General features: G+C 35.5%; 5 protein-coding genes, 2 non-coding genes and 3 pseudogenes across 16 annotated transcripts; 6 read left to right on the top strand and 4 right to left on the bottom strand.

The window, feature by feature from the left end:
• Nucleotides 1–60,326: 60,326 nt before the first annotated feature.
• LOC122901538 lies at nucleotides 60,327–60,431 on the top strand. The gene has a single exon (XR_006383549.1). It is a non-coding gene; the product is annotated as a U6 spliceosomal RNA (small nuclear RNA).
• A 2,727-nt stretch (nucleotides 60,432–63,158) lies between these two features.
• Nucleotides 63,159–73,711, bottom strand: LOC122899132 (annotated as a pseudogene).
• Nucleotides 73,712–77,351: 3,640 nt separating this feature from the next.
• Nucleotides 77,352–78,259, top strand: LOC122898738 (annotated as a pseudogene).
• Nucleotides 78,260–126,002: 47,743 nt separating this feature from the next.
• CTH (cystathionine gamma-lyase) lies at nucleotides 126,003–149,810 on the bottom strand. Of its 2 annotated transcripts, none has more exons than XM_044238462.1 (12): nucleotides 149,455–149,810; nucleotides 146,413–146,494; nucleotides 144,124–144,219; nucleotides 141,811–141,920; nucleotides 139,614–139,745; nucleotides 136,097–136,154; nucleotides 135,560–135,637; nucleotides 133,799–133,951; nucleotides 132,184–132,305; nucleotides 130,748–130,800; nucleotides 127,233–127,371; nucleotides 126,003–126,578 (listed from the first exon to the last, which is right to left on the bottom strand). In XM_044238462.1, exons 1-12 carry the CDS (start codon nucleotides 149,620–149,622, stop codon nucleotides 126,552–126,554), a joined length of 1,218 nt encoding a protein of 405 aa, XP_044094397.1. In that variant the 5' UTR covers nucleotides 149,623–149,810; the 3' UTR covers nucleotides 126,003–126,551. The 2 variants fall into 2 exon arrangements, with proteins under 2 accessions (XP_044094397.1, XP_044094398.1); XM_044238463.1 differs by having other exon boundaries at nucleotides 133,799–133,903.
• A 45,780-nt stretch (nucleotides 149,811–195,590) lies between these two features.
• On the top strand, nucleotides 195,591–293,718 carry ANKRD13C (ankyrin repeat domain 13C). Its single transcript, XM_044238455.1, has 13 exons — nucleotides 195,591–196,363; nucleotides 217,778–217,819; nucleotides 230,598–230,702; nucleotides 235,636–235,721; nucleotides 244,255–244,300; nucleotides 250,133–250,199; nucleotides 255,194–255,338; nucleotides 260,617–260,748; nucleotides 263,757–263,918; nucleotides 278,123–278,202; nucleotides 279,464–279,562; nucleotides 282,677–282,777; nucleotides 291,437–293,718. Exons 1-13 carry the CDS (start codon nucleotides 195,919–195,921, stop codon nucleotides 291,565–291,567), a joined length of 1,641 nt encoding a protein of 546 aa, XP_044094390.1. The 5' UTR covers nucleotides 195,591–195,918; the 3' UTR covers nucleotides 291,568–293,718.
• A 4,693-nt stretch (nucleotides 293,719–298,411) lies between these two features.
• Nucleotides 298,412–342,163, bottom strand: SRSF11 (serine and arginine rich splicing factor 11). Of its 5 annotated transcripts, XM_044238456.1 has the most exons (13): nucleotides 342,128–342,163; nucleotides 328,007–328,228; nucleotides 321,352–321,485; nucleotides 317,482–317,591; nucleotides 315,182–315,274; nucleotides 314,431–314,480; nucleotides 312,921–313,048; nucleotides 311,019–311,100; nucleotides 306,542–306,673; nucleotides 303,992–304,081; nucleotides 300,410–300,526; nucleotides 299,887–300,025; nucleotides 298,412–299,781 (listed from the first exon to the last, which is right to left on the bottom strand). In XM_044238456.1, the coding sequence occupies exons 2-13, from the start codon at nucleotides 328,204–328,206 to the stop codon at nucleotides 299,584–299,586; spliced, it is 1,473 nt and encodes a 490-aa protein (XP_044094391.1). In that variant the 5' UTR covers nucleotides 328,207–328,228; nucleotides 342,128–342,163; the 3' UTR covers nucleotides 298,412–299,583. The 5 variants fall into 5 exon arrangements, with proteins under 5 accessions (XP_044094391.1, XP_044094392.1, XP_044094395.1 ...); XM_044238457.1 differs by lacking the exon at nucleotides 342,128–342,163 and having other exon boundaries at nucleotides 298,412–299,778; nucleotides 328,007–328,387; XM_044238460.1 differs by lacking the exon at nucleotides 342,128–342,163 and having other exon boundaries at nucleotides 298,412–299,778; nucleotides 300,410–300,505; nucleotides 328,007–328,374.
• On the top strand, nucleotides 324,519–324,625 carry LOC122901564. Its single transcript, XR_006383568.1, has one exon. It is a non-coding gene; the product is annotated as a U6 spliceosomal RNA (small nuclear RNA).
• Nucleotides 342,164–342,333: 170 nt separating the features above from the next.
• Nucleotides 342,334–392,341, top strand: LRRC40 (leucine rich repeat containing 40). Its single transcript, XM_044238454.1, has 15 exons — nucleotides 342,334–342,515; nucleotides 356,287–356,468; nucleotides 357,539–357,612; nucleotides 360,367–360,496; nucleotides 363,687–363,810; nucleotides 366,874–367,016; nucleotides 368,456–368,628; nucleotides 369,901–369,988; nucleotides 370,106–370,151; nucleotides 377,466–377,574; nucleotides 380,856–380,963; nucleotides 383,293–383,403; nucleotides 386,037–386,114; nucleotides 388,420–388,605; nucleotides 390,845–392,341. Exons 1-15 carry the CDS (start codon nucleotides 342,365–342,367, stop codon nucleotides 390,948–390,950), a joined length of 1,809 nt encoding a protein of 602 aa, XP_044094389.1. The 5' UTR covers nucleotides 342,334–342,364; the 3' UTR covers nucleotides 390,951–392,341.
• A 17,760-nt stretch (nucleotides 392,342–410,101) lies between these two features.
• LRRC7 (leucine rich repeat containing 7) lies at nucleotides 410,102–972,619 on the bottom strand. Of its 5 annotated transcripts, XM_044238453.1 has the most exons (27): nucleotides 972,321–972,619; nucleotides 842,254–842,351; nucleotides 752,007–752,209; nucleotides 710,433–710,550; nucleotides 694,211–694,289; nucleotides 680,752–680,841; nucleotides 677,697–677,753; nucleotides 601,508–601,571; nucleotides 554,201–554,275; nucleotides 547,747–547,891; nucleotides 541,963–542,035; nucleotides 526,514–526,643; nucleotides 525,330–525,445; nucleotides 520,188–520,257; nucleotides 518,144–518,243; nucleotides 515,416–515,540; nucleotides 513,176–513,424; nucleotides 508,142–508,342; nucleotides 499,421–499,532; nucleotides 499,028–499,208; nucleotides 495,656–497,336; nucleotides 491,611–491,751; nucleotides 483,079–483,198; nucleotides 458,224–458,445; nucleotides 445,833–445,925; nucleotides 427,232–427,306; nucleotides 410,102–412,058 (listed from the first exon to the last, which is right to left on the bottom strand). In XM_044238453.1, coding segments are annotated over exons 1-27 (4,728 nt in total). In that variant the 5' UTR covers nucleotides 972,323–972,619; the 3' UTR covers nucleotides 410,102–411,950. The 5 variants fall into 5 exon arrangements, with proteins under 5 accessions (XP_044094388.1, XP_044094384.1, XP_044094385.1 ...); XM_044238449.1 differs by lacking the exon at nucleotides 491,611–491,751; XM_044238450.1 differs by lacking the exons at nucleotides 491,611–491,751; nucleotides 972,321–972,619 and adding an exon at nucleotides 804,255–804,330 and having other exon boundaries at nucleotides 842,254–842,310.
• Nucleotides 972,620–1,134,095: 161,476 nt separating this feature from the next.
• Nucleotides 1,134,096–1,134,490, top strand: LOC122898737 (annotated as a pseudogene).
• Nucleotides 1,134,491–1,153,433: the final 18,943 nt, after the last annotated feature.

The following is a 1,153,433-nucleotide window of genomic DNA, read 5'->3' as shown; positions in this document are numbered from 1 at the left end:
CTAATAGAGCTTTTTTGTTCCTGAAATCAAATAAAAAATTACACAATATTTAAGGTATTGCCCCTAAATTGATAAAATGTAAAACCTCTCCTTCAGGCTTACACTAAGAATTAATAGTCTCTTCTTCACAGAACAATAAGTTCATTGCCTCAGCTGCTTTTTCTAGCCATGGGGAAGAATGGCAGAATAATTACATTTTCCCAACAATAATATGTGATGAAGAATGTGTCCTTGGAGAAATTTCCATGAAGAAATTATCTGGACAAATGACCTCAAAATATAGAACCTAACTTCAATTATCTGAATGCCAACAATTTTCCATGCCTTAGAAAAAAAGAAAAAAAGCAGTTTAACTCTACCAGTTCTTTATTCAACTCTGTCCTTACAATATGCTTTTAAAGGAAAAAAAACACATTTATAATGACCAAATAATAACTATTGGCAGGCACTATACTAAACACTTTATGTTAATTATCTTATTTCACTCACACAAATAGTCCTAAGGGGTAGGTACTATTTTATCACCTATTACATGTAAGAAAACTGAGGTTCAATAAAATTAACTGCCACATATGCCTGAACTTAAGACAATCCAGAATATAAGATGATCTTTTGATAACCAAATGAGAATACAAACATAATAGCAATGAGGGTAAAAGACTGATTGAGTATGTATATACTAATAAGAATGTAAATTTTAAAAGGCAAATATGTACATATTTAATTAGTTACATACTTATTTTATTTTTTTGATGCAGTCATTTACTTTTTTTATATAATGTTAGTCACCAAACAGTACATCATTATACATACTTACTTTAAATCACACTTTCTGTAAATTAAGGCATTACACTAAAAATATTACTTTCTTCTATCTTCAAATTTCATGAAACAACTGTAAACTCTTCACATGTCTCTTAATATCAAAATCCTACTGTTAACTGGAACTGCTTTCCTGAGACAAGTAACAGTTTTATAAAAATAACATCTGTATTAATCAAGTTCTCCAAATAACTAATATAATATATATTGTATAGACACACACTCACATGCTGACAGAGAGAAAGGAGACTTATTATAAGGAATTGGTTCACACAATTCAAAAGGCCAGGAAGTCCAAAATCTGCGGGGCATTCCAATGGTATGTGAGACCCACAGAGAGAAGTTCCAGTTGAAAGGCCATCAGGCAGGGTGCCTGGGTGGCTCAGTGGGTTAAGCCTCTGCCTTTGGCTCAGGTCATGATCTCAGGGTCCTGGGATTGAACCCTGCATCAGGCTCTCTGCTCAGCAGTAAGCCTGCTTCCCCCTCTCTCTGCCTGCCTCTCTGCCTACTTGTGATCTCTCTCTCTCTCTCTGTCAAATAAATAAATAAAATCTTTAGTATATATATAGTGCTCTTGTCCCAGCCCTAGAGAATCAGACTTAACTGATATGGAGTTGGACCTGGGCCTGGGAATTTTAAAAGCTTCCTAGATGATTCCAACCAGTTTTTAAAGTAATCCTTTAAAAAGTATTTTTAAAAACATCTACCACCTGCTATTATGAAGTCATCTAAAAAGAATCCAAATCTGAGCTATTTCTGTAGCTCCTTTTTGCCATTCCCACAGGGTAAACTCCAGAAGCTTCCTAAACTTGCATTAACTGAGATCATTTAGGGTTAACGCTCCTCAATCCAACAGCAGCAGAAACACTAATACGTTTGATGCTTTGACATCTTTGGGTCCTACCAAATGCATAGTGCAATAGGGTTGTTTTTTGTTCATTTGTTTATTTGTTTATTTTTATCTTTGTTGACTCATTGTCTCCCTTGGGAAAGTCTTCTCACCCAAGGGACTGTAAGTCCAACGCATGTATCATATTCTATTTATCCACTAATCTCCTGAAGCACATCTTAGTTTCTTCCAAGTTTGGGCAATTGAATAACACTGCTATGAACATCCATGTGTAAGTTTTTGTGTGGATGCAAGTTTCACTCTTTTGGATAAATATCAAGGAATATGATTCCTGGGTGGTAAGTGAAAGTATACTGTTTTACAAGAAAGTGACAAACTGTCTTCCAAAGTAGTTTTACCACTTTGCATTCCCATCAGCAATTAACGAAGGTTCCTATTGCTCCATATCCTCAGCAGCATTTGGTGTTGTCAGTGTTTTACATTTTGGTCATTCCAATAGGCATAGTGGTATCCCACTATTGTTTTAAATTTACAATTCCCTAATGACATATGACCTTGAACATCTTTTCATCTGTATGTCTTCTTTGGTGAGGTTTCTATTAAGGTCTTTGTCCCATTTCTTAATGGTTTATTTTCTTATTTTGAGTTTTAAGAGTTCTTTGTGTATGTGGATAATAGTCCTTTTTCAGATATGTATTTTGTGAATATTTTCTCCCAATCCATGGCTTGTCTTCTCATTTTCTTCACATTATCTTCAACAGACAGTTTTTAATTATAATGAAGTCTACTTTATCAAATATTTCTTTCATAGTTTGTGCTTTTGGCATTATATCTAAAAAAAATCATTGCCATACCCAAGGCCATTTAGCTCTTCTCCTATGTTATCTCCTAGGAGTTTTACAGTTCTGCAATTCATTTTGAGTAAATTTTGTGGTGGAGAGGTCTTTGTCTAGACACCCTCCCACTTTTTTCTGCATGTGGATTGCCCAATTGCTCTGGTGTCACTTGTTAAAAAGACTATCTTTGCTCCCTTGTATCTCCTTTGCCTATTTATGAAAGGTCAATTGATATTTATGTGAGTCTATTACTGGCTCTCTAATCTATTCCATTGATGTAAATGTTTATTCCTTCACCAATACCACACTGTCTTTATTGTTATGGCTTTATAGTAGGTCTTGAAGTCAGGTAGTGTCATTCCTCTGACTTTGTTCCTCAATGTTGTATTGGCTATTCTGGATCTTTTGCCTCGGTTTTTCTATCCCTGCAAGACTATGGAATTTTTTATTGAGATACTACTGACATATAACTTGGGCTATGGAATTTGTATTACATTTGTAAGCAATAGAACACCACTAAACTAGGTGAAGGAAGAGTGACATGTACAGAGTGAGCTTTAAAAAAGTAATTTTGGAGTTGAATAGATTAGGAAAATAACATAATAGGAGTGGAAATATAGTCTTATTTCTCTCCCTCCCTTGCCCTTTGCTCTGTACTCTCCCCTCCCCAATTCGCTTTTCCTTAATCTAGGCATAATCTGTGTTCATTTTCAACCCCTACATGGGAACTCTCTGTCAAGACTGGGCAGAAAAAAAACAACATAATGTGAGAGGGGTATTGTAAAAAAAAAAGGGGGGGATATAGTAAAATTGTATAGTTTTTGTATGCATTTGAAGTGAAGCTGTTATCAGCTTAAAATAGACTGTTATAAATATATATATATTTTTAAAGATTTTATTTATTTATTTGTCAGAGAGAGAGGGAGAGAGAGTGAGCACAGGCAGACAGAGAGGCAGGCAGAGGCAGAGGGAGAAGCAGGCTCCCCGCGGAGCAAGGAGCCCGATGTGGGACTCGATCCCAGGACGCTGGGATCATGACCTGAGCCGAAGGCAGCTGCCTAACCAACTGAGCCACCCAGGCGTCCCCTGTTATAAATATATTTTATGTAAGCTTCATAATCACCACAAAGCAAAAACCTATATTTGATACATTAAAAAATAAAGAGAGAAGAATAAAATCATACCACTACAGAAAATCTTCAAATCTTAAAAAGAGACACAAAAAGAAGGAAAAATGAGCAAAAGAATTATAAAAACAACCAGAAATCAATTAACAAAATAGTAACAGTAACCCTATACCTATCAATAATTACTTTACATGTAAATGCACTAAAATCTCCAATCAAAAGACATAGAGTGGCTGAATGCACTGGAAAAGAAAAAAGAAATATTATTTTCTGCTAAAAGAGCTCACTTCAATTTAAGGACACATATAGACTGAAAGTAAAAAGATGCATAAAGATATTCTACACAAATAGAAACCAAAAGAAAGCAGGGTAGTTCTACTTATATGAAACAAAATAGACTTCCCCCAAAGACTGTAACAAAAGACACAGAAGTCATTCTAAAATGATAAAGGGACTGCTTCATCAAGAGGATATAACATTCATAAGTATTTATGCATCCAATATAAGTGCACCTAAATATATAAACAAATATTAAGAGATCTGAAGGGAGAGACAGGCAGCAATACAATAAGAGCAGGGAACTTCAATACCCCACTTTCAACTATAGCCAGAACATCAAGACAGAAATCAAATAAGGAAACAGTGGACTTAAAGGACCCATTAGACCAGCTGGACTTAATGGACATATACAGAACATTCCATCCAACAGCAACAGAATACACATCATTCTCAAGTTCCATGGAGATTCTCTAGGATAGATCAAATATTAGGCCACAAATTATATCTGATAAAATGTCAATATGCAAAATATATTTTTTTATCCTGCCAACATTTTTTTTTATTTATTATGTTTTAAATATAAATTTTGTTAACATATGATGCAATATTGGTTTCTGGAGTAGAATTCAGTGATTCATCACTTATATACAACACCCAGTGCTCATAATAACAAGTACTCTCCTTAATACCCACCCCCCCATCTAGCCCATCTCCTTCCATCAACCCTCAATTTATTCTGTAAGTAAGAGTCACTTATGGTTGTTTTCCTCTTTCCTTTTTTTCTCTTTCCCTTTCCCATATGCTCCTCTGTCTTCTTTCTTAAATTCCACATCTGAGTGAAATTGTATGGAATTTGTCTTTCTCTGGCTGACTTATTTCATTTAGCATAATAATAATAATAATTCCATCCATGTTATTGTAAATGGCAATATTTCATTCTTTTTGATGGCTGAGTAATATTCCTTTGTGTATATATAAGTATACCACATCTTCTTTATCATCATTCAGTCAATGGACATTTACATGCTCTCCATAGTTTGGCTATAGTTAAAAATGCTGCTATAAACATTGGGGTGCATGTACCCCCTTTAATCTGTATTTTTGTATCCTTTGCATAAATACCTAGTACTGTAACTACTGGATCAAGTGTAGTTCTATTTTTAATTTTTTGAAGAACCATCAAACTGTTATCCAAAGTGTCTGCACCTGTTTGCATACCCACCAACAGTGCAAGAAGGATCCCCTTTCTCCACATCCTCATCCACACTTGTTTCTTTTGTTGTTAATTTAGCCATTCTCAAAGGTGTGAGGTGATAGCTAATCATGGCTTTGATTTGTATTTCCTTGATGATGAGTGACATTTAGCAATTTTCATGTGTTTCTTAGCCACCTGGATGTCTTCTTTAGAAAAGTGGCTATTCATGTATTCTCCCCATTTTTTAACTGGATTATTTGTTTCCTGGGTGATAAGTTTGGTAAGTTCTTTATAGGTTTGGGATAATAATCCTTTATCAGATATGCCATTTGCAAGTATCTGGTTCCATTCTGTAGGCTGCCTTTTAGTTTAGTTGATTGTTTCCTTTGCTGTGCAGAAACTTTTTATCTTGATGAAGTCCCAATACTTCATTTTTGCTTTTATTTTCCTTGCCTCCAGCGACATGTCTAATGTAAGTAAAAAAGTATACAACTTGGGACGCCTGGATGGCTCAGTCAGTTAGTTACGCATCCACCTTCGGCTCAGGTCATGATTCCAGGGTCCTGGGATTGTGTCTCACATCAGGCTTCTTGCTCGGTGGGGACCCTGCTTCCTCCTCTGCCTGCTGCTCCTCTTGCTTGTGCACACTCTCTCTCTGACAAATAAATAAAATCTTTTTTATTCTTTAAATTTAAAAAAAATTTAGTTTTAAAGACTTTATTTATTTCACAGAGAGAGGGACAGCGAGACAGGAACACAAGCAGGGGGAGTGGGAGGAGAAGAAGGCTTCCTGTACAGAAGGGATCCTGATGTGGGGCTCGGTCCCAGGACCCTGGGATCATGACCTGAGCCAAAGGCAGATGCTTAACAACTGAGCCATCCAGGCACCCCATAAATCAAATCTTCTAAAAAAATAAAATAAAATAATTAAAAATTTAAAAACTATACAATTCAATAGCAAAAATTCTGATTAAAAAATTAGCAAAGGAACTGAAGTACTTTTTTTCCAAAGAAGACATAAAAGTGGACAACACTCTGTACTCCAGGAAATAAAATGAGAAGGGAGGGGTGGGAGGTGGGGCAGCCAGTGATGGGTATTAAGGGGGTCATGTGTTGTGATGAGCACTGGGTATTATACACAACTAATGAATTGTTGAACACTACACCAAAAATTAATGATGTACTATATGTTGGATAACTGAACATAATTAGAAAAATAATAAATTCAAAAAATAAAATTCAAAAAAAAGTGGACAGCAGGCACATGAAAAGGTGCTTATTATCTCTAATCATTGAAGAAATGCAAATCAAAGCCACAATAGTATATTACCTCCCACTGTTAGAATGGCAATCATCAAAAAGACAGATAACAAGTGTTGACTCGAATATGGAGAAAACTTTATGCACTGTTCGTGGGAATTGAACTTGGTAGAGCCACTATGGAAAACAGAATTTAAGTGCCTCAAACAAATTAAAAATAAGACTACATATAATCCAGCAATCCCACTTCTGGGTGTATTTCCAAAGGAAATGAAAACAGGATCTCAAAGACGTATCTATGCACCCTTGTTTATTGCAGCATTATTCACAATAGCCAATACAGAGAAACAATCTTAGTGTTCATCAATGGGTGAATGGATAAAGATGCAAAATACACACCAAATGGAATATTGTTCAGACATAAGAAGGAAATTCTGACATTTGTAATAACATGCTAAGTGAAATAAGTCAAACAGAAATACAAATACTGTGTATTACTTATATGTAGAATCTAAAAGATGAACTTGCTAAAATGAGAGTAGAACATTGGTTACCAGGGACTCTAAGGTGGGAAGAATGGGGAAACATTGGTCAGAGTGTACAAAACATTGGTGACTATAATTAATAACAATGTATATATACCTGAAAGTTGCTAAGAGAATAGATCATAAATGTTCTCAACACATACACACACACACACACGCACGCACACACACACACACACACACACTATATTTATGTGATGTAATAGCAGTGTTACACACAAGGATAATTATATGACATGATGGAGGTGTTAGCTAATGCTATGGTGATAATCATTTTGCAATATGTAAGTGTATCAAATCAACACATGTACACCTTAAACTCACACAATGTTGTAAATCAATTATATAACAATAAAGCTGGAAAAAATAAAATATGCTGTGGCTGCTTTTAAGTTTTTCTCTTTGTCACTGATATTAAGTAATTTGACTATGAACATCTTGGTGTGGCTTTTTTCATGTTTTTTGTGATTTCGTTTCATGGAGCTTCTTGGACCAACAGTAATTTGATAATAATTACGACCATTATTTCTTCAAACATCTTTTCACCCCTCACCCCCACTGCCCACCAGTTCCAGGATTTCAACTACATGAATGGTATAGTCTAGTATTATCTAGGCAGAACCAGCTAGATAATTTGCAGGACTCAGTGCAAAATTGAAATGAGGGAGGCCTTATCCAAAATTTGCTAAGAATTTCAAAAGGCACCAGTGGAACATTAAACCAAGTGAGGGCTCCTTCTGAGTACAGGGACTATGTGACAAGAAATGTGGCTCATAGTTTATCAAACTTTTTTCACAGTATTTCAGATTTTTTCTCATCCTTCATCTTGGAGAGCTTGTGTTGGTAAGTTTTTAAGATCATTTATCTCTTCTTTTGTAGTGTCTGAACTGCTGTTAAGCTCATTCAATGAGTCTTTAATTTGGGGTTCGGTATTCTCAGTTCTACAAGTACCATTTGGTTCTTTTGCATTTCTTCCATTTCTCATTATGTTCATGTATTTCCATACATCCTTAATCATAATTAAGAGTAATTAATGGTTGTGATATTCTGTCTAATCAGAAAACCAATGTTTCTCAGCACCATGTGCTATCCAGAATATCTTGTCCAGCTCAAGAAATAGAGAAGAAAAAACTGTTAGCTGTTCTTTATAAGACCTGAGTCATCCTGCACATGCACAGCTTAGCATTCAGACAAAACTGAAGAACTGCTTAGAAGACTCCTCGCTCCTCAAGCTCACTTTGCTTGTTCTCTCTGAACACCTTTAGCATTTATTACTTTGTTTGACATTTATTATGTGTTTCAGGGACAGAATCCAGGGAGCAAGTATAATGGTTTAAAGCACTAAAGTTTCTTGGGCACCTGGGTGGCTCAGTGGGTTAAGCTGTTGCCTTTGGCTCAGGTCATGATCCCAAGGTCCTGGAATGGAGCCCCACCTATATAGGGCTCTCCGCTCAGTGGGGAGCCTGCTTCCCGCCCACCTCTCTCTGCCTGCCTCTCTGCCTACTTGTGCTCTCTGCCTGTCAAATAAATAAATACAATTTTTAAATAAATAAATAAAGTCCTATAGTTTCTTTAAAATAGGCTCCATGCCCAGCATAGAGCCCAACACAGGGCTTGAACTCAAACCACAAGATTGAGACCAGAGCTGAGATCAAGCATCAGATGCTTAACTAACTGAGCCAGCCAGGAGCCCCTATAATTTTTTTTTTTTTTTGGAATACCTTCTCTAAAGCTTTTCCCCCAAATTGCACAAAAATTATCAACTTCTTATTTATAATAAATATCATTCCCTGGCAAAGCAAAAAGGCACTATACACCCATGAAAATGACAGTTCAAATCAAGCCCCATGTATATAATTTTTGTCTTTGGTATATAAATATTTGCTTAGATGTAATTATATACATAGCATAATCATGCATTTTTAAGCTATGTTAAAGATTGGAATCAATTCCAACAGGCTTATTCATATATGTTCTGCACCAAGTTTCTAACACATTAGACAATAAAAAACAAATAAATAAGTAAAAAGGTTAAAGAGAGAGAGAGAATATCAACTTAACAAGGGTTGCTGAGAAAACTGGCCTTTGTTTAGTGGTCAGAATTCAGGACCTCCTGCCAGCTCTGTGCACATATTTAATCTCCTTTCAGTGTGACTGATTGGTCTTTGTTCTATTCTTTTTATGACTTTTATATGTTTGCTTCTATTGAGCTCTATAAGAGTGTAGTATCACTCGTTAAAAGCTTCTTCATACCCAACAGCCAAAATAAACTAAAGAAGTAAACAGAAGATGTAACTGTCATCCATAAAACCTAATTTCAGGTTGTTGAATTCATCAAAATTGTCTCATTGTTCTCATTAACTAGCTTATTTTAAGTGCTAAAAATTTGAATTTCTCAAATATTTTTTATATTTATTTTTATATTTTTATTTTTATATTATATATATTATTATATATCTTACATTTTTATAGTTTTTCAGTGTTCCAGGATTCATTGTTTATGCACCCACACCAGCGCCCCATGCAATACATGCCCTCCTTAATACCCACCACCAGGCTAACCCATCTGCCCAACCCCTACCTTCCAAAACCTTCAGTTTGTTTCTAAGTCCACAGTCTCTCATGGTTCATCTCCCCCTTCCAATTTACTCCAATTCACTTTTCTTTTCCTTCTTCTAATGTCCTCCATGTTATTCCTTAAGCTCCACAAGTAAGTAAAACCATACAATAATTCACTTTCTCTGCTTGACTTATTTCACTCAGCATAATCTCCTCCAGTCCCATCCATGCTGATACGAAAGTTGGGTATTCATCCTTCCTGATGGCTGCATAATATTCCTTTTTATATATATGGACCGTGTCTTCTTTATCCATTCATCTGTTGAAGGGCATCTTGGTTCTTTCCACTGTTTGGCGACCGTGGCCACTGCTGCTATGAACATTGGGGTACAGATGGGCCCTCTTTTCACTACATCTGTGTCTTTGGGGTAAATACCCAGTAATGCAATTGCAGGGTCATAGGGTAGCTTTATTTTTAATTTCTTGAGTAATCTCCACACTGTTCTCCAAAGTGGCTGCACCAGCTTGTATTCTCACCAACAGTGTAAGAGGATTCCCCCTTTCTCTGTAACCTTTCTAATACTTGTTGTTTCTTAAGGAATCCCCACACTGTTTTCCAAAGTGGCTGCACCAACTTGCATTCCCACCAACAGTGTAAGAGTGTTCCCCTTTCTCCATATCCTCTCCAACACACATTATTTACTGTCTTGTTAATTATGGCCATTCTAACTGGTGTAAGGTGGTATCTCAATGTGGTTTTGACTTGAATTTCCCTGATGGCTAATGAAGATGAATATTTTTTCATGTGTCTGTTAGCCATTTGTATGTCTTCTTTGGAGAAGTGTCTGTTCATGCCTTCTGCCTCAAATAAATTATTAATAAAATACTGTCTTAACATATTTTACAAGTCTTAGGTATTGGAAATCCACAGTAGATATAATTTTTCATCAAAAATATTTCCACTTCCAAAAATCAGTTTTGAAAAGCACTATTTAAGATGAACAAACATCTTTGATGTTCAGAGAAACCCTAGACTAATTCTGGACTAAATACTTTTATTTTTTTCCTGGGCCTTCCTGTTTTTTTCTTCTTGTCTTTCTGTAATCTCTTTCCCTCATTTCTACCTTATATGACATGCAAGAAAAGCTACTTTTTCATGAAGGTTTCATAACCATATTTCTAATAATAACAAGGATGTAACAAAATTTAATGCATATTTTATTTATAAACATTTACTTTGTTTCCCATATTTCTTCATTATAATGAGCACTATCGTAAAGATATTCAAGACTATAGAACAGTCCATATTTTATATTATTTTCTCATGACAGACTCAAAGTAATGGAGTATTGGATTAAAACTATTAGTATTTATTTCTTGAAAGACTTTGTAGGAAATCATTTTCAGTAGATAGTGAAAGCCACTTCAAACTGGAAAGCAAATAGTCTTATGCCATCTGTTCAAATTTAATTTCACAGAAGACCTTCTGCCTATTAAGTAACAGATATGAACCTGTTATATATTTGTTTTGTATTCCTTGCTCCAAGAAGACTTCCCTCACTCACCCTACTGCCACCCCAAAACTGGGGATATATTCCTTCCCTTGTGCTCTCAGGGACTCCTTTGTTTTAACATTTCATAGCATTAACATTGTTTCATAATTGCTCTTGCATAGGTATGCCTTGGCCCTAGATTTTATGTACCTGCCAACAGGGCTTTATCTTGTTCACAGATCTACTTCCCAGAACCTGGAACAGTGCCTGGCACACAGCAGAGATTGAGAATTTATGCCAAATTGATTAATTATCTTTATTAAGGAAGTAGCTATATATCTGTAGAGAACTAATTCTACTTAGAATCCCACATCCAGACTCTTTCACTCCAAAGTAAGTGACAAAGGGGGCCTGGGTGGCTCAGTCAGTTAATGCCTAACTGATTTTGGCTCAAAACATGATTTTAGGGTCATGAGAACAAGCCCCATGTCATGCTCTACATTGGGCAAGGGGTTTGGTTGAGATTCTTTCTCTCCCTTTCCCTCTGTCCCAATCCCTGCCCCCAAATCACACATATACCCTCTCTTAAAAAAAAAAAAAAAAGAAAAAGAAAGATGACAAACAAAAACTACTAGACCACAAATTCATGTAAAAGAAATCTTGAGAATATACATTAGGTCACTTAAGATGCTGACTTTCCCATTCTAAGTTTGCCTCTGACAGGCAAATCATTTATGAATAAATTTTTTCCCTTAATTTCTGCAATGAGAAAATAAACATGATGTCTCTAGAGTGCTAGCATGAACATCATGCTCTGAAATTTCGCCCCAGAGGGAGAGGCCAGCAAGGGAAAACTGTCTTCTGAGATTTATAAGCTAGTCACTTTTTATTTTATGGTTGCTATTACTTTCCCAAAGTAGGTTATGTAACAAAAAAGATATCTTTTTAAGAATTAATATCAAACAACTTTGATATGCTTCTTTGCATCATTAAAGGTTAAGGTCTAAATGGTCACCTTTTGGCTTGGAAACTCCTTCACTTTCTTCTAATAAGAAAGTCACAGAAAGAGATGTCTGTATCAGTTTCCAGAGAGAAAACCACTAAGGTCCAGAGAAGACCACAGTGAAAAGATGCCTACTTTAGCCATGATTAGAAAAATTCTTCCTGTAAGTTTACTTTCACTCATGGACTATGTTCAGGCACACGGAAGGGTGGTCAAGGGCAACACGCAAAATGAGAATCTGGGAACTGGTACTGGACAAAACGTGCTTTCCTTGGAATTAGCCTGTAATTCTCATTAATCTTTTGCAAAAGATTATTTTGATGCCCTCAATCAATTCCAAGAGACAATGTACACCCATAGACAGCTTTTTCTGTGTAACATTTAGTAATGTTGCAATAATGTTGCTGTAATGGAGTTTTAGAAAGGAAGTGCCACTTCTTTCATTGTATATTAATAAAGGTTGATGCATGTCTCAACTGTTTCCTGATAAAATATGACTAAAAGTGAGCATAAGTAGACAGTAAATTTAAATCATCCACTGCCTTCAGGGACATAAACTTACCAGTGAAATTATATTAAGTGGTGAAATAATAGTTCTCTTGGCTTTTGTTTGCTTCCTACCACATAGTGAGGAAGCACAATATCAATCAGTCTGCTTCTTCCTTCTGCCAAATCTATTTCTCAAAGGACAGAAAGAAGGAACCAAAGATGATTGCTAATGTGTTAGATTATTAAAAATTAAGTCACCCAGAGTTCTCTTTTAAATTCATCTTCCAGGAAGGTATTCCAGGACACCTGAATGAAAGACAACTCCTTGACCACTGTAACTTTCAATTGCTTCATCCAGAAGGTTGAAGGGCAACCTCACAATCTGGGCATTTTTTTTTAAGATTTTATTTATTTATTTGAGAGAATGAGTAGAGAACACGAGTGGTTAGGTAAGAGCAGAGGGAGAGGGAGAAGCAGACTCCCCATCAACCCAGGAGCCCGATGTAGGGCTCGATCCCAAAGATCATGAGGTGAGCAAAATGCAGAGGCTTAACTAACTGAGCCCACTCAGGGGCCCCTCTACCTGGGCACCTGGGCATTCTAACAGCAGTATAAATTATTGACTATAAAAAATAATCCACTTCATAAGGGACAGTCAACTAAATACCTGGAGTAAATTAAGCTCAATGCTAACGATATTAGATAGCAGACAACCAGTAGGACTCAATTCACGCTGCATCATGTGTATCATCAACAAAGCAGTCTTTTATCATGGGATGTATGAACAGATTTTAGGACAGAAGGGTAAAAACTATAACACAAATAACAGCAAATTGCAACATTTCCCTAAATTTAAACATCTGAAGTGTAACCTCTTTGTTATGCCCTAGGAAAGGCAGAAGATCCCAAGATCTATATATAAAGATCTTTAGTATTCTACATGCATAGCAAGACCTGGTGGTAAGATGCTATAGTAGAAATCATCAAATAACTTCTAGTTAGTATTCTGACATTTATTGGGTGACCCTGTGCAGGATGTTACTTATCTCTCTGACATAACCCTATTTGTTCATAAAATCAGTGGATTTTGCTATATGCTTTCATCCTCTTATAGCTATAAAACCTCCCAAATTCTGCAATAATCTATCATAAAACATGTAATACAGAAGTGTTGTTTTATTTAATGCTGAACTTCAGCATTTAGAATCATGCCCAGCACATAGTAAGTTTTCCATAACTATTTCTTGAATGAATAGAGGCATAAATGCTTGTTGAATGAATGCATATTTCAATTTCTTACTAACTACATTATTATTTACATTCAGGGAATATGTAGTGAAAAATTTTTTGAAAACTCTGAAGTACCATGAGCTAAAATCCATGATATAAAAAAAAAACTTACAGAATAAAGATAATATTTCCTAACATTTTTTACTCCATAAAATACCTAGAAATTTATATATGAGCAACTACATGCTGTTCAATAGACCAAGATCAGTGAGAACTGGTTAGTGTTTGGGGAAAAGAAAAAAGTACACAAAGTCCCTTTTTTTAATCTATTGAATCTTTTGAACAAATGTCTCTCAGTCTTCTGAGTTTCAGTATATGAAATTAACAAATTCTGAGACCACATGTTCAGACATCTAAACTGCAAAGGAAACTTATCGTGGCCTAGGCATGCTTGTTGGACTCCTATTATCCATGTGCCTCTTATGCATATTTCAGTTTGAGACTAGGAATATATAGTGACTGCAGGAGACACACATCTTGTGCAAGCTGACATAATGAGTTAATTGCTGGCTAATGAGTTGTGCTTTTTTTTTAGTGAAATCATTTGTATTTGTCTATTTAAACGTTCAAACATGCATCTTAAATGTTGGTTTGACTAGCATTAGTGCTAAGCTTTTGCTGTTGACAAAAAATAATCATACATTCAACTTCTACTTAGAGACATTTCTTTTCTATGATTACAAAGTCATTTCATCTGTATGAAAGAGAATTTGAGAGGTCAGTAGAAGCAATGCAAGTAATAAAGGGGAAAACACAGAATTCAGTGTGCAGAGACCTCATAGAGTTTAGAAAGGCAAATGAGTAGACAGAAAATATTTTAATAAATTATTATTTGTTGAGTGTCTACTATGTGCAATAAATTACATAATACTCATAACAATCATAAAAAATAAATATTGTCACCATCTTATAGATGAGGCAGTTGAGGCTCAGCAAGATAAAGTAACTTGCCTAATGGCAAACAGTTAAAAAATTAGATTTAAATTTAAATTCTATTCAATTCCACACTCTACACTTTTGACCACATCAAACTTCCAAAAGTCCTTTTGGAATTTTTCATATATCGGTAATATAGTTACAGTGCCTTCTGCTGAGAAATCATGACTTTGATTCAAATTTACACTTTGGTTGTCAAAACTGATCACTTGGCTATTTTATTACATACACTGCATTTATGAGGTCTTAAATTAAAATGTGCTTAAATTTCCAAATATTTTAGTATTTCAGAGCAGGTAAAGCTTTTAAAAATGAATTCCAGTTTTTAGAGCTAAGGTAAAGACATGCTTTTAACTTCCTTCCTCTGCCTTTCTAATCACATCAATCACGGTATCAAATCCATACTTCTCAGAGATAATAAGCTCTTTCAGAATATAGTACCACTCTCTGTATCTGTGTGTGGATGTGTATACACTTTAAATGTGAGACTGGTTGACTGATCAATCTATATCTATATTTCTATTTTTATCTACATTATATTTTATAGCTATAGATAGATTAACCAATCTCACATTTCAGAAATAAAAATTGACTGCATTCTTTTGGAAGAATCTATAGTTTTTATTTCCAAGTTGTCTTCTGCAATCTTATGTCCTTCCTTCTAATAGAACTGAGGTCCCTGAACTTTTCAAATGGTTTCCTCTGTGTTTCTTGCATCTCCATCTCTTAATTGTGGCCTCTCTTTCTCTCTTCATTCTCTGCACCCCTTCACGTGCCTCACTCAACTGCAGTACCCCAGCATCCACGCTGGTCCTGAAACATGCTGGGGTGCTCCTGTCTGAGAGTTTTGCATTTGACTTTTGCTTTTTTCCTGGGATAGTCTCTCTCTCACCAGATATCCACAGAACTCACTCTTTTACCTCTTTTAAAACTTTCATCAAATGGAAACAGCTCAATGAGCTTTCACTAAAAACTATTACTTTAGCAAACTGCTCCCCATAAGCTACACTTACCCTGCTCTACTTCTCCTTTAGTATTAGTCATCTTCAAACAGACTAAATAATTTGTTTTTTATTTTGTCCATTGCTTTCTTCTGTCTGCCCCCTAGCCAATGAATGCTCCATGAGGACCGGGAGCTTAGTTTTCTTTATTGGTGACTCCACAGTGCTCAACACATAAAAAGCCCTTGATAAATATTAGCTAAATGAATGAGCATTTCATATATATAAATTCTTAGAGTCAAATTTCTTAGTCAAAGAATGGGTAGATTTTAAAATCCAGATGCTTCCTAGTAAACTAAAGAGTTTATGCTTATTATAAAAATTACCTAAGGCAACAAAAATTGTGACCTTAAAATAGAAGTGCCTACATGAAAAAAATGTTCATCATCATTAGCCTTCAGGGAAATTTAAATCAAAACCACATTGAGATACCACCTCACATCAGTTAGAATGGCCAAAATCGACAAGGCAAAAAACAGCAAATTTTGGAGAAGCTGTATAGAAACAGGAACCCTCTTGCACTGTTGGTGGGAATGCAAATTAGTGCAGCCACTTTAGAAAACAGTGTGGAGGTTCCTCAACCTCCCTATGACCCAGCAATTGCACTACTGGGTATTTACCCCCAAAGATACAGATGTAGTGAAAAGAAGTGCCATATGCATCCCAGTGTTCACAGCAGCAATGTTCACAATCTCCAAACTGTGGAAAGAGCCAAGCTGCCCTTCAACAGATGAATGGATAAAGAAGATGTGATCCATATATACAATGGAATATTACTCAGCCTTCAGAAAGGATGAATACCCAACTTTTGCATCAGCATGGATGGGACTGGAGGAGATTATGTTGAGTGAGATAAGTCAAGCAGAAAAATTCAATTATCATATGGTTCCACTTATTTGTGGAACATAAGGAAGAATATGGAGGACATTAGGAGAAGGCAAAAATGAAGGGGGGAATCAGAGGGGGAGATGAACTATGAAAGACTATGGACTCTGAGAACAAACTGAGGGTTTTAAGGGGCTGGGGCCGATGGGTTAGCCCAATGATGGGTATTAAGGAGGGCATGGATTGCATGGTGCACTGGGTGTTATACGCAAACAATGAATCATGAAACACTACATTAAAAACTAATGATGTACTGTATGGTGACTAACATAACATAATAAAAAACAAAAATAAAAAACAAAACAGTAGATAGGGGGGCGCCTGGGTGGCTCAGTGGGTTAAACCGCTGCCTTCGGCTCAGGTCATGATCTCAGGGTCCTGGGATCGAGTCCCGCATTGGGCTCTCTGCTCAGCAGGGAGCCTGCTTCCCTCTCTCTCTGCCTGTCTCTCTGCCTACTTGTGATCTCTCTCTGTCAAATAAATAAAATAAAATCTTTAAAAAAAAAAAACAGTAGATAGGAGTTCTTAAAACTCTGCAGGCTTCACGGAGGATTCACTTGCCTTAGTTTTTCTGCCTCTTGTGACCACCAACCACAATCATCTACAAAACCCCATCACTGAGGAGCAGTAAACATTTCTAAATCTGATCTAGTCACCCAACAAAGGTGCTTAAAACTAAGGTGCAGACAACCACTCTTCTAGACACAATAGTCATAATCTAGGTGTTTTGTTTTATGGACCTTCTTTTATATGCAAACCCCAGAGGTATTTTTCTCACCTTCCTTTTCTAGATTTTATTCTTTGCTGGTTTTGACATACATGGTTCCAATCCAGGATCCTAATTCTTATCCTGGGACCACACCTCTGCTAACCCTTCTGCCTCATGGGACTTGGACTCTTCTTGCCTATTTCTTCAATTTCCATGCATTCCAAGTTCATAGTCCCCATGTTCTCACTTTCTATAGAATACATGCTATATAATTTATCATACTAGCTGTACCTGTCCTCAGTTGACCTCCATATTCAAGCAAATATAAATCAAATATAAATTGAAAAAATTATATTTGTAAAATTATAAGTAAATATATATGATGTGTATATGTTCATACTTCCTTCCCTGTCTGGGTCCTTAACATGCAATAATAATAACATACTATTAATGCATGTATCTGTTTCTCCTTATTTTTTCTAAGCCTGGTTCCCATTTAAGGTTCACCGCGCATTTCAGATAGCACTTTTTCTCCTTTCACATGTCTCTTATTACTGAAAAGAGTTAAGCTTGCTCTTAATTGTGCTCAATTGTTTTGACACTTTAAGTAAATGGAACAATGAAAGTAACACTTGGCTTTCTTTGTTACATGCCCTGTGGTTTTCTCCTCTGCCCTACCATGTGGAAGTCCGCCTCTGCAGCCTTCTGTCCCCATTCTGTTCTGTCACACAGTGAGGAGCTCAAAGTGACACCCACATTCTTCTGTCACACTCTGCAATGACACAATCCATAAAAGTGCCATGTTAACACAGTTAGATGCAAATATATTCGGATATCTCTTTAACTCCCTTGTGTGCTATGATCCAGCATGTGTACATTTTTCTCAAAGCATATTTCCTACACATTAAGTATTCACCATTATAGTCTTATATGAACTCCATCTCTGCAAGTTCCATTCCAGCTTCCCCCTTCTCCAACAGGAAACACAGATTGATACTGATTTAGCATGCTCTCTTAGATTTCCTTGCTATTTTCACTTCTAAGTTTTCCTAAACTTAAATCCACTTGTTTCTGTCTTATACCCACGGTGTTTTCATTCCCTATTAATTCCTGATGATCTTTCCAGAAAGGTCCCAAGGCCAAGCCTAGAGGGTGACAGAGCTGGTGTTTCTTGTTCCCTATCTCCTCTGGCTTCCAGACTGGACTTAAGTCCCTCACATGGGCCATCATTCCAGGCCCCACTCACCTGTATTCTCATATTCATTATAGGTGGCATTATTTTCCACCTTTAAATATAGTGCAACCACAATAAAAGTCTTCAGTCAAACATCTCTGTCTACACCATCAGTAGCATCAATCCATCAACCATCCAACCTGTGAACTCTATCTCATTTGCTTAACCAAAGATTAGAAACCTCAGACCAGGAAAAAGGTAAATATCATGCATTATAAAACTAGCAGGGACCTTTTTAGAACAGGTGAATAAGGCTGTGTTCTGTAAACCATATTAGAAACAGAACATCTGACTTGATATATTCAAATATGACCCTTTTTTTCCTTTTTCAGATATATTTCAAGTCTCCCCACTCTCATCATTATCTAAAATGTGAGATTCTGCATGCCAATAAATTACCTTTTCAATCTTTTCTCCTGGTTGACAATATGTGCTACAGTCATCAGGACTTGATACCATGTAGTTAGCTTCAAACTGCTGTCACCTGGTTACAAAAATTAGTTCCACATTACTTATTTTCACAGACCACTATTTTTGAGAACTTGGACAAATTACTTAGGCTTTCCTATTCACAGTTTCCTAATCTGTTAAATGAAAATAATAACTGAAGCCTTGGAGATCTAGCAAGGTTTAGTGAAAGAAGTATTTACAAATGGGTGGGCAGACTTTAGAGAAGGTGGCAAAGAAGTGCTCAGTGTTCTCAACAGCATGAGGGGCAAACGTCATGGCAGTTACCAGAACCAGACAGCTCAGAGGAAGGCAGTCAATGCAGCGTAATTCAGTAGGCAGAGAGCTGGACAGTAAACACATTGACATCACTCTCCTCCATTTTCCCTAGATCTCACCAGTATCTCCTATGGGCTGAATCCAAGTAGAAGGCAGAGAGGGCAAAGGAACCCAGTAAATGCTGTCTATAAAAGTCAGCTTCCTGGAGCACCTGAGCAGGAAGGGAGTGGAGTGGAGTGGATCTGGAGGAGCAGCAAAAGGTAGTCATCGCAAACTAACCATCTTGTTCCTCAACATCCATTCTGACCATTTATCTGGTGAAAAAAAAATTTGTGTCCCCAATATAGATGACAAATTATTAGCTATTACTTCATTGCAGAGTGAGACCATACTCCTGCTTAATTTATAAAACATTATGTATGACCAGCTGTCTACATACAGGGCAGCAAGAGGAAGAAGCAACAATTAATTAACATGAAATTTAAGTGTTATGGTCACTACCTTTGTAAATACTTACAAAGCCTCCATGGGTAATCACAACTTCCTTTTTCCACAACCAAGTTATTTACCTTACCTTCTTCATTTCTATAGGATCCAAGTCCTTATTGGTTCAGTCACTGAGCTGCCACAGTTTCCCATTGACCAGGACTATTGGACATGAGAGTACTAAAGGATGTCCTAACAAATTCCCTAGGTTCCAGGCATAGTCCTCCTTACCCTGATCATGAAGCATTTTTTCTTTGTAATTTGGGTTCAGTCACTCTGGCAAATACAATGACCCTTTCTCTGCCTGTTGCTTCAGTGGTATGAGAAACCCAGAGTAGCCAGAGTGTAGTGTGAACTGTCAGTTCTTCAGAACTATAACTAAGCTTGCTGATGGAAGCATTGCCCTTTTGAGCATTCGGACTTCCAAAGCCCAAGCCCAAGCACACATGTGTAAGAGGCAAAAACAACTTTAATATGGTGTTTGGCATAAAAGTAAGAAGTATTCCCCTCCAAATGCAAGTTGGTGCAGCCACTTTGGAAAACAGTGTGCAGAGTCCTTAGGAAATTAAAAATAGAGCTACCCTATGACCCAGCAATTGCACTACTGAGTATTTACCCCCAAAGATACAGATGTAGTGAAAAGAAGTGCCATATGCACCCCAGTGTTCACAGCAGCAATGGACCCAATCACCAAACTGTGGAAAGAGCCAAGATGCCCTTCAACAGATGAATGGATAAAGAAAATGTGGTCCATATATACAAAGGAATATTATGCCTCCATCAGAAAGGATGAATACCCAACTTTTGCATCAGCATGGATGGGACTGGAGGAGATTATGCTGAGTGAAATAAGTCAAGCAGAATGTCAATCATCATAGGGGTTCACTTACTTGTGGAGCCTAAGGAATAACATGGAGGACATTAGGAGAAGGAAAGGAAAAGTGAATTAGGGGAAATTGGAGGGAGAGATGAACCATGAAAGACTGTGAAATCTGAGAAACAAACTGAGGGTTTTGGAGGGGAGGCAGGTAGCAGGTTAAGTAAGCCTGGTGGTAGATATTAAGGAGGGCACATATTGCATGGAGCATTGGGTGTGGTGCATAAACAATGAATCTTGGAACACTGAAGATAAAATTAAATTTAAAAAAAATAAAAAGCATTCCCCTCCACCATGTGAGGACACGGGAAGAAGGTGGTCATTTGTAAAGCAAAAAGAGGGAACTCATCAGAACCTAACTAGGCTGGCACATTGGTGACCTTGGACTTCCAGCCTCCAGAACAGTTGAAATTGTGGGAAATTAATAAAAGCAAATCTCATTTAGAATAGAGTTGGGAGGCCAGCAGGTGACACACTCATGCCCTTCCACTCATCAACTACAGACCCCACAGGAAGAGAAGCACCTTGAACACAGATACGTCTTTATTATCCCAGCAGGAAGAAGAAAGGCATTCCTTCTCACGCAGCAACAGCCCAGCCAGTGAGAGAAAGTCACAACTCAGTGAGAAACCACTATACTTCTAACTCCTGGTTGACTCCAATGGACTTTTTTATTTATAACATCCTTCCCAGTGGCCCTATAAAAGAGCATTCCTCTCCTTTGTTTGGGGGACTTGCCTATGGTTTTTCCATAGCTTGCTTGTCCTTGATTACAATATTCTGCTATTTCCAAAAAAGTCCAGTTTTGCTGGTAGTAATAATAATAGTAACAAAATAAATAAATAAATAAAAAGAAAAAAGAGAAGAAGGGCAACTCTCTCTTTGCATCCCAGAGCCTCATATTCTGCCTAAGGGGGAGGCTAGCATATGTGGGCTGATGACTTAAGGAGTGCACCACAATCTTTATGGCAGCCCCCAAGCTTCCAGAGTGCCACCACAGAGCTGGTACTGTGACTGCTTCTGGCTCACTGGAGTGAGGTAAAATCAATGAACCCTGTGGCCATGACCTCACTGCTAGCTACTCTTTCCTTGACATAAAATGTGCCCCGATGGTAATAAAATGTTTTGTGGGAACAGCGTGGTGCTAGGTTCAGCACTCTCAGTAAGTCTGACTGCTGGTGCAGATGGAAGCACTGTGGGCAGGGAGACAAATCGGTACCTAGAGTATGTGTCTACTCGGATGGGAGTGCAGCACTGCCTCTTCAGGGCTGAAGGAAGTTTGATGTGATTGATCACTTCATCACCAAATGACTGTCAGGTCCCCCTGGAGAATGATACACACCCGGGATCAGCGTTGGAAAGGGAAAGCCCACGTTTGTGAGCTCCTGCAGAGCTACTCACAACTGTGTGTAGGTGTAATACACACACTATGAGAAAATGGCAGATGGAGAGCCATCTTGCCAACCTGACTACTGGGGCCTGTGCCACAGGGGACGCCCTCTGGTGGCGTGTAAGTGAGGCACAAATGTGCTCACTGTGAAAAAAGTGTCACAGACCTCTCAGCCACGGCTTCTAGCTCTCAGACTCTCCTGAGTCATAGCTGTCCTGTGACTACAAAGATGAGCAACTCTGTAAAGCTGCTACTGAGACCTGATTCTACACTCATTTCAGAATTAGACATTCAGGCACTTTGATTTTTTTCCTTTCACACTTCCCCTAACAAGAAGTTTATTTGGTGACTGCACAACCTCAGAATCTCACTCTGGGGCTGTAAATTCTGACGCCACTCTTGAAATCAATTTTACCTTGTGAGTCAGGGCACAACCAATCTGGGTAACTACAGAGAATTACAGAGTTAAAATTGCAGGTAGAGTTTAAGGAAAGCAACAAGAAATGAGTAGATATTAATGTAATCAGAGGAGGTGGGAGCCAGGAGGGAGAGTTTTCAGTGAAAGATGAGAACACTTGTTGAAACCTACTTTATCCACTCTTTTTATTTAGATTGGCTTATACAATCCTCACTACAACCTTACAGAGTAGCATTAGTATTTTTTCACAGGTAGGAGCTTCCAAAAGTCAAGGAGCTTGCCCAAAGTCTCACAGATATTGAACAGTAGAGCCAGAACATGAGTACGGGAATTTCCCACATCCCAGCCCCTGTCCTTCCTGCTGCCTTGTGCCACACCAGAAGTGCTAGAAATCTCTTCTCTCCCGGCACACAGCACTCCCAACCCATTCCCTTCCTCTATTTGATTCCTTTTCTGACCTTGGTCCCATTACTGAGTTGGTCCAATTTAAACCTCTCAGCTAAACACGGACTCACCTCAATTCTGTTCCTTTCCCCCCGTCCTCTGCTCTGCACGAGGCTTTGAAGAAGACGCAGATTATAAAAGACTCAGAGAGAAGCTTTGCTTATGAACATCTAAAAATATTATCAAAAATTACACACATACATTGGTGTTGTCATTGATTGACCCAGTATTTCTTGAGGTCCTACTCTGTGCCATGTGTATGTTCTGGGCAACGAAGAAAACCTTAGTGAATAAATATTAAAATCTTTGCTTTCATAGAGTTTATATTCTATTAAGTTGGAGAGAGAGATATTAGGGAAGAGGAAGACAATAAACAAAATAAATACAAGTAAATATAGAGTGTGCTAGATGATAGTAAGAGGGATGGGAAGTAGGTAGGGGTTGGGGAGAGAGGAAGGCTACAACTTTATTATTATTTTTTATTTTTTAAAGACATTATTTGACAGGGTGAGAGAGCACAGGCAGGGGGAACAGCAGTGGGAGTGACCCTATTAAAACAGGAGTCGGGGCGGCTGGTGGCTCAGTTAAGTGTTTGCCTTTGGTTCAGGTCATGTCCTGCGATCAAATCCCACATGAGCTCCCAGCTCAGTGGATGGTCCGCTTCTCCCTTCTGCCTACAACCCCCAAGCTGTAACTTTAAGATGACCAGGAGGGGCACCTGGATGGCTCAGTCGGTTAGCATCTGCCTCCGGCTCGGGTCAGGATCCCAGAGTCCTGAGATAGAGCCCCACCTCGGGCTCCCTGCTCAGCAGGGAGCCTGCTTCTCCCCCTCCCTCTGCTGTTCCCCCTGCCTGTGCTGCTCTGTGTGTCAATTAAATAAATGAAATCATTAAAAAAATAAATAAGATGGACAGAAAAGTTCTCCTGAAGAAGATGACATTTCAGCAAAGATTAGAAAGAAAGAGGGAGTCTTATCTATTTCGGTGGAAAGAGCATTTCAAGCAGATGGAATAGTAAGTGAAAGACCCTGAGGGAGAAGCCTGCCAGGCATCTACGAGAAACAAGGAGGAAGCCGTTGTCGCTGGAAAAGACTGACTCAAGCCAAGGTTGATTAGATGAAGTTAGAGAGCAATAGGAGCCAGATTGTGCAATGCTTTAGGGCTTTGTGAGTTTTACTTCTACTGAGTGATAAAGGGTTTAAATCAAGGAGCGTACATGATCAGACTTCTGCATTTCAGGCTGTTGTTTTTTGTTTTTTTGTTTTTTTCCAAGATTTTAGTTATTTATTTGAGAGAGAGAGAGAGCACAAGCACATGAGCAGGGGGTGGGGGGTGGTGAAGAGAGGGAAAGCAAAGGCAGAGGGAGAAGCAGACTCCCCACTGAGCAGGGAGCCCAATGTGGGACTCAATTCCAGGACCCCGGGACCATTATCTGAACCGAAGGCAGACGCTTAACTGACTGAGCCACCCAGGTACCCCTAACTCCTGTTTTAATAGGATTACTCTGGCTACCTACAGAATGGACTATGGGAGACAAAGGCAAAAGCAAAAAGATGGGTAAAGAAGATACTGAAAATACATACACACACACACATACAGAATTCTGCTATAGAAACCCAAAAGGACAAAAATAGGGCCTCTCTGCAAGCATTAGACTAGCATCTTGTCTTCCAGGAAGACCTGACAAAGCCTCAAAAGAATTTTTGTATCTTTAGTGCTTATCAAAGTAAAGACACATGACAAAAGCGACCAACTTTCTGGACTGCCACATAATCAGCTTCCTACCTTTGACATCGTTCCCAGAACTGCTGCATGTTTCCAAAGAAAAACCATAGAGTTCCTAGAAATATGACTGCAGATATCTGCAGTTACTTTTAAGGAAAGACATTTCCATGTAATTCAAGAAAGAACTGCAGTCATTTTTGCTACCAGAAAATATACATAAACACTATGCAATGTTTTTACATCTTAAGATTCCAGGAAAAGGAACTTGGTTTTTTAAATACCACTGAGATGATCTGAGCTCCCAGAGCTCTGCAGTAATCCTGATGCTGTCCAGGATTGAGATTATATAATAAGACTCTAATCAGAAATCAAGCAATCAGAGAAGCATGGGGTGAAGTCACTGAACTTCTTAACTTTAGCAAGTTTCTTGTACTTCACACTAGAAAAGCATTGACCTGGGGCACCTGGGTGGCTCAGTGGGTTAAAGCCTCTGCCTTCTGCTCAGGTCATGATCCCAGGGTCCTGGGATCGAGCCCCACGTCGGTCTCTCTGCTCCGCAGGGAGCCTGCTTTCTCTCCTCTCTCTGCTTGCCTCTCTGCCTACTTGTGATTTCTCTCTCTGTGTCAAATAAATAAAATATTTTTAAAAAAAGCATTGACCTTAGAAATCGTATATACGCTTAGTGCTCCTGAGATCGTAGGAAAATGAAACAGATCATCATTTCTATTATAGTGTCTTCCAGCTTGAAGCAAGAGGTTTTGAGAAGGAATAAATAAGCAAGGTTTGGGGAGAAAATAAGATGTTGGAGGCACCTGGGTGGCTCAGTGGTTAAAGCCTCTGCCTTCAGCTCAGGTCATGATCTCAGGGTCCTGGGATGGAGTCCTGGGATCCAGCCCCGTATCGGGCTCTCTGCTCAGTGGGGAATCTGCCTCCCCCTCTCTCTCTGCCTTCCTCTCTGCCTACTTGTCATCTCTGTCTGTCAAAAAATAAATAAAATCTTTTAAAAAAAAAAAGATGTTGGAGGTTGAGTACCATCTGTCTTACACCTTCATGCCTTGTTAATTCAGTTTTTTTCCCCATCTCTCCTCGATTGGCTCATTCTTACTCATCCCTCAATTTCCTCTGGGGCACATCTCCTGCAGAACCTTCACTCAACACTGAGCTCTCTAGTATTTGTGTGTGCATCTTATCACTTACCATGTATAGTGATTATCTTGTCCATCAGACTCTAAGCCTCTTGATGAAAGGAATCTTACTCATATTTGTCCCCACAGAACCCAGCATGTAATTTAACAAATAATGTGCTCAATAAACGTTTATTACTTGAAATGGATTAAAGACTTAAACATAAGACTTGACATCACAAAACTCCCAGAAGAAAACACAGGATAGAAGTCCCTTGGCAGGGGCGCCTGGGTGGCTCAGTGGGTTGAAGCCTCTGCCTTCGGTTCAGGTCGTGGTCCCGGGGTCCTGGGATGAAGCCCCGCGTCGGGCTCTCTGCTCCGCAGGGAGCCTGTTTCCTCCCCTCTCTCTCTGCCTGCCTCTCTGCCTGCTTGTGATCTCTGTCTGTCAAATAAATAAATAAAATATTAAAAAAAAAAAAAGAAGAAGCCCCTTGGCACTTTTTTAGACATGACACCAAAAGCACAAGCAACAAAAGCAAAAATCTAGAGAATATAATGCTAAGCAAAACAAGTCAGTCAGAGGAAGACAAATATATGATTTCACTCTTATATGGAATTTAAAAACAATACAAGAGGGCCCTGAGTGGTTCAGTCAGTTCATCATCTGCCTTTGGCTCAGGTCATGAGCTCAGGGTCCTGGGAACAAACCCTGTGTCAGGATCCCTGTTCCTTGGGGAGTCTGCTTCTCCCTCCCCCTCTCCCTAACACTCCTCCTGCTTGTGCGCTCTCTCTCTCTCTCTGTCAGATAAATCAATAAAATCTTAAAACAAATAAAATAAAACAAATGAGTAAAGGGGGAAAAAAGAGCAGAAAAACCAAGAAACAGACTCTTGGGGCACCAGGGTAGGTCAGTCAATTGGCTCTTGATTTTGGCTCAGATCATGATCTTGAGGTCCTGGAATCGAGACCTGCATTGGGCTCCACACTCAGTGGAAATCTGCTTCAGATTTTCTTTCCCTCTGTCCCTCCCTCCTGCTCATATATTCTCTCCCTCTAAAATAAATAAATTTTAAAAATAAAAATAAAAGAAACACACTCTAACTACAGAGAACAAAGGATGGTTACCAGAGGGGATGCAGGTGGGGAGGTGATGGAGATTAAGAAGTGAGATTTTTGTAATGAGGGCTGGATGGCGTGTGGAATTGTCCAGTCACTAAATTGTACAACCAAAACTAATGTAACACTGTATGTTAACTATACTGGAATTAAAATTAAAAAAAAAAAGTAAAAATCCACAAATAAGACCACATCGAAGTGAAAGCTTCTGCACACAAAAGACATAATCAACAATATGAAAAGGCAGCCTAATAAAATGGGAGAAAATATTTGCAAAGTATGTATCAGGAAAGCAGTTACAGTATATAAGGAAGTCAAACAACTCAATAACAAAAAAAATTTTTTTAATTTAAAAATGGGCATAACTAAATGGACATTTTTCCAAGAAAGATATCCAAATGGCCAATAAATACATGAAAAGATTTTCAGCCTTACTAATCATCAGGATAATGCAAATCCAAACCACAGTAGGATAGGATTTCACACTGGTTACAATGGCTATCATTAAAAAGCCAAGAGATAACAGGTGCTAGAGAACATATGGAGAAAAGGAAACACTGTATCCTGTTGGTGGGAATGCAAATTGTTGTAGACACTAGAGCAAACAGCATGGAAGTTCTTCAAAAATTAAAAATAAAGCTACCATATAATCCAGCAATTCCCTTTTTATGTATATATCCAAAGGAACAGAAAACAGGATATTAAATATATATATATAGATATATGCACTCATAAATCTATTGAAACTTTATTCACAACAGCCAAAATTTGGAAACAACCTAAGTGTTCACCAACAGATGAACGGATAAATAAGATGTGGTACAAATATACAAGGAATGTTACTCAGCCATAAGAAGGAATGAAATCTTGCCATTTGCAACAACATAGATGGACCTAGAAAGTATAATGCTAAGCAAAATAAGTCAGTTAGAGAAAGACAAATACCATTTGATTTTACTCATATGTGGAATTTAGGAAGCAAAGAAAAAAGAGACAAAAAAAAAAAAAGACTCTCAACCATAGAGAACAAACTAATGATTCCCAGAGGGTAGGTGGAGAGGGGGGAAAAACGTTAAGGGGATTAAGAGCACACTAATTTTGATAAGCACTGAGTAATGTACACAGTTGTTCATCATATTGTACACACAAAACTAATATAACACTGTATGTTAGTATTGTACTAGAATTTTTTAAATAGACAAGTTAATAATTTTTTAAATAATAAATAATGTAAAACTTTTAAAGAAAAAGAGAAAGCCACCATTATAATTGGCATCGATATTTTACTATGACTTTTTATTGCCCTATTTCTTTTTTTAAGACAAAATTAAATCTTTTTTTTTATTTTTTATTTAATTTTATCTTTTCAGTGTTCCAAGATTCATTGTTTATGCGCCACACCCAGTGCTCCATGCAATACATGCCACATTTCTTAATAATATCATTCTCTTCTTCCCTTGATCCCTCCCACCTCAAGATTTCCAGTTTGATAGATTTTTTTAATCCTTTAAATCCAAAATTTGGAAATGGCAACTGACTTCTCCCTTCTCCTTTCCTCTGTCCCAGGAATATTCTGTCCATTCCCAAATCCCGCCGTTCTCCTTTAACAGACGCCCTCCTATCTTTTTTCCTTCCCACTCTGCTATTGTTTATTAGGAACCTTAGCCCCGCTATTACAATGCCCTCCTAAGAGGTCTCCCTGATTCTGGCCTCTTCCCCTTCTGTGTATAACAAGATTACCCTCCTATATCACCGTGCCTCATCTTTGTATAAAATATCTTTTTTTAAGATTTAAGATTTTAAGACAAAAAAGATTCGTTTATCTGATATCCAAGACCATACCTGATCAGAGTCGGTTTGCAAACCGGGGACTTCATGGATGGAGTCTGAGACCGACCCCTGCATGTGTGGAGGGCAAGGAGAGACCACGGAAGACGCAGACTCCAGAACCGTAGCAGGCGGGTTTCACTGGGATGGGAATTTAAGAGGATCGTCTTCAGTTCCACAGGAGAACTGGGTGTCCGCACTCCTGCAACAGAATCTTAAAAGAGTAGGGAATTTGGGTAAATTGGAAGGGGAGGTGAACCATGAGAGACTATGGACTCTGAAAAACAGTCTGAGGGGTTTGAAGTGGCGGGGGGGTGGGAGGTTGGGGTACCAGGTGGTGGGTATTATAAAGGGCACAGCTTGCATGGAGCACTGGGTGTGGTGAAAAAATAATGAATACTTTTTTTCTGAAAATAAATAAATTAGGGAAAAAAAACACACACACACAAAAAAAGTTTATGGATAATCCTTAACTGGGTTCAGTCACCTATATAGTCCTGATCTCAAAACACCTTACTGGCTCCAGGTTGCGTCCTTGAAAATAGCTCCCACTGTGGGATGGGTAGCAGAAGGTACATTCCAAGGAAAGGGAGACGGGAAGGAGCCTTCTATTGGCCACATCCAGCTCGAGGGTCAACTAGTGGTCAAGTCCTCTCCGTGACCTCCTCCAACAACGTAGCACTGCCTACTTGTCCGTCTTCTCAATCTCCGCCTTCTCTGCCTCAGTCGCTGTGCTGTTGTAGCCAATCAGGCCTTTTTAAGTTCCGCACACTCGCCAATGTCTTTCCCATAGCAGGACCTGGGTGCCCACTGTTCCTTTCGCTTTTACGATCTCCCCTGGGGCGTTTAGGAATGCTGGTTCTTTTTTATTCTTCAGTTTTGAGCCAGATATCACCTATTAAGACTTTCCTGAACACCCCTAATGAAGTGACTCTCATTCACTAGTTAGTCTCCACCCCATTACCTTGGATTATAATCCAAGGTAATGGGGAGATATATAGATATAGATATAGATACACACACACACACACACATATATATATATATATGAATGATTTATTTATCTGAGAGCAAGGGGGCCAGAGAGAGCACGAACTGGGGGCGGGGGGGGGGATAAGCAGACTCCCTCCCGGATGGGCAAAGAGCCCCTACACTGGGCTCCATTCCAGAGCCTCAAGGTCATTACCTGAGCCAAAGTCAGACATGAAACCCACCGACCCACCCAGGTGCCCCTGGATTTCATGTTCATAGCGATTGTAGCAATCTCTGATTATCTTACTCATTTATTTCTTTACTTGTTTATTGTCTAGTTCCCTCCACCAGAGGGTGATCTCCACAAAAATAAGAATTTATCTGTTATTTATTGCTATACATCTGGTTCATTGCATAGTACCTGCTTCACAGAATGTGTTCAATAAATATTATTGAATAAACTGATGAATTAATTCATACATGAATACCTGAACTCTAGGGTCAAGGTCAATCACACTCAAGTCAAATTCCAGATATATCTTTATTGATTGTATGAGCTAATGAAGTTACTTAAATATCTGAGCTTTCGTTTCCTAACATACAAAATAAGTATAAGAAAACTTCGCATGTCGATTACAAATATCCCATCAGATGGTATTTGTAATATTCCTGCATAGACACTGACTTATACTAGTTGCTCAGTAAATGTTGCTTCACTTTTCCGTCTGATTTCTGAGTTCCTCTTCTGGTAAATTGCTTAAGAGTCTCATGCTCTACCGACTGAGCTAGCCAGGCGCTGACTGGTGAGCTGCTTAATACCCCAGGAGCCTCTTTCCTCTTTGCCTCTACAGACTATAGTGGGGGTATCTCCTATTGAATGGGATAAAATAATACTTTACAGGGCTGTTCTGAAAAAGTAATAATAGTGGTTAAAACATTTATTACTCTTACTACAACATCAGACACTAGATTATTGAAATATCCTGAAGAAAGATGCAAGGTATGATAGACATTAATACTGTTTCCAGTATCTGGTATTTTTCTCTTTGCTGACTGTTATAAGAACATACCTCTTCATCTCCTTGTAATCGGCCATAGGTTTGATAAATGGGCTATCAAGTGATATGTGTTGCTTCTAGACTGTAGTGGTGAAAATCCCATATAGGATTTTCTAGTCTGTTTTCCTCTTCAGTGTGACAAGCCTTCTGTTGAGAAGTTTGAAACAAGTTATACCACTCTGTTGCCATTTGGAAGACAGTTATCTACCAGATATCCCAACAGATTTTGTATAGATGAAACAAAACTCTTTGATACACTGAGATTGGGATTTAGAGGGCTCCTTGCTGCCATAGCCCAGTTTATCCTGTGCTGACTAATAGATAGAGTCAGGAGATAGTTCATTTCCCGGGGTAGCCATAAGCAGGAATTCTCAGAAGGTGACAAGGATTTCATAGACTTCACTTCCCAGGTTTTATAAGGGAACCAGATGCATTTTAGGATGTGAAGATAGTCATAGTGTTGTGACATCAAGAAAATAACTAGATGGGGCACCTGGGTTGCTCAGTTGGTTAAGTGTCTGCCTTCAGCTCAGGTCATGATCCTGCAGTCTCAGGACTGAGCCTTAAATCCAGCTCCCTGCTCAATGGGGAGTCCGCTTCTCCCACTCCTTCTGCTTTTCCCCCAACCACTCATGCTCTCGTTCTCTCTCTCTCTCTCTCTCTTAATAAGTGAATAAAATATTTAATAAAACAAAGAACTAGATGTAAATGCCTTGAATATATGCAGTAGAAGTCTGACCCAGGTTATTTCTATGGCTATGGTTATCTAAGGTTATCAGGAAAAATATGAAATTTCACATTCTTTATAAAAACATTTCCCCAAAAAAAGTATATGCAGACAGCAATCATTGGAAAGGTGACTACTGACAACTCATTTCTCTTAAATCATTTGTGTAAGGTCAAGAAGTCGGTTCTACCAGCAAAGTCTTATATCTATAAATTGAAAAATATCTTTTATTCATATAAAAGTAAATTAAGAAGCTAAAAACTTTGAAATATAAAAAGGATTATGTGTGCCCTTTGCATAAAATGTGTGGATGAAATTCTGGTCTGCGGGTTAAAAAAAATTAATATCCGCATGATCCGTAAAATAACCTCTTTTAAAACCAGTGAGTCCCCTAGAATTATGTTTCTAATGAAAAACCTTAGGGAAGTTACTATGTCTAGATGAGCTTAAGGGTATCCCAGCTTTCCCTCACATGTGCGGCCAGGGAGATATATTCCTCTTAATGGATACTGACTCTAAAAATATTTCCCAGAAGCCACTTCTGCAGTTTTTTTTCTTTTGCAGTTTTAATCTCCCCATAACAATAAGGCTTTTAGCTGCATCTGACAAACTTACTCATAAGTTTTTGTCATTTTATAAAAATGCTGCACATATATTTCAAATTGGCTAAAATAAACTAACAACCAACTAATTTAAACCAATTATTAGAAAGTCAACACAATGATTCACTCCCTTAACTAATTCAGTTCTTTCCTCAAATGTCACCTTTTCACTGAGTCCCTCCCTGGGCACATTACCTAAAAATTGAATCCCATTGCCTCACGCACACACAGTTTCCCTCTCCTGCTTGATTTTTCTCCATAGCATTTATTGTGTTCTAAGAACATGCTGTGTATTTTATTTATTTATTTTAAGTTTATTATTTGTGTATTTTATTTATTTATTATCAATCCTTCTAGAATGTAAGTTCCCTGAGGATAGGAATCGTGGTCTGTTCACTAGTGTATCTGAAGAACCCAGAAGAATATCTGGCATGTAATAGGTATTCCGCAAATGTGAATGAATGAGTGAACAAATGAATTCTCTTCCAGGAGACCTTTAAATACAGACCTGACAAACCACTGTGCGATCAGATCTGTGCCTGTGAAATGAAACAAGCCCAGAAAATGAGTTGGCGTCCCTCTCAGCACATTCTAGCTCCTCCATACAAACTCTAGCAGGAAGCAGTGCAGATACATGCAAACATAGGCTGATATGATCGGGGAACTGCTTCTGGTTTATCTATAAACACATCTTCCTGGAATAGGAAAAGAGAGGAGGCAGGTTAGCCAAAGCCTTGTCCAACACTGTATATTCAAAAACAGCAACAAAATGTTACCCAAAACTCAGCAAGAGCCCAGAAATTCATAAGTTTATCTCCTCTCACGAAAGGAACTATGTCTAACTCTTCCCAAATTTTACTTGGTGTAAATTGTTTGGATAACCTAACCACGAGGTTAATACAATAGAACTGCCAATATTCTAGCACCCCGGATGAAATAATAAAGAAAACAGTGACGTGATCATGGTTAAGCCTTAAACAACCTGCCTTGCTTTAGCAACCTCTAAAGGCCTGCTTTGAAGAGCTTAAAAATCATTTCTAACAAACCGGGCTCTGTGACTTTGTCTGGTCTTACCTATTACCATTACCAGCAGATTGTAAGAGGTGGGTGATATCCTATGTTTTGGGTTACTGCTTTTAGAGGACTGACACAACAGAAGTGGTTTAGGTCAAATACATTATTTGGAACTGCAATGGCAAGTGGGAATCGAGTTCAAATGACAAAAGTATAATGCCTAAAATCAAATGCCAAGACTTAAGATTCAGGGTTCAGCAGGCAAAATTAAAATTTACGAAGCCTATTTACAACTTTCATTCATTTACTCAATCAAGTACTTATTTAGTGCCTCTTATGTACTGTGTAGTAGTAGGTGCAATCATGAACACAGCATTCCTGCTCACCAATTTCTTAAAAAATAATTCCATCAGAAGGCTCTCAATTACAGGTAAATTTCAAGTCAGATATATAAATTTCAGACAATCCAAAAGCATAAAGAAATGGGAAAGGGATTATACAGATTAAGGCAAAATGAGGACCTTAAATTGTGTCCCTAGGCCAAGCGAAGATGGTTCATAGAAAAAAAATTAAATCAATGTCAGTGACCCCTGGGTAGCTCAGTCGGTTGAGCATCCATCTCTTGGTTTCCTCAGGTCATGACCTTGGGGTCATGGGATCATACCCCACATAGGGCTCCACACTCAGTGGGGAGTCTGCTTAAGGATTTCTCTTCCTCCATCTTTCTGCCCATCACCCCTCTCTAAAATAAACAAAGAAATATTTTCAAAAATCAAACGAATATCAGAAGTACTAAAGAAGAGGGGTGCCTAGGTGGCTTAGTTGGTTAAGCATCTGACTGTTGATCTTAGCTCAGGTCTTGATCTCAGGGTTGTAAGTAGAATAATAAGTCTCAACAAGCAAAAAACTACAATTAGTACCAGCCTCTTTTAACAAGTATAGTATGTAGCATAGTATTCTCCCCGGAGGACTCTTGGCATTATGTATCTCAGCCTTCTTTTTCTTATCATTTCAAAACAAATGGTTTTCTCCATACATGAAACAAACAAAAATGCAGCGATCCTCAGACTTTTCTCATCCTACAAGTTTCTTTTCTCATCACGACGGATACAACCCCACCCTGTATTCCACTGGATGGTATAATGAATGGCAAAGAGCTTTGGATCAGGAATCATCATGTCTGAAATTTAGTTCTGGATCTCCCACTAATTATCTGTGTGAACTTTGTGTGAACTGTGACAAGTTACTTAGCATACATCGATCTCATTTTTCCCATCTGTAAAATTGAACAATATCTGCCCTAACTACCTCACAGGTTGATTATAAAGGACAAATGGCATAATTTTTTGATAATTACCCATTAAACTATTATAGGGTAAATATAAGTCCAATACCAATGTTTTCCTTAAAAGTTATATTGATGCTCAACAGTGAAAGCAAGTAGAACATACGATTGATAAGATATTACTATATGTAATTAGGATCTCCATCATATATCTTTTTAGATCATTATGATGGATTTGAACAAAAGGATTTTTTAGTTGGCATTCTATCAAGACCTCCAGAAGTTAAAGATTGTTGGGTGTATTATCTATCTAGTTATTTAAAAACAAAAGGCAAAAAACAAACATACCCTTATCCTACCTTGCAGTGTAAAATTTATTGGACAAGGAAGACCTAAGCCTAAGTTGTTGTTTTTTTTTTTTAAGACAGATGGTTTTACTCCCTTGGCATCCCACATAAGCAAACCCAGACCTTAGCCTGTAAATGTCTCAAGGTAAAGAAATCAGAACTTAAGGACAATTGATTTCAAATAGCCAATGTGGCTTTCCAAATAAAGCAACAATTTAAGCTATAACCAACCAGATAATTTCCTCATTTTCCTTCTGTGTCTTCTCTATAAAAGTCTTACCCCTAGCTCCAGGCTGTGGAGCACGTTTAACCACTTAAGTTGGGTGCTGCCTGATTCGAACAGACGTTTGTTCAGATAAACTTTTTCACATGATTACCATGCCTCAGTTTATCTTTCATTAGCAGTATGCCTCACATTTTAATACAGAAATCCAGCAGGCATCCTAGACATTTACCTCTCCCTGTGCTAGGCTTCCTTTTATTTTGTCACCAAGTCAACTGTTCTTGATATATGTGCCAAATATGTTCATTTCCCTTTCTCTCCATGGTCATCATTCTATCCAGGGCAAGATCAAGATATTTATGCATCCCAGAATAATTAATAATTTGGTGCCACTCAAAAAATATTCTGTGGGGCGCCTGGGTGGCTCAGTTGTTAAGCATCTGACTTTGGCTCAGGTCATGACTCCAGAGTCCTGGGATCAAGTCCCACTTGGTCCCGGCTTGGCAGAAAACCTGCTTCTTGCTCTCCCAGTCCCCTTGCTTGTGTTTTCTCTCTCTCTCTATCAAATAAGTAAATAAACTATTTTTTAAAAATTCTATAAATATTTGTGAAATATTTGTTCAGAAGAAGGCAAAGTCTTGTAGGGGAAGTGGAAGACAATTGCACTCTTTTTCTTATGCAATTCATGTCTATCCCTACCCAGCAAAAACAAAAGAGCTCGCCCATTTGATATGGCTACTATAAATTAATATTGGGACATTTTTCTTGTCAGAAGGTGTGTGAGGGTAGTTCATTACTATTCCAAGTAGCTAAGGGAATATTTCTTCAAACCAATGAATACTCTTCTTTAGAGGGGTTTGTCAAACAAAATTTTCTTCATGTTGAAGCATGCATATTCATAGTTTGGTACACGTAGTGAATGGCACTCTAGGATACGACTTGGGTGGTACATGCCTTCATCAAAGTCTAACTTTCATCCTAGTAATCTTTAACTTTCAACTGAACAATTAACTTGTAACTTGTCTTCTTAAATCAGTTCTTGAGCTCCTCTCCAATTCAATTTTTAAAAAAAAAAAGTTTTTTATTTACTTATTCCACAGAGAGACAGAGCACAAGCATGAGGAGCAGGTAGAGGGAAAAGCAGACTCCCCACCGAGCGGGCGACTAGATCCCAGGACCCTGAGATCATGACCTGAGCGGAAGGCAGACACTTAACGGACTGAACCATCCAGGAACTCACTCTCTGATTCTGACACCAATTACAATATGTTTTTTTTCACACTACCGACCAATTCTCTGACACCAGCTGCATGTCCTACAATTCAACTCAATTCTGGCACCCTGGAGAGGCTCACCTGGAGATAGCACCAGATCACACAGGTGAAGGACTCAGTCCCACAGGACTGCTCTCCTCATCCACTCCTGAGGCCAATTCCAAGACCAGGTTGTTACCTGTGCTTCTGACCAACTAGCAATAAATGGGAGGTTCCACCAACTCCCCCCCTAGGTTTGATTAATTTTCTAGAGTGGCTCACAGAACTCAGAAACATTTTACTTACTATATTCCCAGCTTATTATGAAAGGATATAACTTAGAAACAACCAGAAGGAAGAGACGCATACCGCAAACTATGGGAAAAGGGGCACTGAGCTTCCATGCTCCCCCTGGGTACTCTTCCTGAATCTCCACATGTTCACCAACTAGAAGCTCTCTGGCCCTCGTGCTTTTGTGTTTGTACAGAGGGTTCATTAATTTAGGCATGATTGATCAAGTTGTCAATCACTGGTGTGGGAGGCCACGGTAAGGCTTGAGACGAGGACCAAACCAGGCCCTGACTTGTGCCTCCTTTAAAGGCTGAATAGCCGAACAAAAGGCTTAGGTCAATAAAGTCAAGTAGCACTGAGAAAGGGTCTGTGCTCTGTGTTGTGTGCTCACCTACGTGACTTTCCACACATTTGCTAGTCAGATAGAAACGACTTGGTCAGGGTCAGAAATTCTTGGCTGGTCCTTGCTGTCCTTGCACAAGCTATAGACTACACCACTGTAAGACTGTGCTGTGCTTACACAAACTGTGTCTTGAGTGGCCTTGAAGTCAGTACATCTGTCACTAGAGGGTCTGCTATTGGGGCTTGGAAAATAGATAATGGGAAAGCTTGAAGGATTTTCTGTGCATGTTGCAAACTCTTTAGTAATCAGCTAAAAATAGATACTTTCTTATGATTGTTTCTCTTAGTTATATAATGCCTCACAGCCTTGAATAAAATTGGCACTACTGGACATCCTCCTTGGTGCTCCTCCTGCCCCCATCTCTTTGTCTCTTAATTTCTTTTCACCATCCTCTTACCCTCACGTTCCTGGTCGGTTTGTCGTGCTGTCCATGACACACTGGCAATTGATTCAACCTCCAGCCTCTCTTCGTTCTCCAGGGGTGGGTTGGGAGGCAGAGGGACTGATAATTCCAACCCTGTAATCACCTGGTTGGTTCTCCTGGCAACAGACCCATCCTTAGAGTTATATAAAAGTCACCTTAATAACACAATAAAAGACACTTTTATTGTTCTCTTCACTAGGAAAATTCCAAGGGTTTTAGGAGCTCTATGCCAGAAATGGGACAGATACCAAATATATATTTCTTATTATAAATCACAGTATCACACCCTTAATTCTTTTTTTATACTGTAGACAGAGAGAGCTTTACAAAATGCCTATGTTACTCTCTTACACAAAACATGCTGGTGGCTTCCCATTTCTTAGGACAAAACAGAGTATTGAAGTATGTCTACAGGGCCCTCATCTACCTTTGCTGTTCTCCAGTTGCATCAGGTGCCCCTCTTTGAATGCCAGACCCACTTCTTTCAGCTCCACCAGGGTGCGTTGTTCCTTCCAACCTTGACGTCTGCTCATGCTACCTCCGTCTGGAATATTTCCCCAGGCCCACCCCAAACCTCCACATGCTTGGCTTACAAACTTTACTCCATGACCTTTCTGCCTAGATGACATTCCCACAAGTCAGTCCTTCAATACAATACTTCTTTTCAAAGTACTCATCCAACTTATTACTAAATTGTTAATTCTCTACATACATATTTGAATATATGCTGAAATATATGCTTCTGAAATATATGCTCAACAAGATAAAGGGCAGGCATTAGATCTCTTGTATTCATCTCTATGCCTCAACACCTACTGTATCTCATACAATAGCCATAGCCAAGCTCCTGAGACTTGAATATGATTTTTCATGACATCTTCTCTTCTTTCCTCAGGACAACTTTCCCCTACTCTCTATCCCATGCAATTTTTCTACCTGGAATGCTCCTGTATATTCCTGAAGGTGAAACTCAAATATCACCTTGTCATTATCACAGTTTTACCCTACCACCCACAGGAAGCAATAACAAATTCCACTTCACTGATCAACAACTTGATACATAGCTTATGAGAATGTGTGACAAATTCTATGGCAGGTATTTCTATGGGCTCTACTTCCCATATAAAACTGTGAAATCCTTAAGCACATAAATCATCGCTGAAATCATTTATTCTATTCCTTAAATATCTGGCTTTCCTCTTTCTGAGTATTTGGTTAATTTGTGCTTCCCATGCCCTCAAAGGCAGTCGTGATCACGTCACTTGCTTCTGGCAATGAAATATAAGTGAAACTGGAGTCATGGGGGTGGGGCGCTGAGGACCTTGGTGGCATGACTCCCATTTGGCAGAGTCTGAGGGGGGCGACCCGTGCTAAGAAGAGGGAGAAGGAAGAAACAAAACAAGAAAAGAAAAAGAAAACGTATTCATATTAGCCTAGAACTATCCTCTCCCTGCATTCATTCTCTTGACTGATTCAAAATTAGACGTTTAAGAGTCACCATTTATAAGTTCACTCCTGTGACACACCTGGCTAGCTCAGTCAGAAGAGCATGGGACTCTTGATCTTGGGGTTGTGAGTTTGATCCCCACATTGAGTATGGAGATTACTTAAATATGGAGATTACTTAAATAAATAAAACTTCAAAAATTCTAAAGTTCACTCCAGCATCACTTGTAAGATTTCCCTTTGTTACATATGATCTTTGCAAAGATATTTGCATGGCATACAGACAGTGTCTCTCTTTAGAACAAAGGATAGGTTTGGAAGATGGAGATAGTACCTCTTTCTGAAGCAAAGGACAGGTATGCTTACTGTCTTATGAAATATTCAGATTCTCAAAGCTAAAGATTCTTCTCCTATAACATAATACACTATGCATACAGGTGTCATCTGTCACTCTTGGCATGTGCTCCAGGAATCGCACAAAATTGTTAATTGATGCTCTGGTTACTGCTATTTCTGTGAGTAATAAATTGACCTTGGTCTCTGACTCAGGAGTCTCCTGTCTTCCACCATTGATCACAAGACTGTGACAGGCTAACTTGTTGGTTGTAAGTAGGGGAAAACCTCAGACTCTTCGCAATTCTTAAAAATTAGATAGATTTTCAAGAATAAGTATTTCCTTAAGTATTGCTAATAACACAAGTGTGACTCTGTATGTTTTGATATATTACCTCTATTACCCTGTGATTCTTCCTTGTGAAGACAAAACAAGTATAATGATATTGTCTCAGGAAGCATGATGAATCAGCAGAAAGGCAGAGACAGGGCTTTTGAATTCAAAACCCAAAATATTTAATTTTCAAAATCCCCAACATTTAATTTTCAAGGATCTGAGCTTCTGGGGTCCCAATATCTGAACCTTTAAAAATGTAAAATGGAGGCACCTGGGTGGTGAAGTCGGTTAAGCCTCCAAGTCTTGGTTTTAGCTCCAACAGTGATCTCAAGGTGGTGAGACAGGGCCCTGCCTCCAGCTCTGCCCTCAGCGCAGAGTCTGCTGGAGATTCTCTCTCCTCCCTCTGTCCCTCTGGCTTGTGTGCTCTCTCTCTCTCTCTCTCTAAAATAAATAAATTTTAAAAATAAAAAAAATTAAATGTACACTGGTGGTATGTGTATACAATGGAATATTATTCAGCCATAAAGAACAATGAAATCTTGCCATTTTCCACAACATGGATGCAGCTAGGGGCTTTAATACAAAGTTCAGTAAGTCAGAGAAAGACAAATACTGTAGGATTTCATGCATATGTGGAATTTAAGAAACAGAACAGATGAACAAATAAAAAAAGAGGCAAACAAACAAAAAACAAACTCTTAAATGCAGATGTTTGCCTGAGAGGTGGTGGCTTGGGGAGATGAATGAAATTGATAGAGGGGATTAAAAGTACACTTATCTTGATGAGCACTGAGTAGTGTACAGAATTACTAAATCATTGTGTTGTCCACCTGAAACTAATATAACACTGCACGTTAATCATACTTAAAAATGTTAATTAAAAATGTAAAAAATGTTAATTAAAAAATCTTTTAATAAACTAAATGTGTGCTTTAAATGATAAATTAGAAAGAATAAAGGGAAAGACTACATAAAGACTCCCTTTAAAAAAAGAAGATTTATGTTTTTGAGAGCTAGAGAAAGCATGAGTTGGAGGGGCAGAGGGAGAGGGAGAGACTCTTAAGCAGACTCTGTGCTGTGGTGGTTGGCGGGGGTGGGGGGGGCTCGATTTCCTCACCCTGAGATCATGAACTGAGCTGAAACCAAGAAGCTTGACAGACTGTACCACCAAGGTGCCCTAAGACTCCCTTTAACAGTGAGGCATGTGGGGAAGGGGGAAGAAGAAGAGAAGACAGTGAAAGCAAGAAGGCTATATGCTGTTGGTCCCCTAAGAAAGAGTCCTTAAAGCCTGGGGAGTGGGAGGCAAAGAAACCCTGGAATCTGAGAGGATAGGCAGTCTGTGCTCTCTGTTTTCACATAAAACAGAGAAGACTTGACAGCTGTGTCTTTCTTCTGCAGCATAGTAGGAGAGTAGTAGACAGAATACCTGTGAGATTTGTCTAGTTAGAGACATTGCCCCCTCAACAATGGGGTCCAGGAGCAGAGCTAAAGCTTCTTTATATGCCAAGTGGGGCTCAGAGACCATGAGATTCAGACTCACATGTCTCAATGAACACACATGTGTTCTAGTGGCACACATGGACTGATTACTGAAAGTGAGAAAAAATTCTGTACATCCCAGCTAATGTCCTGTGCATAAATGGCAATAACCATGAATGAAAAAATCCCCTTGACCCCCTGTAAGACCCTAAAGCTTAGATACAATACAGGAAAAATGCATGGGAGAGTGGGTACCCCTGAAATGATTAAACTATGATTTAATCTTAACCAACAGACAGCATAGGGGTTCAAAATAAAAATATAAAAAATGAGAAGTGATTTTTTATTTGTTCTTGTACATCATGGTCTGAAATCTTGCACTTGAAAGGCCTGCGTTCCTAAAACAATCAATTTTAAGGATGTATTTTCTGTGAATCATCATCTAGGGAGGAAAAAAAGGGGAAACCATGTTTTCTTTTATGTTCCTTGCCAGAGTCTCCTGAATTTTCCAGCTCTCATTATTGATGGATTCCCAGAACTGCAGTGAGGTTGAAATCATGATGCTGTCCACCTGCCATTATTCCTACAGCAAGGGAATTTTTAGAGACTACCTCTAGCTAAACAACTGGGAGTCATATAAATAATGGAAACTATTCCACCTTATTCTGCCCTCCTCTGACTATAACTGCTTTGCAGACACAGGGAATTGGCAATTTCAACTTAATAAATGTTTCCTATGTATGAGTAGATAAAAGAAATTTTATTTACAAAATCCTCAATTCCACACATAAAATTAATATCTACACTGTATTATTCAGAGCCCAGAGAACTTTAAGATCCTGTATTTTCTGAATCTCTCTTCATCCTTTCAAAAAATACCTTAAGGGATCTACCTTCATCACAATATATTTTGCAAACAGAAATGTTAAATGAAATTGGTAAACTAGATAAATTAGCAGGCTTCCATAAAGCTTTTTCTTCTAGAAAAAAATTAATCAGTTTTTGTAATAATCAAGCAGCAATTTCAAAGGTTAAATTATTTGGGGGGGGTTGTTTGTTTTTTGTAGTAAATGTTTGTTTAGGTAAGCCAAAGGTAAAATTATTTTTAAAGTTTCTGCTAAACCAAGACATGCTAAAGAGGTTACATATTTATCTATGTCCAAAAGGGAACTCAAGGTAACCAAAACAAGAGAGAAAAATTATATGATTTAGAAGAGAATTTGTTATAAAGCAGTCACCAATTCTCAGGTAAAGGTTATATTTGAGAGACATAAATAGAGACAGAATAAAACAGAATAAAAGTTTACTTCCCCAACACAAATCTTCCACAAACCTGCCTTGTGTATAAACCTCTTCCCCAATATCTATGGCATTCTTCTATCATACTGATGTTGTGATGGCCTATGAAATGCTCTCTACACTTGTTGCCCCCCAATTCTGGCCTTATTTCACTCATATATAAATTTTTAAATTATCTGCTAGCCCCTACACACACACCTCTTGTAGTCCTAACTGATGTCTTTCCACTGATAAACCCCAAAAATGTCTATAGCTCTCATTGACAGACCAATAACACCTTTTGCATCCTCCAGTCTGTCACTTAAGTCTGAGCGATCTAATGGATCATGATGCTATTTGAGGGTCGGGAATGGGACTAATATAATTATCTTATTCCCAAAAGAGCCCAGCCCCAGTTAGGACTCAATAATTGAAGTAACTCTGGAAAATCTTCCAGAGTTTAATAAAAATTAAATTCCTTGATTCTACTGAGAAAATATTGCACTCTTCCAAAAAGAAGAATTTACTAGAAGAATGGCCTCAGTTTATACTAATTTTGTGTAGTAGCTAACTTGAAGAGATACCTGTAGACACCAATTACAACCTTGTGTTTAGGGCTCTTGGACTCTGATTTACAATGTTTTTCATTATGAGAGGTAAAACAAAGAGACTATGGACTCTGAAAAACAATCTGAGGGATCTGAAGGGGCAGGGGGTGGGAGGTTGGGGGAACCGGGCAGTGGGTATTGGAGAGGGCACATATTGCATGGAGCACTGGGTGTGGTGCAAAAACAATGAATACTGTTACATTGAAAATAAATTTTAAAAAAAACTGAATTTAGCTGTTCCTGAAGCCCCATATTTCAAAGATTATGTTGCAAATAAAAATAGTTAAGTTGATGAGCAAAGTGGAAATAAACCAGAAACAGTTGGGTGATATTTCCCTCAAATCAGACATGACTTTAAAAGTTTAAGACGAAAGTGATTGGCAAAAAGAAAAGAAAAAAAAAAAACACAAAATAATTCTGAGTTTAATACCTTCCAAAAACTTGTACAAGATATCTTGATAGTACAAAATAATTTGGCTTCATCCATCCTTGACAAAGTGTACATAAATACAGCCTGCAATATCTTTCTTCTTTATTAGCCTTCAAGATATGTTTCTCTTTGAGTAAATGCACATCCCTCCCTTCTAATCTAATCTCTCCAATTCTTTCCCAGTTGTACATTTCTTGTGCTTAGCATCATATCGTGGTAACCAGTTTTACAGAGAAAAGAAATAATAAAAGTTTTTGCCAGAGATTTCTTTTTCTCGGGGTGGGGGTAGAAATACCTCACACACATAAAAATGATGAATGAAGGTAAAATCAATACACCTAACCTTATTCTGACTTCAGCTTTCAGGTAAAAGGGCTTATTTGTTCTCTAAAACATTTTAAAAATATAAAATATAAATATATAATATATATAAATATATTTTTATATATCTATACATTATATGTGAATACATTTTATATAATATAAATATATAGATAGATAAATATGTAAATATATAAAATATAAATTATAAATATGAACAAGTATCTGTGAGTGAAAATTATGTAATTATGTAAATTATATAAAAATTATTCTCATCTTGGTAAAACATTCCTAGTACAAACATGTTAATGATACAAACAAATGATGCTAACACTATAATGATGGAGATGGCAAGGATGATGATATGATGGGACATTAAAGATCAGGTTTCATATCTAAGCATGTCTATATACCAGCTGTGCAGCCTAGTGTAACCTGTGTAACCCTAATCTAGTTACCTACATCCTGCGTCTCAGTTTCTTTATCTCTGAAATGCTGTTATAAGGATTAAATAAAATAAATGATGCTCCTTAAAGAGAATCATCTATGAATGTTAGTTTCCTTCAGTATCAGTTAGATTATTTGCAGTCATAGGTTACAATTATCATGCTTTGCCCAAGTAGGCATTTATTTTTATCACCTACTGGAAGAGGCACAAAGTCTGGGGCTGGTACAATGCTTAAGGAAGCCATGCAAGACCCATAGTCCTTGCTGAACGCTGGTCTACCCACATTAGCAAATGGCTTCACCTCTATGTCCACAAGATCGCTGCTCTCCTCCCAGGCAACACTTTTTTTCCCCCTAGACAACAATTTTGATTCATATTAACATAGCATGTTTTTACCTTTAATCATTACTTTTAATATTTTTAGTTTGCTTTTGATCCTTTTGCCTTTAGTCTTTAATCTTTCTGCATCTTAATATTTAAAGTGAGTTTTCTATATAGACAACATAGGTGTGTCAATTCTTCTGAACACCCAGAAGATGGATGGTTGAATTATATGGTCATTTTATTTTTAGAGGAACAACCACCCAGTTTTCCATGGTGGCTGCACCTGCTTGCACTCGTACCAACCGTGTACAAGTGTTCCAGTGTCTTCACATCCTTGTTAATACTTATCTTTTCTTTAATATCATAGCCCTTGTAACTGGTGTGAAGAGATATTTCATTGTGGTTTTGTTTTGTATTTCCATAATGATTAGTGATGCTGAGCATCTTTTCATGTACCATGTTGGCCATCTGGATGTCTTCTTTTGAAAAATGTTTATTCAATTCCTTTGCCCACTTTTTTTTTAAAGATTTTATTTATTTATTTGACAGAGAGAGATTACAAGTAGGCAGAGAGGCAGGCAGAGAGAGGAGGAAGCAGGCTCCCTGCTAAGCAGAGAGCCCGATGCGGGACTCGATCCCAGGACCCTGAGATCATGACCTGAGCCGAAGGCAGTGGCTTAACCCACTGAGCCACCCAGGCACCCCCCTTTGCCCACTTTTAAATCAGGTTATTTGTGGGATTTTGTTTGTTTGTTTGTTTTGGTTTTCAGCTATTGAGTTGCAGGAGTTTCTTGTATATATTTGATAATACCCTTATAATAAGATATATGGTTTGCAAACATTTTCTCCCAATCCATAGGTCTTGTTGTCATTTTGTTGATTCTTTTGCTGTGCAGAAGTACTGTAATTTGATGCAGTTCCACTTTTTGTTTTTGTTACTTGTGCTTTTGGTGTCATGTCCAAGAAATCCTTGCCAAGACAATGTCAAGAAGCTTGTCTCATAAGTGTTCTTCTGAGTGCTTAGTAGGTTCTGGTCTTACATTTCAATCTTTAATTCATTCGGAGTTGACTTTTATGTATGATGTAACATAAGAATCCAATGTCATTATTTTATATGTGGGTATCCAATTTTCTCAACACCATTTGTTGAAGATACTATTCTTTTCCCATTGTGTATCCTTGATTCCCTTGTCAAAGGTTGGTTGACCATATATGCACGGATTTTTTTCTGAGCTCTCTAAAATGTTCCAGTGGTCTAAAAGTCTATCTTTTGCCAGTACCATACTGTTTTAGGAACTGTAGTTTGGTAATATATTTTGAAATGAGGAAGAGTGATGTTTCCAGCTTTGATCTTCTTAAAATTATTTGGGCTCTTTGAGGTCATTTGTGATTCCATATGAATTTTAGGATTTCTTTTTCTATTTCTGTTAAAAACGCCATTGGTATTTTGATAGGGATCACATTGAATCTGTGGATCACTTTGGGTAGTATGGACATTTCAAAAATATTATTCTTGCAGTTTGTGAACACAAGGTGCCTTTCTATTTATTTATATCTTTAATTTCACTTAGCAATGTTTTATAGTTTTCAGTGTACAAGTCTTCCACTTCTATGGTTAAGTTGACTTCTAAGTATTTTGTTCTTTTGTTCTTTTTGAAGCTATATAAAGGATTATTTCCTTAATTTCCTTTTTTGATAGTTTATTGCTGATGTATAGAAATGAAAAATTTTATGTGTTGATTTTGTAGCCTACAACTGTACTGAATTTGTTAACAACTTTTATTGTGTAGTCTTTAGTGTTTTCTACATATAAGATTATGTTATCTGCAAACAAAGAAAATTTTACTTTTTTCTTTCTGATTAGGATGACTTTTGTTCTTTTTCTTGCATAGTTACTCTGGTTAGGACTCCCAGTACTATATTGAATAGAACTGGTGAAAGAGGGCATTCTTTCTGATTTTGGACGAAAAGCGTTCAGTTCTTTTCTGTTGAGCATGATGTTAGCTGTGGGCTTTCCACACTTGATTTTTATAACATTGAGGTAAATTCCTTCTATAACTAGACAGTGGAGAGTTTTTATCATAGAAGGTATTGAATTTTGTCGAGTGATTTTTCTGCATGTATTGAGATAACCATGAGATTTTTATCTTTCATTCTGTTAATAAGGTATATGAAATTAATTTATTTTCCTATTTTGAAATATCCTTTCATCACAGGGATAAATACCACTTGATCATCATATCAGACCATCTTAATGTGCTGTTGAATTTGTTTCTCTAGTGTTTTGTTGAGAATTTTTGCATCTATATTCACTGGGGATATTGACCTAAAATTTTCTTCTCCTGTGGTGTCTTTATCTAGGTTTGGTATTAGGGTAATACTGGGCTCATGAAACCAGTTTGAAACTGTACTTTCTTCTTCAACATTTTAGAAGAGCTTAAGAAGAACCGGTGCTATTTCTTAAGTATTTGGTATGAATCTTGTTCTGGGGTTTTCTTTTTAGAATGGTTTTGATTACCGATTCAATCTCCTTATTGGTTATTAGTCTGCTCAGGGTTTCTATTTCCTCACAATTCAATCTTGATAGGTTGTATCTTTCTAGACATTTATTCATTTCTTCTAGGTTATCCAATTTGTTGGTATTTAATTGTGCATAATCGACTCTTATGATCCTTTTAAAAATCAATTGTAATGTCTCCTCTTTCATTTCTGACTCCAAGTCTTCTCTCTTTTTTTCTTCATTAGTATAGCTAAGGGTTCATCAATTTGTTTACCTTTTCCAAAAACCCACTCCTTAATTTCATCAGTTTTGTTCTAGATTTCTATTCTCTATTTCATTTATTTCTACTCTATTATTCATTATTTTCTTCCTGCTGATAACTCTGGGCTTAATTTTTTCTTCTTTTTCTAGTTCCTTGAGGTATAAATTTATATTGTTATTTGAAATCTTTCTTGTTATTAATTTAGGCATTTACCACTCTAAATAGTACTGTTTTTGCTACATCCCAAAAGTTTTGGTATGTTCTATTTTCATTTGCAGTTTCCTTTTTTTTTTTTAAGATTTTATTTATTTATTTGACAGAAAGAGACGCAGCAAGAGAGGGAATACAAGCAGGGGGAGTGGGAGAGGGAGAAGCAGGCTTCCCGCCAAGCAGGGCGCCCAATATGGGGCTCGATCCGATGCTGAGATCATGACCTGAGCTGAAGGCAGAGGCTTAACCCATTCAGCCACCCAGGTGCCCCCATTTTCAGTTATCTTGAGATACTTTGTAATACCTAGATTTCCTTTCATTTTCTTCTTTGTTCAAATGGATTGTCAAGATTGTGTTATTTAATTCCCACATATTTGTGAATTTTCCAGTTTCCCTTCTTTATTAATTTCTAGTTTTATTCCACTGTAATCAGAAGGAATGCTTGGTATTATTTCAATCTTCCTAAATTTGTTTTGTGACCTAACTTGTGATTTATTCTGAAGTATACTCTGGGTGTGCTTGAAAAGAATGTGTATTCTGCTATTGTTGCAATGTTTTGTAAATGTCTGTTAGGTTCATTTGGACTAGAGTGTTGTGAAAGTCCACTGTCCACTTATTGACTTTCTGTTTCAGTGTTCTACCCACAATTGAAAATAGGATAGCGAAGTCTCCTACTATTACTGAATTGTTATTTTTCTCCCTACAGATCTGTCATTGTTTGTTTTATAAATTTAGATAATCTGGTTTTGAGTCCATATATGTTTATAATTTGGTCTTTTCCTGATGAATTGACCATTTTATCATTATATAGTGACTTTTGTGACAGTTTTTAACTAAAAGACTATTTTTTCTAATGTAAAGTATAACAACTGCTTTCCTTTGGTTACATTTGCATGGCATATCCTTTTCCAACTTTTCACTTTTAGCCTATATGTGCCCTTAAATCAAAAGTGAGTCCCTTATAGATAGCGTATAATTAGATTTTGTGTTGTTAGTTTTTTTTTTCAAAGATTTTATTTATTTATTTGACAGAGAGAGATCACAAGTAGGCAGAGAGGCAGGCAGGGAGAGAGGGGGGAAACAGGCTCCCCACTGAGCAGAGAGCCCGACGCGGGACTCGATCCCAGGACCCCGAGATCATGACCCAGCCGAAGGCAGTGGATCAACCCACTGAGCCACCCAGGTGCCCTGTAGGTTTTTTTTTTAATCCATCAGCAACTCTCTGTTCTTTGAGGAGTGTTTGTGTCCCACCCCTATCCCAAATTCTTTTGTATGATGAAATCCTGACTTCCAAAGGTAACGGTATTAGCGGGGGGCCTTTGAGAAGTGATAAGATCTTGAGGAGTGTTAGCTTTCATGAACGGGATTAGCGTTCCTATAGAAGAGACCCCACAGAGCTCCCTAGCCCCTTCCCCATGTGAGGATACAAGGAGAAATGTGCAACCCAGAGGAGAACCTTCCCCCAAACATGATGGCATCCTGATCCTGGACCTCCAGTCTCCAAAACTGTAAGAAACAAATTTCAGTGATAAGCTACCCAGTCTGTGGTATTTTCTTATAACCGCCCAAAGGAACTAAAACAGCTTCTTTAAGATGATTGTTTTGAATTCTTTATCAGACAATTCATATATCTCCATTTCGTTAGGGTCAATTACTAGAGATTTATTTTATTCCTTTGGGTGGGTTGTGTTTCCTAATTCTTTATGTTCCAGTAGCTGTAGGTTGATGTCTGCACTTTTGAAGAAACCATCACTTCTCTCAGACTTTATGGGCTGGCTTTGACTGGGAAAGACTTCATCAAACTAGCTCGGGCATTTAGCATTCAGTCTTTTTTCTTTTCTTTCCTTTCTTTCTTTTTTTTCCCCCTTGTTTTCTGGAACCCATAACCTCTTGCTCCCTCTGGTGTTTGACTGTGCTGGTTCCTTGGGCATTTACTGTGAACCACAAAGGGAAATTGACCTGCAGGGAGTGCACTAAAACACTGGAGATGTTAAAGACTTACTCTGCTTCCTTTCCTCTCTGCTGGGGGGAAGGGCTCAATTTGAGCCTTTTCCCAATCTTGTAGATCTATGTCGGCTTCAGGGAGCTTTCTCCCTTTTTCCTTTTTCCTACTTGTTCAAGGCATTCAGACAATGCACTCAGTGAGAGGCAAGACAGAAACCAGTCCTTTGGAGAGCACAGCAAAAGAGAGGGAGACCAGGTGCATGTTCCACTCTCTTCCCCCTCAACACACAACTTTAGAAGTCACAGGTTGAGCGGACCTCTTTTGGCACCGAGCTGCCAGTTTGCGGGGGTTGGGACTGACATGGATAAAATGAAATCGCTCTTCTTACCCATTTCAGTGCAGTTGTTTCCAGTTTTATGCTTGTCTGAGGTGCTGCAGCTCCTTAGTTAGGTTCTGGACTTCTCCTGAAGATACTCTGGGACTACCGATTCACCATCTTCCTGACATCACTCAGAAAAGCAGGGAAAATTAGTTTCATTTAACCCAATATACCCAAAATCTTACTTCAACTTATAATCAACATGAAAAAGTATTAGATATTTTATATTCTTTTTTTACATACTAAGTCTTTGGATCCTAATGTGTGCTTTACATTTATAACAATCTCAGGGTAGCTAATGACTAGTCCCTTCATAGACAGTACAGTTCTAGATTTTCCCCCATCCATTTCCGTCTGCATATCTTAGTTCTTTTCCTGGGTGCCAATTCTCTTCATCTATCACTCTCCAGTTCTGTAAATGAGGTACACAGCCCCCTAATATTTTACATACGTTTGGAGCGTTATGTAACTTCAGGGGTTGAGTAAATATAGTGTGTTGTTTGTTAAGTTTGTGTATCTTTGACAACAGAATTCCCTCAAAAAATAAGCATCATTTCTCTTCAATTCCTTATAAAACAATCCTATTCAAGACCTTGCATAGGGGCGCCTGGGTGGCTCAGTGGGTTAAAGCCTCTGCCTTCAGCTCAGATCATGATCCCAGTCTCCTGAGATCGAGCCCCGCATCGGGCTCTCTGCTCAGCAGGGAGCCTGCTTCCTCCTCTCTCTCTACCTGCCTCTCTGTCTACTTGTGATCTGTCTGTCAAATAAATAAATAAAATCTTCCCAGCAATTGCACTACTGGGTATTTACCCTAAAGATACAAACGTAGTGATCCAAAGGGGCACGTGCACCCGAATGTTTATAGCAGCAATGTCCACAATAGCCAAACTATGGAAAGAACCTAGATGTCCATCAACAGATGAATGGATAAAGAAGATGTGGTATATATACACAATGGAATACTATGCAGCCATCAAAAGAAACGAAATCTTGCCATTTGCGACAACATGGATGGAACTAGAGCATATCATGCTTAGCGAAATAAGTCAAGCGGAGAAAGACAAATATCATATGATCTCCCTGATATGAGGAAGTGGTGATGCAACATGGGGGCTTAAGTGGGTAGGAGAAGAATCCATGAAACAAGATGGGATAGGGAGGGAGACAAACCATAAGTGACTCTTAATCTCACGAAACAAACTGTGGGTTGCTGGGGGGAGGGGAGTTGGGAGAAGGGGGGTGGGGTTATGGACATTGGGGAGGGTATGTGCTTTTGGGTAAATTGGAAGGGGAGGTGAACCACGAGAGACTATGGACTCTGAAAAACAATCTGAGGGGTTTGAAGTGGCAGGGGGGTGGGAGGTTGGGGTACCAGGTGGTGGGTATTATAGAGGGCACGGCTTGCGTGGAGCACTGGGTGTGGTGAAAAAATAATGAATACTGTTTTTCTGAAAATAAATAAATTGGAAAAAAAAATAATAAATAAATAAATAAATAAAATCTTTAAAAAAAAAAAAAAAAAAAAGACCTCGCGTAGACAGTTCCACTGGATGTCTAAGGAGAGAGCTGAACTTAGAAGAGAACTGTGGCCTCCGTAGATGCTTGCATTGGTTTTGGTGACAAACACAAAAGTGGTTGGCATTTTTATCCTATCAGTCATATAGATTGCAGGCTGAGATAAGTGTCTCCCCTATTAAAGATATACTTCCTGAGGTGACTGAGTAGCTTAGTTGGTTAAGCATACGACTCTAGGTTTCAGCTCAGCTCATGATTTGGGGAATTGTGGGATCAAGCCCCATGTCAGGCTCCTTGCTCAGTGGGGAATCACGAAAGATTCTCCGCCTCTGCTCCTCATCCCCCTCAAAATAAATAAATAAATCTTTTTTAAAAAAATAAAACAAAAATAAAGATATACTTCCTTCTCCCTTTGCTTTCAGTAAGGTGGTCAACCATCTGGCTTGCCTCGGACTAAGAGGGTTCCTAGGATGTAAAACTTTCTATTTTAAGACTGTCCCAGGCAGAGATGAGTTTGCCACACTAGTTTGCAGATAAGCCAGATCTAGACTTAGGTTATCTCTTTCAGAAATTTTTTTCCCCGAAGTTCCATCCCCACTGTATTTTAGGATCTGTTATTTATAGCAGTCTGCCTCCAGGTTTTAGATGTTGTCTTAGTTATAAGTTGTATTTGAATGCATACATCAGAAATGTAATTACAGAAAGTTGGCCAAATAAAAGAATATTTTTCTCAGTAACTGGAAGTATGAAACTAAATAGTGCAAGTCTGCCATGGTAATTCCATAAACACACAAAGGAGTCAAGTTCAATCTAACTTTTTTTCTACTCAATGTGAGCATTTGGCTTTTGCCCTTGGCGTCACAAAAAGGCTGTTCCAACTTCAGGAGCTGCATATGTATTTTAGGCAGGAAGGAGAAGGAAATTTAGGGTAAAGTAGCAAAAAAGGAAGTGTGTCATCTGAGGTTGTACTAATATTAACAAAAAAAAAAGTCTTTCTCAGAAGCCCTGTCCAGTTGAATTTCACATATCTCTCATGCCTGGATTATATAGTTACTCTGAGCTGCAAAGAAGTCCTGAAGATGAGTATTTTTCAGGTCCATTGATGCTTCAAAAGACTACAACTTCTGTTAGTTAAGAAGAAGGGAGGAAGAGATATTTATTAGGTAACTGATTAATAATGGAATACTAATATAATACAGGTAAAATTCATTTTATTAAATTTGAAAGAAAATTTATACAAACTTTTTGAAGATAAAGTAACAATGGAAGGGTCTAATCTTACACAAAATTCTTCACAAATTAATTTGTTCAGTGTAATTACAGAAAGTAATTTAATCAAATTCATGACTTTTATGTTCAAAATTTCAAAGAAATGCAGGTGACTCCAAAGGAATTAGACTGAACCAAAGAGCATTTTGTTAACTCCAGTCCTTGTTTCTTTTTGGTAATTCTTCAGTGTCTGTGACTACTCTAAAGCCACAGCCATAAACTCTGTCACCAGAGTGGTAACACAAATCAGTGAAAAATATTGGTATAAGACATGTATTTTGATTACATGTTAAAAAATGCTTCAAATTCTTCACATCTAGAGAAAAATGTGCTTGCTTCCATTTTTCTTGAAGTACATTGACCTTTAGGTCTATTTTTCATTTTCCCAATTCTAAGACATAGTACAGAGAAATAGTTCTCTACTGTGAGAAAACTAACAGTTCAGGCACAATGATAAATGGCAACTGGCATTTGGCCTAGATTTGGAAAGCTGATTGTGAGTGCTTGTGTCCTGCAAATAGAACCCACTCTATGTAAATGAGGGCCTATTACCAAGAGCTAAGCATTTATTACCATACCGGAGTTCAGATCCAGTGTTGCCAGATTATGTCTAGGACCCAGACACTTTATATCAAATTTCCTGAGTCTTAACTGTTGTTTGGGGAAAAAAAAAACAAAAACACAAAAACAATGTACAGAACTGATAGACATACCGGTACTGTAAATCAGATTTGGATTATGAACCATCAGTTGGATACTTTTGCTCCAGGGAAAACCCCAGAAAGTTTCCAAAAAGCCTTGTATTTGGAAAGAAGTACAGGAGGATTAGATGTTTAGATATGGGGCAGAGAGGAAGTAAACTGGTAGACTAGATATAAAGGAGAAAAAAAACAGAAATCACACGTGATATGTCCTGATGTCATAAAGGTGTAATAGATGCTTTATTAGGGGTGCCTGGGTGGCTCATTGGGTTAAGCCTCAGGATCCTGGGATCAAGCCCCACATCGGGCTCTCTGCTCAGCAGGGAGACTGGTTCCTCCTCTCTCTCTCTGCCTGCCTCTCTGCCTACTTGTGATCTCTGTCTGTCAAATAAATAAATAAAATCTTAAAAAAAAAGATGCTTTATTAAAATTTTGCAAGGTCTTTTTGTATACACTTTAGACTGATTTTAATCACTTTTCAAGTAATGGTAGTAATCAATGCACTTTGATAAAAACAAGGCCAGTTAAAGTGGTCAGCACGAATAAATGTTAATCATAAGCGTTTTGCAGATTAAGTACTAAGTCTTAAATTTTGATCTACAAAAGTCTGCAAGGCTGTATATGAAGTAGGAGCAAAAATATTTGGAAGAAAGAAAAGAGAACTACAAATTGGATAAATAAAAACTTAATATAACAGGATGGTTAAAAAAATAGACTTTGGAAATCAGGAAGTTCTGGTTTAAAAGCTAGGACTTGGCACTTCATAGTTCTATGAAATGTAATAGATTGTTTTACTTCTTCAAGTATCAATTTTCTTATATGACAACAGCAATTGCACTAATAGGTATTTACTCCAAAGATACAACTGTGATGATCTGATGGGGCACCTATACCCCAATGTTTACAGCAACAATGTCCACAATACCCAAACAATGGAAAGTGCCCGATGTCCATTTGCAGACACACACAAATACAATGGAATATTACTCAGCCATCAAAAAAGGTGAAATCTTGCCATTTGCAATGATATGAATGGAACTAGAAGATATTACGCTAAGGGAAATAAATTAATCAGAGAAAGACAATTTTCGTATCATTTCACTCATATGTGAAATTTAAGAAACAAAGCAGGAGTATAAGGGATGGGAGGAAAAAATAAAACAAAACAATATCAGAGAGGGAAACAAATCGTAAGAGACTCTCAATCATAGGAAACAAACTAAGGGTTGCTGGAGAGGAGGGGTGGGGGATGGAGTAACTGGGTGATGGACATTAAGGTAGGCACATGATGTGATGAGCACTGGATAGTATATAAGACTGATGAATCACTGCAGTCTAACTGAAACTAATTATATTAATTAATTGAATTTAAATTTTAAAAAGTGTCAATTTTCTTATCTTCAAAATCTCACTAATGATAATCCCTAACTTGAGGGTTGCTGTAATGCTTAAATTAATGTTTAGGCAATATATGTAAAGCATTTAACAAATTACCTAGCACAGAATGAGAACTGTACTACCTGATATATAGAAAGATTCTTTAAGAATGCATTTATATTTTTAATGTATATTTTTATATATAATATTCAAGAAAGCTATCACATGCAAGCAGATTTTACCAGTTTTACCAGTTTGAATCATTTTCCTTGAAGATTCTAAATATTACAGCATTAGTCTAACTATTGATTTAATATATTTTCCCCAGTTATGCCAGCATTTCTTTTAAACTTAGGAAGAAAAAATGTGTACCCTGAAGAACAGCATAAGTTTTACTATGCTTTAACAACAATCTCATTTATATATGGAGTTAACAAACCAAGTCTGCTTTGCTCTCAAGCGAAGGATGAGACTCTGAATGGCAGCATTGGATAAATGTAGAGTCAAATGTCTACTGAGGCCTAGAAATCAATCAACCATATTTCTGTTACCGAGTAATACAGACAAGACGGAACATTCCTGCGTTCACAGGCCTCCCTTTAGGGTTCTTTTGAGCCTAGAAGAAAAGAGGACCATATTAGTCAGCATTTTTTTGAAATCTCAGAAACTGCCTTTTAGTAGAAGACTCTGTTCCCTCTAAAACCCTTTGCTAAGGGGGCCTGGGTGGCTCAGTTGGTTAAGGCGCTGTCTTTGGCTCAAGTCATGATCTCGGAGTCCAGGAATCAAGTCCCGCATTGAGCTCCCTGCTTTGTGGGGAGTCTGCTTCTCCTTCTGACCTTCTCCCTTCTTGTGCTCTCTCTCACTCTTTCTCAAATAAATAAATAAAATCTTAAAAAAGAAAAGAAAAGCGCTTTGCTAAGTCTCTCCCAGCACTTGAAGGCAGAGACAACCTCTGTGTTGTTTGCAGTTCTATTCCATCATATATGGAAAGGGCTCACCAACCTCTTGTGTGAATGAGCCAAACTCTAATCTTTTTATGGTGATACTTCTCCTGGTAGACAAGAGAAAAGCTGAAATATCCATAATAGCACTTAAAGTTTGCACCGTTAATTTAATAATTGATGACCTGTGTCAGTTTGAGTGAAGTAAGCGAAGTTATTTTTTTATCTTGTTTCCCTTCTCAACAACAAGCATATAGATGCTTAACAAATGCCCACTAAACTAATATTTTCCATTTCCTTTTAACAATGACTAGCAATGTAAATTTCCTACTAATGTAATCTAAAGTACATAGCTTGTTCTTGAAAATAAAATGACAGTATAATGAATTCATGAGATTGAAAATCTATAAAAACACGAAATCAGAGTTAATTCTAATAAAAGAGGGAGAGTACAAGTGCTGAGTTGAGAAAAAATAAAATATTCTAATTCTAGATTAATACTAATTTTTCCTTAACTATGAGGCACGTTAAAGAGAGAAAATAATGAGCCCATCTGGTTTAAAGTTCAAAATGATTGTGTTAAATAAGAGTACCAGGATATTCTATGACTGCAAAACTCATTTGGTTACCTGTTACAGCACTCAGTGACAACCTATTTTGAGCAATTTGAACAAGGGAATTAAGGTTTTCATATAGGAGAAAATGACAGCAATTCCAGCTATGTAAGTGTAAGTAATTCAATAAAATACTATTCCTTCCCCAGAATTTATTAGCATATCAAATAGATGAAATCAGTCTATACAGAGACAATTCCCATTAGTAACTTCTCTGATAATAAAACAGATGGCATCATTGCAGATAATTTAAAGGCATGGCTCTTTTAAAAGACAAATGCAGGGTGCCTGGGTGGCTCAGTCAGTTAAGTGTCTGCCTTCGGCTCAGGTCATGATCCCAGGGTCCAGGGATCAAGCCCCACATCTGGCTTCCTGTTCAGCAGGAAGCATCCTTCTCCCTTTCCCACTCCCTCTGCTTGTGTTCCCTCTCACTGTGTCTCTGTCAAATAAATAAATAAAATCTTAAAAAAAAAAAAAACAGCTGAGAACTTCTGAACAGAATAGATAGTAGTAAGGTAACCTTCCACAAAGCCCACAGCCAAACTCTTGCTCCCTTAACCAAGCTCCCTGGTCACTTCCAAGTACTGCACCCCTGACTAAGTGTTGGCCTGTTGGATATAAGTAATTTAGTCGTAACTTGACAGCAACCTGACTTCTTCTTTGGAGCAATATCATGACTACCATTCCTTTTATTGTTCAACTATTTGTTTAAAGTTTGTTTGCTAGATAGTAATCTCTTTAAGAACAGAGGATGTTTTTAAAGAACAGCAAGGTAGAATTTATTAAAAAGAACTATCATGATAGTGCTAGGAACCACAGCAATGAGGTTTTGTAGTGGGGAAGAGGGATTGGACTCAACTCTAAGTACAACAAGAAAAACAGGGATTTATAGCAAAGGAGTGGGATGGGGGGTGGAAGGGAGTTAGTAAAATGGAAAATCAGACATAAGGGCGATTTTGGTTAAACTGACCTAATGGAATTCCTGCTGAATGTAGATCATGGTGATCAGACATTACCTGAGGGATGACGGGGGATGAGAGACCCAATCAGGTATTGATGGTAATCTGATATCAAGAATAGGGGATTCTGGTTAAACGGATTCAGAGTGTTCTCGCTAATACTGGACAATGCAGAGATCAACGCAAATTAAAAAGTCAAGGCCTACTTAAAAAGATCTCAAAACAACCCGGTAAGAATTTAATTAAGGGAAGAATCTTTGAAGAAAAAAGGTGGAGGGGCAAGAAACTTCGTCCCTGTCCTAACAGAGTGCTTCATATGGTAAATCTTTAACAAATATTTGTTAAATTAATTAGATAATAGTGAAAAATCTTGGTCAAACACATTGATTTCTGTTTTAGTGAGATCAATGGTTAGATAGTCTTTCTAACAATAATTTGTCAACAAGTTCTATATTACTTAGGATCACTCCTCTTTGGTAATAATAGAACAGCATAAAAGATCAAATCTGAGAAGAGATCAGTGCAATAAAAAGATTAAAAGTCTTTGAATCTTGGGGCAACTGGGTGGCTCAGTCAGTTAAGTATCTGCCTCTTGGTTTCAGCTCAGGTCATGATGTTAGGGACCTAAGATCAATCCCCATGTCAGGATCCAAGCTCAGTATGGAGTCTGCTTCTCTCCCTCTCTCTATCCCTCTGCCCATCCCCCAACACACACGGTCTCTCTCTCTTTCTTGCTGTTTCTCTCTATAATAAATAAATAAATAAAATCTTTTAAAAAATAAGTTTTTGAATTTTATAAGAACTTTTTAAAACCCAAGATAATACACTTATTCTCTGTGTAACCTGGGGCAATTTATTAAACCGTTCTGAGATTTCAGTTATCTGGAAATTTGTGGTTATATTAACTAGGTCACTTATCTATAAGTTAGAAGAGGTAACAAGCTATTATCTATGGCCCAAATGTAGCTTTATAATCTGTTCTTATAAAGCCTGGGAACAAAGAATGATTTTCACATATTTTAAATAGTTGCATAGAAAAAGAAAGAGGAGTTCAGACCACATGTGGCCCACAAAGCTTCAAATATTTACTATCTGGCCCTTTGAAGAAATAATCTTCTAATCCCTGAGTGATGGTTAAATTTATATGTCAGCTTGGCTGGGCCAAGGAATGCCCAGATTAAGCCTTATTTGGGGGTGTGTCTGTGAGCATGATCCTGGATAGGTCAGCATTTGATCTGGTGGAATCAGCAAAGTCGATTGCCTTCCCCAGTGTGTGTGGACTTCATCCAATCCACTGACAGCCTTCAAAGAGAACAAAACAGAATAAAAGAGCAAAGCAAGGAGATTGTTCCTTCTTGTTTCCTGCCTGCCAGGCTGCTGAGCCCAGACATAAGTCTTCTTCTGGCCTTAGAATGGAATTCCATGTGCTCCGTGGATCTCAGGTCTTCAGACTTGGACTGGAATTATACCACCAGCCCTCCCAGGTCTCCAGCTGGCAAGTGGCAGATCTCGGGACTTCTCAGCCTCCATAACCATGTGAGCTAATTCGTCAAAATAAACCTCTTGTATTGTATAAACCCTATTGGTTCTGTTTCTGTGAAGAACCTTGACTAATACACCCTAATAATGGTAAAATGCTTGAGAATGGATACAGGTAGTTGAGGTAGGATAATGAAGGGACTGAGTCAAAAAAGAAATTGCTTTCTATTAACCATTTTATTCATTAGTATAGAGGGGGAAAAAGCATCCGATAGGTCAATCATTACCAAGTGCCAGAAGGTGTGTTGATTTTCCCCAGCAAAAGAATCTCGTCTAGAAAAGCAGCTGCTGGATTCACTACCAGATTAAGTTTACAATAATCCGCTTTCATCCTCCAAGAGCTGCCTCTCTTCTAAACAGACAGAAAAGGTGAATTGAATGGAGCTGTGGTAGAAATCATCATTCCTGCATCTTCCAAGTCCTTACAGGCACTAGGCTCTGCAATCAAGTAAATACTGTCATAGAACACTTTCGCGAATATAAATGCTTCCGGGTTTGCCTGAGACTTTCTTGGTTTGGGAATCCTAGGACTCCCCTCCACCCTGGACAAACCAGGGTGGTTGCTCCTCCTAATATAAGGACTATAACAGAGGGATTTGTTTCCTTGTAAGTGACCTGAAGAATTAGGGGAAAGAAAATTCGAAACTCAGAGTTTTAGGTTAACCACCCCTGGGTCAGCCTGGGTCAGGATCTGAAACTGTATGACTGACTGCACTGAAAGGAACGTTTGCCTTACCTAGGGATTAGATTAAGTGTCTCCTGATGGCAATTTAAGTAACTATTTTGCCACTGCATGCCATGAAAAACAAGTGCTCTTTTTTTTTATTTCTTTTCAGCATAACAGTATTCATTGTTTTTGCACCACACCCAGTGCTCCATGCAATATGTGCCCTGCCTAATACCCACTACCTGGTTCCCCCAACCTCCCACCCTCCCCCCTCCCCTTCAAGACCCTCAGGTTGTTTTTCAGAGTCCATAGTCTCTCATGGTTCACCTCCCCTTCCACTTTCCCTCAACTCCCTTCTCCTCTCCACCTCCCCATGTCCTCCATGTTATTTCTTATGCTCCACAAATAAGTGAAACCATGTGATAATTGACTCTCTCTGCTTGACTTATTTCACTCAGCATAATCTCTTCCAGTCCTGTCCATGTTGCTACAAAAGTTGGGCATTCATCCTTTCTGATGGAGGCGTAATACTCCATAGTGTATAAGTACCATATCTTCCTTATCCATTAATCAGTTGAAGGGCATCTTGGTAACTTCCAGTTTGGCGACCGTGGTCATTGCTGCTATAAACATTGGGGTACAGATGGCCCTTCTTTTCACTCCATCTGTATCTTTGGGGTAAATAGCCAGGAGTGCAATTGCAGGGTCATAGGGAAGCTCTATTTTTAATTTCTTGAGGAATCTCCACACTGTTCTCCAAAGTGGCTGCACCAACTTCCATTCCCACCTCTTTTTTACCAATGGAAACAGCATTATTACTGCCTTTAAATCTAGTCATATCCAAGAATGAATTCCAGGAAATCTGTAGCTAATTCAGGATACCAATCCTTAAGGTTCTGTTCTTCTGGAACCACATCCAACATCAGCTTCTATAATAGGCCTCAGCCAGAGAAAAAGGACTGCCATATGTGATACAAAAAAAGGAATTTATCAAGAGATTAGGCCTTACAGTACTCTGGGAGTCTGTGGTACTGTGTATCCTATTTGAAAGCACAAAACAAAATTCTACTACTTTTAAGAGTAAATTTAATCATTCCAGGTTAAACTCAGCCAATTTAACATTTGTCATTTTCTGCTTTTCTCAAAAAAAAAGGCACATGAGTTCCCAAAGAAGGGTCATCATAAGAAGCAGAGGTGGGAATGCTCTCTTCGGCCCCCATACATACTAAAATTGGAACCATACAGAGATTAGCATGGCTCCTGAGCAGGGATGACATGCAAACTCATGAAGCATTCTATATTTTTGCCCTGTGATGTGCCCTGGGTTTGTTTTCTAATAAAAGAAGAAAGTGAAAAGAAGGAGGAGGCAAGGGGGAAGAAGGAGGAGGAAAGGAGAAGGGGACAAAGAAGGGGGACGAGGAGAATGGGGAGAAAGAGAAGAATGGGAAGAAGAGGAATGAGAAGTAGAAAAAGAAGAAGGAGCAGCAGCAGAAGCAGAAGCAGCCGCCGAGGTGTGCAACAGGAGTTTGAAGGTAGACTCTTCTCGCCTACATATCCTTGGGCCCTACACTCTGCTGCCATCTAGTGAGATTCCAATCCCACTCAAGGCTCAGATGTGTCCTCCATCCACATTGGCATTCTCGGAGGCAGCCAACTTCCCACCTGGTCTTTGGTCTTATGGTCCACACCTCTTTTCTCTGCAGTGTCCTTCATCAGGAATTTTAAGACTTGCTCAGGTCTACCTAGCCTCAATCAATATCTGTCTCTTTCTCTCTTTCTCTCTCTCTTTCATTCTCTCTCCCTTAACAGCTGCATTTGCCTTAAAGATATGGGGAAAAATTAGCACCACCCCAGTGCCACCAGGGTTCCATCAAACCCTCTGCCGTCAACACTTTTTTTTATGATCTTCCTGACATGGTGGTGTAGGGCCTCTAGAATACTGTGAAGTGGCATTCTTGTGTGGTTCCAGACAGAAATGAGAGAGAAAACAGATGCTGATACTATGCGGGGTGGGGGGGGGGTCCATCCCCCCCTTCTTTATTGAGGACACAAGGCTCCTTCTCAGAGGAGAGAACTCCAACTTCAGAGGAGGAGAGAACTTCTCCAACTCCATCCTTAACTTCCTCAACTCTTCTCCCTCTTCTAGCCCACAGAAGGTTCATCGTTCCTATTTTGCCTGAATTCATTTTTTTTAATTTTTTATTTTTTATAAACATATAATATATTTTTATCCCCAGGGGTACAGGTCTGTGAATCGCCAGGTTTACACACTTCACAGCACTCACCGAAGCACATACCCTCCCCAATGTCCATAACCCCACCCCCCTTCTCCCAACCCCCCTCCCCCCAGCAACCCTCAGTTTGTTGTGTGAGAGCAGCAGAATTCCAGAGCAGGTTGCCTGAATTTATTTTTGTTTGTTTGTGCTGTATTTGTGTTTAAAACTTTAATAGAATAGTCTAAATAGTCCACACACATTGAAAACCCGCATTATGTTACAAATGTTTATAATAACGCAGAGCTGGAGCATTCTCTATCTGCCTGGTGATGATGTTGATGTTTTGCTAGTGCCCTGCCTGAAGACTGTTGTCAGACGTTTCAACATCCTGCACATCAATTGAGAAACAGACTGTACAAAATCCAGGGCTTTTAAAACAAAATAAAATAGTGGAGTTGAGAAATGGAAGTATTAATGATAAAACGAGAACTTAAATTTATGGTACAAAATTGGAAATTTATACTCTCTACTCCAGACTTCTCAACATGAGAAATCAGAAAAGCTAATAAAACGTGTCCCTTTTGGTTGGATCCCATTTAATTTTTAACTGCAAAATGAAAACAATTCTTCTCCTTTCGTAGCTATTGACAAGAAGATTCAGATTTTCTGCACAGGCCACTAGCAATGATTAATAGATATTATTTCCTTTTGGATTAAGTTACTAGACCTTGAGTAACAAATGTAGCTTCAGAAATCTTGGAGATAAGCATTAGCCTAAGTGAAAGCACCTACGAACAAGATTTAAATAACACACAAAAGCCAGTGTGTCCACTTTCCCCCACCCACGCATTCTTTGAAAAATTAAAAATGTGCAATATAAAAATGTAAGGAAAACATGAATTTATTCAACTTGGCTTTTCTGAGACGGTTAGTGTAAATACACATTTGAAGCTGCTTTTATATCAAGCAGATTTTAGTTCCTGGAAGCAAAATGTGTGAAATTTTTCTAAATTTTTTTCTAAAAAAATTTCTAATTTTTTCTAAATTTTTCTAAAGAAACTAAGTTCTTTTGCTGGACCATGACAAAAGATTCTAAGAGCCTCTGAAGCCCACTACCATATTATCTTCCCGATCTGTCTAGTGACCATTCCAACACTACCATCTCCGAAACCATCACTCCTCCCCACCATGCCCAACCTCAGTATGGTTTCTATTAAGTCCTCCCTCAGTGCAGATGGCCAAGATGCTGGATACCCATGCTGTAAGAGCTTTGTTCTTATTTCTGATAACATGTGAGGGACAAATAAAATTTTAAAAGAAAGAAGTTAAAATGAAAAGCATTCACTTGAAAAAAGTTATTTGTGGGGCGCCTGCGTGGCTCAGTGGGTTAAGCCTCTGCCTTCGGCTCGGGTCATGATCCCATGGTCCTGGGATCGAGCCCCGCATCGGGCTCTCTGCTTAGCAGGGGGCCTGCTTCCTCCTCTCTCTCTGCCTGCCTCTCTACCTACCTGTGATCTCTGTCTGTCAAATAAATAAATAAAATTTAAAAAAAAAAAAAGAAAAAAGTTATTTGTAAGTACCATCAATAAGAGTTTTCTGCAGCAATGACCAAGTCCCCTGCCTACTAAGCCTGGTGTCCTGGCATACCCATTGCATGGTCAAGCCTCATAGCAGAGTTCTTGCTTCTTACTGCTGCATTCATTCAATGGGTTGGGTAGCTTTTTTCTAGAAATGTATGAAAGATACACAGATAAAAAATTCTATTGGGGTCAACTTCAACATTATCTAACTTTTTCCTCCTTTCACTTTCTATTACCTATGCTTCTCCTTTCTTACCTTCCTCAAAATTATCAGCATGTCTATGGCTTCTTCAGTAAAGTGATACACAGTATGTGGAACCATATTTCCCAGAAGTGAAATCCTTATTCCAACGATGATGTGAATTCTGAATCTTCCTCCAGTGACTCTTCATCTCCAGATGCCATCAGCGGGCTAAAGAAGTTAATTTAAAAAAATAATAATAAATCACCCCAAACTTATTCAGTAATTGTTCTAACAGTGCCTAGACACCATGTTTCTGTTTTTTCTTGATTGTTTTAGGTGTAATAATTTTTGTTTTTTACAATTAATGTTACACCCATCACAGGCAACTATTTCAAAGCCTTCAAACCAAAAACTTCTGCTTATCTGGGTCTGATTTTATCTTGTAAGGTTTTGTCAGAACTTTATTGGTAAAGTAGTCATTGGGTTCAACATGAAAATTTAAGACAAAAGATACGGATCATCAGGATCCAAAAATTTCACTTGAATATCCTGCAGGTTTGTTCAACATTGGTTCTTCGTATTTCTGTACTAATTCACTTACCTATCTAGAGATTGGAGAAAATTTCTAGAGCAGGAAAGCCAACACTTTGAAATTCGGTTGGGATCTGGGTTTCCGACTGTTGCTGCCTTTTCTTCTGGTCTAACTCATTTATTTTTCCTGACTGTTTTAGTCTCTTTGGGTTGCTATAACAAGATACCATAGACTGGGCAGATGATATGCAACAAACATTTATTTCTTATAGTTCTGGAAGCTTCGAAGTCCAAGATCAGGGTGCCAACAGATGTGGGTTCTGCTGAGAGCCTTCTTCCGGATTGCAGACCACAGACCGCTCACTATGTTCTCACATGGTGAATGAGTGAGCTAGCTCTCCAGAGTTTCTCTTATAAGACCATTAATCCCATTTTGAGGTCTTCCATCATGACCTAATCAAAGGCCCCAGCTCTTAATACCATCAACTTAGAGGTTAAGATAGCAACATATAAATGCTGAAAGGACATAAACACTCAGACCATAGCGAAGACTCCAGCCAATTTACTCTCTGCATCATTTTCACTGTGCCATTCTACCTTGGCTTCTGGAAGTTCAACATCACCACAGAAAATATTTTCCCTTGCCAAGGAAAGATTGGGTTTAATGCTGCATACTTTATTCCAAGTGTAATTTCTTCATAGATGTCAGTTTCCAAATAAGCACATTTCACCTGAAGGTGTTTCAGTGCATTGGGACTCCTTAACTGCTTAGGTAAAGTTTCAATGTAGCTTGAAGGAATGCAAAAGACGGCTTTAAGTCATTCTTGAAAAGATAACAAAACAAAGATTCTGGACGCCCAGGTACATTAGGTTTCCTTTATTATCACCCACTTATAGCAGCTTCTGAAGAACTTAAAGAAGCATCACCTGTTGTCAGGATTCCTGACTTGAGCCCTCACACCTCCTTTGACTGGGTGGCACAGCCACTGTGCTCACTCTTTGGCCATGGTCCCCAGTAACACTGCTCTGGTACCTCTTTGCCACATTAATCCAGCTGAGTAGTCTCCCAAATTATATTTTATACCCATGAGAGGTGCTTTTTCCTCACTGAAAAGTAATAATCGTCATATGCATGTGTTCATGCCCATGTCCCATTTTCAGGGGGAAAAGGAATTCTCAAAGGACCCAGATCTAGGAGCACAGAGGGAGGGATCACGGCATAAAAAGGAGTGGTTTGCATAAGAAACTCTTAATCTCACAAAACAAACTGAGGGTTTGGGGAGGGGTTGGGGGTGGGGGGCTGGGGGGGTTATGGACATTAGGGAGGGTGTGTGCTATGGTGAATCCTGTGAAGTGTAAACCTGGTGATTCACAGACCTGTACCCCTGGTGCTAATAATACATTATATGTTAATTAAAAAAAAAAAACAAAAGGAGTGGTTTGGGTGCCGAGGGGGATATATGTGGTCACACATTACAATATCATTCCACTACAGGACCTACAGTCCAGTTTCCTTTGTCTGCCCACAAGGCAGTCCATGTTCTGATGACTCCTGCCAAGAATTCCAGCCTCATTTCCTGTTACTCCTAGTCCTTCCCTTCATACATGTACAAACCTGTACCTCTAGAGTATCTCATCTCTACCTCATCATGCTTTACAACCAGGATGTAGCCTTGTTTTTTAGTTCTCCACTAGAACTTTCAGAGGAGGGTTGATAAAGAAATACCCCCTCTGTCTAATAAGTACTCAGTTTTATAAATGAATGAATAAAGCAACTGATGGACATTGCTGATCTCACACTGGGTTTATTTTAATTGTTGAGTACTTACCTTACCTTGTCTTTTGATGAACAGACATCTGCTCACTTCCCTCACAACCCCAACCCAGGCCCCACTTCCATTATCGCCAGTTCACTGTGAGGTCTTTGAGGAATTAGCTTGTGTACCCTGAAGCACAGATCACACTGCCTGGAACAAAATTAGTATTTTAACTGAATTCACCATATTTTCTCAAGTTGGCTTTTGCACCTTGTGTATCACTAAATGGACACACTTCTATCCTGCATAACAGGCTTTAAAATACATTTTACAGTCGCCTCACTTTATCTCGTAAGATTTACTGCAAATGGAAGCCACTGTGAGTGATCCAACACTTATCATCAAGCTATTATGAAGATCTCAAAATGCTTTAAAATTGATTCAGCAGTAAAATATTTCTCCATTGCTCCTTGGAGAAGCTCTAGAAATCTTCTGGTTTTTCTTCTCCCTCTAACTTTATTTTATTTTGGTTTCTAAATATGTTCCAGGACATTAAAACAAACCACTGAGACAAATCTATGAGGCAGTTTAAATGAATTGGAATTTGTAAGAACTTTCCTTTTTAATCTGGGACCTCTAGGGAGTAGTAAAGGCAACGTTTTGCTCTTGTAATTAAATTCATTCTGTCTTTTTCTTTAGAAGCAATAGAGCTTCCGGTATTAGGGCTCATTATTTGAACTTCCATAAGAATTTAAACACATTTGAAATGGTGACTAGTTTTCTGAGGAAGGAGATATGAGGAACTAGAAAATCGATGACATAAAATTGGAATTGAAGATAGAAATCTGATAGCCAGACAACACCCTTGTTGGAAAACTACTGGAATTTAGTCAGTGATGGGGTCCAGTGTTAAATATATTAAAGACTAATTCTCATGCAAAAGCCAAAAACTGTTGTGCTTTGTTTTTTGTTCTGTCTTCGAATCTTGTCAATTTCCTCACATGTTATTTGGGTTCATTGCCAAATTATACCATATTGTGGGTAGGCTTCCAGAACCTTCTCACTGCCAAGTCAATGAGATATCTCACATGAAAGTTCCCCCAAGAAATCAAATTACTCTAATTTGATACTTAAAACTTTAGATTCTTAATATATAACAGCATTTCAATACTCTATGCAGAGAGCTGTATCATAAATTTAGTGTAGGTACTTTTTTTCTGGAGTAAAAAAAAAAGCTAAAAAAGAAGTTACGGGGGAAAAAATAATCAATTTTAACTTACCATGTCCTAGGGTGAGGAGGGATGGGTGAAATAAGTGGTGCAGATGAAGGAAGGCACTTGCTGTGATGAGCACTGGGTGCTGTATAAAGTGTTAAATCACTATATTGTACACCTGAAACTAATATTACACTGTATGTTAACTACCTGGAATTAAAATTTTTAAAAATTTTACAAACACTTAAAAAAATATTTACCATGTCCTAAAGAAGAAAATTGTCACTGTATAATAAAAATGAAAGCATCCTCTTCTTCTACAATGAAGTCAGATCTCATAATAGGAATTTGATATTCAAACAATGTGAAAAATCAGATTGTCAAAATTTGTTGAAGAAGTAACAAAATTACCGCTTTGTTTTATTTATTAAAAAATCATATTAAACCTTACTTGGGAATTATTTCTTCAAGTTAAGCAAACACAAAACTTATAACACAAACACAGAAGAACATTTATGAAAGGATTCCAGCAGAAACAAGCAGACATGTGTACTGTTACTTAACTAAAAGGAGAAAGGAAGTTGCAAGGTTTTGAGCCAAATGTTTGTGGCACCCAGTGTTTGAGGCTAGAGTAAACTATTTCTTTGTCCACCAGAGTTAACCATTTACCTCACTCCCAAAGACTCAGCTGAATCACCACAACACAGACATCTCAGCAACATCCCTCTGGGAGATAAAAGAAATAAAAGAAAACAAATACTAAACTTCTATCATTATTTTCAAAGGAAAAATGTTTAAAGAAGCTCCTCCAACTGGTTTTCTGTTTTGTTGTTGTTTCATTTGGGTTTTGGCAGTGGAAGATTCAACCTCATCTCCGGGATCTAGTTTTCTTCAAGTGCACAGCAATGTATGTTGTCCAAATTTGCAGAGTGCTGGTGGAAACATTAAGAATCTTAGGGAATATTAACTGCTTTGTATCCCCGTCAATTTTTGTCATTGCCATTTTATGTAATCAGAAAAAAAAACTAACTTATGAAATTAGAGATAATTACTTACAGTAGATGATAAAATTAACTTTCCCTAAAGTGGATCATTAATTTTTATATTAATCAGTTAAAAAGTGGCACTGAAATATGTCCGGCATTCAGAAGGACTCAGATCAAGTCTAAAACAGTGATTTGGACCCAAGAGTTCAGAAAGTTTGCAAACTCAAAATGGTACATTTATGCTTTTCTTGAATCTCTGTCTTATTCTAGTCATCTATATTCCCCACACTTGTCACAAAGTTCCTGGACATAAGAACTGGAAAGATATAATTGTGTGCTTTTATAAATGTTCAATTAATGTGCATTTCATAATTTTGAAATTTTTGTGACCACCCTTATCTCACAATTGTTTAGTCTACCCTTTTCTTGAAGAGCACAATACCAGTCTGCCAAAAAGAAAGAAAGAAAGAAAGAAAGGCAAGGCAACATCACAGAATGAAAACACCAAAAAAGAAATACTTTTGGGGGCACCTATGTGGCTCAATGGGTTAAAGCCTCTGCCTTCAGCTCAAATCATGATCTCAGGGTCCTGGGATGGAGCCCCAGAGCGGGCTTTCTGCTCAGCGGGGAGCCTGCTTCCCCCTCTCTCTGCCTGCCTCTCTGCCTACTTGTGATCTCTGTCTGTCAAATAAATAAACAAAATCTTTAAAAAAAAAAAAAGAAAGAAAGAAAAAAGAAATACTTTTGGAGGGTGGCATAAAAGAATAGAAATTCTCTAAAGAGATAGCCTCAATTTTTCATTTTTTTTTTCCCTTCTTATCCACTGGAAAATATCCTCAGTCTCCTAAGTATCAGTTTTTGTTTATCAAGTAGATAAACAAAAGAATCCACAATTTATAATGTAAGAATGATTATAAATTAGAATGCCATTATGTATATTCCCTGTGGCATCTTTTTATCTAGCAGCTGTCTCCTCTGTCTCTGTTAATTCTCAAACACAAAATTAAATCTAGATAGTCCTCTTATAAATTGTGATGTATTTCTGGGAACACTGGAAAATCTTCAGCTACAGTACAATTGTGTCACACTATATATAGTAAGAAAATTATTATATTTTTGTCAGCTTCCTGGTAACTATTGGAATTAAGTCAGGCTTTTATGAAAAATAACCCCCCCAAAAACTGTTCTAATTATAGAATTACCATTTGAGTAAGTGAACATAAATTCCAATTTGTTCTAGTATTCTATTAATTTTTTAAAATTATTAATATCATGTTGTTGGACATCAATAGAGGCATATTATAGTGCTTAGGAAAATGATACGAAGTAGACATTCAATACATTTTTTTAAATGAACAGTGAAAAAGGGGCTTCTGGATGGTGTAGTTGGTCGAGCATCCAGCTCTTGGTTTCTGCTCAGGTCATGTTCTCAGGGTCATGGGATCAAGCCCTGTGTCAGGCTTCATGACTGGTGGGCACTCTTCTTAAGACTCTCTCCCTTCTTCTCGGCCCCTCCCCCATCACATGCACACACTCTCTCCAAAATAAATAAATAAATATTTAAAAATAAATAAGTGATGAAAAAGATACTCCACTTTATTATCTACTTTCATGTCAAGCAAAGTTTTGTTTTCTTGTTACTGTACTACCTAAATTTAAAACATTCCATCTGATTTGAACCATTAGCCCTACCTTAAAATAATCTGAGTTTTTAAATTTAGGCAGTGCAATTTAGCCAGACCCACAACATTCTTAATAGGACACGAACTGTGCAGAAAAAACTGCAAGGGTATAACAGTCAGCCTCCTTCCCCTGAAGAACTTACAGAATAAGAAGGACAAGTACATTAATAGTTATAAGACAAGCGAAAATACAAACCTCATGGTAGAAAAGGGTATATACAACGGTTAACCAGGGATCTCAGCAAAGGTATCTAGGGGAAAGGTAGCATTTGAAATAAATTATGAAAAGAGGTAACAAGACCTTGGCATATGACATTAGAGAAATAGGATATCCCAAGGAAAGAAAATACAATGTACTTTTTGAGATCTATTCAAGGAACTATGACTAACCCACTTTTACTGAAACAAACGGTCAATGTAGAAATAAATTACAAGAGTAGTCTGAAAGTTGATGTTCAGCTTGGTTGGGTCTAGGAGTCTGTACTTATTGCAGTAGGTAAAGCTTTAAGGTTTGTATCCATCAGGATCTCAAGCAAACAGCACATTCCCATGGCATCAGTGAGTGGGGTTAGATGAAGAGAATACTTAGAAAGGGTGTGTGGGCTGAGTAACAGACACTAACAAGGGATAACATCCTGCCACCGCAGCAGGGTATGCACCACTAGTCCCAAAGGGGGAAGTGGAAGAAAATATTCCTGGAACCTGCAGAAAGAAGCTATAACTATAAGAAAATGCCTCCTGACATGAAGCAAGACCATCTGTGGAGGTGGGTAGGCAACCTGTGGGTGAGCTAGGAGAAAGCCAGGGAAATAAATATCCTAACTTCTGGTCTTCTCTCTCCAATCTGCTGCTACTGCCCCCTACTGGCTAAATCCAAATGGAAGCTGGAGGCAAGGAAGCCTGTTGATGCTGTCCAAACAGGTCTTCCGCCCAGGGCATAGAGCAGGGCAGAGAAGGGAATGGATCTGGAAGGGCAGAAGGCAAATATCTGGCTCAAAGTCTGGGGACACAGCTCTTCTTAGGTAAAATAACCTAACAGTCTGGTGTTAATCCAATAGAATCAAGAGATGTGTAGCCTAAAAAACTAAGAATATGATACAGAAGACTAGCAAACAAAGTGAGAAATCGGGCCATGGCATGGAAAAAGAGGTGAAAATTTATCTATGAGAAATATTACAGTGATAAATTTTGGGGCTTCTAAAAGATTAAATATATGGGGAAAGGAAAATTAGAAGTCCAAAATTTTTCATCTCAGTTCCTGGGAGAATAGGCCATTTTAGAAACATAAAATTAAGTGCTGGATTTTAGAGTAAAATAAAGTTGCCAAGTCCTTCTCAAGGGAATGGGGTACACTGAAGAATGTGTGCTAAAAGTAGATCTTAGAAGTCAGGCACAAACCAGGGTCACATCAAAAATGAATCTGGACCAATTTGGGGCCCAATATCATCCATATACCGTTCCTTTAAAACAAAACAAAACAAAAAAGCTACTCTAAGAAATCATACCACCAATCCCTCTCCCAGGAACAATATTCCAAAAACAAAACAAAACATGTAAATGTGTAAGTCATAGGGAAGGACAAATGGGAAATATCTAACACAGAATGAAAAGCAAACAACTGTAGTAATTGTAGTTATAAAACAAGCTGTACAATCATAACTCTTGAAAGGCTGCATAAAATAAAATCCGTGATTTGGCAATAAAACAAATGAAAATTCAAGAACATACCAAAACAAAGAGTAGGAGAGGGAGGAGAGAATAACCTTCACTGTCAACAGTTAAAACAGTGTGGTAGTGTCATAGGACTAAACACATAGATGAAGAGGAAAAAATGATCTGTCTGAAAGAGAGATGTATGCATGTAGGAACTGGAACATGATAAAAATGTACTTAAAATTAGGGAAGGGGAGGGGCACCTGGGTGTCTCAGTTCAGTGTCTGTTTGCCTTTGGCTCAGATCATGATCCCAGAGTCCTGCGATCTAAGCCCAGCCCAACCCCACCGCAGTGTGAAGCTCTCTGCTCAGTGGGGAGTGTGCTTTTCCCTCTCTTTCTGTCCCTCCCCCTGCTCTTGCACTCTCTCTCTCTCAAATAAATAAATAAAATCAATTTTAAAAAGAAAAATAAATAAGTTTCAATAAAATAAAATTAGAGAAAGGGAAATATGGATCACTCAATAAATTGTTTGGAAACAACTAATCTTTCGGAAAAGATTAACGTAAGATTTGTTATCATTTAGGAATGATTTCATGTGCAAGTAGCAGAAATCCCTACTAACAGTTGCTTAAATAAAGTTGGGGGTGGGGGTTACATGGTTATCCAAGAACTCTGGGAATAGGCATTTCAGGACTGACAATGGCTCAACAATGTCACCAAGAACCAGGTTGTTTCTCTTTTCACTCCACCATCATTATTCTGTTGGCTTTTGTTTTCATCCTTATGACCTCAGGATATAGACAGATGTTAGCTATACCTCATGATCTCAGGCCTGTGTTCCAGGCAAACAGAAAGGGGAAAGGCAGAGAGCAAAATGGTCCAACCAGTCCACACATGTACCCAAATCTTACCAGTGGTGGCATCTGTAACTGGATTCTTTTTATCATTGGTTTTTGTTGTGTTGTTGTTGTTTGTTTGTTTTGTTTTGTTTTTGCTTAATCTGTATCTTCCCAATAATCATGCATTGAGTTTTGCCAGAAATATACTATGAATCTATTTCCATTTTGCAGAAAGATTGATTAATCAAGGAAATCATAAATCTCTTCCTAAATCAGTAAGCCTCCATTGCTCTGTGACTCTAAGTATTTTGAATTATCTTAAATTTTATTTTTAGCACACACCACTCACTAGATTCCTTCTTGTGGAAAATGAGCTGCAGTGAAAACTTACTTTTATGTACCAAACCCCTGGGAGCACAAAAAATTATGGGTTGTCTTAGCAATAATGCTGCCTCTAAGAACTCTATTTAATGCATTTAGATAAGTTGTGCATTTCCAAGCATCTAATTGCAACTGTTAAAAATTATTCCCAGCATGATCCTCCCAGAAGGGGAAGATGTGGGAATGAGAATAGAATAATCAACCTACAATGAATTTTTCAATACTTACCTCTATTTTCAGATTTTGCTTAAATATTCTATTCTACCCTAGGATATGTCCATTTTTACCATGCAGATGAGTGTAATTTTCTGAGAATCCAGTAATATCATAGAGTACCAAAAAGATTGCTAAATTTTGGAAAGAACAGAAATGTCTGTGCTTGGGTTAGAAATAAATCCTCACAAGAACCCAAATGGTTCTTGTGATTAACTTACATGATACACTGAAGATTTTAATCAGGTTAATTATCTCATCATGTGTCAGTCAATCATACTAACATTGGTGGCAGAAAGGCAGTTAAAGTCCAAAAGAAGAAAATGGTATTCAATTTCGGGTGACGGATTTTTTTTTCTTCCTTCTTGGTCTTCAAATAGCTTAAAGAAGTTATTTTCCACAAGCCATTTCCTAGTGAGTTAAGGTGCAGCTGTTTAATAACCACTCTGGACCTCCTCTTAGGAATTTTTAGGGTGCTATAGCAGACGGGCATCTGACCAGGCTGCATTTCAGTCCTTAGCATAGTGCCCAGTCATTCCATGTAACTAGAAAGAGGTTAGAAACTGGTGTTTTATGTTCCCTTCATTCTCTTTTCTGCTGGTGGGATTGTGTCTGATTCCTGAAAAAGAGAAATTGCTACATTAAACAAAGCCTGTTCCAGTATCGCTCTCATGTTAGTGTGAATCTCCGCTGAGGAGGTTCCTGATCTTTAACAAGTCAATTGACATGTTTGGTTCTTACTTTCCTCACTGGTGAGATAGGTGCCATTGTGAAGATGAGGAAAGGTCCTGATTCAACAGTGCCTTGCACATAATAGCCATTTAATATGTTTTAGCTGTAATGTCTATTATTTTATATCATATTGTTAAAATCCGATCCATTTTTCGAGACTCCTTCATTCATGTCCGGCTTTCTCAATGAAACCATCACCACTGTAGGGGAGTCTAAACAATCTGCACTTACTGATTTTTGTAAGACCTATTATTGCCCTATTTGAGAATTTAATTACATCCTATCTTACGAGTCATTCCCCAGCTTTCTCATGTTCTCCCAGGAGACCTTGGATCCTAAAGGGTCTCAGGTCCTAATTCTGACCAAAGAAGGAAAAATACATGCTTGAGTCCAAAAGCCCCTGTGTTCTGGAATAATTCTGTGCTCTATACTTCATGCAAATGGATGAGCTCCAACTAGCTCGCAGGTCCACTAAGCAGATTTTCCTTCCAACTCGGGTTTCCTGGCATATAAGCCCGGGTGTTAGAGCCTAGCATCTCTCCTTGAGCCCACTCTCTTTTGTGTCTCTCACTAGCTGCTGCCAATCTTCTCCCTCAAAAGGGATGACGTTATTCATTCCCGCTTCCTGCTTCCACCTCCCAGTCACAGGCAAGGATTATTTTTTAAATATCCTGATCACATAAGATCAGAATATATATGCTAGCAATGACTATTCAAGTTTTCTTTGGTTTCTAAACTGTCTTTGTCAAATCCCTCCTCCCTGTGATTTCAGCAGCATGACCTCGCGTGCAGCCTATCTAACTTGCCCACAAGCCCACGTGAGGCCAGGCCCGCAGACTGACAGATACTGTGATAGAACAATTGAGGTTGTCCAGACCCTTAAGGAGAAGTAACCAGGTTTATACTTTGTCACAATGAGAAGTCCTGAGTTTGTTGGTTTTTTTTTTAAGATTTTATTTACTTATTTGTCAGAAAGAGAGAGAGAGAAAGCACACAAGCAGGCAGAGAGGCAGGCAGAGGCAGAGAGAGAGGCAGGCTCCCTGTCGAGCAAGGATCCAGATGCGGAACTCGATTCCAGGACCCTGGGATCATGACCCGAGCCAAAGGCAGCAGCTTAACCCACGGATCCACCCAGGTGTCCCGAGAAGTCCCTGAGGTTTTTAAAAAGGGAAGTGACATAATAGAATTTGCCTTTTAGGAAAATCTGCCTGAGTGCAGTGTGAAGACATCTGGATAATATCTTTTTATTATAAACACCAAACCAGTTATGAAAGGAAGCAAAACCCTGAAGGACGAGAGGCCCAAAGAGGCTGAGATAAAAAGGTCTGATTTTAGAAAGTGATGTGCAGGTGGAGAGAAATGGAAGCAAAATGTGACAGAGGTTAAATCAACAGAATTTTATGGTTATTTGAATACATCATGGGGTAAGAGAAATAAGAAAAATAAGTTGCTTACAGTCAAATATTGCATGTTTCCTGTCTCATATACAACTTATGGTGGGAATGATCTCAAATGTTTTTATACACACTTCAGTGCCCAGTAAATATGTGTTCAGTTAACCAAAAACAACCGATAAGTTTGCCTATGTTATCAGCAACAAGCCTGTCTAAAAAGAATTCTCTTATTAAAACCTGGAACCTAAGCTGCAAGACAATTTTTATCAGTTTTTCCAGGTTTGCATGGAAAACAATGCTGACAAAAATTGCAGAAATGCCTGGAAACTAGAATATAAATTCACTCATTGTTTCGGAGGTTATATGCTGACCTGATCCTTCTTGGTGTTATTAATAATCATTAGAATTATTTTGGATAGTGCTAATAAAGCTTATCTACTTTAAATCAAACTTAGATCATCTAATTGAAGATATACCAATGATTCTCAAACTTCAGTGGGTATTATCTCCACCTGGAAGGTTTTGTTTTACTTTTAACTTAAAAAGTCAGAGTTCCTGGGGCACCTGGGTGGCTCAGTTGGTTGAGCAAATGCCTTCGGCTCAGGTCATGATCCTGGACTTCCAGGATCAAGTCCTGCATCGGTCTCCCAGCTCCTTGGGGAGTCTGCTTCTCCCTCTGACCTTCTCCTCTCTCATTTTCTCTGTCACTCATTCTTCCTCGAATAAATAAATAAAATCTTTAAAAAAAAAAAAAAAGTCAGGGTTCCCATAAGATGGAACTAGAGGGTATTACACTAAGCGAAATAAGCCAATCAAAGAAAGACAATTATCATATGATCTCACTGATATGTGGAACTTAAGAAATAAAACAGAGAATCAAAGAGGAAGAGACGAAAAAAATAAAACAAGACAAAACCGGAGAGGGAGACAAACCATAAGAGACTCTTAATCATAGGAACAAATGAAGGTTGCTGGAAGTGGAGGTGGGGAGGTGGGGGAGTTGGGTAACTGGGCGATGGACGGATACTATGTGTTGTAATGAGCACTGGGTATTATATGAGACTGATGAGTCACTGAACTCTACCTCTCTCTGAATAGGTCTCTGAACAATAATACATTATATGTTAATTAATTGAATTTAAATTTTTAAACATGTTTTTTAAAAAGTCAGACTTTCTGATTCAGCTGGTTTAGAATAGAGTCCAAGAAATCACTTTGAGAACCACTGCCTTAGAATAGTGCTTCCAAAACCTCAATTATAAAAAAACACCTACAGTACTCATTAAAAATAAAGAGTCCATGTTTCACCTCTGCTCACCTCTAAATCAAAGAGTTCAGGGGAGGCATTCAGGTATCTGTTTTTTTAAAAGAACTTCATGTGATTCTTATAATCAGCCAAGTTTGTGCAACGCTGCCTTAATCCACCCCATGAGGTAGGTTCTATTATTAGTCTTATTTTACCAAAGAAAAAACAGAGGTTTAGCAAGCTTTAGCACCAACAAATGGCAAAGCTCTTAACCTTTCTACTAGAGGTCTTAAACCATCGTTCATGCTCAAATACAAAAAGTTTCTTAGATGGAAGTACTATGAGCCCTTTGATAAAAGGGTCTTTATCTTTTTATTTTAGTATCTCTAAAACCTTGCAATATGCATATAGAATGGTTGGTTAGAACCAAGCCCTGTAAAATAATGCTATGCTTATATAAAATTTAAAACACAGAGCTGCTAACAACAAGCAGATGAAGAACCCAGTCGGTTCAAAGAACCAGTGAAATGCAGGGAGCCAGAATCAAGTCATCATTTAAATGAACCGACTAAAAAATTTAATCAAAATTCTCAACTCAGTAACTCCTAGTAGGAAAAAATAGATATTGATTTCGATGCCAAAAAATGTATTTTGCTAAGTATTTTATAACTGGCTTGACATTTAGAATAAAAAGATATTAGCCAGATGTTAAAAGCTTTAAAAGTGCCTTACAGAGTGTTTTACTAGATACTTCAGGATTTTCAGAAGATGAAATATCACTGTTTGCAGCAAAGTTATTACATACACGAAGTGTCCTTACAATTTTTTCTTCTAAAATGCTCCACAATTAGATCGAATGACTTTTAAAATATATAGTATTCTGTGCTCTTCTGACTGTAAGCTTATGTAAATAATAATGGTAACGTTTATTAAGTACTCTATGTCTTTTAACACATTGAGTCCTCATAGTAAATATTTAAGGTAAATATTATTACTTTCATCATTTACACATAAGGAAACAGGCCCAGAGAGATATAAAGCTGCCCCGGATGGCTTTGCCAGCAAGTTGTGGAGGTGGCCACTGAAACTAGGCTGTCTGGGTCTAGAGTTCACGTGCTCAACCAGAATGCTATGCTGTCCCCTATATTTTGAATAAAGAACGGATATCCTCGTTTCACTTACTTTCTGAATTTGTATCTCCAGGTGTCGTTATTTGCAATAATAGAAGGATATTAGAGATGAAACGGGAACAATAAAGAGGAAATAATAAAGAATGATCTCTCGGGGCACCCGGGTGGCTCATTCAGTTAAGTGCCTGCCTTCGGCTCAGGTCATGATCCGGGCATCCTGGAATGGAGTCCAGGATCCGGATCCCTGCTCAGCGGGGAGCCTGCTTCTCCCTCTGCTGCCCCTCTTGCTTGTGCTCTCTCATGCTCTCTCTGTCAAATAAATAAATAAAATAAAATAAAAAGATTTCTCAAGAACAAAAAAGGTGCTTAATTTAGGCCATGCCTAAGCAAACAGAGAAGGAATAGGTGGCCATTACACTTACAGGGGTTAGAAAACTGGCTGCCAACAATTTTTCAAAGAGCAATTCTGAGGCCCCAGCGGGGGATGAGGAAGAGTCCGGGTTGAGCCCCAACTGAGTCGTGGGCTCGCGCTCTAGTTTCCCAGGCCTGCCCCACCTAAAGAAATGAGTGGTGGATTGGCCCCAAGTAAAAGCACAGTTGTATGTATCCAACTTGCCCTTTTCCCTGACCAACAATGACTTACACCGGATATTTTCCAAGTATGGCAAAGTTGCAAAAATCTCTGAATGAATTTCCATACAAACATTAATTATAAATCATGAGAATGCTATGAAGTCAAAGACAGAGCTATAAGCACCTATATACAGGGTTACTGTAATGAAAGATAAAGATACCAGGAAGAGTAAAGGGGTTGCATTTATTTTGTTTTTGGATAAAGACTTTGCACAAAACTGTACCAGAGCAATAAACAACAAACAGTTATTTGGTAGAGTAATAAAAGCAAGCATTGTTATCCACAATGGAAGAGCAGCTGAGTTCATCCGAAGACGAAACTACTTTGACAAATCAAAGTGTTATGAATGTGGGGAAAAGGGACACTTAAGTTATGCCTGCCCTAAAAATATGCTTGGAGAACGGGAACCTCCAAAGAAGAAAGAGAAAAAGAAAAAAAAAAGAAAATTCCTGAACCAGAAGAAGAAATTGAAGAAGTAGAAGAAAGTGAAGATGAAGGGGAAGATCCTGCTCTTGACAGTCTTAGTCAGGCCATAGCTTTCCAGTAAGCCAAAATTGAAGAAGAACAGAAAAAATGGAAACCCAGTTCAGGAGGTCCCTCAACATCAGATGATTCAAGACGCCCAAGAATAAAGAAAAGCACATATTTCAGTGATGAGGAAGAACTGAGTGATTAAAATTGTATTTATTATGTAAATATCATTTAAAAAAAATTTTTTAAGTCTTGGGGTACCAAGTTCAGTTGAAATTAAAGGTTACTTTTAGAATTTAAGCATAAAAACCACATAGTACCAAATAATTTTTTTTTACTATAAAATAGGTTCATAGGAAATTGAAAATAATTTTAAAGTATCATGTTTCTATCCTGCCTTAGCAGAATAATAAAAATCAAGATTTTCTAGTAACCATTAATCTTGAAAACAGTTCATTTGAGTTAAAAAGAAATCTTAATACTGTCATAGTATTGCCATTGTCATCCCAAGAAAAAAGACGAATATTAAAAAGATGTGTTTGGGAAGCTCATTATAAAAGTTTATTCATGTCTGATTGGTTTACATGAAGACATTTGAAGTAAATTTCATCTTTAAGACAAAAACTTCATGAAGACTAGAAGATGCTGACTGATGTATTGTTATTAAATGTTAATAAAATTTTCAAGAGAATTTTGTTTTTAAATTTAAAAAAAGAGCAATTCTACATGGACAAGCAAATTCTGCCAAATCACTGTGAAAATCTTCTTAATGCAGTCTTGCTACAATGCTTTCCTAGAGGACCCAGTCAAAGGATCAGGCTCCAGTAGTCTGATGGCTGCGGAATTTTGGTTTTCATTCCACATTCACCTTTTGGGGTTATAGGATTACAGTGTAAGCTGACATCACTGCTTCTCAGAGGGCAGTGGAAAATTTGAATGGATTCAGAAGATCTGAGAAAGCTAAATCCCCAAACCCACTGTGCTCCTCTTACCAGTAAAAGCAGACCTCCCTCTCATTTCCCTTCTCCTCCTCAAGGGTCCTGAAATGACCCTACTGAGAGCATGCCAGTTTTCCTCCCATTCTGATTTCCTTACTGAAAGCACACTGGTGTAGGGAAACATTTTAAACATAATAATAATAAATCTCATTAGTTTTACAGTGTAGGATACACAACCCATTCATAATACATATTTGTTGAATGGGGAGTTAGACGAAGTCTTAAGCCTGTCTATTGTATCAAATTCCAGACTCCAGTGAGGCATATTATAGCAAGAATCTGGTATGTTCCAGTATTTTCTTCCTAAGTTTATTTGTCTGAATCCAATCTCATTAGAGGGAAGATAATTACACTAAACTTATAAATGTTGGATCTCCTCTCTGCAGAGAAGAGCCCTCCACTTTCAATTAATTAAGATAAAAATGAAGGCAGATTTTCCCAATACAAGAAAAGCTTAAAGTAAATTTATTAATTCTATCTGCAGTGGCTTTTTTTTTTTTTTAAGATTTTATGTATTTATTTGACAGAGAGAAATCACAAGTAGATGGAGCGGCAGGCAGAGAGAGAGAGGGAAGTAGGCTCCCTGCTGAGCAGAGAACCCGATGCGGGACTCGATTCCAAGACCCTGAGATCATGACCTGAGCCGAAGGCAGCGGCTTAACCCACTGAGCCACCCAGGCGCCCTATCTGCAGTGGCTTTTTATTTTCTATTTTCTTTTATTTTATCTAAATAATATATTAATACGGTTCAAAAAATCAAATGGAATTTAAAAAACTCATAAAGAAAAGCAATTATTTTCTATAATATCCCTCTCCACCTATCCATTTTACTTTCTTAAGGGAAATCACTTCTTTTTTTTCTTATTCTATTTTAAGTAGGCTCTACACCTAATGTGGGGCTTGAATTCACAACCATGAGATTAAGGGTTGCATGTTCTACTAACTAAGCCAGCCAGGCACACCAGGGGAAACACTTCTGAAGTCCTTTCACTATTATTTTGGCAGTTCCTGTCAAATCCGAAAATAATATTTTTAGGCTGCTAATTATTATTTAGCTATTCTAAATTTTATTTGTTCCCTACTATAATGTATGCATATTTAAATCTGTTCTCCCACTCTCTCTATTCTCTGTCTTTCTCCCAACACAGTTATATAAAGTTTTGGTTAACATTGCTAAGCTCTGTTTATAGTTTTAGGACTTTGCGAAGCCAAGAACTTTACAGTGATTATATTTCCTTTCCTGTACAAATTTCCTGGAGTTTCTCAATGTTTTTCTTTTCTTCATAAAATTTATTTTTTGTAATAGTTCTCCTTTTTTTAAAAGGCTCAATAGAGCACATCCTCTATGAAAACCCTATTTTTCCAGAGACTTCCCTCTTGGAGTCTTCTGTTTTCCTGCTGCAAGCCAGGCTGTTTCTCAGATTTATTTCTTGACTATCATCCCCAGACTGAGCTTCTGGATCCCATTCTGCTTCATGCTGGTTTCCTTCTGTATTTTACTGGAGTATACTCTCTATCAAACTCCACTGGGAAATAAAAGTCACTCAGGAGAGATACACATCCACACCTAAAAATGCATTTGAGATACCCTCCACTTGAATTACAATTTGAGCATAGAATGCTTAGTTAAAAGTCACTTTTCCTCTGAAATCTTTATCAGTGGTATATTCTTTGAACCTCCTAGAACAATTTCTAGCACATATTTGGCACTCAAAAATATTTGTTAAGTGTATAAATGAATGAATATGATACTTTTTTAAACTCTCTTAAATTATCATCTGTTTCCTGTCATTTTTCTTTCTTTCATTGTTCCAACTCCTCTCCTAAAAATACAGTGATCCTCTTTGTCTATTCATATTTAGGAAAAAGGCTCTGAAAAATGGATTAAGGTTATTATCCAGATGAGTGGTTCTCAAAATATGGTCCTAAGCTTTACCTGGAAACTTGTTAAAAGGCAAATTCTCTGGCTTATTCCCAGTCTTAGTGAATCAGAAACTCTGAAGTTGGGGGGAAAAAATCTGTGTTTTAATAAACCCTCCAATTGATCCCAATGCAAACAAAAGTTTGAGAATCACATAGGTAGGGCCAAGACTGGCAGCTATTGCTTTTGGGTTACCTGGAGAGAAGTGAGCATTGATACAGGGAGATCCATACTATATGATTGCTAATTTCTTCAGGGAAGAAATCTTGGGTCTCATGCCCACAAGATAAATATCTAACTTCAAGTGTTCTGCTGGATGGTTGAGAGTGGAACACAATGACTCATGCCTCTGTTATGAGCACAAGATGGACAAAGTGACTCTTGGATCTCTAGAAGTGCTGTGATTTTTGAACAAAGAGCCATCGTTCCAATTCTCTAAGATATCTGTCTGTTTGGACCACTAATTCAGTTTCCTGTTCTTCCTTTCTGAGACAGCATCCTTTCCATAAACTGTAATCACCTGCGGTAACTGAGTATGTCTCTGTTCTTGCCACCTGAAAGAACCTGAAAATGTAGTCTAAAATTATAAACTTGTCATTACATGTACTATTTGAATTTCTTGCATCTCAAAAAATGTGTGTCGGGAAATCAAATAATTCCACCTCTTCACTTAATACTAAGTACATTGCATGTATTTCCATCGAGGACCATTAGGTGGCACTTTCTGCTCTGCTTATAATCACTATTTTTTCTTTTCCTTTGGGACAAACCATTCATGGAGTTCCTTTGGCCTCTGGAGGCAACTTTTCAAGATCTCCTGAGAGAATGCTTGCACTTTGGTGACTCATTTAGTCTGTGGTGACTTATTCAATTAGTTCTGCAGCAAAGAATCAAAGAATGTCTTATGACTGTCGACCATGCAAGTTGCATGGATTTTTGCCTTGCCCGGTAGGAAATCTGAATATGGAATTCCAGATTCAACAAACTATTACACAATTGCCTTAATCTAAAATGTAAAATGTTAGTAAGCTTGTTGCTCCAAGGATACTTTTCTCCCTTGCAATAGGGTTCAACCAAATGAAGTTCAAAAGTGAAAACATGGCTCCTGCAAATAAACACTGGTTCCCTGCACAGAGTGGTAACAATGGTCCTTTGGCTTTTACAGACATTTTATTCTTACACATTTAAGTAATGTGCAAATCAATATTTCATTGATTGTCAGAGGATTTTTTTTCTTATTTGAGAGGATTTCCTAAAGATTTTTCTTCAAACTTTTCCTATATATTTAAATTCTACTCATCCTTTAAAAATCTGCTCACCCTGATCACCTCAGACAAATCTTTACCAAAATCTCACTCTATTCTTGCTGAATTAGGGGCCCCTCCTCAGTGATCTGCATGCCTCTCACATGACACTTACAACACTGTCTTAAAATTGTCTTTTTTGTGATTTATACCCCCCTTAAAGATCAGGGCTGTGTCATAATCATTTCTATTTCCAGGTTCTGTTGTGAAATTGCCGCAGTGCAGAGAGGAGTGTCTAGTTAGATTTACATTTGAAAAACAATAGAGATCTTTAATTATTTGTGGAGACTGCCTTAATGTTAATTTTTCTTTGTTGTTCATTTTTTTTTCCTTAGAAGTCAGCAATCCAGTTAATTAATAAAGTGTGTAACAGAGTAATACCAGTTAATATAGTTGAAACTTGGAAAGAAAAGAAAAGAAAAGATTACTGAACTGGTAGCGATATCCAGAAACAAACTTGTATCTTACACGAGTAACACACTATTTGGTTGTTTCATGTCCTTTAAAATGTCATAGATCTTAAAATATGTGAGTTTGGTCATTTGGAGTTTTTCCTCAAAGCTCTCACCTTATGATATTAATGTCTTAGTAAATGACATATATTTTCACAACATGAAGCAGTACAAAACATACAGTTGCTACAAGTTTTCCAAAAGTTCAGCAGCACTGAAAGATCAAGCACAGAAATTGTAGTCACTGGCATACAAATTATCACCCACGGGCCACTTTGCAAGGTAAAATATAAACGTGCTTTCTTTGAGTTTCAGCAGGCTCTTATGGAATTTGGAGGATTTGGGGAAATGTATAGAGACATTCTAAACAGAGGTAGTAAAATGTGGTTTCAGTAGAAAAGAGGAAATTCAGTAGAAAAGAGGAATTTTACAATGGAAGATTCTTTAATATCTCTGAGGATGAACTGTGAAAAAAAACTCATCCAATGACTAAATATTAGAGAAAATATTATTAATGACTCCACCTACGTCTTGGCTGAAAAATGCGGAGCCTGTCTAAAGAGATAATAAAGGAAAACAAGACAGTAACCAGCCTTCTTCCTTGGCTAGAAACATCTCTGCTTTCAGTGTATAAAAATGTGTGAAAGTGACCCAGAAAAGCCCTGCTCCCTGGAATGTAGCCCAGCTCCCTGCCTCTCGTGCCGCCTTCCAGGCAGCCCAACAGCAGGACTAGACAAGAAGCAGAGCTGAGTCGGGGAGAAAAGAGAATGAAGAATGTAAGTGACCAGGACTTTACTTCTATTTATAAGAAACTTCCCTTCATCAAGTTCTTCTCAACAATTTGTCTATATGAACCTACAAAGAGTAAAACTGTATAAAATAAATCCCTTATTTGGTTGTAATCATGTCTTACTAAAAGCCTTAACTAGGCAGATTTAAATATAATTTCATTTCATTTTGTTGTTTGGAGAAGAACCAATGGGCTGTGTAATTTCCGTTCTGGGATGGATCTTGGTCTCCTGAGTGTCAGGGAAAGCTGTGTCTTACAGTTTTAAGAGGCAGAAAGCACAGAGGCCATGGATTCAAGGCCTGGTGCTGACATGACTTTGAGACTTGGGCAAGTCATTCTATGAGCAATGTTGGGAGTAATTACTTCACAAGACTGCTGCATGAGTCAGAAAAGGTAACACTAATAACCACCAAAATTTATAATCTTGGAATAAATTTCTAAAGAGTAATTGCTCATTGAGGGGTGAAATTATAGACTATTGTAGGCAAAGGACTCTTTGACAACAGGCTTTCTTTTTGGAGAACAGAAAAAAAAAAAGAGGAAAAATTTAATCGGAGTCAGCCATAAATCTAATTAATATACCCAAGAAAAGGTAGGCTCGGCTGGCCACAAGAGTCACAAAGAGCCAGTGTTTTGCTGGGGAGTGATCTGCAGATCTGGGCTTTCTATTCAAAATGTTTGCCACTCAGTGTGTGTTCCTGAAACCCACAGGTTGTTGTTTCCAAATCTTATAGGCTGTCTCCAAAAAGTCTTGAGCCTTGCGCTGTAGACACATCCGCTACTCAGCGTGGAAAAAATTAGTACTATTCAGTTTACTTAACTAATTGCAATGAGCAGAACTGGCTTAACTATTCCTACTGTCACCTGCCAGAGGATTAGATTCAGAGTTGGGCTAAGTACCCTTAGGGCTTGAGCCGTTTCTCTCCTCAGTATGACCTAATGTTATCTCTTCCCCACTGTAAGAAATTGCAATGCTATACAGATGAAATAAATTGAGAACTCCCACCAGTTCCAAATGTTCCAGTTTCATACAAGCATCCAAAGAACAATTTTAAAATAGCAGTTATCCCTTTGTAGAAGGCTTTCCACAAATAATATTTCAATTTGCTACTGATGGACTTAAAGGAAGTAGAAATGTCACAAGAAACCTCAATCAGCCACACGTATGTAATGAAATCTCCATAAAATCCCTGAACAATGGGTTTTGGAGAGTTTCCAGGTTGGTGAACATAAGGAGATGCTGGGAGAGTGTTCTGTCAGAGAGGGTACCCAATCACCCTCTTCACACCTTGCCCTTTGCATCTCTTTCATTTGACTCTTCCTGTGTTGTATCCTTTTATAATACACTGGTAATCATGGGTACAGTGCCTTCCTGAGTTCTTTGAGACATTCTGGAAAATTATCAATTCTGAGGAGAACCTACAATTTATAGCTAATCATTAAAAAGTACAGGTGGCCTGGGACTTGTCAATGGCATCTAAATCAGGAACAGTTTTGTGGGACTGAGACCTTAACTATGGGATCTGAAACTAATTCCACAAAGATAGTGTCAGAATTGAATTGTTGGGTACCCCAGTTGGCACCCAGAGAGTTGGAGAATTGGTTGATAAGAGAAAAAAAAATTCCACATAATGGGTGTCAGAAGTGCTATGAGTAAAAATAGCTTAAGTATTAAGAAAATTTTGAAGAAAATAAAAATAAACTTAATACATTAGAGCTTAAAAATAAAGTTAGGGGGCACCTGGGTGGCTCAATGGGTTAAGCCGCTGCCTTCGGCTCAGGTCATCATCTCAGGGTCCTGGGATCGAGCCCCGCATCGGGCTCTCTGCTCAGCCGGGAGCCTGCTTCCTTCTCTCTCTCTCTCTCTGCCTGCCTCTCTGCCTGCTTGTGATCTCTTTCTGTCAAATAAATAAATAAAATCTTTAAAAAAAAATAAAAATAAAAAAATAAAGTTAGAAATGAAAATTTATGTTCATATGAAAGCCTACACATGAATATTTGTAGTACCTTTATTTGTAACAGCAGAGCACTAAAGACCCAAATGTTCTTCAATGGGAAAACTGTCTAATAAACTTTGGTACATCTCCACAAAGCAGTACCATTTAACAATAAAAAGTAAAAATGAACTATATATAGAAATCCATCACAACCTAGAAGGTCCTCAAGGGCATTAAACTGAGTGGAAAAAAAAAGTCAATTTCAAAAAGTTATATTCTGTATGATTCTATTTCTAATACATTCTCAAAGTGTCAAAACTATAGCAGTCAATGGAGAACAGGTTAACAGTTTCCTAAGGGCAGGGTTATGAAAGGAGGACAGCAAATACAAAGAAGTAGCATGATGAAATTCTTTTGTGGTGATGGAATAGTTCTGCATCTTAACTGTGGTGATGGTTATGTAAATCTATACATGGGATTCAATTGCACAGAACTACACACACAAATGAACGCAAGTTAAACTTAGTTATGGGTAAATAAATTCTGGTTTATTTAACCAGGCTAGTGAATAGTCTGGTTATTAGTGTAGCTAATTTTAGTGGTCTAGTTAATAGTAATTTTAACAGCTTAATTAGCATTTAATAGACTAGTTAACAGTAATGTACCCCTGTCAATGTTGTACTATAAGAGTATAAGATGAAACCACTGGGGAAGCTGGGTGAGGGGTACATGTGTGAGACTGTACTATTTTATAACTTTCCATAAATCCATAATTGTTTCAAAAATGCAAAGGTAAAAAATAAAAAATAATAGTTAAAATAATACTTATGACAACTAGATTTAAATTTTTATATTTAGATTTTGTTAACATCTGCTATGAATTTCACTAATTTTTAAGAAAATAAGAATTTCTTCCCCATGTGTTATACAAAAGTCATTGTCTTTCCATGTTCTCTTTCTGACTTTATTTCATTCTGACCTGAAAGTAGGATTCAACATTTCATTGACTTCTCCATTAAAAAAAAAATCCATCTCACAAGGCACTGATGAATAATACAGACTTTATTAAAATTTGCTTATAGGAAACATTGCATAATATACAACATTAAGTTCTTAATTAGAAAATACAGAAGGATCCTGTTCACAACTGCAACAAAACCCATGAAATGAATAGGGAAAATCTAACAAAAAATGAATAAAGCTATACCACAGGAATTATAAAATCTTCTAAAAGATATAATTGAAAATTTAATAAACTGACAGAAAAATGTAAAAAATATAAAAGTTCCAGATGGGAGAAGATAATGTTACAAAGAAACAATTCTCCCATTATAATCTTCAAAGTCAAAGCAATCACAATCAAAAATCACAGGAAGATTTTTTTTCAGAAGATTTGATAAGCTTGTTCTTCAGTTGATATGGTAAAGAAAATGCATAATAATAAAAACAATGGCTAAAATTTCAGATTACTTAATATTTTCCATCCACTTTCATAAATTATGCCATAGTCCTCATTATAACAATATTATCATCATTATGGATTTGGAAATTGAGATTTAAAGAAGCTAAGGGGTGCCTGGGTGGCTCAGTCGGTTAAACATTTGACTCTTGGTTGTGGCTCAGGTCATGATCTCAACATCCCGAGATGGAGTCCCACACTGCGCTTTGTGCTCGGCAGGGAGTCTCCTTAGGAGTCTCTCTCTCTCTCTCTCTCTTAGTCCCTCCTCCCACTCACATTCTCTCTCTCTGTTTTTCAAATAAATAAATTCTTTAAAAATAATAAAGAAGCTAAATGACTTGTCCAATATCACCAAATGACCAGAGAAAAAGCATTACCTTTGATCCCAACTGATCTGACCCAGAGTCTCTGCTTTTAGCTGCTAGATTCTTTTGCTTCTGAAGATATGAGTCAATAAACTCTTCATAATGACAATGAGGAAAAAAAAATGAGGAACTTGGAATAGTAATTTAATAATGGTAATAACTGGAGAATGTTGGGTATGTAAAATAAACAATAGAAAATAAAGCCCAAGAAAGGATCTATACGCCAGGTCATAGGGTAGCTCTAATTTAATTTTTTTGAGGAACCTCCACACTGTTTTCCAAAGTGGCTACACCAACTTACATTCCCACAATAGTGTAAGAGGCTTCCCCTTTCTCCACATCCTCCCCAACATTTGTCGTTTCTTGTCTTGTCAATTTTTGCCATTCTAACTGGTATAAGGTGGTATCTCAATGTGGTTTTGATTTGAATTTCCCTGATGGCTAATGAAGACGAAAATTTTTTCATGTGTCTGTTAGCCATTTGTATGTCTTCATTGGAGAAGTGTCTGTTCATGTCTTCTGCCCATTTTTTGACCTATCTGTTTTTTGGGGTGTTGAGTTTGAGAAGTTCTTTATAGATCTTGGATATCAGCCCTTTGTCTATAGTGTCATTTGCAAATATCTTCTCCCATTCCACGGGTTGCCTCTTTGTTTTGTTAACTGCTTCCTTTGCTGTGCAGAAGATTTTTATCTTGATAAAGTCCCAAAAGTTCATTTATGCTTTTGTTTCCCTTACGTTTGGATATGTGTCTTTTTTTTTTTTTTAAAGATTTTATTTATTTGACACAGAGAGAGAAATCACAAGTAGGCAGAGAGGCAGGCAGAGAGAGAGGAGAAAGCAGGCTCCCTGCGGAGCAGAGAGCCTGACGTGGGGCTCCATCCCAGGACCCTGGGATCACGACCTGAGCCGAAGGCAGAGGCTTTAACCCACTGAGCCACCCAGGCACCCCTGGATATGTGTCTTGAAGGAAGTTGCTGTGGCCGATTTTGAAGAGGCAACCCAATGTTCATAGCAGCAATGTCCACAATAGTAAAAGTGTGGAAAGAGCCGAGATGTCCTTCAACAGACGAATGGCTAACGAAGATGTGATCCATATATACAATGGAATATTACTCGGCCTTCAGAAAGGATGAATACCCAACTTTTGCATCAACATGGATGGGACTGGAGGAGATTATGCTGAGTGAAATAAGTCAAGCAGAGAAAGTCAATTATCATATGGTTTCACTTACTTGTGGAGTCTAAGGAATAGCATGGAGGACATTAGGAGAAAGAAGGAAAAAATAAAGGGAGGGTATAAGGGGGGGAGATGGACCATGAGAGACATACTGAGAGTTTTGCGGGGGGGAGATGGGTTAGCCCAGTGATGGGTATTAAGGAGGGCCTGTATTGCATGGAGAACTGGGTGCTACATGAAAACAATGAATCTAGGCACACTAAATCAAAAACTAATGATGTGCTGCACAGTGACTAATATAATAAAAAATAATAATAATAAAAGAAAAGATCTATAGATCTATAGATGGGAACTTAGCTTCTAATAAAGTTAGCATTTCATATTAGTAGAGAGAAGATGGTCTATTCAATAAAAGCTGTTAGAATAATTGGAAAATATAAAGTTTCAGAGGATGGTTATAGGAGCCAGCTACCAAAAGTGAGCATTCTTAAGCAGTATAATTCCAGAATAAATTGTAGCTGTCTTTCAAGAATGTGTTTTTGGCACTATCCTTCCAATTTTTTCATGCTTCTATTCTCTGACCAAGCAACCCTACCATTAGAAATGTTACCTGAAAAGAACTACTTTCACCTACGCCCTAAGATCTACACACAGGTATGTTCGATGCAACATTATGAAGAATTTAGAAACAGGTGTGTAAATATAAGGTATTTACTGAAGGTATTTGCAAAATCATCTCTCAGAAGAGTCAATTTATAATTGGCCACCCCACAACACACACACACACACACACACACACACACACTCACATTTCTCTGTGCCTTTTCAAACACTTTCTTTTGAACAGCCAAATAGTGTTCAAAGATGTACTAGATAAAAAACAAGGCTTAATCGGTTAGAGAGACTGAAAGAAAGATAGAAAAATTTAACACAGATGTCATAATCATTCTGAGTACAGTTCACAATTAAAAGTGTTGGATATGCAATTAATAAGCCTTTAAAGAAGACTTTTAAAGGCCACCAAGTCAGTTGTGCAAAGGAATAATGAAAAAAATCCTAACATTATGCAAATATTATGTGCTTTCAGTTTGGCTTGGTACACAATTTCAGGCAATGGCAGTATCAACGGGCTTAAAAATTAAGTGAAATCTTAGCATAGTAATGAAAATCATGTGCTGTAGAAAACTCAAATGATTCAAAACATGGTTCAATGACAGACAATGATAACAAGGCTGCATTAGAAGAATTTGGATTAAATTGTTTCATAATAGTGTATGGATGACAAAAAACAGCTACTAAGTTAATATATTATTCTATAAATATACAGTGTATTAAATATTTATGAGTAACTAAATTAATATTATAAGTGAAGATTTTGTCTTTACCCTAAATGTTTATATATTCAGTATGATCAAAAGACTTTTACATATTTGGAGGCTCTCATTAAAAGAATGAGAGGAGCTGCTTTATTTGGAAAGTTACCCTACTTTAGGGTAATAATTGCCCATCAGTAAGAGAGTCATTAAATAGACAATATCTAAACCATTTGTAGGATAAAATCAAAAGTTGGAAAGAATGTTTAGATCTACATGATGTGACATGAAAATTTCTCCAAGAGAGTTAAAAATAAAACAACACAGCTGACCCTAAAACAAAGAGGTTTGAATGGTGTAGGTCCACTTATATGCAGATTTTTAAAAAAATAAACACAGCAAAGGGGCACCTGTGTGGCTCAGTGAGTTAAGCAGCATCTGCCTTCAACTACGGTCATGATCCTAGAGGCATCCTGGGATCCAGCCCACTGTCGGGATCCCTGCTCAGCAGGGATCTCAGGGATCTCAACCCTTGTCCCTCTGCCCCTCCCTCTTGCTTATGCTCTCTCTTTCACTTGCTCTCTCTCTCTCAAATAAATAAGTGAAATCTTTTTTAAAAAGTAACAAAATAAACAGCACAGTGTTGTAAATTCATTTTCTTTTGAAGATTTATTTTTACTTATTTGAGAGGGGTGGGTTGGAGGAAGGGCAGTGGAAAAGAATCTCAAGCAGAGTCCCCTGCTGAGTGTGGAGCCCAGCTATGTGGGGCTTGATCTCATGATGCATGAGATCATGACCTGAGCCAAAATCAAGAGTTGGATGCTTAGGGGTGCCTGGGTGGTTCAGTGGGTTAAAGCCTCTGCCTTTGGCTCAGGTCATGATCCCAGGGTCCTGGGATCGAGCCCCACATTGGGCTCTCTGCTCAGCAGGGAGCCTGCTTCTTCCTCTCTCTGCCTGCCTCTCTGCCTACTTCTGATCTGTCTGTTAAATAAATAAATCTTAAAAAAAAAAAAAAGAGTTGGATGCTTAGCCAACTGAGCCACCCAGGCACCACCTTATTATTTTCTTAAATAACATATTCTCTTGAGCTTTCTTTATTGTAAAAATACAGTACATAATACAAATAACATACAAAATATGTGTTAATCAACTGTTTGTTTTCAGTAAGTCTTTTAGTCAACAGTAGGTTAGTAGCAGTGAAGTTTTTGGAGGGTTAAATTTGCACTGAGATTTTAGAATCCTTGGGGGTCAGTGCATCTAACCCCTATGTTGCTCAAGTGTCAACTGCACTTGTTTTGTATTTTTTTTTTTTTTAATATTTGAGAGGGGCAGAAGGAAAGAATTTCAAACAGACCTCCCATTGAGTGTAGAACCTGCTGTGGGGCTTGATCTCAAGACTCATGAAATCATGACCCAAGCTAAAACCAAGAGTCTGATGCTTAACCAACTAAGCCATCCAGGTGCTCCTGTTTTGTGCTAATTTCAAATATTGAGAGAGATTTTAGAAATCTTTGAGAAACAGACTGAGAGTTTTAGAGGGGAAGAGGGTAGGGGAATGGATTAGCCTGGTGGTGGGTATTAAGGAGTGCACGTTTTACATGGGGCACTGGGTATGATTCGTAAATAATGAATCTTGGAACACGGAAAAAGAAAAAGGAAAAAAAAGGAAAAACAAATAAAATCAAATAAAAGGCACTAGAAAGACACACAACAAGACATTGTGAGCTGTTACACCTGGAAAAATGAGAGGAAGTTAAGAGGGACATTAATAGTTTGCTCCTATATTTTTTATTCTGTGAATCTTACAAAGAATATATTTGTATGTTGCTTATGTAAATTTTAACAGAAGTAAATGAAATGGATATGGATATAATGACATGGAACTATGGCAAAGATAAATTGTTAATTTTTTAATGTGATTGAATAATTTTTATAGAATCATAAGTACACGTATATGCTAGTATAGATGTAATTCTGTAGGGATGTGTGTGTGTGTGTGTGTGTGTGTCCAAACAGACTAGCATGATTATCCCAAAAAAGGGGTGGAATAGTGGGATTTAGAAAATGGGAAGAACAGTCAATATTACAGTTGTGCTTCAATTTTTATGTATATATGAAATACATATGAAAATAATATATAAAATATTTAAATATATTAATATTTTTATTTTATTTATATTATCTTCTTTTACATTTTTATAAAATATAGAATATATTTTTATGTTTTATTTTATTTTATCTATATATTATATAAGGTATATAATATATCTCATTACATTATATATTTATATTTTTATATTTTATATTTTATTTATGTATTTTATATTTCTTAATAAATATATTAGTAAATATATTAGTAAATATATCTTGTTTATATTTATCTTGAATATAAATATATTGTTAAATATATGAATAAATATATTTTGTTAAAATATATTTTGTTAAAATATATTTTGTTAAAATATATTTTGTTAAAATATATTTATTTATATATTTATATATAAATTATTTACTTATACATATATATCTTATATAATATATAAAATATAATAAAATATGCTTTATATTTTACATGTTTTAATATATAGATATATATTCATACTTATAAGTATATAAATTTTTAACATTTTATATCATATAATTTCTAATAATTTGTGTTTTATATAAACATTTTTATATAAATATATTTATATATGTATGCATGAATTATATTTATGTATTTATACATATTTATATATAGATACAGTAATTAATACATTAATCACTGTATTATATAAAAATATATTTATATCGGGTGCCTGCGTGGCTCAGTGGGTTAAGCCGCTGCCTTCGGCTCAGGTCATGATCTCGGGGTCCTGGGATCGAGTCCCGCGTCGGGTTCTCTGAGCAGCAGGGAGCCTGTTTCCTCCTCTCTCTCTCTCTCTGCCTGCCTCTCTGCCTACTTGTGATCTCTCTCTGTCAAATAAATAAATAAATAAATCTTTAAAAATATATATATATTTATATAGATTTATAAATATATACTATATAAATAATTTATATATTTATATATAAATATATTAATGTACAAACATATTAATGTATAAATATATAAAAATATATTTTTATATTTTATTATATTTGACATATTATTTTTCTATGTCTATACATAATATGTATTATAAATATATACATATATCAAAATATATAAATATATTTATAAAAATATGTAAATATGTTTACATTTAATTTATATTAAATTTTTATATATGTATATATATAATTTGTAATTTTAAAAAGTTTAAGGTAAAACTTCTCTGCCTATAATTCACAGTCCTCTCCAATTGGCCTTAAACCACATTCTCAAGCTTTCCTTTCCAACACTTGTATAATCTTTTCACTCAGCTCAAAGCTGCTATTTACATAAAGCCATATATAAGCACGCCAAGCCAAGACCACAGGATAGAGTTGTATAAGACATGCCCTACACAAGGACATCTGGTCAGTAGAATAAGTGGGGATTCTCCAAGGGGGTGAAGAGCTTACTAACACTGGCATAGGTCTAGCAACCTCTCTGACCTCAGCCAAGAGTAAGTTTGCTCTCCTATGAATTCTTCTGACTCAGTCACCATCCTTTATAGAAGATTCATTTGTTAACTTCCTTTTTTCCCCTATAATATATTGGAAGCTCTTGAGGATGAGAAACTGCAATTTACTATCCTTCCAAGTGCCTAGAACACATGTAATTTGGCAAGAAATAGCTGCTAAATGAAGAATGTATTTACAAGTGTGCTATATACACCAAAGTAGCATGAACCTTTCAGTTATTACATTTTAATATATAAACCTAACTTCCACTACAATTGAGGATCTATATATCATAACAATATCTTGCTGCCAAACTTTGAGCTAACTAGCCCATGAAAAATTGGGTAAGGCAATATCCAACTTACAAAGGAGCAAAAATCGCATCATTTAACTTCAAGCTGAGACCAAAACATAATTATTTATTAGAACATAAAATACTTTGCTCCTTGAATATATGGATGAGCCAGATAGGGGATATAAGCATTCTAATCAAATAACAATGCAGGATTGGAGAAAATTAAAGAGAAGAATGATAATTTGCATAGGAAGGCAAGTTAATTCTGTAAAGTATGCGACAAATATTGTGGCACCCAAAAATGTTCTGTGGACTAAATAAAGAGAGAAAACCCAGCTCCCTATGTGGACTCTGTTAATAGGTTTCTCCTGGAGCTCTTATGCTATGATTCAGATCAACAAGGATCATAAAATAGGAGCAGGTTCCAATCTGTGGTCTACATTCAAACCAGGATGTGATGATTTAGCTCCAAAGATTGGACTATAGGGAGCTAAACAGTCAATAACCTCTGGGGATCATATTTGAGTATCTCAGCCAATTTAATCAATTTTTCAGCCAGATTAATTAATTTCGGTGCCAGTTTCCTTATACAATGTGTTTGTGCACTCAATAGATCCGTATGCTTGATCTTAACTTTATGGTTCCAGGATTTAATACCAGGATATCAATGGATTATATAATGGGCGAAATGAAAATTATCTAGATAGGAGCTGAATCCTTCTGCTACTCCTTAGTCAAAATGCCCATGTTATTTGTTACCTACTGATAATGGTTCGAATCTTACTTGATTACCAATGCACTTTATTCTTTATTGGCAAGATTGTCTAGGAAATTTGCTCAGAATTTCCAAATAATTTTATTTGACCCACATATTTCGGCCCAAGAACTAGCTTGAACTCAGGGGCATAGAGCTAAATACCTGCATCATAAAAGTAGTTCTTTGAGAATCAAAGTCTCTCAAGGTGTTTCATATTTGATTTCATTAAATTTAAAAGTAAATAAGCATAAAAAAGTAGTTTTCTAGAAGAAATGGCAAGTTACCTGTGGAGGACACGACTGGGTCTGTGGACCCAATTCCCTGACATATGCCAGTGTGATATAAGGGGTGATCGATGGTTCATGGAGTCCTGTCCTACCTCTGAGAGAAGTTGGGGAAGTTTCTCTATGATACTTTGCTTGTTTCTACAATTTCTCCAAAGACCCTTCTTTTCCTAGATAGCTTAATTTTGTTGCTTGATATTTCCCAGGGCATGGAGTAAATCAATAAGGTAAATCCATGGAAGAACTGATTCACATTAAGGTATCTCTCTCCCTCATGCCTCTGATCCAAATTTTAACAGTGGTGATACTTCAGCCTTTCCCTCATGCCACATCTTTCCCAGTATATCTGTGTTTCTGAAGACACATTTTCATGATCATTTTACTCTCCAATTCCTGGTATTAGGAGAATCTCAACATCACCTCATGCAATTCTTCCTTTCTTTCATTTCTACACTTTCTCAGGTATGATAGCCATTTTTCCTTGATTCCTTAAAATGCATTTCATGTACAGCGGACATTATGGAAGGTTCAGGGAAATGCATATGGTTTACATCAATGCAACATAAAGGACCTAAAATTTAATGTTAGACTTACCTGTACTTAAAAATACTTAAAAATGGCTGGGGCACCTGGGTGCCTCAGTGGGTTAAGCCGCTGCCTTCGGATCAGGTCATGATCCCAGGGTCCTGGGATCGAGTCCCGAATTGGGCTCTCTGCTAAGCAGGGAGCCTGCTTCCCCCTCTCTCTCTCTGCCTGCCTCTCTGCCTGCTTGTGGTCTCTCTCTCTGTCAAATAAGTAAATAAAAATATTTTTAAAAATACTTAAAAATGGCATGCTGCTCTATTGGTTTGCCTCCCTGCTGCAACACCCACCCCCTCCCCGCCCTGCCCATTACTCCCGCTTGATTGGAAAATTCCTCTGTCTTCAAAGCCAGCAATGTCATCTCTTCCTGGTCATACTTCTGTTTTCTGTTGTCACATCACTCTGATCACAGCCTCTTCCTAGCCCAAGGTTCTTACCCTTAATCACAATGTCAGAGTCCTTTTGACCAATTAAGGTAACCTATTCACAAGTTCTGGGCATTGGAACATGGACCACTTCATAGTGTGTGTGGTACAACCAATGAACATCTTTCAGGTGAGGAGTATGATGCAGAGAATGGCACTATTGTGCTTACCAAACTGCCCATTCATTGAAACCTTGGCATTCTCATATACAGTTAGTGGAACTGACTTGTCAAATTTGTTCTGGAGGTTAATTTCAAATATATCAAATTAAATGTGTACATTCTCTTTGATTCCATAGAATTTCACATCTATGAAATCTATGGCACAGACATACTTACACACTTATTCATTCAACAACCAGTTACTGAAAGTATGTTATACACTAGGTGTTCTTCTGGTTTCTAGGAATAAAGAGAAAGTCCTTGATCTCAAGCCACTATTAGAAGAAGGCAAAGCATAAACAAATATATCATGCTGAAGGTGGTAGATGCTTTTTCTAGCTGATCAAACCAAAAGCTTTAGAGACTTTCTTAATTCCTCTCTTTCCATAGAAACCACACATCTTACTGGTTCTATCTTCAAAATATTTAAGAATCTGACCACTCTATATACACTCTACATACACTCTATATATACACTCTCTCTATATATATACCACAGTGTATATATATACACTCTATATATACTCTATATACACAAATATGCATTTACAAAAACGTTTCCCAAAGGAAACCAGGACATAACTATCAGATGAAAAGAGAGCAAATCATGGATAGGACACAAACAACCAAGCATCTATCTTTGTATCTTATACTCTAGCCAAGTAATTAACGGTTATGACACACTGGCATATCATGAAGTGTTCATAGTTATCTATCAAATTTTTATTTTTTCATAAATATTTTTATACCCTACCTGCAGATACATTCTACTACAATGATATGTGTTGGAAAGATCATTGAGCTAAATGAGTGATATAAAGCAGTACAGTGCCATATACAAATTGCTGTGAGTAAATGCTAGAGTGACAGTGTAGTATTAAGATGGCACCAAAGTAAAATCTCACATTTTCTAGAACATATGAGAACCTTGTTTCTTAAACATGTAGGCAAATCCAGTCAAGAGTGCAATCATTTTGTGGGCAAACTTTTTCTGTGAAGTGTGAGATACTAAATATTTGAGGCTTTGCAAGGACCAGCCATTTGGAATCTGCTACAACTCAACTCTGCCATTAAAGTACAAAAGTAGTCACAGACAATACATACTGAGCATGGCTGTGTTTTGATAATAATCCCAAGTATCATATAATTTTATCTATTAAAGGGTAGGATGAATATCTAAAAGATACTCTCTTTTAAAAACATAACCATGTTTTCAGTAGTTGATAGGTCAGGGGCTAGAGTGTGAAGATCCTTGCCAGAACCAGTTCTGTTCAAACAACATAATACTGAAAGACATGAAAGTGCCTAGTCCAATAAACATTAATTAAATTAAGCGTCTGCCTTCGGCTCAGGTTATGATCCCAGGGTCTTGGGATAGAGTCCCACATAGGGCTTCCTGCTCAGCAGGAAGCCTGCTTCTCCCTCTCCCACTTCCCCTGCTTGTGTTCCCTCTCTCTCTCTGTCTCTCTGTCAAATACATAAATGAAACCTTAAGAACAAAAAAACAGTGTGCTATGAATCTGGTTCAGAGCCACCCAAGTCCTTATTTGGCCTCTGCTAGATGTGACTTTCTTCCAAGTGCCTGCTGCTAGGATGTGGAACAATGAATGTCATAAGGTAAGAGCAGGCTCTAATCCTTGGTCTATATTCGAAACAAAAATATCTTGACTCTCTTCAAAAGAGCATCCTACCTAAAGCTTAGTAGTCAGGGAACTGCAGGGTACTCTATTTTAGTAGACGTGCCCAGTTAATTAATACTTTTAGCTGAAACTTCAAATGGATTTGAGAACAGGTGCTCTAATCCTTGAGACTCTGTACTCTTGATATTCCTTTCAGAGCAGCAGGATTTAAGACCTGGATATAATAGGTATTAACTAGTGGCTGTAGGGCACACCAGAGCATAGAGCGTAGAAAAATTACTTGGACAGAACCTGGATTTTCACTTGGCTCAATAGCTGACACTTATTTACTAGCATCTATTAATTTTATTCCAACCGTGTTGGCTGTCATTTTTCTTGGCTGTAAAATTATTTTTCTTTAATGACAAGATTGCCAAATGACTGAATTCAGAAATTTTATTGACCACCACAATTTTGGCTTGAGAGCTAGTTCAAACAATTGCACAAAGCTGAATTACACAATTTAAATCATTAAAGCAGTTGGGTGAAGATCAAAATTTCTGAAGAAATTCCATGTTGATTTCATCTTACATAAAGCACATTTGAAAGCAAACAAGCATTGAAGTAAATATCTTACTGATGATAATTACAATTTTCTCCAGGGATCATTGCTAGGTCCTCAGAGTCAATTGCCTGTCTCTTTCTAGTATGAAATAAAATGGAGGCCAAGGATCCAGGGAGCACCACATTTGGAAGTAAGTCTTTTATCACTCTCCTTAAAGCATTTTCTATCCCTTTCTCAGAAATACCCATGCCCCTTCCTAAGGCGCTTCTTCCTCATGGGCACGTGGGGCATTAATGTTACCCAGAACCCTTACTCCTTGCTTAACAGAATGAAGCCTCTGATAAACTATCCAACGAAACATTAGTGACTTAAATACATTAGCTTCATCCTACTTTTTGGTACAGCCAAATCGAATTTTAACCCACATGTCAGCATATACAACCTCCAGTCCAATCCTAGATCCTTTCTTGCAGGATTTCTGTGGTTAACCCTCTCCTGCCACTAACGCATTTGTTCCAGAATCCTTCATTATCACTCCCATGACTGTGGTGTTCCATCATGTGAAACTCAACTTTGTTTCCTTGTTTTCTGCAAAAGGAAAAACAGAAAAATGAAAAACACACAAATCATTTGTATGGTAACCTTTTGTGAAATTCTAGGGACACGAATGAGGTTAGGTAGCAGCAACACACACAGGGGGTTTAATAGTATCCCCACCAACTTTGAGAGAGGCATCTTCTAATGTTGCTCACCTCTTCACAAACACCAGCATTTATTTATTTATATTTTAATTCCATTAATTAACATATAGTGTATTAGTTTCAGAATTCAAGTTCAGTGATTCCATCAGTCTTATATAATACCCGGAGCTCTTATATCCCGTGCCCTCCTTAATGCCCATCACCCAGTTACCCCTACCCCTCCTCTCCAGCAATCCTCAGTTTGTTTCCTATGATTAAGAGTCTCCTATGGTTTGTCTCCCTCTCTGGTTTCATCTTGTTTTATTTTCCCTCCCTTCCCTTATGATCCTCTGTTTTGTTTCTTAAATTCCACATATGAGTGAGATCATATAATTGCCTTTCTCTGATTGGCTTATCTTGCTTAAGATTATACCCTTTAGTTCCATCCACACCATGGCAAATGGCAAGATTTCATTCTTTGATGGCTGAGTAGTATTCCATTGTATAAATATATAGACCACATCTTCTTTATCCATTCCTCTGTCGATGGACATCTGGGCTCTTTCCATAGTTTGGTTATCGTGGACATTGCTGCTGTAAACACTGGGGTACATGTGCCCCTTTGGATCACTACATTTGTATCTTTGGGGTAAATCCATAGTAATGCAATTGCTGGGTGGTAGGGTATCTCTATTTCCAACTTTTTGAGGAACCTCCATACTGTTCTCCGGAGTAACTGCACCAGTTTGCATTGTCACCAAACACCAGCATTTCAAAAATACAACCTCTGGCTTTCCTTTATATATCCAGAGACTCACCCATATACTCTGATAATCATAGATCATTTTATCTGAATCTAACTTTTCTCTCTTCCTTCCCAGTCTCTAAAGGCAGGGGAGCTGAATGGAGATTTATTTGCTCACTGAAGTGAATTACCAATGAACCCTCATACTGTAAAACCAGCTGGAGTTAGTTTTTATTTATAAATAACTTTTATTTCATTCTGTAACATTATACATCCTTTCTATGGGGTTAAGTGTTTCTCCTCATAATGTTTTAAACTTATGTTTAGATTTCTCTTCCTGATAGACTATGAGCTTTTCTAAGTCAGAAACCAAATCTTACTGTTTTGTTCTTAATGGTTTATTATGAAAAATAGTCTCATGAATCTCTGGTATTCATTACCCAGCTTCACCAATTATCAATTTATGGCTGATCTGGCCTTGTTTTATTCTCTGTCCCTTGCTCTCCCCAAAATAACATCTTGAAGAAAATCCAGATATCATTTAATTATACCTCTAAAAATTTTAGAATGGGTCTCTTAGAGATAAAGATTCATTTAAAAACACATGACCATAATGGCACTATCATAAAAATATTAAAAGCAACTGCTTCATTTAATCATGATTTATTTTCTAAGTCTCCACTCCTACACAGCACCTGCCACATGGAAGGGCCCAATCACTGTCTCCTGAACTACAGAACTCTCACGAAATATCATTTTGAGAAGGCAATGCTCAATCTCTCCTTTTCCCCCCAACTTTTCAAAACTCAGTCCCATATTACCTTTTCTATGAAGATTTCCTTGATTCTCCCAAATACAGTGAATTACTTCCTCTTAAGGGCTTTTATAATTCATCATTCATATTTTTATATGGATCTAAATATTATGTATTATAATTAACCATTTACTTGTCTGTGTTTCTGAATTTTGGCATTCTTTTAAGGCAATTATTGTACTTTGTTTCTCACAATAACCTCAACTCCCAGAAAGCCTGGTTGTAAGAGGGATTATCTAAGTATGTGGAGAAAAGAACAAGAAAAGTAGGGAGGACATAACCAGCTGGGGCTCAGTTATGCTTCCTGTCATAGGAAGTTCGTGGGAGCATTCCCATGACCCCCACATACCCTGAATCCCCTCCTAAGTAAGTGGTAAGACAGAGCTATGTGTCTATTTTACTTATTGTTTTATCTCTTTTAGAGACACCTTCAATAGTACCTAGTAAGAGTTCAATCAATATTGAATGAATGAAGAATAGCCCTTAACCCTACACAAAATATTGATAAGTTAAATGTGAATTTGTAAATTGTTTATTATATTAACATTTTTTAATGATTACCTGCTTTCACAAACTTTTTAAGTAAACCAAAGATTTATCCAAGCGTCAATCGTTTGTGTTCAAACCAGGTTGTATTCCTCTCAGAAGAAATATACATTATTTATTGTCTTAAAAAATGCCTAATTCATAATCAGTGACATGCCATGAACCTGATTTCAACTTTAAAGCCACCAATATAATCAATGTCCTTGATTGCTAGATCCGAAGGCAGAGGGTATTTCTGGGTGTACTGATCTTAAAGCAAATGGCAACTCAACAAACAGAATTCTTGCTTCTTCCTTCAGGGTAAAATTACTCAAATCTGGCAGGGAAAGCAGGGTGGACAAGTTTAGATAATTCAATTTACTGAGATAGAAATTGCAATCTCCTTCTTATCCTTGGCTCACAAGCTCAGTTTGATGTACTTTGACCTGAAGATATTATCTGTACACTTGTTTGGTTGTCAGTGAACTATGGGCAATGGAGTCAGAAACCTCTAGTGAATCCTATTGGTCTTCCTCCTTCCGGCCTAATAGTCAATAACCTCAAGTACTCACAGGAAAATCCCCTCATTTACTGCTGAGAAAGACAAATATCCTTAACTTCCAAGATGACATCTCCAAATTTCCATCATATCTGGGTACTTAACTCCCAGCTGTCAATTAATTGCCACCTGCCAGTCTGAAACACAAGAAAAACAGAATAGTGAGGGTACAGAATGTCAAAAAGAAGCAAATGAGATTTCTGTCAGCCCTCAGTCTCTTTTTTACACTCTTCCCACATGGCCCAACCAGTAGCCCTTTTCAAATTTTCATGTTTTTTAGACTCTTTCCTGTCCTGGACTAAAATAATCTGATAAACAAATTCATGTCAAGATTTTCATGACATACTACTTTATTCTACACATACACACACACACACACACACACACACACACTTTTTAACCAGGGGACTTCTAATTCATCCTTCAATTTTCAGATTGTAAAAATCTTTCTGAGCTACCCATCACTGAGTAAATGTCCCTTCTCACTAGAGCTAAAATTATCTCAATAGCAAATTGGAAAGGCAAGCCACAGTGGGGAAAAAAACTTGTAAATTACCTATCTTACAATGGACTTACATGAGACTATATAAGAAATTCTCAAAATACAATAATAAGAAAATAGCTCAATAAAAAAATAGACAAAAGATTTGAACTAATGCTTGACCAAAGAAGACCTGAAAAGATGCTCATTATTATTAATTAAGAAAGGAAATTCCTGGGGGTGGGAGGTTGGGGTACCAGGTGGTGGGTATTATAGAGGGCACGGCTTGTATGGAGCCCTGGGTGTGGTGAAAAAATAATGAATACTGTTTTTCTGAAAATAAATAAATTGGAGGAAAAAAGAAAAAAGGAAATTCCTATCATAAGGTGCCACTGCAAACCCCATAGATTGCCTAAAATTAAAAAGACTGACCATATCAAATGTTACCAAAGATATAGAGTGAGGGGAATTCTCATATAATGGTGAAAGGAAAGTCAAATGGTACAATGGCTTTGGAAATCAGTTTGGTAGTTTCTTAAGAAGTGTAATATTCACCTCCCATATAACCCAGCCATTCCACATCTAAGCATTTACCTAAGAAAAATCAAAGCATTGATTGTATTCGAATAGTGATAACAGCTTTATTTATAATAGCCCCAAGATGAAAACAGCCCAAATGTTCAACAACAAATAAACAGATAAATAATTTAGGGTTTAGCTTTATAATTGAATACTTCTCAGCAATAAAAAGGAATAACTATTGATACACACAGAAACATGAGTAAATCTCAAAGTAGTTGTGTCAAGCAAGAGAAGCCGAACAAAAAGAATACATGCAATATGTCTATTCATATAAAATTTTTAAAAATACAATGTAAATTGCAATGACAGAAAACAAACCAGAGGTTGTTTGAGGAAGGGGGGAAAGAGAAGGGGCATTACAAAAAAACACCAGGAAATTTGGGAGAGTGATGGATATATTCATCATCCCGATTGCAGTGATGGTTTTGTGGGTCTCAAAACTTCAGATTGTACATTTTAGATATATGTGGTTTATTTAAAGTTCAATTACACCTCCATGGGGTACCTGGGTACCTCAGTTGGTTAAGCCTCCAAATCATGATCTCATGGTCATGAAATCGAGCCCCATTTAGAGCTCTACACCCCGCACAAGTCGGCTTGAGACTCTCTCTTCCTCTGCCCCTCTCCCCACCACTCGTGGGCTCGCTCTCTCTCTCAAAAAAAAAAAAAAAAGGGTTCAGTTATACCTCCATAGGTCTGTTAAAACAATGTATTTTTTAGGGATAAGGGCCAAATATTAATTATATTTGTATCCTTGAGCTCTGGGTGCTGCCTGCCCCTGCTACATAGTAAGCAGACAGTGGCACAACAATTAGTAGCACTGGCAAACAAAATAAGACAGTGAAACCAGATCCTAAAGAGAAACCTCACAGTGCTGTGATGACGCAGATTGATTCTGAGCAAATAAACTCATCTTATCTCAGTTTCTGCAAAAGTTACAACATATTTGTGGTAAGCCTATTTCATGAGAATACTTTTGGTTTTTAATAAATATTTAGAAAAGACTTACTATCATAAGTATCCCTAAAATTATTTGGGTGGAACCTTAGTACTATATGCAGTTCTCAATTTCAGGTTTTCATTGCCTTTTGGCTGATTCTTCCTTCAGAGCAACAACAACAACAAAAAGTCTGTCAGTTACAAAGTTTGAAAAGAAGGAAGAAAAAGCAAAGATATTTTATCTATTTTATCTTTGATTAGAACATGATAAAGAGTAAAATCATAAAAAGTCTAAATTCCATTTAAAATATTTGGCAATAGATACAAGAGTGAATAATTGTGTCACTTTATATAGCACAAGAAGAAATAACTGTGAAGTAGCATACATCCGCTTAACCTGGGTTGAAAATTTATAAAAAGGGGTTTATTTATTTATTTATTCATTTATTCATTTATTTATTTATTTATTTGTCAGAGAGAGCAAGAGAGAGCGAGCACAAGCAGGCAGAGTGGCAGGCAGAGGTAGAGAGAGAAGCAGGCTCTCTGCTGAGCAAGGAGCCGGATGTGGGACTCCATTCTAGGACTCCAGGATCGTGACCTGAGCCGAAGGCAGTGACTTAACCGACTGAGCCACCCAGGCATCCCTAAAAATTTATAATAAAACTATAAATCATCCATAGGGTAAAATTCACTCTTTGGCACTTCCATCTTAAAAAATCACCAGGCTCTATATATGTATATTTATTGTTAATGTTGTATCTGAATATAGGATAATAATAATGCCATTAGTTGAACCGAAAATCTTTGCCAAGACGTTTCTTCTCCAGAGGGAAAATGGGAGAGACAGAGAGTTGATTGAAAGAAAGAAAGAACAAATGACTCTTAAATATATGAAAAAATGTTCACTAAAATTATAATGAGATAGCACTTTTCAGGCACCAGATTAAAAAAGATTTAAAAATCTGATAACTTCCTCTGTGTCGGCAAGTGTTGGGGAAAGAGGCATTTTTGTTCCTTGCTATGGATGAGCGAATTAATGCCTAACACCTACGGATGACAATTGGGCAATATCTCTCACAATTAAAAAGCACCTAGACTTTGGCCGAGCTAATACGTATAGCCTGCTCAGTATAGTATATCAAATTTATGTTCACTGGGAATAAATGCCAGTCACACGTGTCCTTTTTCTTAAGAGATTATTTACTATTAATTACTAGTAATAGTATTAATATTAATACTATTAATTAATTATTTACTATTAATAGTAACTAGTAACTACTAGTAATTACTAGTAATTACTATTACTAGTTACTATTATTTACTATTAATAATCTCTTAAGAGATTATTTATTATTATTTACTATTAATCCCATCTAATATAAAATTTAAGCGATATAAATTTTGTCAAGATTGAAGTTTCCACATCATAGCTTTTCCCATTTGGGCTATAAATTCACACTAAATGTGTCTTTTTTTCCTAAATGACCTAGCAACCCCATCTGAAAAACAGAGACAGTACATACCCATGGCGACACAATATTGGACCCAAAATATCTTTTTTGTCTTTATTACTGCTGCGCCTAGCACAAGCATAGCACATCTGAGGGTTTCATACAAATCTGGTAAATTAATCTAGAGACTGAAGGGATTTAAGAAACACTGAGGAACTACCGCAGACGTGGAATTTTTAATCTTATGACATCAGTGATCTTGCAAAGGGACAGCAGGGGCCTCTTTTTGATTCGGAGTCCAAGAGGAATTTGCCAAAGCAAATTTAAAATATCCCCCATCCACAAACACAGCATGTGAAACAGAGAACCAAAACATCAAGAAGTCATTTTTATATATTAATGCAAATAAAAAGGCAGTCGGTGGTCTGCCAAACATACTAGAAGAAAGCATATCCTTTGGTAAAAGACTATTAATAAGAGCTTGATCCTTAAAGACTGCACTTCAAGTAGGTGCATAATCAAAGGCTGGCTTCCTTAGTAAGAGCCCTAAAGGAAGAAACTGCCAGATCGTATTCTGTGGGACAAGACCCATATGGGGATACTCAGCAGAATGCAGATAGAACCAGAATGGAAACTATTTCTTTGCTACAATAGATAATGGATGTCACTAGATTTTTAGCCAAGGGAATTGAGGATTATTTCTGAAACAACTAAGAATGCTTTAAAGTCCATTATATGTAAGTACATGAGGTAAACACTTCTTCTTTCAGAGTCTGTTCATTTATCCCTGACAAATCATTTTATTATCTTTATTAACTCCCCAGTTAGAGATATCAAAGTAGTACAAGACTGCTGACTATGTTGCAGATCAGGCAGTAGCCTGCATTGAAGAATTGTAATGAAACCTAGTCTGGAAAGGTAAAAGGTAATATTAATTTGGATTTTTCCAAACAGTATTTTTTTTTAATATACATGGCTGATATTCCCTGGTTTGGGGGTAAAAGAGGGATGGATGGTCAAAGAAGAAGATAGGGTATTAGTTCCTTAGTTCAAAAAATGCTTACTATATTGGGCGCCTGGGTGGCTCAGTGGGTTAAGCCGCTGCCTTTGGCTCGGGTCATGATCTCAGGGTCCTGGGATCGAGTCCCGCATCGGGCTCTCTGCTCAGCAGGGAGCCTGCTTCCCTCTCTCTCTGCCTGCCTCTCCATCTACTTGTGATCTCTCTCTGTCAAATAAATAAATAAAACCTTTAAAAAAAAACAAAAACAAAAAATGCTTACTATAGCCCTTTCTTGGAAATTGATAAAGTACACTAGCTTATTAATGATGGAGTTGCTGCAGTAAACAAACATCTTTTTTTTTTTTTTAAGATTTTATTTATTTATTTATTTGACAAAGAGATATAGTGAGAGAGTGAACACAAGCAGAGGGAGTGGGAGAGAGAGAGAAGCAGGCTTCCCGCTGAACAGAGGCCTAATTGCAGGGCTCGGTCCCAGGACCCTGGGATCATGACCTGAGCCAAAGGCAGAAGCCCAATGACTGAGCCACCCAGGCACCCTGTAAAGAAACATCTTTAACTTTAGCATAGCATTTCTCAAATTTGCTTGATTAGGGAAAGGCTTTTTTTTTTTTTCCCCCACATAATGTTCGATGATACACAGAAAGATCTACTATTTCACAAGATAAGTTTTAGAAGAGTATGATACTTTGTGATAATCAGAGATATTCAGTGAGGAGCCTAGAATATAATCAGGACCCCATAAACAGGAACTGTTTTCTCCCACCCGGAATTACAAATCTGTTCAAGACAGAGACTGATGGTTTAATAACCAATATCCACGAAAAGGGTATAATTTGAAATATCTTGGATAGAATGACTTCCTGGGGATTCTATCTTCAAGAGTTTGGTTGGGGAGAAATATTGCTGGATTGTTTTGTTTAACAAATTGGAGGAGTGGAGAAGAATGTAATAGCTCATAAAAGGGAACAAGTCACGAGACATCTAATATGATCTCGGGAAGCACAATCTCCATAAAAAGGCTTTAAAGGGAATGAAGTTGTTCAAGTCCCAGCAGGAAGTTTCCTGAGATAAGAAGGTGGAGAAGGGGCATGTCTGGATTACTCGGTGGGTTAAGCATCTGCCTTTTGCTCAGGTCACGATGCCAGGGTCCTGGGATCAAGCCCCACGTCAGGGTCCCTATTCAGTTTGGATCCTGCTTTGCCATCTGCCCCTCCCCCTGCTTGCTCTCTCTCTCTCTCTCAAATAAATTTTAAAAATCTACAGAAAAGAAAGGAAGGAAGGAAGGAAGGAAGGAAGAAAGGTATAAACGTTAAGAATTATGGGTAGGAGATCACTGGAGAAATTAATTTCATTTTACAAATATATGTTGACAAACTGACCTTAGGTCACAATTTGCACCTGCTGTCTCAGCACGAAACTGGAAAGCATCCACTTTTACTCTCAAAAGTGTTTCATTTTGGATATAAATTACATGAGAACCCTGAACACCTGCCATGTTGCCAATTGAACTAAGCAGTAATAAAATTTAAAAAATAATAATAAGGCAGGTTCCTTGCAACAAAAAAATGAACAATCTCATTATAGAGGCAAGAATAGCATGTCTAAGACAAGCTGAAAACATTAACATGTTTTCGAGTTCAAAGTCAGTGTGTAGTAGAGCAGCAAATAATTGCTAAAAGAAAGCAGCCAGGAAGGAAGGTATAATGCTTTTGAAGTGTTGGGGAAGGTAGATGGAAAGTCTGGCACCTGGAACCCAGACCTGAGTCACTGTGCCCTGAGTGGAAAAAGGGTGCATACAGACCTAACTCACTGACTCCACAGTGACTTCAGGCTGCCTTTCCTGCAGGAAGGGGACTAAGACTTCATTCCTCAGTGGACTCTCAGTTTTTTAAGCCAGTTTCTTCAGATTAGAAGAGCAGGTTCTGCTTCTACAGCAAATGCACCCCAAGTAAGAACCACGACTTTCCTCATCTCTTTCAGACCACAAACATACCAAAGTTGGGATTTTATTTTCCCCAAGAACCTTTTACCTTCCAGAAAAGGGCAGGTTCTTGACCTCTAGAAACCAAACTGTAGGACTAGAATTGCTTTTAGAACCCTTTCCGTGTCTAGAGAAGCTACTGGTTCTTGGTCTCTTCATTTTTCACTATTTCAGCAGTCCCTTGCGAAATGTCAGCTCCCAAATTCAATTTGCTCCCCATGGTTTCGGGGGTGAAACTACGCCATTTTTCTAAAAAACACTAATTCATTTTAACAGGTCTTACTTCTAAATTGAGCCACAGAAGAACACAGCCCTGTGCTCATAAAAGCACAATTAACATTCTGTGAGATTTGGTCGCCTAGGAAGAAGACACATGCTGAGCGTGGCACCGAACTCCGTAGTTGGTTTTCACAGGGAAAGGAGATGAATAACGAAATGTAATCATCCCCTCTGAGAGCAGCAGACCTGATGAAGAAAAGAGCCCTTTCATGTGGGTGCTTCCTAATGCTTTTCACTGACTTCACATTGCAACTTCAAAGCCCTCCTCTGCCAAGAGCAATTCTCCAATTTGAAGAGCAACACACAGTCTTTTCATAGATCCACAGTCCCCTTCAGACCTCAGGCCATCTGGACGTGGTCACTGGATGGCACTTCATTTCTAGTACCGGAAACAAGATCCTGATCCAGCCAACGAAGGAGGAAGGGGAGTATTTTCAGTTAAAGGCTTCCTGAAGAGCTAAGTCTTTAGTGTTGGTAAGCTCCTCACAGTGATCCAAGAGCCCAAGTTAGAACAACTCGAGATTAAAAGACGGCCTTCATTCTTGGATCACTAAAACAGAATCCCAGCGCGGGGGGCAGCTCTTATATGAGCAAATCAATCCTAATGCTATGTAAGAAAGAATAAACTAATAAAATGAAAAAAATATTGACTTGTGCAACCTTAATTTTTAGCCCCTCAGTGGTACTGTTGTGTAACAAACCACTTGATACCTCAAACAATCAATTACTGTCTGTGAAACAAAATATAATTTACATCTTATTCAAAAGCAGTAGACATTTCTTCAACATAAGATATTTTTAAAGAACAAATGATAAAATACGAAAGGATTTTAGGATCCCAAATGGTTCTAGAAGGCAATCTTCTACATAGAGATTTTGATCATTTTAGTACATTTTGCTAAAAGACATGAAAAGTGTGTGGAGGCTCTTACTTATTATGAATTGACTTTTCTAGGATTTTGTGTTTTGTTTTTAATTGTCCAATGCACCTTTACATCAATATTCTAGGAGTAATTGCTAAATTTCTACCACCATTTTTTTTTTTTGAGTGGAACTGATTTGCAATCAGCAAGAGACAACTATGCACAGAAACTTTCTCCCAACAGATTGTTTTAACCAATTCTAATTTTTGATCAAAATATTACTTTTGAAGCATTTTCTCTTCTGGTATTGAAATGCCATCATGAGTAGCATCGATAAAAGTTCATCATTATTTCTTGTGCTAGAAATTAAGTGAGATTTTCCAATCTGGAGTCACAGGTATTTCAACTCTAGGAAATTTTCCAATATAATCTAATTGAAAATTTCCTCATTTCTGTTTATTCTCTTCTTTTGGGACTTATGTTAGTAGGATGTTAAACATTCAGAAATAAGGTTATCTTTACTTTCTCATTTTCTTATCCTTTCCCTCCTATTATCTATCTGTCTTTTTATTTTTCTAGGGATTCTCTTAACTTTATCTCTTGACTTTTCTTTTTAATTTTTTTTTAAATTCAGGTATCTTAGTTTTAATTTCTTGGAATTCTTCCATATTCTGCTTGTACCTTTTTTATTATATCCTGTTCTTGATTAATAGATGTCATGCTTTTATTACCTCTCTGAGGATAATGACTTTAGTTCCTTTGATGTTTTCTTCTGCTCTGTGTATCATCTCAGCTTCCTCCAGTGATTTCCTTTTTTCTCTTGATTTGTCTTGATGTCTAGTGCTCCTTAACTATCAGGGTGGCCCCTAGAGTTAAATGCATCCCACATTTTTTTTTTGTAAACACCTTGGTTTCACCTTCTCTAAAGACTAAATTTCTAGTCTCCTGTAGGAATGAGGAGAATTAGAAACTTAATTAGCTAGTATGGGGGAGAAAACAAGGTCAATCTAACTGGTTCTTGTTTATAGACTTTTAAATAATCCCTTATTGTGGGGCCCCTTCAATACCACTTATGCCTACATTATGAATTTTCTGATATTCCAACAGAGCTTTTCCAGAGTTATGCAAGGCAAATGAATTTGCTTGTCCAAAGGGAAACTGCTATCCCTTCTAGCAGATAACACGTTCACCCAACACACAAGATCACCTTCTTGGGTCTTTAAAGAGCCTGAGGAAATGTCACCTATACAACAAAGAGCTGGCTTATGTGCTAAAATTACTGTCTTGAGAAACTCAACTTAGGATCAATATATTCTGTGATACAAAGATTTCCTAGAGGCATAATTGCTTACTGAAGACAGAACCCCATACAGATGAGTAGGGGTAAAGAAATAAAAATGGAAACATAATCGTAATGAAACCATCTGGCAGTGATATTGCCAAATTCAATCTAGAGCGTAATTGAACATCTGCTTAATGACCTTTGAGAGCTCCAGGGAATGGTTTTTAGCCACTGAACCAAGGATGTCACTAACCACGTTTCAAGTAGCCCAGAGTATGTCCAGAAGAATGATTTTCTAGTTAAGCAGAGACCTCTTGAGCTTTCCCACAAAATTAGACTGATATTAGAAAGGGTGTAGTAATGGAAATCTTTGAAAATAGATAGAATACATAATCCAATTTTGCAAAGGCTGATTTGCTCTTAACAAATCCTATGTTCTACTTTGAAAACTACTCTGAGCTCAGAAATGCTGGCTTCACAGCATGTAAAGCATTTTGCCCTAATTTAGTTCCAACTAGCCGTGAGACAGAGAAAAGAAAGTGAGAGAAGAAAATAGAAAAATAAAAAGTAATAAAAGATGATTCATATTAATAAAACAACCACTGACCTCTATTCAAAAACAATCAATTTTTTTATTTTCTGAGTACCTAATAGAAGAATAAGATGAAGCCTTGCTCACAAGAAGCCTACTAGAAAGATGTAAGATGTGTATGTCAGAAATATGAGATCACAGAGGAGAGAGATTATTTCCAGTTAAAAAGACCAGAGATTGCTTTATGGAAGTATGATTTAAACAGGCTTTTAAAGGACAGATTAAATTTTGAAACAGATAGTAATAAAAATAAGAACCAGAAACTGAGATTCAAAGAAAAGAAATACTTCTCATAGGTCAAGAGATATTCCAGATTTGAGGCACCTTGGCTGGCTCAGTCAGTACAGCATACAACTCTTTATCTCAGGGTCATAAGTTCAAGCCCCATTTGGGGGGTAGATTTTACTTTTAAAAAGAGAGAGAGAGAGAGACAGACAGACAGACAGAGGCCCACCTGACTGGCTCAGTTGGTAAGTGTCTGCTTTTCAGGTCATGATTCCAGGGTCCTGGGATCAAGCCCTACATCAGGCTCTTGGCTCAACAGGAAGCCTGCTTCTCCCTTTCCCATTCCCCCTACTTGTGATCCCTGTCTTGCTGTCTCTCTTCTCTGGCAAATAAATAAAATCTTTTTTAAAAAGAGAGAGAGAGAGACAGAGAGAGAGATTCCAATTTTGAGGCTCTCAGTATAATAAAAAGTAAAGAAATGAAAAAAAATATAAGGTTATCAAATATACAGCTAGATATCTACATATACATAACTAGATATAGTTATAAAAATACAGCATAGTTTAAATATTCAGTCTTATATATGTGTCTCTGTTTTATTTTGAGACATCTCTGTTTTATTTTGAGACAATTATTAAAAAGTATAAATTTAAGACTTTATAAATGAAACCCCCAGACCAAGTGGTCTTTTGGTTTCTCACTATCATTCATCCCGAATAGACTCTGGGATATAAAAAGAAAGGAGACAAAATTACAAAGTTTGTTCAGAAGAACTATATATGGGAGCACCTGGGTAGCTCAGTGGATTAAGCCACTGCCTTCAGCTCAGGTTGTGATCTCGGGGTCCTGGGATGGAGCCCCGCATCTGCCTCAGCATCCCTGCTGAGCAGAGAGCCTGCTTCCCCCTCTCTCTCTCTCTGCCTGACTCTCTGTCTACTTGTGATCTCTCTCTCTCTGTCAAATAAATAAACAAAATGTTTAAAAAAAAGAAAAAAGAACTATATATGATCTTGAGGACAACAATTTACAAGTCAGGTTAGGTGATTTTTCCTTTTTTCTTCTCTATCTTTAAGAAAGCTTTAAGGAAGTTCCTTCAGAATAAAGGAGGCACACAAAATATAAATTTTTAAATGGCTTAAAATCATTTATCTATGACCTTCTTATATCAGTCCTCTTGTCAGCTGCAGTAATAATTTGCCTTCCCCATAAACCATCTCACAGATTTTCTTCCACATTGATTTTGATTCTCCAGCAAAAGGAAGGATTATTAAAGCTCAATGTGACTTTCCCTGAAATGGCAGCAGACATTCACGTCATAAACACCAGATGATCTCTTTACCAAGAGTCATTTCAACAAGAAAGAAATTGTGCTCTGAGGGAAGGAAGCTCATCTTCAACAACAAAAACATTCAATAAAAATCATCGTAGATGCCAAAACTCACTAGCTCATAAAGTCACTATTTTATGTTTTGTGAACCCCTTTGGTTTTGTCAACTGCATTTCACACAAAATTCACTCATTCCCCTGGCTTTTTTCCTATGCATATGTTCTCGGGAATCATAACATTTTAGATGATGTTGGTGAACAAATCAGACAGAGAAATTAGCAAATCTGTATTTATTTCTCTAGACCGTAGAAGATAATGGGTTGGAAAACACTAGGTGAGATACTGGAAATAGGAGATGGCCAACAATCACAACAAAAAAGCTCTGAAATATGTTGGATAAAGTTTTTCCAGGATTAAAAACAAATAAAAATGAGAGCTATGAGTTATACCTGAAAGTAACCAGAGCATCAATTGAAAGTAGAGATGTCGAAGTTATACTTTTATTAATTTAATTATTTAAGTAATATCTTTTTATGTCAAATGGAGTTGCTATTTATTAGCTTATAGAAGATGCATACTTAGTGGTCTTTTTTTCACAATATTATTTTTCTCCATTGATGAGTCAATGTAGGAAGACTGGTACTAGCATCATTTCTGATGATTCCTAATAAAGGTAAGTATTTTTAATAAAAAGAATTAAAATTATAGATATGCTATACATTAATCTCCTTTGGGGAATACCCTGTCAGGCCTAGCTCTTTTAGGAATATTTGTTCAGGGACACGTGGGTCATTCAGCCACTAAGTGGCTGCCTTAAGATCAGATCATGATCCCAGGGTCCTGGGATCAAGTCCCAGTTTGGGCTCCCCACTCAGCAGGGAGCCTGCTTCTGCCTTTACCCCTACTCCTCCCACTCTCTCTTTCATTTTCTCTCTCTCTCTCACACACACACATAAATAAAATCTTTTTTTTTAAAAAGAAAGATTAGTTCACCATCCCTCATCAATGTGTCCTAAGAAGTCGATCATGGCCAGAAGTGGCACCTGGTAGGTTATAGAGGAATATATAGATGGCTCAGGGGATACGGTAGACAACTCCCTTCATGATTGTGATATATTAACTGCAAAAAGTCCCCAATCTTTTACCTCCTCTCTATCCATATCCCTTGCAATGTGACTCTCAGCTCTCCCCATAAAGAGGCAAAGTCTCTTCCCCATTCTTTGAATCTATGTTAGCCTTGTGACTTGGTTTGGCTGATAGGATGAGGTAGAAGCAACACTGTGCCAATTTGAGGCCATGGTCTCAAGAGGCACTGCACATTTCCACTGGCATTTAGAATCCTGCTGCTGCCATGGTAACAAGCCGGAGCTAACTCGAGGGCTAAGAGACATTTAGGGCAAGTGGAACTACTGCTGGATAGAAAAGAAAACAAAAATACCCACAGGATTGATAAAACTTGGGCTTGAGGAAACAAAAGCAAGAATTAAGGTAAAATGAAGAGAATGTAACATTTATATCTTTTGCAGTTACAAATCATCATCTCAGATATTTTTATTTTGAGAATTTATATAAAGGGGGTCATTATTTGCAACAATTGTTTTATGTAAATCAACTTGGTAAACCTCCTGAATACTGTAGTTTTATAGTTTATTTGTTTCTCCATATATATATATATGCATATATATTTATATATATAAAATATTATCTGCTGAAATCAATTGTCTGAGAGAATGATTAAAAGAAGGGAGAAGGAAAAATAAATAAATAAAAGGAGGCTCGTAAAATAATCTCTCTTGACAAGTGAGGATATGTTTCTGTAGAAACAAATTTATTGACAATATAATCTTGTGGAACATATTTGCTGCAAACTTCAGTGAAATGAATCTCATCAGTGGGTTGCTCTGTCTGAAGTTGAGTACTTTTGGTTAGGGAGTGCCTTTAACCCCTCATGAGCCAATTGTAGTTTGCTGTTTCTGATGCTGTTAATAAAACTCTGGCACCAGACCAGATATTCTTAAAGATTCACCAAGGTTTATTGATTCAGTAAGTCTTTTTGAAAACAAAGAACCAAGAAAACACATTATCACAATTTCTAGCAACTTTTAAAACATTGACAGTTTGAAAAAGTGAAAAGCTAGAAGAGAGTGGGATTTTGCAGGTTTGTTTTGTTTTTTTGTTTTTGTTTTTGTTTTTTGTAATAGCAAAGCAAAAATGTAGTTAAATTTGGTTATAACTGATTTGGGACTTGGAGACACAAGATAAATACTTCCCTCTTATAGATTTTCTCTAAGACAGGAAGGAAAAAAAAAAAAATCACCCAACATCCAAAAAGTACACAGGCTATGTGAACTCGAAATGAGCTCTAATCTTGGATCCATACGGTCCTACTTGTCCATATGACTACTTCCAAGTTCCTTTTCAGTACCCTGGAGGTAATAACAGTGATCCTTCAACTACGACCTCTCCTTGTACGTCAGATACTGTGCCAAGCACTTGACAAGTATGCTATCAGCTGTGATTCAGAATATTCCAGAAAAGTAGGTGTCATTGTCATCCCTATTTTAGAGCTGAAGAAACAAAGAGGAGGATATATAATTTGCTGAAAGCCCCCAAAAAAGCAAAACCAGGATTCACATTCAGGCTGTAAGGCTTCAGAGTCCATATTTATAGCCCAATTTTGTATTTGAAAAAAAGTATGATATATCCTAGAGATAGTACCTGAGGTATAATATTGAAGTGTATTTCACAGTATTGTAAAATATGTGATCTTACAAGTTAAAATATAAGTTTTATACATTAAAATTGTATTTCCTAATGATTATATTAAAACCGTGCTTAGCACAATTTTCCCCTTCTCTACTTCTGATAATACATTTTCCAGCAGATTGGTGAGTAGGGCAGTCGAGGGACCTCTAGATCTGAGGGTCCTAATCTCCCCTCTCCACATGTACCTGCTTCTTCCATCAATTTAGGAAATCTGGCTTCTGGCATCCAAGTGAAAGAATCAAGCTTATCATTTTAGATTGGCTATCCTTCACAAAATGGGGGCGTTTGTCCAAATGATACTGCTCCTATCCTATCTATCTATCTATGCTCCTATCTATCACCACATTAGATTCAGCTCAATACAGAGGGTAGGTCCTGGTTATTGTAGGTCTGAGGAGCAAGGAGGAATCCTCTAAGAACTGAGGAAGCTCTTAAAGTCTCAGTCTACCTTGTATTATGACCTGGGAGTAGCAAAGAAGCAGTGCTGTAGATCATCAGCCAGCTTCGGTGAGGGATAAGCAACAGAAAACATAATCCCCTTCATTCCGCAATCTGAAGACCAGAAACCAGACTAGAGAGCACACAAGCAGATTGTAAACCTCTCCAGAATAAACTGAAGTGATATCACCTCAATCCAATCATATCAGCTTTTAAAAGTGGAAAACCTTCTCCAGCTGGGTCACAGAAATGAGACGGGAAAAGGAGGAGAGATTCAAAGCAAGAGGGGCACTCAAACCACTATTGTTGGCTTTGAAGATGGAAGAAGGGACAGTGAGCCAAGGAATGTGGAAGGTGGGAGCAACCGTAGATGGCAGACAGCAAGAAAACAGGATCTTAGTTCTACTACTAAAAGGAACTGAACAAGGAAATGGATTCTCCCCTGGAGCCTCCAGAGAGGAACACAGCCTGGCTAATAATACCTTGATTTTAGGGACACCTGGGTGGCTCAGTCAGTTAAGCATCTACCTTCGGCTCACATCGTGATCCAAGGGTCCTGGGATTGAGTCCCTGTTCAGCAGGGAGCCTGCCTCTGCCTTTCTCTCCTGCTCATGCTTTCTCTCTCATTCTGTCTCTAAAACAAAACAAAACAAAAAAAACCCTTGATTTCAGGGGCATTTGGGTGGCTCAGTGGGTTAAGCTTCTGCCTTTGGCTCAGGTTATGATCTCCGGGTCCTGGAATCGAGCCCCACATCAGGCTCCCTCCCCACAGACAAGGAGCCTGCTTCCTCCTCTCTCTCTCTCTGCCTGCCCCTCTGCCTACTTGTGATCTCTGTCAAATAAATGAATAAAATCTTAAAAAAAAAAAAAAAACCTTGATTTCAGTGCACTGAGACCTGTGTGAGACATCTAAACTTCCAAGCTGTAAGATAACAAATTTGCATTGTTCAAGCCGCTAATTTTGTGGTGATAAAATGTGACGGTAGCAATAGAAAACTAATATGAAAGGGATCTTGGAGATGTTTTGGCTTATCCCTAGTTTTAATCAGTGAGAAATTGTTTTCTAGCTATGCTCTAGAATGTTCTTCCAAACCTGTTCATCTGGCTAATACCTAATCTGCTCTCAAGATTCACCCTGGACCCCTTTTCTTCCAGATGCTTTCCTTGGCCCTCCAAGACTTATTAGGTATCCATACTCTATGGTGTCATTGCTCACCATGCACAATTTAGCACAGTGTCTACTTCCCAGAACTCCCACTAAATTTTGAAGAACTTGGACTTTATCTTATTGAACACAGTATCTCCTAAATATAACATATTGCCAGCAGCTATAACTCAAAAACACTGAATGAAAAAAATAAAAAGAAATTATGACTCCTGATTACCAATCCCAGACTCTTTCCCTCATGCTGCCAGAGCATTCTATTAAAAATGCCAAAACTATGGCAGACAAATTGGTAACCTTGAAGTGGCAATATGGCTTTAGAATCATACAAACCAGATTCATGTCCTGGCTCTACCATGCACTAGATGGCCTAGACACGTTTCTTTAAAGGTTCGTTTCCCTTAGTGTTAGTTCCTCATTTATAAAAAGAAGGTAGTTAATAGCATCTGCTCAAATAATTGTATGATAATTCATTGAAATGATGCTTGTAAAAAGTTTAGCCAAGTATCCGGCACATAGAAAGAACAAAATAAAAATTGGCCATTATTACTAGGTATCTGTGATGGCTAATTTTATGGGTTAATTTGGCTGTGCCACAATGCCTGCATATTTGATCAAACATTATTCTGGATATTTCTGTGGGGGTATTTTAGACAAGATTAACATTGAAATTGGTGTACTTCAAGCAAAGTGAATTGGTCTCCATGACACAGGTGGGCCTCATTTAATCAGCTGAAGGCCTGAAGAGAACAAAAGACTGACATCTTATTGGTTCTGTTTCTCTGGGAAACAGAATATCAAACCTGTAAACATATTATTATGTACAATTTGTAAAAATAAAAATATGGGCATAAGTAAGATTCCCATTATCTATTGTAAGCAAATGTTTCTTTCATTTCAATATCAGATGGGATTCTTTCTGTTCAGAGCATCAGTAACAAGGAAATGAAAGAGGAATTGGCTTAATGAAAAACAAACAAACAAATGAAAACAGAAGGAAAGAAAAAGACGGGTGAATGGATGCCAGGCAGTCAAAAACAAGAGCTGGCCTCTCTAACAGCTTAATAAAATCAGCCTTATAAAATTTTGGTTATTCTTCCTTTTACTAAAGCTATTGGATTTTTAAGAACCAAAACCACAAGAGGATATCTGGTACTAAATTTTTTTTTTAAGATTTTATTTATTTATTTGACAGAGAGAAAGATCACAAGTAGGCAGAGAGACAGGCAGAGAGAGAGGGGGATGCAGGCTCCCCGCTGAGCAGAGAGCCTGATGGGAGGCTCAATCCCAGGACCCTGAGACACGACCTGAGCCAAAGGCAGAGGCTTAACCCACTGAGCCACCCAGGTGCCCTAAGGAATTTTGTTTTTTTTTTTTAATAAACATATAATGTATTTTTAGCCCCGGGGGTATAGATCTGTGAATCGCCAGGTTTACGTACTTCACAGCACTCCCCATAGCACATACCCTCCCCAATGTCCATAACCCCACTACCCTCCCCCGACCCCCACCCCCCCAGCAACCCTCAGTTTGTTTTGTGAGATTGTCTCTTATGGTTTGTGTCCCTCCCGATCCCATCTTGTTTTATTTATTCTTTTCCTACCTCCCAAACCCCCCACGTTGCATCTCTACTTCCTCATATCAGGGAGATCATATGATAGTTGTCTTTCTCCGATTGACTTATTTCACTACACCTAATACCCTCTAGTTCCATCCACATCGTTGCAAATGGCAAGATTTCATTTCTTTTGATGGCTGCATAGTATTCCATTGCAGATATATAACCACATCTTCTTTATCCATTCATCTGTTGATGGGCTTCTAGGTTCTTTCCATAGTTTGGCTATTGTGGACATTGCTGCTACAAAGGTGCATGTGCCCCTTCGGATCACTACGTTTGTATCTTTAGGGTAATTAGCCAGTAGTGCAATTGCTGGGTCATAGGGTAGCTCTATTTTCAACTTTTTGAGGAAACTCCATGTTGTTTTCCAGAGCGGTTGCACCAGCTTGCATTCCCACCAACAGCGTAGGAAGATTCCCCTTTCTCCGCATCCTCGCCAGCATCTGTCATTTCCTGACTTGTTGATTTTAGCCATTCTGACTGGTGTGAGGTGTTTTCTTATTGTGGTTTTGGTTTGGATTTCCCTGATGCTGAGTGATGTGGAGCATTTTTTCATGTGTCTGTTCGCCATTTGGATGTCTTCTTTGCAGAAATGTCTGTATATGTCCTCTGCCCATTTCTTGATTCGATTATCTGTTCTTTGGGTGTTGAGTTTGCTAAGCTCTTTATAGATTTTGGATACTAGCCCTTTATCTGATATGTCATTTGCAAATATCTTCTCCCATTCTGTCAGTTGTCTTTTGGTTTTGTTGACTGTTTCCTTTGCTGTGCAAAAGCTTTTGATCTTGATGAAATCCCAATAGTTCATTTTTGCCCTTGCTTCCCTTGCCTTTGGCGATGTTCCTAGGAAGAAGTTGCTGTGGCTGAGGTTGAAGAGGTTGCTGCCTGTGTTCTCCTCAAGGATTTTGATGGATTCCTGTCTCACATTGAGGTCCTTCATCCATGTGGATTCTATTTTTGTGTGTGGTGTAAGGAGATGGTCCAGTTTCATTCTTCTGCATGTGGCTGTCCAATTTCTCCAAAACCATTTGTTGAAGAGACTGTCTTTTTTCCATTGGACATTCTCTCCTGCTTTGTCGAAGATTAGTTGACCATCGAGTTGAGGTCTATTTCTGGGCTCTCTATTCTGTAACATTGATCTATGTGTCTGTTTTTGTGCCAGTACAATACTGTCTTGATGATGACAGCTTTGTAATAGAGCTTGAAGTCTGGAATTATGATGCCACCAACTTTGGCTTTCTTTTTCAATATTCTTTGGCTATTCAAGGTCTTTTCTGGTTCCATATAAGTTTTAGGATTATTCCATTTCTTTGAAAAAAATGGATGGGATTTTGATAGGGATTGCATTAAATGTGTAGATTGCTTTAGGTAGCATAGACATTTTCACAATATTTGTTCTTTCAATCCGGAGCATGGAACATGGTACTAAATATTTTTTAACTCTTCCATGCTGTAAACTCATTCAACATGGAAAATTTTTACCAGTAAACTTTTTCTTGGCTCCTTTAAAACAAGAACAACTTCAAATCTTTTTGCCATGTTACAATTAACATTATGGCTGTTTGGTGATGATTAAACTTACACTCTTACTTTATGTTTTCAAAATACTCCATTATCATTTGTATTATTTACCATATATGGCCCAGCCAGATCTTCTGACCTTCCTTTCTGCAATATTCAGTTAAAAAACAAAACAAAACAAACAAAAAAAACAAACAAAAGAATTCCCCCACACCAGTTGGTGGAAGCAGCTTGTGGCTAAAATGAAAACCTCTTCCCTTCCACCCACTTACCAGAATAACCGGTCTGCTAGTTAATAACAATAGTGGTCTAACTCTGAACTGCGACAGGAGTTGAACCCACAGGTTTTATATGCCATGACTCCAGTATTCAAAACACTGCCTATATAATTAGAGAGAGAACTTGAAGGCATACACACAGACATTTACAAGGGTTATCCCCAAGCCAGAGCCACAGCTAATGATGACTGAGCACCTACTGCGTGTCCTTTACATTTGTTATGGCATTTACTTCTCTTAACAACTCCATGAAGCAAACATTGTTATTATCCTCATTTTGCTTAAATGGACAGACACTGATGCTTAGAGCATTTAAATAAGTCGCTCAAAACAAGGTCAAGTAGCTGGTAAACACACGTGAGTTGGGTTTTGAACAGTCTGATTTCCACCTTCCTATAATGGAAGCCTCTTTTTTAAAAACTGCTTTTCTGGGGCACCTGGGGGCTCAGCTGGCTACATGTCTGCCTTCGGTTCAGGTCATGATCTTGGGATCCTGGGATGGAGCCCCACATTGGGCTCCCTGCTCAGCAGGGAGTCTGCTTCTCCCTCTCCCTCTGCGCTACCCCCTGCTCATGTTCTCTTACTCTTGCTTGCTCTCGCTCTTTCAAATAAATAAGTAAAAATCTTTATAAACGAACAAATAAATAAAAAACTGCTTTTCTGGAGTCAGGGAGCAAGAGTTTCCTATCTTGTTGAAGGTCCTTCTAGCTGGACTAAGATTGAATTGACATAAGACAGATTAACAGGAGAAAATCAAATTTAATTTTATACTTACTGGGTATTTACACAGACATAGGAATTCCAAAAAGTTTTGTAAAATGCCATTTATATTTCTTTCAAACTAAGGAAAAGGGGTAGGGTCTGTGACTTTATTTATTTATTTGACACAGAGAGAGAATGAGCACAAGCAGAGGGGAGCCGCTGAGGGAGAGGTTAAGCCGGTTTCCTGCTGAGCAGGGAGCCTGACCTGGGCTTCTGACCTGGGACTTGACATCAGGACCCTGGGATCCTGGCTGGAGCAGAAGGCAGACATTTAACCAACTGAGCCTCCCAGGTGCCCGAGCGTGGGACTTTAAAGGGAAAAAATTCAATTAACAAGAAGATGAAATAGAGTAAATGTTTGGTACATAAATGTTTGCTGGACCACAAAGGAAACAATGGGATATAGAGGACTTTGATCAAACAGGCCTTGCTAGATTCTTCCCTATCTATTACTCCTAGTTTATAGTATACTGTAGTTATCTATGGTGATAAGTCTCCTACTGGAGCAGGTCCATTATCTAAATTCTTTTCAGGTAGATAAGGGGCAGGGTGGTGGTAAAAAGCTTTTCCTGAAGCCCTTAGGTTTTGACTGCTTTTTAACTAAAAAAAAATAATCTTCATGCCAAGGTGGCCCAGGTTGAGGCAGCCCGCCCTTGACCCTATCACTGTAACTCCCTAAACTCTAGAGAACAAAATCATTTTTCCAAAAAAGAAAAAATATATATTATGGAAGGAAGGGAGGAAGGGAAAAATTTCATCATATTCCAATAATCACATTATAGCCCAGTAACTTTTTTAGACTGGCTGGGAGGTTATCAGATATACGTGGACAAGGCATAATTTAAGCTTGCAGTGGATACTCTAGTACCCACTGGATATCCTTCACCATACAGAGCACCCACCCACACTTCTCCAGAGAACTGACCTGTGCTAGCTGGAGCCACTTAACCAGTGAGGTTACCCAAACCCTCTTCCACAGCCACCGCCTTCCCTGCCCCTCTCCATCCCCAGTTCCATAACCTAATGACTGAATAATACAGGACTATAAAAGGTAAGTCCCCTGGTCCCCATTTCTATAGGGCATTTATTTCAGAGACCATCCTTGAGAAGTAGGGCAAAGCTAGACTCTGCTGGACACTCTTATTCAAAATAAAATAAGCTGTATGAATAAAATACATGTCCATCTTAGAGAGTTGCTACCCTATTCCCTTTCCTCACTGGAACGGAGGGTTTTCCTTAGGAGAATTTGATCACATAATAACAACTCCTGTAACTGCAATTGCTAATTGGCTTAAGAATTCTCTATACTGGACTAAAATGATACAGTGTAACAATGAAATGAGTTTAAAAAACCAGAGCCACAGCGCGACTCTGCTGTGTAATAGATCAGTCACAAAAACCACTCTGAATCTTCCTTTCTCTGTCTGTAAAAAATGGACTCTACTTGCACCTTCTATCTTAACAGGTAGGTAGGAACAAGTGAGCCAAGTGAGCTGATAAATGAAAACAAAAACAGACAGAAAAGTCAGGCCTGAACTTTTTCCTAACTGAAGACATTGAGATACAAAGTGTAATAAAAATAGTAGTTAAGTGAGAAGTCTCTAATCCCTAGCACAAGGCTCTATGTGTTCGGTCAGAGGCATTTTACTCAAAAGATTGGGAATGTCTGCAGTTTCTGACAATTCTCACTGGAGCAAGTTTAAATTGGTTTTGTGAGCAATAAGTCAACATTGAGTCAAAGGTGGATATTAATAAAAAAAAAAGATATACAGCAATCCTATCTTCAAGTAATCTTTAATTTCTGCCCCAAAGCAATTATATTTTTCATTACACTCATTTTTTTCTAAGTTTGCATTTGCATTATGAAGCAAACTGTATCAGTGTTTCTATTACTGTGGAGATGGAAATTCTTTTTTTTTTTTTAAATCTTTGGATGAGTTCTAAAAGAGGTTTCCTTATTTTGAATAACACTACTTAATTTTTGGTTTAATCATGTTCTTTTATTTATTTATTTATTTATTTTGGCCAGTGCCCTCATGGTTTTCTTATGAAGCGTCTGTTCTCTTCATGCTTCTCTGAAATGCATTACAAGCTTTCTTTCCTTTGCCCTGAGATTTTCTTTAGGTCTACCTGAGTAATTAGGTGATTGTACTATTTTCACTTTACAAAATTACAGGGTATTAGATTTCCATCTTTGTGAAAATAAATTTGTAGTTCCCAGGTGTTTCTCAGCTTCTCCACAAAATTCAGGTCAGTTAAGGCTATTCTGTGGTTAAAAGGATCTTAATTTTTTAAAAAATATTCCAGATTTCCTTGTTACTTTCTATTTACCCCTCACATCTCAGAACTAGTATAGTAGTCTTTGGCACAAAATTCCAAAATAATGGACCACCTCACCAACCTACCAAGGACGGAATTCACTAAGAAAACATACAAGAGCACCGAGCAGATGAACAGTTGCCATTTCTTTTACTGTGTGATAGAAAGCAACCAGAAGTCAGCTATGAATAAGCTCTCAGATACAAATACATGACTAAATTGAACCACGAGCAAAAGAAATGAATGAGCTTGCTATACTTTCCCATGTCTGTAATGTTTTCTCCGAAATGTTATACAAGCTGAATATAATAAACACGATGCTATGTGGCTACTTAAGGTAGTACCCACTGGCTTTGGTATCAGATACTAATTTCACTCCGAATTTCAACAGGGAATGTAGTAAACATGAGGGTAAAATGGAATGTGGAATAAAATGACCTATAAAGCATTTCAGTGAACGTTAGTGTTCTGGAAGCCTGACTTCACTTAACCCAGCCACAATGTGGTTCTTTATTTCCCTTCTACGAAGCCAGATGTAGTATGAAGGGGGTGGAAGGTGAGCGTGCATTGTTAAACACTAAATCATTGTCTCAGTGTAAACTATGTTAATGGAGAGAGATGTGCTTGCAGATAACCAAAAGTTGTGGATAACTGCATGAACCCTAATAAACAGGATGGTGCTGCCTCAGGCAGTAAGGAACAGTGCCCAAAACATGGTTATGATGGCTAATTTTATGTGCCAGCTTGGTTAGGTTTATGGTACCCAGCTGTTTGGTCAAATACCAGTTCAGATGTTACGGGGAAGATGATTTTTAGACGTGATTAGCATTAAGTCAGTAGACTTTGAGTAAAGGAGACCAGGCTCCATAATGTGGGTGGCCTTCATCCACTTGGTTGAAGGCAAAGCAATTCTGCTTCAGGCCCAGGACACAGAAACACTGTCTGAGATTCCAGGTTGCGGTCCTGTCCTGCAGATTTTGAACTCAAGACAGCAACAACTCTGGGGGTCTCTAGCCTGCCCCATCTATTTCAGACACGTCAGTCCCACAGTTTCGTCAGCCAATTACTTAAAATTAATCTCTTTCTCTCCCTCTCTCTGTACACACACATACACAGACATAGTGTCTCTTTCTGTTCTGTTCCTGTAGAGAACCCTCTTTAATACAAGGATAGTTACTGTTCACTGGAAGCTCTGAGAGACTGAAGGATAAATGGACAGTGGATAGAACCTACCTAAAAGTAGAATTTTGACCTACCATCTGCAGCCAACCTCCCCTGAAAACCAAACTCTTATCTACAAACAACAAAGAGCAGAACAAGCCAGCCTGCCTGCTGTCCTACCTGCAGGAAACCCGATGGCTATCTCCAGTCACAATTCAAGAAACTAAACTTTAACTTCTGAAACAATCCGCCCCAAATGGCCAGCACTTAATAATTGACAGCTCCCCTAATTTTTGTTTATTTTCAGCAGAGGACCAAACTTACAAAGCCAAATATGCCTCCCTAACCAACTGCAGTGAGCGTCCTACCTCAAATGAGGCTGCCTACAGCTTCCCCATGCTAGCAGCCTCCAATCATGGCATGCCTGAAACCTTCCCTTATTTATTTATTTATTTGTTTTTAACATGTTATTCATTTATTTTTGAGAGAGAGAGAGAAGGAGCAGAGGGAAGGGGCAGTGGGAAAATAAGACTCCCTGATGAGCAGAGAGCCTGAAGTGGGGCTCAATCCCAAGACTCTGGGATCATGACGGGATCATACCTGAGCGAAAGGCAGACGCTAAACCAACTGAGCCGCCCAGGTGCCCCAAACCTTCCCTCTTTTACAGTACAAAGCTTGTCCACTCCTCTGTCAGCCTTAATTCTTCAGGTTTGTTTGTTTTTTTTTAACATTTCTCTCTCTTTTTTTAAAGATTTTATTTATTTATTTGACAGACAGAGATCACAAGTAGACAGAGAGGCAGGCAGAGAGAGAGAGAGGAAGGGAAGCAAGCTCCCTTCTGAGCAGAAAGCCCAATGAGGGGCTCGATCCCAGGACCATGGGATCATGACCTGACCCAAAGACAGAGGCTTTAACCCACTGAGCCACCCAGGCGCCCCTTTTTTACATTTCTGACAGTGATTTAATGTTATCCACTTAAAGGTCCTTGGACAGTTTTAAATATGGAAATTTTAGTTTCTCATCCACAACAACAGATATGAAAATTTCTACAATTCTTCATGCTCTGCTTCCCTTTGAATCTCTGTCAACACACAAGTGACAGTGGCTGACTCCCTTGTAAACTTAGAATAAACAGTCCTTGCTTTTCTGATTTGTTCTGTTATCTCCAAGGCACTAAGATATAGCCTCAAAACAGAGCCAGAATTTCCAGACTCTGTCATGTAATTCAAAATGTGAACAGTATATAATACATAGCCTATGTGTTCGCCTCCTATCCTGCATTTTAATCAAGTCACTAATACCCTTTTTTAAGGTAAAACAAATGGCAATAGCAAACAAATGACTAAAATCCTTTAATACAAAAACAACTTTAGACATCCATTTGACTTATGGCTTATTAACAATTTGCTGACTGTGAGCTTCTGTTTTAAGCATTTCTCTTTAGGATCACTAAGTTTACTATTACAGGTAAAAATATAAAAAGTGCTTTGTCTCTCTATAAAAGTGGCTTCTGACATCCCGTGATAGAATCTCTCAACCTCAAACACTAAGATTTGGACATGATAGTTATACAACTTAATTTATAAAAATTACTTCAAATAGCTAAGACCTCCCAGAGTTGAGGGTTAAAAGGGCCCAGGGATATGAGTTAACGCCACATAATATAGGAATATCACAATGGGATATATTTGGTAATTAGATTTATTTATTTTTTTAATAGTAAGTACAACCTTATATCAGCAGAATTTCACAGTAGACTTTTCAAGTATTTGATTTTTGGCTTATGATAATTACGTGTAAACCATTGCTTTGAGGGCTGTTTTCAACAATATGCAAAGATCACACTTGATTTAAGAACATTCATTTAATAATTTAAATTCTTCAGAAAAACATAAAAAATGAATTATCATTATATTGTAAACATGATCAATATAAATCTTAACCTATGAAAAAAGATCACAATTCCAAAAAGCAGCACAAATCCCACCTCCTTCAGAGGCAAATGGAAACGAAAATCAACAAAAACATATTAACAGAATTGACCTGTCAATTACAATAAGGGAAAGAGGAAACTTTTTAATAAGGATTATCCCTGGAAGGTTATAGCTCTGACAGGTAATGAGGTCCCTTTACATTTTCACTTGAGAATTCTGCAAAGGCTCATTTATGGTCCATTCAATTATACAGAGTTGATCTTCTCAGGAAGCAACTTCCACTAGCAGTTCAAGAATGCTAGTTTCGACCTGCATTCGGAGGGTGCTGTATTAAAATCACAAGAAAGGTATGTCATTAAAACTCCAGGCAGAGACTTCACTTCTTCCAAGGACTCTCTTCTGAATACTACCATTTTTTAAATCTGCCCTTCAGCTGAGTTCCCTACACATTTATATACCCTGTCTATTATAGGAAAGAAGAGGAAACCTTCAGAATTCACAGTGAGGTCACTCTATAAAACAGTGACCACCAGACGCTGGGGTGGCTCAGTTGGTTGTGTCTGACTTTTTTTTTTTTTTTTTTTTAAAGATTTTATTTATTTGTTCGAGAGAGAGCACAAGCGGGGGGAGTGGCAGGCAGAAGAAGAAGCAGGCTCCATACCAAGCAGAAAGCCCAACGTAGGACTCAATACCAGGACCTTGGGATTATGACCCGAGCCAAAGGCAGACGCCTAACCAACTGAGCCACCCAGGCGTCCTAAGTGTCTGACTTTTGATTTAGGCTCAGGTCACAATCTCAGGGTCATGGGATCCAGCCCTACATCAGGTTCCACAGGGAGTCTGCTTGAGATTCTCTCTCTCCATCTCCCCCTGCCCCTTCCCTCCTCACTTTCTTTCTTTCTCAAATAAATAAATACATCATAAAAATACACCACCACCCAGATTAAGCCCCAAAACACACCAAAATAATTAAACTTACTGCTGCTTTCAAAGCTTGATCTAGATCATCAAGTAGGTCTTTTTTATCCTCTAAGCCCACAGAGAGTCGAATCAGTGTGTCACTAATTCCAAGGACATCTCGGTCACTTTTAGGCACTGATGCATGGGTCATGATTGCCCTGAAAGAAAGAATGAGCAAATCAGTATTATGGTAATGTATTGGTCTCAAATTAAAATTATGTTCAGGTTTTTCTATTCTAAATATCAAATTCTTCATATGCCTATAATTTTTCACAGGCAAAAAAACAAGGAATTGTGAAAATTATCTTTTCTGGTCATTACTAGAAGTGAAAACTAAGATATTTTCTCCTTTCTATACCATCAATATATTCAGTCCAAATACCAAAGGTGCCAATCAAGCACTCCCAGGCAGGAGGGAAAAAGATAGCCTCCAGCTGTGGATTTTAACATCTGCCTGAATGAAGCCTTGGCCAGCAGTTGTTGGCTCCACGACGAACCAGCTGGACTTACATAAAAGGCCTGTTGGACCAAGAGCCAGACAGAAACTAATTCCCTCCTGACCAATGGATTAATCCAGAATGGCATCCTGTGAGGCAGATCAGAGAAAGGCAACCCAGGAACACCACCAGTGGCAACCAGTGAGCATTAGGAATTCCAGCACATAAGCCATGAATGTAGAGGCCTGGAAGGATTTTCAGAACTAACTAGCAACTCATCATCATCATTAACACGTAATAAAACACCTACTGGGGGGATCAGGCACCATAGTAAGAACTGGGAAACCAAGAAAAACGAGATATTTTTCTCGATCCTACATTAACGAAGCAGAAGGCAAAGACTATGACCATTCACAGAACAGAATAGTCTACCACACATGCCAAACAAGAAACGGATAGCAAGGACTGCCAGAGCTGAGAGGAAGCAGAAGACTCTGTGGGCAGAGACTGAGGCACCATAGAGGAGAGGCTTATAGTCTTATTGAGCCCTACGCACTTACACTACCACCAACACTCATCCTTTCTGGGCACACCACCCGCAAAATCAATGCCTGAGCTGTTTTGCCCTATCTCACTTCAGATCCATGGAGAGAAAATCTCAAATGTGGTCAACATGAATGAGTATCTTCTTTGATCACTCCACTAAAGTTGTACATGCCAACGTCCTCCTTAAAATGTTCTGCCTTGGGCCCCTGGGTGGCTCAGTCAGTTAGGCGTCTGCCTTTGGCTCAGGTCACGGTCCTGGAGGGCTGGGGATGCGGCCCCGCATCAGGATCCCTGCTCAGTGGAGAGTCTGCTTCTCCCTCCCTCTCTGCCCCTCACCCCGCTCAAGTCTGCTTCTCCCTCTGTTCCTTATCTCACTTGTGCTCCCTCTCCTTTAAAAATATATAAAATAAAGTAAAAAATGTTTTGTCTTTTCAGACTTTTAATTCCTCAAAAGAGAGTGTACTTAGAAATAGAAATAAGAACTTGGGCTCTGGGAGCAATAGACCTGCATATGAATCCTCTCCTTCACACACTGGCTATGTGGGCTTGTAAGTTACCTGTCCTTATCATGAATTTCTTGACCTAAAATCATAATAATAGCTATCACTTCTTACAGGCTCACCATGAGGCAGGTACTGTACTCGTGTACAGTGAATATATACAGTAAGTGAATTAAGGCATTTGTGTGCATCTATTCATTTTTTTTTAATGAATAGAAGTTGGATATAACCCCCATCCCAAAAGTTTATCACAGTCATTAATGGAAGGAATATATATAAAGCCTTAACAAGTTCCTGGAATGTAATAGATGCCTAATAAAACATAATAATTCCTACTAGTAATTAACATTTATTGGGCCCTTAGTATGAATCAAGGCATTGGCTTAGGGATATTTTTTTCCCCATGTTCCCATAACAAGTCTAAGAGCTGAGTAGTGTTATCCACATTTTACAACCATGGAACACATGGGGAGAACATGTAACTTTTCTGAGGTTGCAGAGTTAATGTGCATTGCCAGGCTGGAAGATCAGCCCAGCGCATACTGGCTCTGCTTCTTCCCTCCCCTATTGCAATTCTGTTCTCGTTGCAGCAGTTGGAAGTCACAGAATGAGGGTAACAGAAGAGACAAGCCCTGACCTAAATTCACTCGTCCACTGGCAGGCATTGGGGTGATGGCCTCGCTGGCTGGTACATCTGAGGGCCAAACAACTTTAAACCAAATCCCCGAAGAAATCAGGAGGTGTTAATTTTTAAGAGCACCTTAAAGTAATACACACTTCACGAATAAGAAAAACAACCCAATTTCATATGCTGAGTGTGCCCTCTTGTGCAGCCAGTCTTACTAGCAGGCATCTTCTGAAAGACACACAAAAACCTATGTGTGTTATCTTAATCATCTGAGTAAGTCTTTGGGTATCATACATTCTTTTTTTTAACTTTATGTGAAATTGTCTGATTCTCCCAAGAAGCTGCAAACTACTACGAGAGGACAGCAAATGTGCCTACATTTTGGTAATCCCTGACAGCCCTCAACATAGTGCTTCCAGAACATAGTTATTCCAGAAATGTTTATGAAAAGTAAAACACAGAAACATGCCACGTGCATTTAGTACTCTTGACAATTATTAGGTAATGATGTTAATTACTAGTGCGATATTTACAATACATGGGCAGAGTAATATCCTATAAAATCAGGATACAACTCTGGAATGTTTGGTGGGACAGGTAATCCATAAATGGTAATTGTTATTTTAATTATTAATCCCATTCTGTGGATGAAAAAACTGTAGCTCAGGTAAGTAACTGACCTAGCAGGTCTCAAATCCAGATCCAGGCTGCTTTTACCTCCTTTCATTGTTTCTATGAGAAAACTCAAGAGTGAAGTTGCTGACACATTTCTATGTGCCATCTGAGTAATCAGCAAAACTTTCTGAATTTTTATCTAGAAAATAAGCTGTTGGACCGCTTGATCTCGGGCTTCATGTTCTAATATCCTCTGGTGCCTTGATACAATTAGATGAACTGATTGGATCAGGAATACCAAGTTAGCTTTCGGGTCCATCTTGCGGTTAACATGAAGTTATTTAAGGTGTATCCAGAGAACAGAAAATAAATGGATCTGGAGGCATCTAGTAGGGTCCTCCTCTGACCATCAAGGGCATGGAGGTATTTCATCAGAGACACAGTCCCCATTTCCAACAATCTTGAAATCCGCCCTCATAATAAAAGTTTCCAATCTCCCTTCCAGGGTGGAGTGGGATAGAACAAGTAGTCCCAGGTCAGAGGTCAGAGACCCTAAAATACAATTCTGCTGGAATTGCCTTTAGGCAGAACGGAAGAAAGCAAAATTGAGGAGGACACATACAACTCATCAAGATTTTATGAGGGTCTCCATTCTACTGGGTTAAGAGTCCATTCTGATTCAATAGCAGGATGCTATTCTTACTGTCAAATGTCTTGAATTACTCCTGATTTCACCATATTCCCCTCCAAACAATTGTTAAAGCAGACATCAAAGTTACAACACTGAGAAAAACAGAAATATACTCACGGAAGCTCAGCAAGACTTTCGTATCCTCCCAAGCTCTCTGCCAGAGTAAATAACTATGGTAAAGAAAACATTCATTTAGATCTTTCACTAAAGTAAAAACACAAAAATACAAAACTAAATGTTTTTAACAAAATGGCACTGGACACAGGGTTAGAAATGGTGGTGATAATGAAAAAAAGTACAATTTGGGCAAGAAACCCAGAGAAAAAATGAAAATAAAATCTGTAATACCGAAGTCGCCAATCAGACATATGGTGTGCACACTTTTAAAACATGACAAGCTGAGGAAGCTGAATCTCTCATACCTTCCTAATTTGGCCCTCCACTTAAGAAATAATTAACATGAACCCTAAAACTTCAGAATTATTACATTTGAGACCTAGTTTTGTGGTTACCCTTTAAATAAAAATCTCTACAAGTCTACGAAGTTATATACACTTAATTGTTAGAATCTATCACTTACTAAATTAATACATCCATTTAACTTCTTCCTGGAGTAGGAAAAAAAAAACCCCATTTTTGTATTTAGTGTTATAGTATCATAATTTTACAAATACTTTAAAATTACTCTCACACCTGTATTTAATTAAATATACACTATCTTTCTGCTATCAGTACAACTTTGAGATACCAGTAGATGCTGAGTAATGTGGCAGCAGCCTATGCGTTACAGTAATTTAAAACTTTCTGTCGGGTGCCTGGGTGGCTTAGTCAGTTAAGTGGTTGCCTTCAGCTCAGATCACAATCCCTGGGTCTTGGGATCCAGCGTGGCACTGGGCACCCTCCTCAGCGGGAAGTCTGCTTTTCCCTCTCCCATTCCCCCTGCTTGCATTCCCTCTCTTGCTGTCTCTCTCTGTCAAATAAATAAATAAAATCTTAAAAAACAAACAAACAAACAAACAAACAAAAAACCCTCAGTCTGTTGCATGAGCTCTGCAAGCCCATTGTATGGAGTTAATAAAGGCCTCCCTCCCAGGAACCCTGAGAGCCTCCAGTCAGTGTGAAAATCAAACAAAGGCCTCCCTTCCTTCACTGCAGGCAGATGCAGCCTGGAGGGCACAGGGTTTGAAAAGCCATTCCCAGGCTGGATTTCAGAGCAGCCTTTGTGCAGTACACTAGCCACACATTACTTTGAGGTTTCACATAATACTGCATTTGGAAAAGGGGTTCCATTATCAATAAATCTGAAAGCCAATGCATCAGGACAGTTGATCCCTCTCAGACTGATGGGTCGAAGGAGAGTGCAGTAAACAAACATACTCCGATGTCTGCTACTGCACCAAAGTCATTTTCCAACCTAAAGCATTTCATGATAAAAAGGTCTGAGGGTATGACCTACAGATACAAAGACATGAACCAGAGGCTGGGTGGAAAGGAGAGCTCATGAACTACTGTAATCTACCTGGCCGATTTAAAAACCTCTTTTGAAAGCTTACCTTGAGGTTCTTGAGAAACGTCTGAGCATGCTGAAGAGTGCCCTTAATATAAAAGGTGATCATCCCCGGGCAGCCTGTGCACTGACGCTTTGCCAGCTCATGCTGAGGATGAGAGGGCAGCCCTGTGATCAGGAGGCATAATAAAAGTCTTATTTTAGAGTCAAACATGTAATTTCATAACCAAAAAATGCCATGTGCCTAAAGCAAACTGCAAATAAGCCTAATAATGATGAGCTTTACACCTTGTCCACATCTCATGACTCATGACGTGTTCTGGCCCCTGTTCCTGGGTCTCTAGCTTCCTTCTGACCCATCTTTTCTGTCCGCTCCATGCTCGAGCTACATCAACTAGCAGTACTGCACTTCTTCATCTCAGGACCTTTGTGCAAGCTGTCCCTTTAACCTGGGACATTCTATCCGCTGATTGCCCCTCTATTAATTATATTACTCTGTAATTTCTTGTTTAACATCTGTCTAATCCACAAGACTAGCTCCATGGGGAGAAATTCATTTCTTTTGTTAATATTCGGATCCCAGGTCCTAGTTCAAAGCTTGGTCCATTGTGGGCAAGTCATAAATGTTTACTGAATGAATCAGAATGCTTGTCCTTGTCCTTCTAAACAAATGCTTCCCATTCTTCAAGGCATAGCCCAAAACTTTTCTCCCTCACTCAATTCAAAATACATACAGTCAACAGACACATAGCGCATTTAATCTCATATGTAGTTCTGTCTTGGCTTATCTAAACTCCTTAAGGACAGGAATCAAACTGAATTCTCCTGTCCACCCTAGATCACATGACTAAAACCTCAAAGGGTTCAAAAAACCATTTATTTAAGACTACACCACAATTTAATAGACTGGCCAAACAAATTCAAAGAGTAATACGTAAGTCTGCTAACGGCACATGAGTTGGCAGAGGTGAAAAAATTTGAAAAGGAATTAAGAGACCTTCAGGGGAGTTTTGGTGTGTAAGTACCAAGTCTCAATTTGATTAGTATCTGATTAGTATCAAGTCCCAACCTAAAACAGATTAAAGAGCTAACATAGAATGGCAGCCTGAAAAGACTTTAAGCAAATCAACTAGAAAGTACAATGTTGCAATCGTGGAACAGGTAAACACAAGCCTTCAAGCTAAAGACCATGGCAGGAAGGTCTAAGGCATAAAATCAATTTTCTACCATCCAAGCAGCCACTAGATTATAGGCAACACAAGGACACAGACCACATCTATCTTCTGCACCAACAGACCCACCACAGAGCCTGACATACAATAATACATGAACAGCAAAGAAATACATGGAAGCAGCTACCTTACAACAGGTGTAATACATAGGATACTTAGGATAACCCATAAAATCCTAGTGTAAGCATATGTACTTAGAAATCATATCAACATTGGGGTACCCAGGTGGCTCAGTTGGCTGAGCATGTGACTCCTGATTTCAGCTCAGGTCATGATCTCAGGTCGTGAGACTGAGCTCTGTGTTGGCTCTGGGCTCAGCGAGAAGTCTGCTGGAGATTCTCTTTCGTCCCTTCCTTTGCAACTTGTGCATGCTCTCTCTCAAATTAAAAAAAAGAAAGAAAGAAAGAAAAAGAAATTATATCAACGTACCAGGATAAATAACCTTTTCTACCCGAGGATTAGATTCCAGAAACTGAGCAACTGCCATTCCATTTTCGAAATGCTTCTCCATTCGGATCTGGAGAGTCTTCAGACCTCGATTGCAAAGGTAACAGTCAACAGGGGAAGGAACTGCTCCAAGAGCTGAAAAATGAATATATGCTGGGTTAGTCTGAAAGGTGGGGAGAGACCCAGGAGATTCTCTCACTGCCTTTTTCATTATAGTGATTCTGAGCAACAAGCTACAAAGGCCAGTGTTTGAGTTTCAGGGGGGAAATTATATAGCAAATCAGAAGCATGAGAATGAAGTGCTCAAAGAAATGGTCTTTTTATAAAATTATTTTCTTATTTTTATATTTTTTTAGAAATGGACTTTAAAATGAGGGGATAAGAAGATCCTGTAAACTAAACATGAACACAGTATGAACGTCTCCAACATGAACATATAGTCCTTTCTATGATTTCCATTCAGTGACACACTACACACAGTTGAACCTTGCATTTCTTTGAACACGTAGAAAAAAAAAAGCATTCAGCTCCTACTGTTACTAAAAGTTCTACCAACATTCTAGAACATTCTATTTAGCTTCTGTCTAAAGCAGCCTAGGAATTACTTTGCCTCCACGATGTATACCTCACCTTAATGTTTTATAAATGAAAGGAATTTATCAAGTGGTAAGTTTTGGTTTTCCTCCTCAGTGCCTTCTTCTTCTTCTTCTTCTTCTTTTTTTTTTTTTTAATTTTAATGGTTATTTCCTTTATTTATTTAATACTTATTTACTTTATTCCTAATTATGTTTGTATCTCATCTGTCAAATCACAATGGTTAAACTAAGTATCTTCAAATAAATCCTTGCCCATACTTGAGATAACTAAACCATCTAAACAGGAAATGGTGTTTAGACATCTGTTGAAAAATGTTAATATTAATTAACATTAATATTAATATTAAGTGCTATTTAAAGTTAACCACCATTCCAGATATAAAAGGTAGAGCATAAGAAAGTCATCATTCCAAATGTTTTATCTGAAGAAAAACAATCTAGTAAGTCCAAAAACTAAAAAAATCACATGGGCTTTACCCAGTTATGGTCAAAATTAACATGGATTTGAAAATTAACAACACTCATCCCTTGAGTCATGTTGCAAAGCCCTGTTATGTTCTAACTATATTTTTATATCCTAATTTTTCTACTTTCCTTTAAAAACCAGAATCTTAGGCTGCCTGGGTGGCACAGTTGGTTAAGCAACTGACTCAGCTCAGGTCATGATCCTGGAGTCCTGGAATCGAGTCCCACATCAGGCTCCCAGCTCCATGGGGCATCTGCTTCTCCCTCTGACCTTCTCCCCTCTCATTCTCTCTCTCACTCTCTCTCTCAAATAAATAAAATCTTAAAAAAAAAAATCTTGGGCGCCTGGGTGGCTCAATTGGTTGGGCGACTGCCTTCGGCTCAGGTCATGATCTTGGAGTCCCGGAATCGAGTCCTGCATCGGGCTCCCAACTCCATGGGGAGTCTGCTTCTCCCTCTGACCTTCTCAGCTCTCATTCTCTCTCTCATACTCTCTCAAATGAATAAATAAAATCTTAAAAAAATTAAAAAAAATAAAATAAAAACCAGAATCTTTCTCCTCCATTTCTCATTTCTTCCTAATTTAGTAGAATGTTATCACTTCACGACATCTAGTGGAACTACAAATATCAAATGTAACCTCTGAGAGGTTAAGGGGAATTCTGGACTTATTAATACTTACAATTTTGTAAGAAACGGAGCCTATTATGGAGGGTCTCAGAATTAAGAGACACTAAGCCCATGACAACATCACTGTGGCCTAAAACAAAACAAAAACGTTTAAGTTAAAAACAATGTATGTTTATTCTTCATTCTAAAAATTTCTAAAGTATAACTTTCACTTGGAAAAAACTCTCTGGGAAAAAGTTGTATAAAATAAGTTTAAATAAACAGTATTTAATTTGATAGTACCAAAAGCTATACCTAACAATGAAATAAAAATCATATAAAAATTAAATGTTTCTTTTTAAGCTGTCCGTAGAACAAAACTCTAACTTTTTTTAGTAAATTTTAATCCTCTGATCATAAGTCATGAGCATAGTTTTGTTTGATATAAATGAAATCCCATATTTAACCAAAGTATAAATTTTTTGCTTTCTACATGAGTCACAGAGAAAACGTGAATAATAGAAGAAAAAAGATCAAAATATCAAGCTCTGTGGTATTTTCATCTATCCATGGAAAGGAATACTCAAAGTATAGATTATGTATGTCTTACCATTCATATATTTTGTTGCTGAATACATACAAATATCAGCTCCCAGAGCCAAAGGCCGCTGAAAGGAACAAAAGATTTTCATTTTAATGGTAAATCACTTGAAAATATGCTTTATTACATGTCTATTTGCTATTGTAAATTTCATTCTTATTCTAACTTTTCAAAAATACATGCATCTTAAAATTTTCCAGGATCTCAATTGGTATCTTTCCCCTTACCTGATCCCCCAAATAAAAACAGAAAGTACTGGACCCAGTATTCAGTCCAATAGCACAAATTTTCTGGAAATAGCAGGTAAACTCAGGTCAACAGGTCTCCTGAACCTTTTTCATTAGAGCAGCTGCTGGTTGGTCCTAAGGATATTACTAAATTTTATAATGCAGTTGCTGGCATTTTATGACTCAGTAAACACATCAAGTAGCAGACATAAACACTAAGCAATTATTATGTCAAGTGAGTATATGACACGCTTAGATTTTTGATCATTAAAACCTGATAATGTATGTTGTGATTATTCATTAGATGTGCCATGATCTAGACTCTTAATTACTCTATTATACTAGTTTTACCAAGCGTAAAGTCACTTAGAAGTTTTTTTGGACTATTTTCTCTCACCCAGTTTTCCTGCAAACCAATCCTCTAGTCTTAAAATGTTTTTGTTTATAGTGAGAATTAGAGCTATAATCAACTTATTCACCAAAAAATATATTATCAACATCTTTCTATTTATGTTTTCTTCTTCTTCTTCTTTTTTTTTTAAGTAAGCTCTACGCCCATCACAGGGCTTAAAATCATATCAAGAGTCACATGCTCTACTGACAGCCAGCCAGGAGGCTATTTATATTTTCTTTAAAAGAAAGTGTGTGTGTGTGTGTGTGCTTTAACCTCACCAGTCATTTAGTCTTTGGAAGGTGTTAGGATAAGGGACTATAGGACTTTCCATTTGGGGTGTTTCAAAAATGGATGTTTTAAGTTAGGTATTACTCATAGCACTCTCTACACAAGTGTTTGCCCATCTCCAAAGTGATGGAGTCAAACTAGAGGATGGTCTCTTCCAATGCTAACATTCTGTAAACTCTGTGGTCAAAAGAAAACAAAAAATGAAAATGAACAACTAACATCTGTTGATATAATTATGTGCTGAGAGCTATGTTAAATACTTTATATATATCCCAATGAAGCACTATACAAAATATTTTATCTAACTCAAGAAAATCAGTACTTTCAGATTCTCATTGTACAGATGAAATAAAGGGAGGAAGAAAAACAAAACAGTGGTTGGTTAAGAATCTGACTCTTGATTCGGCTCAGGTCATGATCTAAGGATGGTGAGATTGAGCCCCATGTTGGGCCCTGCACTAGGCACGGAACCTGCTTAAGATTCTCTCTCTCCCTCTGTGCCTCCTCCCCCAGCTTGCCCTCTCTTAAAAAAAAAAAAAAAAAAAAAAAAAAGGAAAGAAAAAAGAAAGGAAGGAAGGAAGGAAAGAAAGAAGGAAAGAAGAACAAAAACATCATTCAGATTAAAAAGCTGGTAGAACTAGCACTCACATCGAAATTATGGAAATACAGAGGTTCCACTCTCAAACTCTGAAATTTCATGATAGTATGTCCATTCTGTCTTTTGTGACATTTATAGAAGACCCAGAAGATAAAAGGCAGGGAAGAAAGAGAATGTATCCAGTTTTTATGATGGAAAAATAATAAGAGGACCTTTTCAGAAGATCTACTGTATGGAACTAATACATGTGGCCACTTAAGGACAACATGATTCTGATTAACTCAACTGGAATGAATCCAGATTGAATGGAAGCAAACTGCAGTCCCTGGCATGCGGAAATGTGATGTGGGCTTCAGAAAGGTAGAAAAATTGGACCTATTATGTGACCGTAAGGGGTGGGAGAGGGAGGAGGCAGGGCCGGGCCTGATGAGTAATCTGGGCAGGCCCGGGCTAAAACAATTCATGCAATCTCTTTGGGAATATACAGGACTCACTGTGACTCAGCTAAACCAGCCCTATGCTGTGTTAACTGGTCTTTAATGTAAGTGGTATATGGGATAAGGAGTTGGGATAACTAATCTAAGAGAGAAAATCAGCTGGGAAAAAAGATGATGCCAGGAGATTTTCACTTGGAAACAGACTGCTTCAGCAGATACAAGAAGCACCCAAAGATATATGAGCCAAAGGTAGGTGGCCCATGAAGCTGTCTGAATGCAACGTAATCAGGAAATGTATTTGAGGAAAACATAATAAAGGCAGCAGTGCCTTCTCAATAAAATGGAAGAAGGTGAAGAACAGACTTATATCAACTAAGGTAGCAGCCTGTGCCAACTGCAGGGATCCAAAACAAAAGGAGGGGGGGAATATAAACAACTGAGCTATAAACATCTGCCTAACTTAAGAATAGCAGAAGATGAGCTGGGCTTTTAGGAATTCTGCAGAATAAAGGTAAAGTACAGGAAGTGTGATAAGAACGATCAAAAGGTAGAAGCAGGAAGGATACCACGAGGAGAAGGTAAGCTCCTAACAAGGAAACAGGGCTACTTGGAGGAAAGACAGAGAGAACATGTGGGGAAAGGGCAGACAACTAATCAATTATAGACAGATCCTCAGATGGTCTACCAAAAAGAACAAAATGGAAAGAAGCATCTGGAAAAAAGTAAGAGAAAAAAGAAAATGAATGGAGAATGAATGGGAGGGTTTGAGGTGGGAAGAGATGTATGTAGAGGGGTAGGTAGGAAAAGAGATAGTTTAAAAGGAGCAGTATAAAGGACTTGGTATTTATAGCTACAATGTGAAACAGGGAGTAGAAATTCCTCATACCAACAAGGTAAAGATAGAGCTGGGCACTGAGGGAAGAGAAACTAGAGAGGAGGAAAGTGAAGAAATAATATGTGTGACATACACTGAGATGTCACGCAGGATAGCTTTTATTTTCCTTCTATCTGGAAGGTTAGCAAGGTTTAATTAAATAACATGTATATTATACACATCGTGTAATACATTCAAATATATATTAAATTATATACCCTAAGATTTCATTATATATTTTAATAATTTAATATTATATATCAATATATTTTAAAATAAACATAATATATGCATTAAGTATGTAAAGTATGTTTTTCAGTCAGATCATATATATAAAAAATAACATAACTGATTAATAACAGCACATAAACATTAAAGTGCCAACTATTTATAAAGCACTGACAGATAAAAATCACATAATAAGGTCAGCTCTTTAGAGAGTTTCCATATCCTGAGAGAACTTAAAAGCTTTAATTAAGACAACATTTAAAACACACAAAGTCCCATACCAGATATGAACCTAGGGTTGGTTGAAGCAATATTAGTTAATAGTAGAAAAGGTCCAATTTTAATTCTTCGTCTAATCAATAACTATGGTTTGATTCCATGAGTTTCAAAATGATTTTATGTAAACAAGTCTTTCCTCTCCTAGTTACAGGTATCTGTATTCTATTATTCATGCCAAAAAAACCCAGTATTTTCATTTACCTGGAAATAGGCTGACATAAAAGTGTTATCCACGACCAAAATGATGTCACCATGTTTATGGACAGTAAGTGCACAGGCTTCAATGTCAATCATCTTCAAGCTAGGGTTTGTGGGGGTTTCAATCCAAACAAGCTAAAAAATTCAATAGATAACAATAGTTTATAAAAATATACTGCACCAATATACGCTTCATATATTGTAACCATCTGGCAGACTATACTGGAAGAGTGTGGGTGATGAAGTTGTAAGGGTTGAATCTGAATCCTAGCCCCCATTAATTTCTGAGAGATCATAATTAAGTAATGTACCCTCCATATTCCTCAAGTTTTACATCCGTACAATACGGTTGATAATATTTCATAGAGTTGTTATAAAAATCAAATGAGATAATGTTATGTATAAGAAGAACAGTGCTCAAGTTAATTATTGTAATTACATTCCATTAAAACGAGGATGGATTTCAAAGACACAATTCAGTGTCTAGGAATTTTCTCAAAGGTAAATAACACAGAACATTAAGATCACAGCCTAGAATTTTCATTAAAGAGAACTATCCCTTCAATGCCAAACATATCCTAAATATTAACTTAAAAATGCCAGATGCATTAGAAACTATAAAATAAGTACCCAGAACTTGAAGAGCATGGGTTTTAAAGTGGGCAGGGAGAGAAGTTACACAACAAAAAACCTGGTCACAACTCATTTAAGAAAGACACAGTATCATATCCCAAAACCTAGCACAACTCAGGCACATAGTAGACGCTTGACAGTGACTGAAAAGATCAAAGAAAAGAAGAGAATTCTGTTTGTTGAACAGGATGCCGCTGTATTGAATGACATTACCTACAGCTTTCTTTTTTACAGGGTTAATGCTTCTTTATTACTATAAAAATGAGCAAGATATTTAGTTGAATATTCTTCCTACTCTAGTGTCTCACTGTAGAAAAGAGAAGGTAATTAATGCATATTCTACAAGAAATGAATTATCTTAAAAATCTATAAAAAATTATTTTTGGGTAAGAATCTATTATTCATATTCATAATAAAAATAATTAAAATAGAAATAATAATACAAAGTTGATTTTACAGGGACTTAAAAAATCTACTTCATATGATGAGGCAGATATTTCAGGGGGAAAATAATGTATTAATTCAAGTCAGTAAAGAGCCACTACATAAAGTTCTGTTGACAAGAATTAACATACTCACAATTTGCTTTCCTCCCTTAGACTCAGACCAGCTATTTTAATAAGTATCTTTTCTCCTAAGCAAGATAAAAAACAAGTTCCTTTGAAAACAAACCTTAATCACTCAAAGCTCACCCTGTGTTAATCTTCAAAGTAATTATTTGTGTGAGCAAAGGTTTTCATTTCTTAGCATTCACTACAACATCATCTTGAGTACAATTCAAACCTTTTAATCATTAGCAAAAAGTTGGAAAAGGCTGACTTATAAAAGACACTGGTCCTTCTTTCACCCATGCAGAATTTAAATGAGGCCCCAAGAAAGAATATCACATATGCCATTCACTCAGACACAAAACACCTTCCGGTGGCATGCAAGCTTTCCAGGACGGAGGCTAAAGATTGCTTGTGACCCATTCTCTACTTGTAACTATTATTTTGTTGAAGTATGGCTTAGAATTCTTAAAAAACCAGTATGCTTAGAGTCTGGGGTCTTAGCAATCTTCCTTTTCTGCAAGCCCATCTCTGGGATGATTTCTGTAACCAACAACAGCGTGGTAATACAATACAGAATCATATGCTTTTGAAAACGATTTTTTTCCCAGTTATTATGAGTTGGGTACTATACTGAGCATTTCATGTGCCTTATCTCATGTAACTTACACAACCACCTTTCTATAAAGCAAGTGCAATTATCTCCATCTTGCAGAAGAAAGTGAGACTTTGGTTAAATAATCTGCCCGTGAACATACACCAACTGACACAGAATTAGAACTTGGATTCTGCTGTGGAATTCATGGACCCAACAATTCTGCAGGAATATTCTGGAGAAGCCAGACCTATCTTAATCCTGTTGATGGTTTCCAATGGCTTCTAATAAAATGTATTATTCACATTTAAATTATGTCCTCCAGTGAACAGAATGATTAAAAAACAACAACAACAACAAAAAATAAGCAGCAACAACAACAACAAAAAAAACCCAGCACACACAAAACTGAAAACTGAGTTACCTTGGTTTCTGGTGTAATGGCTGCCTCTAGCAATTTGGTTTTGGAGCAATCAACAAAAGAAATCTTTAATCCAAATTCAGTTGCCACCTGCCTGAAGTACCTGTTTGTACCTGAGGCAGAAAAAAAAAAAGACAAAATAGGAAGGACATGGTACTGAGAAATGTTCATTCCTTTCATATGAACTCCCTGATATGAGGGAGTGGTGATGCAACATGGGGGCTTAAGTGGGTAGGAGAAGAATCCATGAAACAAGATGGGATAGGGAGGGAGAGAAACCATAAGTGACTCTTAATCTCACGAAACAAACTGTGGGTTGCTGGGGGGGGGGGGGTTGGGGGAAGGGGGGGTAGGGTTATGGACATTGGGGAGGGTATGTGCTTTTGGGTAAATTGGAAGGGGAGATGAACCATGAGAGACTATGGACTCTGAAAAACAATCTGAGGGGTTTGAAGTGGCGGGGGGGGTGGGAGGTTGGGGTACCAGGTGGTGGGTATTATAGAGGGCACAGCTTGCATGGAGCACTGGGTGTGGTGAAAAAATAATGAATACTGTTTTTCTGAAAATAAATAAATTGGAAAAAAAAAAAAAAAAAAAAAAAGAAATGTTCATTCCTTACTGGTATAAATACTTTAAAAACATAAGGAAGTGTCAATCACCAATAAAAGTAAAACTAACAAAAATTCTACCTTGGTTAAATCATTTGGCTATCTTGTATAGTAAAGAATATAAGGCTCGGATTTTAAACTGAAAGTTAAAGAGTCCAATAAAATATACCTGATATCCACACTAAATGACATAAAGCAGAAACATTTCTGAAAACCTACAATTTCTGCCCTTTACACATTAAGTGGCATGTTCCCCAATGGTAATTTATATTAACAACTTCTTCCTAGCACTCAAATTTAAAATAAATGAACTGATGTCAATAAAATGTTAAAAATAAATTTTTAGTCTGATTATATTTTGGCAATAGAAAAACTGGTTATTATTCTTCGTAATCTCTCAATCTTTTCGTTATGTGGTTCTAAAGCTTTAATAGTTAAATGAGGCAATGTAAATCAAACAACTACAGTTTTATGGTGAAAAGATAAATCATTCAACTTAGAATAATTTCTCTTATAAATACTGTTCTGGATTTGATTTTTACACAGGCATATTTAAAGGAAAAACTGTTCTTATTGATAGCTAACCAAAAAGAAAAGGAAAAGGAAAAATACTCCATGATCAAAGATATACTCTGAACTTTTGATGCTGTAGACCGACCCTAGTAATATGATTGAAAAAGAATGTAAAGAATTATAAAAAATCAACAGCAATTTTCAAGATTTTGTATCTATGTGTGTCATGAAGTTTTCATAATGCACTATAAAAGTAACTAAAGGTATGTTACTTCTATTCAACAAACTATCATAGGAAACAACGATAAATACAAAGCACTCTGCAAATGTCTAAGAGGTTAAAATGACTACTAGGAGTCTCTTATTTCAAGGAACTTACAGATTCAACTCTTTGTTAATAGAAGATAGATAAAATAGTAATATTCTAGAAATCACATTTTAATTATTTGAAAGCATTTGGAATATATATATGTACGTATATGAACAAAATCTTTTGTTACTGATCATAAAAGTCAGTCTTGCTTAAAGGTAAGGGCAACCCATCTTCTTTACCTTCCCCCTCACCACTTTAAATAACTTGCATTTAAACTGTTTAGAATGGAAGTTCTTAAATTTGGATCCATGATGGACTTCAGGAGGCGAGACCCCTTACGCCTTTGCCCTATAATTAAAATGATGAACACTGGGTGTAGTCTTAAGGACACTCTTCTACTTTTGGGGGAAAGGCGTCTATACTTTCAACAGATTTTTCAAAGGTTCGCTAAAAGCCAAAGCGTATAAATGTGTTGGGAAGATAGAGGGGTGGGTAGAGGCAATCTCTTTGAGCGTGACCTGGGTTATAGTTCCTTTTCACTGCTGGCAAAAATTTTAAGTGACACTAGAATACTCTCTCTTTAGATACTGTCTTCTCTGGAGTAGGATATTTAAAAAGTTGATCAGGTCCAACATCCTCATTCCAACAGTTTAAATAAAATTATTAGTAAACAATCTCTCTTACAGGCAATTCTAGAATATAGACGCTAAATGTTTATGCTCTTCCTTTATCAAGTGTGGGCCAACACGGAGGTGTCCATCACACCTTTAAAAGATAATAAATAATCAATAATCCTGGTAACATTGTTAATATAATTCAGGACCCTCTTCACGGTCTTTAAAATATCAGCTGACACAAACATGCATGAGAGAGGTCACCTACCTCCATACACATCATCCATAACAATAATATGGTCTCCTGCTTTTAAGAGATGGGTAATAGTCACAGTGGCAGCTAACCCTGAAGCAAAGGCCAAGCCTAAAATAAAAGCCAAGTTAGAGTAAGCCAAAAAAGTCAAACCTCTGGGTTGAAAAACACCAACAGAACTTCCTTGTGTTACTTTATGTTGTTCTCTCTAGACATAAGGACAGCCATCACTACTGAATCACGAGAAGTCCCCTGATGAAAATACAATGGACAACTCCCCCTTTCTATTTCAAAACTAAAATATCTTTAAGAGAAAAACATGTGATTCTGCTTTGGTGGTAACATTTCTCTGAAATGCTTCAAAGAAACCATTTTTTTTTTTTTTAAAGATTTTATTTATTCACTAGAGAGATGGAGCACAAGTAGACAGAGCAGCAGGCGGTGGCAGAGGAAGAAACAGGCTCTCTGCTGAGCAGGGAGCCCTTTGTGGGGCTCGATCCCAGGACCCTGGGATCATGACCTGAACTGAAGGCAGCTGCTTAACCGACTGAGCCACCCAGGTGCTCCAAAGAAATAATTCTTTACAAAATTCTGAGATTAAAGGTCAACTGCCAATTCAATTACAGTTTAAAAACAACAAACTTTAAACAAAATTTCAAACCTGAGGAGAGCTATGGTATGATTCACTCATTAACTATATGGATAGACAACTGAGCAAATATTTTAACAAAACTCAAAATCTGACCTGGGATGCATCTGGCAAATTTGAAAAATTTTGTTTTTAAAAATTTTTAAGTGTGGAATCTCCTTTAAACAAGTATGAACTCAAAATCTCTTACAGAATAAAAATAATGAAAACAATTTAAAAAGAACCATCTGGCATTGTGTACATTAAGCACTATAAAAGAAAATATCCTGACAAAATATCAATGCATCACCTTAATGATAAAAATCACCTGTGACTGGTAGAAGGGATAATTCAATTAACTTGAAAAATGTAATTCTTATAAAATCTTCTCAGAAAAGTTTAGGTCAGAATTACAGTTCTCTACTCAGCACATCTCTAGTCTAATGGTAAATTTATATAGAAGGCTAAACTTTAATTTTTTAAAAGATTTTATCTATTTATTTGATAAAGAATGAATGTGAAGGGGGTAGGGTCAGAGGGAGAAGCAGACTCCCCACTGAGCAGGGAGCCCAATGTGGGACTCAGTCTTGGGACTCCAGGATCATGACCTGAGCCAAAGGTAGTCGCTTAACCAACTGAGCCACCCAGGTGCCTCTAGAAGGCTAAACTTTAAACCCAGTTAAAAACAATTGTGTTGGGGCACCTGGGTGGCTCGGTGGGTTAAGGCCTCTGCCTTCAGCTCAGGTCGTGATCTCAGGGTCCTGGGATCGAGCCCCGCATCGGGCTCTCTGCTCAGCGGAGAGCCTGCTTCCTCCTCTCTCTCTCTCTCTCTCTCTGCCTGCCTCTCTGCCTACATGTGATCTCTGTCTGTCAAATAAATAAATAAAATCTTTAAAAAAAAAAAAACAATTGTGTTTTCTGGAGCCCACTTGAAAAAAAATGTCTGCCATATGAATATTCAGCCTTAACACCTTCTGCAGGAAATGATGATCTCTCTACAGTACTAAATAACAGAAGTTTAGTGTTCAAAAAGAACTCTCCTCATCTAAAACAAAAGACCAAACTCCCCAAATCCCCCAAAATCCATATGAACATTTCTAACCCTGGCATTCTTGCTATGAGAAAATTCATAAGACACATTTTCTCTTCACTATTCTATGCTCATTCAGTATCATTCATATAAAAAAATATGAGGATGATGAAAAAAGATTTTTCATGAAAAAAGATTCAAGGGGTTAATCCCTAATCTCTAAGAACACATTTTCAAGGACACCGGGTAAATGTTCTTTTAGAACACCGGGTGGTGTTCTCAAGCATTATCAGGTAAATGAACCAGAGTATCAGAAAGCTTATATTCTCAGTAGTGTTGTAAAACTGTTAATATTTATCTATTTATACCGACAACTTCAGATTAAGAGTGGATTTACATGAATACTAAATGGCAAATTTGGTCATTTTCCCCTCTATTCATATTTATTTTTACCTAATAATTACACATTTGCATATTATATCATCTATGGGACCTTGGACAAAAAATTCAATGTCTTGGTAAAATAAAAGTTTTGAACTCGCTAATTCTTATTCCTTTCCAATTCTAAATTCTGTGCCTCTATGATTTTGTCTGCACATATAGGAATGGGTTCTCGACTTCCCAGACTGGAATGGAAATCACTTACTGTACTTGGCCCCATCCAGTGCTGCCACTGCTTTTTCCAAGCAGTTCCTGGTGGGGTTTCCAGAACGGCTATATTCAAAACCCTGAAGAAAAGAAGTTAGAGTTTATCCCAAGAGATTTAAGCTTATTTTTTGGGAGTCCTAACATAGACACCTCGACAACTGGAGGTTCATCCTATGATAATGATTTTCTATTATTTACTGATGACATTTCTTGCCCTTAAATAGGAGCTTAACGTGTCTGCCTTCAGCTCAGATCCCAGGGTCCTGGGATTAAGTCCGCATCAGGCTCTTTGCTCAGTTTGGTGCCTACTTCTCCTTCTGCCCCTCCCCGCTGCTAGCGCATTCTCTCTTTACACTGAAGTCCACCCACCTGTTTTAGAATTCTATAGCTGCCCCTTATGAGCTGTATGCCAAATAGGTAAGTTACTTAACCTTTCCTAAAGTAATCTCAGTACCTATAAAATGGAATAAAATACAAAAAAACAATTTGTAAAATTGTTATGATGATAAAATTATACAATGTATAATGAAGTCTCTACTCATTGGTGCCTCGCCATGCTAACTACTAGAGAAATAGTTGTTTTTATTATTAGCATTATTCTTATGTTAGACTAACCTTTACTCATTTAGCCAGGGGAACATCATGAAAAGAGAATCACTAGCACTTACAAAGTGAACTTACTTCAAACCTGTATTTCATTTCCTAAGAAATAAATGATACAAGTCCTGTTTAACACCCTACAGGAAACTATGAACAGATCCTACAAATGCTCGAAGTTCAGATCTCGGCTCTACAAAAGCAACAAAACATAGACAGTAATTCTTGGCAAAGTGGCTATACACAATTTTTTAAACTTCGCTCTCTTTACATTTACCATACTAGGAGTATTCAGTCAGTCATTTTATTTAATACTCATGGTCAGCTTTCAGGAAAGTGAAGCAAAAGGTTATAGGGAACATCAGAACCAGTAGTCAAACCTAGGATTTAAACATTGACTGAAAATGCTATAGATTTCTCCCCATGCCTCATATAGCACATAACAAAACACAACCACCACTTTTTACACATTGGTTCTGATTTGGGAGCTCCTAGTATTACACACAAACACACACACAGATGTGTGTGTGTGTGTATAAACAAATGATATATATTATATATATTTATTATATATTTATTATATATATTATATATTATTTATTATTTATTATTATGTTATATTATTAATATACATTATATATATATTTAACTCAAATATGTATATTTAAAGTTGGGTTGCTTTGTTTCCTTGTTTTTGACAAACTTAGTAGACATATTTTATAGGGTTCCAGGATATCCTCATCCCTCCCTCACCATCACCTCCTTGATGTGACCTATACTCCCCAGACAGAAAAAAATCTGTTTGGATTCATGTGGCTATGGCCACTGAAAGGCACCCATGTTTCCGTAATTATTGACTGCAGAGATTTAACTTTGGGGTCGGGGAGAGGCACATTTCAGTGGCAAATTCCCACCTCTTGCCCATTCAATGGCTTTCCAAATGGAATAGGAGAAACAGATGCTTCTCTTCAGCTCCTCAGATTCTCTTTAGTGCTCTTCACTGAGTTTTTAAAGGTACTAAGGGGTGTCTAGTACTTGCAGATTTTACCATCCCTGTTGGCTCTCTGAAAATGTTTTTTTTTTTCTCTTAAAATATTTAATTACTAATGTCTGGTTAAATGGTTAACTTTTGTACCAAGAGCTAAAGCTTGGACAGTCACACGTTCACAAAACCCTACACCAGCAACGGACCGCAAGCTTGCAAAACAGGCTGTGTACACATTTTGATTCCAAAATGCAGTAACTTAGAAGCCCTTAGAATTCCTAAACCAGCCCTTTAGAGCTGTACCTCACAAAACAAAGGGCTACATTTGAAAGAATCTTCCTTGACTTATGTAACGAAAAACTAAAGAGGTTTTTGAAGTATAATCAAAGCTTTAGACCTACAAAGTTTCTTGAACTGATTTCCTTGAAAGCTAGCAGCTTTTAAGTACTCCAAGATCCCATCAGTGTGTTGCCAAAAGGGATTAAAAAACTGCTCTATCAAAACCTTAGAAGTCATTTATCTACAACTCAAGGTCAGTTCCTTTTGTATAAAAAGTGTGTAATACCAGTCCTGCCCTCTGACCTGGTTGTTGTGAGGATCAAATGGGAAAAAATGTAAATGGGAACATTGAAATACCGAACTACTGAGCAATGACAATGTACCATAAAGCTTAACATATACATCACCAATTTATGTAGTAGGTACTGATTAACCCCATTTACGCAGGATTATCCTGAGGCTTGGATAGGTTAAGCAACTTGCTCAAGGTCACCCAGATCAGAGGAGGTGGTGTCAGAATTCAAGTCTAGTCCCTCTGACTAGGTGATTTGTGCTCTTAATCACCAAGCCACACTGCTTAAATGATGCAATGGGTTAGACTATTACTGGTATTATTGGAGTATAGCAGAGTGTAGTCTAATGCCTAAGAGGAGGGTTCTAGAGCCGGCTGGAATCCCAGCGTGTACACATATATCTGACAAACTACATGTAATTCTGTATCTAGCCCACAGCAAGTAAATCGCTATTAACAACAACAGTACAGCCAGTGATCTTGATTCTAGGTGAGTTATCAGACCCTGAGGATTTTTTTTTTCTTATTTGACTCCCTACATGTCTTTATAACTTTTGCTGCTAAAGAAAATTCAACAAAGTTATGACCCTCAGTTTTGAACCGCAAATTTGCCAAAATTACATGAATTGCAGTTCCAAATCTATACGGCAAGTTGGACAAACTGTTCCTTCCAGTTCTGCTTATCAAAAGAAATGTGATCACTGGACCAGAGAATACTAAGATTAAGTACAAGGAATATTACGGGTGTAGTAAATAACCGTTTCGGGTGCCTTCCTGATGTATAAACCACCTTACAAAGGACTCGCATGCCTTTTTTTGTACAAGCCATCTCTACCCGCCCAAACCGGTCCCACCCCCCCCCACCTTCCCCGCCTGCTCCAGCTCACCGAGTGCTGGCCGGGAGCCTCTTGCTTGAACGTGGTGGACAGTGAGATGGGGGGCACTACAGCCTGGGAGGTCCATTGCTCGGGTTCCTGGCCCACGTGGATGGCCTGCGTGGCGAAATGTGGGAAGCGAGGCTGGAAACCATACGGGGAGGCGTCTTGTTCCTGCATGCTGAGCTGCGAAGAAGGGAAAGAGAAAAGAGCGAGGAAGAGAAAACTAGAAACTGATGCGACAAGGCCTGAAAAGGGACACAAGAACCAAGAGCACGGGCGCTAAAGACACGCCACCCTGCCGGCAGCGCGGACAAAAGCCGGACTCCGGGACTCAGTGGCTCCCACTTTAGTAGCCGGCCGGCTGGTTGCCGTTCGCCGCAGGCGGATCCAGCGAGACCCAATGAGCGACCGCCCCGACGCGGCCCCCGTTCCTCATTGGCCGGAAGCGGAGGCGTTGCCTGGAGCGTCGCTGGGACCGCCCTTCCCGGTGCGGACAGTGGAGTGAAGCGGGAGTCTATGGATCCACGTGGCGTGGGTTCCCGCAGGCGAAATTCCTGAGTCCCCGCCGGCGCGGGGGGGGGGGGGAAGGCTGCCGCGCTCGCTCCGGTGGGCCGCCCCGGCGTCTGGGTGACCTCAGGCCGGAGGTTCGCCTGAGACACGGAGAACGGCGGGCTTGGTGTTGAAACCGAGTAACCTTGTAAACAGGCCACACAAATAGCCTCCTCTTACTGGAGCCAGTGTCACTGACCCCTACCCCCAACCCCCTTTGTCCTGAGGGCGGTGCTGACCGACGCAAGCAATCAAGTGGCGATTTGTAGGAAACCCTTGGCCCAACCTGCCAAACCTGCAGCTTGGATTCTCATTAACTGCGGCGGCCTGCCTTTTAAGGTAAACTGAAATCTGGAATGACCCAGCGCTTGCGGTAATGGAAACCGGAGTGAGGGTCGTATTTTTCTTAATGGCGAAGCGACTGTGGTGAGGATCTCGAATCAGAACCCTGGCAGCTTAAGAGGCGTTCAAATTTGAGCTTTTTCAAGCATCATTATCTTTCGAAGTACTCGGAGAAGCTTTCCGTGATGAAAAAGATTGTATGGCAAAAAAACAACAACAAAAAAAACCTTATTGGAGCCTCAAACCCTTCAACAAAATGCCTTCATTGTTGCACAATTGGCAGCAACATTTTTGTAGGAAAAGGGAAACAATCCGTGTGTCGATTTCCCTCTCACCTGCACCCAGAGACCTACTTTCAAGGATCACTTCTTTAAAACAAACAAAAATCTCCTTGTTCCCTAAACAATACAGATTTGACCTACTTACTATTGTGACTCTTTTCTAGGACTAGCGAATTTAGGAATATTTCTGTTCTTGCAAAGTATAAGCTAAAGATCTGAAACTATTGAACCAGTTAAGAAAGAGGAGAATACAGAATGATCAGTTCTTAAAATTTAAGGACTGTGGCTTTTGCTTTTCAAATTGGCTTCAGGGACACTTAGCCATTAAGCACTAGTGAAGCCGTGCCTAACAAAGGGCCTGTGAGCTTTTAGAGGCCTAGCAAAATTTGTATGCCTGGGGGAAGAAATGGATAGACTCCCAAACACTGATAGATATTAATATATATTTAAATTTTTTCTGTTTAAAATATAACATGTCAACTGCAACTCATCTCGAGGTATATGTAACTGTACATATATATGTTTTTATGTGACATGTTTAGGGACTGGGAGGGTCTAAAACAGTACCTCCTAATATTTGTGAGCCAAACCTGAGTTGTATAAATATGGATATTTTATTTAGTGTTACTGTAATAAAGGATTCTTTAAAAGATAGCACCAATATAAATCCTCTAAATTATACCCTTTTCTACTCTTATAAATTGAGACTTTTTGGCAGCTTAGTATTACATGTTGAGGATTCCTATGACTCAGCAATTTTGCTTGTAGGAGTTTATCTTTCCCATGTATTCCTACATTTGGGCGAAGATGAGCCAGTAGGTTCTTTTTTGTTGGTGTTTGTTGGTTTTGTTTTGTTTTTTAAGACTTTATTTTCTTATTTGACAGAGCACAAGCAGGGCAAGGGATAAGCAGAGAGAGATGGAAAACGAAAAGAATGGAAAAGAATTTCCAAAAGAATGGAAAACGGCTTAACTGTCCATCCATAGGAAACGGGTCAGTCAGTTATGGTATAGTTCTGTGATGGCTACAGTATGGCAGAGAAGCAAGAAGAAAATAATATGAGCTGGTATGTCGTGATCTCTAATTTCTGAGACAGTAAACCAAGGTGCAAAGCAAAGTATATGTTAATGCTTTCCCTTTTTTCAAAGGAGTATACCATGTTGCATTATTTTTAGACAGATACGTGATTTAATGGGTATAGAAATCATTCTGGCAGTAGAGACCTTGGATCTCTAGTGGAAAGGTAATTTTTTTTATATTTATTTACTTTTGTGTTCAAGTTTTATACCATGGGGATATTTTACCTTTTCAACAATAATAATAACAAAACTCCTAATTTAGAAATTGCAGTTAAGCAAGTTACTTAGCAAAAAGCTTTCTAAAAAAAAAAAAAAAAAAAAAAGATAGCCGCTTTGTAGTAAATGCTATACAGTTTGGGATGTGTGCTTGTTTTTCATGTAAATTAGCTTGTAAACAACAATATAGCATCATAATACCTGCAGAAAAACTATTAATTCCCCTCGAGCCTGGGATTCAGCAAGGCATGTGTTTTAGAGGAAATGGAAGACTTCTTATTTTTTATATTTTTTTACTCATTAATCCTCTTATACAACAAGAAGTTTATTATTAATTTTATTATATAAACTCTTTAAAAACTATGAAAATGTCACTGTACTTCTTGCATGTGTATACAAAGACTTAAACTACTCTCATTAAAGGCAGGCTGTGGGTAATGATGTTGTGACGGCATAGCAAAAACAACACAGTAAGGACCTGTGAGGGATGTCCACATACTATGTTATTATTGTCAGTATACATGTAGGAAATTATTAGATCTGTTTTGTTTTACCTCAAAGGAAAAAAGTTTTGCTCTTCCTTAGGTTTTTGCCAATGAAATTATTAGAAGGGAATTTGGGGCCCAGGGAAGAGTTCTAAGGAGTGGTGTGTAAGTCCTTAGTTTATGGGTTTGTAGATCACTGCAGTGGGCCAACGCCCTCCAGATATCACTTGTTTAAAAAAAAAATAATTTAAAGATTTTATTTATTTTCAGAGAAAGAGCACAAGCAAGGGGAGCAGCAGGTAGAGCAGGCAGAGGGAGAAGCAGGCTCTCGGCCAAGCAAGGAGCCTAATGCAGGACTTGATCCCAGGACTCTAGGATAATGACCTGAGCCAAAGGCAGCTGCTCAACCCACCGAACCACCCAGGCATCCTGCCCCACACTTCTGCCACACACTTTCACCTGCCAGTGGAAACAAGTTTTTAAAAATAACAACAAAAAGAAACAATCTGGTTTTGATATGACATAATTGAAAGTGACAGATCTTGAGAATAAAAGTCTTAGCACTGTTGATGGAATTACTAAATTTAATATCAAAAGAGATGTTGGAGAATGAGTTTCTAGCACAATTGCTTTGTTTTAGTGATGGGATGCAGAAAATAGAAGTGACTTGCTCATGCTAACATATATAGTAAGTATCTTAGTCTGAGAATAGAAGAGTTTCAGGCACTTGGGACGAGGGGGGAAAAAAACCAGAAATCATTAGAATGCATTTCACAACGATATAAAAGGAGCCAAATATGACTGGAAAATGTAATGAGGTACTGACTCGGGAACTTTTGAATAACAGTAAAGCAGCTGAGTTTTGGAGTCAGAATGCTTGGGTTTGAAACTCAATCCTAGCACCTGCTATCTCTGTGACCTTGAGCAGTCAATTAACTTAACTCTGTAAGTCTCAGTGTCCTTTTCTGCAAAATGAGGAAAATAGTAATACTTGACAGTTCTCAAAAAAATAAGTCTTTAGAAGCTCATGGCAGGCCAGAGTTGGGTATGGGTCAAGTAAACAGAATGAATAGCACTTGGGCCAGAAAGCTACTTTGTTTTATATGTTTGCTATTTAAGTATCTTTGCAGAGGTATACTGTACTTAGTCCATGTGGTCCAATGGAGAAAGGGGGTGAGGGTTTTTTTGCACAGTTCATAAACTACCACAGAGATAAGATATGAGATATAAGATAAGGTGACTTTTACTATCCAGACATGTAGAAGCCTTTTTCAACTGGTAATATAAAAATTGAAAAGCTCTTGACATAGAGAAAACATTTTAAAGGAAGTAATTCTCCATGTTTTAGGACTATTTCGCTTACTGCAGAGCTGTTAACCTTCCTGGTGGCCAGTGGCATACCCCCATATATTTCTACCAACTCCAGTTGGGAACCATGGATAGAGGAACTGAAGGACCATACTGAATTTAGTCTTTCCAACAAGGATAATGGGGACATATGGAGAACTTTGGGAGAAAATGACTTATTATCTTGAAGATTATGGTATCTAGGAAAATGAAAGACATATATATAACACATACTAGACCAAACTTCCCCAAACTGTGGCCCAAGGAATATTTATACAAAAGAAATTGTTCTGTGGCCAAAAATGTTTGGAAAATACCATATATTCAGTCATCTTTAGATTCCTAATACCCACTATTAGCATGATAAATGGACAGAGAAATCTTACAGTAAGAAACCAAGTATGAAATGTTTCTAAAGGAAAACTCTTTCCTGCATATACCTCTTAATATGTTCTCTTCCTATGGTCCTTTCCCCATTTCTGCTTTAACAGTGTTCTGTTAACAATTTGAAATCAGCTTCTCTGCACTGGTTTAAAATATTTAAGAAAAGATATAAAATAATAAGAGAAGATAAGTCAAGAAATTAGTAGAGAAATTCCATCTCTTCCACTATTTTTATTTTATGTAAAAGGAATGTTCGTACTTTAAAATTCTCTCTTCTAATCCTTTAAACCAATCACAAATTTCCGTGGATGTCCACAACTGGTCAATTTCTTTTCTGAATGGCCACTAAAGCTATTGTGAGAGTTCCCCATTCTTTCAAACCCCAACCCCAGGACTCTCTTCTTTCTCTTCTTGGCAACTTCACAGAAAAATAGGTGTGAACTCACTTAATTTTCCCCTCTGCTCCCTAACTTTTACTGCTCCTTTATTGTCTTTTGTCTTATCTGAAACTCACACTCTTAACAATAGCAATAGTTATAACACTTACCTTTTGTTGAATGGCTACTTATTCAAGTGTTCTACATAATTAGAGCTGACCTTTGAATAATGCAGGAGTTAGAAGGGCTGATAGCTGCACCCCATGCTATCAAAAATGTGCTGTTAAAAATCTGCATATAACTTTTGACTCCCCCAAACTGAAATACTAATGGCCTACTGTTGACCCAAAGCCTTACTGAGAACATAAACAGTTGATGAATACATATTTTGTATGTTATATATACTGTATATTCTATTCCTACAATCAAGTAAGCTAGAGAAAAGAAGCTGTTATCAAGAAAATCACAAGGAAGAGAAAATGCATTTATATTACTGTAGGATGCAAAAGCTGCATATATGTAAACCCATGTAGTTCAAACCTGTGTCATTTAAGGATCAACTATAGTTTCTAATGCTTAGAACAATCCCAGAAGATAGGGATTACCTTGATTTTATAAGTGAATAAAATGAAGTTCAAAGAGTTGATGTAACTTGCTCCAGTCACAGAATTGGTGAATGAAGACTCTAAAATTCCAGATCCTATTCTCTACCTTGTTCTACATTTTTAATATATTCTCCCATCCAATTCCTTTCTTTAGGACGCAACCACGCTCAAGATTCTCCTACTTAAAAAAAAAAAAAAAAAAAAAAAATCCTGAACTTCTTCATCCTTCTCTAGCAACAACCCAAATTCTCTTAATCTTTTCATAATCAATGTATCTTTTAAATATATTTTCAGTTCTTTGTGCCCATTGTAGCTTCCTAGATCAGGTGCTGCTGTGTACTTCAGTCTGTTCCCTTTTCAGCTGACCTTACACATTACAAGCAGAATCATTCATCTAAAGTGTAGTTTTGATCATGTCAGCACTCAAGTCCCTCCTCTCAAGAAAGGACTTTGAGAGGGTATGTGCTATGGTGAGTGCTGTGAAATGTGTAAGCCTGATAATTCACAGAAGTGTACCCCTGGGGCAAACAATACATTATGTGTTAAATTAAAAAAAAAAAAAAGAAAAAAAGAAAGGACTTTGTCTGTAGAGCTGTATATATGTGTGTGTGTGTTGCCAATTACCAACATTAAGCTATATTCATTCTTCATTAATTTATTCATTCAACAAACAGCTATTCATTGCCAGTCATATGTAATCATAGTGCTTTGTCTTGTCTCAAGTTGCCTTGTTACCTCAAGTTACCTGTCATCTGGACTATCCATAAGGCCTGCATTCTATCAGAAAGAATGTTCAAAGTTAAGGTGCAAAACTGACCATGATATGCCCTGTCTAAAAAAATTTTAAAGTCCTTTCTCCGACATCCCAAATCCTTTGTTATCTTGCCCATCAAGATATGTCATTGAATGTAATTAAAAAGATATGACCGCTGTTTGGGCTGTGAGTTGGACCACAGCACTTGGAGATTCCTTACCCCCTGCCCTGCCCTTGGAATGTGGGTTCCACCTGGCTTTCCCACTCCCAGAGGTTGCCGCAAGGATATAGCCTTGAGGTAGTGATGTTGTATTGAGAACACCTACACAGTATATGTGACTAAGCCCAGTTAAGGGTTCTATAAACTTTTAAGATATGGTGGGTGTGTGCAGGGATCTAATCATCTTGCTGCCACCCAAGACAAGCCTCATATGTAGGTTCCCTTTGCTTATTAAAACTGCTACTACCTACCAATAGTGCTCTGCCTCTTTCTTCTGGTCTCTCCCTGTCCTCTGAGTATAGGGGCTAGTTTCAGATTACACCAGGGAAACTTTCAACAGGGTTGCAAACCAAAACATCCCTACCCTTCTCCAGCCATACCAACTACATCTAGTTCCTTGAATGTGTCAGTGTTCCTTTCATGATTATGGGTCTTTATACATATTGTTATCCTGGGGCTTTTCCCCCACTTCCTCACCAGATGAGTGAATTCATATATATGTCTCAGGTCTAACTTGTCCTCTTCTGGCAAAATCTATCTGAAGTTACTATCCTGAGTTAATTTGCTTCTCACATAAATGGGTTCTATAATAGTTCTTATTGTTTTTAACTGAAATTGCTTATATATAATTTTTAAAATTTTATTTATTTATTTGACAGAGAGAGAGAGCACAAGTGGGCAGAGTGACAGGCAGAGTAGCAGGCTCCCTGCTGAGCAGAAAGCCCAGTGCAGGGCTCTATTCCAGGATCCTGGGATCATGACCTGAGCCAAAGACAGATGCTTAACTGACTGAGCCACCCAGGTACCTTGAAATTGCTTGTTTAAATGTCTTTTGCTAAATTATATGTTCCTGGAAGGAAGGGAGCAATATCTTATCCTAGTATCACCAGTACTCACCTCTGTTTCTGGCATACCGAAAATGCTTAATAAATATTTGTTAAATAACTAAATAAGTACTAAGCAATCAAGGGAATAGCAACACTCAATATTTGTCCACAAAAAGTCTAAAAAAGTAAATAGTGGAAGCACACCAGTATTGCCACACTACTTACTGTGTTGTTTACTTGTATTAAATGAAACTAACTTCGTTATAAAGCAAATTTTTTCCCAAATGAACTATAAACAGCCAATTATAAGAAATCTTTAGATATATCTATAGACCCTTTGTTGTCTGTTGGAGTGATTTTTCTAAAGTACAAATATGGTCATATAAAGAAATGAATATGGGTGAGGAAAACAAGATGGTGAAAAGTAGGGGACCTTGTTTGAGCTGGTCTGTTGAATTTAGCTAGGTAACTATCAAATCATTCTGAACACCCATGAAGTCAACCTGAGATGTAAGAAGAGACTATCTGAAACTCTACAAGTAGAAAAGTGATCACTTTCTGCAAGGGAGGAGGGGCAGAGAAGTGAATCTGTGGGAAGATATTGGAAGATAAATGGTACTGGGGAGGGGGCTCCTTAAGCCAGCTACTGGACAGTGAAATAGTCCTGGGGGGGCAAAATCAGAACCCTTAGAAATCCGCTCCAGGAAGACATCCCTGCCTGAAAGGTGCTCACGTGGTGAAAAGGGGCAACATTCTAAATGGGGCAGTGTGGTGCCTGGATCCCTAGAGTCACAGACATATCGGGGGTGCCTGAACTGGTAGAATTCCCAAGAACTGGAACATTGAAAGTGGTTGCAGCCCATGAGCCTGGGAGGGGGCTCTCAGCTCTGTCTGCCATAACTGCAAACCACAGCTCCATCAGGTGACAGCTCTCCATGTGGGGACCACACAAAAGACAGGAACACAAGCCCCTCTGCCTTCCCCTGGGAGGGGCGAGCAGGTGCATGCATGACTGTAGCAACAACTCTCAGGGCAGGAGCTCTGTAAAGGGCAATAACAGGGTGACCCAAAATCAATAAAAATAGATCAACACCCCAACATATAATAGTGAAGCTTGGAAATTTCAGAGACAAAAAGAAATCCTGAAAGCAGCTTGAAACAAGAGGTTCCTAACCTACAGAGGTAGGAACATTAGACTTACATCAGACTTATCCACAGAGACTGTGCAGGCCAGAAAGGACTGGCATGATATAGTCAGGGTACTAAATGAAAAAAAACATGCAGCCAAGAATACTTTATCCAGCAAGGCTGTCATTCGGAATGGAAGGAGAGATAAAGAACTTCCAGGACAGACAGAAACTGAAAGAATGTGTGAGCACCAATCCAGCCCAGCAAGAAATACCGAGGAGGATCTTGTAAGCAAAGAGAGCCCAAGAGTAACATAAACCAGAAAGAAACAGAGACAATCTACAGAAACATGGACTTTACAGATAATACAATGTCACTTATTCATATCTTTCAGGAGTTACTCTGAATGTAAATGGGCTAAATGCTCCAATCAAAAGACACAGGGTACCAGATTGGATAAAAAAGCAAGACCCATCAAGATGCTATTTACCAGAGTCTCACTTTAGACCTAAAGACACCTCCAGACTGAAAGTGAGGAGGTCAAGGATGATTTATCGTGTTAATGGACTTCAAAAGAAAGTTGGGGTAACAATCCTCATATCATACAAATTAGATTTTAAGCCAAAGACTATAGTAAGAGATGAAGAGGGACACTAAATCATACTTAAAGGGTCGACCCAACTAGAAGATCTAACAGTTATAAATATTTATGCACCCAATTTAAGAGCAGCCAGTTATATCCACCAATTAATAACCAAATTAATAGATAGAAAAAAAATACAACAAAAGTAGGGGACTTCAACACCCCACTCACAGCAATGAACAGATCATCTAAGCAGAAGATCAACAAGGAAACAGGGCTTTGAATGACACATTGGACCCCACTGGCTTCACATATATATATACAGAGCATTCCATCCTAAAGCAACAGTATACACATTCTTCTCGACTGCACATGGAACTTTCTCCAAAATGGATCACATACTGGGTAGTAAATCAGATTTCAACTGATACCAAGAGACAGAGAATACTCCCTGCATATTTTCAGACCACAAGGCTGAACCAAACTCAATCATAAGAGGAAATTTAGAAGGAACTCAAACACTTGGAGGTTAAAGAACATCCTACAAAAGAATGAAAGGGTCAACCTGGAAATTAAAGAGGAATTTAAAAAATTCATGGAAGAGCACCTGGGTGGCTCAGGTGTTTAGTGTCAGCCTTTGGCTCAGGTCATGATCCCAGGGTCTTGGGATTGAACCCCTCTTCAGGCTCCCTGCTAGGTGGGAAGCTCCCACTCCCCCTGCTTCTGTTCCCTCTCTCATTGTGTCTCTCTTTGTCAAAATAAATAAATAAAGTATTTTTAAAAATTCAAGGAAACTAATGAAAATGAAAACACAACTGTGTTTGAACTTTGAACTACAGCAAAGGCAGTCCTAAGAGGGAAGTACATTACAATACAAGCCTATCCCCCAAAATTAGAAAAATCTCAAATACACAAGCTAACATCTAAAGAAGCTGAAGAAAGAGCAGCAAATATAGCCTAAACCAAGCAAGAGAAGAGAAATAATAAAGATTAGAGTAGAAATCAATGAAATACAAACCAAAAGAACAGTAGAACAGTTCACGAAACTAGGAGCTGGTTCTTTGGAAGAATTGATAAGATTGATAAACCCCTAGCCAGATTTGTCAAAAAGAAAAGAGAGAAGACCCAATTAGTAAAATCATGAATGGAAGAGGAGAGATCACAACCAACACCAAGGAAATACAAACAATTTTGAGAAACATTATGATCAACTATATGCCAATAAATTGGACAATTTAGAAGAAATGGATGTGTTCCTAGAAACTTATAAACTACAAAACTGAAACAGGAAGAAATCAAAATTTGAACAAACCCATAACCAGCAAAGAAATTGAAGCAGTAATCAAAAACCTCCCAGAAAATAGGAGTCCAGGATTGGATGGCTTCTCAGGGGAATTCTACCAAATAGTTAAAGAAGAAATAATACCTACTCTACTAAAGCTGTTTCAAAAAATAGAAATGGAAGGGAAACTTCCAAATTCGTTCTATGAGGCCAGCATTACCTTGATTCCAAAATCAAAGACCCCATCAAAAAGGAGAATTACAGAGCAATATCCCTAATGAACATGGATACCAAAATTCTCACCAAGACACTAGCCAATAAGATCCAACAGTACATTAAAAGGACTCTTCACCATGACCAAGTGGGATTTATTCCTGGGCTGCAAGGGTGGTTCAATATTCACAAAACAATAAACATGATACATAACATTAATAAAGAAAGAACAACAATCATATGATCCTCTCAACCGATGCAGAAAAAGCACTTGACAAAATAAAACATCATTTTTTAAAAAACTCTACAAGGTATAAGAATAGAGGAAACATATCGCAATACTATAGAAGCCATCTACAAAAAGCCCACAACAAATATTCTCAGCGGGGAAGAACTGAGGTCTTTTTCCTTAAAGTCAGGAACACGATTGTTGTTCAACATCATACTACAAGTCCTAGCCTCAGCAATCAGACAACAAAAAGAAATAAAAGGCATTCAGATTGGCAAAGAACAAGTCAAACTCTCACAAACTCTTTGCAGATGACATGATACTTTATATGGAAAACCCAAAGACTTTACCCCAAAATTGCTAGAACTCATACAGCAATTCTGCAATGTGGCAGGATACAAAATCAATGCAAAGCAGGCTGTTGCATTTCTATACATTAACAATGAGACTAAAGAAAGAGGAATTAAGGAATCAATCTCATTTTACAATTGCACAAAAAACCATGATACCTAGGAATATACTTAACAAAAGAAGTAAAGAATCTATACTCTAAAAATTAAAGAACACCTATGAAAGAAATTGAGGAAGACACAAAGAGAAGGAAAAACAGCCCATGCTCATGGATTAGAAGAATAAACATTGTTAAAATACCAAGCTACCCAGAGGAATCTATACATTCAGTGCAATCCCTATCAAAATACCATTGACATTTTTCACAGACCTGGAACTAATAATCCTAAAATTTGTATCCAGCCAGAAAAAAAAACAAATATTCAGAGGAATGTTGAAAAAGAAAGGCATTGATGGCGGCATCAGAATGCCTGACTTCAAGCTAATTACAAAGCTGTGATCATCAAGACAGCATGGTACTAGCACAAAAATAGACACATAGGTCAGTGGAATAGAAAAGAGAACCCAGCAATGAACCCTCAACTCTATGGTCAACTAATCTTCAACAAGGAAAGAAAGCATATCTAATGGAAAAAGAACAATTTCTTCAATAAATGGTGGTGGGAAAATTGACCAGCCACATGCAAAAGACTTAAACTGGACCATTCTCTTACACTATACACAAAGACAAATTCAAAATGGATGAAAGAATCCATCAAATTCCTAGAGGAGAACAAAGGCAGCAACCCTTTTCATCAGAGTAGCTAAGTTTTGGAGATCCTCATAGGATGTAGAGAGATTTTCAGGTCATAATAATTGCACTCACTGTATGGCTGTTTGTGGGGGAATAGTAAGAATCTTGCTCTTAAGGAGACTGGATGTATAAAATAGGGGTTGAGTTACTGAAGTCTAGAATTAACATGCTTGAATTAAAATTCTAGTTCTACTCCTTGATAGTTCTGTGAGGTTAGGAATATTACTGAATAGCTCCAGTTATAAAAACACAAGCACTATTACTTATCTCGACACAATAGATGCTGTAACAAAGATACTAACACATCAATTTAAAATAAAGGACCTGTCAAAGCCATAGATTTCCTTTACCTTTATGCACAAAAAGAAACAGATAAATTCCAAACTCCTCTGTCTAAAAAACCAAGAGGATCAGTGTTCATTCTACTAGAGATCAGAGATGTTCTTCTGAATACTATTATTGGAAACAACCAGTTCATAAGTGAAATAAGCAGTTCAATAACCAAAACTCTTTAGAGAATATAGGATACATTTCACATGGTAAAGTAACAATCTTTGAAGTGCAGGTATATTATATAACATATTTTCCTTTTAATATCAAAAGGATATTTTTATTTATTTATTTGAGAGAGAGTGTATGGGTGCCTGTGAATGAAGGAGGAGGGACAGAAGGAGAGGGAAAGAAAGAGAATCTTAAGCAGGGCCATGCCCAGTGCTGAGTCTGAAGCAGGGCTTGATTTCATGACCTTGAGATCATGACCTGAGTTGAGATCAAGAATCAGCTGATTAACCAACTGAGCCACCCAGGCACCTCTCAATAGGATATTTTTAAAGTACCAAAAAAATGAACAGGTAGGTTTTAAATAAAAATTCACAATTGCATCTTTATATTAGGCAAAGACAGGTATTCTTCGGAATGTTCTCAACTTGCTGCCTTATTAGAATAGGCAGCTTAAACTAGCTTCATTGTTTGGAATTCTGTTAACTCTGCAGCCTCTAAAAGAACATTTCTCTCTTCTTTATCTCTATAAATTCCTTTTACTCATGGTTGTTCACTAGGATGTCTTGCTATTTTAAAGGCCAAGTATAGGGATTATTTTTGTTGGCATTTAGTGGAAAGTATAAAAAAAAAGCCTCTTTAAAATTGTAAAATATATGCATTTTTAACAACTGAAATATGTGGGATGTAATACTCTGCTTCTACATCTAGTTGCTGTGAATATTAAATGAATTAATACAAGTAAAGTTTTTAGAACAGTAACTGGCACATAATAAATGCTCAACAAATGTTACCTCTTATAATCACGCATAATCTTCTTGCCAGAAAATGCACTCCCAAGGAGGTAGGAAAAGGCCAACAAGCCCATTCAAAGTACTGTAAAGAAATATCATGTGTTGATTCCCTCTGATTTTTAAAACCAAATCAAAACAAAAATATGTATCAATACCTACTATATGTAGGCCCTATGCTTTGTCCTGTGTGAGATGTGTTAGAAATCTGTGGCAAGATATTGTAAGAATTAACATGCCAGGACAGCAGTTAAAACAATTACAAAACAAAAGCTACAATAACAAGTACATGCATTTTTTTTAATTAGCTTCTCAAAATTAACAACACAAGAAACAACAGGTGTTGGTGAAGATGCAGAGAAAGGGGAACCCTGTTGCACTGTTGGTGGGAATGCAAACTGGTGCAGCCACTGTGGAGAACAGTTTGGAGTTTCCTCCAAAAGTTAAAAATAGAACTACCTTGAAATCTAGCAGTTGCACTACAAAGTATTTTCCCAAAGGATACAAAAATACAGATTTGAAGGAGTATAAGCACCCTCATGTTTATAGCAGCATTATCAAAAATAGCCAAACTATGGAGAGACCCCAAATGTCCATTGACTGATAACTGAATGAATGAAGAAGATTTGGTATGTACACACACACACACATGCATATATGTAATGGAATATTATTCAGCCATCAAAAAGAATGAAATTTTGCCATTTGCTATGATTATGTGTATTCTGATAAGTATATTATGTATTATGCTAAGGGAAATAAGTAAGTCAGAGAAAGACAAATTCCATATCATCTTGCTCATAGGTGGAATTTAAGAAAGAAAACAGATGAACATATGGGAAGGGGAAAAAGAAAAGAGCGAAAGAAGCCATAAGAAATTCTTAATGATAGAGAACAAACTCAGGGTTGGTGGAAGGGAAGTGGAGGGGGATGGGCTAGATGGGTGTTGGGTATTAAAGAGGGCCCTTGTTATGAGCTCTGGGTGTTATAGGTAAATGACAAGTCACTGATTTATACTCTAGAAACCAATATTGCATGTATGTTAACTTAACTAAAATTTAAATGTAAACATACACACACAAACACAAAATAAAAAATTTTGAAAATTACCTCCTCAAATGCTTAACTCAACTTCCCCTCTTGCTATGCATCTTTTGCCCTTCTGTTTTGAATTTCAGTGAACTTCTATAAGAAAATTTGATAATAAAATTAAAATATATAATTTAGTTGAAATATCTGACATCTGAAAATTTTCGATTACTTTTGTTGAAAGGATTTTAAAAATTTGAAGAGTAGAGGCACCTGGCTGGTCCAATCAGTAGAGCATGCAGATCTTGATCTTGGCGTTGTGAGTTCAAGCCCCACATTGGTAGAGTTTACTTTAAAATAAAATAAAAGTAAAAAATGAAAAGAGTAGGATGCTGGAAATCTGATCCTTTGAATAAGGTTTCTTGACCTCTACTCCTAATTTCCATCCTTTTTTTGCCAAATGGTGACACAGGGCCTATAGGAAGCTGGAAGCAAGACAGGAGTCAACATCAGTCCCCCCAGTGGCTCTGCTTGGTTCTCCCCACCTTCCAGTCCTGTGGCTGGGAGAGTATGGGGAGATAAGGAAACACAGTATGGAGAGATAAGGCAATGAGTCACTAGGGACTGTTAGATTACCACCAGTCCATGCAGAGAAAAATAGAATTGCCTTCACTCACTTGCAGTGTCTCAGGCTACCATTACAACCAAACTTAAAACTCAAAGCTGACAAAGAAAAATACGATTCATTCAAGGGACCCTGAGTGGTATGTCAGGTTCCCCTAGAAATAGTCTTTGCAACTGTAAGATTTGTGTGTAGAGGATTTATTAAGGAGAGTTCCTGGGAACAACTATTGTGATGGGTGAAGCAAAAAGAATTAGTCAGAAGGAAAAGATGAACAGCCATGCCTTTGCAACAGACTCCAGCAGTAACTATGGGGTGCACCTTAATGGCCTCTCAGCATTTTTCTGCCTTGATGCAAAGGGGATGGACTTGCCCTCCCATGCACCAGTCACTGAATATAGGTTATCTCCAGGGAGGGGGTACATTGTTGGGTGAGGTGGCTTTCTTCAGCTAAGGGCAATTCCTAGAGAGAGACTTAGTAGTGTGTCATCAGTCATCAGTATTCAAGGTAGCTGGGAGAATGAGTGTGTCCTCTGGGGGGAATCTGTGTGGCACCCTACAGCATCCACCCACAGCCTGGGAACTAAAGAGAGTGAGATCAATCTGGTCAAAAATGATAAACACTCAGTGAAAGAGAACTGCTAGAGGAACTAGATGTCACCTTAAGTGATAGAGTTATAACCATAAATGTAAGAGAGGTTAAAATAATCCTAAGAGGATACTAAATATAACTATGGCAACATATTTGAGAAGTCAGAAGTGGATAATAACCTAGCAAAGTAAGCATTACCAAAATTGACTTAAGAAAGAGGGAAAATTTGAATAGGCCAAAGAACAGAGATGAGAAAAGTGAGGAAATTTCAACCATTAAAAAGTTATTACATGCAGCTCAGAGAATTTCATCTTTAAATTTTTTAAAAGATTTATTTATTTATTTATTTGAGGGGGAAGGGGCAAAGGGAGAGAGAAAACCTTAAGCAGACTTCCCACTGGGAGTGGAGGGAGCCGGGGGGCTCATTGTGGGTCTTGATCCCAGGACCCTGAGTTCATGACCTTAGCTGCCATCAAGAGCTGCACATTCAACCAAGTGAGCCACCCAGGTGCCGCAACAGCTCAGAGAATTTTAATGTTAATGTTCATAGGAAACCCTTGAGGATCTAGTTAGTGTCAAATGTGGTTACTAATAAAGTAGATACAATGTTATGTCTGCTACTATAAATTTCCAACAAGCTTCCTGCTGGTCCATAGCCCACTCTTTGAGTAGCAAGGATTTAAACTGATGAAGTCATAGCAAATGGTGGAAGTTTATTTGGTTCATATGACAATGATAATATAAAAAGAAGAAAGGAAAGAAGGGAGAGAGGGAAAAATACAAGGAAGGAAGGAGAAATAAAGCTATAAAACAATGTCACTTAATTGAAAATAAGTTCCAGCAACATATCTAAACATATCTAAATAACCAAGGGATGAGTGTGGTTTAAGATTAGGAAATCTAGCAACCTAATCCATTAAAATAACAAATTAGAGGGAGAAAAAAAATTAGAGGGAGAAATTTGTATGATTATAACAACTTGTAATAAAAATGCATTTGATAAAGTTCAGTCATTATTTTTAATAAAACCTCAAAGTAAAATTTTAGTACAAGGAAACTACTTAAATGTAATAAAAATTATATCCAAAACTAAATTCAATTATTATCTTAAACGATCTTAAAATTGTCTTATTAAAATCTTATTATCCTACATGGTTAAAAGCCTTAAAATCATTTTATTAAAATTTGTTTTGGTGGGGCACCTGGTGGCTCAGTGGTTTAAGCCTCTGTCTTCAGCTCAGGTCATATCTCAGGGTCCTGGGATCGAGCCCCACATCGGGCTCTCTGCTCAGCGGGAAGCCTGCTTTCCCCCACCCCCTCTATACATGCCTCTTTGCCTATTTGCAATCTCTGTCTGTCAAATAAATAAATAAAATCTTTTTAAAAATTTGTTTTGGTCATTTTCATGAAATCAAGATAAGGAAATAAACAAAAATTAGATAACTAACATAGACATCAGAAGAAATAAGCTAGCGGTTTAATAGTATTCCTAAAAAACCTAAGACTGGCTAAAACAAAAACAATCTTCTGGAATTAATAAGGTAATTTACCAAGATGGCCAAATGGAAGAAAATACACAAAAATCAATACCTTATTACCTATATTACCTACATAAGTACCTATAGAGGATGTAGAAAAAGATATTCTATTCACAATAGGAGCAATAACCATAAAATAGAAAATGTGTAGGAATAGATGTAATAAGAGAAGAACAGAAAGAAAACAAATTATTGGGAAAAAAATGCCATGTTCTTAGATGGGGAGATTCGATAACATAAACATATTGTCACAAATTTAACATAGTGTTTTAATACAATTCCAGTTAGAATCCCCGTAGTGGATTGAGGGTGAGTGGTGGTGACTGAAATAACTTTAGAGGAATGAATGCCTGAAAAGAGCCAAGAAAATTATGAAAAAGGATAATAAGAAAACTCTCATTTATTAGATACCAGAACATACCATAAATCTTCCGTAAATGGAACAGAGGGTTAAATTTGACTACTTCTGTGTCTGAAAGATTTAAAATGATAGGTTCTAAACCTATTTATGTAGGACAGCATAAGAGATCATTGAACAGGTTTTACAACCCATTGTCCACCTGTCTTCTTGTAAGAGAAGGTGAAGAAATTGATCAAGATGCAGGGAGCAAAGATTTTGTTTTAAACAAATTCCAACATGCTGTGTATTTATCATCCCTCTCCTCCCTAAGGGGAAGGCATTTTCTCCAACCCCCGTATGTGAGTAAAAAACCTCGGATTTCAGAGGACTCCTGATTTAACATGGATCTCCTGGAATTTAAGGTATATAAAGATTACCTCTTTATACCTGAAAAAAATGTAAAAGAGAATGGTTGGCTGATATCGGGCTTAATGGCAAGGCAAAGAAAGGAGAAGAGTTCAGTTGAGGCGAGCTGCAATTCTGCAATAGCTTGGCAAAGGTTACTGTTTCTCAGAGCATGATGTGGTCCTCACAAAAAGGAGCTATATGTAATAAGAAATCCACCCAAGAAACCTATCTGGAGGGATGAAAGTCAACAGAGTGTCCCACCAGAATCTGCCAGCTGGGAAGTTACAAATGACAGTGAGAGGAGTGTTACCTCAGGGACCTATAAGGGGATAATATTTAGTGATGTGTGTGTCAGGGGTGGTCATGAAAGATCCCTGCAAGAGAGTTAGCCTTTGGACAACTACCAAGACTGAGTCTATTTGACAGCCAAGAGAGAACTAAAGACCGCACGAGTTACATAAGCCTTTCTGTATCCCTGAAGATTCTGATGCTTTTATTCTGCCACCCAAGAGAAACAGGAAGTAGGAAGTGAAAGGGAAACAACTGCACGATCCAGAGGAATGATAATAAAGACTGACCGTGCCGCTCCCTACCTTCTCAGTTCCAAGCCTGAGTCAGGCATAGGGCTTGGGATGAGCAGAAGGTTTTATATTAGATGAATGGTTGAAGCTTTAATATTTATTGATATTTGAATGAAAGTGGCAAAATAATCTGGTCTTACTGTATCTGACTGAGACATCATGGAGGTGGAGCTGAGAGGCATGAAAATCTTTTGATAAAAGAGAACAGGTTTAAAGGTACAGAGATGAGGGGAGCCTGGATGGTTCAGTGGCTACTCTTGATTTTAATCAAGTCATGATCTCCGGGTCATGAGAGCAAGCCCTACACCGGGCTCTGCTCCCTTAGCACCGAGTCTGCTTGAAATTCTCTCTATGAGAGCATGCTCCCTATGCTCCCTCTGTCCCTTCCCCTGCTTGTGCTCTCTCTCATTCTCTCCAAAATAAATAAATAAATAAAATCTCTTAAAAAATAAAAAAAAGTGCAGAGATGAGAGTAAAGTTTTTCATTCAGTTAACCTCTTGCATGATTGTATCACTACAGTATGAGGATAGGAATAAAAGAGCAATGAACAAAAGTGAGAGTACAAAATTAGATCCATGGTAAAATGAGGGATCAATTAGTAAATTTTGCTGGAGTGTAATCTAGGACACTGCAAGGACAGGCTTGGAGTTGGAGTTGGAGAGCTCTCCACCCCAGCCTTGAAAGTCAGAAACAAAAAACATATTTGATTTTAAAAATAAAAGACGTTGGTAGGACAAAATTACCCCAATAGGTAAAAAAGAGTTTGGAAATACTTTGACAGAGGCTTAATGACCTGTATGTAATCTACAAAGAGGTCTTATAAATTTATTTTTTTAAGGCAAAAAAAAATCCTTCTCTCTAAAAAAATCTGGAAAAAGATAGGATAATCATTTACAAGTCAGAAAAACAAATCCAAAAGATGAATAAGTATATGAAAAGATATTCAAATTCACTAATGGTCAGGAAATTTAGAGTTACTGTGACAACAAATATCATTTTATACTTATCAAGCTGTCAAAAAAATAACAAGAGATAACTGCTGAGAATATTGACTACTTATTCTTTAGACACTACTCTATATGATTCATGTGAAATGGCTCATGTAATCCAAAATACAACCCTTTGATGAAGGTACTAGTATTATCCTTATGAATAAGACAATCTAAGCACAGAGAATTGAAAGAAGTTGACATTGCTTACCCAGGTAGTAAATAGCAGAGCAAAGATTCACACTCTAGCAGTTATCCGCAGTATGAACCCTGCTTCCCACTATGCTATTTATCTTACTCAAGTGTGGGAAAGGGCACCCCTCACATTACTGATGATATGATGACAGCCTTTTTGGAAAACCATTTGACCACATCCGTTGAAAACATGTAAATATGTATATAGCCCTTGAATCCATAGTTCCATACCTGGGAATCTAACCCATATAAATAAAACAACCAGCACATAAAGATAAATGTATAATGATGTTTATGAGGTATGATGAATTAGGTGATGATATATCCAGAGAATGGAATACTATGACCACAACAAAAAAGAATGAATCAGAGCTGCAACAATTGAATGAAAATTTCTTTAAGGTATTACTGAATGAGAAAAGCGAGATGAAAATAATTATATATAATATAATCCCATACTTAAAAAATTGACCAACAAATCTTCATATGTATGTGTGTATATGATACAATCATAGAGGCCTGAAGAAAAATACAGAGCCAAAAAAAGCCATAAACCATCATTATAAAATAATAGTTAAGAGCTTCAGTTTAGAGTCAAATTTTATAGGTTCAAACATGAGATGTACCACTAATCTGACTGTTAACTTTAGTTACTTATCCTCTTTGTTCTTAGTTTCTTTATCTATGAAATGGACGTGATTCCATAAGAAAAAACATGGAGGACATGGGGAGATGGAGAGGAGAAGGGAGTTGGGGGAATTTGAAGGGAGGAGATGAATCATGAGAGACTATGAACTCTGAAAAACAATCTGAGGGTTTTGAAGGGGCAGGGGGTGGGAGGTTGGGTGAGCCAGGTGGTGGGTATTACGGAGGACACGTATTGCATGGAGCACTGGGTGTGGTGCATAAACAATGAATTCTGGTATACTGAAAAGAAATTTAAAAAAATAAAAAATTATAAATAAAAAAATGGACATGATTCCAGTATAGACATCATGCAGTTTTTTAGGATGATTAAGTGAGTTAATGGACCTACCTGAAAAAATATTTTATGAATAAAATTATGTCCACATATGTATACATATTTTAATAGACTTTGTTTTTTAGAGAAGTTTTAGGTTTATAGCAAAATTGAGTGGAAGATACAAAGATTTTCATGTACCTCCACCCTCACTCCTGCATAGTCTCATCTATTATCAACAATCTCACCAGAACGTTCCATTTTTATATTTGATGAACCTGCATTGACACATCATAATCAACCAAAGCTCTTAGTTTACATTAGGGTTCACTCTTGGTGTTGTACATACTCCTGGTTTGGACAAATGTATAATGATGTATTCATTATAGTTTCATAGAGTAGTTTTATTTCCCTAAAGATTCTCTGTGCTTTACATATTCATCCATTGCTCGCCCTGTCAGCCACTGATATTATTACTATCTCATAGCTTTTGCCTTTCCAGAATGTTATATTGTTGGACTCACACAGTATGTAGTCTTTCCTGATTGATTTCTTTCCCCTAATAATATGCATTTTAGGTTTCTGTCGTGTCTTTTTATGGCTTCATAACTCATTTCCTTTTAGTACTGAATAATACTGCATTGTCAAGATGTATCAAAGTTTATCGATTCACACTTACTGAGGGACATCATGGTTGCTTCCAGGTTTTGGTATTATTACTAAAGCTGCTATAAACACTCATGTACAGATTTTTATGTGGACATAAGTTTACAACTCCTTTGGATAAATACCAAGGGGAGTAATTGAAGTATTGTATGGTAAGACTATGTTTGTTTTTGTAAGAAATCACCAAACTGTCTTCCAAAGTGAATGTGCACAAGCAATGATCAAAAATTGCTCCAAATTCTCATCAGCATTTGGTGTTGTCAATGTTCTGGATTTTGGCCATTTTACAGTGGTATCTCATTGTTGTTTTAGTTTGCATTTTCCTAGTAACATATGTTATGCTTATTTTCCATCTGTATATCTCCTTTGGTGAAATGTTTGTTGAGGTCTTTGACCTATTTCTTAATTAGGTTATTTGTTTTCTTGTTTTGAGTTTTAACAGTTCTTTGTATATTTTAGGGGCACCTGGGTCTCTGAGTCAGTTAAGCATCTGCCTTAGGCTCAGGTCATGATGCCGGCATGCTGAAATCAAGCCCCATATTGGTCTCCCTGCTCAGTGGGGAATCTGCTTCCCCCTCTTTCTCTACTCCTCCCTCTGTTCATGCTCTCTCATTCTCAAATCAATCAATCAATCAACATCTGGGGAAAAAAGGTTCTTTATATATTTTGGATAATAGTCCTTCATCAGATGTGACTTTTGCAAATATTTTCTCTCAGTCTGTGACTTGTCTTCTCATTGACATTGTCCTTCACAGAAGAAAAGTTTTGAATTTCTGTAAAACCTATTTTATCACTTTTTTTTTCATAGATCATGCCTTTAGTGTAGTATATAAAAGTCATTGCCATGCCCAACATCATCTAAATTTTCTCTTATGTTTTCATCTAGGAGTTTTAAGTTTTTGTGTTTTATGTTTAGGTCTATGATTTATTTTGAGTTAGTTTTTGTAAAGGGTGTAAGATCTATACCTAGACTCGTTTTTTTTTTTGACATGTGGATATTGGGTTGCTTCAGCACTATTTGTTGAAAAGATTGTCTTTGCTCCATTGCATTGTCTTTGCTCTTTTGTCAAAGGTCAGTTGGCTACATTGGTGAGGGTCTATTTATGGGCTTTCTATTCTCTTCCATTTGATCTATTTGTTTATTATTTTGTCAGTACCACACTGTCTTGATTATTGGACCATTGTAATAAGTCTTGAGGTTGGCAGTGTCAGTCCTCCTACTTTGCTCTTCTCCTTTCATGATATGTTATATATTCCGGGTCTTTTCCCTCTCTATGAACAATTCACCCATATCCACAAAATAACTTGCTGAAGGTTAGTTAGATTAAGATTGTATTAAATCTATAGGTCAAATTGAAAGGAATCTATATCTTAACAACATTGAGTCTTTCTATCCATTAACATGGAATATATCTCCATTTATCTCATTCATCTTTGATATCTTTCATGAGAGTTTTACAGTTTTCCTTATAAAGATCTTACACATAATTTGTTAAATTTTACCTAAGTATTTCATTTTGGGGAGTATAAGATAGTATTTTCAACTTAATGTGATTTCAATTAGCATAATTTCAATTTAATGTAAAATTTTCAATTTAAAATCTCATTTGTTCATTACTGGTATGTAAGAAAGTGATTAATGTTTATATGTGTACATACATTTTAATAATTTGATGATTTTTTCTAGGACCATGTCATCCTTAAATCTATTTTTTAAAAATTTCTTTCTCAAATTAAAAAAATTAGAGTATATCAAACTTCGAGTTTCATGTAAATTCCAAATGTCCATCAATTTCAAGTCTAAAGAAAAAGTCACAGTAGAGGTGGACTGCAGTTAGAAGGCAAGTTCATTTAAAATAATTAGGATGCCTGGGTGGTGCAATTGGTTCCGTGACTGACTCCTGGTTTTGGCTCAAGTGGTGATCTCAGAGTCCTGGAATCGAGCCCTATACTGAGCTCCACAGCAGGCTCAGAGCTCTGCATGGAGTCTGCTTGGGATTCTCTTTCTTTCTCCCTCCTCCCCTCCCCCTAGTAGTTTCTCTCTCTGTCTCTGTCTCCATAATAATAAATAAATAAATAAATAAATAGTTCAATTTTTCATCCTTGCTATCTCTGGCCCATGAACCTCAATGGGAAAAAAAAAAAGGGTAAGTTTCTCTTTCTTGAAACTTGCTAGCATGAAAACACAAAGGGGAATTTCATATTTTCAATGAACTAATTTAGCCCATTGTTCTTGCTGAATCAATCAGTTGAAATGAGTAGTTAATTCATTTAAAAAAAAACTGTGTGTTATCAACCTGGAAAAAGATGGTGCTGGTATTCTACTGAAATAGATATAGTTTTTAAAAATACTGACAACAATAATAATAGTTTTTAAAGCCTATCCATTTGTATAGTATTTTCAATTTCTAAAAATATTCTCTTACACAATGTTATATAATCCTAACACTTATCTTTTTTAAAAGATTTTATTTATTTATTTGACAGAGAGAGATGACAAGTAGGCAGAGAGGCAGGCAGAGTGAGAGGGAGTAAGCCCACTCGCTGCTGAGCAGGGAGCCCAATGTGGGGCTCGATCCCAGGACCCTGGGATCATGACCTGAGCCGAAGGCAGAGGCTTTAACCCACTGAGCCACCCAGGCGCCCCAATCCCAACACTTATCTTTTGAGGTTGGTATTATCATGATCCCATTATATAGATGCGATAGCTAAAATTCAGAGTGTTTAAAAAACTTGCTTGAATTTATACAACCAATATGTAAATAGACGTGCCTAGACTCAAGCTTGGGTTTTCTCGTTCTAAATTCTAATGTTTACCCAAACCTGATTACCTACTACCTGTAAAGATATATACCACATCATCTTTTTCTGTTCATCAGTGAATGGGCTCTTGAGCTGTTTGCATTATTTAGCTAATACAGATAAGGTTCCTATATATACCAGATTTATCTATAAAAATTATAGAAAAATAAAAAGGCTGAAAAAGAAAAACATTCTAACCTGATATATAGGTGGAAAGTTGATGTTTCCATCTTTTTTCTACCTTAGATGAAAACACCAGAAGAGAACAAATGGGAGGAAGGAGCATATGAGCAATGACTTAAAATATGTCTACAAATTTTATACTCTTGTCCTCAAGAGTTAACACCTAATTCTAATGTCCTTGAGTGTGGGCTAGATTTAATAACTCTCCTCTAATGAATAGAATGATGTGGTATAACTTCAGAAACTAAGTCAGAAGAGTATTAAGTCTTCCTACTTGCTCTTCCTCTTGGATCTGCCACACTGGCAGAAACCAGCTACCACATTATGAGAATACTTTGGAATTCCAGGTAGAAGTCCACATGGTAAGGAACTTAGGTCCACAACCAATAACTAATACTAATTTTCCAGAATCTTGGAAAGAGATCCTCCAGCCCGGTCAAGCCTTCAGATGACTGCAGCCCCAGCCAACATCTGACGACTATGACATGAGAAACCTTGACCCTTGGCTAAGCTGCTCCTCAATTCCTGACCCACTTATTTTAAACCCCTAAGTTCAGGGACAGTTGATTACACAACAATATAGAACTAATATAAGAACTTTGGCATAAAAAATATATAAGTGTAAACCAGGAGACCGAAGAATATTTAGAAAATCAGATGGACCAGGTTAGAGTCTAGAGGCTGTGTGTTATACTCATCCCTTAGTGTTTATCTCCTACTTGTTTGTACTAGAAGTTAGTAGGGAATTACACATATTGAAAATCACATGTGAGTCAATTTCATTGGTCACTGGAATAGCTGTTCACCTCATTCCTTTCGAGGTATATATTGCGTGATTGCCCAACAGAAGGTGGCCCCTCTTCACTCTGGAAACAGAGCTACAGAGCAATACTTACCTTTTACGTTCTCATTTTCTCCAGCACTTTGGTCAGTCATCAGTAGTTGGCATAAGACCTTTGACCTGTTTCCATCTTATTCGAAAGCATACTAGAAATAAAGGGCCACACTTTCAAAAAAGTGTCAGATCTTTGGACTAAACTGAAGGAATGGCAAGACTTCCAGAGGTCCTTTGAAGTTATCTAGCCTAATTCATCAGGGGATTAGAATATAAAAAGAAATGATTGCTAATGGGTACAGTCTTTCTTTTTGGGGTGATGAAATATTCTAAAATTGATTTTGCTAATGGTAGCACATTTCTGTAAATATATTAAAAACATTGAATTGTACACTTCAGATGTGTGAACTGTATGGTATTTAAATTATATCTCAATAAAGGTGTTATTTTAAAAGGAAGGGTGGGAAAAAAATAAAAAGAAGGATGTGACGGAGTTAAGAAGATACAATCTTGACCTCCAAGTGATCAAAACCCAACTCTGTCTTTGCAGTAACATCAGTGTTGATCCTTCTTCAGTTATTAGGAGTCATGGTTTTGAAAATATAACCTTAATTACTACAAAATAATGATCCAGCAAAATTAATTTATAACTCTTAGAAACAAATGCTTAGATATCTGAATCTTTATGCACTGTTTGAGCAAAGAAAGAAATTAACATTCATTTAGTGTCTGCTACTTGTCAGGCACTTTGACATATATTATTCATTTAATTCTTGTACAATTCTGTAAGATGGGTAATACTATTCTTGCTTTAAAGGTAACAAAGCAAGTGATAGAGTCTAGATTTAAACCAAAGTTGTCCTTGGGGCACCTGGGTGGCTCAGTAGTTAAGTGTCTGTCTTTGACTCAGGTCTTGATCCTGGGGTCCTGGGATTGAGCCCTGCCTTGGGCTCCCTGCTCAGTGGGGAGCTTGCTTCTCCCTCTCCCTCTGCTCCTTCTGCTTATGCTCTCTCACTCTGTCAAATAAATAAATAAAGTCTTAAAAAAAAACCAACCTAAGCTGTCCAATTATAGGTTTAATGTCCCTTCTATACTATCACAAAGGTACCGTACAAAATGTTTATCTGTCATATTTGGGTATCTTAAACAATCTTGTTAATTGTCTTTTTATTGTATATATTATCTCTCCTTCAGGGATTTTTAGGCATCTTATTGGCAGAAATCATTTTTTTTTAATAACTTTCATATCACCTTTTATTCCAAACAACTGGTCTGGTGCTAAGATCATGTAAATGTTTATGAGGATGAAAATGCTAAACCTGGGATGATAAGAGTAATTTGGGGGTGATAATTAATTCAAGATATTTGGGTTGATACTATAAACTTACATATTAGGGGCGCCTGGGTGGCTCAGTGGGTTAAAGCCTCTGCCTTCGGCCCAGGTCATGATCCCAGGGTCCTGGGATCGAGCCCCGCATCGGGCTCTCTGCTCAGTACAGAGCCTGCTTCTCTCTCTCTCTCTGCCTGCCTCTCTGCCTACTTGTGTTCTCTGTCAAATAAATAAATAAATAACTAATGAAAAAATTAAAAAAAAAACTTACATATCATATATGACATGACAACCCTTACGATCTGCAATATTATGCAATAAAAATAACAGGATTGGATTGAGGTCAAAATCTATGCAATTGTATGGCCAAAATGCTACCAAGAAAATAATTGGTACTTCAGAAGAAACTTTGGACAGCCTAGTCAGGCAGCTCAATATGTCTAGAAGCTACTTTAGGAAATAGTAAATATGCCAAAAAGCAGTAGAATAAAAATACTGGTGTGACGACAACGTGAATGAAGAATTGCTTTGAACTAATAGGGTTGCTATTTCTCCGAGATGGAGAAAGATCCCCTGAAGAGGAAACTTTGAAGGGCATATCAGTGGCTTTAAAAATGACCCTTACCCTCAACTGATCATTAGTATCAGAATTAGGGGTGGCAGTTGGCTATCCACTGAGTCAAAACTAGAATTTATTCCATAAGGTGTTGTCTTTGTTTACCAAATATTATCTAAGTTTGCAATAACTTCACCACATTCCTCCTTCTCCCAGCACTGCCAAACTCTTTTCCCTCAAAAACCTACCAGTTGAGGTCACATGACTTGGGTTGTTGATGAATTGATTCTTGGTCAGGATATGGAATTTCATTGTTAGCTCAAGGGAACTCAAACTAATACTTGATTATTAGGCTGATATTTTTTAACTTTTTAAATAAAAGTTCCATGTGTCACCTTAATGGAACTTACACATACACATCTTTCATGCCCATTTTAGTTTTTTGCAGAATAGGGGTTTTTTTCAGATATTAAAATAATTAACGTTTACTGAGTAATTATGTTCAAGGCACTGTTCTAAGTATTTCACATGTATTCACTCTTTAATCTTCATCATGACCACTGAGATGGAAACTATTATAACTCTCATTTTATAGATAAGGAAATTGAGGCACGGAAAGATCAAATAACTTGCCTAAAGTAACTTACCTTGAGCCAAAGCAGGCTGGCTCCTGGGTTCCTATTTATAACCAGTAAATCACCTACTATCTGAGATGATGCCATGTGATATTCCTGGATCTGATCTGATACAAATATTGACCACCTTGTAAGTCATTAGAATCTTATTTATAATTCACTGTACAGGGTCATCTAAGGTACTTCTAAAGGGTTTATCTATCAAAAAATGAAGGATCAACTTTTTAGTTAATTCTTATATTTAGGATAGTTAATTATTTTATTATTATGGAACACTTTGTTGAATCCTCTTTAAAGTGCTTATTATGTATGACCACTGGCGCTAATCAATTGCTGGATGCACCTTCTGCTTGGCTATCCTCTATTAACAAAGGGAGTGATTAGCCCATTCAGTTCTGGCTCAGTACCTATTTTTTTTCTGGAAGCATTTGGCTCCAGAGTATATAGAGAGTATATAGAGTTCTCTCTATATATCTCTTGCTTATACAGATAGAAAAAAAAAGTACCTGTCTATATATTACAGACACAAATTTATGGAATTAACAAAATGCACAGTGTATTAATGTCCCCAATTTATATTGAAATCACTAAAACTTATATATCTATTATAGTCATTCTTTCATATTAAAAATACTGTTTGCACATAGTATGTTAACCTTTCTTTTTTCAATATCATTACCAACTTCATGGGCTTTTTATTCTCAACTTGTTTTAGTTAGCAAAATCATAATAATAAAGATTCTGATGCTCAAATTGTTACAACTTGGTGGTTGGAAATCCCTTTACAGTGGCTCTTTGTCTTTAAATACTGCTCCTGGAATTCTTAAAATTATTTTTATTGTCTAATAATAATAGGTAAATAAAAATAGATTTAAAACATTTTTAAAATATTCTCTACAGAACCTTACTGTTTTTTTCCTAGAATAACTTTAGGGACAAAAATCTGGGCTGCTTCCATCAGAAAGGATGAATACCCAACTTTTGTAGCAACATGGACGGGACTGGAAGAGATTATGCTGAGTGAAATAAGTCAAGCAGAGAGAGTCAATTATCATATGGTTTCACTTATTTGTGGAGCATAACAAATAGCATGGAGGACAAGGGGTGTTAGAGAGGAGAAGGGAATTTGGGTAAATTGGAAGGGGAGGTGAACCATGAGAGACTATGGACTCTGAAAAACAATCTGAGGGGTTTGAAGTGGCGGGGGGGTGGGAGGTTGGGGTACCAGGTGGTGGGTATTATAGAGGGCACGGCTTGCATGGAGCACTAGGTGTGGTGAAAAAATAATGAATAATGTTTTTCTGAAAATGAATAAATTGAAAAAAAAATTATACATACCCTCTTAAAAAAAAAAATCTGGGCTGCTAGGATTGCACACGACTTTGTGTGGTAGGCAAAAGTGCTGCTGCTACTATTAGCGTTTGATCACTTTTAGCACAGAGATGGAGAATTATATTTCTTTATAAGTTTATGAGTTCATATTGATTTTTTTCCAACTCAACATTATATGGCTTTGCATAGGACTTTTCTGATTTTATAAAGTTTCAACAACCACTGAGGCTTTCAACTATGCCTTCATGATCTGTAAACCTCAGCTACCTTGATTCCCTTGTTTGTAAAATTGGTGTAAATTCAAAGGATTGTTGGAATGAAACAACACATGTGAAGTGCCTAAAATGTTTGGTACACATCCATTGTTGGCTGTAGCTACAGATACAAAATTCAGGACAATTTTCTCTTTCTTGGTAACATCCCTTACTTCCCCTGATCCATAGGGTGTACTGCAAGCCACCATATCAGTAGAACTCAGCCTTAATCCTGAACTATAGTTGTTTGATCTGGGACTGGTATTCTGAGGAACTCTAGATGAAATTCTTGTTTATAAGCCTTAATTATTATTTTCTTTTCTCCTGGAAAATAATTGGAATTAGTAGATTATGAATATTCTTTTTTCATCAAAGTCAGTCATTTTAAGATATGTGTGCGCCCTCTCCTAAGGATAACAGATGCATGTATCTGCCTTGGCTTTTATGAGGTATCCTTATCTAGTTCAATCAGTCATGACAGAGTGTTGAGACAGAATCTTGGAGGATAAAAACTACCTTCTTTTGTGAATTGGGGATGCAAAGGCAATTTTTTAAGAGAAGGGTCATTGTGTGACAGCAGGCAACCCCAAAGTGTCTAATGCTAACTTACAAAAGGAATTTCAAAAGTCTCTGAGAAATTACTAATATTCTAGAGCAGTATAGTCTAGTAAAACTTTCTGTGAGGGTACAACTTCCTTTTATCTGCACTGTTCAATATAGTAGCCTCTAGCCATAAATTGCTTTTCAGTACTTGGAATGTCACTAGTGCAACTGAAGAAACAGAGGAAGTAAAGTTAATTTTATATAATTATAACATACAATATATATAATATAATTATATGTAGCTAGTGCATATTATATTGGACAACAGAATTTTAGAAATGCCAGTGAAACCATGTATCATACTTATTTAAAGCTTCAGAATTTGGAATCAATCCTGGGTACAAATTTGGTCTGTGCTATTGATCATCTGAGTGAATTTAAGAACATTGTTTTACTTATCTAAGCCTCAGCTTGTTTTTAAAAGAAAAGTGGATATAATAACCCCTATTTTATATAGAATAGTGCTACTCAAAAAGTGTGGCCTGCATACTGGTGCCAATCAGTGAACTATTTGTTACAGGTCAGAAGTTAAGAGTGAGCCATGGAAACTTCTATAAAAAATTGACAGTAATTTTATGTCTTTTGGCTCTAATAAAATTTCATATGACACATCAGATTTTCATTTTTCTAGGTATTTGTTTTTGTTGTATTTTACAAAAGTACCAGTGTGCAACAGATTACAAATAAAAGAAAGATGACCCTTTACCACAGATGATTTGAGAAGTACTATCAGAGATTCACTGGAAAGATGAAGCTAAAAGGTATAGAATGATGTCTGTTTTGTTACATGTAATTGATGAATGGCTATTATGACTGTTGGTCTTATAATTTCTCAATCTCTAAGGTAATAGAAGCAATTCCTCCTTTGGACTGCTCGGAATATAATGCGTAAGGCACAATAAATTAGAGGCAGTACAAGTTAATAGCAATATACTTCACTCAAATGACTCTACTTTTGACTAAAGAATGTGTTGTTAGTAACGTATGTAGGCAATGAGTTTTGTTAGTCCAAGTGAATAATGAACAGTATGTATTTTAGTAAGAAAAATAGATTATTATAAGTAAAGTAGAGCAGAGAGGATCTTTTTTTCCTGTCAGCCCTTTATTTATTTATTTATTCCAATTTATTTATTTTCAGAAAAACATTATTCATTATTTAGCAGAGAGGATTTTTAAGGCAATGAAAACAAATTGTCTGATACTATAATGATGGTTGAATGTCATAGATTTGTCTAAACCCATAAAATGTACAATACTAAGAATGAGCCCTAATGTAAACTATGGATTTGGGGTAAGTATGATGTATCAATGCAGCTTCATTAATTGTAATAAATGTACCACTCTGGTGGAGGATGTTGACAATGGGGGAGGCTGTACATGTGTGAGGCAGGAGGTATATGGGAATTCTCTGTATCTTCCTCTTTTTTTTTGTGGTGAACCTAAAACTTTTCTAAAAAAAAAAAAAAAGCCATAAAAAAAGAAAAATAAATGATAGAAAATTTCTGCCTTAATGTAGAAAACGAAGATTGTTAGCCTTTGCTTCATTGGGACCTATACAGTTATTTGGTGATATGGTTTAAGAAAAAAGTATATATTACATAAGAATATAATTTGTACTCTAAGAAAATAAGACAGGATTTATTACTGGGAACCCCAAAGACCAATCATCATTAATTTTTTTACTGGGTTTTATTAAATAAATGTATGCAGCTATTTTATGTTGAAAAGACTTTGAATATTAAATATCACAGCAAATAATCAATATGTATTTTTTAAAGTTTTTATTTAAATCCAGTTAGTTAATATAGAGTGGAGTATTAGTTTCAGGTATACAATATAGTGAATCATCACTTTCTTACAACATCTGGAGTTCAGCAAAAGTGCCCTCCTTATTGCCTATCACCTATTAACCCATCCCCCCATCCACCTCCCTTCTAGTAACAGTTTGTTCTCTATAGTTAAGAATATGTTTATTGGTTTGCCTCTTTCTCTCACTTTATTTTTCTGCTTACTCATCTGTTTTGCTTCTTACATTCCACATGCAATTGAAATTATATGGCATTTGTCTTTCTCTGATGCATTTTGCTTAGCATAATACTCTCTAGCTCTATCCAAATCCTTGTAAATGGCAAGATTTCATTCTTTTTCATGGCTGAGTAATGTTCCATTATGGATATGAATATAAATGTTTCATTACATGTGTACATCCTACCACTTCTTTATCCATTCCTCAGTTGATGAGCATTTGGGGTCATTTCATAATTTGGCTATTGTTGGTAATGCTGCTGTAAACATCAGGGTGCATGTACTCCTTCGAATCAGTGTTTTTGTATCCTTTGGGTAAATACCTAGTAGTTCAGTTGCTGGATCCTAGGGTAGTTCTATTTTTAACTGTCTGAGGAAACTCAATGCAGTTTCCAGAGTGGCTCCACCAGTTTGCTTCCTACCGAAAATGCAAGAGTGTTCCTTTTCCTCCACATCCTCGCCAATACCTATTGTTTTTTTCCTGTGTTGTTAATTTTAGTCATTCTGACTGATGTGAGGTGATATCTCACTGTAGTTTTGACTTGTATCTCCCTGATGATGAGTGATGTTGAACATCTTTTCATGTGTCCATAAGCCATCTGGATGTCTTCTTTGAGAAAATGTCTATTCGTGTCTTCTGCCGATTATTAAACTGGATTATTTGGTTTTTGGGTATAGAGTTTTATATGTTCTTTCTATATTTTGGATGCCAACCCTTTATCAGATATATCATTTGCAAATATAGTCTTCCAGTCCATATGTTGCCTTTTAGTTCTGTTGATGATTTCCTTTGCTGTGCAGAAGCTTTTTATTTTAATGTAGTCAGCAGTTCATTTTTGCTTTTGTTTTCCTTGCCTCAGGAGACATCTAGAAAGAAGTTTCCAGCTGATGTCAAAGAGGTTGTTATCTCCGTAGGATTTTGTTGGTTTCAGGTCTCACAGCCACTTTGAATTTTTTTTGTATATGGAGGAAGAGGGTGATCCAATTTCATTCTTTTGCATATTGATGTCCAGTTTACCCAACACCATTTGTTGAAGAGACGTTTTTCATTGGCTATTCTTTCCTGCTTTGTTGAAGATTAGTTGACCAGATAGTTGTGGGTCCATTTCTGGGTTTTGGATTCTGTTCCATTGATCTATGTGTCTGTTTTTGTGCCAGTATCATACTGTTTTGATCACTGCAGCTTGGTAATACAACTTGAGGTCTGGAATTGTGAAGCCTTCAGCTTCGCTATTCTTTCTCAGGGTTGTTTTGACTATTTGGGGCTTTTTGTGGTTCCATACAGATTTTAGGATCATTTGCTCTAGCTCTGTGAAAAGTGCTGTTGGTATTTTGATAGGCATTGCATTAAATGTGTAGATGGCTTTGGGTGGTATAGACATTTTAACAATATATGTTCTTCCCATCCATGAAGATGGAATGTCTTTTTGTTTCTTTGTGTCATCTTCAATTTCTTTCCTCAGTGTATTATAGTTTTTAGAGTAGAGGTTTTTTACCTCTTTGGTTGGATTTATTCCTAGCTGTCTTGTGGTTTTCAATGCAATTGTAAATGGGATTGATTGGTTCCTTGATTTCTCTTTCTGCTGCTTCATTATTGGTGTATAGAAATGCAGCAGTCTTCTGCATTGAGTTTGTATCCTGAGACTTTACTTAAAGCCTGTATCAGTTTGTATCCTGAGACTTTACTTAAAGCCTCTATCAGTTCTAGCAGTTTTGGGGTGGAGTCTTTTGAGTTTTCTATGTAGAGTATCAGTCTTCTGCCAATACGGAAAATTTGACTTCTTCCTTGCTGATTTTGGATGCCTTTTATTCCTTTTTGTGGTCTGATTGCTGAGGTGAAGGCTTCCAGTACTATGTTAAATAACTGGTGAAATTGGACATCCCTCTCTTGTTCTTGATGGTGGAGGGAAAGCTCTCCATTTTCCCCCATTAAGAATATTAACTATGGTTTTTTTAATATATGATCTTTATAGTTTTTATTACTATGGATTTGTTATCTCTAAACCCACTTTATTGAGGGTTTTTATCATGAATGAATGTTATATTTTGTCGAATGATTTTTCTGCATCTATTGAGAGGATCATATGGTTCTTATCCTTTCTTTATTAATCTGGTATATCACATTGATTGAATCATTGTTGCAACCCAGGAGTAAATCCCACTTGATCATAGTGAATGATTTTTTTAATGTATTTTTGGAATCAGGTTGCTAGTATTGTACTGAGAATTTTTGCATCCATGTTCATCAGGGGTATTGACCTGTAGTTCTCTTTTTTAGTGGAGTCTTTATCTAGTTTTGGCATCAGAGTAATGCTAGCTGCATTGAATGAATTTGGAATTTTTCCCTCCATTTCTATTTCTTGGAGTAGTTTGAAAAGAATAGGTATATATTTAATTTTTTTGCCCACATTCAGATGCTGTGTATATGGAATATTAATTTTTAATAAGCAAATGTGTTATGATACCAATAAAAAGATTATTGTAATTATGTGACAAAATGAAGCTGTGAATATATCATAATGTTTTGATAAAAATTAATCTGAATGTGTTTCTTCTTTTCCTTCTGCTTTTCATTCTCCTCTCCCTCCGCTTCCTTTTTAAATGATCCATGGTTATTTAAGAACTAATTAGAAAGGCTTTAAGAACTAATAGAATTGTTCTGTATTTTACATGCGTGTGTGTATGCGTACACATGGGCACCCATGCTCATGCAAAAAGGTTATTTAAAAAGTTTAACAAACATTTTTAAAAAGATGTTACCTATCTATCTATCTATCTATCTATCTAGGTATGTAGGCAAAGGAAAGAATGATTTTCAGGTAGAATCTGCACTGAGCTTGGAGCCCAACAGGGGCTTTGATCTTATGACCCTGGGATCATGACCTGAGCCGAAATCCAGAGGCCGATGATTGACCAACTGAACCACCAAGATGACCCTAACAAATATTTCAATTGGTAAATCACATTTGTTAGTAATTTTCCTAATTTCCTACTTTCTGAGATGAAATATTAAAACTGTTTTGCTTTTTATTTACATGTTATCAGTATATACATGCAACAGTGAAGTCTCCCCAAACATAAAAATAAGAGAAATAGTTATGAATTAAAATTAGAAATGATCACAGCATAATGTATAGACTTGTTGAATCACTTTGTTTTATACTGAAACTAGTGTAACATTGTGTGTCATCTGTATTTTAATAAAAATAATCAAACAAATAAATAATATGTTATTAAAAGATACAATGAAATATAATTATATAAAGTTAGAAAACATTGAAAAATTCACATAACATATATGAGTAGAGGTGTGCAAAGTCATCTAAAGAAATACAGTGGCTTCCTGGATCAGACTTGTTAATTATCACAGGGAATATTTGTTTGTTTGCGTGTATGTTTCTCTATTGAAGTATAGTTGACACACAATGTTATATTAGTTTCAGGTGTACAATATAGTGATTTGACAGCTCTAAACTTTATGCTATGCTACAGATGTAGCTGCCCTCTATCACTGTACAAGGCTATTAAAATACCGTTGACTCTATTCCCTGCTATACCTTTCATCCTGGTGATTTATTCATCCCATAATTAGAAGCCTGTGTTTCCCACTCCCCTTCACACATTTTGCATATACCCTTGCCCCATCCCTTCTCACAACCACCAGTTTGTTCTCTGGTATTAGTGGGTCTGTTTCTGTCTTTTTGTTTGCTTATTTGTTTTTTTTAGGTTCCACATATAAGTGAAATCATACAGTATTTATCTTTCTCTGTCTATCTTATTGCACTTAATACCCTCTCAGTTTATTCATGTTGTTGCAAATGGCAAGATTGCACTCTTTTATGGCTGAATAATATCCCTGTGTGTGTGTGTGTGTGTGTGTGTGACATCTTTATCCATTCATTTATTGATGAGCACATGTTACTTCTATATCTTAGCTATTACAAACAATACTGTAATAAATGTAGGGGTACACATATATTTTTGAATTAATGTTTTTGAATAAAGAGTAGTGGAATTACTGGATTGTAGATATTTCCTTTTTTAATTTTTTGAAGGATCTCCGTCCTATTTTCTACATGGCTACACCTATTTACATTCCCACCAATATAACACATGGATTTCTTTTTTTCCACATCCTCACCAAAGCTTGTTATTTCTTATCTTTTTGATACTAGCCATCCTGACAGTGTAAGATAGTATCTCATTAGGGCTTTGATTTACATTTTCCTGATGATTAGTCATGTTTAGCATATTTTCATGTCCCTGTTGGCCATCTGTATATCTTCTTTGGAAATATGTCTAATTTGGTTCTCTGCCCAATTTTTAAATCAGATTTTTTGTTTGTTTTGAGTTGTATAATTTCTTATATGTTTTGGACATTAACACCTTATTGGCTATGTCATTTGCAAATATCTTCTCCCATTCAGTAGGCTGCCTTTTGTTTTGTCAATGTTTTCCTTCACTGTACAAAAGCTCTTTATTTTGGTGTAGCCCCAATAGTTTAATTTTGTTTTTACTTTCCTTGCCTTAGGAGATATATCTAGAAATATGTTGCTAAGGCCATGTCAAAGATATTACTCCCTGCATTTTCTTCTAAAAGTTTTGAGTTTGAGGTTTGAGTTCCCATGGAATGTTTTAATATAACTGCAGCTTTTTTTTTTTTTTTTTTTTTTTAAGCAACAAGTAGATGCACATGAGATTGGGGGATGGAAGTGTTAGTCATTCAGGAATGCAAAGAAAAATGAGTCACAGAAGCACAAGTTGGCCCTGACCATCAAAGCGTGGTGTGCTGGTGAGGAATGGATTATTATTCCTCCGGTCTTGTGAGTCTCCATCTGCCTCACAGACAGAATTTCGTTCTTGTGGAAGAGTGCACATCAGGCTATCAAAATGCAATGCCATTAAACATTAGAATCAAATACTTGACTCCTCTTATTCTGATTCCATGCTCACCAAGCAACCTTCTGCCTATTTGGCTTTGTATGCAGTTTGTCTACAGGGGGGTGTGCTGATGGATACTTCTAGTACACTCAATCATTAATTTTAGATTGGAATGCTATGTTAGTCTTTTATTCTTGGATATTTCAAGCCCATCCCTGGAAAATGGACTCTCTCTCAGAGAGCTGACAAAATTAGATTTCTTACTTGCCACACTAACGACAAGCTTACAGACTACGGTGAAACCATCATCATAAGTGCCGCTAAAGAAAGCTCTTGACTGTCAGCCAACATTCTACAAACAATAGTTCTTTGCATTCCCTGGGGCAAATGTTCCTAATAGTCATGGAACGATAGTTGGCTTAGATTTTAGCAATAGGGGTCCTCAATAATTATATGATTGCTTGACTTATTTTTATACTCTTGAAACGTGGCGTCTAGAGGCAGTACATAGAAGTACCTAACCCAGATAATAGGTTTTTGGAAGCTGCAAAGTTAGAATGTGAGGATAAGAGTTCCCTGAGTGCTGGAATTAGAAAGTCTGAGAAATGGAAATAAATAGAGAGGGTACAGTTGAAGTAAAGATGGTATCCGTATGATACCATACTTACAATACCAATTTCACATACTGTTTTACCCTGCTCAACATGTTTTAAACTCAACTCTTCACACTGGTATCTCTCTTTCCTTCTGTTGATGAGGAGGAGGACATGCTAAGGAGGAAAGATTCTAAGAAGCATCTTAAAATCAGGCAAATTTCCTTCTGTTCCTTGGAGGAAGAGTGTTGTAAAATTAATAATGGTACCTAGAAAACTGATAAACAGGAGAGGAAAAGTTCAAGGACGCAAACCCAAGGAAGTAAAAGGAAGTATTATTCTTTTATTAAGGTAGAAATGTATTGATGTTTACATACAGGATTTGGAGCTGTTAGTAAATCACAGTCTTTAGTTAGGAGCGCATGGACTTTAAGGAAAATGAAGGAAAAGAACAGACTGAGAAGAAAATACAGGTAACAATGAAATTTTAATTAGATTCCATAAATGCAAGTGTTAAGTATCAATGCATCATACCTACCATATAATGTAATAATGCCTACTATATTTATTAAGTTTGAATTTATAGATATACAAAGGAATTTTTAGAAACTTAACATGTAAAGCTAAGTGTCGTTTGTACAAGCCAAGGAATACTTGCTATGTGTTTATTCTAAACAACAAAAGCAAGACCCAGTTTAAGTGACAGGTGATGTTGAAACCAAACTTTGCAATAGGAATGACAGAAAAGAACTTCTTCCAGGTAATGATTTCTAATCTACACACTATGAGGTGTTAAGATTTATGATTTCACCTAGATACTGATTATAAAATAGGGTTCATGTTAGAAGTAAAATTATTAAATACCTCAAGAATGTTAAATAAACCAGCTCATCATTCATTAACTAATCAATTCCTATAGCAAATATTTATTGAGGAACCATTGGTGCCAGGCACTGGGTGAGGGCTGGAGTTGTTATTATGAATACAACTTAGTCTCTATACTTTTAGATTTGTATTCTAATGGGAGATACAGACAAGTAAGTCAGCAGTTACACTTGGTAAAGATAAATGTAAGTAGTAGTAAAAGTGTTGAATTTCCTGACAGTACATAGAAAAACTATATAACCCAGATATAGATAAGGTGCCAGTGAAGTACTGACAACTAATTTGAGGTTTAAGGACAAGAGGGAAGAGTATGGGCAATCTTTTGAGGAAAATTTTTCAGGACAGACTGTTGTGTACAACCTGGAAGTGCCAAAGTTAGAGAGGTAAACAGAGTCAATGAACCCATGATGGTGCTTATAACCCATGTTCAATTCTTTGGACTTTATTTAGAGGGCTATTAAAGATTTTTAAAATATTTATTATAAATATTTGATGCACACACAAAACGAAGTAATATAAAAAACCTGTATAAACACCAATGGACTTAAGAAATGAAAGATAAAAAGGAGGAAAAAACCTAAAAGCAAAAATTCAAAATGTGTGCTTAATACAAAAATAGCTATAACAGAATTTCCTTATGGATACTGAACTGAAGGCACTTTTTTACTTCATGCTTCAAAGAAGCCACTATACCAAATTTGGTGTTATTATTCTGATTCTTTTGGATTTGTACTTTATTACATATTTAACTCTAAATAACACAAACAAATGAGCGGTAAGTTTGCAGATTAAATACAAGACAACCAGTTAAATTTGAGTTTCAGATAAAAATAATCTTTTAGTATAAGTATGTTTCACATATTGAAATTTGCAATATTTGTAATATTGTCCCACACAATATTTGGGACATACTTATAACAAAAATTGTTTATCTGAAATTCAAATTTAACTGGATGTCCTGTAATTTTAATTACAAATCTGGCAATCCAAGGATTGAATGGATGCGGGTTTCTGCATATGCACTCATGAGTGGGAAATGAGAGCCAGAGACACAGGAGTTTGGGGGCAATTTTAAGTGATGGTGGCCTACCTAAGGATGGTGACTGTAAAATTGAGAGAAATGGTTCAGTTTTAGAGCTATTAGAAAGGTCAAGATTTAGTAACTTGTTGAATGTGGGGCTGAGGGAGAGGGAGGAATTAAGGGTAATAGAATTGATATACAGGTTTGGCCAGTGGAACTGCTGATGGAAATAAGCTCTATATTGGACATGTTGAGTTGGATGTTCTCTTGAGGAATATTTAGGCTAATTGATACAGTATGTAGTTGGCTGTATTCTAGGCAGTAAAATAGAACCAGGAAGCAATGGACACAAATACTGACCCATATCCATCTATTCCATTTAATCGCTTTACATATTTATTTACTTTATTTTAACCTCTTTCACTGAAAAACCCACTCCTATCCCTGTTCTGTCTCTTGTTCCAAGCTTTTGTTGGTGATCTAAAAATAATTTCACTTATAAATGTTGCAATATATCTTTTCATATTCATCTCATTATGAGTTGTTTTCTCATTATGCTCTTGGCATCTTTCCTCCTTCTCCCCTGCATAAGTCTGTGTGTTTAATCTGTCTCAGAGGAATTCCTTCCTCCCTTCTGGAACTTCCACAGCTATTGGCTCTGGTTTCCTTGGCAACCTCTGCATCTCTGATTTTTTTTCTGATTATTTAAGGGAAATCTGACAAAATCACTAATAGTTGCTGATCAGAAAGAGTAGGAAAAAAAGAAAAGTTCCCAACATTGCTTTGGAGAAAGGAAGTGGGAAGATTTAGAGGAAACAGGAAAATATTGAGACCTAGAGAGATGGATGTAAAATGGGTGAAGAAGATATTGATCTACATGGCTTGTTATTTTCATTTTCAGTGCACTGTTAGGAATGTTGTATGGGGATGCTCAAGATGACGACCTCATTAGCCAGGCAGCTGTATCATCTATCCAACCAAAATTCTCCTGGACCTAGCTCAACCAATATGGAGTGTAAGAAATCATATTTTAGATTATCGTGAAAATATGAAATATAAGCCTTCAAAGAAGGAGGGGAAAAAAAAAGATGTAGACCAAACTTGCTTCAATGTTTACATTAGAAATATATTGATATACAAAGTAGGGAGGACTGAGTAAGATTAGTGAACTACCAATCTTAGTTGTAGGTCTGCTGATGCATTTATAAAATATAACCAGTGAGATTTTATTATTGTGTACAGGGCTTCTGTATTTCATACTTTGATGTGATTGCTTTTATTAAATGAAGACACCGTGATGGGGATTAGGCGCCCTTTGTCTAAAGCTAACAGAGATACATAGATACATATATTTCCGCTAAAATTCAGAAATATTCATTCTGGGAATCAGGCTTAATCCTCTAGTCATTGTTGGGTGTCAGTGAATCGACCACTATTTGGATTCTTAGCCACACCAGGAGGGAAATGAAAAAGCGGTAGTCTGTAGGACCAGAGTATTATCTAGTAAACTGGATAGTTGAGTTACAAATTCAAATTGTTGGATTGAATTCTATCTTGGAACATTTAAATAAAAAATGAATTTGTTGTTGAAGTTATTCACTCATTACCTGTTGATATTATTGATTACCATAATGTATTTCATCGTATTTAGTCCAAGACACTGTGACAAGAAGCAAGTTGTTTTTTTTTTTCCCTCCAAGTAAAATCTCCCATTAAGTTTGAATATAGTACTTTTGCTGATTGCTCATCTTTGTCTCCTTATCATCTTTCCCACCTATTTCCCATTATGAAATAGTTTCTGCAGTTTGGGAGTGTTTATCCCCAACTTGCTGGATTCAGAGATGAGTGCTGATTGGGCAAAACTAATCAAGGTAACCTCCTCCCCCCGGGGGGATTTGTTTAGGGAACCCAGGCCTGAGCCAATCATCATTTTCCTGGATACTTGGATAGGATCCTTTTATGAATGTCAAGGGCCAGACATGTGTGGTTGTGGGCCCTCCCTCCAGACCTGAAGGAGGGAGTACATGGCTCCTATGACTGCGGGCAGGCATCTTGTTATTTGAGAGAGGCTGGCCTTTGGAGGACAATCCAAACAGGAAGAGGCACACTGGAAACTGAAACTGACAGGTGGTTTAGACCAGGCCACTCTTGAAACTGTCACCTAGAAACTGACAGGTGGTTTAGACCAGGCCACTCTTGAAGACATATCTCTGCCCCTTTCTGTTATGTAAGTCAATAAATGCATTTAATTTAAGCCAGTTTCAATTGAATTTACTGTTATTTGTAAATGAAAAAAAAAAAAAACCAACCCCAAATGAAATATTTACTTTTGGGTTTCATGTAAGAATCCAAGAGAGTAGTAGTCAACTCCAGTGTTGTCAGGTTGGGATTATTTATTTATTTAGCATCTCATCACTTAGTGTACAATTGTCTTGGTACATTGTAGATACTTTGGGGTTTTATATTCTAATGGATTGATTAATTCAACAGCTGTTTATTATTAATATTAAACATTCACTATTTAACGATCTGAAAGGCACTGTGCATACAACCGTTTTAGTACTTGAGTTTTAGTACTTGGACAGCTCAGAGGACTGGCTGAGGAAGCAAAACCAGATATACCAGAGAGGCATGCAAAAATTAAAATGGAAAATCAGAAAGAAGGCAAAGGAGGGACTCCTAATCCAGAATTGGGGTGTTGTAAGGAAAGAAGGAGGGGGAAGGTGTCATTAAAGACTCCTAAGAAGGATTTACTTAAAAAAATTTTTTTTTAGGATTGAAGTGTAGATAATGTGCAATGTTATGTTAACTTCAGGTGTACAGCCTAGTGATTCAATAGTTCTATACATTACTGAGTGTTCACCATAATAAGTGTAGTAACCATTTGTCATATGTTATTGTAAATGTTTTTGAATATATTCTTATTCTGTACTTTCCATCTATGAGACTTATATATTTTGTAACTAGAAGTTTGTACTAACTTTTCTTTTCATGCTGTGGACCTCTTTGGCAGTATGGTGAAGTTTAGGTGTAAATGATATTTTGAGATGTTGGTAGCAATTGTAATGTGACACGGAAATATCTGTGCTTTCTTGTGATTGCAAAGGCACAAATACTGCTAATATTTTTATGGTTTGTGACCTACATTCATAATAGAAAGACATGCTAAATTTTATTTCGAACTAAAGTTCGATGTAATTTTCTGGACCCCTGGATTCTATGCCAAGTTTAAAATACAACAACGACGACAACAAAAATCCCTGTGTTAAGGAGAATTTTGAAAAGCTTTTGAAAGGCTGAAGGAGGTATCTAGGTGAATGAAATCACAATGGGTTTGGGACATATGGAACATTGTGTGCACAGGCATGGAAACATGAGAGAGGATGAGGGACTGTCAGCAGATTGTTTTGGTTAGAATGAGGAATTAGTTTGGCAACGTGGTAGGAGGCAAAGCTGGAAAGTTTGGCAGTCTCCTATCTTTGGAATGTGGGTTGATTATACATTATGGTGATTAAATGTGATCCTGTCTTTACTGTGTTTGAAGTCCTTTACAGACTCTCCACTGCCCAGCATATATAGTCATACAGTCCGAATGTCTTATAGTTGCTCTTTGTAATCCAGCCCCAGCTTTCCTTTCTAGTCTTATTGGCCACCACTTTTCCTGTCACATACTATGCTCCAGTGTTTGTCAAATATAATGCTGTGTTTATACATACTATTCTCTTTTTTTTTTTTTAAAGGATTTTATTTATTTATTTGACAGAGAGAGATCACAAGTAGGCAGAGAGGCAGGCAGAGAGAGGAGGAAGCAGGCTCCCAGCTGAGCAGAGAGCCCAATGCGGGACTCGATCCCAGGACCCCGAGATCATGACCCGAGCCGAAGGCAGCGGCTTAACCCACTGAGCCACCCAGGCGCATACTGTTCTCTTTTTTAAAGATTTTATTTATTTATTTGACAGAAAGAGATCACAAGTAGGTAGAGAGAGAGAGGAGGAAGCAGGCTCCCTGCTGAACAGAGAACCCCATGTGGGACTCCATCCTGGGACCCTGAGATCATGACCTGAGCCGAAGGCAGAGGCTTAACCCACTGAGCCACCCAGGTGTCCCTATACATACTATTCTTTTTACCTCTAGTCATAGCTGGATGATCACTTCCTAGTGCCTCTGTTGCCTCATCTGTAAAATGGGGACAGTAAGTACCCCATAGAGTTGTTGTGAGAAATGTGCTTGAAACAATGCCTAACACATCATAAGCTCTCAGTAAATGATAGTTTTGTTATTATTGTAATTATTATTACTACCTTTTCCCCACTGTGTCCAATCAGCCAACTTCATATATTCTTTCAATTCAGACAATTACCGCCTTCAGAAAGATTTCCTGATCAACTGACTTTATTTCCTCCTGAGAGAATTAATAATTTCCTCTTTTGTATCATGTCAGGATCTTGTATAATTTTAATTCTTGTATTTTTCACAATGTATTGTAATCTTATATTTCTATATCATGTTTTACTGATTATACTGCTAAACCCTTAAAAATAAGGGTCAAATAACATTGACGTCTGCAATGTTTGATTTTACTAGGGAAACACTTAGGAGTTTTCACATCTATCCGTAGTTGGCAGCCACTAATGAGGTACTTTTAAATTCTGGATGCAGTGATAAGATACTTCTCAGATATAATTGTTGACTATTTGGTGCAGGTCTTAATACTAACGGTACTGAACACCAGTCTTTTTATACATATCCTTTATATGTTAGTGCTTTATTCTAGGCTGGACCTGAATTTCTCACACTGCACATTCTTTCTTGGGAAACTCAAAGACTTCTGTGGTATCAATTACTGTGTAATGATAACTCCTAAATTTTAATTCTGATCCCTGCCTCCTAGGGTCATTTCAAAATATTCAAACTGTATACCATCTAACTTCTTCTGGGTGAACAAGAAACTTCAATTCAATATGCCAAAATTAAACTAGTTTTTTTTAAGTCTTACCTCCTCTAACATCACTCTTACTAACTTGGTTCATGTTCTCCTAATTTCTCATCATCTAAATTACTGCATACTTCTTTAAAAATTAATTTTTTTCTGATTTGTAAAAATGAATATTCAAGGAATGTAAGAAATATGTGATTTAGCAATCTCATCTTCCAAAGATAACTAGTGTTCACTCTGTGCAATGTATATATTCTGTCAGACTTACATGCATATACTAACACACTTATTTTTTTTTATTTATGCAGTAGTCTGTCTCTAGAAGAGCACCCATGTACTTTATTCTTGACATATACTTTCCTTTTTTTAAAAATATTTTATTTATTTATTTATTTGACAGACAGAGATCACAAGTAGGCAGAGAGACAGGCAGAGAGAGAGAGGAGGAAGCAGGCTCCCTGCTGAGCAGAGAGCCAGATGTGGGGCTCAATTCCAGGACCCTGTGGTCATGACCTGAGCGGAAGGCAGAAGCTTTAACCCACTGAGCCAGCCACCCTAAAGTATGGGAGAGTGAGTGACTTTTCTAAAAGACGAATCTCATCATGCTATTTCCCTATTCAACATTCCCCATTTCTTGTGGGATAAAGTCTAAACTTTTAACATGACTGACCCTTTCCTATCTCTCTAGCTCTAGAATAAGGCTGGATTGTGCTACATTCCAGCTTTGAAGGATTAGGGTGGTTTTTCAACTGTCAAGTGAAGATTAAAAATAATATCACCTGCAGATAACAGCATATAAAATGCCAAGCATACTGCTTGTCTTAGAATTAATAAATATTGGCTATCGTGGAACAAAATAATGTTTTTGTATGCATGTGTTCAGTCTCTTGGTTTCTGAGTAGGATTCTCTGAGGTTCTGGTTATGCAATGCTTGATCCACAAAAGGAGGAGGAGAAGAAGGAGAAGGAGAAGGAGAAGAAGAAGAAGAAGAAAGGGCGGAAACAGTTCGATTTGAATAGATTTGAAAAAGATGGGAAATGAAAACCTGAGTGCGAGGAAGGATGAAGAGAGGACAGTTCCCACAAGTTATTTGTTTATTTGCAGGGGAATGGAGTTGACAATAAAGTTTAAGAAGCTATTTGAGAGAAGCTACTGTTAGTGTAAATGGGACAGACTTTGGAGAGATAAGTGGGTGAAGGCAGACCTCTAGATGCTTCGCTAACCCTCCTCCCTTCTAGCTCCCCACAGCGTTAGTTATTTGGTCGAAATTTTAGGGATTTTAGATTTAGGCTTCTTTAGAATTTGACAATGGGTGGAATTTGGCCAGGAACTAGCCCAGTGACATCCCAGTCACACAGTTATTATATGCCATTCTTTAGCGTCCATTCTCTTACCTGAAACTGTGACACCCACTTGAAATTCATTTCTCTAAAATTTGAGTGACCTCCCGTCTTTGTTTGCTGAATAGTCTGTTTTCCAAGGTTAGCTCCTAATCTACGGTGACTTTTAGGACTAAAATTTGTCTTTTTTTTTTTTTTTTTTTTTGGTGCAATCCAGATCCCCATATATTCGTCGCGCGGTGAGCTACTGTACCCAACTGTTTGTCTTTCCTCCTCTGTTGAGCCCTTTGGAGCCAGGAGTGGCGTTTTAAAAATTTTACTAGCTCGGTATACGGCACAAAGTAGATGCTTAGTAAATGTTTATTGAACGAGTGTCTTGTGCATGATCTCACTGACATCATATCCTGTGTGCCGTGGCGTCAGTTTGCATTACTCTGCGGGAGGCCCAGATGTCCGAGGGTTTAAGTCATCGTTTATAACGTGCATCGAATATCTCAAACACAGGTTAAAGGTCTCAGTCCGCACTGAAGAAGCGCGGCTCCCGCGAGCTGTCGGATTCTCAGCTTGGGGCGGAAACACGCTGCCGGGGAGGCGCCGGCGCTGAGCTCTTCTCCGCGAGTGGAAGGTGCAAGGGAGGGAGCGGGTACCTCACTTATCGCGGTGTTTCCGCCCTCCTCCCGAGGGAGCTCTCGCGAGAGAAGTCAGGGTAAGATGGCCGTGCCCTGTTTTTCGGTGTGAGGCAGGCGGCTGCGGCAGCAGGGACAGGGATCCTGGTGTCGTGGGCACCTGAGCTCTAGCTCCCCCCAGCGAGCGCGCGTCCCTTAGTGCCTAGGCAAGAGCCGGCTCTTCCGCCTGGAGATGCGTTTGTCCCAGGCTCGGGGGAGCGCTGAGAGTACATGCTGCGCTGGAGGCGCCTGGCCACCGCTCTAATAGCCTTGCGCCGCCGCAGCGCTGCCTCTGTCGCGGGCGGTGAGCCTCCCGGATACCCTCTCTGCCCCTGGCGGCGATGACCGGGGAGAAGATCCGCTCACTGCGGAGAGATCACAAGCCCAGCAAAGAAGAGGGGGACCTGCTGGAGCCCGGGGATGAGGAAGCGGCGGCTACCCTCGGCGGCACCTTCACGGGAGGCAGGATTGGGACAGGCGGCAGGGGCAAGGGCAGCAAAGCCTGTCATAAGATCTTCAGTAACCATCACCACCGGCTGCAGCTGAAGACAGCTCCGGCCTCCTCCAATCCCCCTGGCGTCCCGGCCCTGCCGCTGCACAGTTCCTCCGTGACTACCACCACCCAGTCCCCGGCTCTTCTAGCGGGCACCAACCCCATTGCTGTCGTCGCAGATGGAGGCAGTTGCCCCGCACACTACCCGGTACACGAGTGCGTCTTCAAGGGGGATGTGAGGAGACTGTCGTCTCTCATCCGCACGCACAATATCGGACAGAAAGATAATCACGGTGAGGAGTGCTCGACCCTCTCCACCTTTCCCTTCCCGAACCCAGGGTGTGCCTCCCCAGGCCAATGGAATTCTAGGCTTCTCTCCAACGTTCTTTCTTTCCTCTCCTTTGCCCATCTCCCGGGCCAAATGCCTGTAAATCATGACCGTTTCAGTAATAGCATGCCAGTGGTCAGGGGATTGGTTCTTGTGGGTGCAAAGGAATGTTTCCTCTTTGCCCACTTCAGAGTTTCCTTTCAGAAACTGTTTTATCTTTGAGTCAGGCCTTATTGGTTTTTGACAAATTTTAAATAGTCTCTTATCCAACCTGCCCTTCTTCCTTTGTTTGTGCAACTGTTTCTTTTCTTTCTCTCCTCGTCTCCCACCTTGGGATTTCGAATTTTGAACGTGTAAATGGCCCACCTCCCTTCATTACTCAGGTACAGATCCAACTTGACTGCAACTGGTTGTTGTGATTTCTACCTGCCATCAGGTTCTGTGTTTCTATTTCTCTGCTTTCATGAAACTTAGTTTGATACAAAGTGTCTACACTTTGCATTTAAGATAGAATGTAGAATGCCTTCGTTTCTGAAAGCCCCACAGTAGAAATTTGTTGGCATTTGATACCTAGAGCAAGTAAAAAGTGACTAGAGCAGCCAAAATTTTGTTGGGAGTAGAGTTTTGAGTGTTTGTTTGTTTTATGTAATTGCTAACAATAATGTTTTATCTTGACTGTGACTAAAAATAGTACTATGATTTTTCATAGTAACTTTATCATAGCCTATATGACAAAATAGAGTATCATTTATTATTCAAGGACTGTATTTCTACTTTCTACCTTAACTCATTAGCTGATTTTTTTGGTTCTTTTGTTTTAAAAACATTATATGATTGAGTCGATTTATAAGCAACAGTACATTTATTAATGAAAATGAAACACTGATATTTTCAACATTTAATAAGCCATTTTAAATTGGGTAGTTGACAAATATTGTTGCTAACTCTGCTTTTAACTGAACATGACTGTTGTATACATTCAATTAGAACACACTCAACTCTGCTCAAAATAATATAACACATTAATGAAATGCTTGCCTGAGGAATAAACTCCCTTAATTCCATTGGACTCCAGGCTTCTTATCTAAAATTAGGGCAAAAATGGAGAGTAAAAAAAAAAATAAGATTTTTCTTAGTGGTTTTATAATTCTCTAACAACTACACTTGTATCTGAATTTACAATATTGTAATATTACTGTCATTTATCATAATTCAAATCCACAAAAAAGTACCTGCTGCACCAGTTTTTCATTCCTACACTTATTTAATCATTTTACTGTTGTTACAACAAGCGTAATAATTGTTTGTTGATGATAATTATATTCTAACACTTTGGGAAATATATTGAATTAGAAGGTGTGTTGTAGTTTCAGGTTATTCATCATTTATTAGGGAGTTTGAAGAATTGACTTTCATAGTAGGTGTATATTTATGTGTGTGTGTGTGTATATATATATATATTTTTTTTCATGGGCCCTTGGAATATCTGTGAAAATAGATGAAAGTTTCTTTTTGAGAGTTAATTTCCTTTGAAAGAAGAGCTAGATGAATATGACTGACAAGTACGATAGGATAGTATTTTACAATTGATCCTCCTGGTTAATCACAGAAGGTACTGAATTACAGGATTATTGAGCTTCCATATTCTGTAATTCAGCGTTAAGTAGTTGGTCTGTTAAAATACAAATTCTGTTCATAGTAACTAGAATCCTAAATCTCTTAAACTCTTGTCCTTCATTCCCTCAACTTCACTTTTTAAATTGCCTTGATATACCAAATATTTGTATGGTACTTGTATTTTTGGTGTTTCTGATGATTGTAACCAGTGGTTCACATACTTCTGGAAAGTGTAATTGTTTTTTCCCCTGAAATATATATTTTCATCTCTTGCTGTGAAGTCTCCTAGAAAGAGTAGCTTATATTTAATATGCTACTTCTTTAGTCCCTTTTCTTGGTAGCTGCATAATTTTCGCATTACATTACTTTTATTCCTGGTATTTTAACTAACCTGGATACTTTTATTTAGGTTTTAAGGATATTTTTTCCTTCACATTACAGAAGATAAATGTCTTTAAAAGATAAATTTTAAGTCACCAAACAAATATAAGCTATATATTTTATTTGGATTGTTATAACGTGATAAGTGCATAGCAGATTCATACACTCATATAGGTACATAGCAAAACCATACAGTCATACTGCATCATACCACAAGGTTAGTTTTATATTCACCAAAGAGATTCCTTCTATAATGTGTTGATGATGATTATCATCATCATAAACACAATTTACTGAGAATGTCAGCACTATGCGGAATGTTATCTACATTATCACATTTTATTCTCACAATAGCCTTGCAAAGCAGATTGCTTTATCCTTATTTTAAAGGTGAGAAAAGTGAAACCTAGAGATGCAGGGAAACTTTGTTAAAGTTGCGTATTTGGTATAAATTGCAAAGCTGGGAACTGAACATAGCTGGAACTCAAGTACATGGTCAACCTCTGCAAATATGTCTATTAATTAGGACACACTGTCCTGCACAGAAGTAAGTTCTAATGTGTAATATGGTAATTTATAACAAAGTTCTTTAATATATATTTTCTCATTTAGTCTTTATAGTATCCTTTTTTTTTGAAGATTGAATTTTTTTATTTACAAGCAGGGGGAGCCGCAGACAGAGAGAGGATGGAGCAGGGAGCCTCATGTGGGGCTCTATCCCAGGACACTGGAATCATGTCCTGAACCAAAGGCAGACTTTTAACAGACTAAGCCACCCAGGTGCCCCTTTATAATAGCCTTATGGAGGGACGCCTGGGTGGCTTAGTCATTGGACATCTGCCTTGGCTCAGGTCACGATCCCAGGGTTCTGGGATCGAGCCCCACGTCTGGCACTGTTCAGCAGGACCTGCTTCTCCCTCTCCCTGCTGCTCTCCCTGCTTGTACTCTCTCTCTCTCTCTGTGTCAAATAAATAAAATCTTTTTTTTAAAAAAATAGCCCTATGGAGAGTTTTTTGCCATTGGACAACTTTCAGAGTTTTTCTGTAGAGCCCAAATCTCACACTTCTTTGTTCTGTTTCTTTTTTTTGTAATGGCACAAATAAATGGGCTCCCTCATCCACATGATAGCCCTTTAGATATCTGACAAAAGTTGTCATGTTCTTTTTTTTTTTTTTTTAAAGATTTTATTTATTTGTCAGAGAGAGAGAGCACAAGCAGGCAAAGTGGCAGGTAGAGGCAGAGAGAGAAGCAGGCTCCCCTCTGAGCCAGGAGCCCGAAGCCAGATGCGATCCTAGGACTCTGGGATCAAGACCTGAGCCGAAGGCAGCGGCTTAACCGACTGAGCCACCCAGGCATCCCAGCTATCACATTCTTTTTTTTTTTTTTTTTAATTTTTTATTTTTTATAAACATATATTTTTATCCCCAGGGGTACAGGTCTGTGAATCACCAGGTTTACACACTTCACAGCACTCACCAAAGCACATACCCTCCCCAATGTCCATAACCCCACCCCTCTTCTCCCAACCCCCCTCCCCCCAGCAACCCTCAGTTTGTTTTGTGAGATTAAGAGTCACTTATGGTTTGTCTCCCTCCCAATCCCATCTTATCTTTCGGTTAAAATTCCTGACTTCTGTGTCCATTCCTATTAACAGCATGGTTTTTAAAGTCCTTACATGGTCCCTGAAATAGTGAATACTATATAATCATGTTAAGTAAGTAAATGAAAATCCTATTCATCTTCTTTTTAATGAAACTCAGTTTATCAATTCTTCCCTTTGAGGATGGTGCTCAAGACTAACCCTACAAGTAAAAACAAAAAAGTAGACCCTATTGCTCTAAGCAATATATGTTTAGTAATGTGTACTACTAAAAAGCACACATTAAATAATACAGTGCAAGAGTATGTTAATTTTTTAATACTGCGTTTTCTCAAGTGATTAGCTGTCTCTCCATTCTATCTCTTCTTGCAGGTTTTTTTTTTTTTTTTTAGCCTAAAACAGGTCTTTATGTTTATTAAATTTTATCTTGTTAGTTCTGATCCTTTATTCTATCTAGCTGGAAAGCTTATTGAACCTTAATTTGGTCACTGTTTAGCTCTCTATTCATTAGCTCTTTGAGTTTCCAGTGATCTCTGATTTGATAAACGTTTTTTGGAGTGCGTATATAATGTGTATTTACAAATTACTGACTTCAATAAGAGCAAGGATCCAGCTTTTTCTTTTGTGGTAAAATGTTGGTTGAGTATGAATTCCCTTTTCTGAGTCATCAGTTATTTTGAGGAATATTGTATTTGGATCCAAACATATCTTTGAAATATAAGTTAAATACGGTAATAGGTGTAACATCATGAATATACTGTGTTCAGATATGCCAAGTGATTATGACTCATTGTATATTTAGTAAAAGCATTTTTGGGGTGGGAGAAAAGATACATTAAATGTACACAAATTTGTTAAATTTTATATTTTTAGTGTATTTGAGTTAATATATATTTTTTCTTTAGTATAGACTTAAAGTTTAAGTCTAAGCCCTTTTTCACATTGTAAAAATTTTTCTGAATCACTTCTTGCCATTAGTAGTAAAAGTATCATGATGATATGCTTTTTTAAAAAATAAATAATGGTAATGAGTTTTACTTCTTTACCACCTTTAGAATTGAGAATGCTTATGGAGCATACAGAACACTTTCTTGATATTTGACTGCATTTCCTTTTTGTTAAACTTAAAATTTTTTTTTTCCCTTGAGTTAAATATTCTTTGGGCATTTGTCAGAAAGTTTTAGGTACCAGAGTGATAGAAGTCCTTGATACGTGAATTGCTTAAACCATCCTTTCCTAGATGTGAGAAATTTGTGATGTGAGATGTATTCTGACAGATTTGGCCTTTTCTGCTGCCTTTAATGATATTGCCTGGGACGTGACAAGCCATCTTCTCCATACAGTTAATTTTCATTTTTACTGAGAATTTGTGTAGCTATTTCACACAGTAATTAGAAATTTCAATTGTGAGTTTAATTTCAATTGAGGATATTGCTGCCAATGTTGGTAACTCAAGGGAATGATAATGAAATGGTTAATATGTGTAGTCTCTCTGCCTGGTGGTGGTAGATTTCTTCAGAGAGGGATTTTAAAACATCTTAATTTCAGAATGATTAAAAATGTATGTTTGAGAGTTGAGGCAATAGGATAATCTGTTTGGTGCCCATGTGGTAGGTTTATTTTGGTTTATTCTATATACATCTTTAAATTCCTTCTGATATTTTCTTCTTTGTGTTTGACCCTAAAATCTTTATGATGGGTGATTTAAGAAAATAATGCACCTTACGTCTGTTTGAGAAGTGACTATGAAGTTACAGTTTGCATGGCCAAAAAAAATCTTGAATTAAGCCTTAGGTGAACAGTTTTAGCTAAGAAGGTTAAAATAATGGTACATCTTTAAAAGAACAGTAACAGTTTTATATTTTTTCCCTCATGTTATGTGGTCTTTTCTGGACTTTGTTTTTGAAAGGTAGACCTCAGTTTGTCTCAGAAAAAAAGTGAAGTAGTTTTTGGGGTGTAAGATAATCCATTAAAGTGTCCTGCACCCTCACTTGGAATGAGGGTGGTTTGGCAGTGAAATCTGTCACTTCATTGATCTATCAGGGTTGATTCAGTTAATCTCTATGACAACGTGAATATGACCTTCCTCTCACCTCTTCTTCCATGTGCATCTCCTAGCGTGTGCATGTACTTGGGTTAAGTGGACATGTTTCTTGATGGCATCATGTAAGTATTAGAATGTGACTTCACACTTAGAATTGTGATGTGAACACATCTGCAGAGTTACCTCTTAAGAAGGTGGGAGGAATCCTCTTTCCTGCACTGGGGAATCTCTCCTTTCCTTTACTGAGCTGTAATAGGAGCAGTAATTCTGACCTTTCAACTTTGGCAAAAAAAGAAAGCAGAAATGAGCAGTTATTGATCATGTTGTGTTCTTTGCAGCCTCAATAAGGCAGGAGAATTCTGAAGGACTCCTGGAAAAACAGAATTCTAGGCAGTCTTTCCCTAGTAAATGTCATTCTTGAGTCATAGAAATCTAATGCAGAGTATAGTGTAATAGGATGCTTTGGGTTCTAGAAAATGAGCATAGTTCCTTAAAAATTGACCGGGAGCTGGGCAGACAAATATGTTCCTGTTCACGTTCTATTTATTTCACTGGGGGATAGATGGAAGGTCAGTTTTAGAGCACTACTGAGGCATGTAAAATGGGGTAGGAAAAAGAGAAAAGGTCTTTTTCCTGTCTGAAAATTATGAATGGTGTTTGTTACCAGGATATATGAGGTTTAACTTTGTGGCTTAGTTGAACTTCATCTGTTTTTGAGCCTGTTACTCTTGTTGAAATCCCAGAGATTATCTGCAAAACTATAAAGCTGTCTCTGTATTAGGAATTAGATCTAGCTTTGAGACTATGCTTCTCTACGAACTAGTTTTTATGAAATTATACTATTTACTTAAGCACTGAAGTAGGTAGATATAATAATATCTTCCTTGTGGGGGCATTATAGTCTCAAGTGGGAGACTGCACTTAAAACTATTTTCAAAGGCTAATATAATAGTAATATCCATTGATACCAATAATTTACTCTCACTTGTGGTGTTAAGTGCTTTTCGGCAGAAGACATTTTTGTTCTGGAGGTTTAGATAGTACTTCAGGTAAAGTTTTATCTGGTACTTGAATGTATACTGCCTATCAGAGTACTAAAGAGGTTTATTTGACTCTCTCACAAGTCATCTTTAATCTGCTGGTATAACTTGGTTTAGTATATTTGGATTCTTGGCTGTAGATATTTATCAGGCATGTTAACACATGTGTTCTCTTACTCAGCACTGTACTGAATTCTATAAAACCACCTATGCTGTGTTGAATATCCTCTTAAGCGTATATATCCTTTGGTTGACTTTCATAAAGAATCATGTGGAGACCTGCCTTGTTCGGGGATGGAATGCTTTTTGGAGAGTAAAAACAGATTTTAACACTAGTCTAATGGTTCTTTATATATTTTTTTCTTTTCTTTTTTCATCCATTCCTTCATTTAACATATACTTACTGAACTCCTAATATGTGACAGTGTTTTAGGTGCTGGGATTATAGCAGTGAACAAAGTGGCCGAAGTCCCTGCTCTCATGGAGCTTACATTCTACTGGGGGAAGATAAATAATAAGCTAATAAGTATTTGATATGACTGATAATGATAAATATCTTGGAGTGAAATAAAGCAGGGTAAGGAGAGAGAGAGTGCTGGGTGTACAGGGGAGGGGAAGTGCTAAGTATTTCAGTGAGGTCAGGGTCAGGGAAGACATCAGGAATAGGAGAAGTCTAGTTACCTAAAGAAAATTAAGGAGCAGATACCTGGCAGAACAGAGTTTCAGACAGGGAATAACAAATGTAAATGTACCATGTTCAAGGGTCAGAGGGAAGGTCAAGTTTGACTGGTTCAAGGGGAAGAGTGGTAGGAGATAGGAGATTTGAGAGGTAGCTGTGGGTATAAGCATGTGGAACTTTTGTAGACCATTTTTAATGATTTTGGCTTTTACTCTGAGGAAAATAGAAAGCGAGGATTTTGAGCAGAGGAGTAATACGATCTGATTTTAGAAGACTCAATCTGGCTGCTGTATGAAGCAGAAACTTGGATGGGCAGATGTCAGTTTAACATGCTGTAAAAGTGGGGGTAGCTTTGAAAATAATGAGAAGGTAGAGCTGGTTAGGAGTTTATGATGGATATAATATGTGTTTATGTGCGTTTTAATAGTATCATACTGTTTATGAGAGAAAATACAAAAATTCTCCTTTTTTACCACTTGGATGGGACTTGAAGGTGTCTGTAGAAGCTGGAGCTATGTTGGTTCTAGTACTTAGAATGTCCTGTTTTCTCCCTAGTTAAGGGGTAGGTGAAATCAAAACTATTTTTGTAATAATATAAAGTCATTGCTTGCCTTTTTCACTATGCTGACATTTTTGCTGGTGGTACAAAAGCAGTGTGAGTAAAATTGTTGCAACCTGAGTACGAGTCTCCCAAATGACTAGCATTACTTGCTTATTTACTGCCACATACTTGTAGTAAAAGGAAAAAGCCAGTTTCACATAATGTCTTTGATGAAATTGTAGAAATGATTAATTTTATTAAGTCTTAATCTCAATTACTTACCTTTTTGATATTCTTTATGACATAATGTAGATTTTGCATGATCTTCTTTTGCCTACTAAAGGGAAACAAGGGAAAACATTTGTATAGTTGTTTGAGTTGTAAGCCACAGTAGCAGCTTTTGTCATGGAACACCATTTTTACTTGAAAGAACAGCTTACAGGCAAACTATGGTTATTCCAATTTGGATACTTGGCAGGAATTTTCTGGAAAAAGAATGAAGAAGCCTGTGACTTCACAGAAAATAATTGGTAGTATTTATTACCAATTAAAAAATTCAAGCTTTGAATCAAAAATTAACATTTGGGAAATTTGTCTTTGTCACACTAATGTTGACAGCTTCTCTCCCTAAGGTTGACAGCTTCCCAATATTTAAAGACTTCTCTGGTCAGATTGGTGATATTACCAAATGTGTGGTTTTTGTTTTTTTGTTTTTTTGGTATAGTGAAATGGGCTGACATTTGGAAGATCGGTATAACTCAGTCAGCTTATATTTTTCAAATGATCAGTATGTGGTATTTCAAAATCATGCATCAGTAAAAGATCCATTTAAAGTTCAAGAGAAACCAGTGCATTTCAGTGTAACTCAGTAGAAAAAGTTTATTGATAGGGTTTTAGATTTCACATTGCTGCTAATCTTTAAGAAATCACCACTTTCTGGGGTGCCTGGATGGCTCAGTGGGTTAAAGCCTCTGCCTTTGGCTTGGGTCATGATCTGAGGGTCCTGGGATCGAGCCCCACGTCGGGCTTTCTGCTCAGCGGGGAGCCTGCCCCCCCCCCCCCCGCAACCCCCAACCCCTCTGCCTGCCTCTCTGCCTACTTGTGATCTGTCTGTCAAATAAATAAATAAAATCTTAAAAAAAAAAAGAAAAAAGAAATCACCACTTACTGAGTTCTGGTGTAGTAGCAAAGAATATAATTATTTAAGAAGTCTATTGAAATACTCTTCTTTCTTTCTTTCTTTCTTTTTTTCTTTTTTTTAAAGATTTTATCTATTTATTTGACAGACAGAGTTCACAAGTAGGCAGAGGCAGACAGAGAGGGGTTTGGGGGGCGGGGGGAGCAGGCTTCCTGCTGAGCAGAGAGCCAGATGCAGGGCTTGATCCCAGGACTCTGGAACTAGGACCTGAACTGAAGGCAGAGGCTTTAACCCACTGAGCCACCCAGGCACCCCACTCTTCTTTTTTTCAACTGCGTCTCTTCTGTATCTAGATTTTCTTCATATACTTCAAACCAAAGCAAAATTCACACAATTTAGTGCAGAAATAATTATAAAAATCTGGCTATTAAGTCAGACATTAAAGCAATTTATTTTAATTTTTTAAGAGTTTAAAATAGCATACTCGTCATTTATTTTCATTTTAGAAAACAATTATTTTTTCATAAAAAATTTATATTGATATGTAATGGAGTGATTGTAAATGTAAAGTTAAAGTTTTATAACATTTAATTTTAATTACTAATATAAATATCAATAGATTTGTCCATATAAATAATCCATATAAAAGTTGTTTAATAATTATTAAGAGTATAAAACGGGTCTTGAGACCAAAATGTTTGAAAACAATTGGTCTGGTAAAAAGCATATAGATTTTAGAGTCATGACTCACACATTTCTAGATATATAGTTTTAGGAAATTACCTAACTAGTGTTAGCTTTATTTTTCTTACCCGTGAAGTAGGAGTAATATTTGTCTCACAGGGTATTGGGCTAAGATAAGGTTTATAAAGTATATAGCACAGTGCTGGGCACATATAATGGATGCCCTTTTAATGGCTAGCCTTTTGTTTGGCAATTTGCACACTTTAGCACTGCAGTGGTCTTAATGTTACTGGAATGTTTTTTATTCATTTGGCAGAACAGAATTCAGTTTATTTACCAAATTAGAACCAAGGCATCTGATTTCAGATTTAACAGCTACATTGTGGAAAGTTGGCAGAAGGTTATTTTAAGTTTTTAGTATCCTTTATGTAACAAGTTAGCTGAGGCAGCAGGTTGAGGTTTTAGAACGCTGAGGTTTAACTGGGACATTTGAGCCCTTAGTTTCATGGTATATTTGGCTAGTGAAGTAACTCCAGTGTTGGCTAGAGGAGGAAGATGATGAGGATGAAGAAAATGATGATTTGCATTTAAAATATTGAAATCAAAGCATGATATTCGGTATCCTTAATTATATGTGTATTTCTGATTCTGTATTTACCTGTAATGTGAGAGGGATTGGATGATTGAATACAAAGTCATTTCTAGTTCATAAATCTTTTGAAAATGAGATTAATTTTGACGTGTTACAGTAATTTTAGTTTGTTACTTCAGTGGGTACTGATGATTTTACTCCCCCCCCCTTTTTTTCTTTCCAAATTTTAGTTTTTAGAAGGGGGTAGGGACAGAGGGAGAGGGAGAGAGAGAGAATCTAAAGCAGACTCCACACTGAGCACAGAGCCTGACTTGGGGCTCAATCTCCCAACCCTGAGATAATGACATGAGCTGAAATCAAGAGGCAGACCCTTAACTGACTGAACCACCCAGGCACCCCACCCTTTCATCTATATATTCCTTGATGGTTTAAGAAAACAGTAATAATTTAGGTATATAAAGGCCCACTTTATACCTAGTTTACCTAGGTACTCTATCTAGACTTTGGTGGATTCTCCTTAATTTGTGTAATTTTTTCAAAAGTTACTACATTCAAATGCTACAAAATTATAAAAAGACATAAACAATACATTATAAAAATAGTTTTCTTCCTGGTGCTCCTGGGTGGCTCATTGGTTAAGCTTCCAACTGTTGATCTTACCTCAGATCTTATCTTAGGATCCTGAGTTCTAGTCCCCCTTTAAAAAAAAGTTTACTCTCACTCATCTATACCCACTCAGTTATCCTTCTTGACAGCAACTGATGTTATCAGTTCCTTGTTTTCTTCTTGTCACCATTGTGACCATTTAGAACATGGTCTTTTTTCCTTTTCTCCTGGAAGATAGAGAAATGAAGAAGGGTAACTATTACTACTTTTTCTAGTATTAAGGGAAAAAATGGGTATTAACAAATTTATATGTTTGATTTTAAATGACTTTTTTTTTTAAATGTCAAATTTTTATCTCAATCTGGACTTCTCCCTGGAGTTCCCAGATTTTATAATCATCTCCACTTGGGAATCTCAGATATTTCAAAATTTGCTTGTTTAAAATGTTATTATTTTCTACCTTATTCTCTCCCATCTGGCCACCTAGTCATTTATTAAATCACATCATTAATTATCTGTTTGCTCAAGCCTCAGTCATTGGGATCATTTGTCTTACCTCCTTCTCCTAACCATACATATCTAACTAACAGGTTATTTTGAACACCCTACTTTTCTGTCTCCACTGATTGGTCTCCACCACCGCTTTGAGACCAGTTTTTATTATCTTTTCCCTGGAATACTGCACCAACTTGTATCTAATTTCTGTGTGCCCCTCCATTCCATTCTGTATATGGTGATAAGGGTGATCTTGAAATGTAATTTGTATAATGTCATGTCCCTGTTTAGATGCTTTCTCCACTTAAAAGTAAGTTCATATTTCTTTATTTTTTAAATATTTTATTCATTTGACAGAGAGAGAGTATGTACAAGCAGGGAGGCCTGTAGGCAGAGGGAGAAGCAGACTTCCCGCTGAGCAAGAATTCCCAGGACCCTGGGACCATGACCTGAGCCAAAGACAGATACTTAACTGAGCCACCCAGGTGTCCCTAAGTTCATATTTCTTACCACAATTATGGAGACCTGCATGATCTGACCCTTGCCTGATTCTCTGATATAATCTTATACAAATCTCTTTTTTTTCTATGTTCTGGTCATACTTGTTTTCTTTCAGTTCCTTGAATCTGTCAGGTTATTTCTGTTCTCTGACTGTGATGCCTTTCTTCTCATTCTTTGATTTCTTAGTTCCTCTTCCTCTTTGAGAGCTCATTTTAAAAATTACCTCACAGAGGGATTTTCCTGCCTGAAGAATTAGGTTATGTCTTTCATTTTATTTTTGGTCTTAGCTTTTTGTTATTTTTCTGAATACCTGTCAGTCTATTTTGTTGCATTTTGTTTTTTTCTCTTTTGTGACTATAAGCTCCGTGAGAACAAGAATTATTTCTAGCTTCTTAATGGTTGAATCTTTAATATCTAGCACTATGCCTAGAACATAGAGTGCTCAGTAAGTATTTATTAAGTGAGAGTGAATGGGTTTTACCTCCAGGTAAAATTTTGGAAAGATAACAGAACGTTTGAACTTCTCTTTCAATTTTATATTAAAACACAACAATAACTCTAGAATCAAGTAAACTAGATTATGAGAGAAGATTTTAATAACAGTAATATGTGGTTATATATAGAAATTATATTGACTGACAGGTGTTCTCTCCTGGAAGCAATGCAGTATGACATGAAACCCTTACTGATTACAGCATGGGTCTATGAACACAATAAAAGAGCAAGATAGTTACAGAGTTATTGAATCACTATGTTATGCACCTGAAACTAATGTAACGTTGTGTGTCAATTATACTTCAATAAAATTTTTTTTTTTTTTTTAAAAGGCCAAGATAGTAAGTATAGGCTAAGCTTGCAGGTTGTACCATCTGTTTCATGAAAGCAGCCATCAGCCATGGATAAACAATCAGCAAGTGGTTACATTTTGTTAAACCTTATTTATGTCACATCCCTGAATTGGAGGATGAGAATGTGCCTAATATGGGAAACAGACGGGTGCCTGGGTGGTTCAGTGTTTGGGTGTCAGACTCTTGGTTTCAGCTTGGGTCATGATCTCAGGGTGATGGGTTCAAGCCTCACATCAGGCTCTGTACTGGGCATGGAGCCTGCTTGGGATTCTCTCTCCCTCTGGCCTCCCCATCCCTTTCACCCTCTCTCTCTCTCTCTCTCTCTAAAAGATATATGGGGAACAGATGGCAGGAGCAAGTTTGTGCCCTGCAGCAAGCCTACCCCTTCCTTTTACCTTTGTTTATTGCTGTCCTTAGGATTATAGCAGTAGGGAAAAAAATTACGCTATTTCTAGTACTTTATTGAATAGAAAAATTCATGCCAAACAAGCAAGTGGGCAAGAAAGCCTTTTTAGTACACAGCTAGACTAACCTGGGTGATGATTTTTTAAAATTAAAAAAAATTTTTTTAGTAATCTCTGTACCCAGTGTGGGGCTTGAACTCACATCCTTGAGATCAAGAGTCAGATGCTCTTCTGACTGAGAGACCCAGATGCCGCTACCTGGGTGATGATTATTAAGGCAAAATAAGATGTCCAGTACAAAGGCTTTTTTTAAGGAAGAAATCATTAGGAACATGAATAAATATTTGCTGCAATTCTAGCAACTTTACTTATCCCCCACTTATCTTCCATTTATTTATTTTAAATGACTTTATTGTGATATAATTCACATACCATACATTTGATTCTTTTAAACTGTACAGTTAAATGACTTTTGGTGTATTCAAAGTTGTGTAACCATCAGCACAATTTAAACAGAAATCCTGTACCCTTTACCTTTCACTTCCAACCCCTCCCACCATTTCCCTCAGCCCTAGATAGCCACTAATCTACTTTCTCTATAGATCTGATTATTCTAGACATTTCATGTAAGTGAGATAAAACAATATGTGGTCTTTATGACTGGCTTCTTTCACTTAGCACATTGTTTTCAAGGTTCATCCCTGTTGTATCATATATCAAAATTTCATTCCTTTCTATTGCCAAATAATATTCCGTTGCATGAAAGTACCACATTTTATTTATATATTCACCAATTAATGGACATTTGGGTTGTTTCTACTTTTTGGTATTATGAATAATGCTGCTATGAACATTTGTATGTAAGTTTTTGTGTGGACATGTTTTATTTTTTTGGGTATATACCTTCTGTTGGATTGTGTGGCAACTCTGTGTTTACCATTTTGAGGAACTGCCACACTCTTTTCCAAAGTGGCTACAGTATTTTACTTTATATGAGGTTATTTCCCTTCTCTTCTTTGCCAACACTTGTGTTCTTTTTTATTATAGCTATCCTAGTGAATATGAAGTGGTATCTAATTGTGGTTTTGACTTGTATTTCCTAATGGCTAATGATTTTGAGCATCTTTTCATGTACTTATTGGCCATTTGTTTATCTTTTTTAGAGAAGAAGCTATTCAGATCCTTTCCTATTTTAAAATTGGGACTTTTAATATTAATTTGTTGTGAGAGCTCTTTATATATTCTGGACATTATTACACATATAATTTGCAAAATATTTTCCCTTCTGAGTTGTCTTTTCACTTTCCTTAAATGCAGCACATTTTAGTTTTGATGAAGGTCAGTTTATTTTTGCTTTCATGCTTCTGTGCTGTGTTTTTGGTGTATGTGAGAAATTGTTACCTAATCTGAAGTCACAAAGATTTCCTCATTTTTCCCCCCCCAAGAGTTTTATAGGTTTAGCTCAGACATTTAGGTCCATGGTTTATGTTGAATTAATTTTTGTGTGTAAAATGATTGATCCATTAATATATAGATCTGTCTTTATACAAGGCAGATCTGTCTTTATAAAGATCTGTCTCTATACTGTGTTGACTACAATGGTTTTGTACTAAGTTTTGAAATTGGGTGGTGTAAATCTTCCCACTCTGATGTTCTTTTTCAATTTAGATTGGGTACTTTGAATTTTTATATGAATTTTAGGCTCAACTTGTTATTGTCTTCAAAAAAGCCAGGTGGGATTTTTTGAAGGAGACCATTTTGAAATTATAGACCATTATGTCATCTTACCAATGTTGAATCCATGAACTCAGATGTCTTTCCATTTATTCAGGTATTACTTAATTTCTTTCAGTGCTGTTTTGTAGTTTTAGGAGTATGTCTTGCACCATTTTCCTTCTCTTTGATTCCCATGCAGCAGCTTTCTCTCAACTATTTGATTCTCTTTGTTTTTTCTAGGGTATTAGAATAGAGTCTCAGAGGAAAATGCTTAAATATCAGCTTATTCTTTCAGCTTCAGAGTTTAGAAGGGGTTTCTGCTGTTCATTTTTTGAACAAATTGAGAGGAAAGTGGGGGCTGATTGTCCTTTCCCATACTAGAGTTGAATAAATCTTCATTTCAGGATGGATGAGCAGAAAAAAAGTCATTTGATGGTCTTTGAAAAATAATTCATTATAAAAGATGTATCATTATAAATATCCTGAAGATATTGTTAAATAGTCTTGACAGTATAGAAAATTGAGCGAAAGATGTAAAAAATCAATTTGAAAACAAAGATTAGAGGAAAAGGAGAAAAATTTAAAGAATGAGGGATAAACAATAGATTTCATGTTATGAGTAGTATGTATTTCCAGAGAATAAATTAGAATTAATAAATCAGAAGCAGTACTCAAAGCTATAAGTAGGGAAGAAAACATTTTTGATCTAAAATTGGTTCAGACTCCAAAGTCAGAGCTCATACTGTGTTCCAAGGAGAGTCAATGAAAAAAGATCCTTCATATTTTGGTGATATTTTGAAATTTAGAAATTAATGTAGAATTTTGAAATTAATTTTGAAATTAATGTAGAATTCTATACATATACAAGTAAAGAGCATAGATTGCTGTTGAACAAATGAATATTAATTTGCCTCAGACCTCTCCAAGCATTAGAACATGCTTGCTATTAATATCTTCCAACTGTAGACTTCTTTCTAGGCAGGTATTCATTTGTGGAGACAACAATGTTCTAGAAAATAGAGTAACCACCATGCTGTCATTCCTGAAAAGTATTATTCAAAGAAGTATCCCAGCTCATAAGAGATGAATTTATATGATTAATACAATAAAAGAGAAGTTGTATCAGAAAAGGGTTGATAATGAACATTGAAACCAGTTAAATATACCATACATGAAGTCTAATAATCATAGCAAATATGATTACAATCTTGAGAGTTAATTTCCAAAAAAAACTTTCGATTCAAAATTTAAAAGACATGCACTTATTCTATAAAGGATAAGAAAAAGGTTTATAACTACTAATTAAATTAATGAAACAAAAATGGAGATGAGAAATAAAAGTGTGGACTTTCTCATTTTTTTGTTAAAGGGAATTGGGGTGCCTGGGTGGCTCAGTTGGTTAAGCATCTGACTCATGATTTCAGCTCAAACCGTGATCTCAGGGTCATTAGATCGAGCCCCACATTGGGTTCCATGCTCAGAGTGGAGTCTGCTGGAGATTTTCTTTCTCTTGCTCTCCCTCTACCCCTCCCCCCTGCTCATGTGCTCTTTCTCTCTCAAATAAAATCTTTTTTTTTTTTTTTTTTAAGATTTCATTCACTCATTTTACAGAGATCACAAGTAGGCAGAGAAGCAGGCAGTGAGAGGGGAGGAAGTAGGCTCCCTGCTGAGCAGAGAGCCTGATGATGCTGGGCTCCATTCCAGGACCCTGGGATCAGGACCTGAGCTGAACGCAGAGGCTTTAACCACTGAGCCACCCAGGCGCCCCTCAAATAAAATCTTAAAAAAAAAAAAAAAAGAAAGAAAGAAAGAAAAAGGAAATCAAATGTGTGGTTTATTTCTTTACTTTGTTAGATAAATGTAAGTTTAAAAACATTTTTTTAAAAGGTATTAATTTTGCTACAAATAGAATTTAAAATATGTGTCTATATTCTGTGTTACTGCAGAAGATAAGTTACATTTTAAAATTCTAAATAAATAAGAATAGAAAAGAAAAACAAAAGCACATACAAAATAGGAGTCTCCCAAAGTCTGTTTATGATAAATAAGACTTTCTCTTTCTGTATCACATTAGTAATGTTCTTGCCATTGTAAGTGAAACTCATTGCAAACTAGCTTATGCCCAAAGGTATTTATTGATTCATATAACTGAAAATGGTAGGGTAGGAGCTAGTATTGGACATGTATGTATCTACAGTTCTTGCAGGTCAGGACTTTTTTTTGGTTGTTGCTTTATTTTTTAAATAATCTCTTAGCTTTGCTGTTAGGTAGAGCTTCCTCCTTTTCTCTTGCAACTGGGCTTTATTTATTTCAGCTTTTCAACCTCTGTACTTCACGTTTTGTCCTGGAGAATTCTTTGTGGGAGGAAACTGTCCTATGCATTGTAAGGTATTTAGCAGTATCCTTGGCCTCTACTCTCTAGCTGGCATTAGCACCCCCACTCCTCAGTTTCTATAACCAAAAATGTGCTAGACATTGCTAGCTGTTCTCTTGGTGTAAAATTGTCCTTGATTGAGAACCACTAAACTATGTTGTAGAGAATATTTGGTCCCATACTCATCTTAAAGCACTGTAGTTCTAGCGGTAAAAGACAGTCTTCCCTATGAGTTCTAATAAAAGAAAAAAGGAAAGAAAGAAAAGAAAAAACTTTTGGAAAAGAACCTTGACCCAGGTGGTTGTTGTGCCATTTCCTGAAACATTTTCTAGTTGGATATCAAACTGGTTAGGTTTGAGTCATGTGTTCTCCCTGGTTCATGTACTCAGTGTATAAGGTTTGTCATTGAGGGGAAGGAGTAGGGAAAAAATTTCCAAAAATAGTAACCGTAACATCTGTTAGAAGAAAAGGACTTTTAGGAGACACATCTAAAGGAGATGGGAAAAAATGGAAAATTTATTCTTGAGTTAATGATAAAAAAATATGAATGGCAGGATTAATTACTGATAAAATTGAACTTCAGTGAAAAATGACTTAAAAGCACTGAGAAAGTAATTGTGATAGAAGTTATAATCATTAGTGCTAATAAAATTATCTCATCTTTATGCATTAACAGTACCAAAGAATGGAAGGCACAGAATTACAGATTCGGAGAAAAGTTAGCAAGTAAAATAGAAGTAGAATTTCTGCCTATAGTAATAATAGACTAGATGATTAGGACTAGTCTTCCTTTGAAGCAAATAAGAATAAAATATTCAACTTAAGGGTATTGGAGATCTAATGAGGTAGAAGAGAATTACTGGGTCAAGATCTGGCAGAAGATGGAAATCCAAAGATTTGAGTCTTACATTTTAGGTTATTTTGCCTCAGTAGCTTTTGCAAAGCCAAAAGAAGTAGTTAAGAGGCTGAGCAGCACTTTTTATAGCCTCTCTGGGCTAAGAGGACAAAAGATAGAGGTCAGGGCCTACCAAGTGTGGGGTATCTCTTAAACACTGCTGTTTGGGCTGTTAACTTAGGAATACGAATGACCAAATGGTAAATCAGTTCTGATGGAGGCTAGAGCACAGCTTTGAGTCATTTGTGAGGGCCAGAAAAAAATGTCAGTCCATGGGTTAATGAAGTATAGTACCCCCAGCCACATGCCAAAAGCAAGTGGAAGTATCTGGAGGATTTGTTGCTTAGGCTTCCAAGTTTTTATATAGAGAGCTCATTAAATACTATATCCAGTATATAATTAAAGATGACCAGCACTTGAAACTGAACAACATGAGTGAGAACTGGGGGGGAGGGTACCCATCAGAGCTTCATTTTTTGTAATTATTATTAGAGGATTTAAATAATAGTATTTTTTATATTCTTGGGAGATAAGAGAAGTTTGAATATTTATTTAGTTTGAATATTTTATTTTTCAATAAAAATTGAAATCATGTATTTGAAAATGAACTAAATAGAAATTCTCAAATGGAAAATACAAGCTGAAATTCAAAGCTAAATAAATAGGCTTACTAACAGGTTTAGATCCTGAAGAAGACAGAATTCATGATCTTGGAAATAGATTTGATGAACATATCTATAATGAAAATGGAAAGGGAAAGAAATTTAAAAAAACAGAAAAGGTGACAAGTTCTACTATAATTGAACCCCTAGAGATAAGAGAGGAAATGGAACTAAGGCAGTATTTGGAGAGATACTTGCTGAGAGTTTTACAGAACTGTTGAAAGACACTGACTTGGAGATTCAAGAAGTCTGACCCAAGCAGAATTAAAAAAGGACTCCACATTGAAGTGAAATGGCTGATGATATATAGCCAGGAATGTCAACATTACTTTTAGAGGAGGGGTAGAAAGTTCTGTGGCTAGGTTTTCATCAAAAAAGGAGACCATAAGACCAATATAGTGCAGGGGGAAAATAACAGCCAGTCAGTAATTAGATACTCGGTACAGTGTTCTTCAAGATTAGAAGTTGAACACACATTTACAAATAAGAACCTGAGGGAGATCACTTATCAAACCTCCACAAAGGGTAATCTTGAAGGATATGTTTTGGATAGACGAAAAATGATTGTGATGGAAGGTTAGAATTAAAGGAAGTAATGTAGAGCACAAAAATGGTAAGTAAATCTAAATGAAGGATATGTTTTGGATAGACGAAAAATGATTGTGATGGAAGGTTAGAATTAAAGGAAGTAATGTAGAGCACAAAAATGGTAAGTAAATCTAAATGATTGTTGACTCTTTAAGATAAAAATACAAACTTGTAGAACTAGATAACGGCCTGAAGGAAGATACCTAGCTCCCTAAAGAGTCTGAGCTATTTGGAAAATTGAAGTTTGTCTTTTTGGAAAATAGTCTTATACCGATATCTTGGTTCCTAATGAAGTTTACTTAAGTAGTATTGTGAGCAAAACCTCTTTTCTGGGGACATGCTTCAATGTATGATTATTAACAAAGTTTGCATGTTTCAACTGGAATTCATTTTGAGGTGTGAAAACTGCCTAGTAGCTAAGGGAAATTTTATTTTGGAAAATCATAATGTGAATTATGTCCCCAAATCTTCTTATTGTTTTTGTTGTTCTAATATTAAGATGAAGAAATTGATTGTAGCCCAGGTTTTTGTTTTGTGAAATTATTTACAGAGAAAATATAAGTTTAATGAATTTATTAAACTTCTAAATTTTGCACAAAAATTGTATTTACAGCCAACAATTCATATTCCATTGTGCTTGTATTGAGCAAAAGATTTTGTGTGTGTGTGTTTACCATTTTGGTAGTTTTGTCAAGCAAAGAGATTGGTGTAGATAATATATAAGGTTTTTAAAAACATAGTCAAATCTTGTTTTATCCTGTATATGATTTTTTGGTAAGTGTGCAGCTTTTATTGAAAAAAATTGTTCATGTGGTGCCTTCTGTAAAAATGCTAATATCTGAAAATTAGTATATATAAATTTATTTAGTAACTTTATTTTAAAATACTATTCTTGGGGCGCCTGTGTGGCTCATTGGGTTAAGCCTCTGCCTTTGGCTCAGGTCATGATCCCGGGTCCTGGGATCGAGCCCCACATTGGGCTCTCTGCTCAGCAGAGAGCCTGCTTCTCCCTTTTCTGCCTGCTGCTTCGCTTACTTGTACTCTCTATCTCTGTGTCAAATAAATAAAACCTTTAAAAAAATTATCTTGTTATTTAAAAAAAATTACTGTAGGTTTGCTTTCTTTTATAATCAAGATGTTTTTAGGCTACTGAGGTGGCTTAGGATGTCTTTGAAATTAAATTAATCATTATATAGCAACTAATAGGCTATAGTCCAAACTTCATAGCATAGCCTCTAATCATCATTATCTTTTGCTCATCTTTCCAATTTCATTATTTACTATTCTCTTTACTGCCACTAGTATAAAATAAAAATCTGTTTGCTTCCTAAATATAAACTATTCTTGCATTTGAATTTAATTTGGGGGTATTGTTTTTAACATGGAATACTAGTCATTGTTGCTTTGTTTGCCTATAAATTTCTAACCCATTTTTCAAGACTCATTCCAATCTATCCCTTTTCAATAGTTAATTGTATTTGTACAGGCAAAATTAGGAGCTATATTTTGTGTTCCATTATCATGCTATACTCTCTTCTGATAAATAAGAATAGCAATTATTTATTTTCATATAAGACTTCTGAACAAATTGAGGACTGGGATTAGGTCTTTTTTGGTATCTGTCCCTAAAGATGAGTATATAGTAGGTATTTAAATTGCTGAATGAACAAAGAATGATATGATAAGGAAATTAGAAACAAAGGAGTCTGTGAAATCTATTGGGAGAAGAAACCTCAAAAGCAAACTGAGTATCCTTTTTCGGTGAGCGTTGAAGGGCGAGGAATAGAATACGTTGTGTTTAGAAACCATGACATGGCATGTCCTCTTTCTTTGAATTTGCCTATAAGGAAGATCATTTTGCAGTCACATTATTTTTGTTTCAAATCTGTCAGTGAAATTTCTGAAGGAAATAAAACCACCTTTAAATAAAACTTCCAATGTTTTTATACTAATATAATTTTTCTTTAATTTTAGGAAACACTCCTTTACATCTTGCTGTGATGTTAGGAAATAAAGGTTAGTAAATATTTCCTTTCTTATGTTTAACTTCACTCATATAATTTCAGATTTAGTTAAAATTTTTAAATTTTGTTTTTTGAGTTTTCCAAAATCTACCTGATTATTTTATTGGCTAATTGAGTTAGGATTCAGTATATTAAAATTAATATTTTCTCATTTTCCGTAGTTTAACTTAAGAGTTAATGGAAATCCTGTACTAATTTTATGCTTTTTGAAACTATGTTTTTTTCTTATTTTATTATTTCATCAAGTAAGTATTTATAATTTCCAACTATTAAGATTTATTAACTATTGTAATCCTTTTAATATTCAGAGTTTATAAGATTTTTAATAAGGATTGTTTTATATATCTAAACTCAGAAGACTAACCTTTTTATATAAGATGATAGTAAGAACTTGTATATTCTTTAATTTAAAAAAACCTTCATCGACAGATGATTTAGAAGATTTACTTAAAAAGAAAAGATTTTATTTATTTATTTGAGAGAGAGGGAGAGAGGGAGAGCATGAGTGGTGAGGGGGCAGAGGCAAAGGGAGAGGGAGAAGTAGACCCACTGAGCCGGGAGCCCAGATGCAAGCCTGATCCCAGGATCCTGAGATCATGACCCGAGCATAAGGCAGATGGCTAACTTACTGAACCACCCAGGTGCCCCTAAAAGATTTACTTTTTATGGCTATCCCTAGAAGTAATAAAATCTTCCCAGTGATCCTGGAAAGTGAGGATTTTAGGTAGTGGATTGGCAACATTTTGATGCTGGATTTTTAAATTTTAGAGGTGTTTGATAAAAGTTTTTAAAAACATATAGTCTTAAATTTTTAAAAAGGGTATTGAAGTTTTGTTAACACTTTTCTTTCTGTTGATCTAGAAGTATCATTCTGGAACATCTGTTATTGTTACATGGTATAGTACATTTGGTGTAAATATTTGATCTGAATGTAGGCAGATTCCAGGAGTGTAACCAGAACTTGCTTTGTTGAGAAACAAGATTCTTTCGTTAGTTTTTTTTTTTTTTCCCATTAGTTTGGTTTTTAAGTTTATATGCTTAAGCATGTGATCTACAGACTGATTTAATTTTGATTTTAATTCTATGGTGACTCAAATTTTTTTTAGTTCTTTTTTAAATTTAGTTATACTTTTTTTTTATACCTTCTTGCAAGGAACACTCACTGAGTAACTTCTAAGTAAACAGAGATGTATTAAGTGGCTACATATTATAGAAACTCAAGAAATGAGGACTGATTATATCTCAGGAAGAGAAATGACCAGGACTATATGAGGAATCAGGCTTCTCGCCCCTGCCACATGTCTCTCTATGTACCTGCTTACCTACTATATGTCTATCTCCTATGGTGTGTCTGCTGTTTTTTATATATGTGTAAATTACATTTATTATATATAACGCTAAGAGGAAGACAAAGCAAATGTGATAAAATGTTAACAACTGTTGAACCTCAGTATGGAGTATTTGAGTGTTTATTGTGATCATCTTTCTATTTTTCTTTATATTTGAAATTTTTTATAATAGAGTATTGAAAGAAAAACAGAAATGGCATTGTTGGGGCGCCTGGGTGGCTTAGTGAGTTAAGCCTCTGCTTTCGGCTTGGGTCATGATTTCAGGGTCCTGGGATCGAGCCCCGCATCGGGCTTTCTGCTCAGCAGGAAGCCTGCTTCCCCCTCTCTCTCTCTGCCTGCCTCTCTGCCTACTTGTGATCTCTGTCAAATAAATAAATAAAAACTTAAAAAAAAAAGAAATGGCATTGTTATGTTTTATCATAGGTTTACTTTAGCCTGTCTAAATCATATTTCATAGAACATTAGTTTTATGGCATACTGATAAATATTTAGAGGAAAATAGTAATTTCAGGTCAAATCAATTTGGAAAATAGTGGGTTAATATGTATTAAGCAGTTTTTTTATTGTGGACTTTCTTAGAACTTTAATATGCTAATATGCATTGTGACCTTCTAAGTTGGGACAGGTGGTGGATATATAGTCATTGTTCCCCAAAGTTATTTGATTTTTTTTCCCCTCATGTATCTTGAGAGACTAGAATTCTGTGGAATGTATTTTTGCAGAACACTTGGTTAGATGACTCAGGATCTGAAAATAATATTGACTTTTTCTGAGTCCTTTTCATCTAGAGTAGGTACTATAGATAATATGCTGATCCATTTACATTTTCTTTAGTTGCATATACTTTTTTGTTTTTCTTTATGGCCTTTAATATTTTTGAGATTTACTTAAACAGGAGCAATACTGAAATGTGCAGTGGAAGATAAAACATCTACCTTATTAATTCTATAAATTAATTTTGCATGTACCACTCTTCAGTCTATGGCAATCCATTCTCTTTTATCTTCTTCCTTAGAGATAAATATGCTATACCTTTACTGATATCATTGTTGAAGAAAAACTTGCTATTTGTATGCTTGTTTGTAAACACAGTAAAAGGACAAATAGTATTTGTTGATTGACTTAAAGAGGGATATCCTACGACTTTTGCAGTATTACCTATTTTTTCAACATTAAAGTCTGATTTTTTTCCTGAATTTCTGGGTCTGTTGACCATGTTGGCCTAGTCTGGGAAGTTGTTGAATTATGGATTTGAGTTGAAGTGGAAAGAGCATTATACCTAAAGAAGATTTCAGGAATCTTTAGAAGATGAAATAGAAGAGTAATCTTTATTTCTTTATTTCTTACCCTTTTGGTTGGACATCAAAGAAAGGTTCATCAAACCAGTTGCTGCACCTTTTAGTATTTGTGCTGCCGAAGCGAGCACAATGCTGCACCTTTTAATTCATTCTTCTGGATCTGCAGTTTTTAACTTTTTTCCCCTAAGATAACTCTAGAGTTAATATGATTTCTTACTCTCATTAGAGTCTTTCTCTGGATGTTCTTCTTTCTTTGCATTGTCCTATTTATCCTATTCTCTCTCTTTATATTTTATTATCTTTATAGCTCTTGCTTCTTTGTATGTGATTTCTGTTCTTCATAACTTCATTTTATTCAGTTTCCTCAGGTCCTAACTTCTTTGTGCCCCATTTATACATTTTTTTAAGCCTTAGTGCCTTGTTGTTAACTATCTTATTTTTTTATTATTCATTGTTAAAATTACTGGGCAAGGGATTTGATTGATCCTGCCTTTTCTTTTTTTAATGTATCAGAATATGTCATAGGTGACTGGAATATTTATGATTATCTGACCTTTTTAAGTTACTCATTTCTACATTGGTTGAATTGTGATGGGTAGCCATTCAGGCTTTATGGCATATTAGAAAACATAGCTGACGTGTCTAGCATATATATAAGTCATACCAATCTTATGCCTTAGTTTATATAACTGGAATATTGCTTTAAATTGTCCATCTTTTTAATAATTTTAAATTAAAAATTTTAAATGATTTTAGGCTATTAATATATACATACCAAAACAATAGAAATAAAACAGCACAAAGATATAGAAAAGTATCATCTCTTCTACTTTTTTTCCCTGATGTAATTAACATTAATAGCCTAGTGGTATCCTTGTACCCCTTTCTCCTTACTTATATAACATAGGGGCTTAGTTTGTTTTTACTGAAGTTGAATCACCATACACAGTACTTTGCGATATATTTTTTTTTCATGCAGAAGTTTATCATGAAATAGTTCTGTAAGTCTGTAGATACCTATCCACGTTTATGTTGCCCTAACTTTGTTATATGTACACACATCTATACCTACTCACATAAAACCCCGTGATCCTAGGTTTCTTGGAGAATCCATTTTATTTATTTAAAAATATTCTTTTTAGCTGGGCTGTCATCCTTTTTCCTTGTTAACCTCCTTCTTCTTTTTTAAAAATTCCAGTTAGTTAACATACAGTGTAATATTAGCTTTAGTTGTAGAATTTAGTGATTGATCACTTACATACAATACCCAGTACTCATTGCAAGTGTCTTCCTTAATACCCACCACCATTTAAACCATCCCATTGCCCACTTCCCTTCCAGTAACCATCAGTTTGTTCTCTGTAGTTTAGAGTCTATTACCTGCTTTGCCTCACTGTCGCACCCCACCCCCCAAGTTCATCTGTTTCCTTCTTAAATTCCACATGAGTGAAGTCATATGGTACTTGTCTTTCTCTGACTTATTTCACTGAGCATAATATGCTCTAGCTCCATCTACATCATTGCAAAATGGCAAGATTTCATTCTTTCTGATGACTGAATAATATTCCTATGTGTGTGTGTCTGTGTGTGTGTAGCACACCTCTACTTTATCCATTTATTGCCCAGTGGGTGTTTGGGGTCTTTCCATAATTTGGCGCATGTACTCCTTCAGGGAGCATATACTCCTTCAAATCAGTGTTTTTGTTTCCTTTGGGTAAATACCTAGTGGTTCAATTACTGGATCATAGGGTAATTCTATTTTTAACTGTCTGAGGAAACTCCATACAGTTTCCAGAGCGGCTGCACCAATTTGCATTCTCACCGAAAGTGCAAGAATGTTCCTTTTTCTCCATGTCCTTGCCAATACCTATTGTTTTTTTTTTTTTAAAAGATTTTATTTATTTATTTATTTGTCAGGGATAGAGGGAGAGAGGGCGAGCGAGCACAGGCAGGCAGAGAGGCAGGCAGAGGCAGAGGAAGAAGCAGGCTCCCTGCCGAGCAAGGAGCCCGATGTGGGACTCGATCCCAGAACGCTGGGATCATGACCTGAGCCGAAGGCAGCCGCTTAACCAACTGAGCCACCCAGGCGTCCCATACCTATTGTTTTTTTCTTGTGTTGTTAATTTTAGCCACTCTGACAGGTCCGAGATGACATCTTATTATAGTTTTGAGTTGTATCTCCCTGATGTTGAGTGATATTGAGCATCTTTTTCTCTGTCTGTTGGCCATCTGGATGTCTTCTTTGAGAAAATGTCCATTCATGTCTTCTGCCCATTTTTTAACTGTATTATTTGTTTTTTTGGGTGTCAAGTTTTATATGTTTTTTATATACTTTGGATACCAACCCTTTATCAGAAACATCATTTGCAAATATATTCTCCCAGTCCATATAGGTTATCTTTTAGTTCTGTTGGTGGTTTCCTTTGCTGTGCAGAAGCTTTTCATTTTGATCAAGTTAGCAGTTCATTTTTACTTTTGCTTTCCTTGCCTCAGGAGACATATCTAGAAAGAAGTCACCAGCTGATGTCCAGGGGGTTGCTGCCTGTGGAGGATTTTGTTGGTTTCAGGTCTCACAGTTAGGTCTTTCATGCATTTTGAATTTTTTTTTTTTTTATACGGTAGAAGAAGTTGGTCCAATTTCATTGTATATTGCTGTCTAGTTTTCCCAACACCATTTGTTAAAGAGACTGTCTTTTTTCATTGGATATTCTTTCCTGCTTTGTTGAAGATTAGTTGACCATATAGTTGTGGGTCTATTTCTGGGTTTTGGATTCTGTTCCATTGATCTATGTGTCTGTTTTTGTGCCAGTACCATACTGTTTTGATCACTGCAGCTTGGTAATACAACTTGAGGTCTGGAATTGTGAAGCCTTCAGCTTCGCTATTCTTTCTCAGTGTTGTTTTGACTATTTGGGGCCCTTTGTGGTTCCATAAAGATTTTAGGATCGTTTGTTCTAGCTCTGTGAAAAACGCTGTTGGTATTTTGATAGACATTGCATTAAATGTGTAGATGGCTTTGGGTGGTATAGACATTTTAACAATATATGTTCTTCCCATCCATGAAGATGGAATGTCTTTCTGTTTCTTTGTGTCATCTTCAATATCTTTCCTCAGTGTATTATAGTTTTTAAAGTAGAGGTCTTTGACCTCTTTGGTTGGATTTATTCCTAGCTGTCTTGTGTTTTTCGATACAATTGTAAATGAGATTAATTGGTTCCTTGATTTCTCTTTCTGCTGCTTCATTATTGGTGTATAGAAATGCAGCAGTTTTCTGTACATTGAGTTTGTATCCTGAGACTACTTAAAGCCTCTATCAGTTCTAGCAGTTTTTGGGTGGAGTCTTTTGAATTTTCTATGTAGAGTATCATGTCTCCTGCTAATACGGAAAGTTTGACTTCTTCCTTGCTGATTTTGGATGCCTTTTATTCCTTTTTGTGGTCTGATTGCTGAGGTGAAGGCTTCCAGTACTATGTTAAATAACTGGTGAAATTGGACATCCCTGTCTTGTTCTTGACGGTGGAGGGAAAGCTCTCAGTTTTTTCCCATTGAGAATATTAACTATGGTTTTTTCATATATGATCTTTATAGTTTTTATTATTATGGACTTGTTATCGCTAAACCCACTTTATTGAGGGTTTTTATCATGAATGGATGTTATACTTTGTCGAATGACTTTTCTGCGTCTGTTGAGAGGATCATATGGTTCTTATCCTTTCTTTATTAATCTGGTGTATCACATTGATTGAGTCATTGTTGCAAACCATGAGTAAATCCCACTTAATTATGGTGAATGATTTTTTTAATGTATTTTTGAATTCAGTTTGCTAGTATTGTACTGAGAATTTTTGCATCCATGTTCATCAGGGATATTGACCTGTAGTTCTCTTTTTAAATGAAGTCTTTATCTGGTTTTAGAATTGGGATTATGCTGGACTCATAGAATAAGTTTGAAAGTTTTCCTTCTGTTTCTATTTTTTGGAATAGATTGAGAAGAATTGGTATTAACTCTTCTTTGAATGTTCAATAGAACTCCCCTGGGAAGCCATCTGGTCCTGGACTTTGTTGGGAGACTTTTGATTACAGATTCATTTTCTTCACTGGTTAATGGTCCATTCAAATTTTCTGTTTCTTATTGCTTGAGTTTTAGTAGTTTATATGTTTCTAGGAATTTATTTCTTCCAGAATGATTTTTTTGGCATATAATTTCTCATAATATTCTGTTATAATTGCTTATATTTCTGTGGCATTGGTTATTTCTCACTTCTTATTTTCTTATTTCTTATTGCTTATAAATTTATTTATTGGGTCCTTTCTCTTTTCTTTTTAATATGGCTGGCTAGGTGTTTATCAATTTTATTAATTTTTTCAGAGAACCAGGTCCCGGTTTCATTGATCTGGTCTACTTTTTTTTTGTTTGTTTTTAGTTTCTGTATCATTTTCCCACTCAAATCTTTATTATTTCCCTTCCTCTGCTGGCTCTAGGCTTTGCTTTGTTTGTTCTTTTTCTAGCTCTCTGAGGTATAAAGTTAAGTTGTTTATTTGAGATTTTTCTTGCCTCTTGAGTTAGGCCTGTATTGCTATATACTTTCCTCTTATGGCTGCTTTTGCTTTTACCCAAATGTTTTGGATCATTGTGCTTTCATTTTTATTTGTTCCCTTGTATTTTTTTTTTTAATTTCTCCTTTAATTTTTTGGTTGACCCATTCAGTCTGTAGTAGCACTTTCCATGTATTTGTGGACTTCCCAAGTTTTTACTTGTGTTTGACTTGAAGTTAGATAGTGTTTTGGCCAGAAAAGATGCATGATATGATCTCAACATTTTCTTTTTTTATTTTTAATAATTTTAAAAAAATTTTAATAAACATATAATGTATTATTAGCCCCAGGGGTACAGGTCTGTGAATCGCCAGGTTTACACACTTCACAGCACTCACCATAGCACATACCCTCCCCAATGTCCATAACCCCACCACCCTCTCCCTACACCCGTCCCTCTGGCCACAGTTTGTTTTGGGACATTAAGAGTCTCTTATGGTTTGTCTCCCTCCTGATCCCATCTTCTTTCATTTATCCTTTTCCTACCCACCCAAACCCCCCATGTTGCATCTCTACTTCCTCATACCAGGGAGATCATATGATAGTTGTCTTTCTCCAATTGACTTATTTTGCTAAGCATAATACCCTCTAGTTTCATCCACGTTGTCACAAATGGCAAGATTTCATTTTTTGATGGCTGCATAGTATTCCATTGTGTATATACCACATCTTCTTTATCCATTCAAAGAGTCCCCTTTAGTATTTTTTGCAGGGCAAAAAAGTTTTTTAGCTTTTCACAAAGTCCTTTAGCTTTTATTCATCTGGAGAACTCTTCATTTCTTCTATTCTGAATGGCTGTGACCTTTTCTTGTTTTTTCTTTTGGGATGAATTCCTCCATCTTGGCATTTTGTATAGGTCTCTGTCTTCTCTGTGTTAGAAAATCCTGTTATGCTTCCTGCTCCTGTGAGTAATGGCTTTATGAAGAAGAGGTCATATAATGTCCAGGGTCTGGCACTTGAGGAAGTGCCTCTGGTGTGTGCTGCCTGTACTCTGCTGCTGTGTTTTCACTGCCCTTTCCCTCAGGTCAGTCCTCTATAGAGGCTCTCCTTGCCTGCAGTGGACAGTGTCTAGACTTTGGCCAGAGTGGGATGAGTTTTAACTAGGTGTGCTCTGGTCTGTTTGTTCAATAAGACCTGATGCTATTTCCACTAGAGTTGAAGCTTTGCAGAACTCTATGATCAATAGACGTGGTGTGTGTGGGAGTTTGTGCTGGTCTTCCTGGGAGAGGGGTCTGCTCGCTGGTCATTGGCCACACTTGCCTGAGAAAAGCAGCACCAGCAGAGCAGATGGGGCAGGAGCTGGTGTAAACATGTTAGGTAGCGAGTGTTGGTGCTGTGCTGTTTTCTGAAGTTGGTTTCTGCTGAGGGACCCGGGAGGGAAATGGCTCCAGCCAACTCCTTTGTCCTGGGAGAGGGGAGTCCATGCCTGCTGCTCTCAGGTAACCTTCCCAGAAATGCAAATAATTTCCGCTCATGTTTCCTAGCCATTTTTGCGATCCCTGTTTTCATACTACCTGTGTCCAGTTTGCTTGTCTGCCTAGAGCAGCACTATTCAGTTTGGGCTCTATCACAGCCAAGCCTGCTTATTAAGATTTTAAGAGAGCATGCTGACATGAGTGGGGAGAGGGGCAGAAGGGGAGGGAGAGGTAGAGAATCTCAAGCCAAGTTCTCACTGAGTGCAAACCTGATTCAGGCTCAATCCCAGGATCTGGAGATCATAACCTGAGTTGAAGCCAGGATTTGGATGCTTAACCAGCTGAGCCATCCAGGTGCTCCCAGGTCTGCTTACTTTTAAAACTTAAGACTTTAGGGACCTTTGTTGCTGCCCTGGGCCCGACGCAGGTTTAACCCAGAAGGGCGGTGGTGCCAGTGTTAGAGGTGTGGTATTTGGAGCAAAGCATGCTAAACAGCCAGTTTCCAGTGTCTGGGTTAGCCTCTGCACTTACACTGAGGGACAGGGGAATGAAATAGTGCCCGCGGGCCCTTGTCCACAGAGAGACACTGCCATCACAGATGCACTCCAGGAAGAGTAAACGGTCTCCCTCCATGTATCCGAGGTGATCCTCAGATTGTGCTATCTTCCCAGGGGTGGCATGCCTGCCTTCTCTCCAGCAGTAGGGCAGTACCCTCAGGTCTTTATGCCAGCGAAGGCCGGGACTTCTAAAACTCCAGTCTTTGAGTCCTGCTGGTTGCAAAACCTCATGAGAATCAGCCCCTCTCATTTTCCCAGCCAATGGCTTTGGGGAAGTGTTCTTCTTGTGCTTATCCCTGTGTGCTCCACTTTCTCACATTTCTCCATAACCAGGGCTATTTCCCCTCCCCAGCACCCACAATCCTTTTCTCTCTCAAACCACTTCTCTGCACTTCCCATCTTCCTTGTTGTGGCCTTTTCTCTCCATTTAGTTGTGTAGTTTGTTCTATCAATCCTCAGGTCGAGTTCTTGGGTATTTAGAACGATTTCATGATCACAATGAACATTCTAATACTCTACCTAGGTTCAGTAGTTATTAACATTTTATCATATTTGCTTTGTTTTTCTCTTAGTGTTACATATATTATTTTCACTGTATCATTTGAAAGTTAGATGTAGACATCATGACATTTTACCACCAAGTACCTTAGCATGCATCTCTAAGAATAAGGACATTCTCTTTCATTACCACAGTATCATTATCACACTTTTTTTAAAAAAAGATTTTACTTATTTATTTGACAGAGAGAGCACAGGCAGGGGGAGAGGAAGGCAGACGGAGAGGGAGAAACAGGCTCTGTGCTAAGCAGGAGCCCAACATGGGCTCGATCTAGGACCCTGAACCCTGACCTGAACTGAAGGCAGATGCTTAGCCACCTGAGCTACCCAGGCACCCCTATCATTATCACACTTATGAAAATTAATAATATTGTTATAATCTCTAATATAGAATCCATATTTTAATTTTTCTAGTTGTTCCAAAAATTTCTTTTATATGTACTTTATATTGAATCAATATACTCATTTGCATTTGGTTGTTATGTCACTTTATTTTAATCTAGAAAAGTTTACCTGCTTTTTCTTCTTATTCTGTACTTCACTTTTTGAATAGAATTTATAGAATATTTCCCATCTCAGATTTTCCTAATTATTTTCTCATAATGTAATTTAACTTGTTCCTTATCTTGTATTTTTTCTGCAAATTCAAAATTAGTAAGACTTGATTTGATTCCAGTTAAATATTTCTGGAAAGAGTACTGCGTAGTTGATGTTAGGAACTTGATATTATGTCACATTAGAAACACATAATGTCAAGCTATGCCACTATTAATGCCGTTACGTTTGGTCACTTATTTAAGCTGCTGATCTCCAGATGTCTTCACTGGAAAGGAACATTTTTCTCTTTGTAATTAATAGGTGATCTTGGGATAATATTTTGATATCATGTGAATATCCTCTTTTCCGGCACCATAGCATTTTACATAATGGCTTTAGCATTCATTGAGGACGTTTGCCAAAGTCAGTTATTACTTTGGTGATGTAATATACTAATTTTCAAATTCTGCCATTTCTTCTACATTTATTAGCTGGCATTTTTCTGTAATTGATTGTCTTTAGTTTAATGTGTTATAACTAATCATTACTCTTTTTGATGCTCATTTTCCCAAATTTGGCCAGTAGCTGACCATTTGGCCTTGTTCCTTTGTCCTTTTGATATGACACTATTCTTTTTTTTTTTTTTTTTTAGATTTTTATTTATTTGTTTATTTGACACAGAGAGAGAGAGATCACAAGTAGGCAGAGAGGCAGGCAGAGAGAGGGAGGTGGAAGTAGAGTCCCTGCTGAGCAGAGAGCCCGATGTGGGGCTCGATCCCAGGACCCTGGGATCATGACCTGAGCCAAAGGCAGAGGCTTTAACCAAACACCGAGCTACCCAGGCTCCCCAATATGATACTGTTCTTAAAAAATGGCTGTATATTACTCCAGTGGTATAGATGCATCCTGTTAGTCAGTCATTCCCCCGTGGTGGATATTCATTTAGTTTCCCATATATTTGTGATTATAAACTGCTACAATATATATTTTTGTACATATATTGTCTCCTCTTTTTGGGGGGAGGGAGAGGGAGTAAAGGGAAGGGGAGGGGCAGAGGTAGAGGGAATCTTAAACAGATAACACCAGCACAGAGCCTGATTGTGGGGCTTAATCTCGGGAAATCAAGAGTCGGACGATTACTGACAGAGCCACCCAGGAACCTCTCTTATACCTATATTCTTATATACTGCTGTAGACTTTCTTAAGCACATTTGTGAAATTTCTATGTTTATATTACTTTATTCTAATAAAACTTAGTATAGTTATTCCTAGTTCTGTGTGCTGGTATAGTTACTTCTCCCATAACTAAGAATCACATTCTTCTTCCACCTGTGTTCAACTACATGATACTGTCATAAGACCCTTATTTCCTTCAAAACACTTACCATTATCTGACTTTTTTTTTAAACTTACTAGTTTGCTTATTTTCTTCTAACAAAGGATGTAAGCTCTCTGATAGCAAGACCTTATCTTCTCACTGCTTATATGGAGGACTTTAAATGGCATGAAATAGGCACTTGGTAAATATTTGCTGAATGATTAATTGAATGAATGAACCATTCCTTTAGGAAATTTGGAATGGATAGCCATCCTAAATTTCCCATGAGTCTCAGTTTTGAATGTTTTGCTTATTAATATACTTTTTATTTCTAATTTTTAAGAAGGGTATCCTCAACCTATAGGAGGGTCTATACCTTAGACTTCTTTTGGTTACTAGACTGTCCAGGTTTGTCCTTGGAATCATAAACAGATTTTTTCCTCTTTTGGGTATTTTCCTGAAGTAAAAGAATTGTAACATTTGAAAATTAAGGGTTTATGGAGGCATTACCTTTTTGAAAGCACTTTTTTTTCTTTTTCAGTTTTTTCTTTTTAAAGATTTTATTTATTTATTTGACAGAGAGAGACACAGCGAGAGAGGGAATGCAAGCAGAGGGAGTGGGAGAGGGAGAAGTAGGCTTTCTGCCGAGCAGGGAGCCGGATGTGGGGCTCCATCCCAGGACCCTGGGATCATGACCTGAGCCAAAGGCAGATGCTTAACTACTGAGCCACCCAGGCTCCCCACTTTTAATTTTTTTTCTCTGACATAAATTAGGAACTTTCCACTTAACATTACATATATACAAATCCTCTTTTGAGTTTTATTAGTAGAATTTTGATGTAAATTACTCTTGGGGATCCTGGGTTATCTTTTAGACTATGGAAATATTCTCAAAATAGTACTTCTTTGGAGAGATACAATCTATTTTTAAGTAATGGAATGGATATTTCTTGAATCTGAGGATCTGAAATAACCTTGTTTAGATATATAGGACTTTTAAAAATTATTTTTCTTTATAGTACCATGTTTATACTATAGATCTATTTGTATTACATTGCTTTCTTAAATTTCTAAATGATTTTTTTATTTAGGGATTCTAAAAATAACACGATGTTTGATATTTTTACCACTTCATGTTTCAGAATGTGCCCATTTACTTTTGGCTCACAATGCTCCAGTAAAGGTGAAAAATGCTCAGGGATGGAGCCCTCTGGCGGAAGCCATCAGCTATGGAGATAGACAGATGAGTAAGCAATACAAATTACTTGTTTTTGCTATAAAAATATATTTTGCTATCTAAAAATATGAAGTGATGCATTTGATATAATTTTCATTTAGTGTAACTTTCCATAGTATGGAACGTTTGTAGTTATTTATAAACTTATGTGTGAATTATTCATGACTTAGGAACTTGGATATTAGATAGTACATAAAAAGAATTGAGGAGTCATGTTTGAAAGTATATTATTTATAAATTTTTTCTTTTACACTATTCTACTCACTGATAGGCTTCCACTGTTTTATTTATTCAATATGAAGTATTTTTAAAAGCACTGAATCCTGATTGTCCTTTCTGGCAGCTAATTATATGCAACATTAATTGGAACTGAAAATAATCAGTGGTTATAACAGTTATCTTTTTACTTTAATTGGTGGGAATAGGCTTGGCTGAAAGTGAGAAGAAAGTCTCTTTGTTTTGGTCTTTGAGAATTTAAAAAAAAGTCACATGTTTTTTCACAGTATACAAAGTGTTCAGTTACTCTACCTTCCCTCCTCCTATTCCAAATTTTTTTTTTCAACTTCATATACAGGTTTTATTTTTGTTAAGCACATCTCAAATAGTTTTTATAAAAATGAATTTTATAAAATTTATAAAAATGAACTATAAAATTTATAAAATTATAAATTTTATAAAATCTAAATCTGGATGAATAAGAATATTATATTTCTGGAAATATCTTTTTACACTTTGAGGTTGAAAATAATGAAATCTCGACTTGTGGAAGGAACAATAAAATTTTGGGCAGTTTTGTTAAATAAGTGCATTAAGATTGAACGTTCTTAGGATGTTATGTGGATTTATTTCTATTTGATACTTCATTTTGGGCTCTTATGTCTTAACTTCATATGTAATCCACATACTACATCTTTGTGGGGCTTCTTTGGCAGCTTTTAATGGTGACGTTACATTTGGGCTTAGGATTTAATGAGATAAAATTGTGATGATTTAACAATTATATGAGTATATATATATATATATATATATTTGTTGTTATTCATTGACAGTTGTCCTTTTTGGACAAAATCAAGAGACTCTTTTGAGAATAAGAAACCATAGTAATCCTAGAATTATGTCAGGGAAAGGACAAAAACATGTAAATAAAACATGTAGATAAAACAAACTGAGAATAAACTAGAAGTTGCAGCAACCAGTCTGAAGGAACTTTCTTTGATATTTCTAACCCATTAGTAGAATGGAGAGGAAACCAGATGGACTCCTGGGTTTCTGACTTACATTGAGACTTATGTGGCTTTCCCATAACTTTTATTTAGAGTCAGTGAATATTTTTTGAATTGTTAATACAAAGCATGTATATATAGTAAGATGTAGAGAATGAAGACATGGTCTCTGATCTTTAGGAGCTTAATCTATTGGGAAGGTCAAGAAACAGTTTTCTTGAAAAATCAGTTACTAGATTTTAATATAAAATATTGAGGCCCATAGTAGTTAAGATCTGCTTTTAAAGTGATTTTTTTACTATAGAGTGATATCTTAGATATATATTCTGAATATATATACACCAATCACGTATCATTATATATCCATAATTAGTCAGTGTTTTTTAAGTTATTTCCCATCATATGAAATGGAAATATTTAACAGCTAACTTAAAGAATAGGAAATTTAACAACTACTAAGCTACATATTTAGAAATATATGGAAGTATTTATAATGGTATTAAATGGGTCTATACTTTGAAATTGTTTTAAAAATTATGATTTAAATTTTTGATTATTTAGCTTGTGTTACATTAAAATTTTCTAGGCATAGAAAATTACATTATTTTTAAAAATTAGAGATAATCTTAATATAATTTTTAAAGAAATATTACCTAATTAGCAAAATATAATCTGATACTATAAATTATTAGCAAGCACTGTGACCTATTTCTTTTTTGGTCTGATTTCTGCTGATGTTTTTGTACTGTAGAATGAAATGATACTGTATTTTTTGGAGGCTATTTAAAATTATTTCACTTAGGGAGGACGCCTGGTTGGCTTAATCAGAAACACAGGTAACTCTTGATCTCAGGGTCGTGAGTTTGATTGCCCCAAGTTGTCTGTAGAGCTTACTAAAAAATGAACTTAAAAAAAACAGAATTATTTCACTTTAGAGTTAATAAAATTTCAAAATTATGTTGCTTTTCTGCCTTATGGTTGTTGCGTGGTGAACAGTAATCAGCATAGTTCAGTATCGGAGAGCTATCAGTCTTGGATTTAATTAATTTGATGTTAGATTTGTTGAGTTTGAGTTATCTATGATATGTCCACAGAACTGTCTAAATAAGAAGTGGGAAATAATTATTCTGGAGCATAGAAGGAAGTGGAGAGCAGAAAATACAGATTTAAGTAATTCTTGGAGCAGGAGGGCATAGTTCCAAAGGTTTTAGGCACACCCAACTGAATATTTTAAAAGTACTTTGTGTGGGAAAAGAAAGAGAAAGTTAAATAACTTGTGGTTTATTGGAGTTCTTTATTTGAGTCTTTGTATGAATTCTAATACCATCCAAATCCTCTAAAGCTAATTTTATCTTTATTATCAGTCATCGTTAATGTGATTCTTACAATATGGAAGTACAAATCCTGATCCCACAAAAACATACTGCTAATTTTGTATAATTGCATTCTGAATGTTTGTTTCCATTTTCATGAGAAGGTTTGAGTTGACATTATTTTTTAATGTAATGTAAATCTCTTTATCACTATCTTTTTAATAATGTTTGGCCATTTTAATGTAACTGTTATTTACTACATGTGTTCAGTCAGTTTTAGTATATTTACCTGGTGAAAAATATATAACTTCTGCTTTTTATTAAGATTTCTTTTCTATATATGAGTTGAATTCTTTCTTTTCCTTACATTCACAGAGGTTTGTTTGAATTTGAAGACAAATTTCCTTCCTTAAAGGCAAGGAAGATTTATTAAAAATTTATTTATTAAGATTTATTAAAAAAATTTAAATTTTTTAAATTTAAATTTAAATTTTAAATAAATTAAAATTTATTTATTAAGATTTATTAAAAATTTATTTATTATAAATTATAAAATTTTAATTAATTATAAAATTTTAATTAATTATAAAATTTTAATTAATCATAAAAAGAATTCTACTACATTTGGCTAATAAAGCTTTTGTATTAAAATTAAATCAAACAAATATGAGGTTAACCAGATTCATATAAATTTATATCTGGAAGGAACTTTAATGATTATCCAGGTCATTGGTTCTCAGACTATTTGGATTTCACAGGCCAGAAAAAAATTGTATTTGAGGATTGAGGTGGAGTAGGTAACACTTCATTTTAGCGTGTAAAAACTTTTAAAAAAAGATAATTTGCTTTCTTGCTGTGATCACCATTTCGTTAAAAAAAGACATTTTGAAACCAAAAATAACAGAAAGAATAATCCTTAAATTGAAAAAATTATTCATTTTACTGCATATCACTGGGAACTTGAACAGTTGGGCACTGAAATGTAGACTTGTATTTGGAAACTATTGACCTACATCACAGAGCTAGCTGTAGGACTATATGATGAGATGAGGTCGCGCACCTTGGTTTCTAGGGCTCGTCTCAGCCTCTTCTGTTGTTCCAAAAGACCATGAGTAATTTAAATTTGTTGTTTGATTTTTGACTCTTTAAAATACAGTGGGGTTATGGGTAGAAGTGTGGTTCAAGGTAAGAATAGATTGCACCGTTTTTCAGATTTTTCTCTAGTTTTTTTCCTATTTTGGCCATTGTAAACAAAACAAATCTGGTTCAAGCTTTCAGTACTGTCTTCTTCGTTTTTCTTTTTTTTTTACCTTTTGCTTCTGTATTCCACATAAGGCTTTAAGTAGTTTATAAGAATGAATATTGTAAAATAGTAAAAATAATAGTATTTTTAAATGTATATGAATATATATATTCAGATATATAGATATATGTGAAAAATATGTCAGGACTAAGAGGAAGTCAGCATGTAGTGATGTACATATTTTCCCCCAGTGCTTATTTTCTATCTTCTCATCTTTTGTTAGGCTTACTTGATTTAAGTCTAATATTTTCCCTTATTTCAGCAAATGTTAGGGACTGATTGATATTTGCTAGTCAATTTTAGACCTTTATTCTAATAGGTAAAAATTATATTTACTTAATTGCAGGCACAGTAGTAAGCAACTTATATTGAGCCTTTACAGAAATTCTTTGTAGATTTCACTTTATGTTTTACTTGGCAAATGAAAGAAAGAAACTGAAATTTAGGGAAATTAAGTAACTTGTCCATTTACATATAGCTAATAATTAGTAAAGCTGGAGTTTGCAGGTAGGCAATGTGTTTAAATCTCGTCTGAACCATTGAGAAAAGACTATGGAGAGCTTCAGATTTTAAGAGATTCATAAGTTCTTTTCACGGATAAAATAGGATTCGTTTTTGTATTTTTTCTACTATGTGGTGGTCTTTGAGAGTACAACCTCTAGGGAGAAAAGAACAGATACACCCAGTAATAATTACAAATAACTACACTTTTATAAAAGTAATATTAGTGGGATTTTTGAGATCTGTCTTAGAGATCTTTTAGGTCAGTGTTACAACAGAACATTGCATCATCTGACTTAGATTGATTAATCTTGGCTCACTTAGGTAAATCCTCACTGATAATTAAAAACTAGGAATACTAGTGTGAATATAAGTTCATGTTAAGGTATCTCTTTTCAATTTTCTTGGAGGTTCGTAACAGTTTTATTAAACTTATCGACTTATTTATAATGTCTGTATTTATGTCTTTGCATAGTAAGCTAGCGGTGTTTTCTAACATGGTAAAAAAGTTTTTTGTATAAATTTTTTAAATTGAGCTGTAATTGACAATCTAGCATGGTGAAATTTATTTTAAATTAAAAAAAAATTTAATTTGAACTTCAGTTACAGCTCTTTTAAGGAAGCTTAAGCAGCAATCCAGGGAAAGTGTTGAAGAAAAACGACCTCGATTATTAAAAGCCCTAAAAGAGGTAAGTTATAGCTCTTTGCCAATCTTGTACTAAAGAGCAAATTATAAGTGTATTTTTAAGCATTTTTAAAATGCAGTCTAATTTCTGGATTATTACAAGTCAAGAAATGGTAAAAGTCCTGTTTGAACTGAGCAATAATGATAAAACAAAATATCCTGATTATAGTGGATAAATTTAATCCTATGGAAGCACCATTTACTTTTAACCAGGAAAGGAGATAAAGAATTACTGTTTTCAATGAATTAGATAAGAGCTCTAAGAAAAAAGGAGGTAGTTCATAAGTAATGACAATAATTTTCCTTTGTCCTTTGGATTGGATGACCCCCTAAGAACTGAAGCCACTATCTGCTCCAGGGACAGCATTTTCTTTATATAACAAAACTCTTTTTGTCTCTCCTACATTCTGATCTTAAGAGCTGGATGTGCTGGCACAGAAAGGAACAGAGCTTTGTTTTCTCTTATTTTTGTCTACTGTATGTTTGATGTCTGAAAGAACTGTGAGAGATAGACCTATCGTGTTAACTGTGTCTCCTCTGAAGTATGCTTTTTTTGGTTTTATATCACAAGAGATAAATTTTTTTTTTAGAATTTTTGATCACAGTAGTTTCCTTAACAGTTAGTTATAGGCTTTGCTGTCTAGTTTCTAATTTGTGAAATACAAACTTAACATCTCATATGATGTAATTTCATATTTCAGATTTAGTAAATTTGTATTACCACTTTATAGAAAAAGTTTCTATTTCAGAGTGTCATTTGCTTAGTCCTTTATGAGAGTGCACAAATAGTCATTTTGGAAGTTTATTTTATACAACCTCTAAAAGTTTGGCTATTTTTACAGTTATAGTTATTATTGTTTTGGTTATGCTGATAAATGGACTATTTATTGATACCAATTTTTTATTAATTATTTTTATTAACATATAATGTATTATTTGCCTCAGGGGTACAGGTCTGTGAATCATCAGTCCTGCACACTTCACAGTACTCACCATATCATATACCCTCCCCAATGTCCATAACCCGACCACCCTCTCCACACTTACCCTCCCCCCAGCATCCCTCAGTTTATGCTGTAAGATTAAGAGTCTTTTATGGTTTGTCTCCCTCCCAATCCCATCTTGTTTCATTTTTTTCTTCCCTACTCCCCAAAGCCCCCACTCTGCCTCTCAAATTCTTCATATCAGGGAGATAATATGATAATTGTCTTTCTCTGATTGACTTATTTTGCTCAGCAATTGACTTGTTTCTTTGCATATAGCAAGAATTCATTTCTTTTGATGGCTGCTAAGTATTCCATTGTGTGTGTGTGTGTGTGTGTGTGTGTGTGTGTGTATGTGTGTACACACACACATCTTTATCCATTCATCTGTTGATGGACATCTAGGTTCTTTCCATAGTTTGGCTGTTGCGGACATTGCTGCTATAAACATTCAGGTGCATGTGCCCCTACGGATCACTATGATTGTATCTTTAGGGTAAATACCCAGTAGTGCAATTGCTGGGTCGTAGGGTAGCTCTATTTTCAACTTTTTGAGGAAACTCCATGTTATTTTCCAGAGTGGCTGCACCAGCTTGCATTTTCACCAACAGTGTAGGAGGGTTCCCCTTTCTCCACATCCTCGCCAGCATCTGTCATTTCCTGACTTGTTGATTTTAGCCATTCTGACTGGTGTGAGGTGTTTTCTTATTGTGGTTTTGGTTTGGATTTCCCTGATGCTGAGTGATGTGGAGCATTTTTTCATGTGTCTGTTCGCCATTTGGATGTCTTCTTTGCAGAAATGTCTGTATATGTCCTCTGCCCATTTCTTGATTCGATTATCTGTTCTTTGGGTGTTGAGTTTGCTAAGCTCTTTATAGATTTTGGATACTAGCCCTTTATCTGATATGTCATTTGTAAATATCTTCTCCCATTCTGTCAGTTGTCTTTTGGTTTTGTTGACTGTTTCCTTTGCTGTGCAAAAGCTTTTGATCTTGGGACGCCTGGGTGGCTCGGTTGGTTGGGCGGCTGCCTTCGGCTCGTGTCATGATCCCAGCATCCTGGGATCGAGTCCCACGTTGGGCTCCTTGCTTGGCAGGGAGCCTGCTTCTCCCTCTGCCTCTGCCTGCCACTCTGTCTGCCTGTGCTTGCTCTCGCTTCTCTCTCTATGACAAATAAATAAAATAAAAATCTTTAAGAAAAAAAGAAAGCTTTTGATCTTGATGAAATCCCAATAGTTCATTTTTGCCCTTGCTTCCCTTGCCTTTGGGGATGTTCCTAGGAAGAAGTTGCTGTGGCTGAGGTCGAAGAGGTTGCTGCCTGTGTTCTCCTCAAGGATTTTGATGGATTCCTGTCTCACATTGAGGTCTTTCATCCATGTGGAGTTATTTTTGTGTGTGCTGTAAGGAAATGGCCCAGTTTCATTCTTCTGCATGTGGCTGTCCAATTCTCCCAACACCATTTGTTGAAGAGACTGTCTTTTTTCCATTGGACATTCTCTCCGGCTTTGTCGAAGATTAGTTGACCATAGAGTTGAGGGTCTATTTCTGGGCTCTCTATTCTGTTTTGTTGATCCGTGTGTGTGTTTTTGTGCCAATACCATACTGTCTTGATGATAACAGCTTTGAAATAGAGCTTGAAGTCTGGAATTGTGATGCCACCAACTTTGGCTTTCTTTTTCAATATTCCTTTGGCTATTTGAGGTCTTTTCTGGTTCCATATAAATTTAAGGATTATTTGTTTCATTTCTTTGAAAAAAATGGATGGGATTTTGATAGGCATTGCATTAAATGTGTAGATTGCTTTAGGTAGCATAGACATTTTCACAATATTTGTTCTTCCAATCCATGAGCATGGAACATTTTTCCATTTCTTTGTGTCTTCTTCAGTTTCTTTCATGAGTACTCTAGTTTTTTGAGTTCAGGTTCTTTGCCTCTTTGTTTAGGTTTATTCCTAGGTATCTTTTGGTTTGGGGTGCAATTGTAAATGGGATTGACTCCTTAATTTCTCTTTCTTCTGTCTTGCTGTTGGTGTAAAGAAATGCAACTGATTTCTGTGCATTGATGTTATATCCTGACACTTTACTGAATTCCTGTACAAGTTCTAGCAGATTTGGAGTGGAGTCTTTCGGGTTTTCCACATGAAGTATCATATCATCTGCAAAGAGTGAGAGTTTGACTTCTTTGCCGATTTGGATGCATTTAATTTCTTTTTGTTGTCTGATTGCTGAGGCTAGGACTTCTAGAACTATGTTGAATAGCAGTGGTGATAATGGACACCCCTGCCATGTTCCTGACCTTAGCGGAAAAGCTCTCAGTTTTTCTCCATTGAGAACGATATTTGTGGTGGGTTTTTCATAGATGGCTTTGATGATTGAGGTATGTGCCCTCTATCCCTACACTTTGAAGAGTTTTGATCAGGAAGGGATTCTGTACTTTGTCAAATGCTTTTTCAGCATCTATTGAGAGTATTATATGGTTCTTGTTCTTTCTTTTATTAATGTATTGTATCACATTGATTGATTTGCGGATGTTGAGCCAATCTTGCAGCCCTGGAATAAATCCCACTTGGTCGTGGTGAATAATCCTTTTAATGTACTATTGGATCTTACTGGCTAGTATTTTGGTGAGAATTTTCACATCTGTGTTCATCAAGGAAATTGGTCTGTAATTCTTCTTTTTGGTGGGGTCTTTTTCTGGTTTTGGGATCAAGGTAATGCTGGCCTCATAAAATGAGTTTGGAAGTTTTCCTTCCATTACTATTTTTTGGAACAGTTTCAGGAAACAGTTTCTTCTTTAAATGTTTGGTAGAATTCCCCTGGAAAGCCGTCTGGCCGTGGGTTCTTTTTTTTTTTTTTTTTTTTTTTTTTGGCAGATTTTTGATGACTGCTTCAATCTCCTTACTGGTTGTGGTTCTGTTCAGGTTTTCTATTTCTTCCTGGTTCAGTTTTGATAATTTATATGTCTCTAGGAGTGCATCCACTTTTTCCAGATTGTCAACTTTGCTGGCGTACAGTTGCTCTAATATGTTCTTATAATTGTTTGTATTTCTTTGGTGTTGGCTGTGATCTCTCCTCTTGCATTCATGATTTTATTAATTTGGGTCCTTTCTCTTTTCTTTTTGATAAGTCTGGCCAGGGGTTTATCAGTCTTATTAATTCTTTCAAAGAACCAACTCCTAGTTTCGTTGATCTGTTCTATTGTTTTTCTGGTCTCTGTTTCATTGATTTCTGTTCTGATCTTTATTATTTCTTTTCTCCTGCTGGGCTTAGGCTTTCTTCGCTGTTCTTTCTCCAGCCCCTTTAGTTGTAGGGTTAGGTTGTGTACTTGAGACCTTTCTTGTTTCTGAGAAAGGGTTGTATTGCTATATACTTTTCTCTCAAGACCACCTTTGCTGTGCCCCACAGATTTTGAACAGTTGTGTTTTCATTTTCATTTGTTTCCATGAATTTTGTCAATTTTTCTTTAATTTCGTGGTTGAACCATTCATTCCTTAGTAGGATGCTCTTTAACTTCCATGTATTTGAGTTCATTCCCACTTTTCTCTTGTGATTGAGTTCTAGTTTCAAAGCATTGTGGTCTGAAAGTATGCAGGGAATGATCCCAATCTTTTGGTACCAGTGGAGACCTGATTTGTGACCCAGGATGTAATCTGTTTTGGAGAATGTTCCATGTGCACCTGAGAAGAATGTGTATTCTGTTGCTTTGGGATAGAATGTTCTAAATATATCTGTGATATCCATCTGGTCCAGTGTGTCATTTAACGACTATTCCCTTGGTGATCTTTTGCTTAGAACATCTGTCCATTTCAGTGAGGGAGTGTTAAAGCCCCCTACTATTAATTGTATTACTGTTGATGTGTTTTTTTGATTTTGTTATTAATTGGTTTATATAGTTGACTGCTCCCATGTTTGGGGCATAGATATTTAAAATTGTTAGATCTTCTTGTTGGATAGATCCTTTAAGTATGATGTAGTGTCCTTCCTCATCTCTTATTATAGTCTTTGGTTTAAAATCTAGTTTATCTGATATTAGGATTGCCACCCCAGCTTTCTTTTGATGTCCATTAGCATGGTAAATTGTTTTTCACCTCCTCACTTTAAATTTGGAGGTTTCTTTGGGTCTAAAATGAGATTCTTGTAGACAGCATATTGATGTGTTTTTTATTTTTGTTTTTGTTTTTTATCCATTCTGATACCCTGTGTCTTTTGACAGGCAGGCAGAGAGACAGGCAGAGAGAGAGAGAAAGAGAGAGAGAGAGGAGGAAACAGGCTCCCTGCTGAGCAGAGAGCCCGATGCGGGACTCGATCCCAGGACCCTGGGATCATGACCCGAGCTGAAGGCAGAGGCTTTAACCCACTGAGCCACCCAGGCACCCCTGTCCTGGAAGCTTTTTATCTCTCCTTCTATTTTCACTGATAGTCTAGCTGGATATAGTATTCTTGGCTGCATATTTTTCTCATTTAGTGCTCTGAATATATCATGCCAGTTCTTTCTGGCCTGCCAGGTCTCTGTGGATAAGTCTGCTGTCAGTCTAATAAACCTACCATTGTATATTACAGACTTCATGTCTCGAGCTGCTTTTATGATTTTCTCTTTGTCACTAAGACTTGTATGTTTCACTATTAGATGATGGGGTGTAGACCTATTGTATTGATTTTGAGTGAGGTTTTCTTTGCCTCCTGGATTTTCATGCTTGTTCCCTTTGGTATATTGGGGAAATTCTCTACTATAATTCACTCCAGTATACCTTTTGTCCTACTGTCTCTTTCTTCTTCTTCTGGAATCCCAATTATTCTAATGTTGTTTCATCTTAAGGTATCAATTATCTCTCAGTTTCTCCCCTCGTGGTCCAGTAGTTGCTTGTCTCTCTTTTGCTCAGCTTCTTTATTCTCCATTATGTGTTCTTCTATATGACTAATTCTCTGTTCTGCCTCATTTATCCTAGCAGTAAGAGCCTCCATTTTTTATTGTACCTCATTAATAGCTTTTTAAATTTCAATTTGGTTAGATTTTAGTTCTTTTTCTCCAGAAAGGGTTTCTCTGATATCTTCCATAGCTTTTTTAGAGCCCAGCTAGCACCTTGAGAAATGTAGTTCTGAACTCTTGTTCTGACCTATTCCCAAGGTCCTTGTTGATTAGGTCCTTAGCCATTGATACTGCCTCTTGTTCTCTTCTTTGTGGTGAGTTTTCCACCTTGTCATTTTATTCAGATAAGGATATATGAATGAGTTTATAAAATGCCAAAAGTGTGGCAAAGACCACAGAAAAATGTATGCTAACCAAACCAGAAGAGAGCCAAAACTGGGGGGAGAAGAAGGGGGGAAAAAAAGAAATAAAAATTTAAAAAATAAATAATAAAATATTTTATATATATGCACACACACACATATTATGTGTGTGTGTATATATATATATTAGTATATATATTAGACTGGTGAATAGAACAGAGCCACTCACTTGGTTTTGGGTGTATATTGGTCTCTTAGAAGAACCTATCTCCCAAAATTTTAAAGAAAGAAAAATTTATATATATATAGACAAAAATAAGGGTAAACACGATGAAAGGATGGAGTGTGACTGTAAAGATAAAAATTTTAAAAAAGATTCTAAAAAAGGAATTGATAAATTGGTTGGGAAAAAAAAAGAGGAGGGAATGTGCTTAGTCTGGAGACTAGAACAAAGCCATATGCTAGATTAGGGTATATTTTGATCTATTTGAAGAAATTGTATACCAGAATTTTTTAGGAAAAAAACCCCTATATGTATACAAAAGATGAGGTTAAATACAATGAAGGGATAAAATAGGACTATAACAATGGAAGTTTAAAAAGATTTTTGTTTTTTTAGAAAGGTATTGTTATGATAAACTTTAAAATAGTTAAAAGAGGAAAGAGGAGGGGCACCTGGGTGGCTCAGTGGGTTAAGGCCTCTGCCTTCAGCTCGGTTTGTGGTCCTGGGGTCCTGGGATCGAGCCCCATGTCGGCCTCTCTGCTCCGCGGGAAGCCTGCTTTCTCCTCTCTCTCTCTCTGCCTGCCTCTCTGCCTACTTGGGATCTCTGTCTGTCAAATAAATAAATAAAATCTTAAAAAAAAAAAAAAAGAGGAAAGAAAAAGTTAAAAAAAACAGAATAAGAAAAAATAAAATTAAAAAAATTTAACTTTGCAAGACTAAAGGATCATGGGGTAAAAGCCATGAATTGTATGCATTGCCTTCCCCTAGCTCTGGAGTTCCACTCTTCTCCTTGATTGGTGAGCTTGCTCTTGGCTGGATGTTTTTGCTGATCTTTTGTGGGAAGGGCCTCTTGCAGTGATTTTCAAATGTCTTTGCCCTAGGCAGAATTGCACCACCCTTGCCAGGGACTAGACTAAGTAATCTCGGGTTCTCTCTTGGAGCTTTTGTTTCCTGAATGCTTCCCGTACTGGTTTGGAGGATGGGAATGAAAATGGCAGTCTCCCAGTTTCCCGCCCCATAGGAGCTGAGAGCTGGGGGCCTCACTCCACAGTGAGCCCTCAAAGATAAGCAGTCAGTCACTCCTGTCTCCCTGGTCTCTGGCTGCACTCCGAGCTCATCCGGCCTGTGACCAGGTGTTTCTATCTGTTTGGAGATAGAAACTGTCTCCAAACTCTATCTGGAGACCCCGTTTGGAGTCTCCAAACCTAGCAGATTACTGCTGCACTGCTCTTCCTGGAGGAGGAAGGTGAGTCTCCCCGGATCTGCCGCTTATGGGGTACCTGCTGGAAGAGCAGTGGTCTGACTGTGCCTTGGATTCCGGTTTAAGGTAACTCTGATCTGAACGTTCACTCATCGGCTCTGTCTCTGTAGTAGGCTTCCCCAACCCGATACCCTACAGCTCTGCCACACTCAGACACCCCCAATCTTTCTGTGACCCCACGGGACCTGAGACCACACTGTCCCCGTGAGGGCTTCACCCCTACTTAACCTCTGGAGCGATGTCCCTCAGTGGAGCAGACTTCTGAAAGCTCTAATTTTGTGCACTGCTTTGCCACTTGCCAGGAGCCGGCCCCTCCCTCTGCAGTCTGTTTTCCCGTTGCTTTGGATTCACTTCTCCGCACATCCTGCCTTTCAGAAAATGGTGGGTTTTCTGTTTCTAGAGTTGCTGCTCTTCTTTTCTTCTATCTCCTGTTAAGTTTGTAGGTATTCAGAATGGTTTGATACCTACCTAGCTTAACTCCTGGGATCTGATGTCATTTCAGTCTGCTTCTTCTCTGCTATCTTGCCTTTCCCAACACTGTTGATACCAATTTAAATGCCTGTCAGTTTCAGATATGTCTCAGTGTGATTAAAATATTCTTGTAAAATGTACAGTTGGTGCATATTTTCCTTTGTAGATAAGTATAATAATGTGTACTGTTGTAATGTTTTATTTTGTGATTTAACCATATTTTTTCTTCCAATTCAGAAATTGAAACTATTTTCTGTTCCTGTGTATAAACCTTTTATGATTATAGATTGAAAAAAGTAACAAAATATTCAGTAGATATAAGAGCTGTTAAACTAAGATGCATTCAGTAATTACTTGTATTTTGTTTCTCAGCTAGGTGACTTTTATCTGGAACTTCACTGGGATTTTCAAAGCTGGGGTAAGAGTGTGCTGTGTTTCACTGTAAAATATGTGCACATGCAGAAATGCAAGTGCAAAAATAGCTATTCTATAGAAATGTTAGCAGATTTGACACTTGCCTTAAGGAAAATTAAATATCTTTCATTACATTGAATGTAATGGAGTAAAGCCCTATAGTAATACTTAATTATCCCAGCCTAAATAATGACTTTCAAAAATCTCGGGTATGGTGCATAAACAATGAGTTTTGGAACTCTGAAAGAAAATAAAGTTAACTTAAAAAAACTTTCAAAAATCTTATTTTTAATAAGATTGAAAATTGTCTTTTCTTTTAAACAAAATGAAGGTTTAAATATTGTAATAAATATAAGGAATTTTCAAAGGGAAGAGAATAATTATAGGATTATTAAATTACTGAATTTAAGGAAATTGAAATATAGTACTTAGATCCCTGAATGAGAAGAATTCAGTTAACATTATGATTTTGTATATTTTGCCATCTTTCAGTCATTTTTGCCACTTTTATTGTATACTTTATAGCTACTTGTTTAACATACTGTTTGGTTGCTCACTGTTTCAATTATTTATAAGATCTTAATCCCTAGATATTTTACAGTCATTTAATGATTTATCTTGGCAAGGTAAGTTTCCCTCATCCCCATTTTAAACCTCAGTCCATTTAGGGAGAAAACCTTCATATCTAAATAGGAATTTGATGCTAGTGACCTTTACTAGTTAAGCAACTACTAAATTTGGAGTGTTTTTTGAAGATTTAAAAGCAATGTAATTTGTATGTAGGCTTGGATATAATGATCTTACATATTTTTTTAAAGCATCTCAATTAATTTCTATGATACAAAGGTATTTGAATGCTTAGTGATATTTATCCCCCAAATCATCATCAAACTAATCAGATATTGACAACCATAAAAATCAGTTACTGTTCACGTGAATGCTTTCAAACCCTTTTCAAAATTAATACAGGTGTATGTGTGCATGTATATATACACACAAATGAATACATATTTGTGTATTTATCCTCAGAATTATTTTTTAATGGGATCATTGCCATTATATTGTTACGCAATTTGTCATTTTTACATAATGTATCATAGACATATTTCCACATTGGTTCATAAGGAAGTACTTTATTTTGACAAATACATAATAATGTATAGCATGAATGATTAAAATTTTTATAGTGTGTTTTATCTCTAAATGTAAAGTTTTGATTTCTAACATAATCATTTTTTTCCAACATTGTTACAACTCTAGGTTATTAGGTTAGTTTTGGTTCCATCAAAATCACACATGATTTTTTTACACTGTAGATCTATCTTGCCTTTATGCTTTCTATAACATTCAGAGTCCTGGTCTTTTAGAACACTGAGAGAAAAAGGAATTTGTAGTAGCTTTGTAAAATAAAAGATCTCCATGTCAGATTGCTGTAAAACCTGAATACTATTGTTTTTACCCATTTTTTTTCCATCTGTAAAAACCCCAGGCCTGCTTGATAATCTTTTTTTCTTAAAATTTTATTTATTTATTTGACAGAAGGAGATCACAAGTAGGCAGAGAAGCAGGCAGAGAGATGAGGAAGCAGGCTCCCTGCTGAGCAGAGAGCCCGATGTGGGGCTCAATCCCTGAACCCTGGGATCATGACTCGGGCTGAAGGCAGAGGCTTTTACCCACTGAGTCACCCAGGCACCCCTGCTTGGCAACCTTATATTGAAGTAGTTCCTTGAGTATATTGGCTCTTTAACTGATTCTCAAGAAATTGTTAGTAGTTTAAATTCTAAAATAGTGTATCTAAGAAGTTTATCTTTTAAAATGTTTTAAAAATTTTAAAAGTAACATTTCAGTTATGTGAAGAAACAGAAATGGATGTAAGCGCTGCTGAAATTATACATGCATCTGTAGTTATAAACTTTATAAATATTGCATAATCAAATTTATGACATAACTGCGGTATTGAAAGTATGGCTTCTTTGGGAACTTGACTTTGATGCAAAAAAGTCAGCACATCTGTTTTATTGTTGATAAAGGATTTTACTGATTTCTGTCAAAACTACTAGCATCTAAGGGCTGGATATCATGTGTAACTCTAAAAACTAAGCTCACTGGCTATATTTAATTTAGAAACTTTGGATTTAAAAAATGCAGGATAATCCCTATTTTTAGCTTTGATTAATCAGCTTTTTTCTAGAATTTAGGCGTGTTTCTCTGCATTGTCAAAACCCCTAATATTGGGGTACCTGGCTGGCTTAGTTGGTAGAACATATAGCTCTTGATCTCAGGGTTGTGAGTTCAAGCCCCATGTTTTGGTCATGGAGCCTACTTAAAAAAAAAAAAAAAAAAAGAAGAAGAAGAATTTATAAATTCCCTTTGCAAACATAAAATGCTACTTAAATATGACACTTTTTAAAAAACTCTGATATTAAAAAAATAAAAGAGCAACTCAGAAATAAGGGAAAGTTAGGAAATACTGAGATCCAGGATTAGGTTTAATTAGAGGTAGTGGAGCATGCCCATTTTCATACTGTTATATCTAGTGTTTGACTGAAAATTGCTTCAGACTTGGTTAATAGCAAGTAAACTAAACTATTCCAGCTTAGGATTTTAGGTATAGAAAAGCTTTAAATCAGACTCAGAAGTGCTGGCACCTATCTGATGTGGCAAATCATGTATCTTTTCCAAGTGTCTTCATTTTTAAATGAGGTTAATAATTACCACAGATACTGCAAACTTTTATTTTCGTGTGGAAGAAATGAAACTATGTTTTTGAAGGAAGCCCTTTTTATACCTACTGCAAAACATTAAATAATTTATAGCATCGTAATAATCATGACTTCAAATTTAGGTTTGTGTATATAGCACAGTTAAAAAGAAAAACTAATATTTTAGAAGTTTCTTTATTTCATAATCTACAGAGTATCCTTTCTGTATTTGAGACTATTATTTGTGTGTTGTAGATATTGTAGATGCAAAATACTAGGTTTAGAAACTATTCTTAAGATCAAGGTATAAATGACAGGAAAACCTTTTTTTTTTTTTTTTTTTTTAATGTTATGTTAGTCACCATACAGTACCTCATTAGTTTTTGATGTCGTGTTTCATGATTCATTGCGTATAACACCTGGTTATTTATGCAGTCTATGCCCTCGTTAATACTCATCGGCACAGCAATCAGAAAGCAGAAAGAAATAAAAGGTATTCAGATTGGCAAAGAAGAAGTTAAACTCTTTTTATTTTCACAGATGATATGATACTTTATGTGGAAAACCCAAACGATTCCATCCCCAAATTACTAGAACTCATACAGCAATTCAGTAATGTGGCAGGATACAAAATCAATGCATAGAAATCAGTTGCTTTCCTATACACTAACAATGTAACTGTAGAAAGAGAAATTAGAAAATCGATTCCATATACAGTAGCACCAATAGCACCAAAACCCATAAGATACTTTGGAATAAACCTAACCAAAGAGTACAAGGATCTAGGAACTACAAAACACTCATGAAGGAAATAGAAGAAGATACAAAAAGATGGAAAAACATTCCATGCTCATGGATTGTAAGAATAAACATTGTTAAAATATCTGTGCCTCCCAGAGCAATCTATACTTTCATTGCCATCCGGATTAAAATACCAAGAGCATTTTTCAAAGTGCTGGAACAAACAGTCCTAAAATTTGTATGGAACCAGAAAAGACCCTGAATCAAAAGGAAGTGTTGAAAAGGAAAAACAAATCCAAAATTAAAATGTAGAGACTCTTCTTTTTTCAGTTCAGTGAATTATGCTACCTTTGGAGTGCTATGTTAAACTCTCAGATTATGCTGAGATAACTTAAGATAAAGAGACCTCAATTGTTTAGTTTATTTGAGGGAGGAAAAAAGTCATCACAGAATTGGGAAAATGCAAATTGCTCCATTTTTGGAATATATTAAAAGCTAGCAGGAATCTTTTTTTTTTTTGGTCTATGATGTTCCTTTTTCCCTTTTTATTAGCTTTTGCTTCTCAATTCCTCAATTTATTTTGTCTCTGTATTCATCTGTTCCTATGTTTCTGATTTTTGATAAATAAGTATTGATACATAATTCTAAATTTTGTTTTGTTACCATAGGTAACCATACTACTTCAAAAGATGCAATAAATTAAGTTAAATTCACAAATTAGGATACTATCTTTAATTATCTTTTTCACGCTTTACTAAACACTTAAGGACAGGAAAACTGGATCTTGATTAAGGAGCATTAAAGAAGAGCTTTGATCATTTATATAAGATAAATGCTATTATTGCTATTCTCAACTTCTGTTGTTTCATATGAGGAAAGATTTTTATCATAATGGTTACTGAGTCATCAAAAAGAAGGAAACCTTGGCATTTGCAATGACATGAAGGGAACTGCTAAGGGTATTGTGCTAAGCGAAACTAGTCAGTTAGAGAAAGACACATACCGTATGATTTCACTCATATACGGAATTTAAGAAACAAAACAGATGAACATAGGGGAAGGGAAGGAAAAACAAGATAAAAATTGAGAGGGAGGCAAATCGTAAGAGACACTGAACTCAAGGAAATAAATTGAGGGTTGCTAGAAGGGAGTTGGGTATGGGGAAGGGATAATTGGGTGATGGGTATTAAGGAGGGCACTTGATGTAATAAATGCTAGGTGTTATATGCAACTGATAAATGACTAAATTCTACCTCTGAAACTAAAAAAAAAAAGAAAAGAAAAGAAAATGACTTATATTCTCTGACTAGGGTAACTTTTAGTTGATATTACCTTTGGGCAGTAACTTATTTTTGTATAATGAAATGTCTAGAAAATTATCTTTAATGCTGAAAATCATGAATTATATGCCCTCTAAGAATTTAAAAAAGACATTGATATATTAATACACCTTTATGTTAATTAGAAAATAATGATGCTTTTTAAAAAGTTAACTAAAAAACTAACCTTTAATTTCTCTGAAATTTTTGTTTCTTTTTAACTGAGGTTGATTTATCATTCATTTTTAAAATGCTGAATTTTGTAAAATATGCATGTAGTATATCTTGTACACACACATTCTTTTATACATATGTATATGTGATGTGATCTTGATTTCAAGTATTTTGAACTTCACATTTTGGTTTTTTCTTTTTTTGTATGTGGTAGCTTAGTATAGCCTGTATATAGATTTATTCATCCAAATAATAACTATTTCCCAAAACGTAGCAGTTAATAAATAATAAAAATATCAGAATATGCTTGTGATATGAATATGAACAATACTGGATGTAGAAATCTGTAGGTAAATGTATGATTCTATTTTACAGATTTTGAAACTAAGGTGCAGTGAGCTTAAGTAACCAAGATCACATATTTGTAATTCAACCTCAAATTAGACTATTCAGCTCTAAAAATGTCTGTGTTTTAAAATACGCATTGCTTTTCTACTATTTAATGAAGTTGTATTTAAAGGATTAGGAAGGATCCAGGTTCATCAGGTTACCCATTCAGGATGGTTTGGTTGTCATAGGGCACTGTTTCCTCATCTGTAATAATGTCCTGCACTATGAACCCAAGAGTGACACTGTATTGACTCTGCTATTTGTGTGTGTGTGGGTGGGTAGGTGGGCAGAGTGGTGAACTATATAACAATTCCAATTAAATAGTAGATTTTTGAAGTTGCTCAGAATTGCTTTATATATTATTTTTAAGTGGAAAATACTATTTTAAAGGAAATTATTACAATTTTAGTGAACTAATAAAATGTTTAAGTTACTCTTTTTCTAATTAAGAAATTTGTAATGTCTCAAAACTAGGTAGTTATCTTTTATCTTTTCTTTTTAAAAATACAGTGCCTTTACTTTCCCGTATTCTGCCTTCTGATGCATGTAAAATATACAAACAAGGTATCAATATCAGGTAAGGTGATTTGATATTTTTCTGAGTAACAGAAAATTGAGATTTAGAGGAAGGTTTTCTTTCTATATCAATAGGTTACATTTGGATGTAGTATTTAATAACTTAAACATGCTGTAATATATTCACAGTATATTATCTTATTTGAGACATCATACAGAGAAGAAACCAAAGATAAAATCTTGACTAAATCAACTATTCCTATTCAACTGCAGACTATCTAGGAGGCAAATAGAGTGAAGATCATGAATATCTTAAAATGGGAAGATCTAAGGTGGTTATCTCTCTGATCCTGACTTTTTAAGGAATAGGGACACACATAAGGAGCACCCAACTCTTGTTCTTTTTTCTAAATCCCTCTCATACCCCTCCCTCCTCTGCCTATCCATGCACTATTTGATCATCTATCCTTCTAGGGAACACTTTAAGGCTAATTTTAATTTCCTTCTTCTTCTTTTTAAAGTTAAGATTGATTTTTGGGTCTGATGGTATTTATTTTACTCATGTTACTTTTATCATTACTTACATCTTAAACTTTATATTAATATAGGTATATTTAGGGGTGCTTGGATGGTTCAGTAGTTAAGCATCTGCCTTCGGCTTGGGTCATGATCCCAGGGTCCTGGGATTGAGCCCCACGTTGGGCTCCCTGCTCAGCAGGAAGCCTTCTTTTCCCTTTCCCCCTCCCCTTGCTTGTGTTCCATCTTTCACTGTGTCTCTGTCAAATAATGAAATAAAATCTTTTAAAAAAAGACAGGTCTATTTATAAATTACATATGTAAGATGTATATAATACTAATGAATATGCCAACTTATATATATATATATGTGTGTGTGTGTGTATTTATAATAAATATATATATATATGTCAGTAATTTTGTAAATCTATGTCTCTCCATGTCTCCAGAATATTAATTTGGACATGTAAAGGTCTAGAACTGGAAATATCTTGAGACTATCTCATAAAAACTCTTTGTTTTAGTATTATTATTTTTAAAGATTTTATTTATTTATCTGACAGAGAGAGACACAGCAAGAGAGGAAACACAAGCCGGGGGAGTGGGAGAGAGAGAAGGAGTGGAAGGCAGAGCTTAATGACTGAGTCACCCACGTGCCCCCAAAACTTTTCGTTTTATAGATGAGAAAATTTAGAGAGGTGAAGTGATTTTTATAAGAGCATATTGTGAATTAATGGCTGGGTCAGGACCTTTGACTTCCTATTTGTTATCACCATGTCACAAGGTAGAAATTTTAGAATGTCGGCTCTGAGATTTATTAAGAGTTATTTTAAATTACAGTGAAGAGATAATCTTTAGTTGAAAGTAAGTTCTACGGTAATTGTCCTCAAGCAGTAGAATTTGATTCAGGTGGATATTTCTCGTTTTTGTTTTTAAAAACAACCTCTTCAGATGTTTCTAATTATGGAAGTACTTAGGTACGTTAAATTCATAGTCCGTGTAGAAACCTTGCAAAATACAGAAAAATAGAAGAAAAACTAGGAAAGGATTTGATAATGATGTAGATTTACTTCAGCAGCCTATTAACATTATATTATGATTTTTATCAAAAATTATTCATCATTTTAACAATGTTTAGTTGCTTGCCAAAGGTAGTAGATAATTTGGGAGAACATTATTATTTTCCATATGCTACTTTTAAAAAGGTTACTTTGAGTTCTGAGTCTTAAATGTAGGATAAAAGGAGCTTCTTTTAAAAAATTATTTCATATTATATTAATTCATATTTATATATGAATTTTATAAGTGAATGATGTGCATATTACATAATAAATAAAGACAATGAAATAATAGTGCCAGAGAATATAGAGTAATAAAGATTAAGAGAAAGCTACTATAATTTATTAAGATGCTCAGTCCTGGGGCTTACAAGCAACTGAGGATGAAGGAGATAAGTGATAGGTTCTAAAGCTCTCATTACCAAGTTTACCAGATTAATGGAGAGGCTGGGTTTTAGGATGTATGACAAAGGGTTTTTTTTGCATAGATGAGAAGAACCTAATTAAAAAAAACCATTAAGATTAAATAACTTTCAAATGTAAACATCATGAGATAGGTTTTTTTTTTTTTTTACATCACTTCAAATGAAACTGAATTTTAAACTATGTTCAAAGAAATCTTACTTGTGTTTCATGACAACCATGTGATCATTTAAAATATCTTTTCTGGGGCGCCTGGGTGGCTCAGTGGGTTAAGCCTCTGCCTTTGGCTCAGGTCATGATCTCAGGGTTCTGTGATGGAGTTCCGCATCGGGCTCTCTGCTCAGCAGGGAGCCTGCTTCCTCCTCTCTGCCTGCCTCTCTGCCTGCTTGTGCAGATCTCTCTCTCTGTCAAATAAATAAATAAAATCTTTAAAAAAAAAAAAGTATCTTTTCTGGTGTCAAGGAGAAATGAATACTTTAGTGGAAATAGGAAAGTATGAGTAATTTTATTTTTGAGAATATTAGTAAACATTTTCACTGTTAATAATTATGAGGCATTCTGTAAACACTGACTGAAATGATCAGGCCAAACTTTGCCTCTTCTCAGGCTTTTCCTGTCTCAAGAGAAGGCTCTATATTCTTTTTCATTGTTACTTGGCATTTTTCAAGCTTTTATCTCAAAAAGAATGTTTTCTGGTTTTTTTTTTAACATTTTCTATTCAGATTTTTGCAGTTATATAATTTTTTTTTCATGGCTAATCACATGGCAAAAATTAAAAATATTTAGACTCAAACATTTAAAGCAAGGAATAGTTAATACATTAAAATGCCATCATGGTAATTATATCCTTATGAGGCATGTGTAATTCAGTAGGCCCTCTAGTATGTCAGGGATATTCCAGAAAATGTACTGGGTAGTCTCCTTGTAATTGCAAATGATAAAAACACAAATAAAAATTGGCTATGAGTGATTTTAGGTATGGCTAGATCTAAGGTTTCAAATGTCACCATGTCTGTCTGTCTTTGTCTTCCTGTTTCTCTCTGTGCATCTCTTCCTTCACTGTTCTTATCTCTACCCCTTCCTTGTATCTCCATTCCTTCCAACCCACTACTGCTTTCATCCAGTTTAGGCAAGAAGGAAATGGAGGCAGGAGATTGTTCTGTTTCATTCCCTCTTTTATGTGGGGTGTGGAGTTCCCTGGTAGAAGTTTGAAGTCCAAATAGACCACTTACATAAAATGATCTTTTCTTTTTTTTTTTTTTAAGATTTTATTTATTTACTTGACAGACAGAGATCACAAGTAGGCAGAGAGGCAGGCGGTGGAGGGGGGAGAAGCAGACTTCCCGCTGAGCAGAGAGCCCGATGCGGGCTCAATCCCAGAACCTTGGGATTATGACCTGAGCTGAAGGCAGAGGCTTAACCCACTGAGCACCCCGGTGCCCCTGATCTTTTCCTTTTTGATATTATCAGTAGCTTACATCTTACAGAGGTAGGGGATGAGCCTCTTTTGCTGTCATTATTTTTTCTTATACCACATGTACAGGTAGTAACAGGGTATATTTAGTAGTACAGGCACTAGTAGTACAGTAGCAGGCCCCTGGAGGTGGACCAGGAGCTAGAATTCAGCAATAAAGCAGCAGGCAGGATTCACCCCTTTAGAAGTTTGTGACTTGCTTTTTTTTTTTAGGGTTTCTTGATTTTATTCTGTGGGGTATATACATTTTATTTGGTTTAGAAAGGAGACCCTTGTATATAAGGTAACCATACTTCCCTCTTTGCTCTTGGTTCCTCCCTGTTACCCTAGCAAAATTATTATATCACCTTCACTTTTAAAAGGTAGTAGTTTTGTTGATAAATTTATATGTAACCGCAGTTACTCTTTTGAAGCACCATCTAAGATATATTCCAGTTCTCAGATTTTTCTGTGTAGGGACAACAAGAATGTTTATTCCCTTTGTCTGGAATGAGAATTGAATAACTTAAATGAAGTAATGAATTCTTAGAAACTCAGTAGCTAGGGTATAATCAGCACCTCTTAACAGCTGTGTCAACCCATTTTTTAGATTAAGTACTATGTTTTAAGTACCCATTTTTTCGATTAAGTACTGTGTTTTAGCCGGTAAGAGAGATCCTAATGTGATCTACAAAGCCTAGTGAAAGATTGAAGCACTTTAGGGGGACTTGTGAACTTTTCCATTCTAGTATATTCCGGAATTTCAACAAACCGTGCGTGGTTTGTGGGATTTATTTGAGACCAATCCATTGGGCCTAAACCATGCAAGGTCTTAGCTACCAAGGAGTATGATAAATACACAAGTTTGTGAGTCCATGAATCTTCGGCACATAAATGATCCATAAGGTTTTTAGGCTATGGAGATGATGGGAAAGAGACTGCTGATCTGAACCTGGGAAGTGAAACAGAAAGGACAAGAATTTGGAATAAATTAAATGATTTATCTAGTTGAAGAATGAAGCCAGGTTTGGTATTAGATGGCTAGGCCTAAGGCATAGATGTAGATCAAAAGAGCAAGACTGGACACATAGTCCTTAATCTGAGAATATGGTCCATCTATTGCTGTATGTACCCTTCCTATATACTCTCATGAACTAGCAACATGGTTTTGTTGGGATCAAAGAATGTTAGACAAGTCTGCTTTCCATTAATGCCCTTCACAGTTGAAGTAACTTTTATGGAGTAGCTGCAGCAAGAGCAATGGTAGGGAACAAGGTATAGTTATGGAAATATTTGAACAATGTAGAAACAGTCTTTTTCTTGTTGAAATAATAAAGTATATACTCAGGAAATTAAACATAGGAAAAATTTAATTTATACATTTAAATATTCTTTCTATAGAAATAGAAATATTCTTTCTATAAAATTTATACATTTAAATATTCTTTCAGTGTTTTTAAATAAAATACTTTAGATTTTTACTATAAGTTTGACTTTGAAATATGGTGTTAGCATCAATTAAACAGGCAACAAAGCTTGTTTAATTATCATAGAGTTTTATCAAAATTTTATTTGTCAGGTTTCTCATCTATCCGTCTTTCACAGGCTTGACACTACTCTCATAGACTTTACTGACATGAAGTGCCAACGAGGGGATTTAAGCTTCATTTTCAATGGGGATGCGGCACCCTCTGAATCTTTTGTAGTATTAGACAATGAACAAAAAGTTTATCAGCGAATACACCATGAGGTGAGCATGTCATCTTGTCAGTATTTCTCTAAATGGCTTTTTAAAAATACCTATGTATGCAACCAAACGTCAATGTAATTGTTTTAAAAGTCACAAAGTATAGGTGAGATGGTTCATTCCCAGTGCTTTCATTTCTTTACTAATAGCTTTAAGGTTTTTTTGTTTGTTTGTTTGTTTTTTAATATTCAGGTCTTCATCCTGACCTTCCATTGAGACCATTTGCTCATAATTCACTGATGATCTTTTAGTTAAATGAACTGCAACTTCTTTTAGTTCTCATTTGTAGCTCTGATTTGTGGCACCTGTGCCAGCCCTTTTACCATTTATTATCTTGCTGCCTTAGCTTCATCCCTGACCATCTCCATCCACTTAGTAGCAACATCTCTTTTGGCTGTCCGTCTGTACTTTTTTGTACTCTTTTACTGTCCTTAACTTTTTGGCTGCTTTATCTTCTCCCTCTTGAAATACAAAAATATCTTCCTTCTGTTATGTCGTATCTCCCCGTTGGTATTGCCTGTATAGCAACCACTGAAAAATCATATACACGTTTATCTTCATCCTTTTTTCCCTGAATGCCCTGCTATAAACCAAAGAAAAAGTTTTTCCTGTATCTATACATCATAGATAACCTTAAAAATGTTTTTAAATCAACATTTTATTTTACCACTGTTGCTGTTCTTTTCTCTTCTTTCTTCTCCTCTCTTCTCTTCTCTTTCCTGGTACCTAACACGGGGCTTGAACTCATGACCCTGAGATTGAGACTGAGCTGAGATCAAGAGTCAGATGCTTAACTGACTGAGCCACCCAGGCACCCTGCTTTTCTTTTGGTTTTGTTTTTCAACATTTCATTTCCCTACGTAGTCATTCACCACATCCTGTGGCTTCTTCCTTAATATCTCTTATTTTAGACCCTCCTCCTACTACCATGCCTATTGATGAGACCTTAATTACATTGTGTATGTACTACTAAATACTTTCCTAACTGGCAGTGAGCAATGAAGATTTAGATTGGAAGAGGAGAAGAAAAAGAAGGTATTCCTTGTGGAGGAAACAGGATGAATAAAGTCAGGGAAGTGGGAATGAGAATGGTATGTTTGACAAACAGAAAAGAGGTCTGACTGTGGTGAAGGTTTCTGTTACTGAGAGTGGCCATGTGGTTTGTGGAAGGCTTTAAAAGCCAGATAAGCTAAAAGAATCTGCTGTAGTTGGCAATAGAGAATCATGGCTCCACAAGTAATTTAAGTGCTTTACAGCTTTTTTCATTAAATCTTTAATCTCTCAGAGCAAATAATATTATTATCTCCATTTTACAGATTAGAAAATTGAGGCTTATAGATGTTAAATGACATCTTCAAGTTCACACAACTAGTATGTAAGATGGGTTGGGAAAATAGGGAGATTAGAGGTAGGGAACTTATGGAAGTTTTTATTTTTTTACAGTTCTACAGTTGAGAAGTGATAAGGCTCTTGACTAGGATTGTACAGTGAATACCTAAAAAAACTAGAATGAAAGATTGTGATTTGGTAGTAGTTTGAATGCAGTGAATTAAGAATTAGAAAGATTTAAGGGTAAGTATAGTGCTTCTGCCTTGAAGAGTGGAATGATGGTGGTGCCAGTGATAGAACTGGAAGATCTGGAATGTATATGTTTGAGGTTTTAGATGATGTTAGTTTTGAGTCATTTGCTAAAATCAATGTACTTACTTCAACCCTGTCTTTATCAGACTTCTTGGTCCATTATTGGTCTGTTGCTCCGCCGCTTGCCGGGAGCCGGCCCCTCCCCCCGGGGTCTATCTTCCCGTCGCTTTGGATTCACTTCTCCGCCAGTCCTACCTTTCAGAAAGTGGTTGTTTTTCTGTTTCTAGAATTGCTGTTCTTCTTCTCTTCGATCTGCCGATGGATTTGCAGGTGTTTGCAATCTTTAGATAAGCTCTCTAGCTGATCTCCTGCTAGCTGAGGTAGTCTCAGCCTGCTACTTCTCCGCCATCTTGACTCCTCCCCTCTTGGTCCATTATTGGAAACTTAGTTCTTAAAATTATAATTTCCTTACGATTTGACTTTGGTCAAGTGATCTGTTCCCTTCTCTTCTTATTCGTTGTTGCCTGTTCCTTTTTCTCTGCCACCTCTTGAATATTGGTGTACCCTCAATGTGGTTCTCATTTTGACAAACCGTCAGAATAATCTCTTCTATTCCTACATCTTGAGCTACCTACCACAGGTTGATAATAGATCTCTCAGTGGAGATCTATCTACGTAAGTTCATAATGGATATCAGGTACCTCAAAATTCAGCTCATCTAAAACTTAATTCTCTTTTTTCCCCTCTAAACTCCAAACCTGCCCTCTCTCCCATTGTCCTTCGTTTGATGAATGACATCATTCTCTATTCAGTCAGGAGACTGTGAGTTATTTTTGAAATATTTCTTGTATTCCATGTTTCCTAATTAGAGAACAAGTGTGGTCCTTTCTGTCTCCCTAATGTCTTATAATTACCTCTTTTTAATCATACCATTACTGCCACAATTCAGATATTCATTATCTCTCAACCGGACCGTTACAAAATGGTCATCAAAAACATGACTATCGGGCGCCTGGGTGGCTCAGTGGGTTAAGCCACTACCTTCAGCTCAGGTCATGATCTCAGGGTCCTGGGATCGAGTCCCGCATTGGGCTCTCTGCTCAGCAGGAAGCCTGCTTCCTTCTCTGTCTCTGCCTGCCTCTCTGTCTACTTGTGATATCTCTCTGTCAAATAAATAAATAAAATCTTTAAAAAAAAAGTTATAAAAAACAAAACAAAACAAAACATGACTATCCTGGTCCCCTTCTTGTCTGCTTCTAAATCATCCCATATATTGGAGATAGATTGAACATTGAAAGCAACTTCATGAAACCTGCCTTCTTTAATGATACTGTATAAGATCCCTGTTTCCTAAAGAATGAAATCCAAATTCCTTAACATGACCTGGAACCCTCTGTGACCTGACTTTTGCTTACTTTTCCAGCCTGTTTTTATTTTACTATCTTAGATACCCTCATACTGAGCTCTTTGCAGTTTTTCAGATGTGCCATGCCATTTGGAGCCTCATTCCTTTGTTCACATTGTTTCCACCTCCTGGAATGCTCTTCTTCTTGTACTTCCATACTTTTGGGGTGTCTACTTAGTGTGACTTCCTCCTTTGTCAGGTGACCATTATTTTGTTCATGCTCCTACTGAATCTGGTACTATAGTGCTTCTAATGCTATATTCATTTATGTGGCATTCTTCCTCTGCTCCCCATGGTTCCTTTAGTTGTATTCTCTGGTACCTAATACAGTGCATCAATACATTCCAGGCTGGAGTTTGGCAAACACTTTCTGTAAAGGGAGAAAGAGTAAATATGTTAGATATTTATATATATTTTTTGGGCCAGATGGTCTCTGTCACAACTACTCAACTCTGCTTTTAGTAACCTAAAAATAGGTATAGAGAGTATTTCAATGCATGAGTGTGGCTATACTCCGATTTATTTATAAACACAGGTAGTACACTGGATTTTGCCTACTGGCCATAGTTCACCAGCCTTTATTCTAGACTCTTGGATAATTTATTAAATAATTTGACCTCTTGCATATTAAAGACAATAGGATAGTTACTAGGCAACAAGTGAGCTAGAAGCATGGCATTGAAATAGAAGAGAGTAAGGCTACTAGTGTAAATATTAGCTAATCTTAAAGTAGCAATGGAATTATGAAAGGATTGGTATTTAGGGTGTATGTGTGTGTGTGTTTTATACCTAAAAAAATATAGAAAAGCTTGATTTGAGCATCAGTCCTCAAGGCAGGGAATAGTTATTGTTTATTCTAATATATATACATAAATAATAACTGTTCAATAAATGTTTCTTTAACAAATATTACTAATGATTGATCTTTTTGAATGATGTGGTTAGGAGATGGCCTGTCTGTGATTTTTAGAAGAGTTCTGTTGCAAAAGTTTATTTAAAAAGAGGGTTTTTGAAACTTAAGGCAAATTTCTTCATAGACAGTGTTGTATATAGTATTGTTCCGAAGCTAATGCATGAAATCCTAATTGATTTAGAGTATATTTGAAACATAATGCCTGACGGTTCTATACCTATGCCAGCTAAAGTTTTTCTTTAGAAAACTGTGTTCAGAGTTAGTTTGGTTACTGGAGCTACATTTTCACCTCTTACAGCTTTAGCATTAATGTCAGGATTTTTCATTCTTCACTTGTAAGGGTAAAGGAAATGGCCCTGTTCCAGTCCCAGGGTATTGCTGTGGTTTTGTTTTTGTTTTTTTTCTATAGACTTATAAGTTCAGAAATAGATTATATCTGGATGAAGTTTGGTGGTTAAGAATAGAAAATGGACCTCTTGGGAAGCTAGAAATCTGGAGATAGGGGAAAGACAGCCTCTAGTCATATCTTACTCCCTAGTCACTTCTCTAGTTTATGGCTTTTTTCTCCTTTCTTTCCCCTTAGGACACTGTAGTCCTAAGTATCAGAGATTCTCTTCTTGGCCTATTACAGAATAGAACCTCATTTTATACCTACTCATTTACCCTTCTGTACCTGATCATTTAGTCTTCTATCTCTGAAGCAAGCACAAACCTTTTTTTCTCATTTAAAAAAATAATTATTAATCAGTTATTATATATTAGCACTGGGAAATATTTAGAGGATAAACCAGAAACAAGACTAATTCTTATGTTTTGAAACCATGGTTTTTTATTTTTGGGTTCCCTTTCTTGCTATAAGGAATATAGAGAGGATCGCTTTTCTTCTTTCCTTCTCTCCTCTCTTTCTCTTCCTTTCTCCTTCCATTCCTTCCACGTACAGTTATTGGGAAAGAAAGGCTCAAATGATAGGGGTGGGTCTTTGGAGGAAAAAGAGTTAAAGTAAGATTGATCTATATTTGAAGAAAATCTTGATAAGGGAATTTTGTCTCAGACCTCTCAACTTAATCTTTTAAAATTGCTCTACATACTCTATATTTCTGTAATCAGTAACCCAGTATTGTTTCCATGACCTATCTTTAATAATATAAGAGTACTGTATTTTATGTGCCCCATATTTACAGATTTATAATTAGCTTTAATTCATTTAGAGATACAGAGTTAAAACTTCTATAATTGGTTTTTAGATTAAGACTTAACATTTTTTAGAATCTGTCCTTTTTGGTTTTAAAATCTGTAACATTTAATTGTTGATATTTTCATATGTAGTACTAATAACCTTTGGAAACCTAGATTCTTATATTTAACTTATACCCCCACTGCAGGAATCAGAGATGGAAACAGAAGAAGAGGTTGACATTTTAATGAGTAGTGATATTTACTCTGCAACTTTATCAACCAAATCAATTTCTTTCACGCGTGCCCAAACAGGATGGCTTTTTCGGGAAGATAAAACAGTATGTGTAAATCTTGTTTTTTCAACTTTAAAAATTGTTCAGTATTTAATGTTACCAAAATAACGTGGTGGAAATGCGGAAGAAGTAGCTTACTGAATTGTCTCCCAATGGTTTATTCCCTCCTCCTTAATCCAGATAGGGAATTATAATGGTTGTTTACAGAGTTAGAAGATATTCTTACAGAATCAAGGAGAGAAAGTTTAGCTCATTTGACTTTTGTTGAGAAACATTCTTGCTGTCAGCTGCCTTGTTATTCACAGGGAAACATGGTTTCATTACATTTCTAATGCTTTTATTCCTTAAGACCACAAAGAGGGATACACTTTTGAATTCGTTTCCCTGGACCTTTCTTTTTTCTACTATTAGACTTTTAAATATTTAAAACTATTTACTCACTCAGTATCCATTTCTCAGTATTCCATTCGTATGACTGGAATTAAATAAGCTTATGTTTCTAAAAAAATAAATAAGCTTTCATTTCTATAACAGTCATTAAATTAAATTTCCATGGAGGTTCCCTCATTTGTGAATTGTAAATTCTTTCCATAATTCCCATTTCATCTGCCAGCAAGAGGTTATATAAGGCTATTCAAAATATATTTAAAATTTTTTAAATAGATCTAAGAGAAGCATTTTATAAAGTTTTAAATACAATTAATAAGTCATCACAGAGGCAACTGGTTAGCTCGGTCAGTGGAGCATGCAACTCTTGATCTCAGGCTTAGGAGTTCAAGTCCCACATTGAATGTAGAGATTACTTAAAAGAAAAATCTTAAAAAAAAAAAAAAAGAAGAAATCACATAGGTGAGGGCAAGATCTACTGCTTTCAACAATTGGGTTTTAAAAATTATGTTTTATTACATACAGTAGAAATGAATATATTCTTACTGGAAAAGCAAAATAGGTTTTATTAGGGTTCTCTGAGGAGGAAATTGGTAGGAGATCACTATCTTTCTATATCTCTATATATCTACATGTAGATACATGTGTACCTATATACAAAGATTTGGATATAGAGAAAGAAGGTGGGAGGGGTTTAATTACACACAAAAAACAAAAAACAAACAAAAACCCCACAGAAAAACCCTTCACAGTAAAATCTAGGCAGTGTTAGACCAGACAACTGGGCACCATAGTCTAGTTAAATTTATACAAAATTAATCACCACACAACCTTATACAAAAACATGAAAAGATCCCTTATTACTAACTTAGTCCCCAGAGTACTTTGTAGAGAATTATGCATTTGTATATCCTCTAGATCATTTTTTATTCTCTGCATACTATGTATCCATAGTAATATGTATCTTTAGTTGTTGATATTTATTTTTTCTAGTGTTATATTGGGTTGTTTTGTAGCTTTTTTCTTCACTCTTTAGTATGTTTAGAAAATTTTTTCTTATCAGTAGTACCACTTCATTCCTTTTAGCAACTGCATAATATTCCATTGTATGGATATATTGTAGTTTATTTATCTAGTCTCTTATTTATGGACATTGTGATAAATGACACACAATTGTGTCCAGTTTTCTGCTATTACAAGTGATGTTGCATTTACCATCCATTTATATGGCCTTGCATTGTCTCTTATAGATAGCAAAAAATGGAATGGTTGGATTTTGAAATGTATATACTTAAAATTTTTATTGGTATGATGATGTACTTTTAATAAATTCTCTTTCATTATAAGATTTCAAAAACTGAGAATTACCTCCTGAGAATTTCTCAACCACAGATAAATTCTCACTATTAGATGTAGGTTCATAAACTTTATTTTCAAAACATATTTGGTAGCAAATAATATAGGATTACCAGTTGTAAGCTCCCACACTGCAATCCATTTGTTGGCTTGAAGTCTTATTTGTACTCTGTTCTTCTGGACAGCATTAGAAGGATCACCTCAAGAGAAGATAAAAATTGAAGCTGCTATTCATCTAGTGCTACTACTAAGCAGCTCAAAGCTCTTGAACAGCGTCTAGGTGATCTTCTTAAATCTTTGACAGGTAAGGAGGGAGTCAGTAATACTTACGGTTCCCATTTTATAGGTAGAAACAGGTGCAGAATGCTTTACTTTTTGATGACTGGTAAGAAGGCCACCAAGAACAAGATGGACATGAAAACAGCCCTAAACATGTAATTTTGGAATGCCAGAAAACATCAGTAAGATGGAGACCAAGTGATTTTCATGTAGTTCGAAATGGGAAGCTTGTTTTCAGTAAGCTTTTGATCATGGTTTTTGTAGCAAGGTGTTTGAAACTGACCACCCATGGGTTTGAAAAAGGTTGAAGGTTAATGTTGAAGGAGGTCTTCATTGAAAGGAAATAACAACTGTTTCCTTGATACCATTTATATCACTTGCATTTCCTTATCCCTAATCCATAACGTAAGCACTTAATTGTAATTGTATTAGTGAGCAAGACTATTCTGTCATTCTCTCTTCTTTATTGAAAGCAGCTAGCAACTGTAACTTGAAGTTAGATCTTATTAGAGAATAGAGTATTGGAGCAGGTAATTGTTTCTATTTGTGCTAGGGATTCCTATGTGAATTAGAGTATTTCTTTTTATTCTACTTTTTTTTTTTACCTATGAAATGGGAACAGTAATTATCCCTGACCTCTCCTTGTTACTCATGATTGAATATCAGCTAAAAAAGTTTTCAGATAGCTTTGTGCTACTTGGGAATAGATTCTAAAGGAATACTATGTGGTATTTTTATTTAGATTTAATTCATTTGCAGATTAACTACCATACATCTTGTGTGTTTAAAATTTTCATTTACAAATGTGAAATGTATAGTTTAAATATTTTTCAATTTAATAGAATATGTAAGATAATTTGATAAGCTCAATTACCAAAGGGAGTATTTATTTTCACCTAAATGTTACGTGTTATGGAAAAACGTATATATTACTTTGAAACTTTCTTTTTAATCTAAGATAAACTTAATTCATTTTATTATTTTGAAATATTTGAGTATTTTATTATTTTGATTATTTAATTTCATTTTAGGAAAGAGTAGGAAACTTTTTGGCAGACTTTTATCTGGTGAATGGACTTGTTTTAGAATCAAGAAAAAGAAGAGAACATCTTAGTGAAGAAGATATTCTTCGAAATAAGGCCATTATGGAGAGTTTGAGTAAAGGTGGAAACATAATGGAACAGAATTTTGAGGTATAATGTTTACTTCTAATTTATAATGTTCTAATAAGACTTCATTCCTGGCACTCAGTTAATTTATATAAGTACACTAAGTACACTCACAGTTTTTTTTTTTAATTAATTAATTATTATTATTATTATTATTTTTACTATATATCACCTTTTATTTTTCTTTAGTAGGGTCTTTGGTAATTTTTCGTTAATGTATTCTTGCTCTTTGAGTCTTAATTAATAGACTAAAATTGTTTTATAAGCATGAAACCAAGTGTTAATTTTTAATCCGTGTCCCTTTGCATATCTTCTTTTTCCTACTTCACCAACTGAAATTTTGTGTTGCTTTGAAGGCCCAGCCAAAGATTTACTCCCCTTATGAAGTCATTTCTAATCTATACCTTCCCATAAGTTTTGTGTAGCATGTGTATATTAAGAACATGCTATATGCAAAAAATTGTGTGACAGTAGGGGAAGGGGAGGGGAAGTTAGGAAATATAAAGGTATATGAGACATCGTCACTGGGATATTAAATTTATTTTTTATTTTGAAAATTTTAGATTTTAGATTTACAAAAAAGTACAAAGAATTCCTCAGTACTCTTCGAGATTCCCCGGATGTTAACATTTCATTACAATGGTATAGCAGTGTTTTACAAATTAAAGATGGCATAGGGACCCCTTAATTTAGGGACCCCACTAATTTAGTGGGCTGTGACCACCCTTTTTAAAAGAGAAAAAAAATTAGAACCTCAACGAAGATGTTAGAGTAAAGCCAGAACACAATGCATGTAGTATGGGTCGTTACTTTATGAGATAATATTTTAGGGGTGTATGTGTTTATAAATATGGATATGTGTGAGTGCTGGTTTGAAGTGTCAAATGTGAGTCACAGTAGTAAAAAGATTAAAGGTTACTATGAGGAGGCTTGAATCCCTTGAATGTTTAGTTTCTTTCCTATGGTATTGTGCCAGATTATGTTTTAGGGATAGATAAACTTTTCAGAACAATATGCCAGGTTCCAGCTAATGCATGGTAATGCCGTACATGCCAGGAAAATATTTTAATGTTTCGAAAGTTCATTTGTTTAGTGTAACAGCTGTAGTTTAATTAAATAAGTGTAGGATATAAAATGTCTAAGAATCCTTCTTAAATGTTAAGTTGTGATTATGCCAGTGTAGTGTGATCCTGTCCCCTCATGCCAGATCCTCTTTGTACACCTTTTTCTTTTTCCTGGGATAGAGCATTACAGGACTTCATTTTCAGGAAGACTTCTGGTATTTACTGATCTTTTGATCAGTAAGAGATATAGGACACGATATGCTCAGGAAATAGAAATGCAGATGAACTGAGAGAGGGGATGCTGAGCTCAGTCTTTAACAAAGCTGCTACTCTCTCCTATCATTGACCAGACAAAAGTCCATTTATTTGGCCTTGCATTCTGATTAAAATTTTATTGGACTTTTTTTTTTAAAAAATGGTTTTGTTGTGGTGGTAGTTATTGCTACCTTTGTTTAAGTTTGGCAATAAACTATTTGGGGATGAATACATAGAAATAAAACTTTATAAAATAGAATTTCATGGGCCATTTGCCATTTGTCTTCAGTTGTCTGATTTATCTACATTTAAACTTAACAGTACGCAACATGATTTCCTTTAGGGCAGAGATTATAACCTGATGCACCTAATTGTTAATGGGGCCTATTTAAATGGCATTTTAATCAGCAGTAGTTTTGAACTTTGAACTTAAAACATAGTTTAATTCTAACTGAGTATATAATAGAACAAAATAATATGAAATAAATTAACTCGTTAAGCTTTTAATTTCTACGCAGAAATCAAAGGAAACATTTCCTCTGTTAAGCATAACCTTTTGAACTGTATAGTTCTTCATGAATATTTAAAATCAGCTCATCAGTTTCTACAAAAGATGAAAAACGTGGTAGGATTTTGATTAGGATGATTTTGAATATATAGATCAGTCAGTTTTTACATAAAGGTTTGCTTGATTTTTCTGAATTCAGCTTTTAATTTTGAGATGATTATAGGTTCACATACATAGTCATAAGAAATAATACAGAGATTCTACATATATACCTCACCCAGTTTCCTCAAATGGTAACGTCTTACAAAACAGTAATATAATAGTATAACAGGGTATTTGCATTTATAGTCAAGATATAAAACGTGTCCCTCACCATAAGATTCCTCCTATTCCCCTTGTGTAGGCATACCTTTTGCCTTTTTGTGCCTTTCCTGTCCTTTATCCCTGGCAACCATTAATCTATTTCCCCATTTAAAAAATTTTATCATTTCAAGAGTACTGTGTATAACCCTTTGAGATTGCCCCCCCACCCCACTCAGCTTAATTCCCTGGTAATTTTTCCCAGTTGTAAATCAATAGTTTGTTGGTTTTACTGCTGCGTAGTAGTCCATGTTATGATTGTACCATAGTTTCGTTAACTATTACCTGTTGAAGGACATTTGGGTTGTTTCCAGTTTTTGGCTATTATGAATAAAGTTGCCAAAAATGTTCACATACAGGTTTTTGTGTGAACATAAGTCTTTATTTCTCTGGGATAAATGCTCTTTGGGAATGCATGAAGCTAGCTGCTTGTGTGTGTGCTTGAGGAGTAAATGGGCAGAGGGACCCTTGGGGAGTGGGCTGTAGGACCCTGTGTACCTCACTGCCCTTGTGGCTCTAGAAGACAGTTCATGCCAGTTGTCTGATTTGTCTACTCTGTGTACCATTCATACTGTAACTTGGCCCGAGCAAGAGCACTTGTTCTGTGGGGTCCCAAACAGACCAGGTTCAGCTAGCTACTTGCCATTGGCAAGATCCAAAGGCAGATAGACAAGTGGTGGTGAAATAAGAAAGGATTTTATTTTGGTGAGGCCAACACTAGGAAGATAGCTAACTGATGTCTTGAAGAGTATGCAAAGTGCTGAAAATACTCCTGGTACTCCTAGTTTTTGTAAGGAAAATGTGGGACAAAGGTATGTGGGTACGTCTGCTGGACAGTAAAGGTCAGGTTGATCATTGCCCTGGAGTCGTTCATGCAGGGTCTTGCTGGTGTTGGGGCAGTTCTTATTGGGTTTCTGTCAAGGTTTCTGTCAAGGGATCCTTTGCCTGTAGGGTTTTTTTTGTTGTTGTTTTTTTGTTTGTTTTTTGTTTCTGTTTTTGTTTTTGTTTTGTCTGAGTTAAGATAACTGGAAAGAAGGAATTAATTAAAAAGTATAAACTGAGGTCAAATGTAGGTGGTTTTGAAGTCCTTTTTCAATACTCATCTCTAGAATGCCCAGATACTGTCTTTGCTCTGTTCCATTCAGAACTTCCTCCATAATAAAGAGTTCACATCCCTCCCTTCTGGGCCTGGGCTTGGGGTTGGGATGATGGGGGTGAAGGGAGGGTTCTGCACTCAGGTTCAAGTACAATTAAGAGTATAGTTGCTGGGTTGTATGTTTAGTTTTGTGAGAAACTGCCAGAATGTTTTATATTTTCCATTCTTGCAAACAGCATATGAACAATTGTTGCTTTCATCCTTTCCGACATTTGATATTGTCACAATTTTTATTTTACCCATTCTTTTTTTTTTTTATTTTTTTTTATTTTACCGTTTCTGGTAGTGTCTTACTTAGCTCTTATGTGGACAACAAAATACCAGAAACTGGATGGCTTAAACCATGGGAATATATTTTTCACAGTTCTAGAGCCTGGAAAGACCAAGAGCATAAGCATGCTGGCCTATTTGCTTTCCAGATATGAGTTTTCTTACTGACTTACAGATGGCTGACTTCTTGCTGTGTTCTTAGGTAGGGGAGAGCACTCTGTTCACTCTGTTCGCTCCTTATCTTAGAAGAACAGAAATACCATCTTGTGAGTCTTGCCCTTACGACCTCATTTAAAACTAATTATTTCCCACAAAAATAGACTCAAAATGGATGAAAGACCTAAATGTGAGACAGGAATTCATCAAAATCCTAGAGAACACAGCAACCTCTGTGATCTCTGCCACAGCAACTTCTTGCTAGACACATCTCCAAAGGCAGGGGAAACAAAGGCAAAAATGAACTATTGGGACTTGATCAAGATGAAAACCTTATGCACAGCAAAGGAAACAGTTGATAAAACCAAAAGACAACTGACAGAATAGGAGAAGATATTTGCAAATGTCTTATCAGATAAAAGGCTAGTATCCAAAATCTATAAAGAACTTACCAAACTCAACACCTAAAAAACAAAGAATCCCCTTAAGAAATGGGCAGAAGATATGAATAGACATTTCTCCAAAGAAAACATACAAATGGCCAACAGACACATGAAAAAAGGCTCCACGTCACTTGGCATCAGGGAAAATACAAATCAAACCACAATGAGATACCACTTTACACTGGTCAGAATGGCTAAAATTAACAAGTCAGGAAATGACAGATATTGGCGAGGTTTGGAAAAGGGTGAATCCTCTTAGACTGTTGGTGGAATGTAAGCTGGTGCAGCCACTCTGGAAAATCGAATGGAGGATCCTCAAAAAGTTGAAAACAGAGCTACCCTGCAACCCAGCAATTGCACTACTCCAAAGATTTTGTGGTTTTGAGTTTACCCCAAAGATACAAATGTAGTGATCTGAAGGGGCACCTGCACCCCAATGTTCATAGCAGCAATGTCCACAGTAGCCAAACTATGGAAAGAGCCCAGATATCCATTGACAGATGAATGGATAAAGAAGATGTAGTATGTATATACAATGGAATACTTGTCAGCCATCAAAAAAAAAAAAAAAAAAAGAGATATCTTGCCATTTGCAATGATATAGATGGTGGTACTAGAGGGTATTATGCTAAGTAAAATAAGTCAGAGAAAAGAGAAAGACAGTTATTATATGATCTCAAGGCATACGTGGAATTTAAGAAACAAAGCAGGATCATAGCAGAAGGGAGGGGAAAATATGATGAAATTAGAGAGGGAGACAAATTGTAAGAGACTACCATATGAAAACAAACAGAATTGCTGGAGGGGAGCGGGGTGGGTTGGTATGTTGTGGTATGTTGTACACCATAAACTCATACAATGTTATATGTCAGTTATATCTCAATAAAACTAAGGCAAAATATTAAAAAAAATTTAATTACCTCCTTAAGCCCCCACCTCAAACACCATCACATTAGTAGTTAGAGCTTTAGCAGATGAATTTTGGAGGAATATAAACATTCAGTACATAACAGATAGTGAATAGTGCTATCTCATTGTTTTATTGCATTTCCCTAATAGCCAATGATATTTCAGTGCTCATCTCTTCATGTGCTTATTTGCCGTAAAATATACAGATTTATATCCTCTCTGATAAAAATGTCTCTTCCTGTCTTTTTCCCATTGTCTAATTGGATTATTTCTTTACTGTTGAGTTTTTAAAGTTTTTTATATATTCTAGATACTCGTTCTTTGTCAGGTGTGTGTGCAGGTATTTTTTCCCCTACTCTGTAGCTAATGTTTTTCATCCTATTAAACGGGTCTTTTGAAGAGGAAAACTCTAATTTTGATGAGGTCCAGTTTATTAGTTTTTGTTTTATGACTTCTGCCATGTCTGTGCTTAGCTCCAAGTCCCTTAGATTATCTTCTGTATGTTTTTGATCGAAGTCTTATATTTCTACATTTTGCATTTAAGTCCATGAATTAGTTTTGTTTAAGGTGTGATGTATGGTCAGGGTTTATTTTTTTGCTTTGGATGTCCAGTTGATTTAGCACCATTAAAAAAAGAAAAGGTTCATCCTTCCTCCATTGAATAACCTGCTGGAATTTTTACTGGAGTAGTGTTGAATTTGTAAATTAAAGTGAGAGTGCTTGATATCTTAAAAATACTGAATTTTCTGTTTCATGAACCTGGTGTATTCTCTACATTTATTTAGATCATCTATAGTTTATCTCAGAAGTGTTTTGTAGTTTTTAGTATATAAGTCTTACTCACATTTTACTAAATTTCTCTCTCAAGCATTTAGTATTTTTTAGTGCTTTCATAAGTGGTAATGTTTTTAGATTTCATTTTCCAGTCGTTCCTTGATAGTATATAGAAATACATATGACTTGTCCATATTGCTAAATTAATATATTATGTAGTTTTTGTAGATTCCTTAGGATTTTCTACAGATGATCATGTCCAGTCATAAAGGTTTACTTTTTCATTTCATTGTTTTTCTTACCTTATTACGCTGGGAAGTAACACCAATATAATGTTGAATAAAAGTTTTGAGACTAGGTGCCATGCTTTTTTCCTGAAGGGATTTTTTTTATATGTGTGAATTTTAGGAAATCATTATACTAATTTTTAGTCTGGCATAAATAATTTCTTAAGAATTACTAAAAGCCGTGGTTATATTGTTATTTGTTAATTCTATAATTCTTGTAAGATTACATTTTTGATATTTTAGAATAAAAAATATGTATCTCATTATATATTGTTTGGACTTTTGATAGGGAAGAACTGAAGAATTACATTTGAGAATCTTTTTGGAATTCAATTATAAATTTTAGAAGAAATTTAAAGAAAATAGTAATTCTATCAGATACTCATCTATACATATAATTTGATTTGGTTGAATCAGGTAAGGTGTAGGATGAAAGACCATCAAAATAGAATTGATAAATGTAATCATAAAAAAGATACAAATAATATGTGTGGTTTTTTGTTCATGTGTCTGTGTGTTTCCTCTTAGACACAATTTGCTAACACATGGAAAGCAACATGAAACCGATACCAGTTTCATTATATTCAATAGTGGGCGTTAAAGGAAAAGAGAAATATTTTAATGAATTTTGTAGATAATTTTAGGAATGTAGTTCTTTTAAACCTATGTAAGCTTTTTAATTTTTTTTTACACACACACACACACACATACATATATATATAAATTAACACACAAGTTTTAAAAATTGGGGTGAAGAAGAGTAAAGGGATCTAATGAATTCAAGAGACATTTAATGATGAACTATGTTTAAAATTTTAACAGAGTTAAAAAAAAAAAACCACATACCACTATTGAAATTAATGGCTGCTAGGTCACATATGGTAATACAAAAGCAAATCAGTTGTGAAAATCAATATATGTATGCTTTATTAACTTTCAAGTCAGGGTGAAATATAGATTACTTGTTCAAATATATGTATTTTAATTAGTGACCATTAAATACAGTGTTACATTATATTGGAGAATAACAAAGGATTTTACAGTGACCTAATTTGAAAGGAGTACCATAAATCTAAATTCAGTTTCTACATTAAAATACTTTAAAAATTAAAAAAGGTTAATCCATATTCACCTCAACAAGTTTTTCTTTCCTATTTATATTGGCTTAAAACATTGGAGTTGTTTTTAGCTGGGGTATTGTTTTATTTCATGTGTCATTTCATTAATTGTAATGGCCTAATGAGACAAGTATCATTACCCCACTTTATAGAAAGGAAACTGAGGTTTAAAGAAATTAATCTACATGAAGTCACAGAACTAGAAGGAACAAAGGTAGGTTTTGGTTTTAGGGCCCTTACCCAAGCTGCTTTGGTTCTTTTTTTTTTTTGCTTTGGTTCTAAGTATATCCCTTTACAGCCAGTTTTTAGTATAGTTGCTTTTTTCTATATGTTTAGACTTTCAACACGTCTTAATAACCCTTCAACATGTTGGGAAGTTCAAGTTGGAAAAGGAGTCAGGAAACCCTAAGATACAATTCTGGGAAAGTTGCTATTTGTAAATGTAGTTAAGAAAATCAGTATTGTGATATTTTTAAAGTTACATGCTTAGACCACGTAGTGGTAAAAAAATATATTTTTGGCTTTGGAGCCTTATTGGAAATTTCAAGAACCTAGAAAATACATATGACTGTTCTGATTGTTTTTTAAAAAAATGACTTTTATGTTTTGAAGCTACTTTTTTTAGAATTTTTTTTTAAAGATTTTATTTATTTATTTGACAGAGAGAGATCACAAGTAGGCAGAGAGGCAGGCAGAGAGAGAGAGGAGGAAGCAGGCTCCCTGCTGAGCAGAGAGCCCGATGTGGGGCTCGATCCCAGGATCCTGGGATCATGACCTGAGCCGAAGGCAGCAGCTTAACCCACTGAGCCAACCAGGCGCCCAAGCTACTTTTTAATAGAATTTCAGTTCTTAAAAATAAATGTCTAATTATTTTCAGAATGAATTTGTATTCTTCATTGTAAATGAATAGCTTTGAGTTTCTTTCTCTCTTTTGTTCTTTCTTTCTTTTTAAAGATTTTATTTATTTATTTGACAGAGGGAGAGATCACAGGCAGGCAGAGAGGCAGGCAGAAGGAGAGAAGAGGAAGCAGGCTCCCCGCTGAGCAGAGAGCCCAATGCCGGGCTCTATCCCAGCACCTGGAGATCATGACCTGAGCCGAAGGCAGAGGCTTAACCCACTGAGCCACCCAGGCGCCTGACAGTATTTTTTTATAATAAAATTTAAGTGCTCAGAAACTCTTAAGTCACCATACTTGCTCTTATATTTTGGGTGTTTGTTTTCCTCTTTGTTTTAACCAGTTATTGTTGGAGGAGGGAACAGTGTTTCGTTTATACCTTAGGCGCAGAGTCATTGATAAAAGCATTTATTTTGCCAACCATATATATAGAATACTGAGTTAAGGTCTATTAATTCTTATGTATTTTTTAAATACATAAAATCTAAATAGGAATACATAGATATAAAATACATGAGTGTCTTAAACTTCCAGAAACATTTGCCATATAATAGAATAGGAGCAAACCTAGCAATACATTAAAAAAATCTCTGTTGGGGCGCCTGGGTGGCTCAGTGGTTTAAGCCTCTGCCTTCGGCTCAGGTCATGATCTCGGGGTCCTGGGATCGAGCCCCACATCGGGCTCTCTGCTCAGCGGGGAGCCTGCTTTCCCCTTTCTCTCTGCCTGCCTCTCTGACTACTTGTGATCTCTCTCTGTCTAGCAAATAAATAAATAAATAAATAATCTTTTAAAAAAAATCTCTTTTTTATATGCTTCAAGGAAAACAGGCATTAGAATTTTTGCATTTAATTATGAAGAAATGTTTGATGATATTTCAATTAAAAAGCCTGTTGACTTGGGAAAATAACATTAGAAAGCCATCTGGTATCCTGTGACAGCCTTCATGTCTTCCTGTTTTATTAGATACCTGTGGTAGTAGTGTAGCAGGAACACTGATGGATTCAGCTGCAAGTGTCACTATATAACAAAGGGACAATTAGAGTAAAGAAACTTGGGAAGACATTATTAAGATATAATAATTGATACCATGATGAGATAAAGTACTCAACAAAAGGTTAAATTATAAATTAGATTCATTACAGTCTTTTTTTAAGATGGGTAACATATAATGTATAGTTTAGAATGAATTCTACTAGAAACAGAATTGCTTAGAGAAGTTTATTACCTGAAAAAATATACTTAAGTGACATACCACATTATCTAATCATGCCTAGCAAATGAGTCATATATATATATATATATATATATATACACACACATACATATATATGGAAATAATATATATCTATGCAGATATATATGTATGCATGATAATATGAACATATACATATATATGTATGTAAATATATATATAATGTATAAAACTAGTCATAGTCAAATATATGCAAGTTAACTAGACTGGAAGCAAGAATAGACAAATTTTAAGCAGTGTTCTTTTTTTTTTATGGTATATGTATTTTTTATTTCTTTTCAGCAAAACAGTATTCATTGTTTTTGCACCACACGCAGTGCTCCATGCAATCCGTGCCCTCCATAATACCCACCACCTGGTTCCCCCAACCTCCCACCCCCCGCCCCTTCAAAGCCCTCAGATTCTTTTTCAGAGTCCATAGTCTCTCATGGTTCACCTCCCCTTCCAATTTCCTTCAACTTCGTTCTCCTCTCCATCTCACCTTGGCCTCCACGCTATTGGTTTAGCTCCACAAATAAGTGAAACCATATGATAATTGAGTCTCTCTGCTTGACTTATTTCACTCAGCATAATCTCTTCCAGTCCTGTTCTTGTTGATACAAAAGTTGGGTATTCATCCTTTCTGATGGAGGCATCATACTCCATAGTGTATATGGACCACATCTTCCTTATCCATTCATCCGCTGAAGGGCATCTTGGTTCTTTCCACAGTTTGGCGACTATGGCCATTGCTGCTATAAACATTGGGGTACTGATGGCCCTTCTTTTCACTACTTCTGTATCTTTGGGGTAAATACCCAGTAGTGCAGTTGCAGGGTAGGGAAGCTCTATTTTTAATTTCTTGAGGAATCTCCACACTGTTCTCCAAAGTGGCTGCACCAACTTGCATCCCCACCAACAGTGTAACAACATGTGTTGGAGAGGATGTGGAGAAAGTTAAGCAGTGTTCTGAAAGAGAAATTGATTATGGTCTGCTTAGTTAGAGATTTGGGTGGAGTTGAGATTTGCCTTTGCTGTTGTTCTGGGTTGGAGCTGCAGTCTTAAATTTTTCCAGTCTTCCCCTTAAAATTACACATTTTGTTAGTGTATATCTGTTTACCTTTTACAGTATCATAAGATACTGTTTTACCTAGTATCTTCTTAAAATATTTGTGAGGGTCACGAACTACGTTTTAAGCCTGCTTGTCATTCTACTAAGCCATTGCCACATGCAATAGTATTATGTGTAATATCCCCTTTATATGTATTAAACTGGTATTGATTACTTTTTTCTCATATAAAAATCTGAGTTTGTATGGTTTCTCTGCTCTGTGGGTTAATCTCAGATCTAGTCTTTTTTATCTTATTTCTCTGCTGTTCTTAGATGTGACTTTCATCCACATGGTATAAGATCATTTATTACTTATTTAGTATTCAGCTAGCAGGAATTGTAATTCCTAATAGTAATTTTGAAGAACATGGCTTGCCTATTTTGTTTGAGAATCCTGTCAGAAGTTGTGCCCGTCACTCTGCTCATATCCCATTGGTTAGAACTTAGTAACATGGTAATACTTAGCTAGCTGAAAAGATGGCTAGGAAATAAGTCTTTAGTCTAGGAAGTCATATGTCCAGTCAAAAATTTGAATGGGAGGGTTTTTTTTTTCCTTTCTTCCTTCCTTTTTTTCTTTTTTTAAAACAGTAACAGGAGAATAGATACTGGGTAGACAACTAGTAGTCTCCAGTGTCTTATTGGTTAGATACTATCTGATGTTGCTTCTGTTACCATGTAAGTACTGGTAACTGTCACCCAAACTATGCTTTCAGTTATGACTTCTAATCCTCAGATCTGTAGTGCTTTCATCTATTCCACTTGGATAAGCATATGTATCTAACATTTAGTATGTTTAGGGGCTCCTAGGTGGCTCAGTTGGTTAAGCATCTGATTCTTGATCTTGGCTCGGGTCTTGATCTCAGGGTTGTGAGTTCAAGCCCCACATCAGGCTAAATTCTGGGCATGGAGCCTACTTAAGTAAATAAAAATAAAATTTAGTATGTTCAAATCTGATCAAACAATTTTGTTCCTCCTCCCTGTATCCTCTATCTTGAGAGGTGGCACCATTATCCAGTACCATCACCCAATCCAGCAACCTGAATTTTGTCCTTAGACTTCTTAGCTTTTCTTACTCTGTGTCCGGTCAGAAACAAAATCTTGAAGACTTCTGGAATCTGTTTTTGTCCTTCTATTTTGAAACAGTATACTGTTACTATTTCTCATTTGTATTACTGAGATAAGTTTGTAACGTACACACTGCTGTCCTAGTGATCAGCCTGAAATAGATTGAACTATGTAATGCCTATGCTCAATAGCTAAAATGTACAGAGTAATGACTGTCAGGCACTATTTTAAATTAAGTACTTTATATTTAACAAATCACTTTTATCTTCACAAACCCTGTGAGGTTGTATAGTTGACTAAACTGAGACAAAAGAGGGTGAGTAATTTGTCCAAAGTCAGTAATTGGCAAAGATAGGGTTTGATCAGTTTGGCTCCAAAATTTGTATTTTAAAAACCACATTATATTGCTTAAAGTATTTGTCCATTGCTTCCCGAGTAAAATAAAATCTACTCAGTGCACAGAAACCATCCAAACTACTTTTTCTCATTTCTTTCTTTCTTACTTACCCCTGTATCTGATTATTTTCTCTTCATGTATTCTACTCATTAAGTAGATACAGTACACTTGCAATTTTCCAATACACCACATGACTTTTCTCACCTTTGTGCTTTCCTCAGTTTCCTTCAACTGGTTATTTTGTTCTCTTTCTTTTAGACTCCTCTGCTCAGGAACCATGATTGCTGGCACTTATCTTTGGCTACCTCAGTCAGAAACCCCTTCTCTGATTTTATGTCATCCTTTAGATCCCTTAATCATAGCCTCCATCACTCTGGATTTTAACCCAACTTCTGTGTGTCTCTTTGTAAAATTTTCAAGAATGGAATTGTTGTTTTTCATACTGCCTGATGCTCAAACATTGTTAGGTTCATTTTTTCCCCATATCCTTCTGATGTTATTCAAAGATCTCAATCATTTCTAACAACAACAACAAAAAGTATGGCCTTTTTTCAGACTTCTTTCTCTTTAAAGTCCTTGTATTGTGATATATAATAGTCTTTTGGCCTCTGTGACAACTTGATGCTCTAATTTTTTTTTTCCCTTATTGATTAATATCTGGCTCCTTTCTGTCTTTTTTTCTCTCCCTAATGCATGTTGTTTTTAGGACTTATTAGTCATTAACTCTCTGTTTTCTTACTAAATTTTTTTTTTAATCTATTCAAAGAATTCCTGTATCTTTAACTCTGACTTTTTCCCTTTTCTTTTTGTTAACTTCCCTCTGGGAACCTCACGGTATATAATTGTGATTGTTACTGAATACTTTATTCTTTGCCAGACATTATGCTCTTTCTATACATTATTGCCCTGAATTCTTTTTAAAGATTTTATTTATTTATTTGAGAGAGAGAGAGAGAGAGATCACAAGTAGTCAGAGAGGCAGGCAGAGAGAGAGAGAGAGAGGAGGAAGCAGGATCCCTGCTGAGCAGAGAGCCCTATGCGGGGGCTTGATCCCAGGACCCTGAGACCATGACCTGAGCCGAAAGCAGAGGCTTTAACCCACTGAGCCACCCAGGCACCCCTCAAGCCTTGAATTCTTAACTATGAGATAGGTGGTCATATGTTTTACAGGTAAGCTAAATTGACATAAGAGAATGTAATGCCCAAATTTCTACAACTATCAGGTAATGGAGCTGGAATTCCAATCAGTTTATTGTTTTTAGAATCTCGATTTTTAACAACTCTAATATCCTGCTTATTAATATCTTATAATATCCAAAACTGTACTATGAATGGGATCCTCTCCCAGTGTTAACTATTTATCTCATTATTTATATCAGTCTTTCACTTGTTACACTTTTTCTCCATGAGTTTGTCTTGGTAATTTTTCTTAGCAATTTTTAATATCTACTGCTACTCCCATAGTTCCTTATTTGCCAGTTCATCCTGTGGTGATACAAATTCATACTTAACAAAGACATGTTTCCATGTAAGTTTTAAGATCTGACATGACCTTTATCACTATTGTTGATCTCCTTCTTGAACTTTCCAGTTCACATAGTCTAGTTGTGTTTTTTACCATGAATTTTCCTGTCTAAAATATTCTTTTTATTTTGTTTTCATTTAAATCTGAGCCTCAATCCCTAGTCTCAATTTATTTTCCATAGACAATTGCTTTTTTTCCCCCCTGAACTTCTGTACTACTCAGTTTTGTGTAAGTTCTTTTGGCCATTAATTATACAATACTTTGTATTTCTGACTGTTATTTCTGTATGGTTTGGTTTTTTTCTTCTTTCCAACTCTGAACTGTATATTCCTTGAAGCTGGGGTTAGTTTTTATACCTCTCTTTAGTTCTCATGCTCAACATCTGGCATAATGCCAGGAACATTTTAGATGATTAAGCCATTGAATGAATGGATTTTATTGCTTTGATACTGGTCTTATTTGAGATTTAGAAAAAAAATGATAATTAATCTTACCAATAGAACTTAAGTCACCATGGAATTATCTCAGAAGTAAATCCTTAAAAGCATTATATTGAAGAGATTTAATTTAAGTAAAATTTGTAATTTACATAGTTTATTGCATGTTTTTATTTTATATCTTTAAAAATATGTCATTTTTCTTTTTTTCTACCTCTCTGTCTCCCTCTCCCTCTTTCTTTTTTTCTTTTTTAATTTTTGGCAGCCGGTTCGAAGACAGTCCCTTACCCCTCCTCCTCAGAACACTATTACATGGGAAGAATATATATCTGCTGAAAATGGAAAGTAAGTATTTTTGTTTTATTTTATTTTCGAAATAGGGGCTTTTTTTGGTTTTATTTTGCCCATTGGTTTTTAGAAAGAACAGTTTGTAAAAATGTGGATATTTAGGTGTAAGATTATTTTAGCAAGAATTTTTAGTGCCTTCTTCTCTGAAGCAATTCTTTTATCTTGTAAAATATGCAGTAAGCATGATGAGGGAAAGAAGTAACCCCAGTTACATTTGAATAAATTGTGGAGCCTTCTTTTTACATCCCTGCTGCCATTTTATACAACCCAAAAAAGTTACAGCACATTATTCTAAGAAAGTATATAATGTGAGGAATTTCCCACTGCAGCTGCTTACTTGAGTTTTCTCATTATATGTGAACTTTAATATTCTGTTATTATCCTAAGTCTTTAGTATGGTGGGTAAAGCCATTCACTATTTTTCTACTTTTTGCCTTTTAAAGCACATCCCCTTTCATTATCTGTTTCAGCCTGTGTCAGACCTCTTCTCGCCATCCTTACATAAGACTTTGCTTAATGTTGTATTACAGATCTTTGCTAGAGTACCTACTACATGGTTTGTATGTAGTAAATATTTATTGAATAAAAGGATGATGAGTGAACAAAAGGTTTATTTTGAATGGTAAATAAAAAGATTTTTTTTCTCGCCAACCTGTCAAAGAAGGTACAATTGTTTGTAGAAATATTTTTTCCTTTTGGTGGAGAATAAAATATTACCTACTTCCATGATTAGAAAGAAGTTGTCATGACTTTTATTTCTTTAATATTTAAGGTTTATTATTGTACTTTTCTAACTTCTTCAAAATGTTTCCAGCCTATATTATAGTCTATAATTAACATAGAATTCTTTATTCTTCTTATTAGTCAGTGGTAAGAAGTATAGACAGTAAAAGAGATTGAATTGAGTAAGTGATCTTAGGGATATACAGTATTTTTAAAGTTTACTTTTTCTAGCAATTTGCTTTATTCCTAAAAACAGTGGTTATTAAATTTATTCAATTTATATTCAATTTATTCAACAAATGAAATTTGTTAAGATTTTTTTCTGAACTTTACTTTATGCTAGTTTCTTTTTGTTATCCATGTCTCATTTTTTTATACATGTCTTAAGTCCTTTTAGCTTAATTTAAATTTATGTCTGTATAGATTAGGAAAAATTAATTTACTAGTGATGTGATTAGAAGAGGACAGATTCTTCATAGGATGATGATGGCATGTAGAAAAGTTTTCCTAATTTTTTATTTTCTTCCCATTTTAGAGCTCCTCATCTGGGTAGAGAACTGGTGTGCAAGGAGAGTAAGAAAACGTTTAAAGCCACGATAGCCATGAGCCAGGAATTTCCCTTGGGAATAGAGTTGTAAGTTTGTCACTAACTATACAAGGCTATGAAAGAAACTATGAAACCTTGAAGGGTGTAATAATATTTGCATCGATTGTTGCATTTGGGTCCTTTGAAATGAAAAAGCAAATAGCCATTGCTTTGATAGTTGTGCACTCTTCCAGACAATTTCTGTTTAACAAACTATTAACATTTTTACTATTTTAACCAGATAAGTTTTTGAATAATTTTTAGAATGATAAAAGTAGTAAATGAATCATGCTAATTATAAAAAAATCTAACAGCATGGATAAAAAAATCTAACAGTTCATAGAATAAAAATTTGTTTACTTTTACCTCATTAATAGCTAATAGGGGAATAACTGGGGTATTTTTGTCTAGATTATTCTGTGTGTTTTGCCATTTTTAAAAATAAGATTGAGGAATAGTTTACATTTTGTTCTGTGACTTTCATTTTTTTCTTTTAAAAAATACGTGTATCTTGGAGTTCTTGCAATAATTACATTTTTATCTTTTTCTTCTTTTTTTGGTATTTTGTAATATTGATGTACTGTCCTTTTATTTTATCATCCTCCTACTGATAAACATTTTGATTGTAGTTTGTCACCATTATAAGCAATACTGTAGTGAGCATCTTGAATATATGCTTTCAAACCTGTACTCATCACCGTTCATTTAGAAAAAGTCCAATTTGTGGAGCACTTGGGTGGCTCAGTTGGTTAAGCATCTGCTTTTGTTTTCAGTTTAGGTCATGATCTCTGGGTCATGAGATTGAGCCCGGTGTTGTGTCCGACTCTGTGCTGGCATGGAGTCTGCTTAAGATTCTGTCCCACCTTTTCCCTCTGTCTCCTTCTCTGAAAAAAAAAAAAAAAAAAGAAACCCAATTTGTAGAGGTGGGTGGAATGGGAGTGGTAGATAGGGATAGCTAACCGACAGAATTATAACTTTAGGCTCCTCTCTAAAGTAGGGAATGAATGGAAGCACCAGGCTATTTTCCCTTTTTAGTTCCTTCCCCTTCTCTGGCCTAGAGTATCGAAAATTAATTATCAGAAGAAAGGATGACTCCTATTTTCTACAAAAGATATACATGTCTCTCATACTCCTCACTAACCAAAATTTGGAAAAATGGATAGAATGAGCTAGACAGCCGTTAATCTATAGATCAGAGAGGGAGATTGCTAGTTGTGAGAAGATGTGGGAAGGGCATTTAGCCATACCTACAAATTTGCATAATTCATCTTATCTTGGACCCATCTGACTCCAGGATCACCAGTTTTATATTCTAAGAAAGAAGAAAAATGTGGCTAATTGTAAGATGCTGTCAATTTTAGGAATTACTCAATTTCACAGTTAATATGTGAAAAAAAATGGGTACATTAGAATTTATAAAATGTGGCCATTGTAACCGTTCCTTTTGAAAACAAAACAAAACAAAACAAGAAACATAGTGTGTAAAGCCAGACAAGATATTCATTCTAGAATAAAACATGGGTCAAAGACAGAAGAAAATTCCTTGTAAGTGGTTTAGAAAAATGTAAAAAGATGTGAAATCAGCAAACTAGGTGATTCTAGATGAGATAAGATAATAGAATTAAATGAAAAGGAGACTTTAAAGCTAAGGAAATAAATTAAGCACTAAATAACACTATTGCAGAACAAATACATTAGAAACAACAATGAACACAAAAGATGTGTCTGAAAAATAAAATGTGATAGCTCATAGTGAATTTAATGAAAAAAAGATTAAAGGAATTAGAGAAGCAATATTTATGGAGGACAAAGAGGATTCAACATAAGGATCATTGGTGATCCCCTTACATAGAAAGCCTCCAAAATGTAATCAAAATAGTATTCAAAGTAGGGTAAAAATTTCTCTGTAAGGAAAGACTGAATCTGTAGCATAACATCAGGTTCTAGGAAAAATCAAAGAATCATTGGTAACAATAATTATTGTGATTAAACAATTTGACTTTGATTTTTTTTTTAAGATTTTATTTATGTATTTGACAGCTAGAGAGAGCCAAAAAGTACAAGTTGGGGGGAGGAGGGAATGGCAAAGGGAGAGGGAGAAGCAGTCTCCCTACGGAGCAGGGAGCCCAACTCCCTGGGCTCCCAGGGCTCTATCTCTGGAATGCAGGATCATGACCTGAACCAAAGGCAGATGCTTAACCAGCTGAGCTGCCCAGATGCCCCTGGCCTTTGATTGTTAATAAAGAAATCCAAGGGCATTTAGGTAAAAAAAGAGGTAAAAACCTGACTTTACATTTTTTCACATCTTGACATTTCTGAGACAAAATGTGATCAGGTGGTATATCTGGCTAAGATGTTGTTTACATATTAGGGCAATTGAGGAAAACATTGAATTAAAAAATATAGCAGCCATTTGGGTCCATTTTCAAAGAAAAATAATACTATTTGAAAATGAAATTCATTCAATTAAAAGATGAAAGAAGGTTATAATTAAAGACTAATGTAATACTAAATTCTGGGAGACATTATGAAATTATTATTTTTTTTCCCAATTTATTTATTTTCAGAAAAACAGTATTCATTATTTTTTCACCACACCCAGTGCTCCATGCAAGCTGTGCCCTCTATAATACCCACCACCTGGTACTCCAACCTCCCACCCCCCGCCAGACATTATGAAATTATAATTCAGAGGGAAAGAAGCATAAACTGAAATTTTATGCCAGCCAAATTTCCCTTTAAATATGCAAAAAGAAACACTCATTTATGAAGTCTATAAGAAATCAAGGAATACGAAGAATATGAGAGCTCTTGACACAAAATTGACCAAGAAATTCAGCCATCCAGGAGACTAATTATGAACTCAGGAAAGTGTAGACTTCAGGAAGAACATGGGTATAAACCTTTTCACTTATATACATATCTAAAAATCAAACAACTGTGGAAATTATGAATTCACAATCAAATGTAAATGTAAACTTAAACACAGTAAAAGGGTAATAAAACAAAAAATCAGGAGGAAGGAGGTGACATTTCCTCATCCTTAACATCTAGAGGTCAATACCACTGTCTGAGTTTGATGCATGTAGTTATAAAACAACATAAAGATACAAAGAAATCAATTTGAAGAATGATAACATTTTTTCTCCTTCAAATTTTCAGGTTATTGAATGTTTTGGAAGTAATAGCTCCCTTCAAGCACTTTAACAAGCTTAGAGAATTTGTTCAGATGAAGCTTCCTCCAGGCTTTCCTGTAAAACTAGGTAAGAGAAAATTTACATGTAATATCAGTGCTTGTTAATATGGAGCTGTTTACTAACATTTAATAAGAAATGTGTTTTGAGTGCTCGCTTCGGCAGCACATATACTAAGAAATGTGTTTTGAAGGAAAATGATTTCCAAGTTGCTTACATTTTTATAAAGTTTTTCTCTGATTATATAGATTGAGATTCATGTATTATCAAATATGTAAAGTGCCCAGAGAATTCTAATTCTATGGGATTTAAGTCAAATGTAAGGGATTTGCAGATATTTCATACAAGAGCATGTGGGTGAACTTATAATGCACTGTAATAATGTTTTCTAATGTCAAATAAGGATTCTGGATTTTAGCCCAGATTTTTAGCAGATTTTTGAGTTTTTGAACAGTGGGGATGTTTCTAGGATCAACGTCACTATTCATGGGTAAAGTAATACTCATACATTTTATTTTTTAGTCTTAAATGTTTAAACTTAACTTAATCTTAAACAATGATCTTTAAGAAGAGTAAGCTCCCATTTTTGTGCATATTTATCTAACTAAGCATATCAGAAAACTGGGAACAAGAGACTGTTAAGAGATTCTTTAGGAATTTAGGCTTAGATTTAGCATTAATCTTCAGGAGAGCCTTTACTACCACCCATACTCTATTTGGATGGTGTTAAATATTCCACCAAATATTTAATCAGTGCTTGCTATGTGCCAGGTGCTTTTCTAGGGGTAAAAGTCTCTGGCCTTTTAGGGTATACATTCCAGTGGGAAAGAAAAATAAATATGCAGTAAATATAACCTTTATTTAATCCCTCAGATGGATTTTATTTTTTAGTCAATATTACTGAGACCACATTTCAGAATAATTAGGCCAAAATGTTTTTCTCACAGAACTAATGCATTCAGAGGGCACTGGGGTGGCTCCATTGGTTGGGAGACCGACACTTCAGCTCCGGTCTGTGATCTCAGGGTTGTGAGTTCAAGGCCCACCTTGGCCTCCATGCTGAGTGTGCAGTACAGCCTACTTAAAAAATAAATAAATAAATAAGTGAATAAAGGAATAAAAATTTAAAAAAATAATGCTTTCATTGCTAAAAAGTAAACATGACCTTTTCAACTTTACAAACTTGGAAATAAGCAGTTTTGGGGTTAAAATGGATTTTAAAATGTTTCAAAATATCACTGTAGATTCCCTTTTTGATGAAAAATTATTGGGAAACCAGCGTGTACTTTGAGGACTTATGATAAGATCTTAAGGCAGAAATGATTGGAAAACTAAAGCAATCGAGAGGTGTGTTTGAGTTAGGGATCTGGATCATTATGGGATCATTTCTGCTGAAGCTTAAAATCCCACTGTAATTTTCTATAGCCAGAAAATAGTTGAAGCATTGGACTCTCTTTAAGGTACTATATTTAAAGAGGTATGGTACCAAACTGAAATAGTGGGCAGGGATTGAATATATGAGAGTTTCAAACTACCCCAGCATTCACATCTATTTAAGCCCAAAATATCCATTTAAGTCCTAAACTCCAGTTAAACCCCACAATAGAATATAGATTTGTATACAGAAGAAGTATTTTGATTATGTGGAAAGGAGGAAAAAAAGTGTACAATACTTCTTTGCAGGCATTTTTCTAATATAGAACCACATTCTTAACAAGGGATTGATAATCTTTGGCTTGCATATTAAAGTTATCAGAAATTTGTTTTCCTTTCTCTCTTCTGTCTTTTTGTTCTTCTTTTGAATTAACCCTTTAAAACTTTAGCCCTGGGTCTGTTTAATCTTCCACCATTTCTGTTTCTGTGTCAGCCTAGAAAATCTAATTGAAGGGAAAATTACAAAAATTTGGAAATTATTGTTAAGGTAATTGTGTTTGCAAAATCAGCCAGAGCTTTAAATGCTAATTATGAATGATCTTTTTGTCTTTTTTCTTCTCCCATTCTGCTCAAAAGCTAAATTTGAACCTCTTCTACCAGTCCCCAGCTTCTCCCACCACTTCGTTACACGTCCAAGCAGATGATTTTTTGCTTCCTTAGTTACAAAAAAAGACAATCAGAAATGAGACCTCCCTGTTACTCCCAATCCTCCATATAGACTTTCTTGTCCCAAGTCTCATCTTTTTCTTTATATTTCCTATCTCAGTGGAAGTGGTACTTCTCTTCTTAGCTTGAATAATCTCTTGATTTGTACTATGGATCTGTTATCCCATCTTTTTTAAAAACCTTGTTCTATCAGTCTCCCCATATTTTTCTTTTATCTTCAAACTCCCTTCTCTGCTGCTGCTTCTTTCTTAGCTGTTAGGCTTTATTCAGGTATTTCTCCCTTAAAAATTCAACCAACTAAGTAAAATAACCCCTTTTACTCTTCCCTGCCCAGCACTTGCCTTTAATCTTTGTTTTCATAACATAAGGTTACTTGGAAATGTAGTTTAATATCTATCTCCGTTGTTATTTTCTATTTACATTTTTTTTTGTAAAGGGAAAAAGGTGAGGGACATAAAGGGAGACAATGTTTTTCTACTTCACTTGAACTGCTAAAATGATGGCATTAGATGGCTATAAGTTTTATACACACACACACACACACACACACACACACACATATATAATAGCTAAAGAAGCTATACAAAGAGGTATATTCAAAAACACTATAGATAAATGAAATGAAAATGAAATTGTAAAATAGTCAAGTAACCTATAGAAAGATAAGAAAAGGAAACAAATGAAAAACAGAGACAACAAATAAGAAAATAAAATGTCAGACTTAAGTCTTAATATGTAAATAATTCCATTAAATGTATGTAGTATAAATAGACTATTTAAGAGAGATTGACAAAAGAGATTAAAAAAACATGAACTAGGGGCGCCTGGGTGGCTCAGTGGGTTAAAGCCTCTGCCTTCGGCTCAGGTCATGATCCCAGGGTCCTGGGATCGAGCCCCACGTCGGGCTCTCTGCTCCGCAGGGAACCTGCTTTCTCCCCTCTCTCTCTCTGCCTGCCTCTCTTCCTACTTGTGATTTCTCTCTCTCTGTCAAATAAATAAAATCTTTTTTAAAAAAAAAACCAAAACATGAACTATATATGTTCTCTTTAAGGAACTGCCTTCAAATATGATATAGGAAGTTTGAAAGCGAAAGGATGGAAGAAAATGTTTCATATTAACATTAATCAAAGGATAACAGGACTACCTTTTTAAAAAAATTTTATTTATTTATGTGACAGAGATCACAAGTAGGCAGAGTAGGAGGCAGATAGAAAGGACGAAGTAGGCTTTGTGCTGAGCAGAGAGCCCGACCCCAGGACCTTGGGATCATGACCTGAGCTGAAGGCAGAGGCTTTAACCCACTGAGCTACCCAGGTACCCTAGGACTACGTCTCTTAATGTTAGATAAAGTAGATTTCAGAGCAAAAAAAAAAAAAAAAATTACCAGAGACAGATAAGGATATAACTGATAAAAGGATCAGTTCATGAGGAATAGTAATTCTAAATGTATGTGCACCAAACAATAGAGCTACAAGATAGGTAAAACAAAAACCGAAAGAAATGAAAAGAAAATAGATCTACAATTATAATTGGAGACTTCATCACCCTTCTTCCCTAAACAGTTGATGTAACAACTAGACAAACTCAGCAAGGATATAGAATATCTCTACAACACCATAAACTAAAGTACCTAATTGGCATTTACCCAACATTAACTAAATACACATTCTTTTCAAGTGCGCATGGAAGACATACGAAGATATGCCATATCCTGGTCCATAAAACAAACCTCAATAATTGTAAAAGAGTGAAAAATTAATCATAATAGAATCATACTAGACAATAGTAGAGAAAGAAGAGCAAAATAAACCTAAAGCCAACAGAAAGAAGGAAATAACAGAGTAGAAATCAGGGAAAGGGAAAACAAAACAAATCTAGAATGCCAAAGAAGGAAAGAGCTGGTTCTTTGAAAAGATTGATAAAATCAACAGATTTGCAGCAAGACTGATAAAAAAAAAAAGGGAGAAAACACCAATTATCAATATAAGGAATGAAATGGGATAGCACTACAGGCCCTGCAGAAATCAGAAGGATAGGAAGCCTGGGTGGCTCAGTGGGTTAAAGCCTGTACCTTCAGCTCAGGTCATGATCCCAGGGTTCTGGGATCGAGCCCCACATTGGACTCTCTGTTCAGCAGGGAGCCTGCTTCCTTCTCTCTCTTCCTGCTTCTCTGTGATCCCCGTCTGTCAAATAAATAAATAAAATCTTAAAAAAAAAAAGAAATCAAAAGGATAATAAGCACAATAAGGAATGAAAGGGAACAGAAAAAGTCATTCAGAGCAGAAAGAAAGAAAACCTCTGTTTGCAAGAGAGACATGACTCTATAAGTAGAAATCCCAACATTTCTACCAAAAACTAGAATTAACGAGTTCTGCAAGATGGCAGGATACAAGTTAAATGTGTAAGAATCAATAGTATTTCTGTATACTAACATTGAACACGTAGACACCAAAATTTAAATATTAAGTACCATTTACAATTGCTAAAAAATACTTGGGCATGATTTTACCTAAACATGTATATTATTTGTATGTTGAAAATTATATAGCACTAATGAAAGAAATTAAAGGAAGATCTAAACGAATGGAGAGATACACCATGCTCATGATTTAGAAAATTCAACATAAGAAAGATGTTAAATTGCTATACAGGTTTAACGCAATTCTTGTCAGAATCCCAATAATATTTTTTTTGTAGATAGAGACAAGATTATTTTAAAATTTACATGGGAAGGCAAAGACTCTAGAATATCTGTATTAGTTTTTTGGGCTGCCATAACAATACCAAAAACTGAGTGGCTTAAACAACAGAATTTTGTTTTCTGAGCTTTCTCATAGTCTTCTGGGGCTATCCATGCCTCTCCCCTAGCTGCTTTTTTTTTTTTAAGATTTTATTTATTAATATGACCGAGAGAGAGAGAGAGACAGTGAGAGCAGAAACACAATCAGAGGGAGTGGGGGAGGGAGAAGCTGGCTCATGCCAGAACCTTGGGATCCTGACCTGAGCCTAGCCACCCAGGTGCCCCTCCCCTAGCTTCTGGTGATTTTCCTTGGCTTATAGAAGAATCACCCAGTCTTTGCTTTCATCTTCACATGGAGTTCTTGCTGTATGCCTCCAAATTTTCACATTTTGTAAGGATACTGGCCATTGGATTAGGAATGACTATAATGACTTTTAACTTGATTACTTCTGTAAATTACAGACCCTATCTGCAAAAAAGTCACATTCCGAAGTACTAGAAGTTAGGACTAGAACATATATTTCTTTGGAGGGGAGAGAATTCAACCCACAACAATAGCCAAAACAAATTTGAAAAAGAAGAATAATGGAGCACCTTGGTGGCTCAGTGGGTTAAGCCTCTGCCTTCTGTTCAGGTCATGATCTCAGGTTTCTGGGATCGAGCCCCACATTGGGCTCTCTGCTCAGCAGGGAGCCTCCTTCCCCCCTCTCTCTCTGCCTGCCTCTCTGCCTACCTCTGTCTGTCAAATAAGTAAATAAAATCTTAAAAAAAAAAGAAGAAGAAGAAAATGTGAGTAGTCTACTCTGTTTCAGTATTTATTTTATGGCTACAGTGTTCAGGACTGTGTGTTATAGGCTGAGGGATGAATATATAAATCAACATAACAGAACAGAGAATCCAGAGATAGACCCTCACAAATCTGTAAACTGATTTTTTATAAAGATACATTAACAGTTCAGGGAGGAAAGATAGCCTGTTCAACAAATGATGCTGGCATAATTGGACATCAAAAGGCAAAACAAGGAACTTCTACCTAAGTCCTGCAGTTTATATAGAAATTAATTGAAAATGGATCATAGACTTGAATTTAAATGTAAAATATAAAACTAAAACTTTTAGGAAATAAACAGAAAGCATTAGGGGCGGATATAGGTTTAAGCAAAGCGTTCTTAGACTTCACAGGATACACAAGATGTATAAAAAAAAATCAATGAATTGGACTTCATCAAAAGTGAAGACTGCTCTGTGAAAGACCCAATTAAAGAAAAAAAACACAAGAACTTTAAAAACTCATCAGTAACAGAATGAACAGGCCCATTAGAAAAGGGCAGAAGGCACAGACATTTCACCAAAGAGGATATAAATGGAAAAATAAGCACATGAACACTTTGTTCATGTTCACTTTATTAACCATTAGGGAAATGCAAATTAAAATCACAATATCAATTTACACACCTAACAGAATGGCCAAAATAAAACATGTGACAACACCAAATGTTTGTTCAGATGTCGAATTCATTTGTAATAGCCCCAAACTAGAAACAGCCCAGCTGCTCCTTGCACATTCCCTTTACAGTTCCACTCTGTGTTTATTATTGATATTCATATTGTTAACTCTACCGGATACTTTTCTGTTATCGTTCTTAATCTCACCAAGATTTGACTGTTTTCTCTAGAGTCCCTGTCCCAGTGAATGATAGTTTTTCTTCAGATTTCCTCTGACTTCTTCGATAGAGTTCTCTCTCGATTTTCTTTCTGCCTGTCTGCTGCTCTTCTGGAGCAGCCTCCATAGTTTCTTACTCTGGGCAGCCTCCGTTATATTCTCAGTACAGCTGTGAAAACTTAAGCCAAAGCATGTTACTGCTCTGCTCACAGCCTTCCATCAGTTTTCCATTTCATCCAGAGAATAAGTAGCCAGTTACTTTTGGGTGTAAGCCCCATTTGATCTGGGTTTCTGTTTCCCCACTGATGCCCTCCTCCTGTTCATCTTCCCTTCACTCGGCTGGTAGCCACACTGGTCTCTTAGCTGTTCCCAGTATACGCCAGACACTTTCTTTTTTAGGGCGTTTGTACTTGTTCCTTCTACTTGGGATTTTTTTTTTTTTTTTGCTGTAGACAACTGTATGGTTCATACCGCAGGTCTTTGCTGAAAGGTCACTTTATCGAGGTCATCTTAAGACCATCCTGTTCAAGAGCTCTTACTCCAGCACGGAGACTCCTTTCAGCCTACCATGCTTTACTTTTGTTTATCTTTATTCACAGATACTTTTTTCTTACTTACTATGTCTCCCAACCAGAGTACAATCTCCATAAATGCATGATTTTTTTTCCCCCTTGTTCACTTGTTTTGTTCCCTTGTTTCCAGTGCCTAAAAGGGATCATTAACTTTCTGCAGATTAGTAAATATTTTAGGCTTTGTGGGCCAGAGGGTTTCTGTCACAACTACTTAATTCTTGTTGGAAAACGAAAGCTGCCATAGACAATAAGTAAATGAATAGCATCCTGCGTTCTAATAAACTTTATTTAGGGACACTGGATTTTGAACTTCATATAATTTTATCAGCCTGAAATACTGTTTTTTGTGTATTTTTTTTAACCACTAAAAAATGTAAAATCTTTTGTTAGCTCATAGACACGGAAACAGGTCAGGCAGTGGGCCTTACTTTGCTGACCCCTGAGTTAGGACAGCATTTGTAACTAATATACACACATGGATCACCACCACCCACCAGGGAAACTCTGTAATCTTTTTGTAGATTTTTGTTTTTTGTTTTTTGTTTTTTTTTCAGAAGAATATTACTTTCTTCAGTAAAATAGTAGCCTTGAAACCATTTACTCTTCGCTGTTATTCTAGACATATACTCACCTTAGCTTCATAGATCATTTCAGGGTTTTTTTTTTTTAAAGATTTTATTTATTTATTTATTCATTTATCTTTTTTTTTTTTTTTAAAGATTTTATTTATTTATTTGACCGACAGAGATCACAAGTAGACAGAGAGGCAGGCAGAGAGAAAGGGAGGAAACAGGCTTCCTGCTGAGCAGAGAGCCCGATGTAGGGCTCGATGTAGGGCTCGATCCCAGGTCCTTGAGATCATGACCTGAGCCGAAGGCAGAGGCTTTAACCCACTGAGCCACCCAGGCGCCCCTCATTTCAGGGTTTTAAAGGAAGCTTTAGAGTTTATTTTGTAGTTTATTTTTATTTTGTAAATCCCTGAAGACCATGAATTAAATGATTTATAGGAATCAGAACCCTTTCCAAAAGCTCATATTAGGGATAAAACTAAGGAGAGTAATTAATGTATTTGACTATTTTTAATGTTGGATTTCACTGTAATTTCAGTGAGAAATATATTTTATGTAAAAAAAATGTTAGGCTGTGTTGGTGTATTACTACAATTCTGATGAGACTTTTTATCACATATATTTAAGTGATGGATTGTATTTCGTATTTTAAAACAAGAGGGATTAATGTGTTTCTTTTGTATTAGGATGAAAATAAATTAGCTCAGATTCAGAACAGTATGTATGCTATAGCATGAATAAAAAGGATGCCAGAATGCAAAAAGTACAAATGTATGTGTCTCTGCCCCACGAAATAGATAAGAAAGCCTGATGGAATCTGGCATTACAGTTTTAAGATTGGGAAGCAGTGGGAACTTGTGTTTTTGATGTGATTCTTGATGCCTTGATGTCTTTCTCTCTTCACCAATAAAAAACCCTTCTCCAAAACAGATACACTCAGTATTGGGCATATATTAGGATCTGTCAGGTCCTTCAATAATACTTTTTTACATTTTAAGGAATATGGCTTTCTCTAATAGTATTTATAATCTGTAAATAGATAAGCATTTTATTTTACAGTATTATCATTGATTTTCGTCTCTAGATATTCCTGTGTTTCCTACGATCACAGCCACTGTGACTTTTCAGGAGTTTCGATATGATGAATTTGATGGCTCCATCTTTACTATACCTGATGACTATAAGGAAGACCCGAGCCGTTTTCCTGATCTTTAACTGACATGGAAAGTGATGTCATCTAACCAAGGAAAGTAAGAGAATACAGAGACCCCAGAAGTGAATCCAAACAGAAGGGACAAATGTTCTGAGAAGAAAAGGGAATTACATTGAATCAACACATCAGTAATATGATATTATGAAACGGGCCTTTAAAAAGAATTTCAGCAAGTTTCCTGATGTGCCATTTTCAGTCTTTTTAAAAATATACATATTATAAGTGTAATAGTTTGACACCTTAATGACCCTGTGTACTTCTTATGTAAAACAGCTATAAGTGCTGTGATTTGTTTTTAAAAATTTTTACACTTCTTGTTGAAATATATATGCATATAAATATATCTATATCTATATCTATATCTAAAACACTCCTGGACCATTAACATAAATCAAATGTCTTAAGAGATGTGAAGCCCTTTTAAACTTGTCATCTTATATTCAAGGTGACATTTACAAATATTCCTCCCAGCTTTGTTTTCATAAAATGTAAACTATGTAACATTATGTATAGTTCAGTAATTTGAATGTTTGTTCAATATAATGAACTAGAAGGAATGCAGTTTTCTGTAGATGAATGAACCAAATGGTAACCATTAAACAGTTGCATTTATATGTTGCAATACATTTCAGAAGGAGCGTTCACTCTGCAGGGAATAAGGTACCTCCTTTAGCACCTTAGTGCAATTCATTGTGGTGCTATTTGTTTTTACCTGAATTCTTTCTTCACTGGAAAATGTTTGTTACTAATCTTCCTTTCATAGGACCTCTATTTTTTTTTTTTCTAAACTTGAGTTTGAAAGCCCTTTTTGTGTTCATGATAAAGTATGGCTAGCATGCTTAAAGATATTCCTCTTCCAAATCTCAGCACTTTAAAAAATAACTCCAAATTTTTAAACTTGCTTCCTAATAAGTGCAAATCATTCTGATTATTTTGTTGGTTTTTAATGGAATATGGATGCATTCATGTCAGTTTTAAAAAAACAACCCACATATTTTGGACATCCCTACATATTTAATGCTTTCAAAATAAGGTAAAAACATTTTATATGCTAACAGAATATATTTGTTACAAGCTAAATTCCAGAAATATACACAGGATTGACAATTCCTACTGTTTATTTTTTTAAGTCATAAGAAAATATTTATTGATTTTAATCTCCAAAGTGAAATCATGCATTACTCATTTTTGCATTTAAAATTTTTCATATTTATTCCAAGATGGTTTGAAGGTCCAAGACTGAAAATAAATTAGGAAGAGTAATGTTTAACAGTCACAAAATGTTATGTTGTATTTAAAGAGCTTAGCTAAAGAAATGTTTTTTAAATGTATTCTGATAAATGTGTCAGAATGCATCTGTCAAATTTTGTAGAGTAACCAATAGTTTAAACTTTTTCCAGGATTTTAAATAATTTGAATGAATTTAGAGACTTTTAATGAAGAGAGGATTTATTTAAAAATCCAAAGCATCAACCATAAGAAAATTTTATAATAAACATCTTTAAAGCTGCATCTTCCATGCTGAAACATACTACATTGCATATGTTGACATTTTATTAAATACATTTTATAATGAAGTAATCATAGTTAAAAATTCAAAGACCAATTACTACCGTATGTGGGTCTGTTGAATTTTGTGGAAAGAGTTGGTAAACCCAGATTAGGTTTATTGAATAGAAGTTGATCCCTATTATTTTGGGAATGCTTGTTGATAAGTCACTTGGAGATTGAATTATCCTGTCTATGATTATTTGAAGTGTGAGACACTGAAGGGTAGTAATCACTGTTGCTTGTAGGCTCCCCGACTTTGTGGGAATATAGTATACTTCAGGAATATACCGCAGATTTTTTTCACACGTACAGACAACTTAGTGGAGAAGAAACATGGTAAATTGCAGCTTGTGATTTATCAATTTCGTAAAAACTGTGAATATTTTGCTGGGGTACACTGGAGGTAGGAAGACTACTGAAAACTTTTGCACTTGGGTTTTCTTTTTAACTCTTATCTTTTTCTTTCATAAAGAATAGTAGATTATCCATTCCAAAATGTCTTTTATCTGATCACAAAGAAAAGCAAATGTATCTCTTACGATGGTGAAAACAAGGTGTTAATTAATGCAAATAAACTTTTCACAATATTAGACTTTTCAAAATGTGGCTTTTAATCCAATTGATAAAGCTCTATGTATGCCATATTTCATGTAAGTAGATCAAAACAGAATATATTTTGATAATTGCACATGAAAATTTAGATTTTGTAGAAGTCCAAAAAATTCTGTATGTCTTCCATTTGTGATTGAAGAAACTATTCAAACTTGGGAGACTATAAAATGGTCACCTTCAGTGGTCCTTCAGAAGTGCTCAGTATTCTTGCCACTAGAACTTATCTTTGAGAAAATTTTTCCCTAGAGACAATTTGCCTCTGTCTGTAGTATTCATATACAGTGAATTGTCAGATTTTGTAAAAGGGGCACATAAAGCAGATGCTGTGATGACTTTGAATACAGGTACATATGATTGTCTGGAAATTAACACATTTCAGAGAAGCTGATATCCAACAGAAGCTGAAAAGCCATGTATAGTTGACCCTTGAACAACATAGGGGCTAGAGGTGCGATGCACAGTCAGGAATCCATGTAACTTTTGATTTCCCCCAGACTTAACTACTAATAGCCTACTGTTGACTGGAAGCCTTATTGATAAAATTGTTCAACACATTTTGTGCATTATATGTATTATATATTTTTACAATAGAGAAAAATGTTAAGAGAATCATAAAAGAAAATACATTTACAGTACTTTATGTAATGTATCAGAAAAATCTGCTTGTCAGCGGAGCTGCACAGTTCAAACCCATGTTGTTCAAGTGTCAGCTATTGTTTCTTTCTCCTGCTTAAGACTGGAGCCCCACTGACATAAAAATGGTTTTTCCTGGTGATAATGTAAATTGTTTATTCACACCTGAGGGGAAGATGATAAATGGTTGTTTAGTGAGCCTTCTCCCCAGTTCTCAGTAATTCTAGGGTCAAGATCCTGTTTCGAGTCTACAAAAGGGAAGTAATTATTTTCAGGATATACTGAATTAAGGAATGCTTCCTGCTGCTTTCTTTTTAATTGGCAAATAACATGGTTCAGAAAAAATTCTAGTAGAAAACTAGGTGAATTTGAAGTCCTGCTACTAGTATTCTAGTCTTTAAAATTGAGTGAGAATTATTGAATAGCATGGAGCACAGTATTTCTCTGCTGTTAACTCTAGCAAAAGTACCTTAACCATGTTTTGCAAAATTAACAAAATGCATCCTTACCAAAGTTGCTGTATTTCAAACTATGGGGAGTTTCAAAGATGACAGTGAAACTCACCCCAGAGGTAGTATCATAGAGAGTTAAATCACTTATAAAGACAGCAAAATTAAACTTGCTAAAAGCAAGTTTGTATCATTTGTATACTATCATTTGTATACTATCAATTAGCAAAAATAATTCTTGCAAAGCATTTTGTTGTCAGAAATCTGGGGCAATAGGTGTCCTAGGCCACCATCTCAAGTATTAATATATTTTTCAGATCATATGACCATCCTTATAGTAGCCAGTGATGAAATTTTGAAACTTGTATAGCTCAGTTTACAATAGTACTTTAAGCCACAGTGGCACCTATGGTATGCAGAATTACAATTTCACATTTGCCATAGGACCTATAAATACTGAAGCAAAATCTCCAAAGTGTTTTAAAGGAAGGCACTTGACAATCATTCCTACATTTGTGTTTTGCTGGTGTAAATGACTAGCCTGGAGTTAAAACTTTGTGTAATATAAAAACAAAATAATAAACCCACCACTTATATTATCTGTACATCCCAGAGAGTTCTCGGTCATAAATGTGTCCAACGACAACTGGCTGAGTGTTTTAAATGAGTGTGGGTAGCACTGGAATTCTGTAGGGCAGAAGGGGAGCAGAAATTTTGTAGTTTATACACATTGTGGCTTCTCTGCTGACCCCTGTGGGATGATGAAGTGGTATCAGGGCTTACAACTGCCTCACCTTCCCCTAGATCCTCCCTCAGCTTCTCAGACTAATGTGCCAGTGGGTGTTTACCTTCACGAGGAAGGGTCCTGGCTTCCTTAGGACACCCCTGCCACCGAGGTCAGAAGAAAACAAGACCTGACTCAAGTTTCAGCCCATCCTTGCGGGCTCTGGCTCTTGTTTGTGGTTCCATCTATTCTTACTCCTCCAACTATCCATCTTCTTTTGTAGACTGCCTGCGGGCTTTAATCTCCAGCATCAGATACAAAGATGAAAACACCTTTGAGACTAAGCAGCCCCCACAGTTAAGGCCAAACCTCTGTAATAAAGGTTGTTTCTAGGGATTCTGCTCCTTTGAACACTTGTAAGAAAAACATTTTTAACCTACATGGTGCTTGTCTTCCAAAATTTATTATTTAAGTAAGCAAATTTTAACTTTTTCACAGTGAATGAAAAAAGGCAGTTTTTACATTTGGTTTATCAATAAAATTGTATCTTGAGATAACTGGAAAGTGCTATTAACCATTATTTGGAACATTCCAGATGTGACCCTGGACTTTTAATTTCTATGCACAAATCATACATCAGCTAAATAGCTTTCTTTAAAAAAAAAGACATGAAACATTTTAGTGACAGTGCACTGGGGAGAAAATAAAAAACCTTCCACGGTGATAACTTTTGAAAAGAATGGGAACATGTCACTTCCCTGATTTGTCTAAGGACATCATTATAAACAAATTAGTTCGGTCAGATCCTTTCTCTGTGAATTCCTTACCAGTTACATCTACTATACTCTTTGTATATTCTTACAAAATTCCCACTGGTAAATTAGCATGGCTTACACCTGAGTTATTTTGAATAATGTCTGAATGCATTGCATATAGACTTTGACATTATAAAATGAAAATAGCAACAAAAATAATAAAACTAAGTAAAACAGACTCAATCTGCAACTCCAGATTGGTCTCATTTAGAATGATGCTTCTGATAGTAAAGCCTTAATAATAGACATATTCTGGATGCTCTTAAAAATACCAGTAGCATTTCTGCTACATCCACATTTAGCTAAAATAAATATAAGCAAATGTACTTGATTACAGAGAATTTATATAGAACATGGATGAAATTCATTAGCTTAGAGACAAAAGTTACAATTTCAATTCCAGTTTGAAAGATGTCTACCAATCTTCAAACAGCATGGCCCCCTAAGTATACAACCTAGTGCCCAACTGGAGAAATTGGTAGTTTTGCTAGAGAAGTTGGTGTGTCCATCCTGACACCAACAGAACCTTATTCAACTCTAAGAAGCGACATCAAGATTAAGAAAACTTACTGTTCTAGTGAAGTCCAGTTTGATTTTCTTTTCCCCAAACCCCTAACATTTTCCTGTGCTCCACACAGTATATAATCACTAGGCTTATCCAAAATCCACCTTCACAAGAAGGAAAACGTACCTTCTCAAAGCTGTATCTGTGCACAATTTATCTTAGAGCTTCTGCTAAAACATTTCCCCAAATTACTGTATACTTTTGAAAAGCTCCATGATCAAATGCGAAGTAGCATGTACTGACCCAGGCACAGGGCTACATTGTTTTTCTAACGACCAAGACATGGTAAGGTGGATGCTACTCCCATTTTAGATAGGAAAATGAAGAAACAGGTATCCTACCTATAAATGAAGCCATAATTCATGACCAGACTCTCATATAGCCTACTTCTCATTGTTGAAGAATTTAAGTAAATAAATAGGACAAACATTTTTCTAATAAAACCACGTTTATTTTTTATCATTTTTACTACCAAATACAGAACAAAACTCAAGCGTGGAGGCAGTATTCACTTGATTTTAACTGATTGTGTTAAAGGCTTATGTCCCAGTACAACCCTACCTTTGTGCATAAAATGTTCACTGAAAAATAACCCAAGTGTGGACTCCCTTCACTGTTAGCATCTTAAGTCAGTGACATTATTTTAAAGCCAAAAACTTCTTGCTTTTTAAAGTTAGTATATATTTGTATTCAGAGATTAAGTGAGGGAATAGGCTTTAATATTAGGTTTAGCCATGTGAAACTGCCAATGTTACTTGTTTTTTCACTTACAAAAATGGCAGGGTCATATGGTTCAAACTTTACTAAAAAAGTTTTGAAAGTTTAAACAAATGTTATTTGTGTTCAATTTTGTGTTTAAAAAAGTGCAATGATTAATAGAGGACTGTTACTAGAACTTACTCACTATAGACAAAATTCCTTTTGATAAAATCTTTAAAAAGCTACTTACTACAAACTGTAAAAACAATGCTGCTTTTCTATATGGCATTTCAAAGTTAAAAAAAAATTATACTCAAACTTGCATAAAAGCTACAGTTCCAAGTCTCATTTCCTCCCATAATGCCAGCCACTCACACTACTCAAGAGTATTTCATAAAATGAATAAATATACTATTTAGTACTGTACAGTAGATACATACCATTGACAATTTCTATACTATTCCAGAAAAGGCAAGTATTTATATTTCACTGAAAATAGAAATTTACTAGATATAGGTGGGATCATTCGTCCTAAAGTTCACGGCTTTACTCAACCCCATTCCTACACCCAGAATATGAGAAATAAAAATTACACTAAGACTGCTTTCAATAGAAATAAAGCCAACTTTGACAATTCTGATGGCAACTAACTACTACAGTGATGGAGTTCATCTTACTACTATATTTAAATATGTGGATTGAAAGGGGAAAGGTCTTGATTTGTAAAATGAATGAGGTAAATGTCTTACATTCAACAGCGTAAATAAATACAAATACAGTTTTACAGGAACATGAACATAAGTTTAAGGGTTTTATTATCAAAGTCTTGTAAAACAATTTCAGAAACTGTACATCAACATGGCACAGACTGAAGCCTACTTTTGTTTATACTGCACAAAAGTGAAGCTTGAAACTCCTGTAACTAAGAAAACAGTTGCCTAACTACTTTGCATTTAACATGAATCACTGTGTGCATAAGATTACTACTGCAGTAACAGTAACACAAATTTATTGGTTTTATACAACTTGAGATCAAATAAAAAGTACATTATCAAGTAGATTTGTCTTATTTTAAAAGCATATGAAGGTCAATTTAAAATGCACTACCCCCTTTTTCCAACACTGAGATTAAAACAAATTAATAAGAGTGGAAAATTGAAAATCAGGACAAGAGAAAACTTTCTTTTACAGATGGGACTCAGGATAGGCAGCTTTCACTGATGTAGATGTGGAATAAATTATTTCAGGAAAAAAAATTCCCAAACACCTTATGAGAAAGTATACAACTCTACTTCAAAATATGCTATTTACTCACTGCCAAAGACAGTTTCATTTGAAATCTTGTTTCTGTAATTAAAGCCTAATCAGCCATCAAAAAAGGTTAGTGCATATATAACCTTTCAAAGTTAAACAAAAGCCACAAAAATTTAGCCACAAGGCTTAAAGGATTATCTTCAGATGTAACTATAAGAATGTTAATCTGTCATGTCAACAAACAAGACCATAAGTAGATCCATCATGGTGGAGGATTTTAATGACATTTAGGATATTCCTGCCACAATTAACATGCAATCAGTGCATTCCCTACATGGCTCTATTACGGCAATGAATCAAATTCTAGAAATACTATAAGTGAACTTACTTAATAAAGGAGATCATACAACATAAACAATCCATGCCTGCTGTAGATGCATGCAGCTTTTCATTTTTGTTATGAAGCAGCACCAGAATAGTAAAACTGCTTGGTTACTCAATCAGATTTCACCATGTCAAGAATTGGTTACTCATGTATCATTTTCTAAAAGCTTTTGGATGTAAATAACTAATATCAGTATCAGGAGCTTTATAACCATTTATAACTCAGAGCTGTATACATCTAGGTTTGAGATGAACAAATATAGCATTAAGAAATCACACAAAGGAATGACACTGATGCATGTATACAGTTGGGATTCCCACAGAGGCAATATTCAGTCACTCATATCCATGTCTTCTTCATGATGATCATCCCCATTCACTTTGGATTCTCTTAGTGAATCACCAGCTCCCTTTTCCACAGAGCATTCTTTTGTTTTAGGGGAACCTGGTTCTGCTGGCTTCTTCTCCTCTTTTTTCTCTTTCTCGCTGTCATACCCTTGTTCCTCTTCATCGTAGTCCCGTGTAACCTGCTTTGCCAAGGAGAATAAAAAAAGTAAACGTCTTCCCAGAAAAATCGCTTCTTAAAATTACCAGCACTACCCCAGATATCACAGTAAATTAGTTTGTAAACATACTTTTACATCTTTATCACTCTCTGATTTTCTTTCCCGATCCTTTTCCTTATCTTTACTTTTTTTCTTCTTGCTTGTTGATCGTTCTCTTTCATCTCGGCTTCTTTCTTTTTCTTTATCTTTTTTCTTCTCCTTTTTATGTCTAGAATGACAGTAGAATATTCTCAAAAAAGATGCTTTAAAGGGACCACTCAATAAGTTTCACCCTTAAGTTTCACTTGTTCAGATGGTGACTTTGACCCAAATTCACATGACATGAAGAACAACAAAGACCGGTTTCAAAACGCCAGATACAAGTTGTGCGCTGGTGATACAGGCAAGATGACTGGGACTGGTTACAGGTCTAAAATGCCGGATCCTAAACACTTTTTATAGTAACAGTCTCAAGCAGAAAGGAAATATATCAGCATATTCTTATACACTTTCATTTTTGAAAAGGAAGAAAAAGCCAAGGAGAGTTTTTAAAATAAAAACTGACAGCTTGTGAAATGTAGAAAGTACAGATCCATAGCACCAGCATTCTTACCTCCTAGGAGACGGTGAGCGAGACAATTTTCTTTTAGGTGACCTAGGTTTTTTAGGAGATCTTGTGCCACTCCTACTTCGTCGTCGTCGTCTCTCTCTAGAACCACAAATGTGCAAACTAGATTTTAAAATACAGTATGATCTAAAAAATGCAGACACATCATGGCAGATGGTGTCTACTGAAGGAGGTCCACTAGGAACTTCAACAACAGGATCTGATAATTAAAAATCCATTTTCGTTTTTATTTTGTTTAGAGACTTTATTTTTAAGTAATCTCTACCCCCAGTGTGGGGCCTGAACAAAACACTGAGATCAAGAATTGCCTACTCTTCTGACTAAGCCAGCCGGTGCCCCTGAAAGACCCATTTTCAAATTCTGTTTTGAGCTGAAGAATCAAATGAGTAATTCTTTCACAAACTATATGATTTTCCTTTCATGCCTTCATGAAACCCCTAACTTGTGGCAATTCTTAAAGACAGAACTTCTGGGGTCCCTAGGTGGCTCACTGATTAAGTGTTTGCCTTCAGCTCAGGTCATGATCCTACGCTCCTGGAATGGAGCCCTGCATGAGGCTCGCTTACCAGGGAGTTCCTCTTTTCCCTCTTCCTCTGCTGCTTCCCCTGCCTGTGCTCTTGCACTCCCTCTCCTAAATGAATAAATAAAATCTTAAGGGGAAAAAAAAAAAAAAGGTTAAGTTCTAATTCAGGAAGGAAAACCAGTCTGAAGCAAACTATTTCAGATCTCAGTTTTAACAGTGGCCAGAACAGGTAGAAGATAACATGCCATGATATAAAAGTCAATTGTTAATAAAATCCAAAAAAATTACTTTTATTAGGTAAAATTCAGGTGGTGTTAGTAGTTAACAAAGATCAAACTGACTCCCTTCAAAAAAATGATGCCCCCCCAACCATGCTTTGAGCAATTAGTTTTAAAATGCATATAGCATTTCCCCTTTCCTTAAAATTGTGGCTTTTTCTTTTTTAATATTCTGCTTCAGTCACTATTCTCAAAAATTTTAAAACTTGCAAGATGACCATTATTACAATTTAGGCACAAGGAAATAATAAAAAATGAAACCCCACACTTTTGGTTGGTTTTTTAAAAAAGCTTTTTCTTTAACTCTTACCAGCCCTCTGTGACCTCCCCTGGCAGAAACATTACACACAATCTTGCATTCATCAATATTAAGTCTGTCAAGTCTGTACACCTCCTATTTTTTGCTACTGCTCTGTGCAACCAAAATTCAAAATACCCTAGATGAAAGAGATGTTTTGTATTTCTGTGTCCCTGTATAGACTGTAGCACAACTGAAAACACAGCAAGTATATAATTAAAACTCAACAGAATACACCTTAACTTAGAATAATCCAATTATTAAAGTAGGATAAGTACCTTAAGTAAAGCAACAGCAAAAAAAAAAAAAAAAAAAAATCCCTCTAGTTTTCAAGAACATGTATGTTGCCATCCCACCTTTTATGCCCCTTTCCTACCTATATATTCTGTAGACCTGGTTTAGCATTTCCTTAAGCACTCACACCTAGTTTATTTTCTTGATTACATATTTACTTTTAAGAAACTATCACCCTGGTAAGAAACCCTTTAAGTATTCATGCCAACCATTGATCTATTTCATCTTTATAGATTTAACTACTCTGGACATTTCATATAAAGGGAATCATACAATATGTGGTCGGTCCTTTGTGACTTTCATCTGTCATACGTTTTCAAGGCTCATCCATATTAAAGCATCTATCAGTACACTTTGTTTTCACTGCTGAACAATATTCCACTGTATGAATATATACCACTTTGTTTACCCATGTTAGTTAATGGACATTTGGGTCGACTTTTGGATTATCATGAACAATGACAGAAGTTCTTGTGTGGACACTGTTTTCACTTCTCCTGGGTATACCCCCAGGACTAAAACTTCTGTGTCAAGAAATTCTAACTTAAAAAAAAATTTTATTTATTTGACACAGAGAGAGAGATCACAAGTAGGCAGAGAGGCAGGCAGAGAGGTGGGGGGGGGGAGTAGGCTCCCTGCTGAGCAGAGAGCCCAATGCGGGGCTTGATCCCAGAACCCTGGGACCATGACCTGAGCTGAAGGCAGAGGCTTAACCCACTGAGCCACCCAGATGCCCCAAGAAATTCTAACTTTTTAAAGAATTGCCAAACGGTTTTCCAAAGTGTCTGTCCCATTTTTCATTCATACCAGCAATGTACAGAGTTCCAATTTATCCACATCACATCCTCACCAACCACTAATTGTATTTTTTTAAAAATATGACCATCCTAGTGGATATGAAATGGTTCTGATTTGCAGCATTTCCTTCATGACTAATGCCAAACATCTTTTCAAAAGCTTAGTGGACATGTGCTTATCTCTGATGAAGTTATCTTTGCCCATTTTTATAACTGATTATCTATGATTTTTCGATGTTCTAGATAACAAGTTCCTTACTAGCTTATATATAATTTGCAAATACTTTCTAGCATTCTGGATTATCTTTACCCTCTAGATAGTGTTCTTTGAAACACATGCTTTTAGTATTGATTTCCAATTTACTTATATTTTTCTGCTTATACTTTTGGTGTCATTTAGGAAACCACTGCCAAATTCAAGGCCTAAAGATTTAATTCTATGTTTTCTTCTAGCAGGTTTTAGTTTAGCTTTTATATTTAGGTCTTTCATCCACTAAATTGCTTTAACCCACTGAGCCACCCAGGCACCCCAACTAAATTACTTTATATATATAAAGTGGGAACCTCCTAGTGAATTTGAACATCAAGATTAAAGAATACAATACTGCAGCAAGTCATGTGTAAATGAGACTAGAAGAAAGGAAGTAGTCAGTCTTACTACTAGCAAATGAATTCTATATTTAGAGTGAAAAACAGATTTTCTGTGGAGTAAAGTTGAACACTGAATTTTCACTAGCAGATTAAAGACATAGTTACTAGTCTAAGAATGATACAAATCAGAACTTATATGGCCTCTCATTTTGTCAATGACTATATATGTGGATATTTTAAACATGACTTAGAATAATGAAATGAATTTACTGTAGTAATTCAGTATATATATATATATATATATATTTTTTTTTTAAGATTTTATCCATTTATTTGACAGACAGAAATCACAAGTAGGCAGGCAGAGAGAGAGAGGAGGAAGCAGGCTCCCCGCTGAGCAGAGAGCCCAATGCGGGGCTCGATCCCAGAACACTGAGACCATGACCCGAGCTGAAGGCAGAGGCTTTAACCCACTGAGCCACCCAGGCGCTCCCAGTATATATTTTTATTATAATAACCACTAAAACTTAAAACTAAATCAGGATATGAAATGTACATGGCAAACATAAAAACTGACCTCTGTTCAATTCCATGTCATTTCAACTGTAACACCATAACATATTAAATAAAAAGAACTTTTGATTATTCTTCAAAAATTGCTTTTAAAAATTTCAACACTGAAGTTATGTACCTATGTACGGGAAAACATTTAATGCTCACGGCCTACTGACATTCTTGCAAACAAGGTTGTAAAAGGTACCAAGAACTCAAAATGCCACTTCTTACCTGCTTGCACTTCTGGAACGTCTGGCTGTGCTGTAACTTTTTGGTGGTGTTTTGGAACGTTTCTTTTCTTTGTCTTCTTTCTTTTTGTCTCTAATAAATGAACAAAATTTACAAATGCATTAAAAGATTCAGTGAATATAAATACAGCAACAACAAAAACGGAAGCAGAATGAAATCTAATCCCATTCTTAAAACATGAATATTCTTCTAGAAACGTAATAACAGCTTAAGGGCATATTTAATAAATTTAAAAAAAAAAATCATTTCCTGCTATTCCACATAAAACTTCTCTCCAAAAGAGCAAAACAGACTATGTGATGAAAAAAAAATATATAGGATGTTGTTCAATTTCTTGGTATGTCTGGCAATGAACACTAACATTTATTTATTTATTATTATAAAAGATTTTATTTAATCGTCAGAGAGAGACAGGAGGAGTGAACATATAAACAGGGGGAGTGGCAAGTAGAGGGAGAAGCAGGCTCCCTGCCAAGCAAGGAACCTGGGATCATGACCTGAGCCAAAGGTAGATGCTTAACTGAGTCACCCCTGGTGTCCCAACACCAATAGTTTTAATAATTATCTCCAGGCTCTTCAACACACCTTGTTCTCTCAGCAGATTACCAATTTCCCCACCTACTATGACTCTGGGTCATCTACTGTCAGGCCAGAACCCACAAAGCACTACCAGATTTAATGACTACTATTACCAATATTCTTCCCAAGTACATACCCCATTATGTTGTTAACCTTTACCATGGACCAAGACAACCGTCTTTTTTCCCCTGCTACATATTCTATGCTATTCAGTACTATAAGAAAAATATCTCATCACAATGGAATATTATTATACATACTTCAATTCTAAATCTTTTTAGAGATTCTTGTATATTTACTTTTATTTCCTAGAGCATTTTTTCCTCCTAGATTACCATTCTCCCCAAGACTCTGCACAAAAAGGTAATCGATATATTTGTTGAATGAGAAGTCCTTCACTCCCACAGACATACATACCTATCGTCAACTATAATGGTAGAGATTCAAGTATCTCTTTTGTTTTTCTAAGCTAATCCCTTTAGCTCCTATTTCTGTCCTTTTCTTCTTTGGTCACTCTGCTGCCATCAGTTACCCCTTCCTCTTTGTTCATGTCTTTATAATTTCTGATTACTGTTACTTTCCCTCAAGGATACTCAGTTGTTTCCACAAACTGATCCTCTACCAGAAATCTTTTCTAAGTACAAATCTGAAAAGAGTAATAACTCCCTGTTCCGTAACTTTTCCATCTCTTCCCATTGCTTCCTGAATCAGGTACAAACTCCTTCGTGAGAACACAGCCTTCTGTGTCTCATCTGTCTTCCTATACTTTTCCGACCTTATTTCCTAGCCACCCCCCATACCAAAATACTTGCCATTCGTGTTCCCTCTCTTGCTGTGTCTCTTCCTGCTAAATAAATAAAATCTTAAAAAAAAAAAAGTTCCTTGAGGGAAAGAACACCCAATTTCTCTTTGTATGATATTCATTTCATTATGCAAGCTTATTTGATTGACTGGATTAAGATGACTCACCCTATAAAATACAGTAACTAAAAGCCTCCTTACAGGCTGAACACTCAGTACAGCTACCTCCCAAATCTTTGCTCCCAGTTGAGTTATATGGTCATGGAGAATAAACTGTTTTGGACTTCAACTGTCCTTATTATTTTAATTACATAATTAAACATACAAATGGATAATGGATAGTATAAAGTAAAAGGTCTGCTTCTAAAAAATTAGGCAACTATTTAAGAAAGAGGTAAGGACAGCTGCTCAAAAAATAAGCGTTATGAAATTGTATACATGTGACAACTATAAATGAGAAAAATATAATAAAAATCTAGGTTTTTTTAAAAGTGATAGTTCTCTTGCCACTGTGAAGGTGGTTCAAGTGAAAAAAGAGTGACTTGTTAAATGCTACTCAAGACTATGTATTAATTCAAAAGGGTCTGGCCCTATATGAAAAAGACGGACCACTGTATGAATTCACATTTAAGTCAAAATACAGTGTTAAAGTACAATGTTTCTTTAGTGACTCCTCAACTTTAACCTTCTACTCATTCCAAATCATGGGACAGGAGGCTCTCCAAATATGGTTCAATGTTTGTCATATATTAATTCTTAATATTTATAAGGTGCTGACACTGGGATTCGGAAAGGTAAATTAAGGCATGGTTGTCTGCCATAATCCAACTCTGCAGCACACTGTAGAGAACGGTGGGAGTAGCACGATATCCTCAGCAGGGATGAGTGGAAAGAAGAAAACGAAAGAACGTAGTAGGACAGACAAGAATTTTTACTACAAAGAAATCATCTCAGTTTTCAGCTCTAAGAAGAAACCTTAAGTTTACAAAGGAGCCCAGGAAAACAAATGTCAGCCTCTTCAAAAATTAAATAGTTCCTTCTCCAATCTAGCCCTCTCCTTCCACCACCCCTTTCGTCATTAAGTAGCCCATATCTAGGATTTTGAGAACTTTAAAATTTGTCTTCCCACCTAATGTCAATGGTCTACTGTACCTGGTTTTTGATGTGCTCCTTGACCTTCTACCTCTCTCTCGGGAATGAGATCTTCTCCGTCTTGGACTTTTGGATCGTCGCCTACTCCTTGACTTAGAATGTGATCTCCTTCTTGATCTGCTTCTTGACCGCCTAATAATGAAAAAAGCCAATACATGTGTATAAAGGCAGACTAGTTCTGTGACAGTTTCACTTAGCACCAAATGATTCAAACATATGGGTTAACCATCAACAAGTGGGGGTAATTTCCTATCAGTTGCTGATATTACTTATTTAGTCCATAAAGCTTTTACTTTTTTCTTTTTTTAAAGATTTTATTACCTTAGGGAGCAGCAGTGACCAGGGTAGGGGTGGGGAGAATCTTAAGCAGACGCGGTAGCCTGATACAGGGCTTAATCTCACAATCCCGAGATAATGAGGTTAGTCAAAACCAAGAGTCAGATGCTCAACTGACTTGAGCCCCCCAGGCACTCCTAAAACATCTTTGATTCCCTAGAAACTAATACTAACACCTAGAATTTCTCACCTTTTAACCTCAATCTGTCAGAACAGTCCTATGCCTTGACACTGTAACTCTGAACCTAAAAACTGTACTAGAGAATGAAGGAAAATAAAAAGTATCTGATTCACTTGCATCATCTTCCAACTACACAGAATTTTAGCATGTGTCCTATGTAATTCCTCACTATGGCAGGTTAACTCTACTGGTCGATTACCAAATACTTAATATTTGCTTACTACATGCTTTATAAGTGCTTATTCTTACAATACGCCTTTCAAGTAGGTACTATTATAATTCATTTTATAAATGGAAACCACTTAAGGTGTGTTGTTGCTTTCTATGATTTCTAATTCTTCTCTGAAATGTTATTTTACTTCTTTGATTTACAACCTCAGAGATATCCAATGTAGCCCTATATAGATATATACAACTCAGCACAAACTGCCTCTTTAACTTTCATTTCCCCTCACCATTATCACTAGCTCTACATGATGATCATCTCTTTCCTGTCATGTAACAGAAGTGTTTCTTTCTGCACCGTCTCCCAGCCTTTTCCCCCAATCCTATATACTTTCTCTTCCGGGACTTAAGAAGCACAATTAAGTTTTTGATGTTGTCACCGATCCTCTTCCTCTTGTATTTTATTCTAAGAATTATGAAAAATAAACCGCATCCTCTGCTTAAGACTTTTATCATTTAACTTCTAAGGACCATTCATTCAACCTGTTTCTATGGAAAACTTCTAATACAGTCAAACTTTTTACATTCACTTAAAGTGCCCAGAGAAAAGAGAGTTTAGAAATGGTAAAGATTTATGCCCACATCTCAGTTCAATACCAGCAAATGGAGAGCATTCTTTGAGCCCATTACTTAATGAAAAATAATAGCACTTACATTGTGAATATTAGTTATTTAAAATTTAAAATGAAGTTAAGAAGTCAGCTCAGTGCTTTAATGTAGGTATATATATGAACTACTGATTCCTTTCTTTCCTCTTACTAATGTGCCAATATGGGTTCTGCTGTCTCCTTCTCTAAAATCACTATTTCAAAACCCATCACTTGTGTCTTATTGAATCAATAAACTTTCATTTTAATCATCTCCTATTTTTGACCATTATTTGGCAACTACTAAAACAATCCCTTTCAGTAACATGTCTATTTCCTAGAAAATGTTCATGTAATGCTTACCTACATTTCTGTAAGCTTCATAAAAACGGGGACTAAATTAGTCTACCTTATTCAACTACTATACTCTCGAGCACTCAGCACAGTGCCTGACTCTAGTAAAAGGTACTAACAGTATATTTTAGGTGATAGTGACTCTATGAAATATAATCAAAATCATTACTTTCTTCTTAAGAGTTAAAAATAATTCTGGAAAATAAAACTGATGTTATTAGAATTAAACACTACTCATCTTTTGAGTATACTGGCTTTAAGAAAATTACGTCGACCATCATTTTTGCTAAACTGAGTTACTCATTTTTCCTGTCTTTAACGTATACACAAAAAATAGAAGTAGAGAAGCAATAAATCAAACATTCTCACAGTTTTTCTAAACAAATGATTAATAAAAGATAGTTTCAAAAATCTAATAAGCAGAGGTATCACACCCATCTATTTAATATAAGGTCCTGAAAGTTATTTTTTTTTAAGAGTAATGTACTACAGAGCTACTTTAACACACTTACCAGTTTATATAAGCTCTTTAAAGAAAATCAGAAAAATATACGAAATTAGTATTTTAATTTGTGGAAAGTAATGGTCATTTTACATGCCAAGATGCTTAAGATACTATAACCCATTATAATCCATTATGATGTATTATTACAAGTGTCCAAAAACACTCTGTTCAAGAAAATAAAATGTTTCACTATTATTTCCCACAGGTTGTATTAAAATAATTCAAATTAAAACCTGAGAACACTAGTATGTACTTGGTATATACAGGAAAAAGGACTTAGGTTCTCATACATTTTAAGTGTTAAATTAAAATATAAGAGCATGATCCTGGAAAATTGGGATTATTAGCAGTATCAACATATCACATATTTAGCTGATCCTGAGCAAGCTAACAAAATAGAGTTCCTCAGGTGGAGATGAAGATGTGAGAAAGAGCATTAGGCAGAAAGGAACATTATGGACAAAAGCATGGAAGCATACAGAAAATGTACGTTCAGGCAAGTAGTACCGTAATTAACTGTTCTGGAGTGGCAACTGACAAGTGTGGAAGATAAACAGGGTTAAATAGTAAAGAAAACTGAATGCCATTCTAAGGTTTTATTTACCATGTTGCTAAGGCTAATAAGGTTGCTCCTCAAAGTTTAACAAGGCTGTGACATGATCCAGACGTGGTTTTTTGTAAGTTATTTTTAGGAATGAGACAGGTTGGAAGAAGATGGGAGGCAGGGAGTGGGGAGGGTGGGGGGGGCGGGGCGAGAGGACAACCCTGTAACATTCTGCTACAGACTGAATTCTGTGCCCCTTCCAAAATTCTTACGTGAAACCCAATTTCCAATGTAGTGATACTGAGGTGGAGCCTTTGGGAGATAATCAGGTCATGACAGTACAGCTTTCATGGGATTAATAACATTATAAGAGATCTAAACCCCTCACCCATTCCATGTGAGGATATAGTAAAAAGACTTATAAACAAGGGTCCTCACTAAACACCTAATTTGACAAGACTTCGACCTTGGATTCCCAGTCTCCAGACCTGTGAGAAATTAATTTCTGTTGTTTGTAAGCCACCGAGCCTATGGTATTCTATTACAGCAGCCAAATGGACTAATGAAAGGACTATGAAAAGACCTGACACTGTCATGGGCTCCACAGATCAAAATTATTTTAAAAAAAAACCAAAAGAACAGAACAAAAAACCACCAAGATGTTATTTGCCCTTTTTACTGTGCTGACATATGAACTAATGGTGCAAAAGCAATGGTGGTGTGAAAGGGTTTTATCATCTTCTTAGCACCAATCAAGGTAGCAGGTACTGAACTGCCCTAAGTAGGTCTCTGTATTCTTCACTGGCATTTGCAGTATGCAAGTGCAGTAAAAGATAAAAAGTAAAAATAAAAATAAAAAATTTCATTTTCACTAAAGAGATCATTGATGAAACAGTAAAAAGACTATTAAACCTGATTCTTTGAATGCTATTAACCTAGTATTATGAACAGTAAATATTAAATGTAGGCCCTTGAGCAACATTCTGCGCAATGCATACATAAATCACTTGTCATATTAATTAAAGTTAAATGACTGTTACCAAGAAATACAACTGTGTGACTGAGCTGTGAGCTTACCTAACTGCTTTTCCCATGAAGTAACCTCTCTACTAGAAAAAATAAGTATGACAAACTATGGTTGTTTGGACTACAGTATTGGCAGACATTTTCTGGAGAAAAATGCATGAAGCCTATCATCTCAAAAAAAAAAAAAACACACCAAACTTGCTGCTGATAATAAGATCTGAGATTTCAAGAGAAAATTAAATTTTAGAACACTTGAATCTACCACTGTGAACATGACAGATTCCTAATACTTAGGAATTAGTTTTCAGATGACATGTGTGGTGATATTATTGAAAGTTGTCATTTACAAATATTCATGCATCAGATGGGTAAGTTGAAAGAGAAGTCTCAAGAAGTCTAGTGGAAAGTCAGAAGTAGAATTCAAGTCAAAATTTTCAATCTAGTGTTCTTCCACAGTCCTCACTCAATTTAGTGCTCCAGTCCCAGCACCTTCCTCCCATCCCCAGATTTCGGAGTTTTAAAGTACCAATCGACTGTCTATTTAGCCCATACCTTTTCTCCATGTGTCCACATGTGAACTCAAACACTCTGCTAATGGTAACAGTTCTTAAAACACCCAGAGCTAAGTCGGTCAACAGCTAGCAAATTAAAAAGGATTTGAGATACAGAAGTTATCTTCTTCTAAGGTATAATTAACTACCAATAACAATCTATCAAACCTGTGCCTAGAAGATGAGGGAGTCCTCCTCCTCCTAGAACGTGATCTTGACCTTGAGTGCCTTCGTTTCTCTTCTTTCTTATCTGGATTTTAAAAAAAGAAAAAAAAAAAAAAAAGGAATCTGAATTTAGAAACCATAAAATAGAAAGATTACACCCACTTAGAAGTCATTCTAAGAAATTCTTCATTATCTTAATTTTCAGGTTTCATATATCATCCTTAAATGTCGTATGATCCTTTTTTCTAGGCTTTCAGTAGATCCAAATTACATATCTGATTTTCAACTAACCAAAGTTTCCTTTGACTATTTCATTTGTACCAGATTTGGAAGGCTGTGATATACTGTCCATAAACAATCTATGAAAAGAATTATCCATCTCATTCTTCATAGGTTTCTAAATGAGGAGTCCCTATTTCCATTCCTGGGTTCTACTTTCCCAAATATAGCTCTAATTGACCCAGATTAAAACTTTATTTTCATGTATCATATATTAACATCTCCCAACCAGTACTCAATTGTAAGATAAATATATTTAACAGATTATATAATAAACAGAAATATAGACATTTAAAATCCTTGTTCCATTAAAATGTTCCTTCTTAATCACTTATGCCTATGTGCCTCTGCTAAATAAATTCCTATTTATTTGTTACAGTGGTTGACTAATAAACTCAGTATTTGGCCTTCAATCCAGAGAGTCATGATTCATTCGCTGTTCTCACTACAGTCTGTGGCAGAACTGGCTTTTAGTAAGCTAGCTCTCTTTTCTTAATCTGTCTGAACTTCCTCTTGCTAATTTTCAACTGTGTAAGTCAGGAGACAGATCCAGATGATCTGAGTCCCATTTCCTAGTTTTTAAATAATACATAAGCAATTCCTTTAACTTAGGACTTGAGAAATAAAGCCACTGCATTCTTCACATGTGGTCTACAATTAAAGTGAGACTAAGTTCTTTCACATTTAGATCATTTCATTAACTGGACTCAATTTATTGCAAATGTCACTAATAAATTCACAAAAATCTTGGGGAGAATACATAAATAAACCACTTTCAGTTATTTCCAGTTATTAGTTTTCAATGAAAAGAAAAAGTTACAGCATGGTGTTCTGGCTCTGGAGTCACATACATCCAGTTGTGTATCTAAAACTCTTACTCCTTGCCTTATGGTCTTGGACTAATTAATGCTGTTATTAAATAACAGACATAAAGCATTTGGTATTAACTTATCCAACATTATAATTATCTTCCTAATACTATTCATATCTAAAACCTTCCCATTTATTAAGAAATAGGAGTGAAAAACTAGTAAAACATTTATTTGATATGGGAAAAAATAATCCAGAACCAAACATCCAATCTATATAGGCGGACAACAGGATAACCATAACCGTTCACTTCACCTCGAAAAGACAATCTGCAGAGAGTAAGGTAATATTTTTAGGTATTTGGTTTTCTTTAAAACAAATGTCTTAACAGAAGCATCTTTAGTAGGTTCACTAGGTCAAATAAAAGACTAAAATCAATTAGGTTATCCCAACATAAGCTAACATAAGTCTAGGCACTACTATTAAGGAATGCATCATTGAGGAATAGAGTAGGGTGTCCTGAAGGATGTTTAGCTATGTCCTGATCCTCTACCTGCTAGAGAATGCAATTGGTACCAACATGACAATTAAATATCTCCAGATATTTTCAAATTATGTCTAGGTGACAAGTCCCCTCCCCCAACTCAGGATCACTCTCCTACATGACCTTTTATCAGAATTTGAAAAATTAAAAGATGATTATAATTAAATTTAAAAATGATTATAGTATTTCCAAACTCATGCAATAATCATTTTTGTCAATAATCAATAATCACATAGTTTAAGATTCAACACAACTGCCTAACATATCTTTACCTGGTTCTATAGCAGCAGAAATTAGGGACTGTGCTTCTCGTACTCTCTTCATGGCTTCCTCTATTTCTTTACTAGAGGTATCTGATTTCAGACTTGGTGAAACAAGACCAGCAGCTACATGATTCAACCTAAAACAGAACAAAGAACTGAGATCCAAGTATTTTTAAGTGCACATTATTACAAATAAATGTAAATATTTCATGTATCATTTCAGTAAGACACTACTTGAAAAAGTGGTTATTTCATGTTAATTTTGGTAAAACCAGGTACAGTATAGCATCCTTTTCAATATTTACAATCTGCATTTTAAAGATTGAGAGACACCTGGAATAAGAAAAAATACCTATTTTATTTTGCGGAACATCCATTAACTTTCCATAAACGCATGTTGAAAAATGTTATTCCTGGGAATACAAAGATGCTGAAGATTTATGATTAACAGAACTTTCCTTCATATGATTTAAAAACTTTCTACAGCAGAATTTTCCCTGGGGAGGAGTATTACTTCTAAGGTTGCAGAAGGGCAGAAAATAAAGCAGAGGCCAATGGCACACCAAAGTTACTCATGAAATTGTTGACTGGAAAGATGGACCTTTTAAAGGTTTATACAGGACAAAAAAAAAATAAAGACAACAAATGTTAAAGATAGTTAAGTATTTGTGGAGAAAGGGCAATGTAAACAAGAATGGGTACTGAGGGAATTTCAACTGTACTGGTGTTACATGCTGAATGATAGGTACAAGCTAAGGTTTTAGCATAATTTTTAAGAAAAAAGGCACTATTATAGTCAAATAATTCTGTTTCTCCCTCCCACCATGCTCTCCCACTTTCTTATAGTGAATTACACCAAGCAGAAAAACTTAAGTTTAAATTAATATACCAAGAAATTATCAAGTAAAATATTTCATGATTTTGTTACATATCAATTAGAGAATGGTTACAGCACAAAGAGAACTTTTCAAAGCACCTAAAAAAAGATGTTGGTATTATGTGACATGTATTAGTCTTTTGCTCTGGGATCGTGTTTCCTTCACTTCTGTCTCCCTGATTCCTATTCATGCCCCAGGCTCAGCCTCTCTGATCTTAAGTTCTCCTTGTAATAAGTTTCCATAGACCCTGTGTACTTCCTCTTGTTGGATGCACATACTTAACTGTATTTAAATAATGCCTCCTTTTCTGACTGAATATAAATGCTGTGAAAGTACAAGCTTATAGTAGGTACTCCATATACATATATTTTTTAAATGAATCAACTAATCATAGTATTTTGCTCTTTTCCAGTTATCCTGGCAAAAGCTATTCATCAAACTGTTTGGAAAGACTCAATTTATACTGAAACAAAACCCTCTGTAGATGGGCTTACCTCTGAATTTTTTCCTTATTTCTAGAAAACAGAATTATGTATTGTGTAACTTGAAATAACTTTCTTTTTAACTATCAAAGAATAACTTCTCCAGACATTCATATACTATATCCGGATCACCCATGAAAACATGGAAAAAATCCTTACTTGGGATCAACAGTACTCATAAGCTTCAGCAACTGATCCGCAGCAAGCGACTATAAAAACAAAAATGTAACATCAGTGAGAATACATAAAATAAATGATTGCTATTTTATTTTTTTCAGTATGGTAAAATGCCTTAGGACAATCTGGCCAACATACAAGAAGTTACATTATTTTAGGTACACTGATGATCAACAGAAATATAATGCCAGTGAAATACATCATATAAAGTTAAGCTGCGTTAGCAGTTAAATGTGAATATGATTAGCTGAAAGTCTAGGTTTTATAGAACAGTTACCTCCTGCTTATTTTGAGACTGAGGAGCTAATACTTAAAAAAAAAAAATGTATAAAACAAAACTCCAAGTGGTTAGGCAGTACAATAAAAGATTTCCATAAAGTTAGGACTTCAGAAAAAGAGTCTGGCCAAATAACAATGAGAGAAAACAAAAATTTCCAAGTAACAACAAATTATGAACCCACGTTCCCATTCTTTCATGACTGTTTACTCCAAAAATACTGATGTATTGGCTTTCTGTGACACTACTCTGAATGACACAAAATGAGAAATTTTTTAATGGTTAAGGGGCTAATAATGCAGTGACCTTTTAAGCTTCTAATGAAGTTTACATAAAAAAACACTATTACTATACTACAGCAACCAATTATCTCCCATTCTGGAAAAGCAAACTTAACAGGTAACGGAACAAATTCTTTAATTTTAACAAATGAGATCAAAAGGTATTCAGTTATACCTGAGAGTTCAAGTTTGCTCCAGGAAGCCCAAGTGCAGCAAGGGCAGGATCAAGAGTAGGAGCTCCCAAAGCAGCCAATGGAACAGCGCCAATCTGTGAAATTTCAAATTTTATTTATTTTAAATTTAATTTCTATTCTTGTTATTTCTGGGATTATTTTTTTCCTGTTGAAAGGCCCATACAATAACCAATTTAAGTCTGAGCTATGTGGGCTCTGTTGCAATGACTCAGCTATGCCACTATAGCTTGTAAACAAAGATAATAATAAAAAAATGGGCATGTTTGTCAATCAAAATTAACAAAAATGGGGGTCTGGACTAAGAGCTACAGTTCCCTTACTATCCCTGCAATATACAATGTCCTCATTTTTCACTCATTACAGCACATTTATCCCTAAACCCAGAAATTAGAAAAACAAAAAAATTTTATATGTGCCAACAATTTATATTTGTTGATTCTCAGGTCCAAATCCACTATCCTTTTTCCTGTTTTGTGATAATGAAAATAGCACCCCTGGGACACCTGGGTGGCTCAGTGGGTTAAGCCGTTGCCTTCAGCTCAGGTCATGATCTCGGGGTCCTGGGATCGAGTCCCAAATCGGGCTCTCTGCTCAGCAGGGAGTCTGCTTCCCTCTCTCTCTCTGCCTGCCTCTCTGTCTACTTGTGATCTCTCTGTCAAATAAATAAATAAAATCTTTAAAAAAAAAAAAAAAAAAAAGAGAAAACAGTACCCTTAAAAGCACTTCTCCCATGACAGCTGGCATGATGTTAAGCTTTATGTGTATAGGGAGCTAGAAGGACACTGTGGAAGGGGTTTCTGTTCCTCGTTCCTATGTTCACTTTCTGATTGTTATTGCAGTGGGATGCCCAGTGCCCTTCATCTTTTTAGTGAATTTCAGTACCATCCTCTTGAGCAGCTTCTTACATGTTCTCTGGGCATTTGAGAACTTCTGTACCTTCATCCTTTTGAAGGTCTGAAACTTAGCCTTAAGTGGGAAGAGGAACCCCCTTATCTACTGGGTTTCCTGTGTTCTTTCTTCCTCAGATCTAGACATACTAGTTGCTTCCTATACCTGCAATTACTGTATATTCACTTAAGTACCACTAAGTTAACTCCTGTTACCAGTTAGTAATTCTTTGTATTAAACTTTCTCTATTCAATTTACCAGGTATTTTTTTTTTGGTCTCCTGCCTGACAGAATTCTAACAACAGATGTAAATTATGCGAAGTCCTATTCAGGCAGTCTTTCTCCCTAAACTGTGCTAAAAAAAGTTCTTCCAGCTTCTAGTAATATTTAATAAATAAAAGGTACCAAACCTTCTGTACTTTAACAATTGTTTATGGAGTACAATTAAAACAGTGTCCCTATAAAATGTCTACCTTAGTTATTATACAATTTTATATAAAGGAATCAATCTATAAATCACCCAGATCCTTTTATAGGTTAAAAAAATGAGGACTTAAATGACAAAGTCATACTCAAAATGATGGGAATTCCTGATTTCATCCTTTTTCTGACTTTACAGTTAATGGAACTATTCAGACAGGCGAAATGATGTAACAGAAAAAATGCTGTTACACAATTCTAGTTGAGGCTTGCTGTTTGCTACTATCTGCGAAACCACTCAATGACCAGTTACAATCTCTCTGAATAAGAATAGACGAAATTTAAAGAGCTTTTTGGTTCTAAAACAATTATGCTTTTTCTAGCATCCTATGAGGTTAGAAACACTACCCAGCAAAATTTTTCTCCAACTTTATTTCACCTTCCCCACGTTAAAAATTTCCATTAAGAATTCACCTTTATTGCAATCCATGTACTTAATTCAGACCTCAAGAGCAAAAGCTCAAACGGCATTGAGAAAGAAAGAAAGAAAGAAAGAAAGAAAGAAAAAAAAACCACCAAAAAGTCCGAATTTCAATTTTATTTTCTTTCTGGGTCCAAATGAACATACTATTTTTAACAGCATGTTCAACAGAAAAAGTCTCATGCCCCATCAAATTCCAGTCCAAACGCCCCCTCACCCACATGGTTCCTTATGGGTTATTTTGAGAGCTAGTGGCAAACAAAATGTAACAGATTGATGATTTTCATCAGAATGCTCTTAAAATGCAAACTCGTAAGAGGTTTTCTTCAGTATTTATGATAACAATATAGCCTTTTACAATACTATGAACATGTGGTTATCATTCCTCTGTGAACTCTAATCATTACAGCACTTAAAAAAGCTCAAGTATGTTTAGGTTTATCCACAATTCTGTGTTTCTATCCTTTAAGAATTCAACAGAACTAGCAGTACCTGGGTAAGTGGGTTAGGGGTAGGCAGGAGTCCACCACCAGGCAGAAGACCTGCCACTGCATTAGCTGGTGCCAACAGAGACAAAGCCTTAGTCTCATCAGGAATAACTCCTGCAGAGAAACACCCTTGCATTAGAACACACTCTTTTGCAAGACAGAAAACACACAAAAACACCCAGAAAAAGTCTCCCTGATACACCACCTGAGTTTGTTGAAAGTACTTATGTTCGCTAAAATATAAAGCTTGACTTCTATGATTATTTATCATTAATTTTATGTCAGAATGAAACTTCAATGTGTGAAAATTTGTTTCCTTTTTCTCTACAAATGGTTAAGTTTCTAGAGTAAAAAAAAAATAGCACAATACACACTACTTTTTTGTTAACACTGCCAAGATTTCATCACCTGTACTCGATTTTTAAGTCATGAACCAAACGTAAGCAAGCACAGTCGGTTCTCCAGGGGTGTGCTCTCAACTTTCAAAAGCTGTTTTATGAACAACGACTCGTGTCGGCTGCTTCACTATAAAGCACACAGAAAAATCAAGATACACAAGACAAAAAAAGTTTGATTTAGGGGTTAATAATATGGTACAGTTACTATGATTTTCTTTTACACCTACCATACAAATTTTGTAAAAATTAAGAGAAGAAAAGTATGTAAAGGAAATATTCTGTTGGAATCAAGCGTAGGGCTTTTGCTGACTCATGAAAATGAATATGAATGTTTCTGAAGGTCTCTGAATACACACAGGATGTGTGTGTGAAAGTGGGTGAGTAAGAAAGAGAGAAAATAGGTAAAACAACATGGCACATTCCTTACCTGTACAGTAAAATGCTTTATGTTCCAACATGTGCCATGCTAACCATACCAAAAATGCTGCTACATAGTGTCAGTTCAAAAGCTAACTTAGCCAAACTCCTAAAGCCAAAAACAACATGTATGTCTGTTTTTAAAGCCTAATCTGTGTATTCAGATAAAATCTAAGGGCCCTAAAACAAATATTTATATGTAGACAATTTAAATTCTATCCAACAGCAAAAGCCCTATACAGATGGATTAATCTGTTAATGTGCCCAAGCCCCCAAAATGAGAGTTCAATAATACAATTAAACTACATATTTGCAAATACCAGTAGTATTTCTGTAATACATATTAAGAAACTGCATCTCATCATAAAACATACAATATGTACAGGGCACTTAAGAGAAACTGGATAAGCTGCAGAAGAAAACTGTTGGGTGGTATTTTCAGCAGGGCCTGGTATATAGTTCAGGCTGAACCAGGGAAAAGAACTGTAAAACACAACAACAAAAAAGAAAAACCACTGTTAAATAAAGGTAATGGTTCCTTCCACCTATACTGAGAAGTGCCGATAATATAAACAAATGTATACTACACAGCACTGTTATCTTGCTTGTGTCAGAGCTGTCATCAATTTAGATACCAAGAGTTATGGAGGGGTGGGGGGGAGAAGATCATTTAGATATAGGGCATTAGCATCAATATTAACAAACCTACAAAGATTATGGGATAATTTTGCATGCAAAATTATGTCTCAAGAGGACAATATTAAGTATCAACATCTTACTCAAATTAGTGCATTTGCAACATTTCTGGCAAACTAAAATCCTCTTGAATTTATTGTGAGACACCTGATAGAAGATCTGCATCCATTAAAAAAAAAGTCATGCATCTGATCCTCTGATTTAAAAAAGACTATTTAAAAATAAAACTACAATTTAAAAATAGCAATGAGGCCCCTCACCAGTTAATTTTCATGCGTCAAGAGTATTTTTTTTACTGCTGCTTTGATAGAACCATGAAATACTGCATGAATGTGTAGAAATGAAAGAAAAAGAAACAGACAAAAGAAACAAACATTAACCAAGGAACCTAAATAACCCCCAAATCCATTACTATTAAGAGTTCCTTCCAAATCCAGCTATCTCAGTTTTACCAATAAAGACTATTCCTTACCGTAGACTTTGTGTCTATTGTTCTAAAACACTGACCAAGAGCCAACACCAAAGTGTAAGAGCTAAAACTAGGGTGAATGGTGATAAAGGGATTGAGTACATCAGTTATTTAGCAGTGGTAACATTAATACAGCATACCATACCCATTATTAAATAAACCAAAAATAGATTCTGGAACTAAATATTCTGTAATTCCATATACATTCCTAAACATTTCATTTATAAAACAGATCTAGAAAAGTTACTATAGTCTAAAAATACTTATGAAAACCAGTTATATGATATACTGTATTATGTTCAGGACTTGGGAACTGATACTTAGCCAATAAGAATTCTTTAAATTTAAAGCCTAACTAAAGTTCTGCACATTACTCACATGATTTGAATTTTGTTTCAAAACTGTACTTTACTTATCCTAAATTTGAATTCTTTAAATTTTCTCTTGGTGATAAGTCTTATCCTATAACAGGTACACTGATATAAAAGAAAACTGCTTAATCAAAACACACTAACTCATACGTTTATCAGCATATATATTTTAAAACCTTAAAACAGGGCTCACACACTTTAATATCACGGAGACAGATGTACTATTATTATATAGCATGCCTTAATCCATCTACGAATGCAATTTAATTTCTTTAGAAAACCACAAAGGCAATTTTTCTAAGTTTTAAGGACTAGACATTTCAAAACTTTTACAAGGCATGGTGTAAAGGTTCACACTGGTAGTCAAAGATCTGAAACAGCATCTAAAATTAACAATATCAAATTCTGCTTCTACTGACCAGTTTGTTAAGGGGAAAGCATTTAAATTCTGGTCAGCATATATGTTAAATGATTAGCTTAAAATCCAGTAATTTTATCATACTTCAGTGATTTCTTTGATCAAAATTTATAGTTACCAAAAAGCAAATAAAGTAGCAGTACATTGGGAACAAACTAATTATAAAATGTTTCAGAAAATTTTACAAAATGGAATTAATATAGTGCTGTCTTGTCACAGTGGCTTTTTTAGATCCAAAAACCCTGCTCATTTTTTTTTCTGTCAAATTACTTTAACAGCCTAAAATGTAAAAAAGAGAGAAAATGTAGTTAACAAATGGTTACACCAGGAAAACACTTGGGGGACTTGAGTGCTTGCTGGCCTTTAGTTAATGTCTAGAATCCCCTGTAGCTGCAGAGGACCCACTGTTTTTCAGTCATCTGGAAGAGTTTTGCATTTGCCTTCTCCACTACAAAAATCACACACACAAATAACAGAGAGAAGAATTTATTATTTAGAGATATCTAGAAAATATAGCAAGAATGAACAAGAAAATCTGGCATAAAAACAAATCACCCAGTGCCCATGTGGCACCTAAGCTACAGGAAATCTTGAACTTTCATAAAAACTGAAATCATTGCAACCCTTGGTATACTGGAATTCAATATGGGATATTTTTAAAAGTTATCTGTAAGAGGAAGTACTACATAAATAAAACTAACCTATTATTTATTCAAAACAGAAATAACATCATGCATTTATTTGAAGGTTTCTATGTAAATGTGCATGGAGTGACTGTTCACCTTCAGGACTTTTTCATAAAACTCAACATTAAATTAACTAAGGTATATCTTAAGAAATTACAATTAGGGATATGGTTTTAACGAACTTAAAATGTTTTAAAAGAAGGCAAAAAAAGTTAAATATCTTATAAAAACAGGCCTGATTTCTAATTTTTAGAATTAAAAAAAAATCTAAAAGTAAAAATATGGACTGCAGTATAACAAGGGTTTCAAAATGTTAATAGCTTAAACTTCTAACATGCTACTAACGCTCACTCTAAGACTACACTGAGGTAGATGGTCATCATAGGATGCCCTCACAGATAGTTAAACAAAGCACAAACCTTCTGCATATGGTACGACTATCAAAGCTCTGTCAACGAATACAGTGTTTGTCAGATGCTGTGCCACAACTGCTGAGTCCGGATCATGGAACTTAACAAAGCAGACACGGGATGAGACTGGCAAAGGTGAATCACTAAAAAGTAAACATAGAACATAAAAAAGAGAAAAAAGAATATCAGTTAAAACACAAACATACAACTCACAAACCAACACGTGCATTCCAAAAGTAAAATAGGTAGATAAAAATACATACCACAAGTGTTAGTTACTTGAGTTAACCACTTAAAAAGAAAATGACATTTCAAATAAGGTACTGCCCACTGAACTCACAAACTGCATATAGACAAAAACAATCACTATTGATAAACTTATAGTGTACCAATTAAAAACAGTTTGAAACTATAATCTCAGAGTTTGAGCAGACCACAAAAGTGTCAACATTTTTTCTATAATACTAATACCAGCTATTTTTTTTTTTTTTAAGATTTTATTTGTTTACCCGACAGACAGAGAACACAAATAGGCAGAGAGGCAGGCAGAGAGAGAGGAGGAAGCAGGCCCCCGGCCGAGCAGAGCGCCCAATGTGGGGCTCGATCCCAGGACCTGGGATCTTAACCTGAGCCGAAGGCAGAGGCCCCAACCCACTGAGCCACTCAGGAGCCCCAATACCAGCTATTTTTAATTCTAAGTAAAAATAATAAGTTTTGGTTTAGAAAACTTTTCACTACTGGTAACTTTTCAGAGTAAAAACAGAGAATTTCTGCTTCAGGGACAAAAAAATACTGTGGGAAAGTACATCTGTTTGACAAACAATGAGTTTTCTTGACCCGCCTAAGTGTTGTCTTCTTCCACCTACAGCATAATGCTTGGGCATTATAAAGAACTAAGGCTATCTTAACTTAGATCGCCTTCAGAAAAACAAAACAAAAAAACTGTGTACACATATTGAGATACATAATACCCGTTAGTATTATTACGTAAGGATTCCCTCAGCTAACTGCTGTCTTGTAAAAAAAAAGTGCTAAAATTGGAAACTCTGGTAGGGTAAGAATCTTTAAAAAAAAAAAAAAAAAATCCTGCTTGGTACCTAAAGATTCAGGGTGGTGCAAATTTCTGCCACAAAACTCTGTGAAAGAGAAAGATTAAATAAAAGTCAGGGGTTGCTCCCATAACACCAAACCAAAAGTTGTTTGAAAACCAACGCCTCAAAGCAATAGTAATCACATCATCCCTGGCTATGCATCAGAATCACTAGAGGGTTAAAACCCCCACCCCCCCCATCTCTACTCCACATCAATTAAATCAAGATCTTTAACATACTCAACACCTCCTCTTTTTTTTTTTTTAATTTTAATACCGTGACCATCTTAATATGCACCTAAGGTAAAGAACAACTGCTCTTATTATAAAAAGCCAACGCATCTTAATATTCAATAATGAGAAAGTAAATCCTATAATAAATCTGAATGGCTTTAGAAGAGGGCTTACCACTAACTAGTAAGTTAGATTTTCATGCATACATAAAAATGTAATTACATCAGATTTTGTTACACTGGTTATTTCAGAGTTAAGTACTTGTTGCAAAAAAAATATTCCTCATAATTTGAATACTAATATGTAGCTATTGTATAGCCTAAGACTCAAACCCATTAAAATTTTTAACATTTCCTGAAAGGCACTGCCTGTATACTAAGCACAGTTCTAAATCGAGATTCAAAGCAAAATTGAAAATATTGTCTATCTAAATGGAATTTAAGCCACCCTGTTAAGGAAGCTTATTGCCAAAATGTTTTTGAGAAGATACAGTGTTTTTTTAATGTGGATATAGTGTGTTTTAATGAAGCACTACAGGTCTAAACTTTAACAATGTTGTACCCATATAGTGGATAGAATGCCATTTCAGCAGGTTTAGAAATAAAGCTGTAGCACTTTGTATCCTTTTCTCACATACCCACAGTTTCACCACAAAATTAAAAAAGCCCTTTGGAAATCATGCTATCCTTCGCTTTAACACCTAACTTAATGGTTTGGTAAGTAACAGGCATTTAAATTTCTAAAAAAAGTGATCTCTACCGTTTCTTTGACACTACTGTTAACTGACTCAAGAAGAAAATGACTCTATAATATTAAGTTCTTAAAGAATATCAATACAATGAACAGTTCTTTTTAAAATAATACTAGGAAATACTGCCTACATGTTCAGTGTATTTCCATGAATTTAACAATTAATATTATTCATATTTTTTCTATCCATTCACATCATAGCTATTACTGGCAGCTTATTACTTGGTTTTATCAAACCTGTACCATAGTAGGGAGGTAAAAATGTGCATTAAATGGAAAAAAGAGTCATAGTAAGACAACTCAGAAGGGCAAATAATTCATTTCTCCCTACTTCAAACAACCCTGTTTACAACAATTATTTTTTGGACCCAAAGTGACATTCTTTGATGTTCTCAGAATTTATTAATAGAAGACACATGCTAGTAAGATAGCATGTTAATTTCACTTTCAGACTGATGTCTGAAATTTTCACACCTTAGAATCTTCTACAAGTACAACTTCTAAAAATTTAACTGCTTTTATTCTTTAAGAAATAATATAGATAAAAAATAATATAGATAAGGCAGTTGATGAGAAGCTAAACAGAAAAGAGCAAGCCCTGTATGATGCTTTTGCCCTTAGGTAAAAAGAGTGGCAGTATTTTTCCTTTTTTTTTTTAAATTAAAGTGTCCTCTAAGGGTAGTTTTCCAATCTTCTGGGATACACATGGAAAATTCAGATTTCTGTTTTCCACCAAGCCCAATGAGTGTGAGAATTCCTTTACAGGAGGGCTTTGATTCTAAAGATCGACACTTGTTATTTATGTCAACTAAAGTTTGAGAACTGAAGTATTAGAACTTTTGGTTTAGACTGCTGAGAACACTCTTTCAACTGCCACCTTAATACTGTGTTAGCCATTTCTGGGTGAAGAATTTTGAGCTTATAATACAAACAAAGGCAATACTGACCTGAAAATGTGTCTCTGTTCATCTAATATGCTCTCTCTTTCACTGTGTTCTCAGTTATAAGAAATAGAGTAAAATGTGCACGTAATAAAAAATTTTCAAAGATAACCTTACCAATTAATTACTTATAACTATCATCATTAAAGTATCTATTTTTGGTGCTCACTTCCATAGCACATATACTTAAAACTGTAATGATACAGGAAAGATTAGCACGCCCCCGTGTAAGAGTAACACTCAAATTTGTGATGCATACCATATTTTTAGTTTTCTTCTAATGTATTTTTTGTTAGAATGTCTGCAAACTTGTCCTTAAAAATTTGAGGTAGTAGTTGTTTTGGTGGTTTTTTTTGTTTTTTGCTATGAACAAAATTTATACTTTTAGTTTTCCAGCTGGATGAGCAAAGAAGTTCAAAGTATGTTTGTGAGTGAATTAACTTTCGAGAATTTAAAATATCAAATATATACTACACTACATGCTATAGTCATGGGTTTATGGCTACTTGCCTATGCAAGTCTTTTGGTCACTATTAAAAATAATCTATTTTTGGTCACCGAAATAATTACCTAAATAAGTTATTTAATTGATGTAAACCTTCATTTAATGCGTAACTTGGGCGTATGCTTCACTGGGATCATTTACATTACCCAATAAACACTTTGTTATATTCTCCATTCTGAAATACACTAAAACCAAATATTTAAAGAATACTTACTACTGTAAAAGAATGATTCCACTCATAAATAAAGGACAATCACAACACTGGGTTGAAATACTAATTCAGACACTGGTAGAGTGATTTGGAAGTGTAAAACTACCTATGTGAATTTCACTTCACCTGATCATTAAACAGGTTTAAGATAAAAAAGGAAAGCATCTAGCATATACCAGATAATCAAACAATGTTGAATTTCCAAAACACATTTTAGGAACAAGCAGAATTAAAATTTTCCTGTAGAAAGAGAGGGAATAAATGAGGGGAACACCAACAGGCTTTCAGATAGCTCTAAGGGCTGTCATACAAAAGAGAGGATTAGAATATTATTTCTCGTGAAACAGTATGATCTCTGGGGGAAATTAAAGGTCAGCAATTTTTGGCTTAAAAGAAACAAGAAAGAGGGATTCAATAATGAAACAAAGGGAGAAACCTTGAGGAGGTTGACACTGAACTGTTTGGCATAATTCCAGATGCCAGGATCACCACTACACCACCTCCCCCTTAGGCATTTATAACTGAAAGCAGCATTTCAGTAGGTGTGGGTTAAGGCTGTCATATATGTATTTTAAAAAATGCTCTGTAGGTAATGTTGCTGACCTAAGGAGCCACATATTCTAAGAGAGGAAGCTAACCTTAACCATCAGTTGGTGATTAGTGCTTTAGAGAAAAACGAAGCAGTTAAATTGAACAGAGAAGGGAACAGGAGTGTTTTATTTTCACACAGAGTGATCAGGAAAGGTTTTTCTGAGTAGGTGACACCTAAGTAGCAAAAGGAAGCAAGCATGTCACAGGCATATTATCTAGATGAATGAGTACCTTTGGGGAAAAAAATACAAACACCCCATAAAAAATCAAGCGGCGAACATGTTTACAATTTTATATATTCTGAACCACTCAATCTTATTCTAGGAGTGAAAAAGTAGGTATTTGTAATGATGAACCTTTTCAGAATAGTAGTTAGCACTTCACAGCACATTATCCCTTGTAAGCTGTTCCTGAAAACAGTAGTAAGCTTAAACAAACTGTACAAAGTAGTTCCAAATTATGCATGCTGGATTAGCAATTGAAACTTATATTTTTAAAAAAATCGACATTAAATGAACAAAAGTAGGACTCTACATCCATCCTATTCAAATCTAGAACGCCATGAAGACAGCATTAGCATCTACTGAACAGTAACCTTGTACAGTTTCAGATGAGAAACTATCTGTAGTCGGAAACATTTACGAAGGTGTCAAAGAGCAAAGATGTGTCAATTTTTATTTCTTCTTCCCAATATGGCGGGGAAGGAATCCTCTTAATGCACAGCACCCCAAACCATGTTATCTGATGCACATCAGTTATCCTGGTTATTATGGGACTACTTCTTTGACAACAAAGCAAAAGAAGCCAGACTCTGGTCTATCGTGACTCTAAGATACTGATCATTCATTAGGTAAAGAGGACCCAGTAAACAGCCTATACCTCTGTCATCTTTTTATAAATGTGTCATAAAAAGAGCATCTTCAAAATAAATAAAACATTTTAAAGTCGGGAACCCTAACAAAATTCTTAAACTTGTTGGGCTGGAAAGAATTATTTCATCAATCAGTCCAGTATGTCAGGTATTTTGAGTAATAACATGATTACAATAATCACATATGTCACTCTCATTTTCTGCCCTTTTGTTGTTTATTAATTTCATGAACAACTTAATAAAGGGCATGTTGTCAGAAAATGGAGTAACAGTAAAATATTTTTCTATGTTCATATTATGAAAGCTACTTGTCCTTCATTACTAAAACCAGTTGTTTCTATTTAAAATAACGAAAGTTTCCAGAATTCTACACTTCGTGAAAATCAGCAACTCTGAAACCTTTCTCTACATGTATATTCCCCTAAAAATTAAAAGCACACCCATTTGAGAACATTAAAAGTCATGTAAAAGCAATTTAAGTAGAAAGTCATGAAATACAGGAAATGTTTAATATCGCAGTATGATTAACATCTATTAATTATTGAGTAAAAATATATTTAACGATTTATTACTGCCATCACAACAGAGTTCCAATTTCCTGTTTAGTACTTAAGTGACATCATAAAACTCTCAATGTACAGTGGGTACTCGGTGTTTACTTGTAGTGTTACCATAAGTATTTTCACTCTTCAGAGAGCACACCACTGTTTTATCATTTCAAATGTTTGTTCTTACATTTATCACATTTTACTTCAAAGCTTTATTTTTTTCTTTGCAATTAATCCACTCATTCAATATTTTTTCAGCAAGAATGTGAGACAACAGAATAAAAACAGCCATACACTCTAAATTTAAAAATTTCACATTCTATAGAATTCCTTCGCAAGAACTGTGAAAATGTGTATGTTATTTAAACAAAAGAAAACCTTATGTTTCAGCTGTAACCCATTTTTGTCAGCATAAAAATTAAGTATTCAGGCTCACTGAATTAATCTGTTAAAAAGTATTAACTCTGAATTATATTCACTGGGCCTGAATCGGCTAACGGCAACACAATTAAGGGAACTGACAACAAACTTCGTTATCAAATTAACATAAGAATTAGTAATTGTTACTTTTCAAATAACTGAAACATTTGATCTTTTTTTTTAAAAAAAGCGATTAAAACTATACACGAAATACATGAAGTGCGGCTAGCCCCGCTCTAACTGCTCAAAAAAACGACCACGTTGTCACAATTTAAGAAGAAAACCACCAAATCCCGAGATTTTAAAGGCTGTGTCTCTTTACTAACTAGAACACGGCCCTGCTTCTCCGCCTCAAGCCTAACTCGCAAGCAAAGGCAACAGCCAGCCAGCCTCCACTAAAGCAACCTGGTCCAGGGCAGCGTCGACCACGGCCTAGGAAATGGTGTAGGTTAGGCCCCGAAAGGGGAGGAGTTAGTAAAACGGCGATGGTGGACGATACTCACTCTGGCGGGAAGAGGCGCAGTTCGTCGATCTTGCCTAGGAAACCGAAGAGGGTCCGCATCTGCTCAGAGCTAGCGCTCGGGGAGACATTAGTCACCTGGATTACCTCGGTGCCGCCGCCTCCGCCACCGCCGCCGCCGCCACCGGGCCCGCCGCTGGGGCCCGGGCCCGCAGTACTGGGGACGACGGTAGTGTTGCTCATGGCGCTGCTCGCGTTCTCGCTCCTGCTTTAACACATCAAACACACAACAAACAGTGAGAGGGAGGGGGAAGAGGAACCAATTCGCCGGAGAGTAGACAGGAGGGTGTCCGATGCTACAGCCGCTGCTGCCACCGCCGCCGTTCCTCCACCCCGCCGCTTGTCGAGAGAGGGGGGCGGGGGGAGATGAGAACGCGCGAGTTCGAGACCACGAGAAAACAAACGGCCGCCCCCACCTCGCTTCCAACCACCTCACTCGCGGGCCCGAGCTCCCCACAATGCCTTGCGGCGCATGGGCGCGTCACCGTCGGCTCCGCCCCGCGCAGGCCCAACCAGCCTCGCCTGCAGCCAGAGAAACTCGAGAGGCACCGAGGTCTAATGGAAGTCGTCACCCCTTTCGCAACCCCCCCCAACTTTTTTTTGAAGAAATAAGTGGAACGCATTAACTTTTTATGAAACAAACATTAACTCCTTTGCAAAAAAAAAAAAATGTACACTTAGCAACTATTCTTACTAGAAATGTCCCCCAAATTTATTTCTTCACACATCATCTACAGATCTGTCCAGTTATTACTAAGGAAATTTGCACCCTAGCAACCAAAATTTTCCTCCCCATCACTATAAAATTTTATAGATCTTTACTATATACACATTTGGTAACATTAAAAAAATTTTTTTAAAGATTTTATTTGACAGAAAGAGTAGAAGCAGGGGAAGCAGCAGACTGAGGGAGAAGCAGGATCCCTGCTGTGAGGGTTGCTCCCAGGACTCTGAGATCATTTCCTGAGGCAAAGGCGGACGCTTAACCGACTGGACCACCCAGGCGCCCCGGCAACATTAAATTTGTAACCAATCTGTTTTGTCACTAAAACCTTGAAAAAAGATTTAGCGTTATACTTAATAGTGCTTAATAAGCAAATCTTATTTCACAAACTTTTTTTTTAAAGCACGCTTTTCGATACCTAAATATATTCATGTATATGATCTGAAATTCCTACAGAAAAATTTGATTTACATGCATATTCTTGCTTAAAATAATTTTGAAGCTTTGACTATAAAAAAACTGTCTTAATTTTTCAACCTCATTTGAACTACTCTATTTTCATCCAATGTTATACAAAGACTTGCAGTTTTCCAAACATGACAAAATCTTTAATCTCACTGTGCCCTTATACAAATTATTAATGACCAGGCTTCATTTTTTTCTAACTGCCATGCTCTGTTTGGGGCCTGCCTTCACTGCCACAACTTCTGCAAGCAGAATTAGGGCTTGCTCTTTCTTCTCTGCTCAACAACCGAAAATATACATACTCTAATTTTTTTTTTAAGATTTTATTTATTTTACAGAGAGAGATCATGGTAGACAGGCAGGCAGAGACAGCGAGGAGCAGGCTCCCTCGCCAAGCAGCAGAAAGCCCGATGGGCTCAATCCCAGGACCCTGAGATCGTGACCTGAGCTGAAGGCAGAGGATTAACCTACTGAGCCACCCAGGCACCCTACATACTATACTTGTTATATTAACATTTATCCTCTCCCAAAGTGGTTGAATTTTCTGGGTCAGTTTAAGACTCAGTGCAATGTCTATCACATAGTAAATGTCCAATAAATGTGTTAAACACATGAATAAATATGCCTTTTTCTTTTTTTTTTTTAAAAAGATTTTATTTATTTATTTGACAGAGAGAAATCACAAGTAGATGGAGAGGCAGGCAGAGAGAGAGAGAGAGAGAGAGAGAGAAGCAGGCCTCCCGCCGAGCAGAGAGCCCGATGCGGGACTTGATCCCAGGACCCTGAGATCATGACCTGAGCCGAAGGCAGCGGCCCAACCCACTGAGCCACCCAGGCGCCCATGAATAAATATGCCTTAATGACAGAGCTATTTATTCTAAGACAATTGTTAAATATCTTACATGCCCCTGAATATTTTGGAGGCTAAAGCATGAGGCCTTACAAGAATATTTTTGTTAGTAAATACATCTATGGAATAACGAAGAGTGTGATTTGTGAGAGATTAGACACAAAGTTATCAAAACCTGGATGTAGAGGCAGTTAGCTAGGTTTACTAACTGGCCAAGTCACTTCTGCTAGTTGTTATAAAAACAAGGGATAGGTTTGTTGAATGCAAGCCTCAGGAAAATTACAAATGACAACAAATGGCATGTCACTCATTAATGTTATCTGTGAACATAAAAAATGCGAAATAATTTATCTTCTCATTTTGAATCAAACACATGTAACTGACAACTGTAGATTCTTAATTTGAGAAAGTTAATTTGTATCAGGAGCCACAAAATGGGAGGCTGCCCTAATGGCCTGGCCCATGTCACAAATCTAAGTCATTCTGCAGTTATGGGAAACACCTATCAAGAAACCCAACATAGTGACGCCTGGGTGGCTCAGTTGGTTAAGCGGCTGCCTTCGGTTCAGGCCATAATCCCAGTGTCCTGGGATCGAGTCCCACATAGGGCTCCTTGCTTGGTGGGGAGCCTGCTTCTCCCTCTGTCTCTGCCTGCCATTCTGTCTGCCTGTGCTCGCTCTCTCTCCCTCTCTCTCTCTCTGACAAATAAATAAAATCTTTAAAAAAAGAAAAAAAGAAACCCAACATAGATTAATCACAATCCTCTAACTCAGCTTTAGTTACCTTACCTAGAGAACAGGACCTATTAGCTTTACTTTTTTTTTTAAAGATTATTTATTTATTTATTTGACAGAGAGAGAGAGAGAGAGAGAGAGAACATGAAGGCAAGAGACAAGCAAAGCGGGGGTGGGGGGGTGTGGGTGTGGGGGCAGGGGCTGCAGGAAGGCCCATGCATGGCTGATCCTAGGACTCTGGGATCATGGCCTGAGCTGAAGGCAGACATATAACTAACTGAGCCACCCAGGAGCCCTGGATTGCTAGCTTTATAAAGAAATACCTCAATCTCCTGGCCAACCATACCCTATCTCTGTGCTGTCTCTCCTAATGTTCTCTAAAACATGCTCTTGTCTGAAATCTTTTGGGAAGAGTGTTCATCGGCTTGTAAGGCACTGTAATCCCCAAATCCAAGGACTGTCTTCCCTGTAATAAAGGACATCAAATTCACTACTAATTTGTTTTCTCTTGTTTGTCATTTGACAAGTTCCATACCTACTAGAAATGCCTACTATGTGCCAAACATGCTACAGTGTTCTACAATAAAAAGACAACACAAAGGTGGGGTTCATTCTGCCTTTTTTTTTTTAAATGTTAGCATGTTTTTATTCTTTATTGGTGGATACAAAGAAATCTTTTATGTTATTCTACATGTATTTGACATATTCATAGTTAAAATTACATTTTCAAAACAAGAAAGAGTTTTGTGATAAGATAAAATCTTTTAAATCATCAGAAACTAGTTTATGTATAACTTACTGAATATGCCTATAGATGGTGCCTCCAAGTGGAGAAACAATTGGCAAAAAAGAGTCTTATCTAATAGAATTTTTGAATATTTTACTTTCAACTCATCTGGCAGGTGGAAAAAATACAAAGCTTGGAGCCAAGAGAGTGGCTTAGAATACTACCCTGTCATTTATTAAGTGTGATCTGAAGAAATTTCACTTCACTTCTGAGAATCTACTTCAGTCAGGGACTTAATCATAATTTTGAAAATCCTTCTAGGTCTAATAAATAGATTAAATAATTACTACTACCTTGAATTATTATTGTCTGTTGCCTATAGAAATAACTAAAGACAAATACATAAAAGCAAAACCAAATATATTCAAACTAGGGGCGCCTGGGTGGCTCAGTGGGTTAATCCGCTGCCTTCGGCTCGGGTCATGATCTCGGGGTCCTGGGATCGAGTCCCGCGTCAGGCTCTCTGCTCAGCGGGGAGCCTGCTTCCTTCTCTCTCTCTCTGCCTGCCTCTCTGCCTACTTGTGATCTCTCTCTGTCAAATAAATAAATAAATAATCTTAAAAAAAAAAAAAACTACAGTAGTTTTAAATCACTTCGGATTTGTTTAGGCTCCTGATTAAACATAACTATAAGAAATACAGAATCTGGAGATGAGTATCATACTTGTACTTTAACCTTACTGTCGTATGAGGTTGTTAAAAAACTGAAAATTCCTTCAAATGTTATGCACCTGGTAAGATCTGGGATTTTCCTAGACATTAGGAATACAGCAGAAAAAGACTGGCAATGTCCCTGATCTCCCATAACTTCAGTATGGCAAACTTTCAACAAACATATGCAACATGTACAGGAGTAATGTTCTGTCATGAAAATGAACCAGGATAAAAGACAGGAGAGAATGTGTAATTGAGCTGAGACTTTAATAAAAGGAGGAAGCAAGTCATTTGACTTTCTAGGGGAAGAGCAATCCAAAACAGAGGAAACAGTAAATTATAAAAGGTCTTAAGGGTACAAGTAAGTTTGAAACTTTCAAGAAAATTTGGAAGACCATTCTTTATTGAATGAATGCTTTCCAGTTTATATTTCAGAGGGAGACTTACAAGGAGATCCTGTCAGTATCATATGGAAAGTGAAGTGAAAGAAATATGAAAAGGGAAGGGTCATAGCTTATCTTTGGAAGTGGACTAGGAAGGCCTCCAGCTATATTTGAATGATAAATATTACCAGTCTTACCAAGGGTTAGTGCTATTTCTAATCCAAAGCAAAAAAGTTACCTGTCATAGAATATAGTACATGTGTATAGAATATAGTATTCTATATAGTAGAATAGAATATAGTATATGTGTATGTATAATCACTCTATCCACTAGATACCATGTTCCCAGTTGCATAAATCACCTGTTTTGTTAGCCACCTTTGTGCACACTGATAGAAGAAATGAGTTCCCCTAATTGACACAATTTTGCAAATCTGAAAAGCAACGGGACTTCAATCAAATTAGTTGTTAAGCAGCAATTCTTCTCTTGCAAATACACTTTTTTGAGGACAGGGAAGACTGATATATTAGCCTTGTGTTTCCTCATGCCCAACAACATACACAGTATTTGATAAAACTTACTATTATCAATATGCTAAAAACTTCACAAATGTGTCACTCACATAGTATACTCAGCAAAGGCTTTCTGAATGAAGACATGAATGCATTTATCAGATTTATAAGGAAATATGATTGAGGTAATCTCTCAAAGTATTTGGCTATACCTTTTTTCCTCTAGGGCAATAGAAAGCATACAAAAGACTGGGAAATAAACTGTGGCTTACAAATCCTCAACTTTAAAAAAATTTATCTGCAGATCTATCCTAATTTGAATTTCTAATTCTATAAATCAAGTAACTGTGTTTCTATTTTATTTCTAATTCTATAAATTAGACACTTCTATAAACATTAATGTCTATTTTAATATTAAATTGTAAAGCTCATGCTCCACTTTTTTCCCTCTATCTAAATGAAGGGAAGAGGATACAGGATGAGTTGGCATTAGGGAACTGATAGATGGGCAGATGGACACAGACACTAGAACAGAAATACAAGTCTACTTAAATTTATTTCCAAATACTAGTTTTATATTGTCTGATTTATATTATCTACGAATAGCAGGAAAATCTGTATTTTTTAAATGACAGCACATGGTCTGTGAATACCTTGAAAATTAACATAGAAGGAAAAAGTGGCAGCAGGAACACTAAAATACTGTTGCCTACATACATAGGTACAGTATTCTCAGCTATAACGCATATGCATTACTTGGAAAAATCAAAATTTGTACAGATTTGTTTGGTTTTTGGATTGAAAGGGTCAAAATAAGTATCTGGATGAAGAAGCTCCAGATACTGACTACTCAATACTATCCTCTATGTTATATTAAGATTCTTTTGGAGCCTCAACTGAGAAAAGGCCATTCCTTTGAGGGACTGTTTCACAATCTTTTAAAAAGAAATCTATATCTATATCTATATAATATATTTATATTATATTTATATATACTATATATTTATTTATATTGTATATATATTTATATTATATAGATTAGATATAGATATATACAAATATCTCCAGTAGAGTTGTATCTTTATTCTAAGTAAAGAGTTTCAAGCATTCTAACATTAAATAGTTTTCCCTAATGAAGGAATTCAACATTTGTGCCATTTTAACCTTTTTTTCCTATGGTATAAAATTAATTTTCTCTTCATGAAGGAAAATTATTTCTAAAGTTTGATAAAACTGGTAAAAAAGAAGTGTACTCAACTCAGTAACAAGAAGATCTACACTAACTGAATGCTTTTAAAATGGCTTTTAATCCTCACAACACTTAAAAGGTATTATAGTGATTAAAAATGCAGGCCTAGAGTCATATGAAAGGGGCTCTACCACCAATTAAAATAATTGCGAGCTCTGGCTCATTACTTTGTGCTTTGAATTTCTCATCTGAAAAATGAGGATAATAATAATGTTCACCTCACTAGGTTATTATGAGGATGAAAATACTAATACAAATGCTTAGAAAAGATGAATATTAACTTCTATCATTATCCTTACTCTACAAATTAAGTCTTTCATTTTGAAAAATGAATGGTTACCTCAACTGGGTTCCATTTTACACCATCCCTCTAATCAAGGCTGGTACTGTGCCTTGGACATCATTCTTGTGAAAAAAGAATCAGAAGAGCTAATATTCATAGTGAGAAGAGTTTCTTAAGATCTCACATTTTAATATAGGCTTTATGGCATATTTTTAAATTATAAAGTAATAAATGCAAAATGTTAAATATTCAAACTGTAAGTGCAAAAAAAGTACAAATCCCCCGTTTCACTCCTCTGTGCATGTTCTCAACCACTATAATAGGTGCTGCCTATAATTAGCCACATGAACCCCAATTCCCTTATGTGAAAAACGAGGACAAAGGTATGAGTTTTTAAGATCAGAAGCATTATGGATATGAAGTACCTAGCGCTGTGTCCAGCACATAGGCACTCAAAAAATGGTATATACCATTACAGGAAAGTCTATGTTCAACTTCCTTATCTTTTCAATGTCTTACCTTAGAGCATTACTGTCAAACGAGAAAATACTTTGTAAACTGTTAAGTGGTAGTCAACAGGCAAAACACGCTTATTATTACATGCCCTTTCTTTAAGAGGCTGCTGCAACTGAAACATAACACCAACAGATTTCAAATTTTCATATTCATTTTTTTGATCCTAAAGCAGGACTTTACCAATAGTATGCACAGATAGATGATGGTAAAACACTCCTTTTCATTTTTTTAAAAATATTTTATTTATTCATTTGAGAGAGAGAGCATGAGCAGGGAAGGGGCAGAGGGAATAGTAGTAGTGAACTCTCTGCTGAACAGGGAGCCTGATGTGGGGCTCAATCCCAGGACTTAGAGATCATGACCAGAGCCAAAGGCAGGTGCTTAACCATCCGAGGCACCCAGGCACCTCCCAAACATTCTTTTTTTGATAAAATGTAACTACCCAGGTTGCCTGGTTGGCTCAGTTGGTTAGGTGTCCAACTCTTGATTTTGGCTCCTGTCATGATCTCAGGGTAGTGAGATGGAGCCCCTGTTGGGCTGGGCTCTGCACTGGGATGGAGTCTGCTTAAGACGCTCTCTCTTTCTCTCCCCTCTCCCTCATTTCACTCTCTCTTTAAAACAAACAAACAAAACAAAACAAAAAATCCTCCCCTAAAACAATAAAAAGCTACAAATGTTCCGTGGAAAAATCTTCCTAGGAAGGTTTCAATTACTTTTCTACATTTTTAGAACAAGATTATTATTCTTATTTTCAAAAGTCATAAGCAATTGCATATATACTTGATTAATCTTAAAAGTACTGTGACATGGGTCAGAGCAATAGACCATCAAATGACCAAGGCATGGGAAAAAAAAAAAAAGGAAAATGTTACTAAGTACACTTGATGATCTAATTTCTGACAAATGATAAAGCTGAAGAAAACAATGCTTTCTCCCAGTCGCCACCCCAGTCACTTGAAGCTATGAACTATGAGCTGGAATTAGCTCACACTGAGGTCTAAAACATGTGGAGATGTTGATCAAATAATTATTTTGGAGGGAAGGGACGGTGGGAAGGTAACTTCCTAGGAAACGAATTAAAGGCAAAAAAGGCTAGAATCTCTAAAGTGGAAAATAATCAAAGCTGTATTAACAGTAAATAAATTCAGCGACCAGAGCAAAACACGTCTCTCTAGAAAGATGAAGAACAAACTGGGTTCACAGATTTGCCCTGTAAGGACCACATATTTAAATGTTCACTAGTATTTCACCATCCCAATGATGGTACCTTTCATGTTAAGTATATGCAACCGTGATATTTTAAGTGATGGGGAAGAAAACTGATGTGGAAAAAAACCTCTGGACAGTCTTGAAGTTATTCTGAAAGTTAAACTAGATTTAACTTGATTGCAATTTTAAGTATAGTCTGCTTTCAAATTTGAGTATCAAATTTTTAAGTAAAAATATATTGATTGTGATCATCAACTATCAAATTATTCTTATATTCTCCTCTTATCAACCCAAGCTGACACCAAGAATAAAGTCTCAGTAATCCTCATATTATCTTATTAAAACAGTTGGGGAGGGGCACTTGGGTGGCTCAGTTGGTGAAGTGCGGCCTTTGGCTCAGCAAGAACATGATCCTAAGGTCCTGGGATGAGCCTGCACTGGGCTCCCTGCTAAGCTGGTTGTTTGCTTCTCCCTCTCTCACTCCCCTGCTTGTGTCTTCTCTCTCGCTGTGTCTCACTTTGTCAAATAAATAAATAAAATCTTTAAAAAAATGAAACAGTTCGGGGGCTTTGTTGGTACAGAACAATATTTGCAATGTATAATCATATGATCTTTCTCTTTTTGAAGTATTGAGGAAATGAAGTTGTAAGCCAAATCCAACAGAACAAAATTATCAGCAGGGAGTGATATAAAGTCAAATTTTAAAACAGTGAATTTTAATTAAAATCAATTTTTAAACAGATTTATTTGTTAGTTGTTTTGTATGTATTAACACAAAGACAATGATATGAAGTACATTGTAGGATTTGGTGCCATAATTTTCTCTCATATTACTTTACTACTGTAAAGCAGGCAAATTCCAAAACCCTATAAAATTAGTATTTTCAGTCAGAGAAACTTTGCTCTTGGAAAAATGAGCAAGAAAATGCCTTTCAAAGGTTAGGAGTGGGGATCACTGGGAATAGTGGGAAACATTCTCAGATGATTTTAGAAAAGACAATAAACATTTATTTAAAGACATAAAAAGATGGCTCTATAACCACCCATTTCAGCTTTTTTTCCCTTCAATGGAAAGAAAATAAACCAAAAAATAAAACTAGTAATAATTATGATTTTAAAAATATGTTTTTAAACTAGTCCCTCCACTGTTCTCCAGAGGATAAACACTATGTGTAGAAGACTTCTTATTTTATTCTATTTTTATTTTTAAAAATACTTACCTATTTATTTTACGGGGTGGGGAGGGAAAGAGACGTCTTTTTTCTCTTTTTTTAAAAGATTTTATTTATTTGAGAGAGAGAGAGAGCGCTAGGGAAAGGAGTAGAGGGAGAGGGAGAAGTAGTCTCCCCACTGAGTCTGGAGCCTGATGTGGGGCTTCATCCCAGGACCCCGTGATCATGACCTAAGCCCAACATAGACATTTAACTGACTGAGCCATCCAGGCAATCTTTTTTTTTTAAGATTTTATTTATTTATTTGACAGAGAGACGGAGAGGAAACAGAAGCCGGGGAGAGGGAGAAGCAGGCTTCTTGCTGAGCAGAGAGCTGGATGAGGGGCTCAGTCCCAGGACCCTGAGATCATGACCTGTGCCAAAGGCAGATGCTTAACGACTGAGCCACCCCAATGCCCCAGAAAGAGTCTTAATCAGATTCTGCATGGAGTCATATGCAGGGCTTGATCTCACAACCCTGAGATCACGATCTGAGCCAAAACCAAGAGTCAGATGCTCAACTGACTGGCCACCCAGGTGCCTCATAGAAGCCTTTTCAAAAGAGGAAAATGAAAATGATTATTTTCCCAAAGCTGGTGGACTGAAATTCTTGTGTCTTAAAAGCACAGAGAAATATAAGACCCAACATTTGAAATAAATATTATACTATCTAGAGAAAGCTCACTGCTTTATGACAAAAGTAAAAAAAAAAGGGGCACAACCAGTTAAGCTTAAAACTCTTGGTTTCAGCTCAGGTCAAGATCTCAGGATCATGAGAGATCCAGTGCAAGTTGGGTTCCCCACTCAGCGCAGACTCTGCCTGAGATTCTCTCTCCCTCTTCCCGCCTCTCCCAACTGTGCTTTCTCTCTAATAAATAAATCTTAAAAAAAAAAAAAAAAAAAAAAAAAAAGTAAAAAAGAGAAGCACAGGGAACATGTAAAAAAAATACAAATAATTATTCTAAAATAAAATGTACTCCATCAGAAAAAGTATCACATACTAACAACAAAATTCTAAGCTACATTTGAAACTATGAATGAAATGTAAAGTATGTACTGCCTTCAACGAAATAGTATAGAATGTTTCCTACTGACTACTTTTAAAAGTTGGTAGTTAGAGCATGAATGGAAAACATGTGAAACTGCAAATGAAATTTTTAAAGGAAACTAAAAGACATGTAACAAATACCTGAAAAGTTGAATACTTAAAACATGGATAGCCCCGTCCGACATAATTTTGTTCTCGATTTTAATCACTTAAAAAAACTTACTGATATAAGGACAAACAGAGAAAACTCTGAATAGTAAGTATATGACAATGTAAAAAATTCAACTCAAAAAACATTAATAAGCAAGGTTAGGTTCAACAATGCTAATCAATAATGACAATGTTAAAAAATGAATGTTCTCTCAATAAATAATAACCATAAAATAGCAGTTCCTACTGATTAGGCAACATTATGAAAGATAAACATAATACTAATTCAAAAATAGGCTACATCTACATTTAAGTTACACAAAACGAAACTTCTAGAAATGTCTGCAAAGCAAATTCACTTTGCTATTAGTTGATAACATTTTTAAAATAAATGTGCTTAAAAATTTTGCACACGTTAATGCCAGTCTTCTTTACTACAGTTTCTCGATTTGCCTATATAAATCTATCCTAACTGTACTTTTCAGTTTTGAAAAAAATCTAACATGTAGCAAGGTTCCTTTTTTTTTTTTTTAAAGATTTTATTAATTTTTTTTTTTTTTTTTTTTTGATAAAGAGAGAGATCACAAGTAGGCAGAGAGGCAGGCAGACAGAGAGGAAGGGAAGCAGGCTCCTTGCTGAGCAGAGAGCCAGATGCGGGGCTTGATCCCAGGACCCTGGGATCATGACCTGAGCTGAAGGCAGAGGCTTAACCCACTGAGCCACCCAGATACCCCACATAGCAATGTTCTGAAGAGTAATATGGACATGTTTGAAAATGTCTTATTAAATTGTAATGGTAGAGGTAAGCCACTCTATCTTACTTTGACAATAGTTTCCGTTATGAAACAGAACAGCATTTTTTGGCTGATGTAATTCTTAGGCTCATATATTTTTTCCTTTTTTCAATTTTTTTTTTTTTTTTTATTTGGCAAAGAAGATAGACCAGGGAAACCTTTCATTACTTTAACAAAATGAATATAATAAATTGTAGCTAGGCAAATTCTGTTACAAAAGGTAGTTACACAGTAGACTCCAGTCACTGCACAGGAGTCATCCACTTCATGCTATTTCAAAAATCCATTTTTTTAAAGATTTTATTTATTTATTTGACAGACAGAGATCACAAGTAGGTAGAGAGGCAGGCACGGAGTTGGGGGGAAGCAGGCTCCCTGCTGAGCAGAGAGCCCCATGTGGGGCTCGATCCCAGGACCCTGAGATCATGACCTGAGCCGAAGGCAGAGACTCAACCCATTGAGCCACCCAGGCGCCCCTCAAAAATCCATTTTTTTTTAAAAGCAAGTATTTTTGCTATGCTCAACTTAAAAAAGGGTTGGGTTTTTTGTTTGCAATGCATTCTTCCTAAAGTAATAAAATTGATACAAAGTGTTAAGTCCCACAAATATAAGTATATATAACTATACTCTCTCATTAAAGAAGCTCAATTCAAGTTGCTCAATCTGTATTTGCTACATAGGTATATACAATGTACTATGGATATATACTAGAAAAATTTTTTATATATGTCAGTGTGTATATATTGAAGTTTACCACAAGTATACAGTCACTTGGATTTTCAGAATTCTTTTGCCATTAAACAGAATTATGCTTCTCTTATACAAAATACAGCAATGTTTACTAAAACTACATGTCAATACAAAATATTTAGTTCAAGTAGAAGCACAATAAATGAAAATATTATACCTTGCACGTTATTTTTAAAAATATTGAACTAAAAAAAGAATCAATGATGGGGGAGAGGTGGCTACTGTAAACTTTTATACTTGAGCAGTTCCTCCTCCAAAGGTAGGCTGTTGCATCCTACAAAAGAGGAAAAGTTTTTTCTCTAAAAAAAAAAACAAAAAAGCCCCTCTTTTAAAGCATAGCTGAAGTGTCCCTTAAAGTGGTTCTAGGAATAAGGCACTGAAAATGATGAAGTAACGGCCACTAGGTAAATCATGATTAACAAGACTTTGGAGACCTAGGTTCATATTCTTGCCTAAATCACTTACAGAAAATTGTGACCTTCATTCAGCAAGTTCCTTAATCCCTTTCAGCCTCAATTTTTTCACCTGCAAAATTGGTTATTGGGCTGAATAAGAGATAGCTAAGGAGGTATTATCAGCACTGAGCTTTCATTTATGGCTGTCACTTACAGCTCAGGAAGGTGACAATAATCATTACTGTCAAGATAAACTTGGGGTGGGAAGGAGGCCTATTAGTGGCCTTGCAAAAACTAGGGATCTTGCATTAAAACCCACTCTTCTTGCTTGGTAGTATAACTACTGGTACTTTTCTGCTATTCATTTTTAGTGTAAAGAACTCTAAAGAACCAAGAAATAAAAAGGAGAGGGGGTTAAAAACCGAATTTTACAGGTAGCAAGAACCTGGACTCAGGCAAAACTCTGTGCTGAGTTTGTCAGTGGGCCATCATCCTATCCTACTGATCCCCAAGTTAATCGAAGATTAGGAGCATATTTCCCGGTATATGCCTTCTGAAACAGAATCACTTCAACACAGTACTGAAGATGATGAGTTCCTAATTATTTGTTGAATGAATCAATACAGGTGTACATTTCAGACAGAAACTAACTATCCAGGAAAACCGACATACTGAACAAAATTTTCATTTTCTATCCTGGAGCCCCTCTCCTTCACGAAGCACTCAATATTTAAAGCTCTATCTTCACTTATTAAAACAAAACAAAACAAACAAATGAGATAGGAATTACCCCTAAATTCACGAAAAAGAAGTAAGCTTTAAAAACGGCCGAATAAACTCCTAAAGTTAGTCACGTGGCTGGTCAGATACAGAAGCAGCTGGAATTCGAACTCACATTTGGGCTTCAAAGTCCAAGCTGTTTTCGCTACACTAAAGTTTGCATTTCCACCTGTCTCTGTAAACTGTCACTATAGTGGAGAGAACCTTCATCATTAAGCTTTCTTTTTTCTCCTCTGATGCCAGCCCTTCCATTTCACACTCCCTCCTATGCTGGGCTACAAACTAAATACAACAGCAGGCAAGGCGAACTAATTCTAGGAGTCCGGGTGTACGCGCGAAGAACCGAAATCTGTTTTATTTGTTACACCGGACGAAAGTCCCGGCGCCACCTCCAGAAGCGACAAACACACAGTAGGGTCCGGAGAGGATTCAGACCGCGCCCAGGTCTCAAGTTTTAGTCAAGGCCCACGTTCAGGCCAAGCGAGAGAGAAGGTTACCCTTCCCTGACACCCTCGTCAAGGCGGGAGCGCAGAAGAGAAGGTTGGAGTTGCAATAACAGTACAAACAATAAACCCTCAGAGCCCCTCTTCAGCCCGTTAAACGCACTTACTTGAGCGAAGTAATTGTAAGACACAAGGCCGGCCCTGGCAACGGGAAGGGCTCCTCTACCCTCCACCCCAGGCACTGGCGGTGACGACATCGGGGCCGCGCCGCCAAGAGCGAAGGCCCCGCTCAAGGCCACGAGCACAGCGCACTGCGCGCGCTCACGGCAGGGGCGGGGTAGCACGCCGGCGCCACCTTTAAACGTCACGTGCGGCGCTCTGCTTCTGGACTCAAAGGTTTGAACATGTCGCGCCTGAAGGGAGTGGCGGAGAGGAATACCCGAGCGGGTTTTAGAGCTGAGAGGAGAGAGGTCGATGCTTCAGTACCGCAGGGGCTGTTAAAGGCAGCGAGGAAGAGCGGCCAGTTAAACCTGTCGGGTCGGAATCTCAGTGAAGGTAAGATCCAGAGGTACGACCAGATTGCGCTATTAGAAAGCACTTGCCCCTGGCAGGCTCCCTTTCCTTGGCCTGCTTCTGAATCTTTGCCACAGTCTCCTAGCCAGGACCCTCGGGGTCTAATTGAGGCACCCATCATATTCCCACTGGTCAGGTCAGGCCCGTTCAGTTCCTACTTTTTCTCAAGGAATAATGAGCATATTTCCTAGATTGAGGATATAGATAGATGCCATACAAATCAATTTGGGACCATCCTCAGAAACCTAGTAAAGATCAAAAAGCACCTGTGTACCATGAATGAATAGTAGCCAAATGCACTTGTGATTGTCTCTTGTGTAAGGGAGGGAGTGGGAAGTGGGAAGAGAGAATATAGCATTCTTCCTGTAATGTTTTTCTCTACTTAAATTCAGGTTTGAGGGGCGGCTGGGTGGCTCAGTGGGTTAAAGCCTCTGCCTTTGGCTCAGGTCATGATCTCAGGGTCCTGGGATTGAGCCCCGCATCGGGGAGCCTGCGTCCCCCACTCTCTCTCTGTCCGCCTCTTTGCCTACTTGTGATCTCTGTGTGTCAAATAAATAAATAAAATCTTTTAAAAAATAAATTCAGGTTTTAGGCTATCTGGGATTGAAACCTTCCATTTTCCTTTTAATGATTGCTTTTTTATTGTGTCGTGTATAGAGTGGATCAAGCAAATACTTTCAGAACAAATCAAAGGGTATATGACATTAAATCTCTGCTCTATTTGGAAAAGCTTTTAATCAATGGAAACATAAATATCTTAAAGCTACAGCTTTACATACACATTTGTTTTTCCCAGAGCCTGGAACATTTTCCTTGCTACCTGACTAGAGCTTTTTGCTTCCTATAGGACTCTGCTCAAAGGTCACACTTCCTAACTTGCCCTAATCAATAAATATCATTGCTAACACTATGGTTGGTTGGTTTTTGTTTTTACCTGTTTAATTTTTAAATAACGTTTCACTATCAGAATTTATATTATATATTTGTTTATTGTCTTATGTACTCTCCCACTAGAATGTTGGTTTCATGAAATCAAGGAGCTTTCTGTTACTCATTGTTGTATCACTAACAACCAAAACAGTTCTTGGTTCATAATAGATTCTTATTCAATGTTTGTGGAAGGAATAAGTGAGTGAATGAATCTTTCCAAATACTAAGTGCTGTACTAGAATGTACTTTTTATTGGACCCAGATGATTTTGTCTATTAAAAGTTTAAAGGAACAAATGAATTTTGACTCTTCACTCCATGTTGACATGACCAGGGCTATTTAGGTTATCATTGTATAAACAGAGCCTACCACAATACCAACACATATTAGGTACTCAAAAAATTATGTTGAATGAGTGGATGTATAGTATTTCATAGAGGAGAAAACTATAAATGGGAGAGGCACATGGTATTTGTAGCTTATAAATCAAAAAGAAGTCCTTGTTACCATAATGTAGAAGATGTTTATCTAGCTGTAGCCCTTCAACAGCCCTTGTCATTCAACCTTTGACACCCAAACCACTGTAATTCTGAACCATGTATAGCCCCTTATGGAGCCATGCTCCTTATCTGCATATCTTTGCTTATGTAACTTTGAGATGCTTAATCTCACTGTACTTTATTTTCTCATTTATAATGTGGTAGTGATAATAGGGCCTATTAAGTTTAATTAGCAAGTACACAAAGTACTTAGTACATAAAAAGTGCACGGTAAAAATTGTTATCATTTTTATTGCTATCACTGTAAACATTGTAATAGCTTCCTAAATACTTTCCTGGATTTCTTTAACTCTAAATCAGTGTCATTACCAAGAGTTATCTTTCTAAAACCTGGATCTTATTATGTCACTCACATTTAATGACTCCCCATATATCACAAGATTCAGTATAAAATTCTTAGTGCAACATACAAAAACCTTTTGAAATCTTGCCCTTCAGTATTTACAAGGCCCTCCTATCTTTTCTCAGAATCCTATACTTTAACAACAATAACAGTAATGAAAAATTCTTTTCCCCGAACAACTAACCATTTAAAACAATGTTTGGATTGTAGAACAACAGTCTTTTTAGAATAGTTTTAGGTTTCCAGAAAATTGAACAGATAGTACAGGGTTCCCGTATACACCCTTACTCCAGCTTATGGTTTCTCCTTTATTAACACCTTACATTAATGTAGTGTAGTTGTTACAGTTGATGAGCTAATACTGATACATTAGTATTAATTAAAATCCATAGTTCACATTACTGTTCACTCTTTGTATTGTACAATTCTGTGAGTTTTGAGAAATGCATAATGTCCTGTATCCACCATTATGGTGTTCTATAGAACAATTTTACTGCCCTAAAAATCCTCTGAACTCTACCTATTCATTGTGGCAAGACTGGTAGCCACCAATCTTTTTGCTCCTATAGTTTCGTCTTTCCCCAAATACCATATAATTGGAATCACACAATATGTAACTTTTTTGACTGGCTTTTTTCGCTAAGTATTCATTTAAGCTTCCTCCGTGTCTTTTCTTCTTTTCTTCTCATTTCTTTTTTTATCACTGAATATTCTATGGTTTGGATGTACCATTTTATCCATTTACTTTTTGAAGGACATGTTTGTTTTTTCTAGTTATTGGCACTTGTGAATAAAGCTGCTCTTGGTGCTCAGGTTTTTGTGTGGGTGTAATTTTCAATTTTCAACTAATTAGGAGTGCCATTGCTAGATCACATGGTAAGGCTACACTTAGCTTTATAGGAAGTTGCCAGAGTGTCTTCCAGAGTGAGTGTACCATTTTGCACTCTCAATAGCAATGAATGAAAGTTCCTGTTGTTCCACATCCTTGCCGATATTTGGTGTTATCAAGTTTTTAGAGTTTAGCCATTCCAATAAGTATGTAGTCTTACCTTAATGTTGTTTTAGTTTCCTATTCCCTAATGACATATGATGTGGAACATCTTTTCATAAGCTTGTTTGCCATCTGTTTATTTTATTTGGTGTGGTGCCCGTTCAGATCTTTTGTCCATTTTTAAATTGGGTTGTTTGTTTTCTTACTTTTTAGCATGGTTGTCCTTCATCCTTTTATGCTGCATATCTCTGTTCAGTAATTTAGGGTTCAATGACTAAGTGATGCATAGAAGGCCAGTGGCCCGTTATTTAGGATTTTTAAAAGTCCGTGTTATATGACATATAGAAGAAAGCTATGTAAGTGGTTATGTTTTTTGACATAAAGTAATTGTAGAAAAATGATCACTATTTTCTGATAAACTTTTACTAACTTGTCCCTTTTACTGGTCTACACATTGTTATACTTCTAAAAATATACTCATTTTTAAAAAAGTCTTCCTAGGGTGCCTGGGTGGTTCAGTTGGTTAAGCATCTGACTCTTAATTTCTGCTCAGGTCATGATCTCAGGGTCCTGAGATAAACCCCACATTGGGCTCCACAATGGGTGTGGAGCTTGCTTAAGATTCTCTTTCTCCCTCTTCCCCCTGACCCCCTGCTTGTAACTCAAACACACACTCTCTCTCTCTGTAGCTCCAAATAAATAAATAAAAATTAAAAAGTCTTCTTGTTATTTTTATTATCTCCAAATGTTATTACCATATAATTATGAATTATGTACAAAAGCAGTGATCAAACATGGCTTCTTTCTGATTGCTTACAATATATATGAGAGATCATGAGATATTTTATATGAAAGATATGAGATAATAAATATGGAAGTGTTTGAATGCTGTGGGGCGTTACAGATACTTATTTAAATTGCATTTGTTATATACCTTCTATCTATGTTTCTTCCAGATATTGTGAAGAAGCAAATTAACACTTCAAACAATTTATAGTCACATAGGCATTTTAATATGTTTTATTCAGATCTATTTATCAAGAATTGCACGTTAAACAAATTTTTGTGTTGTACTCCAGGTCTTTCTTCCTGCCATATTTATGCAGCAATTTAAAATTGCTCATGTCCGTTATTTTATTAGAACCTGGGTTTTAATTTTGATGTATGTAACCCAAAGCAGTTAAAATTCTGTTTATTCTTTCTCTTAGATGGTGGCCTTCTTGAATTCATTCTTCTTAGTGGAAGCTCTAAGAGTAGTGAGACATTTTATTACCCTAATAGGGTGTTAACTGTACACAGTAATTTTTACCTGTAATAGAAATGAATACTTTTGACAGCTTTTAGTACCCTTTCTTTTGATAGGCCATAGTTCTTTTATGAAAATACCCATTTATAATTTTCTTCTTTATAAAAGCATTGTGTCTATTATAGGAAAAGTATAATCTATAGGAAGCATAAAAAGGGAAAATAGTCATTCAGGGTTAGTCACTGTTGATATTTTGAAGGTTTTTCTTCTAAAGTTTTTTGGGTGAATATAATTTGCCTTTTTTTTTTTTTTTTCCCAAACAAACTTAGAATTGTATTGAGTTCTGCTGGACTCCTGTTGGAACATTTTTTGGTGTCACTTGAATAATCTGATTATTCTTAATGACTTTAATATTTGGTCTTATGATTACTATAATTTACTAAAGTGTTCAAATATTGTTGGCAGTTTTTTTAAGTTATCATTCTTAAGTGTCAGTTCTGTAACTTCCTGATAAAGGTGTGCTGAAACAAAATAACTGTTAATAACCAACTTCAAAGAAGAATATTAGAAACATTCTGGAAATTTTTGAAGGAAAGCTCCTTTCCTGAGCAAGTATACAGAAATATGTCATTGCTTGGTTTAGTATAGATACTGTAGCTTTTTTGATGGACCAGGTAAAATAAAGATGGAGTTGAAAAGGTGGTATTGATTGTTGCCTTGTGATTACATGACATTGGTAGGATAGGATAGTGTAGAAAATGTTTTTGGGTGATACATCAAAAATTCAATGAAAGTAAAAGGTGCCAGAGTTTGTAACAAAAGAATGCTGTAAATTTTAAAGGAAACCACATGATTGAACTGACAAGAATATTGGTAAGAGGATACTTTTCTAAACCAATTAAATTTGTTTGGAAACCATATTATTTGAAAGGGAAATATGGGTATAAGCTTATCCTTATTTTGCAGAGAGCAGTTTGGTTAGTTTCCGTTTGTGGAATTAATAGGTCTAGGGCTTCTAGGCCTCAGGATGTCATGCCATCTGTTTTAAGGTACTGAGAGTTTGCCTTTTTCAAAAAAGTGTGTAAAGTTTTTTATGACACAGTAAAAAGTGTAACATGACCGTATATTTCCCAAGTTTTAAATAACCGTCCTTAAATCTGTATTAACTGTGTTCTGCTTTACTATTTAGCTTAATGCTATTTTGACTACTAGTTGTCTTAATTGAATTTAATTGTATGAGCAGCTAATAATAATTAACCAAAGTATCAGATTTTAATAATAATTTCAGAAAAAGGGGCGCATGGGTGGCTCAGTGGATTAAAGCCTCTGCCTTCAGCTCAGGTCACGACCCCGGGGTCCTGGGATCGAGCCCTGCATTGGGCTGTCTGCTTAGCGGGGAGCCTGCTTCCTCCTCTCTCTCTGCTTGCTTCTCTGTTTCTTGTGATCTCTGTCAAATGAATAAATAAAATTTAAAAAAATAATTTCAGAAAGAAACTATTGAGTGGATTATCCAAATAAGCTATTCTGGAACATTCTTAGAAATGAAAACAAGAGGAAAGTGTTTTAATCTGTATACAATGACAGAATCTTGAGGTAAACATTTGGTTTTTAGTATACTGAAATCCAGGGAAATCTGCTTGTTTGGATTATGAAACAAGGAACTAGGTGGTTAATTGAAAATACCATTCCTATTTCTTTGTCTGTTAAAATAGTTCTGAACTTCATTGTTTCAGTCTCTTGAGAAGTATATCTCAAGTTACTATCAGTGCCAAAATTTGTTTAATAAGTTAGTGCAGAACTTAAACTTATGTTTATATTAATATGTTCACCTAGTTGCATTTTAGTATGTTTTCTTAGGTAGGAAAGGATGTTAGTTGAGTGAATGCCATCTGTCATGGATACTGTCACAGAAAAAAAACAGATTGAGAAGAATGGAATTACAGTTTCAATGAGTTTTATCTTCACTTTAAAACTGAATATACCCTCAAATTAAAATACAAATTTAAACTTGTTTTTCTCTTAAAGTGATTAGTAAAAAAATGTTTCCTTTTTTATATGTTAAACATTGTTTCGTATTGTTGGTTTTTTTTTTTTTTTTTTTTTTTTTTTTAACAGTATCCTGCTGGACTTCAAGAGAGAACAGTTCTCTTCATACATTCTAATATAACAATGACTCAGGTGTTCTAAAACATAAAGATACTCAAGCTGAAACTGAGTTAATGCTTTCTATATAACTATTCGATTTTACTCCGGTGTTATGTGTGGATATGTGTATGACTGTATTTGTTTCTTATTGAACTTTAAAGATAGTCTGAAAATGACACTGCAGTATTGTGAATAGTCAGTAGGGGATTCTTTCTTTAATGTAAATGGGCCATTGGTTGCCACGAATAAACTACTGTGAGAAATTTGGAATGTTTATCAGTGAGCTTTCCCTGATCTCTTGCAAAGTGCTAGTCCTAACTGGTTGATTCTTGTAAAATCCTCATAATTGGGTAGAGGGTTTAGTGAATGGCATTTGTAGGATAAGCTGATATTAAAATATTATTCTGCACCTAGCAAAAGAATTTTTGTATTGCTATTGCTATATCCTAGCATTTAAGTTACTGTGGGGCTCTCTCATTTAATCAAAAAGGAAAATGGTAACCAGAGATGTTGGATTACTGGCCAGTTTGATTAGTTGCACAGTTTAAACCAAAGCTTAGTTCTCTCTTTGGTCAGTGATACATCCAGGATGTCATCATGTGTGTCATAGTTGAACATATTTACAAGCTTTTAGAAGATGGAATCTACGTATATGAGTATATAGACCTTAACAGGAATAATTATGGTTTTCCACTTTAAGGAAATAGCATATACTATGGGTGATCATTATATACATGAAATTCTTCAAAACTGTCTAAAAAGATTTCTCAATTTCATGATTTGTTGCTTCTGTAGTTTACTGGCTACACATTCTTTTATTCTTCCATGTGAAAACCATTTTAAACTTTAAAAAAAAATTTCTTCTCTGTTTCTAACCGTACTCGCCTCTAAGTGCCTTCCCCATATTAGACAAGTTCTCTGGCATCAATCCATCGGTAGTCCCTATTTCTATAATTAACTATTATCAGTGAGTAATATGCCCCCAAAAATATGCAAAGAAATCTTTTCCCAGTCTTTGTTAATGGCCTTCTGTTCATTGTGGAAGCTTCTAGTCATGTATGGCTACTTAAATGTTAATTAACCAAAATTAAATAAAATTAAAAATTATGTTCTTCAGTCACCTTAGCCACATTTTAAGTGTTCAATAGCTGTATGCAGCTAGTGGCTACCATATTGAATAGTGCAGCATATAGGATATTTCCATCATTGCAGAAAGTTGTATCGAGTAGTACTGTTGGAGACAATTAGCATCTTGTGAGAAATATATTTATCTGTGTATGTAGATGTATATATGTATGTGTATTTATGCATATATATACCTTGATATATAAGTATATATACATACACCTATGTGAATGAATATATGCACACATAAGATTGCCTTGATACATTATATCACGTTTATCTTATTTTGAGTTAACCTTATTGTGATATGATTTACAATGTGTGCATCCATTTTAAGTGTACCATTTAGTGAGTTTTGATGTATATATATGTGTACACACACACACACACACACACACACATTTACACATACATGAAATTGTGTAATCACTACCACAATAAAAAGTATAGAATATTTCCAACACTCAAAAAGTTCCCTTAAGCCCCTTTTTTGTCAGTCAGCCCTCACTGCTAATTCTATACAATCAGTGATCTGCTTTTGTCAATACAGATTAGCTGCTTCTAGAATTTCATTTAAATGGAATTATACATTTGCAATTTTTGTTCCGTTTTAGGCTTCTCTTGCTTAGTATGTTTTCTGAGGTTCCTCCATGTTGTTTGTATCAGTATATTTTTTTATTGTTGAGTAATGTCCATTGTATGTATGTATGTATGTGTTTGTGTATATATATGTATATGTACGTACATATATATATATACCTCAATTTTTTATCCATTCACCTGTTGATCAGCATTTGATTTGCTTCTAGTTTTTGGCTGTTATGAGTAAAACTACCATGAGTTTTCAAGTACAGTCTTTGTGTAGACGTATGTTATCATTCCTGGTAAGTTGGTAAGTTACAAACCTGAGAATAGAATTGCTTGACATATAGTAGTAAGTGTATATTTAACTTTATAAGAATTTACCAAGCTTTTTGCTCCTAGTAAATAAGAGATTCAGTTGCTCTAGATTATTACCAACAGTTCGTATTGTCAGTCTTTTTGATATTAGCCATTCTTGTACTTGTGTTGTAGTGCCTACCTCCTTATAGTTTTATTTACATTTCCTTAATGACTCATGATGTTGAGCATCCTTTTCAACTATTCATTGGCCATTTGTATATCTTCTACCCAGTGCTCAGATTTTTTGTCTCTTTTTAAGTTGGGCTATTTGTATTTAAGTTGTAAGACCTTTTATGTTTTGGAATAAAAGTATTCAGATATCTATCTCTATCGATATCTAATATATTTTTGTGGTCTGAGGATTAATGATTTCTTTAGAAAAACAGAAGTTTTCAATTTTGAGGAAGTCCAACTTATTATTTTTTCTTTTGGGATTTGTACTTTTTCAGTACTAAGAAATTTTATCCATCCAGGAACTGCAAAGATTTTCTCCTCTGCTTTCTCTTAGAATTTTTATAGTTTTGTCTTTCATGTTTAAGACTATCATCTATTTTAAGTTAAGGTTGGAGTGTGTCATAAGGTAAAGGTTGAAGTTTTTTTTTTTATCTATATGAATTTAAAGTTCCAGTGCCATTTGTTGAAGAAGACTTTTTCTTATTAAGTTGGCATTTCTGTTGAAAATTGGTTGACAATATATTATTGCATGGAATTTTCCTGAACTCATTTTTTCTATTGATTTATATATCCTTAATACTAATACACTGTCTTGACAAGTTTTATAGTTAAGACTTTAAATCAATTATCGTTAAGTTCTGCAACTTTTCTCTACTGTTTCAAAAATTAATTTATTTTAGTTCTTTTGCATTTTGATAATACATTTTAGAATCAGCTTGTTAATTTCTGTAGCAACGCCATCTGAGATTTTGATTATGACTGTGCTGAATCTGTAAGTCACCTTGGGGAGAAGTGACAACTTAAATTAGTTTATAATTTGGTATATTTGTCTGCTCATCTACACCTTCTCTAAATTTTCACAGCAGTATTTTTTATTTTCATGCCACAGGTTTTGTATTGATTTGTCAAGCTTAGCCCTGAGTATTTCATGGTTTTAGATGCTGTGTCTTAAGAATCTTTAAGCATCTAAAAGAGTTTTTCATTTATTGATTGCTAATACCTAGAAGCACAGTTGATTTTTGTATATTAACCTTGAATTCTGTGGAATCTCTAAATCCATTCCAAGTAATTTTCTTATAGGTTCCTTAGGATTTTCTACATAGGTGATCATGTTCTACTAATAGAGATGGTTTTACTTTTTCCTTTCCAATCTGAATGCCATTTATTTACTTTCCTTATTGCATTGGTCAGGACCCAGAGTAGAATTCTGAAGTTGTGATAATGGGCATCCTTGTCTTAAGAAGACACTGAGAGAAAGCACCTAGTTTTTACCATTATCTATGATGTTAGTTGTATGCTTTTCATAGAAACCTGCTATTAGGCCAAAAGAATTCCCTTCAATACTTAGTTTTTTGAGAGTTTTTATCTTGTCAGTTTTTTTTTTTTTTTGCATTTCTTGAGAATCATTGTTTCTTTTTTCTGTTAATATGATAGATCTCATTGATCTTTAGATGTTAAAACACTCCTGCATTCTTGATGTAATTACCACTTGGTTGTGATGTGATGTATTTTTTATATGTAGGTAATTTGTTAAGGAATTTTGGGTCTGTAATCATTAGGGAGTTTGGCTTGTAGCTTTTTTCTTTTTCTTTTTTCTTTTTCTTTTAATGTCTTTGGTTTTGGTATCGTGGTAATGCTGGCTTTATAAAACGAGATAGAGATTGTTCTTTCCTCCATTTTCTGAAAGAGTCTATGTAGAATTAGTATCATTTCTACTCCAAATGTCTGTTAGAATTCACCGGTGAAGTCATCTGGTTCTGCAGTTTTCTTTGTTTAAGTATGTTTTAAATATTTAAATGGGAATATTTATTTTTTTTTAATTTTTTATTTTTTATAAACATATATTTTTATCCCCAGGGGTACAGGTCTGTGAATCGCCGGGTTTAAACACTTCACAGCACTCACCAAAGCACATACCCTCCCCAATGTCCATAACCCCACCCCCCTTCTCCCAACTCCCCTCCCCCCAGCAACCCTCAGTTTGTTTTGTGAGATTAAGAGTCACTTATGGTTAAATGGGAATATTTAAAATAGCAAATTCAATTTCTTTAATAGATGCAAGGCTACTCAGATTTCATATTGTTGTTGTGGCTTTTTTTTCCCATTTCAGGGAATTTGTTCATTTTATTTAAGCTATTGAGTTTATAGATGTGAAGTTGTTTATAATAGTCTCTTCCTTTTAACATCTGTAGGATCTAAGGTGATATTTCAATTTTCAAAGAACCAGGTATTGGTTTAATTGCTTTTTATCTATTCTGTTTCATGGATTTCCCCTCTTTATTTCTTTGCTTTTGTTTATTTTGTGTTTAATTTCTTCTTTTTCTAGTTTGTGATTGTAGCTTATATCATTATAAAATGAGGTTATTTATGAAGCAAGACTGGACTTGAGTTGATAATTGTTATAGGTGGGTGGTGGATAATGGAGTATACTTCATTATACTGTTCTTTAAATTTATGTATATATTTGACTTTTTATATAATATTTTAAATATTACATAAAGTAAATGAAGGACACTTGGGTGGCTCAGTTGGTTAAGTGTCCAAATCTTGATCTCCGGTCTTGATCTCAGGATTGTAAGTTCAAGCCCTATGTCGGCCTCCATGCCGGATGTGGAGCCAAATAGATAAATAAATTACCTGACTATATCATAATTTTTGTCACATTTATATGCCTACTGACATTTATCTTTACCTGATAGTATCTGTTTTATGCATTGGTAAGTTATTTCAGGATAACTCTAAAGAATTCCTCTATAATTAGGACTTTTTGTAACGTTTAGTGGTTCTTTCTGTTTTTGGGTAGGAGAAGAAAAGTGACATAAATCTTAATGCTCTAAGCTCTTGAAGAAATTGGATACCTCACAAACAGTAATGGGGCAAAGAAAGAGCAGTATGTCAGTATTTCTGGAAAAGCAAATTGATATATGTTCAGTAGCACTGTAGTATCAACCTTGATAGTTCCCACAAGGACAAATTTTGCTAACAGAAAAATCTGAAATAATGATATTGAAACATTCATTTAGTGTAGTTGACAGGCAACAGATATTTTCATTATGTTGTCTGTAAATTTCTTGTGTTCCTTGCCTTCATCCCCACCAAAATTTGTTATTACATTGCTTATTAATTATAATCATCTTAATGTACCTCTATATAGGTATCAGAGAAAAATAGATGCGCAAATGCTCTATATATTTTCTTAGGAGTAGAGTTGTACATATCATATAGTTTCTTCTGCCTTTTTGTGTGTGTTTTGTATTGTTTTGTCTTGCCTCTTTTTTTTTTTTTTTTTGTCTTGCCTCTTTTTTTGTTCTGTAAATGTTTGTTGGTAACTAAACCTGGATGGCTCATTGGTAACTTATAAAAAAATTTTTCTCAAGAGTAACACTGATATTTAGTCAAATACATGAACATCCCCATTTATATGGACTCTTTTGGTGTCAATAAATTCACATTCTAATCTGAGTTGATTTGTCATTTCTTATTCTTACTCAACCATCTATACCTCTATACCAAAATAATAATAATAATAATAATAATAATAATGGTAGCAGTAGTAATAGTAGTAACAGTGGCACATTTTATGGTGCTTTTGCTCTCAAAAAAGTTGGGGAGAGTGAATTCTTTTTATTTTGCTTTGCTTTTAAAATAAACCACAATCCACAAACAGAAAAATGAATGGGCTTATATTCTATAATATTCATAGTAGCTAGATTCATTTGTAAAAGTATTAAGTGACTACCTAACCAGAGAGAAGGGGTAGGAAAGGGATCTTTTCATTCATTATAATATGAATATAGACACTCCATTTTTTTGAAGGAGCGTAAGTCTCCTGGATTTCAGAAACTCTGCTTTGCTTCTATAAAACCATTATATCAGATTAGTAATCCTGAATTATACTTCAGTGTCCTGAACTTGAAACTTTGACAACATCTTTCCATTTAGTTGCATTCTGAAATCTTCATCAGTGACTGCAAGATATCATCAATTGTTGCCTTGATGAAAGTTCTAATCGTACTACTGTATAGTCCTACTTTTATGAAGGAATGAAGGACCCCCCCATTTTTTTTTTTTTTTAAGATTTTATTTATTTGAGAGAGTGAGAGAGAGAACACAAGTCGGTCTGGGTAGGAGCAGGCAGAGGGAGAGGGAGAAGCAGGTTCCCCACTGAGCAGGGAGCCTGATGTGGGGCTCAGTCCCAGTACTCAGGGATCATGACCTGAGCTGAAGAGGAGGCGACTGAGCCCCCCAGGTGCCCTGGAATGAGGGACTTTAAAATAGTTTTGGTGTAACACTATAGCAAATTAATACCTTCTGGAGTTTCAAATTTTTTAGTGGTGAACTTGGACTCTCCCTGTTCAACATATATGGTCTTATTTGCTATGTTTAAGAAGTTAACTGTGTTTGCTGCAGTAGAATTCACAAGATGTTGTGTGATGGAGTAAGAAATAAAATTGTATGTTGGGTAAAATAGCAGCTACCAGAATTAGTTATGCCTTCCAGATGTCCACTGAGAGTCAAGGCAATATAGCTATGCAGGTGTTTGAATCCCATTTCTGCTACCTACTAGCTGTATAGCCCTGGGTAAATTCTGTGCCCCATTTTTCTTGTCTACAAAATGAGAAGAATAATAGCATCTATGTCACAGAAATATTATGAAGTTTAAATGAGTATGTTAGAAAATTACCTCTTACTTATTAGCTATTACTATTACCAGTGCTTTCTCAGACACTTTATACTCCTGTTGTAAAACTTATGACATCCTCTTATAAATGTTGATTTTCATGCTTTTATTGTGTTAGCATAATGGTAAAGTCTCTTCCTTATTGTCTTATATATCTACTACAATGTGCTATGAAGAGTATGTGTATAGTAAATATAGCCGAATGAAAATAAAAGTAAGGGACACCTGGGTGGCTCAGATGGTTAAACATCTGCTTTTGGCTCAGGTTGTGATCTCAGGGTCCTGGGATCAAGTCCCACATTGGCTTCTTGCTCAGCAGAGATCCTGCTTTTCCTTCTCCCTCTGCCTGCCCCTTGCCCTTCTTGTGCTCTTTCTCTCTCTCTGACAAATAAATAAAATCTTCAAAAAAATATGTAAGATTTAATATATAAAATACATACTCTGTTTTTTTAATAAAATCAACTTCGGATGTAAATTGCTGCTTTTTGAATTGTTAAAAAGTTTTACTGTCTCAGAAAATGCTTTTCAATAGATAAATTGAATGGCTATTATAGAAGTATGTCACTTAGTATGTCATTTCTTTTCTTTTTTCTTGGTGTGGTGGTGATGGAAATAGTACCTCAGTGTGTCTGGAGAATAAATGTGGATATTCCTGAGGAAGCTAATCAGAATCTTTCATTCAGTACTACTGAGCGATGGTGGGAGCAGACAGATTTGACCAAACTAATCATATCCAACAATAAACTTCAGTCACTTACAGATGACCTACGACTCCTTCCTGCACTCACTGTTCTTGATGTAAGTTATCAGATACAAATATGGGTCATTAGTTAAAGAGACTCTGAAGGTAAATTTAGGCTTTGATAAGCAGAAAATGTGTTTAATTGGTAGAATGCAAGGAAGAATAAATTATTGATAGGCAGAGCCTAATGGTTAAGAGTGCACTTATAGAACATCAGGTTTGCAATTCTGACTATGTCACTTGATAGCTGTGTGACCTTGGGAAAGTTACTTCATTGTACCTCAGTTTCCACATCTATAAACCAGGACTGACACTACTTATTTTTAAAAATTGTTATTAGAATTTAATGCATTATTACATGCAAACAATCCATATTTAACAAGTGGTTGCTGTTGCTCTTTTTTTTTATTGCTATTATTTTTCTCTTCATTATTCTAGACATTAAAGCAGTACTTGAACCTCCTTTTTTTTTTTGAACTTCAATACTGACTTAAATTATTGAACTTAACTTTTTGTGTGTTTATTCAAGGGCAGTTTTTTAGTGTCATTGCCATGTCATACAATAAAGCATGAGTAGTTTATTTCACAGTTTTTGGAGTTTGGATGTACTTTACTTAGGAACATCAGAAATCTTCCAATTCATGTCAGAAAGTGTTAGATCTGGTCAAATTTCTAGAGAAGATTTTTATTTTCCTCATTTACAAAATGCATGGATTGGCTTAGATGTTCTCTAAGGTTCCTTGTATTTTGAAAATAATATGAGAGCATATTAGAGGTCCCCCCCTCCTCTTTTTTTTTTTTTTTTTTTGTATATGTTGACATGAATCATACCATCAAGTGCTAATTGTTTCTAACCCTCTCATCTCTCGTGTAGGACTGAGATTCCACTCAGTGATTTTAATTGTAATATCTAAAATTGATGACTTAACACTTCATGATTTTTGAACAGGAGCTTAGTCAACTTCAAATTCCTTTTCTTCTTCTGTACATAGAATAAATTAATACTCCAACTATGCTATTGAATTAGAATAACAGAATTATTGTTGACAAACTTTGTACAATGGCAAACTTATATGTGGTTAATTATAAGACTAAGATAATTGACTTTTTTTTTAATACATTTTAGATACATGATAACCAGCTGACATCCCTTCCTTCTGCTATAAGAGAGTTAGAAAATCTTCAGAAACTTAATGTCAGGTAAAAATTAAGCTTATTTAATTTCAGTATTGCTAATATAAGAGTATAAATCTAATATCCTTTAATATTTTTTTCTAATACTAGAAAATATTTTTGTATTATCTCAGGAAGTGGTAAAAACAGTGTAAGAATTTTTTTTTTATTTTAAGATTTTATGTATTTATTTGAGAGAAAGAGTAAGATAGAGAGCAGGGGAGAGGGGTAGAGGGGGGAAACAAAATCCCCACTGAGCTGGGACCTTGACGTGGAACTTGATCCCACAACCCTGGGATCATAACCTGAGCCAAAGGCAGAGCTTAACTGACTGAACCACCCAGGCACCCCACAGTAAGAAATTTAAAAATTTTCTCATTATTTTTGTTTTAGAATTGCCTGCATGTTTTTCTGATTATACAAATGTAAAGCCAGTTGATTTTTTAAGTCCTTTTTGTTTTATTTTTATTTATTTTTATTTATTTTTATTTGTTTTATGTTTTATTTATTATTTATTTATTTATTTATTTATTTATTATTATGTTTTATTTATTTATTTATTTCATTTTTGAAAAGATTTTATTCATTTAGTTGAGAGGGAGAGTGTGAGAGAGAAAGCAGGAGTGTGCAGGGGCCAGAGAGAGAGGAACAGGCAGACTCCCTGTTGAGCAGGGCTCCTGAGGACCTGGGGCTCAATACCAGGACCCCGGGATAATTACCTGAGGCAAAGGCTGATGCTTAACTAACTGAACCACCCAGGCCTCCTCTTTTTGCTTTATGTTTATGTAACAATTTTTGCTGGTTATTTTAGTTACCTTTTATTGATATCTCAGGTTTTAAGTTACTTTGATATTTTAAAAAACCTCTCGGTTAAGCAATAGGAAAAATTGGAAATAATTCTTTCATTAATGATGAAAAATGTCATGGTTTTAGTATTAGTAGCTTTTAAACTACTATTTCTGGAGTTCTACAGATATGCTTCTGTACTTGTTGATAGGTATTTTGGAAGCCAGGTGGCTAAGACTGGCTAACTTTGTTTGCCCTTCAATATACACCTAGACTTCCAAGAAATAATAAATACCTTAGATATATTTTATATATACAGATTAGGGGAAAGGGATTTGGGAAGATTTCATTTAGGAGATAAAAAGGTTTATTAAGTGTTCAAAACATGTTTTGAAAAACTGGTTTATAAAATTGGTATGGTTACAGATCTACATCAGTGTTCTGTGATTAAGTCAATTGCTGTGAGGGAGAACATTTCCTTTAGTTAGAGTCTTCATCTGTGAAAAAATTACCACAAATCAGCAAAAATATCTATACATCAAAGGTGCTAATCGTTTAGAGCTACATCAGAACCTTTTCCCCATACAAGTCCAAAGCATGGGGTGTGACCTGCAAAGGCAAGAATGGGTAGGGTTGAGAGAATATGTGAGGAAGTATGGATTAGGTATGGCTTTAGCTTTAGCTTCCAGCATTTCAGACTATTAAGCTTTAGGGTGGACTACTTCCCAACTATTTCAGTTGGGAAACAAATGGAGGAAATGTGTAGCTAGGATTGCATCTCTGCCCAACTACATCCCTGTGAAATCTACAAAGATTTCAATTAAGTGACCAACAATAATAACCAATTTTTAACATTTTTTTTAGTGTTTTTATTTATTTATTTGACAGAGAGAGAGATCACAAGCAGACAGAGAGGCAGGCAGGGTGCGGGGAAAGCAGGCTCCCCACTGAACAGAGAGCCTGATGCGGGGCTTGATCCCAGGACTCTGAGATCATGACCTAAGCTGAAGGCAGAGGCTTAACCCACTGAGACACCCAGGTTCCCCTAGTGTTTTTTATTTATTTTAGATGACATCTTTTGGTATTTTTGTTTCAGCTAGTTTTATTTTTATGTAATTTAAGGTTATTTTTACCCCATTATATTTCTTATTCCACCCTGTTATTTGTTAAGTAATTGTAGATGGCATGAAAATAGAATGGAATTCCTAAGTGAATAGTTGAAATAAATCTGGGAACAAATTAAATCAGGTCATCTCTTAATTATTAGGGAATGTATCATCTTCAGTGACTTGGGTCTTCTAAAACAATAAACTGAGTATCTCTACAGAAAGACTGAGCTGAAAAATTAAGACTAAGTACAAAGAGTGGAGTTGCATATTATATTTAGCTGGACATTCCAGGCCCTTTAACAGAAATAGCTATTTTTATCTCGAGTGCTAGCTTAAAAACATAATCCCCGTAGAAGCTGTTACTCCACTGTAATGTATATGTGCCCATATCTGTGTCAGAATCCTAAAATTCAGATACAGGGGTGCTTGGGTAGCTCAGTTGGTTAAGTGTCTTAGGCTTAGGTGATGATCTCGGGGTCCTGGGATCGAGTCCTGCTTCGGGCTCCCTGCTTAGTGGTGAGCCTGCTTCACCTTTCCCTCTGCCCCTTCCCCAACTTGTGCTCTCGTGAGCACTCTTTCTCTCTCTCTTTCTTTCCAATAAATAAAATCTTTAAAGTAAAATAAAATAAATTTCAGATACAATATAAAAAATTAAAATTTATGATTTGGTTAAAACCTTTGTTCTTTTATTTTCTTTGAAACTCTCAATTTGATTACTTTAGATGACTATAATCTTAATGAGCTATATGTGAAGTTTGATAAGTTTTTAGAACTAGTAACCATATTTCATTTTTATAAATGAGCCCATGTATTGGTTAGCAAAAATACCTTTACAAATATTTATGTTATTACCAAATTACTTAGCTTTTATTTTATCAATCAATAGCCATAACAAACTGCAGATACTACCTGAAGAAATTACAAAGCTAAGAAACCTGAAAGGCCTATATCTCCAGCATAATGAACTAACTTGCATACCAGAGGGATTTGAACAACTTTTCAATTTAGAAGATTTGGTAAGTTGTGATTTTCCACTTTTTATATAATTTGGGGCTGATGTGATTTTTCATCAGGCTGAGAAATTGGATGTATGATTGAAATCATGAAAAACATGGACAACTGGTTATATGACTAGATTCTCAGAAACTACTTTCAATAAGATTGCTAAATTAGTAATTGTTAAATTTGTTTTTCCTATTTTTTCTTATAAAATCATGTCAGGTTTTAATAAAGAATAGAGTGTGGGAAGGGAGTGATAAGGAATGGCTGTTATTCAGAGGATTTTATGGCTTTGCAAAATAGGGGAAATGTGTACAGATTCCCATTTCTATACCCATTCCTTCTTTATTGTCCCTATAACCCTCCTGTCTTTTGAATGTCCAAACAGTCCCTTTAATGCCTGCCTTTTCTTCCCTATTTTTCAAAATGTACACCTTACCTTGCAAATTTTCATCCCATCTATGTCACATCCTGAATGGAGATAACCATAAAGCGAAACATATTATTTTTTTTAAAGATTTTATTTATTTATGTGACAGAGAGAGAGAGATCACAAGTAGACAGCCCAGCAGGTAGAGGGAGAGGAGGAAGCAGGCTCCCTGCTGAGCAGAGAGCCAGATGCCGGGCTCAATCCCAGGACCTTGAGATCATGACCTGAGCCGAAGGCCGAGGCTCAACCCACTGAGCCCTGGCAGCCCAAAACGATTTTATTTTAAGAGTAATGAAAATAATAAGCACTTTGCTTTGTACTTTACATATAGCAAGGTACATAGTTTCCCCTAATTCAGATATGGAACTACAGTTTATTTAAAAAAAAAAAAAAAAAACCTTATCTGAAGCCATGTAAACTAATAGGTAATGAATTCAGGATTTTAACATAAGTCAGTTTGACTCCAAAGTTTATCCCTTTTTTTCTCCTACTGTACCCCTGAAGGAGTAAGATTCCACTAAAATATTCGATCTGAAAGACTAGCTAGATTAGATTAGTTGTTCTAATATATAATCTATATTGCACAAGTTATTTCCTCTTACATTCTTATTGTTTTCCCTATTACATGTTTTCAGAAACTTATGTCACTTTAGTCAAAGTTTATTTCTCATTAAAGGGGAAATTAATTCTTTCACCTCTTTTTTTTTTTCCTATAAATACATCTTTCTTGATATTTCCTTAATCTGTTTTAGTGTTTGAAATCAACATATATAACTTTCCTTAACTGTCCTTTAGTATCTGTCTTTGTCTTTAAATGTGAGCAGATTGGAAATAAGGTTTGGAAAGTTAAAGACATAGGTAGATAAAATGAGTGGCTAAGGAAAGGGCCATCAGATTTTTTTATGAAGTCTAATGGTAAAAGATAGCAATTGGTATATTAAAAAAAAGAAGAGTGTTTAGATTAGAAAGAAGATCTAATAAACTATAGCAGTTCTCAGTTATTTCCTTTTCATGGGTTCTTAGATAGTCATTTGCATAATGAAAGGATAGTTCAGTTCAAAATTGTGTCCTTAGGGACTCAGGATCCAATCATAAATGTAAGCAAAAGTACATCACAACATTAGAAATATAAGCATGTTTAATAATTTAAGCTAGTAATTTTCCTTATAGTTATATAAAAACTGCTTAGCAATGATACTAAATATTTATTGAAGAAATGACAGCATAAATACTGATTAATTTATGTATAATGTACTTTAATTTAATTATTATATTTAATTTAATTATTAGCCACAATAATTAAATGTTTAACTTTATTATTAATTTTGTTGATTTGGGTTCTCTAAAAGATCTTAAGAATTTGTGAATTAATATCTTTTCTGTATCAAAAACTTTTTAAAGTTTTTTGTTTTGAAATAATTCTAGATTTGCAAAAATGTTAAGAGATTACAGAGAGTTACTGTATACTCTTCACCTAGCTTTTTAATGTAATTTGATATTTTACATACCCATGGGACATTTGAAAAACTAAGAAATTAACATTGGTACAGTATTACTAACTGCAGTATAGTTTTATTAAGATTTTCCCAGCTTTTCCACTAATGTCCTTTTTTTTTGTTCTAGGATCCAATCCAGAATACTACATTGCATTTAGTGTCAGTAACTTTTGATATTACAAAATATTTATTCAGTAGTAATCTGTTCATTCTTAGTGTTTAGAGTATTGGAGTTATAGATTGTTGTTTCCTGTTGTTGATCATGATATGTTATTTTGTGTTATTTATAATTGTAGTCCTGTTTTATAAAGAATAGCTGATCTAGAGTTTTTATCTTTTTCTGTCTTCTTAATTGACTTAGAGAATGTAACTGTTTAATGTTAGGCTAAATGAGTCTTCAGAGAACAAGTTCCCTTAAGTCGTTTTTTTTTTTTTTTTTTTTAATTCATTATTACAACTGGCCCCACCTAACAGTTTGCTGATAGCTAGTGGAGTACTTACCCCTAATTCAGATGTCAAAAAAGAGTTATTTGTCTTTTAAACAGAGTTTCAAAAAACGTTCTCTTCAAAACTGTGTTTATGTTTTAAAGAAAGAAACAGAAACAATGACTTAAAAAAACAGGTATAGACACTAATTAGGCAAGCTTAAATGAAGGAAAAGCAGAGAGTAAACTTCTGGACTTAGTCAAAGCAGACTTGCTGAGGTTGGCGGAAGAACCAAGAGGGAATATTTTTTTCCTTAAAAATTAAAATATCTATTTTCTCAGGTTTATTTTTTTTTCTTTCAAGATTTTTTTTCTCTTGCAATGGCATTTTTCATTTCATACTACTGTTTACCTAATCAGTTTGCCTAATTTATCCTATGTACTCAATAAATATCAGATGGACAGATAGATTTTTTAAATTAAAAACATGATACATGATATAGCATGACTTAGTAATAACAGAAACCTTTATGTAAAGTATTTCTGAAGTTAGAATTAATTCTGATTCCTTTGTGCTCCATTACTGGGCACATGGTCTGAGGTCATGAATGACAGCTTGTGAAATTGTCAGTGGATGAGAGTTATAAAAATTACCACCTCTAAAATAGTCTTTGTGTTGTAATCTCCTCAAATCCTCGAATCTCTTTGAGGGATTAATTATTTATTAATTTATTTATCAATGGATAAATTTATTTATTTATTTGTTTGTTGATTATTTATTTATCGATAATTTATTGATAAATAAATTGATTTATTGATGGATGGATGGATTGATTGATTCATTGTCTTTCTAAAGGATATTTCCAACAATCGTCTTACAACTGTTCCTGCTAGTTTTTCTTCTCTCTCCAGTCTGGTGCGACTTAATCTTTCCAGCAATCAACTGAAGAGTTTGCCAGCAGAAATAAGTGGAATGAAAAGTAAATCTTCTCTATTTTAAAACATACATGAATGTGAAGTTGGTGCAACTTATACTTAGAAAAATAAATTTTAATATTGTTAGTTACAGGGAAGTAAAATTATAGATTTTATGTGGGTAAAGCAAATAATAGAAAATAGTAAGATTTTCTCCAGACCATTATTGTCTAGCTTAACTTCCTAAACAGTTATTACCAAAAGCATATTTTGGCATATCAAAAAGAGGAAAATAAAATATAATTATAAATTATGGTAAAATTATATACCGGAGATATTGATTAGGGTTTTGAGCTGTGTTATCTGTTCATTTATTTGACAATCACTAAGAGGTTATTCCCCTCTAATTGGTGATTCTACTTGTGGTTTTGTTATAGCTGTAGCTTCCTCATGGTCCATAAGTAATGATGCCAGGAGATAGTCTAGTTTTGCCCAAATGATCAATCATTTTTTAAAAAAGAAAAGGTTAAAATAGTGGTTCTATTGAAGTTTACCATTGAACTATTGTATTTAACATATTCTAGAACTAATATTAAGGGATAAAGAAATTGAAGGCACATTTCACTACCTTTTAAATAATTATAATTCATTACCTCAGAATTCTTGATTTAGAGGGCAAGATCATTTTTTTGTTGTTGTTTAAAGGCAAACTGTTATTTCTTGGTTGATGAGCATTCTGTATATCAGCTATCCACTATTTACTTTATCTGGTCTTTCCTGCTAATCATGTATAAGCCCTCTTCATTTTTTTGAACCTCCCTCTTGTGGAGGTTATAGGAGTGATTTTGTATAGTTGATTACAGAACATTTTGAGATAAATTTGTAAAATTGTGCTGTTTTATTTTAGATTAGTAGTCATTTGTCATTTGTAATAGGAGTGCATATGTTAAATCTTCCATAAATCGAGTTGATATTTTAGGGAAGCCTTTACTTAGGATACCGGTAATTAAGACTTTGCTTATATTTGCCATTTTTCAATACAGGTAATAAAAAGTAGAACTAAACATAAAATATGTTACCTTAGTATGTAAGAAGCTTGAAATTTTTTTTCATAATTTAGATGAACATATCTTGAGAGATGGGAAAAGAGGGAAATCAATAGGAAAATACTTTGAATTTATAGCAGTTTTTCCAATATACTATATAATTAATGATCAGATGCTTTCTTCCTTTAGCCATGACAGTGATAGCCATGACTTTTAAACTATCACCAGTAGGACATTTAGTTGTTACTTCGCTCTTAATGACTGGACCCTAAGAACAATATCTAACGTTTGTATGGTTCTTGGGAACGCAAATGCTTTTATGTATATCGTTTTGCCATCACAAAGTTGTGCTGTTAGGGGGATGTAAATTAGGGGAATGTGTATTTTTTACATTTCAAAGGTTCATAAACCTAAGCTTAGAAATTGTGTTATATATCATAGAGCCATGGCTGGAATCACAACAGTTCTGTAAGGGCTTGAATCCTTTTAGTCCATCCCCGTTGTTCTTTCCACTATGCACTGCTTATATTCTCAGTCAGTACTCTTAAATGCAAACAATTGTAAAAATTTAGTGTCTAACTTTTAAAACTTTCTTTATAGAATTTACTGGATTTGGGTGAATCACATTGTGACTTTTTAAATTTTTTTATTTTATTGTTATTTTAAAAAATTATATTTATTTGAGAGAGAGAGAGCACAAGCAGGGGAAAAGTAGAGGTAGAGAGAGAAGCAGACTCCCCAGTGAGCAGGGAGCCCATACGGGGCTTGAACCCAGGATCACAACCCAAGCTGAAGGCAGACATTTAACTGACTAAACCACCCAGACTTCCAACTGTGACATTTTTAAAAATGCTGTAGCCAACTAATACATAAATTATTATAGTATTTGTTGAAAGTAGTGCTATTATATTTGTTTTGAAAGAAGTTAGCTTCTTTAAAAGCAGTCTAAGGCAATATCAACTCAGTCTTGCATTATGTTAAAATAGGCTCAAAGTACAGCAAAAAAGTTGTAAAAGGTATATCACCTATTCAGACCAAAGGGTGGAGAATGAATTGTGGAAAATTTATGGTGGCTACTGTAAGTGGAAGAATCTGTGATATATATTAGGGAGAAAGCTGCTTACTGAATTTTTAAGGGAAAGAAGACCTTTACATCTTTCTATTTTTGTTTTCTTATATGCTTTTTTAAGAAAGAAAGATCCAGGAGGTAAGATAGATTCTGCAAGTAAGAACATCCTTGTTGAGCTATAGTATGCATTCTTGTTCATAGTGTTAGCTAAGATGTTAGAGAAAGCCTGTAATTTAAACAAAAATAGGTAAAGAAAGAGACAGGGAGGGACAAAGAGGCCATGTGGATAGATGGAGGAATAGGACGACAAACCTAGAAATCCGAGGCTTTTTGACAGAAAGTCAACTGGCCAAATTTAAATACATGAATCTAAGCTACTACTAGCCAGTTACTTGACATCCATTCATACAGCTAGTATGCATCCATATCTATCTTTAACTACCTTAAGCTTTTTCTTTTTAAAGATGTGGAATTACTGGGTTGCTGGGTGGCTCAGTTGGTTGAGTGGCTGACTCTTGATTTTGGCTTAGGTCATGATCTCAGGGTTATGAGATTGAGCCCTGTGTCAGGCTTCCTGTGGAATTTGTTTGAGATTTTCTCTCTCCCTCTCCCTCTATCCCTCCCCCTGCTCCTGCTCTCTCTCTAAATAAAATATTTTTAAAAATGCATAATTACTGAGGGAAGTAATATCTCATAGTTTGTAGTTTGTATATTTTAGAATATCTTAACAGAGTATTGAAGTATTTTGTTTTTTACCATTACAAAGATGATTTGGACTATTATTAAACATCATTTTTAATGTCACATCTGTTTAGTTATAATTAAATATAAAAGCATTCTCTGTTTATTTCATTCGGGGTATTGTGGATTCTTGATTATTATAGTAGTATACAGTGGCATGGGTTTGTAATTCTTCATGATGATGTACACGTTCTCTGAATGTATATACAATTATAGACCAATATTTTTCTTTTTATTAAAGAATTTTCATTTTCACTTATTATATATTATAGGATTAAAGCATTTGGATTGTAACTCAAATCTCTTAGAAACTGTACCTCCTGAATTGGCTAACATGGAGTCACTAGAATTGCTTTATTTGCGGAGGAATAAATTACATTTTCTACCAGAATTTCCTTCTTGCAGGTTATTAAAGGTAATATTTCGATGATTATTAAATAACTATATATTTTCTAAAAGTTAATTATGAAAATGAAATTTTTACATTGGGAATATGTATTAGTTATAGTGCTCTGTTTTTTGTATATTTTTCAGAATTTTAGTATGACTAAATACAAATGACTAAATGGTATTGTTAGCACTAGTTTTTTTTTTTTTTAAAGAAATAATCAACTTAAATATAAGAATTTGTCCATTTCATCTGGGGAGTTGTATATAACTGGAGAAGTTGATATTGAGGCTGACATAATGTGGTGGAGCCATACTGTAGGACACCCGGAGTACTAGGAAGGAATATGCATCTAACTCTGTTTAAGTTGCCACCTTTTATGTTTACCTGATCATTATTGGGTCTGTTTAAAATTAATTACTTTCTTTTGGTTTTAAGTATATAGTGTTGTCTTCTAAATTTAACATGTTTTGTTTTCCTTCATGTATACTTTATGTATTAGAGTTAAAAGGGCTTCTCAAACAGAATGGTGGCAATGATAAAAGGAACTGGAAAAGTGATTTAATTAAAGATTAATTATACATCTGATAATTATAGATTCCATTAGTGGGAGATCACTGTATTTAAATATCACTAACGAGGGATACCTGTGTAGCTCAGTTTGTTAAGTGTCCGACTCTTGGTTTCTGCTCAGGTCATGATCTCAGGGTTGTGAGATGGAGCCCTGTGTCAGGCTCCCTACTGAGCGTGGAGTCTGCTGGAGGTGCTTTCTCCCTTTCCCTCTGCCTCTGACCTGCTCACTTGCTCTCTCTCTCTCTCTCTCTAAAGTAAACAAAGATATCTTTAAAAAAAAAAAACCACTAATGAAAATGTTGAGTAACAACAAACTGATTGTAACTTTTTATGCTCATTCTGACTTATTTTAAAACTTTAAATTTTTTATCAGCATGGTTCTTGGATTTGTATTTTTATTATTCTGTAAATGTAACTACTAAATCATTTCTGTGCTTTGGTTTGTAAACTGGGAACTTTCTACCAGATTAAATCTTTAATTATTTTTTAAATTATCAGAAAATCCTTGAAAATGTTGTTTTTACCATTTTTTAAAAAGTTTATTTATTTGACAGACAGAGATCACAAGTAGGCAGAGAGGCAGGCAGAGAGAGAAGAGGAAGCAGGCTCCCTGCCTAGCAGAGAGCCGGATGTGGGGCTCAATCCCAAGACCCTAGGATCATGACCCGAGCCGAAGGCAGAGGCTTTAACCCACTGAGCCACCCAGGCGCCCCTGTTTTTACCATTTTTAACTTTGAATTAGCTTACTTGTAATTGATAACTTAGGCACGTTAGTAATTAGAAACTTACGTTTTTCCCATGTATTTTTCAGTGATTTGAAATTAAGACTTCAATTTTATTTTTATTACCTATTGAATATAGAAATACATAATGAGTCATCTTTGGTTTTGTAGGAATTACATGTAGGTGAAAACCAGATTGAAATATTAGGGCCAGAACATCTTAAGCATCTGAATTCTATCCTTGTGCTAGACCTGCGGGATAATAAGTTAAAATCTGTTCCAGATGAGATTACACTGCTACAGTCTTTGGAGAGACTTGACCTAAGTAACAATGATATTAGTAGGTAAGTTTAAAGATCAAAGGGATAAAAAATCATACCTGCATTTGCTTATAATCATAAATTAATAAGTTATTTAAGATTTGTAAAATACACGTAGAGATCTTTCTTCTCAATTGAATTCACTAAACATTTATTGAACAAGTATCATATGCAGACTTAAAAAGAATGGGTTAGAGTTGGTCCTTGGCATCAAGCTTAAAATACTAATAGAATCAGATATACTTACAGGTTAGTCTAATCTACTTAGAGCATAAACTAGGAAGTCAGGGTTTTTACCTGTTTATTCACTGGTCTATCTCTAACTCCTAGATCAGTGTCTGGGTATATAAAGGGTACCTGACAAATATTTGTTGAATTAAATGAATGTAAAGCCATGGGAGAGATAGAAAATGCTTTGAAGGCGTAAAGGAAATATAGGTATCAGCAATTTATTGAGAGGATCAGGGCAAATTTTGTGGAAGAGAAAATGTTCTTAGATGATCATTAGGACTGGGACTAGGATGAGACAAGTTAAGTGCTTAGAGCACAGAATTTAAGAGCACCTTCACCTTCAGGGTCATGCCTCACTCTAGTACCCCCATATGATCTTTAGAGGATGACCATGATTTTAAAGTGCATATGTACAGTGGTCAGAATGATTTACTTGGTGGGACAAAACTACACAAAGAAAACCTTGGAAGTTCAGAACTGAATTTAGGGCTTGAAAGGTAAATTGAGGCCGTATAGAAAAGGACCTTAAAATGCCTGTGAAGAGTAAGTTTTCATTCTTTAAGAGATGGGAAGCTCCTGAAAGATTAAGACAGAAGCAATTTGATTATAATGTCATTAAAAAATAAATTGGTATTGTGCATTGATCATAATGTTTGTGGGATGGGAGTGCTTTTGTACATGGGAAATAGTATTAGATTATTAGGGAAGAATTTCATTTGCTTACTTGAAGGATGAAATCAAAACATTTAGTATCCTTGAGTATTGGCTGTATTGAATCATTGATTCATTCAAATTTACTTTTTACAATTTTTTAGCAAATGTTTTGTAGCTCACCTTTTTTTTTTTTAAGCAATCACAATATGACGATTTCAGAACAAATCTGTTTTTTTTCTCTTATGTGTTCAGCATTTATTTCAAGGGGAGATATTTTAGACCTATGTTACTTGAGCTCTCTTTGACACTATTATGTATGGTTTCTTATATGTTGTTGTTTTAGAGTCAGCTGTTGGTTGAATTATACTTACTCTTCATGTTTTCCCTGAAATTGATTTAATCTTTTTGTAGTCTACCCTGTTCATTGGGAAAACTTCATTTGAAATTTCTGGCACTAGAAGGAAATCCTTTGAGAACCATACGAAGAGAAATTATAAATGTAAGCATATTGGGAATTCAGTTCTGATTTTTAAATTTGAAATTCAAATATGCCTGTTGGTCTCTGAAACTGCAAGGTATGTCTTGGTGAACATGTGTCTTCTCTCTACCTTTTCAGAAAGGAACCCAAGAAGTCTTAAAATATCTGCGAAGCAAGATTAAAGGTACTTTTCTATTTTTTCCTCTATTTTGAAGGATAATATGAAAGGCAGCGAAGTGCTAACAGTACATAAATTTACATGTATTTTGGGTGTAAATAATTAGAGGAAATAGTCCCTGGCAGGTGTGGTTGTAATTATGAATCCATATTGGTCATAAATATGCTGGAGTTATAAACCTATCCTTAAATTCATAATAATAATGATTTATCCTTAATTTCTTTGATTTGTTACAGTGTATCAATTGGAAAATACAACAAAGATTCAATAAGCATCCTAGTGCTTTAACTTTGAAAAAGCAAAAAACTTGACTTTTATAATATAGTATATGAATGCTATTGACTAGGAAGTATATTAATAGTTACTTGAGGGGTGCCTAGGTGGCACAGTGGGTTAAGCCTCTGCCTTCGGCTCAGGTCATGATATCAGGGTCCTGGGATCCAGCCCAGCTTTGGGCTCTCTGTTCAGCAGGGAGCCTGCTTCCCTCTCTCTCTGCCTGCCTCTCTGCCTACTTGTGATCTCTGTCTGTCAAATAAATAAAATCTTTAAAAAAAAATAGTTACTTGAATGTCTGCTTCATGCATAGTTTTGCTATATTCTAACAAGTGTAAAGATAAAACACATTTTCCAGGGTATATTAATTTAGCATGAATGTGTACCAAAAGAGAAAAATGATACTATACATTTAATTTTTATTTATCTATCTATTTATTGATTTATTTTTAAAGATTTTATTTTTATCTGAGACAGAGAGAGAGAGAGAGCATAAGCAGAGGGAGCAGAAAGCTCCTCTCTGAGCAAGGAGCCCTATGTAGGCCTTGATCCCAAGACCCTGGGATCATGACCTGAGCTGAAGGCATATGCTTAACTGACTGAGCCACTCAGTCGTCCCATATACATTTAATTTTTAATGCTTCACTAAAATTGTACTATATCCCAATTTTTATTTTATGCATATCATTGTAGGATACACTAGAGTATTAAAGAAAAGTGAGCTATACTAGTGTATTGCTGCATAACAAACACTCTACAACTTAGTGGCTAAATACTGTAACTGTTAATTTAGCTCAGGACTTTGTTGGTTATGCACAGCCTAACCTAGCACTGTATTGCCAATCAGTGTATGTAATATGAATAAGATAATTATATATTTCAGCAATTTTCATCTTCCTCCTTGACCTTCAAATCAAGTAAAATAATTTTCTAAGACTCTTATTTCCTGCCAATCAAGGAGTTCCCTTTCTTTTCTAGATATGCTTTCTCTTCCAGAAAAATTTAATTATTCTGATATGAATCAGTTAGAAGTCATATCAGAATAATCAAAAAAATTTTTAAAGACTGAATTTTTTCACAGTAGTTTTAGGTTTACAACGAAATTGAGAGGAAGGTACAAATATTTCCCATATATCCTCTGCCCCCACACATGCATAGCGTCCCCATTTATCAACATCATTTATCTGAATGGTACATTCTTTACCAAGGATGAACCTACATCGACACATTGTAATCATACTCCATAGTTAACCTTGGAGTTCACTCTTGTTGTAATATAGTCTATGGATTTGGACAACTGATACGTATTCCCCATTGTAGTATCATACAATGTATTTTCACTGCCCTAAAAATCTTCTGTGATATGCCTATTTATCCTCTTATCCCCTCTATCACCACGTATCTGGCAACCATTAATCTTTTTCTTGTTTCTGTAGTTTTTCCTTTTCCAGAACATCATGTAATTGGAATCTTTCAGATAGACTTCTTTCCCTTTGTAGTATGCACCTAAGTGTTTTCCATGCTTTTCATGGCTTGATAGTTCATTTTTCTTTAGCACTGAATAACCTATTGTCTGGATGTACTACAGTTTATTTATTCACCCCACTAAAGCAAATGTTGGTTGCTTCCAAGTTTTGGCAATTATGAAGAAAGCTATTCTTTTTTGCATGTGGATTTCCTGATGTTTTAGCACCATTTATGGAAGAGACCATCTTTACTCCATTGTATTATTGCCTTTGTTCCTTTGTTAAAAATGAGTTGACTGTATTTATGGGCTCTCCGTTCTGTTCTGTTGATCTATTTGTTCTTTTGGCAATTTGACACTGTTTCAATTTCAGTAGCTTTATAGTAAGTCTTTAAGTTAGATAGTGTCAGTCTTCCAACTTTGTTCTCTAATCAATATTGTGTTGGCTATTTTGAGTCTTTTGCTGCTTTATGTAAATTTTAGAATCAGTTTGTCACCATCCACAAAATAATTTGCTGGGATTTTGACTGGGATTGCATTGAATTTATAGATCAAGTAGGAAAGAAGGGACATCTTCGCAATATTGAGAACTTTTATCCATGAATACTGTCTCTCCATTTATGTAGTGCTTTGATTCATTCATCAGAGTTTTGTAACTTTCCTCATAGAGTTTTTAATACATATTTTGTCATATTTATATGTAAGTATTTCATTTGGGGGATACTAATGTAATTAGTATTGTATTTTTAATTTCAGGTTCTACTTTTTATTGATAGAAAGGAAAGCAATTTATTTATTTGTTTTTAAAAGATTTTATTTATTTATTTGACAGAGACACAGAGAGAGAGAGAGAGGGAACACAAGCAGAGGGAGTGGGAGAGGGAGAAGTAGGCTTTCTGCTGAGCAGGGAGTCCAATTCAGGGGTCGATCCCAGGACCCTGGGATCATGACCTGAGCCAAAGGCAGAAGACACTTAACCACTGAGCCACTCAGGTGCCCCAGAAAGCAATTTATTTTTATATATTGACCTTGTATCCTGCAACTTTACATAATGACTTATGTCTACGGCCATACCACCCTGAACGCGCCTGATCTCGTCTGATCTCGGAAGCTAAGCAGGGTCGGGCCTGGTTAGTACTTGGATGGGAGACATAATCACTTACTAGTTTCGGGAGGTTTTTCTTGTCACATCTTTTCAACTTTCTACCTATGGTCATGTCATCTGTGAACAAAGACTATTTTTTGTCCCCCTTCCCAATTTATATACTTTTTATTTCATTTCCTTACTGTATTGCATTAGCAAGGACATTTCAGTATGATGTTCAGAAAGAATGGTAAGAGGAGGCATCCTTACTTTGTACCTAATCTTGGGTGGAAAGCTTCAAGTTTCTTACTATTAAGTATGATGTGAATTGTAGGTTTTTTGTAGATACCTTTTATTAAGTTGAGAAAGTACTCCTCTATTCCTAGTTTGCTGAGCGTTTTTAATCATAAAGGAGTGTTGGTGTTTGTCAGATGTTTTTTATGCATCTCCTGATATGATAATATACTTTTTTTTTCATTTTTGCAATTTTTATTATAATTCCTGGTTTTTTTTAATTTTTTCAATTTATTTATTTTCAGAAAAACAGTATTCATTATTTTTTTACCACACCCAGTGCTCCATGCTATCCGTGCCCTCTATAATACCCACCACCTGGTACCCCAACCTCCCACACCCCCACTTCAGACCCCTCAGATTGTTTTTCAGAGTCCATAGTCTCTCATGATTCACCTCCCCTTCCAATTTCCCCCAACTCCCTTCTCCTCTCTAACACCCCTTGTCCTCCATGATATTTGTTATGCTCCACAAATAAGTGAAGCCATATGATAATTGATTCTCTCTGCTTGACTTATTTCACTCAGCATAATCTCTTCCAGTCCCGTCCATGTTGCTACAAAAGTTGGGTATTCATCCTTTCTGATGGAGGCATAATACTCCATAGTGTATATGGAGCACATCTTCCTTATCTATTCGTCCGTTGAAGGGCATCTTGGTTCTTTCCATAGTTTGGCGACCGTGGCCATTGCTATGGACCCTCAACTCTATGGTCAATTAATCTTCGACAAAACAGGAAAAAATATACGGTGGAAAAAATACAGTCTCTTCAATGAATAGTGCTGGGAAAACTGGACAGCTATATGTAGAAGAATGAAACTCGACGATTCTCTTACACTGTACACAAAGATAAACTCAAAATGGATAAAAGACTTCAACGTGAGACAGGAATCCATCAGAATCCTAGAGGAGAACATAGGGAGTATTCTCTTCGATATCAGCCACAGCAACTTCTTTCAAGATATGTCTCCAAAGGCAAAGGAAACAAAAGCGTAAAGGAACTTTTGGGACTTCAACAAAATCAAAAGCTTCTGCACAGCAAAGGAAACAGTCAAAAAAACAAAGAGGCAACCCATGGAATGGGAGAAGATATTTGCAAATGACAGTACAGACAAAAGGTTGATATTCAGGATCTATAATGAACTCCTCAAACTCAACACACATGAAACAGGCAAACATATCAAAAAATGGGAAGAAGATATGAACAGACACTTCTCCCATCAAGACATACAAATGGCTATCAGACACATGAAAAAATGTTCATCATCATTAGCCCTCAGGGAGATTCAAATTAAAACCACATTGAGATATCACCTTACACCAGTTAGAATGGCCAAAATTAACAAAACAGGAAATAACATGTATTGGAGAGGATGTGGAGAAAGGGGAACCCTCTTACACTATTGGTGGGAATGCAAGTTGGTGCAGCCTCTTTGGAGAACAGTGTGGAGATTCCTCAAGAAATTAAAAATAGAACTTCGCTATGACCCTGCAACTGCACTCCTGGGTATTTACCCCAAAGATACAGATGTCGTGAAAAAAGGGCCACCTGTACCCCAATGTTTATAGCAGCAATGGCCACGGTCGCCAAACTATGGAAATACTTTTCTTTTTTTATCCTGTTGTTGTGAAGCATTACATGATTGATTTTTGAATGCTGAACTAGACTTATATACCTGGGTTAAATCCCACTTAGTCACCAGTGTATAACTTTTAAATACTTTTTAATATTCAACTTGCTAGTATTTTATTAAGGAATTTTGCATATATGTTCATGAGACATCCTTTGCCCAGTTTTTAATTTTTTTAATCTTTTTATTATTGAGTTATAGTAATTCTTTATGTATTCCGGATAGAAATGTCTTGTCAGAAGATGGGATCAGGAGGGAGACAAACCATAAGAAACTCCTAATCTCACAAAACAAACTGAAGGTTGCTGTGGCAGTGGTAGGGAGAGGGTGACGGGGTTATGGACATTGAGGAGGGTATGTGATATGATGAGTGCTGTGAAATGTGTAAGTCTGACGATTCACAGACCTCTACCCCTGTGTTTTCCGTGTTGAGTTTAATATGTTAATAAAAGTAATTAATAAAAAAAAAAAGAAATATCTTGTTAGATACATGATTTGTAAATATTTTCTAGTATTTTGTGGGTCTGATTTTTCATTACTTGGTGGTGTCCTTTGAAATACAAAAGTTTTTTTTTATCTTTTAATTTTGATGAGGTCAATTTATTTTTCTCCCTTTTTTGCTTATGCTTTTGGCTTTATGTCTAAAAATCCTTTGCAAAAACCTATTTTATGAAATTGTTTCCTATAGTTTCTTCTGAATTTTATACTTTTGCTCTTATATTTAAGTACTTCGTTAATTTTGAGTTGTTTTTTATATATGGTATGAGATAAAGATCCACTTTAATTCTGCATGTGGCTATCCAGTTTCCTTGCACCATTTTTTGAAAATGCTATTCTTTTCTCACTGAATGGTTTTGTCATTTTTGTTGAAAATCAGTTGACCAGAAATACAAGGTTGATTCTGGACTCTCAATTTTATTCCATTGATCTGTATGTCTATCCTGTGCCAGTACTACAGTCTCTTGATTACCATTGATTTATAGTAAGTTTTGAAATTGGGAAGGGTAAATCCTTTATTCTTTTTTCTCAGTCTTGTTTTAGCTATTTTGTGTTTCTTGCAATCCCACATGAATTTTAGAATCAGTTTGTTGATTTCTACAAAAAGTCAGCTAGGATTCTGATACGGCTTACATTGAATCTGTAGATCAATTTAGGGAATATTGCCAACTTGTGTTTTTTAATTAAAAAGTCAGTAAATGTACATGGAGAAAAAATTCAACCAATATACAAGGATATATAATGAAAACAAAATCTGTCTCTTGCATAGTCCCCTCCCAATGGATTATGGACTTCCTGTTTATATTCTTGATGCTGATTATTAAAAGTGGCTGTTTGGAAAGTAGTGGGAATAGTCTATGTCAATATGTTGTCATGCGTCTACACATATATTTAAAAACTAAAGCTGGGTTTTGTTGCTGGTTTAATGCTGCCTATCTGCTGATGTAACCTGGCAATATATATTACATCTCTTTAAAATGATGTAACCAAAATGCAAGTGTACTTCTAAATACTAAAGCATTTGCTTAATACTAATAAATATCTTGATGTCTTTTATTTCTATTTGATACTGTCTTTTATTCTCTGCTCTTTCTGTGAACAAAATATCCATATGATATTTGCATTAGAACTACTAGCTTAATGATTATTGATTATTGAATAATTAATGAGCTTCATGCAAGAGAAATATACTTCATAGTATTCAACAAATGTTCATTAAATGCCTACTGGGCTGAAGCAAGATCAGAGATATTACTAACTGTTTTATGTTCTTTTGGTATGCCTTATGCTGTTAACATATGATGAATGCTAGGACTATTTAATTTTCTTCACATTGTTAAAAATTAATAGTTTTTTTGTTTTTTTGTTACTTCTGTCTAGATAGTTTGAAGTCTCTTTTGCCAAAAAGTCACAAAGCCATTTCTTTTTGATGTGTATGAGTTGCTTTGTTCTTTATATACCATATAATGGCAGTGTTAAACAGTCTTTGGAAACTAGTAAGAGGTGTGTGAGTAGGCATGTATGTTAGGAAATACCTATTGAAAATAAAGTCTTGCAATTGCTGAAAAAAAAAAAAAAACCCTCTTAACATAAATAATGTACCAGAAGCTTACCTGATTATGTAAATCCCTCAGTTTCAAGTGATCAAGGATAATCAGTTGCCATATGTCCTAACTTAGAAGATCAGTATATTCCTATTTTGTAAACATTTGTGGGAAGTTAATATTTTTCCTTTGTTAATAAATTCCCTCTAATAGACCATAATATTTTTCTTAAAACGAAGGTTTAGTGTCATTGTTTCTTATGAGAGATTGTAGTTGTTCTTTGAAGGTTCTTTTCTACTCCTAAATTTTCTTGGTAGGATTTATTAAAAGATTTTAAAGCCATATTGTAGTAATTTTATCTATTTTCTGCTAATTAAATATTAAATTCTAGACCTAGATTTGAGTTATTAGAAATAAAGCATATAACTAAAGGCATTCTTACCAGTAACATATAGAAATCATGTATTCCATTTTTATATATAAATGACTTTATAATATATATATTCAATTCACATAACTTTCTCTTGCCAGATGATGGACCAAGCCAAAGTGATTCTGTTATTGAGACTGCCATGACACTACCAAGTGAATCCAGAGTCAATGTACATGCTATCGTCACATTAAAAATATTAGACTATAGGTATGTAATTTTCTCAAACACTACAAAACATATAGAAAACTTTGAGAAATAATCCTTCACATAAAAGGAAAGTTGGTGAGGAAGAATTCATCAGAGTATATTTGCACTTAGATTAATAGCAAGTGATGCAAAAACAGTGATGAGATAAAAGCATATTAAAAGTCAGTGAACTTAAATACCATTCCTTCAGTGATTTATATTTATTATGCTTAAGAGATAGATGTTTATTAATATTGACATTTTATAATAAAGAACATTTTGTTATAAAAAATAAGATGAAAGTACTGTTTGGTAGTAAAGTTTTTTGACTCAGTAAACAGTATCAAGAGAGGATTTTATATTGGGAAAGACTCTACTAGTAAATAAGAAATTAATATCAGTTAGTTAATGAAGACCTTAAGCAGGCAAAGCTTGAGAGGTTGTACCCCATTAATACATCTAAGCCAAGTAATATGCCATAATAATATTATACTCTAGTACATACGTATTAAACCTGGAACAGTTGCTATATTGGTGTATAAGTTGATATAAAAGTCTAAAAATGTTTATATTATGGAAATGTATTTGATTGGGGAAAGAAGATACCTATGCAAATATTGTTAAGTATTCTTTCAGTACTATCTAGGCAACAATGATAAAATTAACCAATGCTGTCAAAGCTTCTACAGTGATTGGTTCATGTCTGGATATTGTAATGAAAATACAAAAGGATACAGACTAAAGTTCAAGTCAGATGACCAGAGTTATTCAGTTATCTAACAGTAAGCATTGGTGTCTGGCCTCTTTTTCTGACTGTGTCAGTAGGAACCACTGACCTTCTCAAAGGTCAGGATACAGTTTCCAGTTAAGATCTATTGTTTCATTCACATTGTTTCCACCTCTGGTCTAACACTCTTTGATGAATGTAGAAATCCCTGATCTAAGCCAGCTTCCTTCCTTGACACTGTAACACAAGATGTACTCTAACATATTTATATTTGTATCCCTCTTTTCTCATAGCATAGCATGGTAGCATGCTTCTCTTCCATATTATATACCCATTTATTACTAGATATTTTTGGAACCTACTAGGTTTCAAATCCTATGCTAGGTGTCATAATACACCAAATGATGATGAGACAGACTTGATTCCTGCCTTAGAATTTTTTTTTCTCTGCCTTCATTCCCTCATTCCTGAATGGAAATGATTTATTGTGTCTGTGTTCTGTGCTAGGCAATGTACTAAGTATTTTACACATGCTGTTGCTTTTAATCTTCCAAACAATCTATAAAGTAATATTGATACAATTTTATTTGAGATAACAGTTCCCACTTTTTAAAGTCACAAATATCAGGGCGCCTGGCTGGCTCAGTTGTTAGGCGTCTGCCTTCAGCTCAGGTCCTGGGCAGGCTTAAGTCATGATCCCAGGGTCCTGGGATTGGGCCCCGCATCAGGCTCCCGGCCCTGCGGGAAGCCTGCTTCTCCCTTTCCCACTCCCTCTGCTTGTGTTCCCTCTCTTGCTGTGTGTCTCTCTATCACATAAATAAATAATATCTTAAAAAAAATAAAAATAAAAACAAAGCCATAGATATCACAAAAGTGTTTTAAAGATAGCACTGAAGACCATACATCTTATATTGTTTTGATTCTAAATTTATTATAATTTATTTTCCTCAGAGACTTTAATTGAAAAGGAGTATTCCATTTAAAATATAAATGATTCCCAATATCAAAGCATAAATGCCTTCAACTAAGTTTTTTTGAAAGAGTATAATCTTCAGTGTCCGATTACGATAAATCAGTTCCCCATGATTTGAGCATTTCTGATTAAAAAGATAAAAATCTTATTGACACATAGAAGATAGGGCCGTACAGCAGAAGTAGAAGGTATAAAAACTGAAATTTAGGCTGTCTTTTTACCTATCTGTATTACAGTGCCTTTCTTACAGGTTTCTCTATATTGGACTTTATATGTAATAATTATTTTCTTATTCATAAAGTCATTAATTTGGCATTCCATCAGTAGTATTTCTAAGTGGATGATGTATTAGGTATTGAAAATTATAAAAGAAGAATGTGGGGACAAATGGCTAATTATAACATCAACAAATTGTTAAATCTGCAAATGTCAGAGTACTACTATACTTTCATTCAAGATTAATTGTATGCTTTATTGAAAATCTTATTGAAAAGGAAATTTATTTACATTTATATTTGCAAAAGGTCTGGCCCACATAACAGTCAATAGTTCTTCAGATTCTAATTTCACAGAACTGAGGTTAAGAGAAAGTAAATTTTAAAAAAGCTCCTTAGGGCGCCTGGGTGGCTCGGTGGGTTAAGCCGCTGCCTTCGGCTCAGGTCATGATCTCAAGGTCCTGGGATCGAGTCCCGCATCGGGCTCTCTGCTCAGCAGGGAGCCTGTTTCCTCCTCTCTCTCTCTCTCTCTCTCTGCCTGCCTCTCTGCCTACTTGTGATCTCTCTCTCTGTCAAATAAATAAATAAATAAATCTTTAAAAAGCTCCTTAATGGTAAAACCAGGAATGGTTTAGTCTAAGGCCACTACCCTGTCTACCTTGTCACATGCTTAAAGATAGAGAAGTTGGCTTAGAAACTGTTTAGTATAATGTTGAACTTTTATTTTTTAATTTGTATTTATTTTTTTAAAAGGTTTTATTTATTTTACAGAGACAGAGCACAAGCAGGGGGAATAGCAGAGGGAGAAGGAGAAGAGGCTCCCTTCTGAGCAGAGAGGCCAATGTGGGGCTCGATCCCAGGACCCTGGGATCATGGCCTGAGCCAAGGCAGATACTTAAGTGATTGAGCCACCCAGGTGCCACAGTGTTGAACTTTTAGAAATGATTGTTACCTTGCAGCAAGTTAACTATATAGCTGCATAAAGTTGGCAAATAGTCCCTGAGAAAAGGAATGGCAACAGCTTTAAAATTATAGATTAGTTCTATTCTGAGGTAGAGGAATCCATTTACTATTTACTGTCCATTACTATGTGATTTCTAAACATCTTGGACTCTGAAGATATATCTAGTTTTATTCACACCGAGTATGTGAATGCTCAGAAGGTATGGTACAATGTACTGTGATACAATATGTTGTCTGAATTCTTAATGGTGAATATTTTGTGAGTTTGTAGGTTTTTGTGGCATTCTTCTTCAGTGTTCTTCATAAGCAACTGCCTTCTGCGTTGAAAATACAAAATCTTTAAGGGCCTTTAAAAGTGAAAAGTAATAATCATATCTTTCTGGACTACTAAGGATGATGCATTTTTAAACCATTTTTCATTTAGTGATAAACAAACAACTTTAATTCCTGATGAAGTATTTGATGCAGTGAAAAGCAACATTATCACTTCTGTTAACTTCAGTAAGAATCAGCTATGTGAAATTCCTAAAAGGTGAGAATTGTTCATGATGTCATTTCTGTTAAGTTGTGACTCATTTCAGTTGTGTTTGTATCTCAGTGACACGAATAATGATTTCTCATGTTTTTTTAATTTAAAACATATGTAGGGTTTTTTTCATTATTGATATTTGAGGGATTTAACAAATTACAATTAAGTATTCTCTGAGACATATTAACATCAGTTCTGAGAGGTATATAAGTTTTTTAAAATTTGGTTTCTTTTCCTTTTATATTTTAAACCTGGAAAATAGGTATTAGCATTATTAAAAGTATAAATTTTTCCATGTAATGAAATACTAGAGGAAAAGTTTTAAGATACCATCCAAAGCCAGGTCCATGTGGATTAATAGGAGTTTTTATTTTGGGCTGTATGTTAATGAATTGCTAAGCCACTGAATTTTTCACTGATAGTAAAAGCAATAAAAAACAGATAATCCTGTTAATATTTTCCTCCCAGAAAAGGATTCTTTACTATCAAATACTAGAAGTCATGTGCATTGTACTTGTTCAATATGTCTTTGTTGATATTAGTTATGGCAAATCTTTAGGTTATGAGAGAAAATTAGTTTAGTATGATATGGAACTTTAAAATAATTGTTATCTTGCAGTAAACTATATACCCAAAGAAAGCTGACAAGTAAAGCAACAGTAGGGCAGATAGAATAGATAAAGAACTTGGACAATGGACTCAATTGCTTGTATCTGTAACCCAGATCAGTGAGCTGTGTGGCTTTCAACAGGCTAACTAGCTGCTCTTAGTTTCCCTACCTATGATGTAAAGATACTAGAGTACATATTTTATAAGAATTAAATAAAATGACATAATCCACACAGAGCATTTAACCAGTACCTGCACTTAGTAAGCACTTAAGTACTTTAAAAAAAAAAAAAAAGGTGATTGGGAATATAAAATTTGACTGTCAAAAACATTTTTTCGATGTTTAAAATTTTTAAATAGTCAGACAAACTTTAACTTGCTTTCTGTTTTGCAGGGCCTAGTTTGGAGAATATAGATCTTAAAAGTAAAATAACTTAGAGATTCCATAGCAAAAAGAGATCTATTTCATCTCCTCTCTTGTTTAAAGGGCTCTGAGAATACTTGATAGAAGAACTGAACAGTTAGATTTGCTCTCAGGATACGTTTGCCTGGGGGATCCTGGGTCAAAACTGGGAATGAAGATGGAAGGAGTTAAAACACATCACCTTATTACTTACTTTCTCATTTTACCTCAACCTGGTAATTCATATGCAAAATAATATGGTATTCTGTTACTCCATTATTTCATCATATTTTTGGCAATTTAGATGACCAAAGAAGAGATAGTAAGGACATAACTTGATTTAGAGAGTTTCTGAGTAATTTTCCTTTAATTTTTTTTTTCACAAGTCATACATTTCCTTATATGATTTCCTGATTGTGAAAATAATACTTACTCATAAAATTTTGGACAAAATCAAGGGACAGATCTTTTGTAGTCCTATTGCTATTCATGGCATGTTTTATTTCAAACTGTTTCCCCTTTAGAATTATATTTACAATTTGTATCTTAACTGGTTTATTTGTCCTAAGTGTTTTCCTATGTTGTAAACAATATTTTAAAAATATTGTTTATATTACAATATACAATATATATAATGTACTATATACTACAAGTTGATTATGGCAATAAATAAAACAAAACATACTGTTTTTTTTTCAACCAGATTTCCAGAAGAATTACCTAAAGGAGTATAGCTCTCAGTACATATATCAAAAAACTTTCCAAAAAAGTTTTATCAGTTACATATCCAAACTCATCTTTCTTTAGCACAGCAGTTGATAGTCTTTCTTTCATATGGTTTCATTTCTTGGCAAATCATATCTAACATTTTTTGTTCTTTTAGTTAATAACATCCTTTAAAATCACTAAGGTTGAGTAGACTTACTTAGCAATAGTTAAGTCTACTCTTTAAGTCTTTGACTTAAGTTGTGTAGTCATGACACTTACCAAACCTAGGAATTAACTTAGTATTCTCTTGAAGTCATGATTAATCTAATGATAATTTGGACAAAAAATACTATACTTTAATAATGTTGACATATCATAGTTAAAAAACTTTCTGAAGTACTCAGATACAGAGACTATTATAGTATGCAACCTAAAAAAAAAAAAACCTGTTATAGAATACAAACTGATTGAAATTGTGAGAAAAGTAAAAGTTACAGAAAATCTTAACTTGCAAAAATAATATAGGATTTTTTCCTCCTATTGTTTGCTTGTAGTTTTGAAGTTCTGACAGTGAATTCAAGAGCTAACATTTTTAAATTACTTTTGTTTCAGAATTGTGGAACTGAAAGAAATGGTTTCTGATGTCAATCTCAGTTTTAATAAGCTTTCCTTTATATCCTTGGAATTATGTATGCTTCAAAAATTGACTTTTTTAGATCTCAGGTATTTATTGATGTTACTGCTTCACTTTTTCATTATAACTTGTCTTTGAGTTTTGCCTAACATTTACTGTTCCCTCATGTTTCCTAAGTAAGTGTGGAAATTACTCTTTAGTTTATTAATTATGTCTTAGGACAAATCTAAAATTAAGCATTTAGGAAATCTTTTAATCAAATATCTATCATTTGTAGGTAGTTTTTAAGTTAAATAAGAAATAATTCTTTAAAATAGTAGAGCATATTAACACATTCTTTAAATTCATGCTTAAGCAAAATTACAAATAACCCATGGAAAATGTTTGTGTCCTGTTTTTCCTTTTCTGAAAATAAATAGCATAAAACTGTCAAAAATCCTGTGCTAGCATAGAGGATAGCATGGCTTCTCTTAAGAAGAACCTATTTGGTTTCAAAATATTACAGTAAACATTCAAGGTCAGAAAGAAAGAAAAAGACCCCAAAGACTGGCAACAAAAGGGAAGAAACTATTTAAGACTACAGAAGTAATAGGAAGTTTAATTTAAATATGTCCTAAGTTGAAGTGACAGGATCAGAATCGCCACAGTTCTTTGAGGGTAATAATAAATGACTCAGAGGTAGATAGTCAAATATTTATTTGTTTGGGCTTTAAGTCTTTATTTGTAAGCTATAGCTCTATTATCTACACTTCCTACTCATGTATAATTACTAGGTGTGCTTTTAGTTTATTTCAGCGGTAGCTCTTCTTGATCTGCTCAAGCAATAGGTAAATAACAATAAGCTGAATTATATCTGAGGATTTTTCTACCTATAGACGCTTTTTTTTTTTTTTTTTGGCTTTTGGGATTAAAGCAAATCTACTAATACTCTGCTCCTTTTAAATGTAGAATTGCTTCTGTTTTGGGGTGGCAGTTACATTGGCAAAGCAGTGTAAAACCATATTGTAGGTCAGTATTAATGGAGAGGAGAGAATGGATTAATGCACTCATTACTGCTCTCTTTATTTTTGTCCCATTCTTCAGGGGGTGTGTGTGTATGCCATTGTTTATAGTTTTAGGTTTCTAATTGAGTAATGTACACTTTTGTTTATTTTATTTTATTTTTTAAAAATTTATTTGACAGAGAGGGAGAGAGCACAAGTAGGGGAGAAGCAGAGGGAGAGGGAGAAGCAGGCTCCCCACTGAGCAGAGAACCTGATGCATGGCTTGATCCCAGGACCCTGAGATCATGACCTGAGCCGAAGGGAGTCACTTAACTGACTGAGCCACCCAGGCGTCTCTAACGTACACTTTTTTCCTGATACCAGTAGGTATATAAGACTCTAGGAAAAGGATAGAAACCACCAGTAGGGTTATTTGGTACAGCTTAATAAAGACATTAGCTGTACAGAGAAAAGAAAAAACATAGGTGTAGAAAGTATGACTAACATATTAGTAGGCTTGACTTCTGAACACAAAAAAATTTAGAGAAAATTACCCAGTTGTAATAGGTAATAACTGTCTAGTTGAATATAATTTTCTCACAATATTTTCTATTATAAGTAATTAAATGGGCTCTAGAATCCTTCCGCCTTCTTGTTGTTAACCTTTCTTTTAATATTGTTCCCAGATCCTTCTAACAATAAATGAGATTCTGTTTACACCCATGCTTCATTCTAAGAATCTTAAAAAATACATGCATTGGGCAAATTGAAATTTTAAACTTAGGGGAGAAATGGACTTAATTAATATCTGCAGTAGAAAGCCCCACTTTCTAAATATATAGAATCGTATCACTTTCCTCTTTCATTTTTTTTTCCATAAAATTTTACAGTTCTGCTTAGAGTAGAATTTCATGTCTGTATGCAAGATACATGTGTTAAACACCAGTCAAATATTTGTGGAATCAAACAATGTGGCATGATTTCAAGGGCCCTATCTGTGAGACATATTTCTGATCAATTTGAAAGAAATAGTAATTAGTTCACAATGTTTTGCCCTATTAAATGTATTACTAAAGAGTTGGTTGCTTTATAGGTTGTGTATTGTCTGCCTTTTTTTTTTTTTAAGATTTTATTTATTTATTTGACAGATAGAGATCACAAGTAGACAGAGAGGCAGGCAGAGAGAGAGGAGGGAGCAGGTTCCCCGCCGAGCAGAGAGCCCGACACAGGGCTCCATCCCAGGACCCTGGGCTCATGACCTGAGCCAAAGGCAGAGGCTTTTAACCCACTGAGCCATGCAGGCGCCCTATAGGTTGTGTATTGGTATTAGGATTTGGCACACTAATCAAATAACTGAGGCAGTTGACTGATTCAGAATTCTCAGGACTCAGCCTTAATGAGATCAGACCAAGGACTAACAGAGCTATGTAATTTTTTTTGTCTGATCAACATTTTATTTTTTTAAGATTGTATTTATTTACTTTGAGAGAGAGCATGCATCAGAGAGAGAGTACCACCAGAGGGAAGGGGCAGAGGGAGAGGGAGAAGCAGACTCCCTGATGAGCAGGGAGCCTGATGCGATTTGAGACTCGATCTCAGGACCCTGGGATCATGACCTGAGCCAAAGACAAATGTTGAACGAACTGAGTCACCCAGGCACCCTGATCAACACTTTAATTATAAATTAAAATTATACGTATTTTCAAACGTTGTAAATCATCTTTTTCTTTTCAATTTAGGAACAATTTTTTAAATTCTTTGCCTGAAGAAATGGGATCACTGATAAGACTACAAACAATTAATCTATCCTTTAACAGGTGAGAGATAGAACAGACTAATCTATGACTAAGAATTTTTATGTAGAGAATTTGAAGGACTTAGAGAGTACACCTAAAAGAGCCAAATAACAAAGCCCCATGTGTTTACTTTATTTAAATATCCAGGTTTATTTTCACAGCCGATATCCAGTAGACTTTTTGTTCCTTTTAACAATTTTAAGAAACTTGTAGCCAAATAGGAAGACAGATATGTAAATAAGTAATGAGGATTGCTATAGTGAAAATGTAGTGCATAGTAATGCATAGTGCATAGTGCATAGGTAGAAGTGTTTCCTGAGATTGCCTGAAGGCAGAGGAGATAGCATTGCAACTAAGACTTAAAAATGCGGTATCAGCCAGACACTCGGGAACAGGGCATCCCAGGCGGAGCAACTGGCATGTACTAAGGCACAAACATAAGAGCATGGTGTGTTTGGGACAGCTCAAGAAGTTTTCTATGGCTTGGGCCATAAAGGAGGTGGGGAATAAAGGAACAGAGAGAACAAATGAATTTGGGCACGTGAGCAGTAGTGAGTCCTGTCAGAGCTTTGTATGCCAACTGATAGATTTTATTCCTCAGTCTGAAGATGCTGCTAATAATTAGGAGTCACTAGTATTTATTTGGGTCTTATTATCTGCTGACACAGGACTAAGTACATATATTATCTCATTTAATCCTCACAAAATGTGGTTTTCTATCATTATGAGGATTAAAAGTTAAGGAAATCATCCTGAGTGTCTATAAAATTTCTCCATGTAGGTATTCTTCCTTAGTTCGCTTTTACTTCTTGTGAGACAGTATTACTGCCAGTATATTAAGTAAATATTAGATATTTATGTTTTGCTAAGGTTCATATAAATACAACATTATAGATCTGAGGTTTGAGCCCTGGTGGCTTGCCTCCAGTGGTTGGGCTCTTAACAACTATATCATTTGTTTTGTATAATGCACTTTGATTTTGGTAACAATCTAAATATTAATAGCTAACGTTTGTTTACTGTATTCCAGCTGAAATATAATCATTCAGTTCTTATAACAAGTGTGTAAGTTTAGTACCATTATTATTCCTCATTTGCAGTTAAGGAAGCTAAGGCAGAGTGATGTGTCTAAAATATTGCCTGTCTAAATTTCTATCTGTCTGCTTCATTATTGCTAGTGGTTTTTCAAGTGTAGGTTATATCATTGTTGTCATTATTTAAAAATATATACACTTCTCAGATCTCTGCTAATTTTTATTTGTGAACTGAACTATCAGTTCTCTGTTGTCTAGTGAGTGGTCAGTCACATTGTCAAGTAATGTCTTAGGGAAGATAGCAAAAGCTAACCCTAACTTCTGTGTCAGCAGGTGAGCAACATCTTTTTAAATTACCTTATTCATGCATTGGTGGGAAGAAGAGGAAGGACTGCTTCGGGGCAGTGTGGTCCCTCTGTACTCCTAGTTATTAACTCTCCAGTCACTCTGGAACTTCAGAGCTGTCTTGAATTTATGCTTGCTATTGATTTTATCTATTTATCTTTCCTCCCTTCTTCCTTCCTCTCTTTTTCCCTCCCTCCTTTCTTCTTTCTTTTCTTTCTTCCTTCTACATCAAGGCAGCAAAAGAAGGGCAGTATAGGAAAGTAAAAAGGCCACAGCTATAAATCTCTCCTTCGGTTCATCCGTGGTCTTTTCTAGTCCATACCACAGTTTATCTCACACTGAAACCATGCCAGCCTCTGTCCCCCAAAGATCCTCAATAGTGTTGCATTAATTGCTGATACTGCTCTGATAGCACTCAGCCTTCCCTTCTTTTTTGTGACATCTTCAGTGTTGCTTTGGATGAGCAAGCAGCAGTCCATGTTAGTCATCTTTTCAAAAACCAAAAATGCACACATTTTGGAAGCTTCCATCTACGTAAAATACAACTTTCTAATATTTACTTAATATATTGGTAGTAATTCTGTTTCATAAGAAGTAAAAGCAAACTAGGGAAGAATATCTGCATAGGGACATTTTATGTAGAATCTCAGGAGGATTTCCTTGTCTATTAAATGTGAAAAGAAAAACATAGGAGAATTTACTCTAAACTTTTGTTGCATTTGCACAATTAATAGAAAATGTTACAAGTCTATGTAGTTAACATATATTTCAAGGTTTCTAAAATCAGTTCATTTTCTTAAAATTTGAATACAGGACTTAAACCAAGTATAAAATAAATTACCCTAAAGGAAACCATATCATGGTATCAAACTTAAGATCATCTATTTGAAGGAATGATTTTTGCCTTGATCCCAATATAGTTAGGTGTTCTGTTCATATTTTAATAGGTTCAAAATACTACCTGAAGTTCTGTATCACATCCCCACACTTGAAACAATTTTGATTAGTAACAATCAGGTTGGATCTGTAGACCCTCAGAAAATGAAGGCAATGGAAAATCTGATGACATTGGATCTTCAAAATAATGACCTCCTACAAATTCCACCAGAGCTTGGTAATTGTGTGACCTTAAGGTAACTACACCATTCTACTCAGTGTTTCCATTTATTTGATCAATTCATAAGTTGTTTCTTTACTCTTGTTGAGGTACTTTCACAGGAAAGTTGAATTAAAAAATTTAATGTTGTGTTAAAAATAACAGGTAGCAAAATCCAGAATCCCAATTCCATTTATTAAGTTTTACCAAATAATATATTTTTAAGTTTTGTTTGTATGGTATAATATATGTGTACATATAATAACTGTTTTTGGATACTTTTGTCATCACTGTGTATATGTATAACTTGAAACTCCACTGCAAAAAAATGTCAGGGAAATATAAACTCCCCAGTTATGCGTACAAGGTTTTTTAAAAATCTGATTACAGACTATCACCATTTATTTCAAGGCCAGCATGGTCTTTCTTATTCTTTGTGTTGACTGTTACCTTAGCCTCAAATGCCTCTACCCTGCTTTTATCAGTTATCAACCTAAATATCATCTTTGAAAACCTTCCCTCTTCTCCAAGCAGAGTTAGTCCCTCCCTCTGATTTTCCATCCTGCTTTGTTTGGACTCATTTGTATCATTTCTTTTTCCTCCTTTAGAAAAGAGTTGTTGTGCCTAGAACACAGAAAGCACTCAATAAGTGCTTGTTAAACAAATAAAAAGAGAGTTTAAGATATTGATAGAAAGCCAAGTACTTAAGCAGAATGTGTCAAAAGGAATTTAATTATTGAAAACTATATATGAGGGGCATATTTTACGAGGGCAGCACTGACATCTGCTTTGGTGCCTCATATTAGTGAATTTTAAGAGGCAAATACAGTTTGTTCTTGTTATTTGCAGTAGTTATATTTTATAAAGTCTCCGTAAACACCAAATTAGTGAATACTGAACCATTATTGCTAGGGGAAGTATAAAGTTAGGCTCTTTCGAGACTCTGATCACCTTTCATGAACTAGTCAATGTGGAACCTTGTTAAATGTGTTTTTCTGTATTTAATATTATTTATTCATTAACATTAAACTATGGCCAAACAACACTATAATTCATGTCTGAATGAAGTTTATCTGGTATATATGTTTTCTCAGAAAGGCACACAACAGCCTTCTTGCGTTTAGGAAAAGTAGACAACACTTCAGCACTACTCTTGCAGGCCATTTTAAACAGTTACATCACCAACACAAAGTACAAAAATGCAAAAACTGTTCCATGACTAAGTAGACCACAGAAAGGACACTTGATTACAGTGTGAGAACTGACACAAGAAGGGAGATATCACCTTTCTGACCTCAGCTGAGAATGTGCCGAGTGATTGACTCAAATTTTTTGCTCTGTGCATATCCAAAAATGACCTCGAAAAGTGCCCTGTGTATTGATTTTGGGGTTACTAATAATTTTTAGTGGAAGGCAAATTAGCACATACAGAGGCTGTGAATAATGAGGATTGACTGTAATTCATTCCTTTTTATAAATTAAGAAAATCAACCTTCAAAAGAATCCCCACAGCCCATGGAAATATTGAAGATATCATTTAGATCTGTTGTAAAATATGGTATGAATCCTTTGGCTTTTGTTGATACAAACACTTACATTATTAAAAATTAAAATAAAAGTCTCTTTTTCTTATAATTTATTTCATTAATTTTATAAAGAAACAAGTCAACCAGTCCTCAAATCTTAATTGAACCTCATTTTAGAACATGCAAATAGATTTTCTGTGTATCTGGTCAAGGAGGGAGAGAGCAGGGATTTGTCAGTGTTTGCCATGGTGGAGGGGGGCATATTTTGATTACATTATAGCCCTTGGTATACTGATAAATATGCTCATTCTAATGTATAAATATAATTCAACCATGTACTATATGGTCATTATAAGATTGAGGAGAAGATGGGTAAAATGGTGGCTCACAGCTCCTCAGTTTAACAGCGGTATGATCTTGGGACACGTCTATCTGTCTTCTCTGAACTTATGTTTCCTTATCTACTAAATAGGAATATCAGTGGTATCTACATCCATAGGATTGTTAAGATAAATTGAGAGAGTCAGTGAGTATAAATTACTCAGCACAATATCTTTCCTATAATAAGTATTCAATTAATGTGGTTTGAATTATTATTGTAGTTCTAATTCCAACTATTGAAATGCTTTGATTTGAAAAGGGACAAATAGAGAAAAATACACAGATTTATTTATAAAATTGCAAATGAAATTAGAAGAAAAGCCTCCCTAATGGAAAATGTTATAATTCTTAATTCTCTCTTTTGTTTAGAACACTACTACTAGATGGAAATCCATTCCGTGTTCCTCGAGCAGCCATATTAATGAAAGGAACAGCTGCTATTCTGGAATATTTGAGAGACCGGATTCCTACTTAAATTGAGAGTTGGTTTTATATCTTGGTTATGTTAATTCTTAGATTTCTTACATTGATAAGTAACATTTTTCTAAGGTATTGTGCATTCGTAATGATGATAGCCACATACAGTGTTCATGCATTTATTCTGAAAGTTTTGCATAAGATTTATCCTACTTTCATTCCTTATAAGATAGGAAACAGTTTCTTCAGAAGTGGATTTTTATTTAAGTTTGTTTGATATTTTTATAATGATAAAGCATTTTTGTAGAAGTGGGATTTTTCCCACCTTTTCTGTTTGTGTTACTTTTAATGTGACCAGTTGATTTGAATATGATAATCTAATTTCTACCTTTTTGTTAGATATAAAATTGAATTGAATTTTATTTAAAACTGTTCTTTGGCATTTAAAAAAAAGGTTTTTCCTTACCCGTGATAAGACTTCTGTGATTTGGATGGTCTTGGTATAAGTCTTAAATTAACAGTCACTATCTTTTTGTTTTAATCTAGTTGCTTTTGTTTTAATCTAGTTGAAATTTTCTTGTCTAGCCTTTTCCCCACATTTTATGAAACCATTTTGTCATAATTTCTAACGTAACAAAAATGTTACATGAGATGTAGTTATTGGTAGAGGAAACCGTAAAAGTGTTGTTTAAATTACTCTCACAGTTTTGAATTTAAAACTTGACAAGTTTTTATAAAATAATTTCTTACTCTTAAGTTTCCATACAGTAACCTACTACTTGTAGATTCAAGAAATTTGATATCTCAAAATATTAATTACAATACAGCCATTTTCCTTCAGAGTGCATTTAAAATACCTTTTGTTCTTCTTTACAAAAGTACTGAAGAACTTATTTTAATTCTATAGATAACAGCAACAAAAAATAACTAATAACGTATACCATATAGAAATCTTTGAAATTTCTTAGTAACTTACTAAGCAGATATTTGTATACATTATCTACTCTGTTGGTGTGTTCTAATCCAGACTTGTGCTTTTTTTTTTTTTTTTTTTTTTAAATTTCCAGGGCCTTACTTTTCAAATTTACTTCTAATCTTCATAAGACTCAACTTGTAGTCATATGGAAACTTTCTAAAGGGGAATTTACTACAGGCTAACTTGATTTAGTAAAAGGAAAACAGAAATATTTCTGTTTACACCAAAAATGTCAGAGGTAGACTGATCAGTCATTATAAAACTTACCGTGTGATTCTGTTAAGTAGCCCATCAGTAGAGTGTATGTTAATTTATATAGATAGGTAGGTAGCTAGCTTTTGGGTGATTGAAGCATGCTCATATTATGAAAAAGTGCATTGCTAATAAAAATACAACATGTTCATAATATTTCCAGTATTGATTAATATATGGTTGTTTTGGCTTAAAAAAAAAAAACCCTTTTCATACTACAACTCTGTTGCTAAGAAATCTGCTTCAATATTAAACAAAAGACACTTTACAATAAGGTGACATTTTATTATTTATACAATAAAGAGACTTTTATGTTATTCAAAACACATTTTTAAATACTGAAAAAGTTGAGTACACCAAAGCCGAAAAATGGCTCTGCTATACACTGCACAGCATTATTTTAGTCCCTGTATTTTGTATCTGTACAGAAAGCATCTTCAAAATGCATTCTAATCACATTGTACACCTTTACCAATTAGTGTCAATACATAAAATAAACTGGAGAGTACAGCTTGCATTTGCAAATTAACTGACAAAGTAATTAATTTCACTGATTCAGTAAATTTAAAATATAGATTCATAGGACTCCTTTGCACATAAAATGAAGCAGCTTTCAAGGTCATTATGGTCTCATACTGCAAAAAAAACCATTAAGTACATTCACAATCTATGTTAATAAAGTAGTAAATATGTCTTCATTCAGTTTTTATTTACATCAATATGTAGTTCAACTAAAAAGTACTGTTAATTGTGATACATTTTTTAGCACATACAAAAATGACAACTTTTTATATATAATTGAAGCTCAAAATCACAATTATCTCAAAATATTAATTACAATACAGCCATTTCAATTAAACATGTCATGATTTAATTTTTTTTATAAAATGGTAAAATTTTTTACTAAAGTAAGCAATTTATTTTGAATTGGCTAGAGTTCAACCATGTAGAAAACCTTAAATGTTAAGAGTTGTTTCTTGCCCCCTCCCTCCCAAATTTGTATACAGCCACCTAGGCTAGCAAAGAGACAGAAAAGGCCCCAATTTATAAAGATTAAGCCTCTTTTGCTATACTGCTGTGGCTTGTTGTTTCTTCCATAAAAGCTTTACAAGGGGAGTGTCAATAAACTATGCAATGAAATGCATGCATTAATATACAGTATGTCTATGTAAAATGTTAGTGTTTACCAGTGCACATTAAAATGTTCACAAAGACTGCAAAAGAAGTCATAAAGTAGCATTTATAAGATATACCAGTTGCAAACTGTGAACGTGAAAACTACTTGATAACATAATGAAATTTCTTTGAGAACAGATCCCAATTCGTTCTTTCTCTGGCTAAAGGAGTTCTAGTTACTTGGCCTTAAGATGTCACTGTTGTCCTGCACATATGGTAGTGAAGTCAGATGTTGAAAAAGAATGAGTCTAGAAGACTGTCTTCATCTTACTAAAATAGTGGCCCGATGTTGCATCACTACATAGGAATTTTTCTTTAAGAAGAGTGAAATATTTCACTAACTGAATTATATGATCTCAAAGGAAAAATGGATAATTTGTATGTATGCACATGTGTTTAGCATGTGAAAAATATTAATGTAAATAGGTGGAATTAGAACGTCTTTACACAGGAATAAAAAGATTGAGTTGTGCCCCCCCAATAACTAAGATCCAAAGTAATTAATTGTCAGTTACTTTAGGAATGAAAAACAATTTTCATGGATACTTAAAAAGTCTAAAAACCTAGTACCTAATATCCTTTTACTTATAATTCTTTATAGACCAATTAAAAATCTATCACTGTCTATTTAGAATTGCTGCTCTTAATACTTCTTCTCTGAGCAGAAAGAGACCATATTTCATGTTATGGTTTACTTATATACAACTGAGGGGGCTGCTGTTGGATGGTTAAAAGTGGGGAAAAATGAAACTACAGCACTAACAACCTTACTTTTACAAGGTTATTGGAGGTGGTCTTTGAAATTTACAAACAATTTAGTAGATTCACCTCTGATTTTTTTAACTAGGAAAAAATTACTCCTTATATGAAGACAATGCCATTGTCCTTAAGCTTCCTTTAGTCCCTTCTACACACTGAGTCCAAAAAGAAACTTGACTGGCTTTGAGACAAAAATATCCAGCTTATCTGCCTATTAGTTATCTTTTTCTTCATTCCAAACAGAAAATAGTAAGGCTAGCGTTTTCAAGGAGAAAAATGCAGTTGAGGATGTTACAGGGAAATACCTAAACATCAGAAAGCAGTATAAAACGTTTATTGCATTCCATTGACACTAGGTGTCATCAAAGCTAAAACCAAATTTCCTAGAGTAAAACTTAACATACAACATTACTCACTGCCCTGAACAGATGTCTTTTCCACATTCAAGACCAATGAGAGTCCTCTGAGTGGAAAGACTCTACAAGTATTGAATATAAAATTTATTTTGGCATTACATTCTGAAAATAAATTACCATTCTAACAAGTATGGGAACTGCTTTATGTTGTATCTGCCTGAGACTTGCAACTTGTTTTTCTTATGGACTTTCCAAAAAATTACATAAGATTTCCTGACTAAATAGATGTTCTTTAGTAGAGCACTGGGGAAGGGGAAGAGAGACGGGAAGATACAAAGAAATATTATGTGATTTCTTTTGTCCATTCATCAAATGCTTTCCTTTATCTAACTACCATAAAAGTTGACCTGCATACCTGGGCATTATTTAATCTCATTATTTTACCTGTGCAAAACAAGTGTGCAAAGAAAAACAGCTATATACCTGTGTCTATACGAGACACAAAACCTGAGTCACAATAAAAAGTTTTTAATATAAGAAAACTTTTCTTAATGTAGGAAAATAATCTTTAAAGGGCCAAAAATACCTTTGTACAATATAATCAGCTGACTTTAAAACTTCAGTGTGCTTAAGGATCACATATTTTTTTAAGACCCAACGAAAGAAAGAATCAGTTACATTTGATCATTCATTTTCTTAACTAGAGATACCCACATTTTTATTTCTAACATCTATTTTCATTCCCCTGAATTCATTAACTTTAAAAAAAAAAAAAAAGCACATTCAGCATGTGTTTAATTTCTGATGAACAGTTCCTGATTTTTTTTCTAAGTTCTGAGGACATAGGAGATTTGGGGTTGCTAGGCATATTACTTACTGCCAAGCCACAGTGGAATTCTAGAATTCAAAATAAAATATATAATCTGTTACTAAGGGAAAGATTCCTTGGAAAAATATTTTGTTAATGGAGTTGGGCCAAAGTCTGCAGAAAGCTATTCACTCATTTGCAGGTTCCCTTTCTGCAGACAGTTAACTCAAAAACTCCTTTTTTCACTATGCTCCATTTCCTTCACGTTTGGTAGGTTTCTTACCTTTTCCTTACTTGAACCCTGAATTGTCCCAACTGTAGCCACATTTGAGCCACCACTTCCAAGGTTTCCTTTGCTTCTCTACATCTTTGTTATCTCTTCCTCTTCCTCAGGAGCTCAGTTCTCTAGGATGACTCCTTGCCTTCCCCTCATGTGCCACTTAACTTGTCATTGGGAGAAATCTGTTTAGTTGTCTCCCGTTGTCCTAAAATGAGACACCCGATTTAAGGCCCCATTTGGGACCTACTGGGCTGTATACATCTCAGATGCATAGGATCTGAGGACAGAGGATATTTTATAGAAAATTGAGTGCAAGTTGCTTCTCCTGTGTTGCCTCCAAATAGCCATTGCCATTAGTTAAACATTTCTATCTGTAAGTCACTGACAGAAGAGGACGCCATCTGAATAAAAAAAGGTTCAGTCCTGGCATCTGTAGCTGGGTAGGAGGGTGCTTCGAATACTTGAATCAAAAGGTGAAGGGATTCTGGGCCGTGGGCCTGGTTTGAGAATAGGGTGGGAAAGAACATCGGTGGGATAGGGGATTCAAGGCTTTAGTCTAGGGAACCATAGGCTCTCTCTCTGCCTTTTCATACAACGCTTGCCTGAGGATCACTAGAAGGATTTTGTATTGTTCAGAAGGCTAAAAGCAGAGTCACACTTTCTCTGCCAATAGACCCGTTACCATGGGAACCAATGCAGAAAAATGAACATATGACAAGAAGCTGAGGATTAAATGTGGAGAAAATTGATAGGGAGTTGGTTTCTACATGGCAATTTGATCTTCAGAGATTTAAAGAAATAGGATGTTCCTTGTGTGGTCTGACCAATGAAAATGGACAAAATGACTTGCTGGTAGCTGGTCCTAGAGGCTGAGATGTGGGGAATGTGGAGAGAAAGCAGTAAGCATGTTGTAGTTTGGATAAGGGGAGCTCAATAAAATCCAGTGCCATCCCTGGTGAGGTTCAATTCCTCAGCCCAAATGTCAGGTTAACCATATAATCAAAGCTGCCCTTTGAAAGGCAGACAGACTGCTGTTTCAAATTCTCTTCTCACCCTTCCAAAGCCAGGACACTTCACCTGACAAAAGTATTGCACACCTAATATATTATTGCTTGAAACATTTTCCCAAATATTAAAAAAAAAATAACCACAACTTTAAATTTGTGGTTCCCTTCCCCCAACAAGCAGCTACTGTAAGTAGCCTAGAATTTAAATTAGTTTTTAATTAAGGAAATAATTATTTCACTTCACCTGAGACAAGTCCTCTCTGTGTATACTCCTCTGTTATTCTGGAGTTGATAATAAACTGATTAAACCAGACTCTAGTATTCCAAGGCACTCTGTAACAAAGACTTGGAAGTTTCAGCAAGACTTGAAGTTTCAGCCCAATCTGAGAAAGGCAGACCTACTACACATTGTACTTTTCGAGCTCTAGCGCAACTGCACCATCCTGTCCCAAGCTTCCCAAAAGGCTGTTCTCTGAAATCCTGTGAGTAAGCCTCATTTCTGTGACTTAAGCTTTTGGCCCATATTTAAATGCAGTTGTCCTGAGGAGATGAGGGGAAGTCACACTCTAGATGATTTGATCCTACCTGGAGAGCTAGGTACTACTTTCAAAAGTAGTAGGGACACCCTTTCCCTGACTCACCCTCCCAACACACAAAAACTAGAAACAACACCAGTCAGGAAGTAGGAGACAAACCGTTATTGGATAGTGGTCTTTAGGGTACATCTAATTGCAGATGATCTGGATAAAATAAGCTCTTTGTGCTTAGTACACTGAACATAGATTTCACTAGAAATGCTTATTGCTTTCTCACTAGTGATTTGCTATTCTATTTGTTTGAGTTTCTTACTGAAGCCTTTGATAATCCCAACAATGAGTTCTTGAAATGCCAAAAGCCCCTTCATTTCTGTTTTTCCAAGAGTGCTTGGAGAATTCTGAAATCCCATAAAAATGCCTGAATTTACTCCACTTGCAGAGTTTGGAGGCAAACTTGATAAACAGAGATTTGAGTACAGTGGTCTAGCTTATGCTAAAATAACTTCTTTGATAAATATTCCAGTGAATTTCAGGATTTGAGACTTGTATGGTTGGCTTTTGCAGGGAGGAAGCATATAATAACCTGACATGGGACTAATCTTTAAAGCCACATGAAAGACTGCTTTATACTAGGGACAGGTAAGTGCATGTCTTTCTGAGGGAAGTAAAGCACAGTAGGGTCTTCACAAGTTATGCCTTAGAATTTGACATATGATAAAAAAGACACTGCTTCTTTTCATTTCTGATATGGTCTCCAAAATCAGGTAGCAGATTCCTGGAGGAAGACTAATTGGTGTGGGTTAAGCTAAAGAATGATTAGCTTCTTTGTGACTTTGTACTGGTCTTGGACAGAGTTGAGTTCCTCCTGGCTGGGAGGCCCCCTGACACAATTGTATTTAATAGTTTTACCACATCCGTTTATTCTTCACACAAGAATTTAGAACTGTTGTAACACACGTCATGATGTATTGAGAATTTAATTGATTCCTTCAGTTTTTTTAGTCATTTTGGTTTCTCCTCTCAGTTTTCTTTGAGGTTGTGTAAGTGACTCCCTGCTTTATCATGTACCCTAAGGAGTTAGAGACATAACTTTCATAGAGTTTTCTCTAGTTTAGCAGACAGTTCAGCACATAGTTCACAAAAGAACCAATCTTGGCACTATTAGGAAATTTATTGCTTTCAGCTCTCACAAGAATTTGAAAATACAAAAGCTGACTTAATGAGTGGAATGATGATGTCTGCATAGTAGGAATGTGGTGAGTCTAGAGTTCAGGTCCCGACTGTAGTTAATAAAATTGTATTAAATAATGGAGATTCACTAAAAGGATAGATTTCGGGTGCTCTCACCACACATGCATGCACACACACACACACAAACACAAACATAAAAGGTAACTGTGAGGAGATGAGTTAATTATCTTGAGTAGTAATAATTGCACTAATGTACTTATATATCGAATCCTCATGTTGTACACCTTAAGTATACACAATTTTATTAAAAAAAAAAACAAACTAAAAAACAAGGGCATCACACCCCATAGCTGTTAAATAAACATTTCCATTTAATAGTGCAAAAAAAAGAAAAAAAAAAAAGATGGCTTTTTCATGTTGGCCATTGAATATATATATAGATATTGGGCTTTTCCCAGTAGTTTTCAAACTTCATGTCCAGCAATATGCCCAAAGTGGTACTTGAGGGTCAGGAGCCCACTGGTTAAGTACTGAAGAAGCACAATCTCATTTTCAGCTGTAAGCATGCTTCACAATTCATTGCAAATTGTTTTAATAAACTTACATTTTCTAATTTGATGCACAGAGACACTAAATGGCTCCAAGGGAAAAGCCAGTACTTCATCTGGCAACCTATTTTCCAGACCATGGTTGAACTGCTATACTTTCTGAACTCATCTTTATTATACAGTTGTTTCACCTCTAGGCTAATTCTAACCTGAGTTTAAAAAAAATAAATAAATAAAAGCCTTTAATTAAAACCTCAAAGAACAAACAAAAATGCTGGGATTTTGTTCGATATAAAACATATCTGCTATTTCTATTGCAAGTGTCATTCCTGGTGATATTTTTCCCTCAGAATAATTTACGGGAATTTAGATGGCTACTGCTTCCTAGTGCTTAGAGGTGTTGCCCTGTGGAATTGCAGACAGTGAAGGATCTGGGGTAGACTCCATGAGCACCTCCGCTCTCTCTGGACGGCATGCGTGAGACTCGGTCTGTATCTGCATACTTCCAGGCACTCTTTGATGTTTTACTTCCTAAAAAATTTTACTATAAGTGCTGTTCAGGTTGCTTTACTTACCGAACTCTAATGGGTCCTGTTCTGTTCATAAACACAAAGCATCCTTCCTTCTAACAGTGGGGCGCTTGCTAATAGTAAAGAGTGTGATCTTTTCCTTGTCTGTAAGTGCATATGTATTTAGAATATCTAAGTTCACCGGAATTATGTGCATTTTTCTTGTGTTTAAAATACAAATGAATTATTTTAGAGCAAAGTTTCTTGAAACACCAAAGATTCACTGTTCTATTCTCTCCTTTCCTCAGATTGATCTCTTTAAGCGGTACAGTAGACCTTTGTTGGTAAGCTTCAGTGCTCTCCTCCAGAAAGGAGGAGATGCCCTTCAAGATAATCCCCTGGAAGGACAAAGCCAGGTGAAAGTGAAAGGTCAACTCAATTAGCCTAGTGACGATTCCTCCCTACTATGGTACATTGTAGATGAGGACTACAGTTATTTCTATTCCCATTGTCACCTGAGACATTGTCCCTTCTTGGAAAAGAACATACATGTGGGACAGGAGCCTGCCTTCCTAAGGGAATAGAAAACTTCCACACCCACATTATAAATACAGTAAAACTTAATGGGTGTTTGGGTGGCTCAGTTGGTTAAGCATCCAACTCTTGATTTTGGCTTAGGTCATGATTTGAGGGTCTTGGGATCTAGCCCCACATCAGGCTCTGAGCTCAGTGGGGAGTCTGCTTGAGATTCTCTCCCTCTCGTGCCCTTCCATCCCCAGTCCTCTTTTTCTCTTTTGCTCTCTAAAATAAATTAAAAAATTAATAAAAACAATAAAGCTGAAAGGAAACATTTGCCATCTTATTAGACTAAGAGAGAAAGTGATAATACATTGTTCTTTGTTCTCCCCTCATATTTTATACCTACACAGCATGTATTAGATTTTCTGTGTCTGTCTCCCCACTACACTGTTTCTTGAGAGGGGGTACCGTGGCTTACTTCTGTCTCCTACTGTTCTCAAAATCCCTTGCTCATTAATAATTTTGATTAAATTGGATGGTACAGCAAGACAAAGATAAATCATTTCAATTACTGATAACTTTTTAAAAAGGACAAGCACAGAGATTGGCTAGAGAGCAACTCTCAGGATGGTCCAGAGGAAGACCTGGGAGATAATGCTTAAAGAGCTCTCTAAGCTAGCCCTGTTCTAGCCCACTCATAGGCCTGGATGTATCCTCTCAATATGGGTACATATTGGAGGGGAGGTGGTAAACATGCTGGAAGTATTTATGGAAAGTTTAAAAAAGAAAAGAAGAAATTATAGTATTTTAACTTAGAGTAGTTTATGATGATCTAGGTCCCTAGATCACAGGGATAGTCACTATCATTTTTCAGAAATAAGCAAAAGCCTAAAAAAAAAAAAAAAGTGACTGACATGCGTGTGTGTGTGTGTGTGTTTAAGAGACAGAGTCCCAAGTTTGAATTTCTCTGGGAAATGGTGACAAACCTGTATTTGTAATGTTTGCCAGCAACTTTCATGTTTTTAAAAAGAATGTATCTATCATAGTGATGACCTTCTAGAGAAATCTGTCTTGATCATAACAAGACTATGTGATTCTATCAAGTGCAAAATAATTATTGCTAAGTTGAATGACACCACAAATATGGCTGAAGAATTGTGTTCAAAGGTCAATCCCCAAAGAAGGTTGAATGAATTTCCTAAGAAAGAGCACACTAATTTTGTGGTTCCTGATCATGGGGCTAGAAGGAAATAGTTTCCTTTGGAGGAAAACACCAGAGGATTTAATAGTTTCACATAGACTTCAGAAAAGAAGAACATGTTTTCCTTCTATTTATGCTTGGGGTTGGAAGAGAAACACCATGAACCCACAAATAAATAGGGCTTTGATGGAATTAACAAAGGAGAGTCCCAAACAAGGGTGCTGGCTAAGCTGTGAGGGTGAGGATATAATTAGCTTAGAAGAAGTAAACAGTAACATCTGGCTTTTAAAGCTATGATCCAGCCATCAGACGCCCTGCAGTTCCAAATATCTAAAAACCAAAATAGCTTGAGGACACATGTCACCCAAACTGCCAGAGGCTCTCTACCTCCAGTACCTAGACATTCTGACTGAAAGAAGGGAGGAGGTGAATATTTTAAACCACCCTTTGAATCTGATTATCACTTTATGAGATATCTTTTGCAACACTTTCCTTAATTTACTTTATATTTAGGTAAAATATGATTATGCTAATTACATAGTTAAAATGAAAACTTAGGAGTTGATATTAGATGCCTATCATTGCCAGATGTCATCTGGAAGTAAAGCCACACACAGACACATATTCAGACTCGACTAGTTGTAGAATTATGTAAGGAAGCCTGTGCTAGGCACATTTAAATCCCAATGTTTAAGTTTTAAAGAGCTCATTTAAAAATATGTATTGTAAATAATTTATAGCAGCTTATCTTTCACATATTTAGAATGAGCATATCTGAAGGAAGCTTGGTTAAAATAACGGCAGATAGGCAAAAAATATTTGGAAATCAAAAGCAAATTAGAGGACTAATAAAATGGCAGGTGTAATAACCTGAACAATTGGGAATATCAAAACTAAATCACACATTTCACCAAGGCTTAGAGAGCAGTCAGTCTCTCTCTATCTTTCTCTCCCCTTATGATTGGGTCTCTCTATGACTGGGATACAACCAGAGAGGTTTAGTCAAAAAATATAGAAACTACTTAAAATACGGCCAAAGCTCTTACTGTATTATATTGTTTAAACCTAACGGGTTGTTTCAAATTAATTATCTCAATAGAGTATAGAAATGGGTGTTAACAGTTTTATCAACAGTTGATTAACAGTTACTTATTCACAGTTACATCAGCAAAACAGGTATGAGAATGGACTGTCCAGTGTGTGTGGTCATCCAGGCTAGAGAATTGCCAAGACAAGGAAATAAAATAGAGATATAAGGGCTCCATCTAGTGGCGGCTTTTCCTAAGTGCAGATATGTCCTAAAAACTACGTGGCTCTGTCCAACTGTAGGTGAGGATAGTATATATCAGATTTAAGCCCTGCAATTGAAATAAAGGGTCTTATTGGGATGAAACACGTGTTTTGTCGCTTTATCAGGATGGGTTACCGAGTTAAGTAGCAGCCTTTTCTCTGGAGGAAATTAAAAATAACATTAGTTCTTTCCAGAAGGTAGACAGATGCACCAGATCCTCTCAAGGTCATTTTTTGTTTTATGATAGAGCAATAATTTTCCTCATTTCCCCCCAGAATTTACCTATGGCTATATTATTTGATATTAGCCTTTATTTCAGAAAACTACCTGTTTTTTTTTTAATGGGATAACTTTAGTGGGTGATTTTCCTTATACTGTGAAGTTGCATGTCTAAAAAATTATTCACTACATTATGAAAGTAGTTTCTGAAAATAAATAGCAGTGAAATGAAATTTGATTCTACTATATGTCTTATTTTTCATTTTGAATTCTTTCTACTTCTAGAAGAGTGGGAGGGAGGCCAGAAACCAAGGAGGGCTGAAAGGTCACTCTTCCAGTCAGGGGAGGAGAGGGAAAGATAGGGAGTTCTGGGGCTGTCTGAAGGACAGCTTATTAGAGGGTGTGTCTGAATCTGAGTCTAATTTCTGTCTTCCGATTTCTCTCTGTACCTCCCTGTCAGCCCTTTATCTCCCTTCTTTTCCCCTTTTTGAGTTCTTTTCTAATAACTTACTAATTTCTCTTGAAGGAATTTCTCTAGAAATCCAGCCCTCAAGTCTCCTCTCACTCTTATATTCTAAAATACCCTTACTTAAAGTACTCTTACTATTCTGAAATATTCTTACTACTCTAAAATGTTACTCTCTCAACTAATAATTTGTTTTTCATTTTTCACTTCAGTTGGTTTAACAGACCGTGACATTCTGTCCATCTGTAAATATATAAACACTGGGCTATAAGACCCCAGTGTAGACCTCTGGAGAGTTTGAGGCACCATACCTTAAAATGATGAAAGTTTCCTTCAAGGTATACTTATGGCTTCTAGAATTTTAAAAATCCTGAAAAGAAGCCATCATTAGCCAGCTTGCAAGCTCTCTTCATGTAAAGAGATAGCAAATTCCCTTCACAAAAAGAAATGAAAGAAAAAAAAAAAGAGGCAGATGGAGTAATTAATATTATTTGTATAAGCATAGATGAGAAATGGATTTTAAGTTTGGGACTATTTCACTAAATTCTGTAGTCAATGTGCTTTGCAACTCGAATAGAAAAATATGGGAAATATTTCTGAGAGAAAGCTAAAGAAATGCTTTACTTGCAAGGAAATCAGAATCCTGTCAGGTAGTAAAGGAGCTGCGGTTAAGAGCATACCAACCCAGGGCTTTCCCCTTTTACACACTGTTTCGTTTTTTTCGGGACTAGATTCCCCTCTTTCCCTCCTATAATGGAAGTATCCAGTGAAGTTACTGCTAATGGCAGTATAAATAGTTTTCTCTCTACTTTGATATCAATAGACAAGATTCTGACCTCTATAACAGTTTGGGAGGGGGCATGTGGTTTTATCAAGTAATCCAGATTTTCTGTGATCTATCTAAGTACTTATCATATTAATGCTATAGCTTTCTGCAGCTTTTCTTGATAATTTTGGCTGGAGTACATGACATTTTCACTTTAGGGATACAGGTGGTGGAATCTGTCCATGAAAAGATGCCAAAATGCAATGTGTAAACATTGTCAGACTGAACTACAGCCAAAGGCCTGTGGACAGACTCTTCCTTATTCTAGAAGAGGCAGCATGAAGCAGAAATTTCGGTAAATTTTAGAGCTAAAATAGGATTGGGGACTCCCTCTTCCCAACTACCTTTCCCTAACCCCATTCCCAATCCAACTCTCTTTACCATTTCTCATGCTTCCAAATTTTAAAAAAATAGCTTGCACAAAGTAATCTATCAAGTCACAATGTACAGGTGGAAGAACCTTAAAAAGGGTCTACAACCCTATCTAACCATACACTTTTGTCTTCTCAGTTCACAGAGTCACATCACCTCTCTAGGCTTTGGGCATCCGAGAAATGAAGGAACTGGGTTTGATTATCTCTAAGATGCCTTTAAGGTCAAAACCATGGCTCTGTAAATTCAAACTCATGCATCCACTTCTCTGAAATATTTCTGGAACCTATATGCATGACTTCTACCAAGATGAGAAGTAAAGTCCAAACAAATCAAAAGGATAGATGTTATGTATTCCAATTCAATAAAAAAAAAGCCACTTGTTAAACTTTTTGGACAGTGTTCAGGTCCTTAGAACACATAAAAGAGAAATTAAACACAATTGCTGATGCACAGCAGAAGAGCCCAAAAGGTCTTAGAAGAAATACTGAGGAGGGAAGGAGAATTAGATTAAAAGGGAAAATTTAAAAAAAAAAAAAAAATTAAAAAACAGGCATAGTGAACGAACTGAGAAAGTGAGATGGCTTAAGATTGTGCAGACTGGACACCAACTTCCCATTTGATTCAATATTTATAGTGTTTATGTGCTAGGCCTGTCATCCATCTCATCATTGTGTAAACATTTATTGAGCACCTACCATGACAGGCACTAATGATACATGGTGAGCAAAACCAGATGAGCCCTCTGGGAGCTCTTGTGTCTAGAATACCGCTTTGAAGTATTGTCTAATCCTGTATATAGTTGATATAGTTGATAGGAGAGAAAGCACAAATACCAAATAGCTATGACCTTTGGTGGAACGTGGTAAGTACTATAAAATTTACCAAAAAATGACTTATTATCATAAGAGAAATTTCTTCCAGGTAAGATTAGGGAAAGTTTTATGGTGGCGGTCATGCTTGAGCTGGACTCTGAAGGCTGTGTCTAATTTTGATACTTTAGAAAGGGGATAGGGAGAGGAAGACATTACAGTGGAGGGACCACTGTGGGCAAAAGCAGAGGTTGAAAAGCACAGGGACTACTCAGGGAAGTTTAAGGATTTCTAGGTGTCGAAAACACTGATTATGTATAGACAGAGTGAAGAAAAAATAAGCAGTTCCCAGATTCAGAGGAATCAAGCTTTCCTTGGAAGAATGAAGGGATGTCTGCGGTTTGTAAATATGTATGACCCAACATGCAAACAGTGTTTTCATGGGATGGGATAAACAGCATGCAGTGAGAATGCCCTTCACCCCACCGAGGGAAGTGAAGTAAATAAACAGGAAATGCAGCTGGTGAATGAATATTCAACTGATTGCATTTCTGAGTGCCTCATTCTAATACTGGATCTTGAGGACTCCCAAGCTCCCTGATAATCTATAAGAGACAGTGGTCATAGGAACAACCCTTTGGGGTGGCAGCACAGAAGAACTTCTTCAATCCAGCAGTCCATGCCTTTTAATGTTCTACCTTCCACCTCTTTCCCCCGACATATCAGGGGCCTATAGATAGACACAGTGCTGGGCCAGGCAGAACACCACCACTTTTCATTATGTTCTCTCTCTTCTTTAGAACAAACCAACTGGCAAAATTCTCTTCTACAGATTCAAAGGACTGTGGTTGCTACTTACTTTGTCCAGTAAGTCTCCACTCTTGCCACTTCTAGCCTATCAAATATTGCCCTACATCTTCGTGAACGTTGATAATGGCCTCCCAAAGGCCCTAAGACCCAGTATGGAGAACTTAGCTCCCAATGGAATAGCCACCCTCAAACCCAGAAGAGATTTGTCTAGATAACGATACTACTTCCTTTTGCAATACATGGGCCTAGAGCAGCGACAAAGGGACTCACCACATTGCCTTGTACTGCCTTTTTTTCTGGAAGCTCTCTCATCTTCCCACTTGATTGTGAGACTCTGTGCAGAGGAGATCATGTCATGCAGAGTCTGGTATATACTTGATGCTCAACAAATATTTATAAACATTGCACTTACTGTTTCCATCATATTCTTCAATAAAATACCCCCAAATGTTTTGAATTTTGAGTGACATACCTTAATCCTCTGAGATTCACCTATAGGAATTGTTTCCCTGTGGAGGAAATATGGAGTTTTCTGGTGAGAATAAAAGTCTCTGTCCTAGGATATTTTACTCCAGGTATAGAGAGACCTGACTCTAGGCTGCTAACTCCTGTTATTTTAAAGACGGGGGGGATAAAAATAGAAACAAACCTGGCACAACTAATACAACTGTGCAACACTGGTAGTTTTAAGAAGAAAATGTATCTACTTTTCAAACTAGAGAAAGATTGGATGATTTATTTAACTTTTACCTCAGTAATCATCCTCACATAGTTTGTAAGTTATGCTGGGTTTGAAAATAATATTTGTAAAAGTTCGACCCATGGCTTTTTCTTTGGGCCCGGCCCACACTGGTTCCAACACCAGACTAAGAAGAGTCACAGGGTTTCAGTGCTTTCTACATAAACACTGCCTGGATTTCATAATCTTCCACTCTTTGAGGCACTGTTATTAACAAAATTAGGCCAAGAAAAGGTGTTTTGGAGCATAGTCTGGGGAGATATCAAGACAGCTGCAGAGATACCCTTCTCTTTGTGCCTGTCTTACATCCAGCTCTATTTCTCATCCTGCTTCACGCTCGGTGAGTTGTTACAAAGTGTGAGCTCACTGCCCTAGAACAAAATCCACTAGGGAAACCCTAGCAGATGGAGTAATGCTTCTAAACCTTCTAAAGCTGGAACCAGTGAATTATTTCCCTCCCCTCTGTTTTTCCTCTCTTTACTTCCCCTAGAACTGCTCTCAGGAAAGATTATGATAATCACATGTTAAGAATCCAGAGGAATTCAACATTCCTAGGTTTTCGTTTATTCTTTTTAATCAAAAGCTGAGTGTATCTTTCCCCTCCATAGATCAGAAATCTCTGATTTCTCCAAAGTAGAAGTTGTGCAATTTATACTCTCACAGGGGCATGTTTCCAAACCATTCTCTTGTAGATAGTGTCAAAGGTGAGGAAGATTGGAACCTGTCCCAGTAACAATCAGCTGACAGGCTTAGAGTTGTCAATACAGCAAAAGTCAACATTTTAAAAACAGAAGTGGAACCATGGTTCTGTTAAGGCATTGCCCCCCCACCCTCACACACAAGGTTGGTTTGTTGTCAGAGACATAAATGCGCCACCTTTGCACCTGGGTTAATGCTACCACTCCAAGTTCCTTGGTCACCTAAGGAGGTTCTTCCCAAACTGGAAGCTGGAACCGTGCGTAGATACTCAAGGGTCTCCAGACAATTCGAACTCTAAGGGGGCCTCTAATCCTTGTGTCAACAGCCATCCTCTGCCTTTGGAACATCATAGCGAGTCAGAGGGACGGGCCTATAGCAGCTACAGCAGCAATGAAGAGAGGTCAGTTTTGCATACAAGAAATGGAAATGCCCCCAGAAGGTTCAGAATGCAGCTGCACCAGTCGAGTGAATCTGCTTTGAGTTCTGTACAGTGGGGGGTTTCAGAAAACACATTCTCTGGATAGTTTAGATCAAATGAAACTGAAGGGATGCGCAGGGGAGCGGACACTGATGGTCTCCTATAATGGTGCTTTCTAGAGTGCACGTCTGGTTTTCCCCAGCCCATATTCTAGTTTCTTGCTATCGTATATACCTGGGCGACCGTCTAACTGAGTGATGGGGCAATATTCTGGGCCAAGGCAGGATGCTTTTCATAATGGGAAGCAGTTATATTGCTAAGGAACATAGTTCATGCAGGTGATCTAAAATCTGGAGATTCCCACCCCCCTCAATCCCCAATTCCCAGATGATCCGTTAACTACAACCATAAGACAGGGTGCATCATCAACCCAGTGTCTGAACATTTTATTGAGCCTCAGAAAAATTTAGCATTTCTGTGAGAGGAACTTTCCTGGAAACTCAACCCTGCTTTTCTTGTTACTAGATAAACGACCCATCTTCTGAACTGACTGGATTTCCTTATTTGCATAACTTTTTACTGACCCAGTGTTTCAGCAAGCCCACTGTTTGGTCAGTATTTCAAGAATCAGTCAAACACATTGCCTGATTGAATTTACCAAAGGCTTAGAGCGGTGGTCCTGTACCAGCATGCCCGTTTATCTGGTTATGGTATATTGTTGCCTCTTGATAACAGCAGATCTTGATCTGGGTGCCGGTGAGGGGGCAGGAATTGACCGAGCACAGCATTAAAAGCCAATGAAAAGACAAGGTGACAAACACACTATATTTTCCAAATATTTAAATTTTGGTGGAGGTATTTGATTTGATGATTTATGGTAAAATGTTTTTCTTGCTCCCTTCATCTAATCATTCTGGCAAATTCAAATACTTTCACTTAATATTTGAAGGTGTAAATCTAATTTCTTCATTTTCCTCGGTCTGGATATACTATCTCTTTAGTTCACCCACTGAAAGATATTTCAGTCCTACTTTTTAAATAAGCACTTATATTAGTAATATGTGTGTAGTCATCTTTCAGATTAAAAACAAATTAATGCTGATTTGTCATCCTCTCTTTAAAACTGCTTTTCATCTTGAAAGTGGTAATCCAATGTAAGACTCAGAAACAACTAGGATTGTTTGATGTTTTTATGCAATTAAGAGTTTTAATGAACCGAGACACACATATTTTATAGGTTTCAATGAGCAATAAATTAGCATGATGTAAATATCAGTATGTTATACTGATTTTGAGTATTCCTTGTCAAAAGTACACTTATACTTTGAAACTATTCTCTTTGTTAAAGTGAGTTATATTGTCTAGAAGATGGAAATTATTGTAAGAGATCTTTTGTGGCAATGTATTTTAAGCCATAGAAAGTTTTAAAAATTGACCATGAATGTCCATTTGGCTTTGCAAAATCTGCAGGAATTCTACCAGTACTTTTCGCTCCTTGATCTTTCCACCCTGATCTTTCCCATTCTCCTTCCTTGTGTCTTACTGATTCACCAGATTGAGATCGCTTCCTCAGCAGAAAGATCTCAGTAAAAATCAAAGACCAAGAGGCAAATCTATTGGAATCATCATGAATTTCACTCCTTTGTTGTCGTCGTTTTCCTTTTTTAAAAAGGCACACCTTTTACTTTTTTCCCCTTTTCTTTCTTTCTCTCTCTTTCTTTCTTTCTTTTGGTGGGAAGGGGTGGTTAGCATAAACCAGATTCTAATTTCAGGGAGCAAAGCCAATTACTCCAAAAGTCAATACTCAGAAATTAATGTATTTTTGGTTTTGGTCGCCTATGGAATAAATTAGATTTTTTAACCCCTCGAGTAATTAGTAATTTTTTTTCAATCAATCTAAAAAAAATGTCTCTTTTCATTATTACCTGTCTTTTCTCAGTATGCAGCATGGCAGAACAATTGACAATGAGGTGCTTTGAAACATCATATTTCTTTTTCAGTGGGTCAGGAACCCCATTTCTTTTCCTCATTTCCTGTAGAACAGTAAGGATGAGAGCCCTGGGCCAGGACAATGGTGTCCCATCAAGAGTGGAAGAGGTGTTTACTATGATCCTTGTAGCTCTGTGCCTCAGAAGCCTCTCCTGGAGCCCTGGGTCTGATGGGGAGACCTGACATAAGAGACGAGACTTGGGTGGTCCTCTGTCTGACTCTTCTTCGACCTCTCCCAGAACAGATTAAACAGAACTGATGGGATGAGTTGAGATGCTTCATTGCCAACACTACACCAGGAGTTTGTTTTTCTTTTAAGTGATCTTGTGAGGCCAGTGGGGGCCTCCATCTTGATTAATGATGATCATCCTATAATAGCAGCTGGAAACCACGGTACCACGGTTTGGTGTCAGTTTTTGACAAAGGAAATTAGGCTCTGAAAGACATTTCTCATCAGAAACTGTCGATATATTAAAATGCATTTAAAACTTACTTCTGGGAAACGTATTAAATAGGCCAATCATTTAATCATTTGCTAAATGTCAAACCCTATAAAACCATGGTATAATGTCACCCTGACGTAAAGCAACATCAAAATTAGTGCATCATCTATAAAGTAAAGTATCATTTGCCTTCAAGTGACAAATTCTATTGCCAAAAAATACCACTGTACTTCTAATAAGTGACACTCATTTTAATAGACCCTACAAAAATACAGTATTTTCAATGTCCCCATAAAACAGTTAACTTACAAATACTACTCTCAGAGCTTTGGTGACACCAGTACATGATACTATTGTGAAAATCCTAATAGAATACTTGAAACACTACCATGTAAACTAAATCCATTATACATATATATATATATATACATATATATATGTATATATATATATGGCTATGTGGAAATATGAGAGAGCATGCATACAACCAACTCTGGGAAATTCTTCTGGAATTTCAAATTAATATTTTAATCAAATTAATGACTAATATATAAAAGAAATATTTTTAAAGGATTATAAAATGAATTTTGATTATAGAGGAAACAATTGTAATGTAAAAATAACAAATTCTTTATTAACTATGCTTGTCTTTCTCTCAATAAGAGAACCCAGGATTATACTTTGAATCATTTTTGGAAAAAAAGTATTTTCTCTATTTTTGCCCACAAAAACAGGCACTGAAATTAATAATACAGGTAGACCACAGCTCTGAGAAATTATATTTGAAGTTTCATATTTAAATGCCAAAGTTTTTTAATCATCCACCATAATTTTCTAACAACAATCTTCCTTAATGATAAATTTTATCAATCTCCAAAACTCATTTTAAATTATTTAAAAGTAGCAAATTAGATAAAGCAACACACAAATAAATTCCACATTTACAAGTAAAGAAATCACATGGGCTACACTTTATAATCAACATAAACTTGAAAGAAATTAAGCAATATCTTTCCTGCCACCCATCATTCACTGCTTAAATTTGTGGTGAAAAAGATTTATCTGTAATGACCTTTAGTCTGTTTCTTAACTCTTTGTGTGTATTGTAATTAGCTAAACGCATTGAACAAATTAGTTTGTCCTATTTTTATTCCGGTCCCAGAGATAAATGGCTAATTTATGAAATATTTCACTCTGTGTTATGAGAATTTAGCAAATGAATATGGAACCAAATATAAACACTTTATACCATATGTACAGTTACTTTCATAAGGCATTATCATGTAATTTTTATTGAAAAAGATTCAATATAGTAAAGTCTTATTTTAAGATATAGTTTCTTTCTCAATCCGAGATGTTTAGTTTATGAAAATATTGTTTTTCTCTATATTCTTTTTGTATATATGCCAACATATACCTGTGCTAGAAATATTTTATGGGAATTACAATTCTTTATATTTGTATTTTCTATATAAAGGCATATACAACTTTGAGGCAGTGTTTCTGATGGAGAGCAGAATTCGTAAAGAGCTTGTATGTGCTTCCGTGCTCCGAAATTATATGAAATCCACTTCGAGAAGAAACTTATTTGATTAAAAAAACAAAAACAAAAACAAAAACAAAACTGCACCAATGCACAGCCAGAGGCTGACAAGTAAAACTAATACATAACCACATGAACATCATATTTATATAGTTAACATTTTTAAGGATGATCAGTGCTAACATATAATATTATACATTTGGCACTAATGTTTGCCATTGGTCCAGCAAATGGCAAAATTTGTTTCTATGTATAAATTTATTTTTGAACATTAGGTCTGGCTAGACGTATCTTCACTATTTATAAAAAATATTTAGACAGTAAGCTCACGTTGAATAACTAGGTCTACTGTGTTCTGGAAACTCTTCAGTAGTAATACAGCTTTTTCATGTTCCATATGTACAAAACTATGTCCATTTGCCTGTAAACACACAAATAAAACAGGGCAATCAATGCAAGATACTTGTTTGTAACCTCATCATTTTTTCTAATCCTAAGATTAAAGGGACTCTTGAGCAACCAAAAACTATTGGTTTTCAAAATTCATAATAGAATTGTAACTATGAAAACAGCTACTTAATTTCACCCAGCTTTGATTCAGTTTATTAACTCAACAAATATTTAATAAGCTTCTAGTACTTCCTAACTAAGACTGTCCTAGGCACTGTACTAATCATAGAGATGCCCTGGTGAATAACAGATAGATACATTTGAAATATGGCAGTTGTTCTGTGGTCGTTCTTTTTGTCTTGTTTTTACAGGTACTTAGTTGAGATGTTTTGGAAGTGTCCACCAGACTGGACCATTGCCTTCTTGCTATATAATTACTGAAAAGAACAATCCCATCAGCAAGGTGAAATATTTCACTCATGACACACATGGTTGCACACTTAGGGTCTTATTAGATCTTATTTTGGCTCATTGAAAAGTTCTTAGTTTATACATTTTTATATTTTTTTAAATTCCTTTTTTTAAAAAAAGGTTTTATTTATTTATTTGGGGGAGAGAGAGAGAGGGAAAGAGAGAGAAAGCACAATCAAGGAGACGGACAGAGAGAGAAGCAAGCTCCCCGCTGAGCAAAGAGTCCGATGCAAGGCTCCATCCCAGGACCCTGGAATCAGGACTCGAGCCAAAGGCAGATGCTTAACCAACTGAGCCACCCAGGCACCCCTACATTTTTTTTTTTTAAAGATTTTATTTATCTATTTGACAGAGAGATCACAAGTAGGCAGAGAGGCAGGCAGAGAGAGAGGGGGAAGCAGGCTCCCCGCTGAGCAGAGAGCCCAATGCGGGACTTGATCCCAGGACCCTGAGATCATGACCTGAGCCGAAGGCAGAGGCCTTAGCCCACTGAGCCACCCAGGCGCCACCACCCCTACATTTTTATATTAAAGTGATCATTTTCACTTCCCCATTGCTAAATGCAAGTATATTCATTATTTATACTGGTGGTTCTCAATGGCATCCAATATACCTAAGATATCCATCCCTCAGAGGTGAAGCACACTGATATTAGTAACAGTGAAAATGCCTGTCATCTTCTAGTTAAGAATCATCAGTCTAAGCATTCAAAATCCATTTTAAACACAGTTAGGCTAAGGTTAAAATTTTGGGATTCATCGGGTTAGTATTTGACTCTTCACATGCTTTTCTGCTATGAGTGCTCTTTTTTTCCTGTATTAAATTACAGCTTCTCTTGATTGAAATGATTTCTACTATTAATGTATAAAGAAGTGGATCCCCTAAAACTTCACTGCCATTAAGGCCCAAATAAAACACAACCTTACAGAAACTTGGTAGGAATAATTCTTGGAAACTCCATGACTAACAATTATGTAAGTTTTCCTCGCATCTGGGACTCCGTTGATTTGGAAGAGTCAGCCAAACTGACTAGGTGGCAAAGTACCAATAATAGAGCCAGTTAATTGGTTGACGTTTTCAGTTTTCAATTGACTGATACTAATTTGGGGAACCCATTGCCTTTGTAGTTTTACTTTTTTAATGCTTTTCTTAAAATATGATTAATATTTCAAATAACCACTCTAGATATTTCACTGCCTTTGGCTTTTTAAAATTTAAAACAACAGATCACAGTACTGTGTAGTCTTTATAACTTAGATGAAAGTCATCTGACACATTATATTTTATCAGTAGTTTGTTAAAATTGGTTGACTAATGATATGATTAAAAAAAAGGAGGTCCTAAAATACTGCATTTCTTAAACCACAATGCATCTAACAGGGAAAATACGAGGACACAGAAATGTAAAACCATGAAAGCCCATATTACTAGAAGTATACATTTGTTTGTTTGTTTTAAAGATTTTATTTATTTATTTGACAGACACAGCTAGAGAGGGAACAGAAGCAGTGGGTGTGGGAGAGAGAGAAGCAGGCTTCCTGCGGAGCAGGGAGACCGATGTGGGTCTTGATGTGGGGCTCAGTCCCAGGACCTCAGGATCGTGACCTGAGCCGAAGGCAGACACTTAACGATGCCCCCAAATTTATTTTGAATAGAAGACCCTCCTTCTCTCTCCCAACCTCCCTCCTCTCTCTAAAAATATTTATCTCCTTTAATGTATATAATAACATTTAATTAATGGAAATGCTTATCAAATTAGCATCAGCTGTTTTGGTGGCAGGAAATTATAGTTGGGTAGAACTTTGGGTTTGTTCCACAGCCCACATTTCTTGCTTCAGTTGTAGTTAAAACCAGAGAATTGGATTCCATGTGATGTTATTTCTAGTCAGATGAAGATGTGGGATAGAGAACACAGCATATGGTGCATTCTTCTTTTTATTCTCAATCTGTATCTGACATCAGGAAAATAGCAACTTGGGTGAAATGTATGCTTTTTCCATTGTATTTTTTTTTAAAGATTTTATTTATTTATTTGACAGAGAGAAATCACAAGTAGATGGAGAGGCAGGCAGAGAGAGAGAGGGAAGCAGGCTCCCTGCTGAGCAGAGAGCCCGATGCGGGACTCGATCCCAGGACCCTGAGATCATGACCTGAGCCGAAGGCAGCGGCTTAACCCACTGAGCCACCCAGGCGCCCCTCCACTGTATTTTTGAGGAATATACTAACTGCCTTAATGTCCCCAATTTGACCAAAAGACATACCTGAGTTGTGAATTAAATTTATTTATTTATGTATTTACTTACTTATTTTAAGCAAGCTCAATGCCCAATGTGGGGCCGGAACTCACAACCCAGAGAGCAAGAGTTGCATGCTGTATTGACTGAGCCAGCTAGGTGCTCCTAAATTTAATTTTAATAATGGAATTCTTAAATGTCCTTAATAATAACTTTGTGAATGCTTAGATTTCTCTATCGGAAGACTCAAAACCTAGAGTTGCAATAAACTCCAAACCCACCAAGAATTTTCAGGGAATTGTTTGCAATTTCAGTATCTTAGTGTTTCAGAGAAAAGGAATTCTCTAGGTTTGGAGGTCGTGAATGGTATATTGTCCACCATTAGACATCACCATTCCTGGTTTTAGGAACTACCAGTACCAAAATAATATCAATTTTAAGAGCACAAGTGGCAGAGAGCCCAGATAGCAAATTAATCACGGCTGTTAATTTTGAATGATACTTTTATCAAAAGGTCTTCAGAAAAGGGTGTTTCACTTCTATCATTTTTTTCTTCTTTTTTTTTTTTTCAATCAAAAACCCCTGTTATATTAACTGTGCTCAAGGCGTTGTGCCTGGCAGTGGGGATAGGAATAAGAAAGAGATGAGACAGGGAAGGCTCCCTTTAAAAAAGTAACCATCCCGAAGGGGAAATTAGCCATGGACATAATGTAAAATAATGTAGAAAATGCCTTACCCATAGAAGGCACTCAACAACTGAATTATCACCAGAAGAGATAAATAAAGTACTAGGGTAGCTCAGTGGAACAGAAAGGGAAGAGGGAAAATTTTCAGGGACCCGATTTCTCTGAGGTGAATTAGAAGAGTTTTCCCCATACTCACACCTGGCAAGAGTGTGGTTAACGAAAGGGCCACAATCTTGTCTCACTCAAGCCTAGAGCCTCCTCCAGCTCTAGACATGTGAACAGTTGGCTCTTTCAAGTAAATTCTTCAACAATCCGTGTAAGGAAAAGAATTTTAAGATGATCTCAGTATGAAATCATTTTTATGAGAATTTAAAAATAAAATTATCAGTGAACTTGGACCCTAGGCTTTAGCATAGGAAAGAACCATAAAAATAAGCTAATGTGTGTGTGAGTTGGTGGGGGGGTTGATGAAAGCTGGGGTTAGTTTGTAGATTATTTTCTTCAAAATGAAGAGAGATAGCCCAATATGTGAAATATTTAAACAAAACCTCTCTGGAGAGATAGAAAGAGGCAGTAAGAGAGTGAGAGAATGAGAGAGTGAGGGCAAGGATATTCTAGGCTAATGCTCTTATTTTGTCAGTGAAAGAGATACACCTCAGGGAGGCCAAGCCACCTGACTAAGGCCACACATCCAGGGCTGAATAATCTGACACCATAATATTTGTTCTTATTATTTCTTTCAATACTTCACTAAAATAAGAAGACCACGGTTTCTTCCATTGATCTGAACTGACATTTCATTGATTATGATAAAATAATAACCATTTCCCCCTTAAAATTGTTGCTATATCATCTCCTGACATAATTTGTTCTTTACAGAGATTGCAAAACCTTAATTCTCATTCAGATTCCTCTCAGGATTAACATAAGTCATTCCAAAAATACTGGTAGAAATAACATTTGGTCCTAAATTAGAATCTCCAGAAATGCTGAACCTCTCATTCTTATTATAGTGTTAACTCTGGCTTAATTGGGTTTTTGTAGCCATATGTGAGCTTTCTCTCTCAAAAGTGGAAAGACTAAGTCAAGCTATCTGCTAGGACAGTGCCAGGAAAGTTGGGAGGAAATGGATTAAAAAAGGAGAAAACTTTTAGGGTAGAATCTATAAATTTGGCATTTAATTGAACAAGGGTAGAAGAAACAAACAATCAGATTGTGATATCATTAACGGAAAATGAAAACAAAGTAATAGCTTCGTTGGGAAGACAATGGGGTTTGTGGCCATGGCAATGCATGCAAAGGAAATGTTGATCATATACTTAGAAACAAGAGACTGGAGTTCAGGAAGGAGGTCAGGGTGGCAGCATTAGCGACAGAGGTTAGGCTTTACTGTGGTATTCACCACAGGGAATGCTGAGAGATTTATCAGAAGATAAATTTAAAAGGGAGCATTGTGAAAGAAGGGAAATCAAACCAGGGGAGTGGGATTGGGTTGCAGCTTGTGACATTTAGAGCAAAGCTGAAAGATAGCATTTGCTGTTGCCCTGGGCATCTAGGAAAATCTGCCTGAGGTAAGAGGGCCTAATCCTTCCTGCAGGAGGATGGCAGAAAGCTGGCTCCAACTCAGTGGCCTAATTGAAGAACAAGATCTCAGCGGACAGAGGCAGGGAGGGGAGAAAACAGGACAGAGGGGCTCCTGGGAGATCCAGACAGAAGGATAACAGGGAAGAGTGAGCAGGAAGGGGATCATGGTACTGTGCTCACAAAAGCTGCAGAAAATCCAAGAGAATCAAATCTTTTCCAGTGGCCCCGATGAACCCTAGCTTGCTGCAGCAGAGAGGGGAAAAAAAAACAGGGAAAAGATAAAGCTTGCTGAAGTCTGGCTTTGTATCTGGCTCAGTTTCCAATAAAACTGGCTTCAAGATGTTCTGAACCACCATCTGGGCTCTGATTCAAGGCTAGAAAGATCCCGCGTATAAACTAGCTTTAATATCGCTTTAAACCATCAGCTTTTCGTTTTCATGCTTTGTAGTGACAAATGAGAGCTCTACACTTGGAGACTCAAGTGCAGAGCCGATTTCCCAGAAGGAAATAAGCAGGGTGATAACTTAGATCACTGAGTCAAATAAACATCAGGACTCTACCGGTAATTTTAGTCCCCAGAAATATCTGGTATCTAAAAACCAGAGCTTTCGGAAACCTCAAGAGGCTTATTTAAAACGCCACAACTAGGGACTATCTGGGAATGTCTTCAAATACCAGGAGAACTCTGAAAGATCAGAAAGCACGTTATCTTAGAAAGTTTATTAAAGATTAAATGGGTTAATGTATGCAAAGGCATACATCGGAACCTCCAACTGGTCTGGCACACTTTGCCTGACACACTACGAACCAGTGAAATAAACCCACTACTAATTAATATTACTTCACTATTACTTTCTTGAGTTTTCATTAAGTCACAAGAATAGAAGGACAAAATGTCAGATGGGACCACCTTTTTCTTGTTTAGTTAACCCTATTTTTTTTTTTTTTTTAAAGATGAAAATGTGAGGATCGGAGATAATACATGAAGTATCCAGGCTCACAGAGCTAGTGACTAGGTGGGCATTTATGTTACAGTAGTCAGCTCAGTAACTTGGCACAATCCGTTTCATTGGATGTTGTGAGATTGTTAATGAATGTTTTAGGTTCATTAAATGAGTTGAATTTTTAATATGAATTGAGCCATTTCTTGACATGGAACATTGGGTTAGGCCTGTTGTGGGGGGAAACAATGACAAAAGGGGTTGGAAGAGGGGTTTGAATGAAAGGAGATAAAATTTCAGTTCAAGAGAACCTTCTTTTTCCATTGTTAGGACTGAAGAGCAAAGGGAATTTATATTGTTGAAATGAATTTTGCTATCTGGCTCACATCTTGGATAATTCAGACAGGAAATCAGAAAATTACATTACTACGTTTGTGTAGGGATTTTCCAATTAAAAAGAATATGAGAAGGATCATAATATTTCACCTAGTAGTATTTTGTGGTTGTCTTATGTGTATGAATGGAAAAAGAGCTGAGGAAGTAGAGGTTACTACTAGGCAATATTTTTGAGGGCAGGTTATAAATCCAATGATGCTTTCAAAAGTAAATGTAGGGGCGCCTGGGTGGCTCAGTCGGTAGGTCTGCCTTTGGCTCAGGTCATGATCTCAGGGTCCTGGGATCAAGCCCCATACTGGACTCCCTGCTCCTTGGAGAGTCTGCTTGTCCCTCTCCCTTAGTCCCTGCTCATGTGCTCTCTCTCTAGCTCACTCTTTCTGTCAAATAAATAAATAAAAAAAGATCTTCAAAACATTTTTAAAAAAGAAAAGAAAATGTGTATAATCTACATTTGTGCATTTGATATTTTGAATATATGAGTATTATAAATGCAAAAAATAATTTGAAAAATCAATGCTAAATTAACGAAACTTTAAAATACATTGTCAAAGTTGGTCACATATATGTTTTATATAAACATAGTCTATTATAAATGTGTGCACTTTAGGGGAAATAGCAATTTAATGAAAAATGAGAAATAAATGAAATGGCTTATTAAGTTAAAATGAAGTTAATAAGAAAAAAATTCAGGTAGGAAAAGATATTCTGAAAGTTTTATGCTTCGAGAATATATAAGTAATGGACTTGGCTTTAGCTGATTTGAAAGTATAAAGGAACATTTTATTGTATAATCTTGCTATTGTTTCTAGGAGATATCCTGCCTTTTTAAAATTCCACTTGACATTGGTGCCATAAAATGTTTTTTATTTGTCCCTTTGCATGATTTAGACATGGAAAGATGGAAAGTTAATGAAAATCATATTTACAATTAAAACAAAAAGTAGAGCTTTGCAATTAGGGCCCATCAGTTTACTGTAAAGCCTACTTGGTTTTTGGATTCCATCCTCTTGTTCCTTCCAAGATTTATCTTTGATTTCCTTCTGGTAACTCTTTTGTTAAATGGGTAAATTATGGATGTTTATACTACAGAAATTCTACAGAGGATGCTGTAATTCTCCCAGGAATTTTGTTGTATCCTTATTATTCAAAGTTTTAATTTTAAAAACTAATTGCTAAGAAGGCTTGGCCACAGGGTTGGTGGTATTTTCCAGTAAGGAGGACAGCATGACTCCTTTAGAATCCAAAAAAGAAATGGGATTAGGGACTAGGTGAGTGATTCTTGGTTGATTGAAACTCACCCTCAGGACAAACATTTAAAAGAGGCAGTATACATTATTTTGTACATAGATATACATTAGTACATTAACATCTCTAAAAGCCTATAACTCTTGGAATGAGGGAAAACTAAAAAATACAGCAATCGTATTAGAGCTACAAGGGCAAGCCTTCTTGGTGTTTGATCCTGATAGCCAGACATTATGAGGAACAGTGGGAATCTTAAATAATCATAATTATGTTTCACATTAGCTACCTGGAATTCAGTCTCATTTCAGAGTTTTAATCTGATAGAGTACTCTCATTAAATACTGGCATATATTTGGAGCTGAAAATACTGCATAATCAATACTACCTTGACTTGAAGCCAAGTCATTTGAAAAATTTTCCTTTCTATCAAAAATCTGAACTATAGACCTTAAATTCTTGGAGAGTTCCCATGAAAAATTTACATTGCACTTCTTAAATGTGAGAAAGGTTGAAGTCTTAATGGCTTTTACTGAAGTATTAAAAAAACTTCATAGAATTAAGCATAAATAAGAATTTTTCTTTTATCTTAAGTGCACACACGTACTGCAGTTTGAATGTTTCATGAATTCTGGCTCAAAAAAAGACATGGCAAACTAGAATAGACTCAACTACAGACTTTGTCAATTATTTGTTTAGGAATTTGGGCAAGGAACTGGTAATGAGTAGTAATTCTGAAGACATTTACTTATTATTTATCTGCTCTGATTTTAGAATGCCCGTTTTCTTCTTATCAAGTGTGTTGAATGAACATCTCTAACAAATGAATTCCTTACCTTGGTTTGCAAAGCAATTCCCTGACAAGCTATACTTTATTTCTTTTTAAAGAAATAGAAACTGCAAAATGAACAGAACTGCAAAATGAATCTCTCATTTTCAGGAGGCTTGTGGAGCCCTGTTGGTCTCTGTGGGGTAGAGCACTCACTCTTAAAAGAGGACAGACTGGAAGTTGCTTTTATTAAATGTTGAAGTCATCTTCTTTCCTTTCTTCTTCATTCATTTTCTGCTCAGATAATTTTGGGCATGTCTACTTCCTGGGCTAGGTTAGGTAAAGCCCGGGACTTAGCTATAGTCTATTACATTGTTCACATTGCTTGGCACAGTACTCCCTACACAATGGGCATTCAATACATGTTTTCCAAATATGTAAATAGAAAATCTGATGCATATGATGCTATCAATCAAATTTGTTCCACTGGAATCAGTACTGTATAATGTAAGAAGCTCAAAGAAGTCATTTAGCCTCTGTCAATAGTAGATATCTTGCAGAATTGTTGCCTGATATAAATGGCACAATATAGGTGCTTAATTGTTCTTTTTATTTCAGCCAAATTATGGAAGTTAGAGCTAGTCTAATGAACTTAACTTGTTCTTATTGGTTTTCCTGTTTTACTTACTCTATATAATATTCCTGCTTTGATTCACAATATGTAAATTAAACTCAATCTTTTATTAATTTACTGAACTGAATTTCATAAATTGAATGAGATATGTAGTGAAACTCTGGCATATAACACATTTTTAAAAAATTACATATACATTTTTAAAAAATTATTTATTGTCTTCTAATCAAATTGTATTAAAAATCTTATTCTTCAAATGTATTACATCATTAAAAGCAATAATTTCTCTGAACATTAAGAATTATGTGATTACTGACCCTTTCCCCCAACCTTTTCCCCAACCTCTCTGATGTTTTTGATTTTCAACCACCAAGTAAGATCAACTAAAGAACTCATTTGACTTTGTTGGAAAATGCTTTAATGAAATTTCCAGATAGCTTAAGTTCATTTTTTTAAGGGTCCCATACTTCATTTTAACCATAACGAAAATTTCTCACTTGAGTTTTTGTAGCTTTTTTGGGAGAAATTTTTAAAAATTCAGAGACATGAATATACTCTAACCCATTCCAGATGACTCATGATGATAATTATGAACATGAACACTGTGGGATAAAGCCGTGGGCCCAGTTAGAAGCTTCTGTAAGAAACATTTCTCAAAGTGTATTCTGTGGAGGTAGTTAGTTAATGTTGTTCATAAAGAGGGCTGTATGGTTAAATATTTTGGGACATGTAAGTTTGTAAGATTTCTCAGGTTCTGAAATTCTTAATACATTGTGAAATCCTGAAACAAGGGATAGAATCTCAGATAGCTCTGAAACTTCTTTGAGTAAGGAACTCCTTTCAAAAAAGATACTGTAAGGGGTGCCATTGGGAAACACTCTATAGTCTATACTGAATGACACTGCTGTACTCTTTGAATTTTGGTTCTATCTTTTAAAGGAAGGAAGTTTCTCTCTCTTCTTGGACAATGAAACTGTTAGCTATGACTTTTGCTTCTGGCTATGTGCCTGGATCCAGAGGCTTTCCCCTGGGTGGTCTGGAAAGCGAGGTAAGACATTCCAAGTATGAAATAAAGTCTTTTTTTTTTTTAGTGAAAGGCATGAAATTTAGTGCATGGACTTTGTGACATTAATTATGGCTTCTCGGAAGCTCTTTGCTTTGAGATTGTTGAAGAAATAAACTTTAGCTAAGTAAGATAATACTGTTAGCAGCTAACCACACCTACTGGTCTTTCGAAGAAGCATAGAACTTCCATTCAGACAAGGAAGGCTTGATCCAGTGGCCAAATACAGACACAGTACTCTGTCTCTGTATATAGTAGATTCAGGCCTCTGCGGACGTTTTAGTTAGACTTTAGAGAAGGCTAAACGTTCTTCTCACCTCCTCAGCCTTGTAAGCTGTGTCTTAGTACCTCCTCCCTACCTGCATCCCCATTCCAAGCCCTCTGCAGGTTTCAGTTCTCCACCTCAGGGCAAAACCTTTTCTTTTTTTATGCCTGTGGTCTCCCTCTCCAGTATTCTCTTTGAACTCCACACTAGCTCATTCTGACGGAAGTCTCTCCCCTCTGCTCCTGAACACTGCTGCCAGGTTAACCCAGTTAGTCCTTCTGCTCATCCTTCTTTTTCCTCTCTGTTAAGCCTGGAGTAACTCCTGCTCCATCAAGAGTAAACTCTCTTGATAAGGCACTCTGAGCCAACAACCTACAAACGGCTGACTAAAATTTCAGACACGTATTCATTCAGAGTGGGTTCTTGATTTGTCTATATGAATTGCAGAACCAGGTTTTTTTAAGACTAGAAAAAAAGGGGAAATACTTGATTTGTTCGAATTACATCTCTTTGATTATTCTATTTGGGTATCTTAGAGATATAGTCATCGACGAGGAATATATTTTGGAAAACACTTAAAATTATGGTACAGTAGAAGAGACTCTGAAATGATCTTCAATTAGGTATGATATTAGTATACCTTATATGAGAAAACTGTTTTGATAACTGGTAAAACCTGGATGTTATTGACAAGTATTTATAAATTATTTACTTTTGTTTCTCCTGCCAAATTAGCCTCCTGTCCAAGGGAAGGGGGGGGCAGGTAAATGAAGAGGATAGGGTTTGACTACAGTGATATAATAGAATATTATGTAAGGAATATGTAAATATGTAAATATGATATGTAACATAATGTGTAATGTACTTACAAATGAGTGTTAGGCTATAACTATGAACCATGTTAACTATCAAGTACAATAAATTCCTTTTTTCCAGTCTATTCATCTTTTCAACAGAGTAACTATAATTAATAGATTTTCTGTACTTTAATATATTTTGAATTTAAAATGCATAATAAATTAGATTGGATTTTTTAATTGGAAAGAACATTAGAGAAAAACTATGATGTTAAACCAACAAAGTTACCACTTCAAAAATGGTCAATATTGGCAAATTCACATGGTTCAATCTAATAACATTTTTTTTTATGATGCATGTGCTCACATTTGTTCTCTCTCACCCCTGTGTGCTTTGACTTTGTGGAGAAGGTGGGTGGGGCTGGGAGGGATCAGTTTTCTCAGCCTGATGGCTAGCTCCTCCTCCAAAGGGTCTTAAAGCAACATGACTCGCTAAACACAGTAGGTCATATGAATATATTCATTAATTATAGTGTATTTATTCTGAGAAAATGAACAGTAAAAGGATGGAAACATCATGTGAATATGTCTTAATTAAGATTATCTTTTTTAAAACTAACTCATAATTTTAATTTAAGCTTTCTCTTTGAATTATATTTATAAAGTGATTTGTGAAAAATAAAAGTCCTTAAAGTGTATACGTGATTATTTGATTGTTTGAGAACATAATATTTCTTTCCATTTTTATGTCTCTCTTTCTTATTGATACTCTACTGTTAGATTATTCAATTCATTCTTGAACTTGTAATTTTTCAGTGTTCCAAGATCCATTGTTTATGTACCAAACCCAGTGCTCCATGCAATACCTGCCTTCCTTAATACCCACCACCAGGCTCACCCAACGCCCACTCCCTGCCCTCCAAAACCCTGTTTGTTTCTCAGAATCCACAGTCTCTCATGGTTTGTCTCCCTCTCTGATTTTCCCCAACTCACTTTTCCTCTCCATCATGATCTCTTAAAAAAGAAAAAAGATTATCTCTTAATGCACACCTCTTTATGTAATTCCAGTAACATGTTCATGATCCCATAACAGAATAAGAAGAGATAGTGGGTAAAAAGAGTTATAGACAAAGAAAGAGAAAGCTCTTCTATAATAAATTAGGGGCTTGGGGGAGATTTGGGAAACGTGTATCTTTTTTGCTATTTGCTACTGGGTTAGATCAAACCCCGCAACTGCCATCACTTAGGAGGCTCATTCATTGCAGGGGGTTTTTTGTTGTTGTTGTTATTGTTGTAGTTGTTTATTTCTTTGTTCCTTTTACCTTGATTTTCTAGGCTGCTACATTGTCATCAAAGCTAGTAAACAAATTTGCTCCAGGGATAACATATTTTAAGGATCTTCTAAATGAAAGGCAACTCATTTTTTCCAGTGTTCTTTAAACAAAGAGCCAATAGCTTTATAGACAAAAATACAATTTGCCCTCTTAACATCTGATGCTGACAATGATTTCAGTTTAGAATTAGCCATTCTTATCTCTTTCAGAAAGTATAATTAGCCACTTGTGCTTTTTAACTAGTATGAGTGAAACTGTAAATATAGTAATTTGTCTGATTATGGTCTATGTGCTTTTTTCTTTTGCTGAAAATGGACTTTGATTTTATTGTACTAGATACAAATGAGTTCTAGAGCAAAAATAAAGTGCTGCACCTTTTCTAGTCATTTGTGGAGTGAAGAGCCAACCCAGGTGCAGCTCTCCTGCAGTGGTTTTTACAGATTGAGTTTATAATTCCTTCCTACTTCTTGCATTAGGAATTGATTTCTCGGTGCGCTTTGCCATTGCTGTATACCTCTTAGGGACTAGAAATATTCAACCCTCATGTCCCCCCATGAAATCCTTCTAGAATTGCATAGTCAGGAAAGAGTATTCTAACCCTGCAACTAGACACTAACTGAATTCTCATTTCCCTTCTCCAGGATATCTATATTCATCTATACTGATTATCTATCTATCATCTATCACTTGTCTATAGATATATGGATATATAACATTTTAACATATAACACATACATTTAACATTCATATATATATACACATATTATTCACATATATACACATGTGTATGTATGTGCATGTGTGTGTGTGTGTGTGTGTGTGTGTGTATATATATATATATATATATAAAATATTTTCTGAATCTGAGAGAAAAACCTTTCTTTTGCCAACTCTGTCATGGATGAAGGCTACTCCCAAACTGTCTCAAGCTATGGAAGGCCTCTCTAACCGGTATGGCATTCAAATAGATCAGAGATCTGAGATTAACTAGCTACATTTTTTTTCAGATTCAGAGGTTCAAAATAACTTCTTTGAAATTCAGTAGAGGAAAAGACTATCCACTTCTTCTGCTAAACAACAGCATTTACCAAGTGTTAGAGAACTACACTGTGAATTTATTCTCAACTGTTTTTCATGGAAATTTATAGAATTATTGAACAGTTGAATTTTGAAGCTGAGGGGACATCAGTTAATATAATATAATATAATATAAACCACAGTTCATTTACACATAATAATTGTGAGTCCTGTAGACATGATATAAAATGCTTAAGATCAGAGAGCTAGTTAGGAAGTAAAAAATATAGAACTTCCATAACCAAATGGTAAAAATAAATTCAGAATATTTTATGTGTCTTTTATGTTTCAAGATTTTAACTCTAAAGATCAACTGCTGGCTTGGTCTTCTGCCTGCATGGAATGGACTCAAATCTGCTGGATGCTATTTCTATTGTGACATTGTCACAGGTTCAAGCAACCTGTGGTCTTCAGAGAATTATTATTTTTGAAAACTTGAGTTTTCATGATCTTCCTAGTTCATTTAAAATATTTCTGAGAATAAAATATTAAGGCTATATATATAATATATAAAAATATAAGTATAGGGGCGCCTGGGTGGCTCAGTGGGTTAAGCCGCTGCCTTCGGCTCAGGTCATGATCTCAGGGTCCTGGGATCAAGTCCCGCATCGGGCTCTCTGCTCAGCAGGGAGCCTGCTTCCCTCTCTCTCTCTGCCTGCCTCTCCATCTACTTGTGATTTCTCTCTGTCAAATAAATAAATAAAATCCTTAAAAAAAATATATATATATATAAGTATATACGATTATATAGGATTTCTACTTCTCTAGGAGTTTTTGAAAGTGTTCAGTAAATAAAAGATAGAATATCTCCTTAGAGCTGAGTTGTGTGGGGTCCTTGCATTGCTGTAACTGTTTGTAGTCTAACAAGAAGGTTCCTTTCCCACATGTCCTATCTTCTCAATGTCCCTGTATCTTCAATATATTATGTGGAACTATTTCATAATTGCTTCAGTGGTTAAATATCTAAAATGTCAGATAGTTCCACCTAGTTATATAGTGGATAATTTCAGGGTAATAAGTCAAAACACTGAATCTTAAATAAACTGATGATATTTAAGGGCCTTTCTCTGAAATGTAGGAAATGACTAAGCAGAAGTGAATTCAGAGAGGATAAAGACAGCAAAATGGTTACACCAAGAGTTTTCTTAACTGTTTTCTGGAGTGACCCTTTTCTGTTACATAGAGCTTTAAGTTAGAAAGTCCTTTCCATCAGACAGTACATTTTAATAAGTCACCTTATATTTGGTAAACATCTGTTCAAGTATTTGAGAAGGGCGAGTAGGGGCATACAACCATGCATTTCACAGTATTCAAACTGTAATAAGCTTACTGTTGAGAAATTAAATATGGATGAGTCCCTTCCTCATTCAAAGTCACACAGATACCCTGGTTTAGTACTCCAATACTCTTATTTATACTTGATAGCTCTGCATAGATCTTGTGTGTTTCAGTTCTTCTTGTATCACCAAAAACCCCAGTATTCATATAAACAAAAATACACAGAACATCTGCCTTGTGCCAAAAACTGAAATATATAGGATTATATCAGATTGACTTTGCTTCTGATTTGCTTCTCAACCCCCCAAAATAAAGGCAAATAAGAAATGTGAAAAGGACTTATTTCCAATCATTTAATTCAAGTTACTCTATAACGTGGGTACATATTTGTTTTAGTGTGGCAGTTGAAAACGGTGCTTCTTGTCTCTCTTACCTGAAGGATCTTATCGCCAGGCTGCAGCAGGTTGGATGCTGGTCCATCAGGCTGAACCCTAGTAACAAAGATACCCTATAAGTCAGAAGTAACAGAGGTTAGGATTGTATCATCAAGAACTAGGCCTAGTTAAAAAATTTCTCATTCACATAGAAAACAATGAAAACAGACTAAAAACAGTTTCCACATAGAAGCTTCAAAGATTTTTATAGTATTTTAAGCAGCGCACCACTTTTCAAGTTAAGTTTAAGAACAGTAACATCTTTACTTGCATAACAAAAGATGATCTTGTTTTTTAAAGTGCATTTATGATTTATAAAGTAATCTCATGGCATAGTCTTAATTTCTTTCTTAAATAATTGGAAACACGGCATTATACCATCTTTTATATAATTCCGAAATCATCCTAAGTTATTCTTCATTGAAAATGTCTTCTATTTGACAGGTTGTAAGTTCAGTGTACACTTTAAAAACCTTATCAGATTACATACAGATGCTATTTTATTTTAATCAGTATTTCTTTGTATATTACTGGTAATTTTAATATAAAATATATCTGAACAAATTAAACATAAGAAAATTCCAATATGCAATTTAAACATAATGTTTCTGCCAATGTAGTTACAGAATCCGGAAACTGATTAATTTAGTTAATAAAAAAGTCAAATTAATTTTGTTGCCCATGTATATAAAGCAAACATTTATTGAATGCCTACCATATGCTAGGGCTTGATTACTAGTGTTACAGAGATACACAGAATATAATTTTTGGCTTCAGTGAGCTCATAATATAGTAGAAGAAAAGTCAAGAAACCAACAGTTATGAAATATTAAAAATATAAATAATTTACATAACAGTATGTATTAAATAATAAAGATGATATCTCAATACAGTTGACATTATTTTTTTTCATTCCTAAATAAGTATTAATAGAATAGAAGATAATATTGTAATGTCATTCCCTTATTTAGGGAATCATCTTATTTGTTGATTTGTAAACTTAATAACTCTCACTTAAACCCATTAACCTTATGCACGTGTATTTGAATGGTTTAACAAGAAGGCCCTAGTTGAAATACTTCTATGTGTGTTTTCACTTAGCATTTCAGATCTTTATGAAAGTTATTAATTTAGAGATGTTGAATGATTTTTATCTTTCTGATTTTAATCTGTTTTCCTTCCCATTTAAAGATGAAACTATAGACAGCCATTAAAATCCTTAGAAAACTGTGTAACTTTTAACCAGCAATTCAACTTCTAGAAATTAGCTTAAGGACATAACTAGACAAGTTGCAACATTCATTTACTAATATGTTCATCATAGTATTATTTGTAATAATAAAAGTTACAAACCACACTTAAAAGTCTAATAACAGAGAACTGATTAAATAAATTACAGTAAAGTCACACAATAATATGATATGTGATCATTAAAAATGAAGTTCTAAGTGGCAGCTACAAAAGTATACTAGTCCTTAGTGAAACAAGGAAGTTATAAAACATTATACTCCATGATGCTATTACTATGTTATCATACTATTTTTGCTGAAACATGTTTATATACATATTTGTGTAAAGAGTATATTCCTAAATATTAGCAGTGGTTATACTGAGTAATGAGACTTCATTGTATACATGCAAATATGTATGTATATATACATACATATGTATGTATACATACATACACATATCTACATACATATATATACATATGTTTTTTTCCTTTTTGCTTTCTGTCTTTTCTAATTTTTCTACAATGATTATGTACTGCTTTTAGCCTTAAGAAAATAATAAAAACTAAAAAAATTTTAGGTTAACAGTGTCACTATTTGGATCATGTTCAGCTTGTTAATCTTGTCTATTCACTTGTACAAATGGTCAATTCAAAAGGAATAAGAAAACAGGTTATTTGGAAAGGACAGCAACATAAGGAATGATGGTGAATCCACCAGACCAGGGAATGGCACCGGTTATGAAAACAAAAATAATCCCTATGGCTCTTTACACACCGGGCACATAACACTCATTCTATCCATCCAGAAGACTGTATGTGCTTGGTCCTCCTGGCAGACCCCCCCTTTCCTATTGGGTCTCTGTACAACAGAGAGAATGCCACTGTTGCTCAAATAAGCCACTGCCTCTTAGGTGGTAGAGGTGAAGTTGTTCTATTTATCCCAGCAGTCAACATCTGGGCTACCTAGTTAACATTGGTTGCTTTTCTCCAGCTTATTTTGCGAGAACCACTTTAATAATGTTTGTATGAATCCAGACCATAGGAGCTAAATTACGATCATGTCTACAATGCTTGGAGGAACGGGTAATGCTCCACAACCTGACTGCTGAAAGAATATGAGTGTAATGTATGTGGCAGGTTTAATTTCATCCATCACAAAGCTCTGTGGGATTCAATCTCTGTTCTGAAGGTTTGTTTTCTTGTTGTCGTTTTTAAAGGTTTATTTATTCTAGAGAGAGAGAGAGGGAGCAAGCATGGAGTTGGGGAGAGGGAGAGAGAAAATCTCAAGCAGACTTCCTGCCGAGCGTGGAGCCTGATGCGGGGCTGGATCCCATGACTCTGAGATCATGACCTGAGCCAAAATCAAGAGTTGGGTGTTTAACCAACTGAGCCACCTAGGTGCCCCCTGAAGACTTGGTCTGAAGCTACTCTTAGGATGGCCTGAGTCTTCCAAAGCATTTATTGCTGCTTTCTAAAGCTTTAATATTTCTTTTCAATCAATACATTTCATCAACTAAGAAACTGCTACTGCCCCTTGGTATAGTTTTTTTTTTTCTATATTTATACAGATATACAGCTATATCTTATCAGGCAGCAAACTGCCACTTTAGTCAAAGCAGATAGCAATGAGTGTTATATTTGATAAGGGTCTGTGGCATTCATAATTTGTGGAGGTGGAATGCTTCCCAAAAGACTGCCTGCTACGGCCAATGCCCTGATTTTTCACTGTATTTGTGTATATAAATACAGCCATATGAGAAAAATAACTCAACCCATTTTGTGGTATCTGTTATGGTGAATATTGATGACTTTGGTACAGTTTTGGAAAAGCTCGTTGTAGTAATGTATCAACCTCCCTTTCAATAAATTCATTTTATTGTGAGACTTCAAAAAATACTTTGGCCCTGATGACAGAATTCGGTAAAGAATCAGATTATTTGTATTCTGAATGTTAGAACAGTAACTTCCCACTGTTTGGTAAAAAGCCATCATGTATGTTATCAAAGATCCATATCATGGCATCTGGTCAGTTGTATAGCTCTGCTGCAAGACTTAAAGTATGCTCAATTTCTGTAACATTTAGTTGAGTGCTAAATGTGGGACAAATAACCACATAATATGTTCAAAACAAGAGAAACAACACATACACCTAAGCTTATAGCAAAACCATTTTGCCCAAGGAAAGAAAATGCCTCAGTAACTCTTTTTCAACAAGGTAGTATATATTAGTACTTTTCTGCTGCTTTCAAGTTATCACAAATTTAGTTGCTTAAAACATCAAAAATTTATTATCTTATAGTTCTGTAGGTTAGAAGTCCAAAACCAGTTCTACTGGGCTGAAACAAAGGTGCTGGCAGGGTTGCATTATTTTCTGGAATCTCTAGGGGAAAATCTGTTTCCTTGCTTTTCCCAACTTCTAGTAAATGTCCGCATTCCTTGGCACATAGTCCCCCTTTTTCATCTTCATAGCCGGCAACTGTATATCTCACTGACCATTCTTCTATATTCACATTTCCTTCTGACCATAGCCAAGAAAGATTCTCTATCTCTAAGGACCTATGTGATTAGATTTGGCCCACTGGATCCAGGATAATCTCCTCATCTCAAAGTCCGTAATTTAAACTCACCTGCAAAGTCCCTTTTGCCATGTAATGTAACATATTCACAGGTTCTAGGCATTAGGATGTGGCTATCTTTGGCAAAGGGGCATTTTTTTTCTGGGTGTATTAGAAGCAAGAGCATAGTTCTGGAATTAGTCTGTGTTCCTCACTTAAAAACTGGGCAAGTTAATTAACTTTTGTGTACTTAACTTTCCCTCATCCCATAGTAAAGGCACATACCTCATAGTTAATACATTGAGTAAATATATACAAAAAAATACTTAGAACAGTAGATGGCATTCAGTGTAGCAACAATAAATGTTATCATATTTATTGAAAGTTGAGCTACAATCCAAGGTCTTTATCTTCAGTAAAACCCATATCGAAAGTTTCTGAGTCTCTAACAGTTTCATATTTATTGTCTGGAAATATTCAATCTGGAATATATTGAAAGGCCAACATTTGTTATCTTTCTCTCGAATGCCCAGCAGATAAAAGGATTTGCATGTCCTATTTAGGGAAGATGACGGGAAGATGGCTGGGAAGTCTACTGTCTCATCTGTGGTTTTCTAGTGGTGGCTCTCAGTGGTAATGGTTCTAATTATTGTTCTCTCTCAGCAGTGGACATGGGTCCCAACTAGAGGGCTTTCTGATAGTTCTTAGTAACTTTCCGGGGCTACTTCCTTCGGTAGCTCCCAAGTCAGGATCAGTTGCTCTTTACAGTAATAGCTGCTCCAATCTAGTTTTGGCATCTCTGAGTATATTTTTTAATGTCTGACATCTCATAATCAGCAGAATCATTTTCCCCCAGCACCACCTCTAGAGAGCATCCCACAACAGAGCAACCAAATATATGCTGCAACCATTTCCAAAGAATATATGTTTGCTTTCCTCAGACACCAGTACCTGGGTGTGCTTGAGTCAGACACAGACCCCCTGGACCATCCATTACAGTCAGACCCACACAAGTTTGCACCAACGCTAATCTAGAGAGGGCTGGCCAGGTGCTGCTAAGAGGCAGGACCTGTTGCCATTTCATTTTTCTTCCCCATTTTTTTTTTTTTTTTTTTTTTAGAAACAGTTTTTATGCAAGTCCCAAATAGTTTTGTTTTCTTAAAAGTATCCAGACTACGTTCTTAAGAAAGTTTTACTTTTCACAAGTAATTTTAAAAAGTAGTGAATAGGGGAGGTTTTTCATAGTGTTAAGATCTGATCTTGTCTAACTGGTTACCCAGTCTATACACCTCTAGAGGTAAACTTTAATGGACTCAGAAAGTTAATCTACAAGGCCAACGTTTCTAACTTTAGAGGAGAAAGGAACTTTGTATGGCTTTTTAATGATGAAGGTGAATGAGTGTGACAGTCTCAGCTATTGTAAATGTAGACCCCAAAATAGAACTTGTCTTAAGGGAACTGCAACTTCAATTTATGAAATATGTTTTTCTTTAAAATTCTGAAAAATCCTGGCTCTAGCTGATGCTAAGAAATTGGTTTCTAGGAAGGCCATATCTCAAATAAAAATTGTACACTGTTATCATTACAATTCAGAACACATTGGCTAAATATTATAGAATATAGAATTTTATGCTTTCATATAATTATGAAAGTTCAAAAGTGTTTCTGGAGGAAAAACTGACTCATAAAGAACAAACACAGCTATAGATTGAATAGATTTTAAAGGGGTTTTTTTGTTTGTTTGTTTGTTTCTTTTGTTTTGTTTTGGGTTTTTACTTTCTGCCAAAAGTGTGCAAATAATTTGTTTTTTCATGGGTCAGGAAGGTTAATATGAACCTATGTTGTGGCTTATGGAAGCAGAATTGGATCTACATAATAGACTGCATTTACTCAACTGTTGTGATTAGTAGAAGACTTGACACATCAAGGATATAAAGGTATTATCAATAGTTCTCCTCTCTATGAATCAGAAATGTGATAAAAAATATTTTAAGATTAATTGCTGACACTTTGGAAAACAGTGTGGAGATTCCCTAAGAAATTAAAAATAGAGCTACCCTAAGACTCTGCAATTGCACTACTGGGTATTTACCCCAAAGATTCAGATGCAGTGAAAAGAAGGGCCATCTGTACCCCAGTGTTCATAGCCGCAATGGCCACAATCACCAAACTGCGAAAAGAGCCACGGTGTTCTTCAACAGATGAATAGATAGAGAAGATATGGTCCATATATACAATGGAGTATTATGGCTCCATCAGAAAGGATGAATACCCAACTTTTGTATCAACATGGACAGGTCTGGAGGAGATTATGTGGAGTGAAATAAGTCAAGCAAAGAGAGTCAATTATCATATGGTTTCACTTACTTGTGGAACATAAGGAATAACATGGAGACATTAGGAGAAGGAAAGGAAAAGTGAATTGGGGAAAATCAGAGGGAGAGATGAACCATAAGAAACCTTGAACTCTGAGAAACAAACTGAGGATTTTGGAGGGGAGTGGGTTGGGGGGTTGGGTGAGCCTGGTAGTGGGTATTAAGGAGGGCACGTATTGCATGGAGCACTGGATGTGGTGCATAAACTATGAATCTTGGAATACTGAAAAAATAAAATAAAATTTTAAAAAAAGATTAATTGCTAAGTGTCAAATCTTAGGCTTTGAACAGTTTGCTACCTTAACAACTGAGGAATCTATATGTAGCAAAAGAAGATATTGATCCATGGCCATTAGAAACCAAAGGAGAGTGGGGAGGGAGGGAGGAAAAAAAAGGGATATTAGCAGTGACCATGATGCTTCTGTATATTAATGAGCTTTAGTCAACAAAGCAATGAAATGTAAAATCCATAAGCAATGAACAGAAATAATTGTTTAGAAGCCTAGGAAATCTGACCATCAAAAGACAGAGATATAAATATGCTACAACTGACCAAAGTCCTCTAAAATTTCTCAAAAATCTTATGCACATATGTTCAAAGGAATAACATATAGTGTATATATTGATTTATTAAACTCTCTTTCACACATTTTTAAATAATGTAAACATTAAAAAAGAAATCACCTGGCTACATTTGTAAAAAAAATTTATTAACAATTCACTGGAGCAACAAGAAGACTGGTAAAACTCATAGAAATTGACTTACACGATTGCAAATACCTTAATGGCAATATAATGGACATGATTTTTTTAAATTAACATATAATGTATTATTTGCTTCAGGGGTACAGGTCTGTGAATCATCAGTCTTACACAATTCACAGCACTTGCCCATAGCACATACCCTCCCCAGTGTCCATAACCCAGCTACCCTAACCTCCCCTCCAACCCTCCACAGCAACCCTCAGAGTTTGTTTCCTGAGATTAAGTCTCTTATTGTCTCCCTCCAGATCCCATCTTGTTTCATTTTTTTAACGGCCATGATCTTAATGGATGAACTATAAGTTGTTTAGGCTTGCATCCTTCTTTTAGGTCATTTTAAAGGTTTGTTTAGTAGCCAAATTAAAAAAAAAAAATATATATATATATACACACAAAATATATGTATTTATATACATAAAAATATATAAATATATATAAACACCATTGTAGAAATAAATAGGTATATATACTATACATATATAATGTTTAGTAGTTAAATAACATAAACATAATATATAGTTTTCAAGATACTGCTTTCTGACTTGCTAAAGTACCCCAAAAGTAAGCTGTTTATTCCCCTTTACTTGAGATTCCTGTAAGAAATGACAAATTGACTACTAGAATAATTTTTATGGTTTCATGCGGACATAATGCACTATTCTTTTTGGGGGGAAATTTGAATGTAAGGGCTAAAATTATGTTTGGCTTTGGTTACCTTATCATTATATTTTTTCTTTTATTAATTGCTCCAGTACTCCAAGTATTAACAAAAAATGAAACATCTCTGGGATGTCTGTCCATTATGACTGAAAGTACCTTTGCCTCCTATTCATTTCTTAATGAAATTCTTTTCTTTTTATTTTATTTATTTTTTAAAAAGATTTTATTTATTTATTTGACAGACATTGATCACAAGTAGAGGCAGGCAGAGAGAGAGAGGAGGAAGCAGGCTCCCTGCTGAGTAGAGAGCCTGATGTGGGGCTCGATCCCAGGACCCCGAGATCATGACCTGAGCCAAAGGCAGAGGCTTTAACCCACTGAGCCACCCAGGTGCCCCTCTTAATGAAATTCTTGAACTGAATAAAATTTTCTTTCATTTGATTTTCATATTTTCTCTTAAAGGTAAATGCTCACACTCCTTTACATATTGTGTTTTCAGATTTCTGCCTCTTTGGAAAAAAATTTTAAAAATTCCATTTCCTTTATTTCATGAATGCTTTAAAGCCTATATTTAATATGCCACCTCAAGCGGTAGTGAATTTTTGGATTGCTGAGCTTGAACCGTTTACTGATTCTGTTAGAGCCCTTCGAACAGAGGGTTTTCTTTTCAGCTTCATATATAGCATAAAGAGTGGAAACTATTAGAAACAGGAGTAGGGGACTATAGGTGGCTGTGGATTCTTCTTTGTAGCAATTCCCAAAATAGTACTGGTAATCAGCTTCGCGGTTATCATCACTGCAGGCTTCTTTAAAGCCTCTACAATGGTATAATTTTTTACTCTATTTCAAAATAATGAACTTCAAAGTGAAGGATTCAGTGAAAACTTTTTGTCACATGCTGAAATAAGGTTTTTGAAGAGAAGAATTATTTTGTGGAAGCTAGATTTAGTCAAACTATGATTCTTTTAGACTTAGGTTTTGGTTTTATTTAACGGTTAACACATCGTTGTGTAGTTAGACCATGCTAGAAGTATTGCTCAGAGGTGGCAGGGAACTCAGAGGTCAAAAGGGCCAGTGATAAATGTCCAGAAGGCACACAGTTATGAATTCCTAATACACTGACCTATGACGTGGCTCTTAGGCCAAGGCTTTGCATTGGCTGTATAGTGGGGAATGACAAAGATGGTTGGTTTGTTTTGTTTTTTCCCCACTTTGGAGATGCTCTATTCATCCGTTATTTGAAATTTTATAGTGGCAATGTTTTCATTTATTATCTGTGTAACTTTTTAACAAGTGTAATTTAAGGAAAAAGGACTTTGCAGTTGTAGACATTTGAGACTAAGAATGTGGTACAGTTTCAGAGGATGATGACTGATGTCACCCCGAGTAAATGCACTGAGACAGCCACGTGGCTGATGAATGGAAGGGAAGCTGTTCACACTCAGTCAGAAGGCACCTAAGAATAGGTGCCTTGATTCTGTGTCTTCTTGATTCTGTGTCTCTTTGACCACTAACATTTTATAGTTCAGAGATGGAGTCCTTCAGAGGACTAAAGCCACCCCAGCTGGAGTGTCAGACAAAAACAAACATACTGTGGAGTCTTTCTTGCAGTAAAAGAACAAGTCAGTCTTCCCAAGTCTATATTATCTCACTAAATATGCCATTCAGAGTCACGATAGAAACTTTTTTTTTTTTTTGGTCAAAGAGGAAATAGAGTAAACATGATTTTCCTTAGTCAGAGACTTTGGTATACTTCAGTAAACAAAGAGACAAAGGAAAGTAAGATAGGATTCTTCTTTAATCACCTTAATGTTTAGTCCAACACTAAAAGAGGTTGCTTCCTACCTCCTATTAATGAGTGTCTTTGGGGGTTCAATGACAGTACCTTGTTATGGAAATGTCATTTATATATGGTGATGGGGTAAGATCAATGAGGTTTCAAATATAGGAAGTAGTTTTCTACTCCATTATACTCAAGACAGTATAATTAGTTACTAAGACCATGTATAGCCGTACTAATTATATTGTAAAGGTGACAGGCAATTAAACAAATGCATATTTGCAGAAGCAATTATCATATGATCTCACTGATATGAGGAATTTGAGAAGCAAGACAGAGGATCATAGGTGAAGGGAGGGAAAAATGAAACAAGATGAAACCAGAAAGGGAGCCAAACCATAAGAGACTCAATCTCAGAAAACAAACTGAGGGTTGCTGGAGGGAAGGGAAGTCGGAGGGATAGGGTGGCTCAGGCACGGACACTTGGGAGGGTATGTGCTATGGTGGGCATTGTGAATTATGTGAGACTGATGAATCACAGACCTGTACCCCTGAAACAAATAATGCATTATATGTTAATAAAAACAAAACAAAACAAAACAAATGCATATTTGCAATTTTGTGCCTCATATAATAACCCTTAACTCTTATTATCTACTCACTGCTTAATCTAATTCTGGCTTTATTTAAATAATAATTTAAGTAATAAAAATAAACAATTATTTAAATAAAATATATTTTAAATATATTATTTTAGTCAATTTCTAATATAAAATATTTTAATACTTAAATTTAATATTAAATTTAAATATATATTAAAAATTTAATAATCTATTTTATGTAAAATATATACTACTCAAATAATAATTTAAATAATAATAAATAATAAATAAATGATTAAATAAAACTATTATATACTTAAAATACTTAAAGTATTTTAGTCAATTTAGTAAATTGACTTTAATCAATTACTATCAGATTACTATCAGAATTTAGTAAATTCTGATCTACAACTTAATTTTCTGGCATAGTTCTAAAACTTTCAGGTTAATTTGTCTTAGTTTCTCCTGGAAATCTATTCTCATCTGTCTGTGACTTTCTCCTGATTTATTAGAAGGAACTTAGGGAGAATTGAAGTCAGAATTTGCAGAACTTAAGAATCAGCTCTTTGAGTTTACATGATTTCTTCACACACCCAAAGAGAAAACTAAGGGTGTTAACTCTGAACTTCCTGTTCCTTCTGATCTAGTTTTGCAAACGTTTTCTTTAGTTACCGAAGAATACAGATTTGTTTCAGTTGATGATTACTATCTCTTAGGGAAATGGGGACTCTATTTGTAGAATACAGCAGTGTCTTTTTTTTGTAAGAAAAAATATTAATCAGAAAAATGACAAGGATTCGAAAGCAGATTTAAATGGGTCTCACTGCAAAAAGCCCGACATAGTCAATTTCTGGGTCCATACTGAAATACCGGTTGCTTTGGAGATCTCAGATAGATACCGTGGTTGAAAGCATGCAGGTTCTAGGCAGTGCCTCTCCTAGATGCAAGCATGTTGGAATCTCTAGTACTAAGGGGATTTCAGTTTGAAAGATGAAAAAAATCTACTGTTTTCATGATAGTATAATAGACACTTTTGGGGACCTACCCAGATTCTCTTTATCAAATTGGTGTTCTTATCCTACAGGTGTTCCTGATGGCTCACATCTGACACTTCTCTTGAAAATTACCATCAGCTAGAGCCTACTTACTGTGAAATGCTTGGCAGGTTATACCATCGCCTCTTCTCTGGGAATAACTACATCCAGTCCCTGATACTGGGACACACAAGGCTGTTTCCTTCTTCAAGGTGAGACATCTAGTGGAACCACTCATCTCCCTGAGCACTGTGCCATCACAATTCCCGTGTCTTTTGCCAGTTTCTTCCTCGCCCTCAGGCCTTTCTTTAAGATTTCACTGGAGAACAGCTCTTCAATTAACTGCTTGTATAACAATCCCCATCTCGAGTTTTGCATCAAGGGAAACCGACTTTATACAAATGCAAACTACAAAAGTTAAAGCTTTGCAGTATCTTCTCGCTTGGTGGGGCTATGTAGAGTCTATTATTCTGCTTACCAGTGATTCTTTGGAGGTCAGAGTCAGCAAAGAATAACTTTGGGGTTGGAATGGAGGAAAAGTGGATGATACTGTTTTTAAATACATATTTTTGAGATATATCTCAAATATTATGTGGGTAGAAAACATTTAGATAGTATTGCTACAGGCAGAGACCTAGTAACTATTCCTTTTTATTTATTTTCTGTTTTATTTCTCATAACATTTCCAAGAATTCTAGTAGGTTTCTAAGCTTTTCAAGCAAGAAAAGAGAAATACTGTGAGACCCTGGAATACCACTTAAATCATGTTGGAGTAACTTTATAAATGAAAAAAGACTTCACACTTTCCAAATATCTGTTTGACCCTTAGTAATTAACTTTCTTTCATTGATGGGTCTGTCAATTCTTGTTAGTTATCACAGGTATTATTTATGAATTAATTTTACATGCTTTCATATTTTGATTGAGAAGTGTCTGGCACTTTTCCAGTAAATAGTAGCAAACTTGGACATCTCTAAATCTTTTCCCACACCATTTTCTGCCTGAATATTTTATTTACTTTATTCCTTACTAAATGGCTAAAATGATGCAGCAGATGGAAAATAAATAATGTACAACTCTAGCAACCAGTACAACTACTGATGTAATAGCTATGTACTTGGGCTTTAATTTTACTGATTGTTATAAAATATCATAAAGTGATAGCAATCTTAATTCCAGTGATTTTTCTAAATCTATTGTTGAATTAAAACATTCCAATCAGCGTTCTTATTTAAAGTGGTTCTTTTTAATTGCCTTGTATTTTTCACATGTATACCCCAGTGATATTTTTGGGAAGAAACAAGCCTGTGTTGAGTTTTATTATATTCTTTCAGAAGTGGAATCCATGTCTTGTCTCTCTATATTATAATGTCTCAAAGCTACATTGTTCTATTGGCTAAAGCACAGTGCCATGCCTTTAGAAAGTTTCATTTAAGTGAAATACCTGTAGGAATCCTACTGATAGAAGACTGTGAAGACTACTTTTCTATCAATATTTCTGAATAGATTCAAGCTTTTTCCAACACAAAGAACAGAATATGGAAAAATACACTTTTTATTTAAAAAAATTTCACTTTTAATGTCCTCAAAGTGGCATTCTGGACCTCAAATTACAATTTGACTAAGATACAGCCAAAATAATCAGTTATGTTGTAAAATAATTTATGCTTGGTATTTATTTTAAAAAATTTAGTTTTATATCTGGGGCACCTGAGTAGCTCAGCCAATTAGGAGTCCAAAGTCTTGATTTTGGCTCAGGTCATGATCTCAGGGTTGTGATACCCAGCCCTGCCTTGGGTTCCATGCTGGAGCCTGCTTAAGATTCTTTCTCTTCTTTTCCCTCTGCCCCTTCCCCCCACCCCCCCACACACACAAAAGAAAGAAAATAAAAAAGATTAGAAAATAAAAATTTGGTTTTATATCTAAAAAAAGACGATTTAATCCTTCCTTAGTCCAAAATGCAGTGTGAAACAGAATTATTTCTATCCCTTGCTCCTGACTGTTACTTTCACATAATTTGTTGAGTCTTCAAATTACTTTGCATTACATAATCACTTGAAGTAGAATTAAGGATCGGACAGGTATATAAGTTATAGTATAAAGTTAATTTCTAAATATAGAAAATAAATCATATCTATCTGGTATATGTACAAAATAAAGGAAATGTATTACATGCAGTTTAATAATTACGCAGTAAATATAAATCATGCTGTGTGGAGTTCTAGACAAATGTGTTTGCTGTTCTTGATTTTTGTATCTATGAAGAACACATGACAAAAAATAGACATGTAGCATGTACTTTTTTGTAAGTTAAAAACATATCTTCTGCCAATTACCCAATGGCACAAGGCTGAGCAAACCTGGAAGATTATTCCTGTGCTTTTCTAACTTAACACTGCCAAGCGTGCCTCTGGCTGTTATTATTCCTGGGTAAAGGTATCAAGTAAACACTTTGATTCCCAACATCTAGTCCTTCTTCTCTTGATATTAATCATATACAACATATAAACTTTTATTTGATGCTATACCCATCTCCACACAAAGAAAAAATCCCATTGTTTTTCTAGGTGAGGAAGTAAGGATGTAAAGATGTTTAAGTCCTGTCTGCAGGCTGTTCTGGCATCTGGAGTCAATCTTTTAGAAGTCATATCGGATAAAATAGAGTAAGGTATTCTAAATTCCAGGGCATTTATTTAGGGTTTATTGGCAGTTATATTTTACATTTGCCATGATTCTAGTATTTTTCCTGTGCTTGGGATTTTACCTGTACTGTAGGCAAAGATGCTTAAAAATTTTAAGAACATGGATTTATTCTCCTATCATTTCTGTGTCTACATGCAGATTAGTCAAATCAGGAAAAATATGGCATCTGCTGAATGTAGTTATTATGTTCAAGCTGTGGAGAATTGGTGATTGTTCAGTCCTAATGCCCCAGTATGTATATTTCCTGATGTCCAGTGTTTTGAGGATATCCATAACATGGCTTTTATTTTGATATTATGACTAGATAATTGTTCATGGGACTGTTCAGTTCTGTACTTTTAGAGCATATAGGGAAAGAGTCTATGAGTTTTCTTTGATATCTTTTTTTTTTTAAAGATTTTACCCATCTTTTGACAGAGAGAGAGAGATAGAGAGAGCGCACAAGAAGAGGGAGAGGCAGGAAGAGGGAGAGGGAGAAACGGGCTCCCTAGAGAGCAGAGGACCCAACATGGGGCTTGATCCAAGATCATGACCTGAGCCAAAGGCAGAAGCTCAACCAACTGAGCCACCCAGGTGCCCCTCTTTTATATCTTTAAGCTTTAGGAGCTTAGTCTTTTCTCCTTAAATGAGGCAAAGGAGGGCTATCAGTCTCTGAAAGATGAGCTGTATGAATGCATCATTAAAAATCCACTCATCTTCAGGGTCTTGGGCTGACTTTTGAAGTCACTACAATAACACGGTATCAGTCATCCATTTAATCCAGTCTCTTCTTTCTAACAACATGGGGTGGAAATTGCATTGCTTAATTATTTGAGTTTTGTAAACATGGATTATTATTCCATGAACATTTAAAAATGGGCAAAGATTTTGTGGTTTATTCCATTGGCAAAATCACAACTATAATGATACCTTAGTCCAAAAGTTATGTAATTGCTTAGTAATCCACTGTGTACAGTGCTGTTCTAATTATCTAGATTCAATAGAGAATACATGCTGACTTCCAAGGACTTGTTGAAACAAATATCTAGACTATGACTAATTAGAGGATTTTGTAATACTTTCAATATTAGAATATCATATTAGCCTCAACTCTACAGGGTATAAATTTATCATGTGGCTCTTCTGCTAAGTGGCATTTGCAGATAGAGGCGTACATCAGAGTGTTTATTAAGAGAAGAGGATTTAGAGTCAGATCAATTTGTGTTCAAATCTTGCCTGCCACAGATCACCTAAATGACCTTGGACAAGTTAATTAACCCCTCTGGGCCTCAGCAAAATGAGGGATAGTAATACTCAACTAACACAAGTTGTTATGAAGATCAGATAAGCATGTAAAGAACCTAATAGAGTGACCAGCATATTATAGACACTCAATAAAAGGCTATTATCTTTATTACGGTTATTATTATCATCAGATATGTTAGATTAAAATCTTTCATCTCTCTCTAGCATATGGCTGTCCTGACAGCAATGTTTCCTATGATAATAGACCAGATCAGGGATTCCAACCACTTTACTGGAGGGCAGAAGCAAGCATTACGTAGGACCATATTCCTCTGGTTCTCTGTCATTTTCCCTTTCCAAGTATGTAAAAGCAGTTTTCACCTGGCAGTGAACCCAAAATAATGAACTCCATGGCAAGTGAATAGGTCTGTTCAATTATTAAACCTTGTTCTGTCAATGACATAAGCTGCAGGACTAACTGTGTTCCATCCATTTAGTCCCAGAAGACCATATTCAGTTAGGACAACCTCCGAGTCTTTGAGAGTAGTTAAGTTTGTAAGACCAGATGCTGTTAGAAGCTCTCAAAGTCCAGTATAAAACAGTCCCCCTGTCTGGCTTAATCCTGACTTCCCTCTAAAGTCTCAGTGAACTTTTGGACTATCTTAAGTGTTTTCTGCATAATCTCATGCTACCCTAGAATTTAAATGGGAACTTCTGCCAGATGAATGATACAACTCACTTTTGCCTCATTCCCAAACTCCCAGCCTTTTAGGATGACGACTTTGTACCTCATGTTTTCTCTGTCTGACGACATAGCAGGTAATCAGTTTGGATCCTATCTCACAATGGTCCTTGGCATTTGGTGAAATGGTGGTTCTCATCAATCATAATGAAGAGGATGGGATAAATCTACTGGCTACTTTATATATAAAATCCTGAATGCCTCAAAGACATTCAGTTATCTAGAATTTTACAAAGCATTCGAACATTCATGAGCAGTACGTAAAGTAATATAGTGTGCTTCTGAGAATATAGTAACCCATGAGTTGTTTATTGGAAGAGAATATGTATCATATTAAAGTTTAAGCTTTTGCTTGACTTGGACTCCTTATAAAACATCCAACTCTGACTCAGGTAGTATCTGTTTAATTTAAAAATCTGTTTAATTTGGTTTTCCTCACCCTCAGCTGTAAATTAGTCAACTCATGAAAAAAAAACAAAAACAAAAACAAAAAACAGTCTCTTTTTCAGCAGTGGAAAGAGGAGTATTTTTAAAGTTCATTTTCATTTTCTTCCTTTTTGGCATTTTTGGTTAGTTTAGATACCGGATTCTACTCTAAATTTTATGCAATGGCTAAATGAATGGGACATGGGGCTAAAGAAATGCAACTGAATTTCTAAGAGATTAATCCCTTTCCTTGTGAGTGAATTAAGTTCTTGTAATAATTGTCAGACCCAAGGTCTTCAGATCCTCTGTACACTTTTAACTAAATATCCACCCTATGTTTGCTGTTACATCAAAAGTGGTCAATAAATTAAGAGCAATCTTTAGAGTCTTCTGCAGATTTGCAATTTTTAATTACTCTCATCGATTTTGCAATATTAGAGATTCACTTTTTAGATTGTGAAGTGTGTTTTAGAGAATAATCAGGTGAAGAAAAGTGCTTTTGAGGGGAAATCTTTCAGTGGACAGACACATCATCAATTCAAGCTTCCTATCTGTTGCATTTAACCAAAAGAGCAAATTATAATATCATAGAAACAGTTCAGTCTCACTAGAGTCATTAAAATGTTACAAATGCAAAATTAAATTAATAGTTCTAAAATGTTCATATTTGTCATAGTAGAAGAATTACAGGCAATAATTTTAAAACCTTCTATTTATTCTTTCCTTGAGTTGAAAACAACAGCAGAAAAGCAGTAGCATTCAGACTTCTTGACTATTTAGCAATCTGTTCATCCTTAGTTTAAACATTTATTACCCTGTGCCTTCCAAAAATAAAATGAAAAGTTGTATTTGCTGGTGAGAAAGGAGAGAAAACATGTCTTTTGGATTTTAACTATCTTAAGAATGATATGATTATTAACTTCTCATTGAAAGAACTTGGTGGAGAAAATGTGACACCGGAGAAAAAGAGAAGGGTCAAGATGAATAAAACATAATGATTTGAGGCTTTTAAAAATACCATCATATATTTCTGATAATTTTGAATTTTCATACTTTTTGTCTTAAACTATACTGATAATTTGTTTAAAATTAAATAAACACTTGATCCTACAAAACCATGAATATTTTAATTCTACTATATCAATGGTTATCTTCAACATCATTTCAAAATAGAAAGACACTAGTCACTTATGAATAGACATTGCTAACTGGCATTCCCCTAATTATATAAGGCTGCCTCATGCACATTTCTTTGTAGAATAGCTGCTCCAACCAACCAGCTGACAAAAGGTACTTCCATCTATAGCCACTGGGGATTTCTTTCTAGTCCCTACCCTCTAAATATGTATGGTGTGAAAAATTCTACCTTCTAATCCGTTCTTCTTCTTTTCCAGAAAGGAAAGGAAGAAGGGCATAAAGAATGTGAGAAAACAAGAATATTGGGAAGAAGTAGAGGAAAATAAGGGATTAAAGGCTCTGTTTCAGGTTATAGAAATCTCCAGAGTAGGGACACCCACGTGTTTTCAGAATAAGGTTTCATGATCAGAAATTGATGTGTGGGTTATTTTTTATAATAATGATGAGTTGAAAGAATCTGTCCCAGGTTGTAACTCAAAAGTAAATTGAGAACCTGTGGAGGTTTTACTCATATCTAATTTCTGTCTTTTTTCATTATCCCAAAGTTTTGCGATGTCACTTAATGCAAATACATTTGATGAGGTCAAAAGCATATAGTTTCAATTATTATCAAATTACAATTACTAATTGATTCAAAGCTGAGAGCATTAAACACTGATGGTAGCAGGGTAGGTTATATAACTCAGGATAAATTTTTTTAAATAAAAAAGTCAGGTAGTCCAGGTCCACAGTGGGATCAGACAGGCCAGATGTCAGTATGGGCACATGTTGGGTGTTCAGCATGAAGGTGGTGGTGACCTTTTACCCATGGTTTGAGAAACAGGGAAGCATGAGAGGATGCCTTTAATTATCTGCCATGGCTAACTTTGATTTTCCCAAAGAATGTTTGTTTTCTGTGGTCTTTCAGTTCTATACTTCTATTAGTGAAATATTTTATCAACATAATTACTTAAAGAGATTTCAGTCAGCTGGCCCTGGCAATAAAGCATTATTTAATCATTCTGTTACCATGAGGAAACATTTTCCCGGATAACTGATCTACAAGGAAACTTTTGGAAACAACTTGTTATAAATTGCATATATAGTTTTCTTTAAAAATATATACGATTATGAGCAAAACAAAAAGCAAAAAAACAAAAACAAACAACTTTCCTTTGAAAGAGAATGCTGATTTTTCCCCCTATTCTTAGGATTTGTCAAGCACTGCAGTGAATTTTTTCCCGTGTGCTGAAAGTGTATCTAATTGGCTTCATAATTAACTATTTTATTAAAGCCCAGTACATTTTTTTCTGACCTTTTTTTTTTTTCTGCAGTAAAAGACAGTGTTTTTCTAATTAAAACCATCAATAAGAAAGTCACTTCTTACCTTGTCAGAAGGTTTAAATGGATTTCCTTGTCCGCTAATTCCACCACTGATACTAAATCCAAGGCCAGGATTTTTTTCTATTCTCACACAAAACTATATAAAAAAGATACAAAAAAGTGATCAAATATATATGAAAGCTAAATATTTTCAAATAACTGCATCACAGTAGAAAAGATCCACATTTCACTTTAAGTTCCCAAGGTTAGTCTATATTATCTCAGTACACAAAAGACAAAGTACTTAGTGCTTCTATAGGCATAAGTCGTGACTGAAATAACCTGAAATTACCCGGGCAAGCAGATATTACTACTTACTCATTATTGTGGGTAGAAATGTGCTTTGATTAGCAGATTTTAAAAAATGAAAAGCTATAGTTATAACGATAATAAAATTATGCATTATTTCAGTTACCTACTTTAAAGGCACATATATTCTGACCAAGTAGAAGAGACCGTATGAATAAGTGAAAGAAAATTTGCAAATGTTCAGTGAGGGAAAATATGGCTGTTTAAATAAGTTGCTACTGCTTGCTAGGAGAGTAACACAATTCATCTCCTTGGTAGGTGATTCTGTTGTTTGGAAATAGCAGGGTTCTTATTTTAAGAAAGGGGAGAACTTTTTTTTTTTTTTTAAAGATTTTATTTATTTATCTGACAGAGAGAAATCACAAGTAGATCAGAGCTCAAGTGAGGGTGGAGCAGTGAGAAAATGAAATATTCAGTAATAGAAGTTTTGAGTTTGTCACCAGCTCTTGGAGAGGCAGTTAGAAGCCTTGGAAGACAGAGGAGAACACTGAAAACAGAAAGAGGTCAAGACTATGGAGAAACTGACAAGGAATAGTTAAGTATTTAGGACTGTGAGGGCTAATATTCTAGTATTCTGTGCTGTATTATCTCCCCAAACCCTAAACCATCAATGAAAATCTGTTAAACACAAGAGCCTTGTGCGTTAAGACCAATGGGGAAATGATGGCATGGGAGTAGGTCCATGTCACACTAAGGCTGTAGTATAGACGAAGCTATTATAAGAGTGAATGCAGATCAAGAATTCAGCAGAAGGGAAGTCACTGCCAGGAATGATCTAGAGAGATGATAACAAACCTAGGAATGCGCTTTTTTTCCCCCCTAAGATTTTATTTATTTGTCAGCGAAAAAGAGAGAGAGAGTGTGTGCACGAATGCACAAGCAGGGGGTAGTGGCAGGCAGAGGGAGAAGCAGGCTCCCCACTGAGCAAGAAGCCTGATGGGAAATTCTATCCCAGGGCCCTGGAATCATGACCTGAGCCAAAGACAGATGCAACTGACTGAGTCACCCAGGTGCCCCCAAACCTAGGAATTGTTGATGACCCTGAGCTGGGATATGTATGAGGGCCATGGTGAAAATGCTAGCTTTCCAGGTAAAGTAGGATGGGGTGACCTGAGATGATTGAAAGACTTGGGACTCTAGTGGGTGCATACATTTTGGTTACAGAAAGAAAAAAAGAAAGAAAAGAGAAAAGAAGGGAAAAGAAAAGAAAGAAAAAAGGAAGGAAGGAAAGAAAGGTTTTTAAACTCTTAGGTACAGAATAAATACTAGAACTAGGTGAACCAAGTCTTACCAGAGATTAGCAGGCCAAAGATTAATAAGGAGTTAAGAAAAATAATCTAAAGAAATACATTCACATATATTTTGTATTTATATAAACATATACTGAGAAAGTTCTTACAGGTGATTGTAGATGTTTGCTTTCTTAGGTAGTGTAATGTCTTCCCCAGCAATCTTGCTTAGTTAGACTATTTCCTTGTGGACAAATGTAAATGTCTAGATGCTCTCTGTATTTTTATTTTCAAGATACCTTTAATCCCTACCTTTAGATAGTTCAAGGCAAATTTGAGTACTGTTCCTGGCTTAATTAGCATATATTAACAGTCACTGGGAACTGGATTAATTAGGTTTGGCCACTTAATGAGACTATCCTTAATTTACTGTTATATTTCTTAATAATAAATGTAATGTTTAACTATTACATAGTTCACTTGCAACACGAGGGCAAAACACTATCCACTAATGGGATTTTTATGGTAGAGTCTTTAATGAATAGTTCCTAAATTATGGGTAACTGCAATTACCATAAGTACTTTCCCATATTTTTATTTTAAAGATATGTTTAATTATAACTTTTCCTCTAATTGAGCTACATTTGTTAAAACTAGTTATCATAGGGTAATAGCAACAACAGTTGATATAGCTCAAAAGGAATATTTTAGTTTTATTCAATATACCAGTTTACCTTGTATCCTTTTTTGTTATTAGTAGTTATTTAGAAAATAGTAAGGAAGGAACTAATATGGTTTAAACATTTTACCTTTGTGCTTCCCCTACACGTTTCCAATTAAATTATTTGAAATTTGGGTTATATCTTTCTAATGTGAAAATTTTATTTTGCAAATGAAATATGTGGAAAGTATATACACTTCTGGTTTTCCCCAGGCCACTCTAAAACCTGAAAGGAAATGTATGCAACAGATTTTATTTACAAATTAAATTGCTGAGAATACTTTTTAGTACTTCTCTTTCAAGGCACTGACTATATCTATTTTATATTATTGTCAATCTGGAAGGCACTAAAAATCTAAGGGAAACAAATTTCGTATGTGCCAAGTATGTGAAGAACTGCCTCAATATATTTTTTAATAATAGAAATAATAAAGATGACACTGTGGTTTTATAAATGTGACAAACAACCATAAATTCTGATCTGAAGCTAGACCGCCCTTGGGCATGCTATGGTATGGCTAATAGGTTGTGTTGTGATCGCTGTGTCCCATAAAGCATGTCACAAAGCGTATTCATCTCACATATAAGGAGTTCCACCTGCCTGGTAACGGGGCCATAAAATGTAAGAGGAGAGAAGAGCTCACAGCCAAGAAGCAGTCAAAAACTAACGAGAATTATCAAAGAGGAAATGCAGTGTTCTAGCAAAAGGTCAGAACTAAGAGGCTAACAAATAGCTTATGTAATGAAAAATCAGCATTTCAATGTTCTATTAAGATACTGATATCAAGGAATGAAGTTTCTGGCTGAAAATACAAGTAACGGGCTGGAAGTCAAGGGTGTATTTGCTTCTTTGAGAGTCTGCTTCCTGGGTGGCTCAGTGGATTAAAGCCTCTGCCTTCGGCTGGGGTCATGATCCCAGGGTCCTGGGATCGAGCCCCACGTTGGGCTCTCTGTTCTGCGGGGAGCCTGCTTCCTCCTCTCTCTCTCTCTGCCTGCCTCTCTGCCTACTTGTGATCTCTCTCTGTCAAATAAAAAAAAAAAAAAAAAAAAAACTTAAAAAAAAAAAAAAAAGAGAGAGTCTGCTTCCATCATCTGACTTGACCTCATGCTTCTGGTCCGTGTCAATCTTGCTCTATTAAAATACTGGGTCTTATTTTAGAGAGGTCTACGATAAAATGGGTTGTTATGTAGCAGCGAGGCCCTGTGAAGTCATAACCTATAATCTCTAGAAGGTAGTAATATGGTCTTGCAATGCTCTACAACCTAGTGGCAAGAATAAAGGAAATGGTAGCTCCTGTGTGTACATGTGCACATACGAACAACTTATGTGTTTGTGTGTGTGAGTGTGTATGTGTTGGGAGAAATTAGGATTAGGATCAGAATTAGGGGATTGCATTGCAGAAAAATATTTGGTGGTGCTGTAATGAATTGATGTACTATGATATGTTCTAATTATCATTATCTTTCCTAGGAGTGTGTGTAAAAGCTTTTAATGGATACCTTTGTTTTTGCTGTCCAAGATCCACACATCCTAATTCTGGTAGCTATAACCTTAATTTCTCTCTGAATAACTCACCAACTTCTTTATTCTCAGTCTATATACTTTAGGTGAATCATGTTATCTAGGCCTCAAACAAAGCACTGTATCCCCTAGAAATGTGAATGTTTACAAGATGGGCAGGTAATCCAATCAAAAAGGAGTAATGAGATGCCTACTATGATTTCCAGGAAAGATAATCTTGCTCACTCCTGGTAGTTTTAAAAACTACCATGAGAAGAAAGCCTTTTTTGAGACAGGAACTAACCCATAGAGAGGTCATGAGCCCATTTTAAGCCTCATCTGAAGCTTGCCCATTCCTGTAGTTTTAGCTAAGTATGTACCCATGCCCCCCCTCCCTTTTTTTTTTTTTTTTTTTTTTGGCTTAAGTCTTATTAGGTTGAGTCACTTATAATCAAGAGGGCTACTTGGTAAAAATTCAAGGGGACACTTGCTTATTTGTTATAAAACAATTGATTTTTCTTGTCTTTTACTTAAAAAAAAACAAAATATAGTTGGTTGTGGAAAATCTTTTTGGGAAGTGAAGTAGGCAGAATCTCAAAAATTCTGTACTGATTGAAATTCAAGGTGAGGTTTTGATCTACTAGAGGGTTGTTAATTGTTGAAGCATCAAGAAGGAACTTTATCATCAAGTATATTAAGCTTCTGAGGCCATTTCTGTGCCTGACTCCTGAGAGTATTACCAGAGAGTATTAGTGAAGACATATCCACATCCACATGGATTTTTATGCAAGTAGGACACTTGGATCACCTGTATTAATCATATCTATTATGTTATCTCTTCATTGACGTTCTTGGACAATGGCTGACATATGGTTAGCACTCAACTTTTATTTTTTAACTATGTGCATATATGACAAAAGATACTTTCAAATATGCATTGTCAAAGGTATATAATGGCTCCTTCTTAAAATATGTCACGAGCTGTTAGAAGGTATGCCAGTTGTTCAGTGGCAGGCTCCAATTATGTAATTAACTGCTTGGAAAAATCATTATAACTTTGAAAATGAAAATTGTTATAGAAATCATTATTCACACCTTTATTCCCCAAATATTTACTGATTTCCTACTAAGAGCCAGGTACCTTGTCAGACAGATAAAATATCCTTGCTGTCATGGAACTTACATTCTAATGAGAAGACATAGTAAACATGTAAACAAGAAATAATTTCAGATAGTGAGATGAACTGTGAAAAAAATAAAGCAAGAAAGGTAGTAGAGAATGGTGGATCAGGAGTATGGAACTATTTTAGGAAGAATAGCCAAGAAATGATATTTCAAATACTCAAGTGACATTTTAGCAGAAATACAAATAATGTAAAAGATCATGCAACAGATAAAAAGAAACATGAGAAAACTGCCAGCCCATAAAGTCAATGATTTTAAATGCCCTGAAGGTAGATGGGTCTTTATAAAATCAAGAAACAACAAGATGGCGTAAGGGTAGATGTATAGATCAATGAAATAAAACTGAGAGTCTAGAAATAAACCCCCAAATTTATGGCCAGTAGATCTTCAATAAAAGGTCCAAGGTAATTCACTGAAGAAAGAATAGTTTTTCCAACAAATGGTACAGGGACAACTGGATATCCACATACAAAATAATGACTTTTATCCCTACCTCACACCATACACAAAAATGAACTCAAACTAAATCAGAAACTGAAATGTAAGAGTGAAAACTACAAAACTCAAAGAAGAAATACAAGAGTAAGTCTCTATGATCTTCAATTAGGTGATGATTTCTTAGATATGAAACCAAGTATGATAAAATGATTGATTGATTTTATAAAAATTAAAAACTCTGATGCTTCAAAGGAGACTACCAAGAATTTGAAAAGACAACCCAAGGAATGGGAAAAAAAAATTTGCAAATAATATATATGATTAGGGTCTTATATCCAGAATATGTGAACAACCCTTAAAGTTCAGAAATTGAAAACCCAAATAACTTAATTAAAGAATGGACTGGAGCACTGGGTGGCTCAGTCAGATAAGCGTCTGACTCTTGGTTTCAGCTCAGGTCATGATCTCAGGGTTGTAAGATTGAGCCCTGCATCGGGCTCTGTGCTCAGTGTGGAGTCTGCTTCAGATTCTCTTCCCCTCTCCCTCTTCCTCCTGCTCTCTCTCTCTCTCTTTCTCAAATAAATGAATAAGTACTTTTAAAAAAATATAAAAAATGGGTGAAAATTTTTAATAGACATTTATCCAAAGAAGACATATGAATGGCTAATAAATGCATGAAAAGTCACTCAACATCATTAATTATTGAAAAAATGTTCATTAAAATCATTATGACATACTACTTTAAAGGGTGGCCATAATAAAAAAAGACAGACAATAAATAATGGTGAGACTGTGAAGAAATTAGAATACCTCATTTCTGGTGGGAACGTAATATGTGGCATCCACCATAGGCAGAGGTTTAGAAGCTTCTCAAAATTACAAATATAATCACCATTTTACCAAGCAATTTCATTCCCAAGTAACTAACCCTCCAAAAAAACTACTCCCTCCAATAAAACTACCAATTCACAGACTTGTATATGAATGTTCATAGCAATATTATCCATAATGGCCGTGAAGTGGAAATAATCCAAAAGTACATAAACTGATGGATAAACACTTTGTGGTATATCCATATCATGGAATGTTATTTGACAATGCAAAGGAATGAATTAGTAATACATTCTACACTTAGCACATTATGTTAATTGAAATTAGTCCAAAAAAACCTCACATATTGTATAATCTCATTTATATTAAATACCTAGGAGAGGCAAATGTATAGAGACACAAAGTAGATGAGCCATTGTCTAGGGCTGGGGAAAATTAAGGGAAGGGAGAATGGAAAGTTACTGTTATTGAATACAAAGTTTCCTTTTAGAATAGTGAATCTGTTTAAATATTACATTATGGTTGCATAATATGGTACACGGTTGCACAATTGTATAAATATATAAAACCCACTGAATTGTAGACTTTAAACAGGTGAACTTTAAGGTATGTAAAATATATGCTGTTAGCAACAACAATAACAGTAACAACAGCAACGACAAGTTCAGCATGACTAGAGAAAGAATAGGTGAAGGAAAGAGTAGAAAGAGAGGAGGCAGAAGCCAGATCTGTAGGGACTTTATGACATAATAAGAATGTATATGATTTCAGAAATTTCAAAGCCACTAGGGCTTTTTAAACAGAAGAGTGACATGATCTGATTTATATAATGACATGATAATATATAATACATTATCTATAATATGTAAATTTTGTCATAATATATAACTATATATTATAATAGATTATTATATGAAATAACTATATAGCAATATATAATTATATAATATCTGATAATAGAATCAAATATATAAATGTTAATATTCAAGAATAATTTTTAAATTCTTCTATTTTCATACCTTCTTTTGTTGTGAATTAGAGCTGCAAGTCCAATTCAAAGTATTAATTAAATCTTTTGAAAAGACATACTAATGACTAAAGAATAAAATCCTCCGATGTGCCATTTTCTAGATCTTTCAGAAAAAATTAGCCAACTCTGTATGTATCTAGGAAATAGAAACTCAAATGCTTTTTGTCTGTAAATAAATTTAAAAGGTTATTAATTTCACTTCCTTCATTTTCTACTTAAGGAAACCAAGAAGATGGTACGTCAATTTACTGGAGTACTGAGGGAGTCCTTCTGTTCTTACTGCAGTGCTTACTGAATTCTACTATTTGACTGTACAGAATTTAGAAAGTCAATTTGTAGAATTTGTGGTGTTGAGTTACACAGTAACTGTTTCAAACTGTGAATTATAACTTCAGAGTTGCAATATTATTTTAGTTACTGAAGAGTAAAATTTTAGGGGAAAATATTTATAAATACTAATACTTTAAGGGGGTAGAATGAAGTATGGGGTATCCCTGAAATCAGTTGAGTAAATAACATATATTAAAACTTTAATAACTATTTTCTAACCATTTTTATCAAATTACTGCTTATTAAATTAAAAATCCATAATTTAAATAAAACAAAATTTTCCACATTTTTATCATCACACACTCAGAATAATTTTTTCTTCACTTGGCCTCAACAGATGAAAGCCTCACCTCTGTGAGCCCTTCAGGCAGCTGACCAGAGCATCTAATCTAAAGAAATGTCTGAAGTCTTGTCTCTTGGCCAATTCTTTCATATACTCTACATATTCTTAAATAGAAAAATAATTTCTTTCAAGGAAGAGGGAAGATTTTGGAGTTTTGCTTTGTTTTATTCCCTTGAATATTTTGGATGCAGGTTACTATGTATAATTCACAGAGGCTAATTCTAATGTAATTCAAATCTAATAAATTCTCTGTCAGGAACAAACTTTAGTTCAGATGCATGACCTCACATCACCACAGGAAGGGTGAGTATAAGATATTTTGAGAGACAGAAACTCCATTAACATAACTTTTTTTTCCATTAACATAACTTTTATAACAGTGTATTGTTATAATTGTTCTATTTTGTTGTTTGTTATTGTGGTTAATCTCTTACCATGCTTAATTTATAAATTAAACTTTATCATAGGTTTGTATGTACGGGAAAAATAGCATATGGAGAGTTCCGTATTATCCATGGTTTTCAGGCGTTCACTGGGGGAATTGGAACACATCCCCTGTGAATCGGTGGGGGAGGGCTACTGTGTATCCTATACATAGTATAACAGACACTAACTGCCCTTTCTTTTCTTATTTTCATTCAGACCTCTTTTCCTTAAAGATGTATTCTTTGTAATTGGATATTTTTTCAACTATAGCATTGCAATAAGTGATTACTTTTTTTAAATGTAAAATCTCCTAACTTTAATAGAAATCAGTGTGCTTTGTCATGCTGTGTAATCTCTCTGTACTATGTTTATAATGTCTCTTTGCACTTAAAAATTGTGAACAATTTAATTTTTTTCCATATTGTACAGATCTTCCTTGACTTACAATGGGATTCTAGGCCAACAAACCCAACATATCTTGAAAATATTATAAGTAAAAAATGTCTTGAATATACCTAACCTACTGAACACCATAGCTTAGCCTAGCCCAATTTATATGTGCTCAGAACACTTACATTAGCCTGCAGTCGGGCCAAATCATCTAATGCAAAACCCATTCTATACTAAAGTGTGGAGTATCTTGTGAAATTTATTGAATGCTGTACTAAAAGTGAGAAATGGAATGGTGGCAAGGGTACAGGACGGTTATAAGTGCATTGGTGTTTACCTCTGTGATCCTGGGGCTGACTGGGAGCCGCAGCTCGCTGCCACTGCCCAGCATCAGGAGAGAGTTTTCAACTGTGTCTCACTAGTCCAGGAACAGATCAAAATTCAAAATTTGAAGTACAGTTTTTTACTGAATGTGTCTTGCCTTTGCACCATCGTTAAGTTTAAAAATCTTAGTGAAACCATTGTAAGCTGGGAAATGTATGTACTTGACCAAATTAACATTGTTGTGATCATTGAAGAAAACTCCGTTTTCCTCTTTATGGCTCTTTTGTTGCAGCACTAGAAATGCCTTATTAAAATAGCATGTCTTGATTTAAATGACTGAGCCCACATTAGAAATTTTTCAGTGACTTCCTTCGTCTTTGCACTTCAGTCACTACTCTATAATTTTCATTTGAAACTGTATAGCTTTAAAATATTTCTTCAGTGCTCCATATTGTGTGGAGCACTGGGTGTGATGCCTAAACAATGAATCTTGGAACACTGAAAAATAAAATTAAATAAAAAAAATAAAATAAAATATTTTAAATATTCTTCTCTATTTTTTCCTTGTTAAGTGTGGGATAAAAGTCTTTAATGTGTGCATGCACACACATATTCAAGAGGTTTGTTTTTAAAAGAAATATAACTTAGGAAAGTAAAAAAATACAGGCAATATTTTCATTAGGAGAGTTGATAGTCAGAAACTTTTTCAGGCTCTCTCTCTCTTTTGTTTTATTTTGCTTTACTTGCTTTTCTACTTGAAGATTAGGGAAGTTGGGACTGATAACCGTGAAGTTTCCTCTGATATTTAAATTCTTAAAATGTTGCATTTCTACTTCTTCTATTGCCTATTCTATACTCACAGAGCCAGACTTAACTGTGTGTGTGTGTGTGTGTGTGTGTGTGTGTGTAGAATTGTATCATTTGGACTCTTAAAAAACTTTCTGAATTTTGTTTGTGGGTGGTAATGTTCTCATTTTATAAGGAGGAAAACAGAACCCCCGAAAGAGTTAAAGACTCAGCCAGGGTCACACAACTTAACATGAGAGTCAAAACCCAAATTCTGAGACCCAGGTATTCTCTTTCTTGAGTGCTACAGAGCTAAATGGAAAAGTGGGGAAGTTATAGGGGGGTGGGGAAGAGAGATGAAAGAAAACAGAGTGGAAGTTGGTGATGATGTGCTGGGAGATGTTTGGGGGCTGCCTGGGTGTAGGGAAGAGCTTGGCTTATAGTGTTGAGTCAATTTCCCTGATGTAACTTTGCCCACAGTCTCATTCTACTGTGTGAGGTCGCTGAAGGTGGAGTTGGGAGGAAAAACATACGGTCATGGGCCGGTATGAATCTAGCATGCCACGTGTGGCGGACAAATGTTACCCTGAACTGTGAAAAAATGTTGAGAAAATGTCTTCAGATTCGTAACTCTGGAGAATGGGGCGGCAGAGTTTGCAGACTAGTACTCATTGTTTAAAGGCTCCTTAGGCTTTCCCATGGTCTTTCCAAAGTGCTTTCTGCTTTGGTATCTATGTGTTCCACAAATATAAATATACTTCATCATGGATTATGCATTTGCAAAAGAGAAAAACCAAGTTAATGTCAGTTATTTTTAGCAAGTTATGAACAAGTTATGAATCAAATTAGTGATAATAACAATATATTCTTATTCACTTGGCAAATTTTTACCTCAGCATTCCAAAGCATTTCAGCCTGAAACCAAGGCAGGAAAAAAACTGGGAAGCTGAGAAGAATTTACTTAAGTCCCTTCCTTATCACAGCCTTTGAATGTTCCAGTTTTTACCTCTCAGATTGAAAGGCACCTGATGTTGCAGCTGTGGATCAAAACACCTGTCAGCGATGACAAATACCCTCTCTGAAAGAATCATGATGTTTTAAGTTTAATAAGTATGTAAACTTTAGAATTTAGTAATCCTCTCATTAGTCAAACTATACAATTGATGTATTTTGAGAAATAATGTAAAAAAGGCCCTTAAATTTAGAGTGCTCAAAGCTACTGTAGGTGAAACAGAGGGCACTGATCTCAGTGGATTTTTGGATGTAGCTTCTAATAGGAATCATGAAATCCAAGAACTTCACCGAGGTTGTGATATTTTGGGGGGAGGGAATATGAACCATCTTTAACCTTCTAGGTGCCTGTAGTAAAACATAATTTAAAACTTTACTAACTTTAGAGACTATTTGGAGAGTTAAAAGCCTTATATCATTACCTGATTAAAGGCACCTCTCTGATTTCTTTATCTTAAATCCAATACTCGACCTAGATCAAGGTAGCACAGGAAAAAAGTTGTCTTCAAGCCTATTAGTCTGAGAATGATTAATACCTAATCTAAGCCTCAAGAAGGGTATTAAGAAGTAAAGGCAATGTCTAGAGCAGCTGGAATCCAAATAATAAATGGCTCTTAACAGTGTGAAAGAAAAAACTGGAGAATGGTAATGTCTGAGATGTTCAGAAAATAAGGCAGGGTGATATCTGAAGCTTTGAGTAGGCAATACTAAGGTGAAATCTTTATTAACCATATTAAGGTGTTAGTGAAATCAGTAGGAGCTTTGCCCAGTTCTCTGAAGAATGAAATAAGAGAAATTAATTTTATGGGAGTATTAAGATCTTAATGCCTATTTTCTAAGCACAATTTAAACCAATAGATAAGACTCTATTCAGTGTTCTGGTTCTAAGGAAGAAAACATTCTATAATGGAAAAGTAAATCCCAATTTTAGATAGGTCGGGAGAGCAGCAATTTTTTTTTTTTTTTCCTACAGGGTACTTATCAGTGGTTTTTGGATCATTTCAGAAGTGTTTCCCTTTTTTTTTTTTTTTCCCTTTTAACTGTTCTTTATCATTTTCTTCAAGCAAAGCTTTAAGTTTGTCCTATTCAATAACCAGAAGATAGGATTTTTCAAAAAGGTTCTCACCAATAGTTTACTTTTTACACTGTCAGTTTCACCAGAGGCCTTGGTAAACATGCCTAATCCACTGAAGCTCTGTATCATTCAAAAGCCAAGCTACAGCACTAAATTAGAGTTGAAAGTGGATAGGATATACCAGAAAAAAACTTTCAATTCATCAGTTTCTCCTTATGTGAAGTGGGCATTTTACCAACTATCAGTTTTTATATCTTGTTTTTTATATCAGTTTTATATCTGCTTAACCACTGAAAATAATGGTAAAACCCCTAGAAAAAGCACTAGAAAGAGTACTCACTCCATTCAACATGGTGGCAGCATTAATTTGTCCCAGACTGCCTTAGTGAGGGAAGGTAAACCACAGATTCACTGGATTTCCCTGAACATTTCCTGAAAATCCATCAACAATCATAACTCTTCTCACCTGCTCCGGATAGCCGTCCATACTCCTTTGCCCTTTAGTTTGAATTAAGCACCGTCCAGGCTGAGGTCCCCGGGTGGCCTGTGAAGAGGGGATCTGAATAGGCAATGGTGACTGAAATTGCTGAATGGTCACTTTGTTTATATTTCCCTCATATGGCTGCTGCTCCCGGCTACGGTGCTGAAGGCTTTGGGACCCCATCAAAGTCTGGATGTGGCTGCCTGCCTGTGGAGAAGATAATTTGTCAGACAAAGATTCGTGGTGTTGAAAGGATGTGATTAAAGTCAAACACATGTACAGAATACCTATCTCGTAAAGTGGCATCACTTGGGCTCTCAGCCACTGCTGGAAAGGATAATGAAAAAACAGTAAGGGTCTGCCTACTGTAGTTTGTGAAAATGTTAATACTAGAGCAAGGTTGCATTAAATACATTCGTAGTCATCTAGTGTCTTGCCAAAGATTATTTTATCCCCCATTTTAAGGGAGCAAAAATCTCTCCGAAAAATCTCAAGAACAAAAAGAAGTCACAGCTTAAAAATAAAGTGGAGTTCTACCTGGCGTTTTATTTTGACTAACAGCAGTGAGAGAGATATAATATAGGAAACCTCAGAGGGAGAATGATAGAGGCTGGATCCTGATTCTGAAACAAAAGAATCAAAGTGTGCATTTTCCTTTACATCAAAGGTGCATAATGAGGTCGTTCAGGTGAGGTTAACCAATATCCATTCATGTTCTGCATTATTAGATCAAGAGTATGGTTTTTGGAATCTTTAAGTCATATTGAAAATGAACCATGTGGTAAACGCCTATGAGAATCTGTAGTTCATGGAGGCATAGATGTGGAAGGGTCTTCCAAGTGAGGTCTGTATGTAGATCATCCCACCGTGAGCTTTCAGAGACATTCATGAGTATCTCATTGAAAGGAACGATGACCATTTCTCAGTCCTTAAGGGTGGCTGTCGGAGGGAGAGGGCATGCTCACTATGTCTTCCATCTTCAAATGCTATGGTGTGCACAACTGTTCCTTACTCGCTCTGATTTTCTCAGCTTTGTCTTATCATGGGTTTTTTGAGTCATTCTACTTGATATCTTTTCCACCACACAAGTGGTTCTGCTTGTGGGCTGGTAACTCACAACATGCCTTTTATAATTATGGATGGCTTAACATGGAGGTCTCACACGGGAAGTGAATGCTTATTAATACTTTTAAACACATATTCCACTGCTGTGCTTGGTACTCTACCTAGTACTACAGAAGTGTCAGAGGGGTTACTTCTTGTATTCATTTTCTTCCTTGTTGATCTTTTAAGGGTAGATCATTTGGAATTCAAAACTGAATTTCACCTTTGAATTCATTCTCTAGGAAAGCCTGTGAATTTTGCTATTTGTAACAAGTTTGTAATTCATTACCTAAGAAAGTCTGACTAATCATGATTTCTGGTTAAAAATTCAGATTGGAGGAATAAAGGAAAATTATTAAACATGCATTCAAGGAACAGATTCACTTGAATTTTTAAAAGCTCTTTAAAAAGAGCAACCTTAAGAGAAATAAGGAAATGACAGTGATCATGGAAAATCATTTGGAGAAGATGGAAGCATAATGGTTCCAAACAAGAGGTGATTTCAGTGAAGAAAATATTTAAAATTATTATTTGGCAATACATATGGGAAAGTAAACAACCATTTGATTATATTTTTAGATGCCCAACTGGCTGTCTTGTTATCATGTAAATGTTTACATTCAGAAATAGTAAAGATATTTCAGTCACGAGAAATTGGAGGAAAAGATGCAAAAAAAAGAGTTGGACTATCCCAGCACAATGTGAAAATAATGATCAATCCAACACTACCCAACACAATTAACCAGCAATGGCAAGGCTTTAATATCATAAACACAAATAAGATAACTTCATAAAGGACTAATGTACATTTCTTTATTGCATCTATTCCCTTTTCAGAAATCTAAATGAAAGGAGGTGTTGCAACTTTGAGGGCTGTTCTAGATGGTCAGGTTTTTTCCCTTAGTTTGATTCTCTTCAACCTCCATGGAATCTCATGTTCTCTTGTTTGGTAGGAGAGAAACACCATGATAACTGTGTGACATTTTGAGCTGCTATACTCTGAATGAACTTACTAGCATGCTAAGTCATAGTTGGAGACAATGACTTCTTAGAGTCTGAAATGCTGACAGTGGAGGCTGACTAAAACTGACTAGCCTGGCTATGAAACAATAAGTTGATTTACATTTCAACCTGTTTGTTACCTTCACTGGCATAATACTTATGGGTCTTCAGTCAGTGCTTGAGCCAGTGTACAAAAGGAAGACCAGCAGCGTAATTGAAAGTGATCATGTAGACAAGCAAAGAATTGTTAACATTCAGGAAAAATTAGAGGGATCCAGAACATGGATACATAGTCTACATGAGAAAATTAATAAGGGCCACTTAACAATCTCTTCATTGATTAGATTATTCAGCTAATGGTATATCCAAGGGTGAAAAACTGTTTGCATATATTATGTAACTATTATAGCCTGTAGACTTATTTTTCTGGTTTAGTTTTCCCTTCTGATGAGACAGTTGGAGCCCAGAATTATGCTTTGATTTGGAACTCCTTGAAGGCAAGTAGCATATCCTACTTAACATCTTTAATGATGAGTGCAGTAACTGGCATTTAATAATGGCTACTATCGAACACTGTGCTAAACAATGTGCTAATAAAACTTACCCTACATATATTACCTCCTTTAGTCCTTACAACAGTATTAGAGATTAACTATAATGAATTATTATTATCCGATTTTACTAGTGAGGAAACAAAGGCTTCTAGAAGTTAAATAGCTTTCCCAAGTAGTTTTCACTACTGGTAAACTGACAGGATGAGGACTTGAACCAAGGCTGTCTAACGATGAAAGATCATGCTCTTCCCACCCCCTCCATTTTTTTTTTTTAAATTATTTATGGTTAGCCAACATAGAGTACATCATTAGTTTTGAAAGATCATAGGCTTAAACACAAAATGATACTGCAATCCCCTAATCACCAAATCGACTCTCTCTCCCACTAGGTGAACTGTGAATTGAAAAGAAACCATGAAAAGAACAAAAGAATCAAATTGTAGGATATATTACATTTCTTTAGCAGCTCTTTAATTTGCCAAAGGGCCATTCCTACTTATTGAATTAGATCTGTTATCTATTTTAGATCCTATGGGTGTGACACAGATCATTATAGTTAAACAAATAAGTGTATTTAGTAATCTTCCCACAATTATGAAGTGACAAACTCATGTTCTCAGATAGTTTGATAAAACATCAAGTGGGCATGGAAGGAATGTGCTGTAAAATGATTCTGTTTGCAGTACTGTTTTTTCACTCTCTACTGGGATTACAGGCTGTACTGAATGGGGATGGGGGGTAACAGCTGTAGAAAGCCAAGAATTAACACTAAATTTTGCATGAAGTTAAGCAAACATAAATGACACAAGACATCTAAAGGGACAATTATGGTGTTGGAGGGACTGTAAAGGGGAAGTGGTTTTTTTTTTTTTGTTTTTGTTTTTGATTGGCACAAAGGTTTAAGAAAGGTAATGAGGATGCTCATGATGAAGTACAAAGGGCTAATGAAAATGTAGAAAATGTCAGAGACTGGATTTGTTCAAGCAGAGGGTTAGCTTTGAGAACACTGACTCATACTGAAGGGGAATTTGAACGTAAAGGTTTCTGTAAAGACTGTGCTACACATTTTGAATGATAAAAAGAAATAGAGAAGATCTGACATTTGTTTTGAACTTTCAAGGGGAGGTTGGATAAAATAACATGTATTTGAGAGGAATAGTGATGAAATATAGTGTTTTCAAGTTGACCCAAAACCATACTGTCAAAATTTACAGAGAAAAACTCCAATATCCATAGGACCCAAGAAAACATCAATGTCAACATCACAGAAAAGAAATATTGATTTGATACCAAAGGGCACTGTTCATGCAAAATTCAGCCCACAGCTAATCAGGCTTATTATGTAGAAATTTAAAGTGTTTGGAAAGTTTTATATAATAGAAAAGAAATGACTTTCTTACTATAAAATACTTTGGTCCACACTATTCTCTTAGAAAAGACTGTTAGACTGAGAAGTATATTACCCAATATGGTCATCTGTTTTACTAGCCATCTTGGGTCTTTAACCACTTGGGGTTGCTTCCAAAAATCAAAGGCAGCTTCAAAGGATGACAGTTTATGCCAATGAGAATATTCAAAGGGACACAACACATTCTCTCAAATTAGAGTTCCATAGAGTTCAAAAAATGTTTGGGAGCAGTGTCAACAACACAGAATTACCTACAAAGGATAACTCAGTAACTAATTTCAAGGAACCAGTGACACTCATTTAAATGAATCAGTTTCAGTAATTTTGTAAAGAAACAACAATAACAACAAAACAGTCCCATTGTATTCTCTTTATACCATGTGTTCTATAGTGACCTTTTTTTAGAAAGCAGGTTAAGTTTTTAAAAATCTAGACAGTTGGATTTCTGATTTTAGGTAGATGGAGTAGACATACTAGTTCTATTCCCTGCAAGAACAACTAAAACCTTGGATATTTTATGTAAACAAATATAAGGAAACTCTGGAAAGAAGACAGAAGAAAGTAGATCAACTCAGATATGGAGACCAAGTAACAGCATGGCAGCGAATCTCTTAGGTTTTATTTTTGGGTCATATATCCCAGACTTGGAGCTGGAAAGTAGGCAACCCCAAAATGCCAACAGATACAGAAGAGACAAGCTCCAACAGTATGTTTCTCTCTTTATCCAAGGGACCAGAAGAGGGACAGCCTAGAAAAACAAGACTTTAGACAATGACTATTCTCCTATAACCAAACATCATGGAAAAAACTGTGGCCTCATCCTGACAATGCCAGCAAGAGTCAAGTGTGGACCCTAGACTTCTACTTTTATAAAGGTGTAACAAAGCACACCAACACTCCTGCCTAGGTAGTGTCCAAGAAGGCCAAGTTAGATACCACTGCATTCATTCCCATCTGTCTGTAGCAAGTCTTCCCTCACCCCAAAGATGTCAATGGAGATCACACAAGGAGCCTGGGCTTCCATACCCACCCATCAGTAGTGAGGCAGCTCTCTACCTTAGCAATGGTATGATTAGAGAAGTCCTAGTACAGAGTCAGGACCTTCTCTATCACCCAGTGAGGCTACCCCCACTGTATCATTGGAGACCATCTGCGGAGATGGAAATTCCATTCTTGCCTAGCAAAAACAAGAAGACTTTGCCTTAAGTGTCAACGGAGACTGAATGGGAAAATTGGACTTCTCCCTACCTGGCCAGAATGAGGCAGTGACCCATTCTCCTCCAACTGGAGTGGTATTAGAAGAAGCCAGCTAAAACAGAAGGTTTAATACAATCCAGATTTTATAACATTATATGAAAATGTCCAGGTTTCAGTCATACCAAGGACCAGGAAAATGTCAAACTGAATGGAAAAAGATAATCAGGAAATACAAACACTGAGAAGACAGAGATGTTAGCATTATCTGACAAACATTTTAAAGTAGCCATTAAAAAATGTTTTGATGAAGAATTATGCATGTGCTTAAAACAAATGAAAAAGATAGAAATGCAGCAAAAAATATAAATTCTCAGCAAAGAAATAGAAGATACTAAGAAGAAACAAGTGGCAATTTTAGAGCTGGAAAATACAGTAAATGAAAAGTCCAGTGGAAGGGCTTAACAGAAGAATGCAGAGAGGAAAGGAGACAAATGTAAACTAGAAGATAGGGCAATAGAAATTATCATGTCTGAATTACAGAGGTCAAAATACACTGAAAAAAAAAAAAAAAGAACAGAGTATTAGGGACCTATGAGACCATACAAAACTTCTGACAATCATATTATCAAAAAGAGAGAAGAAAAAGAATGGGGGTGAAAATTAAATGAAGAGATAATTGCTGAAAAATTCTGAAATTTGTCAGAAGACAAAAACCTATAGATTTAAGAAGCAGAGAGACTAACATTACACAGATCAAACCCAAAGAAAACCATGCATAGACACATTGTAATTAAACTTCTGAAAACTAAAGAAAAAGAAAAATATCTTAAAGGTAGCCTGAAAAAAAATGACATCTTACCAGAGAAGAACAATTCAAATGACAGTGGATGTCTCATCAAAAACCATGGAGAAAGGAAAGAAGTGGCACAGTATTTCAAGTGCTGAAGGAAAAGAACTGTCAACCTAAAATTCTATACCAATGAGAATGTTCTTCAGGAATGAAAAGGGAATTGAGACATTCTTAGATGAAGACAAATGAAGAAAATTTGTCACCGCCAGACCTATCCTAAAATAATAGCTAAAGGAAGTTCTCTAAATAAATGGAAATAATAAAAGAAAGAAGATGGAGTAGAACTTCAGGAAGGAACTTTAGGAAGGAAGAAAGAACATGGCAAACAAACATATGGATAAATATAATGCACTTTATCTTCTTGAGTTTTCAGAAATATGTGTGATAATTGAAGTAAAACTATGGCACTATCTGAGGTGGTCCTAAATGTATGTAGAAGAAATGTCTGAGACAATTATAAATAGAGAAGGTTGAAGTGATGTAAAGAGAGATAAAGTTTCTACATTTCACTTGAACCCTTAAGTGATGAAACTAGCAGACTCTTATAATTTATGTATATTCAATGTAATAGCAGGAGCAACAATTTAAAAAGCAACACAAAGAGATTTGTTAGGAACACTATACATAAATAAAAATGAAATTCTAAAAAATAACACACAGGAAACAGGTAAGAGAGAAAACAAAAGAGAGAAGCAAAACAGAGAGAGAGAGAGAGAATAGAAAAGAGCAAAAAAATACATTAAAACTTAAACTGAGGGTCTTGGGGCGAAGGGAGGGAAAAATGATACAAGGTGGGACAGGGGAGGGGAACAAACCATAAGAGACTCTTAGTTTCAGGTAACAAACCGAGGGTTTCTGGTGGGTGGTGGGGGGAGGTAGAGGGTGGCTGGGTTATGGACATTGGGGAGGGTCTGTGCTATGATGAGTGCTGTGAATTGTGTAAGACTGAGGATTCACAGACCTGAAAGCAGACCCTGAAGCAAATAACACATTATATGTTAATAAAAACAAAACAAAACAAAAACTTAAACCTTAATGTGTCAGTTCTTAAGTTAAATGCAAGGAGACTGAATGCACAAATTAAAAGACAGATCTTGGCAGAGGGGATTGAAAAATATTACTCAATTATATGCAGAGTATAGAAACTATATGCAGATATTACTTCAGATATAGCAATAGAGGCAGATAACAAGTAAAAGGATTAAAAACATACATCATGCAAATATTAATTAGGGAAAAGAGAAGAGGCTGTATTAATACTAGACAAAGTCAATTTCAGAACAGAAATTATACTAAAGATAAAGAGATCTTATGTTATGAGGACAGTCCATTGAGAGGATACAGTAATCTTAATTGTGTACACAACAAACAACAGAGCTGCAATTGTGTAGAGCAAAATTGATAGAATTTACAGAGAAATAAACAATTATTCCAACACTCTTCTCTCAACAATTGATAGAACTACACTAAAAATCAGTGAGAAAATAAAAGAATTCAATAATACCATCAATGAACCAGAACTAATTATCATTTATAGGACATTCTACCTGACAGCAGCAGAATACACAGTATCTTCACATTCCCATAGAATATTTACTAAGAATATGTCATGAACCAGAGAACAAATCTGAATAAATTTAAAAGAATTGAAATAACACAATGAATTCTCCAACCACAATAGGATCAAACTAAAAGCCAATGACAGAAAAATAAAACTATCTGAATACTTGGAAACTAAACACTGCAGCTCTAAATAATCCATGGGTCAAAGAAGTCTCAAGAGAAATAATACATTGAACTGAATATAAATGAAAATAGAGCATATAAAAATTTGTGAAACACAGCTAAAGCAGTGCTGAGAGGGAAATCTATCACCCTAAATGCATGTATTAGAAAAGAAGAAGTTTCAAATCAATAATTAAGATCCTACATCAAGAGTCTAGGGAAAGAAAAGCTAAATGAATCCAAAGCAAGCAGAAGGAAAGATATAATAAAAAGAATAGAAATTAATGAAATGGAAAGTGAATAACAGATAAAATAGATGAGAAAAAGGTGGTGCTTTAAAAAAAATCTATAAAATTGACATGCTTCTAGTAAGATTGCAAAAGAAAAAAAAGAATACACAAATTACCAAAATTAAGAATTAAGAAGGGAATATGATTATAGATCCTGTAAACATCATGAGGCTAATATGGTAATACTACAAATAACTCTATACTCGTAAATTTGAAAATTCACATGAAATGGGTCACTTTCTTGAAAAACTCAAACTACCATAATTCGTCCAATATGAAATAGATAATTGCAACAGCCCTATAACTATCAAGATTGTAATCTATAATTTAAAAAGAAATCTCCAGGTCCAGATGATTACCTTGGAGAATTCTACCAAACATTTAGATGAGAATTAACACCAGGTCCCTGGGTTGCATAGTCTGCTAAGCTTCAGGCTCTGCTCAGTGGGAAGTCTGTTTGAGATTCTCTCTCTCCCTCTCCCTCTGCCCCTCTCATTTGTGCACACATGTTCTCTCTCTGCCTCCCTAAAACAAATAAGCAAATCTTAAAAAAATAATTATACCAATTTTACACACTCTTTTCCAGAAAATGGAAAAGGAAGGGACACTTCCCAAGTTATTTTATGAAAATAGTGTTACCCCAATAACAATACCAGACAAGGTACCAGAGAGAGAGAAAGAGAGAGAGGAAAAAGAAGAAAACTACAGACAAACAAGGATAAATGCAAAAATCCTTAACAAAATACTGGTAAACAGAATTCAGCAATATAAAGAAAGAATTCTACACTGTGACCAAGTGGGCCTTATATCAGTGATTGAAAGCTTGTTCTATATTTCAAAATCAACCAATGCAAAGCACCATATTAATGGGCTACAGAGGTAAAATCATGTGATGCCCATCATTGGAAGCAGAATAAATTTGACAAAATTCAGCACCCATTTATAATAAAACCCCCCAGAGACAGAGGGATGGAGGGGAACTTCCCCAGCTTGACAAAGAACATTTACAGAAAACATACAGCTAACATTATACTTAATGTTGTAAAGCTGAATACTTCTGCCATAAGATGAAGGACACTCACAGATGTCCACACTCACCACTCTTTTTCAACATAGAGTTGGAGGTTCTAGTCAACAAGATAAGACAAGAAAAGGAAATAAAAGGCATACAGAATTGAAGAGGAAGAAATTAACCGTTTTGATTTGCAGATGACATGATTCTCTACATGTGAAAATCAGAAGCAACAAAAATAAATTCCTAGAACAAACAAGTGAGTTGAGCAAGTTTGCAGGATACAAGAGCAAATTATACTTATGTATGTTAGCAACAAATATGTGCTCATCAAAATTTCAGCAATACCATGTACAATCACTCAAAAAAAGTGAACTATTTAGGTGTAAATCAAATGAAGCCTGCACAGGACTTCTACGCAGAAAACTACACAATGCTGATGAACGATATCAAAGAAGATTTAAATAAATAAACACATACTTGTGGATTGGAAGACTTAACATAGTAAAGATGTCATTCTCTCCAAATCGATACACAGGTTAAACAAATTCTGGTAAAAATCCCAGCAAGATTTTTTTTATGTACCTGGATAAGATTATTCTAAAATTTATACTGAAAGGCAATGAAACTAGAATAACTATAATGATTTTGGGAAAGAAGAAGAAAACAGGAAGAATAAGACTATCTGATTTCAAGATTATTATAGTTATAGTAATCAGAACTGTGTGGCATTGGCAGAGGGACAGACAGATTGATAAATGGAATAGTTCAGAGAGCCTATAAATAGACTCACAAAAATCTGCCCAAATGATTTTTGGCAAAGGTGCAAAAACGATTCAGTAGAGGAAAGAGCCTTTTCAACAAATGGTGCTGGCTCAAGTGGACATCCATCGGCAAAATTAATGAAACTTGACCTATATCTCACACCTGATATATATAAAAATTAGCTCAAAATAGATCACAGACTTAAATGTAAAACACTGAGAATGAAACACAAACCACAGAGTTTAAGAAAAGATTGGCTGGTCACATAACTGACAAAAATAGTATTAGGAATAAAGAACTCTCAGAAGGCAGAAGTAAGAGACTAAATTATCCATTTGGAATAATGTCAAAAGATATGAAGAAACATTTCACCCAAGACAACAGAGACAGCAGCAAATAAGCACATGGAAAGATGTTCAATGTCATTAGCTGTTAGAAGACTTAAAATTAATACCACAATGAACTATCACTACACACCTATCAGACAGCCTAAATAAAACATAGTGACAGCAACGAATGTTGACGATGATGAGGAGGGACTAGATCACTCAGAGGCTGCTGCAGGAAACAGGAAATGGTAGACTCACTCTGGAAACATATTTGGCAGTCTCTTCAAAAACTAAATATGCGAGTGCCATATGATTCAGCAGTTACATTTCTGGATGTTTATCCTAGAGACGTAAGACTTACATTCAATCAAAAACCTGTCCATGAATGTTTAGACCACTTTTCTTCGTAACAGCCCCAAACTGGAAACAGCCCAGGTTTCCTTCAGTGTGTGAATGGTTAAACAAACGGATGCATCCTTACCATAATACACTCATCAGCAATAAAAAGGAAGAAACTATTAACACACACACGATGATGGGGAATGAATCTTCAGGGAATTATGCTGAGTAAGAAAGCTAATCCCCTAGAATTACATACTGTAGGATTCCATTTGTATGGCATTCTTAAAATGACAAAATTATAGAAATGGAGGGTTGTAGAAATGCCAGAAGTTAATTTAAAAAGTAATAGAGGCAGTGCAGATAACACACAGATCTTTGGAGTCGGATGACTCTGGGCTTTATTTCTCGCTCTATCACTTTTTAGTTATGCAATCTTATGCAAGTTACCTAAGCCCCCTCTGCTTATCATATGAAAGTGATAGATAATGACAAGTGCTTCACAGAATATTGTAAAGATTAAAGGTAACATAGTACATTGAGCATATTGCTTGGTACATAGTAAGTATTCAATAATTGCACTGAGAATAAAAAATTCTCTGCTAAGGAAAGGTCTGATTGCTCTTTGGACATAGCAGTAAATAATCATCCAAGAAAACTCCTTTTTAAACCTGTTACAATTAATTATGACAATTTGCATGAGAAATTGCTCCTGAAAGTTAGCCAATCAGCAATAGTCTCTTTCAAATAACTATGCTTCACAAGTTCAAGGTCAATGAACCCCTAAATATTCCAACTTTTGAAAATCCACCAATCCTTGAACTCTAGGCTTCCCTAGACTCCAATTTACTGAGATTGTGTCTTACAAGTTATTTGTTAGGAAGCTGTAAGCCATGCATTTTGCTTCAAATATTGAAAAATGACCTCTTTTATGGAGGGGTACAACATACACAAATTTAAAAAACACAATTCTGTCATAAGTAGAGATGATACTACTCACTCTTCACTAATATGGCTAGTATTTTAAGTCGAGGTGATTCACCTTCATTTTTTTTCCCTTAGACACCTCCATCCCCATTATTTATATGATTTCAAGAAACTGTCCAGGTGAAGAGTGCAGCCTGTGTTCATATAGTAATTCAGAAGGGATACTAACTAAGTTATGACCTTGATCTCATTACAGGCTATTATTAGGAATAACATTAAGTGAAAATTTACCTTGCCATAATTAACTCTGTGTTAATTGTTGACAATGATGTCAGAGTTTTATCTAAAATAATAAATATCATAATATCTACCAATAATTAAATACATATGACAGGCACTGTGATAAGTATTTTATACCATGATCTTAATTTTTAGAACCACTCTAGAAGGTACACATCACTGTCCTTTCTTCCCTAAGATGGAAACTCAACAGCAAAGCTTAAAATTCACGGGGTGCCTGCATGGCTTAGTGGGTTAAAGCCTCTGCCTTTGGCTCAGGTCATGATCCCAGGGTCCTGGGATCCAGCCCCTCATCTGGCTCTCTGCTCAGCAGAGAGCCTGCTTCCTCCTCTCTCTGCTTGCTTCTCTGCAGAACTGTGATCTCTGTCTGTCAAATAAATAAATAAAATTTTAAAAAAATAAAAGCTTAAAATTCCCAAGGGCCAATTAAAGACAAAGTTAAGCTCACAGTTTCTTTTGCACTCCTGCCAAAAAGAGAGAGAGAAAGAGTACAAGATCTTAAAAAGACATTTTTTCCCCCTTGCAGGTTAGTGCATAGCTTAGTTTTTATGCTTTAGTGTAATTGTCATTTTCCAGTGATTGATTCAATATTCAGTGCAGTTTTGTCACTTTTACCAGTGGTTTTTGGTGACAGGTTTTAGGTTATTTTTTGGAAGATGGAGACAATATTAAACAGGAAGTGGTGGCCGGAATCGTAGATGATATAATTAGGAAGTTTGACAGGCTAAATCATTGAGAAACAAAATTAACAAAATGAACTAAATTCAACATGATGGAAGAATCCGTAGGTAGTTTTCGGTCATGCTTAGGGCTCCTGATTCTGTTCCTTCTGAGATTCACAAAAGTAAAGAATTTGTATATGTGTCAGATTAAAGAAAATGAAGATTTAGTAAACAAGTGCATTTAAGAATAACTAAAATACTGCTGGGTCAAGAAAAACAAGTTGAAGAGGACTCAGAATTCATTTTTAAGCACATCACTGGTACCAGAGTTTCTTTCTTTCTTCTGAACAAGGAACAGAAGAAACAGTACCAACTTGTGGCAAAAAGTCCTAGCTAACTATATACCAGATATATTCCTGATATTGAGGGTTACTTACTATTTCAACAGGTCTTTGTTATAATGTTTTCTAAATTTTTTTGGTTGAGTGGAGTGGGAGGGATATGGTAAGAGTATAACATAGTGATTAGACCAGGCTCTAGAAGAAAACATTACTGGGCTCCAGTTTTGCGTTCCTCAATTCTATGCCTCTGGCACCTTGTCTAATAAGGTTGTTTTGAAGATGATATGAGAATGTCTTGTTAAGAATGTCTATGTTAAGCACCATGCTACAGTCCACCGTGTGTTAGAGATAATTGTTCTACGATCATGATAACCAAACTATTAAGCTTTGATAACCAAATGTGATAACCAAACTATTTTTCCTTCTCTCTTTCTCTCTCCTTTTTAATATTCAGTTAGGGCATCTCTGATGCCAAAAATCTATGTTCACGCATTTGGGCATTAGGGGGCAACTTGGAACGGGGCTCTGAAGCTTAAAAGAAAGGAGGCGGGAAGATGTTCTTTCCTCTGCCCTGAGGACCGTGTGACATTACATTCTGCCAGCACAGTGCAAAATTTTGGGAGGGGCGTTACTCAAAATATTCATTGACAAAATTTTTTAGAGTAAAAAACCGGTCATATACTCCAGTGCTCCAAATGACGGATAAAAAGATAGGGCAGGAAGGCCTTTCCCTTCAGTGCATGGGCCTTAGGATGAGAGCTGGCTGATATGTGCAGACAATCGTTTCCTGCTTATTGAATCTCATAAGCATATTCTTTTATGATTGTCAATTTATAAAACACAGCTATAAAACTGGAAATTATTAACCAAATGGAAAAACAACAAAGGATCCATAATAGCAAAAATGATGACATTGGAGCTACCTGACATTTTCAGCCTACATTTTGTTTTGTGATGGTGCTAACTTACACATTCCTAAAATAAAATAAAAGAAAAATGTTAATAGTAACAACAAAAAATTGACAATTATTCCTTTCACCCTTAAGACTTCTAAGAAACTTTAGATAGTAGACTAAATCAGACAAAAACCAAGTGGCAAGAAATGGAATCTTAGTATTTTGATATCTTCTATTCGGCAATAATCCTTGATCATCTGCCAGGGGTCATGTTGTTTAGGTCTTCAAATTACATACTCAGTCATGGACATTTTTATCACATTGGGTTAATTTTGCACTTTTTTTTTGCTTTTATATTTCTTCTAAAATGAAGACAGTATAAATGTTATTGAGTTATTTCAGTTTTCTGAAGTAGAACAGTCATTTGTCTGAAAGAACACCTATGTCAGGATTTTAAGAAATAAATAGTTTTAATCTGGTATTCTATTGTTTTAATTTGTGGCAAGGTTTTTTTTTTTTTTTTTCCTCCTTTACTTTTGACTTAATAGTCATTTGATAGACACTCTTTGGGTTTGCACTTTAATTGAGGAAATAATTTAGGGTTAGTCTGGATGAGAACAATCTCCTGATTTTATGACAGTGATGTTGTGATGTCTTTCACTACTGGAGACAGCTGTATTGTGGTACTGATATTAGGAGATAGAGGGATGTACTCTGGAAGTTAAAGAACTAATGCTGTTTGAGTAAAAACTTTTTAAAAAGCGACTGTGAAACTGAACAGTATTTTATTCAACTGTCACTTTTGCTTTAAGTTAGAGACTTTTTTCCATTCACATTTCCACAATCTCCTATCTACATTATTTTTGAGAACAAATTTCATTCCATAATAGTAATAGAGTAAGTTTTAAAAATCTGAGTTAAATAGTACTAAAATTAATTGATTAAAAATACATCATCTGGGGCACCTGGGTGGCTCAGTGGGTTAAGCCTCTGCCTTTGGCTCAGGTCATGATCTTAGGGTCCTGGGATCGAGCCCTGCATCGGCTCTCTACTCATCGAGAAGCCTGCTTCCCTCTCTGTCTCTGTCTGCTTCTCTGCCTACTTGTCATCTCTCTCTGTCAAATAAATAAAATCTTTTAAAAAAAAATCATGACAACTAGTTCAGAATTAATCTGAAAGCTCTTAAAATGTTTTTTTTGAATACATCATCCTGTTTGCATTAATAAAATATATATTTGAAATGGGTCATTAAACAGAGGAAATTATGTCATTGATTTCTTCAAATCCTTCTTCCTATTCCCTATTCAGGTGTTACCAAGGACATGGTACTGCATCTGGTGCATGCCCTTTTCATGAAATTTTTGATTTTCTACAGGCCACATACTCTTGCTTTGACAATTAGTTATTGTTTAACAAGCAAATCTATATATTTATTTGGGCTTCTTTCTCTTATATGAATAATTCACAATTATGGGGGGCATTGGATCTCATAGGATATATTCATTCTTATTTCTCTAATTTAGGGAAAGACATGGCCACATCGATTTACTGGAAAAGGTAACATGTGAGTCAATCAATAAGCTGGGTGTTAAAAGAGTCCATCTGAATAACAGTTCTGATTCTGGTGGCATAAAGGGAGTGGAACGTGAAATTCTCAAGACTAGATTTGAGCCCTTAGCTTACAACTCCTATTATTGTTCTTTGGATTGTCGTACGTATTTTAACTTAACCTCTAGTAGTTCATTTTTATCTTGTTCTGGAAAAATAACTAATAGTTATGCCATTAAGACCATGTTGAGGCTATTCTAGTAGAGAAAGAAGAATATATGTGTTAAGCAGGGGAAGATAGTGAATGTTCTCAATACAGTCACTAAATATAAGCATCAGAAATTTCAAAGAGCCTCCAGGGAGTAATTGGTGGATGCCTAACAATATTATCAATAATTGCTACCTAGCCACAAAAGCCATATAAGAGATAATTTTTACCTACCTACTTCTACTCCTCACCCCTTTTAACCTGGAAGGATATTTATGTGAGGGTGGCTATGTGTGCCTCCCAGGCAACTGGTATGTTGCTTAAAACTCGTTTTACAATCAAAGGATAAAATTAATGAGTGGCTACTTACTGTTTATGCAAATAGTAAGTTTCAAATTATTTCTGGACACCAAAACTCTAAGAAAAGCAGGGTTGCATTACTGTAGATCTGACAGTCATTTTCAGGGTCCTGCTAGGGATAAAGGTTCATACATTTGGTATCTTCCCACTGTTCCCCTCTCCTTTTAAAACTTTAGTTCCCTGAAAAAAGTGGTTTTTGGTCAAGAGAAAAACTGCATATATTAGCGTAAGAAATGTCTCTCTGGGGGCAACAGACTGTGCTAAGAGGTTTTTGTTTTTGTTTTTGTTTTTATTTTTATAATTTAAAAATCTGTAATTGTATGACTTCATCAATTTGCCCTTTCAATGACTCAATTATTGTTTGGGCAGAGCTCACTGACAGTGGATGGGTTTGGCTGCTACTTCTTCCTGAAGCTCAGCAGCCCTTGTGGAAGACTGCCATCACCGTGGATATCACTGCAGTCTTCACATTGCTCAGTACAGAGCCCTAACTGACGCCACTGCCAGTGAAGGAGACAGGAAGAGGATGAGGGAAGCAAGGACAGTCTCAACCTACCAGGTGACTCAGAAAGACCTTTTCCTAATGTTCAGAAAAATGTTTGGAGTTCAAAATGACTATATAAAGGAGTCCAATCTGTTCTTGAGTTTCAATGATGGCTCAGTCTACCAGAGAAATTGAAGAAAATTTACTCTGACCAGTACAAAATTTGCTTCTAGCAGAGGAGAAAAAATGAGGACTGGGGAAGAGAAGCAAAAAAGTGGGAGCTAGGATTGTGCTTGGCATTACTCACAGTGATTGGGAAAGTTGTTCTCATTTGCTTATGGACTGATGAAGTCAAGGCATTGCTCCTGGAGGTTCTTCACTGTCAATAATGTACATTGCTTTGGGAGGGAAAAAATACAAAGTCTCAGGCAAAACCTACTCTACCTGATATATTTCTTTCTGTATAAAAGGAGAGTTTAGCTAAAGAATTGACAATTACTAAGGTGTCAGAATTTTTTTTTTCATTTCAGTTTTATTTTAGACTAGAACAGATATTTCTGACTCTGACATAGTTGATGGAAATGAGAAACATTTCTATTTCTCTGTATCTTATTATCCCTTATATGCAAGGTTTACTGGGTTGATCTTCCTGTTTCTTCCACATCTTGACTGCCTCTCTCTCTCTCTCTTTAAAGATTTATTTATTTGGGAGAGAGAGAAAGGGAGAGCGCACAAGTGGGAATGCAGAAGGAGAGGGAGAGAGAATCTCAAGTAGGCTCCATGCTGAGCACAGAGCCGGTGAGGCTTCTTCCCAGGACCCTGAGATCTTGACCTGAGCCAAAACCAAAAGTCAGATGCTTAGCTAACTGTGCCACCCAAGCACACGTTGACTCGCTCTTTTACAGTGTAGATCTTACACTACGTTCTGCCATCCCTACTTTTTCCAGTATTTAAATATTCAACTTTCTTCTCTATTCTAGACTTTCCACTCTTTCCATGTAAGCAAGCTATATCCACCCTCTCCCTTGCATTTGATATAGGGGATTCCAACAGCACTATGTGTCTCAGCAAAATTACAAAAGCCAAGAATTGTTGTTATTTTTATTTTTGTTCCATATATATATAGAGTGTGGGTAGCAATATTTGCTTTTAATAGAAAAGGTCTGGAGCAAGTTACTTGTTAATGACTACAACTTAATGGTTATATGATTTAAATAAGATATTTGTGGCATAACACTAGGATGCTTTTATTTAAATTACTAAATATATAGGTTAATTTTCATATGTCACATTTTAAAATGTCTACTTCTTATTTAAAATTGATCAACTTATTCTCACTTTTTTGAAAAGTTCTATAATAGATTGACTTTTGTTACCAAATGAAAAACCAATTCTAATAGAAATTTGATTCAGTTTTTTTTGTTGTCGTTGTTCTTTGGGGGGGGCAGGAGAGGGGCAGTAGGAGAGGGGGAGAGAGAGAGAATCTTTTTTTTTTTTTTAAGATTTTATTTTATTTATTTATTTGACAGGCAGAGAGGCAGGCAGAGAGGGAGGAAGGGAAGCAGGCTCCCTGCCGAGCAGAGAGCCCGACACGGGGCTCGGTCCCAGGACCCTGGGATCATGACCCAAGCCGAAAACAGAGGCTTTAACCCACTGAGCCATCCAGGCGCCCCAAGAGAGAGAATCTTAAGCAGGCCCTGAGATCATGACCTGAGCCAAAATTGAGTTGGATGCTTAACCAAATGAGCCACCCAGGTGCTCCTAATTTAGTTGTTTTAAAACAAAAATTATGTCTTGACCATATGGTCAACAGCAACACAACATGAGATTTTCGGAAGGTATTTTGAATCTTTTCTTTCTAAATATGTATAGAAAGAAATGGTAAAATATACTAAGATATAGGAGAAATGCCAAAATTAAAATAAGGAATGAATATTCCTTCCCAGAAACTTAATTAAATAACTTTTTAATAATTCATATGATCTAAAAAGCAAAAATTTCAGTTTGGGGGCCTAGGAAAGAAAGGATAAAAAGGACATGAAAATGATCAAAAAGCCCATATAATTTCTCTTACATTTATTTAAGTTTCTCCTAATGAGTTCCTGGGCATGCCTCAGAGATGACAAGCATCTGGCAATCATGAAGCCCTTACTGGCTGGGCTGGCATTGTAGAGGGGAGAAAATCACGGGCAGATTCAGCATGAGGGAAAAGTTTGTGAGCCAAGACTAAATTAGCTGCATTTTTATGCTTTTCTTTTCAACTGTGTCCATTCTCATGTTGACCCTTGATACCGATCTTTATTATCCTAGCTGCCAAGTCATTATCTATTTAACCTAGGAAAACAGACACATGGGGAGCGAAGAGTTGCTAATATTAAAAGAGACTTTTGAATGTCTAGTCTTTACATATAAAAAAAATTTTCAGATTTAATATCGGTAGGATTTTAAAGTTTCTTGGTTATCCTTTTCAGGAGGAAATGTTTTAAGTTTCATTTGTTTTAATACGCTGCTTTAGCCTTTTTGCTGCAATGCTTTTCTGCTCCAGCATTGTTTTATCCTTCAGTTTTATATCTCCCAGGGATATTCAACCTTAAGACTCTCCACATTTTTTTAAGACTCTCAATATTCTCGGGGCACCTGGGTGGCTCAGTGGGTTAAAGCCTCTGCCTTCGGCTCAGGTCATGATCCCAGGGGCCTGGGATCGAGCCCCACATCGGGCTCTCTGCTCAGCAGGGAGCCTGCTTCCTCCTCTCTCTGCCTGCCTCTCTGCCTACTTGTGATCTCTGTCTGTCAAATAAACAAATAAAAAATCTTAAAAAAAAAAAAGACTCTCAATATTCTCAAAAGAGTTTGTCATTTCAGAATTAAAGAAAAACAACCTTGTCATTTCTATGGAAGGATTCTGCCAAATCAGGGTAGAGTGTCTGAATTTATTTTTTATTATTTTTTATTTTTCTTTGAAGATTTTATTTATTTATTTGAGATAGAAAAGAGAGAGAGAGAGAGAAACAGAGTAAGAGCAGGGGGAGGAGCAGAGGGAGAGGGAGAAACAGACTCCTGCCTGAGCAGGAGGTGGGGGCTTGATCCCAGGACCTTGAGATCATGACCTGAATGGAAGACAGGAGCTTAACTGAATGAGCCTCCCGGTACCCCTAATGTCTGACTTTAAAATGAAAAATTTTTCACTTATGTTTTATACTATGCACTTTCTACTATTTTTTCTTATGTGTAGGAGAGTAATCTAAAATATTTAGTCACCTGTGAAATCTTGGCAAGTAATCTAACCTAAACTCCATGTCTCTGAGAAACTCAGTTTCTTCATACAATGGATAAAAAAAATAGTACTTATAGGATATGGTTGTCATAGGGATTAGATGAAGAAATACATGAAAACATCTATGCCAGACACAGAGTAATATTTAATATATGGTACATGATAGTTCTTATGTAGGATGACTTATGTAGTCCTTATGTAGGGTGACTGCAGCATAATCCCAGAGACTACAGCAGTTAATGCAGAGATGTGGTGGGAGTCTAACATACAAATGCTCCTGAAACCACTGTTGTTTTCAATAAGAGTTTTTAATAACAATTCTCAAAGTGCTTGAGTAGTATGACTTGGAATTCAGAGGGAGATTTACATAGCTGTGACATGTTCTTCTAGTAATGACTCCCAGACTTTTTGAATTAGTGGACATTTAGAATTTGAGATTTTGGACACTGACAGGGCAAGAGAGAATTGAAAACTACCACCTACTATTACATCATCAAAAAAACAAGTCAATTAAATCCCACCCCTTGCCACTCAGAAAAAAAGAAAATGAACAAACCAAAAAACCAAGTCAGGATTTAACACACTCAACATTAGCCACACTCAGGTACTCAGGACAGAAACAGGCAATAAAGAACAAAATTTTTCTGGTTGATGATCTTTGTCTAATTATTTTGTGTGTCTAAAAAATTTTATGTGTTGGAGAGTACCCAAATTTGTGCTCCTTTAGTGCCTGGAGTACTTATAGGCATACCCATGAGTACTACCAATATTAGATCAAAAAAAGAGCTATGATAACCAGAACAGAGAGCCACAGTTCAATCAAAATCTTTCTAAAACTGTGTTTCCCACCAAAAATCTGAAGCATCACAGTGTGATGCACAGCAGTATCACAGCACTAATGTCACACAGTTGGAGTATCACAGTAGTAACAAAGGTGTATCTCTAGGCATAGCAATAACATAAAAAAAAGTTTAATACAGAGACTTTAAGAAATACACTCAAATGGAACTGGCTAAGACTTCTTCACTACTTATTCTCTTTTGATTCCCTATTCTATTTGTAGTTCAATTTTTAATTTTCTATTCTCAGTCTGTCTAGCTTAATGACTACTCACTTCAACTGCAAAAGTAATATTGATTTTTAAAAACATTCATTGTATAATGAAATATAAACCCAATAAATAAGAGTATAATTTTCATAGCTATATCAGTAAATTCTGCAGCACAGACTAATAATTCCATTACCATTTTCATTTTTTAAGGTTGCTTTTCACTGAATATTAACTTACTATATTCAATTATTATATAATAAAAAACTAAATTTGAATATTTAGAGCATTCTTTATATTTTCTACTCTGTGTGATAATAGGTGGATACATCTGTATGTTCTACAGTCTCATATTTTAGACCAAAGAGCTATAACTTGGGGGTAGTCTGAAAATGCACATCATGATAGTAAGAAGAAGATACAAATGAGCTTATATATGAAAGACATGCTACGTATTTCACATTTGATAAGACATATAAAAAGTTATGAAGTTCTCAGATAGATTAAGCAATTATTTAGTCTTCAATAAGATCAACAACCTCACAAGTGTTTCATCAATACAGGATTGCATGGGGTTCTTAAAGTAAGTAGAGAAGCAAACAAATGATCATTATGATTAGTATTAATGATATGATTAAACATAATATTAGGGAGTTTGAAGATAGATTTCAGATAAAACGGATATATGGAGGATAATGTAAACACCTGTTAATTCCACTTAAGAGTAATGAGTGAATGAATCTTTTTCTTTTATGGGAATATTATAGTAGAACTTTGCAACTATGCAAGTGGATATAGTTCCTGCCTTTGGTCAGGCAACCTCCCCTCGACTCTGATAGGTATTCCTTCAACTCTATGCCATTACATTCATCCTCTTATCTTTCCTCATTAATAAGTAGATTCCCCTCCTTTCTTCTCTGAGATTTTCAACTTCCTCTTCATCAATAGCTTCTCATCGGCCTTCAAATATGATCAGGAGTCTGTCATCTTAAATATTCTTTCTGGCTTCCTTACATCCTTTTTTAGATCTACTATAATTGTCTCATTACTTCCAAGTGGAAGCTCCTTTCTTGAGTTTTTTAGGTTTCTATGTTTATCTGCTCCTTAATGTAAGTTCCAATGGATTCCACTCCATCAGTTAAGTAAACTGCTTTTGCCAAGGCCACCAATGACCTCTATGTTTCTAAATCCAAAGAGCCTTTATTCATACTTACCTTGCTTGATTTTTTCACATTGTGTGAACTGCTGACCACTCCTTCCTTAAAACATTTCCTTCTAGTTTTTTAGTGGTCATTGGAGTCGAGGGCTCTATCTATTCTACTCCAACTGATTAGTCAAAGCCAATCATATAATTTCATAGACTTGCTAGGGATAGGAAGTCCTTAGTTATTTTGGATCAGTGAGATATAAGAAGAGGTTAGTTGAGAGATTTAGGGTTGAAATGTTCCTCTTGTAACAGACAGCTATTGGGAATTTGGTTCTCTCCCTTGATGGATTTGAAAACAGAAGCTTGTATCTCCAATTGTCGTTGGCAGCCAACATAAAATAATGAGAGAAACCAATTTTAGGATAAAACCAACAGTATGGTTATGAGTGGAGAGGGAAAAAAGCCCTAAGTATTTAGATTATAATACTGAAGACTAGATCTGAGGCATACTCTAAATATTGTTAATCAGCTAAGTATTTAACATTCAAGGCTATTTCCCTTGAATTTCCTATAACTTGTGTCAGAAAGAACCCTACTGATAAAATCTTTAGTTATTCCTTTCCTGTTCCTCCTAAGAACATCCTTTAAATGTTGGTGTTCCATGGAGTTCTGTGTCACCTATCTGTCTCACTCACAGCTAATTATGACATGATTACTAGGTTTGTATCTTTAGCTAAGATTTCTCTTCTGAACTTCAGATAAATATATCCAAATAAGCAATAAACATTATCTCTCAGATACTCTACATATACCTCAAATCAACACATTAAAACTTAAGTTAACCTCCCCTCCTCCACTTCTACCTATCACTCTTTTTGTACTTCCAATCTCAGTGCATGGCACAATATCAATCCCTTGTCCAAATTAGAAACCTGTGTATCAATCATGGAACTTATATCTATCTCCTATATCCTATGTCCAGCCAATCACAACATCATGTTGGCTCACCTTTGAAGAAGATATTGAATCTATGCATTTCTTGTCACCACCCATTGCTTCCATTTACTCTCCCCTGTATTACAAAAGAACTTTCCTAACTGGTTCCATCACCTTCAGTCTTTCTCCTCTACAATTCATTCTCTGTAAAGCTATCAAAGTGTTATTTAAATGAAATTTTAATCTTGGCTTTCCCCTGTTTAAAACACTTCACTGTTCTTCTTCTTATTTCCTTCAGAATAAAATGCAGCATGATCAAACTTCTATTTATCCTCCAGCCTTATTTCACATCACTCCTCTCAACTTCCTTTAGTTTCTTTACGGAACAGGTGCCCTTTCCAGATTCTTTCGTAGCCCTAGATCCCAACTTCATAGCACTAATCACACTGCATTATGTTTATCTTCTAGGCTTAATATTGCCCAATAGGCAGATTAATAACGTGTAATACATGCAAATCAGGTCATTAACAAACATTTTAGGTAAAATAATGTGATAGGTAATATATATGTATATATTAAAAAACATTGAAGGAGTCATCAAGAGGAAAATCATCACCTAGGTTACAAAGAAAGTATGTGATTATATAGCAAGTTATGAGACATAATTATAAAATAAACACTCTTGTACTTAAGAACTAAATGTAAGAGCCACAATTCAATTTAAGAAATAAAACAGCAGCAAGAATAATACAAATTTCTTCCCTAATCCTACCTCCAGCCTTCCCTTCAGAGATAACCATAATCATAAATTTTGTTAACCATTCCCTTATAAAAATAGTTTTCTGACTCATGTACTTATGCCTAAATAATATATTTTTAGTTTTGCTTGTTTTTGAGATTTATAAATATGATAGTTTTGATGTGTTCCATCTTCTGAAACTTGTTTTTTGCTCAAATTATGTTTCAAAAGTTTATACACATATCATAATTATGATTAACTGATTTTCATTGCTTTAAAATACTTTTCTGCGTGAATAGCAGAGTTTATTTACAAACTTTCCTGGTGGTAGGCATTTGGGTTTTTCCAGTTTTCTACTATTATAAATATTACAAGTGTCTTGAATAGTATCTCGGGAGGGCAATTTTTGGATAGTAGGGTATGTTCATGTTCAGTTTTATAAGATAATTTGATACCAAACTGATTGTGCTTTTTATTCCTGTGAGAACTATATAAAGGTTTCCATTGCTCTTATAGTTGCAAACAACCTACATTTTTCAGACTTCTTAATTTTTGTGACTAGTAGCTATAAAATAGCATCTTTTTTTTTTGTATTTCTGATTGACAAAAGTATTTCGTTTTTAAAAATGTTTATTTACTCTCCTAGTTCCCCTTGTATTTTACCATCCTTTTTAGTGTTGTATGTCTTTTGTTGTTGACTATATGAGTTTCAAAAAATATATTCTGGGATACCAATCCCTAGTTCCTCATATATGCTACAATTATCTTCCCAACGTTGTGGCTTCTTTTCTTCCCTTCATGGTGATTTAATACATGATATTATAATTACCTACCTATCACTTAGCCTACCTCACTAGACTAAAAGGTCTTCAAGGTAAGACACCATCTTACTCATTTTTGTTTCCCAGTATCTAGCAAGTGCTCAACACATAGCTGAACACATACAGTTGCTCAGTAAGTATTTATTGAATGAATGATTGGATGAATGAACTGCTATGATTTTAAAAGTGGTAAATCGAACTTCTTTTAGTCAAATTGCATTTTACACAAGTTGACTGCACCAGACTGCTAAACTAAAGAGGCTCAGAAGTATGCATTACCCACAATCCTGTGCTTACACTTCAAAGGTAGGGCACCAGGAAGAGGTGACAGTATCTGCAGAGAGGTGGCAGGATGTTGCTTACAAAAATTTGTTACCAATTCTTAACATTTGGTAGTGTTCATTTCTCATCCTTTTTAATGCACTTACAGTTAACTGAACTCCCTATAGTGGGGTAATATTTAGCCTAAATTTATTACAAAATTAGAAATGATGTTAAGACACAAGATAGGGATTACATATTACAATGGATATGCAAGGTTCATGGTTTGTATCATTAATTTGAAATTGGTTACCTTTTTAGTAATGGTGTCTGGAGGTACATCCCGCCTCCCAAGAGGATAAGGATTCCATTGGCCACTAGGAGATACATCTTCTTGTCCATTGTCTAAAATGTTGCTTTGCTGGGACGGGGTCTATTGCGAAAATGGTATGGCATTTCTTTAGTGATGAAATAGACGTTTATCATAGTTTTCTGAAAAGAGTCCCTAGTGACTATGATAAAATTAATTTTGTTTAATTGCAGAAACACAATATATCCTGAACTGGAAGAACTGTTATACACTAATTACTCAGTAAGAATTCTAAATTGACAGCTTTTTGGAAGCAGTGAGTAATTCAATTAAAATAACCACCTTAGAGTTATTTACTGAATTTTAAAGAAAAGTTTAGGTTATTTACAGTACCTGAATAAAAAAATAATCAGAATAAAATTAACCAATTGTTAAAAAACACAACATATAAACTTGCTTAATTCAATTCTTTAGTATGATCTTACCATTTAGAATATAAACAGAAACAATATAATACATAGTATGTAGCTTTCAATATTTCAAACCATAACCTAAAACAGATTTTATAAGGCTGTACTGATTATGGTAGAACATGACTTGCACTAATCCAACATAGTGTTAATACTAACATAGTGTAAGACTTATGGTACTATGACATTATCTACAGATTGCTTTTAGGGAAATATGAAAGGAACATAAAAAATATTGGGCTATTAGAATCACATATAAATAAATGACTGTTTTGATTTTAAGTTTATTTATATAGATCATTTACGATTTAAAGTTTAAACTCTTCATATAGTTCTAGCTGATTTATTGCTTATTATTTTTAACAAATAATAATACCTCTGTCATTATTATTATTAATATTGGATACCAGGGAGGGCTCCATAGTCTGATCTGAGTAATAGCAAGTAATTATATACCATCAGAAAGACAGCCTCCAGTGGAGGATATAGTACTGGTATATTTTTCCTGTGGAAACAGACCAACTTTCCTGAAAGACTTTCTCCTCCCCTAACCTACAGGATATCCAGGTACTCCTTGATTTCCTGGGAAATTTTATATAGGTGGGAAATTCTGCCCAGTGTTTCTTATGCCATTTTCTGCCCATGTTTTGAAGTATCCCTATAGACAAATAAAGCCTAGTTAGAGGCGTATGTACAGCTCTACTCTGTGTGAGGAATTGTCCAACCCCAAGATGGGAGAACTGGGCCATTCTCTTCACAACATGGCACAGATGGGCTGCTTGGCAGCCCTCATCTGTTACACAGAGTGGTCCTAGTTGTTTTTTAAAAAACAATTATATAACCGTGCAATCTGCATTCTGACTGCATGCATTTTTTTAAAAGAGATTTCTTGGAACTGTTTTAAAATAAGATTATGACACTAGATGAATTTTTCCTAAGGTCTAATGGATATCATGAAAAGTAAGGAGATAACTCAATTTTCTTCTTGTGGTTTGGCCATAAGAATTTCTTTTTCATGAGTCTATCAGAAAGTATGAAAAAAGAGAAAACAGGTACTGAATTGAAGCATCTGGGTTAGAGGAATGAATTCACTTGCATTTGTTTGAGAAATTACATGTAGGTAACACATTAAAACTACATATTACTTGAAATAAAACCAGATAACTACTAAATGTCTGTTTGTCTGTTGTTAAGCATTAATTTTCTAGTCTTTTCATTTTTCAGATTAAAACATTTGCATATGCCCACACACAATTTTTCTACATATTAAAATAAGACAAGTCAAATTATTAAAATTAAGCACTTAAAATATAAATTTTCAGCGTAAGCACTACTCACCGGTGTTTTTTGTTTGTTTGGTTTGGTTTAAATTAATGATTTAAACTAATATCCATGTCTTTCTGGCTTGATTTCTTTGCCAGGGAAGTAGGATAATGAATGTATTCATCTGGTTAGGTGTGTGTGCAAAATCTATTTTTGAGAAGAGGACAGAATGTAACACAAGTATTTTTTTTTTTCCTCCATATCATCCTCATCTCTTTCCTATTTCCTCCACTAGTCTTGCTTCAGTTGCCTAGACAGGACTCCTAGTCACAGAGAGCAACTAAGAATTGCAGAATTCTTTCTGGTGTTTTTTAAAAAAAAAAATCCTTTAGTCAAAATCCTAATATCATGATGGTGTAGGCTCTTCCTTAGTTTAAGAATCAATCTTTCTCTTTTTAAAATTAGAGCTAACAACCACACCGCTTCTACAGTACAGGGGTCAGAGGAAACATAAACATGCAGACACATGAAAAAAATACTTTCACTAGACAACAAAATTAAAAGAATTTCCTGAACGCAATTTCCTTTCTTCATTTCAAGAATGCTCTGGCCTTTTTGTTTTTCATAAGTGAGACTCCCTGGGGCTTAAGTTTGGAGAAATAAAAAAAACATGAAAACCATTTATTAACGTTGGGGGGGAGGTGGTCCAAAAAAACCCTATATAGTGGGTTCACATTCTGTCTCGAAAGATGTACAGCTATTTAGAAAAAAATTATACTTTTGATAAAGTGCTACTGACTTGTATATAAATGCAGTTGCTTTGTTGTTAAAATTCTATAAAGGAGTAAAAGGAACAACTGAAAAATATAGAAAAAAGTAATGAAGCTATCACTGTTGAAATTTGTTATTGCAGAGATAATAAAATTGAGGTTCAGTTATTTACTCAAATATTTCTAGTACCACATTCTAGATATTTTCTTTAGATACTTTAAAATAGTAAGAATGTCTTCTTTTCCTTGGCACATATAACTAATTAAATATAAAAGACATGGAAAATCACCATAATGCACCATTTTCTCAGCTTCTAAATTCTGTAGGTCTTCAGATATTTAAGAGAATAGAGAAAATGGTCATTATAACTTAATGAACACCCACAGATTATGTTTGTTAAGAAATACACTAATGCTAAGGAGAAGTTTTGCTGAAGAGATACAGCCCCAGAAATGTCTGTGGACGTTTATAGATTTAACATTTATGTTTTTGACTACCATAAAGGATCACAAGTGTCTACTGGAAGAAGTAATTTCTAATTTTGCTGAGGCATAAATGTGAACGAAAATCTGTGATATATATGTGCATGTGTGTGAGTGTGAGCTTATGGTGTGAGTATGTATGTACAGGATTCACAAATATGAATAAATGAGCTTAGCAGATCTAGTAGTTTTGCTTTGGTTAGCTAATTAATGGGTGCACTGAATGCTTGAAAAATTATACTTACTGCATTTAGCTGGAGAAATTATATGAGGGTGGTATTAACATTTGGCACTTCGCAAAACTCTTGGGATATATGCCTTAAGAACTCAAAGATCTGTTTTGCTTAGTAATTGGCATATAGTTCACAAAAAGCATTACAATAGATTTAAAAATGTTCTAAAAATAATCTTCCTAAAAGTATTTCTCATGAAAATTATTGTTAGATTATTCATTTTCTGCACATATTTAAAAAATAGGTATTAAAATATATGCCAAGTTTCAATATAAATGATTATGATGTCGAGGGGTTTATTCTGAAGGTCTCAATATAATGTTCAGATGAGTTTTTAAACCAGCATTTCATTGTCATCTTGAAAAAGCATCTGAATGAATAACATCATTATTTTGGTAATTTTAGCCATTGTCCATAAGGATTCATGTGAATTTACAGGCCGGAGGTTTTTTTCTTTTTTTTTCATAATTAGAAAGATAAGTGAATCTTTCTTAAGTGATAGGTAGCCAGTAATAAATGCAGCAGAATCAATAGAAGCTATAGGCCTAAGTTGCCCCAAGGTGCTGCATTAATCTTGCTTTGCTTTCAGTGGGAAAAAAAAAATGGAATTAAGTAAGTAACCCTTGAGATTAGGGTGAATAAATGCATATCAAATATTGTTACTATTTGATCCTGAGTCATCTACATAGATGTGGTAAGATAGGACATTAGAAATTTAAAAATAATTTAAGTGCACACATTTCTGTCCAAATTTTTCTAATCCAAAAGATAGTGGGATGAGTGTCAACTAATAAAACAGATAGCAAGGCCATCTTCTTCCAGGCAAAATTCTATGAAAAGATTGTTTAATACATATATTTCCATAATTTCCTGAAGTTGTAATTTACATTAGTGTCTATTTCAATAAGCCAATAAGCAGTAGGTGCTATGGTATAATATTATGGTGGTAGAAGTTAAAAAGAAAGGAACAAGAAAAAAAGTGTCACTTTCTCCAGCGTGTAAGAGATCACACTATACTGTCAGCCACACACCTGCAGAGGGGATCTAGCAGAGGCCAGTGATTTCTTCCCCAGTTCCACTTGTCTCTGGGGCTGCAGTAGCAGAAGTGATTAACTTGGGTTCACAATCTTTGACCTTTCACTGCCTTCAAGCATATTTTTGATAATACTGAGTGCCCAGGAAATGCAAATGAATCTTAAAAAGCACGAGGTAACTGTGAGCATTTATTAGGTTCTGCTATCAAGCCCTGTATCTGTAGCAAGTGGGGAATGATTTGGGTCATGATAGGTTTTAGATCAGTTAATATACTCTACTGTGTAGTGTTTTCTCCATCCCATAAGATCTGTTTTTCTGGATTATTATGAAGATGATGTAAGATAATAATGTACATGAAAGAGCTCTATCAAAAATGATGAGTTATGTTCTCTGAAAATGTCAGGTTTTATAAATAGTTGAGAAGGCTTCATTGTATGGTAAAAACAGCAGGAAACCTGGTGCCAAGCAGAGTCAGATTCAGATTCTACCTGCTACTACTTTTAGGTGCAAGGGTAACAATAGGAAATTGGTAGAATGTAGGTAAATTCCTTTGTGTGACACATGAGCCTCAGTTTCCTGGTCTGTACAATGGAGATAAATACTTCCATTGAGGGTCTGTGAAGCTTGTGTGAAAAAACATATTTAAGGTACCTAATGGTACCAGGGACAGTGTAGATTCTTAATAAATCCTTGTCTTAATTCTCCTGGTGATATATTTATTCTACCATTAATCTGGATTATAAAAATGGCAATTTGAATTGACATTTTACAATATTATATTTCTCTCTAATAACATAAAATTTCAAAGCAATAACTAAGCTCAATTACAACAGAACACATTGGAAGAAGCACATGGAACCACCAATAATGTCATAGAAAGTTGCCTTAAATGCTTTTTGGAGAGGCAGGAAATAAATGATAAATGAATGAGTGAATGAATAAATAAATGGATAGATAGAAAATAGTAATAATTTTATAATTTAATAATGATTTATACATGTTAATTGCTTGGTTATAAGTACTACTAATTTTTTTAGGAAATTAGAATAAACATCAGTAAATAAAAATTAAAGGAAATTAAATATTAAAATAACTACGTTGTGTATCTTGACATTTTGTTAATATGTTGCCTAAAATTACCATAGAACATGTAATTTACTGTTTATAGTATAGGGAGCCTATATGGAGCTTGTAATTCGTGAAAAATGTACAAAACTTGACCTGGCATGTAATAAATATGAACAAATTAGAAATATTCAAAAACACAGAAAAATCTGGGAGTCTTCTCTCTTCATTTACATCAATATTCATTTTGTAATTAGAAGAACAGATTCTTCAGTCTTCATTTACAAACAACTATCTTTTTTAATTAGTTTATTATAAATTTGTTTAAAACATTTGAAAAAAAAACAAAAAACTAGATACATTTGGTAACCAAACAGAAACTCAAAACAGAAAACGAGTAACACCCTCAGTTAGGACCTCAGTTAGTACAAATAGTGCCTTTCCGTCAGTTACCAATATGGAGGATGGGAAAGGCTAGAATCACAGAAGGGTACCCTTTCTGGGTACACAAGCTGCAAAAATAGCATCTCCATGTGACAGAGAAAACACAAAAAACTGCCTCTCTTAATTGCAAGAGGTACGATTTGCCAAGCAGAGTATGGGGAAAGGATGTGGACTTCAGCCCCTGAACATTCCCTGAGGAATCTCTGTAACTCCGTTTCCAGCACTTAACTGGTAATATGTGAAAATGTTAATTTAGGTTCCTCAGGACATCCAGAGGTATTTACCATAGCACCTACCTAGAGATGGCTAGTATTGTCATTCAGAAATTTTATAAATAAAAAGAGCTCCCATATTTCCATGGGAGAATGAACAGTTTTATCAGTTTTATCTACAGAAAATACTTCTTTATAAATTGATCTTACTTTATATTTTCAGTGCAATTCTCATGGCTAACAAGCATTTAGAGACCGCAAAGAAATCTTAATTGCTGGTACAAATTTTTATTATCTTAAGTAGCAAGACAAAAATGTTGTAATAGGTTTTTATGCATTTGTAAGTCAAAGGAAAATAATTTTTGTCTCTGTCCTCTCCCAGTGAGGACTCGGGAAATTGAACCTTGACCATAAGACCTGTTAGCGATGGTCAGTGGAGCCAAGAAAGGAAAATTTTAAGAGAAGGTGACTCTAAAGCTTGGCAGAAAAAACAAAGACATTTTCAAATTAAAGCAGCTCTGCAGAAGAGCTGTGCCTGAGCACAAAGACGAGGGGGGCAGAGAATTAGAGTGGAATCCATGGGAATAAGTAGAGTCTGGAGTATTCCTGAAACATCAAGCACCCAGTGCCCATACCTGACAAGGCTTCTACACTGGCAGCAGGATAGGAAAGTCGCCCCAGATGCCTAAAGCTGAAAGTTTATATGCTTTAAACTGGTAATTTGGGGTCATGTAATCTTTCAGGAGTAATGCAGCCAACTGTCCTGTCTATATTCCTTTTCCCTCCATTGCTTTCTCTTCTCTCTCTCTCCACACTCCCTGCCTCGTGTGGATAACATATTGATGATAATTCATTTTACGATGGAGTCTTTCAATACTCAAATTATTTTTGGCTTGCAATTTAATGTACCTTCCAAAGAGAATTCCTTTCGGTCATCTAACTGAGGAAGGTTGAAAAGTCTCTAAATATTAGAACTCTGTAATATTTCTGATATAGGTTCTCTTAGAGCTATAGTAACAGTTAATGAATCTGTTCCCTTGGGTACCCCAAACAAGATCGGAAAGTTAATATAGCAACATAGAGGCACCAAATTGATATTTGGGGAACAATTTAAACATTGAGAAACAGTTTCAAGTATATTACCATTTTTCAGGCACGGACTATATCCATATTGTTCTATAGATGGCTGAGTTTAATAGGGATGAACATTAGCAAAATAAGGGGCTTTCCATACAATTTCAAGGGGTGCAAACAACAACTCCTTCCTATCAAGATCTTGCTGATCTGCTCACTAAATTTTGAAATTCCATCCTATTAGTTTAAGGGCTTGGTTCCTATCAATTGCAAGCCCATCAGGAGAGGGGCCTAGTTAAATGGTGTCTTATCTATTCCTCCGTGCAAATCCAACATTCAAAAGTTTTTAACTTAGTTAGTTCCCCCGCCCCCAAACAACTGTGGGTGATGAAAAAGCTGTGAATATAGATGTCTCTTTGGTTTTATTCCTCTATTGACACTATGAAGAAAACTATACAGAGTTAGGGATTGTTATTAAGACTAATTTAACAATAAAACATGGATTTGAGGTCTTTGGCCTTCATTTTGCTGGGATGGGAATTCTTTCCTCATGTTCATTAATTTTATTATGAGAGAAGTATTTGGAGGCTACTGTTACTCTGTTATCCCTCTTTGCATTGTTTTTCTTCATAAAACTTACTAGGCTAATGACTATATTAATAATATAGTCATAATGACATATTGCATGAAAATGACTCATTAGCCTCTAACAAGATGTAACTAAGACAGAGGCGTTAGTCAATTTAAACAGGTAAAATGTGCATTCTCACTTTTGCCTGAATTAAACAGCAGAAATATTCCTTTGACAATGGAAATGTTTTGTCTTTCACTATATTTCATTTCAAATGAGCCTACAATTATATTGAAAGCCCTGTTAACGTGTTCCTTTTCCATTAGTCTAGGATGAGTAACAATTTGCTAGCTAAGCCATGAGGTTGTTTCTCATGTTTTATTTCCGTGTGATATTTTCCACAAAGACAATGGGCTGAAGAAGCATTTAGGAGTGCCAACCACTTCATTTCCATTGTAATTTAGGTCTCTATGTCTTTTCCAAAGGGATCAGCTGAAATCCAACAATAATTTCTAGCTCTGTTCTCAGAATGCATCAGCAAAGGAAGAGAGGGCTATCTCCAAAAACATTTTAAAAAATATACGTTTATAAATCTACACACACACAAAAGAAAGGAAAACAAAGAATAAAAGAAAAAGAAATGGGTAATAAGAAAATGAGCCTTAAAGCAACTCAAAAAGCCATGTACCTGCTCAATCCAAAAAGCAAGCTGTTAAGCAGGAACCTGAGAATTATTCTAGCTCTCAATATTCATTTAGCAGCTAAGAGTTTGGGCTCTACATTATTTGCCCTTGTGCTTTTTGGACTCAGGAGAGTCTATAAGCAGGGTTGTATGTACAGCCTAAACACATTAAGTGAACAAACAACATTAATTGGCTTTGGTATGCTGACACATGTAAGGCAGTCCATACTTACTTTCTGAAGAGGTAGTTCTTGTAGATCAAATTTAGACTTAGTCTGCAAGTTTAAAGTCATGCTTCTGCCTGCATGCATTGCTGAAATACCTCCATAGGGCAGCATGCCAAGGTTAACTGTGTTGTGTTTGTAAGCAGCATTCTGAGTAGAGGAAATAATCATGTGACAGGGTGTGAACACATGCTCAACAAACTGATTATTACATGAACATGTTTAAATTTATAACATTTAACTTTAAGCGGGCAAACAGTAACTTTCTTTTAAACATGCACTTGATCAGACAGAAGCATACAGTAAACAGTGTTAGTTATGCACATAATGAGTACCATCCAAAACTACAGAAAAGACAAAAAGCAAGGATACATTCTGTTTTACATTTGCTGCTAACTCAAGGGCATAAAACCTATCTCTCATATATCATGATCGTGGTGACGTTGGACAAATGTTCGCCTGTGGTAGTCTATTCATTAAAAAAAAAATTCAAAGAGGGAGATCTTAATCAAATTTTGCCAGCTCCAGATCTCATGGTCTCTTTCACATTGTGAGATAAACACATACAAAAGACAGATACCAGCTTCTAATTCTGCCCTAAAACGAAGGCACTACAAGGTAAAAGCCAAAATCAGTGTCCATTATTGCTCGGTCTATCGACATAAATACAGCAACTCAGAAAAAGAACTGGTCAAAAAAAGTCATTCAACCTGACTACTGGCTCACTGAATTTACTGATTAATTTAATTAAACCAGTCCAAAAAATGGTATGTGGATCCAAAGTTTCTGACTTTGTTTCTTAAAAATTACATTTTAAACTGGAGAAATTTCATAGTGATACTAAAGGAAGTATGATTTGAGCTGTTAAAGTTATTTATCTAATATACCTAAGTACCTATAGAGCACTCTGGTGATATCTGAATTGTGGCTGTCTTTCAGCAGGTGCATCTCAGGTTACTCCAGGGATTTGAGAGCTAGTTAATTTTTCTTCTACAGAACTTCATTTAAATTAAAACATTTTGTATGTCCCATCATCAAATAGTTTTCATTAGTACAATCTCCACTTTCCACCTTCCATAAAAAAAGTAGGAATTGACAGTATTTGGTCCCTTTAAGTAATTCTCTTATTTTGGGAAAAAAAAATTTACACAAATTAACTTAGTAAACTTCTTAAAACTGAGTGTTACTGAACAATAACAGCAGGCAGCTATTCTATTCTAAAGGCATTGTTTGCAAAGTAATGATTTTTAGCATCAGTTTCCCTGAACTCAACTGAAAGACAATTATACTCCTGATGGTGTGCTGGTCTACCAATCAAACTTGTTATGGATCCTAGATTATTTCATCCAGTGATCTTTTATTGCCACCATGCCAAAGTTGGAAAGGACACCGGACATTTCAATCCAGCACTTGAATGATTCCTTAAGGTTTAAGATTATTCCAGGGTAGTGCCCTCTAAGCTCCTGTAGAAGGGTAGCAGTCTCGGACATACGCATTCGTGTTTTAAATTCTCTCACAGTGGGACTCTGTTGTGGAAGCATGAGCCTTGAGGTTAAACTACAGGAGAAAACAGCATCTTTTATCTATGGCAGTACTCGGAGCTGCCTCTCTAAGGTCAACAGCAGGCAAGATCTTTAACCAACATTATCTTGGGTGGTTAAGCTTATCCAATGTCCAGTCCTCTGGGCATTCCTCTCTTATGAAGAACGGACAAAGGGCTTGTAGTTTTTAGTGTAACTATTTGATTTCCAGGTTTAAATCCTCAACTAAATTTCACTGGGAAGGAAACAGACCGTTATCTCCGGTGCAGTGTGACTTTGAACACTATGTTAAGAAGCACAGCTATGTCAAAACTATTCTTACATAAAAAGTCTTTGCTTCCGTACCCTGAATTAATCTTTTTGAGTAGCTGGGAAGTTCTAAGTAAGCTACAGCCTGAATAGCTCAGTCATGCACTTGAGAGGAGGAAAGAAATGTTACTTGGAGAAAGTAAGAGGACAAGCTTTCAGGATCTAGTGCCCTGAAGCAATACTGTCCGGTAACTTAATTTCTTGGAATTAAATAAGAAGCTACGGACTATACATTGAAATTGCTCTGGGAAATGAAGGACAGACTAAGGGAACTATAAACGAAGGGGGGAAGCATGGAAACTAACTGAAAAGGAAGGTGTTGTCACAGTAATAGAAAACACACATGAGTTTACTTTTAGTTTTCTGGATCTGGGCTCACAGACTTCTGTCAATCTAAATCCCCCTCCCCTGGTCCTATTTTCCTCTCTCCAAATTCCTGCTCCAGCTAGAGGAGTAGCTCCCATCAAAGGAGAGGAACCATTATCTGGGAAACCAGTAAATACATGATGGTACCAAATGCTTAGCATTTTGTCTTCTTTTTCATGCTTTGTTTTCACTCACTCCTCTGTTGCCTCAAATTACTAGTCACGTACATATGCTCCGAAAAGCTTCTCATAACCTTTCTTGACTAGTTCATCTTACCCTGTTACGTATGGTCGTGTCTACACGAGGCCAGAGTTCCCAAACTGTACTGTATTATTTGGCCCCAAATATTTCCGCCCTCCAAGTTATCTGTCTACATGGAGGGTATAAGTTGAGGTAAGGCATGGTGACAACTGACCAGGTGTCTCCCACTGACAGCCAGTCATGAGGCTTTGATGAGGCTCCCTTCAATGGGACTGAGCACACCTATTTGAAACAGACATTCTGATGAAATCGTTTGCAAGGCAGAACCAATCTCCACATTGAAAAACTAACACCCACACCCACATTTGTTAGTTCACTTGTTCCTAAAAATAATTGTTTTCTTGTCATGTAGACACGACCTACAAACAATATAATTATTTAAAAAGACTATACCTGAAAACACAAAATTCAATATTAAGGAAATATATAATAAATGCCGTGGCCTGTGCTTTTAGCAGGACACCAAATAAAATCATAAAACTATTGAGCAAAACTTTCTAAAGGTATGTTATTACCCAGATCCCTGTTTCGCACTAAGTATTTAAGCCCTAGAAAATGAGAGCCAAAGGCCCTATTGACAAAAAGGACCTTAAGGTCCTTAAGGTTCCAAGGTCAATGCGGAGTACACAAGGCCCTCTACACCAAAGCCACAAAGTACATTCAACGATAAGGGTCAATTGATCATAGTTCTAGAAAATGAAGTATCAGTCTCTTAAGGAGATATAAATAGGCAACAAAAAGTAATTCTAGGCTTTGAAACAAAATATATTTATATATATATTTTATCCTCCTCAATCACTATGATTCCATGCTGTATTGTGACTCAGTCTGTAACTGAATTGGGATTAATTTTCTTTTTTTTTTTTGGTTGCAATATACACACTAATTTGTGCCTTTGTAGTCTTCATAAAGACATCATCTATTTTTGTTGCCTATAGTATGCTTTGAATTTAAACATTTCTTTTTGTATAAAAATCAACATTCTAAGTGGCAGGATTTTTTTTTATTAAGTCAAATAATGTGTAGGAGGGCATTCAATCTCTGCTTATTTTATTTTTCTGTTTCTTGCTGGGAAGATTATCGCTCATTAGAAGTAATAACTTTAGTAGTCCCATAGCAGTAACTGTATGCAAATTTTATAAACAAATTAGGCCTGACTTTATTATAAGTGAGTCTGTGCAGAAAGGGGCAAAATACTCACTTTTTATAGATTCAATAAACATCATACTCTTTAGGTCGCTAGAGAACAGTTCTGTGTCCTAGGAGAGGCATTCCACCTTAATGGCTAGAAAGCAATTGAAGCACCATCCCACATAATCGAGTCAAATTCTTTCTTACTAACAATATTTAGGCTAGATTTGATAAATCATTCACCTACAGGTTATGGACTCTCGAAGAGCATTAAACAATATCCACGAGAAACTATTATGATCAATTTCCCCACAATAGAGAGAGAAATAAAATGCTGATCATCTATTCATTCATGTAGTTCATGCTTCACTACATGTGCTTAGAAATGCCAATAAAGGAAAACTAAAGGCAGGAGGGATATTCTTACAGAGAAATGCCAGACATACCCTGTCTAACCTTCTAGCTTCTATATGTCTAAGCAGCTGTTGTCTCCAGTCTGCAGGCATTTTACCACAGCTCTCCTCTCCCTTCACAGGAGTGGGCCTCGTCTTTATATCACTGTTATCTGATGGCTTGTCACCATAGTTACCCAAGTTATAGTCAGATGGTATTTTTTCCAAAAGAGCTGCCATAGTAGGCCTAGCTGAAACTGGCCTGGTCTGGGAGGCACCGTAACTCTCTGTACTGTAGCTTCTTGCAGACAATGGCCTCCTCTGGGTAAGGTTTTTAACTGGAAAACTTCCCGCCTGAGCTTTCACTTCTTGATATGAAGGGTGTTCATCTTCATACCTGCCATTCCTTTTCAGGAACTGGGACTCAGTCACTGAAACGCTGCTTTGGCGATCCAGACCGCCCCTATATGGAGGTCTGCCGTACCTATCACTCGGAGGCAGCTCATGAGGTTCACTGACCCTTCTAAACATGGCCATTTCTGTGGAGCTCGCCAGGGAGTCGGCTCTTCTCAGGAAGCCTGCCCTGGCACCTTGGCTTGCGAACTGGGCATTCACCACAGCATCCTCATTCACAGATGGCTGAGAAAATGAAAACATTTGCTCCATGGGTGGATATCCTCTGTAAGCTCTAGGACTAACCAAATCCTTGGCGATGTTTTTGCCGGGCTGTTGCACGTACTCGGAATTGTGTTGAAAGGGGGGCGGTATCCTCTTTTCGGCTTTAACTTCCACTGCTCCTTGGGGATTGAAGCTTTGGTCAAACTGATAGACTTTTTTGGTCATGGACGCTTTTTGTTGCTGTGGCCCTTTACTACTTCCATAAGTGAGCATCTCGTCATCCAGCATCGGCACTGACTGGCTTCGAGACATACTGGACATACCATGCTCCGGTCCCAACATTTTGTCTGGCCGTTCATGACTTCCTAAGTGATCACTCCCAGTAGCATAGTTTTCTAATGGTATATTATACACCTTGTATGTACCAATGTCAATCTCATCGATACTCTGTGACTTTTTGAATTTATTGGACTTGATGTCTTTCATGAGTGGGGAAAGCCTCTCTGTGCTTTTACTAATGGAAATAACACCTTTAGATGATTCTGGGCGGCAGTGGATCTGAGAAAAGACATTGCTTAGACTCCTGTTGGGATTGGAATCGTGATACTCCCATGGTACTCCTGGAGAAAAAGGACTAGGTATTTCAGCAGATTCTTTTATATGCTCTTTCCTTTCAGGCAATGGGCTGGTGGTGGGGGTTGTCTCTAATTTGGAAGGGAAAGCGGTCCTGTCTTCAAAAGGACTAGGGGTTCTGGTCCAATTCTGCCAAGGATTGGAAGGAGGCACTTCTGTTTCTGGCGTGTGTCTGTGTGTAGACTGCTCAAGTTCCAGGGGAACACCAACAATCCTATCCTGCCTAATCAAAGGCCTGCGTCCGTGAGAAGATGTGCTTCTAGATTTTGAACTTAAGAGAGGATTGTTGTTGGCATTCTCGCCTGTGGTCTCCTCTGCAACAAACCCTGTGTTATCATAATGTGAACCGTCAGTCCAGTTGTCGGTGAAGGCGTCGCTCATTGGCAGCCGGTCAGGACGCTGTGGTAGATTCCCTGGGGGAACAGCCTCCCGCTGGGTGAGCAATGGCTTTGAATCAAGAGGCTGTGGGAAAGATTGTGCAATCCTGTGAAGACAGTGAGAAGAAGAAATATGAAAACGAGGAAGAGCTGAGTCTTTGCCAGAAAGAGAACAAGCAGCCCAGAGTGCCACAATCCTTTAAGGGATGTTTAGTGGGTCATTCATCCATACCTCATTTACAATTAAGGTGGCACTGTTATTTCATGTCCGCCCCCCACAAATCCATCCCTTTACCTTGCTCTAACTTTTATTTTCCCCTTGTAATCATTACCTTATAACATAGTATATCATTTACTTACCTATTTTATTTATTGTGTATTGTTGTGTGTCCTCTGCCCTCCTGAGGGCAGAGATTTATTTATTTATTTATTTTTCTCTTCAGGCCTAGCATAGTGCCTGGCACATAGTAGCCATTAAAATACATATTTGTGGGATGATTAAATGAATGAAAGAAATAGATAGGTCTTCAGTAATGGTCCTAACACTTGTTTGATAATTAGAATCGCCTGATTCTTGGTCCTCATTTCTGCAATTTCTGATTCAGTACTTTTCCAAACTATTACTGGTCAAGAGTACCTTTCCTATAAATACTTGATATAGCCACTGAACCCAAATTGTCTTCAAGTTACATTTATTTGAAGGCCAGGTATTGAAAACACTGAATTCATTGTTTAGGGGAACATGTTTTCCTAGAATATAAATTATATCATGACTTTTGGTCATTGGTTTGTTCACACCAGTGAGCACAGTGTTTCTAGAAGATGCTCATTTTTCTAGGCTTATTCTAAACTGTTTGCACACTAATAAAATTAAATTATATATTTTTTTTATCAGTGAGAGAAAGACTTTTAAGTGCTCTTGCTAATTAAAAACTAGTACATTTAGAAAGAACCTTCCAAAGCACCTCATTAATCTCAGCTTCTATCACAAATAATGAACTTACAAAGTGAAAGAGTTAAGATTTTTATGATGGACACTGATAGGGAGAAATAGTTATCCATTAGTTACCAAAGAACATATTGCTAACAGTGCTGATATTATCAAGAAAATATGAGTGATAATCATTGACTACCTTTATCATACGATGATTTGTATTTGTTGCCTGTACTGTAAAACATAGCCACAAGGGAAAAAACAAGAGAATAAGAACTGGGTAATTACTACCTTATTGAGTCGCTTTATTGTGCTCTTTGGCTTTTGATTTTTATCTGTAAAATGGAAGTAAAATAAGGTAGGAACCATTTTGGAAAGAGTAAATACTTTTGCTTAGAACCTAACTTTCCATGTGGTAAAAAAACAATGATGATGATGACAATGATGATGATGATAACAATGAAAATTTTACTGAATATTTACTTCGTACTAGGCACACAACTGCTTTCCATGCATCTTAGTTTAATCCATAACCCCATTTGGGATAGTGAGATGACCACGTGTGTCATAAATAAGTATTGGGCAAACAGGATTTTTGGTTTCTGATTTTTAAAATTCTGTTTCTTTTATCTCAACCTGATAATCTCTTACCAACTCTCCCTTAAACAAAGGTTTTGCTGTATAAAATGGATCCATCGTCTCCTGGAAATCCCGGGGGGACTGTGTTTGCTTACCTGACCCATCCATCTGTCTTCTACACCATTCATGTGCTGAATATAATTCAAAAATTAAGATCCCATTTTTTTTAAAAAAGTTGCTGAAAGTAAGCACTTGGGAACAGAAAAAAGGGAATTCTAAACACACCTGTTACCCCATAAAGAATTATGTACTGCATCTTTAGCTGTTGTCTGCAAGGACCCCACTTTAACCCGCGTGTTAGAGGATCCTGAGGAAGCCTGGGAAGGCGAGTAGTCTGAGTAAGTGCCTGAGGAAACACTGTTATTCAGACAGTGAGTTTTGTCAACTTCAGACTCATCAGTTGATTCTGAAATGTAAAGGGGAAAATGTTATAATGCTATGAACATTGACAATAATGAACACAGAAAAGCAAGTATGAGAAACAGATAGTATAACAATGTTAGGAATATATATTTGTAAAATATTTCTATAGACTATGATGAATCATAAGTTACGATTGGAGATTAATCATGCACATGCATTTGTGGCACATTTTCCACATCAGGTTCGCAATGTTACCTTTTTTGTCCTTCCCTAGCAGAACAAGTTTGGGTGGGTACAGAGGGGTCTCAGCTAATGAAGGGTGAAGTTCCCCAATCCTCATTTCATTAGCTGGATGAACAAAAGAATCCTGAGAGATATAATAATATAGGACAAGGAAAGTAAACATTTAAACATTGGTTAACCAAGATGGCAGTATCTTTATTTGGCTCAGATTTAAAGACGGGGCTCTAGACTATAGGTCACTGTGGAGCACTGGGAGAAGTGAGTCACATGTTTCTCTGAGGTAAGTACTTAAATGTTTTGTTTTTCTAATTTAAATGAGTCCATTTGTTCATCAGACATATTTTGAATGCCTTTTTATATGCCTGGCACTGTGCAAAGAACTGTAGAGTTTCCAAAGAAAGACAAAATGTCACCCATGTCCCTCGGAGACTTACCATCTAACTGGGGAGATGAGATACATCTTTATTAACACAGGACCAAATTATGATAAGCGGTATGTGAGTGTATGATACATACATGCATATACATGTTATATTTATAAATATAAGAATCTAAGGGGGGAGCTCCATTGAGAGTTCTAAGAGGAAAGTCCATCACGGACCAACTGAATTTCTTTTGACCCTCAGCTGTCCTCATGAACAGTCGGGTCCTTTAAATCCCACTTTTATTGCCAGCCCCCTCTTAACTTCTGTTTCCCAAGTGATCTTATCCTCCATTTCTTTAGTTCTATGATGACTTCCTCCTAAGGTTTCTAGTTGTCTCGTGATTAATCTAGCTTGCTAAATCTTCATCTAAATCCATTCATTGAGTGTAATGAGCAACACAGGTACAAGAATGTAATTTTATAAAGACAAATGAACATGTTAAAAAAGCCCATGAATTTTAAACTTCTATAATCAAAATGATTATTTCCAGTTAACCAGATAGTGAGAGAGCACTGAGGGAGGTAAAATACCAAATTCCCACTTTCTTATGCCTATAAAAATGTCTTGTCTATGCCCATGGGGAGGCAGTGGTATAAATTTATGCATGGCAATTATCTTTATGTCTTTTTTTCTTAACCTCAGGTTAATTTGAATTCAAAAAACTAACTTTCAGTATTTTCTGTTTTTCTTATTAATTAGTACTTGTTAGTTTAAAACATTAAGGCAACATATTTATAAATATTTTATTTAATCAACGAAAGAATATACTCGAGCACAAAAATATAGTAATGAAATGTGTCCTACCTTCTAACTAATTAATTACAAACAGAAAATCTTATTATATATTTTAATGTCCCACATAGTGAGTGACAGGCTCACATCTTTGGGTATTACAAATAGCCATTTCTTTAATTCCTGGCTTAAGTTCAATTTTTTGGTTTGGTTTTGGTTAGGTTTGTATAAGAATATTTGCCTGTGAAAAGCCTGGTTATATATATCTGATACTTGTTAATTATTTTTAAAAATATTTCTAGTCGAACCTTTCATTTCCTACAAGTGAATTTTGAGACTCAGCAAGGTCAGGGTTATAGAGATAATTAGACCAGTTCCAGCATAGAGGCTTCAATTCTCAGGTTCCTGTCCAATAACCTTCCTTTATATTGAGCTGTCTTCTAGTGAGCTTAACTGTGAGCACATTACAGACATTTAAAATCCCATTCCAGATTTGAAGAGAGGTAGGAAAGACAGCGGGATTGATGGAAATTCCAGAGATGAAGAGGGAAATCTGTTTTCATGGATTTTGAAAAGTATTTCAAGATATTATGATAAAGTTTTAAGGTGACAGAATAGAGGGTAAATGCCTTTACAAATCTTTGTAGAAATTTATAAGTAGAAGCAGACACACGTTTCAGAAAAGTCATAAAATATATAAGGTTTATAAAAAATATTCAATTACAAGGTGGCATATTTCTATTCCATTCCTGTTTTATCATTTATTAATCAGGTTATCTTGGGCAAGTTAGTGTACCTCTTTGTACTGTATTCAATTAGTCAGTAAAATGAAGGTAACAGATGAAGGTAATACATGGAATTAGTGCTATTTTCTGTCTAGTATTAAGTCTATGAATCTAAATGTAACTTATTTGTTGAAATAATACTTTAGAAAGGAAATATTTTTATGATACATTATACTGAAGGACAAGAATTTTGTTTTAGTCAACAAAAGAACTAAAAGAGCTGTACAAGCATAGAAATGTAAATTAAAGGTTTCATTACTTTGTTTTCCTCATGATTTATACATTCAGTTTGCAAGTTATCTTGAATGCATGGATCGATTTTTCAAATTTGTTTCCCAAGACTGTGGCTGGAGCTTGTCGTGGTAGCTGTGATCCAACTCGGATCCAAGTCTCTTGCTCTGCTAAAGAATTTCTACTTTGAATCAAAAAGAGTGACTCTAGGGGCGCCTGGGTGGCTCAGTGGGTTAAGCCGCTGCCTTCGGCTCAGGTCATGATCTCAGGGTCCTGGGATCGAGTCCCACATCGGGCTCTCTGCTCAGCGGCGAGCCTGCTTCTCTCTCTCTCTCTGCCTGCCTCTCCATCTACTTGTGATTTCTCTCTGTCAAATAAATAAATAAAATCTTAAAAAAAAAAATAAAAAAGAGTGACTCTAGTGACTAGGAAGAGACTATGATATCAGCTAATCATGAGTTTGCACCTGTTCTCCAGAGTTCTGTAGCCCTCCACGTAGGAGGAGTAACACTACTGAAGCAAGAACAGTGGATTCCCACTTACCCAGTTAGACACTTAACTTCATGAGCAAAATGATAATAATGATGATGCTGATGTTGAAGATGATGATGCCATTAGTTATGGAGAATCTATAACATATCTGCTACTGCTCTACTATGCTCAACACTTAATCTGTATCATCTCTGTTAATTACTTAATTGCTAACCTAGTTCTTTACTGTTATTTATCATTTTTAAGATATTCATTATCATCATCTTTGTTTTACAGTTAAGGAATTGCAGGCTCAGAGAAGTAAAGTCTTAATTCCAAGTCCCAAACTCAGTGAGCGGAGGAGCCAATATTTTAACTGAGATTTGTTCTAGTGGAAAGGCCTTCTGTGTGATACTATGTATGCTATATTGTCTACCCTAAGAAAAGCTCACCTTTCCTAATTGGACTTCACAGAACAGACAAGTTAACTGTCCAAAGAAGGAAATGAATTATTGATTTCATCTCTATAAATTCTTTTATAGAGGCTGGAGGAGTTAAATTCATGTCAGAAAAGTGGGTGAAGCTTTTGGGGCTACTTCTATGGTGAAGGCAGTGGAAGTTATTGGTCAGGAATCAAATATAATGAGGGTCCCATTTTAAGCACATTGAACCATATTTGCTTCTGGTAAGGAGACAGAAGAGGGGGGAAAGAAAAGGTATGATCTCTTTTTTCTTTAACCCATTGACCTTGTGTGGTTCAAACTAAATCACAGCTGTCACTGCTGTAGGGAAAGGGACCCTAAGGTAGAAGTGAGAGGGGAAACAAAACTTGTGACTGAGCTTTCAAGTGTCCGGGTCTGGTATTAATAAAAGCATTTAAGGACATTTACCCAATTAAAGGTAATTGACTACTCGTTATTACCAGGAAATAGATGTGTTTCCTCTATAGAAAGAAATTGGGCAGAGTCTCCTTAACAAAGGAAGAAGTCCAGAACCTTTATGAACACGGTGGACATAGTAAATAAGTAACCGGTGAGAAGTTTTCTGTAATGCAGAGTAATGGCTCATAAAAGGATTAAAGGCAGGTGGGCAGGATTAGCACATCATTCTCTTGTGGAAGGGAGTTCTTTGCCAAGAACTGTGCTTGCAGCTATGTAAAAATACTTGTTTTCATCTCTACAGAACTCTAAATGTTATTGTTACCTGCATTTTTAAAGATACACAAAGCAAAGCTCAGACAGTTTTCAATGACCTGTCAAGGTCACAAAATTGGTTAAAACGTAGACTCAAGATTTGAATGAATGTCTGCTAGACTTTAAAGCACTTCCTCTTGTTGCAAACTGTGCTCCAAGGTACCTGTGATGCTGTTATTAATGCACAGGGGTACATGAGTTGTTTTAAAAATTTGAGGGAAACAAAGCAATACTTGAAATCAGTCAGATACTATATGAATTGGTGGCTCTCAGTTTCAGTATTAGATTGCACTTTCCTTTTGATGACAATCTTTGTGAAGTTGGGTTTTTGTGTTGCTGTGATAAAAAATCAAGTGCTATTTGAAAATCAATGTGAAACAGAATTGTAGTACCTGATATGATTCAAGGTTTGAGAAGATAAGTGGTGTCCCACAGGTGCACAAATTTCATTCATCAGTTTTGTTATTTAAACATGAAATAAAACTACTATTTTCCCTTTAAATTTATGTGCACTATTTTTCAAATGACCACTGGACAGGGCATAAATATGTATGAAGTTGCTCAGACCTAATACTTAATGAATGGAACTGTTTGGTACTTTTTTGGTCCATGGTTCTTGCAACAAAATTACCAAGACACTAAATATTTGTATACCAAGATTTTTAGAACCCCTAGCCTTTACTTATTTTAAGTCATAACTTTATTTACCATACCATTCTCCTTCCTTCCTTCCTTCCTTCCTCTTTCCTTGCTTTCCTCACTCTCCTAATATTCTTCATCATGATATTTTGCCTTTACTCATAATATTGTATTAATGTATTAATATGGTAAATTGTTGTTTTTAAAATACATGCTATTCAACATATAGGTGATAAAATATAACCAGGTATGGCATTCAACACTCAATAGTGATTAATTTGACAAAAACTTAAGAGAAATTGTTCTTCCCTCAATTAACTTCTAATTTGACAAAGAGACAGACACGTTATCAGTATTACAACACTAGACTCTATCAGTTGTTCATGTACTCAACAAATATTTATTGTGTCTGACTCTGTACTAGGCACTGTGCTAGACACCAGAAAGACAATGATAGACAAGACATACCTGGTTCTTGCCCTCATGAAACTCAGTCTGAAGTTAATAAACAACATAATCATAAATGCTTTCATTATCTTTAACACGAATTAACAGGATGATGTGATAGAGGAAATCAGAGGTTCTACTGACCATGGTGCTCAGGGAAGGCCTTCCTGTTGAGGTCATCTTTAAACTCAAATTTGGAAAGATGCAGAAGTGCTAGTCCTATAAAGAGCTGGGTGCTAAAGACTGAATGGTTGTGTCCCCTCCAAATTCACAAGTTGAAACCTATATGACGATATTTAGAGGTGGGACATTTGGGAGGTGATTAGGTCATGAGTGACATTAGTGCTATTGTAAGAGACCCTAGAAAGTTCCCCATCTCCTTTCAAAACTGTATGAGGTCAGAGAGAGAAGATGGCCATCTATAAATCAGGAAGTAGGTCTTTACTAGATGCTGAATCTGTTAGGACTTTGATCTTGGACTTCTTAGCCTCCAGAACTATGATAAATAAATGTTTTTCTTTATAAACCATGTCGTCTATGGTATTCTGTTATAGCAACCTGAATGGACTAAGACACTGGGAAAAGCAAATGTAAGCTTCATAAAACTTATATAAAGGAATATGGAGGTAGAAGACAACCTTCATACCTCCTTGTCCTGCTTATTCATATGCCCCTCCCCACTGTTTTCTTTGTCTAGCATAACATATACTAAAACTCTAGGCATAGGGTTGACAAATAGAAAGACATCAAGAAATGTTGATTTACTTTTCCTTTTCCTTTTCTCTGCTGCATTTATAATCTATTTACCTTGTTTATTCTTATCATTTTCTGCTTCTGGTTCTACTTACCTTATTCTTTTTTCCTTGGTTTTCCATATTTAACCATATGGATAAATGTACCATGCAATGTGTGATATTTTCTTCCACATTCTTGACGGTATGAACTAAATAATTACTTTAAAATGTCATACAAGTGCAAAACATACAATAAAATGCTTAATATACACTGATCAGCTGGACACTTGGCTATCTATGTTTATTTTATCTGGAAGTTGAAAATATGGAGTGTGGCCCCTTTATCTGGGTGAGCAATTCAAAAAGGGAGTATAATAAAAAAGCAACAGTTTCGCTTTGTTCTAGGATGGGTAAAAGCTGGGGAAAGAAGATCTAGAATCTCAGTTTTAGAAAAAGTATTGAAATTACCAGTGAAATTTCTATTCAAGAGAAAAGGCCAGGAGAAGAAGAAAACTAAGAAAAGTTGGGGTAAATCACTGAAATAATTATAAAGCTTAAGACTGAGTTTCAATTAGATAGGAAACAAGTGTTTTTAAGAAGGGAAAATTAGATTTGGGTCTTAAAAAGATCATTATTAGGAGCACCTGGGTGGCTTAGTCAGTTAAATGTTAACTGAACTGGACTGAATTAAAAATTCGTATTCTCAGGACGCCTGGGTGGCTCAGTTGGTTAAGCAGCTGCCTTCGGCTCAGGTCATGATCCCAGCGTCCTGGAATCTAGTCCCGAATCGGGCTCCTTGCTCTGCAGGGAGCCTGCTTCTCCCTCTGCCTCTGCCTGCCTCTCTGTCTGCCTGTGCTTGCTCTCTCGCCCTCTCTCTCTGATAAATAAATAAATAAAATCTTAAAAAAAAAAATTCGTATTCTCTGGGGTGCCTAGGTAGCTCAATCCGCTAAGCATCTGCCTTTGGCTCAGGTCATGATCTCAGGGTCCAGAAATCGAGTCCCTCATTGGGCTCTCTGCTCAGCAGGGAGTCTGCTTGTCCCTGTCTCTTTGTTATTCCCCCTGCTTGTGCTCTCTCTCACTCTTAAATAAATACTATCTTTAAAAAAACCAGTTTATTGACAAAGTAATGAGGGGGCTGGGGACAACGTGAGCCAAGAAGTTGACAGTTTTTATAATAATGCAGAACAGAATTGAGGACCTGAGGAGGTTGAGGAGATACACTTAGATGAAAATACATAGATTTAGGTGACTGGAGAGGCAGTGAGTAGAGAGAAAGAAGGAAAAAGAAATCAAGATACCTTCCAATTTCTAACTCGAGTAAGCTAGCAGATAATGGTGTTAGCAGAGATCAGGACTGGGCATATAGAAGCAGAAGCAAATTTGGGGAAGAAACATTATTTTTCAAGTTTTAAATGCTTTTGGAATAATTTTAAGATTTATTTTCTCTAGTAGGGTTATCACTAAATTTATGGCCAAAACCATCTTTTCCTTGCCTCACCTATCCTAACCCTGTATTAAGCAATTTTAGAATCTTCTTATTTAAAGTAAAATCACTCAGTTTATGGGTTAAACATGACCTCACAATCATTTTAATGTTAAACTGTGATTGCATGAGGTTTAAATATGAAGTGTAGTTGTAGTTAGTGTGTACCTCCTAAATGTCGGCTTTGTTCCTTTTTATATTATTGCAGTATCTTAGAGAAAAAAGAAAAGTCTGTTTCTCTTCTATCGCCTATCTCTGATATTTTAAAAGAAAAGAGTACAATAATACAATAACATTGATTTCATTCATGTCATTTGCTTATTTTGCAAAACCCCCCCTAAAAGAAGGGAAATGAGTATTTACCGAAGTTTTCCTCCCTGGATACCAAGCTATAATCTTCTTTTCTGGGGCAGGCTGATCCCTCCACTTGCAGGTATTCGCACCGTGCTTACTTTTGCGCCATCTTTTTTCCCTTTGTCTGGAATGACTTCCTCTCTTTAGACTTTAAAAGAAGCACCCCATTTTCAATATGCACTGCAACCTTAAACTGTTTCACACAACTTTTTAATTGAGTGGCAGTGATCAGGTCTCTCTCCAATTTCTTAAAGTACTATTATATTCTCCACCCCACAACTAATCACGCGATCGTAGTTCAGATACTGTGTTCTCTAATCACTGCATCTGTGGTAATTTTACTTGGCAAGGCTCTAAATTAGTTGGGGACTGTGTGCACATTTTATATTTCTTTTCTCTCTCTCACAGTGTTTAGCACAGTGCTAAATATACAGTTGGTGTTTAATCAGTGCAACAAATTGATGCTGTGAAATGCAGATTTGTAAAAGAGTTTCACGAACTTAGATTTTTGAGAAGTAGGTATAGTTACTTCTAGATGTACTCATACCAGGTATGTCTCTAATGAAGATAAAAAGGTGATAACCAAATTAGCTGAAGAGTGGATGAGATAGTACAGAGGTGGCATAAATGTAGTTGAATTCTTTTCAGACCACACAAATAGGTAAGGATGAACATCTAGTTTATTCTAAAATATAGGAATTAAGTTTCACAAGGCTAGATCCAGAAAAGCTAAATTTCAAACTTATCTCCTCTTTGTCGTGTTTACAGTAGTGTTTCTTATAAAGGTTTTAATCTAAACACAGAAACAAACAAAAAATGGCTCTAAATCTGATCGAGAATTTTACTGAGATTTGCAGAGTAAAAAAAAAAACAAAACAAACTTCATTTAGTCTTTTCTAATGACTCATACAATAAAAGTTTGGGGTAGCCAAAAGAGTATAGTGAAAATGATATAATGCACTTACTGGCCAGGCCTAGCTGAGTGAGCAAGTTATTCCTTCTGTGTGTATTGGAACTTTTGGAGCTGTATTAATAATTTCAGACCATGAGGGTGTCATTTATCTGTAATTGATTAAATGCAACCCTCATAGTTTGAAAAAGTAGAGAGACTCATTTGTATTTCAGGGGAAAAAATGTACTTATCAGAGAAGATCTAATCAGTTAAAAAAACCCATATAATTTAGTAATTCCAAAAAATCCAAACCACACTGGCAATTACCAATAACCTTGAAATACCTCCACTGTTATCTCCTTTGGGGCTACAGGCCACTTGTGTTCATATTTTTCTTTCACAGTTTGCTCCGTGTTAGCAGTTGGATTTGAATTCTCAACACGCACTCCATGGCTTGGCTTACCCACCAGATTTTGTACAGATTTTACCATATTCTTTAAATCCTCTGGGTAAGGAGTTGGATATCGTTTTAGGTTTATTTCAACCTAGAAGTTTATAAAAAGAAATTTAACATAAAAATACCTTCGGCAAACATGTTCATAAAACTACTCCATTTTATGTGCAGTAGTAAAACCAAATGCAATATAGTGAGTGTTGAGCTGGCTGAGAAAATGTAGAGCAGAGCACATAGTGTTCTTTGCACATTTTGCCCTCATGGGGCTTCTTCCCACCCTGCCACCTTCTAGATTAAAAACAATTTTGGGGTTATATTCTATCGTTAGACCTACCCTGCAGATGGTTGCAATAGCAGTAGGTCAAATACATAGGCAACTGGTAATCCAAAGATTTTCAGCGTTCTATTAGGTGTTTTTACACTTTAGAAGCTGTTCCTTCCCTATCTTCATTATTTATTAGTAGTTATTTTCATGTTAAAGCTGTCTTTGGAATATCAACATAGATGATAAAAGGAGACCCCAAAAGATTTACAAGAAGAGTTTATCATGGATTAAAAAATGGGGAATTGACAGTATCTGCTACCAAATGTTCATTAGCTCTATGTTAATTAGCATGCTATACCAAAAGGTCAGGCAGCTAAGTCTTGTAAATACCTAAAAAGAATAGGCTTCAGGGTGACTTTTACATTTAGCTTTTACCCTAATAAAGTGACATGCTTTGTGGGTAATGTCTTAAAATAAGAGGAAAATTAAAAATTGAGGAGATTTTCCAAGATATTCTAGATAAATATGTAAATTTTGGTTTATATTACCCAATTATTTATTTCCATTCTTGAATTCATTTTTGTTGTGTCAAGCTGACTTTAGGGAACATATATGTTAACGATTATTCTTCACATTTAATTCAGAAAGAGAAAATATGAGACATTTCCATATAGAAAATCCCATTATCAGAATATTTAAAATTTCCTTAAATTGGAATAAATACAAATTATCCATGGCGAGTAAAAAAGAGTGGGAAGGAAAACAAGGAGCAGATTTATTTGTCCTGGCTTATTCCAACTGTCAGGTCTTTTTGCATCTGAGTAGAACCAACTTTACAAAATGGAATGGTTTATGTGATTGTGGTGACTATGTTTCTGTGGAAAGTGTGTGTGTGTGGGGTAGGTTGGGAGGAAGGGAGAAAAAAGCAAATCTGAAGAAGGAAGGAGTGGAATGAGAGGAAAGGAGAAAGTGGGGGGGCACACACATACCACCCACCCACACCCATGTAATTCATGGGATGTAAGAAACTATGATGGTGGAATAGATCTGAGGATTATAAATATGAATTCAAACACTTTTGCTCATCTGCAGTTTTAACAAATCCACCAACTTTGTTACATTTATTCTTCCTTGTGGCTCATTTTCCATATCAAATACTGGGATTGGACTCCACCTGATGACTTCTAAAATTCCTTTCAGTATTAAACATAAAAAATTCTTTTTCCAATAGCTTTTTGGAAAGTTGAGGAAAACCCAGATAATTTTACTAGTATAAGTACTGTTGTAGTCTTTTACACTCCCAAACAAATAAGAATGAAATTAATAATACATAGAAATAAAGCTACCATTTTAAAATATAACCCAAGAAAAAGTTAGAGTTCTCAGAAAAAAAGTGTAAGTTGTTAAAATGTAATATAAATATAGCTCAGGGTACTTAATTTGTAAAGCATTCTTAAATAAACATAAAAAGAATGATATCCATGCTAGACAAAGTCCATTGGGATGCATGCATTCTTGGATCTGCTGTTTAAGTTGGTATTAGAAATGTTAATCACAGATTAAGTCTAATTTTAAATTACATTGTTGAACTCTTTTAAAAGTACTTGATAGCAAAGGCCTAAAAGTCAAAAAACTACATTTAAAAAAATATAGATTGTGGAGTGGTATGGCTATAATGCCAATTAAGAACATCTTTTAATTTTTAATGACCAATGGTATATGAATGAAAAATAATTTTCATGTAAGACAGTAGATTAAAATTTTATGTACCTTAAAAAATCCTCATTGCTAAAATTACACTTCTAAACTGAATAATGTAATTTATTTTTCGTAGATGCTATGTCTCATCTGACACAGTGAGATGACTATTTACTAATGGTCACAGTGCCAATATTTTCTGGTTATTTTATAAGTATGTTAATGTAATATTTTAGTCACGTCATCAGAATATGTTTGGGTACTTTATCTCTGAAAAATATTTAAATTTAGAAACAGAAGCAGATTTGTCAGGCTAATGAAGCTTAAGTTTTAGAGCCTATCACCTGTGTATGCTTTTTCCATAGTCCTGTGAGGGGTCCTACTTTTTTATTTACATGATTATTTCATATTCTTTTCCTTAAAGAAGCCCTTCTCTGAACTGTGGGAGTTTCAGGTCTTATAAAACTTGGATTTTTTTCCACCTAGACAATAAGCTCCTTGCTTCCCATTTACTAGTCTACCAACAGAACTTGTTGGACATGGAGTCAGGAAACCTAAATCTAAGCCACAGATTTACCCCCGAGAAGCTGTCAACCACTAATTTTTCTGTCCTGTTTCTGTTCATGTAAAATGGGAATGATAATATCTTTAGTTAATCTAAAACTAAAATGAGATAATAACTATGAAAATCTTGGAAATGTATAAATTCTATACAGAGATTAGATACTATTTTCTAAAATCAGATTCTACTTAGGAATTTTTAAAATCTGAATTTTCTTGGCAGTTTATATTTTACTATATATAACATATATATGTGTGTGTATACACACACACACACACACACACACACACACACACATATATATATATATATATATATATACATATAAAACTCCACACTACCTGTAACAGTTTGGACTTTTTCCAGATTGCGTATAGCAACAACTATCATTTAGTCAGTATCTGCCATCTGCCAGGCACATGCAAAATGTTTTATAAAGATATTTAAATTATTAATAGTTATTTATATAATAAATAATTCTTATTTTATTGTTTATTGTTTACCATAGATTCTAATATAAACTATAAATAATTATAATTAACATTCATTAAATATTTATAATTAATTATAATTAAATATAGTTTAAATTTTATAACCCATTGTAGCAGCTGTTCCTTTTCCCCTGGGAAAATATGGGCTCAGGCACTGAATAGGGCTCAGGCACTGTAAGTTCCTTGCCCAAAGTCATACAACTCAGGTCTTTGACTCCAAAGCTTATGTCGTGTTACTCGGCTCAAAGGCTATTCTCTGATATAAGTAAAGCACATATTTGTACAATCTTGTAGAAAAAAGTGTTGTGTAAGTCTAAAATATAAATTTTATTGAGTTAAATAACAAGATAATTTCAAATTTTTAAGCAGTTATTTTAAAAATTTCTTCTTAAAAGAAACTATAATATTTTATAATTGTTATGCTGGTAAGCTCTGTAAAAGCATATTTTATACCCTTTTACAGATTGTTTTGCCTATGCCTTCCTACTTTTTAACTCTTATGCAATGCTTCAGAAATAAAAAAAAAAGATCATAATACAATATTACTAATACTTCAGTCATGCCCAAATAAAAATAGTTTCTTTATATTTCTAAATACATAGGCTAGAAATATTCTCTCATTCTAATATGGGATGGAGAAATAATGTAAATTCATTTATGGTATAAATAGGTGGGGAAAAACTGTCAATTGTTCTTATGAAAATGTTGCATATATCACTCACCATAAAGTATTTGTTCATTTTACATATACATTTTATTAAAATGCAAGATTTTCACTGCAATGATACTTCATTTTAATTTTAGAAAAATAGAAATGTTTCACAACATTCTATATATCTCAGATCTTTAAAAAAAAAAAAAGTGCAGTAAATGCAAATAGCAGCTGCAAGATGTTGGAGACTCCCAAAAGTTTAGCAATAGAAGAATTTGTGTTAATAGCTAGGGCATTTAGAGATGGTATCTTGAATTCTCAAAGAACTGTGGTTTTCTTATATAATGATTAAATTCTTATTTGGTTTGACTATAAATTCCAGTAAGAGAAGTAATAGTTAATGCTTTGATTACTGATCATTAGGGATCTTATTCTGGGAATTAATCAGAACATTTTACATAGAAAGGAAGCCTACAGGAGTTTTAGTTAGGATTCTCAGCTGGCCTTATATTGCAGAAATAATATAAGACACAGAGTAAGACTCTAGTCCATTGCATGTGGATGGTAAAGGTTATAAAAAATGTAGTGTCCTTTCACATCCCACGAAGACATTTTTTTTTTTCATTGAATTTTAAACACCCAACCCACTGAGATAAGGAAGCCCTATTTGCCAGAACTCCCAAACCAATCTTCTCTTACAGGAATTGTCATCATCTGTGCCTTCAAATTAGAGGGAAATTGATGCTTTTCAACAATGTCCATCTTTGTGCTCAAAGTCCACTCGAAGCAAATCTCAATTCAAATCTCATGCTATTTTAAGAATCAGGTTTTAGTTACTTAATCTCCCTCTGAATTGATAATACAAAAATGTGTGTGTGGTTTGGGGGCAATTTAGATTTTATCAATTGTGTCATCAACATTCTGCCCAACTATTGGTATTCCCACACTTTAAAGAAAAAAAATCTTTAAAAATAAAAACATAAATAAAAATGAAGCACCCAAATAAAAAATCATGCCATATATCCCACCATTAGGCACCTCATTATTGATGTTCCCTCCCCTCTGACTTGGTCTTCCCACCCCATTGCCAATGTCAACGAACAAAAACTTAAATTGAGGTCAAACATTGGCAATTGGATGGTTCCTATAGGATCAACATTTCTTACCCCAAATCATGCAGAACATACCCCATAAAACCACTGTTCCAAGGTTGCCTCTACATGGGGGATTCTCCTACCCCAAACACCTAGGCCTACCTGTCTGCCACTTAGAGAGGGAAGAGTGGTGGATTGTGCTGCAACTGGCAATGGAGTACACATGCTCCTTTCCTGCTGGAGGCCACTTATACAACCCCATGCCAGCTGTGGGTCATTCTGGGGGACGGGCATATCTTGGATCTGCTGATCACACCTGGCCCATGGTGTGCAGCAATCGCCAGACAGTCTGGCAGGTTGGAGAGTAATCCCACGCTGGCCCCTTTCCCAGGGGGCTTGGCAGGGGTGATCCTGTGGGAGAAGGAATCTCCATTTTCTGGGAGAAAGAGGAGCACTGTAGCAATACTTTCACTTTATCATTTTTCTACTCTTGATATTTTTTTTCACTCTGGGTAATGCATTTAAAACAACCATCAAAAAATTAGTTCGAATTCTCTGTAATAAAACAGTACCAATATCATATGAAACTAATGGGTGACAATTTTTTCCACACAATGCAGCATTCACACTACACTATACGCTCTATAAGTAGGGCATTATACTCTAGTCCGTTTGGAAGCTGATGGCATAGGTCAGTGGTTCCTTTCTTAATTTTATATAATTAAAAGGTAAAATGGTGTTAAATTTAATGTATATGTAATGAACCAGAAAAGTGTGATTGATTTGGTGTAAGATTTCTGTATATTCCATTCATCATGCTTCCATGATGATTTATTTAGAAGTTTGTTTGTGTTCTAATTTGTCCAATAGCCAATGGCATTGGAAATATTCAAATTAGTCAAAATCAAGTGTTTGAGGTTTTCAAAACAAATATTGTTTCGCCAAAATATAAATAAATCAAATATAAATAAGTACAAAGAAAATTCAATCTAAAGTATAATGAGCCTACTCTGATTATAAACACACCTGACCACATAACACACAAACAGGGCTTCTAAATAACTGTTTGCATTTTATGTTTTCATTGACACATATATCAGAGTATATAAGAGTACTATTTTCTTGGTAGAGCCTTTGAATATGGATTTTTAGGAATAAGCATGTAGTTTTTGACATTCAGTGAGGTAAAAGAATGAATCAGAGGTCCAGTATAGAATGCATCATCCATTGGTTCTAGATTTAACGTATGAAATCTTAAAAGTAGAACTGAAATGCTGTAAGGGTCTTTGTTTATTTTTAGTTTGGCAATGCTATTTCTAGAAATTCACAAATTTAAAAAAAATGTTTCTTTGGTTATTAGATAGCATTAACCAAGCATCCAGAAACATTTTTTTAAACCCAAATCATTAACAAAACTATCATTTTGATTTGGGAATCCATTTTGGATTTTCCACAATGATGTAGAGGTAAGCCTTGTCAATTACCTTACTGTCTAAATCTAATAAGGTTCCAGGGTGTGTTGGTTTAAGAAAAAAGTTTAGAAAATGTGGGAATGAGGGGACAGAAAAAACACATTACACAATTTAGATCTGTTAATAGGATGCACATACATTTACTTAGGCAATTAGTCACTCAGAATGAGAGCCGTTAGTATTCATGATAGAAAAGGTACACAAATATTGCTATAAAAGATTAGAGATTCAAGATGTTGCCATGATGACAATATGATGATCTGATGATAAAATCTCTTTAAATATCGTTTAAATAATGAAAAAATATGGATTTTAAAGCTCCACTTTGTTACTTGACTTAGATTACTTCCAATAAAGGATTTTTAAAAAGATGTTTGAGGTGAAAAAATTGAGTATCACCTGCTATTAGGCACTTGCCTCCTTTAAAACTTGTTTTCTCATTTAAGAAAACTCATAAATTCTTCTCAGATACCCTAGAGACCTAAAATCTTTCAGAGATTTTAAAGCCAATATAACATATTAATCCCCTGGCTCCTCCATAAATGTATATTTTGGTCCCATATGGTCTGCCTGGTGCCTTGCTTAGTGATTAAAAGAAAACAATTTCACTTTTTTTAAAAAATGTAATAAGGTTCGTAGGTAATGCCTATCACCCAGATTCGTCTGTTTTGGTTTTCTCTCACCTTGAATCTCTTTCATGTTGTCACTCTGTAAGATGGGGTGGTATATCAAATTTGCTCAGTCAGAATTGGGACATTCTGAAGGACACAATGCTTTTCAAATTACCATCATGCTCTAATGAAGGAGACACAAAGATGTATCTGACCTTTAAGCAGAGGTCACTCAATTTGTCCCAAAGTCTATTTTAATAATAACAATGGACAAACAAAAATAATGAGAGGAAAGAAGAAACAAAATGAAAAGTTTCACCTTAACTTTCCCAGCATTTTCGTCATCTTCCTTTTTTTCTTCAAATTCAAAGGCAACAGTCATGCGTTGTTGTCTCTGCTCTTCCCACAGTGTAGGGTTAAAGCTGTCACTGTCTGACTGGAAATCTACAGTTAGATTCCAAAGTATTATTGCTTTTTTTTACATGAAGTGTTATTATAGAGCTTAGTACACTATGCAAAAAATGGCAATAGGTACTGCAAACAAGTACAAAAATTTTAAAAAGGGGGAAAATAAAGAGAAAGAAAGAAGGAAATAAAGGAAAAAAGAAGGAAAGAAAGAGAAGAGAGGGAATAAAATACCCTTGATATTTGTTATGTGTTTTCTTACATCTTAATTCAAATTCAGCTTTCCTAAGTACATATAAATTATATACTGGGATTGGGAAGTTTTCTAGTGTGGAGAACAGGTTCTCCAAAGGATAATAATAATAATAATAATAATAATAAAAAGAGAGTTGGAATATACATTTTAAAAACATTATTTTTTAATCTTCACACTAGCACACCAGTGACAGTACTAATATATCCTCAGTTTGTTAATGAGAAAACTCTCGCTAAGTTTAGGAGATTTGCTCAAAGTTGTACAGCTTCTCTGGGTCAATGCAGGATTCCGTTCCATGTCTGTGTGATTACAGAGCCTTTACCCACATTTGTAGCCATTAAATTCTATCAGGAGTTTATAAAACATACTACATAACATTGGCTTTTCAGTAAAATGTGTGTGATTGCAAGCTTTTCTTTTTGGTGTGTGTATGCGGTTGTAGGGATAATGAAGGGGAGCTTGTTTTTAGGGTAACTTTAAAATTACAGTCTCAAAACTAGTCTAAATATGTCTCAACAAGGAAAATAAGTGGCTTATAAATCTTTATTTTATATCAAAATATAGGCTGATAGTAATATCTTCCTTACCAACATTAATTGTGAAGATCACAAGAAAATGCAATACAAATACTTAGTTTAGTCTAAATTCTTTCCCAAAAGATGAACTTTATCATGTATTTCCTTTTTTTGTTGCAAGGGATTCTGAAAATTCATTTATTATACTTCTGTCTGAAAAGCCAAAGGGTAACTTACTTAAAGTTCAAGAAATTTTTCTATTACCACTCTTCTTTCCTCAAAGGAAAACAGAACAGAATATAAATCAGGCTAATTCCTTAACGTCATGCCTTGCCTGACTAGATCTACCTTACTCCCTGCAATAAATGAGGAATTTAATCTACGAGACTGTATCTCAGAAATTACCAGGAAATCTGAGACTCTTTCCACTTTTCCCTACATTAAAAAAAATACTTTCATAATCTTAGGATACTAATATGAAAATATAAGTAAAGTTACATGAATAAAAACAATCCTTACTTAAGGTTTTTCTTATAGCGTAAGTAGACATGGTGATTTCTCTTGTAAAAATTTAAAAGCTCAGTTTTACTGAAGACTGAAAAAAATATGAAAACAATCTACCCTTTTCCTACTTTTGTAAGTCAAAATTTGAATAAAATATTCTAAAGTATCCCAAAATGGTTCACTTATATTTACAAGTCAAAGACTAAAGATGTTTAACATAATTATCCCTGAAAATAGATCCATAAACAATGGATTCTGGACACTGAAAAGAAATAAAATAAAAGTGGCGGGGGGTGGGGGGTGGGAGGTTGGGGTACCAGGTGGTGGGTATTATAGAGGGCACGGCTTGCATGGAGCACTGGGTGTGGTGAAAAAATAATGAATACTGTTTTTTTGAAAATAATAAAAAAAAAGAAAACAGGATCCACCCCCCCCCCCAAAAAAAAAGAAATAAAATAAAATAAAATAAAATGAAAAAAAAAAGTTGCTCTCATTCAAGTGGATTAAGTGGATTTAATCCATGGGTATATTAAAGTGGATCTACTCTTCTAAGAATTACCATTAGTGTAAGACTAGAAAACACGTGTAGCTGCCTGTTCTGGCTTGGGCTAAGGAGCCTATTTGGAGTTCTAAATGGTAAAGGAAAAACTTCCTTTAAAATTTTTGTGAAATTTGTCATCAGAAAGTACAGAAGATTGATTTAAAAAAAGGTTTAGATTTGCAATAAGTATTCCTATCAGAGCTACTGACATCACTTAGAGAAACCCAACTTGAAAGAGAAAGAATGATCATTATTTTCAAGTCATCTCTTTATGGTTGACTGTTAACGTGAAATGATTTGGGGCCTGCGATCACTGGACAAAATGTTTCAATTGTGTTCGTGAAATAGGTGAACACAGAAAATAAAACGGTTTGTTGAACCTTCCTTATGGTCTGACTCTTCTTAGCTTATTTCAGTTAGCTGGATACTCTAGTTAATGACTAGTCTTGCAACCCACCAAGGAAAGTTGTTCCCCAAAATCAACATTTTCATGTAAGATATGAAAAGGGAGAGTTACATTTTTTGGAATCTTATTTAAAATAATATAGTTGATGTTGATTTTGTATTGCGCAAGTGAATTCTTATCATTTCTAGTAGTTTTTGGTGGAGTCTTTCAAGTTTTCTATATAGGTTTCGTGTCATCTGCAAATAGTGAAAGTTTATGGAAGATAAGATTCATGCTTAGGGTTAACCCCTGGATGATTTATATGTGCCATTTTTATAACCTTGCCCATGGGCCAGGATTCCTGGCCAGAGATCAGAATAAAATTAATTCCTTTAATCCATAATTGTGTAAGCATAGAAGAAATTTTTACTGACAATTTACCTTCATCACCACGAGGTTGCTGGGGAAACATGTAGTTAGTCAATACTCTTTGCTTTGTTTCTGGATGGGCTTCAGTTTGTAAAGGGATAAGGGCTTTGGACTAGAAGCAAAGAACACATAAATTAGATTAATAAGATAGCACATATGAAGAATACTACTTTTATAGAAGATAATGGTCAATAGTCTGGCCTCAGTGAGCTGAATGAACAACTAAACGAAAGGCAAGGAAAAAAGTAATCAAATAAGAAAAGATTTCATAAGATAAGACTATTGCTGAGGAATAATCTCAAATTCTAAGGTCTTCATATTGAGAGTTTCTTTTTCTCTAGTATACACTTTTACAAAACCTATTCATCTTCACTGGTAATGTCACTTTTAATCTTAAAGAGACCCAGATGTATTACATTGGTTCAAGTAAGTAAGCTTTTGGTGTGGTTCTATACGCTTGTTCATTTTCACAAGCTGTTGCCTTAAAAAGATAAAAGGAAATTGCTATCAAATTGATGCTATTGCAAGAATATCTATGAGTTTAATTAGGTTAAAACATAAGCATTTTTTAAAGAGAGACTTTTGTAACCAAAGACAGAGTCTGTGTAAAAATAAAGACCTGTAGTTTTGTATCTGCTATATCAACAATATATTTCTTATGGAGAGTAAGATTCCATTCTTTATTATTAATTTGATTTTAGAAATACTATCTGAAGGTTGTTTTAGAACTCTGATATTATACACTATACATATTAATATACTACATATATAAATATACTGGAAATGAGGATATCTAATGTTCAAAAAATCCACTTATTTCATGACATTTATCAATAGGAGTGAAGCACAAAGGGGATTAGGGATACCAATTTGCCTCATGAAATGGAGTCATTAAATCACTGTTCTAAATAAAAGTTAAATGATGCAGTCACTGTTCAGTTCATTCTCCCACAAGAATAATAAATCATGAAATTAGTGGATGTTTTTTCACAATGCAGGACTCTAGCATTGACTGCTCTATTAGCATAGCTCACATTGAATCCAGAAATGACTTATTTATAATGATACATTAATGCCTTGAAAAATCTATACTTCATTGATAAGATTTGAATTTGAATGACAACCTAATGTTTTTACTTAGCAGATGGAAGCAAGTGCTATAATGACTATAGGAACACAAACATTATAGCGCTTACATTTTGTAGAGATTTTTTTTTTTTTTTCACAAAAAAAGCCCAACACCTAGAAGTCTGAACAATTCATTTACCAATAACGCTGCTTTTATCCTCAGGAAATAATGATAAGAAACTAAATTCAAGATGATTTGTTTTTATTTGGCCATTCATATTTGGGGATAGCTGTTTCAAAATTTAGGATCATAAGAAAAAAGTTAAAAGAGACCAATAAACTATGTCAAAATTTTCTATTGCCAGTTCTTTTTCTGGTGGCAAATCAGATGTCTTCAACTGTTACTTGTTATTTTTCTTATGAAAATTATTCATTAACACTGAATTATGGATTCAATTATAATCTACTTTCCTGAGTATAAAAATAATATAAAACCAATTTTACAGAAAGTACTCATAATATTTGCAAAAACTATCTGAAAACTTCTTGTATAAAGTTTTAGAATTAAGTTGATTATAATTAAAAGTATGAAAAAAAAGGAACATGTAGGATAATAATTCCCTCTGTGGGGACTGCGTTAATGATTTCTTATTCTTTACCTTCAGAGATATAATTAAAGAATGTCCCCTCAGGACACATATGTACTATCAAAAATAACAATATGAAAGTGATCATTTTGTGTATTAGATCTCTCAGAATGAAATAGATGCCAAATCAAAGTATTTAAAGACAGTGGGGATTATAGAATTTTCTACAGCAATGAAATACATATTTCAATTGTTATCATTACAAAAATCTCTCTTCTAGAAGATAATCTGTATTTTGTAATAATTGTCAAGGGTATCTATTGGGAATAAGTTAGTAAGTCAAAGTTTCAATTATAGCTTATCTTAATAAATAAAATAAATCAGGTAATAAAATTTTTTACCTGATTATCAGAAAGCCACAAAGCTGCAAGCTCTTTCAGTTTGGTAAATGAGAATGGTAAATTCTTCAATCTGCAAAAACAAGAAAATTCTAATAGCATGGGTGAAGGTGGATATAGTTCATTTTTATGAAGAATTATTTTTAAAATAATGTAACATTCATTTCATTCTTCTGAGCAATCTTTACAAAGTGAAAATTTCCTGCTTATAACCCTTTAAATGCTTCCTATCATATCTAGGATAAAATCCAAAATTGTGGACATGCCTTGTCAAACCTTGTAAGATCTGACCCCTCAGGCCTCTTCAGAAACTTCTGCGACTTTTCCTGACTTAGTCTTCCCAGTGCCACTGATGGGCATTCTATCAGTCCACTAGGAAGATTAGCCAAACTACTGTCTGTCTGGAATACTCTTTCTCCCCAAGTTCACTAAACTAAATCACACATATCCTTTAGCTCTCAGCTTAAATATAATTCTCTCAAAGAGGCTTTTCCTGACTATTTAAATTACTTTCCCCAATGTAGTCTCAAAGTACCTTATATTTTCTTTAATGGAACATACCGTAGCTTGTAATTATAAATTTATTTTTGTGATTATCTTTTTTACTGGCTGATAGCCCCACAAAATTGTTGCCTCCATGATGGGAAGGGGTCATGCCTGTCACACCACTAAAGGTATCTACAGCTCCCAATGTTATTTTCACTCCCGGAATTGTGTCCTTTTGTTCTCTCACCCTTTGTATATTGTGTAGTAAATATTCCAAGAGGAAATCTTAAAAAATGCATTTTGAGGTACCTGAAGTTTGGCATAAGCTTTGGTATTCAATTGAAATGATCTAGTTTTGGCTTCAGCCTTTGGAGGACCAAATCACCAAATGCCTACTTACACATACTATCTGATATCCCTGAAAGTGTGCCTGATGAATGAATTGTGATTACATAGGTTACCATAATAGCTACTCAGCAAAGTCTAATACAACCAAAGCATGCTGATGGACTTATTGTTAATTTCTGCATGTTCGTTTTTGAATATAGATACTCCCTTTAGAGAGAACTTGGAATAAAAATTTTCTTAAGTCTTTAATATGTTGGAACTCTTTCAGCCAACTGATTAGTACATGTATTTTGATAACAGAAATGAAAAATGTTATAGTAATTAATAGGATTGTGGAAGTAATTTGATATGTAAAAGCTGCTAAACATTTTCAAATAATTTAATAAATATGAAAAGATATTGACAGCCAATACGAATGTCAACAGTGTGTATTAGCCAGAAAACTTTGGGAAGAACATAATAACCTCTCTGATCTCATAAATATTTATAAGAATATAAAGAGTAACTATACTAACATATCATAATTCTCTTTTTATAGAATAATTTGTTATATTAGTGTTTATAGCTTTTATTTGTTTATGAAAACAAATTACATAAAAACCATTTGTAGTTGTTAGTTATTTAATTTCATTTAAGCCAGGAATTATGAAGTCAGGTCCTACAGAAAGAATTTTTCACATTGTATGGAGATGAATTATAGGCAGAATATAATTTCCACCACATCAAAATTACATGAGGGGGACCTCTACAGAATCATATGCAATAACATGTAAGATAAATCATCATCAATTCAGTTATAAACATAGAGCATAAGGAAAAGAAAGAAACTATTAGAGAAGGATGAGTTACCCTCATTTCTCCTTGCACTTCCAGTAACCTGCACTGAAAATTAGCCTCTGTTTAATATCACAGATGTGCAATAAATCGACCATAGGAACAATCTTATAGTTGACAGTGCTAAGGCATAATTGTTCTTAAACTATACAAACTTTTAAAATCTATTCTATTCTAAGTATGAAATTGTGATAGTCAAGACATTTGGATAGCATTTAATATTTAATCTTTTATCCAGGAAGTTCTTTCTCTAATCGTAGTGTTCAATTTTAGCCTCAGCTTCGGCTAAATATTGATTTTTAACTTGAGGCGGAGATTCATGGATTAATTCATTAACTTAAAATATTAATTTGGCTCTACACTGTGTTCCAGTCACTGTACTAGGAGAAAACTTTAGCTAATATAACTGGCCTGACAAAATATTTTAAGTTCCTGATATTGTGAGATTCTCAATGTCTTACTCATATCTTTTATCCTAGCATCTAGCAACATGTCTGTCCCATGATAGTTACAGAAATATCTTTTATTTCTTGAATAAATAACTTCATTAGTAGCCCTTCTACTTTCTTACACCATACCCCAAAATGAACTCAAAATGGATCAAAGACTTAAATGTGAGGCCTGAAATCATAAACCTCCTAGAAGAAAACAGACAGTAATTTCCTTGACATCAACCGTAAAAACATTGTTCTAAATAGTTTCCTCAGGCAAGGGAAACAAAAACAAAATTAAACTATTGGGACTACACCAAAATAAAAAAAACTTTTGCACAGTGAAGGAAACCATCAACAAAACAAAAAAGCAACCTGCAGAATGGAAGAAAATATTTGCAAATGATATACCTGATAAAGGGGTTCATATCCAAAATATATAAAGAATTTATACAACTCAACACCAAAAAACAAAATAGGCCAATTAAAAAATGGGCAGAGAACCTGAGTAGTCATTTTTTTTTTACAAAGAAGGCATACAAAATGCCAACAGACATATGAAAATATGCTCAATATCATTCATCATCAGGGCTGCGCATCAAAACTACAATGAGATATTACAATGAGCCATTGTCAGAATGGCTAGAATCAAAAAGGCATGAAATAACCAGTGTTGGTGAGGATGTGAAGAAAGCAACCCTGCTGCACTGTTGGTGGGAATGCAAACTGGTGCAGCTGCTGTGGAAAATGGTATGAGGTTTCCTTGAAAAATTAAAAATAGGGGCGCCTGGGTGGCTTAATGGGTTAAAGCCTCTGCCTTCAGCTCATGTCATGATCCCAGGGTCCTGGGATCAAGCCCCACATCAGGCTCTCTGCTCAGCGGGGAGCCTGCTTCCTCCTCTCTCTGCCTGTCTCTCTACCTACTTGTGATCTCTGTCTGTCAAATAAATAAATAAAATCTTAAAAAAAAATTAAAAATAAATATGCCATATGATCCAGTAATTCTACTACTGGGTATCTACTCAAAGAAAATTAAAACTCTAATTAAAAAAGGTATATGTACCTCTACATTTATTGCAGTTTTATTCACTATATGTGCTGCCAAACCGAGCCCTGTAGCTTTATTTACAATAACCAAGATATGGAAACAACCCAAGGGTCTATCCATAGATTAATGGATAAATATGATTATAATAAAGAAAATGTGTACATATACTGGAATATTACTTGGCTACAAAAAAGAATGAGCTCTTGATGTTTGCCAGGTCCCACAAGGATGGACCTAGAGGGTATAATGTTAAGTGAAATAAGTTAGACAAATAAAGATAAATACCATATCATTCCACACATGTGTGGAATTTTAGAAACAAAGCAAGCAAAGGAAAAAAGAAACATTAAATAAAAAGACCTTTATATACAGAGACCAACCTTGTGGCTGCCAGAGGAGAGGCAGGTGAGGGGATGGGTGAAATACATAAAGGAGATTAAGAGTACACTTATAGTGATGAGCACCAAGTAATGTATGGAATTATTGAATCAATATATTGTATACCTGATACTAATGTAGCACTATATGTTAATTATACTTGAATAAAAGGAAACAAAAATAACTTCACTTGTAGTACTTCTAATTTGGGGTCATTTTAAATATTTGATAAGCATATTTTCTATATCATCATGCAGATTATTAACAATAAAAGTTGAGTGGACTAAAAATTTAAAAGACTTCTCTAACTCATCATGAAAACCTCCCTCCAGGTTAACCTATTGGGTATTGTAATGGAATCTACTGAGAATCCATTTCTTCTTATGATTTCTCCATGACCATATTTCCTAATTTTATTCATAGGAATATCAGTTAACACATTTAAAAAATGTTTTGCTAAGAGTCAGCAACATTCAATGCATTTCCCTCATTTTCCTGTCTGATAATCCAGTCAAAACAGGAGATAACTGTTGGTTTGATATGACTTACTCTTGTTTTACCAAGCTATGAAGCTTCCTTGTCATCTTGATTTTAAAAATGAAAACCCAAACCTTTCAATAAAATGTTTTATTCCCTCACATGGGAATATTATTGAATTACTAAGTGAATAGTCTTGGAAAATCACATTATTATTAGTATTTGTCTTAAACAAACAAATGAGAACTCATACACTTATCTTGAAACTTACAGAGTTGAATATTCTTAATGATTCCATAAAAAAAGTTATCTTTGACTGTTTTGTTGCAGGCTCTCAGTTTCTCGTTCTATCATTTGTCTGACTGAAACTTACTGAAAACAGAGTTCGTACATTCTATTCTGTAGAATCACGTTGTCTACTTAGCAATTATCTTCAGTCAATATTAACTTTTTTTCCTTCCCTATTTGAGAACAATTGTGGAAACAAAGATGAATTCAGTTTTGCTCTTTCTTTTTGCCTCTCCACCACTATAACACCTTTGTCACAAGAAGGGCACCTATCTTTTTGGGGTTTTCTTTGCCCTACTCTGAACATGACTAAATAACCATTTGGTTATCCTTAAAATGATGTACAAATTTTATGACTTTTGAGTATTACTTAATTGGCAATATTCTTACTGGCATTCTGGTGGTGTTGACAATACACTCATTGCCCCATTAATTTACTGGAGACATAAATGGGTACATGAAAAGACACACACACACACACACACATGCATGTACATGATTCATACCTACATACATGATTTTAATTAATATGATTTATAGCTTTTTATTATAACTTTTTTCAGGTCTTCATAATATGCTTTCTGCATATAGGAGGGTTTTGGTATATAAATTTGGTGTATAGATTTTATATAATTTAAACATACAACATAATAAATGATCTGAATTTACTCAAAAAGTAAAATTTAGAAATATCAGTTTGTAAATAATTTGGTTTCTGCCATTTTCTCAATAAAACATTGATTCGCATCCTATATACTTCATAAGGCACAGAAAATGTTTCTAAAATCATTAATAATGAACAATGATTTGCTTTCAGTAAATAACTAATGTCATTTTGAAATGTTGCAGAAATACCTGTTGTCGCTCAAATTTAAGACTCTTAGCTTCTGCATCTGTCCAATCTCTTCAGGAAGAAATTCCAGTTTATTGGAACGTAGAGACATAACTGTTACATTCTTACAGCTTCCAATCTGTGGGTAACAAAAGAAAGTAAATAAGGAAATACACAGTAAACTATTTTTGTATTAATTTTTAATATTAAAATAATTTATAGATTTCCTTATTTTAAGACTCTCTTAAAACAATGAATACTGTTACACTGAAAAGAAATAAAAAAAAGACTCTCTTAATATGTCTACTGCTTTATTTATAATAATCACTCTTTTTTAAATATATGTATATATTATATATATTCCTTTAGATGTTAAGACAATATGTATCTCATTTTCTTTTGCATATTAGAAAGGAAGAATTTTCTTTATAATTTTATTGTTAGAATTCTCATTAGCTTCATTGTTTTCATTAATAACATTGTTTTTACAGTACAACCAAGTGAATACTAAGATATCTATGTTTCTAATAGATCACTCATTCACAAAAGATAAAATATTGTTGACATTTCCATGGCCAAGTTAGTTTTATTTTGTGTTACAATGGTACTTATCATGTTTATTTATAACTTTTTGCTCTAAAATAATGACATATTGACTACTGTTCCTTCTTTATGGAAGTGGTTAGTAGAAAATATTCATTGAAAATATACTTTGCATTTTGTTCTTGACATTAATAAATAAAATAAAAATCCCACTTAGAAATAAAAACTAACAGAATCTTTCGGTGAATTCTAAAATAAAAAATAATATTATCATGCCACATGATAGTTTAAAAAAGTTATTTACAGTAAAAGTCTTTTACTTCAGAAATGGAAATGTAATTATATCAGAATGTCTTATTACTGTTCTTAAAAGTGAAACATTTAAATTAAATTATTTAAAATTGTATTCCTTAGCATTGATTAATTTACAATATTTTATTACTTTTCTTTGCTAGTAATGTTTAAGTCAAATGGGTTTTCTGGGTCAAATATAAGAACTTAGCACTTATCATTTAAAAAAATAATTAACACATACATATGTAGATAATTCCTATACACATTGGCAGCTCAACTCATGAATCTACATTGCCATTGCACTTATTAAGTCTTAATCCCAAAACATATTCGTTAAAAGTTAATTAACAGAAACAAGTTTATTCCTCACTTCTCGGGGTAATTCTGGAAGGAAATTCTCATCGACTGCTAACGTTCGAAGACTATGAAGGTAGCCAATAGTAGAAGGTAAAGACTCCAGTTCATTACAGCTACAGTCAAATTCTTCCAACAAAGATAAACTGAAAAGTTAAATACATTAGTTAGATATATTAAAAGGAGAAATGGTGAAAGAGCTTTTAAAAGACACATATCCAAGTTCACTGAACAAAAAAACCTTATTCATTTAGTGACAATAGTATCATATAAATTATTTTATCAGTTTAGCCAAGTGGCTCAATACCATTTAATGAGTGGTTCAATTTAGTAGAATAAATTTGGCTTATTTTTTCCCTTTCTAAATTCCCCTGCCATTTAACTGAGCCACTGAAAATGATACAAGGTTTTGTTTGTTTCTGTTAATACAACGGAAGCGTCAGTTATAGCCTAATGTTCATAATGCATATCCTTGGAATGGATGCATATAACTGGAATAGCAGAAATCTGTAGAGAGCAGGTCCACAAAAGGGAGGATAAAGGGGGCAAAATATTAACAACAAATCATTGATTAAATTTTAGGTATTTTACTAAGCATTTTAAAGATAAAAATAACTAATCTTTATCTTATAACAACTCTATGACATAGTCACTATTTTTAAAAATTTATTTATTTATTTATTTATTTGAGAGAGAGAACATGAGAGAGGTCAGCAGGAGAAGTAGACTCCCTGCTGAGCAGGAAGCTCGATGTGGGACTCCATTCCCGGACTCCAGGATCATGACCTGAGCCGAAGTCAGTTGCTTAACCAACTGAGCCACCCAGGAACTCAAGATAGTCACTATTTTTAAACCCATTTTTACAGATAAGGAAATTGAAGCCTACAGAGGCTAAATAACTTGCCCAAGGGCAAACAATGTAGGAAAGCTTGGACCCAAAATGCACACCGTGTGCCTCCACTATATTTTCTTTCCTCTTAGCCAGTGCATCTGAAGCAGAGACTATGGATAGGGCTCATTTCAGCCAGCAGATATGTTTAGTTTGATTTACATAGAGGAGCAGATGGAGAGAATCTCAAGCAGACTCTCCACTGAGTGCAGAGCCCGATGCGGGGCACAATATTATGACCCCGAGATCATGACCTGAGCCCAAACCAAGGGTCAGATGCTTAACCGACTAAACCACCGAGGCATCCCTATTATAATATTTTAAAAAGTGGTAAACTCTACATAATGACCCAGATGTTTGGTGCCTCTTGAAAGAGGGAAATCTGGTATTACCAGTCTGGTATTCTTCCATGATAAGCAACAGAAACAGAGTAATGGCTGCTGCCTTCACATCAACACAGTTCTTTAGCTGGTCACAATCCCTACTACTCCACATATGGCCAATTTTAACTCACATCTACAAACAGAAATGGTATAAATGCACATTCATGTTATCATCAGGAAACAAGACATTTCAATATCTGGTTTGAGATAGCTGGGAAAGAAAGACGGCCCGTCACTGAGGGAGCACTATCTGTAGTTAAGTTGTCATTGATACTGTTGTTAATATTATCACATTGTTATTACCATTCATATTATCATTATTACTATAACAGGAAGTGTGAGGATCTCGCTGTTGTAAAGGGAAGAATGAATTAGAGTTAGTAAGAGTTAGTTAGAGCTGTAGAATCAGCTTCCTATTTTTACATCTTGGAACTAGCTGGCTGGAATGCAATTTATTCCCATCATTTAATTAATGAGTAAACAAAGAAATTAAGCATATGGGTTTTAAGTCAGTCAGAACGGATTTGTGCCCCAGCTCAGTCACTTACTAAGTGTGTTATCTTGGGTATCAGACCATAAAACAATGACCACAGCTCAAAAACTGAAGCTGATTTTATTTACCTGCCAGGCAAAGGAACATACTGGGGAAGAAATTCACTGAGTAGTGCTCTGATGGGGAAAAGTCAGTGCCAAAAGGAGGGTAATCACAGTGGAATAGGCCCATTAAAGATTAAACATTTGCATTACGGATTGGGTGAATGAGTTCACAAGTCTGTGTACAGTTAAGTAAATCAAGTCCCATGAACCACGGGTCAATTTGACCCTGACTAAGGTAACTCGTGGTTCCTGGTTCTTACCATCTTCAGCTGGTTAGAACCAGTAGCAGTGAAACACGGAGTTCAGCTTTGAATAGTATCTCATAAGCAAATGCTGCTTTAGTGAACAACTGTCCTTTTATATAGACAAGGCATGTAGCTTTTTCTCTGAGTCTTAGTTTCTTCACATTTGCAAAGAGGATACTAATAATTCCTGCTTCATGTAGTTGCTCTCAGTACTTTATGAAATACTGTTTAAGAATTTAGTACAAGACCCGGGACGCCTGGGTGGCGCAGTTGGTTGGACGACTGCCTTCGGCTCAGGGCGTGATCCTGGAGTCCCGGGATCGAGTCCCACATCAGGCTCCCAGCTCCATGGGGAGTCTGCTTCGCTCTCTGACCTTCTCCTCGCTCATGCTCTCTCTCACACTCTCTCTCTCTCAAATAAATAAATAAAATCTTAAAAAAAAAAAAAAATTAAAAAAAAAAAAGAAAAAAAAAAAAAAAAAAGAATTTAGTACAAGACCCGTCATAAAATACATGCTCAGGAAATATTTTCTCTTTGTATCAGTGAACCCTGATAAATTCATTTCTAAATCCTCTGAGGCCCCATATGCAGGGGTGAGTATATTGCTGGGTGCCAGGTATGTATTGCTGTGTGTGTGTGTGTGTGTGTGTGTGTTTGTGTGGTGTGTTGGTGTGGGCAGAAATCAATGTATGTGCGAAACCCAGTAATAGTTTATTTCTTAGAAAAAAAGTCTAGCCCCGTGCTTCACATATATAATGCACTTAAATTGAATAAACCATTTATCGATGGTTTAAGATTATGTACTCAGCAAAAGGTCATAAAACTACTGGAGACGTTTAAAAATAAAAATTTCAAATGCATGTTCAGAGGTAGAAGTCAAAGACTTAGTTCAAAATGTAATAAAGTTTTCTCATTTTTCCTTTCTTTTATAAAAACATTTTTAAAAATAAAAACATATTTTGAGGTTAGTCTTGAGTCCCAGTTAAGCAGCCCTTATTTTGCATAGTTCTGATGTGAATGCATTTCAGTCATCATGATTTCATTAGATAACATCATTCCCCCATCACCAAGCTCAAACTTCAGTATATTAACTGTGAGTAACTGCATAAAACATAAACTTCACTTTTAATTCTTGGGCCCACAAATCACTATGTAAATAACGGATGGGCATCATGTGATTCATCACATTCCCTCTTTCTAAGGCTGTCAGTGATTCGTCCCTAAACATCTGTCATTGGGTTCACACCACAAATAGTACATCATGTGGTTGTTTTGCCTTCTTGTCAATCAGTAGAGAGATACTATAGGTGCACTAATTTAATATTTATACTGTTGGAAAATGCTCTTGATCTCCCTAATTCTCTTGGTGATTTAAATGAAAATGTGAAAACTTAAATAACTTCATTAACGCTGCCAATGGACCAAGGAGTTATTTCAACTCTGAAGACCTGTTAGCTTACACAGACTTTGGAATAGGCTATCAATGCTACAGCTGGAGATCATATAATTTCTTTAGCTGAGTTGTGGAAAAAATATGACATAAAGTGTACAAATAAAAATATGCAAGCATCATGGCAGGAAGTCCTGGCAAGTACTACGCATGCATTACAGCAGAAATTTTCACCACACCGTGTAGACAACATTGCAGGACCTGCACAAACATAACTGGAGTTACAGAAGAGGCAGCTGACTGTGGGGATGCTGCCTGCCACTTGCAAAGGACCGTACACATGCTCCTGTAGGAACTTAACAGCAAGCTTGTTGACGTAAATGAGGAAAGTGGTTGTAATGAAAAGGATGAAGATGTCTTAGAGAAAGTGACGCTGGTAATAAACTTCGCATTAAAGGAACTCTCAGGGATGTTTCATGACATGGAAAGCACAAAGGATAGAAGTCTGGATGCTTCTTTAAGCTTAAGAAGACAATTCACCAATGTACAGGAACAATGTTCACTCTGAAATATGATTTACATGATGAAAAGAAGGCAAATATGTTCAAAATAATCTTGATAACTTTTTTTTTACAAAAAGCCCACTTTAATTCTTGATGTTCACACTGTCTACAAAGATAGCGAACTAGACGAATATTAGTTTTAGTATTTTTCTATTTCTTTATACACTTATAATCAACCCTAATAGTGTTTAATGTTTTAAAAAGGTTTTAAAGATCTTCAGACAGAACTCTTATAGTTTTGCCTCTTGGATTATTTTTTTTAAAAGACGGTATTTATTTATTTATGTATTTGACACACAGAGAGAGAGAGAGAGAAAGAGAGAGAGAAAGCACAAGCAGGGGGAGTGGAAGAGAAAAGGGGGGGGATGCAGGCTCCCCGCTGAGCAGAGAGTTGACCCATGGGGGCACTATGGCAGATGCTTAATTGACTGAGCCACCCAAGTGCCCCTCCCTCATTGATTAAGACTGTTGCGTGGTTTTAGCTTGAATGGTTGTTTTCACAGTCCTTCCCTTCTGTGCAAAGTGAGAATTTCCTGCATGGAAAAAGACAATGTTTTGACTGCACTATGGGCTGTCCTCAAAGAATTTTACATCTGAAAGAATTTTACATCTTTGGGTTACAGAGAAAGCTATTAGATGCAAAATACACACTCTTCAATGATCTCAGAAATTCAAAAGATTTAAACTCATAACATTCCAGCTGACTTTGTTAATGGCAATCTTGTTATGAATCACTTAAAGTATTTTACTACGGGATCCTTGGCAAAAACAGTTACATGACATTCCTCAGATTATCACTGGCTTTCAAAAGATAGAGCAAAACAAGTCAAGTTGGTCACCACAGAAAGACAAGCACTGTATGATCTCACTTGTATGTGGAACCTAAAACAAAACGAAACTGAGCTCATAGATACAGGGAACAGATTGGTACTTGCCAGAAGTGGGGATAGGGAATGAGAGAAATGGGTGAAATGTGGTCAAAAGGTGCAGACTTCCATTTACAAAATAAGTAAGTCATGTGGATATAACATCCAGCATGGTGGCCATAGTTAGCAGTACTGTATGTATTGCATATTTTAAAGTTGTTAAGAGAATGGATTTTAGACATTCTCATCACAAGCAAAAAAAATCAAAACCTATGTATGGTGATGAATGCTTCCAGACTTATCGTAGTCATCATGTCACAATATACACAATATTGAATCATTATGTTGTAATGTTGTATACCTGAAACTAATATGTTATGTCAGTGGTATCTTAATAAAAATACATTCATTTACTTTTTGCAAAAGTAAGATAGACCTAAAGGTCCTCCTTTTTTTTTTTTTTTTTTAAGAATTATTCTCAGGAGTCTATAATTGTACACATTAAAAGGAAAAACACACTGCAAAGAAAGTGTAAAATACTTTAAAACAGCACTTCCCAAACTTCAGAATGCCTATGAATCAGCAAGAGAACTTATTAAAATTCAAATTCAGAGTCAGCGTTGTGGTGGGCCTAGATCTTGCATTTATAACAAGTTCATAGGTGATTAAATTCTGCTGGTCCTAGGAATACACACTGAGTTAGTTGTAAGGCTTTAAATAAAGTCCCTGCAAATATTTCAAGAGTAGCATTTAAACATACAGACACACACACAAAATAGACGTGCTCATAAAATCTAAAATCTATATAAATATTACAATAATTGTGCACAGTAAAGCTTTGTCTTAGTTCACACATAAGTACAACTACTAAAGTAGGCTACTGAAGGTAGTAATGCTTGAAATTAAACAAAATTAATAGTACTGACTTAATTTTCTAAAAATACTCTCTACATTTTTCTCTAGTTTGGTCTTCATGAATTAGTTTTGGCTGGGAAGATATTATTGTATCATTAACTCTCAATTACCTACCTAGTAAGTAAGAAAGATTATGAATATATTACATGGATAATCTGTAATTTCACTTTAACATCATTCATGACTATGAGAAACCATTAGATACTATTAAATGTTCTATTAACATAGATGCTAACAAACATAAAAACAAATGGATTTGGGCTTCACTTTCTTTGTTTAGTTTTAAGTCAATAGAAATAATGTAATTATGTAATAGAAATAATGTAATTCAGTGGAAAATATTCAGACAGGCTAGGGTTCCAATTCTAGTGTGACCACTTAATAGCTGAGAAAATTTTGTTTATGATTAATTCTTGTTTTCCCATCTGTAAGATTGGTTGATAATGTCTAATGCTGATAGTTTCAAAGAAGATTAAATGTATGCTAAGCCTATGGTATATATATATACATATAGTATATATATATACTATATATATGTATGCTAAGCCTATATGTATATATATATATACCATAGTATATATATATGCATATATATATATATATATGCATATATATATATATACCATGGTATATATATATACATATATATATATGTATATATATATACCATGGTATATATATATATATGCATATATATATATATATGCATATATATATACTATGGTATATATATATATATATACATATAGGCTTAGCATATACCATATATGTATATATATATATATATATGTACCTCCACCTTAGAACAGGTCATTTTATTGAAGTGTTTTATATATATATTTATATATATATGTATATGTATATATGTATATATTTATATATATGTATATATATTTATATATTATATATATATTTATATATATGTATATGTATATGTATATATGTACATATATATATATGTATATATTTATATATATGTATATATATATTTAATATTTTATTTATATATATATATATTTAATATTTTATATATATATGTATATATGTATATATGTATATATTTATATATATATGTATATATATATATAAAACACTTCAATAAAATGACCTGTTCTAAGGTGGAGGTACCCTGAAAAAAAAATTTTTTTTTTAAAGATTTTATTTATTTATTTGAAAGAGATAACAAGTAGTCAGAGAGGCAGGCAGAGAAGAGCAGGAAGCAAGCTCCCTGTTAAGCAGAGAGCCTGATGCGGGGCTTGATCCCAGGACTCTGGGAGCATGACGTGGGCTGAAGGCAGAGACTTAACCCACTGAACCACCCTGGTGCCCCTGAAAAAAAATCTTGAGTGATATTTCTGAAATATGTGAAAGTTATCCTGTGATATTTCCTTTTTTTTTTAAAGATGGTATTTATTTGACAGAGAGAGATCACAAGTAGGCAGAAATAGAGAGTGAGAGAGAGAGAGAGAGAGGAGGAAGCAGGCTTCCCGCCAAGCAGAGAGCCCAATGCAGGAGTCGATCCCAGGACCCTGGGATCATGACCTGAGGCAAAGGCAGAGGCGTAACGCACTAAGCCACCCAGGCACCCTGATATTCCCTTTTTAAAATACATTGTTTCCTATAAATAAAACCTTCTAGTAGGTAAAATGTAAAACTACCTTCAATTGATTAGTAAGGCATTGGAGATGCCTTAATTTAAGATGATGTGTAGAATTTATTTGTATTTGCGAAGATTTAGTAGAAAGGGATATATAGGAATAACTTGGAGATACTGTGGGTTGGGTTCCAGACTACCAAAATAAAATTTATGTCACATTATGGTGAGTAAATCGAATATTTTGTTTTTTACATAATATTTCGGTTATGTTTATATAAACTTATGTTTATATAAGTTATGTTTATACTAAATTACAGTGTACTGTTAAGTGTACAATAGCATTATGTCTAAAAAATGTACATACCCTAATTATTTATTTATTTATTTATTTATTTTTGGCTATAAAATACTAACCATTATCCGAACTTTCAGTGAGTCATAGTTCTTTTTGCTGAGGGACTTGCTTTGATGTTGATGGCAACTGATGTTGATCAGGGTGGTAGTTGCTGAAAGTTTTGTAAAATTTCTTAAAATAAGACTATAGTGAAGTTTGCCATATCCTTTACTCTCCCTTTCATGAACCATTTTTCCGTAACATATGATGCTGTTTGATAGCAGAACTTCTTTCAAAATTGGGGTCAGTCCTCTCACACCCTGCTGCTGCTGTATCAAATAAGTTTATGTAATATCCTTTGATGTCTTTTCAACAATCTTCACAGCATCTTCACCGGGAGTAGATTCCATCTCAAAAAACCAGCCTCTTTCCTCATCCATGAAAAGCAACCCCTCATTCACTGAATGTTTTATCATGAGAATGCAATAATTCAGTCATATCTTCAGGCTCCACTTTTAATTCTCTTGTGACCTCTACTACATTTACAGTTACTTCTCCACTGAAGTCTTCAACTCCTCAAAGTCATTCATGAGAGTTGCAATCAACTTCTTCCAAACTCCTATTAATTTTAGTATTTTGACCTCTTCCCATGAATAACAAATGTTCTTAATGACATCTAGAATGATGAATTCTTTCCAGGAGGCTTTCAATTCACTTTTTGCAGATCTATCAGAAGCATAACTATCTATAGCAACTGTAACCTTACAAATTGTATTTCTTAAATAATAAGACTTAAAAGTGAAAAGGACTCTTGGATCCATGGGCTGCTGAATGGATGTTGTGTTAGCAGGCATGAAATCATCCATCTCATTGTACATCTCCATCAGAGCTCTTAGGTGAAAAGGTGCATTATCAATGAGTGAGCAGTAATATTTTGAAAAGAATCTTTCTAAGCAATAGGTCTCAACAGTGCACTTAAAATATTCAGTCAATCATGTTGTGAATTGATGTGCTCTCAGCCATGTTTTGTTGTTCCATTTATAAGCACAGGCAGAGGAGATTTTAGCAAAACTCTTAAGGGTCCTAAGATTTTTGGAATGATAAATGAGCATTGGTTTCAACTTAAAATCACCAGCTGGGGGTGCCTGGGTGCTTCACTCAGTAAGCATCTAACTCTTCAGTTTGGATCAGGTCATGATCTTCTTGTTGTGGCATTGAGCCTTGCCTCAGTCTCCACACTGAGTGGGGAGTCTGCTTCTCTCTCTCCTCTCTGTCTCTCTCTCCCCTCACCCTGTGTGCATGTATGTGCCTGTGCTCATGTGCTTGTGTTCTCGCTCTCAAGTACATTAACAAATCTTTAAAAAATGAATAAAATCACAAGCTAAGTAGCCCCTAACAATAAAACAATTTTTTTATTTAAATAAAGTAAATAAAACAATAACAATAAAGTAGCCCCCTATCTTTTGAAACTTTGAAGCCACACATTAACTTCTCTCTAGCTGTGAAAGTCCTAGGTGACATCTTCATTCAATAGAAGGCTGTTTCATCATTTTCACTGAAAATATGTTGTTTAGTGTAGCTGCCTTTATTAATTGTTATAGTTAGATCTTCTGGATAACTTATTGTAGCTTCTACATCAGCACTTGCTGCTTTACCTTGCATGTTTATGCTATGGAAACAGCTTCTTTCCTTAAACCTCATGTAACGACCCTGCTAGCTTCCAAGTCTTCTTCTGCACCTTCCTCACCTCTCTCAGTCTTCAAAGAATTGAAGAGATTCTTGTTCTGGATTAGCCATTGTTGGGGCAGGGAATGTTGGGGCTGGTTTGATCTTCTAACCACACTATGAAAACTTTCTGTGTATCAGCTATAAGACCATTTTGTCTTCTTATCATTCATGTGCTCACTGGAGTAGCAGTTGTAATAAAAGAAAAGAAAAAACTTTTCATTTGCATTCACAATTTGACTGTTCAGCACAAGAGGCCTAGCTTTTGGCCCATCTTGGATTTTGACTTGCCTTCTTTGCTAAGCTAAATCATTCCTAGCTTTTGATTTAAAGTGTGAAATGTGCAACATTTCCTTCTACTTGAATACTTAGAGACTGATGAATTAGTTAGTATTTGGCTTAACTTCAATATTGTTGTGTCTCAGCAAATAGAGAAAGCCAAGGAAAGGGAGGAATATGGGCAAACAACTGGTTGGTAGATGAGTGGGAACAAATGACATTTACAGATAAATTTGCTGTCTTGCATAGAGGCAGTTCATGGTGCTCCTAAACAGTTACGGTCATAACATCAAAGATCGCTGATCACAGATCACCATAACAAATATACTAATGATGAAAAAATTTGAATTATTGTGAGAATTACCAAAATGAGACATAGAGTCACAAAGTGAGAAAATGTTGGACAAATGGCACTGATAATGCTGCTCAGTACAAGGTTACCACAAACCCTCAATTTGTAAAAAAAAACTCACTATCTGGGAGGTACAATAAAATGAGGTATGTCTATAATAACTAAAGAAAGAGATAAAAAATTTGTTTGAAAAGGCAAGTTGCTCAAATAGCTACTGCCTGAAAGCATCAGGATACCCCAGGAGTTAAGAGACCAAACTGCAGCCAGCCAGCTGGGATTAGAGTCTGGACTTGAACAATTACTAGTGGCAATATCCTTGTCAAGTTACTTAATTACTCTGTACCTTAGTTACATCACTAGGCACAAGAGGGTGATAACGGTAGTTAACCATGTGTTACGAGGACTAAATACAGGTAAAACACTTAGAATGGGCCCATAATGAATGCTAAGTAACTTTGCAATTATCCTTATTTTCAGAGATTGTAAAATCAATTTCATTTAACGTAAGCCAAGAATCAAGTTTTAGACTCTACCCTTAATTTTGTCATTAATATTAGGTAAGTTGCTTGTGCTGCTTCTAAACAATGCAAGAAATTAACAAAATTGAAACAATTCTTTTCTGTAATGTTTACTCACTGAAACCACTCAGTTTTTGTTCTAAATCCTACAGGCGAAGATGAATTCACTCAAATCATGGTGGAAATTTGTTGGGAATAGTCATTCATTTAGAGGTTTTACCCATGAAACAACCATGTTGACTGATTTTGAACAGAGTTACCATCATTGTCAAGACAATATACTTTTCCTTTGACCCATTTTCCCATTCTTCCAAAGTAATTACTTCTCTTTCCCTTCTTTTGGACTCTTTAGGAAGTTAATTAGGTTGATTGAAAAGAATATCTGTAATTTTTTTTTATTATGGGAGAAAAATATTACCCAAATATAAAATTCTATTCAGTATTTTTTTAAAGTGAACATTTCTAAAATTTATGAGTAGAAATAGCTTTGTTCATTGCAAAAGACCATAAAAAAGATTCTATATGCCTCAAGACAGGATTCTGATTTTTTTAACCAACCAAAATATAGAGACATTTATGTTGCATTTATAATTTGGCCACAACACATATATGGTCACAGTCCTAAAACACCGAGGCAGGGAGTGCAGGAGAAAATAGGCAATAAAAGACGATGGCTTTTACGTGGAAATCATTGCTGGTTTTGTACCTTAACTGAAATCTTATACAATCTGTGAAATTCCATTTGATCATTTCTTTGTACCTTTTTCAATAACTTTATTTTTTCTATAAGGATAATTCTGTCACTTTGGGAAATACATGACAATCTTTTTCTTTTGTTTTTAAATTCCTCTCTCTAGAAGCTTAGACTTTACAACCAAATACTATGATTCTAAAGGCTTATTCTTGAGGACTCTGCCAAAAAGCTCAAACAGTTTCAAACAGTGATTTTCTTTCTTTCTTTCTTTTTTTTTTTTTTAAGGTTTTTTTAATTTATTGGACAGAGAGAGATCACAAGCAGGCAGAGAGGCAGGCAGAGAGAGGAGGAAGCAGGCTCCCTGCTGAGCAGAGAGCCCGACGCGGGGCTCGATCCCAGGATCCTAGGATCACGACGCGGGGCTCGATCCCAGGACCCTAGGATCACGACCTAAGCCAAAGGCAGAGGCTTTAACCCACTGAGCCATCCAGGTGCCCCGATAGTTCTCAATCTTTAGCATATATCAGAATCCCCTGAAGCGCTTGTTTACACAGAGCCTGCTGGCCCAATGTCCAAAGTTTCTCGATTCAGTAGATCTGGCATTGTCTCAGAACGTGCACTGCTAACTAGGTCCCTGCTGAAGCTGATGGCGGCTGATCAGACAACCACATGCTGAGAACCACTGGTTTAAATGAGACTACGGAAGTCTTGAATATTGTGTAAAGGAATTTGAGTTTTACCCAGTGAAAGCTGTGTGTGTGTGTGTGTGTGTGTGTCTGTGTTTTGTCTTTAATTTCTTAACTAGTATAACATTTCATAATAAAAAATTCAAAAACTACAGAGAGTATATAATAAAAAGAGGTCTCTCTGTTTGTTCTGTTCACCAGCCCACACATTCTCTTCCCTAAAGCTGTGTACATTTCTAGTTTCTTATATATCCTTCCATGATTAGGAAACAGAGGGAAAAATGTTTTTAGCATTCAGGTATCTAGAATAAAGTTCACTGATTTTCTTGTTATAACAGTCTAGTACCTAGACTACTGGAATTTACTATCTAGGATATTAACATCATAAAGGCTAAAGATCTGGATCAAAGAACTAGAACATTATAGATGTAGGTAGATATTATAAATTAGGAAACTAAGCCAACAGAAAGGTTAAATAACTTGCCCAAATTCATACACTGAGTGGCATAGCCATGGTTCACACCTATGTTGTTTGGCTCCCAAGCCAGTGCTCCTTGCATTATCCCTCAGGAATTTGAGGCCCAAGAAGAAAAAGCTTACCCAGCTTTGCTTAGTTACTTAGATTTTCTGATTCCCAGTCCAACAGTCATTCTGTTTGACTATACTCAATGAGGGAACGAGTTTTTAAAATTCCCATTCAGATTTTTGAGTTTTTATTGCTTTGACCAAGGCTATGAAGCTAAGAAAGAGAAGGTTTAGTATGTATTTTCTCTTCCTGTGGAAAATCCTTTGCTTCTAGAGTAGTGGGACCCATTAAATTACCAAGTATTAGAAAATGTGTGACTCAACTATTATGTATAGTAAGAGGCATCACAGGTCAACTAACAGCTTAGCTTTGAAATCTGTTAAGTTTTCTCAGCCTCAGTCTCTGTTGATAGCGAGAGGGAGATGATAATACACATAGAAGATGGTTAATGGGGGCTTTAACTAAATAGGAATGTGTGTAAAGCACCAAACATGGTATTTGGCACAATGCAAAAAAAGGTTATTAATTATTATTTTTCATTATACATTCAATTCATACAGTGGCTGGAACTTCTGTGTACAAATTAAGGTTTGACAACAAAATAATCAATTTTATGTCATTTCATACAAAAGTCATGGAATCCACTTCAACTGTGAAAAATGTTCAAATATTAATCCTAGCAGTTTTTAATATTGGACTACTAAAAATGACCCAAGATAATTCAAACATTGAAACGTTCTAAGTGCAGAATGAGAATATAACTACAGCAGATCATAATATATCTAGGATTTTGGTATCCAGAGTTCTAGGTAGAATGTTTCTATCTATACTATTCAACGCTTTATGAGTAGAATAAATGCAGACTATTCTACTCTTTACCTTGGGGTGCCATTAAATAAGATCCTAATCAAATTTTACCTTTAGGACTTGCACCAAACCTCTGATCTATCAATTTTGAATTCTCTAAGAAAAACAAAGCTATCATTGCTATTGTTATTTTTACTTCATACAAATTGCTTATTAAGGTATTCTATAAAATTTTAGATATTTAGTTTATTTTATGCCATACGTGCAAATACAAAACATTTGTATTCAGGTGTTACCTTGAAGTAAGAATGTAAGTTAGACAATGGCTCTCGTAATTTTACTATATAAAACATGATGTGATATAGAACAGATATCTTCAAAATTGGTTGGTCTTAGGACCCATTTGCTCTCTTAAAAATCACTGGTAACTCAAAGAACATGTGTTTATATTTTTTATATCTATTGGTATCACTATATTATAGATTAAAACAGGAGTTTTAAAAAATAATTAGTATCTATTAAATAATAATAGTAAACCTTTAACATGTTAATTAACATATCTTTATTCCAAGTAACCATATTTTTTCTAAAAAACATTTAGTGAAAAAGGTGACACTACTTTATTTTTGTAAATCTCTTGAATATTTGGCTTAATGGATCTCTTCTCTGCTTATGTATTCGATCTGTTGTGACATATTGTTCTAACTGAATTATATATAACAATGTCCAGCCTCACATAGATATGTAGTTGAAAAAAGAAGGAATTTTTCAGTAGTTTTTTTTGATAATTGTGATTTTTTTCTTTGATACGACACCAAAACTCAACAACCACCAGTTTTTTAGGGGATAACTGCAATGTAGAATCTGAAATTATATCAATGAGTTTTCTTATTCTTCATACCAATACATTAAAATCAACCAGTCTATTTTGCATTTTGAATGGGTCTTTTACTCATGTCTGATTTTGTAATTCATACATTGGTCATTTGGAAATACTGCTTCACGGAGTTATACAGATTTTCAAGATGTTCACACATTTATAGCACAATATCAACAAATTACATTAATTTATATCACACTAGTCTTATCAGAAAAGCTTGTAAGTATTGGGAAGCTGTCAGGGTCACAGTGGCAGATAGGAATTTTCCAAAATTCCAATTTTTGCTTGATAGCTCAAATTTTACTGTGAGTGACAAATACTGTCAGTTGTTCTCCTTGAAGAGACAAGCTCACTTAGTTCATTTTCGACAAACTGTCTGCCCCCCCAAAACCCAAGTTTAAATAACCAGTTTGTTAGTCATTCTTTTTCTTAAAAAGACTATTTTTTTTTTTTTTTAGAGCTGTCTAAAATTTATCACAGTAAAATTGAGAAGAAGGTACAGAGATTTCCCATACAATTCCCACTGGCTTCTTTCTGTCTTTCTTTTTGTTTGTTTATTTTTTTCACCAGTTTTTGTTCTGTTTTGTTTTGTTTTAGTTCATTCCTCTAACACTTCTCTTTCATTTTCTCTCAAACAATAATCAAAGGAAGGTAATGGCACTTAAAGAAATTTAAAAACATGAACTTTATAATAAGATTCTTAACCTTTATCCCTGCAAGCCAGTAATCAACCTTGAATTGAATAGGCCCATTTATCTTTGATGAGTCATTTTCTTACTTTTAAAGGCAAATAACTTTATTTTTTAGAAATAACATTTACAGTACTATTTTATAGTACTACTACTATAAATAACAATTAGTAAATATAATATATAAATCATTTATGGTATAATGATAACATATTATAAACTATAGGGCTTTATACAAACTGATTTGATTTCACAAGACATGTTCAAGTGAATTTTGAGTTGTTACTCAGTCAAAAACATCAAATTAATAGTATCTGGAAAATTATAGGCAATAACATAATTAATGATGTGGGTAACCCCTTTGCTTATGAAAGAGTCATAGCTATTTCTCATGATATTATATAGTGTCAATGCAATGTTCAGATAGAAAACTAAATTAAGATAAAAAATGTTTTGAAGTAAAAAGATTCAGCATATCCTTTTGTTTCTGGCTAAGAGGGTCTGACTGGTATGAAACTTTGGCACTTACTTTCCGATTGTGTTGGGTAGTATTGTAAGTTGATTGTCATCTACTTTTAGAGTTGTTAATTTTTTCAACAGTCCTAAAACAGAGGAGAAGCTTTATTAATACACAAGAACAGATCTCTGACAGGAAATACAATAAGAAAGAAAAGAATCACTTGTGATGACCATTTATCATGCCAACTGGCTACACTCTGCTTATATAAACTTACAGCTATATTTGTGTGTAGTCTAATCTCGACTTTCCAGTTTTAAAAACTTCACTTGCATCAGTGGGAATTCAGGTTCATCAATGCAGACAAATAAACACAACATAGCGCTCCACAGAAACCGAAGACAGCAACACTACCACATTTCCCTTATCTAGTATACCACAAATGGACCAGATGAAAATTTTTGAGCCAGCTGTGATTTAATATTTAATTAACTCCTAAGATAATAACTAACATCCCTGTTGTGATACAAATTAAAAACAAATCTGAAGTAAGCCTAATATCAACGAATGGGTATTGAAATATTGTGATGCAGCGGTTATAATTATGTACTTGGAAAATTACAACATATGACTTCATACTCTTTGCTACCATAAATCCTTGAGTTGGATCCACAGAAATCACAAAAACTTGCAATTTTAATATACAGAACAGAACTGGCCAAGAATCAAAGTTTCAACTATTTATATTTCACTATCAGATTTACGCCTCCCATACCCTTACTGACTGCTCTATTCCTAGGGTTTTAATGAGTAATAGCCACAGAGTAATTGAAGACAGCTTCCCTTACCCAGCCACGATGTAGCATCAGTCTGGCTTAAATAGCCAAGGCCCAAGGGCAAAGTGTGGTTAATTTTTGTTTTGCATTGGAAATATGCCTATATACTGTAGGTTACTTTTTTTGCAGAAAACTTGTGTTCATGGATAGAGTGGGTTCCATGGTCAAATGTGTTTGGGAAAAGCTAAATTAAACAACATTAAACATATTTCTTTAATGAAGTTTTTCTAAGACATTTTAATATATTAATGTAGCAATGTGACTTTCCAAAGTTATTGCGGAATGCCTGTGAGTGTGCGGCATACCTTGTACAGCTAGTGTTTTGTGAATACGCTTTGAGAAGCATTGCCATGGACCAAGCCCACCCACCTCACATATTCTGCAGATTCCTTAAAGTCATAGAGTAAGTCAGAATAGATCAGAAATAAAAAGCGATTATTGCACTTTAAATTTCAGTATGCTCAGTTACATATTCTGTAGGAGCACTCAGAATCTCTGCTGTAGTGGGGAGAAAGGTTCTCACTGTCAGACTGCTGTGAGAAAATATCTACAAAACATTGGAGCTTAATACATCAACTTGTGCCCTCAGGATACACTGTTGAGCACAGCAGCACCTGGGAAAGAGGACAATTCTCACTGGGGTCATTTATCTCTGAAGTTTGCTCCCCCACTGCCATATTCATCTATGTTTCAAGGGTGACTGAATCACTTCAGCTTCGCTGGTATGTGTGTAAGAAATATCAACCTTGGAAATAGAAAAGAGCTTGTTCATCAACTGTGGCAAGAAAACAGGGGTTGATGGATTAGAGCTAAATTTTTTATGACTTGGTAGCCCTTATCAAGCTACTGCACCTGCCCACCAGTGAAGCTAGAGGAGGTTTGGCGGTCTCAATGTCACCTGACTGGGCCATAGGAGGTTTCGGGTGGGGTCACAGATCACTGTGCAAATACCATGAAACTGAGTTGCTAGGTAGCCTTTAAGAGAATCACAGCACCGAAGTCTGAATGTAGTGGTGAAAACTCTTGAGGCATGTTAGGAACAAAAACCAAAAGGTTGATGCAACAGGGCTTTTTGAAGAATGGAGTGGTGGGTCTGTCACCCCCTGGAAGCTTCTGCAGCTTTACAGGTGGAAGCAAGTTGATTCTCTCTGCTCAGCTCCATGTCTGTGGATTTAAAGGAAGCTTGCTCAGTTGTTGCTCACATATTCCATCCAAGGGAACGCTATTTGGAGAGATTGTGCAACTTCCATAGGAATATGGTTGCTCTTGGTGCAGAAATAGGGCATCAACCTTATCTTTATTGCTCATGATTTCTTCCAGCAGATAATTCCTTTACTGCATTTCTATCCCATATCTGTTTGGACTTTCTTCTACCCCAACAGAAATCAAAGATAGTCTATTCTCTTCCTTCCCTCTATTTGTGTCCTTCCTTAACTCCCTACCTCTTTATTCTATACTCCCAACGAAGGAGTATTGAAGGGAAAGAAAAAATGAGGACTTTTACTATGATCTTTAGCTAGTTATATAAAAATATATAATAAGCAGTTATATATTAAACATTAATATGATTTGTTATAGAAAATAGCTAGTATTTTCATGTTATTTACACACATATAATAGAATTCTGAAAGCCAAATAGCTGTGCGGTCATGAAATTTAAGATTATAATAATTATTATATTATTATAATAGATGCCATGAGCACTTACTTTGTGTCAGGTACTGTTCTAAGCTGTTTTACACATATGAATTCATTTATTGCTGAAAATAACCCCATTATGCAGGTACTACTACTGCTCTACTTAGATGAAGAAACTGAGCACAGAGAAATTAAGTAGCTGGTCTAAGTTCTCAAAACTAGCAAGGTAGAAAATCCAGAATTTGAACACAAGTAACTTGACTACAAAACCTGTGTTCTTAACCACAAAGTGAATAAGATAAAGTATTTTGGAAAGTAAAAATAAATAAGTAAATAAAAATTAAAAAAAATATATCTATACAATTAAAGCTCTATCTAAAAAAGGAAAAGAGCCCCTGTCATAATCCTTGGAACCAGACAAGGAAAGGGACTCAGCACATAGGTTTTGTGGAGTGTATCACTCCATTCAAATACCTCGTAGCTGCAGAAGGACTAAAAGAGATGTGAAGGAAATAAAGATTTTAATTTTAGTTGCTATTTTTCTTAATTGATACTATGAAATTTCCTATCTTTTGTTCTCTTAAATGTTGGTGGTGCATTAATGTCCAAATAAAGAAGATATGCAATTTCCCATCCAATCAGAATCAATGAATTATTTTAGGGCCTTAGCACACAGCTCTCAGTCTCTTATCCCAGATCTTTCTCTTGACCAAGAGGGGAGTTTTTGGAGTAAAGTCAACCCATTCTACATGTATAATCAGGGATTCTGGAAGCTCTGCAGATGCATAAATGTAATTTTCAATGAAAGGTCAACAGGACCCGAAGGTAGAGTCTGAGGCTGAATAAGTTGTTATAACAAAGTTACTTTCCTCATTTGAGAGCCATTCAGACTCTTAGTGACGGTGTTAAATACATAGTACCGCCTATCTATATCCTAGTCTGCTTTATGCCAGCCAAATACCTAATCTTTTAGGTATAACATACCTAACGTTTTCTATCACCCATCCATGCTGTCTTCCCCAAAGCAAAAGGCTAATTTCCTAGTCTGCTTCCTTAAAGGAAGAAATTTTAAACAAATACTTATATCATCTTTTATTTTACTATGGGCCATTTTCATTTCCAGGATTTCTAATTTTTTTTAATAACCACCTATTCTTAGTCATAGTTCTTTTTTTTTGTTTTTTACTAACATATAATGTATTATTAGCCCCACGGGTACAGGTTTGTGAATCGTCAGGCTTATACACTTCACAGCACTCACCATAGCACATACCCTCCCCAATGTCCATAACCCATCGTTCTTGTTTTAGTTTTGTAAGTTATTATTTTTAGGACCATTACGGTAACTTTTGTCTATTTGAGGATCTACATATACTTAAAAATCATTTTTTTTATACTGCGTGATGACTTTGGTTTTCTTTCTGGGTAAATTTTCCCATTTGAGTTTTTTGTTGCTGTTGCAACATTAGTTTTCCTTTGAGATTTCTGTTTGCATGCTCATTTGTGAGGGTGACTATTTTCTCCCTACCTGTGCTCGCCCCTCCCTGTCTGGCAGTTGTGGGGTCGCCTACCGCTGACGCCAGGTTTCTGGAGTCCAGAGCCAGGTCTCAAATTAGCAACACGGCACTCCCATCCCATGTGGGTAGTGCAGATCCGATCCGGTCACAATAGCTGTGACTTGCCACAGTTTTCAGCAGTGAATCTGTATCTGTTCTCATCAGTGTCAGCTCCCCATACTAGTTGTAGATGGTTTCAGGCTCTCTTCACAGAAAAGGAGCTGCGGCCTCAGTTTCCTGTGCATTGGAATTCTCCTGCTATGCTTAAGGTACTCCCCGCCCCCTGCATGAATGGAACTCATAACACCACTGCTGTTGTGGGCTGGAGCCCATCAGGTGTGGGGTCATTGCTCGATTTCCATTCTAGCTCAGGTTCGTGTAGATGTTTATATTCTTAAACATGGCTAAATTATTTTATTTGCTGAATATTTAAGGAACCCTTATTATAAACTAGACACAGTTCTTGGTACTGAGGAGGCAGGAAGGAACAAAAATATGTTCTTCAAATATAAATCATTTTTCTATTCTCATTATGTCTTTGAAGACATACGGAGTGGTGATTGAGGGGGAGTTCAAGGCCTGTAATTTGAGTGGTTATCTTGGCCAGAGAAGGTCATCTCTGTCTTCTTAATGCAAGGATGCACTTTTAACCATTATACTTCCTCACCTTCTATGACATAAAAGAGTATTTCCTAACCTCATCTGATTATAAGTTTCATCAAAGATTTTAATAAAAACAAATCAGAGGTCCCATCACAAATGTACTGAATCAGAATTTTCAGAGAAAGAAACTGGAAATGTGTAAGTGTTCAATAAAGCTCTCAGGTAAGCGCTACAATGGAAGGAGCTGGAAAAATACTGTTATAAACTATGTGGTTACATAAAAAAAATTATCAATTAGAAAGAAAAAAAGCCTAGCCTGTTTTGTTAAAACTAGTATTTTCTATCAGCAATGAAAGAATGATGAAAGTGGAGACAATAAAATATTGAAAAAAATTTGAAATACTGCCTTGTTTTCTTGCTCCCTTTCAATCAGAGTACCTAGGTTGTAACTTAATTTTCAGAGGCTTTAATAAGTTCCAGAATATATGACACATTGAATTCAAAGAGTGTTAAAAACTAATTTCTGAAGTTAAATAATTGGCTGATTACTCTCCTGAGTCCTCTCATAAATAATAGTAAGATGTCCATACAAAAAGATTTGCTCCTTGTTAAATTAGAAGGAGTCTTTAGTTATTTTACTCATATAAAAATTTGTAACAAAAATGGATTGTGTGCTTGACATATATAACACACAAATTCTCTACTGTCATGAATCTTAATAGCATATAAAAGACAATGTATCTGTTTTAATAACAGAATCACAAAGAGATTTTATATTTATTATACATTTTTATGTTATTTCTAGATTACAGCAGTATTATCATAGTATTGAAAATAGCGTATGGCAACACTCTGTGAATAGAAGCTAATTCTATGGTGATAAAAGGAGACATACATAGTTATCAAATTACTCTAAGTCTAAGAAATACACTTTTTACAATAACATTTTACAACTTAAAAAATATGAATTTTAAAAATATGTTAATTTGGTAAGATCATTTTAATGAGAGAGCCTTCTTGAATTTGACAACTAGTGTTACCATTTCATTTCAAAATATTGGTAAAATACTATTATTACATCTTGAATAATGAACTTGATAATTTATTAATATCAGTCAGGCTAACAGTATATTCTCTATATCTACTAATAAACTAGGACTATGACAAAAAAAGCAAATGATATATTTTATATAAACATTCATCACATAATAGAATATTCTCACCTATAGAGTCAGGCAACTGTTGCAACATGTTGGATGACAGTAAGAGGTCCTCAAGGGCTTCACATCCAGAAATGTCCATGTCAACCGTTTCTATTCTGTTTTTTGACATATCCAGGTATACCAACATCTTTAACTTCCCTATAGACTTGATAACATTGCATAAACTCAGGATTAGTTGAGAAACTTTCACAAGACATTTGAAAGTTATAAAAACCACAACACTGTAAAATTAATTTTAAAAGCAACTACAACAAGCATTGGCAAGAACATGGAGAAATTGCAATCCTCATACACTGCTAGCAGGAATTCAAATTGTACAGCCGCTTTGAAAAACAGTTTGCTAGTACCTCTAAACGTTAAGCAGAGAGTTACCATATGACTGAGAAATCCCTCGGCATATCCTCAAGAACATATTTAATGTTCACAAAGAAATGTAAATGTTTGAAGCGGAATTATTCACAACAGCCAAAAAACGGAAACAACCAAAATGCCCATCGATTGGTGAATGGATAAACAGAATGTGGTAGATCTACATGTTTTAATATTATTTTGCAATAAATGCAAATATATGCTACAAAATGGATGAGCTTTGAAAACATAGTGGTGAAAGATGCCAATAGCAAAAACACCTGTTGTGTGATTCTATGTATATGAAATGTCCAGAACAGGCAAATCTATAGAGTAAGAAAGTAGATCAGGGTTGCTGGACATTGTGGGAAAGCGGACATGGAAGTGATTGTCAATGGCTTCAGGGTTTCTTCTGGAGATAATGGAACTGCTCTATAATAAGACTGTGGTGATGGCTAGACAATGTTACTACACTAAAAGCCACTGAACTGTATGTTTTAAATGGGTGAATTATGTGGTATCTCAACACAACAATCTCAAAGCTGCAGAAGAATAAATAAAGATGGATTTCCACCAAAACAACATATGTTGACATGTTGATTCTTACAATTTCAAACGCATAAGAAAGGTTTTAAATCATGATTTGGACTTTATCCTACTAAAGAGATTCAATAATTTGTTCATTCACCAGTTCTTTTTGAGGGTCTACTATGTGTCAGGGCTTGTGTTACACAGGGCTTGTGTTACACATGGAGAACAATCATGAATAAGTCAACTAAGTATGAGAAGAGACTTGTGATACAGACAAAGTCTTTATCCTACGGAGCTCAAAGTAGTGAAGGAAGCTGTCAAATAAACTAAGTATAATACCCTATAATATATAAAAGAAAACAAAGCATGTGGAGAATGCCATGGACACACAGGGCTGTAAAATGCCTGGAAGAAAAATCTTGTCAAGGGGGTGCCTGGGTGGCCTCAGTGGGTTAAAACCTCTGCCTTTGGCTCAGGTCATGATCCCAGCGTCCTGGAATCTAGCCCCACATCGGGCTCTCTGCTCAGCAGGGAGCCTGCTTCCTCCTCTCTCTCTGCCTGCCTCTCTGCCTACTTGTGATCTCTCTGTCAAATAAATAAATAAAATTAAAAAAAAAAAAAGAAAAGAAAAAAGAAAAATCTTGTCAAGAAAAGGAGAACCTGGGGTGCCTGGGTAGCTCAGTCAGTTAAGCCGCTGTCTTTGGCTCAGGTCATGATCCCAGGGTCCTGGCATTGATCCTAAGAACACATCGGGCTCCCTGCTCAGTGGAGAGAGCCTGCTTTTCCCTCTTCCTCTGCCTGCTGCTCACCTACTTGTGTGCGCTCTCTCTCTCTCTCCCTGTCCCCCTTCAAATAACTAATTAACTAAATAAGTAATCTTAAAAAAAAAAAAAAAGAAAGAAAAGAAAGAAAAAAAGGGGAACCTATACCTGGAAGAGAAAACAACATGTAAGTTCACAGCAAATGTGAAAAACCATGGCATGTTTGCTGAAGAGTGGGAAATTGATTTGTAGGACTATAAGAAGCCAGGCATTAAATGTCCTTACATGTTATGTAAGAAGATGTCAATTCTACCGTACAGGCAAGGAAAGCTGTTCAAGGTTTTTACGATGGAGAATGACACAATCAGATTTGTGCTCTAAAATATCAGCATCAGGGAACTGTGGAAGAAAGATTCTTTTGGGGAGTGGCAGAGACCCATCACAAGGATCCGGAAACATGTAGCTGCAGACATGAGAAGGACCTGAACTAAGGCAGCAGAAGTGAGAATGAAAAGGGGATGGGCTCAAGAAAAATTTAGAAATGGGGGCGCCTGGGTGGCTCAGTGGGTTAAGCCGCTGCCTTCGGCTCAGGTCATGATCTCAGGGTCCTGGGATCGAGTCCCGCATCGGGCTCTCTGCTCAGCAGGGAGCCTGCTTCCTCCTCTCTCTCTCTGTCTGCCTCTCTGCCCACTTGTGATCTCTCTCTGTCAGATAAAATAAATAAAATCTTTAAAAAAAAAAAAAAAGAAATGGGGGAAATGGGTGAGCAACCAATTATTGAGGACAGGGAGGAACAAACTCATCTGGTACGGTAACAGGAGTAACAGGGGCTGCTTAGCTGGGACAGGAGTCAGAACAAGATGAAAGTCCTCATTTTCATTTTCTTTCAGGGCATGTTTTGCAAACAAATGCCCTACACATATCCGTGTTCACTGGGTTATCTGTTCATCTAATCTACTGTGTACGCTTTAATATATTGTCTCTAATTATTTGACAATATAAATAAATAAACAAACTTACTACACACACAAGCACGACCTTTGCTAAGCACTTTATATATATTATTTGATTTAAGACTTCGTATCCTTGCTACTCAGAATGTGTTTTGCAGACTGCACCACCTACACGCCTGTCAGGAATGTAGAATCTCATACCTGTTCCAGACCTACTGACTCAGAGTCTGCCCTTCCACACACATTATAGCTTAGTAAATTAAGTAATGGCATACATGTTCCCTGGGAAGCAGAGACAAAGAGAAGCTTATGAGAGAGCGTTCTTAGGATCAATGCCAGGGAAAGACATAGCGGAGAAAGGAAGCACGATTGGCGGATGAAGAAACTGAGATGATGTCTTGAGAAGTCTGCAGCTGGCCCTTTAAGACTCAGGAAATGGGGATTGCCTTGCAGTTGTCCTGAGGAAAGGTGAGGAGCCAGACCTTTATCACTGGTCCTTGGGTGGAAGTCTTAGGGAATAGGAAGGGGTAGGGAAGTTCTCTTCAGCTGGAGGAACTCCTGAGGAGGCTGGAGAGCTGCAAGTAGCATTCCCAGAAGCTTCAGAAATAGAGTCAGTTCTTCATTCCAGGAGGATGATGCATACCAGCATCTATTACAAGTAACTTTCCAAGGTTATCCTATCAATAAGGGGTGGAGCTAAAATTCAAGCTCACGTTTCTCAGATTACAGACTACAAAGTCTGTCGATTATCTTGTCAGTTACTGAACTCTAACTCCCTAAGAAACCCAGCACACATCGCTAGCCCTGCTCCCTCACTCCATGTGGAGGCAGAGAATGTGAGCAGGGTCTTGGAGTAGATGAAGGGTTGCTAAGGTAGGAACTGAGTACTTTGGGTGACGAGGTCAGAGCTCTGAATTCCTCCCATGCCTGGAAATAAGTCACTTGGAAAGATACTGTCACTTTACTTACAGATTTCCACCCTAAGGAGCTATTATGTTACCACGGCTCATTCTTCTCTTCTGGTGAGCAAAAAAAGAATGATGTATGTGTTTGTGTGTGTGTGTTTCTTTTTTGTTGCTTTATCGTGAGAAAATATCTTTACCCCTTGAAAGCTCCTTCATTGTTATCTGCAGTACAACTCAGTATTTTGGTGTAAAATTTCTAAACATCCTTTTTAGAAGCAAAATAACACTTTGGTGTTTATTTTTGAGTCTTTCTAAACCCTCACTTTCCAACACCTTATAAGGACAATAATAAGTCGAAGTCCAATGTCTCAGAGTCCTTGGGGGGATACCGAATCTTGCTCCAACACCCCTTGGCAGAAAGGGGTCTATAACTGAGCAGTAGACAGCAAATGAAAGGAATGCAAGCCATCACAAACAAAAGAAGGTACTGAAGTTTGTTTAAGAACAAACGCAGGTTCAATGGGTTGTTTAGTCACATGTTGACTGATCTTAGAGGGACAGTCAAAAGACAGCTATGTAGAAGACTAATTTTTCATCATCATCTACTTGCTTCTCTGATTTATGAAAAACAGAGTAGCAAAATGATAGCTCAGGCCTCCAAAAGTATTTTGCAAGTAATTTAATATATTATGATACATGAAGTAATAACAAGATAAACTTGCTTTTTTCCCCTGTGTCTTGTGACACTAAATATTTAGGAATGATCATTCTGTGAAACTGATACACACGGGATAGCTAAAGCTTGCATTCAAGATTAGCTTTTCAAGGACATGTGTTTCTAGGTACTTGCATAGCAACTATTTGCCAGCATAGACATTCAGAAAACTATGCCTCTTTATGGCAAGGAGGTGGGGATATTCCCACAAGGAACAGAGCAAAATATGAAACTCAAGTGTACTAACTAATATGAGAAATCTACTTTTCAGTGGGTTAAAGCCTCTGCCTTCAGCTCTGGTCATGATCCCAGGATCCTGGGATCGAGCCCCGTATCGGGCTTTCTGCTCAGTGGGGAGCCTGCTTCCCCCTCTCTCTCTACCTGCCTCTCTGCCTACTTGTGATCTCTGTCTGTCAAATAAATAAATAAAGTCTTAAAAAAAATAAAATGAGAAATCTACCTTTAAAGTTCTGTATAAGGAAAATCTACTCTTGAAACAGACAAGTTAGGCAGCACTATCTGTTTCATGGACAGTTTGATCACCACTTTTCCATTTAGATAATAAGCTTACTAAAGAATTTGAGGTCTGAGCTGACTTTCAAGGTTGGATTTTGGGAATGTCATGACTATGAAAAGTAAGATGAATGTAATTCCCATTTTGCCTTCCGTTGATTCTAGAGCAGTGGCATTCTGGAACATCATATTGAACAACAGCTTCTGGTTCTGGTTTGAATTATCATCATCTATCCATAACATGGGGATGGTAATAAACCCTAATTTATAGGCTCATTATGAGGATTCAGTGAATAAATATTTGTAAAACACCTAGCATTTATCATGAGCTAGGCATTATCTAGGTGTTTTTGAATTAATAAATATGTCAAAGAGGCAGGTATAGACTTTTCCAACTAGACATACATTTTGATCTTTGGTCTCTGCATAGGGAATCGATAAGTGTCTTACCTGTATTGCCCCAGGATCTGTACATGCCTTGAATATGGCACAAATCAGACTCTACTATGTGTAGTGGAATCTATATCTATCTTTCCTGTTATGTGTGAGCTCCTCAAATAAATATATTCAAGCTCATTGATTATATTACCTTTGTAACCCTTTGTAACTAAACATTAGCTTAGTTTCTGGTTCATAGAGGTGTATTTATAAATAGTTTTTAAATAAATCAATATATAAGGGATGTGCATGCTTTTTTGTTTTGTATCTATGATGACAGTATGAATGTATTCTTTTGATAAGAGAAGAAAGCATTTTCTTCCTTAATCTTTTGCCAGATTTTCTCCTTTATGTGGCTTCATGCTTGTTCAAAAAAGAAAAACCTCTTGTTCTAGTTGCTTTTGCAATCATTTTAAGGAATTTTTAATGTCGAGTCAAAAGAAGAATTAAACTGGCTTTGACAACACTCATCTAAATCTCAGTGGCTGAAGAGTTATTAAAAATCCAGCTGCCCTGTCTGCTTAGCCCAATGCAAGGGATTTGGAATTGGCTATTACCAACAGGAACACTGTGGCTGATGTGTGTGCGTGTATGTACATGCTTATTTGAGTGTATATTATGAGTGGCAAGAGGCAGTATTTCATGCAGCCATTCTTTCTCTAAATGGAAAAGGCAGGAACGTTCACACTCAATGAGCTGACTGGTAAACCTTCTACTTGGGAGGTATTACTGTCTATTAGATTGTCTATTAGTTGAAAAAAATGGACTCTAGTTTAATGGTCTATTTTTAACTTTTTGTAATTTGTCATATACCATTTTCAAAAATTTAAATGTATTCTATTGGAAATCACCCAAACTGAGAGAAAGATTTTTATTTTGTGGCAGAGCACTAACAATATGAGCAGAAACAATTATCTAGTTACCTATAGGACTATGTTTGATTTTGTAAAAATAAGACTTGGATTTTATATGTAGCATTTTCTTTTCCCATATATAGCAATATAAATTTCTCAGCTTTTAAAACTCAGTATGTGGAGAGATGAATAATGGAATCCTGCGAGAACAAGAAAAATCTTTCATACATTATATATATCTACATCACTCACAGAAGGTATGTGGGGAAAAAAAAACCAACAAAAAAAAACCCCAACTAATGAAAAACACTTGGTGACCAATAAATGTTTAACATTGAAAGGCAAACACTGAGATTTATAAATGAAGATTATTATTAATTATAACTAATACATAACATAGATTCTAGACAACATGTCATAATAAAAACTTACATACCCCAGGTAGCACTTGTAATGCATTATTATCCATCCATAACTCTCTTAAATTTTGTATTTGATCCAGAACTTCAGGCTAGGAGAGAGATAGGGAGAAAGAGAACAAAATTAGTCTTTTCTTAGCACAATATAAGTGTCATTTCTTGAATCTGGAAACTTTATTTGGGAATCTAATATTAATCCTCCAAGCAGTCCTAAATTTAACAGACCTCCATCAAAACTGGTAGTCCCTGAGGTAGTCAGCCTAGAGCTGATCTGGAAACAATCAGAACAACAATCTGGAGGGAGACAAACCATAAGAGACTCTTAATCTCATGAAACAAACAGGTTTGCTAGGGGGAGTTGGGTATGGGTAGGGTGGTTGGGTTATGGACCTTGGGGAGGGTATGTACTATGGTGAGTGCAGTGAAGTTTGTAAGCCTGATGATTCACAGACCTGTACCCCTGGAGCAAATAATACATTTTATGTTAATAAAAATAATGGATAAAAATTTTTTTAAAAAATCGATTACTCTTTCTTAATACCCTATAATTATCATTTAGAGCATTTATTATAACCTAATTACTCAGTGTATTTGTCTTCGTTAGAATATAAGCTTTTGAAGGTCAGAGCAATGTTTGTTTTTTAATTACTATTCCTCATCCCCATTGTTTACTATGGTACTTAGCATGCAGTTTTTATTATGTGTGTGTAGTAGAACCCTACACACATACTCCGCATAGGGATTACGTTACCATGAAATGATGACAGTACAAATTAGACCCATTCATTTCTTATCCCTCATTTACTCGGCAAATTATTATTGGTTGAATACTGGGGATGTCTCATATGTGAAAGACACAAGGCAGGATCCACAATTTTCAAATCTGGTTCCTGCCTTAAGGTAGCTGATGATATAATCAAGGAGACAAATACATATAAATAACTGAAACAGAAGGTAGCATATGGGAGAATAGAATAATGTAGAGAAGTTCAAAGAAAGGAGAGAGAGAATATGATCTAGGTATAACACACAGGGCATAATGAAAAATTCTAAGTCCCTAGATTGAAGTTGTCTCTAAATTTCAGCAAAATATATAGAGAGGATAAAGGAAACCATTGCTACCAGCATCACCTCTTGATTTGTGATGAACTTTTTATGATTTCTCTCCAAAAATTTTCTCATTAGGCTCCTTCAGGCCACCTGTGTCCCTTGAAGTTCATTCCTTTTTGTCACTTCAGGGAAGGGAGAATGCCTAAGCTAATTAGTGCATTGTATTCAGTTGGCCCCAGGGGTTGGCTCAAGGATGGGAACAGGATCCATTCAGAGCAGATAAGAATCAATGTTTCTTTCACTGAGACTTCAGGGGCAGAGACTTTTGTTCTTTTCTGCAGGATTAGAAACTGGAAGGGTACAGTCCTGGAAGCTTTGGGCATGAAAAGCAGGGAAAAGCCTGTTTGAGTTAAAAGATCCTGATAACATATTAGGCTGAAATTAAGCCACACCTAAAGTCAGGTGTTTTGTCTCTTTCAACTGAAAAAAAAAAAAAAATTATCACTGAAAAAAGATACAACCATAGTCCAATAATATTTGAGACCTAGTTAGGAAAACCAGTGTATTTAATAGGATAATAGTGGAAAAGAATGGAATTATTCCTAAGTTATGATGAGAATATTGGTAATTGTCAGTTAGCAGAAGTTATATGCACACATCTTTGACACTTTAGGAAGGCTTCAGAGACTGCCAGGACTACTTTGGAGAGAGTCTCTGATGCCCTTAGACTGCAATTGCAATGGAATATGTTACTATTCTTTGGAGAAATTTCAGCTCTAACAAGGATGAAAGGATAAGGAAGGTGTGATGTATATATATACAATTGAATATTACAAAGACATCGAAAAATTGAGACCTTGCCATTTGCAATGATGCGGATGGAACTAGATAGTATTATGCTAAGCAAAATAAGTTAATCAGAGAAAGACAATTTTCATATGATCCCCCTGATATTGTAGAGTTTAAGAAACAAGGTAGAGGATCATAGGGGAAGAGAGGAAAAAATGAAACAAGATGGAACCAGAGAAAGAGACTCTTAATCATAGGAAACAAACTGAGGGTTGTTGGGGGGCCACATGGAGGGATTGGGTACCTGGGTGATGGACATAGGGGAAGATAAATATTGTAATGAGCACTGGGTATTATATAAGACTGATGAATCAGACCTGTACACCTGAAACAAATAATACATCATATGTTAATTAACTGAATTTAAATTTTAAAAAGTTAAAAAAAAGTCTCTCAATAAACAGAAAAAAAACCCAACAAGATCAAAATCTAAAGTTAGAGCATGGCATTCAGCTATAGACTCAGAGGCATGTGTGAATAAGTGTGGGAGATTTTTTTGTGTAGGAAAATATTCTTTTACTTAGATGAACTACTCTACCTGTATGTTAAGCTGGGCAAGAATGGAAAACAAATCAAGGACGAAGCCCACTTTGATGTGCAGAGGCTTTGAGGCAGAGGGCTGGCTAGGAACAGTCGGGCTAGTTGGGAAATATCAGTCACATGGTGCAGATTTCCCTAAGCCTACATATCATGCAGACTTTAGAAAAAGAGTTTCATACTGTAACTTCAGTAGATCCTTATGCTTGTAATAAGATGGACATTAATTTATAAATGTTGAACAAAGAGCGTTAAGATAACCTCGATTGTGCTGTGGTAACAAATTAATCCTGAAATCTCAGTGGCTTGATGCCACATGGCTTACTTTCCACTCCCATTACATGTCCATTGTCCTGGGTTTCTGCCCCCAGAGCACTGTGTTGCCACCATCTCAAGACTTCCAGAAGAGTCAAAGCAGAGAAGAGAGTATAGAAAACCAGCCACTGCAATTGCAATGGAATATGTTACTATTTTCTTTAAGAAAAGACCTCAGACTGGAAGTGACCCATATCATCTCTGCTTAGAGTCCCATGTCTAGAACTGTTTATAAGGCTGCAAACTAAGTTCAAGAAAGGTTGTGAAGTATAAGAGAAATTCATGGAATATTTGGTGAACATTACTGTCAATGTTACACAGTGACATCATTAAAAAAAAAAAAAAAAGACCAGAATGGATACAAAGTACTTTAATAATTTAGTTATCCTTTTATTCAGTAAATACTTACTAAATATCTCCTCAGTTCCATGCATAACACTAGACTCATAATGCCCTCTGCTCTCAAGAAACTCATGTTCTATTTCTAAGGCAAACACAGAAAAAGTAAATACATCTTATTATGGAAATATAAAGAAAGGGGGACCTACATACTGTAGTAATGAGGAAGCCACATAAGTATTCATGGTGCCACATACATATTCATGAGAAGGGGTTGGTGAGTAGAGCAGAGAGGACAGGAAGCACATTTTAACAGAGGTGAGAAACAGCATGATGAATGAATGGCAACAGGCAGTTTGTTCTACTGAGTGTTAAGTTTGGAATAGAATGAATAGCAGAAAATGAGGCTAACAAAAGAGGGTGGGGTCTATGAAGTCCTTATATTTTGTAAAGGAGCTAGAACTTTATTTTACAGGTAAAAGAACATCACTATGCTATTTTTAATAGGAAGTGATTGTGGCAGATTGGTGTTTTATGTATATCTGTCCTGGTGGGAAAAAGAAAAGAAAAAAAACAACTGGGAAACTTAATGGGGCTAGTAATGAAAGAGATAATGAGTAATAAAGAGAAGAAGTCGAACTAAGGAAACAGAAGATGAAAACAGTAGGACTTTGTGCTTTGATATAGGGGTGAAAGTGGGGGTCATAGGTGTCCCCCAATTTCCCAGCACCTGTGGTGCCGCCAATGGAGATGCAGGATATTGAGATAGAAACCGATATATGGGAGAGACTGAATTCAGTTTTGACCATGATTTAGCTTTAGGTCCCTATGGGACACTGATGAAGACGTCCAGGAATTGGTTAACTATTAAAATCTGAAGCTAAGGGAATAGGTCCCAGCTGAGGATACAACTTAGGCATCTTTTGGGAGTCGAAACACATGAGGACAAGTTTCCTATGGGGGAATGGGGAGGAATCAGAGGTGCTGAGGGAGGAACCCTGGGGAACACTAACGTTTGAGAGCTAAAAACAGGAAGAGCAAACTCAGAAGGCAAGAAGGAATAGAGTCTAGGAGAGTAAGGGGTTACTAAATCCAATGAATAGTGTTGTATTAAGAATAAGGAAGTGTATAAGAGCATCATTTACAGCAGAGGCGTCCAGTGAATTAAGAGACTGAAGATGCCCACTCAATTTTGGAAATAGCAATATACTGATAACCTTAGCGATAGAAATCGAGGGACTAGGATGAAATCAAGGAAGTCAAGCTGATAAGAAGACACTAGCAAAGAGAGCCAGATGAAAGACAGATAAAGCGCTATAAAATTAATGGAGTAAATTCTAAGAGGTGACAAATAAGATGAAGTTGATAACACAGGAAAAGGAGCAGGCCTTGAACAGAAGTAGGACACCTCTTTCACTGAGACTTAAGGGAAGATGTTAAGGATGATTGTAGGTGAGCTTGATGGGGGGAAGAGAAGAAGAAGAGAGAGGGCAGGTCTGAAAGTCTCAATGTTTCTTGATGAAGTAGAGAGGAAGGTAATCTGTTGAGCAGGAGAGGTCAAGACTTTTGTATAGATAGAGCACTTGGGGAGAATGGTGCATACTAGTGTAGTTTGAGGGGACTCAAAGAGCAAGTTAAGGGCAATCAAAAGAGCTCTATCAATGGTAATTATTTAAAGTTTTTGGGTAATTATTTAAAGTTTTTGGAAAAAACAGAAGAAGCAAGAGATTTCAGGTTTGCATGAGGTCAGTGAGGAGTGTAGTAGAAGAAAGGATTGAGAGAAGTAGGAGTATGAAAAATTCTGAGAGCAGAATTTAAGAGTTTAAGATTTCAAGATTTCTGGAGTGGTTCCAGGCAATGCCAGGCTTGAAGTTCTGGGCAGTATGAAATGTTGGTGTGTGGCCAGGGGAGGATGCTGTGGAAACAAAAGGCCTTGTGTGGTCTCTAAAAATTTGGGTTGGCTCTCATGCACTGTATAATGTGCTCCCTTGGCTGTGTCAGAGAAGGTGGCAGATAAAGCTGACCAATTATACCTGTAAAATAGCTCTCACAGTGGGTTCTACTGGGAATCCTAGACATCTATGACTACTTGAAAGGGATAACTAATGCTAACCTCTATATCTACTTTATTTCAAAGGTTCTCATTTAATTTGTTTAATAACACCATAAGGTAGTAATAGTCCTACTTTAATGGTGAAGAATCTGATAATAATTTCCTGGGGGAAATGAGAATGATTTTATGAGGGTTGCATAACTACAGCTGGGATAGTTCCTCAGGTCTTCTGGCTCCAAAGATGACATCATGTTACAGCTTAAAACTGAAATTCTGAAATAACGAAGAACGCTGGTGATCACAGATGCCCAATAAAGAAAGTAAAGCATATGCTAGATTAAAAAAAAAAGATAATATTTTTATTACTGGATGTTATAATAAAATGTGCCACAGAAGAAATTTCAGTCAGTTCCTAATAATAGCAGAGAGAAAATAAATTTATTAGATCAATACATGACCTTGCTGAAACAAAATCCATAACGTGAAGATGATGAAATGGCATTCAATAAACAATAAACAATCAATAAACAATCGTAAGTGGATTCTTGAACTGAACTAAATGACTTACACCACCCAACCTTATACATAAACTGTCCTTTTTCATACTACAGATCTGCCTAGATTGATAATGGGGTTACATCCTTATAAACCCATCATAATTTGAAAATATATTTCAAAAATGCATTTAAAGCACCTAATCTATTGAGAATCACAGCTTAGCCTAGCCTACCTTAAACATGCTCAGAACACTTACATTAGCCTACAGTTGGGCAAAGCCATCTAACACAAAGCCTATTTTATAATAAAGTGCTAAATGTCTCTATTGAATACCATATTGAAAGCAAGACACAGAATGGTTGTAAATGTATCAGGTTGTTTACCCCGGTGATCCCCTCAGTGACTGGGAGCTGCGGGTCACTGTCACTGCCCAGCATGGCAAGGGATCATCCCCCTGCATATTGCTAGTGGTATGATCAAAATTCAAAATCTCAAGTTTAGTTTCTACTGAATGTGTACCATTTTTGTACTGTTATGAAGTTGAAAAATTGTATGTTGAAACTTTGTAGGTCAGGGACCATCTGTAATTAATTTCATAGCAATGTCAATTTTTTCCATTAAAAATGAATGGATTTACTCAAAATAGCTTCGGGTATTCAAATCTGGTGAAAGTGTGTGAGCTGGGCACTCATATAAAGTGCTTTGAGGATTACAGATTAGCATATACTTCTAAGGAAAACATTTTCAAATATGTTTTTAAGTCTCAAAAATATTCATATTTGCTTTCAGGCAACTATCCTTATTGAGATACTCTGAAATATAGAAAAATATTATGGTAGAAAAATTTCACTGCAAGAAGTTGGTCACATTCTAAGTAAACAATAGCCTAAGGGAACAGATAAGCAAATTATGATAAAATCATATGCTGGTATAGAACACAACAATAAAAGTGAATAATCTATATTTTTAAGTATGCTGATGGATAAATCTTGCAGACACATTGAATAAAATAGGTATAAAAATTCATATAGCACAAACTGATTTCTATAAATTACAAAATAGTGATATGTATATATATATGTGAGTGTGTATATACATGCAGTTAAAATAGGAATATACGGATTAGAAGCACATCAAATTCAAAGTTGTGATTGTGCTGTGATGGGAACAAGATTAGGACGGACAGCATAAAAGACTTCCATTTGATCTACAGTGTTTTATTTATTTCAAAAAAAGATTAAACTCAAATATAAAAAGTAGTTAATGTATTCATTTTGTTTAGTAGGAGTTTGATATATTTCTTTAAAATTGTATATTTTATAGCCTTATATAATATGCATTTTAAAATATAAATACTTATAAATGGAGAAATATTTATATATTTTACAAAAATATCCTTTAAAAATTTTTTTTCCCTCTCTTCCTCCATGATCCTCTGTTTTGTTTCTTAAAATCCACATATCAATGAGATCCTATGGAAATTATCTTTCTCTGATCAACTTATTTTGCTTAGCAGGTATACCTTTATATGTTTTCACTTTTTTTAAAAGTTAGAAAAATATCAGAAGAAACTATATAAAAATGTTAATTTAAAAAATATCAATGGTGGGCTTATGAATAACTACATTTTCCTTCTTCACATTTTTTCTATAATTTCCAAATTTTCTATAGCATACAAATACCACATTTAAATAACAAAAAATATTAGAGAACATTTTAGTCTTCCACATTTATACTCATCTAAACCACTTTAGAAGTATTTTTGAAGTGACCTTAATTTGATTAGTTAAAATGAGCTAAGAAAATGATTATATCAGATTAACATAAATGGAACATATATTTTGCATGACTGCAACAAATTGCAATAACTCCTGTCATGTATACACAATTTTAGGCTGTTGCATGTGTTACTTTTATTCCACTAATTTGCATAATAGTTTGACTGTACTTAAACATCTATTAATATTTTTCTTCTGAGAGGTTAAGAGAAATATAAACTGAAAAGTATAACATTTGTCACTTATCTAATTTTGTCAAAATTAAATTAAGAAACTTCAAAATTTTAAATTTTAGAAAAAGACTTTAGGGGGTCCCTGGTTGGCTGGGTCTGTTGGGCATCTGACTCTTGATCTCAACTCAGGTCTTGATCTCAGGGTCATGAGTTCAAGCCCAACACTGGGCTCCACACTGAGCGTGGAGCCTACTTAAAAACAAATTAAAATAAACTAAATTTAAATTTTAAAATTTAAATTTTAACTGTCTTAATGTTGATGAGATGATCTGGTGATATAATAATAACTTGTTATGCCAGCCACTGTGCAGAACTCGAAGGCAGTAGGATAGAATCTGTTTCAAAATGCAGATAAATAAAAGGTTTTTTCTCAAATCAACCAATGTAAAATACCAAATGCAATTCTGAAAAATTATATTTTCTAACCATAGTGATGTAATTATTATATTTCATTGACATATTTCAGTTACTACATTTTTTCTTAATTTTGAGATCATTGCTTAAAATTACTATTTTTTTATGTTTGCCTTCTTTGATAATCTTTAGAGTTTGCAATTTGCCAAGAAACCAGGATGACATTCTGAGAAACTTTCTCCCATTTCTCTTTACATTTTTTATTTAATAATACGCTTGGTGTACTACAGCCCTTTAGCTCTCATAACTGGGAAAATTTCCATTCATGCATTTCATAGTGCACAGCTGAAACCCTTTCTGATACACAAAATTGGATGATTAAAATTGTTCTGCTCTAATGACGAGCCTGCTTGTTCATTCTCTCAATTGTTCTGTCCTACATGCCTTGAGACCGTTTAACTTCTTTAGTTAATTTCTTGGGAGATGAAAAGTTTAGCTCCACAGGGTCAAAGGTTATTTCCACTTTATGTTAGTTTATGTTTCCCAATTTTATTTCAGATGTCATTCCACTAAAATGTTCATGTTTTAAAGCTTTATTTTTAATTTAATTACTGCAATCAGTTAACATTTAAGAAAGTATATTTATATTCTAGGAATTATCAAATGAATAAATAAACAGGTATTCTTAACAATTAATAATAGGATGCACTGCTGAGAAAATGTGATTAATTTATAATTAATTGAAACACTTTCAGCCATAAAGTTTAATGAATATTTTAATATGAATATGAATGTAATATATTCCATTTAAATACTCAGATGAGTATATTGATGGCACACAGGAAGAAAATCTACAGATGACCTTATGTTGAGAGGGAGAGACAATATATGAAATGATTGAATTAGTGTTCAAAATGATCTGAAAATGTTAGAAGACTGGATAGCTCTAATCATGTGAGGTTTAATAGGGACAAATATAAAATCCTGCCATATGTCTCCCAGACCAATTATACATATGTAAATTAGAAGCAGAAGTAAATGTGAAGAAAATTGTGGATTTAAGTCAAGAGTAAGCTCAGTGTTGACTAGTTCATTTCTTTATAGGTACATTCATTTAGTCAAGAAATACTACCTGCCCCATGCGAAGACACTACAATGATCTCTGGGAATATGACTCAGAATGTGGAGGGCTGTTCCAAGATCGTTTCTGTCAGTATCCTGCTCCATATATAACCATTAGTCCACAGAAGGACTACAATATTCTGTTCCCCTCTCGGTGTCCCAAGTGTAAAGGTATCTTCAACAAAGCAGAGCGTATTCGGAATAAGCCATAGGAGAAATGGCAGAAATGATACAAACTGTTTAGACTGGAGAACAGAAGATGTCAGCATAAAAGATGCCCATCTGAGTATCTGAGGGGTGTTGTACAGAAAGGAGCTGGATTTCTCCTATCTTTATCCCCATTTCAGAATTAGAATCAGTGAGGAAAGTGGCAGGAAGGTAGATGTAAGTCAGCATCAAAAAAGGAGTGAATTTTTCTCTCTAATTAGATCTAAAATGAAATAATCTAATTTCCAGAAGGAGAGAGTGACTCTTCTAACAGATGACCAAATAGCTCCCTAAGAAGATAAAATTACTAAGAACAAAACAATAACAACAACAAAAGCTAACTTCTTTTGGTCACTTACTAAAACAAAGCACTTTTCAAGGTGCCTTTACTAAATTATTCTTACTGAATCTTGACACCTATTCAATGAAGTAAGCATGATTATTGGACAAGTAGTAAGCAGGGTGATTCAGAGCACGGTTTCAGGAGCTAGACAGAGTTCAGCTCAGGGTTTTGTTGACTATGTGCTATAAAATCATCGTTTGGGTTCCTTGTCTGTAATAGGTGAATGACAGTGGCTCACTAATGAGGATTAACTGTATTCAAGTATTTAAATGCTTAGAACACTGACAGGTTTTAAGTGCTTGTGCTCAATGCTCAATGAATATTAGCTATTATCCCTACCTTACAGACCAGGGGATTTAGGCATAAAGAAGAAAATCACTGTGCCCAAAATTTTATGACTAATATATACAGGGAAGGCAAGAGCCTCATCTTGAAGGTTTGTTAGATGATGAATAAAGATAAAAAGGTGTATCCCAGAGAATAATGCTAAGTGGTTCATACCTAGCATGGTGCTACTTGGGCAAGGCAACTTTAAGATGAAAGTGCCAAAGGAAGAGATCAGATGCTCAAGAGAGACTTTAATTCATTCAACACATGTATTCCATCAGTATTTATTAAGCATCTATTTTGTACCAGGCACTGGAGAAACAGCAGTGAACAAAACAAGCCCTCACAGAGATTACATTCTGGTGTTGCGTATTTCCTGGGGTGAACCCCGTAACATGTTAACAATTAGGTAAGGGAAGCAATTTTGATTGCACGATTTCTGTTTTAATGTACTATCCACTCCTGCACAGATTATAAGGTTGGATGATTTTGTCTGAATCTAAATTTGAGAGGGAAAATTGTGTAACACATACACACTTATCTCATAATTCAAACCGGTCTTCTTTCTAGCCTTCTCCAAAAAATGACATCCCCTTCCTTCCTCTACCCGGTCTCTACACTGCAAACACTATGTCCACTCTTGCTTGAAACAAAGTTTTCCCGCTATCCAAAGGATATAAATTCCAGATGCCTTTACCATATGATACAAAACAACTCTCACGGGACCCTTTTCTTTCCCTACACCCTCATTCACACTTGAGCCTCAAGGAAAACCTAACCCTGCAGTTCCTAAAGGTATCATGCTTTATCTTGCAATCAGGTCTTGGCAAATGTTGTTCTCTAAGCCTGCTGATCTGATCATTGATTGAATTAGGTATCCTTCCTTCCGTGTAGGGACTCCTTCTAGAGCATGTTCTATATTTTACTGTGAGCTCCTTGAAGCAGGGACTGAATCTTGTTTACCTTTGTATCTCCAGCTCTTTCCAAAATAATATGCTAGTGCTTTACACATTTCATCTGAATTGAACAACATCACCAATCCTCATGCAGAACCAATCTCTTTCTCTACTTCATTTCAGTAACTCACTCCCAAAACCCTGCTGAAGCTGTCATCACAATTATCTGTACCAACTCTGAAATCTCAATTGCAACTATACCCCTGATGACCCCCAGTGCCTAAACTTACAGTCTCTTATGTCAGTACCCTAGAACTCCCTGGAGCAGCTCCTGGTATGACCGATCTGCTGTGTCTACCTTCATTCATCTATCTTTCCTTCATTACTAAGCTGAGAGTCATGATTAACACTCCACCATTATAAATAGTTTCTTGCAAATATCACTTGGCAAATTTGTCCTCTTTCCTTTTGCCACATTCACCCAACCAAACTTAACCTGGGGTGAAGCCAACTTTCTGCCTTTTCTGCTACTGCACTGAGCTTTGTTTGGAAGAAATCACAAGCTGGCTGATTGTCTCACTTTAAATTCATGACAAATACCTGAAACGGGGACAGAATACTGCCAGACAACCATATTACTTTTCCTTGAGAAGTTGCTTTTCAACTGAGACTATTTCAGAGCTCTTCAATATTGTCAAAGATTGTATCCTCCTTTAACCCCAGTTCATAGCTTACCTTATTGTTCACTGAAACAAACAAGCAAGCAAGCAGAGGAGGATTTGGTTCAAAGGTAATGAAGCTTAAACTTCAAGGCTCTCCCATGCATGTTGAGGCAAATTTGTAAAGGAATATATTGTAGAGACAATTGCTTAAGATTGCTCTGGTTTGCCACACAGACTTTCCCTCCATCATACTTCTTTGTGTATAGTGGGGCACATTTGAGATCTGGCTTATTTGAAATTGAGTTGGGGATACAATTTGGATTTAGCTCAATATGTTTATGTGTTTTGCAGTCACCTCTGTGGTTCTCTGGCCCTTTCAAAGGCATAGTCCCTTCCTGCTCATTTGAGCTCTAGATCACATCTCTCCCATTTCTTCTTATCTTTGCAGGGATCCAAGCCTGGACTTATCCCCTTTCCCACACACGTCAGTCTCTGTCTCCACTGGGCCATACAAACATGCTTCAGTTTCTCTGATCGTTTAAAAAAAAATACTATTTTCATTGCCTCTCCAACCTCTTCCAGTTACTTTCCAACTTGTTGCTCTTCTTCACAGAGCACCTTTAATTTTTTTTAAAGATTTTATTTATTTAATTAGAGAGAGAGAGATAGCAAGAGAGAGCATGAGCAGCAGGGAGAGGGAGAATCAGGCTCCCTGCTGAACAGGGAGCTCAACATGGAATTCAGTGGGGCTCGATCTCAGATCCTGGGATCAGGACCTGAGCTAAAGGTAGGTGCTTAACTGAGCCACTCAGGTGCCCTAACAGAGAGACTTTAGAAAAAGTTTGGTCTCTCTTTGCCTTTGCCCCCTTATCTCCCATTCACCCTTCAGGCCAATCTGAGGTAACTGAAAACTGCTCTTGTGAAAGTCATCATGACCTCTACTTCGGAACTGGGGTCCCTAAAATATGGCTACATAAGTCAGACTTAGTACTTAGTTGTTAAAGTCAGATGATATAGGACAAATAGCAAACCAGGGAAGAAAAATAATATTAAATGTACAAATGGAGCTCAAATGACTAAAGGAAATTTTATAGTTATAATTATTTTCAAGGCAGAATAAAACCTGCAACTGCTAATGCAATTTCAAATTCTAGAATCTTTAGGTGACATATAGGTGTTCTTAAATCAAATTATAATTACAGTAAATTGTTATACCTATTTTCCACGATATGCCTATTTTCTCTATGTCTTATTAATGTTTGAAGTGTTGACAATACATCCATACATTTTAGTTACAACATATTCCATAATTTACACATTTTTATGAGCTCATCTCTGAAAATACCTAGAGCTATTTTTATTTCTTTTGTATCAGATAGGTATCTTTCCAATATAGATATTTCACTGAATGAAAAACAAATCTGAGTTACTATAATTTATTTACCACCTTTGGCCAATCCCCTGATATGAATTAACTTACAACAGTGAGAATTTTTAAAAATATTTATTTATTTTGCAGAGAAAGTACATTTGAGTGGCAGGGGGAGAGGCAGAGGGAGAGGGAGAGAGAATTTCAAGCAGACTCTGTGCTGAGCACAGAGCATAACGTGCGGCTCAATCTCATGACCCTAAGATCACTACCTCAGCCAAAACCAAAAGTGGGATGCCTACCTGACTGCGCCACCCAGGTGCCCCACAGTGAGAAATGTTGTTAATGAAGCTGCTAAACTGTACGTAACAATCTATTATAGCATTACTCTTATTTTCTGTAGATACTGGAAAACTTCTTTTTGTCTTGGTTCTTCATGATATCATTACTGGATTTTACCTAAATTTAGTGAATGTTAGTTTATCTGGCAAACCCCAAACCTGAAAATTCTTTAAACTTTCAGTTCTACACTCGCTACTGTAAGCTTCTGGAGCAGGTCTTGAATCTTTGAATCCCTAACACTTAGCAGGGTGCCTGTTGCAAAATAGTCCACCAATGACCCTTGAATGCCACAAGGCTGTACTGCAAAACCGAAATACCTTCTTAATCTAAGACTACTTCTATTCAGAGTGTTTTCAGTGAAAATCGGTAATCAAAATCTGGTATAAATGATAATTATTAGTTCTCCATAAACTGTAGAATGACCAATTCCTTGAACAGAAAATAACAAATTGCTACTAATCTGCTGAACAGTAAGAGTTGTAGCAAATAAGAATCTGAACTGTCAAGTGTGTATGCATTATCTTTTACTGCTTGGAAGTCCATAAATGATAAGGAAGATCATTATGTTTTATGCCAGTGTCTTAAATTTGTTCCGTGGAAGTGAAGACCTGTATTAAAACCTGTAAATCTTTCCACAGGAAGACCATTTCATTGTGTTTTGTAGTGAGAGTCGTGCATTAGAGGCAGACAAGAAAGGAGTGAAGAGAAGACCCATTCATATTTGGGTTCCAAAACCATTCTGTCTTCAATTTATAACAGTTACAAAGTTCTGAAACTGAGTTGTAACCATTGTATCCTTACCACTTAGCCTAGTGGATGTTTAATAAATATTTGTTAAATGAAGACCAAGAGCAATTAGTATTATTGGTGGAAACCTTTACTCTTGCCGTGCTTTAATTTTCCCTTTAGAGAAGTGGAAAACCTTATATTTATCCTGCTTTACTTCACTACATAGTAATGTTATGTAAATCAATCACATCTTGCATGTTACGCATCATGGGGTTTTAAACTACTTTTTCTTTTTTTTCTTAGAGAGAGAGGCTGGGGAGTGGCAAATGGAGAGAGAGAGAGAGACAGAGATTGAGAGAGAGTGAGAGAATCCCAAGCAAGCTCCTTGCACGGTACAGTGACTGCCATGGAGCTTGATCTCACAACCCTGAGATTGTGACTTGAGTCAAAATCAAGAGTCAGATACTTAACTGAGCCATCCAAGCATCCTTAAACTACATTTTGAGAACACAAATATTTAAAAACATTATTAGAATTCTATGGGCTATTTTAAGTAGAATTTGAGTTATTAATTATGCATATTAGTCCTTCATATATTAGTGTTTAGTTATTACTCCGGCATAATGTCATCTTCTACTTTTAGAATATATTCTGATATTTATTCTCTAAGTGTGCATTTAATATCAATTAAGAATCAGATCAGAAAACAAATGGTAGAAGGGTTGCTGGATATTTATTATATTTTTCCATATTCCACATAAACAATATAAACTGATAAAGAAAATATGATATTTTACAACATCTATCCCTAAACATGGTTTCTGTGATACTTATTATCTAAGTAATAATAGAAATAAACTAAACCTAGTAACTTATTCTACCTCTCATTATTAGTATTAAAACTTACACTATTTATTCATAAATATTCTAACTGACTACCTCTGAAGGTTTAATAAATACTTATCAAGCACTCACTTCATCTCCAGCACCATGGTATGGGATATAGGAGCAGGTGCATGTGGGGGAGGGAAAACCAAAGAGTATTACAATATAATCTCAGACAAAATATAGATATAGGTTCATGGAGAGAGATATAGGATCCCAAGATAAATACTGTGGTAAAAATAATAAGTAGTAAACAAAGCCAAAGAAAAAACAAAATGAACTGAGGAAAATGTTAGTCTCCCTGACCAAACAATTTATAGGAACTAGTGAGAATATAAAGTAACTTATCTCTTTAGTCAGAGTTTAACATTTCAATTGTTTCCACACTTGTTCTAAAGCTCTTTAAAAGTCTCAGCTTAATCTTTCCTGCACAAATTTTATCATGTGAATTACACCATTAAATTATATATATTTTTTATTAGTTTTATACAACAATTGAATGAGCTGTTTGCCAGGGTATATTAAACTGTCAATACAGTTCTACATCAGTACACCCAAATTATTCTTATGGTACTGTGTTGATTCCTTTTATTAACCCCCATTTGAGGGCTAATTACTACTATGTAATTTAGTAAAATTATAATATTTATTGGTGCAATCTACAGAGATCACAGCTATGTAATTTGAAATTACATGCTTGATTGTTTTGCTTGTCACTGTAAAAAATTGGTATGTTTTATTAGACAATTTTTTTTTATATTACACATGAGCAATGAGTTTTGAGGTTGTAATTCAAAACAATTTATATTGTATCAACTTTAAATAAGATAATTCCCTATCTTTATAATCTTGCCTACTATTTAAAATTCTGGAACTCCTTAAGTGTTGTCATAATATACTTTCACCTTACCTACCCAGCTTTCCACCCACAGTTTTGTGAGTCCCTGTCCAACTATACTGCAGTCACCGTGCACTCACCATGTTCCTTCCTGTCCCCTCTTCTGCCTAAAGTGTTTTTTCTTCCTTCTCTTTGCCTGGTTAATTTCTAATCACCCTTTAGATTTCAATTCAAGATCACTTCTTCAGGAAAATCTTTGGCCAAGTTCCATTATAGACTCCTCAACACTTGTCATGGATGGAAGTTTATATGTGTGAGTGTACTTGATTATTTGTTTTCCGTACTAGACTATAAACTCCAGGAGGGCTGGGATAACCTTTGTTTTTACTTTACTTTTGTATATGAGAGTTTGATAGAGTGATCCATAAATGTATTCATCCCAAAGATATTTATTGACCACTTAACATATATCAAGCACTGTGCTTAGTGTGGGGGATATAACAGAGAAAAAAATAAACTCATAGAGCTGCCTTCATTCATCGAAGAGTTGTTCAATGAATGAAGGAATGAATGATAACTTGTTGAAACAAATGATTCCATATCAACCTTTCTTCCATGTAAGGATGAATCTTTTAATTTGTATCATATGCATGGTGCTTTACTATTAACATTTTGTGTACAACACCTTGCAAGTAGTAGACTGCTAATGACAATTTGCCGGATTGGCGAATGAGTTAATTTCCAAGTGGGTTCATTTTAGATACATAGTTGATGCTGGCTATGTTATAACACCAAGGGAATATATTTTAATTGCAAATTTATTATCCACTTAGTAACAAGTTAATCTTTTCTTCATGTGTGAACAAGAATGCTTTTTTAAAAATCTTGCTTTATCATTATTATGATTATTTAATATTCAAATTCACTTGAACAAGTCAATAAGGGATTTCGCTAAAAATGTGAATTCCAATTAACATAATATGAAAAAAAAAGTTGTCCAGACTTCAACTTGTAACATATGCTTTGGTCTATTTTTTTCTTTTTCATATGGAGTTGTGAACAGATGTTTGGGCAGGTTAGTTCTGTATTAAATCTTGTACTTCTGCACGTGTTATGGAGGTGGATGCTTGCCAAGTCAGCACTGTATCTCCCTTGTTGGTCATTAATCACATCAGAACCACTTATTTTTGCTTTTATGAAATTAAAATGAAAATGAGAGTTCTGCTAACAAAGGTTTATTTTATAGAGTGGGGAGGCAGCCTCATCTTTCATTCCTCTGCCACAAGAACCTCTGCTCTTGTTAAAATAATCTAATCACCAACCCTCAGCATGCTTGTGTTTCCTCATCTCTGTCCATTCCTATGATCTTGTCAGTCTTCTGGCTTGGATGCTCTCTTCCCTCCCCACCTATCCAAATCCAACTCATTCTTCAAAGCCTAGCAAGTCTTGTGTCTGATGGAAGCTTCTAAAAATTATACCAATCATCAGGAATCCCATTAACATACACCAATCCACAGAGTTTGAGAATCTACTATGTTCAAATAGCTACGCCACAGACAGGAGAAACACAAACATTAACTCTTTCCCTTATGATGCTATAGCTTAAGAGAGAAAATAAGTCATCATTCATTAAACAAATACTTATTAACTGCTAACCATTTTCAAATTTACTGTGAATAAGAATTGTTTAGAAGTTTGATAAAATGTAGATTCCTGGGTGTCTGGCTCAGTGGGTTGAGCTTCTGCTTTCAGCTCAGGTCATGATCCCAGTGTCCTGGGATCAGGGTCCGCCTCAGGCTCTCTGCTCCTCGGGGAGGCTGCTTCCTGCTTTCTGCCTGCCTCTCTGCCTACTTGTGATCTCTCTCTCTGTCAAATAAATAAAAAAAATCTTTAAAAAAAATGTAGATTCCTGAGCTTCACGTGAAACCCACTGAATCAGAATTTCTAACAGTGTGATCTAGAAGTTAAGTTTTTAAATTTTTAAGTGTTGATGGTAATTTGAGAGTGCTTCTTTAATATACACTGCTTATACATAGGGGTTAATAAGATGAATGTACATATTCTCTGCCCTCAAGGAGCTCACATCCTAGTTAGGGCAGATGGTTAGTCACAATAAAAATGAAAATTTTGTAACTATTACATTAAAAAAATAGAACAGGCTTGTGAAATGGTTTCAGGGACAAGAGAGGATAGAAAGAAACAATAGTAGTGGATGCACTGCCACCACACGTTAGTCTCACTGGGTTCTGAGGAATTGAAAAGAAATCCTTTTTAGGGGCCATATTCACCAAGCACGGAGGGTGGGAGAAGGGAAGGCTTTGTGTTGCTATCACGTACCTACATAGACAGGGATGACTATAACATAAGAAAGCAATGTGTGTAGTGGAGAGCTCTTTATAGAGGAATTTACAGGAGGGAAAGATAATTTCTAGCCAGTAATATTGGAGAATTTTTGAGGAGGTGCTATATTTGAGCTGAGCCTGGAGGAAGGGTAAGATTTATAAACTGTAATATAGAGATGGAGATGAGGGAAAGCAAGGATTTTCCAGAAGGAAGAATTAGTACAAGCAAGGAGAGAGAGGCAGGAAAGCAAGCTACATGTAAGAAGAGCAAGCAGTTCATTTTGCCTTAGTGAAAGGTACAAGAAAGACAATTTTTATTTTTATTGTAGTTTTAGATTTAAGAAAACACATTAGAAAGGAGAACTGGACAAGAGATCTTACAAAACCCTGGATGCTAGAACTCAGAGTAACATTTCTTAATTAGATAACTCATCTGACACTTAACACATGCTACTTTTTATGCTTTGTCTCCCAGGAAGCTTACTTTTCTTTCTTTCTTTTATTTTCCTTTTCTTTTTTTGAGAGAGAGACAAAAATGCCTGTGCACATGTGGGCATGCACATGAGCAGAGGGAAGGGAAGAGGGAGAGAAAGAATTCCCAAGCAGGCTCAACGCTCAGCACGGGGCACAACATGGCGCTCAATCTCAGGACCCTGAGATCACGACCTGAACCAAAACCAACAGTCAGTTGCTTAACCGACAAAGCCACTCAGGTGTCTCAAGCTTACACTTTCCTTGAAGAAAGGAAAATGTTGCATACTTCTTATTAAGGCCTTCAGAATGTAGTGCAATGCTTGGCACACAGGAGGAGTTCAAAAAACTTTCACTGACTGATTAAGAGTGATTGCTTTTGTCTCCACAGGAAGGCTTCCAGGGCACACAGGAGGATCATGCACCACTGGGATTGTCTCTATTCTGTTGGCACCACATAAGGTATATGAGGAGATGGTCACCATCAACAGTCACAGAGGTCATGCTAGGAGGATGTGGAGATGTCTAAACATGAATTATGACATTCTAGCCTACTGGAAACTTTATACAGATGCATGCTCCTTTTTGTTTTTTCTGCATCAACTATAAATATTTTCTTGAATTTGTATTTCTGTCTTATTAGCATAATATAAAAATGTGTTCATGGAATGAAAAAAGTACCTATTCTGTAAAAATGAATTGTTCTAATATTTTAAAAAGTAATATCTGATTGACATAGCTTTATTTGGACTACATATTTAAGGAAGAAATGTTTTGTTTTGTTTGGAGTTTTTTCAAAGTTAAAGAACTGGCTTTCAAATACTTCATTGATTTTTGACTACTGAAGAGGGTTAAAGAGGCTTCGTCCAGAAAAGCCATGATCCCTAATCCATCCTATAACAAACACATATATCTAACACGTTTAATAAATGCATCCAGACAAGGAGATACAGATTTACTGAAAACCTATCCCTTGTTTGAAAATGCTCTAGGTTCTGCAAAATACTGGTAAACAAGGGGAAAAAAATGTTCTGATTTTGTGAAACTTAAATTCTAGTAAGATATAGTAGTTTGGTTCAATTGTCCCACTAACAACAACAATAATAACAATAATAATTATTATTATTTTGCATAATATCTTAAAGTTTGCAAGACTTTAATTTGTTGTGCTATTTTTCATAGCACTCTTCCCTTCTGATTCTATACATTCTCCTCATTTTTGTTTTTTTTTTAAAGATTTTATTTATTTACTTGACAAAGATCACAAGTAGGCAGAAAGGCAGGAAGAGTCGGGGGGCGGGAAGCAGGCTCCCTGCTGAGCAGAGAGCCCGATGCGGGGCTCAATCCCAGGACCCTGAGATCATGACCTGAGCCAAAGGCAGAGGCTTTAAGCCACTGAGCCACCCAGGCACCCCAATTCTCCTCTGTTTTTTAAAAAAAATCACTCATTTTGCCCCTCAACCCTCCTCCCTTCTGTCAACCACAAATTTATTCTCTGTATTGGTGAGTATGGGTTTTGTTTTGTTTTTCTTTTTAGATTCCACATATAGGTAAAATCACACATTATTTATTTTTCTTTTGGACTTATTAAACTCACCATAATTCCTTCAAAGTCTAACCATGCTGTCACAAATGGCCAGATTGCATGCCTTTTTTTTTTTTTTTTTAATGGCTGAGTAGTGTTCCAGGGTATGTGTGTATGTGTGTGTGTGTGTACCATATCTCCTTTATCCATTCATCTGTTGGACACCTAGGTTGTTTCCATATCTTGGCTATTGTAAATAATATTGCAGTGAAGATAGGCGTGCATATATCTTTTCAAATTAGCCTTTTCATTTTCTTCAGATAGATACCTAGAAGTGGAATTGCTGGATCATATAGTAGTTTGAATTTTTAACTTTTTGAGGAACCTTCATATTGTTTTCCACAGTGGTTGCACCGATTTTCATTCCAACCAATGGTGGAATTTAACCTTTTAACCACATCCTCATCAAGACTTGTTATTTCTTGTCTTTTTGATAATAGTAATTTTGACAGGTATAAAGCGATGTAAATCTCATTGTGGTTCAACCCTCAGTGCTCAGCACAGATGCCATCCTTAATCTCTGTCACCTATTTCACCCCCACCCCCACCAATCTCCCCTCTGGTAAGCATCAGTTTGTTCTCTATATGTAAGAGTATGTTTCTTGGTTCTCTTCTGTTTTATTTTCCCCTATGATCATTTGTTTTGTTTCTTAAATTCCACTTGAGTAAAATCATATAGTATCTGTCTTTCTCTGACTGACTTATTTTTGCTTAGGAGAATTCTCTCTAGCTCCTCATCCTCCAAATAAAGGCAACAGACTTGATTCTTTTACCCTCTTAACCACCTCAACCCTTTTCTGTCAGTTCTTTTTTTCTTAAACTCAACCTTTTGTTGCCTTCATTTCTTCCATCTCCATTTCTTACTTCTGGTTATATAATCTGTTTCCTAAACGATTACAATAATTTTCACGTATCATTGTTTTTCATCTGTTCTTATTGAAGTTCTAGGTCTTCTCAAAAATTCTGACACATAGTAGGCTATCGATAAAATATCGTTGATTGAATGATTAATTCAACCTTCATATCAGAGGTAAATTGTAAAATTTAGACTTGAATATTGTAAATATTATAAATTGCAGACATGAATTATTTTTCTTGAATTATTATGAATAATAATGAATTATTTTTTCAGGCTATCTCTCATTTATGAGCTTAATACCAGATTCTTAGCATGACATTCTTAGCATGACATTCAAAGACTCCAGTGCTCCTGCTTCGGTTCATTTTTCATGACATTCAGAGACTCCAGTGCTCCTGCTTCAGTGCATTTTTCTAACCTCACCCCCTTTATCCTACAAAAGAATCTGTACTCCAGCCATATTTGACCACTTCCAGCTTTCCAAGCCTACTCTTCTAACACCTACCCTTCTGTAACTTTCATGAGGTGTCCTCTTGCCCTTACTTACCTTTCAAGTCTTTCCTCACCTTGAACCTGTCTTTCCTCTCAGTCACTCTTCAGTTATATTTTATAATCCATTTCTCCATCTATCTTTTATTTGCTAATTGTGGGGCTATCATTTGCACTTTCAAAATTTCTGAAAGGTAAATTTATGTTTTATTCATCTTTGTATTCTCAGTGCCTGCAGTGCCTGCATAAATACAGAATAAATGTATGATGAATCAATAAACACAGTAAGTTGATGCAGATGTGAAAATAGGTTTTATCTCCCATCTCTCCCCAAGTTCCACTAAAATGACAAAACAGAAACTAAATGGAAAACAAACGAAAGGGAAAAAAATGGTGCTGCAAGTAAACAGGGAAGGGTAAAAATAGGAAGAGAGAAACTTAGAGAAGTTTGTAGAAGATACAGAGTAGATTCAATTATATTTATAAAAAAATTCAACACCAATCACCTGTGACTTAGTACAAACCAAAAGGGATCCCTCTGGGAAGTCAGAATATCTCGGTTTCTCTAATGAGTTCCAAGTTTCTGTAAATTAGTACTGCTTTTGAGAGAGAAAATTTGCAGTACCTATTAAAATGAAACACGTATAATCAAAGATCCAACAATTCTAAGAAGCCATGTTTTGCAGATATTTGCATGCATATATAAAGAGTTGGTCATTGCATTATTAAAATAGCAAAATAGTGGGAAAAAGATAGATGTCCATCAATAGGTTATAGATTAAATAATGTGATGCCTACTATAGGAAACCTTTAAAAGTAAAAAGTTGTACAATGCTCATTTTATTTTCTTCAGTGAAAAAAATGTGTATGCTCATGCACCTTTGTGAATGAATAGAAAAAGAAGAGGCAGGACAGGCCTTAAATTGTGTTTACCTCTGGGGAATGAGACTGTGAGGTTATTGAGGAGGAATTTTCTCTTTTTGCATTATATACCACTAAATTAAGATCACTTTTGTAAATAAAGAGCAATATAAACAGTTTAACAATTTAAACAAAGAAAATTCCAGATGTGAAATAATAGCAGGGGATGGGAGAGAAATAGGCCATTGTCAGTCCATAAGGAACAACTGAAGGACTTCAAGATACTTGGGGATTAGTACTTAGGGTTATTTCACTAGCTGGAACTGCTCATTAAAGATCTAACCACTGGCTTCTCATAGCTAACTTTAGGCTGGCACAATCAAAACAACAGTGAAATTCCATATTGTGTCTATCCTTACCAATAATTCTTCCTCCACACCTTGCTGGCAAGTGCAGCTGTACACCCTAAGTATCCTCTGACAGTGGCTAGAAAAGAAGGTGGGTTAAGGATTGATCTGCAGACCTAGTAACTTAACTAAAGCATCTCATAACAGGTGGTGACCACAACATTATCTCAGCATGGGCAACAGACTTTGAATTGGAGGTTTATTACCTGAAGAAGGACCTTCTGCTGCAATATATTTTTCTTGAAGGCCCCAAGAGATATCTGCTTATTTGTCTACCTACTTGCTCACTTACCATAGCCAATATGTAGTATCTTGCTTGGAGTGAAGAAGGAGAGTGAAGAAGGAAAAGAGAAACAAAACTTCATGGGATAAATTATTTTACAGTGGAAGTGGTTCGGCTCTAGGTTCATCTCTTGGGGAAGCACTGACCCTTGGCTGAGATAAGGGCAGTGAACTAATTAATGATTTATAATGTACTATTTAAAATTTGAAACTCCCCTGGTGGTACCCAGGGCTGATTTTTTTTTTTTTTAAATTGAAGCTTATACCTGGCATCATCAGTTAGATAGCCTGGTTTGGCTACATGAAAAGAAGGGCACAAAAAGCATCACTGGAAACTTATAGGGAGTTTTCTTGAAACTAAGATTTATCATGTAAATCATGATGCTTTTATTTGGAGATGAAGCACATCCTTGCATGAATAAGAAGGATCTTGGGAAGCTGCGTTTGAAAGGTTTTTTGTCCCCTGATGTTTGTCTGCATTATCTTTCTACTGCTCTACTGTATCATTTGCCTTTATTGAAAGTCTTATGTGTGTATGCTCTGTGGAGACTTGCAAATCCTTTCAATTATCCAACATGTTGTAATATTTGCAAAAACAATGAATACAACATAGCTGTATTAGTTTTTCAATGCTGCATAGCAAGTTACTGAAAACTTCATAGCTTAAACCAGTATTCATTTATTAGTTCTCAGTTCTGTAGGTCAAGAATCAGGACATGGTGTGGTTGTGTGTTCTGTTTAAGGTCTCAAAAGCTAAAGTCGTGGTATTGACTAGCCTGCATTATCATCTGGAGCTTGGAGTCCTCTTTCAAGCTGATGCAGATGTGGCAAGATTCAGTTCCTTAGTGTTATAAGAGAAAGGTCCCTGTTTCCTTTCTTTCTGTCAACTATTTCCTTGCTGGGGTCACAGATCACAGAAGCTACATTCCTTGAAATATGGCTTCTTCCGCTGGCCTTCTTATACTTCTAATCTCTTTAATTAAAAAGAGTCCATTCCCTTTTAATAATAACTTCATTAGGTTAGATCCACCCAGAATAATCTCTATTTAAGGTCAGCTGACTTGGAACTTTCATTATATCAGCAAAATCATTTCCTGGCAGTACTTCTATAGTGTTTGATTGAATAACTGGGAGAAGACATCTATATTCCAGAAGGTACAGATCTCAGGGATCATTATGGAATTCTGCCTTTCATAATGGTCCCCAATTATTAATTGAATGTATTAATACAAACCACAAAAGAAAGTAGGAGACTGTTGGGAACTAGAATGATTCTACTTTTATCTATTATATATAGTTATAGTCTGTAAAAGTTGTTTCTGTTATATTTTATTCATACTCCTTACTTTGGTAATCACATCTAGTCTCACAGTTTTAAATTATATATATGTTTATGTATTTATGTGTGTGTGTATATATGTATATATATATACATATATAAAAAATGAGATATGGGATACCACAAAATATATTAATATATATATATATACATATATACACATATATATACACACTGACATTTCTTAAATATATTTATCTGGCCTGAACTGTCTAGATTCATAGTTAACAGACTTCTTGACTTCCCCATTTGCATCTGTAATAAGAGTATTAAACTTCAGACTTTCAGAATAGAACTTTTGATCTTTCCCTTTAAAACTGTATCTCTTTTCCTCAAAATTTCTAGCTGGGCTGATTGGTGAAGGTTTTCTCCTTTACAAAATTAGTCTGTGAAAAATGGGGAAAGGAGGGGTTTTCAAATGTTCAGACACCAAAACAAAGTGTCATGGAGCATTAAGAAATAGGGACTATAACTCACACAAAGGAACAAAATAAGTTTCCCCAAACTGATGCTAAATAAATGGGAATATATTAATTAACTGACAGAGAACTCAAAATAACCATCATAAAAATGCTCAGTGAGTTTAGGAAAATAAGATATGAGTAAAATAGATATTTCAAAAGAGAAAATATAATTAATATAAATATATAAAATATTTTATATATATGTAAAACCCAGAAATTTTTGGAGCTAGAGAATATAGTAACTATACACAGTAACTGAAAATTCTCTAGGGTTTCAACAGCAGACTTGATCAAGCAGAAGAAAGCAGACTTGATCAAGGAGAAGAAAAGAAAAGTCATTTGAAATTATCCAATCAGAGGAGAAAAAGGAAAAAAAAGCAAAAAACTGTGTAAAACCTTAAGGGACCTATGGGATACCACAAAATATATTAATATATTCATTATGGGAATACCAGAAGAAGAATAAGAAAGAGGGCAGAAAGCATATTTAAGGAAGTAATGGTTGAATACTTTCTAACTCTGGGGAAGGAAAAGGTCATCCAAATTAAAGAAGACATTAAAGAAGAAATAAATGTCCAAATAAGATGAACCCAAAGAAATCAATACCCAGGCACCTTGTAATCAATGTATCTAGTCAAAGACAAAGAGAGAATTTTGAAAACAGCAAGAAGGAAGTGACTGGTCTCATATAAGAGACATCTATCCATTTGACTGTAATGGATTTCTCAGAAGAACTCTTACAGACCAGAATAATGTGTGATGGTATAGTCAAAGTGCCAAAAGAAAAGAACTGCCAACTAAGAATACTATATCTGGCAAAACTATGCCTCAAAAATGAAAGAGAAATAAAGACTTTACCAAAAAAAGTAGATAGAATTCAAAACCTGCCTTACAGAAATCCCAAAAAGAATCCTTTAAGTTGAAATGAAAAGATGCTAAACAACATCATAAAGCATACAAAAATATAAGTCTTGCTGATAAACAGAAATATATAGGTAAATGCAGAATATTGTAATTCTGTAACAGTAGTGCTTAAACCACTGTTAATTCTGGTATGGAAGTTAAATGGCAAAAGCATAAAAAGTAATTAACTATAAAATACATTAATAGATACACAATATAAAATATAATTTGTGACATCAATAACAAAGTATAGGGAGGGAAAATAAAAATGTAGTTTTCTTGTGTACAATTGAAATTAAGAGGTTATTAGTTTAACATAAATTCTCACAATTATAAGATGGTTTTGTAAGCTCCGTTGTAAAAACAAGAAAACACCTGTAGTATACACACACACACACACACACACGAAATGAATCAAAATATGTCACTACAAAAAAAAAAACACAAAAGAAGACTGCAAGAGGAAATAAGACAAAAGAACTACAAAGCAGACACAAAAAACTTAACAAAGGGGTAATAGTAAGTCATTCCTGATCAATAATTACTTTAAATGTAAGTGGATTAAACTTCCCAATCAAAAGACACAGAATCGTGGCTTTTGGGTTTGTTTTGGTTTTGCTTTGTTTTTTGACTGAATGGATATAAAAAGACTAGGCCTGACTATATGCTGTCTACGTAAGACTTATTTTGGATTTAAAGACACACATAGGCTAAAAGTGAATGAATGGGAGAAGATATTCCATACAAATGGTAACCAAAAGAAAATAGGGGCAATCATACATATATCAGACAAAATAGACTTTAAATTAAATACTGCCAAGAGACAAATAAGTAAGTTTTATAATGATAAAAGGTTCATTCCACCAAGAAGATATCATAACTATAAATATATATGCACTCAATATCAGAAAATTCAAATGTATAAATAAAACATTGAATGAATTGAAGGCAGAAATAGAGGGCATTGTAATAATTGAGGATTTTTAAAACCCTACTTTCACTAATGGATAGAACATCCAGACAGAAGATCAGTAAGGAAAGGACTTAGACAACACTATAGACCAAATAGATCTACCAGGCATATAGAAACATTTCACCCAATAGCAGCAGAACCCATATTCTTCTCAAGTGCACGTGAAACATTCTCTGGGATAGACCACATATGAGGCAACAAAACAAGTCTTAATAAATTGAAGAAGATTAAAATAACATCAAGTATGTTTTATGACCATATGGAATGAAACTAGAAATTGACAGCAGGAGGAATACTAGAAAATTCACAAATAGGTGCAAGTTAAATAACATTCTGAACAACCTATAGGCCAGGGAGGAAATTAAAAAATATCTGGAGACAAAAATGAAAACATAACATATCAAAACTCATGGGATGCAGCAAAACTAGTAATATGAGGGAGTTTTATAGTGCTAAGTACTCATATTAAAGAAAGAAGAAAGATCTCATATGAACAACCTACCTTCACACCACAAAGAACTATAAAAAAGAAAACAAAGCCCAAAGTTAGCAAAAAGAAAGAATAATAAAAATTAAAGCAGAATTCAATGAAATAGAGAACTGAAAAATAATGGGAAAAATCAATGAAACTAAAAGTTGTTTTTCTGAAAGGATCAACAAATGGACATCTGTTTGACTACATTGAAAAAAAGAGAACAAATAAATAAACATGAAATGAAAGAAGAGACATTACAACAGATGTCACAGAAATAAAAACAGTCATAAGAGACTACTACAAACAATTAAACCCCAACACTTTGGATATTTCCTAGAAGAAATGGATAAATTCCTAGAAACATAAAAACTACCAAGACTGAATTATGAAGAGATGGAAAGACTGAACAGACCAATAACAAATAAGGAGATTGAATCAGTAAACAAAAACTTCCAAAAACGAAAATGCAGGATCAGAGAGTTTCACTGTTTAATTCTACCAAACATGTATAGAAGAATTAAACCAATCGTTTTCAATCTCTCCAAAAGACTGAAAAAAAAAAGGAACACTCCAAACTGATTTACGAAACCAACATTACCCTGATGCCAAAACGAGGCAAAGTCAGAGAAGAAAAACACAGGCCACTAGATGTGATGAACATAATTCAAAAAAATCCTCGACAAAATACTAGTTTAACTGAATTCAATAGCACATTAAAAGGATGACAAACCATGACCATGTGGGATTTATCCCAAAGATCCAAGAATGTTTTTGCATATGAAAATCAATCAGTATGATACAACACTTTAGCATAACAAAGAATCAAATAAAATCATCTTAATAGATATAAAAAAGGCATTGACAGAATTCAACATCCTATTCTGATAAAAACAGTCAACAGACTAGGAATAAAAAGGAAGTATCTCAGCATAATAAAAGCCATATATGAAAAGCCCTCACCTAACATTATATTCAATGGTGAAAAACTGAAACTTTTCTTCTAAGATCATGATCAAAGCAAGGAAGCCTGCTCTCACGAATTCTATTTAACATACTACAGGAACTATTAGAGGATTGGCAAGAATAAGTTTAAAAAGCATTCAAATCAGAAAGGAAGAAGTAAAATTGTGTTTTCAGATGACATGACTTAGATGTAAGAAACCTGGACTCCATCAAAAAAACTGTTACAACAAAGAAACAAATTTGACAAAGTTGTAGGTACATAATCAATATACAAAAATAAGTAAAAGGGGGGCCTGGCGGGCTAAGTCGTTATGGCATATGACTCTTGATCTTGGGGACTTGTGTTTAAGCCCAAGTTGGGCCTAGAGCTTACTGAAAAAAATAAAACCCTTAAAAAATTTGCATTTATTTACACTACCAATGAAATATCTGAAAAGGAAATTAGGAAATTAACCCCACTTAAAAGTGAATCAAAATAAATAAAATACTTAGAAATAAACTTAACCAACATAGTGAGATACTTCTATCTTGAAAACTCCAAATAAAATCTTTAAAAAACAAAACAAAAACCCTCCAAAACAATGATAAAGGACATTAAAGGCATAAATAAATGGAAAGACATCCTGTATTATTCATGGATAGCAAGACACAGTATTTTTTAAGTGCCCATACTAACCAAATAGATCTGGAGATTCGATGCAGTCACTATCAAAATCACAATGACATTTTTTACAGAAATATAGAAAACAATCCTAAAATTTCTATGCAACCACAAATGATTCCAAATAGCTAAGACAATCTTGAGAAAGAACAAAGTTGAAGGTCTTACACTTTCTGATCTCAAAACATTATGAAGCTACAGTAATTAAAACAGTAATTTATTGGCATAAAGAGAGAAATATAGACCAAGGGAACAGAATAGAGAGCCCAGAAATAAATCCACTCAAAAATTATTGTCAAAAAGTGCTTAACAATGTACAATGTGGAAAGGACAGTCTCTCCAACAGAGGGTTTTGGGAAAACTGGATATCCATATGTAAAAGAGTGCAACTGAATGCTTATCTTACACTATACACAAAAATCAACTCAAAATGGATTAAAGACTTCAATGTTAGCCCTGAAACAATAAAATTCTTAAAAGAAAACATAGGATAAAAACTTCATGACGTGGGTTTTGGCAATGATTTCTTGGATAGAATATCAAAAGCATAGACAACAAAAGCAGAAACAGAGAAAAGGGAGTATATCCAAGTAACTACACAGCTAAGAAAACAATCAACAGCGTAAAAAGGCAACCTAGGGAATGAAAATAAGTATTCACAAGTCACATATCTGTTAAAGAATTACTATTCAAAATATAGAAGGAATTCCTAAAACCCAATTTGGAAAAATGACTCAATTAATATATGGGTAGAGAATTTGAATAGATATTTCTCCAAAGAAGACATATAAATGTCCAGCAAGTACATGAAAAGATGCTCAACATCACTAATTGTCAGGAAAATGCAAATAAAATCATAAGGAGATCACCTCATATGTATTAAGATAGCCATTATCAACAAAACAAAAAAAATTACAAATGTTGGTAAGGATATGGGGAAACTAGAACTCTCATGCACTGTTGGTGGCAATGTAAAATGGTGAAGACACTATGGAATATGGAAAACAGCATGGGGATGCCTTAAAAAAATTAAAAAATAGAAAAGCTATATATATGATCCAGCAGTCCCGCTTCTATATATATATATATATCAAAAAGAACTGAAATCTCTCAAAGATTTATTTGCAGACCCATGTTCATCTCAGCTCTACTCCTAATGGCCTAAATGTGGATAACATAAATGTCTATGGACAGATAAATGAATAAGGAAAATGTGGTATATTTGGTATAAATATATATATATATATGAATATATATATATACTTATATAAATATTAATCAGCCTTAGAAAAAGGAAATTCTGTAATATGTGACAATGTGGATGAACTCTGAGGACATTATGCCATGTGAAATAAGTCAGCCACAGAAGGACAAATACTACACGATTGTACTTCTATGAGGTATCTAAAATATTCAAGCCGGTAGAAGTGGGAAGTAGAATGGTGGTTTCCAGGGGGAAGAGTAATGGAGAGCTGCTGTGTACCGGATGCAAACCTTCAGTTACACAAGATGAGAAAGTTCTAGAGATCTGCTGTACAACATTGTGCTTAAACTTAATTATAAATATATAGTGAAATCAGTACTATATACTCAAAAATGTGTTAAGAGGGTAGGTAATATTAGGTGCTTTTCCCCACAATTAAAAGACAAAAAGATCTGAAAAAATAAATAACCTGGCATCTGGTATAGTAGTCTATTGCAGTAGAAATTTTGTCTTTTAGTTACTTAGGTCTCAATTCATGAAGTCATTATTAACTCCTATCCCTCTCATTCCTGACATCCAATCTGTCAACAAATCCTGTTGCTTCTACCTAGAGGCAGATGTACTTTAAAGTTAACGAGGTTCAAAGTTTCAGGTCTCTTACTTGCATGAACTCCTTCCCAGATCCTGGAAGGAAGCCTGGCAGTGTGTTCACCTGGCTACATTTTGTACAATTTGCAAAATTGAGATTGTTTTCTTTTTTAAGATTTCAAAAATGGAAACATAATTCACATACCATAAATTTCACCTTTTTAGAATATAAAGTTAAGTGTTTTTTTGTATACTTACAAAGTTGTGCAACCTTAACAACTATCTAATTCTAGATCATTTTCTTCACCTCCCCACAAAAACCCCATACTCAGTCTCTCCACTTTCCCATTCCCCTATACCCTGGAAATTATAAATCTACGTTATGTTACTGAGGATTTTTCTATTCTGGACATTCCATATAGATGCAATCATATAATACATAGCCTTTTGTTTCTGGCTTCTTTCACATACCACACTGTTTTTAAGGTTCATCTGGATCAGTCCTTCATTTTTTTTTCATTGACAAATATTCTGTTGTATGGGTAAGCTGCATCATGTTTATCCATTTATTAGTTAAGGTACATTGGATGTTTCCACATTTTAGCTATTATGAATATGCTGCTATGAATATTCACATATAAGGTTTTATGTGGACATGTGCTTTAAATTTTGGGGGGTAGTGTGGCTCAAATGAATAATGGCTCCCTATAGATTGCACATCCGAATCCCCAGAAACTGAATATGTTATCTTACATGGAAAAGGAGAATAGAGGTATAATTAATTCAAAGTTCTTGAAATGGAGAGGATGGGTTATGCAAGCGGCCCAATATAGTCCCAAGTGTCCTTATAAGAAGAGGACTGGAAGACCAGAGAAGGCAAAAATGGAGATACGCTGACAGAAACAGAAACTGAAGTGGCGAAAGGAAGTGGTTATGGGCTCAGGAATACAGGTGGCTCCTAGAAGCTGGAAAAAGAGAGAATACTGATATTTCTCTAGTCCTTCCTGAAGGAACACAGCCTTAACAACACCTGCAGAACTTTAAAATAATAAATTTGTGTTGTATTAAGCGACTCAATTTTTCATAATTTGTTACAGTTGAATATTGGGAATCATATGTTGGAACTTGGAAGTGGGTGACTGCCATAAGAAATAACCAAAAATGTAGAAGTGGCTTTGGAAGTCGGCAGGCGACGGAAACTAGAAAAATTCTCACTATAAATTTGTGACAGAAAAACCTAGATTGCCTTGAACACAATGTTAGTAGAAGTATAGATGATAATAACTCTCTGCTAAGGAAGACTCTGAAGGAAGTGAAGGAAGAAAACATGGTTAAGAAAATCTGCATCATCTTAGAGAATACCTAAATCATCATGAAAAGACTGCTGGTAGCAACATGGACAGTCAAAACAATACTAGATGAGAGCAAAGGAAATGAAAAAAATGTGTTAACATGGGAAATGGAGGAAAAGGGTCTTTGTTATATAATAGCTGAATTGTGTCATACAATTATGTGGAAAGCAGAGCTTGCAACAGGTAAACTTAATTTTTAGCTGAAGAAATTTCCAAGCAAAGTTTTGAAGGTGTGTCCTGGTTTCTACCTACTGATAACAGTAAAATGCAAGAAGAAAGAGATACACTTAAAGAACAGTTAAGCAAAAAGAAACCAGGATTTATGACAAATTCTCATCCTATCCAGATTACCAAAAATTAAAAAAAAAAAAGGCAAAAATTAGATTCACTGCCAGGAAATAAAGCCAAGGATGTGTCTGGGAAAACTTTTACTAGTGCCTTATAAGTATTAAGAGGTCAGATCATTCATTCACTCATTCATTCACACAGAGGTTCTGAAGAGATTAGGTAGATGTCTCATGGAACCTGTCAGACATCTTAGAAGAAGCCAAGAATAGAGATAGGATTATCCAAGGAAGATTTGTAAAGGAACTTCTTGTGCAGTGAAGAAATCATCAAGATATATAAGAGAGACCCACAAGGTTCTTAAGACTATTGCATCAACAGAAATACTGCCAGCATGGGCTGGAAGGGATAGAGAGAGGACAAAATGAGATAAGACAGCAAGATCCTAAAATTCTAGAGGTAGGAAACAGGTTGTTCAATCCACTTGACTGCAAAAACTTGTGCACCTTCCTGGAAAAGGAAGGATGACTCAAAGGGTGGAGTTGTAGGCACAGAGCAATAAATCTTGAACCCCAGATGTCATTCCCAGGCCTTGAAACCTAATGGAGTTTTCCTGGTTGGATTCTGAAATGGTTCTGAGGGTACGCTTCTTTTGTACTCCTATCCCCCACTCCTCTCCCTTTCTGGATGGGAATTCTATAACTGTTATCCCATGCCTATTCCACAATTGTATTTTGGAAGCAGATGAACTGTCTTCTGGTTTCACAGGTCTACAGATGGAGAGGAGATTTGCTCCAGGATGGATTATACCCGGAACTCACCCATGCCTAATTTAGATGCTTTAGATGATGAAATTTAGGACTTCTGAACAGATGAGATTTAGATGAGATTTTGTACTTGAGTCAAGTTGTGATGGATGAGACTTCTGGGGTACTTGGGTTGGCTTGGGTGCAATTTCATGTGGGTCAGACATGAGTCTTTGAGAACAGAGGCCAGACTATGGTAACCTGAATAAAAGACTTCGAATGATGCCCGTGTCCTGATCCCCAGAATCTGTGAATGTGTTACTTTACATGGTAAAAAAGAATTTGTTGTTATGATTAACTTAAGGCTCTTGGGACAAAGAGATTTTCCTGGATTATTTGGGTGATCCCAATGTAATTGCAAAGGTTCTTATAAAAGGGAGGTGGGAGAGTCAGAGAAGGCAGAGAAAGAAATGTAATAATGGAAGCAGTCAGAGTACAAGATGTATCGTCTGATACAGAGAATGAAGTGATGTGAGAAAGGGGTCACTAGTGAGGGAAAGTAGGCAGTCTCTAGAAGATGCAAAAGACAAGGCACAGATTCTCTCATGAATCCTGGAAGAAAAAAAAAGCCATGATGATATGCTGATTTTAAGACATCTGACCTCCAGAACTATAAGATAATAAATTTGTATTGTTTTAAGTCACTAAGGTTTGTGGTCATTTGTTACAATTCAACAGTAGGAAAGGGATACAGGTATATGCCTCGTTGTGGAATATATAGGTATATGCCTCATCCTGGAATAGTGGGTTGAAAGTAAAACACTTTAACTACAATTTCTATCTTGACTTTCCCTATGTTGTGGTTTTCCTCATATCATGTCATGATAGAATGGCCACAGGTATTTTGGGGAGCTGAATACAAGGAAGTTGCCTAGGAATATAGGTTTGGTGGAATATATTTATATGATTTTCAATCTTGTTTGCATATAGTTACCTTGTTCCTAGCTATCTGGGGTAGAAAACACTTCCACTAATTCTCCTGCCATTGTGCAAACTCCCTTGACCATCATAACATGAAAATGCAGGGCCAGAAGACATATTGAACGTGAACATTCCCTTTGGTTCCCAGCACCAGAAGTGTGTTGGTGGAGGAGAAGGAACGTACTTGAAACGTATGGAGCCAGAGGTTTTTCTAAATTTGGCAACAATCCTAAAATTTTATAAGGCGTATCAGTGAAAAATTGTAAAGCTGAAATAAGTGTTTCTGAACTATCGGTAGTAGAAATCATGCTAAACATTGGATTATTTTTATTATCTTCATAGAAATTATAAGATATATGTAATGTGAAGACTGTCAAGGAGTATAAAGTCAAAGCATACGGAGACAAAGAGCATTATAGATGTGTTACTATGCTATTTTCCTGGACTTAATGATGTTTACAGCATTTGTTAGCTTTTTTATAATTTCATTAACTTCAATTTTGTAATTTAAAATTCATCATTTCTTTTTCTATCATAATAAGCATTTCACTTTTTTTTTTAAAGATTTTGTTTACTTATTTGAGAGAGAGACAGTGAGAGAGAGCATGAGCGAGGAGAAGGTCAGAGAGAGAAGCAGACTCCCCATGGAGCTGGGAGCCCGATGCGGGACTCGATCCCGGGACTCCAGGATCATGACCTGAGCCGAAGGCAGTCGTCCGACCAACTGAGCCACCCAGGCGTCCCAGCATTTCACTTTTGTAATTAATTATGTATTCCTAATTTTTGTATTACTTATTGAATGGGAGTATCCCCAGTTTACAAATTCAGATCCTATTTCTGGCTATATCTTTCAGATTTACCCAGAAATCAACTCCTTGCCACCTCTGCTGCTACTACCTCAATCTAAGAGACTATTATTTCTTGCCTATATATTGCAATAGCTTTCTAATAGGTCTCTTGACTTCATCTTGCCCCATTTTTCATTTATTCTCAACACAGCAGTCAAAGTGATCCTGGGAATGGAATAGAATGGAATTCATGAAACATATAATGTAACATGTACTGTAATATAATGCAATGTAATGTAATATAACTTAATGTCAGACTACAGATTTTACTTGTTCAGAAACTTCCAAAGGGCTTCCATTTTACTCAGAATAAAATGCGAAATCCATAAAATTTCTTATAGGATTCTTTCTACCCTTCCTTCACCTTTCACCTTTCATCTATTCTTCTAACTTACTCTATTCCACCCATTTTAGTCTTCTTTGCTGTTCACAGGTTAATTTTGCTCTCATCTCTGGTGCTCATAATTTCTGTTTCCTCGGTCTAGAACTATCTTCCACCCAGATATTTGCATCTCATCTACTTTAGGTTTTTACTAAAATGTCACCTTCTGAGTGAAGCTTCCCTAGCTAACCTAACTAGTTACACCTTCCATAAACACACTATCTATCCCCCTTTCCTTTATATGTCTCCTTAATGTTTTCATTGTCTTTTAGTTTTAGTTTATTGTGAGACCTGAAATCAAATACATTTTTTCTATTAATTCAATTTCAGGTCATATGTTCAAATATTACCCTTTCAGCACATAAGGGAGGAAGAAGTAAATTTTAGTTTAATTACTTCAAATACAGTTTTTTGTTATTTTTTGGGTGATTCACAATCCCTATTCAAAACTCAAGAATATACTCTTGGGTATACGCCATGATTGCATAATACTTCTGTTTTCTTTGTAAGCCTTGATTCTAAATGTATACTCCTATTTAATGTAGTTTTCCCTGGTTCAATTAGGGAATATTTCTTTTTTTCTTTAATTTCTCTGGTAGAAACTGTTGACAGAAACACCAGGATACTTGACTACATGGAGACATATGCCATTCTTAGAAAAATCTATTTATGGAAAGGCAAACAGAGCTAATTAATTTCAGTTATGGTACCTAGTCGTGATACTGCAGTAACGAGAAATGACAATGAGGGAAAAACTGATTCCTTTGAAAACAGGCAAAGATGAGTTATTTTATTGCTAGGGAAGGGAAAGTCTGAAAGGAAGAAAAAGAGTTTCTTTATTTGCTTATATCACATTGGAATTTGCTTATTAAAACCCTAAGTCAACAGATGTTGTATTTATAAAAGGGGAGACCCCAATCTGATCGTCTTTTTTTTTTTTAAAGATTTTATTTGTTTATTTGACAGACAGAGATCATAAGTAGACAGAGAGGCAGGCAGAGAGAGAGAGAGAGGGAAGCAGGCTCCCTGCTGAGCAGAGAGCCTGATGCGGGACTCGATCCCAGGACCCTGAGATCATGACCTGAGCCGAAGGCAGTGGCTTAACCCACTGAGCCACCCAGGCGCCCCAATCTGATCGTCTTATGAAAAGAATCCTCCACAGTTATTTTCAGTCACAAAATACATTTTTCATAAAGGACTCCTTTCAAATTCCAGAATTAGTGGAAAGAGTATTATTTACTTATTGATCACAGTGGTAAATTGTGTACTTTTGAGTTTCATAGAGAAACTCATTTGGAAGTTTGTCTCAGAGTGAATTGAAATGGATTTCTTAAAGAATATCTAATCGTAGAATGATTGCTTTTCAGATAAACTAAAATATTTCTCCCACTTCTATTATTGTTTAGTTTGAATTAAAAATTTCCAGTTTATATAGATATGATTCTGATGATGAGAACTGACTGAACTGTTCACTTTTTAAAATCAAATGACTCATTCATTCACTCAGAAACATTTATCAATTTCCAGCTGGAGACATGGGGCTCCACTAAGTGCAGGAAAAACTATCCAGAGGAAATGATGCCGAAGTGGAGTCTGCAAAAGTAAACACTTATTTTATTTTATTTATTTATTTATTTTCAGTATTTCTTTACATTTGTTTTATTTTAAATGTGTAAACTCTTGCCTTTCAGCAGGGAACTCATTTTTCTATATTCTACTTTGCAACTCTGAGGTTAGCAACATTTCTATTTCAACAGGAGACTCTGTGTCAGGAACTGACAATTGGGTGGTCTGGAGAGAGACTTGGAGGCTAGAGGAAGAAGATGGGGCTGCTTCTTCTATTTAATTCCTGGTCATTTTAGCATTTCAGTAGCAACAATGCTCTCTGTGGTGACACTAAGGTTCAACAATAGCAACAGTCCTCAGTCTGTAGTTTTCCCACACACCTAGAACCAGCCTTACCATGGCCCCTCAGAGACATCAGTACCAGCCTCTTTACAGGTCTGAGTCCCGTACACTACCTTCTTCCATTTGATCCTTACCTTACAGGTGCTAGCTGCTTCCTACAATTATCACCTCTGTGATCGCTCAGTGTCCCCTTTCTGTCCTTTCAGTTTTCTAATACATGAGTTAACTGTTCTTTATATTAAATTTCCTTTTCTAAACAATTGATGTAGTTCCATCCCCTGACTGGGTCTTGACTGATGCAGAAATTGATGTGCCTCTAATAATTTAAAAAGAAAAAAAGTTTCACTTCTCAAGTTTCTCTTGATATATTAATACCTCTGGCAATGCTTGTAATAAACATCTACAATCAACATCCTAAGTAATTTTACAAATGCAGGAGACGGAGGAGTTAATAATTAGGATATATCAAATATTTTCCCTAAAAACATTTAGAAGATTGTAAATTGTACTGTGCTATTTTGTTCTTTTTAATATTTTATCTGAAAAAATAATTGACAAAACTTGATTAGTAGGTATAGCAAACCTATGCTGTAATTACTTATGAAGGAAATTGCTGGATATGCAAATATAGTGCTTGCCTCAGGTAAACATGCATCCTAGCTAATTAAAAATAAGCACAGCTTGGGCAAACTAAGGGGGTGAAGCCAATGGCAGCTATGCTTTTAGTAGGGTGAGTTTAATTTAATTCTAGTCAATTTAAATTACAAGTTAAATCATTAGCTAAAGTACTCGATTATTTCAAATTTCTATGAAAACACATTTGTATTATTTATATTGTCCAAATAAATATTCCATTGTAGAAGACAAAGGGAGGTAGCTCAAAATGTACCACTTTGGCATATTTTGAACTAAAAGTTACTTAAGTGTGGGGCGCCTGGGTGGCTCAGTGGATTAAAGCCTCTGCCTTCGGCTCAGGTCATGATCCCAGTGTCCTGAGATCAAGCCTCACATCGAGCCCTACATTGGGCTCCCTGCTTGGCGGGGAGCCTGCTTCCCCCCTTCCTCACTCTGCCTGCCTCTCTGCCTACTTGTGATCTCTGTCTGTCAAATAAATACATAAAATCTTAAAAAAAAAAAAAAGTTACTTAAGTGTAAAAACACTCCAATTCCTATTTGTCTCTAGAAACCAGGAGATAAATCTCCCATGTGAAAGGTACTCTCCCTGTACCAAGAGGTAGAGACATTCTTATTATCAGAGATAGGGAATTCAGAGCCAAGAAAGCTGTATAAACCAAGCTTGTATTTTTGCTAATTTACTATTTCAGCCTAGCTCAAATTCTGTTTAGAATTCCTTACTTACGGAAACCCCTAAACATAAGTGTTCTTTGTCTTGCCAATTTTATACAGATTTATTATCTTTTCTGTCTAAAAAGCATAAAAACTGCTTGCCTTGAGTCTCTTTGGGTTTCAATTTCACTATTGGGACTCTGTACACAGTCAATTAAACTTTTTCTTTTTCTCCTCCCGTTAATCTGTCTGATGTCAAATTAATTCTTAGACTAGCTGGAAGAATCTCAAAGGCTACAATAAAATCTTTCCACCCCAACAATATACAACTATTGACATTTCTTCTCTGTCTCCATTCTTTATTTATCTATTTGAAATTTTTATTTAACCCTACAAATAAGGTGATAAAAATCAATAAAAATAAGTCATTTTTAATATTGATATTAGAAATTCTTGTTTATGGTGATCTATAGCCTTAGTAAGCATTCAAAATGGTGATTTGCAGAGTACAGAATATTTTTCCAGCTTCTCTAAGAAGTTTTATGAGATATCAGTCCTCTAATATAGTTCATAGATAGCTGAATTTATGAAATATTTTTATAAAGATGCTTGACACACTGTCTCAAATATTAGTTAGAATGATACTGCTCATTTCCTAATGAATTCCCTAGACTTTAAATGCAATCAGTCTTTGCATTATCTTTAAAAATTAATTTTTATCATATATATATTACTCTTTAAGTATTTTTTATTGCAAAAATTTAGGTGTTTGTTTTTTAAAATTCATGTTGTGTTCTTTAATCCAGAATGAATGGCCTATAATTTAGAAATGTTTCTGTCAGTAACTGGCACATTAACTAGTTCAAAGAGTTGACAATACTCTTAAAAATATCTAACTATCATATATCATATGATACCATCATATCATACAAGTTTTGGAAAATTAATACTGGATAATTTTAGGTAGAGAGGCAGAAAGATTTTCTTTAAGGAGATGACATAAATATCTCTTAAATTACCCCTTATCTTGTTACTTTTCCAAAAAAAGACCTTACTAAATAATTATTAAAATAGGATTTAATATGATATATATGATATGTATGTATATGTATATGATATGTGTATGATATTAATATGCTATGTATGATATCATACTCATATTCATATTTAGTCCAAATTCCAGATGAAGATACAGAACACATAAATAAAAGGAAACATTTGAAGAGATAAGAACTGATAATTTTCTAAAATTGATGAAAAAAATTAACCCACAGATAATGAAAGCACACAAGAATAATGTATTAAAATCAAATACATGAGCATAGATTTTTTAAAAAATCCCAGAAAAGATTAAAATGAATGCAGTTTATATAGAAGGTCAGGATCATTAACACATCATGATTATGTTGCATTTCTTTCAGAGATGCAAAAATGGTTTAACATTAGAAAACCTCTATATAAATAAAATTAAAAAGCATGGGAGAAGATATTTGCAAATGACATATCCAGCAAAGTGTTAGTATCCAAACTATATAAAGAACTGATGTAACTCAACACCCCAAAAACAAATAATCCAATTGAAAAATGGGCAGAGGGCTTGAATAGACATTTTTCCAAAGAGACACAGATGGCCAAGGGACACATGAAAAGATGTCCAATGTCACTTATCATCAGGGAAATGCAAACGAAAACCATTATGAGTTATCACCTTACACCTGCCAGAATGACTAAAATGAAAAACACTAGGAACAAGTGTTGGTGAGGATGTGGAGAAAAAGGAGTCCTCTTGCACTATGGGTGGGAATGTAAGCTGGTGCAGCCACTTTGGAAAAGAGTATGGAGGTTCTTAAAAAGTTAAAAATAGACCTAAATTATGATCCTTCAATCATTACTGGATATTTACCTAAAAAACAAAAAACCACTAATTCAGGTACATGCACCCCTATATCTATTTCAGCATTATGTACAACAGCCAAATTATGAAAGCAGCCCAAGTGTCCATTGATAGAAAAATGGATAAAGATGTGGTATATATACATGGAATATTATTCAACCATAAAAAAGAATGAAATCTCACCACTTGAAACTACATGGATAGCTCACAAGAGTATAATGCTAAGTGAAATAAGTCAGTCAGAGAAAGACAAATACTATATGATTTCACTCATATGTGGAATTTAAGAAACAAAACAAATGAGCAAAGGGGAAAAAAGAGGGACAAACCAAGAAACAGACCCTTAACAAACTGATGAATAAACTGATGGTTGCCAGGAGGGGGGCGAATTGGGAGATGAGTAAAATAAGTGATGTGAATTAAAGAGCACACTTAGGATGAGTGCTCACTAATATATAGAACTGCTGAATGACTGTATTGTACACTTGAAACTAGTAGAATATTGTATGTTAATTATACTGGAATTAAAATTAAAAACTTAATAAAAATAATAAAATGATACTTATTAATATCTTAAAAATCCTCTATATAATTTACAGCATTAACAGATGAAGAAGAAAAAACATTATCATCAGAAAAAAATGTTACAGAGTTTGGCATCTTCTCATGATAAATTTTCTCAGTACTGCAGAAATAGGAAGGTACGATCTGGACTCAAGAGTATCTATGCAAAACTTATAGTAAAGAATATTCTTAATAAAATATTTAATGCATTCATATTAATATCATAAATCAGACAGTAACATTTGCTTCTAGTCAACTATTCTCAGATTATTTGATTACCTACACAGAAATCTCTAATCTATAGACCAATTATTTATATAAATAAGAGGGTTTAGATGGTAAGAAATATAAATTTAAAAAAATTAAGTGGGTTACTATATACCTGCAATAAAACATTGGGACTATAAGTTTTGAAAATGTACATTTATGACTACAACAAAATGATGAAGTACTTAGAAATAAACTAAAAATGTATAAAGCCTTTTATGAAGAAAATTTTAAAACTTCACTGAAAGATATTAAAATGGACAAATGGAGATATGTCATGCATAGAGACTCAATATCACAAAAATATCAATTCATCATAAATCAATGAAAATTAATTTATAGAATCAATAAATTTCTAATAAAATCCCAATGACATTTTTTCCCTTTTAAAAAACTTCATAAACTAATTCTAACATTTATACAAAAACTAAGTGTCCAAATGCCCGAATTGTAGAGATTTACTCTATCAAGTATCAAAAACATTGTGTTACTTAAGATGGTGTGATTTTGGCACCCAGATCATAAACTAACCAATGAAGCACGTAACCTTATGAATATATGGAAATCATATTTTGTTAAGAGGTTGCATTCATTCATGGGGAAAGGCAGGGCTGCTTATAAATGTTGCTTGGAAAACTATCTTTTCAGAAAAAAATAATACTTTCGATGTAAAATAATTAAGCCCAGATGGAACTACACCTGACTATACATAATGAAACCTTCAGCCTTTTAGAAGAAAATATATGAAAAGATCTATTTGACTTTGGGGAGGCAAGAACTTCTCAAGCAAGACACAAAATATGCTAGGCATAAAAAAAAGGTATGCATTTTATTACATTACAATTAAGAACCTCAGGTCATCATGAGACACCAAGAAGAAATTAAAAAGAAAACTGAAGAGACTGGGAGGAAGTATCTGTAGCACACATAACCAACAGCAGATTGGCATCTAGAGTATATAATAGATCTCGGTACATCTACAGGAAAATAACATCCAATAGCAAAAATACATAAACGGGCATTTCACAGAAGTGGAAACACAAACTGCCACCAATATATGGAAAAAGCACCAGTCTCAAAAGGGATGAGGGATAGGCAGATTCTGGTCACAATGAGATGCTACTGTCAGCCATTATACTGGAAAAAATATGAAGGCTGACAATATAGTGTGGACGAAGATGTGGAACTTGGGGGCTCTTATACAGAGCTGGTAAATAAATACAACTGTTTTGAAAAAAAAACACATTATTTTTCAAGTTGAATATGTGCACAATTAATGACTGGGAAATTCTACTTCTAAACATATGCCTTAGAGAAATTCTTATAGGAATATTCATAGTAGCAATGTAACAAAAAAACTGGACAAAAATGATCGTGAAGAAAAAAGTAAATAAGTTGTAGCATAGTCATATTTTTAGAAAGCCTGAGAATAAGCAAAATGAAACTGCAATATTTAGACATACATATAAATGTAGGGTATGTTAAATGTAATCCAGGATCAGGGCGCCTGTGTGGCTCAGTGGGTTAAGCCGCTGCCTTCGGCTCAGGTCATGATCTCAGAGTCCTGGATCGAGTCCCGAATCGGGCTCTCTGCTCTGCGGAGAGCCTGCTTCCTCCTCTCCCTCTCTCTGCCTGCCTGTCTGCCTGCTTGTGATCTCTGTCAAATAAATAAATAAAATCTTAAAAAAAAAATGTAATCCAGGATCGTACTTGTCTCTGGGAATGAGGCAGAATTAGGTAAGAGCCTACAGGTAGCAGCATAGGACTGGTGATACTCTAGTTCATAAAAATACGGCAGTGGGTTCACAGAGACGCATTTTATTATGTTTTGTAACTTAAACATATACTACATATATCATTTTATATGTATCACATTTGATATACTGAAATTTCAAACCTCTCTGATTGCACTCTTTTCTCTTAAGTTTGAATTTCAATTCACTACTTGTTTTTGGGGTACTATTTGACAGTCTTCCTAATTCAGCTGCAGAGAAAGCTTCTAAAACATAATGTTTGTAAAGAATTTATTTGAATTTGATCATCATGCATTAATATAAAATAGAATGCATCCTAGAATTCCAATTTGGTAAACAGAACTACCTCTATAAAAACACCTAGAACCAGTACGTAGTATGCGGCTGTTACAGCGCAATTTCAAATCTCACTTCCCTGACCTCCCTCCACTCCAACAGCAGGAGATCAAGAAATCAGGCCTTTCCTGGGATCCTCCTCCCCAGTCATTCCTTTTAGGAGTGTTTTTGTGGCAGGGAAGTGTGTAGAGACCAGGAAACCTCCCACATAACGGGAGCTTCTGGTCCAGTGACAACCACTCTCTGTTTCCCTTCGCCACGGCCAACCGTGACACTCTCCCTGCTGCTGCCAGCAGGCTATAGGCCATGCCAGCCTCCATTACGTGGCTGCACCCTGAGCACACACAGACCACTTTGCAGTCCACTCTTTGCCTCCTCCTGGCTCAGCGCTTTTCTCTTTCTGGTTTGCAAAGAAGCTTTCTTCCCGTGATAGATTTTGGGGGCTCTGAGTGACACTTTCCTTATTATCCTTCAATACTGGGAGGGGATAGGGAAGGGAATGAGAGGCTGGGAGCTGGAAGTTGGGGCTTGATTATGGGGATGGTCATGTGTCCTGACTGTTCCTGGATCCACCGATCCCTTCTTTCTCCAGGCTCTGCTGCTCAGTCGGCTTCGTTTTCCAGTATTCTCTCTCATGGTGATTTGCTCAGGGGCCCTTCGTATTTCCACTACCAGTGCTTAATTGAATACGACTCTTAGTTCATTGGATAGATCTATATATACCTAAAATACATACTTATCACAGGGCTTCTGAGGCCCATGGCAACTGCCGAATCTGTTTTAGGGTCCCTGACCATTCTATGACTTTGGAAAGCTTCTGATTATTCTGTGACAGTTAGAAGGCTGTCTACCCAGAGTTTACAGAGGAGTTTTGAGAACTGATGCTACCCAACGCATCAAACTAATATTTCCCATCTCTGACCTGGCCCTGAATAATACTGATTTGAGCTAACCAAAAAGAAAATGGTGGTGGTAGGGGAAGAATATACCAAAAGTATTGATAATGGTTATAAGGGGAGAGATCATGGATGACTTTTAGTATAATTTTTACAATTTTTTTAAACTTTTTAAATTTTAAAAAAATGGACATGTGTTAATTTTATATTGACAAAAACAAGCCACAATAATAAAAAACCTCTGAGAATCCATCATGTTCTCAGAACTTTGCCCAGTATTTTCTGGTGGTTACTGCTGTTAGAAATGTAAAATAATTCTCTCTGTTTAGAATCTTTCATTAAGACAGAGACATCCTTAGGTAGACCTTTCTACTTCAAACCTAATTTAGGATATTTACATTGAGTCTCAAGCAATGAAACTTCTGTTCTTTTTATTAGACTTTCACCGTGTAAAATTTTTTTTGGACTTATTATCATCTTCCCTCCATATCTGTCTCTTTAGAATGTCACACAAAATGAATTCTCTAACAGTAATCTCCTAGGTGTTAATACCTAGCTACAGAATGGAACTTATCCCCTTCCGTACATATGACATTGTTTCTGGAGGCCTCTTATCAAAGCAAATTCTCTCATTTTCTTATTAAAAGTTGTTACTTTCAGAGAAACAATAGATAGTCCCACACATATGACTAATAAAAGCCAGACATCTGATTAAAGTGAATGACAGAAATGTGAAATTCCATAATTATACTCCCCAACTCTCCTCCCTGCTGCCAATGCCAAGTAACTCAGTATCATTGAATAAGTAGTCCAGGAACAAATGAAAAACTTTTTTCTTTTTCTTTTTCTTTTTCTTAAGAGACTTGCTTTGTGACTAGCATGGAATATTGGGAGTTCAAAAACAAACAAACAAAAAGTGTTTCTCCTCAATGATGATTTCTTAGATACCATAAAGCATGAGTTATTATGTTTTTTAAGGTTATTTTTACTATGTCTGCTTTCAAAAGTGTATAAATATATCCTACTCATCTTTTTGGTCCACATATTTATAGATTTGATTTCCAAAGTCATATACCTGACAGAATCAAAATTCGTAGAAATATATATTGAGTGTTTATTATAGATTCTATTGCATGGAATTTTCCCAAAAAGCCTATGAGCCAAATAGCTTTTATACCCTTATTTTATTGAAGAGGACACTGAGGATAGAGAGTGAGCTATAGACCAATTGTACCTGGCTAGCTAGTGACAGAATTGAGAGGCAAACCTCAGTTGTCTGAATCCACGGTCCATGTTCTTATAACCACTAGACCTAGCTCCTGGGCAGATTGTAGCTTCTTAACAACTGATTTCTAAACTCCCAGTACAAAACAGTTTTGCCATAGCTATTCCCTACCCTTACCGATCTCTCTACCTATATTATTAATAAGTATTTACCTTAAAAAAGCCTGAGGTACATTGGATTACGTACTGAATCATTTTGCCCTCATATCTGTGTTGAGGTCACCTTGCAAACTGCCCTGTAACAAAATTGAGTGCATCCAAAATAGGGCAAACCTGGTGGTATGATGTAACAGGAGGAAGGAGGCTCCAGAGTCCATTTTCCCTGGGCCTCAGTTTACACATCATGTGCACTCTCAGAGCCTGCGTGTGGGCTACAGGGTCACTAATGTATTAAGGCTAGAGAGGTATCTTCGCAACAGAAACTGGGGATGGATGACATGCCTGACGCTGCAGAGGAGACAAGATACAGACTAATAGATCTAACAGCCAATGACAGCTGAGTGGTGACACTGCCAGTAAGGGGGGAGCTGGCCAGTACTCACGGGGAGTAGTATGTGAGCCCAAAGAACTGACTATGGTTTCAAAACTCCAGATTTAACATAAAGGGCAGGATCAGCTGCAGACATCAGGCCAGGGGCCAGCATGGCTGGCAGCACACTTCTGCAAGCCAGGCCGAGACCAGGGAGTCCCCTTTCTTCAGAAAGATGTATAGCCTCCTTTGTACATGCCTAAATTCCATGTTATGAACAGAGGCAGGGGAAGATATGAAGATACATGACAGAATTGTTATGCAAGGAATATGAACACAACCCAAAGGGAACTTCTTAAATCAGACTATACTTTTAATTTCAGAAGGATAATTGTCAGCTTTTACCCTCAAGAAACAGCTGATAGAGGCTTGGATAATAATGGCCAGATTAGTTATGGTCAAAGGCAAACAAATTCATTCTTTGCACATTCAAGATGAAGTATGGATTATACCATGTACACTGGCGTTTACTGAGAATCCCTTTTTTCCAGGCCTTGCACATGCATTATTTCATTTAGTTCTCACACAAACCCTCTAAAGGAGGAGCCATTATAATTTCCATTTTAGAGAAATCGAAAAAGAGGCTTTGAGAGGTTAAGTAATTTGCCTAAGGTCACATTATTAGCAACACAGCTGGGAGAGAATAGTTGATTACTTAATTAAATGTTTTAATTTAAAAATAGTTAAAATACATTTTAGATGAATTGCATTTCTGAAATTTGAAGATGTTCAAGAGGAGACTTCTGAATTATAAAGAGTCTACTTATGAAGGACTCTTTGCTTTCTAATTTGCATTTGAGATTTTGGTCTGCAGGCATATTTTAAAGAAAACTTAAGCCTGAAAGGAGCAGTCAGAATTCTGTCAATTTTGGTGGCAACGAGATGGAAATATGTGTTCACTAGAAAGAAACTTTCAGTACAATTGTAAATAGAAGGTCTTTAACCCCTTCCCTACACTAAGGAATTCTCAAAGGCAGAAGTCTTCAAGGTATAAACTTTGAGTTAATCAAGTCTTTAACTCTTGTCCAACAACATAAAAGCTGTGTAAATTGGTGACCACTTTGAGCTCATTTCCATAAAGTTAACATGGCAACATGTCAAATAAGGGTTAAATGAGATAATATATGTGACATACTGAACTTGGTGCCTGTTCCTATCTGGTGCTCAAAACTGTCAATTTGCATCTGCTTACCTTGGTTGCTTCTCTCTCTTCCTCTCCCTTTTTGTGAATCTAACACTATCTAGTTCTCTATGGTTTATCATATAGTCAAACAATCACTTTATATCCCGGGTTTCATTTTATTTTTTTATTTTGAAATGCCAATGTGCACTTGGATAATTCAATACCTGGGGTTACAGAGACAAAAGAAATAATCTCCTACAGTGTATTTATAAAGTTTAGAAAATGCATTCACTTACCAGCTCACTGAATTCATTATTGCCTAGGTCAAGTCTTTCTAACTGGGCCAGTTTGTGCATTGACCTATAACAGATGGAGAAAAATACTATTGTCAGGCAGTCCATGACACATTGCTCCAAAAGACATTACACCCACCCCCTGTCAGATTTACCTGTTTTATAGAGAGGGATAAACTGCAAATATATAACAAATATATAACAATAAAAAAAAATATATAACTGCCACCTGCTTTTCATATTTCCAAAAGCCAATCTATGGTAGGAATACAGAGCTGGCTTCTTAAAACAAATCCAGGAAGCTTGTAAATATCTATACCAGTAGGAGGTATAGGGCGGGTCCACAACATCTACATTTTTAAGAATTTTCACAGATTTGGGAACCAATGGGTGAAACCAATTCTCAACAAAGCATTCTAAAACCCCACAATGGGGCCTTCATTTTATCATCAATCTTGTCATTTTCTACATCCCTAAATAAACTTCTGTTAGAGACAGTTTCTTGGATTCATTGTCTCCTAAAGATATTGGCTGGGATACATCTCTGTAAAACAGTAAAACCTTTAGCAAGAGTTGGTGCCAAAAGCAGAGGTACACTGGCCTGTGCCACATGTAATCAGCACTTTTTAAGCCATTCTCAAGTACAGCATACCATGTAAGAAAAGAGAGCGTTTTTTCTGAGTTCCAAGATTTTTTTATCCTTTAAGTAAGCAGAATGCTATCCTTAAGTCCTGATTATACAGAAATTCAGGAGGCATCACTAACTCAAACCTTGGCAATTTTAGTTCCTTTATCTTTAAAATGGCTACTGTAATTATCTCGTAGTGTGTGTGTGTGTGTGTGTGTTTTAACATTAAAATACTATATAATACAGACACTGTCAGGCACTCAGAAACGCAAACGTGTGTGTACCCGTTGTTCATTCAGCAACTATTATTGAAAGATTATGCACCAGGCAATCTTTTGGAGTTTGGAGGACAGCAGTAAACAAACTCTTTACTCTTTACTCAAGAACAAAAACTCTTGCCCAAAGGGATTTCACATGGCATTGGTGGGAGAATTAAAATAAATTTCAATAAATAATTAAGTATAAGTACTAAAATAATTAAGTATAATAGAATAATATATTAGAAGGTTATAAGTGCTATGGTGAAAACTTCACAGGAAGAGAGAGATATGAAGAACGGATATGGGGGATTGTAATTTTTAATAGGCAGATCCAGCTAAGGCCTTATTAAGAAAATAAAATTTGAACCAACTCTTACAGGAAATGAAAGAACATGCTAGTGCATGAACTTTAAAGCAGGAATTTGTTGCTTCTTTGAAGACATTCTAGAAGACTGTGTGGCTAAAGCAGAGTGAGAGATGGGGGGAGTAAAGAGAGGATAATGAAGAGTTAGATGACATTCGGTCTTACAGCCCCATGTTAAGATGTAGGCTTTGATTTTGACTTAAGATGAAGGGTCACTAAAAGGTTTTGATCAAGGTTGTGACTGAAGTGACTTATTTTAAAAGGATATCTGTGATTGCGGTCTTGTAAATAGACTGAGAAGGACAAAAGTGGAAGGCAGGAGATCACATACAAGGCTAATGGAAGAAGCCAAATGAGAGGAAATGGTAGCTTGGAGAAGGGTGGTGGTAGTGAGGTGATGGGAAGTGCTTGGCTTCCGAACATATTTAAGATTAGAGTTAAGTGTTCTGTTGCTGAAATGTCTGTGGGGAGTAGGAGAAAGTAAAGTCAAATATAACTAAAAGTGTGTTTTGTTCTGAGCAACTACAAGGACGAATGAAGGCGTAATTGATGGATAAGGGAGACAGGGTAGAACAGGATTCTGAGTAGATCAGAACTTTGTTTTAAATGTTTTCCACCCCACCGCCACACCTTGCCACAAACAAAAATGGAAAATATTTGAGGTGATGGATGTGTTGATTAACCAGATGGGAGGACTCCTTTCACAATATATGTATACATCAAATAATCACTGTGTAGACTTGGAATACCTTATACTTATTTGTCCATTATTCTTCAATAAAATTGAAGAAAAAAATGTTGAATTTGAGATTTTGATTGTAAAGTCAACTAGAGATGTCAAGCACACAGTTATATACACACGTCTAGAGTTCAGAGAAGTCCAGGGAAGAGAGATAATTTGAGTGTGGTTGGCAAAGAGACAGTATCACGTCTTAAGCGTCTGAGATGACCAAGTGTAGATGAGATCAGAATAGGTCTAACATGACATGAGGATGAACCAACAAAGAACACTGAGAAGTGACAAAGGACAATCAGAGAAAAACCAGAGGAGTATGAAATATGGGAATCAAGTAAAGAAAGTGTTTCAAGGTGAAGCAAGTGACAAAAACTGCTGATAGATTTGAGAACTGACCACTTGACTTAACAACATGATGACTGATAGTCACTCTGGGAAGATCAGTTTTCTGTTTTAAGCCTTTGCTAATGACATAAATATATTGATTTCCCATTATCTCTCAAATTTTAGGGTTATCAAGATGAAAAGTATTATTAATATTAACGGACAGCTCATAATCTCAAGAGACCTAGCTAAGACAATGGGTAATTTTTACCCAGTGGAATGTGTCATAGGAAGTATATGTGTAGGTTTCTAAAGAGCACAGGAAGAGGTACTTTCTCAGTGTTGGGAGTAAAAGTCCCCACTGACACCTCATTTTGGAACACTGATCAGGCGATAAAATCAGAGGAGATGGTCTTTTTAGAAGGAAATATCAAAGGGATGTGTTGAAAGAGATCATGGCCCATTTCAAGGAACTATAGGTTAGTAAAAACAATAAGAAGAATAGTAAGAAATAAGAAATAATATGTAGGCAGCAGTCTTATCATAAGGTCATCCATGTCAAGCCAGGGAGTGTGGTTTTAGCTCGAAGGCAATGGAAGACTTTAGAATGTAGATTGAAAGGATTTGTCAGATTTGTACTTTAAAGATTTTTTTTTTTGACAGAGAGAGATCACAAGTAGACAGAGAGGCAGGCAGAGAGAGAGGTAGAGGGAAGCAGGCTCCCTGCTGAGCAAAGAGCCAGATGCGGCACTCGATCCCAGGACCCTGAGATCATGACCTGAGCCGAAGGCAGCAGCTTAACCCACTGAGCCACCCAGGCACCCCAGATTTGTACTTTAGAAAGCTCACTCTGGCAGCTTCAAATGGTGTGAGAAATGGAGGGAGGATGTGCTAGCAACGGGGCCCAATAAGACCATCCTGAAAGGCATGTGGGATATAACTGGGGCCAGAAAGAAGACAAAGGGAATATGGATGGCACTGTGGGCAATGAAAGGTGCTCTGCTGAAGACATAGCTTGGTAATGATGACTGACTGGGTGTGGGAGGTAAAGGAGAGGAAGGAATTTAAAATAGTTTCAGATTGAATATGGGGAAGACTGGAATGGAATTAGAGCAAAGTATGTGTGTGTGTGTGTGTGTGTGTGTGTGTGTGTTTGTGTGTGTGTGTGTGTGTGTGTGTGTGACACACAGAGAGAGAGAAAGTTGGGGGTAGAGGGAGAGAGCCCAGAGCTCAGGTAAAGGTCTCGACTGAAAATAAAAATTAAAAAATAAACAAGGGATATTTTTTGTCTATTCCACCTGAAAATTATCCCTCTTTTTTTTTTTTTAGTTCACATACCGTTTGTTTTCTTTTTCATGAATTACTTGATATTTACCACTTGCTTCCTTGAACTCTCAGTTTTTTCCATATGTATATCCTTCCTTTCTCCACTCAGATCTTAAATATGTTTCAAGGTGACCAGCAGGGTCTGTGTGGGACACTAGTCCAAAGGTGGTTTTGAAATTGTGGCCACCATTGTAAGAAGAACATCGGTCTCACCTCTTGCCAGATCTCTACCACTGAATAGGGGCTTCCAGGAAAGGGGGTGTTCGTGGCTGGACCCCATGAAAAGAGATTTGGATTTTCTTATGAGCCTGGGAAAATCGAGGAATGGCAGATTCTTGCAAATCTTGCTCCTAGACCACACAGCCCAGTAAGAAAATGATAAGTACCAAAGCCTTGAGAGCCAATGTGAAGAACCAAGTAGCCATGTGTGACATATGAATGAGAATCAATCAGAGGAGTAGCAGAGCCACTTGCATCAGACTTAACCATGTAGCCTTAGGCAACAAATACTCTAGTAAGAACCACCATGAGCTGAAGACCAAAGGCCTTTCCACAATTTCCTGGATTTATGAATTTTGTAGTTCTCACTGATCCCCAAGGAAAATATCACATAAGCCCGAGAATATTTTTTTTTCCCAGCTTTAGTGGTGGAAAACCAAGAAAAAATTAATTTTATTAAATAAAGAGATGGGGATGTCTTATACCTGAGTGTCCTAATAGTGACTTCTTAAATCATTCCTGGATTTCCGGGCCCCTAAACACTGTGATTATATTTATCAATATTTCTCATCTAAAACAGAGCCAGCTCAAATCTGGCACCTCTGTTTTTTTGTATGTAAAGCTTTATTGAAACACAGCTATGCCCATTTGTTAACATATTACCTATAACTGTTTTTTTTTGTTGTTGTTTTTTTTTTTTTTTTTTTTTTTTTTACCACAGCAGTGGAACTGAATAGTTGAGACAGAGATCATAAGGATCACAGAACCCAAAACATTTCCTATTTCTGAGGGCCAACTGGCACTCAGAATTGAACACTACTCTCTAGATGTGGGCTGATTAATACAATGTATTTTAAAAAACCCTGTTATTTCTTATCTGTATCAGTGTAGCATAAGTTTGGTTTCTGTTGTGAAATGATAGATAGCTGCTATGTCACTGCTAAGAATTTTTCTGTTCCTGTGCTACTTAGGCTACTACTTCTGAAACCCTCGGTTCAGAAATTCATACCTAGAAACCATATCTTAAATGTATAACACAGTTTCCTACAATTCCTTTGCCATTCTTCTAAATGGGCAGTATTTTTCCTTTTTCCTTGTTGTGGAACAAAAAAAGACTTCCCCATAAGGTTTTCTGAACTTTTCTTGAAGCTTATTTAAGTTTTGTTATGTAAAATAGCATTTTTTAATCTTAATTTTATCTTGGTTTATTTTTCTGATCCTTGTTTCCATCAGTGTTTATTACTGTCACCAAAGTTTCCTTCCATTATTATGTTCTTCTATTTTCTAGTTGTTTTTCCAATACATGATTTCTTACATTTTATATCTTTAAAATGATTATACTCTTACTTCTGTTTTTTGAAGTTATCATTCAATATTAGTTCTTACATTTTTATACCTTTAAAATTGACTGCCTCTACCCACAAGATTTTAAACAGTCCAACACGGCCTACTGCTTTTCTTCTTCCTGTGGTAGTTGTTAAACTATAATTGTTCTGTCAAATTGTCCAACAAATTTTTTTTTAGCTGAATATATGTAATGGGTTTTAAATTTCATCAGGATATAAACAAGTAAGATGTTGTGAGAAAAAGAAAATAGAATCCATGGTATTTGGCATTAGTAGTTTCTTTGTTAGTCCTCATTCCTTCACTTAAGTTTGTCCTTCTTATGGCAGGCACCATGTGGACATCGGCGTCACCAAGATTTCTGTGAAGTTACAAAGATTTCTGGGATGAAGAGTTTCTCAACTTGGCACTACTAACATTTTGGACAGGTAAACTCTTTGATGTAGGGGCCTACTGTGGGCACTATAGAATAGTTTTTTTTTTTTTTTTTTTAAAGATTTTATTTATTTATTTGAGAGAGAGAGACAGTGAGAGAGAGCACGAGCGAGGAGAAGGTCAGAGAGCGAAGCAGACTCCCCATGGAGCTGGGAGCCCGATGCGGGACTCGATCCCTGGACTCCAGGATCACGCCCTGAGCCGAAGGCAGTCGTGCAACCAACTGAGCCACCCAGGTTTAGCACATCCTCCACAGTCTCTACTCCAGAAAGACTTCTTTTCTAAATGGGGATAATCTTTTAAAGAATAATTAATTCAAAGTGTTGTAAGTGCTAAAGTAAAAATATGTATAGACTGCCATAGGAGCTCAGAGGAAGGAACATCTAACAGTCAGTATTTAGGGAAATTTTAAGGAAAGGTGACATTTCGGCTGGGTTTTAGAGAACTTTGCTCTATGAATCATATATACTTACATACGTGAAAAAGAAACAATGAAAATACTAAACAATGAAAATCTAAAGCTGAGGTTCTGAGATTGTAGCTTAAATCCACAATATTAACATGTACCTTGAAGGATATAAAAAATTTTGGTCCAAAGTGAAGAAACTCTATAAAAATTCCCTTTGCAGTTTGTTGCAGAAAACCCTATGTCCTACCCTCATGGCTAGACACAGGGACTTCTAGGATACAGCTATCTTGTGCATTGAGGGATGGTTAGCAGCATATCAGCAGCACCCTCTGCAACTTTCACAACCAACATATTTCCACACATTGTTAAATGTTCCCTGGTTGGGAGGCAGGGTGAGGCTGGAGGGTGGGAATCGTCTCTAGGTGAGATCCACCATGCTAGGGGGATATTTCAAGTCTTTCATGTTCTCTTCTTACTGATTAGTAGGAGGGTGAGCATCTTCTCTTCATTTGTTCACCTCCTTACTGCCCACTGGGTTCCCCTGTGGGCTGTCCCTAAGCAGTTCCCACCAGCCTGCTTGAGGGAGGCCCTCCTTTGACTATGCTCCTTCCTTACCATAAGTACCTGTGGGTCAAGGGGGAGCCTATCTCTCCATACATTCCCTCAGGGGAATCCAACTGGTGTCATTTCCCCTTACAAATGGCTGGCCTTGAAGACGTGATTGCCACCATAGGTGAGAGAACAATGTTAGGACTTGGTCACAAGTTTGGGCCACATTCTCTACCGGTAATGCTGGCAATTTGATCTTCATCTGCCTGAATCAGATATCTTCTGATTATTTAGATTCATTTATAAGTTCACCTAGGAATTTAAAGGTGCAACTTCCAAAGTAATTGGTTGTATTAAATAATATTAACAAGCTATGGTCCTATTAAATAAGTAAAAATTGTAGAAATGTTTAAATTTCTGTGATTGTTACTTTCATCATTGCTGTTTCTCTTGACTGTGATGTTCTTCACTTAAATCTTCCAAAAGATGGTTGCTTTTCCTCCACTCTGCTTATTTGTTTTCTCCTCACAATAGTCCATTCCCCATTACTTAAAATAAAGTCTCCTTTATACCTTCACCTTCTATGTTATTTTTCTCTTAGCACTTACCACTGAAAATATTTAATTTATTATTTAATTAAATACTTTATTTTACTTAATTAAATGTTTAATACTAAAAATTAAAATCTTTTTTGTTTGCTTACTCATTATTTTTACCCTGCTAGATTAAAACTCCATGAAAGCAAGTAACTTGTCGGTCTTATTCGCAGCATAAATAGCTTTTCAATCAGGGCTGTTTAATGAAGACATTCACCCATGCATGAATGAAGGATTCTTTATCAGTGAGAGGTTTGAGTTCCAGAATATTTACTAAGACAAACCGCTCAATTTTTATCAGGTATCTACAATTAATTAACAGTTGCCAAGGAAGCAGCTACAATTAATTAACAGTTGCCAAGGAGATATTCTGATAGGTCTGTTTCAACAAATACTGTAATGAACATACCTTAGCGCCTTTATTATGGACTATGAATGATGATAAATACAGATAAAGCTGAGGTTCACTAGTCTCTGGATATGTAAATCTTGTGTTAAGTTGACTTAAGGACTTTTCTAATAATAAGGTTTTTTTTGAAATTCAAATAATAAAAAATTATTTTGTGAAATGTTTAGGTAAGTTTTTTGCACCTTTGAACATCTGAAACTTAACAACAAAACTATGAATGTGGAGTACTTGAGGGCATGGAGTCTGGATTTGGACTACCTGGGTCTGTATCCTGATGTTACCACTCACTAGCTGTTTGATTTTGAACACATTAAAGCACACCTTTCCACTCAGTTCTCTCATTCTGTAATAATCCCTACTTCATAGAGCTGTGATGATTAAAATAGCTAATGTAGGAAAAGCACATAGATAGTGCCTGGTATGTGGTAAAAGCTCTATAAGAGTTAGCTATTAAAATAGGGAAGGTTTTCGGAGTTGGAAATAACTTAAGAGATTTTCTAGGTCAGAGTTTTCTAAAGTTTTCTTAAGGATTTATAGATGTTGCATGATTTAAAAAAATTTTTAGATGTCCAGGACATTTTGGCAAAGCTTGCTAAAAATGTTAAATGGAATATATCTTGAAATCTGGGATGTGATACCTCCAGGATTTCATAATTCCAGTAAAATTAATGGACAGTGTTATATTAGTTTCAGGTACACAATTGGTGATTTAACAATTCTATACATTACTCTGTGCTCATCATAAATCTACTCTTAATCCCCCCCTTCTATTTCACCCATCCCAACCCCTGCCTTTCCTCTGATAACCTTGGTTTGTTTGGTACATTCAAGAGTCTGTTTTGTTTGCCTCTTTTTTTCCCCCCCTTTTATTTCTTGAATTCTACATGCTAGTGAAATCATATGGTATTTGTCTTTCTCTGACTGATTTATTTCACTGATACCTCCAGTTTTGTTCTTTCTTCTTAAGATTATTTTAGCTATTTGAGGTCTTTTGTTGTTCCTTACAAATCTCAAGATCATTTGTTCCACTTCTGTGAAAAATCCTATTGGTATGCTGATAGGGATTGCATTAAATCTGTAGGTTACTTTGCATAGTATGCACATTTTAACATTTGTTCTCCCAATCTATGAGCATGGAATTTCCTTCCATTTGTTTATGCCATATTCAAATTCTTTCAATGTTTTTATAGTTTTCACTGCACAGATCTTTCACTTCCTTGGTTAAGTTTATTCCCAGATATTTTATTATTTCTGTGCAATTGTAAGTGACATTGTTTTCTTAATTTCTCTTTCTGCTATCTCTTATAGTGTATAGAAATGCAACAGATTTCTGTATATTGTTTTTGTATCCTGTGACATTCCTGAAATCATTTATCAACTCTAGTCATTTTTTGGAAAACTTTAGAGCTTCCTATATATTATATCATGTCATCTGCAAATAGTGAAAATTTTATATCTTATTGGCAGTATTTCTCAGATGAAATGTACAAAGGTTCATTGTGATTCTCCAACAGATGTAACTAATTTAGACTTTTTCCTGTCTATGTGACCAAGGGACATTTATTTTTTTCTTTCCTACAGACTAGGAGCATACTTTGAAAAACTTCTTGTTGCAGATGATGGAATTGAATTCTTGTCCATGAAAACACATGGCTAGGCATATTTAAATAACTTATTTGAATATTTAAATGTGATCAGATCATCTTCATTTGTCTGCTTGAAATTCTGACCTGTTAGACTCTATACCTCAGCTCCCAATATTCACTTTAGGCTCTCTTTCCATTTCTCTGTACTGACTTACATATTTTCCTTAAAGACCACACTGTTTCTTGCCATTTGACCTTATGTTCCACAACTTCAGTAAAGGGATATGCTCACTTCTCACTAGAGGAGAAATGGTGACTTGTTCAAGGTCACATGGACAGTTAGTAAAAGGGCTGACTAAGAATAATAGTCATTCTTTTCCCAGCACTGGGCAGTCATCTACATCTGGCCTGAAATATTTAGATTAACCATTGTTTAAATATGAATGTTTTTATAAAAAGCATATGCTTTACAGGCCCCTATAGTCTCTGCTAAGGGCCAGGAAACTTTTTTGTAAAGGGCCAGAATGGAAGTGTTTCAGACTATATGATCTCCGCTTCAACTACTCATTTCTGCAACTGTAGTGCAAAAGTAACCACAGATAATATGTTAACACATGGACATGGCTTTGTTTCAATAAAGCTTTGTTTATAAAAAACAGGGATGCCAAATTTGGACCTTAAGCCACAGTTTCCCAACCCCTGGTCTATATTGCTCTTCAAAAATTCACATATAGATGGTTTTATGGGTTTACAATTTAATTCTGGTCCCTAAAAACAGTGAAGTTTTCAAACCCTTGAATGTAAATATGATAAATTAAATTAAGAACTGAGAATATTAGGGAATTTACAATAGATAACTATTTATATTAATTAACTACTTGAAATTTTCATTTCTTAGTATATATGCTACTGGAATCCAGGGACATTTGTTCTTAAGACTGTCATTTTGGTTGCACTTATGAAAATTAAATCCTTACTAGCATGTTATTACTTTATAAATTTACCCAATTGCAAATCTGGAAAAAGATTCTAACTGAAGTGGAATTTTCCAATGATGGAAAATAATGCAATATCTTGGTGCATCTGTATACAGTGTATGATTTTCTTTTTATCAGATGCAGAGGTTTTACTTATTTAAATGTACAATTACCCCTGAAGCCACATAAAGTTGGCAGGACTATTGTTTCCCCATAAATTCCCAATGTAGTAACTTAGGTTTGCTGACTCTTGCAGAATTCGGCCAATTTTTGGCATGGGTTTATGCATCCCAGCTTTAAATTGTCTTTCAAATGTGCTCAAACACTCTGTCTAATTAGTGGCTATTCATGGCACAAGGATAGGAAAACTCCTCTCCGTTGTTCATGTCCAATGTTTCTTTCTTATGAAATAGGAAAAGAAAATTACCTTTCCATTTTGCTTAATCTGTGTCTTATGTTTAGTGAACATTTGTATTTTACAATTTAGACCTGCCAAGTTAGCAACAACATCACATTCTTCCCTTGTTTATGATTTCTTTTTAAGTGACCCTCATATTAAAAATTTTTGAAAAAAATCATTCTTACAGGATAGGTACTAAACACTGGAAGGCCTAGGAATTGACATTCTTTAGAAAGGCAACTATGGGGGTGCCTGGGTGGCTTAATGGGTTAAGCGTCTGCCTTTGGCTCAGTCATGATCTCAGGGTCGTGGGATCAAGCCCCACATTGGGCTCCCTGCTTGGCGGGAAGCCTGCTTCCCTCTCTCTCTCTCTGCCTGCCTCTCTGTCTATTTATGATCTCTCTCTCTGTCAAATAAGTAAATAAATCTTTAAAAAAAAAAAAAAAAGAAATGCAACCATGGGCCCAACTTATTTTGAAGAAAGATAAAGTTATTATCTTTACAAAACAGGAAAAATTAAAATATAGTGTCTGATGGCAGGTAAAACATAATTTCTATGATCAAATGTATTATATAAAAATTCTGCCTTAATTATTACTATTACCTTAAACCAATGTTATAGCTATAATTTTTATTGCTTCCCATCATTGCAATTCAACTTCCTCCTACGAATGAGAACAGCAAAATGCTAAACTGGCTTCCTGGAATTTTCCAGATGGATATGTAGCCAAACTAAACATCTATTTTTTATCAAAGAATACTGGGAATACCATTTTTTAGACACGTTTGTTAATAATTCTCATTTAGGATATTCTTCCCTGCAGTGTTTAAATTATTAGAATAAACATTTGAAATATATAATTGACATAAAGCTGTCACATATTTTGAGCATTTCCTTTGGAAATTTATTTTCCTTGTAAACATTCAACATTTAAAGGCTAATGTTGATTTTATGATGACTTATTGGAAAAATTCTTTCTTGTAATTACTTATCTCTATTTCAGTGCAGAACATGAAAGAGATTCTGTATGAAGAAATAGTCCCTTAAGTAGCATCTCAAGAGTACTTCTAGTTTATACAGTAAGGTATACTTGTCCAGTAAAATAGATTAAAGTGAAAAACAACTATAAGGACAGCAACTGGCTATATAGGACAAATTCTGCACTGTTCCTTTCAGTGAAAAGTTTGCTTAGGTAAAGGAGAGACCCACATTTCATTCTTCTTATTCTCTACAGTCTACTTGGACTTATAATCAGAACTAATCATTTATTCATTCTTTACATGAATTTTCTCACTAGCCAAAATTATTGGGCATTCCTAACTCATGACAATACAGAAAGATGTAATGTACTTGTAAGGTTTTTTTGAGCTCTTCGTGAGGGAAAGGCGTCATATAAGCAAGAACTATGACAATTATCTCTGCGGATGGCTACCTGTTGGAACTGACACTTCTAGTTTGCACTGCCACCGTCCAATCAAAATGTTATGGAGAACAGAATCAGCTATGAGGGTACTCATCTTCACTGCCATATAATTGCAGCCTGCATTGTATGGTTATGAAGAGATTTTGAAGACTACTGAAAAAATAGTTAGGAAGACATTAGCTATTTTAACACTCATAGAGATAACTGAGCAGGGAACAACAATGACACGTTTTTTGCCCAAGAGATTTCTTTAACACATACACGTGTGTGTGTGCATGTGCATGCATGCACACACACACACACAACACACACACTATTCAGGCTCATAGTTTCTTGGCTATACTTCATAGAAAAATTTATCACTGGTTATACTGGATTTTCTAAATATTAATTCATGAATTTTTAAAAAAATTCATGTACTTTTACATAAACTTGGCTTTAGTTTATTGATACCCTGATGTATAATATGGATGGCTGTAACCCTGCCATGAAGGTGTCAGAGAATTTGAAGTTCAGAGGATAAAAGCCTTTGAAAATAATCTGCCAAGTTAGCCATGGCTGGCAATTAATCCCAAACAACTGTCATTATCCTCCTTCCTCTTCCTTGCCAGCAGTATCTGCTCTGCATCAGAGACTGGAAATGCCAGATAATCACTAGGCATACCTCCTATAAAGCTAGGAAATGAACACATGACTCAGTTTTGGCCATTAGCTTAGAAAGAGAAGGAGGAGAGATTATGGGGTTGATTGCTGAGGGAGATTCTGAGAAAAATATTCCTCCTTGATTTAAAAAAGAGAGCTGAAGGAGTAAGATGGTGGAGAAGTAGGAGACCGAGTTATAATCAGATCCCAGGAGTTCAGCTAGTTACCAAACCATTCTGAACACCTACAAACTCAACAGGAGACTGAAGAGAAGAAGAGCAGTGATTCTAGAAACAGAAAATCAACCACTTTCCAGAAGGTAGGACATGTGGAGAAGTGAATCCCAAGTGATGGGAAGATAGACTGTGGGGGGAGGAGCTGGCTCCTGGCAAGTGTTAGAGCAGCTGAGCACAAAACTGGAATTTTTAGAAGTTGGCTCCATTGAGGTACTTTGCTCCAGAGGCTAAGTGAGGGCTGGAGCCCTTGTGGGGACAGTATGGTCTCAGGACCCCTGGGGACACAAAAAGACCAGGGGTGTCTGAGTGTGACAGAGCTCCCAGGTGTTGGACTGGGGAAGCTGACTATAGACACAGAGCTGAGCAGTGGGCTTTCAGCTCAGAATTACCTTAATCCATAATCCAAGGCACAGTTGGGCCACTGCTCTTTAAGCAGGGACCCCACAAGCTGCAGATCTGGGGAGACCCCCTCCTTCTTTCTCCAGGTGCAGGAGCACACTGCAGGAATCTGTTGGGTTTGGAGACTCCAAATGGGGGAATGCGACAGAGGTAGAAATGTTTGGTCATAGGCTGGGTGAGCTCAGAATGCAGATGGAAACCAGGGAGCTGGGAGGGATTGACTGCTTTTCTCTGAGGGCACACTGAGGAGTGGGGTCTGAGCTTTTGCTTCCTATGGGGTGAGAGATTGGGAGGTCACCATTTTCATTCCCATCCTTCAAAGCTGTACAGAAAGTGTTCAGGGAACAAAAGCTACAGGGGAACCCAAGTAGATTATTTAGCCTGGCTCCTGGCAAGGGCAGTACAATCCCGCCTTGGGCAAAGACATTTGAAAATCACTGCAAAAGGCCCCTCCCCTAGAAGATCAACAAGAACATCCAGCCAAGACCAAGTTCACTAATCAATGAGATCTCCAATCAGAGAACTCCAGGGCTAGGGTAAAGCAACACACAGAATTCATGGCTTTTTCTCCCATGATTATTCACTCTTTCAAAGTTAAATTTTATAAATTTAATTTTTTCTTATCATATTTTTAAATTATTTCTCTTTCCTATTTTAATATTTTTAAACTATTTTATCTTACCAATACCTTTTTGAAAATCTTTTTAAATTTTCATTGTTATACTCATATTTTACGCTTTCATTGTATTTAACCTTATTTCTTGTATATATGTGGGTTTTTTTTTCTTTCAAATTTTGAGATAAGTGATACCATAAGATGAAACAATAGTAGAATAATTGGGATCCCAGAAGAAAAAGGGGAGCAAATTATAGCAGAGAAATTCCCTAATTTGGTGAAGGGAAGAAGCATCAAAATCCAGGAGGCACAGGGAATCCCCCTCAAAATCAATAAAAATAGGTCCACACCCTGTGATCTATGGTAAAACTTACAAGTCTCAGTGACAAAGAGAAAATCCTGAAAGCAGCTTGGGACAAGAGGTGTGTAACATACAATAGTAGAAATATTAGATTGGCAATAGACTTACCCATGAGAACTGGCAGGCCAGAAAGAACTGGCATGATATATTCAGAGCATTAAATGAGAAAAATATGCAGCCAATAGTATATACAGCTAGGCTGTCATTGAAAATAGAATGAGAGATAAAAAGTTTTGAGGACAAACAAAAATTAAAAGAACTTGCAAACACCAAGCTAGCCCTACAGGAAATATTGAAAGAGGTCCTCTAAGCAAAGAGAGCCTAAAAGCAGCAGACCAGAAAGGAACAGAGACAAAATTATACAATAACAGTCACCTTAAGGGCAATAGAGACAATATACAATAACAGTCACCTTAAGGACAATATAATGGCATTAGATTCATATCTTTCTTTTTTTTTTTTTTAAAGATTTTTTATTTGTTTATTTGACAGACAGAGGTCACAAATAGGCAGAGAGGCAGGCAGAGAGAGAGGAGGAAGCAGGCCTCCGGCTGAGCAGAGAGCCCGATGTGGGGCTCAATCCCAGGACCTGGGATCATGACCTGAGCTGAAGGCAGAGGCTTTAACCCACTGAGCCACTCAGGCGCCCCTAAATTCATATCTTTCAATAGCTACCATGAAAACAAATGGGCTAACTGTCCCAATCAAAAGACACAGGGTATTAGAATGAATTGAAAAACAAGACCCATTAATATGTTTTCTACAAGAAACTCATTTTAGACCCAAACACATCCATATTTGAAGTGAGGGGGTGGAAAACAATTTACCATGCTAATAGACATCAAAAGAAAGCTGGAGTGACAATCCTTATAGCAGATAAATTAGATTTTAAGCCAAAGACTATAATAAGAGATGAGCAAAGACACTATATACCATATGTAAAGGGTCTGTCCAACAAGATCTAATAATTTTAAATATCTACACCCCTAATGGGAGCAGCCAATTATGTAAGTGATTTAATAACAAAACCAAAGGAACACATCAACAATAATACAATAATAGTAGGTGACTTTAACACCCTCCTCACTGAAATGCACAGTCTTTGCAAAAGATCAACAAGGAAATAAAGGCCTTAAATGACACACTGGAAAAGATGGATATCATGGATACATTTGGAACATTCCATCCCCAAACAACAAAATACACATTCTTCTCTAGTGCACATGGAACATTCTCCAAAATAGATCACATCCTGGGTTACAAATCAGGTCTCAACCAGTACCAAAAGACTGGGATCATTCCCTGCATATTTTCAGACCACATTGCTCTGAATCTAGAAGTCAGTCATAAGAGGAAGTTGGAAAGAACTCAAATACATGGATGCTAAAGAGCATACTACTAAAGAATGAAATTAAAAAAAATATTTTAAGGAAATTAAAAAAATATTTTTAAAAAATCATGGAAACAAATGAAAATGAAAATACAACCATTCAAAATCTTTGGGTCACAGCAAAGATGGTCCTGAGAAGAAAGTATATAGTAATACAAAGCTTTCTCAAAACCAAGTTCTCAAATACACAACCTAATCCTATACCTAAAGGAGCTGGAGAAAGAACAGCAAAAAAAGCCTAAACATAGCAGGAGAAGAGAAATAATAAAGATGAGAGCAGTAACAGTAATCAATGGACTAGAAACCAAAATAACAGTAGAACAAATCAACGAAACTAGGAGCTGGTTCTTTGAAAGAATTAATAAGATTGATAAACCCCTAGCCAGACATATCAAAAAGAAAAGAGAAAGGACCCCAATTAATAAAATCATGAATTGAAGAGGAAAGATCACAACCCACACCAAAGAAATACAATTATAAGAACATATTTAAGCAACTATACACCAGCAAATTGACAATCTGGAGGAAATGGATGCATTCCTAGAGACATACAAACTACCAAAACTGAACCAGGAAGAAATAGAAAACCTGAACAGACCCAGAACCAGTAAGGACATTGAAACAGTCCTCAAAAATCTCCCAACAAACAAGAACGTAGGGCCAGATGGCTTCCAGGGGAATTCTACCAAACATTTAAAGAAGAATTAATACCTATTCTCCTGAAACCATTCCAAAAAATGGAAATGGAAGGAAAACTTCCAAACTCATTTTATCAGGCCAGCATTACCTTGATCCCAAAACCAGACACAGACTCCATCAAAAAGGAGAATTATAGTCCAATATCCTTGATCAACACGGATGCAGAAATTCTCAACAAAATACTAGCCAATAGGATCCAACAGCACATTAAAAGGATTATTCACCACGACCAAGTGGGATTTATTCCTGGGATTCAAGGTTGATTCAACACTTGCAAATCAATCAGTGTGATACAATACATTAATAAAAGAAAGCACGAGAACCATATGATACTCTCAATGGATGATGAAAAAACATTTGACAAAGTACAGCATCCTTTCTGGATCAAACTCTTCACAGTAGGGATAGATGGTAAGTACCTCAATATCATCAAAGCCACCTATGAAAAACCCACAGCAAATATTATTCTCAATGGGGAAAAACTAAGAACTTTCCCCCTGAGGTCAGGAACATGGCAGGCACGTCCACTATCACCCCTGTTATTTAACATATTACTAGAAGTTCAAGCCTCAGCAACCAGAAAACAAAAAGAAATAAAAGGCATCCAAATCAGCAAAGAAGTCAAACTCTCACTCTTTGCAGATGATATGATACTTCATGTGGAAAACCCCAAAGGCTCTAGAACTGCTAGAACTCATACAGGAATTCAGTAATGTGTTAGGATATAAAATCAATGCACAGAAGTCAGTTGCATTTCTATACACTAACAGCAAGACAGAAGAAAGAGAAATTAAGGAGTTGATCCTATTTACAATTGCTCCCCAAACCATAAGATAACTAGGAATAAACCTAACCAAAGGAGCAAAGAATCTATACTCAGAAAACTATATAGTACTCATGAAAGAAATCAAGGACACAAAGAAATGTAAAAATGTTCCATGCTCATGGATTGGAAAAATATTGTGAAAATGTCTATGCTACTTAAAGCAATCTACACATTTAACACAATGCCTATCAAAATATCATCTATTTTTTTCAAAGAAATGGAACAAATAATCCTAACATTTATAACATTATATGGAACCAGAAAAGACCCTAAATAGCCAAAGGAATGTTGAAAAAGAAAACCAAAGTTGTGGCATCCCAATTCCAGACTTCAAGCTCTATTACAAAGCTGTAAGCATGACAGTATAGTATGGTACTGGCACAGAAACAGACATATAGATCAATGGAACAGAAGAGAGAGTCCGGAAATGGACCCTCAGCTCTATAGTCAACGAATTTTCGACAAAGCAGGAAAGAATATCCAATGGGAAAAAACAAACAAACAAACAAACAAACAAAAAAACAGAAATCGTGTTGGGAAACAAATGGTCAACAGATACATGAAAAAGTGTTCAACATCTCTCGGCATGAGGGAAATATATATCAAGACCACAGTGAGAAAAACAATCTGAGGGGTTTGAAGTGGCGGGGGGGTGGGAGGTTGGGGTACCAGGTGGTGGGTATTATAGAGGGCACGGATTGCATGGAGCACTGGGTGTGGTGAAAAAATAATGAATACTGTTTTTCTGAAAATAAATAAATTGAAAAAATTAAAAAAAAAAAACACAGTGAGATACCACCTCACACCAGTCAGAATGGCTAAAATTAACAAGTCAGGAAATGCAGATATTGGCCAGGATGTGGGGAACCCTCGTACACTCTTGGTGGGAATGCAAGCTGGTGCAGCCACTCTGGAAAACAGCTTGGAGGCTTCTCAGAAAGTTGAAAATAGAGCTCCTCTATGACCCAGCAATCACAGTACGATATTTACCCTAAAGATACAAATGTAGTGATCTGAAGGAGCACATGCATCTGAATGTTTACAGCAGCAATGTCCACAATAGCCAAACTATGGAAAGAAACTAGATGTCAATCAACAGACGAATGGATAAAGATGATGTGAGATATATATATATATATATATATATAGAGAGAGAGAGAGAGAGAGAGAGAGAGGAATACTATGCAGCCATCAAAAGAAATGAAATCTTCCCATTTGTAACAATGTGGATAGAGCTAAAGGGTATCATGTTAAGTGAAATAAGTCAATCAGAGAAAGATAATTATCATATGATCTCTCGGATATGAGGAATTTGAGAGGCTGGTGGGGGTTTGTGTGGGGAGGGAGGGAAAAAAATAAAACAAGATGGGATCGGGAGGAAGACAAACCATAAGAGACTCTTAATCTCACAAAACAAACTGGGGGTTGCTGGGGGTTGGGAGGTAGGGATAGGGTGGCTGGGTGTGGGCATGGGGGAGGGTATGTGCTACGGTGAGTGCTGTGAAATGTGTGAGCCTGATGATTCACAGACCTGTACCCGTGGGGCTAATAATACATTATATGTTAATAAAACATAAATAAAATAGAAGAGAGAGAGAGAGTCATGTGATCTTCTTCCCTGTCCCTTTTATTCCTCTTTTTTCATGGCTAGATAAGAACATGATGTCTAGAGTTGCAGCAGACCTTGTGCAAACATATGATGTAACAAGTCCAAGGATGAAAGCCAGGGTGATGGGAAGAGCAGCACAGAAATATGCAAAAAGCCCAGGCGTTTGATAAAATCATTATTACTGAAACCAACTTCGGAACTACTTACCTTGAAACTTTTTAATGAGCAACAATGGACTAACTATTCAAGGGGTCACTTTTACTTGGAATTTTGTTTCTTATAGCCAAAAGTGTACTTTCTACTACACTCATTCTACCATTTTAGTGTTTGGGGAATCAAGAGATAAACTACATTTTAAATAATAGAAATAGAAAATAATTAAATTAAATTCTATTAAATAATAGAAATAGAAAATATAAAGGAAATAATGTGCATAGTTTTACATGTTGATCACTAAGGTTAAAAAAAAAAAAAACACAACTTCTACAAGTTATTCAGGGTTTATGGCAGTTGATGTTTTTCTTCCTGCATCTGACCTCAATACTCTAGTGTTTCATTTTTACAGTTTCACTTTTATAAAGTATTCTGTGTTTTTTTGTGTGATGTCTGATGTTTATAATTTCTGCCTTTTCGGAGCCGTGACTGTGATTCTACATATATTCTTTTCTTTCACTTTTTATTACTTTAAAGTTTCAGGACTCAGGTAAAGATGTTAATATTTTTCTAGTCTGTATTCCTCTTCTTTTTTATATTTATTATATCTTCAATGAAAATTACTCCATAAATAATTTTCTCTAAGTTCATTTGCTCTTTAAAATAATGTGTGCCTCAGACTCAACTAGATATTTCTTCTTTGTAAAGTTATTGTTAGAGAGTCTTCCCTAAGCATGCAAATGCTAAAACCTGTATTAGTGCTGTATTTTTTGGTAGTATCTATCAATACAAAGAAGTAAAATCAAATTTTATTTAATAATTGGAATGATGCATGTTTTCAGCTGCATAGTAAACTTAAAATAGGAATTTGAGAACAAATTTCACTTAGGATGACTTTCTGGTTGGCCTTCACCAGGACTAATTTTTCCCCCCGTGGGTATAACTTGACATACAGATTATCATGCTAAAATATGATTATAACAGTCAGCACTTAGAAGTTTTGAAAGAAAGTATAATAGAATAGCTATCAGAAATAATGGACTTCACACTAGAAATAACAATGGGTAAGAAATCTCTTCTAAATGAGACCACTGTGAAATGTGCCTCATAATGGAAACTCATTTCAATCAAAGAACTGTAAAAGACACTGAAGTCTAAATGCATTACTTCTTTTGGTTAATTATACTTATCTAAAGTAAATCTAAATCTTGCTTTGAAATAGTCATAAGTTCAGCCAATGCTTCTCTACATACTCTCAATAACAATTATATTTCTGAACCTGAATTTTATGGAGGAAAGATTAACTTTTCATTAACATGATAAAACACTTAGCTAATTGTCCAAAGAAGAAGAAAGGCCTAATTCTTCATATCGTTCTTGTCATTGTGGAGAAAGTAAGTTTATTATCTAAACTCTTTACCTTTTTTTTTTTTTAATATTTTATTTATTTATTTGATGGACAGAGATCACAAGTAGGCAGAGATGCAGGCAGAGAGAGAGTGGGGAAGCAGGCTCCCTGCTGAGCAGAGAGCCCGATGTGGGGCTTGATCCCAGGACCCTGAGATCATGACCTTGAGCCGAAGGCAGAGGCTTTAACCCACTGAGCCACCAAGGTGTCCCAACTCTTTACTTTTGTACTACACTGATACTTCACTTTACAAATGTTCTGTAAATTAAGCTTTTAAATTCATTAAGCAAATAATTCTTTCTTTAATAACAAATATCTACTGAGCACATATCAGATATTAGGCTAAGGCCTAGGGCTATGATGGGATTATTGCCTTCATGTACCTCACAACACAAAGGAATGATCATTAAAGGTTGTAATTATTTACATTAGTTATGTTATTATAAGCTACATTATTAGTTATACTATTAGTTACAATTAGTTACATTATTATTAACAATAATAATACTGTGTTTTTATTATGTGTGTGAGAGTGATTCAAGGATTAACAAACACAACCACTGCCCTAATGAAGATTACAGTCTCTCAGAAAATTCAGAAGCTAAATGATTATGAAATTAATATACTAATTTTTTTTTAAAGATTTTATTTATTTATTTGACAGACAGAGATCACAAGTAGGCAGAGAGGCAGGAAGAGAGAGAGGAGGAAGCAGGCTCCCCGCTGAGCAGAGAGCCCGATGCGGGACTTGATCCCAGGACCCTGAGATCATGACCTGAGCCGAAGGCAGCAGCCCAACCCACTGAGCCACCCAGGCGCCCAATATACTAATTTATTAAGCCTTGGATTCATGCTACCCAGAAGATGTGAGAATGCTATGGGAACTTATGATTCAGAGCCCGATCTAGAGATAATCTCATGTCAGGTAATGCCAGAATTGGGATTTAAGAGAAGAGTTTGCCAGATGAAGAAAGCAGAAAGGATGTTCCAAGAAAAGAATATAATGCTAGTATCAGTCAGTATAAACTTAGATGTTTAAAGTATTAGATGTGTTCTGAAATAGCAAAGTATTTTCTCAATAAAATTCTTTGTAACATGCAGGGGATCAAAGGAGTTCTTTGTTTTCTTAACTAATGCCCAAAGAAGAGACAGAAAGTTCTTTCGCAAGAGCAACTCACTCATACAGGTGACCTTTGACCAACATGGGTTTGAACTGTGCTGTCGTACTTATGTGTGGATTTTTTTTCTATAAATACGGTACAGCAATGTAAATGTATTTTCACTCATGATTTTCTTAATAACATTTTCTTCTAACTTACTTTATTGTAATGTATGCACAAAGTACATGTTAACTCATTATTTATGATATTGGTAAGGCTTCCAGTAAACGTAGGCTATTTATAGGTAAGTTTTTGGACAATCAAAAGCTATATGAAGAGTTTCAGCACCTGGGGTGTTGGTTACCAAACCTCTACCTTGTAATTTGACATCACCTTGCCTTTGTAATTTATACATATTATAATCTACAGCCAAAATAAGTCTTTTATGGCATTCTAAGAGTTAGGTTTTCTAATGGAGCCATTCTCTGTTAGATTTTGCTTTGTATGCATTAAAAGGACTCAATTTGGTCCTTTTAATGCATCTCAGAGGACTCCTCAGATTACAAAAAATGCATTTGGGAATAATTGCATTATACAAAGAGAAATTTTTAAAGAAAGTGTTTGTTATGATTTCACTTCTTTAAAGATTACTGTTATTAAAGACTGTCATAATTTTTAAAGACCACAAACAAGAAACCCAAAGCTTTGTTTTGTATGTATCCCATATGAAGTAGCTCATGGGAAGCCGACCAATAGAAAATAATCTTTGCAAGTCTATGTAAGGGATGTAATGCAATATGATGAGTTTAGTTAATAGTGCTCTCTGGTATATATGTAAGTTGTTAAGGGAGTAAATCCTAAAAGTTCTCATTACCTGGGAAAAGAGTTTTCTTTTTTTTCTCCTTCTTTTTATTGCTTCCATATTAGATGATGCATGCTAACTAAGCTCATTGTGATAATCATTTCATGATAGATTTAAATCAAACCATTATTTCAGATACCTTAAACTCACACAGTGATGAATGCCAATTATATCTCAATACGACTGGAATAAAACTGAAGAAAAAGAGCTTATTATGAACATGAATTGTATTATATTCAAATAAAAAAGAAGTAAACTTGAAAAAACTTACGTAAAGAAATTTGTCCTAGAACATCAGCAAAATAGTTAGTAGAGTCTGTCAGAGCTCTCCCTCTCTCTGCTGTCTGGGGACACAGCAAGAAGGAGGCACCTGCGAGTCTGGAGGAGGGCCCTCTCAGGGAAAAAGAATCAGCCAGCACCTTGGTCTCGGACCTCCCAGCTTCCAGCACCATGAGAAATAAATTCCTGCTATATAGGGCACCCTGTCTAAGGTATTTTGTTACGGCAATGCAAGCTGACTAATACAATACCTAATAGTTGGAAATTGTAGGCTTGAGTAATTTTTTAATTGGCAGACCAGCCTCTAGTGTTTTGGTAATTGCTGCTTGAAGAGTCCTGGTAGGAGGCAAAGCTTACCTACTGAGAAAGGAGAAGGCAGCCCTGACAGCTGACAGCTGGTAGCTAGCTGGGTTACTACCCACAGGCCATGTTATTTCCCTACTGATCACAAACAATTTCATGAAATAAAACTCCAGTGGAGGGCTCTTCATGGTCATGATGGAATAAAGCAAAAACAAGGCATCTACAAAATCATACCTGAATAAAGACAAAGGACAAAAGCAAAGACCTTCTACCTCCACTATTTTGAGAGGGACGACCACTTCCCCAAAAGCAGCTCCAGAAACTCTTCATTCCCCTGGTCTCAAGGGTAAAAATACTAAAATCTTCAATAACCAAATGTCCCAATTTTAGAGAATTCCTAAACCAGAAAAGACAACCATGTTCTTGATCCTTCTCCAAAATCACCTACCCAGCTGTTTCTAACTCCCCCTCTCTGACATGCTCCATTTTTCTCCATGGTGTGCAGCCACTCTGGCTGCAGCAATTAATAACCCTAAGGTTGGTGAGGAGGTTCATTTGGTGGTCTTCCCCTGCTGGTTATTAAAATCCCTTCTGGAAGCCTCTAAGCTGGTTTTCAAGCCTCTTTGACATCAGTGAATTGGACACCTGGGGTAGGCAAGTCAGACACGTGGGCTACTCCACAGTAGAAGCCTGTGGATAACATTATGGTGGGGCAGCAGCAGCAGCAGCAGCAGCAAGAGAGGTGACAGCAACACCGATGGCGGGCGGCTAGTGCAGCAGCCCAGGACAGCACCCTGGGCCGGCAGAGGACCAGCATGGGCAACTTCATGCATTTGGGACTGAAATAGAACTCTCCTGTCACAGATGCTCTTCTAAGTTCCAGGTCAACATTTTTTTTTTTTTTTTAATTTACTGAACAGCACCATTAAATATACAACATGAGTTTACAGTTTATCGTACTGAACACAAAACTAGTCATATTCCCAGACCCCCTCTGTTTTCTGTTTATGTAGTTGATACTATGGAAATCAGAAACCCCTGACTAATTATTCACTAAGACTTATAGATTCTGTCTCTAAAATCTATTTCTTTTAATTTATAAAGTTACCATTATAGGTGTGGTTCACAACTCTATTTACCCATGGGTTATTTCCATGGCTTCATTAACTGGTTATCATGTCTTCTATTGCGGTCTCCATAATCCACTCTCCGCACAGAAATCACAGAAATTTTTTTTAAATGCAAATCATATGATGCATCATATAAAAACTCTTTGGTTTCCCTTTGCCAGAACAAAGTTTCTTTGAGAATAAAAATTTACATGACACTAGAATGTCCAGAAATGCTCTTGAGTTAAGATTTCCAGGGCATGTTCAATTGAATATAGAACATAGAATGGAATGTGTATTGGTGTCCGTACTTTTGTCTAACGGAGATCTTTTTTGGTCTCTATTCTAAGTAGAAGTGACTTTGCTAAAAGGGATTTTAAAAACTCTTTGCCATTCCTGTACCACAGTGGCTCAGCATAGGCCGATTCTATGAAGCATTTATTCATCCATTAGACAAATATTTAGTAAGTATCTACTATGTATTAGACCTTATTCGAAGACAAAAGAATATAACAAAGTAAAACAGATAAAATCTCTGCCCTCACAGAGCTACCACTTTAGTGGGGAGAGATGTATAAAGAGGAAATAGATACAAATATATAAAATATCATGGGGTGGTAAGTGCTATGAGGAAAATACAGCATGATGAGAATGAGTGAGAATATTTGGAGGGCTGCTATTTTGTAATAAAGTGTTCAAAGAAAACCAATCTGAAGAGCTAACATTTTATCAAAGGTCAGAAAAAAATGAGGAAATATAATGACATAAAGTAATATATACATAAATACAGAAATCTATACTGAATTAAAGCATGAGTCTGGAGTTAGACTGGAATCAACCATAAGCTCTGTGATCTTGGGCAGGATATTTATCTTTTTGGTGCCTCAGTTTCCCTGTTTGTGAAATGGAAACCATGTGAATACTTGTATTGTTTGAGTGGTGCATCTTGAATAAGTTAGTAAATATAAAGTGTTTAGAGCCCACAGTGAATAATAATAGGACATATCATTACTTTGAAAAATGTATGCTAAAACAAAGAGTTGAATGAAGTTAGGAAGAAGGAAAAACTTTCAATATCACAGAATCAAATCAATAATTAGTAGATTATAAGGGAAGCAAAGCTTATAGTAGAAGCCAATTAATGAAAACTCAGATGCTAAGCTTTGAGCAGGCGCCTAAACAACCATTTATCCCATCATCCCAGTATTCATTGGATATCTATCCACCATGTTCCAAGCACCTTGCCAGGAAATGAAAGTGAGAAAGGTAGACATTATCCTCCCCCCCCAGGAAGTTTATACCATAACAAGAAAAATAATAAAACAAGCAATTATAGTAGAAGGAATAAAGGTAATGTTATAGGATGTACTCCTAGAGTATGAAACTAGAATAGTAGTAAGGGCTATGAAATTAAAAAAAAAAAAAAAAGACAAAAACAAGCATGCCCAACAACATATAGAAAATCTTCTAGACTAAACTAAACTATTTCATTAACCTCACTTTTAACTTTTAATCCAAGTGTAAGATACCTATAGAAAAATACATATCCCAAGTATAATGCTTACTGAATTTTTATACAGTGAAACTGTTGCCCATGTAATCAGTATCAGGATGAAGAAACAAAATATTCTAGAGTCCAAAAGCAGCCGCTCTCATGAACCCACTCTTTTAGTCACCACATTACCTCCTCAAAGATGACCACTATCACACTTTCTGATAGCATAGCCTGGTTTTATCTCCTGTTGTATTCTACATAAATGAAAACATAAATTCTACATTCCTTGTGCCCAGCTTCTTTTCCTAAACATTCCTACAGAGACTTGTACAGACTATTCATAGCAGCCTACTTGTGATAGTCAAAAGCTGCAGGAAGACAATTCATATATCCATAGAGAGGTGAAGAAATAAAGCATAGCATACTTATACAAAGGAATACTATCAGCGACAAAAATTGATAAACATTGCAATATGGACAAATAAAATAACTATGTTCCCAAGAGAAGCCAGAAAAAAAAGAATATATTCTATGATTGCATTTATATAAAATTCTGCAAAATTCAAACTAATCTGTAGTGAGAGAAGGCAGAATAGTATTTGTCCATGTGGGGAATCAGTGAGCAATGTCAGGAGGAAACTTTTGAGGGTGACGGACATGTTCGTTATCTTGATCACGGTGATGCTTCCACTGGCGTAAATATTTCAAAACTTATCAAGGTGGGCATTTTAAGTATGCACAATTTATTGGATGCCAATTATATTTAAATGAAATTTTTTAAAAAGGAGATTTGGGTATTTTACAAACCAGTATTAGCAAAATCTTCCTGAATTCAATATGTATTTAAACCTCTAAAAAATACATCATCACATATCTTCAAAACTTTAGTCTACTTTGGATGGATGCTACTCAGCTGTGCCAAGGCTTCTGATTCAGGCTGCCAGGGTTCAAATCCTTCCCCCTCACCTTATCAGCATTGTGACATGGGGCAAGTTATTTCCTTATGTTTCAGTTTCCTTATTTATAATAGGAATAACAATAATACCTGTTTTAAAGAGTTAATGTGAGGGCTGTATAAGTTAGCATATGTAAAGGGTTTAAAATTCAATAATTATTAGCAATTATATTATGTTTGAAAGTTAAGATTCTGGTAAAATTAAGTGGGTATAATTCCTTGCAAAGTTGACTGAATTGAGCCTATTTCCTTTATGGATCTTACTCATCCACAGGCATACAAAGACTTCTTCGAATAAGCTCTCTTCTACTTTTCAAATCTCATCTCAATCTCATCTCTTGAAATGCACAAGCTAATGCATCCCACCCAAATGAATCTCCTTGTACTTTACATAATTCATCAGTTTCTCTCTCATCTTTCTGCTTTTGCACATGACTTTTGTTTGGCTTAGAATATCTCTTTCAGAGAATCAAGAACTCATTGAGAGGACCAAATATATTTCTGAAATTCTCAACACATGGTATAGCTGTCATCACATTGTAAGTTCTTAACAAATGTTGGACAAGTTTTCCCTGATTCCAATTTTCATTCTTTTATTGGGTTTTCTGTCACTAATGTTAAATACACTGATTTCCTATCCTGTCCCCTAAGCTTAGTGTTGACTGAATATACAATTTTGCACTTCTGATAGAATGACTAAATGATGAAGTTACAATGACAGTTTATAGATCTGCATCTCACTGGGTCCACATTTACTACTCTTTTTTAATCCTCTTTCTCCCCCAGTCTTCCTTTATAATTATAGGTGCCCACATAAGGCTATTAATCACAGCAGGCTGATAAGAATGGTGTTCTTTTGCTTTTCCCTAAAATTTTATTGTTTCGCTTTATTTTTTCCCTAAATTGCAAATGCATACCGATTATCCACATCACAGAAAATGAGGGTTTGACTTTCAAGTATGAGAAATTTTGTATTAAGAAGAAAATTTAAGGGGCACCTAGGTGGCTCAGTGGGTTAAAGCCTCTGCTTTCTGATCCCAGCGTCCTGGGATGGAGTCCCACATTGGACTCTCTGCTCAGCGGGGAGCCTTCTTCCTCCTCTTTCTCTCTGCCTACTTGTGATCTCTCTGTTAAATAAATAAATAAATCTTTAAAAAAAAGAAGAAAATCTAAAAATTTTATAGAAAAACAAATGCCTTGACATGAGAAGCTACATAGTTTTTGTATTTATCATATCAAAAAATACTGAAAGTACATTGTTCAGTTAATTACTATATAGAAACATCCTGGCTGCTTAACTGTATTTTATGATAATTACTGTATAAAACAATTTACATTTCAAAGTTTTACCAGTTTGTGTGAAATCCTTCTCAAAGCATAAACTTAAAATAAAAATTATAATTTTAAACATTTGTCCTCAAGGGGAAACACAATATAAAATTAATATACATCAATAAATAGTATAAGCTGACACAAAAATTAGTCCCTTGCCTGTGGTACAGAGAATATTATTTATATGATAGTAAATAACATTAAAGTTCTTATTAGCTGAAAGGGAAATATTTTTTATGCCTTCCTTACAAGGCTAATGTGCAGGTCAGAAAAACGTATTGTTAAAAGCATTTTTTGGGACGCCTGGGTGGCTCAGTTGGTTGGACGACTGCCTTCAGCTCAGGGCGTGATCCTGGAGTCCCGGGATCGAGTCCCGCATCGGGCTCCCAGCTCCATGGGGAGTCTGCTTCGCTCTCTGACCTTCTCCTCGCTCGTGCTCTCTCTCACTGTCTCTCTCTCTCTCAAATAAATAAATAAAATCTTTAAAAAAAAAAAAAAAGCATTTTTTAATAGGTTTTGAAAAATGTAAAGCACCTTAGCTGTATGATGTATTGCTACCTTTGCAATCTTGTATCTTTGGAAATGAAAAAAAAAAAAGAAAACCACATTTATTTAAAAGTTTGAAAAGATAAAATTGATAACTATGGACACTGAGCCATAGCAAAGGTAAGATTATACAATAATCTTACATTATTACAAATAATCTGGCACTCTTATAACCTTATGAAATTCACTGATCATCTCCTCAAGGTATTATTTTAAGGACTGAACACAAAATGTACCCTGACGTACATTTCAAGAGAATAAGCAATTCTTGTCATGTGTGACAAAAATCTCTAATGTACTAGAAGTATTAATATAATTTGATTTCTAATCAAGTGCTGTGAAGGTAAACTAATCAAATGAGCAACATCAGCATACATAATTTGAGGTTGCTAAAATATAATTTAGGCAGAACTATAATCTATAGGCAAATGGTAAAGATGGTATATTATGGGGTACTAGAGAGAGAAGTGGGTTTGAATGGAGGTTTATCAGAGTGAGATCAGTTTTTCCATTGGTAAAAGCGTGGGAACATACACCTTACACAGTTATTACAAGGTTTAATGAAATCATGTTTGTGGGTAAAGGGTCTTGCATATCCTGTAAGTAAATATTAGCTTCTCTTCATTGTCAAGGAATAAATGCCCACTTGTAAGCTAAAACAATTTTGTGTAGGTTAATGTTTTATTAGAAGGGAAGACAAAGTTTGAGTTGTAACGCAGATGACTTCATGCATCTTCAGGTCTATCAAAGCACCAGATGCTCAGAAGAGATTTAAAAATAAGTATTGTACCATGTTTAAATACACCAATTGCTTATTTATAGGATGTTGCATTACCATGTATTTTCTCGAGTTTTTAACTCCTGCCTTAAATCCCAACTCTTCCTTGTTACTCACATAGACAAGAATCCTTTAATAGCAAGCAATTAGTCAGATCCCAATACCCCAGTGTACCTTTACACTTCTATTTCACTCTTCCTTTTGACTTATTTCAATGATCTGCAAAATCACGGCTTTCCTTATTCCGCAAATTGGGCTTTTCTACATCTGTCATTTCCTCTGACTGGGAGCCTCTGCTCACCCCCCCCAACATCGGAAATGCAACTTTCCTTTTAAAGCCTAGATCAAATGTTCTCCAATCCGCCCTCCTTTCCTCCCAACAGAAGTAATCTTATTCTCTCTCTCTTTCTTTTTGTAAGTGGTACTTCCTTTCTTTCCTTTCTTCCTTCTTTCCTTCTTTAACCATCATTTGTGAGTCACTATGCTAGGTACCCTAGAGGATGGACTAAAACGCCAACCCTGTCCTCAAGAAACAGTTAGAATATACAGAAGGAAAGGACATAAATAAATAACTAAAATCTAAGCGGGATACAGAGGATGGAAGGATAGATGTGTAGGCTAATATAGGGGAAGAAGTGCTGGGTAAAGTCCCACAGTGTGCGCTCCTACAGTGCCACGTTCCCTCACCACCAGCTTCCACAGGAAGCCCACAGGGGATTACAGTTCTCCTCTGATAACTTTTCTTTGAAAGAATCTTCCAGTGATTGTTATCTTTTTCTCCTCTCAGAAAACAGAGGTGGAGGAAGAAGCTAAGTGGGCAAAGTGGAAGAAAAATAGGAAAAAATGTCCATCTTATCTCATTCCATTTTAATGAATCTCTTTCTCTCCCCAGCCCCAGAGTATGCAAATATTTGTCCAACAGCTCTGGACCTTTCCCAAAAGAATATCAACTACTTATGATTTAAGTATATGAATTAGTAGTTGATCTTTTCTCTTTTTAAGACCAGAGTTTGAGTTTTGCAGTTGGTAGATGCTCCTTATTACTCCAAAAGAAGCAAACCAACAACAACATTTAGGGTTCTGGATTTGTCTCATCCACTCTGGGCTAAGCCAGGAGACTCTAACTCTGTGATTTAGGGATTGAATCCCACTCCTTAATCTGGGATGGGTCCACAGGGTCTCTGGCCAGAGCCACGAAGTCACTTTTCACCTCCAGAGACCACAGTGTACCACAGAATCCCTCCAGCAGTGGGGTATGGCAGGGGTACTTCTGGCTTCCAGGGACACAAAGATGAGGTTCCCAGGAAGGGATTTTTTTTTGGTAGGTTCTCTGGAAAACTGTTTGTGTTGCTTTGTTCTGAGATCCCAATCTTGCTTTGTTCACTTGCTTTTTGGCCTGAAGCCAACCATGACATTAAACCTGGATATTCTTGTCAGGCTCTCGTACTGAGTTATTTCTTTGTTTCTGAGCTTGTCCTTCCTGGTACACCCAAGTGGTGGGCATATTCCAGTCAGCACTCGGTCTTTTTATTTCATCAGCTGTACTATAATCCTGTGATTTTTAAAAAAATTTTTTGATAATTAGTAGTCCATACAGGTAACTCCCAAACTTGCTTTATGTTCAATCCCATAGCATAGCCAGATCAGCATAACAGCCCTTCTCAGCTAGTGAGGTAAAGCTGGAAAGTAGACCCAGAGAATGTGCCAGAAGCCTTATCTTTCTACCCTTCCTTTGCAGAAAGAACTTTTAATTTTCTCAATACTTGGGTGGCCTCATCATGCCACCTACGTGTTTCTCCAACTGAACAAGAATTCCGAAACCAATCTTGCCTTCTCTAAAAAATTGGAGTTCTAATCTCGGTGTAACAATCGCATTTGTCCCGAGTGGTTTTCCAAGGAATATACAGCTTGTTCTAGATTCACTTTTGAGCTTTTGTGCTTTAACTGCAGATGTCAGTCTGTCACGATTTCTTGGCTTTGTCTAAGGTATTGCATTCTTCAGGGAAGGGATTTTAACTCAGGAAACTAACAAAGCTTGTGATATCTATAGATACTAACAACAAAAGTCCTATTTACAAGTGTTTACAGTGTTTACAAACACCTGTTACAAATCTTTAAGATGGGGAGGAAACAGAAGTTCAAGATTAAGTCTTCAGCAAATCTTATTAAAATATCTTGACATGTTTTCTTCCACTTTCACATTACTGTGCATTTCTGATACTTCCACCTTGACTGAATTGTCTTTTCGTGCCATTCTGTCCTCATCATCTTGGTCCCTCTCTCCTTTGTATCCTCTACACAGTGGCCAGGCTCATAGGACCTCCTTCTTATACCTCTTGTATTCCCAGTATTCCCAGGCTCTTTGGGAGTGACATTCTGCTGTTCTGTTTGTCTCATAACAATCGGATAGAAATCATAAAAGCATGACGTTAAGTGAAAGATGCCAGACACAAGAGACTACATACATGATTCCACTTACGTGAAATGTTCAGAGAAGGGAATTTATACAGACAGTAAACAGGTTAGTGTTTGCTTGGGGCTGCTGTGGGAACTGATATCAAAATGAGGATAGGCTGTAAATGAGCAGCAAGGAATTTCTGGTGGGGGTGATGGAAATGTTCAAAACCACAGTGTGCTGATGATCACGAAACTGTGCATTTACTAAAAAATTATTGAATTGTACACCTAAAATGGATGAGTTTTATGTTATGAAATACATACCTCAATAAGACGGTAAAAAAAAAAAGAATCTCCTGAGTGGCTTTTTTTCTTTTCTTTGCTTCCTTATAGGGGCAGCTACCTGTGAATTCTTACTTACAGTTTATCCCATTATTCACAAATCTCAATTACCATTTCTCTGCTTAAAACTTTTTCATTAATATGTTATCATTGCCCACAAAATAAAGTCTAACTATGGCATACAAGCCTCTTTATGATTATCTCCTCTAATCTATCTTATGGCTATTCCTTCCTCATGCATACTACTTGCACATTTAATCCTTTGATATATTCCTCTTCAAGTAAGACTCCCTTTCCTACTGCCCACTGTTTAAATTACAATTTATTGTCCGAAAAAATCCATTTCAAATCCATACATTTCTATAATCCCATGTAATATACTATCTTGTATGTAATTCATTGCTTGTCTAGACTGTAATCTGCCTAACAACAGGGGGGTCTGCTGTACTTGGTGTCTCTAATATTAGTCCCAAGTCTAATATTAGTCCAATATTAGGCACAGAGTAGGTCCTCTATAAATGTTAACTGAACTGGACTGAATTGAAAATTTGTATTCTCTGAGGTGCCTGGGTGGCTTAGTTGGTTAAGAATCTGCCTTTGGCTCAGGTCATGATCCCAGGGTCCTGGGATAGAGTCTTGCATCAGGCTCCCTGTTCAGTGGGAAGCCTGCTTCTCCCTCTCCTGCTGCTGCTCCCACTGCTTGTGCTCTCTCTCTCTCTCTCTCTCTCTCAAATAAATAAATAAAATCTTTTTAAAAAAGTTTGTATTCTGGGGACGCCTGGGTGGGTCAGTTGGTTAAGCGGCTGCCTTCGGCTCAGGTCAGATCCCGGCGTCCTGGGATCGAGTCCCACATCAGGCTCCTTTCTCAGCAGGGAGCCTGCTTCTCCCTCTGCCTCTGCCTGCCATTCTGTCTGCCTGTGCTCACTCTCTCTCTCTGACCAATAAATAAAATTTAAAAAAAAAAAATTAAAAAAAAAAAAGTTTGTATTCTGTCCAAAATTTGCCCAAGCAGAGAGGTGACTAAGAATTTGGGTTTCAAATGTTATATCCATATGTATCATACATCTGAAATCAAAGCAAGTTGTGTGTGGGAGGAGGAGGAGGCAATTATTGGTATGACAGATTTTTACTTCGGTGAGATTTTGAGCAACTGTGTAGTCTGTACATCCGCAGGCTGTTCTAAACCACTTCTGTTCTGAACGTGTTATTTTTCACTGTAATGACATCCATTTGCTGTACTTTTGCCCTACTAATATTTGCTATTTGTGCCAGTAAATAAATATAAACTATCTGTCTTTATCCAGTTTATGTTAATTGCTAGTGGCAGAAGCAAGCAATATAAAATAACACTTACAACATCTACAATGATTTCTTTACCTTTTGACTAAAAATTGATAGGAAAATCATATTTTTGTGACACAATTGAGATCTGCCTGTTTTGCTCCAGAAAAGATTGAATTGATTAAAAAGAAAATAGAAAATGAGAGAAATCTTAGTAAAATTTGATACAAACAGAAAAACAGGGATGCGAGAGTATATGAGATTCTTTATGACCTTGGAGGAAAATAGGAAGATGTACCTTATTTTCTGAGGTATTCCTAAGAGCCACAAAAATTGACCTTCACTTCAGGAGATGTCAAGAGGTTGAAAGACAATTCAGGCTGTTGCCTACATGGTAGTTCAGGTTTCTGGAAGTGTCACTTATCTCACAAAGTAGGAAAGAGCTGTATTGTACTCTGTATCCTGGAGAGTGGATAAGCATATATCGTGCTGCCTTCTTCTTAAAGGGTATGTTTTTGTTTTTATTATTAAGTACTTTTAAGTACTTAATAATAATAATTAAGTACTTCTAATCAAATTCTGGTTTAATATTAATATCCCACTATTCATGAATTTATAATCAGTATATTTTAAATTATTTCACAATAGGAAATTATTATTATTTCAAGAACTCCAAATGCTTATAAACACATGTTGTCCTTTTACTATTTTACCTAATTTAAAGATACCTATCTTGAGGCTAAACATTATTTAACCACAAAATGAACATATTTAATATTTTTGTTAAGTTGGTATGTGTGATTTCTCTTAGGAGAAGATTAGAGAGACATAAACATTATGAATGAACTTATATTCATCTATACTTGTTGGAACATTAACAGTGATGAAGAGCACTAACAGTGGGCAAAAATGGACCAAGTGTTATTTTCAGTGGTATTAGTTTAAATTTTTACTCTTGTAATCGCTTTTGCTGATGCAGTTTTAAACCATTACAGTTTTGACAAGTTATTCAAGTTACTTGTTAAATTTCTTCTCATTAAGAAAATTTCCTCCTGGGGCACCTGACTGGCTCAGTGGGTTAAAGCCTCTGCCTTCGGCTGGGGTCGTGATTGTAGGGTCCTGGGATCAAGCCCTGAATTGGGCTCTCTGCTCAGCAGGGAGCCTACTTTCTCCTCTCTCTCTCTGTCTGCCTCTCTGCCAACCTGCGATCTCTGTCAAATAAGTAAATAAATAAAATCTTAAAAAAAAAAAAGAAAATTTCCTCTATCCTACAGATACAAGCTTTCAACTGTAATTATCATAAGACCAGAAACTAAGCATGGCTTACTGCAGTAAGATCATGCCAACAAAATCATTATCCAACAGAACTACTGCGCATTGTTGCAGACTTTAATCGCAGCTTCATACGACTTTACAGTTTTAACAATGGAAAGTCCAGTTTCTCCCTCGGAACATAGTAGAGGCAGAACAGCAGTATTTCTTTAATCATTAAAGCTACTTTCATGAAGAATGTTTTAAAAATCTCTAAAATGGCATTTGAAGGACATGGTGAGAGCCTGTTATAAACCTATGCTAAAGTAGCACAATTTACTTTACAGCAGAGTCAGAGATATACTTTTGTATTCTCAGAATAGCAGCATACCTTTCAAAATATAGTTTCTAGAGATAGAGACAATATATGTAAGAATGACAAAAGTCAATTAACATATGGCACACACAGCTTAAAGTAATGTTGCACAATTAAGTAGATTTACGAATTTTTACATACAGATCTTCATAAGTACTCATGAAAAAAAACCATCATTTTAACTAAAAAAAAATACTTTCATACGTATTTGTGCTTTTAACAAAGGGCTAGCATTTTAGGACATAATTTTATTATTTTATATATTTTGTGTAATTAAAATACATTAAAATTAAAAGAGAATACAAATATTCAGAGAAGTGCATTTCAACTCTGTAGGGTAGGTTTTATAAAAAAAAAAAAAAAAAAGGGAGTTTGTAATTTCCTAAATGACAAAATGAAATAAAAACAAAACAAAAAATGAAGAACTATTAAGCTCAATGTTTCCTGCTCATATGTGGTTAGAAAAGAACTTTCTAATTATATTTAATCAAGCAATAGTTACAATAGAAAGAGTATAAATTCTTTGTATCTTGCTTTGTTCCAAAAAACAAGTTAAGATGGGGTGAAGAATGAATATGTCGTACTACACCAAGATGAAGCCCTCTGTAAGTTGAATTTCAAACTCTTCAAAATTTCAATAGGAAACCTAGCCCTACTTCTAAGTCATATGTTTAAAGAGTTAAAAGAAAATGCACCCATTACGTCGATTATTATTTATTTTGCAAAACATCATTACAAAGACTCATTTTACATGCAAATTGAAATGCTATAAGTCATTGAACTATACAGATAAAGCCAATGTGGTTAATTAACAAATGTGTTTACAGTAACAAAATTAACTGTTTCACATTAAATTAAATAAAATGAAAGGATACCAAAACCAATCAATCACTGGCTTTTCATATTTTGACTTGGGGCTATCTGGGAATAATCTTTCACTTTGCAAAATAAGCTCACAATGGAACGTTTTTAGGAAGTACGGCAGAAAAACTGGGCAACCATATTCAGCCTCTGAAGAAGATAACTGACTAGAAAAGTTCTCCTTGTTAGTGCATTAGGATGGCTTCTAAAATGACCAATTATTCTGATCTATTAAAAAGCACTTATACAAAAATTATATGTGACAGCAGCTTTAGATTACAGTTAATGAAATAAATTTGATAAAAATATGGTTAATAATGTTTTCTAAGACTGATAAAATTTTGTATTTACTGAAATTTAAGGCAACTGAACACACTTGTAAAAAAAATCAAGTTTCTCTGTATTAGTCAGAAATGTCATTGTTAAAGTTTAACAAAGACCAAACATTTTGCATAAATCTAGGGAGTAAGAAGGCAGCCCCCATCAGCAGGTAGCACACCAAAAATGTTTGGTTTCAATAGTACAGTTTGGGAGAACTACCTCTACAAAGTCTATTCGTGCTGATGCTCCTGATGCTGCCATTTCTGGTGCCCGAAAAGCTGCTGCCTCCACATCCTCTGTTGTAGGTGTCACTCACTGTATAGTCTCAGGCGATTGGGCAAGGGGCACACTCTGGATCTTCAGATGCTAAGATGAGAAAAATCAATTTCAATGCCCAAAAGATGGAACTCCTAAGGCAGAAGGTGACTAAAATAATTACCAACTGGTCTACAGTACAGGGAAGGGGAATGTCTGTTTGTTTTAATGCAATTCCATAGAAATAGGTTTTAAACAAGATTTTTGTAAGGAGGTACAGCTCTAGAATTAGGAAGAATATTATGTAAGAGAGAAACAAAATTAAACTGAGTGGAATTGGACCAGATAACTCAAAACATGTAAACTTCCTGAAAGGAGAAAGCAAAATGTTCACATAAAGATAATTGAGGGTTATTTTCTCAAAAAAATCACCTGCTTAAACTTTCATTTCCAAGGTTATTTCTGCACATTTAAATTAACTCTCTTCAATAGCAAGCATTATTGATGCATGCCCTTTAAGGCAGGATATAAATGCTCCCATTGGTATTTTACACCAAATTTCAGCATCTTTTTCTTCTTTCTGAATATAACAGACTTTATTATTATTACTTTTTAAAGATTTATCCACTCATCCCAGAGAGAGAGAGAGAGAACACATGGGAGTGAGAGCGGGGGTCAGAAGGGCAGAGGGAGAAGGGGAGAGAGAATTCTCAAACACACTCCCTGCCTAGTGGAAGCCCTATGTGGGGCTCTATCCCATGACCCCTTGACCCAGAGATCACAATCACAAGATCAGGACTTGAGCCAAACCAAGAGTCAGATGCTCAACCAACTGAGCTACCGTAACATGAAATTTCTTTCTCAAACAGATCAGTTTCCATAACACACAGAATAATTCAGCTTAATCTGTATAGTTTTTGAAAAAAGCTCTTATATGAGAAAATATTACTGAAGAAAAACCAGTGAGAGATACATAAGGAGGATGACATGCTGTAGAAGACTACATTTTATAAAACCAATTTTGACTGGAAGAATGTTTTGGGTTGTAAAAAACAATCATTCCTCCCAATTTTTAAATTAAATATTTCAACAGCAGATTTTGCCCAGTATGTTTTAATAAAAATATGTGTAATTTGTATCTTGAAGCATATTTGAAGAAATCATTGACTTGAATGCAAAATGATAAGTGCACATATTAGAACAAAATAATTTACAAAATATTTAGCATCTCTAGAGACACAGCAGTAGCACAAATTAATATACCATGGCTATTTTGAATTAAATCAGTAAAGTAACCATCTTTTTTTATCTAAAAAATGGCATTTTTATGACAGTCATTTACACAGCTTGTGCACCTGAATCCATTATATTTGATATACTGTAAAGGGACAAATGATCACAAATTATAATGACAGATACTTATTGAACATAATTTTTCAGCAGGAGCCATCCTGAATCAATTAATCATGCTATTACTCTGTTTCAATTTTGTTCGCCATTTTTTCCAGAAAAATCACTAATCACATTTCACTTAAGGACTTATACATATTTTATTTACAATTTTTGATGTACTACATTTTTTCAAATTAATTAAATGCTTTACTAACACATAATGATTTAAAAATGGGATATGCTTAAAAAAAGCAAATTATAGCTTCTCAGACAAATGCAATTATAGTTATACATAATATTAAATGATAACTGAATACCTTAGCTACAATATAAATTTCTCTTTGCTCCATCTAAAGATACTTCTATATTTTCAATTAAAAAATAAAAATATAATTTTACATTATAATACTTTTATATACAACTGAATATAATGCACATTAATATTAAAGGATTTTGACAGAAGGCAAGAAATAGAGTCCTCAAATCCATATAATTATTAAATATATTAGAGCAAATGTTCTAAAAGTTGAACAATTCCAGGCTTACAATAGATAGATTAGGAATGCACATGAACTATTTGAATAATAATTACCTATCTGCATGTTTAATTGACAGGCAATACATACACAGTTCCTTTGTGAAGATATTTTGACTTACAGATTTTGTTAGAATTTTAGTTTCATTTACTTATTTTTTGGTGTAATATTAAGTAGTTACTTAAAAGAGATGTTTATTTACAAATTGACATATCTATTTCACAGCACTAACTCTCCCAATGTATATTTATTAAATCCATATTCTTAACTTTAATGATATAAGAAAAATAACAGCATATGCAAATATTACAAAAATATTATATTTTATATTTTCTCCTGTATCTTATAAATTAGATGCAGATAATACTATGTAGCTCAAGTTGAAGATAATTGTGCACTTCATGTATTTTTCTTGGATAATTTGAAATATGCAACTGGATAGCTGTCAGACTCAAAACAATTAAATCTTAGTGTTTTGTCTCAGAGCTCTCTGCCTTATCATTTGACCTTCTCAAAGGGCATATAGATTACTCGAGAATGAATTTGTGTAACAGAATAGTAATATAGCAGTCAGTATTCTCATTCCACTATTAAACCAGCTAAAATTCAATACCACCTGAAAGCTTAAAGTATTACAGCATACAATTTGCCTTTAAAGATAAGGCACAAGTACAAATCATTTTTTAAACATCAGAGGTGATCAATAGAGACATCTTTGGAATGGCAAGTAACATTTTATTCTTTAAATACATTGAATAAATTTTTCCAATCTATGTGTCATTTGCAGCATAAGCTTATTAAAACTTAAGGAATAAAGAATATACTTTCACTATAAATGTAGTCATTTGACAAATAAGAAAATTTAAGTTGTATAGATACTATTTGTATATGAAAGGTTGAACTAAATAAAATGCAATTGTGTGCAAGCTAAAACAAGTTTTTTTGTTTTTGTTTTTGTTTTAATTTTTAAAATTTAAATTCAATTAATTAACACGTAATATATTATCAATTTCAGAGGTAGAGGTCAGTGATTCATCAGTCTCATATAACACACAGTGCTCATTCAACTTTTGAAACTCCTTTGCTCTAACATATACCTTATAATATTTCAGAATATTTTATTGATATGCTAAGGTATTTCAAAGGAATTTAATAAATAAGTGGAAGGGTATTTTATCTCTGGCCTCCATGTCACTACAGAAGGTGTGTATTAAGAGCTATAAAAGGGAGGGAGTGACAAGATTTTGTTTGGGGAATTCAAGAAATACTATGAAGAGATAATCTATGATCTGAGTATTTTTCAATAGGATACTAGCATACAGTGAAAAAGAAGATATTCTAGGCAAAGAGAATTGCATGTATAAATATATAAAAACTTTAAAGCAAATAACTTAGAAATGGTGAGATATTCTTTTATAAGGAAGCTTAATAAGGAGGGAATTGTTGGAATATGAAGTAGTTTATCCTAAGTCTTTATATATTTATTTCTATACCCCATTCTTTTTGTTCAACCTAAAAATATATTTCTTTATCTATTCAGGTCAAATTCTTACTTCTGTACTTGATCCCGGGCCCTATCAACATTTTTTTCTTTTTTTTAAAATTTTTATTAGTTTTTTAATGTTACTGAAGATCTTCAAAAATCTTGTCAGGTCCCCCCCCCCTTTTTTTTTAAATTTCTTTTCAGTGTAACAGAATTCATTGTTTTTGTACCAACCCAGTGCTCCATGCAATGCTTGCCCTCCATAATACCCACCACCTGGCTCCCCCAACCTCTCACTCCCCACCCCTTCAAAACCCTCAGGTTGTTTTTCAGAGTCCATAGTCTCTCATGGTTCATCTCCCCCTCCAATTTCCCTCAACTCCCTTCTCCTCTCCATCTCCCCATGTCCTCTGTGTTATTTGTTACACATGAAAAAATGTTCATCATCACTAGCCCTCAGGGAGATTCAAATTAAGACCACATTGAGATACCACCTTACACCAGTTAGAATGGCCAAATTAGCAAGACAGGAAACAACGTGTGTTGGAGAAGATGTGGAGAAAGGGGAACCCTCTTACACTGTTGGTGGGAATGCAAGTTGGTGCAGCCACTTTGTAGAACAGTGTGGAGATTCCTCAAGAAATTAAAAATAGAGCTTCCCTATGACCCGGCAATTGCACTACTGGGTATTTACCCCAATGATACAGATGGAGTGAAAAGAAGGGCCATCTGTACCCCAATGTTTAGAGCAGCAATGGCCACGGTCACCAAACTGTGGAAAGAACCAAGATGCCCTTCAACGGACAAATGGATAAGGAAGATGTGGTCCATATACACTATGGAGTATTATGTCTCCATCAGAAAGGATGAATACCCAACTTTTGTGGCAACAAGGACGGGACTGGAAGAGATTATGCTGAGTGAAATAAATCAAGCAGAGAGAGTCAATTATCATATGGTTTCATCTATCAACATTTTCTAGGAAGGATCTGGATTCTTCTTCTTTTTTTTTTTTTTTTTTTTGGATTCTTAAGTTTTCTTCTCTTTCTTCAGTGTGGTGGTCTCTACTGGCACCTTATTGTGCCTAGCTCAAGTTAACATTTATTTCTTGTTTGCTGAACTAAAATTTACTGAGCAGCTACTTTGTGTCAAGCAATGTACTAAACATCAGAGAGCAAGATGAGCTGGTCTCTGTGTTCCTCTCTCCTCTTCTGAGAAAGGCAGTCTACCTTACTTCCTCACCAAACATTAAGTCATCAGCCCACTGCTCTAGATTTCTTGCCCCTCTGACTTAATGAAACTGCCTTGCTCTTAGGGAGCTCTTAGTTGTCCTAGTAGTTAGTCATGACAGTTTTGAAAACATAGAAAGCAATCTAGAACTGACTCCCACATCTGCTGCTGTCTGCTGACCTGACACTAGTTATTTGACTATTGGTTGAGTCATCATTTTCTTAATCTATAAAACAGACACAGTGACACTTATCTCAGTTTGCTGAGTAAAGCTCAAGATGAAATTCAATGCATGCTTTACAGCTCTTTGCCCAGTGCCTGGCGCATAAAAATTCAAGGAACTGTTGTTAGGTTCACAGTCCAAAAATCTTTCTAATTCCAAAACCAACAATTATTTCTCAGTCTTTATCTTTTTAGGATCTCTTTACTTTTTTTGCCTATTAATTATTCCCTTCATGAAAGCATTTCCTTAAATTCTACAAAAGGCACTCTTCTGCTTCATTTCATGTGTTACTGCCTCCTTCGTGAGCTCATTTTCTCTGTTCTGTAAATATTGTTTTTCTGTTCTAAGTCCATTGCTCTTATCACTTAATACACGGGATCTGCTCCCATAACATATGTACTAATGATGCCCAAATCTAGACTTCCAGTCCAATTTTCTTTGAGCTTCAGATTCCTATATTTAACTGTAATCTAGATAGAGAGCTGAATCTTCCCAAATTGAATTCATTGTTTCTCCTTTAAACCAGCTGCCCTCTCTGTATTTTTTTAAAATGGTCATTTACCTTCACTGATTTACATTAATAATTCTGCAGAACATTGTGATTTCTTACCTGGATTATTACAACAGCCTGTTAATCCATTCCTTCTTCCTGAAATTCATATTCTACATGGTTGTCAAAGGAAATTTAATCATGTCACCCTCTTATGAATTGAATTGCCCTCCAGATTCATATGTTGAAATCTTAATCCTCAGTACTTCAGAAAGTGACTATATTTGGAAATAAATTCTTTAAAGATATAATTAAGTTAAAGCGAGGTCACTAGAGTGGAACTTAACCCAGTATAACTTGTGTCTTTATAAGAAGAGGTGATTAGGATATAGATTCACAGAGGGAAAAAAATGTGAAGACATAGGGAAAAGATAGCTATCTACAAATCAAGAAGTGAGACCTCAGAATAAACCAATTCTGCTGAAACTTTGATTTTGGATTGCTAGCTTTCAGAATTGTGAGAAAATAAACTCATTACACTCATTTGTAACACTGTGTTACAGTAGCCCAGCAAATGAATATACTACCCTGTGTATATTTCTTCAGTAGTTGTTCACAGTACATGGGATAGAATCTCAACTTAACAAGCCTCCACAGAGCTACTATACCTTTCTATTTAGTTTCCTCTCTGACCACCTGTGTCATCACATTATGCTTCGATAACCTTCCGCTGCTTATAGTTCCTTGCACACACTGTGTTCTTTACCTTTGTACCTCTGCTACAAATTCTTTGTACCTCTATTACAAAGTACTTTTAATTCACCTTAATCAGGAAGCCATCCTTTACCCTGAGTTGATTTTTAAGTAATATATAAAGAAAAGTTGTAAAACACAGATACATAGAAAAAGGGGGGGGAAATCACTATAACCTTTAACACTAATATGACCATTATAACTCTTTAATGCTTTTCCTTCCAGCCAGTTACACAATTGAGATTTTTACACAGCTGAGATTTCACTGTATAAGCAATTTGCATTCTGCTTATTTGATTTGATATTTGATTTGATATTGTTTTTTGGGCATTTTCTATTATTTAAAAAAACATAATTTTAACGACTCTATAATATATTTTGCCATGTTGGTGCACCTTGATTAATCTAATCATTCTTCCACAACTAGAAATTCAGAAGTTTTCATTGATTTCCCCAGGCTTGTTCATGAATTTTATGTTATGATTCCCAAAGTTTTAATTCTAGACTTCTCTCCTGGTCTTTGCATCTATGTATCAAAGATACATAGGACCTCATTACCAGAGCATTTTATCAAAACTTAGTCCAAAATGAAGCTAGTATTTTTACCTGTTACCATTCCAACCCTTCCCATATTTCCCAAACCTCTTTGTACCTGTCTATTCACAATAATTTTACCAAGTCTCCCAAACTGGCAGCCAGTGGGTCATCCTGGCTTTTCTTTCCATCAGTCTTTCCTGATTCAAATTCAGTCATTTACTAAAGGGTTTTGACTCTGTCTCCTAAGTGTATCTGCGGCTTTCTTCTCCACTCCACTGTCATTGATTGAAACTGGTTCACATGATCTCTAAGCAATTGAAATAGTCTCTAAATCTTCCCCTCAGTCCACAGACTCTTCAATTCTATCTTCCTCACATTTGCTTCATAACTTTCACTGTAACTGTTAAAGTTGTCACTCCCTAGCTTAATTTTTCTTCAGTGGATCACTGAAAACCATGTTTTAACTGAGATGTTGAGTAAATAACTGAGTTATTTACTGAGATCTTGCCTTTTTTACTTCATAAATACTTTGGAATGCAAATGTGATTTTTGCTTCCATGAGGATTAATTTTGAAAGGTTTTTAACTGCCCTATTGACTTCAGAGTGTGCTTGAGATTGATTTCAATAAATTGTCCTGTATTCTAAACTTAAAAACAGATAAACCCATGCTCCAACTATTTCTCATGGCCCTGTAATAAGTGTTTTATACACAAATGCACACACACATATATATATTAGATTATTACTTATTTATGTGTTATTCATTCCTCTGAGGAAATCAGCCTGACTTTTCCATATCAGTGTTTCTTAAAGAACTATATTGTGACTGTTTACCTAAATGTGTGTGTGCCTGACTCAATCCCTAAACTGGGAACTAGGGAAAACATACTATAAAAAGTAAAAATTGTTAAAAAATTTAACTATCTGCACTGTAGGTTCAAGGTAGGAAGAATATCAAAAGAGTAAGAGCAACTGAAAAATAAGGACCTGTACAAAATCATAATCAGAACTGAAATAAAATATTTTTTCATTTCTAAATTATTTTGGCATGGGAACATATGGTAATTCTGTGAAGTTTTCTATAATGTACATCTTACTAAAATTGCTTATTTATTTTTTAAAATATTTTATTTTTTTTTAATAATTTTTTTATTTTTTATAAACATTTTTTATCCCCAGGGGTACAGGTCTGTGAATCGCCAGGTTTACACACTTCACAGCACTCACCAAAGCATATACCCTCCCCAATGTCCATACCCAACTCCCCTTCTCCCAACCCCCTCCCCCCAGCAACCCTCAGTTTGTTTTGTTAGATTAAGAGTCACTTATGGTTTGTCTCCCTCCCAATCCCATCTTGTTTCATTTATTCTTCTCCTACCCACTTAAGCCCCCATGTTACATCACCACTTCCTCATATCAGGAGATCATATGATAGTTGTCTTTTTCTGCTTGACTTATTTCACTAAGCATGATATGCTCTAGTTCCATCCATGTTGTCGCAAATGGCAAGATTTCATTTCTTTTGATGGCTGCATAGTATTCCATTGTGTATATATATCTTCTTTATCCATTCATCTGTTGATGGACATCTAGGTTCTTTCCATAGTTTGGCTATTGTAGACATTACTGCTATAAACATTTGGGTGCACGTGCCCCTTTGGATCACTACGTTTGTATCTTTAGGGTAAATACCCAGTAGTGCAATTGCTGGGTCATAGGGCAGTTCTATTTTCAACATTTTGAGGAACCTCCATGCTGTTTTCCAGAGTGGTTGCACCAGCTTGCATTCCCACCAACAGTGTAGGAGGGTTCCCCTTTCTCCGCATCCTCGCCAGCATCTGTCATTTCCTGACTTGTTGATTTTAGCCATTCTGACTGGTGTGAGGTAATATCTCATTGTGGTTTTGATTTATATTTCCCTGATGCCGAGTGATATGGAGCACTTTTTCATGTGTCTGTTGGCCATCTGGATGTCTTCTTTGCAGAAATGTCTGTTCATGTCCTCTGCCCATTTCTTGATCGGATTGTTTGTTCTTTGGGTGTTGAGTTTGCTAAGTTCTTTATAGATTTTGGACACTAGTCCTTTATCTGATATGTCGTTTGCAAATATCTTCTCCCATTCTGTCAGTTGTCTTTTGATTTTGTTAACTGTTTCCTTTGCTGTGCAAAAGCTTTTGATCTTGATGAAATCCCAATAGTTCATTTTTGCCCTTGCTTCCCTTGCCTTTGGTGATGTTCCTAGGAAGATGTTGCTGCGGCTGAGGTCGAAGAGGTTGCTGCCTGTGTTCTCCTCAAGGATTTTGATGGATTCCTTTCTCACATTGACGTACTTCATTCATTTTGAGTCTATTTTTGTGTGTGGTGTAAGGAAATGGTCCAATTTCATTTTTCTGCATGTGGCTGTCCAATTTTCCCAACACCATTTATTGAAGAGGCTGTCTTTTTTCCATTGGACATTCTTTCCTGCTTTGTCGAAGATTAGTTGACCATAGAGTTGAGGGTCTATTTCTGGGCTCTCTATTCTGTTCCATTGATCTATGTGTCTGTTTTTGTGCCAAAACCATGCTGTCTTGATGATGACAGCTTTGTAATAGAGCTTGAAGTCCGGAATTGTGATGCCACCAACTTTGGCTTTCTTTTTAAATAACCCTTTGGCGATTTGAGGTCTTTTCTGGTTCCATATAAATTTTAGGATTATTTGTTCCATTTCTTTGAAAAAGATGGATGGTACTTTGATAGGAATTGCATTAAATGTGTAGATTGCTTTAGGTAGCATAGACATTTTCACAATATTTATTCTTCTAATCCAGGAGCATGGAACATTTTTCCATTTCTTTGTGTCTTCCTCAATTTCTTTCATGAGTACTTTATAGTTTTCTGAGTATAGATTCTGTGTGTCTTTGGTTAGGTTTATTCCTAGGTATCTTATGGTTTTGGGTGCAATTGTAAATGGGATTGACTCCTTAATTTCTCTTTCTTCTGTCTTGTTGTTGGTGTAGAGAAATCCAACTGATTTCTGTGCATTGATCTTATATCCTGACACTTTACTGAATTCCTGTACAAGTTCTAGCAGTTTTGGAGTGGAGTTTTTTGGGTTTTCCACATATAGTATCCTATCATCTGTGAAGAGTGATAGTTTGACTTCTTCTTTGCCGATTTGGATGCCTTTAATTTCCTTTTGTTGTCTGATTGCTGAGGCTAGGACTTCTAGTACTATGTTGAATAGCAGTGGTGATAATGAACATCCCTGCCGTGTTCCTGACCTTAGCGGAAAAGCTTTCAGTTTTTCTCCATTGAGAATGATATTTGCGGTGGGTTTTTCATAGATGGCTTTGATGATATTGAGGTATGAGCCCTCTATCCCTAAACTTTGAAGAGTTTTGATCAGGAAGGGATGCTGTACTTTGTCAAATGCTTTTTCAGCATCTATTGAGAGTATCATATGGTTCTTGTTCTTTCTTTTATTGATGTGTTGTATCACATTGACTGATTTGCGGATGTTGAACCAACCTTGCAGCCCTGGAATAAATCCCACTTGGTCGTGGTGAATAATCCTTTTAATGTACTGTTGAATCCTATTGGCTAGTATTTTGGTGAGAATTTTCGCATCTGTGTTCATCAAGGATATTGGTCTATAGCTCTCTTTTTGGATGGGATCCTTGTCTGGTTTTGGGATCAAGGTGATGTTGGCCTCAAAAAATGTGTTTGGACGTTTTCCTTCCATTTCTAATTTTTGGAACAGTTTCAGGAGAATAGGAATTAGTTCTTCTTTGAATGTTTGGTAGAATTCCCCCAGTAAGCCATCTGGCCCTGGGCTTTTGTTTGTTTGGAAATTTTTAATGACTGTTTCAATTTCCTTAATGGTTATGGGTCTGTTCAGGCTTTCTATTTCTTCCTGGTTCAGTTGTGGTAGTTTATATGTTTCTAGGAATGCATCCATTTCTTCCAGATTGTCAAATTTGTTGGTGTAGAGTTGCTCATAGTATGTTCTTATAGTAGTTTGTATTTCTTTGGTGTTAGTTGTGATCTCTCCTCTTTCATTCATGATTTTCTTTATTTGGGTCCTTTCTTTTTTCTTTTTGATAAGTCTGGCCAGGGGTTTATCAATTTTATTAATTCTTTCAAAGAACCAGCTCCTAGTTTTGTTGATTTGTTCTATTGTTTTTTTTTTGGTTTCTATTTCATTGATTTCTGCTCTGATCTTTATGATTTCTCTTCTCCTGCTGGGCTTAGGGTTTCTTTCTTGTTCCTTCTCCAGTTCCTTTAGGTGTAGGGTTAGGTTATGAACCTGAGACCTTTCTTGTTTCTTGAGAAAGGCTTGTACCGCTATATATTTTCCTCTCAGGACTGCCTTTGTTGTGTCCCACAGATTTTGAACCATTGTGTTTTCATTATCATTTGTTTCCATGATTTTTTTTCAATTCTTCTTTAATTTCCCGGTTGACCCATTCATTCTTTAGAAGGATGATGTTTAGTCTCCATATATTTGGGTTCTTTCCAAACTTCCTCTTGTGGTTGAGTTCTAGCTTCAGAGCATTGTGGTCTGAAAATATGCAGGGAATGATCCCAATCTTTTGATACCAGTTGAGTCCTGATTTAGGACCGAGGATGTGATCTATTCTGGAGAATGTTCCATGTGCACTAGAGAAGAATGTATATTCTGTTGCTTTGGGATGAAATGTTCTGAATATATCTGTGATGTCCATCTGGTCCAGTGTGTCATTTAAGGCCTTTATTTCCTTGTTGATTTTTTGCTTGGATGATCTGTCCATTTCAGTGAGAGGAGTGTTAAAGTCCCTTACTATTATTGTATTATTGTTAATGTGTTTCTTTGATTTTGTTATTAATTGGTTTATATATTTGGCTGCTCCCACGTTGGGGGCATAGACATTGAAAATTGTTAGATCTTCTTGTTGGACAGACCCTTTGAGTATGATATAGTGTCCTTCCTCATCTCTTATTATAGTCTTTGGCTTAAAATCTAATTGATCTGATATAAGGATTGCCACTCTGCTTTCTTCTGATGTCCATTAGCATGGTAAATTCTTTTCCACCCCCTCATTTTAAATCTGGAGGTGTCTTCGGGCTTAAAAGGAGTTTCTTGGAGGCAACATATAGATGGTTTTTTTTTTTTTAATCCATTCTGATATCCTGTGTCTTTTGATTGGGGAATTTAGTCCATTAACATTCAGGGTAACTATTGAGAGATATGAATTTAGTGACATTGTATTGCCTGTAAGGTCACTGTTACTGTATATTGTCTCTGTTCCTTTCTGATCTACCACTTGTAGGCTCTCTCTTTGCTTAGAGGACCCCTTTCAATATTTCCTGTAGAGCTGGTTTGGTGTTTGCAAATTCTTTCAGTTTTTGTTTGTCCTGGAAGCTTTTAATCTCTCCTTCTATTTTCAATGATAGGCTAGCTGGATATAGTATTCTTGCTGCATGTTTTTCTCGTTTAGTGCTCTGAAAATATCATGCCAGCTCTTTCTGGCCTGCCAGGTCTCTGTGGATAAGTCAGCTGCCAATCGAATACTTTTACCATTGTATGTTACAGACTTCTTTTCCCGGGCTGCTTTCAGGATTTTCTCTTTGTCACTAAGGCTTGTAAATTTTACTATTAGATGTCGGGGTGTGGGCCTATTATTGATTTTGAGGGCCATTCTCTGAACCTCCTGAATTTTGATGCTCGTTCCCTTTGCCATATTGGGGAAATTCTCCCCAATAATTCTCTCCAGTATACCTTCTGCTCCCCTCTCTCTTTCGTCTTCTTCTGGAATCCCAACTATTCTAATGTTGTTTCGTCTTATGGTGTCACTTATCTCTCGAATTCTCCCCTCATGGTCCAGTAGCTGTTTGTCCCTCTTTTGCTCAGCTTCTTTATTCTCTGTCATTTGGTCTTCTATATCGCTAATTCTTTCTTCTGCTTCATTTATCCTAGCAGTGAGAGCCTCCATTTTTGATTGCACCTCATTAATAACTTTTTTGATTTCAACTTGGTTAGATTTTAGTTCTTTTATTTCTCCAGAAAGGGCTTTTATATCTCCCAAGAGGGTTTCTCTAATATCTTCCATGCCTTTTTCGAGCCCGGCTAGAACCTTGAGAATTGTCATTCTGAACTCTAGATCTGACATATTACCAATGTCTGTATTGATTAGGTCCCTAGCCTTCGGTACTGCCTCTTGTTCTTTTTTTTGTGGTGAGTTTTTCCGCCTTGTCATTTAGTCCAGATAAGAGTATATGAAGGAGCAAGTAAAATACTAAAAGGGTGGTAACAACCCCAGGAAAATATGCTTTAACCAAATCAGAAGAGGTCCAAAATTGTGAGGGGGGAGAAAGGGGATAAAAAGAGGTTCAAAAAGAAAGAAAGGAAAAAAAAAAAAAAGAAAAGAATTAAAAAAAGAAAACGAATAAAGAAAAGTATAAAAAAGGAAAAAATATATATATTAGATAAACTAGTTAAAAAACGTTAAAAAGGAAAAGGTTAAAAGTTAAAAAAAATTTTAGCAAAAGAAGAAAAAAAAATGAAAAAGAAAAAAATTACTTTAACTACAAGACTAAAAAAATCACAGGGAGAAAGCCATGAGTTCCGTGCTTTGCTTTCTCCTCCTCTGGAATTCTGCTGCTCTTCTTGGTATTGAAACTGCACTCCTTGGTAGGTAAACTTGGTCTTGGCTGGATTTTTTGTTGATCTTCTGGGGGAGGGGCCTGGTGTAGTGATTCCCATTGTCTTTGCCCCCGGCGGAATTGCACCGCCCTTACCACGTGCCGGGCTGAGTAATCCACTTGGGTTTGCTTTCAGGAGCTTTTGTTCCCTGAGCGCTTTCTGTAGAGTTCTGGAGGACAGGAATACAAATGGCAGCCTCCTGGTCTCCGGCCCGGAGGAGCCGAGAGCCCGGGGCCCCACTCCTCAGTGCGCCCTCAGAGAACAGCACCCAGTTACTCCCGTCTGCCTGACCTCCGGCCGCGCTCCGAGCTCACCAAGCCTGCGGCCGGATCAAGGTAACCCCGAGCTGCGAGCTTACTGCCGGCTCTTTCTCTGTAGCCGGCTTTCCCGTTCCAATACCCGCAAGCTCTGCGACACTCAGACACCCTCGATCCTTCTGTGACCCTGCGGGACCTGAGGCCACGTTGACCCCGCGTGGGCTTCGCCCCGGTTTAGCCTCTGGAGCAATGTCCCTCAGCAGAACAGACTTTTAAAAGTCCTGATTTTGTGCTCCGTTGCTCTGCCACTTGCCTGGAGCCGGCCCCTCCCCCGGAGGTCTACCTTCCCGTCACTTTGGATTCACTTCTCCGCTAGTCCTACCTTTCAGAAAGTGGTTGTTTTTCTGTTTCTAGAATTGCTGTTCTTCTTCTCTTCGATCTGCCGATGGATTTGCAGGTGTTTGCACTCTTTAGATAAGCTATATAGCTGATCTCCTGCTAGCTGACGTAGTCTCAGCCTGCTACTTCTCTGCCATCTTGACTCCTCCTAAAATTGCTTATTTAAACCAATGTCCCGGGGTGCCTGGGTGGCTCAGTGGGTTAAGCCTCTGCCTTCGGCTCAGGTCATGATTTCCAGTGTCCTGGGATCGAGCCCCGCATCGGACTCTCTGCTTAGCAGAGAGCCTGCTTCCCCCTCCCTCTCTCTGCTTGCCCCTCTGCCTCCTCCTGATCTCTGTGTCAAATAAATAAATAAATAATCTTTAAACCAGTGTCCCAAAGGGCCTTAGAAAAAATGTGACTTATTATTCCTACTCTGAGTATATGTGTATATATAAACTCCTCAAGGTTTAGTCAATTAAACAAATTGGAAATTTGTTTGGAAAAACAATGAACATAATGCTAAAAACATTATTATCTTAAAATAACTCATTAAATCACAAGCAATAATCAATAAAAGTACACATTCATCATCTCAAACATGGAACTTAATGGAGTCTTGATGGCAAGCAATAATTACCAAAGAAGTACTAATGCAGAACTGATATTCAGCACTAACAAATTAATTTTAAAGCTAATTGAAAAGAAAATTTTCTTTGAATAATACCACTATTTTTAATAAATTTTTTATTATATTTTTTAAAGAATGTTCTGATGCATTCGTTATATGGGACTCTTGGTTATATATATGTTCTTAAGGACTATAGTAAGAAGTTTTGTAAAGAAGAAATGGTGAGTAATCCTAAGAACCAATGAAGGTCCATGACTGAAAATGTGGATGCCATCTGGGCCTAACCTCTAAGATTTATTAAATATACTTTGGGAGAATAAGATATATCTTTCAGATATCTAGTCTACTGTGGTGTGTCACACGTTGCTGGTTCTCCACAATCTCTCCAGTTTTTGCTCTACTTTGTGAAAATTGATAAAGGGAAACTTCACCAAAATGGGATAGGAAGGAAAGAGGGGGAGATAAAGGTGGACACCACTTAACAACAATTATGGCAGGAACTGTCAATTACCAGAGCTCCGCAGAAGAATCATCAACTGGAAAGAATCACCAATTGCAATGCCCTCCTCCCTGGAAGGAAGAATGTACACTGCATCTCCCATAAGAAACTGACTACCTGGGTGGTTCAGTTAGTTGAATGTCCAGTTCTTGGTTTCAGTTCAGGTCATGATCTCATGGGTCATGAGACGGAGCTGGAGCCTACGTTGAGCTCCACACTCATCAGGGAGTCTGCTTGAGGATTCTCACCCTCTGCCACTCCCCCTTGAGCATGCTCTCTCTTTCTCTCAAATAATAAATAAATAAACTCTTAAAAAAAAAAAAAGAAATTCACTACCATAATCACCCCTGGACTTAGGCTTTTCTCCAGTGGACTTATGCTCAAAACAGCCCCTTCCAAATTCCTCCTTCTTCTCCATTAAATAACATTCCTTGCCTTTGTTTGTTGGACTTGCCTAAGGTTTTGCCATCGCTTATGTGTCCTGATTTGAAATTCCCTGTTAATCACAAATAAACCTATTTTTACTGGTAAAATTTTTTTTTAAGGTTAAATAATGTCTAGACTCTACAGTTGTCCCAGGTCTGGCATAACAGCCCTGTCTCCCTTGAAAACCGCATCTTCCATAAAGGACGTTTAGCTTTAATAGAGAGGAAGCAAGGAAAACATTCCATTTTCTCTCATTTTCTCCATCTGTTATTTTCTTTTTTTCAGATGCAGTGACTCAAAAAAATTTTTTTAAACACAGCAAATCTACTTTTTCCATTAGAATGCTCATCCACTTGGGCTCTTTCATTCCCCAATTTGAGGGTTAAAAATAACAGAACTAAAGCAAAAACATCTTGTTGAATTTAACTTGGATTTCATTCTTCTGCCATTTGAGAATTTGCTATCTTAACAACGACAAATATACTCCTGATGAACAGTTGGATGAGGTACATTTAGGCCAAGTTTTCCTCTCCAAACATTCCATCTCTCACTAAATATTCTTATCCACTTGCTGGTAATACCAGAGAGCTATATCTTCACTCATTATCGCTGGTGAATCTAAAATTATCTTGGTCACAGGCTGGTTTTCAGGTCACTCTTGAAGCAACAGGTGCTTTGTTTAGTTGCTCTGTGTCTAACATTTATATAAAGGGAGCTCTCTTTGGTGACTCACTTTTCTGATGCTCTTGAGGTCTTTAACTCCTTGGCTATTGGGATCCAGTGGCTATTAGTGTTGACTCCAAAAAGTTCACTATGTCTCCATCCCATCAGCTACTCTTAGTTCTTCCCTTTGACAGTTAGTGCCTGACACAGAACACGTATTTAATGAGTGTTTGCTGAATGTTGGACAGATGTTTTGCAGGTGCTCAAATGACATCTCAACTAGGATCATGTGAGGTATGAAAGTACTTACACTGATGCTTAGGTAATCTACTTCAGGCAAGGGAAGTTGTTTTCTGCAGGTTTGTTGGGGTGAAGGTGGAAGTAGTTCCTCTCTGCTAGGAGGTTTTCAGGAGAATAACTAAAACCACCTCATTTTAATATTTTTGGTCTCTACTCATTCTGCCCCTAATGACTAACTAAAGCAAGTAACTCTGGTTACAAAGAGATCCTGAAAGATTCTCAAAAATTATTTTATCTTTGTGTCCTCATACTCCTCTTCTCTAGAAAAAATAGTCAACTTCCCATGAACAGCAAAGATTGTCATATATTTATTAGTAAGTATCAGCCTGCCTTGTATGTTATTTATTAGTTTAAATATTAGTTTCCCTAACATATAATATGGTATTGCTCAGGTATTCTATGTATCTAGTTTACAAAGAGATTGCAATCACACCTTTTCTTTGGTTACAAAGTTCCTCACTGAAGACCACAGGATGTTAATACCTTTTGTTTTTAGCAGTATTTCATTAGTGGTAGAAATTTTGGAAGCTGTCCTTCAGTCTGATGATGTAATTGCCATACTACCCTCTCTCCCAACACTTCAAATACATGGCTCTAGATAGGTGATGTTTTTTCTTAATGTCAACAAACATGGAATAAAATTAGTGAATAAATTACTGAGTGCTACATGGAAGATCCAAAATGGATTTCACTAGTCTTCTGTTGTGAACAGTATACTTTTTACACACATTCTTAATAATATATGTTTGAAGCTGTGTTGAATGTCATTCTAGGCTTTTATTTTTAGTTTTGTCATGAGCCCATTCATCCAACAATCATTCTATTTACTCTACACACATTGTACTGCTCTAAGTAGTGGAGAAGGAAATATGAAAGACATTCTGCCATAAAGGAAATCATAGACCTGTGAGGGAAATAAGCAAGTGAACCAACAATATATATACTAAGATATATATATATCTTAATCTTATATATATGATATACTTTCAAATTTTATTTCTTTTTATTGTGAGAACATAGAAAAGGGATAGGTTGGACAGTCAGAGTGGGTTCAGAAAAGGATTTCTATAGGAGTTTATATCATTGAATTATAAAGGATAAGTAAATTAGTTAATCAAAGAGTAAAGAAAGCTCTACTAGACTGACAAAATAATACACACAAAGGCCCAGAGAGAAGAGTGTATAATTCAAAATGACAGGACCATGGAGTGCTACCAGGGGGAAGAAATGGCAACAAGATAAAGGAGAGATAGTTGAGGGGCATGTCATGAAGAGCCTTTACCTTAAAGAGGATAGATTTTTTTTTTTCTTGAAGGTCATTGACGTTATTAAGGATTTCAAGGTAGAAAATGACTTAAGATTTGCACTTCAATTTAGGAAAAACAGAGTGGAGTGTGGCAAGAGTGGAGACAGGAAAATGGATGATTTTAATAGCTGAGGCATGAGATTAACAATAACCTGAATTAAAGCAATAGTAATGGAGATAAAGAGAAGGAAGAACTTATTTGAAAGTGACTACTCATAGTTGTAATTTTATATTGACTTGTGAGGTTATTTGATCAGTGATTGTCTCTTTTATTAAATATAACCTCCATGAGTACAAAGATAGGATTTGGTTTTGCCCACCCTCAGGTCTCCTATGCATAACACAGTGCTTGACGAAAAGGGCTTAATAAGTATTTGTTGAATAAATTCTATAATGAGTAAATTCAAAAAGTACATTCATATTAAATGTATACAATGAATTGGACAGTAAACTAGGCAGTGAGAATACAGTGATAAACAAACTAGGCAAGATTCCTATTCTCATGGAGAAATTTTAGAAAGGTAAGAATAAGTAATATATAAGAGAATTTGCAATAGTAATCAGTGTTACCAAGAAATTAAAATAAGGTTTTAGGAAGTACTACAGTGTGAGTGGCTACTTAAAATTAAAGGGTCATCAAAGACTTTTGGAGGAAGGACATTTGATTTAAGATTTAAATGATAAAAAAGGAGGCAGCCACGGATGGATCTGGGGGCAGAGAGTTCCAGACAGAAGGAAATGAATAAGCGAATTAGACAGATTTGACAGAACTTGTTGACTGATTGAATGTGGGAGTAAGAAATAGGCCTAGGATGATTCACAGGATCTAGAAAATGTTATTTCTATTATTTCTAAATGAACTTGGGGATACTGGAAAAAGCACAGATAGTGATGTAAATAATGAGTTCATCACTGGAACTGTTGACTTTATGGTACCTGTGATGCACTGAAATATATGGATAACTCATATCTAAGATTCATTCTATGAAGAGGAAGAATACACACCATAACTCTCTAGAGGATTCTTGCAATAGTGTTCTCTAGGTTGAATTCCTTATTTGACAGTATCTTCAGTTGATGACATTCATTGACAGTTTTCCCAATACCTCCTGCTGCTATTCAGGGCCAGGAGATGCACTTCTGTTTCAAAATTTTCTGTTAATGGTGTCATCCAAATACAGCCACACTGTTAATTATTGGTAAGCTTTAGACAGGACTAATTATTTCCAGGCAGATCCGAACTCTGCCACTACATTCTTCACTAGAATATTCAATAATGTTTTAAAGTCTGCTTTTTTATAAAAATAGATTCCCTTCTGTTAAAAAAGGTCCAGATCTCTTGGTATTTCATCCAATACTTTTGCCTAGCAAAATAACCTGTATGTCTTATTTAAGGATCTACTACCACTTTTCATGTCCAACCTAGACTACACGGTTGAGTTCAGACCTGTGTTTCAAATATTGTCTTGGGCTATAGGTAGTGTGTGAGAGATGAGAAGGAGGAAAATTAGACTTTTTTTTACTGAGAATACTTTGTGGTTAATTTTTGAAGGTGTTGTACTGACTAATGTTCATCCAAGGTACGAAATGCCCTTTGTATCAAACATGCCAGAGATTGCCATTCTATATAAATACATAGACACTGGAACTTCACAATGAAACATTATCTCAAAAGAGAAAGTTCAAACTCAAAGAATTTGATCTGATAAACCTGTCCTACTTGTCAGATAACTAAAAATGCCAGAAAACTAGACTATCTCATATAAATTCTAAGATTATTTTGTCCAATTGAAAGTCTTTGGAATTACAAGGAAAGATAGGTTAAACAAATATTGAACTTCATTAATGAGTAATTTTTGGAGAAATAACATTTTCATGATATTAATCTCTCCATGAAAGAAATGACATCTCTTTCCATTCATTTAGATCTTCTTTTATGACCTTTGATTAGGATTTTATAGTCTTCCTTCATAAGCATTATGCCTTTGTTGTTAAATTTATTCCTAAATATTACTTAATCTTACTTTCTATTGAAAATGGAATATTTATTTTGTTTTCTTTCATCTTTTTTTTCTAGAATGGAAAAATATTGATATTCCTATATTTATTTTGTTTCTAACCATGTTGAACACTTTAGTAGTATATTAGGGTTTAGGTTCGCTAAGTGTACATAAGTATGAATGTATGGTTAGCAAGTAATATAACTGTTACTATCAATTCTTCTAATTGATTTATGAGTAAGACAGCTCTACCTTTGAAACCTTATCTACCTTTAAGAATTATACAATATTGGGCAAATTGTTCAACCTCCTTTTGTTTTATTTTCCTCATCTATAAAATGCAAACTGATAATGGTATCTATATTACTGTCATACTATTTGGATTAAATGTATCAATAATATAAAACACTTTTGTACAGTGCCTGACAGGTATAAAACCCTGAGAAATGTTGGCTGTGATTATTACTACTGCTCACGAGGAATTCATAGGCAGAAAATCAGTTTTAAGTAACAACTATAAATTGTCCAGCAGTATTGCTTCTTAATAATATTTAAAGGGAGAATAAATATAAGATTTTAAATTGGTAAGCTAGAAGGCCTTGGATTCTTTTGGATAGCAAGAGGTTCTCCAGGTAATATGGAAAAAATGATCCAAACCAAAAAAATACAATGACAGCCAACCATTTAGCAAAACAGAATCTAACAAAGAATACATATTTCATTCAATGAACCTTCTCAAATTAAAAACAACAGCAGCAATGAAAAAAATCCCAAAAAGCCTCTTATCAGAGAATCAATGTCTGCATGAAGAAAGAAAAATAAAAGAGAAATAGAATGGTGAATTAAATTTTGTGAACTGTGGGAAACATTGGAAAAAAGAGAAATGAGCTTGTAAGTTGACAATAGCTTATGACTACGAAATAAATACATTCAGTATAAATGTTTACTCACATCATTTAGCTCAATTTAATTTATTACTAAAAGAAGATTAATAGTTTCTTCAAATATTAACACATCTTATTGAAATATAATTCTCTAGGCAAGTTTTTTGTTGATTTAAAAATGGGTCAAAATTATTGATTGTATTTGTCAGTTTAGAAAATCTTTCTGTGCTGTTTTGGAGCCCTCGTTCCTTTCTCAACTTTGCTAGCTCTTAACAAAATCATTACATTTAAAGAAACACTGACAAAATTTAAGCTTTTATAATTTAACTAAGAAATGCTTCCCCAAAAGTGATTAATTTACCTTGTCAAAAGAAAGAGACTTAATATAAGAATTTGTTAACCTTAAATACCACCACAGAAAAAAAAAAAAAAAAAAGGAAGAAAAATTCCTGGCTCAACTTATAAAAAAAAACTTGTACTAAATGAAAAGAGAAGACAGAATATTCAGATTAGTTGTCATTTAATAGAGTATTGGATTTGGGGATTATAATTAATATAATAATGACAGTTTTATATATATAGTAAATCTACTATATAGATATGTAATATTAGTATAATATGTTAGAAAAGCTAAAGGATAAACTTTAATCTGGATAATGCAAGAATCACAATGGATTTGTTGTCTGCAAATTAAAAAGTATTTAAATTTGTCTGCATCTAATTGTTTGAAATGATCAGAAATCAATTCTGATACATTTACTAATGTAATTCTCATATACATAGACGTTATAAACAGACACTCTCTGCAGAAACATGCAATATTATGGGTTATACATGAAGCAGTGGATTTGGGTTTGGGTTGACCCAGCAAATGTTTTTGGGGAGGGGGGGACAGTGGAGCTTATTTTTCTTGTGAATAGTGACATTTATTTCCTGATCAGTTCCATAGGGTTTAAAGTCACTTTATAGTTGCAAAAACCACTTCCTTAAACTTCATCCTTTCCAGATCTTTATAAAGTTTGCCCTTGATTGTTAGTGCCATTTTCAATTGAGCACTTGATTGGAATACAATACAATCCAAGTTTAACCTTTCTCATTTCTGTGTTAAGGGGTCCTTTGTTGGATGTCAACATAGAAATTCAACTAAACTGAGTTTTGTGGTTACACTAAAAAAATTATAGTCTCCCTTTAAAAAAATAATAGTAAGTTATCTTCAAAGCTATAATGGAGCAGGATTATCATTTTAATAACTATTCTTTCTGTGTCACACAATCAGGAAAAGGGATCTTTGCTAAATGTTTTCCTTACTACCAGTGATCGTTTATTGAAATTGTCTCATAGGAAGACTCACCAAGCAATAGTTGCAGTAGGAAAGAATTGGATTCTTTTTTTTTAAGAATTGGATTCTGAAGTCAAACATACAGAACCACTTCTTAAATTTTCATAAATTTAAATGGACTATGTTACATTTGTTTGTGTTTTTTCTGTATTCTCTATAGGTTTTCTCACACTATAAGCTATGGTGGCATGCTTTGAGCATATTAAAAGTTTCATGGAAACATTAAACAAGTCAGGAATAATTCAAAGCAATAACTATAAGAGTGTAACAATATCACACTATGTTTATGAAAGCATCCATAATATTTTTCCTTATTCATCCTTAAGCATTTTTCCCTCTTTGAATAAGACTTTATTGCTTTTACTTGAATTAGAATATATCCAGAAGAAAAATTATCACTTGTCTCAGCAGGCATACCATCTTCTTTTGGTACTGGCTTGTCTGACTATATGTCTATCCTCTTATTGACAGAACTTATACCCCATTCCACCCACTGTCAGAGTCCCCAGTCAGGACAATATTCTGCCTGACATTCACTGCCATAATTATAAGAACATTTGATCAAGGCAAAAATAACATTTATATGTTAATCATTTGGCATGCTTGTGAAATGTTGATGGGGTTTTCATGTGCCACAGCATTCTAAGAACAACGTTTCTAAATTAGCCAGATATAAATCTAAATGAAGGTTTTGAATTTATTTCTATATGATTTTCATGATTTCATTTCATTTTTTTAAAAGATTTTTATTTATTTATTTGACAGAGAGAGATCACAAGTAGGCAGAGAGGCAGGCAGAGAGAGAGAGGAAGGGAAGCAGGCTCCCTGCTGAGCAGAGAGCCTGATGCGGGACTCGATCCCAGGACCCTGAGACCATGACCTGAGCCAAAGGCAGTGGCTTAACATACTGAGCCACCCAGGTGCCCCCTTCATGATTTCATTTCAAGTAATGATTTCATTTTCAAGTAATTACATTGTATTTTTAAGACAAAAAAAGTTTGAAAACATGATAGATCTTAAACCTGACATAAAACATGCTATTATACTTACTATCACTTAAGCACAGAAATCACAAAGAGAGCTGAATATTTAACCTTAAAAGTGTCACAACAGGGGATGCCTGGGTGGCTCAGTGGGTTAAGCCTCTGCCTTCGGCTCCGGTCATGATCTCAGGGTCCTGGGATCGAGTCCCCCATGGGGCTCTCTGCTCAGCAGGGAGCCTCTTCATCCCCTCTCTCTCTCTGCCTGCCTGCCTACTTGTGATCTCTCTCTGTCAAATAAACAAATAAAATCTAAAAAAAAAAAAAAAAAAAGTATCACAACATGTATCAGTATTAGCAGTATGTAAGTCCACAGATCTTCATTATCCACCGAGTGAACCAAAAACAATAATTTGAAAATTTTCAAACATTATTTCTACAAATAAACACATCTTTCTTCAGTCACATTATTGACCCATAGATCTACTCAAGGAGTTGGTTGATTACTTTTTGGTCTGGTTGAGTTTGCAGGTGTCAGTATGAGACTATGAGACACATGCTGTCTGATTTGGAGTGTGGAGTATAGGGGAACACTGACAAATACTCTCTGGTTGTATTATGTTGTAGGTGTATCACTAGGACTTCTGGTTCCAGGTTAAAATATGTGTTCTGTGAAAACAAATGACATTTGTTTCCTCGTTTATTTAACAATTACTGATCAGTTGTTCAACTTCATACCAGGAAGTGAACCATACTGAAGAGGTTACTACAATAAATATAAAGATTCAGAGAAGAGTTCCCAAAGAACAAGAGGTCAGATAACTCAGGAAATGCAAAATGGACACTTGTGCCATAGCAGTTTAGCAGAAATACCTTATGACTTGAGGTTAGTGGGCCAGAGGGGGTGATTTTATTATCAGTGCTTTGGCTTCCTGAGCAGTCATTACCCAGCTCCTGCTATGTGGCTACCACTGGGACATACAACAGACCAAGCAGGAGCTGAATAAGTAAACTTAGAATCCAGAAGCCCTGTCAGAGGATGAAAGGGAAAAGAGAAAAGAGAACACCAGGAATGATCCGGCATGGTAATACTGGTGTAGCTTAGGTGGGTATGGCCCCCTTCGCTCTGAATTTCTTTTTATCTTGAGCAAAGAATACTGTGATATTTGATTCCCTGTGAGAAGTTTCTCTTGGCTTCATTTCTGTTTCTTCCTTCTGAAGCCTAAGAAGCACTTTCATTTAGTGTGCATCAACTATGTGCAAACACTTTGGTTATAGCATACATATTACATTATGTATAATGCCTAAGTACATGATACATATAGGAAACTGAAGTTCAAAGAGGGTAAATCATTCGCTCTAATGGACACACATACTAAGTCATGAAAGAGATTTGAATTCATGTTTGCCCACTTTGAAGTCCAAGTCTCCTCCACTTGGCCACGGTGTTTTTCCTGTTCCTGAGGGTGAGTTAAGGAAAAAGAACCCAGATTTGATTTTGTAAACTTAAAAAAAAAAAAAAATCAAGAGAACGTCTGGTTTTTAAAAAAATGAGTATATTTTGAAAATTTACATTTGATTTTAAAAGATTTTTGATTTTACCATTAAAACTGTTGGAATAGCTCATCTAAAGCTACTTGTTTTTCAAAACAGTAATTTTTTAAAAAATATTTTATTTTTATTATAGAGAAAAAGCCTGAGTGGGGAGGAGGGGCAGAGGGAGAGGGAAAAGCAGATTCCCCACTGAGCAGGGAGCCTGATACGGGCTTGATCCGAGGACCCCAGGATCATGACCTGAGCCAAAAGCTGATGCTTAACCAATTGAGCCACCCAGAGGCACTGCATTAATTATTTTTTAATGCATACTTATGAAGAAATAACTTTATTCTCTGTGAATTTACCAAGGATTTCTGGATTCCCACTATACCGGGTCATCCCAAAAATGATGGTTAAAAAATAGTTTATGATATATGAAAAAATTCATATTCCTATTTCATCTTCCTTGTCTGGTAATTACAGATTAAAAAGTCAGTATGTATTGCTATCTTAAAATACAGATGGAAAAAAGAAACCAATGGAAGAAACTTAGGAGAGTTTATTATCCTTGTTACAATTATATCCAAAGTCCCAACTTATAAACAGGCTAGAGTTAAAACAAAACTATGTTGATTTACTCATTTAAAAATTTATTTTGCGGGTGGAGTAGAGATAGCAAACATAATCAATTTATTTATTGGGATTTTGTATCATCTTTCCAAGGAAAGTTAAATGGAATGTCTGCTAGGTTTTATAAAGAAGTATACTTGACTTATAAACCAATATGGAATGTTAATCATTATATTTAATAAAGAATATACAAAATATTATGTAAATTACTGAATTACAACTGAAGCAAGAATTCCAGGTTTTTCATTGCTACTGTAAATGGTAATAGCTATCCATTGCTCAAATCAACTGAGTTTATATTTCTTATCTACTTTGTCCCAGTTTGCCAGGTTTTAGTTCAACCTTCATCTTAGATTAGACTCTTTCAGCGTACTTCTTATGACAATTCAAATACTTATTTTAAATGCAAAATTTTCTATTAGGAATTATATCTAAAAGAAAAAAATAGTTGGTAGTTCTATGCTCATGGATCAGAAGAATAAACATTGTTAAAATGTCTATACTGCCTAGAGTAATCTACACTTTCAATGCCATTCTGATCAAAATTCCACTGGCATTTTTCAAAGAGCTGGAGCGAACAATCCTAAAATTTGTATGGAATCAGAAGAGACCCCGAATTGATAAGGAAATGTTTAAAAAGAAAAACAAAACTGGGGGCATCATGTCGCCTGATTTCAAGCTTTACTCCAAAGTTGTGATCACCAAGACAGCATGGTACTGACACAAAAACAGACACATAGACCAGAGGAACAGATGAGAGAGCCAGATATGGACCCTCAATTCTATGGTCAAATAATCTCCAACAAAGCAGGAAAAAAATACATATAGTGGAAAAAAGACAGTCTCTTCAATAAATAGTGCTGGGAAAATTGGACAGCTATGTGTAGAAGAATGAAACTTGACCATTCTCTTACATCATACACAAAGATAAACTCGAAATGGATAAAAGACCTCAATGTGAGGCAGGAATCCATCAGAAAATCCTAGAGAAGAACATAAGAGGTAACTTCTTAATAATTCAAGTAGAAGACAATTCCATAAAAACATGGCTTGTTTTACAATTCCAGATAGATCACAAACCACTAAATAATGGTTCCTTCAACACAGTAATGGAACACACTGTGTTTCATCTATTAGTGGTTTTTGTTTTGTTTTTATTTTTCGTGATATCAGCTCTCTTCAAGGGGATGTGCAGTAGTTGCATTTGGGTATCTTGCATGATTTAAAGATTTTGTAAACATTGCATTTAGTAGGCCACTGAAACTTTGGTGAAATGTGTCTGTCGCAAATTATAATTGCATTTAAATATTCAGATACGAAATGTTTTAAATGGTTTGCTTCCCTGGCAATAACATTTGGCAATTTAGAAGAGGCCATATTGCCTCACAATACACTGTGCCTTCATTATTTCTTTCTTTAGAATACATTTTCATTTTACATAATGCTATGGAAATTCATTCCATAAAAAAGTATTATAATAAATTTTCTTATAAGGAAATACAATCAAAGATCATACTCAGAGTTGATATTTCTTTTTCTTCCTTTTTTTTTTTTTAAAGTTTATTTATTTGGGAGAGAGAGTGAGAGAGAGAAAGAGCATAAGAAGAGGAGGGTCAGAGGGAGCAGCAGACTCTGCTGAGTGGGGAACCTGATGTGGGACTGGATCCTGGGCCTCTGGGATCATGACCTGAGCTGATGGCAGTCCCTTAACGGACTGAGCCTCCCAGGTGCCCCCCAGAGTTGATATTTATTTTTTCAGTGGAAATAAATAACGTATTACACTAACACAAGAAAATAAACTCCTTGTATAACTAATAGTGTCAATTTAAGCCATGTCTTTAAATTGCCATCATTTTTTAAAGAAACAAAAAAATAGCAATACCAATTTGACATCTGGAACGCACTCTTTTTCAAGGCTAAGGATGAGTGGAATGATGAAAGGGTACACAAGCAAAATGAGAAAAAAGAAAAATAGTGTGCATTATGTGAGAGTTGTTTTCAATAATCAAGAGCCAGCCGCAATGTGCAGATTACTTAATAAAAAAACACTGCAGACATTAAGTTTCTATTCATTTCTGGTCCTTATAACCAATCAGGTATTCGCCAGGCGCCCACCAAGTGCTTGGCACCATTCTAGGCACTGAAGCACTCCTTTCTTAGACAAGTGCAATATAATGTGATAAAGGCTATTACAGAGGAACGTACACAATGCTATGGTAGTGAAGAGTAAGGAATAACTACTTGTGCTTTAAGTGTTCAAAGATACTTGCTAGAAAAAGTGGCATAGGATTTTATTTTATTATTTTTTGAAAGATTTTATTGATTTCTTTGACAGAGAGACACAGCAAGAGAGGGAACACAGCAGAGGAAGTGGGAGAGGGAGAAGCAGTTTCCTGCGGAGCAGGGAGCTGGATGCGGGGCTCAATCCCAGGACCCTGGGATCATGACCAGAGCCTAAGGCACACATTAGTGACTAAGCCACACAGGCACCCCTAGGATTGTATTTTAAAGATTAATTTTGATTGTATTTGAAAAAAGAGAAGAACAAATAAACATTCCCTTCTGTTTCACATCCTCGCCCACCTCTATTCTTTCTCTGAGATTCTATAGTCCCTGATCCTCAACACTCTCTTATCATTAGCCGTGAGTTCCCTTTCTCCTCTCCTTCTCCACTGGGAGTACCTGGCAAAACCGTCAGATGTTTCCTGCGGTGCCTGCAGCAAAGTATCTGACTTTCTGAAGAAGACTGCTCAACCTTGCTGAATGGATTTCCTTCAAATATATAACTTTAAATTTCAAATTGACAGTCAACACCGCCAGATGATTCTATGACATCACCCTTGTATATTTGCTTTCCCATTCTATAAGCCAACTACCCTTTCACACTTTCTCGCATCCCCTCAAATCTCCAACATTTCCTATTCACTCTTAGGGGATAGCTTTTCTTCATATTTCATAGAGAAAATCAAAGCAGTTAATTGAGAATGTTCTTATTTTTCTTTTCCCAAGCCAGCAATTCTATGTTTATATCCATTTTCTTTAGGACCTTTATGTTTCCACAATAGAAGGATTTTTGCTTCTATAGCTACATCACTCACTTGTGCTCTCCATCCCATTCCCTCACCTCCTCAAGCATTTGGTCTTATAATTGTTTCTCTTCTCTCCTGCACCTTTGTTTTCTCTCTTTTTACTTTTACTCTTTTTACTTTTTACTCTCTTTTTACTACATATTTGCAAATATGCTTTGACATTACCTATCTTAAAAATCCTTTCCATGACACCATATCTCAATCCAGTTACTGCTGGCTTTTTACTGTTCCATTCTGCAACTAAACTCCTTGAAGGAATTGTCTGTAATTGTCATCTCTTTTTGTTAATCCCTATTCTCTCCTAAACCACTCCAATGAGGCTTCACATAATGCATTACTGAAATAGCTCTTATCAATGATCTAAATCTCGCTAATGCCAATGCCTAGTTTTCTTTTTTTTTTTTTTTAAGATTTTATTTATTTATTTGACAGAGAGAAATCACAAGTAGATGGAGAGGCAGGCAGAGAGAGAGAGAGGGAAGCAGGCTCCCTGCTGAGAAGAGAGCCCGATGCGGGACTCGATCCCAGGACCCTGAGATCATGACCTGAGCCGAAGGCAGCGGCTTAACCCACTGAGCCACCCAGGCGCCCCCAATGCCTAGTTTTCTATTCCAATTTTACTTGACCTCTAAGTGGTGATACAATTGACTCCTCTCTTCCCCTTTTAGACATCTGCGTACTTCTCGCATTTAATTTCCTTCTTAACTCTCTGGTTGTTCACTCTGAGGTTCTTTGGTAGGGTTATTTTCCATGCTTAAACTATAAAAGTTAAAGTGTTCGAGATTCAGTTCTGTGTTCTCCTCTCTTTTCTATATTCTCTTCCTTGATTACTTCAACCAGTGTCTGAATTTTAAATATTCTCATGCAATGAAAACTCTTATAGTTGCATCTCTGTCTTCCTTAGCATGTGATTTATGTACCCAACTGCCTACACTTGATTGTCTAATAGGCATCTCAAACTTCCCACTGCCAATATCCAATTTCTGATTCCCTTTATCTGCTCCTCTTTGAATTGTCTCTGTATGAGAAAATTTTGCCACTATCCATCCTGTTAGTCAAACCCAATCTTTGGGAATTTTTCTTCATTCCTATTTTTTGCTCTGACCACAAATTCTTTCTATCAGTAAGGCTCTTCTCTCCAAATGGCTCTCAAATTTGACCATTCACCATTTTTACAGATATAATTCTAGACAAGGCCATCATTATTTTTTATCTTTCCTATTGCAATCATTTCTTAATTGGTGTCCTTCTTTCATTTTGTCCACCTAAAACCCCTTCTCTGAAGAACTGCCATACTTTGTAAAGTGTGATCTTTGTAAAGCTTCAATCAAATCACACGTCTCTCTTGCTCAAATCCTCAAATGGCTTTCTATTTCAATTAGAATATAATCTTATTTTTTTTAAGATTTTATTTATTTATTTGACAGACAGAGATCACAAGTAAGCAGAGAGGCAGGCCGGGGGTGGGGGTGGGGGTGGGCAGGCTCCCCGCTGAGCAGAGAGCCTGTTGTGGGACTCTATCCCAGGACCCTGGGATCATGACCTGAGCCGAAGGCAGAGGCTTTAACCCACTGAGCCACCCAGGTGCCTCTATAATCCTAATTTTCAAACATGACTCACAAGGCACTTTATAATTTTGCTCCACCTGACTCTAATCTCATCTCATACTCCTTCACTCCGTGCTCACTATGTTCCAGCTACACTGGAGTTTTTATACTCAAGATACATTGGGTTTACTCCCATCACAAGTGCTTTTATGCCTGCTGGTTTGGTTTGTTTTTACTTTTCCTCTAGAACTTTGAATCATTTTCGTTATTCAAATTTAAGTACAAAATGCCACCTTTTTTTACAAAGGTCTTTCCCAACCAGCCTAACCAATAAACAAATAAAACAAAAACCCAAAAGCAACAATCCACCAATTAAATATAAATCCCTTAAACGCAAACACTTTCTATAAAAACATCCCATTTTCTTTAAAGCAGTTACTTATCTTATTTCTTAATTGTGTTTATTGTCTCCCTCCATCAGACTTGAAAGTATTGAAGAATAGAGAATCTATTGTTCATTTTCTCTATTACTCATTGTTATATCCTCTAGCACCTACAATAGTGTCTGGCACATATTAGATACATGCGTATTTAATTAAGATTATTTTTAAACTGACTTGTTCATTATATAAAGTGAGAACATACCAGTAAATGTGCAGAAGCACAAATCTGAAAGTCTTATTTAGAGACTTAAGCAGGGAGTGTTTGGAGGGAAGGTAGGGGTCAGACTGCAAAGGGTCTTGAATGCTACATTGAGTGGTTTGCATGTTACTGTGCAAGTAACAGAAAGCCAAAGGTTTTAAATTTTATGTTTTCCTCTAAATAGAGCCTTCAGGTATGAGATCTTTCTTTCATAAAAATAAAGTATATATTTTAAAATGCATATCCACTTAGTTGGATATAATAATTAAAGAGATGCTTTTTATGATTCTATTTAGGATAAGAAATGCCTTTTCTTTTGCTTCTGAAAATTTCATGATATATTCAAAGTTTTCCCTTTTAGAAATTTGTTTAACTTAGAATTGTTTCATTGTAAACAGAAGAATCAATACTCTTCATAGCATTTTAACATAATTAAAACACATAAATTCATTCATTTATCTAAATTGCTACTGAACATTTCTTAGTGGAAAATGTATTCTTTTTTAAAAATTTATTTATTTAATTTAAAAAGATTTTTATTTATTTATTCAACAGACAGAGATCACAAGTAGGCAGAGAGGCAAGCAGAGAGAGAGGAAGGGAAGCAGGCCCCCTGCTGAGCAGAGAGCCCCATGTGGGGCTCAATCCCAGCACCCTGGGATCACGACCGGAGCTGAGGGCAGAGGCTTTAACCCACTGAGCCACCCAGGTGCTCCCAAAAATTTATTTTAAAGAGAAAGCACATGCACATGAGTGGGGAGAGGGACAGAGGGAGAGAACTCTCAAGCAGACTCTCCATTAAACTCAAAGCTCCATGCAATGCTTGATCTCAGGACCCATGAGATCTTGAACTGATCAGAAACCAAGAGTTAGACCTCAGCCAACTCAGCCAACTAGGTGCTCCCCAAATGTATTATTCTTACCTTTTAACTCATGTAGCATAATATTTTCTATCCTATTTTTTTAGAACGAACATAAATCTGAATACTAATGCTCGGTAAGTAAGAGTCTTATCATTTTAATCTGATTTATTTTATTTCTAATCTTCCTTATAAAATTATAGGGCATTTATTTTATACCTTTTAAGTTTATTAATTATGTGGTAAATGTTAACACAAGTCTTTTTAACGTATTGAATAAAGTTTAAATATAAAGAAAAAATGAATATAAGTACATTTCTGTTAAATAAAGTTTTGGGATCTTTTTGAGGATAAGTAATATAAAACTAAATACAATGGAACACTAAGTTTGGAAAAGAAGAAATAATAATTATTAAAAGCCATAAAAGGACAACTAAAATCTTATATTACTAAAAAATATATAAAACATACATTCAAGGAAGTTAATGTCATGAAGTTAATATCTTATGTGAATTTTTATTTTTAATATTGCTCAGGCACTGAACTTAAATGTCATAGAAACTGTGGAAGACATAGCAACTCAGAAATATTTCTCTTGTGTCTGTTCAGCAGAAAATCAAGCTTTTTAAGGATCTATTTTGCATACCGAAAGACCTGAATTAACCCTGACTTGAGTAGGAGAGTGGAAACATAAAGAAAGCAAAAAAATCTATAAAGAGCTAGATACATTTCATCTGTCTTATTGGTCTTATCGAGCCAACTATGGTTTGTTATTTACTCATCAAGGATCCACTTTAGATGTAAAAATCAAAACGCGGGTGACAAGGAAATCTTTTTAAAGGCTGGAGTAAAAGCTATCTCCCAAAGTTCAGTTTTGTTTTGCACTTACTAGAATACTGTAAAAGGGCCATAGCGAAGATCAATTCACTGGCACAATTTGAATGTCCCTTGTTGTTGAGACTGTATGTCATTACAAAATTTGTAATTGGGAAAGAAAAGCATATTGCTTAGCATTGCTTACTTGATAGCTGGACTATGGAATTGAAGCTTCTTTTTTTTTTTTTTTTTTTTAAACATTTTATTTATTTATTTGACAGAGGGAGAGATATCCCAAGAAGGCAGGCAGAGAGAGAGGGAGAAGCAGGCTCCCCGCTGAGCAGACAGCCCGATGTGCGTCTTAATCCCAGTACCCTGTGATCATGACCTGAGCCAAAGGCAGAGGCTTCACCCACTGAGCCACCCAGGTGCCCCAGAATTGAAGCTCATTATAAGGTTTTTGAGTCAAACTATAATCAGATCAAAATTTCTGTGAAAACTTTGCCTTGGAAAATCTCTAGCAGATTTTCTAAGCAGAAATGCAGAATCTATGGCTAATTTCACAGTGAAAGTAATGGGAAAATTAGGGATGATTTGATTTGGAATTTTTCAGACAGAAAAGGGGAAGACTCCAAGAAATGCTTGGAAATACAAAGGTGCATTGTATACTGGATGTAGCAGAGAGATCCTGTGGGATGGTAATGTTGAGAGTTAACGACATTAGAAATGTTGATTCCAAACCAAGAAAGGTCTTGACATATTTTTCTTCTGTAATCTGTGAGCAATCATGTGAGCTTTTAAACTGACACTTATCATGGTGTGTTTTAGTAAGGAAGCACTAACAACAGGAGATGAATTCCAGTGGGGGAGATAAGAGGAAGAAGGAGTTATTGGAGGCTAAGTCAAGTAATACTAAGGACCTCAAGTTAGGCAGTGACAGAACGAAGGAAAGAGTTCTTACGTGTGAAATAAGTTGATGGCCAGTGGATCTGGGGACAGTAAGACAGGAAAAAAAGGACTGAATTTTCTAATTTCTGTAATCAGGTGGATGGTATTGTTATTAGGCAGCATCTAATTAAAAAGCTGGGATTTCTGTTTTGTTTTGGTTGGTTTGGTTTGGCTTTGCTATCAAGTGATGCGTGGAAGAGAGAGATAAAGATAATTTTGGTTTTGATATTGGTGAAAATTCCATTTCAGAACTGGCTATTAGAATGTGGAGTTGGAATTCATGTAAATATTTACAATTCACCACCACAGAGGTAATATCTGAGACCATAAGGATAGATCTGTGAGCTAGGTCTTTTGTGTCTTTGTGTAATTTTTTGGCCCAAGATTCTGAAACCAAGATCAATACTTGGCCTATGATGTTCAGAACATATCTTTAGGAAAGACACTACATTTATCCATAAAGCAAGAAGCAATCATCCATATTAAATGGCTTGAATTTACAAATATGGATTTATAAGTACAGGAAGTCATAAATAGTGGATTTGTTGCTCATGGTGCTTTTTGAGAGTTTTGTTAATTTTTTTCTTGTGTCTTTTACCATTTGAGTTCAATTTACCCACTTTTAAAATTTTAGAAATCTTAAAAAGAAAAAAAGTCTTTAAGAATTAATAACTAAATATTTAAAGTTTTTATATACTTTATTAAAGTATATATACTTTATTTACTTATATATTTATATATATTATATATATTTATATACTTTATTAAATCATTTATATGGGTTCCATTATTGTACTGCTTGAAAAATAAGAAAGACATATTAGCATCACATGTAATTTTTAAGAATTTGTTTTAAAGTAAATTAAAAAAAGCACTATTCCCTTTCTAATAAAGAGATTGTTATGACACAAAATAAAAAGTATATATTTTATGTATTTTTTAAATACACTCAAGTTTTCTAAGTGCCATGATATAGCTACTTTTGTTTAAATATGTCTCTAGTTTTAAATGATCACAAGACTCATTTCATCAACTGTTTACCCAAAACATATTTTCCAGTTTAATGGAGGTAATGACCACTGAGCATTCTTTAAAAATGATGACACTGAAGTTCTTAGAAGTTAGATAATCCATAAACAACAAGCAGCAAGGGCTTGAACAGAAACCCAGGTTTGTCTGACTATAACATATATACCTATTACAGTACATATGGCTTTTCTCGGGTGAAATAGAACCACATATAGGCTAATTATTCTATGAGAGACTAAGCCCCAAGCTCTTATGAAACTGAAGCCATACCACTTCCAATGTCACTATTATACCAGGCAGTTTTCATCTTTTGGTAAAGTTACTCATTAAGGATTAGAGTGGCTGTTAATTGAAATACTCTGAAACACAAAAAATGATTTGGTTCCATGGTTTTATTTGCCCTTTGTGCCCTCTCCCTAGCTCTTGACTGGACTTGACATAACCTTAGCTAATCATAATATTCTAAATCTTAAATTTACATCAAGAGTATAAGGCTAAACAGAAGTACAGATTAGTTCAGAAGACAGAGAGCTCACAGCCTTTCCTTTGGTAAATCTTGGAAAGTGTGCTTGATATTTTAGAAGGGACTCTTATAATTGCATTGCTATAATGTGTCATAATTTATAGAATGCTTCTAAGTATAGAATGTCATAATTATTACTCATTTCATTTTATTTTAAGATACAAGAACAGGGGAGAAGAATAAAGAAAATACCTTGTTCTAAATGCAACTCTCTAAAGCCAGAGGTCACTAATATGGTTACCCTTGGTTCATTAGCTTGTCATTATGTCACTTTTGATAAAGATCACCTGGAATGGGATGGTACCATGTGTTTAACAAAACAGCATGCCTTATAAATTGATACACATTCCTAATAGCATAAGGTAATATAATGATAAAAATACATTTTATTCAGTTATGTACTATAGTCACAAAAACAGAGTTAATAGAAACATCAAAAAGCTATTCTGTAAGCTGTGCCTGACAATGGAATTTTTTGTTACAATAGCGCTAAGGAACCTATTGATGTATTTCATTGAAACAACTTGTACAGTAATGCCGATTGAGATAATTTATTAAAAGCATACTGAAATGAGAATAGAAAATGATTTAGTCACACCTGTCCAGTCGGAAAGCATATTATTTTATGACTTTTTCTTCATTATTCTGACAGTGATAACTGTCAGTAAAATAGATAACAAAGGAAGAGACCTTTTAAAAGAGAAAATGTGACAAGTACATTATATTTTTCTAATCTGCCTATAATCTTACTTAAAAAGAAAAATGAACATACATGACAACTGAAAACATGTATTTGCAAATGAATACAAATTTGACTGATAATTATAGAGTATTTATTACCATTCAGGTTGGAAAATACCATATATGGAGAAGCTTTATCCCTAAAATGTTCATTTTTAATAGAGTCATTTTAGTACATAAATAAAACTCTCCCCTTGTCCTCAATATATACATGTAGTTCAAGAATGACGCTGATCATTTTCTCCAAGGCAATAGTGTTTCTTTTTATTTGAAAAGGTTTTTATCTTAAAACAGCTTTTTAAAATAAATTTTTATGTTAAAACAAGCATAAAATTTCAAGTTCCAAAGTATCATACCAAAAATTTTTCTGAACTATTTGAGAATAAATTGCAATCCTGGTACCCCATCATTTCCAAATATTTCAGTGTTTGTTTCCTACAGACAATAATATTCTCCAACCAAATCAAACCACAACTATCCAAATTAGGAAATTTGCATTGCTACTTGGCTACCATCTAATCCTTGGATTCCATGCAAGTGGACTGATTGTCCCAATAATTTTTTTTAGTAGCAAAAGAAACAATTCAGAATTACTGCCTTTAGTTATAATGTCTCTTCAGTATGAAATAACCCCTTAGTCTTTTCTTGACTTTCCTAATCTAATGTCTCTCATTTAATAATGCTTTAATGTAGCTCTGGTTTTAATTTAGATTTATAACTCAAGGGATCTTCTGTCTTAGAGAATTTCAGATAAGGTATATATTTCAATGCCATTTATGAATAGTTATATGTATGTTGTATGTGGGTCTTTAAGGCATTCTCACAGACATGGGGCATTTTTATTTAAAAGTTAAACTTACCATTATCACTATTTATGTGCTGTTAGATTACTTCCTAAATAATTCCTAAATTTCATTTCCTTTTTTTTTTTTAAGATGTATTTATTTATATATAGAGAGAGGGAGATTGCATGGTAGGGAGGGGTAGAAGGAGACGGAGAGAGAGAGACTCTCTAGCAGATTCTGTGCTGAGATGGAATCCCATGCAGGACTCAATCTCACACCTTGAGATCATGACCTGAGCCAAAACGGAGAGTTGGATGTCTAACTGACGGAGCTAGCCAGGCACCTCCTGAATTTCATTTAAATATACTGTTCTCTCCTCTCATTTTTATCTTATGAATATTATGTTTCTTGACTAAATGTATAACATTTTAATAGCAAAGGCAAAGAAATGTTACACTACTTTTGGAGTTTCTTTAGTTGTTATAAATATTAATTTCCTTAATTTGAAATTATTTTCCTCCCTTGATGTGCCTTAGCTATTACGTGTAACTTAAAACCACCAGAGGGAGCAAGTGTGTGCGTGTGTGTTTGTTACGTGTAGGTTTAAAGACCTAAGCTCAGCTATCAGCTATTGATAGACTCATCTGATTAAAATAGTAGATATTTCTTATAATTTTCAATGGAGAAAAGTAATCAAGTGACACAAAATGTCCGGGTCATATAACAGATACTTCTAATTGTGAATCAATATATTGGCATTCTTATTTATTTATTATTAACTATTTACCAGATGCTGTTTTAGGCACTGGAAACCCAGCAGTAGCCAAACAGAGAAAAAAAAGTCTTCATAACAGAACTTGTGTTCTCCTGAGGAGATCATCTCCAAGTAAACAAAGAGTCAAAACAATTTAGAGAACCATAAATTATATGAACGAAATCAAAAGGAATAGTGGAATGGCATAAAGGCTAAGAAGGGGCAAACTTATGCGATGTACTCTGAAGAGGTAAGATCTGAAGAAAGATATAAATCATAAGTAAAGTCTAGCCATGCAAAAATTTTTGGTGAGAGAGTTCTAGATAGACAAATAGGTTGTGTAAAAACTCCAAAATGGGAAAAACTCATTTTTTTTGCTTCCCCTCAAAAAATGTAATTTAGGAGATAATTCTGCTATGAGAACAATTATACTGTGAAATCTAGAAGTTTACTTTTTGCTTATTTTTTTTTCAGATGTTCAATATCTTCAATTATTACACATAAGCAAGACCTACTGTTTCAGGGATTTTTAGGCAAATGTGTATCTGAGAAATTTAATTTTCCCACTCATTCATATACCTAGAAGAATGATCATAAAGAAACAGTTTATAATAGTAACTTGTATGTAGTAACAAAAAGAATTTGTCCTAGAATCTGCATATATCAAACTATGTTGTTATGTCAAAATATTAGTTTATTTAAAGGATACACATTTTAATGTAGGTTATATTATAATTCTTACACATTTTCACATTTTTCACAGATTGAGTTTTAAGACAAAATGAAAAGAAGAGAAAATCACTGAGGATGCAATATAAAAACTTAGCATCTTGTTTATATCTCTAAGGAAAGCATGAGCTATCTCTTGTTGGAGTAATCATTACCAAACTAAAATCGTTGTTCCTAAAACGACATTTTTCCTTTATTTTCTTTGGAAGTAAAAAAATAAAGGATAGTAGAAAGCTCTCACATTTCTCTTAGTTAGAGGTTTAGATTGGTGATTAGAAGGTGTTATATTTAATATATTGAAACGTTTATTTTTATTCAAGACAAAACTTTATGCAATTCTCATCATATAGACAGCAAAGCTAAAATATATTCTCTGTATTTTATTCATGGCCTTGGTTGTTTAGATTATTGTCGATAAGTTAAAAAATAGCAGACTAGATCAGATATAACTTTGAAAATGATTTTTTTAAATGCAAAACTAAAATAACAATACAACTTATGCATGCATAACGGTCTGCCAAGGAGACCCAGTGCCATTTCTACACATCTCTACAATGTTTTTTTAATGTCAGACATAGTTAATATAATTATTATATTATATTAACTATATATGTATTATAGTATATAGCTATATATTATATATAATATATAACCATATATTATATAACTATATATGATATTAACTTTATTATTATATTAACTATAAATATAATAGTTAATAGTCTAGTATTTTTATTCTATTTGATAGTGTGCCACAATTTAAAATCCTACAGAATGCCCTTGCACCAGCTATGAGCATCATTACTCCTTACTATGAACTGTTAACACAACTACCTCATATTAAGTGCTTATTATCAATATATGGTCAGTTTTTAATTTGTATTTAAAATTTCCATTTAGAAATACATATATATTTAAAAACCTGACAATCTGTGTCAGATTTATTTTATACTTACATCAAAACTATTATTTGAAAGCAGACGGGAAAAGATTTTCCTCCACATACTCATATTTTCTCCTTGATCTAAACGTATACATTTAGATGAAGGGGACAACTGTTCTTTTACTGTCTGCGATTTGGTTTCTACTTAGCCATATATCCATTCTATTTTAAATGTAGACATCTAAAGTATTACGGATGGCAATGTTAGCAACTAGCGGCATTTGCAGAAGATTACTGCCAAACAAGTAACACTCTCAACCATAATCCCATCATTGTTTAACCCCAACCTGGGAGAGGTGCCCTCCATTAGACCTATATTGTATAATGCTTTGGCTTAGAGAAAAGCTACTCAAAATTGCAGGGTGTCCAGGTTTGGAGACATCTCTTCCTTTTCATGTTCTCTCTTTGTCTTCCACTTATGGGGGAATTAATAGATGTTTTATCTCTATATTTTTAAAATGAAATCATATCATTATTAAAACTTTAATATTGCATTGAAAGAATTTTCATATATAATATCATATATGAATGTATTTTAAGGTTTGTATTGATATTTTGGTTAAAAATCAGTGAAATTCAGTCTAGTTAGCTTAGGGAAAGGATTAAAAAAACTGAGTTTTGGTCCTGCAGTAGAAAGTTCTTAAAGTCCTGTTTATATGTTGGAAAATTAATCACTGTACATCACTTTCTGCAATACTGTAGGAGGGTAATAATAGCAGTATAGTACTTTCAATAATTTAATTGTAACATATACAAGTCCTTTTGATTTATTTGGGTAAAAAATTCCCCATTTTAAATAATTTTTGACTTTCAATAATGTTTTTTTCTGTACAAGACAAAATTCTATTATTAGACATGAATAAGGCAAGGCAGGATGAAGCAAAGTATTTTGTTAAACTAAACATTGCATACAATTTGGAGGATTACTTTTCCCATAAAAATATCCTGTGCTTTTATATAAACCAAATTTTAAATAGACTAGTAAAAAAAAATAGTTTGAAAGAATGTATAAAATTTCTGACAGACCATTTTGGATCTTTAGAAAAATTTTAATCACTTTTATGAAATGTTTTTTCATATTCTTGATTTAAAAATTGAAAGCTATCACAGTCCATAAATTAACTTGAAGAATTAGCAAGTGATTAGATTGAACCTTTTGAAACTGCTGATTGTTTTCAGCTATAAAAATGTCAGTTTCATAAGTTTCAATGCAGTAACTTCCTGGTGTTCATGTTCCGCTATGAGAAGAACCTTAAATGGATTCTGCCTGCATTGACTTGTAATTACACAGTTTTATAAAGCACAATATATTCTTACCTAATATTAATCTTATAGTGTACTGTGCTTTTCAGGCTCTAGGAAAAATGTAGAAAAATTAACTCAATCAAAATGGCTAAGCACAGCCAAAATAAAAATAGTCCTTTTTTTTCCTACTACTTAAAGTCACAATTCAAAATTTACAAAATACACAGTCACTTACTTTGGTAGAGTTTTCAAATGATTTTCTCTTAACTCCAAGATCCGCAATTTGACAAGTCTGTAAAAGTGAATAAAAAAATTGCTCCTTAATATTTCTGTATAAAACAATATTCCTATGAGAAAGTCAGTAATCATTGCATTATCCAAATAACTATGTCTGAACTTTCCATAGCATGGTTACAGACTTTAAAGAATTATATATACAGATCGATTATGAGTAGGGTTGCATCAACATTGGACAATGACAAATACTGGTTTACTAAAAATAAAGATCATGCAAAGAGATCATTGGGTCCAAGTGATCTAAATTTCATGTTTTATAAAAATATATACACTGTTGTTTAATTGTAGGTAACAGATTCTTTAATATCTACTTAATACTAGGTCCTGTGTTCACTGGAATATGGCAATACTCTCCCTCAAGAGACTCTAAGTGAACTTGTAAAGCTAATAATATAGTACACTAGTTAAAAGCTTGAGCTTTGTGGTCAGATGAATCTGGGTGAAATCCAGACTGTCATATTCTATCACTGTGACTCTGGTGCATTAACAAACCCTCCTATTTAGGTTCCTACGTCTCACACTTACCTACCTGTTAAGCTCTATGGTGTGAGACACACTATTGTTAAAATGTCTATAACTGAGCTTTAAGTTGTATTCTGTTGAGGCGACCGTTAGAACAACTGTTAGGGGCGCCTGGGTGGCTCAGTTGGTTAAGTATCTGCCTTCAGCTCAGGTCATGATCCCAGGGTCCTGGGATAGAGCCCCGCATTTGGCTCCCTGGTCAGGGGGCTGCTTCTCCCTCTCCCCCAGCTTATGCTCTCTCTATCTCTTTCTCTCTCAAATAAATAAATAAAATCTTTTAAAAAAGAACAAATATTAATTGGATTCTCTGAATTCTTGGTGTTTGGGGAATATTTCAGTATTTGAACTATTTCTCCCACATTTAGTTGGCTTTTAGATATTCATCTAGGTCTCTTCCTCTTTTCTTTGTGTTTTGACTATGACCAAGTTTCTAATTTAATTTTAATTTTAAAGCTTTTAATTTCTATATGAAATAAAATGATTCAGTTATTCAGAGCATGGGTATATTGTTAGTAAAATGGGTTTCTTAAACATCAGTATGTCTCAACTCTTCTCAATATCTGTACTGGTATGAAGTTACTTTGTGACCTACTTTGGCTTTTAGGGGCACCAAATCTCACATTTTGGAAGGAAATTTAATAATTCTCCAGCTGAAGGTTAAAAATCTTTTTAGACTATAATAGGGCATGGTAGACTAAAGTAGACTTTAGTCTTTAAATTAGACTTAAGTCTTAAAGTAGACTTTAGTAGACTAAAGTAGAGCATATCTTGGCATACAATTTACACAAAATTAAATTCTAATTCCAGATGGTTTTGGTACTATGTTTTCTATTTGGCCAAATATCTTCCTTGACATTAGGACCACTAAAAGAGAACTGAGAAAAATTTAAGACAAAGAAGTATGGTCTATGGTGATAAATATTCTCTGATTTGATAATTCAAAAGATTTTGTATTGTTACAGTCACTACCAGAAAAAAAATGACAGTTTATATGAACAAATGTTGAAGTGCCAATTCATTTGGAAACTCGGCAAATGCTCTTTTGAAGATCTGTGAATTTTAAAAACCATCTAACTAGATGGTGTTCATATGTGGTATGATATCATGATCTGCAAAAGTAATGGAACTTGGGAAATGTTGACATACTCTCTGCATATAAAATGAGCTGCTACATGTTAGACTTAATTATTCTACTGAGCTCTTCATAACACCAACAGATAGGTATTGAGTTATTACCCAATTTATTCCTTGAACAATTTCAAAAGTGATCACTTAGAAAAACACAGTTGATGATAAATTTAAAATGTCTTAATTTTTAAGATGTATCTTTTATATATAAAAAATAGTTCATTGAAAAATACCTGGAAAATATTGAAAAATATGAAGATGAAAATAACAAGGAAACAGTCTTATCTCACTCATATATTATATTCAAATTGGTGAAATATAATTTATATATTTTATTATAATATGCTCCTAAATATAACTTATTGGAATTAAAAAATATTTCCCTAAACCAGATTATAAATTGACATACATTATCATGGAGGTACCATAATATACTCAACTAATCTCCTGGACTGATTTGTGTTTCCACTTTTTTTCATATTGTAAATAATGACAAATATCCTTGTTTATAAATCTTAGCGTAGTATCTGATAAGGATATCATACATTTCTAGAAATAAATTACAAAGGCAGTAGTTGTAAATATTTTCAAATCTTTTAAAACACACTGTTATGCATGAAAGTCATAACATTCTGAAATTCCATCAGTTGTGTGAGACTACCTTTTTTCCTTGTACTGTATAAGGAATTTTTGTAATATGTTAGAACATAAAGTTCTTTATCATTTTAATTCATATTATTTTTATTGTTTGTGAGGATAAACTCTTCATGTATTCACTACCAGTTTGTACATTTAACCAGGAATTCCTTGTGGATGTCATTTACTCATTTCTTTTCTAATGAGAACCTTATCTTACTCATTTATAAGAGTTCTTTATATCTTAAGGATATAATTTGCTTTCATATATAGTGGAAATGTTTTCCCAGTTTATTGTTTTCCCTTAATTTAAAAATATTTTCTGATATTATTTTATTTTAAATGTATTTATGTACTCAAGTCTATCTACCCACTTATTGTAATTTCCTTTGTTTCTAAACTATAGAGGTATTTCCCAACCCAAGAGCCATACATATTCATGTGCATTTTTTCCAGATTACCTCTGACATTATTTTTTGTATATTTAATTCTTCGATTCACCTGGAATTTATTTGATTATTAGTGACATGCAAAAACCAAATTTTACTTCATTTTGGAAAATGTTTCATTAAGTAACATTGTCTCACTTAATGAATAATAATGAGTCTTTAATCATAATTTTTACCTTTGAAGCCTCAACTACTAGCGCTGGTAACTACTCATCTAAAGTGAAATAAAATTTCGTCATTTAAATTTTGTATTCTTACCTTCCAAAATTAGCTGGAAGAAATTCAAGAAAGGCGTCATTCAGGTAGAGCTGGGTCAGATTTAGAAGCTGCGTGAAGCCATCGGGGAGTCTAGAAAGGAGTTAAAGGTTTAGTCTCTGCATCGATGTTGCCATAGAAACAGAACAAAAATATATATCTCTAAGGAGAGAAAATAAAAGTGTAATACATTTTTCAATTCTCCTTTGGTATCATAGTAATGGAAGAATTTATTGAGCATGTTGTTACAGCTTGAAAATTTTGCTTGTTTTTGAAATAAATGGCATTCATCCACCTCCACACTGTTCTCCTATGTGGAGATTTGTGTCACAGCGACATCATCTCCTACTGTTGCCCTAACCTTATGCACACCAGTGAGATATTTTTTATAGAAATTTCAAGTTGTATGCCATGTTTTGTAATTTTAAATTTAATATTCTTTCTCAACAGAATATTCATATTTATAGTCAGGCAAGGGTATCTACTTACTCTTTCATGAAATCATTAACATGTTTCTATACTTTTTGCAATGATGACTAAAACTGCCCAAGAGGAAGGGATAAGTATTCTGACCCCCTAAGTAATAATTCATATACACTGCAATTCAAATTTGTTCAATTAATTTTCCACAAAAATGACCAAGAACATTGAAACTCTGACTACACAGAACCTGAAATGCTTTGAGTCATTAAAAGAGTTGAAAGAAATATCCTTTGTGAAAATTTACAAGCTGGATGAAACAATTATTTGAAATATTTAAGTATTTTTCACCAAAAAGATTTAACTCAATTTTCCTGGAGACTTATTAGAATATTTAAATTTTTCCTATAATTTAAACATTTTTAAATGCCTTTTTCAGTGGTCTAGACACTACTATGGTCTTTTACAAAATACCCCTAAATAATGTTCGAATTTGTCTTCCTCTCAAATTACAGCCTACCTCCCTCCTTGAGTTTACTGACAAAATTATTTAAAGACTTGCCTATACCCACTGCTCTTCATTACTCCTCAAACCATTGTTTTCTGGCATCTATCCCAACTCTATTACTGAAACTGCACTCACCAAAGCCTCCAATGACCTCTTAAGTCCCAATTCCATTAACTCCATTTCATTTTGTATCCAGCACTGCCTAGTAACAGTTGTCACCAATGTTCTCTCTGTCTTGGCTTCTGGTATACCTTTTTCCTATTTCCCCTCCTCCTCCTTCTGGGATACTGTGGTTTCTCTTCCTATGCCCAATCTTTTGTTATGAAAAGTTATATATCTAAAAGAATACATGTGTATCTCACAAGCAGTACCTTGAAAGAACCTCTGAATGCCCCTCCCTAACTACCTCATCCTATTTGTTCCTCAAATTCCTGAATGATGTTAATCATTCTGTTTTTTAGTTTTACTATACTCCACCTACTTCAATCCCTAAAGGAAAGTGTGGTTTTTGCATGTTTTTAAATATTATATAAATCAAGTCACACAATGAATATTTTCCCGAAACTTAAAAGTTAGTATTGAATTGTGAAATTCACCCATTTTTATGTCAATGACTGATCATCATAGTATTCCACTGTATGACTATACCACAATTTATTATTCTCCTTTTAATGAACATTACAGCTATTTTTATTTTTTTATAAATGTTGTTTCTGTAAATATTTTTAAACATATGTCCTGGTGTATAAAGATTACTTAACTTATATCCCTCATCATAAGAAATTAATGTCCCTCAGGAACAGCCCTAAACTAATGACTAAGCAAGACTATAAATACTTCAGCTCCTTCACCCATTATGTGTGCCACCACTTTGATACATGTTTTATACTGTTTCCCAGAGTTCCCCAGTGAGATTAAGGTCCAGTTGTCCATACTAGTAAATAGTCAGATAACACATCCTCGGTAAGGATTTCTTGAGACCATATCCTAAATCTAGTGTTTACATTCTTTCTAAACACCCACTTCTAAGGAATCCAAACTAAACGCAATTAATATTTTTACCTTACTTTGTACGAATTCTTTACACACTGTTAGGGTACTCTTCTATTGATTATTTTTGTTGCAAATATCTTGTTCCAGTTTGTATTTTGAAGTTAGATTGTTTTTTATGGCTTCATAGAAGTTGTTTCCACAAATTTCCTTTAAACAGAGGTAGGATTCATGAAAATAGAAAAAGAGAAAGAAGGCAGAGGAATAATGTAGAGGTGAGAATTCACCTTAAGAGAGTAAGAGAAGATGAGTTCTAGAGAAAAATACTTTCTGTACAACAGTGTTGGACATTAAGATTTGAGAATATCGGTAAGGGACAGGGTTTAGAGGACAGGGTTTAGAGGTTACTAAAAGCTTAACTCCAAGGTTTGAATTTTATCCTACAGGATTAAAAAAATCTATGAGAGATTATTGTTTTTCTCTAAGTTATCTTTTGTTGAAATATATTAGTTCATATCCTGAGAGTATAACAATTTTTGTGATAATGGTCCAGATGTCCAACAGATTTCAATATACATTTAATTACTATCTTGCCCTAATGTCCTTATGGTTCTTATACTCATTGGAAAGAAGGTATCATTTATGAATTTTAAAAAAGAAGATTAATACATGTAAAATGACAAGAATGTTAAAACCTTTGATCTAATAATTTACTTTAATGTGGTAGCTATTAATACATAAAAAATGCTTTAAAATGCCAATTTCCTAGTTTTAAGGACAGTTTGAACTAGTCCAGCTTCCCTTAGTCTACTATTCTGCATATGTATGTACAGTAAATGGTATTATATTATACTACTTCTTTGATCAAAAATATATTTGTTTATTGCTGCTTCTCAGGCAAAGGCTTTTTCTTATGCTACAAGGAAATCTGGTTTCTTGTATAGAACACTTTAAGGATTTAAGAACTGACCACACTATACAGGCTCCAATTATAAAATTGGATGCTAAAAATGAGTTATATGAAAAACTAGAATACAAAGTAAGATAGTTTTTTCAGTCTGGTAATAAACAAAGATGTGTAGACATTTTATATCAAACTTTTCTTATTTAAAAAAAAGGTAACAGGTGGTGGATATTAGAGAGGGCACAGATTGCATGGAGCACTGGGTGTGGTGAAAAAATAATGAATACTGTTTTTCTGAAAATAAATAAATTAATTTAATTTAAAAAAAGGATGTAGAATTAAAGTGCTTATTTATGCAATATGTTTTATTTAATACTATGTATATTTTTATTTCAATTCACTTCAACAGGAAATTATTGAATAGTTACTCTGTACTTATATTCAAAATTAGTATCTTCTTTCTCACTTTCTCTACAGAACTCTACTCACAGATTTAGCAAAATTTTACCAATTATTTTATATCAAACTGCTTATACCAAACACTGAAACCAATTGCTTTATACAAGTGTTAGGTATTTTTTATTCCAGGGATAAATTATAAATTGTTTGAAGACAATGAGTTTTAAGAATGTCCTCAATGAGCTAGCACTATAGTCTAAAACATATTATTTGAAAAATAAATTAAGTAAGTATGCAAAAGAAAATCATTTCATTTATTTTTAACTTTATGGTACAATTTTGTAGCTTCTAATAAAGAAAATGGCCCCACTTATCAATATTACCATTTCCAGAGGAATTTACAAGGAGTAGTGAGGAAGACACTAGTAAATTATCTAACTATCCAACTATCTAGTAGCTATCTAACTATCTAGTAAGCTAGATAAACTTGATGAAGATGACAATCACGGGTTATTCTCCTCCAAGTTCTCCAGTGAAATCCAACATTTTACAGTAAGTTAAGGAGTTCTCAATAAGGAAATGATTTTATTATCCAAAAGTAATTGGTAAGGCTCCTGAGTGGTTCAGATGATTGGGCATCTGCCTTGGGCGCCAGTTGGTCGTAATCCCAGGGTCCTGAGAATGAGGCCTACATCATCACACTCCCTGTTCAGTGGGGAGCCTATTTCTCCCTCTCTCTCTACTTTCCCCTTCTTGTGCTCTCTTGTTCTCTTTCTGTCAAATAAATACATACAACCTTAAAAAAAAAAGGATTGCTTTCCACATTTGACTGATCTAATAAAGAATTCAAAGAAGAAGTTCTTTATGTATATTGGCAAATAATTCTCTCACCACTAAAGAAACACATTCATTTTATTAATCACTTGAATTCAAATGGTATATTCAAACTACACAAAGAAAGTATAATACAACAGACACACATATATTTTAGTGGTTGAGCATATGGGCATTGATGTTAGAAGACCTGGGTTTGAATTATAGTTCAACAGTTATCTCTGAACTTTATAAATCTTTGCAAGACTCAATTTCCTTATTTGTAAAATGATGATACTATTATCCACTTCCAGAGTTTCTTTAGTGATTAAATGATTATTTCTCCCATAGTAATGACAAACTCTACATATTTTAAATGTATAAATTCTAAAATTAATAATATTATAGAATATTTGGAATAAAAAGAGAAAAGAAAAATATTGCTCATAATTCTACTTTCTTAACACAACTCTCATTACCATTTCATGTATTTTAAATCTGGCTTCCAATTAAATGTTTTAACATCACTGCAAAATTGTATCATGTTTTATCCCTTTACTTTGTAATTATCTTTCAATTTTGCTGTATAATCAGAGTGACTACATTATCTATCATTCAAACTAGGACATTTTTGAGAGTTAAAAATGAGCTATTATTAATCATGTCACATCAAGAGGTATAAACTGGGATGACTTGAGCAAACGGAGACATATGGTTACCCTATATATAATCTTTGTATCCATCCAGTGGATGTGCCATAATTTATTAGCAATGTCATTAATTATTATGCATTAAAATGTGTCATATTTTCAAAATGTATCTTTTAATTTAAACCAAAATCAAATGTTTTTTTCAGAATTGGTGAAAGGATCTCAGGAATTTCAATGCTATCTTCATGTGTTTCTATCTGTAAAAGGGTATGTAGATAATGTTTAGCTACTTTTGAGGTTGTCGTAAAGATGAAAATGAGATAATGCATCTCAAAGTCTGAGACACGATAGGATCTCAGTAAATGCTGGCTCATGCTTTTCTCATTAAGTAGTTATTTTCAATTTTACTATGATAATTTTCACTAATGACTTAGTTAAGGCATTCAGACTACAATGAAGTTCACATCTAAAACTAAAGCTAAGATGGTAATACTCAGCACTATATCTATTATATAGAAGTCTACAAAGTAGTAAGTCATGAAGACTTATTTTGTCTTTGTAGACTACTTTGTAGACCTCTTAAGTCGAAGAGAAAAGCAAAAAAACCCCAATGAAACACAAATATGGTTTTTTGAAAAGAGCGATTAAATTGACAAATCTCTAGTCAGACTGATCAAGCAAAAAAAAGAAAATAGACACAAATTGTGGATGCTAAAAATGAGAGAGAGAGCACCATTAGAGAACCCACAGATGTTAAAGGGTTGATAAAAGAACACTATAAAAAAATTTGTTGCCAGAACATTTGAAAATTATGTTAGTGTACAAATTCTTGAAAATCACAGCTATCAAAGATCACTCAAGAAAAAAGTTAATTCGAATAACCCTTCTGTTATTATGGATATTGAATTAAAAACTTTCAAGAGAAGTCCAGGCTTGAGGGCTGCACTGGCAAATTCTACCCATACTTAAGGCGGAAATAATTCCAATTCTATACAAACTCTTATAGAAAATAAAAGGGAATGTCTCCCAACTATTTCTATGAGATTAGTTTTATTTTGTTACCAAAACCAGGCAAAGAAATTATAAGAAAAGAAATTTCAGACTAATATGCTTCATGAATACAGACAAGAAAATCCTTTACAAAATATTAGCATATCATTAATTAATTTATTAAAAAATAATAGCCATTAATTTATTTTAAAAGGTAATACTTCTTGATCAAATAGTGTTTATTCTTGGAATGCAAATTTGGATTAACATGAAAAAAACATTTAGTGTTATTCACCATATCATTACACTGAAAAAGAAAAAAACAAACAGCATATCATCATGTCAATAGATGTTTGGGAAAAAAAAGAGCTTTGACAAAATTCAATATGTCAAATTGATAATGAAAGTCTCAGCAAACCAGATATCAAAGACATGGTGGATAGATTCCAAGGTGGCCTCCATGACCCTAACTTCCTGATGTTCATGACCTTGTATGATTTTCCTTTAAGAGTGAAAAGACTTCTGATTTACTTCTAATCAATGGAGTATGGAAAATATGAGATGTCACTCTCATAACTATATTACACAATACTGTCTTACTAGAATATTAACTCTACTCAGCTGCTGACATTAAAGGAGAAAACTGCCACATTGTGAACTGCTTATGGAGAAGTCAACAAGGCTGGGAACTGTACCAACCTCTAGGATCCAAGTGTGGCCTTGAGCTGAGAGGCACCAAAAAGCTGGGCTCTCAACTGTATAATAGCAACTAAATGAATCTGCCAATAATCTGAGTGAAACTGAAAGTATATTCTGAAAAACAACTGAAAAAACAACAAGTAACAATCATATGTAATGGTGAAAGTTTCAGTGCTTTCTCCCTAAGTTGGGAAAAAGGCAATGTCCCTTTTAACCTCTTCTATTCAGCATTGTACAGGAGGTCCTATCCAAGACAATAAAGAAAGAAAAGGAAATAAAAAAAAGACACACAGATTGAAATGATGAAAAAAAATAAAAACACCCCAAACCTGTTGACATTCACAGGTGACATGATAGTCTACATAGGAAATCACCCCAAATCTACAAAAAATCTACTAAAATTAGTGAATTTAGTGAGATTGCAGAATATAGGGTCCATAAAGAAAAACTGGTTATATTTCTATATACTAACAATTGAAAATGGAACAATCTTTTGCAATAGCACAAAAAACATGAAATATCTGGAATAATTTGAATCATATAAAAGATTCATATGTTCAAATCTACAAGGCATTGATAAAAGAAATTTTATTTTTAAATTTTTATTATTATTATTTTTTAAAGATTTCTACTTATTTAGTTGACAGAGAGCATAAGTAAGGGAGAGCAGCAGGCAGAGTAAGAGGGAGAAGCAGACTCCCCACCTAGCAGAGAGATGGAACAGACAGCCTGACCTGAGGCTCAAACCCAGGACCCCAGGATCATGACCCAAGCTGAAGGCAGATGTCTAACCTACAGAGCCACACAGACACCCTGTTAAAGAAATTTTAAAATATCCCATCTTGTTTCATGGATTCTTCTCCTACCCACTTAAGCCCCCATGTTGCATCACCACTTCCAAGTAACTATAGAGATATACTATTCTCAGGAATAGGACTATTCAATATTTTTGAGATGTTAATTCTGCTCAAATTTATTTATAGATTCAATATAATTGCTATTAAAATTCCAGAAGGATTTATTATTTTTGTAGATATTATCAAGCTGATTATAAAGTTTATATGAAAAAGCAAAAGGTATGGATAGCCCAGGTAATTTCGATAAAGAAGAATAAAGTGCAAGGACTCACACTTCTTGATTGTATGAATTACCATAAAGCTATAATAATATAGTAATAGTAGACAGTATGGAACTGATATAAGAACAGGCATATAGATTAATGTACAAAATGGGCAATTCAGAAATGGATCCAAACACTTGTGATCAATTGATTTACATAAAATAGTACTCAGGTATTATGAAGAAAGGATAATTTTTTCAACAAAAGGTAATGGAATAAATGGATAGCCAAATGCAAATAAACGAGCTAGCAAACAAGCCGGGGGAGAGGCAGAGAAGAGAAGAACCAGTTTACTCTAGGCTGAGGACTGAGACTGATGCAGGGCTTGATCCTACCACCCTGAGATCATTACCTGAGCTGAAATCAAGAACCTGATGCTCAACAGACTGAGTCACCTAGGCACCTCTAAAAATTAGCTTTAAATAGATCATAGACATAAGTGTAAAGCCTAAGTTCCAGAGGAAAGCATAGAGAAAAATCTTTAAGAATATGAATTTAGCAAAGATCACTTATACAGGAAGAAGAAGCATAAACCAATATAATAATTTATGAATAGCTCTTCATCAAAATTAAAATCTTCCTCTTGGAAATCACTGTTTTAAAAATGAGAAGATAAGTCAGAGAATAGGAGTAATTATTTGCATACAAATAAAGGACATTTAGCCAGAATATATCAGGAATTCTTTTAAAGATTATTTATTTATTTGTGAGAGACAGAACACAAACACCGAGGAGGGACAGAGGGGAAGGGAGAAGCAGATTCCCCCACTGATCAGGGAGCCCAGTTGGGGGCTCAATTCACTTGATCCCAGGACCCTGGGATCATGATCTGAGCTGAAGGTAGAGGCTTAACCAACTGAGCCACCCAGGCACCCCTAAAACTCTTATAATTCAATAATAATAAGGTAAAATAATAAAAATGAACAAGAGATGGGGGCACCTGGGTCATGCAGCTGGTTAGGCATCTGAGTCTTAATTTGCTTTCAGGTCATGATCTTGGAGTCATGAGATGAGCCCTGTGTCAGGCTCCTTGTTGAGCATGGAGTTTGCTTGAGACCCTCCCTCTCCTTTTGCCCCTCCCTCTAGGTGTACACAATCTCTAAAATAAATAAATAAATTTTTAAAAAAATGAAAACGATACTTGAAAATTTACTGAAAATGCAATAAAAATTGTAAATAAATACATGATAATGAAAACATGTTACCTGGATATTAAAGATGTAAATTAAAACCACAGTGAAATGCCACAATGAGGTACAACATCTGCTAGTGTGGGTAAAAATAGAAAACAACAACAACAACAATAAAAACCTGATAGCACCAAATTCTTTTTTTCTTTTTTAAGATTTTATTTATTCATTTGACAGAGAGCACAAGCAAGGGGAACAACAGAGAGAGTAGGAGAAGTAGACTTCCCAATGAACAGGGAGCCAGACTTGGGGCTCAATCTCAGGATCTCAGAATCACAACCTGTGTCGAAGGCAGACCCTGAACCAACTGAACCACCCAGGTCCCCTGATAATACCAAATTCTGACAAAGATGAGGAACAACAGAAACTCTAATAAATTTCTGATGGGAAAGACGATGGGACAGCTGTTTTTGAATAGGGTTTGGAAATTTCTTATAGGGTTAGACATATACACACTGTACTACCCAGTATACCACTTCTAAGGTTTTACCCAATAGAAAACATATGCTGATCAATGTGATAGAACAAATTAATAAGAGAAGAGAGAAGAACCACATGGTCCTCTCAATTGATGCAGGAAAAGCATTTGACAAAATCCAGCATCCGTTCCTGAATAAAACACTTCTAAGTATAGGGATAGAGGGAATATTCCTGAACTTCATAAAATCTATTTATGAAAGACCCACAGCAAATATCATCCTCAATGGGAAAAAGCTTGCAGCCTTCCTTTGAGATCAGGAACATGACAAGGATGCCCACTCTCACCACTCTTGTTCAACATAGTGTTAGAAGTCCTAGCAACAGCAACAGAAAACAAAGAGAAATAAAAGGTATCCAAATTGGCAATGAATAAGTCAAACTCTCTCTCTTTGCAGATGACATGATTCTTTATATGGAAAACCCAAAAGACTCCACTACTGGAACTTATACAGTAATTCAGCAATGTGGCAGGATACAAAGTCAATGTACAGAAATCAGTGGCTTTCTTATATACTAACAATGAAAATACAGAAAGGGAAATTAGAGAATCGATTCCATTTACTATAGCACCAAGAACCATAAGATACCTGGGAATAAACCCAACCAAAGAGGTAAAGGAACTGTACTTGAGGAACTACAGAACACTCATGAAAGAAACTGAAGAAGGCACAAAAAGATGAAAGACCATTCCATGCTCTTGGATCGGAAAAATAAACATTGTTAAAATGTCTATACTACCTAGAGCAATCTATACTTTTAATGCCATTCCAATCAAAATTCCACCAGTATTTTTCAAAGAGCTGGAGCAAATAATCCAAAAATTTGTATGGAATCAGAAGAGACCTCGAATTGATAAGGAAATGTTGAAAAACAAAAATAAAACTGGGGGCATCACGTTACCTGATTTCAAGCTTTATTACAAAGCTGTGATCATCAAGACAGCACGGTACTGGCATAAAAACAGACACTAGACCAGTGGAACAGAGTAGAGAGCCCAGATATGCACCCTCAACCCTATGGTCAAATAATCTTCGACAAAACAGAAAAAATATACAGTGGAAAAAAGACAATCTCTTCAATAAATGGTGCTGGGAAAACTGGACAGCTATATGTAGAAGAATGAAACTCGACCATTCTCTTACACCATACACAAAGATAAACTCAAAATGGATAAATGACCTCAACGTGAGATAGGAATCCATCAGAATCCTAGAGGAGAACATAGGCAGTAACCTCTTCAATATTAGCCACAGCAACTTCTTTCAAGATATGTCTCCAAAGGCAAAGGAAACAAAAGCGAAGATGAACTTTTGGGACTTCATCAAGATCAAAAGCTTCTGCACAGCAAAGGAAACAGTCAACAAAACAAAGAGGCAACCTACGGAATGAGAGAAGATATTTGCAAATATTTGCAAATGACAGTACAGACAAAAGTATAGATCCTGATATCCAGGATCTATAAAGAACTCCTTAAACTCAACACACACAAAACAGACAATCGTATAAAAAAAATGGGCAGAAGATATGAACAGAAACTTCTCCAGTGAAGACATACAAATGGCTATCAGACACATGGAAAAATGTTTATCATCACTAGCCATCAGGGAGATTCAAATTAAAACCATATTGAGATACCACCTTATACCACTTAGAATGGCCAAAATTAGCAAGACAGGAAACAACATGTGTTGGAGAGGATATGGAGAAAGGGGAACCCTCTTACACTGTTGGTGGGAATGCAAGTTGGTGCAGCCACTTTGGAAAACAGTGTGGAGATTCCTCAAGAAATTAAAAATAGAGCTTCCCTATGACCCTGCAATTGCACTACTGGGTATTTACCCCAAAGATACAGATGGAGTGAAAAGAAGGGCCATCTGTACCCCAATGTTTATAGCAGCAATGGCCACGGTCGCCAAACTGTGGAAAGAGCCAAGATGCCCTTCAACGGATGAATGGATAAGGAAGATGTGGTCCATATGCACTATGGAGTATTATGCCTCCATCAAAAAGGATGAATGCCCAACTTTTGTAGCAACATGGACAGGACTGGAAGAGATTATGCTGAGTGAAATAAGTCAAGCAGAGAGAGTCAATTATCATATGGTTTCACTTATTTGTGGAGCATAACAAATAGCATGGAGGACAAGGGGAGATAGGAGAAGGGAGTTAAGGGAAATTGGAAGGGGAAGTGAACCATGAGAGACTATGGACTCTGAAAAACAATCTGAGGGTTTTGAAGGGGCGGGGGGTGGGAGCTTGGGGGAACCAGGTGGTGGGTATTAGAGAGGGCACAGATTACATGGAGCACTGGGTGTGGTGAAAAAACAATGAATACTGTTATGCTGAAAAGAAATAAATTAAAAAAAAAACATATGCTGACACAAACATCCTAAATGTCTATCAACTGATGAATAGATAAATAACTTATGGTATTTCTATACAATGGAATATTACCTAGAAATAAAAAGGAATGTAATACCACTTCTTGAACCAATGTGGATAAATCTCAAAATCACTGTGTTAAGTGAAAGAAGTTGGACACGACAGGATGATATTATTTATATGACATTTGGAAAAGCCACAATCATAGAAATTAGAGAAATGGATGATTGAGCTGAGGGAACTTTTTGGGGAGATGGAAATAATCTCTATCTTTTATAGTTGTGGTGCACAACTGTATACATTTGTCAAAATTCACTAAGCCATATAGGTAAAAGGTAAATTTTGCTATATATGAATTATATCTTAAAAAACCTTTAAAATTAGTATACAACTTAAATTGACTTTTTGTAATTATTTATGAATTCCCAAACTACTTAATGCTTTTGTTAGACATTTTTTAATGAAACAAGTCATATTCCTCTTTTAAAAAGCCAAAATATGGAAGGAATTCAGAGATACAGCCACTAAAACTACAGTTTTGAAAAAGAATTCATTATCTGTCCTGGATTATGACTTCAGTCAAGCATATAGCTGTGGTCTTTATGTGAAAAGCTAGCAATGTCTATTTGTTGAGAGGACTGCATTCTAGATTAAGAGTTTTGGAAAATTCTTTTCACAATTTTTTTTTCTCTTCAATAATCTACTTTTGAGGTAGAAAATTTGTTCCCTTTCAAACACATTTTATTTCTTGATGTTCCACACTTTCTACCAAAGGCCATAAGTTATTTTACAAACAATTCACTGTAAAGACCTCCATCTAAACTTTTATCTCCTTTTATAATCTGTTCCTAGTCTCATCTACAGCCTCTTCTCATGACCCTTAAAGAAACCATCCTCATTACTCCCTCTTAACTATGTTGATGAAAAAATTTCCCTTCAAATTCCCTTTGATAAACTTCCTTTGTTCTTCTAAAAGACACTACTCATTAAATGCCTTTCCAGTGGGCTTCAGTTTCTCCTAGTCTCCCCAATTTAATATAAATCGATGACCTACGTTTTTTCTCAAATCCTACTGTCAGTTTTTGTATAATTATAATGTCAGTCTTACTGAGACTCATTATCTGCATCCCAATACCACTGATCTGCTTCAGCCTCTCCCAGATATTGCTGCTACTGTCCTTCCAGGTTTTATGTTCACTGCTATTGTTAAGTAAATTTAACTTTCAAATTCATGACTTTGCCATTCACTCTGTTTTTTCTGGACCTATTTGATTGCACAGTGCACATCATGCCTATGACATAACCATAATTTACCAACACTGATTGATACATGTTGGGTCTCATCTTCCCATGCCATTTTTCTAATAGATCGTAAGCCACAAATGCCCCATTTCTGATCATAGCATCTTTACCATCCAAGTCGCCATTCTGTTATCCTCATAGAACTGTCTTTTTGCTCTTCCCTGAACACAAATAGTCTCTTTTTCTGGTCATAATTCATTTTCAGCTGGAATTACATGATCAGCTATTTTCATGCACTTATCAATATCTCAAACGCTTGTACTCTCTTGAACTTTCATTAGATCCTTGATGTTAATTTTCCACCGTGATCATAACTAATAACAGTTTCTTTCATTTCAGTGCTCTTTCATGGAATGTTGCCTGAGAACCAAAGGATGATGACATAGATTACTTCAAAGTAATGCAATCCTGTGCCAATTATGTCTTCATCATTATTCAGCAGTGCTTTTAATCATCTTTTGTTAAACTATTTTGATTATTTTCCTCATCATTCTATTAAATTGAATTTTAAATGAACCATTTAAAATTCATTTATTATGTGAAGTTCCTTTATCTGTGTACATTATTATCCAATGGAAACATAAATACAAGTAAAATATAAACACTCATACTCACTTAGAAATGGGATTGACACTGGCTTCAATAATTGTTAAACACTTACAACACTTAATGTTTTCTGGAAATTCTTGTACACCTAAAATGTAAAGAAAAAAAAAGCACATGAAAATGTCTCAGCAAAAATTCTTTAAACTATAGTTCTAATATTAAGAACAATTAATCAAAACTATGAACACAGTATAGATATAATATCAATACACCTTTAGGATAATCATTTAAGTAAGCATAATAATGTAATAATATATTAGTGTTACATAATATATACACTTTAAATATATACTTTAAAAAAATTTTAATTTAAATAGTATTTTATCACAGTAATAAGAAATTGGATATAAAATTAAAGACAATTGTATATTTGGCATGAGATGGATCTTGGCTCTGTACAAATTTAAAGCAATAAAAATAAGTATTTGGTCAGTAAGTGCTGCTACTAGGGGAAGGGGATATCAGATATAAAGAAAACAGAAGATAATTTTTTTCTTTTATTTTATAAGATGGGAAGATTGAAACATATGTGTGAAAAATATCTAAGGATATATCACAACAGATTCCCAAATTACTGCGGGTCTCTAACAAATTTTATGCAAGTCTTCCTTGTTGGCTGCACAGAGTGTTGTTCTGCATCTGCCTGAAAGAGTGAAGAGGTGAGCAGCTCATCTTGGGTCCTCTCTGGAGTGTCTGAGATAACCAGTCTGGCTCAGCGCCCTTGGAGAACTGCTCATCTGCTGTCAAAGTTGTGCTGTAGGCTATGTGATAGAAAAACATAGGTCTTTCTACAAAACTGGAAATCAGCAAGCCACAAACCTAGCCCAATAAATGTGAAGGTCAGAGAAATAAAAGGTGTGGAGGATATTCCAATTGATATAAGTGAATAAATACAGTGGGCCCTATAAAAGAAAAGAAGGCAGAAATATGAAGCTATTCTTATATGCCTGCAGTACTATGTGCTCTAAATTTTTGAAATGATTATTAAGGGTGTAAAAAATTTCCATAAGGTACTAGTCTTATTCACTGCTTCATATTTGACAAAAAGATAAGGAACATTTTGCAGTAGGTTTCTGTGGAACATTTTAATGATAGATACACAAAAAAGAAAACCCTCCCATTGACCTAGACAACCATGTTCACAAAACCTTGAAGTGCAATGAAGCAGCAGGAGGATGGTCAAACCAAGGCGGGTCACTTACCCACTGCAAATGACAGATATAAAAGATTACATGGGGATGTTTCTCATGCTTTTTCTCCCTATGTGAAATTTCATCAGAAACTGTGCTGTTGTAAAGTTATTGCTGAAGTATTTCAGCTTCTTAATAAAAACTGAAGGACGTGTAAAAGTTGCATTATGTACAAATTGAATGGGAAAAGCCAACTTTCTTTTTTAGAAAGACCATAATACCTAGAGATGCCCTCATTAACTAGACTTTAACAAAACAGCAAAGAAGTCAATAATTCAATCCTTGAGATGTCCTCAACATTTTCCTTTAGTATTTATATTTACTTTGGATATCAACAACTAAGCAGGGAATAAGACTTCATTTATCCTTTAGCTTTTGCTATTTGGTCACCAATTTGTGCTCATTGCATACTGGAGAACCTGGTGCCTTATCTCTACAGGTGCTTGCCTTGGGATGAATTTTCCTTAAATTATGTGTAAACCAAGACATAGAAATAGAAGCAAATTTTAAAATGATTTTAAGAAAAACACTGTAATTCTTTATCTTCTACAGAAAATGGAATTCCCTGTTGTGGTGAGAATACTACTAAATTACTTATTTAAAAACTTTTATTAGTTGTTTGCAGTTCCAACTTAAAGTTTTTCAAAGAAGATTCTATTGAATTAAGGTGGAATCTCGACTTCACACTTACTGGCTTGGTAAGCTAATGCAAGTCATTTAAATGTTCAATGTCTCAGTTTCCTACTTTGAAAATTGGTGATTATACAAATGGTTTTAAAGAGAGTTGTGAAGAGAACAGAGAGATAAAGCAGATTAAGTAATTGGCACAAAGTGCTTCATAAATGTTATCTATAATTATTAGAAATACAGTTGACCCTTGAACAGCACGGATTTGAGCTGCAAAGGTCCACTTATCCATGGATTTTTTTCAATAGATACATGCAGTACCATAAATGTATTTTCTTTCTTAACATTTCTTTTCTCTCACCTATGTGGTTGTAAGAATACAGTATTAATATATTTAACACGCAAAATATGTGTTAATCAGCTGTGTGTTTTTGATAAGGCTTCTAGTCAACAGTAGGCCATTAGTATTTAAGTTTTGGGAGAGTATAAAGTTATATGTGACTTTTTGACAGTGCAGGGGAATGGCCCCCCTTAACTCCAGTGCTAGTCAAGGGCTGCAGTAAATAGAAGCAGATTGTCTCAGTCAAGAAAGGAAACAAATACCAAAATGACCTGGCTTAGGGTACTACATCTATAAAATTTATCCACCTAAGAGAACAAAGCAAATAAGTAGTATCTAATATCTAATTAACATATCTCTGCGATAAATGCTCTAAAACTTTTTCAGGGGAACTTTACTATATGTACTAATATATGGGCCATAAAATTTAGGAAAAGTTCTAGAGCGTATCTTTAACTCATAGTTCAATCTAAACATGAAGAGGTAGTTTAGCAGAGTTAAATGCACAGATTGGAAGCATGACTGTATCTCAGTGTTGTTACTTAACTAGCCCTATAATCTCATGTGATATAATATTTGAGCATCACATATTCATTTCTTGTCTAATTCACAGGGTTGATCTGAGTATTAGATGGAAGAAAGGTAAAGCAATTAGTATCATGTCTGGCACTTGAAAGTACCTAATACATACTAGATAAAATTCATGTATTAATATGCCACAGTATAAAATAATTTAATTCTCTTAATAATCTTATGAGGAAGATATATTAAGCAATATTGTTTTCATTTTATGGATGAAGAACCATACATTAACAAAGATTAGGTAACATATAAATACCTAAAGGGTGTTTATAGATGCGAATGGATATAAGAAGGAATTAATTCAATTTTTTAACACTACATCTTTTATTCTTTTTTATTTCATTATGTTCCTTCCTATTAAAATTATGATAGATTTGGTTATAGAATCCACACCTTTATTAACAAGTCTTTGTGGCTGATCTGTCTGGTCCTCTGAAACACAGTGTTTTCGATTTAAAAAAAAAAGTTTATGTTTGTAACTAACATACACACACACACACACGCACACACATTTTCTACCATGAGCTTTGTTTTGATTTTCAAATGCATTCATCCAGAAATAGAGGGATACATACTCTCCACTTTAACAATATACCTATTTCAACCATTTTTACTTGTGATAACTCTAGGAAATGAAGAGGTCAAGCATTTGTAGACCATTACAATTCAAGTTCTATTCCCTGGTTTTCAGTTGAGACAACACATAAACTTTCTAACACAAGCCTGTGAGGAACTCTCTTCCAAGGGTATTAAGAGTTCACTTTCCTGACTCCCTGAAGGTTCAAGCTCATTATATTTAGACTAGATTCAAATCTTGGCTGAAAAACCAATGAGAACTGTGCTATATATATATAAATATATAATTACATGACAAAGTATAGTCAAAATGGTGTATTTAGATTTTAGATTTTAAAAGACTAGATTCACAAGAAATGGGCAGAAGACATAAACAGACATTTTTGCAAAGAAGGCATCCAGATGGCCCACAGACACATAAAAAAGTGCTCCATATCACTTGGCATCAGGGAAATACAAATCAAAACCATAATGAGATATCACCTCACACCAGTCAGAATGGCTAAAATTAACAAGTCAGGAAATGACAGATGCTGGTGAGGATGTGGAGAAAGGGGAACCCTCCTACACTGTTGGTGGGAATGCAAGCTGGTGCGACCACTCTGGAAAACAGCATGGAGGTTCCTCAAAATGTTGAAAATAGAACTACCCTATGACCCAGCAATTGCACTACTGGGTATTTACCCTAAAGATACAAACGTAGTGATCCGAAGGGGCACATGCACCCGAATGTTTATAGCAGCAATGTCTACAATAGCCAAACTATGGAAAGAACCTAGATGTCCTTCAACAGATGAACGGATAAAGAAGATGTGGTGTATATATACACAATGGAATACTATGCAGCCATCAAAAGAAATGAAATCTTGCCATTTGTGACGATGTGGATGGAACTAGAGGGAATCATGCTTAGCAAAATAAGTCAATCAGACAAAGACAACTATCATATGATCTCCCTGATATGAGGAAGTGGAGATGCAACATGGGGGGTTGAGGGGGTAGGAGAAGAATAAATGAAACAAGATGGGATTGGGAGGGAAACAAACCATAAGTGACTCTTAATCTCACAAAAAACTGAGGGTTGCTGAGGGGAGGGGGGTTGGGAGAAGGGGGGCAGGGTTATGGACATTGGAGAGGGTATGTACTATGGTGAGTGCTATGAAGTGTGTAAACCTGGCGATTCACAGACTTGTACCCCTGGGGATAAAAATATATTATATGTTTATAAAAAAATAAAAATTAAAAAAAAAAGACTAGATTCAAACCTTGGCTGAAAAACCAATGACAGTGATATATATATAATTATATAATTACACGGCAAAGTATAGTCAAAATGGTGTATTTAGATTTTAAATTAGACTAAGTTCTATTCATAAAAAGTTGATGATACCAATAAATGTTTACTTGCTCAATGAAGACACTATGGTAATATTTTCACAATATGTTCACTTCAGTAACCATATCACAAGACCATCTTGAATATGTTCACAGAAATACCTTCAAATAAGAAATGACATTTCTGTATCCTGGATCTTAAAACAGAAACAAAACTTTTAGTGTAATGGAACCAATCAAAGTTGCATTAACAGAATATTAATAACTTGAAGTAAAAAAGATACAATTGACTACTTTATCTGATTGTTTTCTTTGCCCTTCCTTTTAAAAGAAGTTAGATTAAATAAGTTCCTGCTCAACTTTCAATTATTCAAGAATTTATCCACTTTGTGGATTATTCATTCTTGTTCTCTTTCCTGCTTCCTCCATTTGATCATTACACATCTCTGTGATTCTTGCAGAGGGTGTGCAGAAGAAGGGAAAGAGAATTCCCAAATCAATCATATATGGATCTTTCCTGCTTAGCATGGGAGAAATTGAAAAATCACAGCTAAATTTAGATTTTAGTATATCTGGTTGTTTTCATTTGGACTCTCTTATCTATTACTAATGCAGATGACTACCTCTTCACAGAATGATCTTAAGCCTATAAATATAATATAGATTTCAACCTTATTTAGTTATAAAAAAGATTATTGGTGTCAAAATAAAACAAAACTAAATTGTTATTAAAATTTTGGGTTAGACTTTAAGTTGGTTTTAAGTTGATATTAAAGAATGAAATCAAATGTTTTCCCCATGCAATAGATAAGTACAGAGTCAAAGCGAAGCAAACAATTTTGTCATTATCAAACATAGAGCCTAACAATAACAATAGCAACATTGATCCTTATGATCATAAATGAAAGCCAAGCTGGAATGTGACATTTTTATAACATATAAACCATTTTTAACTTATTTTCTGAATATATTTATTTAATGTTATAATTTTTACCTGTCCTCATTCACTCCCTCACCTAAATCCTCAATATAAATATCGATAAAAAACACATTTAAATTCTATCATCTGCATGAAAATTTATTCAACTATTTTATTGCATGTCACTCTCTCCTCTTAATACCTAGTATTTTATATTACACTAGTTCTGAAATTAAATATCACTAAGAAGTGAGACATGGTACTTCTTTACAAGTTGAGGAGTCACTGCTTTACCATTTTATTATATATAGTTTTCTGATATTTGACTCACTAATTGTGATTATAATGTCCTCGAGAGAAAAGGGCCATTCATATATTTGACAAATATTTGAGTACCTACTCTGTTAGGAACTGTACTAAACATTGGGGACATAGCATGAAAAAAATGGATACATTCTCTTCATTTGCAGAGCTTTTATTCTAGTAAAAGAATTTGTACAATAAAACATAGAGAAAATTAATGTAAATGTATAAAATTATATAGTATCTTAGCAATAAGAAATGCTATGGGAAAAGATTTAAGAGGAGAATGAAGAAGGATCAGAAACACCTGGGAATTTTGGAGTTAACTAGGGTGATTAGGGTAAGCCTCATTATTGATTAGGAAGATGGCATTTGAACAAGGACTTAAACAAGGTGAAAGAGATAAGATACAGATGTATCTTATGGATGTCTGAGAGTGGAAAGTCAGAATATTCCAGGCACAGGGAATAGATGATGAAGATGCTACGAGGCCTGAGTATGCCTAGTGTATTCTAGAAATAAGTAAGGAGTCCAGAATGGTTAAAATACAGCAAAGAAGAGAAAAGTAGCAAAAAGTTAAGTCAGAGAGATAACAGGGGTGTGGATATGGGGGGTAAGATGAGAGTAGCTACACATATAGGGCTTCTCAAGCCATTGCGAGGACTTTGGTTCTTACTCTAAATGAAATAAAGAAACACCGAAGGACATAAGGTCTGATTTATAGTTTAAGAGAATCATTCTGGTCCCTGAGTAGGGTGGCCTTTCTAGGAGGAAAGCCAACTGGAGTTTTCTGTAAGTAAAATATGAAAAGAGTTGATGGTGGCTTACTCTGGGTGAGAGCAGTGGAAGGAGTGATAAGTGAAAGGGAGCTGGATGTATTTTGAATGTAAGACCAATAGGATTTCCTGATAGATTAGATCTGGAGTATGAAAGAAAAAAGAGAATTAAGGATGACTCAGCTTTTTGGCCCAAGCAACTTGAATGAAGGGGTTCCCCTTAATTTAGATGGAAAAAGCAGTATGTGAAATAGGTATTGAAGAGAAGATAAAGAGTTCACTTTTGGACTTGTATAATTTGAGATGTCTGTTAGACTTCTAAGAGGGCATGTCAGGTAGGTATTTGTTTATGAACCTAGAGTTTAGGAGATAGATCTGGACTGCAGGTCAAAATATTGGGGAGTCATTATTATACAGATAGTATTTAAACCATGGGACAAAATGTGAACACTAATGATGTAAGATAGTGAAGAAAAGAGGACCAAGAACTGAGGCCTGGAGGACTCCAAAATGAGGATAGGAAGAATCAGCATACAAGACTGAACAAAGTCAATCAGATAGATGGGTCAAAAAATAAGTGAGTATTGACTTCTAAAAGCCAAATGAAGTAAATGTGTCAAGCAGGAAGAAGTGATCAGTTGTTTGAAATTATGCTGATAGGTCAAATGAAATGATGGCCAAAAACTGACTGTGGATTTAATAATAAGAAGATCAGGGTGTCCCTGACTGGAATGATTTTGGAGGAGTAGTGGGCTTGAAGACTGGAATGATCTAAGAGAAGATGAGGGGAAAGAAACTGTAGATAGAGAATATAGACATTCCCACATAGACTTTGGCTGCAAGGGGGAGGGGTATATTCAGGGAATAGGAGACAAGAAGCTTTCTTTAGAATGGAAAAAATAACAGCATGGGTGTATACTAATTAGGGTCAACAAGCAGAAAAGTAAATCTTAATGATGTAACAGAAAACAAAGAGAATTGCTGAAATGGTATCTATGGGTAGGAAGGAGAGGGTGATTATTCAGTGGAGAGACTGGCTTCAGAGAAGAACAGGAATATTTCATCTGTGCTAATAGGCAGGAGTCAGAGACTGTGGATGCAGAGGCTTATAGATGGGTAGCTATGATGGTAAGTGTCTGGGGGAGTTATCATCTGAGAGCTTTATTTTTTTTAGTAGAGTAGAATCAGTAGCCACAAAGATGGGAGAGAAGGCATGGTAGGAGTTTGAAGGCAGAGGAGAACAAATGAAATAATCACCAGAAGAGGAAACTCGATGGACTAAGGAAATGTAACATGACATTGGGGAAGTATGTTAAGTCTTCACTTCAGATTTTTGATCACAAATTTAAGTGACATCAGTCAATGTGGTTGAGTGGTTTTTCCAGATCCTTGTAGCAATAGGTGGGGAGTTGGATTCAGCCAGGTTTGTCATTTCACTGAGCAAACAGATGGATATGAAAAGGGAAAGTGTATCAAGGGTATCATGTGATGAGTTACCACAGGATTCAAGCCATGCAAAGAGGGCAAAAGAAAAAAGACAAGCAAACAAGGCAAGGTTGGGAAGATATGCCAGAATATTAATTGATTGGTGGTTCTGATAGGTTAAATGGTTGGAGTTGTATAAGAAAGTGATCTGAAAAGAGGATGGAGTTGGAGAATGAGATTCATCAGCTGACATTCAATTTCTTGATATTCCTGACAGTACCTTGATCAGACTAAGGAAAACAATGAAAACTCAGCAAGTGTTTATTAAATTGGATCTAATTATATTTTCACATCAATATTTGAGACAATAAACTAAAATATTTTAGAAATATGGAAAGAAATACTTGAATTTAGTACAGAGGCTTAAGATTCAAAAGTATCTCTTTCTAATCAAACATAATATAAAAGACTTCCTACAAATATCAAATTTTGAATGAGTTAGTGCTCTTTCGAATGCATTAAAATTTATGTTTATTACTTATAACTTTTGTATGAATCAGTACACATGATAATAGTTGTGGATAGTGCAGGTTGACAAGCTTATTTTCTGAATTTCACAGATATCATCTGTCCAAATGGTTCATTCTGTGATATAAGTGTCATATGCTGATAAAAGATAAAAACAAAATGTTATTTCTTGTCTAAAATAAAGGAGGAAATATATTTATGAGATTTTGATGTTTTCATCTAATATTTATTTTCATTGTGACACTGATTTTTATAATTTTCTTTCAATTTTGAGAAAACAGGCAGGCTATTTGTATATCTAGTAAACTGGATTAGATTTAGGAGCAGAAAAAAATGGAATTTATTGAGAAAATGTTATAAGCACTTTGCTTTATTTCATCTTCACAACAGTTTTTTAAAGTGGTTTATTACTCCCATTTAACTAATGGAAAAACTGAGCCTCAGAGGCTAGCCAGGATTTGAAACCAGTCCAACCTTATCCCAAATACTACCAAATCTTACCTCTGTTAAGCTGCCTCCATCAAAACTAGGATTTAAACTACTTTGGGGTATAACTCCTAGCTACCCAAGATTGGCAGTGTAGGATTTGTAACAAAGCACTCTGTGTTGCATTTGTTCCATACATACTCTCTAGGTCAAATACAAACAATCCCACCTTTCTGGAATTCTGAGTTTAGTGCACACTCCGGATTGACTATGCAGCATTTTTACATGGAACATTGTAAATTGCATTTGTTCTTTAATTACCTTCAGTCAAGTTTCAGATAGTATCAACTTCCTGAAACTGAATTGTAGTGGTCAGGAATAAAGTTCCTTATTTCTGATTTTAATATATCTGCAACATGTGCTATAAGCCTAGTTCAGAATATTTGTGTTCTTTATATACTGCTCAACTGATATTTATTACAGGGAAAAAACAGGGGCTACTCAAAATAGGCAAAGTTTAAGTATGAATAAATTATAATGATGTCTGATAATAGAAGGGGAGATGGGGAAAACTACAAAGTTAATAAAAGAATTCTTCATGTCTATCATTCTTATCATGTATAGAGGTAAGCAGCTACTCCTAATGAAAAATTTCAGTTAGACAGCCTATGATGAACTCAAGTCAACCTGGAAAGGCTAAGTTGCATTAATTATACCAATTTAAAGAACATAATGCAATATGAAACATTCTTGGAACAATTTCTAACCAGAATGATTAAAATAAAATACTTTGATATATAAAAGGATAAATTATGATATTATTTTGGAAAAATAGTTTGTGTATAAACCTACATTCCCCAAAGATATTTGATAAATGGGGCAATACTCTACTGAGTAGGAAGTCGTGATTATAGGGAGATTTCAGAGGGAGCAATCTATTGCATATGAGAAATCCAAAAGTATTCAGCAATTAGGTTAGTTGGGAGAAAATGTACAGGTCATTTACACCTTAAAAGAAAGAGAGAGAAAAAGCAAGAAAAATAAACAGACTGGAATGGTTTGCTTTACCTCTAATCGCTCTAGTGAAGAGAATCAAGAACTCAGTAGGAATGCATGCAAGGAGAATCTAAAGGTCTCCTACAAGACTCTGCCTACTTTACTGGCATTATAAAGAGAAAAACCAAAGGCAGGTAAGGTGATCAATAATCTGAGACAGTCATACAATTGATTCTGCCTTAGGGATATGTCTGGCAAAAATTTTGAGAAGTCTTTGTGACCTTGACCAACAATGAGTTGATTCACAGAGGAATCAATCTGACTTAGACAAAGTGAATTAAAAAGTGATACCTGATTGCCTCTTCCTTTCTCTCTCTACTTCAGAAACAAACATTATGAAAAACATAACATTCATAATAGCAAAATAAGCTATTTAATAATCTTGCTTCATATTTGACCAATGAATTTTTCCTTCATTATTAATTGAGCACTTGATTAAGCACTTACTATGCCTGCATATTGATAGTGGCTATTGAAGATCTAGAAACAATGTATGGTGCAGCAGTTCTTGTTCTCAAGGAGTTTATACTGATGCTGGGAGGGAGTACAGAGTAGTAGAGAGAGGGCTCACATGCATCATTACCAGTTTGATTTTGTTCTCTTACAATTTTCCAGGAGTTACAGAGACACAGAAGACAGGTTAATTACTCAGCTCAGAAAAGGCTCTGTTGTAACTCGGAAAAGTTATCAGTTCATGTGACAGAGCTCAGAACAGACCTCAGAAGAATGAGGGTGTGAGGGAAGTTCCTTTTTTAAAATTTATATTTAGCTATATAATCAGATTGTAAACCCCATTTCCTGATGATTTAAGTATTAGTTATATCTGTAAGCATTGCTTATTGATTTTATTTCTTGATGAAGACATCAAAAAACAAGTGAGAAGTCCTGGCATGATTCTGAGAAGGTGGCAAGAGAACAGACCTAGTACTTGGGCCATCATATCCTCTAATGGAAATACAGGGAGTCAATTCTCATTTTATTTCAACACTATAATTTGGGTAAAAGTAGACTCTATAGAAAGGAAAGGTAGTCTTACAGTAAGGGAAGAGCTAGTGATTTTCAGATAAATAACACATTAAGAGTGTTGTAAGGGAGCCATTTAATAGGAAAAAATACTAAGCTTTACTCTAAATAAAAGGTCTCATGATTTGCCAGACACAAAAAAAGAGTATTTACTGTTGATAACAACTGCGTGGTAACATTTTCTCCCCAGCTCACATGAGGTGACCCAAAATAGATTTCCATAGGAATTTATATACGTACTACTAGAGTCTCTCTCTTATGCTCAAATTTTTAAAGATTTTATCATTTAATTGGTTACTCATATCTTCTTTTTCTAGTGTGTTTGAGAGAAACTCCCTTTCCTCACTGAATGTTGAGGATATTATCTGTTGTCACTGTTTTGCATGCATTTGGGGAAAGGGCGGAATAATTGGCAAGTCAGTAAAACACATAATAATGCCCTCAACTCTGATTGCCTTTCATTTTAACTAACAATAGTGATTTTGCCCACTATGATGCTGTTCAAATCTGTTCTCGTACAGAAATAAGTTTTAGATGATGAGAGAAAAATCACTTAATTGCTACAGAATTAAGAAGGGCTTTCATGTTAATTCATTTTCATTAAAGTTCTTAAATTACAGTATCAGTCTCTCTGAAGCAATGACAAATCAACAATCAGACTTAAAATTGAACCACTGCTTAATTAAACCTTATTATTCATTGTCTTGCTTTATCATATAAAACAATTTATTATGATTATGTATCAGCTTTACAAACAGGCATAGGCTATTATTCAGAGATCACAATATCATAAAATGCATGGATTTCTGATACATGGGATTTTTATTTTACTTTGAATTAAGATCTGAGGAATAAATGATAAAAGATCCATTGGCATGGAAGGTGACACATTTATCCATGGATTGCTGCAATGTAAACTTGGTAATGGAAAGACTTAAGAGAGGAAGGGTCATCTACATGCAGCAAGAATGTTTCTTTACTTGTCTCTCTCCTCTTTCTGTCCCTTTCCCTCTTTGAATATGTACACATGTATCTTATGTAATTCTATACTGTAGTATTAGTAGATCCTTAGTGTATACTCAATAACCAGAGAATATGTAGTTTTAGTTTTTATTATAAACAAAAGGTAGTATTTTAAAAATTGACAATATACTTGGCCACAATGTGAAAGCCAATAAGTAAAGAGATCAGTATCATCAGACCATGTAGTCTACGATATAGTTCAATAAAAATCATGTGATGACTGAAAAAGCCCCTAATATATTAGAATACAAAAAGCAACTGAGTAAATCCTAAGAAAGTAGAAGGAGCATAATAAAAATTGCTGCAGTAGGAAGTGGAAAAGTAAAAATAACAATGGAAAATAAACCAACCCATACAGAGGCAAAAAAGGTTTATTCGAAAGATTAGTAAAAATAGAAAAACTTCTGATTGGATGGATGGTAAAAAAAAAATGGCATGAGCAAACAATACTAGAAACAGAAAGGGAGAAATAGGCACACATTTGGTAGAGATTTATAAAATGTGAGAGAAGCCTATGGGCAATGCATGACAATACAATTGAATATCTAAATGCTGGAATAGGTAATTTCCTAGGGAAGTATAACTTGAAAAAGTAACACAAAAGATATGAAGGTATAAAGATGGGTTAGAAAAACTGTCATATGCAGAAAATATAATTTTATACATAAAAATTCAAAAGAATCTAGTGGTCATGTATTTAGCACCATGATTGAATGTAAGGTCAAGATATTAAAGTTAGTAATGATTCTGGGTGCTAGGTGACTCAGTCGGCTAAGCACCTGCCTTTGGCTCAGGTCATGATCTCAGGGTCCTGGGATCAAGCCCAGCATTGGCTCCCTTCTCCGTGGGGAGTCTGCTTCTCCCTCTGCCTCTGTTCTGCCCTGTGCTGTGCTCTCTCTCTCTCTCACACACAAAAATAAATAATTTCTTTTAAAAGTTAGTAATGTTTCCATATAACATCAACTAAAATTTTAAAAAGTACTTAAAAATGAACACAATATAAAACTAATAAACTACTTAGAAATAACTCTAACAAAATGTGTGCGTCTCTCTTGAAAGAAATCATAAAACCTTGAGAGACACAAAATAAGACCTAGGTAAAGGTAAATAGGATGCTCATAGATTACAATTAGTTCTCTCTGTGTAAAAAGGGTCAGGAAATATTTCTCAGAATAAATGACATCTTAAATGTCTTTTAAAGGTGCCAAAGACTCTGGCTGAGGAGGACAGCAATGGGGAGGAAGGAATATTTGGGGAAGAGAAAACAGTATTTTTCCTTTGTCACAAGTAATTAGGCTGATGCATTTGGGAACAACAATTCAGTATACCTGAGAATGAAATGGAAGGGGACATGAGTTGGTTAGAGTTGTGGTTAGAGAGGTAGGAGAAAGTCATTCACACAAATTGTGTAGATAACTTTTCTGTACATAATAGTTCACTTAAATAAAAATTTTAATATAAAAGAGTATTTTTGAATTATGGAGGGAAAATGGTGAATCAAGATGTCAGGTGGCAGAAATGGATATGAAAAGTAAAGATTTGGGACCACATGGACAATCGAGATCAGACTTAAGCCCAGTCTCCAAGTGAATTAGTTTCATCATAAAAGGTCACTTAAACATTCTACTGTCAGTACCTAAACGCCAATACGGATTACATTCTCACATAACTTGACTTGTCCACCAGGACTATTCCAACCTTGTCAACTGTGATGCTAACACTGCACTTATTTTTTCCAATCTACTGTCTCTTCCCTTGACAGATTCCTAAAGGATGTATTATGTTCTTTAAGTGACTGTCTAGGTCTCTGCCACAGAATTCAGGGACAGCTTTCTTAGGTATAATTTTATGAAATGACTGATGTGTCAAAATCTTTTGCTGTTTGTGTAACTTCTATCAATGGCTGATATAACATCATGTTCATCAAACCTTTTGTACTATACTAACTTTGCAGATTGCTTCACCATGTCTAGCACATCTTTTTGCATAGATATTTCCAGAATATAGAGATCATAAGCACAGCAAAAACTCCCTAAATAATATTCACAAGGACTTCTAAGGATGCTCATGGACTTCTTTCTGAGTCAAAGAAGTGTAACTTGCAGTTCATTTCCTGGCAACAAATTTCTTGGTGTAAGAGGCCCACTAGGAGACTATTATAAAGTAACGTGTTTCTTAGGAGTTTGTGTTTATTATTTGGGGATGATTTTTTTATTCTAATCCTCTTGAAAGAAACAGATGTTTATTTACTCAGAATACTCAGCTAAACCTGTCTGAAGACCAAGGGATGTGTTATTTTTGGCAACGTGATATTGCTCAGAATTGTAATTTGAAAATAGAATTTGATATGTGAATATTTAAATAGGTAAGCAGCATAAGTACAGAAATATCTATCCACACAAATACGTGGCCTATAAATCTATTCTTAAAATAAAGGTAGACAATGTCATCTTTCAATGGGTCTAAATCTAGCTGCCAACATCTCTAAGTCAACACATGTTCCTCTTAGAATTGTCTTTCAGAAAACCCTCTATGTGGTAAGTTAGACTGGTGTAGAAAGATGTGTGTCCCTGTGTGTACTCTATTGTTTTCTTCAAATGAAATGTTCTCCTTTATTCAGATGCTACTGTGCCTCATTGAATTCCTCAAGCCATAGACTTTATTGAACTATTCCCTAATAATAAAATAATATTGAAGTACAATTGATACATAAAGAAAACATGTATTTAATGTATACAACTTGATGACTTTGGACATATGCAAATACCAAGGATACCATCATCACAAATAAGATAATAGACATGTCTCAAACCTCCTAGGATTTCCTTCTTGTCCCCTTACTATTTGTTTTTTTGTGATAAGAACAGTTAACATGAAAATTTGCCCTCTTAACAAATTTAGAGTTGCACAATATTGTATTGTTAACTATAGACACTATGTTGTAAAATGGGTCTCTATAACTTACTTATCCAGCATAAATGAAATTTTATACCCATTGAAAAACAACTTCCGTTTTTCCTGTCTAGGCTTAGGTATCATTTCTTAGGGAAATTTTCCCTAGCCACACCAAATGGATTTATTTCACTAGTATACATGGCATTCACTCTATTTGTTTATTTAATCATCCATAATTCCTTGTTTAATATCTAATGCATCTACTAGAATGTAAGTTTCATGAGGGCAGAGGTCTGTTTTCATGCCTATTCCTTTGGCACCAAACATACTACCTGAAAAGTAACACACACATGCACACACATACACGCACACACACACAGAGTTTAACCAGCTTGCTTAAGAAGGGGTCATGTTTTATATCCTAATTGTGCCTAGACATAATCCTTTTTGATTAATCCTTATTCTAATAAAATGAGGAGACACATTCATTTGGAAGGAAATCAAGATTTATGAATATCTGAGGACACAGGAGACTCCCACAAACATTAAAAAGAAAATGTCATCCACAAGAATATCAACATCAGCATCAGCATTTAACAACATCACCACACATGTAAGTTTGGGCCAGAAATATAACAAATATTACTGAACACTTATTATTTTCTAGCCACTGCTCAAGACATTTGAGATAGATATATCCATGACCAAAACAGAAAATTCCTCCTATCCAATAACAGAATTTACATCCTGAGGCAGGAGAAGATAGGCAATAACCATAATAAATAAGTAAATTCTGCAATACTGAGAAGATGGTCAGTGCTATGGGGAAAATAGAGAAGAGTAAGGGGGATTGGGAGTTCAGTCCCAAGTAGGGTGAAAAGGTAGGTCTCATTGAACACATGGAAAAAAATTTTACTCTGATTATGAGGAAAATAAATAGTGTAAAGGTAATAAAATATTCTAACAAAAGATTAAATCAAATATCTGAATGCAGAGAGGAAAAAAAGGCCTGAGTGAGTCAGGGACTTGAAGTGGAAGGGAGAGAGATTTTCATTTTGGTTTATAGTTTAAGATTTAACTTTTCAACGAAATTAACTCTGAGTTACAATAAAATTGAATAAAAAGTATTATATCATTTACTAAGAGAAAACAAAGCACATTTTTAATTGAAAATTCAAGGTATTTAGAGATAAGATGGGAATCTTACCATTTTTACTGATGTCGAGTTCTTTAAGATTAACTAAACTAGCAATAGTGGTTGGCAGATTTGAAAGATCATTATCAGGAATACTTAGTTTTCTTAGAGCTTGACAGTTGAACAATTGCTGTAAAAGAAAATAATGATTAATTAGATCTCAATTTAGTTAAATCCATTCATACATAAACTCAGTAACAAAATCCAATTCACCATCTTTATAAATGTGGTAATAAAATGGCCACCTCCTATTTCCATATTCTCAATTCTTTTCAGAATGCTTCACATACCATCTGCATGTTCATGCCTCACTATTCTCTGCCATCCAAATTCAAAAAACAAAGTATTCTACCATCCCCTTCTGTTTACTATTAATGTAAAATTTGCCCAATCCTACTGATTTTTTTTCTTTCAAACACTTTCTGGAGTTGTCACTTCCTTTCTATTCCCACAGCTACCACAATAACCCCAGTTCTTCATGTATCACTTCCATTTAATCAAGTTCAAAAATTATTTATATAACATTCAAGAACTGCAATACAGCTGAATATGTGGACTTATATTTCTTTTGTGTCCCTCTTCACTGCTTCAAGACTCCCTAGCAAATGAAACACTTAACTTTTGATATTGTTAAAAAAAAAAATCACTAGCAATTGGTTCACTTCTGCCATCAGTCCAAAGTGTTAAAATGGGGAAGAGTCAAATGTTGAACCAATGGTTCTCAAATCCAGCAGGGTTTTAATCATTGCTAAGTGGAGGTGCTTATTTAAAATGCGAATTCTTGGACTTGACTCAAAGAAGTATTGACGAGGCGGATCTGGGATGGGAGTAAAAATCTGCATTTTTAATCAAGCAGTCCAGTGATCTAATTATTTTGATATATGTGTTTCCAGTATTTTGGGGGAATACTTTTTGGGGAACAATGTTAGATTTTTTAGCTATGTCAATCTTATTTTAAATGCCCAAGATATAAACAGTTGGGACAGAATTTCTTATTCACTTCTGGAAAAATTATCTTAATGGGATCTTTTCTATTTGACATTTCTAATTCTATTTTGCTGATTTCCCACAGATAAAGTGTCTGGATCTATGACTATGCAATTGGCGCACAGTACATTTAACAACCGCTTGTTCTTTCATGTAATTCACTATATATAGGCAAAAACAACGTAGTACATAGTTGTTATTTCTTAACTCGCTAGTTTTCTAAAAAGTATATTGTGTTTATTGTTTATTAAGATAAAATATATAATTTCTTGCTTTTGGTAAGCCATTTTGGCTCCTTACAAAGATGACTTCCAATACTTCACGTAATGCTAGAATTTCAACATGTTATACAGAAGTGTTGCTACCATTTTTTTTTATAAAACCTAGAAAAGAGGACTTTGATGGATTGTTTTCACTAACTACTAAATTTCCCTTTAAAAAATAGAAAAATAGATGTCTATATTTATTGTAGATATTAATTTAAAAGTTTTCTCAGTCTCTATAATTCTCTGAGAACCATTAGATCCACATGCAATGTGGTTAGTTATAGATTTATAGATTTTAAAAATTCAGTTGACTCATGACTGATGTTGGTAAGACACATTAACAACCCTTTGATCTGATTACTATAGCAATTTTATACAAAATTCAGACAAATAATTTTCAAAACCGTTTTTTTAAAATTCAAGTTTAATCATCTCAGCTAAATTCTCAATTTTATTCAAGAATTAATTATAGTTCCTGATTTTGTCAAAGATTAATTGACCCTATAGTTGTGGGTTCCCTTTGGGGTGTTTTATTCTGTTCCATTGATTTTGTGCCAGTATTATACTGTCTTGAAGACTACAACTTTGTAATATAACTGGAAGACCAGAATTGTGATGCTTCCACTTTTGCTCTTCTTTTCCAAGATTACTTTGGCTTTTTAGGGTCTTTTGTGCCTCTATACAAATTTTAGGATTGTTTGTTCTAGCTCTGTGAAAAACACTCTTGGTATTTTGACAGGGATTGCTTTAAATGTGTAGATTGCTTTCATTTTCAATTTCTTTCATCAGTGTTTTACAGTCTTCAGAGTAGAGATCTTTTACCTTTTGGATTAGGGTTATTCCTAGATAGCTTATGGTTTTTGTTGCAATTGTGAATGGAATCAATTCCTTGATTTCTCTTTCTGCTTCTTCCTGATTGATGTATAGAAACACAACTGACTTTTGTATATTGATTTTGTATCCTGCGAATTTTCTGAATTTGTGTATCAGTTCTACCAATTTTTTGGTGGTGTCCTTTGGGTTTTCTTCAATGGAAAAAGTTTCTTCAACAAATGGTGTAGGAAAAACTGGACAGCAGCATGGGAAAAAATGAAACACGACAACTTTCTTACACCATACACAAAAGTAAATAAATTCAAAATGAATTAAAGATCTAAATGTAAGACAGGGAACCATTAAAATCCTAAAGGAGAACAGAGGCAATAACCTCTTTTACATTGGCCATAACAACTTCTTATTATATATGTCTCCTGAGGCAAGGGAAACAAAAGCAATAATATACTACTGAGACTTTATCAAAATAAAAAGCTTCTGCACAGCAAAGGAAGCAATCAACAAAACTAAAAGGCAACCTTCAGAATGGGAGAAGATATTTGCAAATGACATTATGTGATAAAGGGTTTGTATATAAAATATAATAAAAAAACTTAGTAAACTCAGCAACCCAAAACTAAATGATCCAGTTAAAAAATGGGCAGGGAAAAAAAATGGGCAGAAGGCATAGATAAATACTCTTCCAAAGAAAACATTCAGATGACTAACAGACACATGAAAAGATGACCAACATCACTCATCACCAGGGAAATATAAATCAAAACAATGTGATATAGCCTCACACCAGTCAGAATGGCTAACAGCACAAGAAACACAGGTTTTGCAAGGATGTGGCAGAAGGGGAAACCTCTTGCACAATTGCTGGTAATGCAAACTGTGCAGCCACTCTGGAAAACAGTAGGAGGTTCCTCAAAAAGTTAAAAATATAACCACCCTAGGATCCAGCAATTGCACTACTAAGCATTTACCCAAATGATAAAAAATATTAATTTGGAGGGATACATGCAACCTGATGTTTGTAGTAGCATTATCAACAATAGTCAAATTATAAAAGGAGTCAAATATAAAAATGTCCTTCGATTGAAGAATGGATAAAGAAGATGCAATGTCTACACACACACACACACACACACACACACACACACACTATAATATTACCAGCCATCAAAAAGAATGAAATGAAATCTCGCCATTTGTAAATGATGTGGATGGAGCTGGAGACTATTATGCTAAGCAAAGTAAGTCAGTCAGAGAGAGATAAATACCATACGATTTGTGGAGTTTAAGAAACAAAATAAATGAACATAGCATGGGGGAGGGGGAAGAGAGAGAGGGAAACCAAGAAACACACTCTTAATTATAGAGAACAAGCTGATGGTTACTGGAAGGGAGGTAGGTGGGAGAGTGGGTTAAATGGGTGATGGGGATTAAAGAAGGCACTTGTGATGAGCACTGGGTGTTGTATGTAAGTGATGAATCACTGATTTCTATATCTGAAACTAATTTACACTGTATGTTAACTAGCTGGAACTTAAATAAAAACTTGGAAAAAATAAAATTAAGGAAAAAGAACTAATAGAGATTTCTATATTCTCCTCCAATTTTATTTTATTTTATTTTTTTAAAGGATTTTATTTATTTATTTGGGAGAGTAAGAATGTGAGTGTAAGTTGAGGGGAGGGGCATAGGGAGAGAGACATATAGACTTCCCGCTGAGCGGGGACCCTGATACGGCCTTGATCCCAGTATTCTGAGGTCATGACCTTAACCAAAGGCAGACACTTAACTGACTGAACCATCCAGGCACCCCAATTCTTCTATTCAGCAACAAAAGGTATGGAAACTCCTGAACACCCTATTACCTGGACAATCTAAGACTCCTGTGGTATAGAGGCTAAGAGCATGGCATTAGGAATCAGCTTGATGTGGGTTCAATTCCCATGCATCTAGTTATTATATTAGCTGTGTGATCTTGGGCAAGTTACCTAATGTCTCTGGACTTGTGAATTCCTCACTTGTAAAAATGGGAAAAATAACATTCTCTAACTTGAAGGGTATTGGGATGATTAAATGAGTTATTTATTCATATTCAAATATTCACATTCAAATATCTCATCAGTTTTAAGTACTGCATTTTTTTCACATATTAACATCTTTGATATTTGGAATGACTCTTATAATCAAGAGCAAGTTATAATTTGGGGGGTTCATGGGTGGCTCAGTCAGTTAAGTGTTCAACTTTTGGTTTCATCTCAGGTCATAATCTCAGGATTGTGAGATCAAGCCCCAAGTCCTGCTCTGTTCTCACCATAGAGTTTGCTTGAGATTCTCTCTCACCTCTTCCTCTCTCCCTCCTTGCACCCTCTCTCTAAATAAACAAATAAAATCTTCAAAAAAAAAAAAGCCATCAAAGATGGCTTTTAAGGAGTGTATCCTTTAAGGAATGCACACTTTTAAGGAGTGTATCTTCCTTAGTGGTACAATAATGACATGTCTTATAATCAGTAACCTTGGAATTAATGAAATGAATTACTTGTAAAAGTATGGCACATAGTGAGAACTAGTAACTGTTGGCTATTCTGAATATTTATATACACAAATACAGAGGCACACCTATGCAGTCATCTATTTCTTATTTTTCTTTTTAAAAAATATTTTATTTATTTATTTGGCAGAGATAAAGACAGAAAGAGAACACAAGCAGGGAGAGCGGCAGGCAGAGGCAGAGGGAGGATCAGGCTCCCTACTGAGCACAGAGCCCAATGCAGGTCTTGGTCCCAGGACCCCTGGGACCATGACTTGAGCTGAAGTCAGGCACTCAAGAGCCCCTATATCTTGTTTTTCTAGATGATGAGGTCTTCGAAGCCGGGAGTCAAGTCTAATTCATCTTGGCATTAACTTGTTTCACCTCTGCACATGCCAAAGTGGCTAGCACCATATCTTGAACATAGTGTATGCTACATAAGTATCTTTGGAAGTATACTTAGATAAGTCAAGGGAAAATGAGGACAGTGATAGATTCCAGCTGAGAGTGGTACTTCACTGAACTGGAAGTTTCATATAGGTAAACAATCTCAGTGGAATTTAAATTTCCTAACAAAGCAGTGAACTTTGAATATGAGTCATGATGTCTAAAAATTGGCAAAGAAATTAAGAAAGCATTTTAATGATTCTTTCAAGATTCAAGCTTTGAATGAAAATGAAATAAAGAAAGATTATGAACTAGCTGTGATTCTTTCATATAGTACAAAACAGCTAATATAATTAATAGCTAATTAGAGTAAGACTGTTAATGGTAATGGTTATCCTGTCTTTCATTTGCTAATGATATTTCACATTTCAAAAACATCAAAACTATTTTGAGTCTTAAAATATTTTTGTACTGAAGTATTCTCTTTCTTGGGTGAAAGGAAATGATTTAACTCTGACAGAAATTGGTTTTAGAAGAGTATGCAATTTAAATAACTGACTCCAGAAAGCAATGGTTAGATATTTATAAGGAGCTGCCACAGAAGATAAAGGCCTGAGTGAGGAAAATACAACATATTTAGACCCTAAAATGTATATTCTAAGAGGTATATTATTCATTTATTCATGGAAAACCATGAGTTGATATTTGTTGCAAATGAGATACTATGCTAAGTGCAAGGGACAAAAAGTGAGTAAGACACAGCCACTGAGTTCAGATTGCTTACAGTTTAATATTTACACACTCAATTAATTGCAATGTGAAAAAAGATTCATGAAGATAAATAACAGGTGTTATGTAAACACAAAATTAGGATATCTGCACCAAATGATGTGGAGGATAGTGGTGGGGTGGATTCATGAAAGTATACCTAGAAGGGGGGATTAAAAAATGAATCACCCAAGAGCAGGCAAAGTTAGACAGATGAAGGCTAAAGGGGGATAACTTTGTAACTTTCTGTAGCATTTGAAGATACTCCCAACTCAAAAAATGTGTAACTTAATCTAGTTTCAGATGATTTGTTTTAAAGCATGAGGAGACTTGGATTTTGGAGTGAATACTCTAAGTCTACATTTACATGCATTTAAAACCTATTTAATGAATACCTATTGTATGCTATGGTCCATGTTCCACGTTGAAATTAAAGACATCATTAAGCATCTGATTCTTGTTTTGAGCTCATGCCATGATCTCAGGGTTGTGGGATTGAGCCCTGCATGGGGCTCTGCTCTCAGCAGGAAGTATGATTGAGATTTTCTCTCTTCCCCTTCTTCTGCCCCCTTCCCACCCATATGCTCTCTCTCTCTTTAAAATAAATAAATATTTAAAAAAGAACCATGAAATGATCCTGTCAAATTCTGGTTTTTAGCAGTATGGTGGACTAAATATTGAAAGAAAAACATTTTAGAGCAGCAAAGCTCCACAGACACACACACACACACACACACACACACACACATGCACACACACATGCACACACACTCTAAGCTTTGTCTGTAAAGTACAAAAATCCTCAAATCCCAGAATACCAAGAAAAGAAAATAATACATAGAGTTAACTAGGTCTACATTTAACTTTTGCTCTGGTAATATCTGTTGGTCTATGGTGCCTGAAGTCTTAAATACTTTTGCAAACAGAGGGATGGAAAATTCCTTGGGGTCTGAACAGAGTGGGAGATTGGCTTATAGACCACTACAGTTAGACTTGGGATTGCCTAAGGGTGACATCCTCTGTGAGTGAAGTAGAAAAAACAGTCCTTCAAAGAAGGTCATTGGGGAATGTATGCCTTTCTCAGTTTTGACTCTGTGTGAAGTGAGGAGAAATAAAGAAAAGAAAAAAAAAAAAGAGGGAAGGGGAGAGAAAGAAAGGAAGGAAGAAAGAAAGAAAGGAAAGAGAAGACAGGGAGAGAGAAAGAGGAGGGAAAGAAAAAATATAGGAAAGATAAAAAAGAAACAAATAAGGAAAGTAAAGAAGGAAGGCCAGGAAGAAAGGAATGAAGGGAGGGAGGAAAGGGAAGGAAAGGAAAAGTGTACAAAAAAAGAAAAGGAAGAAATAAAAACAAAAACAGAAAGAAAGATGAAAATTAACCTCCTAGGGCTTACCAACCACAGCCCATCTTCTTCCCCTGAGTTAAGAGTCTGGAATTCACAATATCTATAAGGCTCCCTAAAACCCAGTTCAGAGTTACAGGTGGTCCTGGATTACTATTGCCCCAAACGCCTGGTAAAAGTAAATACAGATCCTCTCTGAAGGAGTGCTTTAAATTAAGACCTCAATGAATTCCCACAGACAAAATTCTAAGAAATATGGGATCATTTTTTTAAAAAAATCACTAAATATATAATTAAATAATCAACTGAATGAGATGATGCAGAAAAACAAACAATCCTGCCTCTAATAATGTAGATGTTAGAATTATAAAATGTAAACTACAATTTATATGTATTTAATATGTTTAAAGAAATAAAAGTGTGATTTGAAAGCATGATGATAAAAGAGAAGATTATCACAGAGAGGTAACAGATCAGAATAAACATTGCTAGAGAAGGCAATAGTGAACTAGTGTTAAGAAGAAATTAACTGGGGGGCGCCTTGGTGGCTCAGTGGGTTAGGCCACTGCGTTTGGCTCGGGTCATGATCTCAGGGTCCTGGGATCGAGTCCCGTGTTGGACTCTCTGCTCAGCGGGGAGCCTGCTTCCCTCTCTCTCTCTGCCTGCCTGTCCATCTACTTGTGATTTCTCTCTGTCAAATAAATAAATAATAAAATCTTAAAAAAAAAAAAAGAAGAAATTAACTGAATTAAAAAACAAGGGGATAGAAAATAGAAAAGACTGGTTACGTGACATGAAGAACACAATAAGAAGGGCTTATAAAATTTAAGTAAAACTTATTAGAGAAAAAGAGAATGAGGTGCTGAGGAATTCCAAATTTGTTCAGAGACCCTCATCTTGATTGATGAAGCTCAAAAAAAACTAAATAAATTAAATGAAAGATAACCTACATTTAGACTTATATGAATTTACAGAGTATCAAAGTCAATAGGTCTTAAAAATTACCAAAGGAGAGATTATCTTCTAAAGATTGAGAATGAGAAAGACAGAAGATTTAACAATTAAAGCAATGACTCATTAGATGTTATTGATAAAGTACTAAGAGTAAATAATGTAATATTTGCAGCAATTTTTTAGGAAAAGGGCAAACTGATAGCATTTTTAGATAAAGACAAACTAAGGTTACTACCAAGATACTTTCATTAAAACAACCACCAAAAGATATATAATTTTTTTAAGATTTATTTATTTACTTGAGAGAGTGGGCAGGGGCAGGGGGCAGAGGGAGAGAGAAAGGGAGAAAATCTCAAGCAAACTCACCACTGAGCATACAGCCTGACTTGGGCTCAATCTCAAGACCCTGAGATCATGACCTGAGCCAAAACCAAAAGTGGGATGCTCAACTGACTGAGCCACCCAGGTGCCCCTCAAAAAATATCTTTTAGGAAGAAGGCAAAGAACTCTAGCAGATACATTTGAGCTGCAGGAGTAATAGCATTAAATTCTTTTTAACTTAAACAGGACACGTGGTTAAAACCAAACAAACATTAGCTATATAAAATAATGAAAGGATTTCTAATTATAGTATTAAAAATCAATGTAGGTCAAAACAGTTTGATAGTGGCATAAAACAGACATTCAGATCAATGGAACAGAATTGAAAACCTAGAAATAAACCCACTCATATACATTCAATGGATATTTGACAATGGAGCCAAGAAAAAAAAAAAAAAGCAAAAAAGATAGTCTTGTCAACAAATAGTTATGGGAAAACTGGATATCCACATATAGAAGAATGAAATTAGACCCCTATCTTATACTGTTTATAAAACTTAATTCAAAGTGGATTAAATACTTAAATGTAATATACAAAACTGTAGGACTACTAAGAAAAAACTAAACGGAGATTAAAAAGCTCTTGACATTGTTTTTGGCAAAGATTTTTGTGACATGACATCAAAAGCACAACCAATAAAAACAAAAATAAACAAGTGAGACTATATCACACTAAAAAGTTTGTGCACAGAAAAAGAAATGATCTGCAAAATACAAAGTTAATCTATGGAATGAGAAAAATATTTGCATACCATTTGTCTAATTTCAATAGTAAACAAAAACAAAAAAACAAAGCAAAACAAGAAGCAACCTGATTAAAAAATGGGCAAAGGACTTGAACAGACACTTTTCCAAAGAGGACATACAAATGGTCTAACAGGTACATGAAAATATGCTTGACATCACTAATCATCAGAAAATGCAAAACAAAACCAAATGACACATCACCTCACACCTGTCAGAATGGTTATTACCAGAAAGACAAAAAACAAGAGTTGGCAAGGCTGTGGAAAAAAGGGAACCCTGGCACTTTTGGTGGAATTGTAAACTGGTGCAGTCACTATGAAAAACAGCATGTAGATTTCTTAAGAAATTAAAAATAGAACTACCATAGGATTCAGCAATCCCACTTCTGGATATATAAACAAAGGAAATGAAAACACCTGTTTCAAAGAGGTGCATGTTCATTGTAGCATTATTCACAATAGCCAAGGCACAGGAAACAACCCAAGTGTCCATCAACAGATGAATGAATGGTGTATGGTGTATATAAACATTTAGATAAAATGGAATGTTATTCAGTCATAAAAAGAAGGAAATCTTGCTTTTTATTACAATATGGTTTCACTTGAGGGCATTATACTAGGTGAAATAAGTCAGAGAGAGAAAGACAAATATTGGATGATCTCAATTATATGCGACATCTAAAGAAGTTGAACTCAGAGAAAGAGAGAGTAGAATGGTGGTTGTCATGGACTGTGGGATGGAAGAAATGGGAAGATGTTGGCTAAAGGGTACAAATTCTCAACTATAAGATAAAAAAGATCTGGAGATCTAATGCACAGCATGGTGACAATAATTATGAAAACTATATCATATACTTGAGAGTTTTAAAGAAGGTAGGTCTTAAATGTTATTACCATGCATACATACATACACTCACATACTCACAACTCCTAATTATGTGAAGGGATGGAGATGTGGTACCTTACTGATACTTAATTACTTTATTGTGATAACTATTTTGCCGTATATGCACATATTTAGTCATCACACAATTTACATATATGTCAGTAATAGCTCAATAAAGCTGGGTAGAACTAAAAAATCTGAACAACAAATGCATATGTATCAGGAAAAAGCTACATTAAGACAGCCATATGTTAAAAAACACTAGCTCACCAGGAATATATAAATCTGGACTTGTATGCACCTACTATCATTATCTTTAGAACATTTAAAGAAAAATTTCATTTATCTACATGGAGGTAACATCGTAACAAGGTATGTCTCGGAAATTGATTAAAAACAGACAAAAAGAAAAGCTATAGAAGAATTTATGGCAAGTAGATTTCCTGCTGGACACAGAATACTGAACTCAAGCATACATAGTACATTTTTTTAAAAAGTACATATGAAAAATTTGCAATTAACCACATACTAGACATAAAGAGAGTCTCAACAAATGTCAAAGAATTTGTAACAAAAAGACCAAATTCTTGGATCATAATGCAAGTTATAAATTATTCACCAAAAGATGACTTTAAAAGCTTTGTAAAAATTTAAATTTGATAAGTCATGGGTCGGAGGAGAAATCATACTGGAAATTATAAAATAACAGTAAGAAGTAATAAATTATTGTGCATTAAAAATGGTAGGATATGTTGGGATAGGGAGGGAGACAAACCATAAGTGACTCTTAATCTCACGAAACAAACTGTGGGTTGCTGGGGGGAGGGGGGTTGGGAGAAGGAGGGTAGCGTTATGGACATTGGGGAGGGTATGTGATTTTGGGTAAATTGGAAGGGGAGGTGAACCACGAGAGACTATGGACTCTGAAAAACAATCTGAGGGGTTTGAAGTGGCGGGGGGATGGGAGGTTGGGGTACCAGGTGGTGGGTATTATAGAGGGCACGGCTTGCATGGAGCACTGGGTGTGGTGAAAAAATAATGAATACTGTTTTTCTGAAAATAAATAAATTGGAGGAAAAAAATGGCAGGATATAGCTAGAGAAATTGGGAGTGACTTGTCGCCTTAAGGGCTTACATTAAGAAAAAAATAGAAGGCCGAAATGAATGAGTTAAACATGCAGTTTAAGATGAGAGAAAAATGGTAACAGAATGTAGAAAGGAAACAAAGATAAAGGAAAGAGTTCTTCACAACACATTCGTCTATGAAGGAAGGACAGAGATTCTGAAACAACCAGACCGGGAACCCTTAAGCTAAGGAAGCCTGTATTTTGTGGGTCATTATATGCATCTTATGATTGTTTTGGCCTTTTAAATTTTTTTTATTGTGGAATGTGAATGTACAAGTGTATATATAATATGTATGTCCTTTTAAAATTATGATGATAAAACAAAGACCCATATCCCTCAATCTAGCTAAACAAAGCTACTTTATGCCCCTCCCAGTCATGTCTTTTGGTTCCTACCTGACCCATCTTGAAGCAACCAATTTCTTGAATTTTATTTTGCTCATTCCCTCACTTTTATTTATATTTTTGCCACAGTGCCTACCAATCCTAAATATATATATTGTTAAGATTTGTCTGTTTATATGAATGGAATAATACTGTATGCTTTGTTCTGGAACTTGTTTTCCTCATACAATATTGTGTTATCAACATTATTCCATGTTGAATTATATCATCTATTTATTCATTTTTACCACTTTGTGCTTCATAAAACACAATTGTCTAATATATTCTACTCTTGATAGACTTTTGGGCTTTTTCCACTTTTTTTCTAATATAAGCAATGCTGCTAAGAACATTCTTATATATGTCAGCTAGTGCACATGTACAGAAGTTTCTCTAAGGAGGTAGGCATATGCTCAAATTTACTAAGTAAGAGAATTTTTTTCCCAATGTACCTCTAACAATTTAAATTCCCACTAACAAAGACAAGAATTTTTATTTCTTCACACAAATTTCTAAACTTTGGTACTGTCAGACTATTTAATTTTTCCCCAATCTGTGGTATGTACCATGGTAACATATTTTACCTGATAATTAATAAAATCGAACATATTTCCTTCTTTTATTCATTTAAAAGAGCTCATCACATATTCTGGATACTGATTCTTTGCCAGTTCTCTCAATATATGGCTCATCTTTCCATTCTTTTTATGGTATCTCTTGATAAAAAGGCATTTATAGTAGTCAAATTTATCTCTCAGTTTTAATATGTACAGATGGCCTCCTACTTTTTTTCTCCCAAAAGTTTTAATGCTTTGACTTGACTCATTTGGAATTTATTTTTGAGAATGATGTGAAGTAAGGATCCATTCTTTTCCTTTTATAGATGACCAGTTATTCTAGCATCATTTTAAAAATAGTCCATTATTTCTCCACTGATTTACAAGACAAGTTCTGTTTGTATATCTGATTTCCACATAAAGGTTTCAGCCAGAATGTTAAAGGGTCTTAGTCAAGGCTTTATCCTACAGGAAGTGCTCTAGTTGTAATCTTTAATCATTTGAGTGAACTTTACAGTTGCTGTCTCCAGAAACACACACACACACACACACACACACACACATCTGCATTCAATTTCTACAACTTGCAAATCACTAGAAGCCCATGCTTGGATTTGTGGAGCAGGTTAAGGACCTTGTAATAACATAATACGTTATTTCCAAAAAAGCAGATGCAATCGGGTCCATCTGCTTTTCGTTTTCATCGTCTTTCTGCTCTCTTCAGGACAAAGCCCAAACTGTACTGTGGCTTTCAATGCCCTTCACCTCTCCAGTTTCTCCTCTGGTCATTCTCTGGTTCCTTGTCTCTTCCTCATGCCCTCCTCTCTACTGGCCTGCATTACATCTCCTACCACACTCAGCAACTCCAGTTTCTGCACCCACCATACTCTGCCTTGCTTTTGCAAAGCCAGGTCTTCAGCTGAAGCTTTTCTCCATCCTACCTCATCCTGCTTCCCCTCTACCCCATCTCTAAGATGAGGCTCTCCCATCTTTCAGGTCACAGCTTAAGACCAGTTGACTTGTTCCCCTTGTGTACTTTCATAACATTCTGTTACTTATTCCTATCAAAGCCTGGATGTCAGTGTTTCGGGACTGTTAGACTGTAAGATTCTCTAGTTCTAACAGCATCTATAGGGTATCATGCAGTGCCTGACACATTGTCACCTTGTCTCCCTCTGTAAATCCCTTGTTCTTTCATGAATATTCTAATGCAGGGGAATTGCAAATAACAAGATAGTTCAGGCACCATTTTCTGTGCCTGTTATATAGATTTTAAAATACATCATCTTTACTTCTAGATTTTAAAAAATATATTTTAAAATATGTCATCCAGATTTTAAATTAGATTTTTAGATTTTAAATTTTATTTATTTATTTTTAAAAGATTTTATCCATGTACTTGAGAGAGAGAGAGTGAGAGAGAGAGCATGAGAGGGGAGAGGGTCAGAGGGAGAAACAGACTTCCTGCTGAGCAGGGAGCCCGATTCAGGACTCGATCCCAGGACTCCAGGATCACACCTGAGCAGGAGGCAGTTGCTCAACCAACTGAGCCACCCAGGCGCCCCTAGATTTTAGATTTTAAGCTATATTTGAAAATATATCATCTCTACTTCTTACAACAATGTTGCATGCAAGGTATTATTCCTACTTTTCACATGAGAAAACTCAGGAGACTAAATTTTATAATACCATAAACCTAGGAAGTGTTGAAGCCAGCACTCAGATTCAGTTCTGTCTGGTATAAAACCATTTCTACTGCAGTGCCCTGCTCCCTCCTCACCATCAGATCTGTGTTTTGAAAAGATAACAGTGACAACTGACAACCTGGTTGGCAGCTGCATAGTAGGGGAGAGTGAATGAGACAGTGGGAACCTTGAGCCGATCAAAATGGTCCTAGGAGGATTTAGGGAAGAAAACTCAGATTCAATGACTATCTTTGACAGCAAGGACCTAAATTAAAGTAAATGTGAGTATATGTTATAGCATTTTGCTATCCCTGGAATGCTATATAAATGCAAACTACTATAATTTGGATTAGCATTTTATTACCACCTTCGTACTCAGGCTTGAAAAATTAAGGACACAATAAAAACTTAGTGAATGTAAATGACTATATCTGCAAACATAGTTCTTTAGGAAAAATAAGATATAAGATGTTAATTTTTCTACCACAAACAAAAAATATTAGTTGCTTGTGAGTTAAAAAAAAAAAAAACAACACTTTTCCTGAAAAGTTTCAAATAAGATCATAAATATTCAAGGAGAGGGTTATTGATGCCATATGTTGGCACAAGTGGATTCCAACAGGGAAAAGGACTGTCTAATGAGCTGGTGTTGCTGAATCGCTGATTTCTTAGTTCTTCCTTTGAATCCCTTTAAGAGTGTTCAGGCTATGTAATGTTTCCAAGTTCTTTTGAAAGCTCTTTCAAAAAATAATTATTTTGTGCACGTGATAATAAACGTTTTAAAATTCTTCAGCTTAATACAAATGTTAATTATCTTTAGAAAAGATCCAACTTAAAAATAATAGAGTAAAAAATGGTTTTATATATGTAATTGGTGAAATGGTAAGCTTCTAATTATGACATTCATTTGCTTCTCTTCTTTTCCTTCCTCTCTCTCTTCCCTCCTCTTTTCCGTTCATCCTCCTTTTTCTCTCCTACTTCTTCCTTTCTCTCCTTCTCATTTCCCTTCCTTCCTGCCTGCTGGCATTCAGAGAGCATCTCTTAAACATCTACTCAGTAGACAGACACAGTGCCAGGACCCAAAGATAAATAACAAAACTATTTGCTTCCTCAAGTATACAGTCAGCTAGTGGTTATAAATTCAGAAAAAAAGTGCAATGTAATAAATACTAAAATGAAGAGGGGGCTTTGCAAAGTGCATTTTACTCCCAAAGAAACATTTCTAGACCTTGCCTTTAACCTAGAGAATTTGGATGTGTGGATTCGCATGCATTTCAAACTAGTCTACACTGTTCCCACACACTTACATCCACTCCATAAATGTTCATGCGCAGGGGAAGTGACTGACTCAGATTGTTATTTTTGAGAGACAACTGGCACCTGTGACCAGAAGCTGGCAGGTGGGTGATCAGAAAACAGGTGAAAATAATGAGAGTCTTAGTTAAGGCAGTGTCAGGAGGGGTGAGGAGGGAGATGCATCAGGAGGGGAAATCTTTCAGATATGGTGTGAGTAGTACACAAGCGGTCCAAAAAGGGAGGGTCTTGTGCAGTAGTGGAGCTATAGGTTGATGTGGATGGTGTGGGGCTAAGCGGTGCTGATAACATCAGATAAGACTGCTAAAGGGAACACTTAAAATCCCTTCTAGGGCATTTGGCAGTATTGAATGTGCATCAGAGAAGAGCACTTTTCTTCCTCACATAAAGATGGCAACAACAATAAATACCTAAACATTTTATCCCAGAAAACAGTAAATATCACTGCTGTTGTTTTTGAAATATGGATCTTTTCAGCAACAATTTGTATAAGGGTGTTGTTGAATCATTTCTCCCTTTAGAACAGCAAGTTTATTTTATTTTAGCATTTGCCATTGCCTTAGAAGGAAGGAAATATAGATATGTTTTATTGGAATAACAGCTGTCAGTTTGAATATACAAGGCATAGCAACCTTGCCAGACCCATTCTACTTGAGAAAAATATGCATTTAAAAGTTTTTAAATGAAAATGGTTTCTAACGTACAAGCCCCTAATTACTTCACTTGATGATAGCAAGCTAATAACACCAAAAAAGAAACAGGAAAAAAGTGAAAGCTGAATTTTAAAGTAACTCTTCAAATGTTTTTACCTTTGACTCATCTTAATTACTGCTAGACATTTGGGGCAAATTCCTGATATCTTTATAATACTTATGACAAGTGATGTCTGTGTGTACGCGTGTGTGTGTATGTTTGTTTGTGCACATGTGCCCACAGATGTACCTTGGAGGTTTTCTTTTGTTATTTTTTTAGTAACTACTAATTAGTAAAAAAAAAAAAAAAAAAAAGGCTGGCTAATCGACATTTATAAAAGTATTGGATTTGTCTATAGAGAGAATGATCAGTATGGTATGCGAGCAATTGGGTTAAATGGTATTCATTTAGACATTCATATAAACACACAATGTTCTTGTCTATCTAGGCTTTGATCAGTTGTAGGTTACTGATCCAGCCTGGGCTGGCTAACCCTGCCCAGGTCAGCAAACCAGACAGAAGATGGTATAGCTAGAGTTTCTTTTCCATTTGTACTGATAGTGGAAAAGTTAATAAGCTTTGGAATCAAACAAACCTAGATTTGAATTCTGACTTCACCCTAACTGGCCACATGTTATTTAGCAAGTTCCATACATTTTCTCTAAGACTCCATTTAACATTTAAAAAGCTCAGTTGGACTGTGTTAATAATGCACTTCTGCCAAGCAGAATTTGCTGATACACACAATCCCCAGCAAAATATGATTAGTTGACTAATCTACACAGTAGATTTTAAATAATCTGTGTAATGGTTCTACAATCCACTTTTACAAAATCATATTATAAATATTTATGCAACAAATATTTAGTGAGACCTGAACTTTGAACCAAACAATGTGTCCTATTGAAACAAAGATTAAATAGACATAGTCCCATACTCTACAGTCTTTCTTCTTCAATCCCATTTCCTTAGAATCCAGTAGGTATTCAGTAAATAGGTATTGGATGAATAATGGCCTTAGGTTTGGTAAGTGTCACTTAGAAATGTACACGGGGTAAGTGGAGAGTGAAATAGCTGCGCATGAGTGAAGGATGAGGGTTGTGGGAGGACCTGACAACTGGTTAGACTCTGAAGGGAGCATATGAGGCAGAAGAAACAGCATGAGCTTAGTGGCAGGAAAGAGTTTTGTGTGTAAGGGGCACTTCAGAAGACAGCAAAAGTAAGAGACTGGAGAGGTGAGCTGTGGGGAAACAATGCCTCACATTAGAATGATGTACTCAGCAGTGTACTTTTATTCTGTAAGTTAAAGAGAAGACACGGAATAGTCTTAGCCTACATTGCGGCCCAGTCATAGTAACATTTGGATATATTACTGTTGACTGTGTAAAGAATAAATTGGACCAAAAAAAAAAAAAAAGCTGGCTTAAGACCCATCAAAAGGAGACTGTTCCATTACTCTGCTAAGAGATGCTGAGGGACCACTGACAAAGGCTCTGTTGATAAAATGAAGAGGTAGACTAGATTTAAAAAATATATAGGTGGCAAAATTGACAGGACTGGCTATTGGTCTGGTTCAGCAGGTAAATAAATAGGGTGGGAATGACTGGGTCCTGCCATTGCTACCAAATAGACAGTCACCAACTGAAACAGAATATAGACTAGAAGATGGGTTTCAAGGGGGAAAACTAGACTTACTGAGGGGTACCTGGGTGGCTTAGTCAGTTCAGCATCTGCCTTGGGCTCAGGTCATGATACCAGGATCTTGGGATCAAGCCCCACATTGAGATCACTGCTCAGCAGGAAGACTGAGTCTCCCTCTCCCTCGGCCCACCCTCCATGGGTGCTCTTGCTCTCTCAAATAAATAAAATCTTAAAAAATAAAAACACTAGATTTATTGAGTATGAATATTTAAGTAAATCCAGAAAGCACATATAAATCTGAAAACAGGGCTGAGCTGGCAGAGGGCACTTGAAGTAATAAGCACTGGGTGATGAATGCAACTGAAGAATCACTAAACTCTGCCTCTGAAACTAATAATACAGTAGATGTAAATAAAATTTTTTGGGGGAAAAAAAAACAAACAATATTGCCTAGCCCTAGTTTTTGTATCCCTTGGCTTCTCTATTCCTCAACAATTTCATTACCCCCTCATTAGAACTCCTCACTCCCTTGTTCTTATGACTCTGTTCTAAATAGAGTTCAGACTTCAGTTAATATCTCCCATGCTCTGCCCTGTCGGTCTCTGCCCTGCTTCATTGCTGCAGAAAACTAGAACTTACTGGGCAGGCTGGTGACAGTGCTTCCCAGGCAATGACAGAAGGAGACATCATTGATGCTAATGAGTAAGTTCATATGGTGAATGTATATTACAAGCTTTTATGTAGTTAATTCTTAATCATTTAGAACAAAGAAAGAGAAACTAATCTTATTTAAGGCCACTGACATAGACAAGAGACAACTGAGAACTCTGGGAGTTAAATTTAACACAATTAACCTTTATTGCCACCTCAAAAAAAGAGAACAAACATTTAATTAATTTGCTTAAAATTTAAAGACAACAGAGGTAACTCTCTAGGCAATAAATACCACACACACACACACATTCACTCATGCCAAAATGAAAAATCAAGTGAGGCTAGTTGTCACTAGGAAATCAAGCAAAAAGATTCTAAAGAGATATACAGATGGAGGAGGAGCAAGATGGTGGAGGAATAGGAGACCTAAATATCATCAGGTTCAAGGAGGTCAGCTAGAGAGCTATCAAACCATTCTGAATAGATACAAACTCAACAGGAGAGACAAGAGAAGAAGAGCACCAAATCTATGAACAGAAAATCAACCACTTTCTGGAAGGTAGGATGTGCGGAGAAGTGAATCCAAGGCAACATTCAGAAAGATAGACTTCTGGGGGAGGGACCAGCTCCTGGTAAGTGGTGGAAGAGTAGAGCACAAAATCAAAACTTTTAGAAGTCTGCTCCACTGATGGATATTGCTTCAGAGGCTAAGTGGGGGATGGAAACTTCATGGGGACAGTGTGGTCTCAGGCCCTGCATGGTCACAAAAAGACCAGGGGTGTCTGAGTGTGGCAGAGCACCCAGGTATCAGAGCGGGGAAGCCAGCTGCAGAGATGGAGCCAAGGAGGGGCCTCTCAGCTCAGGATTACCTTAAAGCATGACCTGTGGCACAGTTAGGCTACTGCTCTTCAGGCAGGGACCCAACAAGCAGCAGATCTGGGGAGACTCACCTTCCTCCTCTGGGAGGAGCAGTGTGGGAGCATGATGCAAAAATTAGCTGGGTTTGGAGATTCCTAATGGGGCCATGCACCAGAGACAGAAATGCTTGGTCACAGACTGGGTGAGCTCGGAATGCAGCTAAAGACCAGGGAGATGGGAGGGATTGATTGTTTTTCTCTGAGGGTGTACTGAGGAGTGGGGCTCTGAGTTCTCGGCTCCTACAGGGCAAGAGATTGGGAGGTTACCATTTTCATTCCTGTCCTCCAAAGCTGTACAGAAAGTGTTCAGGGAACAAAAGCTCCTGAAACCAAGAACAAGCAGATTAATTAGCCTGGTCCCTCACAAGGGCAGTGCAAATATCTTAGGCAAAGACATTTGAGAATCACTGCAACAGGCCCCTCCTCCAGAAGATCAGCAAGAACACCCAGCCAAGACCGAGTCTACAAATCAATGAGAACTGCAGAACTCCAGAGCTAGGGGAAAGCAACACACACAATTCATGGCATTTTCCCCATGATCCTTTGGTCTTTCAAACTTAAATTTTTTTATTTTATTTTTTTCTGATTCTATTCTTTCAATTTTTCCACTTTCCTATTTTAACATTTTAAACTATTTTATCTTATCAATACCTCTTTAAAAATCCTTTTAGATTTTCATTGTTATAGTCATATTTTATCCCTTTATTGTATTTAACCATATTTTTTGTATATAGAGAGGTTATTTTTCCTTTAAAAATTTGGGATATAATTTCTTCTAATAAATCAAAACACACCCTAAATCTAGCACATGGCTTTGTTATAGTCTTCAGCTCGATCACATTCTTTCCTCTTTTTCTTTTCTTTTTTCAATGAACTTTTTATCAATTCCTTTTACAGAATCTTTTAAAATTTTCATCTTTACAGTCATATTTCATCCCTTCATGCCCTTATTTTTGTGCATATGTAAGTTTTTCTTTCTTTAAAATTTTGGGAGGCAGCTTCTTCTAAAATATATACATTTTTAAAATTTTTTTTCCTTTTTCCCCCTTCTTCTCCCCATGGTTTCAGGTCTCTTCTGATTTAGTTAGTGTATGTTTTTCTGGGGTTATTGCTACCCTTTCAGTATTTTGTTCTCTAATTCACCTATTCTTATCTGGATAAAATGATAAAGCAGAAAAAGTCACCACAAAAAAAAAGAACAAGAGGCATTACTAATGGCTAGGGACCTAATCAATATGGACATTAGTACAATGTCAGAACTACAGTTCAGAATGACCATTATGAAGGGGCTAGCTGAACTTGAAAAAATCATGGAAGATCTTAGAGAATTGTTTTCTGGAGAAATAAAATCCCTTTCCAGAGAAATAAAAGAACTAAAATCTAACAAAGTTGAAATTAAAAAAAGCTACTAATGAGGTACAATTAAAAAAATGGAGGTTATTACTGTTAGGATAAATGAGGCAGAAGAGAGAATTAGTGATATAGAAAATCAAGTAATGGGGCACCTGGATGACTCACTTGATTAAGCAACTGCCTTTGGCTCAAGTCATGATCCTGGAGTCCCAGGATTGAGTCCTGCATCAGACTCCCTGGAAGTCTGCTTCTCCCTCCAACCCTCCCCCTTCTCATGCTCTCTCTCTCACACACATACTCTCTCTCTCTCTCTCAAGTAAATAAATAAAACCTTAAAAAAAAAAGACCAAATTATGGAGAATAAAGAAGCTGAGAAAAAGAGAGACAAATAACTACTGGACCATGAGGGGATAATGCAAGTGATAAGTGATACCATGAGACAAAACAATGTTAGAATAATTGGGATCCCAGAAGAAGAGGATAGAGAGAAGGGGGACAGAAGGTATATTGGAGCAAATTATAGCAGAGAATTTCTCTAATTTGGCAAAGGGAACAACCATCAAAATCCAGGAGACACAGTCATCGATAAAAATGAATCAACACCCAGTCATCGAATAGTAAAACAAGTCTCAGAGACAAAGAGAAAATCTTGAAAGCAGCTTGGGACAAGAGGTCTGTAATATACAACAGTAGAAATATTAGACTGGAAGCAGATCTATCCACAGAGACCTGGCAGGCCAGAAAGGACTGGCATGATATATTCAGATCACTAAAGGAAAAAAATATGCAGCCAAGAATACTGCATCCAGCTAGGCTGTCACTGAAAATAGAGGGAGAGACAAAAAGCTTCCAGGACAAACAAAACTAAAAGAATTTGCAAAGACCAAACCAGATCTACAGGAAATCATTGAAGAGGGTCCTCTAAGCAAAGAGAAAGCAAAGACAGACAGAAAGGAACAGAGACAACATAGAGTAACAGTCACCTAACAGGCAATACAATGGCACTAAATTCATATCTTTCAATAGTTACCCTGAATGTAAATAGTCTAAATTCCCCAATCAAAAGACACAGGGTATCAGAATGGATAAAAAAATAAGACCCATCAATATGCTGTCTACAAGAAACTCATTTTAGAAACAGAAACACCTCCAGATTTAAAGTGAGGGGATGGAAAAACAATTTGCCATGCTAACAGACCTCAAAAGAAAGCTCAGGTGGCAATCCTTAGAGCAGATAAATTAGATTTTAAGCCAAATACTGTAATAAGAGATGAGGAAGGACACCATCATACTTAAAAGGTCTGTTTAACAAGAATATCTAAGAATTTTAACTATCTATGCCCCTAACTTGGGAGCCGCCAATAATATAAACCAAATAATAACAGAATCAAAGAAACACATCAACAATAATACAATAAATAGTAACACCCACCTCACTGAAATGGACAGATCATCTAAGCAAAAGATCAACAAGGAAATAAAGGCTTTAAATGACACACTGGACCAGATGGACATCACAGATATATTTAGAACATTCCATTCCAAAACAACAGAATACACATTCTTCTCTAGTGCACATGGAACATTCTCCAGAATAGAAATCCTGGGTCACAAATTGGGTCTCAACTGGTATCAGAAGATTGGGATCATCCCCTGCATATTTTCAGACCACAATGCTTTGAAACTAGAACTCAGCCACAAGAGGAAAGTTGGAAAGAACTCAAACACAGGGAGGCTAAAGAGCATCCTACTAAAGAATGAATGGGTCAACCAGGAAATTAAAGAAGAATTTAAAAAGTTCATGGAAACAAATGAAAAAGAAAACACAACTGTTCAAAATCTTTGGAACACAGCAAAGGTAGGTGGTCCTGAGAGGAAAGTATATAGCAATACAAGACTTTCTCAAGAAACAAGGTCTCAATTATACAACTTAACCCTACACCTAAAGGAGCTAGAGAAACAACAGCAAAGAAAGCCTAAACCCAGCAGGAGAAGAGAAATAATAAAGATCAGAGTAGGAATCAATGGAATTGAAACCAAAAGAATAGTAGAACAAATCAATGAAACTAGGAGCTGGTTCTTTGAAAGAATTAATAAGATTGATAAATCCCTGGTCAGACTTATCAAAAAGAAAAGAGAAAGGACCCAAATAAATAAAATCATGAATGAAAGACAGAGATCATAACCAACACCAAAGAAATACAAACAATTATAAGAACATATTATGAGCAATTACATGCCAGCAAATTTTATAATCTGGAAGAAATGAATGCATTCCTAGAGACATATAAACTACCAAAACTGAACCAGGAAGAAACAGAAAGCCCGAACAGACCCATACCCAGGAAGGAGATTGAAGCAGTCTTCAAAAATCTCTCAACAAACAAGAGCCCAGGGCCAGACAGCTTTCCAGGGGAATTCTACTTAATATTTAAAGAAGAATTAATACCTTTTCTCCTGAAACAGTTAAGAAAAAAAAAAAAAAGGAAGAAAAACTTCCAAACTCACTTTATAAAGCCAGTAGTACCTTAATCCAAATACCAGACAAAGACCCCAGCAGAAAGGAGAATTATAGTGCAATATCCTTGATAAACATGGATGCAAAAATTCTTACCAAAATACTAGCCAATAGGATACAACAGTACGTAAAAAGGATTATTCACCACAACCAAGGCGAATTTATTTCTAGATTGCAAGGTTGGTTCAACATCTGCAAATCAAGCAATGTGATACAATACATTAATAAAAGAAAGAACACGAACCATATGATACTCTGAATAAATGCTGAAAAAGCATTTGACAAAGTCTTTTCTTGATCAAATATTTTCACAGTGTAGGGATAGAGGATACATACCTCAATATCATCAAAGCCATCTATGAGAAACCTACAGCAAATATTCTCAATGGGGAAAACTGAGAGCTTTTCCCATAACGTCAGGAATATGGCAGGACTGTCCATTATCATCACTGCTATTCAACATAGTACTAGAAGCCCTAGTCTGGGCAATCAGACAACAAAAAGAAATAAAAGACATCAGAACTGGCAAAGAAGAAGTCAGACTCTCAGTGTTTGCAGATGATATGATACTTTATGTGGAAAACCCGTAAGACTCCACTCCAAAACTGCTAGAACTCATACAGGGATTCAGTAATGTGTCAGGATATAACATCAGTGCACAGAAATCAGTTGCATTTCTATATATCAACAGCAAGACAGAAGAAAGAGAAATTAAGGAGTCGATCCCATTTACAATTGTCTCTAAAACCATAAGATACCTAAGACTAAACCTAACCAAAGAAGCAAAGAATCTGTACTCCGAAAACTATAAAGTACTCATGAAAGATATTGAGGGAGACACAAAGAAATGGAAAAACATTCCATGCTCATGGATTGGAAGAACAAATATTGTGAAAATGTCTATGCTACCTAAAGCAACCTACACACATAAAGCAATGCCTATCAAAATATCATCAATTTTTTTCGAAGAAATGGAACAAATAATCCTACAATTACATGGAGCCAGAAAAAACCCTGAATAGTTAGAGGAATGTTGAAAAAGAAAACCAATGTTGGCAGCATCACAATTCCAGACTTCAGTGTCTATTACAAAGCTGTCATCATCAAGACAGTATGGTACTGGCACAAAAACAGACACATAGATCAATGGAACAGAATAAAGAGCCCAGAAATAGACCCTCAACTCTATGGTCAACTAATCTTCAACAAAGCAGGAAAGAAAGTCCAATGGAAAACAGTCTCATCAACAAATGGAGTTGGGAAAATTGGACAACCACATGCAGGAGAATGAAACTGGACTATTTTCTTACATTTCCTTCACACACACTGCTTTTTAATGTGTAACAATGAAGAAGAATTACAAGGTTAAAAAATGACAAAAATAAAATGCTGACCAAACAGTCCTGCAAGGCAGATGTTTGCTCTTTAAATAGGGGAGAAAACAAGAAGGGAGAACCTTCCTGTCTATGATTCAAATTCAAATGTGCCTAATTCTAAAGGCCTAGCACATTCTATACCAGACATTTTACTTCTAACGTTTCTTCTCAAAAACTAGAGGCTTTTTGTGGAATTTTGGATCTGACCTTCAAAGTTAAGTAATACCAGCTAGCAGGCAATAAGTGTGAATTTACATTATCTGTGTCCTTTTTCCTCTTGTTTCCTATTATTTCTCAGCAATTGGGGAATAGTTCATTATCTCTGAAGCCTAGTGGAGGCTCTATTCAACTCTTCCCCTACAGTACCTCTAACAACAAAACACAGAGAACATGACTTTTATCTTTGCAATGTAGATGAATTTTGCACTTGGTTCCATAACATATTCATGTTTCTGTCTTAAAAAATCTTTCTAATTAATTGTCTTTCTAGAAAAGTGTAGCACATGCATTATTTTATTATGTTATATTAGTCACTATACAGAGTACATCATTAGTTTTCGATGCAGTGATCCAAAATTCATTGTTTATATATAATACCCAGTGCTCCATGCAATACATGCCATCCTTAGTATCCACCACCAGGCTCCCCCATCCCCTCACCCCCCTCCCCTCTAAAACCCTCCAATTATTTCTTGGAGTCCATAGTCTCTCATTGTTTTCTTCTCCGATTTCCCCTCTTTTACTTTGCCCTTCCTTCTCTTAATGTCCTTCATGTTATTTCTTATGTTGCACAAGTAAGTGAAACCATGTTATAATTGGCTTTCTCTGCTTGACTTATTTCACTCAGTATAATCTCCTCCAGTCTCATCCGTGTTGATGCAAAAAGTTCGCATGGTCATTTTTTATATGTAACTAGAAGCTAGTTCTATGGAAGTTCAGCTGCCTAATCACACTGAAGTAATCCCATGTCCCCACAGCAAGCTGAGAGTGGCCTGACTTCCCAGGATTCCCTGGTCAACAATTGGATCTTGAAGTGCTACTAATACAAGCAATTTGGAACTCACTTTTGGAACAAAATCGGCCTTTAGGGAACTAACAGAGGATTATTTCTCTAGAGTGTAATAAAACAGTTTATAGAGAATTTATGCTCTCTCTAGAAATTTGGGATAAATATATTAAAAAAACAAACAAACAAGAAAATAAGAGAAGAAGCAACTTCATTTATGCTCTAGAGACAAAATCTTCCATCAGTTCCCTAAATGCTGATTCCGCTCCAGAAGTGAAGCCAAATTGCTGCATTAGTAAAATGCCTTCTCTGATTTAGAACTACTTTACATACTACCACAGACTGAACCAGGAAATGAATAACATTAAAACATGTAATAATCAGTTAACAACTGTTTTAAGAACTAATGGAAACAATAGATAGCAGATATTGACCCGCCTTTTTACATTTATATTTTTAATTTTTCATCATTTAATTTTCTCAAGTGATACTTTATAATTTACTTGAACACTGGACATTTACATTCATCACTGCATCTTATAGATCATTTTCTTTTTTTTTTTTTTTTTAAAGATTTTATTTTATTTATTTGAGAGAGAGAGACAGTGAGAGAGAATGAGCGAGGAGAAGGTCAGAGAGCGAAGCAGACTCCCCATGGAGCTGGGAGCCTGATGTGGGACTCGATCCCGGGACTCCAGGATCACGCCCTGAGCCGAAGGCAGTCGTCCAACCAACTGCGCCACCCAGGCGTCCCTTATAGATCATTTTCAAAAGAAAAGACCACAATATGGTCAGATCCAGCAAAAGGCTAACCCCTGGCTTTCTCTTCCAGTTCAATTCTTCCTCATCTTCCCAGTATACCCATATCCAAAGTTCTTGTTAAATCAGTAGTTAATGCTGATACTAATAATGTTTATTTGTACACTGTTTGTTGTTTACTCATAAGCAATTTTTTTTGCTGAAATTGCTTCATGTTTTATTTGCTTGGTTTTCAATGCATTTATCCTTAATTTTTTCCAGATGCTCAAACAGCTCTGTCAAATGCTCTGTAATTATAGTTCCAAATGCTAAAGCACATCAGATAAATTTTATCTTATTTTCATTCTGGAGGAACTCACTCCTGCACCCCGTGTAGTGGGCTCCAGTCTGGACAGCTTGCTCTCTCAGTGTGATATGCATATGGCTTCCATAGATATTCACTTGTTAGTCCTCTGAACTGGTTCTGGTTTCCCAAATTCCATACCTTCTGTCTTTTGGCTTACTCCCACATCCTCTAGTAGAACCCTGAGAGTCACCTGTGTCTCACTTTGCCTCTTCCCTCAAAATATAAATATGAAACAGATGACCAAATCCAGTAAATTTTGCCTCCAAAAAGCATTTCCAACCCATGTCCTTTGTTCCAACCTCAGCATTTGTAACTGTCCCTCAGAACAATGTACTGTTTAAAACATAACCTGTGAGAAACTATACTAGTTATCAAGCATGCTTAGATATAGCCTGAAGAAAAACATGTACTGGCAACAGCCCTCTGGGGGAGAGGACGATATATGTCCTTGCAGCTGAGATCACTGGGCTTGCTCAGGATGGAGTGCTGCCTGCTTCATTTTTCCAGTGTCTCCCCTTCCCCTGAGAGCATCAGCAGTTAGTCTGACAATCCTTTCATTTGAGCTTGTTCACTATAGCTCATGTACTGCGTAACCAGACATATTTTGCCTTTCTTCTTACATACCTACAAGACTCATGGTCAATGTGTAATCTACTCTGGCTTCTTTGTTGGTTGTTACTCACTTTCTAATAAATACGAGACTGAGGAGTTGTTCAGGGCGACAGTCTTTTCTACTGCCATCCCTTGCTCCCATTCTCTTGCAGCTGACTTGTTTGTGCTTCATTCTTCTCCTGTGCGTTGTCAGGAGGCTGCAAGTGTTACTATGGGAGGCCAGGTCATCATCACCTCTCACAGATTTCTTTAAGTTTTGCCTAAATGGTCTCTCTGCCTCTGGGCCTATTCTTTTATTCTTAGTGCAGCTAAAACTTTCCAAACTATATTTCTGATCTTGCTATTGCCAAACAGACCCTTAAATGAATTTCCACATATTTCAGGATAAAGTTCAAACTGCCTAGTGGGGAGAGCCTTCATAACTCTCCAGCCTTGTTTCTCATTGTCTCTCTTGCACTGTGTTTAAGCAATACTTAACTTTTTTCAGTTCCTTAAATATGCCTCATTTGCACTGTCTCTGGAAACAGCTCTCTCCTCTTCTTGTGAACCTTTACTTAAGGAAAATCTTAATTGCAATGGCATTCCTCAGGAAAGATGCTCCAGTGAATGTTTCTAAAACACCCACTGCTTCTCCACCCATCATAATAAACAGCATACCTGATACAATTACTTGTTCAATGTCTGCCTTTCATGCTACAGAGCGCATACATCTGTTCAACAGCTGTTTTCCTAGTGACTAGGGAAGTATCAGGTACAAAGTAAATGTTTTTTCATGAAAAAATTAATAAATATCTATAATAGGCTGCAAATCCAATTTTCTGTAGATAACTTTAGTGTTAGGGGGCAACTTGGGTGGAATCTGTGCCAAACTAGATCTGTTTCATCAAAAGAGCCGAACAATCCTCAGTTCTACTTAATTGTTACCAATTAGGAATATGGACTCCCTTCTTCTTTCAAAAAAAAAAAAAAAAAAGGAGATAAGCCCCAAATCTGGACTTTTGGATAAAATCTGGTATTTTATAAATCGACCACTAATTCATTAAGGAAAAAAGAAAAAAAAAAGAATAGGCAGGCCAAGCAAAACATGGCTGCTTGTTTTAGATCTCTGGGTAAATAATAAATATGTATTTCTAGTCTTGATCTGATGAGGCTGTTTCAGATCTATCACTCTCTTGTGGTATCTTTTGGAGAATCTTAGCTGATATCACATAGTATGCATATAAAACACAATTTGTCATATTTTTCTACATAGTAACCACTTCCAATATATTTTTTAATAGTGTTACTTTCCCAAGTCTCCAGGATGAAAATCTTACCATCTTTAATCTCTCCTTGTTCATACCTGAATCTAGTAAAATGCCAAATTCTGAAAGGTTTTCCTTCGGATTAGTGAACTGAAAAGAATTTGGAGTGATATAGGCCAAATTTGTATTTTTTAGTTGTAAACCTTTGGTAAATTCTTCAACCTTACATTTAAAATGTAGAAAACAAAACCTGTTTGTCAAGATTGTGTTGAGGACAAAATAGCTATTATTGCATAGGAAGCAGGTGCTCAATAAATATCCATTATACTTCCTGCTTTCTCTTTACTTGCTGTCACTTGTTTTCTTCTTTTCTGTTTCCACAGCTAGCACAGTGGTCCAGGCCCATAAGCTAATATAATTTTATCCTTCCTCTTACATCTGCTTTTGAACTATTCACCATGTCAAGAAAAAACTTCACAAAATATAGCTACTTTATACATTTAAGGCCCTCAATTCCCTTTGTAAATTATATTCCTCTGTAATCCTAAATATGCACCCCCATTCTTCCACCCTTTCAGCTCAACAAAGGATTGACACTTCTGATGCTATCAGTTCAATGGTTCAAGCATTTAACACATTGAGACCTCTACCATTTGAATCAAATTTCAATATTGTTCCTGTCCCTCAAGTTCTACAAACTATCATCTGTACCTATATTTTCTTCTTTCTTTCTCATTAAAATGGAGGAAGCATGCCTGTGCCTCTCAAAGCAACCCCTTCATGTAAATCCTATGTTCTTTCGCTTTCAGGACAATTTATTCTCATTAGTGTACAAATGTGACTTAATGTCATTGACCTTGGAAACAAACAAACAAAATATTTACCTTTTTTTAAAAAACTTTTTATTTATTTATTTGACAGAGATCACAAGTAGGCAGAGAGGCAGGCAGAGAGGGGTTGGGGGTGGGGGGGAGCAGACTCCCTGCTGAGCAGAAAGCCAGATGCTGGGCTAGATCCCATCATGACCTGAGCCAAAGGCAGAGGCTTTAACCCACTGAGCCACCCAGGTGCCCCCAAAATATTTATCTTAACCTCAAATTTCTCCCTAGCTGGTCTCATTTATCTGGTCTCCCTCACAGTATAACCTTTTAAGAAAAATGTGTATCTCCAGCATTTTCTTTTCAATTCACTTTATTGGGTTTTTACCCTACTACTCTTATCAGAGTCACTAATTACTTCCACACTAACAAATACATTGGTCTCTCCTCTGTCATTTTAGCCAATCTCTTAGTTTACCACTCCCTCTTCTTGAAACATTTTCTGTTCTCGTCTGGCTTCCAAGACAACAACACATGGTTTCCTTCTATATCCTCAGCAGTCTTTTCTCTCCCTGTTCTTTTCCTTTAGCAATAGCAACTCTTTCTAAATCTCTAGGCAAGTCCTTCTCTCCAATCTCTCAAATCCCTGCAATTAGCAAATCTTATTAACTTTACTGATAAAGTGTAGTCTAAAATGCTGCTTTTTCTCCACTACTCCCAGCCTAGCTGAAGCCACCAACTTCTCACCTAAATGATTACTGTAGCCTCTCACCTCACCTTCACTCTCCACTGGCCACAGTGTATTCCCACATTCAGCCAGAGTGGTATTTTACAAACATAAGTTATTTCACATCATCCTTTTCCTTAAAATCCTTCAGTGGCCCCTGATCTTACTTACTATGAAATCTTAAGTTCTTCCCTATCTCACCTGAATTTGCATGATTTAGCCCTACTACCTCCCTCCCTCTCCTCCTGCGTCTGCATCTTGCACTGTCCTTCCTCTAACTCATTATACCCCTACCTTCTTTCTGTTCCTTGAACATGCCACTCTCATTCCTGCTCTAGAGCATTACTTCTCCTGGGAATGTTCTTTCTCATATGTGCATAGTTGACTCCTCTCTGTCATCTAAAACTCAACATAACTGTCCTCCGTTATTTTCATCATGGCACTTCCTATTATCTAACATTTTCTTCTAAAAATTACTTCCATTCTCTCTTTGCAGCAATGTAGATTTTGTGAAAATAGGAACTTGCAGGTTTTGCTCAATTATGCATCTCTGGTACCTAGAACAGTTGTCTCAACGTAACTGGTACTCAAGAAATATTTGCTGGATGAATGAACAAATCAATGAATATGTTTTACCTAATATTTGTTTTTTATACCATTTCAAAAAAGTTGGCAGTAAAAATCAGCAAATGGGTTGGTTTATCAGATCTCAGCAAGATTTTATACTGGGTAAAAGATAGAAATAAATGATTAGATGAAAAAAATGATATGATGAGTAAGACTTCAGTTGGAAGACTATAAAAGAGTTCAAAAAATGACTGGGATACTCTGGATGTCCTAGTTTTTCACTGACACATGAATAAGAGATGTTGATACTATAAACCTTTGAAACAGTAAAACATTAACCAAAAATAGAACTCAGAGTGAGACAAAAATGATCTAAAATTTTCCACATATAAACTTTTTTTTTTTTTTTTTTTTTTACAAAATTTGTTCTTCATCTCACTTTTTCTTGAGCCCCTATGGAGTCCACCTACAATATTTATTTATTCAAAAAAAACTATACATTTGAATGCCAAAGTAATTGCAATAGAAGAATACATTTGGAGAAAGATGCTTCAGGCAAGAGATTAAACAGAGTCACATTTTGATTATGTATGCATCACTCACATGAGTTTCATTCTGGAGGTGGTTTTCTACTCAGATAAATTCTATACCTTTGGCCCAGAGGAGAGTGATGTACCATCAATATCTGAGGGAGCAACAGAGTTGAAAAGGTCTTTTTTTTCCCTCCTCCTTATTTAAGCCCAGGGTCTTAGGAGAACCCTCCATAGATATATGCGGTGCTCCTTATGTAAAATGCCAAGGTTATGGATAATTCTGAGTTTGTGAAAGACAGACACTTAAGGAATTATTTATTAACGTGCAATTTTAAAAAATGAGGAACTTTATTAAACAAGTAGCAGTTTTCATGTCTTCCACTCATAAATATAGCCCATGTTTAATCTAGAGCTAGGCTTTTCATATTTCTCAATCATGACAATTGTTTAATCAGCAACTATAGTGATACAAGTAGTGCCTTTCACTTTGAAAGATTCTTTTTGAGAAGAAAAAAATCAATTATCATTCAAGTTTTGATAAACTAAAATCAGAATTAGGAACTAATATCTTAAAATTTGTCACCCTAAAATATTTTTTCTGCGGCTCCTTTGATCTCATGACATTTCTCACAAAACTAGAAAGTGACCTTGATTTCAAGTAATTTTATTTAAAGGCCTGAGAAAAGCATGCCCTCAGACTCCTAAATTAGAGACAGCAAATATTAGTGAATAAAAAGAAAGAAGAATCAATTAAGTTGAAGTTATATGATATGTATAACATTGGAGGACACTGTTTTTTGCTTGTTGAACATCCATTCCTAATGGATGGAGTTCCATTAGAACCTTGACTTTCTTTTTGAGGAGATCTCTCACAGTGTCTTAATTGGGAGGCAACATGATTACATGAGGTTGTCTGGAGATTACATTCCTCACAAGAGCAGCAGCATGTGGCCCATACTGCTACTGTGCTGAAGATTTTGTGCAGCAATCCAGAGCTCTCTTATTTCTTAACCTTATCCCATGTAAAGTTCTCTACTATCCTATTAAATTAATGAGCCCATGATATATTTCCAATAAATATTCATCTTTACCAAAATAAGCCATTTCTCTTAACTCAAGAGTTATTTTTCATTCTACTGTTTTCATAGAGTTTTCAGATACTTTGTATTATTTGACCCTTACTACAATCTTTAGAAATGAACAGATGCGAATTTATAAGCTTCTATGGCACATGAAGAAGCTAAAGTTCAAAGAGGTTAAATAATATGTCTGACGTTTCATGGTTAATTAGTACCAGAACTTGTGTTAAACTTAGGACCTCTTTCTCCAGACCTCTCCACATTGTATTGTAGTACTTACATGATACTAACCAGTGATAGCAGTCACTACTCTGTCATAATGCTTCCTTCAGTGGCTTATCATTTTTATTTATTTTTTCTTCTCTTCTTTTTTTAAAAGATTTTATTTATTTGACAGAGAGAGAGATCACAAGTAGGCAGGGGGGGCGGGGAAGCAGGCTTGCTGCCAAGCAGAGAGCCCGACGCAGGGCTTGATCCCAGGACCCCGAGACCATGACCTGAGCTGAAGGCAGAGGCTTAACCAACTGAGCCACCCAGGTGCCCCTCATTTTTATCTATTTAAAATGGCTCAGTCGGTAAAGCACTTGCCCTGGGCTCAGGTCATGATCCCAGGGTTCTGGGATCAAGCCCAGCATAGGGCTCCTTGCTCAGCAGGAAGCTTACTTCTCTCTCTCTCTCTCTCTCTCTCTCTCTCTGCCTGCAGCATCCCTTGTGTGTACTCTCTCTCTCTCTCTCTGTGTGTGTGTCAAATAATAAATAAATAAAGTTCTTAGATAGAATTAAATTATATTATAAAATAAATAAAAGGAATCTCAAATGAGTGAATCACAAAACACTAAGTTTGAAAGAGATATTAAAGGATTTATTCCTTCTCCATCCTCATACATGTAAAAGTATGCCCCATGACATCCTTCCTTTGTTCCCTTTGTTTTATTTTATTTTTCCTTTTTTTTCCCCCAATTTATTTATTTTCAGAAAAACAGTATTCATTATTTTTTCACCACACCCAGTGCTCCATGCAAGCTGTGCCCTCTATAATACCCACCACCTGGTACCCCAGCCTCCCACCCCCCTGCCACTTCAAACCCCTCAGATTGTGTTCCCTTTGTTTTAAAGTCAGAGAATACATTCCTTAACTTGAGAAAATATCATGTAACAGAATCTATATAGACAAAGTACTCAGAGTTTGATAGGTTAAAAAAATGCAGAATGCATGGTATTAGGTCATGGATTGCAGAGGAGGCACAAAAATTATCCCACCTCACTTCAACCCCCTCAGAATTGCATCAAAAATTAAACAAACCACCATTAAATGAGAGAGTTTTATTTTCTGTTTCCTGTGCTGATACACTCTAATTTTTCCTGTCCTTCCTTACCTTTGGTCACTGTCAAAAGTCTTATGCTTTGTAAAATAACAGACATCATACTGGAGGATGCTATCTATGCTGATTTATAACAATGATAAAGTATTAAGGCAGTATTTGAATTCTGGTTAACACAATTGAATTGTATAAGAAATCCAGAGATACACCTAAGTCTTAAATTTTGTTAGAGGGAACAGTGGTGGTGGTGGTGGGTGTTATTATTTCACATAAGATAATGGGAAAAACTTCTCTGGTAAGGTGATGTTTGAGTAGAGAACTGAAGGAAATGAAGAAGGCACAGGCCATGTAGAATGGTGGCAGAGGGAAAAGCGGGGGCCAAGTCTCTGCACACAGATCTTGCTTGGCTTTTCTGTATAGGCTCAGGACAAACAGCTACAATACAGTTGTCATAGCCCATTTGCCGGTCATTAACTTTGAGCTCTATTTTACCTGCTGGCTGCTGGCACAATTCAGGTGCATTTTTGCTGCTCATTTATTTTCTGAAGAGTCAATGAGGATTTCTGCTCAGTGACTGGAGCCACGCCATGGCAAAATTTTCATCAGTCTAAAATATCCTTCCTTTGATAAATTCCTGACTGCTTTATATTGGATGACCAATGCTTCAGTTACACAACCTTGTATGAGTGGAAACATGGAGCAGTGGCCACCAAGCAATAGTTTTTAATGTAGCCCTTGCTTGGCTCCTATCTCCCCAGTGTTTGTCTGTTTCCCCAGAGAAGCAACTGTAGATATGGGAGGCATTTTTTTCTGGCATCCCTTACTGTTAGCTTACAGACTATATCCTACATTGCATGTATATTGGTAAGAGTTTACTTTCATTTTTTTCTGTATACCTCTATGAGCTTGAATTTAAACAACTGCTTAATTAAAAACAAAATACTGAAAGAAATTGGATACTGGAGCTCAATGTCATGTGTATTATGGATTATAGAGCTCCAAACCGATGCTTTTGTATTGAGAAAATAATTACACACACATGCATTACAGAAAAATAATATTTTTTAGCAATTTGGCTGCATTTCAAAAGGTGTTCTATCTTATTTTTTAAATGTGGCATATGATATATCCATACAAAGTTATACTATTTGGCAATAAAAAGGGATGAAGAACTGATGCATGCTACAAGGTTGGTAAAACTGGAAAACCTTATGCTAAGTGAAAAAAGCCAGTCACAGGGGCACCTGGGTGGCTCAGTGGGTTGAGCCTCTGCCTTTGGCTCAGGTCATGATCTTGGGGTCCTGGGATCGAGCCCCGCATCGGGCTCTCTACTCAGCGGGGAGCCTGCTTCCCCCTTTCTCTCTGCCTGCCTCTCTGCCTACTTGTGATCTCTCTCTCTGTCAAATAAATAAATGAAATCTTTAAAAAAAAAAAAAGCCAGTCACAAAAGGCCCTATGTTGTATGATCCCACTTATATGAAATGTCTAAAATAAGCAAATCCATAAAGAAAGAGATTTTCAGGGACTAGGGGAAGCAGAGAATGTGAGAGTGACTGCTAATACGTATAGTATGTTTTGGGGCAGGGAGGGTAATTAAAATTTTCTATGATTAGACAGTGGTGATGGCATTATAGTTCTGCAAATATAATAAAACCACTAAACTGTACATACTTTGTAAGGGTGAATTTGATAGGTATGTAAATTTTATCTCAATAAAACTGCTTTATTTTTTAAAAAGAGTATAACTTTACTGACTATCTTTCTTGTGAAGGAATACCATTTATTCTGTGTTTATGAATGTGTTCCACATTTGGCTATGAAAGTATTCTTTTACAGCAAAATAATAAGTTTTGCATGAGACTTTTTAAAATTCTTACTTAGGGGCTCCTGGGTGGCTCAGTCGGATAAGTGTCTGCCTTTGGCTCAGGTCATGATCCCAGGATCCAGGGACTGAGTCCCACATGGGGCTCCCTACTCAGCAGAGAGCCTGCTTCTCCCTCTCCCTCTGTCTGCCACTCTGCCTACTTGTGCTCACTCTTTTTCTGTCAAATAAATAAATAAAAGCTTTTAAAAATATATAAATAAATAAAATGCTTATTTAGCAAAAGAAAGGGAATGTCAGTTCCCACACTTTGCTGGCTTTTGAAATCCAGAAGTGTGGGATCTACTGATCTGTGTCAGGCTGAGGCAACAGAGGCCAAATGAAGACATTATCAATATGCCCCCGAAAATAAGCAGGTTTTAAGAATGTATAGTTAAATATTCAAATGAATACTTGCTTCTTTGGTATTCTTCCTAATTATTTATAAATAGTTGTATGACTTCCTGTATCTCACCTGTATTGAGTCCCTCTGAGTGTCATATGGCATTCTGATAGGAAGCTAGAACCTCTCCTTTCTCATATATAAAACTCATATTTTACAAGTAAAATGACCTTAAATTTTAAATGACTTGGAAGATTGGAAATTTCTATAATTAGCTTTGATAGTACCACACAGTTGAGGCTATAACCTTCTATTCATTATGAGACAATAGGTTTTTGTAAGCTATAGACATCCAGATCAAAATTAATTGAGATTCCTGATATGAGGAATTTGAGAGGCAGAATGCAGGGTTTGGGGGGTAGGGAAGGAGAAAAATGAAACAAGACGCGATCAGGAGGGAAATAAACTATAAGAGACTCTTAATCTCACAAAACAAACTGAGGGTTGCTGGGGGAAGGGAGGTTTTGGAGAGGTGGCTGAGTTATGGACATCGGGGAGGGTATGTCATATGGTGAGTGCTATGAAGTGTGTGAGCCTGATGAGTCACAGACCTGTACCCCTGGGGCAAATAATACATTGTATGCCAATAAAAATAATTAATAAAAAACATAATAAAAAATTAATTGAGATTCCATATTTCTCTTACTCATGGAGTTTTTACCTAAATGAGCATTATAAAATTTCCCAATTTTACCCCAGTGACACAGGTAACTCCTTGACAAGTTCCTATGGTGGGTTTGTACTAAGCTCCTTAGATTATTAAGGCATGCCCTCTCTGCACAAGGAACTATGCTTCTGGCATTACTACCCTGATCCTTCAAATGTGTTAAAAGAATTCATATACTTTGCCTTAAAGTTCTGTTTTTCTAAGACAAGTTTCCAAATTTTTTTGACCATTTTTCAAAGACATGCTTTCTATCACCATCTTAGTTACACTTCTCTGAACACATTCTAATTATTCGCTTGGTTTTAGACATTTATATATCAGATTAAAATGTCTGTCCACATGGAGGTATTCAACAGATGAATAAGCAAAATGTGATGGAACTCAGGAGAGAGGTCAGAGTTGGAGATGGATTTAAGGGTTATCTACTTAGAGGTGAGAATTAAAACCAGGAGACAAGATAATGTCCCTGAGAAAGTAAGGAAAAAGAAAACTGCTGAGAAACAAATAATTAAACTATAAAAAGCAAAATGATAGTACAAACCCACCATAGGAACTTGCCTAGAAGTTACTTGTGCTTTCCCCAGTAGTCATGGCAACTGTGTGTACAGGGATAAAATTGGGAAATTTTTTTGTTCAGTTACACACTGAGCTTTTGACTTGTTACTGTAGCATAGCCTATTCTATCCTAATGAATGCACAGTCTTTGGTAATAATTTTGGATAGGAATCTAACATCCCATGTGTCCTAAAAGAAGTTAATTAACTTTTCTGGCCTGGGTTTGCTTATTAGTAATAATTGAGGGCTAAATTAAACAATCTCCAAGGTTGCATCTATTCAAATATAATACAACATTGTGATATCTTTGAGTCAGGGAAATTTTCTGTGTAAAAAATGGTCTGGTGTCATCACAAATGTGTTGGTGCAGCTGGTAGAGTCAAAAACCTATACCCATTACAGACAGGGAATTGATTTCCTAGAAGTTGTCTTTGGAGATTTTAGAGATAGTTTTTCAGAGATAAAGTCATGCCACATATTTTTTTTTTTTAAGAGATCCAATGCCCAGAACTATCTTGGGATGTTACCAAAATCTTACTTTTGTTTTACTCAGGATAATTAACATGGAGATTATCTTCATCAGTGATGGGAGAATGATGACTACCGATTATTGCATATTTCTTTATTCCAGGTATTCCATATGCATCATCTCACCCAGTACGCATTTATCTATTTATCTGCCCATCATCTATCTCACCCAGTACGCAGTTATCTATTTATCTGCCCATCATTTATCACTAGCAACCTTTATTATTTTCCCATTTTTGCTAATGAAGAAACTGAGACTCTCAGAAAATAAAATATCTTCCCAACCAAATAGCAGTGCTAAAATCTAATCCCACGTTTGGGTCCAAAGGTCAGGTTCTTAATCTCTAAAATGTCTCAAGGGTAGATTGTAAAGTTTAGTATGGAGAAAGTTTTCCAAGGGTGCTACTTCAGATTTTGTTCCATCCCCTTTTACATGTGGTTAAATTGACCTCATCTGTCAAATTCACTCTCTATGTCTCTCAATTTTGGTCACATTTTAGCTTTTCCAAATTACTTCTATTCTTTTTTTTTTTTTTTAAGTTTCCTCTTCAGTTTCAAGAAGTTTCTCAGCAATTTTTCTCTTTATTGCCTTTTTTTAAAAACTTTTGTCTTCCCACACTAATTTATATATAATATGTACCTGTTATGGTCTATTATCCTGTCTATACTTTTAAGTTCCTGGTTCAAAATAACAAGCAAAACAGTACTAAATTATAAGCTGTGCGGATTTTCTATTACTGCATGAAAGGCATGTCATTTTGTATTTTTACCTTTTACTATATTAAATTACTTTTACTATATCAAATTAAGTAACACAGATTGAACCATTCCTAATCAAAACACTTCCTGTTCTTTCATTTCTATTTTTGCATCTTTTCTGACACAGTCTCAACATATCTTTTTCTAATGTCATTAACCTTGACTCTATTCTATACCTGTTGTATAACATCTTAGAATAGTAATTCTTGGTCACCTAGAATAGTCTCTGAATAAAGTATCAGAAAGAAAAATTTTTTTAAAAAATTACAAAGGTAATTCTTCCGTAATATAATGTCAAAAATACAAATAGCTATCTCATTTACTCAACAAATTTGGAATTACCATTCTAACAATGCCAAGGAAACATAAAGAAAACAGTGAAATAAAATGCAGACAAAAAAATTTATTTAATTTAAATTTAAAGATTAAATTCGCTAGAGACTCAATACTTCATCTACTTTTCCTCAGGAAACAATGACTATATAACATTTTGTTTGTAGTGTACACTGTGGTAATCTCCCTACAGTCCTTCCTACTCCTTCCCTTTATGTTGTGACCAGCAATCACAAATCCACAGAGGTGGTCTACTAGTGTTTAATTCAATCAAAGTAATCTCATTTTTCTTGTCATTGTGGATTCTATAGCAAAGGGATTGGATCAGCAATGAACATGTAACACAATTAGGGCCAATGAAACCTAAGAACAAGTTGAAACTTCCTTATCCTTCTCAGAATAACAGAGAGCTTTTTTTTGACTTACTGTTTTTCTAATATGCACAAATATATCCATGTACTGCTATGATCATGTCTCAATTTCAGATAACTTAGATCATATCTCTATATCAAATACATTAGAAGAAAGTAACACAGGGCTGTTTGATGAAAGCAACACCTTGAACTTGGGAACTCAAAGAAACCTTGAGAGATTATGTGAAAGATCTTTGAAATATATAAAGCATAACAATAATAAAAGATAACAATTTCTCCTCAATTCAACACACTGAGAAATTAAATTGTCTTTGGTTCACCTGTCTTATTTTTATGTACCGTTAATCCAAGCTTACGTAGGCTACTGGTGACATACATGACATATAAGACTCTCCAATAACACTGTCTGCCTAATTCATTGAGTCAAACAATGCTGTGTGACTCTCAATGCCTTTCATAATCTGCATCCTCTATGCTCTCCTTCCTCTACTTACATGTTGTTGGTACTCCCTCATGTGTACCTGCATTTCCAGACTCTTCACAGCTCTACTGTGTCTCTCCTCACCCTCTCCATATGTACCATCTTAATTTTTGCATCTTTACCTTTTGGTCAAGCCCTCCCCCACCCCTGCAACAATGAAACTCTTCTCTATAACAGTATTTGGCTCTTTGGCTCTAATTATACATTATCATGCTTCTGCCTCTAATATTTTAGTTTTCTCTGTGATTAGGTGGTTAGATCCTTGAGAACAAGGATTGAGGCTGATTTCTCTTTTACCTGCCTAAACCCTCAAACACTGTGTAGTAATATAGATATTAAATAAATACTTGATTGATAAACCATTTTTTACTATTTGTCTTACAGAATTTGTTGCATAACTCTAGAAAAAGACTTTAAATAACTAGATTGGTTTAGGGCTCCCAAGATTCAGCAGATAAAAATATAGCATGCCGAGTTAAATAACTATTTTTTTAATATATCAAATGCAATATTTTGGGCATAATTATGCCAAAAATTCTGGGTTTTAGTTTAAAATTCAAATTTTAGTGGATGTCCTTTATTTATCTGGCAACCTTAGATGAGGCTGCTCTAAAAAAATATTTATTTTTCTAAATTAGAGCTAAATGTCACATTTATGAGTCACTTAAACTTTATACCATTTTGCTAATCAAGTCCTATAGTATATGAAGTTCTCTTCATTGTTCTACCTGGCAGGACAAGAAAGAGATTGAATATCCATTATGTGAAAGAAATAACGTGCACAAGGAGGCAAAGATGAGTAAGATGACATCTCTGCCCTCAAGAAGTTCATAATCTTTGGGAGAAACAGCCCATTTCATGCCAGCCTCTTCTTGATATGCATCTACATGGCAATCAATACAGTTAAAATTTTTTTAGGCCTGACCCAGATCTCCTGACCCCAAATCTAAGACTTTATATAGTTTGGTTATCAAAAATGAAGTATATTTGTTTTGGAGTACAAATTAAATAGTTCCTGCCTCTGAAGTATTACATTAATAATAATTAATATAATTATATATTATATATAATTCTATATGATATATGATATAATTATAATTCATAATTTATAATCCTAAGTGAAAACAATTATTCATAATTTGGTTTGATCAGCACATTATTCTCAGAATTTGATAATGAAGTGAGTTTTTATTATGGAATTTTCTTTTCCTGGTTTCTGGGTATTTAAATATGCATTTTTTTAGCATATTCAATGGAAATGTATAGTAAGACATTTTTTCCCTCTGAGCCATGGTGTAAATCCTTCACAAGTAAATGCTATGCCTACTATTTAATGTGAGTCATTTATTTCGGTGATCATTAATATATAGTGGTTTAGATTTTGAACCTCTCTGCTGTGTGGCCTTGGTTTATGTTAGCTAATCTTTTATCATCCAGTCTTTTCTGCAGTGGAGAACAGGAGACAGGAGAGATTTTCTTTGCCTAGCACGATGTCATAATGGCAGTGTGTGTGCAAAATTTGATATTAGTTAAATTTTTAGTTCTACTCTGTTTATACTTACATGCCATATATTCAGAAATGACTGTAATAATAAAAATTCCAAATTTAAGAAATAACCACATGTTTTTCATAATAGTATTAAACATGTAACAGTGCATGTGTGTTATGTGTAAAAGTATTTCTCAGACTTAGAACATACAATTCAAGGTTTTAAAACAATGTCTCCTTAATGATAAAAATTTCACTTCTGGAATACAGTGTCATATCTTTCCATCATTTTCCAAATATAAGCTATTGAACTCAACCCACTGATACTGATCTCAATCTATATTTTCATGGAAGCCATTTTCAATTAAAATAAGGTGTAATTCAGGGGCACCTGGGTGGCCCAGCCAATTAAGCATCTGCCTTAGGATCAGGTCATGATCCCAGTGTCCTTAGATAGATTCCTATACTGGGCTCTGCACTCAGCAGGAAGTCTGCTTCTCCCTCTCCCTCTGCTTTACCCCCCATTTGTGCTCTCTCTCTCTCTCTCTCATATAAGTGAAAAATAAAATCTTTTAAAAATAAATCAAGTAAGATATAATTCATAAAATGGTGATTTTCATGGAGTTCAATTGGTCATTAACACATGACATGAAGTTACAAATGAAGTGGTATTAAAAGGTACCAACAAGAATACTGGGGAAAGTTATATCAGTTTGAACTACCTGCCAATTACTCAGCTAGAAAGCTGTAATTAACATTATCATTATGCCAAGTCTTTGGATATCATAAAATACTCAGTTACAGTGTATATTTTTGGTTGTCAAAGATTACCTTGGGTAGCTCTTCAATTTGATTGGCATCTAGATAAAGCTCCTCTAACGTCCGCTCAAAGTTAAAGACCTCCTTTGGCACCTGCTGAAGACTGCAGTGGGAGTAGTCTAACACTGAGATGATTTCTTCTTCACCTCGGAAACATCGGCACGGCACCAGTCGGCCGATGATTTTCCGTTTGGTGGTCATCTCCAGGCACTGCACTAGAGAAAAAAACAGAAAACAAACAAACAAACAAACAAACAAACCATGCTTAATTGACTGAATTTGGAGGGCATTCCTGTAATATTAAAATCTTAGAAATTTAATTTTAGTATATGTTTTATAATTATATAATGTTTTAAATTTTATATAGAACATGTACATGCATTACATCATTTAATACTTGAACAGTCCTGCAAGATATGTGAGATAGGTTTTATTCCCATTTAACAAATAAAGAAATGGGATTCAGAGAGGTTAAGATATTTCCCATCATCATACAGTTTTGGAATGGCAGAATCTCGCCAGAATACAATCCTGAATCAGTGCAATGCAATTACCATGCTTACTTGATACACAGAACTATGTTTTTTTTTTTAATTTTACACAAATTACATGGCAGAATAGAAATATCTGGAATTTGTTGGAAAAAATTATATTTTTTCCATTTCTGTAAAAATATTCAAGTTTCATTTCTAAGGTTTATGATGACCTCTTTTTGGCCTACAAATTCAATCGACTAATGAACATATATTTATTAAATAACCCCTATGTTCCAGGCACTGATCTAGTTACTGGGATAGAGTGATGAATTAAACAAAGTCCCTATTTTCATGAAGCTTCTATTCTACTGGAGATACAGATCACAGATGGATTGGTTTTTTGCTTCAGAATGAGAACTTATCTTTATGAATCTTTTGATTTTAATGGTAGAAAGCAACTTATAATCATGGTAGAAATTCAAATAACATCTTTCTCTAGGTTAAATTGACCAAATGCCATGAAATCTTGCACAGGCTTGTACCATGTCACTTACAACACTTCATTAAATCTATTGATTTTCATGTTATTCTTCTAGACTCTAAGTTTTTTGAGAGTAGGAACAATGTTTTATTTATTTTGCATTTATCTTAAAGCTTGACATATTTAATAACAAATGTAGAATGAAATAAATTTGTATGGAAGCATAAAAGACCACCAAAATTCAAAGCATTCTTGAAGAAGAAAAGCAAAGCTGGAGGCATCGCAATTTCAGACTTTAAGTTATATTACAGAGTTGTAAGGATCAAGACAGTATGGTACTGACACAAAAACAGACCCATAGATCAATGGAACAGAATGGAAAACCCAGAAATGGACTCACATGATATGGTCAATTAATCTTCAACAAAGAAGGAAGAAAAATAGTCCCTTCAACAAATGGTATTGGGAAAATGTATGTCTTCATGCAAAAGAATGAAACTGACCACTTTGTGAAAGCATACATAAAAATATATTCAAAGGGGATGAAAGGCCTACGCATGAGATAGGAAACCATTAAAATCCTAGAGGTGAACACAGGCAGTAACCTCTTTGATGTTGGCAGTAGAAACTTCTTACTAGACACATCTCCAGAGGCAAGGGAAATGAAAGTGAAAATAAACTATTGGGTCTTCATCAAAATAAAAAGCTTCTGCAAAAGAAACAATCAACAAAACTAAAAGGTAGCCTACAGAATGGGAGAAGATATTTGCAAATGACATATATGAAAAAGGGCTAGTATCCAAAATCTATAAAGAACTTATAAAACTCAACACTAAAAACACAAATAATACAAAATACAAAAAATGGGCAGAAGACATGAATAGATATTTTTCCAAACATGAAAAGTTGATAAACATTACTCATCATCAGGGAAATAAAAATCAAAACTACAATGAGATATCACCTCACACCAGTAAAATGCCTAAAATTAACAACACAGAAAACAACAGGTGTTGGAGAGGACATGGAGAAAAGGGAACCCTCTTACACTATTGCTGGGAATACAAACTGGTGGAGCCACTCCAAAAACCAGTATGGAGGTTCCTCAAAAAAGTTAGAAATAGAAATACCCTACAACTCACCAATTATACTATTATTGGTATACAAAGGATACAAAATATTAATTTGAAGGGATAAGTGCACACCAATATTTATAGCAGCAGCATCAACAATAGCCAAATTATGGAATGAGCTCAAATGACTGATGAATCAATAAAGAAAATGCGGTGTGTATCTACACAGTGGAATATTACTCAGCCATCAAAAAGAATGAAACTTTGCCATTTGCAATGACATGGATAGAGCTACAGACTATTGTGTTAAGTGGAATAAGTCAGTCAGAGAAAGACAAATACCATATGACTTCACTCATATGTGGGATTTAAAAAATAAAACAAATGAACATGGCAGGGCGGGGTGGGGAGGAGAGACCAAACCAAGAAATAAACTCTTAACTATAGAGAACAAACCAAGGGTTGTTAGAAGAGAGGTGGGTGGGAAGATGAGTTAAATGGGTGATAGGTGTTAAGGAGGGCACCAGTTGTGATGAGCAGTGGGTGTAATATACAAGTGTTGAATTACTAATTTCTATACCTGAAACTAATTTACACTGTATGTTATCTAACTGGAATTTAAATAAAAACTTGAAATTAAAAAAAAAACAAACATACAAACAAAAAAATGAATTCATGAATGAATAAATGAATATAGTTAGGGCTCTCCTCCCTCCCTCCCAACCACCATCAGCTATTGACAATTTATTTGAAAAACTTGTCATTCTAAGTGAAAGGCCACTACTTCTGTGAATGTCTTTCCAAGAAGAATGATTGGAGTCTTCCTCTAAATTCCCAGAACACTAATCACATTGCTTCCCAATTACATGTTCCATTTTCCTCCTAGGTAAGTCCTTTGAAGAAAATAACTTGTCTTGTTCATTTTTGAATTTGTAGACACCGTATAGTTTGCTGGCTACAGAGTAGTACTAAATGAGCATTAATTTGAAACAAGAGCTTTTTTGGTTAATTTATTTGACTTACCAACATAAGCTTATTACTAGAAACTAGTGTTAGTTTATAAAAACAACATAGCATTTTATTTTTTAAATTGCTTAGGTTAAGTCAAATTTGGAAGGAAGTGAGTAGAAAATGTTTAAGAGTTGTTGGAAATTCAGCCCAAAACTCCTTATCCTTTCTTTAACTTCCAAAATTAATAAAATGATATTTTGAGGACAGGTTCATGGGTGAGCACTTTCAGATGGTTATTTACACCTGGCATTCTGTAGAAAGCCAACCAAAATCATTAAAAGAATAACCTTTCTTCTTCATTACTTTCTATCTCTTGAACTCCTACACTTCACATTTCTAGGAGCCTGAATCTCAAGGTTTTTTAATGCTTATTTTAGTTGATCTTACTTGAAATCCCTGATTATGGATTGGTGGCTTCTCAGTCTTTACCTGGCACCTGGCATATATTAGGTAGCAAGTAAATGCATCTAGCAAATATCTGACTTACTTCGGCACCTAGTAAATGTTTGTGGTAGTTATTACAGTTGCAAAGCTAAGTGATGATGGCTTAGACTATGAGAGTAACAGTAAGGATGGAAAGAAGTGGTGGTTTGGAAAGATATTTAAGAAGCAGAATCCAATGGGTTGGTGATGGATTAAATGAGAGGTGGGAGGGGAGACTGGGGGAGACAGAGGTGTCTCCCAGGGCTTTTGTTTGTTTGTTTTTATTAACATATAATGTATTATTTGCCCCAGGGTTACAGGTCTCTGAATCATCAGTCTTATACAATTCACAGCACTCACCATAGCACATACCCTCCCCAATGTCCATAACCTAGCCACCCTATCCCTCCCCCCACCACCCAGAAACCCTCAGTTTGTTTCCTGAGATTAAGAATCTCTTATGGTTTGTCTCCCTTCCCAGGTCCCATCTTGTTTCATTTTTTCCCTCCCTACCCCCCTGACCCCCCACTCTGCCTTTCAAATTCCTCATATCAGGGAGAGCATATGATAATTGTGTTTCTCTGATGGACTTATTTCACTTACCACAATACCCTCTAGTTTCTAATTTGAGTCACTGGTAGTCACATCAACCACACAGCTATACCTCATGCCCTGTCTGCCTCTCTGACCCACAAATGAATACACGAATGACTTCTGATGCCTGTGTTGCTCAGTGCCTATCACGCACCCTATTGTGTCAAACCATGTAACTATTTCTTTATACCTGTCTGTTGCCCCCACTGTAAATCTTTAAATATAAATTAAGAGGAAAGAGACTATCCAGGCTTGTACCTAAACCATTTGGCCAGAGGGTCCACTGTCCATGAGACTTTTGGAGCACCATTCACTTAAGACTGTTTTCCATTTCATTGTCCCAAAACTTAGGCTCTTCTGGTCATCTTTTCTGTCCCTTCTCTCATCCCCACAATGTACTGAAGTTTTCCTCTGGCCCAATTTCTCTCTTCTCTACTCCTTCTGAACTCAGAATATGTCTTATATCATGATCGAAAATTCCACTGAGTTTGTCGTCTTCACTGAATGCTCCCTCATAGTCTCAACTGAAACTTGATTCACTTGTAGCCTTTAAAAGTGGAGCATGCTGACATTCTTATCCCATAAATACTTCAGGACTGAAAAGTGGAATTGTTATCCCCCTTGTTCTCTAAAAACTATTATTCTTCTCTCCTGTAAAACCTCTCTTCCTTTGATGGTCTCCTTATATAGCAACACCTGCCTCTCTCAGGACATTCATTTACCATCTCTTTAACACTCTTCTGCACCCATTGATAATTTTGGTATCTCATTTCTGAACTATCTCAATCATAACTCCTTCTAATCTTGATTTATTCTCCCTACATTAATAACTTCCAATTTTATTTTAATTTTTTTTAAAGATTTTATTTATTTATTTGACAGAGAGAGATCACAAGTAGGCAGAGGCAGGCAGAGAGAGAGAGAGGAGGAAGCAGGCTCCCTGCTGAGCAGAGAGCCCTATGCGGGACTTGATCCCAGGACCCTGAGATCATGACCTGAACCGAAGGCAGTGGCTTAACCCACTGAGCCACCCAGGCGCCCAATAACTTCCAATTTTAAAGCTTTTCTTTAATCTAAATTTCTAAATAAATTAATTATAATGCTACTCCTTAATTTTTCAATTACAGGTTTGTAGCATGTAATGTGGTGGTTTAACTTCCTGCTAACTAATTTCAACACACTTCTAATCAAGCAAAAATACATAGAAAGCATTATTGCTTTAAATTAGTAGTATTTATTTTATAAATAAGGAAATTCTAGAATTTCCTTATTTATAAAATAAGAATTTCCTTATTTATAAAAATAAGAAAAAATAAGGAAATTCTTAAAGAAACAAAAAAATGCACAAGAAATAAAATGTGATCAAATTATCACATATGACTATATACTACTATTTATGACTATATATATATGACTATAGTAGTATATATGTAGTAGTAGTAGTCATATATATATATGAAACTATAGTAGTATATATGGCTATATACTACTATAATTTGATCACATTTTATTTCTTGTGCATTTTTTTGTTTCTTTAAGAATTTCCTTATTTTTTCTTTGCTTTATTTTTCTATGTACCTTTCATTAATTCAATTCTCTATTTCCTCTTGATACAGTCAAGTGAATATAATCTCTTGTTTTACCCCTGGAATAATCCTTCAGGAACACTTGTATTTTCTTGTTCTTGTCTGTAATGTTTGTTTTTGTAGATCTGATATGTATTTGTTATCCTAAAATATCTCTTCACTATTATTCTGTGAATTTTCTATTTCTTTCTTGTGTTACATCTCCTATTTTCTGAGTCCCATGTCTTTTTCTTTCTGGACTTACGGGAATAAAATATCCAAGGTGAAATACAAGATCGAGTAATTTATTGAGGAAGGATGTCTGGTATGTGAATCTCTGAACATGATTTCATTTCACCCACAAACAAGTGAAAGTTTGACTGGCTATATATTTCCAGGTCAGACATAATTTTCTTTCATAAATTTGAAGACTTTTTTGTTGTTGTTGTTATTTTCTAGCTTTTAAAATTGTTGCCAGGAAATCCAGTTCCATTACTATTCGAAATCCTGTGATTTTCCCTTCCACCTAAACATCTTAGAATTTTTATGTTGTTTTCAGTCTTTTGAAATTTCAGGTAATGTGCTCTGATTTTTTTTTTTTAAATCCATTATACTGGGTACTTGAAAGACTCTTCCACTTTGGAACCCCTTATCTTTTAATCTTGTTAAATTTTCCATCATTATTTAATTGGTAATTTTCTCCTCTTTGTTTTTATTTTCTCTTTCTCTGCAATCTCGGTTAGTTGGATATAGGAGCTATCACCTACTTTTATCCTGTAGTTCAATTATTTTTTTCTTTTGTAACTTCTGTGTCTTTGTCTTGTTATTCTTTTTTTTTTTTTTTCCAATTTATTTATTTTCAGAAAAACAGTATTCTCTTTGTCTTGTTATTCTATTTGCTGGGAGATTTTTCTCAGCTTGATCTTCTAAATCTATCATCTTTTTTCAGAGGCATATTTTTACTGCAAAAGCTACTTGTTGCTTCCTGAATATTACTTTTACATAGTATCTTGTTTGTATTTGAGGGTGCCATGTCATTTTCATTTCTCTCAGAAGATATTAACTATAAGCTTTTTGTCTTTGTCTCCCTGCTCCTTGCATTATTTCTGAGTTCTCTTTTCTGTGTTTCTTTTGATCCTTATCTTTCATAATAGCAGTTTTCCACAAATATCTGGTAATCCCCGACTGTCCTTCGGAATTGAAGAGTGAAGCTCTCAAATGCTAATTGGAAGTTTTATATGCATGATAGGTTTCAAAACAGGATGGTCTGGCAGCAAGCCAAAGAATATTCTGGACTTCTGCCTGGGGCATAGCTATGTAGCCATATATAGTGAGTATTTTGGTCAGTTTTCCTGTTTTTAGTACTACGTATCTTCTGTTTCTTGCCTGGTACCTGTTGTCTCCCAGACTGTAAGGAGGTCTGTGCATTAACTCAGTTTTCATACCCCTTCATGTGTACTTTATATTGTAGATAATAGTGTATTTTGTATGTAAATAATGATATTAACTGTATCTTCCTTCTATTTCATCTCAAAATTTGTTGAAATTTATTTCCTGATGCTTTCTCTTCTGTTTTCTCTGTCCATATGATTAGTCATATTTTATTTTATTTATTTTTAAAGACAATTATTTGAGAGAGAGAGGGAGACAGTATGGCAGGAGAGACAGAGGGAGAGGAAGAGAAGCAGATTCTATTAAGTGTGGAGCCAGACACAGGGCTGGATCTCATGACTTTGAGATCATGACTTGAGCCAAAATCAAGAGCTGGATGCTTTATTGACTGAGCTACCCAGGTGCCCTGAGTATATGTACTTTAAAGTTCTTTTTTAGTTTCATAGAATAATCTGGGTTGTAAGAATAAATTTATAAGGAAGGCAAGAGAATAACTTCCATGTTTAAAATAAAGTTCTCTTTTAATCCTTTACATACTGTTCCTTTCTTCCTACCCAATCTATTAGGAACATTGGGCAGAGAACTACATCTTTCTTTTGGAACTGCTCTTTCTCTGGCTCTCCTGACATCATACTCTTCTGACATTTCTTCTTCCACTTTGGCTCTTCCATTTCAGTCTTTTGAGAAGGTTCCATCTTCTCTAACTGAACCCTGAGATTTGTAATATTAGGTATGCTCCTACATCCCATCCCCCTTCCCCTGCCCCAGGCTTGTTGGCTTTCTAACTCTACACTCTCTCCCTTTACAATCTTCATTCACTCGACTTCATTTAACTTTGATAATAGGTGGTTGTAAAATTTCTTTTAACTCTTCTCAGATTTATTTCCCTCATCATTTCCACTTAATGTTTTAAGGGCATCTCAAACATAACATGACAAAATTGATGTGAAGTTCTTCAAAGGTACAGAGCACATCATCATGGTCAAGAGCTTGGACTCTGGCTGTGTGTTTTATCCTTATGTTTAGTCATCTACCAAATAACAGAGTACATACAAAGCACTTAGAATTGTGTCTTCAGGTTTTAAGCATTCACTAAGGGTTAGCAATTACTGCTTTGTCCAAACCTCCTCCTCTTCCTGTGTTTTCAATCTCAGTGAACAGCAATCCCATTCACCCAGCTTCTCAAGATAGAAACCTTCGTATTGTTCTTGACTCCTCTAGTTCCCACACTCCACATCCCTAACAATCACCAAGTAACAACGATTAAATAGGCTGAATATTTCCTCAATCAAGCCTATTTTTCTTCATTTCAAGTGCCCAGCAACCTAGCTCAAAATATTATCTCTTGCATTCATACTTGTCTATTATTCTACCACAGGACAGCCAAAGTGACCTTATGTAACACAAATATTATGTCACCCTCTTGCTGCAAATACTTCAATGACTCGTTTCTGCCCTTTAGGCAAGTCCAAAGTTTTTACTGTGGCGTGCCAAGTATAATATATTCCTGTGGTCTGACTCCTACCTTCCACACTCACACTCAGCCCCCTTTGCAACCAGACAGGTAGGTACCACTTCTGATTGCTTTCTGTGTTCTTCGCATTCATAATTTCCTTTGCATTTCTAAGACTAAATTTTCTTTTTTACACAGGCCCTCGGAAACAAGACTGCCTCTATATAGGACAATTTCCCTTGCCTTAAAAAAAATTACATTACAGGAAAATAGCCTCTCTCTATTTAATAAAGCAGGCTGAATATGTTCCAACGATATGCTGCAATTCTCTTTGATTACATTTCAATAATGTACTCAATATCAATCTTGATCACTAGACTGAAAGCTCTGTGAAGACAGGGACCATGTCTAGCCTGTACAACAATGTATATTTCCAGTCACTTGTCTAGTATTTGGCTTAGAGTACTTTAAAAATATTAACAAGTAATGAATATAGGAGCTAAACATAATTATAATAACTTGTTTATACATATTTTTGAAAATTTCAAACCAATTTATAATCTATTACCTTATTTTTCATAAGACATAAGTATCACATATCATTTTCTGTATTTTAACAGTGGACTAAAGTTTAGTGAGTCTGTGATATATGTATAGTCACACACAGAATAATTAGTAGACCTGAAACTGGACCTCATATCTCCTTACTCCAAAGCTGTTGATTGTTTTTCTCCTTTAGCAGACTCTGTATTACATTAACAGTCAGGTATATAGATTAGCATATGAGAAGTTACAGAGACATAAATTTGCCAGCAGTTCTATCACACACACACATACACACACACTCACACATGCAGGCATGCACACTTGCACATATTTGACAGTGATTTACACATAAAATATTCCATAGGTGCAAAATGGAACAAAGAGTAGCAGTGAGGGAAATATCTAGCAATCAATTTTAAAGACATTTTTGAACATGAAAGGAATAAAAATATAGTAATATAATGGAGAAAGTGTTTCAGGAATTGAGTAGAGCACAAAACAAAAGAAAGCACATGTATGTTACATACATGATATACAGAAGCACACATAGGCTTTTCTCTGAAACCTGACCAGTGCCCAGGGTACCACAGAGAGTGTATAGCTTCACATCCAGTGTTTGGACTTTGACTCAGAAGCAATCTGACTTCTTGTGTTAACATAGATCCTTAGTACACATCCAAAAAGTAATTCTTAGATTTTCAGTTTTTCAACAGGATTTAAAAGGCGAGAGGAAAATAGGTAAACAGGTATTCATCTCTTTCTGTTAAAGTCCTACCAGTAAATTCATTGAAATACAAGAGATTCTCAGGGCACTGCATAGATTCTCCTCTCTCTTGAATCACTTGTGTGTGTGTGTGTGTGTGTGTGTGTGTGTGTATTCTAAATTGATCATTGAATTGATCTAAATCAATCTAAATTGAATTGCTAAAGAGGACTTTTCTTTTTCTGTAGCACAGTATGCTGTCAATAGCCTCCCTTTCAACTCTCTCCCAGAGCCAAATCCATTTATACATCAGGGCTTGCTAACCTGGACTAAGCTAGGTGAAGTAACAAAAAGTTTCATCTTGCTACATTCTTCAAATCCTTTTCTGTTGATTAAATCAAAGATAATTTTTACCACTTGAGAATTATGCCTACGGTAGTTGACTCAAACAATATGTATATCAAAATACATGAATTTTAATACCTTTGTGTTCCCTAGGATTTTAGACCCATGTTTGTCCATATTAGCCTTACCTACTGTCCCATACCTGGAAAGATAAAAGGACAAAAGGAAGTCCAATCTTTCCAAAATTTGTGATAAATACTCTGGTTGTTCTCATTCATTGGCACAGACTTAGATTTTTGAAATGACAAATGTTTCTAATTTATTTGCCGAGAAACCCTTTGCTTCACTAAGTGTGCCACCAGGGATATGGAAACCTGCCAAGCTCTCTCCATGTCCTACTTCAAGAAACATCTTTAAAGCCATTACCTAACCTCAAGTGTGCCTCTGAAACCCCCTTATCCAGACAATATACATGGCGATTCTAGGACTCTAAGTGGAATATCTGAGGCTTCTTTCTTTGTTTTCTGACTGTTGAAATAATTGTATTTCAAAAATACTCAGATTTCATGAGTTTGTTTTCATTTTATCATTTTAATATCTGAAAGCCTGCAACTGTTACAAATGGTTTGATTTGCTATCAATACAAGGAAACCAGTTTATCCTCATGATGATCAATGGACTGTTATTTGGACAAACCCCCTTATGGTCTTTAATGCTGATATTATCATACCAGCAATCAAAACACATAGAAATCAAGAAGGAAAGCATGATGCCTCGTACCAAGAAGGAGCTTATTAAATATTTCTAAGTTCTGTTTTTAGACAAGTTATTTATTTTAAGAATAAATGCTCAAATGTTTAAAATCTTCCCTTCTCTCTCTGCACATTCTTCCCAAGAATTTTCATCTACTGACTTCAAAAAGACTTCAAATGGTTTCTATGAATGATTTCTAATATAAACCTTTATCCTGGATGTAGTTCCTAACTGCTTAATGAACTACCAATCTTTAACACTCAACTTGTCTAAGGCAGAATTTGAAAATACTTATTAAACTCCTACTCTGTACCAGACAGTGCTCTCTTTCTTGATTTCTTGTTTTGATTGTGTTTTCATTCTCTCAGTTTTGTACCTTCGAGTCATCTTTAATTGCTCCATTCTTTTCTTCTGTATTAAACATTTCACATCTTCACCTTCCTTCCTTTACCATGCACTCAATCTAGTTCAGATCCTTGCCATCTCCTAGGAGTATTACTGAAAGTAATATTGAACGAAAGTACAGTACTTCCAGATATCCTTCTTCTACAATCATTTATTCAACAAATACTTATTAAATGTTGGCAATGTGCTAGGTACTGGTCTATATGCTAGGAAATAACAGTGAGTAGAAGAATTCTGGTCACTGATCTAATGAATTCACTGGATTATGAGGGAGATGAATATTAAATAAAAAGTTTTTCAAATAAATCTGTAATTGCACATTATGATAATTGTTATATAAGAAAATATTAGTGCTTTATCACTTTATGTATTGATACTTACATTAAATATCCTGATTAATTTTCTAAAAGGTGTGTCCATTCCCCTGTTCTAGAAGCCTCAATGCATCTACATTTTCAACAGCAATATTTCCCAGCCCATGTTCCTGGGCTGTATTTTCCTCCAGGAAGTAAGTAGTGTGCATTAGCATATTAAGGGCTCAGAGGGATCTTATGATAAAGAATTATGTTTATCTTTGTTCAAACCAGTGTTTCCTAAACCACTTTTTAAAAAAATTAAAAAGTTAAAAATTTTATCACTATAATTAGGATTTAGTATTCTGAATCAAACATTTTAGGAAAGGCTAGTCTACAAGATTATTTAGCTTGACATTCAAGCTGTTTTTAACCCAACTTTTCAGCTTTTTTACTTCGACAAGCATGTTTTTCCAATTCTATGCTCTAGCTTATACCACTCCCAATACTGAATGTTCCTTATCCATTTTCTTCATCTAAATTCATCCAACCAATCTATGGTAACACCTTTATTTCTTTATAAATCATGTTGAATGATTTTATTTGTTGGCTATTATAATTTGTTTGCTGATCTTAAAACATCATAGTACCAGATATAACAAAAATCTGTGAATTGGAATTCTTGGAATAATAAATGGAATATTTTATTTTACTCTTTATTTCCTTGCCTCCTAGTCACAGTGTGTGCAGTTAGAAAAACATGCACCGAATTTGAGTTCAGATCACATGGGAAATCAATTTTTTCTTTATAAAGTCTTCTCTAGCTGTTACACACTATAAATAAGGCTGCTTTCCTTGGCTTCCTTCTCCTTACCATTTATATTGTCATCTTAACACTAGCTACCCTAAAAAACATGACCTAAGGATTAGAGAAGCGATCTGGAAAAAAATCTACTGAGAGAAGTTTTGTAATAAGTGATGGCCTATACAAGCTTACTCAAAATTTCTCCTTATTGTATCACATAGACAATAAAAATATTTTACTACTTCTATCCTTTTCTGTCCACATCCTGTATTGAAATTTTTATCTATTGATTTACTTAAATATGTAAATATAACTATAGAAGACAGTAAAAAGCAAACTTCAGCATTAGATTAAATAAAGCTCAAGTTCAGGGAAAAGTTCTAAGTCTTTAAAAAACTGTTTAGTTATATTTCTTGAAGAATGTTGCTTTCAGGCCAAGTTGTGAACCTCAGCCAAGATTAGTATGAAGAAACAAATTTCTAAGCATTAGGACACTCTCAAAGATTTAACTTTCTTAAGGTGATAAACTAAAATAATAAGTTTCTAGGAATAGCATCTGAAGACTTATTTACATAGAGATACAGAGTAAGAGAATAGAAGGGAAATAGTCATACATAAGCTATTGATTACTAGAAAGTTAGGTTCAGTTGGAACCTTAGTCTAATAATTTATCTCACCCTTGAAAAAATTATTCAGATGATGGTTTTATACCTTAATATCTCCTGAATTATTTTTATACTGTGGTATAAGAGAATGGTTTATGTTCTTAATGATGACTGAGTTATTAAGAAAAGATCTGTTATTCAGCATGATTTACTGGACAGCCAGAGATATGTATAATGCATTTAGATGTAGTTTAATCAAATATTTTACTTAATGAAAATCTGGGTATGTGATCAGCAATATTTATTTTTGTAAAGAATCAACTTATGTGAAACACTTCACATCCTCTTGAGTAAAAGCTTTAGTAGGAGCTAGTAAGAAAGTATTTTCCATGCAGTTGTCTTGTCTCAGGGATTCCTTGTCTTTTGTGATGGTGACACAATGTCAATATGGTGCCCTTCGCAAGACATGATAAAAGACCTAGACTTTTGATCTGATATAAGCAGATGGTAGACAGCATTTTTAAATAGTATTTCATGCTGTTTTATACTCATTCTTCAATCATAACTATAGATAACTTCTAATATTATCTATCTTTATTGATATTTTAATTAATGCTAATGATGGTGGCACTTGTGCCTTCAGGACAGAGAAAATGCTGCAATTCTGAAACTCAGCTAAATAAACAGGGTTTGTAATGATAATCTTTTAATCAATTAAGTTGCTTTGGGTATAAATCTAGGCAGTTACTTTATAATTGGAAAGATTTTAAGAGAGTCATGAAACATATAAGCCTACTTGATGTCACCCTAAGGCTGAAAAAAGAGTTAATATAAAAGAAAAATTAATTTAAGAAGCTTTCTGCAAGAAGTTAAAGACATGTGATAATGCACTCAGAGATTTAATAATTGTTAAATGAAATGTTCATGAAAATTAACATGGCAGAATCAGACTCATTTTAAAATGGAACTACTCTGTTATGATTCTGAGATTTTTTTCATTGTTAGCCTGTGATACGAGATTAAAAGTGTAATTTCACACAACAAATTAAAACATCTTGAGTATTTAAGTACTTACCTTTATTCATGTAAGTAATAAATAGTATATATGTGATTTTTGCTGTTTATTTATATTCTTACTGAATTAAATTATTTAGGAAATGGTGAAAGGCAACAGGATTTGCGAAAATTAAGAAAATAAAATCAGGAGCAAAGTTCTGCAAAGAGAATTAGGGAAGGCTTTCAAAAGTTAAGAGAGTTCTTGGAATGAAAGAGCCTACCTAAATGATGGGGTCCTTTTGGTAGACAGAGTGTATTTCTTTGTGATCTTTGTGATCACAGTGCTATCAGAGTAAACATTTTAAAAATTCAAATCTAAACACGTGTTAAATTATTCACAATCCCTCTGCCTCATTCACTATCAATCCTGTATGGCTGAGTCCAGAATATACAAGCCTCTGCCAAAACTACACAGTCTCCTTCCAAACCACACTCCCGCCTTACGTTCCATGCTTCTATGCCTTTGTATTTCCTGTTCTCCTGACCTCTCTTTTTAGGTAATTTCTTCTTTATCATTTTCAGCTATACTCAGGGATTATCCTTGTAGAAGAATTTTCCTCAGCTATGCCTGTTATAAATGAATTGTATCCTCCTAAAATTCACATGCTGAAGTTCTAACCTTAAGCACCTCAGAATTTGAAAATAAGGTCACTGCAGGTGTAATTAGTTCAGATGAATTCACACCAGAGTAGGTTAGGATCATACTCTAATATGACTGGTATTCTTATAAAAAGAAGACCATGTGAAGAGAGAGATGCACACAGAGAAAGGTGAAGGTACATGGAGAAGACAACCATCTATAAGCCAAGGAGACAGTACTGGAACAGATCCATCCCTCACAGGCTTCCAAAGGAATCAACACTGACAAGACTTGATTTAGTATTTCTAACCTCCAGAATTATAAGACAAATTTCTTTTGTTTGAGCCATCTAGTTTGGGGTCTTTGTTAAAGCAGCCCTAGCAAACTAACACAAACCCCTTCTTTGCTTTCTGTTGAAAAGTTAGGTGGCTCTTCTCCAATGTCTATAAAACTCAGGGCCCAATAAGCCAAACACTTATTACAATTGTTTTCTTGTCAATCTCTTGAGGTAGTAAGAGTTCTTAATTAGACCATAAATTCTGTCTTTTGTTGATGCTGTTGTTCTCCTAATCCAAGACGAATATGCAATATGAAATTCTCTTTGTACAGTTTAATGAATAGAGGCAAAGATGGAACTTTTGCTTGGTCTTAAATTCACCAGCTATTTGAAGACTTAAAACTGCAATTTCAGGTGCAGCTAAAATTGCCCAACAAAAGTATAAAGTTAGACACTCTGAAGAAAAACATGTGTGACATCACAGAAAGAACAAAATGGATAGGTTACCCCCTCATCTCAGAAATAAATATCCTGGAAAAGAAATGACTCTCAATGTCTTTCATCAATACACATTGTTTAAGTATAATAAGTATAATAAACCACTTGAACCTAAAAATTTAAACCGAAGACTTAAATAAGGATTTCAGATGTCTCTTAAAAATTGATATGGTGGTTATCATCAAAAAATGATGGGCATATCTTGTTTAGAAGGATCAGTTCTAATAGAAAAGAGAGAGCACTATATGTCAGTATGGACACCCTAAACTGATAATGGAAATAAATTGAAGAACATTTGAAAGAGAATAGAAATAGAAATTATATTACCTTGAAAATACACTATAAACCACTAAATTATGTGAAATATATCTGAGTGATATTTTTCTAATGAGCATTATTATACTGGCAGAGAGAAAAAATAAGAAAGAAAAGAACTGTTTAGACATTGTAGGCACATAATTCTGCTCAATCAAAATATTGTTACTTAGAATCTCCCTTGTTATTTTCTTCAGAATTTAAAAGTAATGCATATTTATTATTAAGAATTTGGAAGATATGAAAGAGTGGAATAAAATTCACTACATTCATATCATTAGGTCCCACTACATTCCTTTCAACCAGAAATCTATCTATAGTCTAATCTATCTATAGTGTATCTGTCTAATCTATCTATAGTATAATCTAAACTATAAACAAATTGGAGTATTTTCTATCACTCATTTAAGGTTACACTCTAAATACATGCATACATATATGTACACACATGCACAATCATATAACATACATGTATAGTATTAAAATTAAACATGTTGTTTTGTCTTGTGCTTTTCTACTTAGCATTATACTATGAACATTTTCTTATATCATCAAACATTTCTGGAAACACTTTGTGAAGATAATGAAATATTCTATTGTGAATATGCCTACCAATTTATTTGACCAGTCTTTACTATCTTATAAATTTATAAATTTATAACATAAATTTATATTAAATATATGAATTTATATTTAAATATATGAATCTTATAAATTTCCTATCATAAATTTTCCAGTCTTTTTCTTATCTTAAAAATTCATATGTTTGCCATTTTCCCTAATTATAACTAATGCCTTGGGTGCTAGCTTCGGCAGCACATATAATAACTAATGCCTTGGTAAACAATTTCAAATACAAGTTCTTATGCATTTACTAGGTGAAAAGAATTTAAACATTTTTACACTGCTTCATAAATATTGCAAATTTGCTAAATTATTGTACTAATTAATACTACCCAGAGTATCATATATGAATACTTATTTCCTTGCATAGCAGATGTTATCAGTTTACTTTCAATCATTGTCAGTTTGATAGAGAAAAGTATAATTTGAAGTATTTGTAATCTTTTCCTTTATTTCCTCCTTCTTTAATTTATGCTTCTAAAATCAGTTCTTTGAATGAACTTAACTCAATGGCTTACAAATAGGAAATAATTTCTTTTTCACCAATCACTGTCTTTAAATACCATCGTTGGGAACTCTCTTTTCCCCTCTTGGATAAGGGATTCTGCCAATTCTATAGCTTTCTCATTTTTTAGTCACAGAAACAGTCTACTTTAGATAATTAGTCTCATTCTCAGGTATAGTTGCAGAACAGTGTGTAAATAAATTTCCAGATATTTTTGTTAAGTCTATGATTGGCCATGGTTTTTGAACATGTGGGTCCACCACAAGAAAATGATATAAATGACTATAAAGGATACATCTCTATACATGAAGGGTTAATAGAATTTAATGTCCCACTTGATTGTGTTTTCATGGAAGGATTTTTATAATAACATGAATAAATGGGGAAGAAAAAAATTCTAAGATTTTGTTCTCCATTGTCATTAATATATCCTTTCAAATGGAAATGCCTCTTGATAACGCTTCTGTTAACTGACCCTGGAATTTTGCACCAACCTTAAATCAAGAATATTTACTTTTCTTATGAATATAGAATGCCACAGAGCAAATAATTCTTACAGTAATATAAATTCAATGTTTTACTTTGTTTCATGAACACAGTTAGAGTTCAATCCACCTCTAGCAATTATAGTGATATAAACATATGAATGTGGTCAGAACAAATCTTTCTTCTATTTCACATTTTCTAGATGTATGTAGAACAAAACAAGGTGCATCAATGAGCATCAATAGAGACAAAATGCACCTAGTTGCTCAGTGAGTAGCAACAACTGTCTTCATAGACTGGCTCTGAACGAAGAGCCAAATCTAATCTGAAGCAGAAAAGGAACATAATTTCATTATTCTCCTGGGCCATCTGCTTATTTTTTTAAGAATATTAGAAAGGAATTCATTAAATGAATTTATATGCATAATGTTTGTGTGTTTGTATGTGTATGCTGAGGTTAAGAGCATGCACAGTTCAGAGTGGGGAATAAGATGGACAGTGAGATAAATGAATATAACAGATAATTAGAGTAATCTTTTTACCTTCTTAGAATAAGCATTTCATTTATATTTTTAAAATATTTTCCCCATAGTAAAGAGAAAATGTTTAGAATAATTAATTTTTTTCTGCTTGTTGCAGAGTTATCATGAGAACGATGGTCTGTTTTATAAAGATTATAATAGATATAATTGAGGAGAGTATAGAAATTAAAAATAATGTAGTCATATATTTTAGACATTTTCTACTTTTAAATCGAAACAGAATAAACATATACAACTTTACTACCTCAATATAGGAGTAAGATGAAAAGACTATTTTTTTCTTAAAAATACCACTGACATTTTTTACAGAGCTGGAACAAATAATCCTACAATTTGTATGGAACCAGAAAACACCCCAAATATCCAGAGGAATGTTGAAAAAGAAAACCAAAGCAGGTGGCATCACAATTCTGAACTTCAAGCTGTATTACCAAGCTGTGATCATCAAAACAATATGATACTGGCACAAAAACAGACACATATACAGAATAGAGAACCCAGAAATGCACCCTCAACTCTACAGTCAACTAATTTTCAACAAAGCAGTAAAGAATATTCAATAGAAAAAGAACAGTCTTTTCAACAAATGGTGTTGGGACAATTGAACAGCCACATGTAGAAGAATGAAACTGGACCATTTACTGACACCATACACAAAGATACACTCAAAACAGATGAGAAAGGACTCCATCGAAATCCTAGAGAAGAACACAAGCAACAATCTCTGCGACCCAGCCACAGCAACTTCTTGCTAGACATGTCTACAAAGACAATGGAAATAAGCATAAAAATGAGGTAGGAGGAAGCAAGAGAGCAACAGAGCAGAGGGCTGACATATCATTAGGTCCTACGAGTTCAGCTAGATAGTTATCAAACCATTCTGAAAGCCTACAAACTCAACAGGAGATAGAATAGAAGAAGAGCAGCGATTCTAGGAACAGAAAATCAACCACTTTCTGGAAGATAGGATGTGTGGAGAAGTGAATCCAAAGGAACGGGAAGATAGACCATGGTGGGAGAGGCCAACTCCCGGAAAGTGAGAGGCAGCCAAGTACAAAATCAAAAGTTTTAGAAGTCTGCTCCACTGATGGACATCACTCCAGAGGCTAAGTGGGCACGGAAACATTGCAGAAGCAATGTAGTCTCAGGAACCACGGGGGTCACAGAAAGACTGTTGATGTCTGAGTGTGGCAAAGCTGCCAGGTATCAGAGCAGGGAAGCTGCTTACAGAGATGGAGCTGAAGAGTGAGCTCTCCGTTCAGGGTTACCTTAAATTGTGATCTGAAGCACAGCAGGGCTGCTTCTCTTCAAGCAGGACCCCACAAGTGGCAGATCTGGGGAGACTCCCTCCTTCCTCCTCCAGGAGTAGTGGCATGGGAGCACATGCAGGAATTTGCTGGTTTTGGAGACTCCAAATGGGGCTGTGTGCCAGACATAGAAACACTTGGTCACAGGCCAAGTGAGCAGAGCATGCACCGGAGACCAGGGAAACAGGAGGGATTGAAAGCTTTTCTCTGAGGGTGCACTGAGGAGAGGAGCCCAAGCTCTTTCCTCCTCTGCTTGGAGATTGGGAGGCTGCCACTTTCATTCCCATAATCCAAAGCTAGACAGAAAGTGTTCAGGGGAAAAAACTACCAAGAGCAAACCCAAACAGATTACTTAGCCTGGACCCTGGCAAGGATGGTGCAATTCCACCTTAGGCAAAGACATTTGAGAATCACCACAACAGACCCCTCCACCAGAAAATCAGCAAGAACATCCATCCAAGCCCAAGTTCACGGATCAACGAGAACTGCTGAACTCCAGAGCAAGGGGAAAGCAACACATAGAATTCATGGCTTTTCCCCCATGATTCTTTAATCTTGCAAAGTTAAATTTTTTAAAAATTTTATTTTATTCTTATTCTATTTTTTTAACTTTTCATCTTTCCTCTTTTAATGTTTTTTAGCTATTTTATCTTATCAATACCCCTTAAAAATCTTTTTTAAATTTTCATTGAAATAATCATATTTTATCCTTTCATTGTATTTAATCATATTTTTTGTATACATATAGTGGTTTTTTTCCTTTAAAATTTTGGTATACAATTTCCTCTAATAGATCAACATATACCCTAAATCTAGCTCATGGCTTTGTTCTATTCTCCAGGCTGATCACATTCTCTCTCTCTCTTTCTCTCTTTTTTTTCAATTTCCAACCAACTTATCTTTTCAATTCCATTTTTGGAATCTTTATTAATTTTCATCCTTACAGTCATATTCCATCCCTTCATTGTGTTTACCCTTATTTGTATATGTATTGTGTATATATATACACACATACATATATGTTTTACTTTCTTTCAAATTTTGGGAGGCAGTTTCGTCTAATAGACCAAAATACACCCAAAATCAAGTGTGGCTCTGTTCTATTCACCAGTCCTATATGTGTGTGTGTGTATATATAGATATAGATATAGATAGATATAATTTTTTCCTCCTTTCTTCTCCCCTTGGATTCAGCTCTCTTCTGATTTAATTAGTGTATATGTTTCTGGGGTCATTGCTACCCTTTTAGTATTTTGTTCTCTCATTCATCTATTCTGATCTGGATATAATGAGAAGGCAGAAAAACTCACCATAGAACAAGAGGCAGTATCGACAACTAGGGACCTAATCAATACAGACATTGGCAATATGTCAGAACTACAGTTCAGAATGATGATTATCAAGGTGCTAACTGGGCCTGAAAAAGATGTGAAAGATATTAAAGAATCCCTTTCTGGAGAAATAAAAGAACTAAAATCTAACCAAGTTGAAATCAAAAAAGCTATTAATGAAGTGCAATAAAAAATGGAAGCATTTACTCCTATGATAAAGGAGGCAGAAGAGAGAATTAGTGATATAAAGGACCAAATGATGGAGAATAAAGAAGCTGAGAAAAAGAGAGACAAACAACTTCTGGACCATGAGGGGAGAATGCAAGAGATAAGTGATACCATAAGATGAAACAATATTAGAATAATTGGGATCCCAGAAGAAGAAGAAAGAGAGAGGCAGAAGGTTTATGGGAGCAAATTATATTAGAGAATTTCCCTAAAATGGCAAAGGGAACAAGCATCAAAATCCAGGAGTCACAGAGAAAGCCCTTCAAAAACAATAAAACTAGGTCCACACTCCTATTACTATCATCTAATAGTAAATCTTACAAGTCTTAGTGTCTATATGCTGTCAACAAAAAACTCATTTTAGACCCAAAGACACCTCTGGATTTAAAGCAAGGGGAGAGGAAAACCATTTACCATGCTAATGGACATCAAATGAAAGCTGGCATGGCAATTCTTATAGGAGATAAATTAAGCTGAAGACCATAATAAGAGATTGGAAGGACACTATATCATACTTCTTGTCTGTCCAACAGGAAGATCTAACAATTTTAAATATCTATGCCCCTAACATGGGAGCAGCCAATTACATAAATGAATTAATAACAAAATCAAAGAAACACATCAACAATAATACAATAATATTAGGGGATGTTAACATCCTTTTCACAAAATGGACAGATTATCTAAGCAAAAGATAAAGGAAATAAAAGCTTTAAATGACACGCTGGACCAGATGGACATCACAGATATATTTAGAACATTCCATCCCAAAACAACAGAATACACATTCTTCTCTAGTGCACATGGAACATTCTCCAGAATAGATCACATTGTGGGTCACAAATCAGGTCTCAACTGGTACCAAAAGATTGGGCTCATCCCTGCATATTTTCAGACCACAGAGCTTTGAAACTAGAACAAACCACAAGATTAAAGTTGGAAAGAACTCAAATACCTGGAGGCTAAATAGCATCCTACTAAAGAATGAATTGGTCAATGAGGAAATTAAAGAAGAATTTTAAAAATTCATGGAAACATATGAAAATGAAAACACAACTATTCAAAATCTTTGGGACACAGCAAAGGCAGTTCTGAGAGGAAAGTACGTAGCAATACAAGCCTTTCTCAAGAAACAAGAAAAGTCTCAAGTCTCAACCTAGCCCTACACCTAAAAGAGCTGGAAAAAGGATAGCAAAGAAAGCCTAAACACAACAGGAGGAGAGAAATCATAAAGATCAGAGCAGAAATGAATGAAATAGAAACCAAAAGAACAGTAGAACAAATCAAAGAAACTAGGAGTTTATTATTTGAAAGAATTAATAGGATTGAAAAATCCCCAGCCAGACTTATCCAAAAGAAAAGAGAAAAGACCCCCATTAATAAAAATGACTAATGAAAGAGGAAAGATAACAACCAACACCAATGAAATACAAACAATTATAAGAACATATTTAAGCAACTATACACCAGCAAATTTGAAAATCTGGAAGAAATGGATGCATTCCTAGAGACATATAAACTATCAAAACTGAACCAGGAAGAAACAGAAAAGCTGAACAGACCCATACCCAAGAAGGAGATTGAAGCAGTCATCAAAAATCTCCCAACAAACAAGAGCCCAGAGCCAGATGGCTTCCCAGGGGAATTCTAGCTAATATTTAAAGAAGAATTAATACCTATTCTCCTGAAACAGTTAAAAAAAAAATGGAAGGGAAACTTACAAACTCATTTTATAAGGCCAGTATTACCTTGATCCAAAAACCAGACAATGACCCCAGCAGAATGGAGAATTACAGTTCAATATCCTTAATAAACATGGGTGCAAAAATTCTTACCAAAATACTAGCCAATAGGATCCAACAGTATATTAAAAGGATTATTCACCACAACCAAGTCAAATTTATTCCTGGGTTGCAAGGTTGGTTCAACATCCACAAAGCAATCAATGTGATACAATACATTAATAAAAGAAAGAATAAGAACATGATACTCTGAATAAATGCTGAAAAAGCATTTGACAAAGTCTTTTCTTGATCAAATCTCTTCACAATGTAGGGATAGATATATAACTCAATATCATCAAAGCCATCTATGAGAAACCCACAGAAAATATTCTCAATGGGGAAAAACTGAGAGCTTTACCCATAAGGTCAGGAACATGGCAGGATTGTCCACTATCACCACTGCTATTCAACATAGTACTAGAAACCCTAGCCTCGGCAATTAGACAACAAAAAGAAATAAAAGACATCTGAATCAGCAAAGAAGTCAAACTCTCAGTGTTTGCAGATAATATGATAATTTATGTGGAAAACCCAAAAAACTCCACTCCAAAACTGCTAGAACTCATACAAGAATTCAGTAAAGTGTCAGGATATAACATCAGTGCACAGAAATCAGTTGCATTTCTATATATCAACAGCAAGACAGAAGAAAGAGAAATTAAGGAGTTGATCCTATTTACAATTGCACCTCAAACCATAAGATACCTAAGACTAAGCCTAACCAAAGAGGCAAAGAATCTGTACTCAGAAAACTATAAAGTACTCAAGGAAGAAATTGAGGAAGACACAAAGAAATGGAAAAACAGTCCACACTCATGGACTGGAAGAACAAATATTGTGAAAATGTCTATGCTCCCTAAAGCAATCTACACATATAATGCAATGCCTATCAAAATACCATCAATTTTCTTTCAAAGAAATGGAACAAATAATCCTACAATTTATATGGAACCAGAAAAGACCCCGAATAGCCAGAGGAATGTTGAAAAAGAAAACCAAAGTTGGTGCCAGACTTCATTGTCTATTACAAACCTTTAATCATCAAGACAATATGGTATTGGCACAAAAACAGACACATAGGTCAATGGAACAGAATAGAGAGCCCAGAAAGGGACCCTCAGCTCTATGGTTAATGAATCTTTGACAAAGCAGGAAAGAATGTCCAATGGAAAAAAAGACAGTCTCTTCAACAAATGGTGTTGGGAAAATTGGACAGCCATATGCAGAAGAATGAAATTGGACCATCTCCTTACACCACACACAAAAATAGACTCCTAATGGATGAAAGACCTCAATGTGAGACAGGAATCCATCAAAATCCTTGAGCAGAACACAGGCAGGCACCTCTTCGACCTCAGCCACAGCAAGTTCTTCCTAGAAACATCACCAAGAGCAAGGGAAGCAAGGACAAAAATGAACCATTGGGACTTCATCAAGATCAAAAGCTTTTGCACGGCAAAGGAAATAGTCAACAAAACCAAAAGGTGACTGACAGATATTCACAAGTGACATGTTAGATAAAGGGCTACTATCCAATATTTAAGAAGAAAATATCAAACTCAACATGCATAGAAGAAATAATCCAATTCGAGAAATGGTCAGAAGACATGAACAGACATTTCTGCAAAGAAGGCATCCAGATGGCCAAGAGACACATGAAAAAGTGTTCCACATCACTAAGCATCAGGAAAATACAAATCAAAACCACCTGTGAAATACCACCCCGAACCAGTCAGAATGGCTAAAATTAACAAATCAGGAAATGACAGATGTTGGCAAGGATGAGGAGAAAGGGGAAACACTCTTACACTGTTGGTGGGAATGTAAGCTGGTGTAGCCACTCTGGAAAGCAGCTTGGAAAAAAAAAGTTGAAAATAGAGCTACCCTTCCACCTAGCATTTGCACTACTGGGTATTTACCCTAAAGATACAAATGTAGTGACCCGAAGGGGCATGTGCACCCAAATGTTTATAGGAGCAATGTCTACAATAGCCAAAAAGAACCTAGATCATCCATCAACAGATGTTGATCCATCAAAGATGAATGGATAAAGAAGATGTAGTATTATATATATATATAAAGGAATACTATGCAGCCATCAAAAGAAATGAAATCTTGCCATTTGCAATGACATGGATGGAACTAGAGGGTATTATGCTGAGCAAAATAAGTCAATCAGAGAAAGACAATTATCATATGATCTCTCTGATATGAGGAATTTGAGAGGCAGGGCAGGGAGTTGTGGGGGTATGGAAGGAAAGATGAAACAAGATGGTATTGGGAGAGAGACAAACCATAGGAGACTCTTAATCTCATATAACAAAGGAGGGCTGCTGGGGAGTGAGGAGGTACAAATAAGGTGGTTGGGTTATAGGCATTGGGGAGGGTATGTACTATGGTGAGTGCTATGAAATGTGTAAGCCTGATGATTGACAGACCTATATCTCTGGGGAAAATAATACATTATATGTTAATAAACACAATTTAAAGAAACATAAAAATGAACTATGGAGGCTCTATCAAGATAAAAATTTTTGCATAGCAAAGAAAACAGTCAACAAAACTAAAAGGCATCTCTGGAATGGGAGAAAATATTTGCAAATGTCTTATTAGATAAAGGGCTAGTACCCAAACTCTATAAAGAATTTATCAAACTCAACACCCAAAAAACAAATAATTCATTCAAAAAATGGACAAAAGACATGCACAGATATTTCTCTAAAGAAGACATACAAATGGCCAATGGACACAAGAAAAAATGCTCCATGTCACTCGGCATCAGGGAAATAAAAATCAAAAGCACAATGAGATACCACCTCACATCAGTCAGAAGGGCTAGAATTAGTAAGTCAGGAAATAACAAATGTTGGCAAGGATTTGGAGAAAGGGAAACACTCTTACACATTGGTGGGAATGCCAGCTGAAGTAGCCACTCTGGAAAACAGTACAGACGTTCCTCAAAAGGTTCCTCAAGAAGTTGAAAATAGAGCTTTCCTATGACCCAGAAATCACACTATTGGGTATACGATCCAGTAATACGAGATATTTACCCCAAAGGATACACATGTGATCCGAAGGGGCACCTACACCCCAGTGTTTATAGCAGCAATGTGTACAATACCCAAATGATGGAAAGAATTAAGATATCCATCAACAGATGAATGTATAAAGAAGATATGAAACACACACACACACACACACACACGAACGCATACATATTACTCAACCAGAAAAGATGAAATCTTACTATTTACATTAATGTGCCTTGAACTGGAGAGTATTAGGCTGACTGAAATAAGTTAACCAGAGAAAGACAATTATCATATGGTTTCACTTGTATGAGGAATATAAGAAAGAGGATCGTAGGGGAAGGGAGGGAAAACAGAATGGGAAGAAATAGAGAGGGAGAGAAACCATGAGAGACTTTTAATAATGGGGAAAAACTGAGGGTTGCTGGTGGGGGTGTGGATGGATGAATGGGGTAATTGGGTGATGGGCATTAATGAGAGCACATGATGTAATGAGAACCGGGTGTTATATGTGACTGATAAATTACTGAGTTCTACAACTGAAACTAATGATATACTATATGTTGGCTAATTGAATTAAAAAAAAAGTTAACATTTCAGTCTATTCTAAAACAGCAGAACATATTCTTTTCAAGTGCACATGGAACATTCTCTAGAGTAGATAGACCACATATTAGGCTACAAAATAAGTTTCAACACATTCAAAAAGGGTGAAGTCATTCCTGTATTCTTTCTGAACACAACACTATGAAACTAGATAGCAACTACAAGAAAAAAAATCTGGTAAGAGCACAAATGAATGGAGGTTAAATAACAGGCTACTAAACAATAAATGGATCAGCCAAAAAATCAAAGAGGAAATTAAAAAAAATACGTGGAGACAAATGAAAATGAAAACACAGTGGTGCAAATCATTAGGATGCAGCAAAAGGTGTCCTAAGAGGCAATTTTATAGTCATACAAGCATATCTCAAGAAGCAGGAAAAATATCAAATAAACAACTTAACATTATATCTTAAGGATCTAGAAAAGTAAAAACAAACAAAAAACAAAATCAGCAGGAGGAAAAAAATAATAAAGATTAGAGCAGAAATAAATGAAATAGAATTTAAAATGGTAATACAGTAGATGAATTAAACAAGAAGCTTGTTTCTAGAAGAAATGGGCAAATTCCTAGAACATATAACCCCCCCCAAACTAAATCAGGAAGAAATAGAAAACTTGAATAGATTGATTACCAGCAATGAAATTGAATCAATAATCAGAAAACTCCCAACAAACGAAAGTCCAGGGTGAGATGGTTATAGGGGAATTCTATTAAACTTTAAAGGAAAGTTAATACTTATTCTTCTCAAATTATTCCAAAAAATATAAGGGGAAGGAAAGCTTCCAAACTCATTCTTTGAGGCCAGAATTACTCTGATCGAAAACCAGATAAAGGAATGCAAACAATAAAGAACTATATAGGCTAATATCTCTGATGAACATAGATGCAAAAATCTTCAACAAAATATTATTAGTAAAGCAAATTCAATACATTTTTTTAAAGATTTTATTTATTTATTTGACAGAGATCACAAGTAGGCAGAGAGGCAGGCAGAGAGGGGTGGGAGTGGGGGAAGCAGATTCCCTGCTGAGCAGAGAGCCAGATGCAGGGCTCAATCCCAGGACCCTGGGATCATGACCTTAGCCGAAGGCAGAGGCTTAACCCACTGAGCCACCCAGGCACCCCAAATCCAATACATTTAAAAAATTATTCATTTCAATTAAGTAGAATTTATTTCTGGAATACAAGGGAGGTTCAATATTCACAAATCAATCAACATGTTACACTGCATCAATAAAAGAAAGGATATGAGCCATATGATCATTTCAATAGAGGCAGAAAAAACATTTGACAAAGTAGAACAACCTTTCATGAAAAACCCTCAACAAAGTAGGTTTGGAAGGAACATAACTCAACATAATAAAGGCCATGTATGAAAAGCCCACAGCTAACATTATACTCAATGGTGAAAAACTGAAAGCTTTCCCTCCAAGATCAGGATCAAGACAAGGATGTTCACTCTCATCACTCCTATTCAACAGAGTCCTGGAAGTTCTGGCCACAGCAATTCAACAATGAGAACTGACAGTAATAAAACACATCCAAATTGGTAAGGAAGAAGTAATACTTTCACTATTTGCAGATGACATACCACTCCATACAGAAAATCCTAGGGGCACCTGGATGGCTCAGTAGACACTCAATTAAGTGTCTACCTTTAGCTTGGCTCATGATCTCAGGGTCCTGGGATTGAGCCCGCTGTGTTCTCCCTGCTCAGTGGGGAGTCTGTTTCTCCCTCTGCCTCTCCAACCCCAGCTTTTGTTTACTCTCTCTCTTCTCTCAAACAAATAAATAAAATCTTAAAAAAAGAAAAGAAAATCCTAAAGAGCCCACCAAAAAACTGCTAGAACTGATAAATGAATTCAGTAAGTCCACAGGATGCAAAATCAATGTACAGAAATCCATTGCATTTCTATACATTAATAATAAACAACAGAAAGAGAAATTAAGAAAGCAATCCCATTTACAGTTACACATAAAAGAATAAAATATCTAGCAATAAACTTAACCAAAGACATGAAAGACCTATACTCTGAAAACCATAAAATACTGATGAAAGAAATTAAAGACAACACAAACAAATGGAAAGATATTCCATGCTCATGGATTAGAAGAACAAATGCTATTTAAAATGTCCATACTACCCAGAGCAATCTACAATGAAAGCCTTAGCAAAAGTATTTTTTATATACCTAGTATTAATAACCCTAAAATTTGGATGGAACCACAAAAGAACCCAAGTAACAAAAACAATCTTAAAAAAGAAATAACAAAGCTGGAGGTATCACAATTAAGATTTCAAGTTATATTATAAAGCTGTAGTGATGAAAACAGTATGGTACTAGCACAAAAATAGGCCAATAGAACAGGATAGAAAGCTCAGAAACAAACCCATGATTATAAGGTAATTATAATCATGACTCAATAAAGAGTCAAGAATATTAAACAGGAAAAAGACAGTCTCCTCAATAAATGGTGCTGGAAAACTGACTGGCTTTACGCAAAAGAATGAAACTGGGCCACTTTCTTATACCATATGCAAAGGTAAATTCAAATTGGATGAAAGGCCAAAATGTGAGACCTGAAACCATCAAAATCCTAGAAAACAGGCATCAACCTCTTTGACATTGGCAGTAACAGCTTTTTTCTATATATGTCTCTTAAGGCAAGGGAAACAAAAGCAAAAATAAGCTATTGGGATTTCATCACAATAAAAGGTTTCTGCACAGGGAAGGAAATAAACAACAAAACTAAAACCTACTGAATGGGAGAAGATATTTGCAAATGACATATCCAAATAAGGAGGATTAGTATTCAAAATACATAAAAAAATTATTGGGGCACTTTGGTGGCTCAGTCATTTAGGGTCTGCCTTTGGCTCATGTCATGATCCCAGGGTTCTGGGATCTAGCCCCACATCGGGCTGCCTGCTCAGCAGGAGGTCTGCTTCTCCCACTCCCTGACTCCCACTTCCCCTACTTATGTTCCCTCTCTCACTGTGTCTCTGTCAAATAAACAAATGAAATCTTTAAAAAAAAAGAATTTATTCATCACCCAAAAAGCAAATAATCCAGTTTAAAAATGGGCAGAAGAAAAGAAAAGACATTTTTCCAAAGAAGACATACAGATGGTTAATAGAAACATGAGAAGATACTCAACATCACTCATCATTAGGGAAATGCAAATCAAAACTACAATGAGATAATACTTCACACCTGTCAGAATGGCTAAAATTAAAAGTACAAGAAACAAAAGGAGTTGGCAAGGCTGTGGAGAAAAGGAACACTTGTGCACTGCTGGTGGAATGTAAACTGCTGCAGGCACTCTGGAAAGCAGCATGGAGGTTCCTTAAAATATTAAAAATAGAAATATCATATGATTCAGATTTTCATTCTTTGGTTAAAATGAAATCACTAATTCAAAAGGATATGTGTACCCTTATGCTTAGCATAGCATTATTTACAATGGGCAAATTATGGAAGCAGTGTCCACTGATAGATGAATATATATATATATATATAAAATATATGATATATATTATATATAATGGAATATTACTCAGCCACAAAAATGAATAAAATCTTGCCATTTACAATATGGATGCAACTAGAAAGCATAACGCTATGTGAAATAAGTCAGAGAAAAACAAATAGATATGATTTCAGTCATATGTGTAAGTCAAGAACCGAACAAATGAGCAAATGAAAAAGGAAAAAGAGAGACAAACCAAGAAACACTTTTAACTATAGAAAACAAACTGATAGTTACCAGAGGTGAGATGGGTGGGGAAATGGGGGAAATGGGTGATGGGAATGAAAGAGTGCACTTATCATGATGAGCGCTGAGTAATATATACAATTGTTCACTGTATTGTATACCTGAAACTAATATAACACTGTATGTTAACTATACTGGAATTAAATTAAAAACTTAATAAAGTTTTTTTTTTAGATTTTTTCCATTTTATTTTATTTCTTTTCAGTGTTCCAGCATTCATTGTTTATGTACCACACCCAGTGCTCCATGCAATACGTGCCCTCCATAATACCCACCACCAGGCTCACCCAACTCCCCACCCCACCCTCCTCTCCAAAACCCTCAGTTTGTTTCTCAGAGTCCACAGTCTCTCATGGTTTGTCTCCCGCTCCAATTTCCCCCAACTCACTTCACTCCATCTCCCAATGTCCTCCGTGTTATTCCTTATGTTCCACAAGTAAGTGAAACCATAAAGTTTTTAGAAAACTTTACATTTCAGGTAAATATCTCAGATTGTTTTCCCCCATGAATTTCTGCTCCTGTACAGATTTTCTGGCAGCTACTCTCACTGTCCTTTAAACTTATGTTCTTGTTATTTTTCCCCCAAATCTGATCTTTTTAATGCACTGCCATCTTTCAGTTATTGAATTCTCATCCAGTTTCCTAAACTAAATATTCAGAACCATCCTCTACTCTGTATTTTCTGCCACTTTTCTCTTTCAATGTCAAATGAAACAGATTTTCAAATGTAGCTCCTTCTCTGTAATCATTGCTGTATGTTGGATCATTTGCCTTCCCCTCTTCCTTTGACTTCTTAAATAGCTTTCGAGTAGGTTTCCACGTAGCCTACCACGTAAATGTTGTTAATTTCAACCCAACAAATCCACGATGCCTCTGCATTCTTCCATGCTTTTGCAAGTTCTTTTCTCTGCCAGGAATGATATTCACTCTTTTGTTTTTTTAACTTGGAGAAATCTTAATCATTCATCCTCAAGGCAGTTCAAATGTCACTCTCTCTGCAAATCTTTTCCAACTTCCTTATGATGTAAGTTACTTTCTTCTTTTGCCCTTAGAGCTCTTTCTAGCATTGATTGTGGTAAGTTGTCATAGTTCATTCTAAAGATTTATCATCACCCAAACCTGCTCAGCCCTTACAAAGACAGGCAATTCCAAAAATTTTTTTTTAAACATCCATCCCTAACCATCTAACAATTCAAATTTCTTTTTAAATTTCATCAGAAAGGCAAGTCACAGCACTTTCATGTGGGTTTTTCTAGACTTACATATGGATGACATCTAAATGATGAATGATCTTTTTTATGAAATGTCTTCTCTAATAACATTTATGTTCTAAAGAATATCCTGGCAGGTTACAAGACCTGCCAATAAGACCAACTATGCTTTCTTTATTTATTTGTTCTCTTATTTATTTATTTATTTATTCTCTTATTATTTATTTATTCTCTTATTTATAAATAAGACCAACTATGCTTTCTTTAAAAGTACAATATCTTGTATACTTATCTGTGGCTCAGAAATGCTATTCTGCTTTAGGCACAAAATAATGTGTATGTTTTAAAAAATTCTTTGTCATTTATATGTTTTATATATATAATTATATATTTCTATATATAATTATATATATAATTATGTCCTGTAAAAAATAACAAAATGACAAAATTGAGAGCACTAGTATAATCATATTTTCTATCAAGGAGATATAAAATAATTAAGGACTATGTCATAGCTCATGAAAGAACTGTCACCTTATTTTTCTGCTTTAATCTGAGAATGGTTGGCCATGCTAGGGCAGAATCCGGCTAGTGAACATTATTAAATAAATGGGTCTTATATCCCAAATTATTCATTATATATTCAGCTATTACTGAGCTAGCTCACAAAATCACACACACACATACAAATATACACACATATACACATACATAAATATATTTTAATGACCATATATAATCTAAAGACACTAAACATGTCCAAAATTAATACATAAAAATATAAAATTATTTTACTCATAAAAATACTTTGCCCTTTTTTTTTTTTAAAGATTTTATTTATTTGACACAGACAGAGAGAGAGAGACAGTGAGAGAGGGAACACAAGCAGGGGAGTGGGAGAGGGAGAAGCAGGCTTCCCGCTGAGCAGAGAGCCTAATGCGGGGCTCTATCCTAGGGTGCTGGGATCATGACCTGAGCCAAAGGCAGATGCTTAATGACTGAGCCACCCAGGTGCCCTCCAAAATACTTTGCCTTTAAATCACATTGGTTTGGAAATCTTTCCATGGGAAATATTCTCTGTTAGTTGGTTGCACATGAATTATACAAAGTGGAATGGTTAAAGTATACTGCATTAAAATATCAAGAAATACGCATTCTAATTCTAATTCTGAGGCAAACAAATAAGTTTAAATTATTTCATGCTTAGTTCTATATAGGCAAAATAATAATTTTTGACTGGAATTTCTCAGTTCTTTAACAAAACTAATAGCTTATGATTCTTATTATTTCATATACCTGCTCTGTTATACTCAGTTTAGAATCTGTAAGAATTTTTGGCAATTTTCCTCCTGAGATTTTGGTCACATAATTTGCATTAACACATACATACACACATATATTTTTATATTCCTGTTCTCGCTCTTTTAAAATTGTGTTCAAATCCCTATTAGCTTTTTAAATCTTAGCATCACTTTCTGAATAATTTGTATTGGCTTAAATGAGATCAAAATTCTTCTTGAAATGTCCTGAGGGTTCTAAATGGAAAGGATCTGCTCAGATCTTTTTTTCTATCTTGCTATTCAGTAAAGAATAGTTTAAAGAAGACTGAGAAACGAATCAGGAGGTTCTGTGATCAAAAAAGATGTAGAGAAGAGCGAAGTAAACATAGTAAAACATAAAGTATATAAATAATTTAGAGTTACAGTCAGCAAGACTTTGTGATTGGTCACAGTTGGTAAATCTCCTTTAGCTTGCTCCTGTATTAAAATACCTCTGGGGGCTAGGAGAACTGGGTTATTATTTTTTCTATCTTCTCCTCATATATGCCTCTGTTCTTTATTCCCAAATGCCTGCTTCCCACCACTGGTTCTCTCTACTTTGTATCTTGGTGATTTCTCCCTTCACTGCTGATCTTTAGCATCTTTCTTTTGCCAGGATTCTTTTCTTCTTGCCTATTCTTTTGGTTTCCCATTCTCCTAGTCTTACTTATTCCCTAAGGTCTTAGGTTACATGTTACTTCTGTGGAGCTTTTCTGGTCCTCCCGGCCTGTAGAGTTGCCAGATTTAGAGAACAAAATAATAATAATAATAATAATAATAATAACAACAAAGCAAACAACAAACACAACCAAAAATAGGATGCCCAAATAAATGTAAAAATTCAGATAAACAATGGATAGTGTAAGTATGTCCTGTGCAATCTCTGGTATAGGTTTACCCTAAAAAAAATTATTTGAAATTCAAATTTAACTGGACATTCTGTATTTTGTCTGGCAAGACTGAGAACTGCTGTTAAATGCTACATAGTTCAGTGAGTTTGGCACTTTCTACCCAATGTTTAAATGGTTCCCTTCACCACTAATCTACAAAACAAGATCTTAATCATATTTTCCTTACTATAGTTCCTCCAGTGCCCAGTGTAGGATCAAGCACATAGTGGATATTTAATAGATATTTGTTGTATAAATTTATGTAAAGATATTTGCTTGCTCTGTTTTGGGGGTTGGCAATGCTATGAAGTGAACTGTGTTCCCCTAAAATTCATAGGTTGAAGCCCTGATCTCCAATGTCAATGTTTTCAAAGAGAGGGACTTCATACAGGTAATTAAGGATAAGTGAAATCTTTTGAGTAGGTCCCAATGCAACAGGACTGATGACTTTATAAGAAGAGGAATGACACCAGGGACCTGCACACACAGAGAAATGGTCATGTAAGGACCAGGGACCTGCACACACAGAGAAGTGGTCATGTAAGGACATAGCAAGAAGGTGGTGTCTGCAAGTCCAGGAGGGAAGCCTCAAGAGAAAGCAAGTCAGCCAGCACCTTCATCTTGGACTTCCAGCCTCCAGAACTGCGCAGAAATAAATTGTGGCTGATTAAGTCACACATACATGATATTTTGTTACAGCAGCCCTAGCAGATGAGTGAATGTAGATGAATAGAGCAATCCCTGGTATGTGTAGCCATCATCAATCAATATACTTTTTCCCTTCTGTTTAGAAAATTGACCAATCATACAATAGAGTTGATAACCTCTCATTATTTTCTCCATTTGGCGCTCTTTGTCTTAGAGGTCTCTTCTGATATTACTCAGATCATGAATGCTGGATAATTATGAAACTAGATTCTGACTAACAGCTGACAAAGGCTTTTTTTTCTAATGAACTCAGTTTGCCTAGTGATTGTTCTTTGTTTAATGGCATAAACCAGTAGCCATTTCTCCTCTGGTGACTGACATCTTGAAAATTAATACTTATAGCCTGAATAATTTATTGTATACAAATTAAACTTTGTTTTTTGGCAAAATGTGATTTTATATCTTCATTAACTAGTTCTTCATTAGATTAAATGAGGCCTTAATTATCTAGTACAGTTAGCCAGTAAATACCCTGCTTCTCCTTTGATAATAAAAATACAAGTATTCAGAGCAATTGGGGAAAAAAAATGAACGCACAGACCTATAGTCAAATTAATTAACTTTCTAAAAGTGTACTCCCAATCTTATTTCAGTCTTGTGTTCTCTCATGTTGTATCCCTTCTGAGACTGTACAGTTTAAATCATCCTATGTTTGCTAAGCAGCCTTGGCTGTAAAAAAGATAGCCTCAAACCGTCCTGATCCTTGTGAGTTGGAAGCATTCCTTCTCCTATATTCCTAGGCTTATATGGACCTGCTGAAAGCCCACAGCTGTCCCCCTCTATGACTAACACCTTTAATTATCATGCTTACCCTTATCTTGGTCTGCCTTCTGCTAGCCTCAGTGAGGGCAAGGGAAAATATGTAATTTAAATTATGATATTTCCTAGCTAATGTCTATCCTTCTATCTTTTCTTTTCCAAGTCAGAAAAAATAGATGGGAAAAACCAACCTGATCTGCTTTCTTTATGGCCCTTCTACATAAGCTCAACTTAATCACAGCAGTGTACTTTGCCATCATCATTATTTCACCTCTGCTTACTATAGTGACCAGCTACCGCTATCTTGAGCCAAGTCTCTCAAACACTCTTTATTGTTCAGTATGGGAATTTTACATTATACCCAGTAACCCAAAAACTGCAGTTCAGGGCATAATTATAGTTTGTTTTTCCTCCCTTAGGAATTTCTCACTTGGCCACTTTTTTTTTTTTTTTATAAAGTCCTGTTTTTTTCCAAGCTATTAAGAGTCCCCCAAGAACTTACTCCAGCCTACTTTTTACTGCATCTCTGGGGTCCACTTAAGTCTTTTTTTTTTTTCTTTTCAAGCTGCCAAGAATCATATTTGTAATTTTTGGTAGTTTATTAAGTAAAGCAGTGTAGCTCTTTCTGTGTCTTATTTCTCTCACATAAACTACCCTGGGGGGTCTTGCCTTTTATGACTAACAGATCCATCAGTGTGTTGTTTTTGAATAAAAGTAGCATTTTTCCCTCTCTCTCAAAGGGGTACTATTCAATATTTCTCAGCAATTGACTCACACAGCAGCCTACTATTAAACTAACACTTTGTAAAACAAGAAAAACACATTAAGACAATTTTTAAAAGGTAGGTCTTTGTTTTAGAGTTCCAGGTTTCAATTTTAAAAGATACTTAATGAAGTGAAAGTAGAAAAAAAAAGAAGTAAAAACTGGCAGAAGAAACCTTAAAAAATAGGTTTATATCACTATCAAAGTTCCCATAAAACACTCATTACAGATTAGTGCTAGCTCAGGAGTAGGTAAAGCAGAATAATGAGAGGTCAAGAGCATGAACCATGAAATTATGAGACCAAGGTTCAAATTCACAGCTTTACCAATTACTAGCTCTATCAATAAAGTTACCTGCACAATAAAATAGAGATATATTCTTCGAAATAGGACTGAGTAAATAGTGCAAAATTTTTAATCAGATCTCAATATATTTTCCATTTTCTATCATCTCAGTGAGACAAAGACGGCTTTCCTCAAGTAATTCAGCCCTCCTTGGGCACCCAAAAAAGTTCTTAGTAAGCCCAGACAAGATATTTTTCCCTCTGGAATAAAATAAGGCAGTTTCTGCCAAACACAGTCATATTCTTTGTTGGGCAAATGAAATCTGAATCTACAATCAAATTCCCTGGGGTGAGGGTGTGAAATAAAGGCAGCCAAAAGCTCCTTCTTTTCCTTCCCCCCTGTCCTAAAAAAGGGAAGAGTAAATTCCAGACCTAATATTTATTAAAAGATTCAGCTTCAAGTCTTTGATCCAAAACTTTCAAGTCTTTGATCCAAAACTCTAATATAAGACTATGGTAAGTTTAAATATATCAGGTTGATCAATGGAAAGGCACAACCAGAATAAAGCAGTACTTTATAAGCTTTACTGAGTAGCACACGGATAGGTTTGCAAGAGAGTTCCAGGAAATCCCTCTGGAAAGGAGAGTTTCCAGATGCCAGAGACATTTGTGTGGAATCACCTCCCAGAAGGGGAAGAGGGCAAGGCATCTCCAGTGGAGAGGGGAATTGAAGAGGGCATTTAAGTCTAGAGTATGTCGCTCAGCAGCAGAATAGGGAATCTCTGAGTTGGAAAGATGCAAAGAGTAGCAGCCATTTGAGGTCTTTGTAGCCATAAGGTTTGTCATTTTCTATAGGTAGCATATATTGGGTGCAGTTTTGTGGGGCATGCAAAGCAGGCAGACTTGAAATGGCTAAAAATACATTTTTTGGGCTCTATTTAAAGCAATTGGATATGTAAGAATTTGAATTTGGCTCTGGCAGGCTTTCAGCTAGCAGTCCTAGCCTGCTGTGAAGAAATAAATATAGACGCCAATACACAAAGGTCATCTTTAACTCATTTATATAACAAAGATTCATACTTTCAGAACCTTTGTTTACCACTTTGTTGTCTCCAATCAATTCAAGGGTTGATAATATCAAAGGCAAGGTAAAGATAATGATGATGATAATAATAATCATAATGGCTACATTAATCATGTGAGGGCCTTCTATGAATCTCATAAGAAGAAAGAACTGGATGATTTTTCCTTCCATACTGCAGATAGGGTGACTATATCCCAAAGCAGTGAATGTGTTAAAATTCAAGCACAAGAAATGTTTAACTACAAAATCTGTATTTGCGCTCTATATACCCTCTCTACTTATCATGAGAATGAACTTTTGTATGAAAATTAACCAGAAGAAATTCCGTCTTAGAAGATGTTCTACTCTTCTGAAAGAGGTTCATTACTTAACTTATTCACACACTAATGAACTATTTTTGAAAATCAGCTTCTGGTGACCAAAATGTCTCATTGTCATTGAAATACTGGATTATGTTAAAACATGATAAAAACATAAAAACATTAAATAATTTTTATTTGTGTAAAAAACTAAAAATAGAGAAATAGTAACTATAAATATTTTCTTATTTTCTAAGAGGTGAGGATCCAGCAAAGTGACTTAACACATGTTCAAAAATTAAACATCATAGAGCTATTGAATAAATTAATAATTGTCTACTCTTAGTGATTCAGTCAGAAAAAGTAGTCAGAAAAAGTAAATTTATGGGAATTAAAAAAGAAGCTACGTAACACTTTTTCTGTACTGTTTAATCTAAAAAATCCCAAATGTCATTTTTCAAAATAGAAAATTGTGAAATAATTAATTGCAACATATGTCATGGTGAGACTTGCAGAAAAGCAGCAAAAATTTTGTTTTAAAAATAACAGAACAATGCTACTGTTAATCATACTGTATATATCTTCCAAGCACCAATTCTGAACATTTTACCAGCAAAAAAGTGAACAAGACTTAGAATTAAATTTCTATTGCTTTTATTGAACTTAAAAAATACATTGAGTTAAAAATAAACTTGTAAGTCCCTAGTGAAGAAAGAGAGAGAGAGAGAGAGAGATCAAAAAGGGAACTTCTTAAAAGAATGCGAATATAATGTAGAAAAATGAATGACAGGATATGCCCATTTTGCAATCCCTAATGAGAATTCAGTTAAGGATCATCAGTGGAATGCTGCAGCTACTGGATAAAAAGTTGCTGGAGTTAGGATATTCATATGCTTTCAGATCCCACACAGTAATCACCAGATGCAAGGAGAAAATGTATAATGGAGGGATCTGACACCACCTAAATTAAATGGCCAAATTTATTATCATCAGTGGTGGGACAAAATGACATTATATGCATCCTGATGTGACAAAAAGCATACAATACCAACAATCTGGTAGTCTTACCCAAATGGATTACCTAAATATAATAATGAAGAAAAGATTAGCAAATCCAGTATCTTGGATATTTTAAAAGATGACTGGCTAAGGCTTTTAGAAAGCCTTCTAAAAGTCTAGGTGGTCATAAATAGAGTAAAGCTAAAGGACTTTGAACAAAATGACAATTTAGCAAAGACAATATTTCTCTGCATAAAGAAAAAAACAGGTCCGGTGTTGAGAAATCTGTGGGTGAGGTTTTTCAGGCCAGCAAAGAATAGTTTGATATCTTAAAGAAGAGAAACGCTAGTCATGACATTTGTGACAAAAGTTCTGGGGAAACTTACAAGAATGGATGTGGGAGGCACCAGTTTACCACAATTTTTCCACTATTATTCAGAAATAAAATGAAAAATAAATTGGGAGTCACTTGTGCCTAAGATAGATGAATCAGGCACTTAGTTAATGCAAATAAAGAAACATGAGCTGAAAATAAATAATCAAAGCATGTTAGTATTCTTGTTTTCTGAACACCTTAAATAAAATTACTTTGCTGGCTTAATTTTTACACTCTCTTCTCTGTCCCTGGGTGAATAATGTGCCATCTTATGGAATCTGAAGAAAGACATATCCACAGAGAAGTGGAACAAGCACCAATTATAAGCTTAATTGCGTGTCTAACAGGGAACATCAAGTATCATCAGGAATCTTGCCAGAATTCCATTTAAAAAGCTTCAGATTAAGAGTCAGGAGACCTGAATTCTAGTCCCAGTTCTGCCATTAAGTAGCCACACGATCTGAATCAAATCACCTTTTATTTTTTAAGTGTCTTATAAATACATTGATCTCCATTGCTATAATTCTCTAAATTTACCATGTCTTTAACAGTTAAAAAAGTACATGTTTCATATTTTTTCTTTCTTTATTTCCTACTAAAACCCATCTAGATCTTGTCCCACACTGAAATCTCCTTTAGGAATTAGATATACCTTTAACATCTAGCTGGAACCAAGTCCCTAGATCAATTCCTGAGCCACCGACAAATTCCCTTTCTCAGGAATGTATGGAGCCCTATTAACCATAAAAAAATGCTTTATTTCAGTTCATCAGAGAAAGACAATTATCATATGATCTCTCTGATATGAGAAATTTGAGAGGCAGGGCGGGGGGGTTGTCTGGGGTAGGTAAGGAAAAAATGAAACTGAAAAAGATGGGACTGGGAAGGGAGACAAACCTCCCTTAAAATGAAGGAAATGCAATTAATTTTCACAGTTTCCTTGGCTAATGATCACGGAAGGAGCTGGAATTTGGAGTCCCGTGTTCTGTCTCCAAGTCCCTTATTCTCAATTCCCTTATTCTCCTACATCCTTATTTGATGTAGCAACAACTATCCACTCTGTCTTGTTCAAAAGGAGAGCCCTACAAAGTAGATAAAGCCCGTGGACTGCAGGATTGCTTTACCCTTCTTTCTCTTGCTGCATATTTTATGGTCTTTAACATGCAGCTCCATCCCTTGTTAAATGCATTCTCCAGGCAAGTGGACAGATGGGATCGGTTGTGTGTGTGTGTGTTTATACGGTATTTTCAAAGCAAGAACAAATTCACCTTTTCAAACAGTCTCTTGGTTTTTTGTTTGTTTATTTGTTTGTTTGTTTTTGGTGGGGGGAGGGTGACTAATTTTTAATTAATTTAATTAATTAATTAATTTTTAATTAAATGGGAATTTAATACATCAGAACTTTACAGTTCCCACCTCCCCCTCAAAAGAAAGCCCCGCCAATACATCATAAATATTAAACTAAAAATGTGGCCCTATATATTCTGAAAAAAGTAATAAAGCTGCCAGTAAATACACATCTCAGGTGACTGCCAGGGGCAGCTGATATTACATTAAGCACCTACAAGAACACAAGGATGCAGGATGATTAAAAAGGGGTTGACATAATGATATAATGCATGCTGATTCAAATTCCTCCTGGGAACTATTTTTATACTATACTTACATTCAGAGCTGCCATATATAAATAATCATCAAAATGATTAACAGCTTTTATTTAACCTTTTCTATATTCATGAGTATTAAATGATAGTAAGAATTCATATTTATAATTGTATAGTCTGTTTATTTAGTGCCTTCTAAGGAAATGCAAACCCCTACAGGGTATGTGTAAAATCAAACTCTTCAATACAGTCAGAGTCCTGCAGTAATACATCAAGTCTTGGTATGTAATTTCTAAATTCCTTAACTTAGAGCTTCCATGGAAAAGCTTCTTTGTAATGGTAACCGATCTAGGCAAAGCAATTTTGTAAAATACGGTTATTTTTCACATAACATGTATTAATGGAGGTGGCTATAGAAATCCACTTAGCTTACTTCTGCCCCTTTGGTAGAGGAGAGGCTAAGAGTAACCATGAAGAATAGTGAAAGAAAAGAGAGCTATTTAATTGCAGACCATATGAGTAAATGAAGCATCTAAGAAGAAAACCTGTCAGTAAAGGAGTCAGCTGGCAGGACAATGGTGGTGGAGAAGAATTTGGAAGAGAGAATTAGTGGCTGCAATCACAAAAATATCTTACAGCAAAATATTTAAAACAGAAGCTTACCCTTCCTATTTCTCTCTTCACTCTCTTCTGGGTGAGGGAGCGGCCCAACCCAGATCCGGTTGTGGATGGAACCATTCATTCTCCCAGCTGCTGGAAGATTGCCTGTTAATGGTTCACAGGTGCATCTCTCTCTCTGGTACTGCCTTTTACCAAAATGAACGATCTTATCCAGGTTATAATTCTGTGATAACTGGTTTATGCTGGTTTAAAAACCCAGCCACCTAATCTTACTTATCTTACCCAGCCTAATTCTGAAGGGCTTCTCCAGTTCCAGTGATACACATGGGCTTTATGGAAGCCTCTGCTACAAACTCACTGTAGTTTAATTTCTCTCTCTACCCAGCACTCCCCTATAATCCTTAACTTTATCTCAGAGCCTGTTTCCAAGGAGTCCAATCTACAACACATTTGAAACTTATTCTACAGTTTTACAAGGTTCTTCCACAGGTTCCCAACAATGTCTTAACTACCAGATTCCAGGAACCCTTAGACTTCTTGGCAGTTTATAGCTAACACTGTTGATTTTTTTCCCCTTTCGTGTTCTTTACTCTCTTGCTTCCATGAATCTGCTTACCTTACTGCTCTTTCTACTTTCTAAGGTTTTTCATTTTTGGTTTTGGTTTCAACCCCAAAACTTTTGGTTTTGGTTTTGTTTTCAGTTATACTCTTACCTCTTGCTTAGTACTTTTTCTTGGGAAATCTTATTTACACCCTTGGCTTATTTCCCATCTTCATGGTAAAACCTCCTGAATCCAAATATTTACCTTAGATCTCTGTCCTATATTTAAAAAATCCAGTAGCTATTGTTCCCCAGATACTGCATGGCTACTCCTGATAGACATTCTTCTTACCTTCCAGCATGATCCCCTTTACACTATAATGAGAGGTACCATATTCAATGCATCAGTACTTACTGGTACAGCCATTGTCCCCCTATTCTTGCTTTAAGACTAGGACTCTACAGAGTTTTATGATGGTAATAAAATTTTCCAATGTTCCTTCCATCCAACTGGTCTCATGTAAACTCTTTCTTCCTGGCAGTATAGTAGAAAAAGAATGGTTTTTTGAGTCATATAGAAATAGATTGTGATACTGATTATCCCTTTAGTAACTGTGGTAACCGTAGAAGTTACTTAACTTCTCTGCAGCTCAGTTCCTCATCTCTCTTACAGAGGTACAATGAGGGCTAAGTGAGAAAATGTGGTGTATAAATACACTTGGACTGCATAAAAGTTACTCAGTAAATGTCATCTTCCCTCCCTTCCGCCCTTCCTTTCCTCTCCAGGTTTATTGTTCCAGCCATGCTTTAAACAACTAAACCCAGTTTCTAAATTCCACCTAAAAAGTGCTTAACCAGACCATAGGTAGAAAGAGGGATTTTTGTTTAGCTTAGGTAATTTAGGAACAAAGTCAGACAGATATGGCAGCTTTGGGAACTCATTCACCTGGCATCAGAACACCTCAGAACACAGAAGCCAGGTTGCTGGGCCGCGCAATAGATCCCCAGGGCAGCACACGTCTGGCCAGGAGCCTGGGGTATGCAGCTGGTCTTAGTCTCTCTCAGCTTATCTTGGCCTCGACAGTCAATTACGATTTGTGTCAACTTCACTGCTTTCTTTTAGCTTCCCTCTCCCAGGATCGCTATTTTGTGGCTCACCCCAGCATTTAGTGACTTCTTTCCCGTCATAATATTCGTAACCTTTAGACATCTAAGTTACATACAGGAATTAAAGGATTTGGAGAATCATGGCATCAATTTCATCCTTTAAATTTTAAAGTTCTGTCCGTATAGTTGCCGCCTGTAATCTGTAATGGCCGGTTATCAATTTCAGGTTCTCAATGGATAATATTAGATTATTTTTAATTTCTCTTTGATTGTCTAGCAAAAACTACTGATACACTTTCAGGAAGATACTCACTTGCAGGTGGTTTGGGGTTAGAACTATTTTTTTTAAAGTAGTATAGGCTTATTACATTTTAAGGAAACCAAATCTATAAATCAAATAAAGGTATAAGAGGACTTATTTAAAAATAGCAAATCCCCATAGTACATTGATATGATTTTATTTACAGAAACTTATTGTATAATTTTTGTACCTATCTCTGTTACTCAAAAGTATAGGCCTTTGATTTCTCACCTAAAAAAAAGAAACAACCCTTGAGTGATTTCTACATCTCCTGTTTCTCTCTATTCCAATCCATATTTCACACAGTTGTCAGGATTTATCTTTCAAATTTATAGATCTAAACCATTGCTCCCTTGTGCAAAACACACACATTCATGAGGATGTGGATTTCATCTGTTTTGTTTACTGCTACAACCCCAGGGTTAAACATGTAGTAGATGCTCAATAAATATTGGTTCAATAAATAAATCTTACTGTAAAATAACATAAATTGGTCCTTTTTTGGTATAATTTTCCAATGTTATATTCTCCTTTACAAACTATAAATGAGAACTCTTTTTATAAAATAATTTAGAACATGTTAACAAGTTCTGAATATAAATTCTGCTTTGAATATATTTTCTTTTAAAATAAATTTGTTTAAATTTGTTTAGTTTGATTTCTACTTATTGACCCTAAAATAATTAATTTATTGATTGATTTTAATTGATTTAAAAAATTTTTAATTCAACTATAATTAATATACAATGTTATACTAGTTTCAGGTATACAACATAAATACTCAATAATTCTATATGGTACTTAGTGCTTATCACAGTAAGTATTCGCAATCTCCTTCACCTATTTTACCCATCCTCTCACCCGCCTTCCTTCTGGAAACATGTTTGTTCTCTCTATTTTTTTTTTTTTTAAGATTTTATTTATTTATTTGACAGAGAGTGATCACAAGTAGGCAGAGAGGCAGGCAGAGAGAGAGAGAGAAGAGGAAGCAGGCTCCCTGCCGAGCAGAGAGCCCGATGCGGGACTCGATCCCAGGACCCTGAGATCATGACCCGAGCCGAAGGCAGTGGCTTAATCCACTGAGCCACCCAGGCACCCTGTTCTCTATATTTAAGTCGGTTTCTTTCGTCTCTTTTTTCATTATCAGGATCTGATGCGCTTACTATGTGCCATGTGTCCTGTTGCTTCTTAAGCCAATCCATTTCTTGTACTGTTCTCAAATTTGTATTTTATTTGCAGAGATCAATCATTTCATTTATATGGCATGAGTTTTGTCATTTTCATTTGCTGCTTCATTCACAACACCTAGACAATCTTATGAGGCAAGTAGAGTTATCATCCATTTTACAGATGAGCAAATGGAGGCAAGGAGAAGTTAAGGAATGTGCTCTACTTCATACAGCCTTGAACAGTGGTTCTGGGCTTTAAACTAGAAGATTTAACTCCAGAACATGCACTTTAACCACTAGATTCGGCAGCCGTTATGACATATACATCTTTGCTACCCTTCGTGCCTATCTAACACTGTAACTTTAAAGAATAGGGTCTCTAAATAACGCATAAGATAGTGACAAAAGGAAAAGCTTTAATTTCCCAGTAACCTCCCTAATAATTTATGAGAACTAGCCAATAAAACAGGGAGATAAGTAAGTGATAACCCAAGAAGAGTTTTAGCAACTTATTTAGCATCAGAAAAATTGAAAAACACCAATATTCTTCCCCCCTTCTTGGCATTTTGTGATACTTTTTTCTCTTAACCCACTAAGTCTCAGATGAGGTTTACCAGCTTTCATTTATTGACATCTCTTATCTAGAAAATAACATTTTCAGATAGCTACAAAAAAGTATGAAATGATCTTTGTATTCCATATTAGATATAAAATGTTCCATAATTGTAAAAACTCTTTCATAATCACAAGGGGATTAAGATTAAAATAAAAAAATAATTCCAGAAGATAGGCTTCCTGTAAAAACTTCCTATAAAAACTACCCACTGCTTCTAGAGAACTAAATACCAATATAAATTATACGTGGAAGAGTTCCAACAAAAATGAGTTAATTCCACTACAAAAGAAAATGTGTATTTTCCTTCACCCTAAAAAAATGACAAAAATTCACATAAACAAAATCAGATTTTAAGTGAGGAAAATATTTGCAATATATTTAAGAGAAAAAAGGCTGGGTTTTGTGCTATAGAAAGATCAGTTACAAAGTTTTAAGAAAAATCCAACACAATAAAAAGGTAGGCAAAAAAAAAAAAATCAATATGTAAATTACAGAAGAGTATGTGACTAATATCCATATGAAACAATGCTTAATCTCACTAGTACCCAGTAAAATGAAACCTGAGTTTATATCCAGCAGAATGAGAAAAATAAGGAAAGAGGGACTGAAACTTATTTCTGGGTGGAAATGTGGGGAATGGATATTTACATACCTGTGGCAATCTCAATCATCATAGTTTTTGAGTACAATAGTCACCTATTAATTTTAGAAAGTCATATGCATCACATTATGGATAATGGTAAAAATTGGGACAAGCTCTATGCAGGGCAATTTTACAAATTCTACCAAAATTACAAAAGGCATAACAGTGTATATAGCATTTCTACTTAGCTTATGATATGCTTGCATAGATGCAAACCAATCTATGCTTATGGTCATTTAGAGTAGCATTGTTTGTGATAGCAAAAGACTAGAAGTGATATAAATCCATACAATAGGCTATTAAGGAGTTTATAGAAAATGAAAATAAAATAGGAAAGTTCCTTACAAATAGATATGAAATTATATCCAATATTTTCTACCAGGTGAGAAAAAAGGTATTAAACAGTTCCCAAATATGTTATCTAAAAAAGAAAAGAAAAAAAATGTATGGGTGTGTACATATATATACTGGGAAAATATCTCTGAGAATTTATGTAAATGATAATACCAGTTACCTCCTTCTAGAGAGGGAAACTGGTTGGGGGTAGAGTTGGAAGAAACTTTTTTCAATTTATATCATTTAGAGGCTTTTGACTATAATGTCATATATTAATATTGATTATTTTTTGTGTACAACAACACTAATGTACTTAATGTCAGTGAACATGGTACATTTTATATTATATATATTTATCACAATAAAAGGATTTTAAAATTACATACTATATGAAAATAACATGATTTTGAAATTATATATACAATATACATTATATATAAATTTGCACATATGAAGTGTATTTATATCCCAGCAAGCTTATATCTGTTATGTATCCTTCTGGGAATTTTTTTAATTTATTTTTTTAAAGATTTGTTTATTTATTTTATAGAGAGAGCATGTGAGCAGGGAGAGGGATAGACGGAGAAGGAGAAAGAGTATCTCAAGCAGACTACTTGCTGAGCATGGAGCGCAACACGGGACTCAACCCCACTACACTGAAATCATGACCTGAGGTAAAATCAAGAGTCAGATGCTTAACTGACTGAGTCACCCAGAGGCACCCTTGAGTATGTATCCTTTTGGAAATACAAGTAAATAAATGAGGATATTCGAGTTAACTCATACACTATTATATTAGGAGGTGAAAATTGTAAGTAGAGTAAATCATCTCTAAGTGGGGATTGTTTAATAAAACTTATCCAGATATTATAGAATCTAATAAAACCGTTAAAAAGAATACAGTATAGGGGCACCTGGATGGATCAGTCAGTTAAGAGTCCGCTCAGGTCATGAACTCAGAGTCTTGGGATCAACCCCCACATCGGGAACCCTGCTCAGCAGGGAGTCTGCTTCTCCTTCATACTCTCCCTCTGTGCTCTCTCAATCTCTCTCTCTCTCTCAAATAAATAAATAAAATCTTTTTTTAAAAAAGAATGCATTATAAATGGATAAATAAACTATAATATGTCTGTACAAGGAAATATTACTCAGCGTTAGAAGAAAATAAGCTATCAAACCCTAAAGAGACAGGGACGAAATTTAAATGTATATTATTAAGTGAAAGAAACCAGTCTGAAAAGGCTACATACTGTTTGATTTCAACTACATGACATTCTAGAAAAGACAAAACTACAGAGATAGTAAAAAGATCAGTAGTTGTCAGGAATTAGCAGGCATGGAAGACAAAGGAGTTTTAGGATAGTGAAACTATTCTGTATGATACTATAATAATGAATGTCATTATACATATATCTAGACCCATAGAATGTACATCAAGAGTAAAGCCTAATGTAAACTATGAACTTTGGATGATAATAATATATCAACACTGCTTGTAACAAATGTACAAGGGATGTTGATGGTGTGGGAGATTATGCTTGTGTGGGGTCAGGTGATATATGGGAATTTTCTTTACTTTCTGCTTAATTTTGCTACAAATCTAAAACTGCTCTAAAAAATAAAGTCTACTTTAGGAAGAATTCTAAGAGAAAAAAGTGGAATAAATGAAAAAAATACATTAGTCTATGATAGTTGACATGTAGAAGTTTCCATTGCACACAAAAACAATATACAAAAAGTGTTTTTTGGCAGCATCACTGTTTCTACAGATAGAAGCTGAAAAGCCATAAAAATTTAACATCTGCTTTAAAACATTAGAGCGAAAGAACCTATAAAACTAGTTGGGCTAATTTTTCAGAGTGAGGAGAACCAAAGAGAAGTGAGCTGAGCATCAAAAGATTCTTTCTCTAGAAACATTTGTCAATTTTATGACAGAAAATAAGAGTCTGAAAATCTGGGTTAAGTTTGATCAGAGGGCCACAGTTGGAGATAAACAAATAACAGGATTGGGTGGTCTGGAGATCCTATAGTAAACACTGGAGAATTGAGGAAACTTAAATGTACAGCTGATCCTTCCTTTGAATCATTTGGTGTATTTTAGTGCATTATGGCACAGAAAACTAGAATTCTAGATAAAAACCTCTGAAACACAGAGTAAAATGTCCTGCCTTATCAATAAATTAATGAGGGAGAAGAATCATAGTAAACACACTGACATTTCAGTTGAAAATCTTAGTGGGCTACATATTAGAAACAGAAAACAACCAGAGATAGACTGAAAACCCAAACTCTACTCATCTTAATCCCTGAAAAAATTAGGTGGAATATTTTTCTACTTTCCTTGCCAAGATATTATCACCTCGAGACTCTAAAATTTTGCATATTCCATGTCTGGCATTTAGTAAAACATTACTTAAAGAGATTCAAAATGACCAAAATATAAGAGAATAAACAGACACTAAGAATAGATGTGTAGGTAATCAAAGTACTAAAGAAAAGAACTTTAGAATAACTATGATTGATATGTTCAAGAAAATAGTGGAAAAGGTGGACAAGATAGATTGGATGAAAATAAATAGAATTTCACCAGATAATTAGAATTTATAAAAAAGGACCAAATAGATGTTCTATAATAAAAAATGTAGTATCTGAAATTCAGAATTCAATAAATAAATTTAAAATCATATTAGAAATTGGATAGTGAACTGGAAGACAGGTCAATAGAGAATATCCAATTAAAGTAGAAAGAAAAAGAATATACAGAACAGAGTATAAGAGAAAATTGTGCACAGTGAAAAGATCTATGTAGCTGAAGTTCCAGAAAGAAGGGAGAAAGAATGGGATTCAAACAGTACTTGCAAAGATGATGGCTAAAAATATACCAAAACTGATGAAAGCTCTAACTCAGATATTCAGGAAAACTTGCAAACTATGGGAAAACAACTGGAAAGAAAACCACACCTAGATGTATCATAAAGTGGTGAAAATAAAAAAATGAAGAGATAATCTTAAAAGGCTATAAATAACAATAAAAAACAGCTCAATTAAAAATTAGGAAAATGATTTGAATAAACATTTATCTAAAGAAGATATATGCAGGGGAATAGGCACATGAAAAGATGTTCAAGCACTCATCACTAGATAAATGGAAATCAAAACCACAATGAGATACCATTTCATATCCATTAAGATGGGGATGATCAAACACACACACACACACACACACACACAGGTGTGGAATGTGGAAAAATTAGCTTGCTTTTGTATCATTGGTGGAAATTTAAAATGGTGTAGCCACTATGGAAAACAATATGGCAATCCCTCAGAAAACTAAAAACAGAATTATCATATAATTAAAAATTCCACTTCCATATATATAACCAGAAGAACTGAAAGCTGGGATTTGAAGAGATGTAGGTACACCTATGTTCATTTGTAATAGACAAAAAATGGAAACAACCCCAGTGCCCATCAACAAATGAATGGATAATTAATATGTACTATATACATAGAATGGGATATTATTCCACCTTAAAAGGAAGAGAATTCTGACACTAGCTACATCATGGACAAAACTGAAGGACATTATAAGCCTTTCACAAAAGTACAAATACTATATTATTTGATTCCATTTAGTCTACACCAGAGTAGTCAGATTCAGAAAGATAGAAAGTAGAAGGTTTCCAGGGGCTAGGAGAAGGGAAGGAGAATGGGGAGTTAACTGCTTAATGGACACAGAGGTTCAGTTTTGCAACACGTAAAGAGTTATGGCGATGGTTGGTGGTAATGATTGCACAACAAAGTGAATGTACTGAAGAACACTAAACTGTCCCCTTAAAAATGGTTAGGATGGTAAATTTTATGATACGTGCATTTTACCATCATTTAAAATCAATTTTTAAATTTTTTTTAAATCCTTTAAACAACAAAACAATCATCAAAGGAGCACCCATAAGACTGATGACTTTCCTCCCAACGCAAAGAATGGAGCTACAACACAATGGAATGATAACCTCTGAACCACTGAATAAAATTCTATGACCAGTAAAAAATAATGTTCAGAAACAAAGATGAAATAAAAAGTTTCAGAGAAATAAAAACTGAGAAAATTGATTTCTAGCACATTGGCACTAAATGAAATGCAAAAGAGAGTCCTTCAGGCATGAGATAAGGTATTCCCTAATGGAAACATAGACACATAAGAAGAAATGAAAAGACAGACTGGTGTCAGAATTGTTCGAGTATGGTAGCCATGTGAAAGCAAAGAAGGAACACAGGAGAAGGACTGGGATTCTCCCAACAGAGGCAAATAAAGTATTTGTCAACCTACTACGAGAAATCACTTATGAGATTACCGCATGAAATAGTAATAGGCCATATATATTTGATAGGATTACCCAGTAATAAAAATTTCCTTAACCAAGATACATTAAATTGAATTAGTTATTCAAATTAGGGGAAGTTTTGGGGAGTTATAATGATATTCTGAGAATAAGTAAAGCTGAGTTAAAAATACGAAACTATGAAAGATAATCTGAAAAACAATTCTATTATTGGATTGATATAGGAGAAGATAAGGTAAAGCAAAAAGGAACTATATGAAAAAGGATTCACAAATTCATTTGGCCTATAAAGTTGAATTATCTCCATCAGGGCTCCCAATGACTGACTGACAGAGATATCTAAAAGCTTTTTCTCCTTCGGTAATCCTCCTCCCAGGCTTTCCAGCAGCATTTCACATAGCCAACCTTTATGAATCTTCCTACTTCTTTAGTTTCTTTAAAAAAAAAAACAAGAAAAAACAGAAATACTGGAAGCCAATTTTCCTTTTACTGCTGACTATTGCTTAGTTTTTGTGGTTGATTTCGCATTCTCTAAACAGAATTTTGATGATTGAATATTGGTTCTAGGAATTGTACCTATGGTAATATTCCCCTTCCATTCTGTACATGTTTTCTGCCTGGTGTAATCCTGGTGGCCTCAGCCACTATGTCTATTCAGAGAAATCTTCTAGTCCTACCTCCAGTTCTGTATTTCCACCAACTCTGCTATCCTCAACCTTTTGCTATCCTCAAGGCACCTAAACTTCATATTCCAAACTAAAGTTACCATTTTCACATCATCGACTTAAAGTTAACTGCTCTTCTCTTAATGTTCCAGATCTCAAATAATGGGGCCACTACTCATCCAAAGTTCCTGTAGAATCCAGCAAAGAGGGTGTTGGTTTCAGTATATGTGCTGCCGAAGCGAGCACAGGGTGTTGGTTTCAAATCACAGTCCTATTCTTACTGCCATCACTTTAGTTTGAGTCCTCAATTCCCCAGTTGCATGACTGCAAGCATCAGTCTCCAGCGCTCCCACCACCAGACTCTCTCAACAGCCTTCCAGATGTTTTTCCTTTTTAAAATAATTATTCTTTTAACTTTTTCAGTACCTTTCAAATTATGATCTTCTTCATTTCCTTCTGAGCTAAAACTGATGCTGATGTTGATTCTTACCAAGGTGTTTCTAAAGACATTTTTAGATTTTTCTCTCCTTTAATACAGGACAGGCCAACTAAACTATAAAAAGTCTGAATTTTGAATTCCAAAATTCTTTCACCTTAAAGTATAAGCTTGTGTATCACTGTGTGACATCCCAAGATAAAAAGTCTAAATTTATAAACCAGATTCATTAGGTTTTCATTCATACTTTTTATCTGAGTTTTATTGAGTTATTGTTTGGCATTCTTATTAAAGTGTGTGATTCCAAATGTATAAATGTTTGATACAGTTTGTATGTGAGGTGTTTTTCATCCATGACTTGTCATTTATAAAGCCTTAAAAAAAAGGGAAGAAACTACATTTGGCTTATAAAGAAAGTTCTTTAGGAATCTTTACTGTTAAGCAGCTGAAACACAATTTTAAACAATGTGTATAATTATAGAAATTTCTACTACAATAAGATTTTAAATATGAAGATATGTATAATTTCTAAAATATTTTGATTGTGGATACTGCCATCGTTCCATATAGATTTTTCTTTGCAAAACATTTTCTGACTCTGTTACAATCTCCAAGTTACATTTGAGGACAAAGAATCAACTCCAAACACTTTAATACTGAACAATGAGATTTTCAAAGATTCTTCTTGCCATTCAAATAATCTTATTTACCTTTCTCTCATTCTTCCATCTTTTTTTAAAATCCATTCACCCAAACATTACATGTTCTTATCATTGACCCTCCTGTTTCATTTCTTGAAAATGTCAGTGAGTACTGATGAATGGAAAGTTCCTGCTTAATGTCTGGATTTCATTTGATATCGCCTTGAAATTTTGAAATGTAACCTTCAAAAGTGAATGTAATTTCATTCTATTTCTTAAAAGCATGATTATAATATAATTCCTATTAATGGTTTATGAGAGGAATTAACACATTTTTACAGTGGTTTACTGTGTTACCAGGTATAGGGAGATTCTTACTCTTTTTAGAAAGGAATATATTGTTGAATTAGGTCTCTAAGTATAAGTCCTAGAAAACATACAATATTTAAACTCATCTTTCTGACCAAAATCATTTCACTATTATTGACAGAAAATTAGTTTCCTGAAATCCATAGTCACCATTTTTCTTCCTATTTTTGTGATGCGATATAGTTAACACAAATAGTACTAAATATGAATTTTAAATTACCAGACTATTTTGTAATTATATAGTAAAATTCCCAGAACACTACTGAATTCTATATACTTAAGCATAGTAAAATAACATAGTATCTACTTGCTAGTTATTCCTGTCTCTGCAGACTTCTAGGTTGTGACCACTTTGACTTGCATTTTTTTCATGTAGCGGGCTCCTTTAAAAAAAAAAAAAAAGAAAATTTAAAAAATTTTAATTAACTGTACTTATAAATTGACAAATGCATCTAAATGAACATAGTAAGCAAGAATGGAATGTGAAGAGCTTAATCAATGTAGTTCTGATTGTCAGGTTATACATCCTAATCAGAATAATTCCACAAACACTACCATTTTAAATATTTGAGCTGCGAATATATAAACTCAATGTGAAAAAGAAGGGTGATATTATTGTCCAATATTCCTTCTAAAAATAATTCAGTATCTGCAAGGAAAATTTTTTGCACAGTGATTTTCCTCCTTGCCTCTTTTATTCCTAATAACTGAATAATAAATGTGAAATATTATTTTCCCTTGTTCTTAAAAATTATAAAACAGAATTTCTTTTAAAATATTTCATAATTTAGATTCTTACAGGTCTGATTTGCCTTTTCTCTAATTATTCTGAATGAATAAAATTTATGCTCTCACTATTACCCCTTAAATCCTGATTTGGTAATCCCCAGTGATCATTAAAACAAAGTGCTTTGACACTGGCATTTATTATGTGTATTCATAGCTATTTGTGTTCAATATATTACAATTAAAATAACTGAGCCTAAAATATCCATTTGCATTTGTAATAATAAATAAATAATAATAAAATATAATAAAATAATAATAATAAATAATAATAAATAAATAATATTTTATAAAGTGACTATAGTAAGATTAATGCAGATATGCACATTTATTTAATATTGTAGTTTGTACTCTGTAACATTACAACCCATGGTTGACATGGGGGATAAAGAAGAAAATGACATCTTGAAGTTATTTGTTTGAATACTTAATGTAAAGTTTTTATATTTATAAAACCCAGGAATCTCAGTATAATTATTAAATCTCTAAGTTAGAATGATAGGAAACATCCATTTATCAGTGGAACAGAGAGAAGTATCTAGATGATACATATAGTCGGGCTGAGCCTGGTGTGTTTTTTAGGAATCATACAGGAAAGCTTTATCAATATTATTTAGTGCTATTTCCTAAAAAGAAATTTTAAAAGGGGAATGAAAGGACCAAGAAAATATTCAGAATCTGCTTAATAAAGCCAAATGTACACAGTAACACTAAAAAAAAAAAAAAATCTTTTCTTGAAATTAGGACTCTAAAGGATACTTTAGAAAATAAAAACTGAATTGAAAATACATAAATTACAGTTACTATGCTGGAGATTATGTTTATTTAATTGATGCAATTATTTACTTGTATAAAATGCACAATCTTAAGAAAAGCTTAGCAAACCACATGTTTAGGCAAAAGTAATTTTCTGATTACAAATGCATTATTAAAATGAAATAGGAATTAATAATTTTATAGTTAGTCTTAATACCTTTGTCTTTTAACTTTTATACTAAAACTAAAAATGATTTACATATCACAATTACAGGTTACATAATGAAATGCTTACAGCCTGATATATTATCCTGAATTTCATAGAAATACAAAGATAAGTCTGGTTAAATACCATTTAATATAATCTAGAGTCTAGATTAGAAAACTGGAATCTTCTATTCTAACTTCTTTATCTGTAAAATGGCAATAATAATTAACCTTAAGTGTCTCATAAATAGTCTTTAAAAAAACAATATAAAATAAGTTCTTTTTTGTTAAGATTTTGTTTATTTATTTGACAGAGAGAGCAAGAAAGCACAAGCAGGGAGACAATGGGGAGAGAGAGGGAGAAGCAGACTCTTTGCTGAGCAGGAAGCCCAATGTGGGGCTCGATCCCAGGACCCAGCCAAGGGCAGGCGCCCATAAAATAAGTTCTTAACAGCTAAGTACACTTCTTAGGAGAACATCTTCGCTCTTATTTTGTTTTACTGTAACAAGTAAAATTATAAGCCTAACATATATTATTCCACTGCCCTAAAAAGTGATATATACTTAAAAGTAAATTATTAGGGGCACCTGGGTGGCTCAGTGGGTTAAACCGCTGCCTTCGGCTCGGGTCATGATCTCAGGGTCCTGGGATCGGTCCCGCATCGGGCTCTCTGCTCAGCAGGGAGCCTGCTTCCTCCTCTCTCTATCTGCCTCCTGTCTCTCTGCCTATTTGTGATCTCTCTCAGTCAAATAAATAAAAAAAAATTTTTTTTTAAAAAGTAAATTATTATATTCTTGTTTTCTGTTCTCGTTGCTACTTTGTTAAATGAAAGCAATATGTCTGAAGTATTAATATTATTGTAGTTATATTATTACACTATATGATATTATACTATGTATAGTATACTGTATTATACTATTTTAATAGTTATATTAGTATATTATATTATTATAGTATGAAATATAGTTATATTATTTGAAGAATGAATAGACTTGCTTTTATTATTTGGAAATCACTGGAATTGGGCCTTGTCTTGGCTAGTGGACAAACACTCATCAGGGAAGAGAAATAATGTTAGGAGGACACACACTCTTTTAAACACAGTTTATTTATCTTTTACAAGAGACCTAATGTACATATTTACAGGTAAGACCACATTTTTAAGGCCAGTGTTGAAGAGGAAAAAAACCATTTCGCTGTAATAGAGATCAGCATAGCAGCCTTGAAGATAACCTTTTACTTAATAACTTAAAATAAGATGCTTAAAAGAAAAATAATTTTCAAGAGTTTTTTTCCAGCATTATCACTGTGACTTTTGGTCCAGGGTAAGCCTGGCTAAGTGCCTAAGGCCCCAAGTTAAAGTCCATTTTAAAAGCCTTAGTGGGAGAACTTATATATAGAAGCATTGTGTGCAAGTCTTTTGAAAGTTTTCTTGCTTTGGGCTACACTTATTTTATGGTATTTCTGGTTTCCAGTTTTTTTACTCAACAGTCTTGAAATATTACCTCCTCACTTGGTACCTAAACTGTATGTATATGATGACCAAAAAAAATCATGTTATGAATTAAATAGATGTTAATTCTCACTAGCTAGAGCTCCTATTACAACCCTTTTCTTCCCAAACTTTCCATATCTTTTGATGGCCTGAGCTGCATTTAATCCTAGCTTGACCTGCCTCTTCCATCTGCTACTCAAAAGTAGAAAGTGCATATCAACAGTCCTTAAAGTATAAATTACTACTTAAAACATGGCCTCCCGCGGGGCAAGTCCTTGTTCCACCAGGCTTCTAACCAGTGTCTGTCACTCTGTAGATGCTCTAATATTTAACAAGTGTTAATACAGCACTTGGGCTATGACAACACAATAAATAAGCCAGATTCGGATGCCAAGCACCACAACTCCAAGCTTTAAATTTCAATTATATTTAAATGAGATTGTCTAATGTGTTTAAATGTTTATTAAAATTAACCTTTCACATCCAAAGGGCACAGTGTGTATTCCTGATAACACTAAAATTTTAGACTTAAGTTTCCCACTACGACTGAATAAATGAAACATTTAAAGGGCTTGAAATGTCAAGAAGGCTCTGAAATAGTGTTTCTGTGATGTGATTACTAATAGTCATGGACTATTTAATGCCAATAATATTCTCAGAGCTAATGAAGTATAGGTGCTGCATATCAAAGAAACTTGATAATATTAATCCAGGCAAGAATTACAACAGGGAACGTATTTAAGTTGAATTACAAGGTTGAAAGAAATTTTAAATAGCCATAGTCTTTTCATTATTTTAGGGGGAATTTCACCAGAGCCATCCTTAGCAAGTGAGGATATTTTGAAGGTCACCAGTATTTTCAGAAAATTCATTAGAATTTGTTGTCACATCCTACAGGTATTGATCTATGAGAGTTAGAGTGGGAGGGCTTTCCAGAAAATGTGAGACTATACACCCAACACTGGATTTGTGAGATCTGAGTAGAGCAAAGGATGTCTTAGTAGTGGCAATATAAGTCATTTGGCTTTAAAGACAGCTTGAAAGTCAAGATATGAAGACATTTCAGAAACTAGAGAGCAAAACAGAATTCCCAATATGAGACTAAGGCTTTCTGGGTGCTGCCTGTATAGCCTCTCAAATAAATTATGAATAGACTCCAAAAGAGCTTATCACTGAAGGGCAGAGATCGAAAGCAGATTTAAGCATAATCTGAGACAGGATATGACAGAAGTGTGCACATTTTACTACAGGAACCAGGGTGGGGGAGCAGTCAGCACACTGTGTAAGTTTGGGAAGCCTTCTGAATCAGCGATCAGTCAGTGCCTTAGATGCCCTAAGGATTTTATACATTTTATTCAATTTTAATTGAATTTCAATGGACAAAATCAGGATTCTTTAAGTTTCTTCCATGCACATATTTTACTTTAAATTCTGGTAAAAAGACAGAAAAAATGGCAGAGCTTCATGAATCCCTATAAGCCTTTTGTGTTCTTTTTATATTTACTACTCCCCTCTCCAAATCCCTTAAACTTTCCAGGGAGGGGAAGGAATAGACAAGTATGGAACTGCTTAAATTTGAGGTTTAATCTGTTACTGCCATCTAGTCTATTCTTTCTTTCTTGTCTAATATAAAATTTCATGGGTGAGAAAGACACATAATTGAAGACAAAAAACAAAATTGCTTGGAAAGCAATAAACTGAGTATTTTGAATCATAATAACAAAGGAGACCTTTTGCAGTATATTGGATCATAAATATTCAGAAGTGTCCCCCCCACCACGCCAGTATTTCTATGGGAGGCATAATACCACTGATGTTGCCTTTTGGCTCTGTGACTTGCTCTGGCCAACAGAACAGGGGCCAAGTGATGGACCAGTTCTGATCCTAGACCTTAAAAGGTCTGTGTGTTTCTGACCATACTATTAGAGCTTTGCCATATTTAAGAACTATGGATTGAACATGTCCAGATTAGCCCACTGGTTCTAGGAGTAAAATGAGAGGTCAGAGCAGAGTTATTACAGCAGAGGCATCATAGATCAGCTGACTTCCATCTGACCTCCATACATGAACAAAACCAAATGAAATCAGCAGAGCCACCCAGGGAAGCCCAGCCTGGCTTGACAGATTCAAAACCAAGCCCCAGACACTTGGGTTACATAAATGCTCATTACTGTAGGCCATTGAGATTTTTTGTTGCTGTCTGTTTTGCAGCATTATTGTAGTAATAGCTAAGTGATACATCTCAGATAAGGGGGTCAAGAAAGGCCTCACAGGAAAGGTAACATGTAAGCAGACACCTAAGGAATAAGAAAGACTTGTGTATGTAAACAGCTGGTAATTACATTTGAGGAACAAAGATCAACATTCAAAAGGGCACTAAGACACATAGTGTACCCAGAGGAACTAAATAATGTCCAGTATGGCTGAGCCTAATCAGCATGGAAAAGAGTAACCCAACGATAGATTAAGACAGAAGGACGTGACAGATCAGACCTTGTATGCTCTGGTAAGAAATAATTTTTTAAAATTTTCAAGAGCCAATAGAATCTTCAGATTACCTGCTTAAGCCTAACTTAAAAGTGGAAAACGAGTTATAAGAGTGGACAAGGAATACTTCACTTGAAAATGTACTTATACGGCAAGCATATTGGTTTTACTTTAATTTTAGGCATTATATGCACTGTTGAACAACATGGATTGAAACTGTGTGGGTCCATTTATATGAGGCTTTTTAACAGTACAGTACTGTAAATGTGTTTTCTTTCTTATGATTTTCTAGTAATATTTTCCTTTCTTTACTTTATTGTGAGAATAAAATACATAATACATATAACATACAAAATAGGTATTAATCAAATATTTACATTATTGGTGAGGCTTCCATTCAATAGGAGGCTACAGTAGTTATGTTTTGGAAAAGTCAAAAGTTATATGCAGATCTTTTAAAATCTTATTTATTTATCTGAGAGAGAGAGAGAATGAGCCGTGGGGGGGTGGGGCTCAGAGAGAGAGAAGCAGACTCCCTGCTGAGCAGGAAGCCCAATGTGGGGCTTGATCCCAGGACCTGGAGATCATGACCTGAGCTTAACCGACTGAGTCACCCAGGTGCCCCAAATGCAGATTTTTAACTCTATGGGTATAAGGTGGTTGGTGCCCCTGATTCCCACATTGTTCAAGAGTCAAGTATCTATCAGCAGCTTTGAGAGTGCTGCTGTAGATCAGAGACCCTTTCATATTTCCCCAGTACTACTACCTATGGGTCTGGTGTGACAGATAGGAGGAGGAGCCCTTGTAGTCTGACCAGTTTCATAGAACATTTTGCTGATCTCTTAGTCTACGTTTATTGGTATAATAGTGTATATAATTTTCCTTCCCTGGTGGTATCTTTATGGCATTTCTACTCTCTTTTAATATTCCATTGAATGACATAGTCCAACAGAGTATATAATGTGCAGTGAAGGATACAAAAGAATATAAACAGGCCACTGTAACTAAATTTCACTGGCATTTCACTGGCATTTCACATTGGCTTGTCCGGGTTTTATTGCTTTTTGTCAGTACTAAAGTGGTTGTCTGCTTCCTCTCTGGTCTCTAGGACTCCGATTTTAGTTACTTCCAAAGCTGTAGTATAGTCTAAAGATAACTTTCTAAAACAATTCATCATGCATGCTTGACTTGGGGGAGCAAGGGTGCGGAAGAGGAGAACTAACATTTACTAGTGCATATTATATTGTGGATATCATCGTGGGTGGTTAAAGATGAAACTTCTCGCAGGTTGGTTTTCCCTGCAGTAGATTCTGCCCTAGACATAGATTTGAGAATAAATGCTTTATTTGGGAGGCAATCCAATGGGACACCAGTATAAGAGTAAAGAATTGAAACAGGAAGTAATGAAGCCACTGCCACTCTGGGCAACTGAGCCTTTATCTACATGGACTATAACTCAGGGGGGTGGGAGAGAGGTGAGGAAGGTGAGTTGTTTATTCTCCCACTCCCACCTATCAGTGACTGCGGCTCACCTGGAGGAGTTAACATTCAGGCTGCACTGAACATCAGCTGAAAGAATGTTCTCAAGAGGATTCAGCAATGCTTGTGCTTAGATGCCATGGACACACAGTAGAATGTTAAAGGTCAAGAGGACATGGAAGGGCCCCCAACAGCCACAGAATCCTTTTCTTATTTATTCCTTATTAATGTCACCATTTCAAAGAGACTTTTTCTGATCAATTAATTTGAAGACATAAACCCCAATTCTGTGTCACTTGTTGCTTTGCTCTTGAGCCTATATCACAATTCTTTACTATTAATTTGCTTCTTTCCTTACATATTTCCGCATTTTTTCCTAGACTGAGCATAATGAGGTCAATAACTGAGTTGGTTTTGTTCAACATCTAGTACAAAGGAGGAACCCACTATTTGTTGAATCAATTATTTAATGACAGCCATATGGAGTAGGTGGTGTGACTTTAAATGGTGAATGCAAACCCAAAGGCCACATTGGTGGTGACAGTGTTCTAATCCAGGATGGTCTGACATAAAATCCCATACTCCTAACCACACTGTGATAATGACATCATGTTGCTTTTCTATTTGCCTCAGCTGCTTCTATTTCTCTAGCTGCCTCAGAAAACTCAATTAATTCCTATCTGCTACATCATTAAATTTAAATTCCTCTGCCTAACTTTCGATTCCTTCAATAACCTGGCTAGTTAGATTATTCTTGTGCCTTAAAAAACTTGTGCACAAATATATTATGGGATGAAAGAAATGTTGCTTAAAACCGTATGTTAAAAGGACTTCCAGATTGCTTATTGTCAATAACTATTTTAATATGAGAAAACAGTGTCATCTGGTCTCCAAAATGTCCAATGTAAAAGGCTAAATGAATGTAAATAGAGCAGTCAGAGGAGGGTGTGACTTGTCCGGGTTTTTATTTTATTTTATTTTTTACATCAGAATGATGGTGTAATGCAAGACTCTTCCCAAAGCCAAAATACCTTGGACTCAAAGTAACTGAGTTCTTTCAAACAGCAAAATTCCTCTTAACCATGCATAGGTAAGTGATTTTGCTTTAGATAGTTGGGCCTGAACAAAAATCACACAATTATACAAGCAAAATGGAACCAAGAAGGACAAAGTTTAAAAATAACAGAACCACCACCAAAAAACCCCTAATATACTCCTTACTTGTATCTGCTAAGGATGTATAGATGCTTTCATTTGCATTATCTCATTTAAGCCTCAGGACAAGGTCTTTAATATCATTGTAAGGCCTGACAAAAGCAAGAAAAGAATTTAGCATTGAGTAAAGAAGCAACTGAGTACTAGGGTAAAAATTCATGTAAGAAGAAATAATTAGGTAATAAAATGACTTTTTTTTTTCTTTTTTTGGGAGAAAAGATGTTGTAGAAAGCATCATTTGATCAAAATATTTGAAGTATTTTCCCATGCTATCAGGATCCTATAGGTGCCTCTTCTTTGGGAGAATCATAGCTCCTGTCCCAATGTTAACTGAGGCCATGTGACTTACTTTGGCTAATGGAATATAAGCCAAGGTAAAGTTTTATATCAGCCTCTGCTGCTACTAGTACTATTTGCTGTCTGTGGCAAACCCTAGTTATAAGCTCCATTTTCTTTCTAGATTCTGGAACAGAGAGAATGCAGAGCAGAACCCCAGCCAATATGTAGCCAACATGTAATAATAGTGAAAAATAAATTTTGCTGTTGAAAATGCTAAGGTTTGGGGTTACTACTGTAATGGTAAAGCTGTCTAAGAAGTAGGTATAAGTGTCTTTCTAATTCTGAAGAAATTTACAAATTAAAAATTAAGATCATGCATGAACATTGGGGAGGATATGTGCTATGGTGAGTAATGTGAATTGTGTAAACCTGGCGATTCACAGACCCATACCCCTGGGGCTAATACATTGTATGTTAATAAAAAACTAAAACATTTAAAAATTTTTTTAAAAATTAAGATCATGAAGAAAATCACTTTCCATTCATAATTGAGTTTAACTTAAGAAAAATTTATAAGTGATATTAAATGTGTTAATAATATTCAAAAAAATTGACATATGAGGGCATAAGAATGTGTGATTCTGAATGAAATGAGAAATGAGTTGTAATGTGAAGGGGAGCAGAATAAGCAACCCCAAAATATGCCACGTTGGCATATTGATTATTTCGAATTAAAATTACTTCAGAAAGAACTGATACAAAATGGCCTTTGTCCCCTGAAAGCAGGAAACAAATCTCCCATGTATAAAGTACCAGGAGAATAGAAGGCATCTTTATCACCAGAGAGAGGGAATTATGGGCCTGAGAAGGCAGTGCAGAGAAATATTATTACCTTTTCAATAATTTACTACTCTAAGCCCAAACCTCTTTGTCAAATCTTCACAAATTTATTCTTTCTTTGTTTATTCTTTTTTTTGTCTACAAAATTAATTGTTTTTTGTTAATCTGTGTCAGTTTAATTATTAGGCCAAACAAAGCACATGGAAGGGAAGATAGGGAAAGTTTTCTGCCCCTACAGAGGTTTATCTGAAATTGGTAAGGGAATTTTATTTAGCTGGTTAACAATAGTATTGTGATGCCTAAAAGAAGTTGAAATATACCATATTTATACATTTAATAGATTAGATTTGCAAGAGTGGTTTAAATGCCTAGGGAGGTTTTGCTTGTTATATCAGGGCTTGAAGAAGCTGATAAAGAAGATAAAATGTATTAGATTTATGAAGAAAATAAAAATATTTTTAAAATTTTACAGATTCTAAATAATTAAGTTTTTTAAAAAAATTTATTTATTTACTTGAGGAGGGGGTGTGTATGGGTATGCACAGGGGGAGAGGCAGAGGGAGAGGCAGAGAGAGAGTCTCAAACAGACTCCCTGCTGAGTGGGAAGCCCGACTTGGGGCCCAATCTCACCACCCTGAGATCATGACAGGAGCTGAAATCAAGGGATGCTTAACTGACCAAGCCACCCAGGCACCCCCTAAATAATAAAGTTTTAAAGTGATTGTTGGAATGTACCAGATTCATATACAGAATAAGATTTGGATATTTAGCTTTAAAAAAATTACTGAGAAACTAGACTTAAATGTAAAAAATTTAACTCATAAAATAAAAATTAATTTAAAATTACATATAGCCATAAATAGTCCCAACTGTGCAGAAAAGTCTTCTTATAACATTAAAACTCACAATAACGGAAGCACCATGAAGCAGTACTATATTTTCTATTCTATGGATGAGGAAATAGAGACATAGAGAAATTAAAGTTGCCTGAAACAAAAATTATGGTAATTTATTTGATTTAGTAATTCTACAATTTCCAAAATAGCTTTCAAATGCTTCCTAAAATGTATTTTGTTCTCTTTTTTGCCTTAAAATATTAAGGTATGTTTACTTATAAAAGTTTCCTAAATTTTCAAGTATAAATAAAGTTTTAGCTATTATAGATATTTGTTTATTAGAAGAAAATTATTCCTTGATTGATTTTTCTTTTGACAAAAGAGTAAAAAAATATAGAAATCATAAAAGGAAAAGAAGAGAAAGAAAAGACTGTATAAAGAGACTAGAATTAATGTAACTTTTTGCTTCCTGGAAAAAAGGCAACAAAGGAAAAGCATAGGCTACAAATTTTTTTAGTGTGTTTTAAGGAAGTTCTCTAATTCTGACTCAAGATTTTTAAAGGGGTTTAATTAATTTATTTATGTATCTTTTAACCAAGAATACCTTTAAATAAGACCACTGACCAAACACTACTTTTTCAAGTTTAAGAAGAATTGGAAGACATTTTGGTAAACATAAGTGATTAAGTCAGGTGCATGATAACCTCTATCTATACTTTTATGTTCATAGCCTTTTATGATAAATCATTGTTGTTAATTAAAAAACAAGGCTCACAATTAAGTTAATGTATGTTAACATATGTATTATATATAGTACATATGTATACATACACACACACATTTACACAATTTTGAAAATTTGAAGCAAAAATTATATAATCTGTTGAATAGTTTCCATATATCAGATTTCAAGTTATTCTTACATAGATATATAAATATGTAACTTGTGTGCTATCATAAAAGACTCTAAAAGTATGGCATCTTTGGGTAAATAAGGTAACAAGTGTAATTTAAGATTAAAAAGTAACTTCAACTCCCATAGTCCCATTTAAAATTTTTCTAAAACACCTAGACTTGAAATTGAAATCTAAAAATAGAGTACCAATTTTATAAAACAAAGGGAAATAAGATTTATTTGTTTTTGTCTTGAAGCATTAAACAATTAGAAATAGTAAATTAACAGCTTTTAACCGTGTGTAATCTTTAAAAATGATGTCACAAGACACTATTTTTGTGGAATGGAAATGTTTATTTCCAAAATGTTTATTTCCAAAAAATAAAATCTTTCTTTTCAAGAAAAAAATAAATCAGGACAAGGTAAAAATAAATTGTGGTTTGTGAATATGAAGTCTTCTGTATTTAAAAGTTTTGGTGTTTTCTCTCCAGAATCTTCTAGGGTTTCACAAGAACTAAAAGGCATTAAGTAATTAAAGACTGTATTCTATGAAGAAGGATCAGTAATCCAGAGAATAGGTCATCTACTGAACTTTATTCAATGGTGGTATACATAATATGTAACACCAGAAATATAAATTACATCTATGTAATAAACATTGCAATTGATCCTAGAAGGGGAAAAAAAAATGTCTGGATATTGCTAGTCATAAAACTGCTCATCCTTTCCCAACTGTTACTGATTTTTTATTGAACATAAAGGTCATTATGGGTATTAAGCACATATTATATATGCCCAGAATACTATCTACATTTCACATATCATCAAAATATTCACCTCAATAATAAATGTCCCAAGTGCTATAATTATATATCCAAAAATCATTTTTGCATTATTTACAATTTTTAAGTTCACCTTTCTATCATACTCAGTCTTAATACCCTTCAGTATGCACTGTGTTCCTTAAAAATTGGTAAATATAGTCTTTGAGTCAAGAATTTAAAAGTGAGCTTCAATAGTCACTTTTCCCTTCTTCCCCTTCCCAATTACTTTGTACCAGTTTAGTTAATTGCTTGCCTGAAGGGGGAAAAAAAAAAACAAACCCTTGAAAAACAAAAAGCCTTTTCTGAGGCTTAAAAATCATTTTGTGACCAATGATGCAGGAGCTCTCGTTCCACCATGGATTATCCTTGGTAATACAGTCTAGCCAGAGTATTATTAATAACAGGATGCCAGCAAAAATGTTGCTGATCACAAAAGATGTCATATTTACTGTCATCTGCAGTGCTTGGCTCCATAAGACAGCAATAAGAACTGACACCCTTTATGACGTGTCCTTTCTTGCCTGACAATAAACTGATAGGCATGTGACATGTCAAATACCAGAGGTGAAAATATGTTCTTGATTAAACATGGTGTGTGATGACCCATGAACACATAGGTAACATTAGTCACTCTTCAGGCATGCAGCCGAATGACACAAGTCACATATATTTTCACATTTAAAATTAAGAAGAGTATTTAGATTTAGTCATGATGGCAGGATGATTAAACTCCCATGAAAGAAAGCAACACAATGCCTGGTTTTAGGGCATTTGTTGTAAAAAACGTAAATTAATTTAAAAACAGAAATTAGAGCAAGACTTTCTGCACTTTGTATCATATGGACACACCATTAGTTGAAACAGTTAAAACATATAAAATGTATTCTTTCTTTTAGCCTGTACAATACTGACTTTTGTAGACAAAAGAAAGAATGAACAAATGTCATTTTATTTTATTTAAAAAAATTTTTTTAAGATTGTATTTATTTATTTGACAGAGAGAGATCACAAGTAGACAGAGAGGCAGGCAGAGAGAGAGAGAGAGGAGGAAGCAGGTTCCCTGCCAAGCAAAGAGCCTGATGCGGGACTCGATCCCAGGACCCTGAGATCAGGATCCGAGCAGAAGGCAGAGGCTTAACCCACTGAGCCACCCAGGTGCCCCCACAAAAGTCATTTTAGAACCTTTTAGAACCTTTTTTTCTTTTTTAAGAGAGGTAGGGGGGTCAGACAGAGAAGGAGAGAAAGGGAAAAACAAGCAGGCTCCATACCCAGCATGGAGCCCCACACTAAGCCCATTGCTGGACTTGATCTCATGACCCTGAAATTATGATCTGAGCCAAAGTTGAGCAGGACACTTAACAGACTGACTCACCCTGGTGCCCCCATTTTAGAATATTTAAATATGAAGACCCTCTGTGTACCACTTTGAAAACAAATGAAGCCAACTTTTTCAAAAGGCATGCTCTGATTAATTTTTTTTTTTTTTTAATAAAACCGAAGAAACTTCCAAAGGGACTAGAATACATTCCTTGCTTTTGGAACATTTATTTCATAGAAACAATTAGTCATTCTACATATAAAAACAGCCTCATGTTTTCAGATGTTTTAGATATTAATCAGAGTTTTAGATGTTAATGAGTCCATTAGTAAACTCCAAGGAACATGAATCCGTAAATATATCACTGGCTTTAACATGCTATCAATTTAATGATTTTCTTTTTCGTTTTAGCATCAGTGACAGATTAAAAAAACAAACAAACTGAAGTGTTTGTATTTTTTTAATGCAGATGTCTTCTGCTGCTCATTAATTAATTCATTTAATGAGTAAGCATTTACCAAATATCTCCATGTGTCAGGCACTGGGCTCAGCATTGGTGATGCAGATAGAACAGACACGCCATCCCTGTCTCCACAGAACTGAGAGTCTAGTGAAGCAAATTTCACAAATCAACATTCTGTTAATGCTATTTCTGCTTTTGGAGGGTATCTTATGCTAACTTCATTCCAATAAACCTGAAACATTAAAGCTGCATTGATTTTCTAACTGATATGTTATTCTCTTAATACTCTTCTTGGTTCCTTTCTATTAAATCTGATTTGATGATTCAGAGAGAAAGTTTCTCAAAGCTTAGTCTGTATCTTTTATCCATAATTTTAAAACCACAAGTACAATTTTATCTGGTTCAATTAAATAAATTAATTTGATGCTGTGTTTTATCAAACACTTTTTCTGAATCTATTGAGAGGATCATATGGTTCTAACCTTTCTTTTATTAATGTGGCAAAAAACCCACAAAAAATCAACAACGTAGGGATAAAGTGAACATACCTCAACATCATAAAGGCCATAAAGGAAAGACGCACAGCTAATATCCTTAGTGTTGAGAAACTGAGAGCTTCTTCTTTATGGTCAGAAACAAGACAGGGATGTCCACTCTCACCATTGTTATTTAACATAGTACTGGAGGTTCTGGCCTCAGCAATCAGACAACAGAAAGAAATAAAAGCCAACCAAATCAGCAATAAAGAAGTCAAACTTTTACTATTCACAGACAACATGATATTCTATGTAGAAAACCCAAAAAAGACTTCACCAAAAAAATTGATAAATCTGATACATGAATTCAGAAAAGTTGCAGGATATAAAAATCAATGTCCAGAAATAAGTTGCATTTCTATACAACAATAATGAAGCAGCAAAAAGAGAAATCAAGGGATTAATCACATTTACAATTGCACCAAAACCCATAAAATACCTAGGAACAAGCCTAACCTAAGAGGTAAAAGATCTGTACTCTGGAAACTATAGAACACTTATGAAAGAAATTGAAGAGGACACAAAGAAATGGGAAAACATTCCATGATCATGGATTGGAAGAACAAATATTGTTAAGTGTCTATATTATCCAAAGCAATGTACCCATTTGACACAATCTGTATCAAAATACTACTAGCATTTTTCACAGAACTAGAACAAACAATCCTAAAATATTTATGGAACAACAAAAGACCCCGAATAGCCAAAGCAATCTTGAAAAAGAAAAAAACTGGAGGCATCACAATGCCAGACTTCAAGTTATATTATAAAGCTGTCATCATCAAGACAGTATGGTTGGCACAAAAACAGACATAAGTCAATGGAACAGAACAGAAAATCCAAAAAAAGACCCACAACTATGTGGTCAACTAATCTGCAACAAAACAGAAAAGAATAACCAATGAGAAAAAGACAGTCTCCTCAACAAATGGTGTTGGGAAAACAGGACAGCAACATGCAGAAGAATGAAACTAGACCACTTTCTTGGACCATACAAAAAATAAACTCAAAATGGATGAAAGACCTAAATGTGAGATCTAAAACCATCAAAATCCTAGAGGAGAACACAGGCAGCAAACACTTTGACTTTGGCTGTAGTAATTTCTTACTAAACATGTCTCCAGAGGCAAAGGAAACAAAAGCAAAAATATACTATTGGGACTTCATCAAAATAACAAGTTTCTGCACAATGAAGGAAACAATAACAAAACTAAAAGACAGCCTACAGAATGGGAGAAGATATTTGCAAATGACATAGCTGATAAGGAATCAGTATCCAAGAAACTTATAAAGAAGTTCCATAGACCTTCTACAGAAGAACTATAAAGAACTTCTGAAACTCAACACCCAAAACAACAAATAATCCAATTACAAAATGGGCAGAAGACATGGATGGACATTTTTCCAAAGAAAATATCCAGAAGGCTATAAGACACATGAAAAGATGCTCAGCATCACTCATCATCAGGGAAGTGTAAGTCAAAATCACCATGTGCTATCAACCTCACACCTGGCAGAATGGCTAAAGTTAACAACACAGGAAACTACAGGTATTTTTGAGAATCTGGGAAAAGGGGAACCTTCTCCCACTGTTGGGGGAATGCAAACTGGTACAGCCACCCTAGAAAACAGTATGGAAGTTCTTCAAAAAGTTAAAAATAGAACTACCTTATAATGCCAGCAATTGCACTGTGACATAATTACTCAAAGGATACAAAAATACTGATTCAAAGGGATTTATGTACCTCAATGTTTATAGCAGCATTATCAACAATAGCCAAGTTAGGGAAAGAACCCAAATGTCCACTGAATGATGAATGGATAAAGAAGATATGGTATAGGGTGCCTGGGTGGCTCAGTCCATTAACATCCAACTCTTGGTTTCAGCTCAGGTCACAATCAGGGTAGTGAGATCGAGCCCCACCTCTGGCTATACCCTGGCTGTGGATTCTGCTTACAATTCTCTCTCCCTAAAAAAAAAATAAAAATAAAAATAAAAGATGTGGTATACATATATACATATACAATGGAATATTACTCAGCTATCAAAAAAATGAAACCTTGCCATTTGCAATGACCTGGATGAGCTAGAGTGTATTATGCTATGTGAAAAAAGTCAGTGAGAGAAAGACAAACACAGTATGATTTCATTCATATGCAGAATTTAAGAAAAGAAGCAAATGAACATAGAGGATGACTATCCCTTTTTAAAGGGATAGAGGGAGACAAAAATAGTGGCATCTCAATGATGTCATGAAATATGGTTGCTCAAAATCTTAATTATAGGGTTGTCTAAAACAGAAATAGAATGCAACATACTTGGTTTTGGGGATAAGAAAGGATTCTAGAAATTTTCTGCAATTTTCTATATGTTCCTGGAGAGCAGATATAATAATAGGAGAATCAGATGGGATTATCAAATTATGGGAGGCTTTTTGTTGATTTAGATAATGGCAGCTTTGCATAGAGCCTTTGCTTTCTGGGGCATGGTTTGGAAGTCATTCTGACAGAGGATCAATTTTGTTAGGTACCAGGGAGGTGGCATCAACATTAGAAAATATGGGGGTTGAAAACTAAATTTAACTAATACAGGACAATCTGCATGGAGTTATGGTACCACATTGATATGTAAATTCTATCAGGAGAAGCTTTCTGTGTTGCCTTTCATTCTGAAACAGATGTTCTAGGTATTGATGTATAGTCATATCATGGCAGACTGAGCCCACAAAAACTTTTGTCAGAGATGTTCATGGTTATAAGTGACATAGAATTGTGGTAGGAGGAGACAGACTTATAGCTTACTTCTCAGGATTCCATGAGGAGGCATTTTCCCTAAACTTCCTAGGCTCTTGCCCTGTGCTCTCTTTTCCATGGATATAGAAAGAAATTTGCTAGGTTCTGAAGAACTGAGCATAAATGCAGAGCTCAGGCCCTTACTCTCCCTTCCTCCTGGAGTCTGCTTGTGAACATTCAGTTTTATTCTCCAAGGCCTCAGAGACTAGGTGAGCTAATTTTCAGACTGTAGCCACATATTTGATTCACATCCTCCAATGTTGGTTTTATCAGCAATAAGCATAAGTAGACAAAAAGTAGATTTGGTGATTGAAATTATACCTGGAGAAGTTTTTGATGGGACCAGGACATATGGCTATGGGCTTTCAGCTTTAGCAAGTGGGCCATGCAGGATTTGACTCAGGTGTTTCTTATAATTCACAGCAGTTTTATTCTCAAGCAAGTGGTTGTTTTCTGGAGCATGGTTGGGAAATGGGACGGTATGGGCCTTTTTGACTTTAGTGAATAGTAGCCAGTGTCAGAGTTACTGCTGTATGACTGTGAGCTTTGGGCTGAATAATCCCATGAGAATTGTCCTTGCCTTATAATTCAGAAAAACACTCATTGTGGAAGCACCCACAGAAGGGTAGTGAATATGACTAGTAAACAAATGAAAAGTTGAAGTAAGCCCTTACAATGATGAAAATCTGCCCTCTCCTAGGTTGAACTGAAAAAGATAATAAACAAGTCATTTAAATTACTGTATACCTAAAGGATATACAAGGAAATAGTAAAGCCTGTGTGGGGAGCATTTAGCCTTTAGAAGTTGAATTTGTGTAGGGTATCCAGAAGGAATTAGAGTGGTGTGAAAAGAGGTTCAGTTTTATTATCAGAACAGAAGCAATAGGAAAATAAAAACAAAATAAAGGAAAACTGGTTGATTATTTTGGAGAAAAAAAAAGGGATTTATTTAGGAGAAATACTGAGCGTATGAGACAGATGAGGCAGCTATGAAGCAGAAAATGGGATCTTGAAGACTGAAAGAAACAAATACTAAAAGGAAACGGGTAGACCCAACTCTGACTAAACTGAAAGAGATAAGGAGAAAAGTAGACGTTTCAGCTATACTAAGTCAAACAGTTGTGACTGGAACCTAAAGAAATCTAAACAAAGCAGAGTGACATGACAGAATTTCAGCAAGCAATCTAGAATGAACCCCTGAGAGAAGGCAGGATCAGAGGAATGGAGGATGTGACCTTTTACAGCTGTGGATAAAAAGTCCAGAGTAACAGCAATTAGGAATCACAACTTGAAGAAGAGAGAACTACACCAACGGTCCAGCGAATCTGAAAAATTTAAGAGTAGAAGGCAGAAAATCAACACAGAATATTTAAAGCATTCTTAGGTGAGTTTCAAAGTGATGAAATCATTAGAGGTGGTGGTATGGTATTGCTTTGCCTTCAGGTAACATTCCAGAAATTTATAGAATCAGCATTTCAAAGAAAGATCCAGTGCAGATAAGACATACTGAAGGGCGCATATTACAGGAAAAGGCATGCAGAATAATAAGAGATCAAGTCCAGGTTTAAGCCTGTGTACCTTCATGGGAATCTTCCTGGGTGGGATTATCCAACCCAGGAAGGAGAAGATGGATATAATTCGTTTAAATAGTGAAGACTTGGAAAGACTCAGTATTTACTGATTTCCTATCTCATACGGGAGATCTCACAGGACAACAGTTAAGAAAATATATTAGAAAAATATATATTTGCCTCCAAAGCAATGAAAAAAACAAAGGAAAACAAAACATACTAGTAAATAGTACTGGTTTTACATTGTTAAAGAAATAGATCAACTAAGGAGACAACTTAAACTCTTAGAAACTCAGTTGAGACCCCTGAAATAGGGTTGCCAAATTCAGCAAATAAAAAATAAAGGATACTCTGATGGTTAATTTTCTGTCAACCTGACTCTCAACCTAGTCAGAGTACCTACATATGTGGTCAAACATTATTCTCTACGTTTCCATGAGGGGTTTTTAGACGAGATTGACATTTAAATTAGTGAGCATTGAGTAAAGCAGATTGCTGTCCATAATATGAGAGGGTCTCATCTAATCAATTGAAGGCTTTTATAGAAAAAGATTGATCTCATCTAGGTAAAAACAAATCTGTTAACAGATGGATTTTGGACTTGTTTTGCAATACTATCTCCTCTCTGGATCTCCAGCTTACCAAACTACCCTGCAGATTTTGGACTAGTAGACCTCCATAAGCATGAGAGTCAATTCTTTTTTTTTTTTTTTTTTAACTTAGAAAGACAGGGTACACACAGGCAAGGAAGATGATAAGGGTAGGAAGAGGATCAGAAAGAGAGAGAGAGAAACTTAAGCAGGCTTCAGGCCCAGCATGTAGTCTTATACGAGGCTCGATCTCAGGATCCTGAGATCACAACCTCAGCAGAAATCAAGTGTTGGATGCTTAACCTACTGAACCACACAGGCACCCCAACATGTGAGTCAATTCTTTAATATATACACATACATACAAAGAGAGATAGGTCTATATTTAGTGAGAGATCTCTCTATTTAGATTTATAGGTACAGATATTTATGCCTGTATTTTGTAATTAGATATAGTGGGGTTTTTAATGGTTTATTTACTTACTTGGGAGAGAGAGAGAGCACAGTCGGAGGGGCAGAGGGAGAAAGAATCTCAGACTTCACACTGAGTGGAGAGGTGAGGCAAGGGGCGAATCGCACAACTTGAGCCAAAACCAAGAGTCAGATGCTTAACCGGCAGAGCCACCCAGTTGCCAAATGTAGTGTTAAAAAAAGAAATAGCAAGCACAAAATGGAGTCTTTGCCCCCCACAATAGCAAACTAAGATTTTAAATATAAAGCTTCAACCTCTTCCAGGAATGTGAGCTTTTACCAATCAGTCTAAAATTTCCTAAGCAGCTCTAATGAGGTAATCTGCATGATAAAAACCCTGCCATTCTCTACCCACCCCCCCACCCCCCCCACCCCCCCCACCCCCCCACCCCCCCACCCTGCCAAAAAAACTTGTGACAGTCCTTTCTTGTCTTTGGCTAACAACTTCTTGCCCCACCCTCCTTCTTATAAAAACCTTCTGTTTTGTACAGTTCCTCAGAATGCCTCTTTACTTACTAGATGAGATGATGCCCAATTCAGGAATCACTTAGCAAACCCAATTAAATCTTCAAATTTATTTGGTTGAATTTTGTTTTTTAACAATAGATAGATGGATATCCTGCTATTTCTGTTTTTCTGGTAAACCCTAATACAGACAATCAGTTACATGTGAGTTTCAGATAAGGAATGAATACTTTTTTTTTTTTTTTTAAGATTTTATTTATTCATTTGACAGACAGAGATCACAAGTAGGCTGCTGAGCAGAGAGCCTGATTCAGGACTTGATCCCAGGATCCTGAGATCATGACCAGAGCAGAAGGCAGAGGCTTAACCCACTGAGCCACCCAGGTGCCCTGGAATGAGTAATTTTTAATATAAATGTATCCTAAATATTATCTGAGACATATTTACACTAAAAAATTATTTGTTAAATATCTGAATTCAGATTTAACCAGGTGTCTTGTACTTTATCTGTCAACCTTCCTCTAAAAATTATAGAACAATAGGAAATAAAACACACCATGAGCCTATTACACTTCTATAAAAAAGATACAGTAGAAAGAAATTCTACTAAACACCCATCTGGAACATTTTAATGTGGAAGAAAGCAAGTTTTTTTTTAAGAGCAGATATTTACCTTCCTTAGGTCCTTATAGGCACATAATCCTCCATTAACAATGGATGCTTTTGGTCAGGCACATGCTGAGGTTAATTTTCCAAATGAGACAGACAAGAATGACATGACTAAGCAATTCCACAGAAATGCATGTGGCAATGGTCACTAGGGTTCTAGGACCAAACACGCCCTCTCATCAGACTGTAAAAATCAGGCCATTAGACAGACTCCCATTCAGTACACTGCTGGCACTCAAAAGTCTGGAGATAGTTTATGGGAAAGAAAGGCACTCTGATGATTAAGATGTTCATTAATACAAATTTCTAAATTTTGCAAAAAGGCAACACTATCTTCATAGCCTCTCTCTGAGAGGAGACTGTATATATAGGTGACATATCATAAATGGATCAGGCCATAATAACATCTGAATCGTCAAGTTCTCCCAGTTGAATTGAAACACAAAAGTCCTGGATTCTAGGTGGCTTGTAGAGCCCTGTGGCTAACTCCTCCTCCTTGCTCATCTGTCATCCTTTGTATGAGGTCTAGTCTATTCTCTCCACTTAAAATTGTACCGGAATCTCTCTCTAGTCCTAACCCCCATAATTTTTCTTGTATTTTTTTACAAAATGAATCACCCTCTAATAAATTATTACTTATGTATTGTGTTTAATGTCTGCTTTTCCCAACTAGAACATAACTCTGTTGAATGGGAAAGTTTCCCTTTTTTGGTTTTTAAATATTTGCTCACTATGGATCACAAACACCAGAACAGGGAGAGAGGCACACAGGGCAGATACCCAATCAGTATTTGTTGAATAAATGGGTGAACTTAATCATACTGCAGAAGCTTTGATAATCATGTAGGCTATTACTTGGGATGAGCAGAACATGAAATGAAGTGTCAAGACTGGTTTCAAGTAATCTTAGAGTGAAATCTCTATTGCTTCTCCTCTCTGCCCCCAATGATCCCAAAAGGATCCACAAAAGAGTAGCAGTTGATATCTGGGTTGAAGCTGCCCTAATCAATTTCCCCCTGGTTGTCTAAGGGCTTAAAATTTAAGCCCAGTAATTTAAGAGATAAAAATTCTTGGGGACACAGTGAATGGAGATTCTTTCCATGCATTCGTCTAATTTCTGTGTGGAGACACTTCCCCAACATTCCTGACTTCTTTTTCATTTCTAACTCTTGTTAGGAAAAGCAACAATTTACTTAATTCATAAATTTTGAAGAAGAACTAGGTATGTGTGGCTCAGTTCGTTCCTCCATCTTTCTTTGTGATGAAGCTGCTTCAGGAGATACATTACATTGATCTGTTCCTCAGTGCTATAAAGTTTGTGAGTGAAATTCCCCATATGAAGAAGCCTGCAGTTTTTCCTTATTGCTGTGGCTAAGTAAATAAGTATGCACACACCTGGAGTGTAGTATGAAGTAGAACACTGTTGCCAAACATCTTAGCTATGACCCCCAATCTAGCATTTAAAAGCAATGAAAAACTGATTCTTGATCTCAGTCTGACATCTTGTCAATATCTGAATGGGTTCCAAAATTGTTCTAGAATACAGAAGTTATTTATCGGATGCCTTTAAACTCTAGCAAGTTTCATGACATGAATCGAATTGTATATTTTATAATTCCTTGCTTTCTTTGTAAATTTTTATTGGAGTAATGACTACATATCAAACATTGTGCTTAATGCTAATAATAGATGAATAAGGCATGTCTGCTTGCCCTTAAGCTACTTATAACCCAACAGGGAGGAAACAGACATGGAAGCAACAGGATAAAATACCACGCTCTAAGCACTGCATTAACAATCTGTACAAAGTGTTCCAGGGACACATAGAAAGAAGGTCCTGCCCTCTGGCAAGGAGAAGAAGAAAAGCTTTTGTAAGGAGGAATGAATTAGGGGGGTTACCACAGAAATGAGAGGAAGTATGTAGAAAGGGCTGAAACTTTATGTGAAAAAGCCTTTCACCAGGTAACAGAACCAACTTTAAGCAAAATACAGAGCAGGTCAAATTTGTTTTTCAAACTCCTCATCTATGTATTTGTTTTCTGACTTCTCCTTTTCTTCCTGGGCATCCAAACATCTATTGATGTTTGGTTCCTTCTAATTCTTGAGGTCAGTGATCTAAAATCAATTTTATATTAAAGAGTTTTATGATCTGACTGGAGTTTCCCCTCAGAAGAATTTGCATTTTAAAAGAAGTTCAGTAGAGGTTCAAGCCCTTACACAAATGAGGGATATGTTAAGCCAGAGGTACTACAAAAATAAGTGCTGAGAATCTTTTCTTTCTCTTTCTTTCTTTTTTTAAAATATTTTATTTATTTATTTGACACACAGAGAGAGAACAAGCAGGGGGAACAGCAGGCAGAGACAGAGGGAGAAGTAGGCTCACCACCTAGCAGGGAGTCCTATGAGGCGCTAGATCCCAGGACCCAGGGATCATGACCTGAGCTGAAGACAGGTGTTTAATGACTGAGCCACCCAGGCACCCTGCTGAGAATCTTTTCTAAAATTGTATCCCGAGTAGAATCTTGGAGGAAGCTGTTTGCAGAGATAACTAAGCTAGCTGGCTTAAACCTATGGATTTTCCAGAGAAGAGCTCAAGACATTTTTTTTTTTTTAAGTTATTTGCCTGGATTTCTATTACAACTTTGAAAACTGTCTAAAATATATCAGCACTGTACTACATTTGCATGAATCTGATTTCAATTTTCTAATGTCTAATAATGTTCAGGCTGTGAATCAAATTTAATCGAATCTCCCTTTAATCTTATTTTTTATTATGCTAAAATAATTAGTCAGTAACATGTATTGATTTCAGTTGTGATGATAAAATTCAACTGAGTGCAACTTCAGTTTTTGTTATGGCACAATCTAAGATATTAATACAAAGTGTAATATTTAGTAAGTTTTCCTAGCCAATGAGAAATCACTGACCATTTTTTTCTCTTGAGTGATCTTTCACTAAAATTGTATACATTATTGGCTTTGTTATAGGACTTAAGTGTTCACCTTAAAGATGGACCTAAGCAATGAGGAGTAGGGAAAACTGGGCTTCTGGAGTGGATACTGAACTAAAAGAGATGATCAGAGGTGGGTAGGAATGTGCAATTCAACAACTCTGATATTTTAGGTACATGAATGCTAATTTATAATTCTTTAAACATGCAAATATGTTATGTGCATTTCTTTGTATGTGTGATATTTTATGCTTAAAAAACTTTTAAGGATTAAGGAGAAGGTGAATCCTAAAAACTAAAATGAGGACGTAGCACAGTGGAGTTATATAGAATGGAACAGAAGAAATGAGGTGGTTTTTAGAGCCAAATTTATGTTTGTTTTCCAGCACTGGCACTTACTAGATGTGTGACATTGTATACATTACTGAACATGTCTGAGGTTCTATAGACTGATCTGTAAAATGTGACTAATTATTATTTAAGCTTGAAAGGGAGATGCAGGAGAAATGGGTCTCATTCCAAATCAGAAGAAAATGGAAATGTTTAAATTAAAGGAAAAGCTGAAGATAATTCTAATACATACTGCCCACAAACTACAAGACATGGATAGGGAAAAAAGGCACTGAATTACATATGCGGGCCCTTTACTATCAATGCCCAGATTTCTGATCTCTCAGGTAACAACATCTCTTCTATCCCTTATTCCCATTCCCCACCTTAAAATATTTCAGGATAGCTGAATATATATAGACAAATAGATACTACAAGCAATAGTGTGGGATATATTGCTGAATAAATCTATGATAGGACAAGTGGCAAATACATTATCTAAGATTGTTTTTAATACTAAATCAACTCTTTAAAGTGATTGGTGCAGTGTAATTGTCCTAAGCTAATGAGTGCATAACTTTTTCCTGGAATATAGTCATGGTACACGAATAAAGATATAACACAGTTTAGAACAGTGAAATGTTAGGGAACATTTTCCAAGAACTTCTTGGAAGTTTTCTAGCACAAAAAGAAGTCCAGGAAAAGATAATATTTCTTCCTTTGTACGTTGACATTGCTATGCATATGTACAAGGTCTGTAAGTGTATAAACTGAGGATTTCATTAGATTTCTTTATTGGATCTGGTTTTCATTAGATTCCTCTCCATCCCCAATGTGTAAATCCCTCATCAAATGAGTGCAATGAGTAGCTCCAGGTCACCAACATCATAGTTGAGTCACTGCAACAACCTAGTAAAGGGATCCAGTACAGACCTAAAGTGAGGTCAGGTAGAGAAAGGGATCTTTTAAAATAAAGCATCCCACTTCTGCACTAATGTCTCATAGTTCTTTATCTTGTTTATCAGACATCATCCAAGGCTTGATCAGTTTTCAATCCCCGATTCATTAACACTTATTTATTTTATAATTCTTAACAAGGTGGCTTATCACCTTTCTGAAGAAGGAAAGGAAAACAGGAAACAATATGTCAAAAGAAGGGGTAGCTTAAAAGCAAGAATAATCACAGCAAAAGTGACAGCTGACAACTTGATAGGGAGGAAAGCACAGATAGAATTCTATTACCACACTTTACAGTAATGCATGTTTAAAAAACTGTCCTTGAATCACCAGAAGAAGGTTAAGTCATGTTCAGTAACTTCTAACATGAAGGCAGAACCATGACTACTCATCATGATTTCCACCAAACTGGTTAATAGAAGAATATTTTGACATTTGGAAAGGTAGCATTCAGTTATTTGAAGACAATATAATTGTAATATTTATTATTTGAAGTTATTTAAAGACAGTATAATTTTATATTTAATAAAATAATTTGATAATATCAAATATATTGCTTGCAATGGGAAGTATAGTACGATTGCCATAAGGATAGAATTATGTTATAAAAGGTCAAATAGAAAAAGAACCTCTTCAAAGAATTTTTCTTATTATTCTAAAACTCAATGGATAGGCTTTGTGGAATTTTAGTTTCCATAATATTGACTCAATATAATTCTAAGGGAAGATTACACCTTCATAAAAATTTCTCTATATAAATACAAGTGATTTTTTAAAAAGATTTTATTTATTTATTTGAGAGAGAGAAAGACAGTGAGAGAGAGCACAAACAGGGAGGAGAGGGAGAAGCAGGGAGCCTCAGACATGGGGCTGGTTCCCACCGCCCTGAGATCAGGACCTACGCCAGAGGCAGATGTTTAGTCTACTGAGACACCTCGGCATCCAAAAACAGTGTCTTTTTTAAGCAGGTCACAATACCAAGAATTTCTTAGCTATTAGAACTAAATTGTAAAAAAAAAAAAAATTATAACAAAGCTAAACTAAAGGGGAAGTATATATAGCTTGAAGTTACAGGGAAAGTAGAAAATATAAATTTGTAAAAATAATTTGAAGATTGGTATATTCTCCTGAAGAACTGACCCCTTTATCATCATGGAATGACTTTATTATGTTTTACTTTGAGCTTAATTTTCCTGATATAAATATAGTCACTCTAGCTTTCATTTACATAGTGTGACATATCTACTTTTTTAACTTTTTATATTTAATCTTTCTACATCTTTACATTTAAAGAAATTTCCTATGGGCTGCAAATGATGTCTTCCTTTTTTATCCTTTATCCTTGCCTTTAATTTGAAAAGTTCTGCATTTTAACTGAAGAATTTACATTATTTATAATTAATGCAATTATTGATATCCTAAGGGTTAAGTTTACCATTTTATATTTTGTTCATTCCCTTGGTTTTTCATTCTTCTGTTTCTTTTTTCTTGTCTTCCTGTAGGTTATTTGGATGTATTTTTAGCTCAATTTTTATTTATGATTTATAATTTATTTTTATTTATTTATAATTTAGAGCATGTCATTTTAGTGGTTGCTCTGAATATTAAAACATACTTATATAACTCCCCACAATCTACTGGGTTCAGTGTTATTACCAGTTAAAGTGAAATAGAGAAATCTTATTTACACTTAGTTCCCTTAACTCTCCACGCTTTATATATGTACTTATCTTAATTATTTCTTCTACATACATTGTGCACCTTATCAAGTTTTGTGACAATTTTTCCTACAACTATAAAATATGAAATAAAAAATTCCTATTATGTTTAGTTCTATTTTTATCCATTCTGCTGTTCTTTCACCATTATTTGAATTTTTTGGCTCGTCTTTATTTCTCTCTGGCTGTTTATAAGGGTTTCTTCTTTAGTTTTCAGAAGTTTAATTATGACACACCTTGGTGGAAATATTTTAGGGTTTATCATATTTGGAGTTCATCTAGCCTCCTGAACGTCTAAATTTATGTCTTTAATCAATTTGGGGAAGTTTACAACCAATATTTCTTCAAATACTTTTTATCAAATGCTCTTTCTCTTTTCTTTCTGAGACTCTAATGATAAAATACTAGATCTTTTGTTATTTTTACACAAATTCTTGAAATTCTGTTCACTTTTGTTAAGCCTATTATTCTTTTTGTTGTTTAGATTGAGTAAATTTGAATAATCTGCCTTCCTGCTCACTCTATTCTCTACCATTTTCACTCTACTATTAAGTCTCTTCAGCAAGATTTTTATCCTGGTCATTAAATTCTTCATGGATTCTTGAAACAAGATGGGATAGGGAGGGAGACAAACCATAAGTGACTCTTAATCTCACGAAACAAACTGTGGGTTGCTGGGGGGAGGGGGGTTGGAAGAAGGGGGGTAGGGTTATGGACATTGGGGAGGGTATGTGCTTTTGGGTAAATTGGAAGGGGAGATGAACCATGAGAGACTATGGACTCTGAAAAACAATCTGAGGGGTTTGAAGTGGCGGGGGGGTGGGAGGTTGGGGTACCAGGTGATGGGTATTATAGAGGGCACAGCTTGCATGGAGCACTGGGTGTGGTGAAAAAATAATGAATACTGTTTTTCTGAAAATAAATAAATTGGAAAAAAGAAAAAAAAACAAAAAAAATTCTTCAGTTGTATAATTTCTATTTTTAAATAACTTTTATTTTATTGAGATTTTCCATTTTTTTTTGTTTCGAGAGGTTATGTAATTGTTTATTGAAACATTTTTGTAATGCTTGCTTCAGTTCCTTGTTAGATTATGTCAACATCTAATTCATCTTAGTATTGGTGTCAGAGAGTTGCCATTTCTCATTCAGATTGTGGTTTTTCCTGGTTCCTAATAAAATGGTATAATACCATTTTTATCATCTTTCTTTTTTAAGATTTTATTTATTTCTTTGAGAGAGAGAGCAGGAGTGGGGGGAGGAGCATACAGGGCTGAATCCCAGGACTCAGAGATCATGACCTGAGCTGAAGGCAGGTGACACTTAACCACTGTGCCACCTAGACACCCCAATACCATTTTTGTCTTGCAAATACATAATAATACTATTGGTATAATACAATTTTCAATTGTATTTTGGACATTTTGTTTATTACATTAGGAAACTCTTCAATGTATAAGAATCTTCTACTTTTTTTTTTTTTTAAAGATTTTATTTATTTATTTGAGAGAGAGACAGTGAGAGAGAGCATGAGCGAGGAGAAGGTCAGAGAGCGAAGCAGACTTCCCATGGAGCTGGGAGCCTGATGTGGGACTCGATCCAGGGACTCCGGGATCATGACCTGAGCCGAAGGCAGTCGTCCAACCAACTGAGCCACCCAGGCATCCCAAGAATCTTCTACTTTTACCAGACCATAGACTCTGGCCTACTTTTGGGGGCTTCAGTTACAATGACAGTTTTCTAACTCATAATGATAATGCTAATCTGATCTACTTTATTCTTCCGGCATTGTTGGGCTATCGCTCAAACCCTACTGGTGACATCTACCACAGTGAAAGTGCGTTTCCGGCTCCCTGAGTGTACTGAGTTATTTTCTGGGAAGACAGAGAAACTGCTGTGTCTAGGTCTCCTTATGCCACTGGGTGCAAGGTAGGGAGACACAGGGTTTCACTGAGACTAGAAAGGTCTACTAGCAGATAGGTCTGTGTGCCAGGGAAAGTAGGGTTGGATGGCTGGGCCCTCACTGATCTGCTACTGCAGATGGATTAAACTGCCTGTCAGCTAGGATTTTAGAATAAAGATTAGGGCTCTCTACAAGGTATCTATTGGGCCTCTTTTGTCCTATTTCTTCGGACTGGAAGAACAGACTTTTCTTGATGGTGATGATGATGATCAATGTCTTTTGATAGTGCCAGTTTGTAGTTATCTCTGGTGCCCAGGGTATATGGATAAAAAGAAATAATCAAAAAAATTCACAATGTTGTCTTTCCTTAATTACTGAAGTCCCAATTTTCATCCTTCTTTTAAGCTTTTAGAGACCTTTCATCATGGTCCATTGAAAATTTTCAAGGTATTCATTTGCATTAGAAGGAAAAAACAGGAAAAATGAGTTCATAACATCTGCTTTAAAATAAAAAATTTGTTCTTCCATATTTTTTGTCCCTCCCTTTCTTTCCTCCTTCCTCACATCCTTCATTTCTCTCTCTCTTTGTGTTTCTTGGTTTCTAATTCTTTCTCTTCTCTTCCCCTCTCTTTCTTTCAAGACAGATTCCTTTGGTGTACTTTATTTTAAAAGCTAAGCAATTAATTTCTTCACTCTTTCGAAGTATTTGTTAAATATCTCCCAAGTTCCAGCCACTACACTATGTGCTATTGATATAATGGTAAGTAAGACAGATATCTTCTTGTAAAAGAGCTGATAGTGTAATTTGAAAATGTTTGTCTCGATGTGTTTGGATGCAGATCTCATTTAAGTGATTGTTTAGTATACTGAAAGACATTTTGGTATGTGGTCACCTGTTTTTACTGCCTTGAAAAGTACATTCAATTAAGTCTTTGATGACTTTTTCCTTTGAATCACTTTGACTTCTTTCTTGGAACAATTTGTAATTCTTAGGTTGGTTCTCACTCTTTCATTTCTCCACATTTGTCATTATTTCCCTTCATCTTTTTTTGTTGTTGTTGTTTTGGCCATATTTCCTTTGTATTCATGAGTTTTCTATATTTTTTTTCAAATATTTTGCATTTTACAATGTTAAGTCTTCTTTGACTGACTCCAGTGAAGATTTTGTCCAGTTTTTATGTTTAACTTTTTTGTAGTATCTTTCCTCATCCATGTTGATTTTTATTTCTTTCTTTTGCTTTTTGAGAAAGAATGATGTTTTTCCTTATTGTTACTTTGCAGTTATTTTAGAGTATTCATCTTCTTGTGATTATTAAAAATTTCATTCAACTTTAAAAATTTTTTTTCTGCATTCAATATTTTCCAAAAATATACTCTTCCCTTAAGGTAATTTTTGTCATTCCTGTCATTCCATCATTTCCTATCATTTAAAGCTATGTATATTCTGCTCCCCTATTGCTGAATGTGTTCAGGAATTAAAAGAAAGTACATGTAGTTGGATACATAGAGTAAGGGAATAGACTATGAGATGAAGCTGAAGGGGTAGGTTGCAAGTTAGACTCTGCAAGGTCCTGTAAACTATAGTAAAGATTTTGTCTTTCTTGAATGAACAATGGAAAGCCATAGGATCATTTTTAAATGAAAAGTTTTCAGAACACTACATAGGAAAGCAACTTATATTTGGTAGAATCTTAAAATTTTTGCAGAAATGATTTGTGAATAGATTCACAACATTTCAGAAGGTAAAGTTAAGAAGCCTTGAGACTATGGTAGATATAAGAGGAAAAGGAGACGATATGAAAAAAATCACTCCAAGATTTGTGTCTTTCAATCTTGGATTATTAAGAGTATATAACATTCAGACAAAAAAAGGAAAAAAGAAACAGTGGAAGAAGTTCAGGTTTTGAAGGAAAGATAGTGGATTTGGAGAATTTGTGGTACTTTTAAGACAACAAAGAGTATGTATCAAGTGGGCATTTGGATATACGGGGAGAGGTCTGGGTTAGAGTTATCAATTTGTGAGACATCTGATTAACTGATTAACTGATTAAGGATTAACTGATGCTGTGGATGGGTGCAATGAGATTGTTCATGGAATGACTATACTTGGAAGAAGATGACTTCAAACAGTATTTGGAAATTTTAATATGTAATGGCTAGATAGAGCAAGTTGAACATGCAAAAGAATAACCAGAGAGATGGAGGAAAATGAGATTATTATATTATGATAGCCAAAAAATTATATTTTCTAAAAAGCATAAATAATCAATAGTATTGATTCTTGCTAAGAACTTAAATGAAAAGAGCATTACAAAAATTGCCTGGTGGATTTAGTAAATATTATGTAGAATTCTAAGATGGACCCATGATCATCATACCTCCAAGTGCTCAAGCCCTGTAAAATTCCCTTCGCTTGAATGGGGGTAGGATCTGAGACTTTCTTTTAGTCAACAGAAAATGGAAAAGGTGATGGTGCAAGTAAAGTCCCAAATCAGTTGACTGTGAATTACACAAAAGTAGATTTTCTTGGTTTAATTACTGAAAGCCCTTAAAAGATGGGCAGGGACTTTCCTGAGGACAGGGTCTCTTTGTTGGCTCAATGAACTGAGCAGCCTTATAGAGAACCTATATACAGCAATAACACCTCTAACACCTGAAGGTGGCCTTCAGCTAGAAGTCAGCAAAAAGCAGGAATTTGGGTCATATAACCACAAGAAAACAGAGTCCAGAGTGCTCATCATTACACTATGGAACTGCCAACCATGAGGTAACAAATCCTTTAAAACAGCCTGGGTAAACTCAGAAATAGATGCTTCCTCAACTCATGATGAGACTTCACCTGGTAAGACCCTGAAGGAGAGAACGAGGCTAAGCCCAGCCCGGACTGCCAACCCTCAGAAACTGCAAGATAATAAATGAGTGTTGTCATAGTCACTAAATTTGTATAATCTGTTACAGGGAAATAGAATACAAATAACAACACAAAGTGATTATTGGTGGTCTGAATGAAAGCTGTTTCAGTTGAGTGGCTGGGTAGGATCCAGATGGCATGGCTTTGGAGGAATGAGTGGGAGATAAGTAGGTAACTCTTTATAGAGGCTTACACAGGAATAAAACTAGAATGTAGTGATGTAGCTGAATGGGGCTGTGGCTTGGAGAACAAAATTTATGTATTTGTTTTTTTAATGGGATGTAACTTGAGCATGTTTCAAAGTCAGTCTTTTATAGGAAGCAATTTATTTTTACTGAAAGTCCGCTTGACTATGCTAGATGTAGAAGAGCGAGATATAATTCACAGGAAATAATTGGTTAAGAGCTACATCTGGTAACCTAATGTTGATCTTCACATTGAAAACACTGCAGAAAAGTATAAAAGATTATAAAAGAGAGCAGTATGAATTATTCTACTTAGCAAAAATCTTCTGTATGCAGTATCTCCAAATGAAAGCGGGTTCTCCTTGCATCCGAAGGAGTCAAGTTTTACTATTCCAACTCTCAGTAAAGGGAAGACACTATCATTTGGCTTTCTATGATGGTTTTCTAAGATGGCAGCTTTCCATGGGAATTAACCCAGCAAGTCTGGTCAAGATCCCATATGGAATTTGTAGAATAACAGAGAAAGAACTATGTCGTTATGTGAGAAAATTACTACCTAACATGAATTACTATCTAACACTACTGCAAGAATTTCAGATTTATGTCATTTGTGTACAACCTTTGCTTGCTATGCATTACTGTGTTTAAAAACAGTGGTGGTAGTTCCTATTAATTTCCATTTCTTTTTTTTTTTTAAAGATTTTATTTATTTATTTGACAGACAGAGATCACAAGTAGGCAGAGAGGCAGGCAGAGAGAGAGAGAAGCAGGCTCCCTGCTGAGCAGAGAGCCCGACGTGGGGCTCGATCCCAGGACCCTGGGATCATGACCTGAGCTGAAGGCAGAGGCTTTAACCCACTGAGCCATCCAAGCGCCCCTTAATTTCCATTTCTGATTTATTATCTTCACACAAATACTTACTTTAGAATAAGAAGAACAATAATAACAAGTGAAAAGAAGGAAGAAGAAAGAAAAGAATACTTGCTATGTCCCAGGTTCTATGCCAAGTACTTGTTACAAGCATACCTCATTTTTTTTCTCATTTTATTTTTTTTCAGTGTTCCAGAATTCATTGTTTCTACACCACACCCACTGCTCAATGCAATAGGTTCCCTCCATTATATCCACCACCAGGCTCACCCACCCCCTACCACCCTCCTCTCCAAAACCCTCAGTTTGTATTTTTTGCACTTTGCTTTATTAGGCTTCACAGATAAGTAAAGGTTTGTGTTGAGCAAGTCTCTCGGCATCATCTATAAAACAGTATTTTCTCATTTCACATCTCTCAGTCACATTTTGGTTATTCTCACAATATTTCAAACTTTTCCATTACTATTATATCTGTTATGGTTATCTGAGATCAGTGTTGTTTGATGTTGCTATTATCATTGTTTTGGGGAGCCACAAACTCTGTCCATATAGGATAGTAAGTTCGCTCTATAAGTATATGTGCTATGACTGCTTCACCAACCACCATCTTTCTCTTTCTCCCCAGGTTTCCCTATTCCCTGAGATACAACAATATCAAAATTAGGTCTAATAACCCTATCATAGCCTCTAAGTGTTCAAGCAAAAGGAAAAATCTTATGTCTCTCACTTTAAAAATCTTATGTCTCTCATCTTTATGTCTCTCACTTTAATCTTATGTCTCTCACTTTAAAGCTAGAAATAATTAAGCTCAATGAAGAAAGTATCCCATAGCCAAGATAGGCTGAAAGTTAGGCCTCTGGTGCCAAAGAGTTAGCTAAGTCGTAAATGCAAAGTTAAAGTTCTTGAAGGAAATTCAAAGTGATATTCCAGTGAACACATGAAAATGGTAAGAAAGTGGAATAACTTATTGCTAATATGGATAAAGTCTTCGTGGTTTGAATAGATCAAACCAGCCCCAACGTTCCCTTAAGCCAAAGCCTAATCCAAAGCAAGGCCCTAACTCTCTTCAATTCTACGAAGACTGAGAGAGGTCAGGAAGCTGCAGAAGAAGTCTGAAGCCAGCAGAGGTTGGCGCATGAGGCTTAAGGAAAGCAGCTGTTTTCCTAACATAAAAAGTGCAAGAGGAAGCAACAAGTGCTGCTGTAGAATTGTAGCAAGTTACCCAGAATAGCTTCGATAATTAATGAAGGTGGCTACACTAAACAACAGATTTTTAATGTGGATGAAAAAGCCTTTTTTTTTTTTTGAAGATTTTTTTCGTTTATTTGAGAGAATGAGAGAGAGCAGAGGGAGGAGCAGAGGGAGAGGGACAAGTAAACTCCCTGCTAATTGCAGAGTTCAACAAGCAGCTCGATCTCAGGACCCTGAGATCATAATCTGAGCCGAAATCAAGAGTCAAAGCTTAACCAAATAAGCCATGCAGGCAGCCCTGAAAGAGCCTTCTATTGGAAGAAGATGCCAGGTAGGACTTTCCTTGCTAGAGAGGAGTATTCAATGCCTGGCTTCAAAGCTTCAAAGGACAAGTTGATTCTCCTGTTAGGGACTAATTCAGCTGGTGACTTTTAAGTTGAAATCAATGCTTAATGACCATTCCAAAAGTCCAGGGTCCTTAAAAATTATGCCACATCTACTCTGCCTATGCTCTATAAATGGAACAAAACTTGGATGACAGCACATCTATTTATAGCACAGTTTACTGGATATTTTAAGCCCACTGTTGAGAACTACTGCTTAGAAAAAAAAAATTCTTTCAAAGTACCACTGCTCACTGACAATACACCTGGTCACTGAAGAGCTCTGATGAAGATGTACAATAAGATTCATGTTGTCTTGATGCCTGCTAATACAATATTCATGCTGCAGTACATGGATGGAGGAATCATTTAGACTTTTAAGTTTATTACTTAAAAAATACATTTTGTAAGATTATAGCTGCCATAGTGATTTCTCCAATTTTATCTGGGCAAAGTCAATTGAAAACCTCTGGAGAGAATTCAACATTCTAGATGCCATTAAGAAAATTTGTGATTCAAGGGAAGAAGTCAAAATTATCAACTTTAACAGGAGTTTGAAAGAAGTTCAGTCTAGCCCTCATGGATGACTTTGAGGGATTCAAGATTTCAGTGGAGGAATTAACTGAAGATGTGATAGAAATAGCAGGACCATTAGAATTAGAAAGGGTGCTTGAAGATGTGACTGAATTGCTACAATCTCATGATCTCATCTTAGAAGATAAGAAATTGCTTCTTGGGATGCCGGGGTGGCTCAGTATGTGAAGTGTCTGCCTTTGGTCAGCTTGTGATCCCAGCGTCCTGGGATCAAGTCCTGCATCAGGCTCCTTGTTCAGGGGGAGCCTGCTTCTCCCTCTACCTATTGCTCCCTCTGCTTGTGCTCTCTCTCTCTCACACACAAATAAATAAATAAAATCTTTTTTTTTTTTTAAGTGTTTCTTATTGATGAACTAAGAGGGTGGATTTTTGAGATGGAATCTACTCCTGGTGAAGATGCTGTGGATATTGTTGAAATGACAACAAAGGATTTAGAATATTACGTAAAGTTAGTTGATAAAGCAGCAGTAGGGTTTGAGAGGACTAACTGCAATTTTGAAAGAAGTTCTACTGTGAGTGAAGTGCTATCAAACAGCACTGCACACTGCAGAGAAGTGGTCCATGAAAAGAAAAGTCAATCAATGTGGCAAAATTTTTTGTCATCTTCTTATAAGAAATTGCCATGGCTCCCTCACCCTTCAGCAATCAGCACCCTGACCAGTCAGCAGTCATCAACACTGAGACAAGATCTTCCACCAGTAAAAAGATTACAATTCACTGAAAGCTCAGATGACAGTTTGCAATTTTTAACGATAAAGTATTTTTTATTAGGGTATATACATCACTTTGTTAAACACAATGTTATTGCACACTTGACAGACTACAGTATAGTATAAACATAACTTTCAATATGCACTAGAAAACAAAAAAAAATCATTTGACTCATTTTATGGCAATATTTGTTTTACGGTATTTCCATTGTCTGGAACCGAACTTGCCTATCTCCATATAAATATCTTCCTTTAATTCTCAAAGCAACCCCACAAGGTAGATTCTATCATTATCCTCATTTTTCAGATAAGTAAATGGAGTCTTAGATTAAAAAAATAATACCCAGTTTCCTGCAGCTGGTCGCATTAAGTGTCACATTGGAGAATAAACCCTTCTGTGTGACTTTAAAGTTAATGTCTTAATTAGCTAATGTGATATGCTGCTTCCGTTCTGAAAAAGAGCCTTCTTACTGGGGAATTAGCACTGGTCTGTAACAAGGCAAGAGGAACTGCTCATTATACTAACAAGGGATAATGAAGACCTCTCTGAAAGAGAATAGCATTTTATAAGTTTCTAATTTCTCATTATGTCTTTCCATGTTCAATAACTCCGTCAACCCAACTGAGTTCCTGAAATGACACTTGAAAAATTGCCCTGACTTCCACAAGTGAGGACTTGTTTTGTTATAATACCAGCATCAGTTATGTTATGTACCTTAATTAAACAGCAATAAGACTTAACTCTAAAATATGCCTACCTTTATTAGTCTTTTGTATCCATGATGATTTACTATCTTCTGCAGCCAGTTATTTGACTTAGGCTAGAGATTTTCAAATTTGAGCTTGCATCAGAGTGTCCTGCAGGGTTTACATAGATTACTGCACCCAACTCTCAGAGGTCTTGATTCAGTAGATATGGGTTAAAGCTCTTAAAATTTGCATTTCTAACAAGTTCCTAAATGCAGCTACTGTGGCTGATCTGAAGAGCACACTTTGAGAAGCAATGGCCCAGAGCTGGGTTTAAACCCCTTCTTGTAAAGAGCCAGGTAAATACTTTTGGCCTTGTGGGCCATATATGCTCTGTCATAACTACTCAACTTTTTCTCTGTAATATGAAAGCAAACATACACAATACCTAAATAAATAGAGATAGCTATGTTTCAATAAAATTTTATTTACAGAAACAGGTGTCAGACTGGATTTGGTCAATTGACTCAATGGTCAACCTTCAGTCTAGACTAACTCAGAGTTTTAAGAAATCACTTTATCTATATTAAGTAGCAGTTTTGAGAGAATCAATTATAGATTTATTCATAAAGATCCCTTACAAAATTTTAAAATAAAATTTGAAAAGACATATACCAGAGACTAAGCTAATTGTGTTAAAACAGCATAAAAGAAACCCCACAGCTTCCCTATGAAGACTTTTTGGGCAAGAGTCTGCATCTTATAGTTTTAGTTTTATGATGCCCAGAACTCAACCTTCATTTTCAAATTTTAGTTTTAATTGGGTATTTTATTTATAGTGTTAAAAGTTGTATTTCTATTGATTAATAGAAAACCAGCATTAAGAAAAAGGAAAGAAAATTAACACTATACTTAATGACATAGATTATAACCCAATCAGGTTGTTTATTAACTCTATAATCAAACAAAATATAATGAAAACACTCTACTTGTCATTAGTGTGCCCAGCTTTAATGTACTTCATCTGTACTCAGAATGGTGTACTTCAAACTAACTTAAAATGTCAATATAATCTTAAAGGTCTATTAAACTATATATGCCAATAAAATCATGGCATTAACTCTATCCTTATAAAATGTAAGTTTCTGTATAAGGACAAGATTCACATACATTTTTGCCATAACAGAATGTGCTTTAGTTCCCTGAAAATAATTATTCACAAACAGCATGAGGAAAGTTAGTATTATTGGTCATCTCATAAACTTAAAATGCAAATATTTTGTCAAATGTCTCCAACAATGCTACAGACTAGAAATATTAAAATAAAGTCCTGAGAGACAATTACATATTTGAATATTTACTAACTTGCAGATGGAGTAAAATGATTTTATGGTTAGATATATAACTTCCATCTTTCAAAATCTTTTCCTAAATTTGATTAATCAAATGTTTCCCTTTGACCGATGGCTTTATGTTTACCATTAGATATTTATTCTTTAGTCTAATGCAGTGGTTTTCAAAGAGTCCTCAGGTTAAAAAAAATGTTGAAAGAGTGTTGTGGTCAAATGAAAGTGGAATCTATTGAATTTAAACACATTCCAAAAGTTTTCTTTTACTTCAGGACTCCTCAGAAACATTAATATTCATGGTAGGAAGATACGGTAGGTTATTTAGCAGTTTCCAATTTTATTTGAAAATGGAACTCAATTATCAGTAGAAGATCTTGAAGTACAAGAGAAACACTTAAGAAAACAAAGTTCCTACTGTCTGAATCTAGATATCATTTATAATTATGTTTTGAAAAAATAAATTAAATTTAATTTAACAAATATTTATTAAGTACTTCTATCATTTGATTAATCACTTAAAAGTTAATCCTATATTTTAAATGTTACTCACCAAAATCTACCAGAACTTATTTTAATCCTATTAAACATACTTACACTCTTCTTCAGGCCTCTTCCGAAGTGCTGCACGAACTTCTTTACAAGGACTTCTCTGATATTGTGGGGGATTCCTTCCCCTTATTAGGTTCTCCATCCTATAAGAGCAAACCAAAACTAAGTCTTAATACTGAAACTTTGATAAAATTTGACTTTTTAAATTGTCTAAATCAAGAATCAATGGTTCAGGAATCTATTGAGGTTCAGTACACAACACTATTTAGTACCTAGCAGAGAATAAGACAATAGGGAGTCCAGGGAATCTGGTAAACTGGAGAGTGACTTTTCCAAGGAGTTCTAAATTAAAAAAAAATTAAAAACACCACATAGACAAAATTCAAATGCCCATTCTCCAAGTAGATTGCTATGAATGGAATGTTTGTGTCTGTGTCCCTTATCCCCAAATTCGTATGTTGAAGCCCTAATCCCTACAGTGATAGAACTCAGTTACTAGCAACATTAGCGATGCTGACAACATAGCAATGATGACAACTAGAAAGTAACAGTAAATGGATCAAATTCAACTTGGGTTGACATATTTTATAGGACATTTTTTGTGATTTTTTTTTGGTTTCAGTAAACCTTACAGTTTTGTGTCACCAATACGTAATCTACTCATTTTGATAGCCCTAAAAAACTACTGAGGATAGACAAAAGGAAAGTTTTTTATGTATTATTTTTTCTTTTGTATTTCTGACTACTGACGATATGAAATTGATTCCATATAACCCTGTTTGTCTTCATAGAACAAGTTAGAAAGCACTACTAAGACTCCAGAGAATTTTACTATTATGGTTCCTATTGGAATCAAATATCTGCAGGGCAACTCCCACATGAATTGTGGGGCCCAAAGTTTGCATTCTGAGAACACTCACAAGCATATCTGTAGATCATATGCAATGAAGTGTGGCTTAAATGTGATGAGCATAGGTTCTAGAAGCAGACTGCCTATGTTCAAACTCCCATTTAGTCTCTTAAAGGATGATTTAGAGAATGTTATCTGCTTTTGGACCTTAATTTTTCCATAAGTAAATGGGGAAAACATAAGCCATCCCATAAGACTGTTATGAGGATCAAATATGTTAAATGCTTTACATACATTATCCATCACAATTTGAGAGCTCAACAAATGTAACTGTTGTTTATCAAAATTATCTCAAATAAAAATGAAATCATATACTAAAATTTAAATGTCCAGTATGTTAGGAAAACTATGAAAGCTGGCCTTTTTTCAATAAAGAAAAAGAACAGATAGCAGTGTTGAGGAAAAAAAATTCTGACTAAATTAATGTCCTGGTTATTAGGAAAACACAAAACATCCATGCACATGAATTGCCAGTTTTCAGAAATAAATAATAAAATATACATCATTTTATTTAATAAGATTTAAGATTTACTATATGTTAATCTTTCAAGGATAGTGAGATGGATAAAAGTGAGTTGTTATCTTCATGAACTAACTAAAGTGTTACATGCTGTATTTTTTCTTAGAGAATTTAGAAGATATTTCAGAATTGTATAGTGCCCTGTGACCTTAGCAACAACAATAAATATATTTTAGAATGTATTATTATTTATCATTTATTACATTTTTTCTTTACAACAACCTCCTGAAAGATCACATTGAAGATGAGGAAACTAAGGCTCAGAAATATTCAGTGACCTGGTCACAATTACACATGAAATAAAAGGCTCAAGTGAGATTTAATCAGGATTCTCAGACTTTTCATATTCTTCTTATTGTTTCTTCATCTATTATTTCCATGAGTTTTTGATTATTTTAATTCTACTAGGAGACTGATATTTGAGATTCTACTGTGTAATGAATAATAAATAATGAAATTCTTCTTTTTTTAATATTTATTTATTTGAGAAAGTGTGAGCGGGGGAGGGACAATGGGAAAGGGAAAGAGACAATCTCAAGCAGGCTCCTTGCTGAGCATAGAGCTAGTTGCCAGGCTCAATTTCACAGCCTTGAGATCATAACCTAAGCTGAAATCAAGAGTCACTTAACTGACACCCAGACACCCTTAATGAGGAAATTCTTCTTAAATTCAATAATATATTAATCTATACCTATATATAAATGGTATACATGTTAGATATTTATATAAATATAATACCACACAAATCTATATGTTTGTCTATAAGGTTATTTGCTAATTACATGTTGATTTTTGACCATTTAGCTATTTTCACTGAAGTGTTTGTTCTGTCATTGACACTTTGGAAGGCAGATATACTCAACACTATACCACCAATGCTGTACCTACCAGTGACATTTTAAGCTTTTGAGAACCACAAAAAGGTAACTGGGACAAAGAAACTCACTATAAATTATATATACAACACACTAATGGACAAAAAAAAATTAAAGCAGCTTTAAAAGTTCTTTTTTCCCTGGAATGCTAAACATTATGTCCAGTAGAAAACATACTTTGAATTAAATTAACACTTTTCAGAACAATGTTCATGTCCAAACTATTATGTAACTGTGTGACTTTCATCTTCCTGAGATTACACTCCTGGCCGCTTGAACTCTTCCACCAGTGTCATCTGTGATCTACAGTTCGCATTAAATGGTCAGACAAAGAGACCAAAAATGAAGTTTTGGAGCAAAGCCAGGACACAGCAAAGGAGCTATTCTTGCTACTTTCAAACTTGGCAAGCCACCAGTGGGAATGTGCTAACAGTGCCAGCAAGGAGAGATTAAGTGTGATGACCACAGGCAAGACAGATGCTCTGACAACTCATTGAAGAGCTCTGAAAAGTGCAGCCTATGTGTCAACTGCTGGGAAGAAACAGAGGCAGCCACATTAATAATAAAGAGCATCAAAAAGCAATCAGAGATTATGAGTAAAGGTATCGACAACTCTCTTGGTGGTATCTCCAAAACTTAGGTCATAATAATAATCTGAGGAGCCTTAAACAAGTACAAATTCTGCCATTCCCATTACTAAAGATTTTCATTCAGTAAGCAACAGTCAGGTCCCAATAGATGTACTTTTTAACAATCAAATACTTCTGAAGTAGCCTTACATTGATCCCAATACTGGCATTTGGCAACCCCTACAAATAAAAAATTTACACCTAGATATACAGGAGAGGGAAGTTCAGTGAATTCATTCCAGGATATAGTCATCTGGAGCTACAAAGGTGAAGAGAATGCAGTTAGGACAGATACTACAAAAATGGAAAGATTAGTCAAAGAAGCATTGTCAGGGACGCCTGGGTGGCTCAGTTGGTTGGACGACTGCCTTCGGCTCAGGGCGTGATCCTGGAGTCCCGGGATCGAGTCCCACATCAGGCTCCCAGCTCCATGGGGAGTCTGCTTCGCTCTCTGACCTTCTCCTCGCTCATGCTCTCTCTCACTGTCTCTCTCTCTCAAATAAATAAGTAAAAAAAATCTTTAAAAAAAAAAATTAAAAAAAAAAAAAAAAGAAGCATTGTCAGAGGCTTGCTAAGTACACTGGTAGTCTACCAGATGAACTAGGAGGCTGCCAACTGATAAGGCTGATAATCTCAATAGTGAAGTGATTTTTATTCCAACAAGATTTGGCAGATTCAGCTGGATAAGAGAACAAGTTTAGATTAATCTAGAATTTGGATTAGGTTAGGCGTATGACTAGTTAAGAAAGGAAGTGAAGTTGGGTGTAAATATGGTTGAATGAATTTATACTGGATGGAGGAGGAAGAGGAAGAAAAACTGAGTCACTGGAAGACAAAGGTGTTGAGTTAAGAGAATAGAGGTCTCAGAGATAAGTATTTCTAAAATGTCTATTATGTGCCAGGTGCTATGTTAAGTTCTTTATATGTACATTATCTATGTCATTCTTATGTTATCTGGACTCAAGGGCCCAGGCTATTGGCTACACTATGAACTATGCATATAGAAATTTCTGTGGTGACGGAAAAGTTCAGTATCTGTATTGTCTCACACAGCAGCTGCTAGCCTTATTCAATTGTTGAACATTTAAAATGTGACTAGAGTGACTGAGGAACTGAATTTTTGATTTTTGAAATTTTATTGAGTTTAATTTATTTAAATTTAAATTTAAATAGTCACATCTGACTACTATAGTAGACAACACAGCATACCTAGAAGTCTCCATATAGCACATGACTGGTAAAGATAGGATTTTCCACTGAAGAATTCTGAATTAGTCAACAAGAGCAGGGAAGTTAAGTTTTGGGGAAGTATTCCATCTGAAGGTCTTTAGAGACAACTGAACAATTTACTCCTCTATGTGGAATTGGTTCACAGTAACCTCCTAAGAACTCCTTTGCAGAAACACAGTTTTTCACGCAACTATGATTTTCAACTATGGAGCTCTGTGTCTAGTACTTCTAAGTGCCTTGAATATACACTTAAAACACATTCCTCTCTGTTGGCCTCTATGTATAATGTTCTTTTTGACTCAAATGAGTCCTCTTCCTACTCTATCTGAATTATACTTAGTCATCTTCCAGTCTTCACTATAATATCACTTTTTGAGATAATACAGGATCACTCTGACACCTTAATCTAATGAGGTCCCAAAATATGGCTCCACTTTACAGCCTAGAGTTTTCCATCCTAAGAGCTATCACAAATAGCAATTATATATTAGTCTCCCAGAATTTCTATTTAATGTCTGCCTTCCTCCTGTACTGTGAAGTTCCATGAAGGCAGGATTGATATTGATTTTATTCTCCACTTTATCAGTGGAATGAAGAAATTGTCATAGTGTTTGTCATTCATGAAGTATATGTTGTTTGAATGAATGAATGAACCTATCTCTCCTAAACCTGCCATGAAGGAAACTATGTTCTGGGATCATTGAGTGTGAACCAGGTAGTTGAACTCGTGAGTGACCTTCTACATATTGTTGTTATTGCCTTACCTGCAACCTATGTCCTTTCCCTCAGTCATTCACTGGCATTTCCTGACACTTTCCTAGTAAGCCAATGTCTTGCACTCAACAGTAGCCTCTCACAACTGCACTTTCCACCTGCTACCAGACAACAGAGAGCAGGGCAGATGATCCCTGATTCCCTTTGCTGCAGGGCCTAGGGATGGAAGGAGAGGAAGAGGAAGCTGCTCTCCTTAGTATGATGCTGCTCTGTGGGGACTTTCCTCAGCAGAACTAGGTGTCCTGATTAGTATGTGTGGAGGATGGGAGTGATTTAATTGTGACATAAAAGAACTGGATTAAAAAGTAAAATCAACTTGTTTTGCTCACAAGATACCAAACATACTGAGGCTAATTTTTCCCTTCTCATTGAGCTTTTACTGTATTTACTGCTTTGTAAGCACAACCCAAACTGGAAAAATGTAGTGCTTTATGGGTTTACTTGATGACCAGACAACTTAGATAAGCCCCTAAATGAAGTTCAGTGCACAAGCAATGAATTAACTATTAGCAAGCCCCATTGTTTGTGCTCCATAGTCTTTCTAAGACTCCTAAAGGAATTTTTTAAAAAGATTTTATTTATTTTATTTGACATACCGAGAGAGATCTCAAGTAGGGAGGTCAGCAGGCAGAGAGAGAGTGGGGAGCAGGCTCCCTGCTGAGCAGAGAGCCTAATGTGGGGCTCCATCCCAGGACCCTGAGGTCATGACCCAAATTGAAGGCAGAGGCTTAACTCACTAAGCCACCCAGGTGTGCCCTAAAGGATTTTTTTTAAGTCAGCTAAGTAGATAGAAAATAAATTATAAAGAATATATATTCTTGACTTAGTTTCTTAAAAAGTAAACATTTCAAGTATGTTTTTAATAACTATTGTTAATTAAATCATCTTGAACAAATGAAGAATTTTTAAAAAATCAGACTAGGTAAAAGAAACAAGATGGCAGAGGAGAAGGAGACCTAAATATCACTGGGTCCCTGGAGTTCAGCTAGACAGTTATCAAACAGTTCTGAGCACCTACAAACTGAACAGAAGATCAAAGAAAAGAGTATCAATTCTAGGAAAAGAAAACTGAACACTTTCCAGAAGATAGATTTGCAGAGAAGTGAATCTGAGGCAATTTATGGAAAGATAGACTGTGGGGGGAGGGGCCAGCTCCCAGCAAGCAGTAAGCAGTGGCGCACAAAATACTTTCAGAAGTCAGCTCCACTGAGGAACATCACTCAAGAGGCTAAGCAGGGGGTGGAGCCCTTGCGGACACAATGTGGTCTCAGTACTTGCAGGTCACAAAAAGACCAGGGATTGTGGGAGAGCTCCCAGGTATTGGAGCAGGGAAGCCGGCTGGAGAGATGGAGCCGAGGAGAGGGCTCTTAGCTCAGGGTTGCCTTAAACGGTGATCTGAGGCACATTCAGTCCACTGCTCCCCACAAGTGATAGATTCAGGAAGACTCCCTCCTTCCTCCTGAAGAAGGAGTGATGCCAGAATGTACTGCAGGAATCTGCTGAGTTTGGAGACTCCAAACAGGGCCACGTGCCGGAGATAGAAACACTCCGTCACAGGCTAGGTGAGCACACAGTGCCACCAGAGACCCAGGAGACGGGAGGGATTGACTGCTTTTCACTGGAGGCACATTAAGGAGTGGAGCCCCAAACTCTTAGTTCTTATGCGGCCGAAAATTGGGAGGCAGCCATCTTCATTCCCATCCTCCAAACCTATATGCAAAGTGTTCAGGGAACCAAAGTTACCAAGAGCAAAACCGGGCAGATTACTTAGCCTGGTCCCTGACAAGGACCTGCAATTCCACCTTGGACAAATACATTTGAGAAGCATGGCAACAATCCCCTCCCCCAGAAGATCAACAAGAACATCCAGCCAGACCAAGCTCAATGATCAATGAGAACTGCAAAATGTCAAGCTATTGGAATACAACACATAGAATTCATAGCTTTTTACCATGATTCTTATGTCTTTCAAAGTTAAATTTTTTATTTTTTCTTATTCTATAATTTTAATTTTTCCTCTTTCCTATTTTAATGTATTTTAACTATTTTTTCAATACCTTTTTAAAAATTTTTTTAAACTTCCATTGTTATAGTCATATTCTATCACGTCATTGTATTTAACCTTATTTTTTTGTATACATATAGGTTTCTCTTTCTTAAAAATTTTGGAATACAGTTTCTATTAACAGATCAAAATATACCCTAAATCTAACACACGGCTTTGTTCTAGTCTCCAGTCTGATCACATTCCTTCCTCTTTTTTTGTCTTTCTTCAACCAACTTTTCAATTCCTTTTTTAGAATCTTTTAATTTTTATCTTTACAGGCATACCCTCATTGTGTTTACCCTTATTTTTGTGTATGTATATAAGTTTTTCTTTCTTTTAAATTTTAGGAGGGAGTTTCTTCTAACAGACCAAAATACACCAAAAATAAAGTGTGAGGTTCTGTTCTATATACCTGTGTGTGTGTGTGTGTATAAATAATATATATAAATATACTATATATGGTTATATATTTTTACATTTATATATATATATTTTGCCTCCTTTCTTCTCCCCCTGATTTCAGGTCTCTTCTGATTTGGTTAGTGTATATCTTTCTGGGGTCACTGCTATCCTTTTAGTATTTTCCTCTCTCACTCATCTATTCTTATCTGGATAAAATTACAAGGTGGAAAAACTCACCACAAAAAATCAAAGAAAAAAAAAAAACAAGAGGCAGTACCAATGGCTAGGGACCTTATCAATATGGACAGTAGCAATATGTCAGAACTAGAGTTCAGAATGACAATCATCAAGGTGCTATCTGGACTCAAAAAATGCATGGACTATATATTAGAGAACCCCTTTCTGGAGAAAGAAAATCCATTTCTGGAGGAATAAAAGAACTAAAACCTAACCAAGTTGAAATCAAAAAAGCTACTAATGAGATACAATAAAAAATGAAGGTTCTTACTGTTAGGATAAATGAGGCAGAAGAGAATTAATGATCTAGAAGACCAAATGAAGAAGAATAAAGAAGCTGAACAAAGGAGAGACAACCAACTACTGGAAAACAAGGAGAGAATTTGAGAGATAGGTGATACCATAAGATGAAACAATATTAGAATAATTGGGATCCCAAAAGAAGAAGAAAGAGAGAGGGGCAGAAGATATATTAGAGCAAATTATAGCAGAGAATTTCCTTAATTTGACAAAGGGAAAAAGTATCAAAATCCAGGAGGCACAGAGAACCCACCCCTCAATAAAATAGGTCCACACCTCATCATCTAATAGTAAAACTTACAAGTCTCAGTGACAAAGAGAAAACCCTGAAACAGCTCAGGGCAAGAAGTCTGTAATATATGATGATAGAAATATTAGATCAGCAGCAGACCTATCCACAGAGACATGACAGGCCAAAAAGGACTGGTGTGATATATTCAGAGCACAAACGAGAAAAATATGCAGCCAAGAATACTATATCCAGCTAGACTGTCATTGAAAACAGAAGGAGAGATTAAAAAAAACTTCCAGGACAAACAAAAACTAGAAGAATTTGTAAACACCAAACCAGCCCTACAGGAAATATTGAATGGGGTCCTCTAAGCAAAGAGAGAGCCTAAAAGTAATAGACCAGAAAGGAACGGAGACAAAACATAGTAACAGTCACCTTAAAGGCAATACAATGGCACTAAATTCATATCATTCAATAGTCACCCTAAATGTAAATGGGCTAAATGCCCCAATCAAAAGACACAAGGTGTCAGAATGGATAGGAAAACAAGACCCATCGATAGGTTGTCTACAAGAAACTCGTTTTAGACCCAAACACCTCCAGATTTAAAGTGAGGGGGTGGAAAACAATTTACCATGCTAATAGACATCAAAAGAAAGCTGGCATGGCAATCTTTATAGCAGATAAATTAGATTATAAGCCAAAGATTATAATAACAGATGAGGAAGGGCATCCAAAAAGAAAACCTAGCAATTTTAAATATCTATGCCCCTAACATGGGAGCAGCCAACTATATATACCAATTAATAACAAAATCAAAGAAATACATTGACAATAATATAATAATAATAATAATACAATAATATAATACAATAATAATAATACAATAATAGTAGGGACTTTAACAGCCCCCTCACTGAAATGGACAGATAACATAAGCAAAAGATCAATAATGAAATAAAGGCTTTAAATGACACATTGGACTAGATGGACATCACAGATATATTTAGAACATTTCATCCCAAACAACAGAATACATATTTTTTTTCTAATGCACATGGAACACTCTCCAGAATAGATCACATTCTGGGTCACAAATCAGGTCTCAACTAGTACCAAAGACTGGGATCATTCCATGCATACTTTCAGACCAGAGTGCTTTGAAGCTAGAACTCAATCACAAGAAGAGAGTTGGAAAGAACTCAAATACATGGAAGTTAAAGAACATCCTACTGAAGAATGAATGGGTCAACCAGGAAGTTAAAGAAGAATTAAAAAAAAAAATCATGGAAACAAATGAAAATGAAAACACAACTGTTCAAAATCTTTGGGACACAGCAAAGGCAGTTCTGAGAGGAAAGTATATAGCAATAGAAGCCTATCTCAAGAAACAAGAAAGGTATCAAGTATACAACCTAACCCTACACCTAAAGGAGCTGGAGAAAGAAAAGCAAAGAAAGCCTAAACCAAGCAGGAAAAGAGAAATAATAAAGATCTGAGCAGAAATCAATGAATTAAAGAACAAAAGAACAGTAGAACAAATCAATGAAACTAGGAGCTGGTTCTTTCAAAAAGATTAATAACATTGATAAACCTGTGGCCAAATTTATCAAAAAGAAAAAAGAAGGACCTAAATTAATGAAATCATCAATGAAGGAGGAGAGAAACACCAAAGAAATACAAACAATTATAAGAACATATTATAAGCAACTATGCACCAGCAAATTTAACAATGTGGAAGAAATGGACGCATTCCTAGTGACATATAAACTACCAAAACTGAAACAGGAAGAAATAGAAAACCTGAACAGACACAAAACTAGTAAGGAGATCGAAGTAGTCATCAAAAATCTCCCAACAAATAAGAGTCCAGGGCCAGACAGCTTCCCTGGGGAATTCTACCAAACATTTAAAGAATTAATAGCTATTCTCGTGAAACTGTTCCAGTTATAGAAATGGAAGGAAAACTTCCAAACTCATTTTATGACGCCAGCATTACTTTGATTCTCAAATCAGACAAAGATCCCATCAAAAAGAAGAATTACAAACCAATATCCTTGATGAACATGGACGCAAAAATTCTCACCAAAATACTAGCCAATAGGACCCAAAAGTACATTAAAAGGATTATTCACCACAACCTAATGGGATATATCACTGGACTGCAAGTTTGGTTCAACATCCACAAATCAATGTGATACAACACATTAATGAAAGAAAGAAAAAGAACCATATGATACTCTCAATAGATGCTGAAAAAACATTTGACCAAGTATAGCATCCTTTCTGGATCAAAACTCTTCAAAGTGTAGGGATAAGGGGTACCTACCTCAATATCATCAAAGCCATCTATGAAAAACCCACAGTACATTTCATTCTCAATGGGGAAAATTTCAGAGTTTTTCCCCAAAGGTCAGGAACACGGCAGGCTGTACACTATCATCACTGCTATTCAACATAGTACTAGAAGTCCTAGCCTTGGCAATCAGACAACAAAAAGAAATTAAAGGCATGTGAATTGGCAAAGAAGAAGTCAAACTCCCACTCTTTGCAGATGATATACTTTATATGGAAAACCCAAAGACTCTACTCTAAAACTGCTAGAACTCATACAGGAATTCAGTAATGTGTCAGAATATAAAAAGAATGCACAGAAATCAGTTGCATTTCTATATACAAAGAGCAAGACAGAAGAAAGAGCAATTAAGGATCGATCCCATTTACAGTTACACTCAAAACCATAAGATACCTAGGAGTAAACCTAACCAAGGAGGCAAAAAATCAGTACTCAGAATATTATAATGTACTCGTGAAAGAAAATGAAGAAGACACAAATAAACGGAAAAACATTCGATGCTCATGGACTGGAAGAACAAATATTGTGAAAATGTCTATGCTACCTAAAGCAATCTACACATTTAATGCAATGCCTATCAAAATACCATCAATTATTTTCTTTTTTTTTTAAAGATTTTATTTTATTTTATTTTTTAAGATTTTATTTATTTATTTGAGAGAGAGAGAGAGTGAGAGAGAGCATGAGCGAGGAGAAGGTCAGAGAACGAAGCAGACTCCCCATGGAGCTGGGAGCCTGATGTGGGACTCGATCCCGGGACTCCAGGATCACGCCCTGAGCCGAAGGCAGTCGTCCAACCAACTGCGCCACCCAGGCGTCCCCCATCAATTATTTTCAAAGAAATGGAATAAGTAACCCTAAAATTTATATGGAACAAGAAAAGACCCTGAATAGCCAGAGGAATGTTGAAAAAGAAAACCAAAGTTGGTGGCATCCCAATTCCAGACATCAAGCTCTATTACAAAGCTGCAATCAAGACAGTATGGTACTGGCACAAAAACAGACACATAGATCAATGGAACAGAATAGAGAGCCCAGAAATGGACCCTCAACTCTATGGTCAACTAATCTTTGACAAAGCAAAAAAGGATGTCCAATGGAAAAAAAGACAGTGTCTTCAACAAATGGTGCTGGGAAAATTGGACAGCCACATGCAGAAGAATGAAACTGGACCATTTCCTTATACCACACACAAAAATAGACTCCAAATGGATGAACGATCTCAGTGTGAGACAGGAATCCATCAAAATCCTTGAGGAGAACACAGGCGGGCACCTCTTCGACCTCAGCCGCAGCAACTTCTTCCTAGAAACGTCGCCAAAGGCAGGGGGAGCATGGGTAAAAATGACCTATTGGGACTTCATCAAAGCTTAAAAAAAGCTTTTGCACAATGAAGGAAACAGTCAACAAAACCAAAAGACAACTGACAGAATGGAGAAGATATTTGCAAATGACGTATCAGATAAAGGGCTACTATCCAAAATCTATAAAGAACTTATCAAACTCAACACCCAAAGTATAAATAATCCAATCAAGAAATGGGCAGAAGAAATGAACAGACATTTCTGCAAAAAAGACATATAAATGGCCAACAGACACATGAAAAAGTGCCCAATATCACTCAGCATTAGGGAAATACAAATCAAAACCACAGTGAGGTACTACCCAACAGCAGTCAGAATAGCTAAAATTAACAAGTCAGGAAACAACAGATATTGGCAAGGAAGTGAAGAAAGCTGATCCCCCCTACCCTGTTGGTGCAAATGCACTCTGGTTGCAGCCACTCTGGAAAACAGCATGGAGGTTCCTCAAAAAGTAGCAAATAGAGCTACCTTATGACCCAGGAACTGTTACTGGGTATTTACTCTAAAGATACAAATGTAGTGACCTGAAAGGCAGGTGCACCCGAATGTTTATAGCAGCAATGTCCACAATAGCCAAACTATGGAAAGAACCTAGATGTCCATCATCTAATGAACGGATAAACAAGATGTGGTATATATATGCAATGGAATACTATGCAGCCACCAAAAGAAAACCACAAAATCATGTCATTTGCAACAATATGGGGGGAACTAGGGTATTATGCTAAGTGAAATAAGTCAATCAGAGAAAGACAATTATAATATGATCTCTCTGATATGAGGAAATTGAGAGACAAGGCAGAGGGTTTTGGGGGGGCAGGGAAGGAAAAAATGAAACAAGATGGGACCAGAGACGGAGACAAACCATGAGACTCTTAATCTCAGGAAACAAACTGAGGGTTGCTAGAGGGTGGGGACGGAAGGACAGGGTTGCTGGGTTATGGACTTTGGACAGTGTAAGTGCTTTGGTGAGTGCTGTGAATTGTGAAAGTCTGATAATTCATAGAATTGTACCCCTGAAGCAAATAATACATTATATGTTAATTTTAAAAATAAAAATAGAACAAATTTTAAAAAATTAATCAGATTTACCTTCCATTGAGCTTTTATTTAATTTGATCATAAGCAGAATTAGACACAATAAATTACATACCTATAAGTAAACACAACCTCTTATATTTAAAATAATAATCAGTATGATTAGGAAAATACATAGTAAAATACATTGTAAAATGGTAGCTTTTGTTGCCTTTGAATCTAACAGTGAATGTACAAGGAGCATTTCTGTTAGAGTACAAAGCCATACGATATTGACTATGATCTGAAAACTCATCCAATAATTTTGTGTAAAGAGGTTAATACCTTTTAATTCATCAGAATCCAAGGATTAAAATGTGTATCATATGACAAAAGTCAAGCATCTTTTCATTCCATAGCCACTCTATCTTCCATGGTGTCCCTTAGCACCATGCCGAGACTATAGTAAATACTCCATAAATACTTAATAAATGATTTAATAAATGATGAATGAAGTCTGCTCTTCTTAGCAGGAACATTTAGAAGATTGTTCTTTTTCATTACAAGTTTTACCCATTCTTGCAAGACTATTTTTAAGAACCAGTTCCAGGCAGGGGACAAGATGGCGGGGTACTAGGAAGAGGCGTCTTTTCAGCTGGTACCCCAAAGTGAGCTGATTACCTACCAAAGAACTCCGATCACCCATGAAATCAGCCTGAGATCAGAATTTATACACGTCTGGATCTCTACAGGGGCAGAAGACGCCAGTGAGCAGGTAAAGCGGAATGGGAACGGCGGACTGATATCAGAAGATAAACAAAAGGGGGAGGGAGCCACCAGAGGCGACCGGTGGGAAAGTAATACCCCAATACGAGCGAGAGTGCCCTGCGTCTGGGGACCAGCATTAACTTGGAGACTGGTTGAAAGCACTCCAAAAGAGCAAAGGATTGCTGGGGTAAATTGTGGGAATCGGGGCGGCTAGGGACAGGGGCTTAAGTCCCCGGTCCCAGACGGCCTCCCCAGCGCGGAGGCAGAGAGAGTGCGGCGGAGAAACCGGCTCCTGGTCCCTAAGCCGCTAGCGCGCCCCAGAGCGTGTGGGTTCCGGCTTCTGTGAGGGGATGGGAGCTGCACTGGTCTGCAGAACGCGCGCTAGCCCTACCACAAAGCTTGAGAGGCGCGCGCACGTCCATCGAGCTCTCCTGGGTCACTAAGGCCCGGGGGCGCTTCTTGACCTGCGCCATTGTTTCAAAGTCTAAGCCGCGCGCACGTGAAACTCTTCTCTGGACAGAGGCGCGCAAAAGCCCAGCCTGCGGCTTACTGACCATCGCCCCGTTCTCAGTGCCCCAGACACGCGCCCGACCCACAGCCGCCTCTGAAAAGAGGTGCGCGCAAGCCGGGCACTCCCAGCCCGGGCCGGCGGCAAAATCTCAGTGTGCAATCGCTGCTTGGAACCTCTCTGGCGGTCAGGAGCTCCCAGACAGCCACCACTGCCTTGGCTTTGGGGACGAGCAAAAGATCCTGCGCCCCAGGGTCTGCAACGTGGAACCTGCACTGCCAGCGTCCAAGGGGGAATTTATTCAGCTTCTGCACCCAGACTGAGGCTTCTCTCTGAGACGGAGATCAGGAAGTGTTCCAGGGTGCACCTTGACTGCACCAGAGTTGATACATCCAGCTACATCTGTTCAGTCTTCTCCCACCAAAATGACTAGGAGGAGGAATGCCCAACAGAAGAAAAATACAGAGGATGGACCTTCTGCAACAGAGCTAACGGCTATCAACATAGACAATATGTCGGAAAGAGAATTCAGGCTAACAATTATCCAGGCAATAGCTAGGATGGAGAAAGCCATGGATGACCAAAGAGAATTGATTAGGGTCCGAACTGAAAGCGACCAGACAGGATGTTCACAATGTTAGGGCGGAGCTTAAAGCTACCAGGGAGGAGGTCCACAATGCTCTCAATGAGTTCCAATCTAATCTAAACTCTCTCAAAGCTAGGGTAACTGAGACAGAAGATAGAATTAGTGATCTGGAAGACAAACAGATAGAGAGAAAGGATCAGGAGGAAGCCTGGAACAAACAGCTTAGATCCCACGAAAGCAGAATCAGGGAAATAAATGATGCCCATGAAGCGTTCCAACGTCAGAATTATTGGAATTCCTGAAGGGGAGGAGAAAGAAAGAAATCTAGAAGATATCGTGGAACAAGTCCTTCATGAAAATTTTCCGAATCTCGCGAATGAAACCAGCGTTCATGTACTAGAGGCTGAACGGTCTCCACCCAAGATTATACACTCCAAAAAAACATCAAGACACCTGATAGTCAAATTGAGAAATTATAATTGTAGGTAAAATCTCTTGAAAGCCGCCAGGGCAAAGAGGCTCCTTACTTATAGAGGGAAGCCCATCAGAATAACGTCAGACCTGTCCACAGAGACCTGGCAAGCCAGAAGAGGCTGGCAAGATATATTCAGGGCACTAAATGAGAAGAACATGCAGCCAAGAATACTTTATCCAGCAAGACTGACATTCAAAATGGATGGAGAGATAAAGAGTTTCCAAGACCGGCAAGGCTTAAAAGACTATGCAACCACCAAGCCGATACTGCAGGAAATATTAAGGGGGGTTCTATAAAAGAGGAAAAATCCCAAGAATAGCATTGAACAGAAATATAGAGACAGTCTACAGAAAGAAAGACTTCAAAGGTAACTCGATGTCAATAAAAACGTATCTATTAATAATCACTCTCAATGTGAATGGCCTAAATGCACCCATAAAATGGCACAGGATTGCAGATTGGATAAAACGACAGGACTCATCCATATGCTGTCTACAAGAGACCCATTTTGAACCTAAAGATACACGCAGATTGAAAGTGAAGGGGTGGAGAAGCATCTTTCATGCCAATGGGACTCAAAAGAAGGCTGGGGTAGCGATTCTCATATCAGATAAATTAGACTTCAAACTAAAGACTGTAGTCAGAGATACAGAAGGACACTACATAATCCTTAAAGGGACTATCCACCAAGATGATCTAACAATTGTAAATATCTATGCTCCCAATATGGGAGCAGCCAATTACTTAAGGAAACTGTTAATCAAGATAAAGAGTCATATTGATATGAATACACTAATCGTAGGAGATCTTAACACGCCTCTTTCAGAATTAGACAGATCATCGAAGCAGAAAATCAATAAAGAAACAAGAGCATTGAATGACACATTGGACCAGATGGACCTCATAGATATATACAGAACATTCCACCCTAAAACAGCAGAATACTCATTCTTCTCAAGTGCACACGGAACCTTCTCCAGAATAGACCACATACTGGGTCACAAATCAGGACTCAACCGATACCAAAAGACTGAGATGATTCCCTGCATATTCTCAGATCACAATGCTTTGAAACTGGAGCTTAATCACAAGGAAAAGTTCCGAAGGAACTCAAACACCTGGAAGCTAAAGACCACCTTGCTTAAGAATGTTTGGATCAAAAAAAAAAAAAAAAAAAAAAAAAAAAAAAAAAAAAAAAGAATGTTTGGATCAACCAGGAGATCAAAGAAGAACTGAAACAATTCATGGAAACCAATGAGAATGAAGACACTTCGGTCCAAAACCTATGGGATACAGCAAAGGCGGTCCTAAGGGGAAAATATATAGCCATCCAAGCCTTGCTCAAAAAAATTGAAAAATCCAGAACACACCAGCTGTCTCTACACCTTAAAGAACTGGAGGATCAACAACAAATCAAACCAACTCCACACATAAGAAGGGAAATCATCAAGATTAGAGCTGAGATCAATGAGGGAGAAACCAGAGATACAGTAGAACGTATCAAAGAAACTAGAAGCTGGTTTTTTGAAAGAATCAATAAGATCGATAAGCCACTGGCTACACTAATCCGAAAGAAAAGAGAGAAATCCCAAATTCATAAAATTATGAATGAAAAGGGAGAGATCACAACTAACGCCAAGGAAGTAGAAACAATCATCAGAAGTTATTACGAACAGTTATATGCCAATAAGCTTAGCAACCTAGATGAAATGGATGCATTCCTGGAAAAATATAAACTACCAACATTGAGCCAGGAAGAAATCGACAACCTGAATAGACCGATATCTAATAACAAGATTGAATCAGTGATCAAAAACCTCCCAAAAAACAAGAGCCCAGGACCTGACGGATTCCCTGGGGAATTCTTCCAAACCTTCAAAGAAGAAATAACACCTATTCTCCTGAAGCTGTTTCAAAAAATTGAAGCAGAAGGAAAACTTCCAGACTCTTTCTATGAAGCCAGCATTACCCTGATCCCCAAACCAGGCAAGGACCCTACCAAAAAGGAGAATTTCAGACCAATATCACTGATGAATATGGATGCTAAGATTCTCAACAAGATCCTAGCCAACAGGATCCAACAGCACATTAAAAAGATTATCCACCATGATCAGGTGGGATTCATCCCTGGGCTACAAGCATGGTTCAACATTCGCAAATCAATCAATGTGATACAACAAATTAATATGAGAAGAGAGAAGAACCACATGGTCCTCTCAATTGATGCAGGAAAAGCATTTAACAAAATCCAACATCCGTTCCTGATTAAAACGCTTCAAAGTATAGGGATAGAGGGAACATTCCCGAACCTCATCAAATCTATCTATGAAAGACCCACAGCAAATATCATCCTCAATGGGAAAAAGCTTGCAGCCTTCCCATTGAGATCAGGAACAAGACAAGGATGCCCACTTTCACCACTCTTGTTCAACATAGTATTAGAAGTCCTAGCAACAGCAATCAGAGAACAGAGAGAAATAAAAGGTATCCAAATTGGTAATGAAGAAGTCAAACTCTCTCTCTTTGCAGATGACATGATTCTTTATATGGAAAACCCAAAAGACTCCACCCCCAAACTACTAGAACTCATACAGCAATTCAGCAACGTGGCAGGATACAAAGTCAATGTGCAGAAATCAGTGGCTTTCTTATACACTAACAATGAAAATACAGAAAGGGAAATTAGAGAATCGATTCCATTTACTATAGCACCAAGAACCATAAGATACCTGGGAATCAACCAAACCAAAGAGGTAAAGGATCTGTACTTGAGGAACTACAGAACACTCATGAAAGAAATTGAAGAAGACACAAATAGATGGAAGACCATTCCATGCTCTTGGATCGGAAGAATAAACATTGTTAAAATGTCTATACTGCCTAGAGCAATCTATACTTTTAATGCCATTCCAATCAAAATTCCACCGGCATTCTTCAAAGAGCTGGAGCAAATAATCCAAAAATTTGTATGGAATCAGAAGAGACCCCGAATCGCTAAGAAAATGTTGAAAAACAAAAATAAAGCTGGCGGCATCACCTTACCTGATTTCAAGCTTTATTACAAAGCTGTGATCACCAGGACAGCATGGTACTGGCATAAAAACAGACACATAGACCAGTGGAACAGAGTAGAGAGCCCTGATATGGACCCTCAACTCTATGGTCAATTAATCTTTGACAAAACAGGAAAAAATATACAGTGGAAAAAAGACAGTCTCTTCAATAAATGGTGCTGGGAAAACTGGACAGCTATATGTAGAAGAATGAAACTCGACCATTCTCTTACACCGTACACAAAGATCAACTCAAAATGGATAAAAGACCTCAACGTGAGACAGGAATCCATCAGAATCTTAGAGGAGAACATAGGCAGTAATCTCTTCGATATCAGCCACAGCAACTTCTTTCAAGATACGTCTCCAAAGGCAAAGGAAACACAAGCGAAAATAAACTTCTGGGACTTCATCAAAATCAAAAGCTTCTGCACAGCAAAGGAAACAGTCAAAAAAACAAAGAGGCAACCCACGGAATGGGAGAAGATATTTGCAAATGACAGTACAGACAAAAGTTTGATATCCAGGATCTATAATGAACTCCTCAAACTCAACCCACACGAAACAGACAAACACATCAAAAAATGGGCAGAAGATATGAACAGACACTTCTCCAATCAAGACATACAAATGGCTATCAGACACATGAAAAAATGTTCATCATCATTAGCCCTCAGGGAGATTCAAATTAAAACCACATTGAGATATCACCTTACACCAGTTAGAATGGCCAAAATTAACAAAACAGGAAACAACATGTGTTGGAGAGGATGTGGAGAAACGGGAACCCTCTTACACTGTTGGTGGGAATGCAAGTTGGTGCAGCCTCTTTGGAGAACAGTGTGGAGATTCCTCAAGAAATTAAAAATAGAGCTTCTCTATGACCCTGCAATTGCACTCCTGGGTATTTACCCCAAAGACACAGATGTCTTGAAAAGAAGGGTCATCTGTACCCCAATGTTTATAGCAGCAATGGCCACTGTTGTCAAACTATGGAAAGAACCAAGATGCCCTTCAACGGATGAATGGATAAGGAAGATGTGGTCCATATACACTATGGAGTATTATGCCTCCATCAGAAAGGACGAATATCAAACTTTTGTAGCAACATGGACGGGACTGGAAGAGATTATGCTGAGTGAAATAAGTCAAGCAGAGAGAGTCAATTATCATATGGTTTCACTTATTTGTGGAGCATAACAAATAGCATGGAGGACAAGGGGCGTTAGAGAGGAGTAGGGAATTTGGGTAAATTGGAAGGGGAGGTGAACCATGAGAGACTATGGACTCTGAAAAACAGTCTGAGGGGTTTGAAGTGGCGGGGGGGGTTGGAGGTTGGAGTACCAGGTGGTGGGTATTATAGAGGGCACGGATTGCATGGAGCACTAGGTGTGGTGAAAAATAATGAATACTGTTTTTCTGAAAATAAATAAATTGGAAAAAAAAAAGAAGAACCAGTTCCACTCAGAAATAAATCCAACCATTTCAAATATACTCAGTGCATCCTTCTGAATTTTCCATATTATATCTATTAAGCTTGGAAGAATAACCAGCAATTTTCAAGCTAGTATTAGTCTCCATGTCAGTTTTTGTGCCCTTTACTCGCATAGATTCTAAACCATTTGAGGGCTTTGACACAGTGCACTGCAGTTGTCAAAATATTTACCCACAATTTATTTCATTTCATTTTCATGACAATTCTGAAATTTCTATTAGCCTCTCACTGTTTTATAGATGGGACAAGTGGAAATCTGAGCTATTAAGTGACATATGCGAAGTAACAGAAAGGCCAGAGTCAAGACTTGAACTCTCTTCCTTTAACTCCCAAATCCCAGTCTTCATTTCAAATACCCCCATGTATAGAAAATATTTATTCTTTTCTTTCTTCTAGAGTGTCATGTGGTAGGATCCATAAGAAGTGAGTCATAGATGTAAAAAAAAAAATCTTAAAATATTGAATATTTACAAGTAGTTATCACTTTGATTTATGCTTCTGTATGGCTAAGAACTCAACAGAAGGAATTCATGGCAAACTAAAATAAATACAAATAATGAGGATTAAAAAAATAAAACTGTGCTTAAGCATACATATGGAAAAAGGAAGAATAAGATTGTCATTATTTTTGGAAATAATGACTAGTAATCAGTCCTGCAAGGGGGAATGAAAAGAATAAGGGAGTAGTGTTCTGTGACCATCCATCCTCACAAATTTTAAAACCAAGTAACCCCAAGTGAAGCCAAGCTTCGGAATTCCTTATTTAGTTTAGAATTCAAAAAAAAAAAAAAAAAAAAAAAGGAAAGAGTTGAAGAAGCAGTGGAAGTGCTCTTGCTTTATCACCAAATGGCTATTTTCATTATTTTTTCACCACACCCAGTGCTCCATGCAAGCCGTGCCCTCTATAATACCCACCACCTGGTACCCCAACCTCCCACCCCCCCGCCACTTCAAACCTCTCAGATTGTTTTTCAGAGTCCATAGTCTCTCATGGTTCACCTCCCCTTCCAATTTACCCAAATTCCCTTCTCCTCTCTAACACCCCTTGTCCTCCATGCTATTTGTTATGCTCCACAAATAAGTGAAACCATATGATAATTGACTCTCTCTGCTTGACTTATTTCACTCAGCATAAACTCTTCCAGTCCCGTCCATGTTGCTACAAAAGTTGGGTATTCATCCTTTCTGATGGAGGCATAATACTCCATAGTGTATATGGACCACATCTTCCTTATCCATTCATCCATTGAAGGGCATCTTGGTTCTTTCCATAGTTTGGCGACTGTGGCCATTGCTGCTATAAACATTGGGGTACAGATGGCCCTTCTTTTCAAGACATCTGTGTCTTTGGGGTAAATACCCAGGAGTGCAATTGCAGGGTCATAGGGAAGCTCTATTTTTAATTTCTTGAGGAATCTCCACACTGTTCTCCAAAGAGGCTGCACCAACTTGCATTCCCACCAACAGTGTAAGAGGGTTCCCGTTTCTCCACATCCTCTCCAACACATGTTGTTTCCTGTTTTGTTAATTTTGGCCATTCTAACTGGTGTAAAGTCATATCTCAATGTGCTTTTAATTTGAATCTCCCTGAGGGCTAATGATGATGAACATTTTTTCATGTGTCTGATAGTCATTTGTATGTCTTGATTGGAGAAGTGTCTATTCATATCTTCTGCCCATTTTTTGATGTGTTTGCCTGTTTCATGTGTGTTGAGTTTGAGGAGTTCATTATAGATCCTGGATATCAACCTTTTGTCTGTACTGTCATTTGCAAATATCTTCTCCCATTCCGTGGGTTGCCTTTTTGTTTTTTTTGACTGTTTCCTTTGCTGTGCAGAAGCTTTTGATTTTGTGTTTGACCTGATAGCATATAAATTTTACACTTGGTGGTTCTTTTTGACGAGGTTCTTTCTTTATTTGCATATATATATATTTTTTCTCTTGCCATATACTTGTATCAGTCTTTTTATCTCTTTTTGTTTGTCTACTTCATAAATCTTACCTTGGGGCCCATCCGGGCTGAACCTTCTTTTTCATCTTCCCTTTCTTTCCTGTCTCTCTCTTTTTTTTTTCTTCTTTTTCTTTTTCTTTTTCTTCTTTTCTTTTCTTTTCTTTTTCTTTTTCTTTTCTTTTGTCTCTCGTTTGGGCTATTTTCTTTTAAGTGAAGTTGAGCCTGAATTCAGCACAGTGAACCAAACCCCAGACTAAAACTATGCATGTATGTTGAGCAGACAACTGCCATTAAAATGTCTCAAATGTTTATAAAGATCCAATTTGAACTACAAGTGACATTGCAAAAATAATCAATACCCAATTATCTCAGCCAAATGTGTTGAGATGTTAGTTAATAAGGACAAACTGAAGTTAAAGAGCAAGATTACTATGAAAAGAGATCACTTCTTAACTACACTTGAAGTTCTTGAAAAGAAAGCAAAATGCTTAACAGAACAGAAAGATAGACACCGTATGGTTGAGTCAGAAAAGTAGACATGCCTGAGTTTAAGGGTCAGTGATACTTTACCAAAACTGCAAGGATCATCAATAGTTTCGGAGAAGAGAAACTTATTTTTACATTGCCTTATCATACGTTTAAGGGATGACAAATGCTGTAGTATATTGTTTTCACCTTTTTCCAAAGAAACAGAATTCAAAGTAGATGGGTATTATTATGGACTTCTTGAAAATCTAGAGTTCACCTTTTGTAAACAACAAATCAGGAATGGGAATGGCATATATAATTTACTCTATAGAGGTTGTAGCAGACAACTCTTCCATGAAAAATCTCTGAAATCAATGGAAAGAGCATGTGTAGCAATGGAAAAAAAAAATAAGTCAAGCTCCTCATAAATTCAGGAACCACACTGACAAATTTCTAGTTTAAACTGATTCACTTCTCATTTTTGTGTTTTTTACCCATACACAAAATAATATTGTATCTGTTACCTATACAGTGGTAAGTCTGTTACCTATACAGTGGTATTTTATTGACAAACTGAAAAATTTTATTTGTCATTTATTGACAAAATTTATTTGTCAAAATATTGACAAATTTTATTGACAGTTGGTATAAGGAGTAGCAAGCTTCCCCTAGTGAAAGTCCTTCCAGAAATTAGTAATTACATGCAAGATTTAGGAATATGTTCATTAATGAAATTACAAAGGGATAATCAACAATGTTCACTACACTCAGTTATTTTTTAAAAAGTCCCTTAAAACTACATAAATTAAGTGACTAATAGAAACATTTGCATATAAAAATGAATGACATTCACAGGATGACAAATATGCAGAGAAGGCATAAAAAGAAATAAATCAAACATCCAAAATGCTCAAAAATGTATATTTTACTCTCAAGAGCAAAAACAGTGAGCTGGCAATGAGGAAGAAATATATCAATTAAAAATGGTAAGGGGCACCTGGGTGGCTCAGTGGTTAAAGCCTCTGCTTTCGGCTCAGGTCATGGTCCCAGGGTCCTGGGATCGAGCCCCGCATCTGGCTCTCTGCTCAGTGGGGAGCCTGTTTCCCTCTCTCTCTATCTGCCTCTCTGCCTATTTGTGATCTCTGTCTGTCAAATAAATAAAAAATATTTTTTAAAAAAATGGTAAGAATTCTTAAAGAAGTCTTAATGTTCATTCAACATAATTATGCAAAGATGAAGTTGATACTAAAAAATACCCTAAAAATGATATGTTCTTGAATATTATCACTTAGATTATGATAATATTACAAATTATATATGAATCACCCATCATTCTTAAAATTTCATAGCATATGGAAATAATTTCTTAAAAAATTTGTATTTTGGTTATGGTAAAATCCAGATATACAATTATCTGTCATCTAGAAATTATTACCATTTAATACATTTATAATCCTAGTATGATTCCTTTTCTACATTCTCTTTTCTTCCCCCCATACTTTGATTTTAAAGGAAGAGAAAAATACCCAAGTTAACATTTATGAAATGAGAAGACTAATGCCACCGAAGTACAGAATCATCTCTCTTCTGGAACACCTTCTGATTTTGCCCGCTTCCCCAACTATCCTGTCTCTGTCCTATTAAGGGTCCCACACATACATCTTATCACCCCAGCCTCCACCAAAAATCCTTGAGGACAGCAGTTATCTCATCTGCGAGGATCTACTACAATTCACAGAATACAACAGAAATTAAATATTCCTTTTTAAATGATTACATGAATAAATGTGTCAGAAATAAATATATGCCTTATACAGCTCTAATGTGATCTATGGTTATACTACATCTTCATATATATTATTTATTCCTCAGGCTCTTTCGTAGGAATTAGCCTAGGAATACTAAACTCACAGGCTTAGTATTTTATAGATGAAGAAATTGAGACTCATTTACCCAAGGTCAGCACAAAGCCAGACTCATGTCCGGATTTTCTGATTCCTGCTGATCTTCCCACCTCCGCACAGCTGCCTAAATGAAGGAACTGCTCTGCTCATTTTCAGGTTATTCCACTTTGACGTGGAGCCCTCTTAAGTCTCAGAAAAGGGCCTCCTATCACATATAGTAGTTGTTCAGATGCAGAAAAAAAGTGTTAAAGCGCTGTAATTATTTTGTAAGAAAAGCATGTATTCCTTTCTCAAAGTAAAATGGGGAGAGTTGGCAAACATAAATACTTATTATTCTTTTCAAAATGAGCATAAATATCTAAACATGTATTATAATATGTAAATTAAGACATCATATTCTTTATAATGGAGGGATGTAAAGACCCAAGTTCTCTGTTGCTCTCTGCCTTTAGCTGTTCTTCTACATCCTATTCCTGATGAATCTCTTTTAATTGCAGTTATCTCCCACAGGCCAATGGTTCACAGCAACTAACCTGAGATTTCTGAATGTGAGGACAATGTTCTCCTAGTAATTTCTCTAGATTGTTGCCTGTGAGTCACAGAAGATACTCAAAACTTTCAATAAATGAACTGCTATGATAAATCAAGCGAGTCCTGTTTGATGGTGATGCTCTTATCGATGACAAAAGCAGGAAACATCATAACCAGAACCACATTTATAATTTCTAGACTATTTTGAAGTTATAACACTTTGAATCTCTTAGTATCTTATACTAAAATTTAAAAAAAAAAAGGAACATGTGGTGTGTTTTACTAAGAACGAGGAGTCAAGATGATTCACCTAGGAAGATAGATTTCTGGGAAAAACCCAATTATGTTCCTATTTGAGGCTGAATGAGTTCCCGAACAGCCTGAACTACTCAGATGGACATCACGTAATTATGTGCTAATTCTAGGAGCATTTAAAAAATCTTTCTGCTTTTTCTAAAAATTTATGGGATCATAGGAAAGGATCACATCACATGGTGTTATGGCTATTTCACCTCAGAACTTTTCACTGGGCATTTCATTCCATGTCTTTGCCCAACAAGTCCAGAGGGTTTTTTTTTTTTTTTCTTGTTCCTTTTGCTTTTCTTCTATTGGCTTCATTTGTGGGTATGTAAATATATCATCCATTAAAAGAATAGGACAGCTCACATTCACAGTCTCTGTGGTACAACCCTCCGTCCCTATGGTCTATTTCCAATTCAGCAGCCAGGGAGTCTTTTTTTTTTTTTTCCCCCAATTTATTTATTTTCAGAAAAACAGTATTCATTATTTTTTTCACCACACCCAGTGCTCCATGCAAGCCGTGCCCTCTATAATACCCACCACCTGGTACCCCCAACCTCCCACCCCCCCGCCACTTCAAACCCCTCAGATTGTTTTTCAGAGTCCATAGTCTCTCATGGTTCACCTCCCCCTCCAATTTAGCCAGGGAGTCTTTTTAAATCAGGAGTCAGATCTTGTACTGCACTGCTCCTAGCACTCTGAAGACTTCCATTTTACTCAAAGCAAAAGCTCAAGTCTTTACAATGGCCCATGTGGCCCTTTGCATTCTGCTGCTTCATAACATTTTCTTCCCTTTTAGTCAATCCACTTCACTATATACAGTATGCTCCTGCCATAGGCCTTTACTCTGGCAGAGTCCTCTGGAAACTCTTCACTTTGGTCAAACCTCTATTTAGAGGTTACTATTTCAATAATGTCTAGCTGAGCAACCACGTTTAACAGCATACTTTGAGTAGCTCTCCCAATATTTCCCTCCTGTACCAAAACTTCTTGCTCTATTGTACTTTACCTTTACTTTAGTGCTTATCAACTTCTAATATGATCTCTTAATCTACTTATTTATAGAATTCACTGTTTATTAACATGTGCTCACATGTGCTCAGAAAAGAATGTATATTATCAAATGTTGATGATTTTTATTTTTGCTTATATATTAATTGGTTAGAAATATATGAATACTTTCCTAACATGCTGTGAATTTGTCTATTTCTCTTTGTACTTCTGTCATTTTTTGTCTTATATAATTTGAGTCTATAGTACTGAATATATAGAAGCTATAACATCCTGATGAGTAGGATGTTCTACCATTTTGTGGTGATCTTAAGATCTAATAAGGCTGTTTGCTTCAAACTCAGTTTATCTGATAATATAGTTGCAAGAGGTCCCAGGCATAACAATCACCTAGAATATAATTTTCCATAATTTAGATTAAAATTTTGGGGTCCTAATATGTAAATTGTTTCTTGGAAAGAAAATACTATTATATGTTTTAAATCCAGCTTTTTACAAACTCATTTTTAAGCCAGAACATTGTATTTGCGTTTATCTGATTTTACTGATAATAATTTGGATTTATTTTTTTTAATAACTTGGATTTATTTCTGCAATTTTATTTTGTGTTTTCTATTTATACAGAGTTTCTATTTTACTTTCTTCTTTCAAATTAGGGTGGTTTTTTTTCCTGTTTTCATTTTATTTTTGTCTTCTATTTTGGAAATTATGATTTCTGTGTTTACATATATCCACATATTTAATGTTTGCTTTATGATTCTTTATTCTATCTCAAACATTCTACCTTTGATAAGTATCCTTCTTCCTAAAGTTCATCCTTTAAAATTATTTGTGAAGTGAATCAGGACATCTTAAACTACTTACTTGTTCATGTGCATTTTGTACCTCATTTTCAGAGATAGTTCTATAAGATGAAGAATTAAATGTGGAAAGATAAGTTGTAAGTCTTTAGAGGTGTAATTTCTAACTTGTAGCTCCACTGTTGCTGTTAAAAAATCAGTTATGACTTTAGCGACTTGTCTTTGGAAAGTAATCTTTCTTTCCTATCTAGCTGATTTTAACTTTTTTTAAATTGTCTGTTCTGTTTTTCAGTTTTACTATGATATGTATATTTGTAAATTTCTTTTTATATTGGGTCTGCTTTTTGATTCAAAATGTATTGTCTTTTAACAATTCTAAAAATTATTCATTGTACTTTTGATTATTGCTTTTTCTTGTTTTTCTCTTTTTATAACTGTTTAAATGTAACTTGGGACTTTGCACTTTAACCTCAATGTCTCTTAACTTCTTGCGTTGGAAATTCTCTCTTTGCCCTGCTAAACCTCCTTCCTCCACTCTGTTCTGTGTCCTGGCACACCAGGATGTATAACCTCTATGTTCTGCATCAACATAGTTTCCTTGCTTTGAATCCTGGTATGTTTGACCAGTGAAAGGTATTAGCAGGAAAAAAGAGTGGGAGAGGACAGAGGTAGAGGTATTTATTTTCCCCAGTGCATTCTTCTACCAAAGCCTGCAGTCTTCTCAGATGATACATTGCTATAACTACAATGACAGCTCTCTTAAGTTTCTCAAAACCTGTCCTTTTCCATGTCACTTTAGACACAGTGGTGAAAACGGTTCTTTGCTGTTGTTAGCACCAGGATGCTTCATCATACCTTGTTGGTTTCTTTAATTCTGCCAAATGTTTTTAATAATGTTAATAATTTTTATATATTTTTATATATTTATATATTTAATAAATATATAATATGCAATATATAATTAATTAATATTATATTATAAATATAATATAATTAATATATTTAATTAATTAATATTATATTATAAATATATATTTATATAAATATTTATATAAATATATATAATTTTATATATATATTTATTTATTTATAAACTATAGTTTCCTATAGTTTAGCAGATGGTCCCAGGGCAAATCTAGCTTCAATCCTTACCTACCTTCCTTGGTTTTCTCCTTCGTTTAGCTTTTGGCTACTTCTTTATTATCTAGACAGCTCAGCAATTCATTTAAATAAATGTAATTTGTATTTCAGCCAGATTTTTTAGTTGTTTTCATGGGAAGGTACTTTCAGGGTATGAAGTGCTTCACGCTAACAATAATATAAGTTACATTTTTTTTTTAAACAAACTTTCGGGTCGCCTGGGTGGCTCAGTGGGTTAAAGCCTCTGCCTTTGTCTCAGGTCATGATCCCAGGGTCCTAGGGTGGAGCCCTCTGCATCGGGCTCTCTGCTCAGCAGGGAGCCTGCTTCCTCCTCCTCTTTCTCTCTCTCTCTCTGCCTGCCTTTCTTCCTGCTTATGAGCTCTGTTAAATAAATAAATAAAATCTTTTAAAAATATAAATAAATAAATAAACAACAAGCTTTCAATTGTCAGGATATATTTTGGAAGGGTAAAAGCAAACCAATAGAAATTACTTAAAATATTACCATTGTATTCAAAATGTGACGAAATTGAGCCTTAAAAATTCTAAGTATGTGAGCTGCAGGAGATGACACAGAGGAAGAAGGAAAGATAGGATTCAAATTCACATTTCTTTAATTCCAAGATCTCTATGCTATAAGACTTCTGTTGACCCTGGCTTCTTTGCATTATATCAAAATAATATTGTTAAGAATGTGTACATTCTTAACAATATTATTTTGATATATATATAGCTATATATATATATATATATAAAACTGTATATGTAGTTAGAGCCATTAAATGCTCATGCTAGTAGTATAAAAGTGATGAATTAAAGAGTTACTAAAAAGCATACTAGATTCAAATTAAAACCACATTGAGATATCACCTTACACCAGTTAGAATGGCCAAAATTAACAAAACAGGAAACAACATGTGTTGGAGAGGATGTGGAGAAACGGGAACCCTCTTACACTGTTGGTGGGAATGCAAGTTGGTGCAGCCTCTTTGGAGAACAGTGTGGAGATTCCTCAAGAAATTAAAAATAGAGCTTCCCTATGACCCTGCAATTGCACTCCTGGGTATTTACCCCAAAGACACAGATGTCTTGAAAAGAAGGGCCATCTGTACCCCAATGTTTATAGCAGCAATGGCCACAGTCGCCAAACTATGGAAAGAACCAAGATGCCCTTCAACGGATGAATGGATAAGGAAGATGTGGTCCATATACACTATGGAGTATTATGCCTCCATCAGAAAGGATGAATACCCAACTTTTGTAGCAACATGGACGAGACTGGAAGAGATTATGCTGAGTGAAATAAGTCAAGCAGAGAGAGTCAATTATCATATGGTTTCACTTATTTGTGGAGCATAACAAATAGCATGGAGGACAAGGGGCGTTAGAGAGGAGTAGGGAATTTGGGTAAATTGGAAGGGGAGGTGAACCATGAGAGACTATGGACTCTGAAAAACAATCTGAGGGGTTTGAAGTGGCGGGGGGGGTGGGAGGTTGGGGTACCAGGTGGTGGGTATTATAGAGGGCACGGCTTACATGGAGCACTGGGTGTGGTGAAAAAATAATGAATACTGTTTTTCTGAAAATAAATAAATTGGGAAAAAAAAGTATACTAGAGAACATTAGTAAAATAGTATACAGAAATTTTTAAGCAACAGATTTCCATACTTTTCAATATTAATAAATCAAAGGAATTTATTTTATTTGATAGAAATGTTCTATAAACAAGCTTGGAAGATAAATCAATCTTTGTATTTGGTGAAGAATGTGAAATAAATGAACAACCTGCAAGGTAACATGATAAAAATCCAAGACTATTCCTAGAGAAAAAAAATCCATGTGCATGAACCCTCAAATATCTTTTTGTTTATTTTCCTCATTTCCCATGCTTTCTCTGCATTTATTCTATTTATATTCTCTGTGGATCTAAAGGTGAATCATCTTATGGTGAATTCATTTAATATTACTCCTTATAATATTTTATAGAGAAAAAACCCATTAGGGAAAAGATATTATCTACGCATTTTACTTATGGTTGTTCAGAAACAGCATCTGGATGAAGAGGATCCTTGGGAATCTTTACTTTTTAAATTGGACAACAAAGATATCCTTCTAATCTGGTTCCACATGTAGTTCTGTGTGTCATTCTGAAGTAATTCTACCTATAAGAATTTTTTTGAAGCATTGATAATTTTTTTTAAAGGTTTTATTTATTTATTTAAGAGAAAGAGAGTGAGTGAGAGAGAAAGCACTAGCCAGGTGGGAGAGGCAGAGGGAGAAGAAGATTTCTGCTGAGCACAGTCTGATGCAGAACTTGATCCCAGGACCCTAAGATCATGACCTAGCTGAAGACAGACACCCAACTGACTGAGTCATCCAGGCGCCCCACATTGATAATTCTTTACATAAAATCATCTGTGCAAAAGACAGTGCCATTAAGAATCCAAGAAATTATTGTTTTAAACAAATAATTATAATGTTATTGACTAGTCCTTTTATTTTAAAAATATTAAGTTTTGGTCTTCCAGATTAATCATATAGTAATAATATCTCAGAAATATTTATCACTAAGAAACATACAAGTGCTGGTGAAAAATTAGGTCATGTAAATTTGGGTCATTAACCAGTAACTCTCACATGCACACAGACTCACAATGCAAGTATCTAATTTTGGGTCTATAATTGACTGTAGATTTTTATACCTTTACAAATAACCATGATTTTTTCATATTTTGTTTCTAATTGAAAATTTATGTCTTCTTTTTTCCTTTTCTTTCCTTCTTTTTTTTCATGATTATGATGTAGGAAATGATTATAGTAGTTATTTCTTGATGTTTTCCATTATATTGTCACTCTAATTTATCTCTATTATCATTAACATCATAGACATTTATCAGTATTTAATCAATCTTTAGGATCTAAAAGTTCTGTTTAGCTAAAAAGTTATTTTGAAAATCTACTTTTTGTGACAGAAATGTTTGTATTATAAAATATCTTCAATAACCTGAAAGATCTTTTTAGGAAATTAAAGTCACAAATGAATGACTTCACAGTTTTGTTTTGTTTTTTTAAATCTTTTCCTATTTACCTATTACTATATACCAAATAAGCTTAAAGTCATTCTTTCAAATGTTACACAGTAACAATTTTTTTTTTTATGTTTTAATTCAAAAATCACTATGTTGAGAAGGGGTACACTATTCTATACATAGGCCTTTAATTAGTTCTCTTGATATTTACTGCTTCTCTTTCCTTCTGTTATGTTTTCCCAAATTTTGGACTATGGATGACAAAGATTTCACTGGGGAAATGAGAATAATAAAGTTTTGAGGTTTGCATTGAGCAATCTTTTTGGTGTTGAAATGTTCTTTCTCATAAAAAGGCATTGATAATAAGTGATAAATTTATCATTATTCTAATAAAATGTTCCAACTTTTAAAAAAATACCAGTGCTCTGTGAAATTCCAGTGTCTGGAGACCACTGAATTGCATGATCTTGGAGAGGATCTTTCGGGGAAACATGGTATTCTTGACCAACATGATAAATTAGACATTGGTAATACTCTTACTTACAGAAATAATACTAAAAAGCAAGAGGAAGAGCTTAGCACTGTGCGTGGCACATGGTAAGTATTCCAAAAATAGGACCTGACTGCATGTCTAATGAATGAAAGTACAATTGGAATTATAGGTGGATATATTTGAATATGTGTTACCCAGTCAGAAGTTTTGCACACTGAATTGATTTGGAGGACTATGTGCCTGGCTGCACTATAATGATAAGCACATAGTAGGCACAAGTGAATCCTGAAGCAAACAAATACCAATAGACAGCATAAATACTCTTAACCAAAATTTATCTGAAGATGTAGGAGAGAAAAAAGGTAACTTCCTTTGTAAATCCAGATCAATTTCAGTACAAAATTTAGAAGTTAATAATCACAACAAATAAAATATTCTTTCTTCCTTTTTTAAAGGTTTATTTGTTTGTTATTTGGGGGCGGGGGAGGGACAGAGAGAGAGGGAGAAAGAGAGAATCTTAAACTGGATCTTACTACCCTGAGATTATGACATGATCTGAAATCAAGAGTAGGCCGCTTAACTGACTAAGTCACCCAGGCACCCCAAAACAATCTTTCTTGAATGTACTCTCCTACATATAAAAATATTTTCTCATTTCAAAGCAGTATTATTTTACATAGGAGTCTTTAAAATAATGAATCAGAACTGTTTTGCTAATATAGAATAAAAGTTATGTTTGCTAGCAGAGAATGATACAAGTCCTAAATTTTTTTACCTAGAATGACATTTTTTTCCTACACTGGCTAGCATTATTAAATAGATATTGATAAAAATATAGTTAGATTAATATATGCATTAATAACACATTATATGTCAATACAGTGATCTAATCTGAAATAGATTTTATCACAAAAACCAAGACCTTGTATTTAAATAAGTTGCCCTCTGTATTTGTTAAAAAAATAGCATATTCTTGATCAGAAAAACATGGTGTATTACTACAATATGAAAATATATATTATTTCATATTATTCCTTGTTTTATACATTTTAGCTGAAGTCTAACGTCCAATAAATAAGAAGGTATGGGAGAAAAGTGGTGTCTAAATAGATTGTGTTATTGTCTGAATTGTGCCCCTTCTCTTTAAAATCTATATTGGGCACTTGGGTGGTTCAGTTGGTTAAGTGCCTGACTCTCGATTTCTACTCAGGTCACGATCTCAGAGTCATGAGATTGAGCCCCACTTCCAGCTTCACTCAGTGCAGGGTCTGCTTGAGATTCTCTCCTCCTTCTGCCCCTCCCCCGCTTCGGTCTCTTCTCAAATAAATAAATATGTATTTTTTAAAAATAAAATTCATATGTTAAAGCAGTTATCCCAAATATGCCAGAATATGACTGTATTTGGAAATAAGATCTTTAAAGAGTTGCTTAAATTGAAATCAGGCATTAAGATGGGCCTTAGTCCAATATGAATTATGTCCTTATAAGAAGAGGTAGTCTGTACACACAAAGACATACCAGGAGCATGTACATGATGCAAGACCATTAAAGCATTTAAGAACATGGTAAAAAGGTAGCAATCTGCAAGCCAAGGAGAGAAGTCTCAGAAGAAATCAAAACTACTGTCAATTTGATGTTGGGTTTATAGCTTCTAGAGCTGTGAAACAACAATTTTCTGTTGTCTAAGGCATCTAGTTTGGGATAGTTTGTCATGACATCTTCAGCAAAATAACACAAACTCCATCTTTATTAGTCTTTTGTGTTAAAGATTAATTGATTATTTTATTAACTTAGATTTTGTGGGAGCACCTGGGTGGCTCAGTGGGTTAAGCCGCTGCCTTCGGCTCAGGTCGTGATCTCAGGGTCCTGGGATCGAGCCCTGCATCGGGCTCTCTGCTCAGCGGGGCGCCTGCTTCCCCCTCTCTCTGCCTGCCTCTCTGCCTACTTGCAATCTGTCTCTGTCCAATAAATAAATAAATAAATCTTTAAAAAAAAAAACTTAGATTTTGTGGTCTGATTACTGACAAATAAGAACTGTTTACGGTACTTGCCTCTGTCACTTTGGATTGAGATCAAGACAGAATGACTTTATGGTGTGGGTGTAGGACAGGATTTTTAAATATTAGAATCCTGTATTAATGCAAAAGCTTAACTCTTAAACAATCTCCTCCATAGTTTTGGAATTTTATATTGATATTAAATAATTTTCCATGGATGGGAATTTTTTTAATGAAGTACTGCACTGGTCAATCATAATTTTTCCAAACACCATGAGCAGTAATTTTCATTAGGAAGCAAATCATATAGCTACAGTCGGGGTGGGTGTGGGTAGAGTTAATTTTTTAGATCAGAATCATAACTTCTCTTTCTATGGGGAGATGTCTATCCTGGAAAAAACACAAAGAAACATTATGCTAGAATGTTTCTGTAGGCTTAGTCAGCAGTGTTCATTGCAAAATACTTAAAATATTCATTTTTACTTCTCTTGTTTTAATTTATTTAGAAGTCTCAACTACATGAATTATAGCTGAGACTTTGCAAAGAAGCCAATAACAAAACAAAATAAAACCTCTAAATTCATAATAGCAAACTTAGTTCTGAGACTTAAGTGATATTATACATGTGAGACATTTACATGAGTCTTTGTGCTCAGTTAGGGCACCTGGGTAGCTCAGTCAGTTAAGCGTCTGCCTTCGGCTCTTGTCATGATCTCAGGATCCTGGGATCAAGTTCTGCATCCAACTCTGCTCAGCAGGGAGGCTGCTTCTCCCACTCACTCTCCCTCTGTGCACTCTCTCTCACAAATAAATAAAATCTTTTTTAAAAAAGTAAGCAATGAATAAGTGTGAGCTAATTTTATTGTGGTATATCAATATTTGTAGTCATGGTATTTAAATATGAGGAAAAGTTTAAAAGATATTTATTTTATAAACAAAAGCAAAGTGCATAAAACACCTATGAAAATGACTATCAAATACTGCTGAATAAAATGGATGCTGAGTCTTAATAATAATTCAGCTTCAATTAATAAGCTAATAACCAAAAATAATGAAAATGTATGATTACAGGAATTACATAGCTCATTTATCCTCACAGGAACCCTAGAAGGTCAGCAATTCATAGAGGACATTTCTCAAAGTCATTCACAGCTAGAAAATGATCGAGCGAGGATTGGAATTCAGGCCATGTGGCTCTTGAGTTCACATTGTTAATGAAAAGAACTAAACATTTCTTATAAAACTAAAATTTACTGGGCCTATATAATCTCTATATGTTATTTGATTTAATCCTTCAAACAACATTATAACATTTTTCCCCTCCAGAAAAATCCCATTTCCCAATTATGGTAGAAAACTGTGAAGTTATTGTAATAGTCATGTGGTTAACCTGGAGCCTTCTCCTAACAACCTGGGGGAAGCATCTTTCACTTAGAGTACAATGAGTGGTGGCCTGTGGAATTGTGGATCTTGGCAACCATGAGCTACCACTGGTATCCACTAGATCAGACTATCAGCTCCTGAGAGCAGAAAGTAAGCTACGTTCACTACTATAGACTCAATACCAATCAAAGTGGTTGGGATAAATCAGCATTCAATTTAATGAATATTAAATAAACAAATGCTGTTAGAAGTTTTTGATAACATAAGACCTGCAGTTTTTTAAATTATAAAGCATTATTTCAAAGGGAGTGGTTACCTAAAAATATATGAGTCATTGAACAAGAAAGTCATTATTCCACATAAAGTGAATTAAACCAACTACCACATTGTTGCAAAAAAGCATTAGTTAGCCTAGTGTTGTAGAAGCTCATTTAATAAATGTTACATGATACTTTTTATTTTCAGGACAACTCATCAGGCTTTGTTAACATTATTGAAACACTTGTAGTTTTGTTCATGCTATCACATGGTATATTATTATTACAAAATACATTATGTCAATGTATAGCTTATATACCATCTCATTAATATGAGAACTCAAATTTGCAGCAATTCTTAGAGTAATATTTGTAGGTAACATTTCAAAATTTGACAAATAAGAATGTTTCCATTTTGGTGATTACTGTACTTGGAATGCTTCAAATATTTCTTTTAAAAATTTTTTTATCATTTAAAAAATAATTCTAATAAATCAACATACAGCATTAGTTTCAGGTGTACAATATAGTAATCCAACAATTTTGCACATTAGTCAATGCTCATCATGATAAATGCACTCTTAATCTCCTTCACCTATTTCACCTATACCCCCCACCTCCCCTATGGTAACCATTGTTTGTTCTCTGTAGTTAAGAGTCTGTTTCTTGGTTTGTGTCTCTGCCTCTTGTCTTTTTCTTTCTGCTAGTTTGTTTGTTTCTTAAATTCCCCATATGAGTGAAATTATATGATATTTGTCTTTTCTTTGACTGACTTATTTCAGTTAGCATTATATTAAAACCATATGGTTTTCAGTGTAGTCTTTTACCTCCTTGGTTAAACTTATTCCTAAGTATTTTAATATTTGTGAAGCAAATGTAAGTGGAACTGTTTTCTTAACTTCTCTTTCCATTGCTTTATTATTAGTCTATAGAAATGCAAAGGAATTCTATATATTGATTTTGTATCCTGTAACTATACTGAATTCATTTTTCAGCTCTAGTAGTTTTTTGGTGTATCTTTAGAGCTTCCTATATATAGTATCATGTCGTCTACAAAAAGTGAAAGTTTTACTTCTTCCTTGCCAATTAGGATGCTTTTATTTCTTTTTTTTTTTTTTTCCTGTCTGATTGTTGTCACAAGGACTTCCAGTACTATGTTAAGTAACTGTGGTGAGAGTGGGCATTTGCCTTGTTCCTGATCTTAAGGGAAAAGTTTTTAGTTGTTCCTCATTAAGAATATATACTCTTGGGGCGCCTGGGTGGCTCAGTGGGTTAAAAGCCTCTGCCTTCGGCTCAGGTCATGATCCCAGGGTCCTGGGATCGAGCCCCGCATTGTAGACATATAATGGGATTTTAAAAAAAAGAAGAGGATGAGAGAGAAACAGTATTTGAAGAATAGAGTTTCCAAAAGTAAATGCATGCAATTAGTTTCATGTTAAAGAAGTCCACAATCTCTAAGTAAAATAAATTTTTTAAAATCTACACCTAAATAAATTGTACTGTGAATACAAAACATTAAATAAAGAGATAAGTTCTTAATGAATTTATAAGTTTCCTTCCTATTTTTGGAATAAAGAAGAACAGTTATTAACTTTTCTTTTAATGTTTGGTAGAATTCATCTGTGAAACCATCTCATCCTGGACTTTTGTTTGTTGGGAGTTTTTTCTTATTGCTTCAATTACATTGCTGGTAATCTATCTGTTTAAGGTTTCTATTTCTTCCTGATTCAGTTTTAAGAGGTTATATGTTTCTAGGAATTTATCCATTTCTTCTAGGTTGTCCATATTCTTGGCATATAATTTTTCATATTTTCTTTCAATCATTTGTGTATCTGTGGAGTTGGCTGTTATTCCTCCTCTTTTGTTTCTGATTTTGTTTGAGTCCTCTCTCTCTCTGTTTTGTTTTTTTGTTTGTTTGATGAATCTGGCTAATGGCTTATCAATTTCTTTGATCTTTTCAAAGAAACAGCTCTTGGTTTCATTCATCTGTTCTATTGTTTTAGTTTCTATTTCATTTATTTCTTCTCTAATCTTTATTATTTCCTTTCAGAAGAAATTTTGATTTTGGATTTTGTTTGTTCTTCTTTTTCTAGCTCATTTAGGTGTAAGGTTAGGTTATTTATTTGATATTTTTCTGCTTTTGAGGTAGACTTGCATTTCCATAAACTTCCCTCTTAGGGGGCGCCTGGGTGGCTCAGTGGGTTAAGCCGCTGCCTTCAGCTCAGGTCATGATCTCGGGGTCCTGGGATCGAGTCCCGTGTCGGGCTCCCTGCTTGGCGGGGAGCCTGCTTCCTCCTCTCTCTCTCTCTCTGCCTGCCTCTTTGCCTACTTGTGATCTCTGTCTGTCAAATAAATGAATAAAATCTTTAAAAAAGAAAAAAAAACAAAAAAACAACAAAAAACAAAAACAAAACAAAAAAAAAACTTCCCTCTTAGAACAACTTTTACTTCATCCCAAAGATTTTGGACCATGTGTTTTCATTTTCATTTTTTTCCACATATTTTTTTAATTTCCTCTTTGACCTCTTGGTTGTCCCATTGATTGTTTAGTTACATGTTATTTAACCTCCATGTGTTCTTACCAGATTTTTTTCTTGTGGTTGATTTCTAGTTTCATAGTGTTGTGATTGGAAAAATAAATAAATAAATGGTATGGAACTATTCTCTTTTTGAACTAGTTGAGACTTGTTCTGTGGTCTAACATGATCTGTTCTGGAGAATATTCTATGTGCACTTGAAAAAAAAATGTATGTTCTGCTGTTTTAGGATGGAATGTTCTGAATATATCTGTTAGATCCATCTGGTCCAGTGTGTCATTCAAAGCCACTGTTCCTTACTATATTTCTGTTTGCATGATCTGCCCATTGATGTAAGTGGGGTGGTAAAGTCCTCTACTATAATTGTATTACTACTGAGTACTTTCTTTATGTTTGTTATTAGCTCCTTTATATGCTTGTGTACTACCATGTTGGTGCATAAAAATTTATAATTGCTATTTTTTTATTATTACCTGTATGATTATATAGCGTCATTCTTTGTCTCTTGTATACTCTTTGTTGTAATGTTACTTTGTCTAGTAAAAGTATTGCTGCCCCTAGCTTTCTTTTCACTACCATTTGTGTGATGAATGCTTTCCCATCTCTTTTAATCTGCATTTGTCTTTGGGTCTGAAAGGAGTCTCTTGTAGATGAATGCTTCAAATTCTCAGACGCATTCTAGTACCTATATCCCCTCTTCTTTACTAATAGAGTTCCAATTTTGTTCAGGGTAGTAGTTCAATAAATATTAAAATCCTCCATCTCCCAAAATCCTTTGAATATAAGGTTGGCAACGTGGCCCAAGCCAGGCTAAAGTTCTATAAGTCAATATCACTAGGGGCTTAACTGTTTAAAAGAGACAGGTTCCCCTCTTCTCCATGCCTTGTCCTTCTGCCCTTTCTCATCTTTGTGATTATAATATTAATATGATGTTAAAGATGGCACATGCAACATGCTGGCAATAAGCAGGACAAAATCCATATGGCTGAGTACACCGTTGGAAGAAGCTGGTATTTCTGGTGTCATCTCTGAGCTACTTCACCAGCCTGATATTAGTATTTATAGTGGAGATAAGAATAGGAAAATAAAACACCTATTCATTTAAATCAGAGTCAGTTTTGGAGGACTTGTATTACTAAAAATTGAGTGCATTCCATATCTTACACAAATACCTTTCAGTAAAAAATGTATTCAAGTAAGTATATATCTCTGTGAATTCTTTTATTTAACTTCCTTAAATATTTATCAAATAGAATTTTGTTATAGAAATCTGAGCAAGTCCATAGCTTTCTCAACCTGCCTAATTGCTCTAGGGATTCATTTGCTAACTGGCTTGAGGAGACAAATTAGTTGTGAGATATGGAATATTAGTCCATTTTAGAAGAAAACCTTCATCATGATGAATGGCAACAGGGTACACAAATTGAAACCAATCTGTTTAAATACTGGCCAACATATCGTATATGGTAATTCTGATCATTTTTTCATCATTTTATACTTTTTGTTAATTACACTTATGAGAAGTGCAACCCATTTATGTTATTAAAATAATTTACCACTTATTAATGGTGAATAAAATGGCAGGCAAATGGCCATATTCACTATTAACTCGCCTTAATCTTTCTCTCACTTGTTTGTAGGCTAAATAGCAGCTATCATCTTTCTAAAAATGAACCTGTAATGCATAAAATAAGTACATTCAGCAAGGGTTCAGAAATGACTTATTAAATTTGAAAAGTTAGATGTTCTAAGAATCGTAGCTTGTTGTTTCATTATACAAGTGTACCAACAGGGAGTCATCTGGAGGTCTATTTGGCACATATTCTATGTGATAATACTGACTGCTTCAAGAAAGGTCATTGTTTCTTCTTACAACAACTCTTATTTGGGAAACAAGTATCTATTAGGAATTTAAAATGGAATAACCACCATTAAAATAAATCTTTTCTCATGTGGATGTTTTTGAATAAAATGTAAAGATAATAGAGGTTTACATTTTCATATTTCATTTAAAGATGTTCTTTGAATCATATATATATACAGTTTTCTTTTCTTTTTTTAGATTATTTATTTATTTATTTATTTATTTGAGAGAGAGACAGGACATAGGCAGTTGGGAGGAAAAGAGGGAGAGGGAGAAGCAAGCTCCCCATTGAGCAGAAAGCCAGACACAGGGTTGGACCCCAGAACCCTGAGATCGTGATCTGAGCTGAAGACAGTTGCTTAACTGACTGAGCCACCCAGGTGTCCCTACATACAGTTTTCTTTAGCAAGATGAAGGAGATATACTAAAAACAAACAAACAAAAAAAGAAAGTGAAGTAACAACCTAACTAAACCAGTAACATAAATTTAAAACTTCCATATTCTGGGAATTGTTCTCAAGTTTCTTATGCTGCTATGTTTTGATAATTTATCCTATTTCTAAGATGAACATGTGGTTCTTAATATCATATCTATGCTTTTCCTACTGTCTTCTGACTTTTAAGTAAATCACCCAGTTAATTTCAACTGCTATTACTTTTTAAAATAACTCTGATAGATGTTGTGAACCAAAATAAATAATCTTTGAATTGACAGATGTTAATCGGATTTTCAAAATTTCATTATGACCTAAAAGGATTCATAATTTTGGTCTCAACTACAAAGAATGTTAGTTACTTTTCTTGCAAACTTTAATTTTTTTAAATCAGTATCATAACAATGTATAAACTAGGTCAAACTTACCTCAGCAAACAACTTTTGTAAGTATATTTATTTCCTTAAATAGACTTACATATTTAAAACTACATACAACAATATGAATAAAATATTTTTAAAGTTACCATTATTTATGTTCTCTTAAGTTTATTTCAGAACTTAGTTATACTCAGGGGGTACCTCTGGCTTGTCACCTAATTAGAAAGAGTTGACATTCATCACTTATTTTTACGAATCTAGATGTGCCAAACTGTCTTGGGGATGATTTAGCTGGAGGCCTCAGTCCATAATTCTGGAATTGACATCTATACTTGTCATCACTGCTGTAACTTTCACATAAGGATACCATTCCTATCTGTGGTAGCTATAATCGAATGAAAAATGTGCTAAAATATACCCATTAAATTAGGTAAGCTATTGACAGTGCCAAAGTAATGATGCTTGCAATCTGCTCCCCAATTCTGCCAAAATGTTCCTGCAAATTTGAAGCATTCAGAATACATTTAAAAAGAAAGAATAAAAATTTTCTGATTATAAGAAACTACACATTGCATCTTATTCAGAGAGAGTGGTTAGAATACAGAGCTTACAGACATGCATGTATAAATCAGTCAAATACGTCACAGACAACCCACAAAAGGTGGTTAATAAATATCTGCTTTGTGTATGAAACAATGTATTCCTGTATACAAAGGAGATATATGTTTGGCTTTCTATCAGAAAGTTTTTGGACAGTACTCCAAAGCATTTTTTTTAGAAGTAAATTTGCTCTTTTTTTTAAGAGGAAGAAACAGAATTAGCAGTAAGGTGACAGGGAAAGAATTTGCCTTGAAGAAGAAAAACACAAAATAAATAATAAAGTAATATTTTTACTGTTGTGCTACGTCCTTGAGTTTCACTAGCAGTGAGTCACACTGACTTTAACATTTGTATGCAAAATACTGATAGATTTTTTTTACTATATATGTATAATCAGGCAAGGTATGCTTACCTGATTATATATATATAAGAGGCAAGGTATGCTTGCCTGTCATCATTCCTAAAGGATTCATTTTTTGTTCTGAGATTAAACCTCCTTGAGGAATGAGCCCCATCCCCATGTGAATTCACTATCACTGAAAGGCAAGAGTTAGCCTACAGGGGACTCATTTTGAAATCCAACTTATGGGGCTCCTGGGTGGCTCAGTCGATTAAGCGTCTGCCTTCAGCTCAGGTCATCATCCCAGGGAACTGGGACTGAGCCTGGCATTGCACTCCATGCTCAGCAAGCAAGGAATCTACTTTTCCTTCTGCCCTTCCCTCTGCTCATGCTCTCTCTCTCTCTCATTTCTCTCTCCCTCTCTCTTAAATAAAATCTTTGGGGGAAAAAAAATGTTTTAAAAAAATGAAATCCAACTTATTCTTTACTCATTCTTAACTGCCTCTGCCAGGTGCTAGGTAAAGTCTGGGGTGCTTACAGTGTAAACTGGGGCAGTTTGTTAACTGCATAAGGACTCTTGGCTTGGAAAGTCTGTTCACCAAACCATATGCTCCTGCATGACGCTCCATCTGCATGGAGAAAGGGGAGTTTCCTTTCAGTTAGCACAAAGACACCATATGGGTTAACAGCGCCTTTCCTGATATCTGTACTGAAGGGTTTCTAGAGCTTTCTTACACTCCTCTCAGTTTCCACTCTCACCTCCTTCCAATTCCATTACCCAAAGTCTTCAGATTATTCTCTTAAAAAATAATAATTATAAAAAGATGAATGTAATTATTTCCCTTAACCATTGATAGTTCCTAACCTCCAGATACTTAATGAAATTTTATATGTCATACAAGATTCTTCAAAACCTTGGCAGCACTCACTTCCACTCATTTTTCCACAGCCCTGAAAGTTTGTTTAAAGTCTAGGTTAGGCAAAGCAAAAAAATCATTCCTCACTTACCAGAACAAAAAGTAGTTTCCCTGCCTTTAAAATTGGCAAGTAACAATAATAGTAATAATAATTCATAATTTTAGTGCACTCGTATGTTAGGCACATCGTTTTAAGCTCTTTATGAGGTAAATAGTTACCATTTAAGCTCTTTATGAGGTAAATAGTTACTATTATTATTTCCATTTCACAATTGAGTAAACTAAGGCACAGAGAGGTAAAGTAACTTAACACAACATCAGGTAACCAATAAGTAGTGGAACCAGGACTTGAAGAGTACAGAGTCACGGTGAGACAGAGAATCCAAGAATATCTGTATGCTCACATTCCAGTAAAAATAACCTCTTAAAAGACAAAAATTTTGAAAAACTGCAACTTAAGATTATTAATGAGTATTTACATCTGCATCAGTACATTATCATTTTCTCAAAATAATAATAATATATGCTCAACATTTTCCAGTGGCTTTCTATGACACATAGAATCAGTATTATACACTCTGTTTTACCTAGAACATATCTCTTTGTGCTATCTAGTACATATCTCTGCCTACTTTTTACCTGGTTTTCATGGTAAACAAATAAGCAAACAAACACCCAAACCAAACAAAATCCACTTTGAATATTTATAACAAAGAGAACAGAGCAAAGAGAAATTGGTTGAACAGAAGGTGGAGAAGCTGAGAAGCCCTACAGGGGAGGGAGATTAGCAACAGGAGATAGCCACTGTCAACACTAGTGTGTAGTAAAAGAGGAAGAAGGCATGTTTGAGAAACCCATGATATCAATTCATCTGGCAGAAGCTGGAACTACAGTAGTCCTATTTAGCATAACCAGATGGAGGAAATGTAGCTGCCACCAGGTTAATTCTTTTGGCAGAGGAGTGGAAAAGAACTACATTGGTTTCTTCATTTCCCCCTTCTCTCTTCTCCAAACAGAATCTCCCACTGGTTAACTCCTTTCAGAAATCAGCCAACAGGGTGCCTGAGTGGCTCAGTCGGCTAAATGTCTGCCTTAAACTCTGGTCATAATCCCAGAGTCCTGGGATCAAGGAGTCCCATACAGGGCTCCCTGCTCAGCAGGAAGCCTGCTCTTCCCTTTCCCTCTGCCTGCCGCTTCCCCCTGCTTCTGCTCCCTCTGTCTCTGTCAAATAAATAAATAAAATCTTTAAAAAAAAAAAAGAAGAAGAAGAAGAAGAAGAAGGAGGAGGAGGAGGAGGAGGAGAAAAAAAAGAAAAAGAAACCAGCCAACAGGTCATTCCATGGAGCATGGAACAATGCCCAGGAAGAGCAAGGACTGACTGTAAGGGCACATAAGTCCAGGCCCTGAACATTCAGTGAATGCCTCATTCTTCGACTTTCCTCAGAGAGATCTCTCTGTTCCTTATTTATTCTTCGACGAAACCATACAATTCACATTTCATAACACGTTGAGTATTATTTTTTTAAATTAATAATAGTTAACAATTTGTGAGTAACGGACATGGACAGACACTAAATCCTATACACATTCTCCTCTAAACCTACTAACAATCACGACAAACAAATCTGTTTTTCATCTTATAGGTACCTTGCTTTCTATTATTAGCTGAGCATTTAGAATAGATCCTAACATGTAGTAGGGAACCCACAAGTTTTTATTGAATCATTAAAGTTCCTTGAAATAATCTGGGAAAAAAAAAGATTATGGGTTAAGCTTAAAATATTTTTCATATTAGCTAAGATATTTTCATTTATATTCAGAAAAACTTACTCAAAGCATCACTGAATTTAATAACCTAACCTGTAACAAATTAGTGTGCATGATACTTAATTCAATTCCAGATGATAAAGCTATGTATTAACATTTGAGAAAAAAATTGTCAAAATGTGTATCTTGATGAATGTAATTTGACTGTTTTAGAGTCTTTCTGAAGCAAATTTTTGTATAAAGTTTGTGACTAGTGGTTTTTATTCCTTATTTAAAATTGATGGAATTTCTTCAAGTGCTTAACTCATTTTTATTATTAATACCTATAAGTATGTAAAGGATAGCAAAATCATTTCACAAATAAAGTTTTCTAAGTCTTAAGCAGTTTTTCTTTAGTAGATTTTTATCTAACATATTAAAAGAAAGCCACAGCTCTTTTGATAATCAAGAAACCAAAAAAAATGTGAGCCAGTAAGTACAGGAAACCCTATCACTTGTCAATTTAGCAGCCATTCTCATTTCTTTAAAGACAAAATTCCAAATTGGTTTGGGAAAGTGACATGCTTAGTCTCAGGATGTAAACAATGTTTTTTAAAGCAAATATGGAAATCCAATTCTTTCCCAGGTGTACATTTTCCAAGCCTCTTTAGGTATTTTCATGTGGACTGATTCTGACCTATGGGTGGTAAAACTATGAGGGGTTTCTGGGAATGATATCCCAACTCAAAGAAAGAAAAATCCTTTTTCTTGTAGTGATGCTCAGACTAAGGAACCTGTATGAGACTTAGATTCAGAAAGGCAAAGAGAATCATAGAGTTTTGAACATCACTAAGCCCCTAAAAACTGACAAACTCCAGATTCTCCCACCTTCAGACCTCTTGCTAAGTTAGTTTAAGCTCTTGTTTGTGTCTTTTGGCTAAATAAGAATAAACAAAAAGTTACATATATTATAACAACTAAGATCAGAATAATCCTTAACCAGAAATGTACTTTCTATGAAAAAAATAAAGGAACAAAGTATATGATATACAGAGAATAAATGTTGGGTGTAGATATAACTATTCAATGTAAATTCAAACAGAAATCATGTTTGATACATTTTTATTATAAAATATTACAAACTAATAAATGCTGCCTGATCAAAAAATTTGTGAATTACAGTGACTATTACCTTCCATTCATTCATTATTTGATCAGTATTTATTGATAATATATCAGGTGCAGTTCTATATGCTGAGAATACAGAGGTAAACAAAGCAGACAAGATTCCTATTCTCTTGCGCTATTTCCAGGAAAGGTGGAATTAAGCATCTAATGACTGGAGGGTAGAATTCAGCGCAATGCATATAGTTGGAAACTATAAGAGCTTTCTATTTACAAGACATGGAATAGGCTAGGGTGGCTTTTTGCTTTGGCCTGGGGATGTGACAAGCTCTCCATCCAGGGTAGTTGTGGGAAAAAAGTGCAGTGAAAAATTAATAGTCTAAGCCTTGAATCGAAAGGAAATGGGATCACTCTGTTTTAACTTAAACCTGGGCCAATATATTTATGAGACATGAAATATGAAAATAATGACTCCTGGCTGAAATAAACGCAGAACTGCGCACCATATAGAGTAGTCTGTCATCCAGAACAAGTGAAACAAGTGAGATTCCTGTGGACAGTAACTCCAACTGAAAATAAACTCAAAGTCTAAAATTCCTCATTTCAAGATGAAACAAACTACCATATGAAAGGTCCGCAAACCAACAAATGGCACAATTTACTCCACAGAATTGTAGATAATAGAAGCCGCAGAGTAAGAATATTTTAGTGTTCAAGGGTAGAAAGATATAAAGGAAAAATATTATTTCAGAAAGCAAGAATGTGTGTGTGTATCTAAACTGTATCTAGCCAACTATTTAGCTATCTTGGATGATTTGGAAAAGTCAATAGAAATTAAATAAATATATAATCACTGAACTACATAAACACCAATGGAAAGTTAAGCAGCAAAAGAAAACCAGCAGAAGAGAAAAACTAGTACATTATAAGTATATTGTTCTGAAAAATCACCCTATATGCAGCATGCAGACTAAGGTACCTGATAAATATTAGAGAGATATTAAGGAGCATGGATGATTGCTTGGATATAGTTAATAGACATATAATGGGATTTTAAAAAAAGAAGAGGATGAGAGAGAAACAGTATTTGAAGAATAGACAGAGTTTTCCAAAAGTAAATGCATGCAATAAGTTTCATGTTAAAGAAGTCCACAATCTCTAAGTAAAATAAATTTTTTAAAATCTACACCTAAATAAATTGTACTGTGAATACAAAACATTAAATAAAGAGATAAGTTCTTAAAAGATACCAAGGAGAAATCAATACCAATCAGAAAATCAGTAATTAGAATGGTAGCAGACTTCTCATAAGCAAAAATGATAGCTAGAGTTAAATAGTTTCAATGTCAAAAAAATTAATGTAAAAACTTAGAATTTCACTTTACATCCGCTGTTAAAACATTCAAGCCTAAGAGAAAAGTAAAGCCACTTTCATTTAAAAGTTGTGATTCTTCTTCAAAAACATCTAAAGAATAAACTGCAAGAGAAAAACTAAATTTAGTATGGGAAGTCAGATGTAAAGAAATTTCAGTCAGCAGAAAAAAAAAAAGGTAAAATATATTGGCAAATCTAAAATGTATTGACCTTAAAATTTAAGCAAGACAAAATTGGTAGCTGTTCAGACAAATAATGGAACTAAGATGCTGGGGAAACATTAACATGAAAAATTAGGTAACAATTATTCTAAAGAGGCTTTTTTTTTTTCAACCAAATCTTACCCTAAAATTTTCTCCTTCCTTCCTCCCTTCCTTTCTTTTTCTTTCTCTTTCTTTGAGAGAAAGTGAGAGCACAAGTGGGGGAGTGGCAGAGGGAGGGGGAGATACTCCCTGCTGAGCAGGGAGTCAGATGCAGGACTTGAAACCAAGACCCTGGGATCGTGAACTAAGCAGAAGACAGATGCTTAACCCACTGAGCTCCCCCAGGCACCCCTCTTCTTCTATTCTTATAGGCCATAACTCTTCAATCAATATTTGACAACAAATTTTTTTAAATGTCTTCACAACTAATCATTTTCTGAGTTGTTCTCTACTGAATATTCAAAATGATATTTTCTTTCATATTTTCTAATTTATCCTTCCCATCCCCATCCCATGAGCCTCATCCAGACCTAGTGTTGATCAATCAATAAATAAAATGTGTAGATGACTTTTGGCCCATTTTTTACTCTTGGATACAAACCCATTCCCCACCAAAGACCCCACCAAAGGCCCATTTTCTGCTGTTTGATACAAACCCATTCCTCACCAAAGACGTCTGCCACAATGAGGTAAAATTTCTCTTACCCTCAGCTTCTGTTCCTCCAATTAGTGGAAGAGGTGAAGGACCTGAAAATTTGCTATTTTACATTTTAGCATTAATAACAGGTGTTTTTGTCTCTGCCTCCAGTGCCTTATATGAAACAACATACATTCTAGGATTCTGTTCCCTACTATGACTGTTCTTTATTTCTCCCAGATTTTTCTCTAGGAACTGAGGTCTTCTAAATTGATGTGAAGAGGCTCTAAAATGCGGCTGGTGGGCTGGACTCCTGGCTGCCTCAAAAAGGAGCACTCAGGCTATGTAGTTCTCGATGTGAATGACCAGCACGACTTCCGAAGAACAGAAATACTTAAGCCCCATTTCAAACGCACCAGAAAAGACTGGTAGCATCAAATCCTTTCAGGATCATCCGCCATATTTTAGAGTACCCAGGACTGAAAACCACTACTCTAGAGGTTCAGCTTCACTGATTTTAGATGGATACAGATTTTTCAGAACCAAAGATAACGGGGGAACCGTGAATGTGCACTGCATCAGGGAGCCCTATGCGGAAAACCACAAAGATGAACATTCCTGTTTTTCAATAGAGCGGTTTCTCTGTAGCAGCATAGCATAGCAGCCCATGAGAACCCCTCTCTTTATAGAATGTGAGCACTAATTTTTTCGTATTTCAAATTTCCTTGTCTTCATAGCTAATTTGTGGTATGTTTAAGGAGACTGCATGAAGGACTGCTAGCTAGATTAGAAAACATGAACATTCCAATTGGAAGTCAACATTTAACTTTCATTATGCCAAGAAACTGCAAAGCCAAATATCTCATTTCTGCATCACTGCTATTCTAAATGTTATAGATGTGCCACTTGTTATTACAACTGCTTGAAATAGAATAAATTTGTTTATTTACACTATTTTATTGCTTTAGACCAAAAAGATGAAGAAAAATAGAAAATAATGGCTTGGGTGGAAATTTATACAAAAATAGTCATCAGACTTTCAGATCTTTTTAAAAATACTCCTTAGGGGCACCTGGGTGGCTCAGTGGGTTAAAGCCTCTGCCTTCGGCTCAGGTCATGATCCCAGGGTCCTGGGATTGAGTCCCGCATCCGGCTCTCTGCTCAGTGGGGAGCCTGCTTCCTCTTCTCTCTCTCTGCCTACTTGTCTACTGTGTCAAATAAATAAATAAAGTCCTTAAAAAAATAAAAAATAAAAATAAATAAAAATAAAAACACTCCCTAATGGGTAGAAAAAAGAATAAGGTCAACAAATATATAAGGCTTTAGTACTTAAACATAAATTCTAAGTTATTATTATAGCTACATAATAAAAACATATGGCATGTATTATCTATACTTCTGTTTTAAAGAGGGAGTAGAGTTAAAGCATATTGGCTATTGTGTATACATTTTAATGCAAATTGGCTAATGTGTATATTTTTTAAATCATTAACATAAGTACTATAATTTCCAAAATCTCGGAATATCAATGATGCAATATTCATAGGGAACGATAATAAGGTATCCACTACAAGTTATGAAACATTATGTAACATGGCTCTGAGCTTGAAGATTTTGCAATCTGGGTTAAGAAAAAAATTTCCCACATTGTGTTTTAAATGTTTACTCGGGGGCCACCTGGCTGGCATATTCATTTGAGTGCCCAACTCTTAGTTTCCATTTGGGTCACGGTCTCATGACCCTGAGATTGTCTCTCCCACTACCCCTCCTCCCGCTCTCACTATCTTTCTCTCTCAAGTAAATAAATAAATCTTTTTAAAAAAAATATTCACTAGAAAAATCTTTTGGGCACCAAAATTTATCATAGTTCTAAATCAAAATGAGCTGGGACCTTTAATATATGATTTCTAGAAAATATAATCTTTAATATGGCATTACAAATGCATAGTAATATCTCTTTGTGGGTTCTCTTCTTGATAAGACATATTTCTTAATTAAACATCAAGTTATGTATTACAAAATATTTTCTCTAAAACACAGTAGAATGTTTTTGGTTAAGATTGCGTGCTCCCGAGTCACACAGCCGGCTTTCACATAGCAGTTCAAACACTAGCCAAATGATCTGAACAATTACTTGTGTTTCTGTGCCTCACTTTCTTAATCTATAAACAGTAAAGAATAATGAAAATCATGAAGAAATTGTCCTGAAATTAGGTTGAGCAAGTACAGAAAAGAAAATCAGATATATCAACTTTGAGGGATAGGTATCCTGATTTACTGAAATTCCATACAGAGCACACAAAATAGAGAACAATTAGGGGAAGACAAGGCAATTTTCCAGAACTGAAGACTTGAGCTTCTGTGTTGTGAAAGCTTGCCATATGACTAAGTATTTTATGATGTTTGGTGCTATAGTAAATTCAATTTTAAAGCTTTTCATCTTGAAAAGCTTTGTGGGTAGGGCATAGAAATGTAATTTAGTTTCATATGTTGAACTTATATATTTTGAACTTGCTAACTTTTATTAATCTAGTAGTTGTTTTTATAGATTCCTTCAGGTTTTTTTATAAAGTCAATCATGTCATCTGTGAATTAAGAAAAGAGGGAGTGACTTTCACTTTTTTCCAAACTTTATGTCTGCCTTTACTGCAGTGGCTAGAATATCCAGTACAATGTTGAATACAAGTTATGGAGAGGATATTCTTGCCCTGTTCCCTATTTTAGGGGGTTGCATTTAATTTATTAAGTATAAGGTTTGCTGTGGTTTCATGGGTACCCTTATTTAATGGAGGACAATTTTTTCTATTTTTTTCTATTTCTTTTCTTTTCTACTCCAGAATTCCTAAAGATTTTTATGATTAAAGGGCATTGAATATTATCAAACATTTTTATGCACCTGTTATGATGGCTATATGATTTTGCTCCTTCATTCTATAATGTAATGTGTTATATTGATTTTTTAATGTTAAGTCTCAGATAAGCCTCACTCATTCATGATATATTCTCATTTTTATATATTGCTAGATTCAATTTGCTAACACTTCGTTAAGGATTTTTTGTGGTCTATTCCCTAGTGAGGCATCAGTCTTTTCTATCAGATTTTGGTATCAGGATTAGTTTGAGAAGTATTTCCTCCTCCAGTACTTTTTGAGAGTCTGCTTAATACTGACATTATTTCTTCTTTTAATACTTCATAGAATTTGCCAGTCAAACCATCTGGTTAAAAAAGCAAAATCCAATTTTATCTGTTTATAACACACCTTTGTAAGATAAAAACACAATACACTGAAAGTAAAAGGATAGAAAATGATAATCATGCAAGTTGTAAAAATAAGAAAGCTTGTGGAACTAGAGTTACATCAAAAAAAGTAAAATATGAGACAAGAAATAAAACCAGAGACAAAGAGAGACTTTTGATAATGATGAGGAGGATGATTTATCAAGAAAATATACAAATCCTAAATGTCCATGCACCAAGAGACCTTCAAAAGCATGAAGCAAAACCAACAGAATAAAAGAGAAAAATAGAGCAATCGACAATCATAACTGAAATTTTAATACCCCTATTTCAGTAACTGAATAAGTGGAAAGAAAATCAAGAAGACAGAAGATCCAAGGGTGCCTGGGTGGCTCAGCTTGTTAATCGTCTGAATTTTGGTTTCCACTCGGGTCATGATCTTGTGGATCATAAATAAATATTTTTTTAAATGTATTGAATTTGTTTTAAAATTAAAAAAAGAATACAAAAGATCTGATCATCACTCTTAATCAACTTAATCTTATTGACATTTATGGAATATTATACTCCAAAACTTCAGAATACATCTTCTTTCCAAGTGCACATGGAACATAATTCAAGATAAACCAAATACAGGGCAATGAAATAAAATCTTTCAAAGCTTACAGTTTTGCTCTAAGCACTGCTTTTGCTACATCTCACAAAATTTGGTATTTCTTTATTTTCATCCACAAAATACTGAAATATTTTCTAATTTTTGTTTGTAATTTCCTTTTCATCATTTAAAATATTTGGGGATTTTCTGATTTTAATAAATTGATTTTTAAATTAATTCTGCTATAATCAGAGAACATATCCCATAGACCAAAAAAGGGTTATGAATTATGACAGTTTATAAGTAGAATTAATTATAAAACAAAATTTAATATAAAAGCTGTAAAATGGTATAAGAAAATGGTGTAAGAAAAGATCAATTTTACACTTATATGGGGGAAAACAGTGCATATGATTATAAACACATAATCACATCACCAGTTAAAAGGAGAAAGAGCTAGTGGTGTCTGGTGGCTCAGTGGGTTAAGCCTCTGCCTATGGCTCATGTCATGGTCTCAGGGTCCTGGATTCAAGCCCTGCATCAGGCTCTATGCACAGCAGGAAGCCTGTTTCCACCCCTTTCCCCCACCCCCGCCTGCATCTCTGCCTACTTGGGTTCTCTCTCTCTTTCTGTGTCAAATAAATAAATAAAATTTAAAAAAAGAAGAAGAAGAAGAAAGAGCTAAATCATCTTTGCTTTTACAAGGCATTTCAGTAGAATTTTGTAAATGCTATCTCATGCAATTTTCAGTAACCTTGTTTTATCCATTAAACAGATGAAGAAATAAAGCCTCAGAAAACTTAAGTAATGAAGTAATTAAGCCTTAAATTGGAAATGGCAGGACTGGATTTGAATGTTCACGTGACAGATTTTAATCTGTGCCCGTTGACACTGTATATTATTTCTATATGTAATTTGGAAAGACATGTTCCAAATTGTTTAATGTGTCATTAACTACTCTGTTAGTTACTTAGTTTGTGGATCTTTTCAGTATATATAATAAGCCAACTTAGATCTTTTGTCCCTTAGATAAAAGATTTAATTTTTTCTTCTTATAGGAATTAAATATATCACTCTATACATTGACAGCTGATTTAACATTTTGTCACCCTCAGTCCACTAATTGAACTACAAGCTTAACCATTTAAGGACTATCCTAGAACTACCACTCAAACATCAGTTTAAAGTGAAGCTTCTCCTACCACTCATTCTGGAGTGGTATTAAGAAACACATTACTAACTTAGGATAAGTGGTGGGATTGTTGGTACAGCATATCAATTAGTGGCAGATTGCTAAACCAATAAGCATGTCAAACTGCCCAGTGAGTTATTACAACTGTTGATAAAATAAACCCAATGTGATCTACTCTAAAAAGCACCAACATTGTTTATATTCCAATATATCAGGGTTTTGGGTTATAGGTTGATTTACAATGTAAAATCTGCATTCTAAATAATTAAAAAACATTTTCAGTATTGCTTTCACATTATGTTGAACTTAAAGAATATATTTTTCTGTTAAAAGAGTGAAATTCATGTGATTGTGAATAACTTTCCTTGTTAATAAAAGAAAGAAATAACAGGCAATTCAAAAGTCATTGAGATTTAAATTAAGATTACATTAAATTATTTTTTAACAGATTGGTCTTCTAACATAGATATACTTCCCCTAATGTTCAGAATGGAAACCAACATAATTTTCTATCTCTATGTTTAACCATTCTGGGTGCAGACATATCGTCCTGTCCCTATGTTAAACAACAACAAACAACTTGTTACAGGAAATAGTTGCCATTATAAAATGAGACTGTGAATAGTAAATGAGGGGTGCCTGGGTGGCACAGTGGGTTAAGTGACTGACTTTTGGTTTCGGCTCAGGTCACAATTTCATGGGTTCTGGGGTAGAACACTCAGCAGGGAGTCTACTTACAGATTCTCTCCCTCTTCCCTTCCCTGCACTTGGGTACATACACTCTCTCTCTCAAATAAATAAATAAATCTTTAAACATGAAATAGTAAATGAAAGTAGCTTATATATCAAGCCTATCAGCTTACTCATCAAGACTGATTCAAAACACTTGCTGTACCCAATAATTTAAAGCTATTGTCATAAACTGACAAACTCTAATCAATTCTCCACCTTGTAATTCACTCTAAAATTAGAGTAACAATTACTCTAGTTAGATTACTCTAGTAATCATTAATCACTAGTAATGACTAATCCAGACCTTTACTTCTGTTTGATGGCTTATATTGCAATGTAGGGTTAGAAATGACCAAAAGAATGTGACTAAAAACTGCAATAAGTGTAACATCTTGACATTGTGTTAATAATAGGAGTAGGAGTACTTCCGTGTATCTAAATTAAGCAACGTTGAGATACTGTGTAGTGTCCTGTCCCTGTGTTAGTATTAAGAACAAGCAATAAAAACCTTGGTTGTAGTTCTAGGAAATACTTAGTCCTAAAACATAATTCTGTGGTTTAACCAAAAATTTTGTTTTTCAAGATTATTATATTGTTTACCAACACTCACTTCATTTTGCACTCTGATCCCAATTTTTCTCTTCTTCCAGAACCTACCTGAAAATCTCAGACTAGTATCTTAAAACCTGAAAGATCCCACCCTGATCTCCCTTTTCTGAGACACTACTAAGATTCTCTTAGAGTGGTATTTTATTATTTATTGTACTTAGGCTTAAGAAAGTTAACTTTGTTTGATCAAGACATACTTTTGCTTATCTTTTAAGAATATCTTTTAGTTCACCTCCCCTTCCAATTTACCCAAAAGCACATACCCTCCCCAATGTCCATAACCATGAGAGACTATGGACTCTGAAAAACAATCTGAGGGGTTTGAAGTGGCGGGGTGGTGGGAGGTTGGGGTACCAGGTGGTGGGTATTATAGAGGGCACGGATTGCATGGAGCACTGGGTGTGGTGAAAAAATAATGAATACTGTTTTTCTGAAAATAAATAAATTGGAAAAAAAAAAGAATGTCTTTTAGAAAATCAACCCCTGGGGTACCGGGTGGGTCAGCTGGTTAAGCATCAGCCTTTGGTGCCAGTCATGATCCCACAGTCCTGCAATGGCCTACTGCAGGACTAATGGCCCTATGCAGGTCTCCTTGCTCAGTGGGGAGCCTGCTTCTCCCTCTTCCTCTGCCTGCCATTCCCCTTACCTGTGCCCTCACTCTCGTGCTCTCTCTCTCTGTCAAATAAATAAAATCTTTAAAAGAAAAGAAAATCAACCATTCGCATATTAAAACTATTCTATGTATCCAAGTATAAATACATAAGATGAAAGAAATAGACCAGGAAGTATGGTGGCTCTAGGGAGTAGGATTTTATAAGGTAAAGAAATCAGTGAAGGTAGTTCACAGAATAGATACCTGTAAATATCCATAAAAGGGAAGAAAAAGGGAGAAAAAGAAAATTAACATGATTGTTGATCACTCTCTTAGAAAGAGTCTGATACTTTAAATGAATTATCTTATTTAATTTTCAGAACTAGATCAATTTTCCAAAATTTTAGATAAGGAAATAGAATTGATGAGATTAAATATCTTGCCTGAGGCACCATGTATAGTTAGTGACAGAGCAGTGATAAGAAATCAGATCATATAACTACCAGTCCCATGTTAGTATTTTCCTGCCTAATTCTGCAATACTGAATTGTTTATTAAGAAATAACTCCAAGATTACAAACAATATTGTTCTTTTAAATTTAAAATGTAAAGGAAATGACCATTTTTATGTAAAATGCAAAAAATTCCAGGAAGAATTAGAAAATCTAAATTTATTTAGACCTAAAAGACATCCATCCAGTAGTTTAAAATCAAACACAATATCAGACACCAGGAAAAAAAACCCGACTAAGCCTGGCTGGTTTGAATGACCTACTTTACCCAAAATATTCTAGGGAAAGGAAAGAGAGGAAGAGAAAGTAAGAGAAAAGAGAGGGAAAGAAGGGAAAGAACAATGAAGAAGAAAGAGAGAGAAAATATTCCCCAATTAATATGAATTCCCCATAAACTTTATGTCAAAGAACAAGACAAAGACAATATGAGAAAAGAAAATTAAAGTCTTATTTAATTCAGAAGCATAGTTAAAATATGAATAAAAATTAGCAAGACAATCCATTAAGATATAGATATTTGAAACTTTATGATTACTCTCAGTTTATTCCAAGAATGCATTGTTGACTCCATTTTATTCAGTCTATTATTGCAGTTACCCCCAATGAACATATTAGAGGAGAAAACCACATGACTACTTCAATAGTTGCAAAAAATTCTAGATAAATTTCAACTCTGAGTTTTTCATATGTCAACAAACTAGGAATACCAAATTTATTCAACTTGAAACAGGTATATATCTAATACCTTCAGCAAACATCATGCTTAATGGTAAACATAGGAAAATTTCCTTTATACTTAGAAACAAAACAATATATATCCACCGTCAATATTTACATTTAACATTGTACTAGAGCTCCTCAATATCCCATAGTAAGAAAACAAATGATCAAATGATTCAAGAAGTTCTTTAGATAACCACAGCTTTCTTCTCCTACAAAATTTATTTCTGATTAAAAAAAAAAAGTATGTGTGTATGTGTGGAGAGAGAGGGGGAAATCCATTGGATCTATAGTGATGTTATATTTCATACAGTTAGTTAGGAGAAGATATTCTGAAGTTTAACATAGATTTACATTCTCTTTTTGCCTAAGAAGAATGCAAGCTTCCTAACAGAAGAAACTGTCATATGCCAGGAAAAGAAAAAGTATTCAATAGACTTGGAATAGCATAGATTGAATAAAATCATATACATGGTTGCATGAATCTGGCCACTCTTTTTTTCAAGAAATACATAACTCTACACTTTTCCTAGGTAGTACTAAATTGGTGCATGGTAGATTCTTTAAAACCAGGAAGTAGGCTCAGCATTCATTCATTTATTCAAGCACTAATAAATATGTTCCCCAAAAAAGCCTACCACTGAAATGAGAAATTAATCCTGTATATTAAGGGAACTTTTATTAATCCAGTTCTATTATCTGCATGTTTTGTGGTTAAAAATTGATATGCATTGTCCTCATTTTCATAATAACTTCATTGGATTCTTTAATATGATTCATGTTGTCGATATTGATTTGTAATTGATATATTGTTGACCTATAACATTGTATAAATTTAAAGTAAACAATGTATTGATCTGATACAGTTGTACATGGAAATATGATTATCACCCACAGCATTAGCTAACACTTTTATCATGTCACATAATTAGTATTTCTTTTTGATAACAAGAACACTTAATATCTAGTTGCTTAGCAATGTTGACAGATATACTGGCGCACATTGGGGATATTGTGGGTTTGGATCCAGACAAAGGAAATACAGAGAATATCACAATAAAGTGAGTCAAATGAACTTTTTGGTTTTCTGGTTTGTATAAAATTTATGTTTACACTATGCTGTAGTCTGTTAAGTGTGCAGTAGCACTGTGTCTGTATTTTGTAAAAAAAAATACTTTATTGCTAAAAAATGCAAAATATCATCTGTTTTCAGTGTGTTGTAATCTTTTTGCCGGTGGAGGGTCTTGCCTCAGTGTTGATGCTTGATGACTGATTAAGGTGCTTGTTGCTGAAGACTGGGGTGGTCATGACAACTTTTTAAAATAAAACAACAATGAAGTTTGCTGCATCAGCTGACTTCCTTCCATGAACCATTTCTCTATAACAGGCAATGCTGTTTTGATAGCGTTTTACCCATAGTGGAAATTCTTTTAAAATTAGAGTCAATCCTCTCAAACCCTGACACTGCTTTCTAAGTAACATTATGTAATATTCTAAATTCTTTGTTGTCATTTCAACAGTCATCATAGTTTCTTCACCAGGAGTAGATTCCATCTCAAGAAACCACTCTCTTTGTTCATCCATAGAGGCAACTCTTTATCTGTTAGGGTTTTATCATGAGATTGAAGCAGTTCAGTCCCATCTTCAGGCTCCACTTCTAGTTCCCTTGCTATTTCCATCACATCTGCAGTTACTTCCTCCTCTGAAGTCTTGAACCCCTCAAAGTCACCCATGAGGTTGGAATCAATCAACTTCCTCCAGACTCCTGTTGAGTCAAGCATGTCCTTAATGACATCAAGAATGGTGAATCCTTGGGGCACCTGGGTGGCTCAGTGGGTTAAGCCTCTGCCTTCGGCTCAGGTCATGATCCCAGGGTCCTGGGATCGAGCCCCTCATCGGGCTCTAGCCCCTCATCGGGCTCTCTGCTCGGCGGGGAGCCTGCTTCTTCCCCTTTCTCTCTGCCTGCCTCTCTGCCTACTTGTGATCTGTCAAGTAAATAAATAAAATCTTTAAAAAAAAAAAAAAAAGAATGGTGAATCCTTCTCAGATTTTCAATTGACTTTGCCCAGATCCATCAGAGATATCACTGCCTAGAGCAGCTACAACCTCATGAAAGGTGTTTCCTAAATAATAAGACTTGCAAGCGGAAATTACTCCTTGATCACAAGGAGCCCATTCTGGGCTGCAGAATGGATGTTGTGTTAGAAGGCATGAAAACAAGATGAATCTTGTTGTATGTCTCCCCTGGAGTTCTTCAGTGATCAGATGCAATGAGCGGTAATATTTTGAAAGGAATCTTCTTCTCTTTTTCTGATCAGTAGCTCTTGACCATGGGCTTAAAATATCCAGTAAACCGTGATGTAAACAGATGTGCTGTCATCCAGGCTTTGTTGTTCCACTTAGAACAGCAGAGGCAGAGGATATTTAGCATAATTCTTAAGGGCCACAGGATTTCCAGAACAGTTAATGAATGATGGCTTCAACTCAAAAGTCACCAGCTGCAATTGTCCTTAACAAGAGTCAAACTGTCCTTTTAGGCTTTAATGCCAGGCATTGACTTCTCTCTAGCTGTGCAAGTCCTAGATGGCATCTTCTTCCAACAGAAGGCTGTTTCATCTACATTGAAAATCTGTTGTTTGGTATAGTTGCTTTCAGTAATCATCTCAGCTAGATCTTCCAGGTAGCTAACTGGCTGCAGCTGCTACATCACCATTTGCTGCTTCACCTTGCACTTGTATGTAATGAAGATGGCTTCTTTCCTCAAACCTCATGTTACCAACTTCTGCTAGCTTCAGACATTCCTTCTGCAGCTTCCTCACCTCTCAGACTTCATAGAATTGAAGAGAGTTGGGGCACCTGGGTGGCTCAGTTGGTTAAGCAGCTGCCTCTGGCTCAGGTCATGATCCAAGGGTCCTGGGATTGAGTCCCATGTTAGGCTCCCTGCTCAGCGGAGAGTCTGCTTCTCCCTCTGCCCCTCCCCGCTGCTTGTACACATACACACATACACACACACACACACACACATCTGGTCTCTCTCTCACGCTCTTTCTCTCTCTCTCTCTCAAATAAATTTAAAAAAATCTTTTAAAAAAGAAAAGAATTGAAGAAAGTTAGGGCTCTAATCTGGGTAAGGCTTTAACTTGAGGGAATATTGGGGCTGCTTTGATCTATCTAGACCACTAAATCTTTTCTATATCAGCAATAAAGCTATTTTGCTTTCTTATCATTCATATTTCCCTGGAGTAGCACTTTTAATTTCCTTCAAGAACTTTTATTCTGCATTCATAACCTGGCTGACTATTTGGTGCAGGAGGCCTAGATTTGGGTCACTTGACTTTTGACATGCCTTCCTCAATAGGCTTAATCATTTCTAGCTTTTGATTTAACATGAAAGACATTTGACACTTCCTTTTACTTGAACACTTAAAAGTCCATTGTAGAGTTATTCACTGATCTAATTTGAATACTGTGTCTCAGAGAAGGAGGTCTGAGGAAAGGGAGAGAGATGGGGAAATGATCAGTGGAACAGTCAGAATACACAGATACTTATTCATTAAGGTCACTATATGGTGTCCCAAACAACTACAATAGTAACGTCAAACATGACTAATCACAGATTAGCATAACAAGTATAACAATAATGAAATATTGCAAGAATTACCAAATGTAACACAGAAACAAGAAGTGAGCCATTGAAAAAACGGTTCTGATAGAACTGCTCAACACAGGGTTGTTACAGACCTCCAATTTGTAAAAAATGCATTATCTGTAAAGCAAAGCGCAATAAAATCAAGTATGCTTGTAATATAGTATTGTTGACTATAATCACTATGTCAGACATTAAATCTCCAGAACTTATTCTTTTTTTTTTTAAATATTTTATTTATTTATTTGACAGACAGAGATCACAAGTAGGCAGAGAGGCAGGCGGTGGGGGGGGAGAAGGCTCCCTGCTGAGCAGAGAGCCCGATGCGGGGCTTGATCCCAGGACCCTGGGATCATGACCTGAGCCTAAGGCAGAGGCTTAACCCACTGAGCCACCCAGGTGCCCCTCAGAACTCATTCTTCTTCTAACTGCAAGTTTGTACTCTTTGATCAACATCTCCCCAGGCCCCCCAGCTCCCAGTCACTGGTAACTACCATTCTACTTTCTGTTTCTACAAGTTTGCCTCCATTGGATTATACATATATGTGACATCATACAGTATTTGTCTTTATTTGTCTGACTTCTCTTACTTAGCATACTGCCCTCAGGGTCCACCTATGTTGTTGCAAATGGCAGAATTTCTTTATTTTCATGATTGAGTACTATTTCATTGTTACTGTGTGAGTGTGCACATGTGTGTGTGATTGTGTGTACACACATATCTTCTTTATCAATGCATCCACTAATGGATCCTTAGGTTGTTTCCTTACGTTGGCTGCTATAAATAACCTGCTAGAATGGCTATCATGAAAAGATAAGAAGTAAGTATTGGTGAGGATGTGGAGAAAAGGTAATCTTTGTGCACTGTGGTGGGAATGGAAATGGTGCAGTCACTATGGAAAACAATAGAGATTCCTCAAAAAATATAAAATAGAACCATCCTATTATCCAGCAATGCCACTTCTGGTATATATCCAAAAGAAGTGAAAGCAGTATTTTTAAATGATTATATCAAAGATCTTTGAATATCACACAGTGATTATGTAAGGTACGGTCTAAAGTTTTCAAAATCAACATACAACTACATGATAATAAAGCCCAGTGGTTAAAGCAGGCTCTTCTACCAAACTGCATAGATATACTTCTTGACTCTTCTATTTTTTAATCCCTGTAACCTTAGCAAGTCACTCAGAATCTTTTTGTCTCCCAGTAAGATGTATATATTAATTAATGTATATGTTAATAAATCAATCTGATTGGGCTATTATAAGAATCAATGTGTTATTAGATAAAAGTATTTAGAACAGTACAAGATATCTTAAGTGCCTTTAAATTATTGATTATCATTAGACATTAGCTCCTATGTCATTAATTATAAATGAGTCAAACCCTATTATACTGCAAAGACTCTAAGATTGGCTCACAAGACAAAGTCTAACTGAAAGCTATTTAAGGATCCCACTCAAAGAAAAATAACAGAAAGGATTCAAAATAAAGTATTAGGAAAGTGAAATCCAATAAAATAAAGTATTAGACAAAAATATTCCAGGAAACATGAACAAAATAAATATTAAAATAATATACAAATATTTTAAAGAAAGTAGCTTTAAACTGAACAGTGTGGTAAGTTAACTTTGAAAAAAGATATGGTTCATAATCACAAATCTTAATGTAACAAATAACAGGATATTAATATATAATCTGCAGAAATGTTGAAAATGCAAGAAAATTAAAATAAATGGGATAAAAGAAGATAGAACTCCTTTTTTAAAAATTTCTTTTCAGCATAACAGAATTCATTGTAAAATTCCTTTTTGAGAATTTTTTTCCAGAACAACAAAGCAAAAACTGAGAAAGTAATGAGATCTGAATTCTGTATTAATGATTTCATAGTTGCAAGTAAAACATGGTAACTTATGGAGACTTTATATTTAAGTAATGAGTTAAGCTTTAAAAAAAAATACTTATCAGGGGGCGCCTGGGTGGCTCAGTGGGTTAAGCCGCTGCCTTCGGCTCAGGTCATGATCTCAGGGTCCTGGGAGCGAGTCCCGCATCGGGCTCTCTGCTCAGCAGGGAGCCTGCTTCCTCCTCTCTCTCTCTGCCTGCCTCTCTGCCTACTTATGATTTCTCTCTGTCAAATAAATAAATAAAATCTTTAAAAAAAAAAAAAAAGAAAGCCCCAACAAGTTTTCAAAAGCACAAATTGCAAATGCTTTATTTTTGTGATTTCATTGCAGCAAAATGATAAGGTAATAATACAAAATAAAGAAGAAAGAAAAAATTCTCCACTATTTGGAAATTATATAAATATCTGACTTAACTCTAGGAGTGTCTGGGTGGCTCAGTTAAGCATCTGGCTCTTGATCTTGGGATCCAGCACCCATTTGGACTCTGTGCTCAATGGGGAGTCTGCTTGAGAATCTTTCTGCCTCTCCCTCTGCCCCTCCCCCCCACTCATGTGTGCTCTCTCTCTCAAAAAATAAATAAAATCTTTAAAAGAATACTTAGCTCTTAAGGTAGAGAGAAAATTAAAATAGAAATTTCAAACTAGTTAGTAAAGTTACAACCTTAAAATTAGGTATTTATTCATTAATTCCATATATATTCACTATTCTAGTCACTGAGGTTCCAGTGATGAACTAGACAACACAGTTCTTATGTCAAAGAGGGAAAAAAAAACCTTGAGAAAAGTAATACCAAAATACAGTGACTAATAAAACAGTGATTTGGAGTACCAAAAGATGTAAAAGTGAAAAATAAACATAAAATGACTTTTTGAAAAATAAAAATCAGGGCACATGTGTGGCTCAGTCACTTAAGCATCTGCCTTCAGCTCAGGTTCTGATCTCAGGGTCCTGGGATCGAGCCCCACTTTGGCCTCCCTGCTTAGCAAGGACTGTGCTTCTCCCTCTCCTTCCCCCACTCATGCTCTCTCTCATGTTCTCTGTATGTCTCTCTCTCTTTCAAATAAATAAATAAAAATCTTAGAAAAATCAGTAAAATGGGATTTTACAAAGGAATTATGTAAAAAGATTCATCAAAAGCATGCAAAATTAAGAGTAAATGATATAGAAAATTTTAAATACTGTAAAGGAATACTTGGCACTCAGTTATTTTTAATTCTACAGCTATTTATGGACGACATAATAGTCTCCAGGTACTATGTTAGGTGTTGGGGATGCAATGATGAACAAAAATGATTTCTTCATATAGCTCAAAATCTAGTGTGGGGGCTACAAAATGTGTTCAAGGAAGAAAAATAAAATGTACTAAGTGTTAGAGGATGAAAAGAAGCAACAGATGCTATGCACACACCTAAGGGTGGCCATTCACCCTGTCTTTGAGGTCCAAGAAAGGGTTACAGAAAGAAATGCATGGGGTCCAGGCTGGAAGGAGCAGCTTGTGGAAAAGTCCTAAGGTTAGAGAGAACACAGTTTTGTTAGAAAATTTAAACAAGATTCAGACTGCCTGCTGCACAGAGAAGAAAAATATTAAGGAAGAAAAAAAGGAAACAGAGGTCAATAAGAAAGTCTTATAAGGCATGATAAAGGTTTCAGATTTTAACCTTAGGTCAACAGGAAGCCTTGGAGTGACCTGAAAAGTAGACAGACATGATCAGATTTAAGATTAAGATGAACACATTGCCTAGCTACGGAGTTGAAAATAGGTTGTGAACACACTGAGAGAAGACTGATCTTCAGGTTGAATTTCTTTCCCAAGCAGCCAGCTAGAGCATAGTAAGATACAAAGGTAAGGATTAAGGTTTTGGGGAAAGGTGGTGGCAGGAACCTAAACAACCCACTGTTACCTAACTTAACAGAACTCTTTACTGAGGGGTATCTGACATCTTTGATTACAAAATGGTATCTTCTCTCCCCTTTTTTGGCTCTTGTTCTTTGTCAAAAGCTCTCTCAGAGCATTATGGAGAAAGGAAAAAAGGGAAACTGACAGGATAGGACCTTGGCATTCCTAAATCTCTGGCCACCATGATATCAAACAGAATAAGGACATCAACTTGATTGCAAATCATCAAAATAACATCAAGCTCAAGGATGATTATTATTGTCATAGGAAAGAGTGTGTGAAATGAGGACAGATGAGGTCCTATGGCAAAACTCTGAGGAATATCAACAATTCCAAATTTTGAGTTGAATTAGTGTATAGACAAAGAGGTAGTCAGAAAGCAAGGAGCAAAGTAAGTACAGTATGGTATCATGTGAAAACAGCAGAAAATGGGATTTCATGAAAGCTGTAGTTACTGTGGCCATTAGTGATTTGACATGAGTGTGTTCAGTAGAGTGAGATAGAAATCCACACTGCTATAGGTTAAGGTATAATGAGGTTTCAAAAAGTGCAGGCAATCAATGTAGACAATTGTCTCAAAGAAAGTGATTTTTGAAACATGTCACCCAGGAGCCAAAAGAAAAGAGAATCACAGATTTGGCTACATAACTATCAAGCAATTTATAAGCCAAATAGATAAGTATTTATAGTTCCTATTTATGCATTTACTAATATAGCCTAGAAACATAAAAATAAAAGGCTAAAGGATATACACAACTGATAGAAAAAGAAATAGCCAATGAATATTTCAGAAAGTACCAAACATTAGAGACAGAAACCAAAGTACTGAAGGACAATTTTCTTGTCTTTTTTTTTTTTTTAAGATTTTATTTATTTGACAGAGAGAGATCAAAAGTAGGCAGAGAGGCAAGGAGAGAGAGAGAGAAGAGGAAGCAGGCTCCCTGCCTAGCAGCGAGCCTGATGCGGGACTCAAGCCCAGGACCCTGAGATCATGACCTGAGCTGAAGGCAGAGGCTTAACCCACTGAGCCACCCAGGCAGCTCCTTGTTTGACTTTAATGAAAAATCCTCATGGAAGTTAAAAGAGGAAGGGAGTGAACAAGAGAGAGATGTTAAAATGCAAAGACCACAGGTAATGGATGATGGAGGTAGAAGATAATATAATCCCAGACATGAGGAGAAGAGTCACTTTATAAGAACTGTGATGTAAGAAGGAAGAGAAGAGAATGAGTACACATGCCAGTGTGATTATAGCTTTAGTAACAAATGTTTGAAAAGCTTCAATCTGATGATGTCTATATTCTTTCTGATTTAAGAAGAAAAGTAGTTTAAGTTGCTGAGAGTTAGAAGAGATATAGTCAAGTTACATTTTGGGGAGGTAAAAAAGATAATAAAGAACCAGTATATACATAATGATAACAAGAACATAATAGTAAAATACAGAAATGTTAATTCTTATGGCACCATGGGGTTATTTACTTTTGACGGTAGTTAATAAAAGCAGAGAGAGAACTTGTCACTGACTAAGAACAAAGAAAAAGGAACTGAAGATAATATTGGAGAGACAGTAATTAAAGATTACAAAGAGATGGCATTTCCAGTTCGTAATGCTAGCAAAGGTATGAATAACATACTCTTTGAAAGAAATTACTCTACCGGATATATAAAACTGTCAATCAATCTTAATGTACAGTTTTATTTAAAGTTTAAACAAAATTGTTATGCAACTAAAAATATTTTCAAAGTGGTTATTATAAAGGCTTTTTGAGAAGAACAAATAGATTTTTATTTCAATAGATTTTATCTTTTAGAGTAGTTTTAGGTTTGCAGCAAAATGAGCAGAAAGTGGAGAGTTTTCATACTCTTGCTGCCCTGATGTAACCACAGTCTTCCCTACTGTCCTCATGCCACAACAGAATGGTACATCTTTTACAACTGATGAACCTATGTTGATACATTGTGATCATTACCACCCAAAGTCTATGATACACATCAGGGTTCACTCTTGTTACTGGACAATGTGTAGGCTTTGACTAACAGATAATACATATATTATTATGTAGGCATTTTGTATTTTTATATAAGTGTATAACACAAGTATGTACCTACCATTATAGTATCACACTGAATAGTTTTGCTGTTCTAAAAATCCTCTGCGTCGCCTATCCATCAGTTCCTGCACCCCCAATAGCCTGGCAATCATTGATCTTAATGATCTTAATGTATAACCACAGTTTTGCCTTTTTCAGAATATCATACAGCCGTACTCATACAGTATGTAGCTTTTTCAGACTTGTTTCTTTGAACCAGTAACACTCATTTATGTTTTCTCTGTATCTTTTCATGATTTGATAGCTCATTTATTTTTAGCACTGAAAAATATTTCATCATCTGGATGCACCACAGCTTACCTATTCACCTCCCAAGAGACATCTTGGTTTGTTTGAAATTGTGGCAATTATGAATAAAGCTGTCATCAACATCCACATGCTGGTTTGTGCAGATATACTATTTTCCAAAGTGGCTATAACATTTTGCATCCTCAATAACAATAAATGATAGTTCCTGCTGCTCCACAACTTCAGTTGTCAGTGTTTTTGAATTTTGCCTTTCTAGCTAATGTACAGTGCTGTCTTATTGTTGTTTTATTTTGCAATTTCCTAATGGTATATGGGGTTGATCATCTTTCATATGCTTATTTGATATCTGTATACTTTTTTCAGTAAGGTATTTTTTTTAGGTCTTTTGCCCAATTTGCAATCTGGCCATTCACTTTCCTACTGTTGAATTTTAAGAGTTCTTCATATATTTAGATAAAAGTCTGTTATCAGATATGTCTTTTACAAATATTTTCTTCCATCCTATGGTCTGTCTTCTCATTCTCTTGACAGTGTTTTTTGCACAACCAATAGAAGATTTTAATTTTATGAACTCCAACCTATCAATTATTGCTTTCATGAATCATGCCTTTGGTGATGCACCTAAAAGGTCATCATCAAATGCAATGTCATTCAGATTTTAATCTATATTGTCAACTAAGAGTTTCATACTTTTGCAGTTTATATGTAGGTGTATGACCCATTTTGAGTTAATTTTTGTGAAGGGTGTAATATCTATGTCTACCTTTCTCTCTTTCTGTTTTGTTTTTTTGTTTTGTTTTGTTTGCAACTTCCAGTTGTTCCAGAATTTTTTAACAAGAATATTTGAGTATTCTTTCACCAATACCACATTGTCCTGATTCCTGTAGCTTAATACTGAGTTAGAAGTTTGTGGTGCCACTCCTCTAATTTTGTTCTTCAAAATGGCTTGGCTAGGTAATGAACTTTAGAATCGATTTGTCAATATCCACAAAATAACTTGCTGAGATTTTTATTGAGATTGTGTTGAATCTGTAGATTAAGTTGAGAAGAGCTGACATCTTGACAATATTGAGTCTTCTTATCAATAAACAAGGAATATATTTCCATTTATTTAGTTCTTTAATTTCATCAGAATTTTGTAGTTTTCCTTGCATAGAACTTACACATACTTTGTTATAGTTATATCTAAGTATTTCATATTTTGGGTGCTAAATTGTAAATTGTACTTTTAATTTCAGATTCCAATTCTTCATTGCTGTTATATAGGAAAACAATTGACTTACGTGTATTATCTTGTATCCCACAACCTTCCAATTATTGCTTCTTCGTTCCAGGAATGTTTTTGTTGATTCATTTAAATTTTGTATATAAATAATTATGACGTCTGTGAAAAAGATTAATTCTTCCTTTTCATTCCTTCTGTATACCTTAATTTAATTTTCTTGCCTTATTGCATTAGCTAGGGTAACATTGAAAATGAGTGGTAAGAGGGAACAACTTTCCCTTGTTCACAGTTTTAGCAGTTTCTCACTATTGAGTATGATGTTAAAGAATCAATAGTTTGTTTGTTTGTTTTTTTAAAGTAGGCTTCACTCATGTCCATGAGATCAAGAGTCACATACTCTACTGACTGACCCAACCAGGTGCCCCCAGTAGTTTTTGAAAAAGAAAAAAATCCCAATGAGAAAAGTCAAAGACCAAATATATTAACTGTAACAAAGCTAACATATTAAACTGTGGTTTTTGTACAAAAATATAATAATGAACAAATATATAAAGCCAGAAATAATCTGAAAATATTAGTATATACTAATATGGGCTATAATATGAATTAGCATATTTATACCAATATAAATTTAGTATATACTAAATAAGGGTTTCAAGTCAATGAAAAAACAAAATATTATTTAATAAAGATATTGGCAAAATTACTTTCCTTGGAGAAAAAATTTAGATATTTACTTGTTGGAAAACCATAGAGTAACATGCAGAAGAATGAAACCGGACTACCTCCTTACACCATATACACACAAAAAAATTCAAAATGGATGAAAGACCTAAATGTGAGACAGGAAACCATAAAAATCCTGGAGAAGAACACAGGCAGCAACCTCTTTGACCTTGGCCGCAGCAACTTTTTACTAGACACATTACCAGAGGCAAGAGAAACAAAAGTAAAAATGAACTCTCAGGACTTCATCAAGATTAAAAGCTTCTGCACAGCAAAGGAAACAATCAACAAAACTAAAAGACAGTCTACAGAATGGGAGAAGATATTTACAAATGACATATTTGATAAAGGATTAATATCTAAAATCTAAAAAGAACTTAAAAATCAACACCTAAAAAATATATACTCCAGTTAAAAAAAATTGGCAGAAGACATGAATAGACAGATGGCTGACAGACACATGAAAACGAGCTCTTCACTCATTATCAGGGAAATGCAAATCAAAACCATGATAAGATACCACCACATGCCTGTCAGAATGGCTAAAATTAACAGATCAGGAAACAACAGGTATTGGTGAGGATGCAGAGGAAGGGGAACTCTCTTGCACTATTGGTCGGAATGCAAACTATGAAGCCACTTTGGAAAATAGTATGAAGGTTCTCAAAAAAGCTAAGAATAGAACTACCCTAGGATCCAGCAAGTGCAATACTAGGTATTTAGCCAAAGGATACAAAAATACAGACTCAAAGGGGTACATGGGCCCCAATGTTTATAGCAGCATTATCAACAATAGCTGAATTATGGAGAGAGCCCAAATGTCCTTGGACTGATGAATGCATAAAGAAGATGTAGATATATTTAATGGAATATTACTCAATCATCAAAAAGAATAAAATCTTGCCATTTGCAATGATGTGGACCGAGTTAGAGTGTATTACACTAGGCAAAATAAGTCAGAAAGAAACAAATCCCATACGATTTCTCTCAAATGTGGAATTTAAAAAACAAAACAGATGACCATATGGGAGGGAAGAGAGAGGGAAACAAGTCGTAAGACACTCTTAATGATAGAAAACAAACTGAGAGTCAATGGAGGGAGGTAGGTGACAGATAGGCTAGATGGATGATGGGTATTAAGAAGGGTACTGTTATGATGAGCACTAGGTGTTATAAATAAGTGATGAACCACTGAATTCTATTCATGAAAGCAATATTGCACACTATTTTAAACTAGAATTTAAAAATATTTTTTAAGAAAAAAAATCTTTGAATAATAAAGGTGATGAGGATTGAGAAGTGCACTTGCTCTGATGAGCACCCAGCAAGGGTTGTGTGGAAGTGTGGAATCACTATACTGTATGCCTAAAACTAATATTACACTATATGTTAACTACCTGGAATTTAAATTAAAAAAACTTTTTTAAAAAAGGTAAGGCAGGACTAGAAGACATGAAAACAAAAAAAATGAAAATTCTGGAGAAAAAGAAGGTATCACCATAATAACATGGTAACATAATAATATGGTAACATAATATAAAAACAAATCTTTCAATATTAATAGTAATAATCCATACCAACTGTTCTAACTGAAAACAGCCAAAAAATCTGCCCCAAATATTTTTAAACACCTAATTGAAGTACCATAGAATGAACAAGGCAGTAAAGAAATACGGGGGTCAAGATCTAGAATAATAATGATGCAGACAGATGAGTCTAGCCTTTGGAAAACTTTTCATTAGGGGCAACTCTAAAAACGGGACAGAAAATTGAGTAGAGTATTTTTGGTAGTCCCTTGAGGCTAAGAGGAAAAATAAGATCATGGTCCTCAAGCAATGTGTTCTTGGGGGTTATATCCTAGGAATAAGGACAAATCAAATATAGACAAGCCTCAGCAGAGACTGAAACCCATCATCGAATCATCCCATACTTTATGGAACTAATAATACAACCTCAAATAAGTTATGAAAAAGTTGGAAGTTCTAGAGGCAAGAAGAGTTAATCTGCAATCACAGTGAGAGTTTTTCATTCAACTCTCTCAGAAATTGATTGAATAGGAAATCAGAAATCACCCTTAACTATAGAGAAGAAGCTGATGACCAGCAAAGGAAAGGAGGGTGGCTGGATGGGTGAAATAGGTGACAGGGATTAAAGCATCCAGTTACCAACAACAGAATTTGTTGAATCACTATATTATACAGCTGAAACTAATATAACACTGTATGTTAACTATACTGGAATTAAAAACCATAATAAAATTCTAAAAATAATTGAAATATGCACCAAAAAATAAAAAAATCAGTAAGTATAGAGAAGATTTGAAGAATATGATTTTTAAAATGATCTTATTTACACTTACAGGACACTGTATCAATAATTGTACAATATACATTATTTTCAAGTATACATGGAATATTTACAAATTTCTTCACATTTCAAAGGATTGAAATCTACTATTCCCAGCAGAATTTAGCAAATCATTAGCCGGAATAAGCAACTGAAATAAATTATTGGGATAACAACCTGTGCTACCCCATCTCCACTTTTTCTTTCTTTGAAAAATACCTAAACTATAGACTTTTATATTTTAGGGCCTGTGACAGGTGTAAAATAGCATATCACTAATTTTTTAACAAATTGATTCAATAATTCTATACCTTTTGCAATGCTCAACACAGTAAGTATAGTTACCATATAACATTATTACAATATTATTGACTATATTCCCTATGCTGTGCTTTTCATCTCTGCCATTTATTTATTTTATAACTGGAAGTTTGTACCTCTTAATCCCTTTATCTATTTTACCCATCCCTCCCACCCACCTTTCCTCTGGCAACCAACAATTTGTTCTCTACTTAAGAGTCTATTTATTTGTATGGACTCTGAAAAACAATCTGAGGGGTTTGAAGTGGCGGGGGGGTGGGAGGTTGGGGTACCAGGTAGTGGGTATTATAGAGGGCACAGCTTGCATGGAGCACTGGGTGTGGTGAAAAAATAATGAATACTGTTTTTCTGAAAATAAATAAATTGGAAAAAAAATTTTTAAAAAAAGAGTCTATTTATTTGTTTTGTTTTGTTTTTAAAATTACACATATAAGTGAAACCATATTAAAAAAAATTCTAGATGCTTGCAAATTCAGAGTAAGTATTCTAAAAAAACCCATGGGTTAAAAAGAAATCAAAATGGAAATTAGAAATATTTTAATAGACTAATAAGAAAAATGCTACGTGCCAAAACTTATGAAAAGTTTGTAGATACACTTGCTTATAGCTAAACTTATTTATAGCCAAGCTTGTGAGGAATTTATACCCATGAATTAATGTATTAATTAATGTATTAATTAACCAATACTCAAGCATCCATTTACAGAAATTAGAAAAAGAACAAGAAATTAAACTTCTCCAAGTAAAATTTTAGAAATATTAAAGGGACTAGAAGAAATTATTGAAATATCAAGTAAACACACAGTTAGGAAAATCAACAAAGCTGAAAGGTGGCGCTTTGAAAAGACTGACAAAATTGATAAAACTGAGACTGATTCAGAAAAAACAGAGAAGACATATATAATACCAGGAATGAAAATGAAGACATCACTAAACAGTCTATAAACATTAAAAAGTGAAGGCTATTATGAACATAATATATTATGCTAATATATTTGTGATATATGATAATAATTGTAATAATTGTAAGAGACGGTATAAAGGTAGATTATATAAATCCCCCCAAACTGAGAAATAAATCTAGAAATAAATTATTTTAATTAATAAGAGAGCTTGTCGAGGTTGCTGGATATAAGATTAATATTCAAAACTCAATTTTATTTCCAAATACTAGAAAAAAAATGTTTCTTACCTTGTGACAGTATAAGTGCAACTAAAATATAAATAGTTACAGTGAACACTTTTGTCTGGTTTTTAAGAATCAGGATAAAATTTCAGTATTGCACCATTAACTACAATATCTGAAATACATCTTTTGTAGATATGCTTAATCAGATTATGGAAACTCTTTGCTATTCCTACAACTATCAATCAAATCATCATATTGTATATTTTAAATACACAAATGTTTTGTCAATTATACCTCAGAAAAAATGTTTTAAAGTACCATTCACAATAGCATACAAATACATGAGATTAGAATGAATTATGCATGTGATATCTTACAAAATACCATAAAACATTATTGGGGAAAAGTAAAGAAGATCTATAGAGCTAGAGGATATATGGATTGGAAGATACAATATTATTAAAGATGTCAGTTCTTCCCAGGTTTATTTACAGACTCCATAAATCTTAATCAAAATCTCTTCCCAGATTTATTCAAAGACTCCATAAATCTTAATCAAAATCAAAGCAGGTTTGCTTTTCTAAAGGATTTGGCAAATTGTTTTTAAGATGTATATGAAAATAGTTTACTCTCATGTGATAGAGATAGGGGCCTATGCAAGTATAGGCAATTATAGACTACTATATAAAGTATACAGCCAAGCCAATATAGAAGAACAAAAAAGGAGGGCTATTCTCACAAATAGTATGATTATAAAGCCACAGTATTAAATATGTAGTAATGGCTTAAGGATATAGAAAGAGATCAATGGAAAAGAATAGAGTTTAGGAACAAATGATGCCTATGTGGACACTTGATTAGTAATAACTGCTAGATTAACTAGGTAGTCATATAACAAAAAATTAAATAAAACTTGATATCTACTTTATAGTACATATACAAATAAAATCTAGATGAGTATAGATTATAATATAAAAAGCAAAGAAATAAAACTTCTAGATTGTAATATAAGAGAATATCTTCATGAATCTGATAGCCACATATTTCTTAAAGAGAATACAAAATGCTTATTTTACCCAAAAAAGACTGAAAGAAATTAGATTTTAAAATTGTAAAAACATTCTGCTTACTAAAAGACTAGTGGAAAAACAAACCATAGAGTAGGAGAAGATATTTAAATCACATATAATCAACATAAAATATTTATACAGAATATTTAAAGAAATCTTACTAAGAAATAAGAAAAGGATGACCTATAAAAAAAAAATACATGAGTCCTGAGCAGGGACTTCATAAATAAATATATCCAAATGGCTAATAAGTGTACAAAAAGGTGCTCAACATCATTAGTCATTAGGAAAATGTTAATTTAAATCACAATGAGATTCTATTACATGTCCACTGGAATGGCCAAAATTAAAAATGACTGACAGAACCGGGTATAGGGGCCAATAAATAACCACAGGAGTTCTGCTGGAGTGACTGTAAATAGTTCAGCAATTTTGAGAAACAATTTGGCATCATCTACTGAAGTTGAATACACATACTTCTTATTACCAAGCTATTTAACTACAAGGTTTCCATACCCAAAAGAAATGTGTGCACATATCCCACTCTTTTTCCTTTCTCAAAGGTCCAAAGAGCAGCAGACCTGGACTCTGACTTAAGGAGACTGTCTGAGCATTCTCAGAGATGGCAGACAAATTGGTTTCTGCCCTGAGTAGGCAGACCAGGAACCACGGACTTAAGATAGAGCCTTGAGTTTTCATTTGCTAAATTGAATAATGGGTATGGTCTCTGATATGTTATGGGGAGTTTTGAAAATATCTTTCCTTTACTTGGAAAAGCAATGCATATGATTAACATATTGTTCTTTTCCCTGAGACACTGGGCCTTTTCAAAATCCATTATGGCCCATTTCACCACCACCTCAAGGTGGATTTCTGTACAGTTCTCCAGAATTTCTTCATTGTGAACATTACATCAGGTCTTGGGTTTCATTGAGAACCAGTATTTCCTAGGAGTTCCACACCTGTGGATACTGATGTATAAAGTCCATCATATCTTCTTCCAGTTCCAGAATGATCATAGGTTGTCCTGAAGTTCATATCAGAGATGCAAAGTCCAAACAGAATTATACATTATCATCAAGTTATAAGAAGAAAGACAGATTTTGCCTTTTTATGACTTTTTTGAATAGACTAGCATGTAGGAAATGGTCCTGAACTAATGAAAAACCACATGCAAAGAAAAGTCATTTATAGAATAACTATGGTGACGATGTGGTCCACATGTGAACAACAGTTTCTGTCCCAAAACCAGTGCCAAAAAAATTTTTTTTAATTTAAAAATAATTTTAAAAATAAAATTGGAATTAAAAATTTTTTAATTTAAATTTAAAAATAATTTTTAAAACCATCTACTTTCTCCCATCCAAGTACTAACCAGGCCCGACCCTGCTTAGCTTCCGAGATCAGACGAGATCGGGCGCGTTCAGGGTGGTATGGCCGTAGACTAAAACCATCTACTTTCTATATGATGTTCATTTTCATAGAATTTTCCACCTGTATTAGATAATTAGTAAACTTAGAAGAGTAGAAAATATATTTACCTACAGCTACACAGAATAGGGAACTCATACATAAGGCATTATTAAGATAGAAGATGAGCAAGGCAGGATTTCTTTGTTCAAAGAAGTTATGAGTGTAATTTCAGAGTAAGCCAAGTACACAAACAGATAAAGTAAAATAAAACATAATAGAGGCTCTCAGAAAGATACAAATAGAAAACTGGGAGTTCAGAGAAGGAAAATATTATATATAATAGTCTGGTAAAGCTTTGGGTAAAGGTCAGGATTCAGAGAGACATTGAAGAATCAAAAGAATTTAATTAGGTCTGAATAGGTTGGAGAGGACATCCTATTCCTCTGACGAAAGAAAAGACATAGGCAGTTGAAGGGTTGAGAGAGGACAACAGTTAGAAAAAGAGTGGTCTAGTCTGATAAGGGCTTAGAGAAAGTCCATGGCAGTAAGAGAAGAAGTGCCAAGGCATGCCACGAGGCTTCAAATACATTCCAAGTTGGAATTTGTACTTAATTCAGTAGACTTCTGAGGGGCACTGAATGTTTGAATTATGGGAGTGGTTCCATCAGTCACTAACGAGTAGGAAGAGTTGGAGTGAGAAAAATAGAAAAAAAACTGAGGAAAAGCAGGTGAATTGTGTAGTATACTTACTGCAACATTTCAAGAGGACGGTGATGAGATTCTTAACAGGCAGGATGGCAGCAAATAAGGAGAGAGGTGGTAAATTTACCTCTTCCAGAGATGGAACTTGCCAGACTGCTATTATACTGGTTAGAAAGTCTGGTGTAAACATCTTTACAAATAAAAATGATAGAAAGTGACAAGGCAATTTGCAAGTTCAGATTCTGGAAGTAGAAAAATAAATGCCAATGTCTAGTAAAGAGATTGAGTATAATTATTGAACAACTATGATATTTCAGCCAAGATATTTTCTAGAGAGAGAAAAAAATCTCTTGTATGTTTCTGAGACAAGAACATGTTCTGAATTAAATTCTAAAGATGTCCTAAAATCCCAAGATTCCAGACAATGTGTGTTAGAGTTGAAAATCTATCAAGACAAAAAAATGTAATAGAAAATCAGATGTCCAGGCTTTGACTCGCAACAGTCATTTTTCTATAACAGAATATAAGAAAGTGGAAAGTACAGAGACAATGGAATTGAAATAAATCTAGATTTGAATTCTGGTTCCAGAGGATGTTGGGTAAGTTTCCTCACCATCTTGCACCTAGATTTTCTCACCTGTAAGATGGAGATAATCCTTCCCCATGGGAATTTTATTCAAGTATTTAAATATACATGTAAAGCACCATGTCAAAGCCAATTTATAGTCAGGGTTCAATAAATAGTAATCACAGAAAAAGAGGACACATATTTAAAAAACAAGCAAATAACTAGTAGAAATGAATAGAAAAAGATGAGAACAATCCTTGTAATAGGAGGAATATTGTCAAGAACCTTCTAATTGTAGCCACATTAAAAATAACCATAATTGCAAACACACAAAAAAATGTTGAGAAGAGTGTCATTACTTGCAATTTTGTGAATTTCTTTAATGTTGGCCTAATATAACTACATTTTCATATCTGATTCTGCATATGAAAAAATTTGACCTCATGTAGATAAGTGGTTGGAAAAGGAAGTATTTTAAGATGACTGAATATTCTTCTTTGATACTTTACATATCTCCTGGTTTCTTAGGGCCTCACTGCAGCTTAAAGCCTCAAAATACAGAATTTGAAACTATACCAACAGACTTGATATTCACTACATTAAAACCCATGGCTCTATCTTGTACTCTGAAGGGACAGTTTACTGCTATATGATTTTGCAATATCAAGTGTTAGTCCTTTGGAAAACAATGGATTATTGAGTTGTACAGTATCTTCAAAACATTGACACGTCTCATTATACAGTATGCATATCACCACCAATCTCATCAGAATAGTCTTTAAACACTGGGAAGCCTTCAAGCTCACCATGGCACAAATTTCTAAATTCTGAATTTCTAAAATTCTAATTTTTACTTGAAACCTCGAATTTTACTGTTTGTGACAAATACTGATCATTGTTGTCTTTGAAATAATTGGCTCATTTTGTTCGTTTTTGAGGAAATTTCCACCAAATACCAAAGTCTGAATTGTCTGTTCTTTCAGGTGGAAATCATATTCTAGAAAAAAAGACAAGTCTATCTTGAAACTCAACTAGAAAAAGAGCTTTTCCTTGAGACTGCCATTGTACTTTGGTGCACAGCAAAAGTTGCTTTATGCACACACCCACTCCTTCATGAAGAATATGAAAAAGATTTGCACTCAAAAGTCAAGATTTATTAAAATAATTATTCTTTCATCATCAAGGATGTTCTTAAGAAATTGATGATGTTTTGCCTGTAAATGAGTGGTGGTGAAGAAGACAGGGACTACAATTCAATTTTTTTTTTTTTTAAAGATTTTATTTATTTATTTGAGAGAGAGAGACAGTGAGAGAGAGCATGAGCGAGGAGAAGGTCAGAGAGCGAAGCAGACTCCCCATGGAGCTGGGAGCCCGATGTGGGACTCGATCCCGGGACTCCAGGATCACGCCCTGAGCCGAAGGCAGTCGTCCAACCAACTGAGCCACCCAGGCGTCCCTACAATTCAATTTTGATGCCATTGCTTTGATTCATGTGAAGTCACCAGCAGACCTTTCACCATCACTTTTTTACATCAGTACAAATGCCAACATATTGAAAAAGGAATATAATGTCCACTAATAACTTAAAAAAAAAAAGTTTGGCCTTCTAGGCCGCCACCTTCCTACAAAGGTCCATGGACCATAATTTGAGAACTTCTAGTCCAGGAGTAAGAAAATAACTGGGATAGGAGTCTCCGAGGCACTAAAGCAGAGCTTGCACACGTGTCAACCCCTCCGCCAAATAAAAAGATACATTGAATTGGGACAGGAGTGAGAAATAAACTTTTGTTGTTGAAGCTATTCAATATTGAGGTTGTTGATTACAGAAGTAAGCCTCTGAATGTAGAGATTGATAGTTGGGTGCTACCATGACAAAAACTAAAATATGGGGCATTAAACTAATGTTAGGTGTGTGGGCCACAGATGGCAAGGAGTCAGAAGCTACAAGGCTTAAAAGCCTGATTCTGCTTTTCAAACATTTGGTAAATCTATCTCCAGGATAACTTGGAGAGCAGGCGCATGTTCACACAGCTTACATCTCTAAGAAAGTAATGAGAAAGAATCAACATGACCATTGTTGATTGTTACTGCTTTATTTAGCAGAATCTTGAGAGAAAGAAATGAGCTTAAAAATGGGCAGGTTTGTTAGCAGAAGTGATATTTAGGAGAAAGTCCCCAAATTTGAGGCCTTGAAGGAATGCTAAATTTAACAACCACTTCTAGGTTCCATAAAATAGGAAATAACTTATCTCTGGGAGCCAAAGGCCTACTAAGTCTTAATCCTTATGGCAAAGATCAGATTCAGGGTATAAGCTCCCTAGCCTTGTCTGATCACCTAATGTAACTACCATCTGGTGGAGAGAGACCAACATGCACAAGAAAGAACTTGGGGTGTACTTACTGACATAGAATTGACTAGAATCAAATAGATCAAAGCCTAATAAGTTTTCAAGATTTTTACAGCTAAGGAAACCAGAAGCCTAAATTTAGTTGATATTTAAAATAACTGTTTGGGGTGCCTGGGTGGCTCAGTGGGTTAAAGCTTCTGCCTTCGGCTCAGGTCATGATCTTGGGGTCCTGGGATCAAGCCCCGAATCAGGCTCTCTGCTCAGCGGGGAGCCTGCTTCGTCCTCTCTCTCTCTGCCTGCCTCTCTGCCTACTTGTAATCTCTGTCTGTCAAATAAATAAATAAAATCTTTTAAAAATGATAAAATAACTGTTTGGCCCCAATACTTGCAATTGCCAGACAATGCTGTGAACATGGGATAGCTATCAAGATAGGCTTACTCTGATCTGGTCATGGAAGCTAATGCAAGAGGAAGAACTTCCTAAAGCCTGGAGCCAGAAGTCAGGAAAAAGTGCATGAGTATGTTCTTCTTAATAGAAATGGAGTCTAATTAAGGAACATCCCTCCCACCCACACCACAGTAGGGGTCTTCACCTCTTGCCTAGTCATACTTCATAATTGTTATGGACAAGAGTCTTCTGTCTCTTACTAAAAACAAGTTTCTGGTCTGTTTTCCTGATTATGTTCAATCACTGCATATTATCGTGTATGAAAGTGTGGATTACTTTTCCTTTTAGTTTTTAGGCTGCTTGCCCACAAGGAAGCGCATCCAGATCTATGGAGAGCATTGCCTACCACCCAAGTACTGCTCCTGGCAGTTGACCTGGATCCAGTGACTAAATGAGATCCTTTCTTGAAGAGAAATGAATATATTCTATGCATGGGAAAACAAACAGATATGTGATGTTCAGAAGAGTGGACTATATAACAGATGCCGCTGGGGCTGACCAATTTGCATGTTCTATTCTTGTTCCTGAGCAAAGTGAGAGTACATTTTCCCTACCCTTTAAATGTGGCCTTGTGACTTGTTTTTAAACAATGGAATGTGAGTGAAGTGATGTGCACTAATTTCTTAGGACATGAATAACTCATTCTCTTTCTTCACCTGTGGGCTAATGGAGAAATATCTAAAGATTTAGAGGAAATAGAAGCAGAACAATAGAAGAAGCCTAACTCTGGATGACTGCTTACACTGAGTGCATCCTATGGGCCCGCATGGAACATTCAGAAGAATGTGAAATAAACCTTTCATTACAATTATCTGCTGAGCTTTGGGGAGTCTTTTGTTATAGCATTCAGCTACCCTGACCATAAGGGCTGAGGCACTGAGTTCTGCAGACAAAATAATTTTCTTCATTTGTAAACTTAAGCCCCAGTAGCTCTCAGAGTACTTTTGATTTTTGACTCAAAGAATATAAAACATCTTTTCGCTTAAAAAGATTTTTGCACCGTATTCTATCCTTGTTGCTAAGGTGTTCTTCTAATAAATAATACTCCCTCCCACAATATTTCTGACCTTGTTTTTTGTTTGTTTGTTTGTTTGTTTTCTAAACTGGAGATTCAATAGCTATTGATTGGGAACCTACTATGTGCCAGGCATTGTAGTCAGTGCTGTGATACAACGATAAGCAAGTCAGATGTGATCCATTCTCTCATAATAAATGGTATGCTTGCTTTGCTGATTTATTTGCATTTGACTTACAGTTTCTTGATTTATGTTAGATGCTGTCCTAGTCCTTCCTGGAGCTGAACTTTAATTTCTAGCTGCTGCCACCCATATTCCAATGTAACTGGGACATCCATTCAATGGCCACAGCTGTGAGTAAAATGCATTTAAAAAGGGGCACTAACAATGAAACTGGACACCAGACAATTGCTGGTTGTGTTACTGATTAGAAATTGAATTCTTTTGTCATGTAGCTTGAAATAGATGGAGGATTAAAGATGCAAATACAATATGGAAATTAAACTCTTCTCAAAGAACAATGAATAACTTTGACCTCCAACATTTAAATATTATCAAGTGGTTTAAAGTTAAGCACAAGTTCTGACAGAATTTCTTCAGGAACACATGTTCCTCTCAATTTCTTGCAGTATATTACATTATGAACATGGAAGTTTCATTGAGTAAAGTAGTTCATTGAGGAAAAATGTTTCAATTACTCTCATTGCCCCTACTCTGGCCCATCTCTTCCCAGTCTAAATGTGTCCCTTCCACTTTGAAATATAGGTCATGTCAATTCTCTGAAAACTTGGCAAGGCTAAAGTTTTGGACAACATATCTTTAAGGCTGAAGTCAGACCAACATTGATTATTCATTAGCAATATGGAGGGTTTTTTTTTTTAAGATTTTATTTATTTATTTGACAGACAGAAATCGCAAGTAGGCAGAAAGGCAGGCAGAGAGAGAGCTGGGGAAACAGTCTCCCTGCTGAGCAGAGAGCCCGATGGGGGGGCTTGATCCCAGGACCCTGGGATCATGACCTGAGCTGAAGGCAGAGGCTTTAACTCACTGAGCCACCCAGGCGCCCCAATATGGAGTATTTTAAGTGAAATTTCTTTTCAGATGGTCTTTCTAGGCTTTAGATTATTATTTCCCCTTATCATAAAGTCCATGAATGTATAAAGTCATCAAGCCTTTGGAAAAATTCTTTCCACTGAATTTTCTATAATAATAACTCTAAATAAAAGATTACTAAATTAATCAAGAAAGCAAACACAAAGGACTTGAAGGCTTCAGTATAGTACAGAGTATTTTTATTTTATTAAAAATTTGCTTATGAAGGTGCTCTGATTTATATGTGCTATGGTATTACTAAAGATTTTATATTTAATAAAGAATAATTGACCTTTTTTTTTTTAAAGATTTATTTATTTATTTGACAGAGATCACAAGTAGGCAGAGAGGTAGGCAGAGAGAGACAGGGAAGCAGGCTCCCTGCTGAACTCCATGCAGGGCTGGATCCCAGGACCCTGGGATCATGACCTGAGCCGAAGGCAGAGGCTTTAATGCCACTGAGCCACGTAGGTGCCCCTTCACCTATTATTTTATTTTATTCATTTATTTTTTAAGATTTTATTTTAGAGAGAGCACATGCAGGAGCGGGGTTGGGATAGAGGGAGAGAGAAAATTCCACGCAGATTCCACGTTGAGCACAGAACATGATGTGGGGCTTTATTTCATGATCCTGAGATCGTGACCTAATCTGAAATCAAGAATCAGATGCTTGACTGACTGAGTCACCCAGGCACCCCTCTGTAAATTATTTTAGAATGTAAGCACAAAAGGTAGGCAAGCTTCTTTTTTTTTTGACAAAAACAAAAAGGTTCTTTATTTAACTAATAAAAAACTAATACTTTTACTGATTTAATCTTTTTACTAATATACATTTTACTGGATTTTACCAATAAAAATCCACTTTCTAAGTAGCTGAAATGGACATTCAATTTTATTTACTGCACCATATTTACACTAAAGATTATTTTAAATAGATTCGATGGTTACTATAAGCTTCTTCAAGGCAAATATTAAGAATTATACTTTGGTAAACATTGCCTTGTGAGCACAGCACTCCTTTCAAAGATGGCACCTGAGAAACATTTATTGAATGTCTTTGATAATCACATTTAAATTTTGCTTTGTCTTTTAAACATAGTACATTAACAGTTTCATTAATAGGAATCTTCTAATACATAATCAGTGATTAAGTCCCATCCTCTGATCAGTCCCAAGGGAGTAAAAATTCTTACCTTTTGTGTGGTTAGGGTGTGAAGGAGGGGTGCCATGAGATGTTAGGAGGTGATAGCTGCTTGATCAGTGGGATTTTCTAAATGCAGTGTGTAGTTGACAGTATTTATGCTATTTTTGCTAAAATAGTGATTTTCATTAATATCATAGTAACCTGCATTTCATACAATTAAATTTTTTGCACCCTCTTCAAATGTTTTGCTTCACTAACGTATGTATATTCATATATAAAATATTGCATGTACATTTATACTCTTTCCTTGTTTCAGGAATGTGTACTGTTTAAAACAAATCTATTTACAATAGTTTAAATAAATAACGGTTTGCTTTTCTTCACGTTGTTAAAATTCTGAAAGTAAGTAGCTCATGACATTGATTTAATAGCTCAGCAAAGTCAGCTCCTTGTTCTTTGTTATTATTTTGGTCTTTTCCTCAAGATGGTTAATGGAGATTTCTTTCAACATGATAAAAAGGCTATCAGTAGCCTCTGCTTCTTTTACTAGAAAACTCCCAAATCATTTCAAGAACCACCCCTAGTAATCTGATGTTTTATTGATCAGAATTATTGTTACAAGCCTCCCTAGATGCAAGGGAGGCTGGGGAAATGAGAAATTACATTTTTAACCTCTATAGATACAAGTGGCAAGAGAGAAGGGAAGTAAGAGTTTTTTTCTACAAAAGTGTTTATAAATTCTTTACAAAAGGATTACATTGTTGGTAAAACCTAACAGGATACTAAAGCAGGAAGAGAAATTACATAGACCTATAGTCCAGCATATTTATATTTAATCTGAATATTTGATGACAAGTATTTGGCTAAAAGAATGTGCTTAGCTTAAAACAAAATATTTGACTATTAAGTAAAAGTAGGGAAAACTACTCCAGGCTCTTGCCAAAAGACAAATACAGTATATCTGAGCTAGTTCTTAACCTACCCAGTGGGGTACATTGTGGAAATATCTGTATGTTACATATAGAGACTTTTTATATAACCCATGTCTAGTCTCCAAATTTGTGGCAAATTGTTTCCAGTAATTTAAGTAATTAGAGTTGCCTGGCATTATTAGGTATTCTGCTCATTCCACAGTAAGTAAATTAGTTGCATTTTACAAATGAGAAAGATCAAGCAAGTTGTTAAATTTCTGTATCCCTCAAGTCACACAGAAGTGAATAGGAGAGCCAAGATAAGTAATCAGTGCCAAGAAAGGGAACATGAATGAAGACAATGAAAGTTGCCTAAGGGTGATTTAAATTGCTCCTGTTCCTTCCTGCACAAAAGAACACAGCCCAAATTGGTGTTTGGCCAGTGATCTCAACATGCCACAGAGGCCAGGACAAATGAGTTTTATCTGCCTACAGCATTGATAGGTAAAAATAAACACATTCCCTAGCTAGTTTGCCTTCAGTTTTAGTGACATTAGAATAGAGTGATACACTGTTATCACATACTCCAGTGTTGTATTCCAATTGTATTTAATATTGCTTGAAATATGTTGACAATGGAATTGGGTTTGGAAATTGTTATAAGAACAGTTTCTTATTGTGCTCCTGGGTGTTTGTCTTAACAATAAAGTTCTCTGAGAAGTGGATCTGCCTCTATCACACTTATTTCATGTTGGCGTCCCTCCCATGTGCCATTTCAAGCACAAAGGTGATTAATAAATACTCACAGTAAGTGTAAATAAGCCAGTAAAATTTTACAAAAAAGAGCTTATGTGTATATATATGATATATTCATGGATCTATCTTAATTAATATGAAATAAAAAAGTAAACTAACTGGTTGGTCAAGAAAAGAGCTATTACTAAAAGATTAAAAAAAAAGAAAGAAAAGAGCTATTAGGTGTCTTGTTGATGAGATTAATTTTTTCTTATTGCTAAAGTTTTATGAATGATAATATTGTGTTCTCACAATCATATGTCAGATAAATATTTTTGCACATTAGTTTTTACTGTTTTCCAGGCTTTTAATGAAAAGCCATATTTTTTATTATCCTTTCTTCTTGGATTATGTGTGTGTGTGTGTGTGTGTGTATACATATAATGTTTTCTGTCATTTAACTGTAAATATAACTTAACGACACCAGAAAGACATCTTTCCAAAATAATTCCTGTCCTTTAGCTTTCTCTCATAAGTCAATTATAATAGTTTTGGGATATCCACCATCATAATACTTACAGAAATGCTTACATTTATTGAATCTAGAAACATGTTGCTTTGCTCAATATTTAGAAATATATGTTTATTTAAGCAGCAGATATTTCAAATCAAATGGGCTCACTACATGCTAGTCAGTGTGCAAGGGATTGAGAATACAACAATGAATGAAACCTACTCCCTGACCTCACTAATTGTACATACAAGCATGAAAAGCCCAAACTTAATACAATGTGGTCAATATCAACATGAATGTGCTGAATGTTTAATGTCTATGTTTGAGAGACATCTCACACAGACTGGAAGATGATGCTTGGGCTGAAAACTGAAGGACAAGGAAAAGAAAACTGAAGGATGAGTGAAAGTTCAGTAAGAGAAGTTAGTGGGGGAAGGTAACATTGCTTGAGAAGAGGAGGTAGCATATGCAAAGGCCAAAAAGTGAGAAAGAATATGCCAAACTAGAGAACGTAAAATTGTTTAATATGACTAGAGCTGATAGTATGTAGGGTGAAAAAACAAGTCTTGGTTTTAGCATTTGCTATGTGATCTTGGCCACTTAATTGACTTGGGTAAGTTCTTTAAGCTCCTCAACCTTACTTTCCCCATTTATATGGTAGAAATAATGGTTTCTTCAATACAGAGTTGTAAAAATGACTATGTGTGTGTATACATATATTTATTTTACATAATCAAGTTAGGAATGCATTAGATAAATTACATACCTGTTGTAAAATATACAAATCAATTTAAGAAAAGAGTTCCTCATACCAACATTCTAAAATTCCTGATGTGTTCCTTCACCATTATAGGAATGCACGTAAGGCAAAAAGAAGCTCAAGTAATAAGAGTTTCAGAATAAACATAAATTTCTCATTATAAATTTTTCACTAAGGCTTATTTTCAAGCCAGGATGTGACCTTTTCTAGTAATTAAACTCTGTATATTAAAACATAAAATAACAGAACATCCAAAAACTAAATTCTTAAAACTCTCATAAATTTAATTTACACGTATTCAAATGTTTTCCAAGTATTAGAATATTAATTCCAACAAAAGACTACAAAAAATTATATAAAACGTAAGTGTTTTTGATTAGAAAAAAGCAAGAATGATAATTTTTTAAATCTCATATCAGATCAAGATTTGATGTAGTCACTTAAATTTTTAAATTCTTTTTTTTTTTAAGATTTTTTTTATTTATTTGACAGAGAGACATCACAAGTAGGCAGAGAGGGAATCAGAGAGAGAGGGGGAAGCAGGCTCCCTGCCGAGCAGAGAGCCCGATGTGGGGGTCTATCCCAGGACCCTGAGATCATGACCTGAGCCAAAGGCAGAAGCTTTAACCCACTGAGCCACCTAGGCGCCCAAATTTTTAAATTCTTAAGAATCTATAGTATACTATTTTATTGCAGAAAATACTGCTTTGACCTTACACCAGTTAGAATGGTCAAAATTAACAAGACCATATACAACAAGTGTTGGAGAGGATGTGGAGAAAGGGGAACCCTCTCAAACTGTCGGTGGGAATGCAAGTTGGTGCAGCCACTTTGGGAAACAGTGTGGAGATTCCCTACGAAATTAAAAATAGAGTTACCCTATGAGCCTGCAATTGCATTACTGGGTATTTACCCCAAAGATACAGATGTAGTGAAAAGGGCCACCTGTATCTCAATGTTCATATCAGCAACGGCCTCAGTTGCCAAACTGTGGAAAGAACCAAGGTGCCCTTCAACGGACAAATGGATAAAGAAGATATGGTCCATATATACAATAAAGAAGATATGGTCTAAACACACAATATATACAATACCTCCATCAGAAAGGATGAATATCCAACTTTTATATCAACATGGACAGAACTTGAAGAGATTATGCTGAGTGAAATAAATCAAGCAGATAGAGTCAAGTATCATATGGTTTCACTTATTGTGGAGCATAAGGAATAACACAGAGGACAGTGGGAGAGGAGAGGAGAAGTGAGTTGGGGGAAATCGGAGGAGGAAACAAACCATGAGAGACTGTGGACTCAGAAACAAACTGAGGTCTTTGGAGGGGAGTTGATGGGAGACGGGGTGAGCCTGGTGGTGGGTTCTATGAAGGACACGTATTGCATGGAGCACTGGGTGTAGTATATAAACAGTGAATTTTGGAACACTGAAAAGAAATAAAATAAAATGAAAAAAAAAACAACAACAACAAAAAAGAAAATACTGGTTTGGTATATTATTTAAATTGCAGTTCACTGAAATACAATTATTTACCTTTTTTTTAAGATTTTATTTATTTATTTGACAGTCAGAGATCACAAGTAGGCAGAGAGGCAGGCAGTGACAGAAAGAGGGGGAAGCAGGCTCCCTGCTGAGCAGAGAGCCTGGTGTGGGGTTTGATCCCAGGACGCTGGGACCATGACCTGAGCCGAAGGCAGAGGCTTTAACCCACTGAGCCACCCAGGCGCCCAATTATCTACTTTCAATACAATATAAGTCAATAACATTAGACCATGTTAGGATTATTCAAAGACATCATTAAAATGTGGGTGACTCAGAAAAGCAAAGGAAGAATCAAAAAGGAAAATACAGTCTATCCTCACTATTTGGATATTGTGATTTTATGAAGTTGTCTTTTCACAAAAAAAAAAAAAAAAAATCATAATACCCAAGCCTTTATTTTTTTTACCATTCATGATCATGTGGATACAGAGTAACAAAAATTTTGAGTTGCTCACTGTGGACCATTTCCACCTGAGGTGGAACAAGGCAATGTTTTGCCTTCTTGTTTCTCTTTTCATATTTCAAACAAATATCCTTGCTGAGGTCTTTAGTGCAATTGTTTTTCATTTTTGTACTTTTTATCAGTAATTTTTAATCTTTAAAATGTTCTACCAGCATAGTGCTGAACTGCTGTCAGCGTTCCTAAACAGAAGACTCATGAATCTTAGAGAGGAAATACATTAGATAAGTTTTGTTCAAGCATGAGTTAGAGTGCTACTGGCTACAAATTCAATGTTAATGAATCAACAATATATATCAACTAAGGTTGTATAGTGATTGGTGAATAAAACTGTGACCAGAGGTTCACAGAAACCTAAACTGGTATTTCCTCTAGGAGCAATGATTTAATATTCATTTATTCTGTGTTTGCAGCAACTTAATAACAACACACCTACTTGAAATAATAAAAATCAACTGTCCTGACATATTTTACTTCCTATATTTTAAAAGTATTATAACTCAAAAGGATGGTAAATCAGGTGAAAGGCCAATGACAACCTAGGAAAATAGTCACAGTACTTAAAGCAGCAAAGGCTTATTATCAATGATGTATAAAACAATTTAAAAGTGTGAAAATAAAATATATTAGCTAAATGACTATAATCTCAGTTCTGCTAAAATTGTATAAGAACATTGGTCACAAATTTAAAGAAATTTGAGAAATATGAAGTAAAAAAAAGCAAAAACAAAAACCTGTTGACACCGTGTTTTGAGAATAAAAGCACCAGGTTACTCATTACCTTCTTTTGGGAAAAAAATAGCAAATATCTATGTACATTTTCCATAATATTTTAATTAAATTTATGCTTATTTTAAATATTTCTATCATAAGTTGAATTTCTTGCTAAAGTATATTAAATAAGACAAAGATCTTTTCTGTAGTCAGATTTAAAAATCCAAGAAGTGTTGATGCATAATTGTGAGTCTGAAGATGTTTATTATAGAAAACTATATTTTTAAAAATATTTCTGTATAAGGGTATCTGGGCAGCTCATTTGGTAGGTAGCTGCCTTCAGCTCAGGTCATGATTCCAGAGTCCTGGGATCAAGACCTGAGTCGGTCTCCCTGCTCAGCTGAAAGCCTGCTTCTCCCTCTGCCTGCTGTTTCCCCTACTTGTACTTTCTCTCTCTGTTAAATAAATAAATAAAGCCTTTAAAAATATATTTCTGTATAGAAAACTATATTTTCCCTTAAATTTGTGAAACATTTTTGTCTTGAAGATTGAATAAATTTACCAGTGTTATAACAGCTTAACCACTATGTGGTATAATAAGTTAAGCCATATAAAGAGGTTTCTTGTTAGATTAGAAGCAGTTTTAAAGCACTCTTAAAAATGTTATATGTAAAAAAAGTAAATATGTCTCTAGTCTAGTTACATTAATATTTAACAAAAGACTTGTTCATTCTTCCACAATGGCAAATAGCACAATGAACAGAAGACAAAGAAGCAATTTATTAAGGCAGTTTAAAAGACCAATCAATAAATGTGAAAAAAAATCATTATAACTAGTAATCCTGGAAACGGAAAACAACAAGTTACTAATCTCAAGCTATGAGATTGCAGTATACTAAAAAATAAGAAAGGGATGGTCAAGAAAGGAAGGAAAAAAGGAAGAGAGACTAAAAGACATGTGCCTGAAACCAGCAATGACCAATCTTGTCATTGCTAAAAATGGGGCAACCTGAAATTTTATACTTCCTAATATGGTACATGGTACCATATTCTTGCCAAAAAAAAGTATTCTTGCCAAAACAAAACAAAACAAAACAAAAAAACTATACCTGAATTTCAATTTCATAAAGCCTTTAAGTCTAACCACCAGTTCACAAGGGAAATAAGGTGGGGGAAAAAAGATGGAAAATGAACAGGCTAAACAATACCATAATAGATTAGTAAAATCTAGGTCATAAAATTTTCTTGAAGAAAAATGATTCTATTTCTTCAACACATGAATTGCAAGAGGAAACAGAAAATCGTTACGAAGTTCAATTTTTTTTTTTTACCAAGTTCCATTCTTATCTGTTGGAGATACACACTGAAGTCTTCATATGTAAAGTGATATATACTCTGAATTTTCTTTAAAACTTATGTAAACAAACTAAACAGTATAAATGAAACAAGAGTAGTAAAAATGATCACTGTTGAAAGCTAGCTGATGGAGATACACTGGGGTTTATAATACCCTTTTTATTTTTCCTCTATATATCAACAGATTGTGGAAAATAGTTTACAAAATGTCTTTGTAAAAATTCTCTCATTTTTAGGCATTTTCTGTATAAAACTGTGGCAAAATGTCCAGTGTTTACTGTTCCACTGTATAAGAAAAAAAAAAGTAACAAACTAAATATCCAAAAATGGAGTATTGGTTAAATAAAACACACACACCATAAGAAACTTCAATATATCTTTAAAAAAGGGGGGGGGGCACTTGGGTGGCTTAGTGGTGAAGCCTCTGCCTTCGGCTCAGGTCATGATCTCAGCGTCCTGGGATCGAGCCCCACATCAGGCTTTCTGCTCAGCAGAGAGCCTGCTTCCTCCTTTCTCTCTGCCTGCCTCTCTGCCTGATCTCTCTCTCTCTGTCAAATAAATAAAATAAAAATCTTTAAAAAAAAAAAAAAAAAGAAACCATAATATAGGAACAATTATTCACATTGGCTTGAAACAGGGCTTTGAAGTAGACAGGTTCAAATCTACACCACTATCTCAGCCCCACTGTGTAAGTGGCTTAACACATCTCAGCCTCAATTTCTTCCTCCATAAAATGGAAATTATAATAGTACTCAGATTAGTGAGGTATTTTTAGTATTAAGTGTTATTAGTGTTTATTTCCTGGTGATAGGATCAGTGTTGATTTTTTTCTTTTTCTTCAGTTTTAGTTTTTTCTACTATCTATGTATATGCATAAAAAATTAAGAGCCTCATAAATTTATCTAATCTTTATTTACACAGTAAAATTTTTCAGCTAAGATTAGAATAATGTAAAGATTAACATATTTAATAATTTTCTATCATTGTTCTGTATAACTAATCATTTCTATGAATATGTAGAAGTGGGTTAGATTAGAATAATGAGAGGGTAAAATATACTATCTGGCTGAATTGCAGAATAGAAGCAATATTCTAACAATTGTAATAAAGCAAGGTTTGTTCAAGGTCAAAATGTGAAGTCCAAAGTCTCCTTCCATTCTCCTTTGTCTTTTACAGCCTGATTATTTCTCATTACAACTAAAAAACCCAGTGTTTTCATGCTGCCTCTGTTTACCATCAGATATCCCATTTATCTGGAAATATGGAAATATGGAAGAATATCAATTTCCTAATATTTATGTTATGTTAGACTATCAGAACATGTTTTCTGATAAATTCTATTTTTTTTCCAGTATGTAAAGTTGAAGATATACATGGCAGCTTAGATAAAATCCCACTTTTTATTTTAAAGCTATTTAGGTAAAACATTTGGTAGAATATACATCTCTGAGGACAGGGTTCTTACATATCTTTTTCATTTCCATACTTCATCACCCAGCAATGTCCAGTAAATTCTCTAGTACATTGAAAACGTCTAATGAGTTTGTCAAAGAAGCTGAAAAGAAATTAAGTTAAGGACTACATATGGCAAGGTAACTGGTGTGTAATATTTTTTATTAAATTATATTAAGGTGTGATGGGATGCTGCCTGGCAGAAAAGGACTCCCCCTGAGTGACTGGCAGCACCTTCCCATCATGTGATGTGACATGATATCCAGACAGCCAATGGGTGAGTGAAACAGAATATCAAATGTGATTGCAGAAGTCCAAGGAGACAGGAGATGGTGTCACAGTCTTTGGGGGTGAGGGCCACGCCAGCAGCCTCACAGAGCCTTCGGATATGAGGAGGGTGGCTACAGTAGACATGATGACCAAATACAAATTGGATAAAGAAAGGTGCCTTAAAAAGTCTTTTCAGGTTAGTCTTGAAGACATAAATGAAAAGAGAAAGTTATAATAACTTAGCAGAGATCAAGAAATTCCAACTCATATGTAGCTGTGCTGTACCAAATAATCACTAACATTTCTATAATGTTTAAAAATGATCTGGGGGCACCTGGGTGGCTCAGTGGTTAAGCCTCTGCTTTCGGCTCAGGTCATGATCTCAGGGTCCTGGGATCAAGCCCCGCATCGGGCTCTCTGCTCAGCAGGGAGCCTGCTCCCCCCCTCCCTGCCTGCCTCTCTGACTACTTGTGATCTCTGTAAAATAAATAAATTAAATCTTAAAAAAAAGAATCTGAACTATAGGGATGCCTAGGTTGCTCAACCATTTGAGTGTCTACCTTTGACTCAGGTCACAGTCTCAGGGTCCTGGGATCCAGCCTGAGCCAGCATCCAGCCCCACATTGCACTGTGCTCAGTGGGGAGTCTGCTTCTGCCTGTTCCTCTCCCCTCTCCCTTGCTCATGCTTGCATGCTCACTCTCTGTCTCTCTCTCTCTCTCAAATAAATAAATAAAATCTTTTAAAAAAGTGATCCAAACTACAATAGAATGTTTTAAGATTTGGAAAATGAAAAATCCAAAATGAGAGAAGACCAAGGTATCATCTTACAGCTGAGAAAAGAATGTTACATCTTGAATTTCAACTATTTGCTTTGAAAGAAAAACATATTTCAGAACAAAGAGAACCTGCTCAGGACCAATCAATATGTCCTTTTGGAATGGGATCCAATAGAAATGATGACTCCAAGACCTTATTTATGAAGATGTTTGCATCAAGTTCACCTTAAGAAAGCTGACCTTCCAGAACAAGGAGAACCATTACAAATAGAAGAGTTAATACCAGCAATTGCTCAAAACAATCATTTTTTTTTTAAATATTCCAGTTCAACTGAACATAATCTACTAACAATGTCTCTCACAGAACTGGATCTACCACCCTTCATTTGAAAGCAAAGATTTCATGATCTTAATAATTTTGATAACTTGGATAACTATGAAATGACTTACTTGTCAAGGAAATGTTTTGAACTGAAAAGAATTATATTTGCAGACCCTCTAGTAAACATACATATACCTGAAAGTGTAGAACAAAATATTTGTTAATGTAATAAGGACAAAATTAAATAATTAACAAGACTTATTCACCTAGGAAAAATTACCAATGCAAAAGAAGCTATCTCTAAGACTACATTTGGGAAAACTAAAATGAAACTTAGAAATTCACAAGGAAGAAAAATAGAAAAGAAAAGCTAACAGAAGTAGAAAATCAACACATATATCAAGGTTTAGAGGGAGCCAAAATGAAAATTAAAAAAAATAATAACTATTTCTAAAAAATATTTAGGGGCACCTGGGTGGCTCAGTGGGTTAAAGCCCTGCCTTCAGCTTGGGTCATGACCCCAGGGTTCTGGGAAGGAGCCCCGTGTTGGGCTCTCTGCTTGGTGGAGAGCCTGCTTCCCCTCTCTCTCTCTCTGCCTGCCTCTCTGCCTACTTGTGATCTCTGTCTGTCAAATAAATAAATAAAATCTTTAAAAAAAAAAAAAGATATTTGGATGGCTCTTTCAGTTCCAGTAATGCTTACAATTTTAATTTGGTTTTATGTTGCTACTTTCTGACAAAACAAAATAAGAAATGATTCTAAAGAAAGGCAGTAACAATGAGTCTGAAATGAGCACTAGTGAATTAAGTCCAGGAGATGATTATGATGACTTCTATTCGCCCTCCACAATGCTTGCTAATACTTCAAAACCTTGCCAATATATCATAGAGCAGCCTGATCATTGGGTCTCTATCAAAAGACAATAAAACATACCAAGGAAAAATAAACTAAAAATTCCAAAACAACACAAATTCTTACCACACACTATCTGAAACTCTTCAGTCACCTGGTCTTATTCTGAGAGGTATCATCGAAGTCTATTTGTCTCCTTTAGTAAAAATCAGAAAATTAAATCTTTTTCTAAAAAAAGAACAAAGAATAAAAAAGCACAATATTGACCTTGCTGAAGTGTAGATACACATCCAGCATGAACTATAAGGCTCTAACTGACTTTGAAATAAAAAAGAAAGGTAACTTATTTAGGTGTGTGTTTCTTGAAATCTATTTCTTAATGATACAAAAAACCCACCACTCTTAAAAAAATATAAATCAAATAAAATGACACTTTTGTTGGATGATGGTTGTTGAAATATGTCCTATATCTCTCCCCTTCCTTTGCTCAAGAGATAATCTGTAAGATGGTACATAAGTGGGTAAAACTGGCATGGACTCTATAGATTATGAAAATCTCCCAAAACTGCACTGCAAATATGATGTTTTATTTTAAGCCTTCAATAAATTTGGGCTTATTTTTAAAATATACATAACTGGACTTGAGTACTGTTGTAGTACTATAAATAGATTTCTTATAGTCCCTAAAACTTTAATATAGTCAAAATATATATTACACTTCATTGGAAATCATAAGAAGTTTTATTTATTTATTTTTATTTACTTTTTAATTTAATTTAACTTAATTTTTAAATAGACAAGTTTATATATTATGTTATGTTCACCACAAGTATAACTACGATCCGTCACCATACAATGTTGTTACAACATCATTGACTATATTCTTTATTTTGTGCCTTTTATTTCTATGACTTATTCATTCCATAACTAGAAGCTTGCATCTCCCATTTCCTTTCATACATTTTGCCCATCATCTGTTTGTAATCTGTTATCTGTATATGTTTTAATTGTTATGGTTTGATATCTTCAATTTTTTCCTTAAGTGAGAAATATGAGAGTGAATGACTTTTTTAAGAAAGATGGAGGATCTTTTGAAATTCCTTACTTTAATATTTGAATAAAGTAATTACTGGATGTTCAGAGTACGGTACACTGTAAGTTTCATGTAAATTCCTTATGCCACTGTTGTACTTAATTTTTAAAATAATACGTGTTTGAGATCAGGGTTTGAAAATTGATTTCTCAGGCTCAGGAACTAGGCAAATGACTACCTTTGAATTAGCTCCAAATATATGTTAAAGTATGCCTCAGCAAAACCACAACTTAAAAAGTGCTTCAGACTTCCAGGATACCACTTATCAAGTCAAAAATCTAAAATGTCAAATGTATGAATGTCAAGGACATTTTGTTCTCGCTTTATGTGATTTTTTTTCATCAACCAATGAGAGGGAATTAGTTTAGTTCAGAAAGTTTTAGAGGACCTACACACACACACACACACACACACACACACACACACATACATCTCTACGACTTAAAGCAACTATTGCTTGTCCCTTTACAATAAAATTTTTAAAAGATAAAAAATAATTTTGAGTTTGATTTAAATTTAACTTTTAGATAATATTACTCTAGACCTTTGCCTAGCATTAAGATCATTTCCTACACCTGGCACACTTGTTTTTTCAGCTGTAATCCTCAGTGAGCCTTACATTCTAGGCAAAATAGATTTTCTTTCTAAATAAACAAATAAGTAAATAAATAATAAAAACCATTGCCCTCCTACTTGTGTGTGTTTTCATACCATGTCTTTATCTCATCTTAAACTACTGAAAAACTTTCCATCTTTCAGGACCTACATCAAAATTCCCTTTTCCAAGGACTATCCTTGAGTACTTGAGCTGGTAGTTGTCTCTGTCTAATCAGAATTATAGTCACATGGCACTTAACTTTATACCTCAGTTAAGACTATCAGTACACAAATTGCACACCCCTAAGAGACCTAACCACTTCTAAAGAAGACATTTTGTCATTAATTTTGGCATCCTCTACAGTATATAACAAGGGCCTTACACAAAGCTGGTTGTCAGTAGTTTTGTTGAATGCAACATATACATTTAAAAAAACAGTCCAGTTCTATCAGGACAATCATCCTCACTGAGGTGAGAACACACCTGCCTAGCTAGCCAATAAGGCAGATACCCAATGAGATGCCCTATGTTAAAACCAGATTGTTTTCACACTTTTCTTGAATGATTGATTTTTAATATTTTGTTATTAAGATATTTTGTTATCATATATATTAGGTATCTTTTCTACCTTGTCTGTGTAGTACCACTAGCAGTATAAAAGGTTTTGTTTTTTGTTTTTGGGGGGTTGTTTTTTTTTTTTTTTTTTTGGTTTGTTTTGTTTTTTTTTTGAGATTTATTTATTTCACAAAAAGAGAGAGAGACAGAGCACAAGCAGGGAGTTGGGGGATAGAAGGAGAGAGAGACAAGCAGACTCCCTGTTGAGAAGGGAGACCCATGCTGGGCTTGTACCCAGGACCCTGAGATCATGACCTGAGCCAAAATCTAGAGTTGGAGGCTCAAACAACTAGACACCTAAGTGCCCCAGTAGTAAATTTTTGGCTTTCCTTTACAGAGACACATCACTAATTTGTATTATCTCTCAAATCCTAAAGTGGCAGGAAGTTTCTTAGCACTACCCTATACTGGTTGTGATAAAAATGTTGGCAGATTTAAAACTAATTATAGCAAAACTCATGAAACAATAAAAAGTGACCATAGTGACTCTTAATTTCACAAAACAAACTGAGGATTGCTGGGGGGAGGGAGGTTGGAAGAAGGGGGGTGGGTTTATGGACATTGGGGAGGGTATGTGCTATGGTGAATGCTGTGAAGTGTGTAAACCTGGCGATTTACATATCTGTACCCCGGGGGTTAAAAATATATTACATGTTTATAAAAAATTAAAAAATAAAAAAATTTTAAAAAGTGACGCCAAAGACATCATAGTCCTTCATCAAAGCCTAATCCATCATGCATACAGTTCTCTAGGGGTTCTGTTCTCTACTAGAGTTAGTCCAACAAACCAAACCACTAAATCAAGTTAACGTGTTACTGACTTAATTTTTTTTCTATTTCCACACAGCACCTGAATCTTAACAGAAGATTTCTGTAACACATCTGTCTCTCACTAACCAAGAGGATTATTTGGGGATTTTACAAATTTTAAATTATTTTAAGTTATATTTAAAATTTTTAAAGTAATTTTTTAAATTATTTTAAAATAAAACATGTTATTTTTAATTGACACCTAGTTAAAATTAAAAATGATTTTGTATTGAAGACCACAAATAAAATTATGGTATTTAGCTCTGTGGCCTGGGATCAAATCCAGAATGACTCAGCCAAATAAAATAAAATCAGAAACTGTATAATTTTTTAGAGGTTTTAGATCTTGAATTGAAAGCAGCATATCCACCTATGTAAAATCCTAGAAAGAACAATAGAAAAGTCATAATTTTCCTTCCAAAAAGTCCTGGATAAAATTGGCTTCTCCAGGTAAAAAGAAAAGAAAAAAAGATCTTAAAATATTGAAGAACTTGATACAGTTAAAAAAATTACAAGGCTGCTATAAAATGAATTTTTTACACTACTAATATGTTGGAAAAATAATGCATTTATTTTGTAACCAAATTTTGGAGAATAAGACAAGGCATAAGCAAAGCAACTACAAAGAAGAGTGGTTACTATATTTCCTAACTTATCATCTACAATCTGATATTCCAGAGCATATACAATAAATTTAAATTTAAAAACATATTTAAATTTAAAAACAAATCAGAGAGTTGAACATTATTAAAGAGATATAATATAAACATAAAAAAATTAGAGCTTTTATAACAAACATCTAGCCCCTAGGATCTAAAAAGCAACAGAGGAAACAAAAATTTCTGCTTATTTTTTGCTTAATTTTAACTTATTTTCACTTTTAACTTGCTTCCATTAGTCTTTTGGGTTAAGATATTAGTCCAACAGAAGTTATAATGTGTAAAGACTATTTGGTAGATTGGGGTTTCAACAATGAAATATAATTAATATGAGTTACAGTAAATGTAGGAGTTACATTTTTATGAAATAAAAAGAGTTATAAAATATAATTATTATTACATATCAAATTATTTTCAACATACATAAGCTATTTCCCTAGCAAGCAAGGGAGCTCTTTCATTTATCACAGCCATCATCAGCATTACCAAATTTCACCAGGCTCGCATAACTTACAAAGTTTACTGATGTTATTCTAAGTCATCTGAATTCTACTATCTCAGTCAGGTACTTATAGTAGACTGAATACTAGCTTCAAAAAGATATGTCTAAGTCCTAAACATTGATAATCATGAATGTGACCTTATGTGATAATAGGGTCTTTGGCTTTCAACATGATGCAAAATGTGGGTAGGCTTTGCAACCAACCATGAGCATCCATAGAACAGAGACAGAAAAAGAGAAAAGAGACAATGAAAAAAGCCATGTGAAGATGGAGTTAGATACTGGAGTGATACATTGTATAAACCAAAGATTGCTAAAGGCTGCCTGAGTGTCTGATTTTTCTTCTTTGCCTCCAAGAAGGAGCCAATCCTGCTAACACCTTGATTTCAGACTTTATTGTCTCCACAATGAGGAAATAAATTCTGTTGTTTTAAGCCACCCAGTGTGTGGTAACCTGTTTATGGCAGTGCTAGGAAACTAATATAATACATGGGATATGTTTATGGTATAAAAATGATAATGAATATCAATAATTTTTAAGTCAATTTAAATTTACTTTACCAAAATCCTTCTTATTTGAAATTTTCCATTTTAAGTCTTTTTGAAAGTCAGAATATATATCATAACATCTAGGTATATAATATTTGTAAGAATCATGGTTTATTTCAGAGTATATTTACTCTAGTATCTTTGTTTATAATATTCTAATTATTAAGCATTATGATCAGTCTTAGACTGTTGACTAGGAATACTGCCTATGTCATTTATTTTTTTAAATTTTTTTATAAGCAAGATTTTTTTTTTAAGATTTTATTATTTGAAGTAATCTCTACACCAAGCTGGGGCTCGAACTTACAACCTCAAGATCAAGAGTCACATGATCTACAGACTGAGCCAGCAAGGCATACTTGCATATGTCATCTAGTACCATCAATTAATTATGAAAATTTAAAAAAAAGTATGTATTAGAATGAATTCATTTGGAGATGACAAGAAGATATTGTCAAAATTTTAACTGAACCAGGAGACAGAAGATCTGGGTTTTGTTTCTGGCTTTGGCATTTTAAAGTTTTAAGGTAACATAAACATGGAGTTAACTAAATCTCAGTTTCTTTATTTGTGAAGTAAAGCTGAGAAAACTTGCCTATCTAACTCCTTAAGATTCTCTTTGAAAAAACTTAAATGTATATGAGTATGTTTTACATATTATTGAGGTTGTACACTTCAGTGTTTTCTTAATTAGGTCATGTTTCTGATCATAAAACTGCAAAGAAACTAGGAGTGTGAACTAGTGGAACTAGTGGAAGTAACCTTACAAAACTGAATCTAGCTGCTAAAACCAGCATCCTCGTCTAATGTTGTAAAAGTAATACACTGGACCAACAACGCTTTAGCAGTTCTGAAGCCACTATGTCTATATGCATATGTGTACCTATAGTGCGACTGAACCATTAAGTAAATGGATAGTGAATAGTGGAAATCAATTTTCTTACTACTGCAATGGGAGATCTCAGAAAAACAAGAGGAGGAGGTTAGAATGATCTATGTGGTAATAGGTTAGACTTGGGAGATAGCAAGAATTCATGTTTAACTTAATATAGATACAGATAGTAACACACAGATATATTTCTGGAGGTTATATATATGTGTGTGTGTGTGTGTGTGTGTGTGTGTGTGTGTGTGTGTGTGGAGATATCTATATACACACACACATACATACATACAAGTGGTATATATATTTAGTATTACGCATACATTTCCTTGCTCTGTCAGCTGAGAGGGCCCAGAGGCAGTAATACCCCAGTAACAATACCACTACTAGTGCTCTGATTTTGCTGATCCATTCTTTTTCTTATTCTTTTTTTTTTTTTGTAGATTTTATTTATTATTTGAGAGAGAAAAAACACAAGCATGGGGGTGGAGGGCAGAGGCAGTGGGAGAGGGAGAAGCAGACTCCCTGCTGAGCAGGGAGACCTATGACTCTGACTCAGGGCTTGATCCCAGAACCCTGAGATAATGACCTGAGCTGAATGCAGCAGGTACGTTTAACCTGCAGAGCCACCCAGGTGCTCTTCTGATACCATTCTTTACAAAATGTACCAGAGCTCCTTAGAAAAACTACTGTTTCTATGATTGGTACAGAAAATATAAAAGATAAGCCTGGAGCATCTGGTAGGGATACAAAGTCAAGTGTTTAAACGCATTTCAAAGGAACCTAGGAGTCCAATGAGAGTACCTAATGGTTAAAGCTGAAACAATGTGAACAATAAAATAAACAAATAAACAATGTGAACAATAAAATATATAAAACAAATTAAATAAATAAATAAATAAATAAATAATGTATTAGAACCCAAAGTATAAAAGAAAGAGCCATGAGTTCATACTGGTACTTATAACTGTATTCTTCCTCCCAAAATCCTATAGACCTAGGCCAATCATAAAAAAAAAAACAAAAAAAAAACAAAAAAAAACACAAGTCTCAATGGAGGGATTTCTAGAAAATACCTGACCAGTGTACCTCAAAACTGTCAAGATCATCAAATATAAGGAAAATCTGAAAAAAATGTCACAGTCAACAGTAACCTAGGGAGATATGATAATTGAATACATTGTGGTATCCAGAATGATACTCTGGAAGAGAAAAAAAACATGAGGTAAAAACTAAGGAAATAAGATAAAGTATGGGATTTAATTAATAAAATATATCAATATTGATTAACTAATGGTAAGACATGTACCATTCTATAAGGAAAGGAAAAGTGGCCAAGGGGATATAAGGGAGCCCTCTGTAATATCTTTGCACTTTTTCTTTAGAGCTTAATATACTTACTGTTAAAAGAATTTTTAAAAATCATTATATTTATGACATTCTAGAGAAAGAAGCCTACTCAATAAATCCCCCATTCCAAAGACCTCTCCTTATGTGGGAAACTAAGGCATACATTGGCTCATGGTCACAAAAATCATTAAATGAAATAAACTGAGAATTTATACTTTGTTCAATATATTGTCCTCTATACTACAGTATCAATTTATTTCTCTAGACAAATATAAAATCTATGGGTTTATTTTTCTATTACTTGGTGATCCCATTTCATAGACTCTGAACAAATTCAACAAATTTATCTACATGGCAGCATTTCAATGGAGCTCACAGTGATTCGTTACTACTATATGCATGTATATTTTTAAAGATTTATTATTTATTTATTTGACAGAGATCACAAGTAGGTGGAGAGGCAGGCAGAGAGAGAGGAAGGGAAACAGGCTCCCCACTGAGCAGAGAGCCCGATGGGTTCAATCCCAGGACCCTGGGACCATGACCTGAGCTGAAGGCAGAGGCTTTGACCCATTGAGCCACCCAGGCTCCCCTCGTTACTAGTATATTTAACTGGAAAATACTAAACAGCATTTAGAAAAATATCATATTTATATGTTACTTTTTTAGTTAACAGAATACACTAAACACGATCTTTTCTAAACATCATATATGTGACTTTTCTCTAACTCCGTGATTCCTTAAGGAGAGTTTGTGTGTGTTTTTTCTTGCAGTTCTAAACCTAGTTCTTGCAATCACTTTGTGGTGATCATCTATCTGTTCCTCCATGAGCACATTTCTAGTTTTCATTTTGTCATATACTTCGCCTCCCTTTAGCAGTCAGTTCCCTTCTTCAATCCTGTTACTTCTGGGAACTCTGCTATACTGTATGAAGAGCACAAATAACAGAGTTAGAGGTCTTGGGTTCTGCCACTTTTTCACAATTTGAAACAAATCTGTAACTTTTTTGAGCTTCTAAGGATTGTATAAAGATACAGTCAGATACATGCTAAAGTCTGTATATAGTTACTTTGCCTTCTACAGGAAATGAAAGATAACTAAGCTTTATAAGAAAAAATTTTGAAACAAAAAGTACAGTAGAAATTAGGAGTACAGGCAGCCAATAAACATTTATTGAGAATTAGCCTTTATGTAAACTTAGGATGCATAAAATGAGCTTAGAGCATAAGATGTCCAGCACTATATTAAGTGCTTTATATCCATTATTATATTAAATCCTTACATAGTAGATTTATTATCATTTCCTTTGACAGCTAAAGAAATTGAGCCCTAGAGAGGTTAAATGTCTTGCCCATATGAGCTTTGGTGCTGGAATTATGGGGGAACTATTTTTTCAATTTGGAGTAATCTTTTATTTTATTTCATTATTTTTTGCTAAATTTTAATTTTCCTAATATATCTGGATAAACAACAACAAAAGAGAGAGAGAAATAAAAATGATACAAGTCTCATAATCATTCCAAAGAAGTGGTTGTTTCTTCTTCATTAAAGTCAATTGTATCATTTAGAATGTATTTGGCTGAAAGTGATAGAAAACTTGGCTTCTTTGGCTCAAACAATAAAGAATACTGTTTTAAGCTGACATATAAGGTAAATCTACTAGACCTGATCTGAGCAATGTCTTGGAAGTGTCACCAAAGAACTGGAAATCTTCTATCTCTCCTATCTGCCGACTCCTAAATCAAATTAATTCTAAGACTGGCTCATTTTCTGGTTAGATATGGATGCATCAATTTCAGATATAATATCTAAATAGGAAAATATGCATAAGAATAAAAGGGGCAGTTTTTCTTTTGTGTATCTTCTTAGGAGTGAGGAATTTTTTTTTTTTTTTTTTTGCAGACCTCCTTTCAATGTCTTATAGTCCACAACTGGGCCACTGATAATAATCACTGATAATGAGATTGAAATGGCCACATAATTGGGCTAGACCAATCATGACTGACCCTGGAGCTGGAAAGGGCTACATCTCTCCTAAGATTTGTGTGGGAGGGCAGATACCCAAATAAAATACTCAAATAAAATCAGGGCTCTGCCAGCAAGAAAGATAAAGGGACTGGATGTCAAGTATATAAATAGTCATGTGTGTTGCCATCCCAAAATTATGTAAATGGAAGAACCAAGACTAAAAAACCCCAGGCTCCAACTATCATTACTTTTCATTTGTAGCTTGTTGTTTCAGTTTATCATATGTGACTCGATGAATGAAATATTATTTTCTGAAGCTTATATAATCAAAAGTCTTATCATAGTTTTACTGTACTAAATTTTAAAAAAATGATGAATAACTTATAACATGGCTTAGGACGCAGACTGGAGTTCTTTCTATATTCGGTCTAGTCTTCTGCTATAATTTACATAAATTATTTCATGAAAATAGAAGTTCCAAAGCGATGCAGTGAAGCTCTCAGTGAAAATTTATCCTGTGTATATGCTCACAGATTAAAGAAGCACTGTAACAAGATAAATGATCAAGAAAGCTGCCTATGCATTTCCTCAGGTGTGTACAATTCTTGGTAATTGTAACAAATTCTTGGTATTTGTTTGGTACCAGTTCTTGGCAATGGTAACAAAATTAACAGGACATGTATGACAAAAAGGAATTGGTATGAACCACATCTGCACTCCAACTATTTGTGTAATCCTCTCTGGTCCCTTGATTCTTCCTTTGCAAACTGAAATCTACCTCACACTTGTGAGGTTCACATTAACTAAATATAGGAAATGAGCAAGACTTCTTTCTTTCTACTTTCACTATAGAGACCTTCCTAAAGTTTCAGGCACATTTGTGGCAATTATTATGCTTCACTTGCCATGCCAGTTCAGGTTAAAAAAAGTGTGTGAACAAAGTATACGAAATCCATGGTGATTCTGAAATTGTTGGAAATATGGGACTATGAGAGAGAAAGAGGGAGGGAGAGAAAGAGAAAGCACTTTTCAGTGGAACCAAAGTTAATAATGTTCAGTAGACCCCTAAAAAATATGTTCAGTAGAATACTGAAGAATGTGAAATTTGTAGGATATTGGATCATTGACTTTGATAATGGCATTCTTGACTTAACCAGTTGTATCCAATATCCTTTTGTGCATTTTAGCTGAAAACACCACGGTATTTGGGATGGTTAATTTTATGTGTGAACTTGGCTGAGCTACAATGCCCAGATATTTGGTCAAACATTATTCTGGATGGTTCTGTGAAAGTGTTTTTTGGATAAGGTTAACATTCATTTAAATTGGCAGACTTTGGGTAACTAGATTACCCTCCATAATATGGGCAGACCTCATCTAATCAGTTGAAGACCTTAATAGAAAAACACTGACCTCCTCTCCAAGCAAGAGGAAATTCTGTCAGAAACTGGCTTTGGGCTCAAATTGAAACTCTTCTCTGAGTCTCTAGACTGATGGCCCATGCCATGAGATTTTGGACTCACTAAACCTCCACAATATTCATGTGAGTAATTCCTTAAAATCAATCCTTTCTCTCTCAGTGTGTGTGTGTGTGAGTATGTGTGTGTATACACACCCACACTATATACACTTGTGTGTATGTATACATATATATACAATTATCTATACATACATACATATATCCTGTTTGTTTGCTTTCTCTGGAGAACCCTAACAATGTATGAATCCTGAGACTGTCTTAAACATTTCTTGATATGGGTGGAAAGGCACATATAATAGGAACAGAAAACTTGGTTTCAGTTGGAGCTCTGCCATTTCTTAATTCTTGATAAATCTCTTTGATTGCTTCTTGGTTGCTTTACTTCCCTGGGCTTCTATTTTCTATATTTAGTGCATGGTGGTAATCCCATCTACCTTACAAGATAGCTATAGATATCAAGGAACATGAAATTCCATTTGCTGGCTGGAAAGAGTCCCTCAAAGAACATTCTCTACTCATTGTTTTTTCTGTCAAGTATTCCTTGCTTTCTTTCTCCCTGTTTTCGAAGATTATGATTAAAGTAAGTTCACGGAGTCACAAAACTATTTGCAGAAATGGGAATATAAAAGTGATCACATTGCTACATGTTTTTATATGATATCGTTTGATTCAATATGCTAGTAGTCTACATTGAAGCAAAAAGCAAATGGGCATCACCTGAAATAGTTAATCAGTATAGTGGATTGCTTCTCACATATTTCTTCTTAGTATCTTCTCCACACTCACTTACTTTGGGGTTTCAAGTTGATAACTTCTTTCCAGTACACAGTAATTTACTGAACATTTATTATGGATCTGGCATTTTCTTAGGTGCTAGAGACACTGTGCTTGATGCTGGAGTTTGAATTAAATCTGGAAGATTTATTACTTAAATTTTAGCTAGTGGGACCAGTCTCATTCAATGGAAATTTTATTTATACTATATGGTAGAAGGGGACAGAAACTAGAAAATGTGGGAAAGACAGTAAGTTTTCCTACCTTATACAGGCCCTAGGAACCCAAACCATTTAAAGGATAATGGATTCAAATCATTAAGAAAATCAAAGATAATCTTTGTAGTCTCTGAACCTTTATACACAATTTTTTTCCTTAATCTATGAGTGTTTCTCCAGCTTCCTCCTCTTCTCTTCCCAAAATGTAAATGTCACTTCCTCCCCAAACAATTTTCTCTTTTTTTGAGTCTTGGTTACTTGACTATGTTCCTCTCTTATGTCACCATGTACTTTTTCCTTAAAATTATAATGCTTGCTTTGGTTTTATTTGTCTTTCCCTCAAAACTGTTAACATTCTGACAGCAGGAGCCGTCTTGATTGATGTTTATGTCCAGGGCACACAGTAGTACTCAATAATTATTTTTCAGATAAATAAATGAATGGATCAGTTAAGCCACAATTGATATAGAAATTACAGATGCTTTCCCTAAATCTAATGATCTTCATGTCTCTACCTCATTCATTCTTTCCTGTCATTCAACAATTATGTAATAAACTTCAAGTCTGTATATCAAAATCAGAATTAAATACTCAACATGTTCTGCTTATGAAAGCATATCTGGATATGAATTAAGTTACTAGTTATTGATGTTGAAATACTTATTCCCAATATAATCTATAAATTACTTATTTTTTTTATACTCATCACAATAACACTATGTTCTTACTATGAAAAAGGATTAGACTCAGAACAGAAAACAAGAAAGTTTTTGCTTTAAAGTACCTGGACAGTCTTTCTTCACCTACAAATGCAGATCCACAGGTATGATTGATTGTCTGTGTGTATAGTTGATGATAAATTCTTATTTAGAAAAATCAAGTAAAAGGTAATTAAAGCAATTGTCAAATAGCACAAGCTACTCTATATGAGACTATTTGGTAGCCTAAGGGTAAGCAATCACTTACTGAATATTATTACTAAATACATTTTTAGAATAACAATATGTGTTATATTAGAAAAGCTAAGCAAGTTCAAGAAAATTTGCTGAAAACGTTTTTTAAAAGATCTTATTTATTAGACAGAGATGGCACATGCATCAGAGAGTGAGGGAGAGAGAAAGCAGGAGCAAGGGAAGAGAAAGAAACAGTCTCCCTGCTGAGCAGGGAGCTGGACTTGGCTAGATCGCAGGGTCTTGGGATGACCTGAGGTGAAGGTAGATGCTTAACCAACTGAGCCACCCAGGAGCCCCTAAAAACTTTATATGATAAAATAGTATATCATAGCTAAATATTTTCAGAAGAGGCAAATGATGGAATACCTATATAGATTTCATAATATGCCATCATATATTATTGAAGTGCCATCTGGCAGAGTTAATTGTTGATGGAATGAGTAATGTGATACACAATTTCATCATATCTGACATGCAGTGAAGCCAAAATAGGTTGAACTTTACTGAATGACTACATTTAGTCTTTTGCACTTGTCTATTGCACCATTAGAGCAAGGCAACCTAGTTAAGGAAAACAATGTTGTAAACTTACCAGCTGCAATCATAATTACTGAAAGAAGTGAGTTGCCAGGCAGCTATCTACCCTGTAGTGGTTAAAAGCCAAACTTCCTCGGTTTGAAACTCAGCCCTATCCATTACTAGCTGTAAACCTTGGGCAAGTTACTTAACCTTTTTATACCTTACTTTCTTCATTTGAAAAATAGACACAATGATAGTACCCACTTCATGAAGCAGTTGTGAGGTTTGAATGAATAAATCCATGTAAAATGTTTAACATAGTGTCTAATACATGATGAATACTAAAAAAAAAAATGACAATGATCATTTTTTATAAAATTCTCTTTAGGTTCAGTGACATCATCTTCTATGTATGTTGATATTAAAAGGGAATGATGTAAGACTCCTCATCTTTTAAGATAGTTTAAGTAACACCTCCTCCAGGTTGAGTAGGAGTTAGCTAGGCAAGCTCTTAGCAAAGTCACTGAGGAGAGAAGCAACATAATGAATGAAAAGGAAATGCAGGATTTGACGAGATCTAGGTTTTTGGAAAGATACCTGTTAGCACCAGAGACTATGACTTGGGGGAAGGAGGAGATATGGGTGGCAGAGAGCCCATGTAACAGGCTAGTAGAATATGTCAGACCAGAAATTATGAGGATCTATACTAGGGCATGGCAACAAAAAGAGAAAAACAGTGGTGAGCATGAAAATTTGCAAGGAGGGTTTGGACAGGACATAGCAATGAATAAGATATAGGATGCTAAGGGGAGGGAAAATTCAATAGCAAGTTCTGAGAAGCAGGTAGCAAGAGTAACTCTAAAGGCATTTCAGGATGTTTAGGAGCCATAACAGAATTGTTAGCATCAGAATAGGGCCTTCCTAGGGGTTCTTTTCAAGAAGAGAGTACAATCGCATTTATTGCTAGTGTTTGTATTCTGGAATGCTTGCCAAATAAAACTGGTCACAGTAAGCACCCGACATTAGTATAATCCATTTGGAAAATAATTTGATGGTATGCATAAAGAGGCATAAAACTATTCATAATCAATCATATTAAGACTTTTACTTCCAATAATCTATTTCAATAAGTTTAGTCAATAATGGAATAAAAACTGTGTATACAAAGATATACTTTGGATGTAATTGATACTAGGGAAAATGTCTGTATAGCCCGAATGATCTTCAGGAGACTAGTCATATTGCATATCAACTTCATAGAATGTCATACAGACAATAACAATTATAGATTGTAATAACTCCTACTACTTTCTGAGTTTATTGTACTTTATAGATGATCTCATTTAACTGTCATAATTTGCAACCGTAAGTACTGTCATCCTCATTTTACAAATAAAAAAATTAGGCCTCAGAGAATTTAAGAATATTTCCCAAGGTCACCCAGCTAATGAGTGGCAAAGAGACTGGAGATGTTGCCTGTGGATAATTGCGTTAAAGGAGAGGGCCAGTTGTGGTGTTCCCGGATGTAAGAAGCTCCCAGTCTCTCCTTCCACCAATGAAAAATAGCACAACAAGGATTTAAGGTCAGATTGGTTTTATCTGACTTACAAAGCGCTCTGCTCTGAACACTATGCCTACCAAATAGTGTTTAAATAAGAAGAGATAAATGTCATACACAGTCTGTGGTTTCAATTGTAAAATGTGCATGCCCAAAAGTAAATAGAAGACAGATAAAAGAGAAGAGAACTGCTGTGTTTTATAAGTTTTAACAATTTCCTTAGGTTGCAATTTGGTTTTACAAAGAAAGGATATTAAAAATAAGTGGATATTAAAGGATATTAAAAACAGTGGATATTGGGTGGCTCAGTTGGTTGAGCGACTGCCTTCAGCTCAGGTCATAATCCTGAAGTAGCGGGATCAAGTCCTATGTCGGGCTCCCAGCTCCACAGGGAGTCTGCTTCTTCCTCTGACCTTCTCTCTCATGCTCTCTCTCATTGTCTCTCTCTCAAATAAATAAATAAAATCTTAAAAAAAAATAAGTGGATATTAGAGTCGGGGAAAAAAAAATCTTTTAAATTCCATTTTATGCACCCAAGTCTCTTGATGACATCTCAAATTGTCAGTACATTTTTTTAAAAATCAAAGGATAGAAGCCCTCGGGTGGCTCAGTCAGTTAAGCCTTTGGCTCAGGTCACGATCCTGGCCTACTGGGATAGACCCCTACATCAGGCTCTCTGCTCAGTGGGGGCAGGGGGCAGGGGGAGGGGAGCCTGCTTCTCCCTCTCCCTCTGCCTGCCTCTCTGCCTACTTGTGTGCTCTTGCTCTCTCTCTCTTTAATAGATAAATAAAATATTTTTAAAAAATTAAAAATCAAAGAAGTTATTCAATATCTACTATTTGCTTAAGAATAAAAAAGAAACATTCTTTTAAATACCTGTGAATTGTTTCTAAAAGCAGAACAATACAAAGCATGTGTTAGATGTCCAAATATAGCTTTATTATTATTAAAACCACTTGGATTCTATTGTGGGTTTTTCATGAACTTAATTAATTTTCACTAATTTGCATATACTAGAGTATGCTTCTTTATTTCTCAATTAACTAAAATTCTAAGAATCAAATTTCTAAATGATTCAAATTAAAAAATTCTCATTTTCTATGCTGCATTTACTCAGCCTTTCTTCCATGCTACATACTATACACCTAAATAAACTTAATTCTCTGAAAACCTGATTCTTTGAAAAACCAGTATATAGAATAAAACAAGATATTAATTAGAAATATTACATAAAAATTTTAGAAAAAGAAACTAAAGGCTTTATGAGGCATTAAAAGGTAGCTTTTAAATGTCAGAATTCCTAGGCTTGGACCCTGAGAAAAATCACTCATCCTCTCCAATCATACATCTGCATTTTCTTCATTTGTAAAACTGGGAAGATAAAATTCCCTTTCTCCCAGAGATATTGTAAAACTTAAATACATGTTGGTCATTAAAGTATGCCTGATAACTGATTATATTATCTGCTATTTTTAAGTCTAGAATGCCTGACATTTATATTCCCAATATAAGTTCTTACATTTCTACAGTGTTCCCTAATGCTCACTGCCATAAATTCAGTCCTGAACTCAAATCAGGCAATCTTTGCCCTGTAGATAGAAAATTTACAGTGGTGTTTGGCTAGCTTTCAGTGCTTATAGTGGAATGACTTAAAAATCAAAAGTTATGAAAATGAAAAAGTATGGCCAAAAAGTCAGCTTTTTTGAGAAAAAATATTACTTGTTCTGTCTTCTTTTTCCTTTTTATTCTTTTGTTAGAAATAAAATATAACCCCTCTAAATTTTTTATTCTTAATCCCTTTCAAGTAATGTTCTTATGTTCTTTTGAATCAGCAGATTTTATATAATGATTTAATTTCATTTAAAACTTTCATTAAATTGGAACATCTGCTCCATTTTAAAGACTGAAGAGCTATGGTATTTGTGGTTTGGGATGTGTGTGTGTGTGTGTTGGTTTGTGTGTGTATTGTGCATGTGTGAGGGAAGAGGGAGGGAAGCTGGAAGAGTTTAAGGGAGGGAGAAGAGAGAAGAGACTATGAAGCAAGATGTCCTATGCCACCCTATTGTATCATGTGGCACAAAGTAACCTCAACTGTCTTTATTCCTCTAGACAATAAGGTGTTTAAGATATTAAGTTCATCCCCAGCATTTGACATAGTGTCTTATACACAGGGAACATGGTTAGATCAATGTATTTTTAAGTAAGTGTTTACAGGATAAGAAAGGGAAAAAACTAAAAGAAGAAATGATAACACAAAGATATGAGGAAAGTTTGTGTATTACTGAGGTAAGATGGTAGATCAACTTTAAAGAGATACTGTAAAAATAGATGGGATAAATTTGCTAATGTCTTTTTAATGAAAATAAAAATGTCCACTCCTTGCTTTATCTAGTTTTTTGTTTGTTTGTTTGTTTGTTTGTTTTGTAATTGGATGAAGAAATGGATAGTTAGGATCATCAATCTTGAATCACAGATGTCTGGTGAATTTCCAGATAATATAGAAAAATAAAGAATATTTATCTCTGTGATACTGGGTTATGAGATCAGAGGGAGTTGTCAAAATGCTAAGGATCAGATATATAAACGCCCATAGAGTAAATCCATCATAGAAGCTACTGTTTTTATTATACTTTTCTATAGGGAGATTATTTGAGGATCATATGGTTTTACTTCAAAGCATGTATGATTTATGTTTGCCAGGTAGAGAGATTTTTCCTCTTGACATCTATGAGACAACCACTGTTCAGCCAAACAGTTCTTACCCCCAACCTTTCTATGTGGCAGCAATATAAAATATTCCCAACATTAGATATCGATGTGAACAAACAGAACTAAAACTTATGTTAAGTGGTCTCCCATGTTAATTGGACACCCTACAATTTTTTTCTCTTTGTCATTGATTATCACTGTTTTTGGTTTTTGCCTGTTTTGAGGAAATCCTCAAAAAATTGCAAGGAATAAAGTAAAGGAAGACCTATAACTGCTGAGCACAGCGTCTCCCTCTGGTATGCTATCCAGAATCAAAAGTCAAAGATTATATCTTGCTGTTTTCATGGGATTTTTTAGAGTTTATTTTCCATTTCAATTAATCATTATCATCCTCATCAAATGAAAATTAAACTTTAATTTATGTATGACTAAGGCTTTCTACATTTAAACAAAATACCTATAGTTTCTAAACACCACTTCTTAATATAATAATTATAAATGATTATTTATGATATTTTGTTGCATCTTATATTTTTTAATGTTTTCATATTTATTTTCTCCCCATCTTTACATCTCTGCAGGAGTAATAGAATGTGAGAAGATTAAATTTCTATAAAAATCATGTACATTTGTGTTTTTTATATCTGCAGCTCATATTTGATATTAAGCTTGGACCAATGAGCTGTCTAGAATACACATGCTCAGAGATAAACAGCACATCTGTGGCAGATGCAACTAGGTCATGGCTGGAATTGTCAGGATTAACTGGACACACCATCAAATTAGAAACCTAGAACATGATGTCCACTACTTCCGAAATACTCCAAAGACATCTCTTCACATGACATTCCAGTCAATTTAATATTAGTTTATGGCTTCTCGTGGTAGTGACTTCTAGAAAAAGTTTTTCAGTTCCCACTGTTGCCAACAATTTTGGGGGGTGAAGTAGCCTTCTTTTGTGCAAAATGTCATATTTCCTTAAGCTTCTGCAAAGTTTTCAAAAGTCCACCACAGCTGGCTGATAAAACTATAATTGTTAGTGGACACATCATTGTTAATATTATTAAACTTTGCTAATTCTAATCACTAGTTAGCTCTGTTAAGAGCTATGGAAGGAAACAGGATGAAAGAAAGATTAGAGAACTAAATTTATTGAACACTGACCACATGCTAGGAATTAACTGGGTGTTCCATGTATACTATCACATTTAATACTCAGAGTAACTTGATTAAGATAGATATTATTAGCCCCAGCTTGTTGACAAAGAAATTAAGTTTTTGTCTTCAATTTCTACCCTAGTTGGGGATACAGAACAAATAGAACAAACAAATTTGTTACCTTATTTCGGGGGGAAATTTTAGGATATAATAGGTAGTTTATTTTAAAGAAACAGTAGAAAGTCTAAATTGCACAGACTAATAATATTATGGCTATATAATATTGGAGATATTTTATGGATAATAATCTTTCCTACATTTTCTTTCTATACCTCCTATGTCCCTTGAAACTGTGGAGCCACTGGCCTTCATTATAGGGGAAGAAGATGAATATAGCTGAAAACAAAGGAGTTATTGTTCACCCTTAAATTTCAAAATAGTGTTTAAAGCCCTTGTCTGGCACAATAGTCAGAAAGCCAAATACTTGTTGAGATAAAGGTTCTTTTTGGAATTTCAAAAGCTGGACATTAGGTATCAAGGATAAGCCAGGAGAAATGGCAAAGTTGTAACTGTCAGCCACAGAATACAAACAAGTATTTGACTACTTAATATTTGATTTCCTACCCCAAAGGAAACAGGCATGTTACCATGTAAGAAGCGAGAATGACTCAAAGTGAACAAAACCAGTGCGTGCACACCACAGGTGGCTAATGATCATCCCATCATTAGGATTAAAATCTCAGGTGGATATGAAAGAAATATCCAAATAGCTTTAATGGCATCTCTTCAGGGCTTGTGCTTCTCTTCCTAAAAATATAACCTTAAAAGTCTAAAAGCTTCTTAAAACATCCCAAATCTACAATTGGTTTCTGAGCAAAAGACTGAAGGGATCTCTATGGACATGGGGCCAAGGACCACCTCATAGAGTTCTTCATACCCCACAGTTCTTTGTGAAAGTTTCTGAACTTAAAGTCTCTGAGGTGAGCTTGAAGTGCTGAAAGGTTGGGTATGTCTGTAGAGATGGAGAGCTGAGATGCAGAGAACATGAAATGCAGATACCTGAGCTATTAGTAGTCCAGGAGGGAGACACAGAAATGTTAAAGGCAACCTTAATGAGGGCAGTTAACCCAGTGGTTGGAAACCTCAGCTCAGTGGAGACCAGAGACACAAACACACTTACACACTCACATGCACACACTCCAGCAGCAGCAGGCAGAAAAAGGAAAGAAGAATATATTATTTAAGACAAAAACTGACTTGGTAAATTTGTCAGGGAAATATAAATTCAACAAACACAAAATGAGACCCTGTGAGATATTTTGACATAAGGTATGAGTAGATTTTAAGAGTTATATTTTGGCACATCAGAGTTTGTGAACTGTAATTACAAATTTAAATTCATCAAAATATTAAATTAAAAACACCTAGTTTTTAATAGTTTCTAAAACACTTTAATATATTAATCTTATTTGAAGCTTATGGCCAAATGGTGAGATGGATATTAGTATCTTCTTCTTTACACAGATGAAAAGACCAACACTTAGAAAAATTATGCAGCCTGTTCCAGACTAGTAATTCCTAGTTATAACTTAGTAAAGCTAGAACCCAAATCCAGGTTTTGCAATGATAAAGCTCATACTTTCTCCACTATTCTATACTGGTTTTATTTTACTTAATGTTGATATATTCAATGTAGAAAACTAATTGTTTAGTATATTCTTTATCTGCATCTAATAACAAGAAGAAAAAGGCAATTTAGAACATAGACCTGGTCACATTATGCCTGAAATGATTAGTAATATGTGTAGACAGGTTAGTTGTCAATTTTTTATCAAGTTCATTTATTTTTTTACTATCTATTTACTCTCCAAATATTTATTGAATAGGTACTGTGTCCTAAGAGCTGAGTGTACAAAAAAGAATAAGGTGCTAGCTTTGATACCATAACCCTTCCTACTGGAAAAGACACATAAACAATTAAAATACAACAGAATTAACTTTCTGATAGGCGATATGTGCAAATTACTTTCACAACACAGGGAAAAAGCCACTAATTTTCTCTGGAATGGTAGAAGGAGAAAAGTTATAGAAAGCCTTCACAGAGAAAGTGACATTTGGAACTAGAATATAAAAAATAGGTAGAAGAAGTTTCCCAGTATTTCTGGCAGATACCATGGCTTACGGCAAAGCACAGTACGTTTTTTGCAGCTTCTAGTAGCTCAAAATGGTCAGAATATTAAAGGCATTTGGGAGAAGAGTTAGGGCAGAAGTCACTGGGTGTATATGCAATCCATGTCAAAGAGTCTGAGCACAGGGAGTCAGGGATGGTTTTTAACCAGAACTCTCCTAAGTCGACCTTGTTATTTCACAAAATCTCAAAGCCAGGGAGACCCGCCGAGGCTGGAATGGAAGAAGAACAATATAGTCAAAAGTTAAGGGCCACTGCAGTAGGGCATGGGAGACCTAAAGAGGCCCTGAACTAGGAGAGCAGTAGTGGGACCAACGAGGGGAAAGGAACTTGAAAACTGTTTAGGGATTAGAAATCATAAAATGGAAAGATAAAGTATATGTTGATATGGAAAAGAAGAAGTACGGGAGGAAAGAAGTAAGGGATGTCAGGTTTGGATAACTGAGGAAGCAATAGAAACAATAATTAAAGATAAATGATTTAAGACAGAAGACATTATCTATTAGTAAAGTAGTCTAGGGTATTATACCATATTTTAACACATGCAAACTTAAAAACATTCCAGACAAGAGACATCAAGGTATACAAATATGTACAATGCATTCCTTCAGGTAAACAGACTAAAGGCAAGAAAATAATACCTCCTACAAATTACATTATTTAGATATAATTGTGAAGAGGGCGTGAATGTGTTAGGAATTATTAGAATCACTCACTTTACATTTTGCTTCTCAGCATTCAGAAAATGATAAATCCAATGCTTAACAATGAATGGAATTTTTTAGGATCTTGATTTTATTGCTTAACAATGGACAGTGGACTATATTTTAGAGAAATATGTAATATACATGAAAGCTTTAAGTAACACTTGAAATGCCAAGAATAGCAATCGTTAAAAATATCTTTTTTACACTAATAGTTTGACTAAAAAAACAACATTGGCATCTAATAAACTGAGAAGACTTGTTTGTCAAGTACAGTGAAAAATATATAACATGTATCAAGACTTATTGGAATTATTTTAAGTATGTGGCATGCATTATGTCACCTAATCCTCCCCTACTCCACTATCAGAACAGGATTACTTTGCATATTTTACAGATCAGAAATGGTGTCTCCGAGAGACTAATCTGTCCATTGTCTCACAGCTGGGGAGAAGCAGCACTAGAGCCTGTTCCAGACCGGCTGAAGCTGAAAGCCTTGCTCCTAACCACAAAATCTACACAATCTCTCTTCTCACGTTGTCTTCATAATCAATAGAATATGCATCTCACTATGACCTTCAGCAACTCACTGGTACTTTTAGGGAAAGCATGTACTCAATAAAGTAAGAGGTATGAGAACTAGCATCGATTAATTCTTGACTAGCAGTGCTGGGCTCTTCACTTGTTACTCTGTGTCTATTATACTATATAACTTTAAAACACCCCCATGAGGGAAGTTATTATTGTAGTTGTTCCCATTTGAAAGAGAGGGAAACAAAATCAGAGGGGAATGGAGAAAGCTTTGGACCTACAAAGCTCACAATGTAACTGGTAGAGTAGAATGGAAAACCAAACACAACTGCACAGCCTTTGTCCCACCCACGCCTCAATATGTCTCCTTGGGGGAACATAAGCAAGGTCTCTTGGGAGAACTCAGCTCAGTTTAAACAGAGACCAATATTTGTATAAAGAAGGAGCAGAGAATAAGTTTGAGAAACTTGTAAGTGGAATCTAAAGGTTTGTGAGCTTCAACTTAAGATGTTAAGACTTTTTATAAACAGTGGGAAACTACTGGAACTCTCCCAGAAGAAATATTAATTTTGCAAAGGAGGCGCTCACAAAGATTACCTTGATGGATGGGTGAGGGAGACCAAAGTCAGAAAGACCAATTACAATAATACACTAAATTCTTACACACTAGGAAGTAGGCAGGCAGAACAAGGACAACAATAAAACAACTTCTGAGAGGGGCAGTATTTTAAACTGACAAAAACTTACTTGGAATTTTGGTTTATCATCTAATATAAAAGGAGACAATAAGCCTGGCTGAATGGCAGATCAGCTCTTAGCACCTCCGCTAAACAATAGTAGATTTAAGTCCACAATCACCCTCCATTCTCTACAAATTCATATAAGAATCCACAGTCCTTCCATTTTAAGAATCATTTTTGTAAGCAAAGATTTTCCTCTAGTTGACATTAACCATATTTGTGGTATAAAGAAGCCAAAGCCATGATCTCATAAAATATATAAGATAAACAATGGAACAGTTTGCTAATTAAAAATTTTAGAGGGATGTATTTCCTGGTAATAGTTCATATAGCTCTTTCTGAATTCCCCGGTGGCTGGCTATGTTATTCTGACAAGGTCAGTGGCCCTCATTTAACAGGCTGCAAGTGCTTTATCACATATTGTACTTCTAAGAAATGTTTATTACTGTGATGGCCCACAACTTATTTCTGACCTCTGCAGCTTCTTTCCAAGCTTCTCTTTTTATCTTTATGGTGCAAATGAATGTCTGTATCATAGATACTTCCATATGTGATGGGATTTATTTTTATAATTGCTGCTTTATTTACAAATATATATATATATATATAGTATGCACAAGATATAGACTATCATCTTTGTAAAAGCTTTATATTTCATCTAGTCTGAAGTAGTGGTAAATGTATCCCTGGGGAAAAAAGAAGGATTAACATATTCCACAATATGAAATTATCCTTATGTAATAAAACTTTCCTTTAACTCTGTAGCTTTTCAACAAGAAACAAAAGTAATTTTTTATTTTTATCCCAAAAGAAATGGAAAATCAATAAATTATTGTCAATGGAGAGGAGATAAGGAAATGTGACTTACATGTCCAAAATATCACTATAACAGTGGTGTGTTAGATACTTTCTTTTACATAAATTATTTAATCACTACAACTATAACTATAATAAGCAGTATTACATTCATTTTCAGGATTAATGAATTATGATGTAAGAGTTAAAAATAATTGTCCTAAGGTTGCCTAGAAAGGAAGTAACAGAAGAAACTTTAAAGCCATATATTTGTTCTGCCTGCAATTCAACTATGCAGGTCACTAAACCACAGATGCCAGCAAAATTAAAATTTGACAGGTATCTAAAATAGAAAACCCCCAAAAAACTGTTAAATATTTTTGGCATATGTAATAGTAGAGAAAGGAAATAATCATTCTGTTTACCTTTGCCTCTGAAGCTTTTTTTTGCTGCTCAGCCTGGAGTCCACTTTCACAAAAACTAAAAACTGCCTCAATAGGATATTTAGGATGAGAGAAGTCATCTCAAGGTCCAACAAGTACAAAAACCAAAACCATCCTAATGAGCTGTATTCAACGAAATGAGTCTTTTCATCTGCTTCAGATTATCCTGGAGTTGTGTTTTCTCTACACTTTTGCTTATTTAGCTGGGCACAGAAGATATTCATTAAGAGGCAGAATTGGCAGTCCCAAATACTTTCTGTCTTGAAGCCTCAAATACACACTGATAATTGGTGTGATAAAGTGAAACCCTCTTGAGAGTTTTTGTGTGGATATTATCACCCTTTGACAATCGAAGAAAAAAATGAAGAGCTAATGCAAGCAGCCCTACTTATACTCATTGAACAATTCAAATGACTTTGCTTGACTCTAAATTTGTTCGTAATCTGCAGCTGAAATTAAATAATATCTACACTTTCTTGTAATTTCCTCAATTGGGGGTAAAGTATTTTTTTCTGTTAAAAAAAGGAAGTGAGAGATTATAAAATAATTATACTTTGGCATGATAATTCTTGAATATAAAACATAATTTTCAAGCACAGCAGTCTTACTTGTCTTTTATGCATTGGGGTTGTTTGCGCTATTTCATTTGCTAAAAGAGTGCCACAATTATAAAAGTGTTTGAAAACCACTCATCTAGTGGAGATTGTGTTACCATCCAAAGTAGGAGTCCAAGTGGTTTCAAAAAAATGCCCAAGGAAGTTCAACATGAATGATTTCATCTGTTTATTTTTGAAGAATTTATTTTAATTAGAAATACTCTCAATTTAAGTGATTCCACCTGTCAATACAACAAAACAAAAACTAAAAATTTTCTTTGTGAAAAGATGGCTCATGAAATAATGGTATTAATTCAAGGTGCTAGGCAAAGTGAACACGAACAAAAAATATATATATATAAGGTTTGAACATTAAAGGGAATTTCAGATTATAGCTTTATCAACTGAGTATTATCTCAGAAACTCCAAAGTATATCCATTCTTAAAATCTAAATCATTCCACAGATCCTTCAGGTTTTCATTAAAAAATAAAACTTTATTTCATAACTAAACTTCAGTACTTTGAAAGAAATTCTGTTTCCCCAAGCTAAAACCAAATTAGTATTAGATTTAGAAATCAAATTTCAAGATGAATGTTATTTTTTTTCTAAGGGCCACATGCTAGGAAAATAACCATGCTAGGGAAATAGCAAGACAGAGTAAAAGTAATCCATCTCAGAAATTTACAAAATACATTTCAACTCAATCAAAGAACTAATAACCCAAAACGTATTTGCAAGTACTACTGTATTAAATAGATCTTCATGCTGGCCAGGATAAACAACAAAAACCAAAAAAAAAAAAAGGGCTCCTGGGTGTCTCAGTGGGTTAAAGCCTCTGCCTTTGGCTCAGGTCATGATCCCAGAGTCCTGGGATTGAGCCCCACATGGAGCTCTCTGCTTGGTGGGGAGCCTGTTTCCTCCCTTCTCTCTCTCTCTCTCTGCCTGCCTCTCCACCTACTTGTGATCTCTCTCCATGTCAAATAAATAAATAAATAAAATCTTAAAAAAAAAAACAAAAAACAAACAAACACCAAAGAAGAGAGAGACTAGAGAACTCACAGTTGATACCCATTGTCGCTATCATCTTTGGCGCCAGTCCACCTGAAGGCAATTATGTTAAGGTAGGAAAACTCAAGAGTGTAAGTGTTGAGAACACTACGAAGGTAGGCAGTAATTCAGAAAAGACTCAGAGTTCCTAACGGCATTACTGAGCCTTAATCCTAGCGTGGATGTTTAGCCGTCTATTCTCTTTCCATGCCACTCTTGATTGTGTAACTTGCTGTGGCCAATGGAAGTGAAAGAACACAAAATATGCTGTGTGTGAGTAGAAGATTTCATGGAACTTGATGCGCTGGTGTGGCCTCCTGTTCCTGCCCTCTTCCAGGGGAACAACACATCCCAGATAAGGGCTACTCCTTCAGGTTGGATGCTGGAGGTTGGAAGACTCGGTGAACACAGCCAAGCAGGATTCTGGCTACCCACACATCTCCAAGTGAGAAATAAATCTCTGTGGTTGTAAGCCACTGAAAGCTTTGGCTTGTTGGTTACCGCTGCAAATGCTAACTAGAACGAGGAGTAAAATCACTATCTCACTCAATTAAGCCACTAAGTGTTGGTTACTTGCAGCTGAACACATTCCTAAAGAATGTATCCGTAATATGTACATGAATGAATGATTATACATGCATTCTCCGGCAGCAACTTACAGTGTGTCTTAACTGACAAAACTTTGTGCCAGGAAATCATAAAGGTAAATGCCTCTAGGAAAGGGACAGCACACAAGAGGATAATTTGCAAATGTATGAGGCCTTGCCCGGAGAAGTCCACAGTATGGATACCTGGGTAGTTACAGAGCTACAAGGTGCTACAAAGTACTTGAGATGAGTTGTTTAAACAAATGCTACCAATAGGTAACAACATTTTGCTCATTTTAGGAAACCAAATATAGAAGGATCAGGAGTAGATGGTTATTTTCAAACTTTAAAGCATAATGGAGAAAGATGGAAGAAACTAGAATTCAGAAGGAAAGGATATGCATTGATGTTTTCTTTTCATGCCAAAGAATAATTAGAAGAAAACTATGATAGCAATATAAGGTGAGTCACTCAGTGGGTTAAAGCCTCTGCCTTCAGCTCAGGTCATGATCCCAGGATCCTGGGATCGAGCCCGCATCGGGCTCTCTGTTCAGTGGGGAGCCTGCTTCCCTTCCTCCCTCTCTGCCTGACTCTCTGCCTACTTGTGATCTCTGTCTGTCAAATAAATAAATAACATCTTTAAAAAAAAAAGAAGAAGAAGAAGAAGCTTTAATTGTTTCCACCACAAAAGTATTCACTGCATTTCCAGTAATTTTTTATAGGGATTTTTCATTTTATAAATTGATGCACTGATTCATGTTTCCTCAATATGTCAGCCACTTATTCAGTTTCCTTTATATTAGTGTCAATATTCTAGTTGTACTTGAATAGATTAGCTCCCTCTCCAAGTTTCCCCAGACAAGAAATTGTTCCTGTGTGTATCCAGGCAATTATGTTAAGGTAGGAAAACTCAGGAGTTTAAGTGCTGAGAACACTACGAAGGTAGGCAATAATTGGAAAAGACTCAGAGCTCCTAACAGCAGAGTTCCTAACGTTCCTAACGGTTGTTCCTGTCAGAAATTTTACACTAGGTCTTGATACTACACTTTTACTTACTAGCCATCTCCCAATATCAATTCAGCAACAAATCCAATAGGTTGTACAAAGCACATCTCAGCTCTAGCCACCTTTTTCCTTTCCACTACCATAATCCTAGCTTGAGACACCTTAAAGTCTTGCCCAGACTACTGTAAACATCTCCTAATTTACAAAGCCCTACTTCTACTCTGGCCTTCTAATACATTGTAAACATAGCTGCCCAAATGATCACTTAAATGTATCAATCAGTTCATAACCACTCTTCCATTTAAACATGCTTCATGACTTTGCATAGGATGTATGATTAAAAAAAAAAATCTTACACTTTTAACCTGGTCAATAAATCCTGAGATCATCTGGCTCACACCTGGCTCATTTTATACCAGTCTTCATCTGATCCCTAATATCCAGCCACACCAGCTTCTTTCCAATCACTCTGCCCTCCAGCACACCATCTCCTCCTGACTTACAGTCTTTGCATATGCCATTTGCTTGGCCTAAAATTTTCCTGATTCCTCCCTTTGCCTGGCTAACTTCTATCATCTTTGAGGTCTTATTTAAATAACAGCTCCTGAGAGATGCTACTTCTCCTGCTCAGACTTTATATTATATTCATTTGCAGGACCTTGGTCTTATCCTTCTTAGTTCTTTGCATAACTTGAAATTCTTATATCCCTAGAATGATTATTTAATGTCTGCATACTCTATTAGTGCCATAGAAACAGGGGTCACATTTGTAATCATCCTTGACTAGAACAGGTTCTGGCACAGAATAAGAGCACAATAAATGTCTAGAATGAATTAGTTAATTAATACATAAACATATAAAATTTATCAAATGGAGAAAATTTGGCAAACTCCAATGGATATGATTTTTTTTATTATAAATATTGTTCCAACCATCTGCAGAATGGGAAAAAATATATCAAATATTAAAAAATTCATTTGTTTACAAATCAGAGGAAGGGTACTGCACTGTACAAGAATAGTAGCAAAGTTCTTGGACTTCCGGGGTACCAAAATATGAGTGTATACTAAATTAAAAATTGAGAAAGTCAAAGTGCTTGAAATCTTAAAATTTTCCCAAGTAGACTGACCTTTGTGTTTTTCAAAAATAACTTTGCTAATTGTTATAATTTTAATAATCATTAAATAGAATGCATTTTAGTATTAAATTCTAAATAGAGGCATGTTTGAATAATGTCCCTATAATTGTAATCCCATAAATTGGACATCAGGATTTCACCTGTCCTAGAATTTCATTCAGTAAATGAGTGAAAGGTTAACAATACCTCCATCCCCAAATCTTAACACAGTACTTTATTTCTTGTTCATGCTACGTATTGAATACATGTGTGCAGGGATGACTTTATTTGGTGGTGGTGTTCAGGGACCATGCTGATAGAGGGTACATCATGACATATGCCTCTATATCTGCTATATCAGGAAAAAACAAAGAGCATACAAGGTCATAAATTCTTCTATTCAAGAGACTCCTCACTTTTTGTTCCTATTGCACTGGCCAAATTAAGACATTTACCATGCCTCACATCAAAGATGAACTGGGAAGTATAATCCTATGATACTGGGTGACTTGGTGGCTCAGTTGGTTAAGTGTCTCCTTTGGATCAGGTCATGATTCCAGAGTCTTGGGATCAAGCCCCAAGTGGGGTTCCTTGCTCGGTGGGGAGCCTGTTTCTCCCTCTCCTGTTGCTCCCCCTGTTTGTGTGCTCTATCTCTCTGAAAAATAAGTAAATAAGAACTTTTTTAAAAATCCCATGATGGTCTTAGAAAGGAAAGAGAAAAAGAAATCGAAGGGAATACCAATGGCTACAAGAGTCCTTTAGAAACATTCAGAAGCACAAGTGAAACCATTCATTTGCACAACATGCACTTTTTCTGCACTATGCTGTGAGCTAGTTTGCTAGGGATGAAAAAAAAAAATCAAGTAAGCTACTATATAGGTGGTGGTTTTGGAGATAGTCATTCAAGAAAACAATTACTTAACAATGCTAAGAATGACACATATTCACATATTGAATTATCCTGAAAAGACCAACTACACACAAAACATACAATTTTTAAAAAGGGGGAGCATTTTAGAAAGCTTAATCAAGGAACTCTAAAGTTTCATTAAACTATATTAACATCCTATATATTTCTCATTCAGACAAGCACTCTAAAAAGAACTGATCAACTTTACAATGATCTTTACTCAGCTAAAGGGTAAATTTTTTTTTTTTAAGATTTTTATTTATTTATTTGACAGACAGAGATCACAAGTAGGCAGAGAGGCAGGCAGAGAGAGAGAGGAGGAAGCAGGCTCCCTGCTGAGCAGAGAGCCCGATGCAGGCCTCGATCCCAGGACCCTGAGATCATGACCTGAGCTGAAGGCAGAGGCTTCAACCCACTGAGCCACCCAGATCCAGAAGGGACCACAAAATGCTTCAAGTAGTTCTTCAAGTAGCAGCATATTTTTTTTGCTATCTTCCTTTTCAGTGCAAATACCAGAAGCTATCATATTAGTTTTTATAATGTGAGCATCAGACTGTAATTCTTGACTCCCAATAAAATATTCTATCTTCTATACCCACTAATAACACTATTCTGCCCATTGTTAAGCAATAATATGAGAAATATTAGGTGACATTTAAGACAGAATATTCATCCATACTCCCCAAATCCACGTTCGACTGTCTTTTTCTGCATTCTTATTTTTCACACATGATCAAATAAAAAGAAATTCTATAAGGAAAAAGGGGAAGAAGATTAAGAACATATTACATTCTTAAAATTATGGATAACTTTATACATGCAAAGAAGACATGCACCCTTGAGGCTTATGGCTGTCCTGGCCCCATGCAGGGCCAAAAAGAGTGCCAAGAGCATCCTCAAGACTGATCGCAGAGAGTTATTCTGTTAGCAGTCACTGTTCTACCATGTCTTCAGGGCTGAATTTATGTTAATTTTTAAATATTAGAGAAAGTGTATACCTTATAACTGCTACAGAAAACAAGTGCCCTTGGCCCACTCAGAAGACAAGTGCCCTTGTAGATTAGGGAGGGATCTACCAAAAGTGTACCTGGAACTAAGAGCTTGACATATATACCATTATATTTAGGAAAAACAGACATTAAACACTGTTTATACAAAGATTGTTCTAACTTTTTTAGACCACCAGCACATTTTAGACTTCAAGAGAAATGATCCTCAATTACCATCTCCCTAGTTTTTCCAACATACTTTCATAAATGAGCATGTACCCTATGCCAGTACAGAATGTGATCCTGTTAATCCATATTAACTATTAAAAAATACTGTTTTCTTTATGATTTTTACATAGAAAATGGATGTGCATTGCAGTTCTGCTAGTTTCTTCTTGTTCCAAAGTGCAAAGACACCTCACCTTTGCACATCTCCTCCTTTGTTCATATCCTACGTTAGTGTCTACTGTTTTTTAGTTTCGGCAGCTTGTTTATTGTCTGCATCAAGCAAATCTTAGCTATGTTGAAGTAGAAAAAGCAAGAAAGCAGGTTAAGGAAGCAAGTAAGGAAACAAACAGAAACATGCATACTCCTTGTATTACACGTCTAAATAACATCTCTTTAAATAAAGTTAGATACTTGGGAAGATAAAACGGTATTATTATGGAGGCAATTCAAATCCTCGACTGGTGAAGGTTGACATCTTGTCTTATCTTTAACACCAAGTTTTAGGACATTCAGATTTTGTCATGTAAAATGGTGTGTGGGATTATATTCACAGATACAGAAATATGTTCCGTTCTATCACACCCACGAGTCCCAGAACAGTACACTGAAAGCTGGCATGAATAAGAACCATTCTACAAATGAAAAGCATAGCTAATGTGCTGATATGTAATGCACTAATTTAGTCATCATGATTTTTCTTCAATTTTAAACATCATTGCGGCACTAAAAAGTTCTAATTTGTCTTTTAAAGAGGGTTCTTAGATGTGAAGTATGTAGGTATATCTTGTTAAATCAATACTTTAGTTCGTAAATATTTCTCTATGTCATTGCTTATGACCCAAAGGCATATTTTAAGAGATGTAGATTATAATTTCCAAGATGTTTTATTATCTTTGCAAATATGTTTTGGCATTAAGTTAAAAAAAAAAATCCTGCCCTAAATTTCCCAGTAACCAAACTTCTTGATAAAGTAGACTCAGAATTTTAGCATTAGAAAAAAATTAAGTGAGAAGTATTTATTTCAAATTTGTTTCATGAAAGAGAATTAAGCCATAAGAGTTACATTAACAGCTATTTAACAGTAAGAGGGAACTTGTTATTTCGAAGGACACTTCAAAATGTAATTTTGTAATGCAAAAATATTCACAGAAATGAATATGCTTCACAAATTCCAATTGTATCACATTTTGTTTTCTTGACTAAAATGTTTTCCTAATCAAAATCTAAGACAATATTATATAGAAAGTCCTAACCTCCATTCAAATCATTCTTGTTTTTTGGTAAGAAACCTGTGATTGATCCTTAATGAAATTAGCAAATTTAGGAAATAATTCATTTTTGTAAAATGAATTAAAACTTTCTCCATCATCCAACACTAATTTAGTGGGTATTATATTAAAAAGATCAATAATTTAAAAGAACACTTTAATTTTCATTAAAAAGGACATAGCATCCAAATTTAGAATGGTTTAATATGAGTGAAATTAATTCCATATTTCTTAAATAAAGATATCTTTAAAAAGTAAAATAGCTAATACACATTAAATTTATAGTATTAAACTGCCTAGACAGTAAAATCAAAATGGTAAGATAAGATGATCATCCAAAACACGTAGCCCAAAATTCAGGCCAAAAATGACATGAGAAAGAGATGCATTTTGGACAGGGTCATCATATTGGCTGGTTTCATTAACTGGATTTATTTGGGCTAAGCTTCTTTTCCCTATTTCCTTTTTCTCAAAAGTAAAGGACTCCGATTGTTCCAAGAGTGTGGTTTTACTGGCAGAGGTTGGGAGCCAAGAGATCTGGTTCTATTTCTATTTCTCTCACTAACAGCTATGTGCCCTTGAGCAAGAAAACAAACTTAGCAGGGCTCAGTTTCCTCTTTTGTAAAATAGGACCAACTAGCGACCTTGCTATCTCTAAAGTGTTATGAACTCATGAAATAAGATTATAGTTCTGTGTGTGTGTCTGTGTGTGTGCATGTGTCTGTGTGTGTTGCAAAATAGAGCAATTATAGCTGTATGTGTATGTGTGTGGTATGCCAGTGTTCAATATGGTATTACCCTAAGGACATTGCTAATATTTAACAATCACTCAAAGTTTAAATAGGTATTTGATTTAATTACAATAGCTTTTATAATTGTCTTAAGAAATTAATCACACTTGAAGTAAGGAAGAAAATTTTTTCATGTCTTGAATTACACTGACTCAGAATAACACCAGAGTAAATATCCAATGTGGTATCATGTTCAGAATATGTATTCTGAGGGGCATCTTCATCCCACATGACTCTGTAAGATGCCTGTTTGTGAAAAGAGCTACAAAGCTGAATATATTCATTGCAGAATACTCAAGAAGCTACTACTCAAGAAATCTAATTATTTTCACTTTTAAATAATTTTAGTTGCACTGTCACCTTAATTTTTTAAGTTCACCTGACACATTTTAGGTTTATGTCCACTACTCTTCTTTTTGGTGCAACACAGTCTTCATAACACTTAAGCACTATCTCAGGAAAGTTTATTTCTTGCCTTGCTATTACCAAAAAATTTGATAATGCAGCCAGACATCTATAAGACATTTTGCCACTACACAAAATTATCTTTTTCTCTTTCAATATGATAATAGTATTTAAAAAAACTGTAATTTTTCTTGGTGAGTTAAGTCAAACAGCTCATTTTCAACTGTTTTTCTCACCATTTCCTCTGCGAGGACTATGTTTCACCATACCACCTGTGAAAATTTCCTCTCGCCCTGTGAAAATTTCCCAATGATACTGATAGTGCTTATACTACCAGTATTTTTCTTTTCAGGTCAGCTACCTCTTTTCCATAATTGAATTGAAATTTGTAATGTCTCACGTGTTTACCTCTTAGAAAACACAAAATTCAATTATCTCTAACTGAACTCACACACACACACACACACACACACACGTTCTACAATTCCCCTGTTCTTTAACAAATTTGTTATGCTACTACTTTGGGCATGGTATCACTATCTTCTGACGTTAAATATGCTCTCCATCTTACTGAACTTCAGATAGGGCAAAAATACCCTGGCACAACTGAAGAAACCACATCTTTAAGAAGATAGTAAATGAGTTCCTTTTAACAATGTAAGCATTTACTCCATTGTTAAAATATTTAAACAGATCATGTTAATGCTAACATAAATTCCAATACTTCATCTGTGGTAACTGCAATTGCCTTCATGTGTATTAAAGTAAAATAATAATTTTGTATAGATTTTAAGTGATTTATCAAGCAGTGAATAATGTAATGAAAATGAGTATATGCAGGAAATCCTTCGGGTTATTAAATTTATTTAATATTTTTCCATGTGTCATTGAATAACAAATGATAATTTTCTATTATGGTTAATAATTTAAATAGCACATACCTCTCCAGGGGATTATATATCAAATATATCATCACAGTTTCAAAGTAGAGATGACAGCTCTTGACTTAAAACTTGCTTTATTGAAAACCTCCTTAATGTACATTTATATGACAGATTCTAATAGCTTATTAAATGTTTCTGTCATGAATTAATTACCAGGAAGATAAGCAGCAGATCTTCTGTACCATATTAAATTGTGGTCACAAAAGTAATATAGTGCTTTATCACCAAATATGTAAATATCTTTGAAACACTTTTTCAAAATATTAATTTTTCTTTATTTACTAGGAATAACTCTATGATCTATAGATTTCAGTCATTTAACAAGTGTTAATTTATGTTTATGAGGGAGAGAGCATAGTATGAAGAAAAAGGTATAGAGGTCAAATCTAGATATAAAGCTCTATCACTTTCTAGCTGTTTGATGTGGACTTGTCATTTCTGTCACTGAACCTTAATTCTGTAATCTTTCAAATGGTGATAATAATGCATCTTATGACTATTTTGAAGTAAAGCATCTGAATTATGATAGGTGTTTAATAATTGGTAACTGCTATTATAATTATGATTATAGTTCATGCACTATGTTAAGGGAAGCAAGATGACAAAGAATGGCTTCTGATCACAAAAGCTCATGGATTTCTGAGCATAATCACTTAATTCCAAGATAGGAAATAGATATGTTTAACTTTCAATGGCACACCTTAAAAATATACTATGCCATCACAATATACAACACCCTCCACACAAACATTACTATAGAAAAACTGATTTGTATCAAAAAGTTTATGTCCCACTCCTCTAAAGTATTTCCAAATCACTCCTCATGCACCACTTTGTCGTCTTATTGGCTATGCACTAGAATTATAAATCAGAGATTATTACTACCTCAAATTTATAGCACTAAAAGTGACTAATTATATTACCAAAGGTCAATGTTAATTCTGGAAGTAAGAAAACTAGTTTTCTAAGGTTTTCTTACTCCTCTTTCACTACTTCAGGATAACTCACTAGAGCAGTTTCTATAAAATATGACTATTTGTAATGATTCAAACTTGATTAACCAAACATGCCTAAAAACTTCATAAAGGAAATATATTATTGATTTGGGGTCATCCTCTTCCAAACACTGTTGATTTACAGTGCCACTTTTGAGTCTTCCTTGACAATTCACAATTCAGTATTTTAACAAACATGTAGAATCTACCATCTGTGCCTCCACTGTCTGCTTTTGTGTGTCCTCAGAATAGAATTTAATTGTTATACTATATGGTCAAATTGTCATTTTAATATTAAAATTCAATTTTTTTTTAAATCCTGAGGTACTAAAAACTCTCCATTAAGTAGTGATGTGGCCCCTAGTTTTAAGAGATGGAACATTAAAAAAAAAAAAAAAAAAAGACTTCAGGGTTCTCAGAAGATCCTAAAGTCATCTCCAAGTCATTTCCTTGGAAATATGAACTACTTAATGGCCATTTGGCTTGGCACAAACTAAAGGTCTGTTCTGTGTCACAGATTTGAATTAATGATCTTCCTGGGGACACTGCAAATTCACATGACTGACTAGAGTGGCCCAAAAAAGAATATGAGTAGTACTCTACAAAGCAGTCATTGTTACTAGAGAGAACAAATTTCCAAATAATATCTTTTATTGATGGTGTGATTGCTATAGCTGTTATACTCAATGAATATTTTTTAAATGAAGAATTTTCTGAAAATTATAAAATAATTTATTGAAAGAAGAAAATGTAAGAAGAATCCAGAAATAATTCAAGTGGTAATTCACCAATAGTTAGTCTTTGTGTATTCTATTAATTTGGATATGGAATGAAGTTGTAATGTCATGGAATGTGTGATCCATTCTTTTGTTAAGACCATAGTCATCCTACGATGTAATTTTGATACATCAATTATCAAGTTATCAATTAGTCAAGTTAAAATGTAACTTATCTTCAAATTTTTAAAGGTTTTAAGTTATGATTAAAGAGACCAAGTTTTTATATCAATATTACCATCACTATGAACTGCAAATAAGAGAGAACTAAGCAATACTCCCCATATGGATAAGACATTTTTTTAATGACGTTCATAAATGATAAAAATTCATAGTATATTTACGTGTATCTTCACAATTTTTTTAATTCCAAAAGCAAACAAAAATTTAGACACACAAAAACTTTAAGCTATGTTCTGTATTTTATAAAGGAAGCAGAAAAATTAAAAGGACTTTTGTAGGAATACTTCCTACAAAAGTAAGTATTATAAGATTTTAATTAAGAAAATTTTAATGCCAGCCTAAAGCAGTGCTGAAATTCTGAATAAAACATGGCTACTGTAACTGGACCAGGTTTCTTTCTTTAAGAAGTTGTTTCTAATTCTGAAGCTGCATATGTGCAGGCACACGTGATGGAGAATAGAAGGGTTGCCATGGTAAGTACACATCTTTTCTTGGACGGTGAAGTATAAAAAAAAATATGTATAAAGAACTCTCACTTCATAATATGTCATGGAAATTGACTCTGCTTTCCCTACCACCACATATTATATGATGCAATGCAGTATAGTACAGAAATAGCCCGCATTTTAAAAACTTCATCCCATTAAGATGGCTTATAAAACACGGAGCAAAAAAGGAAATAAGAAATCTCCAGGTCAGGTAACTCTATTTAAGTGGTGGGTCTAGAACAAGTTCTACTTCCATTAAATTAATAAATAATCACACCTCGGGACTATTTCACAAGCCTGCAGACATCTCCCCTGGAGTCCAAGTGCAAATACTGCTACCCACTCATTTCAATATACTTTAGCCCTACGACTCTTATTTTCAAGGGAAAATAAAAGCATTCTAACATCCCTACTTTATCATCCTTGCCCAGGTGCGATTAATGATTTTCAGGAAGCAGAGATTTGACCCTCGTCTACTGTCTTTTGCAAAAAGATCTTGGGGTGATTTTCCTGGAGTCGGTGAAGTCAGCTCGACGCCTGGATGGAGGCGTGACACGGGCTGGGGAGGTAGCAGAATCTGTTGCGAATAGCAGCAGGTTCTGAGGCGCTGGAGAACCCACGTGTGCCGGGGCTGAAGAACTTTTCTGCCACGTCTCCCGGAAGGAATGCCTCACTTTTAAATAGGGGACTAGCTGGGGCGAGGGGTGGGACGGGAAGTGGGCGGTAAAAATGGAGAAGTGGGCGGCAGAGAAGGTTCAAACCCTTCATAGGTACGTGTCTACCTGTGCTCTTCTACCTTATATTCTCGCCCCTGGTCAACTTTATTATTTTTCCCTCTAATTGGAGGACTTAAGCGACCGGATGCTGAGCATCACATAGGCTCAGCCTGGAACAAAGAAAATCGAGTTCCTAATACTGTATCTCTCCCGTCGGAGAGATCACGTGTCCTGCTTTCGCTGGAATGCACTCTTCTCGCCCACGCTATAAAATCTCTATTGTGTTTAGAAATTTTGCCAAGGTTAAAATGTGATCACATACGAATTGCTTTTCATTTATCAAGACCGCCACATTTCAGCGTAGACAGGTACACATATTTACGTACTGACCCAGTTACCACGGCAGGTAAACTCGATGTGTTTAAAGTGTGGTGGGAAAGTAATCAGAAAGAGCAGGTGGAGGACCTTTATGCCTCCCTGACCATCCCCCCTCCCCCCCACACACACACCCTGCATCATTTCTAATCCCTTTTGAAGGAGAACTTCGAAAGGAACGTGGGAGTCGCAGATGGTTCCATTCTGAAGCCGATTCCCGGGAGTTGTGAAAGTGACCCCTTCCCTTTTCTGCCTGGCGCTGCGCCCTTTCGCCCAGCCCGCTCGCTTTGTGACTTGGTGGGGAGGAGACAGTGAGGGAGAGGGCGGAGGCGGGTCCTTTATTCAGCCCTGATGGCCAAGAAGTAGTATAATGAAGCAGTTTTGCAGCCATCGCCGTTATGAAGTCACACTATTTTTAAAGGCATTTTGTTCAACCCTTATCCCCTCACCCGCATTCCTGACTCTGCAAACAGTAAGACTAGAGACCTTCGGGAACCAATCTAATTGTCCGTGAGCCAGGATGCCATGATTACCGTAATGTTAATGTGCTTCCCTCTCTCTTTCATCTTAGGATCCGAAACTAGTCCTGCATCCTTAATGAGTCTAAGAGAAGGATGCAGGATGCTGAAGGGGGCCCAGCTCTGGGACTGGGAATAGTGCAGGTTCACCAGCTTCGCCTTGCAACACAAAGGAGATGTGTGGGCAGGAGTTGTCTGGCTTAGGGGGAGAGAGGTATCATTCTCCCTGACTCTCTGGAAAAGCTTTCACTCCATTGCTCCCCCACTTCTTTCTGTCCTCCAATCTGTCATACTCCTCTTCTCCTCCATTCCCCAAACCCCACCCTTTCCCTTCAATCCCCAAGGCATAAAGATCTTCTAATTGCATTTTCCAAACAAACGGACATCAAACAGTAATGCTACACCGTCCAAGATAAAGGAACAAATGCGACCTGCCACAAGTGTGTGTGTGTGTGTGTGTGTGTGTGTGTGTGGTGTGTGAAACAGAGAAAGATAGCGAGAGACGATCAAATGGGCGCTTCATCCTCCAGACACCTCCGAGAAAAAGCTCACTGAAGATACCCAAGATAATAAAGAGGAGCTAAGACTACCTCAGCTAGATCAATGGTCCCAGTACCGGCGCCCAGCACTCGCTCTTTACCTTTCCTTTTCGCAGTATGTAACCCTTTAGGGTCTCCCGCCAGCCCAGGCCAGTCGGTGCTCCCATGCACCCACACAGCTAGCACCCATTTCCAAATGCTCCGCAACCTACCACATCCCCGCCGCCTCCGCGGGCCACCTCGCGAGCAGCTCCCTTGAGAGAGCTGAAGGCTCTTGTCCTCCCACCCCCGCCCCCCTCCCCGCGGGCGCTTGTGTCCCACACCTCGGGCGCTCACTGTCACCGAAGCCACAAACGGCGACCCCCCGCCCGCAACCCCCCTCCCCGACACGAAGCAAGAGTGTGCTACTCACATCGCCGGGAGAAACTGCCCATGAGGTTTTGGAGAGAGTGAATCGTGCAGCTGCCAACGCTTATTCCTTAAAGTGTTCGGGGGTCCGCAGTGGAGTGGGCACGAGGGTCCTCGCAGGAAGAGAGGAGGGGTGGAGTAGGTGGAAGAAGACCAGGAGAAAGGGGATTCCAGGCAGGTGCCGCGTTAGACCATGATGCTGCTGCCCTTCAGGTGGACCGCTGGAGAGGTTCCGGCGGGAAGCGGCCGAGGGGAAGCCCAAAGCGCTGCCCGGGAAGGCAGGAGCGCATTCACTCCCTTGCCTCCGCCTGCCCTGCGCGCCGCGCTAGCGACCGCAGCGGCGGCGGCGGCGGCGGCGGCGGTGGCGGAGGCGAAGCTCCTTCCCCACCCCCAAAAGGCTCCACAGACAATAAATTCCAGGCGGAGAAAAGACGAGCAGAAAAGGCGAATCTTGCACCCAACTCTAACACACCCTGCCTGCTGCTGGGCGAGAATCCCCGGGGACCCGGCGCAGCCGCGGCTCTGAGGAGCCAAGCGCTCCCGGGTCTGCAGGCGACCGCGGCGGTCTTTGTAGGTGGCTGCAGGTCCCTTCGGCGAGAACCCGCTGCCCAGGGACTGGGTGTCGGTGGCTTCAAGCCCGGGATTCGCCCGGAGTGGGGGTCCTCCTGCGTGCAGTGGCTCGGCGCACAGGTGCCAGGCTTGGCAGGCGAGGAGACGCTGCTCGTGGCTCTTGGCTGTGTCTCCCCGCTCTCCCCGCCCCCTCTCTTTTTTCCCACCCCCTTTTCCGACGACACCAGCTGCAGCTGCTTCAAAGTGTGAAAAATGTCAAGGAGATTTTCCAGCGATAAGAGGGGGTGCCCACTTTCACAGCCCTCGGCCCCTTTTTGAGATCCTCCCCTGCGCCTCTGACCTCTACTTGGGCTCCCCCAAATTGTGAGAAGAAAAATCCCAGTCCGGCGGAGAACTGAAATGCTCGCCTCCTCCGGGCTTGGTCACAAGCTGCTTTTAGAGAACGGGACAAAAGGCCGAGCTCTCTGGGTTCCTTTCGTCGCCCACGGTGCTCCAGGCAGGTGCTCGAGGCACCGTGCCTGGCAGCGCTCCGCCACCGGCTCCTCCTGCTGCCGGACCGGCCCGTGGCGCTGGAGTGGCGCGGCGCGGCGTCCTGCAGCGCGGGCGACTCCGCGGCTGTAGCGGCTCCGGGCCTCTGCGCCTCCCGGAGCGCCCCTGCACCCGCACCAGCTCAGTGACGCTGCGCTCGTGGCTCCGCAGGCTGCTGCTCCTGCTATCTCAGCAAAGAGGCGGCCGGGAGCGCCTCCTCGGGGTTTCCTCCCCCGCCCGCCTTTCCTGCTGCAGGTTGTTGGCTGCCAAGGAGAAAAGTCTCTGCTTGCGGGTCGGTCACTTCGTATCAGTCAAGCCAGCGACCTTTGTGCCTGCTCTGACATTCCCTTCTCCTTCTGGGGCCGCGGATGCTAGCCTGAGAGTGCGCAAAAAGAGAAGGGGTTTCCCAACTACCCTTCATGGTTTCACCGCCACTCCTCTTGCTGTGAACACACACTCTCACTCGCACACACTCATATGCTCCTTTACATAAAGGCACACAGAGACACTTTATTCTCACACACTTCTCTTCAAACTCTTATAAGCAGCAATATGTTAAGAAACATATAGATGAAGCTAGTACTACATTTAGACTTTTCTTTTATTCTCAACACCCATCTGATGAATTCTTTCTTTGACACTGGATTTATTGTGTTGGAATCATTCTTTTGTGAAATATAGGCGATAGGATTTGTTTGTTTCCTCCATATGGAAGAGAAAGAATCTCCCTTTCCTTATACAGTCAGACCACACGGCATTCAGTTGCCACTCTGGGTGGGTGTAAGCTCACAGCCTGCTAAAAAGAAAATGCACTTGCTTATATTCTTAGATTTGCAATGTTAAAATCTTCAAGGTCAAAAACCTTTCTGACTGCTAGGGATTATCTAGGAAGAGATTTTGCAGATTACAGATTTAATCTGCATAGCACCAAGAATGAGGATTATTTCCCACATTACCTGGGGCATGAAGATGGGCTAATTTATAAGGACAACTTCCCAGTATTTCGTATCATTTGCATGTGAAAAGGAAAATATATTTTTAAAAGTCTTATCGTTTTTACAATGTATTATAAAACACCACGGGGTGGGGGGACGGTCCTGAAATGGCAAGGAGATTAAAAAGAAATTGTTATAGTGATAGATTTTTGAGCTGACCTCTGTGGAGCTCTGTGTTTTGTTTTTGTTTTTTGTTTTTTTTTTCCCAATAGTTTTGTCCCTGCAAATATATTATCACATCTCAGTGTCTCAGCTGGATGGAGTGAGATGAAAAATTTTAGGTATTGATTGAGAATATAAAAAACTAACCTCACACAACAATTATACAATTGTAGCAATATTTTATAAACTTCCAGTTCTTTTAAATAAGTTTACATAGAATTTTCACTTTTCTAAAACTACCTGGTGGATAATCTACACTTATAGGAAGAGCACAAAGGTTCAACCAGAAAGGTACCCAGCTGCCTTGTATTTTAACTCAGAATTTCTTATTTTAACTCCAGGATTCATTTCCTCGTATCAAAATATTTGAGAAAAGGTCTTCTACTTAAAATCATAATAAATTATGAGTAACTGCAGATCCTTACAAACAGGCAACATACCTACCAATGAAGTCACCTCCCATGTGTTAAATGGAACTGTTTTCCTAACTCACTACAAACTTGTGAGGAAATGCCTTTCCAATGGGGAGAGATATTTTTTGCAACTCCAAATTAAAAATTGATGATGTCCTTATAATATATTTCAAACTATATGTCCTCTTTTCCCCTTTATTTTATGTTAGAACCTTGATTTCAGGTCATAAAACCTCAAATGGATAAAAGATTTAAACTATGTACAGATGTGATGTAGTGCCTCCGGTTTTTAACAACATGATTTTAGCATTAAAAAAAAAAAAAAGGAAAAGAAGGAAGTAGAATATTTTCTGTAGAATAGGCTTTGGATACAATGGTCCATTTTTTTTTCCCCCTAAGATTCATGAATCTGGAACAAAATGTGGCTACCTTCACTATTTAAACAATGAGGCATACTGAAGAGATTTCAGTGCTTTCATAGAATTATGGAACTATTGAAATGCAAATGTAGATGCTGTCTTTAAACTCCAAGTTGCCCTGTCATCAACCCTCTGGAAATGCAGATGACTATCTGAAAATTGGAGAAAAGAAATGAATATCCTCAGGCTGTCATTCAAGCAGAGGTCTAACACTAAAAATAGCAACAACTTCAAAAGTTAGACCAAGGAAGTTTTAACAGATTAGCTGTTCAGATTACGTCTATGGATGGCTAGACATTATTACTCTCCATAAAATTTTGTAAATTGTTCATCAATGCTTTTGACCCACACTCCTACAATTATTGAAATGATCATCTATTCCCAAGTCTAAATTACTTGAAAATAAAAGACATGTGGTGATATTAAACAATCAGGTGCCAACTATCTTCCTAATGTTTCTCTTTGGAGGCCTGAAATGTCACCCTGTCTTAAATATTTCTTCTCTGGCAATTCCTGATTAAAGTAAAATTACTTAGGGAAAGCACAGCACTTTTTGCTTTACCAACTGTTAATATCTCAGATACTGGTTAGAGACTGGTCCTTGGGGAAATAGAAAAACATTGTTAAAATTTGATGTATGGAAATACAGATCTGAAAAGCTCATTGCTGGTAGAGTTTGGTAGGACAGGATCTTTATCAGTGGGGTACTAGTAGGGGATGCTGCATTGTTGTGGTCAATCTTTGAAAAGCCTGGAGAAGCTCTGAATAGGAAGTAGGAATCATTAAGATCTTTCTCTTAGAATTTGTTAGATGGCCTTTACTGTGAAACTAATTTCTCAGATTAACAACCTGTCTAGCTAAAGATAATGCTTCTTTATTGTGTTTTTAATTTATCTGGATTTTTTTTAATTTTTAAACCTTAATTTGCACCCTTAAGATATACAAAATACAATGAACACCGATGTACTCACTACACACCTTAAGAAGGAAAGATTGAAGTTTCCTCTCCCACTCTTCTATTTCTGCTCCCCTCATCCCACAGAGGTAATCTCATTCTTAAATTGTGTGTTAATTAATTAATATGCCATTATTTAACTAATTTCATGCACTTTTACTGCCAACAATATTTTTGTATTGCTTTGGAAATTTAACCATTACACAAATGATATAATGGAATATGTATTCTTTTGCAACTTGCTTATGATTTCTAAAAACACATTATGTATCTAAGACTAATTGATATTCATGTGTGTCACTCTGGCTCACTAATTTTTACTGCTGCATGATAGTAGATGGTATGAATTTATCATGTTCACATTCTGATGACAAGTTTTGCTTTTATAATAATGCTGTTGTGAAAATGTTTGTATCTTTTTATGTATGAGTATAAAAGCTTTTCCAGTTGATATACCACTTGGGAGTAGATTTCTTGGGTTGTAGAATATATTCGATATTAAATTCTTTTCAGTTTACATTTCATTTGAACCATATCTTGGCAGTTCTTGGAATTATCAGACATTTCATGTTGCCCAATCTTAGAAATATGAAATGGTATTTCATTATGGTTTAAATGCATAATTCCCTGGTTACTTATGAGATTATCTTTTAATAAGTGTATTGATAATTCACATTTCCGATATGAATTTCTTGGTTTATATATATGTATTTCACTCATTTTTCAATTTGGATTTTTTTAGGTGTGTGTGTCCTGTATTATAATCCTTTGTCAATTATTTTTTATCTTTAGTTTTCACTGTTAATATGGTGTTTTTATGAAAAGAAGTTTTAATTTAATATAATCAACTTTATCAGTACTTTCCTTTAAGATATGTGCTTTGCTTTTATTTAAAAAGAAAAAAAACACCTTTGCTATCCCAACATTAAAAATATATTTTCCTCTATTTATTATAAAATCTTTATAATTTTAATTTTTTACATTTCAGACTTCAAAGATTCTCAAATTATGCATATGGTGTGAGGTAAGGGATCAATTTTTGTTTGTTTCCATTTTTTTTCCTCATAAATATCTGATGCCTCCTTTGTCATATGCCAGCTCATTGGTCAATTTTTGGCCTATGCATTTGGTTCCCCCTGTCTTGTTATACTGTCTCAACTGGAAACTGCTCTAAATTCCTTCAATGCTTATATATGGGAAGAACATGGCATTTCATCTTGTTCTTCAAAATGTCTTTGAGTTTTCTTCAACCCTTCTCTTTGGGCTATTGATTTGTAAGCATGGTGTGGATCCATGATAGTTTCTTTAATTTTTTTCACCACGGATCTCTTGAAAACAGACTGTGAAAGCATAAGACCTTGCTCTGTCTAGTACTATATCAAATTGGCAATTCTCTCTCTCAAGCAGTTCCAACTAAATTTATCATGCCAGGACTCTAACAGGGAGGTTATCTTAGACAAAATATGAGTAAAAAGACAAGCTAACAGGAATGAAATGTCTTTTTTCAAAAGTAATGCATATGAGTTCACTAACACATTATAGTGTAAAAACTTCATAAGAACCTTGCTATCTCTAAGTAGGTTCATAACTATATAAAAGATTTAAATACAGTTTTCATTCTAACATTAATATGTGTTGTTAAAGTATCCTACAGGTCTTTCTGATTCTAAAATTGCAGTATCCTATTTTCTTAAATTTTAATATAGTACATTATTATTAACTTGAAGAGATAAGAATTCTAAAAAAAATAGCAAGTAGGAAATTGATGTTTTTTTCTAGCAAAGTTTTTTTTAAATCTTTTTAAAGCTTTTATTTATTTATTTATTTGACAGATAGACAGAGAGTATAGCCAAGGGGAGCAGCAGAGGGAGACAGAGAAGCAGATTCCCCACTAAGCAGGGAACCCTGTAGGGGACTGGATCCCAAGACGCTGGGATCATGACCTGAGCTGAAGGCAGATGCTTAACCAACAGAGCCACCCACATGCCCCACAAAGTTGTTTTTTTTTTCTTTAATACAACTATAAACTACCAAAGAACTTCCAGTGATTTGCAAATATATTAATTCAAACTGCATAATTAACTCGAGTTCAGAAGATTGCATAAACACTCAATCCAGAGCATATGCAACACTCAACTTCCTTTAGATAACATAACCCTTTAATCTAGCAATCTGTTCATTGTTAATATTAATTTTTTTCTATACTAAATCAATCAGTATAGAAACACCAATTATCTTTCCTTAGAAGTTAGGACAATGGGGCACCTGGGTGGCTCAGTGGGATAAAACCTCTGCTTTCGGCTCAGGTCATGATCCCAGCATCCTGGGATCAAGACCCACACTAGTCTCTCTGCTTGGTGGGGAGCCTGCTTCCCCCTCTGTCTCTGCCTGACTCTCTGACTACTTGTGATCTCGGTCTGTCAAAAAAAAAAAAAAATAGGGCAAAATAATATTTATTGCTTTTTTTCTGCTTTGTTCTTTGTCATAGCTTCAGATGGATAACTGAAAAATTAGCTACCATTAAAGTCTTCCAAGTTTTACTTTTTCCAATAACTGCTAGAATAGTGCCTTGTGATGGTTGTTATTATGCAGTCATATTGGTCCATCTATAATTGCTTTCTTCTTTAACACAAGTCTTGGACTTCAACTATAGTATCATGAATTTGCTTTGGTCTGGAAAAATAATTCCTAGGAAAGAATAATTCCATTCAATGATGAGAGAATAGACATAGCCATAAGAATATTATGAGTATATTTTTTCAATATTTAAGATAACCCTTAAATATAGATGGAAATGATGAAGGTAAATACAAATAGGATTAAATCCTAATTTAATTATGGCAAGGTATACTGAACTGTGATAACTCTGATAGTTTTGTTTAACAAGTTTTTTTCCTTTTACATTCTGCACAATCTTGTCAGTCTATTTGCCTGAGAGAATAGTCAAATGATGATGCCAAACAATTTGATGAGTTTATTAAATTACTTGTTTTTAGTAAAAGCAGCATGATGGTTTAGATATGTTACGTAGTCAGGAGCCCAGGACTTTTTGGTTAGATTTCACTATTTTGCTTACTTCAAAGCCAAAGAAATGTCTTTCGGTATATAAATCATCCTGGAACATGGTATGCTTAAGAATGGTGATACTTAGCATGGAATTTAATCAAAGTTCAAGGTAGAGACTTGATACTATTGATTAATAAGATTGACTTCCTATTACCAGATTCCCTCCCTCCCTCCCTCCCTTTCTTTCTTTCTTTCTTTGTTTCTTTCTTTCTCTCTTTCTTTCTCTCTTTCTTTCTTTCTTTTAACATTAATTTTATTTTTTTGACAGAACAAGAAACCACAGACAGAAGGAACAGCAGAGGTAGAGGGAGAAGCTGTCTCCCCACTTAACAGGAAGCCTTTTGCCTATGACCAGGCTCAGTCCCAGGTCCCTGGGATGATGATCTGAGCCAAAGGCAGATGCATAATTGACTAAGCCGCTCAGGTGTCTCTAATTTTATTTCTTTAAAACAGTGTTTTTGAACATGAAACAAGTAGAGATTTATTGAGATTCAGGATAACATTTTATTTCAGTGAATTTTTCTCTCCAATAGTTTTCAGCTGATATCTTATAATCTATAGCTATGAAAACCCCAAATTCCAATATTTTATGTTAAATGAAAATCTTTTTTACATCTTACTCTTCGATAATAAGTTAGCTAGTATACAATTCAAAGTTGTTATTATTTCTCAGTATTTTGAAGATACCATTCCATGGGTTTTGGCGTTCATTGTTGCTGTTGAAATATTTGCCCTCAGTTTAATTGCCGTTTCTTTGTAGCCAATCATTTCTTTCATTGTTGTTATTGTTAGATATTTCCTGTCTGTGAGTACTGATGTTTTTAGGAATGATTTGATTCCTTTTATTTCCTAATTTTTATCTGATTTTATTTCCTTTATTTCTTTTTATGCTGTTAGGAATTAAAAATTCATTTTGGGGAAAAATAATTAAGCCTTTATCTCTTTACATATTATCTCTCCCTCATTCACTGTATTGTCCCCTTATTTTATCTTCCAAGTCTCTTAACCACTTTTTAACATTTTTCTCCTTTTGTGTCTCTTTGCTACATTTTATGGAAACTTGTGTGCTTTATCTTCCAGTTGACTAATTCTCCAACTATCTAATGTAATGTTTTCAATCTCATTAACTATATTTATATTTCAAATTCTATTTTATGTATCAAAATTTTCTGATCTTTTCTGAAAATGTCATGTTTCTCCCTAACGCTTTTGATTCCCTCTTTTATATTACATGCTGTGTCTAATAATTTTAATATCTAAAGTTCAAGGTATCTAATTTGGGGTGCTGACTTATTTTTCTCCTGATGCTTGCTAATGGTGTTATATTACCTTGGATTCTGAGCTCATTTTCAGTTGGATGTTCTGTATGGAAATAATGTAAATCCTGGGTTGAAGATGTGTTTTCCTCCAAAAGGATCTGTATTTGTGTTTTTTGGCTGCCTTGGAGAGTGAGCTTTCCAAATAACTTCAATTTTTAGCTGTGGGTTTCCCAGGCTACCCGAGTGATAAAAAAGACATGCCTATGATTATAAATTCTCAGAGAAAAACTTTCTTCTCCACTCCTAGCCAAGGGTGAAGCTGATAATGTACCTTGTAATTTCTACACCTGGGTATTTACCAGGGGTAGATAATTTTAAATTAGCCTTTTAGCGGAAATGTAGGTCTTCATGTTTCCCACCCTTAAGTAGAGGTCTCAGTTGACTCCCATCTTTCTTGGGTGAAAGGTCTAATATTCTATTCAGCTGCCTGTTAATAGACATATTCTAGAATATTCAGTGTCATTCCTTCATAGGAATTACATATTTAATTTTGTTTTGTTTTGTTTTGTATTATCTGCATCCAACATGGGGCTTGAACTGACAACCACAAATCAAGAGTCACATGTTCTGCGACTGAGCCAACCAGGCAGCCAGGCAGGCCTCGCTCTTGAATTTGATGCTTCTTATCACTGTGATTTTCTGTTTTCTTTTCATTTTTTGGCCTCCAAGAACCTTCTTTTTGAAATTTCACTGTCCATAAAATAATAAATAAAAGCTGTTTGTTACTTTTATCCAACATTTCTATATTTTTTTTTTTCTAAAACTATTTCCATGATATTTAGGCTGCCATAGTTTGGAAGTGGAACTAATTTATCTGTTTACATCACAATTTTTTAGGTGATATTTTTCACTGTCAAAATGTTGAAGCTCGCTGAAATAGCATTTGTGTATTTCCTTTTTGTAGAGCATGCTATTATTCTAAATGGTGGCGGTGAGAATGAGCCTTGCCATCATGAAGTTGTTACAAATGGCTCTGCTGACTTTAATGATTGGTAGCTTTTAAGTAAAAGAAACAAAAACATGTTTGTTATCATTTTTTGATGTTCCTAATATATTTTCAGGGTCAGTGTAGGCAAAAATTTCAATACCAGTTATCATCTGTTAGATAATGAATACATTCATCTAAATGAGTTATTATTATTGTTGTTATTATTATAAGACCCAGTATTAGATAGCATTCATGGTTATTATTTGATAGCAGTAACACAAACAACTCGAAGTATAAATATTGTTCATCTACCAATTAAAAATTCAAATATGAGACATAAAAAAAAAACAAGAAAATGTACCTCCTTTTGGAATAGATGGACTCTTTGATAAAGAACAGTGAATTAACTAAATATCTTATATAGTAATATAAATATAATAATATAGGAAATAATTATGTCATGATTATTATATTGTTACTGAAAACTATAATGTGTGAAAATTGATAGTACCAAAATCCCTCCAAAATATGTGAAACTATTTTATGTTATCATAAGTCGTGTATCAAAATTCTTGCTTTTCCACACAACTACTGACCTTGGGTACTAGCCATCTTTTAAAACATCCCAATCTAATAGAAAAGCATGTTTCATTCCTTCACTTGTTTATCTGCAATAATTATTAGGTTGAGGCTAAGCATGTCTTTTTATGAAATTTAAAATGCAGACGGTCTACCTTATTACTTGTAAATGGGTAAGACGATCTCGTTTCATCATATCTTCTACCTGTGGCAAGAAAATAACCAAAATGAGGTAACAGAATAGAAATCAAAGTCTTTCCTACAAAAAATCAGTTTTTAGTTTAGTCCCATGAGACTTTAGTGGTAAAAGGAAAAGGTGTTGAAGTTCTCTCAATTCATTACATATCCCCACAATCCCAACCCCCAGTTCCTTCTCATTTCTCTACCAAGAAAAAGGTCACGGATCTGAGAATGTCTGATATCCTCCTGGATTTAAACCACATCAATAAACTAACCTTCACCTAGTTGACTGAAAGGAATGTTTTAGTGTTCAGACAGGAATTTGGACATTACACAGAGGTAGCCAAAGTGTTTTTGATAACCTTATTCTTCTTGCCCGACACTGACAGTTCACATTGTGTGATCTTCAAACTCAATAGCATTTCCCTAGTTTCATTGTCTGCAAATGCTATAGACCAGTATCTCTGAGCATGGGTTACTTGGTGTATTTGTTCCTGCATAGGAAAAGAAAATGAAATACAGTTCACCGTCAGGCATTTTATCTTAAACTTGATTATTTCAAATAAAAAAGAATAATATTTGTTTCTATACAGTTTCTTTATGCAATATAAGGCATTTAAAAAATAAGTAAGAATCTGGGAAGGTTTGGAATAAATAGATAATATGAAAATCATTATGAATTTAATTTATTTATAGTATTAAACCAGTGAAGATATGTTTTGTTTTGTTTACTTTCATTATCTAAATAGATAATGGATCGCTATGCAGACACTATCTTCTTAAAGCCCAACAAGGTTTTATAATATTAAACCCATATCTAAAATGACCAGGAAGATTTTATCATTGTTATTTAAACTTTCTGTATTATATACCTTTAAATATGTCAAGATAATATTCCTGTTTCTCTAAAGTACATACCTGGATAATTTAAGATTTCTATGCTTATGCTAACATCAAATTTAAAGAGATTATTTTACTTCCCTGGAAATAACTCAACATTTTATACACGTAGCAGAGTTGTTACATTAAAAACTCCTTAATTTAAAATTGAACTTGATGGTTTATATTACCCACAATGTGTGTTTAAATATCTTTGTAACTGTAATCTGTACCAAAATTATTTAACCAAAAAAAATTCCTTTTTATACTTCCATGATTGTTTTAGAAAATATATCCTGTTAGTTGATTTTCATAAAAATGACTACAAAATGAAAACTTTCAGGTCTGTTTTCAAATTCTACTTCATACTGAATGTACAGTGAATTATGTAAAATGATATTCAACCCATTTAATGAATAGCTTTTATATGCAAAACACTTTAAGTGCAAAGCAGAATATAAATCACAATATTAAGGCTCCTTGATGGGCAATGACTACTGTGGGCATTTGACTCTCTTAAAGAATAGGAAGAAGGTCAAACACTCCATTCAACTGATGAGGTTTATTCAACAATCTAAACAGTTGATACCAATATCTGTTACCTTGCCCCATTATGATGTGGAGAATTTGAAACTAGAAGGTAGACTCCATTTTAAATTTGTTGTTTTCCAAGAAGGAGTCCATTATCTCCACCTTCAGCCGGCTGCTCTTGGATGCGCCACCTCCAGACACCTGCTCTCTGATGATGGCACCACAAGAGCTTAAAGATTTCTGCCTTAAATTGAATAACTTCTCTCGCAGGCAAGGTAAATCAAAGTGCAACACAGATAAGCTTTTAAACATGGGCAGAACATGTGCACGTGCCTTTACTCTTCTTGTTTCCCATCTTGGTTTTATTTTCCTCATGACACAGCACAGCAGTCATGTAAGTTTTATCTTTCATAAACCACATCCATTATGGATGTGTCTATCAATTCTTGCCTCTAAATTCCCATGACCTTTCACAGTGAAGATGAAACAGACCAAGACTCTGACTTCCAGGAGCCTGAAGTCCAGTAAGTTCACATAGATATTGTTTGAAAAACTCCTAACAAAAGGGACTACTGGATTCTCTCCATTTCAGTACTTAAAACTCAATAATTCACCCCTTTCCAGAAGTGTTGGAGATAAGGAAATCTTTTCTTTACTAATTTACCTCACCTGGTGGTCTATTCTATTTAAGCAAACTAAATAATATATAATACAGTGTTTACTCAGTGCAAGGAATTATAGATAAGATAGAAAAGTAGATTGAAATCTTTCAAAGTATATTCAGTCTCTCTTTCCTCCTTCTCTTTCTCTCTCTCTCCATATGTGTGTGTGTGTATACACATACATATATTTGATATTTGAAAAATATTTATAATTCTCATTGTTTTCCCAGGTCTGATGATTTATAATAGCTAAATAAGTTTATTATTATTGTCATTTTTCTGAGGACTGGAATGGGCATGGGTATAAGAGCTGAGGATAGAAGCTAATATGAGATACACTGCTCTGTGAAGGAAAGCAGGTATTGGCAGTGCTGACAACTGATATAAACAGGAAATCGTAGAAGAAGCTAAGATATCGGCCACTATTTGGAATAGAATTATAGAAGAGATTCCAGGGAATGAGATAGTGTGGGGAAGAAAGAAAATCAGATGGTGAAATTATGGGAGTCAAATAACATGATTCAGCTACGTGACTCCATCAAATCTTCACAAAAGAAGCTGAACTGAGGAAATGCTGACTGGGTTTAGATTTCTCATAGCAAGCAATGAAGGGACTGATGACCACATACTGACTTCTGGAGGGAGGAGACAAAATCAGCCTATGAGCATGATCCACTTATCTGTGAACATGTAAAGTAATAATTGATGAGGGAACACAGCCACTTCTGAAAGAATACATCAACAGGAAGTATTTTATGAGTTCCTAACAAGAGTGGTCAGGAAATTTTTCAAACGGGAGGGAAGATTTCTAAGTCCTTGCCAATTTATATTGAAAATCTCCCACTGCTAAATAGTAACTCAAGCAGCACTTTCCTATATGCCTTACAAAGCTCAAGAACTCTTAAAGCTCCTTAGGAGAGCATGTTTGTGTACACCTATAGAAAATATGCATAACAGAATTTATATTCTAGAGAACATGAGAATATGTTCCGGCCTCGTTCATAGCCTAGGCATCAGGGACTAATTATGACTGTTGTGCATGAGACAAGTGTCTATCCCAGAAATCATTTTTAGCCTCTTAAACTCTGACATCAAAGCATTTCTTTTAAGGTTTTTGGCAGTTCCTTGTCTACGTCATTGGGTAGAGAAGCAAACTGAGTTGTTTTATTTTTCTTTTGGAGTTCTCAGAAGCATATGTTCAACTTAAGACATGGTCTCTTAAATTACATTCCAATTTAATTTAATTTAATTTAACTGATCCAAGCAACCACAAAACGTTTATAAAGGAATATGAAAAGAGCCTCAAAACAACAGCTAAGCTTATTATCCTCACTAAAGTATTACCTAAAGTACTAGGTATTATATTTGGTATCCTCACCAAAACTTAATATGCTTGGACTATCTTTGCATTGTCCTAGGTCTTTCTTATACTCTTTTCTGCCCTCTTGAACTATGACCATTCATAGTCATTTTCAATATCTTGGTAACTTCGATGCTGTAAGGACATTTGTAGTACTAGTCATTATGGAAAATTGAAATATGACAAATCCCAAACTTTTCCCTGCCATATAAAATTAATTAATAAATAAAAAATTCCAGAGGATACACTGAAGAGGTTACCAGTTGGAAGTACTCTGGTTAGGAGGTTAAAAACAAGACACTAAAGTCAGGCAGATCTTGGTTTTGATCCTGGTTCTACTAAATATTGCCCATATTTCGGCATTTTAAAAAGATCTGTCAGTGCCTCAGTGTCTTCTATAAAATGGAAATGATATCTGATTATCTATGTTCTATGAATGGTGAATAAAATAACACCTAAAAAGTGCTTAACAACTACTTAGAACATAGGGATTGGTAAATGATAGTTATTATTTATCATTAACTGACATATTTCAATGTTAATTCAGTCTAGAATCAAAAATAATCACTTTTGCATAAGAAGTACTATAACTACAAATAACGAATGCCTTTCCCACTGAAGTATAAGTGTTATGCAGACAGGGATGTTTATCAGATTTACCATTCTATCCCCATAAGCCTTAGCACATAGATGTCATTGAATTGTACATGTTGACTTACTGGATACACACACACATACACACACACACACCCCTGCGGAACTGAATTTGGAAAACTGCACATCTGCAGAGAGTCAATCAGGTATTCAGACTATGACTGAATATAATTTGTCGAATTTCACCAAATCCTGCTTTGGCTCATGTGAAGGTGCAGCCAGGTTTGTGGCCATCTGTTTATGATAAAAATACTAACAAAAGTCAATTCACTCATTTGGATTTATTCTCATATATTTATGAGCAGCCACTGTGCAATGTAATATTGTAAGGTACAAAATAATAAATAAGATTTATTTTTTTAAAGATTTTGTTTATTTATTTGAGACAGGGAGCAACAGGTGGAGGGCTGGGGAAGGAGAAGCAGACTTCCTTCTGAGTAGGGAGACAGAAGGACCCAGGGCTCGATCCTAGGAGCCAGGCTCAATCCCAGGACCGAAGGATCACAACCTGACCCAGAGTCAGATGGTTAATGAACTGAGCCACCCAGGGGTGCCAATAAATAAGATTTAATCTTACAATCTAATAAAGAAGAGAAGCACTGGTAGAGGAAAAGAATGATAAAGACAATTTAAAAAGTACTATTAAGGAAGTACCATCAAAATGTACTGTGAGTGCTCGAGTATGGAAATATTTCATTATTAATTATAAAAAGTAATTACTAATAACTGATTAACACATTTGGTAAATAAATCTTAAATGATCTATGTATCTGTTCTCCTGTGACCTCTTGATTTCATTCTCTACTTACTACCCTTTCTGACAATTCTGTGTAGTAGATAGAATTATATTGAGATAGAAGAATCACTGAAAACTTATGAGAGCTAGCCCATGAATAAGATTTTGAGGCATGAGAAAATTAGCTGGAGAATAATATAGAAAAGACTACCTTTCAAAATTAAAAATATTATTTAAGAATTTTTATGGATTCCACCATTTGATTAGAAAGAAATCTTATCTATGTAATTGTGATTATTATTTTGATAGTTCAGGTATATTTTTCATTCATTTGTGCTTGCTAAATCAACTTCTGCTCCACGAACATGTGACATCACAAATGGTCCTGATTGTACTCTGCATGGCTTTTTACTCTTCCAAGCATTTCCTCCAGTTTCTCTATTCCCTGAATGACTTTTTAACAGTAAAGTATTATATACTTTTAATTTTTTTTTTTACATTTTAAAAAAGATTTTATTTATATATTTGACAGAGAGAGACAGTGGGAGAGAGAACGTAAGCAAGGGAGTGGGAGAGGGAGAAGCAGGCTTCCCTCCTCCCACTGAGCAAGGAGCCCAATGTTGGGCTCAATGCTGAGCTCGATGCTGGGCTCGATGCTGGACTCAATCCCAGGACCCTAGGATCATGACCTGAGCTGAAGACAGATGCTTAACAACTGAGCCACCCAGGTGCCCCAGCTTTGATTTTAAAATAGATCAGTTTCATTATGTTTAAACTGTATTTAAAATAATCAAAGAAAGATGATATCCAGAGAGTGATATGTATGAGAGATCAGTCCTGTTAGGCACCAGTGTGGCCCATTTTAAAAAGCAGAATCAAGTTTTTAAATGTGATAAAATAAGTTTCATTGTACTGTGAGCTCCTTGAGATCACAAGCTTTATCTTCCCATTGCCTGGCATGTAGCACATGCTCACTCAGTCTTTGCTTAATGAATATTTATAGTGTTAATATACATTAATCACTGATTAGTGGAGAATGGAGAACTTAATGTTGAGTAAGATTAAAATTCATCCACTATTCCTTCAACAAGACCTAGCTCAGTTCTGGGATACCTGCATGGCTCAGCTGGTTAAGCAACTGAATCTTGGTTTTGACTCAGGAAAGGATTTCATGGGTCATAAGATGGCAGGCCGTGCTGAACGCAGATTCTGCTTGAAGTTCTCCTTCTCTCTCCCTCCCCTCCCATCATATGCACACGCGTGTGTTCTCTCTCTCACACATAAATAAATAAATAAATAAATAAATAAATAAATTCTTAGACGATGACAACAACAACAAACCAGTTCAGTTCTAACAATTTTTAAAGAACTGTTCCTGGTACTGAAGATATGATAATGAGTAGCAGGTTTCAGTTGGGCCCTCCAGGACATTCCAGGCTAGAAGGAAAAACAGACCCGCACTTTAAGTTTTCGTGTGGCAAGTCCTATGAAGGAGAAAGCACCCAGAGCAAATGACGAGTCTGTTTCTGATTGTAATGTTGACATTAAAGTTAATTTTTTAAAAATGTTCTTCTAAATATAGAAAAGAACATGCTTATTGTTAGAACTGAGAGCAGATTTGGAGTAAGTAACACAAAAAAAAAAATGAAACAAGAAAAACTAAGATGAAAAGTACCTCCTTTTCTATGATAAGTTTTAGGGAAGATTTTTTTTTTAAGTTTTTGTTTGTTTGTTTGTTGTTTTTAACTTGAGAGAGAGTATAAAAGTGGAGGAGCTGAAGGGCAGATGGAGAGGTAGAAGTGAGAAGCAGACTCCCTGCTGAGCAGGAGTCCAATGCGGGGCTCATTTCCAGGACCTGAGCTGAAGATCTGAGATCATGACCTGAGCTGAAGGCAGATGTTAAACCAACTGACCCAACCAGGCACCCCTAGGCAAGATTTTTAATACCTGGAGGAACTGTTGTAAAAAACCTGAAGGGACCTGAAGAATTGAGGAATAAGATAATGGGAAAGGTAATTAAATGGACTGATTCTAAACATTATATTGCTAAAGCACCTGTCGCTATGCTTTACATGCAATATGTGTTCAAAAATGTGTTAAGAGACTAAATAAATTAATTTATGAATAAGACAAGATGATGGGTTAAATGACACTTGGAAGAGACTACCAAAGTTAGAGTATTTTAATTAGGAACCAAGAGTGAATCTAGAAAGAAATGATATGACAATGACTTGGACAAAGGAATTTGTATTTCTTTTAAATCTTGCTCTTCAGTGTTTCAGTTTGTTCAGCTATTACTTCCAATGTCCCACAGCTTACGTATACTTCTGGGCTGAGGGTCAGTGTTGATCCAGAAGGATTTTTTTTTTAAAGGGTATCTGTCCATCTACCTAGTATCAATGTAGATTAAAACGGCACTACTTTTCATTAGAACTCACATTTTGAGATTATACTGTTTCTAAATTTTAAGTGAATATGTCATTTTTAAAAGAAATATGCATTATTTATTAAATCACAAAGTGTTGACTACACTCATTAGGCCACGGTGAATGATTTGTAGAAACACTTTTTTTTTTCTTTTAAAGATTTTATTTATTTACTTGAGAGGAGAGTGAGAGAGCACAAGCAGGGTGAAGGTCCGGGGGGAAAGCAGGTTATTTGCTGAGTAGGGAGCCCAATGCAGGGCTTGATGTCGGGACTCCAGAATCATGACCTGAGCTGAAGGCAGATGCCCAATCCACTGTGCCACCCAGGCACCTCCAGACACTGATTTTCATACAACTCCTCTCCCCTTCCCTGTTTTGTACTAACAACCTTCAGAAGTAAATTAAAGTACCCCAATGTTTATAGCAGCAATGGCCATGGTCGCCAAACTGTGGAAAGAACCAAGATGCCCGTCAATGGACAAATGGATAAGGAAGATGTGGTCCATATACCCTATGGAGTATTATGCCTCCATCAGAAAGGATGAATACTCAACTTCAGTAGCAACATGGACAGGACTGGAAGAGATTATGCTGAGTGAAATAAGTCAAGCAGAGAGAGTCAATTATCATATGGTTTCACTTATTTGTGGAGCATAACAAAAAGCATGGAGGACATGGGGAGTTAGAGAGAAGGGGGTTGGGGTAAATTGGAAGGGGAGGTGAATCATGAGAGACTATGGACTCTGAAAAACAATCTGAGGGGTTTGAAGTGGCGGGGGGGTGGGAGGTCGGGGTACCAGGTGGTGGGTATTATAGAGGGCATGGATTGCATGGAGCACTGGGTGTGGTGAAAAATAATGATATGTTATGCTGAAAATAAATAAATGAAAAAAAAAAACTCTGATTTTCCCAAGTTAAGTGATAGGTTTTGTGGGGAGTAGAGCTGTTCAGAAGAAAAAGGGTTAAATTACATCTCATACAGGAGATGGAAAGGGATATATATTGTTGGTTTCCTTATGCTCAGCCATTATCCTCTTCTACTTATTAATGCAATGATTTTAAGTCACTTTTAGTAGCACATTCTCTAACCTGAAATCAGAATCATTCTGATTAACAGCGAGTTTGTGTGGATCTGGTGTAAAATAAGTTATGCCATTAATTTATATTTTAGTCTATTGGTACAATATTCTGATCACACAGTGAATATTATATAGAAAACATAGATCGTATACTTTTTTTTAAAAAATAGTAACATCCTTGGATAGTCATCAATGTAATACTTGGTTTGGTATAATAGTACTCTCAAAGTTCTCAACAGTGCTGAAAAGATAAGGCATTTGTTAAAGCTATAGCAATTGTAGTTAAACAGCTCATCTGTTAGTGCAGCATCATAAATTTTTATTGCTATGAAAAATATAAAGCCAAAGTTTTAAAAGACCTTACCTGAGGCCTGAATCAATCAGCCAAATGGGTGGGGAGGGTGTTCTAGACAAATGGAAGAATATGAACATCAGTTGCCCTACAAATTATTCCCTTTGGCCAGAAAGCAACAGATGAAGGTCAAAAATCTATAGCATTCTGCTCAATGGGAAGTTTGAGAATAAAAAACAGCTATCTTATTGAACTTAGGATGCTTTTGGCTACAGAGATCAGAAAATATGACTCAGATTAGTTTAACTGATAAGGAAAGTCATTTGGAGCTCAAATATGAGCTCCAGATGGAGAGAAGTTCTCAGGGGTGGTTGACCTAAAATGTCAACAGCGTTATCAAAAACACAGGTTCTTCCTGTATCTTTACTCACAGCACCCTAGATGACTAGGTGGTTGCTAATGGTTACTGAGGCTGTATTCTTTCTTCTTCACATGCAGACACAGAATGAGAGGAAGAAGGGCTTTTCATGACTCTGTTTTAAATGTTAGGAATCATTTTTCAAGAAACTTCTATCAAACTTCTCTGGTTCTTACCAACTTGAATCAAATCACTTGTCTATTCTATGATTAATTCCAAAGAAGGGGGAACAGGTCTTTTAAAACAATCAGGATTATCATAGAACTAAGAGACAGGGACATTTTTTTCCTGAGGCATGTGAGCTGCATGGAAAGGATTACTATACCTGAATAAAAGTGAGGTTCTGAAAGGAAGAAACAAGAGATAGTTGAGTTAGAATAAGCAACAAAGGAAGCCAATTGCTTTTTATTCATCAAGAACATCCTGTATTCAGATATGCTAGTAGGAATTTTTATTTAGTAAATTATTTAATTAGCATATTATCTACAAATAAAAATGGTATTCTGTGGGGGAAGAAGATTTTTTTTAAAGATTTTGTTTATTTATTTGACAGAGAGAGAGAGAGAGATCACAAGTAGGCAGAGAGGCAGGCAGAGAGAGAGGAGGAAGCAGGCTCCCTGCTGAGCAGAGAGCCTGTTGCAGGGCTTGATCCCAGGACCCTGGGACCATGACCTGAGCTGAAAGCAAAGGCTTTAACCCACTGGCAACTTTAAAAATTATGTAAGTCCTTTTCATGACACAAATATATTTTGTTGGGGTGCCTGGGTGGATCAGTCATTAAGCACCTGCCTTCAGCTCAGGTCCTGATCTCAGGGTCCTGGGATCAAGCCCCGCATCGGGATCCCTGTTCCATGGGAAGCCTGCTTCTTCCTCTCCCACTCCCCCTGCTTATGTTCCCTCTCTTGCTGTGTCTCTCTCTGTCAAACAAATAAATAAAATCTTAAGAAAAATACACTTTGTTGTTATGCAGAAGTGTTTTGTCACACTACATGTTTTTGTTACACAGAATATATTTTAAAAAGTATATTCAAAGGTTGAGATTTAATTTAATAATTTTTATTTCTGCATCAAGAACAGTCTTAAGTAAAACTGGAATTCTTTTTATGTTTTATTTTTAAAGATTTATTTATTTATTTTAGAGAGGTAGAGTGGGGGTGAGGGACAGAAGGAGAGGGAGAGAAACTTAAGCAGACTCCCTGCTGAGCACAGAGCCCAGTGTGGGACTCTTGATCTCACAACAATGAGATCACAATTGGAGCTGAAACCGAAAGCTGGACACTTTAACTGACTGTTCCACCCTGGTGCCCCTGGAATTCTTTTTTTTTTTTTAATTTTTAAGTGTGTGAGTTCTATATTTAGTTATTATTTAATGAGAGTAGTGAAATACAACTGACAGTACAGTTTGGTGCCACTGCCCTGATTCCTGCTACAAGGATGGCAATTTTACCCACCATTCAGTGTGAAATTCAACAGTCTGAATAAAACAAATAATGTCTTCATATTATTACAAAACTATTTTTGTCCTTATGGAATCGTTATAAAAGCTTTAAGATGCTTGGATGCAAGGGTCTACAAACAGGTCTAAGAACTACTATTTTAGGGATGCCTGGGTGGCTCAATCAGTTAAGCATCTGCCTTTGGCTCACATCATGATCCCAGAGTCCTGGGATCAAGTTCTGCATCAGGTTCCCTGCTTCTCCTTCTGTCTGCTTCACAACTCTGTGCTTTTCTGCTTGTGCTCTCTTTCTCTCTCTCTCACAAATAAATAAATGAAATCTTAAAAAACAAAAAAACCAAAAAACCTACTGCTCTATAGAGACCTTATAAAGTCGGCCAATTTAACTTACAAATTAAGGTTAGTTAAAACAAAACAAAACAAAAACAAAACTGCAACCTTGTTCTTCTCTTGGCACTGTGATAGGTGTTAGGGCAAAAAAGATGTAGAATATAACGTTCCTGCTCTCGAGAAGCAGGGGTATTCAAGAATGATTCTAGGCTTGGGAGTTGAATTATGAACACAGAACTACCTCTCAGTGTTCTATGTATTCTGATCTTTCTCGCTAATCTTCACTCTTCTGGGTAGTCAGGGGTTGCTTTTTATTAAAAACAAAACAAAACAACAACAACAACAAACCCTACTTTAAATTTTTAAAGATTAGCTAGTTGTAATAATTTTCAATTTAAGTTAGTCTCTTACTCATAGAAGCTGTTTTCTAAACTTTTACATCCTTCCTCTGCTCTTCCCCAAAATGGCATTTGGAATTCTTAGAGAGATTAGTGTCCTTGTGGTGCTAACAGTGGTAGAAAAGGCGCTTTGTGTCCATAGGGCAATCAGGTGTCTTTTTGAACTCTGTATTGACTATTTCCTTGCTCATTTGGTCATTGCTTTTGTAGCTGACATTCAGTGACCAAGCTGGAATTATGTTTTGCCTGATTAAGGGACTGTCATCCTCCCAGATAACTTGGCCCCACCTTAGTCCTCACTGGCACTTGAGCTTTGGATACAACCTAATTAAACCCTAATCTATAGCTTTGGAGTTACTTTATTCTATCGCAGGAATGTTTGTAGTAAACTCACCAGCATGTTACTTTCTGTGCCCCTGCAGGGGATGTCTAGAAGCCTGTGAAACCCCAGAGCATTTCTGGACACTGACATTCTGGACAAGTAACCAGTTAGCATCTGTCCAAACACACCTAACATTGCCTTTATTTTGTTTAACAGGGTTGCCTCTGGTTGTGCAGTATCATTCTGTGAAAGGTTCACCTCACCAATACTAGTGAAGGAATACCTTTCAGCCCCAGAACTGACACTCATTTCTGTAGCAAACAACCCTTCTTTAGCCTGGGGATGAAAGATCAGGACACACAGGTCCTATTGCCTAATTCCTTTACTTCAGGATTTCTGCACTTTTCCAACATTCATCTGAGGTCAGAAGAGGTAAAATTTCCACGTACCCCAAACTTCACCAGGATTTCCTCTACATCACTGTGCAGTTCAGAAAAGCCATTTAACCTCTACTCCCTTTCCAACGCTATACCAGTGGAAAGACTGCATTGAGCACAATTTATATGACAGAAGAGTAAAGATATTCCCTCTTACATTTTGATATGATAATGTATTAGAAACCCCAAGAAAGAAGTCAGTCATGGGGAGTTTTTTTTTTTTCTTTCTTTCTTAAACTTGGCCACAAACCTTTAATGAAAAGAGTATTTCAAGATACAAATTTTCTTGAAATTTTGGGAAACATTGGAGACTTTCAAAAATGAATAAATTAACTGTAAGATCAGATCCAGGAGAAAAGTCCAGAAAGATGAACACTTAGAATGTGTCACCTACTGATCATTGGGGAGTTTCCTGGAGATGTTAAGAAGTTTTCGTTTACTTTTTTAAAGAGATCGTAGAGAGCTGAGGAATAAGCAGGAGATGAGAAAATGGCAGTAAGTGACACTATACTTTCCAACGAGATGGGTTGAGAAGCGAGTAAATTAGAGCATTGGCTAGAGGAAAGACCCATTCATAGAACTTATTTTGGTGGCTGAGGCATGAGCTTGTCCACACTATGGTCAATGAACTACTCAGAAGAAGTTATTTATGATTGAGGAGAAAGGAGAATGGAACAAGGCCCTAAAAGCCATAAAGATGGATCAGATAAGGATTACAGTTAGAGGGTTACTGTGGAAACAGGATGAGGGCCACCTGTGCCCTTGAAGCAGGAAGGATGGAATTGTGTATGTGTGTAAATATCCAAATGTTTCTATATAGAGAGAAGAGATGATGGCGGTTTAGGCCAGATTGCCTTAAGTTTTGTGAAAGTAGGATACAAAGATATTTGCTGAGAGTAACTATCATAGAGAGTTTGAAGAAAACTGGAAGGAAAATAATGAGGATCTGGAAAGTTCTGTAAAGGAAGTGACTAAAGTACTAGTCGAATATAAAAAGTGATTAGGTGCTGAGACTCGAACCCATGAATTTGGTGGCACCAAGGTGTATAGACATAGAATTTTTATCAAGTAGCACTCAGCAGCCTGGATCAGAGAAAGTCAACTGTGGAAGTAATCAAGAGTTAGGATTTTCCTATACGGATGACACAAAAGAACATGAATTTGAAGAATCTGAGCATTTTGGCAAGAGAATAGTTGAAGTAATCAACTGAGAAATCCAGGGAAGAAATTGAGGTTAGAAAGGGACAGATAAAATAGGTACTATAAATAGAAGGATCAAGTATCTCATTGTGTTCAGAAAGAGGTATAGTGTAGGCAAATAGTAATAATAAAATAAAAAATTTTAAAAAATCCAAGTTGAAGGGACACTGGGTGATAAAAAATTCCTGGAGTGAAAACAACTGAAGTGTGTTCTAAGTGAGTTTTTCTGGCAATTAGAAGTAACAATAGATCATTATTGTCCCAAACATATAGCTGGTTTTCCCAGGGCTATGCATTGACCACTTGATCTTTACCCTACTGATTTCCAAAAGTTGTTTTGAATCAATTCCCCTGCACATGTGAGTCCACTTCTGTTCTACTCTCATGATTGACTCTATGTCAAATGAGTATATAATAAAACAAATATAGTGGGTTTCAATATCTGATAGGATAAGTTCCCTTCCAATATACTTCAAAATATTCTTGGCTCTTCTGGTCTAATCATTAATACAAATTTTTTTTTTTTTTTTTAGTTAAGCTTTTCAAAATCAGTGAAGACCCTGATGAAATTTTGATTGGAATATTATTGAATGTGCAGATTAAGTTGGGAGAATTTATCTTTTAGCAAAAGTGAATGTATCCATTCATGAATAGTTTGCTAGATTTATATTCTTATATGTTCTTCATGACCTTGCTTATCACAGGGATTTATTGGTTTTTTACAGATTATTTTTCATATTGTGAATACAACTATTTCTTTAAAACTTATTCTCCAACTGATGCTGATATTGAATGGAAATTATGGATTTTTTATGTTGATCTTATATTTAGAAGCTTATTGATTAATAATTAGAAGCTATTAGGTTTTAGTTATTAATTCTCAGAGTTTGTAGAATCTACTAGTTTTATATCCAGTCATACTGAAGCAGAATAATATGAAATTACTTTTTTCCACCCAAATACCTACATCAATCAGTTGGGAGGAACATTTGGGTAGAGGATAAATATAGTCAAGAAGCAAATGGTGTAGGTATTTGGGGGAAGAACATTCTAGAAAAGTGGGTTTTATTTTACAGTATTATTTTTATAGCCATTTTCCTTCTAAATAATATCTCTCTCTTTCTTTTCTTTCTCTCTTTCTAACCATAGCTCTTTGTCAACTTTCTCATTTTTTTGTTGTTTAAATATCTAGTTTTTGCTTTCATTAATTTTATGTTCCCTACTCAATAATTTCTCTATATATTTTCATTATCACCTTTCTCTTATTTCCATTTGCTTTGTTCTTTTTATAATTTCTTGAATTAACCTCTTACCTCATTAATTTTCAATCTTTTTACATTTTTAATGCCATTGATTTCCCAAGGTATCTCATAATTTTTTTTAAAGATTTATTTATTTATTTGACAGACAGAGATCACAAGTAGGCAGAGAGGCAGGCAGAGAGAGAGGCTCTCAGCAGAGAGCACAATGCGGGGCTCGATTCCAGGACCCTGGGATCACTACCCAAGCTGAAGGCAGAGGCTTTAACCCACTGAGCCACCCAGGCGCCCCAGTATCTCATAAATTTTGATTTTTAGTGTCTTTATTGTCAAATTCTTAACATTATGCAACTTATATTGTGATTTTTTCTTTGAGATATTTTGATAAGATATTTGAAAGTATGTTTTTTGATTTAAATCATGTGAATGTTAGGGTGTATTTTCTTATTGACTATAAGAATGTTTTATGGTCAGAAATCATTGAACTTATCATTTTTATTTAATTTTTTGGAGATTTTCTTTCTAGTAGATGACCACATTTTAAGGAAATTTTATATGAACTTGAGAATAGAAATTCTCTAATTGATGAATTCTATGTTCAATTTAATAATTATGTACCTTAAATCTTCTATTTTTTCACTAATATTTCTATGCTCAATGTATGTTATTAAATAAGTCTATTGAAATTTATTATGATTATAGATTAATCATTACCTTTTTTGTAATTTTCTAATATTGCTGTATGTATTTTGAAATGTTATTCCATGTGTTTACATTTAGAATTATAGTATCTTCATGGTGAATGTTATCATTTTTCCAGATGCTTCTTTTTCCCAAATAATATTCTTGCCATTATTTCAGTTTGTTCAGTTTTAGTATGGCAAATAATATTTTTGCCATTATTTCAGTTTGCGCAGTTTTAGTATGGCAAACAATATTTTTGCCATTATTTCAGTAATGGAACCATACCATCTATCACTATTTGTCAGCTACTGTTTTTCCATCTCTTCATTTCCAATTTTTGTCAACCTTTATGTGTTTAGCATATGTCCGAAACAGCAGATGTCCTACTAAGAATCATATATTGGATTTTAGTACTTTTAATACATCCTGAGACCATCTTTTAATAAGTTTATTACATATATGCTTATTGTCGTTACTGATAAACTTTGACATACATTTAACATCTTACTTGTGTTTTCTTTTTACCACGCTTTTAGCTTTTTTACTCCTTTCCTGCTTTGTATTAGATTGCTCCAGTTGTGTTCATAACCATTTTTATTTTATTTTCCTCTCCTCTATTGATTGGAAGTTTACACATTACACATTTATTCTTTAGGTGAATACTTGACTTAATAAGTTTCTTCTTAATTCATATTTCTGGCCTACTCCAGAAGACTACTGAAACCTTACAGCATTTAAACTCTCCTCTTCATATTCCATGCTGATATCTAGTATTTTAGTTCTAATTGATCTTATACCTTCAGAATTAGACATCATCATTATTGTGCTTTATATAATCACAATATAAAGGGGGGGTTGGGGGACTGGGGGGTGGGGGGTGGTGGGCTCAAACCCTGGGATCATGACCTGAGCCAAAGCAGAGGCTTAACCCACTGAGCCACCCAGGCGCCCCCTTGTTTTCATTCTTGATTAACAATTTATATGGGAATGGAATTTTCAATTAAGTTATTTTTCAGCAGCATTTTGAAGAAGATATTCCAGTATTTTTCTGTCTCTATGACTATTGTTATTATTGCTTTCTGCCTAAATATCATTCCTTAAAGGTAATCTGCCTTTTGCTTAAAGTTATTTTTTTTTCCCAATTTATTTATTTTCAGAAAAACAGTATTCATTATTTTTTCACCACACCCAGTGCTCCATGCAAGCTGTGCCCTCTATAATACCCACCACCTGGTACCCCAACCTCCCACCCCCCCGCCACTTCAAACCCCTCAGATTGTTTTTCAGAGTCCATAGTCCATAGTCTCTCATCTCCCCTTCCAATTTACCCAAAAGCATATTTTTAAGTTGTATATGCAATTATAAAATTAAAGAACTTAATGCATATAAAACAAGTAGAATGGAGTACAGCACATAGTTCAAAATAAGCCTTAATCACTGTTGTTATCATTTAAAGAGAAGTATTTTTTTTTTTTTTGCTTGAAATTTTCTTTCTCTTAAGTTCTTAAGTTGCAGATTCTTTGGTTTATATTTTCTGCTAACTCTCCCTTTTTGATGAACTTTTTCCTTACATGATAATGTTTTATCAGTTATGTTTTGTTTTCTTGGGCGGAGGGCTACAGAATATGACTGGAGCCATTTCCCAGTAGGAACTTCCAGAACCAGTTCGTTTTTGTTTTGTTTTGTTTTGTTTCTACTGAGCTATATTTGACATACAATATTTTGTAAGTTTAGGATGTACAACATATTGACTTGGTGCATTTATACTGCAATATGATTGGCGTGATAGCCTTAGCTAACACCTCCATCAAGTCACATACATATCATTCTTTTTAGTGTTGAGAATAATTAAAATCTAGTCTCTTAACAAGTTCAACATTTATAATACGGTTTTGTTGTCTATAGTCACTATACTGTGTATTAGGTCTTTAGGATTTATTTATCTATGAGTTGCAAGTATGTATGCTTAAACAACATTTCTCTTGTTCCCCATGTCCCAGCCCTGGTAACCACCATTTAACTCTTTGCTTTTATGATTTCACTTTTTTTTAGTATATGTGCTGCCGAAGCGAGCACATGATTTCACTTTTTTTTAGATTGCACATATAAGAGGCATCATACAGTATTTGCCTTTCCACATATAGGAAGTGTCATACAGTATTTGCCTTTCTCTGACTTATCTCAGCATAGTGTCCTCAGGGTGGCCCATTTTGTTGTAAATAGCAGGATTTCCTTCTGTCTCATGCCTGAATCATATTCCAGTGTGTATGTGTGTGTATGTGTATATTGTGTGTTTGTGTATGTGTGTGTGTGTATATATATATACACACACACATAGGGGTGTGTGTGTGTGTGTGTGTGTGTGTGTATGTATATATATATCTTTTCATTCATTGATAGTCAACTAGGCTGTTTCCATATTTTGACTACTGTGAATAATGCTGCAATATACATGGCAGTGAATAAGTCTCTTTGGTAATCTGTTTTCATTTCCTTTGAGCATATACATTAAAGTAGGATTGCTGAATCTTATGGTAGTTTTATTTTTACATTTATTATTTATTTATTTATTTAAGATTTTATTTATTTGAAAGAGAGAGAGAGAGAGACCACAAGTAGGCAGAATAGTAGGCAGAGGGAGAGGAAGAAGCAGGCTCCCGCTGAGCAGAGAGCCCCATGTGAGGCTTGATCCCTAGACTCTGAGATCATGACTTTAGTCAAAGTCAGATGTTTAATGGACTGAGCCACCCAGGGGCCCCAATTTTTAACTTTCTAAAGAACTTCCATACTGTTCTCCATAGTAGCTGAACCACTTTACAGTTCAGCCAACAGTGCACAACGGTTCCTTTTTCTCCACATCCTCACCAACACTTATCTCTTGTCTTCCTAATGATTGCCATTCTTAAAGATGTGAGGTGACATCTCATCTTGGTTTTGATTTGCATTTCCCTGATTATTAGTGATGTTGAGCACCTTTTCACGTACCTGTTGGCCATTTGGAGGTCTTTGGAAAAATGTTTAGTTCCTCTGTCCATTTTCTTCCTTTGTCTATTTTTTTTTCAGATTTTATTTATTTTTTTGACCCAGAGAGAAATCACAAGTGGGCAGAGAGGCAGGCAGGGAAGGGTGGGAAACAGGCTCCCTGCTGAGCAGAGATCCCAGTGTGGGGCTTGATCCCAGGACCCTGAGATTGTGACCTGAGCTGAAGGCAGAGATTTAACCCACTAAGCCTCCCAGGAACTCCTTCCTTTGTCTATTTTAAATCATATTTGTGTTGTTGTTATTTAGTTGTTAAGAATTCTTTGTAAATTTTGTATATTAACCCCTTTCATATATATGGTTTGCAAAACTTGCCTCCCATTCTGTAGGTTGCCCTTTTCATTATGCTGATTCTTTTCCTTTGTTGTGCAGAGCCTTTTAAGTTTGATGTAGTCCTATTTGTCAATTTTTAACTTTCTTTTTTTGCGTGTGCTTTTAATGTTATATTAAAAAAAAATCATTGTCAAGACTATGTCAAGGAATTTCTTCCCTATTTTTTTTCCTATGAGTTTTAGGATTTCAAGTTTTCTGTCTAAGTCTTTGATCCATTTAGAATTAATTTTTGTGAGTGGTATAAGATAAGTGTTTAATTTCATGGTTTATCTTTTTTTTTTCCTGTACTCACCTTCTGGGGAGGTTTTGTTTGTTGTTTTGTTATATTGATTGTTTTTTCTTTCCTGTGGGGAACCCATGAGTACTAGGTTTTCAAACTTTCCGTAATGCAAAGCTTTGCTTTTTGTTGGACTCCCTAGAGTCTTCCTAGTATTGGGCCAACATTTATACTTAAAATCTTAGAATTCCTATTCCATAAAAGTAGTGTCAATATGAACCCCACACCATGTAAGACTCAGCATAGGATGGGAGATTTTCTTTTTCTCAGTTTAGAGCAAAGATGAACTCTTACGGGATATCAGCTCTTTTTAAGTATCTAGGTTTCAAATCCTCACCTTACTCTGGTCCAAGTCTCATCTGCTTCCTGTTGTTTGTTAAAATCACACAGCCTAACCCCTATTAACCCCCTAACTGATTAATACCTGTCTAAATTCCCACAGCATCAACTAATGTTCATGTTGAAATGTCATTTGGTTACTTCTTTTCTGTCATCTGGGATTTTTTTCATCTCTTCCATTAGAGGTTGTTTATGTATTTAAAAATTGCTATATTTCATCAAATATTGCTACATATTTGGGCAGGAGTCTTTTCTATGCCAACTCAGTCTACCATAATGTTGGAAATCTGTTTTTCCTGTTTTTTTTTCCCCTGACACATAATTTATGTGATAAAAAACAGATTAAAGAAACAGCTTTCTATCTTATTATTGAGCAGCTGGGTGGATGTAGAGATCTAGTGCTTAAGAGAGAGAGATCTGTATTCATTTACTATATTCATTTACAAAGAAGATCATACATTTTTAGCTAATCAGGGACTTCATAACAACAACCATGTTTGACAAGGATCATCCTTATCTTCTTTTTATAGATGAGGAAACCAAAGATGAGATTAAATGAATAACCCAGAGGCAACAGATACAACCAGGATGATTATTCAAGACACTACTTCCAAATACAGTTCTTTTCTTCATATGCCTGCTTATAAGTTTAGTTGAAATTTTTCAGATAACGTGACTATTATCCTGTGTAGTGACAGTTTGAGTCACCACGTCAATGAGTATTATAAAATATCAAAGCCATATCAGAAAGAAACCAAATTTCTCTCAATATTTTGTGTGGTGTCTATTTAACCTGTTCTGAGATCTAAAATGTGGTCAAAGCCTTTAGGTCATGGTGAGTTCATGATAAGCAACTACTTGCATTAGAACTCTAAGAGAAAATAAAAACTTAATGTGTGACGGTTTTGTCCTCCAAGTCAAGAAGTTAAATTTACTTTTTCTTTCAGATTGACTGGAATCAAAAAAGGGAACCATAATTGAGATTCAAAATTATATAGCTGTCTCATATTTTTTTTAATATTAGTAAAACTCTTTATTTATAAGACATTTACTCCAACTTTGGGTATAAGATAGAGAAAGCAATCTGTTGAATTAATACATCAATACATTATCAGAAACAGTATGTGTGTGTGTATACACACAGACATGCATACATGTACATTATATATAAACATATATAAATGTATGTTTTAGATGTCTAAAACATAATCATATTTTAATTTCATACAAAACTAAAGGAACTAAACTATACATTTTAAATATTTTATCAATTTTCTATTTATGAATGAATGCAAGAGCTAGAAGCAAAACTAGAGATAATTTAATTCTCCTTTTTATTTCAAAGATGAAATAATATCAGAATAGAGCCAATACTGAAATGTTAGTTTTAGCACCTTTCAAATATATTGCAATTCTTCTTAATATATTGAAATATGAAGGGTTAAGTAATTTAACAAAATAAAATGTTTATTTTATTCATTCTAAACCTGGGTGTTAAAAAATAACCATTACCACTGAGTTCATTTATTCCGTATCTTATTAGATCAAGTTGTATCTATTTAGACAAAGAATTGATTGTTTGAAAATTCCTTATTTTTAATGTGGCTTCTTGACATGGTGAAATCAATAGAGTTATTGATACAAAGCTCACATTAAAATATTAAAAAAAATGTGAGACCTAGCATTTTTGCTTCAGTGTTTGTCACTAGATTTGAAAGTAGAAGCAACACAAATATTGACTTATTCTCAAAATACTTCTTTTGAGATAAAAAAAAAAATAATGAAATGGATAACAGTTTCCCACTGGCATAGCAGTAAGGATTACGGACTCTGGAGTGAAGCCATCTGGCTTCAGTTCTGGGTGAGTCATTTAACCTTTTAGTGCCTCAGTTCCATCTGTAGAATGGAGATCCTAACACCATTGTGAGAACATGTGTTGAATATGTATAGTGCTTAGAAGAGTACCTGGCACAGAGTTAATAGTGAATGAGTTAACTATTATTGTTATTGTTGGTGATGGTATTATTTTTAGTTAATAAATTTTATTTTGGTAAGAACACTTAACATGAGATCTACCCCCATAAGAGATTTCTAAGTGCACAATACATTATTGTTGACTGTTGCTACAATGTTGTACAGCAGATCTCTAGAGCTTATTCATCTTGCTTAAGTGAAAATTTAACCCCATTGATAAATAATTCTCTATGTCCTCCTCCGTTTCCTCCTCTCCCCAATCCCCAGGAGGCACCATTCTTTGCTTGGAATCTATGATTTTGACTATTATTTTTATTACCACTATAATAACTCTGACAGTAACGAGTCTTCAAGATAGGTTAGACCATCTGATAAGTTGGAGAAGAAAATGTATATTGAATTGTTTAGACCACTAAGGTTTATAGGGATTTATAGGAATTTAAGCTAATGTAGAATTTATTAACCAAATCAAATATGCTGTTTTCAAATAGAAATTTAATTCCTGGTCAAGAACAGAATTGAAAAATTGTGATTGCAGATGATCGAAGTCTCTTTTCATGTTCTCTATATTGAGAAAGAGGTTAACCCAATCAAAGATAATATCAATACTATAGATCACTCTCAAACCTGAGTATTTGGTAAAGCCCAAAGTGAAAATAATAAAAACTTACTAATTCGAAGATGGTATAACCATGATGGACTGAGACTAAGGCAGCCTTCTCTGCAGTAATGCCTAATTGACTTGTAAAGTATGAACAATAAACTCTTTACTTAAATTATTATATATGATTAGATTCTTCTTATTTTCTTTTCTCATTCTATATGTGACTTTGTGTGCTGATCAAAAAAAGCATTCATAATTGGCAATTGGAGGATTAGCAATTTTCATGGACTATATTGTGACAATTTATTTTATATCTGACTATATTTACTAAGGAAGCCATAGGTCTGTGGGTTGAAAATAATTTTTAGAACACAGAATTGTATTTGTAATAGACAATGTGTTTTCCTTGCTAGTATCTATTTTACCCATTTTGTGGCCACCATGCTAGTCAGGTGATTCTGACCATACCATGACCAGCAGTTGGGTTGAACAATCAGAGAAATTCTGTTTCCTGCCAGAGTTAATGGTTTAGGAATGGGCACATAACTCATGCCTACACCATCTTGTGTAAGATATTCTCCTGATTACAGTAGATGTAAAGTTATTTCATTCAGAAAGGGAGCTTAGCACATTACTGGCAATGAGTAAATGAAAGAAGCCCACTTTTTCTCCTGGATGTTATTAAGGAAGCATTAATCTGCTGTTTTTCTACCATGGGGAAAGCACTCTGAAGAAGCAGCTAGTCCATAATCATGGCTAAGTTGAGAGAATTAAAGAGAAATGTAGCTGCAAAGAAATGTAGATGCATTTTAAAGATATTTGCTCTTTAAAAAAAGAAGTCCCCAGGACATCTTTTGACTCTGTCTTTAAAATGTACTTGGGATCTGACCAACGTGTACATTTATTGCTATGGCTTAGTCTTAGCCACCTCCATCTCTTCTTGCTTGGCTTATTGCAATAGCCTTCTAACTTGTCTCCCTGCTTCTACCCTTGTCCCCATTCAGTCTATTCTCAGCACAGGATCCAAGTTAAAGTGTATGATCTGGCCAGTTCTCTACTGAGTGTTAGCTAATAGCTTTCCATCTCCTACAGAGTGAAATCTAAGCTTCTTACAATAGCCTCTAATGTTCTATGTGCTGTGAACACTCTTTTCGTGACCAATGCTCTCTACCTTAACACTCCCTCACTCTGCTCAGACCAAAGTGGCCTTCCTCCTGCTTCTTACCATCTCAGGCAAACTCCTACCTTTTACTACTTATTCCTTATGCCTGGAATGCTTTCCTCCCAGATATTCTCCTACATATTCTCATGGATCACCTTGTCATTTTGTTCAGGTCTTTACTCAGATGTTATTTTTTAAATGAGAACTTTCAAGACCAAACTATTATTACCAGCACCACTGCTTGCCACATGCATATACTCACCACAAATCTACGTGATTCGTCCTCAGCATTATTTTTTCCCCATTATCTTCATTATCATGTATTGCTATTCATTTACTTACTGATTTTACTTTTTTGCCTTCTCTTAATTGAATATAAGTTCTAGGAATGTTTCTGTTTGGTTTGCTGTTATATCACCAAAACAGAGTACATTTCCTGGCACAGAGTTGGCACTTAATAAAAACTTTGTTGTTGAGTGACTCATGAATCTCTGAATGAAATCTTGCCTAAAGTCTGATCTCTTTTTGAATTTTTTTGTTTATATAAAGCAATGCATTCCTTTCGTTATGCAAGTAAATTTAAGTTGAACCATCTTTTCTTTGCAACTGACAGCATTGTCACTGAAACAGTAATTAAATATTTGATGGACAGAATGAGCCTGCCAGAAGCAAACCTCGAGACAGAGAAGAATTCATGTGAAAGTGATCTATTAAGAAAAACTTTGTTGTGGGTTGAATTGTGCCCCCTCCACTCCCACCAAAGATGTTGAAGTCTTAACCTCTGGTACATGTGATGTGAATTTGACCTTTTGGGGAATAAATCATCACTCATGTAATTAGTTAAGGTGAGATCATACTGGAATAGGGTGGGTTTTTAATCTAATATGCCTAGTATGCTTGTGAGAAGGGAAAATTTGGACATAGCCATGCTGTGTGACCACGAAGGCTGAGATCAAGTGATGCTAGCGCAAGTCAAGGAACAACAAAGATTGTCAGGAAACCATCAGAAGCTAAGCCAGAGGCCTAACACAGATACCTTCATAGTCCTCAGAAGGAAGTAACCCTACCAACACCCTGATCTTGAACTTCTAGCTTGCAGAACTGTGAGATAATAAATTTCCACCCAGTTAGTGGTAGTTTGTTAGAGCAGCCCCAGGAAACAAATATAAACTGCTGGGGGATTTAGGAAGTAGAACTGAGATGGGAAGGAAGGCAAGCAAGGAGACAAAGGTCCACAAAGGGTGACTTTGGTTCAATCTCACAGAACTGTGTAAACACTGCAAGTGCCACTTCTGAGTTATCTGGGGCAGAGGCAGGAGAGCAGGAGTTTTGAACTCCTGTACACAGCTGTTATTGATTAGGTTTACCCGAAGGCATTGGGTAGGCGGAAGGGGCACTTCTGGTTTTCCTTGTGCTCAAGGAAGAGCTGCTTCCAGCAGTTAGCAGCCAGCCTGTGAATAAAGATCCATGGATGTTAACTGCTAGCTTTTGGAGGAAAAGAACAACAGCAAGTTCTATGTGGAAATCTGGTTATGAGCCCTGAGGATGGGGCACCTCGGTGGATCAGTCAGTTAAGCATCTGCCTTTGGCTCAAGGCCTGATACTAGGGTCCTGGAAGAAAGCCCTGAGTCGGGCTCCCAGCTCAGCAGGAGAGTCTGCTTCTCCCCTTCCTTCTGTCACTTACCCTGCTCATGCTGTCTCTCTTGCTCACTCTCTCTCGCAAATAATTAAATAAAATATTTTTTTAAAATAACATAAAAGGCCTGAGAATATAGGCAAAACCTGAAATCATCTGGCACAGTGGGTTAAGAGGCAATCAGTGAACAGTGAATAGTTGAAGAAAAGGGGGGAAGTAAACCAGACATTGCTTTTCTCTATAGTAAGGTCTGGGTGGTTATTTTTATTTACATTATTTGAGGTAGTAAACTTAAAAATGACTATTATAAACATGTGTATTGAGTTGATAAATAACTTCCTGATGTTTAAAATAATATTTGATTTGCATATCATGGAATAATAAAAATAAACAAATAGGGAAGCAAATATTAAGATACAACAATTAAAATTGTATGAAGGTCACAACTGTCCTTTAAATGATATGTGTGTATGGTGGTGCCTGGCTGCTTCAATAGGTTAAGCCACCAACTCTTGATTTCAGTTTAGGTCATGACTTCAGGGTCCTGCGTTTGAGTCCTGCATTGGGCTCTACCGCAGGTAGAGAGCCTGCTTAAGATTCTCTCTCTCCCTCTGCACCTCCCCCTCACACACATAGGCATGCACTCTCTCTCAATAAAATAAAATAAAGAATATATGTGGTGTGGATGTGTGTGTGTGTGTGTGTGTGTGTGGGTGTGAATCTGTGTGCGATTTGAAAGGATTCACATTTAATTTGTCTGCAAAGCCTTAGAAGCCAGAGTAACCAAAAAAGAGCCCAAAAAGATGGTATGCTGATTTAATAAAATATGTATGTTGTTGGTACTCAGGTACAGAGCAGTTTCATTTTGAGATATTTTCTTGCCTGCCTACAACTGAGAGACCAAGAGGGATAGGTCTCTAAAAGTTACACAAGAAGCTCTTAACTCTGCTGTTTATTAAAAGAGAATCTGTTTCTCTTTTGGATTTATATCTAAATCCAATAAAGTTAAAGAATTATAGTAGTAAAAGATATTGTTACCTACTGTAAGGTGATTTCCTTTATGCAAGAATGCACTGTCTTTCCTACACTGAGGTCAAGATTGCATTTTAGTTTTCATTGTGACTTTCCTTTAGAACACTTTTTATTTCATGGAGGTCATTACTTTTGATACATTTGATCAAACCCATGAACTGACTCAGAATTCTGACCCTAATATTTATACAAATAAATATAATATATTATATTATTGGTATACAAATAAATATAATATATTAAAAATAATATAATATATTATATATATAATATATAATAATATATTTAAAAATGGAACTAAAAAGTTGTGCATAAATGACAAAATTAAACTTCTTTTTCAGTTTTATTCAATGTCCAAATAGCCCTGTATTCTGAATCTGCTTATTGACTTATGTTATATAGGCTAACCAATTGTGGAACTGATTCTCCCAGCTTTGATGATCCCCTCACACCCTGCAAAAGAGGGCAGGTAAAAGAGTTAGGAGAGAGAATTCCTGGAGAATGCTCTTATGTGCTGTGTAGTTTTTACCTCTAGAAGGTGGAGGGTGAGAAATGCCTCCCTCTCAGCTCAAGATGAATGAGAGGGGCCTTGAGAGGGATCACCTGGACAACTTGCATATTATCTTTTAGATTTTATAGGGATGTACGTCCTGGTAACTGACTCATATCTAGGTTGAAATAGAAAGTCATATGTGGAGTTGCCTGCCAGGCTGCAGAACAAACAGAAGAGGTTTTTCCCATTTTTTCTTTCCTTGGGAGGAAGCCGCATTTCCATTCTGGTTGGTAGGAATGTGAGACTTTCCCAGGAGCCCAGTGGAACCGTAAGATGGACATGCTCAGCAGCCAAGTTAAAACAGTATATCTTAAAGGCTGAAGGTGTTACTGGATTCCTAAACAGAGGGTATCAACCTAAGAGGGCAGGTTACTAGTGGAGAACCACTATTGTCCACAGCAAAAAAGGGAGCTTTTATTGAGCAAGCCCCAGAAAAAGCATCCTTGAGAAACTCTCAAAAGTGCCACCACCCACAAGAGAAAAAAAAAAAAATCAGAGGGTAAGGAAAAAGGAAAAATAAGAAATAGAGAAGCTTTCCTTTGTCTCCTGTCACTGTTTCCCAGCCTTCCCTGTAGGCTTCCCAGCCTAAAGCATTCCTGAAGATGAGGGAAAGATTTTAAAATGGGCCAGACGCTGGAGATCTGCAATAATCACTTGAGTCTGGACAATGTAAATTCTATGATTAGATCTAAAAATGACCAGAGAACATGTTATTGTTAGAGAATAACCTAAAATAGTTATTGTATCTACCAGAAATTTTACCCGAAGCAATAGAGAAAAAGAGACAGCAGATAGTATTTGAAATAGGAGGGGAGACATCAATTTGTTTTCCATTCGTACCTTATTGAATCTTGCCCATATATCTAAAATCAAATAGTCACCCTTATATCCAAAAGTATCTGTGCCTAGAATGTCTTCTCTATTGTCTATATTCCTCTAGTCCCAAAGGCAGCCACTTGTCAAGCATCTTAGCTGCTTCTTCTGGTATTTACATCCATAGCTACTGCTGCTGCTTCTTCTTCTTCTTCCTTTTTTAAAAGATTTTATTTATTTATTTGGCAGACAGAGATCACAAGTAGGCAGAGAGACAGGCAGAGAGAGAGGGGGAAGCAGGCTCCCTGCTGAGCAGAGAGCCTGATGTGGGGCTCAATCCCAGGACCCTGGAATCATGACCTGAGCCGAAGGCAGAGGCTTAACCCACTGAGCCACTCAGGCACCCCACATCCATAGCTTCTAAATACAATTCTGATTTCTCTTGATTAATTAATTTGGATAGAAGCTACTGAACTTTTCATTATAACAGGTAAGAGTTTGGATGAGCTAACCTTCCTTCTCTTATATTCTCAATACAACCATATCATAATTTTTGGTAAATTGTTAGTATTTACATTACTAGAATTAAGCAAATTGCTGAGCCAGGTAGCAGACTCTGAATATGTTTCCTTTTTGCAAAAACACATTTAAGTTGACCTAGTGCTAATTATTATCCTATTTTTATTCATTTTCTCAGTGTTATATGTACCAATTATTTTTTTTTTCTAATTTCTCTAACAGGTCTGCCAAATACCTGTCAGTAGTGTTCATAAATACTGCTAAATATCAAATGATTTATCTTTTCTATGCTTTTATTTTCATCTGTTTTCTCCCTGTCTCTCTTCCCTCCTCCAGTTTTCCTCATGCAATTCTTAGTTTGCTGTTTTTTGTTTGTTTTTTCCTGCTCCTATTTAGACAGATTTCTTTCTCAGCTGTCACCCAAGAACTTCCTTCACTTTTCTTTTGGAAATGCCCTTTGCATAACTTCTTTGTTGCTTAGGGTTTTTTAAATCTCTCTTTATTTCCTTGTTCTGCTGAGATTCAACAATCATTGGTCTACTAAGAAAATGCATTAAATATATATATATATATATATATATATATATTTTTTTTTTTTACTCTTCACATGTATAAAACTTTTATCCTCACAATTGAGAGCTTGGTTAGGTGTATTATTTTAGGTTGGCACTACATACATTGAAAACACTGCTGGTTGTTTCTGGTGTCTGGAGTTGCTGTTGAAAGTTTAATGCCACGTTTTCTTCTTATTCCTTTGTATCTGACCTGTTTCTCTCATCTGAAGATTTTTAGGCTCTTCTTAGTATCCAGTATTCTGATATTTTATAATGCTGTCTTGTTACGGATCATTTTTATCTGATGTGTTAGATCCTTGCTGAGTCTTATCAATGGAACGACTCGAGTCTTTTGGTTTTGCAAATCTAGTTTCATTATTTTTTGATAGTATCTCCTGTTTTGTCTATTCCATCAAGAGTTTCTATTATTTAGATGTATAACCCCTTATACTGACTCGAATTTTCTATCTCTTTCTTCCTGTTTTTGAAATCTTTATCTTTTTATTTTCCTCCTAAGTGATGTTCTTTGTCAATACTTTGAACCATTATTTTTTAATACTTTTATTTTGGTCATCATATTTCTCATTTTCAAAAACTCATTCTTCTTTCTCCAGTGTAATGTGTTATCTTTCTCAAATTAATTATAGTTTTTCATTGATTTTTTTAAAACAAATGGGCCATAAGATGTAAATTCAGAATGATTTCCTCAGTGATCATTTCTTGATTGCTATGCTTTGACGGTTTTCATTTTAAAAATAAATAAAACTTACCTGAATGCTAAAATGTCTACTCACTTCATTCTATTATTTTTATCTAACTATAGGACTATTTATCATACAGACAATGTAAGTAATACAAGATAGCATTTACTTACATCATTTAATAACATGAATTTTTTTTCCTTTGCATGTATAATGTTTTGTGGATAAGACCTTTGGTATTCTGGTCACAAAAACCACTATTTTAACAAATTGAGATTAACATCTTAAGTTTCACTCAGAATCTATATTTAGGTCATGGATAATATAGGATAATGAAATTTTCTTGCAGATTAGCATATGTGGAGAATTATTGAAATCTTCCGTTTATAGACTATCATAACTCTTACAATTGTACTTGTGTTTATGTTTTGTTGCTGATTTGGGGACCATCCTTTCCCAAAAAAGCATGCAACATTTCCCCTTTGGATAAAAGAGCAACATATATTTGCCATTTGCTGAAGATGAGAGATGTGAAAGTCTGCAGCAGTTGGTGCCCATACGCTGCCGATGCCACAGCGGTGGTAATGTATTCATGATGTGAGCAACTACATTTCAACAGCAGCAGTTTCTAGATGTGTTTAGTCAACTTTTGGCCTTTGCAAGGAACATAAATATAGATTGCTTCGTACACAATGCACATCCATCAAACTGGAAACAGAATGGACCCTTACAAATGGTAACATAAAAATCCATGAGTGTGATGGGGAACAAAGTAATAAAAGTTTTATTCATTATAATTTGAAATCTGGTGGGTAGCCTATGAAGTATTTATTGTTTGGATGTAGAGTGTCTACTTAATTCATGCTACAATATATTAGCCAAGGAATCCAACAAGTCAAAAATGTTCCATATAATACCTAACGCTAAATATAATGAAAGATGAGGTTAGCCCTGCCCCCAAATCAATGTGATTCTTTAGATGGTCAATGGAACTAAAGTTTATATAGCTTTAAAGCTTTTAACTGTGCTATAATTGATAGATTTTAATGACTATAATTATGAGTATTTTCTCTTATTTATTTTTAAAGATTTTATTTATTTGAGAGAGAGAAAGTGAGCAAGCGAGAGAGAGCACATCAGGGGGAGGGGTAGGGGAGAGGGAGAAACAGACTCCCTGAGGAGCAGGGAGCCCACCGTGGGGCTCAATGTCAGAACTCTGGGATCACAACCTGTGCTGAAGGCAGATGTTTAACTGACTGAGCCACCCACACACCCCAGATATTTTCTTTATAAAAAGTGTAGTATAGACTTCCAATTTCCACTTGTATTTTTTCTCCCCTCTTCCAAAGTAATAGAGACTTTAGCTAGGTAGAATGAAACACAATAAATATGATACTTCCAAACCTCCATTTCAGCTAAGTTGTCCACATGACTAAATTTTTGACAAATGGAGTGTTCATAAAAGTGATATTTGTGATTTTTCAAGCCTTGCCCAGGAAGAGATGATCCACATTACCCTCCCTTTACCTTTTCGGTAGCTGCAATGTCAGATGGTAAAACATCCACTACTCAGGCAAGAATAATACTTTACAAACCTTGGAGCCCTTGATGAAGTCATGCAATAGAGTCAATAAACAAATTCGCACTTTTGAATAAACAAGAAATAAAATACTTCTGTTAAGGTCTTTCACACAATCTTGCTTGGTATTGTGTGACCATACCAGAATTAATTTCTCCATTCTTATAGTCCCTTATTATATAAGTAGAGACCTTCTTATATTTTATCTTATTCTGTTTGGCGTTCGTTATTTTCACCTGTGTGTATTTGTTACCCTCTAATATAATGACAAGGCTTTTCCTCTATCGATTCCATTAAGAAACAACTAGCATATTATACTCAGTCCCACTGCACTCCTTGAACAAGCTAAGAATATTTTTCTTCCAGCATCTTTGCATTTGTTATCCTCACTCTTTGGAATACTATTCTCACGGATATGTCATAAATACCATATAAGATATTATGACCCATTTTAGGTCTCTGTTGAAATGTTACCTCTCCCAGATGTCTTCCCTTGTCCTTTTTCATTTTCACCCCTTACTTGCCTTATATGAAATCAGCAAGGACACTAGACCAGAAACCTCGAGGAACAGCTGAGCTAGAGAGAGGACATATCAGGGAAAGATTCCTGGGGGTGACAGGAGTGATTTAGGGAAACCGAGCTCAGATCACATGGACAGAACTGGAGAAAAGAGAAGTTAGGGTGATCTCTGAATAAGCTGCATTTGAAGCAGTCAAGGGATTGTCTCATGGTTGGCTGAGTATTTGGTGACTAGATTATTTGCCCACAAGTTTAAAGGAATAAAAGTTGAAACCTGGGGAACAGAGAGTACCCACAGTAGTTAATAACCCAAGCTGGAGTGTGGCACCCAAACTCTAAAGACAAACTTCTAGACTACCTAACCCAGTATTCCATCACAAGTACCACAGGCAGGCAGGCAAAAAGAAAACCTCAACACAAATATGAGAAAATAACCAAGAATCGTTGACAATTCAAGAAAATTGACACCATGAAACAGATACCAAACTCAACCTCAGTATTAATAAAACAGAAAAATAAATGTGTATATATTTTATATTATTTTTATAAGATACAATATAATGGAGAGTATTTCTGAGCCTACCATGTATAATTAAAAAAAAATTGATGGGCACCTGGGTGGCTCAGTGGGTTAAAGCCTCTGCCTTCAGCTCAGGTCATGATCTCAGGGTTCTGGGATCGAGTCCTGCATCAGGCTCTCTGCTTGGCGGGGAACCTGCTTCCCTCTCTCTCTGTCTGCTTTTCTGCCCATTTGTGATCTCTCTCTCTCTGTCAAATAAATAAATAAAATCTTTAAAAAAAAGAAAAACCTTTCCTGTTTGAATAAAATATTTTTTTAAAAATTGAAACCCTGCATATCAGAGAGAAGGCAGATAGATACAGACTAGAACAAAGAGGGCTTTTATTGTTCAATTTTAAGATAGAGATTTAAATTCCAAGTCTGGGACAAAGGTTTTAAGGCCAAACATATTTGATTTTAGATGAAAGGGGAAGATTGTCCTTGTTTTCATAAGCTGAGTTTTAACTATACAGAACAAAATGTAGAGGACTGAAAAAAAATTTGCCATAGAGCAAAACCATAGAAAGGGGAAACTTAGAAGGGAGAAGCCTATCAATTATTAGCTGGTAAATTAGCAATCTCTGTACTACCTCCTGCTGTTCAAATCTCAGTACGCATGCATGTGTGTATATGGGGGCATATGTATTTGATAAAGATGCTCCGAGACCACCCAAAATGTTCTTATACAGAGTAGCAAGGATTTGGATTCACATTTCCAAATGCAGAGAGGGTGCAAACTTCTTAGAGATGCCCAGGAAGATTAAGGAACGATGGAGGGGGGATATGTAGCTAGACAGATAATTTGAAAAGAAATGTCACTTGGTGAAATCAAGTAGGCAAGTAGCTAGGAAATTCCGAGACCCCCTTTCCTTCCAGTCTTTCTACCGTCAACAGTGGTAGAAGGACAAGGATATTGAGAGGGCAAAGGAAGGGGAGATAGAGTCTGTAGAATATGGGACGAAAGCTCAAGTGACACCAGACAGCAGCAGCTGATGTCAGTGCAAAGTGAGATCCAAGTTTAGGTGTGACGTATGTGTAGCAATGGAGGTCAGTAAAGACAGGGTGACATTCATAGCAGATTGCACTTCCCTGATACATATATATGACTCTGTAACAGTTTTCAGTTGTATAACAGAAACTCCCCTACCTAGTTTAAGCAGAATATTAAATTATATTCACATTCTGTTTTATAGCTACAATTGCCATAAATATTAAAATTTAATTCTTAAATAGAATTATAAATAAATATTTTATGAGTAAAATAAATATAACATTTCATCAATAAATATTTTATTTTTTCAGTATTTTACTTTATAATATTACTACATAAATTCTTTATTTTGATTCATCCCTCATTCAACTGGATTACTTCAAACATTTTTAAAAATATATTTATGTATTTATTTGAGAGAGAGAAAGAGCAAATAGTGGAAGGGGCAGAAGGAAAGGGGAAAAGAGAAACCCAAGCAGACATCATGCTGAGTGTATTTTAAAATGTATTTTTATTGCCAACACATGTGAGAGACAATCTAAATGGCTAAAGCTCTTGATCTGCACTCTTATCCTTCAGCTTTGGACACTGCTCTCTTGTCAACATCTAAAGTTGCCAAAGAGAAGTATGAGTAAATCTATTGTTTTTCTTTGTAAGAGACCTACTTATTTTAGCTGAATGTTTCTTAGATAAGCTAAATATAAAATTAATGACAAATAGAATTTGTGACTGCCAATTTTTACAATTTCTTTCTGACAACTAGACTTCAACAAGTCCTTTCAAGGTGCAGATTTATGTCATTTTTTATTTCAGGGACTTTTTTTCATTAATACTTTGACTTTTTTTTTCTTGTTTATTAGATCAGTTCTCTTCTCTAAGCATAACCATAATCTTTGTGTTGGATATCTGCTGTCTTTTTCACCAGTTACCCTTCTTTAATTGTTTTCCAGTGTATTGTGTGTGATTTTCTAAAATCTCTATTGCATGCCATGATTTGATCTGAAACATGACTGTTCTTTGGCTTGTCTATAAGTTCTGGTCTATCTTTCTTGTTCCCTTTAATTTTTTTGTCCTTATTCTGCTTTAATTTATTTCATTTAATTTATCATCATAACTTCTATTATATAAAATCTGTTTTCCTCAATGTCCTTAATTGCAACATAAATATTGCTTTTTAAATATATGGTGTCAGTTTTTTGCTGAAGTCCTACTTTTTTTCTGTTTATTTTTGTTTAAGTAGGGTAAATTCTATTTAAATCCATGTCACAAAGTCACAAGTAGAAACTCCTTGACTATCTTTATGTTCATCTGTTCATTTTTTTTTTTTAGAGATTCATTTATTCCAGAAAGTGAGAAAGCAGGAACGTGTGTGTGCACGCGCACACACACACACACACACACAAACACAAACACACCCCTAAGTAGCAGGGAGGGATAAGGGAAAGGGAGAGAGAGAATCCCAAGCAGACTCTTCATAGAGCACAGAACTGAGAAAGGGGCTTGATCTGGTGACTTGAGATCACGATCCCAGTGGAAACTAAAAATCATAAGTTCAATGGACTGAGCCACCCAGACACCCTTGTTCATCTGTTCATTCAATGCACACACATTTATTGAGTATCTATGCTGTACTAGGAATTCTTTTTCACCTTGGAGACATAAAAGTTAACAAGATGGGCAACAGGCCAGCTCTCTAGGAGATTATATTCCAGTGTGAAAACTTAGGCAATTAGATAAATACACAGGATAATTTTTAACATCAGTAAATACTATGGAGAAAATTGACATGTGGGAATGTTGCAGAGCATGGCTGTAGGACTGATTCATATTTAGCTAATATTAGATAAAGCTTTCCTGAAGATGCTAGAAACTAAATTATAAATTCAGTGTTTAGTATTTTGGCTGCTGATTGATGTCTCAATGAGCTGGGACCCTGGGCAATGCAGTCCAGCTTATCTCAGTGTTTTAATTATCAGATTTGTTTTATTAAACCAGGAATATGTTTTTCCCTTTGATGGTGAGTTACCTTGAAATTCAGTTTCTTCTTTCTGTTGTGACTGGCCCAGTTATTTCACTCAAAATTTAAGTGAGGGAGATTCCATGTAATTAGTAAAACTTTTTAATGTCATAGTCCAGATATTATTTATCTCTGTACAGTTATTTCTAGAAGGTGTACCTCTAGTACTCTTTTTTTTTCATGAAAAGGGTGGATTAGATAATAAATGGTCTTCTAGTCCTGTCTGATTTGATGACTTAAAGAAGTATGGGTCTTTTACATTCTACCACAAAGCCCACTTTTATTTTTAGCCTTTGTCTATTGGAACCTAAAAGTAGGAATTTCTAACCTATCTTTTATAACACTGCCCCACACTCATGAAGAAATGAGATGTACATTGGTTCTCAGCATCCTTCCTTAAGTTGGTTCACAATTGTTTTGTATCAGGTGGGTTTTCAACAAAATTTGTGGCAGGAGGTTGAGCTCTTTACTGATTTTAGAATAGATAATATTTTTATCTAGTACTTGGACATTTTCATTGTTGTTTAATTCCTCAGTTTTTAAGGAGGGTTATTTGTTAACATGCATTTATTCCAAAAATTTTACTGTGTTTATTGAAAGTCCTCCCTTTCAGTGCTCTTCCCTGTACATTTAGAATATTTGTTATTATTTTATATTTTACATACAAGTTACTTATATATGTTATAATATATATAATATATGTTTTGTACATATGGTATTCTAACATTTAATTACCAAAATATTTCTGTTGGTCATATAGGAAGAAATAAAGCACAATACTGTCTTCCCTTTATGAAAAAAAGAAACCAGTTTATTTGGTCTATCTGCTTAAATATGCTACAAGAAATATATATTAAAAAAAAAAACACCAGAAGACAAACACTTTATAGTAATATATTTAGTTCAGTAAATTCTCATCTTCTTTCAGCCCTACTGAATATTAAAGTATGCATACATGTATGCAGACTGTGAACAAACTATAACTCTCAATCGCTATATAGTCTGCAGGGAGATATAAGGAAGAAAGTGTGAGGGGAGACTGATTAGGAAAAAAATGTATGTTTTGCTTTTCTGTGTTCTTGGCACTACAACACTCGTCACACATATTTTAAATATAATGAGCAAACCCAAGATTCTTCACATGTCTCTTGCCTCCAGAAACTGGTTCAAGTTTCCACAGTTAATAATACAAAAAATATTCTCTAGAGAATTCTAGTAGATTCTAGTACTGTGAGAATGTCATTTATATTATGTAGTCCTTTGTAATATTTGAGGGCAGTGATTTTAGGGAAAAAAAATTAAAACCAAAAGTGCCACTAAAGGGACGCCTGGGTGGCTCAGTTGGTTAAGCAGCTGCCTTCGGCTCAGGTCATGATCCCAGCGTCCTGGGATCGGGTCCCACATCGGGCTCCTTGCTCAGCGGGGAGCCTGCTTCTCCTTCTGCCTCTGCCTGCCATTCTGTCTGCCTGTGCTCGCTCTCTCTCCCTCTCTCTCTGACAAATAAATAAATAAAATCTTAAAAAAAAAAAGTGCTACTAAAACAAAAGAAAAGAATCCTTTAAAAACTGCTTTTTGTTTACAATTGGCCATCATCCGATGGTGGTTCTTGCATCACAAGATGATTCACTGCAGTATAGAAATGATTCTTTAAAATCCTTAATTATATATATTTTTATCTTATACTTTAAAAATTTGTATAGTTGGTTTGCGTTTTTCACAAAAAGTTAATGTAGTAGAACACACATTTAATTTATAAATAATTAAATGGGTCCACAAGTCTTAGAGGTACATGGTCAAACATTTTTACTAACAGAGTGCATAATGAGGAAAAAAATGGATATCCCTGGAAGCAGATCAGACTGCCCCTCCATGCTTATCAGGAATTTCGGCCTGTAGTTTTTCTTTTCTTTGTCTAGCTTTGGTATGAGGGTATGCTGGCTTCATAAAATGAGTTTAGCCTTCAGGTTTCATGGTGTAGTGTTTAGCACATCTGCCTTACATAAAATGAGTTTAGAGTTTAGATGTGTTTCCTCTTCTATTTTTTGGACGAGTTTAAGAAGGATTGGAAATAATTATTTAAATGTTTGGGAGAACTCACTTGTGAAACTGCCTGAGCTTTTCTTTGTTGAGAGATTTTTGATTACTAGTCAATCTTTTTATTGCTTCCTGATCCTGTCAATTATTTTATTTCCTCTTGATTCAGTCTTAGTATATTATATATTTCTAGGAACTATGCATTTTTCCTATGTTGTCTAGTTTGCTGGCATATGATTATGCATAATGGTCTAATGATTTTTAAAAATTTCTGTAGCATCAGTTACAATGTTTTCTCTTTCATTTCTGATTTTATTTATTTGAGTCTTTCTCCTTTTTATTTTTTAAAGGTTTTATTTATTTATTTGTCAAAGAGAGTAAGCACTAGGGGAGCAGCAGGCAAAGGGAACAAGAAGCAAGGAGCAGAGCAAGGAGTTGAGCAAGGAGTCTGATGCAGGATTCTATACCAAGACCCTGGGATCATGACAGGAGCCAAAGGCAGATGCTAAACTGATTAAGCCACCCAGGCATCCCTAGTCTCTCTCTTTTTTCTTATTCTTCCTAAGGTTTTGTTGATTTTATTTATCTTTCAGAATAATCAACTCAGTTTCATTAATTTTTTGTATTGTTTTCTAATTTTCTATTTCATTTATTTCTACTCTAATCTTTATTATTGCCTCTCTTCTGCTGACTTTGGACTTAGCTGGTTCTTCTTTTTCTTGTTTCTTGTGGTGTAAGATTGGGTTGTTTATTTGAGGTCTTTCTTCTTTTTTAATGGAGGTGTTTATTGCTGTGAACTTGCTTCTTAGTATGGTTTTTGCTATTATCACATATATTTTGGTATGTTGTGTTTTCATTTTCATTTGTTTTGATATTTTTGAATTTCCATTTTTATTTCTTCTTAGATCCAAAGGTTGTTTAAGAATGTGTTGTTTAATTATCATATGATCTCTCTGATATAAGGAATTTGAGAGGCAGGGTCAGGGGTCACAGAGGGAAGGGATCGAAAAATAAAACAAGATGAAACCAGAGAGGGATACAAACCATAAAAAACTCTTAATCTCAGGAAACAAATGGAGGGCTGCTGGAGGGGAGGTGGAAGAGGGATAAGGTGGCTGGGTGATGGACATTGGGGAGGATATGTGCTGTGGTGAGTGCTGTGAATTGTGTAAGCCTGATGGTTCTCAGACCTATATCCCTGGGACAAATAATACATTATATGTTAATAATAAAAAAATGTGTTGTTTAATATTCATTTATTTTAAATTTGCCAGTTTTTCTTCTACTGATTCCTAGCTTCATTCCATTGTGGTTAGAAAAGATTCTTGGTATAATATTAATATTCTTAAATTTATTGAGATTTGTTTTTTAACCTAGCATATGATCTATCCTAGAGAATGTTCCATTATTGTTTGAGAAGTATGTGTATTCTGCTGCTGTGGGATAGAATGTTCTCTGTTTTTCTTAGGTACTTCTGGTCTACAGCGTAATTCAATTTACTGTCTCCTTACGATTTTCTACCTGGATGTTCTATCCATTATTGAAAATGGGATATTAAAATCTCCAACGATCGTTATCTATTTCTCCCTTTAGATCTGTCAGTGTTGCTTTATATATTTAGTTGCTCCAATGAGAGAGACCATCTTTGTCTCTTATGACTGTTTCTACTTTTTTTTTTTTTAAAGATTCATTTTTCTTTGAGAGAAAGAGAGAGAGTGAGCAAGGTGGGGGAAGGGGCACAGGGAGAGAATCCCCAAACAGACTCCCTGTTGAGTGTGGAGCCCAAGCCTGGGCTTGATATGACCCATGAGATCACAACTTGGGCTAAAACCAAGAGCTGTATGTTCAACTGATTGAGCCACCCAGGTACCCTTCTTATGACTATTTTTTACTTAAATTCTATTTTGTCTCATTTAAGTATAGCCACCCCTGCTTTCTGTCAGTTATCATTTGCATGAGATATCTTTTCCCATTTTTTTCACTTTTAGACTCTATCTATATACTTAATTAAAGTGAGTCTCTTATTAGAAAGCATATTGCTGCATCCTGCTTTTTTTTTTTCTTGATCTATTCAGTCACTCAATGTCCTTTGATTGTAGAGTTTAATCCATTTACACTTAGAGCAGTTGTTGGAGTGCCTGGGTCGCTGTCAGTCAAGTGTCCAACTCTTGATTTTGGCTCAGGTCATGATCTCATGGTCCTGACATTGAATTCTGAGATGGGCTCCAGGTTCAGCATGGAGTCTGCTTATCCCTCTCCCTCCTCCCGCTGCTTGTACTCTCTCTCCTTCTCAAATAAATAAATAAGTAAATAAATAATTTTTTAAAAGCAGTTATTGATGGGTAAGGACTTGCTCTTCCCATTTTGTTCATTGTTTTATGTTTTTGCAGTTATTTTGTTCCTCCTTTCCTCTCTTGCCATCTTCCTTTGTGATTTGCTGATTGATTTGTATTGATATGATTTGATTCTTTCCTATTTTTCTTTTGTGTATCTTCTTTAGGTGTTTTCTTTTTGGTTACCATGATGCTTACATAAAACATTGTATAGTTAGAACGTTTTATTTTAAGTTTTTAACAGATTTAGATATGTAATTCTCTAAGTATTCTCAAAGCCACATGCACAGCTTATTGTGCTTCCTATCATATTGTATTGCCAGCGTTTGTTTCCTTTATCATATCTTCATCTAGTCTGAGAGAGTCTTAAATAAGAAGGGCTTCTATCTTACTTTCTTCATCTCTTAAATGGTTGGCATATAATGTGTGTTTGGTGTTTGTTGATTGCAATTAAGAGGGCTTTACAGTTTTCTAAAATCCTTTACACTTATTATCTTACTTTTTATCTCAATTACTATCCACTCCTGCACTAATTCTAAGAAGTAGATTGTTTTATTCTCATTTTCTAAGTAAGGGAAATGAAATTTACAGAGTTTCAGTGCCTTATTCATTGTTATAGAACTTACAATGATGTACTATTTTCCTAATCTAAGATGATGTGTTCTGTATTCATATTTCTTTTGAGACTAGAAAGATAGATATTTTACAATTTTTGTTTTTCAACAAGAGAAAGGAAAAAGGAGACGTAAATCCATTAGAAAATTCATATTATTGAAATGTTTCCAGCACATTAGTTCAGGGTCTCTATATGGGAAATGTGAACAATGGTAAAGAAAGTTATAATCACCATTGCCAAATTATTTTCTATTTCCAATCCACTATATTTAAAATGGAAAATCTTCGGCAGAAAGAAAAAAAATGCGGTATTGATTTATATTGTGCTGCCTTGGTTAAAGTTGTGTCAATAAAATGCCACAGATAAAAGTAAAACACATATTTCATTTATATTCATAATTGAAGTCTCTCATCTGAGTTTTGATAAACAGCTGGATGCTCTAGAACAACTGAATGGTTGGTATCCTGCAATATAGAAAGTCATAGGGAAATTCAATTTCTTTGATGAAAAATCTGCTAACATTGAATTGTTGATTTGAGGTAGTATTTGCAATGTCCCTGGCTCATCCAAATTAACTGAACGTTTGACCTCAATATGGGTGCTGACACAGCCTAAGAGGAATGAATGCTGCTTGATTTTGATGAAATCAAAGCAATGAGCTGAAGGTTTTTTTAAATCCTTTTTAGACAACATTTTAACTAAAACAAATATAAACCGTTATGTAATATATGAAACTTGTGGTCTGCAAGTGTTCCAGCAATAAGAAAACTAAAATATCTTTCTATTGGGTCAGAGAACCTTACATTGAAACCAAACAAATCTTTGAATAAGCTTTAAACAAATATAAAATCTATAACCAGGTTTAAAAGATAAAAGTTTTAAAGAGATATAAAATATTATGGCTCTAATATTTTCAGTTAAAAGCTTTCAAAATACTACATTTTTATCTGGGTTAAATTTCAGCATAATAAGAATAAAATCTTTAAATGAGCCATAAATAGAGCTACTATGAAGCACAGAGTATTTGTTTGCTATAATTTTTTAATGATTAAATAATTATCTTCATAAAATTTCTTAGAACTTTTGGTTACTGTGTATACTTAGCTTTCATCTGAATGGCTTTTATGATCTTATAACCCTAATTATTCTTAATTTTTAAAAATATTTATTTATTTCTTTGAGAGAGAAGGAGTGTGTGCCCCAGCTAGGGGCTGAGGTAGTTTGGGGGCTGGCAAAGACAGAGGGAGAGAAAGAACCCCAAGCAGACTCCACACTGAGCACAGAGCCTGACTTGGGGATAGATCCCACAACTCTGAGATCATGACCTGAGCTGAAACAAAAAGTCATATACTCAATTGACTGAGCCACCCAGGTGCCCTTGTTCTTGATTTTTTTTTTAACCTTTCTTTTAAATCTGTTCACCTATCACCACAGTCCAAATCCAAGCTTCATTCCAAGTGCCTTCCCTTTTCTCTGTATTCCTTCTTAACTTCCAAGTACTATTCTAGCCTGATACTTCCAGGTATTTTAACGTATCTTTTCTCTATCACCACATCTCCTCTTAATTCAGTTCTTATCACTTGTCAGCTAAAACTTCCCAATTGTCCATTTCCCTGCTGCTAGTCCTGCTCCTACCAAAGCAACTTCCATCCATTGCTTCTGAAATTAGGATCTGTTCATCGGAGCATTGGACTCATAAGATTTTTTTCACCGGGCTTTACAAAAAGATAAGTGTAGAAGTAGAACATGACTGCCAAAACACTGATGTGTCTTCAGATAAATACATTCCTTGTGAATTAACAAAGTGCCAACTCTTAGAAATAAATTTAATTATATATAATTATATATTAATGTATATAATTTATAATATACAATATTTTATATATACAACTTATATTATATATCACAAAGCATATATTTATATATGTGATTTTATGTATACAATATACATACATTATAATCTATATGTTACTCATATGAATATCATAACTGTGGCTGCATTGCAAATTACCCCCAAGGGACAAGATGGACAATTCCTGCAGCTTGGTGACTCAAAATTCTAATCCTTAAACCTGGTATTTATGTTTTCTCTTTGCTGTCTGAATTTGATTTTTTCTTTGAACACTGTTTGTCTCAGCTTCTAAGAAAATAATAAATATTACTTCTTTCAAGGAAAAGTAGCAAAGCATAGTATAGTAAAAATTTTGGCTTATAAGTCAGACAAAAGTAATCCAAACTTTTCAGAACTGAGTGCAGAACTCCTTCACTGTTCACTGTTTGCACATTTAGTTCTAGGTCTGACAGATTAGGTTCCTTTTCCCACCTCTCACAAGAGAAGGGAGGAAGCTGGAATGCCATAATAAAAGTCACTCAATAAAAAACAAACAAACAAACACAAAAAACACTGGTCTGTTTAACAATACCATGTGAAAAGCAACCAAAGCCAAAATGTATGAGAAAGCAATTACTACCTTCCTTTCCCAATCCACCCAGGATACAGAATATTCAACCAGCCCTCTTCCTAGAAGTGAGGTGCTGTTTCAATAATCATTCTAAAACAATAATTTTGCTTAGGTGTTGTGGGAAAGCAAGAGACAAACAAAGAAAGACAAGAACAAGAAGTGATAGGAAAGCATGACACATTTGGATTTCTAGACTGGGTTTTAAATTCTGAAACTTCAATTCCACTTAGATTTTTTAAGTTACCTAAAATCTTTGAACTCTGGTTTGTTACTGATATGAATGGATTTAAAATACCTACAGCTTCAGAAGTAATTAGTTATAACAACAATAATAGCTAATATTTATTTACTGTTTCCTCCATATCCGCATAATCTAAGTGCTTACATACCTTACTTTATTTCATCATTCATTAACATTGTTGAATAGGTTCTGTAATTATGAAAATGGAGAAATTTAGTATTATGTTGTCTATAATAAATTATACAAAAATTGGTAAGCAGGCAATTCAAATCTAGGACTGTTTGAATCTGGAACATAAGCGTCTACCATCATACAGCACTGTACTGGATTAAATGAAAATATGTGTGGGAATGTAACTGACACATACATGTGCTAATTATATGTCAGTTTATCTTATATTATATCTAATTATATATCTATAAAATAGAAATATTTTATATATATAATATTCGTGACTCTGCAATGAAATCATAATGGTATTAATTTTGCAGACCCCAGTATCAACAATTCTAAAAAGTTTTAAAATATTTTCAAAGCATAAAAAGTAGAACACAAGATTATAATAAATAATCAAGGAAGGCTTCTTAAAGAAGATAAAATGTAAGATGACTTTAAAGGAGATGGTACATATAGACCAAAAGGAAGGACGTGAGAAGGTAATTTGCCCTCCACATAGATCCATATGTAAAAATTTATTATTTTAGGCAGAACTAGTTTTATTATTGTTTTCATTGATTTTGCAGTCTCTGTTAAGTTCTTCATTTGCCATTAGAAGTAAAGTGCTTTATTTCCCCAATAAAATTGGCTTTGAGTTGTAATAACCTATTTGAGTTCTATGAGCCATATTCCTGTGAACTCTTTAAATTTGAGTGTTCAGTTCTTCATTAACATCCTGATTTACATGTCCCTAGTGCTGCAACGGCAGCTTGACTCAGCATAGGCCCGTTAGTGGAAATGCTTTGATGGAATCAGGGCAAATATTCTTTTGCTTCACTGGGCATATGTTGAACAACCAGGGGTATTCATAAGCAAAAATGCTTAGTAAGTAAAACACAGGTAACAAAATTAGACATTCACAATTTTTTTTTTTTGGCAGAAATGATATATTGCTGTGAGACCATTTACCAGACTACAGAACTTGATTTATTGTCATTTTATTAACTTACTTAGGAGTAGTTTCCTGTCTGAATTGGGCTGGATCCATGTGTATAAATTTGTCGCTTTTGACTTATTTGACTTAAGTCAAATTATAGTTTCTTCTCTATCCATATCCAGACATAATAAGTGTTTGAGTGTAGACTCCATATTAAAGTTCTATATATAATTAAATCACGAAATGTGCCACCATTTTGTTATGGCAATACATTCAGCAAAACACCAAGTTAAACGTTTGTACTTATAAAATGTTCCTGAAACGTTGATATAGATATGTTGATAATCACCAAGGAATCCAATTTTACTATATATTTATGAATAAAAACCCAATATGTTTGCACTTCTTTTTTTTTTTAAGATTTTATTTATTTTTTTGACAGACGGAGATCACAAGTAGGCAGAGAGGCAGGAAGCAGGCTCCCTGCTGAGCAGAGAGCCTGATGAGGGGCTTGATCCCAGGACCCTGGGATCATGACCTGAGCTGAAGGCAGAGACTTTAACCCACTGAGCCACCCAGGTGCCCCTATGTTTGCACTTCTAAGCCAATAAAGTCTATAAAGGATGAATAAAAGGAATTCCTGAAAAGCGTACTTAATGGAACTGATGATTAGCATTAATATGGACCACTTACTGTGGTAGATGCTATGATGGAGACTGAAACTCTCTTGGGGCCCATTTTTTTCTCTTATTTCTTTTGGCGTTAAACCCCAAAACTCCAAATAAAACTGAAAAACAGGCTACTGTTAGAGACTATAATAGCCATGTGACTAAATTTGGATCAGCGGGATGGGTGTTGAAATAATGTGTACAACCTGTCTTAACTTCCTGAAGACAAGCGTTCTGACCTGGACTTCTATTCTCTCTTGTCCCCCAGCCAGCTTGAACCAGGAGCACGACCATGCCATAGTATATGAGAAAACATCAATATGGAGAGAACTGATGTCCCTGAATGACCTTGCAAAAGCAGGCCTCACCTACCCATCTTGGTCTCTCAGCTGGCAGAGAAATACATTTCTTTTTTGGAAGTAACTATAATTTGAGGAATTTTGTTATAACACCTTAGCCTATACTGTGAATGATAAATGGGCTTTACGTATTGGTCCCTTGATTTGATCTTTAAAACAACCGGTTGGCATGGGTATTATTATTTTTATTATTATTATTATCTCTATATTAATGATCCAGTCTTCAGCTTATACATAATTTAAAAAAAATTGAGTACGAAACTTATGCCTTTTAAACAATCATTTGTTTATTTGGGTTTTTTTTTTCTGGATTCATATCCCCCTTCAATGCCCATGTAATTCGCAACTGAATGCCTTTCTCTCCTCTACTCCTAGGTGTCTGGCTCCTCTGTGAGTTCACTGGTGCTGTTTTGCTTCCTCAGCAGCTATTCTCAGTCATTTCTGGATTCAGCATTTCCCAGAACTGCAGTTGTGAGGTGTTTTGGTTTGTAATGTGTAAATTTTCATTCACATAATTGAAAAACTATATTGAAAAAGTTCCATTTTTCATGAGTTCATGTTAACCAAAGAAAAATAAATTTGATTACATTAAAAAGATCAATTCAATGAAATAAATGTGCTCTGCATCTTGTAGGTGTAGTGATGGAAATCTGGTTTACTGCACACATCTGAAAACTTCCATTCCTGACTCACAGTCTTCTTTTTCCTCTCCTTTAACCTTAGTGATCTAAGGATATCAATGATCTCTATGGAAACTGGAATCTCAATTGTTCTTGTTTTGTTTTTCCCTCACCACCTCCCAATGACATTTCTTCACTCTACCTCAGCCACCTAGTCTTCTGGGTGCACCTGGGTGCTGTTTTCAGAAACCCAGTCTTCTCTTACATCTGGGTTTCAGATACCCCAATATTTCATCATAACTCTCTATACTTCTAAGATGTTTGTTGTAGAACCATAACTTCCCTAATTCAACTTCCATGAGACCTAAAACAGGACTTCACATTTTCTCACTACCTTTGTGCCTTTTCCCTCTTGTCTTTACTGCATTCCTTGTTCAGGTTAAATTCCCTGGTCTATAATTATAATCACATCTTGGCAAACATTCTTGGCTCACTTGCTCTTCTCTCCCTCTCCCTCTTTTGTTATAACACGATATATCCTCAACCCTAGAGAAACCAAATTATTTTCTCCTCTTTGTCTATACTCAAGGAAGTGAATATTGTCAGAGAAAACCACAGAGCACTGGTTTCAGTTTAAATTCATAACCACAAACCTCAAACAGGTCCCTGATTCTGCACATCAGTTCTGCTTTGTTTTTCTATAAAATTCATTTCTCACTCTCTGAAATAATTATTTCACACACTGTCCCATCTGTTCCTGCTTTCCCCGGTTATGGTAGATAAAGTCTCCCTCCTCTTTGTTTTCTATACCCCACCCTTTCCGTCTTGAGCAACTGACTCCTTCCTTTCACCTTTAACTTTTCATTCATCACCTCGTTCCTTCCTTATATCTCTACTTCAGCCAGGTAGAAGGATGCTCTGACAATAACCCCACTTTTCTGAATCATCATTTCTCTCTTTCTTTTGTATATCATTCTAATCAGTATATATAAAGCTTCCAGAGCCCTTTTCATCCTACAAAACAAAACAAAACAAAAACTTCCCTTGATTCCACATGTGCTGCCTAGTTTCTCTACATTTCTTTGTTTCTGTTCATAATAAAATATTTTGAAAGTGTCATCTACGGTCTTCATTTTTCACACCCTGTTATTTTGCTAACCTTTCTAATCAGTATTCTATACCCACCAAGCCACTGAAATTGCCATTTCCTAAGCTTATCATAACACACCTTGAAGAATCTTTCAACATAATTAGACTACCCTCTTTTCAAAGAGAACTTTTTCTCAGTTTTTATAACACTGCTCCATTGGTTTTCTTACAAAGGTTTTAGTTGCTCTTTCTATATACAACTATTGAAATTCTGCGTGGAGCTCAGATCTTGGTTCTTGTCTTTACATTTCCTTGCTATATGAGGTCATCCATTCCTATGACTTAGAAAATTATCTTCCATACATATATCTACAGTCCTGACATTTTCTTTTGATATCTTGACTTCTTTAACTGAAGAATATTTACTTTGCCACTTACCTATTTAACAAGCACCTTAGAGTTAGCATATCCTCAACTAAAACTATTGCATTTTCCCCAAAACCTATTTCACCCCCAGGCCTTCCTCATCACACGAAAGGGCACTAAAATTGAATTAGTTGCTCAATTCAGAAACCTGAAAGTTCTTCTGATATCTCCATCTTTTGTAGATTGCATAACCAATTCAACCCTGTTCCACTGGTTCTCTACAATGTATTTCAAATACGTCTGTTCCATTCTATCATCATTGCTTCTCCCCTAGTTTATATCATCATCTCCAATTTGAGTGATCTCTTAACTTGTCTCCACAGTTTCACATTGTGCCCTTGCAATCTACTCACTAAACCTTCATATGAGCAAGGTATTTTCTAACTTAATACTCTTCTATATCTTCCCATTGTCCTTAGCAAGAAGGTTTTTTTTCTTTCATCACGACACACGTTGCCTGCCTGTAGGTATGTGCTATTGCTTGCCTACCCACCAAACCCATGTTGTATCCTTCCTCTTGCTTCACTTCTGTATTTCAGCCACATTCAGTTTTTGATAGTCTCTGTATACATGAAGCTCTTTTCTAGCTCAGACTCTACACTCCTCTTTTCCTATAACTAGAATCATCTTCCTTGGGTTCCATGAAATCTCGTTGCTTATAATTTAGGTTTAGGTTTAAATATCTCTGAAAGCTACTACTTTTTCTATGTATTGATTTATGTAAAAAAATAGAAGATTTTGAGGTTGCTGCTGTTGCTAATGCACATCAGCCTGCCCAATTACCTTCAAGGTATATAACATTTAATATAGGGGAAGTATTATAGAATTTGCCCTGTGTTCAAAATAATTTACTAGGAGAGTGCTAATGAAGAGAAGACTTTATGGACAATTTTTTTTTGATAAATAAAAATTCTCCATAGTTATTCAAGGTGAAAATTAATGCAAGTTTATTTTTTTGATTATTCAGGTCACAGTCAAGTTGCTGCAGCTTGTGCTTAGCTGTGAAATGGCAACAAAACTCAGACTGTGTTATGGTTTGCATACTACTACTATTAGACACTGTACTGTGTTGTTTGTCTATTCTTACATGTTCTCACTCCAGATTTAATACTGGAAAGAACCCTAGGGAACAGAGCTAAAGCCAATATGGATTAAAGTCCTTAGAAAACTATTCATGACACAGAGTACATAATCGAGTGTGTATTCTCTACAAAACACTCTTAAAAATTCAAGTTGATTGATAATATGTGTTACTGAAGGTTATTTTGGAATGGCGCTGCTCTTGTGATAATAATTAAATGTCTGCCTTGGTTTTACAAAACCTTCATAATTTGGTTGGAAAGAATTGTCTAAAGGTAAAGCTGGACTCAGCAGGACAGTAATTTTATTTTACTACCTTTCAAAAAATATAGTTAGCTTTCTGTTTAAAGTATAAACAACATAGACAGTGATGCTTCAAATGCTGTCTTTAACTAAAGGAGTTTTGCTTAAACCAATTTGGATGTATCTTTGCATAACAATGTCCCTCCTGCCCCATGCCTGAATATTTGGAATCATACACTCCTACTAAAATTGGTTGTGAATAAGCCATATGTTAAAAGTATCTAGATATTTCATGAACCTTTCTTTTCGTTTTCCTATGATTCTACCTTATAAGGATTTCATCTCTTTGAAAGAAATTCTATGAGTTCCATTCCTTAATGGCTGTGGTATTTACTATCTACTAATTCAACATTAAATAATAATGATGTTATGTCATCACAGCCTTTAATAGCCGCAGGTTCTACTCAAGACTTGTTTTTATAAAGCTGTTTTGAAAAAAACAGTTTCTATAATTTGATTTTCTCTTTATGAAAGAGCAATGCTAGATGGGTAATCTTAAATAATGTGTGTTTTAACTAGAACAGAAAAGCTTTTATTCCTTTTATTCCTTCTATTTGTGAATGTACTAATATATGCAAAAATCTCAATTCTAAAATGATTGTAGCATATACTTGTACCAATCATTTCTTAACAAAATAAATACAAAGTTAATTTGCTCTTTGAACCCATATTTAGTCAATGCCCACTGAACATTGTGCTAAGTGTAGAATCACACACACGATGTTATTACATGATGTCAAACACAAAAACAATTATGTAAAAAATTATAGGTGACCACAAAGCCTTTGACATTCCTCCTATTGCATATTCTGTGTAGGATAGATAATTGCTTTTATTGGTAGAATAAAATGGAAATACTTCTGAGTATACACCCTAAAACTGACCCAACCATTGGGCCACTTCCTGCCTCCTGGTTTTCTTGCCTCTTATTTCTTTTGAGACTTAGTCATCATGCTGTGTGGAAGCCCAAACAGGCTTATCAAAACACACAGGTACCAATATGCCATCTGTGGTAGCCAGCCTCTAAAGTGACCCACAATGATCTTTGCTTTCCTGGTATTCATCGCCTTATGTAATATCCTCCCACACTGAATAAAGTTGAACTGTGTTTGACTAATCAAATATTATAGGAAAAACAGTGTGTGACTTCTTAAGCTAAACATTAAAAGCCATTGCAACTTCTGTTTTGTTCTTTCTCAAACCACACTGGGGAAAGCCAGCTGCCATGTCATAAGGTCATTCAAGCAACCCTATGGAGAGGTCCACAGAGTCTGGAACTAAGGTTTTCTGCCAATAGCCAGTACCAACTCGCAATCAATGCGAGTAAGCCATTTAAAAAAAGATTTTCCAGCTTCAATCAAGCCATCAGGTGACTGCAGCCCTCGTCAATGTCTGGCTGTAACTTCATAAGAGACCAGAAGAAAAACTCAACTAATTCTCTCTCAAATACCTGACCCACAAAAACTATGTGGAACAAACAAAAAGATCCACAAATATTTTTGTTTTTCTAAGCTGCCAAATTTGAGTTAAATTGTTATGCACTAATAAATAACAAATATATCAGACATTCATAAGACCATCTTGGAGATTTATTTTCCTGCCTTTGTTCAGCCACTCCACTGCCACTTTGTGAACAAAAACAAACCATCCTTGCTGAGTTCTGTCCAAATAGCAGATTTGTGAGCAAAATAAAAGATTATTGTTTTAAGTTTTACAGTCATTAGTGCAGCAATCAATAACTGGAACATATAAGGATGAAGTAATATATATCCCTACCATCTTACTTAATCTTATACAGACTTAATCTTACAGATGCAGGTAAATAAATTCACAAGTCTTATAATGGGGTAATAAATTGTGCCACTGGAGCATAGAGCACAGAGCTAATCTAAGCATAAGAGTAGGGATTTTGAGAAGGCTTCCAAGAGTAAATAAGTCTTGCAAGTTTGTCTGGTAAGATAAGAAACTTTTATTCTGATAGTTGGAAATGTGGCACACCCAGATGGATATTATTTACTTCTTCATTCCTCATCATCCTTGGAAATCCAAGTTTACGGTCTTCTATAAATATCAACAAATAATAACTACCTTAACAGAATACAACTCTATAAAATTGATCAGTATTATTGTCATACAAAAAATAAAGCCAATATTTGATAGGAACAAACACATTTAATATCTTTGATTAAATGATGATTTGTGTTCTAGCTGTAATTAATCATTACCATGTTGATAGAGAGGACAGTCCAGTCCCTTATCAAAACAAAACCTTTTTATGCTGATAACAGATCTGGATTCAGACTGTTTGGTTTTGGAATCTGTATTAAATCCTTACAATTTCCACAGAGTGTTGTCTCTTTGTCTTATTCCCACTGTCCTTCTGGGTCATTCTAATCCCCCTGGTTGATAGCGATCAGTTTGAGGAACTGAGCAAGATTCTACAATCAGTTTGCACAGGTTATCAAGAGAAAGAATTTTTATCATTTCTCAGTTTTAAAGGATTTTTAAGACAATGAGACCAATATGTTGAATTGATGAGACTACATGAATATGAAACTACGTATTTATTATATACCTCAACTTTTAGCAAAGTCATAAGGAAAAGTAGGTATGCCATTCAAAAGATTTTTTCAAGCACAGATTCAAATTAAGCATTCTGTATATAGTTAAAGTTCTTTCACTCGTGACCTTAGATTTTGTTGACTATTCTGACATGGTGTTGATTAGACAACATGTGGCTAGTTCTATCTCTAATTTACTTCGTTTGCATATAATATTATTCACCAGAATGGCATTAGTCTAGAAAAGTCCTACTTTCAGGAGCAGTACAAGGGCAGTACAGCTTTAACTCATATTTTAAGATACTTCGTGAAACATCCACTGTATTATTTATTTACTTCATTGTTGTGGTATTAAGAGCACATAAAATTTGTGCAATTTTCCCCTTCTTGTCTTCTTTTCTTTTCCCAAACAGACTTTATTCCACTGAACTACATAGACTATTAATCCAAATGTAGTATTTGGGTTGTTTTTTTTTTTAGGATAAAAAGATAAAACTTTTATTATTTTAGTACAAGCCATAGGAGCATAATATAACACTAAGAAGTAATCATTTGTAATTTCAACATAGTTTAGTTGATTTCCTGTATATCCAGAGGTGTAATTTTTTGCCCATTGCTTTCAACATTTTGCTGAAATATGCACTTGGTACTAAATTCCAAAACTAACTAATCTTATTTAACCTAATTACCTTTCATAGTGTTCCTTCCTCCTTTTAACAGAATCCCCTTCTCATCAAAACTGTCTATGTTTGTTAAGATATCTCTTTGGTTGTTATAAAAAAGATAAAGTAACATGGCTTAGATAACATAGAAATTTCACGTAAGAAGTCAAGTATAAAGAGTTCAGATCTTAAATTGAAGATCCATAATACCAGAGACTGTCATTATCATAGTGAAATTACCATGCAGCCCCAGATGATTGCTAATATGAAGGATACCTTCCAGCCAATGGAAAAGGAATAAAGAGGAATTGGGTGCATGCTCCCTTCTGTTAGAGAATCAGACTGGAATTTGCACAGATCACTTTAATTTACAATCCTAGCCTCACCTAGTTGCAAGGGAGATTGAGAGATACAGAACTTACCTGGAACATGTGACATAGCAAGATGTGGGAGTTCTATTTCTAAATAGAAAAAAGGAAGTGATGATGGATGCCATCCAATTCTGTGAAGAAATACAAAATGGGAATATTCTACTTCTATTTATGATTTATGGGGAGATTTTTATTTATTATAGACACTGAATAAACATTATTTTGACTAGTTATATAGAATATATGTTAAGGTGTAATATAAAAAAATGTAAATATTCTTTCTTCTGAAGCAGAGACTTAAGAAACTCATAAGACTTTTCTTGTGTTAAGGGACAGAAAGCCACTCAAGAATCTCATGCATCTTAGAGGTGAAAGTGGAACTAGGAATTTCAAACTAGAAAATTAGGAGCTTCCTCTGCGTCTCTCAAGCACTGTATCATCTGTCTGTACTCAGCTATGCCCCAGAGCTGGCTGCATTGTCTCCACACCAGTCCCCACCACATTCTGATTTGATCAATTTATACACATGCATATATTCAGATAATGGCTAAAAACTTCAGCTTTATGTCATGGCCTCCTAGTTATAGCATATTTTATTAGCAAAGCCTTTCAGGTTCCAAATTCCTGAGACTGGAATCAGAATGAACCAAGTTCAATTTTCCAACAATTCCACAAGTCCCTGTCCAGCCTATATGTGTTTTCTCGGAGTCAGGTATTCAACCATGGCTTCATCAACAATATCAGGTGTCATTCTGTTTGTTTGTCTGTGTTAGACTAAAAAGCAAAGGTCTAAAGTCCAAGTTTTTCAAAGGAGAGCTATTATATCAAGATGAGAGAGGATAGGGTAGGTAGTGATAACTGCCAGTAGTTCACTCCGCAAGTCATTTGCCATTATTATCATCATGACATCATCATCATCATCATCGACAACCATCATCATCTTTATATACCTGAGATTAACTTTACACTTGGTCAATAGACATTTACACTTCCTGAATAGACATTTAGATAGAACTCTAGAACTTTAGATAGAACTTTGAGACAGACATAAATGCAATTAGCAAGACAAATGAGTTTAAAATCACTGAAAAGCTTGAGAACTTCTTAATTTCAAGTGCTTGTAAGAAGACTAAGTAATACAACAGGGTAAAGGAAAGGGTGATGTCAAACTTAAACATGGCAAAGTTAAAAAACAGAAATGAGAACTATAAATAAGAAAGAATAGTAAGGAAAAAGAAGATGAGTTAGAGAGAAGAAACGAATACATTATAAAGAAAACAGAAGTGCATAAAGTTGTGTTGAGAATCAGGTGGGTACAGGCATGTACTAAGAGATGAATTTCAAAAATTAAAAAAAAAAATTCAATATATCAAAGACACAAAATCCAGACTGATTAATTGATTGATTGATGTAAGATATTCATATCAGTGACATCAAATTTTCAGTAGATTTGGCTTATGCTGTTTCAAGAAGCAGGGAAGAATGTATGCTATTCATAGCCATCTTCCGTTCATGTATTCCTTGTGCATTGATTGCATGCATAATATATGCCAAGCACTACTAGCCTTCAAGTTGGACTCCTCACTCAGCAGTTCTTTCGATAAACTGGCATAGCATGTATGTCAAATATTAGTAAATGCTCGAGGTGCTTTGAACATAAAGTTATATGGAGAAAGATGAGTTTTTGGGGAAATAATCATCTCTCATACTCACTTTCTATATTTGATAAGCAGAGACATAATTCTGTAGCAAATTTTTGACCTAACTTACTGACCATTCAGAAAATGCCAGAGGTATGTACATCTGAAGTACTGAAACTAATGGGGCTGTGACAAACTTATTATTTATTTAATAATTATAGGCAGTCAGTGAAATATTATGTATTTAGGAGGTCTTTTCTCACAACATGTTTATGATTTTGGAAAGAAAACCTGAATTTTAAAAATCAAAGGATTATCTTTCTCTGATTGACTTATGATATGTGGTGAGTGCTGTGAATTGTGTAAGCCTGACGATTCACAGACCTGTACCCCTGGGGCAAATAATACATTGTATGTCAATAAAAATAATTAATAAAAAATTTTTAAAAATCAAAGGATTGTATCAATACTGTGATGGCTAATTTTATGTGTCCACTTGGCTGGACCATGGTGTTCAGCTATGTGGTCAAACGTTATTCCAAATGGTTCTGTGAGAGTATTTTTGGAGGAGATTAATATTTAAATCAGTAGACATTCAATATTTAAACTAGTAGACATTCAGTAAAGTAAATTGTCCTCCTTAATTTGGATGGGCTTCATCTAATCAGTTGAAGATGTTAACATCTCCAAAGCAAGACAGAATTCTCCCAGAGATTGCAGCATTGGCTCTTTCTTGGTTCTCCTGTCTGATGCCCTTTCAACTTGAACTGCAACATCAGTTCTTCCTGAGTCTCAAGCCTGCATACCCACCCTGCAAATTTTAGACTTGCCAGCCTCCATACCATGTGAGCCAATCCTTCAAATAAATCTCTCTATAAATGTGTGTGTGTGTGTGTGTGTGTGTGTATCCTACTGGTTTGTTTCTCTGTAGGATCCTGATTAATATATAATACAAATACACTTTCTATGGATATTTTTACTTCATTTACATGATATATATTTTTAAAAATAAGCATTTTAAGCTTGGAACCTGCATTTTATAAGTCTTCAGTTCTGAGGCATTTTTCAGTTTGTCTAAAGAATTTTTTTCTGACACCATCTCCAAAAGAAGATGTTTTGTCTTCCCATTGAATATTATACAAAAACTTGTGGGATAACAAATGATGACTTATATATTCCCTAGGAGAAAACATTGAAGTATTCTTATAGTCCTTTCCAAAGAAGAGAGTCTTGGCAAATTTCCTGTGAAGCTGAACTGATATGGACCAAAGATAGATCCACATGTTAGATCTAGTACTTAAACCTCAGTTTGGCTGATCTTTCTTTATCTTTTGCTGAATTAAGAAAATTAAGCATTAATTACTTAAAATTTTATTTAGAGTTAGGTAAAACAATGTGATGCTTATAAATTCATGAATCCGCACTGAAGAGATCTACGTATTTTCATATTCTTTTGCTTTTAGCTTTATGACTGTTGATTTCTTTCTTTAAGAAACACTACCCACCCACCCCCCAACATATCCATTTGATTGTTTTTAGGTGTATTTATTTTGTGTCTCTTGCATCTGTGGAGCATACCATTTATGAAGTATGTGAATAACAGGAATGGTTTGAAAAAGCACATTTGGGGGGCACCTGGTGGCTCAGTGGGTTAAGCCTCTGCCTTCGGCTTAGGTCATGGTCCCAGTGTCATGGGACCAAGCCCTACATTGGGCTCTCTGCTCAGTGGGAAGCCTGCTTCCTCTCTCTCTCTGCCTGCTTCTCTGCCTACTTGTGATTTCTGTCTGTCAAATAAATAAATAAAATCTTTAAAAAAAAAGAAAAAGCACATTTGACTCCAACTTCAACACAGTGAGAAAAATGAGACTCAAGTCTCTTTATCATCCACCAGTGTTTCTGGTAAAGTCTCCTTGTCCCCCATTTTTGCCACATTTATCATTCATATTGTTATCCATTCTATCCTAATGACCTAGAAGTGTCACTGTTATTCTTCTAGTTTCTACTGGTGACCTGAAGTGCTTACTGTCTTTTGTGAGGGTAATTTTCTAAAAATTCTACCTGTGGTCCCTTTTTTGTGATCTTCAAAAGATGACCTTCCTAATTTAATATTTTTGTCATATCATCATGTATTCTACTAAAGTTGCAGAAAGATCCACTTGAAGCTTCCAGTTTCTTCTAAAACCCCTCACTCCAGGTACTTGGGGCAACTCCCAAGGAAACTAAAACAAAAGTATATTTGTGTGATACTCATTTCCTGTCAATAAATGTCCTTCACCACCAAGCACACAAACTCTCAAGACGTGTTAGGATGTGCTTAAACGTCCTGAGCTTTAAAGAAATATTTACCCATTTTGGGCCCTTTATGCCCCATTTTATTAGAAAGTTTTTTTTTCCAATTTATTTATTTTCAGAAAAACAGTATTCATTATTTTTTCACCACACCCAGTGCTCCATGCAAGCCGTGCCCTCTATAATACCCACCACCTGGTACCCCAACCTCCCACCCCCCCGCCACGTCAAGCCCCTCAGATTGTTTTTCAGAATCCATAGTCTCTCATGGTTCACCTCCCCTTCCAATTTACCCAAAAGCACATACCCTCCCCAATGTCCATAACCCTACCCCTCTTGTACGAACCCCCCTCCCCCCAGCAACCCAACATCCGCAAATCAGTCAATGTGATACAACACATCAATAAAAGAAAGAACAAGAACCATATGATACTCTCAATAGATGCTGAAAAAGCATTTGACAAAGTACAGCATCCCTTCCTGATCAAAACCCTTCAAAGTGTAGGGATAGAGGGCACATACCTCAATATCATCAAAGCCATCTATGAAAAACCCACTGCAAATATCATTCTCAATGGAGAAAAACAGAAAGCTTTTCCACTAAGGTCAGGAACATGGCAGGGATGTCCATTATCACCACTGCTATTCAACATAGTACTAGAAGTCCTAGCCTCAGCAATCAGACAACAAAAGGAAATTAAAGGCATCCAAATCGGCAAAGAAGAAGTCAAATTATCACTGTTCGCAGATGATATGATACTCTATGTGGAAAACCCAAAAGACTCCACTCCAAAACTGCTAGAACTTGTACAGGAATTCAGTAAAGTGTCAGGATAAAAGATCAATGCACAGAAATCAGTTGCATTTCTCTACACCAACAACAAGACAGAAGAAAGAGAAATTAAGGAGTCAATCCCATTTACAATTGCACCCCAAACCATAAGATACCTAGGAATAAACCTAACCAAAGAGGCTAAGAATCTATACTCAGAAAACTATAAAGTACTCATGAAAGAAATTGAGGAAGACACAAAGAAATGGAAAAATGTTCCATGCTCCTGGAGTAGAAAGTTTTAATCCAGGCATCCTGGAGCCCATTGTCTATATTCTGGAGCACCTTTTCCCAACAGTATGTCCCTTTTGGCAAGTAGATTTCTGTTGAGATGGAAATTTCCTCTTAAGCAGCTTTATATTTTAAGTACAGGTGTTGGTTTCACAAGATCTTTGTTCACTTCAAACCACTGAGCTTCTACAGGGCCTCTAAAACTCTCAAAACACTCATTAAGGGAAAACCAAACACCAGTTTTGTTGGTTTGCCTCCTATCCCTCTACATTAATATTATATTCCAGTAAGATTTTGATTGTATAATAACCCCTCATTATACTTGAATGTTAGTCCATACTTTCTTCTCCTTTGATATGCTTGGTTGTCAAAAAAGATGTTGGACAAATAATAAACTGAGGCACAAAGAGGCTAAGTAGCTAGGCTTTACACAACATTAAGTATTAGAAATGGGAAATTATTTTCCCCTACAAAGGTACAAGGCACTATTGTTGAATAGAGTAAAACTATAATAACACACACACACACACACACACACACACAAACACACATATACTCTCTTCTCTCTCTCTCTCTCTCTTTCTAAAAAACAATATGCTCCTTCACATCTATGGATTATTTTAAGACTTCTAAAGCCCTACTGAGAGATTATCTCTAATCAGATAAACAGCAATGAACTGTCCATAACCAAAGAAAAATAAACTGGCATATAAAGAATATTCTTTGGGGCGCCTGAGTGGCTCAGTGGGTTAAGTCTCTGTTTTCTGCTCAGGTCATGACCTCAGGGTCCTGGGATTGAGCCCCACATTGGGCTCTCTGCTCAATGGGGAGCCTGCTTTCCCCCTCTCTCTGCCTGCCTCTCTGCCTACTTGTGATCTCTCTCTCTCTGTCAAATAAATAAAATAAAATCTTAAAAGAAAAAAATAATATTTTTCAATTTTATCAGTTCTGGTAAAAGTGGTGGATCATTCACTGAGAGTATGGCCTGCCAATTTAATGAAAAAAGTATAAACTGCTGAATTGTGGTTTATGAAAATAGTTCCCAATTGCCTGTCCTTTTTGGGAAGTAAAATTATAATTGCTTCCCTAGTCAAAGTTATCATCAAGTGAAATAAGCAAACAATAGAGTAAGGTGGCTTAAAATCACTTTGGCCAGGTAAGACACAGATCTAAACAAATTCATGGTCAGTATATCAATGTGTTCTGAATTTTGAAAATTATGGGTATTTCTACATATTATTTTCACATTTACAGAATAATTTTGGTAAGTTAACATTACAGTACATGGTCTGTGCTTATTTTTTAAAAAGTTTTTTAAACTTTACTTTTTTTAGAATAGTCTTAGTTTCACAGGAAAAGTGAATGAAAAGTATGGAGTGTTCCCATATAGTCCTTTGCACATGTGCGCAACCTCTCCCACTACTGACATCCTGCATTAGATTAGCACATTTGTTGCACTTGCTGAACCTACACTGATGGATCATTATCATCTCAATTCTGTAGCTTATATTAGGGGTCACTTAGAGTGTTAGATGTTCTATGTGTGTGGACCAATGTATAAAGACATGTATCTAGCATTTACAGAAGAGTTTCACTGTTTTAAAAACCTGTGCCCTGAATGTTTATCTTCTCCATTCCCTATCCCCTGACAACCACGGATCCTTTTACAGTCTTTACAGTTTTGTTTTTAACCACAGTGATAGATAGAATTATATAGAATGTAGCCCTTTCGATATGTCTATCTTTTTTTTTTTTAAAGATTTTATTTATTTATTTGACAGAGAGAGATCACAAGTAGGCAGAGAGGCAGACAGAGAGAGAGGAGGAAGCAGGCTCCCTGCTGAGCAGAGAGCCCGATGCGGGACTCGATCCCAGGACCCTGAGATCATGACCTGAGCTGAAGGCAGCGGCTTAACCCACTGAGCCACCCAGGCGCCCTTCCATTTTTTTTTTTTTTAAAGATTTTATTTATTTCGATATGTCTATTTTTTTAAGAGCAGTGAGATCATGACCAGATACCTCTGGCACACCTTTGCTCCTGTGTCACTGGGCAGAACCAAGTCACTTGGTGGACCCTAAACAAACCCACTGGAGGTTATCTTGCTCAGTATGGGCATGCACTACATGAAGATGAAATCACAAGTGAGGTGTCTTGTGTATAATATGACACGACGAAATGAATAGGGGCTTTCAAATTACTTTGACCTGGATTTTACCCTGGATTGGCTATTTACTTGAGCCACATTTTTCTCCTTTGTAAAAAGCAGATATAGATACCTATAGGATCCTTGTAATGATTGTATAATCATATAATGAAACTGACCCAATGTTTGGCAAAGAGTTAGTGCTAAGTAAACATTTCTTTTTTTTTTTTTTGCTAAGTAAACATTTCTTTTTTTTTTTTTTTTTTTTTTTTTGCTAAGTAAACATTTCTTTTGCAGGATACTCTGCCTCTGTACATGCTACATTCACAATACAATACATGTGATTGAATACAACTTAGAATGATGGAACTGATTCAACTAGTCATTTCTATAGCAACAGATTTGCATAGACTTACAAAGGAAATTTATTTGGATTATTTTAATTGAAATGGGTGGTCTCTATAGATTGTTACTAATAGGTTATTTCTTTTTCTTTTTTTAAAGATTTTATTTATTAGTTGACAGAGAGAGACCACAAGTAGAAGAGAGGCAGGCACAGAGAGAGAGAGAGAGAGAGAGGAGGAAGCAGGCTCCCTGCTGAACAGAGAGCCCAATGAGGGGCTTGATACCAGGACCTTGATATCATGACCTGAGCCGAAGGCAGAGGCTCAACCCATTGAGCCACCCAGATGCCCCACTAATAGAATGGGCTATTTCTAAGTAAATGGGTTATTTATAAGTAAAACAAAACAAAAAAAAAAACAAACAAAAAACTCATGCGTTGTTTTTACAATTCTCATTGGCAGTATTTTTTTTTTATTTTGCTGCGTAAAAAAGAAATAATGCATGTGATTGTGGGTATAAAGTTGGGATGATCCTATGCAGAGAAATATCTTTTGTTTTTTCTCCTTAATCTAAGTGGCATATGCCCTGATGGAGACACTAATTTCTTTCATCCAATTTTTTTTTTTAATTTTCTGAACTTCATTAGATTTTGAACTAGATTTGAGAAGCTTTGCTGAATTTTCCTTGTGAGAAAATTATTTTGAGCTTGTCAATCCATCAGCACGATGACTGGGAAATATTTTAAAGAAAATATGAACTGTACTCACCAAGAAGCTGAAAATATAAAACAGTGGTTTTGACTTGTCACTGTAAAAGAGCATGACAAATTTATTGTTATCCCGACTTCACAGTCGTCAGCTCTTCTACATACAATGGTCACTTAGGTGCTATGGTTGTCACTAGAAGTAGAGCTCGATTTATCTTTACAGAAACATCAAACATTGCTGCACTAACACAAAGGGAAATACCCAGTACTCCTGGTCAGACAGGGGATAGCAAAAGGTCTGTGATTTAGTCACTACATGATTAGACAATTTTAGCAATGCGGTTAACTGTGTTGTTTTGATAGGTATAGGGGGCAGGTAGGTTTGTTTCTCTCAATTTCCATGCCAGTTTCTTGTCAGGTTTCCTACAAAGGTGTGCGGCTATTTGAAAAAAAGGATCCTATGAAAGCGCATTTATCAATTATCAAAGTAGAGGAGAAGAAAAATACATTTTCCAGGGAGACAACCATATGCTAGGCACTGTGCAAAATGCTGAGGATACACAGGTGGATACAATAAGATCCTCATTCTTAAAAACAATCTATGGGTGGGCAAAACTGAAGCTCTGATACAAGTGTGGTTTTTGCTGGCACCGAGCTGCACACAGCACTGTGGTAGCGCAGAGAGGCGCGGCAGTTAGGGGAAGCTTGTTTGATAATTACTGGTGTACACAATGCAGGAGAAGCATGGTAGGAGAGGGCATTTTAGGCTAGCACAAGGCCACAGAGGTAAGAATGAGGGGGGGATTTTGGGGAGCTGGTGGTTCAGTGCAGTTGCAGTTTTCAGTTGCAGGGGTGGAGGTCATGGCAAAAGATCGAGATCTTGAAGATAGGGCAGGGAGGAATCAGGTCAGGAAGTTTCTCTAGGCCACAAGGATCTTGTATTTTACCCTGAAAATTATAAGATGCCAGTAAAAAGGCAATGGACATATTTGTAGAGAAGTTTTGTAGCAGCATGGAAAATAAATAGGCTGGGAATAATATTACAACTAAATTCCTTGGTTAAGTGCTATAATACTGTTACTCAGCTCTTACTCCCTCCAGAGTGATTCCTACAAATGTTGCAGAAGGAGGATGCTAAATTATACAGGAAAAGATCATCACTATTTCTGTAACCAAGGACAAATAATACAACTCACAAAAGCAAGCAAGATTCATGTCTGCCTCCAGGGACACTTCTCATTAGATAAGGGCTACGCTCTTATGGTCCTCAACAGGATAGAAAACCAGGCTGCACATGAGAACTCATGGTGGAAAGGTATTTTCAGCGGTTAGAGAACAGAGTACACTGTTAGCTATTTGATCTGGGAATGCAGTCTCAGATGCTGCCAAGAAAAGCCTTCTGGCACTCTGTGGGTAAGGCCTCTGATTATTGCTTCTTGCTTCAAAGATGCTGGCCATTATCTTAAGCTCACCTATCTGCTTGAATTGAGACAAAATCAAAAAATGAAGGGGCCATTAAATTAAAGAAAGTTGCTTTCAATATATTCAAGCTTTGGGTTTCAGGAGTCCCTGAAAATGATAAAATGTGGCAGAAAGACATCTGGAAAATACTAATATGATTTTAACCTTTTAATTTCAATAATAATAATAATAAGTTTTCTGTGGCTGGAGGTATTTAGATTAGGTATATGTTAGTCTGGGAATTGACTCTAGCCTATGAAGTTTTTTTTCTTTTAAAGATAATTTTTGTATTCTTAGGCAAAGTGAAACCACCCTATAACCAATGCTCAGTTCTAGAAATATAATATTATATGATAAAGCTAAAATGGAAAAAAATAAAATCTAAAAGCTATAATTACTTTTCTACAAAGTGAAACATATTCAATAAAAAGCCTTTATTTTACTGAGACTGCATCTTTTTCTTTCTTTCTTTTTTTTTTGATATAAGATATTCTTTCTACTGAGAAATTATATTTGTAGACCTTAGGTTTTCTTAGTTGATGTTTTTATTGTCTTCAATTTGACAAAACGATAAGGTAGCAAAGTAACACTGACTTCCCTAGATACCTCTTGAAATGTATGTCTTTCACCAGCCATGAAACCCCAGAGTATAGATAACTACATAAAAGAAATGATGCAAAGAGTATATATTCATTGAATAGTGGAGGAATAAAACATATTTAAATTTTTTTCTAATCTGAAAATAAAACCAAATAAATGCAATTTTATTTTAAGAGTTAAAGGACTTTTTTACTGTTTTTTTTTGGGGGGGGGCTCATTAAAAAAAGTTATTTTTTTACCTGTCTGTTTCTCTGGAAAACTGTATAGCCAAAGTACATATTCTTTTTTTTAAAATGTTTATTTTTATTTAAAAATATGTTTTCTTTTTTTCACAAATTTTAGCTTGCTTCTCAATACCTCAAGAGATTTTGAAATCTTAAATGTTAAGCAGCTTATGTTTTCAGATTTTAAAAAAAACCAACAAGACTGCAGGAAAATTTAATTAGGACATTTGTAGTTATTGCTTAAATAAACTATACTTCTAAATTTAATATAGCAAATATAATGGTTTTATGAGAAAATCGAGATACATGTATTTTATGCTTCCAAGTAACTTTAAACATATTAAGAATTTTTAAAGGGTATTGTATATCATACATTTTAAAGTATTTTGTGAAAATGTTTTTTCCTGAAGATATCATTAATAACAATAAACTACTTTGCCATGAGTTCAGCTTGTCGAGAAATTTTATAATATAAGAAAAGATCATGGCAAATTGATTACTACTTCCAAAAAGGCAACTCAAAACCATATTACTGATGACAAGTTGGCTACATTAGTTTTGCTTACAGAAAGATAGGAGTTTAGAGAATGATGGCCAAGCAGAGCTGACTGTTTTTCCAATCATAAACTCAGGCTGACATGCTTTATCTAGCAGCTATGAATAATGTCCTCATTTTTCAAAACTGTTATTATGTGCCTGCTCAAGTCCAGGAATATAGTTGTGTTCCCTTTGCAGTTTGTTACAGATAAAAGAAAAACCTACCAATATAATTCTAGATAGATATTCTAGATCACAGATATACAACTAATGAATATTATTTCTCATGATGATAAAATAGATCAGAATGAGGCATCCAGGAAAGAAAGATATTGGACATATGGTAAATGGTTTAAACCGATAAGACACAATTTTATACAATGTACAACTAAAGCCTCTGAAATATTACTCAAAGGCTGTCTAAAATTATTAAAAAAGAAAAGTAAAGATGTATTCAGGTTAATAAATGTTGACTGGGTACATCTTATGTCTTAATACAAAAGACATCTTGTGTCTTGTACAAAATTCTGAGAAGAATACAATGGAAAACATACCACAAACAACGGGAGAAAGAGATTGACTCATTGATATAATGAAGGATATTAACCTAACAGCTCTATTGACATGCATCCTTGAAATTACTCCTCATGCCCAAATATAACACAATTTTAACTTTGTAAGTGATCAAAGAGAATTCAAATTTATTTATATTTTTAAGTAGGCTCCACACCCAATGTGGGGCTTGAAATTATGACCCTGAGATCAAGAGACTCAGGCTCAAGAACTGAGCCAGCCAAGCACTTCCAGTGATAAAAGAGGATTCATATTGAAATAAAATGTTATTTATAATTATTAAGTCATATAAAATTATTTATTATAAAAGTCTTTAATGCTGGAGAACTAGAAATAAAAATGCAACAATTACACTTGTAAGTGGTATTGCAGATGGCACAATATTTTTGAATTAATTCTGAAAAAATAATTCTTCAGAAAAAGCTATATAAATTTAGATGTCAACTGCAGAAAAATTTAAGGGACATCATCATACATATCATAGAAGGATATTGAGAAAGTTATAGAACACCAGTCCGGGGTGCCTGGGTGGCTCAGTGGGTTAAAGCCTCTGTGTTCAGCTCAGGTCATGTTCTCAGGGTCCTGGGATCGAGCCCCGCGTTGGGCTCTCTGCTCGGCAGGGACCCTACTTCCTCCTCTCTCTCTGCCTGACTCTTTGCCTACTTGTGGTCTCTTTCTGTGTCAAATAAATAAATAAAATCTTAAAAAAAAAAAGAACACCAGTTCAATGAAATATGATGTGATCATAAACATCTGTTATAAAATTAAAGGTATACCTTGGAGATATTGCAGGTTCAGTTCCAGAACACTACAATAAAGCAAATACTGCAATAATGTAAGTGAAATGAATTATTTGGTTTCCCAGTGCATGTAAAAGTTATATTTTCACTGTGCTGTAGTATATTAAGTGTGTAAAAGCATTATGTCTAAAATCCAATGTACATACCTTAATTAAAAAATACTTTATTGCTAAAAGATGCTAAATATCATGAGCTTTCAGTGAGTTGTAATCATTCATCACAGACTACCATAATAAAAAAATTTTTTGAAAGTTTGAAATATTGCAAGAATTACTAAAATGTGACACAGAGACACATATGAGAAAATGCTACTGAGAATTGTGCTGATAGACTTGCTTGACATTGGGTTTCCGCAAACCTTCAGTTTGTAAAAAATACAATGTCTGTGAAACACAATAAAGAGAAGCTCAATTAAAAAAAAAAGTATGCCTGTAATTAAGCGATTTCTTAGAAATATTCATTCTATGTAAGTCTCCTGGCTATGATGGTTAATGTGTAGCAGACCAATACTTTCACCTAGAATAATTAAAAAACAAAACAACAATGACAGAGCTTCTAATGTACTGGTGTGTGAGGGGCCATATGAAACAGAGAAGGGAAATTTATTAAAGTGTGCCTAACTTTCTGCAGGAACATTTGTTCATATTCTGCATAGATCCAGAGACCAAAACACCAAAAAGCTTGCCAGAGTAGATACTGGCAGAGAAGCCAGTAGAATTTCAAATGATCTCTTCAGTCTGGGAAGATAAAAGTTGAGTTTGGGGAAGCCAAAGCAGCCTGAATTTGAAAGTTTAAGATCTCAGTGAGAAGAAAGGTACAAATAAGTCATCTTGACACCAAGTACATGTTTACTGCCCAAAACATTTGCTATTTCAGCCCACATGACAAGAAGCTAAGAAATCAAGCAAAAAGTGATTGCAAAGCAGAGTAGAATTTTGGTAGTCTTCTACTGTTGAGCAAACAAATGGTGTTTAGAAGCCCCCAGGAATAAGGGCTTTAAAATATAGCCTAGACTGTCAACGGGGCTCCCTGGAGGGCTCTACTGTAGGAACATGGGCAAAAAAGAGAAAGTTTGAGCCTAACAGACACTGAAAACCGGCTTTAAGTCAGTTCAGTCCATGAATAGATTGAACTGACAGACCTTCTGTTGCTTATCAGAGAATAGGGTAAACCATCTCTAAAGGGAAATAATATTATCCAATCCCATAAATTTTCAGATGTAACATATGACATTAAAATACATGTATTTTTGATATATGAAGAAATAGGATCAAGATAAAGAATAGGCAATACAAATAAATCCTAACCCTTTAAGAGAAATCAGAGTTACAAACACAGCAGTCACAATGTCCATAATGATATAAAAATGAAAAACAGGAAAATATGACCCAATTGCAAGAGAAAAGACAAAATGGAGTCTATCTGCAAAAAGACCTAGATGTTTGAGTTACCCTTCAAGGATTTTATAGCAAGTATAAAGCCATCCTCATTGATGAAAAAGAAATGCCACTGACGTGTGTGTGTATGTATCTGTGTGTGAGAGAGAGAGACAGACAGACAGACAGACAGGCAGACAGACAGACACAGAGTTTATCCTGACTCCTCCTTTCTGGGTCCAGGTCCATGTACTGACTGGTAAGTGGGCTCACTCAATGCTCAGTAAGATGCTTTTGTGTGAGGTGTTAGTGTAAGAGTACAAGATAATTCCATGTTTGCTGTGGTCTCTTGCTCCACTGGACCCAGGTGGATCATACGCATGAAAGGAGATGTAATTATATTGGTTTAAAATGGTGATGACCAGGTGTCTGTCATCTTTGGGCACAGGGAACAGGTACCAGAATATGTCAGGTATTCTCTTGCCCAGGTGGAAAGAGAAGCCACATGTGATGAGATAAGGCTTGGCCTGACATGGTGTCCAGGCTGGGGACATCATGACACATGTTCACATTCACAGTATGGAAGAAGCAGTGAGGCTGAAAGGCAAATAGCTGACAATGAACCCCACAGGTGTCTCCATGTCATGAACAACTAGCATGTTGTGACCTTGCTGGTTTTTCAGGCTTAGACCAGTGCCTCCATCTCATGCCAGCCATAGTTCATGCACTGGGCATCCCAGAACACCAACTTCAGCTCCTTTGCAAACATCTTGAGGTGGGAACTGGGGAGATAGTAATCATGATCTCAGAATTCTTGACCCCTGACTGTCATTAAAAACTATGGAGTCAAGAAGATAAAGGGTAAAATTTTCAAAGCGTTCAAAGAAAAATAAAATTCACCAAACAATTCTACAGGCAATGAAAATATTCTTCAACATAAAAGGCAAACTGAAGATATTTCAAAATAAAAGATAACTAAGAGAGTTTATCACTGACAGATCTACATTATAAGAATTTTTAAAAGAAGTCTTTCCAGTTGAAGGGAAAAAATACCAGATAGGAATTTGGTTCTGTAAGAGAAAATAAATAGCATCACAATTTGTTATCTATTTGGGAGATTGTAAATATCTTATAATTCCTTTAAAATAATACTTAACATATAAAACAAAGTTATGACATTTTCTAGTGGAGGTTATAATATATGTTAGAAATATTACTATAGCATAAAGGATGAAGGTTGATAAGTGAATGTGGTTACAGCGTTTCTACATTTTTTTGGTATGAAATAGTACAATATTAATTCTAAGTAAACTGCATAACATTATGGATGTATATTGAAATACTTTGAGAAGCAACCAGAAATAACAACACAAAAAAGTATAACTAAAATACCAACAGAGAGATTAAAGTGGAATTCTAAATATATTCAAATAATCTAAACAAAGGCAAGAAAGGAGTAACAGAGACTAAAAACGCAGAGTGGGAAGCAGTGTCAAACAGCAAATGAAAAATAAAACATACGGCCTAAATTCAATCACATTAATAATTGCATTAAAGTTTAATGTAGTAAACACTCCAATTAAAAGTCAGAGATTATCAGAATGGATTAAAAAAGCAAGACCAAACAATTTTTGTTACAAGAGAAATACTTTAAACATATAGACAGAAAAAAGTTGAAAATAAATAGAAAATATATAGTATGTAAAGATATATTATGTAAAAAGACATGTAAAATTATATTATGTAAAAGATATATTATGTAAGCATAAAAAGTCTACAACCACTGTATTAATATTAGATAAAATGGACTTCACAATAAAGCGTGTTATCTGAGATAAGGAAGAATACTTCACAATGATAAGAGTCAAGTCATAAGGAGAAGCTAACCATCATATATGTCTCTGCAGCTAATACCAAATCTTGAAATACTTGAAATAAAAATTGACAAAATTAAAGGGAAAAACAGACCATTCTGCATAATGCCTTTTGCTTTTTTCTTCTGTCAATTCATATAATATTTAGACAGAAAACTCAGTAAAGCCATAGATGTTCTGAACAGCACCATTAGCAATCTTGACTTAATTGATATTTATAAAACCCTGTATCCAGCAATTGTACAATATACTTTCAAGTACATATAGTGTGTTCATCAATATAGATTATATGTTAAAATAAGTCTCAATAAATTAAAACATAATTAAAATTACAGAGTGTACACTGTCTGACCACAATGGAATTAAAAAACCTATTAAGAGGTATTAGATAACAGTAACATATCTAGGGAAAACGCAAATACTCAAAAATTAAATTACATACTACTAAATAATTCATGAGCCAAAGAATAAATCCAAGGTAAATTATAAAATATGTCCAACTAAGTGATAAGGAAAATCTAGTATATCAGAATATATGGGATGAAGCTAAAGCAGTGCTTAAAGAGAAATGTATAGCTTTAAAGAGAAATATTAAAAAAGAAAGATTTAAAATTAAGGACCTAAGTTTCCAACTTAAGAAGGTAGAAAAAAAAATTTAAAGCCAAGGAAAGTAACAGGGAAGAAAACAAAGAAAAGGGTAGCAATAAAGAAAAGTAACCAAACTAGACTTAGCACAAGAGATAGTACAGACTCTCAGTATCAAAAGTTGAAAAAAGTGACTCTTAATCTCACGAAACAAACTGTGGGTTGCTGGGGGGAGGGGGGTTGGGGGAAGGGGGGAAGGTTATGGACATTGGGGAGGGTATGTGCTTTTGGGTAAATTGGAAGGGGAGATGAACCATGAGAGACTATGGACTCTGAAAAACAGTCTGAGGGGTTTGAAGTGGCGGGGGGGGTGGGAGGTTGGGGTACCAGGTGGTGGGTATTATAGAGGGCACAGCTTGCATGGAGCACTGGGTGTGGTGAAAAAATAATGAATACTGTTTTTCTGAAAATAAATAAATTGGAAAAAAAAAAGTTGAAAAAAAAATGATCATCATCATAAATTCTACAGATACTAAAAGTATAGTAAGTGTACTTTATGGCCAAGTTTGTAGGAAGAAATTTGTTAACTTAGATGAAAAAAATGAGTATCTGAAAAATTTAACTAGCCTAACTGATGCAAAATAACACACACACACACACACACACACACACACACTTTACATACTTTATACTACATATTTTCTAAAGGTATAAAGGTATCAAAGATGTTTAATTTCTTTTTTTTTAAGATTTTATTTATTTATTTGGCAGAAAGAGCACAAGCAGGCAGAGAGGCTGGCACAGAGAGAGGGGGAAGCAGGCTCCCTGCCAAGCAGAGAGCCCAATGAGGGGCTGGCTGGATCTCAGGACCCTGAGACCATGACCGAGCCAAAGGCAAAGGCCCAACCCACTGAACCACGCAGGTGCCCCAGTGTTTAATTTCTTATCCAAAATCTTCTACAGACACTCCAGAATCACAGGTTCTCACTGGAAAATTTTCTCGATTATTCAGTAAAGAAATATCAGTCTAAACATTTTTCAGGAAATAAAATAGTAAGGAACAATTACCAACTTATTTTATAATATTAAAATCTTACAAGGAGAACTCAAAAAAGAAAATTCACCCCCAAATCTTTATTAATATTGGTAAAAGTACTACCAAAGTACTAGCAAATCAAATATAGCAATATATCAAAATCATGACTAAGTAGGTTTATCCCAGGAATGCAAGATTGATTTAAAATTTGAAACCAACCATTTAAATATTTTAATAAAAAAGAAAAATATATGGTATATTCAATGCTGTAGAAAAAACACTGACAAAATTCAACACTAATTAAAAAAAATAACTGTCAACAAGCTAAAAATAGAGAAGAATGCCCTCACTCTATAAAAATATCTTTGAAAAATTATTTGAAAAATATTATATTCAGTAATACAACATTTAACACTTCCAAAATTGAGAACAAAGATTCACATTCTCATGACTTCTATTTAACATTGTAGTAGAGAAACTAGCCATAAGACAAAAAAGAAAAGTAACAGGCACAGATCAGCAAGGAAGAAAAAGGTGTTCTTACACATAACAGGATTACTTATGTGGAAAATCCTATGAAATCTACAAAACAAATACAGAACTGAATATTGAATTTAGCAGTGCTGTAGGGACACAAGATAAATACAGAAAAATCAATTTTATTTTTATTGCCAGTAGCAAACAATCAGAAAATAGTATTTAAGAAACAATTCCCTTTACCATAGCAACAAGAAACTCAGTAGTTAATGTATTAAAAGATGTACAAGATTTCTACTCTGAACTAAAAAAGAAAAAAAAAAACAAATTTTGAGCAAATTTTAAGAAGACCCAAGCTAAAAGACAATACGTCATTCATTGATTGGAAATCTGTAATTTTATGTGGGAATATAAAAGAAGGAATATCCAAGGTATATTGAAAAAGTATAAAGGTAGAGATCTTCTAGTACTTTCAAGTGTGGTGTTGGTATAAGGATTGATAAATACATCAGTGAAATAGGATAAGGAGCTAAGAAACAAATCCTCACTTTCTTTTTTTTTTTTTTTAAAGACATTTTTTCTTGTTTAAATGTATTTTTTTTTAAAGATTTTATTTATTTATTTGACAGAGAGAGATCACAAGTAGGCAGAGAGGCAGGCAGAGAGAGAGAGGAGGAAGCAGGCTCCCTGCTGAGCAGAGAGCCCGATGCGGGACTCGATCCCAGGACCCTGAGATCATGACCTGAGCCAAAGGCAGCGGCTTAACCCACTGAGCCACCCAGGTGCCCCCAAATCCTCACTTTCAACAAAGGTATCAATTCCAGTGGAGAAAGGAAAACCTTTTCAGCAAACAGTTAACTAGATATATATGGCAAAAAAATAACCTTTAACTCCTACCTTATATCATAAACACAAATTAGTTTGGGATGTATTGTAGACCTAATCATTAAAACTAAAATTTCAAAGGGGAAAAATATTTCTAAGAGAATATATTCTTAAACAATAGGTGGGTTGAAGTTCCTTAGGCAATCTCAAAAAATTAATGACCACAAAAGAAAATTTAATAAATTAGACTTTATTATCACTAAACATTCCTGCTCATTGAACGATACCATTAAGAAAATAAATAGGCAAACTAAAGACTAAGAGAAAAAAAATTTTTTTTTGAAAAAAATTTTTTTAAAGATTGTATTTATTTATTTGACAGAGTGAGAGAGAGATCGCAAGTAAGCAAAGAGGCAGGCAGAGAGAAAGGGGGAAGCAGGCTCCCCACCGAGCAGAGAGCCTCATGCGGGGCTGGATCCTGGGATCATGACCCAAGCCAAAGGCAGAGGCTTAACCCACTGAGCCACCCAGGTGCCCCTAAGAGAAAATATTTCTAAAACCGTATCTAACAAATAAGTGGTATTCAAGATACAGAAAGAACTTCTACAACTCAGTAATAGAATGGCAAACAATCCCTTTAAATATTTTGGTAAAGAAGGGCACCTGAGTGGCTCAGTGGGTTAAGCCTCTGCCTTCAGCTCAGGTCATGGTCTCAGGGTACTGAGATCGAGCCCCGCATCACGCTCTCTGCTCCGCGGGGAGTTCCCCCCTCTCTCTCTGCCTACTTGTGACCTCTGTCTGTCAAATGAATAAATAAAATCTTATAAAAAAATTTTGGGTAAAGAATTGAACACTTTGCAAAAGATATACAAATGGCCGGTAATTCCTATTCTTAGTATTTACTCAAGACAGATATTTAAAAACATGTCTATGAAAATATCTGTACTAGAATATTTATAGAAATTTTATTCATAATACCCAATAAATGGAAATAAATCAAATGTCCTTCACTATGAAAATGGATAAACAAACTGGCACTGGGCTCCTTGGTGGCTCAGGTCATGATCCCAGGGTCTGGGGATTGAGCCCCACGTCCTGGGACTGAGCCCTCCGTTGGGCTCTCTACTCAGCAGGGAGCCTGCTTCTCCCTTTCCTCCCTACTCATGTTCTCTCTCACTCTCTTTCCCTCTCTCTCTTTCATATAAATAAATAAAATAAAATAAAATAAAAAACTGCAGTTCATTCAACAACTGAATGTTACTCAGTCATAAAAAGAAATAAATTGATGATATCAACCATGATATGAATGAATCTCCAAACAACATACAATTTCATGGGTTATGTTTCAACATTATAAAAATATCAGTTGTCTCTAAATTATTCATAGGTTTACTGAAATCTCAATCAAAGTCACACTAGGACTTTATTTTTGTGGAAACATCAAGTTATTCTAAAATACAATGAAAATGGAAAGAGTAAATGATAGACAACACAATCTTCTTCTTCTTTTTTTTTTTTCTTTTTCTTTTCAGAGAGAGAGAAAGAGCAACAGAGGGAGAGAATCTTAAGCAGGTTCCATGCTCAGTGCTGAGCCTGAGGCAGGGCTCAATCTCATGACCCTGAGATCATGACCTAAGCCAATATCAAGAGTCGGTTGCTTAACTGACCAAACTCAGGTACTCCTAGGAAAGACAGTCTTAGGACAAAGCTTGAGGTCTACCACAAGTCGAGGTTTAATAGAAAGGCACAGTCATAAACAGAGTACCAAAAAGGTACTCTTGTATCTTGGACAAACAGACCCATGGAATAGAATCCAAAAGCTGATTGATATAGACATGTTATACAGATGACACCAGCAGCATGGAGAAAGAATGCTTTTTTTTTTTTTTTTTTTAATAAATAGTGCTAGGTCATTTGTATAGAAAACAATGCAGCTTGAACTCATCCTCAAATCATATACAAAAGTTCATTCAGAATTTACTGTTGAGGGGCACCTGGGTGGTTCAGTCGGTTAAAGCAGCTGCCTTCATCTAAGGTCACAATCCTGAAATCCTAGGATGGAGCCCCATGTGGAGCTCCCTGCTCAACGGAAAGCCTGTTTCTCCCTCTCCCTCCACCTTCCACTCTGCCTACCTTCTCTCTGTCAAAATAATAAAATCTTAAAAAAAAAGAAATTACTGTTAATATAAAGCAAACTTTAAAACTTCAAGTTCTAGCCATGAGATATTTTAGGAATATCTTTATGTCTTTAAGATAAGCAAAAATTTCTTAAATAGAATTCAGATCTCTATCATCAAAGGAAATGCCAGATAAATTAGATGAGATTAAAATTAAGGCCTTTTTTTCTCCAAAGGACATCATTGAGAGAGAGAAAGCAAACTGTAGAGTGGGAAAAAAAAACTAGTGGTTCATATTTCTGGAAAAGATTTGGACCCAGAATTAAAACAAAACAAGAACACAATAAAAAATAAAAATATTTTTACAAGTGATTAATTAAAAGGGGCAAGAAGCCAGATAGAAAAATGAAAAGTATTACACATACACCAGCACAATTAAAATGAAAGTGATCAGTAACACCAAGTGTTGGCAAGAATGTGAAGAAACACGAATTTATGTTCACTCACATACATTGCTTGTGGAAATGTAAACTATGTAAAACTACTTGGGAAAACTGATAAGATCAGCGGGTGAAAGCATGCATGCCTAGTAACCTAGCAATTCCTTTCCTAGATATATTAACAGAAACTCATTCATATTTGCTGCAGAGTCATGCACAAGAATATTCATAGAAGCTTTATTTTTAATAGTCCCAAGCTTGAAACAGCTAAAAATCCACCTATATTAAATGAAAAAAATTTTATGTTCATGTAATATAATGTTATTCAGTAATGTTGATGAACAAACTGTTCATATATACAAGACATGTATGCATTTAATGTGCATAATGTTGAACAAAATAAGCCCAATGCAAAATAGTATATTTACTCTATGATTCTGCTTACATATATTTCAAAAATAGAAGAATAGAAAAAGCTAATCAATGGTGATTATATATTGATTACCTTAGGGTTAAGGACTGAGTATAAGGAAACTTTGATGTGTTTGATAATTAAATTTATGGAATAGAAAGATGTGTTTATATTACTCTATGCACAGTTTAGTGGCTAACAGCTCTCTGATGCTTTTAAACACTCTACTCATTCCCCCATCACCTATCTTACCACATCTTCTTCAGTGCAGATGATGTTGCTTCTGATTTTATAGAGATGACTTAAAATATTGAGAATAATCTTCTTTAGCTTCTTTTCCCACATGTAAGAGCACTTACATATGTACAAATATCAGTTTTCCTATTCAAACTAATCACACACTTATGTTCTCTATCTGATACCCTTTATGTTCACCAGGATATGGAATTTGCACCAATCATTTTTTCCTGTTCTTAACGTGCATCATGTTACATCCTATATGGCTCCTGGTGATCTTATTTTAATAAGCAAAGGAAAAACTGAAACATTCTTGACCCTCTGTGCTCATCTGGCTTTAATTTCTTTTTCTCATGTAATTCTTTGATATTAACTACTTCCAAAGAATAATTTAAATTTATGGTTTCTTTCCCTTTATGTCTACACAATTTACTATGGCTGTGTAAAATATTATCCAAAACTTAGTAGCCCCAAACATCTAGAACATTTCATCTACAATTTGAGAAGGGCTCAATGCGGATAGCCCATCTCTGCTTCAAATGTATTAGCTGGAACAGCACAAAGCCCAGGGGCTAAAAACATTGAAAAGATTGCTTACTCAAGCAGTTGGTTCTGGGGTTAGCAGAGTGATGTTAGATGGGTCTGTTGGCCAGAATACGTATCAGGAGAATCTTCATGTGACCTATGCTTCCTCACAACATGGTTGGTGGGTTTTAAGAACTAAGGATGAGAGAGACAGAGAGAGGGAGAGAAAGACTGGGGGTGGGGTATGGGGGTCTTTATTTCCTTTATGATCTAAACTTGGAAATCATGCCCATCACCTCTAGTTCATCCTGTTTATTGAAACAATCAAAAAATCCTACTCTGATTCAAGGGAATAAGAAATAGGCTCCACTTTTGATAGGGTATATCAAGATTCTGGAAGAAGATTTGGAATCAAAACTATGTCTGTGTCCAATTTTGGAAAAAAACATCTACCAGAGTGTTTCATTCATACTTCAACCTTCTACAGTCTGATTACAATGCCCATTATTGCAATAAAACTCCTCTCCAAATAACACAAGCAACCCAATAATTGTTCAGTCACATGGTATTTCTTCTCTTCTTATCTTACTTTACTTGCCCACAACATTTAGCAGGGTTGACCACTTCCTTCTTCTTGATAGACTTCCACCTTTGTTCTGTTGGTGTCACTATCTCCTGATCTCTTGGTACTATATGGATGTGCCTTCTCAGTCTCCATTTTAAGTCCCTTTTCTTCTGCCTTTTATATTTTGAGGTTTCCTAAAGTTCAACTCTTAGCTCTCTTCTCATCATTCTATCTAATCTCAATAAGCAGTTATTTATGGTCTTATAACTTCATTTACCTAGTAAAAGTCCTGAACTCCAAGCTGAAACTAGTATAACAAATTATGTGATAGATTTCTGTGCTTTTATGTCCTATAGGCAACTTGAACTCTACTTCTTCAAAACCAGTTTTACCTTATGCATCTAGTTCTACTCTTTCCCCCTTGCACCTTCCAACCTGGACTTTCTTTTGCATTTGCCATCCTGACCATCTTTTGGGAGGCTAGGTGTCATTCTAGGCTCCTCCCTTTTCCATGTGGCAAAGTTATGTTAGTAACGGTGCTCCATTATTTCCAGATCCTTATAATCTCATACAGATTCTATTCTCTCCATTGTTTCTGTGGTTGACTTGTTTCAAGCCTTTATTATTTTCTCAAGGACTATTGAAAAGGTCTTGTAACTGCTTTCCTTCCTATTCACCCTCCATACTGTAAGCAAAATGATTTTTTAAAATGCAAAATGTATCACAGTGCTCTTCCAGGTAAAATTCTTCTGTAGCTTTCTTTTGTCTACCACAGTATGAAATCTAAAGTCCTTACATGGCAAAACACATTTTGGAACCCATGGCTCTGACTCCTCCAGTTTAAATCTGATTTTTAATCTAACCAAAGTAATAATAGTATCTACCACTTACAATGCACAATGTGGAGATAGACATCATTATTTAATATTAGTTTTATAACATTCCTTTATATTGGAAACTAAGTAATATTTATAGATAGTAATATATAATTTTAATGTATATTTCCTAATTACTACTCATAATCACTATGATTTTATATGAATTTACATAAATTGAGATTAAGAAAAGTGAAGTTATTAGCTCATTGTTCCATAATGAGTTAGTGACATAGCTGAGTACAATTCAGATACAAGTTAGCCTACTGTTAGAGCCCAGGATCATATGTTCCACAAAGTGGCCACAACAAACTACTTGAAGTGCTCTAAATGTGCTGTTTTTAATTCAGGTATTGTTTACACTGTGTTGCTGTTTCCTTGCATTTATATAAGTAAGAGAGAGCTGAATTGCATTTCTTTTTAGTTTGCATAGTTTGTATTCAAAGGAAATTTAATTGTCATGCAAGAATTTATCAAATTTTAGGCAGTAGATCTATATCCTAGAACAAGTGAGAAGTGAACTAGAAGGTTTTCTTCACATTTTCATGATAATTAATGCTGGATACTTTGAATATAAACTTGGATTTTTCTTGACAATTAGTTGATGGGTTGTCAACCTTTACAATGAAATAAACAGTACCCGATGCGTTGTAAAGATTTTTTTCTCAAATAGATAAACTAAGATGTGGAAGATTTCAAGATGATAATTACAAAGTCATGACATTTATTTATTTTGCTCTGTGGAGACAGACTCTTTGCAAGCTTCTTACACAGAAACTGAAAAATAATGCATTTTCTGTTAAAACTTGAATGTGTTGGAGTGATTTCAAAACATGCCCGTGCACATGCACAGGGGTAGAAGGTATATATTTATGCTGTTTGGAGGTTGCTCCATGTCATTTTGATAGGGAGACCAGATGTAAGTAGATACAATAAGAAATCACTATAAATTTTACTCTGACAGTTCCTATAATTGCAGCAGTGGTTCAAAGACCTATGCTTGATTTAGAGATGTTCACATACCTGCATGGGAAATACCAAATTATGTAAATGTTCATTTCATAATTGTTTGTCCTATTTAGTACATACTAAAGCAACTTCCCCATGTTTTGTTCTTGAGATAAATGAATCCATAATTAGCCTTTGCACAGTTAAATGAGCATTAAGAAAAAATTCCCATTAAAGTTTTTTCTGAATTATGTTTTGTTTTTCTAGCTCAGCACTAGAGACCTTGCTATGTTTGATAGCTTCATATGTGTCTACCATTACTGCTAACATTTCTTTCTCTAGCCTCAGTGGCAAAGTTATGGATATTTCATGTTCAGATGATATTTTGGCCCATTTTTAAAGAGATAAGTGGACCATTTTCATTGTGAACATGGATAAGTGAATTAAACTCACTGACCTTCAATTTGTTTCTGTAACACAGAATAATAAAAGCAACTTCATGGGGTTGATGAGTATCAAAAGAGATACCACTTTTCATGTATAAACTGACAAGTTGTGACTATTCATTATCTGTAATCTATGAATTATTCTTTCCAGCTGTCCCATCTTAGAAAGACTCTTGTTAAAGGACTATTTTCTATGTTGAAAGAACTAAAATATTTCCAGTATTTTAAAAATATTTTAAAACTCTAAATTTACTTAGTAGTAAGAATACATTTTTCATTATTTTTCCTTCTATAAAAAAGGTATAACAATACCCAACTTGAGGATTCTTGTAAGAATTCAGTGAAAAAATTACACTAAAATCAATAAGAAGAGCACAGGGCATATGGTAAGCACTCAGTAAATATGCTGTTATTATTAATATTGTGTAACCAAGTCCACAAGCAAACATTTGGAGGCAAAAGGGACCAAAATAGAAAATAATCTGTTATTCTCATTACATAAGGGTAGTTGGTTTTCTCCAGTGAACATGCCCCAAGATATTGGATATGAACACAAGTTGAAGATTGTGTTAAGAAACATTTTCTCTTCTCCTTTTATTTATTCACTCCACAAACACATTTTGTTAATTTCCCAAACATGATATTTAATAAGTGTAAGCCCAGTGAGCTTGAATTTGTAAAAAAAATTTAAAAATGGATTTCTTTTTTTTTTTTAAGATTTTTTAAATTTATTTGACAGAGAGAGAGAAATCACAAGTAGGCAGAAAGGCAGGCAGAGAGAGAGGAGGAAGTAGGCTCCCTGCTGAGCAGAGAGCCCGATGCAGGACTCGATCCCAGGACCCTGAGATCATGACCTGAGCCGAAAGCAGAGGCTTTAACCCTCTGAGCCACCCAGGCGCCCCAAAAATGGATTTCTTAATTGGAGGAAGGTAATCCATCAACTATGAGACCCAACAAAGACAAAGAATTGTGAGAATTATTTATTTATACACTTAAGTACTTTTTTCTTATGTGCTACACATTGTTCCAAGTACTTTAACAATACTAATTTAGTGATTATGATATGTGATTATGGGCACCTCTATTACTATTTCCACCTACATATAGCAAAATTTAGGCACATAGAGATTAAGCAAAATTTTCAAGGTCACACTTGTAGTAACTGGAGTTGATTGAAACACAAGTAGTCTAGGTTCACAGCCTTTGTTGTTAACTACTACATAGGGTTTTTCTAGAAAAATTTGTTGCCCTCTCTATGAAAGCTTCTTTCTTTGACTTACACAAAAAAGATCAATATCCCACCTTTTGGTCTGTTGCCTTACTGGGCCATGGACCTAATCTTCATGTGAAAATAACTTTACATCCTTTCTATTACTTGGCCAGGCAAGTACAGTTAGTCAAGAGCACTCAGATTTCAGAATAAAAACTTGAGTGTTATTTTCTTTGCTGTGTGAACTCTAACTTAGTCCACTGTTTTCCATAGTATATATTTGTGTGTGTGTGTGTGTGTATGTATGTATTTCACAAGGGAGGATCTATGGTTAAATAAGTGGGAAATGTTAGACTAAACAAACTTAAATAGAGTTTTTAAATCAAAGGCTTCTCAAAAGTTTTGATATTTCATGCATATTGGGATTATCCACAGAGGGAATTAAGGAACAAGAAAAAAATATTCACAAATTAATTTTGATTTAAACTTTTTTACAGAAAATCTAAAAATCTCACACACATAATGCTTTGAAAAAAATTTTTGGAAATGTTTTGTTACTTTGTCTGTGAGACATAGTTTTTAAATTTTTATTAAGAAGAATTTATTTTGGGTGGCTCAGGGGGTTAAAGCCTCTTCTTTTGGTTTAGGTCATGATCCCAGAGTCCTGGGATCCTGCCCTGCATCTCTGCTCTGCAGGGAGCCTGCTTCCCATCCCCCCTTCTCTGCCTACTTGTGATCTCTGTCTGTCAAATAAATAAAATCTTTAAAAAAAAAGAAGAAGAATTTATTTTTTATATTTAAACTGGGCAAAAATCCTATAATTCTGAAGAAGAAGAAAAAAATTGTATATAGATTACTTTGATTCACTGCTATGATCTGATGTAAAATCTGTTAAAATATATAGAAAACTTCTTCCCTGGGAACCTGGAGATAAGTTAGAATACCAGGATGAAATTCATATTTAAACTAATACAGTGCATCCTCTTGCAAATTTATGTTTCATTTCTTAATGGCAGGAAATCTATATTACTCATCTTTGTATCCCTTGTGCCTAACAGAGTTCCTTGCACAGAACAGCTCTGGATGGAATGAAAATAACAAGGCAAATTTTAAAAGAAATTCCAAGTAGAAATGCCCACTGAGAGTCCCATAAGATTATTTTTTCCAAAAACACTGTAATCCTTTTGTAATACAAGAACACATACCTCTTAAATTCAACAAAAAATTGACTATTGACCAAATACAGAGAAGTAATTTTCCTTACTGATAAATAGAAAAGAACTTTTGAAGACACGAATATAAGTAGTCAATATGAAGTATTTATCAAGTATTTTTAGTTTATCATTTTCTTATCTTTTCCTAGTCTTATAAAATAATTCTTATTCTAAAAATTAATTTTTTAAAAAAATAGGTTAATTTTCTCATGATAGTGTGATGATTTTTATACCTGAAATGCCTCTTGAAATGTAGGAACTTCAGTCTATAATGCTCAATGCTTTATATGTAATTTCTACAAGCAACATCAAAGATTTACTTAAGATTTATTGGGTCTTTATGTTGTAATCATTCACTCTCTTTTTTTCTTTTCACTCTTACCAAAGTTCAATATTTTTTAGAAATCCTAAAGTTAACAATCAACACCTTGACACATAATCATGTTAATTTAGACCATCAGAAACATAACTTTGAGTTTTGGAAAAAAAACTGCTTAGCTATTTTGTAGGACCTAGGATGACACAGAACATTAATTTTATTCACATAAGTTATGTCATTGTGTAATTAACAGCACTGCTACTAAAAACATTAAGATCCTGCAATATCCTAGTCCACTGTCCCTAAAGCCATATAGGTCAATGTCCACTGCCTAACCATTGAAACATTTGAGATACTCCAAAGGAGAGAGTAGGTGTTAAGATTATATTGCAGTAGTTCCAAGGTGAATCAACTCGGTCTGACAGTGCTGCTTATGAAAAGTGCTGCTTATCTACACCCACAGAAAGTATAGATATAGAACTAGAACATAGGAAGAAAATACCTTCTTCCTGACTCAAATCTGAAGACTGCCTCTGTTAACATTCAGGCCCAAACACTTCTACTTTAATACCTTGTCTTCAGCATACCGAATTGTTCTATTATATTTAGATATGACTGGTATAAATATAACTCTTTCCCAATGGTGTTCATGGAAATATTTATCTTTTGTTATATACCCTTTTCTTCTCTCTCTTTCCCCATCTGTATTTCTCTTTCTCTCCACAGTTGTTTAAAGATTTTTTTTTCTCCACAAGTATTTTTTTCAAAATATAATGCTCTGACTTTAAAACAGTAAGTGATGATGACAAAGACCCCAACATTAAATATCTATCAGTGACCTATGTGTTACTGACTTAATAAAGACTATAAAAATTTCAAATCCTTGATAGATTTATATTCATTTTAATAGCAATTGTTAGACTTAAAACATAATTATCTGCTCTATATTTATATCATGAATGCCTCATGACAAAAACATATCTCTTCCAAATGTAACCTACTTCCTTAATAAAGATGATATTTATTTGAGATTCCTTTGGTCGAGCCTTTCAAAAAATGCATTTCATGAAGTCTTAGATAGAAAGGTATTAGAAGATGTCAAAATAACATAATAAAGCCAATAATGAATATATTGTGGTCTAAATAGTAACTCTAATTATACACTTTAATTCTAGAATTATACCCTATAATGAAGTACACATACCAAAAACAAATGAATACAAGTAAACTTTCCTTTCCTTTAGATATAGAATTTTTACTTTATTTTGAAGGCAATGCAAAAATAAAAAATAAAATAACAAAAAGTAAAACAAGGTGGGCACTATAATTATTTTATAAAATTTCTGATATTTAATCAAGAATTAATAGACATTTCAGAAAGAAGTACTAAATGTCCAAGAAAGTTTGGAACAGAAATAGACCCACACATGATCCAGATATTGAGGTAATGGCACTCAGACATAAAATAATTATTATTGATATATTCATGGAAATAAAGGAAAATGTTGAGGGAGAGCTGGTTTGTGTAAATAAAGAGATTCTTATGGAAATGTTTTATGTGAGAAATATAATAACTGAAATAAAGAACTTGACAAATTTGTTTTAAAACAAATTAGACCAGCAGAAGAAAGCAATAGTAAATTAGCAGAAAGAGTAATGAAAGTTTCCAAATGATACACAGAGACAAAGAGAAAGGATGAAAATACACAAAAGAGTGAAAGGATCAGAGTGAAAAGATATAATGTAAATATAATTGGATTCATAAGTAGGAAAAAGGGGGATTTGAGAAAAGTAATATTTGAAAAAATTAGTGGTTAAGAATTTTCTAAAACCAATTAAAGATATCAGGCAGTGCGATTCAGGGATTTCCATGAACCTAAGAAAAATGTCAAGCAGACCATCGTTAGGCACATAGTAGTAGAATCCACTTAACACACACACACACACACACACACACACACACACACAATTTAAAACCTTAAGAATAACCAGAGAAAAGGGACATTGCTTTCAAAGAAACATGAATGAGATGAACAGCTTACTCATAAATAGAAATGATAAAGCCAAAGATAACAAATTCCATTGTTAAAGTGCTGAAAGGAAGGTAGGCTCAACCTCAGATTCTACACAAAGCAAAATTACTCATTACTAAGTAATATAAAATAAAGCATTTTTAGACAAAGATTGAGATAATTTATTTTCAGCAGACATGCACTTTGAAAAATACTGAAGGGTGCTCTTCAGACAAAGAAAATTATCTCAGATGAAATCACAGAAAGGAATAAAGAGCACCAGAAATGATAAACAATGGGAAACACTACTGGGAATTAGAGCATATTAATCAGGATCAAGCCAGAAGACAGAAACCAAACCAGTTATTAGAGCTGAGAAAATTTAATGTAAAAATTTGTTCACTAGTCAAAGATAGCTAACTATGAAAAGAAGTAAAATAGGTCCTTAAGTAGAATGTGCAAACAAAACAAAACAAACAAAAACAGCTGTTGCTTCTAGGCTGAGGGAGAATGAAAACTAAAAGAACAGAGGACTTAAGAGTCTCTCCCTACCAGCCCCTGTTTCAGCCCAAAGCTGAAATTCAGGCTTTTAAAAAAAGACCATGGCTCCCATAGAAACAGGTTACATCACAGTGGTGAAGAAAATTTCCAGAGGGCACAGACCAGAACTGGTCTTTACAAATGACCAACCATGGTTAGAAAACATAAGCAGGTTAGAGCTCTTCTATGGAGCTTAGATCTCTATGATGGAAAAAGTTCCTTGAGAATGCAACCATTGCTGCTATGCAAGCAGCCCACAGGAACTTCTCAGGAGCAGCCATTGGGTGGGGCAAAATGGATAGAGAGAGGGTTACCATAAAAGCACAAGGGAGCTCTGAGAAATAACCAATAGGTGGGGAGAACAAGAAGGTGTGGTTGAAACTGGTCTGTGAGGTCTATAGGAAATCTAAATATAAACATGAAGGTCCTGACCCAGAAGAAAAGTGTCTTCTTTATGCTATTGCCTTCCGTTGTCACTAGGGGTTATGTCCTTGAAAATGATAAACAAAACTTAAAACCGTTTCCCAAGGGGTGCCTGGGTGGCTCAGTGCGTTAAAGCCTCTGTCTTTGACTCAGGTCATGATCCCAGGGTCCTGGGATTGGTCCTGGAATCGAGTCCCGCATCAGGCTCTCTGCTCAGCAGGGAACCTGCTTCCTCCTCTCTCTCTGCCTGCCTGTCTGTCTACTTGTAATCTCTGCCTGTCAAATAAATAAATAAAATCTTAAAAAAAAAAACCGTTTCCCAAAATTGATATGAGGTTACCACTAACCAATTCCTTACCATTTAAGAAAATTCTGATATTATAATCAAACACTGTGAAGAATAGTCAAAAAATAAATAAATAAATAGTCACTGCCTCCACACTATAAGTTGTATTATAACAACATTTTATAATATACTTTATACTCCTGAGCTTCATTCTGTGTTTTGGTATGAGTGCTCCTGGTTTGCCAAGTGCCTTTTTGGTGGGTGCACAGTACACCTTTATGAATTACTACTTTGGTGATTCATTGGTTTCACTTCTGTTATTTCTGAACTTTTGATAGAACTTACTAAAAGAGTAACGAAAGTCATTATGGCTGATAAGCTCAATAAGGGAACAAATAGAATAATGAAACATGATTGATCCTACAAGTATTAGAAAATGAATAGAAAAAAAAGAGATTGGATAAGAGCAAGAAAGTAATATGGTAGATCAAAACCCAAATAGAGTATTATTTATATATGGGTATAAGCCAAATGCCCAGTTTTAAAAAAAATATGTTAGAACTGGAATGAAAAAGACAAAGACAGGCCAAGATTGAAAGTGAAAAGAAGAAAAAAACATTACTGTAAAAACTGAGTAAAAGAAAGCCAGGGATACTATAAAACAGAAAACTTGCACTTGGAGGCATAAAGTATTATGAGGGCCAGATGGGACTTTTTACAATAACTAAGGGTTTATTCAACAGAAACATAACATTCCATAATTTATATTATAATGCAATTAATAACATGAATCCAAAATACCCCTAGCAAACAGCCTCAGAATTATATGAGATATAGGAAAACATTTAATTACAGCTGGAGATTTTATCAGACCTCTGCCACTAACTGAAATAAAAAGCAGACCAAAATTCAGTAAGGAATAAAAGATTTAGATATCTTGATTAACAAAATGTCCTAATTTACATGCTTGTAGTGCAGCATCAACAAATGCAGAATACATTTTATATTCAAGTACACATAGAACATTTACTAAAACTGACCAATTATTGTGCTGTAAAGCAAGTCTCATCATAATTCAGAGCATCTGCTGACCACAGAGAACTTAAGCAAGTATTCAATAATAAAAAGATAACTAGAAAATTCCCAAATACTTTGAAGTTAAGCTACATACTTGTAAATAACTTATGGGGTATTTAAAAATGAATATTAGAATGTATTTGAATAAATTATATTAAGATTCCACATATCAAAACATGTGGGACCAGCTAAAGGGATATGTTTATATATAAACCCATAAACTAGAAAATCAGAAAAGGTGAAAATTAATTATTATAATCCTCTACCTCAAAAAGCTACAAAAAAGAACAGCAGCAAATTATCCTCAGAATATGGGGAAAGGGAAAAATACAATGCCGGGGTGGCTCAGTCAGTTAAGTGTCTGCCTTTTGCTCAGGTCATGATCATAGGGTCCTGGGACTGAGTCCTGTAGAAGACTCCTTGCTCAGCGGAGTGCCTGCTTCTCCCTCTGCCTGCTGCTCCCCTTCATTGTGCTCTCTCTCTCTCTTATATAACTAAAATCTTAAAAAAAAAAAAAAAACCAAATAAAATTATTTATCTTTTAGCAAGACTGACCAAGAGAAAAAGGAGAGAATGAATGAAAAACCAATCCCAGGACTAAAAAGGAGGATATTAAAAAAAAGAAAGAAAAAAAGAGGTTATAATCACAAATTCTACAGATATTACAAAGTTTACATGAGGATAGTATGGAGACTTTATGCCAACAAAACTGAAATTTAAATAAATGGAAATTTTGTCCAAAATAATTTAATCAAATTAAAATAAGAAATCTTAATAATTTCATATTCATTAAAGAAATTCAATCCATAACTAATTGCCTAACAATGAAATCAATTCTTTCACTTATGATGTAACAACAATCTTACATAAACTCTTTCAGAGGATAGAAAAAGAGGTAAAACTTCCCAAGTTTTTTTTATGAGATCATATTATGTTTATAAAATTCAAAACTCATTCATAATAAATACTGTTAGCAAACTAAGAATAGATGGGCATGTCCTTAACCTAATAATCTGTAAAAAAAATTTGGCAAAAATTATCAAAAGTTTCTTGTGTATAGAAAGAAGATAAAGATGTTTGCTATCACCACTTATTCAATGTTGAACTGCAGAACAAGCCCCTCCAATAAGGTAGGAAACAAATAAGAAATATAAATTTTGGAAAGAAAGAAGTAAAACTTCCACTATTAACAGAAGCCTTGAGTTTGGGTATAGAAAACCCAAAATAAACTATAAATAAATTCTTGGAGTTAGTGAATAAATTTAACAAAGACACTGGATACAAGGTCAATATAAAAAATCATTTGCATTTCTAATCACTTTTAATAAATTAGAAAATGGAACTGAAAAAGCATCTTTTTTTTTCAATTTATTTATTTTCAGAAAAACAGTATTCATTATTTTTTCACCACACCCAGTGCTCCATGCAAGCTGTGCCCTCTATAATACCCACCACCTGGTACCCCAACCTCCCACCCCCCCGCCACTTCAAACCCCTCAGATTGTTTTTCAGAGTCCATAGTCTCTCATGGTTCATCTCCCTTTCCAATTTACCCAAAAGCACATACCCTCCCCAATGTCCATAACCCTACCCCCCTTCTCCCAACCCCCTCCCCCCAGCAACCCACAGTTTGTTTCGTGAGATTAAGAGTCACTTATGGTTTGTCAAAAAGCATCTTTGAAAATTGTTTTTATATATTCTTGGAGAGAGGAAGATGGCAGCATGGTAGAAGGAACCTAGCCTTTCCTCATCTCACAGATACAATTGTAACACAATCATCTTAAACATCCCAGAAACTGACCTGAAGAATGACAGAACAAATTCCACAACTTAAGGTAGAGAAAAGCCACACTGAAGAAGGTAGGAAGTATAAAGATGTGGTTTGGGAGAGAAAAGGATTACAGCCACTGTAGTGGGGTGGGAGATGTGGTTGTGGAGAAGGGACAGAGACAAAGTAGCACAGGGGAATGCACAGGGAAAATGAATCCCCATAACAATTGTCTTGGATAATAAGAAGGGCTGCATTTTAGAATTCTAGCATCAAGTAGGGCTTAGGGCCTGGAGTTTCAAAAGTTAGTACACTTGTCTCTGGAAGAGCTCAGAGGACATTGGGCTGCCCTTGGAGAGAAGACACAGCAAACAGCCTGGGAAAATACAGCATGGAAACAGGGATCTGAAGAGAGCTGGGACAAAGATGGGAGCTTAGTTGCTCATCTCAGATCATATCCCAGAGAAACAGCATTCTTGAAGAAACCTCTCCAGCAGAAAAGGAACTGGCAGGCACCATTTTCCTCCCCTACTCCCCAGCATAAGCACAGGGCTACCTGTGGGAACCAGCATAGCACCAACACTTGCTGCCTAACTTGCTTACACCAAGGCCTTCACACACACACACCCATGCTCAAGGAGAACTGCGCCTTTCAGTTACACTTGCTGAAGCATGATGGGTTCCTTTTCCCAGAAGACAGGTCCTAACCTCTGCTCACACCATGTTTCCCAGTGTAGAAGTTTTGCAGAGCCTTGGTTCCAGTGACAGTGACAACAGGTCTCATTTCAAATCAGAGCACACCTAGTTAAAATGTGTCACATTCAGGCCAAGAACCAAACACTCCCCACAAAAGGCAAAGATAGTTTTGCAGATAACCAGCCTGAAGGATAAAGCAGCCAGAACAAAATAGCAGAACATATGCAGCACACATTTGAGACACTCCCAGAAGCACCAGGCCTGGGGAACAGGAGATACCACACAGCAGGGCATGACAGGACCTCTTCTCCATAAGTTTATTACCCTCAAGAACCAGGGGTATAGCTGAATATCCTAACACAGGGAAACAGGAACAGAGATTTAGACAAAATAAGAAGACAGAGAAATTTATTCCAAATTTCTGGTTATGGCCTTGTGCTGTTCTTTCTAAATGAAAGAACAGCACAAGGCCATAACCAGAAATCTCTTAAGTAAAATGCCTGATAGAGAATTTAAAGTAATGCTCATAGAGATACCCATTAGACTTGAAAAAAGAGAGGAAAACATGATTGAGACCCTTAACACAGAGATAAAGAATAACATGGGAGAGATAAATTCTCAATAAATGAAATGAGAAACATGTCTCTTAAGATAGCCTGTATTGCTATAAACATCCTTCTTATAATCAATTTTGCAACATCCCAAATGTTTTGCACTGTTGTGCTTTCATTTTCACTTATTTCCATGTACTTTTAAATTTCTTCTTGTTTTCCTTGTTGACCCACTCGTTTTTTATTAGTGTGTTATTTAACTTCCATGTATTTGTGTTCTTGCCAGATTTTTTCTTGTGGCTGAGTTCCAGTTTTGTAGCACTGTGGCCAGAAAAGATGCATGGTATGACTTCAGTGTTCTTGAATTTATTGAACAGCAGGATGGAAGAAGCAGAAGAATGAATTAGTGACCTTCAACAGAGAGTAATGGAAAGTAATCAAGCCGAACAAAAGAGAGTAAAAAGAGTTATGCAAAATGAGAATAAACTTAGGAAACTCAGTAATGTCATCAAAAATAGTAACATTCATAATAGTAATATTCATCAAAAATAGTAACACACTAATAAAGAATTAGAAGAAAAAGAAGAAGGAGGAGGAGGAGGAAGAAGAGGAGGGAGAAATGGGAAAGAAAATGTATTTGATATAATAGTAGCTAAAAACTTTCCTAGTTTGGGGAAGGAAACAGATATCCAGATTCAGAAGGCACAGAGAATTCCCATCAAAGTCAACAAAAGCAGATCCACACCAAAACATATTATAATGAAATTAGTAAAATATGGTAGTAAAGGAAAAAAAAAATTAAAGCAACAAGACAAAAGAAGACAATAACTTATAATGGAAAACCCATAAGACTTACAGGAGATTTTTCAGCAGAAATATTCCAAAGCAGAAGAGAATGGCATGATACATTCAAAGTGCTGAATGGAAAAATATGTGGTCAAAAATATTCTATTCAGCAAGGCTAGCATTCAGAATAGAAGGACCAATAAAGAGTTTCCAAGACAAACATAAAGAAAGTAAAGGAGTTCATGGTCATGAAACCAGCATTGCAAGAAATATTAAAGGGGACCTTTTTTAAAATTTTTATTTTCATTTTATTTTTTCAGTGTTTCAAGATTCATTGTTTATGCACCACACCCAGTGCTCCATGCAATACATGCCCTCCTTAATAACCCACCACCAGGCTCAGCCATCAGGGGACCCTTTGAGTAAAAAGAAGTATAAAGGTAGGAAACAAAGGTGGTAAAAATGAACATTTCTATTAAAAAATCAGTCAAGGAGCTCACAGAATAAAAGGATATAAAATATGACACCATATACCTAAAATGTGGGGAGGAGAGGAGTAATGAATGGGTTCAAACTTAAATGACCATCAATCTAATCTAGACTTCTATATGCAAAAGAGGCTATATACAAACCTAATGGGAACCATCTATCAAAAGAAATTAATAAATATGCAAAAAATAAAGAAAAAGAAATCCAAATATATCACAAAAGAAAATCAGCAAACCATGAGAGAAAGACAAGACAGGATCAGAGTAAATTTTTAGAAAGAATTACAAAAAATAATAAAGTGACAATAAATACATATCAATCAGTAATTACTTTGAATGTAAATGGACTAAATACTCCAATCAAAAGATACAGAGTGACAGAATAGATTTTAAAAAATCAAGACCCATCTATAAGCTGCTTCAAGAAACTCATTTTAGACCTAAAGACTCCTGCAGATTGAAAGTGAGGGGATGGCGAAATATCTATCACTTACTTATTTATTTTCAAAAATATTTTGTTTATTTATTTGACAGAGATCACAAGTAGGCAGAGAGTCAGGCAGAGAGAGGGGGGAAGTAGGCTCCCTGCCCAGCAGAGAGCCCGAAGTGGGGCTCGATCCTAGGACTCCGAGATCATGACCTGAGCCAAAAGCAAAAGGCTTAACCCTCTGAGCACCCAAAACAACTATCATTTAAATGAATGTCAAAAGAAACCTGGAGTAGCAATATTTATATTTGACAAAATGGACTTTATTTATTTTTAAAAGATTTTATTTATTTATTTTAGAGAGAGAGAGAGCTCAAGCAGGGGGAGGGGCAGAGGGAGGGAATCTGAACCAGAATCGCATCTGAGTGTGAAGCCAAACCTGGGGTTCAATCTCATTACCCTGAGATCATGACCAGAGCTGAAATCAAGAATTGAACACTTAACTGTCTGAGTCACCCAGGCACCCCAGACTTTAAAACAAAGACTGTAACAAGAGAAAGAAAAGGATACTGTATAATAATAAAGACGACAATCTAACAAGAAGATATTATAAATATTTATGCACCCAACATAGGAGCACTTCAATACATAAAACGGTTAATAACAAACATAAAGGAACTAATTTATAATAATATAATAATATTAGGGGACTTCTACACTCCATGTACATCAGTGGACAGAACACCTAAACAGAAAAATTAATAAGGAAACAATGGTTTTGAATGGCATACTGAAACAGATGGCTTTAGCATTTATAATCATAACATTCCCATACTGAAATAGAATACACATTATCTTCAAGTGCACATGGAACATTCTCCAGATTAGATCATATAGTAGGCCACAAAACAAGCCTCAACAAATTTAGGAAACTCAAAGTCATACCATTAATCTTTTCTGACCACAATGCCACAAACTAGAAGTCAACCATAAGAAAAAAATCCGGCAAGACCACAAATACATGGAGGAAATGACATCCTGGTAAAAAATGAATGAGTCAACTAGAAAATAAAAAAGAAATAAAAAAGTACATGGAAACAAATCAAAATGAAAGCACAACAGTGTAAAACCTTCGGGATGTTGCAAAACTGATTATAAGACAGAAGTTTATAGCAATACAGGCCTACCTCAAGAAGCAAGAAAAATCTCAAATAAACAACCTAACTTTTACCTAAAGGAGTTAGAAAAAGAACAAGCAAAATCTATAAAGGAGCTAGAAAAAAAAAAAAAACTAAAGCTAGTAGAAGGGAGGAAATAATAAAGATTAGAGGAGAAATAAATTATATGGAAGCTAAAAAAATAATGGAACATATCAATGGAAACCAGGAGCTGGTTCTTTGAAAAAAAAATCAATAAAATTGATAAACTACTAGCCAGATTTACCAAGAACAAAAGAGAAAGGACTCATATAAGTAGTGTCACAAATGAAAGAGGAGAAATAACAACCAACATCACAGAAATACAATTATAGGAGACTAATATGAAAAACTATATGCCACCAAATTGGGCAACTTGGAAGAAATGGACAAATTCCTAGCAACATGTAAACTACCAAAACTAAATTAGGAAGAAATAGAAAATTTGAACAGACCAATAACCAGCAAAGGAATTAAATCAGTAATCTAAAAACTCCAAACAAAGTTCAGGACCAGGTGGCTTCACAGGAGAATTCTACCAAACATTTACTTTTTAAAATATTTAATTTATTTATTTATCTATCTATTTATTTATTTTTATTTATTTGACAGAGAGAGAGAGAGTGAGAGAGAGAACACACAAACAGGGAGAGCAGCAGGAAGAAGGAGAGGGAAAAACAGGTACCCCGTTGAGCAGAGAGCTTGACATGGGGTTTGGTCCCAGGACCCTCAAATCATGACCTGAGCCAAAGGTCTTAACTGACTACGCCACACAGGCACTCCTCTGCCAAACACTTAAAGAATAGTCAATACTCTTCTCAAACTATTCCAAAACCTAGAAAAGGAAATAAAACTTCCAATTCATTCTACATCCTGATACCAAAACCAGTTAAAGACAACACTAAAATTGAGAAATATAAAGCAATATTCCTGATGAACCTATGCAAAAATCCTCAACAAAATACTAGCAAACAGAATTCACCAAAGCATAAAAAAAATAATTCACCACAACCAAGTGGGATTTATTCCTGGGTTACCAGGGTGTTTGATATTTTCAAATTAATCAGTGTGATACATTGCATCAATAAAAAAGGTTAAGAAATATCTGATCATTTCAATAGACGCAGAAAAAACATTTGACAAAGTGCAACACTCATTCATGATAAAATCCCTCAACAAAGTAGGTTGAGAGGGAGCATACCTCAACATAATAAAGGCCATATATGAAAACCCCATAGGTACCATCATGCTTAATGGAGAAAAACTGAGAGCTTTTCCCCCAAGGTCAAGAAAAAGACAAAGATGTCCACTTTCAGTGTATTTCATCAACATAGTATTGGAAGTCCTATCTACAGCAATCAGACAACAAAAAGAAAGAAATGGCATCCAATTTGGTAAGGAAGACTTAAAACTTTTACTATTTGCAGATGACATGAAACAATATATAGAAAACGCAAAACACTCCACTAAAAGCTGCCAAAACTGATAAATGAACTTAGTAAAGACACAGCGTACAAAGCAGATCTCCAGAAATCTGTTTCATTTCCATACAACAATAATGACACAGCAGAAAGAGAAATTAAGAGTATTAATAGTATTTATAATTACAACAAAAATAACAAGATACCTAGGAAGAAACGTAAACAAACAGGTAAAAGACCTATACTCTGAAAACTAGAAAACACTGATGAAAGAAATTAAGTACAATGAAAAGAAATGGAAAGATATTCCATACTCATGGATTGGAAGATCAAATATTGTTATAATGTCTATACTATGCAAAGCAATCTACACTTTTTTTAAAAGGTTTTATTTATTTATATGACAGAGAAAGAGAGAGCAGGAGAGGGAACATAAGCAAGTGGGACAGGGAGGAGCAGGATTCCCGCCGAGCAGGGAGCCAGATATGGGGCTCAATCCCAGAACCCTGCAATTAGGACCTGAGCCCAAGGCAAATGCTTAAAGACTGAACCACCCAGGTGCCCCAGATTCTACACATTTAATGCAATCCTTATCAAAATATTAACAGCATCTTTTACAAATCAAGAATAAGCAATCCTCGGGCATCTGGGTGGCTCACTGGGTTACAGCCTCTGCCTTTAGCTCTGGGGGTCTTGGGATCGAGCCCCACATCAGGCTCTCTGCTCAGCAGGGAGCTTGCTTCCTCCTCTCTCTCTGCCTACTTGTGATCTCTGTCTGTCAAATAAATAAATAAAATCTTTTAAAAAAAAAAAGAATAAGCAATCCTAAAATTTGTATGGAAACACAAAAGACTTCAAATAGCCAAAGCAAACTTGAAAAGGAAAAGCAAAGCTGGAGGCATCACAATTCTGGACTTCAAGTTATAAAGATGTAGTAATCAAAACAGTTTGGTTCTGGCACAAGAACAGACACATAAATCAATGAAACAGAATAAAGAAATCGAGAAATAAACTCACAACTATATGGACAATTAATCTTTGACAGTAGGAAAGAATAGCCAATGGAAAAAAGATAATCTCTTCAAAAAATGGTGTTGGGAAAACTAGACAGCAACATTCAGAAAAATTAAATTGGACCACTTTCTTACACCATACACACACACACAAAAATCAAAATGGACTAAAGACCTAAAAGCAAGATCTGAAACCATAAAAATCCTAGACAAGAACATAGGCATTAACTTCTTTGACATCAGCCATATCAACTTTTTTCTACATGTGTCTCCTGAGGCAAGGGAAACAAAGCAAAAATAAACCTTAGAGAAACATCAAAATTAAAAGTTTCTGCACAGTGAAGGAAACAATCAACAAAACTAAAAGGCAATATCTGGAAGGGGAGAGGATAATTGCAAATGACATTTCTAATAGAGGGTTAGTACCCAAAGTATATAAAGGATTTAGCAAACTTACTACCCCAAAAACCAAATAATCCATTTAAAAATGGGCAGAAGATATGAACAGAACAGACATTTTTCCAAAGAAGACATACAGATGGGCAACAGACATATGATGATGGTCATCATCCTTATCATAAGGGAAATGCAAATCAAAACTACAGTTAGATATCACTCCACACTTGTTACAATGGCTAAAATCAACAACACAAGAAACAACAGGTGTTAATGAGCATGTGGAGAAAAAGGAAACTTCTGAGCTGTTGGTGGGAATCAAACTGGTGCTGCCACTCTGGAAAACAGTATGGAGCTTCCTCAAAATGTTAAAAATAGAACTACCCTATGATCCAGCAATCACACTACTGGGTACTTAACCAACAAATACCAAAACAAAACACTAATTCAAAGGGATATATGTACCCCTATGTTTATAGCAGCATTATTTACAATAGACATGATATGGAAGCAGCCCAAGTGTCCATCTACTGAGGAATGGATAGAGATGTGGTATGTATCTAAAATGGAATATTATTCAGCCATAAATGAAATGAAATCTTGCCATTTGCAACAACATAGATGAAGCGAGAGAGTATAATGATAAGCCAAGTAAGTCTTACCATATGATTTCACTCATATGTGGAATCCAAGAAACAAAACAAATGAGCAAAGGGGGAAAAAATAGACAAATCAAGAAACAGTCTCCTAATTATAGAGAACAAACCAGGGGAGATGGATGGGGGAATGGGTAAAATAGCTGATGGGGATTAAATAGTGCACTTGTGGTGAGCACTGGGTGTTGATGGAATTATTGAATTACTATATTGTACACCTAAGAGAAATATAGCCCTGTATGTTATCTAACTGGAATTAAAATTAAAAATTTAAAATATCAGATACCTAGAAATAAACCTAATGGAAGACCTCTATAAATAAAACTACTAAATACTGAGAAAACCAAAGATCTAGATAAATGAAGAGGTACTGGTATTCACGTATTGGTAAACTCAATGTTCTAAAGATGATATTCCTTCCACAAATAATCTACAGAATCAATACAATCCCTATTAAAATTCCAAGAGGTGTTTTTTGGGAGGGAGAAAGGATAGAAACTGATAAGGCAGTTAAAATTGTTTATGGAAATCGAAAAAGCCAAGGATAACAAGAAAAAAAAATTTTTTTTTTTAAAGATTTTATTTATGTATTTGACAGAGAGACAGGCAGAGAGAGAGAGAGGAGGAAGCAGGCCCCCTGCCGAGCAGAGAGCCCGATGCGGGGCTCGATCCCAGGACCCTGAGATCATGACCCGAGCCGAAGGCAGCGGCTTAACCCACCGAGCCACCCAGGCACCCGAAAAAATTTTTTAAAGATTTTATTTATTTGACAGAGAGAGATCACAAGTAGGCAGAAAGGCAAGGAGAGAGAGAGAGACAGAGACAGAGACAGAGACAGAGAGAACACAAGCAGGGAGAGCAGCAAAGGGAGAAGGAGAAGCAGACTCAGTGCTGAGCAGGGAGCCCAACATGGGGCCTGATCCTAGGACCCCAAGATCATGACCTGAGTGAAAGGACAGACACTTAACTGACTGAGCCACCCAGGCATCCCTAACAAAAACAATATTAAAAAGAAAAAAGCAAAGTTAGGAAAGAACATACACTATCAGGTATAAAAACTTACTACAGACGTACTGTATTATTACAGTAAAAAAATAGTATGGGTACTTGTGCAAGGAGAAACAAATAGTTGGATGAAAGCAAACATTGCAAACACTGCGGTGCAATGGAGGAGGATGGTCTTTTAAGTAATTAATACTGTGTTGACTGATGTCATTATAGGAAGAAGATGAACCTTAACCTCTAATTCGCACATACAAATACAATTTTACATGGTTTGTAGACCTTACATGTGAAATTTAAAACAATAAACCTTCCAGAAGATAACATTAAAGAATATCTTTGTGGCCTTGAGATAGGCAACTTTTTTTTAAAATGGGAAACCAAAAACATTTATCATAAAGGAAATGACCTACATTGAACTATATTAAAATTTTAAAAGTTCATCAAAAATTCCATTAATAGAGTGAAAATTCTAGGCACAAACCAGATAACAATATTTGGAGTACATGTATTTTACAAAAAACTCATATCTAGAGTATATACAAAATTTGTATTAAGCCATTAAAAGGGGATAAGTGGCACAATATTAGAAAAGACCAACGAATATAGTGGCTTGACTGTAAACATATTAAAATGTGTGCAGTATTAAAAAATGCATTCCATGTCATTAATCATAAGGAAAATATAAATTACACTTTCAATCAGATGCCATTCCAATTAAAATAGTTGAAAAATTCACAACACCCACTGTTGGTGCAGATGTGGATCAACTACAACTCCCATTCATGGCTAGTGGGGAATTATAAATTGGATCAATGATTTTGAAAATGGTTTAACAACATCTACTAAAGCTGAGACTGTGCACCTTATGGTCCTGCAATCCTAGACTATATATAGGTATAAACACAACAAAATGGAGAATAAGACATGTATAAAAATGTTTAAAGCAGCATTATTCAAAATAGTCCCAAACTAGAAATAAATGTTCCAACATTTAACAGAAAAATGCTATCAACAAAAGAATGGATACAAAAATTTTATATTGATGTAACTCAGAAATAAGAATGAACAAATTGCTCCTTCAGGCACTGACACAAAGAAATCAGAAATATAACCTTGGGAAAAGAAAGCAAGACGCAGAAGAGTACATATAATGTTATTCTATTCACGTAAATTACCCAAACAGATAAAAACTAACTGATGGTGATAGAAGTAAAAATATTATTTCCTTGAGATAGTTAAGACTTGGATGAAAGCATGAGCAAGGATTTGGGGTACAGATATCCTATATTTGAGTGGTATCTGCATGGTTGTGGTCATTCACTTTATCAAGCTGTATACCAAAGATTTTTGAAGTTTTTATTTTATATTTAATTAAAAACTTTATAACAACAATAGTAATAGCAACAACAATAAATGTGACTATCATTTGTAAACACTTATTCTAAGTTAAGGACACAGGGTTTTAGGTAACAGTTTCATTTAATTCTCTCATTAGTCATATAAGATAGTGCACTAATTTTAGTGATAAGAAATTGATTGTAGAAAGGTTAAACAACTTCCCTGTCAGTGGCAGAGCTGGTCTTAAAACCCAGGTCTGCTGACTTCAGAGAGTAAACTCTAAATCACTCCGAAGTACCATTCTCAAGTGCTATATTAGATTGTGCACATTGAAGGGAACAGCTGCATGCTGAAGATCTGTCTATCTTAGAGAAGATACAAATGAGGAGGGTGATAAAAAACATTTAGGTTAGAATGACTGAGTACCACTTAGGGCACAATTGCTGCAATCAAGTTATGAAAGAAACCATATAACACTGGCAGAATTATTGCCATTGACTCGGATGAAATGAGGTCTGAAAGAGTGTGTCATTGGTTATTTTCTAATGTCATCTGGGCATGAGCCCCATCCAAAGGGTTTACTGAGTCACAGCAAGCAGGGTAATCCAAGAGGTAGGAAAAATGGCAAGAGTCAGTGAATGTTAATGAAACATTTGCAGGCAGCACAAGGGTGGAAGTCGATGGTTTGTTTTCATCTCCTCAGAGCACTTATTCATCTATGCGGTCCAGGGAATACCCAGAGTTTTGAGTGGTTTTACAGGTAGAGAGTGAGAAAGGCAGGAAATAGAGAATGTGACTTGAAAATTTTTAAATACTTATCCCACTACCATAAAAATCACCCTGATCCACTTAGTAAAATTAATAGTTTATATAACTCATAGACTTCAAATGAAATAATACATATCAGTGTATTTCAATCTTTCTCCCTAAATGACCTCAGTGGCAGAAGATAGTGAAGGCAAAACCCCCATGGATCTGGCTAAGCAGCACAAATTAGCTGAAGCAAGTGTAATATTTCCTTAAAACTGGATGTCTCATTTAATTTTTTTTTTACACTTAATAAATAGTAGCCACTTATATTACTTTCTGGCTTTATTTTTCCAAATTTTCTGAATCAGCATGTTTATTAATGGAATGCGACCAGCAAACATATTTATTCTGCTATTGATTAAATCTAATCATTACCAAATCATAATATACATGTGTCTATTATCACTTAGCTGTGTGCAAGCATGTGGACAAGCATGTCATTTTACTGTCAGTGCAGTAGCTAATACTGTGTAATTACTGAGGGAAAGTCTCAATGAAAAGTGCCTTGGGGAGTAAGTATGGGAAATGCAGAGGCATCTGTCCCCATGGAACTAAGGATGTTTTGTGTGAAAAAAAATGTACATTGCATGAAATAAACCATAGCTATTCATAAATAAAAGAAAAGCTGAATATGGTGAGTGGTCTCACAAAAGATAAAAAGATAAATTTGATCTGATTTAGGGAAGAAGAGACAGTTTAATAAGGGATGGCATTTAAGCGGGACAGCAGAATGTCAAGGAATAGTGAAAATTGGATACATGCATTTTAGGTGGAGAAGACGTGTCTAAAGGCATAAACACAAGAAACTACAGCATTTGCATGTAGAATGATAAATTTTGGCCCAGATACTGTAGAATTTGGCCCAATTATCTGTGTATACTGAAAAAACTAAACTAATAGGAACAGAGTAGGATAGTGCTTATTGGGCCTGGAAGGTGGAATTTTTGGGGAGATGTTAAAAGGCATAAACCCAAAACTGGAGGATAAGTTCTGGACAGCAAAATGATTATAATCAATAATATTGTATTATAAACTTCAAAGCTGCTAGGACACTAGATCTTAATTGTTCTTACTACAAAAAAGAAATGATAATTATACAGCATGATAGAAGTTTTAAATAACACTACGTGAACGTGGAGAACATATTACAATATGTGTGTATCAAAACAACACCATGCACACCTTGTTACACAATGCTTTATGTCAATTACATTTCAATAAAAAAAGAAGAAATTGTCTTCTACAGTGTTAAGTGGTCCCGGTTTAGTTTTACTAGAGCCCAAAACATGTGTTTTTTGTTTGAGTGAAAACTGAACCTAGAAAAGTAAATTAGTGGCAAAAGAAAAGGAGGGCTAAAACAATAGTAATAATGAGGCCTTATTTCAGTGCTAAGGGATTTTATCTTTTTAGTTTTTTTTTTATATGCAGTAGGAAGGTTTGAAGGTCTTTTTAAAGCAAGTGAATGACAAAAATGGGTTTGAATTAAACATGACAAATATTTATAATATATATAATGTACCAGGAACTGCACTAGACACTAGAGGTATAAAGATAAATGAGATCTGAATCTTGCCTTCATCACACTTAGAATTTAACAACAGAGACAAGCAAACAAACAGTAATTGCAAAAATGAAAGTTTAGATAAGTGTCAGAGACTTCATTGATTAAAAAAGGCAAAGCATTCTATTGGGAGTATGAATGTGTGGGGAAAGATGGTGTTTAAAAGATGAAAGTGCTCTCTGGGCTGATATGGTAAAGTAAAGCCTACTAAGGAGGAGGAAGTAAATGAAAAAAAACATAAGTAGGTATCAGTGAGTTATGTTATGAGAACTACCAGCAGTTGTATATTTCTGAAGCCTGAAGAGTGTATATGTGTGTGAGCATATACTCACATACATTGGGGAAGCTCAGTAAAGATGAGAGAAGAGACTGGAGAGTAGTTAAGAATCCATAGTAGGAAACTGAATTATAAACTATATCCACTAAAGTGGATTAGAAAATTATAAAATATTAGCTTTATAGGCAGCATATCCTCTTGGTTAGTAGCCTGGCCTTTGGAGTCAGTGATTTGACGTAGCTTAATCAGTGACCTTGGGAAAGGAGAGGAGAGGAGAGGGGAGGGGAGGGGAGGGGAGGGGAAGCTCCGGAGGGGAGGGGAGGAAAGAAGAGGGGGAGGAGGAGGGGAGGGAAGGGAAGGAAAAGGGAAGGGAAGGGAAGGAAGGAATAATTTGTGGACAGAAGAGGAATGGTCAGCAAAGACACATCGAGTCCAGAGAAGCCGTGAGGATTAGCCTTTATTGGTTGTGCTAAGTTAGCAGAATCACAGCAAGAGGAAGCTCTGTGGAGACCACTCTAAAACAAATATCTGTAACTGTATATATTGGAAACCTCTCTAGACTCTTACTTCTTTAAACATATCGCTAAATTTGAAAAATACTGTAAGAAAAGAACCAAAAAATAAATACTGTGGAAAAGCATTTCTAGAGACTGTGGGAGGTACTTCATTGAGATTAGAAGATGGGAAGATGTAGAAGCCATCGTGTGAGCTCTTGGGTTTCTGTGGAGTGATGATGACTTCTTACAGTTTTTAATCTGAGGGTAATAACACAGACCTTTTTGTTCCTCCAGATTTTTCAAAATTTTCATTATCTAATAGCCTGAATTAAATTCCTGTGTACTTTAGAAGCCTTTAGTTATTTCTGCTTTTCTCATCTGGTGCTTTGCTTAGGACCAATATTCTTATACCTTGGGTAGCCAGGCTTTTTGTGTTTTATCCCACTCTGTTAAGCAGTAGTTATGATGAAAGACATCTTGAGAGACTCAATAGCTACAACACTGAGGATATCATGGATCTTTACATGTTATCAAATTACAACATAACTTAAATTCGGCTTTTCCATATTGCTGATATTTTTTACGGTGTAATATTAGTTTCAGATGTAGACTTTAGTAAGTCAATACTTATATACAATACTAGGTGTTCATTTTTATCCCCATCAGCCATGTCTCTGATATTAAGAAAATGACTGAAGAAGTGGGACCCCGAGGAAAGAATAATTTCATTTGGGTGGATTTGGATGACTTTGAGAACTTTGAATGCCCATAATATCATGAGCCTTACCTTTCAGGAGCAGCCCTTTATTTTCTATTTGAGGATACTAGACTTTGCTTGAAGAACATAAGTGACCTTATTTATCTATGTCTATTCACCTCAAACTCCATTCTGTTACCTGCATTTCCACTTGTCTCTCAAATGCCCAAGGTATGTCCCAGTGGGATAAGTATGGAGGAGAAACGTACCCACTAATATGTTTTGCAAAATTCTGGTTTATAGCAGTAGATACTGGGAATCAAGAAACCATAAAAGACTCTCAATGTCAGGAAACAAACTGACAGTTTCTGGAAGGTAGGGAGTGGGAGGGATAGGGCGACTTGGGTGAGGGACATTGGGGAGAGTATGTGCTGTGGTCAGTGCTGTGAATTATGTTAAGACTGATGATTCACAGACCTTATTTCTGAAACAAATAATACATGTTAATAAAAAATAAAATAAGTTCCTAAAAAAAAAAAAAAAAGAATGCATGCTATGCTAGATCAAGGAGAATGAAACCACATTATACTAGGATGATTTGGCTGTACTTACTTAGCTGTTATGGATTGAATTATGCTTCCTCTACATACATATGTTGAAGTCACAACCTCTAGTACCTTAAAATATAATCATATAGACCCTTTACAAAGGTAATTAAAATTAAATAAGATCATTTGGATAGGCCCTAATCCATGTGATGGTAGTTGAGGATATAGACTTCAAAGGGACAACTGAGTTAAAATGAGGTTATTAGGGTTGGAATCTAATCCAATATGATTTGTATTCTTATAAGAAGAGGTATAGGGTGCCTGGGTGGCTCAGTGGGTTGGGCTGCTGCCTTCGGCTCGGGTCGTGATCTCAGGGTCCTGGGATCGAGTCCCGCATCGGGCTCTCTGCTCAGCAGGGAGCCTGCTTCCTCCTCTCTCTCTGCCTGCCTCTCTGCCTACTTGTGATCTCTCTCTGTCAAATAAATAAATAAAATCTTTAAAAAAAAAAAAAGAAGAGGTACAGACACTAGACATGGATATGCAAAGGCCATATGAGGACACAGTGAGAAGGGAGCCATCTGTAAGGCATAGAGAGTTCTCAGGAGAAATCAAATTTTTAAACAGCTTGATCATGGATTTCTGGCTCCAAAACTATGAGAAAATACATTTCTCTTGTTTAAGACACCTAGTCTGGGGTATTTTGTTTTGCAGCCCTAAAGAACTAATACACTGACATTCAGTATTTAATGGGTTCATCTAAGCAGCCAGGAGTGAATGAAAGAGTTCTTTTGATTGATTGAAACCTTTGAGGTCATTTGATACCTCAACCTAATGATGACCTAAATTCCATACCAAAACTTTTCTGGCTTAACATAGGATGATGGTCCTTGGGGTGCATATAAGAATCACCTGGAAGACTTGCTAAAACACAAATTGCTGGGACTCACTCCCAAAGTTTCTGATTAGTGGGTGTGGGTTGAAGGAAGAGAATATGCATTTTTTTTTCTTATTTGACAGAGATCACAAGTAGGCAGAAAGACAGCCAGAGAGAGAAAAAGGGGAAGCAGGGTCCCTGCCGAGCAGAGAGCTCAATGCGGGGGCTCGATCCCAGGACCCTGAGATCATGACCTGAGCCTAAAGCAGAGGCTTAACCCACTGAGCCACCCAGGGGTCCCGAGAATATGCATTTTTAACAATCTCAAATGATGCTGCGACTTTTGGTACAAGGACTTAAGTGAGAATCACTTAGGTAAGTACACAGGCATTTCTTTCATCAAGGAACTTCTCAATTCTTTGGTGAAGGGAGCATCAGCATTCATTAAAATCTTTAGAGTGAATTTCCTCCACATGTCAGGAATGATTTTGGAGACCATAGAGATAATAGGATGCCAGAGAAGTGAAGTCCCGGTGCCAGTATTTAAAACACCAGGTATGAGATGGGATATAGTTAATATAATAGGCAGCAAAGTTAGAGGACTATCAAAATGTTTTACCCATAGGGAGTTTTAGAAAAGGCTAAGTAACCCCTTTGTTCCTAGGAATGTAAGAGAGGGACAACCTATCAAAATATTATTTGATCTAAATAACATAAAAATAAAACTCTTGATCTGATGGCCAAAACTCCAGCATGAGTTGTCACAAAGAGTTATGCCCCCCCCACCCCCGCCCCAAGTTGCCATATCTAAGCCAATTCAGAGATCAGGAGTCACTTTATTGAAGGAGAGGTTAAGTTCCCTTGTACCAACACAAGTAATACTGTTAATCTTTAAACATTTACTAATACAATCAAGGAAATGGAGGGAGATAGACTTGGAGAGGGTCACTAAACAATGGCTCAGGTTTGACACTAATCCCCAGACCTAAAATGACACTGTGGTCTAATAGTCTAACTAGGTACTTAAAGAGGTCAGGTATTAAATAAAATTTTGTTTAAGACTTTCTCAAAATAAGCCCCAGTGATGAAACAGACATAATCAGTTCCTGGAAGTATAGTTGAAATAGACTTTTTTTTTTTTGGCAGATAGTAAGACCCTGCATTGGCTTCCTGACTTGAACATTAAGGTCTATCATATGAAACAACTAAATAGAGGCCACTGAAATGTCAATAACAACCAAAACAGAAAATCAAATGTAATCCTGCATCCCCGAGGGCATTTCAGAAAGCAGTATCATTATCAAATATTTGAAAGATGCAAGGTAGTGATTCCTGTAACATCTTCATTTACTTTACTTTTTGAATTATGAAAAAGACCAATGGTTCCTGGAGAATGACTATGCATTATCATAAACCTAACCAGGTGGTTACTTCAATTGGCAACTTCTGTTCCAGATTGATCTCCTAATTGGAATTATTCAACACACTCCCTGATATATGGTACAGAGTTATTGAACTGAAAAATGCTCTTCTTATACTGTTTAGTAAGAACAATCATAAGTAGTTTGGTTTCATTTGAAATGACATTTGTACACCTTTCCTGTCTCATGTCAGGGTTATGTCAAATCTGTGGCTTTCTTGTAAAATCTAAACTACAGGAACGTTGACCGGTTTGCCTTTACAAAAAAATCACACTGGTTACCCACTTTGATGACATTATGCTATTTGGACATCACAGCAAGAAGTATTCTAAATGACTTCGTAAGACATAAAAATCCTAGTGTGGAAGATACATTTATGAAAACTAAGGGACATTACATAAATTTTCTTTCAGTTTAATAATCTGGGACATGAACAAGTTGAAAGACAAATTTCACTTCCTATATAACCTACGGCTAAGGAAGAGGCACAATGCTTGGTGGAACTATACGGATTTTAGAAACAACATATAATTGCATTTATGGCTTCTTCTCTGATTCAGTTACTAATTAACCCATATACTTAACAGTATTGAGAAGTACCTAGAGAAGAGAAAATTTGCAACAAATCCAGTATGCAATGAAAGTCTTCCTCAACTTGGTCCATATGACCCAGTAGATTAGATGATGTTGAAAATATATATGACAGAGATTATATTGTTATAAGCCTAAATGGGGTGAATCACAATGTTTAAGGAACAAATTCTTTTTTTTTTTTTTTAAAGATTTTATTTATTTATTTGAGAGAGAGAGACAGTGAGAGAGAGCATGAGCGAGGAGAAGGTCAGAGAGCGAAGCAGACTCCCCATGGAGCTGGGAGCCTGATGTGGGACTCGATCCCGGGACTCCAGGATCACGCCCTGAGCCGAAGGCAGTCGTCCAACCAACTGAGCCACCCAGGCGTCCCATGGAACAAATTCTTTTTACCAACTATTCCTTTTTAGAACAAAAGCACCTCACTCGTTATTGGCCACAAGTAATGTATAAATGCTAGACCATGGGACAAGTGACAAGAATTGGGCTTATCTAATCCATCAACCCAGTGAGTGAAGCAACATATCATCATCAAGTGGATGTAACTAATTCAAGGCTGGGTTTGAACAGGTAATGAAGGCACAAGTAAAATGCATGACTTTAAACCATTATTGTGGCTATATTGTTTACTCTTTCTTGTTCACTCATAATTTCTATGATCCCATGGAACAGAGGTTGGCAAATTTTTCTCTGTAAAGGGCTAGATACTAAAAAGTCTAGGCTTTGTGGGCCTTAATGGCCGCAATCATACCTATTCAACACTGCCAATGTAGTGTGTAAGCAGTCAAAGACAATATGTAAACAAATGAATGTGACTATGTTTACATAAAACTTTATTTATTTTTAAAGATTTTATTTATTTATTTGACAGACAGAGATCACAAGTAGACAGAGAGGCAGGCAGAGAGAGAGGAGGAAGCAGGCTCCCTGCTGAGCAAAGAGCCCAATGTGGGGCTCGATCCTAGGACCCTGGGATCATGACCCGAGCTGAAGGCAGAGGCTTTAATCCACTGAGCCACCCAGGTGCCCTAAAGCTATATTTATAAAAGATGGCTGGATTTGGCCCCTGGGCCATAATTTTCCAATCTCTGTTATAGACAGTTCCTTACAACTAGTTGACTAAAGAAGAACAATGTTAGGCCTGGGCTTTCTAATCACTCTGCACAATATGCTGGAATTAGCCAGAAGAGAACTATTGCAACATTATAGGCTTACTCAAGGAAATTCCTCAAACATAGAAAGTAGAGAATTCTCCCAAAGAGCAGAAATTCAAGCAGTTTATCTAATTGACATTTTATTTTAATAGAGAAATGATAGATATACATTGTATGTATCTTCACTGATTCATGGAGCATAGCTAACACTTTGGCTAGATGGTCAGGATGGTCAGGACTTGGAGATAAAAGGTTTACAAATTGTTAACAAAAAGATGTACATGCAAGGTATTTGGTAGACATTTTAGGACAGGCATAGACTGTGGTGATATTTGTGTCTCACGTGAATAATCAACAGGGAAATTCAGAGCAGAGGAATATCTCAGTAGGGAGGCAACATGTATCTTGTTGTGGCCAGTCAAGTTCAGTCAAACTCTTTCTTTTTTTTTTTTTTTCCAATTTATTTATTTTCAGAAAAACAGTATTCATTATTTTTTTTTCACCACACCCAGTGCTCCATGCAAGCCGTGCCCTCTATAATACCCACCACCTAGTACCCCAACCTCCCACCCCCCCGCCACTTCAAACCCCTCAGATTGTTTTTCAGAGTCCATAGTCTCTCATGGTTCACCTCCACTTCCAATTTACCCAAAAGCACATACCCTCCCCAATGTCCATAACCCTACCCCACTTCTCCCAACCCCCCTCCCCCCAGCAACCCACAGTTTGTTTCGTGAGATTAAGAGTCACTTATGGTGATGCAACATGGGGGCTTAAGTGGGTAGGAGAAGAATCCATGAAACAAGATGGGTTAGGGAGGGAGACAAACCAGTCAAACTCTTTCTTTAAGCCACTGTGTAGTGTGTTGAATTGTGTCCTGAAAAATATATGTCCAAATCGTAGCTTCTCAGTACGTATAAACATATTCTTATTTGGAAATAAGGTTTTTGCAAATATAATTAAGCTAAAGATCTTGAGGTAAGATCATCCTGTATTTAGGGTGGTCTCTAAACCCAATGATTTGTGTACTTATGAGAGAAAGAAGAGGAAGATCTGAGACACAGAGACAAACAGGGAAGAAGCCCACATGAAGATAGAAGCAGAGACTGGAGTTTTTGCCAAGGAACACCAAGGGTTGCTGGCAAAGTTCAAAAATAGAAAAAAGGCATAGAACAGTTTTTTCCTCAAGGCCTACAGTAGGAATCAACCCTGAAAATAACCCGATTTCAGCCGTCTGGCCTCCAATACTGAAAGAGAATAATTTTCTGTTGTTTTAAGCCACCCAGTTTGTGATGTTTTGGTGATCCTCGGAAACTTATATATGGTGTTTGCTTAATGAAAAAGTGGACTTGGCATCAGAATTGAAGACTTTGCTCAACCATCAAGGCTGATATGGTGACTGCTCATGCAGAGTTCCCAGCTTGCCAACAAATGAGACCAATATTGAGTCTAGAACACAGCACCGCATTGGGGAGAGATCAAGCCAGCCAGGCAGTAACAGAATGATTACATTGGATACTTTCCCTTATGGAATGGGCAGTGATTTATCTCAACTGGTTAGACTTTTTCTTGGTGTGAACATGCCTTCCACACTTGCAATGCTTCCACATGTGAACTCATTGATTACCTTGTTTATGGTCAAGAAACATTGCTTCTAAAAAAAAAAAAAAAAAAAAAGAAACTTTGCTTCTGATCAAACAGCTATTTTTACATCAAAAGAAGTATAGTAATGATTTTACACTATGTAATTCATTGTTTCTACATTATCCTGTTGCACCTGGCCTTATAAGATATAGGAATGGCCCAGTAACTAATCAATTTTGGTGTCATGTGGGAGGCAAAACCTTGTAAAGCCAGAGTGTTGTCCTGTAAAATCTGGAATATGTTTTGAAACATGTTGTTGTTGTTTCCATGGCCATACTTGGACTTCCAAAAAAAAGTTGAGGAAGGAGGTAGAAGAATTAAAGTTCACTAAGATTCTATAAGGAGGGATAGCTTATGTTGTAAATGGTAAAATTTCATTTCAGCACATTTGCTCTCAGAAAATTTCACAGGGATTCTTGTCTTTAAAAGAAAAAACAATCTTCCTATTTTTAAAGAGGTGGAAGCTAAGGTAATTAAAAAGAAAAGAAACACTTTCAAAATTAAATTAGCATAATGAAGCAGAATAGGAGTAATATTCTATCCAGCAGATGTCAATCCCTGTTAATGTAAATTTAAAGCTATTCCAATATCAACATTTGTGTGAAGTAATAGGGTGTTGTATTTTGGTTAAGTAATGAGGGCTTGGTAAAATATTACATTAGAAATCATATTGCCGGGGTGCCTGGGTGGCTCAGTGGGTTAAGTGTCTGCCTTCTGCTCAGGTCATGGTCTCAGGGTCCTGGGATTGAGCCCCACATTGGGCTCTCTGCTCAGCAAGGAGCCTGTTTCCTTTCCTCTCTCTCTCTGCCTGCCTCTCTGCCTACTTGTCATCTCTGTCAGTCAAGTAAATAAATAAAATCTTTAAAAAAAAAAAAGAAAGAAAAAAAAAGAAATCATATTGCCAATGACGGCTTTTCAGTATTCTTGGTCTACTCCTAGTACCATTACTTTTTTATAGTTAAACTCAAATTGTATTTAGTTTTCTATCTCTTCCCCTTGATTTTTTTTATAAGCTACCACATTCTTGTAATATTGATACTTGGGAAATTTTATTTTCTGGCTTTCTTTTTAATTTTTATTGTGTACTCTATCCTCATTGTTATAGGCATAGCTACCTCTATTCTTTAAGACAATGACAGCTCAGACAGAGAATGATGAAGCACACATATTACCAACTGTAAATATCACTTTCGAAAAGTTATTGCGTTACATTAAATATCAAAGTGTTTCTAATCACATCTATAAATCTTAGGGGTATGATTAGAATATACAAGCCCAAAATAATGATTTCCATAATATGCCTAGAATTGGAACATAATGAAACATCCAATTTATAAACTTACAGAACCTAAACATTCTGGTATTATATAGTAGAATATCAAGCCAAAGAACAATATCATTTTTTAAATTATGCTTTAAAAATGAATGTATTGTATGTTGCCTTGTACAGCAATACCTCAATTAAGGAATAATCTGGAAAGAGAACTGCTTTAACTAGAATCACACAATTGAAACAAAAATGTCATCAATCATGCTAAATAGAGCTGCCTATGATTCTACCCACCACACAAAAATCACCCAGCGCTCACATCTATATGTCAGGGCCCAACTGAAGGTAAGTAAAACAATTTTTTAAAAGCCAGTATAGCATTTGTATTAGAAAAAATTTTATAATTTTTTGTATTTTTCTCTGCAAATCCTGGGGGACTATTCCCAAAATTCAAGTGCTAATACCTTATATCTCTACCTATTAAAATTAAGAAAGTTATGATGATTGGTGACTACTCTTGTGTATTGACTGGATCCTGTGACTAAATCTCATGCATATTATCTTATTTAAGCCATCACCTTTTAACTCAATTTCCTCCAATTTTGTTAAAGTAGAATGACTAGCACATTCCTTGGTCCATAGCAGAAACCCTACTCAGTGAATGATAGGTACTTTGTTACTCCCCTCATCTCTCTGTACTTAATAGATTTTCATGAAGACGAAGGTTCTGATGGTTCTGAAAGTAGAAACTACTGTAAAGTATCAGTGTATTTGGAAAAGAAGAAAACTATGATTTTCTTTTTATCTTCTTTTTTGCTTTGGTGGATGGGGAGTAGGATAAGCAGGTGAGCATGACTGGACAGTTGAACAGAAAATGCCTTTTTGCAATTAGCCATATTTTAGGAGAAGTTGTTAACTGATGGGGTGGGGGGGAGGATTGTCCAGGTTCCAATGAAGAAGTTTAAGCTCCCAATGCTTACTTAAGCTCAAGCCAAATTCAGGGTCCTGGGGGAAGAAGAGAAGCCTGGCTACAGTTTGGTCAAATTAAATTAGTGGGCATTTTGTCCAGATTGGTCAGTAGAGATGAACAGATTAGCTAATCATTCATGTGACAGATAATGGGAATTGGAGGTTGTGTCTGGCCTTGTTGTAGACAAACAAGGTGGTCATCTGGGAGCTTTATCTAGGTCATATGGGGAAGAATGTCTTTTTGCAGTAAACCATTTCCTGGAATAAAAAAGAAAGAAAGAAAGAAAGAGAGAGAGAAAGAAAGAAAGAAAGAAAGAAAGAAAGAAAGGAGGGAAGGAAGGAAGGAAGGAAGGGGTAAGGGAATTTCTTAACCATTGCTGCTTTCTAGGAATGCAGGGCTCAGGTAAAGCTGAACAATGTCAGTCCTTACTATTTCCTCTAGGTGAAATACTAAAATATTGGGGAGGAATCCAGGCCTTCTTTGAATGGCCACTCTGTTATGCAAACAAAGTTTGGCTGCAAATCCCAGGTAAATCCACAAATCATCCACTCCCATAGACATGTGAATTGTACCAGCTGTAGCACACAGGAACTGTTTGGGATAGAGAATTCTACCTTCAGGCAAAGTTACCAACAGTTCAGGTGATACCTGGGTTATTCTGGACAGTGTATTTAAAAGGGAGTAAGTGAAAATGAAGCCCCTTTTCACCTTTGACCTCTGCAACATCTTGTAATTTCTGTTTCATTGAAATCAAATAAAGAGAAAACAGTTCAATTTTGTCAGTTTAACATTTTCAAAATAACATTAATAATATTGATCTATTAGTCTTATTACAAAGATTTGAAATAATACCCAATGATAGTATGTCAGATAAGAGCTGAAAGCTTGTGGAGGAAATATTTTGTCACATAGAGGTGACCTAAATCCTTAAATAATGCCAAGTAAGTGACTTTCTAACTCTCACTAGTTTCTTCTTCTGGCCAGTGAATACTTACTGAGTACCTAACATGTCTCAGGACATGGATAATGGTAATATAGAAATGAAGGGGATACTTTTCCTGCTTGCCATGACTTTATAGTCTAGTAGAGAGATAAAATAATCAAAATTTGTTTATAACTTAATGCCACAAGTACATGTACAAGTCAGTACAGAATCTTACTAAAATACAGAAAATATAAGAAACTGCTGTCTGGGAAAACACAGGAATCTCCTCACATAAGAGTGATATTTGGATGAAATGCTGAAAGATGAATGAAATTAGCAAGACAGAAAGTGTGGAAGGACCTTCTGGGAAGTAGAAATTAGTGGTTGTAGAGGCAAAAAGGCCTCTACAAAAGGCAAAAGGGAAATGTGTCATGTTTGAAGACCCACCTGTTACATTGATAGGGTGGACAGAGAGTGAGATAGTGGAGAAATGGCTATGGGCCATAGCACAGGATGTGTCTCAAAAGGACATCTCGGAAAACTTGCATCAGAATTTCCTGGATTGACTGATGAAAATTCAAATTTGTGGTATGTATGTATGTATGTATGTATGTATTTAATTTAGATTTATGGTCTTTAGCTGAGACCTACTATACAAGACTGTTCATGGAGTAAGGATTTAAAATGTGCATTTTTAATGAACAATCCAGGGGACTCTGATGCATTCTGAAGTTTGATATTCATTGCTATAGAGGTTTGCAAATTTGAATGACAAGGTTCATATTTACTAAACTGTAGAGGTTACATTTTACCCTATACGTATTTAAAGGTTTTAAATATTTTAAAATGAAGGTTTTAATATTGAAGTTACACTGATCACATTTTCCATAAAGGAAGATCATTGGCTGCAGTGTCAGTGAAAAGTGGGAAAAGGTACGTGTGGACAACACAACGATAAAAATGAATTAAGATGTGATTACCCCTCCAGGCAGGAGATATTGTTGAAGATTTAAACTAAAATAGAGTGGAAGAAGATTTGAAAGACATTTAAAATGCATAATTGTCCAAGTTTTGTGAGCAACTGGACATGAAGGATGAAGTGGAGGAAAGAGCCTGGAATAAAAGAAAACACATTCTCGTTTTGGTGACTGATATTTCATAAAAGTGCATATGTATTAATGCACACATTTGTATGTGTTTAAGTGCTTTACACACTTCACCTTAATAATGCTTTTAATAACTTAAAGGGAAGCAAGATATCTGTCTTTATTTTATCTCTTACAGTTCACGAGACAGAGCCTTAGAAATGTTGTGTCAAGATGTTCCAGATCCCAGATTACAGTAAGTGTCAGTGACAGGATACAAATGCACGTAGGCTGAGTCTAGACTACACTTTTACCCACTACACCCACCATTTCTCCATTGAATTAACCAAAATGTTGTTTAGGAATGGAAGCTTGCTATTGTTCTACTATTTCACTGAATACTTCTCTAAGGAAGTCTGTAGTGTCTTGGCCAGAGTATTAAACTAGGAACAACAATAATTTGTTTCTCTGTACACTTTATTGTCAGCTTGCTTCTGTATTAATTACACAGTTCTCTCTTTTATGAGGTTAAGATTTGAGAATTAAGGAATTGTTCTTTCTTTGAATAGCATAGTACCAAACAAATTGGTCTGTTTAGAATCACAACATTGGCCACCCCTTCTGTCCCTATGGGAATGGCATCATTTTTTTTTTTCATAGCAGATGATCTTTTATTTAACAAAATGTCTCTGTTCCACAGTGGCTGAGTATTTAGGAGTCACATTCTCCAGTTTTCTTGATTCCAGGGTTTAGAATACAATTTATGTTCTACCAGTGAGAGACATTTGAGCATGATTTGAAGGGTGGAAGAGAGACAGAGCCATATTCTTTTTTTTCCCCCCCTTTTGGCAGTGGCAGGCGAGTGCATGGGCTTTAGCAGATGTAAGATGCCATTGAGGTTTTGTTGTGATCATCAAGAATAGCTTCCTATAGTTTTCTGTCCTCCTTGGCAAAACCCAGTTGCCACCTGGTTCTCCACACTACACCTGTGGTGGTAAAGCTGAGAGCTAGTTAAGTTTCCCCTGGTGTTTCCATCGTCAGCCCTTTCAATGGTTTTGTAAGCAGTTAAGTCCCCTTTTTGCTAAAAATACTTAAAGTGATTTCTGTGTCTTAACTGAAACTTGGACTTGGAATTGATGATATTGAACTTTATCTAAGCCCTATTTGCCTAGAAAATATGGATAGTTATGAATTACACTTACTCATTTGTTCTCAGCCATTTCTGCCCTTACATACTCCAAGATAAGACCTTCCTTCATCCTTCCTGAGGACTCCCACAAGACTGCAAGACTTCTTTGTTTACCTGCCTCTGTAAAACCTAAGCCCCTTCCTTCTCTTTGAGATATTCTTTAACAAATGTTATCCCTATTTACAAAATAGCCTGACCAAAATTATCTCTTTGATTGTCTGATCCATTTTGTCTTTCACAGAATCATGCTTTGCTAATATCACTCTACACAAAGACTACTTATATAGGGAATTCATAAGGACTATACCAGCAATTCTTTCAAGATCAATGGATAAGAGTTTCTCATTTTCAATCATCCTCCTCAGACACGGTTTAAAGATATTTGCAAATGACAGTATAAACAAAGGATTGATATCCAAGATCTATAAAGAACTTCTCAAACTCAACACACAAAAAACAAATAATCAAGTCAAAAAATGGGCAGAAGACATGAGCAGACACTTCTCCAAAGAAGATATACAAATGACTTATGGGTATTAGAAAGTGTTCATCATTAGCCACTTAACAGATGTAGTGAAAAGAAGGGCCATATTCACCCCAACGTTCATGGCAGCAATGTCCACAATAGCCAAACTGTAGAAAGAGCCAAGATGCTCTGAAACAGACAAAGGGATGTAAAGAAGATGTGATCCATATGCACAATGGAATATTACTCAGCCATCAGAAAGGATCAACATGGATGGGAGTGGAGGAGATTATGCTAAGTGAAATAAGTCAGAGAAACTCAATTATCACATGGTTTCACTATTTGTGGAACATAAGGAATAACATGGAGGACACTAGGAGAAGGAAGAGAATAATCAAGGGGCAAAATCTGAATGGGAGATCAACCAGGAGAGACTAGAGACTCTGGGAAAAAAACTGAGGGTTTTAGAAGGGAGAAGGGGTGGGAGGATGGTTGTGCCTGGTGATGGGTATTAAGGAGGGCACAGATTACATGGAACACTGGGTGTTATATGCAAACAGTGAATCATGAAACACTACATCAAAAACTAATGAAGTACTGTATGGTGACTAACATAACATAATTTTTAAAAAAAGAAAAGGAAGAAATTTCCTGACACCCAGATGTAACTGTGGGCTCAAATGACATCATGATTAAGAATTTATTACGACTTATTCTAGGATAGGAAACTTACCCCAATCTTTAGTAACAATAATAATAATAATAATAATAATGATAGAAATATTAATAATAATGGTCTACTATACTAAAATTGACTTTTGCATATCAGGAAGTAGATTATCTTGCTATTTTTGACAACATGGATGGATCTTGAGAATATTTTGCTAAGTGAAATAAGTCAGACAGAGAACAGTATCATATGATTTCACTTAGATCTGAAATCTAAAAACAAAACAAATGAGCAAACAAATAAAAACAGAAACAGACTCATACAGAAAGCAAACTGGCAGTTGCTGAGAGGAAGGCGTTGGGGCGATGGGCGAAATAGGTGGAGGAGATTAAGAGGTACAAACATTCAGTTATAAAATAATTAAGTCATAGGAATGGAAAGTACAGCATAGGGAATATAGTCAATGAGATTGTAATAATGTATGTGACAAATGGTACATATAACTGTTGTGGTGAACATTGAATAATGTATAGAATTACAAAGTCACTACGTTGTACCTGTGAAATTAATACAACACTGTAGGTCAACTATACATCAATAATAAAAGATTAAATAATCTAAACACATCAGTTAAAGATCAATGATTTTCAGAATGTATTAAAAATAAATATGCTAACTATAAAAAGGAAAAAAAAAGAATTGAGAGCTTCTATCTTTAAAAAAAAACATAAAATAAAATAAAAGCCATTCTGAGACTGAGTCATATTATTTTTAAAACTTCTATTATTTGCATTTGGGTCCTAGAGCAGGTCACTTACCTCTAATGTTCAGGTCCTCTATAAAAGAAAAATAATTTCTTAAAAATTTGTGATAATATATGACAAAGGAGCAGTCTTCTTTAGAAAGGTATGTTTCTATATATTGTATATTAATATAAATTTCCTCTGTGGGAATGCTTATCTAATAAAAGTACTGATTTTAACATAGAAAAGTTTACCTTTATAATCATAGCCTGAAACCCAAACTTTTTTATTAGTTGTATTCATCATCTTGTCTTTATTTTATAAATAATTCTTGAAATAAACAACACATGTCTATAGGAATTTGAGACTGTAGTATAACATTCATGGCATTTTACACTTAAAATAAGGCTAAATCCTTTATTCTTTTCCCAATAAATGTATTCTGTTATACCTCTATGTTTTCACTGAATAAGCCTACCTCCATATTCAATTCATAATAGCTAATTTTCCCCATCAATGATTTTTGCCTTCTTTTTGCATGTGCATAAATTATGGCTGATGTTCTAAGTAGGGGGTACAGGAAGTGTGATGCAAAGAATAGTGAGAAGTGAATCATTGTAGAGATTTTTTATTAAACATATTAGGCTGGCTATATTGAAAAGAAAACAAAGGTACTATCAGAATAGACTGGTTTATGCTGTGATAACAAATGACCCCAGTTCTCAGTGGTTTAAATGCCCATGGTTTTATTTCTCATTAATATAAGTCATCAGGGAACTATCTTCACCATTATGTCTGAGGGACCCAGAGGATAAAACAGCAGCATCTCAAATTCAGTAAATCCTCATACTAGAGTAAAACAAAAAGACTCCCAAAGTCTTACTTACATAGTCAAATAAATGCTCTGGCTCTGAACTGGCCATTGTCACTTTCACTCAAACTCATTGGTCAAAACTTGTCACTTGGCCCTACATAATCTCAAATTGTGCCTAGAAGGTAGATGGAAGAAAGCCAGAAATATCTGGTACACAGCACCATTAATGACTACCACACAAACTGAAGGAGGTGATCAATTCTGTAAGATTTTTGAGAATGGTATTATATGGGTTGGCCAATTTGAGTTATACTCATAGGCGGTATTTGGGTTATATCTACATGAAGCAATTTAGAAAACTTGACACCTTTTATTTGAGAGAAGATCAATATACACAGGTAGTATTTAATAAGATTGCTTTTGCCTTTATAACTATTATATCCTATGATTTTCTCATTGTAAGATCATCCACGTATTAACTAAATATATACTATATACAAGGTACTCAGAGAATATGAAGATGAATCAATGTATCATATACTTGTGGAACTTATAGTGTACAAAAAGAGATGACATACTATATATTACAGATGTTATAAAACAATAAATGTGATGTTTGAAGGATAAAAAGATTACTTTGGCATAGGCAGGAAAATGACAGTAGAAAAAATCATGTTTTTGTTGGATCTTGAAGATCCCACCTACACCTCTCCTGCCTTCCCTTAGTATAGATAATAGAGATAAAATTATAATCCTAAATTGGATATAAACAACATTAGAAGGATGTAAATTATGTTTATTTTTCCCTAGAAAGTCCCCCTTTAACTCTTAGATCAGGTCAGGTACCCAAGCTACATGTTTCTATAGCATGTCCCTTTCATAAGTTACCAAGGAGCTAATAGTGAGTAGTATTTGAACACTTGTAGAAGGAGGAAATGAGTATTCTAGGGAAAGGAATGGTATGAGTAAAAGTATGAATGAAGGTAAGGTGGTTGAACATGGTGGTCTGTATGATAACAGAGTAGATTAGCAAAGAACATGTGGAGGCAAGGAGAGAGAATATTGGAATGCAGTAAAAACATGGCAATAAGATAGAACTTAATTGTAAACATCATCTAGGAATTTCATCTGAGAGTATATCAAATGTCATAAAGTTTGGAAAATGATCTAGGGAATCTCAGGTAGGCCCAAAGATGAAACAATATCTATAAGGCAACAGAAACAAAAGCAAAAACAAACTTTTGACATTAAATCAAAATAAAAAGCTTTTGCACAACAAAGGAAACCAATAACAAAATAAAAAGACAACCTTCTGAATGGGAGAAGATATTTGTAAATGACATATCCAGTAAAGGAATAAAACCCAAAATATATAAAGAACTCATACAAATCAACACCAAAAAAACCCAAGCCAAAACAAAACAAAACAAAAAACCAAACACACAGAAAAACAAAACAAAACAAAAAAACCAATACTATTAAGAAGGCAGAGGACCTGAATAGACATTTTTTTTCCAAAGAAGATATACAGATGGCCAAGAGACATGTAAAAATGCCCAATGTCACTAATCATCAGGGAAAGGCAAATCAAAACTGCAATGAGATATCACTTCACATCAACTGGAATGGCTAAAATCAAGAAGAAAAGAAACAAGTGTTGGTGAGGATGTTGAGAAAAAGGAACCCTTGTGCACTGTTGATGGGAATGTAAATTGGTATAGCTACTGTACAAAAGAGTATGGAGGCTCCTCAAAAATTAAAAACAGAAATACCACATGATCAATAATTTCACTATTGGGTATGTACCCAGGGAAAATGAAAACACTAACTCAAAAAGATATATTCACCCTTAGGTGTACTGCAGCATTACTTACAATAGCCAAGACATGGAATAAATCTGTGTCCATCAATAGACATATGGATAAAGAAAATGTGGTATATATACACAATGGAATATTACACAGCCATAATAAAGGATGAGATAATGACATTTGAGACAACATAGATGGACCTAGAAGGTATTATGCTAAAGGAAATAAATCAGACTAAGAAATAAATACCATTTGATTCCATTCATAAGTAGACTCTAAAAAATGAATAAATAAGTAAAAGCAGAATCATAACTATAAATACAGAGAATAGATTGATGATTGCCAGAGGGGAGAGTGGAGTGGGGTTCGCAAAATGTGTGAAGGGGAGAAGGAGATACAGGACTCTGGTTATGGAATGAATAAGTCATGGGAATAAAAAGCACAGCATAAGGAATATAATAATATTGTAATAGCAGTGTAATGTGATAGATGGTAGCTATACTTGTGGTGAACACAGCATACTGTGTAAACTTGTCCAAATCACCAAGTTGACATTATGTGTCAACCATACTCAAATACAAAAAAAGATGAAATAATAATTCTATTTTTTATATGACTTTGAGGAAATTAGGAAATTAAGCTGTGAATGAATATTGAAATGTCATTCTAGGAGAAAACCTTCAAAATAATCTAAGAAAACGTTAACTCTAGCACATTTAACATGTGTAGCTTCCCAAAGGTGGTCACAATTAATTACTCTGTGGGACCAGAACTATAGAAAAAGTAATAATATAAATCTGTTTATCCATTCACTCACACATTCATTATTTCAGCAAGCACTTAAGAAACTCCATTGATGTACCAGGCAACTAATTTAAATGCTGATGATATCTGTAGACCAAAAAAAAAGACTTTGAGTCTAGTAGGAAGGGACATGCTATAGAAATATGTTGCTTGGGTACTTAATGTAAGAGTCAGAGGTAGCCTTTCTAGAGAGAAAAAAACATATTTTACATCTCTTCTAATGTTTACATCCAGGTTTAATGATCATTATTTTGTCTCTATTGTCTAATGTAAGGGAAGGCAGGAGAGGTGTAGGTGGGCTGGAATCTTAGAAAACAATTTTAACTGTACTGTGTGTATCAGTCAGGATTCTTGATTACACACAGTGGAAACCAAGTCTGGTTAATTAAAGCATAAAATGAATTCATTGGAAAGTATTCAGGTAACTAAAAAATCACCAGGTTGACCAAAGAAACAGGCAAATAAAATAAGCAGAAACAATGGAGGTTTTATAGCCAAAGTTATAAACAAAATCATGCTATAGAATTAGTGTGATGACAACACCACTTGCCCTGCTGATAACCACAATTCTCAGTAGCGTATCTACCAAAAACTGGCAACCCTGGATCCTGCAGACTGCCTCTGATGGCTGTCACTAGAACCTGATGCTGCTACTACCACTACTACTTACTCCAGAATAGATTTTGCACTCTCTCTGATTCTTCATGTCACCATTCCCCAATTTAAAGAATAGGTGTGTCTGATTGCCTATACAGACAGACTCTAAGGTGGCTGCAACAATCCCTGCTTCCTGGCATTAATGCCTTTGTGTAATGCTGTCATCTTCAGCATGGACAGGACCTGATACTTGCTTGTAAGCAACAGAATAGACAAAAATCACAGATGTATTGATTGCATGTACATGATTATGTTATATAAGACTGAAATACCCATTTTCTATAGAAATACTCTTCTTTCTTGGCTTTGAAGATATAGGGCCATAATGGAAAGGCCCACATGGTGATGACTGAGGGTTACCTCCAGCTGATAGCTAGCAAGAAACTGAAGCTCTCAGCCCAACAATTCACAAGAAATGGAATCCTGCCAATAACCTCATAAGCATGGAAGCAGAACCTACCTCAGTCAAGCCTTAGACAAGATTGCAGGATATGGAACAAAAAAGGGACCTTCATATACTGCAGATGGGAAAAAATAGCAATTTATTTTGTAAATTTTGGAGGCTAAAGTCCCAGCACAAAACTCCCTCCAAAGACTCTAGGGAGAATTCTTTGGTTCTTTGAACTTTTGGTGGCCTCTGGCACCCATTGGATTGTTACAGTATAACTCAATCCCTGTCTCTATCTTCAAATCACCTTTTCTGTGTCTCTGTCATTTTCTGTGATGTGTAAGACAGCTCTTACTAAATTTAAGGCCCACCAAATCCAGTATGATATTATTTCAATTCTTACCTTAATTCTTCACATTAAATTCCCATAAATGTGCATTCTGACTATGAAGTAGTACTCCAAAAGCCTCGCCATGAGATTAGTTAACTGTATCTTGATTTATCTGGCAAAAGGTGACCTGGCCACTTTCTTCAGTGCGACTTGAACTACTTGTCTATAGTTCAGTCAAACCACATTTTGAGAGGACTTAGGTGAGATTCATCCCTGCAGAATAAAATGTCTTCGAATCTAATACCAAAACCATGACTTTTCTGTTTTACAGTTCCCACCTTTGCTTTACGTATACTTGTAAGTGAAGAAAGAATTCACATTGAAGTCCACTGCAATAAAGAATGGAGTAAAACTTTACACCGACAGACTCAAAAAAATGCTCTGAAGGAAAAAAGGGAATGGAAGGTTTTTTTTGTAAGTTGTTTGTATTCTGAGGTTCAAAATTTTGCAAGAGCTTTTTGAAGTCAAGTGATTCTTTTGCTTGTGAATTATGACCAGTAAGGTCATGTTTATTGTTTCAAACTTCAATCTAGATTCTTTTGTTTCTTTCTTATTTTATTTATTTGAGAGAGAAAAAGAGAGAGAGCTTGAGCAGGGGGAGGGGTAGAAGGAGAGGGAGAAGCAGACTCCCCACTGAGTAGGGAGCCCAACATGGAGGTTTGATCATAGGACCCCAAGTCATGACCTGAGCCAAAGACAGATGTTGAGCCAACTGAACGACTCAGGTGCCTCTAATCTAGACTCTGATAGTGAGCCCTCATGAAGAACTCTCCATAAATTTTCTTCTGAATTTCTACATGTTCAGCAGGATTGAGTTCTGCAGGGAAGGGGGAGTTTATAAAGGAAAAAAAATAATTTGGGACATGGTTTACTATAAGACACAATAGAAAAATTTTCTTATATGAAAGAAAATCAATTTCAGAAATTCTACACAGTTTTATATGAATTTGGATATGAATTCAATAGTCATAGGTTGACCTTACAAGAAGATGTTGAATATGAATATGACCAATCCCCAAACTGCCACCTATATACCCTGCCATTTCTTAATGGCTGTCTTTTCTACATTCCTCTTTATCTGATGTTGGGTATTATCTTCTGTTTATGTAACAAACTCTTGAAAGTAATATTGATTTGCAATGATTAAATGTCAATCTTCCTTCCACATAAAATGACCGATCCTCTGCCTTATTTTCTTTAATTATTTTATTTATTTATTTGAAAGAGAAAGCAGGAACAGGGGGAGGGGGATGAGGGAGAGGGAGAAGCAGACTCCCTGCTGACCAGGGAGCCCAAACTGGGGCTCAATCCCAGAACACCAGGTTATGACCTGAGTCAAAGGCAGATGTTTACCTAACTGAACCATATAAGTGTTCCTGATCCTTTGTTTATTTAAGTATTAAATTAAGAAATATTTCTAGTATCAGTCAACATCATCCTATAGTTTAATGATTACCAAACAGAATCATGATATAGCAGGGAGCCTTTACAAACACAATTTTGAATTTCCTGTATAATGTCGCAAGTTGTTAGTATATTCTACTATCTATACATTAAGCTCTTAATGCAAATATTCAGAAGAAATATAATCTTGGATCACAGAAGACAAAATGGTAATTGGCAATCTTCTAAGCATTATAAAATCATATCAGCATCAAATTTGATGTTCATCACCAGTTCATCACCAAGTTTGATTTAGTGTAAAATTACCGTTTTGTAGTAAATCACAATACTTTAATTCTAGATCAAGGGAGAGAAACCAAATCCAAGATGCGGTTTCAGTCATTTGGTTTAGACATGGACATAACACTGACTTCCAAATCGATATTTGGACTGGTACCAAGTGTTCTGATCACCCATAGGATTGTTCAGAGATAATCAGGCAACCCAACAAAAACTTAGTATCATTCAGATAAGCTTCTTAGAAATATGTTTTATTCATTCATTCAAAAATATTTATTAAATTACCTCTATGGATCAGACCACGTGATAGGTGTTTTTATCCTGTATTAGGTGTTTTATTGCTCTTTGTCCTCATAATTCTTCAGAGTAGGTGGTAGAGATAAGATACGGAATTCAGCAAGTAAATTATTTGACTTTCACCAAACATGCTAAGAACTTTTAAATTTTTTGGTAGCAAGAAAATAAAAGGGAAGTAAGCAACTTGAGATTTACTTTTGTCATATAATTGGTTATCTGGAGATACATAAAATATCTGCTGATATTGATTCAGTAGCTCAAATACATCAAAACCAGTATTCTGAAATTCTCTTGATCTACACCTACCCCACACCACTACCCCAGCTAAAGCGTCAACATAACCAGGTTCTAGGAAGAAGAAAATAGAAATAAAGTGGCTTTAACCTAGAAAACAAAATCTTTCTTAGGAAACGTTCTACCAGATTTCAGCTTATATACCAAGATCTGTAGCACATGGTACTTTCTATTGCAAGAGAATCTGAAAAAGTGATTATTTATTCCTTTCAGTCTCTGTGATAGAAATAGCAGAGAAAAGAGGTGTAGGAAATTAGTGTTGGATATCCCATACAATGCAGCCAGAAATCATCACAATACTTTGTTTTTTAAAAAAGATCTTATTTATTTATTTGACACACAGAGAGAGATCACAAGTAGGCAGAAAAGCAGGCAGAGAGATGGGGAAGCAGGCTTCCTGCTGAGCAGAGAGATCAATGCAGGGCTCAATTCCAGGACCTTGAGATCGGGACCCGAGCCGAAGGCAGAGACTTAACCCACTGAGCCACCCAGGCACCCAAATCATCACAATACTTACCCAAAACTATTGCCCATATTCTTGTGACAGGAAAACACACACACACACACACACACACACACACACACACACCCCTGAACAGTAAGCCAGTCTGGAAAAGAGCTTGCCAGAGTGTATGTACACGTGTTCACTATACATGTGCACATGTTTATATGTATGTGGGAAGGGTAAGTGAAATACGGAGATCAACATCTGGAACTAGATAAAAGATACAGACATGGGAAACAAGACCAAGAAAGAATAGTAAGAGTTAGGTATTATATGTAGCCGCTTATTTGTAATCCAGAAAAAGCTGCGGAAAACACATTCTACAGGGTATCATTCCCTCAGTGCTTAAAAATTTTGGTAGATCCTCTTAACTTGATTTTTAAAGTCCTTCACTATCTGGCTTCAGACCCATTGTTTAACTTCTGATCTTAATAACTGCATTCTAGCCACACAGGTCAAACAAACCTATTCCTTAGTTATGCCCTATATTTCTCTAACTTTCTCAAGCTATCTCCCATCTTAATGATCTTTGTTTATATTTTCTTGTTTTTACTCACAATTTCCATTGTTCAAAGTCATTTTTTTCTTTTTCTTCCTTTCCATTCTTTCTTTCCTCCTTCATTCCTTCTTCCCTCCCTCTCTCTTTCTCTCCTTTCTTTTAAGAGGAAGAGAGCATGAGTGGGGGGGGGGGGAAAGAGAGAGGATCTTAAGCAGGCTCTGTTCCCAGTGCAGAGCCCCACATGGGGCTCAGTCTCATGATCCTGAGATCATGACCTGAGCTGAAATCAAGACTCAGAGGCTTAACCAACTGAGCCACCCAGGAACACCTGCTATTCAAAGTCTTAGGCATCTTCTAAAAAACATCTTAGATGACAACTTCCCCATAAAGACTTTTGATTTCTTTACATAAGTGTAAACATTCAAACAACTGAACCTTCATAACACTTAAAAAAATACTCCTTATATGATGTCTGACTTGCATTTTTAAAATTTAAATCTGTACTTGTTTTCTTTTCATAAGAATGCTTTTCTTGACCTTTTGTTACCTTTAGCACCAAGTGTAATATCCTAGATAGGAAAAGAAAATGAATGAAATAAATGTGTTTAGTTGAGGAAAAACACAGAATTTTCTCCTGATTACTTCTGATATTTAGTTATATCTCATCACACCTTAAAGATGATCAAGAATCTTTAATAAAGGTAAGCAGCATTCAGAGTTGCTGGATAACCTTAAACAAAATATTTAAATGGAATAATAGATTTTGAGGATAAGAATTGTACGATGGACCTATTGAAAACATAAATACCCATTTATAAGCTTGAACTTGTAGGAACAGTATTTGCAGCATCCTACCTCCTTTCTCTCCCAAATATCCTATGTTTTATATAAATTTAAAATGCATATAATGTTTCAGGGGCCCCTGGGTGGCTCAGTTGGTTAAGCATCTGCCTTCAGTTCAGGCCATGACCTCAGGGTCCTGGGAATGACACCTGGGCTGCTTGGGCTCCTGCTCAGTGGGGAGTCTACTTCTCCCTCTCCCTCTGCTTCCTCTTGGACCTCCCCCCACTAGTGCCGCCTTGTGCTCTCTTTAATAAATAAAATCTTAAATAAATAAAATGACTGTAATGCTAAAGTCTATGGAATAAGATCAATTGTTAAACATAAAAGAAACAGTGATTTTATTTTAACAGTGTTTTTCCAATCAAAAGATTTTTATTAGGTTTTAGGAGGAATTTGTTTTAGAGAAAAAAATCTTTCAGCTTAATTAATTCCTACCTGAAGGGCAATTTCATATAAAATTTATGTATCATCCATAGTCTTCCTATTACATGTTGGAGGGGCTACCAGTTACTTATTAAGCATGTTTCTCTGTTGCAATTAATGTTAACATCTGCATTATCCTCACTAGAAGAGTCAATTACTGTAACGCTCTTGATATTGAATGACTACATGTGAACTTTCCTCAACAACAGCAGTTTAAATTGGATTTCATCCTATTAAACTAGCTCATTCTTTGATCCATAGTGATTATTTGGCATTAAGCATATCGATAGCATTTCAGAGTTTATTATATGCTTCTGAAGCTCATATGATATTGAGTGTAATATGATTACATGATAATTCTGCTGGGTTACCAAAGCCAATAGGATGAGAGTGTGTCAGAATGGAGAATGTTTAATGACAGTTTAGTCAGTATCACAGTGTAATATTTATTCCCAATGTGTGTGTCTGTGTGGGGGCAATAATATCATTAATAGAAAACTGAAAATCAGTTCTTTCGTAGGAAAAGTAACGTTACCTCCTCTTGCCCTTTATGTAGGAAACAGAGGCAACTGGAGGAGAAATACACACATATGAAACAGTGCTGGGAAGGCACAGCAGGATGTATGCAAAGCATTTTAAAGGAAAGTAAATATCAGGGCTAGTACTGAAATACTTGCCAAGGAGTTTTCTTAAAATTGTTACTTCCCCCTTTTGGAGTTATAATACAGCACAAAAGCATGGAAAATAAATCATTTAAGATTACAAAAATCAAATCCTTAGATTTTCAAAAGCCTAGACTTTAAAGAACTCAGATATATCATGCCATGGATGATAACTTTGAAAGGAAAAGTGAAGAAAGAGATTATCACCTCATCTCTCTCTAGATTAGATGGATGTTCTCTGGAAAAAAATGAAAACGCAATAACTTAGTCTAAGGTGTCTCTCCAAGATGTAGATTTGTACCTTGCCCTTGTCTTACCACATACAGAACTCTTGAGGAGGAATATGGGAGAATATTATGGATATATTTAGAGATCTAAGAGAAGAGAGGAATTATAATTTCTTCCTCAGAGTAAAGCCTTGAGCAACTACACAGCAAGCACACAGCTAGAGCAAAAGGCAAAAAAGTACTAAGCTAACATCTTTCAAACTGGAAGTACGAAAGGTACCCATAGCCTGATGAGTTTATAGTTAGCAGAATTTATCTTTTGTACATAGTAAGGCATAGGTGTTAGTGCCCTAAATTTGGAACAAGGAGAGAGAACAACAGACTGTATTAATCTATAACTATACATCAGATGGGCACATATACGTGTAAATGGTTGCCAGAATAAATAAATAACAATGTAGACTTACTGTGCTAGCCTACTCCTAATATGGCAAGACCACAGTGCTACAGAATCCCCTCCTCTCATAGAATTTGAGAATAACCACTGTGGAAGGATGGTACGACTCCAAATTATTTGCATATTTCTGGGGGAATATGGATTTAAAATAAAGTTCGAAAAATAAAATAAAATCCATTCATACAAAACCTAAACAGTCCACTTTTACACACTTCCATTTATGGATTACTCATAAATATAGTATACCACTGATAGGGACTACTTGGTACTCAACCTGAGTTTTAATGATAGATAATATGCCTTCTCTACTTAGAAAGTAGAGCCACATATAAGGTTTAGCATTCTTTTTAAAAATATTTTTATTTATTTATTTGTTTGACAGAGAGAGAGAGAGATCGTCAAACAAATAAATAAATAAAGTAGGCAGAGAGGCAGGCAGAGAGAGAGGAGTAAGCAGGCTCCCCGCTGAGCAGACAGCACGATGCGGGGCTCAATCCCAGGACCCTGAGATCATGACCTGAGCCAAAGGCATTGGTTTAAACCACTGAGCCACCCAGGCGCCCCAGGTATTAACATTCTAATGCAAGTAGGTTTAATCAAGAGTATCCCATGATTGAGAATATAGACCATGTAGGCAGGAGAAGAATGGGAAGATCAGTAAGTAGTCCTTAGGGTATAGAATCTAATTGTTATCATTTTCTTAAAAAAGAGAAATTTTAAAATATTTATTATAACCCAAATACATGTTATTTAGAGTAAATTGTATGTAATTACATACAGTAAAATACACTGACTTCTACTTCTACATTACGAATTTCTTACCAAATCAGTTTGTCTTCAGATGTCCTGAGATTAAGAACAATTTCAAGCATTGTTGCAGATAGGTAATTGACCAATGCCCTCTCCCAGGATTTTATAATTAGGAAGTCCCTGGGTGGGCAAAATAAGTTAATAATACACTTTACCACATGTATTTTATCAAGACGTCCTTCTTTCTACATTTTCTGAATACTAAATATCCATTCTGGAGTCCTTAGATTTAACTTGTTTGACATAGATGTTGGGCCATCCTGACCTTCTAATTATATATGAATGGATATAACTTCCCTTAACTCTTTCTGAAAAACATATCGGAAAACAAGCAGAGTTCATAGGTCATTAAAAATGGCATAAAAGTTCCATCTCCCATCAACCCTTCTTTAACCTTAATCTGCTGAACAAAATATTTTGATACTTAACCTACATCCCTCATGTAGAAACCTATATTTCCTCAAGTATATTCAGTGTGCAGCAAAGATTAGAAGAAAAAAAAAATCAATGTTTACTGAATACACTGTTCCACTTAGGAAATGAAGTGGAGGGGAAATACAATGTCAAAATGTAAAAGAAATTAGAAGAATAGACTGAACCATCCACATATTTATCCCCAAATAAAAGGATCCCAGTATAAACAAAATGATGTCCAACACAACACATGGTACACTTGTTTAAACCGGGAATGTATTAACATAGGACTGAGGGATGATTGGAGGCATTAGCTGGAGTATGCATAACCAGATAAAAGAGATTATCTTTTTTATTCTGTGTCTTAAAGTACAATTTTAAGATTGAGAAAAATTACTTTGAATTAGTCTTGTATTCAAGGCTTAAGTAAGATATCCTTGGAGAAATTTTTCAAAAAATTCTAAAACCCACTAAATAAAGGAGAACAGCATCTTTACATTTGTTTTTGTCATCCCTAGGGTAAGTACATGATTTCAAAATTTTCCACAAGCTAGAAAACCATAGAAAATGTATTTTGCTATGAAAGTTTGGTATCAGAATCTGTTGAGAGCTTCTATATTCTAAGGCAAGCAAATAGGCTTCTGTTATGGACTGTTATGGACTATATGCTTCTGTTGTGGTTTGTATCCCTTCCCCCATCCCCCAAATTCATATGTTAAAGCATTAACCCTGAATATGATGGTATTTGGAGATATGTCCCTTTGGGGGATAATTAGGATTAGATGAAGTCAGAATCGCATAATGGGATTAGTGCAAGTATAAGAAGAGATATCAGAGATCTTACTCTCTGTCAACAAGCATGAAGAAGAGGTCATATGAACACATAGTGAGATAGCTACTATCAGTAAGCCAGGAGGAGAACTTCTACCAGAACCTCATCATGCTGGCACCCTGATCTCAGACTTCTAGCCTCAGAACTGTAAGAAAATACATTTCTATTGTTTGAACCACCCAGCCTATGGTATGGTCAGCTGGCAGGCCCAGCTGACTATTACAGGTTCTTAAGTAATGAGTGGGATCAGAGCTACAAGAGTTCAGAGGAGGGATGGAAGTATTTTCAGTCGTAATTTCCTGTGTTGTCCAGGCCTAAATCTTCTCAGTCCTCAGGGTCCTACACAATCACTTCTTCTATTTCTACCTTAAAGCCTCCTTCCCTTTTCATTTTATGACTTTTGGCTTCTGATCTTTGATGACAGTAACCAACAGGTGTTCCCTTTTAATATTGCTACTTGTGTCTCCAAGACCCAAGGTCTACTCTACTTTAGATCATGCAGCCATCTGTCCATAGTTATTTCACTGAAGAAGCAGAAAGGGACTTCGCGTATTTAATGGGATTTGAGATTGGAAGTGAGGGTGAGGAAAAAGAAATAAACTGGAAATTAATATTATTAATTGACTGTATGACATGAGAAAGGGAATTTGAGGAGGGACACACTGTTCTTTAAGGGTGATTTAATAGGAGATAAATAAACAAAAGAGCTGCAATTTTAACATAGTTCAGACTAAAATCATTTGGGTTCTCAGAGATGGGTTGAGTTCCCTGCCCACATTTTAGTGGTATGACCTTGATGTGATCTGTGTAAGATCACATCAACTCTCTGGGCCTCAGTTTCCTCATTGGTAAGATTATAAGTTTGAACTAGATGAATTCTAGGATTGCTTTCAAATCTCTTTGGAATAAGATGCTTTTATTTTTGCTTTGAATTTTGTCAGAGAAAGTTTCTATTTCAAAAATAATATAGGTCACCTTTATTCATTTTTTTTCCTGGCACCAGCTGGGTTTCTTTACATCAGAAACCCAGAATCCTAGACTCTGAGTTCAAAGGAAGTTTAGGTCATGTAGCCCATTTCACCCAATGCAGCCACACAAATATTGCAGTCTCGATATCTAATGGAGACTTGATAGGCTCTTAATAAGCTCGCTTAGAAAATGTTCACAAATCATTTAGGAGAAATAAATTTATTTTGTTGAACAAATCGAGGTCTTAGAAATGCCTTGCAAATAGTGATTTGTATTTCATGTCTACCTATTGGTACCAGTCCATTAGTGAACACTAAATATGCTTCATTTCCACCTAATTAAATGTCCTTCATTTCTTTAGTCATTCCTCATATAACATGGTCTCAAGATCCCTCAGGTCTATGTCAAAATTGCTATAAAAATGTACTGTTCTTGAAACTGATTTCTAATTAATTGGATGGTCTGTGGTTGAGTGCTTATGCCAGAATTCAAGAAACTATATAGTCGATGGAGCCTAGGAAATTCATTCACATTGTAAGTGCAAGACATGCTGCCATCAGTTATGATGCAGGAGGCCATCATTTGCTAAAGAAACCATGACAAGGTTTTGGGGATTATAAAGCATGTAACTCTGGAGTTTGTTAAACAAAGAAAAAAATGACCTTATTATAACAATATACGGTACACTAAAATTCTGTGATAAATGACATCCTTTGCAGTTAAAATAAGGGATAATTCATGGAAAAAAAGGCTTTCCTAATTTGTACTTTAAAAGTTGTCATAGATGCAGTATTGATGAGACACTTGCCTTATATCTGCAAGGCATAAATAAATATAAACATTCGTTCATTTAGACATCCTTCCTTGACATAAAGGGGACAAAGCTAGTAATTTACAAAACATCAAAGAGTTCCTCACAAATATTTCCAACCAAAAAGGCAAATTCCAAAATGATTAATGAAGAAGGATCTTTCTATTTCTCTTCAGAGGATCTTTACATCTGTAGGATCAGCCCTGACAAGAAACTAAATCTCTTTGATATCGAGACCATTTTATAGTAATTTTTTTCATTTTCTGAAGGATGTTTTATTTCACACACAAAAGTCCTGAATTACTGTGTCACAAGCTCTTCCATTAGGCATTTCTTGAACTTTGTCATTTTTAAAAAATGTATAAATTCTCTGTGATTCCCCATTGCTTATGGAATACCCACTTCTTATCCTAACCTTAAGACGCTACACATTTTCAGTCTATCCTATTCCTTCCCCTTCTACCTCCCAAGGTGACTAGAGGTCTCATCCCATAACAGCATCAGTTTAAAATCCAAGATTGCATCATCTAACCTATCTAATAATCAATTAAGATGAAAGTTATGGCAACAATTCCTCTCCATCTCTGGACTTTTGAAATGAATGAAACAAATTATCTTCCCTCAACACTCCTAAAGTATGATCAGCATGCAGGAATATAATAATTATGGGCATTACTGTTTAAAAACAAGACAAAACAAAAGACTTCCACCTTTAGAACAGAGGCACTAGCCTAATGTAATTTTGAATCCAGGTGGGCAAAGTCTAGCTAGACTTCCCTGATTAGGCTTCATGGCCTAGATGTAATCCTCTGTCGCTCTCAGTTCTGCCTTCTGGGCCCTTGGTAATATCCTTGGGCTCTTGTTTCTGCCCTCTAAGTCATCCTTTCTTTTTCATAAATAATAGAAAGTGTTTACAGCTGAGAATTTCTATCAGTCTGCCAGTAGAAACTGTGGGGTTCAAGAGTCTCTTTTAATTTCACACTCTTTCTGTGAAAGAGTTTCTGGAAGTGTTTCTGCTGACAGAATTTCTCAAGAATCTTGTGGGTACATATGTGTCCTATGTAGATTTCACAGGGATTCATTTCGTTAGACAAGTCACATCCACAGATTTTTAAGACAATATTATTTCTACCCTGGCCTCCTGTTGAAGTGGCTTAATGACGACACTCTAGCTTCCTAGGGGCTTTCTGGTTTGAATGAGAAGATCGGCAAAGTATATCCTTAAGTTCTTGTGAATGAGTCTTCTGATCTTTCTGAGCTTCACCAGAGGACTGGAGAGCCACTCCTTTAGCCTTTTCTCTAGAGTATGCTTTCTAGACAGTGAATCGTTCAGCTATATAGTTCTTCCCTTAATCTGTCTCCTCTTCCATTTTATTATAAGTAGCAAGAATAAGTGAGACTAAACCTTTACATCTTGCTTGGAAATCTCCTTAGCTAAATATGCAGGTTCATCACTTAGAAGTTCTGCCTTCCACATCACTGTAGGACACAATTACTACCACATAACAAGGCTCCATCCTTCTTGCTTTAATTTCTCAAATACATTTTTCACTTCTTTCTGAGCCTTCAGCAGCAGCATTTTCAATGTTCATGTTTTCCCTAACTTTTGTTCAAGGTAATTTATGCTTTGTCTTGTATGACCCTCAACATTCTCCTCAAACTTCTTCCAGCTTCTGGTCATTGCTCAGTTCCAAAACGAATTTTAGATATTTGTTTTAGTAGTACCTCCATTCCAGGTACCAAAATTTGTATTTGTTTGCTTTGGTGATGTAACAAATCACCACAATTTAGCAGCTTAAAACAATACCCATTTGCTAATTCACAATAATGTAGGTCAGATGTCTGGATATGGTATGGCTGGATTCCCTATTTAGAGTATCATCACAAAGCTAAACATCAGGTTTTTACTGGAGTTGCAGTTCATATCTATGGCTTGAGGTTCTCTTCCAAGTGATCACTGGGAGAACTCAGTTCCTATTTATGTAGGTCTGAAATCCCCCTTTCCTTGCTGGTGGTCAGAGGGGGCCACCTTCAGCTCCTTGAGGTCAATCCTCTCCATAGGCCATTCAGAACATGAATATCTGCTTTCTTCCAGGTCAGTATTGGCACATGTCTCTTAATATTTTCTGCTACCAGTCAGAGAAAACAGTGTACTTTTAAATGGATTATATAATTATGTAAATCCATCTGAATGATCTCCCTTTCTTAAAGTCAGCTGTGTTATATGATATAAACTGATCACTGGAATAAAATATATTATCCTCATTATAGAAATATAATTAAAAATCCCTAGGATTATACAGGACATATACACAAGAAGGGTGAGAAATTATGCAGTTCTTCCTACCATTATGGTAATACTTAAATAACCTTAACAGTATCATCTAGGCCAAAGTCTGTTTCTAAAAACCTAATATAAGTCAGTTTTAATTATTTTTTTTCATCTGAATGTGTATCAAGGAGACAATAATAGTTGCAATGTTCCTAGAATTATGGTATTCTCAACTTTATAATTTTAAGTAATACTTGCGATATCGCAGGAACTCTATAATATTATAAGACCAAATTTAATAAATATAATACAATAAAACCTAAATTTTATATATAAACCTTTTATTAAGAAAAAACATTTAAGCACAGGTAAATCAATTGTACTCAAAGATCAATCATCTTTTCCTGTACAAATTGAGCTTACAAAAATCTTTATGGAAAGAATTATGGATGTTCTCATACTATACATACTTGTATATTAATAATATAAATACAACTATTGAGTACCAAATGTGAAAATAGCTTTGGTATATAGATGCAACTGAGAAAGACTTGGAAGGCTTTGTGCAGTAGTTCTCAATCTTGGCTGCCAAAATACACCCAGGGAATTGAAGATAATAAACTCCTGGGTCCTATCCCTAAAGATTTGAATTCAATTGCTGGTCATGGCCATAATAAATTTTATAAATGGTCCTAACTGTGATCCTCAGGGCTTTGACATCTAAAGTGACAAAAAGCTACTTCAAAAATCAGCTCTTTCACCAAGGATATAATGTTAACTTTAAAAACTGAAGTTTCATATAGAGAAAAGTACAGTCACAAGTATATAGCTTAATGAATGATCAAAAAGGAGGACACCTGTATAATGCCCACTCATGTCAAGAAATTTAAATAACACAGAATTGGAGCGCCCTCGTGACATTTCTAAAGTATTAAACACTTTCTTCCCCAGAGTAACACTTTTTTTTGTATTTTAATACAAAGATTTATTTTGCATATTTTGGATTTCATACATACAAAATAATAAAATATTTTTAAGAATTTATATTCTTTCTCTTAATGTTGTTTTTGAGGTTCATCCATACTATTACATATAGAAGAGATTTTACTTCCCCCCACACTCTATATTTTCTGACTTGCACAAATATATTCTAATTTGTTTATTCCTCAATTCATAACAATTATAAATAATGCTGCTGCTATAAATATTCTTGAATTATACATACATGTCTTGGTGTACCTATGTACACATTTCTAGGTCTGGAATTTCTGGGCCATTAAATATGCAGATGTTCACTTTAATAGCTATTTCTATGTAGTTTTCTTAGTGTAATTGTACCAATTTATATTTCTGCCAGCAGCATGTGATAATTCTCATTGTTTCACATTTACCAACACTATAGTCAATTTTTTTAGTGTTTAGCTAGTATTGTAGCTGTGTAGTGATGCAATGAAGCATCATTTCCTTAATGATAGCAATTTGGATATCCTCCCATGTAAAGTGCCTGTTCAGGTCTTTTGCCCACTTTTCTGCTGGTTGTCTGAATTTTTCTTATTTATTTTCAGAAATTCTTTACATAATCTTGCCACAAGTACCTATTTGGGCATATATTTTTCAAGTTTTAAAAACAACATAGATCGTTTTTGCCCTCTTTTAAGAGTTTCTTTCATTTAAGATAAATTGTAATTTTAGTGTAGTCAAAGATGTTCTCTTAGATAGTTGTCTATAGCTATGTTATATTCTATACACTTTATTTGCTTGCCTTTACTTTTAGGTTTATTAAACATTATTTTTATATGTAGATCATGAAATATCTTGCAATTGTTTTTCTGTATGGACATCCAATTATCCCAGCACCACTGGTTGGAAACATTAGATGATATCTTCTAGAGAACATTTCACATTCTAAATAATGTTATCTTATTTTAGTAGATTTGCTTCTGTCACATCCTAGGTTAAGGGCATTTAATGTTAAAGGAAAAAGGCATTGAGATTTGAAGCCCTAAGAGAGCTAGTATATTTCAGATTGACTATTAATCCTGAAGCATAAATTTTTGTTGTCCAATTTCGGACCCCTCACTCTTGGTAGGCTCTGACCTCTAATCTTTATTCTCCTAGTCTGTGAGTCTACCAAAAGTTTCTGACTACTTTCTTAGCTTCTCAGCTACTACTTTCAAATTAGCAAATGCTTTGAAGGGAAAAATTGCTTTCAGTGTCAGATCTATATTTCTGTGTTTTCCTCGTCTTTGGGATCTTAGTCTGGTGAGCCTATTTGTTTGGTAGCTTATAAATAATACTTATATACAGACCATACTTGATTATAAGGAGAATTGGCTTAAAATAGTCAACCTTGTCTGAAACAAAACTTTAAAAATGTAATTTAAAGTCTCTAATGGCTTTCTAACTTCCTAAAACAAATAGGAAACCAGTAAATTTCTGCTTACTTGACTCCTTTTGATATGGATGAAATACCTATTTAATTTAATTCATTATAAGTATTGAGTGATTTCTAAATTCTATTTTTAAAAAGGCTATGTAGAATCAGCTGGTGGCAGGTCTGTGTCACCATTTTTAGCCAGAGCACCAAGTCTTTTAAGCATCTTTCAAATGATTACCCAGAGGTAGATACTGACTTTGTCTTTGAAAAGTCTCTCTTGTTAATGGGGGTGGTAGAAATTATCTGTGTTTGTAGTAGTGGTATCTGGAAACTGATGACAACAGCTTTTTCTGGAGTATAATCTATACAATGACAACTATGGTTCAGAATCTGATTTGGGGAAAAGAAAAACACCATGATATCCTTACACATTTTGGTTTTCCCCCATTTATTGTTTTGTCTCATGTCTTTGATATTGATTAAAAGAAACAGGTTGTTTTGGGGGATATAGCTATATGGTTAAGTGGAAGTTATAGATCTGTGGCACTAGGTAGCTTACTCAGCCAAAACAAAGATCAATTTTGTATGTATTGCTCTATATTCTTTCTCTCCATCATTGTATTCACATTCAAGCCTTAAGCATGTTTAACCACATGACGTTATGGTGGTTAGGGCATTAGAATGGGTCTTTACTTATTGGCATGTTCATGTTTTCATCCCTGTTTCACTCTAGATAACAATAATTATGCTGAAAATAGTTGTGGGGGGGACATTATGAATCCATACATTTCTCTCAGGGGTTTTCACATTTGGTTATTTTCAAAGATTACAGAAAATAATTTGTGACTGTTCCTTCTTTTGCGATCATCAGTGGGACTAAACAACTTAAATGTACACGGTCTACAAAAATTAAAACATTTCTAAAAGTGTGGTCTATAGCTGACCTGAAGAGGGTCTGAGGATCTGCAGAATGTATGTTCAAGATTTAGGTTTTTAGGTCTTACCCCAGATCCAAGTCCAAATCTCTAGAGAAGGGCCTAGTAATTGGCATCTAACAAGTTTTCTATGCAAACACAATTCTTATACCCATTAACTGATGTTTACAGTAAGAAAATCTATCACATACATACCTCCCAAAGCCTTCTACAACAGGTATGATTATCTCCAATTTCCCAGAGAGGAAACTAAGACACAGAGGAGTAAACCACTGGAACAAATTCATATGAAAATGGAGCTGGCATGCCACCCAGCTCTCCTGACACTAACTTCAATGCTTGTCTCACTGCATCAGCTTTATGCTCTAGAAAGAATCTCTGTCTCAGAAAAGAGATCCCCCCCCCCCCACATATAGCCTCCTAAGCTGTACTAGCCCCAACAGCCTAATATTTGCTCTGGGACAGCAATTATTGAAATAGTGTATTGTTAACAACTTTTAATACATACCCTGGGCTCTTAATTCTCAGAGTGCTTAATTTTGGCAATCCACTTCTGTGCTCACTTGAATTTTCTGAGTATAAAAGCTCTGCCATGGAGAGAGCACGTTTAACACCCATGAGTGATAGTGCAACGTGAGGTTACCAGGAGCAGGGATGTTGCCACTGTTAGAGCAGATCTAGATGACTTCTAACAGCCTCTGATGGATGACTCAGCCTCAACGCCACAGAGGTGAAGCTCAACAAGAAAAAGGGACATTTTTCCTATCCAAGGTCTTGAGCATTTTTTTGGCCAGCAAATTACTGATAAAGACTTACCTTCTATAATTTATTGGACTGACTGGAATTGGGGGTATTTTTGTTTGTTTGTTTTTCTCCCAAGCAAATACATGAAGAAAATAAGCATGGCCACTATTGACACCTCCTGATATTAAACACTTACTATATGCTACAATACTCAGCCTAGAGCCTCATATAAACTGCCTAACTTTGCTTATCACAACAAACTTATTCTTTGATTTCATAAGAGAAAACTAAGTCTAAAGAAGTTAAGGAACTTGCCCTTCCATCTTGGCTGGTAAACCCTTGTCTATCTGAATTTTAACCACTGTATTACATTTTCTTCCTTGATGTAGTAAAGATCAACTTTTAAGAGAGATGCATGTGTCATAATTTAAAACAAGCAAAGAGAAAGACCATGGAAGCATCTCTTATTTTTTTCCCATTGCATGAGAGTTATTCCAGTAGTATAGTAACAAACAAATATTCTCATTGAATCACAAGGAAGATGGGGGGAAGAGAAGTCATTCATTAGTAAGTCTGCCCCTTTTGCATTCCTGCAAATCAATTGGATTAACTACCCACTCAGACTAAAGAAATATACTGGCCAGTAATGGGCTTGTATCTCTATCAGGCCAACTGGCCACTAGAACAAGTAGAGTTTTAATATGGTAGACAAGGCAAGGGAACTTAGAGATTAAAGGAGGATAAAGACCCTTACAAGTCCAAAGAAAAAAGCACAGTTTTGAGAGTATGTGCCACTAAACTCAGGACAAAAAAGAATGCAGGGAAACTGAGTCCTGCATAGCTGAGTCTAACCCTCAGATGTGCAGAGCACAGAGGAAAAAGAAATGCAATGAATGTAGCCCAGGTAACAGTATCAATAAAAGTATTTTGAGGAGTTTCCCAAATCTGTATTAGGAGGCAGAACCATATCTTCAGAGGGAATTAGTTATAATTTAGGAGCTATATCTCCTGAATGGCTCTTACTCAAGCAGGCAAAACAACTTTGCAACCCTGCTGGGCAGCAGGAGGTTTTATTCTTTTATAGTATTATTCTCTGAACTTATATAAAACTGTCTATTTGATAATGCTATTCATATCTGTTATTTATATCCGCACTTTGCTTTTTCCTAAGTTCACAATGACCACTGTATCACTTAGTCTCAGTTAATAGTTTTATATAATTATGTTCATTCATATTATTTTTTCAGATAAGAAATTAAATTAGCTTATATTCTTATCATTATAAAATAGTTGAGCAAACAGGAGAATAAAATGTCTTAAAATGAATGTGGATAAAATATTACCTACTGGCACTCCTCTAATACTATTGGGGATTGTGCTTTTAGGATATAGCATTACCAGAGACTGCCCATGTATCAGTTTGCTGTACTAACCACTCCAGAATTTAGCAGATTAAAAAACTACCTTTTATTTGTTAGTGGTTTGTTAGGTTCCCTGGGTGGTTTTTCTGGTGTGCATTCACTTACACAACTATATCCAACTGGTAGGTTTGCTGGGGACTGGGCGTTGGGCGTTGTAGGGATGGCTGGAAAGCTGGGCCTCTCTTTGCTTGTAGTGATTCATCAATGGAGACTAGACTGACTTCTCTCTTTTTTAAATCTTTAATTCAAATTCTGGTTAGTCAACATACAGTGTAATAATAGTTTCAGGTGTACAATATTCAACACTTCCATCAACACCTGGTGCTCATCACAAGTGCACTCCTTAGTCCCCGTCACCTATTTAATCCATCCACCAACGACCTCTCCTCTGGTGACCATCAGTTTGTTCTTTATTGTTAAAGAGTCTGGTTCTTGGTTTGCCCCTGTCTGTCTGTCTGTCTGTCTCTCTCTCTCTAGGCTGAGCTTCTTAAAATGCAGTTTCAAACAGCATTGCTAGAGTGTAATTTTCAATTCCTTTTCAGGAGCTACTATGTCCAGTTTTTCCTACTGGACAAAGCAAATGACAAGGCCAAGACCTGTGTCAGTAGTGACACAGGGTATGATTACCAGGTGTAATTCATTGGGGGCCTTTAACATAGCAATCTACCATAATCACTCTCCTTTCTGTCTTCATATGAGAGTTTTAACCTAGCATTTCCACCTCAAACTCCAGAGTAAGTCATGATTAAAGACTGACTACTGTCCAAATAGAAAAGATAAAAGTCCCATGGCTGAGGCAAAAATTACTTCATTTGTCAAAGTTTCATCTGATTATTCTTGCCTCTAATCCAGTCCTTGGTTCCTTTATCCACTTCCCTCCCACTGACTTATTTCTTGCTATGAACATCCTTTTCCCTGTCTTCTCTCTTTTTTTAAAATTTTAATTTAATTTTTTCAGTGTTCCAAAATTCATTGTATATGCACCATACCCAGTGCTCCATGCAATACATGCCCTCCATAATACCCACCATCAGGCTCACCTTACCCCCACTCTGGTTCCATAAAAATTTTAGGATTGTTTGTTTTAGCTCTTTGAAAAATGCCGGTGGAATTTTGATCGGGATGGTATTGAAAGTATAGATGGCTCTAGGCAGTATAGACATTTTAACAATGTTTATTCTTACGATCATGAGCATGGAATGGTCTTCCATCTTTTTGTGTCTTCTTCAATTTCTTTCATGAGCATTCTATAGTTCTCCAAGTACAGATCCTTTATCTTTTTTGGTTAACTTTATTCCCAGGTATCTTATGGTTCTTGGTGCTATGGTAAATGGAATAGATTCCCTAATTTCCCTTTATATTTTTTCATTGTTAATGTATAAGAAAGCAACTGGTTTCTGTACATTGATTTTGTATACTGCCACATTACTGAATTGCTGTATGGGTTCTAGTAGTTTGGGGGTGGGTCTTTGAGTTTTCCATATAAAGTATCATGCCATCTGTGAAGAGAGAGAGTTTGACTTCCTCTTGGCCAATTTGAATACCTTTTATTTCTTTTTGTTGTCTGATTGCTGTTGCTAGGACTGCTAGTACTATGTCAAATAACAGTGGTGAGAGTAGACATCCTTGTTGTGTTCCTGATCTCAAAGCGAAGGCTGTCAGCTTTTCCCCATTGAGGATGATATTCACTGTGGGTTTTTCATAGATAGATTTTGTGAAGTTGAGGAATGTTCCCTCTATCCCTATACTTTGAATCATTTTGATTAGGAAGGGATGCTGTTACCTTGTCAAATGCTTTTTCTGCATGAATTGAGAGGACCATGTGGTTCTTCTCTCTTCTCTTATTGATTTGTTCTATCACATTGATTGATTTGCGAATGTTTAACCATCCTTGCATCCCATGGATAAATCCCACCTGGTCATGGTGTCTTCTCTTTTAGTACATGTATTAGTTAGAGATCAGGCAGAGAGGCAGAACAAGTAGGAGACACATATATTTATTAAAAGATTTACTGCAAGACTCATGCTGATTGTGGGGGCTGGCTAGAAAAGTCAAATCCATAGAACAGGCCATCAAGAAAGGCAAGCTGGCTCTCTGCGACATGAGATGCATCTACAGTCCACAGATGGAATTACTTCTTTAGGGAAAATTCAGCTCTTATTGAATCAAGCCCACCCAGATTATTTAGGATAATCTCCTTTACATCAAATCAACTAATTAAAGACTTTAATCACATCTATAAAATACCTTCTTAGCAACATCCAGATTTGTGTTTGACAGAATCACTAGAGACTGCAATCTAGCCAAGCTGACACATTCAAAGACCACCACATCACTTTTCAATACTTGCTTTACAACAGCAAATTTGAAACTTTGTAGGCCTTAGTCACTCCTTGCCCCCCGCCCCGCCCCCGCCAAAGAAACGTGTATTTTCTCTAAGTTCTACCCTGGCTGCCTGTGACTCACAGTATCTACCTAACCTTATATTCCTGCAACATTTTATTCTCACAGATTTAGTGGCAGAATCTGATCATGTAAATTTCTAATTTTTAGGTTATTTTACTGTTTTTTTTTCTTTTCCAGTTTTCCAACACCTATAAGTGATTATAATTGTGTAACTGATTCCCTACATAAAACACCCTCTCTTTAAATACTTGATATGTTTGTTCTTTTCATGACAGGACCCTGACTAAGACAGTATTGTATAACATCAAATTCAAATATAAATATAAAGTATATAGTGTGTGTGTATAAATATTTATATATATATAGTATAACATCAAATTCAAATATAAAGCATAGTATAACATCGAATTCATTATATCAACTCAGTACATAGTAGTTGTATATATATATATGTATATGTATGTATATACTATCTGAGTGCAGCCTTGGTAATGCATATGTACATGCTTTCATTTTTTTTTCCTCAATACATATCTTTCTACTGATGCATCAGTCCATCTGCCTTTCATTCTGTTTTTTCCTACAGAACCTAATCTATTACAGTCTGCCATCTCTGTAAACAACTACTCCATTTTTATAGTTACTTTGGTGCAAACACTGGGATTAATCTTGACTTCTCTTTTCCTCCAATGCCATACCTAATATGTCAGTAAATTTCATTTCTCTCCTTTCAAAATATTTGCACCTCTCAACACCTGTCCTGTCACTACCTTGGTCTTAGCCACCTTCATTTTAATTCTTTAGAGGACATTGCTTGCAAAGGTCATGGTACTCTTTTAGAAATTAGTAAAAAAATCATATAAAACCTACATGAAAATCTGGCTTTTTTTTTTCCTGTGTCTTCTGGAATTTGCTTTTCCTTCTGCCTAGAATGTTCTCTCCTAGAACTCACCTGGCTTATCCTCACAATTCCTTGAGTTCATTACTCAAGTCTGTTTTTTCAGTTTAGCTTTCCTTAGGGTCCACATTTGCATTTCAACTACCAATTTTTTTTCCTTTAGTATTTTTCTTGTTTATTATCTGTATCCCCCTCATATAGCAAGTTAGTGTCATGAGGGAATAATTTTGATGACTTTGTTCCTTGCTAAATTCCCCAATCCTAGAAAAGTGCCTGTTACGGAAAAGATGATCTTCAGTATTGGTGTAGTACTTAAGGTAGTACTCTCTCTTCATAGAGCAGAGAGGCTTGAAAGATTTAAGGCTAAGAAACAAACTGGGATTTTGCATGAAATTTGAGGGTATTTTAAAATTCCTGAAATTCAACCAGGGACTAATCCTCTGCACCACAAGTTAAAATTTGAGGAATGGAAAAAAAAAAAGCAAAACCCTATGTCTGTTCTTATCTAATTATGGAAACCAGTCTTAAAGCCATGAAAAATTAAGTAGCAAGGGGAAAACAAATGAATGGATTAATGAATGAAAGAATAATTGCACACATATATACATGCATATGTACAAAATTTCTAGAAGGGACTATACAATTAATAGCTAAATGAGAGGAACTATATTAAGTGCTAGCAAATTAGATAACAAATACACAAAAACAAAGTTATGTGTCAGTTAGTTGACCTATAAAATAAATTAACCCAGCATATCAATATTAAGCTTTAAAAAAATATACCCCAAACAGTACTTGAAGTCCATCCAAACTTCCTAGATATGATAATTTTACTCTGTTGTCCTTGTTGATATTGCTGTATGTAGAATATACAAGGCAACATAATAATAAATGAGCTTCCCAGTCAAGCCAGTATTTGGTTTTGAAATAGTATGACATAGTGGCAAGAGTTTGAAGTAAAAACAAAAAAACAAAAAACAAAAACTAAATTTTAAATATTTTCTATTGTTTGTTAAATGTTTTCTTGGAAAAATATTGACCTTTCTGAGCCTGTTTCTTTCTCTATAAAATGGGGATATTCTAGCTATTTATTGCTGTGTAGCAAATTAATTTATTCAGTGGCTTAAGACAAAAACCATTAACTATTTTATTTTATCTTATGCCTTTATGTGTCATTAATTTGGATAGGCTCAGCTGGATAATTTTTCTGTTGACTCCCTCAGTGTTGACTGAGATCACCTACTGGTATTGATTTGGGAAATGGTTTTGACTTGGGGTCCTAGATGGCATCATTCCCTTGCCTGATACCATGTGGTATGTTTGGACTCAGCTGGTATTAGTTGATTGGAACGCCTACATGGTAGTTTCCCTAACATGATACCCTCAGAGTAGCTGGCTTTCATTGTGGTTTAAGACTGGAGTGAAAATTTTCTAAGAGAAAGGAAATGAAAGGTGTTAGTGTTTAATGAGTCAGTCTAGAAACTGGTACAACATCACTTCTATGTGTTCTTTCCATTATGACAATCACAGAGATGACCTACATTCAAGGCGAGGACACACAAGCTCCATCTCTTGATGAATGGAATGTCAAAGGGTTTATGGTTATCTTTTATCTGTTTTAAGGAATAATATTTCCTACCTCATTAAAGTTATTATGAGTTAAATAAAGTTTAATATATATGTATTATATATATATAATCTATATATGAATCAAGTTTATTGAAATACTAGAAAAAGTTAGAAAGTAAGCATACTGCATGATTATCTCCCAACAACTACTCCTACAAACTGCCATCTTTTCTAAGGTTCATTTTTCCTCATTTTCCTCTAATTCTGCAAAAAATATTCAGCAGATATCATAGAATGGTCCCTCTTATCCAAGAATACCTCTGTTCCCAAGTTTTAATAACAAGTCAATCCATAGGCATTTGAAACATTGAATTTTCATTCAATTAATATATTTTCTTTCCCCTTATCCTCTAGTTGGGATGAAGGGAAGACTTCCATTCTTATTTTTAGCTGACACTTTCTAATACCAGATTGCTGTTTTGGGAGACAATAGAAGATAGCAAAGGTATGAAGCAAAGAAAGTCTTACTTGTACTTGTAATTACTGTTAGTGATATTTACCAGATGTCATAAATATTCATCATCATTTCCTTTGTCACTTCTGTGGATTTCTGACTTCAGTTCCTTGATGCATGTGATAATTTTCAGTGGGCCACATCCATCTCCATTTAGCTTTTTCCTCTAACACCTCTGGCTTCCTTATTCCAAAGTGTCCTTAATCTTTGAACAAAGGAGATTGGCCTAGAGTCATTTTCAAGACAACTTATAGCTATCTCTTTTCTGGTACATGGAGATCACATAGGAATCCTTGCCATGGTGTACTCTGTAGGTATATATTATTTTCAGTGAAGACTTTTTAATTCTTCTGCTCTGGGCTACTTTAGTTAGTCAAAGCTCTCAACCTTTAGACTTTTTAGACGGGAGTCAGATGCCAGTCACTGCATCCTTCAAATTTCAGGGCATGCATTCAGACTCTCCAAACTCATAAAATCTCTTCTTCTCACGTGAGACCAAAGTAATCTCCTCCCATTCCCCGTTTTTCACAATGATTGACATGGAACAGTGGAATACAGGACATACTGACAATTTCTTTAAAGCAATCCCAAGATCTACTTTCTCTAATTCCTCACATCTCTTTTTTTATCCTTGACTTCAGTAATGAGCTAAAAATTTCAATGCAATTTTTACAGTTTCTTAAAGCATGTTCTGCCTATGTAATCTGATATTTTGACTTTTTGAAAACATAGCACCACAAATTTGACTCCCATTAAAAGGAGGGTCTATGTTATCTCCCTTTAAATGTGAGAAGTTTTAATTAATAAAATATGGTGGAAATAACATCATGTGGCTTTTGGTGTTGAGTCATAAAAGATGATGAAGCTTCAGCCTTGTTTGCTGAAATATTTGCATTGGAATTCCTGAGTTTCCATGTAAGTGGTCCAAATACCTAGAGGCAGCCAAACTTTGAGGAAGCCAGACTCACCTAGAGTGAATACATGTAGGAATTTCAGTCTGCAATTCTAGTTTTTGAGTCCTCTCAGCTCAAGTGCCAGATATATGTGTAAGTAGGACTTTAGATGATTTTTGTTCCTAGTTTTTGAGTCACCCCCAGCCTTGGAATCAGCTGAGATATCATATATTGTATATAAATTCCTGACCCACAGAACATGTGAGCATAAGGAAATGGTGTCTTTTTGCTTCTGAATTTTGGATTATTTTATCAAAACTGTACTAACTGGAACAAGCACTAGATGTATGTGTGTGTATGTGTTTTCTCCGGTGCTGAGATCTCATTCAGACCTGAGGAAGAAAGAGTTAATGTACTGTTTCATAAAGCATTTGGAATACAATATGTATTTAATAAAGATAGTTGTTATTCTTCTTGAATAGCACAAGAAATAAAGGCTCTACAAGACTCCTTTACTCTCAGTATGACAGGATCCAAAAATCTTTAAAATAATTTTTCTAATACATGCCAGTAGGACTAAAAAGGGGCTACCCAGCCAGTCTGTATTGTTCCATGTTTTGCCAAAACATTTGCTTGTTGGCATGTCAGAATACTGCACCATTCATATGATATGTAATCTGACCCATGACTAAGAATTATATGTATTTCTCCTATATACAGCCTGTCAAATGCAGATGATGGCATCTGCGAGAAAGCTGCAGAGCTCCATCCAAAATTAAATATTAGAAAATCTCATTAAATCAGAACTCAAAATGCTAAAAATAAATAAAATGCTTAAACAGTATCTGCTCCCACCCATTACTTCTCCTAACTCAGAATCATGAAATCATGGAGAGCTCTGTGGGACCAGTATGGTATGAGAATTGGTCAAGTCTTCAGACTTGGTGGCAGAGTCACACACAACAAAAGGACTTGACTCATCTGTTTAAGAAATTAATCTTTTCACAGTAATTTTGCTCATGACAAGTTGTAAGCAAATGGATATCTTGCAAATATCGAACACACTAGAAGAGCACACTAGTTCAAGAAATATATTTTTTTAACCAAATGAAGGTTTTTGACAGTTTAATAAAGCCCGTATTTTTATGTACTGGAGGCCAAATTCCTCAATACTGTTTACGATATTCTAGTGGATTATCTACAGAATTGTTGGCATAGCCCCTCACCTTATCCTAAAAGAGCTTCCTCTATAGTATTCATGGTGATATGCTGGTCCTATATCAATCAAGCTTAAATTATTTCCATTCAAAAGACCAGCCAGGGAAAACATTCTTATTATCTTATCTTGCACCAACTGCCTATTTGCAACAATTAAGTACAAAATGAATACTGGGGCTTACCATGCCAACTGTATAAGAAGTTTTTTTCACTATAATGACAGGGACTGAGCAAACAACTTGAGAATCTACTCTGTGAAGCAAAGAAAGCAAAATTATAGCCTATCAAGTAGAGAAAGCAATGAGCATGGAGTATGAATGAAGCCAACAAAGAGAAGAACAAAGATGAATGATAAAGAGGAATCCAGTATCATTTAAGTTCTGAACTCCCTCCTTTCTTGAGGCCAAAGAGATCCCTGATCCTTGGTTCATGGGAGATCACATTATGTGTATAATATATCCTTCCTTTACTTTTTTAAACTACTTACTTAAGCTAAGAACAATATGTCTCTGCATGTTGTTTCAACAAAATCCTAAAACATTACAGCTTCATCTTTTAACATTGTTTTCATACTCTGAACTTTAGCCATACAAATGTCTCATAGATCTTTGAATTTCAGTCTTTCCTCTTGCTAGTTATTTGCACATATTATTCTTTCTGCCTTCTCCCTTCCTACCTCTACTGGTCTGACCCAGCCTATTCCTGTACAGACTCTAGCTCTCAGCTTTAAAAGCATTTATTTTAGAAGCCCTTCTTCACCCCTCACATCAGGTTTAAATTCTCCTCAATAATCCTAAATTCCCAGTATACCTCCTATCATATGAGGTGCTTCACTAAATTTGTCTGTGTCTTCCAAGAGACTGTTTAGTTTTTAAGACACAGGGACCTGAGCCATTCTTGCTCACCACCTTATCTCTAGATCCTATAATATTGTCTATCACATGGAGGTTTTCTTTTTTTTTTTTCTTATAAAATTTTATTTATTTATTTGACAGAGAGAGATCACAGTAGACAGAGAGGCAGGCAGAGAGAGAGAGAAGCAGGATCCCTGCTGAGCAGAGAGCCCGATGCGGGACTCGATCCCAGGACCCTGAGATCATGACCTGAGCTGAAGGCAGCGGCTTAACCCACTGAGCCACCCAGGTGCCCACATGGAGGTTTTCAATGGCAATCCCTCAAATAAATGAATAGGTTTACATAAAGCAAGCAGTACACACACACACTAAAGATATATAAATCACATTGGTTAGAAGGGCAAAATACATAATAAAAATTGTGAAGCAAACAAAATGTGTTCTTTTTTTTTTTTTTTAAGATTTTATTTGTTTATTTGACAGACAGAGATCACAAGTAGGCAGACAGGCAGGCAGAGAGACAGAGAGGGAAGCAGGCTTCCTGCTGAGCAGAGAGCCCATGCAGGGCTCAATCCCAGGACCCTGGGATCATGACCAGAGCCAAAGGCAGAGGCTTTAACCCACTGAGCCACCCAGGCACCCCTAAAATGTGTTCTTTTAAATCTGAATAGTTTGTGCTTATCTCTTCTTCCAAGTGTGGTTTCCTTATTTTCTTCCAAATGTGGTACTTCATTTTTTTTTTGTTTGATTTCTTGGATCTGCCTTTAAGAATTTTTAAATACTCGAGACTCTTTCTTTTCCCTTTTTTAAGCAAAATGTAACAATTTCATGTTCTATTTCTTCATATCCTACTTTGGGCTGGGCACCCACTGACACATTAGCACAATAGCCATTGTTAACATGCAAATGAGCTTTCCTTTTCTAGTACTTGCATAGTAAGAATGACTTCTGAAGAAAATGTCTTAACCAAAAAATATGGCTTGCATCATAAGAAATTCAGGCAAAGGCAGTCCAGAAAGAAGGTAATATTTTTGAGTAAGACTCTATATTCCTCAAGTCAAATTAATAGCTGCCTATCTCCCTCTTTCATAGAGTCAATCCTACCCATACATAATTATCAGTATATCTCATATATGAAAAGAGAATTAATCAATTATCCCTTTTAAGCTCATAAGAATAAGCCTCTTGTAGATGATTAAACAAAATAATATATAAATAAATATATATGATGGCAATAATAGGACCTAAATAATCCTTCCACTGCTTCTACTCTATTTAGTTAATTCTCCTTTCTTTCCAATATCTCTTAGTATACAGCTTAGTCAAAGAAATATGGGGGATAAGAAAGAGACAGCCAATAAAACTTGCTACTTCTAGTTGAAGAGAGATGAATAGTGGCGAAAACTCTTTCAGAATGGGTCATATTCTCCAATCTCTTTACTAAGCTCTTTGAGAATTTTTTTTTTTTTTTGGTGAATTTTAAAGTTATCTCTGCTTCACTTTATTCATATCCTTTTACATCATTTTACCATATCATGTTATAATTTATCTCTGTGTTCCTGTCCCTTGTGGAATTGTTATGTATTCAAAGACAGGGTTATTGTTTTGATTTTGTATACCCAGAGTTTGTTACTGTCTATGAAGTCACTAACGCTGTGTGGTAAAATAAAGAGAATACATTCTCATATTACTATTTACATGGTTGCTTTAGTGACTTAAGTCTAGACCTCAAATGATCTTTATTGCTTCCCTTTAATAATTGTTTCCTTCTGAAAATACAATGGAATGTTAACCAGGGTTCTGTTACATACTATTCAGAAGGGAATTAGCATGCACACCTCACTTAATGTTAAAAACCAAAGGCCAATGGTGAGGCTTTCTCACTTTCTTCCTACCTATGAATAAGTTTACTTTCATAATTTCTACTACTTACTTTTAGGGCTTCCTTGAGATGGCTATTTGCAATTATTCATCTATGAAAATTGTTTAATTAAGTAAGGTGCCTCTGTAAGATTTAAAATTGTCAGACCCTTATGGCCGTTTGAAATTATGAAATTTTGAAACTTGTTCTCCAATTGAACCTCTACCCACTTGTTTGTACCTTTATTTTGTAATATTCTTTATGTTAAATCCCAACAGTTTTTCTATATTTTTATGTATGGTTGTTTTAAATTTGCAATTAATTTTAAATTAGCTCCCATACATTCTTCTTTATTATGTTCCACAGGCACATTTGTTCCCCCACCTTTCTGTTCATTCACTCCTTTTAAAAAAATTAATTAATTTTTAATTTATTCATTTGAGAGAGAGAGAGAGAGAAAGCAAGAAAAAGCACGGGCAGTTGGGAGAGGGAATGAGGAGAGGCAAGGGGCAGAAGCAACTGGGAAACAGATTTCCTGCTGAGCACAAAGCCTGATGCTCAGTGCCATCCCAGGACACCGGGATGAGCCAAATGCAGAGGCCTAACTGACGGAGTCACCGAGGTGCCGATGTTCATTTACTCCTTAAACATTTAATAAATACCTGTTTTTCAAACCATAAGAAGACTCTTAATCTCAGGAAACAAACTGAGGGTTGCCGGGGGGTGGGGAGGAGGAATATGGTGGCTGGGTTATGGACACTGGGGAGGGTCTGTGCTATGGGGAGTGCTGTGAATTGTGTAAGACTGATGATTCACACACCTGTATCCCTGAAGCGAATAATACATTATATGCTAATTTTTAAAAAGTATCTGTTTTGCAGCTGGCATTTGGGTTACTTGTTCGGGATATAAAGAACAAGATAGCAGTCAAGGAAATTGCAGATTTGAAAAAACAAATAAATGCTCTTCAGTGTTTATATATTTTAGAAGAGTTTTTTTTTTTTTTTTTTTTTTTTTTTTTTTTTGTCATGAAAACTCAGCTTGAACTAGCGTAAGCAAATATGGGAACTAAAGTATGAGTGGCCCATTCTGGATCATGTGCCCATCCTGAAAAGATGGACTATATCCCAGTGGCAGCCAGTGCGTGAGAGCTTCTGACTGAGTCATGAATCAGTCCTCATCAATGAACTGTGACCATTGATTCATGTCAGTGTTGTGTAGAATAGCTATTTCCAAGGTAATCATATCAATGGGTGAGGAATAATTACTAGAAATGAGCATGTGTAAACAAAACTATTTTCCCAGCACAGTGCTTCAGTGATATTTTAGGAAACTGGTGTCACGGTAGCTTAGATATTAGGAGAAAGAGTCAAAGGAACTTCATAAATATGGTTGGTATATCTAGAGTTTAAAATCTCAAGTGATGAAGTATTTGTTAGTTGGATAAAGATTGAGAGTAGAAAACTACTCCAGGCTGGGGAAAAGCCTTGGAAAGTAAAAGAGCCCGAGGAGTTAAGAGCGCGATGTGTGGTCAGAACACAGTTTATCATCTGTGAATGGGAGAAGGGTAATTGCAGAGGGGGATTCAAGAAAAGACACAGGTTGGATAGGCAGGGGTGGATTAGCTACTTTCAAAATTTTAATCAAGTAACTTTTCTTTCTGAAATTAAAAGTTTACATGGAAATCTAATACATACAATAGATAAAATACTGGTTTGTTCTGACTGAAGGCAGAGAGGTGAGTACAGAAGCAAAACTGGTTCAACTTACTCTTGCAATCCCTTTAGATTCTACTATAATACCTTGAGAACTACTGAGGTGGACAATGTGGTGGTAGGCCAGGGCCTGACAAAATTCTATTTTTGAATGAGCACTTTTAAACCATATGGTTACTATGGCTGAGACTCAAAATGAGGGTATTAGTGAGGAGACAATTTTAAAAGCCCCGTCTTAGTTTTTGAATAAAAAATTAAAACTGTTTAAAGTTGGATAAAGGGGAAAAAGCACTATAGAACTGTTCCTTAGAAATAATAATTACCTAGCAGTCAAACATAGCAGTTCATAATGATAAATACAGCAAGATGAATGAATCTCAAATACATGCTTAGCAAAAGAAACTGCAAACAAAAATGTAAATATTGCAAATATTCATTTGTATGAAATTTTAGAAAAAGCAAAACCAATCTCTAGGAACAGAATTCACATCAGGAATTGCATAAAGCCATGTCTGTTTGTGATTGTGGGGAAGGCGGGGAGGCAGGGGATTGACTGCAAAGGGGCACAAAGGAACTTATTGGATTGACGTAAATGTTGCATATTTTGATTGTGGGGGGGAGTTTCATGGAGGTATAAAAATTTTAAAAACCATCAAATGGTATACTTCAAATTATACCTCAATAAAGTTGATTAAAGAAAGAAGAAACTCATAATTCAGATTTGGGTCTATTACTAAATAACTAGGTGACTTTAATATATCCAGCATATCCTCTGAACTTCATTACCTACAACTACATGAGAGGAATAATGAATAACTGTCCAGTCTACCTAACAAGTTTGCTTATAAGCTAAAGTCAAATAGATAAAGAATGCAAAAGCAATTTTTTAAATGTAAAGCACTATAACCTAAGTTATGAGATATTATTATTAGATAAGAAATTTTTTAAATGGGATTATTCTTATAATAATTGTTCTTATAAAGGGTCTAGAATTAAGTATATTTTAGAGAGCAGGTAAAGTGTTTGCCTACAAATCCTGTCACAAACCCCTACTCTGGCTCAAAACTGCATCAAAATTATTCTGATCTTTAAAAGAACTAAAAAGATTAAGTGGTGAAAAATATGATTCATTTCCCTCAAATTCAGCTACAGAGTAAAATCATGAAAAAGTACAATTCATATATTATTCTTGTTGGAATAATTTTGTTTCACCATTATCAAGAAGCATTTATAAACCATTTGAAAGCACTGTGTGCTTAAAAAGAAATATGAACTGTTTTAAGTTTAAATTAAATTTCATTTTAGCGTCTTCATGATTTAATGTTCAAGCTATCAGGAAGCATTCAGGACCCTATATCTAGAATAATGAAATCGATGTCAAATATTTACTGTCATTTTCAACTACCTATAATATACCTTGGAATAGCATGGATAATTACAACCAGATTTCAATATATTTGTACAAGAAAAGGAGTTTGGACATAGCCTTAAAACTTCAGAAATTCAGGGGTGCCTGGGTGCTCAGTTGGTTAAGCCCCCAACTCTTTGTTTCAGCTCAGGTTATGATCTTATGATCTTGAGATCCAGCCTTCCATCAGTCTCCGTGCTCAGCTCAGAGTCTGCCTCAGATTCTCTGCCCCACTCCCCCTCCCCTGCTTTCTCTCAATCTCTCTTCCCTCTCTCAAATAAATAAATTAACTAAAATCTTAAAAATACACACCAAACTTCAGAAGTCGGATGAAATGGGTAAATAGAATAGGAGTTCTAGGAGTTGTTCTCTTATGTTCCTGGAACAGTAAAACTATTGTAAGAAACAAAGACAAACAAATCTTTAATTTTACTTGTGGTCATATATAATGTCTGGTTTGTTTCTGTTTCCTATGGAAAGGTGCATTTGTTATCTGAGAAGAGGTACTGCAAGCTGGCATTGGTAAATTTCCCATTATCCAGGCAGTAACCTTCTGTGTTTACAGTCTCAAACCTTGGTCTCATAAAGAAATTAAGAAGTAATGTATTTTGTAGCAATAGATCCCTATAAAATGAGTTCAAGAGTAATGAATGGAGCAGGAATACCCATATCAAAGTTTATTATAAGAAGTAGAACTACTGCAACCAAACAGATAATAGGTGAGCATTATCAGTCCATTTCATCCAAAACATAATTAGAATCTCAGTTGGTGGGCATCGAAATAGAAAAAGAGGCATGGGGGAAAATGGAAGTGTAATAGTATCAGGCTAAAATAATTTGACATGACTGTGTGATAATGACAATGGTCTTGTCAATGGGATAGATACCAGAAGTACTACAAGGCCCCTCTATTTAGGTCCGTGCTTTAATGTGATGGACACTCTTGTCCTTGCGACCCTTCTTTTGTCATTCTGCTGTGGCAGACCAATCTCTTACCACTTCTAATTGATGGACTCTTTTTATATAATTAATATATTCAGTTAGATAACTTAGAATATGAATATTCTGAATCATGATATGTTGGACCTTACAGATCTTTGTGGAGGGCAAACATTTCTGTCATTTTTATTTATTTTCTTTAAAATGACAATTACAGGTTTTTAGGGAAGAAGTTTTGCTTTTGTTTACCACAAAGCAGCTACCCCACAAATAAATGAAAATTTAATACCTTTTCTCCATTTTAAATAAAAGACAATTGTTATCACCTATAGATACCAAAAGAAAAACAAATACTCTGACACCATAGCATTCAATAATCTGCTTCTTATTTTTCTTTGTTCAAGAATGCCAGTAGCCATAGAAACATGGTTACTAATCAATCTAATTCATATTATAACTTCTAGTTACTCTATTTATCATAAATAAGAAAGGAACTATATTCTCCTATAATTGAGAGAGGCATTTCTCATAAATGAAATGTCAAAAACAAACAAACAAATAAGCAAACAATCATGATTCAGTCTTTGTGTCCAGCTGGAGAAAACATAATCAGAAGAAATTGCTATAGTTTCAAAGAAAGATATTGCCAGATATTTGGATACCACTGAAAGTTTATTGAAGTGCTTTTCCCTTTTGACAGAGAACACTCAGAGAGTTCACCTAGGATAATAATAAACACAAAGAGAAGACAGAATCAAGTCTATTTGCTTCTAAAGTAATACCTCAGTTGATCTATAAAAGCAGAGATCCATACTCAAGGAAAAATTCTCCTTAATAAGACATTAAGAAGAAAAATATGCATATTACATATTAATAATTCTTTTGTAAAAGATTTTGTTTATTTAAGAGAGAGCAAGAGCGAGAGAGATCACAGAGGGAGAGGAAGAAGGAGAAGCAGACATGCCATTGAGCATGGAGCCTGATGATCATGACCTGAGCTGAAGGCAGACACTTGATAGACTGAACCAGCTAGGTACGTCAATTGCCAATACATTCTTGTGGCAAGAAAGAAAGAAAGAAAGAAATGGAGGAAGGAAAGGAAGGAAGGAAAGGAAGGAAGGAAGGAGAACGAGGAAGGAATACAGGAAGTATCAAGGTGAGGGTGAGAATTGAAATTTTAGGTGAGGTATCCTGACAAGGTATTACTGAGAAGGTGGCTTTCTATTAATAACCCAAAGACTGAAGGAAGAAGAGGTAATCTATGCTGATATCTCAGGAAAAGGGTGGAGAATTCAACAGAACTAAATTACTGAAGCAGAAGCATGTCTGGAGTGTTGCAGGAGTAAAAAAATGTGGTGTGCCTGGAGTTGTGAGTGTGAGTGGTGTAGTAAATGAGATAACATAGAGCCAAAGCATGGGAGTCTTTGGCTTTGACTATTTGTAAGAACTAGTCCTAAAGGAAAAAAAAAAAAATCCACTCAAGACTTAAATAAATAGATCAAAAAAGACTGGAACTTCTTTAAGTTGGAAGACTGGAACCCTCAAAAATATCTAGAGTATGTATCACATTTAAAGTGAAATGTTAAAATCATTCTCTTAAACATCAGGGATGAGTCAAGGATGTGCACTCTCACATTCTCACCACTTTTCCTTATACATTGCACTGGAGGTCCTAGTCAGAGCAGTTAAAAGAACAAAACAAAGAATCACGAAAGAAACAAAGGTATAGTGATTAAGAAGAAAAAAAGAAAACTATCAATATTGTGAATGATGTGACTGCTATTAAAAATCACCAGTGAGAGGTGCCTGGGTGGCTCAGTGGGTTAAGCCGCTGCCTTCGGCTCAGGTCATGATCTCAGGGTCCTGGGATCGAGTCCCGCATCGGGCTCTCTGCTCAGCAGGGAGCCTGCTTCCCTCTCTCTCTTTCTCTCTGCCTGCCTCTCCGTCTACTTGTGATTTCTCTCTGTCAAATAAATAAATAAAATCTTTAAAAAAAAAATCACCAATGACTCCACAGGTAAAATACTAGAATTAAAAAATGAATTTAGGAAGTATAATGGATATCAAATCAATATACAAAATAAAGCAATGATTGGTTTAAAATATAATTTAAAATAAGTCACTTACTACATAAGGAAGAAAATAACATATGTCTAAAAAAGTGTAATACTTTTATGAAAAAGATTATGACATTTATTTGAAGATGACACAGATTTACATATGAAGATATATCCATGTCTCTAGTTAGGAAGACTCACAGTAATAAAAATGTCACTTCTCCCTAGACTATTTCAAATCAATATTCCCACAGGGTGGGGATGGGTGAAGGGAATCAAAAATTTAAAAAAAAAATCTTCACAGAATCTTTGGAATCTTTGTAAAATTTTATCTAGTTTTAAAAACTATTTGGAGTACAGGGCTCTCTTCTTCGGTGCTGCCTGTGGAGGTAGCACCCATCTCCTACTCAGCTTCATGGCCTCCCTCAGACCTCTGGTGAAGCCCAAGATCATTCAAAAAAGGAGAAAGAAGTTCAACTGGCACCATTCAAATGATAATTTTGCAACTGGGAAAAACCCAGAGACATCGACAGTAGGGTGAACAGAAGATTCAAGGGCCAGATCTTGATGCCCAACATTGGTTATCGGAGTAGCAAGATAACAAAGCATGTTGCCCAGTGGCATCCAGAAGTTCCTAGTCCACAGCATCAAGGATCTTCAAGTACTGCTGATGTACTACAAATCTAACTATGCAGAGATCGCTCACAATGTCTCCTCTAAGAACCACAGAGCCACTGTGGAAAGAGCAGCCAGCTGGCCATCAGAGTCACCAATCCTAATGCCAGGCTGTGCAGTGAAGAAAAGGAATAGATAGACAGCTTGTGTGCATATTTATTTGTGTCAATAAAACTATAAAACTACAAAAATTATTTGGAATAAAGGATCAAAAATAGAAGAAGATTTTCTTTCCCATAACAAAAATTACTACAAAGCTATGATTATTTTAATAGTACAGTATTGACTCAAGGATAGAATTCTAGATAAATGTAAGCAAATAGAAAAGTCCATAAGTGATTCTATCTACATATGAAAATTTAATTTAATTTTTGACATAGTTGTCAGCACAGATAAGTTAAAACAAATGGTTTTGGATCATTATTTATCCATTTGGGGGAAAATGTCAAGTTAGCTCTCTACATCATTCAAAAGAATCAATTCCAGATAGATTTAAATGTGAATGGAAACCTCTATAATTATTATAGAACATTTGTGACCTCAGGACAGAAATGAGTTTATTAAACAAAATTCAGAAAATCCAAATCATAAAATAAAAAATTAATAAAATCTATTATTAGATTAAAATGAACAACTTCTGATCATCACAAGACTTCATAAAGACCAAAACATACAAGCTACGGATTGAGAAAATTCTCACCATATACAGCTTACAAAGTATTATTACCATATCAATCAATCAATAAGAGAAAAGGAAATACCCAATTAAAGTTGAACAAAAACCACAGAAAGACATTTCATAGAAGAGGTACATGAATAACCTTTGAATACATGAAAAGATGTGCAAACTCATTAGCAAACCCAGAAGTGCACTGATGTCTCAATAACTCTTCATTTTAAAACACAGTGTTGGCAAGAATGTGGAGCAATGAGAAATATTCGTCCATTACTCATGAAGTGAAAATTTTTGCAAACACTTTGGAAGAGAGTTTGCCAGTGTGCTGTAAAATGGAACAGGTACATTTCCACTTTCTTGGTATACATACTAGGGAAAATCCTGCACAAGGTGCTCGCTTCGGCAGCACATATACAAGTGCAGAAGAAGGTAATTTATAAGGCTTCTAACAATGTTCACGAAAATAAATGTTAATATTTTAAATGCTGATCAGTTGTAGAATAGATTAACAATTGTATTATATTAATACAGCATTACTCAGTAGTGAAAATGAATTACAGCTATAAACTGGGTCAATCCAATTCCCCAAATATAATGGCTGTAGAAATACACCACAGAACCACACACAGCATGATTCTATCATTAAAAAATTTTAAAATAGGAAACTCTAATTATATATTCTTTAGAGTCATTTATATACATGACAAAAACTATAAAAAAATTTAAGGGGCTGATTAGCACAAAAATAAAAATGATGTTTCTTCTTGAGGTGCATGAGGTTGGTGTGATTGAGGAGGGACACACAAGGGGCATCGGTGAAGTTTTTAAAATACTAGTCATCTCTTATATTTGGCTGTGGGTTCTAGTTATGTCTTTACTTTTCTTTAAATTTGAATGTATGTTTAAGAACTCTCTAAACCTCTAAACTGCCCATGCTATAATAATAAATGTCATTTTTATTTATTGATCCTTGTATCATAAAAACTTTGAGGTTTCTAAATTACCTCAGCACACTTTTATGATACAGACTCACACATCTCCAGCTTTATTTGATTAATTTACATAACAAAAGTTTTCATATTTCCTCAAAAATCTCCACCCATGCATAGAGCTGTACTCTTTGATCACCTAAGAAATTCGTCTGATAGAGGAAAAGCCAAATGAAATAAATTTTAGGCATATAATTATCCTCAGTTTTGCCTGACTCAGCAGAGTCTAAGAACTGTTGAATTTTGGATCAGATGCTCTGCCAGCTGTTTACGGACTGCATCTCAATTAATTCTCATGAACTCATGAAACATCTGTTATCACTTCTATTTTGCAGATGAGAAACAGTCTCAGCAATGATTAAGCTATTTATGTATCACTACCCAGCTAATAAAGTTTAGAAGAGAGAATTAATCCCTGGTTGTCAGATTCTGAGGCCAAGATTCTTCCCATTACACCCCATAAAGAGAGTGGGATCGCCAGGTACCAGAGACATCAAGCACAGTACCTTCAGTGGAAATAGAGCTTAATAAGTATTTGAGGAATGAAGGATAAATAAATGAATTTCCTGCAAATATGGTTCTTACTTGAACATTGATTATTTTGTTTCTAGTCTCTGATTTTTTTTTCCACCTTCAGTTATGTCTCTGTATAACTCTGGACTACAAAAATTCATTTAATAATTGCACATCACTTTCTCATAAGTGGAACATTTTAGACAACATGCTAAGTAAACAATATTATCATAATCCAATTATTTTAACTGTTTTCTTCTTTCCTTTTTTTATGATATTGTATTTTGCCTAAGAAAACAGGGCGATAGCAACACACTTTACTAGTAGTAACTACTAATGACAAACTCTGCTATGAAAATTTCACAGGATAAAAATTTAAAGTTCTAAAAAATGAATTAGGTCTTTGGGTTATGAATTCTATAATTCCAAAATGCTGCAAATGCATTTTATAAAAGTCACATTGTGCTACATAAGGGAACTTAGTTTTTAGCAAAATTGTTTCTCAATCCCCAACTATTCTTAGTTTAAGAGTCTAGAGACTATCACTCCCTTTCCACTGAAGTAGCTATGCATGTTAAATAATCACTGTGCGTCAACAGCTCCTTAATTTCTAAGCAAGATTAATTTGATAAGCAAGCCTCTATACTATTCCTCAAGATCTCTATCCATCAGCTTGGGAATATTTTGCTAATAGAATCACAGAGTTTTTATTGTAGAATTAGTGAAGTGGAGAAGAACATTTATTTGCATGTCATACATGTAGTATTTTTATACCTTACAAATAATGAAATAAAGTACTTAGGTTTTATCTAAAAATAATTTTTAGATGATACAAGGGAATTGGTGCTGAGAAACAGCCGGTTCTAGGATTTGCTGTTAGCTTTCATGTATCATAAAACAACTACAAATTTGGTGTCTTCTGTGTTAAACAGTGAAGACAGACAGACTTTTCATTTCATGGGTAATTTATACTTAATGTTGGTAGAATAATAAATCTCAACAATTTCATAATTCCTTCCTTTCTCCCTCATCCCCTCTCTTTTCTACTTCTTTCCCTCCCCCCCATCTCTCTTCTTTCATCCTCTTGCCTTTACTCACTCTTTCCTTTCATTCTATTCTAAGGCAACAAAAGCAGAATTTTTAAACCCTATTATTGCAATAGGAAAAATCTCGAGGTTTTTTTTAATAGTGATGTAGCTTTAATAAAAATTTAATACTTAAACTATTGTCTTAATTTGCCATAAAATTTAAATTTTGCCATAACATACTCTGAAAATAATAGGGAAAATTCAATGTACAGAATATCTCTAGAGTAGGAAGTGGAGCTGACATCTAACGCTGGCCATAGACTCATCCCATCTCTATGAAATAGAACTGTTCTTATTAAAGGAAACTCAAATGAGATTGCTCATGTCAAACCAAGTTAAAAAATGGCAAAGCTTCATATCAGTTGAGAGCAAGAGAATGTTTCTTTCCTACCCTTCAGTGTTTTGCGTTACAATGTCTGTAACAATTCCTGGATTTACTATAAATTCTATTTGGTTATTTGGAGAAGAGGAGTAATTTGTAAATGGAAGTCTTCCAAACTGGTCTTTTGATAACAAGTTGATATATTTGATGTTGGCAGGGGTTGGGGGAAACTCATGAGAATGTCATTTTACCTAAGGCAAACCAGCAGAATGCTTTGCCTTATAGCGGTAACCATATTCAGTATTCAACTTGTCAGCCATATCACCATAGGGAATATTTTAAACTGATTTTATATTAAATTCAAACGCATAATGCAGAGTACCTAAATATTTATCCAAGCTATCAAATGAACCAAATTCTTAAAGTGACAGTAAATATATACGTGTATATCTTAAAAGATTAAGCCTATTCTGGCTTCATTTTTACTATGTTTCCATAATTCCCTCTCATGTAACTTGCTTCGTTGGTCTGAATTTATAAGTAAGTGTAAGCTTCCAGAGTGCAGGGGCTCAAGGACACCAAAATGTTCTGTTTGCAAATTTTACTTGCTAATGGAAGCAGACAGGTGGGGTGGGAGTGGGGGTGGAAACAAGTCAGAGATGAGGTGTCAAAAAAGGATTATGGAGATATTTAAGGCTTTATTAAGTATGTCAAAATTAATTAATTATTTGTAAAATATTACCCAGATATTCATCCATGATGGTATTTACGTTGATTAACATGTTGGAATACCATTTTCCCCCCTTGCTACTGATAAATTCTTGTGGAGATTCTTATTTTGAGTTTTAGTTTTATTACTTATTCCCATAAGATTAGGCGAATCCCATATGCTCTCTGAAATAACACTAAGCACAGGAATGCTGAGATTTCCATTATTATTCTTTTTTTTTAGATTCCACATATAAGAGATATTATACAGTATTTATATTTCTCTAACATTTCTATATGCCTTCAAGTTCTATCCATACTGTTGCAAATGGCAAGAGTTCATTCTTTTTTATGGCTGAATAGCATTCCAATATTTATTTCTTTATCCATTCGTCCATCCATAGACAATTAGATTGTTTCCATATCTTGGCTATTGTAAATAATGCTACAGTGAAACGGGTTCAGATATCTTTATAAATTAGTGTTTTTGTTTTTCTTCCGATAGATACCCAGAAGTGAAATTGCTGGAACATATGGTAGTTCTATTTTTAATTTTTTTGAGGAGCCTCCACACTGTTTTTCTTAGTACCATTCTAACAATTTACATTCTACCAGCAGCTGACAGGGGTTCCCCTTCTCCACATCCTCACCAATACTTGTTATTTCTTGTCTTTTTGATTATAAGCATTTTAACAAGTGTGAGGTGATATCTTATTGTGGTTTTGATTAGCATTTCCCTGATGATTAATGATTCTGAACACCCTTTCATGTATCTGTTGGCCATCTGTATGTTTTCTTTAGAAAAATGTCTATTCAGATATTCTGCCCATTATTTAATTGGAATGTTTGTTTTTTGCTATTGAGTAGTATGAGTTCTTTATATATTTTGGGTATTAGCCCCTTATCAAATATATGATTTGCAAATTTTTCTCCCATTTAGGTTGCTTTTTTATTTTGTAGATAGTTTCCTTTGCTAGAAGATTTTTAGTTTGATATGGTATCACCGGTTTATTTTTCCCTTTGTTGCTTTTGCCTTTTGTGTAAGATTCAAAAACTCATTGCCAAGACCTATGCCAAAAAGCTTACCATCTACTTTTTTTTTTCCCTAGATTTATGGTTTTAGGTCTTATGTCCAAGTCTTTAAACCATTCTGAGCTAGTTTCTGTGCATGAGGTAAGATAGTCATCAAATTTCATTCTTTTACATGTGGCTATGCAATATTCCCAACACAATTTACCAAAGAGACTGTCTTTTCTCATTGTATATTCTTGACTTTTTTGGTATAAATTAGTTGACTGTATGTGCATGAGTTTATTTCTGGGTTCTCGATTCTGTTCCATTGATCTATATATCTATTTTTACACCAATGTCATGCTGTTTTAATCACTATAACTTTGTAATATAGCTTGAGATCAGGTACCATTGTGTCTCCCGCTTTCATCTTACCTATAAACACTTGAGGTTTTAATAGATGAATAATTTTTGCTTAATATATTTTATTTTATTCTTATAAATAAGTTTTAGTCCTCAGGAATCATCAAAACAGCATGCTTCATTTATATGAACAACCATGCAACTTTTTAAGATACTTTATAACTTGAGCCAAGTGTGTAGTTCCTGTTTGATTTATCCATGAAACAAAAGAGTGGCAATGCAATGATCTTGCTAGTACAAAAGAATACACAAATCAAGATTACAACACTTCTGGGTAGTTAAAAAAGAATCTGTTGCTATGACTGCCCTTTCTACCTTGGTGTGGTAGCAAGACTCCAGTTTGTCACCACCTCTCTCCCAAAGCAGTTTTTAGTAAGTGAGTGAGCCATGACTCCTTCGTGGGTTAGTTCAAATTGATCAGTTGAGGGTTGTGGGTGGGACCTAAGTTAGATAAAACAGCCTTCTAATAAGAAAGGGAATTAAATATAACCAGAAGACATTCTAATACACCATATTCATGTCTTTAGAAATTTCCCACTAGCCTCCATATCCTAGAGAAAATAGAAGATTGAAAGAGAGATATCTGATAACACTGGCATCAAGAATGAAAAATCATGGTTAAAAGACATTGTTAGTAACTGTTATATTCCATTTATAGCATTTTGAAGTTTCATTTCTATGACACATATATTTCATTACATTAATTTCTTTGAATGAACAAAACTAATTTATTAAACAGAGAATGTCTAAGGTGCTTGCCTTAAGATTTCCCAGGTTAGGGAAGTAGCCCTTGGCCTTGAAGTCATATGGGAAGAATAAAAAGCATCTACCACAAGTGAGAAAGAGAGGTAACTAATTCTTGTTCTGAAAGATTATATCCTTATTTAGCACTCAGTGTGTCCAGGTGGAAGAAGAAGAAGAAGAATAGTCCATATACAAGTTAGCTAGAATTCGACATGCTTTGCAATCTCCATCCCAGAAACTAATGTCCTCAAACTTAAGTAATATCTTAATTCATGCAGAGGGATTGTCTTGTTTAGCTACAGATTCATTCCTGGATTATGATAAGCAAGAGAAGGAAAAGGCTTGATCTTCTCTAATAGCAAATTAGTTTCCCCAAACAACCATCTTGTACATATTCCCAGCTTAAGTACTGGGAGATATCTCTACCTACACTTTTTTCCCTGGTGATCTCATTAGTTGTTGCTTTTAAATCTTACCTATATCCTGATGAAATTATACTGCATAATTTCAGCCTTAGATGTTTCTTAATTCAAGTTTTGAGTATCCAACTTTCTATATTCCCACTTGGATGTTTAATATTATGTCTAAAGAAGAACTACTATTCTCCCAAGTTTTCCTTTGCAAAGTAACTACCTTTATGTTCATGCTTATTTTGGGAAAAGTCTTTTATTTACCCATTGAAGTCCATTAGTCCTATAGATTCTGTGAGATAAAATTTTCTTTTATGTCACCATCTCTCTTCCTCCCTCTGCCTCTATCTCTCACCGTGTGCCTCTTTCCCTCAAACACTTTCCCAATAAAGGGAACATCATCTTTATTATCTAGATTTTGTAAGTTTTCTAGTTGCTTCCATTCAATCTAATTTCCTCACACATTCGTCAGAGATTTTTTTTCAAGTATATGATATAATCCATATTCCTTAAATTGGAATGCAGTGCCCCTAATGATTTACTTTACCTTCTCTTTAACAAATACTTTTCCACAAATATTTTTCCACATGACCCACAGTGTAGCCATAGTAAAGAATATCCATTTCCCATAAAGTGTTGTGCCTTTTCCATATGCTGAAACAAATGGCTGACATTAAAATCTCCTCATTCATTTCCTGATGGATTTTCACTTATCTTTTAGGATTCAACTCAAGCATCACTTCTCTGAATTCACCCTAACCCTTGGGAGCTGCCACCTTTTGTTTCTGTCTCTGTCTACCTCTATTAAGGTTATTTTCACTTGGATTCTAACAGTATAAGACAATATGAAACTTTGCCCTTCTTCTCTACATATGAGACTATGAAATTTTGACAGTAAGGATTTTTCTTCTCTTCTTTTTTGTTGTGCTTATCTTCAAATCAATATGAACCTAGCACAAAGTCTAGCAAAAATTGGTGCTCAAAAAATGTTTATGAAAGAATAAATGTTGTTACATAAAAAGTATTATTTTGATTTAAGATAAATAATTTAAGAATTATTAACATAATTATGTTATGTAATCTATTAGGTGTTTAGTAGATCTGTTCCTCCATTAACACCATCTTCACCCTAAAATATCTAACAAGACTGTCACCCTAAAATATCTAACAAGACTGCAATCTAAGATGTATTCTAGCTTTTACTTTGCTGTGGAGAAATGAAATAATATGTATGGAAACTGCATTTAAAGAGAGTATTATTAAATCTCTGGTAGAGTTACAAAGTGTGATACCTTTATCTGTGAGTTGAGGTTTGAGGCATTTTCATAACAAGAAATTTTAAGTTTGAGTGTGGAGTGGTGTTAAAAAGGAGATCCCTGCAAGTGAGATGTTTTAATCATCTACAGTTACAGAAGAAAGCCCCTGAAATTAAAGAAAACAAGCATCTCTGGCTTTAGTTAATGCAGGCTTACCTCAGAAGTTTTTGCAGGTTTTGTTCTAGACCACTGCAATAAAGAAAACACTGGAAAAAAATGAGTGAAATATTTTTTTGTTTCCCAGTATATATTAAAGTTATGTTTATATTATACTGTAGTCTACTAAGTATGCAATAGTATTGTGTCTAAAAACACAATATACATCCCTTAATTAGTACTTTATTACTAAAAAAATGAAAACTATGAGATTTCAGTGACTCATAACCTTGCTGTGGAGGGTCTTGTCTTGATGTTAGGGCTGCTGACTGATCAGGGTGGTAGTTGCTAAAGGTAGGGTGGCCATGATAAGTCCTTAAATTAAACAAAAATGAAGTTTGTTACATTGACTGACTCTTCCTTTCACAAACAATTTCTCTGGAGTATGCTATGCCCTTTGATAGCATATGGCCCATAGTAGAACTTCTTTCAAAATAAAATTCAAGCCACTCAAACCGTGCTATTTCCTTATCAACTAGTTTTATGTAGTATTCTAAATTATTTGTTGTCATTTCAGTAATTTTCACAGCATCTTCACTGGGAGTAGATTCCAGCTCTTTGAAACCACTTTCTTTGCTCATCCATAAGAAACAATTTTTAATAGTTAAAGTTTCATCAATCGGTTGCGGCCATTTGGTCACATTCTCAGGCTCCAGTGCTAACTCTAGTTCTCTTGCTTTTTCTACCACAACTGTAGTTACCTTCTCTACTGAAGTCTTGAACCCCTCTAAGTCAGACCTGAGGATTGGAATCAACTTCTTCCAAATTTCTATTAATGTAGATATTTTCACTGCTTCCTACAAGTTATGAATTTACTTAACAACATTTAGAATGGTAATCCAAACTGTTGTTAATGTTGACATGCTGACTTCTTTCCATCAATCATAGATATTCGTAATGACATCTAGAATGGTGAATCTTTTCCAGAAAGTTTTCTGAGAAAGTCTACTTTCTCAGACCCATCAGCAGAATCTCTAACCATGGCACCTAGAGCCTTATGAAATGTATTTCTTTGAATTATGAAATGTATTTCTTCAATAATAAGACCTGAAAGGTGAAAGTACTCCTTGATCCATAGGCTGCACAAAGGATGTTGTGTTAGCATGCATGAAAACGTTAATCTCATTGTACATCTACATCAGAGCTCTTGGGTAAAAGGTGCATTATCAATGAGCATTAATATTTTGAAATGTATCTTTTTTTCTGATCAGTAGGTCTCAACAGCAGGCTTAAAATGTTCGGTAAACCACATTGTAAACATGTGTGCCATCATCCAGGCTTTATTGCTCCATTCATAGAGAATTGGCAGAGGAGATTTACTATAATTCCTAAGGGCAATAGGATTTTCAGAATGGTTAATGAAATGATGACTTCAACTTAAAGTAACCAGCTGCATCAGCCCCTAACAAGAGAGGCACCCTGTCCTTTGAAGCTGGGCATTGATTTTTCCCCTCTAGCTGTGAAAGCTGTAGATGGCCACTTCTAAAAGAAGGCTATTTCAACTCCACTGAAATTCTGTTGTTCAGTGTAGCCACTTTCATTAATTCTTTTAGCTAGGTCTTCTGAATAACTTGCTACAGTTCTACATCAGCATTTGTTGCTTCACCTTGTACTTTTATGTTATGAAAAAAGCTTCTTTCCTTAAACCTCATATATCAATCTCTGCTGGCTTCAGACTTTGCTTCTGCAGCTTCCTCACCTCTCTGAGCCTTCACAGAATTGAAGAGAGTTAGGTCTTTGTTCTGGATTGCGTTTTGGCCTAACAAAATGCTGTGGCTGCTTTGATCTTACATCCATACCACCAAAACTTACTCTATTTCTGCAATAAGGCTATTTCACTTTCTTATCATTCATGCGTTCACTGGAGTAGCACTTTTAATTTCCTTCAAGAACTTTTCCTTTGCATTCACAACTTAGTTAACTTGATGCAAGAGACCTAGCTTTCAGCCTGTCTTGGCTTTTGACATGTCCTCCTCACTAAGCTTAACCACTTCTAGATTTGATTTAAAGTGAGAAATGTGTGATTTTTTTTTCACTTGAACACTTAAAGGATACTGTAGGGTTATTAATTGGCCTTATTTCAATATTGTTGTGTTTAAGGGAATAGGGAGGCGTGAGAAGAAGACACATGGGAGAACGGTGGTCAGTAAGGCAGTTGGAACACACAGACCATTTATCAGTTAGGTTTGCTTTCTTATATGGGTGTAGTGTGTGACACCCCAAAACAATTACAATAGTAACATTAAAGATCATTGATCTCAAATCACCATAACAAATATAATAATAAGAAAGATTGAGATTTACAAAAATTATTAAAATGTGACACAGAGACACAAGGTAAGCAAATGCTATTGGAAAAATGGTGTTACTAGATTTGCTCAGCAAACAGATACCACAAATCTTCAATTTGTGAGAAACAAAATGTTTTTGAAGCAAGATAAAATAAAGTGTGATAAAATGAGATAGGTCTGTAGTGATCATCCTAGGCAAAATAAAAGGTTAGAAATCTAAATCTGGAAGAGGTCCATATGCTAAGAAAAATATTTTAAAATATTAATGAGAAAACAGAAAAAGCAATTTGAAAAAGAACATAAGGGTAGAATTCAGTAAGACCTTGAATCAGCACTTTGCCTTCTGGGGGAACTTGTGCCAAATTTCCATTTGCCCAAAGGACCTCAATACAGTAGATATATCTGCCATCACTTTCTACTTCATTATGAGCAAAGGTTAGGTGGGAAAATAAGTGAGGAGACAGTTTTTAAAAAGGGAAGCCCTCTTTTACCTCAAGCAGTTATTATTTTTATTAATAGCATTAATAATGGAAGTAAACAGATTAAAAAGAAAAGCAATATTAATAAAATAAAATAACCAATGACAGTCCTCAGGTTTAGGGTGAGCTTGCCAGTGGATACCAACTTTGAAGGACAAGTTGCACCCCAGATACCTGAAACTATATTTCTTACCTTTTCCATCCATTTGTATTCTGTTATACATTCAAATTCAGATCAAGTTAGAGTTATTGGGCATTTTAGAAGTTATTATCTAATTGCTCCTTTACTTAATAGCAAAGGAAGTATATAAAGCCCAGAAAGATACATAATTTGCTCTAAATTACCCTGCTGGAGAGGAGTAGCACTACCAGATCATATATTTGCCAACTACCAATCTGATACCATTTTTGCCCCATGAATTTTCCAGTCTATTTCAAGCATGAAGTCTGACCATTTGAGTGCACACAGCAGAAGACTACCAGTAAGAATTAAATCCCATCCCTGTTACTGACTACTTGACATAGGCAAATCATGTCTATGAGCATCTACTTCTCATTTGTAAAGCAAGAATAATAATGGAAAAAATTAAAGAAATATTTATAGAATGCCAGATTCTGTGTGTGGTTCTAGAGATATAGAATTGATTGGAACATAGACCATACTCCCAATGACCTCACAACTTTTCAGTGCCACACTTTCTAAACTGTATTCTGTAGCATTCTCATCTTATAAGAGGTTAATGATGTTTTGATGAAATGGTATATGAAATGATTAATTTTATGTCATCTTTTGGAGATTTGCAATGCCTATTCGCATATGGAAGGCTTTCAAAAATTCTGCTTAAAATTAGTTTAGTATTAACAAATACGGATCTGATGCTTTCATAATGTTTATGAAAGTGGCTTGGGGGGCGCCTGGGTGGCTCAGTGGGTTAAGCCGCTGCCTTTGGCTCAGGTCATGATCTCAGGGTCCTGGGATCGAGTCCCACATCGGGCTCTCTGCTCAGCAGGGAGCCTGCTTCCCTCTCTCTCTCTCTGCCTGCCTCTCCGTCTACTTGTGATTTCTCTCTGTCAAATAAATAAATAAAATCTTAAAAAAAAAAAAAAAGAAAGTGGCTTGGTAAGTGTACAATAGAAGACAGATATAATATTCATCATGCCTTTTTCCAAATTCTTATTAGTCTATTCCACTTGACTTTTTTACTTCACTATTTTTTTTTCCTATCATTACTTAATTTCTCCTAAGTAGTTAGTCATTTATAGATTCTAGAGGCAAATTCAGATTCAGCTAACATCATTTGCCAGGCACTGAGCTAGGCACATTCTCTATGCTTTCTGGCTCAGCATATAATAACCAGTGTAAAAATATTGGCTACTGTGAGGATGATATTGAACTGCAGATTCTTCTGGTCACCCATGAGCTGGTGATCACTAACTATGGTATCATGGATGAATCAGAGCAGTTACCTTAAATATCTCTCAGAATTAAATTGTTACTCATTTCTGGGGTACCTGGGTGGCTCAGTTGGTTAAGCGACTGCCTTCGGCTCAGGTCATGATCCTGGAGTCCCAGGATAGAGTCCCACATCAGGCTCCCTGCTAGGCAGGGAGTCTGCTTCTCCTGCTGACCTCTCTCCTCTCATGCTCTCTCTCTCTCTCTCAAATAATTAAATAAAAACTTTTTAAAAAAATTACAGGGGCACCTGGATGGCTCAGTAGATTAAAGCCTCTGTGTTTGGCTCAGGTCATGATCCCAGGGTTCTGGGATCAAGCCCTGCATCGGGCTCTCTGCTCAGCAGGGAGCCTGCTTCCGTTTCTCTCTCTGCCTGCCTCTCTGCCTACTTGTGATCTCTGTCTGTCAAATAAATAAATAAAATCTTAAAAGAAATTACAAAAAAAATTAAAAAAATAAATAAATTGCTACTCATTTTCTCATCAGTGCTTATGAAACTTGGTCCTTAATGAAATATAAGATTTTGTTCTGAAAGTCATAATAAAATAAGAACAATAATAAGGTGAAATAAAGGGGATTAAGAGTACACTTATTGTGATGAGCACTGAGTAATGTATAGAATTGTTGAATCATTGTACGACTGAAATGAAAATAATACTGTATGTTAATTATACTTTAATTTTAAAAAAAGGAAAAAAAAACTCCTTCAGAATGTTTAGTAACAAATGCTGACATTAAATAAGCACTTCTATGTTCAGACTCTGTATTATACAAGAGACAATATAAATGTATATATAAGCATTTATTCCTTTCTATAATCCTATCAAGTTATTGTTGGGTTTTCCCATTTTTCAGGAAACTATTGAGATAGTCCTTTTTGGGCGGTATATCTCATTAACAAGGTAAAATAGATTTATTGATATTTAAATGTTAAAGCAAAGTTATATAACTGTAATGAAACCGGTTTGTTCATGATGTATTTTTCACTTATTTCTGAATTTGGATGGCTAATATGTGCTAAGAAAGTTTATAGCAGTGTTCATGAAGTATACTGGTTTGTATTTTTCTTTCCTTATGATGTTTTGCTAGGTTTTAGTATTGAAGATATGCTGGCCTTATAAGTAAACTGGGAAATATTCCCTGGCCTTCTATTTTCTCAAATAGATTATGAAAATTGTTATTTTTTCTTCCTTAAGCATTAAATAGAATTTCATAAGAAAATCTTCTGAGACTGAAGTATTATTTAGGGAAGGCTTGGATAATGAATTCTTTTCACATATATTTGTTATTTGTATTTTCTATTTCAACATCTTGTATCAGTTTTTTTTAAATTCTGTGATTCAAGAAATTTTCTCATTTCATCAAATCATCAAATTAATTGGCTTTATGTTGTTCATAATATTTTCTTATTATTCTTTTAGTATCTGCAGGATCTGTAGAGATAATCCATTTTTTATTCTAGACATTGGTAATTTATATTTTCTTCTATTTTGTTATTTATTAATCAAGCTAGGGTTTTATATATTGTATTGATTTTTACCAAAGGATAAACTTTTGCCTTTGTTATTTTCCTTAATTATGTCTGTTCTATATATCACTGATTTTTTTGTTCTTAGTTTCCTTTTCACTTTCCACTTACTTTGACTTAAATTTTCATGGATTTTTCTAGCCTCTTATGCTGGAAAATTATAATACTGAATTTAAACCTTCTTCTTCACTAATATAAGCAATCAGAGCTATAAATTTCCCTCTAACCACCGCCTTAGTTGTCTATTACCAATTTTGATATGTTGTATTTTCATTATCATTCATTTTGATACATATTCTAATTTCTTTTGTCATTTCTTTTTTGACCCTTGGCTCATGTAGAAGTGTGTTGTTTACTTTTCAAATAAATGAAGATTTTGCAGATATTCCAGATACATTTATTGATTAATTACCAAATTCATTAAATTCTCTTATGGTCAAAAAAACTCCTCTGCAAGAATTAGTGTTTTCATATTAATGAGAGATATTTTATGGCCTAGCAGGTAATTTATCTTGGTAAATGTTTCATGTGCACTTAAAAAGAATGTTTATCCTGTAGTTGTTGGGTGAGGTATTCTATACTAATTAGATTTAGTTGCTTAATTTTAGTATAATTGTTCTGTCAATTACTGAAAGAGTGGTGTTAAAATATCCAACCATGATTGTAGATTTTTTTCTCTATTTCTGTCTTTTATTTTGCTTCATGTATTTTGAAGTATGTTATTACATATAACATTATTATATACATATGTATATGTATAGATATATAATATGAGAGAGACAAGAAGTGTGTGTGTGTGTGTGTATACCTGTTTTCTTTGCATGGTGTATATTTTCTATTCATTTACCTATCTGTGACCATGTTTAAAGTACATCTCTGACAGACAGCATATAGTTGGGTTACAAAATTTTATTCAGTTTGATAATCTCTGGTTTTTAATTAAAAGGATTAATTCATAAATTAAATGAAGATATATTTAGCATAATTTTTATATTGTTTAATTCTAACATCTAGCCAAATGCATTTTTTGTTCTGTGTTTTTTCCTCTTTTGTTTCTCCTTTTTTATATTCTGTTCAATGAATGAATAATTTTGAGTATTCTATTTTAATTCTCTTAATGAATTTTTGATTTTCACTACTGTTCTTTAATATGTTTACATATTGTACTCCAGTATGCATCTTTGACTTATCAAGTATTCCTAGCGTTAATATTTTATCCTTCACAGTAAGTTATAAAAAAACCCTAAAACTATAACAATAAAACTCCATTTTCCATCCCATTCATTGCTTTGTTGTCATCATATATCTTACTTTTGTAAATATTAACTTCACAAGGCAATGTTGTTTTTTAAACAGTCATTTATTCCAAAGAAATGAAAAAAAAATATAGTAGTCCATTATATTTACCCAGATGTTTATATCTCTCAGTGATCTTTAATCCTGCTGGTTATAATATGAATTTCATCTCATCAAATTTCATATGTTGGATTCCTAATTCCCAGTACTTCAGAATATGACCTTATTTAGAAATAGGGTTGTTGTAGATGTAATTAGTTAAGAGGAATAATTAGAATGGGCCCTATTGATTGGTGTCCTATAAAAAGGGGAAATTTGGACACACACATACAAGGAAACTACCATGGGAAGATGCAGTCAGAGATCAGGATGATGGTCTACACATCAGAAAACGGATTGCCAGAAAACCATCAGAAGCTAGAAGAAGTCATGAAACAGATCTTCCCTCAGAGTCTTCAGAAGGACTCAATGGGCTGACAGCTTGGTCTTGGATTTCTAAGGTCCAGATCCATGAAGCAATTAATTTCTCTTTCTTAAGCCACTCAGTTTGTAGTGCTTTGTTACAGTAGCCCTAGGGACTAATACTCTGCTCTTAGATTCAAGTTTCCATCTAGAGATTTTCCTCAACTTATGAAGGGGAATACCCTAATAAACCCTGAAGTCAAAATACATTTAATACAACTAACCTACCAAACATCATAGCTTAGCCTAGCCTACCAAAACGTGGTCAGAACACTTACATTGGCCTACAGTTGACAAAATCATCTAACACAAAGCCTATTTCATAATGAAATGTTGAATATCTCATGTTATTTACTGAATACTGTACTGAACATGAAAAACAGAATGCGTGTAAGTATATTTTATTTACCCTTGGGATTATGTCGTGGACTGTTAGCTGCATCTCACTGCTACTGCCCAGCATCATAAGAGTGTATCATACTGCATATTGCTTGACTGGGGAAAGATCAAACTTCAAAATTCAAAGTACAGTTTATTTTCAATGTGTTATTACTTTTGCATCATCACAAATGAAACCGTCATAAGTTGGGGACTGTCTATGGTATCATTTTCGTTAGCCTGAGAAAAATGTCATTTGGTATTTCGTGCAGTGTTAGTTTGCTGAGTCCAACACTGCAAGCTGGGTCCCTCGGCTTTTGTTTATCTGAAAATGTCTTTATATTACTCTTATTTTAGGAATATTTTCACTATTACAGAATTCTTCTGGGGGATGATTTGGTAGATAATATGTTGTAGAGAGTCTAAATTATGATGTCTTCCTTTAATGGATAGGGAGTTTTGTTCTAGCAGATAATTAAATTGTTGGCAGATACTTCTGATCCCATTGAGCTTAGTTTTACTGTTTTTCTGTTTTTTTTTTTTTTTTTTAGGGGGATAACTTATTTCAGTTCTGTATTTTAGTCCTATGACATCGGCCATTATGCTAGGGTTGGGTTCTTACTCCTCCCTACTTACTGAATATCTGAGGTGCCTGCCCTTGCTGTCTAGTCTCGAACTGCAGTGTCTCCCAGCAATGTAATACTTCAGGTATCTCATTCAACCCTCAACTTTTGGACCCACAGCACTTACTCTCTGCCAGGCATTGGAAATCTTGCAGCATGATCCTTGTCAATAAGTGGTATGGCATTCTCTTCTGACTTCTGGGGCTTCTTCTCTCCTCAGCTACCTTTGTTTGGTTCTCTGCCATGCATGTTAGAAATGTTTAAGAAGCCTCAAGGTCAGGTCTCTGCCTCCCCCTGTGCTTTACTTTGGGCCTATCTCCAGGGCCCACTCTCAGGAGAATGCCCCCAGGTAGACAGCTTTGGTGAACAGAGGGCTCCCTTACCTCAAGTTTTATTTAACTTTAAGAACCCAGTCCTGTACTGCCTATTTTACACTGCCTGAAATCAATTGCCTCACATATTTTGTTCAGTATTATAGTTGTTTACATCAAGATGGCAATTTCAGTCTACTTACTCAAAAATTTCCTGTTATAGCTAGAAGTAAAAGTTCCATGATCATTTATATTTTACTTACCTAAACATTGGCATTTTAAATTGATTCACTGAAAGTCAAGGGTAACAGTACACTCAAAGAATGATATCCTAGCTTCTAAAATAACAGATAATTAGAAAATCCAAATGATTTCAAACTTGATTACTTTTTGTTATTAACAATAGAAGAAAAACAATTTAATTGCTGAACATGTGACCATGGATTCATATTTTATAAAAACAGATGGCTCAAACATGAAGTTATACATATACTACAAGTTCCGTTTGATAATTACACTAAAGAAGCCAGTGAGTTTTCTTAAATTTGGCATATCCATCCTGGGTTTTGATTATGTCTTATCTTACAGTGTTTCCAACAAAACATCTATACTTTGATTCATTTATTCTTCACTAAAACTGCCTTCCTTTCTTCTTTTTATTTTTCAAAATCTATCACAACCTAATATTGTCCCTTTTTATATCTGCATGCTCCTATCCTCTTCCCACACCTTGCTTTTAAATCCACCCAATAATTTTATTTCTATTTTCCAGAATTGTATGTAGAATCTGTTTCTCTAGAATGGTATTTCCCTGTCTGATTACAAATTGTACCCCGCCACCTCACACATTTATGGCTCAAAATACTGTGGGCTTGCAGTCTGTATTTTCTGTAGGTACATCCAGTTCTTTAAAATTAGTGGAAAGCAAGTTTTCCCACAGTCCTTAATGCCCGCAAATTTAGCCACTCCCTTTTTCCTGTAGTTCTTTCTGATCTCTTTTTGGGAATATTCCTGACATAAATAAATTAATCCCAGAACGTTTAAGAACGTCATCTCAGAAAACTGGCAAGAGCTGCAGTTTTAAATTAACCTTCTGAAACTTATTTTACAGATGAATATTTAAATAAATAAGTCCAAACTGGAGGAAATAAGCAATCTTCTGAAATGAGCTTTACAAATAATGATAATAATAAAAATGACTTTCATCCCCTATTCCTTTGTGTAGCGTCCATGCAGGCATTGAAATTACTGCTGTTAACTTAGGTACACATTAATTTTCAGAAATATTTCCTTTATAAAGAGGCAAGAAAAGTCCTACTTCCCGATAAGTACTTCAAATTTCCAGTTCAAGCGAACAGAAATTGAATGGAAATACAGTTCATAAAAAATGTAAGCTGAAAATAAGTAAGTTCCTGACATTCAGTAGAAATGGCAGCTTAGATGAAAGAAGAAAATTTTGTTCATACCCAGCATCAAATGTATCTGTAATATGTTTGAGGAAGTAATGTGAATTTATCTCCTGAGGTCATATAATACCCGTTACTAAAGAAGTTTCAATTACTTGTTCTGTGGGTGCACACACACCAGGGCCTTCAGTAGATATACCAAAAGAAACATTGTAATTGTGTGAATCATCTTTTCTAAGCTTAACATCATTTCACATGGTCTGATAACAATATTCAATACTGCAATCAAGATAATTTTATAGAATAATGTTATGACCATAACTACAAATATATTTGTGTGTGTTTTTTATAATATATAATCAAACTGAAAGTGTAAACTAACATAAGTGGATACTATTATGCATTAGACTTATTGTATATTGATTTCTAACAATAGTGTTATTCCTAGGTAAGAATTTTTAGTCTTTCTTAAATATAAAACTTTAAGATACAACA

Source organism: Neovison vison, chromosome 2 (genome assembly GCF_020171115.1).
Source record: "Neovison vison isolate M4711 chromosome 2, ASM_NN_V1, whole genome shotgun sequence".
Classification (NCBI taxonomy): domain Eukaryota; kingdom Metazoa; phylum Chordata; class Mammalia; order Carnivora; family Mustelidae; genus Neogale; species Neogale vison.
Note: the sequence above shows the minus strand (reverse complement) of the source record. Positions and strands in the feature narration are given on the sequence as shown.

What these genes read in the sequence shown, in the direction of transcription:
- LRRC40 (XM_044238454.1), top strand. Translation starts at nt 342,365, where the DNA reads ATGTCGCGCCTGAAGGGAGTGGCGGAGAGGAATACCCGAGCGGGTTTT. An exon ending in AGAAATAAGTGGAATGAAAA is followed by an intron (nt 363,811 to 366,873) that starts GTAAATCTTCTC and finishes TATATATTATAG; the next exon opens with GATTAAAGCATTTGGATTGT. An exon ending in AGTAACAATGATATTAGTAG is followed by an intron (nt 368,629 to 369,900) that starts GTAAGTTTAAAG and finishes ATCTTTTTGTAG; the next exon opens with TCTACCCTGTTCATTGGGAA.
- SRSF11 (XM_044238456.1), bottom strand. Translation starts at nt 328,206, where the DNA reads ATGAGCAACACTACCGTCGTCCCCAGTACTGCGGGCCCGGGCCCCAGC. An exon ending in CTGCGCCTCTTCCCGCCAGA is followed by an intron (nt 321,486 to 328,006) that starts GTGAGTATCGTC and finishes TTTACTTTTTAG; the next exon opens with TGATTCACCTTTGCCAGTCT. An exon ending in CCCTCATCTTCTAGGCACAG is followed by an intron (nt 306,674 to 311,018) that starts GTTTGATAGATT and finishes TTTCATTATTAG; the next exon opens with GCGGTCAAGAAGCAGATCAA.
- LRRC7 (XM_044238453.1), bottom strand. An exon ending in CATTTGAAAACTCTACCAAA is followed by an intron (nt 601,572 to 677,696) that starts GTAAGTGACTGT and finishes CATCTGTTATAG; the next exon opens with GTCAATGCACAAACTGGCCC. An exon ending in AAGAACTACCTCTTCAGAAA is followed by an intron (nt 483,199 to 491,610) that starts GTAAGTATGGAC and finishes TTTTCGCAATAG; the next exon opens with ACCCCGTCCCAGCAAAGCAA.
- ANKRD13C (XM_044238455.1), top strand. Translation starts at nt 195,919, where the DNA reads ATGACCGGGGAGAAGATCCGCTCACTGCGGAGAGATCACAAGCCCAGC. An exon ending in CGGACAGAAAGATAATCACG is followed by an intron (nt 196,364 to 217,777) that starts GTGAGGAGTGCT and finishes CTTTAATTTTAG; the next exon opens with GAAACACTCCTTTACATCTT. An exon ending in CTGGGATTTTCAAAGCTGGG is followed by an intron (nt 244,301 to 250,132) that starts GTAAGAGTGTGC and finishes TTAAAAATACAG; the next exon opens with TGCCTTTACTTTCCCGTATT.
- CTH (XM_044238462.1), bottom strand. Translation starts at nt 149,622, where the DNA reads ATGCAGGAACAAGACGCCTCCCCGTATGGTTTCCAGCCTCGCTTCCCA. An exon ending in ACTGGATGGGGCCAAGTACA is followed by an intron (nt 144,220 to 146,412) that starts GTAAGTGATTTC and finishes CTTTTATTTTAG; the next exon opens with GCTTGGCCTTTGCTTCAGGG. An exon ending in GCTCCGTTTCTTACAAAATT is followed by an intron (nt 133,952 to 135,559) that starts GTAAGTATTAAT and finishes TTCATTTTTCAG; the next exon opens with CTCTTGGAGCAGTTCCTTCC.